Source organism: Petromyzon marinus, chromosome 37, assembly GCF_048934315.1.
Source record: "Petromyzon marinus isolate PM22_M1 ecotype Great Lakes invasive population chromosome 37, UKy_Petmar_22M1.pri1.0, whole genome shotgun sequence".
NCBI lineage: Eukaryota > Metazoa > Chordata > Hyperoartia > Petromyzontiformes > Petromyzontidae > Petromyzon > Petromyzon marinus.
Window position 1 is genome coordinate 13,825,043 of NC_133703.1, and position 1,022,989 is coordinate 14,848,031.

At 46.1% G+C, this 1,022,989-nt stretch overlaps 13 protein-coding genes across 33 annotated transcripts; 3 read left to right on the forward strand and 10 right to left on the reverse strand.

Moving 5' to 3' along the window:
* Positions 1-396: 396 nt before the first annotated feature.
* On the reverse strand, positions 397-17,030 carry LOC142930172 (uncharacterized). Its single transcript, XM_076072318.1, has 14 exons — positions 16,986-17,030; positions 14,489-14,542; positions 13,759-13,898; positions 10,624-10,658; positions 10,119-10,206; positions 9,367-9,492; positions 8,247-8,405; positions 4,309-4,396; positions 3,887-3,960; positions 3,283-3,390; positions 3,136-3,167; positions 2,288-2,358; positions 1,929-2,131; positions 397-972 (listed from the first exon to the last, which is right to left on the reverse strand). The coding sequence occupies exons 9-14, from the start codon at positions 3,942-3,944 to the stop codon at positions 554-556; spliced, it is 891 nt and encodes a 296-aa protein (XP_075928433.1). The 5' UTR covers positions 3,945-3,960; positions 4,309-4,396; positions 8,247-8,405; positions 9,367-9,492; positions 10,119-10,206; positions 10,624-10,658; positions 13,759-13,898; positions 14,489-14,542; positions 16,986-17,030; the 3' UTR covers positions 397-553.
* A 5,740-nt stretch (positions 17,031-22,770) lies between these two features.
* On the reverse strand, positions 22,771-48,670 carry LOC116949718 (tumor necrosis factor receptor superfamily member 3-like). 2 transcript variants are annotated; one of them, XM_032967342.2, is made up of 8 exons: positions 48,079-48,670; positions 38,050-38,128; positions 33,287-33,412; positions 31,752-31,907; positions 27,756-27,843; positions 26,815-26,912; positions 26,086-26,229; positions 22,771-24,354 (listed from the first exon to the last, which is right to left on the reverse strand). In XM_032967342.2, exons 1-8 carry the CDS (start codon positions 48,169-48,171, stop codon positions 24,071-24,073), a joined length of 1,068 nt encoding a protein of 355 aa, XP_032823233.2. In that variant the 5' UTR covers positions 48,172-48,670; the 3' UTR covers positions 22,771-24,070. The 2 variants fall into 2 exon arrangements, with proteins under 2 accessions (XP_032823233.2, XP_032823234.2); XM_032967343.2 differs by having other exon boundaries at positions 22,771-24,351; positions 48,079-48,668.
* A 14,353-nt stretch (positions 48,671-63,023) lies between these two features.
* Positions 63,024-71,399, forward strand: MPV17L (MPV17 mitochondrial inner membrane protein like). The gene is made up of 4 exons (XM_032967340.2): positions 63,024-64,224; positions 66,961-67,031; positions 68,519-68,548; positions 70,316-71,399. The coding sequence occupies exons 1-4, from the start codon at positions 63,891-63,893 to the stop codon at positions 70,499-70,501; spliced, it is 621 nt and encodes a 206-aa protein (XP_032823231.1). The 5' UTR covers positions 63,024-63,890; the 3' UTR covers positions 70,502-71,399.
* Positions 71,400-71,516: 117 nt separating this feature from the next.
* Positions 71,517-87,321, reverse strand: LOC116949716 (uncharacterized). The gene is made up of 4 exons (XM_032967339.2): positions 86,736-87,321; positions 78,320-79,339; positions 77,774-78,047; positions 71,517-75,470 (listed from the first exon to the last, which is right to left on the reverse strand). Exons 2-4 carry the CDS (start codon positions 79,329-79,331, stop codon positions 74,546-74,548), a joined length of 2,211 nt encoding a protein of 736 aa, XP_032823230.2. The 5' UTR covers positions 79,332-79,339; positions 86,736-87,321; the 3' UTR covers positions 71,517-74,545.
* Positions 87,322-87,377: 56 nt separating this feature from the next.
* On the reverse strand, positions 87,378-90,212 carry LOC116949509 (uncharacterized). The gene is made up of 4 exons (XM_032966890.2): positions 89,353-90,212; positions 88,714-88,741; positions 88,144-88,544; positions 87,378-87,899 (listed from the first exon to the last, which is right to left on the reverse strand). Exons 1-4 carry the CDS (start codon positions 89,865-89,867, stop codon positions 87,494-87,496), a joined length of 1,350 nt encoding a protein of 449 aa, XP_032822781.2. The 5' UTR covers positions 89,868-90,212; the 3' UTR covers positions 87,378-87,493.
* Positions 90,213-100,243: 10,031 nt separating this feature from the next.
* Positions 100,244-121,069, reverse strand: LUC7L3 (LUC7 like 3 pre-mRNA splicing factor). Of its 2 annotated transcripts, XM_032967338.2 has the most exons (12): positions 120,894-121,069; positions 118,540-118,606; positions 117,860-117,899; positions 116,512-116,662; positions 115,235-115,312; positions 113,283-113,387; positions 112,748-112,909; positions 111,863-112,084; positions 108,317-108,444; positions 106,928-107,523; positions 105,611-105,820; positions 100,244-100,858 (listed from the first exon to the last, which is right to left on the reverse strand). In XM_032967338.2, the coding sequence occupies exons 1-11, from the start codon at positions 120,990-120,992 to the stop codon at positions 105,648-105,650; spliced, it is 1,821 nt and encodes a 606-aa protein (XP_032823229.2). In that variant the 5' UTR covers positions 120,993-121,069; the 3' UTR covers positions 100,244-100,858; positions 105,611-105,647. The 2 variants fall into 2 exon arrangements, with proteins under 2 accessions (XP_032823229.2, XP_075928434.1); XM_076072319.1 differs by having other exon boundaries at positions 100,244-105,820.
* A 66,747-nt stretch (positions 121,070-187,816) lies between these two features.
* Positions 187,817-272,323, reverse strand: LOC116949713 (uncharacterized). Of its 3 annotated transcripts, none has more exons than XM_076072321.1 (46): positions 271,897-272,323; positions 266,109-266,715; positions 262,786-263,234; positions 258,477-258,605; positions 257,590-257,787; positions 255,998-256,159; positions 254,619-254,864; positions 254,083-254,260; positions 252,508-252,683; positions 251,392-251,520; positions 250,423-250,604; positions 247,695-247,906; positions 246,821-247,045; positions 242,682-242,800; positions 233,873-234,094; positions 232,860-233,001; positions 232,060-232,339; positions 230,635-230,782; positions 226,552-226,732; positions 225,138-225,357; positions 224,559-224,685; positions 222,725-222,844; positions 221,283-221,442; positions 219,329-219,441; positions 218,573-218,726; positions 217,649-217,891; positions 216,983-217,201; positions 215,903-216,081; positions 212,577-212,781; positions 210,055-210,197; positions 208,694-208,878; positions 207,275-207,543; positions 205,908-206,136; positions 205,358-205,562; positions 204,388-204,514; positions 203,122-203,187; positions 200,677-200,847; positions 200,220-200,497; positions 199,390-199,568; positions 197,016-197,109; positions 195,721-195,829; positions 194,814-194,942; positions 194,016-194,261; positions 193,379-193,595; positions 192,217-192,623; positions 187,817-191,149 (listed from the first exon to the last, which is right to left on the reverse strand). In XM_076072321.1, exons 2-46 carry the CDS (start codon positions 266,704-266,706, stop codon positions 190,896-190,898), a joined length of 9,024 nt encoding a protein of 3,007 aa, XP_075928436.1. In that variant the 5' UTR covers positions 266,707-266,715; positions 271,897-272,323; the 3' UTR covers positions 187,817-190,895. The 3 variants fall into 3 exon arrangements, with proteins under 3 accessions (XP_075928436.1, XP_075928437.1, XP_075928435.1); XM_076072322.1 differs by having other exon boundaries at positions 233,891-234,094; positions 271,845-272,323; XM_076072320.1 differs by having other exon boundaries at positions 271,845-272,323.
* A 3,263-nt stretch (positions 272,324-275,586) lies between these two features.
* On the forward strand, positions 275,587-299,138 carry FDXR (ferredoxin reductase). The gene is made up of 12 exons (XM_032967332.2): positions 275,587-275,854; positions 277,718-277,836; positions 283,648-283,743; positions 285,536-285,658; positions 286,907-287,020; positions 287,228-287,329; positions 289,354-289,461; positions 289,985-290,069; positions 291,249-291,448; positions 294,691-294,862; positions 296,269-296,442; positions 297,529-299,138. Exons 1-12 carry the CDS (start codon positions 275,779-275,781, stop codon positions 297,657-297,659), a joined length of 1,500 nt encoding a protein of 499 aa, XP_032823223.2. The 5' UTR covers positions 275,587-275,778; the 3' UTR covers positions 297,660-299,138.
* Positions 299,139-300,403: 1,265 nt separating this feature from the next.
* Positions 300,404-396,170, reverse strand: SPATA20 (spermatogenesis associated 20). 2 transcript variants are annotated; one of them, XM_032967331.2, is made up of 16 exons: positions 396,077-396,170; positions 391,856-391,996; positions 390,305-390,369; positions 363,981-364,135; positions 347,442-347,585; positions 339,962-340,163; positions 336,153-336,283; positions 333,560-333,664; positions 332,973-333,047; positions 323,513-323,725; positions 322,752-322,944; positions 321,693-321,861; positions 316,625-316,833; positions 316,079-316,278; positions 314,622-314,702; positions 300,404-310,383 (listed from the first exon to the last, which is right to left on the reverse strand). In XM_032967331.2, exons 2-16 carry the CDS (start codon positions 391,966-391,968, stop codon positions 310,189-310,191), a joined length of 2,250 nt encoding a protein of 749 aa, XP_032823222.2. In that variant the 5' UTR covers positions 391,969-391,996; positions 396,077-396,170; the 3' UTR covers positions 300,404-310,188. The 2 variants fall into 2 exon arrangements, with proteins under 2 accessions (XP_032823222.2, XP_032823221.1); XM_032967330.2 differs by having other exon boundaries at positions 395,360-396,113.
* A 15,223-nt stretch (positions 396,171-411,393) lies between these two features.
* LOC116949707 (caskin-1-like) lies at positions 411,394-827,754 on the forward strand. Of its 7 annotated transcripts, none has more exons than XM_032967321.2 (22): positions 411,394-412,435; positions 683,329-683,380; positions 724,079-724,176; positions 725,023-725,168; positions 734,940-735,035; positions 746,619-746,749; positions 760,253-760,361; positions 763,784-763,892; positions 764,533-764,627; positions 765,206-765,320; positions 773,806-773,898; positions 789,158-789,478; positions 795,333-795,401; positions 798,194-798,315; positions 801,347-801,416; positions 802,983-803,068; positions 805,624-805,734; positions 807,561-807,662; positions 810,207-810,345; positions 812,300-815,284; positions 815,692-816,178; positions 817,569-827,754. In XM_032967321.2, the coding sequence occupies exons 1-22, from the start codon at positions 412,342-412,344 to the stop codon at positions 817,663-817,665; spliced, it is 5,727 nt and encodes a 1,908-aa protein (XP_032823212.1). In that variant the 5' UTR covers positions 411,394-412,341; the 3' UTR covers positions 817,666-827,754. The 7 variants fall into 7 exon arrangements, with proteins under 7 accessions (XP_032823212.1, XP_032823209.1, XP_032823210.1 ...); XM_032967318.2 differs by lacking the exon at positions 411,394-412,435 and adding an exon at positions 645,705-645,940; XM_032967319.2 differs by lacking the exon at positions 411,394-412,435 and adding an exon at positions 645,705-645,940 and having other exon boundaries at positions 801,356-801,416.
* Positions 827,755-830,067: 2,313 nt separating this feature from the next.
* On the reverse strand, positions 830,068-871,467 carry LOC116949708 (ketosamine-3-kinase-like). Of its 7 annotated transcripts, XR_012946234.1 has the most exons (10): positions 871,306-871,467; positions 855,887-856,040; positions 850,701-850,852; positions 849,770-849,861; positions 847,624-847,706; positions 846,445-846,567; positions 845,797-845,954; positions 844,914-845,101; positions 836,200-837,024; positions 832,803-835,181 (listed from the first exon to the last, which is right to left on the reverse strand). XR_012946234.1 is itself a non-coding variant. In XM_032967328.2 (9 exons), exons 2-8 carry the CDS (start codon positions 856,028-856,030, stop codon positions 844,921-844,923), a joined length of 933 nt encoding a protein of 310 aa, XP_032823219.1. In that variant the 5' UTR covers positions 856,031-856,040; positions 871,306-871,467; the 3' UTR covers positions 830,068-830,365; positions 844,914-844,920. The 7 variants fall into 7 exon arrangements, 5 of the variants coding, with proteins under 5 accessions (XP_032823219.1, XP_075928439.1, XP_075928441.1 ...); XM_032967328.2 differs by lacking the exons at positions 832,803-835,181; positions 836,200-837,024 and adding an exon at positions 830,068-830,365; XR_012946233.1 differs by lacking the exons at positions 832,803-835,181; positions 836,200-837,024 and adding an exon at positions 831,049-831,139 and having other exon boundaries at positions 844,323-845,101.
* Positions 871,468-880,790: 9,323 nt separating this feature from the next.
* Positions 880,791-905,019, reverse strand: LOC116949706 (forkhead box protein K2-like). 2 transcript variants are annotated; one of them, XM_032967317.2, is made up of 8 exons: positions 902,911-905,019; positions 894,460-894,705; positions 893,059-893,281; positions 890,897-891,043; positions 890,038-890,231; positions 888,854-889,020; positions 887,029-887,556; positions 880,791-886,493 (listed from the first exon to the last, which is right to left on the reverse strand). In XM_032967317.2, exons 1-8 carry the CDS (start codon positions 903,306-903,308, stop codon positions 886,237-886,239), a joined length of 2,160 nt encoding a protein of 719 aa, XP_032823208.2. In that variant the 5' UTR covers positions 903,309-905,019; the 3' UTR covers positions 880,791-886,236. The 2 variants fall into 2 exon arrangements, with proteins under 2 accessions (XP_032823208.2, XP_032823206.2); XM_032967315.2 differs by having other exon boundaries at positions 890,897-891,067; positions 902,911-905,018.
* A 6,554-nt stretch (positions 905,020-911,573) lies between these two features.
* Positions 911,574-1,019,885, reverse strand: LOC116949508 (phosphoinositide 3-kinase regulatory subunit 6-like). 3 transcript variants are annotated; one of them, XM_076072328.1, is made up of 20 exons: positions 1,019,338-1,019,885; positions 1,018,789-1,018,898; positions 1,007,081-1,007,178; positions 1,005,524-1,005,595; positions 990,232-990,364; positions 983,818-983,887; positions 979,663-979,861; positions 978,974-979,145; positions 976,829-976,915; positions 975,666-975,862; positions 973,022-973,173; positions 972,465-972,591; positions 971,304-971,435; positions 967,866-967,976; positions 967,388-967,466; positions 962,025-962,098; positions 957,801-957,894; positions 954,668-954,735; positions 915,135-915,241; positions 911,574-913,658 (listed from the first exon to the last, which is right to left on the reverse strand). In XM_076072328.1, the coding sequence occupies exons 2-20, from the start codon at positions 1,018,883-1,018,885 to the stop codon at positions 913,535-913,537; spliced, it is 2,193 nt and encodes a 730-aa protein (XP_075928443.1). In that variant the 5' UTR covers positions 1,018,886-1,018,898; positions 1,019,338-1,019,885; the 3' UTR covers positions 911,574-913,534. The 3 variants fall into 3 exon arrangements, with proteins under 3 accessions (XP_075928443.1, XP_075928442.1, XP_075928444.1); XM_076072327.1 differs by lacking the exon at positions 1,019,338-1,019,885 and having other exon boundaries at positions 1,018,789-1,019,293; XM_076072329.1 differs by lacking the exons at positions 915,135-915,241; positions 1,019,338-1,019,885 and having other exon boundaries at positions 913,533-913,658; positions 1,018,789-1,019,295.
* Positions 1,019,886-1,022,989: the final 3,104 nt, after the last annotated feature.

Sequence of the window (1,022,989 nt, forward strand, 5' to 3'; positions counted from 1 at the left end):
ACGAGCTAGTTTGTAGGTGGGGGAGCTGATAGTAGAGACTATGGGACGAAGAGGTGTATCAACTTTATGTATTTTTGGTAAGCCGTATAATTTTTTTATAAATAAATAAATGTGCCATTTTAAAAATAAATTTATGCAAACCGACACACCTGATGATGACCGTTTGAGTTATGGTCGAAACGTCGTGAGAATTTTTTATTGTTTTATATATATTTTGTTATTTTGTTGTTTCTCTTCAATGTGACTTTACCGAAAAAACTAAGAATATGAATTACTGCAGTCACGAAAGCTTTAAATCAAAATTTTTTTTTTTTACTTTCGGTTTCTGGTTTCGACTGAAACCAGAAATTCAGTTTCGGTCGGCCTCTAATCTGAAGATATTTCAGGACAATCCTGTTTAGGGATGTTTGACAATTCTTTAATGTTTCGGTAGGAGGAAAACAAAGTACCAACTTAAATTGCATTTAATGATTAAAAAAAGTCAACATCTTAACTTTTTAAGAAACAACAAAAACACTTAATAGGATAACATTACCCCCCCACCCCCTGCCTATTAAACCATAAGATCGCCCGGCTCCTGTCCAGGCTTGCCGGACTCCTTCACAGGCTCTCGGTATGAGCAGCTGTCTTTCTCTGGAGCTACTTCACCCTGCTCCTGAATAGGCATCTTGTATCCCGTCGTTTCCTCGTGAATCGGGTGATGTGCTGACGTGAAATTGTCATCCTGCATGTCACCGTCACTCGATATCTGTGAATGCAGTGATGATCCATGGCTGGGCTTGGTGCTGGGATCAAGTTGGGTCTCGGGCCAGGGCTGGGTGTCAGGGCGGGCCTGGTTGCCTGGGAGTGGTGATGGGGGTGTCGGTTGGGATGGCTGTGGAGGTTGGGGTGGCTGTGGAGTTTTGCTTGGCGTGGCGTTTGTTGGTTCTGGCATCGTCAGCTGCACATTAAACTTAAAACCCAAGTTTGGACCTGAGAAAAAAACACCAGTTTTTATTAACTTTTTGCTCACAGCTATGAGTACTGTTTCATTATTAAAAGCAATGGCTTATGACTTGGTTCAGAGAATCAAGAGGCACTGGTTCAGATCAAAATGTAGAACCTATCCCCTTGAGGCACAATTGAAAAAAATTGTAATAGCATACTAAACTCATGATCCTAGTTTCAGGGATGTATATGCATAGCCTAACACAATCCACTGCTCGATGAGGGCCTCCCACACCGTGCTGCTCGTGGGGGTTATTTGACCCAACTTGACCACGCCGGTCAATACAGCTTGGTGAAGGTGGGGAACACAGACATGGGAGAAGCATTGAGTACATTTTACTTTTCTGCACTGCCCTCTGCTGACAATGTAGCCTGGCAGGGACCTACGAAAGCTGTTTTACGCATGGTTGTAGCCCATTCATGCACTATCCAGGCTCAATCAGCTTAGCATCCAAAATCTGATGACATGGGGAACAGTAATTTGGAAGTAGGCATATTCACGAGTTATTCGGAGAGCCTCACAAACGTGCAAATACCTCCGTTAAAATGTTCACTAAGGTGCTATGTTTCAGCCATTTTGTCAAAAACTACATCCCTGTAAAAGTTGTGGCTTGGCTCTCCAACACACCGGTGTGCTGTACTAGTGACGAATTGGCATGTTCTGTTTACGTGACAACCGTTACAAGTTGGCTGTGTCGGGTGGTGGCGGGTTTTAACGACACATTTATATATTTACGCGATCTAACCCAAAAAACTCTTATGGATGGCAACCGGTAATCCTACAAAAAGATTTTAACAACCCAAGTCAATTTGTATGGTAAATCTATTAAGAGGACAGTGCAACGTTTATGTAATTTTAATTCCACTTAATATGAAAATGTCTTCGTATTGTGATGCTGCTCTGCCAGACCTAGTTTGTCACTCAATTTAAATGACTGTACCTGCTTGGATGTTGTTAGTGATGTTTTGGATGATAATAGGCTGCTGCGGTGCGAGCGGCTGCTCTGTGCCGGGAGATGGTGGAGAGTCGTCTTCCAAATTTTCACGATCCGTGGTGTCATTGTCACCCGTCCCAGTCGCTTGTTCACCTGAATTTTCCATCCGCAATGGCTCCCCTCCCTCCCTTGAGACCGAATGATTGATACTGCACAGAAAGGGCAATATATTACTCTCCCACTAGAGCATTGTCAGTGATCATGGTGGAAGGCGACCTGTAAATGGCATTGGAATCCCACAATGCACAGCTTATTCATCTTAACGAGTGAATGGCACACCACTTCATCCCTTATGCGTCACTTACCCATCCCCTTCTCGTTCCAATTCATCGGTAATCTCAGCTGAGGTTTGGGCCTGCTCAGGGTTGATACTGAACTAGAGGGAGGGAGGGGAGGGAGAGAGGGATGTACAATTTCATTTTCTGAACGCCGAGGGTCTAATGGTATCATCACACACATTTAAAAACCACATCACAGAATTACACAACCACCACGCAGAAAATGATTGTTTTGTACAGGCTATAAAACCAGGACTATCTGGGGCTCAGTTATTTTAGGGAAACTTACTCTCCTGTTGCTTATCTTATGTTGTGGGTGTTACCCATTGAGGAAAAAACAAATAAAGTGTATATACAGCCAGGTGACGCTGTTGGGAGAACGCTCAACTCGCAGTTGGAAGGATGCAAGTAAATATCCACGGCGTCAATTATACACGGCATTATTCCTTTGGGGCCAATCATAAAATGAGTACCACTTTGTGGAAAGTCAGCATTGTTTTTTACAGTGAGACTGACTCCTGCCATGCGAACAAGTAATTTCCACTGCTGGCTTACTGCCACAAACGGAGAAGAGTACTGCTCGTATAACTAGCACCATCAGGTCTCCCTTGCACTGCTCAAGTTTTATCAGCTTCTTGTCAAGTCCTGATAAGCTCATTTTAAAGGAGTCAGCAATACTGTAATGTGGGTTGTAAAAGTTGCTGACGCCTCAATTGGATGGGTCTTTGGTTACCGTGCCATTGGACATTGAAACAAGCCATGTTGCAATGTGTGCAGTGGTGGGTGGCAGAGCAGCCCGATCCTTCAGGGTTTCACGAATGCAGCAGTGTGTGGTGGCAGCGATGTTATGAATCTGGCCGTCAAGCCATGCATACCAGTTTGTTTTCCTCCTCGGAGTTCTTCTCTGCTAAGAGAGAACAACCGGACATTTGGATTTAAAGAAGACATTCTTAAGTAATATTGCAATAATGTGTCCAGAAATTAATGTTATGTACAGAGGTGATTAAAACAAATCTACTTACGTTTCTTGAAAATGCATCGCAGCTTATTTGAACACTTCCACATGATGATGATGATTATGAAGATGAAAACGACGACAACTAAAGCAACTATGATGTTTAGCACATAGTCTGTAAAACAAAATCCACCACACACAAGCACACAGGTTAAATGTTTCATTGTTAAATGTTATGGGTTGAGATTCACTTTCTGAGCCGAAAAGTTTGGTGTCTGCTTAAATGGGCATTGGGGCCATGTTATTGCTATTGAACTCAATGGAAATCAATGGAAATCCCCCATTTCTATAGCAGAGACCAATCTCTTGTTAGAACTCTGCAGGATTATCAAGTGTTACTAATTTTTGTTGATCCCACGTCACCCCCTTGCAGCGATTTTAACGTGTATCCCTCTAATTGTGAGCCAGGTGCTTTGCTACAGTGTAATTATAAGAAAAGCAAATGTAACTGTCCAGTCATTGGTAACTGAGCGGAGACCATCAACTCATGACTCCGCAGTGCCCGAGTGACCTACCACCCACCTCGGCCCGCATGTCTTTTTGCGCGCCCACCTAGCCCTGCGCCTGCCAGGCCACCTGTCTGTCACACTATCTACTGAGATGTCACTTACTGGTGGGTTGTGTACACTCGACGTCCTTTGTGTTTTCCACGGGCAGCACTATCACCATCCCTTTAGACGAACAGCTGCGGAGAAACAACATTGATACTTTTACAGTCATCAAGCTCGTTATGAGAAAGTAATGGAATGAGTGACAACTATATGCTTTAATATGCATTATATCAACGTTCCTAACGTGTCTTCCTGATGAAATGAACATGGGGTTATGCCAGTGATGGAAATTAACATTTTAATATTTTTATTGAGAAATGGGTTTGGTGATGAGAGTAGACAGATGAAGTTGCACTTGGATGCTATATTAATGTAAATTGTATTGAAGAGTGCAATAACGTTTAGACCTAACATCTTCAAATGGTTTGAAGGAAATTTGTGGCCATGGATGCATGTCTCGGACATAAATGTGTTGCACGTACTCGGTGTGGTGCTTGCAGGTGACGTTCCCACCAGGAGAGTATGAATCAACCCCACATTTTCTGCATTCCACGTCTTCCAATGGCGAGGCTGCCATGCATACATACACACACGTGTGCACACACACAAACAAGTTCAAAGATCACACAGGCACACAATGCCCACACGTGTGTATACACTAAAAAAACAGGCATCATGATCCTCCATTTAGGATTACAAACCATATAATTGCTGTTTGCGGACAGATGCTGTTGGTGAGCACCTTTTAAGGTCAGCACGGGGTGTGAAGTTTGTGACTAGTCTCATGCCCTGATGCTTAATTCTCACAAGTTCTGCACAAAGTAATCATTTTATGCTGAGTCAACCTATAAGCAGGCTAAGACGGGTTCAGATACCATGTGCGATTAATATGTCACCGGGGCGGTCGTGCAGTGCATAAACCACGAGAACAACAGCCACCATTCGCCACAACGTGGTGGTAATGTCACCACGGTGCTTGTGCCAGGCCACGTGCACTCCAAGGCCACGAAGTTTTGAAGGCTCACTGACATGTCATGAGACAGACCCAGGTGCAATGGGTTGACTGGCTTGGATTACTGGCAGATGCACCACATTTCCCCCCACTGAGCTAACTTTAGCCACAAGGGGCTCCGCTCGTTGTGAGCATCACTCTATCCGCCCTCCACTGTTGGAGAGCGACTGCTTCCACCTGCCCAATAGCGTCCTTAATGAGCCTCCTCCAGAGGCCAATCTTGATAAGTCCACTTAGCTCCACATCCTTCTATACCGCATCCGTCTATCTCCTCTCCAGTCTGTATCGTGCCCATTATGCTCCTATCAGGCAAACATAAGCTATTTGGGCATGTGATGGCTGGGCATGCGGGCTACATGACCCAGCCAATGCAGCCTTGCCCGTCAGAGGTCACTGATGGGAATGTGTCCAGATCATTCAAGCATTTGTGAGCTCATACAATCTAGCCAAGGTAAACCCAGGTTTGATCGTAGGCAGGCCAGCCTGAAAGTTTCAAACCAGTGTGGATATTCCATGAGAGGAGGCCACATTTCGCAAGCAAAGAGAATGGAGGGCATGACTGGGTGAGACGATCCAGAGCTTCGTGTGGAGCAATAGACTAGGTAGCTTCCACACAGAGTTACGCAGCCGATGAAAAGATGCCACTCGGTTGATTCGGAGTGAGACATCTGCTGGAAAACTGGTGCTGTTCACAAGCACACCACCAAAGTATGGAAACTTCTCCACAACTGCCCCATCACTCATGGGGAGTTGAGGGGGTGCATTGTTGGATATAAAATACCGAAGCAGGTGCTTAGTTTTATTGGGCCAATAGTAAGGCCCTAGATCTTAGTGGCAGGCTCCAGGTTCAGCAGCAGAATATTCCAATCAAAGTGAGCAGCAACCACCAGATCATCAGCGTCCATAACATGGTTGACCAGTAGGGAGCCATCCCTCGTCCACACCAGGACATCGATCAGCCTCTCATTGTATATGTCGCAGACAGGAATTCCATTGGTATAACCATGGAAGGCTTTTCGGATTAAGTGGTCGAAGATTTTATATAATGTGGGAGCCGGAGGATATCCTTGTTGCACCCCAACGTGAGCAGGGAAAGGCTCAGACTCCCAGCCAGAAAACTTTATCCGGGCTTGTCCACCATCATGAAGGTCCTTAATGATTGTGTGCATAGAGTCGGGGACTCAGAAAGAATGAAGAACAATTCAGAGCTTTAACCTACTGATGGTAACATAGGCCTTTACCAGGCCAATAAAGCAGAGAATTAGGTTTGTCTGCTACACCTCTGCTATAGCAGACGGACAGAAAATATGGCATCCGTGCAGGACCCCCCAGCCTGAAACCACATTGGGGCTCCACAAGCCTCTTGGTGTACCTGGCAAGGTGATGTTGATTAATCCTTGCCAGGACCTTACCCTGCACACTGAGGGAGATGCCCCAGTAGTTGTTACAATCTGTGCGGTCCCCCTCAAAATGGGGGAACCACCAATCCTGTGGTCCAAATAGTTGTGATATGTAGGCCAGTCTGCACACGGACGACACCCTTCCTCAGTAGTTTGGGAGATCATCTCTGCCCAGTGCTTTTCCTGGTTTCAGACTTTGGATCGCCCTTCATACTTCCTCAACATATGACACACCTCACCCAGCCACTCACAGGGAGTTGCTACAGGGTCATGCCCATTTGGCCCGAAGACCTCAGAAATGCTCTGTGAACCTCCAGACCTGGTCCTGGGGGTCAGATCAGATCACTGCTGTTTTTCTTAAGGATGTATATATGTTGAACTTCTTTTGCACCATACATAGCAAACTGAGGTGCGGGGGAAGGATGGTGATAGGTGAGGTGCTGCAAGTTACTTTTTGGATGGAATTAGAGTGATTTGTGATCACGGACTACCGAGGCTGATTCTATCTCAGCAACCTGCGCCCACCACTCAACCTTGCAGCACCACAAGGCTCTCCGAACCTCCGAGTGAAGGCTGCGGTAAGCCTCATTCTCTGACGTGAGATGTTGCAGACGGCGAGAGTGGGTCTGTCGTTTTCTCTCAACCAGCCTGCACACCTCTTTCAGCCACGTTCTCTGGGGAGGTCTGGACTGCATAACCAATGTAGCCATTGCAACTGCTTCAGTCACAGTTGTGAACCTCACCCATTTCCCCTCAGCATCAAGAGCAGGGGTGGACGATGCCAAACGCAGCTAAAAGCAGTGTTGAAATTCTCTCTTGCAACTATCAGTTTGCTGTCACCAGGCTATTCTGGGCTTGAATGGGGTCCTACATGGACGCCCAACCCCCCAGTCGAAAAATGGCAGGCACATCTTACGGATGCCAAGCCGATGATCAGTGGGCAGATCAGCTCCGCAGTAGGTCCTGGTGTTAAGGACATGGGCCGCATTTGCTGTTTGTCGCTATAGAGTCCAGCAGATCTTCTTGCTTGGACCCAGCATACATCCATGATGTTATGTGGATGCGCCGATGCTGAAACAGCCTATTGGTGATTATAAGCCCATGGGCTGCACAGCAGTCTAGCAGTCTCTTACCATTATTATTAAGCTGATCTGGCCCATGCCATCCAATCACTGGCCCTGGTATCTGTGACATGACCCACTCGGGCATTAAACTCACCCAACAGGATGACTATCCTGAGGGCCAACTTTAGCTAGCACATGGGACAGGAGTTTATAGAAAGCATAGCAACAACCATTCCTCGCCTCTTGTTTATGCGCGCGGTTACAAATTTCTTTGCTCAGTCTGTTTATTTTCTGTTGCTATATGCCCCTGTATTGTTCCCATTCTGCTGTAATGTGCAATGATGAACCTAACTACATACCTACACACAGCCTGCACCACCAGACAAAGATCTCCTGTATAGCCACTAACAGACTGTTGGGGCTGGTGCTGTTAGCAAGCACCTATTAAAATCGGCACAGTGCACGAGGGGGTTGGGTGGCCAACACCTCACCCGGCCGCTTTTGTCTCCCCAGTGGCTATGTTTACACACCACTGCACCAGGTACTTATTTGAGGCAGAGTCGACCAAGGGGAGGCCCAGGACCGGTTCAGACAATCATCACTGGTGTTGGCCGTGAGCGTCTATCGAACCTGGGTCGACAGGTTCGTAGCGCAGCGCACTAACCGCTACACTACCACTGCACCACCCACATACAGGATGCACCACTGCCTACACCACACACAGCTTGCACTACCCTCTTGATCACACTAGAACATCTCTCCCTACACCATACAGACGCATGAGTCAAAACGCACTCATGAATGCCAAATTCACACAGTAACCACAGTGTGTATGCCGGCACAATGGACTTGACAACATCATGTCAAAGTCCCAGTCAACGTGGTAGTTCGATTACATTGGACACATTTGAGTATTTTCCCCTTACGATGGAAGTTCATCTCACCAGGTTTTGCAATTTCAGCTCCGGGGGGACACGTCGTGTGTGGCTTGCAATCCAGGCAGCTTTCCGGGCCATCTTTGTGGCTGCAGTATGACCCCTCGTTGCACCCGCAGATGGCATCGGATGTAGCAGAGCAATGCCTTATGGGGTGCAGGTTATGGGCTGCAGTGGTGTCACATGTCCACCCAGCAACGTGTCAATTCACATTGAAACATCGAATACATAAAATCAAAGAGTAAGTGATGTTAATTCCAAGTATTTTCTAGAACGGCTTGAAAATGAAATTTCCCATTTAGTCACATCCATGTTTACAGATACAAACATCCAAATATCTAGATTGTTTAATTTTGGCCCCTAAAATGTACTGTGCAAATGTAAAAAATAAGGAATATGCATGCTAATTATTATATGACAAAAAGATGTCCTGCACTCAAAAGAAAACATCATTAAATATGAGATCTATTCAGAAGAGACTTGAGATGTACAGAGAGAAAAGTATTCATGTGCTGGACTCGAAAAGCTGAAGTCCTCACCCACTAGCCTCCCACCCCCAGCAACCCCTACCCTTCGCCTGTCCCACGCATACACGGCCTACACACTGACCAAGACAGTACCATTACTGCCTTCCTGCATCATTCTCCCATGAAACTCATGATGAGAACCCAAACTATGGACCATAGAGTAAACCACTGTAGTCTGCGCTCCTTTGACGGAAGATGAATGGGAAAACTACACAAACTCTCTCCTGCAGCCCTCTCCTGGCTAGCAAAGCTCGACATTGGCATTTAACTCCTGAAAGTGTTGTTGCCATTGACAAACATTTATTATTATTAATTTCATTTCAAAGCTTTGAAGGGCCAAGTTTCATCGCCAATTTGAATAATGCCTTGGGGAGTATTAAAACGAGTCTGTGGGAAACACTGAGCACACGGGCAATAGTTTGATCAGCCCTACCTTATGACATTACGAAATTTCATGACCTTAGAAGGCCAGAAGCCCTGGAGAAATTACATCTTAAAGTGATGATAAAGAGCAATGACCACACTAAATTAAACAAGCTGGCTGGACTGTGCTGTGCCACATGTAGTCGAGGGCCGTGTGTTTTCGTGGGGAGTTCTCATACCATAGTCACAGATACGGCATTGTTTGCATTTCGTATTGGCAGAGGGCTCATCCAAATAGTTTCCATTGGAGCAGTCTTCACACACAGTGTCCGAGCTACTGGTGCAGTGGCTTTTCAGAAGCTTTCCTGTAGATACACACACAAATATGCTTGTTTACCAAATAAAGCCCCACTGACTCTCAAGACTTTTGCAGGCCAGTCCTACCAAGTTTTTGCAGTGGTGGGTGTTGATAGCTAAGTAATTTGCTCGTAATATTTCTAATTCAACATATTTGGACCATGACGCCAGCACACAATGGCCTGCTATTTTTGTTATTACATTATGCGATCTTTTAAGTCCACAATTAAGTATATAGCCATTATTTTCAAGATTAATATACCCGTAGTATTAACCAGCGTAGCCTGCCAGACTAAAACCACAAACCTCTACAACAAGCGGCGAAAGGGCTAATGCTGGGCCATGTTACATACATACATCCTGAGTATACCCTTACATCTTGTTGGGGCAAGTTCTGTTAGCAAACAGCTTTTAAATACAATAAAAAATAAAGATGGGTTTAAATCCATTCAGCTTGGAAGAGAAACTTCAGACTATTCCTATTTTGCAATGTTTTGTGTACAGTAATGCATTTTTTAATGATGATGCCAATGCCGATGATAATGGTGGTGTAGTGGTAAGAGTGGTGATGATTGTGGTGATTAAGATGATGATTTTTGTGATGGCAATAGTGGTGATGATGCCTCTAATGTACCGGCTTGGCATTTCTTGCAGCAAATATTGTTGAGGGGATATTCATCAGCACGGCAAGAATGCCTCTTCAGTCTGACGAGGCGTCCATCCTAATACGTAAAAACAATCACCATCACAGCACCAGCTGCTCCATCTGACATGCACCGGGCCCGGTGGCCTCAGGATATGGTCTCCCTGCCCACTGTAGAGGTGGCCGATGCTGTGGCGATGAGGCAGAGTTGATGGATCAAGCAGAGATTACCATCTGATGTGAGACTGAAACCCCCTGGGCTCGGAGGTGACTGGATACCAATCGATAGAGAATCGATACATAGTGATATCCTGAACATTAGCGCAGTTCGAATGTTATCCCCTGACCCCGCTGATGAAATTCAGAGAAGTTGAAACCAATGCAGGATTTTCCTCGCTTCTGGAGGTATTAGTCGGTTTACCTTTAGTGGCAAGGCGCATGCTTCCCTGGTTCGTGTATGTTGTGCTGGTGTACACTTTGTTATGTTTAAACTCACAAGACGAATGGCAGTCTTTATGTTCAGCGGGTCGACTGAAAAACACCACAACAAGGGTGTAATTAATGTGACGAGGAGGACCTGGATGTGCAACCGGGCCATGGTGGAGCCTCACTCTCCTGGATGGGACAGACACACATAAGTCAGTACACATTCATCATCATATACGCACATCAATATGTATGCACATTCATATATATGCACAAAGGCTGTAGTTCCAAGGCTACGAGGCACAAATTTTGCTTAAGTTCAATTCCTGTTGCTGTAACCTGCTTCACTGTACTTAACATAATTCAACTTGAAGCAATCTCGTGGAAGCAATTTGATGATTAATCACTGACCGATTCACTCGAGTCACTCACTCAGTTGCCATATTATCTATCGCTACTACCGTGGCTACTATTCCCGTGAACTTTACTCCATAGAGGCCGATCTTGACACTGCTGGTACCAGTCATCGGCAAGTTCACTCAGCTCCATATCCTTCTGTACCACATTAGCCCACCTGTTCTGTAGCCCGTGCCGTGCCCGTTTAGCCCCCTACTTTTGTGCAATTCCATTTCTGCCTTACCTGAAGGGGAGCTGATTATAATCACTGGCAACTTGAACTGGGTTAATCCCTTGACTGAAGCTCTTGCCTTGACAGTTGAATTCAACCTATGTCATTTCATCTGTTTACGAGGCACGTCCTAATATGAAAGTACCCTTGACCACTCATCAATCCTTGATGTTCTCATGTCAAATGCTCCATCAAAGTTTGTAAAAGTGGGTGTCTTGAGAAAATAATCTTCGTAACCACTCAATATTGACATACAAAACTGCTTATAGTCCCATTTAAGATAATATTTAAATGTGATTTTAATTCCTTAGACCACCAGGTCTTCAGCTACATAGCTAATCATAACCTACCTAACATCTGTAAGATTTCCATATTGGGCACCGCTTGGCCTTCGACCTTTTCAAACATGCCCCATTAATGAAGCCCACTGGTTCAAGCCATGTATTGCCCATCTCACCTGCTCAAGAAACGTTGCTTAGAAACTTGCTAAGCAAACCGGGTTGGACTCAAACTGGACCAACCATAGAGTCCTAATGACTCGCTGCATCAAATTAGATTGGCAGACCAAACACTTATTTTCAAGATACTTTTTTGGATTCAAAATATCCCACACTTCTCTGGAAAGCCATAAAGACCGTTGTAGGTAAAACGTCTGAATACTGACTACTGCCCAGGCTTTTGCTCAATAGCAGTTGCCTTTCTGATAAAACTGCAATTGTGAATGGGTTTAACTCACACTTTAGATCTGCAGGCCACATCTTCACCACCGACATCCAAGCTTGTAACACCACGATTCACACGCCTCTTAACTGACCCTCCTCACTCCACCCTCATCCACCCTAATCAGAAATGTAATTTCCTCTCAGTGTCAGAATTTGAAATCCAAACCTTGCTCTCCACGCCAAAACCTTCCTCTGGTGATGGTGCCGATGGTCTCCCAAACTTTGCCCCCCAGCTTGTGGAAAACTTCATTGCAAAACCGATAGCACAAACAGTATATTCAACCTTTCCATTCAATGGCATTCATCCCTCCAGAATGAAAAACTGCTCTCGTGCGTCCTCGTCATAAAGTTGGCGCTAGAGATGACCCTAACAAATACCGCCCTATCTTAATCATCCCCTCTCATCCAGATCTTTGAGAAGATATAAAAATCACTCGCCACAAATTTAATCTGAGAATATGCCCTATTCCATGCTAAGCCATCTGGCTTTCGAGAAAAATATAACACAGCCTCTATGGTACTCAATACTCATGACTTTATCTCCAACAGTCCTGAATCTCATCATTGTGGAATCATCTTCCTCAACTCTTCTAAAGCATTTGAATCTGTACACAAAAGGCTAAAATTCTGAAATTCTATTAATTGTTTGCAACTTATCTGACCAATTTCAAATTGTCTCCATCAATAATAACACTATGTAACACAATTTTTGTTCCTGGGTAGTGTTATTTCGTAATTGCTTATGCCTAAAAAGTATAGAAAATGGCTATTATTCCCTACAAACTTTGCTTTTGTGACCAGGACAGTGATATTTTGAAATTTACATATTTTCAATGAGAAAACAGGCGAATTTGTGTCTTTTCGTTCACATAAAGTTAGAAAAAAAGAATAATCAAAATTAACATATATTTATACTAAAGTACAGTGGTACCTCGGTATACGTCGTTAATTAGTCCCAGAAGGTAGGACTTATACCGAAAATGACGTGAATACCAAACGAATTTTTCCCATAAGAAATAAAGGGAAAGGAAATCATCCATTCCAGAGTATAAGAAATGATATTTTATATGGCATATTATACATTAATGGGGTTGTATAAGATAATTTAGACACTACTTATTACTAAAATGCATACATAAATTAAAATAAATGCATAAATAAATTAAAATAAATTGAAATAAAAAGTAACATCTCTTTGCCTTGCTGAGAGGAGTTGATAGCCTACGAGGTGGGTGGTGAGGAAGGGGAGCAGGAGGAGATGTTATTATTTTGAAGGAGAGTCCCCTTCCATTAAAACTTCAGGAAGCTGAAATTCTGGGGTTTTTTTCTCTTTCTCTTTTCTGTCTTTTTTCTTGACTTGGACCTGGTTGAGGCTCACCAGGTTTGAGTTTTACTAAAAACTTGTCCATTGAAGTTTGTTTTTGCCTTCTTCTAAGAATGTTCCTGAAGTGTGACATTGTCTGGTCATTCCACACAATACTGTTACGGCTTTTTAGAGCCGTAACAGTATTGTGTACGCGGGTACTGTACGCGGTGACTCATCCCGACCCATACAAGTTCTAGCAAGCGCGTCGTATCCCAAGCAAGACGTCGTATCCCAAGACATTTTTTCTCGTCAAAACACGACGTATACCAAGTTCGACGTATTCCAAAGCGGTCGTATACCGAGGTATGACTGTAATACAAAAATGACTACAAAAGATTAAGAAGAGAGTCGTTTTTCGAGATTTATGATTATACTGTAAATCACTTTCACAAATCAGCCCACACAGTTTTCCACAGTTTTTGACCTTGTGATTACCCAGGAAGCCACGAACCACTGCGATAAAGCCGTTCCAAGCCGCTTTCTCCTTACTAGTGAGCTTCTTGGGGAATTCATTGCACTCCAGGATCTTCTTTATCTGTGGTCCGATGAAGACACCGGCTTTGACCTTTGCCTCAGACAGCTTAGGGAAGAAGTCTTGAAGGTGTAATGACAGAGTGACATCTGCTGGCCTAGAAGGGAAATCACGGGTGCGAGCACGGTTAAGTAACTAATCAGAGAGGGAGGTGTTATCTGGGGCAAAGGTATAAGGTGGGGCTCGCCGAGATACTCCGGGAACCTGCTCTAAGGTTCCACAAGAGGGCGTGGCCGGAGGCGGGACTTAGCCACACCTGGGGGGATATAAGGGAGAGCGGGCTCGGGCTCGTATGTGGGGTCTTGGGTCCTGGCTGCGTTGCTGCTCGCCGACATCTTTTTCCGTCGTCCGGTCACGTGAAAGATCTCCTGCGTGGTTTCCATCGTCGTCATCGTTACGCCGCCAGTCAGTGGCTTGGCCATGCGAGGGTCGATGGGACCACGCCGAGTGATCAGCTGTGTGTAGCCAGTAAAGACGTTAATATCTAGTGTTGTACTCAATGTGAGGAAGAATAAGTGTTGGCCTGTATTGTGCCCAGTGTAATACAGAAGAAGCACCCTCTACACGACGTGTCACGGAAGTCGCTCATTACAAAGGTACTTGAAGGCTGCCGACTCCTTATCTACAACTCTAACAAATTGTTTCATAAGGCTCAATTTGATGTGCAGTGGTGGCATCAGCACCTACCGGGGGTCCACCAGTGGCCAGTCCCACCTGTGATAGTGGACCTTGGTGTCCCTGCTGTCCTAAAGGCAAAGATACAGGGAAACTTGGTAAAACCCCCTTGGAGACCCATCAGGAATACCACCATTTTTAAGTCTCCGATGACCTCCCAGCCGTACTCATCATACTTCAAGGCATCCAGCAAGATCCTGATGCTGTTGTAATCCTCTTTGAGGTGCACCGAGTGAGCCAGAGACAGGAACTTGTTACCATTATGGAGCAGCATGGCTTTGAGGCTCCTGGATGAGCTGCCAATGGTTACAGGTGATTCTGATTGCCTCGAACAGACTGGTCACATTGTGGTAGAAGCAGAGCCCATCTTGACGGGTGAAGAAGCTGCAAAAAGGTTGCTGACGCTTCCTCTGATCTGCAACTTGCACACTTTGTTCCAACAAGTTCCACTGCTTGAGCCTAGACATCAAAGGCTCGGCATTGGACTTGGTGAGACCAAGATCTCTGATCAAGTCGTTAAGCTCTTTTTGGTTGGGGTAGTATGGGTTTCTCTCCTAAGCTCCACCTCTGAAATTGTCATCTGGATGTACGTTTTCCTCGCTCTCTGACATGCTGCTCTCTTCTAAAGACGGCTGCTCTCCGGAGGAGTAGGTATGGGGAGCTCATGGCAGTGTGACACCGAGGCGATGGATGAAGGAAGATCCGGATACCTGATAGCAGGTGCATTCTTAGACTAGATTCGAAGCTTTCGTGACTGCAGGAATTACTCTTTGGTTCTTTCAGTAAAGTTACTTAGGAAGAAATTTATTTAAATAATTATATAATACGGCGTTTCAATTGCAACACAAGCAACCATTACCAGGTACAAATGAATAAGAAAACAAACCTAGTAAACTTGGAAATATAATGCAATACAACACAGAGAGTCGGCCAACAAAACAGTCAACACCCCACCTGGTTGATTACATTCTTCCAAAGATTGCTAAATTTTAGATAGAGACAAAACATAAACACGGAGACACACAGACAGACACACAAGCAGAGAGAGACTCACACAGAGACACACATAGGCACACAGAAAGACGTCTCTGTGTCGAGGCCTTAACTAGAGAGAGAGGGGAGGGCAGAGGGGGAGTTGTGTGGAATTCCTGCCCATAGGGGATGGACGAGCTGGATACTGGACTTCTAAACAAACAAGCACGGAGCGTTGTGGAATTACTGCCCCTATAGCGGCCGGAGGAGAGAATGGACCCATAAACAAGCACAGTAGAAAGCAAATTTAATAAAATTAGGTGCATTTTTGTCAGTTCGACGTTTGTAAGGGTCCACCATGCAGAACTAGCAGTTGCTTGAGTGGTCAGTGTGTTCCCGCCAAATTATTGGGATAGCGAACTTCATGGCACTCTTTTCCCCTCTGTACCACCCTCCAAAAATACATTTCACCCATGTCTAATGTGTAAGAGATGCTCGCAACATTTTTCATGTATGATATATATTTTTTCAATAACATAAAAAAATGTAAAACATTTTACAATTAAAAACTTTAACAATTTTAAAATTTGTAACAAATTTATAACATTAAATTCCAAGCAAAAATTGTCCATCTTACCTTCCACAGGGTTAAACAAATCCACCAATGTGCCTCCTTATTCCTCCTAATTCTATTCACTAAAACGTTGGTAAAAAAAAAAATCCGTGTTGCTTCTCCACATTTCTGGAATACCCGAGCAGCTCATCCCCAGTTTGGTTCCCTCCCTTCACGTCTTCTCCTTATTCCCCAATTAAGCCAAAACAGTGCTTGCAACGTTATCCATTTCTGGTGCCTCTTGCTTCTACGTTTGCACTTTTTCGAAACACGTGTTTGTGTCACTCTTAGACAAAAGTATTGCATTTACTTGCACATGTACCTACGTTTTTATGGAATCTTTGGTTGTATTTATTTTGTTGTTGTTGTTCTCATGCACCACAGGTATCCCTTGTAACTGGCTACAAATGAAGCAAACCCAAAACTCCTCTCTCTATCCAGCCAAACATGTCTGGGCAAGTGGGCTCCGTGACCCAAAACAAGACAGCCTCGCCTGCCGTATGAACTCAGACACATTGACACGTACATATTGACACACACCAAAGACCCCGTATAGCTTTGAACAGACTGCCGGGGCAAGTGCTGTATGCGAGCACCTATGAAGGCCGGTGCGTTACACAAGGGGGTTGGGTGGCCAACACCTCACCCGGCCGCTTTTGTCTCCCTAGTGGCGATGTTGACACGCCACTGCACCAGCTACTTATTTGAGGCTGAGTCGACCAAGGGGAGGCCCAGGGACCGGTTCAGACAATAGTCACTGGTGTTGGGCCCATAGTGGGAATCGAACCCGAATCGCCGGGTTCGTAGGAGAGCACTAACCGCTGGGCCACCTCTCACCTCACAAAAAGACAACAATTTTCCCCCGTAGAGAGAGCCTGGACAGACTGCTGGGTCCAGTGCTGTGATCAGCACCCACACACTCACCGGCTCTTGGCGAAGGGTCTGAAGCCGCGGCTTTGAGCGGGCACGACGCGACCCTACGACACATTCACCACCGTGTCCGAGTGTTACCACCGTGTCTGTCTGTGTAAACAGCGTCTGTATAAACACCGTGTCTGTCTGTCTGTCAACGCCGTGTCTGTGCGAACACCGTGTCTGCCTGTGTGAACACCGTGTCTGTGTGAGCACGGTGTCTGTCTGTATAATCAGTGTCTGTCTGTGTTAAACACCGTGTCTGTCTGTATAATCACTGTGTCTGTCTGTGTGAACACCGTGTCTGTCTGTATAAACACCGTGTCTGTCTGTGTGATCACGGTGTCTGTATGAGCACACGAACAACGCTGTCAACAGAACGCGTGCCGACTGGAAATCCCCGTCCGTGCAGAGGGCGGTAGCTGTGCCCACGTGACCCCACTCTGCGCTGCTTCCTCGTGCGCTGTCACCAAGCTGAGCCATTGCCCACCCACCCGTCGTTCTCTGAGCGCAACGCAGGCGGTGGAGGCATGTGGTGCCCGGTGTTTTGTTGGTACGCGTGGCCTGTGCTACGCACCCCACCGGCAAGGCTTGGACGAGGTGGCCACCTTCCCACCCCGCGCGTCCTCCTGTAACGCCGCTCGCTCTATTTTGTTCTCGTGGTCGATTTATTTGTTGGTTGCCGAGGTGACTCTTGCAGATGAGACTCACCTCGCCCTTGAGTTCCCTGCAGGTTCAACATTGACTTGCACCGGCTGCTGCTGCTGCTCATGACGCTCATGTATTTGAATGCTTCTGAGAAGTGGTTTACATTTCCTTACAGCGCAAACTAAACCTTCGTTTTTAGACTTAAAACTTTCGTGACTGCAGGAATTCATATTCTTGGTTCTTTCGGTAAAGTCACGTAAATAGAAAAATAAAGTTTGTAAAAACTGTTTTATTAACAACTTCGTTTAACTCACGGTCTAGAAGTATGTCAATGATGCGGCGCCTGCTCCCACATCAACGCTTACTTGAATTAATTGGTTATTTTATAAATGAATCTTCAATGTACAACTTTTGTTTGTGTGGAGTGAGGGTGCCCGTAACTCGTTGGCACGGAGCAGGCGCGCCTGCTTCTTGGGCGAGGTGAATCGAGAGTTTAGCGACCAATGCGTTTTGGACATACCCAAACAAATATTTAATTAATACGCCGTCCATACAAAATGTTAATTGCTTTAAAAGAGCCAATTAATGTATTGATGCCGATTTTAATACAGGCATGCATTGTCACCGGATCTGAGTATGTGTGCAACATTTGGAATTCATTGGACAACAGGAAGTAGACTAAATTTTGATTACAAGATTTTACCACGACACAGAGTCAAGTTAAGTAAAACCGTTGAATGAATAAAAATTATAATTGTATCTTATTATTTTTTGTTTTCTATTTACGTGAATTTACCGAAAGAACCAAGAATGTAAACTTTCATTTCCTCTTTTTTTAAAAAAGAGGAAATGAAAATTAAAAAGAGGAATAAGCGCATAGCAGGGCGTTGTTCGGCCAGGCTGGTGGTGGGTCACACAGAGTAGTCACGCCCTGCAACAACTCCCATAATGCGAAGGCAGCACAACATCCATCTGTCTGGATGTTTAAACATTTGTCACATCGTCAATGCAGGACCGTCTTGAGAGACAATTATTGAGACTCCGCGACGTTCTGCTGGGTTAGTGCTGCGTTCACCCCTCTTATTCTTCTTCTTCACCCGAGTGGGTTCATGTCAACTCGAGTGTCCAAGGTTGTGTCCATGCACTCTCAAATCACACACCTCTCAAAGCACGCACGTGCATTGTATTTTTTTTTATCAGTTTGTGAAACACTGTACAAGCTAACCAACATATACCTTTTAATAGTTTTAACACGAACCTATTGTAGGATCAATAACGCAAGGTTCTGCCGGGGATGGTGACCTCATCCCTTCTTCATTGGTTTTCCCATTGAGAGGAATCCCCTAAGTGTCCGAAGCACCCCACGCGGTCTCCGGGATGACGCTCCCCCCCCCCCCCACACTGCCCCCGGCGTCCCGGATCCTCTGTTCCCTCTGCACCTCCGTCGTCTACGTTGGGCACAGCAAGGCAGTGCTGTCCGTGCTGTCCATGCCTGTTGTGTTTGTGTTCAGCTGCTGACCCAGTTACGCAGGCAGCACCGGGGGATAAAAGTCACACCCATTGTGCAACAAACTACCGCAGAAGCGAGCAGCGCCATCTCCGCATCCGCACTGCCTGGAGGACGTCTGTGGAGCGCTGAACTTCAATCCAAAAAGTAATTGGACCCACGGCGGGACTTTCTCAAATGTAATGTCGCGTTCGCAGCCGGCTGGCTCGCGATGCTCGTACAGGGCGAGCTGCTGGCTACGCGCTGGCCCCAGAGCCCCGAGTGAGAACTCACGACCCCGGTTGGGAATTCCCTTGCGTGCACCACCGGTGAAGAACCGAACTCTCGCAGCCCTTCGCCGCTCGCCGTCAACACACGTGGGGTGTCACGGGGCCGTCCCACCAAAGCAAGTGCGTCTGTCGCCCTGCTCATATCCACTGCCAGCGCTGACAATTCCACGTTCTTATGGCAGAATCCATAAGCGAGCCTTCCCTGAATCGGGTACTACAGTACTCCGTTGATTGACCCAGGAAGAATTCGGGATGCCGTCAACGTAGTACAGTCCAACTATGGATTTTGCTGCACTGCCCTCTGCTGCTCACTACGTAGCCCTGCAGCCAACAACAACACACGTGCATGGTGGTAGGCATCCATCCAGGCTCCATCTTGCCTCCCTCCATCAAGCACATTCCAGTGACGGAATCAACGAAAAGTTGGGTTGGATATGAGTTTTGAACGCATTACATGTGCAGTTTTTAGCACAGTATATATTAAAGACAAAGATTTACCTTTTAGCCTCCAACGGGCCGTTGGAGCAAGTGCTCTTGGCAAGCGCCTATGGAGGAGGCTAACACGCCACGCCTTTGCTTCCCCACGAATGATGTTTACACACAGCTCCAGGTACTCATTTAAACATGATTCGACCTAGGAGAAGTCCAGGACCGGTTCATATATTCGTCACTGATGGTGGCCGTGAGCGGGATATTGAACTCGGGTCGCCGGGTTTGGAGCACAGTGTGCTAACCACCGTCCCACCGATCCACACTAAACATACACATTTGAACCATAGTAATGCATAATAAAATGTTTTTGAGGTTAGATCGCGTTATTTATAAATGTGTCGTAACCCTCCACCACCCGACACGGCCAATCAGCAAAAAAAGTGTCACGTTGACAAAAGACAATTAGTTCACTACTTTAGCCCACCGGTGTGTTGAAGAGTGAATCCACAACATTAACAGTTTGAGTACGACGTTTCGCTGGTAATTACATCCAGCATCATCGGGCAATTCGCCAGAATGGGAAAGCCCTCACTTGCTCCCGGTCTTAAATAGAGCAGCAGGGTGACGTCATCATTTAACTCATCCAGGTGCAGTAATTATATAATCGATTGGTAATCAATGGTTATGATTAGTAATGAGTTGGAGATTAGTAATTAGTTGTAATGTGTGTTATTGTGATTATATGCTACATTAGTAATCCGTTAATTAATGTGTTTCCCCTATAAGGAATTGTAATATGTATTATTTAATAATACGCTTCCAAGCCGCACTAAGCCTATAGCTATCAGAACGATGAAAGTTATTTCTGTTTCTCTCAATTTCAATGGATTCTCTAATTAGTCTTTGCCAGTAATAATTAGTTTTACACAACTCTTCAACGTTATCAAAATCAATTGAGTGTCCTTGTTGATAAGCATGTTCTGCCACTGCCGACAGTTGTGTTTGAGATAATTTAATATTTCTTTGGTGTTATTTTAGTCTTATGCTGATGCTACGTCCCGTCTGTCCAATATAGCATCTGCCACATAAACAATTAATCCGATATACACCTGTTGATAATTTAGGTAATTCGTCTTTAGTGCAAGATACTAGTTTTTAAATATTGGTCGCGAAAGCCTACGTGTTAAACATTTGAACCAGTTGGGTAGCAGCTTCCCGTATTACACGTGTGAGATGAAGAGCTATTGCCCAAAACGTCACCTGTTAATGTGTATATTTTTAGTTTCCAGGCCACAGTTTATTTTGTTGCATGCGTTGAGGTCACTTCGCGGATAAACGTGTGGCTAAGGACACGGCATTGATTCTCCTAGAATTTAAAATTCATCCCTCAGCTACAACGTATCTGTGCTGAGCAACGCTGCTTTTAAACGTCCGTGCTGTTGTTTTTACCATATATATTATAGTAGCTTGCCTTATATTTCTGCTGTACTATTCCATTTTAGACTCACAGAATACGTAAGAGTTAATCATGTAAAAAAAAACCCTAGCAACCTGCATGTACTTTCGATGTGACCGTTCGTTCGTCCCTCCCTCCCTCCAGTAAGCCAGCCAAACCTTTTTTTATAGTATCATACTTGCTTGTTAAGAACTATTTGGGGAAATAGATCCTTTATCTATCTAGAAAAAATATCCTGCAATGGGATGCTTGGCTGATTCTTTGATACTGTTAAATCCGAAGTTCAGAGAGAAACCCCACAAATAAGAGCCGATTCTAATATCTTAAAAAATGAACACCTGCTACTGCCGTATTAGAGGCCACCTAAAAGAAAAAAAACAACTAAAAATCTCTCAAATAGGGACATCACAAGTCTGTGTCATGATTAAAGACGTAAAATTATTTTTTCCATGCCATACACCTGCCCCATGGATGCTCCAAGCTTGGGCGGTGGTGACACGGTCCTGCAGTAGCGCGTTCACCACTTATTGCAGAGGTTCGTTGTTCATATCTGGCAGGCTGCTCCCATTAACAATCTTCCACATAAGAACTGCGCAATCTGCTTCACAGTGGATGTTAAAGATCCCGTTATTCATTCACAAGCGTAGGACAGTGTTAGTCATGGTCCAAATTTTTCAACTTTGAAAAATGACACCGCAAATTACTCAATTAGGATTACTTATTTTATTTCCCCCTACTCTGAAACTACTGCATACCGTGTCTGTGAAACACAATTACTGCATACCGTATCTGTGAAACACAGCCTTGCGCTTTAGGAATGGTGCGATTACCAAATGTACTCATTTGTTATTAATTCAGTATTCAGTGTCTGGAAGGACTCTCTTGCCAGTTGATAAGCATACATCACTTGATTTCTATTAGCCATTAGGTTTGTCCACAAGGGATTTCTTGGTTGTGGAAGCATGCGAGAGGCACAAGGAGTCAGGTCTGCGGAATGTGAGTTTTCACACAATCCTTTTTGGATTTTTTGTGATCATTATTTTTGTTTTTTCTTTATCCAGATTTTTCTGGACTTTTACGATTGATCGAGTTTTCAGGAAACATACAAGATAATTTAAAACACCTGTACAAAACTGCAGATATAGTTAACCTCCACTTATCTGATTTGATGGGGGCATGGTGGAGAGGGCTTTGGGTAGGTCCTGGTATCCGTGTTTATCCATACAGTTTACTTCTATTTGGAAAAGGATGAATGCGACGGATAATCAGGCTGCATTTTGCGAATAAGGGTGAATTTAACAGGGAAAGGAGGAATTTGATGGATATTAATGATGGATTTAATGAACCAGGATGAATTTGCTGCCACTTCTCGATCAAGGTCTTTTTTGGGAAAAACACTTTTAGGTGACAAGTTCATGCCACCACTCTAAAAACAAGAATGTTGCGTCACTTTCTCTGTTCACCGAGTGGCACGGACTACAGGAAGAATGTAGTGCACATATAATTAGGTGTGGCCATCGCTTAGGGTGAGCAGACAATAGCAAGCACGGATAATGGGCACTTGGATAAGAGGTGTTTTGCTGGAATTCATCACCTCAAAGGCAAAAAATAACAAGCAACCAAAGACCCCCTCTAAACTCCTCGAGCAAAGAAAGAAATCAGCAAACGAGAAAAAAGCGATCTATTGAACAGGGTTGTTTTTTATAGTAGGGACTAGAGAGGTCTCAGTGCTGCTCACTAGGCCATGACGTCACCAAACATCCCTATCCTATTAATGATTTAACATAAATATTAAACACCAAGGCCGTAGCCATGAAGTCAACATTGGGGGGGGACCAAATCTTCCAGGGTGTCTGGGGGTCCCAACCCAGAAAAATATCTACATTTGAAAACTAATTTCCTGACTAAAATATAAAAAAATTCACTAACACATGGGATGGACTTTTTTCTTACAATAATGTATAGTAGTGTATTGTATTACATTGCTCTGCTTTTTACCTTTTTACCATTTCTTGTTTCATTGTATGTAATGGCAGAGATTAGGGATTAATAAAGTACAACCATAACCACAATCATATAAACATTAATCTATGCATTGATTGAAATGAAGACAAGTCCAGATATTGTGGCCAAGATTTACATAGCATAGCATTTTATTATAGCAATATATTGGGGGGGACATTTTGAGCATATTTGAATATTGGGGGGATGTGTCCCCCACAATATATTATAATTACGGCCTTGTTAAACACATACCATTTAACAATGTTTAATAAATATCAAAACTTATACGTGTAAAACACTCTCCCCTTAATTTCCATCTTCAAGGGAAAAAGAGCTTTGCTGGACACATTCTGAACATGAAGATGTCATCAAGGCCACAACGGTTGATGCCAATCAGTCAGATCTATAAACTTCCCAAGGGCCTGGTGATCCCAAAATAATAGGGTGCTAAATTAACAATATATATTTTTAACACATTTGACAAGTAAATATCAATGGAATAACAAGTTTCGAAGTCTCAAGGGGAGGTTGAAATATCCCCCATCACCTCCTCTTGGATCTGCCACAAGGCCACTACACCTCATTTACCATTTATACCCTCTGCCAGATCCCGCAACTCTACCAGACCAGTTGTTTGACTTCCAGGGTCTGTCCTGATGGTATCCCACCATATACAAAAAAACCTGTATTTCCATATACTTTCTACAAATACATAATAAATATTCTACGAAACTAATGCTTTTGGTGCGAGTGTTGCAACCATAGTGTAGGTCTCCACGGCTCAGGATTGGCCCTGCCTGCCCGAGTCTTGGCAGGGAAGGCTTTGCAGACATTCCAGGTTGCTTGACTCCAACACCGCGTCACTTTCCTCCAGCGGATAGTGAGACGACTTGGAGATGGATATCGAGGAGCCATGGACGGGAACCTGGGACAGCAGGGAGAGCTGGTTCCGATCCACTTCCAGCATCGAGCACCGGTCCTCGGTGTTCGAGCCATCACTGCCTTGTGGGTCCAGGCGCCCATGCGCTGCTCTCTGCTTGGAGGCACGCTGGGAGCCACTCTCTGCTAACACAGCACGTGCGCACAGGCGGTTACTATAGGAGAAAAACACAAGATGGATGCGGTATCCAAATACCACCACGTTAAACAAGAGGTCAGTCTGTGATCAGTATTATCCACAAAACGAGCCGAGTAAAACAAAATGCAACCATCTAAAGACTACAGGCAAATGTGGCCAAGTTAAACAAAACAACAGAAACTGATAGCACCGTGAACAAAATCAATACCAACTTGTGTTGCCCTCTAGTGGTGGTGTAATAGTATTCACTGTTTGTACTGCGCTCCTATACACAGGCTGTCCTCGACTTACGAACGTATTACGTTCCCAAGACCCGTTCGTAAGTCAATTTTTCGTATCTCAGGACTGAATATTTAACTGTACAGTACATACAGTCAGTGTTATGGTACAATTATGGTGCAATAAAAAAGGGAAGCATTGTTAAACTCATAAATAAGGATAAATATTGTACATTTGCATGTAATATTGGAATGTATAGTAAATAAACATTTAATAAAGTAACCTAAATACGGGGGCACGCCCCTGTGTGTGTGTGTAATTGTGATGACTCATTGCCCCCCTTCCGACAAGTCAGTGAAAATAAAACATATTTTTTCTCTACTCTTTGGTTCTTTCTCTATTTAGGTTACCTTATTTTATGTTAATTTACTATACAGTATTTTTTTACAATGTTACATGAAAATGTAAAATATTTCTTATTAGTTATGAGTTTAACATTGCTTCCCTATTCAACGGTTTTACTTCATCTTGATTTGAAGTATACTCTTTGGTTCTATTCGGTAAGTGGCCACTTGTGTTGTGGCCGAAACGTCGTGAATTTTGTATTTTTATTTTTTGTTGTTTTTACGTGACTTTACCGAATAGAACCAAAGAGTATGGATCCTTGCAGTCACGAAAGCTTTAAATATAGACTTGATTTGAAACTTTCGTGACTGCAGGAATCCATACTCTTTACCGAAAGAACCAAAGAGTATGGATTCCTGCAGTCACGAAAGCTTCAAATCAAGATTAAGTAAAACCGTTGAAAAAAGGAAAGAACCAAAGAGTATGGTTTTACTTAACTTGACTCCTGTGTCGTGGTCAAATCTTGTAATAAAAATTGAGTCTACTTCCTGTTGTCCAATCAATTCCAAATTTTGCACATGTACTCAGATCCGGTGACAATGCATGCCTGTATTAAAATCGGCATCAATGAATCAATTAATTGCCTCGTTTCAAGCAATTACATTTTTTCATGGACGGCACATTAATTATATATTTGTGTATGTGAAAAACGCCGCGGTCCCTAAGCTGTGGAATCGGCTCGCACAAGAAGCAGGTGCCGCGTGTCTCTTGTAATCAAGATGTCGTCCACTTCCCGTTGTCCAAACGAGTTATTTACTTTTAGCGCACTTTAAAATAAAAGCGTTGTTTAAAAAAAACAACTTTTTAAAGGAGTTTTTGTTGAACTGAAACGCATTTAATAACACTGACCCGTGGACATTTAAATACAGTACATTATTGTGTTCCTACTTACGAGCCGGTCGACTTATGAATGGGTCTCCGGAACAAATTAGCTTCGTAAACCGAGGAATGACCGCAATTGTGGATTACACGCGTGAAGAACAGGGCCACGGATAATGGGGTTTACACAGATCATACAGCTCCCATGGATAATGAGTTGCGGGTAAGAGGAGCGCAGATAAGAAGAGTTCTGTGTGAGAGTGGAGGCATCTCACCCGCTGCCTCCAGGCGACTGCACTGGCTCTTCGGCCGGGTCCTCTGACGCACCATCAGCATCACCACCATCGCAAAGCTCACAATGCTCAGGATTACTGCTCCCGTGCACACGGCAATGATGATTGTGTTCTGCATCAACGGGGCTGCACACACATACATACACAATCCTATACACACAGAAACACATTCACACATACACAATACTATACACACAAAAACAATATTATAAACAAAGACAAATATCCCCATATAGCCTTAACAGACTGCTGGGGCAATTGCTGTGAACGAGCACCTATGAAGGCCGAGATGGGACACGAGCGGGTGGGTGGCAAAAACCATGCCCGGTTGCCTTTGTCTCCCTAGTGGCGATGTTTTCACACCACACTAGGTACTCATTTTAGGCTGAGTCGACCTAGGAGAGGCCCAGAACCAGTTCAAATAATCGTCACTGGTATTGGCCATGAGTGGGAATCGTACTTGTCCGAAGCGTGGCGCACGAACCGCAACACAACCGCTTCCCACAATGATGTGCACATTCCCACGCAAACATGAACCCATAATTATAATCCACTTTGTGGGGCCTCTCATGAAAGTGGCAACGTCGTGGTGCATGTACCGAACGAGTTCTACACTGGAATCTTTTCAACTCCCGACAGCTCTCGTGCAGGAGCAACTGCTGTTAGCAATGAAGAAGGAGCTGAAGGAGACACGGAGCGTTCGGTGTCTACCTGAAGGCTCAGGAGGCGGGGACTTGGGAATCACCATGCAGCGTGCATCACTCACAGCCGATCCCTCCAGAACCAAGAGCCGGCCCTCTGATGAGCAACTGGAAAGGTGAGTCCATAATACAGGGACACTTTCAATAAGTGGAGGATGAGGTAGACCATAATCATAATCAACATTGTCATCATCGATTATAAACTAATAATTTACAGCCCTCTGTCAACCCACTGCTCGATGAAGGCATTCCCACACTGTGTTGTTCATGAGGTTTTGTTTGGCTATATTTCACCGCGCCGGTAAGTGCAGGTTTGTGAGCGGGCAGTCCAGGACCGGTTCAGATATCACTCGCCACTGACGTCAGTCACAATCAAACTCAGGTCACCGGATTTTAAGTGCAGTGCGCAACCTGCTAGACAAGCACTCCCCCCAATTTCTTATAGAGCCAATACATGTGCATTAATATGCAAGATAAACATTCGACCGCTATAACATCCAAACATCACGCGTGGGCGTTGAATAGTTCTCAAAAATAAGTTTCGCCATCTCACGTAACAACGATCAGAGCAATGTCTGGACTTGTAAACGATGAGAGCATGCAACCGACTTCAAATCCCACTTCTGTCTTTTCTCCACAGTGAACCTCGTGTATGTGTTCTGTTGACACGCCATTGTGTTTAAACGTCGTATACGTAGAAATCCGTATCTTTCATGCATGTGTCAACCGTAGATGTCAAAAAGCAGATGGCAGGATACTGCAGGAACAATCGACTGCGAAAAGGGGGAGACTTAAAGCTGGCGAGCAGGAGACTGCTAGCGTGGCCCTTGAAGAATAGGCCAGTGGTGTAACAAGGGGAGCTGTAGTGCCACTGGGGCAGTGGCCGTGATGCCCTCTCGACGTGACTGCCCTGGGGGGCGTGCGGGAGCGAGGGCTGTTGGAGCATCGTACTTGGTGTGAGGTTTGCACCGGGAGTTTCCACCAGGAGAAAACGTCCCAGGGCTGCACGGCACGCACTCCACATCCGCAGTCTCGGAGCCTTTACAAAAACACACAACAGCCGATTTGGCTAGGAATCTAGACAATAGAGAGGGCTTGTCATTGTATATAACAATTCAAACGTACCGTAGACAAATCAAATATTAAAATACATGACAGATACCTGCCAGAACTACACTACCCAGGCACGGAAACGTCTCCACTGTCTACTCAACTGTCCCATCACTAATGGGGAGTTGAGGCGATGGGAGTGTTTGATGACACAAAATACCCAGGAAGGTGCTTAGTTTTGTTGGGGCTGGTGGTAAAGGCCCCACCTCTTTACGGCACGCTCCAGGTATAGCAGCAGACCCTCTAACGTATTCTCAAAGTGAGCAGAAATGACCAGATTATCAACATACATAACATGTTCTTGGTTCTTTCGGCAAAGTCACGTAGAAGGGAAACAATAAAATAATAAAAATATAAAACAATACAATTCTCACGACGTTTCGATTGCAACACAAGCAATCATCATCAGGTATGAAAACCACAGCAAGAAAATTTGAAAAAAAGTGCTGTGGTTTTCACACCTGATGATGATTGCTTGTGTTGCAGTCGAAACGTCGTGAGAATTTTATTGTTTTATATTTTTATTATTTTATTGTTTCCCTTCTACGTGACTTTACCGAAAAAACCAAGAATATGAATCCCTGCAGTCACGAAAGCTTTAAATAAAAAAAATACATTACACTGTTTACCAATGGCGAGCCATCATTTGATTGCACCCTGGCATCAATCAGCCTTTGGTAGACCCATGGAAAGGTTATTGAACTATGTACAGGAAAACCTTGCACTTTCGTCTAATTAGGGACCAGAGCATGGACGAATGTCAAAATGGACAAATGTCAAAGCAGAGTCTTTATTTCGCTTGCAAATTTATTTTGGCCGGTGAAAAACATACATGCAAATTACTACAATAAATATGAAAACGTACATGCAAATAACTACAGTAACTATATAACACATGCGTGCAAAACCTAACTAAACAGAAATAAAAGAAAAATAAACATAATAATTACAGCCTTCCAAAAATCTATAAAGAGGGTACTCCACTCCGTCCTATCGTCTCCACCATTAACTCGCCCACTTACAGACTGGCACGATTTTTGTCTCAGACTCTGCTTCCCTTTACGGGCAAGACCGCCTCAGCTGTACTTAATTCGGCCCACTTAGTTTCACTAATCAGGACATATCACTGTCCCTGGAGGATTTGCTTGTCAGTTTCAATGTAGTCTCCCTCTTCACCAAGGTACCCGTACCTGATACTATTGCAATCATTGAAGTCTTGGTCCAACAGGGACTGAATCCTGATGTACCATCATTGGTAAGGTACTGCCTTACCAACACTTACTTCACCTGGAATGGTACTTTCTACAAACAGAATGAAGTACCCCAATGGGCTCTCCCCTATCACCAGTGGTAGCGAATGTTTTCATGGAGAAATTTGAGACTGATGCCATCCAGACATCCACCCGACGTCCTTCGTTGTGGAAGAGATATGTAGATGACACGTTCGTCATCTGGCCACATGGCCTGCCGGCACTGTACCAATTTCTCAACCACATCAATTCCATACACCCATCTCCATCTATGGAAGTGGAAAATGATGGCAAGCTACCATTCCTGGATTTTTTGATCGAGAAGAGACCTGATGGCTCATTGGGACACTGTCTATAGAAAAGCCACCCACACGGATTCCTATCTAAAGCCTGACTCCCACCACCATCCAGCCCAGAAGAATTCCCTTATCAAAACACTACATCATAGGGCTCGTTGCATCTCCGACCAGCACCACCGAGCCAGTGAGCTTGAGCACGTACGCCAGGCTCTCAGGAGGAATGGATATTCTGACCGCACAATACGCAAAGCTGCATCCCCAACCATCTGAGGACCCAATCAAAAACCATCACCTTGCCATACATAACAGGGGTCACCAAAAGGATTTCCAAAATTTTGAACAAACACAAGATCCAAGTTCGGTTCAATACAGTACAAAAAATCCGTGATTTGATCCTATTGGTGAAGGATGCGATTCCGGACATGCAATGTCCTGGTGTCTATAAGCTAAGTTGTGTCTGCGGCAGCAGTTACATTGGTGAAACGAAGCCACATGTCTCAGACCGGGTTCGCGAACACAAAGCGGATTTGAAACACAGTAGAACCAACACCTCGGCGGTGGCGGATCATTGTTTCAACACTGTGGGCACACATGACATTGTTTTTTCCGAGACCAAGGTGCTCTGCAAACCCTCGGGCTACCATCAGAGATTTGTTCATGAAGTCATCCAGATATACAAACACAGACAAAACTTTAATTTCTCCAGCCCCCACACGTCTCCAGCCCCCACACGTCCCTGCACGCCTCAAACCCTCCCCCCTCTCCCCCGTGAACTCCTGCAGCCGCGACTCTACAAAACCCCTCCCCCCCTTCCCCCCCATCCCGTGCCTATAGAACGCCACAACAGCAGATCATTCTTTCTCACCTGATGACGGATGCTTTTGTTGCGACTGTAACGTCGTGTTTCTTTTATAATTTTTCTATCTACGTGACTTTACCGAAAGAACCAGAGAGTATGGATTCCTGCAGTCACGAAAGCTTCAAATCAAGATTAAATAAAGAAACAATACTAAATAAAGAAAATGATACCTTGAAATATTTTCAATTCTTGCGTAAGTAAACACTGTAGTATTATATTGTTATCACAAAAATAACTATGAATTGTTTACAGTATAATCACATAAATAAGTACAGTATTAATAATATATGAATAAACACAAATATAAGAGATGCTCACTGAACGACTTCTATTCAAAGACTGACCAAAAAATATAGCGCATGGCGCGAACATCGTGGAAGGTTGGATGAAATCTTCTGAAAGAGGAAAGCACGTGGACGAAATTTGAAATGTGGTTATAATTGAAAACGGCCGAAAGAGCAAAGAGACGAAAGTCAAGTGGACGAAAGTCAAGGCATCGCTGTAGTCGAATAAGATGTTAAATAATGTAGTAGCCAGAGGGCATCCATGTTGCAACATGGAGGGTATCCATGTTGCATGGATGCAAGATGAACAGGGAATGGCTCTGACTTCTGGCCACGCAGCTTTACCCAGAACTGCCCACCATCATGAACGTCCTTAATGATTGTGAACAGAGAGTCAGGCACCACAAAGGCACGAAGAACAACCAGAGAGATGTTCGTCTAGTTGAAGTTCCCTTCACCTCTGCTGTAGCAGACAGACAGAAAATATTGCATCCTTTGTGGACCGCTCTGGCCTGATACCTCATTTGGGCTCTGCAAGCCTCTCCTCAGCGTGCCTGGGAAGCCAATGTTGAATATCCCTTGTCAGGACCTTACCCAGCACATTGCGGAGGGAGATGATGCCCCAGTGATCTGAGTTTGTTTCCTACTCATGACCAGCAACATTTACGATTATCTGAAGCGGTCCTGTGCCTCCCCTAGGTCGACTCAGTCTTAAGTGAGTACTTGATGCGGTGTGTAAACATCACCACTTGGGAAACAAAGGCGGTCGGGCGTGGTGCTGGCCACCCACCCCCTCATGAACCGTGCCGGAGCTCCGAAACAGCACTTGCCCCAAAGTCTGTTAAGGCTATATGGGTGAGGTTGAGGTGTGGTGAGTGCTGGTGGTGGTGAGTGCTGGGTGGTTGTGATGAGCGCTGGGTGGTTGTGGTGAGTGGTGGTGAGTGGTTGTGGTGAGTGCTGAGTGGTGGTGAGTGTTAGGTGGTGGTGTGGTGATGAGCCCTGGGTGGTGGTGGTGGTGGTATGGTGGTGAGTGCTGGGTGGTAGTGGTGAGTGCTGAGTGGTGGTGAGTGCTGAGTGGTGGTGAGTGCTGGGTGGTAGTGGTGAGTGCTGAGTGGTGGTGGTGAGCGCTGTGTAGTGGAGCTCACCGTTGCGCAGGAGCTGTGTGCCGGCATCACACCAGGAGTGGCTGCGGCACAGGAGACAGCTGCTGCCGCTCGGGTGGGAACAGAAGGACCCCGCCTGGCAGCGGCAGCGCGCGTCCGACGTTGCAGAGCAGTGGACGGCCTCGTCTAGGCCGTCCACTGAGACCACATCATGCACACAAAGACAAATATCCCCCGTGTAGCCTTAGACTGTAGGAGCAAGTGCTGTTAGCGAGGAGCGCCGACGAAGGCTGGCACAGCACACGAGGGAGTGGGTGGCCAGCATCACGCCCAAGCACCTTTGTCTCCCCAGTGCCGATGTTGACACACCCCACCAGGTACGCATTTGAGGCCGAGTCGACCTAGGGGAGGCCCAGGACGGGTTAAGATAATCGCCGTGAGCGATAATTGAACTTGGGTCGTCGGGTTTGAAGCGCAGCGCGCTAACCGCTACGCCACCGCTCCCCACCAGCAGCACACAAACGCTCACAGGTGTGTGCGCACACAAACGCTCACAGGTGTGTGCGCACACACAAACGCTCACAGGTGTGTGCGCACACACAACCTCTCACAGGTGTGTGCGCACACACAAACGCTCACAGGTGTGTGCGCACACACAAACGCTCACAGGTGTGTGCACACACACAAACGCTCACAGGTGTGTGTGCGCACACACAAACGCTCACAGGTGTGTGCGCACACACACAAACGCTCACAGGTGTGTGCGCACACACAAACGCTCACAGGTGTGTGCGCACACACAAACGCTCACAGGTGTGTGCGCACACACAAACGCTCACAGGTGTGTGCACACACACAAACGCTCACAGGTGTGTGTGCGCACACACAAACGCTCACAGGTGTGTGCGCACACACACAAACGCTCACAGGTGTGTGCGCACACACAAACGCTCACAGGTGTGTGCGCACACACAAACGCTCACAGGTGTGTGCGCACACACAAACGCTCACAGGTGTGTGCGCACACACAAACGCTCACAGGTGTGTGCGCACACACAAACGCTCACAGGTGTGTGCGCACACACAAACGCTCACAGGTGTGTGCGCACACACAAACGCTCACAGGTGTGTGCGCACACATACAAACGCTCACAGGTGTGTGCGCACACACAAACGCTCACAGGTGTGTGCGCACACACAAACGCTCACAGGTGTGTGCGCACACACAGGCCCACTGTTATTATTCTGCTTGTTTGCCAAAGAGAGCCTCACTGATTCTCAACTCTTTTTCAGGAAGGTCGCAGGAGGCGATGTTACTGCTGTGTGCAATCCCAATTGGATTCGCAAACACTCAGCATTGGGATAACCCAGAGGAAACCCATACAGAACAGCGGGAGAACATACAACAAACTCCACACAGAATGCAGCTGGGAATCGAACCCAGGTACTTCTTGCTCTAAGGCGCAAGTGTTACCAGGGCCCTACCGTGCTACCCAGATGAACATGATCATTAGAACCTGAGCAGGGTCGCTCTTCAATTTGTGTTCACCGCTTGCACTGCGGCTCGCGGCTCTTACCTGGGTCACAGTGCTGACAGCGCAAACAGCCATCGCGCCCCGAAGTCACTTCCAGGAAGAAACCCTCAGGGCACAACTTGCATTGTGTTTGAGCAGAGGCAGTGCAGTGGGCCTCCACAAAATACCCTGGCACAACAACAACAACAGTCACGCTCACGCAGTGTCCAGGGACGGCAGAGCGGTATGTGGGCTGGGGTGGGGTACAATGGATGAGACTGCCGATGGAATGGTAGCTGTTGTATATATGCCTTTTCCAAATATATATTAAAAGTTATATTGCCTATTGTAATAGTTCTTTTTTTCATATATCTGGATTTAGCAAGTTCTAAAAAAAAACGCAGTAACTGAGGCCTGTGAACTCCTGCCTCGAGCAAACAAAGGCCTCGCCCCCACACAAGCTTGGCTTGGGAAAGTTGTAAAGTTGGATTGACCACCACCTCATAGGAATAATTTCAAACGTAGGATTAAATGTTAACTTGATAGAATGTATTGTTATATGATGATGTAGCTCAGGAGGTCTTGAATACGACTAGTTGCATGTTTATTAACACTCACCATCTATACATACGTGCCACAAATCTTGGCTCAGCATAAACCGAATAACAATTATGGGAGTATTATACCTAAGATCATTCAGAAGATATACAATACAAACTATATTTTGATTTAAAGCTTTCGTGACTGCAGGGATTCATATTTTTGGTTCTTTCGGTGAAGTCACGTAGAAGGGAAACAATAAAATAATACAAATATAAAACAATACAATTCTCACGACGTTTCGACTGCAACACAAGCAATCATCATCAGGTGTGAAAACCACAGCAGGAAAATTTGAAAAAAGTGGCGGTTTTTTATCGTTAGCACCACGGAGAGCGATTTGGCAGTTATTCAGATGGACGAGTCCATCTATGTTTGGAAAAGAGGAGGGGGGAGACGAAAATAATGGATGCGGTCTGAGAGCCACTGTAAGCGTGAACAATCAATTAAAACCCGAAATGTTTGATCAAATCCTTCCAATGATTGCTCAGCCAGAATCCATCTTCTCAGTTGAAATTGTCTCTGTGTTTGTATATGTGGATAGCCTCATGAACGAATCTCTCATGGTAGCCAGATGGCTTGCAGAGAACCTCTGTCTTGGAGAAGTGAATGTCACGTGAGCCTACTGAATTATAACAGTGATCTGCCACGGCCGAGGTGTTGGTCCTACCGTATTTTAGGTCTGCTTTGTGTTCACGGATGTGGTCCGAGACATGTCGTTTGGTTTCTCCAATGTAACTACTACCACAGAGGCAACTTAGTTTGTAGATGCCAGGGTACTGTATGTCCGGAATCACATCTTTTACAGACGGAACCAGATCACGGATTTTATGTAATGTGTTGAATCGGACCTGGATCTTGTGTTTATTCAAGATTTTGGAGATCTTTATTGTGATCCCCGCAATGTAGGGTAAAGTGATGGTTTTGAATGGCTCCTCAAGAGGGTCCTTCTTCATGGGTGGAGTGATAGCTTTGCGGATTGTGTAGTCGGAGTAACCATTAGCTTTAAGAGCATGGTGTACGTGCTTGAGTTCACTGGCTATGTGTTCCTGGTCGGATATGCATTGGGCTCTATGGTGCAGAGTCTTGATGAGGGAATTTTTATTATTTTATTGTTTCCCTTCTACGTGACTTTACCGAAAGAACCAAGAATATAATACGAACTATGTCAATCCTCCACGACCAAATAGCATGCATTCCAGGGGCATAACCAGAGCCTGACCAACCGCCTTTGTCTTCCCAGTAGCTAGCATAGCACGTGGTTGCAGGGAATCAAGCACCATGCGAGAGTTCGAACTGCGACAGGAGTGCTGCGAACGCTTCTCACAACGTGAACCAAACTGCGGCGGTGAAGACAAGCACACACCCGGACACAAGAAGGTCACACACAACCTCATGGCCACAACTACTGCTTTGTGTGAGCAAAATAAAAAGGACACCTACAGCTTTGTGAGAAAAAATTAAAAGACCAAAAAACGAGCAATAATGAGCCAAGGAGCAAAATCAAAGGAAAATCCAAGCCTTTGTGAGAAGGATGCAAGAGGCGTAGAAAATATCGGATATAACGACAAAGCCAAATCCACACAAACTACGGTAGTCTTGCAACGGCAAACTACGGGAGACGCCCGTAACCAGACAAGTGTCAAGAGTCTTGCTCCTGGATATAGTCCTCGGAATCAACCATAAGTGTCGAGTCTTGCAGAGGCAAAGGGCTATGTATTGCCAAGTGTTGAGTTCTGCGCTGACAGACTCTGAGTATTGCTGAAAGTTTTATTCTCGGTTTTTCCTTTTGTTTTCAGTCGCTTGCAGAGTCAAGGACTACGAGAACTTGTACCGTACTAAGCTTCAAGAGTTGTGAGAAGCTAAGAAGTGTGCGAAGACATTTTCATATAATACTGTGATCAGCTAAGATGTGCGAGAGATATACTGTGAATATCGAGAATGCATGAAATGTTTTTCAAGCTATAGGCTGTAAAAGTTATGTTGTCCAAGTGACTAATATTCTGATTATAAGAGTTTTGATGAGTTTTGGAGAGTGAGTGAGGAGCAGTGACGAGCAGCCCACAGCAGGAGCCCTCCCGAGGGAGGGGCACCAAGGGTGCTCGTGCGAAGCAAGCTGCCACTGACAAAAAGGAGCAAAGTGGCCACAGACATTCCGACTGCTGATCGACCCGGGCACGCAGATAATCTGCGAACGTGCAGCGCAGCAGTTAACGACTAACCACGAGCGTGCTGACTCGGAAGCCCCAAGCACCCTTCAGCAAAGGTCGAGCTCGATGCACAATCAATCGTGCCTGGTGCCAAGGGGGGTGACGCGCTGCCGCCCAGCGGACAAGCTGCGAGCGCTATCTGGCGACGTGGCCCCTGTGTGCACCGCTGCAGGCTGAGCCTGACCCATCGACACCTGTCAACACGGGTGCGCAGCAGAGTGAACAACACGCCGTGTGCCGACACACACAACCTCACCGACCCAACACCCCTGTTGGGGACCCGAGGTATTTTCGGTACAGGGAAACACGCCTCGAGCAAGCCGGCCACCGATTCTGGACCCCAGAACCACAGTTGATAACACTCTTGATTTGAAGCTTTCGTGACTGCAGGAATTCATACTCTTTGGTTCTTTCGAAAGAACCAAAGAGTTGGTAACACGTTCGTACGTGGAAAAACTCAAGCCATACTGGGGGCCATCCATTTAGTACGTATTATCACGATTGGTAATACACCCCCTAGGTAACGAAGCTAGGCATCACACCCAAACTCACAGAGCAATCACAAATACACACAATATGCCCCTAGACAACGAAGCCCATCATCACACCCACACACATATACATCAATCACAAATAACCACACACACAATACACCCCCTAGACAACGAAAGAGCCAATAATAACACGTAACTACACACATTGATCATAATACAAACACAATAATACTCTTACACACACATACACATCATATACATACATTTTCACTTAATATTTACACTCTTCTAATCACACGTACGATTGATCACATTACACTCACGATTAACATGAATACACACACGTTTCATTATTTTATTCTTTTTTGCTGATTTGTATGACTTCATTAATTAGCATAATTTCATAGTTTTTCTTTTTTTTCACAACACAATATATACATACTCTTTGGTTCTTTCGGTATTTTACTTCGTGACTTTACCGAAAGAACCAAGGAATATGTATTCCTGCAGTCACGAAAATTTCAAAACAATATCTATAACATAGCCAATGGAGAGGTTGACTTGGGGAAGACCACCACCATGGAGATATAGCAACGAGGTCATCCATGGGCAGCAGTGAGATGGCTTGTGGCACTGAAGGAGCAGGGGGTATGATGAGAGCGTGATAACTTCTTCATTCAGCAGTGTACGGATAGTGACTGAAGATGATGAAGATGAGGATGATATAAACATGTCTGCAGTCTGTATTGGCCAAAATCTATTACCCATGCGTTGTTTTATGTTACCGCGGTGGCTAGGAGATGTTAACTACCTCACCTGGTACACAGGAGGTCGTGAGTTTGATCCTGGCCTTGACGCCTGTATATTTGTAGTTTGCATGTCTCTCTCCCCGTGGTCACGTAGATTATTGTCTGGGTTCTCAGGGTTTTCCCTCCACGTTTAGAAAAATGCGTTTAGATTTGGCTGATGTAAATTTCCACATAAGCCACTCCGTTGAGCTTTCATTTGTGGCCAGGTAACTTCTGAAAAAGAGCTATACAGCTCTGTGGGTCTTACTTGGTAAATGGAAATAAATTCACCTTGCATGCACCTGATGATTGTAAAATACTGTATGAAAGCCTTAATATCAAAGTTAAAATGTCTCCGTGTTCAAACAGACGTGGGAGAGTCGCCATGTGCATTGGCAGCACTGAGACAGTGCTGTACTTTACAGATTACCATGGCAGAGCTCAGTCAACTTCCAAGAAGTGGTACCAAGTTCATCGACCTTAGAATAATGATGAGAAGACCATTATTGAACATTATGGGGAAAGAGAGTTTGTGCATGGCAAATTTGAACAAAACTGAGTTAACCGAAATAACGAGTGTAACAAGATGTGTGTGCAGGCACTGGTGACCTGGTTGAGACCCCCAACTCCCAACACGATAAAAACCGGGTTGACCATTGGCAATGGGCAGCATTTGTTAAGGTCCAGTTTTCCATGCCAGTCACCACCCACGACTCCGCGTGACGGACTCGTACCGGTCGGACACTGCTCACAGCATCGGCCCTGGTGCAGGTATTGGCTGTCACGGCAGGCAGCATTGTCTCTCTTGGGCCTCTTGAGATAGAAACACAAAAACACAAATTGACACAAAGATTACAGTCTTTAACAGACCGTTAGGACAAGTACTGTTAGGGAGCACCTATTAAGGCTGGCAAAGCGCATAAAGAGGTGGGAAGCCATAACCACTCCACTGTCTCCCCATAGCTGATGTTTACACATCACACCAGTTTAAGGGGAATACTTAGGGAAGGCCCAAGATCAGTTCAGATAAAAAGAGTAAAATGTAATTCTACCACACACAAAAAGTGTATAACCATTGAAAGGACACGCACTAGAGTGTTCATGTTTAAAGCTGGAGGGCAGCCCATCCCATGCATGGGGTCTAATTTAAAAAAGTTAATAATTTAACAATTTACACTCACCAGACACTCACCAATCAAACACCTGACAGTCACCTGCCCCTCACTCACCACTCACCTCGCTTATCACTCACCTGACCCACTCAAACTAACCAATCACCTGACCCTCACTAGAGGCTCTCCTAACTCACTCACCACTCACCAGTAACTGTACAGGCAGTCACTGTGCAAGGGACGATCGCTCGCTAAGTGAGGAGGCGACGCGCCATTCACGGAAATCCACTTGGGTTTTGAGATCTAGGTCACGCTTCTTAGGTCTAGGTCACGAGTTCAAGGTCGTCTTCTCGACCTTCAATGGCTACCCTCGATCCGAGCTGCACATATTCGGTTTTCTTCTTGGTTTTTTTCATCCTTCCCGCACCTCTAATTTGCACAGTTGGCTACGTACGGTGCGAAAGAAGTTCAACATATATCCATAAATACATACGTTCCTCCAACAGACATCTCCCAGTGCTTAGGGAATCTTTTGCACATGACCACTTCTTTAGCTGAGATTTACCCCGAGCCCAACTTTGCGTGCTTTTTTGCAGTGACAACGAGGAGGTGCAATGTAAACCCTCGTGGCATCGTGTTCTGAAAACCGTCATCCACACCGCACAGGCCGCGCTGATGATGATGATGCGGGCGCTCGACTCGCAATCATAAAGGATGTGAGTTCCAATCGCAGTCACGAGTTGATTCAGCTGACCATTCCTCTGGGGTGAATACGATAAGCACGATTTTGTGAAAAAGTCAACTGTAGTCAACCTATGGTGATTTTGTCTTAGGCGACTTTTGTTCCAGGAAATGTATTAAATTTTACATCTGTTTATGTGTTTATGCGGTACATTTATTTATCTTACAAGACAATTGTGTTTTGTTCGAATTTTTGTGTACTCTATTGTATTGTTGTATTTTTGTGTAATTGCTTTTGTTATTTTGGTTACCCAGGTGGTCACTGGTGTAATTCAGACTCTATCCTGGCTCTCATCAGTTCTCACCACCGGGTTACACAAAATCAACCGGAAACTTGAACTATGAGCAGATTGGGTCTTGCCATATAAATTAGAATTTTCACCACTATTACACCAGCCCCAGTGCCCGCTTCAGCCTCTACGACTGCTTGTTGGCCACGCGTGAGGTCACGTTGAGCACCTCTTGCATGGAGAGCGCTCAAAGTGAAAGTGTTGCTGCTTCCTTTGCGTCTTGCGAAATGAGCCGTTTTTGCAGTTCCTCTTCACTTATCGGAAACACATCCCCCTATTGTTTAATTGTGAAAAAGTCAACTGTAGTCAACCTATGGTGATTTTGTCTTAGACGACTTTTGTTCCAGGAAATGTATTAAATTTTACATCTGTTTATGTGTTTATGCGGTACATTTATTTATCTTACAAGACAATTGTGTTTTGTTCGAATTTTTGTGTACTCTATTGTATTGTTGTACTTTTGTGTAATTGCTTTTGTTATTTTGGTGACCCAGGTGGTCACTGGTGTAATTCAGACTCTATCCTGGCTCTCATCAATTCTCACCACCGGGTTACACAAAATCAACCGGAAACTTGAACTATGAGCAGATTGGGCCTTGCCATATAAATTAGAATTTTCACCACTATTACACCGGCCCCAGTGCCCGCTTCAGCCTCTACGACTGCTTGTTGAACACGTGTGAGGTCACGTTGAGCACCTCTTGCATGGAGAGCGCTCAAACTGAAAGTGTTGCTGCTTCCTTTGCGCCTTGCGAAATGAGCCGTTTTTGCAGTTCCTCTTCACTTATCGGAAACACATCCCCCTATTGTTTAATTTCCCATTCACCGCCACAGGGTTATCTTCCTCTGAAACCCAGTCAGGTTCTCGAAACGACAGATTTGTGAAAGAAACTACCCCTCTGTACAGTCAGATGGAGGTTTAAAAAAATCTATAAAGCAGACACGTATTTAAGACAAGATGGCGCCGATGATGGCAGCCTCGGCCGGTTGGTGCGCCCTGTTTTGTCCAGTTTTGTCTTGAGAGGGGCCTGCTGTTCAACACACTCGTGCTGTTGAGGGGCCTGCTGTTCAGCACACCCATGCTGGTGAGAGAGGCCTGCTGTTCAGCACACCCGTGTTGAGGGGCCTGCTGTTCAGCACACCCTTGCTGGTGAGAGAGGCCTGCTGTTGAGAGGCCTGCTGTTCAGCACACCCGTGCTGGTGAGAGGGGCCTGCTTTTCAGCACACCCGTGCTGGTGAGAGAGGACTGCTGTTCAGCACACCCGTGCTGGTGAGAGGGGCCTGCTGTTCATCACATCCGTGTTGGTGAGAGAGGCCTGCTGTTCAGCACACCCGTGCTGGTGAGAGAGGCCTGCTGTTCAGCACACCCGTGTTGAGGGGCCTGCTGTTCAGCACACCCATGCTGGTGAAAGGGGCCTGCTGTTGAGAGGCCTGCTGTTCAGCACACCTGCGCTGGTGAGAGAGGCCTGCTGTTGAGGGGCCTGCTGTTCAGCACACCCGTGCTGGTGAGAGAGGCCTGCTGTTCAGCACACCCGTGTTGAGGGGCCTACTGTTCAGCACACCCGTGCTGGTGAGAGGGGCCTGCTGTTCAACACACCCGTGCTGGTGAGAGGGGACTGCTGTTCAGCACACCTGTGCTGGTGAGAGAGGCCTACTGTTCATCACACCCGTGCTGGTGAGAGGGGCCTGCTGTTCATCACACCCGTGTTGGTGAGAGGGGCCTGCTGTTCAGCACACTCGTGCTGGTGAGAGGGGCCTGCTGTTCAACACACCCGTGCTGGTGAGAGAGGCCTACTATTCATCACACCCGTGCTGGTGAGAGGGGCGTGCTGTTCATCACACCCGTGTTGGTGAGAGGGGCCTGCTGTTCACCACAACAGTGCTGGTGAGAGAGTCCTGCTGTTCAGCACACCCGTGCTGCTGCGAAGATGGCGCCGATGATGGTAGCCTCAGCCGGTCGGTGCGCCCTGTTTTGTCTTGTTTTGTCTGTCAATTCAGTGTTTTGCCAAGATTTTCGGAGTTCTCTAACAAGAGACGAACTTTTAAATATCAGGGAAACAACTCCTGTGGATTTAATTCCTACTTTTCTGCTTCCAGCGGCAGAATTAGTAGGCATTCTAGTCAATGCCGCGCTAGGCTTTGCTCAAGCAGCGAAACGCCGCCCAAGGGGTAAACGGTCGGGGGCTCTAGTACGGCTACGCAGACGCGGGATCCGAACAGTGCTTCCGAGCTTTTTCCTCTCCAACGTACGTTCACTGTACAACAAAATGGATGAACTTCAGCTACTGATGGTAAAAAACAAAGACTTTCTTTCAGCTTCTGTTTTGTGCTTCACGGAGACATGGCTGTGTGATTTGATTCCGGACACTTCGCTACAACTAGCAGGATTCCATCTTGCAAGATCGGATCGTGACATAGCACTCTCCGGCAAGACGAAAGGCGGTGGTATTTGTTTTTACATTAACAGTGGCTGGTGTGTAGATGTCACAGTGATTCTGCAACATTGTTCTCCACTCCTTGAATCAATTTTTATAACCTGTAAACCGTTTCACTCGCCTCGCGAGTTCGCGTCGCTCATTTTGGTCGGAGTTTATTTGCCGCCTTGTCCTCAGGTTAAAGAGGCCCAACGCATGCTCGCCGATCAGATTCTGAGTGTGGAGCGAGCAAATCCAGATTCGTTGGTTATCGTACTTGGCGACTTTAACAAAGGTAATCTCAGCCACGAACTCCCCAAATACATACAATTCATTAAATGCCCAACCAGAGAAGGGAACACTCTGGATCACTGCTACACTACAGTCAGTAGAGCCTACCACGCCGTCCCCCGAGCAGCACTAGGACACTCTGACCATGCCATGGTCCACCTGATTCCTGCATACAGGCAGAAACTAAAACTCTGTAAACCTGCAGTGAGGACATGTAAACAGTGGACTAGTGAGGCTGTGGAAGATTTGCGGGCGTGCTTAGACTGTTCTGACTGGGATATGTTCACGACTGCTACCAATAGTCTGGATGAACTCACAGAGGCTGTGACGTCCTACATCAGCTTCTGTGAGGACTGCTGTATCCCAACACGTACCAGGGTGAACTTTAACAACAATAAGCCCTGGTTCTCAGCAAAGCTCAGAAGGTTGAGGTTGGAGAAGGAGGAAGCGTTTAGGAGTGGAGATAGAGACAGATTCAAGGAGTCGAAGAACAGGTTTAGCAAAGCGGTGAGAGAGGCTAAACGACTACTCAGAGAGACTAAAACACCAGTTCTCTACAAACGACGCTGCTTCTGTCTGGAGAGGGTTCAGGCAGATCACCAACTACAAACCCAGAGCCCCCCACACCACTAACGACTCCCGCCTAGCCAACGACCTGAACGAGTTCTACTGCAGATTTGAAAGACAATTGGACAGTCCTGAACTGCCCTTCCCACCCAAGAGGCCCCATCCCCCACCCATACTACAGAGACGACTCTCTCCTTTCAGGAGGGAGAAGTTAATAGACTTTTCAAGAGGCAGAATCCACGCAAAGCAGCCGGGCCGGACTCTGTCTCTCCAGCCACCCTCAGGCACTGCGCTGACCAGGCTGTCTCCGGTGTTCACCAACATCTTTAACACCTTCCTGGAGACATGCCATGTACCAGCCTGTCTCAAGTCCTCCACCATCATCCCTGTGCCCAAAAAGCTAAGGCCAACAGGACTAAATGATTACAGACCGGTCGCCCTTACATCTGTGGTAATGAAGTCTTTTGAGCGCCTGGTCCTGGCACACCTCAAAGCCATCACAGACCCTCTCCTGGACCCCCTTCAGTTTGCCTACAGAGCCAACAGGTCTGTGGACGACGCAGTTAACATGGCCCTCCACTTTACCCTACAGCATCTGGATGCCCCAGCATCCTACGCCAGGATCCTGTTTGTGGACTTCAGCTCTGCCTTCAACACCATCATCCCTGCCCTGCTTCAGGACAAGCTCTTCCAGCTGAACGTGCCCTACACCACCTGTAAATGGATCACAGACTTCCTGTCTGACAGGAAGCAGTGCGTTAAGCTGGGAACACAAGTCTCTGACTCCAGGTCCATCAGCACCGGAACTCCTCAGGGCTGCGTCCTTTCCCCTCTGCTCTTCTCCCTGTATACCAACAGCTGCACCTCCAATCATCTGTCCGTCAAACTACTGAAGTTTGCGGACGACACCACCCTCATTGGGCTGATCTCTGGTGGGGATTAGTCTGACTATAGGTGGGAAGCTGACAATCTGGTGACCTGGTGTAGCCAGAACAACTTAGAGCTAAATGCTCTAAAGACAGTTGAGATGGTTGTGGACTTCAGGAAGAATACAGCCCCACTCACCCCCATCACCCTGTTACACTCCCCAGTCAAAATTGTAGAGTCCTTCCGCTTCCTGGGCACTATTCTCTCCCGGGACCTCAAGTGGGAACTGAACATCAGCTCCCTCACCAAGAAAGCTCAACAGAGGATGTACTTTCTACGGCAACTGAAGAAATTCAACCTGCCAAAGACAATGATGGTGCAATTCTATGCAGCGATCATTGAATCCATCCTCACCTCCTCCATAACCGTCTGGTACGCTGCTGCCACTGCCAAGGACAAGAGCAGGCTGCAGCGTATCATCCACACTGCTGAGAAGGTAATTGCCTGCAATCTACCAACCCTCGAGGACCTGCACACGACAAGGTCCATGAGGCGAGCGAGGAAGATTATGGCCGATTTCTCCCACCCTGGACACTCTCTGTTTCAGCTACTCCCCTCCGGCAGAAGGCTTCGGTCCATCAGGACCAAAACCTCACGCCATAAAAACAGTTTCTTCCCATCTGCTGCTGGCCTGTTAAACAAGGCCAAGGGCTTACACTGTTTTTAACATTTTATCTACATAATGACACCTTGCCGATATTAACTATGTTAACCTATTTGTATTTTTTATTTTTAAATTATATCTTAAAGCTATTTTATATTCGATATTTATTCAATTTTATATACTTCAGCCCCTTGGTGTTAGACTTTTAACCCTTAATATAGTAAGACTTGTTTAAAACTTATTTAAGATTTTAGATTCCTATATGTTGAATGTATGCACCATCCTGCCAAAGTAAATTCCGTGTCGGTGTGAACTTTCATGGCGAATAAAACCCTTTCTGATTCTGAAGAAGTTCGAGCTTTAGAAAGAATTACTAATATTTCCTAGAAGTTAAGGGAGGCAAGACTTAGATTACGAGTGTTAACCAAAATCTTTTTCAGGAGGGTGTTTTCCCAATACAGTAACTGTTGCAAAATAACTACAAATTGACAATTGGAATTATTTTCTGCGTATGAAAACACAGGATCTGTTGGGATAACAATGAAACAAACGGGGCATTTTCTCACGGCTAATCAACCCTTGGTACTCATCGTGGCAACCTGCCAATAACTAACCACGAACCTCGGCAACAAGCGGAAATGCACTACCAATGGGTCATGACAGCGCCGCGATCGTTTGGTCATGCATCGAGAAGCGACAAAAAGGAGATGCAATGAGAGGGGCCATGGAGATACCACAGGTGGAGAGCCAAAGGAGCAGAGGGAGGCCGAGTGGGGGGGGGGGGGCAGGATGCGGTAGAATGAGATGTGAGGACGGCGGATGTGACGAGAGAAGAGGCACAGATTCGAATTTCACGGAAAGAGAAAATCGGAGCAACCGACTCCGATTGGACACAAACCTGTAAAATAATGAACACCAATCGATCTCTTGGCATAGCATCGACATCCTGTCTCTGCTCTGGTATGGATACATTGCCCACTTGTCTCTCCACTATCTAGTGAGTGCAACTCTCTCATCTTCATTCATATCTCCTGCTGTTTATTTCATGAAGAAATGGCAGTAGCGGGTGGGGCTTTGACTCTACCACAGAGATTATCAGAGGCCAATCTTACCACAATTACGTACCCCATTGTTATCCTGCTTGCGTGTCATGAGATACATTCGGAACTCTCGCAGAACAATGCAAGAAAAAGCGCGAACGAGCGGATATCACTACTTCTGAGATCCCTTCAAGTGACCTCTGTAACATGGCTTGGGGCAGTACTTTCCCAACCACCTTGCTATGCTACAGAGAGTATTGCTTTTTGCATGGCAGTCAATTTGATAGTTAGAATTCTCAGAGTTGGAATATAGACAACTTGCTAAATCAGATGTAACATAATGGTATTGTGTACATTCACTGGTAACCAGGCTGAGGCCATTAACTCGGTAGCTACATTCGACAACCCGTTTTAAATATAGGCGGCTGCCTGGATTAGAACTCACATTCTCAGTGTTGTCAGCTCAGCGCTCTGGCCTCTGAAACACCCAGCTACCCTGCTACCACCAACATTGCTGAACTCCAACGTTTTTACTGGAATTGGGCAGTCAAAGCATGGACCATGTGACTTCGCACTTTTCCAAATATACACGTGAAGGCGATGGGTAGGTGCATCTGCAATCCATCAACTTTGAGATAAAGAGATGATACGGCTGAATCACTCAGAACTGAATCTCTGATAGTTGCTCTACATAAGCCAATAAAATGGGCATATGTGGCAGGGGTGCTCTAAGCTGATCCACATGAAGTTGCTGGCATTTGAGCACTGTCTGAGACTGATATTGGAGATTTAGCGGCAAGACGGGAGAAGCAATGCAGACGTCGGTAAAAGAACATGTCAGGTGAGTGTTATAGATACAGTTAGGTCAAAATTGTTGCAATGGGTGCAACGTATATGTGTAGATATGGGGTTGGCCGGTTGCCGATACAGGCGTTAGCATGGTCTCTATGAATCCGGCGACCAAGGGGAATACCGAGGAGCACAGTGGGATGCTGTTATACGGCAGATCTCGGAGGTCGCGATGTTGAAGATGATGTGGACAACATGCACACTAATGACATGTTGAATATTTGTGTTAATTTACAGTAAAGATGTATTCGAAATGTATTTTCAAACTTAGTAATACATATTAGCCTCAAATACCATACAACCACGTTGATTATTTGATTAAAAACTGAGTTAATACAATATCAGCACGGTGAGAAAATCAGGATTAGAGTTCTCAAGAGCTGTACTCGGTGCAACTCACAGACGTGCACATTGAGAGTAAACATGCAACTCAAATATTTCTTGACAAAAAATGAGGAAAATGTGACCACAAACAATGACTATGTGAGGTACGCACCAGCAGTGGTTGCTGTCTGGATTCTTGTTTCAACAGTGGTGGACATGCAAAACTGGCAGCAGGAGTCCACCCTTGCCCCTGAGCAGCAATAGTCCACCCTTGCCCCTAGCAGCAGGAGTCCACTATGCCCCTAGCAGCAATAGTCCACCCTTGCCCCTAGCAGCAATAGTCCACCCTGGTCCCGAGCAGCAGGAGTCCACTATGCCCCTAGCAGCAATAGTCTACCCTTGCCCCTAGCAGCAATAGTCCACCCTTGCCCCTAGCAGCAATAGTCCACCCTTGCCCCTAGCAGCAGGAGTCCACTATGCCCCTAGCAGCAATAGTCCACCCTGGTCCCGAGCAGCAGGAGTCCACTATGCCCCTAGCAGCAATAGTCTACCCTTGCCCCTAGCAACAATAGTCCACCCTTGCCCCTAGCAGCAATAGTCCACCCTTGCCCCTAGCAGCAGGAGTCCACTATGCCCCTAGCAGCAATAGTCCACCCTTGCCCCTAGCAGCAATAGTCCACCCTTGCCCCTAGCAGCAATAGTCCACCCTGGTCCCGAGCAGCAATAGTCCACCCTTGCCCCTAGCAGGAGTCCACCCTTGCCCCTAGCAACAACAGTCCACCCTTGCCCCTAGCAGCAATAGTTCACCCTTTCCCCTAGCAACAACAGTCCACCCTGGCCCCACGCCGTGACCAAAGTGGAACGAGTGCGGTGCTCCGGTCCACTGGTGGCCCTGAGCAAAGTGGTGGAAATTCCGATTTCATTTGAGGGTGGTTCCTGTCTAGACACTTGATGAGCACTGTTAGCTTCCCACAAAGCGATGCCCATTTCATTGCTCTTGCGAGCTATGACGATTGATCACGATCAGCTACATCGACGCCCAACGGTAATTGAGCAATTGGCCTTTCGTAAGCTGAGGGCTCTGTGCTAAGAACTTGGCCCCCCGGGTTCGATTCCTAGCCACGGAAAACACCAAGAGGTGTAAAACATGTCCTGGACCTTCCCCAAGTCGACGCGTTAAGATTGAGGATGTAAATACGTGCTCGCTGACAGCACTTGCATCATGAGATGATGTTTTTTTTATATATGGCTTGTCGACCAAGAAAAGCCTGAATCTTGAGACTATTTTTGCAGGAGGTTCATTCCAATTTGAGTAATTTCCGGTGTCATTTTTAACATTTGCCAAATTTGTGCCTTGACACCGACACACGATGGCTCTACTTTTTCGAACGACGTCACCGGATATTTTAACGTCGGCTGTGAAGAAGGTTACGGTTAACACGGCCTCGGCATTAACCAAGGCTGCCACCGGATTCACACCGTGAAACCGTCTGCAACGACCAAAAAAAAACCGCGGCGAATGCGGTCCCACAAACAGGCCAAGCCACCCGCCACTGTCGCTGCCTGGCCCGAGGGGTGCCGCGCGAGCCGCTCTCCGCACTTACCCCGAGCGACCCCGCGGACGTCTCCGTGCAGTCGCTGCAGCCCGAAGCCCGGGCGATTAACATGGTCACGCTCACCGCCACGAACACCTCCATGTCAGTACACAAACACAGGGCGGCTGCTTTACTGTGTCTGCGTGTGTGCGGTTGCCGCAGTGAGATTTAAACAAGCTACGCAATGCGGAGGCACGGGGATTCCCCGATTATAGGCGGCGCATGGCTCAGACAACCGTGCGACTAAAACTCAGCACGTTGGAACAGCAGGGAGCACAGGCGGTGCATCGGCCAGTCACCTCGGTCAGTCAATCTATGGCACCTGAGTCTGTCTGCAAGGAAGCCTTCGATACTTACTTAACGTGGCTTCAAGGTACACCTAGCCTGGCACAAGCGTCGTGGTGACGTCACCGCCACTTATTGACGATGTTTGTAATAATGGTTATCACGCTTGGACTTGCAATCCAGAGGCAGCGAGTGCTTCGATTGGGTCTCCCAGCGAGGCTGCAGCTGAAATAATGGGGCAAGTTCGCCCAGCAGCCGCAGTATGGATGGGCCCCCCACATTGGCAGATGGACTGAATGTGGGGGTAAAATGTGGTTACACCCACCTCATCCAACACAGCTTGGAATATAACACCCTCTCGACTTGAGAGCTACCTCTCATGGACGTCCTTCCTGCAAGCAAGCACTTGCCGAGCTGCACCTTTGTAGTGTTGCTTCAACTGAGAAGCAACGGCACCACGCGGGAGCCAGGTTGGGCTGTCATAGACGTGGATGCCCACCGATCAATCAGTCGCATGTGCTGTGCGATTTGTACGCCTGGCGATGGTTCTCTGTGGGTCCTGTGCACGCGCATATCCTTTATCATCTCTTGCCGCAGACGCCGCAGACGCCGCCGCGGCCGCGGGGGAAATGTTCGGCGGCATCTGCATAGGAGGGAGGCCGGCAACACACAGCTAGCTGTTCGTCTTTACTCCACCGCGATCGTCCGCATTGACATCCCTCACAAACTGTCGCTGGATTTTCCTTTTTTTTATATCATTACGCCGAAGTCCTCACTTGTAAATGACGCCGGGTGAAGTGTTGTTGTCGTCGTCGTAGTCGTAGTGTTTAACGAGTAGATGATGAATGTGTGTGTGTGTCGGGTGTCCGTGCTAGGTGAAGGCAACTGTGTGTGTGTAACTGTGTCCGTGTGTGTGTAACTGTGTGTGTGTAACTGTGTAACTGTGTGTGTCGGGTGTCTGTGCTACGTGAAGGCAACTGTGTGTAACTGTGTCCGTGTGTGTAACTGTGTCCATGTGTGTAACTGTGTGTGTAACTGTGTGTGTGTAACTGTGTGTGTGTAACTGTGTCCGTGACTGTGTCCGTAACTGTGTGTGTGTGTAACTGTGTCCGTGTGTGTGTAACTGTGTGTGTAACTGTGTCCGTGTGTGTGTAACTGTGTCCGTGTGTGTAACTGTGTGTGTAACTGTGTCCGTGTGTGTAACTGTGTGTAACTGTGTGTGTGTGTGTAACTGTGTGTGTAACTGTGTCCGTGTGTGGAACTGTGTGTGTAACTGTGTCCGTGTGTGTAACTGTGTGTGTGTGTAACTGTGTGTAACTGTGTGTGTGTAACTGTGTGTGTAACTGTGTCCGTGTGTGGAACTGTGTGTGTAACTGTGTGTGTGTAACTGGAGGACGTGGAGCTGAGTGGACTTGCCGATGACTGGTACCAGCGGTGTCAAGATCGGCCTCTGTGGAGGAGGCTCGTGAAGGACGCTACTGGCAGTTGGAGGCACTCGCCCTCCAACAACAACGGAGGGCGGAGGAGCGACGCTCAGAACAACGAGCGGAGCGCCGGGTGGCTAAAGCACAGCAGGTTGGCACAGTAGGGGGCACAGGTGGTGCATCAGCCAGTCATCTCAGTCAGTCGACCCGTGGCACCTGGGTGGTGTAACGGTTAGCGCGCTGCGCTATGAACCCGGCGACACGAGTTCGATTCCCGCTCACGGTCAACACCCAGTTACGATTATCTGAACCAGTCCCGGGCCTCCCCTAGGTCGACTCAGCCTCAAATGAGTACCTGGTGCGGTGTGTAAACATCGCCACTGGGGAGACAAAGGCGGTCGGGCGTGGTGCTGGCCACCCACCCCCTCGTGTACCGTTCCGGCCTTCATAGGTGTTCGCTAACAGCACTTGCCCCTACAGTCTGTTAAGGCTATACGGGGGATCTTTGTCTTTGTTTTTGTGTAACTGTGTCCGTGTGTGTGCGTTTGAGTGTGTGTGGGGAGCAGTAGCGTAGCGGTCAGCGCGCTGCGCTACGAACCGGGCGAGTTCGATTCCCGCTCACGGCCACCAACAGCAGTGACGATTATCTGAACCGGTCGTGGGCCTCCCCTGGGTCGACTGGAGAGGCCTACCCACCTGCTGGGAGGCCTACCCACCTGCTGGGAGGCCTACCCACCTGCTGGGAGGCCTACCCACCTGCTGGGAGGCCTACCCACCTGATGGGAGGCCTACCCACCTGCTGGGAGGCCTACCCACCTGCTGGGAGGCCTACCCACCTGCTGGGAGGCCTACCCACCTGCTGCTGGGAGTCCTTCCCACCTGCTGGGAGGTCTACCCACCTGCTGGGAGGCCTACCCACCTGCTGGGAGGCCTACCCACCTGCTGGGAGGCCTACCCACCTGCTGGGAGGCCTTCCCACCTGCTGGCAGGCCTACCCACCTGCCGCTGACAGTGGTACCTGGAGCGTGCTGACGCTCAGCTGATGTGTCACACCGTGGCGAACCCCGCAGCTAACTCATTCACGTGGAGTAGGCCAAGAAACGACATTCCAGTCGTGGGCTGAGCTCAAGAAGGGCAAGCTCGAACACTATCCTGCGGCGGGGAAAGGAGGCGGTGCAAGCGGCTCAGCCGAGCCCACAACAGCCAAGAATCTGCTGTCTGGGAGAGGGGGGTGGGCGCTGTTAAACCCTAGCACATGGGCGAGAAGCCGTGCATGTGTTACGAGTGCGGCAAGACGTTTTTCTCACGCTCGGCCTACAAGTATATATATTTTTCTATTCCACTTGTGTGTAAATCTGTGTATACCCCGGATATTTTAGAGATGGCAATTCCCCTGCTGTGTCCTACTGCTGTCCCTCCCGGCCATATCTAGTGCCACACTCAACTCTACAAACGGCTACCCTCGTTATTTTGCGTCAATACTTGTTGCTCGATTTGCCACTACACCTGCAAATGAAACAGTTCATAGACACTTCTACACTCCATCATTGTATCCTTTTAAACCCTATCTTTGTCCCATTACTTCACCAGCACTCCTTCCAAACTTCATTCTGCTCTTAAAAATAACACCATCTGCGAGCTGCTGCTATTCGTCCAGGGTTCGACGCTCTTCATCCTTTCACAGAAAATACTTATGCAAACTGTTAATTCTACTTTTCTTATTCCTGGGTGGTATTGAGCTTCATCCTGGCCCAAATGAAAAGAGCTCGTATAATTCTGTAGATTTTTCTGGCAGGAAAGGTGTTGGTGTTCTACATGTCAACATCAGAGGGCTTGTGATTAAATTAAGTCAACTAAAACTAGAAGTGGCAAATCTTGATCCGGACATTTTTTGCCTAACAGAAACATTTCTCACTCCTGCCGTCAATGACTTGCAGATTACGATTGAAAACTACAACCTTTTTCGGCTTGACCGAGGATCTAAAGGAGGTGGAATTGCCATCTATGTTCGTAACACTATTGCATGTTCACCAGCTCACTCCTTGTTTAAAAAATGTTGCTTTGAAGGTCTGGCTCTCAGAATAACTCTCCCAAATAATCAACAGTTATTGGTAGTGTGCTGCTATAGACCGCCTTGTGGGAAGGATGTTGAAGCTGCATCGGCACTGAGAGAGCTTTTTGGGGGCCTCCCTAAAGGTGAAATAATTTTAGTGAGTGATCTAAATTGGAATTGGCTAAACCCGCCGGCCGTGGCCACAAATTTTACAGATGAATTTAACTTGTTTCAATTAATAAATGTCCCCACAAGACCCAACCTAAAAAATCCGGGACAGTCAACTCTGCTTGACGTCCTATTGACAAATGCCCCTCACAATTTCGCACTGACTGGTGTTCTGGGTAATAACCTTAGTGATCACTCCTTCATTTTTGGTGTGAGATCATCAGCCAGACCCAAAGCCCCCCCTAAAATTGTTGAGAAGCACTCTTTGAGGCACTTCAGCACTCAGGCATTTACAAATCATGTGCTTCACTCGGATATTGATAAGGTATGTGATATCCCCAACCTGACTACAGCTTGGGAGACTTTCAGGTACACGTTTCTCCAAATTCTTAACAAACATGCTCCGTTGGTTAAATTTAAAACTAAAGGCAACCGCCCACCATGGTATGATGCTTTGATTAAAAAGCTCATGAAAACTAGGGACAAGGCTTGGGCATGTGCTCAGAAAAGTAATTTGGTAAATGACTGGGTAGAATACAGGATTTTAAGGAATAGATGCGTAAAAAAAATACGGCATGCAAAAAATGCCTATTTTTCCTCCACTCTCCTGGAATCACATGGAAATGCCAGGATTTTTTGGAAAACAATCAAATCTATCGAAAAGGCATCCAAAACAGAAAATCTGCCCGTTGAGCTTCACCGAAATGGGGAATATTTTTCAGATCCCCCAAAAATAGTTGACAATTTTAACCTTCATTTTTCTGAAGCTGGTAATCTTTTTGATAATGTATTGGGAGTCACCCCTGCTCCTGCAAATTCCTACACCCCTGTCCAAACATTAAACGAATTTAGTTTCCAACCAATCCACGAAAGTAATGTTCTGAAACAACTGTCCTACCTCAAAGGGTCCTCCTCTACCGGAGCAGATAGTTTTCCTGTCTTTGCTCTACTAACTGTTGGTCACCTAATATACAAACCTATAGCCCACATTTTCAACCTGTCCATCAAAGAAGCATCAGTTCCTCTAGAATGGAAACATTCCTATGTCCGTCCACTTCACAAAGGGGGCCCTAAAGATGATCCCAATAACTACCGACCTATCTCAATTTTGTCCCCATTGATGAAAATTTTTGAAAAATTATTGAACTACCAAATTAGCAGTTTCCTGTCCACCAACAAGCTACTACATCTAAAACAATCTGGGTTCCGGAAAAAATACAGCACCACATCTGCTGCATTAGACTCTTTGAATCAAATTTACAATAGCCTTGATAATAAGCAGTACTGTGCCTGTCTTTTTCTTGACCTGTCCAAAGCTTTTGATACAGTTGACCACAACACCCTGCTTAGTAAACTATGTTGCCTCGGTTTTTCCGAGAACACAGTACAATGGTTAAAAAATTACCTCTTTTCTCGCACCCAAACTGTATTCACAGATGGTCGGAGGTCAAACAGTGTTAAGATAACAAAAGGGGTTCCACAGGGTTCCATCCTTGGCCCCCTCTTGTTCTCTCTTTATGTCAATGACTTGGGCACTGAACTGGATAATTCCAGGGTAAATCTTTTTGCAGATGACACGATACTGATTACTGCTGGCCGCTCTCCGGATGACGTGATGGCTAAGCTCCAGGGTGATTTCAACAAACTACAACATCAGCTAGTTTCTCTTAAACTAGTCCTGAATACCTCCAAAACCAAGGTGCTATGCTTCTCTCCGGGACTAAAGCAGGAAGTTATTTTTCCCCAATTACATTCCTTGAATAATTATCAAATAGAGCAAGTCAAGATCTATAAGTATCTTGGGGTCATCCTGGATTCAAAACTTAGTTTTGAAGATCACATTGATTATATTGGTAAAAAGACAAAAATAAAAATTGGTTTTCTGTATCGACACAAGCACTGCTTCCCCCCAATGTTCCGTTTGGAATTGATAAAAGCTACCATACTGCCTCTACTTGACTACTGTGACATCGTGTATAAATCAGCCCCAAGTACTGTACTGAAGAAGCTTGACTCCATCTATCACTCGGCCTTAAGATTTGCATTGAACTGCCCATATAGGACTCACCACTGTGATCTCTACATTGGGTCAAACTTAACATCTCTTAATGTTCGACGGCTTGTGCACCAGATCTTATTTATTCACGATGTACTTACAAAAAATTCCGCAGACTACCTACTGGGTCTCCTCTCTGTTTCAAAGACCAAATTTGACCTCAGGTCTTCGCTCATTTACCAGCTTCACATTCCCTATTGCCGTACAAAAACTGGAGGAAGGGCCTTTGCTATTGATGCCCCCAGGGTCTGGAATGCTATTGCCAATAAACTGCAACTTGAATCACTACCTATGAGATCTTCACTCAAAACTGCTCTAGAGGAGTTGTACAACCCTAGCTGCCACTGCTATTCAGTGGCCTAAAATATGGCTCTAGATTTTGGTGTTATAATTTATTTATGTAGTTTATTGTTAAAAATTCGGTCACAGTCCCTATGATCACTGTTACATTGGATTTATGGCTTTTATTTTGGTGATTTCGAAAAGTTTTTTTTTGTTTTGGCCATGTTTTTGTTTATTGTAGTATGGAGTTAGACTGATGGCTTTAATCTTAGTTGTCTTGTGGTTGTTGTTGTTGTTATTTGACTTGCATCCCACTGGGATTTTTGCACACAGCGTTGGTGTACGGTGCTATTTCAGGAATATTTTGATATATTTTTTCCTGTATTTTCTGTTTGCACAGTCACATAATCACTTTAAGATGTTTTCTTGTTCATGTTTTTTGTTTGTTGCAGTTGCACCCGATTCAAGAGCCGAATGGCTCACAGGGCTATACCAAATAAATGAACTATGAACTATGAGCTCCCACGGTCCGCTCTGTGTGTTTGTGTCACAATGAGACTATCCCTGCCGTCTCCAGTTCTCACGTCATTACACAACGTACAATAGAATTTTAAACTCTTCCGTGGAGTCGAACCCTTCTCCGCGTGAGACTCACCGGGTCACGGCAGGGATAGTCTCTGGGAGTACACTTCTGTGTTGATAAGCGTAAAAAACGTCATTGTTTACACAGGGAGCGGAAGAACTGCGTGAGCAGGAAAATGCCAGGGGGGGGGGGATTCTACCGAACATCCCAGATATCCCGATCACAATGGAATGCGCGTCGGTATTGTATTGAGAAATGACGTATTGGGGAAGTGCTTAATAATCACCATCGTGAGCGGGGAACAACAGAAAATACCAGCAGCAACATCAGACTTTCATGAATAGCAGCGTAATAATCAGAATCGTCATCTCAGCATCAGTATCAGCAGCCGTAGCAAAGGCTGATCAGCAACAGCAGTTCATTAACATCGGCGCCAATCCACTGCATGTGGATGCGTTTCTTCCAACGTTGTTGGTGACAAATGTCAGAAGCGCACGCGCTTTACAGTCGTTCATACAGTCGATAACAGCCGTTCATACACAATCTGTAACAAGTTGCACGTTCCATTGGAGGGAAAGCTGATAAAAAAATGCAGTTTGTACACAGAAATTACCCTTCTACAAATCCTAGAATCTCACCCCGGAACGCGGGCAACAATGCAGTGGAGGAAGGATGCAAATTTGATGAGGCTGTAGGATTAGTTGCGATGAGGTTATTAATGTCCTCATGAGTGAATCGCCTATCCGTGCTTCTGCTGGAATACCCTTTGGGTGACTGACTTCCCCGCGAATGACCGTTTCTGAATCAGAGATTCCATTTGTTAAAGTGAAAATGTAAAACGTGCAAGGTCCCTTCTGAATATTTGCTGGAAATAACCAAAGACTCCATGCAATGTATCATTTGGAAATTTAAATAATGAACACAAACACGCCCAAACAAGTGCTCAAAAATATCCACCACTTAATCTAAATGTAGGGACGTGAGTGGCGTCCCTAAGGAGTGTACACGGGACGCACCCGCGAGTGCTCAACGGCGTATGCAATTCTCGAAATTGCTTAATTTGTTGCAATTCGGATTCCATTCGAGATTCATGTAAGCGGAATGCTGGACGTACATTTCATGGAGCCATGCAGGGGCTGTCAGGACTAGCCTTAAGTACCACACACAATTCGTGCAGCGACTCGCTCACACATCATTGGCGTCGTTCACCAGTGATTGGAACGTCCCCACAGCGCTTCTGCCGGCCTGGGTTCACTTTGAAGCCATGATCAGTGGTCAGGACTCGTAGATAGGAGACCACAGTGTTGTCTATTTTCCTTTTACAAAAATAATTGTAAAATGTGATGTCTATTTTGAACAGCACAGTTCTTTGTATCCATTGCGTGACCAAAATTGAAAATAAAACAGATGCAGAAAAACCAATTAGCACGAGTGAGAAGTTGGCAAACAAAATAGGCTTGATGGCTTGGGATGAAAACAAGTGGCAGCATCTGGGAAACGCCTTCCTTGAGTACCACAGACATTACCAGAAAAGCCATAAATAAGCACCCTGCTGTTTGTTTTAACTGTGCCCATGGCAGGAAATCGGCCACACTCAGCGTTTTGAGAGTTGAAACATTCAGAATAATATCCACCGCACATGAATATTCTTAACCATCATGGTATTAAACTTTAATTTGGTTGAGAGGATGTACTACTACATGACAATACAGCCCAGGGTCAAAAGGTTTTTAATATTGTTATGACCGAGATGACAGACCGCTAACGTGACACAAGTATACCAACAATCAGGAAGTAGGCCAAGGCCTCCTTTTGGTGCAGAGAGGCATCCATAGTGATTGTTCGGGGTGACTCGGCTTCCCCCCGCCGTCGTTCCACAAATCTGTTGCGGATGGTGGACAGCGGATTGTAGATGGTGGCCATCTCCTTGAAGGCCAACGCCAGTGAGGAGCGCCCCCGACGCGTCTTCGTCAAGACACGTCGGGAGCGCCTTCAGCACTTCCTCGTTTGTCCACCTCGCCATGGAGCAGCTTCTCTCACAAAGGGGAGTCGGTGATGCAGCGCAGGGACGTCCCGCTGCACGGCTGGTGGGTGAGTGGAAATGGCGGGCTCCACGCCGTGCGTTCCCGCAAAAATGGTGGCTGTGTGATCCAATGGCGTGGTGGGAAAATCCCGCGGTCACGTCGCCGCCGCTACCACGACATCGCCCCACGGTCCTGGCTTGCCCGACGCCAGCTGGCCGACGTCCAACTTGGCGACCAGCTCCACCACTATACCCAGCAACTCTCCGATGCGGGCGCCCGTTGTCCGACGATCCTTGGCCGGAGACGGATCTGCCGGTTAGAACCCGCAGTGCTGCTCCACCGCCGGCGACACCTCGGCAGGACCCTTGGGGGCTGCCATCGCTGGGGCGGACAGCTGGACGAGAGCTCTGTTGTTGTCCTCCTCTCGAGACGAGTGCCTAGCAAGTTTCCGATGGCATGTGGACATAGCGCCTCAAGGTAAGTTTAACCTCAGCTACAGCCACTTCTGGCACCAAATGTAGTGGGCTCAAATAGGCACACACACTTCTTGGGAGGCAACACTATTAACACCAACACTGGCCGCGTTACATAGAGTGGTAACCACCGTCCTACTCTAGCTAACACACACACTTCTCTAGCACTGACTCTCAGATACTCTAGCGTGACCCAGCCAGGTGGGCTACTGGCGGGCCCGCTGACTGGAGGCTTGACTCTTCTTGGCGTCTTCACGAGGCATCTTCCTTCTTGATACGGGCAGCCTCGAACCTCGTTCAGAGGCTGCTTATATCGGCCTCGGTGAGGCCCGGGCCCCACCCCAGTCACACCCCCCTTCGAGAGCCTTCTCAAAGCCTCCCTGCTGTCCACGTGCCCCCCAAGGTGCCCCCCGGGCCCCCAGCTCCACCGGGATCTGGTCACATGTCCAGCCAGGGTCACAGAGAGTGCCACGGCCTCACACCACCCCCTGTGGCCTCCCGAGTCCAGAACCGGCCCTGACATCATCCCCGCCTCCCGCTGGGATGACGTCATGTGTGTGTGTGCGTATGCAGTAGTGACGCTACTTGTCACTACATAGGCATGCATTTAAATAATGTACTATTTGATGATTCGCTTCTATCGTCCTCGGCGTGCCCGGGCCCCACCCCGGTCACGCCCCCCTTCGAGAACTTTCTCGAAGCCTCCCTGCTGTCCATGTGCCCTCCAAGGTGCACCGAGAGTGCCACGGCCTCACACCACCCCCCGTGACCTCCCGAGTCTGGGTCGGCTCTCCAACACACCAGTGTGCTGTACTAGTGATAAATTGGCATGTTCTGTTTATGTGACAACCCTTACTAGTTGGCTGTGTTGGGTGGTGGCGGGTTTTAACGTCACATTTATATAATTACGTGACCTAACCCAAAAAAATCTCTTATAGATCTTAACACCTGTTTTATTGTCATAAAGGGTAAAACCTATTCTTATTTTCATATTTTGATACTGGAAAAAAGGTCCCATGATATTGCATATGCTTATGAAAAATCACTGTTATCCATACATAAATACCAAAAGGTCTGGGTTAAGCATGTGAAAAATGATGATAATGGAATTATGGTAGTTCATGCTGAAGTATTGAACCTAAGGATCATTCAGGACAACAACATATTTATATGTGTAGTGCAGGAGAACCAGGCGGAGACGAGGAATTCTATAAGGGCTGTTGCCGTTTTATAAAACACCGTTACACTCGACATCCGACGTTCACACCAGTGTAGGTGCACTCTATATCGGTTCTTTACCCCGGACACTAAATACTATTTGGGTCCTCTCACTTGTCTGACCGGAGTGGGGGTTCAGCCAACACTGCTCTGCCACGAGGAGAGGGTGACCCTCTTCCCGCCGACCCTTTACTGAATACCTACGGACCCTACCCTCGGCTATCCCCTTTGCTCTCCCACTCGTCTGCCCAGAGCGGGGGTTCAGCCAGCACCGCTCCGCGACGAGGAGAGAGACCCTCTTCCAGCCGATCCTTACTCTGGCTCCCTATGACGACCACGCCTCCGTCACGGGGCCCCCCTTAAGAACCCTTTGGGCGGCTCTTCCCCCCAGCTCGGCTCTGCCCATGTTCCCAAAGGTGCTCTCCAAAGCCCCTTATGTAACCCGTGATATTACGCCATTCTTGACTGTCAACCCGCTCGCACCTTCTTCTGCTCGCCCCCTCATTGGTTACTCACAATACTCCTCTACATATGTGTAGTGGATTCAACTGAGTCGCAGATGCACTTTTTGGAGGCAACACATTTATTAATACCAACACATAACACAAACGAGTTACTGCCCCTTCACCAAATAACCTATGGTGGTGGACCACCAGACTAAATACGCTTGTTACTGGGAGTAGCTACAACGGACAGGACCCTAGCTGGAGTCCTCATCCACGTGTTGGTGACTTCTTCTTGGACGTAGATCGTAGATTTTCAGATGACGGCAGCAATGCTGAATCCCGGTCCCCTGTGGGGATCCAGGTTAATATACTGCTGGGTCATGGCTGGCCCCGCCCTTGGCCACGACCACCTTCGAGAAACCTCGGGTCGTCTCTCGACCGTTCCCGTAGGATCTACCCTGACACGTGACCACCCCCAAGCCCCGACCCGGGGGCCTTTGTATAGAGCTTACTGATCACGTGCCGTCCAGGGTCAACCATAGTGCCATGGCCCAGGTTAACCTCATCCCATGGCTGACACTTTCACACTCCCTCCTGCAAGAGTCAGCACTGCACGCCATGCGTGGTGCCACTGCGCTATGCCAGCACTCACCGAGCCCCCCCTAGGGCTGGTACTACACCCACCTACGGGGTGTCCGCGATGACAATGCATCGCACGCCGTGCCTCACGAGAGCCGGCATTCCACCGTGACATACACGATGTCGCTACATACGTGATGTCTGCGATGTGAGAAAATCGCACGCTGTGCCCCTCTCGGGCCGGCACCACACAGTGACATCCGCAATGTCACTAAATATGTATTGTAATTATGGCAATTCTCCACGACCAAAACTAAGATTATTTAAGGGTGTATAACCAGAGCCACACCCGACCGCCTTAGTGGCGATCTTTACATACCAGACCAGGTATTCATTTTAAGGCTGAGTCGACCTGGGGGGGGGGACCCAGTTCAGATAACTGCCAATGTGTTGATTGTGAGTGGGAATAGAACCCAGCAAGCCAGGCTCAATAGGAGAGGGGGAAAAAAGACAAGAACACCTAGAGAGGGAGGGAGGCCGTTTTCACATTTAAACACGTGCTACAAAGACACACCACATGTAGGGGCCAACTTGTATGAGTCGATAGACATCACAAGGGCAATTAAGGGGGTCTTTGTTCACACAAGTCTTGGCATGACCTCCGAAGGGATGAAGTATGACAGGGTTTATGACATCAGGCACCGGGATGTCTGCAGAGCCAGGGCCAGGGGTAAACTCAGGATCACCCAATGGATGCTCGAGGGCGTGATAGTGGGAGGAGCTTCGGGCTCTGACGTGACTTAGGGAATTAATGAAATAAGCTAGAAATGTCTATATAACAATAGACGAAAATCATATTAATCAGTCTTTCAACGGCAGACTCCGAGTGGTGCCCCAAACCAACCACAGTTTGAGCTATGCAACGGCAAAGGCTCCGAGGAGCTAAGAGTTTGAGTCTTGCTAAGGGAGACCCCTTAGTGTCCCTGAAAGCAGCTACTATTTTCTTTCATAGTTTTCTTTACATTTTGAGTTACTTGTAGAATCATGGACTCCGAGAAGTCGTGTTGTGATGAGTTACGTGGTCGAGGAAAATTGTTGATAAGCGCCTCTGGCGATAGCGGGCACGGTGTGCATCACACGAAAATCCATCCATCAAAGAAAATACGCGTAATACAAACCAAAACTCGAAGAGTGAACGCATGCTAAACGGGGATTTACTGTACAGTAGAATGCACTTGTGAGTACAGAACATAATAATTAGTGATGTTCTTATAAATTATAATTTGTATTAATTAAATAATATTTACTGTTCAGGACAACGGCACATGAATATCTGTGCAAGGAGAAAGACTAAATAACCTGAGATTTAAATTTCGATTTAAAGCTTTCGTGACTGCAATGATTCATCTTCTTTGGTTCTTTCGGTAAAGTCACGTAGAATGAGAATAAAATAATAAATTGATAAAATAAAATAACACAATAATATTCTCACAGAATAATATTCTCACAGAATATTATTGTTATTTTATTTTATCAATTTATTATTTTATTCTCATTCTACGTGACTTTACCGAAAGAACCAAAGAAGATGAACCTGAGATTTGCCAACGACGTAGATCTGAGGGAATTAAAGCTGTGTAGTACTGCAGGAAAGTGTTCATACGGTTAATAAGTCAGGAAAGGATGCAGGGCTGAGGATTAACGTGGAAACGACAAAGACGATGGTGTTCACAAGGGAGGACATTGAGAAAGAAGTAATACTAGAAAGCAGTAAGATTGTGAATGTAAAGGAATGTGTATACTTGGGAAGTCTACTGACATGGGACAACGACTGCACGGAAGATAGAAGAGTGAGGATTGCAAATGCAAAATGGGTAATGGCAGGATTCAATAACATCTGGAGGAACAAGCAAATCAGCTACAAGACAAAACTGAACATCTTTAGAATATGCGTGTTCAGTACAGCTTTATGTGCCTGTGAGATTTGAATATTGAAAAAGACTGACAGAGATAGGATATTAGCATTCGAAATGAATTGCCATAGAAGGATAATGGATCTAAATTTTACCCAAAGAGTGACCAACGTAGAAGTGAGAAAACAGTTGCACTTAGAAGAAGACAACCTGATGATGCAGGCAGTGATGAGAAGGAAACTGTCACAATTTGGACACGTGTAGGATGGACAACAACAGGAAAATTAAAAGTGTGTTGTCCGGAAAAATGTAAGGAGCCAGAAAGAGAGGAAGACCTCACAGAGAATGGCTTGACGACGACGACATCAGAGATTAGTGCCAGAAAGATGTGGCAACTACTTGAGCATAAACAGCACGAGAGAGAGGAAATCGGAAACAAATGAAGAAATGTGTAGTGGATACCTACGGGCTATCTGCCCATGGATCGTAATGATGATGATGATCTGTATTATTTTTAGCGCTATTACCGATACCCCTCATTGCATATACGGGAACGCATCCCCATTAATATATTATGGAATATTACCCCTTTTAGCACCGATTTGATTCGCGCTCACTTCTCCATGAGCGCATCTAGAGCGCTTTGCAAGGTCTGCCCGTACATACATAAGGGGCCGTCCATAAATGACGTCACGCACTTAGGGGGGGTCAGACATTTTTGACCATGTGTGACGATGGGGGGGGGTTGAGAAACGTGACGTCACATCAAAATGCGTAACTTTAAATAAATATAGACAACACGTTCTACTTAATAGACTTTTTAATAAATGTTTTCTCCTACGACATCAAGAGTGTAGCGCCACATTAAATACGTACTACAACAGTTTAAAGCGATTTGAAGTATTTTTTTTGGGAGGGGGGGAGCTTTGTGACGTCATATTTGAGGGGGGTCTGACTTTTTGTGACGCCGTGTGAAGGGGGGGGGGGTAAAAATTCGTCCAAAATCGCGTGACGTCATTTATGGACGGCCCCCAAGCGTGCAGAGCTGTTATTTAAATGGAAAACGTTAAAAAGTGTTCATTCTTTATTCGTCCTTTCAATGTTTTACGTGAATACAAAACACTGAGTGGAGCAATGTATTCGTTGGGAAACAGATTTTCATCAGGATCTTCAACCTTGAAGTGCGGGGTAGCAGCTGGTGTGGAGATCAGGCTCTATCTTCTGCTATGTAGCCAAGAGGCAGCCCTCCTGCACCACTGGGGGTTGGGATGAGTAGCGGAGGACGGGGGGCGAAGGGGGTGAAGGGCGAACGCAGGGTCCGAATTCCTACTCAGTATTCCTGCTGCTGCTTCCTGCGATGTCAGCAAAACCTCTTTCACTCACACGTGCACACACACAGAAAAAGATCCCCCGTGTAGCCTTAAGACTGTTGGGGAAAGTGTTGTTAGCGAGCACCTATGAAGGCCAGCGCGGCACACAAAGGCGTAGATGGCCAGCACCACGCAAGGCCACCTTTGTCTCCCCAGTGCTGATATTTAGACTCCGCACCAGTTACTCACTTGAGACCGAGTCGATCTAGAGGAGACACAGGACCGGTTCAGATTATCGTCACCTATGTTGGCCATGAACGGGAATCGAAATTGGGTGGCTGGGTATGTATCGCAGCGCGCTAATCACTGCGCCACCGCCCTCGATACACGCGCACACGCGCACCATCCCAAACCTTCAGTGGGTCTCCTCTCCCCTCATCCACGGACTGCCGCTTCGCTCTGCATTCTAATATGTAACTCTTTGGTTAAGATAACAGCTGTGCACACACACACACAATCGATCCATTCAGCAGTGCTGAGGAAAGGCACCACACTCGCAAATTCCAGCTACAGCTATATATAGCGGCAGAACGCTCCTCGTCACTGCTGCTGGCATCACAGCGTGGAGTTGCAGCAGTGAGTGTAAAGTGGCTAAGGCATACATTGGAGTGATCCCGAGATATAGGTGCCAACTCTAATGAGTGTAGGTCAAGGTAGGACTAAAACAACAGGAATTCACACGACAGCTAAACCCGTATAGGGCTCACTCTATACACATACATCGCACAAAGTGCGAGGCTCGAAGAGAAACAATGATTCTCTCTCGCCAAGAACAAAGACAAGTCGAAGATTAGAGGGCCGCCAGTGCAGGAGGGCACGAGCACGTTCTACGGACGCGCGAGCCTTCAGTGATTGCGGAGTGTTCCGCTACTCACAAGCCGACTAATTGTGGCGACTCCTCGGGATCTCGCGGAGGCAGAAGGACGCAAGCAGTGCGCGGCGCTGCCATGAACACGATCGCCACGTGGGTGAGGAGGCATTCGTGGCTGAGCAGCGTGGCCGCCTTTGGGATCCTCTTCGCCGGTGCCGACGCGGTCCAGCAGAGATTCATGAGACCCCCACCGCCTCCCAGCCACCACCAGCGTCCCCCCCATCACCCTGACAGGGCCCGCACGGCACGGGCTGCGCTGCTGGGCCTCACGTTCCACGGCAACTTCAACTACGTGTGGCTGCGGGGCCTGGAGAGGGCGATTCCGGGGAGTGCGGCGCGGGCAGTGGTGGTCAAGGTGCTGGCGGATCAGACGGTGGCCGGGCCCATCACCATCTCGGCCTTCTTCACTGGTACCCGCTTCGCCTTTGTCAGGCGAAAGCCCTTCCTTGACACACCAGACATTGGCATTCATGAATAATGACTGAGGAAATGCGTTGAATGTCTGTTTATTAATGTCTGGTGTTATATAAACAAATCTTTAAATTGAACGTCCTAAAGATCCATAGAAGTGTATATGCCCACCCCTGGCGATAACGACTTGCTAACGAGAAAGCATTCCCCAGTCTTCATCATTAACTGTTGACCACTTCCCCGGTAACGGTCTCCAGTTCACAAGTGCCGACTGCTGAAGGCGTACCTTTCTCACCGCGAAAAGATTTGCAGGCAACTGCTTTGTATTGACCAGAAACGATGGAGAATTCACAGATTAACGTTTAGCGTTCACCAGGAAGCCCTCACCGGTCACTGCCATTCAGTCCAAGAGTCCGATCGAGGCGCCTTGCTTACACATAGATGGTGGGTGCCTCTCCATCGCCCTTCACAGAGCTCACGGAGATGTCCGACTAGACCAGGGGTCGGCAACCTTTCGAAGAAGAAGAGGAGGAGCCATTTCCACACGTAGGCTTTTGCGACCAATATCCATAATAGAGGTTTTTGGGTTAGATCACGTAAAAAGTAATTACTGGCGAAACGTCGTACTCAGATTGTAAATGCTGTGGCTTGGCTCTCCAACACACCGGTGTGCTGTACTAGTGACGAATTGGCATGTTCTGTTTACGTGACAACCCTTACTAGTTGGCTGTGTCGGGTGGTGGCAGGTTTTATCGACACATTTATATATTTACGCGATCTAACCCCAAAACCTTTATGATGGAGGAATTAAGTTTTGTGTTTTTGTCTTTGACTAACATAGTTCGAGATTCGCATCACACGCGGAGAAATTTGAACACAAACACAGTAGCAGGTATGCAACAGATGAGAAACTGAGTATGTTTCTATTTAGTTTGTGTCCCAATTTAGTTACTCTTTAACAGTAGTTTGACTTTTGATTTAAAGCTTTCGTGACTGCAGTAATTCATATTCTTAGTTTTTTCGGTAAAGTCACGTTGAAGAGAAACAACAAAATAATAAAATATATATAACAATAAAAAATCAATCACACCTGAAGACGACCGTTTGAGTTATGGTCGAAACGTCGTGAGAATTTTTTTATTGGTTTATATATATTTTATTATTTTGTTGTTTCTCTTCAACGTGACTTTACCGAAAAAACTAAGAATATTAGTAGTTTGACTGTTGTACATTTTGTTGTCATCAAGACATCCCATAGTGACCCATTCCCTGTCATATTAATTTAGTTATATTTACTTTTAATTATGTTTAAGTTTGAGTTTTTACAAAGAAAAGGGCCACGACATGCGCTCTGGAGCCGCAGGTTGCCGACCCCTGCTCGAGAGCCAGTCTCCCTGCTCATCTCTATTGGCAGCTGTAAGCCAGTGGTAGAAGTTTCTGCATCCACCTTTACCCACTCAGCATCCACAGGTAGTAACCGGTGAAAGATTAGTAACTGCTTTACCATTCATCATTAAAAGCTTTCCATTCATTGATAATCCCTACATATTAATCGAAAGAGATGAACATTGAATGGCAATTTCTTACTATGTAATTGTATCCCCTAAGCATTTGGGGGTGCCGCGGTAGCAAGATGTTAACTCCCTCGCCTGGTATATAGGAGGTCGTGGGTTTGATCCTGAGCCTGACGATGCCTGTATATTTGGAGTTTGCATGTTCTCCCTGTGGTCGCGTGGATTTTTCTCCGGGTCCTCCGATTTTTCCCTCCACATTTAAAAACATGCATTTAGAGTATTTGGCTTATTTACATTTTCACATAAGCCACGTTGTTAAGCTATCGTTTGTGATCACCAGGTCACTTCTGTAAAATAGTTATATAGCTCAGTGGGCCTTACCTGGTACAATAAAAATAGGTTAGGTTAGGTATTCATCGGAAACCGCTTACCATGTATTCTGCTCCCTAAGCATTCACCCGTAGTTTCTGCCACAGTGTGTCACTGAATACGTTTTTAGTCCAAATATTGGTGAAATGTGCGTGCGTCTTGATCACCAACAACGGGGAAAACTGACAAGGGCCGTGTGCTCTGGAACTATTGTAGAGAGTTGCCCCACTTATTGTAGTTTGGCAGCTCTGAGGCAATGGTGAGGATTCTACATTCCCAAGGAAGCATTCTGTCTATCCCAACCGCTGGCAGACTTCTGACAAACTCAAGTCGTGGATAAAAAACATGTCACCTCGCGCCCGGTAAGTAAATGCTTTACAAGTTAAACGTTTGGCGAGTTTTCAATCAGTAATAGTGCAATTGCTTAAGTATCACCGGTTTAATCCTGCGTGCAATCACTATTGCAGTGGTCTCCTGTGAAGACAACTGCCTCTGCCCAGATACTATTTCACTGCTGGCTCCAAGTTTGAGCTGAAACACTTTGGGCTGTCTTCTTAGCCACAGCTCGGTTCTGGCTTGGCCTCTAATGCGGCTCAGCTCAGACTTGAGCCACATTTAAAAGACGCACGAGCGAGCCGCTCAGCCGTGACTCGGCTCAGGGTGAGCTCATGAACATTCTGGGCACGGCTGCGGCTGTGCGCGGAGCCAGCTCAAGTTAAGCGTGGCGTGAACCGGCTCACTTGAGCCAGAATCAAGCTTGAGATGAGCTGTGACTAAGAATACTGCCCTTCACTTTGACTTGCTTATCTAGTGACTACACCTTTCAACATCTTTTTTTTGTCTCGTGTGCAGGGATGAGTCTGCTGGAAGGAAAGCCAGACATTTATAAGGACCTCAGGCAGAAGTTTTGGCCAACCTATAAGGTGTTGAAAATGTCAAATTAAATCACACGCGGCTTCATATCAACACAAGTGTGTGCACATTTACTCCAGTATCCCACAGTAATTCTGGTGATCACAATGCCATTAATATGTATAGTATAACGAGATGTTATAACCTGGCCAGATGGCAACACGGAGCATTTGACCCAATTACATGGTCGTGAGTTCAAATTCCTGTCAGCAAATTAATCAACCCTTCATCCTTCCGGAGCCAATAAAATAGGTAAAAATTTGTGGGGTCACCAGTAGTGCTCCTATGGTTAAACTGGTCCATGCCAAAAGAATGGAATTTACACCAATGGTTCATGGTCACCAAATGAAAATCCCACTGCCTAAGCTTATTTGTAAAGAGAGAACTTTCAACCCATGTTTCATTTTTGATACCGATTACGTCTTTCAACAGTCGAGCATTACTCTTTGGTTCTTTCGGTAAAGTCACGAAAAAAAATAAAATAATAGGATACGTCGTTTCGATTGCTACACAAGCAACCGTCAGCAGGTAAGAATGAATGAGAAAACAAACCTAGTAAACACATAGACCGACACACCAGCAGAGACACACACAGAGACACACAGGGACGCACACATGTCTCTCTGCTTGTGTGTCTATGTGTCTCCGTGTCTGTGTTTTGCCTCTCAAATTTAGCAATCTTTGGAAGAACGTAATCAACCAGTTAGGGTGTTGACTGTTGTGTTAGCCGACTCTCTGTGTTGTATTGCATTATATTTCTAAGTTTACTAGGTTTTCTCATTCATTCTTACTATGATGACGGTTGCTTGTATTGCAATCGAAACGTCGTATTCTATTATTGAATGTATTTTCTTTCTACGTGACTTTACCGAAAGACCCAGACTAATTCCTGCAGTCACGAAAGCTTCAAATCAAGTCGAGCATTGTATTTCCTTTTTGTTGAAATGATCAGATTATGCTAAATGAAGTCGATAGCAGGGGCAGTCAAAATGTTTGGGGGAAAAAAAACAGGTGGGCACAGTCAGCCTTGACCCGTATTTACCTGTTAGCCCAATCTATATATCGTGAAGAACAGAATAGGTTCAAAGGCTGGATGGCTTTTTCCAAATACGAAGAAGTGCGCACTGACTTTATACACAAAGTCAAAGTGATGTCCTGCTGCTCAAACGAGCGGTGCTCATCTCCCGTTGACAACTGTGAGCCAGTCTGGAAAATCAACATTCCTATGGTGGGGGTGAGTCCCTGCATAGGGCAACCACTGCTGACTTCTCTACACAGTAGTGCTCATTGTATTGATTCCAGAGGAACTCGCGCCTAATTTGCGAGCCACGCTACAGCTGAGCCACCAGGCCAGTTATGTTCGTACACCGTGTTCACTGCTCCTCGTGTGAAGTCACGAACCACACTTGCCCCAACTGTATACGAGGCTGTGTGGGAAATCTTTGTCTTTGCAGTAAAATGAACGTTTATGCAATCTTCTTATTCTTCTTGTTGGCAGACAGGCGTTGTTTATTGGTCGGCGATGCAGGTAATACCATCTCCTCTTACCATCATCTGTAACTTATACCTGACAAACACATACCAAGGAGCCCACATGGTACCACACGTTTGGAAAGCACCACTATCTCAGTATAAATTGTTTACATGTTCTTCAAAATTGCTAATGCATCACATCTTTATAAATGTTCCCTGTTCATAATGCACCAATTCTAAAGAGTCACCAACTGAGTCCCTTTCTACTGCTGTTAACAAGGGAAAATTCTAACAGCCACTGGCCTTACTGTGTAGTTTTGTGTTTTGAGGCAGTTGGTGACGGCAAGCAGTGTTAGGATGCAACGTGATACATGTGTAGGGTCTTTTAAAACATTACTCACACCGACACGTTGTAACAAGCCACCTGTTTACACTTTATTCTTATACCAGTTGTAGGCACTCCTATAACTATCTATACGGTCAATTATGTTTAACCTCTCCCCACTATCTACCTTCCACCTCACTTATCCTGCACTTGGCAGCTCTGCTCTCAGCGTCTCCGCACACAGCGTCTCCACACACAGCAACTCTACATCTCCACCGCTGCACCTAAGACCCGCTCACCCATCTGGGTTGAGGTCAAGTTGACGGCTGGAGGGGCAGAGGCGAGATGTCGTCACTCTTCGACCCCGGCAACAACTCCCTCTCCGCTCACGCACACACCCTTATATCCCTCTGCTAATTATCTGAGACCTCTCATGCGTCTCTTTAAGCTCTCGCCAGGCCGACGCCTGTCGGCCCATCAATCAACCCTTATCTCCCATCTGCCTGGCAACACCTCCGGTCTCAACGTACACAACCGGTCGACCCAGTTTGTACCTGCTTCGCCCCTTAACAACTGGCGGTTTGTCCGTGCAACCTCATGTTGCACACGCGCACCTGTTTGCCCTCAGTTACCCTCGGTTAACTGTGCACACCGCGTATTTCACTCCTCTACACATGTATCAGGTGTGCTGGGTGTGGTGGGCTATGCCTGTGATCCACGCTTTCTACACAGTACGGCATGTTCATTCACCCATCCGTTTGAATTTTTTTGAGTGTTCATTATCATCATCAACCATGATCTATCTGCTGCTGGATGAAGGCATCTCCAAGTCATTGCCAAAACCTCAGTCTCGTAAGGGAACAATCCATCCAGCTCCTGCAAATGAGCCAGTCTCATCCTATTGTCTCCGTGGCAGTTACCCTCTGGAGTTCCCGTTCCATCACCGGTCTTGACAATCAGCCATCATCCCTAATGGCGAGCGATGTGTCCTGCCGATGGCTACGGATTTTCTCAGGGGTCAATAGATGTCTCTTGTTTGTGTCTATGCTCTGGGTTTTCATGGTCATTAGTTTTATCCTGCATATTAACCATTATTTAAAAAAATAAAGTTGCCAAACATGCTAATGCAGGATCCTTTTGAAAATGTCAAAGCTATGATCTTAGTCGTGGCTCGGCTTTAGTTTGGACTCTCAACACTCAGAATCGGCTCGGGTTTAAGCCTCTCACTTGCTGTCAAAGACGCATGAGTGATGCACTCAGCCGTGGCTCGGCTCAGCTGATGGAAATCCCAAGTACGGCTGGGATCATGCTCAGAGCTGGCTCAAGTTGAGTGTTAGGGTTTTTAACTTGCTCCCTTGAGCCAAACCCAAACCTGAGCCGAGCCATCTCTAAGAATTCGGGCCTCCTCAGTGAAGCTTTTCTGAATAAGGAAATTAGTTTGTTAGGTGGCCAAGTTTGCAAGCTGCTGTTACTGATGCCGTGTCCCCTGTCCTGCAGACCATCAACTTCACGCTGGTGCCTCCGTACGCGCGTTCAGTGTTTGTGGGCGTCTGTGCCTTCTTGTGGACCTGCTACCTGTGCTACGTGCGGCAGCACAGCTCCGGGACAGACAGGGAGCAGCAGCAGCACGAAGTATGGGAGCACAAGGAGCAGCACGAGGAGCCAGGAGGTCCGGGGCAGTAGCCACATGGGTAGAGGGGCAGGGTTAACCTGAACTCACGCCCTGGGCTATGCCACACAGGAGAGGAGAAACTCTGCAGCACCAACTCAAGGTTTCTATTTAAAGTTACTCATCGGGTATTATCAATGAAGCGCTGCAGCGAGGCATCTCAACGAGACTTTACATTCTTATTCTGAACAAACCTTTATTCAATGAGGCTTCTCATTGAGAATTTTCTGTAAAGCACCTCAATGTAAAGGCACATACAACCAAATCAACCTGAATGTGCCCAGTCACATCATATCTCAGAAGCTAAGCAGTGCTGAGCCTGGATTGGGTGGGTGACCACCTAAGTATAATCCAGGGCTTGCCAGGTGTTTTAGGCAAGGGGCTGCAAGGTAGTAGCCAGGAGATGGTAGTGGCGAGTAACACTCTTTTGAGTGATACTCAAGGGTGATGCGGTGGCGAGATGTTAACTACCTCGCCTGGTATACAGGAGGTCGTGGGTTCAATCCCAACCTTAATGCCTGTACATTTGGAGTTTGCATGTTCTCTCTGTGGTCATGTGTATTTTTCTCCAGTTCCTCTGCTTTTTTCCTCCACATTTAGAATCAACACGCATTTAGAGTATTTGGCTACAATACATTTACACGCGATAAGCCACTTTGTTGCGCTATCATTTGTGGCCAAATCGCTTCTGAAAAATAGCTATATAGCTCAGTGGGCCCTTACCTCGTAAAATAAAAAATTGTAAAAAAAAAGTTTTGAATGTCTGGGTTTTATCTGGTTAGTCTGGTTTCCTCCGACCTGTAGCTAAACAATGCACCAAAGGGATTTGCTACATCTCAATTCAGGCTACTCCTGAAATATTGTTGAGGCTCGTCGAGGCTTTCTTGGGTAAATAAATTATTGGCATTCTAACAGCGTTGTTTGGTCAGCATTACTCAAATCTAGCTGGACGTGCCATGACACGTGTGCACATGCGAAGTCTTAACACTGACTGCACCTCTTCAGCCAAAGAAGATATCGCTACGTGCCTGCTGTCAATAGGAAGACTTTATTCAAAATTTGTTCAAGGCTATTATTCAAGCACATTCATTAAGTACCATCTTGGGAATGTACTTTGTAAACCGAGCAATCAATATTGTGTACAGTACCCAGATAATATAAATTTTCTAAGAATGAAAACATCAAATTTTATGCCAATTTAAGCTGAGCTTTAAAAACGTAAAAGTAACTTTGGCATGCCTCTAAGAACTTGTAAACATTAACCCATGAACAAACTTCAGACTCAATCATATATATTTATATATACATATTGAACCAAAATGAAATAAGGAAAATAAAGTCTGCATGGCAGTTATTTGCAGTACCAAAATATAAGCGATATGCTTTAAGTTAACTCACGCTGCTTGTAAATTACTTTAGTGGCCAACCAAGATACAGGCATTGCACATGACAGATGCAGCTGGCATCAGAAATGAGCTCACAGGAAGAATACACATTAAGCAAATCAGCACAGGATACACAAACCTCTTCGCTTCACAAGCTCACCTCTTCGTTCACCCCTTCGCTTCACAAGTTCTCACGATTTACCTCATTGGCCAGTTGCATAACGACCCTTGAGTTGAACTTACAGGCATGTCTCACTTCACGAGCGAGATACATTGTGACAAAAGCTTGTTAAGCAAAAACTTGAGCAACTAAAATAGTTTTCCCACTGACTCCTAACCATTGTTAAAAACTGACCTACGTTTCAGCCCCACCATTTTCCACTCTTGAACAACGTTTTTTAACGAGAAATATCATCAGGTCCTGATGGTATACCAGCTGAAGTACTGGAAATGGGGGGGGGGGAGAAACATGCTCCTGGTCCACTGAAGAACACTGCTGACTGATGCAGCACTAACATCGTCACCAGTTAAAAAATGGAGACAAGGCCGACTGTGGCAACTATCAAGGCACTGCCATCCTCTCCATCGCTTGTGAGATGCCTGCGAGGCTCGTACAGTCTGGTCTGCTCGTTCCAACAGAGGAATTACTCCCAGAGTCCGAGCATGGCTTGAGACCATCACGAGGCACCACCGAAAATGATTTTCGCAGCCAGGCAGATCCAGGAAAAATGCCCAGAACAAGACCAGGAGCTGTTGATGGACTTCATCAATCTGACCAAAGCCTCTGATTCTGTCAACCGTGAGGTCTCTGTGGAAAACCAAGTCAGAGTTTGGCTGCTGAAGCAAATTAACCACCATTGTGAGACTCCTCCACAACCAGATGACTGATTCCATCCTGTGCAGTAGCTCTATATCTCCGAGCCCTTTGCCATCCTAACTGGGGCGTAAAACAAGGTTGTGTACTGGCACCCACACTCTTCTCCATTTTACAAGCAGATATGAAACTGTTAATCAAAGAGTGTCTGCCACAGGGCATTGTCATTCAATATCAGACTGACGGCAACCTATTTAACCACTCTCGCATCTGTGCCAGAACGTAGCATCGGCTACAATCACCAAATTCCAGTAGACAGATGACTGTGATGTGTTTAAAGGAGGATCTACAAACAGCCGTTAACTGCCTCTCTGATGCTCACAAAAGCTGAGGGCTAACCCTGAACATCACAAAAAAATTATCCATCATCCTGCTCCCAGTCAACCATCATATCCAGCAAGGGAGATATACATTGACCGAGAGTAAATGAAAAATATAGAACACTTTGCCTACCTTGGCAGTCACCTCTCACAGTGAGCAAACACGGTTGTTGAGATTCAGCACAGAATCTGCTGTGCCAGCCTGGTCGTTGACAGACTATCTCTCCGGGTGTTCAACAACCACGACATCAGAACACACGCTAGACGTTTCGTTTACATAGTGTTGGTGATTGCAACTCTTCTCTATAGCTGCGAGACGTGGGTGACTTAAGGAAAACACCTGAAAAACCTAAAACGCCAGCACCGGCACTAATTTGGAAGAGTCTCAACACCAATTGGAAGGATCGTTGCTACAATAGGATCGGTGTCCTCACGGAGGCCAAAAACGTCAGTTTTGAGGCCTCGATTACCCTAGCACCAGCTGAGTGCAGTGGGGACTGTGTGCGTAAGCCTGATCAAAACACGGGCTTGTATGCCCAAATCAGAGCAGAAAGGAAACCGGGAGGCCAAAACAAATGATACCCTCAAGACAAACATCAAGAGATGTGGCATCAGCACCACACACTGCGAGACAGTAGGCCAAGACGGGGCAATGTGGCAATTACTTTTGAGGAAAATCGCCTCGCCCTGGTCGCAAAAACACACCAGAAAATAAAGAACAGAAAACTGTGCTGTGGCAAACGAGGCCCAACTCTGCCTATCCCACACCACCGACAATGTCTGCCAACGAGTTTGCTTTTCAAGGATTGAACTCTTCTGTCACCCAAGGACACGTGTAAAATAAAACCTGCGAAAGAGACCATCATCGACCTGAAGGATCACCAAATAAGAGATGAGATAGGACCATCGTGAAAAAGAGTGAGGCTTCATGGATAAAGGGAATTATTATAATTGGCCTGAACTGGCTCAGCGTTGGTGTTCGAGATATAGGGTGGGTGAGTTGGGGGGGGGGATTTATTTAATCAGCTTCTTGGTGGAGCAAAAGAAATGGAGCCTCTGAAATTCATGATAATCACCTTGAGTGACCGATGCATACTGGGATGCTCACACTCACAGAATTGTGTTTATTATCTTTAAGAAAAAACGTTTAACTGGAAATTTGTAATGCTTTGCTGCCGCTGTTATCTGTTGCCCGAGTCGCCCTTGAAACAGCAGAAAATTGTAACGAGTGAAGTTGTTGACCCCACACCTCTAAGGTGTATTATTATAGTCTCATCAACAACACAATGTGGATTAAGGTCTTCCTCCTGGTCGTCGAACCTCTAAGTATTTTACCCAGCAATCACAGCAATGTCCCACTTCACCTTTAAAATTATTTAACCCACACTGCTCAAACAAAAGAAATGACCAATATGACAACAGCAACCACAAACCCACCCCCCCCCTGGACAAAAGTAAAACCTCTCAGCGGTGCGGCCTTCACTTGTCTGCATCCTCGAGCGCCTGCACAAGCCAGTCCCGCGTGCGCTCGTCCCCCGAGTCTGACGCGTCGCTCTCGTTGGACAGCAGCCGGGAGTAGCTGAGGCCCTTCGGCCTGGGCGCTCGCGCCTGCACCAGTCCAAACGCCGCGGCCCATATGGCTAGTAGCACTGCACAGCCCTGGAACGTCCGCTCCACGCCCACCTCCTGAACCAGCGCGCCGCCAGCCGCGGCGCCGGCTCCCGCGCCCAGCCCCACCGCAAGCGCCTGCGCCACGGATCGCGCAGTCCGCTCGCCGACGCCCGGCGCGCATTCGAGTCCCACGCGCCGCAGCACGGCGTGCCACGCCAGCGGCGCCCCCAGACCCGACGCCGCGTATACTAGCGCCAGCGCCCACGGCGTGCGCAGGAGCGAGTACGCGAGTGCCTGCGCAGCGAACACTGTTATGCCCAGCGCGGCCGTGACGCCGGCATTCAAGTCGATGGGGCAGCGCTGGCAGCGGCGCACAAGGGCGCCGCCGCCGCGACGCAGCCAGGCCAGCAGCAGCTCGCCAGCGGCGGCCGCTGACACCGCCCCTCCCATGAGCATCTCTGAACCGCCGAGCTCGCGCATGCGGCAGAAGATGAAGCAGTCGACGACGGCGCCGGTGGCAGCCAGCACAAACAGTGTGGGCGCGCACAGCAGCGCGCCGGCGTCGGGACCACATGCCGTGCGTCGCAGGGCGCGCCGCAGCGAGGCTGCGGGGCCGGTGGGGGCCGCGGCGCCGTGCACCGGATAAGCGAGTGCCGCGAGCAGGGCGACCGCGAGCAGCGCGGACGACGTGTAGAAGTGTGGCAGCATCGAATCCACACGCTGGGACAGGGCGCAGGCGCCCAGCGCTGCTACCGATGCACCCAGCAGGCTCCACAGCTCGTGCTGCCCGTACCTGTATAGGCGGCACCAGGACACGGGCGTGGGGCATGTTACCACAGCAGCACCGGAATCAACTCCCCTTGTGCATTAAGCAGCCCCAATCATTAACCTTCTTCCGTTCCTCTCAAAGTCTCACCTCTTCTCTATTGCTCATTCTCTTCCTCTTACCCTCCCCACCTCCACTCCATTCCATCCCTCCCTTACACTTTCATGAACCCTAAGTACCCTCTATCACTCATTTCTCAATCCTTGTATGCCCCTGCCATCTTCATCATTCTAATGTCACCGTATTGTAAGCTATGTGAAGTGCCTTGAGTGAAGGTGCTCTATAAATATAAGTGAGATTAGATGTATGAGTCCGCAGTATCCTGATGAGACTCCACATGTTGGGTGATCGTGCATGTCTGTCATCCCGCCTTTTGAAGACATCGGGTTGGTGGATTGTGTTGATTTGTAAAATACACTCAATCCTGTGGGGAGTGAGCAAGTGGGTTCATGAACCAATCTATATGAACCCACTATGTATAAAGACTCATTAATTTAGTTGGACAAAAATCCCAATGTAATACCACAGAGCTTTGGCAATTGTAGGCACCAGTTTTGGCTGTCCCAAAGTGCGCGTTACAAATTCTACAGCCTTTTTGAAATCCAATTTGCATGATGTGAAATAAATGAAATTAAAAATTACATAGATTTATATGGTACCTTTAAACTATGGATCTCAGAGCACCAGGAACTCCCCTTAAAATGTGTCTGGATAAATAAATGGCATTACAGTACAGCCTGTTCTCCTATAACGCCACATGTTTTCATAACGCGAATGGGATATAACGAGATGCTGAATGTATTAGGGAACACATTTTTTATAATGCAGATGCGAATTGGATATAACGCTGTTGATTGACCAGAACTACGTCGCCAGAATCGGAATAAGCGGTTTCTACGGCTGCCTTGATGGAGCATCACATAAAGTGGACGGTACCCATGCGTCTCAGTCTTTGTTCAGCCTGCATACGCATCTCATGTGTTATCCCGGAATGTGCTTTACCCTATATTATGCATTATTTATCATAACGCAATTTTTCTATCACACGGTGTTCTTCAGGAAGCAACTACCACGTGATAGGAGAACACACTGTATTATATAGGACTGACAATGGGAACCTGTAAAGCAATAAATAAGATCACGGACTAAAGACACATTCCAAACAAAAAGCAGCTGTTGTTCTGATGTAATTCACCCGAGTGGTGGCCCAGGTTGTCTAGCAGCATTGGAAATTTCCTGAAAAGGAATAATTTCTGAGTGTACGAGACTTTCTGTGACATTGCCCCGCCAGGAAGCCCACGACATCAAACCCAAGTTGGAAAAAATCCCAGGAGGTGTAGACCTCCCGTTACTCCAAAACCTACTCGACCCTCCACAAACTTGCCCGAGATCCCCAAAACCAATTTGGATTCTAGCGAGACAATTGGGTGAAGCGGAGGAGGTCAACTGAAGACCGTTGGGTCAACACCGCGGAGTTCTGTCGAGGTTGCTAATAAAAGCTTCACTGAGAACCCCACCGTTGCTCCGTACTGCTTCGTTCGGCCAAGAAAACTGTGGTGGTGGATCCACCAACTGGTTGAAAACAGCGACCACTCGCATCACACAACTTTTCCATAAATGGGAAATAAAAGATGACCCACAGTGAGTGACTGAGGCCAACCGAACCAAACGATGAACTGCATCGCTAACAGCTGCATTCTACGCCCGCTCTCCGGCGGATTAGACAGTATGAGTCGCGTTTCCCTCCAAGCTATCACATGGCTCACATACTTAAACCTGGATGTGTGATTTATACGTACTTAACATCCGCTAAAAGGGACATGCCCTCGCACCCTCTATTGGTGCCTAAGTGGATATCAGGGATGCCTCCACCAGGCTCCCTTCACTGCCACTCAGACGCAGTGAGGTGTCAGTGCAACCTTAATAGAAACCCTCTGCCTCAATACAAATCCACTGCCACCACCTGCACCCAGTGTCAATACAAACCTACTGCCTCAAACTGTACCCACAGCATCAATACAACTCAGTATCAACAGGGAACCACAGCATCAACAACAATCGCAAATCCGAAGTGATACTACAGTGGAAACCCTGTTAATTCTGGAGTGGCTGAAACCTTCATTTAACCCATGAACTGAGCTATGCGGGGTCACTGTCAACGCTTCTGTTAAGAGTTCCCTCGAGCCACGTGACCGTCCTGACCCAGCACCGGTGGCCTCTGGTGCCCAAGCGTTCAATTTGAATCTCGGGAAGCCAGGACACAGTCTCACCTGTCCGTGGCATCCACCTGGTCCAGGTACTCGTAGAGGGAGTCATCGGCCAGCGAGTGCAGCGGTGATGAGAGCGCCGCCCCAGCGGTGGACACAGCGAGCACCAGGGCGAACGCGCGCCACGCGGATAGCGTGACAGCTGGGCGTAGCATGGCCACTGCAGGCCTCGCCACTGGCGGCATAGCCGGTGGCGGCGAGACCGACGCGAGCTCGCCTGGGACAAGGTCATTCGAAGATATCGCACGCTCCGCTCGGCTGCCGTTCTCGTCTCCGACTGGAAAAAAGAAAAGAAAACACAAACGGCATGGGAGCTGCCGTGGCGCAATGATTCGCGCACTGAAATGCAATACGGAAGTTGCCAGTTAGATTCCATCTTCTGGTGCGGAAGTTTAAACTTTAGAGAAAATACCTCGAATCCCCCTAACATGGTTAAATTTCCATCTTTAATCCTTTCAAGACCCACATTCCAATCTCACAATACTTTACACTGCTTCTGAACACGCAAAAGTTTACTTGAACAAAGTTAAAATATGAAAATATTCCAACCTGGAATTTTTTTTTCATTTTTGATCGCGACCATCACTGTCGTCCCTTCTTTGTCCTTTCCGCCATCGTCAACTGAGCTCTTTAACTTCATCGGCGGGGCCTCCTCCTCAGACTCCCCCCACCTCGTCGACGACACGTGATTGCCGGCGTTGGGCAGCAGAGTGGTTGAACTGGGGTTGGAGCTCAACGTCGAGCTCCAGCTTGCCTTTGGCTTCTCATCTACACCAGGTGACACTGCTGACCCAGTCGGGGTTGTCGGAAGATGGTTCAGCCGAGCTTCAACCGTGGCAGAAGTTGGCAGGATGGTGTCAGGAGGAGCCGGCCTGGCGTTTAAAGGAACGGTGCTGGGGCTCACAAAACCACTGGTGACACCGTCAGAAGGCAAACGGGCTTCTTTGCCTCCAAAAAATGACCAGCTAGCACTGGGAGGTGATGAGCTGATGTTGAAATACGGCGAGTCTGCGGTAACAGATGGCGTGGTAGCATTGAAAGGTTGTGAGGTAGCGCCAAACGATGTTACAGCAGGGCCGGTGCTTACTCTGTGCGTGCTGCCTATAATCGCCTTGCCAAATGCCGCTCGTGTAATGCCGGGGTCCGTGGCGCCATCGCTTAACGAGCTCCCGTTCGCGAACTCCACAGTGGTGTTGCCGCCGCGGAAGAGCGACCACGGTTGTGCCGACGGCACTGCGGTGAGGCCGAGGGTAGCCGTGGCGCCGCATGCGAGCGCCAGCAGCATGGTCAGGCGGCGCCGGCGGCTGCGTTTGGCACAGCGCAACAGCACAGGGCCGCACACGATGTGCACCAGCGCGCGCGAGGACGCCACCAGCCCCAGGTGCAGGGGTGCAAGGCCCAGCACGCTCAGGTAGACGGGAAGGAAGGGCAGCAGAGAGGCACCGGCCGCCCCCAGCAGCAGGAAGAAGAGGCCCGAGGCTACAACAGCCCGGTCCACGTCCCACTGCTGCGCGTCGACGGGGCCGTCCGTGTAGATGCGCAGCCATGACCGCTTCTTCATGATGGCCCCTGAGTTGACGAGATCAAGGAACACAGGAGCGGCTGTCATAATCATTGCAACTAAGTACATTTGGTGTGCACTCTGTTCGTATGGTGCAGGGCTATCCCAAAGACATCACGTTTAATAGACAGCTGTAGTCTGCTGTAGGGAGTGGACGGGTATAGTCTGCCAGTAGGAGGTTATGTTGCTTTGTGTAATTCCAATTGAGTAATTTAAGGGTAATTCAATATGGACTGTGATTTTGGCACATGATGGCCTACTCAAATGTCATCCATTGTGAAGCAGAGGGTGCATATTTATGGTTAACATATTTATGGTTAACATATTTATGGTTAATCTACCCGCAGTAATGACCAGGGCCAGAGTCAAATCACCAACCTCTAGAACAAGCGGTGAATGCGCGACCACTGGGCCATGTCATCAACCCAAATGACAAGGATGAAATTTCGATTGAAAGCTTTCGTGACTGCAAGGATTCATCTTCTTTGGTTCTTTCGGTAAAGTCACGTAGAATGAGAATGAGAAGAAAATGTATTCTCATTCTACGTGACTTTACCGAAAGAACCAAAGAAGACAAGGATGAAGTGCCATGACAAAATGTGAGGATGAGGTGTGCAGCAAGTGCTGTTTAGAACCTGTGCGGATTTATATGAAACCTGTGGACCCTTACTTACTCTCCCCTCTTACCTTATCTACTCGATTCACTTCCCCCTCCTCCCTCCTCTCCAGCAACTAAGGCATTCTGTGGAAAGTACTGCTTGGCAAATGCTCATTTTGAGGTCGCTCCTTCTCTTCTGCTGCCCTCCCCTCAATCTCTGGGATTATTTTCTCTGAGCCTGCTGTACTCCTGGCCCTGTTCCCCTATAGTTGTTGATACGTTATTTAATCCTTGGGACATATTAGGGGCATGAACAACGTTGATTTGTACTTAGTTGAGTACTTACACAAGTGGCTCTGCATCATTTAAATAACTGGTCTGAACAAGTCAATTTTGGCAGGTACTTGTGTATATAGCCATGTAAAAAAGCATCTGCTGTATGAGTGCACTGATACCTATAAATGAGCGTATGCAGGTATGTTCAGAAACGATTTACATGTTTCACATATGCACAGTAAATATTTAAGGCTCAAGAGAAAACATTTCCTGATTGCACAGCTATATATAACATTGACTATCCAAGGGATATGCGTTAAATGTGAAAATGCAAGCCTACATGAGCTGGGACCCATGTCTGACAAGGAGGGTCCTTGCTAATAAACACTTCGGACATTTCACAGCATTGGCTTCAACAAGCATTTGGTTTGCTCCTGACTGCTGATGAGCTACTCATTGTCAACATCGGGAAACAGTTTGCTTGTGTTTAACCAATGCTGCTTAAAACATGCACTTCCAGAAGGCCTCTGTTTCCTGATGGGATGTGAAAAATGTACGTTTTGTTATGTAGGAATAAAGATGTGTGAGGGATGAATATTGTACGCTAATGTATTGATGTATATCCTCCACAACGATGCTGAATAATTACTGTTAGTTATGTATGTTTCTGATTTATCGCATCCACATGTGCTCTCAGTCGAGTGAGGGTAACAGTCGTTTGTATGTGTTTTGAACAAAGACCAATATCCATAACGCTGCCTATTATATATCTGTTTTATTTAAAAGCAGTCTTACTCATGAATATGTTGAGTTGTCAATGTCACTTTCAAAAAAGATACTGAAGCCAAATTGCAGAACCTGGAGCCAAAGCCTGAAAACTTCGATAAAGTCACTCAAATCCTGACATGCTAGAAGAAACATCCCGATGGGATAATGGAAAAGCTTTACGTCAACCACAAACAGAGATTTGAAAAGGCTTAATCAGAACTGGTGACCAAGTTAAGCGCACCGCTGGAGTCCCTGAACCCTGCACAAAATAATGTTGGGAACACGTCACTCCAGACTTGGACATCAATCACTCCAGCCATAAACCTGGCAGCTCCTCTGGATCCTCGGTGCCTCGATACCAACAGTGCACTGAGCACGAAATAACACGGAGCAACTGCTTCCCAAATGCTGTCCTGTTCATCGGCACAAATGGACAAGCTCAAAAAACAAGCTGTCCGGAAACTTTAAAAAAACCTGATTTTTATTTTACCAGGTAACGCCCACTGAGCTATATACAGTCAATCATCGATTATCCGGTGGTGTTGGGGGCGCCGAATTTTCAAAAACGCCAGATAATCGCGTAATTATAAAAAATATCTAATTTTTCACATTCTTGCACAACATTGTTTCAGATGGTGTATGTGTTTTTATTGTTTTAGATTTGTTTACTATGTGAAATTGGCATAAACAAAGACAAAAAATATATCCTACTCTAAAAAGTTACTGTATTTACTGTACTGTACTTACCACGCATCATTGTAACCGTTCATTTGCAGCACTTCTTTAACATGTTGAAATGTAGTACTCAGATTGGCTCTCCAACACAACGGTGTGCTGTAATAGTGACGGATCGGCATGTTCTGTTTACGTGGCAACCCTTACTAGTTGGCTGTGTCGGGTGGTGGAGGGTTTTAATAACACATTTATATATTTACGGGATCTAACCCAAAAACCTCTACTATCTACGTGACTTGACCGAAAGACCCAAAGAATATAACTAATGACCGTAGTAGTATCTACTGGCCCTACAGTACTATCTACCGACTCTATAGTAGTAACTTCTAACTCTATAGCAGTATCTACTGACTCTATAGCAGTATCTACTAATTCTATAGCAGTATCTACTATCACACAGCAGTGCATACCGACTGTGGTGGTACCTGCTATCACTAGATCAGTACATACTAACTGTGATGGTACGTGCTTTCACAGCAGTGCATACCGACTGGTGGTACCTGCTATCACTACAACAGTGCATACGAACGGTGGTGGTACCTGCTTTCACAGCAGTGCATACCAACTGTGGTGGTACCTGCTTTCACTACAGCAGCGCATACCGAATGTGGTGGTACCTGCTATGACTACAGCAGCGCATACCGACTTTGGTGGTACCTGCTTTCACGACAGCAGTGCATACCGACTGTGGTGGTATCTGCTTTCACTACAGCAGCGCATACCGACTATGGTGGTAGCCTGCTTTCACTACAGCAGCGCATACCAACTGTGGTGGAACCTGCTTTCACGACAGTAGCGCATACCGACTGTAGTGGTACCTGATATGACTACAGCAGTGCATACCGACTTTGGTGGTACCTGCTTTCACTACAGCAGTGCATCCTGACTGAGGTGGTACCTGCTTTAACTACAGCAGTGCAAAGCAACTGTGGTAGTTCCTGCTATCATTACAGCAGTGCATACCGACTTTGGTGGTAGTGCTATCACTACAGCATTGCATACCGACTGTGGTGGTACCTGCTTTCACTACAGCAGTGCATACTGACTGTGGTGGTACCTGCTATGTGCTATCACTAAAGCAGTGCATACCGACTGTGGTGGTACCTGCTATCACTACAGCATTGCATACCGACTGTGGTGGTACCTGCTTTCACTACAGCAGTGCATACTGACTGTGGTGGTACCTGCTATGTGCTATCACTAAAGCAGTGCATACCGACTGTGGTGGTACCTGCTATCACTACAGCAGTGCATACCGACTGTGGTGATACCTGCTATCACTACAGCAGCGCATACCAACTGTGTTGTTACCTGCTTTAACTACAGCAGCGCATACCGACTGTGGTGGTATGTACTATGACTACAGCAGCGTATACCGACTTTGGTGGTAACTGCTTTCACTACAGCAGTGCATACCGACTGTAGTGGTACCTACTTTCACTACAGCAGCGCCTACCGACTGTGGTGGTATGTGCTATGACTACAGCAGTGCATACCGACATTGGTGGTACCTGCTATCACTACAGCAGTGCATACCGACTGTGGTGGTACCTACTTTCACTACAGCAGCGCATACTGACTGATGGTATCTGCTTTCACTACAGCAGTGCATACTGACTGTGGTGGTACCTGCTATGATTACAGCAGTGCATACTGTGGTGGTACCTGCTATCACTACAGCAGTGCATACTCGCTGTGGTGATACCTGCTATGATTACAGCAGTGCATACTGACTGTGGTGGTACCTGCTATGATTACAGCAGTGCATACTGTGGTGGTACCTGCTATCACTACAGCAGTGCATACTCGCTGTGGTGATACCTGCTATGATTACAGCAGTGCATACTCTGGTGAAACCTGCTTTCACTCCAGCAGTACATACCGTGGTGGTACCTGCTTTCACTCCAGCAGTGCATACTGTGGTGGTACCTGCTATGATAACAACAGTGCATACCGACTGCGGTGGTACCTGCTATAATTACAGCAGTGCATACTGTGGTGATACCTGCTTTCACTACAGCAGTGCATACTGACCGTGGTGGTACCTATGATTACAGTACTGCATATGGACTGTGGTGGTAACTGCTATGATAACAGCAGCGCATACTGTGGTGGTACCTGCTATGTGCTATGATAACAGCAGCGCATATTGACTGTGGCGGTACCTGCTATGATTACAGCAGTGCATACTGTGGTGGTACCTGCTTTCACTCCAGCAGTGCATACTGACTGCGGTGGTACCTGCTATGATTACAGCAGTGCACACTGTGGTGATACCTTTCACTACAGCAGTGCATACTGACCGTGGTGGTACCTATGATTACAGCACTGCATACGGACTGTGGTGGTAACTGCTATGATAACAGCAGCGCATGCTGACCGTGGTGGTACCTGCTATGATTACAGCAGTGCATTGTGACTGTGGTGGTACCTGCTATGATTACAGCAGTGCATACTGACTGTGGTTGTACCTGCTATGATAACAGCAGTGCATACTGACTGTGGTGGTACCTGCTATAACAGCAGTACATACTGACTGTGGTGTTCAACTGCTATCACTACAGTAGTACATGCTGACTATAGCAGTATATATGTACTCTATAGCACAAAGTACTCACCTAACAGAGTAGAGTGGTGAGGCCTAGTCCCGTGCAGAGCCCCTAGCCTCGCCTAGATTGCACAGCCGGCCGAGGTGGTACCTTGGCAGGCTGGGGGCTGGGCCGCTATCCCCCCACCATCCCCCCACCTGTGCTACAATAATACTATCTAAGCGCTATAATATTAGTATCTATAGTAGTAAGTGCACACTTTGGGGTGGGGGGGGGAGAAGAGGACATGACCCTTTGATCAATTTAACTCAGCGTTGTGTGTATTTTTTTTTTATTTTGAACGTGAATGAGAAATCCCCTCCACCGATGACGCGTGTGCGTTGTTAGGGGCAACTCCCGGGCGGCCTTAGCGGCGCGAGTAAATAATTAAATAATGCGGAATATCACTTTATTGCTATTTTAACTACTTTAAAGTTGACGGATGGGAAAACGGAATAGCAAAACACGGGCTAATTTGTCAGTTACTCCTGAGATATATGGAATTGTAATTGTTTTAACAATCTGATCGCTTTCAGCAGTGTTGATTTGCGATCGTGATTTGGCATTGAGTGCTCTGTTAATTTGAGCATTATTGTAGCCATTCTGTCGTAATGCTTCTTTAACGTGTTTGAGCTCTCTCACTAGACTTTCACCATCTGACACTGTTTTAGCCTGATGTATGAGCGTCTTGATAAGCGAGGATTAATTGTTTATGTGGCAGATGCTATATTGGACAGACGGGACGTAACAGCACAAGACTAAAAGAACACCAAATAAATATTAAATTATCTCAAACACAACTGTCGGCAGTGGCAGAACATGCTTGTCAACAAGGACACTCAATTGATTTGGATAACGTTGAAGTGTTGTGTAAAACTAATTATTACTGGCAAAGACTAATTAGAGAATCCATTTAAATTGAGAGAAACAGAAATAACTTTAATCGCTCTGATAGCTATAGGCTTAGTGCGGCTTGGAAGCGTATTATTAAATCATACATATTACAATTCCTTATAGGGGAAACACATACTAATTTACAGATTACTAACGTAGCATATATTCACAATAACACACATTACAACTCATTACTAATCATAACCATTGACTGATTACCAATCGATTATATAATTACTGCACCTGAATGAGTTAAATGATGACGTCACCCTGCTGCTCTATTTAAGACCGAGAGCAAGTGAGGGCTTTACCATTCTGGCGAATTGCTCGATGATGCTGGATGTAATTACCAGCGAAACGTCGTACTAAAACTGTAAATGTTGTGGATTCACTCTTCAACACACCGGTGGGCTAAAGTAGTGAATTATTTGTCTTTTGTCAACGTGACACTTTTTTTGCTGATTGGCCGTGTGGAGGGTTACGACACATTTATAAATAGCGCGATCTAACCCAAAAACCTTTATTATGAATAGCTACTTTTTTTGTCAAGCACATGGTGCCGATCGCAGGACTGGTTACAGCCTTTAGAAGAGTTTTGGCAGATCAGTCCGGGACCGCCGGATGTTGGGAGCCGGATAATCGATGATCAACTGTAGCTCTTTTTCAGAAACGACGGGGCCACAAATGATAGCTCAACTAAGTTTCTTATCACGTGGAAATTTATAGCAGCCAAATACTCTAAATGCAGAGGGAAAAACCGGAGGACACGGCGCGTACTGTAGTTGGCGCGTACTGTAGTGGCGCGTACTGTGGTTGGCGCGTACTGTAGTGGCGCGTACTGTAGTTGGCGCGTACTGTAGTGGCGCGTACTGTAGTTGGCGCGTACTGTAGTGGCGCGTACTGTAGTGGCGCGTACTGTAGTTGGCGCGTACTGTAGTTGGCGCGTACTGTGTTGGCGCGTACTGTAGTGGCGCGTACTGTAGTGGCGTGTACTTCCATTTTCGTGTACCGCAGTACAGTAGTTTGCGTGTACGATACTTTAGTTTGCGTTTACTGCAGCGTGTGTACTGGAGTACTGTTGCCTGCGTTCACTGTAGTTTGCGTGTACAGTATTACACGCGTGTATGTGTGCTTTAGACTGCGTGTACTGTCGTATTATACGTGCACTGTAGTTGGCGTGTAGGTACTACTGTCATGTGTGTACTGTGGTGTGTGTATTGTAGTCTTATTGTACTGCAGCGAGTGCTGTAGTGTGCGGGAATGTATTTGTTACACGGATGAACTTTTCCCAGTTCCCTGACTCTTTTACAAGGGAGATTCGTGAACGCATCAACAAATCAAATCGACCAATATTGCAGAGAACAAACAGGGTCCATAACGACTATTGCACACCTGAGTGTGCATGCTGTAGTACTGTCGCGTGAGGTACTGTAATCTACTGTAGTGTTTACTGCAGTGAGTGTACTGCAGTGTGTAGTAGTACTGTTGTGCGTGTACTGTAGTGTGTCGTAGTACTGTAGTGTGTGTACTGTCGGTATTACTCACAGATAAACTCGAGATCACCTCCCGCGCCACGGAGACTCCGAGTCACTGCACGCCAATGCTTCCTGGTGGCGTCACTTCCGGATCGCCACGTGGCGCCAAACTCGAAACGTCAGACATACTCCTAGATGCAGCCGCTCACACGGGCAGTAGGGCAGTGGCGCGCCTACTGATTACAGACCTGTAGTACCTGTGCTGAAACTTCTAAATGTCATGGCAGGGGGTGAGTCGATCCATACAACAACCACTGTTGACTTCCTCGCAAAGTGGTGCCGATTTTAACGACCCCCGGAGGGAGGGAATGATGGGTCCGAGTCGACCACTGAAACCAGGGTAGGAACCTACCAGTGACGTGCGGTGAGGTCAATGGTTGGGGAGGCACTGGCTAGTATCAGAGCCAGATTTACAAACATATGAACCTGATAGAGGGAGCTTCAATTCACAATTCAATTGGCAGGTTGCACAATGACTCTTGGTTAGGTGGCCGTATGTTTCATATTTCATATCAGCATTCTTTACAACACACGCATACAGGTACGTATTCGATTCACGTATTCATACTCATTCAACACAAATGACAATATATATTGCATGGTCTTATCTTTACTTGCAAATGAAGTCCATTTGCCTATCCTTCTGGACAAATATGTCAGTGACTTTGTTGTAGAAGTCCTCTATTCTCTTTTAGTTTTAAAAGTCTCTCCGTCTCAATAGAGACGATTGCCAGGGATGAAAGTCGTCCTTGGTCAGTCCGATTCCGACTATGTTTTGAGTCGTTTCAAAGCAGAGAACGACCTTTCAACGGACGCTGTTGTAGCTGGTATAGTGAGCACCAGCTGGAGTAACTTTGTCGCCTCGGGAACCGTCTGCATCAGATCATTCTGGGTCAAAAAGATGAGGAGCTGTCCGGGTGATTTACATTCGTTCCTCATAATTTGTGAACTATACAATCCGATAAGGTCAGCCTTTAGTCTAACAAAGTCAAAGTACCTTGCATATTTTGATAGGCTCTGCAGTTTGGTGTCATCGAAATGTTGTGACATTTGATAAAATTTCGTGCACTCAACCAAACCAAGGAAAGTTAGCTCACCGAAATGATAAATCCCAGCTTTAATTTGAATACTGATATTGTCCAGAATGTTATGAAACATTATTTTCCTCTCATCTCTGATCGGCTATTTTACTTCGGCCATTGTCTGTCAGGCCAAGTGTGACGCATTTCTGTTCGAATCGATCATAGAAGCTGTCAAACTCTTTGTCTCTGGCGTTCCACAACTCCCATTGTGTCGCGGATTCGGGCACAGCAGAATCCAATGTCCATTATTTTATTCTGCAGCACACGAAAGAGTGCATCGGTTTAATTGAAAATGCCCTCATGCCATTTATGAAGAAGCAGGTTGATGATTTTTACAGCCAGAGATCATATCCGGCGGCCGTCATCTGGGTGTCATTGTCCCAACTATCGGTATTTTCGCTAATAATCCGGAACACAGCACGCAGATCAGATTGGTAGCTGCTGATCGTCTGAACTAGTCTAGAATTTGAGCTCCATCTCGTGGGCGCTGCTCTTGGTGAACGTCGCTTCACAACATCGTCCAGTAGCTGGGGTGCGCTTGGTCGATTTATTGAAAAACGTCGCAGGTCCCTCAACTGTTTAAAAAAACTTTTACACTCAGGCATACATTTTGCTGAATGCGAGAGCACCAGGTTCAATTTGTGTCCATAACAATGGGTAAACGTGGCTTCAGGTTCCTTTTCTTTAATCTTAGCCTGCACCCCATTAACATCTGATGCCATCACAGAGGCTCCGTCCTAAGTCTGAGCTACCAGCTTTTCAACGCAATTGTATTTCCCCAACACTCCCAAAACATAATCAGCAATAGCCAGTGCTTGTCTGTCATCACTGACATCATCAAATCCCAAGAACACCTCTCTCACCTCACAAGTCACTTGTAGCCACATAATGCAACATTACAGAGACCTGGGCTTTGTGACATCCGTTGTCTCGTCTACTTCGACAGCAACAAATGGGGCTGCATTAATCTCTTCTTTGATATCATTTCTAATTACCACACCGACTGCTTAGATTAAATCGTTCTGTATTCTGTTTGATAAGCCAGAAAACACAGTGGATGTCTCCAAATGTCCAGCTAACTTTTTATCTTTCTCAGCAAAAGCATGTAATAGCTCCACATACACTCGTACCTCGGTATACGACCGCTTTGGAATACGTGGAATTTGGTATACGTCGTGTTTTAACGAGAAAAAAATGCCTTGTAATACGACGTCTTGCTTGGGAATCGATGCGCTTGCTAGAACTTGTATGGGTTGGGATGAATCACCCGTTCACGACTCAAACAAAGCGCCGCTCCTCAGTCTGCCTGCACAGTAGATCTCGTTCAGTGCACAACCCTTGCTATATATTTTTTTCAATTTATTTTAATTTCTTTATGCATTTATTTTAATTTATGTATGCATTTTAGTAATAAGTAGTGTCTAAATTATTTTTTACAACCCCATTAATGTATAATATGCCATATAAAATATAATTTCTTATACTCTGGAAGGGATTATTTCCTTTCGCTTCATTTCTTATGGGAAAAATTCGTTTGGTATTCACGTCATTTTGGGTAAAAGTCCTACCTTCTGGAACGAATTAACGACGTATACCGAGGTACCACTGTAGTTGCCACGATTGTAAGAGCTTGCACTCTCATTGTTACCACGAAATGCTAATTCCTGTTTTGCTAGGAAGCAGGTCGCATTAATAAGGTATTTTAAAACCTCACGGTTTTCCTTTACCTTAGCATTGTGGATGCTAATATTTAATCTCCGCTGTTCATTCCAAGCCAGATCTATCCTTGAAGCTCCAAAAGTTTTAAAAGCAATTTGGCTTTGAATGTGAGTTGTCGATTTTTCATGTTTGTTGAGGCTCCTTGGTAGATTTTTCAAGTCACAAAATCCCACGTTAGTCCAAACGTTGTCGGCAGTGGAGAACAGAAGGCAGGGAAAGCAGTAAAGGCGATTCTTCGTAGCACAGCCACACAGCCAGTCTTTTCGTTGGTACCACTCCCTTTGAAACGACCATGTTATTTTTTGTCCCTTCGTTTGAAGTAGGTCCTTAAGCTCAGGCATTGGTCTTCCATTATTTATCACTCCCTGTTTTGATTGAAAGTCCAATTTTGAGAATTTTTTTAAGGTTAAATATAACGTTTTCCATTTTTGCAGCCACTGGAATTTTTTTGCTCGAGCTGGCTAACGTGGAGGGAGAGCGAGCGTCAATTACGTGGGCTCAAGACACGCCCCCCTAAGTGAGGCAGATGTGATAGCTGCCTCACTGAGGGGGGCGTGTCTTCACTGAGGGAGGCGTGTCTGACACACCCCCCTCAGTGAGGCAGATGTGATAGCTGCCTCCCCTGATGCTTTTTCATTGCAGTTTTATGACGAGACCAGCGAAACCTAAATATCTTTATACACATACGTGAAATAAGTTACTTGGACTATGGAAGGCGTGGACATGTAATGAAGGGGTCTACAAACATTACATTGGTGACATAGAGATAGTAACAGGCACGCGCTTATTGCCCGCGCTCCATCCAGTTTCTGAGGGGTTGCGCAATCAGAGGAGAGACTGAGCGCGTCGCTGCCTCACCTCTCGTCTCCCTCTATTTGCTGCGAAGCTCCGCAAATTTGGCTGTTTTTACTATAAAAAAACGATTGGATTCATATATAAATGACATTTATAACAGATGAGTGGAATAATCTTAATATTTATTTTATAATTTACTTTCCGTAACAGCTATTTTAATTGGAGTATGACAGGTGAGGCTCTGCCTCCCCTGCCTCCCCTGCCTCCCCTGCCTCCCCTGCCTCCCCTGACCGCACGTCCCTGGAACCTACAACCTTCCGATTGCGGGGCCGCTCACTCGACCGCCGGGCCACCCGGCCAGATGAGATGGCTGCAGTGTAAATGAACAAGGCTCCAAGTCGCAGACCCCAACGCTGCAACGTGCGTCGTTCTCAGTGTCTCACAGAGCAAGACAAAGCATTGTTCTCGGCAAGTGTCGCATGGAAATTGGCACCATGTAAAGCTATTGTTTTAAATAGAGCAGTTAAATGTGTATGTGTGGGGGCTAATGCCCCCTCCCCACTCCCCATTAGATGGGGGCTGATCTCCCCCTCCCTCACCACGAGCGGGGGGGGGGGGCACGTCTACTTGGTGGGGGCTGAGGCCCTCCCCCCCACGTGTGTCTCACCGTTAACACCGCAGTGCACGCATAGACACAATTGACACTCGCGTGTGTCTCACCGTTAACACCGCGGTGCATGCACAGACACTAGTGACACTCGCGTGTGTCTCACCGTTAGCACCGCGGTGCACACACAGACACTAGTGACACTCGCGTGTCTCACCGTTAACACTGCGGTGCACACACAGACACACGTGGGCGATGGGAAACCGTCGGTATTTTAATATGCGTGCACGTCACACCCACACTGATTTATAGTCACCCACATACCGTCTTACGCCGATCGCTGTCCCACCGCTCTTCACATGCACACATGCACCACGCGTCAAACGTCAGTCTGTGCTAATATTTATTTACCGGAGGGAATAGGGGACCCCTGTTTATGGCCCCCTTCAGCCGGCACCCATCGTACAGCGCCTAACCTCCTATCACCTAGCCGTCGCATCGTGCGTTTACCCTCCAAGCTCGAGCTGTGACCTACTCACCTCTTCAGCTGCACGATGGGGGTTGGGGAAGATGCCCACCTCGGAGACTTTGCCTGGGCAATCGTTTTCAGCCGCACCCTGCAGGTGTCCCACGGACGCTGAGGGCGGCTGGTATTCTCTCCCACTCCAGAAGAACTCTGAGTCAATCTTCCCTCCTTATGTTCCCAAGGCCTGTTAACCCCCGGGTCATGTGACGTCATCCTGCGCATCCAATTGAATCCTCTTTGTGGCCGTTTTGAGCGCTCTGGCCATTGGGGGGAGGGGGCTCGCGTCATCCCCCCCTTCCCATTGTCTCTGTGCCTGCGTTCCCCACCGTTGACTCACCGATAATCCCCTCGCTCCCTCCAACTTAAATCAACTCTTATATGCCTAGGGGCTTTTCCCTCCCACCCCACTGTTTACACTGCCGCTGGGTGCTGGCCTTGAGGTCCCACCCCTCCGTGTTGTGTATGCTTCATCGTGGCCGGCCTGTAAAGCTCTATGCCCCCTTTTTGGGGGGGGCGCTATGTAATCCGGTCTGGGGGGCTCAGCCAATTTCCTGGTCCGGGGAAACCGTGGACGTCCCTGTCAATGGGGTCCTCGGGTGAAAACCCATCGCACCAGGCAATCCCTCCTCGAGACCCTACGGGGGTGCATGTGAGTGTTTAGTGGGGCGTGCGTGCGTTCGTGGGGGGGGGGGGGGTGCGAGGAGAGGGTAGCGCCGGCCGAGCTGCTCCACTGCGGTGGCACCACATATGCACACACCTTGGTTTAAAGCGTTGTTAAACGCGTTGATGCACAGGCAATGATAGACAGGCAAGCGGCTGGATTGGCCAATATAACATAGACAACAATGACAATTGAGATAAAGGATAAATGTTTATTCTTACTCTGTGTTGAGGAGTTCCCGACGACGACTCGGAGACGGCTTGAAGCTAAGGGCTTTTGCCAAAGGTTTATTAAGTGTATTACAATAACACAAAGGGTGGGACAACTTCCCAGGGGTTAGGGGTCCTACACTAAGTCCTGGTCCAGCCCGGCTAGCTCCAGTCTCTCTCCCTCGAGTCGGATGGGGTCACTAGCCAACCCCACCGACCGGGAAGAGCAGCACCTCCTATGGCTACCACCGGCTTAACTCCTGACTCTCGTCGATCCCTCTCTACCCCTGGTTCCCTCTCCACCCTTCTCACTCTGCCCGTTCCCACAGTGACCCCGCTTTCGTCACAGGGTCCCCCTTAAATACTAGACGAGACATGACGTCATCGAGCCGCCCAGCGCGCATGATGCCACGTTCCGTGACGTCATCGCACTGGACGGCACACATGACGTCACGTCCCCATTTTACTCCTCTACATTACCCCCCCCTGTGAAAAAAAATTCAGCCGACTCGGCTGTAAAGAACATAAAAGTAGAGGAGTGCCGGAACCCAAACAACCACATTTACAACAACTGACAACACCATGGAAGTGGCTACGAAGACGGACCGCCCCCAAAACCAAACACAACACCAGGGCAGCCCGACAACAATAAAGTCAAATTTATGAACCCCACATCACTCGGTACGACAATTTTTTCAGCCCAACCATAATACAACAACCGACACTTGGGCAGCCCCGACAACACATAAACCGACAATTTTGGCAATGAGGGCTGGAGGCCGACGGCAGCGGTCCATCTGGTCTTCACAGAGCGCCTGCCCCAGCGCACACGCGCTGCAGACCCGCCTCCCCATGCGGCATCAACCGCCAGGCCAGGCACCGCGCCAGCTAGTGACAGGCCCCAGGAGAGCTGCAGCAGCCCAGCGCTCCTCCCTCCAGACCGGGGCAGGCCACTCGTGGCAGCACCAGGAGTGAGCTGGGGAGGGCGAGTGGAGGCTCCCCCCCCCCTCCCGCCTCTGCAGCCAAAACCCCAGGTGCGCGCCGGCCCGAGCTGGGGCTCCTGCTGCCCACCCCGCGGCGAGATGCGCAGCCGCGGCGTCGGCATGGCACTGCGCAGCACTGCGAGGTGCAGAGCCGCGGCAGCGTCGGCGGCTCACCCCCCAGGCGCGGCTGCGGAGAGGGGTCGTGGCGCAGCCGGCAGGCCAACCCCACGACCGCGGCGACATGCGGAGCCGCGGCGGTGGGCGCGGCAAAACCCGCAGGCACGGCGAGGGGCGGAGCCGCGGCGGCCCTCCCCGCAGGCGCGGCGAGGTGCAGAGCCGCGGCGGAACCCTCGGCCCACTCCGGAGCCACGGTGACGCCGGCGGCCCACGCCGCGGCCACGACGACGTGCTGAGCCGCGGGCACGGCAAACACCGCAGGCACGGCGGCGTGCGGAGCCACGGCGGCACCCGCGGTAACTTCGGCGGCGCGGTGAGGTGCGGAGCCGCGGTAGCGGTGCACGGGGCCGCGGTGACACCCGCGGCCCACCCCGCCTGCGCGGCGACGTGCGGAGCCGCGGCAGCACCCGCGGCAACCCACGCGGCGCGACGAGGTGCGGAGCCACGGCCGTACCTGGGGCCCCCCCGGCGGGCGCAGCGTGGTGCGGAGCTGCGGCGTCGCCGCCGGCAGACCTCGCGTGCTCGGCGGCATCCACGCCTCCCGTGGCGCCCCCGTCGGGAACATGGCGCCAATCTTAAAATTAGCGGGAAGCGGGTTGGCGGGAATCCGCCGCTCCCCTCCAAAATGCGTGTCGAGCGCGCGCACCTTTGCCTCCACCTCCTCGATCTGGGCGCAGAGCTGTGCCATCGGCCACGTGAGCAGCTCCAGTAGCTCCGCGAACGCGCTCCCCGCCCCCGGCGGCACCCCGCTGGCACCCCCGGACGCCTTCTCCATGTTGATTCGGGCGCCGAGCTTCGCCATCGCCTGCGTGAGCAGCTCCAGCTGCCCCGCGAACGCGCTCCCCGCGCTTGGCGGCGGAGCGCTGGCACCCCCGGACGCCTTCTCCTCCCGCTCCGTCCCCTTCCTCTTCTCAGGGGCCGTCACCGGGGCCCCGGACTCCGGGGTCACTGCCGAAGCCTCCTCCATGCCGTCTTCATCCTCCGATCGTCTCGTCGGTGGGTTCTTGCGTGTCGCTCCCGATGTTGACATAGTGACGGCAGCGCAGACACTCTGACACCAGTTGTTGAGGAGTTCCCGACGACGACTCGGAGATGGCTTGAAGGTAAGGGCTTTCGCCAAAGGTTTATTAAGTGTATTACAATAACACAAAGGGTGGGACAACTTCCCAGGGGTTAGGGGTCCTACACTAAGTCCTGGTCCAGCCCGGCTAGCTCCGGTCTCTCTCCCTCGAGTCGGATGGGGGCACTAGCCAACCCCACCGACCGAGAAGAGCAGCACCTCCTATGGCTACCACCGGCTTAACTCCTGACTCTCGTCGATCCCTCTCTACCCCTGGTTCCCTCTCCACCTTTCTCACTCTACTCGTTCCCACAGTGACCCCGCTTTCGTCACGGGGTCCCCCTTAAATACTAGACGAGACATGACGTCATCAAGCCGCCCAGCGCGCATGCCACGTTCCGTGACGCCATCGCACTGGACGGCACACATGACGTCACGTCCCCATTTTACTCTACATCTGTACTGGGAGCAAGCAACAAGCCAACTCAGGAGAGTACAGCGCAGGCATTACATGCCATTTATAATTGTTTGTTTCTCCAGGAACGCCTCAAAACATTTTGAGGAGGGTTCTGCCAAGTGTCCGTGTGTGATGATTGTTGCTCCGTATTCCCAATTGAGTTATTTTTCTAATTCGGCGAAATTGCACAAGATTGTCTGCGTGGTTGTGCACGCGTGATGAACGTAAGGGCACTGAGTGCGTGCCCCGTGTGGGCGGAAGGGGGAGAGCGACTTTGGGAGATATCTTCATCACTGTTGGACGAAAGCCATCCCAAGCGGCCACCGCCTCTCATGATCCTGCGATGTTAATCCACCCAGCATCTGCGTATGAACTGGAGTACTCGCTCCATCTCTTCGGTGGATGAACCCCCAGACACGTTCGCTTCATCAGCCATCCCATTTCGCAAAGTGTTTTGCACACACCCCCCTTATAAGTTCGGATGTTGTCATTAACCTGCGTGTGTTCTCTAATCCACGTTAACCAACCTACCTGTCAGTTTAACAGGTAGGCTTTCGCGACCAATATCCATAAGAGGTTTTTTTACGGGGTTAGATCACATAAATGTGTCGTTTAAACCCGACACAGCCAACTAGTAAGGGTTGTCATGTAAACAGAACATGCAAATTCGTCACTACTGGCTTGGCTCTCCAACACACCGGTGTGCTGTACTAGTTACAAATTGGCATGTTCTGTTTACGTGACAATCCTAATTGGCTGTCGGGTGGTGGCGGGTTTTAACGACACATTTATATATTTACGTGATCTAACCCAAATAAAACCTCTTATGGATAACTACGTGTTCTCTAATCCACGTGGTAACTAGCCGTTCTCGAATCCACGTGTTAATCCGCGTGTTTTCTTATCCACGTGTTGACCAGCGTGTGTTCTCTTATCCACGTGTTCCTGTTGGGAGACTTTGAGCTGGCGCGGCCCAGACGCTGGGATGGGCAGATACATTTATCCCCAGGATAAATTATTTGAATGTACAATACTGAGGTTGAGCTTGGTTAGTACTTCAATGACGGGTTTCTTAGGATCATGTGTTGTAAGGTTGACTGCGAGGTGGCCAGGAGATGGAAGTACATAAATTGATTATTGAATGTCTGAAGGGGTTTCTTATTATAATTGTTTTCCCGACACGAAGCCAACCTCTCATTATTGACCAAATATCCAGATGTAGCTGGATCCCCTGAAAAAGTCTTGTGACTCAATGAAGCTTCCCAAAGTAAAATGCATTACAGTACTTCAAAGTGCATTACACATTATGAAAATATCACCTGGGTTAGCAAAGATGACTGAGCTATTATCAACCCACTGCTGGATGAATGCCTCAAGCTGCCGCCACCTTTCACGATCCGACGATGTAACAATGGGTGTACTCTCCAATGCGTTCCACTTCTGAGCTGCCACTCCAGTTATTATTCATGACCAGATGCCATTATCCCATCTCACGATGTGTTCTGTCGAAGCCCACTTTTATTAAGTTTGGATGAGGTAATTTAACCTGCGTACATGCATGCTTATTTATGCAACTTTCAGTTCTATATTTGTATCATTACCGTGCATCTGAATCGTCAGTAGCCAATACGCAACGATTTGGACAACGGTACATTGGTGTTTACTTTCATTATCAAGTTCAGTGTTCCATTAAAAACAATTCATGACATCATTTGGAGATAAGGGGCTGTCCATAAATGACGTCACGCGATTTTGGACGATTTTTGACCCCGCCCCCATCAGTCAGACCCCCCATAAAATAACGTCACAAAGCTCTGCCCCCACCCCCCCCGCCAAATATAAAACATGCTTCAAATCGCTTTAAACTATTGTCATTGTAGTGCGTATTGTAGAAAACATTAAAAAGTCTATTTAACTAAGTAGAACGTGTTGTATTTCGATTTAAAGCTTTCGTGACTGCAAGGATTCATCTTCTTTGGTTCTTTCGGTAAAGTCACGTAGAATGAGAATAAAATAATAAATTGATAAAATAAAATTACACAATATTCTCACGACGTTTCGGCCACAACATAAGCGGCCTTCATCAGGTGAAGGGACGAGACTGTCTGGTAGGACAGCGCTGGAGTGAAAAAGCCACGCTCAGATCACGGCCTTTAAGCTGAAAGGTCGTGATCTGAGCGTGGCTTTTTCACTCACAGCTTAAAGGTCGTGATCTGAACGTGGCTTTTTCACTCCAGCGCTGTCCTACCAGACAGTCTCGTCCCTTCACCTGATGAAGGCCGCTTGTGTTGTGGCCGAAACGTCGTGAGAATATTATTTTATCAATTTATTATTTTATTCTCATTCTACGTGACTTTACCGAAAGAACCAAAGAAGATAGAACGTGTTGTCTATATTTAAAGTTGCGCATATTGATGTGACGTCACATTTCTCAACCCCTCCCCCCCAGGTGCGTGATGTCATTTATGGAGGGCCCCTAATTTAGGACGGCGTTTTGTTTCATATTTTAAGCTCGTTAATCACCGTAAATACAATTAAAGCTAATTCAGGGCCGATGGTAAAACACGTTTGGTTAAGATTATCGAGTAAAAATGAAATGTCAATTTGAAATTATATTTAATTTTAAAACATAAGTGCTGTATTTAAAAATACAGGATGTGTTTGGTGTCTGAGCGAGTTATTTGTATGTGTAGTGCTTCAATAAAGACATACACACTACACGAGTTGAGGCGAGTCTTTATTTAACACTTCCCTTACGGGACGGGTTCTATAATTGGTGTAAACGCGTCACACTGTGTAACACAGAGTGACACTGTCACACTGTGTAACACTATGTAACACTGTGTAACTAACACTGAGTAACACGATGTAACACTGTGTAACTAACACTGAGTAACACTGTGTAACACTGTAACAGTGTAACACGATGTGACACTGTGTAACACGATGCGACACTGTGTAACACGATGCGACACTGTGTAACACGATGCGACACTGTGTAACACGATGCGACACTGTGTAACACGATGCGACACTGTGTAACACGATGCGCCACTGTGTAACACGATGCGACACTGTGTAACACGATGTGACACTGTGTAACACGATGCGACACTGTGTAACACGATGCGACACTGTGTAACACGATGCGACACTGTGTAACACGATGCGACACTGTGTAACACGATGCGACACTGTGTAACACGATGCGACACTGTGTAACACGATGCGACACTGTGTAACACGATGCGACACTGTGTAACACGATGCGACACTGTGTAACACGATGCGACACTGTGTAACACGATGCGACACTGTGTAACACGATGCGACACTGTGTAACACGATGCGACACTGTGTAACACGATGCGACACTGTGTAACACGATGCGACACTGTGTAACACGATGCGACACTGTGTAACACGATGCGACACTGTGTAACACGATGTGACACTGTGTAACACGATGCGACACTGTGTAACACGATTCGACAGTGTAACACGTGACAGTGTAAGTCTAACACTGTAACACTATGTAAGTGTCACACTATGTAACACTGTAACACTATGTACCCCCCTTACACACGAGGCGATTCAAGATCCCAGCCCGACGTGACCCGACCCACCGAGTGTTACCCACAATGAAGACCCCCCTTTTACTGGAGCACGCTGCCCTTGTATCCCCCGAGCGGGGTCTTCCCCCCCGCCCTCTGGCTACGCCCTCATTCTGTCCCTTGATTACCTGCAGGACAGGATTTACCGGCATTACATTGGAACAAATATAAATTATGCGATATGCAATATTGTTTACATGTTAGCTTCTCCCCGACAGACCCACTGTGATTGGCAACTTTATCTGTTACTCAAAACACGTCTGCTGTATCAAATTATAGCTTTAACTTGTCCACACGTCTTTATATAAAAAATTACTTTTATAAATTTGATTGTACAGTAATCTCGGTTTACGTCAGGGATGCGCTCCTGAAGGGTGACGAATATCAAAAAGCCGTAATTCAAAGCATTTTCACAAAACAATGGAATTGGGGGGGGGGGGGGTCCTAACGTCGCCACTTCACACGTTTTGCTTTTTATTACCCTTTTTTTTGGTTGACAGTTATATTCATATTTAAATACTATTTGAGTAATATTTTTCTTACATTTGGTACTGGGCTGGCTTGGCTTGCTGGGTAGGTGGCGTTGTGCAGGCAGACACTAGCTCACACACACACACACTCGCACACTCGGATCCATACACTTACATACAGGATCACGCGCGTGCGTCTCATCTTACCGGCAGTGCCGAACAGTGGACATCTAATTTCACTTCTGCGGTAACACTATTACACTGCATTTTAGCCACAGATAGATCAGTCACTTAAAACACGCTTAGGAGGCGTGATGCTTAAGGATCACGTACCCACGTTACATTAAATTACAAAAAAATAATGTACTTAACACTAGTGTAGTACAGCACTTAAGTTAAATTAAAATTATACAGTGTCTAAGATAGTATATTATTTTAAAAAATCCCCCAAATACTGCACGTAAATAATATATTGTAATATACAGTAAATTTATTTATACGCGATGCAAAGTAGTTTGTGTACAGGGTAGGTGGTGAAGGCGCTGGATACGAGAAAGGACGATGTCAGTGACATGGGTCGAGGCGACGCAAATCGTGTCGTGGTATTAATCAAGTGATGACATTTGTGAAACAGCGTAAAAGGGGGGGGGGGCAAACTTACATCTGGGTATTACTGGAATACATGTTCAAAAAGGCACTCGTAAAGCCACCAACATCGATTGCCAGTGTCGATATTGGATACGTGGAATTTCCAGAAGTGGCTCAGAAATGCCAACAGATGGGCACGGTTTTGTGTAGGCCTGTAGCATTTCTCTGCCACGCGATTCAATGAATTGTTATGATTTGGGGTTTGCAATTCAGATCAAGAATCCAGTCATTTAACATTGTGTGTACATTATAGCACCTCGTGGCCACACAGGGGTCATGTAAAATTATACAAAATACAGATCGTTTAAAGTAATCGGTTCTCACGCATTCTTTTATGCATTTATCATTAACGTTACAATTGATTTTAATTGATGATCACCATTCAGCGGTTTAAACATGAGGCCACTTCAACAATGCTCTTTTGTTGAATACCTTGCAAAAAGACAAACCATCTCTAAAGGCTCGCATCTGGTTACACAATAAACACACCACCTCTGTGTAGAACAGAAGTTATATTTTTTGCAAACGGTATTTATTCACATCGTGGATGATACATGTTAAAACAAAAAATAACAAATCAACAAACACCAGATTCTATGGTGAAACGACAAACACCAGATTCCACGAGGGTGCCCTCCGACAGCCTCGGTTGGCGAGGCTTTGAACGACGGCACAAAGAGGCCTACGCTAGTAAACAGCAGCGCTGTTCAGCAAGCCCCTAATTGTGGGAGGAATAGGTCTACAGGCTTCTGTATTACAATCAGTGAATTGCAATATTGGTAAGAGAAATGAAAAAGGCTTTAAAAATTAACAAAGGTCATAACAATTCACTGCTGCACCTATAAACTCAAACCCAGTTTAGCCCCAAAATTTCAAGCGTATGCACCGAGGCAAGTGGGGGTGAAATGGACGTTATATGGTGATAGGTTGTGGCTACCGGTTTTAGAGCATTACTGGGCACATCTAATGCATCAGACCCGATATGCACCGTCCGCCAAATACACTCAACGACGACTGGTTGGCTATCTGTGGTCACCTCGTAACCGGCGGGCAGAGGCTTGATGGGGGAAGGAGGCAATCTTCTAAGCGTCGAGCTGTGGTCGGGCGAGTCTTCCACTCCGTGCGCTGTTCAAACACAGAAGCGCTGGATAATTAGAACCGAGTGCTTTTGACTGCTTTCCGAGATAAATGTTGGCTCTGGCAAAACCACGTTTTTTCCCAGCTGGTTTTCTGTTGGGCACGCCTGGCAGGTCGCTTACTTACTTTGGCAGATGCCGCTGCATCTGCCAGTCAGTTAGAACAATTGTTTGGCGGGGTTGGCAGCAGTGTAGATACAAATAGAACATACCACTGTCACATATGAAGCAAATTATAGTATTGACTGGTAGAGCACAGTGGATAAAACACCAAGGCAATCTACAATATTCCCAAGCCTATAAATAAGATCGTAACGAGGATCTGATTAATATATCAACGTGAGTTGCAACATGCACATGCATTAGCAAGTACTGTAATGATTAATATACCTCTTTAAAGGCATATTTTTCAACCTTTTCCCAAGTAGCATAATCAAGTTTTTGACATTCAAAAGAATTAAGCTACAGTTAACAAACGTGCTTTTGCCAGAAAAAACAGTGACATTCCAGTTCCCAAACACAACAGCTATCATTCCTTATATTATTTAAATCTGCCAAATTATTTTGATATAATTGAAATACTCAAAATGCATATCGCATAATATATATTATTATTATTTACTCGTATCTTTTAATGCAGTAATGCACTATATATTAAGGCATAGCCACTGCACCAAGGTGCCTTTTCAAGAGGTCTTTTCACAAATCAACTAACTGGTCACCGAAGGCCACTGGAATGATACAAAAATAAGAAACCAATAACACGGCTACCACACACACAAGCAGCGGCTCTGTCACTAGCTACACTGAGCTGGGCTTCAACACAAGGCGTACGGCGGGATAGACTTATAAACGGGTACCTCTGGAATACCTGCACAGAGAGTATCTTGTTAACATTGCGGGCTGCTCACATCGACGCGAGCGATGCACAAGGCTTGCTGCTCGTGGTGGGGGGGCCAAGCAAATTATTCATTTACCGGGGTGACTACAGTTGCCAGGCCGAGTCGTAAAGAAAATCAAAACGCATTTGAGCAGGACACACAGCTGCATCAGGATCATCATTAGCATCATCATCAACAACAATGTCTCAGTGGTGACACACAGTGTTGGTGAGCAACTGCTCCCTAGCATTGGAAAATTGTTCACAAACGGGTCATTCAGGGCAAGACAAATGGCGCCGGGTCAGGAGTTGAAAATCATAACTGACAAAAGACTGCCACTGGGGAGTAATGCAGAAGTGTTCACAGCTAGGTGAATAAAATTGAACCTTGGATTGGTCACTGCCATAGGAATAAGGCACTTCCACCACTGATCGAATACTTGACTATTATCCAACTGAGTGGTGCTGTTAGTAAAGTGATCGACAATTGGAAGGTCGTGATTCCTGTTGTCGATTTAGCCCATTATTTTTCCAGGATCAGTCAAATAAGTACCAATTCTAGATTTAAAGCTTTCGTGACTGCAAGGATCCATACTCTTTGGTTCTATTGGGTAAAGTCACGTAGGTAAAAAAATAAAATAACAAAAATCACGTTTCGGCCACAACACAATGATGAAGGCCGCTTGTGTTGTGGCCGAAACGTCGTGATTTTTGTTATTTTATTTTTTTACCTACGTGACTTTACCCAATAGAACCAAAGAGTAAATAAGTACCACTTTGTGGAAAGTCAACAGGAGGTGCCCTATAAAGAGAATGGCCACTGCCATGATGTGGAAATTCTAACGCTGGCCAAGGGCTGCCAACAGAGAACAGTGCCCCTCAATACTCACTCGAGTATGTAGACACATTGACTCTATACTATAACCAAGCAGGGAGTGTGAGCCAAGCACACCGCAAATTTATGCAAAATCTATGCCAGGAAATGAGCAGCACGCCATGAAAACATGTCAGGCCTGAATGATGCTACGTTTGTTCACAATAACATCAACTGCTGGAAGGATTAAAAGAAACGCACACAACGTAACAGTTAGCAATGTTGTGTAAAACACAACTTCTTCATAGTGCAATCACTTGAGATGCCTCATTACTACAATGCTGACTTTTTGTGCAGTTAAATAAAAATACATGGGTCGACACTGAGAATGGCCAGAAACAGCTATATGCAAGTATGTTTACTTGTATGGAATTTCTAAAGAGTATTTTCAAGATTTAAATGGAAATTGCAACAGATGTGAACATCACTGTCTTGACGGCTTGAGTGATGCGATTCCTTATTTGCACGAATTACATATTAACCTAAGAGTTAAAAGTGGCGTTTTGACTTTTATACTTAAGAGTAAAATGTGGCAACCTCAACATTTTGAGAACTTGGGTTAAAATACAGCCAAGATGGCCACATTTAAATTACGTGAAACACAATCACAAGATTCTGAATTCAAATCCCGGTCAAGGGTTGACTCGAGCCATCATCCCCCCTACGGTTGATAAAATTCGTACTTTGTAGAAAGTCAATACTAGTCATGCCATGGTGACACATGGCAATGTGGCGTTCCCACAGCTGGCTAAGTGCCACCAATACAATTAAGCATCACCACATGCTCGCTTGCCTTTCGAGTTGTGATTAAGTGTCCTGCTGCTCATAATTACCCCGGGTCTTCATGTCTGATTTCCAGCAGATGGTAACATTTAAAAAGAGATATCTGACCCACCAAAAACCCTTGCTGTGCGATACCTCAGTGGCCAGTCCATTAACTGCCAGAAACAATCAGAATCAGGTGTATAAAAACAAAATTATGTTGAATTAATTTCAGCATTGCAGGACTCCACTGTAGACCCCCCAAGACTCACTCTCAAGTGGAAGACAGTGTTCTTTGGTGGCTCGAGCCTTTAGCTCTTCAGCATCCATGCTGAATGTGGCATGTAATGTAACAGTAAAACGGGTTGTGATGCAAACGGACAAGAGTCAATGTTGGGTGACTTAATTATTTTCCAGTTGCTGATAACTAATTATTCTGAGTTTCAGACAGAATGTAATGATATACAGCAAAAGCTATTTTATTCAGCACTTTGCCATCCGGAATGCTCTATTAACCGGCATCTGTCATATAAGGCAATAGAAATCTTCCTTCACGTATCTGGAAAAATCCTGACAGCCAACTGGCATCTTGCCGTGCACTTATCGTAGTTCTGTCGTTCACAGAAGCTTCATGTGGCTGCCAAGTGGTGGCGCTAGCGGAGCGGCAGTCTGTACAGACAGTACTGTACTATGATATACTGTACTCTAAATGGCCCCACTGCTTCTCTACAAACGTAGAATGCTCTACAACTGACTGGCGAGTACCTCTGTAAAATAGTATTTTCTTATATCATGGTTAAAATGTAGGATCAGTTTTTTTTCTTTAAAAGTTGCATGCACTTGGAAAATGTGACCCATAAATAATAACTGTCAGATAACTGGCAAAATTGCATTAACTGGCACCCTCCATTCCCCCATGGATGTCATATAATAAAGCTTTTGCTGTACTTTGCAATAAAACATAATAATGTAGTTTATTTTATGATAAAACCATGGAAACAGAATTATGAATGTGGCTATGTTGTGTAATCTTGATGGTGTTGTCTGCTCTTGTCCTCGCATCAACTCAAGCTGCTAACAAGATAATTTCACCTAATATAAATTTTTGAATTATTTCCTAGTATTCAATAAATGAAATCATAAAATAATCAATCGGTACATGCAAAATAATTGAAAACCGAATACACACTGAAAACAAAGCAATGTGGGATTACTCATACCTTTGGTGATCTGATTACAGTAAAGGTTCTAGCCGTGATGCTGGTACACAGTTCACCTAACTAGGCAGAGTTACCTGGGTTTATCATTGCCATCGTTAAAGTCAGGGGGGACTGATAAGTGAAAATAGACAAAGCCATTGTAGGCAATTTTTTGCATGTGTGTGCTATTACAAATCATTAATTCAAACATTTTAAGATTTCAATGATAACTTTTAATATGTTGGGCCAACAAAGCAACAAGATAGTGTAATGCTCTGTAGCTGGCAGTGTGCAAACAAAACTGCACTGTAAACATTTTGGTGGCATTTTCAAGCTTGCTCATTTGCACCGGGTAGGTTACAGAAAAGTGGAACATATTGCAGCGTTACTGAACAGAAACAAAAACAAATAAGAGCAAGAAGAAAATATGAAAAACACAAACACTGATGCAAACACACACACACACACTCAACACTGATTGGGGAGTGCAGAAGGGAGGCAATGCTTTGATTGATGTGTTTTTTTCGAAATGGATGACACAGGAGGGGCATGACAGGTACCTAGAATCTTCAAACCCTCTAGACAAGTCTAGCTTGTGCCACGGCAGGCCTGATACGCTCCCTTCTGTGCTTCACCTTCAGGAGAGACCACAGGCAGAAAGTTGGCTTGCCACACAGGTTGTCATCACTGGCATGTAAGCAGCAGCTGGACCACCAATTGCTCGCTGTCAAATTTTCCGGCGCACAAAAAAAATCAGAGGCAGGGTGCATTGAAGCCAGGACCTTTGTAAATATGAATGGCTCAGTGGAATAAATCGCATCCAAGTTTAAGTGTGTACTTGGTCAAAACGCTCATTAACGCTTCAGTTACACTTTGTAGAGCCAGTCGTTTCTTTATTTAAAAAAAGTGCCACCAATTTTTATTTTCCTTTTTCCCCATTCTTAAGAAACTGCGTGGAAAAAATACAAATTAAGCAAAAATAAACACGAGCGATAACGGTAAAGCAAAAATATGAAAAGCACTCACCCTGCCGGCGGTCTGGGAGAGCTACTCAGACCACTGTCTAATTGGGGTGAGTGTCACCTTCAGGGGCGGCCTCCGTCTCCTCCTCACTCCCGTTAACACACACTCTCTTGGCGTCGGACGAAACGTCGCTGTTGCTTGGCACACCGGCACTCTCGCTGTGGGGCCTCTTCTTGCCCGCGTCCCTGAGCTCCCCCCCAGAGCTCTCCGCCTCTGCGAGATACAAACAAAACGCAAACCTCCATCAGCCGACGTTGTGCATCCACAAGCTTCTGCTAAGGGGAGCGTGTAATGGTCGCTCAACGGGGAGTGTTGTCCTGCTCAAAATAAGGCATTTGGGGTTTCGTGGATCATGCAGGCACCCAAAACTGTGTGGCTTGTGAAGTGGCTGGTAAACAGGGGTAAGGCAAGTAGGCTAATGAGCCATCTGTATGGAAGGGACTCTGATGTACTTTAGTTTCCTCCCACATACAAGAAAATTAATTAATTCGTATGATGATGATCCATGTATCATCTTTGTGCATGGAAGAACTCAAGTTCAAATTTACTTATTTAACCAGCCTTTTATACACTATACATGCAACAAGCAAGAAAAACCATTGATTCGTGAAATGTAATTTAAACTTGTAACTGAAACGTGGAAGGGGTGGAAATGACACCTCCACACATTACTTTCGAAATTTGCCAAACATCCAATTGAAGGCACCTTCTGCAAAAGATGTAATACTTAGTGACCCTTTTCTGAATAATAACATTTATTCATTAGCATGTGGTCCACTAACTCTGCAGAGGTGTCAAACCCAAGTGGAGTAGGCATACATGCTGTATATATATCTATTGGCAAGTTATTGATGTAAGATACAAGCATCACCATGATTACATAGTCCACGAGTGTATACAATAACGATTTACCGATGTACAAGTGAAAACTTGTGAGCTCAAATAAACGAATGGGGGTTGTTCAATAGAGCCCATCACCCATATGAGGTGATTAAAATTAATATTACTTTGTTGGAAGTCAGTGAACTTTCTATGGGGGTTACGGCCACCAAAAAGGGAATTAGGAATTTCCTGATAATTGGTTCCATATGCTCATTAAGAGCACGGAGTGTAATTTACAACGAGTGCTTCTGCCTCCATCACATAATTCTGAAGGTGGCGTCCAGTCTCATTGCCTCCCTGCTCATTCAGCAATATGGCAGTGCTCATCTCCACTGGCAGGGATGACAAGGGGTAGACTAAGTACCAGGCACTATTCACCTGTATCCAAGTTTGGCACCTGGCATTCATGACACTTATGATAAGCGAATGTAAAAGCACCTTTATCCTTGGAGCTCTCCTCCTTTTCTTTCTCCGTGGGTTCTTCTGTCAGCAGGTTTTCACTCCCCTTCGGTTGCTCCGGCTCGCTCTCTTTGCTCTCCTCTTTGATGCTGCTGCTGCTGCCGCCGCTGCTGCCACAACCGCCTTCCTTCATGCTGGCACTCTCCTCCTTGACACTGCCCTCCTTACTACCGTGCTCCTTACTGCTGCCATCCTTGCCCCTCTCGCTGCCACTGCCTCGCTCCCTACTGTGCTCGTGTTCCTCCTCCCTGCTGCTGCGATTGCGATCCTTGTCCTTGCTACCGTGATCTTCTTCCCTGCTGCTGCGCTCCCGATCCTTGTCCCTGCTGCTGCGCTCCTTGTCCCTGCTGCTGCGCTCCTCGTCCCTGCTGCTGCGCTCCTTGTCCCTGCTGCTGCGCTCCTTGTCCCTGCTGCGCTCGTGATCTTTGTCCCTGCTGCTGTGCTCGTGATCCTTGTCCTTGTTGCGCAAGTCGACGTCGCGCGACGAGCGCTCCCGACTACGCGAGCGCCGCTTGCGGTCACGGCTACGCGAGCGCTTCTTGTCATCATTGCGGCTGCTCCGCCGGTCCTTGCTCCTGCAGGACGTGCACGTGCATAATCACACACACACGTTCCCCTGTTTAGTCTACAGGCTGCGTGTTATTCGTTAGCATCTATTAAGATGAGTACTGCACGACGGGATGTTCTAGCTAGAAACGCATTACCCAAATCAGACTTTTGGCTAGCCATCGAACAGAGACGGTCACTGTATCGCGCGTTTTCAGATGCGCTTTTGCGGCCGTCTGGAACGCTCTTCCTTCCGATATTAGAAAGCCACTTGAGCCATGCACTTTTAAATCTAGAACTGCTTTTTGTGTTCCGTTTGTTGTCCTTCCCCCACATACCTCCAATTAGCATGGTTGGCTATGTACGGCGCAAAATAATTGAAACATACATACTTATATTAGACTTAAAACACGCCCGTATGTACGAGTAACCAAAAGTGCACTTGAAAATTTTCTATTGAATTTAGAATCAGACTTTTTAATAAACTACCCAAACAAGTTCAGATTTTATAATTGGGATCAGCACCTCCTGAAACAAACATATAGTCAATAAAACCAAAAAACTTATTGATTTTCAGAAACGTTACAGGTCACAAAACCTAAGATTATGATTTTCAGAAAAAAAAAATTGGATTTGAGCCATTTGGATAAAACCCATTTTATCCAAATGGTTAAAAAAGTTACAAATGAACTAAATGCTCGCACCAACATTTTGGGGTGAATGCAAGATTTGGTTTTATCTCGTCTCAATCATGTCCTGTTCATCTGAATGATCTTTCCATTTCGAGTCGGTCCTATGTGAATGAAGAGCAGCGGCCGTCACCTGCTGCGCCGGCGGTCGCGGTCGCGGCTGCGTGAACGCCGATTTTCCCCGGAGCGTGCAGATCGCTTGTCACGCGAGCGGCTGCGGCGGCCCCGCGACCGACTCCGCCGCCGCCGGTCCTTGTCCCTCTGCAACGGAGGCGGTGTTGTGGCAGACGACACGAGCGAAATATGAGGAACGTGAACGAGAGCAGCACGCGAGTAGCGAAGAACGCCCTTCAAACATGCTGCACGGAGGCCTAGGTTCCACTCGGCAGCTTTGTTAATGCTGCTTTGCAACACAGACGCACATTATTGAACTATTACGGTCAAAGCACATGAATACGACGTTGGCAAACAAATCTCCAGCCTCCCTTCATGTCTGGGCAGCCCGGTCCATGACGCTCACCTAAATGCAACAGATTTTTTGGCGATACTGCATTGGCAGTGGTGTACAAGCACAAACAAAACTCAATGCATATGTCAATTAAGCAGGCGAACTAGGTAAGAAATTGCAACCAGCTTAGGACATGAAACACGAAATAAAGCACCTTACAAAAATAAAGGTTCACGAAAAAAACGTAAAAAACGAAAGTGTTCTTTATCTTCATAAAAATGTATTTTATTTGTATTAAAAAGTAGGAACTGCAACTTCCTTTGGATGTGACTGTCTGTCTCTCCCATCCAGCAAAACTTTTATCTGACCATCTCTCTCGACCTTTCTCTTACCTTCTCTCCAATGTATATCCAAATTTATCTCGATTTCTCGCTTTGTCCGTTTCTCTATTCCCATGTTCCCACTTCTAGCTCTCCCTCCCTCTTTATTCTTATCGTCCCTTCGACTCTATCTCATCCAATTGAACACCCCCCCCCCATCTCTCTCCCCGTTTCTCTCACCTCTCACTCTCCTCATTCCCACCTCTCCCTTTCCCGTTTCAATCTCACTTGCCTCTCCCTAATCCTCCCAGTTTGTCGCTTTTCCTCGCTCTCCTCTTTCCTCCGTTTCACACCCTTTCACCCTTTGCCTGGACCTCCTTTCCATCTCTCCCTCCTTCCTCTGACTACCTCTCTCACCTCCCTCTCTCCTCTCTGGTATGTGCACAGGATACACATCTGGGGTGGAAGGTGGGTGAGGTTGGCGCGATGTCAGCATGCAGGAACCCGGCTCAACAGTGTGAATGTATGCGACATCATCATGCAGATGAGCACAGTGACATCACCATCGTGCACAAATACTTGGGCACGCGATGAATCCAACCATGGATTCAGACATAAAACTTTTTCTAACATGGTTCATGTTTTCCAACTTTCAATACTATATTAGAAAAAGGTTTGCTGGCTGGGTTCCTGCCTGGATTTCTGGCTTGCAAATGACCAAGTGCGCATGCGGTGGTGACATCATCGTGCACATCCGCATGATGTCACCCTCATCCCACATTGATAAGTCGATTCATATGCGCTGATGTCAGGCTTCCTCCCCAACCCACCTTCCACCAAGGCCATGTATCCCATGCAAATGCGAAAAAGGAAAGAGACAGAGAGAAGTGAGGGATGGCGATATGAGGGATGTGAGGGAGGGAGATAGAGAAGGGAGGGATATAGAAGGAAGAATCAGAATATGTATTTATACTGGAGAAATGCAATGGGTTATAAAGCTTCTTCACAGATATCAAGTATTTTCAAAGATGTCCAGAAGATACCAAGAGGAACGGAGAGAGGGGCAGGGAGAGAGTCAAAGGGTGTGAAACAGAAATGGAAGAGTAAATTGGAAAAAAGTAGAGCGAGGGAAAGCGACAGTGGCCGGGGCTAGTGATGTTAATGTGAGGATTGTACGGTCCGAGTATCCGTTCATCCTGTGGTCTTGGTGTAACGTGCTCCAACTCCCTGGCTAGGTGGTTCTGGTCAGAGATGCAACGGGCACCTATGGTGTAGTGTTTTGATGAGGGAATTCTTCGGGGCTGGATGGTGGTGGGAGTCAGGCTTTAGATAGGCATCCGTGTGGGTGGCTTTCCTGGAGACCGAATGTCCCAACGAGCCATCAGGTCTTTTCTCGATCAAAACATCCAGGAATGGTAGCTTGCCATCCTTTTCCACTTCCATGGTGAATTTGATAGACGGGTGTATGGAATTGATGTGGTCTCCCCAGCCATGCGGAGACAACCTACTGAGGATCCAACCGAAACCATCACTTTACCGTACATAGCAGGGGTTACCAAAAAGATTTCCAAAATCTTAAAAACACAAGATCCAGGTTCGTTTCAATTCAGTACACAGAATCCGTGATTTAATCCCATCTGTAAAATGTGATTCCTGACATGCAATACCCTGGTGTCTACAAACTGAGCTATGGTTGCCGCAGCAGTTACATTGGGAAAACAAACGACATGTGTCGGACCGCGTCCGTGAAAACAAGGCAGATCTGAAACACGGGAGGACCAATACCTCTGCCGTTGCCGATCATTGTTTTAACGCTGTGGGCTCACGCGAAATAGATTTTTCCAAGATGGAGGTACTTTGCAAACCTACTGGCTACCTTTAGAGATTTGTTCATGAAGCCATCCAGATATATAAACACAGATACAACTTCAATAGAGAGGATGGGCACAAACTGAGCAATCATTGGAAGGATGTTATTAACCAGGTAGAGTCTTAACTGACTGTGATGTTTCCATCCAACCTGCATGTCAGCTGTTGTTTCGACCCTGTCTCTCTCTCTCTATGCCTCTCTCTGAGATCTCTCATGCTCACCTGTCCGTTGCATTACTCTCATGTTTTTTGGATTGCACTCTCATACTCACAGGCCCTTCGGACTACACCGGTTGGGTTGCACTCCCTCGTCGAGGAGGCCACTCTTCTTCTCATTATTTTCCAGTTACATGCTAATTTATCACATTTACATCACTAGCCCCAGCCACTTCTTTATAACCCTTGAGCTACACCCATTTCCAACCTTTTAAAACAGTCTGCCTCAGCAGCAGACCATGCTTTCCCACCTGATGATGGACGCTTGTATTGCGCCCGAAACGTCCTGATTTATTGTTTTATTTTATACCTACGTGACTTTACCAAAAGAACTAAAGAGTATAGGTGAGATACAGTGAAGGGAGGAGAAGAATACAGAGGGAGAGAATATTAGGGGACAGAGGAAGAGAAACCAGTGACAAAGTGAGACATTGGGATATATTTGGATATACAGCACCAATTCGGAAAAAGAAAGGTGGATAGGGTTAACAATTTATTTCGGCTGGGAGTGACAGACGGTCATGTCCCTGAAATAGCCTCTTATTACCACTATGTTGTAGTGCCTACACATGACCTGAGGAAAATGTTTGTCATGTGGATTTAAACTACATTTTTAGTCCACAGGACCTGAAACACGGTAACTTCAGCAGAAAATCAAGTTTAACAGGATAGTCAATTATGCAGTCATTGATGACCAGATGAGACCATCAGATAATTACCATTGCAAACCCTCAGGATATCTGTGGTGCTGGTTCAGTGCTCAGACAAGGCCATTGCGAGCCTCCAAAACAACCTGGCCAGCATGTCCCCAGCCACCATGTCTCACCTCGCGCTCCTTCTCACGCTCCTTCTCCTTCTTCTCCTCCTCCTCGCGCCTCCGCTTCTCCCTCTCCTCGCGTTCCTTCTCCCGCTTCTCCTTTTCCTCGCGCTCCTTCTCGCGTTCCTTCTCGCGTTCCTTCTCACGCTCCTTCTCGCGCTCCTCACGCTCCTTTTTCAGCTTCTCCTCGCGCTCCTTCTCTGGTTCTTCATACTTCTTGCGGAGCTTCTCCTGTATTTAGGAGAAGCGTGCGAGTGTCCATACAGGTGTGATATCTTGGCTCATGCTAATTCACAACTGATTTATGCTTGTTTATCCAGGAAAGCTTCACCGATTCTCAACACACTTCAGGTTTTCACAGTAGGGAGTGTTGCTATACGTACTCACAATTGAGTACTTTGCAGGTAATCCTTTAGCATTGGGATGTTTGGCCAATACCAGTTACATTGTGTGTTTTTAGATGAGGGGAAACTCAAGACCCTGAAGCAAACCCAAAGAACAGTGAAAACATAGAAACTGAGATAAACACACAATGGAACCCGAATCGGGAATCAAACCCAGGTTTTTCTTGCGATGCACACATGTTACCACTGTGCCAACCTGCTGCTCAAAATGTGGGGGTGAATGCCGTTTATAAAGGGGCCCCAGTAATAGGCCATAAAAAAGGAGTCGATGAATCATCAACTCTAAAAACAAATCTCCCCTCCCAATGTTATAACAAATTTAACATGTCCATCAATAGAACATATGGTGCATTTGTTTCCAAAACATATGGCATACAAACTACGGAGAGATGTTTTTATCGCCCGATTTGTGTGTTGTGTACAACCATTTGAGTTATGTCTGCATTTACATATTTGTTTTGTAGGGTGCAAACAAGAAAGGGCTGCATACCCGCATCTCCTCGATAGTGCTTTTGATCTTGGCATAGCCCATGTGCTGCTTGCCCATGAGGTGGTCGTCGATACGCGACTGTGGGTCGCCCACGATGAGAAATGCGCCGCACACCTCGCACACCTCCATCTGCTTCTCCTGTGCCGCAAATGTCTCGATCGTCTGTGTGGAAACCAAACCCGGGTGTGCTCATCAGCTCCGAGCGCTTCTGCGAGTCTCAACGACTCGTGTAGGCAGGGTCCTAATGTGGATATTTGTTTCGGATTGGCAGGACAAAACTCGTGAATGTGTGAAGAACACTCAAACTCTACAGGTAACTTGTAGCATTAGCTCTATATTTGAGATTGGCCAACCCTATGAAGGATCATGGCTCACAAGCTTCGGGGAAACATACCGTGGGCACTGATTGTGCAATGCAAACTGGGCCATTCCTAGGCCTAGTCTGACTGCCAGGGGGTTTTTCCACCTCCCTCCAGGCTGGCAAAGGGCCTCGCCAGGAAGGGAGTCTGGGCCTGAAGGCAAGAGGGTCACTCACAGAGGCGGTGGCGCGCAGTTGGTCACGCTCATCCTTGATTTGCTCCACAAGTTTCATCATGCCCTGGGCCTCCTCCACGCGTCCCTCACAGCCCATCTGCTCTATCTGTAAACAACATAGACACAAGTTGGAGGAAGAGGCATTTGTCAGGCATTGAGTTCCTAGAATTAGGTATTTGCGGCTATTTGTCATTGCGTTAAATTAGTTAAATGTCCTCAATGGGTGCGTTTCAAAACTCTGTCAGCCAAACTGTTTTCTCTGTCATGATATATGGCCCCATTTATCCTTCTTCATGCTATTTATTGCTATATAGCAATTAAATGTACATATTGTGTAATCTACAAGATTTGTCTCAGCCTTATCTAGACAAAGACAATGTTCAATGTATGTAGTCTGTTCTGCTATAACACAATAGTTGTGTTCCTGAAAAATACTGTTATGGAATGATTGCGTTGTAATAAATAATATAGGGTAAAGGACAGCCCGCGATAACACGTGAGATGCGTATTCAGGCTGAACAAAGGTTGAGACGCATGGCTACCATCTAGAAGCATCCAGCAGCATCCCAATGCCATGAGTAATGCTACACCGAGGCAGCCATACAACTGCTTGTTCCTATTTTTGAGGCGTAGTTCTGTTCACTCAATCGGGTTTTATTCAATTCGTATGAAAGCACGTGGCATTATAGAACAGACTGTAAATATGTATCAGTTTAACACGTAGGCTTTCGCGACCAATACTATTCATAATAAAGGTTTTTGGGTTAGATCGCGTTATTTATAAATGTGTCGCCACCTTCCACCCCCCCGACACAGTCAATCAGTAAAAAAATGTGTCACGTTGACAAAAGACAAATAGTTCACTACTTTAGCCCACCGGTGTGTTGAAGAGTGAATCCACAACATTTACAATTTTTGAGTACGACGTTTTGCCGGTAATTACATCCAGCATTATCGGGCAATTGGCCAGAATAGTGAAGCCCTCCACCTGCTCCCGGTCTTAGAGCAGCAGGGTGATGTCATCATTTAACCCAATCAAGTGCAGAGATCAGAGGCGGAGGGGGGGGTATTGTAATTATATAATAGATTAGTAATCAGTTAATTGTTATGATTAGTAATCAGTTATAGATGATTAATTAGTTATAATGTGTATTATTTAATAACTGAACCCAATCACTATACCCAATCAGGTGCAGAAATCAGAGGTGGGGGGGTTATTGTAATTATATACTACGTTAGTAATCAGTCAATTAGTATGTATTTCCCCTATAACGAATTGTAATATGTATTATTATTTTGTCAACGTGACATATTTTTTACTGATTGGCCATGTCGGGTGGTGATCTAACCCAAAAACCTTTATTGTGTATCTATGTATGTTGCACTTCTTTCACACATGCCACTGCTGGTGGAAAGGCCTCCACTATAGAGCTCTAGAAGGTATTCAGTCCACTCTTCCATGTTGACCAGAAATGTTGGGAGATATAGGAGTACCCACACTTTACCCCACCAAACTACCTGCTGCTTGATTGATGTACGATCTATTTTTTACTTCATGTTTTTGTGTGCAGTCTTTGCTGAATGGACTCATACCATTAACTTGTCTTACGAACATGCACATCACACAGTAATTTATAAATGTATGCGGCAGCTGAATTAAGCATGCCAAGGTCAAATATGTATACTTAAAATAACCATGCCAAGTACAGTCTACATCACAATTTTACTGTTACATGAACCACATAGTCTCACACTGGTCAATTAGCCGTCACAGTCAACTGTTTATCACATTGTCACCCTTCAACTTTGCTCTGCAGAGGCAAATTAATTGTCACTTTCAAATGTGCATCTCTGACAGTTAAATCAATTGCCACATGTAACTGTCCCATTTGACATTAAACTGTAAACCCAAAGCAAAATGTGGAGCGACAATACTGCTACGTTGCAGCTTACGTCGTCCAGCAGCTCCTCAATGCGCTCCGTCAGGACTTTGATCTTCTCATCATTCTTGGTCATGGAGGCTCCTCCGGGCTGAGATAAGAAACATGTAAGGTTGTTAAAATCGGTTTTGTCCGTGACCGGTAACCCGCAAGAGAAAATCCACGATAAAGATTTTTTGGGTTAGATCACGTAAATATAAATGCGTGGTTAAACATGCCACCACCTGACAGCTAATTAGTAAGGTTTGTCACGTAAACAAAACATGCCAATTAGTACACTAGTTCAGCACACAGGTGCGTTGGAGAGTAAACCTACAACATTTACAATTCGAGTAATTGGCTGTGGTGGCAGGTTTAATGACACATTTTAATTTACGCAGTCTCACCCAAAAAACCTTTATTATGGATATTGGTCCCGAAAGCTTACGTTTTAAACTTCAGGAGAAAATGGTAGAAATAAAAAAAAAACTTGTTACGGATTTGCCAATGTCTGAAGCAATAAACGACACATGTTCTGCTTTTATACTGAGAAATGTAAGAATTCAGAATGCTGCCATGTTGTAATGAATCATACTGCATTTGCAATTTAGAGCTCGCAGGTTCAATTCTATCTCCAGGCACAAAAGTTGAAAACAATGGTGCACGTTTCAATCGGTACATTCATAACTAAAATACCACCGGAAACAGTTACCCGTTCCTGACCTTTGGACTCTGTAATCAATTCTGAAAACAGATACCAGTTTACAATCTAGCAACCCAATAACAAAAGTCATCATAAGAGTCAACGCGAGTCTGTAAGATCCCACTAACAAAACCTTTTTCGCACACAAGTTATAAATTAACATAACGCTGAACGTTCATCAATAATACTACCTTAAAAAATGTTTGATGAGTATTTGTTGTGCTTGTGCACCATTGCCAACACTGTATCCCCATAGATTGTGTTTCAACAGAAATTGATAGCTCTTTGGTAATTCAATGCTCGGTAAGTTAATGTAGGTATTTTTACTTGAGCTTAATAAAACCCATCAACACTGTGGTGGATATAATGAGTTTTCACATTTGTAAGAAGAAAATAGTAGTTTACTTGGAATGAGGCGTTTCCCCAACGGCTAAGGGACAACAAGAACAAAAGCATTTGAACTCTTAACCTACGGATTGAAAGCTGGTGGATCTATCGCCGACCCACATGGCAGGGGTGTTGAGTGCTTATTTTTAATGTGTATGTGCACAAATCTAGCTGTGTTTGCTGTCTGTAGTCTGTGTGTGCGTGAGGGAGCAGCCCCTTACATTGCTAACCATTGGCCCCCCGGTCTGCGCAAGTGCCAGCCGCGCATGACCCCTTCGTATGCGGCGCTCCACATCGGCCATGATGCTTTGCAGGTAGCGCAGGAAGTCCTGCTCATAGCCCATGCGCATGAAGCGAGAGCTCTTCTCGTACCTGCATGCACACACACATGCATTCCCCTCTTAACTTTGTAGACCACAAGGATAAAGTGATGTTCATATGAACATTTACTACAGCCCGCATTGCGCACAAGGTGAATGGTGTGGCTAGCACTGTGTCTAACCAAATTTCTCCCATTTGCTATTTGCATGTCTATTTAAAGCTGAGAACCAATGGTTAAGCCAAGGACAGGTTCAGATACCACGTGGCTAGAAATGAAACCAAGTCTTCAGGAATGCAACAGTGCATAAGCCATGACTGCTCAGTGTATGTGCAAAATCACGTACACACACAACTCCACGTCTCAATGCATACCGACTACATTTGTTCTGGCATATTCTTTAAATTTGCTTTTGAATCACAAAATGTGGTCGAGGCTTTTGCTCCTTTTCCATTCTTATAGAAGGCAATAGTATAAACTGAATTATCATTATCAGGCATGTCATCATTTTCACTCAAATGACATCCCACTAAATGGTCATTGCTCTATTGACTCCAAGCTAAAGATAATGAACTCACTCATGACCAGGATTGAGTTGGATGTACTGCCTGGCCATATACATCTGTCACGCTCTTATGAAGTCAGGGACATATAGATCAGTTGAACTAGCAGTAAAGATCCAAGAATGACACATTAAAAACTCAGCTGCTGAAGCAGGTAGGATGACGGAGGGAAATTACATTTTGTAGTAAGTCAACAATGGATGCAACTTAAGGATAGAGATGACTGCCACAACAACATGGAATTTCCATCAGTGACTGGAAGGATTATGGAGATGTGCAATGCCAAATATTCCTGATAAATTAAAACTTGGCACATTTCTTAACGTTTTTATGATTATGCATGTCATCACACAAAAGTGGGAACATTTGAACATTATACTTACTCATATATACTGTGCAACTTTGGCTGCAAACATTACTATTTAAAGTAGGAAAATATAAATTGACAATTTCTAAGCCTAAAATGTGATACACAGAAGAACTGCGATATATAAAACCGTGCATTCTTTATCTTGCCAGTTTGTTGTCCATTGTGATTCGCCGACACACTTTCCAAGCGAAGATTGCCAATACTGTGAGAATTACAGCAAGCCATTGGTTGCCTAGTGCTGGCCATGGAACCATCAACACACCACAAAAACAGCCCTATGTTGTTGGTAGAATAGCATGTGTGCATGCGGAACTCACAATTTTTTTAGATTCTCATCATGGATTTTGTCACATGGACCTGCAACACAAGCATAACTATTACAAACACCACTATTGCACCACGTGACATTTCACAGCAAACTTACAACTTTTTAAACATTGCAATATTCGTTTTTAACAGCCTTTGAATGATAATAAATTATATTCATGCTCAGATGAGAATTGGGGTTGCACTTATCAGGTAAATTTACATTAACAGCAAGGATTTGGAAAGCCTCAATGTGGTGACTTTCATATGCAAAACATATCTAATTATCTCTCGACTCGAAACAATTGTTGTGCTGTCCTTAATTAAAATGGAAACCCTGTGGCAACAAATGAACAAACAGTGGAGGCAACTACCTTCACACGATGACCAAATCTTGACTTCCCACAAAGCGGTACTCAACCAGATATGATCATGATCCAAAGGATTACTCAAGTGTCATTTTACAAAACAAAGAGAGCACCAAATGGGTTCAGGTTTCACCTTGTTTAAACAAACACTAATGTGTTACATTGATCAGGAAGGCTCACCGATGAGACAGTTTAAATATTCTTTCCATGTAATTTTGAAATTTATTTTTAAAACAAAACATCAACATCTAATTTTATCTGGAAACCATCGGGTTGAGTGCATTTAATCTCCCTGCAAGGTAGGTTTCAACTCTTGAACTTACCTAAATCAGCTCGAGTGTTCACAAAGAGCTCTGCTGGACAGTACTCAACCAGATAGTGCTTGCAAACCTGAAAACAATCCAAGTGTAACAATTACAATAAAACATGGGTGTCTAAACGCAACCATATCTCAAGACTGTAAAAACAATGGTACCATACAGCAGTCATTGGCAAATGAAAAAATACAATTGAGCCTGGATTCGAACTGGAACAGGGTATCGACAGCTACTAAGAGTATACTGTATATATTAAACTGTACTAGGCCTAGTAGCGCATGTGCGCAACATATGAACCTTATGGCGGGACCCCGGGGTCCCGAATAAATGGTAATTAAAATCGTAATTAATTAATGACGACTCCGTCCCACCGCAAACATAAACGCCGCGACCCACCTGGTGCGGATCATTGTCATGTCGTCCAAGCGCAGCGAGGACGAATGCGCAATAGAAACACAACTTTTAAACTTTGATTAGCGCATCGTGTTGAGCTCGTCGAGAGGAATAGAATGCCGTATCGTTCGCCTTAAACAGACATAAAATGACGTCGCAACGCAGTTTATGCGAGAGCCGGGGGCTTATGGGACCCCGGGTCCCGCCATAAGGTTCATATACGACTAGGGTAGAGGGTAAGTGGGGGATATGCGTAACGTCACCACGCTGACCAACAGCGGGATGTAGGTGACATCACGCAAATGTGCGCTACCCTGATCTGCGCACATGTCCACCTGCGCGCCAGAGAGCAACACTTTTTTGTTCTAATCCTGTATACGGTGGTATGGAACATTTGTAATTGCCCCCCACTATTGGTGTGGGAGAGCTGGTGGAGAGTTTAAGCTGCTTTAATAGCGCACTGCAGCTATGCACCTCGGGCATCCGAGTTCGATTCCCGGCTATGGCTAAGAGTAGTGGCGAATGACATTTGGACCGGGTTAGGGCTGCCACCTTTTTACCACTGCAGTGACCAACACAATTAATCATGATCGAATAACCTACATGACGTACACGGAGGAGACTTTCAATCCAACTAGGGATCGACAGAGATAATGTTAAATTACAAGTTCGAACTTGTTGTTACAGACTTTTATTTAACTTGACATGTCAAATATTTGACGCTTAAAATCTTCGGATCTACGAAGCCTAACGATGTGAAATTTTCAACACTCATTTCACGTGACAATTCAAGACTTCATTTAAAAACCGGTCCAGATTCCACCAATCGTGGCACCATTTGTGTTTTTGACTTCATTTTAATACTCGTATCCCCCTTTTTGAAATCATGAACGGTCGCGCCTCGCTACGAGGGCAAACGTCCATTTCATATATTAAATTTAGTTCATTCAAGCAACCCACTTTTATTCACACATCAAATTTGATTATCTGCATCTGATCATACAACATAAAAAAATAAAACCTACATTTTATATTGTGGGTCACTTGAACAAGGTGAAAAAAATCCAATGCTCATTTTGAAGCTAGGCCGCTAGTCCAGTTTGCGCCTGGATATTTTGATGGTGCGGACTTGGAAGTCACGCCAAATCATGAACGTCGGAAAAAAATATTTTAGATTTTGTGTCTGCCAAAATAGAGGGGTTACAGTTTTAATACTTACACAGCATACGCATGCCCTTGCAGGTTTACAGGCACGTGCAGTCATACATATGCCATGTTATATACATATTTACTTTAATACGTGCGCACACGTTCACAGACGACCACAGTAAATTAACATATTTCCAAGTGTACCTCATCTCTCTTCTATCGCTACTACCATGGTAACTGTTCTCGCAAACGTCGATTCCACTCCCAATGTTGAGTACTCGGTCTACCCGTTTCGTCAGCCAGTGGGTGAACCACCACACTGCCGCAACACTTTTCTTTCTGCCTCTTCCCTTGCACTGCTCCACTCTTTGGATTCCATCCTAGTCGCATGTTCCCCGAGATATGAAAACTTTGCTCAATTAAAAACACCGCATCGACCCTTAGTATACCCCGCTAATGGTGCCCTTTGACATCACATCCTCCACTGATGGAAGCGGTGCGCTCCGTCACAGCCGCCGACGCGCAGCGCGGGAGTTCCTCGGCACTTCCCCATGCGGAGCCGCGTGGCGACTCGAGGCGCCCCCCAGCCGCTCGACACCAACAATCATCCCGCCGCCACGGCTCTACCACGCGCAGGAGACACGGCGCGTCCGCCAGGGACGACACCGCAGCGGGGCGCGATGATGACGCCGACCTCTCTGCGAGCTCCCTCGGCGGCGGGGCAAGGCCTGAGCCAGGCCTGGCCACCGCACGCGTGCAGCAGCAGCAGCAACAGTGAACAAACACGGGGAAATCACAAGTGCCGCATTGCCCCTCACCCTCTCGTCGTCCCAGTGGACATCGCAGCGCTTCTCGTTGGGGGCGAGGTTTCTGTCTCGCCCCATCAGCTCATCCAAGAGCTGCGCGTTGGACAGCATCGCGACGACAGCGGTGGCGGTGCCAAGCGGGGCCCAGGCGATAGCGAAATGGCGGCCGCGAGGATCCGGTTCCCCATGCGGCTCCGTAAATCTGCAGGATCCGGTTCCCTTTCCCCCCCTCCCCACCGTGGGCGTGCGTAACGGGCAACGTTTTGGGCCATTGCCCTTTCACAGCACACAGTCCCAGAGAGCTCGATTGGCGGGTTCCAGAGCTGAACCCGCACACACGAACTGCATCCGGGGGTCTGACTTCAGAATGGAAATCCGAAAGCTATTTTTGCGCCCTGTTTATGGAGCCCAAAAACGTAATAATGCGACGTTTTTATGATTATAAACAACGGCCCCAGGACGTGAATCACGCCCCTGCTGATGCTCCCGACGGGTCGTCAGTGCGCGGCGTGGGGGTAGGCGTTCAGCCACGCAGTGACTATTTCAGCAGCGAAAAATCCACGCAAACCCACCGTCGAAGCGTCAGGCGTCGTTACAACGAGCACCGGCGCCGCCCACGGGCTGCTGGAGGCTCGGGAGCGGTGGTCGCCTCGAGCCTCCTCCGTGACCCCGACTGGGACGCCTCCTGTGAGGGTGAATGCCGACGAGGTGCCGACGAGGTGCCGGGGCGCTCCCCGGGTCCATGTGATGCATATCCGTTAGAGGGATGCGTCCTAAACAATAAGGATCCCCGGATGAAGACATCACCGCGTTCTCTTAGCAGCGCTTGGAGTTATCCTTTATCCATAATCTAGATTTTTGGGGTTAGATCACGTAAATATAAAAATGTGTCGTTAAAACCCGCCACCACCCGACACAGCCAACTCGTAAGGGTTGTGACGTAAACAGAACGTGCCAATTCGTCACTAGGACAGCACTAGTGTATAGTGTAGTGTATAGTAGTGTATAGTGTAGTATATTAGTACAGCACACCGGTGTGTTGGAGAGCCAAGCCACAACATTAACAATCTGAGTACGACGTTTCGCCAGTAATTATAACTAGCTTCATCGGGCGACAGCCAGACTTGTGGAGACGTCTTACTGTTTCGTTCCTTAAATAGAGGCGTAGATGTGGTGACCACGCTTCTGCGCTCTTGCGCCACGTGGGGGTGTGGGGGGTTACTGAGTCAACGTCCATTATGCATGTGGATTATGCGAGCCAGTTGAACTTTCCCTTCCTGTCTATTGTGTGTATAGTGGCCTTATTGACGACGGAGACTTGTTCTTTGGAGGCAACACGTATTTATTACAGACACTTCACTCTACAGTGGCTAATCTGATACTTGAAGAGGTAACGGCCTCTTAAACCCGTACTCTATAGAGGGAACGTTCCCCGAGCTTTAGCCCACGCCGGCTCCCTGGTTCCCTCTATCCTGGTCCTCTCTCAGGAGGCTATCTGACCTGGCCCAGCTTCGCCGCAGGTCCCGACCACCAGCCCCACGAGTCTGGCCCTCAGAAGGACATCGGGCCTCGCAGCTCTGGTGCCGCACCCTGGCTTGCTGTGCCCGGCCCTCAGAAGGGCAGCGGGCCAAAGGAGTCCCAGGGTCTAGCTAGTCGATCTTCTTTCTTCACTGGCTCTTCATCTTGCTTGAGTCGAACTGCCCCTCAGCTCTCCGGGTCCCCCTTTTTACACTGTCCCTCACTGAGGTTTGGGGCTGGGAGGGATCACAGCGTCCCCCACAACCCCCCAGGGTGGTGGCCGTAGTGGACGTGTGTGTGGCCACCGCCCTACAACTGCGTGTCCCCCTCCCGTAACACCTCTACATGTGTATTAAAATAGCCGTACCAACGGTATTCCCTAATGAAGCAACCTGCTCTTTGTCGGCATGCATTTAAATAATGTATTATTTGATGATTCGCTTCCACGCAGCACTATGGCGGTAGCTATCCGAACGGTTAAATTAATTTTTATTTATTTCAATTTCGATAGATTCTCCGATTAGTCTTGGCCAGTAGTAGCTAGTTTTGGCACGCGTGTTCTGCTACTGCTAACGGTTCTATTTGGGAGAATTTAATATTTCTCTGATGTTCTTTTAGTCTCGTGCTGATCATTCGTCCTGTTTGCCCAACAAAACATTTACCACACGTGCAGTTATTCATGTACCCACCTTCTGTTGATAGCGTCGATAATCTATCTTTGTACCAGATATTAATTTCTGTATTTTATGTACCGTGCCAAATCTGACTCGGATGTTTTGTTTTTCCAAACATCTGGCTAGTTTATCAGTTACTCCCGCAATGTACGGTATTTTGATCGTTTTAATTACTTGGGCAGTTTCAATCCTCATGTTATTTGATTTTGTTTTGGCATTCAATGCCCTGTTGATTTGTGCATCATTGTAAACGTTCATTTGCAGCGCTTCTTTAACATGTTGATTTTCACTTCTCAGACTGTCACCATCTGACACTTCCTTAGCTCGATGAATTAGCACCTTGATAAGAGCAGATTTCTGCGTAGGGTGATGGTGTGACTGCATTCAGATAGGCGTCAGTATGCGTTTTCTTTCGGTAAAAGTGTTATTTTTTTACCACTTCGACCCCGTCCGAGCAGAATATCCAGAAATGGTAGAGTTCTGTCAGCTTTCACTTCCATGGTGAACTGTATGGATGGGTTTTGTCAGTTGAGATGATTTAGAAATGCGTTCAGTGTATCTTTGCCGTGTGGCCAGGCCAACAATGTGTCATCCACATATCTAAAACAAGCAGAGGGTTTTAGTGTGCTTAAAGCTATTGCTTTTGTTTCAAAATCTTCCATGTACAAATTCGCTATCACAGGAGACAAAGTAAAGCCCATTGCTGCTCCTTTTGTTTATAGAAGTCACCTTTCCACAAGAAGTAGATGTTCTTTAGACAGTGTTCAGCTAGTCTTGGGATTTCTTTGGCTAAACCTTTGTTCGTTACCAGTGTCGAGTAATTTAATTGACTTAACACTGACTTAACACTGACCAAATGGGCATTTAAATGCAGTACATTATTGTATTCTGACTTACGAAACGTTCTATTTACACACGGGTCCCAGGAACTAATTATGTTTGTAAGTCGAGGACTTCCTGGGCCTGTTTGAACAGTATAAGCTTTCATCTTGATTTGAAGCTTTCGTGACTGCAGGAATCCATACTCTTTGGTTCTTTCGGTAAAGTCATGTAGGTAGAAAAATAAAATCAAATGAAACAAAAAAGAATATATACTGTAGTTTTATTTTATATATATTTTATACCTACGTGACTTGACCGAAAGAACCAAAGCGTAGTTAGTAGAAGCTTTCCCTGCTGCCTGTATATGTGTAGTGTTCGACTTTACGCGGACAACTTCTGTCTTACTTCGAACACCGCTTTATTTACAACATTCAACATGTCCTCCACACTCCACAGTATCCTGGTCACCTCCGCTCGTCTCGCTCACCACCTTTGTCTCCCCACTATCACTTCACTTGCTTCGCACTCAGCGACTCCCCGTTCAGCAACTCCGCACACAGCGTCTTCAGCTCCGCTATCGCTACGCTCTCTCCACTGCTGGCTATTCTCCTCAGAACCCTCCGCACATAGCGTCTTCGCACACAGCGACTTTGTGGGGGCTACCGTCCCCCGCCATGACTGAATTGTCGGGGCCGTTGCCCACTGACTCCTCCGTGATACTCGTCCCACTACCCCCCGGCTGCTCTGTGGGGTCCGGGCCACCGACCCCCAATTTCCCGCCCCCCTGCACCCCCGCCTTTGTGGCTGCCCGCGTCACCATGTTTCCATTGACGCAGTGGTCTGTTTTTACGCCCGCGGTGCGCTTTGCCTTGCAGAGGCGGTGTGCCGCTGTAAGCGCGCTTCGCCAATAAAATCTCCGTCCCGCCCGTAAACAAACAGACGCGGCGCGTGTTTCCCTCCCACTCGCGCTCCACGTGTGCCGACAATAACAAACACGCCCCTACCCTCTGCCCAGCCCCGTACACCAATCGTACATGAGGGGGTTGGAGCCGAGGGATGGGTGGGCAGGGTTTCTGCCGTGCGCGCGCAGCTGATTGGGGGTGCTCGCTCAGCTCTGATTTAAAGGTCCCGCTCAAACAGTCGCGCGAATACGCGCGCGCTCGGCGCTTAACTCGCTACTTCGCGATTAGACACTTGTGCGGGTCCGTGACCGCGACACAGCCACCCAGGTACGCGATCGCTAAGCACTATTGTGAGCGATATCACGGGTTCGCGAGCACTGGGCACCACCGAAAGTCGCCACGTATGCCCGTACGCGCTGCGCAGTACTGCACACAATTGCGCGGGTGCACGATCGCGACGCCGTCAAACCGGTATGCGAGCGCTACGCGTTACTGTAAACAATCGTGCGGGCACGTTAACACCACACGCTTCATCTCGAGGTGCACAGCCGCGCATACACGTAGACACCCAGCGCACTCTGCCCTCCACTTCACACTCCCAAAAGACCACGCAACACAGTTTTATCCCCCCCACTAGCGAATTTTATTTACCTCGAGTAACCAATTTTATCTACGCGAATATGCGAGCGCTCGGCGCTTAACTCGCTACTTCGCGATTAGACACTTGTGCGGGTGCGTGACCGCGACACAGCCACCCAGGGTCAGTAGACGCTAATCTATCCCTCGGAGGTCTTCGATTCAATTTCTCCTACCGATCGCCCCGCTCTCTATCCTGGATTTAAAACACTTAAACTTACGCCTCTCTCACTCGTACTTACTTCCACCTGATGTACTGACCGCTGTAAGGGGATGAGGCGGCGAGCCTGTCGGTGCTGGAGTACGTCTCACGGACGTCTCGGATGGCTGACTCTGCTGCTCCTGGGACCGCGATGATCTTGAAGAAGAACCCCCTTGCTACCCCAATCCCCCTCCCTTTATCCTACCTACAACAAAGGAATTTTGCTCTTTCAGTCCCTTGGCCTCCCGTCCAATCAGGGGCTCGGATTCTCCCGCCCTATCGATGCCCGGATCCCAGCTCGGGTGACGTCGCCGCAGTGATCTCACCGACGTCCGCTCTCTGTTCTCCCGCTACCAGTCCACTGACCCGTGCTTGTGCGTGTGTGGCTCCACTCGCAGTGGCTCGATGGCCCTTGCCGTGACCATGCAATTTTAATATTAGGTCGCGGCGCCGCAGTGCATGTCAGCTACAGGGGGAAGATCGCCCAATTTCCCGGCCGCAGGAAACCATGAAGTTCGATCCCACTAGGGACTTCTGGACAAAAACCTATCACCCGGGTGACCTCACTTCCCGACTCTACGTAGGCTTGTGTACGTTCGTGAGGGGGGGGGGGGTGGTGAGGGTGCGCCGCGTCGGCGTCGGCATCCCCCGGTGGCGGCTTTGCGGCGGTGGGCACGACCTCGGCAGAGCGGCCCTGCTGCAGCGGCCTCACGACTGTGCAGTGGCCAAAACGCGGACGTCTGAGAGGGCACCGGCTCCGGGAGAGTGGCGGGAAATCCGAGGCATCGGTGACGGCGTCGCGGTGGTGGGCGCGGTTCCGCTGGAGCGGCTCCGCTGCGGCGGCACCACAACTTCGCACACTCCGCACACAGCGTCTTCAGCTCTGCTATCGCTACTTTCACTCCACTGCTAACTACTTCGTCTTGCTTCAGCTTCGCTATCGCTACGCTCACTCCACTGCTAACTACTTCGTCTTGCTTCAGCTTCGCTATTGCTACGCTCACTCCACTGCTAACTACTTCCTCTTGCTTCAGCTTCGCTATCACTACGCTCACTCCACTGCTAACTACTTCGTCTTGCTTCAGCTTCGCTATTGCTATGCTCACTCCACTGCTAACTACTTCGTCTTGCTTCAGCTTCGCTATCGCTACGCTCACTCCACTGCTAACTACTTCGTCTGTCTCCAAACTCTGTCTCCAAACCCCGTCTCCAAACCCCGTCTCCAAGCCCCGTCTCCAAGCCCCGTCTCCAAGCTCTGTCTACAAACTCTGTCTACAAACTCTGTTTACAAACTCTTTTTACAAACTCAAGTAGTGGTACCCCAAACTTTCACAGCTTAAATTCCCCTTTTCACACCACCAGCATGTGGACGCTGCCGTGCCCCCTCGCCAGCCTGCACAGGTCGACCCCCTCCCTACCTTTCATCATGCTAAGTCCGCCTATTAAAATGCAAATTTTTCAAGTATTGGTACCCCAAACTTTCGCAGCTTAAAATCCCCTTTTCACACCACCAGCATGTGGACGCTGCCGAGCCCCCTCGCCAGCCTGCACAGGTCGACCCCCTCCCTACCTTTCATCATGCTAAGTCTGCCTATTAAAATGCAATTTTTTATGCTAATTCCTTTGTCAAGGCAATTTAATCCCTCTCACACAGCTTATAAGCCGTGGTCTGAGCTTGGCTCTGTTTCACTCCAGCGCAGTCTTCGAGACAGTCTGGTCCCTTCACCTGATGAAGGCCGCTTGTGTTGTGGCCGAAACGTCGTGATTTTTGTTGTTTTATTTTTTACCTACGTGACTTTACCGAATAGAACCAAAGAGTATGGATCCTTGCAGTCACGAAAGCTTCAAATCTAGAATAAATCACGACGTTCGGGCGCAAAACAAGCGTCCGTTATCAGGTGGGACAACCACAGCAAGAAACAATTGCTGAAGTGGGCAAAAGGGGTTGCTGCAACAAGAGGTCATATAGGCAAGAAAAGGGGGGGAGGAGCCAAGGAACAGAGATAGCGAGGGTGGGGGTGTGGGGTAGGGGGAGTGGAGTAAGACGCAAGCATGGCAGAAAATGCCGGGGTGGGTAGGGGAAGTTGGCGGGGCTGGGAGTGGGAGGGTTAGGATCCAGAGAGGAGAGACAGGGAGGGTGGGAGTGTGGGATAGGGAGGACACAAGCACTGCAAAAATGCACCCCTCCACACGAACGCACGCACACCCCCACTAACACACACATGCACCCACGTAGGGTCTCGTAGGGGGGCACCTGGTACCGTGGGTTTTTACCCGAGGGGCCCCTAGCGGGGATGTCCCACGGTTTTCCAGTGCCAGGAGATTGGCCGATCCCCCCAGGCCAAATTGCATTGCGGCCCCCGTGAATTGGCTTAAAATTGTATGGGCGCGACAAAGCTCACCGGGCTTACCGCAATGAGACACTCAGCACACGGAGATAGGGCCTCGAGGGCAAACACTCCGCGAGCAGCGCATAAGAGGAGGTGGGAGGGAAATTCCTGGACCGACTGCAGCTGTGTATTCCACGCGATGGCCACCCCGATCAAACCGGTTGAGTCCGGGGAGGGGAGGACGGGGGCGTAGACAATGGATCAAGGCGTAATGGGAAGCAACGCTCCAGGTAGGGGCGGGGCATCGGTTTAAAATCGAAAGGTAGGCGCCCGATTGGCCGCGCAGGATAACACCACGCGACCCTGGATCTTTGGATTCCGAGGGCATAAAAGGAGGGAGCGGAAAAACGTTGAGTAGTTCTCCTCCAGCCGTTCAGCTGCCCGGTCCGACTCCCAGCCACTCGCAGCGTCCGAGAGACGCTGGCAAGTGCTGCTACGACTCGACTGCCACCGAGGCTGTGCGACACCGTGAGTGCATCTGCGAGGTGATAAGTAGAGTGAGGGTACACCCAGGGATTGAATAGGGATAGGCTAGGCGCTGCTCGCAGAATATTTACTCTGGGCCGCACAGGGTTTTCTTGAGATGCACCATTAATAAACGTCAGTTAAGAAGATCGGTGTAGTGTGATTTCTGTGTGTGTGGGTGAACTTCGGTGTGGTGTCTGTGATTTTTGAGTGGAGCGACTGTGTGCGGGGCGGGGTGCGTGAGAGAGCGAGCACGGGGCTGCAGGGTGTCAGCGTGGGGTTGGTGTGTGAGGTGCGCATCTATTACCATCTATACGACCGTTATTGTTTACGGGGTGCGTGAGAGAGTGAGCGCGGGGCTGCAGGGTGTCATCGCGGGGTTGGTGTGTGAGTGCACATGTATTACCATCTATACGACCGTCATTGTTTACACGTGCTTGCGCTCGCGTGCGTGTTTGCACAGCACGGTTTACGCGGCGCGTTTACACAGTAGAAATAACCTTAACCACGAAACGTGCACCCAGGGTCCCGCTCCGCAGGTCATGTTCTTTACGTTTACATCAGTAGTGGTAGGGTAGGGGTGCATATTCATACAGCCCTGTCCCAGCCGTCCCCTTCCCGCTAGCATTAGCATCTGTTTGCACAGCGGATTAAGGCCGACCCACAGGAGGGGGGAGGGGCGTGTGCATATTCATACGGCTATTTTTAGCGCTAGCCGTGGTGAGCGACGTGCGCCTGCACGGGCACGCGCGTGCACGCAGCCACCTCCGCATTAGTGGTGGTGTATGTGGGGAGTGTGTGGGATAACTCCGGGCGGTGGTGAGCCATCCACTTAGCTATGTCCCTCAGAGAGGGCGCTGGTGCGGGGGGGGCCGATCACCCGATCGGCGGGTACCTGGCGAGAAGTGGCCGAGGAGAAGGGGGGATTGGAGGAGGTGGGCGTCAGCCCCCACATAATGGTGTCAGAAGTGGTACGACCCCCCACACCTCCAAGGGAGAGAGGCGCCCCACCCCAAGCAAAGGTAAGATACATAATCACCGGGCGAGGGATACCGTCATGGAAAAAGTTTGAACGGAACCTCACCTATGCGAAATATATTAATGGCTGGACGGACGCGCAAGCGTTGCTGCAGCTAAATATTAATTTGGATGGGCGGGCAGCCGACTTTGTGGAAACGCTACCCGCAAGCCCGCAAGCGCATTGGGGAGAGGTAATGCACCGCCTCGGCCAACGCTTCTGTGCGTATGACCATGAGGAGGCAATGGCAGCATTAAATGCGCGCCGCCGCCAGCCCGGCGAGGACCTCCGCAACTATGCCGAGGACATGCGCTTGCGAACGCAGAGCGCACGCCCGGGGTATGCTGCGGAAATCATTGAGGACCTCGCCGCCGAGAAGGTCCAGCGATATCTGGCTGGCACCTCATTGTGGCAGCCAAATGTAAGCTGCGCACTTCTCCCATTTAATGCCCTGGTTGAGCGCGCACGTGCATGTGAGAGACTCGCTCATGAGCGCGCGCAGTTCCGAGGGTTGGGACGGGAGCGCGCCATCATGAGCCTTCTTGCAGAGGAGGAAGAGGAGCTCACCAGGATGGTAAAGTGGGGGGGGGGGGGTGAGGGAGCCTCTGGGACCCCGCGAGACAACTCCTGGGATGGATGGCAGGGCTATAGGCTGGCATAGGGGATATAACCGGCCAAGTTACCCACGTACGCGAGTAGGCGAACCGAAATATGGACCAGCTGCGGTCAATAGTGGAGACCGTCTGGGCCGAGGTAGGGGGGCTAAATGGACATGTGTCCCAATTAGAGTCAGAGCTTGGGCAGATGCATATTGGGGGGGGGGAAGAGGGAGTGGGCAAGGGGCCTCCTACGGAGCCGCCACCCTTTTCCGGGCGTGTTTTCTATGCGACCGTCGGGGGCATCGCGTGAGAGGCAGCGGGGGAGCGGACTCTGTTCCTGGGACAAGAGCCGAGTCGCCCCCGCTTTGAGCCCGAAGCCGCTATCCTGGCGTCGGCCGTCACCGTCGGCCCCCTCGCGGAGATGCTGGTGCCGGTGGAAACACCCTCCACCAACCCCGCACACTGACCATCGGGTGTTGTAATGCTGACTCCTCACCCGGAGTTGGTTGCACGGTACGGAGTTGTGGGGTCGGCCACGCTGGTAAATGCGGACGGGGTCCGACTGTTTATGCGGGTTTTTAACCCCCACAGTACCCCAGCAGCGCTGCGACGGCGCACCGCGGTAGCCACAGTACACCCCCTGCACGCGCGCCACTCTAACACCTCGGTGTTTGCCCTCTGGGCTCAGGACCCCTGCCGCCCCGAGGACAACCAGAACCTGGCCTGGCGAGTCGGCTCGACTCCCAGAGCCAAGGTCATTCCCCTGCTTGACGCGCTACATGTACCCTGGGCAGATTTACCCAAGAGGGAGGCCGATCGCTATGAGGGTTACTGCGGGAGTACACCGACGTGTTCAGTGAGCACGATTCGAATGGGGGCTAGACAGACCTCTTTAAGCACCAAATCAACACAGGTACCGCCCGACCCATTAAACTCCCCGCTTACCGAGTGGGTGCACCTGAACGGGCCCAGATTAAAGATGCAGTCTTGGATATGCTCCGCGATAACATAATCCAGCCCTCAGCGAGCCCCTGGTCTGCCCCGGTTGTACTGGTGACGAAAAAGGATGGGTCGACCCGGTTTTGCGTTGATTATCGAAAGTTGAACGCAGTTGCCCTCGGCGACACCTTCCTCATCCACCGCATCGATGACACCTTTGACAGCTTCGCAGGGGCACGGTATTTTTCCACCCTCGATCTAGCATCTGGGTACTGGCAGGTGAAGATGGCGGAAGAGGATCGGCCAAAGACCACATTTACCACCACGATGGGACTGTTCGAGTTCCGAGTACTCCCGTTCGGACTTACAAATGCGCCTTCGACATTCCAGCGGTTGATGGAGTTGGTGATGCGGGGCGTGCAATGGGAACAGTGCCTAGTTTACCTGGATGACATGATAGTGTTCAGTAGGTCCCTGTCTGAGCACTGGTCCAGCTTACGGGAGATGTTCCAACGACTGCGAGCAGCCCATTTCAAGCTCAAGCCGCGTAAGTGTCATATTGGCAAGCGCGAGGTTGGGTACCTCGGACACCGCGTCAGCGAGGCAGGGGTGCGCACCGACCCAGATAAGGTATGTGCCGTAGTGGAATGGCCACGGCCAAGGAACCTGACGGAGATCAGGTCATTTTTGGGGCTAGCCACTTATTATCGTCGATTTGTGAAGGGATTCAGCGAGATTGCATGCCCCTCACCCAACTCACTTCCCCTAAGAACCCCTATCAGTGGACGGAGGCCTGCCAGATGGCCTTCACCACCCTCAAGAACCACCTCACCCATACCCCCACCCTCGTTTTCCCACCAATTTTATTTTGGACACCGACGCCTGCAGCAGTGGGCTGGGTGCGGTATTGTCACAGGTGCAGGATAGGACGGAGCGGGTCTTCGCATACGCCAGCCAGACCCTGAGCGGGGCCAAACTGAATTATTGCATGACCCATCAGGAACTGTATGCCGTGATTTTTGCATGTAAGCAGATCCGACCATACTTGTACGGCAGGAAATGTCGTGTGCGCACTGATCATTATGCTCTGCAGTTCCTCCTCACATTCAAGGAACCGTGGGGCCAGATGGACCATAATGTAAATGCTCACCCCGAGCCCTCAATACTCTGATAGTGCGCTGTTTTTTAGTTGTACGCCTTTTGGCGTCTTCTGGTCCAACACCAATGGAGACTAGGCTCTAAGAAAAGCCGTCTCGGGTGTGGACCAATCAAATTCAAGGACAGTGCATATTATTATCAGAGTTGTCTTTTTTGTTTGCATTTTGACTGCTTGTGTTGTGGTTATTGCAAACATGATGCCTTGAATAAAGGTGTCAGTTTTTGTGCCAGTTAAAAGGGTAAAACCTATTCCTGTAAATGTGTGCGTCATTGTAGACAACGTTGATATACAGTAATGATTGTACATGTTGTACGTTTCCCTCCAAGTTAAGCTGTACCATCCTACGACATATGTGTGTGTCATTGCACTCCACATTGATAAGTAGTCATTATTGTACACGCTGCACGTTTCCTCACTGGACAAGGTTCCATGGGGACGCATAGATACTTAGCTCCCGAGATCATCCTAGGGTTGGGATTTGGCACCCACGCTGACATGTGGTCGGCCGGCAGCGTCCTCGCAGAGGCTGCCACTAGGACTCGTCTTCTGTGAGCGAAGGATCACAGCCAGGAGATCGCTGGCATGACTAAGGTAACAACATCAATGAATTTCCACGGGAAGCTACATGGCACCTATCAAAGGTTTGTTCATGAAGCTATCCAGATATATAAACATAGACGTAACTTCAACCGGGAAGATGGATACAAACTGAGAAATCATTGGAAGGACGTTATTAACCAAGTAAAGTCTTAACTGATTGTGATGTTTCCATCCTACCTGCCCGTTTCAGCTGTTATTTCCGACTCTCCGAGTACATCACCAGGCTAAATATATGTGTGGCAGCCCAGGCACAGGATTCCCACCACCTCCGGTGGCTGGGGACCTTCTCACATTGACATGCTAATCTCTCACATTTACATTTACCTACAAATTCCTTCTTTAGCTCCGCACACTTACCCTTGGGTGAGGCAGTCCAGGCAAAGGATTCCCACCACCTCCGGTGGCTGGGGACCTTCTCAAATTGACATGCTAATCTCTCACATTTACATTTACGTACAAATTCCTTTTCTAGCTGCTCCCACTTACCATTGGGTTGAGCCCACCAAAATCCGATATAAACTCTTGTTGCAGCAGCTCTTTCTTCTATGTCAGCAGTTCTCCTGCTGTATCTGTTCCACCTGATGACGGTCGCTTGTGTTGCGATCGAAACGTCGTGATTTTATACCTACGTGACTTTACCGAACGAACCAAAGAGTATGGCACCTGTAGTTTTAAAGCTAAATTATTACTAAGCTTTTTCATTTTTAATTTGTACCAGGTAAGGCCCCACTGAGCCTAAGTATGTATAGGGGTACCACGGTGGCTAGAAGATATTAACTACCTCGACTGGTATACAGGAGGTCGTGGGTTTGATCCCGACCCTGATGCCTGGAAATTTGTAGTTTGCATGTTCTCTCTGTCCGTGGTCGCGCGGATTTTTCTCTGAGTCCTCTGGAGTTTTCCTTCCATATTCAGAAACATGCGTTTAGAGTATTTGGCTGCTATACATTTCCACATGATAAGCCACTTGTTGAGCTATTATTTTTGGCCAGGTCGCTGATAAAAAAGAGCTGTATCTCTCAGTGGGCCTTACCTATAAAATAAAAATAGGTCAGGTTAAAATATGGGACGTTTCTTGCCAGTATCAGAATATAAGAATATGTTTTACCCTTTCTGGCAATAAAACAAGTGTTAAAATGTTAAAACACCAAACAGAAACCTTTGTTATATTTTGATACTGGCAAATGTTTACATATTGTAGCTGCTCACCCTGAGTTATAATTGCCCTGATAGTGCATTGTCTTAGTGCTGTTCACCTTTTGGCGTTCTCCGGTCTAACATTGTTTGAGACTAGGCCATAAAGAAGGCTGTCTCTAGTGTGGACCAATCAGTTTCAAAGACAATGCATACATTACCAGAGCATGTTTTTGCTTGCATGTTCACTACAAGTATGTGTGGTTAATGCAGACAGGATTCTTTGGAAAAAGTGTGTTTGGTGTTTTAATATCTTAACACCTGTTTTATTGCCAGAAAGGGTAAAACCTATTCTTACATTATAGGATAGGTTGATGGTGGTGGTGATGCTGATGATGCGGGCGTCTGAAACGCTCTTCCTTCCGACATTCAGAAGCCACGGGGAGCGATGCCATTTTGAAATCATCATCTAGATTGACGAGCATTTTTTTTTAGAACTGCTTGTTGTTGTGTTTAGTTTGTTGTCCTTCCCCCATGCACCACCGATTAGCACAGTTGGCTACGTACAGTGCAAAAGAAGTTCAACATACCTACACTACACTATCCACTGCAACATTTTACACTACCCGACTAATACACACGACACTAGTATACACTACTAAATACTACACTATTATAAACTACGGAACTATACACTACACTAAGCAAAACTACACTATACACTACACTATACACTACTATAAACTTTGGGTATCGGGTTGAGGGGCCGCTACCCCTCTGTGTTAGGGGCCCGTGTATCCCGCAGTTGTATTGAATAAATGTGTGCCTCAAGTGCTCTGTCTCCGGTCTCCCTGGAACCCACTACATATACAACACGCATTGTCAGTCGGGATCGAACCCACGACCTCATGTATACCATGCGATCTATTTAATGTCTCACCTCGAGGAGAGAGAGACACAGAGTCCAAATTTACATCATGCATCGTGATTGGGATCGAACCCACGACCTCCTGTATACCAGGTGAGGTAGTTAATATCTCCTAGTAACCAGAGTGACAAAAAGCAAATAATGTTTCCCCATAAACAATGTAACCACGATAAAGTTTTGGTGAGATACGATGTAGTACTACTGTAGTGCCGTGAATTTACTCGGACAACAAACGCCTTTCTTCCACCGTCACTTTTATTTCCATCGTTCCGCACACACACACACTATAATTCTCCTCTTCACACTCCGCCAACTCGGACATTCCGATTCACCTCAGCACCGTCCGCTCATCCTCCTTCCACACACAGTGGTTCTCCCTCTATCTCCTCACACACAGTGTCTCCTCTATCTCTTCACACGCAGTGACTTCCTCTATCTCCGCACACACAGTGACTTGTCTGTCTATTCACACACAGTGACTCTATCTATCTCCGCACACACAGTGACTTGCCTGTCTATTGACACACAGTGACTCTAGCTATCTCCGCACACACAGTGACTCTATCTGTAACTCTCCCTGTACCTATCTCCCCCGTAACTACCTCTCTGCTAACGCTAACTCTCCCTATCGCTATTTACTGTCCTTTGGGTTCGGCTCTCAATCTATTCTTCCCTAACATTTGCCAGCTCTCCTCTTCGTATCTCTCCACCTCTCGCCAACAACTGCCCAACAACAACTTAACTCCCCGTTCAAATCACCTAGCGTTTTATCCCCTTTCCAATTAGCCTTAATTAATTGCCACGTGGCTCACTGGCATTTTCCCGCCAGCTCGCACCTGTCCAACGGTCAGACTTCGCGACGCCGCCACTTAACGCTAACAGCCTCTCGACCAATCACAGCCCTCGTGCCATGACTCCTTTAATTACTTCGGTTTGTTTACGCCACCCGTGACTCGACCACCTGCTCGACCTTATGTGACCCACTCTGCTTGTATGTCTGTATGTACTGTATGTGGCCAATTTACCTATGCGTATCGTTTACTCCACTACATCACCCCCCCCCCCCCCCCCGTGATGAAAGAACCTAGCCGTCCCCGGCTACGATATACTCGAATTGGAGAAGTGGAGTGAAGCGGACGGAACGATGACAACATATATACAGAACGCATTCGCAACACATAACTATTTTGTATAACTACACAACGACACGCACACAACACCTTTATACAGAATTCCCAAACCCCCAATGTCAACGTATTGTATTCCTCCTGGAACGGGTTTCCGCTGCCGGTCCATCTCCCCTGCACGGGATACCCTGCGGTAAGGGAGGGCCTCGCTCGTCTCGCTAACGAGGGGCGCTCCTGGGCTCCACCCTGCGCCCATTCCTGTCCCAGCGACACTCCGCTGGCAGGGCTATCCGTCGTTCACGGTCGGGACGGCCATTGGTTCCGGATCTGTGGCCGTTCAATCGGCGTCCGGTCAGCAACCCTGGCCAAGAAGGGCGATCCTGCAGGCACACGGGGGGCAGATCTCTGGGACACGCACACTTGTGACCTCCCCACAGGTTCGTCGGACACATCCAATACAGGCCGCTCTCGGATGGGGGATGACGCGTCATATGATAACACGAATTTCTGCAGGCGCGACGGGTGAACAAACCATGTCCGACGACCGAATTTTATTCGCACACTCTGATCCCGTAAAACCTCCACAATATCAACGGGCCCCTGCCAGGGGCAATGAAACTTCGGGGATGTTCCCACCGGCACCATGGGGCAGTGCAACCAGGCTTTATCTCCAACACTCCATGGCTCTCGTGGCCGCTGCCTGCCGTACAATCTTTCGTTAGCGGCTTGTCGTCGTGCCGTATTTTTCAATGCAGCCTCCCGGGCTTCCCTTAGGCGGTCTAAAGCCACCTGCATCGGAGCAGGCACCGTCGTAGATTTCTCCCGTTTTTGAATCCCCAATTTAACAATAGCCGGCGCTTCCGGTTCCCGTCCATACATCAGAAAAAATGGCGAGTACCCCGTTGAGGCATGCGGGGCCAATCTATACGCAGCCAGCGTCGCTGCAACATGCAGGTCCCAATCATCTTGAGCGGTGTTTACTTGGTGACAAAGCATGGACGTCAGCGTCCTATGCAGCCGCTCGACCATCCCGTCAGTCTGCGGGTGGTACGGGGACGTCTGGATCTTTTTGGTCCCCAGTGAGTCACACACGTCTTTAATCAATTTCGATGAAAAATTTCTGCCTTGGTCAGTAAGCAAATGTTCCGGGCCCCCTTATCTAATACGTATCCTTTCAAGAAAGCCTCAGCGATCGACGTCGCTGACTGGTCTACTAGCGGCCATGCCATTGGCCAACGAGTTAAGTATTCCACCCCGACGAGCAAATATCTGTGCCCTCGGGGGGTGACGGGGAACGGACCCAAAATATCTAGTGCCATAATTTCGTTCACTCTCGAAACTTGAATCGATTGCAATGGGACACGATATGGCCATGCCGGCGCTTTCCTCCGTGCACATTCCTGGCAAGCTTTTACATGCTGTTTCACATCGTTAAACATTCCCGGCCAGTAAAATTCACTCCCCACTGTCAACGCGGTCTTCTTCTCCCCCAGATGCATCAATTTCTCATGTATCTCGTTAATCAGTTTCCCCCGCAACACCCTCGGGACAACAATACAAATTTTTTGTGCTTCCACATCCCAGCGAACAAGCAACCCCTCCGTCAACATCAAAAATGGGCGATCCTCCGATCCCCTTGAACGAGAGGCATGCAGCCTCATCCTGGTCAGCGAGGAATCATCTACCTGCAGTTGCTACCACTGCTTCAATGACAACCCCAACAATCCAATTTCTGCTCCAGGGATTATCCCTGGCACCCCCGAACCTGCTGCAGCGACCATTTGCGGAACCTCCTGCAGCGGCAGGCCGCAACGCAGCGAGCCCTCTGCGCACCGACACGTCTCAGCCAGTCGCGGCAACCTCGACAAAGCATCCGCATTTACATGGTGCGTTCCTTTCCTATGCTGGATCATGAAAGAGTACTCCTGGAGGGTCTCAAGCCAGCGAGCCATTTGCCCCGATGGCTGATCCATGTGCAGCGAGTACTGTAGTGCCGCGTGATCAGTGCGGATCAAAAATTCCCTGCCATACAGATACGGTCGGTACTGGCGAACAAAATGGACAATCGCCAACAATTCCCTACACATCATACAGTATTTTTGCTCCGCCGGCGATAACACCCGGCTGCCATATGCCACCACTCTCTCGACGCCATCAACCATTTGTGACAAAACCGCGCCTATGCCCGTATCACAGGCATCCGTGTCAAGTATAAATCGCTTCGTAAAATCCAGGTATCCCAACGGCGGTGCGTCCGCCAGTGCGGTCTGTAACGCTTCGAATGATTTTTGTTCAGCAATCCCCCATTGAAACTTCACACCTTTTCTGGTCAGCGTATGCAATGGTCGAGCAATCGTGGCAAAATCCTTAATGAACCGCCGATAATACGACGCAAAGCCCACAAAGCTACGCACTTCCCCTGCTGTTTTCGGCACTGGCCATGTTCGCACACAACTCGTCTTTTCCGGATCAGTGGCCACTCCTGACGCGCTAACGACATGTCCCAAATACTTCACCGATGTTCTTAACAATTGGCACTTCTGTGGTTTAAATTTCAATCCGGCGCGCTGCACTCTGCCAAAAACGGCGCGCAGCCGTTGCAAATGTTCATCGAAATTCCTACTGAAAACAATCACATCATCTAGATATATCAAGCATGACTCCCACTGCAGGCCCGACAACACGAGTTCCATTATTCGCTGGAAGGTCGCCGGCGCGGAGTGGAGTCCCATCGGGAGCACGTTAAATTGATACAATCCTTGTGGTGTCCGAAATGCCGTTTTAGGTCTTGACTCCTTATCCAGGGGCAATTGCCAAAAGCCCGACAACAGATCGAGGGTCGAAAAGATTCTGGCGCCGGACAGGGCGTCCAGTGAATCATCAATTCGTGGAAGCGGGTACGCTTCCGCCACCGAAACTTTATTCAATTTCCGATAGTCAACACAAAATCGCATGGTTCCATCACGTTTTTTAACGAGGACAATAGGGGCTCCCCATGGGCTGGACGATGGGGCGGTAATATCTTGCTCTAGCATTTTATCAACAGATCGCCGAATACATTCTTTCTCAAGAGGACCTACACGATGCGAATTTAACCTGATCGGGGGTGCGTTTCCCGTGTCAATACGATGCTGCAACAACGTCGTTCGACCCACGTCGTATTTCCCTGATCTGAACACATCCTTAAATTCCACTAGCAACGCATGCAAACTCGACCGTTGCACAGGCGATAACTCTGGGTTTTGTTTGTAAAGATCCCTTAACCATTCCGGATCGTCCTCATAACACCTTGAATGCATGCCATCACATCCGACGATCCCGGCGCGGCCCCCAACACATGATGTACCAACGTGCCCCACGTATCCCGGCCATGCGTACTATCCGAACTCGATGAATACGGGTGAGATGACGCGGATGAGTGATGTGGATAGGGCGGCCATGTATTGAATGCATCTCGACTCACCCGGGATCCTTGGTCTTGGGGGAACCGCCCGCTGTAGTTGTTCGGCGCCCATGGAGGATCACCTCTCCGTCTCCAGCAGTCGCGGGCGAGATGACCCCTCCGCCCGCACTCATAGCATGTCCGATGCACGCCGTCTCCATATACCCCGGGATGACGCCGTCGTTCTCCGGTCAACACCCCGGCCGCCGCTGCCATCGGCGGCGTCTCATCCACCACCACTGCCACCGTGCTCGCGGCCCCGGCAGGGGTCGTCAACGACGACTGCGCCACCGCCGCCGCTGGTTCGTCTCGTATGTCAAGGTTGACTTGTATGTTCCTGGCGATCAGCAACGATGACACATCGTCATCATCCTTGTCCGGGAGCGACAAGACGACTTTCAGCTCCTTTGCCAGCTGTAGCATTTTCTCTTGCAGCAGGGAGTCCCAGCCCTCCTCGTCCATCGCCGGGTACGCAACCTGGGCGAGGGCCAGCAAGGCGCTGCGGAATGCCAGGGGGGACTCCGTGGCCTCCCGTTTCCTATGTTGAAATTGACATTTGGCGACCGACCGCGGCTCGTAGACTTTCCTCATTGCCGCAATAGCACCGTCCAATGTTTTTCTGACAGTGGCAGGGAGTCCGTTAAAAGTCGCCAAGGAGTCATCATCCAATGCCGTCGGCAGTGCTCGTAACGCGGCACTCTCCGTCCAATTCAGGGACTCGTAAGCCGCACGGAATCTTCGTATGAACGCCGTCCAATCTCCCACTTTGGCCTCAAACCGTTGTACGTGTAGCCGTCGTGGCGGTCCCGCCGACTGGTCGTCTTCGTCGTCAGAATCTTCCAATCGCTCCGGCTGAGCGGCAACCTCCGGCGGTAGACCCGGTACGGGTAGTTGAATGCGGTTCTCCGTCAAGAAGTTCCGGAACTCCTCCGACAACTTCTCCATCCTGGCCTCCCACTGGGTCATGAGGACTCGCCAATCCTCTGGCGATCCTGGGCCTTCAGCACCACCCGAACCACCGTTGCCGTTCGGAGTACTGTCGGCCATCTGGCCGGGCTGCACATTGTCGTTGTCGCTGTCGCCGTCCGAGTCCACTGGCACATTTGTTTTCTTTGCCGCTTTCTTTGACATCGTGGCGTGTTCCGTACTTTTTCTGACACCAAATGTAGTGCCGTGAATTTACTCGGACGACAAACGCCTTTCTTCCACCGTCACTTTTATTTCCATCGTTCCGCACACACACACACACTATAATTCTCCTCTTCGCGCTCCGCCAACTCGGACACTCTGATTCACCTCAGCACCGTCCGCTCATCCTCCTTCCACACACAGTGGTTCTCCTTCTATCTCCTCACACACAGTGTCTCCTCTATCTCTTCACACGCAGTGACTTCCTCTATCTCCGCACACACAGTGACTTGTCTGTCTATTCACACACAGTGACTCTATCTTTCTCCGCACACACAGTGACTTGCCTGTCTATTGACACACAGAGACTCTAGCTATCTCCGCACACACAGTGACTCTATCTGTAACTCTCCCTGTACCTATCTCCCCCGTAACTACCTCTCTGCTAACGCTAACTCTCCCTATCTCTATTTACTGTCCTTTGGGTTCGGCTCTCAATCTATTCTTCCCTAACATTTGCCAGCTCTCCTCTTCGTATATCTCCACCTCTCGCCAACAACTGCCCAACAACAACTTAACTCCCCGTTCAAATCACCTAGCGTTTTATCCCCTTTCCAATTAGCCTTAATTAATTGCCACGTGGCTCACTGGCATTTTCCCGCCAGCTCGCACCTGTCCAACGGTCAGACTTCGCGACGCCGCCACTTAACGCTAACAGCCTCTCGACCAATCACAGCCCTCGTGCCATGACTCCTTTAATTACTTCGGTTTGTTTACGCCACCCGTGACTCGACCACCTGCTCGACCTTATGTGACCCACTCTGCTTGTATGTCTGTATGTACTGTATGTGGCCAATTTACCTATGCGTATCGTTTACTCCACTACACTACTACTATGCACACTGCACACAGCAGTGAGTCAGTGAGACAAATAACCGAAGGGTACATCGCCACCGCGTTACCGTATCACTCTGTGTTACCGTTTCACCATACCACTCGATTGCGCAGCTCCAGACAGTAGTTTGTCGTAGACCGCTCAGAAACCACGTTATAATGGCGCGTGCGTTATAACGGTGTCCGTTATAATGGCACACGTATTATTATGGTGCGTGAAGATTGATCCCCAATGGAAGAAACCACGTTAGAGTGTGAACACCGCCATGCGTTAAATGAGGACATACGTCAAGAATATGCGGTGTGTAGTGCGTACAGTAATACTACGTTGAACTTCTTTCACACCATCATACATAGCGCGACGCTCATCCCATTTTTATTTCTTCCCTTTGTGATTGTCTCCAAACCCTGCACCACAGATGCCTCTGAGCAGCTCAATCGGCGGATCAGGAGCAAAACCCCTCCATGTAAACCCATCGACGTCTTCCTGAAAAACATGGGTGACGGATTCCAACAATTTCTGAGCTGCATCCTCTGGTAACTTTGATCCTTAACCCCTTCACTGTTGTTGTTGTTGTAACTCGCTGATCCCCCCCTTCCCCTAATGGACATCTGTAACAAAGAGCTTCATAGCTCTTCGAATTTATGTAGTGTCTAGTAGTGTAGTATATGGTAGTGTAGTGTATAGCAGTATAATGGATAGTAGTGTACTGTATAATAGTGTAGTGGATATTGTAGCTTAAATTTCGATTTCCCTTCTATATGACTTTACCGAAAGAAACAATAATATTGTAGCTTACTTATGTAGTGGATTAACACGCGCATACAGGGAGGATTGTAAAGACGCACGAGTTATGGACAGTGGCAAGAGACAGAGACAAGGGAAGACAAAGAGACGGAGAGAGACCGAGACAAGGAAAGACAGATGTAGAGAGACAGAGACAAGGAAAGACAGAGAGACGGAGAGAGACTGAGACGGAGAGAGACAGAGATAGAGCGAGACAGAGCGAGACAGAGATACGGAGTAAGACAGAGACAGAGCGAGACAGAGATACAGAGTGAGACAGAGACAGAGTGAGAAGAGATACAGAGTGAGACAAAGACAGAGTGAGACAGAGACGGAGTGAGACAGAGACGGAGTGAGACAGCGACTGAGAGAGGAGAGAGACGGCGAGCGACGGAGAGACAAAGACAGAGAGGGAAGAGACAGCGAGTAATGGAGAGAGACAAAGATGGAGAGGGAGGAGACAGCGAGAGACGGAGATAGGGAGTGAAGTGAGCAAGGCAGGCAGAGGACGGTGAGCGAGCGGCGGCGAGCAGAGAAACGATGAAGTCACGGGTGTAGGATGCGGAGAGTTTGTAATAAAAAGTGGAGTCGGAGAAAGAAGAAGTCGTCCGTGTGAAGTCAACCACTCATTTGGTGTCAGAAGTGACTACAGAACCACGCTGGCATGTCAAAGAAATCGGTTAAAAGGAAGAACGTGCCGACGGACTCATTTGACGACAGTAACGACGTAGATGTGATTCCTGCGTCAGGGCAAGGGGGTGCCGCTCCCCTGGCGGACCTGTGCGACCAGGTGTCTGCGGGGCGGGAGGACGGACTGAGCGGGGCCGGGACTCCGGGGCCAGCTCATGACTGGAGGGCCCTCATGACCCAGTGGGAGCCCAGGCTGGCGACACTTGATGGAGGCGTTCGACCGCTTCATGACGACGGAACGGGCGTCGCCGATGGTGCCAAGCCAGCCCTCGCCCGATCCCGCGCCGCCGGGAATGGACGACGACGGAGCCGCACCTCCCGCGGCGCTGCAAGCAGAGCCGGGCGCCGATGGGGTGCCGCGGTTGCCACCCCTGGGTTCGAGACGGCAGCTTCACGTCCAACGCTTCGAGGCCAGGTTTTGCGATTGGACGGCGTTCACGCGACATTTCCGAGCGGCGTATCAATCACTCGACTGGACGGAGAGTGATGCGCTGCGGACCCTGCCAATGACCCTCGATGACGACTCGCTGGCGACGTTCTACGGGATTCCTGCCAATGATCAGGCATCGCTGGCGGGGGCGTTCGCAGCGATGCAGGCCGTGTACGAGCCGCGTTCGGTCGCCAAACGTAAATTTCAGCGGGAGGACACGGAATCTCCCCTCGCATACCGTAGCGCACTGTTGGCCCTCAGACAAGCTGTTGCTGATGGCAAAGGAACTACGAGTCGTCCTTTCGTTACCCAGCAGCAACGACGACGACATGTCATCTTTACAGATTGCCAGAAACATCCAAACCAACCTGGACCTCCGCGACGAACCAACGGCGGCGGGTGCACAGCCTCTGATGGTGAGCGCCAGCGTGTCCGGGTGTGCGGCGGAGCTGGAGGAGCAGCGGCCGGCTACAGCAGTGGCCGGATTGTCGCTTGCGAGCCTGCCCCGCCGCCCCGAGATGTACGGAGGTGGTGCGCAGTGGGCGTACTACGAGTGTGGACGGCGAGGACATTTCGCCCATGACTGCTGGCGACGCAAGGGCGCTTTTCCATGAGCGCCGGGCGACTACAACCATGGATTTCCCCCGCTCCGAGGTTCACAGGCAAGTCGCGACACATTCAATACATGGCCGTTTTCCTCACATCACTCATCCGTGCCGCCTCACCCTGTAATCACTCATTCGTACAGTTCGCACGGCAATGTTGTATGGGGTGCGTTTTGGGTGCTGCGCCGGGCTCGTCGAATGTGATGGCGCTTGTTCAAGGGGTGGTGGTCAGGGTCATTGTCGATATCGGGGCTTCGGCGACCCTCATCTCTTTACAAACTTATCGCTCGTTGCCAACCTCGCCCCAGGCTTTGGAGCCGGTTGATGGGCCGTGTATAGCGGCAAATGGGGGTAGCCTTGGGATTTTGGGCCGCATGCTCGCAACATTCCAGATTTAGAAGGTGTGCGTGACAGGGTATATTTGGGTTTCCACAGCCTTGGCTGTACCGTGTTTGCTGGGTACGGATTTTTTGCAAAGGATGCCACTCAAGATCTCCATAGAGAGGGGTTGTTTGGAGTTGCCATCTGGAAAATTTCTTAAATTTTTGGGGACTGTTGTATATGTGGGTGTTATGAAAATTGATGAAAATGATAAAAAATAAATCAAATTAGAAATTTGCATAATTTAACCGAAATTATGTTAATTGTAATTATGCTAATTCGAGAGATAATCGTATTAATTCATGCTAGTGGGCATGGTTATGATAACACTCTGATAGTGCGCTGTTTTTGAGTTGCATGCCTTTTGGCGTCTTCTGGTCCAACACCAATGGAGACTAGGCTCTAAGAAAAGCCGTCTCGGGTGTGGACCAATCAAATTCAAGGAAGGTGCATATTATTATCAGAGTTGTCTTTTTTGTTTGCATTTTGACTGCTTGTGTTGTGGTTATTGCAAACATGATGCCTTGAATAAAGGTGTCAGTTTTTGTGCCAGTTAAAAGGGTAAAACCTATTCCTATATCTTGTTACTGGCAAAGGAGGTCTCATAATGTAAATGCTCACCCCGAGCCCTCAATACTCTGATAGTGCGATGTTTTTGAGTTATACGCCTTTTGGCGTCTTCTGGTCCAACACCAATGGAGACTAGGTTCTAAGAAAAGCCGTCTCGGGTGTGGACCAATCAAATTCAAGAACAGTGCATATTATTATCAGAGTTGTCTTTTTTGTTTGCATTTTGACTGCTTGTGTTGTGGTTATTGTAAACATGATGCCTTGAATAAAGGTTCTCAGTTTTTGTGCCAGTTAAAAGGGTAAAACCTATTCCTGTACATGTGTGTGTCATTGTAGACAACGTTGATAATCAGTAATGATTGTACATGTTGTACGTTTCCCTCCAAGTTAAGCTGTACCATCATTGCACTCCACATTGATAAGTAGTCATTATTGTACACGCTGCACGTTTCCTCACTGGACAAGGTTCCATGGGGACGCATGGATACTTAGCTCCCAAGATCATCCTAGGGTTGGGATTTGGCACCCACGCTGACATGTGGTCGGCCGGCAGCGTCCTCGCAGAGGCTGCCACTAGGACTCGTCTTCTGTGAGCGAAGGATCACAGCCAGGAGATTGCTGGCATGACTAAGGGAACAACATCAATGCATTTCCACGGGAAGCTACATGGCACCTATCAAATGTTTGTTCATTAAGCTATCCAGATATATAAACATAGACATAACTTCAACCGGGAAGATGGATACAAACTGAGAAATGATTGGAAGGACGTTATTAACCAAGTAAAGTCTTAACTGATTGTGATGCTTCCATCCTACCTGCCCGTTTCAGCTGTTATTTCCGACTCTCCGAGTACATCACCAGGCTAAATATATGTGTGGCAGCCCAGGCACAGGATTCCCACCACCTCCGGTGGCTGGGGACCTTCTCACATTGACATGCTAATCTCTCACATTTACATTTACCTACAAATTCCTTCTTTAGCTCTGCACACTTACCCTTGGGTGAGGTAGTCCAGGCACAGGATTCCCACCACCTCCGGTGGCTGGGGACCTTCTCAAATTGACATGCTAATCTCTCACATTTACATTTGCAGCAGCTCTTTCTTCTATGTCAGCAGTTCTCCTGCTGTATCTGTTCCACCTGATGACGGTCGCTTGTGTTGCGGTTGAAACGTCGTGTTTTAATTTATTTTATTTTATACCTACGTGACTTTACCGAAAGAACCAAAGAGTATGGCACCTGTCGTTTTAAAGCTAAATTATTACTAAGCTTTTAGATTTTGTATTTGTACCAGGTAAGGCCCCACTGAGCCTAAGTATGTATAGGGGTACCACGGTGGCTAGAAGATATTAACTACCTCGCCTGGTATACAGGAGGTCGTGGGTTTGATCCCGACCCTGACGCCTGGAAATTTGTAGTTTGCATGTTCTCTCTGTCCGTGGTCGCGCGGATTTTTCTCTGGGTCCTCTGGAGTTTTCCTTCCATATTCAGAAGCATGCATTTAGAGTATTTGGCTGCTGTACATTTCCACATGATAAGCCACTTTGTTGAGCTATTATTTGTGGCCAGGTTGCTGATAAAAAAAAGAGCTGTATATCTCAGTGGGCCTTACCTATAAAATAAAAATGGGTCAGGTTAAAATATGAGACCTTTCTTGCCAGTATCAGAATATAAGAATAGGTTTTACCCTTTCTGGCAATAAAACAAGTGTTAATATGTTAAAACACCAAACAGAAACCTTTGTTATATTTTGATACTGGCAAATGTTTACATATTGTAGCTGCTCACCCTGAGTTATAATTGCCCTGATAGTGCATTGTCTTAGTGCTGTTTACCTTTTGGCGTTCTCTGGTCTAACATTGTTTGAGACTAGGCCATGAAGAAGGCTGTCTCTGGTGTGGACCATTCAGTTTCAAAGACAATGCATACATTACCAGAGCATGTTTTTGCTTGCATGTTCACTACAAGTATGTGTGGTTAATGCAGACAGGATTCTTTGGAAAAAGTGTGTTTGGTGTTTTAATATCTTAACACCTGTTTTATTGCCAGAAACGGTAAAACCTATTCTTACATTATAGGATAGGTTAAGTTGGGGGAATGTTGATGGTGGTGGTGATGCTGATGATGCGGCCGTCTGGAACGCTCTTCCTTCCGACATTCAGAAGCCACAGGGAGCGATGCCATTTTGAAATCATCATTTAGATTGACAAGCAATTTTTTTTAGAACTGCTTGTTGTTGTGTTTAGTTTGTTGTCCTTCCCCCATGCATCACCGATTAGCACAGTTGGCTATGTATAGTGCAAAAGAAGTTCAACATACCTACACTACACTATCCACTGCAACATTTTACACTACCCGACTAATACACACGACACTAGTATACACTACTAAATACTACACTATTATAAACTACAGAACTATACACTACACTAAGCAAAACTACACTAATATACACTACACTATACACTACTATAAACTACACTACAACACTACTATACTACATTGAGATATAATTTATATTGGAAAGTACATGCACAGTAAAAAAATTACAATATATCGTGAACTGAAAAAAAACTTTCCACTCTCCACTGACCTAACGGTAAATGTCTTCTCTACTATTCAGATCGTGGGAGCCCCACCAACTTCCCTTTTGGATGCTGTACCAAACAGCCGCTTATATTTCGGTGAGTTGTTTTATATTTATTTATCTGTTTGCTTTCTGAAATGCGATACGGCATTGTAACGTAGCCACACATCTGTCTGCGCCATCAGATGATGCCAGTTAGGTGATGTAAAGATACGGTTTAACTCGTACTGTAAGTCCTCGCTTAACGCGCTGCTAGTAGTAATAATAGTAGTTGCGTTCCTGGGAAATGACAGATTTAGTGAAAAATGCGTTAAACTAACCAAAACTAGAAACTTTTTTTTTAATCTTACCCAGGGTGTAAGACCCCACTGAGCTGCTATGTAGCTCTTTTTCAGAAACCACCTGGCCATCACAAATGATAGGTTCACCAAGTGGCTGATATCATTATTATCGTGTGGACAATTTGATAGCAGCCAAATATTCTTAAACACGTGAAATTGATTCTAAATGTGGAGGTGAAAAACCGGAGGACCTGGAGACAAAATCCACGCGACCACTACGAGGAAAGAGAGAGAGACGCAGACTCCAAATATATGAAGCGTCGGTGTCAGGCATTGTATATAGCATTGTTATGCACACTTACCTGTAGTCGCACACGTGTCCATAGGGGGTGGTAACCCTAGGTAGTCAGGATGAGCCGGGCCGTCGGGACACAAGGCTCTCCCAACCCCAAGAGAGGGGTTGGGGGGAATATTCCAGAGCCCCCTAAAGAGATCCAGAAGGGGGGCGTGGCCAGTGGCAGACAAACCCGGCCATGGGTATAAAAGCCGGACCTTTGGGCGAGTCCAGCAGTCTTCGTCAAGCTGAAGAAAGAAGACCAGCTAGGCTAGGACCTTGGGAACCCCCAGACCCACCGTCCTTCTAAGGGCCGGGGCTGTAGTGGGCCAGTGGTCGACCCTGGGGACTACCGGACCCGACGTCCTTCTAAGGGCCGGGACCGAGTGGGCCAGTGGTCGGGACCCGAGGACCTTGGCTGGGTCGGGTCAGATAGCTTCCCCCTAGGTCCCCTTAGCCGGAGAAACGTGAGTGTAGTCCGAGTGGTTAGGACACGCTAGCCCGGAGGCTATACCTCCTTGGGTATCGGGTTGAGGGGCCGCTACCCCTCTGTGTTAGGGGCCCGTGTATCCTGCAGTTGTATTGAATAAACGTGTGCCTCAAGCGCTCCGTCTCCGGTCTCCCTGGAACCCACTACATATACAACAAGCATTGTCAGTCGGGATCGAACCCACGACCTCATGTATACCATGCGATCTATGTAACGTCTCACCTCGAGGGGAGAGAGACGCAGAGTCCAAATTTACATCATGCATCATGATTGGGATCGAACCCACGACCTCCTGTATACCAGGTGAGGTAGCTAATATCTCCTAGTCACCAGAGTGACAAAGAGCAAATAATGTTTCCCCATAAACAATGTAACCACGATAAAGTTTTGGTGAGATATGATGTAGTACTACTACTATGCACACTGCACACAGCAGTGAGTCACTGGGACAAATAACCGAAGGGGTACACCGCCACCGCGTTACCGTATCACTCTGTGTTACCGTTTCACCATACCGCTCGGTTGCGCAGCTCAAGAAAGTAGTTCGTCGTAGACCGCTCAGAAACCACGTTATAATGGCGCGTGCGTTATAACGGTGTCCGTTATAATGGCACACGTATTATGATGGTGCGTGAAGATTGATCCCCAATGGAAGAAACCACGTTAGAGCGTGAACACCGCCGTGCGTTAAATGAGGACATACGTCAAGAATATGCGGTGTGTAGTACGTACAGTAGTACTACGTTGAACTTCTTTCACATGTTATATATATAGGTGTTATGAAAATTGATGAAAATAATGAAAATTTAATGAAATTTGAGATTTGCATAATTTATCTGAAATTATGTTAATCAGTGTAATTATGCGCATAAATTATGCTGATTCGAGTGATAATCGTATTAATTTATGCGAGTGGGCGTGGTTATGATAATGCAGGTCGTTATGGATTATAAGGTCGAGCCTCGGTGACGAGGATTGTGTTATGAATTGGAATAACGCAATTAATCGTATGCAGTGACGCAGGCGTTGTGAGCGTGAATGAGAGAGAGTCGATTCGACTCTGCTCTTTAATTCCGTATTATCGATAAGGATACGGTTACTCTCGATTGAACATTATGAATTATGTGTGTTATGGATTATGTGTGGTGATAGTGTGCTTATGATAGGTCCCCAGGATTCAGATCTCATACGCAGAACAATATTATGCAGAATTTCAGGAAGAATCACACAAACCTTCTGCTTTGATCAATTTTATTTTCTAGCTAACTTTAATTTTTGGATAATATGAAAACTCAATCTCGGGATGTTGGAATTTCAACACAGCGTTAACATGATACCATCACGATTGCGTTGTTTCACCTCGATAGCGGCACCTGTGGTTAATTACCGACGCATAACGCAATCGATCGGTTGTTGAGAGAGAGATTAAAAACAAGTGAACTATTCTATCAAAACCTTAACCTTATAATATGCAAACTCGTATTCTTGAATTATTACACAACACGGCACTCGGTCTTTGATTCGTATCCAATCCTTAACACATTCTGATATGCGAAATTATTATGCTTGAAATCGTCAGCATAGTACCACGGCGATGTTCGTTCATTGATTCATCAACGATTATGCAATTAAAGTATTCGACTGAAATAATTCTGATTGCCTCATCAACGTAACTCAATGGGTGGCGATGTTTTTCGTTATCAGCTAATAGTTGACGCAGTTATCATGAGTCTTGTATGTTTAATGGGAGGGTTGTTGATTTCTTGCGTTGAGCAAACGCCTAGGTTGATTTCCTTGTCAAAAAAAATGTTTTTTCGTTGTGTAGCGGTGGGGGAGTGAGGAGGGAGTGTGGGGGAGGGGCATACGAACGACTGCCAGTTTCTGTCCACCGCTGGCTGGATGAGTCAGCACGACGCTCGCCGTCGTCGCGCCGATGGGTGTTGAGTGCGGGGCCGCTTCCCTCTCAGCCCTGGTGACGCGAAGTTGCGCGCTGTAGCACGCTGGTGGCACGCTGTTGGCACACGCTGGTGCTGGTGGCACGCTGGTGGCGCGCTGTTGGCACGTGCTGGTGCTGATGCTGATGCTGATGGCACGCTGGTGGCGCGCGCTCCCTCTCCTTGAAGATGCGCGAACACGCCCGTGCTGGTTCGCTGATAGCAGTTTCTCTCCACTCCTGGCTGAGCTGCTGCACACTCTTGCTTGGCGTTGCTGGCCGCGCTCTTTCTCCTTGAAGATGCACGAACGCGCCCGTGCTGATTCGCTGGCAGCAGTTTCCTCCACTGCTGGATGAGCTGCGCCGGTGCGCGCTCTTTCCACTGCTGTAGTATCTGAAGCTGCGCTCGCGGGCGACAGGTCAAGTTTTTCTTCTGCTGAGTGAGCCGAGTCGCACGCGCTCTCTTTGTTGAGGTTGTTGGCGGCTCTCTGACAACAGGTTTCCTCCACTGCTGTATGACTCAAGTCGCACGCGCTTGGTCACTGGTTTGCTGAAGTTGTTGGCAGCTGCTCGTGCTTTTCCGCTGCTGGTTGAGCCACGTTGCACGTGCTTTCTTTGTGGAGATGCTCGAGCGCTCTCAGCGCTGATTCGCTGATACTTTGTTGGCGGCTGGCCAAGCTTTTTCTTCAGTTGAGTGAGTTGAGTCGCACGTGCTCTCTCTGTTGAAGTGCGCGAACGCGCCCGTGCTGGTTCGCTGACAGCAGGTTCCCTCCACTGCTGTATGACTCACTTTTGTTGATACATCGCGACTCAGCGATCCTCGCTACTCAGCGAGGATCGGAGCCAGCCGCTCCATGCGACTGCTCGTCCTGTGGACGTCTTGACTCGCTGATCTGTCTTGACTCTTGACTTAACTTCACTGACTTTTGAAAATGCGGCTGACCGTTATATTCAAAGACAATTCTCTCTGCGCAGTGGAAAAGGGGGGGGCGGGGTCTGTGTGTGTGAGTTCGTGTGTGTGTGTACAGATGGCTCCTGCGATAACGATCTGTTTATCCTGGCGTGAAATTCTTCTCTCGCGCTCTTCGGGAGAGACAAAGGTGGTCGGGAGTACCTATCTCTTTATACTTTCGACTTTATATTTCTCAAATACAATTTGGTCCCATGTTCGCCAAGACTCGTGTTTGTAACTACGTCCTCCCGACACCCCTCTCGGGTTACCGAGGTTCGCATTGATATGATGGAGTTATTAGAAAGAAAAATAATTTTCATCCTGAGTTTAAGAGGTCCGTTTCCAGATTGTTGGAATCCATATCCCTTGGTTCTGTAAGGTTCTATAATGGAATATTGTTTAAGGTTAACACGTTATTATTAATGTTATATTGCAATTTTCTTTAAAACTTTGTTTGCCTGGTTGCCGTGTGTGGGGTGGGGTGTGTCTCCTCATCAAACCCGGCTGGCTTTTCCAGATGGCCCCTTGTGATAAGGTGTAATTCCTGCTTCTCCGCGCTGTGAGAGAGACAAAGGTGGTCGGGGTTGCTTGGAATATTGTTTAAACTCTTTCGTAAGTTTGCCCGTTCGCCTCATTCCTTCTCGATAACCTTTGATGTGACTCGGTATTTTGTCTCCAAGCTTTGTTTTAACAGTAAAAGTATTAAAGGTGAAAATCATTTGATAGCGAATTAATTATTGGATAATAATTCACTGATGTATCTGGTGGCCTGGTCTTGATTGGAGTGAGCGCGGGGACCGCTAACTTTAGCTTATTCTTGTTATCGCATTTTAAATTTGAACTGTTGTTTTAATGACGAAGAAAAAAAATATGGTTTAACCCGTGGGCGTCCTTGTTTCTGGCTTGCGGAGGGCTTCCCTCTGCGTGACCTCCCTTAGGGCACATCAAACTCTTGTTCATCTGGAGATCTTCGCAGATAGCTGCTAACATCCTCGCCTCGAGAGTTTTATTATTTCTTTATTTTTTAATGGTCTGTTTATGATCGACATCTGGTTTTTCGTGTGCCTGGCTTACGGGTTTTATTGATTATTTTTTTGTTTGTTAAAAAAAAATATTATATAACGCAAATATTATTGTTAATATCAATTTTGGAAAAGGCTCATATACAACATTGGAATGTGCTTCACTTTACTCTGTGGACCAGAGGTCACTAGAAGCGATGTCAGAGGTAGCTTTGTGATGTTCTCTTCTGTGGGCCATTCTCCAATACGACGGGTTCCGCTGCTCCGTGAGAGATCCGAGTGGATACTCCGTCTCATGACACGATATTGAAAGCACAATCTGAATAAAATGTAGTTTCTTATATTGTACATAAGGGATCAGACCACGGAGGACCTTCAGAATGCTGAGAGTGATCTTGAAATTGATTCTGAACTGGTTCGGGGGATAGTTGAACAATTCGAATATTGGGGCGATATCGTCTTGCATACGGGTGTGAGTGAGAAGTCTGCCAGTGTTTTTTTTTAGTCCATCATCTAGATTTTTGGGTTATATCATGTAAACATGCACTCAATAATACGCGTTAATATGCACTTTTTACGTGACCTAACCCAAAAATCTTTATGGATAATATTGGTCGCGAAGGCCTTCGTATTAAACTTGTTTTTTGAGTCATCTGGCGAGTGATGATGAAACTTATTGGGAGGCCGTCGATGAGACGTGGGGGTGGGAGGGCAGAGAGAGAGTTGCAGTTGTTGAGCCTATTGGAGCGAGTTACAGCATCGTTGTCCTCTCCTACAATGGCATTGCTTCTCTCCTTCGCAGAGGCGGTAGCCGAGCATCTGGCCCGTCTGCTGAGCCACGCAAGTAAGATGGCAGAGCCCCTGGGCCTACCCGCGCTGTCACGCATGGAGAAGCTGCTTGCCGAGCACTTTGACTCGCGCGACCTCCCCAGCCTGGGCCTCGGCTCCTTCTTGGACATCCTCCATCGCAACGCCCAGGTGCGTACGTGGCGTGCGTGAGCCCACCCGCCTCCAGCTGGTAAGAGGCAGTACAGCAAGTAGGTGTACGACACTGCCCGTGCAAAGTTTGAGTGTACTTACTGCCTCCGAGTGGCGCGCAAACTTAAGTTCATCTCCGAAATTGTGCGGAATAGTATTAGTTTATTATTATGAACTCATTTGTCGATAACTCGAATACGTTTGAGTATTATTTGTGCCTATTTAATCACTGCCAATGCAGAGCACAACAAAGTATCACATGAGATGCATGGGTTTTCTCTTGTCATTCTTAAAAAATGTACGTGAATTTGGCAAACATCCCAAAAGTAGAGAAAAAAAAACACCTTTAAAAGTGAGTGTACATTAAGGAAAAAATATTCATAATAATATATATGCAAAGTGGCCGGGTGGCTCAGAGATCAAAGTGGTACGCTGGCAATAATGAGGTTCTGGGCTTGAATCTGGATTTTGACGGCTTGGGATGAAACCGAGTTCTCAAGTCTAGCAAGCCGATCGTCCGAGCCCAGTCACCAGTGACTGCACAAAATTACAGTCTTATTTAACTTGGGGTTTGCACTTCATTTTCCTAATTCCAGCTCTGAGAATAACAATTTCAGCTTGACTCTCGTGCGCCGAACAATGTCATAGCACAGCTAATGTGAAAGTGTTGGCTCCTATTGTGTACAAGATAAAAGGCCACCCACAGCATTTTAATGACACACGGGCTGCACGGCTATGCGAGATTCACGAATGGATTATTCGTCTCTTGACATGACGCCGAAAGCACATTTGGAAAAATAATTTGAGAATGAATTTTGTTTTAATATGCAAACTTAAATCGCTAGTATTTTATCAGTTTTCGTGCACTGCATTGTGAGAAGCAGCTCCATGCATATCTTTCAGTTTTAAGCCGGTGTTTGCCTTGCGATCGCCTCGGTGTCAACCAACCGATGTTGACGGATTTGTTGTGTCTGTGGCCGCTGTTGGAGGAGACTGGGGTTGTAATCTCTGCCCTGGGCGGATCTGGAGCCACAGCGGGAAGCTTCTGCCCCAAGCGCGACGAGCTGCTGGAGTTTATCCACCAGTGCGGCAGCTTCGACCCCGCAGCGGTGAGACGCGGGCCACTGCAGGGCCCACCGGGGTGGCTCGGAGATGGGGATAAGGATTTGCAGATATAGGGCGCTCGCTGAAATAAACTCGGCAACTCAAAGCGCCTTACAGCAACGTCTCATCGCAACCATTCCATTTCCCTGCGGCAGTCTAGCCTCCCCAATGGCAGCTGTTCCTGTTTGGCACGTGGTGCTTGCATTAGCGGCCTGTGAGTGGACATGTCTGCCATTAGGGAGTGATGTTCGATTTTCCTACCTGGTTTTTCCTTGATAAAGTAATTTGCAAGTATTTTATCGGATTTGGGAAATCTGGAACATGGTGTGGTTACACGTGGCCAATTTTTTTTTTCAATACATTGTCAACAGATCACTTTGTTTATGGTGAATAAACTGGCAAAATTAACCAGGGTGGATGCTGGGCTTGAACCGAGAACTACCACTCGGCCCTGTTTCCATAAATTCGTGCAGTCACATTAACGCTGTTCACATCGTACGCAATGGACACTTCATTATTAGATTTTAATTTGCAATGTAAATGACGGACTGTGCGTTGTCTTGTTGTGGTCTGCGGCTGTTGTTGTTGTGTTACTGCCTTGCCCAAGCTTGCATTTGTTGACAAATCGGCAGGAATGTATGTACTTTGTATTTTTAGCAATTTGCTTACATTTTTTCCATCTTGCATCTCATATCGTTTTTGTACATACCTCGCTGACCCACCCCTACTGGACATACGTGAAAAGAGCTTCATAGTTCATCGGATTCCTCCAGGATAAAAAAAAAGATTCTGATTAATCAGTGGCTCTGCCAACAACCTGCATCCACACACGACCAAGCACCCCTTGTAATGCAATACACATGGTTCCTTTCCCATAGACACGTAATTCTGCAAATGTGCAGAAATGTCTGCCGTATGAGAATTACTCCAGACAAGTTTAGAGTATTAAACGTGACCTGTTGTGACTCGTCTAATGTGTATCGTGTGGTCGTTAGCACAGAAAGATGCATCTGGTAACGTCCTAATGGACCAAACATCGTAAAATGGAGGCTGGGTCTGCGTTGTTCAGAGTGACCACCATATACAGGGACTCTTCTACTTACGGACGAGTTAGGTTCCAGAAGTCTGTTCGTAAGTCGATTTGTTCGTAAGTCCAACTTTACCCCTGTCGATTCCAAACATGTTGTACGGCATGTACACTAAACACAGGGAATGGCTTTAAGTGTTGTATAATCTCCTGTAGACGTAGACGCCACTGGTTCTTCACGTTGTGTAGATGTAAATGCCACCAACAACCATCTATTGCGTGGCGGTTGAACTTCTGAATCTCGGTCCAAATAGGCAACTGGACATATGGACAGGTTTCTTCGTATCTCTGAGACTTTCTAAGTTGAATGTTTGTAAGTGAAGGAGTCCCCGTAAATATTTTTGAGGACCACTGGGATCTTCAGTTTAAACCGTGAGTCTTTGAGTCATTGGACCAGAAAGAAGTGAGATGAAAACGACAATAACATTGAAAAATATGTACACAGGGCAGGGAGGGCCCAGCCGCATGACAGGATTTATTCAGCGGTATCGTCACGGTAACAGAAACAGCGCTCCCGAATGAATCGCAGAATCCCCCGAATATTCCGCCTCAGGCGGGAGAATCTCCATCCAGGCCCGCGTGATGCCTTTGGCCCAATCTTGTCGACGGCATCATCATCCTCCTCCTCGTTGTTGTTGTAGCCTGGATGGAGAGCAGGGCCCCGCCTGGCAAATGGACGCACGCGCCATCGTTAGCACGGTCGGCTACAGTTAGCACGGTTGGCTACGGTTAGCACGATCGGCTACGTACGGGTGCAAAAATATTTCAACGTACACACATGCGCGTATTCATTATGCCACCGTCTGCCCCATCATGGATTCTCGACTGTGCTTACATTGGTTGCTGTAGTGCACCTCATGTGTGTCCGGCCGCTCAAATGCGAGGTAGGAGGATGCCACACATCTCTCACTATGGCCAGTAGCGGAATGCTACATTCCTATAGCAGGAGCCAATGGTGGTGTATAATAGGATGACCGCTGTTGACTTCCCACAAAATGGGATTCATTATTTGACTATAACTCGGGTTGATAAATAATCTGTTAACCTTCTTGACCTGGATTTTGAACTCACAAGCGTACAGTGATCGTGGAGTGCTCTAACCGCAGCACCTCCAAGTGGGATGCAGTGCAATTCATATATTTATAATTAAGAGATATATATATATTTTTACTAGGAATGCATTTAGCTGCAGATTGGTGGAGATGAGGATAGGGATAAGATATTACATCCTTTGGAGCCCTGGGATATTTACATCTTCAAGTGAGATGAACTAAAGAGGTGAATGCCATTACAAAATCCTCATTTCACAACTCCTCATGAAACAGATTCCCCGTTCTTACAATACAGAACTTGTCTCATCTGATACAGAACCCAAATCTCATGTGTCCTCAATATTTTTTACTTCCTCTCAATCGTGAATACCACATTGTGGGAATCAACAGTGGTTGTAATATAAATAGACTTGCCCTTGCTGTAGGAATGTGTAATTTACTCAAATAACTAATTTATGATGATCGATAGTGTTTGCTATATGCTAATTTATATCAGGAGAAACATTGTCTGAATGACCTCCCCAATACACATTTTTCTCAAGGTGCACTTCTGCGTGGAGACTCACTCTTGTCTTGTAGCCGACTCCATCTCCTCCTCCTCCGCGATGACGTCATTGGTGCCACCACTTTGATTGGGGAATTTTTCAGACAGGCGTGTTACCGCACAGTCACCCGCCGACTCCACTCCCCGCTCCGACTCCATTCCCCAATCCGAGTTTGAAGCCCACTCGCTCACAGAAACTGAGCCTGCAGTATTCTGATTTGACCAAGTGGACTCCGGAGTCTGCTCGCTTGCAGCAGTGACTTGGAAATCTCCCTCACAGAGACAGGGGATTGCCGAGAGGCTGCAGGCCACCATCAGCTCCATTTCCTCTTCAACGATGACGTCATTGATGCTGTCACGTTGATCGAAGAGTTTTTCAGACAGGCGTGTTACCGCACAGTCACCCGCCGACTCCACTCCCCACTCCGACTCCATTCCCCAATCCGAGTTCGAAGCCCTCTCGCTCCCAGAAACTGAGCCTGCAGTATTCTGATTTGACCAAGTGGACTCCGAAGTCTGCCTCCTTGCAGCAGGGACTTGGCAATCTCCCTGGCTGAGACGGGGGACTGCCGAGAGGCTGCAGGCCGCCACCGGCTCCGTGTCCATGGCTGGGCAAGGCGGGAAGTTCGCTTGCGGTGGCACGGCCCTGCCGCCCAACAATAATGGGTGGTTGAGGGCCTCCGTGGGTGTGAGGCGACGTTGGGGATCCCACCTGCCAAGGAGGCAAACGGAGGGAGTCAGGTGCCTGTTGCATTCTAAAATCGCTTCATTGAATCGTGGTCTGGGGTGAAATGAGCAATTCTATCCTCAACACTTTTGTCAGAAACGATATTTATTTTAAAAAGCGACGAGATGAAGAAACGATGCCCCGGTGTGACACAAAACTTTGCAGTCCTAGCCCAAACGACACGTGATGTCTAAGATCGTTTCCAGTAATGTTGATGGTAGACGCAAAGTGATTTATGTTTAATTATTTGTACGAGGTGAAATGTAGACAATAGTAACAAGTCTCTTACTGAAGGCACCCGCGGAGAAATTTGATGAACTTTTGATTGCGGGTTCCCAGAACCGCCTTCAAAGACACGGAGCACGGGACGATCCGTTTCCCGTTGACGACGGGGCGATTCTTTTTGTCTGTTTATCGGAGAGAGAAAAATAGAGAAACACTGAATTAGTTGTGGCGATCAGTACAATGCGGCGGCGGTCCTTAACCCTCCAATTGTGATGTTTGCAAATATGATTCCATGTTGGCGGTCGACTACAGCCTGTCAGCCCTCCAGGGTCGATACAATTTGTAACCGTTTGTGAGACGTTTGCAGTAGTCGTGTGGAAAGGATGGCTCCTAATTCCCACTCTCAACTCTGGGCCACCAGAGGAGACGAGAACCTCCTGATACTTGTTTGAGCAAGGAGACACTTTGATGTTTATTTTAGTATTATATTATTATTTTCATCACTTGGAGAGGATGGTAATTTGTTGTACAAGCGTGCTTTTAAGCATAATATATTTCTCAATCAAGGACCCACAGTTTGTGTGGAGGGTTGTTCTCTGTGGTTGTTTTGTACTATGGTAGAACTGCTCTATGCTGATTTAGGATACCGTCGCATCTGCCACACAATTTTTAAAAATTGTGCTAAGTCATGCTGAAATATAAAAAAACGGCCACTCATCTTTATTAAAAATGTGATGGCCAGAATTCCATGTAATTAATACACACGTCCTCTGTTCGATTGCAAATCCCTATGGGTTTTCCAATTATACTGTGCTACCTAAACATAACCGTTCCTTTAAAGTATTTTTTTCATAAGACTCCTTACTGTCGCACTAATTCAACGCGTACTGACAATTACGTTGCCAAGACCGTTGTGACTTTTAAACCCAAATAAAGCACAGTTCATTTTTAAATTACGCGAAGCAGTTTCCATGCCTTTCTATTCAAGCACAGAGCACGAGACACGCGGCTGCACGGCCACGACTCTCCGGGCAGTGACAGCAGCAGTAGCAGCAACAGCTACGAACTCCAACACCACCACCTCACCACCCCCCCGGTCCACTCACCAAAGGAGATAATGTTGTGGGTCGAGGCGTCAATCATGGCTTTGGGTGGGAGCCCCAACATCTGAAACCAAGATCATAAGAGGGATGAGTTGGATGAGGTCCGTCGCTCGAGTGAACAGAGCGTACATACGCTGCACTTTGTCTCATTGAAACGTCGATGAACAATGAACTTTGCCTGCTCTTGTACATACTGTTTGCAGATATTTATCTCTATCATCAGGCGAAGCATACATATTTGGTCTTTAATTGACGACGTGGTTACTACGTGTGGCTTCGTTGCTCTCCAACACAGGCTCTGAAAGCCTCGGGGATTAACAACAAACCACAATAATCATAACAATAGTAATCATTCCGAAGGACATCAGCCTGACGCTCTGCTTCTCTGGTATTACCGATGAACCCGAAATCTCTCTTTACTTCTTTACTCATGCAAATGGTGCGTGATCACGCAGTGAACACGTCCACTCCTCTCCCGTGTACCGGCAGCTGAGCGACATTTTTTGACCAGTGAAAGGCCCAGAGGATGACGACAGCCCTGCACGTAACCAGCTTTGTCGCATGAGCCATCGCACAGCGGGTCTGTACGCTGGTGGATCGTCGTGCGCCATCAGTCATAACCAACCCCCTGCTGCTGCTGTTGTTGTTTATCGTGGACTCCATCGTTGCTTCAAATTCGAATTAAACCCTCCCTCCTCCTTTATATGGCGCAGTTGGAACGGTCCCATGGGAAATATGACGCCCGGTTTGGTGGTGCCGTATCGGGCTCGAGGTTTGTTGCAATCAAAAATATAGAATTCATCAGTATGTATATATTATAATTATTATTATCTGTAAGGCGCATTTAATCCGATTATCCAAATGTGCCCCGTGTATGGAAAGCAGGGAAATGAGACGACCAAAACTATGGGGAATAGGCCATTATGCCGAGGTGAGTTTTCATGGCGAGATTTAAATAGCTTTAAAAAGTCTGTCTTGTTATCAGAGGCCAACGTGTTCCATAGTCTTGGAGCTGCACTGGCAAAAAGCCCGATCGCCCCCAGGAATTGAGACTTGACCTCCGAAAACTGAGTAGGAGATCAGAAGATCTCAAGGACCTCATTGCTGTACATGAGTGGATCAGCTCCTGTAAGTATTGTGGGGCTAACCCACTGACAGCCTTGTAGCTCAACAGCAGGACCTTATAACCGACTGGATATATATGCAATGGTGTTTTCCTACGCGTCAGATACCTGGATGAGATAGCCGATGTGGTCTTCTGAGCTTGTCTTGAAGAGCGGGTTCCCGAGGAGCATCTCGGCCACCACACATCCGAGTGACCACATGTCCGCGCTGCATGTGACCGGGAGCCCAAAGTACATTTCGGGGGCCATGTACCACATCGAGCCAAGACACCAAGCTCCTAGCAGCACACGGACAGACAGGTGACCAAACAAGGTGGCACTTGCACATTATTCACCTGTACTTGTGAAGTGCAGAATAGATGAGGGTATGCACACGCAGTCACGTATGGCACTCAAAATACGCACAATGACAAAGATCGCTCACGTAAAATGCGTGTATCAGCTGGGTAGCACTTAGAAGTGTAAATTATTTTCATTACACTGGTACCAGCTATCATAGAGTACAGCTGTCGTGTCGCGAGAGTTCTCTGCGGTGAGTAACAACTTCTTTAAAAGCAACGGCGCTGCGACGCCTCTCTGAATAAAATTAACGCCGAGCCGCTTTGCGCTTTTCAAGGTTCAGTGATGAACCGGGGACACCTACCACCACCCTGTAACGTGCAGACGTCTCGGAACGGGAAAAGGTTAAGTGAGGAATGAGGACAAAGGTAATTAGGGCTGCCATGCGATCTGTACATTTGCAAACGTAAATCACGTGTAAATCACACGTAAATCAGCCATCCACGACGAAAATTCCAATGGGATTGACTACTGGCTCCAGACTTTCAATACCAGCAATCGATTATGAAAATTGTTACCGGTTTACTGGTTATTGTTTGACAACTACCCTCCTCAAAACTGGGAGGTTAGTTGAAATCCTGGCCAAATGATTGACGAAATGTAACGTTTGAAGGGTATCAGTGTCACTACCACACTTTGTTTAAGCGGTGCTAACCACCAACACCACCACAGCACGAAGACAAAGACCCCCCATATAGCTTAAACAGGCTCGTAGCGCAGCGTGCTAACCGTTAACACCACCGCTCCCCACAAACACTGTGACACGCACACACACACATGCTGCTACACACGTACACACACACAGGGCAGCTAGATCACTCACTTGGGCAGGTCTCGCTGATGCTCAGGCCAAAATCCGTGAGCCTGATATTGCCACTGATGTGGTCTTTGACCAAGATGTTTGCCTGCAAAAAAGACAGTGGTTGTCAGCGAAACTCGTGGTGTGTCGGTGAAATTGCGTCTTGTTGAATTGGTTCATGGCGGTTTACTCAAAGATTACAAGTACTCATTTTTGTTGAACACTTACTGCCCTTTGTAAATGTAATCATACTTGAAGATTTCCCTACCCCATGCCGTATTAATCAAGGGGGTTGTATGGCCATACCTCACCATGCTGCTCAGGGGGCTGTTGAAGGCAATGGGATCCAGGACCGATTCAGATTGACGCCTCGACCCTACCGCACCACTGCTACGCCCATCATTTAGCTTTGGCATTCGGAATTGTTGCTTAGGGCAGTTGTCGTTGTTGTTTAACGCAAATTAGAAAATATTAAATGTTCTGCGGAGCGTTGGTTGTTGAGAGCAAACAGAGATCCACGTGAAAAGTTGTATTTCTATGCAAGTTTTGGCTATCTGTGTTTATGAAATAGCAAGTCGTGGCATGAGTGTTGTTGCGGTGTAGAATAAGATATCTCGAAATCCTGTTACTAAGGTTTACAAGAGTGTTCTCATTTTCTACAACTGCACGAACTGAGGCACTAACTCCATACTGACGAACAAAAGACGCAGCGGGCTGCTTAGTTTACTAACCGGCTTCAGATCCGCGTGAATGATGTGCATCGCCTTCAGCTTTGCCAGGGCCCGCAGCATGGAGCCCACGTACGGCTTCAATTCCGTCATGTATAAGCCATAGGTCTCGTCCAGCTTTTGGAGGAGGTCTCCGCTGCGTGACGGCACAAAACGTGAACGGTTACAGTTTCTTCCTGCTTGTGACCCATTCCCTGATTGGCCCCTTGAACGGGAGCACACGTGCTTGACTGAGGCGAAGCCGCACGGAGTAACCATACAGGGTTGCCGCTCAACTCAAAACATAGTCAATGAGGCAGGAAGGCATTATAAACAGTTATGTCTGACCATGGAGCCGCGTACAAAGACAATAATTCTAGGGCATTCTGAAAGCCTACGGACATTTATTCTACATCCAAATGATTCATGTGTGTGAACACACGGACGCATCGGTGTTCGGGGGAGCGGTGGTGCAGCGTTTAGCGCGTTGCTCTACAATTCCCGCTCACGGCCAAGACCGGTGACGATTATCTGAACCAATCCTGGGCCTCCCCTAGGTCGACTCAGCCTCAAATGAGTACCTGGTGCGGTGTGTAAACATCGCCACTGGGGAGACAAAGGCTGCCGGGCGTGGTGCTGCCCACCCACCCCCTCGTGTGCCTTGCCCGTCTTCATAGGTGCTACTTGCTAACAGCACTTGCCCCAACAATCTTCTCAGGCTATACTGGTTAATCTTTGTCTTTGGATCGGTGTTCATCGGACGCCATGACACTCACCTGATGAGCTCCAGGACGACGCAGTTGTGTCCCCGGAAGGTGAAGTTGTCCAGGAGGGTGACGATGTTGTTGTTGTCAGGGTCCCCCTTGCTCTGCAGGATCTTCATGATCTCCAACTCCAGCTGCTGTCTCTTGTTGTTGATGCTGTGGGGTGGGGGGGGGAGAACGCACGGAATGAGAGTTGTCACCTCGCTCTGAGCATCGCAACACGCAGGGGCGGAGGCAATGCTCATTCACCCTCCATGAGTGGTCCTTAGCCAAGAGTGTGAATCCCACTGGCTGAGGGAACCATTAAACACACCGTAAACACACTGTTTGTGTTTAGTTTGTTGCCCTTCCTCTGCACCTCCGATTAGCATGGTCGGTTACATACGGTGCGAAAGAAGTTGAACATTACATACTTACAATGAATGTCAGAATCGGCATATGTATTTATACTGGAGGAATTTGATGAGCTACAAACAACTTTTTCACAGACGTCCAGTAGGGGCGGGTGAGAACGTTACAACAACAAACAATACAAAAATCCGATAGCAGTGCAAAGTACAAGAAAGGTAAACAAATTACCCAAACGCATTTAAATAAAACAAAAACAATCCTCATCCTACTGGGCAAAAGCCCACCGAGGAAATGTAAGGTGTATATTATGTTAATATTCGTGTCAAAACTCGCACAGGAAATCCCCGCTTTTGTGTTTTTTCCCCCCACGAGTAGGCGGAGCGTCGCCTCTGCTACCCGTCGCCCGACTGACAAAGCGTTCCCCTTCACGAGGACAACGCGGTGGCCGTAGTTGTCATGCCGTCTCACCACGACTCGTGCCGCAGCATCTTGATGGCCACCTCTTCCTTGCTCTTGTGGTCGATGCAGCGGAAGACCTGGCCGTAGCTTCCGGCCCCGAGTTGGGCGAGCACCTCGTACCTGTAGGCGAGGTGTTCGCCTGTGACCTGGAGGAAGATCACGGAGGAGGTCACCACTCGCCGCGCGCTATTTCGGGCCGGTGTTCGCATACAAGAAATCTGGTTTGATCGCACGTGACTTACTGGGATTCGCATCCAAGACCCTACAGAGGGTCCGGCTCAGTGCTTGTGACACGGACAACATATCTTTCCTGAGCCATCTAACATCCTCATCCAATCGGTAAGTAAGTACGATTACTGTGTGCAGTAGTGGTAATGTCGTTAAGTAAGCACGATTGCCGTGTGCGGTAGGGGTATTGCCATCAAGTAAGCACGTTGGCTTTGTGTCGTGGTGCTGTCCTTTGCAGTGGCACGTGGCCCGGTTGGAATGTGCAGGGGGGGGGCACCGTATCGGAGGGACGCACCGTGACGTAGTGGTTTTCTTCGTTGTCATAGCCCTCATTGTTGGGGCCACGTGCAGTGGAAGTCGTCTTGTAGTAGTAGACGCGCTCGAACGTCGATGCTTCATTCCACTCGTAGGTCCCCATCACCAGCCCAAATTTATCACGAATATCTGCTCGCACGTACGGACACTCGTGTACGTGCCAAGCACGCGCACGCACGCGCACCGTTAGAATTACGAAGCAAGCAAGAGCGGTATAACATAATTTAAGTCTGTCCTCTTACAGTGTAGAACTGTTACGATACAATGTGATGTGCATTCTGGTTGTGGGTGTGTGTGTTCGGCAGGATTATTGTGGGGAGGGGTGGTGCAGTGGTTAGTGCACTGTGCTGTGAACCCAGGCGATCCGGGTTCCATTCTTGGTTACGTTCTACACCAGTGACGATTGTCTCAACCGGTCCTGGGCCTCCCCTAGGTCGACTCAGCCTCAAATGAGTACCGAGTGCGATGTACAAACATCGCCACTTGGGAGATAAATTCGACCGGGCGTGGTGCTGGCCACCCAGCACCACCCAACCTTCATAGGTGTTCACTACAGAACTACCCCTACCAATGTGTTAAGGCTTTACGGGCAATCTTTGTTTTGTTTTTAGGCACGATTGTGGCTGCAGTTCAGGAGCGCCGGTGATACTGATTTGCGTGGAGTCGAACCTTTGTTGGAGCAGAACATCCCCGCCTCTGGGAAGACCACCGCTTCATCCCACTGTGTAGCCTGCTCATTACACAGACGCATACACACACAAGATGAACCGTTAGTCGTGTGGACGTGATCACGTTTAGGTGTGCACTGTGGGCAAGTCGATGGGTGAGTGCGGTACGAAGAGGGAGTAGAAAATGAATGCCAAATCTCGTGATCCAATAGACCAGTCGCCAGTTCTATGCGGCACATTGTGGCGTTTTCCCATGGTGTGCAATCTCAATCAGTACTGACTCAGAGCTAATGTGAGATCACGTAAGGTGCTTAAGGGGGGGCCGTCCACCAGCCTGAACCTCGTTCATCACGTCTCACAGCAGATATTTGTGTTGCAGTCAGTGCGCTGCACTACGAACCCATGAGCCAGGGGTTCGATTCCCCCTCACGGCCACCAACACCAGTGACGATTATCCGAACCGGTCCTGGGCCTCCCCTAGGTCGATTCAGCTTCAAATGATATCCCGGTGCGGTGCGTAAACATCGCCACTAGAGAGACAAAGGTGGCCGGGCGTGGTGCTGGCCACCAACCCCCTCGTGTACCGTGTCGGTCTTCGGAGGTGCTCGCTAACAGCACTCGCTCCTACAGTCTGTTAAGGCTACACGGGGGGTGAGCTCATGTCCTCTGTACTGCGAGGCAAAGCCTGCCACGTGAGCTCGTGTTCTTGTTTCTCTCGGGGCAAACATTTACCTTCACAAGGGCGTCGGTGTCCACTTGGGTGTCCACGTCGGTGTCGATGTCCTCGTTGGTGTCCACGTCGGTGTTGATGTCCTCGTTGGTGTCCACGTCGATGTTGCTGTCCTCCTCGATGTCCTCCTCGATGTCCTCGTTGATGTCGTCGTCGATGTCCTCGTTGATGTTGATGTCGATGTCCTCGTCAGTGTCCACATCCATGTCTACATCGGTGTCCATGTCGGTGTCCACGTGCGTAGCCATCGCCACGGGCTCCTCTGCCACACCGCACACACAAATTACATCAATAAATATCCGCACATCTTTCCAAACGCCATTCTGCTTCAGTAGCCCTTCATTTAACTGGGTGAAGGCCCGGTGAGATTCACCGTCTCTCTTCTGCAAGACAGAGCTAGCCAGGGGGCGCTGTATCATCACATCACCATCATTAATATATTGCTATCATCATCTCTATCACCATCGACCATTTCACCTATCCCCATCAATAACACAATCTTCACAATCATCACTATCACCACCATCACTATCATCATCATCACCACCAACATCGCCCACTATCATCACTTTAATTTCTATCACCCCGGAAACTATTCCTACTATCAAAATCACTTCTTTGACACATCAATATTATTTCTTTGGACCTTTTTGCCAGTATCAAAGTATGAAAAATATGAATAGATTTGACCCTTTCTGGCAATAAAACAGGTGTTAAGATGTTCAAACACCAAATAGAAACCTTTTTTATTCCTTGCAAATATGATTCAGACATGATTCCTTGCAAAAGGATTATATTTGGTCTTTGAACGTCTTAACACCTGTTTCATTGCCAGAAAGGGCAAGACCTATGCTTAATATTATTTCTACCTGCACTTCTGCTAATCAAGCCACACTCATCATCACGACTATCTCCTTTACCCCCCATCACTACTCCCACCACAGTTACAACCATCACCACTACCGCCACGAAACTATATAATCACCACTACAGTGACCATTATAATCTCTACGATCACTTCAACATGCATCACCTTTTTGGAAGGCAGAGATATTTTTTGTAGAAATATCAAATAGAGAAGTTATTGTAAAAGTATCGGAGATCGCCTGCAGGGGGAGCTGCGACTCAAGACGCGCATCCACTCGGCACGAGTGGACTCGCGAATGAGCCCCGATGACGCAACCGTGACGTCAGGGCAATTGGTCTGACGTCAGAGGCTTGTCACAAACGTCTCGTAGTGAGACCACGTGACCAGTCCACGACCCACTGTGACATCCCAAATAAATGCTGCTGCCTCACGTGGCCTTTTGTAATGTTATTAAAACACTATCTGCACAGCGTTATTACGCAATATTGTACACAATAGGCCGTACATGTTATAGATATGTTTGCGTGTAAAACTATACATGTACACTACATTGTACACTATGCATGCAACACAGGTACATTGAGCAATCATGTGGGATGTGAAAGAGCTGCATAAAATATTATTTCATTGACTTCCAAAATTAGGGAGGCTATCATTTGCACTTTTTATTGTTATCACTATCCAGTAACCATCACGACTACCATCTTCACCATCATCATCACGACCAATATCACTATCATCACATCATTTTTTTATCACCCCCAATACTATCACCACTATCAAAATCACCCTTTCGTCACAAGGTATGATACTATTCCCACCACCATCATCACGATCAGAATCATCAGCATCAGCTAAACACTCATCATCATAATCGGGGAATAGCATCTACCACTTCCATCAGAACCATCAAAATCGCCACCACTCTACTCAACACAGCCATCATTCTACCATCAACCACCATCACTCACCTGGGAAGCAGGAATAATTGTTTGTCGAAATCTCAAATAGTGAAATAGTTGTAAATGGTGTCGACAATCGCCTGCAGGGGTGGGTAGCTGCGACTCAAGACGCGCATCCACTCGGCACGAGACTCGCGACTGAGCCCCGATCACGTGGTCGTGACGTCACGGAAGTTGGTCTGACGTCAGAGGCTCGTCACGTGGTCCCGGATTCTGAATATTTATTTATTTACACTGCAGCAATCCGATGAGCTATGAAGCTCTTTTGCCATACACGTCCAGTCTCGTCGTAAATTAGGGCATAATGTTTTATAACATAGAAGATCTGCGCGTGTGCGTTAAAGTATACCGGTCCATTGAGCCAATCATTATGCGTGATGTGAAAACAATCTTTAATTTAAACGAAATCTCCCTGCTCCCTTCATATCTTCTGGGGGATATAATTTGATATTTTTTTCTCTTTAAACCAAAGTCACAAATATGCACACATTTAAGATTTTGGACTAAAATTGGGGGTGGGGGGGGGGGCAGCTGCATACATTTATATTCATTTGTGATCTCTGTGTGTGGCTAAATGTGATCTATGACACGAGTTACAAGGCGATATAAGTTATTTGGGCTAAGGACAGGCATAGGGAGATTAATTTAGTGTCTGACGAATGCACAGAAATGGGGAAGCTGGCTTAAAATAATGTTAAAGTGGACACCACTACAGATTATCGTTCTGTATATTTACTGTAGAGATGTGTGCTGTCTGCTCGTATAAAAAAAAACGAAGTAGCTCACTATCGTTTAAAATATTACATCAATAAAAATATTTATTTTGGGTGAATATTGTTGCTGAGGAGCAGTAATGTTAACGTGTTAAGATGGTGATTTTATCTCAAAGTGATTCCCATCCGATATTTTGAGGGGGTAATTGACGAAAGTAACAGGCCTCATATCATCGTGGGAGAGGAATATTGGCGGGCGTATTGCGTCTCTGTACAAGGATTGTTGCTGTTGTTGTCACGGTAAACTCTCAGTGACAGTGGTGTGCTAGGTGGAGCAAAATCCCAACGTGAGGCTGAAGAGGAGGTGGACGAGGTGGTGACACCGCCGAGAGGAGGAGGAGGAGGAGAGCCATCAGGGGTGGCCAGGCCTTGCCGAGAGGATCTCAAGGAGCGCTCCCCTCCCCATTGACACCACAAGGGAGGAGGAGGAGGGAGCAGACATCGCGGAGTTGCCGCTCATCTCCCGTAGCAGCAGCAGCAGCAGCAGCCAGAGAGCCCCACCACGACTGCCGTGCCACGCGACTGTCACTGCGACTCCGGGAGTCGGGGCTCTCACCACCACCACCACCACCGCCGCCCTTCTGCGTCGACTCACAGCGGAGCTCCACAGCAGCAGCAGCAGCAGCGTGACCCCTGCCGACCCGCGCGGTCTTCTACGCCGTCTTCTTGCGCGGCGGGGACATTGAGTTTGCGGCTCCTTACGGCGTACGGACGTTTCAATAGGGGTTAAAAAACACAATGTCTCTGTGTGGTGTTTCTCCCTTGTCATGGGGACTTTGTAGGATGAACGGTGGAGATTGTTAAGGGGTGACCAATAATGTCTGAATTGGTCTGTAATGAGGTAGGGCACTGATAAGGTAATGACGACACGTGTGCACTAGCGATGAGAACATTGACGCACTTTTGTCGAAGCGTTACTGAGTTTCAAGTCTCTGTTCCCGACAGTTTTGTTTGGTGGAGGGGATATTTGGGGCCTCCTGACAAAGACTTTTCTAGCTAAGCTCTACTAGCATGGTAGAGTAACAACAACAACAGCAGCAGCAGCACTGTCCTCATAATAGAAACACTCCTCCACACGTGCGTGCATTCACTTACTGCCACCTAGACACCGCTGGAACTTGTGCAGAGACATTTCGTGAGGTTCAAATGTCAAAGTTTGTGCTCAGAGAGCCAGCCGGAGCCGTCGAGAGTTTGCGGATTGGCGATGCCTTTGTCGAGGCAAGACGCAGCCACACTCGGGCACAATTAGAACCTTTAGATAACTGCAATTGTCTGAGGACTTTGAGTGCACGAGTTATGTGAAACAGTTCTCGGTGGCAATTGTTATTTTGTTAGTTTTAGATGTTTGTTTGGCCTCCTCCATACAATTGTCCTACTGGTGGTGTATTTAATGGGCTGTGAGCTGCTGTTGGTCATTGCTGGTCGATGATGATGATGATGTGTGGATGTTCAGAGTTGGGACGTGGCGGTGGTGGGGAGGTGAGGACAGAGAACTTTGGGCATAACCCCCCTGACTCCACATTATCATCATCACATTCAACCTCATTATCTCGCTGCTGCTGCTGCTGCTCATCATCATCATAGACTTCACAAGGCAGCAGCAACAGCAGCAGCAACAGTAGGATGTGTGTGGTGGTGGGTGCCTTGTGTTTCGGCTCTTAGCAATGTGATCACAAGTTCCACATCGATACCCACACACGCCTCAATAACATTTTTTGGCGGGAAAGTTTATGTATCTTTATTTAAAGCAGTCCTGGGCACAATGTGAGGAGATATGTGTTGCTGGATGTTGCTGTGCTCGTGGATATGAAAGAAAAGCGAGACCACTGTGTGTTGTAAGGACAACATTGTGGTGCTCACTCTGTGAGGAGTTTGTGTGCACCTTCCCAGGCAGGGTCGCCATCCGAGCCCCGTGGTCTCATCGCGGCCTACCTAAGTATTGCTTCCTGCGTGTCTGCCGCATTATTACCGCTGATTTAAGTTGTTGTCGCTGTCCAGCTCATTATATGACCGCTCCATCTTCGTGTTGGGACGCTAATTCACTACTTTGAAGGAACAAACGCGTGTTGTAGGATGTGGCAGTGCATTTGTCTGCGTGGTTGTTGATACTGCGAAGGGGCAGTGGTGGCTGCTGAAGTGCGACTTCTGGAGCTTCTTCCTCCTCCTCCACACATTATTTTAAGTACACCACAGTACTTACAATAATTATTAGTTCATCTGTGGGTTGTATGAATGTCTCCTAACGCCGTGTTGGTCACAGGAAGTATTTGACTATACTTCACCATTCCTGGTGGGTGAGGGCTGGGGAAAGCCCTCCGATTCTATCCACCACAAGGGGAATGTTAACAACACGCACTGCGCTTCTGGTCAAATAACTCGCACGGCATGGCAAGGCCCTCATCCAGCAGTGGATGGACCAGGGCTGCCCACGCTGCCTGCGTTGTGTGGGGAGCGGTGGCGCAGCGGTTAGCGCTACGCTGCGCTACGAACCCGGCGACCCGAGTTCGATTCCCGCTCACGGCCACTAACACCGGTGACGATTATCTGAACAGGTCTTGGGCCTCCCCTAGGTCTACTCGGCCTCAAATGAGTACCTGGTTGCGGTGTGTAAACATCGCCAATGGGGGAGACAAAGGCGGCCGGGCGTGGTGCTGGCCACCCACCCCCTCGTGTGCCGTGCCGGCCTTCGTAGGTGCTCGCTAACAGCACTTGCCCCTACAGTCTGTTAAGGGTTCACTGGGGATCTTTGTTTTTGTTTGTTAGTCTGTGTGAGTGAGTTACTTTGTGAGTTCATGTGAGTTACTCCGAGTCTGTGAGTGTGTTACCCGGTGAGACTGAGTTGAGTGGGAGTGACTGTGAGTTACTGTGTAAGTCTGTGAGTGTGTGAGTTACTCTGAGTCTGTGTGAGTCTGAGTGAGTCTCCGAGTGTCTGAGTGAGTGACTGTGAGTCCCTGAGTGTGACTCCGTGCGTCTCTGAATGTGGCTCTGTGAGTCTCTTGAGTGTGGCTCTGTGAGTCTGTGGCTCTGAGTCTCTGAGTGAGTGACTTTGCGAGTCTCTGAGTGTGGCTCTGAGTCTCTCAGTCTGACTGTGACTCTCTGAGTGACCGAGCGTGACTCTGTGAGTCTCTGAGTGTGTGACTGAGCGTGACTCTCTGAGTGAGTGACTGAATCTCTGAGTGTGGCTCTGTGCGTCTCTGAGTGAGTCTCTGAGTGAGTCTCTGAGTGTGACTGTGCGTCTCTGAGTGAGTGACTGAATCTCTGAGTGTGGCTCTGTGAGTGCGTGCGAGTCTCTGAGTGAGTGACTGAGCGTGACTCTGAGTCTCTGAGTGCGCGTTACTCTGCGAGTCTGTGTGTGTGTGTCAGAATTAGTCTGTGTGAGTCTGTGTGTGAGTTACTATGTGAGTCTGTGTGAGCGAGTCTGTGAGTGAGTCTGTGGGTCTCCTTGAGTGAGTGTGAGTCTGAGTGAGTGACTGTGATTCTCTGAGTGTGGCTGTGAGTCTCTTGAGTGTGGCTCTGTGAGTCTGAGTGAGTGACTCTGTGAGTCTCTGAGTGCGTGTTACTCTGCGAGTCTGTGTGTGTGTCAGAATTAGTCTGTGTGTGAGTTACTCTGCGAGTCTGTGTGAGTGAGTCTCTGAGTGAGTCTGTGGGTCTCCTTGAGTGAGTGCGAGTCTGAGTGAGTGACTGTGAGTCTCTTGAGTGTGACTCTGTGAGTCTGAGTGAGTGACTCTGTGAGTCTCTTGAGTGTGGCTCTGTGAGTCTGAGTGAGTGACTCTGTGAGTCTCTGATTGTGGCTCTGTGAGCCTGAGTGAGTGACTCGTCATCACCATCGTCATCAACATTATCATCACCGTCGTCACCATCTTCATCACCACCTCCATTACCCAGGTGCCATGGGGTCGACACGCTGAGATGGGATGGGTGGCCAGCACCACGCCTGGCCGCCTTTGTCTCCTCCCATTCACCGAACCTGGATACTCATTTTAAGGCAGAATAGACCTGGGATGGGATCGAGATTGGTTCAGATACTCGTCACCGATGTTGGCCGTGAGTGGGAATAGAACTCGGGTCGCCGGATCCCGTCGCTCGGTGCGCTAACCACTTCGGCACCGCTCCCCATGTAATCCTCACTTCAAGCACACACCTCATCACCGACACAGCTTCCACATCGTCATATCCACCACTCCTCCCCCAGCCCCATCACTTACAACACTGTCACCCCTTCCCTCTCCACAATGCCGATGCACCTCGCACTCCCCACACCTCCCATGCTCCCACCAGCAGCTTCCACTCCCGATGACGCCTCCTCACAATACCCCTTCACTCCCTCCCATCGGACCGCCATTCTCAAACTATAACTTTTAAACTATATTTTTTATTTTACCAGTTTGAGGCCCCACTGAGCTATGGAGCTATTTTTCAGAAGCAACCTGGCTATCACAAATGTTATCTTCAACGAAGTCGCTTATCCCGTGGAAATTTATAGAGGCCAAATACTCTAAACGCGTGATGTTTATTCTAAATGTAGTGAGAGAGACATGCAACCTCAAAATATACAGCAGGCGACAGGGTCCGGATTGAATCCACGACCTCCTGCGTACCAGGCGAGGTAGTTAACTTATTGCCACTGTGGTGCCCTGTGGTCACGTGAGGCCTACCACTTCTGAACGGCTTGTGATGCATATTTGAATATTACTGCAAGCGTCTTAGCCTCATTCATTAGTCAGGTATTCGAGGGGAATATTGTCATTTGGTAACGCTATTTCAAATGTCGCTCATTGAACGTTAAATTTTAATGCAATGCAATCGAGGGACTTTGTGGAGTCTTGTCGTGGTCTGGAGCTGTGGTTGTTGTGGTGCTACCTTGCCCAAGCTTGCATTTGTTGACAAATTGGCAGGAATGTATGTACTTTGTATTTTTAGCAATTTGCTTACATTTTCTCCATCTTGCCTCTCATCATTTTTGTATATACCTCACTGACCCACCCCTACTGGACATATGTGAGAAAGATCTTCATAGCTCATCGAATTCCTCCAGGTTAAAAAAAAAGATTCTGATTCATCAGTGGCACTGTCAACAACCTATTCCCTGTATTGCTGCGGGAATCTGCATCCACACATGATCAAGCACCCCTGTGTAATGCAATACACATGGTTCCTTTCCCATAGACATGTAATTCTGCAAATGTGCAGAAATTTCTACCGTATGCGACTTACTCCAGACAAGTTTAGACTATTAAATGTGACCTGTTGTGACTTGTCTAAGGGGTATTGTGTGGTCGTTAGCACAGAAAGATGCGTCTGGTAATATCCTAATGGACCAAAGATAGTAAAAAGGAGGCTGGGTCTGCGTTGTTCAGTGACCATCATATACAGACTCTTGTACGTACAAACTAGTTCCGTTCCAGAGGTCTGTTGGCAAGTCGATTTTACTCCCGTCGATTCTAAACACGTTGTACGGCTTGTACACTAAACACGAGGAATGGCTTTAAAATTTGCCTCTGGTTCTTCACATTCTATAGATGTAGATGCCACCATCACCACCTATTGCGCGGCGGTTGAACTTGTGACTCTCAGTCCGAACAGGAAACTGGACATACGGACAGGTTTGATCATATCTCTGAAAGTTCGTAAGTCGAATGTTCGTAAGTAGAGGAGTCCCTGTGTAGTGCCATAGAATGGTAATGTAACAGTATAGCGCTGGCTGCTGGCAGGGAAGGGGATCTGCGGCTTACAGCCCTGACGTCATCAGGCCAGGTTATACACCAGAGGGGGATTTCGGGGAAAGGTCGCAGAAGGGGCACTGAATTCATAATGATACAATAATTAAGTAACACTGTACAAGTGGACAGCACGCCAGATCATTACGTGGCCTAACCCTGGTTGGAAACACTGTGGGAGTGAAGAAGATGGCGCAGTTGAAGAAACGCCTCTATGTGAAAGATATCACGATTAAACTTTACGCGACGGGTAGGAGTGTGATTATTCGATGGCACGTAAATGGTCGCCCGAACACTGACGAAACGGGGGCACAGGTGGAAGGCAGCCCGGATGAGGAGGCGACGGACGGCACGTGTGCGCACGGCACAACGGAAGAGGAAACGATGGGGAAAGGGATGGAGGAGGGGGAGCGCACGCGGTGGGGGTAGTGAGTGGGATCCGAATGCAAACTAGGGGAGGCTGCGGCACGCGATCAGCAGTAAAACGAGGGCGTGCACGGCGCGGGGGCGAGCCCACAAGCGGACGGGTTCCAGGGTGCAAGCGGCGCGAAGGGGCGTGCGGCGGCGGAGCGGGTGCACGGGATCCGGGAGAGGCTTTGGGCGACGACGCGGGGGATGCCGAGAGTGAAGCGCTTGCGAGCGGGGAAAAGGACGAAAGGGTCGGCACCGCTGGGAATGGCGAGCGGTTGAGGGCTTGAGCGAGGAGGGTGGCGGAGAAGAGTCGGGCGAGGGGGAGGGAGAGGCCGCAAACGGGGCCACGGAAGCGACGTGGAAATGGAAGACGCAGACCGGGCCGGGAAAGATTTGGACCTCGTGGAGGATGATGATGAGGATGAACGCGTGTGTGGGGACGGAGAAGGCCGTGGGTGGGGCGGGAGTGACCGGGAGAGTGATGGGGATGGGCAGGAAATTGCAAAATCAGCAGGGATTGAGAAAATCGCAGAATCACGGCTTAAGGAATTCACAGAATCAGGGATGGAGGGAATCAGATCGAGGAAATTGCAGAACCAGGGATGGAAGAAATTGCAGAATCAGGGATCAAGAAAATCGCAGAATCAGGGATCAAGGAATTCACAGATTCAGGGATGGAGGAAATCGCAGAATCAGGGATCAAGGGAATTTCAGAATTGGGGATCGAGGAAATCGCAGAATCGGTGGGACTGGAGGACATCTCAGAATTGGCAAGGTTAGAAGAAGCACGCGGCGGTGTACAAGGCCGGCGGGGCGAGGATACTCCTGGCGTGCGCTCAGAGGAGCTGGAGATAGGAGCGGCGCCGTTGTGCGATGCTTCAAGGCACCCAAGTGAGACGCGTCAGGTACAGTACTAGGAGCACGAGTTGTACAAATGGATCATAGGGGCGAACGGAACGCAATGGCGAACGCGTGACACGCCGCGCGACAACGTCGCGTCACCGTTGCCACCTCTTGCGTTTTAACCACTGTGGCAGCGGTGTCGTTGAATAATGCTCTTGCGAATGCGGCCAGATACATGTCGTTTCAACATGCATTATTACATTGGGGAAACGAAACGACATGTATCTGACCGCATTCGCGAGCACAAGTCAGATTTGAAACACGGTAGGACGAATTATTCTGCCGTGGCTGATCATTGCTATAACGCAGTGGGTTCTCATGATATTGTTTTCTCCGATACCAAGGTGCTCTGCAAGCCGTCCGGATACCACCAAAGATTTGTACATGAAGCCATACAGATATACAAACATAGACATAACTTCAACCGAGAGGATGGATTCAAATTGAGCAATCATTGGAAAGATGTTATTAACCATGTTAAACTTTAGCTGCCTTCGGGTTTATATTCATATCCATATCTCCGGTCTTTTACTCCCAGCCTTACACACTACCATCACTAGTCTCTTCAACACTCGACTTCAACACTCTACTCCACCCCCAGACCCGCTCGGTGCACCACTCCGACATTGTGTCACACCGGCGATGTCGTTGACCAGGTGGCTGATCCTCACTCCCCCCCCCCCACCTACTCCACACTCTGTCACCCGGCCTCGGCATCTCTCCCAGCTCCGGCATTGTTCGCACCAGCCGTGTTGCGTACCAGGTGGCTGATGCTCACTCAACCCCCCCTCCACTACCCCCCCCTCCCCGCCCTCTACCTCTCTCCCCCCTGGCTCCTCCCCCCCCTCTTGCCTTATATAATATCCTTGTTACGAGCAGCTCTTGTCCACTACAGCAAATTACTTCTTGCTGTGACTATCCCACCTGACGATGGAGGCTTGTGTTGCTTCCGAAACGTCGTGATTTTATTAACTTTATTTTTACCTATGTGATTTTACCGAAAGAACCAAAGAGTAGAGATTAGCATGTCATTGTATTGTGAGAATGGAGGGCGCCCTGAGGCTGTGAAGGTAGCCATTGTGTTGTGAAAAAACGAGAGCCACCGCTACATCGATGGAAAGGAGTATCAGTGACTGTGCTAGTAAGAACTCCAGCATGTCAATGCAAAACCTCCAACCTGGCAATGCAACTCAGAGAGTCGGAAATAACTGCTAACATCGGCAGGTAGGATGGAAACATCAGAGCCAGTTATGACTTAAACTGGTTAATAACGTCCTTCCAATGATTGCTCAGTTTGTACCCATCTTCTCGGTTGAAATTGTCTGTTTATATATCTGTATGGCTTCATGAACGAATCTTTGTTGATAGCCAGTAAGTTTGCAGAGTACATTCGTCTTGGAAAAATACATTTCGTGTGTGCCCACAGCGTTAAAACAATGATCAGCCACGGCCGAGGTATTGGTCCTAAGGGGTGTTTCAGATCTGCCTTGTGTTCACGAACACGGTCTGAGACGATTAAATTTTGATTTAAAGCTTTCGTGACTGCAGTAATTCATATTCTTAGTTTTTTCGGTAAAGTCACGTTGAAGGGAAACAACAAAATAATAAAATATATATAAAACAATAAAAAATTCTCACGACGTTTCGACCATAACTCAAACGGTCGTCTTCAGGTGTGTTGGTTTGCATAAATTTATTTTTAAACGGCGAATTTATTTATTTATAAAAAAACGTTAGCGCCACGCGCAACGATTTGGCAGTTTATTTAGGACTAGTCCATCTATATTCTGAAAAGAGGAGGGGGGAGACGAAATTTTTTATAATATATGCTGTCTGAAAGTCACTGTAAGTGTGAACAATCAATTGAGACCTGAAATGGTTTATCAAATCTTTCCAATGATTGCTAAGATAGAATCCATCTTCTCGGTTGAAATTGTCTCTGTGCTTGTATATGTGGATAGCCTCATGAACGAATCTCTCATGGAAGCCAGATGGCTTACAAAGAACCTCTGTCTTGGAAAAGTCAATGGCATGTGAGCCTACTGAATTAGAACAATGATCTGCCACGGCCGAGGTGTTGGTCCTACCGTGTTTAAGGTCTGCTTTGTGTTCACGAATGCGGTCCGAGACATGGCGTTTGCTTTCTCCAATGTAACTACTACCACAGAGGCAACTTAGTTTGTAGACACCAGGGTATTGTATGTCCGGAATCACATCTTTTACAGACGGAACCAGATCACGGATTTTATGTAATGTGTTGAAACGGACCTGGATCTTGTGTTTATTCAAGATTTTGGAGATCTTTTTTGTGATCCCCGCAATGTAGGGTAAAGTGATGGTTTTGAAAGGCTCCTCAAGAGGGTTCTTCTTCATGGTTTGAGTGATAGCTTTGCGGATTGTATAGTCGGAGTAACCATTAGCCCTAAGAGCTTGGTGTACGTGCTTGAGTTCACTGCTTATGTGTTCCTGGTCGGATATGCATTGGGCTCTATGATACAGAGTCTTGATGAGAGAATTCTTCTGTGATGGATGGTGGTGGGAATCCGGTTTCAGATAAGCATCCGTATGGGTAGCTTTCCTGTAGACAGAGTGGCTCATTGAACCATCAGGTCTCTTTTTAATTAGGACATCCAAAAAAGGTATCTTGCCATCTATTTCGACTTCCATGGTAAATCTGATGGCTGGGTGTATGGAATTGATGTGGTCGAAGAATTGGTCTAGAGCAGGGCGGCCATGTGGCCAGATGACAAAAGTGTCATCCACGTACCTCTTCCATAAGGTTGGGCGCAGAGTGGCAGTCTGGATGGCGTCAGTCTCAAATTTCTCCATGAAAATGTTAGCTATAACTGGAGAAAGGGGGGAGCCCATTGGGGTGCCCTCAGTTTGTTTGTAGAAAGTTCCATTCCAAGTGAAGTATGTATTGGTTAAACAGTGTCTCACCAGGGGGGGTACCTCAGTGTTTAGTCCTTGATGAACCAAGTCTTCAATGATTGCAATGGTGTCAGGTACAGGAACCTTGGTGAATAAGGAAACTACATCAAAACTGACAAGCAGGTCGTCTGGGGACAGGGAAATACCCTTGATTGTCGATACCAGGTGAAGTAGAATTTTGTACCGCAGAGGTGGTCTTTCCAGTGAAAGGACGCAGGATTTCAGACAAAAAACGAGCTAGTTTGTAGGTGGGGGAGTCGATAGTAGAGACCATGGGACGAAGGGGTGTATCTACTTTATGTATTTTTGGTAAGCCGTATAATCTTGGTGGCCTGGCAGCAGAAGGTTTCAACGAAAACTGTTTAGATTGATCAATTAATGCGGTTGAATAAGAAATTATTTTGTTGGTTTGTGTGACGAGGCTGTTGGTGGGATCTCTTTTTATTTTTGTATAACTACCATCATCGAGTAATTCTTTAATTTTGTTGTTGTATTCTATTTTATCCATGATGACAGTAGCATTGCCTTTGTCAGCTGAGAGGACTACAATATCATTCCTCTTTTTTAATTTATATAATTCAAAACGCTCATCTTTGCTGAGGTTGCTAGCTGGCATCTTAGCGTTTTTGAGGGTTGCAGCGATTTCAGATCTTGCTACTGTAGAGGTGTTAACTATGCGCTGTTGCGTAACCCGCGTTGCCACCAGGGCGGTGCAGCATTACCCCTGGGTACAACGGTTGGGGTCAGTCGAGGTGAAACGGATCGTGGCCAGGGTTTGGTGCGAACCAATCAGACGGTTCCACGTGGGAATGTATGATTGGTTCTACCTGGCCACGAAGGGGTATAAGACGGGTGACCCAACGGACCTCGAGGAGTTCTCTCCCTGCACGAAGACAGAAGACTGGGCTGAAGCCTAGCTAGGACCCTGGACCAGCCTTCCAGCCCTTCTAAGGGCTAAGGCTCGGCATACCCAGTGGTCAGGACCCACCGGGCCAGCGGTGGGTCAGATAGCCTCCCCTAGGTCCTAGCCGGAGGACTAGGATAGCGGTAGATGTGTGAGTCCCGCCAAGTCCGGAGGTTGTACCTCCTTAGGTATCAAGGATGTGTGCCGCCTGTTGGGCACTAAGAAAGTGCGCACTTCGCCCTACCATCCCCAGACCGACGGCATGGTGGAGCGCCTTCATAGAACTCTCACCGCTATGTTATGCCATCAGGTCGATGAATCCCACCTCGATTGGGACTTGCAGGTTCCGGGGGTCCTCGCCGCATACCGTATGGCACCTCACGCGGCGACGGGATTTTCCCCGTTCTTTCTAATGTACGGCAGGGATGCCTTTCCTCCCGCCGACGTTCGGCTGGAAATCGAACAGCCACCGCAAAAGTCAAAGCTCGTTGACCACTTGCGATTCAACCTCCGTAAGTTGGCTGAGGCACGGGAGGCCGCCATTGAAAATTCGGCTTCCCGCCAAAGGGCGAATTTGCGACTGCGGGACCCTCGGTCGTACACGCATCGGTGGGCACCGGGAGACAGGGCATGGTTCCACTGCCCCCAGGTGCCGGTGTCCACGTCGGCCAAACTCCTCAGACCATGGCGAGGCCCGGTTGAGGTAGTGGAAGTCCTGTGTCCCCAATGTGTTAAAATTAGCTGGGGACGGCGTCGCTGGTGCGTTCACCCCTCTCGGTTAAAACCCTTCGTCACGCCACGCGTCCCTCCACAACACACACGACATGGGGGCCGAGTGTGCGACGCGTCCGACAAGCCGGATGTTGCCCCGTTGGTGCCTAACCCGCAGCGCAGGCGTGTCATTCCTCCTGCAGATGACGCGGGAGTGACGGCTCCATGCAGGCCACGTTCGGCCTCAGTGGACCGTGGAGCAGCAGGTGTCCCCGTGGAGATGCATAAAGGCCCACCGGATGCTCTGGCTCATCCTACTCCTTTCCTTGTGCCGCCGACAAAGCCTGCCATCCCCTACGATGGTCCCGCGAAACGCACGCGCGCGAAATCTCGCCGGTTGTTATGTTTTTTTGGCATGTCTAGTGCCTTGTACATACGTTATGTTGTTAAGGGGGGTATTTATAGGGGTTTAATTGTTCTTGTTGTTCGTGAGGCACACTCACAATTCTTCTACCATTGGTAATTTCGGAGTTTCCCATTGTTGCAGCCGGGACGGCTGGAGCTTCCGAAGGAGGGGGTGATGTAGAGGTGTTAACTACGCGCTGTTGCGTAACCCGCGTTGCCACCAGGGCGGTGCAGCATTACCCCTGGGTACAACGGTTGGGGTCAGTCGAGGTGAAACGGATCGTGGCCAGGGTTTGGTGCGAACCAATCAGACGGTTCCACGTGGGAATGTATGATTGGTTCTACCTGGCCACGAAGGGGTATAAGACGGGTGACCCAACGGACCTCGAGGAGTTCTCTCCCTGCACGAAGACAGAAGACTGGGCTGAAGTCTAGCTAGGACCCTGGACCAGCCTTCCAGCCCTTCTAAGGGCTAAGGCTCGGCATACCCAGTGGTCAGGACCCACCGGGCCAGCGGTGGGTCAGATAGCCTCCCCTAGGTCCTAGCCGGAGGACTAGGATAGCGGTAGACGTGTGAGTCCCGCCAAGTCCGGAGGTTGTACCTCCTTAGGTATCAAGGAGGTTAGCGGTAGACGTGTGAGTCCCGCCAGGTCCGGAGGCTGTACCTCCCTAGGGTATTGGGTGAGGGGACCGAATATCCCTCTGTGTGTGTTAAGCATTGTATAAGGAAATAATACAATAAACAGAGTGTGCCTCCTAAAGAAGTCTGCTCGTCCTTACAACACTACACTACGTCTGCAGCGATGTGACCCAGGCCCCTGAGAGCAACATCTACTTGGGCAATTATATCATTAACTGGTATGTGTTTAGGTGTGACTGCAAAGTTTAGACCTTTAGCTAAAACGGATTTCAGACCATCGGAAATAGAACTGTTACTGCGATTAATTACGACTTTGTTAACGTCTAACTTTTTGGTGTGTGGGTCCGGTCTTTTGTTGAAGAGGAGGTTAAATTTGGAAATCAGGTTTTCCTTACATTTGGTCGACATAGTAGCAGCTGAAGAGGCAGTCATATTGTCTACATGTTCCCAATCCGATGTGGACATTGTTGCCGTCAATGATAAGTGTGATTTGTAGAGTGTCTTGTCTAACTGATCTAGTTCGGTGCGTATAAGTCTGATTTTTTCTGAGATAAGAGCTAAGCTAGTTTTGAAAAGAATTCGTTTCGCATTCGAAGAAGTTACAGCAGCAGAGGTCAGTGTAAATGCGATTGGTATTACCCCAGAGTCGCGGCATCTCTTCAGGACATACAATACAATACCCTGGTGTCTACAAACTAAGTTGCCTCTGTGGTAGTAGTTACATTGGAGAAACCAAACGCCATGTCTCGGACCGCATTCGTGAACACAAAGCAGACCTTAAACACGGTAGGACCAACACCTCGGCCGTAGCAGATCATTGTTCTAATTCAGTAGGCTCACATGCCATTGACTTTTCCAAGACAGGTTCTTTGTAAGCCATCTGGCTTCCATGAGAGATTTGTTCATGAGGCTATCCACATATACAAGCACAGAGACAATTTCAACCGAGAAGATGGATTCTATCTTAGCAATCATTGGAAAGATTTGATAAACCATTTCAGTTCTTAATTGATTGTTCACGCTTACAGTGGCTTTCAGACAGCATACATTATATATATTAAAAAAAAAATTTCGTCTCCCCCCCCCTCCTCTTTCCAAAATATAGATGGACTAGTCCTGGGTAAACTGCCAAATCGCTGTGCGTGGCGCTACCGTTTTTTTTTTTAATAAATAAATAAATGCGCAGTTGAAAAATAAATTTATGCAAACCAACACACCTGAAGATGACCGTTTGAGTTATGGTCGAAACGTCGTGAGAATTTGGATTGTTATATATATTTTATTATTTTGTTGTTTCTCTTCAACGTGACTTTACCGAAAAAACTAAGAATATGTTAACAAAGTCGTAATTAATCGCAGTAACAGTTCTATTTCCGATGGTCTGAAATCCGTTTTAGCTAAAGGTCTAAACTTTGCAGTCACACCTAAACACATACCAGTTAATGATATAATTGCCCAAGTAGATGTTGCTCTCAGGGGCCTGGGTCACATCGCTGCAGACGTAGCAAGATCTGAAATCGCTGCAACCCTCAAAAACGCTAAGATGCCAGCTAGCAACCTCAGCATAGATGAGCGTTTTGAATAATATAAATTAAAAAAGAGGAATGATATTGTAGTCCTCTCAGCTGACAAAGGCAATGCTACTGTCATTATGGATAAAATAGAATACAACAAAATTAAAGAATTACTTGACGATGGTAGTTATACAAAAATAAAAAGAGATTCCACCAACAGCCTCGTCACACAAACCAACAAAATAATTTCTTATTCAACCGCATTAATTGATCAATCTAAACAGTTTTCGTTGAAACCTGCTGCCAGGCCACCAAGATTATACGGCTTACCAAAAATACATAAAGTAGATACACCCCTTCGTCCCATAGTCTCTACTATCAGCTCCCCCACCTACAAACTAGCTCGTTTTTTGTCTGAAATCCTGCGTCCTTTCACTGGAAAGACCACCTCTGCGGTACAAAATTCTACTCACCTGGTATCGACAATCAAGGGTATTTCCCTGTCCCCAGACAACCTGCCTGTCAGTTTTGATGTAGTTTCCTTATTCACCAAGGTTCCTGTACCTGACACCATTGCAATCATTGAAGACTTGGTTCATCAAGGACTAAACACTGAGGTACCCCCCCTGGTGAGACACTGTTTAACCAATACATACTTCACTTGGAATGGAACTTTCTACAAACAAACTGAGGGCACCCCAATGGGCTCCCCCCTTTCTCCAGTTATAGCTAACATTTTCATGGAGAAATTTGAGACTGACGCCATCCAGACTGCCACTCTGCGCCCAACCTTATGGAAGAGGTACGTGGATGACACTTTTGTCATCTGGCCACATGGCCGGCCTGCTCTAGACCAATTCTTCGACCACATCAATTCCATACACCCAGCCATCAGATTTACCATGGAAGTCGAAATAGATGGCAAGATACCTTTTTGGATGTCCTAATTAAAAAGAGACCTGATGGTTCAATGAGCCACTCTGTCTACAGGAAAGCTACCCATACGGATGCTTATCTGAAACCGGATTCCCACCACCATCCATCACAGAAGAATTCTCTCATCAAGACTCTGTATCATAGGGCCCAATGCATATCCGACCAGGAACACATAAGCAGTGAACTCAAGCACGTACATCAAGCTCTTAGGGCTAATGGTTACTCCGACTATACAATCCGCAAAGCTATCACTCAAACCATGAAGAAGAACCCTCTTGAGGAGCCTTTCAAAACCATCACTTTACCCTACATTGCGGGGATCACAAAAAAGATCTCCAAAATCTTGAATAAACACAAGATCCAGGTCCGTTTCAACACATTACATAAAATCCGTGATCTGGTTCCGTCTGTAAAAGATGTGATTCCGGACATACAATACCCTGGTGTCTACAAACTAAGTTGCCTCTGTGGTAGTAGTTACATTGGAGAAACCAAACGCCATGTCTCGGACCGCATTCGTGAACACAAAGCAGACCTTAAACACGGTAGGACCAACACCTCGGCCGTGGCAGATCATTGTTCTAATTCAGTAGGCTCACATGCCATTGACTTTTCCAAGACAGAGGTTCTTTGTAAGCCATCTGGCTTCCATGAGAGATTCGTTCATGAGGCTATCCACATATACAAGCACAGAGACAATTTCAACCGAGAAGATGTATTCTATCTTAGCAATCATTGGAAAGATCTGATAAACCATTTCAGGTCTTAATTGATTGTTCACGCTTACAGTGGCTTTCAGACAGCATACATTATAAAAAAATTCGTCTCCCCCCTCCTCTTTTCAGAATATAGATGGACTAGTCCTAAATAAACTGCCAAATCGTTGCGCGTGGCGCTAACGTTTTTTATAAATAAATAAATGCGCCGTTTAAAAATAAATTTATGCAAACCAACACACCTGAAGACGACCGTTTGAGTTATGGTCGAAACGTCGTGAGAATTTTTTTATTGTTATATATATTTTATTATTTTGTTGTTTCCCTTCAACGTGACTTTACCGAAAAAACTAAGAATACGGTCTGAGACGTCGCTTAGTTTCCCCAATGCAACTACTGCCGCAGACACAACTTAGTTTTTAGACACCGGGGTATTGCATGTCAGGGATCACATCCTTCACAGATTGTATCAGATCACGAATTTTACGTACTAAAATCGGTACTAGCTAAAGGGTTGAATTTCACAGTCAGCCCTAAACACATCCCAGTTTATTATTTTCATTGCCCAGGTCGACGTAGCCCTTAAAGGTTTGGGACGCATTCCTGCAGACGTGGCGAGATCGGAAATCGCTGCAATCCTCAAAAACGCAAAGAAACCTATTAGCAACATCAGCAAGGATGAGTGCTTTGAGCTTGCTCAACTGAAAAAGAGAGATGACAGTCATCCTCTCAGCCGACCAGGGCAATGCCACTGTCATCATGGATAAAACCACATAGGACCTACTGAATGATGGCAGCTATACCAAAATCAATAGAGATCCTACCAACCGCCTGCTTACGAAAACCAACAATATCATCACTACTCTTTGGTTCTATTCGGTAAAGTCACGTAGTTGACTTTACCGAATAGAACCAGAGTATGGATCCTTGCAGTCACGAAAGCTTCAAATCTAGAATATCATCACTGATTCGACATTTTTAATCGAACCAACCAAGCCGCTCTCTCTAAACCCTCTGCTGCTAGACCACCCAGATTTTAGGGTTTACCAAAAATCCGTAAAGGGACACCACTCTGTCCTATCGTCTCCACCATTGACTCACCCACCTACAAACTGGCCCGATTTCTGTCTGAGACCTTGCTTCCATTCACTGGCAAGACCACTTCAGCTGTGCTTAATTCAGCTCACTTGGTATATGTAATTAAAGACATCACACTATCTCCAGGTGATTTGCTTTTCAATTTCTGTAGTTTCTTTGTTTACCAAAGTTCCTGTGCCTGACACCATTGCAATCATTGAAGAATTGGTCCAACAAGGACTGAATGCTGATGTACTGGCCCTGGTGAGACACTGCCTTACCTACACTTACTTCACCTGGAATAAATAGTTGAAGGTACCCCAATGGGTTCTCCCTTATCTCCAGTGGTAGCCAATGTTTTCATGGAAAAATTTGAGACAGATGCCATCCAGGCATCCTTCCTACGTCCTTCCTTGTGGAAGAGATATGTAGATGACACGTTCGTCATCTGGCCACATGGCCTGCCAGCATTGAACCAATTCTTCAACCACATCAATTCCATACACCCAGCCATAAAATTCACCATGGAGGTGGAAAAGGATGGCAAGTTACCATTCTTGGATGTTTTAATCGAAAAGAGACCAGATGGCTCATTGGGACACTGTCTACAAGAAAGGCACCCACACGGATACCTATTTAAAACCTGACTCCCACCACCATCCAGCCCAGAATTCCCTCATCAAAACTCTACACCATAGGGCTCGTTGCAATTCTGACCATCACCACCTCGCCAGTGAACTGCAGCACGTACATCAAGCCCTCAAGATGAATGGATATTCGGACTGCACAATCCATAAAGCTGTCACCCCAACCGTTGGTAGAGAACCATCTGAGGACCCAATCAAAATCATCACCTTGCCATACATAGCAGGGGTCACCAAAATATTTCCAAAATCATGAGCAAACAAGATCCAGGTTCGATTCAACACAGTACATAAAATTCGTGATCTGATCCCATCTGTGAAGGATATGATCCCTGACATGCAATACTCCGGTGTCTACAAGCTAAGTTGTGTCTGCGGAAGTAGTTCCATTGGGGAAACTAAGCAGATCTGATACACGGTAGGACCAATACCTCGGCCGTGGCTGATCATTGTTTTAACGCTGTGGGCACACACGACAGTTTTTTTCCGAGACCAAGGTGCTCTGCAAACCTTCGGTCTACTGTCAAAAGATTCGTTCATTAAGCCATCCAGATATATAAACAGACACAATTTCAACTGCGAAGATGGGTTCAAACTGAGCAATCATTGGAAGGACGTTACTCACCAGTTTAGGTCATAACTGGCGGTGATGTTCCCTTCCTACCTGCCTATGTCAGCAGTTATTTGCGACTGAGTTACATTCACTAACACAGCTACCGTCGTTTGCTTGCTCCGAGGTGGCTGTGGTTTTTTAGCTTTTTCTGATCTTCCATTTACATGCAGTCCTTGATGTGACGGCGCACTGCAAGCCGATCTTACGATTACATGCAGTCCTCGATGTGAAGGCGTGCTGCGAGCTTACATTGACATGCCAATCACATTTACTAAGTACATTAACATGCACATTTCTCCGATCTTACATTTACATTCAGTCCTCGATGTGATGGCGCACTGCAAGCCGATCTTACGATTACATGCTGTCCTCAATGTGAAGGCGCACTGCGAACTTGCATTGACATGCTAATCACATTTACATACAAATTTCTTACATTTACATGCAGTCCTCAATGTGACGGCGCACTGCAAGCCGATCTTACGATTACATGCAGTCCTCGATGTGACGGCGCTGCGAGCTTACATTGACATGCCAATCACATTTACACAGTATATTTACATGCAAATGTATCACTTTAACATCACTAGCCACCCCCCCCCCCCCACTTCGTTTATGACTCTGGGGCTATGCCCATCTCTAACCTTTAAAAGCAGCCTGCATCAGCAGCTTCCCTCTGCTCTTCGGCCTGATGACGATTGCTTTCGTTGCGATCGAAACGTCATCTATTATTTTTTCTACCTACGTGACTTTACCGAAAGAACCAAAGAGTATAGATTCCTGCAGTCACGAAAGCTTCAAATCAAGACCAATCTCTATTCTTTTACCAGTTGCTATATTTGGGAAAAATTATTAAAATTACAAACTGTTACATAAAAACTCAAATTTCCTGCACAGTAAACAGTCTGGTTTTAGAGAGGATTAAAGCACTACCACAGCTATGATGGATGCATCACATTTCCTCTTCAGTAACCTGGATAAAGGCCTTAAACGGCTGTGCACCATTCCTTAACTTGTTAAAAGCATTTGCCACTTGCCATCAATATGCAACTCGTTCAACTAAAAATGTTCAGAGGGTACAATAAAATGGTTTCAGAGTTACCTCCCAGACCTTTTTCACAAGCAACCTGCCGGTGACCGACTGGAGTGGCTGCGGCGCACCCATTTATACTTCTTGGAGGTCAGAGGGAGTGAGATTCAATAAACTTGGACCATTGTTTGAGCCGCAGGCTCGTCTTTGAGAAAGAGAATGGACATTTACAGAAACATTGAAACAATGTTTATTCGCACAATTCAGAGGAATGTCATTGTTTTTTGAAAACTCAGTGAAATTTCACCCAAAAGGTTTTTTTTTTAGTTACACAAATGATCCTTAAGAACATGTTAAGATCCTGTAGAGATCATAAATCCTTCCTTGAAGATTTGCACCTGCCCTGAAACCTGCCCGACAAAGGAAACCCATCGTAACACTGTCTAAAATGGAATTATTATTAAACAGTTTCCCATCGGTGCAACAACAACAAACACAGCAAAGGTTTACCTGCGTTGTTGACGCGTAAACATTTAACGACTTTCTCCCCAGCGGTATCAGCAATTCTTCAGCTATCCCTTTTTGCAGCAGTCACTTGGTAATTTTTTTTAAACGGTTCGTTTAAACGTCCTTTTAAAATACTGCATCCCAATTTAATATTTTCTATATTGTACACACATACATTAGTAAAGCATGTGAGAGAAACAAAATCTAAAAAAGTGTCAAATGTTAAAATATTGTAATGTCAAATTCTGAGAAAAAAAACTGATGTGGATCCATGTTTAAACTGTTTTAAACTAATCCATTACATTGTTACGATGCCATATGAAACGATAACAGGGTAAAACAAGTAACGTTTTTCACAACTAAAACATAACAATGCCACTCAACAAACTTGTACTTGGTATATGCATTTTTTTTGAAGATTACAAAAGTTGTAAAAAAAATGCTGAAAATGTATTACCTATGTTACACAAGCATATATATAAATCAATGTTTATCATGTACAATTAAGCATATCACCATTTAGCAGATTAAATGTGTAGCCCTCGAAGTACAGCATTTAACGATCAGTCTTGTGTTTCGCTATACATAAACAAAACATTGTTTAGAATAGAACAGATCAGGCAAATGTACATTTCAGAGCAATAATCCAGGACCACTGCTTTCCTGGGTTGAAATGTGGACAGTCACCCATTGAATGATCTTGTCAAACTGTCAAGTCCATGGTTTCAGCCTAATCAACAAAAACCCGTGCAAAAAAACGCTCAATTAAACTTGGTTTCCACCTCCCATATTAGTTAGAGTAATCTCTGAAGTCTTCATTATTTAGCCGATGTCACATGACACTCTTTACGAGGCATCAAGGTCCATCACCTAGCACTGATGAAGGGGCCTACCTGACACCACCACATTGTGCACTGCTCACTATTACCATCCTCTGAAAGGGGATTTTGTGATGTCACGATGCCAACAACGCAATCTGGATACTAAGCCCAAAAGTCTTAATCAACCGCATCTTACTCTTCTTCAAACTGTAATATACAACAGCCTTGATACCGATCGACGGGGGTCCTGTTACCAAGAACAAGCACACACAGCTGTAGGAATGTGTTGTACCTTCCCAGTGCATTCACCAGCATCCATCAACTAAATATCTCCATTCTTGAGTTCAAGAACTCCATTCTTATCTCTACCGCATTGTCCTGGACAGAGCTGCATGCCCTCCTGCAGGAGTGGTGTGCCCAATGTACATTTCTGAGAGAGGAATCAGTTTTTGCTACCAGAGTGAAAAAAGCTAAAAGGCAAAGTTGCAGTTCTGAAATTGGTGTTCCGGCAGAAGGGCCTCCACGAGTCGGAGCTCTACAAGATACCTGGGCCTGCTCTTTCACGCTGGCCAGGTGACTTTGAAGAGGCGGGCGTACCTACACTTTACCTGCCAAAAGACTAACATTCAAGTACATCGCAAAACAGTGGTTTGTAACGTGCAGGGGCCATAGAAACATTCAGTGTGCCTCTGGACGGCTACGTCAATTTCAGTTAGCACAGTTAAATGCTTTACAAATTGGTTGGTATAGAAGCTGAAAATTTTCACCAAAATGGGGAAAAAAGGTAACAGATTTTGTCAGTGGGAATTAGTAAGGGGGAATGTACACTGTAATATTTCTATTTTACTCTTGGAAATATCACTTTAAAAGGTCGCAAAACGTAAAACTTTTTTTAAAAGAGTTGAACAATGGAGTAAACTGGATCATTTCCAGAAGAGCCTACTGGTAATGGGAAAAGTTTCTTCCCGCTTTTCTTAAAAAGAGCCTATCCCTAAAAGTTTTAATCTGCGCTTTGTAAAAATTGAATTTTTTTTAACTGACCTCTGTAACGGCTCATCTTGAGATAGGGCCTTGGAACGTAACATTCTGTCCTGCTCCTAGAAACTCACCGATGCTACTACCTGGCAAGCAAGACTGCCCCATACAAAGCATCTATCATAACATTTTAACATTGTTTAAAATACAGTATTAATTGGCCATTCAAATGTTCGTGTAAAAATTTAACAACGCAACAATTGTATTAAAAGTGTAATATATTGGGTAGTTTTACCTGAACATGGTAAAAAGATTACAAACTTCAAAAAGTAACAAGAAATGCCCCTTTAGAATGTTTTTTTACTGTTACTGCCAGTTGTCGATTCCAAAATGTAGTAATATTTGGTCTTCCACAAAAAATATAAAATTCTAAAATTGGTCGTACAAAAAATGTAAAGCACTTCCACACGTTGAATTTAAACGCATAAATACAGCGCGTGGTAGTGTGGGCCTTCCCAACAAAGAAGATTTTTTTTTAAGTTGACTGTCCGAACCGTCTGTCAGCCTGCATCATCGGCTAAGATGGAATTATATGGATGGACATCTGTGATCATAAAGCAGCAGTGGCCAGCGCTGCACAAAACAGCCAAAGTGTCCGCATACGGCCGTACAGACTGTTGGGGCAGTATACTGTGAGCAAGCACCTACACACACCTACGAATGTATAAGTTTGTGCGGTTATGCTGCGCTGCTCTCCAACGTGTTTGTGGGCTGCGCCGCACGTTGTTCGGCACGACCTCCGACATTTCGCTGCACGTGTTTGGGAACTCGGAGCGACACTCAAGCTCCTGTGGCGAAGCTCCCCAGGCACGTGGGAGCGAAACGTCGGGATGTCGTGCCGAAACAGCACGCGGTGACGACCTGAAAACACGCCAGACACACATGCACGTACACACATACACACACAGACAGCGCACAACATAAAAGTGGAGAGGCGCCGTGCGCCAACGTCACACGAAGAGGAAGAGCTTGAGCTGCTTGCGGTGCAGGCGCTGCGCCAGGTTGGTGACGCGGTGCAGGCGCACGGCTGCCGAGTCGCCGGCGTTGCACACCCGGTACAGGTGGAAGCGCTCGGCCAGGCGCAGCGCCAGGTCCATCTCCTTCGGCGAAATCTCCCACAGCATCTTCTCCGCCAGCAGAGAGCTCTTCACCTCCACGTAGATCGTTCTCTCTCTGCTGCTGGCGACATCTTTGCAGACGACGTCTGTGGACATTGCGGTGGGGGGGAAGGGGGTGGCCGGAAGTCAAATAGAGCAGAACACGGGTACAAGTGTGACAGGTAAAGTTGCAGCCCCGCAATTACTTGGCTCATTCCACTGCTACAGAAGAGTCCTCCTGCTAGAGAGAGCTATTCACAGCCTTCTCTAGAGGGTAGTAGGGTCAACTCTCACGTTGGCCAGACCCCGTGAAATAGGTGGGAGGAACACACACTTTACGCCACCCCCACAAGTTGCCTTTGTTGACCAATACACTGCGGCAGCATCATAGCAGTCTACCGGTATAATATCGTGATACCAGACTGTGGTGCGTTTCACAATATTTTCCCAGTTAAGAGGCAAAGTGATATCCTGCTCAAATGAGAACTGAGCTCTTGGCACTCAGCTCACATTTAGAGTCGAGCCAAAGGTAGAAATTCCATATTCCTTTTGTCGGGGGTCAGCCTCTGCATAGGACAACCACTGTTGGCTTCCCCCACAAAGTGGCATTCATTTTATCAACTGCCTGGGGGATGATGGACCAAGTCAATCCTCAACCAGGATGTGAAAGTAACAAACGTTACAAGTGTGTAACCCGGAGAGTTTGGCCTACTCCATTGATGAGTGTTATATATGTGGGAGGGAGCGAGAGCACCCGGAGAAAACCCACACTCGTGAAGGGCGGGGGGGGGGGCAACAGTCAGATGAAAACAGATGCAGATGAATACACTTGCTGTCCTGCAATGCACTGGCAAGCCGGGATATGGCGACCTTCACGCCAACAAGGGAGTTTCATAACATTCTGATATCCACAAACCCTCACCTCGGCAGTGCTGGATTCAATGCCACGAGTGCCGCCACCACCACCCGGGCGAACCCTGGACCTTTGGAAAGTGCGACGTTTGCTCTGCCGCTGGGCCACGGTCTAGGAATCGGGATCACCCCTTCCACCGACCACTGGCACTCTCGTCTGGTGACATCGGTGGCCATCACGCCCACCTGCCGGGTTTTCTGATAAACAAAGGCCCCTGGCACGGAAACGTGGAGTTGCAACGAGCGGCTTCAATCTACCCACCTTCCGCGTTGGCGGTGACACCGTTGGCGCGGTGCTCGTCGAGGAGCCCCTCCTTCTCACCGCCGCTCATGTGCACGACGAAGTCGTACGGCAGGTCGCTCTGCCCGTGCTCGCTCGTCCACTCCACGGCTGTGGGCCGAGGGCAGGCGTTCTGGTCGTCCTTCCAGGCCAGCAGAAAGGCGTGCACCAGCTGCTCCCCCCAGCGTCCTACGGCCCGAGCGCTCTCGCCGGCGTGCTCCGGCGGCAGCACCAGCTGGTCGGGAAGCATCTCGGAGGAGAGCGCCAGCTCCTCGCCGGCACCGCTGTCCAGCGGCCAGTGGCCGTGCTCCCACACGGGGACGCCGAGCGGCAGCGGCGGCGGACGGCGCTCGGGGTCGAAGCGGCTCCAGGAACCGCCGTCTGTGGAGCTGCGAGAGGATGGCGGGAATCGTTACGTGGCGAGGATTTAACGTCGATTTAGAAGAGCTGTAGAAATGTGGGCAAAAGCTTTACGGCTATTGGTAGTGTTGCATGCTGAACTTCTTTCGGACCGTACGTAGCCAATCGTGCTAATCGGAGGTGCGGGGGTAGGACAACAAACCAAACGCAAAAACAGTTTTAAAGAAGTGAGTTTTCAATCTAGATTTAAAAGTGTATAGAACCAGTGGCTTCCTAATATCGAAAGAGCATTCCAGATGGCCGCAGAGATGCAGACTGCCGCTTGAGGATCCCAACAGTTGGTGTCAAATAGAAACTAGTTGAACAGCAAAATGTGTGTTGACCTCTGAGCTATACTCGATGTCCATTTCGCCTTGATGACGGTATTCATTGCATTTGAGAAAACATGAAAACGCATAACAGGTGGGCCGCAAAAAAGACTACCATCCCCACCCATCAACCGCATCAGGAAACCACCAGGCCGATGCACACATCTTCATAAATGGAAAAGTACAGACAAGCCACAGGAGTGCGATCGTGGCCATGCAACCCAAGCTACGGACCACATAAGTAAACCACCGTGAGTATGCCGCTCCTTCAACGGAGGGGCACAACCACACGAACTCTCTCTCCTGAAGCCTTCTTCGTCGTGGCCAGATGGCCTCGACATTGACCATCGTCTCATGAACGCAATTGCTGCCACCGTACGCAAGGACAGAGCGGTTGCGCCCGGCGGAGCCCTCACCCAGACGGAGCGCCGTCCACGCGCTCCGGCGGGTGCTGGGGAGGGCCCGCGGAGCCTGCAGGGCGCCGCTGGGCCCCGGCTTCCGAGTCGGCGAGAGCGGACGGGGACCGAGTGGCCCCCCGGCTCGTGGAATGCGACCCCTCTGGGTCCTTGGGCTCGTCACTGGAGTGGCCGTCTGTGCTCAACGACACGGGTCGCATCTGCTGTGCCTGGCCATCTAAGAAAAAAGGTGGCGAGCGTAACCATCAGGAACAGGACACAGCGGCTGCAAGTGATTGCAGGATGAGGTTTAGATTTAAGCATTTGGGATTTCAGATTTTAAGGATAATTTCTGAAAAATTGTTGACATTCGGATCATTTACGTGCTTCCAACAATGCTGACAGTGCCACGTGACATTATTTTTGGCAGGAAAGGCCCGTGGACATGATGTCATGGTTAGTGACATCATAGACGGTTTTAGAATCTTTCTAAAATAACTTTTTTTTTGGACCAACCAAAATTTTATATCTGGGCCTGATTTTCTGCGGATCAGCCGTGATGGACGCAGTCTCTCATTTGTGGAATATACAACATTTTGCCACGTATCATCTAAACCGTGCCGCTAAGATCAACGAGGACCCGTGCCGGTGGCTGTACCGGCGGCAGCAGAGGGCCCGCGCGGGTGAACGTCTCCCTCCTCGCTCGAGGGGCCGCTCCCCGACCTCTGTCCGTGTGCCGGGTTGGAGCCCTGCGGTGCGGAGCCGGGCAGCTGTGGCAAGGCACCCCCAGGCTCCCCGCCCTGCGGCGTGAGGTGGCGCTCCGTGTGCTGCTGCGGCGTCTGCTCCGGTTGTGGCGAAGGGAACATTTTTTCGATGTTCTCCATCAGTGTCTTGCGAGCGCACGCTGGCGAAGGGAAAGGACAAACAGAGTTAGCACCCGACATATTCCCTGCTGCAAGTCAAGGGGTGCACAGCAGGCAGAGAAGAGAGACACGATGTATTTAAAGTTTTCCTAAATCGGGGGTATTATTTATTATTGCGCTTATTTACCCAGCAAAGCCTCACTGCGTGAGTCTCAAAACTGTTTTTCAGGAGGGCCCTGTCAAGTTTTCCCAGTCGGGGGTAATGGTTCTATGTGGAAATCCAAGTGAATAATTTGTGGTCAAGTTTTCAACATTGTGATAGTTTTGCTAATCCTCATTACATTTGTATGTTTATGTTTTTTTATCTTTGGGAAGAAACCGGATAACTTATGTTAGCCGTGGCCGGGAATTAAACTCAATTAGCCGGGGTTCACAGTACCGTGCCCGAACCACTGAGCCACCATTCTACCATTTACACACGTGTTGGTAACGTAATACAACATCACACACCGGTTGTACTTTTGTGATGGCAAAGGAAGGAAATTCACATCTCTCCGCCTCGCTCAATGTCTCTCTCTGCGTGTCTCACGTACTTGGCGCCGAGTTGGTGTTGAGGGCCATGCTGGCGCAGGGTGGCCAACAGGTCAAGCTGGGGCCCTCGTCCGTCTCCTCCTTGGGCGCTGCGACCACCTCTCTGGGTTTAGGCTCCTGGCGCTTGGGCGCTGCGGTGAGAAATCAAACCCCAGAGAAAGCGTGGTCACAATGAGGGGCATCCTGGAAAATCTTGATGACCCACAGTAGTCCATTGTCCTGAGCGAGAGGAAGGGAGATCAAGCAAACTGAGGGACTGAATTATTGAGCCTTTGGCAAGCGGATATAAAAGTGGATTGTCAAGCGCTTCAATTGTTCCTATTTGCTGACAATCTACTTAAATTGCTGACGAGCAACTGGATACGATCGCAACTAGAACCGCGCTCGGTCGAGCACGGAGACGCGGACGTGACTTCATCCACAGGAGCCTCTGTTTGGGATGTCTGGTCAATTCCTCACCAAATAATGTGTTTGTGGGAGCAATTCGGCTTACCTGAGATCTGTATTGTATTTTTAGATTTTTCAGGAACCTACTTTCCATGCTGCCATCTACTGGCCACTAATGTGCCTGATGGGCGTGATTTGTGATTGAGAGGAGTACGGTTGGTGTGGTGAGTGCGGCTGGTGAGATGAGTATGGTTGTGGTCTGGTGAATGTGGTGGTTGAGATGAGTTTGATTGGTGAGATGAGTGAGGTTGGTGCAGTGGATGAGATGAATGTGGTGAGTGGCATTGGTGTGTTGAGTGCAGTTGGCGTCTTATGAGTTAGGCGAGTGTGGTAATTATAGTTGGTGCGGTGAGTGCGGTTGGCCCGTTGAGTGCAGTGGGTGCATTGAGTGCGTGCAGTTTGTGAGGTGAGTGTGGTTGGTGAGGTGTGTGGTGAGTGTGGCGGTGAGCAAGGGGACCGCACCTGGCGGATTCTCCTCCACGGCCGGTTTTGGCACCTGCCACCTGGGCTCATCCTCGGGCAAATCTTCAACGCCTTCGCCGGCCAGAAACCTGCGTAGGTTGTTGGGGGACTGCGCAAGCACAGACACACAAAGCAATTGGGCTGATTAAGGCTCGGGTAACCGGCAGGAGATGAACGCTGTATTGGGGGCGTTCACAGAAGTGGCAGTCGTGGGGAGGCTTGCGTCATCAGAAGAGATGGCCCAGTGGCACAGAGGTCAGAACGGTGAATTGGCATGACCGACACCCATCGCACAATCATTAAAAATACGTCGACCGTCGTGAAGTGCTGCCTCCAGTTTGTGAATCAGAGGTCGCTTCGAGCGATCTCAGCAGTTTTGTGCACTGCTCTGCGCGAGATCTACATGGGATTCTTGTCTCCCCGAGGCGCGACTCCGATAGGACAATCCGGATAACAATTGGGGAAAGTGACAAAGGTATTGAAAAGTATCGTATCAGCATAAAGATTGAACCTGGGCTCACTTTCAAGCTCGCATAGCTATAAACGGTATTATGAGCACGGGGGACCAAGCACGGTAAGTTTAGGATGATTGTTAGATACCATAGAGGTATCTGCTGGATCCTTTGAGGTTTTATTTCCCTCAAGTAATCTATGAAATAGCCACCACTTTAGTGCTAATGCCACATGCTGGCCGTCTGTGTTATTATGGTCAACAATGTCAAGGCTTTGATTGATCGATACAGAGGAGCATAATTGTTATCCAAATAACCAAAGAAGTCACTTATTGAAAAAGTGGGGGTTTGTTCGACATCCACATCCGAAGCCTGACTGCTTGAGTGTTTAGGATTCAGTTTGGATACGGATAAGATTGACAATTCTCAGGTCTTAAAGCAAGAAGGCTACAGAGGCCTTCAAGAGTGCAGGAACAATTTTTAGTTCCAACTCGAGGTTTAATTTTCGTTTTTTAGAATTGCCTGGGTCACTAAGACATCAAAAAGCAATAACATGAAGTAAATTAATGGCAATGAAGCAAACAAAAATCAGCGCAAAGATAACCACGTTGCAGAAGAGATTAAAAATCCCGCACGAATGGAAACCAACGTAAAATTAAGTACATTTCCAGAAATCAAAATTGGCTCTGACATTACTTTTAAAAACCCAATCAGTGTGAAACGTCTGCCACTCGGTAGTCCTCAGTTGCGTTGTTGGGTGGGTTGATCGTTGTGAGATATACAAGCGGGCTATCCCTACGCCACCCTCTCCCCCAAAGCATTTCAAATGTTATGGCGACCAACCTGGTTGTTCATGGTGGTCGAGAGTTTGTGGAGGAAGTTCTCGAGCTCTCGCTGACAATCCTTGTCCTCGCAGCTGAACAACCGAGCCAACTCCCTAATCACAGACAACGATGTCGCTTTAATACCGCGCCCTTCACGCACAAGAGCATCTCGTCGGTGCTTTACACTTAAAGCGCAAAGCCATCGTACAATCAACCCAGATTCTAAAATAAAGATAACGAGCAAACATTTGTTTTTAGACGTAGGCATTCACAAAAATACATTAAGATTCATAATTGTTTTCTTTTTGGTTAGATCATCGTGTCAGTGTGATGTCAAATATAGCTGTAAAGCTCCATCACCCAACGAACCCAATAAAACCAATTTGTCTCATGCCAAAATTTGGAAAATATTTATTTTTCAGCAAACCGGAGGAGGAATGCTGAAAACGGAGCAAAATGTTGGCAATTTTGCTTGCTCGACGTTTCGCTGGAAATTACAAACACCATCATCATGTGTCAACGTAGCTCCGCTCTCAGGTCATGTGACTTGGAATAGGGTTCCAGAGGCAGGGAGATTACAATCAGCATCATCACGTGTTAATATAGCTCAGCTCTCAGATGATGTGACCATAGGGAACAGAGCAACTCAAGTCCCTCGCCCCTCCTGATTTTAGACGACTTCTAGGAACCAACCTCAAGTTTAGCGTTTGATCAAGGCACGGCCAACAGAATTAAGGTATCAACAGTTTCTGTAAGTGTGAAGAACCAAGCCAATAGACGGCCATGTAAGTTGTAAACAATGAAAATACAACACACAAGCAAAAAAGGATGCCATTCACGACTACATGCCGAGTCAATTTCACCATGGGATTTGTGCCTGACCACGTTTACATTTGGATTGGCAAAAAGGTGGTTGTGGGAGGTGGCACAGATCTCAAGAGCAACGGATTAACAGTGGAATGAAAGCGTTTGCCACCCGACGTGCTGCTCGTAGCGAGCGACGCTCCTTCGCACACACAGAGTGTTGCTGCTGGCGCTGGAACACGGAGAGGCACCACCAGCTGCTCAATAGAAGCCACATGGACCTCCCCTACAGAAGATGATCCCGGCCCCACTGGCACCGGCCAATCGGCAAGGAGGCTCTGCCGCAGACCCTCTCGTACCATATCCGTCCATGACTTCTCAAACCCACGTTGTGTTTATCAAGGCTCCACGATGCCAACTGTCACTAACGAGGTCTGGGCATGTTGGACATGTTAGCCCACATAATAGAAAATTCACCCTCATATTTATAGTGTCTGTCCTTGCAATGCGGATATGCCCGAGATGGATTCTAGGCCGACCCTACTAAGATGTAATTAGCTTTTGCAGGCGTTAATGAAGTGAGGAGAGAGAGAGCATGACTGTGGCCATGTGGAATGACAGTCTGTGCAGTGCCCAACACATTGTTATTCAGCCGACAAAGTGACAACATCGAGCGTTAAATCAGAGGGAGACATCAGAAGACAAATTTAAGTGCACTGCCCAGGTCGTCACATCTACAGCAGGAATGGACAACGTGGGCTAGTTCGTGGGCCACATGGGCAGCCCTCCTTCGCCTCAGTGGGCCGCAAGCTTGACATGGTACTTGTGCACTAATCGTGTCCCCCCCCCCACACATCATCCTGGACACACTGAGACCAGGCCACCAGGAGGGGCCCGTGGGCAGCAGGTTGCCTACCACTACAGCCTCTCAACAACTACCTTGCTACCTATGGCGACTGCAGAGAGGAAGGTGTGTTTGCGTTAATACGACGCCATGTCCTCACACTGTACCGACTGAAGGCAGAGGCAGTGAGAACGCGTCACTATCCCCACTCCTGGCCCTGCTTCGCCCCGAGATAGATTCAGATCTAGATTCAGATCCATCTCGGGCGCCGCGGTGGCGAGATGTTAACTACCTTGCTTGGTATACAGGAGGCCGTGGGTTCGATCCCAACCCTGATGACTGTATATTGGGAGTTTGCATATTCTCCCTGTGGTCGCATGGATTTTTTTTCGGGTCCTTCCTCCGGTTTTTCCTTCCACATTTCAAAACATGCGCTTAGAGTAATTGGCTGCTGTAAATATCCACATGATAAGCCACTTCATTGAGCTTCTGAAAAAGAGCTCGAGCTAAGTGAGCCTTACCTGGTGAAATAAAAAAAATAGTTTAGTTTTTAGATGTCTTGTGCCATCAAATCGCAGTGTGGCTCTGCCTCGGCAAGGCACGTTGCCAGTGGAAGAGCCAACGGTGGCGATGAGACTCCCGCGCTCGCTCAGCTCAAATTTGCCGGTCGAAAAGGGGAACCGATAAACGATGGCGCAGGCAGCCGCCATCACAGACGGCGAAGGAGCAAACCGTGGTTCCTCACTTGAAAATGTCGACGAGCTCGCGCACGGCGTTGTCCTGCACGTGGTCCTTCTGGATGCAGAGGTCGCCGGTGTCCTGTAGGCGGCACGACGCCTCCACCGTCCGCACGAGCAGCGAGCCGTCCGAGCCGTCAGGGCCGCCCGGGAGCGTGAGAGTGTGCAGCACGTACAGCTTTCCCACCTGTGGGCGGCGGAGGAGGGGAAAAAAGAGAAAGCACGCGTGTGTATGTTGAACTTCTTTCGCACCGTACGTAGCCAACCGTGCTAATCGGAGGCGCGGGCGAGTTCCTTCTTGAGCCACCAGAGAGGCCACCCCTCGCCAATGCCGCACCCACTCCTCAAGAGGCGGCCACGCGTGCCGACGGCGTCACGGTTCACATTTTACAACTTTGATCGTTTCTCGCAAATTAACTAAATGGGTGAAGCCACACATCAGCAAGGACTTCCTGTACTATGAAACTACTGCAGACTATAATCATCTTGTGCCATAAGGATGGCGCGAATACCAATTCTACTGACGCAGCGTAGTTTTCCCGATTGGGCTGCGCGCATTGAGTATTTATTCCCTGAAGCTTTCACCAAGCACCAATGCTTTCACCACGCACTACTGACTGCGGGGCAACCTTCACGAGTTAATTCAACTCCTGAAGTTAATTAAATTGCTCAAGCCAATTTAACTGCTGAACATGTCCGCAGCAAGTAGTGCCTGAAGAAAGCTCGAAAGAAGAAATGCTGAACACGCGGCCCAATACAGAAGCCCGCACTTGGAAAACGAACGGACGCGTCGAGTTGACGGCGCGCGCACGTGCTCGCTCACTCCCCCTATCCCTACCTGGCTGAAGTTCATCGTCTTGAGCGTGGCGGCGATGTTGCGCTGCAGCGTCAGCTCGTCGTACACGTGGCGGAAGGCATCGCCACGCGACATCAGGAAAGCCTGGATGTGCGGCACGAGGCGCCCCACCAGCAGCCGCAGTGGTGCGCACGGGCGGTAATTCTCGGTCTCGAGGCGCGTCCTCACGCAGCCGGAGAGCTGGCCCACGTCGCAGATCCGCAGGAAGAGGTCCCTCATGTCAGGGTTCACCTCGACTATCCGCATGTGCCACCTGTCGGCTGTGAAACAACCCAACAACAAACTTCTTCTCTTGCCTCCTTGTTTTCCTCACAGAGGGCCAAAAAAGGCTTGAAATGCCAAGCGGCCAGCAACAAACTGCACAGACATCACGAGTTAATAACATGTTTCGTACAAACGGGCGAAAGGGGAAGCCAAGCGAGCGGTTAACGGCACTCACGTTGTTTGTTCCTCTGACTGGCACCGACATCGGGAAGGCTGAGGAAGCAAACCTTCTCCTCGTCCCGGAAGAGGGCCTCCAGGTTGCGGTCATCGGCAATGAGGGGCCGGCTCTCCAGCGACACCCAGCAGTTGCGCTTGGTGGGGAAGATGCGCTCCTTGGAGAGCGTGGCTGCAGAGGGGATGGGGGGCGGCGGGGTGAGGGAGGAGCAGACTCCGCATCAACACCAGGCCCCCCGCCAGGTAGGGCTGTCACCTCTTCGGCCGGTGACAAGGTCGAGCGGTGGCAAATTAGCCACCTGTTGCAGAGGTTCCTGACTCGGATCCGGCAGGCCGCCCTGGTTAATGTTGTTGGTGTATTAACTGAAAAAATACGTGCCGCCTGCTTCACAGCGGAAGTTCAAGATCTGGTGACTTCATTCTGAGAGTAGGAAGCCATTGAGAAACGGTGTCATGAACAAATTTGCCAAAAAAATTAAAATCAACATATAAAATGTTATCCCCCACTGTAAAAGCTTGGCAGGACCCTCCTGACAAACATCTTGAGACTCAACAGGCTTAGCTGGGTAAACAAGTGCAACAATAATCTATATATAAAAGGGAAATTTGTGAATGTGTGTCTGTTCGAAATGTTTAGCATACTTCCCGACATGCAACAAACTTGAAATTTGGCATGTGGGTAGCTTCCAGATGGTACGCAATGCAAAAAGTATAAAAATAGACTTTTGTATTTTGGGGGGGGGGGGGGGCGCATTAATGCACATATTTTGCACGCCAAGTGAGCGGTGATGTCACATCTGTGATGTCACCCGCATGCGGAAGCGTCACGTAGTGGGCCTGCTGACGTCACGCATCCCCCCCTCCCCCAACCCTCCGCGTAGGCCGTGTATTAATCCAAGACAAGAATCCAAGTCCCGGGCGAAGCCGGGTAGTAAAGCTAGTCATACTATATTATAAAAAACTTTGCAGGCTGGATTCCTGCCTGCATTTCTGGCTTGCACGGTGGCGAAGTCATCCGCATCCCACGGTATTGAGCCAGGTTTGTGCATCGAACTAACGGCACGCTTTCCCCCCCCCCCCCGAAAACACTATCCCCCACCCCGAGCATGGATCCAGCACACATGCGAGAGAGGAGATAGCGGGGGATAGGGAGATAGACATACCTGTCAACCCATACGGTTTACCCATATCCTTGTACAGGGATATTCAGTCATCAGGCCCATACGGTGCGTACAGCCGTTTCAATACGGGCAAAATAAAATGTTTTGTCCATTTGTTTGTGTTTCTTCCTTGTGATAGGACTTTGTAGGATGAACGTTGAGATTTACAAGGCCACAGGGTGACCAATAAGGCCTGAATTGGTCTGTAATAAGTTGGGCACTGCTAAGGGGTTGATAGGTATGGATAGAGGGGAGGTGCAGGAAAGACATGGAGGACGGAGGAGGAGATCGAGAGGAAGGGAGAGGGGCAAGGGAGAGAGTGAAAGGGCATCAAACGGAGAGGAAAGAAAGAAAAAACGAAAGAGCAGAGCGAGGGAAAACGACGAGTAATGGGAAGGGAGGATTATGGAGGGGCAAGAGAGATTGAGGCAGGAAAGATAGAGGTGCGAATAACGAGATCGAGGGTGAAAGATGAGAGATACAGGGAGAGAGGGGGAGGGAAGTTTAACACGGGGGCCTTCGCAGTACTCAGATTGTAAGTGTTGTGGATTTGCTCTCCAACACAACGGTGTGATGTACTAGAAACGAATTGGCACGTTCTGTTTACGTGACAAACCTTACTAATTGGTTGTGTCGGGTGGTGGCGGGTTTAACGACACATTTATATTTACACGATCTAACCCAAACAAAAAAAAAACCTGTATGAGGGGGAGGGAAGTGGGTGAGATACAGTAGAGGGAGGAGAGGTATATATAGGGAGAGGGGAAGGAGGAATAGAGAAACAGAAACAAAGCGAAAAATCGAGATAAATTGTGATGAAGTCCAGATAACTCAAGAGATAGGGAGAGAGACAGAGCTCTATAAAATATAAAAGTTTTTGGTGGCTGGCTGGCTGGGACAGTCACGTCCAAAGGATGTAAACTTAATAATATAACCGAGACATACCGTTTTTAGAACAGTATTTCAGAATAACGGAAGAGGGGAGAACATGTGATTTAATAATATCTAATTTAATAATTTAATATTATTATGCAAATGACAAAAACCAGGACTTTTAATGTCCCAGGACGACTTAAGAGATTTCCCAGGATGACAGCTGCCTCCTACTGAACAGGGCCCCCAACCCACACAGAATCCACTCTCCCCTTTCATTAAAATGTTGTGGTTTAATTTATTTGAAATTGACATTTTGTATTATTCCATTAAATCACGTTTGAACAGTAAGAGCTGTATTACATGGGGATAATATGATTGTGGGATGTACGGAGTACCGAAGTGACTCTGACCTTTGAGGTTGTTGCAGTAGTCTGGGTTGACTTCCATTGTCCGAGGAGAGAGCACGCATTTCTCGGCTGCACCACAAACACACAGCGAAAGCAACAACAAACACAACGCGTCAGAGGTCTCACTGCTCCAGGTCTCTTGTACCTGTAAAGGAGTCCAGCGCAAGCGTGGTGCTGCTTCAATTAGGGCCATCTTTAACAATCCAGCAACACGGAACGTAAATATTTGCTCTTTTGGGGAAAAAAAATTACCCCAACAGAGCCGTTAACCAGGCTACACACGGCCTGCACGGCTTGCAATTTGCAGCATGCGTTTAAATAAAGACACATGTCCTCACGCACACTGGCAGTCCGCAGTCAGTGGTGTAAATTCCACATTACTATGGAGAGGGCCACAGTAATGTGGCATTAAGTCACACATAACAAGCATTGGGCAATGTGAAAAAACAAATAATTTCTCCCACAACGCCGTGAGCTTTACCAGTTTACCAAACAATAATTCAACCAGCAGAATGCAGGGCAGCATCATCTATTGTTGTACCGTATTTCTACACCCACCAGAGCTATGCTCTGCTGCCTTAACCAAACCCCGTAGCAAGAAGGGTGTCGGCACGCAGTCAAACAACCCCCTCCCCATGGCCCGCACAGCTTGGAGAGGCGCTCATCCAGTAGCGGATTGACAAAATTTTGACTCTTTGAAAAAATATCAACGTAAAAATCTTCGTCACACTTTTAACTATGGGGATGCCCCCGCAATGATATTCTATTCTTGCATGCAGTGATATGTTCAGGAGCTAAATGGCAATGTAAATGGTCTGCTGTCCACGAGAGGGCTTGTGTAGTTCTGCTACTCCGTTGAACTGAAGGTGCGTAGACGAGAGTGGTTTACTCTACGGTTCCCTGTTATTGCAGTGGACATCACTGTGGTGAGATGGTAACTACTTTGCCTGGTATACAGGAGGTTGTGGGTACGATACCGATCCCGATCCCGACCCCGACGCCTGTATATATATAGAGTTTGCATGTTCCTCCAGTGTCGAGGGGATTTTTCTCTGGGTCCTCCGGTATTTCCCTCCACATTTATAATCAACATGCATTTCGAGTATTTGGCTGCTATAAATGTCCACACGATAAGCCACTTCTCGTTGAGCTATCATTTGTGGCTAGGTCGCTTCTCAAAAATAAGTTATATAGCTCAGTCGGCCTTACCTGGTCAAACAAAAATAGTTTTATAGCTTAGCATTGAGGCAAAGCGTGGTGGCGCCTCACCTAGCGTGGCGTAGAGCAAGGAGACGTCTTGCAAAACTTCGGCGTTTGGCAGAGTGCAGCCCTCGCACACGAGGCACAGCAGGTCGGCGTACTGCTTCATCTTGGGCGTCGCAGACACCTTCAGGGTCTGCACTCACAAAAAAAAGGTCCCCGCCCGCCCGCCCGCCAAGCCTTAACAGATTGTTGGGGGGCAAGCGCTGTAAGCGAGCAGCACCCATGAAGGCAAATACGGCGCCACGGGGGGATGGTATGGGCAGCAACAAGACCGGCCGCCTTTGTCTCCCCAGTGCACATTTTTTACCCCCTGCCCTAGTTAATAATTTAATAGTCGAGCCGAGCTCGGTTAGGCCGAGGACTGGTTCAGATATGAAGACTGCTGGAGGTGAGTGGTGTTCGCGAGCACCTATGAAAGTCGGCATTGCACACGAGGGGGTGGATGGCTAATACGGACACCCAGCTAACTTTTCTCCCCGGTGCTATTTTTACACTGCACCAGGCACTCATTTTAAAGCTCAGTCAAGCTAGAGTAAGCCCAGGACTGGTTCAAATTTTTGCCCCTGTTATTGATCTTGGGTGAGATTGAATACAGATCGCTGGGTTTGTACAGGCACCTACACACACAACGTAGATTTTAATATAGATGTTGGGGACCACGATGTTAACCACCTCGCCTCATATACAGGAAGTCGTGAGTTCGATCCCAACCGTGACACCTGTATTTTTGGAGTTTGCATATTCTCTCCCTGTGGCTGTTTGGATTTTTCTCCAGGTCCTCCGGTTTTTCCCTCCACATTTAGAAACACGCGTCCAGAGTATTTGGCTGCTATATATGTCCACGTGATAAGCCACTTCGTTGAGCTGTCATGTGTGGTCAGATCGCTTCTGAAAAAGAGCTACATAACTCAGCAGGCCATACCTGAAAAATAAAAATTGTTTCAGTAAAAAATGGCTTCCCGGCAGCCTACGTTACCTGCTGGAACAAATCGGCCATGTTGGTCGAGCGGCCGTAAAAGAGCTGGAGCTGCGGCGGCGCCTCGTGCTGCAGTGACGCGTAGCGCAGAAACAGCCGGGTGGGGTCGGCCCAGCACACCTCGTGCAGGTAGCGGAAGCAGCCCTGCACGGCGCTGTCCCCGACGTTGCCCCCCCTGCTCTCCCCAGAGTCTGAATGCTGCCTCCTGCAGGCACAAGGTGCGCGAGCGTCAGGGTTCGCGGGAGCTCTCGCACTACGACACGGGCTTACGCGCGTCGAGGCTCGCAACAACGCGAGCGTTCACGAAAAAAAAAAGTGTTTTTATTGTTTTCAAATGCCATAGTCAATCCTCTCCAGGCCTCACCTAAGCCATGGCAGCAAATCACTCATGATCGTGAATGTCTAATAATCCTGTGAGCGACTGCGAGCGACTGACTGTGAGCGACGAGCGTGGGTAACCGTCGGTGAATGAGCAACTGTAACCACGGCTGTGAGCGACTGCAAGTGACTGAGCGACCGTGAAAGAGAGCGTGAGCGACCGGGCCCATACCGAGTCGCGTCGGGCACAAACACGGCGGGGTAGTGCCGGAACAAGTCCTGCAGCTGCTGGTTGGAGCACTCCGCCTGCAGGTACTCGTACACGGCGTGGATGTGCTCCGGCGAGGTGCAGAAGGGCACTCCGCTCTCCGTGGAGACCCCCTCCTCCTCAACCGCACCCCCACTGCACCAGCGCTTCAGGTGCTTCACCAACTCCTGCGCGTTCAGCAACATGCGGACGCCTGCAGCGACGCAGAGCGGGGGGCGAGGAGACGTGGACGCAAAATAAGCATTTTGGATTTTTACACATACATCTATCGATATTGGTTCTATAATAGAGGTGTTTTGGGTTACATCGCGTAAATATGTGTCGTTAAAACCCGCCACCGCCCGACACAGCCAACTAGTAAGGGTTGTCACGCAAACAGAACGTGGCCAATTCGTCACTTGTACAGCACTAGTGTGTAGTTTATAGTGTAGTGTATAGTAGTGTGTAGTGTAGTATACTAGTACAGCACACCGGTGTGTTGGAGAGCCAAGCCACAACATTTACAAACCGAGTTTGATGTTTCACCAGTAATTACAACTAGCTTCATCAGGCGACAGACAGATTTGTGGAGAAGTCTTACTGTTTCATTCCTTATAGAGAGGCATTGATGTGTTGACCACCCTTCTGCACTCTTGCACAATGATGGGGGGGCGGGATTGCTGAGGCAACGTACATGATGCAATGTGCATTATCCGAGCCCTTTGAACTTGTCCTTCCTGTCTATTGAGTTTATTATAATAGCCCTACCAACAGGAAGACTTCTCCACAAGTCTGTCTGTCGCCTGATGAAGCTAGTTGTAATTACCGGCGAAACGTTGTACTCAGTTTGTAAATGTTGTGGCTTGACCCTTCAACGCACCGGTGTGCTGTACAAGTGACGAATTGGCATGTTCTGTTTACGTGACAACCCTTACTAGTTGGCTGTGTCGGGTGGTGGCAGGTTTTAACGGCACATTTTTATATTTACGCGATATAACCCAAAAACCTCTATTATGGATGATATTTAGACCTTTTACAGAAGTGAACTTTCAGAGCCAGGCTGCACCTTTCTCAAATGTTCCTGCATGAGAGAAGACACGGCCATCTGTGACCCTTAACACTGAGAGAATTCCTCTCTCCGCCCAGAATTCCCCCTCTTTGATCCCTCCTCCCCTCCCCTGTCTCCATCTCCTTTCCCATCCGTACCCTCCGTTTCCTGCCATCCCATCTCCACTCCCCTCCTTGCACCCCCTCTCTCCTCTTCCCGTCTGCCTCTCCCACCCATGCTCTGCACACACCTCTCCCCCCGCTGTGCTCTCCGCTCTCCCCCACCCCCGTGCCCTCACGCTCACCGAGGTCGCCGGCCAGCGTGCTGTTCGCCGACATCTCCACGGCGACGTACGCGGCGTGGCGCCCGAGCAGACGCCGCAGGTTGTTGGCGCGCAGGTAGAGGTCGCGGGCCCGGCCGAACGGGGGCGACGTGGAGCTGGACGGCCCGGCCGCCTCAGCCGGCAGCCACGGCAGCGTCGTCAGGTAGATGAGGAAGGACGAGTCCACCTCCTTGAGTGGCCGCCCGACCGAGTCGAGCACGCGTGCCGTCTTGTACTGCGAGTAGCGCGAGCTAGCGCGCACGCACGGTGGGGGGGGGGGGGGGGCAGGAGAGCGGGAGATCGTAATGCCAGGGTCCTGCCGGACTGCGGGCAGAAGATTTGGCATGCGCAGCCAATCCTCCCGCGTCAATGTCTTTTCATCAAAGTGCCGAAGCGCATTAAGGGACGTGATGCATTTACAACAATTTGCTGCAGTTAAAAAAGACTGCACTTGCACATCCTGCTAGGGACGCGTGGTATTGAAACGTGTTCATTAACCACCCATCATTTATCTGTCATCACTACCACCACCAACCACCCTCCACTATCACCACTGCCACCAGCATCACAAAAATGCCCTCCTCGCCAGATTCGCTTGCCTGGCTGCACATCTCGCGAGCTCTTTAAATCTTTTGAAGGCGCTGCACTGCTTACCAGTGCATAAGAAAGTCCAGTTCAAGGTCGAGGTACTTACTTTCATAGCAAAGGATAACCAATTACAATGCCATCCACTCGAATGTACCATCGCCAAACATACGCTCATCTGCTATGAACCTGCTGCTGCCGTGTGTCCACTCGAGATCGACTGAGCTTCAGACAGCAGCCCCGGTGGTTTGGAACAGTCTGCCAGCTGAAGTCCACTCAGCGATGACACTTGGTGTTTTAAAGACTGGACTAAAAACATTTACTTCTCTTTTGTTTAGCTAAATTTAGTTCAACCTTCTCAGTGCCTTCTGCCCTTCAACTTTTTTCTGAATATGGCGCATTATAAACACATTATTCGATCGATTTATTTGACCATGACCATCAACACCATCATCACCACGAGCACCACTGCCACATGGCCCTGCTTACCCATCATGCCGTGTCACCACCAACACCACCATCAAAGATATGCTGTATCGCTTTAACAGACTATTAGGGCAAGTAGTGTCAGTGAGCACCTATGAAGGCCAGCAATGATTTTACAAAGTGCACCGGGTACTTATTTGAGGCCGAGTCGACCTAGAGGAGACCCAGCACCGGTTCAGATAATCGTCGCTTGTGTTCGACATGAGCGGAAATCGAACTCGGGTTGCTGGGTTCATAGCGCAGCGCGCTGACCGCTACGCTACTGCATCGCTGCCACCGCCACCGCCGCCGCTGCCGCCACCGCCGCCGCCTCTGCGGGGCTCCGCTCACCCCTTGTCCCACTCGCCATCGAGCAGGCAGAGGAGCAGCCGGCGCTGCGTGTCGGTGCGCGCGTCTCCGAGCTGGGAGACGGTGAGCAGCGCGTGCAGCTCGGCACAGACCCAGTCCTCCACGGTGTAGCGTCCGTCCGCCACGGGGGGCAGCGTCGCCGTCACGCCGGCCCACGGTGACGCGTCCTGCGAACGGGAGCCGCGGGGGTCAGTTGGGGCAAAGATGGGCGCCGGCTTTCGGAACTCTGTCACACCCAGCGGTGGAGGAGGCACGGCAGGCGATGACGACTGTGTGATCTAAGGAAGTTGCTGTGTGGGACGTATGTTCTATACCTGTGATGTTACGAATTAGTCAGCCTGTTCAAAGAGTTTATTTTGAGCTACAATCGTGAATGAAACCTAGTGAGCTACAATTGTGAATAAAACTAGTGAGGTACAATCGTGAATAAAACTAGTGAGCTACATTCATTAATGACACCGAGTGAACTACAATCATTAATGAAACCTAGTGAACTACAATCATTAACGAAACCTCGTGAACTACAATCATTAATGAAACCTAGTGAGCTACAATCATTAATGAAACCTAGTGAACTACAATCATTAATGAAACCTAGTGAACTACAATCATTAATGAAACGTAGTGAGCTACAATCATTAATGAAACCTAGTGAACTACAATCATTAATGAAACCTAGTGAGCTACTATCATGAATGAAACCTAGTGAGCTACAATCATTAATGAAACCTCGTGAGCTACAATCGGGAATGACATCTCGTGACCGGAAGCCTCGTTGGGTTTCTGCCTCCAAGACGTGGTCACTTTTCGTCACATGAGATGCAAAACCGAATGGTGAAGAAAAATAAAACATTTATAAGTTTTTTGTGGGCTCGGCCACGTAATGATCTGACGTAGCCAAAAAAATAAGTTGTCGTGCGTAAAACATTTACCGCTCCAATCTCTACGACCGTATTAGCTCACCGCGGTTACGTTTAAGAACAATTCCCACAGCCAAACTTTGCAATTCGATACGCGACGTTTGTCTTCAAAGTGCATCAAACATCTTCAAAACGGAACCTGGCAAGTTAAGAATATAACCCTGTCACCCGACTTGGCTTCTTGAATAGGTGTGCTGCGTATAAATTGGCACAATAGGTGTAATTTGGTCATATTTTGGGAGAGAATCCTCATACAAAAAAATGTACAGTACCTGCCGAGCCCAATTTAGGACATCAAACTAAATCTAATTAATATTTTGGTTAGTTTTGATGTTGTAGTACTGCTCACCAAAAAAGGCTTAACTAAGGATACCCCATCAATGGTTGACTACATGCACCATGCATGCCAGACATACTACCCACCAGATCCTGCTGGCTATACGACCTCCGCTCCTTGCGCACGATCGGAAGGTCGCACACACCCAGCCTTCCCAGGAAGTCTCTCCAGCTGTTCACGTCCGACTGTCCCTGTATGTACACGGGGTGCACCAGCAGCCAGTCGGCACCTGCATGCACGCACACACGTCACGCGCACACACACACACACGTCACGCACACACACACACGCATAAATGATTATTAACCCAGAATCTCGCATGGGCAAAATGGGAAAGAAAGCCATATGCAGTTGCCTCTTTATTACTCTTCTATTTCTCCAAGCATGGTTTTAATAATCCATTAATTTCACTCATCAATTCCTCCACGAATTTTATCTCATCGATACCGGGTTAAACCATCACGCCACAAGTCATAGCAAGACAACCAACCACTCACTCATCCATTCGTTCGCCCTCTCACTCACCCACCCGCCCACACTCACTCACCCACCACCACACTGCAGGTTACAACAATTCTCCCTCCGCTTCTTCCCTCGCACTGCTCCACTTTGGAATTCCCTCCTCTCATCAACATTTCATTTACTTCAATTCTTATAATAACCTTGCTCAATTTTAAGAGGCGTATTATCTCTTATCTATTACAACTTCAATGGTGCTGTTTGTTGCTGGCTACTTGGTATATTGGGCATGGGCTAAACAACCGTGATAGAAAAATCATGCAGGTGTATACAAATTCGTCAGGACACACAACAACTGGCATTCTCCACTAAGTGGCGGTAACGTCACCACAGCGCTTGTGGCATGCTAGGTGCACTTTGAGGCCACGTGAAGTGTCAAAGGCCCGCTGGCAGGAGCTCACAGAACAGACCCATGTGCCATGGGTTGACTGAGATGACCGGCAGATGCACCAACTGTGCTCCACACTGTGCCAACTTTCTGCGTTTTAGCTAACCGGCCCTCCGCTCATTGTTGTGAGCATCGCTCTGCCCTCTGTTGTTACTGAAGGGTGACCTGCCTCCAACTGCCCAAAAGCGTCCTTCACGAGCCTCTTCCAAAGAGGCCGATCTTGACACCGCTGGTACCAGTCATCCGCAAGTCCACTCAGCTCCACATTCTCTCTTGTACCACATCACTCCATCTCTTCTCTAGCCTGTGCCGAGCCCATTTAGCCCCCTCTATCCAGCCGAACAAAATCTGTTTAGGCATCAGGTGGCTGAGCATGCTGGCTACATAACCCAGCCAATGGAGACTTGCCTGTCTGAGGAGCTCACCGATGGGACTTTGTCCAGATCTTCCAAAGATTTGTGAGCTCCTCATACAATCCAGGCTGGTTAAACCAAGGATGGATCATAGGCAGGCTAGCTTGCATGTGTCAAACCGGCGCATATGTTCCTTCAGTGCTCCACATTTCGCAAGCATCGAGAAGGGAGGGCATAACTGTGGCCGAGAACACCTGGAGATTTGTATGGCGTGACAGACCAGGTAGCTTTTACACAGCGTTATGCAGTTAATAAAAAGATGCCGCTCGACTGATTCGGACTCAGACCTCAGTTGCCAAACTGGAACTGGTCATAAGCACACTGCTCAAGTTTTGAAACCACATTGGGACTCTGCAAGCTTCTCCTCAGTATGTCTGGCAAGGTGATGTTGAATAATTCTTGCCAGGACCTTCCCCAGAACACTGAAGAGGGAGATGCCCCTGTAGTTGTTGCTATCGGTGCAGTGCCCCTTTTTAAAAATGGGGACCCCACTAGGGCATCTTGGAAGTCTTCAGCTCACTTGAGAGGCTATGTCTCCCCGGCGCTTGACCTGGTTTCAAGCTCTGGATTGCCCTTTGCACTTCCTCAACAGATGGCACATCAGCAGCTATACTTCCTACTTCCTCCCAGCAGGGTCAAACAACCCACCTTGCCCGAAGATGTTGTTGAGCTGAGGGGTTTCCCCTGCCCAAAGACCTTACAAAAATGTTTAGCAAACCTGCGAACCTGTTCTTGGGAGTCGGAGATTGGATTTACGTTCTTTCCCTCAATGATGGTGATTGGTGTGGTGCTGCAAGTTACTTTTTTATGATGTTAAAAAGTGATTTATTATCGCATGCTACCAAGGCAGTTTTCATTTATTCAGCAACTCGCGACCACCACTCATCCTTGCAGCACCACACGGCTCTCCGACCCTCCGAACGAAGGCTGCAGTAAGCCTCATTCTTGGACGTGGGATGTTGTAGATGGTGGTAGTGGGCCTATCGCTTACTTTCGACGAGCCGGAACACCTCTCTGGGTGCTCCGGTTTCCTACCAAATGCTAGCACTCATTAATTGGCTGAAACATCTTAATATATGGGGAATTGCAGATCATTAGACCTCCTTTGCAAGTACCAAAATATAATAATAGGGTTGCAGAGTTTGGGAAATCGTTGGCGTCAGCTCACTGCTTGCCTGCGGTTCCTCGCGCCTCCCACCGAGAGCGAGCGATACTGCGAGGCGCATTACAAATTCACCACATTCCCCTCGGCGGAGCACCCTACTCCTTGTTATATTGCAATAGCCACCTGGCAAGTTGGTGGGCAGGTCCCATTTGTTCCCATAGAGCGTGGAGAAGTACACGCTGGTGTCCACCGGCAGCACAAAGGCGCCGGTCGAGGTGAGCACCGGCAGCGTCGCACGCAGCTCGGACAGGTTGCAGACGGACGCGTCGTGCTCGCACTGCGCCTTCACGTACGCCAGGTAGCTGATCACTACATCATTTGGCCTGTCCTGTACAGAGGGGGGGGGGGAGGGGTGTCACACAGACAAAGATGAAGATTGCAGGTAATTTATCGAACGGAGCGCATTTGGACCTTGCCGATGCCACACATGGCCTACTATTTTTCAAACAATGTCACAGGATTTTATTTCGATTTAAAGCTTTCGTGACTGCAAGGATTCATCTTCTTTGGTTCTTTCGGTAAAGTCACGTAGAATGAGAATAAAATAATAAATTGATAAAATAAAATAACACAATAAAATTCTCACGACGTTTCGGCCACAACACAAGCGGCCTTCATCAGGTGAAGGGACGAGACTGTCTGGAGGACAGCGCTGGAGCGAATAAAGCCAAGCTCAGATCGCGACCTTTAAGCTGTGTGAGAAGAAACAGAGCGCCTTGACAAAGGAATTAGCATAGAATTTAGCATTGAAATAGCTGAGTAATTAGCTTGTGACTGGTCACAGAAATGGTTATGTTAAAGTCAAAGCATCCACATCCACAGAGGCACCCCTTGACAAAGGAATTAGCATAGAATTTAGCATTGAAATAGCTGAGTGATTAGCTTGTGACTGGTCACAGAAATGGCTATGTTAAAGTCAAAGCATACACATTCACAGAGGCACCTAGTACAAATCAAACAGGAGAATTTAGCATAATAACTAGGAGAATTTAGCATTGAAATAACTGAGTGATTAGCTTGTGACTGGTCACAGAAATGGCTATGTTAAAGTCAAAGCCTACACATCTGAGCTATTAACAGTAACTGGGTATACACTACACTATATAATGAATACTATATAGTAAACCAATAAAAAACTAAAATATAAATTACCTCAGTGTTATCAATAAACTCTATATATTCTCCAATCAGCTAAGCTACCAACAATAAGTCGTTATATATCACAATGCTATATGGCGAAAAAATGAGTGGATTCTTACCCTCAACTTTAGCACCACGGATAGCTACGGGCCCCGTTCAGACGGACGAGTTCATCCATGGTCGGAACAGAGGAGGGGGAGAGAGACAGCTGCGAGGCGCTATTATACTCCATGTTGTAAACCATACCATTGACCGTGGTGTGAGAGGTATTAAGAGTCAATGCCAGCGAAAGAGCTGCAGTCTGAAGGTCATCGTAAAATACAATTAATTAAAAACGGAAATGGTTTAAAACATCTTTCCAATGGTTACTAAGCCAGAATCCATCTTCTCGGTTGAAATTGTCTCTGTGCTCGTATATGTGAATGGCCTCATGAACGAATCTCTCATGGTAGCCGGTTGGTTTGCAAAGAACCTCCGTCTTGGAGAAGTCAATGTCACGTGAGCCCACTGAATTATAACAGTGATCTGCCACGGCAGAGGAGTTCGTTCTACCGTGTTTCAAGTCTGCTTTATGTTCGCGGATGCGGGGTCACTAAAAAGATCTCCAAAATCCTGAATAAACACAAGATTCAGGTCCGATTCAACACAGTACATAAAATCCGTGATCTGGTTCCATCTGTAAAAGATGCTGTTCCAGACATACAGTACCCGGGCGTTTACAAACTAAAGTGCCTCTGTGGTAGTAGCTACATTGGAGAAACCAAACGACATATCTCGGATCGCTGGCATTGACTCTTAATACCTCTCACACCACGGTTAATGGTATGGTTAACAACATGGAGTATAACAGCGCCTCGCAGCTGTCTCTCTCCCCCTCCTCCGTTCCGACCATGGATGAACTCGTCCGTCTGAACGGGGCTCATAGCTATTCGTGGTGCTAAAGGTGAGGGTAAGAATCCACCCATTTTTTCGCCATATAGCATTGTGATATATAACGACTTATTGTTGGTAACTTAGCTGATTGGAGAATATATAGAGTTTATTGATAACATTGACGTAATTTATATTTTAGTTTTTTTATTGGTTTACGATATAGTATTCATTATATAGTGTAGTGTATACCCAGTTACTGTAAATAGCTCAGATGTGTAGGCTTTGACTTTAACATAGCCATTTCTGTGACCAGTTACAAGCTAATCACTCAGTTATTTCAATGCTAAATTCTCCTGTTTGATTTGTACTAGGTGCCTCTGTGAATGTGTATGCTTTGACTTTAACATAGCCATTTCTGTGACCAGTCACACGCTAATCACTCAGCTATTTCAATGCTAAATTCTATGCTAATTCCTTTGTCAAGGGGTGCCTCTGTGGATGTGTATGCTTTGACTTTAACATAGCCATTTCTGTGACCAGTCACAAGCTAATCACTCAGCTATTTCAATGCTAAATTCTATGCTAATTCCTTTGTCAAGGCGCTCTGTTTCTTCTCACACAGCTTAAAGGTCGCGATCTGAGCTTGGCTTTGTTCGCTCCAGCGCTGTCCCCCAGACAGTCTCGTCCCTTCACCTGATGAAGGCCGCTTGTGTTGTGGCCGAAACGTCGTGTGAATTTTATTGTGTTGTTTTATTTTATCAATTATTATTTTATTCTCATTCTACGTGACTTTACCGAAAGAACCAAAGAAAATGTCACAGGATCTTTAACGCCCACTGTTGATGCACCCCTGGGCGGTCGCTGAACCGTGAACCTCTGCGACAAGGGGCAAATGTGCAACCGCTCGGCCACGTCACCGCCCTCCCCACCCCCCAAGGGCTGAAAATCACCGACGAATTATAATGATTTAAACTTTTAACCTGCCGCAGCATTCGCTCACTCTCGAAGAGAGTGAGCAACTCAGAGGAGCGAGGAACCAGACAAGCAGGACGGTAGCCACGTGATGAGCCAGTGCCAACAACTGCCCAAGCTCTGCGGTTCTCTATATATGAAGGTGTTATCGGCCAATTAAAAAGTGTCTGCATTTGGGAGGAAACCGGAGCACCCGGAGAAAAACCACACGTGGGCGGGTAGGATCCAAATTTGCCATGCCGCCTTCTCCTGGCAAGTCGGGGTATGGCACCTCGTCGACGCCCACGAGAAGGGAGCTTCATACCATTTACGCGATCCACCACCCCCGCCTCTACAGCACTGGATTACAGGCATGTGAATCCACCACCGCCCAGGTGATGGTGATGATGATGATGATGATAACAAAATCAGAATCTTGATTTCGACTAACAAAAACAATTCTCCTTCCAACCCGCCCACGATACCTTCCAGGCACCGCTTTCCAGGATTGGCTTGACATGGCGAGCGATGACCTGGGCGGGCGTGACACGCCGCACGTGCAGTCGCTCGAGAAGACGCACGAGCTGCGAGGAGCACAGCGCGTCGACGCAGCACAGTAGGTCCGGGTGCAGCACGCACAGGTCCACCTTCAGCAGCTCTACGCCTGCACGGTGAGGAGGGAGAGGAGAACGTGAGGGCTGCACCAGAGACTCGGGCATGCCGAAGAGTGCTGTGCAGGAAAACCTAAATGTCACAGGAATGTCTGAATTTTATTTGTTTAAATATTCCACCTGCTGCTGGAAGGGCCTCAACGAGAAGGAACCCTAGAGATCCCGTCTAAGAGGGTATTTGGCCTACTCTTCCATGAAGGCCACACCTTACCCCGCCACACGTAACCTGCCGTTTGACTAACTGTGGTGCGGCCGTTCACACTGCTGGGTGTTTATTGGTGGCAGTGGGTTCGGATTTAAGAAACTTGCCCATTGTTTCAACTGCCGCACCGAGGGATGGAATTGAACCGAGATCTCTGGATTGCAAGTCCAAGGAACTAACCATAAGATGATGGTGGCATCCTGAACTTCATATTCGTGTATGGCTTGCAATTAAAACTTGACCGCCGTATTGTCATATGTATGTATATACAGTATACAGCGGTAGTGTTACAGTTAGCGTGCCGTGCTACGAAGCCGGTGACCAGAGTTCGATTCCCGCTCATGGCCAACACCTGTGAATCATCCGAATCAGTCCTGGGCCTCCCCTAGGTTGACTCAGCCTCAAATTAGTGCGATGTGTAAACATCGCCACTGGGAAAACAGAGGCAGCCAGGCATGGTGCTGGCCACCCACCCCCTCGTGTACCATGCTGGCCTTTCTAGGTGCTCGCGAACAACACTTGCCCCAACAGTCCGATAAGTATGTTGAACTTCTTTCGCATCAGACGTAGCCAACCATGATAATCGGAGGTGTGAGGAAGGACAACAAACTAAACACAAAAAGGCCTTCGTCTTTATATATCCCAAAGAACCAATGTAACAAGACTGTCACTTTATAATGAAATCAACTGACCGTGCATCTGGACTTTGTTATGGTTGGCAGCTGCACCCTCCTGCCACCCAGGAGGGAAGAACACCTCCTGGTCGGCCAACGCCACCATGCGCCCATCGGCCAGGGGGATGATGGGAAGGGAGCGCAGTGCAGCGTGGGTCTCCTCCTCGCCGTCCGCTTGCTGCTCCAGGCAGCGGTATACGCAGACCAGCAGGCGCGCCACCTCGTCCAGCGGGAGGGCTGCGGCGGAGACGGTGGCGCACATGGCACGCAGCGACAGCAACAACAGCAGCAGCACCGTGCAGTCAAATCAACAGCGCCTCCATCAAGTCACACGGCAATATCTATGGGACCTTTTTTCCAGTATTTAAAAATTATGAAAAGTAGAATAGGTTTTACCCTTTGTGGCAATAAAACAAGTATTAAGATTTTGACTTAAAGCTTTTGTGACTGCAGGAATTCATATTCTTTGGGTCTTTCGGTAAAGTAATGTAGATAGGTTAATAGAAAATAACAAAAAAATTTATTTAAAAAAACTACGAAGTTTCGATTGAAAACCAATTTCTTTCAAACTGCTTTTTACATTTAGTTTGTTCTTCTCCCCGCACCTCCAATTAGCACGGTTGGCTATGTACGGTGCGAAAGAAGGTCAATAATGTACAGAGAGACCGCCGATGCCGTACTTACCCTTCCTGGCAGCGTCCGCTTCCCGCAGGATGGCGCGCGCCACGGCGAGCACGTCGTCCGCGCTGAGCGCGTGCACGCCCAACTCGCGCGCGAGCGCGGGGCTCAGGGCGCCGCGCGCTACCGCCGGGTGAAGGTACGCCAGGCCCAGGTGCTGCGCCAGCAGCGCGGGCGACACGACCTCGCGCACCAGCTCGTCCCGTGCCACCGTCGTCTCCGACGGTGGGCGGAACTCCAGCGGCTCGCCTGGGAGCGAACGCGCGCGGGAGGGGTTGGGAGTGAGGTTGGGGCGGACGTGGGCAAAGTACGGCCCCCGGGCCGTACACGGCCCGTTGGGCTTTTTAATCCGGCCCGCCGAACTTGTCCAAATATTAGTGTTGTTAAATAAAATTTTACCTTTCTCCTGTAATGCCCCCATTTCCCCATTAGATGACGCACTTTGACCGGGAGTTACGACATGTTTTTGTATTGTTCATGTTCGTGCAATTGATTAAATTGCCTTGCAAATAAATGCTTTGCTACCTGTTAAAGGCCAAATCCTTTCATGTAATGATTTTTACATGTCATTTATATTAGTTCACACAAACACTCCATCCATCTGTTCCTGGCCCGGCCCCTCTGTCAAATTTTAGAACCCATTGTGGGCCGCGAGTCAACAAATTTGCCCACCCCTGGGTTGGGGCGAAGGCGATTAGTCACACCCCACTAATGGCGCACGCAGGTTAAACATTGTTACGGTTAGACGTATTTTCAGGTTGCACCCCGTGTTGTTCAGCACGATGTTTGACAATTTCGCTGCACGTGCTGAAGTCTTCAGCTGTTGAAGAAACTCCCGGCAGATGATGGAATGAAACGATGCGACACATTGGAGCACCGGACAGCTTTGTGACCTCGCAGTAACGGAAGGGCTGCAGAGGTGAAGGTTACCAGACGGCCCCTGGATGGGCAGGCAGGGAGTAGCCTTGAGCTGCTGGATGATCTGCTTCACAACGGGACGGAAGAAATCGAGGATCTCGTCGGGAAGCGGCACAAAGCGCAGCAGCTGAGACAGGCCCTCCAGTATGTCCAGGCTTGAGTGGTGCTGCAAACACAAAGACGCCCAATAGAGCCATCACAGACTGTTGGGGCAAGTGCTGTTAGCGAGCATCTATGAAGGCCGACACAGCACATGAGGGGATGGGTGGCCAACACCACACCCAGCCGCCTTTGTCTCCTGAGTGGTGATGTTTACACACCACACCAGGTACTTATATGAGGCCGAGTCGACCTAGGGGAGGACCAGGACCAGTTCAGATAATCGTCACCGGTGTTGGCCATGAGCGAAAATCGAACTCAGGTCGCCGGCTTCGTAGTGCAGCGCGTGCTAACAGCTATACCACCATTCCCCACACGAGACGAGCACGTGACTCTCAGTGTAAATGGAGCCGGAGCGCGAATAAACGTGCCGATGCCCCAAGTACAGTTGCCACCATTTCTATGACAGAGCAAACCCAGGCACATTTCTCAGCGAGCCCAGGTCTATTGTTAAAACTGTGCAGTTCACGGTGATAAAATTCAACCATAACCATACCCGGGGTACCAGATCTCGGCACAAATCAATTCCTGCTGCCACCGAACACTGTCCGGGGTCAAACGCGGACAGGTGGCAGCCCCAGTCGCGAGGCCACATCTGTGCTGACTCACGGTAAACGTGTGCAGGGCCTGCAGGAAGAGCCCCGGGATCTCGGAGCGCAGCCACTGGTTCCACGCGCTGTCTCGGTCCACGTCCTCGCGTGACGACGGCACTTCAAAATCACCTGACCGGAAGGAGGGGGTGGGAGGGAGAGTAAGAAGGTACGAAGGGGAACCTTCTAACTCTTTCACAGCGACGCGTTCTTCGCGTGCGTCACCCTGCAGCCAACCTCTCTGCTCTCGTGTGTGAACGTGGGTCAGTTTGGTTCAAACGTTCAGAATGAATGGAGCATGACCCTGGCCCTTGTCCAACTTATTATTTTCCATGAGATAATACCAAACACATCATTCATGCGTGTGTGTGTGGCCTGCAAGAAAAACCTACATTCTCTCGAATCATGTATCGGGAGCAGTCACAGGTGGGAAAGCATTGCCGAATTCCTTGAAAGGCTCAACTCTCTGCAACTTATGTTGAAAGCATTTATGCATTAGTTCTGCCCGTACCTCTTTGTGCCTGTACTGGGGGCACATCGACTGTCTCGTAAAGACGATTGAATGCGAATTCATTGCTCATGTAAAGTTGTGTTGCCCGAGGGTAAATGGGCTGCATTGATGAAAAGGTTGCCCGAGCTCCAAGGATGACGCCGTTTATGCGCGATGTCAACCCACTGCATCACATGTCGAACAATGGCTCGGAACGTATCGTTCCCTCTTGCTACATAAATATTTCAAGCGCAGGTTGAAAAGGGTTACAGAATTCATGGATGCGTCCGATTTTTACACACTTTTATTGAACTTGCCGCTTGTCGGTATCCTTTGAAATCTTTGACGCTTAACATCTTCGTCCCTGCTAAGCCTAACGAGCTCAAATATTTATACACAGACTCATCTCATGTGACAATTCAAGACTTCATTTAAAAGACCGGTCCAGGTCCCGCCCATCGTGGTCCGATTCGGGTTTTTAACTAAATTTTAATAATTGATACTACCACATTATACCCCCCCCCTTTTTGAAATCACTAACGGTGGCGCCCACCTACGAGGGTAAACGTCTTGTCCAATCGTAGCAGCTCTTGCTGGCCAGCCTATGACCAATGAAAGGAACGCTTATATCGCCGCTCGTCATGGCGCCGGAGAGGCCGTTGTGCTTCCCTCTTCCTTAGCGTGAGAGCAACAAGTAGAAACAAAACATGAAGTAAAAAACAAGATGTTCAATGCACACACTTTTATTTGCACTCAAAAGTAGAAAATAAATGATTTCGACCCCAGAATTAATAAAATTTGATGAAACATATCGAAAGGAAGCCACCCATTTTTTTATTAAATACATCAAATCTGATTAATTCTGGGATCAAAATAATGTATTTTCAAATTCTAAGTGCAAATAAAAGCGTGTGCATTTAAATGCTTGTTTTTTTACCTACTTTTTAAAAAAATTCATCGTTAAAAGCTTGCATAGCTTTAATCCAAAAATTGGGTCAACAATTGCTGGGATTTTAAGTCTCGCCACTTTTACGTAAGGAGGCACAAGTAGGCTGGCTTCACGAAGAGACGTTCAAAGCGACCGATTTAAACCACGTCTCACGTCTAAATTTGAATAAAAACAAAATAGCAGAATCACGTAGGGGCCAACTGAGATTGTTTGAAGCAAGAACGCTCACAACCACCGACGTCCCGTGTGGACCGATCTTGTTTGTGTGCTGCAGCGTACGTGTGCATAATGCCAGAGTGTCGGTGCAGTGGGAAGTTCACTGCTCTACAAACCCAGAGCCCTGGAATTCGTTTCCAGGGGTTTTTTAAGCATTGGCTTCAAGCATCAGCAGGTGAATGGAGGAGCAAGTGAACAGGAGGTGAGAGGAGACGAATGATGAAATGGTTAGGATGATAGGAGGAGATGCTACGAATGTGTTTATCCATCTTCTTTTTGGCGAGGTGGATGCAGGGAGAGCGTAGCCGGGCAACGCACCCTGAATGATGAAGCGGAAACCGTAGCTGCGGAGCGGCAGGAAGGCGAACACGGGCTGCTTGTCCAGGAGTGAAGGCAATCCCCCCGAGCGCTCGCCCGGCTCCGCCTGCTCCAGAGGGAACGCCAACGCCAGCTCCGTGGCTTCCACGTTCTCCTTCATCTGACGGAGCACGCGTGCAACCAAGGCAAAAGATTACCCGTATTGCCTACAACCGACTGTTGGGGCAAGTGCTGTTCGCGAGCACTCATTAAAAGCCGCCATGGCACACGAGGTGGTGGGAGGCCGGCACCACGCATGGTCACCTTTGTCTCCTCCACACTGATATTTCACACAAGTGCTGTTAGCGAGCACCTAAGGCCAGCACGGCGCAATGACTGACACACGTCCGCGCGGACAAAAGCGTTTTGTCAGAAAGCGCCAAGGCAACAGGGTGTCAGTGTAACCGTAGGTCTTGCGCCGCTTCCAGAGCTTGTTTGTTGTCGTTCCCCCACACCTCCAATTAGCACGGTAGGCGACGTACAACGCGAAAGAACATTACATTAGATTTCCAAGTTTTACTAATTTGCTTTTTTTAATTTTGATTTAAAGCTTTCGTGACTGCAGGAATTCAGACCGCATCCATTATTTTCGTCTCCCCCCTCCTCTTTTCCGAACATAGATGGACTCGTCCATCTGAATTACTGCCAAATCGCTCTCCGTGGTGCTAACGTTAAAAAAATCCACTTTTTTCAAAATTTTCTTGTTGTGGTTTTCACACCTGATGATGATTACTTGTGTTGCAGTCGAAACGTCGTGAGAATTTTATTGTTTTATATTTTTATAATTTTATTGTTTTCCCTTCTACGTGACTTTACCGAAAGAACCAACAATATATTGCTTTAAGTTTGTTTTCTCTCTGTGTGTGTCTCTCTATTAATTCCTGCAGTCATGAAAGCTCCAAATCTCTCATTGACATGCTAATTTCTCCACCCCCCCCTCTCTCTCTGCCCCCCTCTCTCTCTATTTAAGGCCTCGACACAGAGGCGTTGTTTCTCTGTGTTTCCGATGTGTGTGTCTCTCTCTGTGCGTCTCTGTGTTGTCTATCTCTGCTTATGTGTCTGTCTATGTGTCTCCGGTTCTGTGTTTTGTCTCTCTCAAATTTAGCAATCTTGGGAAGAACGTAATCAACCAGGTAGGGTGTTGACTGTTATGCTAGCCGACTCTCTGTGTTGTATTGCATTATATTTCTAAGTATACTAGGTTTATTTTCTCTTTCTTTCGTACCTGATGATGATTTGCTTGTGTTGCAATCGAATCGTCGCATTCTAATATTACATTTATTTTCTTTCTACGTGACTTTACCGAAAGAACCAAAAAGCAGCGCGAAAGAAGTTCAACATATACACATATACATTGGCGCGGAGCACGCGAACGGGACGCGAGCGGGGAGCGTAGACGGCACCTTGGCGGCGTTGAGCGTCTTTTTGACGAGCAGCCATCTGTCGCAGCCCGTCGAGTGCTCGATCTCCACCACGCCGTCCCCGAGCTCCCTCTGATGCATGAACTGCACGCTGCCGTCCACCTGCAGCGCACGAACACGCGACGGCGAAGCCCGACGGGCCACGTGTACTTTACCCCAATAAATACGCAGGGAGACGGTGCGGCCACGCAATCGCCTGGTTGCTCCGCTGTTGGCGGTTTCAGGATACTCTAGAGCGGTGGTTTTCCAAACTTTTTGTTCCAACCGTATGTGCCCTTGCCTGACCCAACATGGCTCTGAGAAACCAATTGTCCATTTTGGGAGGTATCCTAACTAGCTAGTAGCTGCAAGAGAATTTAAAAAAAATCGAATCAACGGACGCTCTGCACGCGTGACGTCTTTTGTTCGCGCTCGCTGGTTATTCTTGGAAACCCGCATCGTTTACGATCAACGAGTTTAGAAAGGATTTTTATATCGATTAAGGTTACTATATGGATTTCAATATTATCGTAGTTATTTTATATTGGCAGATTCATACGTGATTATTCACCAATAACTCTAATGTATGATATAATTTCACACAATTATAAATGACCTCACGTACCCCCCGAGACAATTGCCACGAACCCCTAGGGATCCGCGTACCCCCGGTTGAGAACCACTTCTCTAGAGAGCCCCTCTCGCGGGTATTTGGCCGACTCGTCCACGCTGGCCAGATGTTTTGAAAGAGTAGGAGCGCTTTTTATCTCACCGCACGCAACCTGCCGGTTAACTATCTGAGGTGGACCCATTCACGCTGCTGGGTGCAAAGAGGGGCGCGGGAGTTGAGAACCTTGCACTATTGTGTAAACTAATACACTACAGCGACAGCAAACCCTTCGAGAGGATTTGCGTGTTACATTATTTTTTAAACGTATGTAATTTTACTTTTAAAACAGCCTGTATAATCGGGCTACAAGGCAGGAATGTGAATAGTGAAATTGTACTTACTTTTTAACATTCCCCTGGTTTGCTAAAAAAACTAAGTGAATTGGCAATTTTTTGCCTATATGACAACTTCATTTGATAGGCGGCTCCGTCGAGTATTGGAGGGTTATAGTTTAAAATGTTGACATTATACCAACATGACGATCTGACCCAAAAGGAAAGATCCATGAACCAGCAAACAAGCGAATACTTGGCACAATTTAAACGCAACAGACAAGCGATCCTTCAACTCAACTGTGCATTGTAGGCTCTTGATTGTTGACGCCGTTTGACTGGGCGAGTGGGCTATCTTTCCCGGCACGGTGGTGTGGGTACGTGGTTTATGTTTGGAGTTTGCATGTTCTCAGCGTGGTCGCGTGGATTTTTCTCCGCGTCTTACAGTTCTTCCCTCCACATTTATAAACAAGCGTTTAGAGTATTTCACTGCTATAAATGTCCATGTGATAGGCCACTTTGTTGAGCTATCATTTGTGGCCAGGTTGCTTCTGAAAAAGAGCTACATAGCTCATTAGGCCTTACCTGGTAAAATAAAAAAAATTGTTTAGTTTAGTTTATATGTGGAGATGGCTTGTGTTTGTGAGGTGCGGAGGAATGGGATGGTGTGCATTCAGTTGGTGTGTGTGTGTGCGAGACAAGACGCGTCCTCTAACAATGCGTGAGAGACACCCAGAAGCGAGTCGTGAATGGCAGGTAATAGTTAACCTGGCCAGCAGTGGTTGGGGGTGGGTGAATCGAATCTGGGTGGTTGAGCGAGAGGATAACAAAGCATCAAGGGGCCCGGTCCCCGTGCTACGGAGCCCGCTGCGTCGTGGGAATAGCGTGGCGTCACCTTGTTGACTATGGTGATGACCCGCAGCCGGTGCAGGAAGAGCAGCAGGGACGGGTGCACGTCACGGAACAGGTTCTTTGTCTGGTGGCTTTCCGACTTGAGAGGCAGAACGATTCGGGTCATCCAACTGCGGAGACGCAATGCTCATGGTCACGCGTGGCTTCCAGCAAATCAGCTGTCGCCTATGACCAACGCACCCGGGATGTGCCCAATCTCGGATGCTAAAGCAGGGTTGAGCCTGGACAATACTTGGATGGGTAACCCGCCCGTCCATAAAACAGGTGGCTATGGCTGCGGAGGTTATGGACAGTAGAGGGCAGTGCAGAAAAATCCATAGTTGTACTGTACCTCTATGCTCCCCCCCCCCCGTGCATGCTCCCTGCCTTCACAAACCTGCACTGACTAGCGTGGTGAAGTATGGTAAAATGACCCCCACAATCCGCAAGGCGTACAGAGGTCAACAAACCTTGTCGCCAGGGACGGTCGCTATAAAACTTCCCCAGGGTACTTTGCAAACGTTAGGGAAGCATGTCATGTCACCCTTTTTTCCCTGTGCCCACAGCGCCAGCAGCCACCCACCTGTCCTCCTCGCCAGGCACCCCAGTGAGGTCCAGAGGCCGCCTGCCGCCTTCCTCCTCCTCACCCTCTCCCACCTCGACCCGCCCTTCGTCCACCCAGTGCGGCAGGATGAGGCCCATGGGGCCGCTGCGCCGGTCGAAGCGAAGGTGGAAGCCGTTGGAGTGGATCTCGGGCCTGTCCGTGACCTTGAACACCGACTTGAACCCTATGCCCTTCTGCCCTGCACTCGCAGCGGTGCGGAAGAAGAGTGCACACGACAGCTGAATGGGTCAGGGGCAGGCGGCTGGGGGGGGAACGGTCGAGACGGTCAACGGTGATCGTATTCGCACGCGTGACGGCTGTGTACGTGTCAGGACGGACTCTGACATCGCTCACCACTGACATTAGTTATCCCCAGTTTGGAATCAAAAGCGGGTTGCTAGGTTCAGAAAGCAGCAAGCATGCTCACCAATGTACCACTGTACCACCTCATTGAATGCATATCTTTCGATTTAAAGCTTTCGTGACTGCAATGATTCATCTTCTTTGGTTCTTTCGGTAAAGTCACGTAGAATGAGAATAAAATAATAAATTGATAAAATAAAATAACACAATAATATTCTCACGACATTTCGGCCACAACACAAGCGGCCTTCATCAGGTGAAGGGACGAGACTGGCTGGTAGGACAGCGCTGGAGTGAAAAAGCCACGTTCAGATCACGACCTTTAGGCTGTGTGAGAGGAAACAAAGCGCCTTGACAAAGGAATTAGCATATAATTTAGCATTGAAATGGCTGAGTGATTAGCTTGTGACTGGTCACGGAAATGGCTATGTTAAAAGTTAAAGCATACACATCCGCAGAGGCACCCCTTGACAAAGGAATTAGCATAGAATTTAGCATTGAAATAGTTAAGTTAAAGCATACACATCTGCAGAGGCACCCCTTGACAAAGGAATTAGCATAAAATTTAGCATTGAAATAGCTGAGTGATTAGCTTGTAACTGGTCACAGAAATAGTCTCGTCCCTTCACCTGATGAAGGCCGCTTGTGTTGTGGCCGAAACGTCGTGAGAATATTATTGTGTTATTTTATTTTATCAATTTATTATTTTATTCTCATTCTACGTGACTTTACCGAAAGAATCAAAGAAGATGTATGCATATCATTTGTAGAAAAAAAAACAAAGATACTCCATACAGTCTTTGTTGACTTTTGGAGCAAGTGTTTGTTAGCAAGCTCATATTAAGGTCGGCATGGCACGCGAAGAGGCGGGTAGCCAACAGCACGTCAGGCTGCCTTCATTTCCCTAGCGCTGATATTTACACACTGGACCAGGTACGCATTTAAGGCCGAGCCAACCTATGGGATGGCACCGTTAACGTCGGCACGACCTGGACGCCACTGGCACCGGAGGGAGAGGGGGGGGACTCACCAATATAGCCGTACTTGTGCTTGCCCTTGGTGCTCTTGCCAATGTCACAGATGTAGCGCACGTTGCGCTCGCTGAAGCCCACCTCGTTGTTAAGCAGCGTCACGCGGTCGTTCTCCACCACGAAGAGGAGGCTCGGCGGCTGCGCGTCTGGCCCGCTCGGGTAGCTGTTGTCGTCTGCGTTCTGAAATTTAAGAACAATGTCACCAGGTCAAGGCCCACCAAGCCCCATTGCTCTTTGTCAAAAGCAGCCTGACCATAAATTACAACTCTACAAAGTGGATTGTCACATGGAAATTTAAAGCAGGCAAATACTCTAAGACGCATGTTTATAAATGTGGGGGGGGAAAAAAATCGGAGGATCCAAAGAAAATTCCACACGACCATGGGGAGAACATGCAAAGAAGCAGCGGGCATTAGGGTCGGGATTGAACCCCATGACCTCCTGCATACGAGGTGAGGGAGTTAACATCTCGCCACAACGGCGCCCAAATGAAATGCGCATGCGAGGCCACGATAACGACAACAGAAATTCGACGAACATCTCAAAGCAGGAAAAAAGTCATCTAACATTTCCAAGGTGAATACATAAAGCTGTCGGGTTGATCGATGATCCATCTATCACCGATTCACTCTTCAGTTACTCGCTCACGGGCGGTCAGTCACCTCCTGCTCACTATTCTATTGCTCCTACCATGGTTATGGTTCCCGTGAACTTCATTCATGAATTCCTCCAACAATGTTGAAGACTTACAGTTTCATCTCCTCTGTGCTTATTTAACCACCACATTGCTTCCCTTTCTGCTTCTTCCCTCGCACAGCTCTGCTGTGCAATTCCCTCCCATTGTCTCTTTTCCACAAGTTTTTACAAGAATGACCTTGCTCAATTCAAGAAACATAGCGACTCCCTTCATTAAACACCATGGACAGTGCCACGTGTTACTCGCCGCTTGGCATTTTGGACCTTTGGGCCTGTGCTCGGTAAGTGCGATACTTTGTTTTATATAACATTAAAATGAGAGGATCTGGAGATGGAAGTCCATGACAGAAACCACTTGGCAAAAGCCAAAGTACACATCCCTCAGCCTGGAAAACATCATGGGACAAAGTAGGGATGACCCTGCTGAGGCTGCGATGCCCCAAATATTGGAGGAAGTCACCCCCTGTGAATGGCTGGCTGAGGTACCATCCGTTGAGGAAGTACTGAAGGCGACCCAGAGTCTGAGACCAGGAAAGGCACCAGGCAGAGAAGATCTCCCAAGCGAAATGCTGAGGGAGGGTGGCGTTTGTGCGCAGACTGCCCTACATGACATCATAACAACAGTCTGGGCCACTGGACGGGTTCCGCAGGATTGGAAGGATGCCCTGGTGGTCCCCCTCTTTAAGAAGGGGGACCACACAGACTGTAACAACTACAGGGGCATCTCACTCCTCAGTGTGCCGGGAAAGGTCCTGGCAAGGATTATTCAACATCGCCTTGCCAGGCACGTTGAGGAGAGGCTTGCGGAGCCCCAATGTGGTTTCAGGAAAGGGTGGTCCTGCACAGATGCCATATTTTCTGTCCGCCTGCTACAGCAGAAATGTAGGGAATTCCAACAAGACCTACATCTCTGCTTCATTGACATGGTCAAGGCCTATGATACCATCAATACGCCTGGGCTCTGGGTTGTTCGTGCTTTCGGAGTCCCTGACCCTCTGCTCACGCTCATTAAGGACCTTCATGATGGTGAGCAGGCCCGGGTAAAACTACGTAGCCGGGAGTCAGAGCCATTCCCTGTACACCTTGGGGTGCGACTGGGATGTCCTCTGGCTCCAACATTATTTAACATCTATTTCAACCACATAGTTCGTGAAGCCTTCAGTAGCTGTACCGGAGGAATTTCCGTCTGGTACAGATACAATGGGACGCTGATCGATGCCCGGGTGCGGTCAAGGGATGGCTCCCTATTGGTCAACCACATTATGTATGCCGACGACCTGGTAATTGCTGCTCATTCAGAGGAGGAGTTGGAGGCGCTGCTGCTGAAACTGGAGTGTGGCACTAAGAGGTGGGGCCTTACCGTACATCAGCCCCACCAAAATGAAGCACCTGCCTGTGTATTTTGTGCCATCGGGCAGTCCACCCCCACAACTCCCAATCGGTGATGGGGCAGTTGGGGAGAGAGTGGAGAGTTTCCCATACCTGGGCAGTGTGCTCATGACCGGCTCCAGTTTAACAGCAGAGGTCTCACTCCGAATCAGTCGAGCGACATTATCTTTTCATCGGTTGCGTAACGCTGTGTGGAAGCTACCTGGTCTGTCGCTCCGCACGAAGCTTCGGATCTTCTCGAAACGTGGACCTCCCTAATGGAACATCTTCGCCGGTTAGAAACATTTAGGCTGGCCTGCCTACAATCAATCTTGGGTTTAACCAGGCTGGATTGTGTGAGGAGCTCACAAATCCTTGAAATATCTGGACAAAGTCCCATCGGTGAGCATCTTCGGCAGGCAAGGCTGCGTTGGCTGGGCCATGTAGCCCGCATGCCCAATCACTGCATGCCCAAACAGCTTTTGTTCAGCCGGATCGAGGGGGCTAAACAGGCGCGGCACGGGCTAGAGAAGAGATGGAGTGATGTGGTATAGGAGGATGTGGAGCTGAGTGGACTTGCCGATGACTGGTACCAGCGGTGTCAAGATCGGCCTCTGTGGAGGAGGCTCGTGAAGGATGCTACTGGGCAGTTGGAGGCAGTCGCCCTCCAACAACAACAAAGGGCGGAAGAGCGATGCTCACAACAACGAGCGGAGCGCCGGGTGGCTAAAGCACAGCAAGTTGGCACAGTAGGGGGCACAGGTGGTGCATCGGCCAGTTGTCTGTCAGTTGACCCGTGCCACCTGGGTTTGCCCCGTGACCTCCTGCCAGTGGGCGTTCGACACTTCACATGGCCTCAAGGTGCACATAGCCTGGCACAAGCATCGTGGTGACGTCACCGCCACTTAGTGGCGAATGGCGGTTGTTGTTATTGCTGCTCACTCAGAGGAGGAGTTGGAAGCGCTGCTGCTGAACCTGGAGCATACCACTAAGAGGTGGGGCCTTATCATCAGCCCTACCAAAACTAAGCACCTGCCTGGGTATTTTGTGCCATCAGACACTTAACCCCTACAACTTCCAATTGGTGATAGGGCAGTTGTGGAGAGAGTGAAGAGTTTTCCATACATGGGCAGTGTGCTCATGACCGGCTCCGGTTTGACAGCAGAGGTCTCACTCCAAATCAGTCGAGCGGCATTATCTTTTCATCGGCTGCGTAACACTGTGTGGAAGTAATCTGGTCTGTCACTCCACACAAAGATTTGGGTCTTCTCGGCCTAATCATGCCCTCCCTTCTCTATGCTTGCGAAACGTGGACCCCACTAATGGATCATCTTTGCCGGTTAAAAAAATGTAGGCTGGCCTGCCTATGATCAATTCAGGGTTTAACCAGCCTGGATTGTGTGAGGAGCTCACAAATCTTTGGAAGATCTGGACAAAGTCCCATCGGTGAGCTCCTCAGACAGGCAAGGTTCCATTGGCTGGGTTATGTAGCCAGCATGCTCAGCCACCGGATGCCTAAACAGATTTTGTTCAGCTGGATAGAGGGGGCTAAATGGGCTCGGCACAGGCTAGAGAAGAGATGGAGTGATGTGGTACAAGAGAGAATGTGGACCTAGTGGACTTGCGGATGACTGGTACCAGCGGTGTCAAGATCGGCCTCTTTGGAAAAGGCTCGTGAAGGACGCTTTTGGGCAGTTGGAGGCAGTCACCCTCCAGTAACAACAAAGGGCAGAGGAGCGATGCTCACAACAATGAGCGGAGGGCCGGGCGGCTAAAACACAGCAAGTTGGCACAGTAGGGGGGCACAGGTGGTGCATCGGCCAGTCATCTCAGTCAGTCCACCCGTGGCACCTGGGTCTGTCCCGTGACCTCACATGGCCTTAACGTGCACATAGCCTGGCACAGGCACCGTAGTGACATCACAGCCACTTAGTGGAGAATGACGGTCGTTGCTGTTGGTGTGTGTGTAGGCGTGCGTGGGTGCGCTGGTTTGCAAGAGTGCAGGCACAGCGTCTCGCCTGCACGAGCTCTAGGACGAAGTGCGTGTCTTTGCTGTAGAGCTCCGAGGACAGGCGCTCGAGGCTGCGCCCGATGCGGCTCTGCTGCACCTCCATGAGCTGCGTTGCATCCTCGCTCAACTCGACGCCGATTCCAAACTCGCGCCTCCTGCACTCCCGCAGGTAAAAGACAGGCGAACGTAAGTGCCCAGGGATGCGCTCCCCCATTATCAAAAACATCCTAACTGCATGGCCTACAATATACGGTGGATATACCTGCTATTAATGGCTGCGGGAGCTGCCGGGCTGTGGGAAAAAATATGGCCCAGATACAACATTTTGGTGAAATACATTAATTTTTTAAATGTTTTGGATCAATCAAATAACTGAAAGTGACATTATTAATGCCGTCACTACATTAATAATAATGTGCGACGTCGTTTCCCTCGCCTTTCCTGCCAAAAACACAACAGAAATTTGGAATTATCCGAAAATCTAAAAAGGATCCAAAATTTTGATTAAAAGCTTTCGTGACTGCAGGGATTCATATTCTTGGTTCTTTCGGTAAAGTCAGGTAGAAGGGAAATAATAAAATAATATAAAACAATTAAATTCTCACGACGTTTCTACTGCAACACAAGCAATCATCATCAGGTGTGAAAGCCACAGCAATATTTTTTTTAATTTACGTGACTTTACCGAAAGAACCAAGAATAGGATCCAAAATGTTCGATAAAGACTTTAAGACCCTAGTTTTTATATCAGAAACTCATACTAGAGGATGTTTCTCATTCCACCTTTTCAGATGTTAAGATTTTTAAGGACAACTGCAGAACAATTTCGGATTATTTTAACTGTGGGACCATTGACCGCGTCTGCTAACAAAAGACGTCACCCAATGTCATGGGAGCCCACTATTGGCAGAAGCACAGAAGCGACATCATATTAGCCACGTTATTTTCAAAGGTGCTTTTGGATCATCCGGATACATCTGATCATTAGCAGAGATCGTGTCTTTGGGATTTTTTGCCTGAAATGTGATCGGCAAAAACCACACTTAAGAAATGGACCCCATTCAGAAGCAGAAATGAAGAGATGTTTGTCTGTTTATTGACATTCCTCATGAACTGATTTTTGTGTTTAATTTGTTGTCCTTTCCCCCGTACCTCCGATTAGCACGGTTGGCGACGTACTTGATCCTCTGCAAAAGCACAATGCACTGTCCAGCTACGTTAACTAAGCCACAGTACACATGACGCATTTCATCATCATCATCATAATGTGGACTGTAGTAATACCGCCAATTAATGACCCAGGAAAAACCAGTGAGTCTCAAGTAACCTTTTTCACAAGGAGAGTCCTGCACTGAATTGTTTGACCGATCCTGCTGCCGAGCGTACGGCTTGCTCGGTTGCGATGCGCGCTGGCGTGGAGGCAGCTCCTCACCGGATGTCCTCCACGATGGCTCTGCACGGATCCTCCACAGTTGGGGGGATCTCCTCCGCGAGTGGCGCCTCCTCCCCCTCCCCCACGTCTCCGTCGGCGTTTGTCGTCTCGGCTGTCCCCTCACCCTCAGACGCGGCTGCTCCGTCTGCGTCGGCCACTACGTCCGAGGCGACCTCCTCCACCACCTCGTCTTTCTTCTCCTCTGCCTCGTCATTGTTCCCCTCCACCTCGTAGGTTGAAGGCGCAAGGGCGAACTTCTGACAAGCCTCCTCTTCATCCCCTGGATTTCAATTTCATTCGGTTACAATGCCATTATCATCATCAATCATCACCAACCACTGTCTGAGCAGCAGGCATGCAATCACGCATCAATCCATGCATTTAAATCGACTCTTTATGCTTATTATACATCCACTGAGGAGTCCTTTTGAGAATACATAGGTTACGGTTTATGCAAATCATGTTCAAATGATATGTTACACTTACGGTAATGGTGACAAACATAACGGTGCAACGAGATTGGGAAACAATGAGCAACAATACAAACGAGACAAAAATAAAAATTGACTCCTGAATCAAATCACGCCAATCCATAAAATCACTCCACGGTCACGTGGAGTCATTGGTTTGGGGGGTTCAGACATTGAGCTTCTATACACTCGGGGACCTGATTTCACCTCCTGTGAAAGCACCACGACTCTTGAACCCAGTAACACCTCTGTGACGCGGTGCACCGATGCAGGAGTTCTGTGAGCATCACTACTGCCCCCCGAGTGCGGCAGTATCAGTGTCATAGCTACCGGACGAGTCAGAGGTCTCTTCATCCTCGGACTCAGAATCTGACTTGGACTCGGACTCCACCGATCCGCTCTCCTCCTCTTCACTGCCATTGGTCGGGTCAGAGTCTGAAGCAGCAGTAGCAGCAGCAGCAGGTTTGAATGCCTGACAAATGGAAGACAAAATATATATATAAAAAGCTAGATTGTTTTCAACATTTTAGAGAAGATTGTTTTCCAAGTGTGTGCAACATTATATTTGCTCATACACGAGCGTGGCGAGATACCCCCCCGGCGACCCGCAACGGCGTGGGAGGCGGTGCTCGTCGTCCAGCAGCCAGGAGCGAGAGAAGGGCCGCGACGCGCACACACGCACGCACGCACACACGCGCACACACACACGCACGCGTGCGCACGCGCACACACACACGCACGCACACACGCGTGCGTTGACATGCACACACGCACACACACATACACGCGCACACACGCCCGCGCGTCGACATTCACACACATACACACATGCACACACAAAGATTCCCCGTAAAGCCTTAACGGACTGTAGGGGCAAGTGCTGTTAGCGAGCACCTATGAAGGCCGGAACGGTACACGAGGGGGTGGGTGGCCAGCGCCACGCCCGACCGCCTTTGTCTCCCCAGTAGCAATGTTTTTATCCACCGCATTAGGTACTCTATTGATGTTGAGTCGACCTAGGGGAGGCCCAGGACCGGTTCAGATAATCGTCACTGGTGTTGGCCGTGAGCGGGAATCGAACCCGGGTCGCCAGGTTCATAGCGCAGCATAGCGCTAACCGCTACACCACCGCTCCCCATGAGCGCGCACACACACGCGCGGGCGTCGACATGCACACACACGCACATACGCACACACACACGTCGACATGCACACACACACATACACGCGCACACACACGCGCGTCGACATGCACACACACGCACACACATACACACGCACACACATACACGCGCACATACACGCGCGCACACGTCATCTCGCACGCCGGACGCGCCCCCCACCTCGTTCGGAGCACGCACCGCGACGGGACGGAGCGGCGCGCGTGGCGCTGCCTGGGGCTCCGCCTGCATTCGGCGCTGCAGCTCGCGGCTCCACTCGGTGATGCCGAGCAGCAGGCCCAGCTGCTGCAGGCGGAGGCGGTCACGCGGGTCCGTGGCGACGCGCCCCAGGAGCTCACGGGAGCGCGTCTGGCCCAGGGCGCGGCCGCAAGGCTCCAGCAGCACCTGCGTGCGCAAACGCGCAGAAGGAACGACGACCCCCGCTCGTTAAGCCTGGTGGACGCTCGGAGCAAGTAACACGTCAATTAGGACGTGTGGTACGTGTGCCATTCTTATCGCACAACGGCTATTGTCACCAGAACATTTCCATCTTGAGTCTGGCATTGATTTGTTACAGTCACTATTTATTTACCATGTTTTCAAATTATCGTGTGGGTTTCATGTAACAAAAAACATTTACTCTACCCTGCAAAGTCCTGTAATTGCCACCACTGCCTATGGTCTTCGGGTGTGGTTAATCTTTGTAACAGGGCTACTTAGCTCAATTGGGCCTTACCAGCTGAATTAAATCTCTTCCTGCAGAACTGGTTGACAACCAGTTGAACGTGGGTGCGTGGTTGGGAAGGTGGGTGTGTGGCTGGGTGTTCCAGACAACACTAAACTGCGGGGAGCATGTCATAGGAGACAATCCGGTGACAGTGTACTGGTGGTTGGAGTTGATGATGACCAGCAGGGGCAGAAGCTGTCACTGTGCAGTGGTGTAAACACTGGGTACTTGGCTGTAGTTACAATATCGACGGTTTGAGTGAAAGCACGGTCCAGCTTGACAAAGAACTTATGTAGGTGACTGTTTAACAGGTTCCTTACCCAAAACCACTCTGGTATCATTGCTTCAAACCGCACACAAGCCCGTGTTGTATTAGACAAGTTCTTAAGTATTCAGACAATCTTACCTGTAATGCCGTAACAGCTTACACATTATGTTCTTAGCTCTTTCGGTAAAGTCACGTTGAAGGGAAACAATAAAATAATAAAATATATATAAAAAATTAAAATTCTCACGACGTTTCGACCATAACACAAACGGTCGTCATCAGGTGTGTCAGTTTGCATACATTTATTTATTTTTAAACGGTGTATTTATTTATAAAAAACGTCAGCGCCACGCGCAGCGATTTGGCAGTTTATTTAGAAGGACTAGTCCATCTATGTTCTGAAAAGAGGAGGGGGGAGACGAAAAATTAATGTATGCTGTCTGAAAGCCACTGTAAGCGTGAACAATCAATTAAGACCTGAAATGGTTTATCAAATCTTTCCAATGATTGCTAAGCCAGAATCCATCTTCTCGGTTGAAATTGTCTCTGTGCTTGTATATGTGGATAGCCTCATGAACGAATCTCTCATGGTAGCCAGATGGCTTACAAAGAACCTCTGTCTTGGAAAAGTCAATGTCATGTGAGCCTACTGAATTATAACAATGATCTGCCACGGCCGAGGTGTTGGTCCTACCGTGTTTAAGGTCTGCTTTGTGTTCACGAATGCGGTCCTAGACATGGCGTTTGGTTTCTCCAATGTAACTACTACCACAGAGGCAACTTAGTTTGTAGACACCAGGGTACTGTATGTCCGGAATCACATCTTTTACAGATGGTACCAGATCACGGATTTTATGCAATGTGTTGAAACGGACCTGGATCTTGTGTTTATTCAAGATTTTGGAGATCTTTTTTGTGATCCCCGCAATGTAGGGTAAAGTGATGGTTTTGAAAGGCTCTTCAAGAGGGTCCTTCTTCATGGTTTGAGTGATAGCTTTGCGGATTGTATAGTCGGAGTAACCATTAGCCTTAAGAGCTTGGTGTACGTGCTTGAGTTCACTGCCTATGTGTTCCTGGTCGGATATGCATTGGGCTCTATGATACAGAGTCTTGATGAGATAATTCTTCTGTGATGGATGGTGGTGGGAATCCGGTTTCAGATAAGCATCCGTATGGGTAGCTTTCCTGTAGACAGAGTGGCTCATTGAACCATCAGGTCTCTTTTTAATTAGGACATCCAAAAAAGGTAGCTTGCCATCTTTTTCGACTTCCATGGTAAATCTGATGGCTGGGTGTATGGAATTGATGTGGTCGAAGAATTGGTCTAGAGCAGGCCGGCCATGTGGCCAGATGACAAAAGTGTCATCCACGTACCTCTTCCATAAGTTTGGGCGCAGAGTGGCAGTCTGGATGGCGTCAATCTCAAATTTCTCCATGAAAATGTCAGCTATAACCGGAGATAGGGGGGAGCCCATTGGGGTGCCGCCCTCAGTTTGTTTGTAGAAAGTTCCATTCCAAGTGAAGTAGGTATTGGTTAAACAGTGTCTCACCAGGGGGGGTACCTCAGTGTTTAGTCCTTGATGAACCAAGTCTTCAATGATTGCGATGGTGTCAGGTACAGGAACCTTGGTGAATAAGGAAACTACATCAAAACTGACAAGCAGGTCGTCTGGGGACAGGGAAATACCCATGATTGTCGATACCAGGTGAGTAGATTTTTGTACCACAGAGGTGGTTTTTCCAGTGAAAGGATGCAGGATTTCAGACAAAAAACGAGCCAGTTTGTAGGTGAGGGAGTTGATAGTAGAGACGATGGGACGAAGGGGTGTATCTATTCTAGGTTTAAAGCTTTCGTGACTGCTAGGATCCATACTCCTTGGTTCTATTGGGTAAAGTCATGTAGGTGAAAATAAAATAACAAAAAATCACGACGTTTCGGCCACAACACAAGCGGCCTTCATCAGGTGAAGGGACGAGACTGTCTGGAGGACAGCGCTGGAGTGGAAGAAGCCACGCTTAGATCACGACCTTTAAGCTGTGTGAGAAGAAAACGACCAAGCGCCTTGACAAAGGAATTAGCATATAATTTAGCATTGAAATGGCTCATTGAAATAGCTAAGTTAAAGTATACACATCCGCAGAGGTACCCCTTGACAAAGGAATTAGCGCTGGAGTGGAAGAAGCCACGCTTAGATCACGACCTTTAAGCTGTGTGAGAAGAAAAAGACCAAGCGCCTTGACAAAGGAATTAGCATATAATTTAGCATTGAAATGGCTCATTGAAATAGCTAAGTTAAAGTATACACATCCACAGAGGTACCCCTTGACAAAGGAATTAGCATCGAATTTAGCATTGAAATAGCTGAGTGATTAGCTTGTAACTGGTCACAGAAATAGCTATGTTAAAGTTAGAGCATATACATTCACCGAGGCACCTAGTACTCATCAAACAGGAGAATTTAGCGAAACACAACCACGCTCAGACATCGGACCTGTGTGCGAGCAAACAAGGTGTTCTGACAAAGAAATTAGCATAAAAATTAGCATTTGATTGGCGGATTTTAGGAAAGAGGTGGTGTACGTGCCGGTGGACTTTCAGTTTGGCGCGGGGGGGGGGGAAGGGGGGAGTTTACCTATTGATGGTGTGAAAAGGGGGAATTTATAAGAGCTGCAAAAGTTTGGGGTACCACTACTTGAAAAACATACTGTACCATTGAAATTAGTTTAATGTTTAGTTCGATTTAGAACATCTTTCCAATGGTTGCTTAATTTGAAACCATCCTCTCGGTTGAAATTGTGTCTGTGTTTGTAGATATGAATTGCTTCATGAACAAATCTCTGATAAAAGCCCGTGGGTTTGCAAAGAACCTTGGTATCGGAGAAAATTATATCGTGATCCCCCACAGCGTTGTAACAGTGATCAGCCACGGCAGAAGAATTCGTTTTGCCGTGTTTCAAATCTGATTTGTGCTCGCGAATTCGGTCAGAGACATGTCGCTTTGTCTCACCGATGTAGCAATCACCGCAGGTACAACTCAATTTGTAAACCCCGGGGTACTGTAAATCAGGAATGACATCCTTCACGGATGGGATCAGATCACGAATTTTGTGTACTGTATTGAACCGGACCTGGATCTTGTGTTTGTTTAGAATTTTGGAAATCTTTTTAGTAACGCCTGCTATATATGGAAGTGTGATGGTTTTGACCGGAGTATCAAGTGGTTGTTTCTGTATGGAGGGAGAGACAGCTTGGCGGATGGTACGGTCAGAGTAACCATTCCTTTTGAGGGCCAGGTGTACATGTTTTAATTCACTGGTCAGGTGGTGTTGGTCCAAAATGCAATGAGCCCTATGGTATGAAGTTTTAATGAGAGAATTCTTTTGGGCTGGGTGGTGGTGGGAATGAGGTTTCAAGTAGGAATCTGTGTGGGTGGGTTTCCTGTAGACAGAATGCCCCAATGAGCCATCAGGTCTCCTCTCAAACAGAACATCTAAGAATGGTAGCTTGCCATCTTTCTCCACTTCCATGGTGAATTTGATGGCGGGATGTCTGGAATTGATGTGGTGTAGGAAAAGGTTCAGAGCTGGGAGGCCATGTGGCCAAATGACGAAAGTGTCATCCACATATCTCTTCCACAGGGAAGGTCTGAGGGTGGAAGTCTGGATGGCGTCTGATTCAAATTTCTCCATGAAAATATTGGCTATCACTGGTGATAAGGGGGATCCCATGGGGGTACCCTCATTTTGTTTGTAGAAGGAGCCATTCCAAGTAAAGTAGGTATTGTTGAGGTAGTGCCTAACCAGTGCAGGTGTGTCAGGGTCTAGTCCATGTTGGACCAAATTTTCAATTATTTCAATGGTATCAGGTACTGGGACCTTGGTGAACAAAGAGATCACATCGAAGCTGACAAGGATATCGTCAGGGGACAGTACAACGTCTCTGACCATAGAGACCAATTGGGCTGAGTTGAGTACTGCTGAGGCGGTCTTGCCAGTGAAAGGCAGCAAGGTATCTGACAGAAAACGGGCTAGTCTATAGGTAGGGGAGTTGATCGTGGATACGATGGATCAAAGTGGGGTGCCTTCTTTATGACTCTTGGGAAGACCATAGAATCTAGGGGGTCTTGCAGCAGAAGGTTTTAGGGAGGGACGTTTAGTTGGGTCGATTAGGGAGGTCAAACTTGTGATGATCTTGTTGGTTTTTATCGCTAGGCTATTAGTAGGGTCATTTTTTTATTTTTGAGTAACTTCCATCGTTGAGCAGATTCTGGATTTTATTGTTGTATGAATCTTTATCCATAATAACAGTAGCGTTGCCTTTATCGGCTGAGAGGATGACTATATCACTTCTGTTTTTTTAAATTCGCGAGTTCAGAGCATTCATTTTTGCTGATGTTACTAATGGGTTTCTTAGCATTCTTAAGAATAGTGGCTATTTCAGCTCTCGCAACGTCTGCTTGGATGTGTCCTACGCCTTTGAGGGCTACATCGACCTGAGAGATGATATCATCTATTAGTATGTGTTTTGGGGTGACAGCAAAATTTAGTCCCCTAGCCAGTACTGTTTTCAGATTGTCCGAAATCGGGGTGCTACTCTGATTAATGACGATTTTGTTAACATCTAGTTTTGTTATATGTGGAACTGGGTTCTTCTTTGATAGGTGGTTGAATTTAGAAATCAGGTTAGCTTTACATTTGGCTGACAGTGACTCAGCAGAATAAGCAGTCATGTTGTCTACGTGATTCCAATCAGAAGGTGACATTTTTTGTGTTAACATTAAATGAGCTTGTAGGAGAGTCCTGTCTAAAGTATCGAGTTCAAATCGGAGTAGCCTTATCCTCTCTGAGATTAAAGATAGGCTGGCCTTAAGCAGAATCTGTTTAGAATTCAGAGAAGATACAGCAGCAGAAGTGAGTGTGAAAGCGATGGGTATTACCTTGTGATCGCGGCATCTTTTGAGGAAGGTCAGCGTCTCGATGCTAATTTCTTTGTCAGAACACCTTGTTAGCTCGCACACAGGTCCGATGTCTGAGCGTGGTTGTGTTTCGCTAAATTCTTCTGTTTGATGAGTACTAGGTGCCTCGGTGAATGTATATGCTCTAACTTTAACATAGCTATTTCTGTGACCAGTTACAAGCTAATCACTCAGCTATTTCAATGCTAAATTCGATGCTAATTCCTTTGTCAAGGGGTACCTCTGCGGATGTGTATACTTTAACTTAGCTATTTCAATGAGCCATTTCAATGCTAAATTATATGCTAATTCCTTTGTCAAGGCGCTTGGTCTTTTTCTTCTCACAGCTTAAAGGTCGTGATCTAAGCGTGGCTTCTTCCACTCCAGCGCTAATTCCTTTGTCAAGGGGTACCTCTGCGGATGTGTATACTTTAACTTAGCTATTTCAATGCTAAATTATATGCTAATTCCTTTGTCAAGGCGCTTGGTCTTTTTCTTCTCACAGCTTAAAGGTCGTGATCTAAGCGTGGCTTCTTCCACTCCAGCGCTAATTCCTTTGTCAAGGGGTACCTCTACGGATGTGTATACTTAAACTTAGCTATTTCAATGAGCCATTTCAATGCTAAATTATATGCTAATTCCTTTGTCAAGGCGCTTGGTCTTTTTCTTCTCACACAGCTTAAAGGTCGTGATCTAAGCGTGGCTTCTTCCACTCCAGCGCTGTCCTCCAGACAGTCTCGTCCCTTCACCTGATGAAGGCCGCTTGTGTTGTGGCCGAAACGTCGTGATTTTTTGTTATTTTATTTTCACCTACGTGACTTTACCCAATAGAACCAAAGAGTATGGGGTGTATCTACTTTATGTATTTTTGGTAAGCCGTATAATCTTGGTGGCCTTGCAGCAGAAGGTTTCAACGAAAACTGTTTAGATTGATCAATTAATGCGGTTGAATCAGAAATTATTTTGTTGGTTAGTGTGACGAGGCTGTTGGTGGGATCTCTTTTTATTTTTGTATAACTACCATCGTCGAGTAATTCTTTAATTTTGTTGTTGTATTCTATTTTATCCATGATGACAGTAGCATTGTCCTTGTCAGCTGAGAGGACTACAATATCATCCCTCTTTTAATTTATATAATTCAAAACGCTCATCTTTGCTGAGGTTGCTAGCTGGCATCTTAGCGTTTTTGAGGGTTGCAGCGATTTCAGATCTTGCTACGTCTGCAGCGATGTGATATTGACTTTTCCAAGACAGAGGTTCTTTGTAAGCCATCTGGCTACCATGAGAGATTCGTTCATGACGCTATCCACATATACAAGCACAGAGACAATTTCAACCGAGAAGATGGATTCTGGCTTAGCAATCATTGGAAAAATTTGATAAACCATTTCAGGTCTTAATTGATTGTTCACGCTTACAGTGGCTTTCAGACAGCATACATTAATTTTTCGTCTCCCCCCTCCTCTTTTCAGAACATAGATGGACTAGTCCTTCTAAATAAACTGCCAAATCGCTGCGCGTGGTGCTGACGTTTTTTATAAATAAATACACCGTTTAAAAATAAATAAATGTATGCAAACCGACACACCTGATGACGACCGTTTGTGTTATGGTCGAAACGTCGTGAGAATTTTAATTTTTATATATATTTTATTATTTTATTGTTTCCCTTCAACGTGACTTTACAGAGAGCTAAGAATATAAATTACTGCAGTCACGAAAGCTTTAAATCAAAAGCTTACACATTCCTATAGTCCTTCTCTACGTACTGAACAGTTTGTATGAAACTTTACAGAACAAATCCTAAGTTATTTTAATGTTCCCATCTCTTCTGTACAATGTTTGCCAGTGAAATGTGTAACTTACAACAACCCCTATCTCTCCACTCCCTCTACTGGTTTCCCACCACCAGCAGCAGGGTCAGCTACTTAGATCGCCTGCCTTTGCCACCGCACTTCTACTTCCGATCGTCCACGGCATCTCGTCGCTCTACTGTCGGCCTGCATTGCAGCTCACGGTAGAACTCTCTGCAGCGGCAGCAGCAGTAGAAGCGACTCACAACCTCCTCGTCCTTCTCCTATCTACACCAAGGACCAGGACCGACCTTCGTTTCTCCGTGGCAGTCCCCGCCATCTGGATGCCATCCCGCTGCATATGTGCAGTATCAAAAGGAGCAGAAGTAGCAGCAGCACCAGAGTTCAATCTACACCAACTTCTAAGAGACACTTTAAGGCCTCATGTCTATTGCCTGGCTTTCGAGCGAAACACCGAGTTTGGCTCCGCACCTCGGATGTCCTGACATATTGTGCGTGATAAATTGCATAATTATAATTATTAAATCTGTATCAGTGGAGGTCACCTATGCATCTGGATGCCATCCCGCTGCATATGTGCAGTATCAAAAGGAGCAGAAGTAGCAGCAGCAGCACCAGAGTTCAATCTACACCAACTTCTAAGAGACACTTTAAGGCCTCATCTCTATTGCCTGGCTTTCAAGCGAAACACCGAGTTTGGCTCCGCACCTCGGATGTCCTGACATATTGTGCGTGATAAATTGCATAATTATAATTATTAAATCTGTATCAGTGGAGGTCACCTATGCTAAGATCCTGGGGTTTGAATCTAGGAAAGCATCATCGTTAAACCAGACTTTAAAGTTTTGATTTAAAGCTTTCGTGACTGCAGTAATTCATATTCTTAGTTTTTTCAACGTGACTTTACCGAAAAAAACTAAGATTACAGACTTTAAAGTGTCGTGAGTTCATGGTTTTTGCCCGGTGACCAAAATAAATAAAATATATTCTTAAATCGTTGGTTTTGGTAAAAATTCTGGCTCTAAGAATTCACAGAAAAATTACAATCTCGGTTTGACCTCCACACGAAGAAAAAAAAACCACATCTCTTGTAACAGCGCATGGCAAAGTGCCGCCATGTAGGTGAATCGATAACTCAAGAACAAATACAGAAAATATACGACGTGAAGATTTTGGAGGCCAATGGGGAAGTGATGAGAATGGGGATGATGGTGAAGTTCATCCTCACCTGTGGAGCCAGAGCCTTGCACAAGCGGAGAGGAATCCGGCACAGGCAGTCCAAGACGAACCTCGCGGCCAGCTTGCCCGACGACTCCTCATCCTCCGTGCTGGACTCTGCACATGCACCTGGCATTGACACAATGCGAAATTTTACCAAAATTATCCCCTGTGCTCAAGGTTGCCGCAGCGTAAATCTTGACTTATAGCTTTCGTGACAGCAGGAAATGCATAACAGAGTTCTGCTTGTATATGATAAATATACCAATGTGCCTAATCGAGAGTTTTCAATCGCTGCGTATGACCTCTTCCATGGCATATGGATCAGGAACAAACGTTGAATGAAACAAACGTTTTAAAGTTCATAGCGGAGTATAGAGAGGTGCATGCTGGAAATTACATTTATGAACAGTGGGGAACATATTGATCGGAGAACAATCGCAAGTTAAGAGACCTCACATTCATTATTATTAAAAATAAGTGCGCTTGGCTAGGACACGGCGCCAAAATAGATGCTGGCCGGTTGAGATTGACAAAGGATTGGCAGCCGAAGGAAGGATCACTCGAGAGAGGTCGTGTGCCAAGGAGATGGAGCGCAGAGATCAGCTCGTGGGCAGGAGTCGCTTGGATTGTTGCATCGTGTCGCTGTGATGTACGGTGACGACTCGGGGAGGACTTCATCCAGCAGTGAATTGATCGCGGCTGATGACAGATTTTATGCGGCCATCTGGAACGTTCTTCCTTCCAATATTGGGAAGCCACTGCAGCTATACACTTTTAAATCTAGATTGAAAACTAATTTCTTTTGAAGTGCTTTTTATGTTTAGTTTGTTGTCCTCCCCCGCACCTCCGATTAGCAGTTGGCTGCGTAATATGGGCAAGAAGTTCAACATACACACGTGATTCGATCTCTATGAATGCGATTAGAGATCAGGTTATAATCCAACACAGTGTTGCCGTTTTTCTGCTCTGTGCCTCACGATAATTATCTGGAGGCTGCAGGAATGAATATTCTTGGGTCTTTTGGTAAAGTCACGTAGATAGGTTAAAAAAAATAACAAAAAACTACGACGTTTCCATCGCAACACAAGCGGTCGTCTTCAGGAAAAGGGGGGTTAGCTTCCAAGGCAAACTGTTTATAAGGGGTTTGAAATGGGCGTAGCCCAAATGTCAGCAGCCAATGATAATGTAAGTGGTGGGCAGCCAACCCCACAGTGGTTGGTTTTCCACCAAAGGGCGGCCAGGTGAAAATTAGCATGTTAATGGAAGATTAGAATGTTAATGGCAGATTAGAATGTTAATGGAGGGTCGTAGAGCCGCAAGGCACGGATCGGCACGTGAAGTGACTGTGCTCGTGTGAACCCTGTGAAAGCGCAAGTTTGAAATGGGCGTAAAGCACAACTAGCATCGGAAGGTGGTACGATGGGAACATCATAGCCAGTTATGACTTACACTGGTTGATAACGTCCTTCCAATGATTGCTCAGTTTGTACCCATCTTCTCAGTTGAAAGTGTGTCTTTGTCTATATATATGGATGGCTTCAGCTGTACTCAACTCAGCTCACTTGATATCGTTAATTAAGGAAATCTAACCATCTCCAGGTGAATTGCTCTTTAGTTTCGATGTGGTCTCTTTGTTTACCAAAATTCCTGTGCCTGACACCATTGCAATCATTGAAGATTTGGTCAAACAACGACTGAATGCTGATGTAACTGGCCCTGGTGAGACACTGCCTCACCAACACTCACTTCACCTGGAATGGAACATTCTGCAAACAAGTTGAAGGTTCTCCCTTATCTCCAGTTGGAGCCAATGTTTTCATGGAAAAATTTGCGATAGATGCCATCCAGACATCTACTAACGCCATACACCCAGCCATCAAATTCACCATGGAGGTGGAAAAGGATGCAAGTTACCATTCTTGGATGTTTTAATCGAAAAGAGACTAGGTGGCTCAATGGGACACTGTCTACAGGAAAGCCACCCATACGGATGCCTACCTAAAATCTGACTCCCACCACCATCCTGCCCAGAAGAATTCCCTCATCAAAACATGACACGATAGAGCTCGATGTATTTACGACCATCATCACCCAGCCAGTGAACTGGAACACGTACACCAAGCTCTCAAGATGAATGGATATTCAGACTACACAATCCGTAAAGCTATCACCCCAACCATTGGGAAAGAACCATCTGAGGACCCAATCAAAACCATCACCTTGCCATACATAGCAGGCGTCACTAAAAAGATGTCCAAAATCATGAGCAAACACAAGATCCAGGTTCGATTTAACACAATACACAAAATTAGTGATCTGATCCCATCTGTGAAGGATGTGATCCCTGATATGTAATACCCCGGGGTCTACAATCTAAGCTGTGTCTGCGGCAGAAGTTACATTGGGGAACCTAAGCGACATGTCTCAGACCGTGTTTGTGAACATAAGGCAGATCTGAAACACGGTGGGACCAATACCTCGGCTGTGGCTGATCATTGTTTTAATGCGGTGGGCTCACACGAAATTGATTTCTCTAAGACGAAGGTATTTTGCAAGCCCACTGGCTATCAACAAAGATTCGTTCATGAAGCCATCCATATTTATAGACACAGACACAATTTCAACCAAGAAGATGGGTATAAACTGAGAAATCATTGGAAGGACGTTATCAACCAGTTTAAGTCATAATTGGCCATGATGTTCTCGTCCTACCACCTTCCGATGCTAGTTGTGCTTTTACTTCCATTTCAAACTTGCGCTTTCACAGGATTCACACTCGCAGTCACTTCGCGTGCCGACCCCTTGGTTGCAGCTCTGCGATCTCCCATTAACATCCTAATCTCCCATTAACATGCTAATTTTCACCTGGCAGCCTCTTGATTGGTGGAAAACCAACCGTCTGGTTGTCTGCCCACCACTTACATTATCATTGGCTTCTGACATTTGAACTGCGCTCATTTCAAACCCTTATAAACAGTTTGCCTTGGAAGCTAACCCCCCTTTTCCTGAAGACAACCGCTTGTGTTGCGATGGAAACGGCGTAGTTTTTTGTTATTTTTTTTTTAACCTATGTGACTTTACCGAAAGACCCAAGAATATTAATTCCTGCAGCCTCCAGATAATTATCGTGAGGCACAGAGCAGAAAAACGGCAACACTGTGTTGGATTATAACCTGATCTCTAATCACGTTCATAGAGATCTAATCACATGTGTGTATGTTGAACTTCTTGCCCATATTACGCAGCCAACCGTGCTAATCGGAGGTGCGGGGGAAGGACAACAAACTAAACACAAAAAGCACTTCAAAAGAAATTAGTTTTCAATCTAGATTTAAAAGTGCATAGCTGCAGTGGCTTCCCAATATTGGAAGAACATTCCAGATGGCCGCATAAAATCTGTCATCATCAGCCGCGATCAATTCACTGCTGGATGAAGGCCTCCCCGAGTCGTCACTGTACATCACAGCCACACGATGCAACAATCCACGTGACTCCTGCCCACGAGCTGATCTCTGCGCTCCATCTCCTTGGCACACGACCTCTCGGGAGTGATCCCTCCTTCGGCTGCCAATCCTTTGTCAATCTCAACCGGCCAGCATCTATTTTGGCGCCGTGTCCTAGCCAACCCCACTTACTTTTAATAATAATGAATGTGATGTCTCTTAACTTGCGATTGTTCTCCGATCCATATGTCCCCCACTATTCATAAATGTAATTTCCAGCATGCACCTCTCCATACTCCGCTATGAACTTGAAAACGTTTGTTTCATTCAACGTTTGATCCTGATCCATATGCCATGGAAGAGGTCATACGCAGCAATTGAAAACTCTCGATTAGGCACATTGGTATATTTATCATATACAAGCAGAACTCTGTTATGTATTTGCACATAAGGAAACACATGTTGCAGTCCATCAGCCTGCTGGCATTTCAGATTGATATTAACCAGCAGAATTTGTTTCAGCAGGGAAACTATGGACCAGTTTTGACTATCAGGGCCTCATCAGCAGTCGGACTTGTTCACTCTAGTATGTAACGCAGGTCCAGGACACAGTCTTAAACAACGTAGTGGGCCCCATAGGTATGCAACCAACATGAAAGCTATTATTCTGCATACTTAAAAAAACCTATTGTTTAAAGCTCACCTCTGCCCACCGCCATAGACGCAAGGACAGATTCCATCCGATTGGCTAGCAGGGCCAGGGGGGCATGTCCCAGTCCATCGGCTGTCACCATGGAGACCAGCTGCCCGGCGACGATCACGGGGTCGTGGCGGAGGGCGGCCTCGTCGAACTTGTCGGGGGAGGGGTCGGGGTCGAGGCGGAGCAGGAGCCCTGGTTTCACCTCCAGGGCGAGGAGCTCGGAGAAACCTTTGTGGACAGTGCAGTGCACGCAAGAGGACATCGGATCCCATTTTCCACTGGCAAAATATCCGAGCCGTGCCAGGGTGGAGGTGCTCATGGTATGGGGGTGGTTTTCCGCTGGCTCATTGCTGAGCTGAGCTAAAACCAAACCGTGCTATGCTGGCCTCACAAGACATCTGAATCTGGTTTGGGGCCAAACCACCGACGGGGGCGAGAGACATTCATTGTGCATGAAATTAGTCAGTAAAATATAAGAACACAGTGTGTCGGGTCATCTACCCATGCCTTGACTTGTCATTCATTTCCTGCCATCTCATCAGCGTAATATGGCTTCTGCAGTGTAAATACAAACTGGGCTGGCTCGACACAGCATTGATGCAGCTCAGTTGGTCAGTTGAAAAGAGGTGTTAAATAAACCACTAAAGAGGCCATGTGCTGTATCATGGTCTGTAATGCCAATGTTAGATAAATGAGCCAGCACCAGTGAACACTTGGGTCACATCGTAGTGGACACTAATGGCTAAACAAGACTAGTCACGAGGCCACTGAGAAGATTACAGATGTCCAACTTTGTTTGAGCCTCAATCGATGGCAACCATATCGCCCGGCTCAGACAGACCACGGCCTGAAACGAAGCCCTGGGCAAAACACATACCACTCTTGGCCAGCAGCTGGGCCACCTTTCCCGAGCAGCCCCTCTCGATGAACTTCTTGAGCGCTCCAAGCTGAGGCTCAAAGAGCAGCTCCCAGTGTGACCACGTGGCCAAGTCCTCCAGCAGAGGCGCGCCGAGCAGGCAGCGCAGGGCCTGCTCCTCCCCTACGTCGCCTTGCAGGCCCACAGTGACACGTTCCAACAGGAAGTCCTGTCTGAAGGGATGGACACCCATTGATAACAAAATCAGAAGCAGTACCTACAAGAGCAATGGTTAAGGGGGTGCAGCTATTCCAGGGGTCGGCAACCAACAAGATAAATTTTTATCGAATTTGGAAAAAAAACTCAAGATTTCAAGAGGCGCAATGCACTGTGGTGAATATGAGGCAGTGGTCCTTAATAAATAACATCACCAAACAGTCTTTAAAGACTTAAAGCTTTCATGACTGCAGGAATTCATATTCTTTGGGTCTTTCGGGAAAGCCACGTAGATAGAAAAATAATAAAAATACCACGACGATTTGATCGCAACACAAAAAATATATATAGCGGGACAGCTGCTGAAACAGGATGTTATATAGGTTTGAGATGGGTTGAGCCCAAGGGTAAGTGGGCGGGGCTACAATGGCCACCTCCACAGCTGCGTCGTCGTGGAGGTATATCAGCTCTCCGATCTTACATTGACATGCAAATTCCATCTCTACCCCTGCCCACTTACCCTTGGGCTACACCCACCTCTAGCCCCGCCCACTTACTCTTGGGCTACACCATCTCTATCCCCGCCCACTTACCCTTGGGCTACACCCATCTCTAGCCCCGCCCACTTACCATTGGGCTACGCCCATCTCAAACCTATAAAACATCCTGCCTCAGCAGCTCTCCTGCTATATATATTTTTTCATACAATGACGATTGCTTGTGTTGCGATCGAAACGTAGTGATATTTTTATTATTATTTTTCTATCTACGTGGCTTTACCGAAAGACCCAAAGAATAGTCTTTAAAGAGCCGCATGCGGCACCGGGAGCCGCAGGTTGCCAACCCCTGAACTATTTGATTCTTGCACATGAGGGCAACATGTTCAGGAGCCATAAGCCAATGTCCGAGGTCTGCTGGTCACAACGAGAGGGCTTCAGAAAAAACTTTGTGTAGCTTTACTAATTCCCACTCCGTTGAAGGAAGACAGACTACAGTGGGTTACTATATTCGTGCATAGCTTGGGTTGCATAGTCTTAAATTGCACTGTGGCTTGACTTAATTTTCTATTTATGAAAGAGATGTGAGCATTGGCTTGTCGCTGTTCTGACACGGTTGATGGAGGAATGCAAAGCCAGGAGGTGCAATGTATGGTTCTCTAATGAGGTGTTTATTCTGGACGTCCATGTTGTTCCACTCAGCTTGCAAGCGTTTTCCGGATTTTAGTGAGGTTATAAGATGGTGACAACCGTCATCCCAAAAGGGGGATCGGGACTTATGTTGGTAGCAAGGTACATTGTTGAGATCTCTAAATAATACGAGTGCAGTTGAGAGTGACTGAAGAAGGGAAACTTTATTTTTCTGTCACACACAGATCAGCATCTGCCTGGTCAAAAGGAATCAATGCACCACACCGTCATGGACAATACATTATTGTTGTGAATGTATTTTTTTACTTTTCTTCTTTCGTATGATTGATGTAGATGCAGAGCAAAAACTACAATTTAATATTTAGGTGGTCAAGCCAGGAGTAGCGAGCGGAGTGTATCGCTGTGATGTCTCCTTCGAATTTGTGGATCGGGGCATTATGTCGTTTCACGTTGTACGATCTGTTCTGGATGACCAGTCACACACTGGCGAGTTTTTTACTTTCTATTTGTGCATCAGGTATCCGCATCTGCCATGGTTTGTGCGAATGCGGTTTATGGTGGACCATGAGCTTCGTGGAAGATCAAACCCAGGGATCTTCTGCGTTGGGTCTTTCACAAGGTGTGTCAGTTCTTTTGAAATTACACTGAGAAAGTCTAGTGTCTGCAGTGACAACGTGGAACTATGAAAATAAAAAGGGATAAACATGAAAAAATGTTGATTCTTACACGTGCATATCAATGCAGCTTAATAAATATTAATCGATTTAACCGATGTATCACGCTGTTGCTACTAACTAGCACAACTCTTTATTACTATCAAAGCATGTACAGTAAAATATAAAATCAAAATATATCTCCTGTAGTAAGGAGGCATTAATGATGAAGGTTTATTCAAACTGTGTGCAATATGAAGCAACTTCAGAATTCTTTCTGAAGCACTGCTGCAATGTTTGGTGCACTTCGATACGAACGCGGCGATCCGAGTTGGATTCCTAGCCGTGGCTAACATCAGTGGTGACTGATATCTGAACCAGTCCTGAGCCTAATCCCCACCTCCTTCACCAAGCGTGGTAAAGTTTGGTGCAACAATCCCCATGACCAAAACAACGTGGTGAGGCCTTCATCAGGTAGTGGATTGCCCAAGGGGTGTTACGTAATTTTCAGTTTGGCTCCCCGATCACTTGCCCTTGAGAGCATTGAATTCTTAAGTTCCATTCCCAATGGCATATTGATGTGGCTCACTGAGCCTTTGATGTGAAAGATTAAAGAACCCCAAGTGTCTGTCGCCGAGTCAACAATTTTGAGGAGCGACCCGTGGCGGTCAGGCAGATCACGAGGTGAGCAGAGGGGTGAGGAGGAGGGCACTTTGGAGGGGGCTGCCAAACCTCGAGTCGCGAGCACACAGCGCCGTCTCGTACAAGACGGCGCACCGATGGGCACCGCCGCTGCTGCCACCAGGCTTGGCCTTCTGCACCAGTTTTACCAGGTTGGCCACGGGGCCGTGCCCAAGGTTGCGGCAGGAATGCACGCCGTAGTGCTGCCCCACAGCGCAGTCCACGGCCGGCAGCTGCAGAGCACACAGCCAACACAGAGACCTGGAACCCTCTCTCTTTCGTTTGGAGGCGGCCGAGTTGCTAGCAGCCCTTTTCCACTGGCGCATCCGATCCGTGCCAGCGCGTAGCCCCCCCACGGAACGGGTGGTTTTCCATTGGCTATTTGCTGTGCCGATATAAAATCAAACTGTAATACGCCGCCCTTATAAGACTTTTCAAAATGATCTAGGGGCCAAACAGGGCCAGCTGTGGTGCTAATATGAAGTGTCCATTGCGTACGACGTGAACAGCGTCAATGTGACTGCACCAATTTATGGAAAGATGGCCGAGTGGTGGTTCTCGGTTCAAGCCCAGCATCCGCCCTGGTTAATGTTGCCAGTTTATTCACCATAAAAAAAGAGATGTTTCACAATGTATGATAATAATCCCGTTACACTGTATTTAAAAAAAGAATTGGCCACGTGTAACCAGATCATGTTCCAAATTTGCCAAATCCGATAAAATACTTGAACATTACTTTATTAGGGAAAAACTACATAAGAAAATCGAACATCGCCCCCTACTGGCAGACATGTCCATTCACAGGCCGGTAGTGCGCGCACCACGTGCCAAATAGGAACAGCTGCCATGGGGGGGGTACCCTCAGGTAGACTGCCGCAAAGCAATGGAATGGTTGAGATGAGACGTTGCTGTATGGCGCTCTGAGTTGCAGAGTTTATTTCAGCGAGCGCCCTATATCTACAAATCCTTATCCCCATCTCTGAGCCGCCCCTGTGGCCCCTACTGGGGCCCGTGTCTCACCGCTGCGGTGTCGAGGCTGCCGCACTGGCGGATGAACTCCAGCAGCTCGTCGCGCTTTGGGCAGAAGTTCCCCGCTGTGGCTCCAGATCCACCCAGGGCAGAAATCACAACCCCAGTCTCCTCCAACAGCTACCACAGACACAACAAATCCGTCAACATCAGTTGGTTGACACTGAGGTGACCGCAAGGCAAATACCGGCTTCAAACTGAACGATACACATGGAGCTGCTGCTCACAATGCAGTGCACGAAAACTGATAACATACTACAGATTTAAGTTTGCATATAAAAAAATATTCGTTCTCAATTTTTGTTTTCCAAATGTGCTATCGGCATCATGTCAAGAGACGAATAATCCATTCGTAAATCTTGCAAAGCCGTGCAGCCCGTGTGTCAATAAAATGCGGTGGGTGGCCTTTTATCTTGTACACAATAGGAGCCAACACTTTCACATTAGCTGTGTTATGAGATTGTGCGGTGCACGAGAGTCAAGCTGAAATTGTTATTCTCAGAGCTGGAAATAGGAAAATGAAGTGCAAAACCCAAGTTTAATAAGATTGATGTTTTGCGCAGTCGCTGGTGACTGGGCTCGGACGATCGACTTGATAAGAATTGAGACCTCGGTTTCAACCCAAGCGGTCAAAATCCAGATTCAAGCCCAGAATCTCATTATTGCCAACACACCGCTTTGATCTCTGAGCCACCCGGCCACTTTGCATATATAGTGTTATCATATATTTTTCCTTAATGTTACTGCTGTACGCTCACTTTTAAAGGTGAATTTTCAATATCTACCTTTGAGATGTTTGCCAAATTCCCATATATGTTTAAGAGTGACAAGAGAAAACCCATGCATCTTACGTAACACTTTGTTGTGCTCTGCATTGGCAGTGATTACATAACGCTTAAACGTATTTGAGTTATCGACAAATGAATTTTAAGTTCGTAATAATAAAGTAATATTACCGCGCACAATTTTGGAAACAAACTTAGCATTGAGCGCCACTCGGAGGCAGTAAGTACACTCAAACTTTGCACGGGCAGTCTCGTACACCTACTTGCTGTACTGCCTCTTACCAGCTGGAGGCAGGTGGGCTCACGCACGCCACGTACGCACCTGGGCGTTGCGATGGAGGATGTCCAAGAAGGAGCCGAGGCCCAGGCTGGGGAGGTCGCGCGAGTCAAAGTGCTCGGCAAGCTGCTTCTCCACGCGTGACAGCGCGGGTAGGCTCAGGGGCTCTGCCATCTTACTTGCGTGGCTCAGCAGACGGACCAGATGCTCGGCTACCGCCTCTGCGAAGGAGACAAGCAATGACATTGTAGGAGAGGACAACGATGCTGTAACTCGCTCCAATAGGCTCAACAACTGCAACTCCCCGCCACCCCCCCCCCCACGTCTCATCGACGGCCTCCCGATAAGTTTCATCATCACACTCCAGATGACTCAAAAAACAAGTTTAATACTTAGGCCTTTGCAACCAATATTATCCGCAATAAAGATTGTTTTGGGTTAGGTCGCATAAATAGTGCATATTTACGAGTATTATTGAGTACATGTTTACATGATTTAACCCAAAAATCTAGATGATGGCCTAAAAAAACCACTGGCAGACTTCTCACTCACACCCGTATGCAAGACGATATCGCCCCAATATTCGAATTGTTCAACTATCCCCCGAACCAGTCCAGGATTCATTTCAAGATCACACTCAGCATTCTGAAGGTCGTCCGTGGTCTGACCCCTTATGTACAATACAAGAAACTACATTTTATTCAGATTGTGCTTTCGATATCGTGTCATGAGACGGAGTATCCACTCGGATCTCTCACGGAGAATGGCCCACAGAAGAGAACATCACAAAGCTACCTCTGACATCGCTTCTAGTGACCTCTGGTCCACACAGTAAAGGGGAGCACATTCCCACCCACTCTGAGCATTAGAGTAATGTGCGTCACATGGAAGTTGAGCCGATGTTTGACTTTGTCAAATTGAGTGCACAGCAATTTATTTTTTAAAGCAAGTTTAATCACAAGCAGTTACCCAGATTCGAACCCCAGGTTCTCAGCGTTTCCAGCTCAGCGCTAACAATCGCTCTCAGCCACCCGTGCCATCTCGACATTAATTTGACAAATCAATGCGTCATACGCTGAACGCTTACCAATGCCCACTTGCAGCCCAGCGCTACGTCACCTTGTCCCACACAACCACGAACCTGAGATTGACTTATTAATAACTCATGGATATTCCCTTCGGCCCAAATTAATAATCTAAAAATTAATTTATATTTAAAGCTTTCATGACTAAAAATAGTTATACATTGTTATTCTTGGAAATGATTGTTACAAGTCACGTGCTTAAATCAAACAAATATGTGCTCCCGTGAATCCGAAATCTACGTGATCACCGCGACAGTACAGTAGTTGCATATCTTTACAACAGTGGGTGGAGTTTGATTGATGGTGATTGGCGTGGCTCTGCTATCCACTTAGAGGGCCGAGTCTTCTGCTCGGGAGCAGGAAAGTGTTAGCGCCGAGCACGTGCATCGATCGGTTGATCGTTAGTTTGTGGCATAGAGATCCGCAGAAAATAGATATTTTTGGATCATCCGAGATTTTGTATTATCCGCGGCCATCCTCCACGTAATTAGCGCGGAAAATCGAGAGTCTATTGTATATGCAAATGTCTCCTTACTCTCCGGAGGAGGCGGCGGTCTGGTGTCGGGAGTGCTGATGTTGCCAAGAAACGCGGCCGGTTTCTCCTTGACCACGAGGTCGCGAGGAGTCTCGAGGGAGCCACAGCACAGGGCCAACTGAAACAGCTTCCGGGCCAGTGTGTCCCTTTTCACCTGCACCAGGAAGTCCTGCACACACTGTCGGTGGAAACAACAAAGGACCCAAACCACGTGCAGCCATATCACTCTGTTGGGACAAATAGAGCGTGACACATGCATAGATGTCCTACCAATTTCAATGCCCCCCCCTTACTTTTGTCTCAACGTGTGACTGAATTTTGTGAAAGCGATGGCCCTAAATATTATAGAGGAGAGTTAATTCAGTGGTAGAGCAAGTCTTTTGATACTGGTGGAAGTATCCACAGACTTGAAACGTATGGCTATTACCGCTCATTAAATAATTCCGAGGACAAATGTATTTTGGAAAATCTAAGCAGATACATTATTTTTCTCGCACGGTAAATTTGTTGTTAAGCCCAGATGCCACTGCCCCCACCTTCTTCAGCTTATTCACAAAGATGTCCTCGGCGTTCTGGAAGACCTGCAGCACAATCTCGGCCGCCGGCTGTGTCGTGAACTGTCGGCGAAGATCGGCGCTCGTCCCTGGCAAGGGGAACGACTCCAACAGGTGTTTCTTGATCTTGTGTAGCCGGCCCTCCACCTCCTGCTTGATGTCACACTCGATGCGAGCCATCCCACGGTCCATCGCCTCCCGCTCGCCTTTCTGGGCCTTGCCGATCACCTAAACAAACAACACAATGTGAGCAACTGTCGTGGCCACAGGTGCAGGGCAGTGCTGTAGTTGCGATGATGGAACACATGATGGGATGAGTGGCTCAATGGCAAATGCACGGTGTGCTGACAATTCACGATTGCAATCGAGAGATGGGGTTGGTGGATCATCCTCGCAGTAGCAGCAGCTTTTGGCAAGCCAACAAAGTCAGCATACCACTCGATTTCAGATGCACTTGTGGCCAAATGGAATGCTCTTCCTTCTGATATTAGGAAGCCAATGGAGCTGTGCACTTTTAAATCTAGATTGAAAACCAATTTCTTTAGAACTGCTTTTTGTGTTCAGTTTGTTGTCCTTCCCCACACCTCTGATTAGCACGGATGGCTACTTACAGTGCGAAATAAGTTCAACATACATACATGTGGTTTTACCCAATCCCAGAATTTCTGAGTACTTGTTCAGAGTTGCAAATTTTGATCGTGACACCGGCACAAATATCCTCCTCATTTATGAATATCACGGGATATTTTTTACATTGTGAAGCATATGGAAATGCAGTTTTGCTTAATACACCCGCAGTATTAACTAGGGCGACTCCTGGGATCGAATCGCGAACCTCTGAAACAAGCGACAAATGCACAATCACTCGGGAAAGAAGATTTCTGGAAGGAGCGGTACAGCAAAAGAGGCCTCAGCCTTCAATACTATATATATTAACATATACTTACATAAGTGCAGTGCTCTTGTCACAGCACTGCACTCACAAAACTTAAGTCCTGTAGTAAGTCAGTCTCAGACTGCATGACAAAAGATACATCATATTCACTTGACAGGGAGACGCGGTGTGAAACTTGTGTGCCTGAGCAACTGAGGATAGCTCAGCATTGTGGCCGTGTAAGGCAAACGCAAGGGGCAGGGGAATAGTGGAAAAAGGCTGATGCAGTGTCACTTTCGGGTCGGAGCACAGCGCCACTTACGCTTTGACTGTGTCTCAGCAATTCCAGAACTTATTTAATTACGAAAGTAAATCCCCCTCAAGGGCAACAATACGTACTTCACGCATCGAATAATACAATTCACGCAGTCAACAAGCGACGCAATGCATACACACACATGCTCGTACACGCAGGCACGGCACGTACGGAAATGCCCAGAGGTATGCTGGTGATACGGATGCCCAGATCGTAAATATCCGGAGCCCCGTACTGTTCCATGAGATGCTTCAGGAAGTCCGGCATCTCCAAGCGTGCTGTCACTCCTTTGCCTCGGGAGCTGCGGCTCTTGGCCATGAAGGTCCTCAAACTCTGCCGCAAACAACAACACGAGCGGGTTACGCAGAGCGCATGCTAGGGGAGCAACGACGCATCGATTCGGACATGATTATTCATCCTCAAGCTCGCGATATGCACACCGGATCGCGTGCGTAAGAATCGATGTTTGAGATTCGTATACGTTGCGTGTCATTGGTTCACATGTTCCAACACCCACCCACTCCAGCCACTACAGCCTGCTGCATTTACCACGTTTTAAAAAAAGGCGTTGAATCTTGAGTTGATTCACGAGCCCTCAATCGCGACAATTGATTGAGTCGCGACAGGGGTGGTTGGGGTGGGCGCGTATCACTTCTGCTTACATCTGCAAGGAATGACTTGCTGAGCTTTCATATAATTTGAAAGACCAAACAAATGCATGCGTCAGTAGCACTGCGGCCTTAAAAGGGGAAAAAAATACAATAAGCGACGTTTTGGGCAATGACCCTTTTTCATATTGCATAGAAAGGCCAGAAAAATTGAGTGGACAATAAGAATTGGAGACTGCACTTCACGGCGATTACCATTTCTCAAAATATATCAGGTAACTATTTATATGCAAAATTAAAAAAACTGATAAAAAACATTTTTTTTTAAAATCCTACTCTGCCCCATGATGTAAAGTGTAGCCTCCAACTGTTTATTACCAAATATATTTCCTTGGCTTATGTTCTAATAAACAGGGCCATTGTCCGAAAAATTGTCTAATAGCACGTTCCATTTTTGGGCCACAGTGTTATCGACAAATGTGTTGGGACTTTAATTCTGCTTGTGCACTGCTGCCAACGCAAATCATAAAGGTTGTAGGTTGTGCAGCCCTGCAATTGCACGCGAGGGGGAGGGCTGGTGGTGGTGGGGCCGGTGGTGGCGCGGGGGGGGGGGAGGTTGGTGGTGGTGGGTCGGGGGGGGGGGTTGGTAGTAGTGGGTCGGGGGGGGCTGGTGATGGTGGGGCCAGCGGGGGCTGGTGGTGGTTCATGCCGGGGGGGGGGGGGCTGATGGCGGGGGGGGCTGATGGTGGCGGGGCCAACGAGGGCTGGTGGTGGTTCTTGCCGAGAGGGGGGCTGGTAGTGGTGGGGCAGGGGGGGGGACTTGTGGTGGTGGGGTGGGGGGTTTCTCTAAGGCCTGAAAACTCTCCCCACCTATTGGAAGAGGTGGGCATACCCACGCTTTACCCCACCACACACGACTTGCCGATCGAATGCATACCTTCCGTCAACCCATTTACACTGTGGGGTGGACAGAGGCATGGGGATTTGACAAACTTGGCAATTATTTCAACTACTGCGCCGGAAGATGGAATTGAATTTGGCAACCTCAGGAATGCCAACTCCAGTTTGCTAACCGTTACACCACGGCTGGTTCTCAAATCATTAACAAAATAAGCTTGAAAAAAAAACGATGGAAAAGGGTTAAGTGGGCAAGACCTGGAGGATGTCCACGGTGGTGATCTCGTAGATGTCATCATCGCGGAGTGAGTGCGGCACTTTAAAGAGGCGCTGCACCAGAGGGTGGCGGCACAGCGGTCCCAGGCCGATCTCGCGAAAGAACTGCTTTTCCTTCAGGGCGGCCAAGCACTGGCCCAGCTCGTACAGCGTGCTGATGCATCGCACTTTCTCGAAGGCCTGCAAAGCCCCCCCCCCACCCCACCAAAAAAAATACAAACTCAGGCTGATGTTAACACTTACATTTGATGGCTCAGTCGTCTTATAGCCGACGACCCATATCTACCAAAAAAGATCCTTGCTTCTAAACATCAGGCAGTCCACCAGCATTGGTTGGAGCACGCTTGGGCCTGCTCATGAGACAATGAACGTCAACACCGGTTCAGAGAATGTTGAACTTCTTTCGCACGTAAGGTGCGGGAGAAGCAATGCTGCTAAGATGCACTTACAGAAGGCTGTGCGGCCGATAGGAAGCGTAACAAATACTTCTGCAATACAGTTAATGTTTTTACATTCGTATACATTAAGTTATGGGTTCACATTCCCTTGTAGCCACTAGAGCCGCAACTCCAAATTACAACAATTCATCGAATCACCAGAGGTGACGATGTGAATCACTCCGACACAAGTTTGAAGCTGCACTTGGTGTTGTACTTCTTTGCTTGGAGTCCACTGATGTTCATGCTATTGTTATTCAATTATCACGTTGCCACGTTTACGTTTCTTACAAATAGTTTTCCCTGTTGAATGGATCACCAAACCCAAGTGAAGGTAATGTTACGGTCAAAAAACTCAGTGGGTGACCTCTGGGCGCAATATGCCCTAGCAAACAGACGACCAATAGAGTGAAATAAACATGGGAAACGCACCTCGATGAACAGGTTGACTTCTCTGTGTGTTCGGACAAACTCATTCATCACAGGCAAAACGAACATGTCTCGAATGCCCACGTCCTTGAGGAACTGCACCTGGAGGTGTTGGCACACCAAATGAATCACCTAGCAAAAGAGGAAAACAGCAGAGATGACGTGAATACATCATCGCCATGCAGCAGTCTACGCCCGTCAATTTCTCACAGCGGTAGTAATGCCCTTAGGTGTTTTGGAGCACAAGGCAGGTGCAGGTGTGCGAGTAATAATTTCCTTCCCTCCCGCCAATACTTATTTCAGGTTGTGTTGACATGGCAGAACTGCACACGAGATAATGACATAGGTTAATTGTCACACAAGCAAATTAGGAAGCTGCCATGCTGTTAATGGTTAGTATACTGAACTCACAGACCAGAGGTCGCTAAATGGGTACACCACAGTTAGCTGATCGGCAAGTCGCGTGTGATGCGGCAAAGTGTGGGTTTCGGCCAGCTCTTCCAACACATCTGGTCAACATGGAAAACTAGACCAAATACTCGTAAAGAGTTCGCTCTCATGAAGGTCCTTTCACCAGCGGTGGTGTGACCAAGCAGTTGCAGAGCCGCACTTTTATATAATTCAGGTCAAAGCCAGATAAAGAGTATAAAACATCCCATGAAGGCGGGGCAATTGTTGTGCAATCATTTCAGGTCAAATTTACTTAGGATATATTTACAGGTGCGTTTCATTCATGCCACACAGGTAGAGAGTTGAGAGTGAAACCTGGCCCACTGGCATAGTGAGTCATGGATCATGAGTCACCCGGACTACGGGTTCTTGTGTTTGTTTATGGTTGCTATACAAGCCATCAAATCTACACCACGAAGAAAGTTGATGAACAAGTAGGAGAGTGTGTAACTGGATTACATTCATGTGCACAGGCGTTTCAGATGTGAATATAAAATAAATAAGGTCGACTCAAAGACCGCTCTTTAGGATTTGGCACACTCAATAACATTTAAATTGATAAATTAAGGTCAACAAACGATAATGAAATGGGTAGTGCATCGACGTACCAATTGTGGTTACAGATGACTTCTAAAGAAGAAAATGCTGAATGCGATTTGGAAGCGAGTTTAAGCGTGTAACTACACCATTTAAATATATTTTAAACAACCCGTTGCAAAAATGACAGTAATTTGAAATGTAGCACTGTACATCAGAACAATGTGAAAGACGTTAGAGATTGGAAACTGTCCAAAAAGCGATAGGGGTAAAATAAATATATTTTTACATAATACACGTTTATTGGGTTAGATTGCGTAAATATATAAATGTGTCGTTAAACCCGCCACCACCCGACACAGCCAATTAGTAAGGTTTGTCACTTAAACAGAACATGCCATTTCGTTACTAGTACAGCACACCGGTTGTGTGTTAGAGAGCAAAGCCACAACATTTACAATCTGAGTACGACGTTTCGCCAGTAATTACAACCAGCATCATCAGGAGGCAGCCAGATTTGTGGAAGGAAATATGTATTTAAATATATATTAAAAACATATAGAGAAACTGGATTATAGAATTGGGTGGGACGTATGTCGAAAAGAGACCGACTCCAGCTTAGCTTGCAAGAACTAAGAGACACAGTGTGGCCATGTGGCCTTAATGAAAGAGACTCACTCCAGCTTAGCTTGCAAGAACTAAGAGACACAGTGTGGCCATGTGGCCTTAATGAGAGAGACCGGCAGAACAAAGTTGACGTTGGAATGAAGACAAATGGACGAGGAAGGACACGGAATGCGTTTCACGCATCGCCGAGTGCGTCTCGAAACCTTACCACGCCTACATATATTAACGGACATCGATTCAAGTGGTTCCATTAGATTTACAATTAGTCTGACTCTTTAGTACACATTTAATGCCTAGGAATATAAAACATGTTGTAAGAGAATACAGGTCGTTTAAACAAATTCAAATATTGCTTACTACAACCACAGCCCTTTGAAGAGTCGTAATTTAAAATAAAATGGCAGAGCAAAAGATTTTCATTAATTTCATTGCTTCCATTATAACATTAACGAACTTGTGGTGGGCTCATTGCTTGCATATTAAACACTCAACACAAGTCATCGTTATTGACTTCTTGCGGTTTAAGTGGCACATATCCACATATCGCACAATATAATATCCACAAGTTTTCCATCGTCTGTTTTGCAAAATATCGTAGCTTGATCAAAGATCTTAAGTACAGCGAGGGAAAAAAGTATTTGATCCCCTGCTGATTTTGTACATTTGCCCACTGACAAAGAAATGATCAGTCTATAATTTTAATGGTAGGTTTATTTGAACAGTTAGAGACAGAATTACAACAAAAATCCAGAAAAACGCATGTCAAAAATGTTATAAATTAATTTGCATTTTAATGAGGGAAATAAGTATTTGAGCCCTCTACAAAACATGACTTATACTTGGTGGCAAAACCCTTGTTGGCAATCACAGAGGTCAGACGTTTCTTGTAGTTGGCCACCAGGTTTGCACACATCTCAGGAGGGATTTTGTCCCACTCCTCTTTGCAGATCTTCTCCAAGTCATTAAGGTTTCGAGGCTGACGTTTGGCAACTCGAACCTTCAACTCCCTCCACAGATTTTCTATGGGATTAAGGTCTGGAGACTGGCTAGGCCACTCCAGGACCTTCATGTGCTTCTTCTTGAGCCACTCCTTTGGTGCCTTGGCTGTGTGTTTTGGGTCATTGTCATGCTGGAATACCCATCCACGACCTATTTTCAATGCCCTGGCTGAGGGAAGGAGGTTCTCACCCAAGATTTGACGGTACATGGCCCCGTCCATCGTCCCTTTGATGCGGTGAAGTTGTCCTGTCCCCTTAGCAGAAAAACACCCCCAAAGCATAATGTTTCCACCTCCATGTTTGACGGTGGGGATGGTGTTCTTGGGGTCATAGGCAGCATTCCTCCTCCTCCAAACACGGCGAGTTGAGTTGATGCCAAAGAGCTCCATTTTGGTCTCATCTGACCACAACACTTTCACCCAGTTGTCCTCCGAATCATTCAGATGTTCACTGGCAAACTTCAGACGGGCATGTATATGTGCTTTCTTGAGCAGGGGGACCTTGCAGGCGCTGCAGGATTTCAGTCCTTCACGGCGTAGTGTGTTACCAATTGTTTTCTTGGTGACTATGGTCCCAGCTGCCTTGAGATCATTGACAAGATCCTCCCGTGTAGTTCTGGGCTGATTCCTCACCGTTCTCATGATCATTGCAACTCCACGAGGTGAGATCTTGCATGGAGCCCCAGGCCGAGGGAGATTGACAGTTCTTTTGTGTTTCTTCCATTTGCGAATAATCGCACCAACTGTTGTCACCTTCTCACCAAGCTGCTTGGCAATGGTCTTGTAGCCCATTCCAGCCTTGTGTAGGTCTACAATCTTGTCCCTGACATCCTTGGGGAGCTCTTTGGTCTTGGCCATGGTGGAGAGTTTGGAATCTGATTGATTGATTGATTTGCTTCTGTGGACAGGTGCCTGTTATACAGGTAACAAGCTGATATTAGGAGCACTCCCTGTAAGAGTGTGCTCCTAATCTCAGCTCGTTATCTGTATAAAAGACACCTGGGAGCCAGAAATCTTTCTGATTGAGAGCGGGTCAAATACTTATTTCCCTCATTAAAATGCAAATCAATTAATATAATTTTTGACATGCGTTTTTCTGAATTTTTTTGTTGATCTTCTGTCTCTCACTGTTAAAAAAAACTTACCATTAAAATTATAGACTCATCATTTCTTTGTCAGTGGGCAAACGTACAAAATCAGCAGGGGATCAAATACTTTTTTCCCTCACTGTATATCATTCCGAACAAAATGTTAATGATTAACAAAAGTGCAAGAATTAAGGTTGTACATAAATAGCTGTCGCGCATAAAATTAGTGCTTCACTATCGTTTTTCGGAGAGTAATTAATAGAACAGTTATTTTGAGGTACATTAAATTCATGTTATTGTTTCTAGAACTTTTGGCAGCATGTGTGTTATAAGAATTATAGATTGTAATCATTAAATACTTATGGCACACTTAAGTTGAGTGAAATGCGGTTTAAGTAATATTTTGCTGGATGGCCAGTAAAGCACAAAAAAATATAAAATGATATACTAACGAATAAATGCAGAGACTTAACCCCTCCCCCACATCATAGGAATGTGGAATTTCCATGACTGGTTCAGGATGGTAAAAAGTAAATGAGCACCATATCTCGATGTTCATTTGAAAAGGAAATCGTTTTTTTATTTCTTCGACAGAAGTGGGAGAGCTACTCACCTTTTCTGGCGACACATGCTGCTCAGTCTCCCCGAGTGTCTTAATGCAGTCAGCGGCGATCTCGTTCACGCGCTCCACGCTCATGTACCTAGTTGGCCTCCTGCCTGGATCCACTCTGGGGCTCCCCTGCATCACGCCATGGTGGACCTGTCGCATGCTGGCATAGTACCTGTCCGCATCTTGTTTCTCGGCCGCGCTTAGGGTTTTCTTGGGTTTCTTTTGTACTACCTCTTTTCTTTCCGGCGTGGGCAGCAGCTGCTCTTGATTCTGCGGTTGGGCCACGGCATCCAATTGTGCAGTCGGCAGCTGCTGAGACGCAGCACCACACTGCGCATCGACGTTCTGCACGGGCGAGTTCTGCTTGCTCTGCATTTCCTTGAGCTTACTTTTGCTCATGCGCAGGATGGACGGCCATTCTTGTGAGGAAGCGGTGGCGGCAGCAGGCATTGCTGAATTAAAAAAAATAGGTAAAAAAGCAAGCACGGGTGGTGAGTTTATCAGACTTCAGGGCAAGCGGTATACAAGTGCGAGCACTAGACGAGATGATCACCGAATTCAACTCCTGGGAGATGCCCGCAGTGGTGCGTGGCAAAAGCCTGAGATGGTATACGGCAAACCCTTAATATATTTGCGGGGATAAATTCTGTAAACCGGCGCTAATATTAAACCCGTGTATATTATCACTCAAAAGCTCGTGAGGAAAAAAAGGGGCTCGGGGGCATAAACTACAGTCACGTTTAACCATATCAACTGTACGTATATATCAATGACCACGTTGTGTAGTATCATTTAACTCGCCTTTATTAATGATGAACGTAAACATATTTAAAAGTGCATATATTAACGAATAAATGAATGTCATACTGTATTATTTAAACTTAGCTTAGGGGCCCCCATGGTGAACGGTAACACAATGAGTACTGTACTTCCGAAAAATTAGCGCCTCGCGTGCACAGAGCGAGGCAGGCAGAGCCAGAGGGAGAGCGGCGTTGCGTAGGCGAAGTTGGCACCTCATGATCTACTCCACGGACAAGCTGTGTCACTTGGTGACCCCCACTGCCCCTTATTGGACATCTGTGAATAAGAGCTTGATAGCGCTTCGGATTTCTCCAGGGTCAATAGAGATTTTCATTCAGAGTACAGTGTGCACAGCACCTGTACAGCAAGTCCTCGTTTAACGCGGCAGATGCGTTAAGCGAAAACTATTTTCCTCCCGTAAATAATAATAATAATGTCCACGCACGGTAAGATGGGGGTCCAAATAACTTGAGAGGACGCCGCCGCCGCATTACCGTCTCATCTCGCTCAACCGCGCAGCTCAAGAAAGTCGTCCGCTCAGAAAGCGCGTTGTGATGGAGCGCGTTCCGCGTTGTGCGAAAAGCGTTCCCTAAATTAAAGAAAGCGCGTTGTAGTGAAAACGCGTTATCGTGTGAACAGGCGATAAGCGAGGACTTGCCGTGCAGTACTTGTCATGTCATAGCGAACTACGGCCGCGAACATTTATACAGTACTAGCTGTACTACCCGGCTTCGCCCGGGACTTGGATTCACCACGCCCGGCCGCCTTCGTCTCCCCAGTGGCGATGTTCACACACCACAGCAGTTACTCGTTTTGAGGCTGAGTCGACGTAGGGGAGGCCCAGGACCAGTTAAAATAATCGTCACCGGTGGTGGCCGTGAGCGGGAATCGAACTCGGGTCGCCGGGTTCGTAGCGCAGCGCGCTAAACGCGACAGGACATTGCGTTAACGCTTCCACATGCGCAGGTTACGTGACAGATTATAATTTTTGCATGGTGTACACAGTCTGTAAAGTACCCACATGGCAAATTTCGAGTTTGTTGCATGTCGGGAAGTACGCTAAACATTTTGACCAGACACACATATTCACAACTTTGCCTTTTATATATATGGAGATCACACCTATGTTGAACTTCTTTCGCATCGTACGTAGCCAACCGTGTTAATTGGAGGTGCGGGGGGGGAAGGTAAAACTAAGTACAAAAAGCAGTTCTAAAGAAATTATTTTCTACATAATTCAGTTTTCTTTCGAACTGCACAGCCCCCCGACTTTCAAAAAGTGCAGGTACAGCACAATACATTCGTAGCGAATATGCAAAACAACTATTATAAAAAAAACACACTGCACTCAGAGGAGAAAAATAGTGGTAACTATTAATTTAAATGTTATAACTGGTGCTGGGTAAGAGACACCTCATTAAGTGATCAAAAAGAGCAGTGGGGTAGGATCTCCCCAAAGAGTTTGTTGAACCAACCTGACTTTCTCAACACACCCGAGGCTCGCGGGTCCAGCGGTTGCGGTGACAATCAAACTCTGGATAGAACTGATCAAGGCCAATATAACAAGACACAAAGATGCAGACCCTGCAATGTCTTGCCCACGCCACTGCTGTTGGAAAGGCCTCCACCAGAAGGCATTCTAACTAGCCCCCTCGAGAGGATATTTTACCCTAATTTTTCATACCGGTCATGCATCTTTTAAGAGGTGGTAGTGCCCACAATTTAACCCACCCACACACGACCTGCCGATCACCTCACTTTTACTACACTCTTACACTGCTAGTTGGGCACAGGTGCTGAGCGATTTGAAAAATACATCGCCCATTATTTAAAGAGCGAAATATAATCTCAAACGGTTTCCTCTCGAGTGCCTAACCATGATTTAACTGCACAAAAAACAAGCTCTTACATCCAAGAACACATTCCTGCGGAGGGAGCTGGTAGGAACGTTGGGTTGCTCGGTCAATGGCCAGGGTCAACGGCGGCACGTGGTGTATTCCGCAAATATGCCCGACTGTGAGGGCGAGCACAAGCCGGCGTCAGTAGGTTAAACGTTGAGTTTTATAAGGGCACCACGGGGTGACCAGCCCCTCACCACCCAGCCCCACCCCCCTCCCAGCCCCACCCTCCTCACCCAGCCCCTCCCCACCCTTCCCACCCAGCCCCTCCCCATCCTCCCCACCCAGCCCCTCCCAACCCTGCCCCTCCCCTCCCCACCCAGCCCCACCCTCCCCACCCAGCCCCTCCCCACCCTCCCCACCCAGCTCCTCCCTCCCCACCCAGCCCCTCCCCACCCTCCCCTCTCCACCCAGCCCCTCCCATTTTTGGATGCACGACGGACGGACCGACACAATAATCCGCTGTGGGCTGGTGTAACCAGGAGGTTCCTACCAGTAAAACGCATCCATTCTCAAACAACCACGTGTTTAAAAAAACGTCATCTCAATTTTATACGTTGAGCAATCTAAAACAAAATTCGGTACGTACATATATGTACATGACAACCCATTGCAACATCCCAATACCTGGAGACTGTGTGTCGATCAACTTCTTCACCCAGGGTGACACACAGTCACCAATGAGAGGTGGCTGCTGCTGCTGCACCACCACTGCTGGTACCCCTCCAAGTGCGAGCCCCGTGGTCTCCGCCGGACTCTGCTGGTAACGCATCTGCGCGGCTCCTGCCGGGCCGATGTCCACCATCGAACCCCGCGGGGACGAGTGCGGGTTGCCTCTGCTCGCCCCTTCCGCGACGGGAAGCGAGGCCTTCACCTTGAACGGCGATCCTCCTCGTCGTTGAAATTCCGTGCCCTCTCGCCGATGGTCGTCGCTTCCGTCCTCCAATTGCCTCCATCTTGCTTTGGGAGGAGGACTCTCCTCCTCTCGTTGTGCCGCGGACGGCGGCATCCCGCTCAGTTTAGCGACCCCTTTGGTGAGACAACCGTGGTCGATGTGGCCCCCCAAGGACTTCAGCATGTTCTTTGTGTTGAGGAAGCCGTGCTTCTTGGGAGCGAGGCTGAGGTGGTAGCGCTGCGTGTAGTGCGTGCACAGCTCGCCCACTGTGCAGCCATCGGGCATCTCTGTCAGCAGGGCCAGCACCTTCTGCTTCCAGTCGTCGCCCATGATGGTGGCCTATGCACAAAAGACGACAGCGCAAATGGTGCACGCACACACATGATTACCTCTTGGATCTGTCTTGTGCGGAGTGTGAGAGCAAACGGGGGGGTTCTCGATCCCCGGGCAAAAGTATCCAACTGTGTGGTCACGCAAATGCAATTGAATGTGGCAAAGATGCAGCCCTGCAATGTATATTCCTCACGCCACTGTTGATGGTATGACTTCCACTACTGAACGTTTTAATCGAGCACTCTAGAGGGTAATTTAGCCTACTTTATCCATGCGCAATTGTTGTGCAAACAGGAATTCTGTTCAGGCACGACACCTTGCAGTGTGAAACGGAATGACCAAACTACTTAATTCGACTATTAGTTCAACATCCCTAGGCAGTATAACAATTAAAGTTTTATGGAAATCTTAAGAGGCCCAATATAGGCGGGACCACCCCTGTTGAACTTCTTTCGCACCATACGTAGCCAACCATGCTAATCGGAGGTGCGGGGGGGGGGAAGGACAACAAACTAAACAGTTCTAAATAAATTAGTTTTCAATCTGGATTATGAGTTCCAAGTGCATAGCTTCCAGTGGCTTCCTAATATCGCAAGGAAGAGCATTCCAGAGGGCCGCAGAAGCGCATCTGAAAGCGCGCGATGTGTTTGTTTGAAGTCCAAATATAAGCGTGAATATATTTTTTTAAATAACACTCGTCAATAGCACTGCCTTCGAAAGAGAATAAAAGAGCGCAATTTTGGGGGCAAGGGAATTTCAGAGAAGCCAGGAGGAGGTAGAGATTCCATTTGTACTCAAACACCGTAAATATACGACATCAAAAGTGCAGTGTAAACGTTTAAACAAAAATAGTTATTAACCGAGTAACATAATAAAGGTTTTTGGGTTAGATCGCGTAAGTATAATTGTGTCGTAACCCTCCACCACCCAACACGGCCAGTAAGGTTTGTCACGTAAACAATGCGTCAACTTGTTACTACTCCAGCCCACCGGCGTGTTGGGAGAGTAAATCCACAACATTTACTATTTGAGTAGTACTATGTTTTGCTGGTAATTACATCCAGCATCACCGGGCGATTTGCCAGAATAGTGAAGCAATCCACCTACTTCCGGTCTTAAACTTCCACAAGTTCCTGAGACAGCCGATCTCTCGATACCAACGTGGTGTGCATTGCGTAAAATTTGTACTCGGATCAAGACAAACAACTGTGGTATGGTGTGCCACCCCTACCCCTACACCTGCCATTACCAATTCGCACCTTCCATCACGTACCTGTCAACCCCTTATCAGTGCCCTACCTTATTGCAGACCAATTCAGACCTTACTCTTTGGTTCTTTCGGTAAAGTCAGTTAGGTATAAAATAAAATAAATCACGATGTTTCGGGCGCAACATAAGCGTGCTTCATCAGGCGGGAAAGCATGGTCTGCTGCTGAGGCAGACTGTTTTAAAAGGTTTGAAATGGGTGTAGCTCAAGAGTCATAAAGAAGTGGTCGGGGCTAGTGACGTTAATGTGAGAAATTAGCATGTAACTGTAAGATAGGAGAGCGGCCTCCGAGACGAGGGCACGGAAGTGGCTATGTTAATGTGAGAGATTAGCATGATGTTAATGTGAGATCGAAGAGTGGTGCAATCCAAAGCGGCCTCCTAGACGAAATAACAGCTGTTATTTCCGACTGTGTGTCTCTCTATGCCTAGGCAAGGTAAGGTAATCTACCCTTATTACCGGGTAAAAAGGTAAAGGGTAACAGTGTCGACATGCCAAGGGGTAAGGTAAGGGGTAAGGTAAAGGGTAGGGTAAAGGTAGCGCGAAGTATTACCCGGTAAATAAGGTACCTTGTTTACCGCTAAAAGCGCCGTGGCGCAGTCCGTGGCCTCCATTTAATAAGTAAAAACTTTTTTTTAAAACACGCTTTTATTAAATGTACCGTACGAGTAATGGCAGAATTCCACGACTCCAGGAAGTGGCCCCGGAGCATGCCATAATGTAAGGGACCGTGGCCAATTACAGCCAACGTCAGTTGACAGTGGACAATTAGAGCCAAGCCGAAACATAACATAAATAATGTTTAAAAATATATTTTTAAATTTTAATGATAGAATATAGTATTGTCATCAGTATGACAAAAGTATACCAAGTTTGCAGTCGATACCACATTGGGATGTGGGTTAAAATTGAGTTACAAGATTTGACAATACAACAGCCAGAGTGAGTTAAAAGGCGTGTAAAATTGGAATCATTGAGAGTATTCTATATTAATAAAGCGCTCTACCTAGCATTTACCTGTTATAAACCTTTTTCACGTGGAGTACCCCAGTAATTACCCTGTAATCGGGTCATTTGTATGGGGTAAGAGTTAAAGGTAGGGTAAAGGTAGGCTCGTGGTTTTTACCTTTTACCTTTCCTTGCCGAGGCCTATCTATGCCTCTCTCATAGATCTCTCATGCTCACATGTCCTTTGCATTGCACTCTCATGTCCTTTGGATTGCACCCGTTGGGTTGCACTCATGCCTTTGGATTGCACCACTCTTCGATCTTACATTAACATCATGCTAATCTCTCACATTAACATAGCCACTTCCGTGCCCTCGTCGAGGAAGCCGCTTTCCTATCTTACAGTTACACGCTAATTTCTCACATTAACATCACTAGCCCCACCCACTTCTTTATGACCCAGGGGCTACACCCATTTCAAACCTTTTAAAAACAGTCTGCCTCAGCAGGAGACCAAGGCTTTCCCACCTGATGACGGACGCTTGTATTGCGCCCGAAACGTCGTGATTTATTTTATACCTACGCGACTTCACCGAAAGAACCAAAGAGTATGGATTCCTGCATAGGGGGTAAACCTTATGGCTTGACAGCTATGCATTATCGATGTATCTCTATGGGTCTCTATGTATCTCTGTGGGTCTCTATCTATCTGCGTGGGTCTATGTATCTCTGCGGGTCTCTATGTATCTCTATGGGTCTCTATGTATCTCTATGGGTCTCTATGTATCTCTATGGGTCTCTATGTATCTCTCTGGGTCTCTATGTATCTCTCTGGGTCTCTATGTATCTCTGCGGGTCTCTATGTATCTCTATGGGTCTCTATGTATCTCTATGGGTCTCTATGTATCTCTATGGGTCTCTATGTATCTCTCTGGGTCTCTATGTATCTCTGCGGGTCTCTATGGGTCTCTATGTATCTCTATGGGTCTCTATGTATCTCTATGGGTCTCTATGTATCTCTATGGGTCTCTATGTATCTCTATGGGTCTCTATGTATCCCTATGGGTCTATGTATCTCTATGGGTCTCTATCTATCTGCGTGGGTCTATGTATCTCTGCGGGTCTCTATGTATCTCTATGGGTCTCTATGTATCTGCGTGGGTCTCTATGTATCTGCGCGGGTCTCTATGTATCTCTATGAGTCTTTATCTCTGTGGGTCTCTATGTATCTCTATGGGTCTCTATGTATCACTATGGGTCTCTATGTATCTCTGCGGGTCTTTATGTATCTCTGTGGGTCTCTATGTATCTCTGTGGGTCTCTATGTATCTCTATGGGTCTCTATGTATATCTGTGGGTCTTTATGTATCTCTATGGGTCTTTATGTATCTCTGTGGGTCTCTATGTATCTCTATGGGTCTTTATTTCTGTGGGTCTCTATGTATCTCTATGGGGCTCTATGTATCTCTATGTATCTCTATGGGTCTCTATGTATCTCTGTGGGTCTCTATGTATCTCTGTGGGTCTCTGTCTATAATCACACCTGTCAACCCCTTATCAGTGCCGATCTTATTACGGACCAATTCAGACCTTATTGGTCACCCCGTGCCCCTTATAAATCTCAACGTGCATCCTACAAAGTCCCATCACAAGGGAGAAACACAAACTAAGACATTTCTCACCCCCCCCCCCCACCAACTCAATTTCCCCTGTACAAGAATACGGGTAAACCGTATGGGGTTGTCCAGGTGTGCCAGGCTGGTGAAGTATGGTCAAACAATCCCACACATCCAGCAGCGGATTGTAAACAAAAACCGGGGCTGCTGCTGCTGCTATGTTAACAAATCGTCTTCGCATCAATCGATCGATTCACGGCGCTTTGATCAATCAACTGGCAGGGTGATGACCTCACGATACGCGGCCAGTCGGTGATAACGAAGGTACTCATTGATTTTTTTTCGGTAAAGTCACGTATGTAGAAATGCAATAAAATTATATTAAAACAAATTTTTTTATTGTATTTCTACACACGTGACTTTACCGAAAAAAACAATGAGTAATTGTATGCAGTCACGAAAGCTTTAATACTTTATTAACGAAGAAGGTAGTTCGATAGATTATCATTTGCATAAGAGATATTTTAAAACAAACTAATTTGACTGCTACACAATTTCTCACGCCACCATTTTGGTGTCAGCTCGAGAAGAAGTCTCTCTAGAGAGAGAGAGGTGTGTGTGTTTGGCCTACTCTTTTCTACGTTTAGGAAGAGGTGGGAGAACCTCATAATGTTTTAAAAGTATATTTGTTTAACGTAGAGAGACAGAGAGAGAGATCTCGCGGGCAACATTTGCGACCTGTGGATTTGCAAGTCCGGAGGCGCCAAACCGCGCCTCGCATCGCAACCCACGGACAGCAGCAACGCGACGATTTGCCGGGATACGTAAACTAAATATATGTATTTTTTTAAACATTAGTAATAAATATCCTTCAGAGTTCTCATCCTCAAACAATTGAAAACAAAAATGTGTTATGACAACATTACGACGAGATTGGATGTGACGCGCCAACAAAATAATTTATCGGGTTATTCCAGTTTGAAAGGAAGCATCGATATAAGTACCGAAAGATGCAGGCAAACATCAAACAACAACTCAACACGTTCGTCAGTAACACTGAGAAAAAAATAAACATATAATAGGCGACGTTTCGGGCCGTGGCCCTTCTTTCTGCCTTCCCTCTTTACGTGCTACGACGAAGGGCCATTGCCCGAAACGTCGCCTTACTTTTTTATTTTAGGGTCAGCGGTGTTAACGAAATGTATTGAGGTATTTTTTTGGTTCGTTATTTTTGTCCACCACTTGCGAACATAACTATAACCAACATTTTCTTTTTAAAGTCACGACACAACCAAAAAACCAACCTCAATCTCCAAACAAAAGGCGGCGGCGGCGGCGGCAGCAGCGGGTACGAACCTCGGCAGGCCAATCTCTCTCTCTCTGTCTGTCTCCACCGCTTCTTCTTCCTCTTCCTCCTCGTCTCGACAGTCAAAACCCCTCTGCGCCACACGCGGGGGAAGCCTCCAAACCACCAAAGAACGAGGGCGCCGTCAACAACTTGACAACGGGCGCACGACACAACGCCGAGGCATTAACACAACTCCCTCCACCCAAGCCACGGCAGGCGAGCCTTTTCCTACTCCTACTCCTTTTCCTCTTCTTCCTCCTCCTCCGTGTGGGCACGAGTGAGGCGAGCGAGGGAGGCCGAGACGAGTTTAAATAGGCAGACAGCTTCCCCAACCAGCCGCACGCAGGACGACGAAACCAGGCAGGGGCGAATTGTTTTGAGCAGCAGTGACGCACGTGGCCAGCTCACGGCACCGAGCGGCTTCCGGGAAGACTCACGCCCCCCCCACCACCATCACGCCCCCCCCACCACCATCACGCCCCCCCCACCACCATCACGCCCCCCCCCCACCACCATCACGCCCCCCCCCACCACCACCACCATCACGCCCCCCCCCACCACCATCACGCCCCCCCCCCACCACCACCATCACGGCCCCCCACCACCCTAACAACCACCACAACCCCCACCACAACCACCACCACCACAACCACCACCAACCCCCACCACCACCAACCCCCACCACAACCCCCACCACCAAAACCACCACCAACCCCCACCACCACTAACCCCCATCACAACCCCCACCACAACCACCACCAACCCCCACCAAAACCACCACCAACCCCCACCAACCCCCACCACAACCCCCACCACCACCACCAACCACCACCACAACCCCCACCAACCCCCACCACAACCCCCACCACCACCAACCCCCACCACAACCCCCACCACCACCACCAACCCCCACTACAACCCCCACCACCACCAACCACCACCACCACAACCCCCACCACCAACACGGTACAGCTCGGCTCGCGGGCCGGCTCATTGGTCGGGGGGGGGGCCCGATTGCCGCGGCCCCGTTAGACGCACGCGATTTGTGTCTCTCGCTCTCTCTCTCTCGCTCTCTCTCGTCTCTCCTCCTCCTCCGCCACTCGACGTCGCGGCCGAGGCGTGGCCTTCTCGGAACAGAAGTGAAGCGAGTGCTGCTGTGCAAAGTGCAAATGGGTTTCGTGCGAAGTGACACCACACCCGGCCCCGTCGTCACGATCATCATCATTATCAACAACAGCAGCAGCAGCAGCGTCGTTGTGCTCAGCAAACTTCATCAGGAGTCAGCAGGCTATAAGAATGTTTGTTTATACTGGAGGAATCCTATGAGCTATAAGGCTCTTTTTCACACGTGTTCAGTAGGGTCGGGTCAGAATGATACAACAACAAAAAATGCAAAAACACGATAGGGGTGCAAAGTATAGGAAAGCTAAACAAATCAAATTTTCATTTAAAGCTTTCGTGAATGCAGTGATTCATATTCTTGGTTCTTTCGGTAAAGTCACGTTGAAGGGAAACAATAAAATAATAAAATATAAAACAATAAAATTTAACATTTTTTTATTTTACCAGGTAAAGCCCACTGATGTATGAACTTATTTTTTAAAGCGACCTGTACACAAATGATAGCTCAATAAAGTGGCTTATTTATTATGCTGGATGAAGACCTCTCCAGACAACGTTCTTGCTACGATGTAATAATCCATTCAGCACCTGCAAATGAATAGAATGTCACCGCTCCATCTCCTTATCGCTGTGTTTCCGCCTTGGTAAATTAAAATATTTAAAGATTTTCTGTGAGCTTAAATGTGGCATAATGGTAACTAAGGTCGCCCTTGCAAAAGAGGTTGTGTCGTTGCAAGTGTAGTGGCATAGCGCTGCCTGCTGGCGGAAAAGTGCATCTGCGGCATACAGCAGTCCTGACATCAGCAGGCCATGACAGACACGAGAGGGGGGTCGAGGGGGAAAAGGTCACAGAAGGGGCCCAGCAGGAACCCGCTGGTAGGTTCCAGAAAGGGGGCGTGGCCAGGGGCGGAGCGAGGCCACGCTGACAGTATAAGAGGGCCCCATCAGAGGGGCCAGCGAGACAGCCTACCAACTGTTCTAAGCGGCGTCGCCGATAATAGTCGGACTCGTTAAATAAAGAAGTGCCTCCAAGTCTTATCATCTCCGAGTTAGTCACTACACATGTATAACTCAATGGGTTTATGCTATCTCCTGTTTAAACTTAAGGATACCGACCATCAGTATTACCTGTACTGACGAACGTAATGGTCTCATCGAGAGAATGTGGTCGGCGAATAAACTTCAGAGTTTGAGTTATTGTGCTACTCTGCGTTATATTCTTGCTCCCAAGAGCTCCCCGCTTAGTGGGGAGAACATTTCCATCCAGAGTCGGCGATTAACCATGATTAATCTTTTTTTTATACCATGTGCTCAAAACAAGCCCGCTCAGAATGGCTCGCAAATCTGAGATGGGAAATCATTACGCTAACTCTCATGTATTAAAAGGGATGTGGCAGACACAAGGAAACGTACAGGGCATAGCCAGTAGGGGACGCGATCTTATTATAATAAAGTACTTTGAATTATTTTGTGCATGTTATTATATTTTGAAATGGTTGCAAATATCGCATACAATTATACATTAGTCTTCACGTAAGTTATCCTCTTTTCATTCATGAGGGTCCTGCAAAAGGATATTTGACATTTTGGGCCATTTATTTCTAAATTAGTGCACTGCTTGTGGGAAGAAATTGGAAAGTATGAAGAAAACCCATGCATTCAAATTGATATTTTAAAAAGTTATGTACAGATAGGTCCACAAACGCACTTATTTCATCTTGATCTTTTCAAAATTTTGACTCCCATTAGTTTGCATTGAAGGTTAATTTATTTACTGTTTCAGGGACAATGTTAATTGGGAAAGGAAACCATTTTTGGGGAATGTCCTCGCCAAGAGAAACATTGAAGTTTTTTTTTTTATGAGAATAACAACCCAAACATCATTTGGGCAAGACCCTGCGCCCGTCCATCCCTCCAGCCAAAAGTCATTCAGCAAAACAAAAAAAAACTATCTCAAATATGTGGTGTATCAACCTTTTTCCACGTTTGTTATCCGTGGCATTTGTTTGCATTAGAATAGGAAAAGTCATGAATATGGTGTAATTTTAATAGAAAATAACAACCGTTCTAATTGGTTGTCAACCTGTCTGAACCAGAGGACCCACTGCCAACCCTCAAAATATTAATATTTCTCGAAGAATACTACCGTATGATTATTTTTGTAACAATAAATCGGATTTGTAACAGTTCCGTATCGATCAGCTCCCACGGGCAAATGACATTTCACGTTTTTAAAGATGCATAAATTAGACGAAACTATTGTGAACCTCAAGCAGATGCCCTCCCCCCACCCCCATCTCGAGCTTGCATAATATGATACGGCCCACCTATATATCATAAATACATTATAGGAAAACATATTAGTCCCTGACACAAAACACCCTCCCGGCGATAGTATTCACAATCTCTTTAAATGCAATAACAGCTTATATTCACAACACACAGACTTATTTTCACATTTAACAAAAAAAAAATGCATAACTTGGACGAAACCATTGCATCAACCGGCACATCCCCCCCCCCCCCCATCCGTAGCTGGCCCAAGTGGTATGCCCCGGCCTCCAACAGTATAAATACAGTGAAGGCGCGAGTGGCGCCTGCACAGTGTCTATGGCATAGTGCGCGTGGTGTTCATTGCGGTAGTCTCGCCGCGTCCACACCACCAGAAGCGCGTTTCGTAAATATCTCAACGCCGCGAGTGCATCCCCCCCCAGCTCCACTGTAAAGCGGGGGAACTGAAAGAATAATCTCGTTGATTGCCTGTGGCCATGAGACTGTGTGGCGGCGGCGTAGCTGCACTGCGGGGAGTTCGCGACCAGCTCATGGCAAAGTTGCTCCGCCGCGGTGAGTTTGCTCTTTGTCTCTCTCTGTCTCTCTCTCTCTCTCTGTGTGTGTGGGTGTCTTGCCGTGTCTCAATGTCTCTGTGGGTGCATCTACCGGTCATCTCAGTCGGCCAACCCATTGCACCAGCTGGGTCTGTCCCGAGGCCTCCTGGCAGCGAGCCCTTCGACACTTCACGTGGGCTTCAAAGTGCACCTAGCCTGGCACGGGCGCCATGGTGAATGGCGGGGTGTTGGCGGTCTGGCAGTGTTGTGCGGTTCGCGCGCTGCGCTACGAACCCGGCGACCCAAGTTCGATTCCCGCTCACGGCCACCAACACCGGTGACGATTATCTGAACCGGTCCCGGGCCTCTCCTAGGTCGACTCGGCCTCAAATGAGTACCTGGTTGCGGTGTGTAAACATCGTCACTGGGGGAGACAAAGACGGCCGGGGGTGGTGCTCAACACCCACCCCCTCTGTGTGCCGTTCCGGCCTTCATAGACATCGCTACTCATTAACAGCTCTTGCCCCATCATTAGCTCAATGCAATACGAGGGATCTTTGTCTCCACTATCTCAATGTCTCCAATGTCTCTGTGTGTATGTATTTCTGCCAGTCGCCCTCCAACAACAACGGGCACTCGCCAATTATCTTCACCGGCTCCCCCCCTCTCCCGCGCCCCGTATCGCTCTTCTATTGCTACTGCTGTGGTTTCTGTGCCCGTGAACTTCATTCATTCATTCCTCCACGCATGTTGAGGACGTGGTCCGCCGGCCAGGCAGTTTCGTCGTCTCTAGACTGTGTTGTACGTACTTGGTGCAGTGTGTGTGTTTCTGCCAAGTGAACCTTGGCCACGCGCATCATTAATCCAATGCACTTGTATTGCTCAGTGGGAACACACCATGCGTTTGCCTGGGTGCGTTGCACTTTCCAGCCGTTTATTCAACCTACTGCAAATATTTTGCGATCCTCGTGTGCAGACTTGAATCGTGGTGACCCAGAAAATACTTGAGGTATTGGACCAGTGTACCCTAGAAGGGGGGTCCCCCTTGCAAACTTTTGAACAGCGTTATTTGTCTGTGTAAACGCATTATTCAATGGGACCCTTTTTGCTTGTATCAAGATGATGAAAACAAATAGTATTCTCATTGCGGGATAATTGACATAGTAATGCTGTAAAAATGACAGTCTAAAGAACCAGTCGCAAGAATGAGACCACTGCCGCCATAATTGTCCAAATGCACACTTGAAAATCACCTGCATGTTGCCGAATACATCTTTGCAAGCGTGGGTACGGGCATCTTAATTTCTGAATTAGAAAGCTGCTGTGGTATAATTTGTTAAGTTCCAGTGGAGTTGCAATCTAGAGGGTCACTGATTCAATTCGATGATCTGGTGCAGCAAATTGAAACAGCGGTGCAAGTCTTTAAATTCCCCCTCGTCTGTCTACCCAGCAGTATAAACGGGTGCACCACAGTCAATCGGCTGGTCGTGTGTGATGGGGTGAAGTTTGTGTACTCCCACCACTTTCTTGTAAGATGCCTGGTCAGCATGGAAGAGCAGGTAAAATACCCTCAAAAAGGGCTCCTTAGAGCTCTCCCTGATAAAGGCCCTTCCACCATTAGTGACGTTAGCATTTGCAACATTTTACATTTCCTGGAAAGGATGTTAAAATGTTAATGTATTCTCAAATTAATGCATGTCGTTCAGAGTTCGGCAACCAAAATATCCAGAATTAGCCATGTTTTCGAATTCGGTAGAAAAAAAACCTCCACATTTCAAGTGCCGCATTGCGTGTGAATAACGTCACGGAGCAGTCCTCAAAGAGCCGCAGGTTGTTGATCCTTTGATATAGAGCATTGTGTAACCGACCTTATTGCTTGCAGCATGGGCGCCCGAGCGCAGGCTTATGGCGTCGTCATCCGCCATCCACCCTGCCGACCCACACGTCTGCATTGTCGGCAGTGGCCCTGCTGGCTTCTACACGGCGCAGCACTTGCTGAAGGTCAGGTGGTCATCGTAGAGCCGGTGGCGGCTCGTCATTGGTGGCCAGTGGCACCTAGTCCCACGGGTATGGGGGAGAAAAAAAACCCCCCGAAACGCTACTTACCTGCTCCTTATCTTCTTCCGAGCATTAGTCCCACTAGGTGGGGTCCACGTATCAACTCCCCTCTTGCCACGGTCTTCGAGCCATCGCCATTGCACGTACTCGTTGACAACGTCTCGCCCACCACATCTTCTTCGATCTCCCCCATCTTTCTCCTTCAAAAAACTTTCACGGTTTAAACTTTCCTTCTAACGTCGTCCGACCTGGCCACGCGTCCAAAGCATCTCGGTCAATTCTCGCTCAACTTCCCCTCTGTTCATGTTTTATTGTTTATCCGCTCTTCGTAAAGATGATAAACTGCACGCGCCTTACTCCGTCCTGCTGCTCCCCCTCCCTTTCCCCTCCCCCGTCCTACCCCCACAGGGCTCAATGCCACACCAATATATTTACCCACTGACCTTTTGACCTTATTTACTTTGCACTGTTTACTCGTACTTATTGATCCCATGTAGCTAAATATCCAAATAAATCGAGGTCTGCAGTGCCATTAATAGTGAGCACTTGTGTTACATTCCTGTTGTGACAGCGGCGACACTTGAGGTTTGCGCATAAAATTATATAATTGCCCATGAATTTTGCAGATGATGGTCATGGTACTGTATCGCGTTTCAGGTTTATCAAATTATTCATCATTATCATCACCTTCGTTGTCTTCACGAACATGTTACATTTGCTCTCTTTACACTATACGGTGCGTCTCCTCTCGCGTTGATTCCTTTTATTGAGGAATCCTTTCGCTGCACGGCCCGTTGCGAGTAGATGCCTCCTGTGGGTGTCAGCGAGGCCATGCGGCAGGGAGGGCGTCTTCTCGTAATGGCCTTCCCCCACGCCCTCTCGTACCTCACGAGGAGTGAGGCTCGGCCGGACTCGACGTCTTACTCGAAAAAACTCAAGCATTCGTCAATAATAACGCCGTCTTCCAAGGACAAATATATAACAAGGCGACGTTTCTTGCTACTGACGAACGTGTTGAGTTTTTGTTGTATTCGCTTGTGCACCACAGCGAGCGCTGTATCACCAAATAATATGACCACTTTGCATTGTTCACTGTGCATTTGATTGTAAATTTACAATTCGGGTCGTAATTATAGCTACACCACAATGGTGAGACTCGACAAGTCGCGATCTTTCTTATTGCTAAACAAACACTTCAGCTCGCTAGTCTAGCATCTCGTGATCGTGTCACGCGAGGGGATTTCAGGGTATTAACTTGATAGATTTGCTCTAATAGCGTTGTGAGTGGGTTCCTCGCGGCTTAGGAATATGCACTTTCCCTTGCATTCACTGTGCTCACGTGTGTTGGACCAAATAAGGGTGGCATACTTCAAATATTTACGTGACTGGAAACGCCATTTACAAGAGTAAAAAAAATTAGGTTAACTATTTTTTCAATGCACACTCTTTTATTTGCACTCAAAAGTAGAAAATAAATTATATTGTCATGGGGCTGTGGGGCCACGTTATGTTTGTATCCAGTTGTATTGTACGTCTATGCTGCCTGCCTTTACCAATCCGCACTGACCAGCCGGGGTGACGTATGGTCAAACGGCCTCCACACCCAGCAAGGCCCTCATCCAGCAGTGGGTTAACAAAAGGTCTTTATGCTCCTACGGGAATTGTGCGGCGCTCATCTCCACCAGTGGCAATTCCACATTACCATGGCAGGGGCCATTTATAACAACCACTGACGACTTTGCACAAAGTGATACGTATTTTATTACCCTGTTGAGATGACAATGATGGCTTGCCAATGTCAACTTTTGACCCTACAATAAAATGAAAGCATGCGCATTGCTTGACAACCAAGTCAACGTAACGAAATATTGATAGCACGCAGCATTGCTATTACAATTGGAATGACGATAACCCCGATTGCAAAGTAACGAAATTACATTTAGACCAACACGATACGTATTAATTGTTGTATTTGCCATCATTAATTAGGCTGCAATGCTATAATAGTGCATATTGCGAGACCGTAATCAACATGCACGGATTGAGCACTTTCATTGAATCATATCAACAATCATAATTAGAATATTTTGCCAATCAAAATAGGTATAACATGGCATTTAATTATAATCACGCTTCTCAACCGCTCGCTCAACTTGAGCATAACCATGTTGCGTTCAGCACGCCGGAACGGGCGTGTGACAAAGCAAATAATGATACTATTTATTAACATTATAAATATGTAATTATTCTATCAATAGTAATTATTATTGTATCTTGACTTAAAGCTTTCGTGACTGCAGGAATTCATATTCTTTGGGTCTTTCTGTAAAGTCACGTAGACAGGTTCAAAGAAAATAACAAAAAATAACAAAAAGAACTACGACTTTTCGATCGCAACACAAGCGGTCGTCATCAGGAAAAAGGGGTGGGGGGGGGATTGACGACCGCTTTTGTTGCGATCAAAACGTCGTAGTTTTTTGTTATTTTCATTGAACCTATCTACGTGACTTTACCGAAAGACCCAAAGAATATTAATATTGTAATTATTGGTCTCGCGCTAAGCAAGAGGGAACCACAGCAGCCGCTCCGGCGCCATGACGAGCGGTAATATAAGCACGCCTCTCATTGGTCAGAGGCTCCCCAACAATAGCAGCTCTGATTGGACAAGACGTTTTCCCGCGTAGCTGGGCATGGCCATTCGTGATTTGAAATGGAGGGGGGCAGAATGTGGGATTATTAATTACAAAAATTTATATTCTTGGTTCTTTCGGTAAAGTCGCGTAGAAGGGAAACAATGAAATAATACAAATATAAAACAATACAATTCTCACGACGTTTCGACTGCAACGCAAGCAATCATCATCAGGTGTGAAAACCACAGCAAGAACATTTGAAAAAAGTGGCCACTTTTTTCAAACTTTTTTCAAAATTTCTTGCTGTGGTTTTCACACCTGATGATGATTGCTTGTGTTGCAGTCGAAACGTCGTGAGAATTTTATTGTTTTATATTTTTATTATTTTATTGTTTCCCTTCTACGTGACTTTACCGAAAGAACCAAGAATATGAATCCTTGCAGTCACGAAAGCTTTACATCAAAATTTAGTTAAAAACACGAATAGGCCCAGGATTGACGGGACCTGGACCTGTTTAATGAAATCTTGAATTGTCACGTGAGACAAATCTGTTGAAATTTCAGCTCGTTAAGCTTCGTAGATTTGAAAGAATATAAACAGACAACGCGGCAAGTTCAATAAAAGTGTGGAGTCCCTGAATAGGAAAGGTTTGAACAACACTACTCGGTACACGCTTTTGTGCGCTGTTGAAACATTCATTTTCCGACCTGCACTCATTTTTATGTTCTGATGGGGTGTTCTCATCATTTCCATCTTGAAGTTATTGTTGCAATTAGTCAAGGTAATGGGGTCTCGAAGTGTAGAATTGCGGTCTCTTTGAGGCAGATTTGTCAGTACTGAGCATCGGCGAGTGCTGTACTGATGAGTTTTAATTCAAATGAAACGGGTCTACAGTTGTGTCTGTCTCGTTGCTGCCTGATGATTGGTACATTTGCTAAATTTATGGATGCAGTACTTCAGGAACGGGTGGTTTTGCACATTGATTAAGGCTGAGAGCTCATCTCTACACAGTGTGGACATGTTTGTGTGTTGTTGAAACAATGACAGCTCACTGGTGGCAGCTATTCTAGATGTAATAACGTTATGGTAACGTAATTATAAAAAATATGTATTTATACTAGAGGAATCTAAGCTATGAAGCTCTTTTTTACAAATGTCAAGTAGGGGCGGGTAAGAACGTTGCAACAACAAACAGTACTAACACAAGATAGCAGTGCAAAGTGCAAGAGAGGTAAACAAATCACACAAACAAATATAACACGAAACCATCCCCATCCTACCAGGCAAAGCCCACTGATGTATTAACTTGTTTTTAAGAAGCGACCCAGCCACAAATTATAGCGCAACAAAGTGGCTCATCATTTGGACATTTATAGCACCAAAATAATCTATATAATCTTAATTATGCATTGACATCAACCAAAATGGCACGGTGTCGCATGCTTGAATGAACATTTAAGCTGTGCTCGGCTTCATTTGTGGTCCGAAACAAGCGATGCATCGGCCACATTTCTATGTTGAAGGCCAGTCTCGGTATGAAAACCCATCCTGACTTTCCATCAGGTGGTGTAGTTTACCTGGTGATACTCATTTCATCTACGCACAGGAATAATTATTAGCTGCAATTGATCCTTCTCAGGATCGAAAACTGAAAATGTTATCACTGAATGCCTGATTCTCTTTTCAAAATTCTGTGCACTGACCTTTGTTGGCTTCATGCATACTATTACGCCACAACAATCGATCCAGGCTGGGTTGGAGCTGCAGCTAGTTTCCTCTGCTCCCTAGTTTGTATATACGTTGAACTTCTTTTGCACAATACATAGCCAGCGTGCTAATCGGAGGAGCGGGGGAAGGACCACAAACTATACACAAAAATCAGTTCTCAAAAAATGTTTTTCAATCTAAATTTAAAAGTGCATAGCTCCAGTAGCTTCCTAATATCAGAAGGAAGAGCGTTCCAGATGGCTGCAGAAGTGCATCTGAATGCACGCATTGCAGTGGCTGTTTTTGTCCAAATCTGGAAATCCCCATTTCACACGGTCTGACGCCGAAACCGCTCGTGATGCCGTGGGTTGTCGCTGCAGCAACAACGCCTCGCCTCGCATAACCATGCAGCCACGGCTTAAAAGTTCCCAAGTAAAAATGACAACTGAACGCAGCTTTATCACCATATTTCTATTCTTGGTTCTTTCAGTAAAGTCACGTAGAAGGGAAACAATAAAATAATAAAAATATAAAGCAATAAAATTCTCACGACGTTTCGACTGCAACACAAGCAATCATCATCAGGTGTGAAAACCACGGCAAGAAAATTTGAAAAAGTGGCTTTTTTTAAACGTTAGCACCACGGAGAGCGATTTGGCAGTTATTCAGATGGACGAGTCCATCTATGATCGGAAAAGTGGAGGGGGGAGACGAAAATAATGGATGCGGTCTGAAAGCCACCGTAAGCGTGAACAATCAATTAAGACCCGAAATGGTTGATCAAATCCTTCCAATGATTGCTCGGCCAGAATCCATCTTCTCGGTTGAAATTGTCTCTGTTTGTATATGTGGATAGCCTCATGAACGAATTTCTCAAGGTAGCCAGATGGCTTGCAAAGAACCTCCGTTTTAAATGTCAAGAGGAGCCTGAAAGCAGCCTTGCTGATGCGTCTCCGAGCATGGTCGCAGTGTAGATTATACTCTGTGAGCCAATGTTGGCATCGAAGGTCAGAACTTTGCTTGCATACATTTGAAGGTTCCTGATAAAACCGTGTCCGTGATACGTTCCACAGAAATAGTAAACACATTTTAACTTTGAGAACCGGATATAGTTTTCTGTTGAAGTCATCTACAATCTCAGCCAATTATATATCTTGTGCTGCTTGACGAAGACCTCTCCGTCGCTATAAAGGTGGAGAGGTCACTGTCTATTTGCCCTCTATAACATGCACCAGTCCACAATGGAATGTTCATAAACCTTTAGATTGGCTTCAACTCCATTTCAAATCAGCATTGGGTGTCCTGTTGAACAGAGTACTGCTCATATAGCATCACTGATGCAGCTATGGTTGTCTCCGTGTGGCACTAACCACGCTTGCGCCCGTGTGGGTTTGTGCGTTTGCTCGAGTGCAGCATCAGCAGGCTGTTCGGGTGGACATGTTTGAGCGTCTGCCGGTGCCTTTTGGCCTCGTTCGTTTTGGTGTCGCTCCAGATCACCCCGAAGTTAAGGTGAGGTTACGGCATCACCATCACGAGGCTTGTAAATACCTGGTGGCTAACGGTAGTTGTATATTTCTCTCTCTCTCTCCCTGTGACAGCAACTAATGGGATTAGGTGGGTTTATTGGAACACTGAGCCAGCATCACTGACTTATAATCCAGACAGGTACCTGTGATTAAGTCAGGTTCTTCTCGTGTACCGAGTCGATGGTCTCATCCCAGGCACCAATAACTGCACAATAGTAATACAAAAATAACTCCAAATGGACATGAAATGTGACGATTCATGTGATTTTTAGGTAACTTTGCCTCCAGAGTAAAACATCAATTTGTGTCGAACACCTAGAATAAAGTTACCACTTGAACTATACGTGCCTATTTATTATTTCTTCAGCACAGCAGTAACGCTGGTGAGCAATGCCAATACGTACAACAATCGGGTGTGGACGTTTTTCACTGGTGGTTACAACCAGCACCATCCGGCCGATTGCCAGAATCGAGAAAATGTCCTCCAATCTTGGGCCTTTAAATAGGTGGTGTGATGTCATCAGTGTCCTCTGACAAGAATCTGAAGTGGCAGCAAGTGATACCTAAAGGTATAGAAAAATACATAATGTTACATTATCATAAATAATGTTAGATATCATTAGACCTCCTTTGCCAGTACAAAAATGTAATAATAGGGTTTTTCCCCTTTTTTTTCTGGCAACAAAACTGAAACCTTTTTTACAAGGATTCATGTCTGCATTAACCACAATACCTGCAGTCAAAATGCAAACAAAAAACTTACGATGATAATATATGCATTGTCCTTGAAACTGATCGGTTCACACCAAGGGACGGCTTTCTTTTGAGCCTCGACCCAATTGGTGCTCGACCAGATGACGCCAAAAGGCGTACAGCTCAAAGAAAATACACTATCAAAGTAATGAGGGCTCGGGGTGAGCATCTACATCATTACATCATTAGACCTCCTTTGCCTTTTGGCGTCATCTGGTCGAGTACCAATTGGGTCGAGGCTCAAAAGAAAGCCGTCCCTTGGTGTGGACCAATCAGTTTCAAGGACAATGCATATATTATCATAGTTTGTTTTTTGTTTGCATTTTGACTGCAGGTATTGTGGTTAATGCAGACATGAATCCTTGTAAAAAAGGTTTCAGTTTTGTTGCCAGAAAAAAGGGGAAAAACCCTATTAATGCTAGATATGTTAATATGAAAGTGCATACACTTATGTAGTGAAACATTCATCGTAGTTAATTATAGTAAATAGTAATGTTTTAAAAATGTTGTGTTAGTTTAATTTAATATTAAATCCTTTCAGGTTGTATCACGAGTTGTTACTCGCCATAGCCTTGGCTACTTTGTTGGAAAGCATTTTCGGCAACTGCCAATAACTGTTTGTGATTATTTGATGTTCCTGTGGTGTTATTTTAATCTTGTGCTAATATTTCATCCCGTCTGGCTGCCATTCCATGGCTGGCCTCATCTGTCGGCTATCATCCTGATATAGTAATGTCTTGCCCAAGCCCATTTAAAAACAAAAATTCAATAAAATGTCGCCGCGACCCTCACCAGGACAAGCGGACTGAGATACGAACTAACAATACAATTGTCTCTGATCCACTTGGTGCATTATTCTGTTTAATTCCCAACCTGCATCCTCTATGCTTCTTTGTGCACCGTTCAGCTTATGTTACATTGTTCTGCTAGTATCGCGCGTTTCCGAGCCGGTGTTTGGCGCAGGCGCCTTTTGCGTGGTTAAATGTCAGCGGAGTGCCAACGTCTGTGCGCCGTCCACGCAGAACGTCATCAACACCTTCACGCAAACGGCTCGCTCGGAGAGGTTTCGCTTCCTCGGCAACGTGACGGTCGGACGCGACGTGTCCGTGGAGGAGCTGCGGCACGCGTACCACGCCATCGTGCTGGTGAGCAAACGTTTATGGAGTCGTGAAAATGGATAACAACGCCCAGGCCACCTTGCGGGCGGGGCGGGCTTGCGACGATGGTTCTCTCGCCACTCTTGGTAGCTCCATGCAGGCTTTCCTGGGTTACCGTTTTGTTTTTTGAATGGTGACCCCCTCAATTTGAAACCGAGTTTAGGCAACTCATGGCAAGTATGCTTGGAATGATGCAGACTCATGCATGCTTAATACTTGTGTAATGACATGATGACACCTGCTGGCTGGGAAAGGGAAGCACGGGTACGGGCACCGCTAAGATAACATCCAATCCGGGAAGGGAGAGCTATCCGGGGCAAAGGTCATAGGCGGGGTTGGCCGAGATGCTCCGGGAACCTGCTCGAAGGTTCCACGAGAGGGCGTGGCCAGAGGCGGAGCCTAGCCACGCCTGGGGAGATATAAGCGGGGGCGGGCTCGGTGTTCGCGTGTGGATTCATGGGTCCGGACAGCGTCGCTGCTCGCCGTCATCTCCGTCGTACGGCCACATGGAAGCTGTCCTGCGGGGTTTCCATCACCATCCTCGTCATGCCGTCAACCAGCGGCGTGGCAGAGTGAGGGCGGTGGGACCACACCGAGTGATCGGCTGTGTGTGTAGCTAGTAGAGAGACGTTAATATCTAAGTGTTCTACTCAGAGAAAGACGGATAAGGTTGGCCTGTGTTATGCCCAGTGTGAGAAATAAAGAAGTAGTACCCTCTACGCGGCGTGTCACGGAAGTCGCTCATTATCCGTGCAACGAATCGTGCATGCGAGACCTATTTGTTTATGATTCGTGAAAATTGTATGCAATATGTTAAAATTACATTTAGGCAAATGTGGACAAGACAGGAATGAGACACAACACAATGTGAACGAACAACACCATGATTCCTGAATCTAATTGCACTGTGAATTGTCTCCCTTCATCGAATTGTGGGAACATTTGTAGGGGTTGGGTTATTTTGAATGAACAGGTCCTTGTGTATTGATATCACCAGCAATAGTATGGCCCTGAGGTATAAATAAATAGAACACTCAAACTGAATTATTTATCAGTAGCGCTCGGTGCATTATTTTATCTCACCGATGGTTGATATATGGGCCGAGTCGATGCGACGGGGATTTGAACTTTGTGACCTTACAATCGATGTTTTTTTTTCCTCTGGTAAAGGAGCCATCCTGGCCAGAAAGTGACGCATTAGAAGTAATGACGGATGCTTGCCTGAGGCGTGTTTAGAGCTACGGAGCGGAGGATGACCGGGCGCTGGGTATCCCTGGTGAGGACCTGCGTGGAGTGTACTCCGCTCGAGACTTTGTGGGCTGGTACAACGGGCTGCCCCATAATAAGGACGTGAGTCACCCGCACCACCGGGGGAAATTTGAGCACAAAATAATCGTTGGCGTCGTCGTGGAGAATGAGGAACAAAATCGGCGATTTAATGAGCTTTTTTTATTTTGTTAAATACAGAGTGCTTCAAAAAAACGTTAACACTTATATGGGACTATTTTTTTTGCTTGTCTGTACTGACGATGCCCATCCCCTGCGTTCGCGGTGCAGCTGAACCCAGACCTGAGCTGCGACACGGTCGTTGTGCTGGGACAAGGGAACGTGGCTCTAGACGTTGCTCGCATTTTACTGTCTCCAATCTCCTGGCTGCAGGTAAACCACTACTGCCACCATTGCCACCACCACCATCGCCACCACCACCATCGCCATCTTTTTTATTATCTAAGATTTTATAAAGTTATTTTGTCAAAGCGCTTTTATATGAATTATAAATTGTACATTAGTATTCGCTGATGGGGAAAAAGGGATGGTGTTTGAGTGTTGGGGAGGGGAAGGGATGGCAATGAAGAGTGACGAAAGGGAGGGGTGAGGTTGGGGAAGGTTTTAAGGATGCGGACAGGAAGTAGTGGAGGGATACACAGCCACTGTCACCACGACCACCACCACTCGCCATCACCATCACCATCAACATCGTCACCATCACCACCACTACTACTGACATCGTCACCACCACTACTACTGACATCACCATCACCACCAACATCTTTATCACCACCAAGATCATCACCCTCTATCACTATCATCACCACCGTCCCCGGCAACGCCACCAACATCGCCACCGTCCCCGGCAACGCCACCAACACCGCCACTGTCCCCGGCAATGCCACCAACACCGCCACCGTCCCCGGCAACGCCACCAACACCGCCACCGTCCCCGGCAATGCCACCAACACCGCCACCGTCCCCGGCAACGACACCAAAACCGCCACCGTCCCCGGCAACCACACCAACACCGCCACCGTTCCCGGCAACGACACCAACACCGCCACCAACATCGCCACCGTCCCCAGCAACGACACCAACACCGCCAACATCGCCACCGTCCCCGGCAACGACACCAACACCGCCACCAACACCGCCACCGTCCCCGGCAACGACACCAACACCGCCAACACCGCCACCGTCCCCGGCAACCACACCAACACCGCCACTGTTCCCGGCAATGACACCAACACCGCCACCAACACCGCCACCGTCCCCGGCAACGACACCAACACCAACACCGCCACCAACACCGCCACCGTCCCCGGCAACGACACCAACACCGCCAGCATCGCCACGGTCCCCGGCAACGACACCACCACCGCCACCGTCCCCGACAACGACACCAACATCGCCACCAACACATGTATCACTGCTAGTATTACCTCTATAGATGGAGACGGTGAAGCAGTGGTTAGCCCACTGCACTATGATGCCAGAGGACTGTTTCATACCCGACCATGGTGAATTAATTTTGACGTTAGTGGTGAGTGATATTTGAACCAGTCCTGGGACCCCTCGTAACTCTTCATCAACCCGCACTGGCTACCTTTGAGAAGTATCGGAAGGTTGCGAGTTCAAATCCTGGCCAGAGGTTAACGTGGCTCATTATATCCCTCTGAGATTGATGAGAATGTATTTTTGTTGGATGTCTACATTGCTGTGAAGGGACGGCATGACTTACAGCACTGGCTTAGGACTGCCATTAGATATCAATAACATCTGGTAGTTATTTCAGCACAGGAACCTTTGGGCAAAGATATACATCTTGACAGCCAAAACAGAGTCTTGGCGATTTGCCTGTCTGTTGGTAATGAATGAAAACATCAGGAATTTTTTGCCAAAAATCTGACCGAAAGGAACCCGCTTGTGAAACAGTTCCATCATGACTCGATGACCATATCCTAATGAATATCATTATTCACAATAATTCCGTCATCATCATCATCCTTATGGCCATTATTCTGATTATTTGGACTGTTAATCTTGGCTGCGGACAACAATAATTTCAATAGCATCTAAATAAAATTGCACCTCAAGACCCTTTGCAAAAATGGAAAAAGTATTTCAGAGTAACAGATGGGGGGGATCTCTGGTTGAGGGGATCCACGGGAGGAAAGAGACACCGAGGCACAGTGTGGGACTGAGCTACCAGGACCCAGCACCAACGACAACAACGAGGCCTCGGGACAGGCCGGGCAGCCAAGGCAGCACCGCTGAGTCCCCCTGGCCATTCAAGAGGAGGGGGTGGGGTTGGGTCGTGGGGGAGGGCAGGGCCGCACAGCAGACAAAGCTCTGCGATGTATGCCACTTATCCCACCAGCATCTCCATGAACTCGTAATTTATTATTCAGAAAACAGACATCACTCAGCCGGCGCTGGAGGCCATCACTCGAAGTCGCGTGCGCAAGGTTGTGTTGGCCGGCCGTCGGGGACCTCTGCAAGTGGCCTTCACCATCAAGGTAACCGGCTGGGGTATGATAGAGAAAATTCTAAATAGAATAGAATTCTCATCATCGTCATCGTCGGATTTTTGTATGACTCCGGGGTAGGGTGCTGTAACGTGATGCAACTAAGTGAATTCGTAAACATTTTTTGTGAAAGTAATGTTTGGTTATCTTGAAGTGTTGATTACATTTTATTTGTAAACTGCATGTTTCCGTGATTTTTTTGTTCCCTAAGAGAGCACTTTTGTTAAAAGTCACGCGTCACATGTTTGCTCGTCATTGTGAACGCTTTACTGTGCTTGCAGAGTGCGTTGCAGTTTTCCTCGTTGCTTAATTGACACACAAGTGGAATAGTAAAACACATTTTATTGTTTTAAATTGATCGTCATCCAAGTTAATGACTCGCCCACTTTGCACCCGTTGCCACTGCTTCACAACTGAACTCCACATGTACCAAGTGGCAGGTGACGCTGCAGTCACGAGCAATTGTCATTTGCAAGTCAAACTGATTGTTTTTTTTCTGCTGTCTTTTCTTCAGGAGCTCAGGGAGATGATTCATCTGCCCGATACAAGAGCCGTTATCAATCCTGCCGACTTTGACGGCTTTAAAGACGCGCTTAGCAGTACGACGCACACATACGGGCATGCGTTGTCGATGACGGCCAGGTTAGACTTTCGCCACGTGCTTTTAGTGGGCACCTGTCAAACTTAACTGCAATGAGGTGATGGAGCCAGTACCAGACACAGCTGGTTCTGGTTCGCCGGTCGCTTCCACTGGCTAGTTATTTTATGCTGGGTTGATTTTAGAAGAAGTATACTCTAGGCATGGAGAGTAATCCACACGTGTCCCTTTCACCTCGTTTCCCAGGCTCTATCTTGACAAAGGCACGTTGATTCAATTGACTCTTGTCTGGTTACAGATCATGTTGCTGTATTAAATATGAAGTCAAGGTTTGCGTGTATTGGATTGTTTGCGCGTTTGCGCCTGTGTCCTTGTGTGTGCACACATGCGCCTCTATGAATGTGTGTCTTTGTTAGGTATACAGTGGCACAGTTGTTCGCACGTTGCGCTACGAACCCGGCGACCCATGTTCGATTCCTGCTCACGGCCAACGCCATTGACGATTATCTGAACCGGTCCTGGGCCCGCCCTCGGTCGATTCGGCCTTAAATAAGTACCTGGTGTGGTGTGTAAACATCGGCACTCGGGAGAGAAAGACGGCCAGGCAAGGCTCTGGCCACGCCACGCCCCCCTCCCCCTCGTGTGCCGTGCCGGCCTTGATAGGTGCTCGCTAACAGCACTTGCCCCAACATTCTGGTGAAGGCTATATACAGCGATACCTTGACTTTCGTCCACTTGACTTTCGTCGCTTCGCTCTTTCGGCCGTTTTCATCCCAAACCTTCCACAATGTTCGCGCCACGCGCCGTCTTTTTCGTTCATCCTTTGAATAGAAGTCGTTCAATGAGCATCTCTTATATTTGTGTATATTCATATATTAATACTGTACTTCTTTCTGTGATTACACTATAAACACTGGAGTATTATACTGATAACAGTATAATTCTAAAGTGTTCATAGTTTTCGTGATTATAAAACACATGTAGAGTATTCATTCTTATTTTTGTGCTAAATAAAAGCTCTGCTTTGACATTCGTCCATTTTTGACAATCGTCCATGCTCTGGTCCCTAACCAGACGAAAGTGCAAGGTGTTCCTGTATGCGGACTATTTATCTTTGTACGTGTGTGCGTGTGTAAACGTGCACATGTGTGCGTGCGCGCGTGTCTCCTTGTCGGGTCAGGCCTCCCTCGGCCGCGCAAACGGCTATCCGAGCTGCTGCTCAAGGCGGCGACGGAGCAGAGGTCACGTGACCCTGCGGTGGAGGCAGGCGGCCGCGAGTGGGAGCTGCTCTTCCTGCGCAGCCCCACCAGCATCGTGGCCTCGGACGGGGGGGCCAGCCCTCACGTGGCGGCAGTGCGCTTTACTGTGAACCAGCTGGAGGTGAGGCCTTGCCTACTAAACAGAAAAACTCTGGTTGCCGGGCTTGTCGTGTGGGGCGCTATTTGCTGCGCCAAAAACTCCACGGGGTGCCATGGTGGTGAGATGTTAACTGCCTCGCCTGGTATACAGGACGTGGGTTCGAACCTGACTGACGCCTGCTGTAATATTTGGAGTTTGCATGCCCTCCCTGTGGTCGCATGGATTTTTCTCCAGGTCCTTGGGTTTACCCCTATACATTTATAAACATGCGTTTTGAGTATTTGGCGGCTATACATTTCCACATGATGATAAACCACTTCGTTGAGCTCCTATTTGTGGCAAGGTAGCTTCAGGAAAAAGAACTATGTAGCTCAGTGGGCTTTACCTAGTAAAATAAAAAGTGTTTTATTTTTTTGGTTTACCCAACCAAAACATACGCACACGATTTGCATAATTTGATAATCGATTTCACGTGCGGAATTTGCTGCGCTAGTGGTGAGCAGCATAGGGAGAATCAACGTTGATCTGTAAGCACGCCGTTCTGTTTACGTGCGCATCCATGAGTGGTTAGCACGGTTGGCTACGTACGGTACAAAAAGAAGATTAACACAAATACACCTACTCTATGGTTCTATTCGGTAAAGTCACGTAGGTAAAAAACAAATTAAAAATAAAAGAAAAGAAACAATTAAAACACGACGTTTTGGAGGCAACGCAAGCTTCCTTCATCAGGTGGGACCAGTCACAGCCAAAATCACTGCACCAAGTGGCGAGGCTCTGGGAACCCAGCGCTTAAATACAGGTCAAGGTGGGGGGGGGGGGTGTGGGAGGGGCCATGTGGGGGGACTTCAGTGGGGTGCGTAGGGATGGGTCATTGTATGTGTGCAGGGATGAGTTAATCTGTCTTTTGTTGTGTGTAGGGTGAGGGAGATGGGTCACTGTGTGTGTGTGCAATATAAACGGAGTTAATCCTTCTTTCGTTGCGTAGAGGGAGCGGGGGATGGGTCGTTGTGTGTGTGCAGGGATGAGTTAATCCGTCTTTTGTTGTGTGGAGGGTGCGGGAGATGGGTCACTGTGTGCAATATAAACGGACAAAATATTGGCCAGGATGTGCTGTAAGGGGGTAGTAGAAAAAGGAAAATAGAAAAGTTTGGAAAGAACATGTTTGGTATACCACTGCTTGAAATTGCTGTTAGAAATTAGTTAGTGTTTTGTATGATTCAAAACGTCTTTCCAGCGGTTGCTTAATTTGAAACCATCCTCTCGGTTGAAATTATGCCTGTGTTTGTATATCTGAATGGCTTCGTGGAGAAATCTTTGATGATAACCTGTAGGTTTACAAAGAAACCTTGGTATCGAAAAAGACAATCTCATGATCACCCATAGCGTTGTAACAGTGATCAGCCACAGCAGATGAATTCGTTCTGCCGTGTTTCAAATCTGATTTATGTTCGCGAATTCGGTCAGAGATATATCATTTCGTCTCCCCGATATAACAATCACCACAGGTACAGCTCAATTTGTAAACACCGGGGTACTGTAAGTCAGGGATGACATCCTTTATGGATGGGATCAGATCACGAATTTTGTGTACTGTATTGAACCGGACTTGGATCTTGTGTTTGTTTAGAATTTTGGAAATCTTTTTTAGTAACGCCTGCTATGTATGTTAGTGTGATGGTTTTGATCGGAGTATCAAGTGGTAGTTTCTGTATGGTAGGAGAAACAGCTTGGCGGATGGTACGGTCAGAGTATCCATTCCTTTTTAGGGCCAGATGTACATGTTTTAATTCACTGGTCAAGTAGTGTTGGTCCGAAATGCAATGAGCCCTATGGTATAACGTTTTGATGAGAGAGTTTTTTTGAGCCGGGTGGTGGTGGGAATCCGGTTTCAAGTAGGAATCTGTGTGGGTGGGCTTTCTGTAAACAGAATGTCCCAACAAGCCATCAGACCTCTTCTCAAACAGAACATCTAAGAATGGTAGTTTGCCATCTTTCTCTACTTCCATGGTGAATTTTATGGAAGGGTGTCTGGAATTGATGTGGTCCAGGAAAAGGTTCAAAGCTGGGAGGCCATGTGGCCAAATGACAAAAGTGTCATCCACATATCTCTTCCACAGGGAAGGACTGAGGGTGGATGTCTGGATGGCGTCCGATTCAAATTTCTCCATGAAAATATTGGCCATCACTGGTGACAAGGGGGAACCCATGGGAGTACCCTCATTTTGCTTGTAAAAGGTACCATTCCAAGTAAAGTAGGTGTTGGTGAGGCAGTGCCTAACCAGCGCAGGTACCTCGGGGTTTAGTCCATATTGGACCAGATCCTCAATTATTTTAATGGTGTCAGGTACTGGGACCTTGGTGAACAGAGAAACCACATCAAAGCTGACGAGGATATCGTCAGGGGCCAGTACAATGTCTTTGACCATAGAGACCAATTGGGATGAGTTAAATACTGCTGAGGCGGTCTTGCCAGTGAAAGGAAGCAGAGTATCTGACAGAAAACGGGCCAATTTGTAGGTAGGGGAGTTGTTAGTGGACACGATGGGACGTAGTGGGGTACCTTCTTTATGGATCTTGGGAAGACCATAGAATCTAGGAGGTCTCGCAGCGGAGGGTTTTAGGGAGGGAAGTTTAGTTGATTCGATTAGGGAGGTCGAATTTGTGATGATCTTGTTGGTTTTAATCGTTAGGCTGTTAGTAGGGTCATTTTTAATTTTTGAGTAACTCCCATCATTGAGTAGGTCCTGAATTTTATTGTTGTATGAGTTCTTATCCATAATTACAGTGGCATTGCCCTTGTCGGCTGAGAGGATGACTATATCATCTCTGTTTTAATTTCGCGAGTTCAGAGCGTTCATCTTTGCTGATGTTGCTAACGGGTTTCTTAGCACTCTTAAGAACAGTGGCTATTTCAGCTCTCGCGACATCTGCCTGGATGTGTCCTATACCTGTGAGGGCTACATCGACCTGAGAAATGATATCATCTATTGGTATATGTTTTGGGGTGACAGCGAAATTGAACCCTTTAGCCAATACTGTTTTCAGATTGTTCGAAATCGGAGTGCTACTTTGATTGATAACAATTTTGTTAACGTCTAGTTTTGTGATCTGTGGAACTGGGTTTTTCTTTGATAGGTGGTTGAATTTAGCAATTAGGTTAGCCTTGCATTTGACTGATAGTGAATCAGCAGAGGAAGCAGTCATATTATCAACGTGGTTCCATTCACCTCGTCCCCGATGCTCTCTCTCCCTCCCACCAGGGAGAGGGCGACGGCGCCGTTGCGGCGTCCACCGGGCGGGAGGAGCAGCTGGCGTGCGGCGCCGTCCTGCGCAGCGTCGGCTACCGCAGCCGCCCGCTGGCTCCTGGCGTGCCCTTCGACCCACGCCGTGCCGTGGTGCCCAACGCGCGTGGCCGCGTGCTCGCCCACCCAGGTCCCGCAACTATCCCAACCCCCCCACCCCCCCCCCCCCCCCCCACTTCGTCCCCTCTCCAGATGCCACGAGACGCGCTGCAATTATTATTGGGCAGGGTGAGGCAAAGCGAAACCGTGCAGTTGCCCCTGCCCTGCTGTGGTGTTGCTCGCAACAAGTGCCGTTGTCTGTGTTCTGTTTATTGTAAGGTGCAACGCCTTGGAAGGAAAGTTGCATTCAGGTCTGTAACACAGAAGCAGCTTTGTTCACATGGACCTTTAAAGTAGCGTACACGTTTTTAAAGGCCCGTCGTATAAGGAAGCCACTAGAGCTATACACTTTTTAAATCAAGATTGAAAACTAATGTCTTTAGAACTGCTTTTTGTGTTCAGTTTGTCCTTCCCCCGCACCTCCGATTAGCATGGTTGGCTACGTACGGTGCAAAAGAAGAATATATAAATGTTTTTTTCTTAATCAACAATAGCCTACTACAGTTATGTAATGTGCAGTTTTCTCAATAAAGCAGAATCATTGAAGCACAATGGGAATGTTAAAAAAACAATTATTGATCATGCGAGGTAAAATTATTCACAATTTGTCCATATTTGCTATTAACTTGAGCAACATGCAGTTTGATTGGCTTTGGATTCGTGGTGATCATGGTGGTGACCTGGGCCAATATTGCTACATTTGTGTCTATACGACGGCTAGGAGGTGTCTGATAACAATACTTGGACTCGTGTTGTTATCAAGGTAAAACACACTCAACAATGTGTTGTCAAAGGTGCCTCGCCAGATGTCTCGAGCACACATTTCTTGAGCGGTGTACTGCTGGGTTTTAATAGTTTACTTTACAGGATTTTCTGAACTTTAAAAAGGTGATGTGTAGATGAGAAATTACTGTGCGGTTACAGGAATCGAGCTGTCGACTCCATGTGGGTTGCCTCGGTAGCCAGCGCACCAACAAGACTACTCATTCAATTAAAGTGCTTATTATGCTCAAGTCTTCCTTTAAAAAAAGAGACGCCTCCTATCAGTTCTCTCAGCTGGCTAACTATAAAATCATCATCGCACTGCGACGATTGGGAGGAGCGGTGGTGCAGTGGTCTGCACACTGTGCTGCTACTGGGAGTTACACTCCTGGCCACGGCTAACATCAGTGGTGAGTGATCTTGGCCCTCTCACTCTGCCAACGCTCACCGACCGGCGTGGTAAAGCACGGTTAAGAAAAATAACAACCCACATGAGCTCCCTGCAAGATTTGCCTTCACCCAACAGTGGACCGATTGGACTGTAAATCGCCATTAATACATTGGGCATTCTACGCTCTGTCGTGTTACGGGCGCTTTACAAGTAGGAATTCTAATTCTCGTGGTCGCTGTGCACACGGTGCGGTGCGTTTCTGTGCCTTTTGTTCACGCACGCAGGGCTCTACTGCAGCGGCTGGGTGAAGCGAGGGCCGCAGGGCGTCATCAACACCACCATGAATGACGGCTTCGAGACAGCGCAGAGCGTGCTGGAGGATCTGGCGACCGGGAAACTTGGGGCCGATTCCAGTCGACCGGGGTTCCAGGCCATCGACAAGATTTTGGCTTCCAAAGGTCCAACATTACCCCCCCCCCTTCCCCCCCCAAGGCAAAACGTATATCAACGTGCCTTCACAAAGTGAATTATCTGGCCAAGCTACCAATACTGTGAAGGACTTTCCACCAGTTAAGTTTGGTTTTGAAAAGTATAGATATTGAAGCTATGAGCTCACAGAATGAATGGCTAGTCACCCCAAGGGGTGGAGGCTGGGGGATGGGTGCCAACGGTTCATTCCAGACCCTTCCAGACACTTCTGGAAGGTTCTGGAGAAGGTGTGGTTAAGGGTGGGGTAAGCCCCAACTTGTGAATAAAAACCCTCTCAACGGGACCGGCAGTGTTCGTCCGCTCAAGACCCGAAGACGCCTGAAGACTAGACGAGCACCCTGGGACCCTCAACCGGGGCTCTTGTCAGAGCCGGGCTGCAGCGGATCAGCGGTGAGATCAGTACCCTGGCTAGGTCGGGTCGGGCTCGCCTCCCCTAGTTCCCGTAGCGGAGGACCCGCGAGAGCGTAGCCCGAAGTGTGTAGGGCACGCTAGAAGAGAGGCTGTACCTCCCTTAGGTTATCGGGTGACGGGGCCGTACCCCGTAGTGTTACAGGGGCCATAGCTGTAAGTGTTACGGCTGTTGGCGTCGTTATCATTTATTGAAATAAACGCATTGCCTCCAAGAAGTCTCGCTCCAACGTTCACACCCACAACAAATGTATCTCAATTGTTTTGTTATGTTGAGAATAACTATGCAGCTTTTAATCAAGACCAGGATTGTCACTTTAGATTTTCTGGTACAAGATAGAGTGACAGTCAATATCTCTTTGCAGGAGAAGTGAAACGCCAAGAAATGCCCGCAATAATGTTTGAATCTCGTTTAATCCTTGGTTTAATCCTTTGAGCAATCTGCGAGGCAATGCCAGGGCACAAACAGTCAGAACAGGCCACGTCTATCAGAACTCAAGAGTAGCAGGAAAAATGCACAAGCCTGCCTACGCGGTTGCCTTGTTTTTTGTGCAGTCACAGTTAACCGAGTTGACACGTTAACACGTACATTTACCCAAATTGTGAATTGCCCCCCCCCCGCCCACGCCCGTGGTTGTATGGTGCAGGGGTGGCCACGGTGAGTTTCTCCGGATGGGAGAGGATTGACGCGGTGGAGCGGACGCGCGGGGCCGCCCTGGGGAAGCCTCGAGAGAAGATGCTGGACGTGCAGGAGATGCTGAGCGTGGCGGTGCAGTGAAACCTGCCTGGATCCCCCCACCCCCTGACGTCTCTTGTACCCCTCTTCAGCTGGCACAGCCGAGCTAGTATGGGGGCCCTCGTGGTACAGGTGGTTTTTCCACCGGCTATGTGTCAGGCTGAGCCAGAACCCAAACCGTGATGCCCTGGAGTCACATCTGAATCTGGCTTGGGGTCAAGCAGGGCCAGGGCTAATTCATTTTGTATCATTCGGTACGTCTCAAAGTGCGATGCCGACGTTACGCATTTTAATTGCTTGTGAAATCGGCAGCGTGACTGGTTCCACAGTGGAAAAACAACCTGGCTCTTCTTGAGCTGTGCTGGGCTAGCTTGGCACGGCTCGGTTGTGAAGTGGAAAAATAGGTTTTGGAACATGGCACAAAACCCTATCCTACTGTGCAGGTTGCTTCAATATATTATTGAATACTTGGTTTACCGTAGCAGTTAAAGTATTCACGGTTCTGCAGGCCATGCTTAAAATCAAACTGCAGTGCACAGTGGTCTTTGTATAACGTTCATAATGGAATGGGGCAAGTTGGCAGGAAAGTGAATCTGAACGAGAAGTGATGAAGGTGCAAATCTGGAAATTCCTCTGCAGATGGGTTATCATGCTGTTAGTATTTTTTATTTGCACATACAAACACAATCGTGACCAGTTTATCACTCTTGAATGTTCATTTTTTTATGCCTTTCCTTTTTAATAATTGGTGAATTCCATTGTGGAGCAGCTTTGACACATTGTAGCCTTGGTGTGTACATCAGACATTACCTATGGAAGAGGCTGCCCACAATTGCTTCTGGCTTCTTTTCAGAATCAAGAATGTGCACATTATTTTGCAGCTTCATAGATAAGTGCCTTGTACTATACCTACTGCTAATTAAGACCCAAAGACGGTATTGGCCAAATATGTATGAACCCATATTTCTCATGCAGATAGCGCTACGTCGGGTAACATCGTACCCGCTAAACCTATTTCACCACAGGTGGTTGCACACGGGACTTTGAACCAGGATTTCAGGGGTGCTGGACCAATGGATCTGAGGTTTTTGTATGAAGCACCCGGTGCCACCTATAATGGTTTACATAGCCATATTTATACCAGAGAATGTAAGAATTGTCGTAATGAAGTGTGGCTGTTGAGTTCATGGCAAAAGTACTTGAGTGCTTGTGAATGGAAAATAGAATTAAGTATATTTAATTTGTGTAACTGTGACACTGTTTAATGTTTAATCAAGTAAATGCTTAATACCTCATACCACTACTGTGCTTTGACAGTTTTAATGTAGATGGCAGTATTTTTTTAAAAAGTGTCCTACATTCACGTTTGCCAAGAAACCATTTGGCACTGTTTTACTTTTATCCTGAGTAATCATCTTTTAAACCTAGTGGTCGTTTAAATAAGTGTTTTAGCGTGTTGCCAGGTTGGTTTTCTAACTTGGTGCCTGAAATAGACGGGATCAATAAAATAATTGTATCGCACTTTTGCATTGTTGAATATTTTTTTTGTTACGAATGGCAAAGACAGACAGCACGAGGGTTGCTTGGTGCATCCACACGGCGGGTGGAGCGGGGGAGCGTGCCCGAGCTTGGGATGCGTGTTGGCGGATCCAGGTTATGTTGCAATACTCCAGTGCAGGGATACAACGTGGGCAGGAGATGGCGGTAGAGTATGGGTTACTCAAGTTCCCTCCTGCATGTAAAATATTTCACTGGAATTTGACGAAACATCCCAGGAGAGAGACATGTTATTGAAGCTGGAAGAAGATGATGAGGTTTGTGGGTTCGTAGGCTCGAGTTTGAGCATTCTCAGTCCGGTTTTGCGAATCGCGTATCTCTGCGTGTAGGGTGTTCATGGTGCCACCGTGCTTGTCAACGTTTTGTTGATGGGGGGTGCACACCATGAACACCATCTGATAAAAGGAAGGTGTTGGTCGTTTCTAAAATCAGGTCCAAGATGCATTTTATTGCTTTGAGTAAACTCAAATGTTATTGATGTAATGTGTCGTTTACTCGTGAAGGGCTCTGTCAATTTCACCGTGAAGGGCACTGTTGATTCATGATTAATTCTCCTTTACACAGGTGTCCAGCCCAAACGGGCTGGCAGCGGAGGGAAAATATCAGGAAGTTTCTTTTAAAATAAACGATCGTCCGTAAACTCGAATAAAACAACAGACTGCGGAAAGATCTATGACAGCAATTGTAAAACGTATAAAGGACAAAACACTGCAAAAGCAACAGTGCCAGGACCCTCCTGATAAAAGGGACTTCAGAGTCAATAGGCCTTTCCTGGAATGACAAGTGTATTTCATCCGCAAATATATGATTACGTGTTTTGTAGCCACCAATTCTTAGCAAACGTGTAACTGACATGTAAATATAAATGGCTGGTAAGCGTGGCAAACTGAAATTCAACATGTTAAGATGTTTCTAATTTACAATATTTTCACGTTATTTCCGTGAAGTGATGCATATACATTGATAGCTTGGGTAAACTTCTATTCAATTAGATGTGTCCTTCAATGCAGTGTAAACATACTAATGTCAGGCCAAACCTTAATCTAAGTTAATTTGAAGTGAAACTGTAAAAACACCTTTTTCCCCCAGATACCACTCGTAGCCGAGTTGGGTGCTCACCTGGAAAAATAAAGGGCCATATTAAAATGGTTTTATTTTATTTACACAAGTGAACAAAACAATTGACAACTTAAAATTAAACCCTCAGCTATGAAAGAAACGGGAAACTCTTTCTTCCAAACTTGCATTTTATTCAGCATATCCGTATAATACTTGCATAGGTTAGTGCGAGATTGTGGTTTCAAACGGCACCAATACAGGCATTATTACTCAAATATACAGCACAACCAGAGGACCCAGCGTGCACAATAACATACTTCACTTCTCCTGTGGCAACACGCCGCTACGGAAATTGCATCGCGTTGCGTTACATTCACATGCGGTGCAGAGAACCCAGCAAGCTACTTGCGAGGAGGCCCCATTTCCTGCCGCTCCGCCAAGTATTTATTGCTTAATCTGTTGCGTGCATCGAAATACCTTGCCCACACTCGACTCCTGATGATGCATCTTGTCTACCTGTGTTCAGATGTCCGTCGACTCCTGTCCATCTGTTCACATTGTCTGTTGCTGTCTTTGTGCGTACATGTGATCATCACTGTCTGCTGCTGTTAAACCTCTGTCAAAAAAATGTCTGCCCATCCATCTGTCTGGCTTCTTGGTCACCGTGTCCTGTCTGTTCTTCATTGTGCCCGTTCATCTGCCCATTTGTCCGCCTTTATCACTTTGCCCAATTCATCCAGTCTAGCCCTGTCATTCTGTCCAGTTGTCACTCTTGTCCATTTATGCATAGACACTCGCTCACCAGTCCTTTGTCTGCTTTTGTCCACACAACCTGTTCACCGCCCATCCATCCCATCTCTATTTAGTGCATCATGCTAAGCCTTTTCTGTAAGAGCTAACAATAGCAATAACATTGGTTTAACAAGCTTAATGTGCAATGCTATTTATAAAGAAAATGTAAAATGAAATCAAATGTCCTGAAGGAAAAATAAACAATCATCACAAATGTCATATGCCAAGTGGATATGCACCTCTGATTAGCATGGTTGGCTATGTACGGTGCGAAAGAAGTTCAATATGCAGCAGCTTTGCCCCAAATTTTACAACTTAATGTAGCTTTTCCAATCGAGCATTAAATGATAGAAGTGTGGTTATTGGATCTAATACTGTAACGTGTGGTGTGGGTGAGATGGGTATCCTCTCAGTCCACCCGGGACGTGTTTTGTGTAACTTTAAACAACGAATACCATCATCAAGGTGAAACTGATGTTGTTAAATCGAATCCAGATTTCATCAGAAGAGCTACATGCTGAAAAAGGACATTTTCAGGGCCAGACACCGATGAGGTCTTTGAGTGAACAAACTAAACATTGAAGGACTGCAGACCTCCGTGTGAGTCCGAATGGAAAACGGCACTGACATCGTCGCCTAACAGGCGATGCACACTGACAGCGCGCCGATGGCAAGTTACAGAATGGTTCCACCTTTTGGTGCTGCAATCTACCATCCTAAACATGGCCTCTTCACTACCTTCAACAGGCAGGGCCTAGAGGACTCGACTTCCAAGTCCACCTTCACGACGAGCGGCGACACATCGACAATCACCCTCACAGCTGGTCACGTGATGCTCATCGTGCGTAAGCCCCCAAATAAGGAAAGGCCACCACCACCTGTGCCACTCACCAGGCCTATACATGTGGGTGACTTCAATAGACACACTACATACAGTTGGGGCTGCTCAGAAAATTCTGACACTGCTTATATATGACCCGAAACAGGCGAGCACATTTCACTCAACCCAAAGGGAAAAAAAGACTAGAAACCAGACATGCTTCATCTGAAAAGGACAAGAACAGACGACCACTAAGTGCTTCGTGGACATGTATAGGCGAAACGTCGTACTCGCATGGTAAATGTTGTGGGTTTACTATCCAACACACCGGTGTGCTGAACTAGCAACGAATTGACACGTTTTGTGTGGGTGGTGGCAAGGTTTAACGACACATTTACGCGATCTACCACGAAAAAAAGCTCTTATGGATGAGTGTCTCGAATACAGAAAGTAAAAAGAATGAAGCAGCAAGAGTGACTGGGACAAGAGGTGATAATGTACATATTAATGTATTCGTGTATGCTGAACTTCTTTTGCACCGGACGTAGCAAACCGCGCAAATCGGAGGTTCGGCGGACTTGCCCGCCGGCTTTCGTTCGCCAACGTTCTGCAGCTCGTCGAGTTGGAAATGCCGTTGGGATGACTGCCTCGCCGGAGGAGATCTCTACAAGCTGGCCAAGCGACTGCAAAAGAGCGTCATTCCACCAGTCTGGGCCCCACAAGCCGTCTGTGCTCGACGCTCATCCCAGCACCACCCGGTCGGCCGACTCCAAGCGGCTTGGAGAATATCCAAGAGGGAGACAACTCTGGTGATTTGGACACGTGTCTAGAACGGATCCGATTTCATAAAAAAAATCAAACATGATGTTACGCGTGCAAGCAAAACTCAACAAAAAAATATAAAAGGCCAAAAAAGCTGGCTGGTGCGAGACGGCAACAGTGGACATAGGTCAGTCGGCCTAACTAGGAGGGATGCAAAGCAAGTAAAATGATCACACGCTGTACTCTGATGTCCTCTACTCACACTGGAATCGAGTAGGAAACCACTCCGATAAAGAGCTTGCATCGACGGTCTTAACAATGTAGCCGATGAATCCAACTGATGACAGAAAGTGAAGCTCCAGGATGACAGCAAGCAGTTGGACCCCTCTTTGGTTCTGTGGTGCTCACCACTGGGAAGTGTTTTTTGGCAAAGATTAGACCCCCGTTAGCGATCACGATCCCTCTCTAAACAAGTCTTGCGGTAAAAAAGGAAAAATATCAGACGAGCTGAGCGCGGATATGGAAGTGGGAGGGGAAAAAAATAACCAAGACAAGCAATATATATACAGAGATAACCAGAAACGGCTCAAATATTCAAGAGATTTTAAAACAATACGCGTTTTTTTTCGAAATTGAAGGGTTAAATAAACGGAAATGAAATATCCATAATACAGGTTTTTTGGGTTAGATCGCGTATATATATAAACGTGTCGTTAAACACGCGATAATTTATTTATCTTAACACCGAAACCTTTCTACTTCATGAATGCCAGTAAACTTTCAAAGCTTGCCCTGTAAATTCTGCAGGAAATGAGCAAATGTACATCCTCTTCTGTGAAGTGGATATTAGCATGAGGTGGTATGATTCGGAACGTGTTAGTTTCAAAGCCGAGAGACACTGGATTGCTATAATGTCACTATACATTGAAAGACATACACGTCTCCTTTCAATGCAAAATATCCACAAATAAAATTCATCATGCGTCTGCGCATATTTTCCAATATTTTCTTTTTCCACTTTTAAACACAAACTTGCGCGGACGCACTCACCCCGGCATCTCTGTTTTAACACTGGCACGGTGGCTTCTTATTAAAGGCAGGAAGTGGGTGGGCCCCCCTTCCTGACACCGAGCGAGGCAATGGAATCACTGCCGCGCACCTCACTCTTGGGGGGGGGGGGGGGGGGGGGGGAGGACACATGCCGAGATGCAAAACGCCTTCGCGTGCTCGGTGGTGAGACTTGCGGAGGAAGGGAGCAGGTGCCCCCCACCACCACGCCATCGAGAATGCCGGGCCGGCACCTAACGGTGGTAGGAGACTGCGTTAAATGACTCGGTGGGAACAGAAAGCAATTGGGACTGCCAGCCCGGGAGGCAAAGTGGGTGGGTGGGGGACTCTTTTTCCCGTGGAGTGCTTTTTGATGAGCCGAACGCCAGTCGATGATTGCACGGAGGTAAAAAAAAATTATATTTGGCAGCTCGTGGCTCTGAGGGAACGCAAAGAGGCAGGGGGGGGGGGATGAAATGCGTCGCGTTCATAGCTAAAAGGGTGCCCCTCTACGAGACAGTTAAGGGTGGCTTTCGAGGGCACGAATTAAATTGGGTACATTTTGGCTGCATTATTTTTCAAGAATAAAGAAAAGTGCAGCAGTCTCTCGATTATCCGCGCTAATGACGGTTAGGAGGGCGGCGGATAATCCAAAAATATGAATTTTCTGCGGATCTCTATGCCAAAAACCATTAATATAGGTCTACATTATGTGTAAGGTAAGAAAACACACTTCCCTGCTCCCGCGCAGAAGACTCCACCCACGACGTGGATAGCAGAGCCACGCCAATCAACATCAATCAAACTCCACCCACTGTTGTAAAGATATACAACTACCGTACTATACTGTAGAGGTGATCACGTGGATTTCGGATTATCTGGAGTACATATTTGTTCGGTTTAAGTACGTGACTCCTAATACACATTTACAAGAATAACAATGTATAACTGTTTTTAGATGATTCATGTTGACTCGGGTGGTGGAGGGTTACGACACATTTATAAATAACGCGATCTAACCCAAAAACCTTTATTATGAATAAAATCCACAAGTTATAAATTATAAATCAAAATCTCAGGTGCGCGGTTAATCCGCAAATCGGATAAACCGCACGCGCACAATCGAGTCGACTGTATACTTGGGTCTTTCGGTAAAGTCACGTAGGTAGGTTCTAAGAAAATAACAATAACAAAAAACTACGACGTTTCGATCGCAACACAAGCGGTCGTCATCAGGAAAAAAAAAAGGAAAATATGAATTCCTGCAGTCACGAAAGCTTTGTCGAGTCTACTGTATTTGGGGGAAAAAAACTGAATTCACGAATGTTATAATACGGAACTTATTTCGCACCATACGTAGCCAACCGCGCTAATCGGAGGTGCGGCGGGCTTGCCCGTCCGCGCTCGTGTTCGCCAACGTTCTGCAGCTCGTCGTCGAGTTGGAAATGCCGTTGGGATGACTCTACCTCGCCGGGGGAGATCTCCACGCGCTTGTCGAGCTGCTGCTGCTGCTGCTGGAAGAGAGCCGTCATCCCACCAGCTGGGCCCCACAAGTCGCCTGTGATCTACGCTCATCCCAGCAGCACCTGAGGCCAGCCGGCCGACTTCAAGCAGCTTGGAGAAGTACCAAGAAGGGAGACAACTCTGGTGACTTGGACACGCGTAACGAACGGATCCCGAAAAAAAAATACTCGGAGGTGCAACATATTTGCGCCACACTGAGTCAGCCAGGAAAGCTGCCATATATTTTAAGCCAAAAGCGTGCATACATATTTTATGTAGAGTTGTCAGTATCGCAGCATTTTACGACTCAAGTTTGAATAATGTATATATCACTTTGTTGAAAATTCTGGGTTTTGTTACACTGACTCTATGAATGCGTAATTTTTTGGTGCAGAATTCTATGTTTAGTGATACCGAGTATATGGATGTCATATACCAAGTTGCGACATGGTGGCTGAGCGTAGAGAAGGCAGTGGTTGGCATTCTATGGCCGTGTTCGGCGATCGTCAGCAATTTCAAGTCGAACAGTGAGTAGTGATTCAGAAAAGCTCATTATTATCCATGTTCGATCTTTAAAATTCCAGGTGCATCTTGCTATTATGCTTCATATTTTATTCTTTGTCTCTGTCATATGGAGGAGTAACACGCCCACTTCAAAAGGCTGAGGAAACAGTTTGAAAATCCAATGGCACCACCCCTAGTTTGTCATCCTTCTCCCGCATCTCCGATTAGCACGGTTGGCTACGTACGGTGTGAAAAAAGTTCAACGTACATACACACATACCCTCTTATTCAACCAGGCCACACTGCCAGTCCTCAACGTATGCTGACCTACCGGCAGCACCTCCAAAACACCGGATCCAAGGTCAAGACGAGGGGGTGAACCTCGTGCGGAAATTGGCGCGAGCCACTTGGGGCAGCAGAGGCAGCGCGCTCCGCACTGCTTCACTCGCCCTGGGTAGAGCCAACCACGGAGTACTACTGCTCAATCCGTCTCGAGAGTCGTCACACAAACCAGGTAAGATACCAACCTCCGGGCAGCCATGAGGACCATATCTGGAGCACTGAGACCAACGCAGCTTGAGTCGGCTTTCCTGTACGAGCCCACATTGAACCACCAGACGAAGCACTCACTGACAAAGGAACTCAAAACACCCCCATGCACACAAATCTGAAATCCCCCTACCGGAAGACACCTCAAACCCAACACACCGATGACAGCCCCTACCTCTCGATTGCGCAACTCCTGGTTGACTGCAAACGTCACTAATCGCAACCTGGTAACTGACCCCAGCAGTGAAGCTTTCAGGGTTCAACCTACCACGTAAAACATTGGACAGCCATCAACTGCTTCAGGCAAGAGCCAGGGAAGAAGATGTGGCCACTTGTGCCTCAAGTGGAACACGAGGAGCAGCCCAAATTGTGACTGAGGCCACCATCCAAGTCAGACGTACCGAACCGCTGCCCTTGAGAGGTCCATTCCCGGTGGTATCGCAACCATTCACTCTGCCTCGCCTGAAGCCGTGGAATGGATTGCTAACCTCAACATCAAACTAGAACCGCTTCCGCGGCCATACGAAGAAGATTGCACACTAAAATCATATTTTTTTTAGAGCCTCACTCAGATTCCTAAAAGTTGGCAGCCATGCCTATTGGTAACCTCATTGAGAGCTTTGGTGTCAAATAGCCTTCCGAAGCAGATGTCACCCTGCTCTTCACCGCCGTCGATTCCACCGATGCCTCTGGATCTGAGAGGCTCTCAGAGTGCGCTGCTGCCTCGCAGCAGTGGTTCTGGGCCCAGATCTCCAAATCTAAAGCCATCCTGATCGTCACCAGACAGCATCTCACCAAGCCCATGCTCGTTTCTAGCATATTAATCGCTGGCTCCACGAATCCAATTCTCTAACCACATGAAGTTCCAGGGCGTGAGGCGGTTTTGACAGTCACACCGACCACATCGTCAGACCTCGCAACTCCTACCTCAGGGCTCTCCCATTATTTACGTCCCCTCATCACCACCGACGTCACACCCTCGCCTGCAGCACGGTCGGATTCTCGCCTCAACTATCACAACTCTGGACTTGTTCAACAACCTCGACAAACGACAACAGTCGCAAGATCATCCCCCCACCCGCGCGTTGTCCTCGGTGCCCGTCACCTCAGCTAAATTCCTTCAGCTCACTTCCGCTCCTTCCACTTGCTCCGCGTCACCAAGTGTCAGCTTCAAAATCAGCTGCCTTTGCCACCGCGCCTCTATTTTCAGTCGTGCACCGTATATCTCTTTGTTCCTGTCGCACCACACGAAGGCTCACAGGGGTATTATCTGCAGCAGCGCCGCAACTGACAACCTCCTCCTCTACACCAAGGGCAAGGACCGTCACTGTCAGGCATTGCTTCTCCCTGGCAGCGCCCGCCATCTGGAACCCAGCCATCAACGTCCCCGCTGCGCATTCACAGCAGCAGCAGCAGCTTTCAATCTGCACTGAGAGCGGCAGTGCAGGGGTTACCGCACTGGGCTATGAACCCGGCGACTCGAGTTCGATTCCTGCTCAAGGCCTACACGAGTGACGATTATCCGAACCGGTCCTCTGTCTCCCATAGGTCGACTCAGCCTCAAATGAGTACCTGGTGTGGTGTGTAAACATCGCCACTGGGGAGACCAAGGTGGTTGGGCATGGTCCTGGCCACCCACCCACTCCTGTACCATTCCGGCCTTCATAGGTGCTCGCTAACAGCACTTGCCCCAATAATATGTTAAGGCTACACAGGGGATAATTTGTCTCCATTATGTTAGTGGGGAGACAGAGGCAGTCGGGCGTGGTACTGGCCACTCACCCCCTGGTGTACCGTGCTAGCCTTCATAGGTGCTCGCTAACAGCACTTGCCCCAATAATATGTTAAGGCTACACGGGGGATCTTTTGTCTTTGTGTTATATCATGTTTATATTATGTTAGCCGTGGCTAGGACTCAAACTCAGGTGGCTATCTGGATGTATAGCTTGATGCACTCACCATTGTACTACGAACCAAAATCAAACTTGGCTTTAACTTATATAAACCACTGAATGTGCAAGGAAATGCTCCATCGTTCCCCTTTATATAAAGCACAAGTAGTAAAAACATTTTAGCGGAGCCTTGGCTGTAATCTCAGAACATCTGCCCGTGCAAACGCTGCTGAGAATTTGCACCAGTTTTTTTTCCCCCAAAGTGTCAAAATTATCAGCTCTCGCCATCTGCAAGTCTACAATTTGAGGAACGTGAAAACATATACATCTGGGTCAACGTGTCCGCGAATGGTAGCAACCCAACTAGGCATATCCGAATGAGACGCTTCTGGGCAGAAAAAATAAAATTGCTCATGTTTCATAGCACGGGTTAGCGGCCTACCTGAAAGCAATGTCGCGTCAGGAAGGGGGATGGATGGAATGGGGGGGAACTGCCCCAACTGTAGTGCTAGAGGTGACCCAACTTCTTAAAACACAGCGCCTAAACATCTCTGGTCGTTGGTGTGGGTTGAGGTTTATGGGAAGCCGTTCTCGTCGCTCGCACGTCAAGAAGTCCGATGTACAGACAATAACCTCACATCCACAAGGTGAACACGACTGCACACAAAATAGAAATGATATATTTTAACTCTTACATTTGTCACTAATCACGTTTCCCATGTAAAATGTATTTCGTGTGGGAGAAAAACTAAATTTTTGCGATAAAAAAAGACATCTGCTTGGAAAGATGTAGGTGGCGATATTTTCACACGTGCATTTTTTCCCCTCTGTGGTCTAATTTTCGTGCGGGGTGTTTGGTTTGAGGCGTTTGTGCATTAAATCTGTCAAGGTGGCATTAACTAATAATTGCACCTTTAAGTTCTCACATCGGGGCAGCTGTTTACATGTTGAACGTACAGCAAGCAGGTGACTTGTCTGTTTCACAATGAAAGCAGAGCTGAGAGTTGGGGAGCAGTAGCATCGTAGCTAGCAACGAACAGCTCCTTGAGCGAGCTGAGGTCTCCTCAATTGGTCAAACTGCCGCAAGTCAAAAGCTGGCATATATAAATGGCAAATTAATCCGTGTTATAATATTCAAACCCCAAATACTTGTATATGTTAAGCGTACCTGTATGCATTTGCATAGGGAATAAGTATGCACGCACGAATTGCATACGTATATTTACACGTGTGTATCATTCGCCTGTACTTTCCATGGCTTTTACTTCCTTCTCTTCAGGCAAGATGATCTCTAATTGGATATTGTATGGTGCCTCAAAAGAAGCACGTGTCTGTCTTTCAGTCTCTAAATGCTGATGGCTATAATTATGCTGGGATGTGTGTCTGAATTACCAGATGCATACAGCTGCTATTTTTTATATTCATTATGGCGACACTCAACACCTTTCAACATTATTTCTCTTGCTTTAATAATTAGCTGGCATGAAGCCAGGATGAGATTGGAGTGTTTGTCAACGCATTAAGGCTGCAAAACACTGAGATGAACTCAAGCTGCTTTTGCAGCCGGTCGCGTGTTCCACTTAAGTGCAAACTTCTGCATTTACCAGCAGAACGCACGGTCGATCAGCAGAGCAGCCTTCCACACGACCTCACTGCAGCGGTATTTGCGTAGTTTTGCAACAAGACAAAAACATTGCCAAGCTTTGTAAAAAAAAGAGAACCCCACTCGAGGGCAAGAGAAAAATATCTAAAGATGAGATTTGAGACCTTGGACAAGAAATAATGACACGTTTTAACTAAATATGTAAATGAAAAAATATTCAACATGGGATAGCATAAAATGTTCACAGAGTATACAAATTAACCATGAAAACATATTTAGCGCCGACCTCATCATTTGATCACGAGCTGCCAATCGCGACAACTGTAACCTATGAAGCACCGCATTCCAAACGGGCAAGCTCTCTCGCACGCACGCAGAGTGGTGCGACGGGATGTTGCACCTCGGCTCGTTAGGGGGTTTTCGAAAGCGACTCGCTGCCCAGTCCGCCGCTCGCTCACCACCGCCCGAGCTCTGTGCGTGTCCTCACTGGGACGAGCAGGCGGCAGGGGAGGCCTGCAGCAGAGCTCGCAGCGCCTCAGCGCCCACGACCGGCGCGGAGCACGTGTTCCCGTGGCACACGTACGCCGTGGCCTCTCCGCCGCGCTTCTCCAGCTCCGCCAGGAATGGCAGCCGCCGGTACGAGAAGCTCTCCGGGCGCCCGTCCGCCATGATCAGCACCTTGCGCGCAAGGAGGGAGAGGAAGCCGGCGTTCAAAATCAGAATGTTTATACTGGGAGAATCCGATTAACTATAAAGTTATTCAGGTCAGAACGTTACAACAGCGAACAACGCAAAAACAGGATAGGAGTGCAAAGTATAGGAAAGGTAAACAATATTCTTTGGGTCTTTCGGTGAAGTCACGTAGATAGGTTCAAAGAAAATAACAAAAAACTACGTCTCGATCACAACACAAGCGGTCGTCATCAGGAAAAGGAGGTTAGCTTTTAAAGGCAAACTGTTTATAAAGGTCTGAAATGGGCGTAGCCCAAATGTCAGCAGCATGGGCAGGGCAGCTAATGTTAATGTAAGTGGTGGGAGGCGACCACAACGGTGGTGGGTTTTCCACCAATTGAAGGGCAGCCAGGCAAAATTCTGCATGTTAATGTAAGATCGGTGAGCGGCCTCCACGGCGAGCGTGCTGAGGTGGCGATGTTAATGTGAGAGATTAGCATGTTAATGTGATAGATTAGCGTGTTAATGTGAGAAATTAGCATGTTAAATGGAAGATCGCAGAGCCGCAACCTCTTGGTCGGTGCGTGAAGGTGGCTGTGTAAGTGTGAGAATTTAACCTGTCAATGTAAAATCGGAGAGCCGAAAATAACAACTAACAATGGAAGATGGTAGGATGAGAACATCACAGCCAGTTATGACTTTAGCTGGTTGATAACGTCCTTCCAATGATTGCTCAGTTTGCAACCATCTTCTCGGTTGAAATTGTGTATGTGTCTGCATATATGGATGGCTTCATGAACGAAGCTTTGATAGCCAGTGGGTTTGCAAAGTACCTTCGTCTTAGAGAAATCTATTTCGTGTGAGCCCACCGCATTAAAACAATGATCAGCCACGGCCGAGGTATTGGTCCTACCGTGTTTCAGACCTGCCTTATGTTCACGAACACGGTCCGAGACATGTCGCTTTGTTTCCCCAATGTAACTACTGCCGCAGACACAGCTTAGTTTGTAGACACCTGGGTATTGCATGTCAGGGATCACATCCTTCACAGATGGGATCAGATCACAAATTTTATGTACTGTGTTAAATCGAACCTGGATCGTGTGTTTGCTCATGATTTTGGAAATATTTTTGGTGACCCCTGCTATGTATGGCAAGGTGATGATTTTGATTGGGTCCTCAGATGGTTCTTTCCCAACGGTTGGGGTGATAGCTTTACGGATTGCGTAGTCTGAATATCCATTCATCTTGAGAGCTTGGTGTACGTGTTCCAGTTCACTGGCTAGGTGATGATGGTCGGAAATACATCGAGCTCTATGGTGTAGAATTTTGATGAGGGAATTCTTCTTGGATGGATGATGGTGGGAGTCAGGTTTTAGGTAGGTATCTGTATGGGTGGCTTGAACCTATCTAAGTGACTTTACTTCAAAAAGACCCAAAAATATGAATTCCTGCAGTCACGAAAGCTTTAAGTGAAAGGTAAACAAATCACGAAAAAATATACCATTTTTTAATCTTAGCAGGTAAATCCCACTGAGGTATTAACTTATTTTGCAGAAGCGACCTGGCCACAAATGATAGCTCAACAAAGTATTTTATCACGTGGAAATGTATATCAACAAAATAAACTGAAATAATCTCAACGGACGTTTTTTAAATGCAGAGGGAAAAACCAGAGGACCCGGAGGAAAATAATCCACGCGAGCCTTTGCATGCGGCTTCGCCAACATCATGGAATGCCCTCCAACCAGTGGTTGGACAAGGTGAGCTCTACTCACCATGTTAGGTCTTCTCTAAAGACTCACACCTGTCTCGCATGCAGGCCTACACTCCCCACGTGTGACCCAGTGGACTCTGGACTCTGCAGTATTTATATTTCCCAATTTCGTGCATGGGCGCACTGAGATCCCTCGATGAATTGACCCTCGTTAATGTAATTTATTATTATTATCCGCACTCTCGGCTCACGTCAACACAAATATAAAGGGCGCAGGCCTGCCGTTTTTTTTGCTCTTGTCACTGTCGGTGGAAGGACCCTCACGAGAGGAGGCTCTAGACAGCCCCTCTGATTGGTATTTTGGCCTACGCTTTCACTTTGGCCAGGTGAGCCCAATTCTTAAATATTAGTGCTGGGTTGTTCGTGCAATTAAACGGCGGGCGATTTCGGCGGGAATCACAATTCTTCCATGGCTGATTCCTATGCTAAATACTCCGTTCACTCGATGGATTCTTGCGGCAATTCTAAGATAACTGCCACGTGGTGACACTGATTTAGCAAATTCTCCATAGAATAAATTGCCAATGTCCCAGAGAAAACATTGGTGAGTCCACAATTCCCATGATCTCACAAATCCAATTAGGGACTGTTTTCTATGCCAAGAATTCCAAGGTAATTTTTCAACCAGGGGATTGTGTGAATCATCCATCTGTAACGACTATAGCTACAAATTATACAACAATAAAAGGTGCATATTTGCAGATAATTATTGATGTTTGAAGATTTTAAGAACGCATTTTTCTTAAATGTTACCCAAAGCTATGGAGGCAACATCCTAACAGTGCCGACAGGAGCCACATGACATTTTGTTACACAATGCCTTCAGTCAGCAGGGCATTGCCTTCATGGGGTCAGGGTGCAGCCCCGGAAGTTGACACCTCAAAACTACTTTGCAAAGTAATTTTTCACTCACGACAGAACATGACGGAGCTCCTTCAAGCTCTGCAACAGAATAGTTTGCTGAAAGCGACTTACATGTGTGTAATAAAACGTGTATTACTCAGCAAGTACTCTTTGGTTTTATTCGGTAAAGTCACGTAGGTAAAATAAAATAAAACAAAATTAAAAACAATTAAATCACGACGTTTCGGAGGCAACGCAAGTCTCCGCTGTGTCTGTTCCACCTGAAGAAGGAGACTTGTGTTGCCTCCGAAACGTCGTGATTTTATTGTTTTCTTTTATTTTGTTTCATGTTATTTTACCTACGTGACTTTACCGAATAAAACCAAAAAGTATGAATCCTTGCAGTCACGAAAGCTTCAAATCTAGAAATACTCAGCAAGTCTTGGGCAAATGAAACAAAATAATAAATTCTGTGGTTTTTTTGGAGTGCAGTAATTAGTGACAGCTGGATTTAGGCCAGCAGCTCGTTACAGTTTAGGATGAATCACCGGTGACTGCCTGGATAAGACACCCAATCATTCTGTGTGCTGGCTCGGTGTGCTTTCTTTTTTTGCGACTCAACACAGGCCCAGTACAAAAAAAGCACCGGTCACAGTACAAGAGAGGGGTGGGTGGTGGTGGGGGTAGGAACAGAAGCTTTTTGAGCAAAAAAACCCGAGATCGGCACGCCAGGGACTTAACGACGGAGGGTGGTGGGGGACATCCGGGCTCCCTCTGCCCCATGCACGTGGGGATGACGTGAACGTTTACACGGGGAGGGAAGAGAAAGATAACTAGAACATAATGGGAGTAGAGAAGGAGGCAGTGAAATGGTGGGCGAGGGGGATGGATCGGTGTTCTCTAACCTGGTGATTTTCCCTGAGCCACCCAACTGCTGAAGTCTTTGTTTTATTGATAAAATCGTTTATGACACATAGGCTTTCGCGTATTATGGAAAATCGCCTTTTTATATATTATACAGGAGCCCGGTTACAAAGTGTGAGCGACGGGGAGAGGTGGGGGTACGGGTATTCCGCGGGCGAAAAAGCCCGAGGCCCGGTGCCCACGGGGAGTCTGGGAGAAGGTAGGTGGCCGGGCTCGCTGCCCTACTCTCGTAGGGGCCAGCGTTCAGGAACGTAGAAGCGGTCATGCCTTGAAGAATTAAACAAGTCAAGGTGTTCCTCTGCTGAAAGGTCCATGGGCTATGGGGTGGCATTGATCTGTCAAAAATAAAAATCCACATTCCTGTGGAATGGCCCAATCTCTCCAAATGACAATCATTGCTGAATTTCCAGAAAGTGAATCGAATATAGGCTGAGTAAATCCACAATTGGGATTTGAACTTGCTACCTTAAAATCAGTTACGCACCAACTTTCAACGTTGCCTTCTGGGTTATAACAGTGGCTTAATCATGACTATGATATTGAAGTTTTAAGAATAACTTTTAATTTAATATTCGAAGCTCCGTTTATTCCTTGCAGGAGTCCATTCAATTTAGCTCCGTAAGTGGAACAGTTACCAGGCAGTGCAAATGTGAGAGGGCAGCGTCAGTGGTTTTCCTTCGGTGTTGAGGTGGTATCTCACCTTATGCGGGAGGAAGGTGGAGTTGACACAGTCCAGCAGAGCCTGGGTGTCCTGCGCTCCTCGGTCGCCGCGAATCACGACCTGCATCAATACGTCATGCCCGTCGATCCGTCACGCCCATGCGTACACACAGCCTCAAGAGAGAAATCCCCACGAGATTTGTGAGATTTCTGTTGGTCCTGAGCCGTGGGTATACATTCCCCTTTCCAATGGTGGGGACCGTTCTCTCCGTAGGGAAACTGCTGTTGACTTCTTCTTGGTTCTTTCGGTAAAGTCACGTAGAATGGAAATAAAATAATAAAATTTAAACATAATAAAATAAGATTCTCACGGCGTTTTGGCCACAACACAAGTAGCCTTCTTCAGGTGAATGAACAGGACTGTCCAGAAGACAGCGCTTTAGTGAACATTGCTAAGCATGGACCGCGTATTTTAAGCTGTGTGGGCGGAATTAACATATGAATTAGCGTGTCACCCAGCACCACCACCGGATCGGAGGAGGGTGGCGGCTGGGCAGACAGAAAAGGAAAGTAAAAGAGCAGCCAAGGTGCGCTGCTCTGTCCTGTGTTGCGTTGTAACTCTGCTATAAATTGGACTACTATACAGTACAATATTATACCTTCCAATCTAAACTACATGGTATAATATCATATCCATAGACAAAATTCCACCTTTGAATTATACAATGCGTTACTATACACTACCCTATACTTTAGACTATTAAGTATTAGACTTGTAACATTACACTATGTCTTATTCTATCAACCCTACTATATACCACACTGCTGTATATTCATTATACAATTACGATACTATATATTGCCTTATGAATCATGTTAAACATTACAATGTTATACTATTATACCACATGCTATAAACCATACCATTGACCGACGTGTGAAAGGTATTAAGAGGCAGTGCCAGCGAATGGAATGCGGTCTGAAGATCACCGTAAAATACAATCAATTAAGAACCGAAATGGTTTATAACATCTTTCCAATGGTTACTAAGCCAGAATCCATCTTCTCGGTTGAAATTGTCTCTGTGTTTGTATATGTGGATGGCCTCATGAACGAATCTCTCATGGTAGCCGGATGGCTTGCAGAGAACCTCCGTCTTGGAGAAGTGCTGTTGACTTCCCAACCTAAGTGGTGCGGCTTCAGCAGGCGGTGCTCATTTCACTGACCCCGGATACAAGACGGCAACAATACCGCACAGATACACAAAGCCATCTGCTATCGGCTTTGTGTATTAAGGTGGTAAACGTGCAAAATACAGGGGCCCGCTAGAAAGAAAATCAGGAGACACGCAATACGCTATCATGGTGGCATGTTTGTGGCGAGTCATCATTTGGATGACCATCATTGTGAGACTCAATTGCCAATCTCCAGTCACTGAGCGTGGCGACGCTTTTGCCGTCAGGACAGGCCGTTCCCCAACCACGCGGGGGGCACCACCTGCGTGAGCGTGCGGCGATGCGCCAGCAGAGCGGCCGTCATCTCGGGCAGGGCGACGGGCGCCCGCTCCAGACGAGGGCCGAACGCGGTGAGGAGCCGAGCGGCGCGATCGCTCAGATCCGGGCGCCCCGCCAGCGCCGCCAGCCGTAGGAGGTTGCCCGCCGACACCGAGTTGCCGCTCGGCTCCGCGCCGTCCTGGTCTGGAGAGGGTCAGCGGAGCGGGAGCACGGGGAACCGGAGGTGTTTGTTTAATCCCGGCGGAGTACGGTGAGCTGTGAAGCTCGTTTTTTTTCTCTCGTAGATGTCTAGTAAGGATGGCGGGGGGGGGGGGATGGCTAAGAAGGTTACAACAAAAGACAATGCAAAAAAAAACGATAGGAGTGCTAAGTATAGAAAAGGTAAGCAAGTCACAAAATATAGGCAAGTGAAAATAGATCAATTATATGCGTACAAATTGCAAAAGTACACAAATTTCCGCCGATTGTTCAAAGCTAACTGCAAGCTTGGGCAAGGCAGGAAAAACACACGTGCGAGTTTGGCGCTCACCCTCCTTCATGCGCAGCAGCGGGCCCGGGTGCGTGGAGGGCGTCGTGAAGTACCCGTGACCCTCGTCATCCCAGAACAGGAGGTCCTGGCGGCCCTGCAGCCGCTCGGCGAGCTCCAGCCAGCGCGGCTCCAAGCCGGCCTCGTGCACGTCGAGCAGGGCGCGGATCACGCACGCATAGTCCGCCAGCAGGCCCGGCACGGGCGCCGCGCTGGGAGAGGCATGGGGCGGACGGCGTCGCGACTCTCAGTGACGGGATGCATCGCCGCCCCTGCCTGCCTGCCTGCCTTACAGATCTCCAGCAATTATCACGCAGAGAACGAATGACTTAGCAGAACCGAGTCACCCCCGGGTTACTCTCCATCAGCAAGTCGCTCTCTAAGACCAAATCACTCTGAACGCCCTTTGTTTCATATTTCAGAAGCTAAGCAGGTTTGAGCCTGCTTAGTATTTTAATAGTTGTGTGGGACACTGCATGAGAATGTCTGTTGTTTTAAGCTCGGACTGAATTGTGGCCAGGAAATGGAACTCCAACAAATAATTATTTATTTTAACTTAGCTCGGCTTTGAGTGCTGCTCCGTATTATGTCATGGGATTTTCTCTGGGTACTTTGGTTTCATCTCACGTGATGAACAATAATTAAGATGGAATGGTCAAACATTGCCTTGCCCGACTGTCCTGAAATGAGTCTTGAGACTTTTTGAGGCCTTCCCGGGTAAATAAAAGGCATTATGAACGTATTTCGATTTAAAGCTTTGGTGAATGCGCTGTCATCCCGACAGTTCTGTTCCTTCACCTGAAGAAGGCTACTTGTGTTGTGGCCGAAACGTCGTGAGAATTGTATTGTCTTATTTTGTTTTATTGTTTTATTCTCATTCTACGTGACTTTACCGAAAGAACCAAGAAGATTATGAATGTAATTTTACTATTTAACACGTAGGCTTTTGCGACCAATATCATCCATGATACAGTTTTTTTGGGTTAGACTGCATAAATATTTACACGATTTATATATGTTTTTTGTGGTTAGATTTATATAGGTTTTTTTGGGTTAGATTTACATAGGTTTTTTGGGGTTAGATTTATATAGGTTTTTTTTGGATTACATTTATATAGGTTTTTTTGAGTTAGATTTACATAGGTTTTTTGGGTTAGATTTATATAGGTTTTTTTGGGTTAGATTTATATAGGTTTTTTTTATTATATTTATATAGGTTTTTTGAGTTAGATTTACATAGGTTTTTTGGGTTAGATTTATATAGGTTTTTTGGGATTAGATCGCGTAAATATTTCCGCGATTTATATAGGTTTTTCTTGGTTAGATTTATATAGGTTTTTTTGGGTTATATTTACATAGGTTTTTTTGGGTTAGATTTATATAGGTTTTTTTTGGGTTACATTTATATAGGTTTTTTGGGTTAGATTTATCTAGGTTTTTTTGGGTTAGATTTATATAGGTTTTTTTTGGATTACATTTATATAGGTTTTTTTGAGTTAGATTTACGTAGGTTTTTTGGGTTAGATTTATATAGGTTTTTTGGGTTAGATTTATATAGGTTTTTTTATTATATTTATATAGGTTTTTTTGAGTTAGATTTACATAGGTTTTTTGGGTTAGATTTATATAGGTTTTTTGGGATTAGATCGCGTAAATATTTCTGCGATTTATATAGGTTTTTCTTGGTTAGATTTATATAGGTTTTTTTGGGTTAGATTTACATAGGTTTTTTTGGGTTAGATTTATATAGGTTTTTTTGGGTTACATTTATATAGGTTTTTTGGGTTAGATTTATATAGGTTTTTTTGGGTTAGATTTATATAGGTTTTTTTTGGATTACGTTTATATAGGTTTTTTTGAGTTAGATTTACATAGGTTTTTTGGGTTAGATTTATATAGGTTTTTTATTATATTTATATAGGTTTTTTTTAGTTAGATTTACATAGGTTTTTTGGGTTAGATTTATATAGGTTTTTTGGGATTAGATCGCGTAAATATTTCTGCGATTTATATAGGTTTTTCTTGGTTAGATTTATATAGGTTTTTTTGGGTTAGATTTACATAGGTTTTTTTGGGTTAGATTTATATAGGTTTTTTTGGGTTACATTTATATAGGTTTTTTGGGTTAGATTTATATAGGTTTTTTTGGGTTAGATTTATATAGGTTTTTTTTGGATTACGTTTATATAGGTTTTTTTGAGTTAGATTTACATAGGTTTTTTGGGTTAGATTTATATAGGTTTTTTATTATATTTATATAGGTTTTTTTGAGTTAGATTTACATAGGTTTTTGGGTTAGATTTATATAGGTTTTTTGGGATTAGATCGCGTAAATATTTCTGCGATTTATATAGGTTTTTCTTGGTTAGATTTATATAGGTTTTTTTGGGTTAGATTTACATAGGTTTTTTTGGGTTAGATTTATATAGGTTTTTTTGGGTTACATTTATATAGGTTTTTTGGGTTAGATTTATATAGGTTTTTTTGGGTTAGATTTATATAGGTTTTTTTTGGATTACGTTTATATAGGTTTTTTTGAGTTAGATTTACATAGGTTTTTTGGGTTAGATTTATATAGGTTTTTTTGGGTTAGATTTATATAGGTTTTTTTAATTATATTTATATAGGTTTTTTTGAGTTAGATTTACATAGGTTTTTTGGGGTTAGATTTATATAGGTTTTTTTTGGATTACATTTATATAGGTTTTTTTGAGTTAGATTTACATAGGTTTTTTGGGTTAGATTTATATAGGTTTTTTTGGGTTAGATTTATATAGGTTTTTTTATTATATTTATATAGGTTTTTTTGAGTTAGATTTACATAGGTTTTTTGGGTTAGATTTATATAGGTTTTTTGGGATTAGATCGCGTAAATATTTCCGCGATTTATATAGGTTTTTCTTGGTTAGATTTACATAGGTTTTTTGGGGTTAGATTTACATAGGTTTTTTTGGGTTAGATTTATATAGGTTATTTTGGGTTACATTTATATAGGTTTTTTGGGTTAGATTTATATAGGTTTTTTTGGGTTAGATTTATATAGGTTTTTTTGGGTTAGATTTATATAGGCTTTTTTGGGTTACATTTATATAGGTTTTTTTGGGTTAGATTTATATAGGTTTTTTGGGTTACGAGTAATTTAACTATCTTCCAATTTTTTTGCCAATATGAATGTCCCTCACCACTGCTGACTCTCCCAAACAGCATGAACTTTCGTAGCCAACTTATCTCTGAATCTATAGTCCTACACTTGTTTAAAGTAGTGGTCTTAGCTTTGTAAAATTAATGGAAATGTATTACCAGTCTCTGTATATGGCTACAAATCAGATACAATCTGAATCCCTGTACAATATACGGAGGAAGATGGCTTCAAGTCCTGAGTCTTCAGAGTGAGCATTTCAATCTCTTGTTGTTACTTAGCGCAGCAAAAGGAGATTCAACACATATTATTGGATTAATATTGTATCGTTTTACATGCCGTGACTAATAATGATGTTCATATCATATACATAAACCTCCATAAAAATACAACTCGATCCAATTCGAATGCATCACAACATCAAGATTGAGGATACGGTATATCTCGAGAATTTTTCCGCTGGGTTGGAGAGTAACACAGCCTTTTGGGGCTCGCTTTTATTTGAGAGCTTCATGAATTCCATTTGCTCTTGTACTTGTGCGCACTGGAGATTGTAAATTGGGTCAAACGCCCCGGGGTTAAGGACTGGTGTTGCACGCGATGTTGGGAGTTCGTTTTGTTACATAAGGTCGGCGTGGCACGCAGAGCGCAGAGACATTTGAAATGTGCCATTTATGCACGGCGGGTGAACGAATGATTTACGGCCGCTTCATTGATTTGATAACCTTTACACAACCGGTGAGATTCACCATCTCTTTAGCCACGGATCCCCGGTTACATTCACCCGACACGCTTCACCAGCTGCCTTTGCTCGTTGGCTTTCGCCCACGCACCACAGCGGGAGTTGTCAGGAGCTGACTTAAACTGACTTTGAGGAGCTAAATTCAACCCCTGGAAGGTGTCCACATAAGCACGTGGTGGAGGCCTGAGAATGGAAACGTTCAACATGCGGCCCAACCTGGACAACCAACCCTTGGATTATACGGGGTCGGGTATTAATATGAAATTGTAACTGCATGTATGTAAAGTGAACTTCTTTTGCACCATACGTAGCCGACCGTGGTAATCGGAGGTGTGGGAAATTCAGTGACATGTTACAAATGTAATCATTCTGTCAGTTGTTTGTCAAGGAAAGCCTCAATGAGTCTCAAGTAATCAATGGCTGCACCATCATCTCCCGCTCACCTCACATGCCATGGGTAGTCTCCCATCCAAGTTCTAACTGGCCATAATTTGGAAGGAATTATACAACACGGGCACGTAGTCGTGAGAATGGTGACATCACAAGGTTGTCCACTTTACAGCTGACAGTGCACTCTGGTAATTCCACACTAGGCAGAAACTGTCATAAAACCAACGACTCTGTCAGCTGATCCAGAAGTGCACAGATGGTTGGGCTACTCGGCCAGCTGGTAGAGAACCAAATTAATATCGGTCTTGTGCTCGAACTTAAATCACCAAACGGTGCGGCCAGCAGAGGCAGAGATGTGACCACCCACTGAATGATGTGGGGAGGTGTATTGTGGTATTGTAGAACAGACAATGATTGCTTGTGTGTGAATGGCTGCTATGGAAAGATAAAGTCAGAGACTTAAGTAAGACCTTGATGGTAATGTAACCATTGATGCAGAGGTGTAGAGAGCCAAGTTCATCAATAACATTGTGGCCTTAAAAATAAATTGTATATCGACATTTCAGGTAATGGCCCTTCTTTATTGTGCATAGAGAGGCCAGAGAGAAAAAAGGCCATTATCTGAAACGTCGCCTATTATATAGGTTTATTTTAATTTGTTAATTGTGCTTGCGCACCACTGCCAGAGCACAGCATCATCAAACAATTTTCAAAAAGCCCGTGGTGTGATCTGTGGATGTCTGCTTTTGAGGTTGACACGAAGTCAAGGTGGGTGCCGAGCAAGGAATGGCTGCGCTCACATTTGCTCAATGTTGTTGTCGGGGCCCTGGTAGGCGCTGTGGGTCAGGTTGCCCGTGACGGGGTCAAACAGGTGCACCGTCACGAACTCAGCCGCCCGCTCGGCACGCCGGACCAGCCCCGCGTCCCCAAATGCCGCGCCAGCGCGCGCAAACCCAGATATCATGAGCCCTGGGACGCAGTGACAACAACAACAACAACCGCCATTCGTCACCAAGCGGCGGTGACGTCACCACAGCGCTTGTGCCAGGCTACATGCATTTTAAGGCCACGTGAAATGTCGAACGACCGCTGGCAGGTCACGTTACAGACCCAGCTGCCATGGGTTGATTGACTGAGATGATTGGCCGATGCACCACCTGTGCCACCTATGTCAGCAGTGACACACATACACACACGATCCTCCCTCCAGATATCTTTCAATGGTCAGTCACCTCGAACCACTGTGAACATGACTATCACTCCAGTTGGATATATAATTACTCTATACATTAATATTTATTTAATGTATCTATCGGTTGGAGTGGTCGTGCAGTACTAGCAGTGTATTACAAAACCTGTATCTTGAGTTCAATTCCCCACCGTTTACTAACTGCTAAAAGGCTCCACCAGAGTCCAGGAGTAAAGGTGCAGTGCTGCAATTTCTTGCTCACGCCACTGCTGATAGAAGAGGCCTACACTAGAGAGTTCTAGAGGGCCTCTCGTGAGGATTAGTGGAAGGAAATTAGGTTCCATGGAAGGCACAGTATTTTAAACTTCATAAAACAGCATCTGGTAAGTGTGGCGTGGTAAACTGCTATTTTTTTAGAAACATGCGTTTAGACTTATTAGAGTATTTGGCTTCTATCAATGTCCACATGATGAGCCACGTCGTTGAGCTATCATTTGTGGCCAGGTTGTTTGGAGAAAAAGTGCTACATAGCTCAATGGGGCCTTAACCGGTCAAGTAAAAAAAAAAAATGTTTAAACGTCGGTTCAAGTTTAATTTACTCTGCGGTGAACCTTTTTATTGTTTTTATTTATCACCAAGCGCAGCCTCTGTCGGCACCACAACCCCCCACCGTTCCACGCAGCGATCATCTTGGTGTCGCGGTGCGGGCGAGGCCGCGCTGCTCGCCCCTCCAGGAGCTTCTGCCGGCAGAGCGCCAGCGCCTCCGCCAGCGCCGCCTCCGTCATGCCAAAGCGGGCGGCCGTGAGCGCCGCGGAGTAGCGCACGCTCAGCACGTTCTGTCCGCTCAGCTCGCCGTGCGGGTCCTGCAAAGTGCCAACCGACACGCGCAGTCTGTGGGCGAATCATCACCACCCCACCCCCACCCCCCCCCCCCCGTCTCAAACAAACTCGTTTCTTTTACCACTGCTTTTTGTGTGTTTAAGTTTGTCGTCCTTCCCCCGCACACCTCCGATTAGCACGGTTGGCTACGTACGGTATAAAAGAAGTTCAACATACACACAACGTGGAATATTTCTGAGCGGGCTTAAATGTAAAGCACGCTCATCGGATCACTGGTTCAAAGTTTTGTTACTGAACTTGCAACACTTTATATATCGACTGCCGGATGAAGGCCTCCTCATGCCGTGTCAATTTACAGGAGTTGTTTGCCCATACTTCACCATGCTGGTCAGTGCGGGTTGGTGATGAAAGCAGGGGAAGGGTTCCAGGAATAGTTCGGATATCACTCACTATTGATGTTAGTCGCGGCCGGTAATCGAACTCAGACTGTCAGCACGTGAACCACTGCGCCACCGCTCTCTCTCCTCGCAAAACACCACATCGGGCTTTCCCCGACGACAATTACGTCTACGACAGCGACGGCGGACTTGCCTGCGCGCGGAGGACGTTGCCAGCGTCCTGCGTGCCGTAGTGGTGCATGAAGACGTCGGCCAGCGTGGTGCCGTCGGCGTAGCCTGGCACGGGGTCGCACAGGATGGTGCGCAGCTCGGCCGCCGTCCACACGTAGAAGGCGCCCTCCCTCTTCTCTCCGCTCACTCCGGGAGCCAGCGAGTCCGCATCCTCCGCGCTGTAGAAGCCCCCTGACTGCGTGAACATGGGGCGCAAGCGCGCGCGAGTCTCTCCCTCGCTCGCTCGCTCGCTCAGAGCACGCGTCCGCCGCTGATGCAAACAAAGGGCTACATCGCGAACAGGGGGATCACTCGCTCGAGGCGGCTCTGCGTGAAGTTTCAATGACACGCACCGCGTGGAAACAAAAAGGAAAGCTCTCGGCCTTATGCTGGAAAGCACCAGTTCAGAAAAACCGCACTGCGGTCAATTTGTCTTGGGTCACCATCAATAAGTTGAGAAAATGTGTGATCAACCGACAGGCAGCAGTGAAACGAGAATAAAACTGTAGACCGGCTTTGTCCACATTAGGACTCATCGTTACAGTGCAGTAATCAACGTACACTGCTGCCATCTGCCTCTGGGAAACTCATAGCTATGACTGGTGATGGCTTTTCCCGTCATTTACAGATTTGAGTAATGGCACACGACATAGGCATACAAAATATGGGGAAGATTAGAAATCACATTAGCCAGAGAGACAACGTGTGCAGGCTGCAAACAAATAACATTGTGCTAGACAGCGACTTATCAATATGGAAGTCCCAGAAGACCTTGCATGTCAAGGTGATAACAAGCCTTGCGTATAAGATGAACACAACCCATGATTGCCACTGTCCAGCCACACTTGGCAAACTTAAGTTTTAGTCATTGTTCTATTGGAATTTTATTCCAAAAAGCTAAACTTTTCTTGTCAATGGTGCTCTCATCCACGAGTCTTGCTATCAATGGAATTCAGTTACCCACAGATCCCCGAGGGGATTGCAGATAATGTGGGCCGAAAGTAAGAGAAGAGTCCGTACTGTGCCACTCTGAGTGACGTTTAAAGCATTCTTTAAATTGTTTATACAGTATTTCCACAAGCTGCCCTACCTGTAATAAAATATGTGGTTGAACAATAATTGTTCTCCTGCACAGCATTGCGATTCAATTCGGCATGGGCTTTTAGTGCTGTTTAACTCCACGGGAGTCGATAGTTAAATACATTGAGAATAGGTTTTCCCCTTTTTTCTGGCAACAAACAGATGTTAAGATATTCTTAGTTTTTTCGGTAAAGTCACGTTGAAGAGAAACAACAAAATAACAAAGGCAATGCTACTGTTATCATGGATAAAATAGAATACAACAACAAAATTAAAGAATTACTCGACGATGGTAGTTATACAAAAATAAAAAGAGATCCCACCAACAGCCTCGTCACACAAACCAACAAAATAATTTCTGATTCAACCGCATTAATTGATCAATCTAAACAGTTTTCGTTGAAACCTTCTGCTGCCAGGCCACCAAGATTATACGGCTTACCAAAAATACATAAAGTTGATACACCTCTTCGTCCCATAGTTTCTACTATCAGCTCCCCCACCTACAAACTAGCTCGTTTTTTGTCTGAAATCCTGCGTCCTTTCACTGGAAAGACCACCTCTGCGGTACAAAATTCTACTCACCTGGTATCAACAATCAAGGGTATTTCCCTGTCCCCAGACGACCTGCTTGTCAGTTTTGATGTAGTTTCCTTATTCACCAAGGTTCCTGTACCTGACACCATTGCAATCATTGAAGACTTGGTTCATCAAGGACTAAACACTGAGGTACCCCCCCTGGTGAGACACTGTTTAACCAATACATACTTCACTTGGAATGGAACTTTCTACAAACAAACTGAGGGCACCCCAATGGGCTCCCCCCTTTCTCCAGTTATAGCTAACATTTTCATGGAGAAATTTGAGACTGACGCCATCCAGACTGCCACTCTGCGCCCAACCTTATGGAAGAGGTACGTGGATGACACTTTTGTCATCTGGCCACATGGCCGGCCTGCTCTAGACCAATTCTTCGACCACATCAATTCAATACACCCAGCCATCAGATTTACCATGGAAGTCGAAATAGATGGCAAGATACCTTTTTTGGATGTCCTAATTAAAAAGAGACCTGATGGTTCAATGAGCCACTCTGTCTACAGGAAAGCTACCCATACGGATGCTTATCTGAAACCGGATTCCCACCACCATCCATCACAGAAGAATTCTCTCATCAAGACTCTGTATCATAGAGCCCAATGCATATCCGACCAGGAACACATAAGCAGTGAACTCAAGCACGTACACCAAGCTCTTAGGGCTAATGGTTACTCCGACTATACAATCCGCAAAGCTATCACTCAAACCATGAAGAAGAACCCTCTTGAGGAGCCTTTCAAAACCATCACTTTACCCTACATTGCTGGGATCACAAAAAAGATCTCCAAAATCTTGAATAAACACAAGATCCAGGTCCGTTTCAACACATTACATAAAATCCGTGATCTGGTTCCGTCTGTAAAAGATGTGATTCCGGACATACAATACCCTGGTGTCTACAAACTAAGTTGCCTCTGTGGTAGTAGTTACATTGGAGAAACCAAACGCCATATCTCGGACCGCATTCGTGAACATAAAGCAGACCTTAAACACGGTAGGACCAACACCTCGGCCGTAGCAGATCATTGTTCTAATTCAGTAGGCTCACATGCCATTGACTTTTCCAAGACGGAGGTTCTTTGTAAGCCATCTGGCTTCCATGAGAGATTCGTTCATGAGGCTATCCACATATACAAACACAGAGACAATTTCAACCGAGAAGATGGATTCTATCTTAGCAATCATTGGAAAGATTTGATAAATCATTTCAGTTCTTGATTGATTGTTCACGCTTACAGTGGCTTTCAGACAGCATACATAAAAACAAATTTCGTCTCCCCCCTCCTCTTTTCAAAAAATAGATGGACTAGTCCTGGCAAACAGCCAATCGTTGCGCGTGACGCAAACGGTATTTTTATATAAATAAATAAATATGCCGTTTTCAAAATAAATTTATGCAAACCGACACACCTGATGATGACCGTTTGAGTTATGGTCGAAACGTCGTGAGAATTTTTTATTGTTTTATATATATTTTGTTATTTTGTTGTTTCTCTTCAACGTGACTTTACCGAAAAAACTAAGAATATGAATTACTGCAGTCACGAAAGCTTTAAATCAAAATTTAGATGTTAAGATGTTAAACACCAAACTGAAACCTTTTACAAGGAATCATGTCTGCATTAACCACAATACTTATGGTCAAAATGCAAACAAAAAACACAACGATAATATATGCATTGTCTTTGAAACTGATTGGTCCACACCAGAGACAAATGGCGTCCTCTGGTCTAACACTGTTTGAGACGAGGCTCAAAAGAAAGCTGTCTCTGGTGTGGACCAATCAGTTTCAAAGACAATACATATATTATCAGAGTATGTTTTTTTGTTTCCATTCTGACCACAAGTATTGTGGTTAATGCAGACATGATTCCTTGTAAAAGGTTTCAGTTTGGTGTTCTAACATCTCAACACCTGTTTTGTTGCCAGAAAAAAGGGGAAAACCTATTCTCATATTTTGGTACTGGCAAAGGAGGTCCCATGATGGCTAAATACATTCTTTAGCAGCAGTGAAGACAGCACGAGATCAATGGTTCTCAATCGGGGGTACGCGAACCCCTGGGAGTACGTGGCAATGTCCCAGGGGTTACGTGAGGTGGTTTATAAATGTGTTAAATTATATCATACATGAGTTATTGGTGAATAATCATGTATGAATCTGCCAATATAAAATAACTACGATAACATTTTAATCCATATGGTAACCGAGAACGATATGAAAGACCTTTCTAAATCATTGATCCTAAACAATGGGATTTCCAAGAGTTGCCAGCGAGCGCGAACAAATAACGTCACGCGTGCAGAGCGTCCGTTGCATTCTCTTTTACTCGCTTGCTGTTACTCGCTAGTTAGGATACCTCAGAAAATGGACAATTTGGTAAAAATATTGATGTTTATTATTCATCCATTTATTTCTCAGAACCGTGTTGGGTCAGGAAAAGGGGGTTTTCTCGGTTGAAACTAAATTCAACTCGGGGTACAGGTTGAGAATCACTGCACGAGATATCTGGGCACCTGTCCATTGTTCAGGAGTATACCGTGACCCTTCCAAGGCCGAACATGCCCATGAAAATGCATGACTTGAACCCATTCGCCTCCACGTCACCGTCATTTTTCTCCTTTTTACAAAACCATTCCCGACTCGTAACTGCAAAAAAAAACCCCATACGATTAGCATTTCAGTTACTTATTAACCTTTGGAACTTTGTTTTATTTAAAGGTCAATGGGAATGAGTCCTAACTTTGTCTCTGTACGGTGAGATGAACTCAAGTGCTGTGACTGGCACACTAATTCACGTACAAGTTCCTTACGATGTAAATGTATTCTTACAGTTGACGGTGGCCACTTTTGTAGAACTCGGCCGTGTTTAAAAAAAAAAGGCACCGAGATCTGGTCGAAGGAAATTAAATGTGAAAACCAAAATGTTTACTTTTACAATTTCTCTGCAGTCGCCCATCATGGTGATGTAAAGTTTGTGGGGTTAACTATCGATATCAAACGATGATATCTGGTCATATCTGGACTGAGAGAAACTGAACCAGGGATTTCATCAGTGTTGGCTCAGCAATAGCATTAGCACCCTTCACCTACCCGGCTATCTCCACATCCTCCTCACTCTCGGATGCCAGCGCATTCAATTAACTGCACGAGCGTGCCCCTAGCCACGCCGTCCTGCTGTGTAACCAGGGCTGATCTTAAACCAAAGAGGGTTGAGCTTCATTAGTTCTTGGATGGGCAGCCAATGATGCAATATTAGTTGTGAGCGAAAGGCACTGGGTGCTCAGTTGGGGGCAATGTGTTAGCCCGATGGCACAAAACAGTGCCAGGGGTTGAAGGTGCAGGTTTTTTTTTGCACGAGATACATCTTCGATCAAAATTCCAGCAAAAACATATGAATGTAAAAGTGTACTCCCGGACTCAAACCATCTTTGTCTATCTCCAGCGGAGACACGGCCGCAAGCTGGCAATCCATTTTCTTTACACCGAAGGGGTGGAGGGGCCGAGTCGATGCGAGGCCCAGGGATTGAATGCGCTGCTGAGATTGAGCGCTCCGGAAGGGGTTCTACAAGTGATGTACCGAAATATTTTGGGGGCGCCTGATAGCCGTGTGCTCCAGGAAGGACCTGCGGGAATTCAAGAACACCTCTTCACGAATCAAACTTGTGAAATCCTATTCTTGTTTTTTCGGTAAAGTCACGTAGAAGGGAAATAATAAAATGATGAAAATAAAACAATAAAATTGTCACGACATTTCGATTGCAACACAAGCAATCATCATCAGGTGTGAAAACCACAGCAAGAAAATTTGATGAATCCCTGCAGTCACGAAAGCTTTAAATCGAAATTGTGAAATCCTGTCCTTGCTATAGCCATTGAGGGGCACAGGTAGCCGACTGGAGGCTTGTCACGCCGGTTTTTCGTATGCTGTCGTACACATATATTTAACCAAGTCTTCTTAGATTCTATGGGTCTTTCGGTGAAGCCACGTAGATAGAAAAATAATAAAAAATAATAAATAAGTCTTCTTCTTTCATAGGGTTGATGTAGATGCAAAGCAACAACTACAACTTCACATCCAGGTGGTCAAGTCAGACAACCGCGTCAGGAGCAGTGGAGTGTATCACTGTGATGTCTCCTTTGCATTTGTGGATCAGGCATTGCAGAGTCATGCGTTGTATCGTCTTGGTCTGGATGACCAGAGTCGCACATTGGAGAGTTTTTAATTTTACATTTGTGCATCATTTGCCATGGTTTGTATGGATGCGGTTTATGGTGGACCGTGGAAGATCAAACTCTTCTGCGTTGGGTCTTTCACAACAAGGTGTTTAAATTTTGATTTAAAGCTTTCGTGACTGCAGGGATTCATATTCTTGGTTCTTTTGGTAAAGTCACGTTGAAGGGAAACAATAAAAAAAAATATATTATAATAATAAAAAATTATAATAATAAAATATATAAAACATTTGTTTTATGATTGCTTGTGTTGCAGTCGAAACGTCGTGAGAATTTTATTGTTTTATATTTTGTATTATTTTATTGTTTCCCTTCTACGTGACTTTACTGAAAGAACCAAAAATAACAAGGTGTTTGTGAGTTATTTTCAACTTCATTCAGTGTAATCAATGACTTCTCGAAGTAAAGACTGTTTTAGATGCTAAACAGATAGAGAATGAGGTGACTCAAGGGCCGCAGCCCTTGTGTAGCTCACCTTGGCCACGTGGAATGGAGTGAAAATAACCTAAATGTCTCCACACTCAAATGAGCAGCCATCAGCCAGTGGTGGAAATTCCACAATACTAAGGTGGGGACCATGTTCTTCAGAAGACAACCACTCTTCACCTCCTACAGTGGTTTTGACTTCAGTCACCCGGGAGGGATGATGGGCTGAGTTGATCCCTGACTGGGATTGTAACTCATGACCTTTCCCTATGCGAACCATCGCTTGCCACGGTGCTGTCCGGCTGAATACTGAATGGAGTAGCTCGTTCGAATGCACCTGTGTCTGTGTGCTTACGCCAACGTTCTTCGCTCATTTTCAGAGGGGGGCCTCTTTCGCCGATAGGACATCATCAGTGCGAGGGCCGTCGCACATTTGAAATCGTTGGGTTTGACAGCACGATGGGGGCGATTTCACATTTGTGTATTGTCGGGGACAGCACGTCAGGGGACGCACTGAAGGCCACCAGTAGCCCGCGGATCTCACGATGAAAAACACTGGCTCAGGCGCACATCCGAATGTACGGGAAACAACTTCGAGGTTTCCCTCGAAAATCACGAGTCATAATTAAGAATCAACGAGTGTTTGTATGAGTCGAGTAACTCACCGTTTTACTCAACAGACTTGTTTCTCTTCGATGGCCACAACTGGTGACGTGTGCTCTGATTGTCACGTCGTCTTTACAGCCCTGTCTTAGTTTGGATGGAATTCATCGCGTGTACACCTTATCACGGTCAAAATAATTGAGATCAACGGTGTGCACTTGCATTGTCTGCCACAGGAGCGTTTCTCAACTTCATTCCAAACGCACCCCCCCCCAACCCCCCCCCATCCCGCAAAACGTGCTACAGATGTCCGTGATTACCAACCGTCAGGTGCGTGCAGTGCAATGTGGATTACCGTGGATTGCTTTACGTGTGAATAGAAAAAGGCTTGGTAATCCGGAGATAGTGGGCCGTGGCGGGCCGCAAGGACTGGAGTTGGGAAACACTGCGCCCGAGCACGCTCCATACACACATACGCCTCCTCCGACACGCGGGGGGCGGTGGCGGAGGTGGTGGCAGAGGGGGGGGGCGATGGCACACGCACGGAGGCGCTGCGCTGACTCCTGCAATCCACGATTCGTTTCCCCGTCATTCACAGCGTTGGCCTGGAATTCCTTTAGGTTGACCGCACTTACAATGAGTAACCCCCCCCCACCCCCCTCCCCGATGCGGTGTGTGTGTACATTAGTCACGGTGGAGACACAAGTTGTTGTTGCTGGGAACGCCGCTCACTCCCTCGTGTGCATCGACAGCCTCGACAGATGCCCCCCTCGCTTCACCCCCCCCCCCCCCCCTTTTGCAGTGCTCGCTTTCAACACGCCCGCGCACGTTGGCGCGCGGGCGGGGTGCAGAGACGCACGCGGCGACGTGACCCCGCTGTGCGACGAGTCCTCCGAACGGCTGTTTACACTGGGTTTTGCTGTGGCTCCCTTTTCTTCGGTCCGAGGTGACGAGAAAGAAACTGTTTGTTGGGCGTCGGTATTTGGTTAACCCGGGCAAAGGCGAGCACCTGCACACACACGGGCAGAGAGCCCGAAGGCACGCTCGCCCCCCCCCCCCCCCCCATTTGCACACTGCGTCAAATGTGTCTTATCTCACGCACGGGCATTTGATGAGGCTTTACGATGTCTGGGCATCGGTGTCACAAACAACCCCGCGGGCGACGCAGCTTTGGTAACTGGCCGCGGTTTCCGAAAGACGGAGGGTCGGATCTCACGACCTCCCAATTCTACCGACTCCAATGAGAGTCGTGACGGATGTTAAACGGCACGTAGGCACGCAAGTCTTGGGAGCGGTGGTGTTGAGTTCACGGCACGACGATGCAACTCCAGAAACTTAGGTTTGATTCCAAGTCAAGCACAGTCTCCTTGGTGGCGATTACAGCAGAAACTTGTTCGGGACCACTCCGTAAGATCTCGCACAAACCGTTCAGTGCACGACACAACTTGCAATGATGGGGAGATAGAGACGGATGGAGGTGCTGTGGAATGTCGCGATGTTCTACCCTGTGCTTAACAAATAGATCTTCGAGCATAAAGAGCGGATGCCGTCCCTATATATATATTACATTTCCTACCCAACTATTTCTTTATTGATTTGCTTTGGTGTTGGTGAAAACAATGTTATGGTCTACTTAAGTTAATTGATATTCTCACAGACCACCACAGACGGTCGCCCATCATTTATTCATGGGAAATGAATGAAAACGGCGACTGCTGGAGATGCTGAAGAAAGAACTGACCTTTTCACCAACGAGTTACTGGAGAGAAAGTTTCAGTTAATGTTTGAAGGCCCATTTCTAAAAAAAGTAAACACACTTTTTTTTTCTCTTTCCCCATCCACTTATAGAAGGACCCGGCTCTGTTTGTTTTTGTTAAACCCACATCGCACACCCCAGTGACGTGCTTCACGGGGGGGGGGGGGGGGGGGGTTAATAAAGTGGCCGCCCGTGTGTCCCCGCGTGTCCCCGCAAATGTTTGCACTGCCCACATGAGGAAGAAAAGCTGTTTCAGGGCGACGGCTGTGAATGTGATGGGGAGCTACCCGAGCGGTGCAACGCTTCGCACATTGGAGCTGTGATCCAGACAGAGGTCGTCCGGTTCAATTCAATCTCCCGGCACGGCAGTTGAAACGATGGGAAACTTTCCTGAATTCGACCCTTCCCCCCCCCCCCCCCCCCCCCAACATAAATAGGGACGAGGAACACCACAGTTAGTCGATTTGCAGGCTGAATGTGGTGGGGTAAAGTGTGAGTACTACCGCCTCTTTTTGTGTGTTTAGTTTGTTGTCCTTCTCCCCACCCCCCCGCAACCTCTGATTCGCAAGGTGGACTACGTACGGTGCGAAAAAAAGTTCAACTTATATATCATGAACTTGGAAGAGTAGGCCAAACAATAATATCAAGAGCTCCCTCTAGTGGAGGCAGCAGCTTGAGCGAGCAGTTGTGCAAGGCTGCATCTTTACCTTTTATGATTGTGAAAGAGCTGAGAAAGCCACCCACCTGGCTGCTGAGGTCTTGCGAGACGTACATCAGAATGTCTCTGGCCACTCCGGCATAAAATCCATCGTTTGTTATCTGTTGGAAGAAATGTTGTATACAGAATCATGCATTATGAAGATAAGGCTCTCATCTCGCAGGGGGATTGACGTAGTGTATTATTTTCATAAATCAAATCATAACCATGTCAATCCACTGCAAGACGGTTGAAGTGATGTTGATGATCGTGGCAATGATTTCTGTAAGAGGTGAAGCTCTTAACAATGTCGTGCTGACGCCGCTGCTGGCGGCAGGGCCTCGACTAGAAGGAGCTCTCGCGAGAGCCCCTCTGGAGGGTATTTTGGCCTGCTCTTTCACGCCAGCCAGACGTCTCGGAAGAGGTGAGACCACCCACAATTTATGTATGCACGTGGAACTTATTTCGCACCGTATGTAGCCAATCATGTTAATCGGAAGTGCTGGAAAAATAAGTTTGCCTTTTTTTAGGCAGGTGTGGCACACAGCAGAAACGCGGCCGGCTCCACGACCGCCGGTCCCTTCTATAGCGAAGCGCCAGGGACAGCGATCGCCTTGGGGAAGGGGTCACACACCTGGAAGGCGGCGGCATAGGCGGCCGCGAGCTGGGCTTGATCGTACAGCATCTTCTCGAAGTGTGGCACGAGCCAGTTTGCGTCCGTGGAATAGCGGTGGAAACCCTACCGTGGCGCGCAGACACGCAATGGCAGAGAGAGACGCCGTCGAAATATTCCCTTCCTCTCGCCCTGCAGATTTCTATTTGACTCTCGGGCATCGCGCTGAACAAAAACACCCTGCACGTTCACTATTATTCATATATATTAAATAAATGGAGGTGAGAGCTCGTAAACAACACCTTATAAATACATATAAATAGGGTAGAAACATTTATCACTTTAAAAAGCCCATTGACCAAAAAATATTTTCCAATTATATCACGTGTGTGTGTGTTAAAGTGCGTTAATGGGTGAACGTGTTGAGTTCATAATTTTTGTGTTAGTTTGTTGTCCTTCCTCCGCACCTCCGATTAGCATGGTTGGCTATGTACGGTGCAAAAGGAGTTCAGCGTACATACATACATACAACACACTTTGCACCACATCCAATGCTGTCCCTAAAATGTTATTCAATCTTTCTGCGGAACATCCAATAAACCAAATACATTTCCGATACCCCGTCCACATTAGGTTTACAAATAAATGTATTTTTCTGCAAAAACAAACAATTTATTGATCGCCTGAATGATTAAGGTAGATTATTACCGGAGGTGAGAGGTCACGGAGGAAGGCCATGCAATGTACCAGGGCTCATTGACTGGCTCAAGTCTTGCCTCTTCTCCTCCAGTGATTATTGAAATTATTTCCTTTCACTGAACTTATCCTACTCGTTTGCTTCGTTTACGAATTTCCCACGACCTGTATAGAGCGGCCAACCACCCTGCGCTATTAACCCAGCACTCTGCGTTGGATTCTCGGCGTGCGTGTATACATGTTGAACTTATTTTCCACCGTACGTAGCCAATCGCGCTAATCGACTTAATGTTGGCGAGTGATGTCTGAACTGGTTCTGGGTTCTGGGTTCCCCTCCCACCCACCTTCACCAACCCGCACTGACCAGCATGGTGAGGTATGGTCAAACAATACGCACAACCGACACAGCATGGGGAAGCCCTCACCCCGGATTGACAAGTAGTATTTGTATTATGCACTGTGTATTTTATGATGCAGCGACAATGCCACATAAAATCCTGTTACTTGCACCACACCTACGACTCCACTGTATATTCACATTCCCGCCACCTCTCTTGCACCAAACATTTTATTATTTCATGCTGTGTTCTCAAAATTCCATTAGAATTGTGCTACGATATGAGCACATTTACATTCAGAGGAAGGCATGCACAAAGCCACAACAAGGCACACCGCCTTTCCAATATCCTAAGCTGCACATTCAATAGGGACCTTATTTTCAACACAATGTTGATTCGCACAATGGCGACACATACCGCTAAATTTAAGAGCATCTCAGACTTCGTTATAATTAGACCCTTGGGTACCCCTAGGCATGTAATGAAAGCAACGGGTTCATCGATTGAAATTGATTCTTGCGCTCACGACGCTAAACGTCGACTCGTGCTCAAAAAAACGTTGTATAATTTCTGGCAATTAAACGCAAATTGTATTTTTATGTTTCAGCGAAAGAAGTGGGCAAGAACTTGTCACGAGAAGAGAAGATGGGCATTTGATGATGAACAAATTATTGAGCGGTGGCCAAAGAGGGAATAAACAAAAATATCTTTTTATTTTACCAGGTAAGGCCCACTGAGCTGTATAGCTCTTTTTCAGAAGCGACCTGGCCACAAATGATAGCTCAACAAAGTGGCTTTACATCACGTGGAAATTTACAGCATCCAAATACTCTAAACGCGTGTTTCTAAATGTGGAGGGAACAACCGGAGGACCTGGAAAAAAATCTACGCGACCATGGGGATAACATGCAAACTCCAAATATACAGGCGTCAGGGTCAGGATGGAACCCAAGACCTCCTGTAAACCAGGCGAGGTAGTTAACATCTGGCCAACGTGGTGTCCAAGAGCCCATTATCGCTTTCTCAACAGGAATGCGCCCAAGAGGTCATTATCGAAGAGATGGAGTGACAAGATCGGCTTTGTATGTAGGTGCTGGATAGATTGTTGCTATCGTGGGACTATGAAGAATGACGACGACTTGAGGTGGCCTTCTACCAAGCAGCGAATTGATCATAGCTAATGATACCACCGCATAGGTTTTCATGGCTGTGCTGTGTAGCTCTCCGACGTGTTTTTTCGGCTTCCAGTGTGTTGCGTGGTGTTTTGTCTGACATTTCCTTCCATGCTCTTGGAAATGAGATTCTTTAAGAACTAAACTGATTCAGAAAATCGTCTCAGTTACTGAAAAAGCTCTCAGCACATGGAGTGAAACATCAGACATCCATGCTGAATGACACACCATGCAACCTTAAACACATAGGAGAGCCACGGCTAAAGATGCCGACGACGATGATGATGATGATGATGACGAAATATGGGACAAAACTTAATCGATTACTGAATGGAATCGTGGTTTGGAATCGTGAGAGATGTGTCGAGCTGTCAGAGAGAGGGCTGACGGTCCCCAGTGGCCCAGCACCTGGCCAATGTGGTCGTGGATTCCACCGTGCGCCATCATGCGCAGCGTATGCAAGCACATCTCTAGCGCCTTGGCGCCGTCGCGGGAGTTCCGGTCCTGCGCCCACAGCCCCAGCAGGAAACTCAGGTTCACTGCACACACACACACACATGGCAGCACAGGAACAACAACCATAATTCGTCACCAATTGGTGGTCACGCCACCACGGCACTTGTGCTAGGCTACGTGCACTTTAAGGCCATGCGCGCACGCAGCCAATGAAGAAAAAAAAAAGACACCTTCACTACCAACAGCATACCCTGATGACAATGTGGTATTAATTTGGTATTAGCGCCCATTCGTGTGACATGAATCGGGTGTTTAAGGCCATGTGCGCACGCAGCCAATGAAAAAAAAACACCTTCACTACCAGCAGCATACCCTGATGACAATGTGGTATTCATTTGGTATTAGCGCCCATTCTTGTGGCGTAAATCGGGTGTTGCCTACTAAACACCGCCACGTTCCATTTGCATCGCTGACTGACAGCAGACTTGGCAGATCCGCCAAAGATCCACCGCCCAAAGTGCCTCCAACCAACCACTGCAGGTTGCTCGATGGCATTGCCCCCCAAGCCAGCCAACGAATCGGGGAGCCGTGCGCTGGGTGGCGCTGGTGTCGTGAAAGCAGTGTGGCCTGGAGTCATCAGTGGGGCAGGTCGTGTTGTCTAACAGTCATCAGTGAGGCAGGGCGTGTTGTCTAACAGTCATCAGTGAGGCAGGGCGTGTTGTCTAACAGTCATCAGTGGGACAGGTCGTGTTGTCTAACAGTCATCAGTGAGGCAGGGCGTGTTGTCTAACAGTCATCAGTGGGACAGGGCGTGTTGCCTAACAAGGAAAATGAACGCTGCACTCCTTTTGGTTCATAGTGGAATCATGCATTTAAACTTAATATTCAAACGTTGGTTCTTTGTGACGTTAAAATGTAAAATCACACGTTACGTTGCCCTATTATTATTGTTATCGCAGTTATTGAAGTTTTTTGTTGTCGTCGAAGTCTTCGCATCTGTCTCTCCTGTGCTTCATTCTACTTCTGTACTCATACATCTGTACGTGTGCGCCTGTACATGCGTGTCTGTATGTGTGCGTCTTACACATGTGCGTCGGTACGTGTGCGTCGACACGTGTGTCTGTGCGTGCGCGTCTGTAAATGTGTGCCTGTCCAAGTGAGTTTGTACATGTGCATCTACACATGTACGTCTGTACACGTGCGTCTGTCTTTGTCTTTTGTACATGTGCATCTGGACATTTGTATTTGTACGTGTGCGTCTACACGTGGCGCGTCTGTACGTGTGTCTACACGTGTGCGTCTGTCCAAGTGCATCTACATGTTTGCATCTACATGGGTGCGTCTGAACGTGTGCGTCTGTACACGTGCATTTGTTCTCTCCTTTTATCCATCAGCCCCCCCCAAGAGCGATATTTTTCCACACGTGTGCTCGCTCTTTCTCCGGGTGCCATTCTCCAGACTCCTAATTCTCTCCATCTCTAAAATTAGCTTAAATCCGCCAACCTGCTACCGAGGGGTGAGCTATGTGCTTCACGATCTAAGCCACACGATTTATGCCCGGGCAACAGCTTGCTGCCGTGGCAATGACCGACCAGCAAGCGCGGCTGGCAAGATTCCCAGCTCGTGAACTGCGAATAAATTGCAGTTGCAACAGCTCCGTTGAGGGAACGCGCCACTTCTGGCAGAGCAATGCTTCTTTCTAGAGACGTTCAAGCAGAGGCGGCCTCAACTTGGTGGAGGCGAATTGGCCATCGCGGATCGTCACGAGAATGTCTCCGTCTACCTCCATTGGCGCATACATCCGAGATGTAAATTGGGCCGACATCTGCTTGGAAAAACACCGTTAACAAAAAATGTTTTGTCACGCAGATTGTGTTATCTGTTTCATGCCATGAGACGGAGCATCCGTTCGGAACGTTCGCCGAGCGAGGTGTGACCCTCCGTGCGAGAAAATGGCCCACGGAGACAGATTACAGTATTGCAAAGGCTTCCTCTGACATTCCCTTTCTATTGACTTTCGGTTCGCACAATAGGGACCAGCACTGGAAAATATAATGTACATCTATACGCATGATTTTGGCCTGGTTAAGATGTGTTATTCAACACGTGAATGGCTCCCGACACGGTGGTTAGCTGTGACTACGTCTGTTGAAAACGGGACAAAGCGCCCCATGGAAATGTAGCCCATTGCCAGCTGTGTAGAACACGGACGCAAACACACAAAAGTGGCCCGAAAGCAGCGACAGACGAGATGACGCAGCAGATGCGGAGAAGGCTGGCCCCGCTGTATCGTGCCACACAGACGTGCATTATGCGGGGTATGAAAGGCATAACAAGAGTCCTCCACAATGCGCCGCAGAGAGGGAACTAAATATTTATTTTCTTCACCCCCAGCGTAGTCATTTTCATGTAGCAGAGAGACGGATGCCAAGCCCATCTGTCAAGCAAGCAGAGCCTTCAACGAAATTATGTACAGTATATACCCACAGCTAAATAAGTGTGAAATATGGAAAGCCTAATTGAGATTCAAGGCTCCTTTTGTAATTGTCATTGCATCAAAGACAGAATGCGTTTGGTCAGTCCGTTTTTTATTTTCTTTCACGTGCCAGAGTCAATGAGTGGCATGGAAGAGAGGATGGCACTCTCATTCCAAACAAATACTGCACATCAAACACAACATATTTGCTGTCAATACAATTCAAAGGCAATCTGTCCACCGTTACACTTTTTTTTTGGACACGCTCAAGACTTCTCTGGCTTACACAACATATAACAATTCACCCACCAATGATTCGACTGTAAAGATTTGGGGGTTGTGATTTGAAAGAAGACTTATTTTACTTAGGCTCGTTTTTTAAAACAAAACCTTTGCATTGTTTCTCCTATATCCTGTCTTGTTTGTACAGTTTTTCTGACTCTTTTAGCCTTGATCTAACAATGACATACAGGGACTCCTCTACTTGTGAACATTCGCCTTACGAACTTTCAGAGATACGAACAAACCTGTCCGTATGTCCAAGTTGCCTGTTTGGACCGAGAGTCGTAAGTCCAACCACCGCACAATAGATGGCGGCGGTGGCATCTACATCTGCAGAACGTGAAGAACCAGTGGCATCAACATCTACAGGAGATAATACAACTTTTAAAGTCATTCCCCATATTTAGTGTACATGCCGTACATGTTTGGAATCAAACAAATTGACTTAGGAACAGACTTCTGGAACCTAAGTGGTTTGTAAGTAGAGGAGTCCCTGTATACTTATCATCAATCATAAAGCCGACTCTTATACCACGTGAGCCTAAGAACTCATAAATCAATCGTTACATTCCTTGCAAAGAATGTTACAAAATTGCAAAAATGTGCCTTTGTTTGGATATTCATGGTTGAGCAAGTGACGCGACCGGTTCCTGCCCTGTCCCATGCAGCTCTGGTAATTTCCCATCATGCAAAGCGTGATGATCAAATCGCTCGGAATGTGGAAGCTAAGCAGGTTGAGCATGGATAGTGCCTGGATGGGTGACTACCATGCCATGTGTTAAGAGGCTGCAGGGGCTATAATGGTAGGCAGCAGAAGGCAGTGCAGAAAAATCCATTGTTGAACTCTACATCTAGAGTACATCTATGCCCCCACGTCCATGCTGTCCACCTTCGCCAAATGGCCAGGGTGGTGCCATGTGGTCAATAATCCTCACCGCCGCGCACGTGTGCGCCACGTGTACAGAGAGTCGCGAGGCCGCCCCCCTCCGCCCGCCCGCCCCACCTGGCGTGGGGAACTTGGGAGCGTCGCTGAACCCGCCGTGGACGTCGTCGAAGGACGAGAAGAGCTGCGAGAGGCAGAGGGCCGCGACGTCCTCGGCGGACGGGAGGGGGCGACCGCGCCTCGCCGGGATGGTGGCGACGCGGCGCAGCTCGGCCAGCACGCGCTCGCCGCTCTCGCGCAGCGCGCCGCGGTCGCCCTGCCACTGGCACCGCCACGCACAGGTTGCAGCGCTTAAGCGGCGACAACCCCCCGTGTCCGTCGCTCTCCGCTCACTCGCTCGCCCCTGCTGACCTGGCGCGCTGTGATGGTGAGCACGCCGGACTCCCAAGTGTGTGGCGGTCGAGAGCAAGGGGGGGGGGGGGCAAGGATTTTTAAAATGTTTTAATCCCACCACCTCCCCGCAATGCATCTGTCCACCCAGCAGTATAAATGTGTAGACCCGCAGTTACGATCGGCAGTGCCGCGTGAAGTGGGATAAACACAAAACTGCTTTTTGCGTTTAGTTTGTTGTCCTTCCCCTGCACCTCAGATGAGCACGGTTGGCTACGTGTGGTGCGATAGAAGTTCAACATACACACACGAAAAAATTGTGGGTGATCTCACCTCTTCCGAGACGTCTGGCTGGCATGGAAGAGTAGGACGAAATACCCTCCAGAGGGGCTCTCTCTCTCGAGAGCTCCCTCGAGTAGAGGCCCTTCCGCCAGCAACGGCGTGAGCAGGGCATCATTAACAGCTTTACCTCTTATGGAAATCATGACCACGATCATCATCATGAACATCACTACAGTCATCCAGCGGGGGATTGACACGCCTATCAATTGATTGACGTAAATAATTCACGATTTCAATCCACTGCTAGTTGAGGACCTCATCTTCACAGTACAGCAATCCAATGCCGAAACGTGGGGTTTAGGTTCCTGGAAAGGGCCGCTATAGGCAAATCCGTGGTTGGTAAAAGTAGAGGGGCCCTATGGGAAATAGGGAGTTAGGGGAACCACAGCCACGGTCAGACTTGTCATGGCTTAAATAACTTGCCTGTTATTAACTAAACACTGAAATAAAGATACGGTACATTACACAATAACATAATGAAACATAAATAAACATTACATTAACTTTAGATACTTTTAATATTAACGACGATGATGGGGACGATGATGACAATGAGATGATGGGCAAGGGGTGGTGAGGAGGAGGGGCTCAGTCCACTCTCAGACGCAACTCTCACCACGTACAATCCTAACCAACACTTCCACTTTACTCTGCAAACCCATGATGCTTCTTGCTCTCTGAGCCTTTTATATCACCTTCTCCACTTTTGTAAATTTGCAAATGCGTGTTGCGGACCCACGTGTCCAGATTAATAGAATAACGGCAGCAGACAACGACGTCACACAATACAATTATGTCATACTGTAATGCAATGACTTCCTTAACAATGTAGCTTACCTGTGGATAATACTCAAATTTCCAGGCCGCGGTTGGAAAATTGGTATACAAATAATAAACCATGTATACATGAAACCGCGGTTGTCAAATCCGCGATTGGTGAGGGATCCCTGTGTTCACATTTGTTGGAGGCCCTTGGTCGGTGTGACCAGCCTCCAAGATCACCTGTGATTTTCCTGCAAGCGACGCACTCTCATCAGGTGGTACCCACGTGACCCACCCGAATAGGTGGATGATGATAATGATGACGACGGATTAAGCTAATAGCGATGCCAATTATGATGATTTCACAATCCGGAGCACTGCTGCCCGAACTCCCGGCCGATACGCGCGCGTAGAAAATATCGCGCTCATGAATTTAAATTGCTCACGGTTCCGTAAACAACAGTAGTCAATGTTTGTTATTTTAAATAACTGCAATTTGAATCAAGGTGACTGAAGCAGTTATACGGGTATGCTTACTGCAAACAGCATGTGCAATCAAGCATGCGTGCTAAGCATGCATCCATTAGTTCTTCATGGCTTGCTGGGTCATCATCGCAGGCCATTAGCAAAGAACGACACTAATGAACACACAGCGTAATAATGCAGGCAGGTGGCTACTATCAAAGCCAGATTGCATTTGACTGCCAGCCCTCTCAAATTTGCACTGCGCTGTGCGAATATTTTTTTTCCTGGAGCTCCGCTAACCTGTGATATTGCCCCCCCCCCCCCCCCCCCCCCCGCTAAGGTGCCTCGCTAGGTAGTCTCGCCAATTAGACGCTAATTGAGGCATTTTTTCAAAGCGAAGGGATCAAGCTTGGGTCAGCGACGCTGCAAAGCAGTGTGCTAATCACCGCGACACGTTTCTCGAGGGCACGCACGCACGCACGCCCGCCCGACGTGTCATGCGGACACACCGTCAAAGGTACACGGACCCGAGCAGAGGATCAGTGCTCGAGCCGCGGTAATGCTGAGAAATTCTGCGGCTTGAAACTTTGCTCCAGAAGATTGTGTTTGCAGGTTTTTTTGTTATTTAAGAATTGTTAAACAAAGAATTCCCCCTTTATCAATATTTCGCAGTCATGTGGCTTTGTCCAATTGCTGTTCCCCATTCTTCGTCGTCATTGTTAGCCACGGTCAATCCGCTGCTGTTATGCAAGACAAAGATCCCCCCCGTATAGCCAAAAAAGACGTTTGGGGGCGAGTGCTTGTTCGCAAACACTTTAGAGGATCAGGTACATGAGGGGGTGGGTGGCCAGCACCACGTGTTATGTAATAGTACACCTAGCACCTACACATTAACCAATTTAATTGCTCCATCTGCTCTTGGACGCGTGCCACTCCTTGGCTGTAAGTGCATTATATTTATATATATTCCAACCCTACTCAATATAAAAAAACAAGCAGGCAATGTGTCTCTATATATACAAAAAAGTATTTCACACGAAACATATCAGCTGCACGGCACTCTGGGGAGGCACAGCCGCAGCAGCAATGGCCCAGGTCAAGGAAACCCTTCACCGGTTTCGGCAGATAAGCACTCATCTATCTAGTACCACGGCAGTGAAATGTTTACTACCTCACCTGGTATACAGGAGGTTGTGGGTTCCATCCCGACCCTGATATCTGTATATTTGGAGTTTGCATGTTCTCCCCGTGGTTCGCGTAGATTTTTCTCCGGTTCCTCCGGTTTTTCACCCGCACATTTAGAAACGTGCATTTAGAGATCAGCAAGGAATTTGTGGTTCATTTGTGGCAAGCACTTTGTGTGTAATGGGTTCGTTCGGCAACTGGAAGCCAACGCTGCACGGCGAACACTGGACGGACACGGTCGGATCTAACACTGGCGACAGGATTTTAAGCTTTCGTGACTGCAAGGATTCATACTCATTGTTTTTTTCGGTAAAGTCACATAGGTACAAATATAAACCCGTGTCAGAGCGATCTCTTTGAAATATCTCAGCAACGGTCTTCGCTGTTTTTGTCCCCACCTGAGGACGGACGCTTGTGTGTGTGCGCCCGAAACGTCGTGATTTAATTTAGTTGCTTTCATTCATTTTATTTTATTGATTTTTTTACCTACGTGACTTTACCGAAAAAAACAAAGAGTGCTGGTGACGGGCATCACAAAGTGTTGCGCGGTAAGGGAAAGCCAACCACGACAAGATGGCCATTTGTCTTGCTTTTCTTTGGCCGCCGATCTTGCAAACCGGCTTCCATCTGCTCAGGCGCTTCAATGGTGCTGGAGGAGGTCGAGCGGACGTCCACTGGCCTCTTGGCTGCAGCAGACTGCCCATCGCTGTTGAGGGCTCACAATGGGAATGGAGCTTGCCCGTTGGTTTTCCAGGAGGGAGCGCTACAACATTTGGCGTAAGGAAGGTGGACAGCTGCTAGGTGCTGCTCCGGGGTACGCTCTCACGCCTGACCCTGACACCGTTGCTGCCAATATTAGGGGTCTTACTGCTCATCTGTGGATCTCCTTGTTCTATAACAATCTGGGCATTCATAGCGGTCTGCAGCCGAGAATCGAATACTCTTGAGCCCTTTTTGAAGGTAACACACACACACACACGCGTGCGTCTTACACGAGCAGTGTCGACTGCCCATATGCCTTATTGTAGGCCTGTTGGCCAAAATGACAAGTTCTCACTTAGAAAACAATATTTCTATTTGATAATCAAGCCCCACTAAGTATCTTTAAAATAATGACTGACACATCATTTTTATTCAAATATCATCGTCAGCCACGATCACTCCACTGCTGGATTTACCAATAACAATGAAACAAAATCCATTATTGACAGATGCCAGGAGTGCCTCCCTTTCCCGGGGATGGACAGGAGTCAATCAACGCTCTACGGGGACTATGACAGGTTGATAAGTTCACCAGTGCGCGTGTAAGCTATTCCTTCTTAAGTGCTCCCCCCCCTTTCCGTTTTCCATTCCAACCCCCCTTCTCATCTTCCCCCCCCCCCCGCCGCTCCCTCGTCTTTCTTTCTGAAGTTATCTTTCCCTCGACTTGTGCTTGCCGTATAAAAGTGCACACGGCCTGCTTGCGGTTCCTGCTTGGTGGGGGAGCGAGCCCAATTTGACCCTTTCTCTAAGACTCAGACCCAGGTGCACTGCGTTTGGGACTTCTGTCCGCAGAGGTTCTGTACCCCCTCTCTCTACGTTGCGGTTTGTGCTCTGTAGCAGGCTCCGATTTAAATATAATACAAACATTTAAAACATCCATTGCAATTACAACTAAAAGCTGAGAGTGATTACAGAGTAATGGAACTCGCCAAAGCAATGCAGGCGAGTAAAGACACAAGCACGAGTTTTGATATTTTTGATACATTACACAACAAACCTGCCAATGTTAGAACATTGAGAACTTATGAAGGCCCAAATGACAGTATAGTCATGTTACATTGTGATTCTCAGGTTTGGTATCCGTTAACAAGGAACAGTGTAAATTGATTATTGTGTTGAATAATGGGCAGTGTTTAAAAACTTTGGCCATGTCTAAACTAATTTTAAAACAGAACTCGCATTTCGTAATGTAACGATACTGCAAGTTCAACAGAATGCTCGCTATTGTCCACTTTCAACAATATCCCATTTTTATTTTATTTTAAATTTTATTTTAATTTAATTTTCTATCTACGTGACTTTACCGAAAGAAAAATAATAACAATATCCCATTCAAGCAGTTTAAACTTGAAGAGATTCATCGAAGATAAAGAAATAATACAACAATGCTGGAAAATCATGTGGAATGAAACATATTACACATTGGCAAAGTACGTGTGAATTATACGTCCAGGTTTAATTTTGTGAGTCACGTGACAAGAGCTTCGGGATTACCGCAATTAACACCTCCTAGTCTGCCAGACTACAGGCGTGGTAGAATGCAGTTGTTCGCGATATGGTCCCGTTGTTTGGTTCGGGTGGCCGCAGGCACATTGTGGGCCTATTAACGCTCGCATGACTGACACGAGTGGGAGTTGGGGGTCACCACGCTTTGCCTGTCCCACTGGCTTAGACTTGCCGGTGATGGCTTCGCCATGACGTATCGTTTAGTTATTTTACGCATGGATGACCTATGCGACCGCATAGACGATTCAGAAGGCCAAATGGCACTCTCGTGCATTTTGGCTGATTAGCGAGTCCCAGCAATAACTGCTCTCAATTGCAAGTATATCCGTTGCAACGAAACTATATGAACAGCAACTGAAAGCACGCAGAATTATAATTCAATTGAGAGGAAACTTACGTAACTGTGCTACTTTTTACACTTAATTGCAAGCTCTTAAATTAATCATTAAACCTCCAATAGAACATGATCAACCATGAATGGATTGGTTAATATTCATATTCTTGGTTCTTTCGGTAAAGTCACGTTGAAGGGAAACAAAAAAATAATAAAATATATAAAACAATTGTTTTATATATTTTATTATTATAATATATAAAACTATTTTACAATTGTTATATATTTTATTATTTTATTGTTTCCCTTCAACGTGACTTTACCAAAAGAACCAAGAATATGAATCACTGCAGTCACGAAAGCTTTAAACCATGGTTAATGTCATGGTTTTTAACATGGAGCAAACAATTAATAGTATAACATTGTAATGTGTAACTTTACTCATAAGGCAAGATATAGCATCGTAATTGCATAGTGAATATACATTAGTGTGGTATATAGTTGGATTCATAGAATAAGACATAGTGTAATGTTACAATGTCTAATATTTTTTTATAGTCTAAAGTATAGGGTAGTATAAACTAACGCATTGTATAATTCAAAGGTGAATGTGTCTACGTTATAACATGCAGTTTGGATTTGAAGGTATGGTATTGTATTGCATAGTGGTCCTTATGCATGTCATGGTGCAGCTCGGTGCACGGCGGTGCACCTTGGCTGGGGCACTTGTTTTGTATTAATTAGTGTTTGTTTCCACCAGCCCCCGCCGCCCTCCTCCGCCCTCCTCCGCCCCGGGTGGGGGCTGGTAACATGCTAATCCAACTCCGCCCACACAGCCTTAATAAGACTCAGTCCTGGCGTGACGGGGTCCACTCGGGCTCTGTCTCCTGGATAGACTCTGTTTCTTCACCTGATGAAGGCCCGCTTGTGTTGTGGCCGAAACGTCGTGAGAATTTTATTGTCCCATTTTATTTTATTATTTTATTCTCATTCTACGTTACTTTACCGAAAGAACCAAAGAAGATGAATCCTTGCAGTCACGAAAGCTTTAAATCGAAATAAAAGCACTGGTAAATTATATTAACAAGCTTCTGTAATTTTGCCGAATGAGCTCCAGGTTTCGAATTTGTTGAATTAATGGATGATCAACCCCTTGATAGTAACCCATTCATAAACCTTGGTGCTTCATTGCAATATCAGTTTAAATAAATTCAAACCATCAAACCAACACCCACACACAAACTTTATTAATATAGGTGTTGGGGGAAATTTTTTGAAACGTTTGACACAATGTCACACCTGATGATCTCTGTCTCCCCCAGTGCTGCGGTTGACACAGCCCCCAGGTGTTAATTTTAGGCCGAGTTTAGCTAGGGAAGACCTCGGCGACTATTGCCAACGTTGATGTGCATGGCCAGGAATTAAGCTCAACCAGGAATGACCCAGGACTTTTTCACGTTAAAAATTATATTTGTAATCCACAGTTATATATATGAATGACATTTCTAATCCAGAGTTGTTGAGTTTTTTTACCATAAAGGTAGCTAGGCTGTAGAGTGTGCAGCCCACCATCAGAAGGTTGAGATGTAACATCCTAGTTGGAGGTTGGCTTCAGCACGCTAAAATTACTACCACTTTTTTTGGAAAAGTCTACAAAGGTTGTTCTCTGGATAGAATCATCCCTGCCATAGGAATGTTCAATTTCTACCACTGGCTCAGGGCTGTAAAAACGAAATCAGCACCGTTTGAAAAGGTCATTCGAGTAGGAAATCACTTTGAATGGAATCCATAGTTTTACTTCCACAAAAGTGCCCCTGCTGGGTGGGCACTATTTAATACCGCGAGGATCTCTACCTTCTTGGCGATTTGCGTGAGCACCGTCTTGAAGCCCGGCCGGGAGAAGCTGTCCTCCGGCGGGAAGTATGTCCCGCCCACGAGCGGCCTGAGGTCCGGGGTGAGCCACACACTCATGGGCCAACCGCCACCCCCACAGCAGGCCTGCATGGTAACAACCCGCGACGCATTATTATTTAACCCACCCGCCGCCACTACCATCGTCGCAACCATCCCCTCCCGAGTCCTCCATACCACGGGTTGATCCGACGCTGGCACATGGTCAGCGACAGCCAGGGCTGCCCAGAGGTTGCTGGAGGCCCCGGACAGAATGCCACTGAAGCCCCCATCTCCCCCCCGCCCCACCCTTGTTCATTCGTGACAACACTCCTGTTGCGAGATCCTCTTGAAAACAGCTCAAATGTGTCGCGAAGCAGCCTCCGTAGCCGTCATCATGAAGACAGCATGAGCTCGTGATGTTACTGTATCGACGTGTGGACAGAAGGTGGCGAGCAGATGCCAGCAGAAGTAAATAATGTAAAAGTGACAGTAGAACTATTTGTGATGTACACAACGTTCAGGAAATAACAAAAGTTGAGGCCCGAATGAGACTGATGAGACTGCACAGGGTACCAAACCGTTGCCGCTGTACTGTACTATGTAGAACAATATTGTATGTAGAACAATGTTCAATATTGTATGTAAAACAATGTTCAGGAAATAACAAAAGTTGACGCCCGGATGAGGCTGGTGAGACTGCATGGAGTAGCGAACCGTTGCCGCTGTACCGTGCGTACTGTATGTATGCAGAACTTATTTTCCCACCATGCGTAGCTAACCGGAGGTGCCGAGGAAGGACACCAAACTAAAGACAAAAAACAGTTCTAAAGAAATTCGTTTACAGATTGGTATCATCGCTGGAGGCCTTCATCAAGTGCTTGATTCATAAAGACCAAAAATTTTATTTAATTTAAGAAGACAAATAGAAAAAAATGTGAGGCCTCTAGACAAATGAGTTTGTGCGCAACACAAGATTACCGTGCTCCCCTCTGTACCTCTTTCGTGTTTTTGCATCAATTAGAGTATACCAAGCATGTAAAAAAAGATGTTAACATTGCGAATATTGGACTATAAAGCCCTTGCTGTCTCAATATTCACAGGTGGATCGATAGCGTTTTTGGAAATCTGAGATATCTGGGCTCAAGGTAATTCATTGTTCCCATGGTGTATAAACAACCTTATTCCCGACCGTGACAAATACAATAAAAAAACCGATAAGAAAATATATTCCCTCTAGATGGTGCAACTAGCATGGAAATGATTCATCCAGTAGGACTACACAAAGAATGTAAATACAAAAATGTACAAAAACGTGTATCCCTTTGGAATAGAACAATTAACTCAGCTTGTGTGCAAGTGCTATAGGTGGATGTGAGAGGTTGCGTCGGCTTGGAGAGGCCTTCATCCAGCAGTGGATTGTCCACGGCTGGCAACGGTGAGGCGTGCCTGTAATCCAGCAACACATGCAGCCACGTACTGCACGCGACACCCATGGGGATAGGCGGCGCTGTCCGCCGACTCTATTATTTAGATTATTTGGCTGCCATAAATTTTCCACATGATAAGCCACTTCGTTGAGCAATCATTTTTGATAGCCAGGTTGCTTCTGAAAAAGCCATCAGATTTACCATGGTAGTCGAAAAAGATGGCAAGCTACCTTTTTTGGATGTCCTAATAAAAAAGAGACCTGATGGTTCAATGAGCCACTCTGTCTACAGCAAAGCTTCCCATACGGATGCTTACTTAAAACCGAATTCCCACCACCATCCATCCCAGAAGAATTCCCTCATCAAGACTCTACACCATAGAGCCCAATGCATATCTGACCAGGAACACATAGCCAGTGAACTCAAGCACGTACAAAGCCATCACTCCAACCATGAAAAAGTAACCTCTTGAGGAGCCATTCAAAACCATCACTTTACCCTACATTGCGGGGATCACAAAAAAGATCTCCAAAATCTTGAATAAACATAAGATCCAGGTCCGATTCAACACATTACATAAAAATCCGTGATCTGGTTCCATCTGTAAAAGATGTGATTCCAGACATACAGTACCCTGGCGTCTACAAACTAAGTTGCCTCTGTGGTAGTAGTTACATTGGAGAAACCAAACGACATGTCTCGGACCGCATCCGTGAACACAAAGCAGACCTAAAACACGGTAGGACCAACACCTCGGCCGTGGCAGATCACTGTTATAATTCAGTAGGCTCACATGACATTGACTTCTCCAAGACAGAGGTTCTCTGCAAGCCATCTGGCTATCATGAGAGATTCGTTCATGACGCTATCCACATATACAAACACAGAGACAATTTCAACCGAGAAGATGGATTCTGGCTTAGCAATCACTGGAAGGATTTGATAAACCATTTCGGGTCCTAATTGATTATTCATGCTTACGGTGGCTTTCAGACTGCATCCATTATTTTCGTCTCCCCCCTCCTCTTTTCCGAACATAGATGGACTCGTCCATTTTAATAACTGCCAAATCGCTCTCCGTGGTGCTAACGTTAAAAAAACCCGCCACTTTTTTCAAATTTTCTTGCTGTGGTTTTCACACCTGATGATGATTGCTTGTGTTGCAGTCGAAACGTCGTGAGAATTTCATTGTTTTATATTTTTATTATTTTATTGTTTCCCTTCTACGTGACTTTACCGAAAGAACCAAGAATATAAAATAAAAATAGTTAAGTTTGTTTTCGTGAATTGCTTACCTTTCATATACTTTGCAACTTGGGTCGTTTTATAGGAATAGGTTTTACCCTTTTAACTGCCAAAAAAAACTGACACCTTTATTCAAGGCATCATGTTTGCAATAACCACAACACAAGCAGTCAAAATGGAAACAAAAAAGACAACTCTGATAATAATATGCACTGTCCTTGACAATTATCAGAGTTGTCTTTTTTGTTTGCATTTTGACTGCTTGTGTTGTGGTTATTGCAACCATGATGCCTTGAATAAAGGTGTCAGTTTTTTTGCCAGTTAAAAGGGTAAAACCTATTCCTATATCTTGTTACTGGCAAAGGAGGTCTCATAATGTAAAATTGGATCGTTTTCTTGTATTGTTGTAACTTTCTGACCCACCACTATTGGACATCTGTGAAAACTAACTTAAAAGCTCATCGGATTCCTTTAGTACAAATAATGATTGTTATTCTGACTCTCATTATTGGTGGCACCATGGACCCTGCCACAGCTTCTGCACAACGCGCTGGTGCGATTGAACTACGGACTGTGTCGTAAGAATATTAGGAACTTGACACAATCTACATTTTTTTCAATGATAATCATTACATGTTGTTGTGGCGGCAATATTTTAACTACCTCGCCTGGTATACAGGAGGTCATGGAATCAATCCCGACCTTGGCGCCTGTATATTTGGAGTTTGCATGCTCTCCCATTGGTCGAGTGGATTTTTCTCCGGGTCCTCCGCTTTTTCCCTCTACATTTACAATCAACGTGCGTTTAAAGTATTTAGCTGCTAGAAATTTCCACATGATAAGAAGCAACTTTGTTAAGCTATTGATTGTAGCCAGGTCACTTCTGAAAAAGAGCTATACAGCTCAGTGGACTTTACCTGGTAAAATAAAAATATTTGAGAGTTTTAGTTAATGAAAAAATAACTTTGCACATTTTTTACTTCATGATTATTTTGTGCTATGTCCTGTATGGTTTTGCATCAAACTTTACTGAAAGGGTCCTTGGCCAATAAACATCTGGCAGCTCACCAGCATTGGTTCAAGAAAGCCTGACTGCTGATGAGACACTGAATGTAAAAAACACGGCAGTATTTGCTTGTGCTGAACCAATGCTGCTTATTGGAATCACTCCCAGAAGGTCGTGCGGTTGATGGGTTCTGTGAAAAATATATTTTTCATGGTTTATTCGGAGAGACACATTTGGGAAGGAGGCATATTTATTTGGTCTTTCGACTTGATAATGTCTTGGGTAAACAAATAATGATTACAGACATAACACGCTTTGTGTCTGAGATTGTGGCGCATGAGTGAATCGCTGTGTGCTCACAGCCAAAGTCTGGTCTCCTCCCAACGCCAAGTTTCAAGTAACAAAACTACTTTATTTTCCAAAAGTTTACCAAAAGGTTAAGATCATTGCAAGGATTATGGCCTGGCCTTCACGTGGCACTCATCATGCCATTAATCTTCAGTGCAGTGATACGGTTAATGCTACGTGAACTGGTAGTAGCAAGCTAAACAAAGCTGGCCGTAAGTCAAAGCCATCACTGCCAAAATGAACCCAAGACCCACTCACTGAACCCGCAGCAAACAGCGTTAACCACAAAGCTTTTTAATGTCAATATATGGCATGGCAATAACTCACAAGTAATGTGCACTTGCGCCACTCTCTGCCCAAATGGTTTACAATGAGCTCATTTTCTGGAGAGGCGGTCAAATTTCTACTGTATTTGGACAATTTTGTTGCCAAATGCTTGGTCGAAACCGTTATTACTGCTTGCAGAGTAGCCGCAGAATGATACAACACTGTCTATACTTACTGTGACATTTAAGCTCCAACTAACAGTTAAACTACTATGCAGTTGATAGTGAATCAATTAGTTTAGAACATTCGCCGCAGAAAAAATCGGATTGGGAGCTGAAACTAAAAACAAAACTATTTTTTTTACACCAGGCAAGGTCCACTGAGCTACATAGCTCTTTTTCAGAAGTGACCTGGCCACAAGTGATAGCTCAATGAAGTGGAGTATCTCATGTAAATTAAAAGCAGCCAAATACTCGAAAACTATACAAATGGTTAACATCATTGTAGAGAGGAAGCTGTGGATAATGGTTATGCAATCTGGATGACTGGTATCCAGGGCAATCCATTTATAAATACTGCAAGTGACGCTCTATCCTACTTCTCAATATGTTACGGAATATTGTAAAGAGGACACTGACAAATCTCACCGAGGAGAGCGTTAATAGATTTGAGATCGGCGGGGAGACGTGTGGAGGCTTTGATATAAAATAATGTTTTCCTTCTATAATTTCCCATATTATGTTCGTGGGGTATCAACAAATGGATAATCCTGCACAGGTATAGCGGAACATTTGGTACATTTTGACAACAGGACCTTGCCCTATGTAAGAACTGGGCAAAGGATCTGCTTGTCATTAATGAAGGTAATTGTTTTATATTTGTATTATTTTATTGTTTCCCTTCTACGTGACTTTACCGAAAGAACCAAGAATATGAATCCCTGCAGTCACGAAAGCTTTAAATAAAAAAAAATAATGAAGGTGTTGTGGCGAATTAGTTGTGTTCGAGGTAGATAGCCACGTGTGTTAAACACAACTAAGGGTCTGAAGCAAATTGCATCACTAGAGAAGGCAGCAATTACAGCTCCGTCTCACCTGACAGGACATGCACCAGCACCATCTGGTCAGACCTGGCTTTTTCTGAACTACGCACTACGATTCCACAAACTTCTGCTTGGCGTGCCTGGCAATAATTTGCTGAATAATTATTTTTCCGGACCTTTTTCCGACACACTGAGGAGCAAGACACCCCCAGCAGTTGATAAAATCGATACAATCTCACTTCTCATAGTTTGGGACCCACGGGGTATCCTTAAAATCCTGCGGAACGCGTTCTGTGGTCCAAGCAGCTGTGATGATATCACCACGGCCGTGTGGACACAACTGACACCTTCACTCAGAAGCTCAATAGGGAAATCATACCTGGCTGTCAATTTGTGTGATATGAGGTTGTGTATCAGCATTAGCAACTTGTTGGTGCACAGACTATTGGGGCATGTGCTGTCAGCACCTATCATGGCTGTCACAGCACATGTGAGGGTGGTGTGGCCAGCAGGGTGCACGAAGGAGTGGTGTGGCCAAAAAAACACCCAGCCACCTGTCTTCCTTATGCTGATTTTTTACACACCGCACCAGGATCTCCTTTCAGGCCAAGCGAACCTTGGGGAGGCCCGCCACTCGTTCAGATCATCACACTGATATTAACCGTGGCATGGAATCGAAATCGGGCCACTGGGTTCATAGTGCAGTGCGCTAACCACTACACTACTGCACTCCCTACACTTTTAAAAAACCATAAATGCACACACGTATAAGTAAGGTATACATGCAGTACATACACACTACTTAACAAACAATATACTTTTCCAGCTCTGCGGGTGGCGCTATGCTATCGCTGCCTCTGAAAGAGCTACGCCTTCGCGTAGCGCGCACAGCATGGCGTGCAGGGGGCACACACACACACCTTTTCCACCACACTGTGTTCGACCATGTCAATTTAAATTATTCAATCAACAAGGGGCACCTACGGTGACTGCTGCTGATTTCAACTGAGGACCCCACACCCACGCGGCAGACGCTTATTCACCGAGCCGCCCGACCTCCACTTCAAAGGTGAAAATTATAAAGTGTTGCGGTCAAATGTCAGGAAATAGGCCCAATTAAAAAGCGGAACAGCGGGATAGCCAGACCAGCCAATTGCTCTCTGCACAGCTCGGCTGCTCCAGATCCACCCACACCCGTGCACCCTCCTCCCTCTGTGTCAACGTGAAATTAACAGGCATTGGGCACGTATAGAATAACCCACCTCAAGCGTGGCATGAGTATCTGCCGCGTGGGCCATGTCATGCAGCCTGTAATTTGCCGAGTGGAAATGGGCAGGACACGTCATGAGAGCAAATGATGAGAGACACCCAACATTCACCCAGCATTCACCCAACATTCACCCAGCATTCACCCAGCATTCACCCAACATTCACCCAACATTCACCCAACATTCACCCAACATTCACCCAGCATTCACCCAACATTCACCCAGCATTCACCCAACATTCACCCAGCATTCACCCAGCATTCACCCAGCATTCACCCAACATTCACCCAACATTCACGCAACATTCACCCAGCGTTCACCCAACATTCACCCAACATTCACCCAGCATTCACCCAACATTCACCCAGCATTCACCCAGCATTCACCCAACATTCACCCAACATTCACCCTACATTCATCCAGCATTCACCCAACATTCACCCAGCATTCACCCAACATTCACCCAGCATTCACCCAGCATTCACCCAGCATTCACCCAACATTACCCAGCATTCACCCAACATTCACCACGCAGTGGATGCCCAGAGAAGGCAAAAGAAGCAAAGAGGTAGCAGAAAGAGATGGTGAGACAAAAGTTGGAGAGGCCAGTATCAAACAGGAGCAACCGAGGTAATGGAATAAATGTAAGAAAATGTGGGAGGCCTTTTCAGGGTGACAATGATCATAATATAATTTGCCATTCTTGCTATCGGACACATCTATTGTGAAGAAGAAGCAATGGAGAACTCAGCCTTGTTACAGCAAGATGTTGCTATATCAGGACGTGCAGTGGCTCTGTGGCTGTCAGGACCTTAGATTTTAATTATTAGGCTTGTTTAACAAAGAAAACCTCACTGAGTTACTTGACTAGTTTTTAAAGAGGTCCTGTCATTTTTTTTCAGTAGGGGAGATGGCTGCTATGTATAATCCCAATTGAGTTAATTTACAAATCATTTTTAAGAATTGTCGACATGGACCATGATGCCGGCACACAACGGCCTCATCTTTTGAATGGCGCCACGGGATCTTTAACGTCCACTGTGAAACTACAAGTAGACGGCACTGGTTTTTGGTGGCTAGTCCATCCGCAGTGATAACCAGGGCGGCCGCAGGATTCGAACCATAAACCTCTGCAACAAGTTGCGAATACGCTACTGCTGCGCCGCGTCACCGCCCAATGTGAAGACCTGTGACCGAGTGGCCAATCAATAGTATAGCAGCTAGCGCACTGCGCTACAAGCTTGTTGACCAGAGTTCAATTCCCGCTTCCGGCCAACACCGGTGACGATTATCTGAACCAGTCCCTGGACCTCCCCCAGGTCGACTCGGCCTCAAATGAGTATCTGGTGCGGTGTGTAAACATCGGTACTAGGGAGGCAAAGGTGGGCGGGCGTGGTGCTAGCCACCCACCCCCTCGTGTGCCGAGCCGGCCTTCATGGGTGCTCGCTAACAGCACTTTCCCCAACAGTCTGTCAAGGCTATACGGGGGATCTTTGTCTTTTTCACTTACAGTAGTGGATCCCTTGGAGCGAAGCTGCATATTCAGCATCGTATCAAATGGGTGGGGAGGGGGGGAGCTGGAGGGGCTGGGGGCCCCCTGCTGATGGCTCTGCCTCCCCTTATGAAAGTTTATAGTTAGGTAAAATTATTTTGGTATAATATTTAACACCAGTGGCGTTTTTCCTTCAGCCCTTACTCGTAAACACAGGGGCTTGCGAGATAAAGCGGCATGCTCGATAAGACAAGGGTGGATCCTTTTGTAGCTCATTCTGTTAAGCGTCTAGTGTTTGTTTAAAGCGTTGCTAACACCAACTGTCTCATGCCCCCTGAGTTTTGGTACCCCCCCCCCCCCCCCCCTTTAAACAAGGTCATGCTCCAGGGCCGTACACAGCCCTTAAAGGACATGCACAGGCTGCGCAAGCGTGCAACGCTAAAACCGGGAACATTCAAGTGTTACAATGCACTCATGACCATTGCACCAGTGCAGATGAATAAAAAAATGCATGAAGGCATTTTTTCTTTCGCAAGATGCAAACAATATTTGCAACCGTGGTCATATGGGAAGCATTGACACGTGCCTTTAGAAAAAGGAAAAAAAACCCAGCACTTTTAAAATTGCGCGTTCAGGCTATGACACCGACACAATATAACCCATCTCCTCTTCATGACATCCTATTTACAGCAAAGTGTGTGCTTTGGTAAATCCCATCACGCCAGCGACTGTGTAAACTGGCTCAGTGAGGTGAGCATGCTAACCACTATGGCGCTGCGGTGACGAGACGTTATCTCCATCATCTGGTCTGCAGGAGGTACATTTGGAGTTTGTATGTTCTCCACGTGGTCGCGTGGATTTTTCTCCAGTTCCGGTTTTTCCCCTCCACATTTAGAAACTTGCATTTAAGAGTATTTGGCTGCTATACATTTCCATGTGATGAGCCCACTTCGTTGAGCTATCATTTGTGGCCAGGTCACTTCTGAAAAAAATAACTATACGGCTCAGTGGGACTTGCCTGATAAAATAAAAAAATAGTTTAAATAAAATAGTTCATCCTGCTCGCCGACCTTAAAGTACAACGTGCGTTAGCAGTATTACATTATCACGGCAATGCTACATTTGGTTTCTGTAGTAGCTGACTGTTAAAAAAAACACAATTTCATGGTTCAGCGCTTTCAGTGCGACATGATATTTAAAAATAAAATTTACAGCGCTCTCTCAATCCCCTACTTGATGAAGGCCACCCTCCACAGTGTCGGTTGTGGAGGCTGTTTGACAGTGTACACTGGTGAAGGGGAGTCCCGCCACTGATGATGTTAGGAAGTGGCTGGGAATTGAATTTAGATGGCTGTTCGTACTGAAGTATGCTCAACACTCCAATGACATTTTTGTTTGTTTCATTGAATACATCGATAACCCACGTGTTATGGGTAACCTGTTTGTGAGATCAAAACTACTTTGTAATTGTTATGTCACGTGTGTTTCAGATCCGATGTAGTGTACCATTGTAAATGGAAAAATGTAGCCGAGATCTTACAATGACCTTCCATTTTTTTCTACAATAATTGCAATTCTTTGGCATCAAACTCCTATTCCAAGTGCAACACTATGGGAAAATCCATATGTTGCTTCATATCCACCATACATTCTGGTTTTCCCGTAAATAAACAAGACACTGAAGCATTCAGAATATAGATGGACTTGTCCATCTAAACAAACTGTCAAATCGCTATCTGTGGCGCTAACGTTTATAAATAAATACGGACCGCCACTTCTTTCAAATGTTCTTGCCGTTGGTTTTCACACCTGATGATGACTGCTTGTGTTGCAGTCGAAACGTCGTGAGAATTTTATTGTTTTATATATTTTATTATTTTATTGTTTCCCTTCAACGTGACTTTACCGAAAGAACCAAGAATATGAATCACTGCAGTCACGAAAGCTTTAAATCAAAATCCATTCGGAATATATTAAGTTCTTAACCTGTTGGGTACTTCTGAGGGGGTTGGAGGCTGCAGCATGGATACCGTGCAGGAGAAACTACTAATAAAGTGTTCAGTGCACTCCTGTAGGCTAACGGTGTGTCACTACTTTAAATCCAACACATGGCTCGTATAGCCAGGACACGCCGCAAGGACACATTCCATTTTCAAAATGGTCTTGGTGACTGTGCTGGGTCACCGGCTTGCAATTTAAATATGATGAATAGCTTCACATATCAAACCAAACAGCTGCAAACCACCCTCGCCAATTCCACGAGACCACAACGGCTCACTCCGGCGGGCAATGTCAATGTCATGGGATGTTTCAAATTAATTGAAATTATCAACCGTGTTTATATTCAGTGTATTGTGTACCACACAGGGCTATGTTATTTAACCCAAAATAAACAAAAACAAGGAACAGATGTGTGCAGTAGCGATATTAAATTATATATGGAACCCATACTTTATCATAGGAGCAGCGCAGCAATGCAACGTACAGTAATTTCTCAACACAAATCTGGGTGAAGTCCTCCACACACCTTGTCAGTGATGGGGGCCGTTTGACCATAATTCACCACGTTGGTTCGTGCAGGTTGGTGAAGGGCAGCCCAAGACCGGCCCATATATCACTAATGAAATATGGGCCACGGCCAGGGACCCAACTGAGGTCGCCGAGTCCATAGCACAGTGCGGTAACCGCTCTGCCAATACTCCACCCCATTACCAGCGAGAGTGTTGAGTACGGCAACGGTGGATAAAGAGCTGTAACGAACATGCAAACCACCTTGACGGCAAATCTATCTAGTTACTCTAATGGCAGCCGAAACCCGAGCGAGGCAGGCAAACGATTAACAAAACGGCGTGTGTTGGCTTTTCCTCATAAAATGTCATCTGCTGTCATTAACAGTTAAACATTCAGCGTTCATGCGACTGTAGAGTTTGCACTCGAGCGCTGACAAATGAGAGCCTCATGCTGCAGCTTTCACGCAGCTATTCTAAGATGAATGGCAATGTGGGACCCTGCAAAATCGCTGCTAATGGGGTAAGATTGGTGGCCTTGGTAGTGATTACTTTATAATTACCGTACTTCTTTATAACGCATTATGCATCCACATGCATTTGAATGGATAAGGAATACAAGTGTCTGTTTAAGATGACTATTTATGATCACTATTTATGGAATGTACATAATGGAAGCACATCTTTACGTCTTGTCTGCCGTCGGTATATGGTGGAGAAATCGCAGAGTGCTTAGCGCTCTGTGCCGTGACCCCACAAACCTGGGTTTAATCCCTGGACAGGTGCAACGTCAATGGCCATGGGTATATAAACCAGGCCTTAGCGGCCTCTCCGACCTGGATCCTGAGCCAACAGGGAACTTCCACATTACTATGATGGGGACCAGTCTTTCCCAAGAATAATAGCGATTGACTCCTCGTGGCATCAAGATCATTGAGCATGTAACGAGGCATCAATTCATCTCTTGAAATTCATTCTTACAGTCACAATAAATGAATCCAGTCTTGCGTGTAAGAATGGATTATCAATTGTTTACGTTGTATGCAGGTGGATTGTGTAAGCTATGCAGCAAAAACCTTCTATATTTGGAAGCCCACTGGAGCTTTGCACTTTTAAAGTGGAAACAAACGTGAAGTGGACACCTGGGAGGCTATCTTCCCCATGTATCACACACTGCACGTCGTTGGCGTCGATGATGGCAGCCTCGGCCGGTTGGTGCGCCCTGTTATGTCCGGTTTTGTCTTGTTTTGCTTGATCACCTGTGCTGGTGAGAGAGGCCTGCTGTTCAGCACACCCGTGCTGGTGAGAAGGGCCTGCTGTTCAGCACACCCGTGCTGGTCAGAGAGGCCTGCTGTTCAGCACACCCGTGCTGGTGAGAAGGGCCTGCTGTTCAGCACACCCGTGCTGGTGAGAGGGGCCTGCTGTTCAGCACACCCGTGCTGGTGAGAGGAGCCTGCTGTTCAGCACACCCGTGCTGGTGAGAAGGGCCTGCTGTTCAGCACACCCGTGCTGGTGAGAGGGGCCTGCTGTTCAGCACACCCGTGCTGGTGAGAGGGGCCTGCTGTTCAGCACAATCGTGCTGGTGAGAGGGGCCTGCTGTTCAGCACACCCGTGCTGGTGAGAAGGGCCTGCTGTTCAGCACACCCGTGCTGGTGAGAGGGGCCTGCTGTTCAGCACACTCGTGCTGGTGAGAGGGGACTGCTGTTCAGCACATCGGTGTTAACGAGAGAGGCCTGCTGTTCAGCACACCCGTGCTGGTGAGAGAGGCCTGCTGTTCAGCACACCCGTGCTGGTGAGAGAGGCCTGCTGTTCAGCACACCCGTGCTGGTGAGAAGATGGCGCCAATGATGGTAGCCTCAGCTGGTCGGTGCGCCCTGTTTTATCTTGTTTTGTCTGTTAATTCAGTGTTTTGCCAAGATTTTCGGAGTTCCCTAACAAGAGACGAACTTTTAAACATCAGGGAAACAACTCGTGTGGATTTATTTCCCACTTTTCTGCTTCCAGCAGCAGAATTAGTGGGCATTCTAGTCAAAGCTGCGCTAGGCTTTGCTCAAGCAGCTAAACGCCGCCCAAGGGGTAAACGGTCGGGGGCTCTCGTACGGCTACGCAGACGCGGGATCCGAACAGTGCTTCCGAGCTTTTTCCTCTCCAACGTACGTTCACTGTGCAACAAAATGGACAAACTTCAGCTACTGATGGTGAAAAACAGAGACTTTCTTTCATCTTCTGTTTTGTGCTTCACGGAGACATTGACTGTGTGATTTGATTCCGGACACTGCGCTACAACTGGCAGGATTCCTTCTTGTAAGATCGGATCGTGACATAGCACTATCCGGCAAGACGAAAGGCGGTGGTATTTGTTTTTACATGAACAGTGGCTGGTGTGTAGATGTCACAGTGATTCTGCAACATTGTTCTCCGCTCCTTGAATCATTTTTTATACACTGTAAACCTTACTACTCGCCTCGCGAGTTCGTGTCACTCATTTTGGTCGGAGTTTATTTGCCGCCGGGTCCTCAGGTTAAAGAGGCCCAACGCATGCTCGCCGACCAGATTCTGAGTTTGGAGCGAGCAAATCCAGATTCGCTGGTTATCGTACTTGGCGACTTTAACAACGGTAATCTCAGCCACGAACTCCACAAATACATACAATTCATTAAATGCCCTACCAGAGAAGGGAACACTGGATTACTGCTACACTACAGTCAATAGAGCCTACCACGCCATCCCCCGAGCAGCACTGGGACACTCTGACCATGCCATGGTCCACCTGATTCCTGCATACAGGCAGAAACTAAAGCTCTGTAAACCTGCTGTGAGGACATCGAAACTGTGGACCAGTGAGGCTGTGGAAGATTTGCGGGCGTGCTTAGACTGTTCTGACTGGGATATGTTCACGACTGCTATCAATAGTCTCGATGAACTCACAGAGGCTGTGACGTCATACATCAGCTTCTGTAAGGACTGCTGTATTCAAACACGTACCAGGGTGAACTTCAACAACAACAAGCCCTGGTTCTCAGCAAAGCTCAGAAGGTTGAGGTTGGAGAAGGAGGAAGCGTTTAGGAGTGGGGATAGAGACAGATTCAAGGAGTCGAAGAACAGGTTTAGCAAGGCGGTGAGAGAGGCTAAACGACTGTACTCAGAGAGACTAAAACACCAGTTCTCTGCTAACGACTCTGCTTCTGTCTGGAGAGGGCTCAGGCAGATCACCAACTACAAGCCCAGAGCCCCCCACACCACTAACGACTCCCGCCTGGCCAACGACCTGAACGAGTTCTACTGCAGATTTGAAAGACAACTGGACTATCCTGAACTACCCCTTCCCACCCAAGAGGCCCCATCCCCCACCCCTACTACAGAGACGACTCTCTCCTTTCAGGAGGGAGAAGTTAATATACTTTTCAAGAGGCAGAACCCACGCAAAGAAGCTGGGCCGGACTCTGTCTCTCCAGCCACCCTCAGGCACTGCGCTGACCAGCTGTCTCCGGTGTTCACCAACATCTTTAACACCTCCCTGGAGACATGCCATGTACCAGCCTGTCTCAAGTCCTCCACCATCATTCCTGTGCCCAAAAAGCTAAGGCCAACAGGACTAAATGATTATAGAGTGGTCGCCCTTACCTCTGTGGTAATGAAGTTTTTTGAGCGCCTGGTTCTGGCACACCTCAAAGCCATCACAGACCCTCTCCTGGACCCCCTTAAGTTTGCCTACAGAGCCAACAGGTCTGTGGACGACGCAATTAACATGGCCCTCCACTTCACCTTACAGCATCTGGACTCCCCAGCATCCTACGCCAGGATTCTGTTTGTGGAATTCAGCTCTGCCTTCAACACCATCATCCCTGCCCTGCTTCAGGACAAGCTCTTCCAGCTGAACGTGCCCGACTCCACCTGCAGGTGGATTACAGACTTCCTGTCTGACAGGAAGCAATGCGTTAAGCTGGGAACACAAGTCTCTGACTCCAGGTCCATCAGCACCGGAACTCCTCAGGGCTGCGTCCTTTCCCCACTGCTCTTCTCCCTGTACACCAACAGCTGCACCTCCAATCATCTGTCCGTCAAACTCTTGAAGTTTGCGGATGACACCACCCTCATTGGGCTGATCTCTGGTGGGGATGAGTCTGACTATAGGTGGGAAGCTGACAACCTGTTGACCTGGTGTAGCCAGAACAACTTAGAGCTAAATACTCTAAAGACAGTTGAGATGGTTGTAGACTTCAGGAAGAATACAGCCCCACTCACCCCCATCACCCTGTGCAACTCCCCAGTCAAAACTGTAGATTCATTCTGCTTCCTGGGCACTATTCTCTCCCGGGACCTCAAGTGGGAACTGAACATCAGCTCCCTCACCAAGACAGCTCAACAGAGGATGTACTTCCTACGGCAGCTGAATAAATTCAACCTGCCAAAGACAATGATGGTGCACTTCTATACAGCAATCATTGAATACATCCTCACATCCTCCATAACCGTCTGGTACACTGCTGCCACTGCCAAGGACAAGAGCAGACTGCAGCGTATCATCCACACTGCTGAGAAGGTGATTGCCTGCAATCTACCAACCCTCGAGGAACTGCACACCACGAGGACCATGAGGCGAGCGAGGAAGATTGTGGCCGATTCCTCCCACCCTGGATACTCTCTGTTCCAGCTACTCCCCTCCGGCAGAAGGCTGTGGTCTATCAGGACCAAAACTTCACGCCACAAAAACAGTTTCTACCAGCCGCTGCTGGCCTCTTGAACAAGGCCAAGGGCATACACTGACGTTAACATTTTATCTACAAAATGACACCTTGCCATATTTACACTGTTACCCTATTTGTATTTTTTTGTATTTTTAGATTGTATCTTATAGCTACTTTATATTCAATATTTATTCAAAATTTTACATACTTTAGCCCCTTAGTGTTAGTTAGACTTTGTACCTTTAGTATAGTTAGACTTGTATACCACTTATTTTAGATTTAAGATTACTATATGTTGAATGTATGCACCTTCCTGCCAAAGTAAATTCCTTGTCTGTGCGAACTTTCATGGCGAATAAAACCCATTCTCATTCTGATATACATTGAAAACGCATTTCTTAGAAATGCTTTTCGTGTTTCGTTTGTTGTCCTTCCCCTGCTCCTCCGGTTAGCTCGGTTGGCTACATACGTTGTGAAAGAAGTTCAATATACTTATTACATACACGGTGAGGTGGGCATTAACACAAACCCAATCATTCGGATACATTACATTATATGTAAATCCACTGCTGGATGAAAGCCTCCCCGTGGCGTGTGGCTTGTGAAAGTTATTTGGCCATACTTCACTGGACACTGCTCAGTACCAGTTGGAAGGATTGGAAGCATGGACAATGGAGCATAGTACATTACAACAATGGGAGTTCTTCTGCACTGCCCTCTGCAGGCAATGCAACCCCACAGCAGCCCACAACACATGCAGGTGAGAATGGAGGCACATACTCTAGTGTATTATTGAGTGGATTATAATTGCGATTATTATTCAAGAAGGTTCACCGAGTCTCGAAATACATTTTAAGGATGGTCTTGGAGTGCGATGTTTGACCAGTACCACGGAAGAACGATGAGCACGAGGGAGGAAACCAGAGCACCTTTGGAAAACTTACGCATACGAGGAGCAACACTGAAGCATTGCCATCTCTTAGCTACCTCTCAGCCCCAAGGTTATACCAGCTGGAAAACCAAGATGGTTGCAATTCCAGGCTCAACGCTGTTTATCTTCTGGATGCGATGAAGGTCGGGCACATTAACGGTGATGATTTTGGCCCACGGGTGAAATACGTCATCAAATGAAAATCGGCGACGCTAGGCAAAGCAGGAGGGACAGGCGTAGGAGGGGGGGTGGGTGCGTGGGACGGGGGGGGAGGCGCACCTGGATGAAGGCCATGTAGACCTGGTCGACGTCGGGTCGCTCCTCCCTGTCCACCTTGACGCTCACAAAGTGCCGGTTGAGGACGCTCGCGACGGCCTCGCTGCAGAACGACTCACGCTCCATCACGTGGCACCAGTGGCAGGTGGAGTACCCGACTGCACGCACACACAAATCAAAGACAAAGATCCCCCATAAAGCCTTAACATACTGTTGGGGAAAGTGCTGTTATAGCGAGTAGAACCTATGTAGGCCGGCACGGCACACGAGGGGGTGAGTGGCCAGCACCATGCTCGGCCGCCTTTGTCTCCCTAGTGGCGATATTTATGCATCGCACCAGGTACTCATTTGAGGATGAGTTGACCTAGGGGAGGCCCAGCACCGGTTCAGATAATCGTAACCGGTGTCGGCCATGAGCGGGAATCGAACTCGGGCCACCGGGTTTAAAGCGCAGCGCGCTACACTACCGCTCCCCACACGCACACACACACACAGAATGAACACACAAGAGGGGTGACCCAAGGCTGGGACCACCGTCTCACAGCTGTGAATTTAAGCAGAGTCCAATCCTGAGCGATCAGTTGTCCAACCACTTCGCTCTCTCGAGATCGTGCAACTTAATCTCCTGTGCATATCGCTAGAAGTTTTTTTTTTCTCCCTGTGAAACGTCTGGCAATGCGGTTGTATTCAGGTGCTATATAAGTGTAGGTTGTGTTGTTTTCACTGTGTTTAATTATGTTTATTCAGTACCCTGCTTATATAGGAATGAATAAGAAAACAACAGGAAGCAACCCATTGGAGAGTTAATTACTGCACGGAATGCCTGAAGCTGAATTGTTTTGTTGGGAAATGTGAAAAATCGTATCATGTTGCCATGAACTACCAACAAAGAAGCTGCTAATCATGTCAAAGTGAAACCCAACATAGCTTCACATTGGAAAATGTCAACTTTCAAAGTACAAAAATTAAACATAATATAGGTAAGAGGGACTCGCACATCTTTACGAATATAACGCCAACACGCGTTGTAATGTTAAAGGTCTACAGAGTTCTCACAGCATCTATCATAATTCACATATATCATCACCTCGAGTCGCATTTTATCAATCTTCTTACAACCAGAATTAGAGTATTGGATTGCATTCAAATATAACAAATTATGGTCGCAAAGTGAGATTGCAGAAAATAAACAAAATATCACTGTGATAGCACTAACGATAACGTTTGGTGAATTATTACATCGCAGGATCATGAGAGATGGTGGTGGCTTTTGAAGGCATTTATCCAGCAGTGGACTGATGCATGTCTGATGATGATACTAAAACGCTTTGCAGGGATGTTTGATGGCATAGATGAACCACAACACCTTGTTGATCTCAAGGAGCATGAACCAGCACGCCAACCCCGGTCATCCTCACAGTGGCTTTTGGCTCGCTATTGAACAAAGACGATCACTGCATCGCGCGCTCTATGATGTGCTTCTGCGGCTATCTGGAACGCTCTTCCTTCTGAAAATATGAAGCCAATGGAGCTATGCACTTTGAAATCGTCTAGATTGAAATCTCATTTCCATAGAACTGCTTTTTGTGTTTGGTTTCTTGTCCTTCCCCTGCACCTCGGATTAGCGCGGATGACTACGTACGATGCGAAAGACGTTCAACATACATACACACAACATATTATTTCCCTCCGTTGTGGCCACTATATTTTAAAACGGCTAAAGTGTGGCTTTTAATTGTATCGCTGCCAAATTTCGTTGAACCTTTATACGTTTGTTTGACGATAGCTTTCCCACGCATGGACATTAGGAGAACTGTTCACCTGGTTTTCTGGGAGGGGGAGGGAGGTTTCTCCATCTGAGTTCAACCCCCAGCCCTTTTAACACTGGGCCCTTCACTTTAGAGAGGGTAAATTTGGCAAAATGCAAATGGAACTGTTGATTAAAGAGTAAGTGGTGGTACGAGCAAGGCCAGGAATTGTGTTTAGTACCGGGTATGAGATGAATATAATGATGAATCTGTAAATTACCTTCTGCTTCTACACAGAATAATTACATATTCTCAATAATGCCACAAGTGTTAAGACGTATTCATATGCACACACACACATACCATTTCTATTTACAACCATGTTCAAACAATTGTTCTGAATAATTGTGTTTTCACAGATATTTGTTTTCCCCAAAAGTATTATCCAACCCTGTTGACCAAACTGATATGAAAAGATTATACTGTAGGTTTCGGTAAATGTGGACTAAATTGGTGGTACGTCTAAGGTTATTACAACAATGTGATGGCAGTTTAACATGCAGTAGCAGGCTTTCACGACCAATATTATCCATTCGAGTTTTTTTTGGGTTAGATCGCGTAAATATAAATGTGTCGTTAAACCCGCCACCACCCGACACAGCCAATTAGTAAGGTTTGTTACGTAAACAGAACATGCCAATCCAACCCAAAAATCCTCCATTATAGATAATGTGATGGTGACAGTTATATAAACTTTTTCAGCCATGATCAATCCACTGCTGGATGAAAGCCCCCCCCCCCCAAGCTCCCACACCTCCCATGATCCTGCGACGCAATAATCCACCAAGCTCTCTGCCTTGATCAAAGGCGCTTATATAAAGATAACATACGAGCACATTTAGCAGTAAAACACCTAAGCTTAACTTACATGTGCGGAAACCATTTAAAACGATTTCTAATATGGAGAAATTACTGATGTCATCTACCTACAAGTCACTTCTAACGAACGTTCAACGTCGAACCAAAAATTAACGACCCTCGGCCATGACTGACAATGCCGGATGAAGGTCAACCAACCCATCCGCATTCGCCCAATCACACAAAAAATAATCGTCCAAAAATTTCCGCGACCAATTTCAACATCCAAAACTCAGCACACTCATCTCGAACAGTGCCCTTTAAGGTGAACATCGTTGTGATCGGTGATGTTTCAAATAAAGATTCCGATTCTGATTGAGGCAATGTCACTTCTTCGAAGAAGGGCCATTGCCCCGCCTCTTATAAAAATGTCCTTCTTTAGGGCAGCGCCGTCGCTGTCAGAATGCGTCGAGGTTTTGTTGCCTGTGCTTGTGCACCCCTGCGAACACAGTGACACTTTTTTTTTTGGCTACGCGCTGCAGCTAGACACCTTTTTTTGTGTCGCACTACAAATACCGAGCTTACTCAGGCCACAGTCCTTTACCGCTTGTCCCAGGCTTTAAGTATTACCAAATGTAAATTAGCTCGAAGCAATGACCTAGTTTTTCCGAAGGTGGACTTGACACCTTGCGTGGCTGCAGGTCTCCCGCTGTGGTTGCCCACGTGAATACAATCAGCCACCGACCGCCCTCGAACCGAGCGGAAAGTACGCCGGGCTGTTTGAATAAAAAAAAATCCCTGCATTAATTTTACAACGTTCCAGCTGATGACAAAAGCTGTGATCAATGCACTCTATTTTTGAGACATCTTCAAAAGTAATGTCCTACTTAATTTCCGGCGTCTTCTCTGAGGAATTACCGAAGTGAATATCTCAAATTTTATGGAATACGACTTAGATGTTATATAGTGCCCTCCATGCAAGGTTGACTATGTATGGTGTGAAAGAAGTTCAACATACAGAACATATTAATTATGCTTTACAAATAAAAAAAGCCACTGGCCAAGCAATCCAACTCAAAATTAATCTAGGTAAAACAAATGTTTTTAAAATTGTATTTAAAAGACTCGATGGTGCCAGCATTGCTGTTGACCTACAAGAATTCCAGAGGGAGGGAGCAAAACAACTAAAGACCTCTGCTGCCTCCTGATATTAGGATGATGTACTTATGCAATTTGTACTTACATACTTGATATATTTCCATATAGCGACGTGCTTATTTCTCTTTGGATTCTTCCCGTATAAACCAAAATTCAGAAACCAACGGAGACTTGTCATAGCCTAAATCCCAACTGAAAATTGTCCGAGGCTACGTTGTAAATCAAAAGCAACTGCATTGATGTAACAATCGTTCTACATATCTCCTTTGATGTAACAATGGTTATACATATTTTATTTGATGTAACAGTGGTTAAACACATCTCCTTTGATGTAACAATGGTTATACATATTTTATTTGATGTAACAATGGATATACATTTCGCCTTTGATGTGACAATAATTACACATATCTCATTTGATGTAACAATGGTTAAACACATCTCTTTTGATGTAACAATGGTTATACATATTTTGTTGATGTAACAATGGTTAAACACATCTCCTTTGATGTAACAATGGGTATACATATTTTATTGATGTAACAATAGATATACATATTTTGTTGATGTAACAATGGTTAAACACATCGCCTTTGATGTAACAATGGTTAAACACATCTCCTTTCCTAGAGATCCCACATATCACTGGCTCTTCAGCTGGATAAATAATGGGGGTAAATTTGATTCACCTTAAGTGCACACTATTGATGTACATCTATAACCCGCATCGGGAAAGAAAGTGTTATAATTTCTTTAAACTCTGACTGTTGATGCACATCTAAAAGTCAAAGTAGTTTATTGCTCAATTTAGCATTGAGAAAGTGGCAATTTTCCATTAACAGCCACAAGCCAGTGATTACAACTCCATATTCCCATGCAGGCGCGAGTCAAAAATAATGATGCTGATGGACCGAGTTAACCCTCAACCGGGATTTGAACTCACAATCTATCTTGAGTGAGCCACTCGCACTACTACCGAGTCATGTGGAATTGTTGAATTGCAATTCACAAAGCGCAGTTCACGGATGTCAATGCGAGGTGTTGGGCCTTTGAATCATTACTTCCTTGCTACCTGTCACTTCATTCTTGGCCATGAGGCCCTCCAATTGACCGATGTAATTAAAAACATTTTGGCTCAAGTGTATACAGTGAGGGAAAAAAGTATTTGATCCCCTGCTGATTTTGTACGTTTGCCCACTGACAAAGAAATGATCAGTCTATAATTTTAATGGTAGGTTTATTTGAACAGTGAGAGACAGAATAACAACAACAAAATCCAGAAAAACGCATGTCAAAAATGTTATAAATTGATTTGCATTTTATTAAGGGAAATAAGTATTTGACCCCTCTGCAAAACATGACTGATACTTGGTGGCAAAACCCTTGTTGGCAATCACAGAGGTCAGACGTTTCTTGTAGTTGGCCACCAGGTTTGCACACATCTCAGGAGGGATTTTGTCCCACTCCTCTTTGCAGATCTTCTCCAAGTCATTAAGGTTTCGAGGCTGACGTTTGGCAACTCGAACCTTCAGCTCCCTCCACAGATTTCTTATGGGATTAAGGCCTGGAGACTGGCTAGGCCACTCCAGGACCTTAATGTGCTTCTTTTTGAGCCACTCCTTTGTTGCCTTGGCCGTGTGTTTTGGGTCATTTTCATGCTGGAATACCATTCCATGACCCATTTTCAATGCCCTGGCTGAGGGAAGGAGGTTCTCACCCAAGATTTGACGGTACATGGCCCCATCCATCGTCCCTTTGATGCGGTGAAGTTGTCCTGTCCCCTTAGCAGAAAAACACCCCCAAAGCATAATGTTTCCACCTCCATGTTTGACGGTGGAGATGGTGTTCTTGGGGTCATAGGCAGCATTCCTCCTCCTCCAAACATGGCGAGTTGAGTTGATGCCAAAGAGCTCCATTTTGGTCTCATTTGACCACAACACTTTCACCCAGTTGTCCTCTAAATTATTCAGATGTTCATTGGCAAACTTTAGACGGGCATGTATATGTGCTTTCTTGAGCAGGGGGACCTTGCGGGCGTTGCAGGATTTCAGTCCATCACGGCGTAGTGTGTTACCAATTGTTTTCTTGGTGACTATGGTCCCAGCTGCCTTGAGATCATTGACAAGATCCTCCCGTGTAGTTCTGGGCTGATTCCTCACCGTTCTCATGATCATTGCAACTCCACGAGGTGAGATCTTGCATGGAGCCCCAGGCCGAGGGAGATTGACAGTTCTTTTGTGTTTCTTCCATTTGCGAATAATCGCACCAACTGTTGTCACCTTCTCACCAAGCTGCTTGGCAATGGTCTTGTAGCCCATTCCAGCCTTGTGTAGGTCTACAAACTTGTCCCTGACATCCTTGGAGAGCTCTTTGGTCTTGGCCATGGTGGAGAGTTTGGAATCTGATTGATTGATTGATTGCTTCTGTGGACAGGTGTCTTTTATACAGGTATTTTTAAGAGTGTGCTCCTAATCTCAGCTCGTTACCTGTATAAAAGACACCTGGGAGCCAGAAATCTTTCTGATTGAGAGGGGGTCAAATACTTATTTCCCTCATTAAAATGCAAATCAATTTATAAAATTTTTGACATGCGTTTTTCTGGATTTTTTTGTTGTTATTCTGTCTCTCACTGTTCGTATAAACCTACCATTAAAATTATAGACTGATTATTTCTTTGTCAGTGGGCAAACGTACAAATTCAGCAGGGGATCAAATACTTTTTTCCCTCACTGTGTCCAGCACTGGATTACGAGTGGAAATGTTTTACATCCACACGCCGTGGAAAGAGGCAGAGACGACAACAAATAACTCATGCATTCGGCTCAAAACACAGCATAGTGTGGCTATACATTGTAAAATAACAGCAACAAATTATATATTTTTTCTTTATCTCTCATTCATTGATCCGTTGTGCTGAAAAATAAACTTGAGAACGTGAAACGCAAGCAGTCTTGTCACATAAGGAGCGTGGCTTCTACCTTGACATTGATATGGCCTCTTTTTAGATCCTGGCTTCTTCAAGGCCTTCAATGGACAAAAACTTAATTGTGAAAAGTCTGGATAATTTGAGGTTTTGTTGATGCTGTTGTTGGGAGTCAGTAACTTCCCACTGCTGGGCAAAAGCCTCCCTCATTTTCTTTCTATTCTTTCCTTCGTCGCTAATGCCCAGTAGGAACCTCTGAACTCTCGGATTTCAATGGTTGATTTAATCAGTTTTCAGCTTCAGTTTTTCAGTTTCATTTATTAGGTATAGCCCTGTGAGCAATGCGGCTCTTGACTCGGGTGCAACAGCAACAAAACAAAAACATGAACAATGAACATCTTCAAGAGACTAAGCGCAACAGAAAATTCAGGGAAAAACAGCAAAGTCTTCCAGAAAAAGCACCGTATATCAACGCTGTGCGCAAAAATCCCAGTGGGATGTAAGTCAAACAATAACAACCATAAGACATATTCTTAGTTTTTTCGGTAAAGTCACGTTGAAGAGAAACAACAAAATAACAAAATATATATAAAACAATAAAAAATTCTCACGACGTTTCGACCATAACTCAAACGGTCATCATCAGGTGTGTCGGTTTGCATAAATTTATTTTGAAAACGGCATATTTATTTATTTATATAAAAATAACGTTTGTGTCACGCGCAACGATTGGCTGTTTGCCAGGACTAGTCCATCTATTTTTTGAAAAGAGGAGGGGGGAGACGAAATTTGTTTTTATGTATGCTGTCTGAAAGCCACTGTAAGCGTGAACAATCAATCAAGAACTGAAATGATTTATCAAATCTTTCCAATGATTGCTAAGATAGAATCCATCTTCTCGGTTGAAATTGTCTCTGTGTTTGTATATGTGGATAGCCTCATGAACGAATCTCTCATGGAAGCCAGATGGCTTACAAAGAACCTCCGTCTTGGAAAAGTCAATGGCATGTGAGCCTACTGAATTAGAACAATGATCTGCTACGGCCGAGGTGTTGGTCCTACCGTGTTTAAGGTCTGCTTTATGTTCACGAATGCGGTCCGAGATATGGCGTTTGGTTTCTCCAATGTAACTACTACCACAGAGGCAACTTAGTTTGTAGACACCAGGGTATTGTATGTCCGGAATCACATCTTTTACAGACGGAACCAGATCACGGATTTTGTGTAATGTGTTGAAACGGACCTGGATCTTGTGTTTATTCAAGATTTTGGAGATCTTTTTTGTGATCCCAGCAATGTAGGGTAAAGTGATGGTTTTGAAAGGCTCCTCAAGAGGGTTCTTCTTCATGGTTTGAGTGATAGCTTTGCGGATTGTATAGTCGGAGTAACCATTAGCCCTAAGAGCTTGGTGTACGTGCTTGAGTTCACTGCTTATGTGTTCCTGGTCGGATATGCATTGGGCTCTATGATACAGAGTCTTGATGAGAGAATTCTTCTGTGATGGATGGTGGTGGGAATCCGGTTTCAGATAAGCATCCGTATGGGTAGCTTTCCTGTAGACAGAGTGGCTCATTGAACCATCAGGTCTCTTTTTAATTAGGACATCCAAAAAAGGTATCTTGCCATCTATTTCGACTTCCATGGTAAATCTGATGGCTGGGTGTATGGAATTGATGTGGTCGAAGAATTGGTCTAGAGCAGGCCGGCCATGTGGCCAGATGACAAAAGTGTCATCCACGTACCTCTTCCATAAGGTTGGGCGCAGAGTGGCAGTCTGGATGGCGTCAGTCTCAAATTTCTCCATGAAAATGTTAGCTATAACTGGAGAAAGGGGGGAGCCCATTGGGGTGCCCTCAGTTTGTTTGTAGAAAGTTCCATTCCAAGTGAAGTATGTATTGGTTAAACAGTGTCTCACCAGGGGGGGTACCTCAGTGTTTAGTCCTTGATGAACCAAGTCTTCAATGATTGCAATGGTGTCAGGTACAGGAACCTTGGTGAATAAGGAAACTACATCAAAACTGACAAGCAGGTCGTCTGGGGACAGGGAAATACCCTTGATTGTTGATACCAGGTGAGTAGAATTTTGTACCGCAGAGGTGGTCTTTCCAGTGAAAGGACGCAGGATTTCAGACAAAAAACGAGCTAGTTTGTAGGTGGGGGAGCTGATAGTAGAAACTATGGGACGAAGAGGTGTATCAACTGTATCAAAAGTTGCCTCTGTGGTAGTAGTTACATTGGAGAAACCAAACGCCATATCTCGGACCGCATTCGTGAACATAAAGCAGACCTTAAACACGGTAGGACCAACACCTCGGCCGTAGCAGATCATTGTTCTAATTCAGTAGGCTCACATGCCATTGACTTTTCCAAGACGGAGGTTCTTTGTAAGCCATCTGGCTTCCATGAGAGATTCGTTCATGAGGCTATCCACATATACAAACACAGAGACAATTTCAACCGAGAAGATGGATTCTATCTTAGCAATCATTGGAAAGATTTGATAAATCATTTCAGTTCTTGATTGATTGTTCACGCTTACAGTGGCTTTCAGACAGCATACATAAAAACAAATTTCGTCTCCCCCCTCCTCTTTTCAAAAAATAGATGGACTAGTCCTGGCAAACAGCCAATCGTTGCGCGTGACACAAACGTTATTTTTATATAAATAAATAAATATGCCGTTTTCAAAATAAATTTATGCAAACCGACACACCTGATGATGACCGTTTGAGTTATGGTCGAAACGTCGTGAGAATTTTTTATTGTTTTATATATATTTTGTTATTTTGTTGTTTCTCTTCAACGTGACTTTACCGAAAAAACTAAGAATATGAATTACTGCAGTCACGAAAGCTTTAAATCAAAATTTAACCATAAGACAATTTATATTAATGCTATCAGTCTAACTCTTTACTACAACAAACAAATATGGCTAAACCGAAACGTTTTCGAAATCACCAAAATAAAGCTATAAAAACAATGTAACAGTGATCATAGGAACTGTGCTTAAAATTTAACAATAAACGATATACATAAAATGTACGACCAAACTTTTCAGCCATAGCTAGCTGCATGAGTCACTCCATAACAGCAGGAGTATCCGTAGGAGTATCGACATTTTTCAATGCACCTTTAAAGATCAGCACACTATAATCAAAACTTAAGATCATACTTTGCAGTGGTCATCCGGAGCGATACATTTGATTTCAGGCCACTGAATAGCAGTGGCAGCTAGGAGTGTACAACTCCTCTACAGCAGTTTATCACCACCTAAGTAACACACCATTGGCTTTCAGACGCGTCAATAAATAATTCACACAACACATACATCTGTGAAAAAAGCACGCATTTCTGCATGTTGTTTTAAAACTCATGGTTTTCTGGCCTGCACTATTATTCATGTTATGATGATGAATTTTCTTAACAGATTTGAAAATTAGTTATTGCTGCCTCTAAACATTTGGTTTCAATGTAGTTTCCCTCAATAACTACTTTGCTTTTCCCCTTTTAAATCAAACTTTCAAAGTGATCTTGAGGATAACAGTACTCTTCTTTGTTTTTTTCTGTAAAGTCACGTAGAATGAGAATAAAATAAATTGATAAAATAAAATAACACAATAATATTCTCACGACGTTTCGGCCACAACACAAGCGGCCTTCATCAGGTGAAGGGACGAGACTGTCTGGTAGGACAGCGCTGGAGTGAAAAAGCCACGCTCAGATCACGACCTTTAAGCTGTGTGAGAAGAAACAAAGTGCCTTGACAAAGGAATTATCATATAATTTAGCATTGAAATGGCTGAGTGATTAGCTTGTGACTGGTCACAGAAATGGCTATGTTAAAGTTAAAGCATACACATCCGCAGAGGCACCCCTTGACAAAGGAATTAGCATAGAATTTAGCATTGAAATAGCTAAGTTAAAGCATACACATCCGCAGAGGCACCCCTTGACAAAGGAATTAGCATAGAATTTAGCATTGATATAGCTGAGTGATTAGCTTGTAACTGGTCACAGAAATAGCTATGTTAAAGTCAGAGCATACACATTCACCGAGGCACCTAGTACAAATCAAACAGGAGAATTTAGCATTGAAATAACTAGGCGAATTTAGCATTGAAATAACTGAGTGATTAGCTAGTGACTGGTCACAGAAATGGCTATGTTGAAGTTAAGGCCTACACATCTGAGCTATTCATAGTAACTGGGTATACAATACAATATATAATGAATACTATATAGTGAACCAATAAAAAACTAAAATATAAATTACCTTAATGTTATCAATAAACTCTATATTCTCCAATCAGCTAAGCTACCAACAATAAGTCGTTATATATCACAATGCTATATGGCGAAAAAATGGGTGGATTCTTACCCTCAACTTTAGCAACACGGATAGCTACGGGCCCCGTTCAGACGGACGAGTTCATCCATGGTCGGAACAGAGGAGGGGGAGAGAGACAGCTGCGAGGCGCTATTATACTCCATGTTGTAAACCATACCATTAACCGTGGTGTGAGAGGTATTAAGAGTCAATGCTGGCGAAAGAGCTGCGGTCTGAAGGTCATCGTAAAATACAATTAATTAAGAACGGAAATGGTTTAAAACATCTTTCCAATGGTTACTAAGCCAGAATTCATCTTCTCGGTTGAAATTGTCTCTGTGCTTGTATATGTGAATGGCCTCATGAACGAATCTCTCATGGTTGCCGGTTGGTTTGCAAAGAACCTCCGTCTTGGAGAAGTCAATGTCATGTGAGCCCACTGAATTATAACAGTGATCTGCCACGGCAGAGGAGTTCGTTCTACCGTGTTTCAAGTCTGCTTTATGTTCGCGGATGCGGTCCGAGATATGTCGTTTGGTTTCTCCAATGTAGCTACTACCACAGAGGCACTTTAGTTTGTAAACGCCCGGGTACTGTATGTCTGGAACAGCATCTTTTACAGATGGAACTAAATCACGGATTTTATGTACTGTGTTGAATCGGACCTGGATCTTGTGTTTATTCAGGATTTTGGAGATCTGTTTAGTGACCCCTGCAATGTAGGGTAAGGTGATGATTTTGAGTGGCTCCACAAGAGGATCCTTCTTCATGACTGGAGTGATGGCTTTGCGGATTGTGTAGTCGGAGTAACCATTAGCCCTGAGAGCCTGGTGTACGTGCTTGAGTTCATTGGTAATGTGTTCCTGGTCGGAAATGCATTGGGCTCTATGGTATAGAGTCTTGATGAGGGAGTTCTTCTGGGATGGATGGTGGTGGGAATCCAGTTTCAAGTAAGCATCTGTATGGGTAGCTTTCCTGTAGACAGAGTGGCTCATTGAACCATCATGTCTCCTTTTAATTAAGACATCCAAAAAGGGTAGTTTGCCATCTTTTTCGACCTCCATGGTAAATCTGATGGCTGGGTGTATGGAATTGATGTGGTCGCGGAATTGGTCTAGAGCAGGCTGGCCATGTGGCCAGATGACAAAGGTGTCATCCACGTACCTCTTCCATAAGGTCGGGCGTAGAGTGGCAGTCTGGATGGCGTCAGTTTCAAATTTTTCCATGAATACGTTGGCTACAACCGGAGATAGGGGGGAGCCCATTGGGGTGCCCTCAGTTTGTTTGTAGAAAGTTCCATTCCAGGTGAAGTATGTGTTGGTTAAGCAATGTCTCACCAGGGGGGGTACATCAGTATGCAGTCCTTGATGAACCAGGTCTTCAATGATAGCGATGGTGTCAGGTACCGGGACTTTGGTGAACAAGGACACCACATCAAAACTGACAAGCAGGTCGTCTGGGGACAGGGAAATGCCTTTGATTGTCGATACCAGGTGAGTAGAATTTAGTACCGCAGAGGTGGTTTTTCCAGTGAAAGGTCGCAGTATATCAGCAAGAAAACGTGCCAGTTTATAGGTGGGGGAGTTGATAGTAGAGACGATGGGACGAAGGGGTGTATCTTCTTTGTGTATCTTTGGAAGGCCATATAATCTTGGTGGTCTGGCAGCAGAGGGTTTCAACGAGAACTGTTTGATCTCATCAATTAATGCTGTTGAATCAGAGATGATTTTGTTCGTTTTGGTAACCAGGCTGTTGGTGGGATCTCTTTTTATTTTTGTATAGCTGCCATCGTTGAGTAGTTCTTGAATTTTGTTGTTATATTCTGTTTTGTCCATGATGACAGTGGCATTGCCCTTGTCGGCTGAGAGGAAGACAATATCATCCCTCTTAATGGCACAATACTGCACTTGCAGAGAGGTGAATAGACATCTCAAAGATTTATAGGGATAATAAGCAAATACTGTGAATAATTACAAAATGCTTTTCCCATCAGATATGTAAGACAGAACCAGGTACTTATGTGTAGCAAGTTTGATTGTCTCAGCTTAGTCACAAAAACTGGAAAGTTAATGAAGCGCTATTTATTCCCATTGCTGTTGCATGGGGGCACTGAATGGAATATACTGCCCCGTGAATCAAGATGCCGCAGATACAATTTGGATATAAACATCTGCAAAAATGTAACAAAGGGGTTTCTTCGCATTATGCAAACCAAAAAGTTATTCTAATTTTGACTTAAAACTTTCGTGACTGCAGGAATTCATATTCTTTGGTTCTTTCGGTAAAGTCACGTAGAGAGAAAAATAATAATTAAAAAAGTGAATAAAAGAAACTAATGTAGACTGTAGCCTCGTTCTTAATCGGAGTGAGTGTACTGGAAATTTATGTGGACTGTAGCCTGGTTATTAAGTTTGGTGAGTGTACTGGCAGTCTATAATGTAGACTTTAGCAATGGTTATTAAGCTGGTGAGCGTATTGGCAGTCCATAATGCAGACTGTAGTTTAAGGTTAAGAACCAGGCTACAGTCTGCATTATAGACTGCCAGTACGCTCACTAGCTTAATAACCATTGCTACAGTTTACATTATAGACTGCCAGTACACTCACCAAATTTAATAACCAGGCTACAGTCTACATTATAGACTGCCAGCACACTCACCAAGGTTAAGAACCAGGCTACAGTCTACATTATAGACTACGAGTATGCTCACCGAGGTTAAGAACCAGGCTACAATCTACATTGTTGACTGCCAGTACACTCACTCAGATTAATCACCATTGCTACAGTCTACATTATAGACTGCCAATACGCTGACCAGCTTAAAACCAGGCTAGTCTACATCATAGACTGCCAGTACGCTCACCGAGGTTAAGAACCAGGCTACAGTCTACATCATAGGCTACGAGTACGCTCACCGAGGTTAAGAACCAGGCTACAGTCCACATTATAGATTACCAGTACACTCATTCCGATTAAGAACCAGGCTACAGTCTACAGTAGTGTGTTTTAATTATTTTTTCTTATTTTTTATGATTGTTTTTCTATCTATGTGACTTTACCAAAGGAACCAAAGACTATAAGCTATTCTAAGTTTTGTCCTACGCGGATAAATACTGATTCAGCAATGTTCACTGTGAATACCAAAGTAATCAATCTTCTTTTTGACTTTTCCCTTAATAGTTTTCTCTAATCACCAAAATGTGTTTAAAATTATATGGGGCACAGCTGAGCTATTTGTCAGCAACATATTCAAAGGTGGCGAGAGAAACTCAGCTTTTGCATTCTTTCCAACAATTCATCATCATCAAGTCACGATACATGCAACTGCTGGATAAAGGTCTCCACTAAACCAGCACCATCTCTCACGATCCTGTGATGTAACAATTAGATCTCAATTACATCACCAGCTTCTACAAACTGCGCAACGCATTTCGCCACTCAGAGCCTCACACCGTGGATTGACCATGAGCATATATTTACATCGTATTTTCGTCTTGCAAAATGATAAAAACTTTTAAAATGTTTTTTTTTTTTACTCTGGCAGTGGTTAACTCTGTGTCTTCTTGCCAAATAAGCTGAGCGTGTGGTGGACGGTGGAGGCAAAGGTAACTGTGTTGACAAGACCAGATTGAACACAATTTGAACTTTGGTTTGATCTTTAATAGAAGCCAGGATTTTAATGCAGGGATTTCAGCAATATGGAGCCAAGTGTGTTGGGCATGGCGGTGCATAACCTTAGAGCCAGTGCTTTTCTTTGTACGTGTGGCTGGTGGACAGTGCAAACATCATCATGTCCGGAAGAAATCCACGCACACGGCTATAAGGCTATGGCATAAAAGGGCAGCACAGCAAGTAGGTTCCGAACATATATGTGTGTGTGGAAATTGTTATTGGCGCCTCAAGATGCACTGCATGGAAGGCGCCCTTTAAATAATAAATCATTAATGCATTTTCACCTTGCACGTGTGATTCTTTTGTTTCTCTCCAGACACTCTGGTTTTTTCAAAAACATGCAAAACAAGGTGCAGCTGTTTGTTGAAAAAATAACGTTTTTAAATTAATTGTTGGTCTTTTCCAAGTACATGTCTATTTACCATCTTCTCTGGATTTATAAGATGCTCCAGGCAGTACCCGATGTCAATACAGCTATCTCATCTCTTTCACGTGCACACACACACACATCCGATTATAAGATGCACCCTCAAATTTTGCTTTGAAATAACAGTGGAGAAAAAATTGCGTCTTAAAATCCGAAGAATATGGTGTTGCCCATAAGATTTTTTTTTAGTTTGGATCGCATGAATATAAATGTATTGTGAATTCTGCCATCACCTGACACAGGCAATTAGCAAGGTTTGCCACGTAAACAAAACATGCCAATTCATTACAAGTTGAGTACACCAGTGTGTTGGAGAGTAAACCCACAACACTCTCCAACACACCAATGTGCTCAACGAGTAACGAATTGACATCTTTTGTTGACGTGACAAACCTTACTAACTGGCAGATTTTACAACACATTTATATTTACGTGATCTAAACCAAAAAAATATATTATGGAAAATATTGGTCGCGAAAGCCTACGTCTTATTCTAATGCATAAATTACAGTACGACACTTTAAATAACCCTCCCTGTGACTGTGAATGAATGGCGGAATGTTAAAATTCACAACACGAGATAGGCAAGGTGAAATACACTATCGCGTGCATCACAATGGCAATCAATGGGGCAGCAGGAATGCGCACCGAGGCTTCGCGTGTGGAGTGTCCGTTCCGCACCGCGTTTTTCCGCCTATGGCGCCGACAAAACGAGCACTCCCCTCTGCTCCCTCTGAAAACGGAGCATATGCAGCTTACCTCCAAGGCAAAGTGCATCGTTCTGTGGTCTGGTCCAATAATTGGATGTCTTGCTCTGAACTAATGGTGGGCAAGGGAGTTGATGGACCGCGAGCATGACGTGTGCCTTCTTTCGTTAGGACCTTCCGTGCTCCCAATCGGCGGTGCTGTTGATGGCCCGCCCCAGACACTTATCAACTCCTGACTAGAGATTCATGTATTCGTTAATGTGACCGGAAAGCCTTGTGGTTTTGTACACTTGCCACTGCTGCCATTCACAATTATTAGATGTGAATTGGTTAATCACCCCACATTATTTCCAGTCCGTGCACCCATCCGACTTCAACGTGTTTCCACTGTTAAAGCATCACTTTTGTTGAAATACATGTCATATTGTCAATTTGATGTTCGTTGTGAACAAGTGGCTTGCGAAGCAAGACAAAACGTTCCCCGATGTGGCAATTAAGTCCTTGGTTTAATGACATCGCACGCCAGGGGGAAATGTTAAAAATACAGATGTAATCAAGGTCAGGATTTGCTTTCAATGTCAGACCATAGACTCTCCAAACCCCTCCTATTTCTCTGCCCCTCAAAAGAGTAATACACAAAAACTGAAAAATGGTGCAATGCAATTGTTATTTAAAACAATGATGTTGCTTGAAATAATAACATAAGACACTGTTCGTTGCGAGAAATTTGGCTCTGCAATCAACCTACAACTTTGTTCAAAATATTTTTTAATTTGTTGCAAAAGCAACAAGCAATCTTATTGGCTGGATGGGGTCATGCGGAGGCTATGGCAACCGAATGTGACAGCATGGAGATGTTGAATCAAAGAATCTGATTCATCTATCTTTTTGAAGGTAAATAACTTACACCTTATATTGTTTTATTTGCACTGGAATAGCTTCACACTGCACATGTCAGGCTTCTATGGTTCGGCCTTCCGCAGGGTCTGCTTTACTGAGGCTTTGTGTACACTTGCAGTGGAGATGCTGTGTCGCATTTAGGGAGCTGGTACACATCCACTCCTAGAGCACATTACGCATTGGCAAACATACCATTTGCTGAAAATGGCTACAAAAAAAGCTTTAAAAAATAATAAAACGTACGCAACTGCACGTTGACATACTTTGTCCGATGTATCACAGTACAGCATCATCACCTGCGCAGCATGTGCTGTCACTTAAGGCTGTAAGTGTTGCTTGAGTCCAGGCAACATAGGCCACATTATTATAATGAACGGGGTTGAAATGGAGTTCTGGGAGAAAAATGTGTTCGAATTTGTTTCGTCACACAATTTTTCTTAGGAAAACCGATGATGTTCCAGGATTTATTCCTGTGTTTTTTTCATCCCATTTGAGTGGTGTATGAAAGAATGTATCCACAGTGTAAAGCGATCCGTAGAGTCTAATGTGAGTTTAACGCACGATGAAAAGTCTAAGTTGGCACGTGTGAAATATGGCCTGTCGTCATTTACGGTTCAACGCCGAGCAGCATCTGTATCCACAGAGGGATATATTGACCCACAAGAAAAACAAGTAGACCTCAATATTGGCCATACATTTCAAGCAATTTAAAGAAGTGGGTAATCGTCAGTATGATAAAGCGGCTTTTTTTAATTGGCGTGAAATGTCAACCAATTAGGGCTGTAATTCAGACAGATATAAAGTTTCAACATTTCCTGATGAGCTCATAAAATACAAGGGTGTTTGAACGTATTTGGACGAAATTTTATTTTCATCCGTGCTGGGATGGTGACGATGCATTCAGTTTCATGCATATGAATCATTTGGCGGGACCCCACTGTCCCGCAAAAATCAAGCCAATGATGATTATTTTTCAGTCCGCGCGCTCGTGATCGCCAACAAATACTTTTCGATCCGCGCCGATTGCCTCGACTACTATCCAGCCATCCCGCCCAATCTCGTTGCCGAGTTGGACGACGACAGCAACACGCCGCCCGCCCAGACTCTTGCCAACAAGCGCCGGCAGCAGGCGGCGATCAACACGATGGGCGCCACCCCACCGGCCAAACACAAGCCCCGGGGGGCGTCCGCCGCAGTCGCGCGCGGCGACGACGCCCTCCGGTCAGCCGTCGATCCTCAGCTTCTTTGTCAAGGCGAGCCCGCCACCCCCCAGGCGAGTGAATTTAACGTGTTTATGTAATTTTTCAACTTTTTACGAAACTTAGTGCCCCGAGTAGCTCTCTACGAGGCCAATCGATTGACCACTAGTTTTGTTGTCGGTAAGGCAAGACTCGTGTCGCTACGCGGTTTTTCCCACCCCGGGGCAGTGATGGGACCCCGGGGTCCCGCCAATTGCTTCATCTGTCAAATACTGACGAGGTCCACGAGTAACTCACTTCCTACAACTACACATAATTACTGTGCGTACAGAATTCCACCCGATATTTATTATTGGGATGATTTTGAAACGTTAACTGTGTGGTTGCTTAATTTTATCGAACTTCCCAGTTGGTGAAATGTGAAGAAACTGATGCGGTGCTTTCGTAATAAGTTCCACATGGTTACTCTACCTTAATTTTCAAAAAATGTAAAAAAAACATTTAAAAAATAAGACTAAAATTATTACACAAGTAGATTGCGCTCATAAGTAGGGAGGGGTATAGAAGTTTTCGAATAAACTTAATCTTGCACGACTGGAGCTGCATGTGGAAGCAAATTGTTGGCAAGACTCAGCATGTGTGTCTAGTGGCAAACAACATTTTTAAAATATATATATAGCACAGAGCCAGGGTCATGGCCCAATTAATCTGCAGTTTTTCTAAAATCGCACTTACCTAACTTTGATAATTATTATGTGTGTATGTTGAACTCCTTTTGCACTGTACGTAGTCAACCGTGCTCATTGAAATAACCTCGTACTTGACGAGATATGATCCTCGGGGGCATTGACATGCAAATGCCTCATTTTCTATTTGACTGGAACAAAGCCACACGTTTTATATTTCTGCCCGCACCATGGCCAAAAATCTGGTTTCCTGGAGGCGAGTTTAAAGCCAAAAAGTGGCTTGTGTTATTGTACGTTCGTGAGTAATGGATTGCCAGCATTGCCCGCACACGTAACCTTGTTAGAGAGCTGTGCCTTTTGAAGGGAGGGTTCTCAAGCCTGGAAAGGGAATTTTGGCTTGTGTCCCACCCCCTGCTTTAGGGGACAGACAGCGTAACACTACACAGACACACTTAGCGTTCAGGCTTAAAAGAAAGTGTGGGAAGAAAGAACAGGGTTGGGATTTAAACAGCGGCCATAGACAAGTTCAAATGCGAGATAGAGAACGAATGGTCCTTTGCCATGAGAGTCCAGAGTAGACAAATACCAGTGCCTCAAGACCTCTTGCCAGGAACATAGGAGGCTTAAAGCCCCATCTGTTGGGGATTACTTTTCGGGAAACATTTTTGTGTGAACGGGAATTCAAGAACGACAAGTGTTTACACAACGTGTTGATGGTTCCAACAAACGTATGCATGCAATAATAAACTATCCTTAACTCATAATACCGGGTAGAACCATATAAGGTAATCTGAATAATGCACCTCGTTTGCTGCCAAGTACATTTCCATTCAATCGAGTCGCAATCTTAACGTTGAAAAAAAATGAACGTACCATCCACGCAGATACAGAAACGTGACTTTTTGGATTCAACAGTTATCGATTCCCCCTACATAATAGCGGCAATAACGGACTTGAGATGTTTTGAACTAAACCGCCCATGTTACTCGAAATCCTTCACACTTTGTTTTTTTACGGTTTATTTTAGCAAAAATAATATAAAGTTCCTTCTTATCTGATCACTTGATTGGACACATTCCAAGAATCCAATACTCACTTGTAGGTCCAAAATTTGAAACAAAATTCAGATTAAATCTCATTCTGAACGGAAGCAATTGTGCAACCCAATAGAGTATAACATTGGGTCAAATTTCTCCTTAACACAAAGCCTCGGCTTCAAGAAATCATAACTGTCTTCCATTGATTTACCAGATCCCCTCTTGTGATATAACCTTAATAAAATAAAGTCACTGGCACCTACGCTGTTGTTTTAGAAAAATAAAATCATTGATCATTTCCAATTTTTTAAATGTTATATTTGTATTTTTTCTCTCTAACATTTACACAATGTTTATATTATGCAACTGTAATCGGTCTATTCTGTATATTTCCATGGCACATATGCCCAATTGTTGTCTGAAAAGTAATATCATCCATAATTTTGAAACCTTTGCTACTGCACCTAAAACTAAATTATTTGTTTATTTTGACAGGTAAGGCCTACTGATCTATATAGCTTTTTTTCAGAAACGCTCTGGCTACAAATGATAGCCCAATGAAGTGGCTTATCACGTGGAAATTTATTTCAAACAAATAATTTTAAACGCATGTTTCTAAATTTGGTGGAATAAACCGGAGAACCTGGAAAAAAATCCACGCAACCACAGGGAGAACATGCAAACTCCAAATATACAGCAGGCGTCAGGGTCGGGATCAAACACACGACCTCCTGTACACCAGGCAAGGTGGTTAACATCCCGCCACCGTGGCACCTGTATTTATTCTGGCATTCTCCCAAGTTTTCTTTCACAAAAGACACATGTGGCCTCAAAAGCCACATGTGTCTTTTGATTTAAAGACAACGATGTCAAAAAGACAAAGAGTCTAGGCATTTAAACGGGTGTTGGGGAAATGTTCATTTCTGTTAGCGGCCCCCGAGAAATGTCACATTTCTTGCTTACGTCACTGCTGGCAAAAGGACCTCAACAAAAGTGAGCTCTGGAGAGCCCTTCTAGAGTGTGTTTGCCCTATTCGTTCATGCCGGTCAGACGTCTCGAAGGCGGTGGGGGTACGCACACTGGACGCCACTACGTTCACGACCTGCAAATCGACGAATTGTCATGTACCCACTTGTACTGCGGGGTGGACAGAGGACGGATATTTAGAAAACGTCCATAATATATATTTTTTGGTTAGATCGCATATGTGTCATTAAACTCGCCACCACCCGATACAGCCAATTAGTAAGGTTTGTCACGTAAACAGAACATGCCAATTCGTTACTAGTACGGCACACCGGTGTGTTATAGAGCAAATCCACAACATTTACAATCTGAGTATGGCGTTTTGTGAGTAATTACAAGTTGCTTCATCACTGGCAAAACGTCTTTCTGCGATTGTAAATGTAGTGGATTTGCTCTCCAACACACCGGTGTGCTGTACTAGTAACAAAATGGCATGTTCTGTTTACGTGACAAACCTTACTAATTGGCTGTGTCGGGTGATGGTGGGTTTAACGACGCATTTATATTTACACATCTGACCCAAAAAACCTGTATTATGGATGATATTGGTTGCGAAAGCTTATGTATTAAAACATTTAAAAAACTCGTTTTTTCAGATTTCCAGTCGGTAAATTGAACCAGCAACCTCGGGATTGCCAGTCCAGTGATTACACCACAGAAGCCAGCAGTACCTTCATAGGACAACCACTGTAAAGAACACATCTACTTTTCACTTCCACTAATTGAAACCAGCTATAAATTTTTACTTAGCAAAATATTTTCCCGGGGTTGACTTAGCCTTATGATGAGTAACCAGTGAGGTCTTCTTTCGGTCATTATCATCGTCATCAGCCGACACTCTTTTAGCACTGCTACATGAAAGCCTCCGCTTAACAAACACATTCCTGCGGAGGGAGCTGGTAGGAACGTTGGGTTGCTCGGTCAATGGCCAGGGTCAACGGCGGCACCACGTGGTGTATTCCGCACAATATGCCCGACTGTGAGGGCGGACACAAACCAGCCTCTCCCCACCCAGCCCCACCCAGCCCCACCCTCCCCACCCAGCCCCTCCCCACCCCACCCTCCCCACCCAGCCCCTCGCCACCCTCCCCACCCAACCCCACCCTCCCCACCCCACCAAGCCCCTCCCCACCCTCCCCACCCAGCCCCTCCCCACCCTCCCCTCCCCACCCAGCCCCTCCCCACCCAGCCCCTCCCCACCCTCCCCTCCCCACCCTCCCCTCTCCACCCAGTCCCACCCCTCCCATTTTTGGATGCACGACGGACGGACACAATAATCCCCTGTGGGCTGGTGTAACCAGGAGGTTCCTACCAGTAAGACTTTGCCTCTGTTCCAACTAATGCTGTCACTCCTTGACACCTACATGCATTCTGGTATGGCAGCCGACTCTCCCCTCTGTTGGGATCTTTGATTGTGTTCCTTCTCGTGGGTACGATTTTGTTAAATGTTGTATTCATCAGTTGTCTTTCCAGGAAACGTAACTTGCCCAAATATATACACATCTGAAAAACAACCACGCTGTACATATTATTTGGGTCTTTCGGTAAAGTCACGTAAAGCAAACATTTTTACAAAAAACACAAGATCCAGGTTCGATTTAACACAGTACATAAAATTCGTGATCTGATCCCATCTGTGAAGGATGTGATCCCTGACATGCAATACCCAGGCGTCTACAAACTAAGCTGTGTCTGTGGCAGTAGTTACATTGGGGAAACTAAGCGACATGTCTCGGACCGTGTTCATGAACATAAGGCAGATCTGAAACACGGTAGGACCAATACCTCGGCCGTGGCTGATCATTGTTTTAATGCGGTGGGCTCACACGAAATTTATTTATCCAAGACGAAGGTACAGTACTCTGCAAGCCCACTGCCTATCAACAAAGATTCGTTCATGAAGCCATCCAGATATATAGACACAGACACAATTTCAACGGAGAAGATCGGTACAAACTGAGCAATAATTGGAAGGACGTTATTAACCAGCTGAAGTCATAACTGGCTGTGATTTTTCCATCCTACCTTCCGATGTTAGCAGTTATTTTCGACTCTCTGATTTTACATTAACAGGTTAAATGTCTCACGCTAACACAGCCACTGTTGCTCGTGTCCTCAATGTGGCGGCGGCTCTGCGATCTTACATTGACATGCTAATGTAATGAGTGGCTCCGACACGGTCGGCTGTCGCGATGCTCGGCGAACCCCCTGCGCGGCAGCGATGACCTGGCGGCCGACGCACCGCTCTTCTCCGCGGTGTGCAAAATGGCGGCCGTGACACACGTGGTTGGCGGGGACTGTGAAATGGCGGTCGTCTCCACCCTGCCCGGGATGGTGGCCGTGTTTCCCAGGGGGGGGGACCCTTCGAGGCACCGTCGCCGGTCCTCTGCACGTCCACCCCCGGACGGTCTGCCACCGGACTACCTCCAGCGATAATACGTGGACTGAATCAATATGTAAATGTAACCCCCACAATAATGCAGGAGATGGCGCTCTCTTATTATACTAATCTCTCAAAATACAATGGCCACCTCCGCACCCTCCTCGTGGATGTAGCTCTCCGATCTTACATGCAAATTTCTCACATTAACATCACTAGCCCCGCCCACTTCATTTATGACCCTTGGGCTACACCCATTTAAAACCTTTAAAACAGCCTGATTCAGCAGCTTCCCCCCTCTTTTTTTCTCCTGATGACGATTGCTCGTGTTGCGATTGAAACGTCGTAGTTTTTTGTACGGGACTTTACTGAAAGAATGAACTCCTGTAGTCACGAAAGCTTTAAGTCAAGATTTCACGCTGTACATCTTACACTTTTATTATTTTATTTTATGTGTTTGTCCTCTTCTCAAGAGTGACATTAAATTACTTCACAATAACTTTTTTAACTTCCAGTTTTTTTTCTTAGATTGCGCAGAAATTCTAAGATTAATGTGTAACATATTTTTACAGCTGCTGTCAAAAATCAAATTGAGAAATCCAAGTCTGTGGCAAACTTTAGGGTTGCTTTTATGATTGCGGTATAATTTTATACAATAACATAAGTTGAACTGACAGGTAAAGACAGATTCTTCACTGTGTGTCAAAGGTTATTTTAGTTATTCCTAGCCGATAATATCAACGTGGGAAGTACAGTTGATAAAAATATACAGTGCATACACACAGGATTTGAATAAATAGTAGCATTCACATCATGCGCACGTTCTTTGCCAGAAATTTACATTTTTGTTTGCATCAATGAACAATACTTTTTGTTTTTTTTCGGTAAAGTCACGTAGTTATCCTATGTGCAATGCTATTAACTGTGAGACACATATACATCTTATTTAAATTACAGGTTATACAATATGTTGAAAGCTAACATAACTCGTGCATCTAATCTGACAGTTACCAAAACATAGTCAACCCTACATCATTAGACCTCCTTTGCCCGTACCAAAATGTAATAATAGGGTTTTTCCCCTTTTTTTGGCAACAAAACTGAAACCTTTTTACGAGGATTCATGTCTGCATTAACCACAATACCTGCAGTCAAAATGCCAAAAAAAACATACTATGATAATATATGCATTGTCCTTGAAACTGATTGGTCCACACCAAGGGACGGCTTTCTTTTGAGCCTGGACCCAATTGGTGCTCGACCAGATGACGCCAAAAGGCGTACAGCTCAAAGACAATGCACTATCAAAGTAATGAGGGCTCGGGGTGAGCATCTACATCATTAGACCTCCTTTGCCAGTACCAAAATGTAATAATAGGGTTTTTCCCCTTTTTTCTGGCAACAAAACTGAAACCTTTTTACAAGGATTAATGTCTGCATGAAGGTATTGTGGTTAATGCAGACATGAATCCTTGTAAAAAGGTTTGTTTTGTTGCCAGAAAAAAGGGGAAAAACCCTATTATAGTCAACCCTATCCTTGAATAAACACTCAAGTACATATTTGCAGATACATTTTAAGTTGTATAAATGGGTAATATGTTTTACATGCGATTAACGACCAGAATGCCATTGAATACCCTGGTATAATATCCCGGTTTCATCACGTGCAACAAGTACAATTTCAGAGCTCATTTCAGTGTCTGGCTTGAACAGTGTGACTCATATCCATATTGCGATTTGATAAGTCACACATTTTTCCACTCAAGGGATTTTTTTGCAGTTGCTAAGTCCAAATTCAATCGTAACTTTTGGAATGTCATCTTTTCTAGAGCTCTTATACTGGGTGACCAACACGGTATATATTTCATGAGAGCTCATAAGCAAGAAACTCTGTAGCCGAGGAGTTTTTTAGGTCCCAAACAAGTTGAGCAAGAGATGACCAAACTTTCATTTACATAACATCTTCCAGACAGACCCAACAAGGCATTACATCTTTTACAAAGTGTTTGAATTGAATATGAGCTGCTGTGGGTAATATTCTAATTTGGCAACAAAAATAATTGGGCTCTCTGGGGCTCCATCTAATACAGGCCATTCCACCAGCAGTGGCATGAGCAAGCAGTTGCAGGACTGCACCTTCACCTGCTTTTCTTTTAATTTAGTTTAACACGTAGGCTTTCACGAACAATATTATTAATAATAAAGGTTTTTGGGTCATATCGCGTAATTATAAATGTGTCGTAAACCTCCACCACTCGACACAGCCAATCAGTAAGGGATTTGTCACGTAAACAAAACACGCCAATTAGTTACTACTTCAGCCCACCGGCGTGTTGTAGAGTAAATCCACAACATTTACAATTCGAGTAGTACGACGTTTCGCTGGTAATTACATCCAGCATCATCGGGCGATTTGCCAAAGAGGCAAATCGCCCGAAAGCAACTCGACTTTGGCAAATCGCCCGATGATGCTGGATGTAATTACCAACGAAACGTCATACTCCAACACACCGGTGGGCTGAAGTAGTAACTAATTGGCGCGTTTTGTTTATATGACAAATCCCTTCCCGATTGGCTGTGTCTGGTGGAGGGTTATGACACATTTATACTTAAAAAAAACTTTATTATGAATATCTACCATTTAGATGTGTAGTTTACATCGAATGTCAACTTCTGATTTTTAACATCACAGAACCAACTTCAGCAAGGCTCCACAGAATTTATCAGACGTTTAACACAATTGAATGATGGCATCCTTATAAATTGACTTCAGTGACAAGCACGTTGCCCGCACAGCCATCAAGTCACCTATAGCCAGCACACGTAACTGACCTAGAGCCATTTTATCGCTGACTGTGAGAAGCAGCTAAAAAAACATCACCGGTCTAAACCCATCAAGTTCTCGATAAGATATCTGGATAGACCATCTCTCCCATCACTATTAAACTGAACTTTGCAATAAAGTATGTGGTAAGGCAAGGCTGAGCTGCCAATTATTGTATCCGATGGCCATTGCCACAGATCTTGTAAAATAAATTGGTGCAATACTTCATTTAAAGATATTACGCACGAGTCCTTTATTATATTTCCTCATAACTGAAATGGAAAGATCCGTGAAAAAACAATCATTTCGAGGTACTGGGTCATTCCCATAATGCCCTGGGGCTTATTCACAAACTGTGACGTGTGAGCGCATAAAGGCCCTCTTTTGTGCCATGGGCAGCAGTTTCAGAAATAAAACACACAGCCAAACGTGACGGGGGTTAACCGCTGCTTACCCGAAAGGAATATGAGCTTGTCTTCTGTGCGTGCCTTTTCAAAGGCTTCCTCTCCCCAGGGATACCTGATGGTCAGCGAACACAATGAATGCTTCATTGTTTATTAATATAAGTAACTAAAGGCACTTAACAACACACATGCAAGCACGCATACAAGTCTGACAATTAGGCATTTAAGAATCTTTCCTCAAAAGCGACCACCACTGTCAAAATGATTTATTGCCATATTTATTATTTAAAAGCATCCATTTCTGACAACGTTTTTGTCTGGTGGGCATACATTTCAGATAGATGGATGCTGATTGAACATTTAGCCATCCGTCCATGTGTTAAATTGTGTGTTTTACGAAGATACCGATTTGTGTATTCGTGTCTTACAGACAGGTCGAGGGCCAGACGACAACATTCACGTGGTGCACGTGGTGCGCTGTGTACATGCTAATTATGAGTCTTCCGCGCTGCTCGTTAAGAGATTTCACCAAGAGGCTACTGCCAAATGTTTACGTTCCGATCTCTTGGTATAATCTAGCATGAACGATGACATCAATGGCAATGATAAGGTCCAACAGTACAAACTGTATCGAGAGATCTTTCTGTAAATCTATCTATGTGCATCTATCAACAGATCCAAGTATGCCCAGTTTGCCTGTGATGACACGCAGATCTGAGACAATGATAGACAAAATTAAACAAAAACTGAAAAGTGCACAAAGACGCGTGTAGAGGTGTGTGCTTTGAATTACATGGAGAGACAGCAAACATATGCATCAGAAAACATATGCATATTAAATAATTCTAATACGTTTTTACATTGTACATTTCATTGAAAAATATACATATGAATACGTTTTAAAAAGTGCTCTACAATGCAATAAAATTAGGGTAAACAGATTGCGCCAAATCATTGGTCCAGTGCTCCAAAAGCAATGGTACAGAAGGTATCACATTGTTAAAGAAAAGTAAGTGGGCTTTAAGTGGGCTTGGGCAGGAAACGTCACGGGAAGGGATGATGGCCGATGGTCGAGAACTATGATGGAGTGGCAGTCAAAATTTAAAACCATCAAAACGAAGTCGACTGCGGAGATGGAGTGATTTAATAAACTGGTGGGTACGAGCTCCAAGGATTTCTGCATCATGAGATTGTGAGGAATGAAAATAGCTTGGGGAGGCTTTCAGCCAGCAGTGGATCAATCATATCTAATGATACGTTTTATCATTACCTTTGTTTGCCCAGGAAGCCTTTAAAGAACTACAGCGCATCTCCCCCCCCCCCCACTCCCCTTCCCGCTCCTTCTCTAAAATCACCACGTTCCTGAGCGTTACCCATATGCGAGCAGGGCAGTGAGCCCAATCGCCCTTCCCTCGCCCTACCCTATGGGCACCTGGCCTCGGTGTATCGTCTGCCGAATAATTGCACTCCTTTCCCCGATCGCTAGTGCTTTGTGATGGGCTCTTCATCAATAATAGAAAAAAAAACTGCAGTGCGGTGCAGTACTAATCTTCTTGAAGCCGGTAAAATAAGAAATAGATCGCTGCTGACGATGACCTCACCAGTCGACGGGGTTGTGCGCGTGCTGTTGCAAGTACGGAGACTTCTCCAGCGCCAGCCGATTGCTGTGCCGTGGGGGGGAGCCTGCGGAGGTGTGCACGCCGCCCATCGCCATGCCCCTCACAAGGCTCAGGCGCTGATTCCTGCGGGCCACACGGCATTGGCAGCCCATTGGGCAAAGGTATTGAGACATAGAATAAAAACAAGCGCATGTGACAAAGTGTGCTGCTGGGCGCTGCAGTCTACCGAAGCAGAAAATGCCAGCCGCAAACGTGCTTGGAAAATGCAATACTTATCACGTTGGCAATTCAATTGCTATTGCAAAGTTCTTATCAACGGTTCCCAGGTGATTTTCCATGAGAATGTCTTGCTGCCATCCATCCAGTAAATGCTTGCTATTGTAGTGAGCGACTTCCAAGACACTTCGTGTCGAAGGCTTCTTATTTATTTTCACACTTTAAGCACAACACTGGGCGATACATCTATATAACGTTCTACGTAGCTACACATAGCTGATCCTTCTACACAACGCCATCGTCAGCTGTCTGACTAGCGCAGCGACGGCGACGATGAGAGCCTTGCAGAAGATTGGCCACGTGGCCAGACGACGAAAAGAGATGACGGCGAGCAGCGACGCAGCCAGGATCCAGGATCTGCTACAGCACCGAACCTCTGGTTTTGTCCCACTTATATACACCTCGACGCGGCCAAGCCCCGCCTCCGGCCACGCCCCCTTCCAGAACCTTTGAGCAGGTTCCCGGAGCTTCCCAACCGACTCCGCCTTTCACCTTTACCCCAGATACCCCCCCCTCATAATTAGACATTACGTAACATGCCCATAACCGCAATTACCCCATCAGGCCGACAGGTGGCACCCTGTCATTACACTATCAAAATAATCCGATTTACAGTACTACTCTTTTAGTGATATAAAATCATGCTTTATTAACGATGCAAGTGACATTGGAAAATTACTTTCCTTATCAGATCAAATTAACCAAGTCACACTTAAAAGTTCAATGCCCTTTCACTTTCCCTTCACTTATTATATTTGAACAAAAAAAACACGTGACAGCAAGAGAAAAGAGCATCACAGAAGGGCATGTACCCAACAACATAAACTCTAAACACAGTTAAGACTGAAACACCCGCAACAATTACAATCTTGTGATCGCCTTTCACAGCAATGCAAAATATTCATATACTGCATTATATTTTACTGTACTTCGATTGCATTTCGGTTTGTTTGGCCTTCGTTTTAACTTTACTAAAGGCTCACCCTCTCGTAGTAGCTGAAGCTTGTCGAGACCTCAATGGCACTTGAATAGAGCTTGCGCTGGAATTTGCCTGCAAATCACTTTTTATTTCCCAACCATCTAGTACAAATATATTTTTTCACACACTGCACACCCTACACATGTTTATAGTCTAGGCTCTGAACGGGTGATTACACTGATACATACTTATTAATCCTAATCGTTAGCGTGATACCTCCCATGCAGTGTTTTCCTTGCCTAATTAAGTTGGCAAACATTCTTTACAAATGCTAAAAACGAGGATACTTTCCAAAATATATCATTGCAGTATTGTAGGGATATACAGGATGTGTGAGTTATTTGGCCATTCTTCACCATGCTGGTCAGTATTTGGATATCGTGAAGAAGGGAACCCAGGACTTGTTCATATATCACTCAACACTGTTAACCGTGGCAAGGAATCAAACTCCCATCACATGGTTAACAGTGCAGTGCGCTTAACCATTGTGCCACGAATCCAACCCCAAGCACAATGGTGGAGATTTAAAAATCCATTAAAACGGAGCCACTTGTAGACTAACAATTATAACTACTATGTTATTAAATATAACTGCACCTTTTATATAAGTGCCCTGTGTACGGGGCCCTTGACTATACAAGCAGGTTAACTCCACAAGGAATCAGCAATTATGCTAAGTGCCAATTGTGTTTTTTTTACTTAATTGGGTCACCCCTACACTCTCATTTATATTCAATGATGCACTTACGGCTAATTAGTATGGCATATGTACTATTAATGTTCTGCGTCAGCATTTTAACTGTGCCTAGAACAAATATCCATGGTGGTGTAAACAGCACCATGCCCTTCCAACCATATTTGTCTCCCGAGTACTGAAGTTTACGCCCTGCACCAGATACTCATTTTAGTCAATTAACTTCGAGCTATGGGTGGGTAACCTGGGGCCTGTTTTAAAGTGCTCGATACAACCACATTTGCAAATGTGATCTGTAACTTTGATCCTCACCCATGTATCGATGGTAAATTTTTAATGCGGGAAAAAAACCACGCGAGGAACATCCTGCATTTGGGATGTTTGGCCAATTTCATTTGAATAAATGTTTGATGAAAAGTAGATAACACTTTTTTTTACGATTCTCAAGGGTTGTGTTAATAATGCCAGATACTCAACAAGTCATATACAAAGGCATCTCTAGGATGTGTTAATGGTTTAGTGTTATTGGCAGAGGCCCAGTCAGATTAGGGCACATTTATGATTCTTTGAGTTGTCATTGCCTGATGCTCACACAGCCACATTAGCAGGGTTGGCGACGTGCGGTGCTAAAGAAGTTCAACAACGTGCAATTAACACATCCTGGGGATTACCAATCATTGTTAATTTGAGAGCCACAAGAGAACCAGAATAACGTTCAGTGTTTTAAAATGTAGACTTACACAACACGTTAAGAATCTTAAAAGTCGCCCTCGCATAACATTGTGCATTAAAATGTAACCCTAACAATGCTAGAGGTTGCGACCTCTAGCTCTATGTCCTCTGGCTTTACACGCCGAAATCTAAATATCCTAAAGGTGACCTCCAGGGGTCTGAAGCTCGCACAGTCTCTGACACAACCACTGGACTTTAGCAATCCTCAATGCGCCTCTGGTCTGGCTCTATGAGCATGATCTAGCCACTGCTAGATGAAATAATCGCTTAACGCCGATATAACGATCCCCTCCACCCCACCCCGTAGCGCCTTGCACTCGATCTGATTTGGTCGCTCGATCTCCTGGGTGATTATCTTCTCGGTGGTAATGCCAGAATGTTCATATTGCCAGCCTAAGAACTGCTTTAGTTATTGTTGTTGTTCAATGCGTCGTCCTTCCCTCCCGCACCTCACGTTTCGCGCGGTTGGCTTACGTACGGTGCGAAAGAAGCTCAACATACGCACGTGAGGCAACCATCGATGACTATCGAGACGTTTCGAGTAACGTTCTCCTTGGCTTAACATCATTTGCCAGTGAACGTGCTCGAGTAGAATCCTAGAGATGCCTTGAAGCAGGGCTCTCCGAGCTTGACTTCGTCGCGGAAGACCCAAAAACAATCATACCCCGGGGGAGGGAAAACCCATGGCCGTGATGACATTCATGGCCTTCATCCAGCAGTCGAGACTGCCCCGCGACCGACGACAATGACTTTCGGGCCTCCCGACCACTTATAAAAGGTGCAAAAAGCGGAGACGCCGACCCACCGCAGTGTTCTCGCCTCCTTACTGCACCCGGGCGCGGGCCGGGAGGCCTCGGCGAGCGTGGCCGCCTCAGCCGGGGAAGGCGCCACCCGACCCGGCCGCGCCGCTATCCGAGCACCGGTACGGAGCGCCGGGCCCGCGGCCGCTAGGCTCCTGAGCCACGACGACATCGCTGGTGACTTCTCAAATATAACAATAAAAAATGTGTTGATTGACGGTGCTCACGACGATTAAACTCCCAACCGCGCGTGTCCGCTATAAATGCGAAAACAATCGTGATGCAGTATGCGCGACCTTGCAGCGCACCGTGCACCCTGCAAGTACTACGACATGGTTATACGCGTACTGAGAGCGTTTACAATCGCTTAGCTCTGCTACGATAATGTTTATAAGTCCTGCCTACATTTTAGGCAAGACTGAAATACTTCAATCGAGATACGGTTATCACGGTGCAGCCCTGCTGCTGCTGCTGACTGTGCTGATACGTCCACTGCACTGCACCATTTACACGACACTAAGTGTATTTAACTCTGCAATAAAACAATGTTGCGTTACGCGTTTACAAAAAAAATATATATGCGTTTCACAGGAGCACTCCTAGCGAGCCTCGCGAACGAATGCAGTTCGCGTCGAGGTTTTTTTTTTGTGTAACTTAAAAATTCATGTTTTGGCTGTATAAATTCTACGTGCCGTGGTATGTGTGCATTGCGCAATACGAACCTGCCCGCTGCGTTACCGTAACGACCAGCGCGGTGCGCCCGCGTTCGGTTCAGTACGGTACTTATATAAAGCTTGCGTGGAGTGGGTGGGGGGACAGCTGATGACACATCGTGTTTACAATGTGTCATCAGCAGCAGCAGCTGTGGCTCATCCACTGCTGGATGAAGATCTCCCCAAAGTGACTGACATCTTACACGGTCTCAATAATCAGCAGCAGCTGTGGCTCGTCCACTGCCGGATGAAGGTCTCCCCAAAGTGACTGACATCTTACACGGTCTCAATAATCAGCAGCAGCTGTGGCTCATCCACTGCCGGATGAAGGTCTCCCCAAAGTGACTGACATCTTACACGGTCTCAATAATCAGCAGCAGCTGTGGCTCATCCACTGCTGGATGATGGTCTCCCCAAAGTGACTGACATCTTACACGGTCTCAATAATCAGCAGCAGCTGTGGCTCATCCACTGCCGGATGAAGGTCTCCCCAAAGTGACTGACATCTTACACGGTCTCAATAATCAGCAGCAGCTGTGGCTCATCCACTGCCGGATGAAGGTCTCCCCAAAGTGACTGACATCTTACACGGTCTCAATAATCAGCAGCAGCTGTGGCTCATCCACTGCTGGATAAAGGTCTCCCCAAAGTGACTGACATCTTACACGGTCTCAATAATCATCAGCAGCAGCCGTGGTCCATCCACTAACGGATGAAGGTCTCCCCAAAGTGACTGACATCTTACACGGTCTCAATAATCATCAGCAGCAGCTGTGGCTCATCCACTGCCGGATGAAGGTCTCCCCAAAGTGACTGACATCTTACACGGTCTCAATAATCATCAGCAGCCGTGGTCCATCCACTGCTGGATGATGGTCTCCCCAAAGTGACTGACATCTTACACGGTCTCAATAATCATCAGCAGCCGTGGTCCATCCACTGCTGGATGATGGTCTCCCCAAAGTGACTGACATCTTACACGGTCTCAATAATCAGCAGCCGTGGCTCATACACTGCCGGATGAAGGTCTCCCCAAAATGACTGACATCTTACACGGTCTCAATAATCATCAGCAGCAGCTGTGGGTCATCCACTGCCGGATGAAGGTCTTCCCAAAGTGACTGACATCGTACACGGTCTCAATAATCATCATCAGCAGCTGTGGCTCATCCACTGCTGGATGAAGGTCTCCCCAAAGTGACTGCCACCCTTCACGGTCCCCATCAGCAGCCGTGGTCCATCCACTGCTGGACGATTGTCTCCCTAAGTCACCGGCATCCTTCACACTCCGCATAATCATCGTCAGCCGCGTTAATTCCGCTGCTGGATGAAGGTGTCCCCAAAGTCGTCGTCATCTCTCACGATCATCGTCAGACATGGTCCATCCACTGTTGGATGAAGACCTTCCCAAGCTGTTGCCGCCTCTCACGATTCCGAAACGTAATAACCCACCTATAGCACCTGCACACACGTGCTGATTTAATTGCTCCATCTTTCGCGGTAGGTAGACGTACTCTTGGACGCGTTCTCGCTTTTAACTGCCACTCCTTTATGATTGTTCACCATTGTCAATTATCTCGAGCCATGGACGCTTCCTGCCCAAGCCAACATTACATAGTGCATAGTCCACCACAGGACATAATATGTCTTTCAACTACATTCTATTTACCGCGTTCATTCTCTTACACCAAAATATGAATTCGTCCCCAAATTGTAATCAGAATATATAACGTTTGTAGCTTTTGGCCAATATTGTCAGTACAGACACCACCACCCCGAAATCTACCGACTAAATTTTGTAATTAATAATCATACAAAAATACCTCCACCAAATGCAACTTACGAACTGCGATCTCCATTGTTTCCCATATATATATAAAAAAGAGAAGGGCTCTCATCAGGATGATGGCCGATGGATGAGACTCACGGAGTGTCAGCCAAAGGAGAGAACAAGAAAGCATCCCACCACGGAGATGTAGCGATGACACATCAGCCCGCATGGCCTTGGCTAGGTGATTAAATCGTAGGATCATGAGAGATGGATGCGGCCTAGGGCCTTCATACAGCAGTAGATCGATTATGGCTGATGATGATAAATGATAATAAATACAAATTGTGTTGTTTTATATTGTACTGCTAACTTCCTAGAAAGTGGTGTTCATTTGCTAATGGCCTAAGTCAACCCCTTGACTGGCCACCGGCCTGGATATATCCCAACAAGTATATGTATATATATTTTTTTCACAAACTATTATAGTCGTACTTGATATTCTAGTGGTATCGCTTCGTAAGCTGCTGATAGCCCTTTCACTTTTTACAACAGAATTGATTTCTGCTGAGCCACCAGCACTGGGGATTCTGGGACTGTAATTCTCGGCTTCCACCCCCCATTGTTTCAAATAAAATTCACACGTAAAGAATTTTACATTCAGCTCTGTCGTGAGCGAACACAATTGCATATACAGTACTATACATATCAAGCCCAAAGGGTTAAATCAGTAAGACCCCCCCCACCACACTTAAAAATCGTTGGGAAATACAAGTATAGAAGAAACTGAAGCAAACCCCAAGAAACTAAGAGGGAAACTCGTGTTAGTAGATGCACAGAAACGTTTAACTCTCACACAGCAGGCAAGCCCAAATCTACTTTTGGAGAAGAGGGGGCCGTAATTCTTGGTTCTTTCGGTAAAGTCACGTAGAAGGGAAACAATAAAATAATAAAAATAGAATGAATCCCCGCAGTCACGAAAGCTTTCAATCAAGAGGGGACCGGTTACTGAATGAGTTTACGTAGCAGCAATATGCTCATGTGAACCACTCAGTAAATACACTCCAAGTAAATTTAATTTAACAAATAATCTTGGATCGTTGTGATTAGTTTCCCTGCTGTTCTCTCACAACGAGGCTGTGACTGAGCAATGACAACACTTTTTTGAGCCGACCCTTAACACGAAAACCTGAACCATTGACAGCTGATGCGCCAGTGCTATTTGAGTTTTTTTTTTAAACAAGTAAATAAATACAAACAACATGCAAACCTAATGCACGGCTGTGATACACTCAACATTGTATCAAGGGTAATACTTAAGACTCAAGAGTAATCCTTGAGACTTGGTATGAATGACAGTCATTTCCCACTGATATATTTCCCGGGTCGCTGGTAGACTGCAGCAGACACGTGACTCATGGTGATATCCACGGCGAGAGCTGTCCTGGACGTGCTTTGACGACGGGTGTCGGATATATTTCCAGGGTAACCCATTCGGAGAGAGTCGGATCAAATTAATGTAGCCCAGTCATTGTTCTTTGCTTAATTCAGTCATTGGGAATCGTGGTAGTTTTAAAATAACTTGCATAATTAGCAATCATACAACTGATTTAAAATTAAGTTAAGAATCTTCATCATGATGTTATTACGATTTATACAACATGAATGTGTATTTAACATGGGTTACTAAAATAAAATAAAACAACGAGTGCAATGAATGTATATGGTAAAAATTGATGAGAGTCAAATGAAGTCCATTCGTAAAAAAATGTGATTTTAATATAATACAGTAAGTAGTATTCAAAGCATTAAATTACCTATAGTAATTGCTTGCAATATTGGTGAGTATATATGGTAGGAATACTGCCGTGGTGTCATGGTCAGCACATTGGACGTGCTATCCAAAGGCTGTCGGTTCGAATTTGATCTCCTGGCAGAGCAGTTGAAATAATGGACACGTTCCTTAAATCCCTCCGCCAAGATGAGCACATCACATTGTGTGGTGGGGAAACGTGTGGGTACTCCCACCTCCTCCAGGACGCCTGGTCAGTGTGGAATAGTAGGACAAATAACCACTATAGTGGGCTATTTAGGGGTGCACCTTTCAACTTGTTATGCTCCTTGGTGGAATCCCAAGACGAGAGTACATGCATGCACAACGAGTTGCATTGAAATTCTATCGGGGATAAACGTCCCAGACGCTGATAGAATCTAAATTGCACAATGAAATACGACCCTTTTGAACAACACCAACCCGTTTGCACGTTGGATCGAAATATGTCATGGAAAACCACGTTATAACCTCCGAAAGCTGATGTACAATTTTGTCCGACAAAGTTGGATTTCGACGCTCTTAATAATAGGATTTCATTGGCTTGACAATGGTTAAGTTCAGGTTTTAAGTAAAATTTGTTTAACGCGTTTCAAACTTAAGAGACCACATTTGTCTCGTTTGAAGGAGTGATCTGGGCCATTAGTTTTGCAGTCGGGGGTGATGATCGCTCTGTGTATAATCCCAAATTAGTAATTTGTGGGATTTTTTTGTCAAATTTGGACACTGGATAATTATGAGATGATTTCTGAATTGTGGGCGACGAAGTTTTTTGTCTGAATTATAAGCACGATCGTTGATAAGCAATTAGCATGATTGTTGGGAACCACCAAAAAGTTAAATAAAAACAATTCACAAAATATGTAAGGTCATTATTACATTTAGATTGGAATATTTGCTTGACATTTGGAAACGTTTCGTATAAATAATAATGTAAATGTATTTATTTTGAATGTGATGTACAGGGTGTCCACAACGGTGTCGTCCATGATTAAGTTATTTACACAAACTTTGTTGAGAGAACGTTTGACACAGGGTTGAAAAATTAGGACATTCTCAGTTAAGGGACTCAGTCCTGGAACCCATAGCTCGGCCCCTCATCCATTGTCCATCTCAGGACATCGCAATTAATAACGCAATGCGCATCATAGGCGTAACAACGAAACCAACACACACTCCGTGGCTCCCCATTCTGGTGAACATTCTGCCACCAAGTATCCGCAGAGGCGTGCAAACTGCAAGGGTGGTTACACGTTTTATTGCCAACGACAACCACCTATGAAAAATAATAATTTGCTTGACCATTTATGACAATACAAATAGCAAATAGAAACCTTTTGCAAGGAATTAAGTCTGCATTAACCACACAAAGTACTTGTGGTGAACATGCAAACAAACTATGATAATATATGTATTGTCTTTGAAACTGATTGGCCTACACCAGACAATGCATATATTGCCAGAAAGGGTAAAACCTTTTCATATTTTTCATACTTTGATACTGGCAAAAGGGTCCGGCGAGACGCCTCCACAACATTTACAATTCTAGTGGGTTTATTCTACAACACACCGATGTGCTGTACTAGTAACGAATTGGCATGTTTCATTTACGTGACAAACCTTACAAATAGGCTGTCGGGTGGTGGCGGGTTTAACGACACATTTATATTCTTGGTTCTTTCGGTAAAGTCACGTAGAAGAGACACAATAAAATAATAAAAATATATTTTCATTATTAGAAAATAATAAAAATATATCTACGTGACTTTACCGAAAGAAACAAGAATATGAATCCCTGCAGTCACGAAAGCTTTAAATCAAAAAGACACATTTATATTTACGAGATCTAACCCAAAAAACCCCTATATTATGGATAATATCGGTCACGAAAGCCGACGTGTTAAACATTACATTTGCTTTGGAACGCAGATTCACATTCCTGTCAGTGGAGCCGCAGTCAGAGTTGGGAAGAGATCTGTCACCAATCCCCCCTCCAATGGCCCAGCCATTGTATGAGTTTTGCACAGAGCTCGCGTTCCATGCCATGCTATTGTAAATTATAGAGCGGACAAGCAGTATCAGGTCAAAATTGTCGGGCGAAATGTCAAACTGATTTATAATTGGAAATGTTTTTTGTTGAACTATACCGTTATTGACACCACACATATGCGTGTATGGCTAATGGTATATTATATATCATACCATTGAACACTAGTTCAAAAGTTAAAAAAAACACATTCGCAGACGATATCCCTCCTTTATATTTACAACTATATTTACCCAAGAATGTCAGTGTGTAACGCGCGTGACGTCACTCCACATTGACCAGCCCCCCTCATTAATAATCATGAACAGGTTACGACCTCCACATGGACCCGCCCCTCATTAATAATCATGGGCGGGTGACGTCATTACACATCGAACAGCCCTCCTCATTAATAATCATGAACAGGTGATGTCCTCCAAATGGACACCGCCCCTCCATTAATAATTATAATTAGCGGGTGACGTCACTCCACATGTGGGGGCAAGGCGTCTCCTTAGCGTCAACTTATAACCCTCACTACAAAGGCAGAACCCTCACGTCACGCGATCTCCGTAACGCTGTTGAGACATAGAAGTAAAAAGGACGTCGTAATGAACAAGGGATTATAACCTTTTAATGAAATATGTCTGTGTCACCGCGGCCTTACAAATTGCACACGAATGGATGCAATGAATATCACATCGCAGTCTGCTTTTCGCTTGCAAGTTTCAGATTTACTGCAATACACACATCCTTGGACGGGCAAAAGGCTAGTATCTTATAAAATAACATTTTACCCAACCCTTTGGCTCCACGGCCTTTTGGGAATGCATACTTTCACCGGCATTGATTCAATACAAGTGTAGTGTAGCACAAGTCAGAGACGAGGTAGTTGCAGGAGGCACCTTTTATTGTAACACCTTTCAGCCGTTCACACACAGGATCTCCTCCTTCTTGCTCCCGTTGCCGTATAGCGCGGCCTAGACACAACCCTAACTGCGTTGCACCGACGGTGTCGACCGAGACAGCCGAGAACTCTCCGGCCGCGCAATTATCGAGTGAATTCGGCAGCGATGACGACAGCGACGGCGAGACGAGTCCACTCCCAGAACCGGCAGCCCGGAGCTCTCGCTCTCCGCTGCTTTTATTCCACTCGGCACGGCCTGGTTCCACCCTGGCTCCGCCCTGGCCGCGCCTCCCTTCTCGAACCCACTAGCGGGTTCCAGGGACATCCCGATGAGGTCTTCCGTGACCCTTGCCCCAGTTCCTCCGCCCTGCCGGCACACACACCGTGTATATGCTCGACGGCGTGAGTGCGCTAACTGTCCACCGCAGTTGCCGCTGCTGGACAGCAGTCGGCGCTATGTCACTACAAGCAAACTCAACAGAAGAGAGTGTCTTGCTTAAACCAATGCTGATGAACTGGCAAGGGGCCCTCTTTGTACGATATTTTATCTACTATTTTTATTTTATCAGGTAAGGTCCACTGAGCCCACTATAGCTCTTTTTTGGAAGCGACCTGGCCACGAATGATAGCTCAGCAAAGTGGCTGATCACGTGGACATTTATAGCAGCCAAATACTCTAAACGCATGTTGATTCTAAATGAAATGTGGAGGGAAAAACCGGATGATCCGAAGAAAAATACACACGACCACGGAGAGAACATGCAAGCTCCAAATATACAGCCGTCAGGGTTGGGATCGAACCCACGACCCCTGTATACCAGGCGAGATAGTTAACATCTCCTAGCCACCACGGCGCACCTTTTAGGGCCCATATAAATATTATACGAAACACAATATAATTATGAGCGTTGTGGAGAATATAAATAAAATAGACAAGCAAGACAATACGTCTTTCTCATATATCTGTCTCTCTACATGAATAGATAAAAAATGTTGCAGTCATCATTCATTCAACGATTTAAACTTCTAACGTGGAGAGTATTCACTCAGAGGCAAGAGGGGGAACCAGAGACAACCGGGAGGGCGGCAGCAGCAGCCACTTGGCGAGCCGGCACCAGCAATTGCCACAGTTCTGCGGTCCCCTATATATTAAGATGTTATCAGTCAATTAATGAGTGTTGACATGTGGGAGCAAACAAGACGATGCGGAGAAGATCCATCGAGTACTATGGGTTATCCCATACGGACGGAACAGATAAAGTCCACACTTGCTGTACTTCCTTCTCCTGGCAAGCCAGGGCATGGGCACCTCGCCTCTACAGTGCCGGATTACAGGCCACGTGCGCCACCGCCGCCCGGTTATTTGACTTAGGCGAGAGTTTGTTGCGATTAAAAACACACAAAGCAACGCCTTTTCCCAAGGGGTTCCAAGTTTACTGGGGAACGAACATTCGTGCAGCCGCTCGGGAGATTAGCCCTCGGATAGTAAGCACAGAGCAACTGGGAATAGGAACACAGCACTAATCGCAACACGTTGTAGCACGCCGGTTTATTCAAAGTGAGTAAAACAGTTTAAACTTGCGATACTTTTATTTTTAAGTTGGCCTACCGATTACACCGGTCTACAATTTTTAAGACGTCGTCTGCTTCAGAGATGAAATGTGCTGTTTATTATGGATTTTGATGTGCTGAATTAAAATATAACAATTAAAACAACTGATTGGCTACTGTTCCCAAGATATTTAAGTTTTTTTTACATTTTACGTCTATGTATATTGTGTCGATAGTAGAGTTTTACTGATAAATTGTAAACCTAGGTCTTTTCATATGTTTATGGTTGCTTTACATGATAACATGTCACCTGTCCTGTTCATGTAACACTTAAAAATCAGCAAAAGGGTTACATAAATAAAATTGATAATTAAACAAAAGGCAAAAAAACTATTATGTATATATAAGTACATAGTTTAGTCCTTATTCAGTGTCTACTTGGCGCTTCTTGGCTTGTCTCTTCTATTCATTAAATTGAGCATCTCTTGCCACTGTCCAGCAATAATCTGCAAGCATTTATGGGCTACATTTGCCCTGATAGCGTTTCTCCATTGTCGCAATGTCCTGGTGAAATCACTCGCCATGCTTTTGTCGCTCGTTGCTCCGCAGTTCTGTGGGGAAAAAGAAACGAGATGAGAGTGCAAACAAATGTATGAGAATAGGTTTTCCCTTTTTTTTCTGGCAAGAAAACAATTTTGGTGTTTTAACATCACAACACCTGTTTTGTTGAGAGGAAAAAAGGGGAAAATCTATTCTCATATTTTGGTACTGGCAAAGGAGGTCCCATGATGTAGCTGCTCACGACGAGCTCTCATTACTCGGATAGTGGCATTGTCCTTGTGCTGTTCGCCTTTTGACGTATTCTGGTCTAACACCGTTTGGGACAAGGCTATAAAAAAAAAAGATGTCTCTGGTGTGGACCAATAAGTTTCAAAGACAATGCTTATACAGTGAGGGAAAAAAAGTATTTGATCCCCTGCTGATTTTGTACGTTTGCCCACTGACAAAGAAATGATCAGTCTATAATTTTAATGGTAGGTTTATTTGAACAGTGAGAGACAGAATAACAACAACAAAAATCTAGAAAAACGCGTGTCAAAAATGTTATAAATTGATTTGCATTTTAATGAGGGAAATAAGCGGTCTGAAAGCCACCGTAAGCGTGAACAATCAATTAAGACCCGAAATGGTTTATCAAATTGATTGTTCACGCTTACGGTGGCTTTCAGACCGCATCCTTTATTTTCGTCTCCCCCCTCCTCTTTTCCGAACATAGATGGACTCGTCCATTTGAATAACTGCCAAAATCGCTCTACGTGGTGCTAACTTAAAAAAAAACCCGCCACTTTTGTTCAATTTTTCTTGCTGTGGTTTTCACACCTGATGATGATTGCTTGTGTTGCAGTCGAAACGTCGTGAGAATTTTATTGTTTTATATTTGTATTATTTCATTGTTTCCCTTCTACGTGACTTTCCCGAAAGAACCAAGAATATGAATCCCTGCAGTCACGAAAGCTTTAAATCAAAATCTTAACACCTGCTTAATTTCCAGAAAGCGGTTAAACTAATTCTTATTTTTCATCATGCACACGTTGAATTGAGTTATAATGGTACAGCAAAAAAAAACAATCAGCAGTTCCTGAAGCATTGACATTGTGCTGCTCTTCGTGTTAGGTCACCATCAGCTCTTCAGGAACCGCTCATGGTTTTTTGCATAATGTCCAATTAAGGCTGTGTGCTTGTCGTACACGTTTGTGTGCGCGTGTGTTGTTTGGAACGCGAGGTTTTCTATCTCGCATTGATGTTACTGTTACAATTATATAAGTGGGTGTGCTTTTCCTTTACAGATTTGATAAGCAGTGGACGGAGCTGAATGGGGGGCGCCAGTGAGCTGCATGCAGTCACACGCACGGACACCCACGCATAGGCCACGAACACCCACGCATAGGCCACGAACACCCACGCATAGGCCACGAACACCCACGCATAGGCCACGCCGTCTGTGTCGTCGCAAGTTTGCTGTCTTTGGCAAGCTTCCTTTGAAGGCCAACGCGGCAAACAGGGGGGGGGAGGCGTAGCTCGTGCTGTACCAGGCGCCGGCCGCCTTTCTGTCCCCAGCGCTAATGTTTTTACTCTCCCCGCCAGGTGCCGTCCTCCTTGAAGGCTGAGTGTAGACGTAAGGGGGGAAGCCAGAGAGGGTTTTTTGGTTACTTGATGTTGGCCGTGAATGGGGATCCTTGCTCAGTGCGCTTGCCGCGTACACGAACGCTCTCGACACACACAAAGACTCCCGTCGTGGAGTCTTAACATACGGTTCGGGAAAGTGCGGTGAGCAAGTAGCAAGGCTGTAGCCATGGAGTCAACATTGTGGGGGGGGGGGGACCAAATCTTACAGTGGGTCTGTGGGCCCCCCCCCCCCCAGAAATATTACAAAATTCACTAACACATAGGATGGACGTTTTTTTTGTTGCACAATAATTTCTAATACAGTAGTGTATTGTATTAGATTGCTCTGTTTTGTCTTTTTTTACCTGTTCTTGATTCATTGTATGTAATGGCCGAGATTAGGGATTAATAAAGTACAACCATAACCACAATCATATAAACAGAAATCTATTTTATAGCAATATATTGGGGGGGACATTTTGAGCATATTTCAGAATTGGGGGGGGGATATGTCCCCCCCCCATATATATTATAATTACGGCCTTGGCAAGTAGCACCTATGAAAGCCGGCATGGCACACGAGGAGGTGGGTGGCCAGCACCACGCCCGTCCGCCTTTGTCTCCCCAGTGGTGATGTTTACAGGCCGCACCAGGTACTCATTTTAGGCTGATTCGACTTCGCTCCTGGGAGGCCCCCAGGACCGGTTCAGATACTTGTCACCGGTGTTGGACGTGAGCGGGAATCGAACTCGGGATGGGACAGGTTCGTGACGATGGGGGGGGGGGGTTGAGAAATGTGACGTCACATCAAAATGCGCAACTTTAAATAAATATAGAGAACACGTTCTATTTAGTTAAATAGACTTTTTTTTAAATAAACGTTTCTCCTACAACATCAGAGTGCAGCGCCACATTAAATACGCACTACAATGACAATAGTTTAAAGCGATTTGAGGCATGTTTTTCTATAATTTTTTGGAGGGGGCAGGGCTTTGTGACGTAATTTTTTAGGTGGGGGTCTGACTTTTTGTGACGCCGTGTGACGAGGGGGGGAGTCAAACATCATCCAAAATCGCGTGACGTCATTTATGCACGGCCCCTTCGCACACCTCAACACAATACCACAACCACGTTTTAACACGTATCTGCCCATGGTGTTCCTTTTTGTGTGCGTTTAATTTAATCGCTCACGCGAATACGTATAGCTGCCACGTGACTCACACACGCGCATGCATAAAGACACTCGGGTGGGTGACCACAAGGGCTTGCCAGGTGTTGTCGGAGCGGGGCTTAGAGTACACACTCGCATACACGTGATAACACACACATCACAATCTCGTGTACACACTCGCATACACGTGATAACACACACATCACAATCTCGTGTACACACTCGCATACACGTGATAACACACACACACACATCACGTGTACACACTCGCATACACGTGATAACACACACACATCACAATCTCGTGTACACACTCGCATACACGTGACAACACACACACACATCACAATCACGTGTACACACTCGCATACACGTGATAACACACACACACATCACAATCTCGTGTACACACTCGCATACACGTGATAACACACACATCACAATCTCGTGTTAACACTCGCATACACGTGATAACACACACACATCACAATCTCGTGTTAACACTCGCATACACGTGATAACACACACACACATCACAATCTCGTGTACACACTCGCATACACGTGATAACACACATCACAATCTCGTGTACACGCATACACGTGATAACACACACAAACTCCCACAAGCACACACGTGCATTCGCTGAACACATAAACACACACGTTAAAACACATACACCACACACTCCCGTGCATTCACTGAACAAAGACATAGATCCCCCTTATAGCCTTTATGGATTATTTCGGGGCAAGTTCTGTTAGCGTGCACCGATTAAGGCCAGCGCCACGCCCGACCGCCTTTGTCTCCCCAGTGGCGATGTTTACACACCGCACCAGATACTCATTTGGAGCTGATTCGACCTCGGTGAGGCTCAGGACCGCGTCAGATAATCGTCACTGGTGTTGGGGGCCGTCCATAAATGACGTCACGCACCTAAGCGGGGGGAGAGGTCAGACATTTGTGACGATGTGTGACGAGGGAGGGGGGGTTCGAGAAATGTGACGTCACATCAAAATGCGCAACTTTAAATAAATATAGACAACACGTTCTCCTTAATTAAATAGACTTTTTAATAAATATTTTCTCCTACAACATCAGAGTGCAGCGCCACATTAAATACGCACTACAATGACAATAGTTCAAAGCGATTTGAAGGTTTTTTTGGGGGGGGAGGGGGGCAGAGCTTTGTGACGTCATATTTGAGGGGGGTCCTGACTTTTTGTGACGTCGTGTGACGAGGAGGGGGTCAAAAATCGTCAAAAATCGCGTGACGTCATTTATGGACGGCCCCTTGGCCGTGAGCGGGAATCGAACTCGGGTAGCCGATTCGTTAGCTCGGCCCGTTAACGGCTGCACGACCCTACCACACAAAGATCCCCCATATAGCCTTAACAGACTGGTGGGGCAAGTGTTGTTAGCGAGCACCTATAAAGGCCGGCACGGCACACGACGGGGTGGGTGGCCAACACCACGCCCGGCCGCCTTTGTCTCCCCAGTGGCGATGTTTACACATCTCACCAGGTACTCATTTGAGGCTGAGTGGACCTAGGGGAGGCCCAGGACCGGTTCAGATAATCGTCACTGGTGTTGGCCGTGAGCGGGAATCGAACCCGGGTGGCGGTAGTGTAGTCGCTAACCGCTACTACACTACCGCTCCCCACCACACGCACACGCACACACAAACACACACGCGCTCCTCCTTAATTTGTGCATTAATTGTACGTGCATTCACGGCCACTACCTCCATATACACTCACACGGCTTCGCTGTTTAAATCGAGCAGGAGTGCAATGCTGTGGGGGACATTGAACACGCAATGCAATCCACCCCCACCCTTCTCCCCTTTGATTTGTGCATTCATCATTTGTGTGTACGCACATCCCATCCGTACGCTCTCTCACACACACACACATCTCGCCGTTTTAACACAGTGGTCATATTGTCGAGGTCAAGTCGTGTTAGCGAGCACCGGATCTTCAGCGAACCTATTGTGCAGTCATTGGAGACATACACAAAAGACAAAGATACCCCGTTTAGCCTGAACAGACTGTTGGGGCAAGTGCAGTCAGCGAGCATCTATGAAGGCCGGAACGGTACACAAGGGGTGGGTGGCCAGAACCTCGCCCTACCGCCTTTGTCTCCCCAGTGGTGATGTTTACACATCGCACCAGGTACTTATTTGAGGCTGAGTCGACCTAGGGGAGGCCCAGGACCGATTCAGATAATCGTCACGGGGTGGGGGGGGGGGATTGAACTCGGGTTGCCGGGTTCGTAGGGCAGCGCGCTAACCGCTGCACCACCGTTCCCGACATCGGACACACACACAGACCGCACACCCGCCTACGCTTGAACACATACGCATCGCTCACACACACACTGATCGTGCAGTGCTTGACAAAGATCCCCCGTGTGGCCTACACAGACTATTTGGAGCAAGTGCTGTTAGCGAGCACCCCACGAAGGCCGGGACTGTGCACGAGGTGGTGGGTGGCCAGAACCACGCCCGGCCGCGTTTGTATCACCAGTTCTGATGTTTACACCAAAACCAGGTTTCTCATTACGGCTGAGCCGAAGACACACACGCGCTCACGCACACGTTTAAAGGCATCACACACACATGCGCTTCCACCCACGTTTAAACACACATCACACACACTGATCATGCAGTGATTTAATACACACGTATCGCACACTGAACACGCACACCACAGCACACACTGATCATGCAGTGATTTAACACACACATTGCACACACGCTGACCATGCAGTGATTTAACACATATATCGAACACTGAACACACACACATTATTACACTTATCTTGCAGTGATTGAACACACACACTACACACACTGATCGTGCAGTGATTTAACACATGCGCGCGCACATAAAGACAAAGATCCCCCGTGTAGCCTGTAAAATACTAGGGGCAAGTGCTGTTAAGCGAGAAGGCTGGCACGGCACACGAGGGGGTGGGTGGCCAGCACCACGCACGTCCGCCTTTGTCTCCCCAGTGGCGATGTTTAAACATCGCACCAGGTACTCATGTTGAGGTTGAGTCGACCTAGGGAAGGCGCAGGACCGGTTCAGATAATTCGTCACTGGTAGTTGGCCGTGAGCGAGAATCGAACCTGGATCGCCGGGTTCGTAGCGCACGCTCCATCACACACACACACACACGCTACATCACACACGCTCCATCACACACACACACGCTCCATCACACACACACACACACTCCATCACACACACACACACGCTCCATCACACACACACACTCTCCATCACACACACACACTCCATCACACACGCACGCTCCATCACACACACACGCACGCTCCATCACACACACACGCTCCATCACACACACACACGCTCCATCACACACACACACGCTCCATCACACACATACACTCCATCACACACACACGCACGCTCCATCACACACACACGCACGCTCCATCACACACACGCTCCATCACACACACACGCACGCTCCATCATACACATACACGCTCCATCACACGCACGCACGCTCCATCACACACACACGCTCCATCACACACACGCTCCATCACACACACACACGATCCATCACACACACACGCTCCATCACACACACACGCTCCATCACACACACACGCACGCTCCATCACACACACGCTCCATCACACACACGCTCTATCACACACACACACGCGCCATCACACACACACACGCTCCATCACACACACACTCCATCACACACACACACGCACACACACACGCTCCATCACACACACACACGCTGCATCACACACACACACGCTGCATCACACACACACGCACGTGCGTTTCAGACGCACATCACAGAGGCGCACCGTGACTCCCCCTCCCCTGTGCACTCATTGGACGCTCACTTTGCTCTCTGGGCTTTCGTGTCGTCTCCTGCCGCCTCCCCCCCTCCCTCCAAGCACAACGAGCACACTCGCTCCTCTCACACTCACGCTCGCTCTTCTCACACTCTCTCACACTCACGCTCGCTCCTCTCACACTCTTTCACACACTCACTCTCTCACACACTCGCTCCTCTCACACTTTCTCACACACTCGCTCACACACTCGCTCCTCTCACTCGCTCACACACTCTCACACACACGCACGCTCGCACAGGCGGGCAGTGCGCTTGTCTGTCAAAAGCTCGCCGTGCCTACGGAGGTGTGGGCGGGCGGGGGGAGAGATAAACACGAAGAAAGCAGAAGCGGCAGTGGCTTTTTTCCGTGGGATTCGTGGTGGTAGCGAGAGTTGTACTACTGTAGAATCACACACGGACACACACACAGACACAGAAGCCAGCAACACAAGCGCCACGGGAAGACAAGCGGCAAGAAGAATTGAAATCGGAATCGGTTGGGGGAGCAAGCAAGCAAGCGGCTTAAAGCCCCGGTCGCTTTAGCGGCAACCGGTTTGCGTGTTGTGGGTTTGTAGCCCCAGGCAGTATATACAACAACAAGAACAACAAGAACAACAACCCCCTTAAACCGTGCTGCGACAACGTACATGATAAATCTGCCTACGTTTAAAGAGGCACGCGGTACGACGCGGTGTGAGAGAAGACGTGCGCGTAGAGGGACTTGCAAATCACAGCGGAGACGAAGACGATGATGCCGCGTGCGTCTCGTGTGAAGGCGAGGAGGGATGGTGAACGTCGGCATTCCGTGATCGTTCCACTTTGCTGAGCTTGGACATCTACGTGGTTAAGTAAAGAGCCGGCCACACCCCCTTCCACCCCACCAGCCTACTACCAATTAATTGGAGAAATTGTATCTTTTAAAGTACACGGTGCGCGCACGCACAACCCGTACCGGCCGCAATGGGAAAAGACCAAGAGTTCATCCAGGCAGCCAAGAGCGGAGACGTGGCCGCGGTGCAGAAGATAATCTACAAGTATAAGGCCGGCAAAGCGAGTGAGTACTGAACACCTCCCCACCCCCCCCCCCCCCTAACACGTGGGCAAACATGCTTTGCGCGACTGCGGCGAACACGTGTGTGCCGCACGCACGGTCAGCTGGGAGGTTATCATGATGCGCACATGCTTGACACGTTAGCTGGATTTCGCGACCAATGTCATCCACAAGAGCGGTTTGTGTGTTTTCGGGTGAGATCGCGTAAAAATGTGTGCGTCGTTAAACCCGCCACCACCCGACACAGACAATTAGTAAAGGTTGTCACGTAAACAGAACGTGGCCAATTCGTTCCTGGCACAGCACACCACCGGTTGTGTGTTGGAGAGCGAATCCACAACATGTACAATGTGAGAACGACGCTTCGCCAGTAGCGTGTACAGATGCTTTGATTGTGCATGCAGACGGACAGGCACGCAACGTGTTTTATTGCGCACGGATTCATTTCGCATGAAATATTTTCCGGTGGGGAGCTTTTCCGGAGCTCAGCCCCGGACAGCTACCGGCTGAGTTAAAGCGCACGCACTCCGCGTGTGTGTGTGTGTTGGTGTATGGCTACAACACGTGTAGTGGTACGCGTGCCACACGTGTTGCTGCAACATGTGTGCACGCGTGCCACACGTGTTGCTGCAACACGTGTGGTACGCGTACCACCACACGTGTGTGTGTGTGTGTTGGTGTATGGCTACAACACGTGTAGTGGTACGCGTGCCACACGTGTTGCTGCAACATGTGTGTGGTGGTAAGCGTACTACCACACGTGTGTGTGTTGGTGTATGGCTACAACACGTGTAGTGGTACGCGTGCCACACGTGTTGCTGCAACACGTGTGGTACGCGTACCACCACACACGTGTGTGTGTGTTCGTTAGGGTGCCACAGGCAGTGCGCGCACGAGAAAGTGAAGTCTCGGGATTCCTGCGATTGTCCCTTGCCCGCGTGCGACGTTCGGTGAACATTCGAATCCGTTCATATTGACAAGTTGCTCAGAATTCCCTCCTCTGCGTGTGTGATGCACACACCACACACACACCCCCCCACTGTGCACTCTGCGTTATTGACCATCGTGCGTGTCTCAACTCCGAGCCTCGACGTTCAGCAGTGGCTTCGGTTGAACAGGCGGCGTGAATACAAAGCAAGGAGGCCTGCCTTGATAATAACAAGACTTGAATTCTGAGAGTATTTCCCACAGATTCGTGCATACAGCGGCACACGCGCGTGATGACGGTACTTTTATACACGCAGCATTGGGAGCGCACAGTGCTATGAATAGTTGTACAGTACATACCTTGAATGCACTCTCCTAACACACGCGGCTTTGTAACGTATCTGTTATGTGTACATATGCAGATAGATGTATAAATTGCTGCTTGTGTTCTCGCGGGTTGATGCTATTGTGGCGATTCCCGTGCGTTATCGCGTTAATGACGCGTGTTGTTCGGCATGCTGTCCGACGTTTCGCTCCACGTGTTGGGAGCTACTTCAGGGAGCTGACGTTCCTTAAAGACACATCGGAGAGCTATACACATACTTTACACACACACACACACCTTATACACACATAAACCGTACACACACACCTTATATATACACACACACCTTATACACACACACCGTATACACACCTTATACACACATACACCTAATACACACACACAAACACCTTACACACACCTTATACACACACCTTACACACACACACAAACACCTTACACACACACACACACCTTAATAACACCTTACACACACACCTTACACACACACACACAAACACCTTATACACATACACCTTATACACACACCTTACACACACACAAACACCTTAGACACACACATACACCTTACACACATACAACTTATACACACACAAACACCTTACACACACACACCTTATATACACACACACACCTTATATATAAACACACACACCTTACACACACACAGGAAATGGGCATGCCAAGACGTACTGCTGCATGTACTTCCAGTACCACAATGTGCTTCAGACTCACTGCCACACGTGCTGAACGCCAGCACGCACGCACCACTGTGTGTGTTCGGCCCAGAGTGACAGCTCAGCGGACACGTGGCTCGGGTCAGTCAGCGTTGTTGGTCCGTTGGGACATCGTGCGCGTGTCCAAACGAAAAGGTTTGTAGGCTTAATCGGCGTCTCCTTAAACTCCCCCCCCCCATATGCACCGCACACGTGGTGTGGCGATGATGCTGCTGCTGCTGCCGCTCCGTTGGCAGGGGTTGCACGATTGACGATGACAAAATGAACACATTTGGTCAATAACACTGGCATTAAAAAGGCGGTGACGTTTCGAGCAAGGGACCTTTTTCATAGCGTGATTTATTTTTGAAAGCGACATATTGCACGGTGGGTTTTTCGTTTGTTTATTATCTCACTATGAAGTGTGAAGGCTGCAACACGTTGTTGATGTTCAAAAATTGCTTGGTTCGTGCCTCAACAATCACGCGCATCGATAGCGCCGCTGTGTTCTCACAAAACTGAATCTATCACAGCCGTTAAGCTGTCAACGTGGACACGGGCGGCATGAATGGAGGACTAACGTGGAGGCGTACATACACACACGGATGGATGCACACACACACACAATGTGGAGGTGAATGTTGATTGTTGCATTCACTCACCGTGCCATGCTGATGTTATAGATGCCCGGCGTTCGTTCTCACCGTGCCCTGTCAAGTTTAGCTGCCTCCTCCTGTTTGAAGGCTATTTTGAATTTCGTTCATACGTGGTAGGTTGTGTTTCATCGCTTCTGAACCGCGAGACAAGCACCTTGCCGAGACAATCGCAGACAATTTTACTATTCCATGCGTCTCGCTGTGCTGCTAGCATCACGGTTAATAACGCTGTCTCCTTGTGCGTCTGCTGCGCAGATTGTTGGGACGGCTCGTAGAGGGATGATGCCTGTGCCAGGGCACTGAGCCATTATCTCAGAATTTAGGGGATTAAATTGGCCTTTAAAAAGGGACAGAATAACGATGGGCTCATTCCGTTTTTAGCGGAGCCCAACACTGAAGGATAAAATGTAAACATTGTGTACCACTATATGGGCTCATTACCATTATGTGAACTGACGTGCATGCCACATAGGGCACTGCCCGGTTAACTTAGACAATACATGTTGAAATAACTAACTTCAGAAGTTGTTCTGGCGGTGTCATCTTCCAGGGCTGTTTACTGGCTGTTAACTCGACATGACTGCATCACGAAACGACTGTTAGAACGCAATTGTAATTTGAAATTAAATACACACTTGCGTTTGCTCTACTCCAGAGAAGGGTAATTGCCTGAAACATCAGCATACTTATATATTTTGACATGCGGCAGTGTAAATGACAAATGTGGTTAGCGATATTTATTTTTAATGTAAGAAAAAACATGTTTTTGCGTGTACTGTACGGGCCTATCACCAACATGCAAATGGTTAAATCGAGAAATCAGCCTTAGTTTATGTGCACACAGACACAAAAAAACATTCTCAGAAGCATTATTAGCAGTGTTGTTTTTTGAAAGGCAAGCAATGTATTGGCTGCCAGGGTCGTATGAATGTTGCTGAGAATTATCGTGCGGCTCTTCTGGGATCGTAACCACTTGTCTGGAGGAGCCAGGGAGCAGAAGGACGATGGAAAGAAAGAGACGTCGGGAACCATAAATGCTTCAGAGATATCAAGATTATTCCACAGGACATCTTTTTTTAAAGCCACGTAAAAAAATGCATCTTGATTAAGGGAATTATAAGTACTGTACGATTTGTTTGCCGGATTATACGACACACCGATTTCCCCTGTATTTTAAAGCAAAAGTTAGAATTCGGTCGGCGTGTGTGTATGTGACCAGATTTGTGTAACTTTGTTGGCACCTGGTACAAGTTTGTGATGTATCTCACATTGAGGTATTTCCCTCTTGCTTACACACTCCGATTAAGTCCCATGTTTTTTGGGGGGAAGTTTGGGTGATGTAAACTTACATCTAGAGCCACATATACATGTATTATTATTTTTACTTAAATATATTCTTCTACATAATACTGCATTTCCAGTTTTTGAGATCAGCATCTAAGATGGATTCAATTTGCAGTTGGGATTTTTTGCAATCTGATTGAAAAGGCCCTGTGGAGCACATGCTTCTGAAGGTGCTAAGTAATCATGTTGCAGATTATTGTGCCTGTGCTTGTAGTGTTGTGATGCTCACACTTAATGGTAAACAACATCAAGATGCACGATGCGTGTATGTATGTTGAACTTATACCGCATTGTACGTAGCCAACCGTGCTATCCTAAAGACATTTTTTTTTTAAATCGAGATGATTTAAAAGTGCATAGCTCCAAGTGGCTTCCGAATATCGGAAGAAAGAGCGTTCCAGACAGCCACAGAAGTGCATCTGAAAGTGCGCGATGCGGTAAACATCTTTGTTCGATGGCTAGCCAAAAGCCGCTGCTGCGAGGATAACCGCAGTTTGCGTGATGGTTTATGATCCTTGCATACAAAGTGGGGTTTTTAATTCGGTTGGCTACTTGCAATGACCATGTTTTGTTGTTATCAAACTCTAGACCATGGATCCCCTCCATCCCATAACTGTAATTTTCATCATTCAGCAGATGATCTCGGTGTGCAGCTGTTCATCGCCAATTAGTTTACCCTAAGGTGTACTAAGGAAAACGGAATCTTGGGACACACCCACAATCCTTTGCAAGCTCCGATCAATGTAACGCTCACGCAAGCACACAGCAGCCTGATCCAGCTACAAGCTCAGATTCAAAAAGTGTTGGCCAGCAGTAGAGAAGCAAGGCAACAGCGATCATTAGCGCAATGTAATTTTCTTCTCATTTAGTAATCCATTGCTGGATGAGAGCTTCCCGATGCTGTGCGGGTCACGGGGGGCTATTTGACCGAATTTCACCACGCTGGTCAGCGCAGCGTAGTGAAGTAGGTGGGGGCATATACATGGGAGCAAAGTAGAGTACGATTCAGCAGAACCCCTCTCAACGACAGTAATTGGTTCCACGAAACCGGTCGTTAAGTGATTTGGTCTTTAAGCGAGTATAGGAAATACACGTTAAAGGCTTAATTCGTTCCGATAGCACGAAAGTTACCCTTTTTCACCCCAAAAAACGTACTTTATAATATTTAAACAATGGATATTAATACATAAAGATACTAACAACATTCTAAATACACGTTAAAAGAAACATGGTTAATCAATGCATCAATTATTACTTACTCTACCTACAACAGCCCGTCGTTAACAGGGGAATGGTCGGTAAGCGGACACATTGGGCTCTATGGAGGCCCGTCGTTTAGCGATTAGTTGTTAATAGCGGTGGTCGTTAAGAGGTGTTCTACTCTACACTACTATATACACTACACTACTATATACTACGCATTGCGCTGTATGGGGGCCCGTCTTTAAGCGTTGAGTCGTTAACAGGGGTGGTCATTGAGAGAGGTTCGATTGCAATAGATTTTGTCGTGCTATCCCCTGCTGCCCGGAACATAGGCCTGCAGAAGTAAAGTCTTGCCTTTTCAATGTCGCTGTGGTACCTTCGGAATCTTGTGCAAAAGAGCACAATATACACATCTATGAAAAGGAACTGGCACCACTTTCAAACAGGCTTTCAAACAAGCTGACACCCTGTCCAGCAAATGAGTTGCTCCGCCAAATGATTTTCACGGCAATGGGGAGACCCGAAGATGAATCGAGGTGGACTATGTATAGTGGACTTTTGAAAAGGGACCAGCAATAGCTATTACATATGCCCAGTAGAGAGGGCACGTAACTTATATATATAAAAATATATATTTGTACACATTGGAATGAGGTCACTGGAAATAAAAAAAACAGTCGTGTATAGTACAGAGTGTCCACAATGTCCTGCTGGTACCCCCCCCCCCCCCCCCCATCTTATAAGTAAGATCATGTGCTCGAATACAATTGAAATGTACCAACATTCAGGCCAGGTGACTCAGTGGTAGAGCGAGCGGCTCGCAATGGGAAGGTTGTGAGTTCAAATCCTGGTTGGCGGTTGCCAATGTCTAAGAATAGGTTTTACCCTTTCTGGAAATAAAACAGTTGCCAAGATGTTAAAACACCAGACTGTGAAACCTTTTGTAAGGAATCATGTCCGCATTAACCACATATACTTGTGGTGAATATGCAAACAACAAATATGCTCTGGTAGTAAAAGGCATTGTCTTTGAAACTGATTGGTCCACACCAGAGACAGCTTTCTTTAGAGCCCGGTCTCAAACAGTGTTAGACCAGAGGAAAAGACAATGCACTATCAGGACGCAACTGTTTTATTGCCAGAAAGGCTAAAACCTTATATTTTGATACTGGCAAGAGAGGGCCCATGATACATACTGGTATATTACCTACTCTCTGCCTCACACGGAGAGACCCATAGACTCACACAGAGACCCATAGTTTGTTGACCTTCCTCCGCACCTCCGAGTAGCACGGTTGCCTATGTGCGGTGCGAAATAAGTTCAACGTACATACATCATCCCTCTGGGGTTGATGTTTTATTTTTTTGCGCCTGACCTTAACTGCAAGTCTATTTTGTTTAACCAGGTGAGAACTCAAGAGAGACTAGGATGAGTTTAATTTTCTGGCATTAGTATGCCGTTAGGGGGCGATGCTTGCTATGCACAAACCCAATTGGGTAATTTATATGAAATTTATTGGAAATAAAACTAAATTTGCCAAATCTGGACCATGACATCGGCACACAATGGCATACTCTTGTGAATGACGTCAGGGGATGTTTAACGTCCACTGCGAAGCATACGGGACAGAGTATTATCAAGGTTTTAATATAGTTCACCCCGCAGTACTAATCGGGGCAGCCATTGGATTTGAACCGTGAACCTCTGCAACAAGCGGCGAGTTCGCTACCGCTGGGCCACGTTGTGGTTCTAGTAGGTTATGAACACCCTGAACAGTACTGGGTTGTGTTCACACAATCTTATTTTTTATTTTTCTCATGTATTTGCACATTTTAAAATGATACCCACTCCAGTCTTGTATTTAGTACAGCAAATCTGTATATATTTATGTATACAAGTAGAGTTACTGGAAATATAGAGTGTTTGTGTGGGCATGTACAATTAAGTTCAACCTAATTTCCTTTACAATCTGTTAAACGCTTGTTGAGGAGCAGCATCATTCCAATTAATTTGAATTCATTACCCTTTATTTTACCAAATTAGTTCCCTTTGAGATTTGTTATCTTTTACGCGAGGGAAATCTGCTTCGTTATTGATACATAGAGGCAGCTGTAGCGATTTTTTAAAAACAAATTAGTTGCGCAATAGTACTGCGTGATTAAAATTCAGGATCGCGGGCTGTGTGGTTGACGCGCATTGGCCTACTCTCGTGAAGGATGTCACAAACGCTAGATTACTCATAAAAGCATTACTTTATCAAATTATCGATTGCCTCACGAACCATGTTTAAAGAGCCATTGGCTTGGAGAGGTCTTAATCCAGCAGTGCATTGACAAAGGACGTGTCGGTAGTTCTTGTGATTTCATGACTTAACTGCCCTTTGAGCCTTGGTAGTAGATGCATGAGCACGTAATTAAATGCGACACTTGATGACATGTTTTTAATGTAAGGCAGATAGGTATATTATTGCTCTATGTACAGGAGGAGCATTACAGGGTACTTGAAACATACATTATTTAGTTATGGTTTTCGCAATATGGCGATCGGACAACATCGGCTTGGTAGTTACCTATTTATAAAAGCCGCCAAGAGAAACCTCGCACGATGCGTGTTTCCCGTCACGGACAGAGGGAGAAAAATATCTGCTTCCCGTGCTCCGTCACTTTGTGGCGAAACGGCACACAAATGTGATGCAGCGAGCTCTCTGACCGCGAGACGCTCGCCGAGTCTCTATGTACAGCTCTGGATCGTCAAAGTCAACATCAAACTGCCTGTGTGCTCTTTCAAACACTGGACCTGTATGCGAGGGTTCTGAGGCAGTGGTAGAAATACCACATTCCTCTCTGGTGGAAAATATGTTTTTCAATGGAACAACCACTTGTTGGAGTTCCCGGAAACTGGGGTCTATTCTATGCTCTCGTGATGAATAAGATTGATGATGATGATGATGAATAAGATAATGATGATTACATACTCAGCCAGTGATGGTCCTGAATTAAATTTATGAACTGACTGCTATGCCGGTTGAACCAGCCCACCAAATGATAGCTGATTTGTGTGTAAATGTCATACGCACGGAACATAAGTTCATTTAATGCGCCCGTGCAATCCTCTGCTCGCATGCAAAAATTATGGACTATTGACAAATGTGGTCTCAAATGAACCTGAATGACCATTGCAAATGTATAGGAACAATATTGATCAGTTGACCTTTGAGTAATGACAACAAATACCTTCGTGTAGCAAAATGTAATAAACCACTTGATTAATATTTATAATTAGTTAGCCACAGTACTTGATGTCCATTATGTATGTTTCCATTGTCTGGATGGCCCTTGTCTGCATACACACCACATCATGCCAAACCACACCTCCATTGGGGGGAGTGCGTGGGTCAGAGTTTGATATCTTACCACGGCTAAGGTCAGCGGCGAGTGATATCTGAACTGGTCCTGGATCTCCCCTAGGTTAACTCAGCCTTAAACGAGTACATGGTATGTGGTACTATAGTAAACATTAATGTAAACTTTAGCACTTGGGAGACAAAGGCCGTTGAGTTGACCACATCACCACCACCTTGATGCGCTGTGCTAGCCTCAACAATCAGTAGGGCTACATGCCAGATTTTAGTTTTGTTTCACATATAAAATGATTTTATTTATTACTCATGATTGCAGTGTGCCAATTAGGCATTTCATGATTATTCCCCCTAGAGCAATTTGAATAATTTTCACAATACGATTAAAGAATTTGCGTCTTTTTGCGTGACGTTCTTATAATCCCGTCTGTATTAATGTCACGACATGTTTCAGCCGAAAACCACACATTTCCCTCCTCTGAATTTCGCCGAATAAAAAATAGCCGACGGACAAGACACGGTTACGGAACGGCGGCCCAAGGATGGAGGGATGCGCTTGAGATGGAATGGCCACGTGCGCTCGCCGTTACGCAGTGGATTTCGCGGTGGGCGGTTGGTGGGGAGGCGACCCTTGGAGATGCGATCGCGCGCGTCAGGGTTTTTCACCGTTCGATCGGACCCGTGTTGGCCGGGCCCGATGCAGAGTCGTTATTTGTGCCTCGATCGATGCAGCCCTCCCCCTGTAGGGTCACGGGGGGCTTCCGTGAGCGACGCACTTTTGACTACTTGTGATTCTGCGATGTTTATTATCACGACTACAAGTGCAGGCCGATGTGCAGGCCACCCAAGTGCGGTCATCGCGGTTGCTGCTGAGCGTAGCCCCCCCCCCCCCCAAGGGGTCCAAAAACGCCAGCCAGAGACAGCACCATTCAAAGAGATGGAGCTGCTTCGTTAATTGAGCAAGGTTATTGCTGCAGTAACTTGGGGAAGAGAGACGACGGGAGGGAATTCCAGAGTGGAAAGCGCGAGGGGAAGGGCCGAAACGAGAGAGGCAGTTGTTGACCTCAAGGTCCGTTGTTGACCTCAAGGTGTCGGTGGGTTGCGCAGATGAGAGGAATTCGTTAAATTAGCAAACGTTAATATGACACCACAATCCCGTAAAAAAAACTTAAATAACAGTGTAAATCATTAATTAGCTGTACAAATCGAAGCCGAGCATGTGTAATGTTCTCCTCATTGATCAATTTACCGCTACGCTGGCAGATTCAACAGGGCAGTGACACAGCACCCCATGGGCTGCATAATGAATTGCATTGCGGGCCTTAAAAAAAAAGTGTTTGATTGTCCCATGTGTTTAAATTAGAGTTGACGTGCGAGATTTTCATGGAGAATACCAAAGTAAATACTCTGCGCAGTATGGTGTGTGTGTGTTGATTAGTTGCGGTCGTGCAGTGGTTAGCGCCACGCTATGAACCTGGCAGCATGGGTTCAATTCCCGCTTAAAAAGTGACGATTATTTGAACCGGTCCTGGGGCTCCCCTACGTCGACTCAGCCTGAAATGAGTACCTTGTGCAGTGTGTAGTCATCGTCACTGGGGAGACAGATGCGGCCAGGTGTGACGCTGGCCACCCACTCCCTCATGTGCTGTGCCGGCCTTACCCCAGCAGTTTGTTAAGGCTTCATGGGGGATCTTTGCCTTATTGTTTTCAGGCACAGATGTGCGGTTATGGAATCGCTATGCTTGTGACAGAATGGTGCCATTTAAATATTGAGTCTTGAATTGTGGACTCTCGCGTCATGCTGTATGTGATATTCCCACCCGCCAGGCAACTCGGAATCAGAATATGTATTTAGACTGGTGCACATTGGAGGCAGTCGAACCAGTTGGCTACTGCTGGAGTGCTTGCCTCACGTAATGCGTTGGTTTTTCTATGGACAATCTGACTTCCTCCCAAATGCAGTTATGCGAGAAGATAAAGGATGCTCCCAGCATCCCAAGCAGTGCAGTCAGCTTTGAACGGTGCCTGGAAGACTCACTGAATCATGTGTAGGTAAATTTGTGAAATCTCTGCATGACTGAGTCGTTTGTGCTCTCTCAAGCGGCATGACGCGCCTATTCACACGCGCACGACGCACTCGTCGAATTTCACACGTAAGGAAATCAATGATGTTTTTTCAGTTCGTACGTGTCTGTATATAACAGGCACAAGTCACTCATGCGGCCACTTTGGGGCGCTACCATTCAACGCAATGTGAAGGAAAAATGATCTTTCAAATGATTCGCAACCCTGAATCGAGGGGGGTGGGGAATTAATAGTTCTACCAATTATTTTTTAGCCGAAGGAGCTTTGTGAGGGCAAATAGCAAATTTCCTAGACATTTAATAATAATGAAGTTAATAGTCATTATATAAGAATGACCGAGACCCATTGTCGATATTTGCTTGAAAACCCGCACCTCTGGATATCCTTCCCCCGTACCTCCGATTAATGATGTGTACACATGGTGCGAAAGAAGTTCAGTTCAGATTATTTATTAGGTATAGCCTTGTGAGCCATTCGGCTCTTGAATCGGGTGCAACCGCAACAAACAAAAACATGAACAAGGAATCATCTTCTTTGGTTCTTTCGGTAAAGTCACGTAGAATGAGAATAAAATAATAAAATAAAAATAAGACAATAAAATTCTCATTCTACGTGACTTTACCGAAAGAACCAAAGAAGATGATTCCCTGCAGTCACGAAAGCTTTAAATCGAAAAATGAACAAGGAACATCTTAAAGTGACTACGCGCAACGGAAAAATCCAGGAAAAATCAGCAAAGTCTTTCAGATAAAGCACCGAATATCAACGCTGTGTGCAAAAATCCCAGTGGGATGCAAGTCAAACAATAACAACCATGAGACAATGTAGATTAAAGTTATCAGTCTAACTCTTTACTACAACAAACAAATATGACTAATCAAAAACGTTTTCGAAATCACCAAAATAAAACTATAAAAACAACGTAACAGCGATCATAGGAACTGTGATTCAAATTTAACAATAAACGATATACATAACATGTACGACCAAACTTTGCAGCCATGGCAGGCAGCATGGGTCAATCCATAATAGCAGGAGTATCAACATACATACATACGTACACTCAAAATATACAGGTTTCCTGCGAAGCTGCCCTAGCGCTTGGATACAGACGCAGCGCCGCATCGTTACGCCCACAGTCCCTCCCTCGAGCCACATCCCATGTATGGCATCATCTCGTGCAACGGTTCATTCTCCTGGAAATGTAAAGGATGCGGATGGGGACGCTCGCATCTCTCCGTGCGGTTAACAAGCGACGGCACGGGGCTCTGCCCGCTGAGATGAAGGTCATTAGGGCTTGGATGTTTTACCGCAAAAAAAAAAACACATTTGGTGTAATATACGCTACTCTTTCATTTAAATGAGCGCAATGCATCATCGAGAGTAGTGGCCAACGCTAGTGGCGGGCGTCCAAGAGGCGGGGGACGATCGAGAAAGAGATGGACCGATGGGGGTGGGGGGGGGTGGCGGGAGGAGGGGGCATTAGAATGGAGAGGGGATGACATTGAAACAACAGCAGCAGATGGGATGTGACGATGATGATGACGATGATGACGACGACGATGACGATGATGTGATAACCAGTGGTGGGCTGCAGCTGACGCCACCAGAATTTCTTGGACCCAGCGGCCTCCTTGAAGGGGTTGGGTGGGAAGAGAGAGAGAGACTGTAACATTAATTGGGTTCTCTTAGATTGGCTTCAGCGGTACACATCTCACCACCTGTCGTATAAAAAGCAGCATTGGGGGGAGGCTGTGTGGCTTTTTCGCTTTCTAATCGAGTAAAACTGCCCTCATCTGATTTGATGCGAGGGCAACGGGGGCGTGCATCCTATTATCCGTGGTTATCCGCACAAATTACTCCTCGCGTCTTCACTGTGAAGCCGGAATAATCTCAGCCGCTTTACTCTGTAACGACTCGGATAATGGAAAACATTGTCGAGCAGATAATAGGATTTCGGGTGTATCGATTCCAGGATGCGGGTTTTAGGGGTTACAGATAATGGGAGCTTCACTGCATTGCACTGAGTCTCGTGTAAGTGCTTTGAGCCTGGGTTACCATGTCAGGCACCGACCCAAGACTACACAGCAGGTGTGTTCAGGCTTCTAGCGACCTTGATGATGCCTGGATTGTGAACACACCATTACACGGTGTGTGTGTTTTTGTCCGTATTATGGCGTTTTGTGTTTGAGTATGTGGTTGTGTAATTTTATGAAAAAAATATACTTGTGACTGCAGAGAGCCAAGTTGACATCACATTGTAGTCTACCGCATCGGTGAGCACGCTCGCGACCAGGATTGCCATGATTTGGCGACCATGAGAGATTCGTTCATGAGGCTATCCACATATACAAGCACAGAGACAATTTCAACCGAGAAGATGGATTCTATCTTAGCAATCATTGGAAAGATTTGATAAACCATTTCAGGTCTTAATTGATTGTTCACGCTTACAGTGGCTTTCAGACAGCATACATTATAAAAAAATCGTCTCCCCCCTCCTCTTTTCAGAATATAGATGGACTAGTCCTGGGCAAACTGCCAAATCGCTGCGCGTGGCGCTAACGTTTTTTTAATAAATAAATGCACCGTTTAAAAATAAATTTATGCAAACCAACACACCTGAAGACGACCGTTTGTGTTATGGTCGAAACGTCGTGAGAATTTTTATTTTTTATTGTTATATATATTTTATTATTTTGTTGTTTCCCTTCAACGTGACTTTACCGAAAGAACTAAGAATATGAATTACTGCAGTCACGAAAGCTTTAAATCAAAATTTAAAACTAAAATGATTTTTACGATTTCAGGAGGGGCCTGCCAAGCTTTCACAGTAGTGTGGCGTGACTTTAATTTATTTATTTAGCGAATGATTTCACACGTGGCTTTCACACAGCTAGAGCAACCAGGTACGCAAGGGAAATAAATGCATGCTTACGTATGTGTGTCGATGTTACTGCGAGTGGATGTCGGCCCACGTAGCCACAGAGCCACGTGACAGCCTCCTCCTCCAGCACGTGCAGGGCAACCAGTTAGCCTGATAGACTTCACAGCCCAAGACAACTGTGATGATTGCTTGGTATATTCCAGTGGAGTCATTTGCAGGTGGTTTGGCAAATCAGGACCGTGACGCTGTCACAAAACGGCACCAGTCTTTTGCGAATGCCGTCACGGGATTATTGTGATGCAGACGGCACATGCTATTCGTACGGCGAATGCGCACAAGACGGTGTTAATGAGGGAGGGTGGCGGCTGGAGTCGAACCGTGAAACCCGCGCAACAAACGGCGCCCATGCGAGGCCACTTCGCCGCCCATGCACCTCGCAGGTTATGCATCACAACGATCGGGAAACGTACGCGCGCAGCAGCTTCTTGTTGAGTGACCTAAACATCTGTCAATTACAATTGATGTCGCGATAACCGTCATGTTAGCGCAGTTTTATTTTGTATCGTCGTATCGTGAAACATTTTATCGCAGCTACCCTACTGCGCACAGCTACCATAGACTGCTTTGGTTAACAAAGGAGTTACCAACTCGGAACTTTTTTTTTGAGTTTTGTGCGGCTGTTTATTGCAGTCTTATTATGTGTTTTGTTCTCCCACCGACAGATAGCCGGGTGAGAAATGTTATCAAAGTTATGCTCGTGGACCTTGAGACAAGGATAGGTGCAAACAAATCATAAAACTCCAAAACAAAGCACAATTAGCACTTGTAAACGCGCAATGCTGATTTGCTGCGGTTGTGCACGCTATTCAAGTGGGCATGGTGTTGTCAGGCCGGATCGGACGCCAGTTTGTGGAATTGGTGACTTGGGAAACGGACGTACATTCAAATGAGTCGTAAATTGCGGTACACTATTTAAGATTCCGCAATTTGAAATGGTGTTTATTCAGGTGGTTACGGATCGGTGCTGATATTCGGGGGGCGGAAGCGGGGGTGGCGCAGTGGTTAGCGCACCGTGCGTGCTACGAACCTGAAGGCCCGAGGCTCGATTCCCAGCCACAACCATCATCGGTGGCGAACGATGACAGAATCGGTTTTGGGCTCCACAGGCCGGCTTGGGGAAGTATGGTCACGCAAACCCCCCACACCCCAACGCAGCGTCGTCGAGAGAAGCCTCAATACGGCAGCGGAATGACAAAGGGCGGGAATAATTAATTCATTGTGCTTTATTTTGGCTTTTAATATCTAAAGTGGTGAGATAGCAGAGTGGTTACTAGGTCCGTTTTTAGCTAAAAATGGCCAAATTTTCATCACTTTATTTTTCAACAAAAAGTGCATTGCTCCAATGTGTTTAGCCTTAGTGTGCTATATATTACATTAAAAGTGGGAAATTTCACGATGATATAAGCCAACCGTCAATTGCCACTGCCAATTTCTGTAGGAAAATTACTGAAGTGCGTCGTTAGTGAATGTAAAGTGAACTTTGAAGAGCTGTGACGTCGCTTGCGAGCGTAAACCTTTGCCCGCCTGTGCCTTTGCTGGAATATCAGTTGAAAGTTACACGCGGGTTAAATAGTAGTCAAATCACGCGCACTGTCTGTATGTATGTGTGCAGTTGTGCATATTTTACTCTGGCCTCTCGTGCCTGTAATAGTCCCACGATCAGTCTAAAAACAATCTTCGAAAACCGACTTTCTCGGTTTAAAATTTAGGTTTTATATTATTCATAATAAAGGTTTTGTGGGTCCGATCGTATAAATACAAATGCATCTTTAACCCACCACCACCACCACCCGACACAGCCAATCAGTAAGGTTTGTCACGTACAGCACGTCGGAATGTATTATTTAACGCACTCGGTCAACAACACTGGGTAATGGGGCCCTTCTTGAATAGCACACAGAGAGAGGGGCCAGAGAGACGAGGTTGGATAAGAGCTAAGACTGCACTTATCCACTCTACGTCTGTGCGGCCTCACAATTTATGTGCTATGAGGGAGGGCCATTGCCTGAAACGTCACCGATTAAATATGTATATTTTAAGGCCACAGTTTTGGTGACAAGTGTGTTGAGGTTTGTGTTCGTCGACTCTGCCTGTGCACCACCGCGAACCCAGCAGCAGCATCACCAGATTGTTCTGTTATGTAACAGTGATTTATCAGTTAATATCCTTTGGATCTTTTTTATCGGTATCAAGATGATTCAACATAAGAATAGGTTTTACCCTTTCTGGCAATAAAAGCCGTCTCTGGTGTTTTCCAAATCAGTTTCAAGAACAATTCATATTCTTTGGGTCTTTCGGTAAAGTCACGTAGATAGGTTGAAAGAAAATAACAAAAAAAACTACGAAGTTTCGATCGCAACACAAGCGATCGTCATCAGGAGGAGCAAAAAAACCGTCGTAATTTTTTTGTTATTTTTTGTTATTTTCTTTCAACTTACCTTCGTGACTTTACCGAAAGACCCAAAGAATATGACAATGCATATATTTAATATTTATATATTTATTTTTCAGAGCATGTTTGTGCAATATTTTCTGGTTCTCATGGGACACATTTGCATTTCCTCTGATTTCTAATATTCTTCATTTCTGGTCCAGTACTTTTATTTACTTGTTTTGCATTTGTAATTTGAGTGACCTCGATCACTTTGCCAATGAGACTCACACCGGGCTCTTTGAGTTTTCACTCGGTGAAACAAAATGAAAGTGAACTGGAAACTTGCCACCCTTGTAAAATAGATCATCATTGTGGGGTGTCTCCTGTCGAAAATAAATTCCCTAGCCAATTAATAGCACAATAATAGGAGATTGTGGAGAGCGATTCATACACAGATACCCCGCTGATTTCTAATCAACAGAGCTTACTCACCATTGTATTATGTAAGCAAATCGCATTGGATATGTTGGACCAAAGTCACAACATAGCAGGAGATTGTTCAAAGACTTGATAAGTGTCTTGAGATTGGTGGGCGATGTGTCGAGGCTCTTAAAAAAAAATGTTGTTTTCTAAAATAATGTCCTCCATATTATCGATATTTGGACCACCTTTTGTACAGTACTGTATAAAGCGTCTCCACGCATAAATAATTGGCCATTCGGTGGTGTTTATTCATCTCCTCTATGGGTTCGAGTCCAGCTGTGGGAATTCCACATTTTCATGGCAGGACGTTACTGTGTTTGCCCCTGGTGGGATGGGGGGGATGGTGATAAGCTGAGTCCAACCGTGGCTAAGATTTGAAATTGCACAACGGTGCCACCCTGCCTGATTGATTGGGCACGAATGCATCTCCATTACTGTAGAAGAAAACGCAGTTCACCTGCGGAAGTTGGTTCGTCACGGAAGCTACTCGTGTAACTTTCATCGCACAGAGTTTAGGGCTCGCTCTGACGGGAACGAATTGGGTTCACGATGAGCCATGTGTTTGATCGATGAGCTATGTGTGACCTCTGGCCTTCAGCATTATGCTAATATGACATTTCACATTTCCTAATGTTGCATTGAGGCTCGCGGATCAAACTAAAGGAATTCCCAATGCGACAAATACATCACCGACGGGAAAGAGCAAACACAATGATTATTGCATTGAATCGCGACCGTGGTCATTTGTTGGATTCGCCGGGAGACGGAGAGCGACGGCGGCAGCTGCGAATTGTTACACTCCAAGCATTGAAACCCGACGGGGTAAGGGGGAGACGCAGGAGGCACTTTCTAGCTCTCCCTGCGCATTGTAAACGCGAAGGACTCGTGAGCATGATGCCTCACAACAGCATAATTCCAAAAAACCAATCCATCTGCCTTATTGGCTTCCCAGACCAATACTATTCAGTAACATTCTTAAAGCAGGCAACTTATGAACCGGTTTTGACATTCCGGGTGTCATCAGCACAGTCAGACTTGTTAAACAGTCGCTGATGGGTTGCCAGATGTCATTGGCAAGAGCGCTGCAAAGTTCTGCTCTGCCCATGTGTGTGCGTGTTTTTTTTTCAATTTCGTACCCACGATGATCCAGGATAACGGCGCGTAATGAGTTTGAACCCCACCCGACCAATGACCCTCGGCAAAAACAAATTCCGGCACCTATTTTGCTTATCAGCGCAGTCGCCGTGTCTGCCGTCACCGGGGCAATGTTGTCAAGTAACGGTGTCACGTCCTGCTTCAGATAGCGCGCACATTTTTGGGCGGTGTGAGGCCGTCAATTATATATTTTTACTTGCATGCACCTCGACGCAGCCGTGTGTGTACATATATACATATTTTCACGCGCACCGTTTATGAAGATGAATTATCTGAGTTTTTACGTGGACGCGAGTTAACGGCCTGTTACGACGCTTTATATGGCGGAGACGGTGTGTGTAAATTTCCTTCGAACGCTGGTGGCCGTATGTATGTATGTACGTTGAACTTATTTTGCACCGTACGTAGCCAACCGTGCTAATCGGAGGTGCGGGGGAAGGACAACAAACTAAACACAAAAAGCAGTTTTAAATAAATGTGTTTTCAATCTAGACTTAAAAGTGCGCAGCTCCGGTGGCTTCCTAATATCAGCAGGAAGAGCGTTCCAGACGGCCGCAGAAGCGCATCTGGAAGCGCGGCGATGCGGTGACCGTCTTTGTTCAATGGTCAGCCATAAGTTGCTGCGAGGATGACCGGAGTTTGCGTGATGATTGTTTATGCCCCTTGACGAGATCAGCGAGGTATTGTGGTTCATTTGTGGCAAGCACTTTGCGTGTAATGAGTGCGACCTTGCCATGTGTTCGTTCGGCAACAGGAAGCCAATGCAGCTCGGTGAGCACTGGGCTGTGCTTGAACAAAGCGGGACGCTGTGTGTGCTCCACAATCAGTAGTTCTTGTTTTAAATGTGAAAATTTAATTATTGTGCATAAAAATGTCTGAAGTTTGTCAGTGGCCAGGATTTCGCATTTTGACATTTATCCGTGTCCGTTTAATGAATGAGTACTATAGTCACTCTACATCTGTTGAACAATGTTTGTAATTTAATTTATTGTTTGTACTGTCCTACGATCAATCTAAAATAATCTGCCCGAGCCAATTGTGCTGCAGGGAATTTATTGTTGAACTTTTATTTAGCATGGATGCATGTGTGTGCAATATTTTCCAATTGTCATGCGAAAAGGTTTTTCCTTTTCTTTTTGCTCTGATTTTCGACTCGTGCTGATTTACCCAGAAGCGCGTATTATTAGATCCTGGTTGGATCAACATTACCATAGCGATGATACTGATGGTGATGATGAGACGATGGCGATGCAATTATCAAGACTGACTTCACCCTGGTAGGGTTATGAACTCCTCATAGCCTTGTGAAGAGGAGTGCTTTACCAAAGGAGCTCTGTGTTAAACAGGGAAAGCTATTTCGTCGTGAACAAATACAACGAATCAAACACAACATCTCTTGTCGGCACATTTTTTTACGCAGATTGTTTGGTTTACTCTTTTTTGACTGGAAGTGTTGAATTGGTACAAAACCTTTGTACGTTTTTTTTACGGCGGATTTTTGTTTTACAACAACATGCTGCAGCGTGCCCTATTTATGGATCGATGTTTAGGACAGTTTTGGTAACTCGCTGCGGTTTTTGGGTAAGTGTGGTGGAGGGTTTGTTTGATTTGCATGGGAAGTGCAGCATTTTAAAATTAATTATATGAATACGGGAGGTGTTAAGATGTTCGGACACCAAATAGACACCTATTGCAAGGCATAAAATCTGCATTAACGACACGTACTTGTGGTAAAACACGCAAACAACTATACTTTGCTAATACTTGGATTGTCCTTGAAACTGATGGGCCTGCACCAGAGACTGCCTTTTTTATGGCCGTGTTTCACCTGTGCCAGACCACAGGATGCCTGTATTATTGGTAGGAAGGGTAAAGCCTTGTTTTCTTCATCATATCTTGAATCTGGCAAAAACGGGTCCCATATATGTAATACTGGAGTTAATTCACCTTAACGTGACTGTCCGATGCTGCCCCAATAAGCAGTCAACCTATCACGAGCAGAGTCAAAAACGGGACTATTGGCCTCCCTCACAATGTTGATGACATTTTAAGATTTTGGCCGCTGGATTTAGACTGCTGGTTCCTCGCCTTTCTGGGCCCACAAACCACCGTCAACCCCCTCCAAGAAATGTTCTCGGACCACCGTGCAGCAGAAAAAAAAGTGGCGTTTTTTTGAGAAATAAAATCATATCTGCAACCGCTCCACGGACCGGTTCCCTACAGCCTGCAGACCACCACTGGGGTCTGTGGACCACAGGTTACACACTGCTGATTGTTCAGGGCTGTTATTCGATTCAAGAATATTGGACTCTTTTTGACACCGTGACACGTGGAAGAATCTTACTCATGAGATTCAAGGCATACGTATATCACGCGTCAATAAACTCTTGAGAAATATGGTGGCGATTGACACCCAACTATCTGTCTTCTGGTCCATTACAGAATACTGTATACAGAAATTCGATTATCCACACTATTCTTCCTAAGTTTCCTGTTATCCGCAATTGTGCTTACATATTCCGGTCCTGATTTGTGGAAATATTGTGTCTTATCTGCGATTTTTCTTTATGGACAAGAGTAATTAAAACAGAAAATTCATAAATATATCCGTGACTGTTTCGCAATATTATCCCGTGGATACGTGTGGTCAAATCGCGGATAATAGGATCCGTGACCACGGTCTCCCACATCACCAGGGATGCGACAAATTCTCCTGCACAGTTTATTGATATTTTCTCTGAAGGGCAGTCACGTGACATTTTTGTATTCATCGTGAAAACTTTGCTTGCCTGTTACACTTCCTTGCACTCAACCAGAAACATGGCGGCCAAAGCACCTTCAACCACTGCCGTTCTCCTGTTCACCACTCCTTAACAAAGGCTTTGTAACAGTGTTGTGCTGAAGTCTTAACTTTTTGCCCGCATTTCCTTCTTTTGAGAGCAGGGAGAGAAACCGTGCAGGGTTCTTTCGATGCTGTTAATCGCCTGGCTCGCATCTGTTTCGAGGTCACGCTGCATTAACAATAATTAAATTGTCTAAAAGCAATTAGATAAGCAATTCCACGCAGATACGCATAGGCGCGTTGTTTAGCAAGGCCACGAGCCCATGACTCTTGCTTCCTTGCATGCGACGGCCCTTTGTAATCGCCAATCGGGTAAACTCCAAAGAGTGTATGGGCGCGTGCGAAAAGAGGCAGTGTGAGGCCAACACCAGAGACGATTATCTGACCCCGTGACTGCGTCTCCCCTAGGTCGACTCCGCGTCAAATGAGTACCTGTGTACGATGTGTAAACATCGCCAATGGGGAGACAAAGGTGACCGGGCGTGGTGCTGGCCACCCACCCCCTGGTGTGCCGTTCCGGCCTTCATTAGGTGCTCGCTATCAGCCCTTGCCCCATCAGTATGTTAAGTCTATACGGGGGATCTTTGTCTCTGCGTATGCAAGTTACTCCCGTATTAAAGTTGCTGCAAGAGTGGTCCTTCAGATTCTTGCATTACTACGCGGAGTCTGCCGTGGTTTTATTGCCCACCCAAAAAAATAATTGCCAACAACCTTGGGCCAACTTTGTTGGCATATGGTTGGAACCGTCGGACCCCACGTTCAAGCAACGACGTTCCGGTGTGTTCTACTGGGCACTTGCAGGCCGGTGCTGCGTCACTTAGTGCCACATAGCAGGAGACAGCTGTCATCAGGAAGTCCCCCGAGGCTACAAAGAAAAACAAAACAAACGTACAGCTGAGCATTGGGATGTGACGTGTAAGAAGGTGCTTTGACACGCCGGAGCATTTAAGCGCCTTAAACACGCAAACGCTTATCCCAATGTACAGTATCAGTGTTTTTAATTTGGTTACACAAATTAGCGTCTCTGCTGTGAAAGAATTGGCCATTGCGTGACATTTCCCAGCGCGTAATCTTGCGGGGCAAAATATTTTGACAAACGCGTTGAGTTTATTTATTTTTTGTTCTCTGCACTTTTGTACCCAGACACTTTACAGAGGGGTATATGAGAGCCAAATCGCTTCGAAGTGCATGATTGCAGCTGCAAAGGCGAAACGCAGAGAGGGACCACGGCGCCCGCGATCACTATACAGCACGCCGGCCCTCGTTGACACTGTCCCTCATCCGATGCACGGCGTCGACACGCTACGCGCGCCCGTGTCCGGTCTCCCCACCCCGTCCCGTGTCGTCGATCCTCGCAGCTGCCCAGCGTTGATAAATCTCGGGGCTCGTCGCGAGCTTCATTCCTCCTGTGCAGAGCGATGAGCGCGCGCCGTTCCGTTCCCGCTGTTACCTCCGTAGTGGGGCTCCACGGTTGGCGCGACGTTAACTGCATGGCCTGGTGCGCAGGAGGGTCATGGGTTTTAATTCAGACCCTGACGCCTATTGTACATTGGGAGTTTGCACGTCTCTCTGCCCGTGGTCGCGTGGATTTTTCTCCGGGTCCTCTGGTTTTCCCCTCCACATTTAGAATCAACTACCACGCGCTTAGAGTATTTGGCTGCTATACATTTCACATCTGATGCAGGCAGTGATGAGAAGGATACGGGCACTATTTGCGCACACATCAGTTTAACACGTAGTAGGCTTTTGCGACCAATATTATTCATAACAAAGGTTTTTGGGTTAGATCGCGCAAGTATAAATGTGTCGTAACCCTCCACCACCCGACACAGCCAATTAGTAAAGGATTTGTCACGTAAACAACAACAACAACACACCGGTCGGCTGAAGTAGTAACTATTTGGCGTTTTAATTCCCTTACTAATTGGCTGTGTCGGGTGGTGGAGGGCTACGACACATTTATATTTTTTCCATCTAACCCAAAAACTTTTATTATGGAAACAAATTACAAGAAATGTGCAGTGGACACCTACGGCCTATCTGCCGCATGGATAGTGATGATGTGGTCATGAAGTCAGGTCGTTTAATTATCATTTGTGGTCAGGTCGCTTTGAAAAAAGTGGTACGTAGCTCGGTGGGCCTTACACCTGGTAAAATAAAAAAAAAAATAGTTGAGTAGTTTTAGTTCAGTTTTAGATTACCGATGCGACGGTGTCCAGGACACGGCCGAGGCCACACGAGGAACGTTCACGACACGCGGATTCGAGTGGACCCCTTTTGCGTGGTCAGGCATTGTAACTGGGCAGGAATTTGGGTAATGCCGCAACGTTGCATCGTTGCATCGAGGGCAAGGGGCCGATTCGTGGCGTGTAAAAGTATGAAGAAGGTAAAGGCACAGCACTGCAATTTCTCGGTCGCACCTCTGCTGGAGGAAGGGCCTCCTCTGGAGACATCCCGAGGTGAGCCCCTTTGAGAGGGCTACTCTCCCACGCCAGCCACACATCTTCTTGGATGGCGGCCCGAGTGGTAGACTTCCTCTCGCGTCGAACACCGGTGGCGATTATTATCCGAACCTGTTCTGGGCTTCCCCTAGGTCGACTCAGCCTCGAATTAGTACCCGGTGAGGTGTGTAATCGTTGCTACTATAGAGAGACAAAGGCAGCCGGGCGTGGAGCTCGCCACCCACCCCCTCGCGTGCTGTGTCGGCCTGCATAGGTGCCACTCGCTAGCAGCACTTGCGGCAAGAGTCTGTAAAAGGCTTTACGGGGCATCTTTGTCTTTGTGCTAACCGTCGCACCGCTGTTCAACCCTCCCATTATATAGCTCGCTATGTAACGCGATTTTTGTTCCTGGGTACTAAGCGTTAATTTCTAATTGCTTATGCCTAAAAAGTATATAAAATGGGCTGTTATTCCCCACAGACTTTGCTTTTGTGACCAGGAATTTACGTGAAGGAATGACACAAATGCACGCCACGTTTTCTCAATGAAAATAGGTACATGTCAAAATATCACTGTCCTGGTCACAAAAGCAAAGTTTGTGGGGAATAATAGCCCATTTTCTGTACTTTTGAGGCATAAGCAATTAGAAATTAACACTTACTACTACCCAGGAACAAATTTTCTGTTTGATTGTTACACAGTGATTTAACGTTCAGAATATAAACAAATTATCTGGTGACGCTGCTGCTGGTGAGCAAGCACAGTGAACCGTTTAACACCGTCGGCTTTCGTGACACCGGTGTGTCGCACTGGTAAAGAATCGGCACGTTTTGTTTACGTGACAAACCTTACTAATTGGCCGTGTTGGGTGGTATGCGGGGTTTAACGGCACAGATTCATATTCACGTGTTTTTTTGTTTGTTGTGGTTGCACCCGTTTCAAGAGCCGAATGGCTCACAGGGCTATACCAAAATAAATAAAATAAAACTAAAAAAAACGTGTTTATGGAGCACAATTGACAACTGGCGGGAAACAAAAAGAAAACTCCACACACTCGGTCAAAGGAAGCGATGATATGCAACGAGTGACGTTCCATGCAGACAAGTTGCGTGGCCTCAGACTTATCAAGCAGCTTTCTGGTGCAATTTAGAAGGGCCATCGCCCAAAACGTCGCCACGTTTGCATCTTTCCCCGGAGGCAGCGTCGTTTGACTTGTGCGTTTGAGCTTCCCGAATGTCATATTTTTGGACCGAGGACGGTGCGTGGTTTATATTAAATTTCACAGGCGGTTTTTAAAAATGTGGAATATATATTTGTTCGTACATGAACCAAGCTGGCGTATTGCATATGCAGCGTAAAAAAAAAAAGTTCCTTAAACGCCGTGCTTATTCTGTGGCCGCGAGCGCGCATATTTACGTGCTCAGAAGATTTATTATAATGGTATATTTGATGCGATGTCTAGGGGATCTGTTGAAAGCGTAAGATATATTGCCCCCACCCCCTCACCCTGAATATGTGAATATGGTCGTAAATTTCTATCAATTTCTGCAAACGCCGCACCCATGAAATCTTGGGGCTTTCAGTGCGCGTGCTCTCTGAGCACACACTCGTTTTTCCCTCCTGCATGCCTTAAGCTCATCAACGCAATTAGCCAATCAACCTCTCTAGCCATTCATTACCTCTGAACCTTTGTTTGGTGCAATATGCCCGTTGTTTATTTTGCTCAAATTGTTAACGTTTGTTCTTGAAGGACACATGTGTTTTTCTTGTACTTCTGACGCGTTCCGTTCCGATGTCTGTTCTTCCGTACGGATGGATCACTCTGACGTTTTTCTACTTCTTGTTCTGTGCTGATAGCACCACAGATCTGCCTTGCAAATCAGCTGGGTGAGTGGCTAAACGCGACTTTCCGTGTGTCACAAAATAAACATTTATTTATTTATCCCAACGCAGGATCCTCTCTGAAAGAAAGGATATGTTGAGGATTTCCGAGTTAATAACAGACGTTAAGATTTACCATATCAGGAAAAATAAATGTACGTTACAAATGTGAAATACGTGAGGTAATACTTGAGAAATTCTTGCTTGCAGCTTCCTGATCAGGTTTCAACCACTCTGTGTAAGGTGTAATTATCACACCTATCATAGCTCTGAGTTTGATAATAACTTTTTTGCTTACACAGTATACACACATCTCTTGATCTGGCATCAAGGTGCTGTGGTTGTGTCGCTCGGCTGAGAAGGTTGCAAGCGCACGTGTCCCAGTCAAGGGATGAGTACAGTTGACCATCCGAGAGGGGTAAAAAGGAGTACTCCTTTGTGGAAAGTGACCCGTGGTTTACCTAATGGAAATTCTACCCCCAGTCATAGCAATGGGAAATTGTCATCGCTGGATCAGAGGCGCGTGGTACAGACCCGTAGACTCGTCGGATGTCTGCTAACAGCAACAACCGCAACAACATCAACGACAACAAACAAACCAAAACAACCTACGCATTGATTTATTTCAGTGCATCTGTGTTCGTCATTCTGCGTTCAGCACCAGAACCAAGTGAATGGCGTTCCCGAGGGTGAGCCCCGCTCGTGCGCGGTGTGGCCACGTGTTTCCACCAAAGGTGCCACCATGCAAACGGAGACGTTTAAAAAGGCCACACAGGTTTAACACGCAGGCTTTCGCGACTAAAATCATCCATAATACAGGGTTTTTTTTAATGGGTTAGATCGCGTAAATATATAAATGTGTCGTTAAACCCGCCACCACCCGACACAGCCAATTAGTAAGGTTTGTCACGTCAACAGAACATGCCAGTTCGTTCCTAGTACAACACAAATATACAGCAGCAGGCGTCAGGGTCTGGATCGAACCCATGACTTCCCGTATACCAGGCGAGGTAGTTAACATCTCACCACCGTGGCATCACACCAAGGCAGCAAGCGAGAAGAGGGCAGGGAGGGATGAGATGAGGAAAGTAATTAGAAGCGGAGGTGGTCAGGTTACTCGGGGGTGACCAATGAGCTGGCACCGCTAGGATTGTGTGTTGGATTCTGGTTCAGACGCCCTTGATTAAACATTTTCTCAAGTGTATTGAATTGATAGTCTCAGCCCGGTCAGCAATGACCACAGAAAAAAAAATTATACATCGCATTAAATTAGTATGTTTTACTTAATGTGGCTACAATTCAGTTCTATGTCTTCAACATTTCAAGAGAAAAGTCTCCGGGCTCAGTGAGGCTACTCTCCTGGGTAAATGCGGAATTACAACCTAGCCTATAAATGTTAATAGTGATATTTTTCAGCCACCTTCGATCTACTGCTGGACGAAGGTGGCCTTATATAACGTTGTATTAATCGCGGGGAATGTTTGGCCATACCCTCAGCACGCCGGTTAAGTTGCGGTGATTTTGGCTGTGGCCGGAAAATACAACTCTGACTACCGGGCTCCATGGCATTCTGCGCCAAACCATTTGCACCGGCAACGCAGTGCAGGGAACGCCTGAGAGGACGTCATCTGCAGAGACGGAGCGATGAAAACCGGGCCGTGTGTGCAGGCACTCGACCAGGGCTCGGCAAAACAAAATAACGAGGAGAGACTTTTTTTTTTCTTTCGAAATTTTCGTACAAAACTCAATATTTCAAGAGTCCGCAATGCGGGTTAATACTGTACACGCACACCACGTCACGAAGTGGTCCGTTAAGAGCGGCACGCCGGTTGCGGAGCCGCAGGTCGCCGACCCCTTAGCTAGACGGCTCTGTGCATCGTGAGGCTTGGGGAGCACCTCACCCAACTGTGGATAGATCATGGCTCATTATGATGGTGATGATGAATTCATTGCTGAGAGGAATAGCTGTTGGTGGGCCTGTTTAAATCTTGCGGGACTCGATCGTGACTTTGAACAGATGGCGACGCATGGAAACGCCCCGTGGCATTACCGGCACAGCTGGAGGATTCATGCCAAAGAAACTTTGGAAACTGCCGCCATCACCATCATCACGACGACGACGACGACGACACGCACGCGGAAAACGTGACGAGCTCGGCACGGCGCGACTCGGCCGTGCCAAAAACAAACCCTGGACGATCAAAATATCATCTGTTATTCATAGCGATGCCCAAAGCGATGCTTCGTCCAAGTCCTCAAACAGAAATGTACTATTCTAGGGATCTGAGTAGCCTCACATCAGCCCGCCACAAGGCGTGCCAGATGGTACGGAAAAAAATACTTATTTTATCGTAGGCATTGAAGTCACGGCCGTCTCACGCTATTAGTCTCTTCGCTTTTTTGCACCTTATTTCCGAACCACTTGAAACCACCGTTGTTGGCAGCACACGCCACGTGCGGTACACGTGCCTGTGTGGCTATTGTGTTAATCCATTGCTGGACGAGGCCCTATCCCCACCGTCCGTGCGGGTCGTGGGAGTGACTGCACCGTACTTCGCCATGGTGGTCACTGCGCGCTATGCACGATGGTTTGCCCATACGAGAGCCGTCCAGGCTCAACTCCGTGCTTGGATTTCCAAGATCTGGTGAGATACAGGGGCGGAGCCAGGATTTTGACTTTGGGGGGGGGCTGACTTCAATATTCTGAGATATCTCAGTGTGTTTATGTTTTCCAATGGGCGCCACAAATGTATAAAACAAATTTGATTGGATTTGAACGCGGAATTTATTAATAGTTCGGAGCCGCTGATGTGGCTAATAAGTTCGATAAGTTCGAAAGGCTGCCGCTCAAGCAGCCTGCAGGACAGCACACAAGGTGGCAGCCTGCAGGGCAGCACGAGGTGGCAGCCTGCAGGACAGCACAAGGTGGCAGCCTGAAGGGCAGCACAAGGGGCAGCCTGCAGGGCAGCACAAGGTGGCAGCCTGCAGGGCAGCACACGAGGTTGCAGCCTGCAGGGCAGCACAAGGTGGCAGCCTGCAGGGCAGCACGAGGTGGCAGCCTGCAGCATTTTGCAGGAGCCGGATATCCGGTTTCCCGATTACCGACTTTCCCAAAATTTCAGGGGGGGGGGGGGCTAAGCCCCCCCTCCAGCCCCCCCTGTGTCCTCGCCCCTGGTGAGATAGGTTGTGCCGTGGTCGAATTGGTCGCGGGCAACTTGCGATCGGGTGTCTGCATTCTTAGAAGGATCCAAGTTATTTTTTTGGGGTTACATAAAACCACTTTGCAAAAATTTAAATTCGACTTCAGGGTTAAGAGACGGTCATCGTTTAGCTGTGACTCCGCTCGGTGTTGCTGTACGTGCCAGAGGGGTGAACTTTGGCAGAACTCTCACGAAGGCTTCCTCCTTCAGGTTAAGGCCTTTGCAGAGAGTCATAGGAATTTGTAGTGGGAGTAATTATTTACGACTCAGGAGACAAACAAATCGATATAAATTAACTTTACAAATTATACCCCGTTCGGCTTTGTTGTTGTGGTCCAACTAAACTCTGAAATATTGTTTGGTGTGTGTATATTTATATAAAATCCATCATCAGCCAAGGTAAATCCACTGTTGGATGAAGCCTTCCCAGAAACCGTACACATTTACATAAGCCTCCAATAAATAAATCATTAAACCACGTCAAATTGTGTACAACATTTTTCCCTTTCCCCCCTGGGGCTGCTGCGATGAATGCGAAGTAACAACAGAACACCCCACACAGAAACTCATCCGCTGACAATCAGCCGCTTGCTCTTTCTTTTCACAGCCATTGTGGGAGTAAACAGCTCGTAGCCAACGGAATAACCACGTGGGCAAAGCTGTTCTGTTTGCGCTAAGGGAGTAGCTCTTACGCTGCACCCTGCTGCAACTCAATGTGTTCGTTAAGGGAGTTGCAGGGGAAAAAGCTTCCTTTCAGAAGTGCCCTGTGCCTAGTGTTTGTGCACGCGCGCGTGTGTGTGTGTGCACGCGTGTGTGTGTGTGCGCAACAGGCTTTGTGGGAAGGAGGAGGTGTAGCGGTGAGCGCTACGCTGCGCTACGAACCCGGCGACCCGAGTTCGATTTCCCGCTCGCGGCTCAATGCCGGTGACGATTTTCTGAACCGGTCATGGGCCTCAACCCTAGGTCGATTTGGCCTCAAATGAGTACCTGCTGCGGTGCATAAACATCGCTACTAGGTGGAGACAAAGGCGGTCGGGCGTGGTGCTGGCCACCCACCCCCTCGTGTGCCGTTCCGGCCTTCGTAGGTGCTCCCTAACAGCACTTGCCCCTAACAATTTGCTAAGGCTACACGGGGGATCTTTGTCTTGTCCACGTGCGTGAGTAACAGGCTCTGGGGAGGAGGGGGAGGAGAAGGTGTAGTGGTGAGCGCTACCGCCCTACCGCTCCCGACAACCCCAAGTTAGATTCCCGCTCACGGCCAAATATCTTAACCTCCTCCTTTAGGTTGACTCAGCCTTAAACTAGTTCGGGCGCGGTGTGTGAGCGTCAGCACTGGTGAGACGAAGGCCAACAGGTGTGAGGTTTGCCAGCACCACCCCCGTCAAACACCATGCTGGCCTTCAAAGGTGCTCGCCGAAGGCACTTGCCCCAAACAGCCCGTGTTGTCTATATAGGGCAGAGGTTCTCAATCGAGGTGGGGGGGGGGGGGGTACGCGGACCCCCTGGGGGGTACGTGGCAATGTCCCGGGGTGGGATGGGTGGGGTGGGGTGATTTTTGCTAAAATGTGTGAAATTATATTACACGTGAGAATCATCGGTAAATAATCACGCATTAATCTTTGCAAATATAAAACAACTCCGCTAACATTTTAATCCACGTGGTAACCTCGAACAACATAAAAGACTTTTGATTTAAAAGACCTTTATAAACTCATTAATCGCAAACACTGCGGGCTTCCATGAGTGTCCAGCGAACGAGAACACATTACTTCACGTGTGCAAGACGGTCCGTTGAATTTGTGTTAATTCGCTTGCTTGTTCCTCGCTAGTTTGGATACCTCACGAAACGGGACAATTGCTTAAAACATTGAACGCTCGTTATTCGTACATTTTTTTTATTATTATTTCTCAGAGCCGTGTTGGAGTCAGGCAAGGAGGAGAGGGGGTGGGGTGGTCACATATCAGCAGCAATAGCCAACGAAAGGTTGAGAACCACTGCTGTAGATGATATTCGTCTTGTGTGTGTATATATACAGCCTTCAAAGGTGCTCGTTCACAGAACTTGCCCCCAAAAGTCTGTCTTGGTTGCATCGGGGGATATTTGTCTGTACGGCTGACCCTTATTTGTGGGACAACTACCTCCACCCTCATGCACATAGCCGAGTTGATGTTTGCTTGGTGCAAGAGAGTCTCCGAGATGAGTTGAGAGGGCCCTGCAGCTGAGTGGACTCGCCGATTGCATGAGCTGGTGGTGTCAGTGGTGTCAGGGTGGCTCGCGAGTGATTGCTGCCGGACAGCTGGTGACAGCCACCTATCAACAGGAAGTGGAGAACAGCAAGACAAGCAGCAGCAGCAGCAGCAATCAATCCGAGCATCGAGCGGCGAAAGCACATCAGGCGGTGCATCTGTGTTAGGGCCAGGAGCGGAGCTACGTGGGGGGGGGGGGGGGGGGTAATCGGGATAACCGGATATCCAGCTGCTGCAAAATGCTGCAGGCTGCCACCTCGTGCTGCCCTGCAGGCTGCCACCTCGTGCTGCCCTGCAGGCTGCCACCTCGTGCTGCCCTGCAGGCTGCCACCTCGTGCTGCCCTGCAGGCTGCCACCTTTTGTGCTGCCCTGCAGGCTGCCACCTCGTGCTGCCCTGCAGGCTGCCACCTTGTGTGCTGCCCTGCAGGCTGCCATCTTGTGCTGCCCTGCAGGCTGCCACCTCGTGCTGCCCTGCAGGCTGCCACCTCGTGCTGCCCTGCAGGCTGCCACCTCGTGCTGCTCTGCAGACTGCAACCTCGTGCTGTCCTGCAGGCTGCCACCTCGTGCTGCCCTGCAGGCTGCCACCTCGTGCTGCCCTGCAGGCTGCCACCTCGTGCTGTCCTGCAGGCTGCCACCTTGTGCTGTCCTGCAGGCTGCTTGAGCGGCAGCCTTTAGAACTTATCGAACTTATAATAAACTCCGCATTCAAATCCAATAAAAATGTTTTATACATTTGTGGCGCCCATTGGAAAACATACACTGGATATCTCAGAATACTGAAGTCAGCCCCCCCAAAGTCAAAATCCTGGCCCCGCCCCTGGTTAGGGCTGAACGATTAATCGATTTCAAATAGAAATCGCAAATTGAAACAATGCGATTAGCAAATCGCAAAGGCTGCGATTTTTTGCGATTTGAAAAATCCTATTACTTTCTTATTGTAATTGTTTTATTTTTGTATTATAGCTTTATTTATTTAACTTAACAATTGTTCTATGTTTGATTGTTCTATTTCAATTGAAACATTTTCATAAATCCATGTTGGAAGTCATTCATATATTTTAAGTTCTCATCCTTGCATTAGAATATATAGAGCAGTTCATATTTTGATGGTATCACGTGGTAATGCTCCATCACATGTTTTAAATCTATTACACAGTCAATATTGAACTGAAGCTTGACTTAAAAAAATGTGAATCGCAATATCTGTCAGAAAAATCTCAATGAGATGTTTTCCCCAAATCGTTCATGCCCTAAGCTGCGTGTCACCCCATTGAGTAAACCCACAACAACGCGTGAGTCTGTCCGTGTACCTTTCCGCCAGTGATCTGTCTTGGTGCCACCGAGGACTAAACAGTGCACCCACCATGCCTGACTCGAGAGTTGGGGCGGTGGCACTGGCTTCGAGCTGTGGATGGTGCCCGTGCTGGTTGGCAGTTGCTGAATGTTGCCCGAACCTCCCCCTCCCCCCCTCCCAGATCAGCTCAGTCTAAACAAGCGTGGAATGTGTTTGTTCACACGGGTGGTTGTAGGCTGGCTTTTGATTATTTTTCTAAATTTAATTGTATTTATACTTTCAACAACAACAACAAAGCAGGAAGGCACACAGGTATTGTAAGGGTATTACTCTTTTTGCGTAACGGTAGCTTTAAGTGTTTTTTTTTATCTTTGCTACACAACGACTCGGATTAAATATTTAGCCGTGCACATTGGTGGCAATTCGTATGCGCATCTGATCTGGGCTTCTCGTAGGTTAACGCTGTATAGATAATTACGCCTGTACTTGGGACAGTGCGCCAACATCTACTATGGGTAGACACAAGGCGTGCCACCATAATATACTAATTCACACGCTGAGTTTGCTAAACTAGTTGCTCGCTAAAGTCACTTGCTTTATGCTAAATACTGTAAGACTACATATTTTGTGGAGGGGACATTGTTCTCGCAAGGCAATGACGATCGTTACGTTACATGCGATTTGGGGTGAAAGTTGAGCGGTGGTTCGGTGGTTAGCGGCACTGCGCTATGAGCCCAATTCACCCAAGTTCGATTCCTGGCCACAAGCTTGCATCGGTGGCGAGCGATCTCAGAACCGCTCCTGGGCCACCACCTTCGCCAGCCCGCACTCACCAGCGTCGTGACGTAGCCCCCACCACCGACACTACGTGGGGAGGCTGTCATCCAGCAGTGGATTGACAGAGGACTGTCAATTCAATGTCATTATGCATATTGTATGCCCATGTTACATTTTATGGTGAAGGAATGCATGGGGCTTACAAACGGAGCATACGAGGGAGAAAATATTTGATGGGGAATTTTAAATGACACAAAAAGGAATGGATTTTGAAATATCTGTACGACCCCAAGTCACGACAAATGATCAACTCAACCTGGATGTTAATTTTCACATTCTTCTCAACTGTTTGAATAAGTGAGCGGTTTGTTCTGCACAAATTGTGTTTCAGATCACGAATTGTTAATTTAGTGACCCAGTGACTTATCCTCTTCACAGTTACGATTGATGCAGTTTTCTAAGGCAGGTTAGCGATGTAATACATCTTGTTGAGAAAATCAAGTGGGCTTGAGCAGGACACGTCATCGCTGGAATGCATGATGGCAGCCAAGGATTGGAGCGCATACAACCGACCGCTCACCCACCGAGGAGATGGAGCTATGAAATTCAGTTCGTGTGCTGGAGCTGGGTTGATTGTTTCATCCCAGGATCATGAGAGGTGGCCGGTGACTTGTGGGGGAGGCCTTCATCCAGCAGTGAATTGACTGTGCTCATGATGGTGATGATGATAAAGAAGAGGGAACAGCAATTGGACAAAGCCACATGGATGGCATCTTGATGATGGGCATCTTTGTTTAACAATTCTCAAATAAGAAGACCTGCAAATACAATATTCTGAAGTGAAGTTTCAGGCCCCAAAGTTTATCAGTGTTACCATAGCTCTCGCACTGACCCTGGGTGCCCCGGTGGCTAGGAAATGTTAACGACCTCACCTGGCATACAGGAGGTCGTGGGTTTGATCCCGACCCTGACGCCTGCTGTATATTTGGACTTTGTGTGTTCTCCCCGTGGTCGCGTGGATTTTTCCCTGGGTCCTCCGTTTAGAGTATTTGGCTGCTTTAAATTTCCACGCGATGAGCCACTTCAATTGAGCCATCATTTGTGGTTGCCAGGTCGCTTCTGATACATAGCTATGTATTGCTCAGTGGGCCTTATGCGGTAAAAAAAAAAAATAGTTGTAGTTTATAATACATTATGTATGTATTATAAGGTGCACGGTTATCTCATCAAGTGGACAGGGGCGGGGTTGGCTTCCTCGCACCCGGAGGTGTGTGTGGCCGACTGGCAGGAGATGGAGAGCGTTGGTGGGGGGGGGGGACGGTCGTGGGGAATCGTTCTGCCGCATCTACAGAGGCGGCTGGTGTTCAACGTGAGCACGGCAGTAGTTTAATCGGTAATCCGCGGCATGCCACTGCGCTTGATAATTAGCGAAAACACATCCCCGAAAAAAAATTACGGTTCGCATTATCTCGTGAAGATTTGCTTCATTTGATTTCGGTGGCAAATTTCCAACGCCTCCCCCGGTATTATAAAAGATATTCTAATTTTCATCTCAATTCGAAAATAGCTTGAAAGGGTTGTGGTGTTTTTTTTAAATTAATCAAATCCATTCGCGTAATTATATTTTGTCGCGTGAGGATTAAATTAGTGCAAGTACCAACCGTATTAGGGTGCACTTCCGATTAGTACGGGTGGATATGTTCAGTGTGAAAGGAGTTCTTGCATACACACAAATAATTATATTGTATGTTTGTGAAGTCTCCTACTGTGCGCCCAAAATGGATGAAAATAAAACAAGACACACTGTGTTTCTCCCTCCCCTGCCTCTGTGGCAGTGACATTTCTTTGAAGCCTCGTTCCTTTGACCTTTCGACCTGGAAGGCAAATTGCTGCCACACTGCATGCATCTGGAAATGTTGTCGAAGATGGCTCCGGAGCTTTCGCCACCCAGGTGTCAAATTGCAAGAAGATGGTGGGTTTGGTATCGTCCGTCGGTGCCGCTGGCCCATTAGGGAGGTGGGGAGGGGCCCTGATATTGGAGCAGAAAAATAATTTCAGGCCCATCTTTACAGTCAATACGTAGCGAAATGGCAGAAGAGATCCAGACAAGTGATTTTATAGATGTGGTGAGATCAGAGAAGGGAGTTGCAGACGCGATATTGATGAAAGAGATTAGTTATTTTATACCTACGTGACTTTACCGAAAGAACCAAAGTGTACGTGAATTTGTTTGTTATGGTTGGTTAGGATTTGAACTTTAGCCGATACTTGATGCGCAAGCCTATATATTTATAATGGATCCGGGTCCTCTTCAGCTGCTTTGGACCCTACGCTATTGCTTGGTTTGCTTGTGCCCAGCTCCACCACTGGTAACTTCCCACCTCTGCTCGTAATTCCAAGGAGCTGTGCGAAAACGTTCGTAGTTGCATGAAGTGAACCGTTTTGTCGCGCAGCCAGAGAGACGTCATTTGAAACATTGGGTTTTTGCGAGACCATGTCACGGGGCAAATGTTAAAAATTACTCATGACTATTAAAATGTGAAACATTGGGAAGACTGTCCTTTTCTATGCTTGTCATGGTAAAATATTCTCCATTTCCTGTGTTCGGAAGATTGCTTCTTGGGCTAGAATTTGCACGAGACAAATGCGGTATTGTAATATCGATGACGGATGGCTGAGTGAATGTGCAAATTATTTGTGAATTGCAGCGCACAGAACGAGCATTATAACCGACACATACACGTATATATAATCCCCACATTAGCCTTATAGATTGCCATTACACGTGCTATTAGCAGGCACCTCTTATGGCCAATGGCACATGAGGGAGCGATGTGGGTGATGACATTTGCAATATTGCAACTCAGTCCTCGGCGGTCTGCCTACTCCCCTCACTTCCAAATTCCAGATAATCCGAAATGTTGATGTCAGACCTCTCACCTACATCCGTCGATGTGACCGCATCACCCCAATACTATAATCCCTTCGCTGGCTCCTAATCCAATCGCTGATCAATTTCAAGATGGCACTTACTTGCGGCAAGGTCTTCCGTGGACTCGCCCCTGCCTATCTCTCCCCTCTCATCTCACTCCTTCACCCTCTCCTAGCTCTCCCCTCACATTTCCCTCGATTCCCCTCGACGCACTCTCCTACCTCTCCCCTCTCATCTCACTCTACTCCCCTCCACGCACTCTCCTACCTCTCCCCTCTCATCTCACTCTACACCCCTCCATGCACTCTCCTACCTCTCCCCTCTCATCTCACTCTACTCCCCTCCACGCACTCTCCGTTTCAGCATCCCATCATGCCTTCTGTGGAAGCCCACATAAACTTACGTTCAATGGAAGTTGCTAATTACTTCTGCTTTCCCCGAGGTCTGGAATTCCCTTTTCCCAGCCATCCATGCTGTGGATTCCCTTGCCCCTGTTCAAGCCCAGACTCAGGATGCTCCTCTCGGTGCTTTGTCTTCTCTCGTGCATTTGTGCTCCTTGGCTGCCGATCCATTATTGTCCTTGACCATCGGCCATCATCCCGGCTAGCTGTGAATCGTCCTGCCCAAGCCCACTTATGTTCCCCGAGTCTGAATGATGTCATTGCAGTGAGGTGTGTCCTCTCATTCGCGTGTTCCTCCTTCTGTTTCTCAATGCGATTCCACTAGGCCAGTGGTTTTTTAAACCTGGGGTGCACGCTGCACCCCCTGGGGGTGCGAGATGCCCTTTCTGTTGGCTGCGAGACGTGGCCAGAATTTTTTAGAATGTAAATAATCGAAAAACACAAATTAAGCACGGGCACGTGAGTGCAACTGATTGTTGCATGAAACCTATTAATTTATTAACATTATAATTTTTTTTCTACTATTGAGAACCAAAGGGGGTGCAGGCTGCGGTAAAGGTTAAGAACCACTGCACTCGGCTATGTACAGCCACGTAGGATGTGTGGAGGGCACAAGCCCGTGAACGCGACGATGACAGAGAAAGGCCCCTATTCGGAAGCGTGGAGGGTCGAGGGACGTCCACGCAGACCGTCAACACACACGGGTGACCCCCGTGATGAGGGTCGCGAAATCACGACAGGATTAAAACAGAAAAAAATTGCGCTAAAACGGACGCGTCGCCGTTGGACCGTGAACTCCGAGGCCGCGGACTCCGGGCACCTTGATCCAGGAGGCCATGGCCGCGGTCGCTTTTTGTTTTTACTTCCACCGGTGTGGCCTCTTGGCAGCGGTGATGATGTGCGTCGAGCCCCAGGAAGTGAAATGTTCTTTGAGAAGGGGTGGCCACGTGTCCAAGTGTGCACGCTCGCTCAGGTTCAGCTGCGCAGTAAGACAACGAGAACCCACGCGGAACATTAGCTATAGGCATTTAATCGTGAGCCTGAAATGGAAAGTGATTTAAAGCGTTTTGAGCGCCCATCGAGCCCCGTGTACCTTTCACTTTTGTCCGATGAAAGTCATCTGAGTAAATGCCCAGAGGTGTTTAATTTGTGTTAAGGTTAATGTTTCTGCCACCTTTTACAATGGAAGACTTTTAAGACGAATTTATTTACTGGCTTAGCTATAAGCCATCCGAGAGTTTCAGTGGCTCGCAATATGCAGAGAGAATAGTCATCGAGAAACCCAGGTTGGCTCCTGTGCTTTGTGAATGGAAGCAGCTTCATTCTGAGCATCCGAAATCTCGGTTAGACGTCTTATTCAAAATCAGTTTCTAACTGCGGAAACCACTGTAGACAATTGTCGTCTATGAAATGTAGCGCCTTCGTCATTGCCCCGTGCGTGAGGATGGCACTCACAGCAAATGCCTCGTGATTGGGGGATTTGATTTCAATCTCTTGAAGTAGCGTATCGTACAGTATCTTGTTGTTGAAGACACGTACAAGCACCGAGCGAGGTGGTTATTTAACTTGGTGGACTTCAATGTTTATGTCAAAGCGCTGAGCCGGCAGCAGCTGAGATCCTGAGTCTGAGTACAGGCAGCCAAGCCGACCATGATTAAGCCGGGCTCTACAAGGGTCACTAGTGGGTTGATCACCAATGAGTGCACAAAATATAGTGTGTGTGTGTGTGTGGTTTTCCAACTCGGATCATTGTATCCCAGCTGTGAAAACTAAAATTCAATGTTTTTCTTTTTACGTTACGATTTTACACGCGAAAAAATGTTGGGTGAGATATGGATCTCTTGAGGCGAGCTCGGACGTCGTTCTGCGGCCGTTACCTTCCCGATGTCGTTTCCCGGCTTGTGAAGCTGCCCCTGAGGGTTCGCAGAAGTTGCATTTCTCAGCCTCGTTGCCGTTACCCCCGCGAGCGCCGTCTTTGGGAAATAATGAACGGTGCTGAAATAATGAAAGAGCGGCGAAGAGGTGGCAGACTGGTTAGCGCGCACGTCTCATGAAGCCGCCGACCCGAGTTCGATTCCTGACCACGACTTGCACCAGTGTTGAGCGATTATTTCAACCGGTCCTGGGCCACCCCCCCCCCCAAACCGCAGTAACCGGCATGGTGAAGTATGGTGAAGCAGCCCCTTCCCCACCATAACTGACAAAGTGAAAAAGGCTTCATCCAAAAGTGTATTTTAAATATACGAAACGTGTAATAAACCTCCTTATGTATTCTTTTGGCTGACCCTCGTTCACATTCAGGCCCCGTCCTGCCGAGTCCTGATATGGGTCAGGCCGGTATCGTGTCCAGGTTGGCGGTCGGTGTTTAACGATGGGACAGAAAAGCGCTGGCGGATGGGGGGGTAGCCACCTTGCTCTCTTGTGGCCGTTCGTTTCGAGGCTGTGCCCTTCAATCATTTCCTCGCGGGGTCACAGGTCACGTTGACTGTGACGGTTTCTGGAATGCGGCCGTGCGCGGTGGCTCCCTGCAACTGAACACGTCCCCCACTGCTCACTTGGGGAGGAGGAAAGAGAGAAAAAAAAATATCGGGGGGAGTTCATCGCAAATTTGGAAAGTGGGTGCTGAGTGGTTGTCAGTGGGGGAGAGCGACGGGGGGTAGAAGGTTGCGGGACACTGAGCGCGGTTTGTTGACGGAAGGGTTGACGGCTCGAGCATGAAGTTACCGGACATTCACATCGTCCACTTAGTTCATGGAAAACCTGCACCGCTTGAGGATCTTATTTATGCAGTTCAAAGCCGTAAGGAATGCTCTTCAGTCTCTTGTCCTTTATTTATCTGAGAGCCGCGGTGAGATTTGCTTTAATTTTTCACGTCAAGGAAATTCTGGATCACAGGAGTTGTCTTAAGGGAGGCTGTAATTTTTTTTTATATGCAAATGTTCATACTTTGGATATACTGCCGGTACGCAGTGAGCTGCTCTTTTATGGGAGTTTGGCATTGCTTTGGTCATTCCCTTCGGGGCCTCAATGGCAAGAGCGCTGAGCAGAAGGGGGGCCCAAAGCCACTCCCTACTTCACCCGGTATCTGTGTTGGTTCTCGGTGTGTGCATGCCCTGCGTGTTCTCTCTCGTTGCCTGTCAGAAGCAAACAAATCATGTTCAGAAGATCTCGGTAAAACCAGCATCGTAATAATAACGAATGTAACGATCATCACCATCAGCCATGGTCGATCCACTAGTGGATGGAGGCTACCCGAAGCCACCACCTTCTCTCACGAAGCTGCGATGTAATATTCCACCGAGCGCCTGCACTGAAGCTCCATCTCCTCGGCGGATGCCCTCTCAGATTAATTCCATTCCTTGGCTGCTACTCTTGTTATTTTTCTTGATTGTGAATTAATCCCAGTCCAACAATAACAGTATGTGTTTTCGTATACATGCACCGATTGGTTCTAACAAGCATCTTCAGGGACGGTTCTATTTTGATGGGGTTTTTTTTCTTCTATTTTTCCCCCGGTTAGTCTTTGGAGTCATTTTGTTCCATGGAGGAACTAATGACAGCTCACAGGGGGTGGATATGTGAACATTGGCAAGAAAAGAACGTTGAATCGCCATGACAACCCGGTGTGAGAAGGCCGTTTGTGGTAGTGGTGCCTCCTACAGACTCCATCCATGTGCTCCGCAGATGGCTCGGACCAAATATTTTCAACACCCGAGATGTTACAACACCTTTAAATCACAAACGAAAGTTTAATAGCCCATAACGGGTTTTTTGTTTATTTAATAAGTACGGTACAACGAAGTTGTGCTTAGCCACCTCCATTTGGGAACAAAAATTCTGCTCTGGCCTATGGAGTCGTAGAAAAACCCCCCAATATATATTTAAATATACGTTGTAATAATTAATTATATAGCGCCTTTAATTGAAGGATCACATGGCATGGCACATGTCGACATTGACACATTCGGGGTTTATTTATTTATCAAAAGTGCGATTTTACAAGACAATAGAATTAGGATGAAGACTATCACTGCGTCGTCTCGATGTCGACCCCCAACTCAATCGGCAGCCCACGTGTTGCCGTCTGTCCGTCCGTATGCTTTGGCAGAGTTAAGGGACGGGGACAGCATTTGAAGTGCTGCGTGGGTATGAATGAGACCAAACGAACACACCTAAGGTATGAAAAAAACTCATTAGTAAACGTGAAATGGGTCGTTCCATAAACAAAAGAAACTCGATATGTTGGACTCTATTATAGTTCTCATTGTTTTGGTATTCTCTCATTTATTCACACATATTTATACGTATTAAGACCGTAATAATACAAACAACAACAACACGTTAGGGACTTCACGGTCATTCGAAATTAAACGTGGCATTTGTAATTGCTTATGAACTCTGTGACCTTTACTCAAAGCTATTGGGCTGGCAGTGGGGGAGGGAGTGAAGCAGTTGGTTTGCCGAGAGAGTTTGGCGCTGGGGGTGCAGGGGGAGGATGGGGGGGGTGTTGAAAGTGAGTGTTGGGCCATTGGCACAATCAGCAGCAGCAGCGATAGTAGCTGGACTGCGAAATAGCTACTGTGCAGCCTGCTTTAACAAGAATAAGTATCGTCTCAGTCTACGAGCATCACGGTGGCGAGATGTTAACTACCTCGCCTGGTGTACAGGAGGTCGTGGGTTCGATTCCGACCCTGATGATGCCTTCTGCTGTATATTTGCAAGTTTGAGTGTCTCTTTTCCCCCTGGTCGTGTGGTTTTTCCCTTCACATTTAGAAACATGCGTTCAGAGTATTTGGCTGCTATGAATGTCCACGTGATGCTAAGCCACTTCGTTGAGTGATCACTTGTGGCCAGGACGCTTCTGAAAAAGAGCTATGTAGCTCAGTGGGCTTTACCTGGTAAAAATAATAATAGTTTAATCGTAAAGAGTTTAGGAGAAATCATACGCACATCTTCACTCGGTGTCTCTACATATAAATAAGTAAATTGCTTAGTCCATGAGCCTATCTGCTTTCCAGACCAATATTCCCCAAGCAGCATTCGTTTAAGCAAGCAAAATATGACCATATGCAGCTCGTCAGCAGTCAGAGACTTGTTAAACAGATGCTGCTGGATTTCCAAATGTTATCGGCAAGAGCGCTCCGTACAACCACCGGGTACCGTGTACAACGCAACGAGCAACACCGTACACAGACCCATTGTGCGTTTCTCTGATTCTAGCAGCAGGTCAAGGACGTGGGAATCCACATCACGCGTTTCTCATTCTCAAGGCACCGTGTACAACGCAACGAGCAATACCGTACACAAACCCAACGTGTGTTGCTCTCATTCTAGCAGCAGGTCAAGGACGTGGGAATCCACATCACTCGATTCTCATTCTCAAGGAGCCATCCTTCCCCTGCGTCTTATGTGATTGAAAAGTTCAATCCAAGCTGTAGGAAATTTAATCAGTGTGTTAAGCACGGCGTCGATTCATATTTATACGCGATGTGAAACTTGAAACAAAGTACGGTGGTGATGGTGGTGCGCGCGATGCGGGGGCGCAATGCGTCGCGATCTAAGGGAACTGCTGTGGAATCCCCCAATGTAGAAGCGGTACACTCTCGCTTTCTTGTAAGAAGTTAAAAAAGATCAAAACAATTGGGTCGAGCAAAAAAAAACACTCTTATGTTTTGCTAAACCCCTTGGATTTTACGAATATTCAGGCAGGCGGTTGAGAACTGGTGAAACATGCCTACTCTGCGGAGTGGCATTGTTCCTACGGTCGTTATTAATGTGTCTTTACCTCCTTTGGTTTAACCCGCGCCCTGTTTTTTTGGGACCGTGTCGCATTCGCATCCGTCGGCGCTGTAACCTTGCACGGTGGAGCAGTGGCGCGGTGGTGAGCGCGCCACGCTGCGCGGCGTGCCCGGGGCGACTGCAGTTTTGTTCAGTGCCTGCCCGCGTGGCGGGCATCATTTGGCGAGTGACCTCCGAACCGGCGTCTTGGGCCCCACGCTCGGCAAAAACCCGCACTGGCCGGCGTGGCGAAGTCATGGAGACGATTGAGACGGGCGCGAGGGGGCCTTCGTCCGGCAGCGCGTTGACAAAGGGCTTGAATTGTGTTACTTGATGTGATACGTAATGTGTGTTGCAGTTTTTTTTATATTTGTGTGTTTGACTTGTATTGTGGAATATCATTCATGCCAATGTTATCCGTTGACCAGTAAGATTCATATTGAGTTTGTTTTTGGGTGAGTTTGTGTCGTACAATATCACAGTTTAACTACAACCCTCCGCCACCCAACAGAGCTGAACTTTAATCGACACCTGACGATGCTGAATGTGATCTCCAGCGGAAACGTCGTTCGTACAATACTGTCAGCTTTTTGCGTGCTTTCCAGCATTCCTTCAGTTTGCTGAAAAACCAAAACAATTGGCATATTTGTCCGCGTGACAATTTGATTTGATTGGCTCTATCAGGTGGTGGAGAGTTATTGTAAAAAAATGTATACATTGTGCCTACATGATGATCTAACCCTAAATACACCAATAATGAATTTCTCTCAGTCGACCTATCCTAGTTTTGTGTGATTGGCATGTGTGACTTAACGTTTTTTGTTTATCCATGTCAACCTAATTGATAAAATGCTCTTCCAAATTAACCCAGTAAATTGTGTCAGTGTTCACCAACGCTCAGAGAGTGCCTATGAGTATTGGAATGTCGGCATGAATATTATTGGTGAGCTTTAATTTAAACCTTCCATCATATGGTTCTGTGTTTACAAAGACGAGACGCTCGCTGACATCGCTGCCTTCTAGGGCTGACACATGACACACACAGTTGGGGGGGGGGGGGCGGCCTTTTACAATGCATCAAAGATCCGTTTGCAAGAAATCGGCAGGGATTTCAGGAATTATAAATTATGGAGAGAGAAAAACAGCAAAGCGCGTTTGTGTATGTTATGACAATCATCGTTTTCGCTGACGCACTCCATCCCCCGCTTGTTTGCCTCCTTTACTTTATCGCAATGGTTGTCGGAGGGACGCCACAACTGTATAACACGACAGACTTTGTTTATCCGGGGCGGTCGCTGAAGTGGAATCGGGATCAGAATGTCCAGAGTCAGCATACTTTGGTCCAATTTACTTGATAATACATTCCATCCGTTCTGAGCCCACCGACGGCTTAGAGAAGGCGTTGGGTCGCGGGGTTGTCCGTGTTTGAGCTTGCTTCCCCACGTCGGTGCATGCACGGGTTGAAGGAAGTGGGGACAGCAGGGCGAGTTTCGATATCGGTCCCTGTCCCGTTAATGTTAGATGTGGCTAAGAATTGAACTCGCGTCGCTGAGTTCATAGCGCAATGTGCCAACCACAGAACCGTGTTTCCGCCACGCCATGCGTTGGGTTTGGTGACCTTTGGGGGGTAACGGCACTGCGCCCGAACTGTAGAACGATTCCTCTTGGCCTCCGATGAGGACCATTGCCTGGGAAGTCACAATTTTTTTATATTTAAAATGTTTTGGCCACTGTGTTATTCACAAATGTTGTGAGGATTGGAAGCTGCCATTCTCACATTAACCCCCAAGGCTTACAGCAATATCGTTTCACCAGTTGCATTTTTCACGACACTTAAAACGGAATAACATGACGGGATTACCATTACCTGCCTTTGGTAAACTGACTGCGGGTAGCTGTTGGTACCTGCAACGCATCTCTCTACAAAGCGGTGAATGAGCTCGGGGTGTACCAATGCGTGGACGCTTCTGCCATTAATGTCGTATAATAGTTTGGAGTAAAATGTTCTAATGCGGTGTGTATAGCAGAGAGTGGACGTTTCTTACAAACGTCATCTTACAGCGATCCCGTGTGTAAAGGATAATGATGTCGTAAATTTGTGCTGTGGGCTCTCGAAGGAGCAATGCATTACCATAGAATTCCTTCACGATTTTTTTAAATATATGGAATGTGCTATGAGGAGTGTTTTTTTTGTGTGCAGGATGCCCATGAGGACACCATCCATTACAACAATCTGGAGCGGTTCGAATTGCGCGGGCGAAATTTTGGAAATGTTACAGTGAGGGAAAAAGTATTTGATCCCCAGCTGATTTTGTACGTTTGCCCACTGACAAAGAAATGATCGGTCTATAATTTCAATGGTAGGTTTCTTTGAACAGTGAGAGACAGAATAACAACAACAAAATTCAGAAAAACGCATGTCAAAAATGTTACAAATTGATTTGCATTTAAATGAGGGAAATAAGTATTTGACCCTCTCTCAATCAGAAAGATTTCTGGCTCCCAGGTGTCTTTTATACAGGTAACGAGCTGAGATTAAGTGCACACTCTTAAAGGCAGTGCTCCTAATCTCAGCTTGTTACCTGTATAAAATACACCTGTCCACAGAAGCAATCAATCAATAAGATTCCAAACTCTCCACCATGGCCAAGACCAAAAAGGTTTCGAGACTGACGTTAGGCAACTCGAACCTTCAGCTCCCTCCACAGATTTTCTATGGGATTAAGGTCTGGAGACTGGCTAGGCATCTCCAGGACCTTAATGTGCTTCTTCTTGAGCCACTCCTTTGTTGCCTTGGCCGTGTGTTTTGGGTCATTGTCATGCTGGAATACCCATCCACGACCCATTTTCAATGCCCTGGCTGGGGGAAGGAAGTTCTCACCCAAGATTTGACGGTACATGGCCCTGTCCATTGTCCGTTTGATGCGGTGAAGTTGTCCTGTCCCCTTAGCAGAAAAACACCCCCAAAGCACAATGTTTCCACCTCCATGTTTGACGGTGGGGATGGTGTTCTTGGGGTCATAGGCAGCATCGCTCCTCCTCCAAACACGACGAGTTGAGTTGATGCCAAAGAGCTCCATTTTGGTCTCATCTGACCACAACACTTTCACCCAGTTGTCCTCTGAATCATTCAGATGTTCATTGGCAAACTTCAGACGGGCATGTATATGTGCTTTCTTGAGGAGGGGGACCTTGCGGGTGCTGCAGGATTTCAGTCCTTTACGACGTAATGTGTTACCAATTGTTTTCTTGGTGACTATGGTCCCAGCTGCCTTGAGATCATTGACAAGATCCTCCCGTGTAGTTCTGGGCTGATTCTTCACCGTTCTCATGATCATTGCAAGTCCATGAGGTGAGATCTTATATGAAGCCCCAGGCCGAGGGAGATTGACAGTTTTGTGTTTCTTCCATTTGCGAATAATCGCACCAAATGTTGTCACCTTCTCACCAAGCTGCTTGACAATGGTCTTGTAGCCCATTCCAGCCTTGTGTCGGTCTACAATCTTGTCCCTGACATCCTTAGAGAGCTCTTTGGTCTTGGCCATGGTGGAGAAGAAGCACATTAAGGTCCTGGAGATGCCTAGCCAGTCTCCAGACCTTAATCCCATAGAAAATCTGTGGAGGGAGCTGAAGGTTCGAGTTGCCTAACGTCAGTCTCGAAACCTTTTTGGTCTCGGCCATGGTGGAGAGTTTGGAATCTTATTGATTGATTGCTTCTGTGGACAGGTGTCTTTTATACAGGTAACAAGCTGAGATTAGGAGCACTTCCTTTAAGAGTGTGCTCGAAATCTCATCTCGTTACCTGTATAAAAGACACCTGGGAGCCAGAAATCTTTCTGATTGAGAGGGGGTCAAATACTTATTTCCCTCATTTAAATGCAAATCAATTTATAACATTTTTAAAATGCGTTTTTCTGGATTTTCTTGTTATTATTCTGTCTCTCACTGTTCAAATAAACTTACCATTAAAATTATAGACCGATAATTTCTTTGTCAGTGGGCAAACGTACAAAATCAGCAGGGGATCAAATACTTTTTTCCCTCACTGTATCCCTCCGCAGTCGCGTGCAATCTTTACCGTAATCTCAAGATAACCTGAGCGATCTATTTATTTACTTATTTTCTTTCAACAGCAACGTAACGAGTGGCGTTGGGAACGATCACAGCCAAGATGCCGGTGGGGGTGGCGGGGGGGGGGGTACTCCCTGGGATGTGCAATGAGCCGGGATCGCTCGCTGGGCTCCATTCCGAGCCGCAAACCTTCACCTCTCTTCGGCCGTGGGCAAAATGCACGTCGATCACTTGGAGCTGTGGATGCTCTTTGGGAGCTCTCTCTCTCTGCTCATGCATCATCCGGCCGGTTACATGTTAACGCCTCGCAGTGTGGGGAAGCTAAGTGACACGCTCCAAATATTTGCTATCTCTGGTGTATACATATATATTATTACAGCCATTTGTCAATGCGCTGTTGTTGGATGGAGGTCTGTCAGTCATGGGGGTTGTTTTGACCATACTTCACCACGTTTTGTCACTGTAGCGGGTTCTGGGTCGAACGGTTGAGACATCACTCGCCGCTGCTGTTAGCCGTGGCTGGGTATTGAACTCGGGTCGTTGGGTTCATAGTGCAGTGCCCTGATCACCGCTTGACGAGGGCCCTGCGAAATTACAAAATAATAATTTTCTAGCCGATTTTAATCACAAGTCCAGTGGGTTATTGTTATTCATACATTCACAGCGTTTTAAGATGTACCTTGCGTAACACGAGCGATCACCTGATACCCCCAAGACAAAACAGGAAAGTCGCCATTTAGAGTCGACAGTCGACTTAAAAGTGAAAGTAAGGAATGCTCTTTTATTTTCAAACGCACCACTCCGTACGTGATTTGTTGTTGGTTTATCTGTTTCCTTCAAAGAGGGATTTTCTTTCGAGGCATTTCATTTCAAAAATAGTCTTCACACCTGGCTAGGATTGGAACGCTCAAAACACGGCCCGAGATTAAAAGGGCCACGGACACCGATAATCCGGCCTCTGCAGCATTTCACCACCTTCACAAATCGTGAAATCCCTTTTCCTTCTGCGCGCACGCCAGGCTCTCGACCCGGCCCTACTGCTGCCAGCCGGCTGGCTCGAACCGCACGGCCATCCCCAGTTTTCCAATTGGCCTCTTGGCGGACGCAAGGTGACGACGTGCTGCACACGCCTGATGCTTGCTGTGAGAGACGAGCCGAGTAATCTGAATGCGCAGTCAAGTGGGACCAAGACACAGAACCCCGCGTGGAGCTATTCACAGACTGTGCTGTTTGCGAGCATCTATGAAGACCGGTGCAGCACACGAGGGCGATGTTTGCACACGCCACCGGGTGCTCGTTTCGGGCTGAGTCGACCTAGGGGAGGCCCGGGACGGGTTCAAATATTCAGCACGGTTATTGGTCGTGAGCGGGAATCCAACTGGGGTCGCCGGGTTTGTGGCGCGGCGTAGCTAACCGCTACACCACCGCTCCCCACGGTGCCATGCTCCAGATATTCCTACCTATGGTGTATACGGACATATATTACAGCCATTTGTCAGTCCGTTACTGCTCGATGAAGTTCTGTCAGTGACGGGGGGGGGGGGTTGTTTGACCATACTTCATCACGTTTGTCAGTGTAGGTTGGTGAGGGAGGTGGCGGTGGGGGGGATCGGCTCTCGGGGTCTCTATCGTAATTCGGCGCTGTCGAGGTCCCACAGAGTATTGTTTATCAATCGTCAGGCGCATGCCACGTGGCAACAACAACTCGATGTTTATTCGTAGAGGTCGACGCACCGCGAATGTCGGCGGTCGAGTCCAGCGACGGAGTGGCAGCAAAGTAGACGCGAGGGCGGGGGGACGTCTACGAGCGACTGATTCACCACGTGTGCAGGCGCAGTGGCGGATTGTGACATCCCGGCATCGCGAGGGATCTATCTACGCATGTACGTTGAACTTCCTTCGCACCGCACGAAAGCCGCCAACCGTGCTAATCGGAGGTGCGGCTTGGCAACAGATTGTGGGATGCCTTCATCCAGCAGCGGATTTATCGTGGCTGTTCGCTGCTGATGACGATGCTGATGATATTGTAAACTCTGTCAGACACAGAGAGTTGCGATGAACAAGTTCGTGTAACCCTGCCACTACACCCAGGTGTAATTCGGTGTCTCTCAAGGGTGTCCCGTGCCTATTTCAACATCCCCGACAGAACGTTTCGCTACATTTGCAGCCGGAAGTGTTCTCTTCATGCACAGCCGCTACTCAGCAAGACGAGGAGCACGTGAAGGCAGCGGAGCTGAAGGCGGGTTTTGAAACGGCAGGGAGTATCCATTCCATACGAGAGGAGAGTTTTTGAGTTGATTAAATATATTTAGCAAATTGCTTGTTTTGAATGATGAGCATTCTGGTCGTGTGACTGCGAGCAAATGATCTGCCATCTGGCCACAAATTAATCTTTGATTTTAAAACATCTCATTACGGTGGGGGGAAAAAACTAAACCCACCCCAACCGAATGTTGCTTTGAAGCCAGAAAAAATAGAAAACGTCTCTTGAGTTTTTGTAATTAATCCACCCTCGTTGAACACCTGATTCAGAGTTTTGGATAAATAACGGTTCTTGTTCATTTAATTTCGATAGTTCAACTCCTATTGAAGATGAAGGTAATGTCATTTGCCTCCTCCGTTGACGTGTGTTGTCACAGTGTCAACGATATCAAACTGGACTCGTAATCCAGAGGTTGCCAGTTCGATCTCTCGTCATGCATCGATATTATTCAGTTTATTTAGCTGCTATATATACACACGTGATAATACACTTTTGTTGAGCTATCATTTGTGGCCAGGTCGCTTCTGAAAAATAACTAAATAACTCAGTGGGCTCTGCCTGGTAGGATGGGGATGGTTTCGTGTTGTATTTGTTTGTGTGAATTGTTTACCTCTCTTGTACTTTGCACTGCTATCGTGTTTTTGTTGTTGTTTTTGTTGTTGTTGTAACCTTCTTACCCTCCTTTACTGGACATCTGTGAAAAAGAGCTTCATAGCTCATCAGATTCCTCCTATATAAATACACATTCTGATGCTGAGTTGGAAGTCAATCAGCAGTCCGTTAATATTTCGTGTGAGGCCCGTTACGCTTATAAGCTCATCATCAATGGAAAACCCGGCCCAAGACGGCTGATACAATGGTCGCGAGCACATTACATGTGAAGGGAAGGTTTACCTAAGGCTGCGCAGAACTAAAGTAGGGACATATTATAAACATAATTAATAAATAATAATAAGCAAATCAGAACTATGTACAATGAAAACCTTGTCCGCAAACCAAACTACTCGAGTGGAGGCCCTTCCACCAGCAGTTGCATGAGCAAGGGATTGCAGGGCTGCAGCTTTACCGCTTAGCTCTTATTTAAAAATAAAAAAAATAAAAACCTATAGATTTTTTACTCAAACATTCCACGAAAAGTCCTCCTGACAAAGTGTTGAAGGCTGGCTGAGGCTTTCCTAGGTGATTACGTTGTTAAATGATTAAATAGACACAAGGCCTGGTACATTGCATGCTACCACGATTCCACAATTAATAGGCAATGAAGGTTATTTGGATTGCCATCAGTGGTTCCTCACGTGAGGCAGTCGGGGTCAGTGACACTGATCACAAGACTTAAGCGTGTTCCACAACAGTTATTTATTTGGTTTAGCACGTAGTCTTTCGCGACCAATATTGTTAATAATCAATGTCTTTTTTTGGGTTAGATCGCGTAAATATTATTGTTATTAATTTGTTTCATTATGAGACGCGTCCCTTCTAAAGAACCTGTTGCAAGCCCTGAACGCGATGGCCTCGTTATCGGCGAGCGCGAATACACTTCGCCTCGACACCCATTATTGCTGGGGCCATCCGTGATCAATGAAGAGCGGGTTGTGCGTAATGATTGTGTTTTATTGCAAAGGGGGGGAATCAGAATAAGAACTTTAGAAAAAAGAATATGTATCTATACTGGAGGAATCCGATGAGCTATAAAGCTCCTTCACGGATGTCCAGGAACATCAGGTGGGGCAGGGGCACGGAGGGGCATAGTTGCAAAATGGTTTCCTCTGGACACCCCGGGTTTCCTCTCGTACGTTGTTATACGCGCATTCATGAAGTTGGCCGCACATCACCAACATAGGACCACAGAGCTTGGGCAGTTGTTGGCAGTGCCGGTTCTGGCTGCCTTCCCCCCGCTTGTCTGTGGATCGCGACGCCTCGGTGTGAAAAACGGCGAGCGTTACCAATTCTGCGGTGTTGGGATGCGCTCGTGCGTGAACGACGCCATGGCCATCGCGATGTATCTGCACGTTTCCGTCTGTGCTAACGTCGCTTCCCCCATTATCGGCTTGGTACCTTCGCATCGGGTGGTGATCATCCCAATTTGTGGCTTCGATATTTCGCGGAGAAAGACGATCCACCTTCCTTCGACGGCGGCCTGTCCTTCCATAGGGCAATCGCAGCTTACCTACCGCTAAGCGGTACTTTGTTTTTCCACCGTCGAAGGACGGTGTGTGCTGAGCTAAGTTCCAAATGGGATTTGGGGTCTCTGCCACAGGGCTGAATTTAGTTTTTTTAAAATTCCTGCCCTGTACCTTTGTCACTGAATTTGGAGGTGACTTTTGTTTTGCAGGCAAACCCCCGGGCCACACACAGCCACGCACTCGATTCTGCCGAGCACAGCAGATCACGCTCGCCTACGCGGCATCAGACGTGGCATCTCCGCTATCGCACAGCAGCTTCGCTTTTGGTCGATGTCTTGTTGAGATGACGTAAGTGAAAAAAAAAAGAAAAATAGAAAACAAGGTGACGACTCGGGGCTGGCGCAAGGACATTTTTCCTCTCCCTACTCCCCCGCTTACTTTTTTTGGTTTCGAGTGAACATTGGGCTGACGTGGAATTCGCCAAAAACATTTGTGATGTGTGCGTGAAAGTCGCGCACGTGCACACGGCGTCACGGCTGTTACTTTTGCGGGAGCCTGTCTCCCGCCGTGCCCCCCCCCCCCCCCCAAGGCCCACGTGGGTTGATTGGCAGCTACACGCAAGCGAGCTTCAACGACGCTTCGGGGTAGAATCCTTCCGCTCGACTGTCTGGTACATGCAAACGGCATCGCCGCATCGTGCCACTCCTTATTGCCCTCGCCACCCCTTCTTGCCCTCGCCACCTGTACTCGCAAGGACATTGGGGTTCAGTCGCTTATAGGCGCCCCAGCCAAGGCGCGTGGATAGATGTGAAAGTTTTACTTTGCATTGAAGTGTAAACAGTGGGCATCTGAAATTCCGGAAGATATGGAAATAAGCGCCAATATTTTCTTTGAGACCGTGGCTGTATGTACGTGTGTTGAACTTCTTTCACACCATATGCAGCCAACTAAATGGTTGCAACGATGGGCATTCTGGTTCAGGAATCTGTCGGGGGAGGGAATAGTGTTTACGCATAAGTAAAATGTATGATGGAATACAGTGGTTGCTTATCGCCCTGCCATCATCGTTGCAGCCACGGTCAATCCACTGCTGGATGAAGGCCTCGCCACAGTATAATGACAGCCCCGAAAGTGAAGGGCTGAGAGCAGAAGTAACGGCACTCATTGGCTCACGGAGCTAAGAAAACAAGAGTGACGTTGATAACGGATTGACCCCCCTAGTCTCACGTGTTGCTCGACTGACAGAAAGGATCTGGTGTTAAACACTCGTCAGCCTCATGAGCCACGGTCTGTCCGCTGCACGATGAAGGCCTCCCCCCAAACTGCCCGCCGCAAAGTCTCTCACGATCCTGCCCCTGGAGGAGAAACTTTAAAAGCAGCGACGCGAGCCATTCCTCATTCCCGGCCGGACGTCTTTATCGGTGTTTGTGAAAGAAGCCACACGTGTGAACGTGTGCAATGGGTGAGGGCTGACGGTGACGAAACGTTAAGCTCCGTGTCTGCCCGAGTTTATAATTAGTTACATTCTTGTGTTTGTTTTTCTCCCCCAAACCCGGTGTCTTGTGGCGGCGGCGGTTTGGGGAGGCCTTCATCCAGAAGTGGGTTGACCACGGCTGATGTCGATGATGATGATGATGGACAGGGGGGATAACCATCAAATCTAAGTTTGGTCACAGGTGCTGCATAACAAATCTATGCAACTGCTCACCTAGCATCCCGAAACTGTTCGTGCACCGCTACGTATTTACAGGCCATTGTCATCGGCACAATCAGCGTTGATGTTGAAGGGATGGAATATTATTGGGGACTCGATAACACCAGGATTTTTCGCCTAAATATTGTGGGATGCCTGTTAGCCACAAGCAAACGGTCCAGAACACCCGTGGACATTCGCCGTGGGAGCGGCCACTGCTGGCCTGGCTGGCGCTACACGAGCGGACGTGGCCGCCCACGTGCAGCGAGGAGGGCAGCGTCCGCTGGTGGGCAAGGCTTTGAGTGAGACAGGTGCAGCACCCCGTCGCTAATAACGGGCACGAACGAACGGCCGTGGTGACCGCCTGTCCCTCGTCGTGGCGACGTCTTGCCGTTCTCTCCTCCCCAAGCGGTGCAGCCCCTTCGCACTCGCGGGGAACAGAGCCACCAAAGAACGTCTGCCAGTAAAGTATATAAATAAAGTTAGAAAGAAATCGACGGGAGCCATAAAATCCATCGCCTTCAGAGTTGCCCGGTCCTCGGCACTGCGCCAAACAAATGGCTTTATAATGCGACAATGGCTTCCGTCTTTGTAATGGGGGAGCGAGGGATGGAAAAGTGGCTTGGCGGAGAGGGCACGTGAAGGATTTCTAAAGAATGTGACATCTATGCCGGGACGCATTCGAGTCTCGAGGCAGGAGCCAGTCAACCCCTTCGGCATTCCTGCGTGGCGGTGAAGGCGCGGCGAGTGCCTTCTTGAAATCCACACCGTGCCGTCGCGAGGGGCGTTTTGTCACAGCGATGCCAACGCGCGCGCATGGTCAGCCTCCCAAGGGACTGAATGTTGGCTTCTACGTTCACGTAGCAACGCCCGTCTCAAAATTGGCACCTGATTTCATGGGAATGTTGTAAAAAATGTGAAGTAAACCCTTAATTCAAAAAAATATGAAACTCTGAATAATCGACGACGAAAGTTCACTGTTGTAAAGGTGAAGGTGCCGCCTCTGCAATTGCTTGCTAATGCCACCGCTGGTGGAAGGGCCTCTACTCTTCTTCTTTCGTATGGCTTGAGAGCAACGACTACAATTTCACATTCAGGTGGCTCCAGCCAAACAACCGCGTCGGGAGCAGCGGAGTTGTGATCATCGCCGTGATGTCTCCTTCGTATTTGTGGATTCGGGGCATTGATTCGTCACACGTTGTTACGGTCTGTTCTGGATTGACCACAGTCGCACACTGGAGAGTTTTTAATTTTCCATTTGTGCACGAGGTATCCGCATCTGCCATGGTTTGTGCGGATGCGATCTAGGGCGGACCATGATCTTTGTGGAAGATCAAACCGCATTGGGTCTTTCACAAGGCGGCGTTTGTCTGAAGGTTCTTTTGAACTCCATTCAGCTCTCCGAGCGTCATCGAGGTTGAACTCGCACTGTTGAAGGTTAAGCGCACGGGTCCAAAAGGGCTTGCGTGGCTTCAAGCGATGACGATGAGGGATGTTATTGAGGTCCTGATGAATGGCAAGGTGACTGGCCTCCACTGTAGAGGGAGCTCTAGAGAGCTCCGTCTACAGTGTATTTGGTCTACTCTTCCACGCTGCCCATGAGTCTTGGAAGAGGTGGCAGTTCCAATCAATTTACCGCACCACATGCTATCTGCCGATTGGCTGACTGTGGCATACCCAATTAAATACCGTTCAGTGAACTGTCCTGGTGGTTGTTTATATAATAGAGGGCGTCTCAATATGCACGACAATGCATTGTGAGGTTTACAATTTTAAGTGCATGCATTTGTGGAATAACCTATCTCCTGTAGCTACTCATCAGAGGAACCCCTCTTTAATAGATATAATGTTGTTGTTACTCAGAGGACACGTCGGAGCCGCCAATCTCCTTGTTTGGAAAAGGTGATTGAAGGGAAGCTATTATAATTCTTCATATTTTTGCTGCCTTAACTCGGAATGCAGAACACATGTGAAACAGTGAAGCCTAATGTTGCTGATTGTTGGAGTTTGTGTTTATTAGTTTATATATGAAACAAAAAACATTGTCCTGCATACTTGGTGTCAAAGAGTCGAGGCTAATGTCTGGGCCTGTTCTTGTAAACTTGGAATGAATAGAAATACCCACAATAGCCGGTTTGTTGTTTGCAAAAATGACTCAATTTTCTGCCTGTATACTGGTTTAATAACTCGCTATACTTGCATAACACACAACTCTTTTCCATTCCACTGTTGCATGAAAGCCTCCCCATGCCGATTTGGGAATGGGAGTTGATTGCGTTGGTGAAGAGGCGGGAGGCAGGGGGGGGGGGATGTCGCAGGTAACCAGGGACGTGCTCACAAATACTCGCCACTGATGTTAGCCGTGGCTTGGAATCTGAACTCGGGGTTCCGAGTTAATCACGGCAGTGCACGTATACCACTGCGCCACCGTTCTCGCCATGCTGGTTCACAAGTGTTTTAAATGCACCGTTTGCAAGATGTTCAATGAATCCCGCATGCTGAGTTGGTGTCAATATTTTCATTGCAACTTTTTGCCAGTACTGTTTCAGTCACGTGTTTGGTATCCGATATTACAGGGTGCTTCCAAAAAAATGTTTTTAACACTTCTGAGAATTTGCAACAACACCACAAGAAATGTGCCGCCTCCGGGCCTCTGGAGAAGATTCCAGGCACGTGTTGACAATGATGGCGAACAAGTGGAGACTCTTTGACTTTTTGAGGCTATTAACATGACATTTGTTATCATGTTACGATGTATTATCCGTTCTTTCTCCTTTAAAAACGATAGTCCCATGTAAGTGTTAACATTTTTTTTTCAAGCGCCCTCTATGTGCAGACTGTGGTGCGAGTCCACGTACTGCGGGAATCGCGATTCGCTGGCCTCCACCACCCCCCCCCCCCCCAACGCAACGATTCAATGCATTTTCGAGATTCGGTCGTGTCGCGATTTGATCCAGAAGTGCAGTGAATGTAGCCGTCTCTAGTGGCCGGAGGGGGTCACGTGAACCCAATGCATGCGTAACATATGAACGGAGTAACATTCTTGCATACGCATTTACATGCAGGTGTCATGTGCTTAATAATCGATATTCCACCTTTGGACCGTATAAAGTGCGCTGGTGCCTCTGGATTTAGTCATTTTCATCAAAGCGTCCCTGAATGCGTGTTCCTATGAGTCATTGGAATGTGCGATGGCATCATCAGGGCCCTAAGAATGTACATTCGCTTGATATAATGCACTTTAACTGGTGCTACATCACCGGAGAACCGTGCTTTCACACAACGCGCTCCATCAACTGCAGTGTTCCGTGAAGGGGTTTGAAAGGCATTTTCCATCTTAGCGGCTCACAATGCAGGGCAGTCAATAGTTTTCCGCCGAGTACGTTTGAATAATGTTTTAGTACAGTCTTATGTTTACTGGTTTATTTTTGTTTATTTCAACTCCATAGCATGTCATGTCATCCTACTTGCGTGGCCATTCCAGTGCCTTAATTTGGCGAACCCTTTGTGAATTTCCACCGAGACTGTAAGGCACCAACAAAAAAATTACCCACGCTCAAAAATGTTCACCAATGTTTTTTTTGGTAAGAGCCGTTGGGGAGTTTGTTGATCTTTTGAAAGGGCTCGGCTGTGCCAAACCGAGGTAAAATAATGAGACAGGTACAATGTTGTACTTGTGGTATTTAAAACAAATGCATGAGATAGCTAAATATTTCAGGATATCTGCGAGCAAAAAGTATGTTGCAGTAAGAATTTTGCTTAATTAAATCGAACATGCTCAGAGTTTCCGTGCCGAGGTTTAGTAGGGGAATAAAAATGTCGTAATTATCTGGCACCTATGAAGTGCAGGGCTTAAGCCACGAGTTGCCTGGCAACACAATACAATTTGCATCCATAGTCGGGTTGTTAAACGAAAATCAGGAACCGGTTCGCGTTCCCAGTGACCATTTTAGTGCCGAATGCCCTGAGTGAGAAGTACAAACCGCACGGCGGGCAAAGTCACCTTGTTCTACATTCGCAATCAATTATCGTTTAAAAAGGCAAAGGTACAGCCCTGCAATTGCTTGCTCACGTCACTGCCGGTGGAAGGGCCTCCACTATAGGGAGCTGGAGGATATTTTTTTGTCCTATTCGTCGACGCTGGCCTGATATCATGAGAGTTGGAGTGCTCACAACGGTATATTTTCCCTCTAAATATTGTTTCGCCGGCCTCGTAGCTGTGGGCAGTATGATACGGAAGTATTCGGCCATAGGTCGAATACCTCTGTCTTCGATCCAGATTCACATCTCTATAGCTGTTCCGACACTGGAGAGTTTAGGTCAAGAGTTCCAGGTTTGGTAATGTTGAATGCAAGCCCGGCCCTTTAGCCGCAGTGCCGAAATAACAATCTGCGATAAAGCCACTGCAGTGGAAAATGTATTTATTCAGAGGTTGAGGTTGTTAGGAAAAGATTTTTTTTTATTGCACTGGGCAAGGAAAAAAATACTAATGAGTTGTAAAGAAATCCATATTTGTGGACTGAAAACAATGAGTGATGAAAATTGAGCAAGAATATCGAGTTCGACATTTCCATATTGAATCTTATTTTCTCTGTGAATATTGGCCTGAGTTTATTTCAAAAAAGCTTTGAAGAAAATGGAAACAAAATGCCTATTGACCGTGATGCATTTTTTCTTGATGGTCCAATTTAGTTGTTTGTGAAACATCAAAGGCCACATATCCACCCTCATTTTATTCCAGGCAATCTCTTTAAAAGTGAATGACTAATGGCGGAGCGAGCTTTACTTCTGATGCTTAATTCCCAGCATTTTTAAGCGCAGGGTTTGCTGCAGGAAAGCAACCTGAATGTTGTCCCAGAACCAGGACCGTGCTGGCTCAGCGGTGTTTATCCATAGCTTCAACGGCAGCTGCCTGTAACTCTTTCCTGCTGCACGTTCGCTGCAGCATGCAGGCACCAGGCCCTCACCCGTCCAGGACCTCACCCATCCAGGCCCTCACCCGTCCAGGCCCTCACGTGTCCAGGCCCTCACCCGTCCAGGCCCTCACGTGTCCAGGCCCTCACCCGTCCAGGCCCTCACCCGTCCAGACCCTCACGTGTCCAGTCCCTCACCCGTCCAGGCCCTCACGTGTCCAAGCAGTTATATAACGTGTAACGTTATTTCGACAAAGGGTAATTAGATTCATAATTAAATTATTCGGTGTATATTTTGCAGAATACAGTACTCTCAAAACTGTGTATTAATTTGAAGAGAAATAATCGTGCAATAATAATTGGGATGTTGCTGTGGTGCAATGGTTACCACACGAGACTTACAGACAACGGATCGCCGGTTCGATTTCTCCTCTGCGTGGAAATAATGATGGAGCAAGTTTCTTAAATCCACCTCTCCCCACTCCGCCTCTGGTTCACCCAGCAATATAAATGGGTACAACCACAACAGTCAGCAGTTAGTCGATCAGCAGGACGCATCATGCGGGGTAAAATATGGAGTACTTTTACCTCTTCCAAGACATCTGGCCAGTGTAGAAGAGTAGGACACAAATACTCCCTTAGGGAAAACGCTTCAGAAAGCAATTGCTGGGCTGCTCCTTTGTCCTTACTCTTTTGATACATTTTACATAACATTTACTTATTTATCCAGGAAAGCCACACTGGGGCATTCAACTAGTTTCAGGCAATTAGTGATGTGTTGTTTATTATACAAGTGGGAGGAAACCCAACCGCTCGGAGAAAACCCACAAGCGTGCGAGGGGAAACACGCTATCCCCTTATAGATTGAAACAGATGGCGATTAGTCCACTTGCTGTACCGCCTTGTCCTGGAGAACCAGGGTGTGGCACCTCCTCGACACCCATGGGAAGGGAGTTTCACAGCCAATCTGTGTGGTGATCCACCAACCCTCGCTGCTACACCTCCAACAGTTTCTGGATTATTATGTAGCCACATGCAGCAACAGCCATCAACGCCCGGCTTCATAATAATCCAGCAACTGGGTTGTTGGATTATTATGCAGCCACATGCAGCAACAGCCATCGCCGCCCGGCTTCATAATCCAGCAACTGGGTTGTGGCTCTAACGAATGGAGGAGTCTGGGGAGACAAGGCTGGGAAAGGAAAATTAGGCGAAGCCGTCCAACGTGCTGTTCATAGCGTGGCCCGGCTGCCGAGGATTGATTGCAGGCAAGAAGAGAGTCCAAACAAAACTTGCAGTTGAACTCGATTTAATTCCACGCAGGCCTCGAGGGTTCCACTCGATGATGGGACGGTTTTCAAGACAAGGAACTCATTTATCAGTCTTGCCGAAGCTATAGGGTGGGTTTTCTTTTTCATGGTTTACAAGTCCATGAAGCATTGATTGCTAGGCCATTGACGCTGGGACTGGGAACGCCATGACTGCGTGACCTGGCTGGAAACTCTTAGCTCGAGTGACAAAGGGAGGAAAAATGGAGCTCGGCTGAGGTGAATCGTATCCACGTCTCAAATCAAATCATCAGTACAATAATAGCGTTCACACCATTCTCATAGCGCAGAAGGTCACCATGAAACGGCTATGTATCGCAGACGAGTATAATCTGCCAGCAAGGGATGGCACTGCTGTGTGGTTTTTTGCCTAAATAAGTAAATTCACGGAAGCCGTTTTTCGAATTCGGCCAATTTGGACCGTCACGCCGGCCCGCCGTGGCGTCACGGACAGGATCTTCAACGTCCGCTGCAAAAGTCGCACGCCGCATAGTATATCACCGTGAATACACCCACTCAGAGTACGGAGCAGGTGGCACCAGGGTCTCGAACCGCGTTACCTCCGTAACAAGCGGCAAACGGTGCCACCGCTCGGCCGCGTCGCTGCCCCACAAGCGCGCCATCGATATTAAGTTTTCGTGACGCAGATTAAGGAAGCTCGTTTGTGAAATTTAACGAGTGCCTAGAATTCGTCGACTTGGGTCGTTATTGATGTGATGGATGATGAAAGTCTGTATTGTTGGTGAAGGATGGTTGCGTTTTATTCATTATTTACATGAGAGAGAATTGACGCAGCTGTTTTGTCTTGCAAGGGATGATGATGTGGGGTTCCCAGTTATCACGGCGTACCTCTCGGCTCAAATGACGGTGTGCTCATTCTTCCTGATGGGCCATTCTCTCTCGGACACAATGTGATACTCATGTCGCCCAGAGGTGCAGGCAGCCCTGACATTGCTGGCTCACTCCACTTCTGGTGGAAGGGCCTCCTTCCAAAGTAGTTTAGTCTGCTTCTTCATGCTAGCCAGATGCCTTACAGTGAGGGAAAAAAGTATTTGATCCCCTGCTGATTTTGTATGTTTGCTCACTGACAAGGAAATGATCAGTCTATAATTTTAATGGTAGGTTTATTTGAATAGTGAGAGACAGAATAACAATAAAAAAATCCAGAAAAACGCATGTCATAAATGTTACAAATTGATTTGCATTTTAATGAGGGAAATAAGTATTTGACCCCTCTGCAAAACATGACTTAGTACTTGGTGGCAAAACCCTTGTTGGCAATCACAGAGGTCAGACGCTTCTTGTAGTTGGCGACCAGGTTTGCACACATCTCAGGAGGGATTTTGTCCCACTCCTCTTTGCAGATCTTCTCCAAGTCATTAAGGTTTCGAGGCTGATGTTAGGCAACTCGAACCTTCAGCTCCCTCCACAGATTTTCTATGGGATTAAGGTCTGGAGACTGGCTAGGCATCTCCAGGACCTTAATGTGCTTCTTCTTGAGCCACTCCTTTGTTGCCTTGGCCGTGTGTTTTGGGTCATTGTCATGTTGGAATACCCATCCACGACCCATTTTCAATGCCCTGGCTGAGGGAAGGAGGTTCTCACCCAAGATTTGACGGTACATGGCCCTGTCCATCATCCCTTTGATGCGGTGAAGTTGTCCTTTCCCCTTAGCAGAAAAACACCCCCAAAGCATAATGTTTCCACCTCCATGTTTGACGGTGGGGATGGTGTTCTTGGGGTCATAGGCAGCATTCCTCCTCCTCCAAACACAGCGAGTTGAGTTGATCCCAAAGAGCTCCATTTTGGTCTCATCTGACCACAACGCTTTCACCCAGTTGTCCTCTGAATCATTCAGATGTTCATTGGCAAATTTCAGACGGGTATGTATATGTGCTTTCTTGAGCAGGGGGACCTTGCGGGCGCTGCAGGATTTCAGTCCTTCACGGCGTAGTGTGTTACCAATTGTTTTCATGGTGACTATGGTCCCAGCTGCCTTGAGATCATTGCGAAGATCCTCCCGTGTAGTTCTGGGTTGATTCCTCACCGTTATCATAATCATTGCAACTCCACGAGGTGAGATCTTGCATGGAGCCCCAGGCCGAGGGAGATTGACAATTATTTTGTGTTTCTTCCATTTGTGAATAATCGCACCAACTGTTGTCACCTTCTCACCAAGCTGCTTGGCAATCGTCTTGCAGCCCATTCCAGCCTTCTGTAGGTCTACAATCGTGTCCCTGACATCCTTGGAGAGCTCTTTGGTCTTGGCCATGGCAGAGAGTTTGGAGTCTGATTGATTGATTGCTTCTGTGGACAGGTGTCTTTTATACAGGTAATGAGCTGAGATTAGGAGCACACTCTTAAGTTTTAAAGGGAGTGCTCCTAATCTCAGCTTGTTACCTGTATAAAAGACACCTGGGAGCTAGAAATCTTTCTGATTTCCCTCATTAAAATGCAAATCAATTTATAACATTTTTGACATGCGGTTTTCTGGATTTTGTTGTTGTTATTCTGTCTCTCACTGTTCAAATAAACCTACCATTTAAATTATAGATTGATCATTTCTTTGTCAGTGGGTAAACGTACAAAATCAGCAGGGGATCAATACTTTTTTCCCTCACTGTAGAAGAGGTGGGCGTACCCACGGCTCAAGTCCACCACAGGTGACCCCCGTCGATGAACTAACTGTGCCGTGCCCATTTGTACCCTGCTGGGTGGACAGAGGCGGGATGCCATTTATACGCGGCACTTAAAACAAATTGGAAAAGTGGCAAATTGCAAAAGTGGTCTTTGCCAGAAGGTGGTAGTTCTGGAGTTGTGCGTGCTTGGCGGGTTGGCCGCGCCGATCAGAGCCGCTGCACGGCAATGGTCCGCATGCCGGGCACGCAGAGTCCCGGCGGTCGCCGGTTCGGTTTGATCAGCCGGCACGGCAGCAGGAACGCTGGGGGCAAGTATCCCTAAAGCCACCCCCCCCCACCTCCCTTGTCCACCCAGAGGTGTTTAAATGGGCGCGCCGCAGTTTTGCCAATCGGCAGGTCGCGTGGGGTGGAGTAGTGTTGTGAGTACATTCACCTCCGCCAAGATCTGATCTAATTTTATGTTCTGTAGAGCGCGTTTAGTCAAGGCGCTTGAAAACGGTGGCAGAATGATTTAGATGGCAGGGGGCGTGCAAGGGTTGAGCAATAAGCGACCGTGATAGAGGATACTTGGGGTTCAAGAAAGCGTAGGGGAGGCACAGGAAGATGTTTGGCCAACGTGAACGAATAGGCCAAATGCTGTCTACCATACGGTTATCCAATCTGTGGTCTGTGGGCCACTGGTGGTGCACAAGGCCATGCGAAGTGGCCCGTGAAACTATTACGGACAACGATGATTTCACATAACGCCCCATATTTTAAAACATATTGCAGGCAGTTCGTGAACATGTTCTGAGTACTGACAGTGTTCGGCCTGTTCAGAGAGGCTTGGAGCGGCCCTTCCGCCAGCAGTGGCATTGAGGAAGCAATCGCGCGACAGCCCCTTACCATTTCTTTGCTCTGCGGGTAATTACTTCGCTGGAAGCCAATGATCCTTAGTTTTCCGTTATACAGCACCAGGTGCATTGCATTGATAAACTGCTGTATGTCTGCTATTACCGGTCCTTTTTAGGCGCAGCCTTGTGTTGGTCTGACCCATTTCGAATTGCGCTGGGCTCTCGCGAGTATTTGCCCGTGGAGGTAGTTTGAATCTGTGGGCATAGAGTTCTGCAGTTTCTAGCAGCTGCCCAGAATAACACCGTCGTTATTCACGATTGATCGTTTTAAAGCACGCTGTTAAAGGCGCAGGCACCAAGGGACGCTCGTATGTATTAATTTCTGCGTGAAGGTGTTGTAATGTAGGACGCGCTAGACTTGTTTTTTTGTTCATGGCGAGCTATGCGCCCGGCTGCTCCCTTGTGTTATGCCGATTGGCAACGCCAATGGAGGAAGGGTGTCATTGTGGTGGTCCGTTGTGTTCGCTCTTGCGGTCATGTTCGAAATAACAAAAAAAGTGAAGATCCAGCTTTTGTTCTTGCTGTAAGCAATACTAGCAGGTATAAACAACAACAGCAACGACACACCAGCAGCACGACCACGGCTAACACACAGACGCGGCTTTGCCACCTTGTCCTGAAATGTAGACCATTCCTCGTTTTTTTTTTTGGAGCCGTCCTAGATTAATCTGTAAGTATTCCCAGGACATTGTCGCCCAGTTTTTGTGTGTGTGTGTTGTGTGCGTGTGTTAGCTGTGTAATGATACCACCACTCGACGTGCAGTTCTCTCCCCCACCCCCCTCTACCTTGGCGGTGGCAAACCGACGAGAGGTAGGGAGGGGTAACATGATGGAATGGCGAAACAAATACACAGGGTGGCCCAGAGGTTGGGACGCATCGAGTTATTTATTTTATTTATAAACACTAGGATTAAAGCATGTGAACTGTTCATTTTTTAAGTTAATCTGTTTCATGATAAATATATATATTTTTCGTCTTCCTTTTCAGGTGACGTTTACAAATGGAAATAAAATTTACTTAAGACAAATGGGTTCAATGCGTTTTTTTATGTACGCAAAAGAAGGCGGCTCTAATTAAAAATATAAAGTCCTAAAGTAATTTCAAAAGGGGAATTCACGCATGCATTCATGTTCATGGAAGTCAGTTCGAAAATTTGTTCACGTAAATGAAATAACCCAATGTGATTTATAAAAAATAAATATAATAACCCTGTGTGTCCTGACCCTTGGGGGCCACCATGTGGAGCATTGAATTCTGGGTGAATGTGGCACTGAGATGGATTGCAGCTGCACAAGGCTGCGGGGCATTGATAAGTATTCTGTGACCAGTTTACTGTTGACTGGATAACAATAAGCAAGAATAACAACCATACAAAAAAACCTTTGTTGTAACAAGGTGAGAAAAAAAATTGAGATTTGGCTACCAGTTTTAAAGAAGTGATCTTCTTTGATTCTGTGTAACATAACTATGCTCTTTAATTCACTCGAACACGCACTCACAGTGACACACGAGTCAATGCGTGATAGTTTTAACTGGGCGGCATGGAGCTGCGGCGTTTTGGTTTGCGTGCTGCACTGCGAACCTGCCGATCTGAGTTCGATTCCCAGCCACAGCTGACGATCGGTGGCAAGTGATTGACGAACCGGTCCTGGGCCCTCACATTTCACCCCGCACTGACCAGCGCGGTGAAGTATGCTGATAAACCTGCATAACCAACACGGTGCGAGGAGGCCCTCATCCAGCAGTGGATTGACAATGGACAGAAAATGTGTAATATTAATGTTAATTGCAACTCGTAGAATGATTGTTATCTCAGTTGCATTGCTTTTTTTGGTATTAGAATAGTTGACATAATCTATTCCGGATGAACTGCAGATCAGATGAAATTGTTTGGCGCTGCACTGTTGGGACGAGCGTGCGTGTGTGACGGACGGCCAATGGAATGTTTATTTTGGGGCCCTTTCATTGAGTTCCTTGACATTGCAATTTTTCAATGATTAATGAAGATATGTTTTCTCGATGCCTAAAGGTAATTTGCCAAGCACATGTGTGCTTGTTAACTCTGAGCTGGCGTCTGCTATTCGTTCAACTGCGTACACGTTCCCAACGCAAGCAGACTTCGCTTCTTAGCCGGTTTGCATTCCTTAGATCGTGTGCTCTTGACTCTCTCCGTGGATATCCACAAGGTGCCTGGATGAGTAATTTTACAGATTGGCATCTTGCGTTTTTATGCAGCTATAGTTTTGACCCATTTAAAATGTTATGTAATGACACATTTTAATTATTCCATGATATCTGAGCCACTAGAGGGAGCTCCCGAGAGCTCCTGTGGAGGGCATTTGGCCCAATCGCATACACTAGACAGTTTTAAAATTTCCATTTGCGCATCAGGGTATCCTCATCTGCGGCCATGGTTTCTGCGGACGAGATTTAGGGTGGACCATGAGCTTCGTGGAAGATCGAACCCAAGTTAATATTCTGCGTTGGGTCTTTCACAACGGGGCGCTGATTGGAGTTCTTCAAACTTCATTCAGCGCTCCAAGCGTCATCGGGGTGCATTTCGCATTGTTGAAGGTTAAGCGCATGGGTCCAAATGGGCTTGGCGGCTTGAAGCGATGACGAGAGACGTTATTGAGGTCCTGGCGAATGGGAAGGTGACTGGCCCCCACTTAAGAGGGAGCTCTAGAGAGCTCCTCTACAGGGTGTTTGGCCTACTCTTCAATGGTGGCCATAATCTGGGAAAAGGTGGGATAACCCACACTAAACCGCACCACGTGAAATCTGACAATCGACCTGTGCTTGTCCCCCATTTACAGTACACTGCTGGGTGGACAGAGGCCGCAGGGGGATTTAAGAAACTCGCACCGTTGTTTCGACCGCCGTGCCGTTGAGATGGAATAAAACCGGAGGCCTCTGGATTGCGAGTCCATTGCGCTAATTGCTACGCCGCGACAGCGTCCATGCTTTTGTTAGCCCTCCCTGGCAGATATCAGAGGGTAGCCACCTGTGAGGAATGATCCTGGTGAAGACGTCTTCTCTTGCCAACGGTCACCAACACAGTGCTCGATCATGCTGTCTCGCAAGTCGTTTGCCACTTTCCTGCACACGGATTCCACAGTGCATGCATGTACTGTTTTTTTATTTTTGTTGGGGTCATTTGTGGGTGGGCTGGGTCCCATCATTTTTGCTACATGTGAGTGCCTTGTTTCATCTCTGGTGATGGAGGGCCTGGGTTTGAGTCGAAGAGTTTTTTTAGTCCAGTAAGAACGGAGTGTATTGAGAAAAAAAAACAGAGGCTCCACAAAATCCACAAATGTTTTCGTTTTGTAGACATTCTGTAATAAAACTTAAGTCGGTGGCAAGCATTCAGAGCAGGGAACCCAGAGCACAGCAGCCTGTGAAATGTAAATGGATTTGGAAATGGCGAAAAGGGCCCGAAGCGAAAGTGTAAACAATCGGCGTACGCGTGTTGGAGTGGAATGCTTCAGGATTAGTCCGCGGCTGTGCGGTAAAACTGAACCCAGCGTAGTCGAAAGCGGCAGCATTTAAAAATAAAAATTGTTCAAAACTTTTGACCACGTAGGCGTAACAGCTGCGTGTATTCCACTCGTGCTTTGTGATCGTTAAAAGTACAAATTTCAACAACCCTTCCCCAATTAGTCTTTTTTTTTACTCGATGTCCGTTTTATTTGATAATGTGCTCAGAATAAAAAAAAACACATGGCGTGTGACAAAAGCGCTGTACGTCAACTACCAATGTTTACAGCCGTTTTGGAAAGTGCGGCGTATGAGTCGTGTAAAATTCAGTGGTGTGGGCACGCAATTGCAGGGATGCACCTGGACCTTAACCTTCAGTGCAGGAATTCTCTGTTTATGTACTGTGCGGTAGACATGCAGCTTTTTTTGTTGTTGAACTCGGTGTGACCTGGTGTTTTATTCAACGTTTAATACATAATCGGAATGTTTATTTATACTGGAGGAATCCGATGAGCTATGAAGCTCTTTTTTTACAGCTCTCCAGTCGGGGCACGGGGTCAGAACGTTATAACAACAAACAAGACAAAAGAACACGGTTAGAGTGCAAAGTATAGGAAAGGTAAACAAATCACTTAAAACGTGTACGATAAAACACATTTTTTTTTGTATCTTATCAATGAAGCAATCAGTGTGTATGCGTGTGAGACATTAAAACACAATCATAATTCACAACCCTTTGAAATCTACAGCTGGATGAAGGCCTCTCCACTCCCTGTTGGTCATAGGGGGGCTGTTTGGTTATACTTCACCACGTTGGCCAGTGTGGATTTCTGAATGGCAGAGGGGGGCAGGATTGTTTCACAAATCACTCGCCCATGGTGTTCGGAATGCTTAGAATCAAACTCAGATTGCCGGATTCACAGTGTGGTGAGCTAACCGCTGCACCACCATGCTCCCCTTTCCTCCTCTGTGGAGCTCGTATTTACGAAAGAAATAAGATATGACTTCAATTGCGACAATTACGCATTTCCGTGAGAATCTGTCAGGCACAGTGTGCAAGCTGCCGTCCCTAGAGACAGACAGAGCCTAACCTTGACGGATTTGACGGCATTGATGTATTCATTGATTTAATTTGGAATTATAATTGAATTAAATGGTTATGGACTAAACTGCCTCAAGTAGTATATGTTGTGCCCTGGGGGGGGGGGGTCTAGGCTAGCAAAGTTGTCTGTGGGCTCTTAACTACGTGAGTTTTATACAGATTCAACTATTTTGTTCATTTGCAGCTGATTCGCAATGTCCAAAATGCCCCAAGCTTACCGTGTGTGTCTGCTGTTAAAGTGAGCGTCGGAAGACCCTTTGAACTTAAGTAACAGGTCCGGTGTCATTCGCACATTTTAGAAATACGAAAGAATTAGCTTGGGGCGTGGCCAACAACAAAGAGAGGCGTCCCTTTTTTTGTAAAACGGTAAAAGAACGAGTGTCCCTTGTCCATTTCAAAAGAGATCGATGTTTGGAAAATTGAGTCCAATTTCACGGAAGTCTGTTCTGCATATGAACTCCACGGGTTGGCAGCTCATTTTCTTCCCGTGGTTTTTCGAGAATGATTCTTATACTTTATTGTACCATGATTTATGTTGTCTCATTGTGGTATACATCACGACATATTCTTCATTTGCTGCCATTCAATAATGCGCCCGCAAATTGCCAAATATAATTATATATTTTTTTATTAATGTCAATATTATTTATTTTAAAGGAAGTTGAGGACATTTCGAACTGCTTTACGTTTTAAAGTGCGTTTAAATGAGTACAGTATATGTTGGGAATGAACAGGAGCAATGCGCAGGCCTTAATCCCTCGCTGAATATTTCGTGGCTCACTGGTCAGAGCATGAGTTGGCACGTGACTTCGACTCGCCACGGCAACAGATATACCAGATGTGGTGGGCCGGGTGCAGAAATAATTTCTGGATCACTGACACCGACAGACCCAGCCAAAATTAATCCCTGCCCAAGAAATGAACCAATTTTTTTTTATCTGTTGTCTCCTCACGGAGAAATGAGCTAACGGGGAAAACATTTTACAGCATGTCATCAACGCGCTGAGCGGCGCTTGGACCGCTTGGCTTTGCGCGTCTCTGGTGCGAGAGAGGTCCAAGGCATGAAAAATAATAATAGGTTTTACCCCTTTCTGGCAACACAACAGTTGTGTTAAGATGTCCAAGCACCAAATATAAACCTTTTGCAAGGAATCGAGTCTGCATTAACCACACACAGTACTTGCGGTGAACATGCAAGCACACACGCTCTGGTAATTATAATATATGGCACGGTCTTTGAAACTGATTGGCCTACACCAGAGACGGCCTTCTTTATGGCCCAATCTCACCGGCGACAGGCCAGAGAATGACAAGAGGTGAACAGTGCAAAGACGATGCACGTATCCGGTCCAAAGCGACTCCGCTCTAATGCCTTCCCAGGTGTCTGCACCCGAGTGCGAGATCCCCCGTAATAACCTCCAGAGGTTCATTTTTCTTGGTTCTTTTGGTAAAGTCACGTTGAAGGGAAACAATAAAATAATAAAATATACATATAAAACCTCATGATGACTGCTTGTGTTGCAGTCGAAACGTCGTGAGAATTTTATTGTTTTATATATATTTTATTGTTTTATATATATTTTATTGTTTCCCTTCAACGTGACTTTACCGAAAGAACCAAGAATATGAATCACTGCAGTCACGAAAGCTTTAAATCAAAATTTAACCTCCAGAGGGGTTGAGTAAGCTAGACGGAGGCACTTAGGTCCCGGAGGGGGGGATGGGGGTGATGGTGAGGCACAGGTGATAACTCCAGGGCTGGGGGGGTGGGGTCATGTTGCGCAGGTGCGCAGGGCCTCCCGCTCTAGAGAACACAAAGGAGGCTGTGTGTGTGCGTGCGTGATGGAGCCTCGTCGTGCCAATCGGAGGAATGCCGCCTTTATGGTGACCTGCGGTTGCCGGGCCAGATGGGAGAGACAAAATCCCGATTTGACAGGAATGTCGTTTGGTCGTCTGTCCTTCTGGGGGTTGTTTAATTATATATTTACCAGCACGCGTACGTGCGTGTGTACGGCATTGTGTTTGGGGTAGCGTTCTAGCGGTTCACAGTGACTCATGTTCCAATTGGGAATTTGCACTTGGTGTTTGAACATGGTCTGGGTCTTTCCTGGTTTGGCTCAACTTAAAACCTAACACAAGTACACGGTCAAAGCCTATATAAGCAGAACTGTGTCTCCACGTTAATAAAACAATACATGTATTTTTAAATGAATATGAATGAAAACATTTTTTTTAGTCCACTAGCCTATTAAATATGACGACGCAATGCATGATTATTTCAATCCCTGCGGCATGTGAGTCAATCATCTTTCCATACTTCAGTCCGCTGCTGCACGAATGCCTCCCGGTGCCGTGTCAGCGAGGTGGGGATTGTTCTACCACACGTTACTACCCTGGTCAGCGCAGGTTCGTCCAGGCGGCGGCCAGAACCGGTTGGTTCATGTATCACTCGGCGCTGGTGCTAGCCGTGGCTGTGAATCGAACTCTGGTCGCTGGGTTCCGCAGCACCGGCGCTTTGCACAATGCTGTACAATCCCCCGTCCGCCACCACCACCCCGACCACCCCGTTCAATGTTGGCACCCACGCTATTTGTAACGATAGCATCTTTCCCTGACACCCGCCGCCTCACACTGAGGGATATTGATGCGTGGTATTTACGCACAATAAATACAAATTTGCCAATGCTTCACGTGATGCTTGCTTTTACAATGATTATTAACCTCATAAATACGAGTTATGATAGTTTGCAAATTTGGCAGTCTTGATGGATTAACGGTTTAGATGTACCTTATTTGTTACATATATGTATACAATGTGGGGCTGTAATAGTGTACATTTTATTATTTTTAAACTTAGTTGAACCAAGACAAGATTTTTAACTTGATCAAAATTTCACACTGGTTCGACCTAACTGGCGTTCTTGCCAGGTACCAATTCCAGGCTTAGACAGTCTCGAAAAGCTGTGGCCAAGGTGGTAATAATTTCAGGCTGTGTGGGCCTGCAATAACTCGTTTTTATGCTGAACAGACGTGGAGGTCAATTAGAAAGTTCTGGCTGAGTTGACCTTGCCAAGGCGAACACAGGGTGCTTCAATTAAGGTGGACTTGAACCTATCTCCTAGCAGTGCCTCCAACCTGTCTGCCCGGCAGTTGCAAAAGAGATGTTGACAAATTGTCTTCAACATTGTGGAGCCTTCTTCCTAAAAAACGAATCGCTTGTGCATGCAAATCTGCATTTAATTTTAGGTTTGGAATCAAAATGTAGACATTTTTTTAGCAACTTTAAATCCAAGTGTGTGTGTGTTTTAATGCGTATATTTAATAATATAAGTGGTGACTGATTAGGGAGGCCTTCAATCAGCAGTGGTCTGATCATGGCTGATGATGATTGATGATGATGTGATTTGTGGTTGAATTGTAATTGTGTACCCGAGTAAATTGCATACGTGGTGGTGCAGTATATTGTGGAGAATATCTGAAGGGATGTGTGTTACTTGAAGATAGTATTTTTATTTAACTAAAGGCGTGTAAATTTATACGGTTATTATTCTGCAGCCTTCACCAGGCCTCAATACAAGCTCATATGAAAGCCATAAGCACATGAATGTGATGAGAGGTCCGTGTGTATACTTTTCCTATTAAAAAAATACTTGAAGTCATTATGAGTGTTGTGGGAATTTATTTGAATGCATTTTATCTCCACGTTGTGTGTGTGTGTGTGTATCTGTTTGTATTGTGCAAAGGAAAGTGGTGCAGATCTGCAACACTTGATATGGGGAGGCCCTGGCTGGAAAGGGCCCTGGAAATTTGCGGTGATTTACCGTGGACTCTTCATGAGATTTGTCTCTGTTCCAGTGCCCGCGCTCGAGCCCTGTTTTGGTGTAAATCACATCGTGGACGGGCAGCCTGGGGTATCTCCGCACGCCTCGCGCCAATGTGTTCTGCATGGCAAAGGCTCTTAAGCTGCGGATCTCTCGTAAACCATGCTCGCTGATCTGGCGCCCATGTGCGTTGTGGTGTAAAGGGAGATATTTTACTCCGTTGCCAGATGCCTGGGCTAGGTATGCATGAAATATGAGACTAATTAAAACCGCAAATTTTAATACAGTAATAAAAACTATTATCTATAACCCTCGGCTCACAGTTGGATGGTTGCGAGTTCGAGTCCCGATTTGGTAGTTGGCTGAGCTCATAACTTTTTCGAAGGGCAGTAAAGTGCTACTCACATTGACAGGGCTGGCCCTCTGGAAAGACTCACTCTCAACATGATCACTGTAGAATGAAATGTAAATCCAGTCTACTAAAGAAGAAGAGCGTCGTCCATTTGAGATGCAGACACTTTCACTATATGGACAAAAAAACTGCATTTTTTGCTCAAATGAAGCAATTGGCGGGACCCCGGGGTCCCATCTTTGCCCCGGGGTGGGAAAAACCACGTAGCGACACGAGTCTTGTTGCCTTACCGACAACAAAACTAGTGGTCAATCGATTGGCCTCGTCGAGAGCTACTCGGGGCACTAAGTTTCGTAAAAAGTTGAAAAATTACACAAACACGTTAAATTCACTGCCTGGGGGGTGGCGGGCTCGCCTTGGCAAAGAAGCTGAGGATCGACGGCTGTCCGGAGGGCGTTGTCGCCGCGCGCGACCGCGGCGGACGCCCCCCGGGGCTTGTGTTTGGCCGGTGGGGTGGCGCCCATCGTGTTGATCGCCGCCTGCTGCTGCTGCTGGCGCTTGTTGGTGCGAGTGTGGGCGGGCGGCACGTTGCTGTCGGGATCACGAGTGGGCGGACTGAAAAATAATAATAATTATTGACCTGATTTTTGCGGGACCTCAGGGTCCCGCCAAATGATTCAAATGAGCATTGAGGCAGTGCTCAAATCTGTGTTTACAGCCCTGAGGCAGTGGTGTAAATTCCACGCCCCTTTGGTGGGGGTGAGTTCAACCATAGAAAACCCACTTTAGACTTCATTACAATGTTGTGGTACTGATATTATTGACTTCAGAGGCATCGTGTGCTTTAGGTACTGCCAAACAGGATTAGGACTCGCAGCCTTCCCACCTGGCCAGTTGGATTAATACAATAACACAAAAAATCAATGTTGAGCTTTCGCTATTCATGTTAAAGGTAAACATTAATTAAAATACAGATATATATTTCTTGATATTTGACCTGGCCATCATTATTGTTAAATATTGAGTTGATATAACAAAGACCACGTTTAAGTGATTATTTGAGGCTAAATTGACATAAATTCAGCTTAAATAGTTTTGAAACTCGGTTGGACCTCTCGAGATTAATATACGATAGTTATTCTATTACTTAATTCATTCACTATTTCATCATCTTGGCCACTATCACGTGACTGAACCAACATGCTTATCGTCGTTCTTAAAAAAAATCCACGACCGTTGCAATTGTCACCGCTATCATCGCCAAAATCACCGTGTCCACGGAGGCTGATATTTCGATGTAAAAACGTAATTTTCGCTGCTCATGACCGTCGTCGCAAAACAGCATGGGCGCCGCCGCCACCGTCATCGCAGTCGTCCTCGCTAGCGCCGCTCCCACGGAGCGGTGCGCGCCAAGTCCCGGTGCATCGCGTGCCGGCCGTGCCTGCGTTGCTAACGACGCCACGTGGCCGCGCGCCAGCCGCTTTGGCCAAAGCTCTGCCCACTTAAGAGGAGATTCTACTCCGAGTCGGTGCGGCCGCGGTGCAGCCACCGGTTGTACCCGCGCTGTTGCCAAGCTCCTCCGTGCGAATTTTTCCTGCGATCCGGATGTGGTTGATATTTTTACGAGAGAGAGAGGGGGAGAGCCCGTGTTTTTCTTTTTTTGAGCTTTTCAAATGTCTGTTTGCTTGGTTAGCATTATGGTGTTTTATTTTGATAGCGTGGTGATGGAGCTGAAATAGTTATTAATTTCTTGATGTGTATGGTACCCTTGTGCACAGTTTAAATGCTTGGTAGTTTAGTATTTAGCAGTTTGATTATTGCAATAAAAGCATTGAAAATGGTTGTGCAATTTGATTCAATGCATTGAATTGTGTCTCGTTTCAATGCAGATTTGGAACGGAACGGATAGAACTTAAAAACAACAATTCAAGGCCCTGAAACGTTACCAACACGAATAAGACACATCTCAACGTGCAATGTGAAAGATGAATACTTCAAATTTTGCCCGCAAATGGGAATAGCACCTTACAAATATCTGCACCTCCTCAGAAATGTTGAGATTCATCGCGGTCTGGTGGCCCGCAGGCCTCATGATGTTGGCGCACTGAATCAGCACGGCCAAAAATTCGGATTGAATCCCCAGGTTCCTATCCAGGACAAAACCAGACTCTCGTGTGCAGTACAACGCTGTACATCTCGCCGTCACATATCCATCCTGGCCAATTAAGCCACCAGCACCCAGTTCTAAAGATGTTCACAAATCCGACCTTTTCCCATATCCGCCTGTATACCTCAGTCTCCAGCGAGTCGGACACGTGAAGTTGCACCGTATGGTGAATTTGATAGCATCGCCTTGGCAAACATGTGACTGCGCGCCGTAGTATAAATGTGGCTTGACGAAGATTCAAGCAACGTGCGTGCGGAATACTGAACGGGTGACGCATGCAATTTGTACATACAAAGCAGGCGGCGCGGTGGTGCAGTGGGACATTGGTCGGTGCAACTGCGCCTATGAACATGGCAAAGCGAGTTCGATTCCTGGCCGTGGAGAACATCAACGCCAAATATCTGGCGCGCGCCTGTAATCCAGCACGGTGTAGGTGAGGGTTGGCAGATGGCACAGAATGTTGTTAAATAACTCTTCCCGTAAGCGTCGAGGTGGCATGCCATGGCTTGCCAGGAGCATGCGGGGCAACAAAGTGTGCACTAATCTCCATCTGTTCCATCTGTCTGGGATCGATGGTTTCCCCCTCGCGTGCGTAGGGTTTTCCTAATTGTACTGCAGATTTCTCCCACGTGCATTGAACACTTATTGATTGACTGAAAACATCTTACTATAGAGAGGACTGCAGAGCTTTGGCAGCTGATGACATAGACTCACCGCCTGGCTGCTGCTGGCTGCTGCCTTCCCGCTTGTTTGTGATTCCTCACGCCTCTGACAAGTGGTACGCTGTCTTTGTGAGTATGCGCCGATGCTGTGCGGCACGTTCCAAGTTGAGAATTATTATTAACTAGTTCTGGATCCCGTACCCTCACCGTCCTAACACATTGACCAGCATAGTGAAGTACGGTCAGGCAACCCCCATCAATTCATTTAGTAGTGGATTGACAGTGAGCCGTAAATTACTGTTATTATAATAAATACGGCATCAAGCCACGTGTTGCAGGAGAGCTATTTAGTGGGCGTGGTGAGAGACCTTTTTTTGGGAGAGACATTATTTTGAACATTGTGAGCCGGTCTCTTTCTCATTCTCAAAAAAACCGCAAGGTTTTAGCTGTCTCCGGGGAGATTTTGTTGTTGTTGTTGTTAATATACAGGATGTTTTCTGCTCTGTCAATGGGCGATATTGTAGAATGAATGCAACGTGGTTGGTGATATAACAGTAGTAGTAATAATAATAATAAAAATACTGCAGTTAAAGTTTGGTTAAGATCTCCTGCTATATCCGTAGATAACGCATTGTTGATCTCTCTGTGAAATGACTGCATATGGGATGACAAACCCGGTTTGCGTGGGAGCATGCATGCCCCTCCATGCCCGTCACTTGTTATCATTTAATTATGGCTCCGATTAGGCTATGAAGCACGCGTTCATAAAGCCAGGATTTGGCATCTGTCACAGCTGAGCTATTACTGTTTGATTTCATCAACTTGGGGGGATGGGGGGGGGGTGTATATTTGGAGTGTAGTGGTGGCGAGATGTTAACTACCTCGCCTGGTATTGCAGGAGGTCGTGGGATCGATCTTGACCCTGACGCCTGCTGTATATTTGGAGTTTGCGTGTTTCTGTCCCCGTGATTGCGTGGATTTTGCTCCGGGTCCTCCGTTTCCCACCCCCCCCCCCCTCCACATTTAGAAACATTTGTTTCGAGTTTTTCACTGCAATGCATTTCTACATGATAAGCCCCATCGTTGAGCTGTCATTTGTGGCCAGGTTGCTTCGGAAAAAGAGCTGCATAGCTCTGTTGGGGGGCTTAATCTTAGCTGGTAAAAACAAATTGTTTCGGACTAAAATACAACTCTTGTGCTGGAAAGATTCTGTAAGGATTCTATTTCTGAAAAAAAAAATCAATGAAAAAAACATTCCTGTGACACCCTGCAAATATTCCTGCTTGCATATATGTGTATGGTTTGCCTTTGATCTAGCAGGCAAATGCACAGAATGAAAAGTCAATGTTCACTCCATCTATACTCATTGTAAAGTCAATTTGACCCTGCAGGCTAAATCAAGGTACACACACAGGACAATGTTCTGACAATTTAACCTCGTGCACCCACATAAGCCAGTTGCCGCGCTCATACCATAATTCACGTCCTCGGCACACTTCTCAGACTTCTGCAGGGATCCGTGCTGATATCTTATAGACCACAGACTATTGTCATTGTTGTTATTGATCTATTCACATCCTTTCGTCGATCCACTGCTGGATGAAGGCCTCCCAACGCCATGTCATTTATGGTGGGAGGTTTTGTGTGACCACACTGGCCAATTGTAGGGTCATAAAGTTGGGACCCAGGACTGGTTTAGATCTCTCGCCGCTGGTGGTAGCCGTGCCCGGGGTGGGGGGGGGATTGAGCACAGGTCAGAGAGGTCATAGTTGGAGCGCGCGAACCACTGAGCCACCGCTGCACTGGTGCTATGAGACACTTCGTGCCAAATTAATCTTTGTAGGGAGAATGGACTCGTAAGAACACCGAGCAGACTATGGTGATCGCCCATATATGCACTGACCCACGTACGCATTATACTCTGTACTCCTGTTGTGTTTTTGTATTGTTTGTTGGTGTAATCTTCTGACCTGCTGCTATTGGACATGTGTGAAAAAGGAGCCTTACAGCTTATCAGATACCTCAAGTATAAGATACATATTGTGATTCTGACCAAGCTCAGACCTGCTGAGCTTTTGGAGCTCTAATGAGATTGCTTAATTAAAATCGCAGTGATTGGCGTAGGAATGACAAGCCACCTGTTGTTGAAATACTATTAACATTTCAGCTGTTATTCTATTCATTCTTTGGAGATGTTTACACATTGCCTTTGCGCACGAAGCATTTATTGTTTCCAGTGGATGTACATTTTCTCTCTTTTTCACGTTTGACGGTGCGCTGAGTCGAGCAGGTCTCGTTCCAGAGAGATAAATACCAAGACCCCTTGCTAGGAATGGTTGTTGCCCATTAGAACGTACCCCCAAGGCAAGGTATGCTTTCAAGGGATGGCAGGTGGGTTTGACGGTACGGTGGGTTGCTTTCTTATATTAAATGAATAACATAATAAAGTGTGTACAAATAAAAGCTACAGCCCCACTTAGAGCTCTCCGTCGTCTCCATCTGCAAGATTATTTAAATTGGATAACACTTTACAAGGTGATTTTAATTGTCATCTACGACTCCGCGCTGTGGGAATACGCTGGCTGCAGTGTTGTGTCTATGTTTATGCTTTATCAGTGCTTTGGGGCCCAATTGGGGTTAGGGGCTCTATAAATACAAATTGAAAATTGCATTGTGCCGTAAATATCCACGGAAACCATGGATTACCAGATTAATTTACCCCAGCGGTGAAGTGCAGCGGTGGGTGCGATGTAGCGAAACGTAACTATTCAGCTTCACATTTTCTTTTGATTTGTTACAAACCGGGATTCAGCCAAATATAAAAGAAAACTGAATATTCAATGCGCCCTGAATGATAAAAAATAATAGCTGAATAACCATGTACAGCCCTTTGTCAACCTACTGCTGGATGAGGCATCGCCCATGCCACTTTGGTCAATAATGAATAATAATAATAAAATGAACAACCATTTGTCATTGATGATAACAAATGAGGCCATTTTCAACTGCAGCCAGTGCGTGAGATGGGCGGCATTGCCAATATAATAACTACATTACGATGTTAACTTTTTTTTTACCAGGCAAGGCCCACTGAGCTAGGTAGATTTTTTTCAGAAGCGACCTGGCCCCAAATGATTTCTCAATGAAGTGGCTTATCATGTGGACATTTATAGCAGCCAAATACTCTAAAGGAATGCTTCTAAATGAGGAGGGAAAACCTGGAGGACCTGGAGAAAAATCCACGCATCCACTGGAAGAACATGCAAACTCCAAACATATAGGCATCAGGGTTGGGATCGAGCCCATGACCTCCTGTATACCAGGTAGGGGAGTTAACATCTGTATGAGGGTCTCCCCACGCTATGTGTCGGTCATGGGGCTTTTTGACCATACTTCACCCATACTTCACCCATGCTGTTCAGTGGCGGGGAGTTGAAGAGGGTGTCAGGAGGGGCCAGGCAGGACTGGTTTAGACCGCTTGTGGCAACCATGTTCGCTGGAGCTGGGAATCAAACTCTTAATTGGTTGGGTTCACGGTGCAAGACGCGAAGTCGTAACCACCAATCTCCCACCCTCACCACACCCTATAAATACAAAAACAAAGATCCCCGTATAGTCTTAAAAGACTGTTGGAGCAAGTGCTGTTAGCGAGTATCACCTATGAAGACAACGATCCCCTTATAGCCCTAACAGACTGTTAGCAGCGCTTGAAGGCCGGTACGGTATACAAAGGGTCAGTGACCAGCACCCGCCCGACCGCCTTTGTCTCCCCAATGGTGCCCAATGGTGATGTTTACACACCGCACCAGGTATTAATTTGAGGCTGAGTCGTCCGAGGGGGAGACACAGGACCGGTTTCGATAATCGTCACCGGTGTTGGCCGTGAGCAGGAATCGAACTCGGGTTGTAGCGCAGCGCGCTAACCGCTGCACCACCGCTCCCCCACCGCTCCCCCACCCCTACATATTCTGTACATGCACTGTAATTTCAGGGACTGCATGAACAGATCGAAACCTTTTTGAAAATACAGGCCGAGAATGTGCGTATTTCTAAGTAAACGTATTGATCTGTGTTTGTTCCCCACGTACTCGCTGACTGAAAGCTATTCGCATCGAGCTTACCAACACCTCACCCAACTCTGCAGCCTAACTTTGTTCTAAAATACTCTCCGCAATTGTACATCTCACTATCATGGATTCCTTTTATCCCTCTGTTACCTTTTGCAGTTACGGCCGCAGAATTCTTCAGAAACTACGGTAGTACAAAGCAACATTTATCGTAATCGCTCGGGAGACACAGATCCCCTACGTGGATATCTTTCTCGCGAAAAAAACACAAAGGGTGACGAATCTCATTGCCGCCGTCACGTGGTTAAAGGGCAGCGAGTTCCATGACATTGTGGGAGGAGCGGCGGTGGGGTGCTTGACCTCCACCCGCGTGTCCCAACGTGAGCCACGAAGTCGCCTGCGTGCCGGGGCTGTTTGCGCGTGCCGAGGTCCAGCCTCACCTTCTCAATGGGTGACCCGGGAGGGCCTTTCGCCGTGTTTGCCCACAAGCTGGGACTCATTCACTCCCCCGTCCGACGTTCGATCTGCTCCGAGTCCCTCGGTTTATTTAAAGCCCGCCTCGAGACATTTTCTTTTCCTTAAAGGTCTTTGCTCCTGATTCATTGCGTTTTGGGAGTGTGGTGGAGGCTTGGGGGGTGGGGGGGGGAGTTGTATCCGTGGTTAAATCATGAGCGTGCGTGCTTATATTAGGTTTGAGAATAGCGTGAGTTATTTACGTGTTTTTAGCTCTGTCCAGCGCCTTGCGAACTCTGTGTGAAACGCGCTTTAGAAGTGTCCAATTATTATTAACGTGGTGCGCGACAAACCTGGCGACCCGAGTTCGATTTCAGCCAACGGCCAACACCAGCGACGATTATCTGAACCGGTCCTGGGCCTCCCCTGAGGCCGACTCGTCCTCAGATGAGCGCCTGGTGCGGCGTGTAAGCATCGCCGCTGGGGAGACAAAGGCGGCCGGGCGTGGTGTTGGCCACCCCACCCCCTCACGTGCCGCGGCGGCCTTCACAGGTGCGCTTGTCTCCAAAAAGTCTGTTCGAGTTATTCAGGGGATCTCTGTCTTTGACATTCGCATTAACACTAAAAGTTGAGGGCTGCCAAATTCCTGGGAGGCTCAACCAAGGACACGCGGTGAGCTCGCAGAGCCACCTACTTCGGCATACGCGCGGCCAACTCGATGGCTTTGACGGCGTGTCCTCGCCCACTTCTGCGCGTGGATCTGCCCCCTTCATCCACGTCGCGAGTCCGAGTGTGAGGCCAGAAAATGTGACACCAGCGATGAGAGAGAGAGAGAAAGTAATATTATTTTTTAAACACGCTTTTATGAAATGTGCGAGTAATGGCAGAACTCCACGACTCCAGGGAGTGGCCGCGAAGCTCGCCACGACGTAAGGGACCGTGACCAATTACAGCCAACGTCAGTTGAGCGTGGACAATTAGACCCAAGCCGAAACATAACATATAAAAAACTGTTCAAAAAAATATATTTTTTATGATAGAATATAGTATTGTCATCAATATGACATAAGTATACCAAGTTGGCAGTCGATAGCACATTGGGAAGTGGGTTAAAATTGAGTTACAAGATTTGAGGATACAACAACGACCACAACAGAGTGAGTTAATACAAAGCGTGTAACTCCCCCCTCCGCCGCCCCGATTGTTCGCAAAGCTGCAGAACGACGACGAGTCGGACGGACCTTCTCAAACCGCTCCTGGTCCATGGCCAAGCCAGGGTGGTCGGCAGCCGTAACTCATGCCCACTTTTACTAAAGAAAAATAAAACATTCCAGAAGTATGGAAGGTGCCCGTTTAAAACTGCTGCACAGCAACACAGTGAATGAAATGCAGTAGCAGTGGCTGAGAAATTAAAGATTTCCTTCTGGATCTCGACTGCTGCTGCTGCTGTTTTTGTTCCTCTTTTTATGGTACAGTGCAGACGCAGCCTCACAAAACTGTTTTCCCCGCCCCGGTTAACTTATATATTTTTTCACGTATAAGAGGGATTCAGATGGCAGGTTTGTTTGTACGAATTCCAAATAAAAGTTCTCCAAACCCTTAGAGATTTCGTTTTAAATGCCTTAACAGTATGAGAGGATTCCAAACGTTCCGAAACGTTAGCGCCTACACAATGTTTTGTGTCTTAAGTGAGAGCCGCAAATGCTCTCTTTGCTCGCTTTAATACAAAAAAAAATGTTAAAAACAAAAAAACCCACTGAGATTTCGTTTTTTTTCTTCTGCTCAGATGTCAAGGGGCCAAACGTGTGCAGCACAAGTTGGTGGCGGTGGGGGGGGGGGCAGTAGAAAGAGGCCCTGGGGCTGCTACCCTTGAGCAGTTGGGACCGCTGTCGTGCGGGCCGTGGGAGATTTGTCGCACACTGCGTTTCCATTTGGAGAACTCGGAGCGACACAGTGAGCGGGCCAACTTGGCTCTGAGGTCAGAAGTGCCGAGCCGACTCCGCCGAGATTCCCGGCGTTGAATGCGGGGCAGCCGCCTGTCACTGTAAGCCGGTGTAATCGAGCGTGGTGAGTTAATCGTCCCAGCCGACTCGCCAATGACTGTACACAATCACCCTTAAAGAAAAAAAAATGTTTTTTGCACTCTATAGGGAAAGAGAAGTCTGGACTGCCCCTCTTAACACGCTGCCGCCGCGAGCTTCGTCAGGACAAGCGGACTGAGAAACGAACGAACGAACGATGGTTTAAATCCGGCTCAGGGAATTCAAAGTATTGTTTTGACCATCACGTGATGGCAATCTCTTAGCAGAGTGGGTGAGATCGTGCGCCCCCTACTGTGTAAAGGATTCAAAGGCCGCTTGAAGAAGGATTTGTGTTGTGGGAGAAATCTCGTGAAAGATTTCCGCTGCGGGGTTGGGGAGGGGTTCACACTGCTGTGAAAAAGAGCTTCATAGCTCATCAGATTCCTCCAGTATGAATACACATTCTGATTATGAAATTTGCTGGGAAAAAAAAAACATTTATTATCAAAACAATTGTAGAAATATCTCGGCTCTCTTTTCATCTCGCCGTATGTAATGCTCAATTGTTCATCCGTCACAGCTGCGTATCTCGCACATTGTACGTCATACAATTATATTTTTTTAAACATTTCTCTTGTCGAGGACATTCTCACAAAATATTGTAGCTTTTCCAAAGGGACATTTTGTGCCAGATATTTCGAAAAAAATAACCTCAAATAAAAACCAACAGGAGCTAAAATCTTCGGACATTCTCACAAAATATTGTAGCTTTTCCAAAGGGACATTTTGTGCCAGACATTTCGAAAAAAATAACCTCAAATAAAAACCAACAGGAGCTAAAATCTTCGGCACGAATGACGCGGGCTTCATTGGTCGAGTCGTCCGGACGATTGGGTTTTCTTTACTTTTTAAACCCGTTTCGGATGACTATCAGCGACATAATTGTTTCCTTAAACAATGCCCGCGGCTTCTGCGCGGTGACGTCACCCGAGACAGCTGTGTGACGCTGTGATGACCTCATCACGCAAGTCGCACGCGGGAAAAGGGCGCGCAAATGCGCCCGCAGTGCCCGTTGAAATATATTGTCATGAGTTGAGTGCCTCAACGTTCCCCGATACAGAATGATTTGTCTGTGAAGGTCATTACTGGCACCCATGTGCCGTTATTAATGCCTTGTGTTGAAATGTGCATCTTTAGTATAACTGTGATTGAATATAAACCTTCACACGGAGCTAATTTCAACTGAAATCCTATTCCGCACTGACGGAGCCAGTGGGGGGGGGGGGGGGGGGGGGGGGGGGGGGATGGGGTGGCACGTGTCCCCCCAATGATCCGATCGAAATTAGGGATTTCGATCGGATCATTGAGGTGTATTAGTAATAAATCGGCAATTTGCAACCCCCACTGCCACTGTGTAGCAGATTTTTATGTGCCAGGGACTCTATGGCAATAAGTAACGGCAAAGCGGTTATAAGTGACTCACAGAATTGTGCGCAGTCGCGTCTACAGCAGGACACGACTTCCCTGAAGGCATCGACACCTTCAGCGAGCGCGATGCCGATCACACAACGCGGTTCGAATTCGATCCTCGAACGATGGCTGTGCCATCGCCGCACACGCGTCGAGTATCAAGCAAGAGACAAGTCCTTACTTACTAAAAACTCCTTACTTACTAACAACTCCTTACTTACTAACAACTCCTTACTTACTAACAACTCCTTACTTATTCTTAGTTTTTTTCGGTAAAGTCACGTTGAAGAGAAACAACAAAATAATAAAATATATATAAAACAATAAAAAATTATCACGACGTTTCGACCATAACTCAAACGGTCATCTTCAGGTGAATAACTCAAACGGTGAAGATGACCGTTTGAGTTATGGTCGAAACGTCGTGAGAATTTTTTATTGTTATATATATTTTATTATTTTGTTGTTTCTCTTCAACGTGACATTACCGAAAAAAGCTAAGAATATGAATTGCTGCAGTCACGAAAGCTTTAAATCAAAATTTAACTCCTTACTTACTTGCAACTCCTTACTAACAACTCCTTACTTTCATTCCCGTGGGCACGCTACAAGACTGCGAGACAAGAAGGCTCACCTGATCGAGTCGCTAACCTTTCTCAAGAGATGCCCGCGATAACAAAATTGGTACCAGGACCGATACAGAAAATCGGCACTGGTGTTGGCCGTGAGCGAGGACTCAAACTCGAGAGGCCCTGTTTTCAATGGAGCAACGGTACAAGCTCACTGCGGGATTGTTGCAGAACGCCTTTAAATCCTAGAGAGAACCGATTTTGTTCAAGATCTAGATGCCAACTGTCGCCCATTCGGCAGAGAGTGAGATACCAGTGAACCAATGGGTGAAGAGTCAATGATTAGCACCTCCGATTATCATGGTTGGTTATGTAAGGTGCAAAAGAAGTTCAACATACATACAGTACTACATAAGATAAGCGGCGCGAACCAAAAGAGGCCATCTGCTTGATATGTAAAATTGCGGATTTTGAGAGATTTCTTTGGTCGTTTCGGGGCCATACAAGGCGACAGCTGTTGTCAACATTGCTCAAAGGGGATTTGCGAACGTTATGAGACTGAAATTCAGACTGCGTCATGTCCAGGAGCGGTCCCATTGTCTCTCAGCCTCACCTTCTCTGCCTATTTAAGGCGACTTCACTGTGTGCGTGTCTGTGCTGGTTCCCTCTACTTGGATGTCTGTGTGTGTGTGCGCGGTCTGTATTTTAAATTTCATACTTAACTTGCAATTTAGCAATCTTTGAAATAGCGTGATCAACCAGACTATGCGTTAATTGTGTTTTGACCGACCGTCTGTGTTGCTTTATATGGTTTCCAAATTTTGCTAAACCCTGTTTGTCTGGTATGCTTCTCTCTCTGTGTGTCCCCTGTTGTATCTGTGTTAGTTCCCTCTCCTTGGGTGTCTGTATATACATCTGAGGTTATGTGTTCCCTCTCTCTCGTAAATTTAGCTCTTCTGTACCTGATAATGGCTGCTTGTGTTGCAACCGAAACGTCGTACGCTATAATGTTATTTTATTATTTCTTATTTATACGTAACATAGCTATTTCCGTGACCAGTTACATGCTAATCCCTCACATTAACATGATTGCAATCTCCCAGTTACATGCTAACTTCTGACTTTAACACCCTGCTGATCCAACACTTTATCACAGCTATTTCAATGCTAAATTCTCCTGTTTGATATGTAAACTCCTTTGTCAAGGCGCTATACTTCTCCCACCTAGCCTAAAAGACGCTGCGAATCTTATCAGCGTTCATTGAAGCGCTGTCGTCCCGACAGTTCTGTTCCTTCACCTGAAGAAGGCTGCTTGTGTTGTGGCCGAAACGTCGTGATAATTGTATTTTATTACGTGTTATCTTTATTATTTTATTTCCATTCTACGTGACTTTACCGAAAGAACCAAGAAGATGAATGCCCAAAACGTCGGCCTATTGCATAACTACTGCATATCTTTACGTAATAAGGCAGCGTTAGGTCGATTAGTACGTTGCAGGGTCCTGAGAGGTGGTCAACGCCTGGGGAGCCCTTCATCCAGCAGTGGATTGAGCACCCCTCATCCGCCCGGCTTTGACATTCCTCGATGACACTGGTGTAACCATCAACCGCATCAGAACACCAACGGGGCAACGTCCACATCTCCTTCACGAACGTGGGAAATTTAAGACAAGCCGCGGAAGCGCGTTTGTGTGGTTCGCAACCCGAACTGTGGACCGCGTAGTGAATCAATGTCGCCTACGCTCCGTCAATGGAGGAGGAATAGTACAACTGCGCGAACTCTCTCCTGAAGCCCTCTCCTCGTGGCTCGCAGGCTTCGACATTGGCATTTGGCCCCTGAACCACGCTGCCGTGCACAAGAATAGAATAACGATGAAGGCAGTGTTCGTGACGAATGCGCTGATTGGGTTTTTTTCTTTTCACTTGTGCACCACTGCCAATGCGCAGCCCCTCAAGTTTTCGCTGCGTGCCGTGCAATTGCAAAGCAATCGCGCAAACTCCGGTCATCCTCGCAGGAGCAGGGGCTATTACCTAACCGTCGAACAAAGACGGTCACTTTCAGACGCGCTTATGCGGCCGTCTGCAACGCTCTTCCTTCTGATATTGGGAACCCACTGGAGCTACGCACTTTTCAATCATCTGCGTCGAGAACTAATTTATTTCAAACTGCTTATGTGTGTAGTTTGTTGTCCTTCTCCCCCCCCCACCACCACACCCGATTAGCACGGTTGGCTACGTGTGGCGCGAAATAAGTCCAACGTACCGACGTACACTGTAGTGTCTATCGCAGTAAAATGCATTTCTCCTTCGAAACTTTACATTTCAAAGTGCACGTGAATGCACCGTGGATTATTTTTTGTTTACTTAGAGGGAGCCCAAATTCATGGGCGCTAGTGTAAAGTTTCCCTGGAGTGCCAGCGATGTGAAGCACTGTGCCGATGAGCTGCGGTGCACCCACTCCATTGCAACGAGTCGGCAGATTGTCAGCAGGCGTAATTTTTGCGCCGCTTTTTTCAAGAGATTACATTTGTGTAAGGCCTAATTCTGGTGAAAATTATGTCATTACGGGCGCTTTAGACTGATAGAATTGGGGAACTTGTTTTACTCCCTCGGGACTAATCCACAAAGAATTGTCATCTCCACGCGTGGCTCTCTGGGCTAGCCAAAGAAGGGGTTGAATTACAACCCTGCCAACTCTTTCGATTCAAGCGAAATACTCACTTCACTTCTCCCAACCAGCTTAAAAGTCACTACGAATCTTAACATCGTTCATTGAAGCTCTGTCGTCCCGACAGGTCTGTTCCTTTCACCTGAAGACGGCCGCTTGCGTTGTGGCCGAAACGTCGTGAAAATTTATAGATTTATTTTATTATTTTATTCTCATTCTACGTGGTGACTTTACCGAAAGAACCAAAGAAGATGAATCCTTGCAGTCACGAAAGCTTTAACTCGAATCGGAGGTGTTAGACCGTGCATGCGTGCGCTGTTGTGCGTTGTGTGTTCACGCAAAGGAATGCGTACTCGTGTGATTATTATTATTTTAGAAAGGGTGCGTTTGCTCAAGCGTGTTATTTCAAGTGTCTCCACTTTTTTTTTTAGAAGCTATTGGCCTTTACAGTCATCAGTATGGTCGCCTGTGTGTACACACACTATGTATGTAGTGTGTGGGACAGCAGTCAGTGTCTTGTGCTATGAGCCGGGCGACCCGCATTCGAAACAACAGTGGCGAATATTTTAACCGGTCCTGGGCATCCCCTAGGTCGACTCAGCCTTAAATGAACACCCCATGCGCTGTGTTAAGCATCAGCGCTGGGGGGACAGAGACGTGGTGTTGGCCACCCGCCCCCCTCGTGCGCCGTGCCGGCCTTCGTAGGTGTTCGCTAACAGCACTTGCCCCTACAGTCTGTTAAAGGCTATGTCTTTGACAGAATATATGTATTCATATTTTCTTTGAACTTATCTACGCGACTTTTTTTTTTACGAAAGACCCAAAGAATATTAATTCCTGCAGTCACGAAAGCTTTAAGTCAAGTATATATATGTGTACACGCCCTACACTCTGGATTATAAGGCACGCCTTTCTACCCCCTGTAATGCAAAGCAAACGTTGGTTCGTCTCACTTTCCGGAATGTCATATAATGCGGAGAGTGTGGTGTATCAGCTGTGTGGAGTGGCGGTCTGGTGCGGTCGAACCGTTTGCCTCATTCCCAGCTATGGACATCGGCGACGATTGGTGCTCGGATCTAGCCACGGTTGACTCGGGCTGAGAGAACATCTTCACGAGTCGCCGCCGCCGCCGCCGCCGCCGCCGCGTGATGAACATCGCCAGGTTAAAGGTGTTCCGCCACGGCACTGGCGGGCCGGGATGAGGCCACTGCCGTGGGTTCAATGGTTTAGCACACGGGGGACTCGCGGTCGAGAGGTCGCCGGTTCCATTTGACCTCCCCCTAGCTGAGCGGTTGTAAACTACGGTGCGAGTGTCTTCATTCTGCACCACCCCCCCCCCCTCCACACTTGTCCACCCAGAAGTACAAATTAGTTCCGCTGCCCCCCCCACCCACAGTTAGTCGATCGGCAGATCGCGTGCAGAGGGGTAAAGTGCGGACACGCTGCCACCTCATCCAAGGACGTCTGGCCGACATGGAAGAATAGGCCGAAGTACCTTCTAGAGCTCCCTCTAGCGGTGGCCCTCCCGCCAGCACTGGCATGAGTGACGTGATTGCAGGGCCGCGCCCTTGACCGACCCACTTGTTGGGTTTCGTACTGCTCTCGCTAGCGTTAATAGGTGCTCGCAAACAATGCTCGCCTCAACAGTCGCGCTGCAAGGGAGGATTTTTTTGATGTTTATCTAAAATACTCTGCGTTTCGAAGAGGTAACGTGACATACATCTGGACCGTAGTAAAACATAGCTATTGTGAATGTTTGCCTTATTCGGGTACACATGCACTTACTCCCCCCCCTCCGCCTGAAATGTTATGGTGTGTTGTGGCCTAATTGCTTTCCTGAAATCTTCTGGGACGAACGTATAAAAGCCACCCGCAGTGCACACACACGCTGATCAGATGTTATCAGTCGGATGTCTTTCACGGACTCATTTCTGATATACTATACCAGTAATGCCCCAGCAACCAGCAACAGATTACCACGAATGGCTATTTAGGGTGCGGGAAAAGTTCAAAATACATACAGTGGTTGAAGCGTGCTCATGCATCTGCTCCTATGTTTTCCCCGATCTAGCTGGCAGCTGTGAGTTTTGTGGTGGGTGGAAGTTGCCTGGATTAGATCGGCCTGCAAGTCACTGCAATGAAATTGCCATCATTATCATATTTTGATGGTGACGCGTGCTGTACTGTCTGTAAGCTCGGTCTGGGACAGAGGGCATTGGGCCTCATTCAAATATTGGACGAAATTGCAGCTCCCCCCCCCTCCTCTCCTGTTCATTGATAATAAAAAGATCTTCTGAAGATTGAGTTATTTCCCCACGAGGAAAATTGTTTTGGAAAAGTAGCTTTCTACTAACACGGCGTGATGCGAGGGTGTGTAGCCTGTGCTAGTGAGGCATCGGGAATGGTGGTCACACTTACTGTTATTTGTGATGAAGTTCTCAAATTATGCTTGACAATAAATACAACAAGAAAATGTGGGCCACAATGGAAAAAGGAGCGGGTTTAAGGAGCAATGTTGAAACAAAAGCAGCGTTTGTTTAACACATAGGATTTCGCAATCAATATTATCCATAATAGAGGTTCGTTTGGCCTTGCTCTCCAACACACCGGTGTGCTGTACGAGTAACAAATTGGCATGCTTACGTGACGAACCTTACTAATTGGCTGTGTGGCGGTTTGAACGACACATTTATATATTTACGCAATCTAACGCCAACAAAACCTCTCTTATGGAAAAGCAGTGTTTGTTTGTGGCAGCTGTCCGCTGCAGAATGAGTGACTCGCCCACACCCAGCAGTGGAGGGAAATAAAAGGCTGCACCTGTCCATCCGAAGGAACTTGAAAACACACCGCTCTCCGACGCGTTTTTCAGGCCATGCCTCCCGCACGTCATTCGGCATGGCGTTCGTTGTTTCACTGCACATGGCGCCGGGAGCCTCTGCAGGATCTGAACGCAAGTGCCCCCTCGTTATTAGCGAGGGTTACGTTCCGCAGATGCTCGCGCATATCAAATTTCACTTGATTCCATCGCTTTGTCTCATCGCTTTCTTTCTCTCCCTCTGCATGCAGTCTTCGTGTAGAGTTCCAGATGTAATTCGTGAAGAGCCAACATCGCTGACAGCAAGTTCGTGAATAACACGGGAGCACCCTTGTACATTGCGCGCAGCCTGGTCACGGCGACCACGACAGGCCGGTCGCGTGGCTTGCTCTCGCTGCCCGCGAAAACGACGTCGCGACGTAAACCGTGCCCTGGCAAAGTCAAACGACAGCGCTGTGTTTGCATTTTGCGTTCAGTTGTCAAGTGTTCCCACCCGAGTCTTAAAAATATAAAATCGATCTCCTTTCCATATTGCCATCAAAGCCGCATCGAGCGTTCTGGGCAGCGCTCGCTTTAGGTGGCATCACGTCCCGCAGGACCGCACACAGCGGGCCCTTGGCTGGAGGCTGCCTGTGGATTTTGCATTTTTCAATGTTCTGAGGCCCTAACTTGTCAGGAGCAGCACCAGTTTCCCCATTGTTTTGAATTTCTCCAAAGGCACATGCTCCTCCTTGCTCTGCCCAGTGGCCGGTGGTTGGCTCAAGGGCGCAGCGGTGCCTTGGAGATGTTAACTACCTCGCCTGGTGTACAGGAGGTCGTGGGTTCGATCCTGACCCTGACGCCTGCTGCTGTATATTTGGAGTTTGCGGTGTCTCTCTCCCCATGGCCGCGTGGATTTTTCTCTGGGCCCCTTCGGTTTTTCCCTCCACATTTAGAATCAACGTGCGTTTAGAGTATTTGGCTGCAATAATTTTCCACGCGACAAACCACTTCGTTGAGAGCGATCATTTGTGGCCAGGTCGCTTCTGGAAAAAAAAAGTTATAAAGGCTCAGTGGGGCCTAACCTGGTAAAATAAAAAAAATAGTTTCGTTTAATTTCCCTCCATGCCGCCCCATCGTGTGTCTTCCTTTCGTAACACAGGACTGACGATTAGCACAGTTTAACCGTGTAAAATAAACCACACAACAGTAAAATACCAGCCTCGAAGATTTTGAGCACACGGTGTGTTTGTTAATTAGATAATAACAGTGAAGAGTTCCATGACATGTAAAGCTCTGGATGTGGTAATTTTTTTTTATTGTTAATAGAGGATTGAGCTAAAGTAGGACGGTTTTATTGCAAACGTGTACACACGCATAAAGTGTGCAAGCCAAAGATCCTCCATATAGCCTTAGCAGACTGTTGAGGCAAGTACTGTTAATGGGCCCGCATGAAGGCTGGCACGGCACACGAGAGGGTGTACTCATTTGAGGCTGAGTCGACCTAGGGGAGGCCCGGGATCGGTTCAGATTATAATCGTCACTGGTGTTGGCCGTGAACGGGAATCGAACTCGGGTCGCTGGGTTCGTAGCGCAGCGCGTTAACCGCTACACTGCCGCTCCCCAAACACACGCAGACACCCACACGCAGTGTATCGCGCACACAATGTGCACCACACAAATGCGCTCGTAAATTGTGATGAAGACAGTCAATCCCAGCGTGTCAGTCTCGCCAGATTCGCTTGAAAACAATTTGAACTCGCACTGCCAAAGAAGACTTGTAATGTAAATTACGCAGATTTTTTTAAAGCAGCTAAGAGCATTTCCCATAAATACGTTAGCGCTCTTGATGCATACAAATGCAATGTAATTTTTTTAATCCTAACGTTGCACTGCACGTGGATTAGGTAGGCTTGCTGGTTAATAATAATTATTCATAATAACTGTTGGTTTTACACGTAGGCTTTCACAACCAATATTATCCATAAAAGGGTTTTTTTTTAAATTATGAATAATTGTTATTATACAGGAAAGCTTATCAACACTATCCAGGAGGGTCCTGCATTTTGGATGTTTGACTATTTCCATGAACAATGATAGTACAGTCATACCCCGGTTTACATCGGGGATGCGTTCCTGAAAGGTGCGATGACGAATATCGAAACGACGTCAATCATAGCGATTGACAGGGGTGGTAGCAGTAGTGGTGGGAGGTGGTGGAGGCGAAGGCTGAGAGGCGACGGATAACGAGAAAGGACGGACGACGTGTAGGCTGCTGTCAGCGACGTGAGCGTGGGGGGGGGGGTCGAGGCGATGCAATCCGGGTTAGCGGCGTCAACAAAGCGACGGCGTGTTTGTGCAACGACGTTAAAAGGGGGGTGGAAGACGTAAATCGGGGTATCACTGGCGTCAAGAATTTGCAACGCGCACGGTTTTTTTTCGCTCACCGTCAGAGAAAGGGGAGAGAATGATGCTGACGGAAACCACAGACAAAGCAGGAAGGCGGCCACATCCAGCGCCCACAATCGCCTGGGCTCTCTGGGTCCTACATTAGGATGTTTGGACATACTCTGTGGAACTGGCGTTCCCGAAGGAAACCTGTGCGTACAGGGGGCGTACAAGAACTTAGCATTGCCATCTCCTGGCCACCTCACGGCCATTAACCTAGACAAAGACAAAGATCCCCCGTATAGCCTCAACAGACTGTAGGGGCAAGTGCTGTTAGCGAGCACCTATGAAGGCCGGAACGGTACACGAGGGGGTGGGTGGCCAGCACTACGCCCGACCGCCTTTGTCTCCCCAGTGGCAATGTTTGCACACCGCACCAGGTACTCATTTGAGGCTGAGTCGACCTAGGGGAGGCCCGGGACCAGAACCTAGAAGGCCCTGACGGACACACATCCAGGTATTTCCGCAATATCAGATATCGAGGTTTCAGCACCATGCACGCTGGTTCACTGCCCACTATGGCTAGCTGGAGACTGCCTGCGTTGGGCCCGGCTCGAGTAGTTAGGGGAGATCGCCACAGCGGGCGTATAGCTTAATGAATGTAATGTTATAAATAACTCCGCTTACCAGTCGAATCAATTGTATTGCTCACAGCCACGGCTTGCTTTAGTAGCTTAGGAAATACGGTCGATTATGATGATCGGTCCTGCACGTCATACATTTCCCGGCTAATCTTCCACAACGGTAATTTAAAACGTAACGGAATGAAAATGACAAAGTGTGTGGAGTTAAATGTGATGCCCTGCTGCAAAAAAAGATAGTATATACGTTTATCTCCTTAGCGTCAGACGTATAATGTGTTGTTCGCACCCAAATGTGCTGCAGTGTTTCTGCTGCCATCTATTACCCCGTTCTATGTCACCGACACGTGACTATTTTGTGATCAACCCGGAGACGGTTGATCTTTGTACGTCTGCTGTGGCTGGTTGAGTTCGTGCACGCCAATTGTGTTTTTTCTCGCCACATCCTGACAAACACAATACTAATTTTACACATCTTCTCCTGGGGGGCGGGGGGGGGGTGATACTAAAACATTCACTTTGAGGTGGCTGGATGGCTCCAAGAGGGACGGACGATGGTCCGTGTCTGAACGCTCAGCATCGGCCGTTACAAATTGCCATTCTCTAGTAAAGAGAATGCTCGTTTATACGTTTAGTCTGAGCCTTAGGTTGTTCCATTTTAACGTTTAAGGCCTGATCATCATACACGTACATGGAACATATTGTATGGATTTTTTTTTATATATATAGGAAGAAAGAGTGTGGCTTTTGACAGGGCAAGAGAGAGGGGGACGTATTAAAAAGATCATAGAAGTAATGGTACAACCACTCCTCTGGGAATGGACAGGAGTTAATTACCGCTCTGTGGGGCTTCAACTGGTTGATAAGTTCACTCGGCGCGTCTAACTTATTTTTCCTCTCACAGTTTGTTAAGTGCTCTTCCCCTTCCCTTTTTCCATGTCCTACCCCCCTCCACCACTCGAGCAGCCCCTCACTTTCGTTCTCCCTCCCTTATCCTCCCCTCCCCATACACACGTCTCAGGCTGCCGCTCAGGGCCCCCCAACTGGGTGGGGGGCGGTGAGCCCCAATGTCTCCCCTCCTCTGAAAACCCAGGGGGCACAGAGCTCGGGGGACTTTCTGTGACCCCCCCCCCCCCGCCGTCCTCTCCCACGTCGCAGTTCGTGCTGTGTACCGGGCTCGCGTTGGAAATGACAATACAAAAAATAACGAACACAAATTGAGATGAGAAACTATAAACATATTTTTTTTTTATTTTACCAGGTAAGGCCAACTAAGCTGTATAGCACTTTTTCAGATGCGACCTGGCCACAAATGATAGCTCAACGAAGTGGCTTATCACGTTTAGAAACCGGAGGACCAGGAGAAAAATCTACACATCCACGGGGAGAACGCGCCAACTCCAAATATACAGCAGCAGGCGTCAGGGTCGGGATCGAACCCACGACCTCCTGCACACCAGACGGAGGAGTTAACATCTTACCACCGTGGCACCCTAAGAGACGTAAATGACAGAAGAACTCCTCTCATCCACGAACCTATTGCGCAAGACTTATATTATTCACAGGAGCGGTTGGTCGAAATGTTGGACGCCACGGCGGACGACGCGTGGCACAACCAGAAAAAAAACGCCGGCGAGGCCCGCACTAACCGTACTTTAGCTGCACGATGAACAGATCATGGGCAGCGACCGTGCCAGTGTCTTGTGACGTGCCAATGCAGAAAACAAAAGCACATTGTTAGGGAATCAAGGCAATTGATGTACGAGTACTGGAACTCGTGAGGCCACGACGAGGCAATTAACAGAGCTCGGCTTGCGTTGAGAGAAGCCGGATTATAATGGGAAAGCACTTTAGCCGCTTATCAATCCGCATACGTGCGCGATCGCAAATCATCTCACGAGCCGTTCACTGGCCGTGGAGAACGCGTGAAGAAGAAGCGGCAGCGGCCAGTGGGATTGCCGCAGTTTGCGTTTCGGCAATTGTAGCGTATTAGATCGTTCGTCTGTTTAACAAACACGTGTAACTCAATTGAACCGAATAGTTTTCACGTTCAATATTTCATAGAAGACAAAGTCTATTGCTGTGTTATAAAATGGCAAAAAGGCAACTCTCATTAGCAATGTATTTATTTGTATTTGGATATTTTTTTTTATAATTTGAAGGAATAACACTGGACCAAGATACATAGGATTGGCACAACTGGTATATGAGTGAATTGAGTGATCGATTCGTTTTTAAATTAGCAAACCACAGTGCTGTACATTAAAAACTATTGCTTTACTAGGCGTGACCTATCATAACATTATGCACAATTTAACAAACGCATTTTCAGAATCAATAATCGGAAGTGTGTTGAATACTAAATAAATAATGAACATTTGCCTCATCTGAAGGATGGCACAAGCACAAACTTGGAATTCACATTTGTCCAGAATATGTGGGCGTGGCAGAAGAATACAAATGAAGCGGAAGAGATGGGCAAAAAGAGGACTGGGGAGAGTTGCGTGCAAATCATAACACGTTAGCCATGGTCAGGAATCAGACTCGGGTCGTTGAGTTCAAGGTGTGGTGTGCAAATCACTGCACCACCGCCCTCCTCCGCAGGGAGGAGCTTTGTCTTGACTTCTGACTGTAAAATTTGAAACTCAAACAACAAATGTCGCCTCCATACAGTCTCTGGTGACCCTAAAATAAATAAGTGAACGTTTCGCGTAGATGCCTAATAGAAAACAAAACACTCATACACCACAATTCCTACTCTTAGGGGTGCCCGGTTAGCCTCGTAATGAGCATGCTAACCGCCGGGCAAAGGTGTACATAACAGATTTTGATTCCTCCAGATCGCTTGTAATTTATACAGTGAATTTAGCAAAGCATCAGCTGTAAAGCAGACATTAAAAACACCGTGACATTGTTAGGTGTAGGTCATTGTGTGCTGATAATAACAAAACCCCCCACGAAATTGCCTGGCACCTTAAATACAGGAGTTATGAATATTTGTAAAGGTGAGGATTGCCACAAATGATTACAGCTTCAAGAAGATGCATGAAAGTGAATATTTACGAGTGCAATTTGGAATCTATTGAAGTTGCCTATTGGGAGAGCAGACAATAAAATATGAAAACACAATTAGGAGAGGCAGGGGAACGTGGCCGTGAGCCACCGCTGTCACCTTCATAAATCAGGCCTTGCCTTTCCAAAGGAGCATGCGCGGCGGAAGCGCTGCATTGTGGGCAAGGGCGACACAGAATAAACTGTGTGCCGTGTCCTTGGAGGGGTTATTTCGTCGGAGTTCCAATCTATAGAAGCAGGATCTTTCCCACACTGATTTTCCAACATTCAAGCAATTTTTGACGATCGTATTTGCAACAGCGAAAACATTAAGGTAAACAAAAATTGGCTTCCTGTACAGAAGTGAATTCTTGCATTCCCCCCCCCCCCGACCACGATTGGATATTGTTCGAGCTACTACTCATTGTGATGTTATTTACAGACTTTGATTGGGCTCAGCGCTAAACAAACTGCTTCATTGCCCCACTCCCGCACTCCCCTTTGCCCTCTGCGCCCTCGTCACTGCGAACTTCATTCAAACTCTTAAACAACTCCCCCCCCCCCCATACTGTTTGGCTCTATTCGGTAAAGTCACGTAGGTAAAAAATAAAACAACAAAAATCACAACGTTTCGGCCACAACACAAACTCCCCCCCCCCCCCGGATCTATGCAGGGGGCGGCATTTTTCTATCTTAATCCTCAAAGTGTTGCAAAATAAGTCTGCTGAAAGTCTCCTGGATCATTTAATTCCCCCTCCTCCCTGATAATCTCCAAGCTATTATTTTTTGAGAACCAGACTTGGTTTTAAATTTCCTGCCGCGTCGTCAGCCTCTCATCTCGGCGAAAATATTTGGGATCAAAACCTTACCAACCTTGTCCCACTTTAAATCACGCTTGAACCTCAGATTTTCTTTCACGTCTGCGTGCAATTGATCTCTCTGCTTTGCAGACGTTAAGTTATTAATTTTGTTTTTATGTTGTTTTGTATGTGATGCGTTCTATGAGCCGTGGATTTATTATGCTGGTCGTAACGTGATGTTTATGCATGAGTTTGTCATTTGTGACTTGACTGGCCACAGTTGTTTTTGGATCATTTTGTTCATGTTTTTTTTTTGCTATAACCAGATTTCTGTAAACAGGCCCCCTTCGAAACATGGGAGTTTTTTTTTGCCAAATGGGTTTTACCTGTGCCAAAATAAACCATAAACCCTAGAGCATTCAGGGCCACTTCAATGCAACAAATATAAGTGCATGAAAGTGATGTGAGCGTTTACGTGACGAACGCGCAGCTAAAATGAGTAATTCCCCCTTCAGAGCGAGAACGATTGGCGCAGCGTTTAGCGCTCAGCACTGCGAGACTGCTGACCCCTGAGGTCAATTCTAGGCCACTGCTAATATCATTGGTGAATGATAGGACCCTCCCCTCCCTCCGCCCACTTCACCAACCCCACACCGACCCCACTGTGGGTCAATTACGGTCAAACAATCGCCTTCATCCAACAGTGGATTGACAAGGGGCTGAAAACTATTTAAATTATTGTATTGCAAATGTTGCCCATCCCAAGCTCTGCCCATGATTTGATAAATGGCCTTCGTTGTTATTGAGATCCAAGGGCCAAAATCTTACACAGGATCGTCGAAATGAAAAATGGCTGTGAATAATTATTCATTATTTTATCTACATTTGCCAAGAGGGCTTACAATGTTGCTGTGTCTACGTAAGGTTAGTCAATAATTGCAAGTAAGCCTCCTTGTAAACAAACGCGAGAGAACTTAATTATGTTGCGGTGCGAAGAAACGGTCAATAAAGAAATATATTTAAATGTAAATGGATGAGATGTTCTGTTGCAACTGTACATGCAGTGTGAGTAACTTAGGCCTGTATAAATGCGTGTCAACCACATTGTTATTTAATAGTCAGCAATTCTTTCGCCCTAATAGCAGTATTGTTAATGGAACAAATGCATTTATCTTGAGCATAGAATCACAGCAATAAAAAAGTTTGCTACTTCTGGAGTTGCTTTGATTATTGTCACATGTCCACAATAATTTAATATCTTTCATTCAGTTTAGTGCGGCCTGGATGCGTATTATTAAATAATACAAATTACAATTCCTCATAGGGGAAACACATACTAATTAACTGATTACTAACGTAGCATATAATTACAATAGCACACATTACAACTCATTACTAATAACAATTGACTGATTACCAATCTATTATATAATTACAATACCCCCCACCCCGCCTCAAATCGTCGCACCTGAATGAGTTAAATGATGACGTCACCCTGCTGCTCTATTTAAGAACGGGAGCAAGTGAGGGCTTTACCATTCTGGCGAATTGCCCGATGATGCTGGATGTAATTACCAGCGAAACGGCGTACTAAAAAAAAACCTGTAAATGTTGCGGATTCACTCTTCAACACACCGGTGGGCTACAATCGTGAACTATTTGTCTTTTGGCAACGTGACACTTTTTTGCTGATTGGCCGTGTCGGGTGGTGGAGGGTTACGACACATAAATAACGCGATCTAACCCAAAATCGTTTATTATCAATCTTTCATTCAGAGTTCAGTTCTCAAAGCTGCCACATGCTGAATTAATTTCCAGGGCTGCACCTTTCACCGTGTTACTGCTGCTTGGACGTACCTTAGCAGCCCTGTGTACATAATCCCTTACATATCGGTGCATTGCTAGCTTTGTTGTGTGAGCCTTGGGCATTTCTCAGTAAATCTGAACAATCGTAAAATATGAAAACACCCGTCAACAGCACTACTGCCTTAACACAAATAATTATATAAATGGCGACATTTTAGGCAATGGGCCTTCTGCCCGAAACGTTGCCGAAATATATATTGTTGATGAGCGTGCGGTGTTATTATTTTTTATGTTAATTGTGATTGTGCGCCACTTACCAACGCAGTAGCATCACCAAATAACCCTAAAATGTGTGCACACACCCTCGCACGTACCAATGCGCAAATAGCACACGCACGCACGCACACACACACAGACACCCCCCACCCCGTATAGCCTTCACAGACTGTTGGGGCGAGTGCTGTTAGCAAGCACCTAATGAAGGCCGGTCACGGCACACGTTGGGGGTGGGTGGCCAGCACCACGCCGCACCAGGCACTCTTTCCAGGCTGAGTCGACCTAGGGGAGGCCCAGGACCGGTTCAGATAATCGTCACCGGTGTTGGCCGTGAGCGGGATTCAAACTCGGGCGGCCAGGTTCGTGGCGCGGCGTAGCGCTAACCACTACACTACCGCTCCCCACACAGACCCAACGCACAGACACGCGTACGCTATACAAAACGCGCGGCTTCCATAAACACTGGTAACCGTGCACGCGGACATGCACACGAACGCATGTGGCGTGACACAGATGGATTGATTGATCGCTGGATGCGAATGGTATGCGAATCACACCGCTGACAGCGTAATGATAGCCTCGAAAGAGAGGGGCCCAGGCAGAGTGAACAGCACTCCGTTGGCTTACGGAGTTGAGGCTTATAATTCACGATGTAGCACAGTTTTCTGTTTCTGGGTAGTAAGTGTTATTTTCTAATTGTTTATGCCTCAAAAGTATAGAAAATGGCTATTGTATACACACAAACTTTGCTTTTGTGGCCAGGGATTTAAGTGAAGGAATTACACAAATGCACACCACGTTTTCCCATTGAAAATAGGTACATTTCAAAATATCACTGTCCTGGTCACAAAAGCAAAGTTTGTGGAGAATAATAGCCAATTTTCTGTACTTTTGAGGCATAAGCAATTAGGAAATAACACTTGCTACTACCCAGGAACAATAAATAAATAAGTTACGCTGTTATTCATGGAGTGGCTTATTAACTTTGCTTTTGTGTCCTGGTCACAAAATCAAAGTTTATGGGTAATAATAGCAATTTTCTGCACTTTTGAAGCATAAGCAATTGGAAAAGAACACTTACTACCCCAGGAACAAATGTGTTTTTTTGCTGGGTGTTACGTGCTGCGAGACCGAGAGACAGGAGCACGTGCTAAACACCCAGCATCGCCAGTCCTGGTCTATCCACTGCTCGATGGAGGCCTCCGCAAGCCGCCGTTGCTGCCTCCCGCGGCCCTGCAATGCATAACAATCCTTATCGCAGATTCCAATAGCTCCCATCTCCATGGTGGACGTGCTCCCTTGGAGTCCACCACAAGATGCTGCCATTGATTGTCAAAGTCTCAGCAGCAAGTTGAGATATTGAGGCTCCCGAACTGTGCTCATCCAAACAACCGATCTGTAATTGCCCATGATTTGAACGGCAAAGCAGACGTGAATCCTGCGCGATTTAATGTTGATCAATACTATGGGTGTGTGGACATTCAAGATCCCGTGACTTCGTTTGTAAGAGCAGTCCATCTTATGTCTCGAACTAGGTAAGGCCCACTGAACTGTACAGCTCTTTTTCAGAAGTGACCTTACCACAAATGCTAGCTCAACGAAGTGGCTTATCGCGTGGACATTTACGGCAGCCAAATGCTCTAAACCAGTGGTTCTTAACCTGGGGTGCGAGATGCCCTTTCTGGGGGTGCGAGACATTCCAGATTTTTTTAGAAGGTAAATCATCAAAAAAATTAAGCACGGGCTCTACTTTGTTTCATCAAGTCTGCGTATTTATTAAAAATTATTTTTTAAAAATTTAACGATTAAGAACCAAAGGGGTACAGGCTGCATTAAATATTCAAAACCACTGCTCTAAACGCATGTTTCTAAACGTGGAGGGGAAAACCAGAGGACCCGGAGAAAAATCCACACGGCCACGGGGAGAATATACTCCAAACATGCAGGCATCAGGGTCGGGATTGGGATCGAACCCGAAACCGCCTGCATACCGGGCGAGGCAGTTAACGTCTCTCCACTGCGGTGCCCTACTCGCCACTGCCCACCCAGGCCACCGGGTTCATCGCGGTGTGCGCTAACCACTATGCCTCTGCTCTCCTCCTGGGGTTTAATCATGGAAAAAATTTTCACTTTGTACTGCCGAGGCGATGCTCGTGTTACAGAATTAGCGAGAGTTAAAAAAAAAACACAGCGAAGGGGCAGAGGCACGCTTTGAGGTTCTCTCGTCGGCCCTTGCGACCTCAGCAGAGTTAAAAATCCGCTAACTGTTTACGTTGCGTAGCGATTTCGACGCTGCTGTTGTGCCCGTGAGAAGGGACGTTGCGGGCAGAACTGTAAAGTAATTTCTGCCTCCATTGTTCCCGAAGATGCAATTTTTACCCAAAAAATTCGTTTGTATAACAGCCGTGCTGCATCGGCACTTGCCTCCTATTCGCTCGCGTTCACCCCCACCGCGGGCGAATGTTCCGGCACGTGTGGCGTCGGCGCCCGAGTTAATCGCGCGAGGGGGCAATGTTCATCCGTCGTCCGCTGAGCACCGTGCCGCTCGCCGCCGCTCTGCGGGTGCAGAGAGGGGGGCTGCCGCTCGTGGGCGCCTCGCGCCGTACGCGCCGCGTTTGGAACCTCCGCATTGTCTCGACGCCCCCGATGGTGTCGGCTCCGGTGTGCTCCGTGCGCTCGTCCGGACACCCACACGCAGTGGGGAGCGGTGGCGCGGTGGCGCGGCGGCCGGCGCCCCCCCCCCCCCCCCCACCGCTGCCAACCCCAGCGACCCCGAGTTCGATTCACGACCACGATCGTCAACGGTCGTGGTTATCTGAACCGGTCCTGGGGCCTCGCTGAGGACAACACGGCCTCAAATGAGTGCCTGGTGCGGTGTGTGAACATCGTCGCCGCTAGGGAGACCAAGGCGGTCGGGGGTGATGGTGGCTATCTACCCCCTCGTGCGCCGTGCGGGGCTTCCTAAGTACTCGTGAACAGCACTTGCCCCAACAGTCTGTTAAGGATATACGGGAGATTTTTTTTCATTTGTCTTTGTCTGCACACAATCTCACTGACTGCACCGTCCTTCAAAGGTGATGGTAAAGCAGCCTCCAGGACTGGCGTTTGGCCTTCTAAGTTTTTTAGATAAATTGTTTGAACAGATAGAGAGAGAACCGGTATTTAGAACCTGGTACGAGCCCGTTTGGAGTCAGAAGTCTGATTCTCAACAGAAACCTCCCTCTGTTAACATGTTTAACTTTGCAATGTTTTAATGAATGTAACATCTAATTTTGTTGTTTATCGATAACATTTGACATTGTTATGGCTTAAAATTGTACTTTCCTTTCGGAACTTATTTTATAATTGCTCTTCTAACTCAAAATCCCCACTGAGGGAAGATGAGACGTGAAGTCTCAATGGGCCTTCGCCCGTTCATAAATCAAAATTCTGACTTGACGGATATTTATCTGCCCAACGAAAGCATTGTTGGTGATGTCCCATCAATTGGTTCCAATTTTATCGACCCAGGGAGATGATGAGCTACGTTGTCCAACAACTGGGATTTTAACTGGCAAACATCTACAACAATAAGACGAGTTGCGTAGGAATGTGGAATTTCCGCCACACGCTTTCACAATCACTCGCGGATATGAACACTAGCCAAGTCTCATCTGCCTTTTTGGAATATTGGACTTTGATTTTGGCATCGAAGTGTGAATACCATTAAGTAAAAATATACCTTTTTCTTTCCTGAACCGTATTTTAACAGCAATTGTTTCCGAGGACAGGCACTGCCTATGTGTAACACGCATTCGGGCAGGGACAGCTGTTACACGGGAGCTAAGTTGCGGGAATTTTTAAAATTGGGAAAGAAAAAAAAACGGAGCTGCGACATAAATGGTGTCACCGAGGTTGTTTAAATCTTCACCGAAATTACGTTCGTAATTTCCCGCAAGGAAAATTGAAATGTCAGCTCTGTGTGTGAACTGCCTTCTCCCACCGCTGTCGCCAGAATTAGCGCACGCTGCTGCCGCTGCTGCCGCTGCTGCTGTGAATCAACGCAGCGTGGTTTCGTTCATCAGTTATTTTGTATTTGCCGAGGTAGGAGTGGTGTAGGTTAAGTAGTGGGAATGTTAACGTCGCCCCCCTCCCCGCCCAACTGTTTGTGTCGTGTTTTTGTTAAGCAACGATCTCGGTAGTGTTTGGGGGGGGGGGGGGTGGGCTCATGACCGTCAATATGTAGGTCCCACACTTTGGAAATTGAACAACCAGTGCTTGTTGATTTCGGTCCGGACGCTCCCCGAAACCGCTATTCCAGGAATTATTCCATCACGCCACGTTCGTCTCGCCTCGTGTTGTCCTTGTAAGTTTGAACACAAGCTGATCATCGGAATATAGGGCACGATTACAGTCCAGGATTATTATGGATAGGCGCATCTTGCACTCTAGTGGTAGTGCCTTACGCCGGTAATCCATACTTCCAAGTGAGCCCAAGCAACCTGCTGGAAAATATCGAGCGAGGAATTAAGTACTGGTGTACAGCCGATCGTGGCTTACATTTTACTTTAGGGCCAACATCATAAAACCAATGTGCTTAAAGGTTGATTGGTCAGAGGTTATTTGTTTATCCGTCATTCCGGTAAACAAACTTTGTGTTCTTGCTGGTGCGCGGTACAGTAGATCCGATCAAGTAATGTGCTAACCCAAATTAATTAAGCGCCAGGCCCACACGTGAATCCGCGAATTTTGTAGATGAGCAATTGGCCATTAAGGAACCATGAATCACTTGGAAATTAGCGTGTAATTGTGGGTAATTAGCGTGCACCACAGATAGCAAAATAGGCTGTGCAGGTTCCCGCACGGGTCTCGCGAGGGGCCCCATCGCAGTTTAATCACGGCAAGAGACCCACGTGGCCACGCTGAGCAGGATCTCTGGCAGTTAAAAGAGAGGGAAAAAAAACACCGCAAAATATCACGAACCAAAAAACCATTCCGGTGCCGATTTCAGAGCAATTTCAGATTAGTCCTGCGCAGATTAGAATGCGTCTGACTTTGTTAATTGTGCATTGTTAAGGAACGTTTGGCTGGGGGAGAACGTTGCAGTGGCCGCAGCCGGTTGTGAACACGGCGCGGCGAGAATCTGAGGCCTTCGGTTCGATCTCCCCCAGCGGCAGTTGAAACAACGGTGCGATTTTCTTATTCCCAGCCCTGCCCCCCTCTCTGTTCACCTCTGCAGTATGAATGGCGTTAGCTGATTGGCAGGTCGTGTGTGGTGGGATAAAGGGTGGGTAATTCCACTCTCCTCCAAGACGACTGGCCAGTGTGGAAGAGTAGGCCAAGACACCCTGTAGAGGGACTCTCTCTCTCTCTCTACGTGTTGTTGTTGTGCCTTCATCAGTTGTTGCCTCTTGGCCTTGGTGGGTGAGTTCCTCCCCCGCCCCACCTTAACCAACTCGTCACTGTGCCTCCTTACCCAAGCCGAGTGTACTGAGGAGCGCCCGGCACTTTGGGCACCCTTTGTTGTTATCAATGCCAGTTTCACAATGGACCGCTTTTTCCAGAGACTTTCTGAAAAAATACGTACAGCTGCTCCCGCCCTGAGCAAGAGAAGATGCGGCCTAATAAAGCCCAGGAGAGAAGAGAGAGAGAAAGGTTCTCCACAGCGGCCGTGTGTGAGGAAGAGCCGGCAGCAGCTGCTGCACAGAAGCCACTGGCTTCTTCTTATGCAGAGGGCCCTCGACACAAGAGTCAATGTGCTTTGAATTATTTCAGCAAACTTGTCCAGAGGCATTCCCCCCCCACCACCACCAGAATGTTAACAAAAGACAAAGTGGCAATGTTGCCTTTTTATGGGTTTTTTTCGGTTTCAAGATGTTTATCTTGTAATGTTATTTTTTTTTTAAAACTCGGCTTAAGCTCGTAGAATAAAGACACAATGTGAAAATACATAATTTCTGGTAACTCTCTGAAAGGTAGTGGTGGCTTTGGGAGGTCTTCATCAAGCAGTGGATTGACAATGGCTTATGATAATGGCGATGATAGTAACTCGCTAGGAGATGATTCTGAAAAATAAGCACGCACCCTTAAATCAGCTTTCCGAGGTCATTGGCATTCGGCATATAACCACCACTTAGTGCTGTTAGGCCGTTCTATAGTTTCTGTCACTGCAAGATAACTCATGTTTATCATCAGAGTGTATATTTTATCTCGAGTGGGTTAGACTTGGCAGTCATATGACCACCACAGTATTCCTGGACTCTGATGAATTTTTCTAAGCTCTAAAATATTACTAAAAAAAACCTTCTAATTTGAAAATGGTTTTCGCTGACCAGTATCTAGGAGTGAAAAGCTACATCCCTAAACATATCAATTGTAACAAAATAATCAATCTCAGTTCGATTTCCAGTCATGGCTAACATCAGTCAAGCAATTCCCATGACTGACATAAAGTGGGGAGGCCTTCATCCAGCGGCAGATTGATATATTATGATTTTTGGAATCTAGAATCTCGGGCATAGCCACCCACCCACAGTTACTCCTCTGCAGGATTTTTTTTTTTAACGTAAAACATGACCTTCATTGCTTCGAAGTCTCAAGTGCGTGGCAAAGATAATGTCGTTTAATCAGTCAAGCAATTGTCTCCGTGTTATTAGTGAAGCGCCTCCCAAGGAGCGATCCACAATTTTAGAGCCCACACGTTGCGTACTTGCTCAGGGTGTTTGAACGTGGCAGAAAAGACGGCACGAAGCACAGAGCGGATTTCACGCAGGAAAACACTTCGCTCTCTCTCTCTCTCTCTGCTTCTCAGGATCAGCATCTTTATTTATCCTGGAGAAAGACGATGAGCTGTGAAGCTCTTTTCCCCACAGATGTCCAGTATTTCACAGATGTCGGGTGAGCAGCCCTTTGGGGAAAAAAAAAACATAATTTACAGCAAGTATATATGTGCTTCCTGGAAACCGTGGTAATAAGAATAATATTAGACAAAACGACTGATATATAGCCCAACAATTTACACCCTGGCATACGTTGAGAGGTGGTGTTAAATTACAAATGTGCGTGTACGTGGCACCGAAACGTGGCATGGCTCTGAATGAGAAAGTGGTTTTGTGCCAGCAGTCGGGCTCGTTTTATTTAAAAAGGGAATCGTGTGATTTACGCTGACATTAGCTTTTAAAACTAAATGACATTATCTCCGATTACGCATACATGGTAGCGCCGTCTGTTCGGTCCTAAATTTTGTTGAGATTAAGTAACTTCTTTCGCACCGTACGTCGCCAACTGCTAATCGGAGGTACGGGTGCTGAACGGAGGTACATAAGTTCAGGGTACATGTTTATCTGAGAACAGAACGATCGTAAGAGTTAAGGATATTCAGACTGCGTGCCGTTCTTAATATGGCATACAGCTCAACTTTGTTGTGTTAGTGTCAGAGGTGAGGATCAGAATCAGGATCTTTATTTAGACTGGAGGAATCCGACGAGCTATGAAGCTCGTTTACAGAGATGTCCAGTAGAGGCGGGTCAGCAAGTCACAAGGTAACGCAAGGGGCAGTGAAGACAAAAAAATAATACATTTGGAAATTGAGCAAAGACTGCACTCATAACTCCCCCCTTGCATTCTCGGGTCGTTCCGACTGTTGTTCGGCACCATGTCCGACGTTTCGCTCCACGTGCTGGGAGCTTCTTCAGTGCTTCAGTTCCTGACGAAACTCCCCCAGCAAGTGGGAGTGCTAATTACAGCACGCAAACCAAACCCACGACGGAGAGCCATACGGCACGGCCCGCGAACACCTACGCAGAAGCACTCTCCCTATGGCTTCATTTTTCAAGATATCACCCAGCAATTGGGTCGTGTGGGTGTGAGTCGGTTTCAAGGGCTGTAGCGAGGAGAAAGAAGGGAATGATTGGGAGAGGATGGTGATATCATACCCTCGTGTACATGATTGGTGAGAACAGTTTAAAGGCTGGCTTTCGTGTCTCGGCACTTTCACACTTCAGAGCACTGCCAATGTTCGGTGTGGATCGGCAGCCTGCGGATGCATCGGAGATGGAGAGGTGCCCCCACTCTGTGCCGAGCTGCTGATTGCTCTTCAGGGCTAGGATTTAATGCAAAAACTCAAGAGAATAATCCTTAAAAAAAATACAACTTTCAGGAGAAATAGATAGACCCAGGTGTACGCGGGCATGGGGTCGCCCAGAGGTTCTTGAAAACCCAGGGCAGAATGTCACGTGGGGCTCCCCCCTTCCTTCTTCAACAGCAGCAAAAAAAGAGATAGGCCTGTTGTGGAGCCCTCTTTCGCGTGAGGCCTGGGGCAAGTTTCTCCTTTAAACCGCCCTCCCACCCCCAAACCCCCCTCTAGGCAGGCCCTGCTCGGTTCCCAGGTTCTTAAGTTAAAACAAACAAAAAAAAGCCTCACCACTTTTTTATCATTAACACAGCACAGAGAAAATATAGTTAGCTGTTATGAGGTTGTTTTTTCCCCGTTAAAAGTAAGTGCTAATGATGAATGTGGTTAGGTTTTTTTGGTTATGTTGGCACACGACTGTAAAAGAAAGTTGATCATTTAGTTTCTTGTTAAGATAGATTTTTTTTTTAAATCCTGGTTTTGGCTACAACATGAGCACACTCGGCCCGCTTTCGCAAACAGATGGGGGCCTGTATCGTTGACTTTACAGCAAATTGTGCATATTTGGTAATTTCTTATGACTGCCGGTGATTTGTATCCTGGCTGTGGGTTAGAATACAAAGCCTGCCAACGTGGAAACCAAATAATTCCCAAGATGAAACAAGTTATTTGGTGATGCTGCTGTATTAGCAATGGGTGCACAAGCACAAGTAGCAACAACAAACTCTTCGCCACATTTTTCAACAGTAACTGTGGCTGGTAAAGGGAAAATTTATTCCGACGTGTTATAATGTATAAGCAAAAACTATGTCTGTGGCATGAGGTATATTTTAGCGGGCCGGCTAAAATGCGGAAAGTTGGCACAGTTGCGGGCACAGCTGGTGCATCTGCCAGCCATCTCATTCGGTGAACCCATGGCATCAGGGTCTGTCCCATGACCTCCTGTCAGCGAGCCTTTGCCACTTCACGTGCCCTCAAAGTGCACCTGGCCTAGCACAGGCGCTGTGGTGACGTCACCGCCACTTATGGGCAAACGGCGAGTGTTGTTGTTGAGACAAAATACTTTTTATCTTTCATAATCAAAGTACCTTACATTTGATTACACGAGCTCTCAGAAACCATTTTTTGTTGCCATTCCGCTGGCAACCCAAAATCACTCCATGTAAGTCCGTGTGTTGCTCCCATTTGTAGTGTGGCAATGTGACATCGATCACGTGAGCGCAAGCCTTTGTACTCGATCGTGTTGTGTCCCACAGTTTTTTGCCAGTTATTATAATGGTCTATATTAAGGCAATTCTCTTCCATTGTTGTGCGCGACAATGAGGCCCAGGAGCTAATTGCCAACGCCGAGGGTCTGCTCGCCCACAGGAGGGCTTAACGAGAGAGAGTTTGCGTAGTTTTGCTGTTCTTCCCCCATTGAAGGAGCAGAGACTACAGTGGTTTACTGTGAGGTGCACAGTTTTGGTTGCATGGCCACAATCGCACGACTGTGGCTTGTCTCGCTGTACCGCATATCGACTGGTCTCTACGTATACATATGCGTGAATCTATGGGTGTCTATGAGTCTCTGTGGGTCTCTGCGCGTCTCGATGTGTTTACTATACGGTACAAAGTTTGCGTTCCATGGCCACAATCGCACGACTGTGGCTTGTCATTAATCTTCCATTCATAAAAGGAGATGCGCTCATCAGCATGTTGGTCTTCTGATGCGGTTGATGGTTCCACTGGTGGTTTAGTAAGGCATTTGCCTAACATGACACTTTCCTCTTGACAAGGGCTGGTCAATCAGTGAAAGTGAAAATTACAGAAAATAATAATACATCTGAAGTTGTTGCACATAACAAGACGTTTCTCTTTTCAGAAATTTGTTCTGTTCCTGGCAGCGGTATACTTTTGTCTGTGCGTCCGTATGTTAGTGGTGTGACACAAAATAAATGTGTGGCTAACGGTCTCGTGTTGGCTCATGGGCTGAACGTATGGTTTTAATCACACAGGCAAGTAGGTATATTGCACGAAACTAAACTATATGGATGGCCTGCAATAGCAAATGTCTAAACAGCCCTGGGCTGCATTACACTATGCATCGCTGGCGATTAAACTGTGAAGAATGATGGAGAAAGGGTTGAAGTCATTGGAGTTTATTGATTACAATGAAGGTTTTTAAACCAATACAATTTCCTTTACGAAAATCCAAATAGTTTTACTTCACAGTTTGTATGTTAAAATAAGACAGTTTGAGCTGGCATGTTATTAATACACTTAGTTTCGGTTAAGTGATGGGTTAGTAATTTGCAGACAAAACTAAGTTCACAGTATCTTTTGCCGTTGAAATCAGTTGAATGCTAATAATATTCATCATCATCATCATCCCCACCTTCTCTTCATCAAGGAGTTGCTGCGATGCAGCTCAACTGTTTGCCATTCCCTCAACGTACTTCCCAGCATGCCTTGCTTCCATGCATCTTTGCACACTCTTCAGCTTCCGTTCCATTTTCTTCGTCAGGGGGTGCTTCAATCAATCCTCTTCTCTTCTGCGGTTCACTCAAAAGCTGGGCACTTTTTCTCAGAGCCATTAAAGGTGTTTCACTTCCTTAATATTTGTCTAAATACGGCACTTGATTACAACAGGCGCCTTCTCCTTGTGGTTTGGCTTCAGAGAGAGAGAGAGAGAGATTATCGTTAGAACCAATGAGTAACTAAAGTTAAGCACTGATTTAAGAATGTGCACCCCCTCGTCGTTTTTCACCTCAGAAGTGATGGCGAGTGGTGGGGGAGCGTTGGGGAGAGGGAGATTGGATGACGGACCCAGGGTCGACATTAACTGTCAGACTACACTCTCAAGCTCATTAATTTCAGGCATCGGATTGAGGCCACGAAATATGCCCCCCCCCCCCTCACTGTCCATTACTATTCATGACCTCTTTGCAGCTCAGCATCTTGAGTATTGCTGAGATCGCTGGTTAGAGTTCAAAAGCAACAAAAATGCGTCTTGAGTTCCTGTGAAAGCATCCAGTACCGCTTGAGAGCCAAAAACGAGACGAGTATTGGCTGGAGAATCATGCTGTCGCCCGTCTGAACGGATGCCTTGTTTTTGTTGCGACCATCTGCATATGCATGTACAGGTAAACCGCCTCGCCTCAGGAAATTATTCCAGAACGATGCACTTTTGTACAGGATGTAGTGTGTACATTCGACATAATCATCTGAACTAGTTTGAACCGATCCGCTTGCTAAAAAAAAACGAAAGTTGTTCAAGTGTTTTTATTTATTACAGTAAACAAAGAAATGCATAATTTGAAAACAGATGTTTAACACGTAGGCTTTCGCGACCAATATTATCCATAATAAAGGTTTTTTGGGTTAGATCGCGTTATTTATAAAAATTACTAATCATAACCATTGACTGATTACTAATCGATTATATAATTATAATACCCCCCCTCCGCCTCAAATCACTGCACCTGATATGAGTTAAGTGATGACGTCACCCTGCTGCTCTATATAAAACCAGGAGCAAGCAAGGGCTTTACCATTCTGGCGAATTGCCCGATGATGCTGGATGTATTCACCAGCGAAACGTCGTACTCAAACTGTAAATGTTGTGGATTCTCTCTTCAACACACCGGTGGGCTAAAGTAGTGAACTATTTGTCTTTTGTCAACTTGACACTTTTTTTTGCTGAGTGGCCGTGTCGGGTGGTGGAGCGTTACGACACATTTATAAATAACGCGATCTAACCCAAAAACCTTTATTATGAATTATTATGAAAACAGATGTTTGTTTTTTTCCTTTCATAATTCCTACTTTGGCCAGTTAACTTGGTGTTTGCTTCAAACATATTGGCATCCCCCTGAGTCCCCTGACAGAGGCATCCAGGCTTTCATGAAAATAATTAACATCTCATTCCCTTTTATTTACGTCTCCACGCAAGAAATAAAATGAAAGTTTACACAACCCATCGCCTGCACCGCCTTCTGGGATCGCATCTTATCAGCATCACCGGTTCAAAACAAGCCAAACACTGGCTCGGTTTCGACATGCAGTGGCCTCATCAGCAGTCAGGCTTACTTCAAGCAATGCTTGTGAACTACCAGTTGTTTAGAGGCAGAGGGCCCCTCTCTGCAAGAAATGGGTCCGTGTTCTGCACGAAACTATATGATACACAACACAGAATAATCCTTAAGCGTCATCGTCGAGAATCATAATGACAAAATAAATAACTCCTCATTTCAATATTTGTCTCTACATGGGATAAACAACTCATATGGCTACATACACACAGATCCTTCTGGGAGTGCGTCTCACACAGCAGTTTGATTCAAAAGGCTCTCCCACGTACATCGCTGTTTACAGCAGCCCAATATAACTGTGCAACGCTAACATTGACTGTATGGCTTGCTGCATTGCCGAGATGAAATTATTTTTGGAAGGTTGTTCTATTTGTGTGTGTGTGTTTGAGTGTTCTCGCGTACGACTGCGACGAGTAGATTCCCATCAGAGAATGGCCACTGCAGAAGAGTTCGGGATGGCGGCCGGCGATTTTGGCAATTCAGCGAATTGTCGCAATTCCTGGTCTCGATTCGAATCAAGAATCGCCGCTTATTTAACTTTACGTTGAATGGCATCGCCTCTTAAGTGGCTGCAGGGGTCACATTAAACAATTACATGTCACTTATACGAATAAAAAAATGATTCTTACACACAATTCGATGCCCGGATTGTCATCTTAAAGAATGGATTTTAGCCGATAATTCATTACATTGTTCCATCCCTACTGTGTACATACTGCCCATGTAACCATACATGCTACAATTTACCACAAACGGAGCGCAGTGGTGCAGTGATTGTCACACTACGGCTACGCAATGACCGCGGTGACCTGAGTTTGAGTCCCCTGCTAAGGCTAACACCAGTGGCGAGTGATATTTGACCCCGCCCTGGGCACCCTCCTCACTTCACCAAGCCGCACTGTGACCAGTGTGGTGAAGTACAAATGGGGGAGGCCTTCATCCAGCAGTGGCTTGATGAATGGCAGTAAATTGTTGGTTTTGCAATTTCATTACATCCTTGACTTCTTATTCGTATGGTTGATGTAGATGTAGAGCAACAGCTGTGATTTTAAATTAAAGTAATTGAGTCGGATTATTGCGGCAAGAGTAGCGGAGTGGAGTATCGCTGTGCTGACGCCTCCTTTGTATTTGTGAAATATCGGACACTGGGTCGTACATCCCGTGGGGGCGGCGAGCACAGTCACGCACCGGACTTTTTAAATTAACCGTATGTGTGTCAACTATCTGCATCTGCTGCCATGCGTGCATGTATGTTGAACTTCTTTCGCACCGTACATAGCCACGGGTTTTATTACATCGCTGTCGCATATGCAGTGGCATTTAATGAAAAGTGCATATCGGAAAAGAACATGCTGCTGCGGCAACCGGCCTTGGTTTCGTGAGAAAGATCAACGATTGCCCGAACGTAAATGAGCGATGCCTCTGCATGTGGCACCATTTGAATTCACAGTTCGTGAGTTTAGCGGATTGAACGGTCGGCCAAAGTCTCCAACAGCTGCTGCTCAACTTCCTGGCATTTACATTTTAATGAAAACCTTTCTGTTGAGGCCAACAGGCTCACTCCTCCTGGCCTCAAATATGTTCCATTTTAAACGCAAGCACGGATTTAAAAATATATATAAAAACAAAAATCTATGGGAAAGGGCCAGCATATGAGATATTGTAAATATTTACAATTTTTTCTCACTGTTGGTGAAGTTTTTCCATTTGAAGTCAAGCATTGGTGCATCCTAATTTAGCGTGTACAGTACTTAGCTCGGTCTTCATGTGCATCTTGCTTATGGAGGTCTGTTGCTTGTGGAGCAGGGGGGGGGGAGTAGTGGCATAGCAGTTTGCTCACTGCACTGTGAACACGGTTGACCAGTGTTCGATTCCCGGCCAAGGATAACGTCAGAAACTCGTGATTATAATGATCAGATCCCTGTCTTGGGCCTTTCTTAGGTCGGCTCAACCTTAAACGTATGTATGTTGAACTTATTTCGCACCGTATGTAACCAACCGTACTAATCGAAGATGCGGGGGAAGGACAACAAACTAAACGCATAAAGCAGTTCTCAAGAAATTAGTTTTCAATCTAGATTATTTAAAAGCGCATAACTCCAGTGGCTTCCTAAGTATTTTTATTTTATTTTGGCCCCCACTTATTAATACAAATGCGGGCAGGTTGACCTGCGAGCTCAGTGCTGTCACACGCGGTTGACCGTTTGCTACCTGTAGTTCGCTTGGCGATGTCCGCGGTGAAATTACCGCACGCTGCCCTTTCCACGCCTCACCCCCCCCCCCTCACCGTGTGTTATCATTCGGCAATGATAACACAATATGAAACGTCTCGCTGACAGTGGCAGCTGCCATCTGCCAGACCCCTCTCGAGCCTGGACTTTTGCAGTGTTATTTCATACTCGGTTGTGAGAATGTGTTTGTACGAGACACGCAAGGCAGTACTGGACCGTATTCCCTGGGTTATAATACGTGCGGCAAAGTAAGATGCACCGCCAAAGCCCGTGCCCGGCGTCAATAAAGTTATGCAAATCTGGTCTCTTTTGCATTTTCATGGCTCTCCGTGTGGATCGGTTCATTTTTAGCGCGAGAAATCGCTTCTTGCCCCTCTCATCCCTCATCGCCATCCCGTAATCAAATAACAAAACATCAAATAACAAAACACCCGAACGTTAGGGATAATATATGCCTGGCACGAAACCCACACCAGGTGGAAAAAAAACAACCGAAACTGTATTAGATTGATTGTTTAATTGGGTGCTAAGCCATGATGGGTCACATTTAGGCTGACTCTATGGGCCAATCTCAACTCACATTTGTACATTTTTCATCAATAATGGGCCGGGCCATCATATACAACATCTAAGTGGTGATGGACGCTTGCCAAATGTTGAGCATTTTTCTTGCTTCGGCTGCAGCTTCTGAAAAGCAGCGAGGATTGTTTTTAAAGTTTACTTGCACATTGCGAGGAGTTTTTCTGCTTTAATCCGTGCACAGTCGCAAACTTTGTAGTCAACTTTATTTAATGCATTGTTCATGATCACCATCAGTCACGATGCTATTTACGATGTAATTCACTTTTACACAAATGAAAGACCTCAATCGTGGACCGATGTCTCAATTATTCTTGTTTTCTTCAAAGGCATCTGAATTGAAGAACAGAATAATGGAAAATATTGAGGCCAACAAGCCACATGTGCAAGCTGGGGTTAGGAAAGGTTTCTCTACCGACAAAGACATACATACTGGTGAATTTTTACTCACTAAATAGGCCTCATTGCACCTATTCCCATGTCTCTTAAATGGCTTCCAATTCTATGAATTATTTTCATTTTCCAGGTAAGGCCCACTGAGCTGGTCATGTATTTTTTTCAGACGCGACCGGGCATGCAAATGTTTGCTCAACGAAGTGGACTTATCACGTGGAAATTTATCGTGGTCAAATACTCTAAACGCGTGATGCTGATTCTAAATGTAGAGGAAAAAAAAGACCTGGAGAAAAATCCACACGACCACGGGGAAAACACGCAAACTCCAAATATACAGCAGGTGTCACTGCGGCGCCCGTATGTAAAGTTAAAGGTGCAGCCCTGCTATTACGAGCTCACATCACTGGTGACGGAAGGGAGCTCCAGAGAGAGCCTGGAGAGCCACTGATCTGTTTTACTGTTAATTAATACTTGGAATGTGGGAGGAAACCAGAATAAATTGTAACATAAAACAAAATAATATTATTTTGTAAAAATGCTGACAATGGAAGAAAAAAGAATCTGCTAAATTATTTTTTCTGCTGACGTATCGGTAATGCAGATGCTGTTATAAACCAGAAATCAGTTCTAACCTTTCAGTCGCCTTTCATTTGGCAAGGTGAAATTTGCAACATTTTATATGTGTATGGAGGTTACCCTTTCAGTTCAACGCTAAATTAAGCAAATAAGATGGAATACAGTACTCTACCTACATTTAATTTTTGGTTAGGTGTTTGTGAAATTGCTTTTCACGTGAACTTGTGTTTAACTCCATTTATTTCGCTGCATGAATGGACGAGGTTTAATCTATCCTCGTGGCATTGTTCGTACACTACATTTAAATATAGTGTGTGTAGAAAATACAGAACACGTTTAAACTATGCTCGACAAAGCCATTCTCTTGTAATACTCTCAGGCAATGGTGCTTCAACATAATCTCGTGTAATCTACCAGCTTTACCAGCCACAGGCACACTGACAAAAATGCACAAGAAACACACGCCGTGGAAAAAAATGGTCTGCCCGCCCCGAGTTAGAGAGCAGAATCTCTTCAACCTGACCTCTCCAGACCTTTACAGACGCAGTGCAATTAAAAACGGGCTGCAGCAGGCATTTGACTGTAATCAAGCAGCCGGAAGCGGCGTGCGTTGACCGTGTAGAGTTGCGATACAGAGCGATCACACGCTGAGCAACACGGTGTCCACAAGAGCCAGTGCAGCGAGTGGGGTCTCTGACCTACACGATTAGCACGGTTGGCTACGTACGGCGCGAAAAAAGTTCAACATATGTACGCACGTAGCGTGTGGGCTTTTGTCGAGGAATTGTCATGTCTTATTACGTGCACAACTACTCAAAACGTCCAGGGTGACCTCTAGAAGACAGTGCACCGTGTACGTTGCTGATCCGCTGTATTTGAATGCAGACGTTTTGGTGATCTTACTACCAGTGCGATCCATTCCCAGCCACGGCTAACATCAGTGGCGAGTGATCATTGAGCCAGTCCAGGGCACGCACCCCGTTTTGCCAACCCGCAACTGACCATTGCCCGACAGTGGGATTGACAAACTGCTGCAAAGTTTAACACAGCTGTTTAGCGTTCTGGGTGAGTAGGGCCCTCCAATAAAAAGTGTAGTGCTGGGACTCAGGCAAGGCCTTTTTTGGAGGGGGCGGGGGGGGGCAGAGAGATTATAACGTTTTGTATTAGGAGTCCACGTAGTTTTGCAGGGGTCTGCAAAATGTCAAAGGGTCTGCAGCTCCGCAGAGGCCAAAAGAGTATGTGTGAAGTCCACACACTGGGGTCTACCGCTGCTCCCGCTGGTGTGACTTAGAGCGGCGGTGGTTTAGTTGTAAACGCGTTCACTTGTGTATGTATTTATGATTATCACTATGCAGCATCGTTAACTCTCTCCCATTTCGAGGACGTACGTGTGAGTCATCGGTTCTTTCTTTCAATTCCATTCCGAAGACGTACGTTGTACGTGCGTGTACGTCGTCGGAATGGAATCGGAAGAATCGGAAGGAAAACTAAAGTAAGTAACTTTATCGGTACGTCTTAAGGTCGGAAGACGTACCGAGGCTCCCGCAAGGCCATGCGGGAGGGGCGTGTGGAACAGTTTGGCGCCAGCTATCATAGAGTGTGTGTGGGGGGTCGTTCTTTGGAGTGAGTACAATGTCTTAAAAAACCATGGCACTCCGCCTCTCTCATTTAAATTAATGCTGAACCGCTTGCACGTTCCGAGAATCAGCGGCGAACTTAGCAGATCTCTCGGGATGGTAAAGGGTTAAACGTAATGCCAAGTGTTGAGACTTTGACAGTGGTCGTAATGAGCCCTGAGCGTAACAGCCGCTGAGAGCCACTCACTCTGAGAAGGTTATTGATGCCCTCTGTCGTTTTCCACAGCCACTGTTAATCACAACCGCAATGTGCCCGCGACGTTGCACAGAACAAATGTTGTCATCTCGCTTTTGTTCGACACCTGTTCCTTCCTGGTCTCTTTGTCAATCAGAGCTGATTTTCATTTATTCAATGGGACAAATATGTAAATGATTTAGAAACGATACCTCATATCAACAATGCATGGAATTTGAAGTTGTACAGTATTATTAAATCTTGAATTGTCTTACTTGATATGTCAGTGTTTTTTTTACATTACGCCTTTTATGATGGAGCTTATATATACAGGGTGCTTACATTTTTTTAACACTTATATGGGACTATGAGTTTTAATGGAAACATAACGAATGATGAATGTATGTTAATAGCTTCAAAAAGTCAAAGAGTCTCCACTTGTTCGCCATCGTTGTCAACGCGTGGCCTGGAATCTTCTCCAGCTGGTCCCCAGAGCCCGGAGGCAGCAGCACATTTCTCGTGGTGTTGCTGCAAATTCTCGAACGTGTTAACGTTTTTTTTAAGCACCCTGTATATTTACGTATTGTATTCGGTTGCAAAATAAACTCTCGCGCTCGATGGCTCTCATCATCATCATCATCGTTATTTGTGATTTATCGACCCGCCGGATAAGAGATTTTGCCAACCTCACGGTGTTGCGATGCAGCAGTCCGTCCGGCACCTATTGCGTGATCTGATACCATCACTCCCTCAAGCGGTGGACCCCCCCACTTGGGGGGGGGGTGTTCCCCCCTTTGGCTACAACTCCTTAGGTTACCCTCGTTATCAACTCCTTAGCTACCCTCGTTATCCCCCCCCCCCCCGCTACACATAACAATACACCGCATCCTCGGCAGAAGGAAGGAGGAGGGATGGACTCTCGACACGATGCCATCCTCCTTAATGCACGGTAACCGTTGAGAGATAAGAAGAGTGGCGAAGTTGGACATCGTGTTTATGTTATTTCACGTTTCGTTCCGTTTTTCTCCATTGTTCTTCCCCCTGGCCTTTCTCTCCCCCTCCACCCCCTCCTTACATCCGCTGCTCCCGAATGTTTCCCCTACCGTGGTAGGGCAGCGAGCCTCATCCTTCATTCCCTAAATTTGAGGGTGCTTTACAACCTCGCATTTCACACGTTACCTGTTGTTTCCGCCACCACACCCTCCTTTTGATATTCCCACTGTATTCTAAGATCCTTTAACGAAGGATAAAAAAATGCTTCCAAAATAAAATAAACCAATACACCGCTCAAAAGAACGCATTTACACATAGTCCTCACCTCATTTGGCACTCTGAGAGGTTATGATTTCCACGATTTGTCCCAGTTTTTTGTTGTACATCAGAGGTGACAACCCAAATCCATGTCCAAAAATTCGCACCTCCGATTAGCACGGTTGGCTACGTATGGTGCGAAAGAAGTTCAACATACATACAAACCTCGACGTTGAAACATACCCACGACAACACTGAATGGGTCTCCTAGATATGGCCCTGCAAAGCCGTAACCCTGCTTTCACATAAACCAATGAGAAAAAAAAAATCTAGTGAACACAATGATAATTAGGATGGGGAAACAACACACAATGGGAACACATCCATAAATAAAAGAGGCAATTCAAAGGGGAACATAAAGAAGAGCAGGCTTCATCCTGCTTACGTAGGCCGTGGAAGCAATGGGCAGGATGTGTGGAGTTGGCCAGACACTGTTTTTTAAGTAAAAAATTCTTAGGGGAAAACAGTGGTACCACTGTCTCTGAGAGGCTGAAGACGTGCCGTGGTAAGTTGAAAATTATGAACGTTCCCTGAATTTTAATGTTGCTCCCCGCCGGACATGAATTGAATTGCACATTGTTGGCGCAGCATTCCGTGCCCTGATTATATCGTTCTCATGTCAGGGATTTTCCACGCTCGCAGTAACGAGATCGCCGTTAAAATGCGACAGAGACTGATGCCCAGTGTTCTCCAGAGGTGCCATTTTTCCTATATCTATAGTTGTGCCGATGGTAAGGTAAACGGTATCCACGGTATATGCAGTGCTGGATTATCCTAGTAGCAAAAGTAGCTGCACATTCTACAGGCCCCGCGCTAAATGCTTTCAAGCTATCAATTCCGGTTTGGCGATTCTGCATTTGCTCTATTACTATAGTACAATACTGCCTTCAACTTTTATGAACGACTGGGTGTTTAAGGTGATCGATTTGTCGTATTATTTGGCTGTATAGCAAATGAAAAAATACAATTACTTTACTATGCAAAATAAAATAAATGAAAAAACTAAATTAAATCACGACGTTTCGGAGGCAACACAAGCTTCCATCTTCAGGTGGAACAGTCACAGCAATCACGTCGTGATTTAATTTAGTTTTTTCATTTATTTTATTTCACCTACGTGACTTTACCGAAAAAAACAAAGAGTATGAATCCTTGCAGTCACGAAAGCTTCAAATCTAGAATTTACTATGCAAGTGAAAATTTCGTGTTTTAATATTTGTGTTTTTTTTATTCAGTGCCCATTTATAACAATGCTACAGGCCCTTCACTACCTTGATCCAGAACTGGGTGTATGCACTGTAAATAGATACATTTGTTACTGCCGTTGATGTCGCTGTCATTTTCTATTACATCATTATTTATTTCTGGTTCATGCCAAGTGAGTCCGCGTATAAATGATGTACAGGCCGTTCTCAAGCCACTGCCGGTTGAAGGCCTCTCCCAGTCCACACCGTGTCAGTCTCGTGGGGCCGGTGAGGCCATCGTCCCTGTGGGGTTGGTAACAAACGAGAATCGCCTGGCAAGCATGGACCACTTGTTGGGCAGACAGTGGTTGTCACGTGGATACATCTGAACCCTTGCCATTAAATTGTGGAGTGTCCTCCACAGGCTCAGGATATCCAGCGGTGGTGATTAGAAACACCCCATCACTCACTTGGCCTTGTTTACGTTTGCCTCGTGAGCCTGTGATCAATCACACGTCTAAGCTCTGCTCAAGCCCCAGGTTGTTCTCTACAGTGCTCTTATTTGATAACAACTCAACTCTCAACAGGCAACCTTTCCTCAAGCGTGAGTGCCACCACTGTGGGAGCGACTGCCACTCGCACATCAGTCTTCATAGCCGTAGTTTGTACACACGAGTCATGATACTGTCAGCAGCGTCATCTTCAGTCGCGTAGGACAACGATGCCAACAAGTGGGGTGGTGGTGCCGTAGTTTGTACACCGCTTCTATGAACCCAGCATCCTGAATTCTATTCCGGGGCAAGGCTGACGTATGTATGTAGGTTGTACATCTTTCGCACCATACATGGCCAACCCTGCTAATCGGAGGTGCGGACCTGTGCTTATCCGTGAGCGATCGGAACCCATTCTGGTCGCCCACTCCCTTGCCTGCACTTCACCAACCCGCACTGACCAGCGTGGTGAAGTACGGTCATACTACTTCTGTGGACTACCGTGGCGTAAGGAAACCGTCTACCGGGAAGTGGACGGACATAGGTGCTGAAATCTGAGTACTGTGCAGTACACTGCATATAAATGGCTGTTGATCGTGATGGCCGCATGGCTCACAGGGTTATTATCTTCTCTATATATGTATAAAAAAGGGAAATTTGTGATTATGTGTCTGTTCAAAATGTTTAGCGTACTTCCCGACATGCAACAAACTGGAAATTTACCATGCAAAAATTATAAAAATACACTTTTGTATTTGGGGCGGGGGGGGGGCTCAATAATGTATATATTTTTTGCACGGCAAGTGAGCTGTGACGTCACATCTGTCATGTGATCCGTGTGCGGAAGCGAAACGGAGTGTGCCTGCTGATCGCGGGTAAAGTGCCGTGCAAATGTGTTGCAGGTCTAAGGCGTTCTTCTCGCAGCATTGCTTTATTACTTCAGTCGTTTACTGCCGTACGCACCCTGACAGTTGTGTGTGTGTGTCTGCAGCAAGCGTGTGTATGTGTACCTACAGTGAGGGAAAAAAGTATTTGATCCCCTGGAGATTTTGTACGTTTATCCACTGACAAAGAAATAATCAGTCTATAATTTTAATGGTAGGTTTATTTGAACAGTGAGAGACAGAATAACAACAAAAAAATCCAGAAAAAAGCATGTCAAAAATGTTATAAATTGATTTGCATTTTAATGAGGGAAATACGTATTTGATCCCTCTGCAAAACATGACTTAGTACTTGGTGGCAAAACCCTTGTTGGCAATCACAGAGGTCAGACGTTTCTTGTAGTTGGCCAACAGGTTTACACACATCTCAGGAGGGATTTTGTCTCACTCCTCTTTGCAGATCTTCTCCAAGTCATTAAGGTTTCGATGCTGACGTTTGGAAACTCGAACCTTCAGCTCCCTCCACAGATTTTCTATGGGATTAAGGTCTGGAGACTGGCTAGGCCACTCCAGGACCTTAATGTGCTTCTTCTTGAGCCACTTCCTTTGTTGCCTTGGCCGTGTGTTTTGGGTCATTGTCATGCTGGAATACCCATCCACGACCCATTTTCAATGCCCTGGCTGAGGGAAGGAGGTTCTCACCCAAGATTTGACGGTACATGGCCCTGTCCATCGTCCCTTTGATGCGGTGAAGTTGTCCTGTCCCCTTAGCAGAAAAACACCCCCAAAGCATAATTTTTCCACCTCCATGTTTTACGGTGGGGATGGTGTTCTTGGAGTCATAGGCAGCATTCCTCCTCCTCCAAACACGGCGAGTTGAGTTGATGCCAAAGAGCTTCATTTTGGTCTCATCTGACCACAACACTTTCACCCAGTTGTCCTCTGAATCATTCAGATGTTCATTAGAAAACTTCAGGCGGGCATGTATATCTGCTTTCTTGAGCAAGGGGATCTTGCGGGTGCTGCAGGATTTCAGTCCTTCACGGCGCAGCGTGTTACCAATTGTTTTCTTGGTGACTATGGTCCCAGCTGCCTTGAGATCATTGACAAGATCCTCCCGTATAGTTCTGGGCTGATTCCTCACCGTTCTCATGATCATTGCAACTCCACGAGGTGAGATCTTGCATGGAGCCCCAGGCCGAGGAGATTGACAGTTCTTTTGTGTTTCTCCCATTTGCAAATAATCGCGCCAACTGTTGTCACCTTCTCACCAAGCTGCTTGGCAATGGTCTTGTAGCCCATTCCAGCCTTGTGTAGGTCTACAATCTTGTCCCTGACATCCTTGGAGAGCTCTTTGGTCTTGGCCATGGTGGAGAGTTTGGAATCTGATTGATTGCTTCTGTGGACAGGTGTCTTTTATGCAGGTAACAAGCTGAGATTAGGAGCACTCCCTTTAAGAGTGTGCTCCTAATCTCAGCTCGTTACCTGTATAAAAGACACCTGGGAGACAGAAATCTTTCTGATTGAGAGGGGGTCAAATACTTATTTCCCTCATTAAAATGCAAATCAATTAATAACATTTTTGACATGCGTTTTTCCGGATTTTCTTGTTGTTATTCTGTCTCCACTGTTCAAATAAACCTACCATTAAAATTATAGACTGATCATTTCTTTGTCAGTGGGCAAACGTCCAAAATCAGCAGGGGATCAAATACTTTTTTCCCTCACTGTATGGTTAGCACGCTGCGCTACGAACCCGGCGACCCGAGTTCGATTCCCGCTCACGGCCACCACCGGTGACGATTATTTTAACCGGTCCTGGGCTTCACCTAGGTCGACTCAGACTCTGGTGTGGTGTGTCAACATCACCACTGGAGAGACAAAGGCGGTCGGGAGTGGTGCTGGCCACCCACCTCCTCGTGTACCGTTCCGGCCTTCATAGGTGCTCGCTAACATCACTTGCCCTACAGTCTGTTAAAGTTATATGGGGGATCTTTGTCCTTGGAGCGGTAGTGTAGTGGTTAGCGCTACGCTGCGCTACGAACCCAGCGACCCGAGTTCGATTCCCGCTCACGGCCACCACCAGTGACGATTATTTGAACCGGTCCTGGGCCTCCCCTAGGTCGACTCAGCCTCAAACGAGTAACTTGTGTGATGTGAACATCGCCACTAGGGAGACAAAGGCGGCCGGGCGTGGTGAATCCAAGTCCCAGGCAAAGCCGAGTAGTAAAGCTAGTACCTAATAAATTTAAATATCAAACGCTTGTTCGACAGCGCCGCACCACACGCGTGGAGGCTTCACGTTTTAATGAGGAGCCGTGCGCGAGGGGTGTAACGAACCACTCGGAGGCGAAGGGGTCACCGGCTGGGGTCGGCAACAGCCACGCCAACCGAACCACTTTTCAAAGCCTGGGTCTTGAGACACACAGCCGGCGATGTATTATTGAGAGCACGATCGGGCCATCGACAGTGAATTTTACTGTGTCACGAATAAACCAGTGCAACCACCACATTGGGTGGTTTTACATTTTTTGTGCCCTCTGTTGCACAGGTCCCCATAGCCACGACGACAACAACCACAGCAGAATAAAGTCGAATTCATAACACACGACTACCAACAGAGGGACTTGTTTCTTTCAAACTTTTCTGCTCATCCTTGTCTCCGCGCTCGTGCTCTCGGCGACGCTTTCGATTTTAAAATCTGCTCGGCGTTCCTTGAAAGGCGAGAGCCGCCTCTCGATCCCCGTGTTGCATTGACGTCCGCGCCTGTCAACAATGCAATTGGCTGATAAGTCTGAGGTTGTCTCCCCCCCTTCCCCCACAGAAAGGTCCATTCCGTGCCTCCACGAGCACCACCATATATCCCTGTGTCTTATCCATAGGCCCTGCTGCTGCCACCCTTCTGTTCGATGAAACGCGTTTGCTGGATACGGCGCTGGCACGGGCGTGTAGTGCAGGCGCAACGCGCTAGTGTAGCCCGCTCACCCCTTTCTGGTGAACTCTTCCCACCTTGCTGGCTAAGCATCCCTCCACTTGGCGGGGGGTGGAGGCGGGGGGGGCAGTTGCACCGTGGCGCTCTTGCTAAGCCTGTCTGTCCAAAACGTCCAGAGAGGGTGGTGCCACCGAGGTCGGAGGAACGGGTGAGCGGGGCGACGCGTTGCACATACCACCCGCACAAGACGCCCACCCCAGTCGCCGTCTCATTCGCTTTGATGCTCCACAGCGGAGCAGAACGAGATCGTAAACAATGTATATATATTTTTTTTATTTAAAGGGGGCCTCGCGGTTCTTAATGGTCGCTTAGCGAGCCTCACTCTGCTGACCAGGGCCAGAAGGTCGAAACCAGTCCCGAGTTTGCTCGCTTCAAATATGTTCAGTTCAGTTCAGTTTATTTTGGTATAGCCCTGTGAGCCATCCGGCTCTTGAATCTGGTGCAACCACAACAAACAAAAAAACAAAAACACGAACAAGAAAAACATCTTAAAGTGACTATGTGACTGTGCAAACAGAAAATCCATGGAAAAAAAACAGCAAAAATATTCCTGAAAAAAGCACCGTACACCAATGCTGTGTGCAAAAAATCCCAGTGGGATGCAAGTCAAACAACAACAACCACAAAAACTTAGATTAAGGCCATCAGTGTAACTCCGTACTACAACAAAACAAACATGTCCAAACCAAAAAACTTTTCCAAATCACCAAAAAATAAAGCCATAGTTGCAACATAACAGTGATCACAAGGACTGTGACCGAACTTTCACAATAAACTACATAAATAACATGTAACACCAAACCCTAGAGTCATAGCTGGCTGCATGAGTTACTCCACAACAACAGAAGCATCGGTCGGAGTATCAAATTTTTCAATGCACCTTTAAGATCAGCACGCTAAATCAAAATACAGATAATACTTTGCAGCGTCATCCGGAGCGAAACATTTTATTTTATATTCTTAGTTTTTTCGGTAAAGTCACGTTGAAGGGAAACAACAAAATAATAAAATATATATAACCATAAACAATTGTTTTATATATTTTATTATTTTGTTGTTTCCCTTCAACGTGACTTTACCGAAAAAACTAAGAATATGAATTACTGCAGTCACGAAAGCTTTAAATCAAAATTTTATTTTATATTTACGCCAATGAATAGCAATGGCAGCTAGGGGTGTACAACTCCTCTAGAGCAGTTTTGAGAGATCTCATTGGTGCTGGATAATGTTGGTCTGGAAAAGCCAATTGACAGTTTGACAACAAATTGTTCTATTCACGTGTGGAGATACAGAACATTGTTCTGCTTTTATTTGTTATTTATAAAGCTTATTACAAACAAATGCCTACTTCATCAGAATACCTGCAGTGTGGTAATAAATAATTATAGCATTCACTCGGTGCTGAAAATGTGCTTCTTCTTATTTTATTTTTTAAGGAGCCTCAATAAGTGCATATCGCCAGCTCCCCAGGAATTCTCCCTCAACACGTTGGTGGCAGGCAAAGTAGGCGGGACGTTTATTTACATCAGCAAGGCTGTGCTGGCAACTAACTTCGATCAAAATCTTCTTTGACCCTCCACCACCCACCGCCTAAGAGCCAAGAATTATGTGGGAAGCTTTCCTTTATGTAATATAGACAACATGTGGTAAGGTCCAGCAGACCGGAACACAAGTAGTTAGAATTTGACGTTCTTACCGTGTGGCCATCGTGCTTGCATGGCTCATCGTGTCACTGCCGCTCTGTACTGCCTGGATTCGTGTCTACGGATGTGCCCTACGGCTCTCCGAAGCGTTTTCTGGTTGCACCGCGCGTTGTTGCTCGGCGTGGTGTCTTGATGTTTCAAGGCCACGTGCTGTCAGCTTCTCCTAGAGCCACACAACACTCTACACCGATACCCCACATTCGCCACTAAGTGACGGTGACGTCACCACGGCGCCTGTGCTAGGCCAGGTGCACTGTGAGGCCACGTGAAGCGTCCAAGGCGCACTGACAGGAGATCACGGGACAGACCCAGGTGCCATGCGTTCATTGAGATGGCTGGCAGATGCACCAGTCTTGCCTCCTACTATGCCACCTTGCTACATTCTAGTCGCCCGGCGCTCCGCTCGTTGTTGTGTCGCTCCTCCGCCCTCGGTTGTTGTTGGAGGGCAACTGCCTCCAACTGACCAGTAGCGTCCTTCACGGACCTCCTCCATAGAGGCTGATCTTAACACCGCAAGTCTATTCAGCTCCACATTCTCTTGTACTGCATCAATACATCTCTTTTCCAGGTCGTGCCCATTTAGCCCCCTCTATCCGGCCATACAGAAGGTGCTTGGGCATGCGGTGGTTGCGCATGCAGCCTTGCCTGCCGGTGGAGCTCACCTGATGGGAATTTGTCCTGATATTTCAAGGATTTGTGAGCTCCTCACACAATCCAGCCTGGTTAAACACAGGAAGGATCGTCGGCAGGCCAGCCTGAATGTTTGTAACTGGTACAGATGTTCCATTAGAGGGGTCCACTTTCACAAGCATAGAGAGTGGAGAGCATGACTGTGGCCGAGAAGACCCGAAGTTTCATGCGAAGTAACAGACCAGGTAGCTTCAACGCAGCATTACGCAGCCGATGAAAAGATATTGCTGATTCGGAGTGAGACCTCTGCTGTCAAACCGGATCCGGTCATACGCACACTGCCCAGCTATGGGAAACTCTCCACTCTCTCCACAACTGCTCCATCACCAATGAGTAGCTGAGGTGGTGGAGTGTCTGATGGCACAAAATATTCAGGCAGGTGCTTAGTTTGGGTGGGGCTGATGGTAAGAAACCCACCTCTTGGTGGCACACTCCAGATTCAGCAGCAGTGCCTCCACCTCTGAGGTGAGCAGCAATCACCAGATCACCACCACACAAACACCTGTCGGAGTTGGAGCACGGTATCCCGAATCGCTGCGTTGCCACGGCCCTGTTTCCACGGCTGCTCGTGCACTGGGGCCGGTCCGTGATTTGCGTTAATGCCCAAACACTGTCGCCGCTGTGTTCCCACAGCCCGTGGTGCCCGCCACACTTTGTGTGCTGCAATCTACGATACTGCCCGTGGCCCGAGTGTCCATTGCGAAACCCCCGCGGGCCTGCCACCTCGCTTGCTGCTCCGCATCTCCCCACGTGACCTCCCTACTCATTCACTATCTCGTCGACAGCTCCCACCATGGCGACCATCGATCTTCATTATCTCCCAACGCTACTGCCCTTGTGTTTAATGATCTCCTGGTGTCCCTCCCCTCCCCCTCGACTTTAGCCCCCCAGCTTAGTTGGGAGTAATGTTACATTAATTTTACTAAAGTTCCTCTCTCTGCTTTCATCCTGTGCAAGTATTGTGTTTGTGGCATTTTGTGAAACTGCGCTTACTTCTGTTTGTGATTAAAGTTTTTTTTTTTAATCCGTGACAATTTTTTTTTACGAACTTAAACTTTGCTGTAAAGGTATTTCTCTGTTGCTTGGTAAGAATATTAAACTATTCTCGCACAGCGAATACATTACAAAGCACACACTTTGTGTGGCTTACATGCATTCACCAAGATACTGTACCATGATTATATGTTATCACGTGTACAAATTACAGCAACAATAAAATGTGTTTTTAATCAGAATACTCGTCAGGATGCAAATACTTTATATATCGTTTGTGGCAACCATCATGTAAAATCAGAGTTCCTCATTGCAAGGCCCGTGGTGGCCTTTAGTGCGGCCTCTGACGTGTGGTCCCTGACAATACACAAAGAGTGAATCATCTCCCACCATCATCATCATCATAGTGCTGCTGTCAAACCCCCCAATGGTTTCAAATGTGTGGCGGCACCTCACACTGACGATGTCTTATCGGCGAAAGTGGCCCCCCTCTGAAACTTAGTGAAGATCACTGCTGTAACTAACCTTGGCTCACCGCGGTAGGGCAAGATGCCCATAAATGAGACTCGAGCGTGGAGTCGACTTTTGCAAGAAATGTCTTGATACCCAAATTGCGCAGTTTGTTGCTGGCCACTTGGCATTTGTGGGCCTTTGGGCTTGATACTGTGCTGTGTGTGTATGTATTGAACAAAAACAAGGGCATTGTCTCAACCGCCTTGAGGAAGCCAGCAAGGTGACAGAGCAGTGGTTCTCAACGTTCTTGTTGGCCACTGCTGTACCGCTTGTTGAATTTAGTTTCAAACGAGTACCCCCTTGTCTGACCCAACATGGTTCTGAGAAATAAATGCACAGTTCGAATAACGAACATCAATATTTTAACCAATTGTTCATTTTGTGGGGTATCCTAACTGGCAAGTAACTGCAAGCGAATAAGTAATATTGAAATTTTTTTTTTTAAACACGCTTTTATGAAATGTACTAGTATTGGCAGAACTGCACGACTCCAGGAAGTGGCCTCGAAGCTTGCCACAACGTCAGGGCCCGTGGGCAATTACAGCCAACGTCAGTTGAGCGTGGACAATTTGACCAAAGCCGAAACATAACATATAAAAAATAATGTTAAAAAATATATTTTTTAATGATAGAATATAGTATTGTCGTCAGTATGACATACGTATACCAAGTTTGCAGTCGACACCACATTGGGGAAGTGGGTTAAAATTGAGTTAGAATATTTGAGGATACAACAACAACGACAACAACAACAGACAGTTATTTTTTTTAGTTTTAAAGCATTCGTGACTGCAGGGATTCATATTCTTGGTTCTTTCGGTAAAGTCACGCAGAAGGGAAATACATTTTTACGTTTTATTGTTTACCGAAAGAACCAAGAATATAAAACAGAGTGCGTTAAAAGAAAGGGTGTAATCAGAAAACAATCAACGGACACTCTGCACGCCTGACGTAATTCGCTTGCTGGTTACCCTTGGAAACTCGCATTGTTTACGACCAATGCTTTTAGGAAGGTATTTTATATCGTTTTAGGTCAACCACATGGATTCACATTTTATCGCAGGTATTTGATATTGGCGGATGCATTCGTGAATATTATTCACCAGCGACTCTCGTGCATTGATTGAATTGCACACATTTATAAATCACATCATGTCACCCCCTGGGCCATTGGCACGTACCCCCCCCCCCAGGGGTCCGGGTACCCCCCAGAGGTCCGGGTACCCCCCGGGCGCAAGCCACTGTGATACGGCCATGCTGCCAAACCGAGTCGTAATTTGGGCAGTTTCTGTTTCCGTGGTGCCCAGGAGCCGCGTGCACTCTGTCGTGCCTCCGATGCCGCGTCCACATCTTTTTGTTGTTTTGTGCAAAGCCGTGTTTTTTGTTGTTGTTGTTATGAGAAGGATGCAAATAGAAACGATGAAAACGTACGGTGTCGAAAAACACATTCAGGATGAAGCTGAAAATTGCGCAGATATATACAGCGTCTGAACAGATGCCTGTTTATAAGTGAGTTACATCGAGAGTCAAACGGGGAAACACGACGAGTAGGGAAAGTACGTGGGCTAATAATTAGCACGCTGGACGTAATTCGAACTGTGAATAAAAGTAATGGGCTCGGGCAGGGCACGTCGCGGCTAGAATGAACGGACGATGGTAGATGGTCAAGGATAAAAACGGGGAACAGCAGCCATGGGAATGGAACGTGCCGAGGAATCTCGTCCACCGGGGAGATGGAGCGATGAAATCCCTTCGTGTGCGGGTTTCTCGATGGATTGCATCGCAGGATCGTGAGAGATGGTGGTTTGGGGAAGCCTTCATCTAGCAGTGGATTGATCGTGGCTGCTGTTACTGATATATGCATTTTGTCCTTGAAACAAATATTGCATGTAGTGACCAAAATCTTACTTTGAGCAACCACAAAATAGAAACGGAATAAGGCCTGACTTTTATTTTTTTATTAAGACAGTTAGAGATCCCAACTGAACCTTGGCCACTCCAATAAAAACTCCATTAACAACGTTGTGACATTGATCGGCGTACACAACTCGTTGTTGTTAGTCAGGTGGGGTACGATATGAATACAAACCACCCTTTTAATTGTCGCAGCGGTGTTCATGGCCAACTGCCGGACTCAATTAATGAGGTCACATACTTATTAGGATATTACGAGTAATGGAATGAATACTTTTAACGGAATTACTTTTGCAATGAAAAATACTTTTATGAAGCAAAATCAATCCTGCAGTTTTGGTAAGACTGAAAACAGTTTTGTTAATTTCAGGAACCGTATACAGTATTTAATGGCATCGGTTTAAATTATTCATTGAAATCAGCGAGACACGGATATCTTCATAAAGTCTGAAATTTTTTGGGGGTGTTATTCATTTGACTTGTGACCACAATTAATGCCAGCGCCAACCTCTCTGGCGCCTGGCTGCATTGTCGATGTATCACATTTCGGATTAAACGTTAGTTTCTGCGACGTGAAACAGAATAAGGTAAATACAAACAAGATGCACTCTTTCCGCTCCTTTGCTCAAAAAATGTACGCCGATGATTAGAAGCAGTGTGTATGTGAATGGGTGGTCTAATGGATAGAATGTCTTACATTTGCTCGGGATTTGTTCAGGTATGTACGTATGTATGTTGAACTTCATGCTTGTTCGACATATTCCACTCACTGCTTTTGGTTGTTGAATGTTTAAACATCTTGAATTATTTTTTGTTTGCTTTTAGATGGTAATATTTCATTTATATTTATAAGGTGCCCTTAAACAATGGATCTCAGATCACCCTGCATGTAAAGGAGGAAACTAAGTGAGAAGCAACCAGGGAGAGAGGATCACAACGTTTATTTATGCGAGAGGAATCCGATGAGCAGTAAAGCTATTTTTCACAGATGTCCAGTAGAGACTCAAGTCACTGAAGAGACGGAGAGCTGGAGAGAGAGAGAGAGAGGAGGCCGCCGTGTCAGACAGCTGGCGGGGGTCTTCAGCCAGAACTTAGAAGTCTCCATCGACTGTGAGTTCCTGACCCCCGAGGTCAGGGAGTCCCAGAGCCCGGCCGTTGTGCAGACAAAAAGCGCGTGGTCACCTCCGCGGGTTTAGAGCCTGGAGCGCGGTCACCACGCTGAGATGGGCACGACCGGTGGATCTCGGAGGAGATCTCAGTGGAGTGTGTGGTTGAATCAGCTTCTGGGTGTGCGGTGGAGCGAGCCACGAGTGGGATCCCATAACTCAACTGCACCACATATTTGTAACAATACTGAATGGAACTCATTTAAATGTAAATTTACTTATACCACTGAACTGGTACGTCTCTACAGTAATGGCTGCTGGCATGTAATTATAATGTTCTAATTTGACATGGCATATGTTTGAACAATGTCTTTTAAAGACGTCGGGCCGGCGTGGAAGAGTAGGCCAAAATAGGGGGGGGCTCTCTTGAGCTCCCTTTAACGTAGGCCTTCTGCCAGCAGTGGTGATCAGGGCTGCACCGTTGCCTACACCACATATTGTTACCCTTTTCCCTTATGATTTTCATTTCCTGGTTTTGCAATTTTTAACAGATTTTTAAAAAATTATATCAGGTTTTTAAAAAAAAAGAATAAAAAAATATATTTTGGGGGTTTTTCATTCATGTTAGTGCAATCTGTCCTCCTATAATGCGGTGGTAATGAGTTCCTGAAGAACACTGCATTATGGGAAAATCGAGTTGTAATAATAAATAATAAAGGTAAAGCACAGTCTTGGATAACACTTGAGATGCGTATGCAGGCTGAACAAAGACTGAGGCGCATGGGTCGCATCTAGAAGCATCCAGCAGCATCCCGCCTTGCGTAATGATGCTACGCCGAGGCAGCCATACGACCGCTTATTCCTACTCGTGCGACGTAGTTCTGTTTACTCAATCGCGTTATATCCAATTCGCGTCCGCGCAATAACAAAAAAATTGTTCCATAACACAGGGGTCCCCAACCCCCGGGCCGCGGACCGGTACCGGTCTGTGGCCTGTTAGGAACCGGTCCGCACAGCAGGAGGAGGTGAGAGCGGTGAGTCCACGCGTGGCCCGCTCATTATTTTATTATTTATTACTTCCGTCCGCGCCTCTTTCCCGCACTGGGCACTTGTCTCAGTCACAGTGTTGGTAAGCCCACAAGCTCTAACCCCTAGTAGCCACAATGAGTAAAAAACAAACGTCGCTGGAGAGCTTATTTAAAAAGGGGGAAAGACCCAATGATGAATCCCCCCACCCCAGTCCGTAAAAAAATTGTCTTCCACGAAGCCGGTCCCTGGTGCCAAAAAGGTTGGGGACCGCTGCCCTAATACATCCATCGCGTTACATACAATTCGCGTTATGAAAACACGTAACGTTATAAGAGGACAGACTGTCGTGTCGTCGGCAGTCCCTCGGGTTTGGAGGATGACCTCCACCATCAGGTTTAGTGGTGGCTCTTGAGGTGGCTGAGGAGCCCAATTCTGGATCCGCAAATCTTTGGGCATTGGGGGCGCCACGCTTTCCCCAGATGGAAGTGGAATCCGCAGTGCCGGGTCAGCTTCCTTTTCCTTTATTTTTTTTGGCGGCAATCCGCTTCGGCATCGAGACGCCGGGTCTCGAAGTGGGGGCCACGGCCTGGTGGATGCAGCAGCGCCACCTCGAGGCGGTCGGCAGCCCGCTGCTCCTCCCGTTCTTGAAGGCCGATTTTCCCGCGCTTCAGGGAGGACATTGAAGGGTATCCTTGAACGGCTACGTTTGCCCTCCCCTCGTCCGCTGCCCACCCAGAGAGCTGAGGAGAAACGCATCTGGCTGGGAAGGCGGCTCTGAGAACAGACTGTAATTATGAACAAATCCCCTCCCAAACAAAACAAAACCACCACGGCCATCTCTCTGGCCGCATTGTTCTGAATGGCAGTGCGCCGTGAGGGGAAGTTGAAAGGAGGGCCGGCCCGAGTTGCTTGGGAATTTGAGGATGCTAGTTAAATTTCAAATGGCTGGGAGACATTGAGTCCCACTCGCCGCTGAAGTCTACTTTGAGAGGATGCACTCCGCCAAGAGCTCGGCGGTTTGCGCGAGCTTGAGAGACCTGCCTTGTTAATGTGCCAACTGGATTGCTTTAACAAAAGCCGGGCCTATGAAACGGAGGGGGAGTGTTTGGGACGTGGCCTCGCGGACTTGTGCCCAGGGGGAGAGGAGTTCTCGATGCTGGCGCCGACGACCTTGGTCGCGAAATGAAAAGGCCCTCAATGATTGCTCTCAATACGCAAGGCGATGGAGCCGGTTACTTTTTTCCCTTTCGGCTGAAAGTAACGGCGGAATTGGCACGGAGACCGTGCGATCACTTCGTTGGCCAAGTTATTTTCTTTTGTCGTCATCACAACGCTGGCCGTGCACTTTTACGCAGCTGGCAAAGTTTCAAAAGGGCAAGCTGTTTCTTCTATCCTCTTCTCCTGGGCCTTTTGTCCTGTTGGGGGCATTGCCATTCCCTGCTTGGACATCTCCTTGTGATGCTCTCACTCCTCCCCGTCGTTCCATCCGGTGCTTGATATGTCACTTCCTCTAAGGGGCCGTTCATAAATGATTTTGGACGATTTTTGACCCCCCCCCTCGTCACACGGCGTCACAAAAAGTCAGACCCCCCCTCAAATATGACGTCACAAAGCTCTGCCCCCCCCCCCAAAACAATATTTCCATTTTGAAAATAAAACATGCTTCAAATCGCTTTAAACTATTGTCATTGTAGTGCGTATTTAATGTGGCGCTGCACTCTGATGTTGTACTGGAGTGTTGTTATAACAATTCTATATTTATTTAAAGTTGCGCATTTTGATGTGACGTCACATTTCTCAAACCCCCCCTCCCCTCGTCACACATCGTCACAAAAATCTGACCCCCCCCCCCCCCCCCCGGTGCGTGACGTCATTTATGGACGGCCCCTAAGGTCGTGGTCTTCCTCTTCCACCTAGCACCTTCGAGTGTCCCCTCCACCGCCGTGACTTTACAATCCGCTCACCATTCATCCTTTGCCGTGTGTCCGTAATATTGTATTCCTTTCCTGCCCTTGACTTGACTTGGTGGCCTCGATCTTTTATCTAATTTATGGCACAATATTGAACGACCACCAATTGTGGGCACCCGTCTGCAAAACTATACCGAGAACAATGGCAGAATTTGCGCAGGGCGAGTGTGCACGAGCATCCCCGTCCACGCGCTTCTTCGTCATTATCACAGCAAGGACAGTGAGACTTTACGTGGCTGAAAGAGTGTCGTAAGGGCAAGCCGCCCTTTGGGACAGGATATTAAGCCAGAAGTCTCGTATCGTATTTCCTGGGCTCAATAAACAATGAATATCTGACAGCCCTGCTCATTGTAGGAGAAGCCTGCGTTATGCGAAATTAAATACATTTAAATAAATCAACCATCTGCCGTTTTTAAAACGCATTGTTCCCCAGTGTGATTAATTGGGAATACGATCTGTGTCCACTTTACATACTCCTCAGTGCACTGGAATATGATATGTACATGCATGCATGGCAAATGCTAATATTCAAGGTTTTCTTTGCTTTGCTTCAGTGTGTGTGTGTGGTTCAAGAGTCCGTTTAAGGATGGTAAGACGGGAAAATTGCCTAAGACTTTAACCGCATTTAAAGTGGATTGTTGTCATTGTACTTCGGCACAAACGGGCATCATGCAAGTTGTAGTGTTCCAATGATCTTTCCCTTTCTAGTGGTGTGCTGAACGAGCACCGTAGAATGGCAATAAAACGCAGTGCGCTTCACATGTAAAACACATTTTCGGCGCTGTTGTAGAACGGCTGAATGTCATAAAGTAAATAGAACCCATTGCAAAATAGTTTTTTGAATTCACTTTGGTGATGGCCTTGAACAGTTTTCGAAGTGTTGTTGGGATGCAGACCATCGAGCGTATGTCGCATGGATTCTTTATTGTAAATTAAGGGACTTATAGGCAATGTTGGTGAACCAGAGACGTAGTTGACGTGAGGCACCGACTGTGAAGGAACTTTAGTGGTGCCTCTAAGATGCAACGGAGCAGATATTTTTTTTTTAATTCTGACTTCACCTGCCCAGAGAATGGCTGTACACTTCTGGTGTGCAAAGGGTTTCGACAGGCACTTCGGCTGTCTCCCACACACACACAAAACATCGAACAAGAAAGCAGCCTAATATATTCCAAGGCAGGATTAATAATACGCACGCGTACTGGCCGGGTCGGCCTCCGCCGGGTCTGTGACCACTCCACGTATTGTCGTGCCATTTCAAGTTTTTTATTTTTTGTACATCGCAAAAAAGCAAATAAACGCCTTGAAAAAAATATTTTTTAACAACAACGGTTTTATGAACAACTTCGTTTAACTCGCGGTCGAGAAGTACGTCACTGGCGTCCATACAAAATGTGAATTGCTTTAAAGTAGCGATTTAATTGATTAATTGATCCCGATTTTGATACAGGCATGCATTGTCACCGGATCTGAGTACGTGTGCAAAATGTGGAATCGATTGGACAACGGGAAGTGGACGAAATTTTGAATACAAGATTTGACCACGACAAACAGAGGAATCAGGTGAAGTAAAACCGTTGGAAAAAAAACGTGCATCACGGTGACACGTGAGGGGGCTGTCTTTGTGTCGGCGCAATGCGAGTAGCGCGCCACGATTGGGGCTGTGCCCTCAAGGCAGACGCAACGTTGTCGACTGTGAAGGACACGCATCTGCTCAGTGAGCTGAGACACAGGTGAAGGGGCCACACGACTGTGCAGGTTTTCGCGCTCGTACCGCACCGCTCTCGGATGCGTTCGCGGGCTGTGCCGTGTGCCGTTCGGCGTGATGTCCGACGTTTCACCCCGCGTGCTGTGGCGGGAGAAGGGGGGGGGGGGGGCTTCTTCAGGCAACTGATTATTTACGGAAGATATTTTTTCAGGAGATGATCAGGTGCCTCGAGCAGCTGCATTAGCACAGGCTACAATGCGGCGTCATTCCTGTCGATTCGATGTTGTGACATCATAGGGCCGGGAGTGATGGCGATGGCTCTGGGAGGCCTTCATCGACGATCGTTGATGATGATGATGATGAAGAGTCTTTTGCGATGAGAGTCAGGTGAAGGGATCAAAAATACTCCATGAGTCAAAGCAGAAATTTGGTTCCACCGAAAGTAGCAAATCTTTGGTGGCATTTCCTTCTTCTGTCGTACGGCTCATGTAGACGCAGTGCAACAACTTCCATTTCACATTCAGGTGGGCAAGCCCAGATAACCGCGTCAGAAGCAGCGGAGTGTATTGTCGTGATGTCTCCTTCGTATTTGTGGATTCGGCGCATTGCGTTGTTACACGTTGTTACGGTCTCTTCTGGATGACCACAGTCGCACACTGGAGAGTTTTTAATTTTCCATTTGCGCATCAGGTGTCCGTATCTGCCACGCTTTGTGCGAATGCGGTTTAGGGTAGAAGATGGCAAGCAGCCTTCGCGTGGCCCCACTCTGTTAAGTGAGAAATCATGACGAATGCCATCGATGTGGCGACCGAACATCGATCATCGATCTCCCCGGTCTGCAGAGCAGCAGCAACAACAAAAACACGTGGTGTTCCCGGCATATACAGCAAGTGGGGGTCAATTATTTGACAACGCCACTCATTCAAAGTATCTATGGCGAGATTCACCGTTATTGGCCACGCAACAAAATTGGCACCGTTAAAGATGTTGCTACCCCAGGTGGTACCGACAAGTGAAATATCTGGACTGGGCTCATGGACTACAGAACAAGATTCCAGTGGCACGAATTAAATCACAGAGTTCACATATCAGACAGCAAACACCACAACAGTCTTTTGGGCCGCAGTGAACCAATGATTATGCCGATTAGATGTACTAATGCCTGATATGGCTATTGTTTGCAATTGCACCCAATTAAAAAAAAAAGGTTCTAGAGCATATTCTTGGTTCTTTCGGTAAAGTCACGTAGAAGGGAACCGAGAATATGAATCCCTGCAGTCACGAAAGCTTTAAATCAACATTCTAGAGCATAGTTTCATAGGGCCACCCAATGTAAAATTCAATTGGACGTCTTCAACAACGAATGTGTCGCGGGTGCTGCAATTTTAAGTCGGAATTATTTTGGCCGATGTCTGGCTAAGGCTGGCTTTCGGTAGCATTTTGAGTTATGAATGCGATGGAATCGAATCATTATCGTGCAACAGCAACAGCTCGGCTGTCTGTGGTTGTTTTTTTTTTTAAGCGGCAAAGTGGGCTCGGTCTATTACACCGTCCGTGACCTTGTCTTCTCTGCCTATCGCGGGTCACCGTTGTGTATTTTTTTAATGTCGCAGCATTGCTAACATTTCATTGCATTTCTATTTCGTTTTCATGGCTGTTACGGTTGGCCCTATGAAACTAATACGGTGATGGCGATGAACGTAGATGTCGTTCGTCTTTTTCATACGTAACGTAACTTATTGGCGTGCGTGTGCATATACGTTGAACTTCCTTCGCGCCGCACGTAGCCGACGGTGCCATCGCTGTTTTCTTCGCAAGAGAGAAGAGCAAAAATTTAATAAAAATGTGTTAACGGTGCAGCACTGCCGACAGCAGGAGGGCCTCCATGAGAACGAATTCGAAAAGGTCTGTTCTTCCGCGTTGGCCAAACGTCGTGTTCGCGGAGGTGCCCACACTCTACCCTGCCGCACGCGACCTTCCGATTGACGAACTGCAGTGCTCCCATTATACTGGTAGGAACGAAGTTGTAAACTGAGTGTACCAGCCTGCAATAGATTAATGTGTCCGTCCGTCCGTCCCCTTTCAATACTTTAACGAGGTGAAATCTCGTGCTGTTGGGTGTAAAAATGTTCCTACCAGCCCACCCTGCAGGGACCTGTTTGCCACCAGGTCTGACAGCGGCGTTCGGATTTTATGGGGGTGGAGTGAACAGTGGCTTCGGCTGCCACGCCGGGAGATTGCAAGTGCAGTGTGCTGTCCATTATACCACGCGGAAGCCACCGGAGCAATGCACTTTTACATCCAGATTGAAAACTCAGATCTTTACAATTGCTTCATGTGTTTCGTTTGTTGTCCTTCCCCACCCCCCCTGCACCTCCGATGTAGCACGGTTGGCTACGCACGGTGCGAAAGAAGTTCAACGGACACACTTGTGGTCACTATCAAAATACGTTTGGGCAGAAGACTGCCAGCAGCAGTGATACCGCGACAGAGTGTGCACTACTGCTCTGTTCTGGCAGGTTTCCCCATCATTACAGATTTGATTGCGTTAATGATATTTACTCTAGGTATATGCCATATTCACTATTTAAAACAAACAATAAAAGAATAAAAATATAAAACAATACAATTCTCACGACGTTTCGACTGCAACACAAGCAATCATCATCAGGTGTGAAAACCACAGCAAGAAAATTTGAAAAAAGCAACTTTTGTGAAAACCACAGCAAGAAAATTTGAAAAAAGTCACGTTTTTTTCAAATTTTCTTGCTGTGCTTTTCACACCTGATGATGATTGCTTGTGTTGCAATCGAAACGTCGTGAGAATTGTATTGTTTTATATTTTTATTATTTTATTGTTTCCCTTCTACGTGACTTTACCGAAAGAACCAAGAATATGAATCCCTGCAGTCATGAAAGCTTTAAATCAATATTTAAAACAAGCTTCAGCCCAATGATACGATAATTATTTTATGAGACAGTCCCTGTAAAATACTATAGAATTAATGAAAACAATCATTATTGTAAACTGTGCATAGGAATATCAGCATATCTATTTACACATGGAAACTTCCAAACTCTTGCAAGATATCTGGCCATTGTGGAAGAGTCGGTCAACATACATTTTAAAGGGAGCTCTGTAGGGCTCTCTGGAATTGGATGCCCAAGCGATTACAAGGCTGCACCTTTTACCTGTAACCCTTTTTACATGTTTACATTTTGACAATGAGACAAATTTGGCATTACAACAACAAAAGTAAACCACTTTGAAAGTTGTACAGGCGACGGTGTGCGCTGACGTACGTGATTACGCAAAAGAGTGCTGTCCCTTTGGTGCGGGGTTTCGTCAGAACTTCTCACGCGCCTGACATTTGTGTAAGCAGGAGTTGAAGGTTGGCCGAGGATTTTCCCAACCATCTGTGAGGTTTGCTGGAATGTAGGCCAGGGATTCCTCTTCTCTTTTCGCATGGCAAGGTGAAGTTGTCAACGTTACGTATGTTTATATCGAGGTTATTAAGCCATTCGCTAGCCTCTGCGGAGGATTGGTTGGTGGATGCCGATGATATTGCCTGAGAATCGCCGGTGTACAGGGCAATTCTGGGTCATGTGATCCAAGGTCTGGTTCCAGGTCCTCCGGTTTTCCCCTCCTCCACATTTAGACTCAGCATCACGCGTTTTGAAGTATTTGCCTGCAATAAACTTCCACGTGATAAGCCACTTTGGTGAGCTATCATTTGTGATGGCCAGGTCGCTTGTGAAAATGAGCTGCATTGATTAGTGGGCCTTACCTGGTGACATGAAAAAAATTATATTGTTGGATTTGATAAACCATTTCGGGTCTTAATTGATTGTTCACGCTTACGGTGGCTTTCAGACCGCATCCATTATTTTCGTCTCCCCCCTCCTCTTTTCCGAACATAGATGGACTCATATTCTTGGTTCTTTCGGTAAAGTCACGTTGAAGGGAAACAATAAAATAATAAAAAATATATAAAACAATAAAATTATCACAACGTTTCGACTACAACACAAACTGTTTGTGTTGCAGTTTGTGTTGCAGTCGAAACGTCGTGATAATTTTATTATTTTATATATATTATTATTTTATTGTTTCCCTTCAACGTGACTTTCCCGAAAGAACCAAGAATATGAATCACTGCAGTCACGAAAGCTTTAAATCAAAATAGATGGACTCGTCCATCTGAATAAACTGTCAAATCGCTCTCCGTGGTGCTAACGTTAAAAAAAACCCGCCACTTTTTTCAAATTTTCTTGCTGTGGTTTTCACACCTGATGATGATTGCTTGTATTGCAGTCGAAACGTCGTGATAATTTTATTGTTTTATATTTTTATTATTTTATTGTTTCCCTTCGACGTGACTTTACCGAAAGAACCAAGAATATGAATCCCTGCAGTCGCGAAAGCTTTACATATTTTTTAAAAAAATTGTTTATTTTTAGTCCTGGGTAGGGGTCGAACCTCTTCAGTAGTCCTTGTACGGGATTGGTAATGAGCTGCTTGTTCATGACATGGTGCTGCTGTCACGGTTTTCCGCCACCGTTAATTCTCGGGGAGGGAGCTCGCAACGTTCACGGCGAACGATCACAGCGGGGACACGGCGATGTTGCTAAGCGGTGCCGTCGTTGTTTTGCATGGAAAGCCGCCGGTTGAATTCACCGCTCATGTTGAATGAGTGTGCACCTACCCCACTGCTCCTCAGCGATTGCTGCAAATATAGCGCTGAGAGGTCCGTTAATCGAAACATTATAATTATTTGAAAATTAAGTTTTTGCTTGGGCTCATACACCTTTAAAAGCAAACGTTGGCATTTGAAAATAACTTACTCACAAAATGCAAAGTGTTTCTTCTGTCGGCAAGACAAATAAAAAATAAATGTGAGTTTCCCAGGTGATTAGTCAGTTGTACTATACTGGAATAGCTAGAATTCACTTTAAAAGTTTAACATTCGGAAGAATTACTCTGTAAATTAATAACATGTATTAAAAATGTATATATTTTTTTTTATCAAGAAGGATGTGTCTGGCGCTTCATATGTCAAGCATAAGCTTATTTACAATGTAATTTCAAGGAAAATATCAAATGAAGTTGGGATTGTATCATGGCACCAGCGAGATGTTGCCATGGTATAATGGCTAGCACACTGGACTTGCAATCTAGAGCACACGGGTTCGACCTCCTGTCGTGGCTGTTGAAACAGTGATGAAGGCTCGGTCCGCTCAGCAGCAGAAATGGGTACAGGCGCGGTGAGCCCATCAGCAGGCCGCGTGTGGTGGGGAAAAAGCCTGGGTACTCCCACCTCTCAGTATGATTACTGACCAGTGTGGAAGAGTTGTAGGCCAAATCCCTTCGAGAGGATCTCTCTGGAGTCGAGAGCTTGCTCCCGCACATCCGATGAGCACGGTTGGCTACGTACGTTGCGGAATAAGTTCAATGTACGTACATCCAAGTGGATGCCATTTCTGCGGGCAGTGGCGTTAGCAAGTAATTGCAGGGCTGCACCCTTACCTCGTTTTTTTTACCCAATCACACCAGTGTGCAATGCAATCGAGTGCTTGAAAGCAGATGGTGTGCTTGAGTACATTCCCTGCAGACTTGTTTTGACTGGTTGGTGGGTGTTGAATTTGGAAATCCAGGTGATGCAGCTAAGCTCTCCGTGTGATCGCCACACGAGGCTTACTTGCATGCTATCAGCGTAATGTGTGTATGATTTGTGTTCCATGCTGATTGCATTTGATAGGATGAGACACTTTTGAAATGGATGGTAACGACTAATATGTGTTGCTTATTGCGTGGTGTTGTAATGGTGTAATGAGTCATTCTTAATTAGAAAATTTATTTTTATTGTTTTAAAATGTAAACAACTGATTTTGAACATAAACCCTTACTGATGTTGCAAACATTTCCTGTAAATGTGTCAAGCGTGGTTGATAAATGTATGCCTGAAATGGATTATATTAAATACACTGGAACACTGATATATTAATACAGGGCATACAGTCCGTATATTTTAACTGCCCGTTTAACAGGTACAGTGCTGAGAAAAAGTTTGTGAACCCCTTAGGATTTTCACATATTTTAAACCTATAATGTTATTAGAAATATAATCGTAAGTCCTAATAATAGAAAAAAAGATAAGCTGATTAAAAAAATGACACAAAAACACGATGCTCTTTTAACATTTATTCATCCTCAAATGATTATACATTCACTAATCATGTGTGGACAAGTATGTGAACCTTTAGATTCAGTAAACTCGTGACACCCCCTTGAGCAGCAATGACTGCAACGAAGCGTTTCCTGTAACCATCGATCAGTCTCTTTCATACCGGATTTGAGGAATTTTGGCCCATTCCTCCTTCCAGAACTCCATCAACTCGATGACATGTGAAGGCTGCCCTGCATGGACAGCTCGCTTCAGGTCCTGCCACAACATTTCGATTGGGTTTAGGTCGGCACTTTGACTATGCCATTGTAAAACGTGGAATTTCTTCTTCTGCAGCCAATCTTTTGTAAAACTTATTGTAAGTTTAGGATCATTGTATTGTTGCAAGACCCACGTTCGGTTCAGCTTCAGCTCATGGACGGATGGACTGACATTCTCCTCTAGAATCTTCTGCTACAACGCAAAGTTCATGGTTGTGTCAATGATGGCAAGCCGTCCAGGTCCTGATGCAGCAAAGCAGCCTCAAACCATCGCATTCCCACTACCACCACCACCACGCTTGACGGTGGGGATGAGGTTCTTCTGTTCGAAAGCAGCATTTGGGTTTCACCAAACCTAACGTTTCTCATTAAGGCCAAAAAGTTCTACCTTTGACTCGTCTGTCCAGAAAACTTAAGTCTTGTGGATCATCTGTGTGCTCTTTGGCTAATTTCAGATGGGCAGCAACGTTATTTTTGGAGAGCAGTGAGTTTCTCCTTGCTATCTTTCCATTAACACCATTCTTGTTTTTCTGACAGTTGAGTCATGAACACTCACATTAGTCAAGGCGAGAGTAGCCTGCAGATCCTTGGATGTTTCTCTGGGGTTCTTTGTGACTTCCTTGATGATTTTCCGGGTTTGTTCTTGGAGAGATTTTGGTAGGACAGCGACTCCTGGGTAGAGTGCCTGTGGTCTTGAACTTTCTACATTTGTAGACTATCTGACAGTGGATTGGTGGAGCACCAAATCCTTAGAAATGTTTTTGTAACCCTTTCCGGACTGATGAGCATCAATCACTCTACTTCTGAGGCCCTCAGAGATTTATTTTGGTCGTGGCATGACTTGTTTCCACACACCTGTATGGTGAAGACCTAACTCACAAAGTTTCCGATCTTTGTAAAGGGCAGGGCCTCCCAAACTCATCCCTGAAGATCCACCAAATTATTTAAACACCTGATTCTAATTATTCCCTTAATTGAGCAAAATAAACCAGGAGTCCACTTTTTAACATACCATGAACAAAAAAAATATCTTTGTTTGTTTTATTCATACATAATTTTGTTTCAAAAGACATGGCATTGGTTATTATAAACCCTGTTGGATATTTAAGAAAATACCGGTTTTGATTCAAGAAGGCTGTCGTGGTAAAACTATTGAACTTCCATAATTATATTATTTTGATTTAAAGCTTTCGTGACTGCAGTAATTCATATTCTTAGCTCTTTCGGTAAAGTCACGTTGAAGGGAAACAATAAAATAATAAAATATATATTAATAATATATATTGTTTCCCTTCAACGTGACTTTACCTAAAGAGCTAAAAATATTTCCATAATTATAATTGGGGTTCACAAACTTTTTCTCAGCACTCTAGACTTAAGAGACCAATGATATCCTTAATTGAGTTTTTTTGGGTTAGATCGCTCAAATGTAAATGTGTCATTAAACCCGCCACCACCCGACAGCTAATTTACAAATATTACGAATTGGCTGTTGCCGGGTGGTGGCGGGTTTAACGGCATATTTATATTTATATTCTTAGCTCTTTCGGTAAAGTCACGTTATTGTTTCCCTTCAACGTGACTTTACCGAAAGAGCTAAGAATATGAATTACTGCAGTCACGAAAGCTTTAAATCAAAAAATATTTATATTTGCGCGATCTTACCCAAAAAAACTATTTTGGATATTTAACTGTCGTCTTAGATTTCCATGGGAAGCCGTTTAACAGTTTTTAAATATACATACTGTCCATAGTTTTTTTTCAATCCATTAAAAAAATACTCGTAGGATATTTTGAAATAAATAATTTCCTCTTACCTCACCTCCCCTTGCCCATCATACACCTCCGATTGGCACGGTTGGCCACGTACGATGACAAAGAAGTTCAGCCCACACACACACATCACCTCTACGCATCTCGTTACCCTCATCCACTGCACGCAGCCCCCCCCCATCCCCACCCACCCGCCTTGTGCAGCCTTCCAAGTGTCTGAATTTTCAGAATCTTGGTAATAGGATATCATTATTCCTCGACAGAATGAATGATAAATTATAGATTTTTTTTAAAACGTCGATTCTCGTTTCAAGTATTCCCTAATTTTCTCCATATATGATCCTAAACAGTTACATCGTGTATCATTCATTCTGTCGCGGATTCATTATATCCTGTTCCGGAGCTAGACTTTTTTAGGGGGGGACGGGAGGGGTGATCGTTCGTTGTAACCGGACGGCGATTGCTTTTCTGCCACCATTTTTATTTCTTTTCACCGCCGCCGTATGGGGTCCACGTGGCTCCGGCTGCCAACCACAAGCGGCCTTTCCCCCCCATATATATCCACATATATATGTATCCCCGGGTGAAATTCCTGTTTCCTTTCTGACAACAAAACAAATCCATGTGTACTGCCATTTTGTCGTGAAGCAGTTTGGTGGGGAGGGTGGGAGGCGGGGAGGTAAAAAGTGAAGGTAATTGTTTTTTTCTCTCTCCGCACAAAACCTAAACACGCTCGAACAAGCGGTGAACCGTGGATCATGCTTTCCAGCTTCCCCGCGGGGTCCGTCTTGGCTTTGCGCGTGCATCTGCTTCGCCGTTCCCTGGTGGGGAACTTGACCACCGTGTCTCGGCACACAAACGCCACTGCCGTTCCTTGAGTCCCCCTCCCACTCGCAAGTGAATTTATTAACGGGAAAGCAAGGCCCCCCCCCTCCAACCTCCTGAATACGTTTGGCAAATTAACGCGTGCGAGGAGTGATACAATTTGTCTTCAAGGTACGGGACTAATGCTGAATGTAATCACGTGGCAATTCAAATCGCGGTTACTTATTTCACCGGAGGAGAACGAATTGAAATGTAGGAGCTCATACTCTATGGTTCTTTCGGTAAAGTCACGGAGGTATAAAATAAAGTAAATCACGACGTTTCGGGCGCAACACAAGCGGCCATCATCAGGTGAGAAAGCTGTGGTCTTCTACTCAGCTGCTGACCATGCTGACCATGCTTTCCCACCTGATGATGGACGCTTGTGTTGCGCCCGAAACGTCGTGATTTACTTTATTTAATTTTCTACCTACGTGACTTTACCGAAAGAACCAAAGAGTATGGATTCCTGCAGTCACGAAAACTTCAAATCAAGATGTAGGAGCTCCTTTGTTCTCATGAGACAACCATTGTTAATCCAGGAACCTATTAATACAAATGACTGTAAACTCTTTTTAAATGTGAGGGAAGGTGCTGAACATCCGGATTTTTTAATTGACGTCGACTCTTGTTCCGTGACATCTCACGGATTCAGTCTTGTTCCGTTGTGTCTCATGGACTCAGTCTTGTTCCGTGACATCTCACGGACTCAGTCTTGTTCCGTGACATCTCACGGACTCAGTCTTGTTCCGTGACATCTCACGGACTCAGTCTTGTTCCGTTGTGTCTCGCGGACTCAGTCTTGTTCCGTTGTGTCTCGTGGACTCAGTCTTGTTCCGTGACATCTCACGGATTCAGTCTTGTTCCGTGACATCTCACGGACTCGGTCTTGTTCCGTTGTGTCTCACGGACTCAGTCTTGTTCCGTTGTGTCTCACGGACTCAGTCTTGTTCCGTTGTGTCTCGTGGACTCAGTCTTGTTCCGTGACATCTCACGGATTCAGTCTTGTTCCGTGACATCTCACGGACTCGGTCTTGTTCCGTTGTGTCTCACGGACTCAGTCTTGTTCCGTGACATCTCACGGACTCAGTCTTGTTCCGTGACATCTCACGGACTCGGTCTTGTTCCGTTGTGTCTCACGGACTCAGTCTTGTTCCGTAACATCTCACGGACTCAGTCTTGTTCTGTTGTGTCTCACGGACTCAGTCTTGTTCCGTGACATCTCACGGACTCAGTCTTGTTCCGTGACATCTCGCGGACTCAATCTTGTTCCGTGACATCTCACGGACTCAATCTTGTTCCGTGACATCTCACGGACTCAATCTTGTTCCGTGACATCTCACGGACTCAGTCTTGTTCCGTTGTGTCTCACGGACTCAGTTTTGTTCCGTGACATCTCACGGACTCAGTCTTGTTCCGTGACATCTCACGGACTCAGTCTTGTTCCGTGACATCTCACGGACTCAGTCTTGTTCCGTTGTGTCTCGCGGACTCAGTCTTGTTCTGTTGTGTCTCGCGGACTCAGTCTTGTTCCGTGACATCTCACGGACTCAGTCTTGTTCTGTTGTGTCTCGTGGACTCAGTCTTGTTCCGTGACATCTCACGGACTCAGTCTTGTTCCGTGACATCTCACGGACTCAGTCTTGTTCTGTTGTGTCTCGCGGACTCAGTCTTGTTCTGTTGTGTCTCGCGGACTCAGTCTTGTTCCGTTGTGTCTCACGGACTCAGTCTTGTTCCGTTGTGTCTCACGGACTCAGTCTTGTTCCGTGACATCTCACGGACTCCGTCTTGTTCTGTTGTGTCTCACGGACTCAGTCTTGTTCCGTGACATCTCACGGGCTCAGTCTTGTTCCGTTGTGTCTCACGGACTCAGTCTTGTTCCGTGACATCTCACGGACTCAGTCTTGTTCCGTGACATCTCACGGACTCAATCTTGTTCTGTTGTGTCTCACGGACTCAGTCTTGTTCCGTGACATCTCACGGACTCAGTCTTGTTCCGTGACATCTCACGGACTCAGTCTTGTTCCGTTGTGTCTCACGGACTCAGTCTTGTTCCGTGACATCTCACGGACTCAGTCTTGTTCCGTGACATCTCACGGACTCAGTCTTGTTCCGTGACATCTCACGGACTCAGTCTTGTTCCGTTGTGTCTCGCGGACTCAGTCTTGTTCTGTTGTGTCTCGCGGACTCAGTCTTGTTCCGTGACATCTCACGGACTCAGTTTTGTTCCGTGACATCTCACGGACTCAGTCTTGTTCCGTGACATCTCACGGACTCAGTCTTGTTCCGTGACATCTCACGGACTCAGTCTTGTTCCGTTGTGTCTCACGGACTCAGTCTTGTTCCGTTGTGTCTCACGGACTCAGTCTTGTTCCGTGACATCTCACGGACTCCGTCTTGTTCTGTTGTGTCTCACGGACTCAGTCTTGTTCCGTGACATCTCACGGACTCAGTCTTGTTCTGTTGTGTCTCACGGACTCAGTCTTGTTCTGTTGTGTCTCACGGACTCAGTCTTGTTCTGTTGTGTCTCACGGACTCAGTCTTGTTCCGTTGTGTCTCACGGACTCAGTCTTGTTCCGTGACATCTCACGGACTCAGTCTTGTTCCATGACATCTCACGGACTCAGTCTTGTTCCGTTGTGTCTCACAGACTCAGTCTTGTTCCGTTGTGTCTCACGGACTCAGTCTTGTTCTGTTGTGTATCGTGGACTCAGTCTTGTTCTGTTGTGTCTCGTGGACTCAGTCTTGTTCTGTTGTGTCTCACGGACTCAGTCTTGTTCCGTTGTGTCTCACAGACTCAGTCTTGTTCCGTGACATCTCACGGACTCAGTCTTGTTCCGTAACATCTCGCGGCTCTAAAGAAAGCTGTCTCGGGTGTGGACCAATCAATTTCAAGGACAGTGCATACATTATCAGAGTTGTTGTTTTTTTGTTTGCATTCCGACCGCAGGTATTGTGGTCAATGTAAGCATAACTCCTTGTAAAAAAGGTGTCAGTTTTCTTGCCAGATAAAAGGGTAAAAAAAACAATTATCATCGGATTCATTCTTGTTCCGTGACATCTCGCGGACTCAGTCTTGTTCCATTACGTCTCGTGAAGCGGTGGGACAGTGGGATTTGTTCCGAGTGTAGCGACAAAAATCACAGCACAGGTTAAGGCACAAAGGGACAGTTTGGTGGCATATGTGAAGCAGGTGGTCGGTGCTACAGCTTAGCATCGGCGTGCAAAGCATTCCGTCAAAATGATGCCGGAAAAATGTCATCTTTGTTTAACCACTCACGTCTTGGACATGAACAGTGTCCAAATAAAGAAGACTCCAAGTATCACACTTTCCAAAACATCCGACCTGCAACTAATTTGTAAAAGCCTTGCCAGTGAAGCATGTATCATCATTCTCTATACTGCACATTGAAGGGCTCTGTGCATTCTGTGACGTGACATTACAGTAGCAATGCCAGCTGTAGTGTGCACTTGATGTTTTCAATAGTGCTTACTTGTCTCTTTTACAAGGTTTACCGCTGACATTCTAATGACATTTACAAGGACGGCTAACCTCTGTACTCTACGGCAGCGCTGGCTCTTGGGAGAAACTCTTGGTGTGTATCCAGGGTCTGGTTCGTCGATCGTGCCAGTGCGGGCGTGAGCCGGTCGTGATACGGTCACACTCCGATCCGTGCGTGGTCAGTCCGATCATCTGATCTAATTTAAGGTTTTTTTTCTTCTTCTGCTTACAATGTGGACTCATATCAGAGTCATATAGGAACTGACTTTGCACCTCTGCTTTGTATTCGTATGCCCGATACAAAATGTTTAACATTTGTTCAGAGCGTTGTGGTACTTTTCACTCTGGCATCTTTCAAGTCGCCTTTGCGGGATTTCGCAAAGGGCAATTCAGCGCGCATGTTCGTGTCTCGCCCTACTTTTTTTAACTTTGTCAGCCTGTGCTGGCAGGCATTTGAATCCTCATGGCCCTTGCATGTGCTTTGGGGTTGAACCGCGTGTTGTTCGGCACGATGTCCGGACGTTTCACCCCACGTGCTGGGAGCTATCAAGAGTCGGTCCCAGAAAAAGTGGGGAAAACGTCGGACGTGAAGCCATTTGGCACACGGTAACAACCCGCAAACACCCTAGAGAGCTTGCAGCATAGTCGTGACATCCTACACAACTGTATTTTAATCCACGCTGCTAAAGCAGAACATGTTCGAGCTCCTGCAGAGACCACAGGAAATTTTCTTTTTTGCTTGGGGCGTTCTCTCTTCAACTATGGAAACTGGCGCACGCGGCGACGTGGAGCCTCGTGTTGATTAGTCTCAAACTCTTTCAGGAGCATAAACCACTTTGGTCGTCCTCGCAGCTTTTGGCTGGCCACCGGACAAAGGCGGTAGCCGCATCGCGCGCTTTCAGTTGCGCTTCTGCGGCCGTCTGGCACGCTCTTCCTTCCGATAATAGGAAGCCACTGGATCTATATGCACTTTTAAATCATCTAGATTGACAAACTCATTTCTTTAGAACTGCTTTTTTTGTGTTTCGTTTTTTGCCCTTCCCCCGCCCCTCCAATTAGCACGATTGGCTACGTACGGTGTGAAAGAAGTTCAACATAATACAAATATTAGATTCCTCCAACCCTGCCTCTCTAGGAGAAAAGTGTGGACTGTTATGATCTGTCTCTTCTGTATGGGATGGAGTGTTGCTCTACGGTATGCGTTGGTTTTCTCTGGGTGTTGTGGTTTCCTACCACGTGTATAAACACTCATTCATTGTGTGAAAACATCTTTATATATAGAGGACTGCAGAGATTGGAGACATTATTGGCGCCGATCCATTACCTGTTAGCTGCCTTTCTAGTTTGTCTTTGGTTCCTCAGCGATCGCGAGACACAATTTGCATGAACGATAACGCCATGTAAAACGTAAACATTATTATAGTTCTTATTATAAAAAAGGAACGCTGTTATTGTACCGCTTGGACGGATACCCACTGTTCAAATACCAAGTTGCTGTGAAGCGAGCGCCATCTGACGCGCAGGAGGGACTTCCGTGGCACGAGAGCACAACCGATGTCCCATCGCGGTTCTCAGGTGCGCCGTGCTCTCAGGGGCGACGAGACATTAAACTGACATCCTTTATGCAACGTGGTTTATATTAAAGCTCTTCTGCTCCAGCGGGGAGCATTAACCCCGGTGCTCCGGATAAAATCCCGCCGCAGCTCGGCAACGCGTTCACACGGCGGCGAGGTCAGGTGGACTCGGTCGTGTTCCACTTCGCCTCGTGTCAGGGCACGGAGCCGCGGTGTTGCAGCAGCGCCGCTCGAATTGAAATCCCGGGATCACGCTCGAGATAACGCCCGGGCACTTGTGCGTAATGAGTGTGATTCTACCCCCACTTAGCAATGCCTGCGCAGAAAGGGACGTCAACACCGTCATTCAAATTAGCGGCAATTCAATTCGGCGGCCCTCTAAATGGCAATGCCGTACCGTGTGTGGCTCACAGACTCTTCTTCTTCCGTACGGCCGACGTAGATGCGGAGCAACGACTACAATTTCACATTCAGGTGGCTCGAGCCAGACAACCGCGTCGGGAGGAAGCGGAGTTGTGATCATCGCCGTGATGTCTCCTTCGTATTTGTGGATCGGTGCATTGCGTCGTCACACGTTGTTACGGTCTGTTCTGGATTGACCACAGTCGCACCACTACCGGAGAGTTTTACATTTTTCATTCGGGCATTAGGTATCCGCATCTGCCATGGTTGGTGCAGTGGAAAATTAAACCCAGGGACCCTCTGCGTTGGGTCTTCCACGAGGCGGTGTTTGTTTGCGAGTTCTTTTGAACTCCATTCAGCTCTGAGAGCTTCATCGAGGTTGAACTCGCATTGTCGAAGGCTAAGTGCATGTTTCCAGAAGGGCCGTTGGGGCAAGTTTTATAAGTTCAAGTGAACATCGTGAAGAAGTGCCTACAGGAGGAGGTGGCCGGGTGGCTGAAGGGTCAAAATGACTGAGCCGGCACAGCTGATGCTCCTGGGTTTAAATCCGGGCAGCAACTTGGTATTTCAAGTATATTAAGTTAATGGTATCAGCCCAGCCACCAATAACTGCATTTAATAAAACTGACATATTTAAATTTGACGTTTAACTTGGAAACTTTTGATCTGACTGCGGTGGAATGAACATTTCTCCGCAGCAGTGCGTGCGAGAGAAAAAATATTCCCATAGGGTGTGGATAGAAAAAAGCCACGTCAGGAACCTAAATTAGTTATTTAATATCTGCTCCTGTGAGCAATGTTTTGGACACAGTGGGCGAACTTCCTGCCCTGGGAAAGTTCTGAATGGGTACCATCGTCTCGTGAGAGGATGCGATGAACATATTTCGAATACAATTTCGGAAACATTGAAAATGTTTCCTTTATAATTGAGTGGTTGTTGGAAGCAGAGGGCCGTTTGAAGAGACACTGGAAGTGGCCCATTGCTATCTCCTCTGAGTTTGATCCCAAGCGTGTTGTGAAGGTCTGCTGTCTGTCAGGGAGCTAAGTAAAGGAATCTAATTCTCGGCACACCTTGACAGGAATAGCACGGTCAGAATGGAGTTGGTGATGGATTGTTTTTACGGATAAGAGTGGAAAATATATGACAAGTGCTCTTGCATGACCACATTACCACGGCATGGATAATTAATATATTGATAATTGCCTGTCAAATATGGTAATGTCCATGAGTGATGAATTATGCAAGGCAGTTGCAAGGATATTTGCCGGTTTAATAATTAATCAAATACTGTAAAGTTAATTATGAGATACATTAATAAATTACATTGTATATGTTATCTATTAATCGTTTTATTATTACGACTAGCGAGAGTGTAAAGCGGAGTAAAGGTGCGGCCTTGCAATGGCCACCACCACCACTGCTGGTGATTAACTCAACCTGCCACACTGGCCAGATGCCGTGGAAAAGGTGGGCGCACCCAGTTTAACCCACCAGACGCGACCTGCCGATTGGCTGTCGTGTTCCCACTAATACTGTTGGCTGGACAGAGGTGGTGGTGGTGGTGGTGATGGTGGGGGAGGGGAGGGGTGATCTAAGCAGTCTGCCCACATTATTTCACCTGCCACGCCTGGAGATCAAACTGGCGACCTCTGCAGAGCAGACGTCCAGCGCGCTGACCATTGCACCATGATGGAAGCAATCCCTACATGAGTGTGTTATGTATTAAATATCCCCTCGCAATGGATTGGCAGTGGTCACGTGATCAGGCCTGGGGGAGGGGGGAATGACTCAACATCAGAGGCACAAATTAGAGCACAAAGACCTCGGTCACAGCAGCAGGGCCTGATTGCCTATTGAGCTCGTCCAGTCAAACCATCATCCTAAATAGGAGCACCTGCTCCAGAAAGCCGATGACTCACAAGAAGCAGGTTATCGGCCTGATAAGGCTTCCAATTAGGCAAGCTCACGGACTCTGCAGCTGATGATACTGGTAGGAAACGTAGTGGACTGGAAGCCCAACCGGGATTAATTCACAGGAGGCAGGGGATTAATTGTGTATGTCTGTGGATGTCTGTCCACGTGTATCCGGACATTCGGATATAAAAAAAATGGGAGGGGTGGGGCTGGGTGGAGAGGGGAGGGTAGGGAGGGGCTGGGTGGGGAGGGGAGGGTGGGCAGGGGCTGGGTGGGGAGGGTGGGGCTGGGTGGGGGGTGGGGGGTGGGAGGGGTGGGGCTAGGTGGGGTGGGGCTAGGTGGGGTGGGGCTGGGTGGGGAGAGGCTGGTCACCCCGTGGTGCCCTTATAAAACTCAACGTTTAACCTACTCACGCCGGCTTGTACCCGCCCTCACAGTCGGGCATATTTGCGGAATACACCACGTGGTGCCGCCGTTGACCCTGGCCACTGACCGAGCAACCAACTTTCCTACCAGCCCCCTCCGCAGGAATGTGTTATTCACAAAGGGCAGAACAAATGTGAAACGTGAAGCAAAATGTTGCCACAATGAAGCGTGGAGAGACGCACGCTTGACGGTACACTGAGACAGAAAGAGTAACACATGGTTTGGTGCTTTCGTGACTGCAGGAATTACTTTTTGGTTATTTCGGTAAAGTCACGTAGAAAGAGAAAATAATAAATTAAATAATAGCATACGACATTTCGATTGCAACACAAGCAATCATCATCATCAGGTACAAATGAAAGAGAAAACAAACCTAGTAAACTTATAAATATAATGCAATACAACACAGATAGTCGGCTAACATAACAGTTAACACCCTACCTGGTTGATTACGTTCTTCCAAAGATTGCTAAATTTAAGAGAGAGATAAAACACAGAACCGGAGACACACAGACATACACACAAGCAGAGAGAGATAACACAGAGACACACAGAGAGAGACACACACAGGCACACAGAGAAACAACGCCTCCCTCTCTCTCTATTTAAGGCCTCGACAGAGGCGTTGTTTCTCTGTGTGCCTATGTGTGTGCCTGGCTTCCTATTAAGTACAAATACAATTTGAATACGATGGGGTATTTCTTTTTTTCATTGCGGTGGTGTTGGATAAGTGATCTGATGGCATGTTTTTTTTTAACGGAATCGGGGCACAGATTCGAACTGAAGATGTGTGGATTTTAAAAGGGTAAGGGCAGCACATGAAAACCCCAGAGGGCCGATGGAACAAAACACCCTGCGAGATGCGGTTTGCACTTGGAAGGAAATGAGAGTTTGAGTATACATTCCAAACAGTTTGACCTTTTCGCTTGTCAATACCAGACCTGCACTCACGCACACATTACAGTAGAATCTGGATTCATATTTTGGGTTGAACGTGACCGCATCCCAACTGCATTGTCGAGACGCTGTGCAGTCCAGAAGCCCCCGTTGCAAGCTCAGCCTGAGCTGCTCATGCTCTCCGAGTCGGAAGTTGACGGCACAAACAGAAAGCGTCCGAAGAGCGGCATTCAAGTCGCACGGTGTGGTGTGGCACCTGAATTAATGTCGCGGCTACGCAGTCGAATGTTGGCTTCCACAGTGGAATTACGAAAGTTCGCCCCCTAAAATCTGAACTTCATACCTGGTGGTTGTGTGAAATCATCTCCAAGATTGCACTGCGAGTCCCGCCTACCCCATAACCTAAAGTGCAATAATCGAAGAGTCAAAATTAAAACCCACGACTAAAATGTGTGATTGTAATTCAATAAATTTGCACGTGTAACAATGGCTACCCAGATATAGCTTATCGAAACAGACAATGAATTGCAACTTGGACCCAACTTCAGTGTGTGTGTGTGTGCTGTTAGTGGTTCGCGAAACTGCGCTACGAACCCAGCGGAACCGAGTTCGATTTTTGCTCACAGCGAACATCGGTGACGAGTATCTCAGGGTGACTCAGCCTTAAATATATTGAGGAGACAAAGGCGGCCGGGCATGGTGTTGGCCACCCACTCCCTCGTGTGTCGTGCCGGCGTGATTAGGTACTCGTTGACAACACCTGCTCCAACAGTCCGTGAAGGAGAAATTGGGGAGTCGTTGCATTTGGGGTGGCTTGGTGACTCGGATGGCACCGACACTGCCGAGATTGAGTCCTGGGATGGTGGCCCATAATTGCACCACACTCTCACGTTTAGAGAGTTTAATGGTTGCTGACCTGGTCACTAACTTGCAGTCTTCACACAGTTGGGCTCAGCCCAGATTTCTGACGATTAAATGGCAGTCTCCCTACGTGCATTATAATGGACAAATAAGACCAAACACTGGTCCACAGTTTCTCTACCTGCACAAGTGCTGCTGATAAACGTAAGTCTTGAACAGCCAAAAAGGGCGGTTATACGGCAATGCATTTACTTTTTTTGCGTGGAGATATAGGAGGGATGGCAATGTATTTATTTAATTACGAAGGTGCAATGTTTGTCTGGCCAGTGTTTGAGAAGAGACAACAAGGAGGAATTGTGTTAAAACACTGAGTACCTCTCTGTATAATCACCTAAGCTGTGCCGACATTCCAGCATGAGTAATGTGTGTGGCTTGGAGCTCCCTGGATCTGTCCACAAAGATGTTTGTGTGAATTTGAAAGCGGTCGATGGGGGTCAAGAGGTCGAGAGGATCGGCTCTCCTGGCCCTTACTCTCACCACCACTGGCACTGCTAAAGTCAGCGCGAGTCGCGACTTGTTTTAACCGTTTACCTGCGGAGGCCAGGAAGGAAATGAGAATCACGCTTCCTAATGACAGGGTGAGATGCTCACGTGTGTTTACCACCCTTGTGATTCTGCCGATGAGAGACTGAATGTGGAAACCGGGTCCACAGTTTTGCCTGCGTTGAACCCAACGCTGCTGAAATGTTTTTTTTCCACTCACCGATGAAGGACGTGTGGCGGTTGAGATGTAAAATGAAAAACAGTGTGCAAAGATAAAGAGGCAAATATGGGAAGGAAGGCACGATTGTCTGCTTAAAGTATCACCCTGAAAGGATACTTTGCTTTTTTTTCCCGTGTTTTCTTCGCTTTTCCATTATTTAAAACCATTTCGTTTCCAAGCTGTGTCCTCTTAAGTCCGGAGTGATGCACGGCGACAGTGGGGGCTGGGGGGGGGCACGTCTCGTTTTACGGGAAAAGCCCCGGACATTATTCGTCACAGGCTGTTGAAAAATACCTCCTCAGCCGCCCTTTTTCCTCCGTCGCCGTCTTCTCCGTCGTGCACGGAGCACTTGTCGAGGTGGGTTTGAAACTGTGGGGAGCAAAGAGTGACTTTAAAAAAAAAAATTCATTCAACGGTTTTATTTTTTACTTGATTCCTCTTGTCTGTTGTGGTCAAAATTTCGTCCACTTCCCGTTGTCCAATCGTTCCCAAATTTTGCACACGTACTCAGATCTGGAGACAATGCATGTCAGAATCAAAATCGGCATCAATTAATTAATTGGCTCGTTTAAAGAAATTAATATTTTGTATGGAAGCCTTATTGGACCAGTGGTTTGCGAACAGGTTTTGTGAAACATTGTTTTTAATACCAACGTAGGCATCGAGAGTTCGAAACGTGCCCGGAACATCTCTTTTTTTGACTATTTTTGTTTATTTGATTTTACTATATTTTTTTAAAAACACAACTCGGATGTTGTACGATGCTGTTTCGTGTCGCATGTGAAGCCGGTTGTGGCTGTCAAAGACGCTGCACTTAAGGACCTCACGGTGCTATCCTCTGTTTGTGGTGATGACCATGGATTCGCTCGGTGCACTGTGGAGTATTTCGGATTGCATCTCACAGAAATGTCGAGCAAATAGTTGGACAAATATTCCGCAGCAGACTCTACGAGAGCCACCGGATCACACCGATAAATATTCACAATTGTGCACCGCTGTCTACCGTGCATATCGAGGAACTTGCATAGTTGATGAATATGTGATCGCCGATGCACATGGTGTACAGCAGTGCACGTGTATATTACACAGACAAGTATAGCCTGTAACAGACTGTTGGGGCAAGTGCTGTTAGCGAGCAACTATAAAGGCCGGCACGGCACACGAGGGGGTGGGTGGGCCAACACCACGCCCGGCCGCCTTTGTCTCCCTAGTGGCGATATTTACACACCGCTCCAGGTGCTCATGTTAGGCTGAGTCGACTTAGGGGATGCCCAGGACCGGTTCTGATAATCGTCACACTGGTGTTGGCCGTGAACGGGATTTGATCTCGGGTCGCCGGGTTCGTAGCGCAGCATGCTAACTGCTACACTACTGCTCCCCATATTACACAAATCACACACACACACACGGTGAATTTAGCCTGTAAATGATTCAAACCTCTTTTTAACGGTTCCATGAATTTCTACGATTTCATTTTGCTGCCATTTATGGTGCACGTAGCGCCTCTAGTGGCAGCGCGCGTTGCACGCAACTCCCGTACACTGAAAGCGCAGGGATATATTTAAGCAATATCGACCCCGATTACGCACGCGGTTATAAATCGGTTGCGTGTGTCGTGGTGGTTAAGAGTCGATGTTTTGCATCGTCAATCGATGCGTCGTTGTTACATGTCGAGCTATTCAACGATTTAAATCCATTAAACTATTTATTTTTTTATTCTCCGGGTCTTTCGGTGAAGTCACGTAGATAGGTTCAAAGAAATATAACAGCAACTACGACGTTTGGGTCACGAGCTTGTGTTGTGATCGAAACGTCGTCGTTTTTTGTTGTTGTTCTTCTCTTTGAACCTATCTACGTGACTTTACCGAGAGACCCAAGTAAAACGAATCCCTGCAGTCAGGTAAGGCCCCACTGAGCTGTGTAGCTCTCTTGCAGAAGCGACCTGGCACACAAATGAGAGCTCAACGAAAGTGGCTCATCATCGTGTGGACAATTATAGCGGCTAAATTGCTCCAAACGCGCGATGTTGATTCTAAATGATGAGGGGGGAAAACTGGAGGACCCGGAGAAAAGTCCACGCGACCACGCGGAGAGAAAACACGCAGACTCCAAATACACAGAAGCAGCAGCGTCAGGGTCGGGATCGAACCCACGACTTGCTGTATGCCGGACGAGGTAGTTAACATCTCCTTGCCACCGTGATAATTATGGTGAGAGACACGCAAACTCAAAATGTACAGCAGACATCAGGGTCTGGATCGAATCCACGACCTCCTGGAAGCCAGGCGAGGTAGTTAACGTCTCCTGGCCACCTCGGCGCTTTGAGAATGTCTGCACTTCCAAGTCGCGTTCTCAGCAATTGCTGGTACCGTGTACAGTAACACCCCGATTTATGTCTCTCCCTCTTTTACGTCGTTTCGCAAACACGTCGTCACCGCTACCCGATTTGTGTCGCCTCAACCCGTTCGCACTCACGTCGCTGACAGCGTCATCGTCCGTCCTTTCTCGTTATCCTCCGTCGTCCTCGTCGGCCTTTGCCTCCACCACCCACCCTGTGAATCGCCTCGATTGACGTCGTGTCGATATTCGCCGTTGCAGCTTTCAGGAACGCATCCCCGACGTTAACCGGGGTGTAGCTGTACAACGTGCCGTCCACTTGCCAATCCACTGCTAGACCGTGGAGGTGATTTAATTGGCCATAACTCCACCACAACCGGTTCAGTGCGGGGTTGTGTGATAGTCGGGAGCACATAGACGCGGTAGCATAGAAGCACGGTGCAACGATGTAGTATTATTATTATTATCCTGCACTGCTTCTACGCTCCCCGTAACGTGGTCCAGCAGCAGCAGCCGACAGCAAACACGAGGCTGTGCAGATTCGTGGGTCATCAGATTTGCATTCATGGCCCATGAACCCGACACACATACGAGGACTTATTTTTTTGGCAAACTAAATTCATGATGTCTTGAACCGTCTACGGAGCTATCATCGGGCACAATTTATTCGTGTAAATCGTTTTGCCTTTGACACCCAGGACGGAAAGTTGCAAGTTCACAGCATACTTGATTTTTTTTACGCTATATCCTTCATGTAAAATAAACATGGGGATCGTTTATTATTCCAAAAATGCAGTGGTCTCCCCTAAATAAAAATGTGGGTTAAATAATACGACTTTTGGCGTATTATATATACACACACACACAAAACCCCAACAGTGAAACCTCTTGTGCTCGACACATTGGATACGTCGCTATTGATTTAAGTTCTATACAGCATTAAACCTTGTCAAATGAGTCTGGCCAGGGCTGGGAAAATATTTCTCAAGCGATATTGTACATTCCAAATCCAGGTGCAGCAAGGGGTGGGCGTTGGGGGAAGGAAGGTGTGTGTTTTGCTTTTCTGGGTGTGCCATTATTAATGCTGCTACGGCTACGGCTGTAGCGGTCAACGTGTCCCGGCGTGCCTGACACCGTTGCCGTGGCGGCTGCAGAGAGACTCTTTCCGTGTGCACGCTGCTGCTGCTGCCTTACATTCGTTGCTGGAATGCTCCGGGGTGATTAAGATCCTTGCCGTTGGCCATCCGATCCTTTGCATCTCTCGCCTATCCCCCACCACAACCACCAGCTCACCACCTGCCTACCTACCTGCTTACCTTGCCGACCTTCCTACCTGCCTACCTGGCTACGTGCCTACCTCCACTCACGGTCTTCGCCGCTTCTACGCACGTGTCTTTAGGCAAACCCCCGGTGGCGTGGCCTGTCGGTGGCGCGTTCGCCGCTTGCTTCGAGAGGTTCACGCGACGTTCGATTCCAGCGGCCGCCCTGATTAACACTCCGGGTGTATATTGAGCGTAGACATTTTTCTTTGGGGTTTCTTTTTTCTCGGTAAAGTCACGTAGGTAAAACAACTAAATTAAATCGAAAACAACTAAATTAAATCGCGACGTTTCGGAGGCAACACAAGCTTCCTTCATCAGGTGCAAAAAAGGCACAGCAAAATAAGTGTAGAGAGAGAGCTATTTGTGTTGATCGACTGTTACATAGGGTAAGAGGAGGGGGAGGAGCCAGGGAGGACGGGTGCAGGATGGGGGAGGGGGCGTATACAGTCCAGGGACTCCTCCACTTATGAACGAGTTAGGTTCCAGAGGTCTGTTCGTAAGTCGATTTGTTCGTAAGTCCAACTTTATAATCTCCTGTAGATTTTGATGCCACTGGTTCTTCACGTTCTGCAGATGTAGATGCCACCGCCGCCATCTATTGCGCGGCGGTGGAACTTTCGACCTTCGGTCCGAACGGGCAACTGGACATACGGACAGGTTTGTTCGTATCTATGAAAGTTGGTAAGTCGAATGTTCGCAAGTAGAAGCGTCCCTGTATACGACGACGCGGCGTCTGGTTCACAGCGGGCGTCAACGATTCCAGGAGCGTAATTCGAAAGACACGGGCACTGTGTGCCGGCTTCGTGGTCCAAATTTGAAAGATGTAAATTGCCACAATTTGGAATGTAGATAGCAATCACTGTCCCCCCCACCCAGACACCCCTGCCCCCACCTTCTGCAACAAATAGTTGGCAGGACCCTCCTGCAAAAGAGTCACGAGACACTCGAGAGAGACTTTCCTGCGAATAGAATCAAAAAGGAGTTCCAAACAAGTGAGTTTTCAATCGAGATTGGCTTCCTATATTTACAAAACTAAAACACCCACATATTTTTGGTTCTTTCGGTAAAGTCACGTAGAAGGGAAACAATACAAAAACCTTATTTTTGTGGTTGCTAACGTTAAAAATACCGCCACTTTTTTCAAATTTTCTTGCTGTGGTTTTCACACCTGATGATGATTGCTTGTGTTGCTGTCGAAACGTCGTGAGAATTTTATTGTTTTATATTTTTATTATTTTATTGTTTCCCTTCTACGTGACTTTACCGAAAGAACCAAGAATATGAATCCCTGCAGTCACGAAAGCTTTAAATCAAACTAAAACACCTACGTTTGGTTGGTGGTGGTGGGGGGGGGCATTGAGAAACTCAGCGGCAGGGTGCATGGCACAGTCAATGCGAAACGAACTTTGATTGAATGTCAAACGCTGAACAGAATGAGTAACGGGATTATGCCCCGCTTGTGTCTATATCGTGCACTCCGCTCTCGATCCCTCACAGCGTGCGTGCGTGTGTGCACATACGAGCAAAGGCTGCGGCATCCATCGCTTAATTGTGTCACATATAGTTACCAAACATTGCTTGACTCCACAAAAATAAGTTATGAGAAGGGGGAACGGCGGCATTTGTGTGTCCAGCCTGCTGTGGCTGTGTGCCCTGCATCTGTTTTCTGTGTAGCTGGGTCACACACGCATGTTTTTCGTTGTTGTTGTTATGTAGCCTATAGGCATAACATCGATTGTCATGCTTATGCTACACTCATCGATTTGTGCGTGTAATCATCGATTGTGTTTTTTTTTCATTTCACAAAACGTACTTTGTGATTTGTTTTTTTCCGTGCACCCCCCCCCCCCCTGAAAGCCACTGGAGGCACTGCGTCCATGGACGTGTTTGTTGAGGCTGCAATGGATGATGTTTAAAGGACATTGAGGCCCACCAGAGAGTGTTTTTTTTTCAAACAATTTCAGCTGGTTACACGCCGCGCGGTATTCGCTCACTCCCTTCCGAGAGAGAATTACTCGGAGGCTCGGGGAACCGCAGACGAGCAGGAAAGGCAGCCGTCCGGTGAGGGGTCTGCCAACAATTTCCCAAGTTCTGCCCTCCTCTATATAATAATTTCATTTATAAAGCGGATTTTCATCAAAGATCGCAGCAGCAAACACTCAGCATGAAAATAAGTATATTATAATACATTTACTCAATTAACTAAAACCTTAGTAAGCAGAAGCATATAAATAGGTTTTAAGACGCATTTTTAAAATGTCCGCAGACTCGGAGATCCCTGATACCTCGTGGAAGAGCGTTCCGTAGCCTGGGGGCTACACGGGTAAAAACACCGTCACCCGTAGAGCAAAGCCTCGATCTGGGAATGCAGAGGAGATCTGTATCGCCAGATCTTACACCAGAGGTGTCACTGGTCAGTTAATGAGTGATTACAAATGGTGAGGAAACCAGAGGCACCCAGAGAAAATCCACGCGTGCGAGGGATGACACACTCTATCCCATACAAATGGAACAGGTGGAATCGACAAATTAGCTGCACCACCTTCTCCTGGCGAGCCAGTTTGGCACCCACTGGAAGTTTTGTAACATTTGTGCGGTGATCCACCATCCCTCGTCTCCGCAGTGCTGGGTTACAGACGTGCGCCACCACTGCCTGGATAAAAAAAAGCTGTTTTCTTATTAGAAAATCACGTTTCTAACCGCTTTCTCACCTGCAGTGTGTGGCCGATTGTCCGTGGAGGTCACGGTCGCACGTTCCATGGAGGTTTGTGCCAGGCACCCGTAGTTTATTAGCACGAGCACTGACAATCGGATTCCGTAGTGACACTTCCCAAGGTTTTAAAACCTTTGCAATGCTGTGACTCAACCAAAACAGCCTGGATGAGGAGGGGCTTATTTGACCGTTGTTATTGCTGTTCAATTGTTTTCTTTTCTATTCAGTTCATCGAATGACAAATATATATATATTGGCGTATTAAACGATTGTCGCCGCATTTAGTGTATCGAGCTTTGGAGACGATAGACCGTCGCCAAATGAACCCGGAATGCGCCCGCGCTCGGCAAAGTTGGCAAGGTAAGCAGGCCTGAGCCTGGACGGTGCTCGGACGAGTCACCGCGTCGTCGCGGTAAGGACACGGCGCGAACGGCGTCGTGGGCGTCCGAGGGGGGCGAGCAGCGGGAGCCCCGTCGTGCGTGCGTGCGTGCATCCCCCTGAAAACCTCGATCCCGTGCTTGACCGGTGTGGTGGAGTGTTTTGGCTCAATTTGCACGGTTTACGGTACTGTACAGACCTGCGATGCGTGTGTGGGGGGGGAGGGGGTGGCTCATCCAGCAGTGAATTGACTAAAAAACAAGCGTGTACGTGTCGAGCACGTGTAGAGCGATAGCTAGCGCACGTGTTCATGGTCGGAGCGCACGGTGCCATCACCCCCCTTCCACCACCCCACCACCACCACCACCACACACTAAATACAATTTCAATTTGCAATTTTACAGAGAAAAATCGGCGCAATGTAGTTGACGTTAGGGCTGAGAATCCACAATTGGCATTGTTCACGATATGAAGGAATGTCAGCAGGCACAATGCCCCCGTGTACACCAGGGCTCGCTTCATCTCACAATAATTTACGGAAGCTCAATTTGGGTGGGTGGGGGGGGGGGGGTGTTTGGGGGCTTCTCCCGAGGGCGGCGGGGGGGGGGGGGATGATGCCCGGGGCAGCTGCCCGCTCCCAGCCCAGCCCTCGCTCATGGGCACATAGCGTGGGGGAGGGGGGAGGGGCTGGCGCTGTGCGTTGCGATTGGCACTCTTTCTGTTTCTCCAGTGGGAGGGAGGGGGGGGGGGCGGAAGGTCGCAAGGTCACGGTCGGGGGTCTTCTCGTTTCAGAAAATCAGAAAGGGTTTTATTCGCCATGAAAGTTCACACCGACACGGAATTTACTTTGGCAGGATGGCGCATACATTCGACATATAGGAATCTAAAATCTTAAATAAGTTTTAAACAAGTCTTATACTATAATAATAATGAGGCTTAAAAGTCTAACTAACACCAAGGTGGCTGAAGTATATAAAATTGAATAAATATCGAATGTAAAATAGCTTTAAGATATAATTTAAAGATTACAAAAATACAAATAGGTTAACGTAGTTAATATCGGCAAGGTGTCATCATGTTTTTCCAGTGGGTGGGAGGGAGGGAGGGAGGGGGGGGTGGAAGGTCGCAAGGTCACGGTCGGGGGTCTTCTTGTTCGTGGCGCGGTGCAGCGCGGGCTGCGGCTGCCTCGGATTTGCTGGCCGTGGCTCAACGGCGGCGCTCCGCGAGTGAGCGCACGAACGCGGGCCACGCCGCACCGCGCACGAACGCTCCGCCATTCCAACGCAAAGCCCCGTCGCCCACACTCGCGACCTGAACGGCAGCAGTTTTTTTTTTGCCATTTGAGGCAGGTGGGAAGAGCCGTTGATTTAGTGTTTTGTTGTTGCTGCTGCTGTTGTTGCTGTTGTTGTTGCGAGAGACCTGGTTGAGATATGAGCAATGTTCGTGCCGTCCCAGATCCGTCGTCTGACTGGTTGTGCCGCGTGCTGCTTGGCACGATGTCCGACGTTTTGCCCCCGCGCGCTGTGCGAGTTTCTTGAGGAATTAACAGAGTTGCCGAATAGCACAACCCTGCAAACGACACAGCGGCATGCTGTCGGTACTATGATAAAATGGGGGGAATTACCAGAGTATGCTCTTTGACTTAAATGTAACGTTCAAAACACCCTACTAGAGGGTAATATTGCTTGAACAATACGCTGTGTGCCAGTGTCAGTCGCATTCACTTTAGTGATGCTTCCCCACCCTACTCCCCTTCTTTCCTTCCCCTTCCCTGCACATACGCTAATCCTGATCGTCATCCCTACGATGGTAGGGGCTGTGAGGAGCTCAAGTGCTTCCAGCAGGTCCCCTTTCTGAGGGGGGTGGGGGGGGGTTACCTGTGTGTTTCCCTGGCGCATGTTTGTACGTTGGGTTCTTGAAACTAAAACTTGAGCAAATGCTAAAGAAACACTCGAAACTTTGAACGCCACGACTCGGTCGTGATGTGGATGCGAGGCGAATTACACCGCCTACCGCTCCACAAGAGTGGTGCTGCTGCTGCTGCTGGTGGTGGTGGTGATGGTGCTGGTGGTGGTGGTGCTGGTGGTGGTGATGGTGCTGGTGGTAGTGGTGATGGTGGTGGTGGTGCTGGTGGTGGTGATGGTGCTGGTGGTAGTGGTGCTGGTGGTGGTGCTGGTGGTAGTGGTGATGGTGGTGCTGGTGGTGTTGGTGGTGGTGATGGTGGTGGTGGTGCTGGTGGTGTTGGTGGTGTTGGTGGTGGTGATGGTGGTGGTGGTGCTGGTGGTGGTGATGGTGCTGGTGGTAGTGGTGGTGCTGGTGGTGGTGATGGTGGTGGTGCTGGTGGTGTTGGTGGTGGTGATGGTGGTGGTGGTGCTGGTGATGGTGCTGGTGGTGCCGGTGGTGGTGCTGGTGGTGGTGCTGGTGGTGCTGGTGGTGGTGATGGTGCTGGTGGTGCTGGTGGTGTTGGTGGTGGTGATGGTGGTGGTGCTGGTGATGGTGCTGGTGGTGCTGCTGGTGGTGGTGCTGGTGGTGATGGTGGTGATGGTGCTGGTGGTGCTGGTGCTGGTGATGGTGCTGGTGATGGTGCTGGTGATGGTGATGGTGCTGGTGGTGCTGGTGGTGGTGGTGATGGTGCTGGTGGTGCTGGTGGTGCTGGTGCTGGTGGTGATGCTGGTGGTGGTGCTGGTGGTGGTGCTGGTGGTGATGCTGGTGGTGGTGCTGGTGGTGGTGCTGGTGGTGGTGTTCATGGATCCATCCTTGAGTCTGACTTAAAGCCGTGTTATTTTAAATAACTTACCACGTGTGATCATTGCAGGACGTGTGTGTGTACATATCTTGAACTTCTTTCGCATTGTAGGTAGCCGACCGTGCTTATCGGAGATGCAGGGGAAGGACAGCAAACTAAACCCAAAAATTAGTTCTAAAGAAATTAGTTTTCAATCTAGTTTTAAAAGTGCATAGCTCCCAGGTGGCTTCCTAATATCGAACGGAAGAGCGTTCCAGACGGCCGCAGAAGCGTATCTGAGAGCGCGCGACGTGGTGAGCGTCGTTCCGTGACGATTACCCAAAAAGGCCGCTGCGAGGATGATCGGAGTTCGCGTGATGATGGTTTATGCTTCTTGACGTAGATCGGCACGGTACTGTGGTTCATTTGTGAGCTGTCACGTCAAATCTGTCACGTGACCCGTGCATGTGGAAGCGTAACGCATTGTCGTGTAGCGGTTAGCGCGCCGCGCTACGAACCCGGCGACCCGAGTTCGATTCCCGCTCACGGCCACCACCGGTGACGATTATTTGAACCGGTCCTGGGCCTCCCCTAGGTCGACTCAGCCTCAAACGAGTAACTGCTGTGGTGTGTGAACATCGCCACTGGGGAGATAAAGGCGGCCGCCCTTGGTGAATCCAAGTCCCGGGCGAAGCCGGGTAGCACAGCTAGTTAATGCATATAACAAACCACTATGCAGACACTCTCAGTATCCATATGTATTATGCATGTACGTGACACGTGACACTTCAGGCAATGACTCCTCTGAGATTACAGAGATGTCAGCCTATAATAACATGTCTCTGTTATGAGACCAATGTTGTTGACAAATGTAGTATGCATGTTGAACCTCTTTCGCACCGTACGTAGCCAACCGTACCAATCGGTGGTGGAAGGACAACAAACTGAGGTTTTATTTTGCTACACCTAACCGCGAACGTTTTGTTATTACAAAACCTTCTTTCACGGCTTCATTCGGTCCATTCTGATACATTACAAAGCCAGCGAGGAGAATGCAACAAAGTTTGCCTGCATGGATAATGGAAGTTTGGATATCGATTCGCGTAAATGAGTGTTGACAAAGGACACAAACAATAAATTGAGGATTAACGACGACAGCGATGTGATTCTTTGTAATGCTAATCCTTGTATTGATATTTATAAGACGCTGTGATAATGTAGCCGTTGTGGAAGACATTGGATTTTGTCACGTCTGCCTGCGCTGTATGATGGACATGGTGCAGTCAGTGGTATGATGCCTTCTTGTCCTCCCAAGCGCTGAGACTGCTGCACGCTTTGTATCGCTGGAAATGCCCCGGCCTTAAATAACTAATCTCCCATAGGCAAGGCGTTGGTCTTTCATATTCTTTGGGTCTTTCGGTAAGCTTTAAGTCAAGCTTTAAGACGTTGGTCCACAGTGTCTACCGATGAAACTAAAGCGGGACATATATACATTTGGAATTTTTTACTTGGTTGCGTGGGTAAGCGGGATTCAAGACAGACGCACGGCCCACACCTTTATAGAGCAACTCTCTCATTTGTCCTCGCGGCTTAAGAATTACCCCTGTAATCAATCTCCAAGCAGAAGGCTTTAAAGGGCAGAGGGTAACCGGTTTAGTTCATTGCCATTTGTCATGGGGAGGCTGTTTAGATGTTCTGTAATTGGGTATTTTTATTTAGCTAAACTGGTTTTCATTTGCCATTTGCCAAGGCCACGTTTTCAAACAAAAGGGCAAGTGTTTATGAAAAATAATTTCCCAGGAGGAGACAAATATCCCCCTCCCCCTTTCTCCGTCTCGCAAAGCACTACATATATACGCATGCCAGCCAGTCCGCTGTACACTGCTGTACAAAGGCCTCCCTGTGTTCAGGCCACAGCCATTAGCCTGCTGTGAATTTAATCTGTTTCATTAGTGCGTCTCTCCTTTTCACAATCAGCATCGTTTTAGTCATCCGTGATATTTCCACTACTGGATGAAGGCCTAACCAAGTCTTCGCCATCCCTCGTATGTATGTACATAGGTATGTTGAACTTCTTTCGCACCACAGGGTAGCCCTCACATCGTCGCAATGTTGCTGGACATCCTCTTGGCGTGTTTTTCTCCTTCGAATGTCACTCCATCGTTAGTCTCGACCACAGTTATAGCGACGTGTATACTGTCTCTACTTTGCGTGTGTTCTCTAATCCACGTGTTCCTCTTCCTGTCTCTTAGAGTTCTGAGCATGCCCTTACCCGTGCTCCTGTGTACTTTTAGCTTGTATTCCATGTATTTTTGTCACTACACTGATTAACAAAACAAGTTTTTCCGTACGCACATTAGCGCATTGCTTTCTATTCAGTTCAATAGTTATGACCGTTGTACAATTTCTCTCGAAATGCTCTAAATGGATGTGCTATGTACACATCAAGAACTCTGGGAGAAGGTGGCGTTGTGAAGGTATTTGGGAAATTATGGGAATGTATGTATGTAGCATGTATGTATGTTTAAACTTCGTCGTGATTTTTGTTATTTTATTTTTACCTACGTGACTTTACCGAATAGAACCAAAGAGTATGGATCCTTGCAGTCACGAAAGCTTCAAATCTAGAAATGTTTAAACTTCTTTCACACCGCACGTAGCCAACCGTGTTAATCGGAGGTGCGGGGGAAGGACAACAAAGAAATACAATTATTTCGAAATAAATTCGTCTTCAATCTTGATATGAAAGTGCATAGCTCCAGTGGCTTCCTCATATCGGAAGAAAGAGCGTTCCAGACGGCCGCAGAAGCGCACTCAGAAGCGCGCGATGCAGTGAACAGCCAAAAGCCGCTGTGAGAATTACCGGGGTTTGTGTGATGGTTTATGCTCCTTGATGGGAAAGGGTGAGGTGGACAGGACCTGAGGACACAAGAAGGCTATAGTACAGCTGAGAAACACATATGAGATAGATAAAAACAGGTCAAGGTGAAAAAGTGGAAAATCCTAAACCCAGACTTGAACTGGGCAGAGAGTGCTGCAGACAGGCAGCAGGGAAGAGTTAAAAGATTTAACCCTGAACTTAAAACAGGGGAAAAGTCAACAGTATGAACAGCCCGGAAGGACGCAGTTTCAGACGGCAGAGGCAGAGGAAAGAGAGTGACCTGCCATTGTGCGGAGGTTGACCTGGGGGGTGTTGACAGAAGGCCTTGGTTGCGGGAGTGATGGGCAGGGGGAACACGGTAACACGAGACGAGACGGCTAGGCAGGGCCACGTCCATGGAGGGACCTTGCGAACTGTGAAGGTGAATCTGAAGTTGGATTGAGAGCCGGGTTAGTGGCATCTGAGGATTTGATGATGTGCCTCTTGTGCACCTCATCCAGCTTGTTATGGCCGGGTACCGTTCGTTGTCTCTACCAGCGCCGAATCCTGACACGAGACCTGTTGTTTCTTAATATTGTCAGGTCTTTGATTCAATTTGTGTTCACCAAAGTGTTCTTTTGTTTTAATTTTCTCTCTCTCTCTCTCCTCGTCCCTTGGATTTAATTCAGACGGCGCGCTTCGTCCAATGCCGCTGCGAGTGGGCTACTTTTGCTTTTCCGCAAAAATAATGGAAGGCTCTGAAAAGATTTGTAATTCTCTACACCCCTCCCCCCCCCCCCCCCGAGAGGGCTGCATGCCTGATAACTGGTGCGATGTGATTTGTTGCAAAATAACAAACTGTTCGATAGACGTTAATTGTCGACTCTGGCTCCTCGTTTTCAACTTCTGCTCTTCTGTGGCATTGCTGACGTGGGCAGCTTGCGCTTAACTATACTGAGCGCAAACTCAAGTCCCCCCCCCCCCCCCAGCACCACCCCCCCCACCCCCTTCCAAATCGAATGCAGCTGAAGTATATTTAATTTCAACTGCAGCCTTCTCTTTTTACCGTCACGAGAGACGGTTGGCAGAGCACCAAGAAACCATTGTTCACGTCACACGCGTGATGCGCGCACGTCGGGGCACCGGAGCATTAAAGGGCAGTTGACGTGCGGCCACTCGCGGTGATTTGTTGGCAAAAACATTGAATGGTGGCAGTCGCAGCGAGCACGGTATCCTTGGGATTGTACCAGTGCCGGATTATCCCAGTAGCAAAAGTAGCTGCATATGCTACAGGCCCCGCGCTAAATGCTTTCAAGCTATCAATTCCGGTTCGGTGATTCTGCACTTGCTCTATTACTATAGTACTATACCACCTTCGACTTTTATGAACGACTGGGTGTTTAAGGTTAGCGATTTGTCGTATTATCTGGCCGTATAGCAAATGAAAAAAATACAATTACTTTACTATGCAAGTAAAAAAAATTGTGTTTTAATATTTAAGTGTTTTTTTTTTAACTTAGAGCCCCTTTAGAACATTTGCTACAGGTTTCCATTCAGGCCCCCCGGCAGCCCATGCGTGGGCCAAGGGGGTTTGGTTGGTGACTGCCTGGGGTGGCGAATGGTCGCAGCTTCCACCATGGGCAGCGTACACCATGGGTATGAAGATTGTTGTACATACAGTTTTTTTAATATAAACAACACATTTAATATATTTTCATATTCCATATCTGTTTTATATCACATCAGTTCTGCTTTGTATATATTTGTAATAAAACACTGCCACGGTGACATTTTTATCATTCGTATTTGTGGTGTAGTCATAAACTGCTGCGAGAAAATAATATCGCCATTTGCCACCCGAGGTTGTACCGAAGATCAACGTTCAGCCACAATTGCCTCGCGAGTCACCGTTATCTCCACCACACGGGCAACAGTCCACGATCAGAATCACATTCGCGGATTGCCCTACAAAAGCAGCTCTGAAGGCACGTGTTTATTCGCTAATTGTCCCAGGTGCTGTATAATCCGGTGATTAGAGTTTGGGCGCGTTGGAATGTGCCTGAATGCGCCGTTGTGTTGTGTACCACATCCCACAGCGAGTGGGAGCTCCCCCCCCCATCCGCCAGGCATGATAAAACTAAACTATTTTTTTTATTTTACTAGGTAAGGCCCACCGAGCTTATGTAGCTCTTCTTCATAAGCGACCTGGCTCTCACAAATTATAGCTTAACGAATTGGCTTATCGTGTGGAAATGTATAGCAGCCAAATACTCTTAAACGCGTGTTGTTGACTCTAAATGTGGATGGATTCGCCGGAGGACCCGGAGAAAAATCCACGTGACCACGGTGAGAATATGCAGACTCTCAATATACAGCAGGCGTCAGGGTCAGGATCGAACCCACGACCTCCTTGTATACCAGGCGAGGCGATTAACAGCTCGGCACCGCGGTGAGATGCAGTTTGGCACGTCGCTCTGTATCACGCAGACGGGTGTTTCCACGGATACCCCACAAGCTTAATGATGTTCAGCATTGTGGAGTCTTGCAGCTCTCAAGGCATGATTTGTGCTGAATGGCAACGCTGCAATGCTTCGCTCAGAATTGGCACTTGGCACTTTGCTCTACGTACTCACCGGAGATTGTGAAGCGCAATGCACGTGTTGGCACACGGGGTCACCTCACCCTGGCAGAATTTCCCTCTCGTCACATGTATGCATCTGCAAAGCAAGTGCAGCGCGTCGTAGAATTGTAATCGAGGAGATTAAAAGTCGGAAGACTTCAAAGTCGCGGTTGTTTGGCGATTGTAAGCTATTGCGTTTATTTTGTTTAGGTTATTTAAGGTTTAAAACATTGCTATATCTGACTTGAACTGCCAAAAAAATGCAATTAGCTCAACTTTTGCCATTACAAGTACTTTGTAAAATGAGGCCTTGATAGGAGCACACAATTGCCCATTTTCCACAATCATGTTGTAGTACCGTTAATATGCACGCTTTGGAAGATCATATACAGTGAGGGAAAAAAAGTATTTGATCCCCTGCTGATTTTGTACATTTGCCCACTGACAAAGAAATGATCAGTCTATAATTTTAATGGTAGGTTTATTTGAACATTGAGCGACAGAATAACCACAAAAAAATCAAGAAAAACACATGTCAAAAATGTTAAAATTTATTTGCATTTTAATGAGGGAAATAAGTATTTAACTGCCTCTCAATCAGAAAGATTTCTGGCTCCCAGGTGTCTTTTATACAGGTAATGAGCTGAGATTAGGAGCACACGCTTAAAGGGAGTGCTCCTAATCTCAGCTTGTTACCTGTATAAAAGACACCTGTCCACAGAAGCAATCAATCAATCAGATTCCAAACTCTCCACCATGGCCAAGACCAAAGAGCTCTCCAAGGATGTCAGGGACAAGATTGTAGACCTACACAAGGCTAGAATTGGCTACAAGACCATTGCCAAGCAGCTTGGTGAGAAGGTGACAACAGTAATTCATATTCTTAGTTTTTTCGGTAAAGTCACGTTGAAGAGTAACAACAAAATAACAAAATATATATAAAGCAATAAAAAAGACGGAGGTTCTTTGTAAGCCATCTGGCTTCCATGAGAGATTCGTTCATGAGGCTATCCACATATACAAACACAGAGACAATTTCAACCGAGAAGATGGATTCTATCTTAGCAATCATTGGAAAGATTTGATAAATCATTTCACTTCTTGATTGATTGTTCACGCTTACAGTGGCTTTCAGACAGCATACATAAAAACAAATTTCGTCTCCCCCCTCCTCTTTTCAAAAAATAGATGGACTAGTCCTGGGCAAACTGCCAATCGTTGCGCGTGACGCAAACGTTATTTTATATATATAAATAAATAAATTTGCCGTTTTCAAAATAAATTTATGCAAACCGACACACCTGATGATGACCGTTTGAGTTATGGTCGAAACGTCGTGAGAATTTTTTATTGTTTTATATATATTTTGTTATTTTGTTGTTTCTCTTCAACGTGACTTTACCGAAAAAACTAAGAATATAAGGTGACAACAGTTGGTGCGATTATTGGCAAGTGTAAGAAACACAAAAGAACCGTCAATCTCCCTTGGCCTGGGGCTCCATGCAAGATCTCACCTCGTGGAGTTGCAATGATCATGAGAACGGTGATGAATCAGCACAGAACTACACGGGAGGATCTTGTCAATGATCTCAAGGCAGCTGGGACCATAGTCACCAAGAAAACAATTGGTAACACACTACGCTGTGAAGGACTGAAACCCTGCAGCGCCCGCAAGGTCCCCCTGTTCAAGAAAGCACATATACATGCCCGTCTGAAGTTTGCCAATGAACATCTGAATGATTCAGAGGACAACTGGGTGAAAGTGTTGTGGTCAGATGAGACCAAAATGGAGCTCTTTGGCATCATCTCAACTCGCCGTGTTTGGAGGAGAAGGAATGCTGCCTATGACCCCAAGAACACCATCCCCACCGTCAAACATGGAGGTGGAAACATTATGCTTTGGGGGTGTTTTTCTGCTAAGGGGACAGGACAACTTCACCACATCAAAGGGACGATGGACGGGTCCATATACCGTCAAATCTTGGGTGAGAACCTCCTTCCCTCAGCCAGGGCATTGAAAATGGGTCGTGGATGGGTATTCCAGCATGACAATGACCCAAAAACACACAGCCAAGGCAACAAAGGAGTGGCTCAAGAAGAAGCACATTAAGATCCTGGAGTGGCCTAGCCAGTCTCCAGACCTTAATCCCATAGAAAATATGTGGAGGGAGCTGAAGGTTCGAGTTGCCAAACGTCAGCCTTGAAACCTTAATGACTTGGAGATCTGCAAAGAGGAGTGGGACAAAATCCCTCCTGAGATGTGTGCAAACCTGGTGGCCAACTACAAGAAACGTCTGACCTCTGTGATTGCCAACAAGGGTTTTGGCACCAAGTACTAAGTCATGTTGCAGAGGGGTCAAATGCTTATTTCCCTCATTAAAATGCAAATCAATTTATAACATTTTTGACATGCGTTTTTCTGGATTTTGTTGTTGTTATTCTGTCTCTCACTGTTCAAATAAACCTACCATTAAAATTATAGACTGATCATTTCTTTGTCAGTGGGCAAACGTACAAAATCAGCAGGGGTTAAAATACTTTTTTCCCTCACTGTATATCCATAACCCTGCAGCATTATGGGTGGATGTGGAACGGATACAAATACACTGAATAGTGAGAGGTGTAATACCTGTTGCTGAAAAAATACAAAAGTTTAAATCTTAAACACGTGATAAATAGTTTAAAAGAACCACAAATGCAAAACATTTGTTTAAATTAAATAAAAAATAGGTGCATAAAATAATTCCTAATTAAAGTTGAATTCAGACATACACAAGTACCATATCGTGTTAAGTAAAACCCCTTTGAGTATTAACGGAGGCGGAATTGTATCTGGTAGATTAGGCAACAAAAATTACAATATTATTTTTGCAACAAAAATATATCAAATTAGAATTACAGTACTTCTTTGACGAGAATTTTTTTTAGGAAACTTTTACAAAGTCGCGAGGTATAATTATAATAAAATACTTAATATAAACTGCAGTGTGTAGGCCCACCGCTATCTGTAAAAATTAGGTTCGTAATGAGCCACTAGCCTCCTGCAGCGATTTTAACAAAAAAATAAAAATATTAGAACTTGCATTTCCACAAAGAGCTGATTATATATATCACTGTGTAACAAAATATATGGTTTTATTGTTCCTGGGTAGTAAGTGTTATTTTCTAATTGCTTATGCCTCAAAAGTACAGAAAATGGCTATTATTCACCACAAACTTTGCTTTTGTGACCAGGACACAAAAGCAAAGTTAATAATCCACTCCATGAATAACGCTGTGTAACAAATGTATTAATTTTTTTGTTCCTGGGTAGTAGTAAGTGTTATTTCCTAATTGTTATGCCTCGAAAGTACAGAAAATGGGCTATTATTCACCACAAATTTTGCTTTTGTGACCAGGGCAATGATATTTTGAAATGTACCTATTGTCAATGAGAACACGTGGTGTGCATTTGTGGCATTCCTTCACATAAAGTCCTGGCCACAAAAGCAAAGTTTGTGGGGAATAATAATAATAGCCATTTTCTATACTTTTGAGGCATAAGCAATTAGAAAATAACACTTACTACTACCCAGGAACAAAAATCGTGTTACATCGTGAATGATCATTTAAACATCGTGTTGTACGCAGTGGCCTTTCGTGCCTTGCAGAGATTGGGTGACCCCACGAAATATAACATATTCTACACAGTTAAAACCTCGTGTAGTTTTAGGCTACGGCATTGATTCTCACACATGCAGTTCAATGCACTTGTTGTGAGCTTATTAACTGACATTGAGCGACGAAATCGACGCATTGGTACGTGCCTAGGAATAATGTAGAAGTACTGCCACTCGTTGTAACGGTACTGCATATGTGTAAAGGAGTTCCAGCCTTGAGAGTCTTCAACTTCGTCTTCTGCACAGCTCGTCAAACATCGGGGAATTGCTGGCACCTCCGATTAGCACGCTTGGCTTCGATTATCAGGGTTGGCTACATAAGGTGTGAAAAAAAGTTCAACGTACATATTCTAAAATAATAAAATATATATAAAACAATAAAAATAATTCTCACGACGTTTCGACCATAACACAAACGATGATGACCGTTTGTGTTATAGTCGAAACGTCGTGAGAATTTTTTTATTGTTTTATATATGTTTTTATTATTTTATTGTTTTCCTTTAACGTGACTTTACCGAAAGAGCTAAGAATATGAATTACTGCAGTCACGAAAGCTTTAAATCAAAACGTACATATTCTGTTCAGGTGCCCCAAACCCCCTCCTACCCATTCCTTTACTATCTTCCTCATCCTTTCTGAAGATTTCCACGACTCTCCACCAATCCTCTTCATGTCTCCCTAACGGTCTCCCAACCGACCCCTCATTTCTTTTCGGTTTTCCCTGACGGCCAATCCGATTTGAACGGTTCTCCACCTGTGCCCCCTACGTCGGCTGTCCCTGCGATAGCTCCTCGCCAATGAGAGTCGGGCGCGCGCTTATTAGAACCCACGAGCCGTCAGACCCGGGTGAGTGTATATTTATTTGCTTATCTCTGAATAGGGTGTTGCCCCTCGTGCACAGACGGGCGTAGGCTTTGTGGTCACACAGCAGTCACCCCACGACTGGGCGTGGCTGGTGGCTGATTTGCCCCAAAACTTAAAAGCAAAAATGGCGAAATCCATCCACGTGCGTGCCCTCGCGGTACGTCGAGCGGGGAAGCGTTGGTGGGACGTGGGGGCTGGAGCTGAGCGTGCCGCCACCAAGACCACTCTTTGCTTCGCGCACAGAACCCCTTGGCCCCCAAACACCGATTCACCCCAGAAGTCCACACGCACACAGCCCCCTCGATAGGACAATGCCGAGCCATGGAAATTCAATCCGGCCGCTCATGGCCGATTATCCGCTGTACACAAAATGTCTTGGTCTCCTCACCTCTCGCCCGGGATTCTACGCGTGCCACCGATAAGGGCCTTCGGTCTCTCCTCCTGGCTCATTCTGATTGCGCGCGGCCATGGCGTTGCAGTCTCTGCCCTGCATGTGGGAGGGAGCAGGCTCGTCGTATTAGTGTTGTTACTACTACGCTTGATTAACCGGGAAAGCCTTAAAGACTCGCTGCCGTAGAAGGCGACGGTGCCATGCAGAATCCCAATTGGGTAATTTCTTCAGCGTTGGGATGTTAGGGCCATTCCAGTTTGCATTGTTTTGGACTTTTAGCTGCCCAGTGCTATCACCTCTTGAATCCCTTCGCTCGCAGCTGATGGCTGTGGTCCATGTCCTTGGTCGGTGTGACACCGTCATAATTTACGCGAAGTCTCGTGGTACATTCTACTTCTTCCCATGATATGTATGGATTTTTTTGGGATCTCACAGGTGGCAATCCTACTGACAGGGCTAGAACTCCGCACCCCAGTCTCACCTGCACCCCACCATATCTCCCCCCCCATCACCATTTCCCTCGCCTCCCCCACCTCAATCATCTCGGGAAAGCACTCGCACGAACGCTGGCAGCAGTCAGGCAATCATTCACACTCAACTGCCGGCTGCGCTCCACTTTCATCTGGACGCACCCTTACATGACCCCCAAATGCCCCCATGTGGATTCTTCATCTCGGTTACTAAACTCAAAACGCGCGTCTGTGTGCCACCGCGCAAAAGAAAACGGGAGGAAAATATTAAACTGTTTTAACCGGCAGCTGCCTCCCGTGGGTTTGCGTGGAAGCCTGGCATTGGTGTGGTTGTGAGTAAAAGCAAATATAATCAGCACCCTGTTATCTGCTACCAAATAAAAATAGACTGTGTTTAGTCTGTCGGCCTGCTGGCTATACAGCCCAATGTCATTCAGAAATATTTGTTGAAGCAAGCATAACACTAGACAGCTTCGGCTTTCTGGGCCTCATCGGAAGGTCAGGGTCGATAAACAAATGCCTCTAGTTTACCAAATGTTATTGGAAAGAGCCCTCCATTTAAACTGTGGGTTTGATGTGGGTTTCTCGCTCTATGAAGATAGACTTGATTCTTTGTTTCCATGGGCCAGTTCTCTGCTATAGATTTGCCAATTTAATTGGGACATTAATCGCCAAAGCATGCCTACCCGGCTAATAAGATAAACCTGCCCCAATTAAGCCTATACGACTGTATGCCTGTATTATTGTCGAATAATCTCCTCCACGATTAAGCTTACCCTAAGCGATAAGGCATTGTTCTCTGAGATCGGGAATATTGGTAAATCCAGATTCGCTGTTTCCTGCAGTTGTAGCTTCAACTCGCTGCTGTGCAGAACTTTTAAACAGAGCCCTGACCACAAGCATTATGGTTAATGCGGACGTGATTCCTTGTAAAAGGTTTCAGTTTGGTGTTTAAACATCTTAACACAGCTGTTTTGTTGCCAGAAAAAGGGGGAAAACCTATTATCAGAGCTCTGCTTATCGGTTTACTTTCCGCATGTTATAAGTTCATTGTCCTTGCCCAGTGAAGTTCAGCGAAGGTGCACACGTGTGATATGTGCCATGGTCACTCAAACCGTTTAAACATTGTGATTGTAATGTACCATTACGTAACCAACGATGCTCATTGGACAACAAACGAAATGCAAAAAAAAACCGGTTCTAAAGAAATGAGTTTTCAATCTAGAGTAAAAAAATATGTTTCCAATAACTCGACTGTTATGTTTACATCCATGCCCCCTGATTGCCACTAAGACCGGGGATCCTTTAACCGTTTGGCTGCAGACTCACCACCTAGTAAAGTGGGTTCACTAGGTGCGGTCTTATATTGTCTCCTGTCAGATATTATTACGCGACGATGCAATGCATTTACTTTAGAATCGATAGAGTCTGTCCGGTGTCATGATTTGGTTCGTTGCTTTTTGTTTTCGCTATTGTTTATTGTTTTTTTTTTGGCGGCGGTGACGGGAGCCCACCCGTAGCCCGTTCGCTGCTTCTCGCAGAGGTTCGCAGTTCAAACCCAGCAGCCACACCTGGTTAATACTGCGGGCGTATTTCACCATAACACCACAACGTCTGCTTCACAGTCGACGTTAAAGGGTCCCGTGAAGCAATTCGCCATTGTGTGCCGGCGTGAATGGTCAAAATTTTTACTAAATGTGAAAAATTACTTGCAAATTACTCAATTGGGAATTTACGTGAGCAGCCATTGCCCCCTACAGCAAAAACCTCTCAGGACACTTCTAGTAAAGATTCATGAGGCCTGGTGAGGCTTTTGCGGGTAGACAAGAGTAATACTAATGACAACAATAAAAATTGTTATAACCACAACTATATTATTAGGATCGATAGATGCTGCTGGACTTACAATTATGGTCCTGGTTTGAACGATGATATCCTCGGTGAATTTAACCCCGACGCTCCATACCTCTGTTTTATTGTGCGGTATACTCACGTGCATTTTACGATTGTAAAATTTTTTTTGTCGCCGTTCATGCATTCATCCAAGCGTCCCAACACGTTTCCAGCCACGGTTGCCGGGACAGTGTTAAACATCTTGGAGGGGGGTGAGTGGGGGGGCTGATGTTCAAGCATTGTTTAAAAATGCAAGAGACCAAACCGCTCAAACATTTCCACAAGTGTATGCACAGCGACGTTTTGCAGCGTCTCTTCCTGAATGTGTCTGGACGCCCTGTCGGTAGACGGGGGTTGACTGCGCGCTTATTAAATCTTGTGTAAGCGATTGTCTGGTGTTCCACGGAGCCTCTTGAGGCTAATGCCCTTGTCAGGCTACTCTGAGCTATCACGCCTGATATTCTGAATTCCAACAATACGTTTCAACCTGAGGTGAATGAGGTTCACGCGTACGGCATGTTTCATGGCCTCGGTCCAGTTACCAGCGACTACAAAAAAAACCCTTTCACTCGTAACACATTTCGGTGTGCAATTACATTTCTTGATCTCCGCAGTTATAAATTTCGGGCAAACGCGGAGAACGACTGCGTGGGGTTTTCGCGCGTGGTGCTGTGTAGCGCTCCGACGCGTTTTCTGGCCGTGCCGCGCGTTGTTCGGCACGATATCCGACGTTTCTTGAGTCCATTCGGTTCCAAGTCGCTCTGCGACTCCTCATGATGGTTAAAATCAACTCGTAGCCCGAGACGGCAGAAGGATGATTCTGGCTGTCACAAGTACAGAGCCAATGCTGCTGAACGCATGGATTTCTTGCTCTTGTGTTTTGAACATTGACGGTCCAGAAATATCACACCGATACATTTCTTGTTTTAACCAGTGAAAGGTGATCTGACCATCTTGATTCGTGACGGAGGTTTTCCAACCGTTCTTAAGGAAAACTAGCGGCCTGCTCGTCCTTTGGACGTGACCTTCCGGCCGGCTATCCTCCCCCCCCCCCAAACGTGTTCTAATGTATAATCGTATGATGATGTATCCTGCACATTTGCACGGCTGAAGGGTGGCTGGGGGTGGGGCGTGACGTTCGCGTGATGCACGAACCAACGCTGTGGGGTGTGGGTGCGGGTGTCTTCATCACGCGCACTTCGCCGTGCGCCAGCCAGGAATCCAGGCAAGAATCCAGCCAACAAAACTTTTTTCATATACAGTTTGACAACTGGGGGGAGGGGGGGGTGGAAGGGAACTCTTTAAATCATTAGATTAAGTGTCTCAGCCTGGGTGCGAACATCAGCATCGAACAAAAATCTACTTGTTAAAATCGCCAACGTTGCAACACACACAAGTTAGATTTGTACATCTAAATGCCTCCGCACCTCCAGGCATTGTACATTTGAATCTGAGAGAGAGAAAGAGACAGCCGTAAGATATTGCTGAGAACATCGGCATGCCAGGCCACCCGGCTGATAAAGTAAATGCGACACCGTCAGCTTCACATTGGCACAAATGCCAATGTGAGACTGACAGTGAGCGGTATTGCAGCATCAGTGACGTCTGTGTAGAGCTCGCTGCATGCACCGATGGGTAGGTCCACACTTGGTGGGTTAGCTAGCTTCCACAAATACTGCACGCAGGTTTCATTAGCCAGCTGAGTTATTCTGCTCGTATCGGGTACAATATTTAAGCTCCGGTCACAGTATATGCAGATGTATTGCTTTTAGGCACGATGAGATGATGGAAAGTTCCATTCAAAGTGATCGGAGCAGGCATTGCACCGTTTCGTGTCAAATAACGGCCAGAGAAGGCGACACTTAGAACCACCACCTCCTAAAGTTAATTCGACAAGCGTTGTGTCTGACAATTTTCCCCGCAAGCCGTGTTCGCTGTGAGAACAATTAAACCGAAATGTGCAGGAGTCCACAGAGCTGTACGTATTGTCAAATTGTGCTGAAATGATTAATAGACTATATATTTAAAAATAGATTAATTGGCAGACATTTAAAAAATGGAGGACACCGGACATCCGACTTCCAATGCAGGAAACTCGCCACCGGTGGCGATGATTCATGATAATGATGATGACAATGTCATCAATGGCAAGAACCGCATATCTTGGGCACTTAAATCCTCAGTATTTCATATTAATCAAGGTAATCAGTGTTTCATGAGGCATCATTCACGTGAACTGGATCTCACATCCCGGCAAAGTCTGCAAAGAGGGAAGTGGATGAACAGATTTTTCAGCTGAATAATGAACGTTTGTTCCACACGCTAAGAAAACCAGAGCGCCCGGAGAAGACACACGCATGCAACGGGGCAACAACCCCTTACCCACTGCAGATGGAACGGATGGGGATTAGTCCACACTTGCTGCACCGCCTTCTGCTGAAGTCCCAGGGTGTGTGCCACTTCCTCGACGTGCACAGCGCCGTTTGTGTGATGCACCAACCCTCGCCTCCACAGCGCTGGATGGCAGATCATGTGCATCTTCACCACGCCCGCGGTAATCCCGGTGAGTAAACGACGTGTTTATTTTTAATCGAATAATTCCAACGATATGAACGCAGTACGATCATGTTCTATTTGCTCGATCGAGTACTCCAAACGATAGTTTACAGATTCCTAACGTGAGTCTTATTTTAGCGTGCAGCTTTGTCACGACCTGGCTGACACCATCAACTCGCCGCATAACGAGAGAGGACAATTTAGAATCAACGTAGCCGCGCATACGTGAACCGCATTCTCGGTGGCGTAGCACCTCGGTGGCTATGATTCGAGGCATTATCCCCTGGAGCCAACCTGGCTTTCCTCTTCTTTGGCGATTAACCAAATTATTGTGTTATCTGGTCACTTACAGACTCTCCAACCGCTCTGAGGACGGTTAATAGGAGCCCTGTTGTGCATCATCGGACGGAACGCTTGAGGGGCGGGGCGGGGCGGGGAGCAACACCTCAAAAGCACATCTAGAACGTGTTGGCCGAAGCCGGCACGGCACGTTACGGCAGCCAGCAATGCGCACGTGTGTGTGTTTGGGGGTGTGTGCGTGGAGCGGTAGTGTAGCGGTTAGCGCTACGCTGCGCTATGAATCCGGCGACCCGGGTTCCATTCCCGCTCACGGCCAACACCGGTAATGATGATCTGAACCGGTCCTTGGCCTCCGACAGGGCGACTCGGCCTCAAATGAGTACCTGGTGCGGTGTGTCAACATCGACACTAGGGAGACAAAGGCGGTCGGGCGTGGTGCTGGCCACCCACCCCCTCGTGTGCCGTGCCGGCCTTCGTAGGTGCTCGCTAACAGCACTTGCCCCTACAGTCTGTTAAGGCTATACGGGGGATCTTTGTTTTTTTGTGTGTGTGGGGAGTGGTAGGGTAGCAGTTGGTGTGCTGCGCTACAAATCCGGTGACCCGGGGTTCGATTCCCGCTCACGACCAACATCAGTGACGATCATCTGTGTGTATTTACAGTATGTTGAACTTCTTTCGCACCATACGTAGCCAACCATGCCAATCGGAGGTGCGGGGGAAGGTCCGGTCCTGGGCCTCCCCTAGATCGACTCAGCCTCAAATGCGTACCTAGTGCGGTGTATAAACTTCACTATTAGGGAGACAAAGGCGGCCGGGCGTGGTGCTGGCCACCCCACCCCCCATCGTGTGCCGTGTCGGCCTTCGTAGGTGCTCGCCAACAGCACTTGCCCCTACAGTCTGTTTAGGCTACTGGGGGAGGGATATTTTGCCTTTGTGGTTTTTTTGTGCACGCGTCCCTTTTGGGGGTACCTCGTGGGTACATTGAGACCCCCTGTGGACAAGTCACACTGGCGAGGTGTTTAAGTGAAAGGCAGACGGATTAAAATGGATTCAAATGGCCTCCATCACACTTGGCCGGAGAGATGGCTTTGATACCATGGGAGCAATGAATAGATTTCAAGTGAGTCTGGCACAAAAAACGTGGTTCTTTAACGGTGCGGCGCTATAGCTGCCCGGTGCGTTCAGGTGGAAGTGAGGGTCATAGGAATCAACAGGACGTGATTTAACACAATTGTGCTTGTAATGTTTAACTGTGATAGATGTCTTACACCGAGTGACTTTCAACATTACACCACAGTCGCTGGTAGTCTACCATTTAGTGGCTATGATTATCTGAAATTTGTATGTATGTACGTGCGTTGCACATATAGATATAGGTTTTTTTGGTTTATATCGCGTAAATATAAAAATGTGCCGTTAAACCCGCCACCACCCGACATAGCCGATGAGTAAGGTTTGTCATGTAAACAGAACATGCCAATTCGTCACTAGTACAGCACACCGGTGTGTTGGAGAGTAAACCCACAACGTTTACAATTAGAGTATGACGTTTCGCCCGTAATTACAACCAGCATCATTAGGCGATCTAACCCCAAAAAAACTCTATTATGGATATTATTGGTCGCGCAAGCATACGTATATATTTATCTATCTGTGTGCATATTACGCGTATAATGATGCGTCGGTTCAACAGTTAAGCCACTTTCTTATACTGACGACACTTGCATTGATAATTGTAAGAATCTATTGATGTGCTCGTGTTCCATACGGGCTAATGGAGCATGCAAAGAAAGACAGGTAAAATAGAAACCCTACAAATGGTTTGGCAACAAACAGGACAAAACAGAATTCTAGAATCGAATCACAACCCTGAAAAGTGATGATTTTACAGCACCAAGCGGTTAAGATGTATTTCTAATTTGACTCAAGGTACCTGAATCTGAACGCCGCTGTCCACCCAGCAGTATTAATGGGTGCACCAGAGTCTAGGTGATCGGCATGTCGCGTTGGCTAAACCGTGGGTACTCCAATCTCTTCCAAGACGTCTGGCCAGCGTGAAAGAGTAGACCAAAGCACCCTCCAGGGGGGTCTCGAGAGAGAGAGAGCTCCTCTTCGTGGAGGCCCCTTCCGGCAGCAGTGGCGTGAGTGAGCAATTGCAGTCCTGCACTTTTACATTTTACGATGCGGCCCTAAAAGAGCTTTCAAAGGAACATGAATGAATCTCGTTCATAAGATACTTCGTCATTTATTCCCAGCGTGCGTGAATTGCAGACCCTTTGACAGGCGCACTTTGCGGCGCCAGTAAAATGCTGCTCCTGTGAAACGGCCTGGTACATGCAGCGCCGCTGGCTTTACTTTATTTATCCGAGCTTCTTTCGCGACTCGTATAAACACAAGTGTAATACAGCAACCGGAGGTGCCAAACTGTTGCCACACACCTGATCCACATTTAGCTCAGGCTTGAAATACATTCCTCACTCTCTCACCAGCAGCTACTGCGATTGGTCCAGTAGAGGCATTTACACGCTCCAGTCATCCAGAACCCAGTGATAATCTCGCTGCAGAGCTCTGCAACACCTGTAAATGGTAAAGGGTGCAGCCGTGGAAATTCATTTCGAGCAAACGCCACTGAAGGATCTCAACTGGAGGGGAGCTCTAGAGAGCTTCCAAGAGAGCCCCTTTACTCGGTATTTGGCCTACTATTCCACGGTGGCCGGGTGTCTTGGAAGACGTGCGAATGCCCACCCGTTTGCCCACCGCATGCGACCTGGTAGCGGCTGTGACGTTGCGCAATTCTTTTCTCTTTCTAAAACCTGGTACAAGGGTTCAGTTTTACAAAAAAAAGTCAGTTCTCAAAAGTCCCAGTAGGTGGACCAGAGAATAGCAAAACAATGGTGAATCATATTCTTTGGGTCTTTCGGCAAAGTCACGTTGATCGGTTTCAAATAAAATAACAAACATTTATTTGAACCTATCTACGTGACTTTACCGAAAGACCCAAAGAATATGAATTCCTGCAGTCACGAAAACATTAAGTCAATATTTAACGGTAAATCAATTGATTGAATTTGGCCAAATCACATGTTATCGCTTTTCATTATAATACATGTAATCGGCTATGACCAGTCGTCTACTGGATGAAGGCTTCCAGAATTTGTGATGATCCACCTCGCACCTGTACACAAGTGGATGGAGCATCTAGATCGGTTAAATATTGTTGTTTGGCCGTGTGTGTATTTATGGGAACGGTCGTGTCGTGCTTAGCATACTTCGTTACAAACCTGATCATCCGACTTCAATTCCCGCTCACAGCCAACACCAGTGATGGCTATCTAAACAAGTACCGGTCTTCCACGAGGTCGACTCAGCCTTAAATGAGTACTTGGTGCGATGTGTGAACATCGCCGCTGGCGAAACAAATGCGATCGTGCGTGTTGCTGGCCACACCTACTCCCTTGTGTGTCATGTTGGCCTTAATAGGTGCTCGCTAACAGCACTTTCCCCAACAGCTTGTTAAGACTATACGGGGGATGGGGAGGGGATCTTTGTCTTTGTTTGTGAAACTGTGGCATGGTGGCATAGTGACTGGGAATTCCGGCAGCGTTCATTTTGCATAGTTCTTAGTTTCATAGTTTCATTTATTTGGTATAGCCCTGTGAGCCATTCGGCTCTTGAATCGGGTGCAACTGCAACAAACAAAACAACAAAAACATGAACAAGAAAACATCTTAAAGTGACTATGTGACTGTGCAAACAGAAATTCCAGGAAAAAACCATCAAAATATTCCTGAAATAGCACCGTACACCAACGCTGTGTGCAAAAATCCCAGTGGGATGCAAGTCAAACAACAACAACAACAAGAAAACTTATATTAAGGCCATCAGTCTAACTCCGTACTACAATAAACAAAAACATGGCCAAACAAATTTTTTTTTAGAAATCACCAAAATAAAGCCATACATGCAATGTAACAGTGATCATAGAAACTGTGACCGAATTTTTTTACAATAAACTACGTAAATATCATGTAACACCAAACCCTAGAGCCACAGCTGGCTGCATGAGTCACTCCACAAACAACAGGAGCATCGGTCGGAGTATCAACATTTTTCAATGCACCTTTAAGATCAGCACACTAAATCAAAATACAGGATAATACTTTGCAGCGGTCATCCACGAGTGCCACATTTGCTGACCGATTTCAAATCCGCGTACAGGGTGCGCAGGTGCGACGCGTCTCATCAGCGGTGAGATGTTGGCGGTGGATTCCGCGCAGCCCAAGAGGGAGCAGCTGAGGTGTGCGGCAGTAATGGAGCTTGCCGCTCGCTCTGTAGACTTCCTCCACAGGGGGGCCGGCGCTCCACGAGGGCCAATGACGGCATTCGCGAAGCTTATTAATACAGTCCTTCAAACAAACAAAAGTGCAAAGGTTCGGCCCCGCAGTTGCTTGCTCGTGATACTGCTGGGGGGAATGGCCTCCGCTAGAGGAAGCTCAAGAAAGCCATCTCTCGAGGGTTATAGTCGTAATATAATAAGTCGAATTTATAATGCGCATTCCGTACTGGGATCCCAATGAGCAAAGCATGAAAAGCAGGAAACGAAAACAGAAGCAGGGCAACCGACCAAACTAAAGGGGGAAGGCCACTTTAAAGAGATGGGTTTTCAAAGCAGACTTGAATATATCTACTGGGTTAGCATGGTTGGCTGCGTATGGTGCGAAAGAAGTTCAATATACATACGTACATGTGGCCTATTATTCCATGGTAGCCAGATGTCTTGGAAGAGGTTGAAGTACCCACACTTTACCCCACTACACGTGACCTGCCGATTAACTGTGGTGCCAACCAAGGCCGTAGCCATGGAGTCAACATTGGGGGGGACCAAATCTTCCAGGGGGTCTGGGGGTCTCCCCGAGAAGAAAAAAAAATCTACATTTGAAAACTCATTTCCTGCCATTTCCTGCCTAAAATATTAAAACATTCACTAACACATAGGATGGACTTTTTATTTATTTTTTACAAGAATGTCTAATAGTGTATTTATTACATTGCTCTGTTTTTTTCTTTTTTACCTTTTCTTGATTCATTGTATGTAATGGCAGAGATTAGGGATTAATAAAGTACAACCATAACCACAATCATATAAACAGAAATCTATTTTATAGCAATATATTGGGGGGGGGGGGCATTTTGAGCACATTTGAATATTGGGTGGGATGTGTCCCCCCCCAATATATATTATAAATACGGCCTTGGTGTAAACCCATTTATATCGTTGGGTTGACGGAGGTGGGCAGGATTTTAAGAAAATTGCATCGTAATCAAAAGCAGTAAATCTAATTGCAATACCGTATGCGGTCATACGAACACAGTGAATTGGAAAATTGTCATTTCCAGCAATTCGTTTTCATTAAGGCCATGCCGACTGGAGTATTTCTAACGTACTCCGTTTTTATTTATTAATGATGACGAAGATTAAACCAGGCTTGATTTTGAAACGTGATATTATTTTGTAAACCAATATAACAACGGTCCCTTCTTTCCCCAACAACGTCTTCATTCGTTTGTCTGTGCGTTTGGTCCACTCCAATACTGCACTGTAATGCCTTACTATTCTTTATATTATACAATATTATAATTATTGTTTGGGTCTTTCGATAAAGTAACGAAGATAGGCTCAAAGATATTAAGTAATCAAAAGCAGTAAACCTTTGAATCTATCTACGTGACTTTACCGAAAAGACCCAAAGAATATGAACGCCTGCAGTCACGAAAGCCTTAAGTTAAGATTATTATAATTGTTTGCGCTAACCAGGGCTTCATCGTGAGATGGGAGGGCTCTTGCCAAAAATATCTGGCAACAGTACTGTGACTAATAATTTTCATCAAAGCGTGACTGCTGATGAGATCCACATGGAGAAAACCGCTCCGTGGGCTCAAGCACCGCACGGCCTATGCAATCCTATAAATTGGCGTGGGCCAAGATTTGTTTCATTGCCAATTCCCCAAGGGACCTACACTAAGGGGATTGCATCAATTTTTGTGAGATTGTAGGGGCAGGTCGGACCACAGGTTTGCTCGCATACATAAATACTGCTCGATATGAGTCTGGTCGGCAACGATCCAGTAGATTACATTTTTTTTAGCGAAACTGACTGAGAATTAAGTAAATGTTTTACCGTTATGTTCCACAACAACTACATATTTGTGTATTTTGTATACTACAGCATACTGAATTCTGTACCTTTTGTAGGACATCATGTTCAGGTCCGACTGCTGGTCGCAATGCGTGGAGTGACTTAAAGCTTTAGTGACTGCAGAAATTAATATTCTTTGGGTCCTTTTTTGCCTCCTGATGACGATCGCTTGTGTTGTGATCGAAACGTCGTAGTTTTTTTGTTATTTTCTTTGAACCTATCTGCTTGACTTTACCGAAAGACCCAAAGAAAATTAGTGGAGTGCTTCAGGAGAGAGTTCGTGTAATTTGCTATTCCACCTCCACTGAAGGAGCGCTGACTAGAGCATGTTTACTAATATGATCCACAGCTTCGGTTGCATAGCCAGAATCACACTCCTGTCGCTTGTCTTTAATTACTCCATGAAGGAGGTGTGTGTACCGGCCTGGTGATGTTCTTATGCCGTTGATGTTCTTGCGGTTGAAAGTGCATTGAGTACATTTTGCGTGCGAGAGGAAAACAACCAATGTGCCTGCAAGTGAAGTGACTTCCACGCACTGTTCGCTGGTTGGTGTATTTATTCATGAAACCGATGACGATCATTTGACTGGCAAACAACAACAATGAATGCGTAACATTTGTGTCGTTGCGGCGATTGGCTACGGTGATGGGGAGAACAGAAACCAACCACAAATGTTTTTTTCTTCTTCTTTGGTTCTTTCGGTGAAGTCACGTAGAATGAGAATAAAATAATAAAATAACACAATAAAATTCTCGCGACGTTTCGGCCACAACGCAAGCGGTCGTGAGAATTTTCCTGTGTTATTTTATTATTTTATTGCCATTCTACGTGACTTTACCGAAAGAACCAAAGAAGATGAATCCTTGCAGTCACGAAAGCTTTAAATCGAAATTCAACCACAAATGATTTGTGACCACCCTGGTCTCCAGCCCCCTCCAGTGAAACGGGGCTGCAGACCACCTCTGGTGCCGATGCTATCTCTTGTAACGGCAACTTGATTTAAATGGCCTAATTATACGAGGTATTAAGTGATTGCGGTTACATGCAGACTTGCAGACTTGGCCGTTTTAAAGATTGTTAAATGGAGCTGAAAATTGTGAAAAGAGCTGGAGAGTATTGCTTAATTCACGTTCAAATCAAGGCTTTGATAGAATGGAGTCGGTGTCCTGTTGCCCTTGATTAGCGGTAAGAGTATTTGGTGAAGTGAATTTTTTAAAATTTTCTAAGCCAACGCTAACAAAAGGTAATGGAGGGGATTTTTTTTTAGATCGCGTTAATATAAACATGTGTCGTTGAACTCACCACCACCCGACACAGCAAATTAGTAAGTACTCGAATCGTAAATGTTGCGTGTTAACTCTTCAGCACACAACCGGTGTGCTGAACGAGTTGCTAATTGGCACGTTTTGTTCAGGTGTCATGCCTGCTTAATTGGCTGTCGGGTGGTGGCGGGTTTAACGACACATTTACATTGACGCAATATAACCCAAAGAACCTCTTTTAATGGATGCTATTGGTCGTAAAAAAGGCTACGTGTTAAACATTTGGAGTGTTATTTTTATAAGTGCCAATGCAGTCTCTTATGTGTGTGTGTTTTTTCTCTCTCTCTCTCTCGCACCATACACAGTCTTGCATGTGCCATTGTGCGTACTGTGTAAGCAATCGCAGCCAACCTGCACTAAGGAGCATGGTGAAGTGAGATCAGGCCATGTTGCGGCGAAGCCTTCATCCAGCGGTGAATTGACAGAGGGAAAGTCTCACCAAGTCGCGTGACTTTTCCAGGAGGGTTCTGCCAAGTTAACGCAAGAGGGGGCAGTGATTTGCTGCGGGTAAATTTTTGCACAATGGCCTAATCTTTTAGGAATGGCGTCACCGGATCTTTAACTTCATTGATATACGTTTTCATATGCCCGCAGTTATAACCAGGGCGGCAGCTGGATTCAAACCGTTAACCTCTACAACGAGTGGCAGATGAGCTATCGCTCGGCCATCTCACCGTCCCCAGTAAATAATGATTGTAGTTGTTGTTGTTGTTCATGCAGTGCTGGTTGTTGTTGGGTACAAGCCTGTAACTTCCCGCTGTTGAGAAAAGGCTTTCCCTCCGCCAATTTTCTTTCATTCCTTCCTCCTTCGGGATTGGAGCAAAAAAACATTGATGCGTTGATAAGGGGCCGTCCATAAATGACGTCACGCACCTGGGGGGTGGGGGGGGGGTGGTCAGACATTTGTGACGCCGTGTGACCAGGAGGGGGGGGGGGGTGGGGGGATCAAAAATCGTCCAAAATCGCGTGGCGTCATTTATGGACGGCCCCTGATCACCGATGCTTTGTTTCTGAAACGTGGATGTTTTTGACATCGATGTCGATGGCATTGCAACAGTGATGTTTCGCTTTCCACGTACCGTGTGTTTTTCACGCCGAAAAACACGCCGACACGTCGCAAAATATCCATCCCGCCGCCCGTCGGCCACCTGAATTGCAGCTCTTCCGTGAAGGAAGAAGACTTGCTCCCACGTGAGCCCCATAGATCCTGCCCACATCTCACTCCACACTTCTGGCCCCAGCCCCTGTGCCTGCCCCTTCAATCAAATTGCCATTGTTACTTGTGTAATGACCGTGACAACGCGTTCCCTGAATACATCCCTCGAGACGGAGCAAAAGGGTTTCCAGGGGAGTAGGAGGGACACCTACGAAGCGAACGCCAAATGCCACGTGCACAGTGGGAGATGTTAAAGTGGTAGGATTCTGGAAAGCCGATTGAGGTTCGCTGTTCGTTGAGTGTTGACCCTGGGAGCCACAGCCTTTGTGTGCATTTGTACACAATGTTTTCTCGTATAATGAAAAAAATCGGTAAACTCTTGGATAAGTTGGAGCGTAGACTTAAGATCGTGATTGGGTGTTGACCCTTGGAACGGCAGCTTTGTCCCATTGTATTTTTTGCGGTACAATTGTGAGTAATTATTTTTGACATTTACGCCAGATTCCAGTTTACGTTGAACCTTCACCTCGTTTTCACAAGCCATGCAGATTGAATATGGATTAAAACATTCTACGATGTATTGACAAAGTTGTGCACTAATCACTTGTGACAGATGTAGACCATGTGCAAGACTTGGCACTGCCTCTTAGTACCTTTGATTATGAAACAACACATGCTGGCATCTTGGCAGGATTTCAACAAAAGCGGCATTATGTTATGAGAAGTCTGCAACAGCTGCTGTTAAGTGTACATTAAAGATCACTCAGACTCTGTCTTGTGTTATGTTGGAGGTCTTTGTCTAAAGCCCTGCATTTGAAGACTAAATTGACAATTCCAGGCTGCATGGTGTTGGTCTCGGAGAAGCACGAACCTTCATTCTTGGGCACCACGGTGGCTAGGAGATGTTAACTACCTCACCTGGTATGCAGGAGGTCGTGGGTTCGATCCCATCCATGACGCCGGTATATTTGTAGTTTGCATGTGTGTGTGTCTCTCTCTCTCTCTCTCCCTGTTTGCGTGGATTTTTTTCCAGGACCTCCGGTTTTTCCCTCCACATTTAGAAACGTGCATTTAGAGTATTTGGCTGCTATAAATTTCCACGTGATGTAAAGCCACTTCGTTGAGCTATCATCTGTGGCCAGGTCGCTTCTGAAAAAGAGCTGTACAGCTCAGTGGGCGTTATCTGGTGAAATAAAAAAAATAGTTTAGTTTGTCCAAGAACGTTTGACACTGAATTATTCCACGCCCAGCACACCACATCCAGTAGAGCTCTCATCATGGGCTTGACATCAGCGTTGAGAAGGGCATTAATTTAACTGTATTACTTTCATGTTGATGTTTAAGTTCATATATTGAATAAGAAATGCCTCTTTCTGATAAATTGTTGTAACCGGTGGGGTTATCTTAGGTGGGGGTGAGGGGGGGTTCACGCAGTGTTAAGTCATTCATGAATGTTAATTAATTAATGTTTGATACATTTAATTTTCAAAATTGCTGTTTGTAAAAAAAAGGAAATAAAAATGTGCATGTCAAGTCAGGTCCAACGTTGCATGTTTACCGGGATTGCAATTTCACATTAACAGGAATATGAATATAGGTTGAATTTATCGTGCCAAAGTAGCCACCCCCGCACGCCGACCTCGACGTGGCGGTGGCTCTGCGATCTCACATTGACACGCTAATCTCTCACATTAACATGCTAATCTCTCACATTAACATGTCAATATATCACATTAACATGCTAATCTCTCACATTAACATGCTAATCTTCCACATTGACATGTTAATCTCTCATATTAACATGCTAATCTCTCACATTAACATGCTAATATCTCACATTAACGTGTTGATCTCTCACATTAACATGCTAATATCTCACATTAACATGTTAATCTCTCATATTAACATGCTAATCACTACATTAACATAACTAGCCCCACCCACTTCGTTTATAACCCTTGGACTACACCCATTTTCAACCTTTAAAACAGTCTGCAGTTAGCAGGTTTCCCCCTCTTTTTTCCTCCTGATGACGATCGCTTGTGTTGTGATCGAAACGTCGTAGGTTATTTATTTATTTTATATGTATTTGTATTCATTTGAACCTATCTACGTGACTTTTACGAAAGACCCAAATAATATTATGGTTCATGTTATTTTATTTGAAGCCCCTATTTTTTTTTCCAGTGCAGGCACTGATGCTGATCAATAAAGGTTCTAATTATAAAAAAAATTATGCTTTCCCTAAAACGTGGTTTATAAATTGAGTGTGAAAATCGGGGACAACGCTGCATTTGGAATTGTTTTTAAAGTTGGGGGGAGGGGTGAAACACCAATTTAATAAATTCGCCAAACATCTCAATGCAGAACCCTCCTGGCGAAAAGTCCTGAGGACTTAGCTGAGGTTCTCCTGGGTAAACAAAGGAGTCATTCAACGTTATTGGCACTGAAGGGAGCATCACGGAGTATTTGGTGGCGGGGGGGGGAAGCCATGAATAATTTTCTCTATGTGGCTTTGTAAACTTAAAAAACTTTTGACAGCCTGTGACAACATTTAATCAATTTTAATAACACGCTTTTCGACACGACGGGCTGTGTGCTGGCAGTGGGGGCTATTATTATTTTTCACGTTCGTAGAATATTAAAGGGAAGAATGGAATACGGAGTCAAGCTGTTACTGAAATATTAATATTCTTTGGTTCTATTTTTATTCGCTTAATTTTTATTACGAGTTTTCTATCTACGTGACTTTACCGAAAGCACCAAAGAATATGAATTCCTGCAGTCACGAAAGTTTTAAGTCAAAAGCTGTTATATTCTTGGTTCTTTCGGGTAAAGTCACGTAGAAGGGAAACAATAAAATAATAAAAATATAAAACAATTAAATTCTCACGACGTTTCGACTGCAAGACAAGCAAGAAAATTGTTGTGGTTTTCACGCCCGATGATGATTTGCTTGTGTTGCAGTCGAAACGTTGTGAGAATTTTATTGTTTTATATTTTTATTATTTTATTGTTTCCTGACTTTACCGAAAGAACCAAGAATATGAATCCCTGCAGTCACGAAAGGTTTAAATCAAAATTCAAAAGCTGTTACTGAAATGTAATATACATTTTGTGATGGTTCCAAAACATTGGCAGTAAACATGGTCGTGGGACAAATAAATTATTTGAATTCAATTTAAGAGGTGACTTTTTTATTTTTAATGATTACTTTCCGAAGTGAAAAGCACAGCCACTGTATTTTGATTAATGAGTTACAATTGTGTGAGAAATTACATTTATGAATTTTTTTCAGTGTGATAATTGCCATCACAGCTTAAGAACATATAAAATGAAATGTATTGGTGCTGAGCACAGCTTTTCCCTTTCATCTCTTTATTGCCTTGTGTATTATATACACCGTTCAGAGAAAACGAATCGTTAAGTATGTTACTCAGCGCAGTGATCTTGTTGAATGTACATTATAATTAAAAGTGTGAAAGGTGAACTTTTAAACGAGTGAAAGTGTTTGGCTTGGTGGTATAATGTTTATCGCACGTAATGTACATAGTGTGCATGGACGTGCATAAAGGTGCTCTCTTAATTAGTTTTTTTTTTTATCGTTCGGCGAGGCAGCTCACTGCGAATGTTTACAACTCATTTGCAAGCAAGCGGGATTATTAAAACATTGTGAAGCTTTGGTTATTGCGCTGGCCCATATATTTCCCAGCCTTTGAATAATGTACGAGCGTTGCAGCGAGATTAATTAGGAGCCTTTTGGTGGGTGGAGAACTTGGTCTGCATGTTATGGGAAACTTATTGCGGCACGAGAAAGTACTGCAGTCCTTCGGTGAAGCCAACAAAACACCTTGTGAAAGACCCAATCCAGAAAATCTCTAGGTTTGATCTTCCACGAAGCTCATGGTCCACCCTCAACCGCATCCACTGCACAAACCATGGCAGATGCGGATACCTGATGCACAAATGGAAAATTGAAAAAAGTCTCCAGTATGCAACTGTGGTCATCCAGAACAGACCTTAAAACATATAAAGGCGCAATGCCCCGATCCACAAATACGTAGGAGACATCACAGCGATACACGACCGACGCGGTTGTCTGGCCTGACCACCTGAATGTGAAATTGTAGTCGTGGCTCTGCATCTACATCAGCCGCACGAAAGCAGAAGAAGGAGCACATATTTAATTAATTATGCAACACGTCTGTCTCCGCGTATGATGATATTTGCAGTAATGACCTGAAGCATCTTGGCTCTGTGATGATTAATTTATTTCTGCAGGCATCGTTTCGGCGAGTGCGTTGCCCCGTCACGTCGTTACGCAGCATTGTCAACGCGTGACCTTTTAACACCGTCGCACAAATATTTCCCTTGCACTGCCAGGGTTATCAGGGGGTTATTTTTCGTGAATTACAAACGCTGTGACCTAGATAACAGTGTCAATGCAGTTTTGATTTGACAGAAACCTCAAATGTAACCACATTATATTTCAGGGGTAACATACTCTGTTAAATTCCTAGGGTGGATACGGCGTTTATAACGTGATAGATGTTCTATCCAACCCTAACAAGGCGTTTCTGAGGTTGAGTTTTCTAATTTTGTGGTCTGCGACGGCAGATCCCTTTCTTATGCTTTCTAGTTGAGGCCGCGGTTTCAGATAAAAGCAATCACAAGTTTGCTTGCTGATGAATATAGCTCAGTTTTCTCACTGGGCAGGCCTTTTAGATACCCATAATTAAAGGCAAGAGGAACATTTTCTCATTGATTAGTCGTTGCTAATCATCATCAATGTCATCATCATCATCATTATTATTTGTCACGGTGATAGACTGATATGCGTCCACTCCCAGGCTCTGCCTTGATTGAATTTTGTGGCGTTTTAATAAAGGGCATTTTAATGAAGCTGTTGCGCATTGTCAGAAAGGTTAAAGGTGCAACCGTGAAATTGCTTAGGGGCCGTCCATAGATGACGTCACGCACCTGTGGGGGGCGGGGGGGGGGGGGTCAGACATTTGTGACGATGTGTGATAAGGGGGGAGGGGTCAAAAATCGTCCAAAATCGCGTGACGTCATTTATGGACGGCCCCTTACGCCACTGCTAGTGGAAGGACCTTCACACGAGGGAGCTCTCGGGAGTCATTGCTGTTGTTTTGCCGCCTTGCCCAAGCTTGCTTCATATTGACACATCGACAACATGTTACGTACTTATGTAATTTGCACGTATGTACTTACTTTTTATTCATTTATGTTGTTGTGACTTGCTTACCTTTGCTCTATTTTTCACTCCCATTCTTGTTTTGTGTCGCTTGCTATTGTAACTTTCTGACCCGCCCCGGCTGGACATCTGTGAAAATATTGCGTTATAGCCCATCCAAATTCGTCCAGTTCTGATTTCTGCATCGAGCGCATTGACCAGATGTCTTGGTAGAGGTGAGAGTCCACACACTTTAAACCAGGGGTGGGCACATTTTTTTTTGTTCTAAAATTTGACAGAGGGGTCAGGCCAGGAACAGATGGATGGAGCGTTTGTGTGAACTAATATAAATCACGTGTAAAAATCATTACATCAAAGGATTTGGCCTTTAACAGGTAGCAAAGCATTTATTTGCAAGGCAATTTAATCAATTGCACGAACATGAACGATACAAAAACATGTCGTAACTCCCGGTCAAAGTGCGCCATCTAATGGGGAAATGGGGGCATTACAGGAGAAAGGTAAAATTTAATTTAATAATAATATTATTATTTGGACAAGTTCGGCGGGCCGGATTAAAAAGCCCAACGGGCCGTGTACGGCCCGGGGGCCGTACTTTGCCCACGTCTGCTTTGAACCCACCACCCACCCCTGCCAATGAGACTGACTGTTGCTGCCCATTTATACTGCTGGGCGGGCGCAGAGGCAGCGGGGATTTTAAAAAAAGTAATATTTAAAAAAAACTTTTTCAAACACGCTTTTATTAAATGTACCCTACTAGTAATGGAAGAACTCCACGACTCCAGGAAGTGGCCCCAAAGCTTGCCATAATGTAAGGGGCCGTGGCCAATGACAGCCAACGTGAGTTGACCGTGGACAATTAGACCCAAGCCGAAGCATAACATGTAAAAAATAATGTTTTAAAATATATTTTTTATCATAGAATATGGTATTGTCATCAGTATGACATACGTATACCAAGTTTGCAGTCGATACCACATTGGGAAGTGGGTTAAAATTGAGTTACAAGATTTGAGCATACTACAACAACAGCCAGAGTGAGTTAAATGAAAGCGTCGGCCATGTGGCCAGATGACAAAAGTGTCATCCACGTACCTCTTCCATAAGGTTGGGCGCAGAGTGGCAGTCTGGATGGCGTCAGTCTCAAATTTCTCCATGAAAATGTTGACTACAACTGGATATAGGGGGGAGCCCATGTGATTAGCACATGTGGCTACGTACGGCGCGGGAGAAGTTCAACGTAGGTATTACATACCATACGACAGCTCCTAGTGTCCTCCGCGCCACCTGCGGCCACAGCAGGTAGGAGAGGGCACGTGCGGTATGGACTGGGTGTGAATTGCGTGTGGGTGGGGCAGGGGAGAGACCATTCCGCCTTGATTTAAATTAGGGGCTTATGTAACACTTCAGGTCAGGCGGAGGGGGGAGGATAGCCGATTGAAAATGAAACGGTGGGTGGCCTTTGCTGGTCGGCTACAGCCCTATTACTACTTCTCTTCTATGCTGCAGGACTTGACGCCTGCTCTTTTGGAGGCTTCATTCATCCCCCGGGCACAATTTTCCGATCCAGGAGTCAATCGTGGCCGAGGGGCACTGGGGCTCACGCTTGCGGTCAGATGGACCCCTGATCAACTTGCCTGTACCCCGTGGCCCACGAGGAAACCTTTTAAACCAGATGCGTGACCCTTCCGTGGCCAACACCTCCTTCTTCCTCACTGAATTAACGACGCGTCCTCTGGGAGGCATTCAAATAAAAGCCAAGACGGACTGTGAGCACGACAAGGTCCTGGACAAGGAGCAATGGATATAAATTCGCTTTTGTAGAGTGTCTGGCTTCACAAGGATCGGAGCTTGATTAAAAAAAAAATGACTGCACGCTGCACCACCGCTCCCACATTTCATCGGCATATTAGACCTAATTTAACAATACGCGTGGAATAAATATCTTTAACAACTAAAGGACACCCTGTGGGGGCTTATATATCACCCTTTAAATATGACATCTATGGATCTCGGCAGATCTGTTCAGCTTTTTAAATGCGTTTCAGAATATGTAAATGAGTGGAATAACTGTGAAACAGGTGGCTCGGAGTTGGGCAGCATCCCTGGGTGGGCGAGTGAGGCTCAGAGTGACAGCCGAGCGCTGCTTACTGTATTCAGCGTCAGATGCCGGCAACAATTCGCCACGAATCCTCTTTGCAGCGCGGCACTTAATTTTACACATGTTCACACGACGACACGAGCGGGCGTCTGCCGTGCGGCGCCGTTTCCCCGCATTCATTGTCTCGCTCCCCGAGCCTCACCCCGTTGCTCTTTGCTCACTATTCGCGTTCTCCTTTTTTGTTTGGCGGAGGTGTTCGTGACGTCACGATGTCCTATGAAGACGGCAGCGAAGCAGACAAATTCGAGCTTGATTTGAAGCTTTCGTGACTGCGGGAATTGCTCTTTTGGTTCTTCCGGTAAAGTCACGTAGGAAGGAAATTAATTTAATAGTAGAAGACGACGTTTCGATTGCGACACAAGCAGTCGTCATCAGGTGGAACTAAATTTGAGAGAGAGAGAGAGACAAAACACAAACGCGGAGACGCGTACAGACAGACACACAAGCAGAGAGAGACAACACAACATAGACACACAGAGTCTGTGTTGTCTCTCTCTGCTTGTGTGTCTGTCTGTGTGCGTCTCCGCGTTTGTGTTTTGTCTCTCTCTCTCAAATTTAGTTCTTCCTGATGACGACTGCTTGTGTTGCACTCCAAACGTCTTATTCTATTGTTTAATTTCTTTTCTTTCTACACAACTTTACCGAAAGAATCAAAGAGCAGACAAATTCGTACACGTTTGGAATGCTCGACCCATTGGTTGTACAACTTATAATTTTTTGGTTGCTTGAACTGTGTGTGCCTTGGTAAGCTCCGCTAGCAAGTGAGATCTTCACTCCGGCATGGGTTTCCTTTCATGTTGACTCAGCCCTAAAATGAGCAGTGGGTAGAGGTGTGTAACCAGTGGAGGCAATTGAGCCCCAATGTTGTTTCTGGTACCACCACCACCACCACCATCTCCTCTTGTTCTTTGTCGGTCTTACTTAGATGCTCATTCACGTAATTTGCCCCAATGGTCTGTAACAAACAGGATATATACATATATTTTTTGTAAGGTGTATATTCTGTACATATATGTCGGTGCATATATAGGGTACCTCTTCTGTGGAGACGGAGGAATGAAATCAGCTCGTTTGCAGGTGCTTGGTGTATTGTTAAATTGCAGGACCATGAAATGGCGGTAGCTTGGGGTGGCCTTCATGCAACAGCGGATCATACTGTGGCTTGATTATGTTTATGAGATTCACAGATTCGCTTATTATACGTACACTCACATGTATGGATAATGTCAGCATTACATAAAAATGCCATGAAATTTGCCATTCGAATATCACCCCCAAATTACTCAATTGGGATTAAAGGGAGCAATCATCACCCTCAACTGGCGGACAGATGCTCCGGGTCACTTGCAAATGAGCCTTGTCCTGGTCTCTTGAGTCTTTACTTAGTTGAAATATATATTTTATAGAGAATGATTAAACATCGTGAATGCCAAATACACAATTGGAAGGTTACGAATTTAAATCCTGGTCCTGAGTTGACACGGCCGATCTTCCATCTGTGGTCAATGAACTAAGTACCACTTTGGTTATGATATTAACGTATGAACATATGGCTCCCACCATAAGGAGTTGGAATTTATACAACTGGCCCGGAGCAGCCGACGGGGATAGGCGCTGCTCATGGCTACATTGAGAGCAGGGAAAAAGTTTATTTTGACAATTTTTGACGAAACGGTATTGATGATGCCCTTAAAGTATTTTAATCTCAGCAGAGATGTAATTCTCTAGATTAATAAAACACGCGCGAAGAGACGAAAGAGATTCATGGGTAATGAGGTTGGTGTGGGTACTTGGAGACGCAAGAAGCGGAGAAGAGCGAGCGAGCGAGCGAGGAGAGGGAGAGAGAGAGAGAGAGATGGCGTGAGCTGTCAAAAGACAAAGAGACAGGCCGACAGGCAGCGAGACAGATTGTAGGGAAGGGAAGTGGGTGGGTTGGAGTTCAGAGAGGCTGGACGGAGGTGAAGGGGAATGAAGCAGAGAGAGAAGGCAGGCAAGGTGAGACGGTGTCTGATTGCAGCTGAGAGAGGGAGAGATGGGGGGAGGAGAGAAAGAGAGCACGATTCAGGTAGGGAGGTTATGAAAGGAGTTTAACGAAAGGCAGAGAGGAATAATGGGAGAGACGACATGTCGGACTGTTCCAGTTGAAGTACTATGTGACGAAATAATTTCAAGATATTAAAAAAAAACAATACAGCACAATGCACACATAATTCGAATATTTGTTGTCCATTGCGATTACTATCATTTTTACGTTAACTTGAATAAGGCTCCAGTGGTCTCACGCAACATGCAAAACTGTAACAGGATTTTTTTCCTATTCTTTAGGTCATTGTGTAAAGTCACGTAGATAGATTAAAAATAAATTTTAAAAATAAACAAAAAACCACGTGGTTTCGATCGCAACACCAGCCACCTTCTTCCGCCTGAAGACGGTTGCTTGTGTTGCGATTGAAACGTCGTGGTTTTCGGTTTATTTTTTAAATTAATTTTAAACCTATCTACGTGACTTTACCGAGAGACCAAAGAATATGAATTCCTGCAGTCATGAAAGCTTTAAGTCAGGAATCAATCCCCCCTTTCTTATAAAAGCAAGGATTCCCCTTAAGTTTCGACTGTGATTATCCTTTGTATTAAAATATCTTACACTGTGTGTATATATCTTCAAAGTCAACGTGATCTCCTGAGGCAATGCTTATCTCCTGCCACAGCTCTGAGCCAGTGGGGGAAATTCCACATTCATATGGCGGGGACAAGAATAACATTGACTTCCCCACGAAGAAGTGGCACCCACTGTATCAACCATGGAGGGATGATGGCCTGAATACACCCCAAAACCAGGATTTGAACTCGCAAACCTTCTGATTGTGATCCGCTCACTCTACACTACTCATGTGCCACTGGCCTGTCGTCACACGTATTTAATTGTATATATATAAAACACTGTGCATAATTGGTATTTATGCACTGAGCGTAAAAATAACGTATTTTATGCGAAAGTGTGGACTTTTTTTCTCAGAAAATTGCTTCCAATTTGCCATTACCCTGGGCACATTAACTCAAGGAGGTATATTTTACATTGGGTACCGAGAAGTCGCGTTCTCCGAGCTCATGCAGCCGTTATGACGGTGGTCGAACAAGAATGCGCAGCCCTAAGCCGTTGGTGAAATTACAGATTCCTATGGCGGGGTCATTCCTTCAAGACAACTGGTATTGACCTTTATATATATTCTTGGTTCTTTCGGTAAAAGTCACGTAGAAGGGAAACAATAAAATAATAAAAATATAAAATAATACAATTCTCACGACGTTTCGACTGCAACACAATCAATCATCATCAGGTGTGAAAACCACAACAAGAAAATTTGACCTCTTGCATTGGCCTCTTGCACGGTGGTACTACTGTTGGTTTGCGTGTGCTTGCGCATCTGCTGGCCATGCGTGTCTGACTCAGAGATGTCTTCTTACCCCCCCCATCCTCCAATAATCTATCGCCAAGATACCCTGTAGTCACACACCAATCTGTCTGCTCAGATCCAGCCGGGCGGTGGTGGCTATGCACGTAGCCTGTAATCCAGCACCGTGGAGGCAGCGAGGGTTGATGGATCACCGCACAGATGTTGCAGGGGGGTCGAGGTGCCGTACCCTGGCTCGCCAAGGTACGGCACGACAGCAAGTGGGACAATCTCTATCTGTTGCTACCTGTACGGGGATAGAGTGTTTGCCCTGTCCCGTGGGTGTTCTCTAGGTGACCCGCTTTTCTCCCACGTAAATAATAATAATAAACACAACTCATCATTAATTGGGGCCGAAATCATCTTAAAATAAAAACCCAATGTAGTGGCAGGAACCTCCTGAAAAGGAGTGCTACGACACACTGTGGCTCTCCTGGATGACAAAAAAAGTGCACTTAATGAATAATAATTAAATGCCATCTGGTGTGTGTGCGTGTGAAGTCGTCCGCCATTCCTGCACCCTTCTACTCCACCTCTGTCTTTCCCAGCCCCTGCGGCGTCCTCGATCCATCGAGCTGTCCCCAATTACTCCACACCAAATTCACCGCCCGCGTCCTGTCCACCTCGAGTGTCTGCGCAGTCAGCGATTTCTCCCAATTTTCATTTCCTTTGCGTTGGATCGCTGCCTCGCCGCCATTGATTCGCCGTCGCAGAGCCCCGGCTGGGGAGCTGTCTCTGCTCATGCTGGCTGGCACATTTCTCCATCCGCCTGTGCAGTCATGTGATTGATAGGGCATCTGCCTTCTAGATTTATGCTTTCGTCTTCACGGTAATATGCATTTTTTTGTCTGCGGAGCCTCACTTTGACGGTGGAACGATTTTTGCATTGATGGTTAGTTGATTGGCATTTCCCATCGCCCACCGAGTTTCTTGGCCAGGTGGACAATTGTACTGAGCTCACCTTGCTCCCTGGTGTCACGCTTTCAGGTGTTTACATTAAAACAATGTGTTTGCTGTGGTTTGGTGGATGTTTTGGACGCCGCGGCTGCGAGATGTTAACTACCTCGCCTGGTGTGCAGGAGGTCGTGTGTTCAATCCTGATGTATTATTCGGAGTTTGGATATTCTCCCAGTGGTGGCGTGGATGTTTCTCCGGGTCCTCCAGTTTCTCCCTCTACATTAAGAATCATCGTGTGTTTAGAGTATTTGGCTGCTATACATTTCCACGTGATAAGCCATTTAGTTGAGCTATCATTCGTGGCCAGGTCGCTCCTGAAAAAGAGCTATATAACTCAGTGGGTCTTATCTGTTAAAATGCAAATAGTTTCGTTTAATGGTGTAGTTTGTGGAACAGTGCAATACTGCACGAGATTAACAACGATGCCCTAAGAGAAAAGCAATAATCGGCAACGTGACGGCAATGGCCCTCCTTGATAGCAGCGAGGTGGACAAGTGCAAATCACCTGGAACGTCGTCATCTTGAACGTTGTTTCCATTGAGGGGGGTACTGTTCTTGACGAATGCGTTTAATGTTTTGTTATTTGTGCACCTTGCCAACACGGTATTAACACCTTGGTTTTTTTAGATAAAAATGTTCACACGATTAGCACACTTCGCACTTAATGGCTACTCACGTCATATTTACACATTGTCCATATCCTGCTGCTGCTGCTGCAAACGGACTACTTTGAGTCTGTATACTCCCCAGAATTAACAGCGTTTTTTTTTCTTCGATCCACTGCCACATGAAGGCCTTCCGACGCCAGGTCAGCTACACGGAGCGGTTGTTGGTCCGTACTCTACCACGCTGCTCAGCGTGGATTGCTGAAGCTTGGGTAAAATGAGGACCGATTCAGATCTAACTAGCCAGTGACGTCTGCCGTGGCTCGGAATCTAAGTCAGATCGGTCGGGTTTACAGCGGAAGTGTGAGCCACTCGATCACTCCTCCACCAATACGGTCGAGTATCTTGGGCCAATGCCCTGAGTTTATCCGGTGAGACCTGCTGAACAAGGCCGAGTCAGTCGCCTCAGCTACTCGACATGGGCACCGTGTCTGCTTACCTCCTCCCAATAACAGAACCGTTCCGTTGTGTCTGTCCTTGAGAGGCAACTTTATTTATCCTCTGTGCACAGAGATTCACAAAAACCAGAGAGCCAAACAAGCTGCTGATTAAGAAAGGCATGATCTCTCGGTGGTGGTTAAGCACGTACGCTTCCTTTTTCGCATGTGCACCGTCGAAGGCCAAATCGCGTGCGACGTATCAATATTCAAGCGGAGTGCAATGAACAAAAACGTCTCTGTGACCACCGGTGGTGCTTTGATTCAGTAGCTACCAAGGGGCTGCGTCCGAGCCGCACTGTGACCATATTAACGCACTGACCACATTAAGAGCCGGTGAAAAATGGCGAAGACTCGATTAACCCAATTAAAGCAAGGCACCCTAATGAAAATTATTTTTAAAAAGGCGGTAGAAGGCATTGTCCTTATCTGGCCAAGGAAGCCGAATAATAGCAATCGTATGTGACACGTTGAAAATAGTACCAACAATTCCGATGAGCAGCTACCAAGAGAAAACCAGTTTGGGGGGGGGGGGGGAGATGAAAAAGCCAAAGAGGTCGAATGCACCCCACATTTACAACTCAGCCAGGAAATAATTATGCTCACGTCTCATCATTTAAACGACTCGAATTGAATTTGCCAGAATTTATATCGTTAAATTATGATTTTTTTTCTTTTTTAAATCGTAACGCCTGGTGCACTTCTTGATCTCAGCGCAGGATTTGTAAATGTTAATGAATGCACGAGCGTGCTGTTTAACACTCGCGTGCGCCCGCTCGCGCGTGTACGATGTGTGTGACCTGACCGCATGGGACGCGATGCGTAGTGGGACCTCGGGCAGGCAGAGTGGCAGAGCGGCAGGGGCTCCCCAGTGCGTTCAGTTCGTCGGACGTGGCATGTCCTATTGGCTCGCAGTTGATCTGCGGAGCGCTTCTACCTTCGTGTCGAGGTCGGCCGGTGAGGCGGTGGACGGGCTCCAGGAGTAGGCTGGTGAACGTCTGAATTGCTGCTGGCGGGCGAGCTATCAAAACGGGCAGTGGCGTCAACGTGGTCCCTGGTTTGAGATGCAAACTCACATTGAGGTCCGTCGACCTACGTAGGAACTCGTAGGCTCACGCGGAGGCATATAGGGATTCATAGACTTACGTAGACAGCCTTAAGAATGGCACGCAGAGCCATACAATTCCGTAGATACTTCTTCTTTCCTCCGAGTGGGCACTAGAAGAACAACTACTTGCCTTGGATGGACAGCAGTCGAAACCTTTACTCAATGCTCCTAGGATCAGTTACACCTGTTAACCACAGCCTCGAGCGAAAACATATCTGCTTTTTTACTGCAGATAAGTGGAGATATGGGGCACATTCATCCTATTATGTGGGTTTATCTGTGATCGATCGCCTGGATCCTATTACCCTCTTACCTAAAGATTAATAGGATGCTCAGATGCTACCATGGTGGTAATGTATAGCACACTGGACTTGCATTTCAGAGGTGACTGCTCAAAAATTCTGCCCGGGAAGTTTGTGCAATCGGCGAGTTTCTGAGCCCCTTTGTCCACTCAGCAGTATGCATGGGTCCACCACAGCCAATCGGAAGGTCGAGTGTGGTGGGATAATGTTGTGCGCACACTCCCACCCCTTCAAAGATGGTCCAGCCACCGTAGAAGAGCAGGCCAGTCTCTAGTGGAGACCCCTTCTTCATTTGAGGATTCTAAAATGAAGAGTGCTTCAATGTAGAGGAGGTGAGCATTGGTGGATCGCACAGGATGTTGTGAAACTCCCTTCCCATGGGCGTCGAGGAGGTGCCATTCCCTGGCTGCAGCACAGCAAATGGACTCATCGCCGTCTGTTTCCCTCTCGACGGGGATAGAGCGTTACCCCCTCGCATGCTTGGGGTTTTCTCCGAGTTGCTCCGGTTTCCTCCCACACGTAAAAAAAACCTCATTAATTGGCTGAAAATATAAAAAAATATATATATATCGTACACCTGAGTCTGAAACTGAGGAAGAGGGAAGGGGAGTTCACCCAGATCTGGGGCCTTCTCGTGAATGCCACTCCAGAGACCCTGAGTTTACGAGATTGAACTTTAAATGTGACTGACCCCCTCCCCCCCTCGTTCCCCCTTCCTTCCCTGAAGAGAAGGATCTGACGCGCCACGCCACGTACCACGTGACGCCACGTACCACGTGACGCCACGTACCACGTGACGCCACGGTCCTATGACGTCCGCGTTGGTTGTCTGTCCGAGCCGCCTGTCCCGCTATTTTTCCATACTCACCTATCGCAGAAGTTGTACACCCCCCCCCCACCGTAGTTGGATCAATACAAACTATTTACAAAAATTTAAAACCGTATAGGACCCTGCTGAAAGTGGTCCTACGTGTCGGTGTGGCTTCTGGGATAAATAAGTAATTATTATAATTATGAAGTGTATCATTACGCGTGACGATGCAGTGATTCTCATGCACGTGCTTCAAATCCCTCAGGCTTCCCTTCCGATCCCTGCCATTGGAGTGCGTACATTTCCTCGATCGGTCTATCAATCGTTCACGATCATGTTAACCAATCCACATATCCAGGGACGGTGTTCGCCCCATATAGCCTCATGTACGATCGGGGCAGGTGCTGTTAGTGAGTACCTCTTAAAGGCAGTGCGACCAGCTCCACACCTAAATCACCTTTGCCTCCCCAGCTATGTTGTTTATACACTGCACCAGGTATGCATTTAAGGCTGAGCTAATCTAAGGGGCACCCAGAGAAAGTTGGGGTACGACGTATCAACGATATTAACCATAGCCGGGATATCGAAACTGGGTCACCTGGATTTGTGGTGCAGTGCACAAACCGCTGTATCACTGCTCGCCATATCCATCCACACACGTACACACACACACACACAGTCACAGATTAATACACACACGCACAGTCACAGATTAATACACACACGCAGTCACAGATTAATACACACACGCACAGTCACAGATTAATGCACACATGCACGCGCTAAGCCTATGACCATTCCATAACAGCCGTGGAGCAGCATGTCTGCATTGGCAGAGGCGAGAGCCAATCTGCGACACAATTTACTGTGCACGCTGAGAGTCGTGGAGCCCTTAAGCTCGGCCTCCTTATCAGCCCCACGGTGGCTCCAGTCCCCTGACCTTTAACCCCTTCGCCCCTTGGACTGCGAGGCCGCCGGCACGAGACCGAGACCCGATATGTGAACAGATCCACAACGAGGAGGAAATTAATTCCAATTTAAAATCCATTCAATATTTTTTTCTTAATTATTTTTCTTTGGGGGGTGGGGGAGGGGGAGGGGGAGGGTGGGGGGCATGCTGGACGTTCGATTGGGCGGTCCCTCCCGCCTCTGTTCCCACCCAGCGGTTACGGATGGTTCCGACCACACAGTTTGTCAACTGGCAGGCTGTGTCGCGGTACGTGACATTATGCCACCGCTGAAGGATCGGACAAAAACAAAATCTCCTCCAGATGGGGGGGGGGGGGGGCTCTCTCGAGCTCCCTGTAGTGGAGGCGATTGCACTAACAGTGGCGTGAGCAAGCAATTGCAAGGGCTTCTCCTTTACTTGCTTGTCGTTTCGACTCCTCCTTTTTCAAGCGAGTTAACATTGTTCTCCGCGCGTGTGGTTAAAGGGAGTTGATTATTTTCCATCGTCAGCGTCGGTCTTAAATTTGCAGTTCGGAAATAGCCTCGGGGCGTGTCGCAGCCAGAGAGAGAGAGAGAAAGTAACGTCTTCACATCTCACCCCAAAACGGATTCCGCAATTAATAGTTGTGAAAAACCTCGTGGCACAGGCCACAAACGTGCGGAGTCACACAGGGTTCACCAACCCCGTCATCAAGACTCGTCGCGTTTCTGATGTATTCCCGTAAAGTGACGTGCGCCGTTAGCAGCACGGAGAGCGAGCGCTGGACTCTCTGGAATTCGTCGTCTTATCGTCCGAGTGGCAGACAATAATCGGGGTTATGGTCCATCGGAGCGTGCGTGCGGTATCTTGAAGATGGTGTTGCATTCAGACGCTCCGCAAATCCCAGTCGTGCATTTTTTTTCCTTATTCTTAAATAAATGTTTTCACGCAAACCCAACAGCTGCCATGGCCTTCTGGGAGTGCATAGCTTTTAGGCAGCATTGATTCGCACAAGCAAACTCCGGAATGGGATCGGCATAGTACGTCGAAACCAGTGCAGAGGTGACTGAAATTATGAATTACGCTCTCCCAGAAGGCCATGGTGCTGTGTCGGGTTGTTTAAATAAGACTTACATTTTTGTGCGTATCAATATTATTACAGTACTCATATTCTCCACGTGCACGCTCCTGATATTTTTTTCCGTCACGCATCACAAATCCGAGTTGCTATAATCGACGTCCATTGTTTTGATTGTTGTAATCATCAATAAGTGCCTTAGTCCACCGAATGGCCATACCCGTGAACACCTCTTCACCGCGCACGGTTAACCCCTCCCCCCCCCGCTACCCCTGGGGGCCTGCTACCGAGGTGCTGGCTCGGAGCTCTGACATGGATCCGGTGTCCCCATGGGGGATGCGGGCAGCCGAGCTCAAAATTCATTTCGATTTTAAACAAATCACCGCCAAACACGTGAAGTCAGGTTGACGTGCAGAGGCCAATGCTCATTCTTTTTTTTTTGAGACGGCTTTTAAAAATAGACGCACGCCACACAGCGATGGGGCACGGTGGGCGCCCCTCCTGTCACACAATAAACACCTCGGATTGGCCGGCGAAATTGATTTTGTGATGGAGATGGGTGAGATGATTGCGCAGGGCGTGCTCTGTTCCACAAGAGTCACGTTGAGAGCACGGCTGCCGGCGAAGTTTTTCCACTTCGTTGTACCGCACTCTCTCACCTGGCCGTCGATCGCGTTGTCCCTCGCTGTTCGAGATGTCTTCTCGCCGAGACGCTATTGTTTTCCACCGTTCCTCGTGCGCTCTCCGCGGGCAGGACTCAGGCCGCGTGTTCCCGCCCCGTTCTTTTAAACGCAGTTCTGCATTCAGAGGAATTTGTTACGTTGTGGGTGCATTACAAATGTTAATTGGTCGTACGTTTGTTACCCATTGCATGGAAAGGGTGCAAGAAGACACTGGCCCTTATGTTCACGGACAGCTTTTGTTCAGGTGCCTGGGGCACACAAACTGGACGATTGTCGTGAATCTGAGGGTGAAATCGAGACCTAATTCTCAGAATCCAATGTTGATTGCTGATGGGATTGGAATAATGGGATCGCGCGTAGAAGAATCCATAATTTCAGCATAAAACCATCCTGGGTGTGGTTTCTTTGATGTAGAATCCAATTCATGGAGGAATCTCATAGCTCTTCAGGGGTGGGGGGTTACTTTTGATTCATTGTCAGTGCACGAAGCCAACACAACCACACGGATGTGGCCCTGGCTATATATTCTTGGCAGCCACCCAAGTGCCAAGATTAAAACGGGTCGTACGGCGGAGTGATGTTCTCACCCCCGCCAGTCCGCAATGAGTGTGAAGGGAACACGTCCCTGTCATTTGCATATTCTTTTCGGGACTCCATTTATTCCAGCGTGAGGTGTGACTAATGTGTTTATGGGCAGTAAAACCGACTGCAGGGATGCCTCCGCAAAATAACGGCGTGGTTTCAAATGTACGTTCACATGGGCGCAACATTTTTACACCAAATAATGGCCGTATGTGAAATCGGATTTCCTTGGTAAATTCTTAATGGGGTTTTATAAAAAAAAATCTAAATGAATAAAAATAGAGAATGGAGCATCCCCTCACGTGTGTGACCCTCAGGCCTCGTGTCACTAGGACACGGACATGTATATTTTTTTTAATTATTATTGTCGTTTGAGATCTTCCCCAGCCAATATGTACCCGCAATTTCTAGCCCACCCATATGGTGTCCACCCCCCCCCCAACTCTCCCCTTTTTCTGTTCCCACTCCTAGCACGTTAATTTTAACAACAGTTCAGTCAACCCTGTAAAATCCCTCCAAAATGAGCTCTGTAAATAAGGCCGCGCACGACCTGTATGTACAGTACATTGAACTTATTTTGCACCGTACGTAGGCAACCATGTTAATCGAAGGTATGTGTGTACGTTGAATTTCTTTCGCACGATACGTAGCCAACCGTGTTAATCGGAGGTGATGCCAGGCAGTGTGTTTACTCATGCCACGTAGCATCAGTCGGACATGAGAATAAAAGAAATAAATTTGTTTAAAAATGGGATAGAGTAGGTGGCACGGTGGTTAATAAAATGCTTACCCCCGCCCCCCCCCCTTCTGAAAAACCTCCCGTGACCGACATGGCGCTCGGAGGCCTATTCATCCAGCAGTGGATTGACCAAGGGTCTGAAATCTATTATTATTATTAGTAGTATATTAATGTAACTGTGCACAGCAGAGAGACTCGATGCAGAGATGATGGCTGCTGGCACAGGCAACGATAACTCTCCCTGATGATTGCAGGGGGATGAGATTTCGTCCAAAACATTCGCACCCCTGACGAACGGCCGAGGAAAACGAAGACTTAGTTAAGGAGCGGTGCACCGTTTATTTTTTTTTACGTTATATCTATTATATATCATATTTTTTTTAATGATAGATTTTTCGGCATACTCTCCGGAGCATTGCTAAAGTATTACGTTTTTCTTTCTGTTCATTGGCCATTTTGTAGTCATGATTAAATGATTGTGGATTTCATTTTGAATGCCTGTGCCATGACAGTGTCAGACATTGATTTTTCTCTCTCTCTCTGTAATCAGAGCACCCTCGTGTAGCCCCCCGTCTCTCTTGATTTGGAATACATTAACGGATCCGGATATAACTTGGAGCGCCGTGAGACACCATGGGTTTATATTCAGCGCACCATTAGCGGCAAAGGCCATCGTTTATACAGGCACGCTGTGAGAAGTTGGCTATGAAAGTGGGTTGAGAGAGAGAGAGCGAGAGTTGAGAGAGAGAATGTAATTTTTACTTTTACATGGATCTCTGGCCCATGACATTATATTTTTCGTGCAATAGACCAGAACTCGGTAAGTTGGCAAGATCAGATATTATATTCACCCACAAGTGAGGTTTTTTTTTTTTTTGCCAAGGTTCACACCCAGTGCCGTGCATTGAATAGATCCACGGACGGGCATTGTAATTCTCATAAAGGAGACAGGAACTTGGCTTTTGATGCTAAGTACTTGGTAAATAAAACTATCAGGACTTTCTGCACCCCTGTGCCACGTTGTTCCACACTCGGATTTCACGTAAAATTATATCATTAAGCGGGCGATGAAGCTCGTAGCAATTATCGTAATTTCTTGCCACAGTGGGTAAATTAAAGGCTTTGGTTTTTTTTCATCAGTGGTCAGTTACTGACCCATTCCACCCATGATCAGCATTTAAGAACTGACACATGGGGCCATTGGTAACTTTGACTAAAACACACGGAGTGCACCCGAATCTTATCAGATCTCGGAAACTAAGCAGGGTTGAGGCTGGATGGCGCTCGGGTGGTGCTGTTAGAGGCTGCTTGTGGGGGCTACGTTGTCAGTGGAGGGCCATGCTCCAAGAGCAAAAAAAAACGCTGTTGTACTGTACCATTCTACGAGGTCTATGATCCCTGCCTTCACCAACGAGAGTGGTGAAATATGGTCAAGCAATCCTTATAACTGACATTCCATGGGGTGGTGTTCTTCTATGGGTCGAATGGCAATGAGCAGTAATTAGCAAAAAAGTTGGCAGCCGTCACGCGGCCAACTCTGTTTAGTGAGAAATCACGACGAATGCCATCACCACGGTGACCGAACATCGATCATCGATCCCCCGGTCTTCGGAGCAACAACAACGCAAGCCACACTAACGGCCCTCTTCAGGGCCAAACAATGTGCCAGATGGACCCGAGGACAAGGATCCTCCAACTGAACATTGAGGGACTCTCCCGGGCGAAATGCAAGTATTTTCGCGAACATAATGAAAACACCTAACGTTGATGTCCTGACGCTCCAAGAAACCCATGTCGTGGATGCCCTACTGCCAGTCCCTACCACGTCCATGGATACAACCTCATGACCACTACTACCTAAAATATGGCTTGGCCATATACGTGAAGAACACCATCACAGAGATATATGCCTTCCCACCAACTGAAAAAGCTCACAAAGACAATTCCCTGCCTCAAAACAACACACCTGATATGGACGATGCTGAGCAACAGGCGACTGCGTGTCTATATGGGCAACAAATCTAGCTCTCCTTGGTTCCTCAACAATGGATTGCCAGAAGGCTCACTACTTGCGCCAACGTTTTTCAATGGTTATGCGAGCGACATGCCACCAACCGGGTCACGGAAATGTGCATATGCGGATGACCTTGCCCTGGCAACGCAAGCAGCTACTTTCAACAACATCTAATCCACTCTGAACCAAGAACCTAAACACGGTGGGGGAATACTTCTGGAAATGAAGGCTCAAGTCGAATCTCCACAAAACAACAATCACTGCATTTCATCTTGATAATAGGAGCACCAAGCACAATCTGAAAGTGGCCTTCTGCGGCAAACACCGTGCGACATGACCCCACTCCAACCTATCTCAGAGTGAAGCTGGACCGTGCGCTAACCTTCCAGGACCACCTGAAAGAGGTAGTTGTCAAGACGAAAAGAAGGGTCATCCCGGTTCAGAAACTGGCAAGCGCAAGCTAGAGAGCATCAGCAACACTTTTACGGGCATCAACGATGGCCCAGATGTACTCTGTAGTCGAGTACTGTGCACCAGTATGGAGGAGAAATAGTCGTCACTCGACTTGTTGATGTTCAACTAAACACTGCAATGCGGTGCATTACTGGAACCCTCAAACCGGCCCCAACACCCTTGTTGCCGGTGCTGTCACGGCACCTCTCCCCCCAACCAATTTGCCGCAACGCTGCAACCCTCCAGGAAGTCCTGCGAATCAAGGAAAACGGTCGTCTTCCCATTCACCAGGACCTCAGTAACATCCCTCGTCATTGCTTGAAGTTACCGCAAGCCCTTATGGACCCAGCCGTTTAACCTTCAACAAAGCGAATTCAAACCCGATAAAGCTTGGATAGCTGAACGGAGTTCAAATAACGCAAAAGATCCTGGGTTTGATTTTCCACAAAGCTCATCATCCACCCTAAACCGCATCCATACAAAGCGTGGCAGATGCGGATACCTGATGCACAAATGCAAAATTATAAACTCTCCAGTGTGCGACTGTGGTCATCCAGAACAGATCGTACAACGTGAAACGACACAATGCCCGATCCACAAATACGAAAGGAGACATCAACAGCGATACACTCCGCTACTCCTGACGCGGTTATCTGGCTTGACCACCCGAATGTGAAATTGTAGTTGTTGCTCTGTACGAAAGAAGAAGTGTGGAATACACACATTGTACACATAAAGGAGTGCTCATCCAGCAGTGGATTGGCAAAGGGGCTGCACTGAGGGACACAAATTTGCATGCAAATAACAACGGCAGAGTGTCGACTGAAAGTGAATATTACATCGGTTGAGTCAGCCTAATGGGTAACTATTTATATGCCCATTTAAAAACTGGTCATCAGAAAACCATAAAAAAATGTAATTCTCATCAGCCCGCCCCACCTCCTCCCCCCCCCCATGGTTTAAAGTGCATTCTCCTACCCGTTTTAACTCATTCTATCTGGCCGCTTCGTTCATGTGCTATGAAAAGAGTCACTGCCAGAAACGTCGCCTGTCGGATATTGTTTGGGCGGCAGTGTTGTTGATGAGCGTGTTGTTAACTGTGCGCGTGCACCGCTTCCGACGCAGCTTCACCTATCATCATTTGTCTAACGTTGTACGAGCGTCGAAGCAGCGTGCTCTCTGTGTGCGCTGCGTGTGCGTGGAATCGGCATGCTCACGCTAAGCGGTTACCGTGGTGAAAATTAATCAGTTGGACTAAATCAGGCGTATGTATAAAGACAAAAACTAATTTCCCACGGTATTTGTAAAATTCACGTTGTGTGGAGTTATTCATTATTTTAGCTGCACGTGCCAAGTTTTAATAGTTTAAAATCGCGAATGTTTTTCAAGATATTTTCATCACCAATTATATCCGCAAGCGGTTGGTGTTAAGCTTTGTAGGGATTAAAATAGAGGGTTGTGTGTTGATACAATTTCAACAAACGTTTGTAATATACCAGAGTATGCATGGGAACTGGTGGTATCTATTCTGGCTGATGCTGTTAGGATGAACTCAGAATTCTTAAGTAGTTTGAACATTTTATGAAGAATTCGTGTAACTGGTGGTGTTGTTTATGCTTCATTTAAAATATGTTATTTGGAATACGTGCATAATAATCAGACGAAAAATCCAGTTAATAGTTTAACATCACAATTTTATTAAAATAAAAAAGCGGATAGATGAAAGTGAGAATATTTTTTTTCGACTTTCTTTTTTGCAGCATAGAACTTTTATATCAAATTTGATTTGTGTCTGAGGAACCCTGGAATTGTCTCACGCTGCATTTCCATTACACTAAAAAAGTAAATGTTACTCAAAAGACCGAGTGTGCAATATAGAGGGAAAAACTATCACATTCATCACTGTCATCGACGCGATTTTATTTCTCTCCCTGCTGGAAGTTGCAACTTCCAGTGTGCATGTCCGCAGGTGTGCACATCGCATAAACATGTTAAGGAAGGTTTCAAACACGCAACAGAAACATATTTTTCGCAGTGCCAGGCTCTGACTCTTATTATTTCACCTGCCACGTTTCAGCCACCAGCCTGCAGCAGCGAAAAAGAACCCCGTGGCCTGTCTCCCGATCGAGAAACAAACTCTGGAGGCACAAGCCCACTTTCAGAGAGTTTCGAATGTGGATGACAGGCGTAGCGAGTTACATGACCTCAGTCTAATGAAACCAGTTCGCTTCACATCACGGAGTAAGTGTCACGGTACGGGGTGGGGGAAACCTGTCTCCTTGAAGGCAATGCCCTTTGCTTAAACAGCCAGGTTTCATATAATGAAAGTTAATAGATGAGTACTCGAATACTGTTTTGTTGAAATCATATCTGAAGAGATATTGTATAAAGGGAAGACACGGGATAACTACAGCAGTTAAGTCTTTGTGAAAATCTGTTTCTGTAAAAAAAAATATTTTTATAATTTAAACCCTTTTGTCAATCCACTACTGGAACAAGGCCTCCCACACCGTGTCTGTCAAGGGGATCGTTTGGACCGTATTTCACAACACTAGTCAATGGGGACCCAGGGAGGATTTGGATATTACTCAACACTGGGAATGGAACTCAGGTCTCCGGCTTCATGGCTCAATGCGCTCACCACTGCACCACTGCTTCACAACCCCTGCTTCTATAATCTATCGACCCAATTGTGAGCAATGATAGCACAGCGGTATTACAGTGGGACAGTAGCACCAGAGTGGTATAATTCCACAGAGGCAGTCGGCACCTGAATCTGGCAAGGCCTCATCGAGGCCCATTCAGCGTTAGAGGCATGATGAGCTCGAGCACTCTAGCCGATGAGTGATAAGAGGTTTATCGGTACCACCTAGGGGGGAAATGCTACGAGTATCCACCATGGACATTGTCCATCATAGGCAGTGTCCCTCATCTACAGGTTTCTCCATTGGCAGTATCCACTATGGGCAGAAAGATGGCCATACATACTGTTTCTTTTATAGACACTCTTCCCATTTATACTGGTAGGAACGAAGTTGCAAACTGAGTGTACCAGCCTGCAATAGATTAATGTGTCCGTCCCCTTTAAATACTTTAACGAAGTGAAATCTCGTGCTGTTGGGTGTAAAATCAGCAATAGACAGCGCAGAGACTTGTCCTACCAGCCCACCCTGCAGGGACCTGTTCTTTATGTCCCGTGGGTGTGTCAAATCGCGATTGTTTTACATATTTGCGATGTATGGATAACTCAGAGGAATTTCCCATAAGCTTTTTCGACCCTGAGTGGTACCAATACGCAATTTTTGGGCCAGTGGCTCAATAGCCAATGGGTGTTAGAGTCAGCTGATGTGGTCCTTCCCTTAATTATAATTTCGACAGAAGAGGCAGGAAGACGGCAACGCGGTCAGCGGGTGCCAACAATTGCCGAAGCTCTGGAGTCCTCTATATACCGTGTATCAAAGTGTTATCCGCCAATTACTGAGTGTTTTATGTGGCCGGAGACCGCAGCACCCGGAGAAAACCCGGACGTGCCTGCTTAATAGTTTCCCACTCCGAATACATACGTGTATGAAGAAAAACTAAAATAAAATCACTTTGTCGCTGTCGAGGCTCCCACAAGGCCATGCATGTGGCACAGTTTGGCGCCAGCTATCATAGAGTGCGGTTGTGTCGCTAACAGTTCTCTGCCGTGAGTACAATGTCTTTAAAGACAACGGCGCTACGCCGCTCTAAATAAAATTAACGCTAACCACTTGCGCATCCCGAGATTCAGCGGCGAACGGGACACCCACCCTGCAACTTTCAGACGTCTCGGAACGGGAAAGGGTGAATAGGTGCTTGCCTATGGCATTTGGCCCAACAGGTGATCGAGGGTCAAACGGGAATCTTTGCGTTTGTTTTTATATATGACCGAGTAAGAGCAACCCGTTATATCCGCAGAGACGTCTCACCAAGCCGATCAACAGACCATTTTAACAAGCTGCCGCAGGCATACCCGGCAATGTTGTATTTGCTGTGTGATGCTATGGCAATCCATAAACAGGACGGTGATGTTTCTGTGTGACAGAGGCTTGTCTTTTCGGATGTGTTCTCTTTACACGTCGTCCAGTAAAGGGAAAATAAATGTCTGCTTTCGCCAGTTTTCAATCTGTGCTCGATCACAGCATTGCACTGCATTGTAGGTGCCATGGTGTGGTGTTATTGCAGGTAGGTGAATATACAGGGCTGCCCAAAAGTCAGGGCACATAGTTGTATTTATTTCTTTAAAAAATCGCATAGGGTTATTCAATTATCTTTTAAAAAATGAATAAAACTGACTTCCTTTCACATTAATGCATGCATGAATTATCTTTTGAAATGAATTTAAAGATTACAGCTGTGTAATCTTTGAACATTCATCAATTAAGTTTTGTTGTCTCAATTCGCTCAGGGTTCTTGGTCGACTTTTGCCAACGAAGGATTTTAGGTGTCGTAGAAGAAGAATAAAAATATACATTAAAAACGATCGTAGATAAAACATGAACTTAAATAATACGCAATTTTAATATTTTAATGCCAGTGTTCAAATGAATTAAATAGCCCTATGTGTACTGACGTTTTGGACCACCCTGCACATTGTTGCGTACTGGGTACGGTACAGGCCACATCACCTCTTTGTGAGCTATGTTGGCCTTAACGTGTACTTGTGCACAGCACTTGCCATACAGCTAAATGTGGGTGCTAGCATATGCGTGATGTGCACAGAATGGCGAGGCGCGTAATGAATAGGACAGCGGGAGAGTGGTGGCGTTGTGATTAGTTGCCCTGTGTTACACACCCTGAGTTTAATTCCCAAGCACGGCTAACAATCAGTGGAGAAGGATATCTGAAGGACACCCCCCCCCCCCCTTTCACCAACCCACACTGACCAGCATGGTGAAGTATAGTCAAACAACCCCCATGGCCGATATGGCGCATGCGTTGTTGCAACAGTGGATTGACAAGGGGGCCTTTGTCGATCCAATAAAATTGCCTGATGCAATGCGGGCTGCATGTTGTCTACGAGATCACGGGTATCGTGGCGTCCTGCGTCGAGACCTCCTTTGTTGTGGTGTGTAGTGCGTCACGGCTGAGCGGGCAAGCATTGTGCAGTCAAATAACATCATTGGTACAATGGTCTTTCACAAGATATCAGGATCTCTGAGTCTATGGACATTTTAATAGCTCGTCTTAAAACGTCTTTATCCACCTCTGATTATTCAACCCTTAGTTAATTCAGCAAAATGGCTTGCAAGCATTTATTTGATATTTTCTCCTTTTTTTTCTTCTTCTTCTGCATTTGACGAGTTATTATTATGCCGAGCGTCTGCTCCTGTGTCTGGTACAGCGCTTTGGGATCCCTGATGAAATGCGCTGTAATAATAGTAATAATAGAATTGTTATCATTTTGCGCTTTTCTTTGAGCAGCAGGCTACCGAGCAAGGAAGGCGCTGCCGTGTTTCCCGCAGACACAGCTTGCCGTAGCTTCACGGTAGAGGGCCGTACCGCTGTGTGTTCTCTCAATTGAGTCACGTGCGGGTGATTCTCAAATTTGGACCGTGACGCTGGCACACTGGCTTTTACTTGTTTGCCTAACATCGTCCGACTAAGCGCGGTTGGCTACGTACGGTGCGAAAGAAGTTCAACAAACGTACACACACACGTACACCACCACACCTCCGCCAGATCCCGCCGCCGCCGCTGCTGCACAGTAGGCGCGCGAGCTGCAGGATCTGCCCTCACAGCCTCTCGCCATCTGCCCTGAGCTCTTCCCCTTTGGTCGCCGGACTCGTGGCGACCGCTCCAACGGTAACCCGTCCCGTAGGAAAATCGAGAAATGCATTCGTCACGAGTCCACACGCGAGACTGGAAAACCACGAGGCGCAACTCTGCTGCCTTGTCGCCCCGGAGCCGCAAAGCATCACTTGGAGGCGCAGGGAATCCTGCACACGCGTGTGCACGTGTAAACACACGCTCGCGCACGTGTAAGCACACGCTCGCCAACCGCTTGCTTCGTTTCCAACAATTCGGCTGCAACGTTCAGCGGCCGGCGGCCCTCCTCGGGAGAGGTGCTCGGGAAGGCCCGACCCTCTCCCCCCCCCCACACCCTGTCCTTGCTATAGCACCGGAAGCAGAGTGAGAGCAGTGGCGGAGTAAAGTGGCCGAGCCAACCAACTCTTCTTCCACGAGAAGTCGATGCTGTACAGCGAGGTTCCTTCTTGCAGCCGTAACTTCCTGACGTTTGCGGCGTCTGCACGTGTGACCGACCACTCACATTTAGCGCTCGACTCAACGTTCAACGTTACGTGCACACATGCATCCGCAGGAGCCGACGGTGGTAACAAACGGCAAAAACCCGCTTCCGCTCGGCCATGCCACCGACCGATACCGCAAAGGGAATGAAGCTCGGAGAGGGCACGGGCCATCCTGCTGTAGCGTAGAGAGAGGGGGGTTGCGAAAGTCGTGACGTGTCGTCGACGAGTGGGTGGCGCGGTGGTGCTGTGCGCCCCCGGGCTGGTATGGAGAGGGCATCAACGACGGTGTGTGCTGGGGCTGAACGATTAATCGATTTCAAATCGAAATCGCAATTTGAAACAATGCGATTTGTGTCCGGGAGGCTGACCCCCGGCTCCTCGCTCAGGTGGGATCCACTGCTCCCCTCTTCCATGTCCTGGGGAGGGTTACTGCTCACCGACTTCCCCCCCCTCCCTTCGCCGCGGCCCCTCGGGGCATGATTCGTGGCTGGCGCTGAGCCACCTGGGATCAATTCACACAATCTCTGCGCACACTCACTCACACCCACTCACTCGAAATCCGACGCCGCTCCTCTCCCGTGCCACGCACCAATCGCGCGCGTGGGACTCGGGGTCGGGGGTCAGAGGGCAGTGTCGTCACTCGCACACGCGCAGCCGATTTGGGGGGGTTGTCTCGGAGATTTATTTAAATGGCTGTATGAACAAACTCACGAGTACGCCGCCCTTTCACCCCACGCACACGCTAAACAAAAGGCCGCACGAATAATCTCGCGTGTACGCCGCCCGTTAGCCTCACGCACACGTTAAACACAAGGGCGTATGAGTAATCTCACGTGCCCCTGTACGAGTCCACTGCCGCTCACCACACGCACATGCTAACCACGAGCTGCACGCATGGGCGAGCGCAAACACGTGGGTAAATACACCCTCGCGCACAAACACAGGGTACAACGACGCACACCAACATGCCTCCGTTCCACCCTCGCAGAAACCACACGACAAGGTTTATTGATCCCCAGCAGTTTATTCTCAGCGAGTCCGAGGCTAAATTACCCGAGTCAGTTTGGGTCAGCAGGGCAGGTCTAACCTATCTCCCGATGGTCTAAGACCCGATCTGAATCGCCTCTTTCAAATCACTCTCCTAAGACAATCTCACAATGGCCTCAATGTCTCACTCTTGGGTACTCACGGTTCGACTCGTACGGAGCTGCTGGGTCGGATCCTCGCTGCACTTCGACTCGTCACACGGACGTCCGAGTGGCTGGGAAGTCGACGGCCCCGAGCCTGGCTTCAGTACAATCCGAACTAACTCTATCCCTTCTCTACCCTTTTTATTGTCCTCTACATCAAAGATAAATCGGCGCTGATCCGCTGGCCTCTCGTCCAATCAGGTGGCTTAGATTTCCCGCCACTCTCCCCGGACCGGTGCTCTCTCAGACGTCCGCTTTTCACCCTCTACCAATCAGAGGACCGGCCCTGTTTTTCCCGCCGTTCGTGACTCCATCCCCCCTCTACCTGCCTGCTGACCCGTGTGTGTTGTGGGTGTTTTCTATCCGCGGTGGCTCAGCAGCCCCGTCGTGACCATGCAACTACAACCCAAGTCACGGCGCCGCGGTGCGAGTTAGCCTCGGGGGAGGTCGCCCAGTTCCCTGGTCGCAGGAAACCGTGAAGTTTGGTCCCGTGAGAGGGCTTCTGGGTGAAAACCTGCCGGCCAGGTGACCTCCCCTCGGGGCTCTATGTGGGGGCGTCTGTGTGCGTTCATGTGGTGGGTGGTGAGGGAAGAGCGGCGTCGGCCCCCGTCGCTCGGAGGTGGCGGCGTCGCGGCCACGGAGTTGGCAGGACGGCCTCGCTGCTGCTAAGGCTTCACTCACAGTTGCAGGCACGGCTCCGACGGAGCGGCTTCGCTGCTTTGGCACCACATTTGCAAGTCGCAAAGGGCTGCGATTTGAAAAGTACTATTACTTTCTTATTGGAATTGTTTTTTTGTATGATTATAACTTTATTTATTTAACTTAACGATTGTTCTACGTTTGATCGTTTTATTTCAATTAAAACATTTTCATAAATACATGTTGGAAGTAATTAATATCTTTTAAGTTCTCATCCTTGCATTAGAATATATGGAGCAGTTCATATTTTGATGGTATCGTGTGGTAATGCTCCCATCACATGTTTTTAATCTATTACACAGTCAATATTGAACTGAAGCTTGACTTAAAAAAAAAAATGTACAGTAATCGCAAATAAAATCGCAATCGCAATATCTGACAGAAAAAAAAATCACAATTATATATTTCCCCCAAATCGTTCAGCCCCAGTCACTGTGCGCGCAGTGCTTGTCAGGCGGGGTGCCGGGGCAGCCCTCGTGTAGGGTGGAAGTCGCTTGGATCGGGGGGCCCCCATCTCGCTTCTGGAAGCCCCCGAGGCTGCTGCTGCTGCTGCTGCTCATCCACCCTTTCCTGGCTTTGAGCGCAGCCGTCTGTGGGTGTGTGCATGCATATACTGTATATTGCACGTGTACATGCGTGTACGTGCGTGATATGTTTTTCATATTCTCAGATTGACGTCTGTTCGGTGGTTTATTTTTAGCTCCACTGCATTGTATCTCTGTCCACGTTTTGTGTTTTTTTGTGTGTGTGTGGGGGGGGAACGGTGGTGCAGTGGTTAGCGCACCGCGCGATAACCCAGGGATCCCGAGTTCAATTCCTGCTCATGGCCAACATCAGTGACGGTGAATGTCTGAACCGGTCCTGGACCTCTGCCGGGTCGACTCAGCCTCATATTTCATGAATACCTCGTGTGGCGTATAAACATCCACACTGGGGAGGCAAAGGCGACTAGGCGTGGTGCTGGTCACACCGTCCCCTTGTGTGCCATTCCGGCCTTAATCGGTGCTCACTAACACCACTTGCTCCAAAAGTCTGTTAAACCTGCATGGGGGATCATTGTATTCAGCTTGTGTTTAAAATCATTACATTCGCATTGTTTGCAAATCCCTGGCACAACGTTGCTTGTTGTTTTACCATTTTGCTTGCGCTATTTGTTTTACTTTATTTCGGGTTGCTTCTTGTTTAGTGCTGGCGGTTTTTAAAACATTTATCTTTGTTTTTGCATTCAACTCTTGCATTTCCCTGGGCTCCTTTTTTATTAAAAAAAGCACTAATTACGAGCTGCCACCTGATAAATTAACAAAGCGTTTCACTTTTCATTCATTACTCTCATTCTTGGAGTGGATATACGACGAGGATTATTGTGTAGACTATGGCGTAAAAGATAGAGGGTGCAGCCCTGCCATTGCCTGCACATACCACCGTTGGCAAAAGAACCTCGATATTTGAGGAAGTTCGAGAGATCTCCCCTGGAGGGTATTTGGCCTACTCTTCCACACTGGTCAGGCGTCTTGGAACGGGGTGGGGGTGGGGGGGGCGTTATGACATAGCCATGAGTGAGAAAAAGTTGCCGTTCGTTCGTGGACATTTCGAAAGACGCATCGAGTGAGGCAGATGAGTGTCATTCTAACCAGACGAGGGAGTGAGAGGAGAAAGTCGGTGGGGTGAGGACATTCATTAAATGCAATTGCAGTTCACAAACGCATTGACTTACCCAAAGCTCTGTCTCAGACAATGAAAGTCCTGCCATCGATCGTTATCGACGCGTGCATTTCCGGTGTTTTTTTTTTTACGTGTGACCCGCTTGTCTTCGCAATGCTCTTGGTGGGGTGAAAAAACAAACTTCGTTTCTCGAGCTGAGATTCCACCCAATCGTTACGTGACAATCGTGATGATCCACGTGCTCTCAACAGCCCGTAATATACAAGGCGTAAAGCACCGATATCACAACTGTGGGCGCTGACGTCTTGACGTTTATTCGATCGGCTTGTCCAGGAAAGCCTCGCCACGCATCAAATGTTTTATTTTTTACGGCTCTGTTCTAATTTCGATGAGTTTACCAAACGAATTAAAGTCGTCACTCGATTAACAGTGACATCGGTGAACGGATTTTCAGTTCACGTTTCGCCCCCCATAAGGACCCCATGGTTTCAAAGAACGTTATAATGTTGACTAACGGTACATTGACGTATTGCAAGCGCGTGCCAATTTCAGCCAATCCGAGCGATCGTTTAGTGGGACTGAGCCATGCCCGCAGCCAATCAGCGACGCCCATTTATGAGTCGTTTCGACCTCGACTGGCTTTGTTTGCATTATACGTTGTCTGTTTTGGCAGTGGGAACGGCTGTCTTGCAGACTCGTGTAATTCCTGTATTCGATTAACAGTTATTTGGCAAACCTGTCAACCCATAAGGTGTACACGTAGTCTTGTACAGGGAAATTGAGTATTCAGGTCAATACGGCATACAGTCGTTTCAATACGGGCAATCTTTTTTTGTCTATTTGTGTTTCTCCCCTTGTGATGGGACTTTGTAGGATGAACGTTGGAATTTAGAAGGGCACGGGGTGACCAATGAGGTCTGAATTGGTCTGTAATAAGGTGGGCACTGATAAGGGGTTGACAGGTATTATTTCAATCTTGATTTGAAGCCTTCATGACTGCAGGAATCCATACTCTTTGGTTATCTCGGTAAAGTCACGTGGGTAGAAAAAACAATAGATCACTACGTTTCGATCGCCACACAAGCAATCGTCTCCCACCTGAAGACGATTGCTTGTGTGGCGATCGAAACGTCGTGATCAATTGTTTTTTTCTACCCACGTGACTTTACCGAGAGAACCAAAGAGTATTGTATGATTTCGGTTAACGGTAGTTTTCGTGGAACGGATTAAAAATTTAAGCGAGTGACTAATGTATAATAAAAATACAGAAACTCGGCATCGATAAGCCAGCAACCTACCTGCTTTACTGCATCCTACAGGTATCTCACTGACCACGTCGATGGATTTCAGAATTGCGCAACCATATATCTGGCCTATTATAGCTCCGTAAAATGGTAAGTTTTGGTTTTATCTAATATTGTAAAGCGCAGTGCCCATTTCAGTGCACTCTTTATATTTACATATAACATTTAATTCACTGCCCCTGCAGTGCATATACAGTGCGCCCTCTACGTGTAACTTCATATCGCGATGTAGCAGCACATATGCAGGTTGAGTTGGGGTTAGTGCTCGTAAATATTACTCCGGGTTAGAGATTGATGTCCAGCGTGGATGTATTCACCGCCCGACCGTGTACTTCCCTTACCGCAGTGGCAATGCAAGGAAGTCTGCACAATTTGGGGAAGCGATTCGAATCAAGAATTTATTCCACCCCCCCCCCCCCATAATTTTCAATGTTATCGTTTGCATCGTCTGTCTCGCTCGCTCCTTTGGCCCCACAATGTAACGTGCACAAATCGTAATAAGTTGTGACACGCGCCGTCAGATGCGCGTTACCGTTAAGAGGTGTGATCCGTTTCACTGATTAATTGACCAGTGAGGTGTGAAGTCCGGTGAAACAGCCCCCATGATCGACACGTGATTGGGGAGGCCTTCCTGCAGCAGCGGATAGCCAAGGGGTTGTAAGTGTTAAACACAAAATAGTGTAAATCGAACGTGCTCTTCTGCTTTTGAACGAGGTGTGGATCAATGCGCAACTTTCTCCGCAACCGGTTTTAGCTGCCGAAATAAATAGAAAAAATTGTCGGCAGCAGATGATTGTTTGTCTTTCCCCCTGAGCATTCAATGTGGCCACACCGTCTCTTCTGCCCGACGCAATTAGGGGGGGGGGGGGGGGAGTTCTGATGCAGCGCCGGTGGGCGTCGTAAATATTTGTGACATGCGGCAAAAGCACGGCGCGCTCAAGTAAATATACTCGGCGGCTGGGAAACCCAAAACCCAAGTGGCCACGAGACGTGTACCACTGAGCCACTTTGCGCGGAATAATTGTTTTGCTTGATTCCTGTTGCCGTGGCCCCAAACGTTTCTAAGGAATATTCCAACTCGTGCTGCTCGTGACACACGTTCGTATGCATGTGTGTTGAATTTCTTTTGCACTGTACGTAGCCAACCGTGCTAATCGGAGGTGCGGAGGAAGGGCAAACTTATCACAAAACAAAATTCTAAAGAAATTCGATTTCAATCGAGATTTAAAATTGCATTGTGTGGCTTCCTAATATTGGAAGTGTTTCAGACGACTATAGAAGCACATCTGAAAGTGTCCGCTGCAGTGACCGCCATACAAGACCCTGTGGCATCTTTTTCAAGGGTCGGAGACGTTACAATGATGTAATAGAATAACGTTTAAATCCGAAAGGGATCTTCAATTATAACGAATAACACCTGTTTGCAGGATTTAACTGGAGTGCTCCAGAGCTGACCTACAGATTGTTTATTGCTGCTCCCTCCCCAGCCCCCCTCCCCTGCTATTAGAGGTTCTGAGTGGGGGGTCTGAAAGGTGGAAGGTTTGGGAGGCCCAGAGAATATGGAAATGTAGCCCTGCCTGGTTATAATAAACGGTTTCTTTCGTGTCAAAAAAAAAATCTGAATGCATCATCACAGCGATGCAGCGGTAACACAGCGCTCTATTATGCATTCCGTATAAACGTGGCGCTATGCATTATGCAGCGTGTGTATATATTGTTTAGACGGTGTAAATTTGGCAAAAAAATGTTTTGGTGTTGGGGGGGGGGGAGAATTCCTTTATGGATGCTTCGCAATTTGGGGCCCAATTTATTTCGGGCATAAAAAGGGGGGACGACAAATTGACGGGAAGCATGCGGGCGGAGGGGGGGGGCCCTAATCAAAAAGTTTACGTGCTGAGCGCCGGAATGAATTCAGTGACTGCTGAGAGCATCCCTGCTCCTCAACGTCATCCCTGCTCCTCATCGTCATCCCTGCTCCTCAACGTCATCCCTGCTCCTCAACGTCATCCCTGCTCAATCAACGTCATCCCTGCTCCTCAACATCATCCCTGCTCCTCAACGTCATCCCTGCTCCTCAACGTCATCCCTGCTCCTCAATGTCATCCCTGCTCCTCAACGTCATACCTGCTCCTCAACGTCATCCCTGCTCCTCAACGGCATCCCTGCTCCTCAACGTCATCCCTGCTCCTCAACGTCATCCCTGCTCCTCAACGTCATCCCTGCTCCTCAACGTCATCCCTGCTCCTCAACGTCATCCCTGCTCCTCAACGTCATCCCTGCTCCTAAACGTCATCCCTGCTCCTCAACGGCATCCCTGCTCCTCAACGTCATCCCTGCTCCTCAACGTCATCCCTGCTCCTCAACGTCATCCCTGCTCCTCAACGTCATCCCTGCTCCTCAACGTCATCCCTGCTCCTCAACGGCATCCCTGCTCCTCAACGTCGCTCGCTGTGCGATGGGAACTGCAACAGCGGGGGGGGGGGGGGGGTAGAGTGGAGGGGAGGAGGGCTGGGAGGGATAGGGCTTGGCAGAAGCAGGCCATGGCTATTAAATATTTATTCCACGTTGTAACACAATTTTTATTACTGGGTAATAAGTGTTAGTTCCTAATTGCTTATGCCTCAAAAGTACAGAAAATGTCTATTATTCCCCACAAACTTTGCTTTTGTGACCAGGACAGTGATATTTTGAAATTTACCTATTTTCCAGAACATTCCAGATTGTCCCTCAAAGTCCATTTCCTTGATGCTCATCTTGATAAATTCAAGAACATGGGAGCGTACTCGGAGGAGCAAGGCGAGTGCTTCCACCAAGATATACTGGACTTTGAACGCTGCTACCAAGGACAGTATAACGAGAACATGATGGGAGACTACATTTGGGGGCTGATTCATGAAAGTGATTTACAGTATAATCGTAAATCTCGAAAAGCTGGTCACTTCTAAATCTTTTGTAGTATTTTTTGTATTACTTTAGTATAAATACATGTTAATTTAAATCCATATGTTGATTTTTCTGACTTTATGTGAACGAAAAGACACAAATTCGCCCGTATTCTCATAAAAAAAATAGGTAAATTTCAAAATATCACTGTCCTGGTCACAAAAGCCAAATACTCTAAAGGCGTGATGTTGATTTTAAATGTGGAGGGAAAAACTGGAAGACCCGAAGAAAAATCTACATGACTCAGGGGGGACAGAGGGACACGCAACCTCCTAGTATAGAGCAACAGGCGTTAGGGCCGTGATCGAAGCCACGTCCTCCTGCATACCAGGCGTGGGAGATCACATCTCGCCAGCGTGCTGCCCTGCAGGAGGGCTCCTCTTATTCCCACGACCTTCTTAGCCGTGACCCCCAATCATCCGCTGGAGCTGCAGGATCTGCAGAACCCCCCCCCCCCCTCCCTCCCACTATTCTTCCTATTATCCGCGATCATCCGTGTTTACTTCTGGCAAGTAAGCGAAAGTAAATGCACAGGTAACCCAGCGGATAACAGGATCCGCACCCTCGCTCTGTCCCGCACATCATTGAGGAGTTTTCCATTAAAAAAAAAAACATTTACCCCCCCCCCCCTACCCCCTGAGGCTATTTACTTAGCTAATGCTGTTATGTACGTACGTTGAACTTCGTTCGCAACGTATGCAGCCATCCGTGCTAATCGGAGGTGCCGGGGGAGGAGGTGCGGGCAGGTGACTACGCACATCCGGAAGGGATCTTCAGTTGTCATTAATGACGTGAAACAAAAGAACGTTGGGCCAACGTTGAGAGTCGTGTGTACAAGGTGGGGGTGGGGGGGGCAGCTGATCCCTCGACGATGTGCCACCGACGATGTTCCACCGAGCCCTTGGGCTCTCATACGCCGCACGCAGCGTAGGCCCCCATCTGTGTTGGGAAGCTACGGCAGCCGTTGTTACAGATAGATAGACCCCAGTGATCAGTTGTCTCAATGCGGTGCCACTACCGCATTCGAATCGAGAATTGTTTTATTTGTTTGTTTACATTGTGGTGAATGTAGCGCCCACTAGTGGCCGCGGGTGCCACGTGAACCCATGGACCTATTGCTCACCGAGGACCAAACAGGTAACTCAAGTACCGGCGCACACATCGCAGTCTCTCCTGGCTTTGACATGCGTCCGCCGCGAAGACGCTGTTGCGACCAGCCAACCACATCAGAAGATCAACGGGCCGATGCGCACATCTCTTTCATGAACGTAACAGCGGCCCAATTGTGGGACGGACATGCAATCCAAAACGATGGACCGTATATTGAACCACTGTGGCCTGCACTCCTTGAATGGAGGAGGAACAGCAAAACTACACCAAGTCTCTCCTGAAGCCCTCATCGTGGCTAGCAAACTCCGGTCATTCTCGCAGCGGTGGCTTTTGGCTGGCCATCGAACCAAAGACGGTCACCGCATCGCGCTCTTTCAGATGCTGTTATGTGGCCGTCTGGAATGTTCCTCCTTCCGATATTTGGAAGCCACTGGAGCTATTCACTTTTAAATCATCTAGATTGAAAATTAATTTATTTAGAACTGCTTTTTGTGTTTTTTTTCCTTCCCCCACACCTCCGATCAGCACAGTTGGTTATGTACGGTGCGAAAGAAGATCAAAGAAGATCAACATACACACCTGGACATTTTCATTTAGCTCCTCAACATAATGCTGCCGTATGCAAGAATCGCGCATACTCATTCCACAATCAGTCCTGTCACTGCCAGACGTGCTCGAAGTGACTGAACATGCCGAAATTAAAAAGGTGTCCAAAATATTCCCCTCTCGTGCGCTATTAGTGGTGTCAATATGATTGTGAATTTTAATCGAACCCATGGTATGCTGGAATCCCGGAAAGTTGTACCCAGTGATGTGGGGGGGGGGGTTGCAATTTTTCTAATGAGCTTTGGGCGACGCTCGTTACTGTTGATGACTGCAAGCCAGTGGTAAATATTTTGCATTCCTATGTTGCCATTCAGTCTGTCCACAGGTTTACTAACCGTTCGCTTTCCTTTGCCTGGTGCAGTCCATTTAGACTTTGTGATGAGTTTACCAACTCGATAGGGATTATGATGAAGATGTTTGATAATGCCACGGTTGTTGCATATTGGGAGGGTGTGATATCATTGATGTTGAACATCCGTGGTGAATTGTGAACGTGTACACATACAGACGGGGGTACTGTCCCAATTGGCTGCCAACACACGCATGCATTGCTGGTATATGCGCATTACCACAGATGTGACGTGAGCCGGTAAATACATATCTTGGTTCAGAACGTGATTGCTCAGCCGTATTTGGTAGAGGGAGTTCTACGTGGTGATGTTATCACACATTAAATATTGACATAAAGCTTTTGTGACTGTAGGAATTCATATTCTTGGGTCTTTCGGTAAAGTCACGTAGAGAGGTTCAAAGAAAATAACAAAAAACTACGACGTTTCGATCGCAACACAAGCGGTCGTCTTCAGGAAAAGGGGGGTTAGCTTCCAAGGCAAACTGTTTATAAGGGGTTTGAAATGGGCGTAACCCAAATGTCAGCAGCCAATGATAATGTAAGTGGTGGGCAGCCAACCCGATAGTGGTTGGTTTTCCACCAATCAAAGGGCTGCCAGGTGAAAATTAGCATGTTAAAGAGAGATTAGCATGTTAATGGTAGATCACAGAGCTGCAACCAAGGGGTCGGTGTGCGAAGTGACTGTGAAAGCGCAAGTTTGAAATGGGCGTAAAGCACAACTAACATCGGAAGGTGGTAGGATGGGAACATCATAGCCAACTATGACTTAAACTGGTACACACAATTGATTTCTCTAAGACGAAAGTACTTTGCAAGCCCACTGGCTATCAACAAAGATTCGTTCATGAAGCCACCCATATATATAGACACAGACACAATTTCAATCGAGAAGATGGGTACAAACTGAGCAATCATTGGAAGGATGTTATCAACGAGTCATTATTGGCTTTGATGTTCCCATCGTACCACCTTCCGATGCTAGTTGTGCTTTACGCCCATTTCAAACTTGCGCTTTCACAGGGTTCACACGAGCACAATCACTTCACGCGCCGATCCGTGCCTTACGGCTCTGCGACCTCCCATTAACATCCTAATCTCCCATTAACATGCTAATCTCTCATTAACATGCTAATTTTCACCTGGCAGCCCTTTGATTGGTGGAAAACCAACCACCGTCGGGTTGGCTGCCCACCACTTACATTATCATTGGCTGCTGACATTTGGGCTACGCCCATTTCAAACCCCTTATAAACAGTTTGCCTTGGAAGCTAACCCCCCTTTTCCTGAAGACGACCGCTTGTGTTGCGATCGAAACGTCGTAGTTTTTTGTTATTTTTTGTTATTTTATTTGAACCTACCTACGTGACTTTACCGAAAGACCCAAGAATAGTATCACACATTGGTGAACAAATCATGCGTCTCTGCCCTTTTCTTTTAATTGGCTGCCTTTCAGCGGTGGAAAGTTGGCTCATCCCATGATGGTGGATTCAGCCTTCGTGGAAAACTGTCAGCAGAAGCCTCCATTTCTGCCACAGCTTTCCACAAGATTATCCCCCCCCCCTCCCAAAAAAAAGCCTTCAGACTACGTTACGGCTAAATTTAGGAAACAACTGTTCCAGGATGGCCTAATGGACTGGAGTCTCTTTAAAAGTAACACGATTCCCGGCTTCCATTCTCTTCCTTTTCAAGGTAATTTGGCGGCGGAGCCGGCGAGCGATAATGCGCAGGTCAATTACTCACATCAGCAGCCTTGGGCTGTTTGGTCAGAAAACGCAATATTAGTGGCAGTTGAGGCGGGGGGGGGGGGGGAGCCCCATGCGGAGGACGCACCGTGGAATTTGGAGGAATTGGAGGCATTAATCGGGGCCGCGCTTGCGCTGGACACGGCTGCACATTCTCACTTTTTTTATTTACTACCCGCGAGCAACAGCAGCTTTCGGCTTAAGCAGGTTGTCCAGTCAATGTGCACTCGACCTAGGTTGCATGACTCTTGGGCCCATCATCCCTTCAGGGTAGATAAAGTAAGTGAAACTATCCGCGTGAGCCAATAGCGGTTGCCCTCTTCACAGGCTCGCCCCAACCAGAACACAGCGGCATTTTCACCGGCTCGGGGCTTGTGAGCGGGAGATGAGCACCATGTCAGTGCTCGTTTGCGCAAGAAATCGCTTTGACTTTTGTGGTTCCTCACTTGCAAGAGACACCAAGGAAACAAGTTCACCACTTGCAGGATTCACTGAGGGCGTTGATAGCGTACGCTGTTTTATTTTACCAGTACTGTACCGTTCACATTTATGCCATTTGCATCTTCCAAATGGGATGAATGAATCTATTCCTCTCGAGGCACATCTTGCCCACTTTGATCAGCGGGTGCATGCACTGCAATAGGGATTGTCTTAATATTTGATGAATAGGTGATCAATAGGATTCCCATATTGGTGAAGTACAGGCAAAACTACCCCCCGTGTGACTGAGATGGCACAGGGAAGTGCTTTCATCCAGCAGTGGAAAGTCAAAAGGCTGTGAGTACAGTCATATCATTATTATAATTAATAAGCGCTTATTTGGAAATCAATTGTTGGTATCTGTACCGGTAATTTGGAACTCGATTCCTCTGCACAAATGCAGTAGCATCCAAGCCCCATCCATTTTTAAGCAGCTGCTCAAGGCTCTCATCTGTCCAGGCTCTTACCTGTCCAAGCATAACATGTTCAGACTCTCACCTGTCCAGGCTTTCAGCTGTCTATGCACTCTCTTGGTCAGGATGGGGTATCCAAGATTATTCTTTGATCGAACATTGCGATCGAACATTGTGGCGCTGTAAATTTCGATTTAAAGCTTTCGTGACTACAAGGATTCATCTTCTTTGGTTCTTTCGGTAAAGTCACGTAGAATGAGAATAAAATAATAAATTAATAAAATAAAATAACACAATAAAATTCTCACGACGTTTCGGCCACAACACAAGTGGCCTTCATCAGGTGAAGGGACGAGACTGTCTGGAGTACAGCGCTCCAGCGTTGTGTTGTGGCCGAAACGTCGTGAGAATTTTATCGTGTTATTTTATTAATTTATTATTTTATTCTCATTCTACGTGACTTTACCGAAAGAACCAAAGAAGATTGTGGCGCTGCTGTGACGAGATGTTAACTCCCTCGCCTGCTATGCAGGAGGTCGTGAGTGCGTGCCCGACCCTGACGCCTGTATGTTTGGAATTTGTATATTCTCCCCGTTGTCATGTAGATTTTTCCGTTCACATTTAGAAGCGTGTGTTTTGAGTATTTGGCTGCTTTAAATTTCCACACAATAAACCACTTTGTTAAGCTTTCATTTGTGATAGCCAGTTCGCTTATGAAAAAGAACTATATAGCTCAGTGGGCCTTACCTATTAAAATACAAATATTTTAGTTTTTTTTGGGTCCCATTTGCGAAATATGCACACGTTCGAAATATTTTTTTTATCATTAATAAATATTTCGTCGACGCGGGAAATGTGGCTGGGCTGTTGTGTTTGTCCTAAAACCGCGGTGCGTGTCTCCCTCTGTCTCTAAGTTGTTGTGGCTATAGACAAAGGGAGAGGCTTAATGTGCTGTAATTTATTTTGGCAAGGTCAGTTGATCACGTGGGGAGCGACAGCGAGTTTGTGTCGGCGTGGCATAATTCTGCATTCCTCACAGGGTTGAATTGTGGGTGAAAATTTCAGCGCTTTATCTAAAATGTAATTAGACTCAGGTGTCAGCGCTTCATCAGGTGGAAAATGCATCAGCCGGAGTAACACATAAATAACTGGCGATGTGATTGTAGTTCATATTTTAGCTTGTGTAATTTTGTATACGTATTTACAGACTTGACGAATGTCGCACGGCATTATGTGCGGGTGACTTATAAAGGTTGCCACACGCGATTAAGGCCGTATACATTAGCCATTATTCAAATACCTGGTAATGTTTGTAACAATTTGTCATATTCATTGGCTTTTTTTCCCTCGCAGTCCGTCATTTTGTCTTCAGCTGAGGATGCACAAGAACTAGCATCCAAGATATTCGTACATTCGCACGTCCCGCATGCGATGTTGACAAATAAATAAGTATACAGCCTTTTGTCAATCGACCGCTGGATGAAGGGCCTCCCCACACGGTTGCGTGACCATACTTGATCCACGCTGGTCAGGGCGGGTTGCTAAGGGGCATGTCCACTACTGGTTCAGGTGCCACCCTCCGCTAATATTAGCCCTGGTCAGGAATCAAACCCAAGTTGCCAGGTTCAGAGCATAGTGCGATAACCACTGCGCCACTCATCTCCATATCCCCCCCCTTCCATTCCAGTGTGTTTGCATGTATATATTTATACGGTGTATTTATATCAATATGTACATAAAATGAGAGCGGTGGTGTCATGGTTAGCGCATTGCACTACGATCGCGACGACCCGCGTTCAATTCCCGCTCACGGCCAACACCAGTGACGATTATTTGAATCGGGACACTCGAGCATACATTTATACAATGCATTTATACAATGCATTTATACAATGCATTTATACAATGCATTTATACAATGCATTTATACAATGCATTTATACAATGCATTGTATAAATGCATTTATACAATGCATTTATACAATGCATTTATACAATGCATGCATTATCCATTTACAGATACACCAATGGGAGATATCAGTGACCTCCGCTTACGAATGACCTGAATGCTGTAAGCACATTCACACCAGCGATGTTGGAGAACGTGGTTCAGGAGAGTGGTAAGAGATTCAATAAGTGGCTTGAGGTTTGTTGGGGGTGATTTACCGAGGATTTTAAATACAATGTTGTTTTCTCTATAATTTATCTGCCTGTTAAATTGCCCTGCGTACAATATCTTACGCACATTTACAATTGCTTCAACACATTATTGTAATTCTGTTATCCTTATTGTTGATGATAAGGCAATAATTACAACGACAAACACAAAAACAAAAACCCCCCTTATAGGCTAAACAGACTGTTGGGGTAAATGCTGTTAGCAAGAACCTATCAAGACCGGCACGGCGCACGAGGGGGCGAGTCACATTTGTGTCTCCCCAATGCTGCTGTTTACACACTGAACCAGGGTACTCATTTGAGGCTGAGTGAACCTAAGGGGAAGCTCAAGACCGGTTTAAAATTCACCGCTGTTATTTTATCGTGAGCGGGAATGGAACTTGGGTGACCGGGCCACTGCTCCCCTGGAAAAAAAAATAACGCACACACAACAACAGCGCACACCCGGAGTACAACAATATAAATAAAGTATAGAATAAGCTGATGAATGATAATGTTTTGTTTAAAACTATGACGAAATATTCGGGGGTTTTTTTTGGAGACAGCATCCATATTGATATTCGGCAGGAAGTTTGTAGAAATATTTTTATTTTGTAAAATTGCCACGATTTACGTCGACAGATTTTAGGGCATTACTTCAAAGCAATTTTTCCCCGTCCAATTTTCCTTGGCTACCAATCATCAGATGCCTGCGATGCATTTGATCTCATCTCCATGTGAATAGCAAAGATTGGCCGCTGCGACAAAGTTGACCAGAAATTTAATTTCAAGGATTTGTATTCTTTTTTATCTGCTGCCGATTTAAGCTTTGTCACTTGCTGTTTGTGTTATGCCCTCCAATAAATACTGGGCGGTGTGTATGGACACTGTGCCTCAATGGCATCGTTCAGCCAAGCAACATAATACGCACCTCCGATTAGCACAGTTGGCTACGTACGGCGCCAAAGAAGTTCCACATACAGTACATACTGTAGATATGAAACCAAGATCAACGGTTGGAAAAAAGTCTGCGACTTATTTTCATGGTATCGGTAAAAGTGCTTCTACGTTTGATTTTAAGCAACAGCAACAATAAGCTGGGACTTGGTAAGCAAACTAGTTTTTTCTTCTTCTGCCAAATGGTAAAGGAGGTAAAGGAACAGTCCTGCAATTGCTCGATCATACCACTGCTGACGGAAGGGCTTCCACTAGAGGGATCTCTAGATATATCCCCTCTAGAGAGATCCCCTCCAGAGGGTATGGTCATTCCAAAATAATTCCAATAAGTCGTTTTGCAGGGATGAAACTCGGTCCATTTTTTGTTCTCTTGAATTAGCATTTCAGAGTGGAGGCACAGTGTGTTTAACACACACTGCCCCAAACTCGGCCACCCGAGTTCGATTCCCGGACATGGCAGCTAGTGAGCAATATCTGAATCGGTCATGGGCACCCCCTGTCCTTTCACCAACTGCACTGAACGGCACGTTGAAATATGGTGAAAATATTCCCACGACCGCTGCAGCACGGCAAGACCTTCTTCCAGCAGTTAACTCACAAAGATGCGTGAATTAGTTATATAATAGAACAAATGGACGTTGTATAATAGAATATATCATGAATTGGACACGCTCGTGCACGAGATTGTGTTGCCATGTATTGTTTTTCTTCCACCGTTTACAAGAGGGATTTGTATTCCTGTTTCGGGTGCGGCTCTGCCTTTGTGTGCCAGTTTCTGCGTCTGTGGACCACCTCGGTCACCTCCTTTTGCTCGAGGATCTCAGCTTACCTGCTGTTCGCACCTGTCTTCAGAGTTGGTGAGAGGTAAAGGTGCAGCCCTGCAATTTCCTCCTCCGCTGACGGCCCGCGGGGGCCTTTAGTTCAGCCCCTGATGTGTGCCCCCCCCCCCCCCCCCCCCACCGGCAATACGCAATATGTGAAAACATCACCCTATCATTGTGCTGTCAAACCCCCAATGGTTTCAGATGTGTGGCGACCCTCATCACTGATGATGTCTTATCGACGAAAGTGCCCCCCCCCCCTGAAAATTAGTGAAGAACCTTGCTCTAGACTAGAGAGACCCTCAAGGGGGTATCGTAAGCCTTCTCTTCCACACCTTAGAAGATGTGGGAGCACCCCTACACTTTTATCCCACCACACCCAACCCATCAAATCTTTGGATTTAAAGTCCAACACAGCAGCAGCACCCCCCAGAGCTTTCCTAGAAAGTTCAGTACCTCATTACGGAATGGCACAAACGGCGCACGTTTCACAGGATTGTTGACGTGTGGATGAGCTGGTGATGGGTTGTCATTTACAAGCGTAGTGGCACGCTGGCAGAGCATCGGTTAAACCCCGCTATAAAAAGATGGTTCCTCAAGTGAAACAGTATCTTCCGTGTAAACACCGTGCTCACTGAACTCGACGGTCGGTCCTACCCAAGCGGTGCGAATACCCCGAACGGGCGCATGCACCCGCTCATCGTTTTCAGGGATGCAGCTGTCGATCCTAGCAGCCGGTAATGGCTCAGCAAGTAACGTAAAAAAAAAGGCTCACGATCAGTCGGTCGGGAGATCAAATCCTTGGCGCTGGCCACCATCCCTCTGTGGTTAATTTCATGGGTACAGTCTCGTGGGGCAAAGTCAACGGCGGTTGTACTGCGGACAGACTCGCCCCTGCCATAGGAATGTGGAATTCCCACCACTTGCTCGGGGCTGTACGCGGAATGCGAGCACACCGCCTCTGTGCACATTTCAACCACAGCACTTTGAATTATATATATTTTTTAGCTGTCGTGAGGACAATTAGGAAATGGATTGTCCGTTACTACGGCGGATATTGTATAGCCGCGTGTGTGTGTGTGTGTGCACGTGGCGGTGTTTGTTTTATTCCCGCAAAGGGCGCTGTTTTCCAGTCTTTAGAAAACAAAAACGATGTCGCGTTATTTTTTGGAAAATTGTCGCGATCAATTGTAGCGATGTGTGCAGTCGGCACACTGCGTTTAAATCAAGAAATGACAGCCCAATTAAATATATATTTTAACCCAGGTGAGAATCAATTTATATTCATTGCCTTTATTTCTCAAGGGAAAAAGCGAAACGCACGGCCCTTTAGGGATTGCTATCATTGTACTATTTATAATTTTTTTGGCAATATAGTTGGATAATATAGGCTTTTTGGGTTAGATCGCGTACATTTACGAGATATAGTTTTTTGTATATATATTTTTTGGATTAGATCGCGCGTTATAGTTGTTGAAATTTTCGAACGTCATATTTTGGCTATTAGGCCTGTCCGTGGTGGCTTACTGTCGTGCGCAATGCCACGCAGGGTGCTTACGTCAAATGGGGAAGAAGTAAAACATGCATGTAAAATGGGATCGCGCGCTGGACTTGCAATCCAGAGGTCGCCGGTTCGATTTGGACCTACCCTGCGCGGTAGTTGTGAAAACGATGGTGGCACGTTTCTCCAATCTCTCTGGCCGCCCAGCAAGATGTAAATGGCCATGCTGCAGATTGTCGATCGGCAGGTCGCGTGCGGAGACTTAAAGTGCGGGCGGTAGTCGTGTTCCCTCCTCCTTCAAGTGACATCTGACTCGGTGTGGGGTGGTAAGGTTCCAAATAGCCCTAAGGGAGGTCCTCTCGTGCAGTGGTTCTTAACCTTTACTGCAGCCTGCGCCGCTTTGGTTCTAAATAGTTTTTTTTCTTCATATAATGTTAATAAATACACGGGGTTTGATGAAACAACGTAGTTGTACTTAATGTGTGTTTTAGATGATTTACCTTCGAAAGAAAATCTGCCCATGTCTCGCACCCCCAGAAAAGGTCATCACGCACCCTCCAGGGTATGCGTGCACCCCAGGTGAAAAACCACCGCTCGAGTGGGAGGTACTTCTTTCAGCGGCGGTGGTCTGAGCGAGCAATTGCCGGGCTTGCACCTTTACCTTCTTTACCCAGCTAGCACCACGCTTGTAATCACCAGGTGGGGAAACAGACAGCAGCAGCAGCAGGGCTCAAAGTGTTTAGGTGGTGCAAAATGGCTCGGTGGCAAGATCACCGGGCCCTCGTATAACCACGTGTGTTGTATACACGTCCCGGTCTACTTACACGACAACAATGTTGTCTGCATTGGTGGGCTGCGACATGATGCATTCTGCACGCAAAAGAGGGACATCTTGATTTTCCGCTCAAGCTCACACACTTACAACGGTGTGCTTCATTTGTCGGATTAAAATGAAACTGTGGAACGGTGTCCCGTTCGTAATGTGGCCCACACACTCTCTCTACTGTCATCAGTAGCACCATCATGAAGGGCGGCAGAAGCCCTCACCCCCCCCCCCCCCCATACGGAACGTCTATGGGGCCGTCCATAAATGACGTCACGCACCTAGGGGGGGGGGTCAAACATTTGTGACGATGTGTGACGGGGGGGGGCGGTTGGGAATTGTGACGTCACATCAAAATGCGCAACTTTAAATAAATATAGACAACACGTTCTACTTATCTTCTTTGGTTCTTTCGGTAAAGTCACGTAGAATGAGAATAAAATAATAAATTGATAAAATAAAATAACACAATAAAATTCTCACGATGTTTCGGCCACAACACAAGCGGCCTTCATCAGGTGAAGGGACGAGACTGTCTGGAGGACAGCGCTGGAGTGAAAAAGCCACGCTCAGATCACGACCTTTAAGCTGTGTGAGAAGAAACAGAGCGCCTTGACAAAGGAATTAGCATAAAAATTAGCATTGAAATGAAACGTCGTGAGAATATTATTGTGCTATTTTATTTTATCAATTTATTATTTTATTCTCATTCTACGTGACTTTACCGAAAGAACCAAAGAAGATGAATCCTTGCAGTCACGAAAGCTTTAAAATGTTCGACTTAGTTAAATAGACTTTTCAATAAATGTTTTCTCCTACAACATCAGAGTGCAGCGCCACATTAAATACGCACTACAATGACAATAGTTTAAGCGATTTAAAGCATCGATTTAAAGCTTTCGTGACTGCAAGGATTCATCTTCTTTGGTTCTTTCGGTAAAGTCACGTAGAATGAGAATAAAATAATAAAATAAAACAATAAAATTCTCACGACGTTTCGGCCACAACACAAGTAGCCTTCTTCAGGTGAAGGAGCATTAAAGCTCTGTCGTCCCGACAGTTTTTGTTCCTTCACCTGAAGAAGGCTACTTGTGTTGTGGCCGAAACATCGTGAGAATTTTATTGTTTTATTTTATTATTTTATTCTCATTCTACGTGACTTTACCGAAAGAACCAAAGAAGATTTAAAGCATGTTTTAATTTTGGGGGGGGGGGGGGGCAGAGCTTTGTGACGTCATATTTGAGGGGGGGTCTGGCTTTTTGTGACGCCTTGTGACGAAAGAGGGGGGGTCAAAAATCGTCCAAAATCGCGTGACGTCATTTATGGACGGCCCCCTATGCACTGCGAATTCCCTCTCCCTCCCTCCACTCCCTCTCGGCTTTCTCCACAAATATCACTCTCCCCGTATCCCCGTCTCCCACCACTACCCCCCTCCCTCCGTCCACCCTCGAGAGCCGAGGGTTGCTGGGGTTGGGGGAAGGGGAGTGAGTGGGGGCAGGAAGAGACGAGGAGCGACGGGGACGACGAAGTGGGAAGGAGGTGCGTGGCGGGTAGCAACAGAGAGAGAGAGAGATAAAGGGCGCTTTTGCTTTGTATTCCTGCCATTGTTTGAGAAAGCGGTGTGTATGGCAAGCTCAGCGGCAGTAGCACAATCATCATCAGTAGTAGCATCATCAGTAGTAGCAGCATCATCAGCAGCAGCATCAGCATCGTCATCAGCAGCAGCAGCATAATCAGTAGCAGCAGCACAACACAGCGGCGGTAGCAGCAGGAGCAGCACAATAGCAGCAGCACAACACAGCAACGGTAGCAGCACAACACAGCGGCAGTGGCAGCAGCAGCAGCACAACACAGCGGCGGTAGCAGCAGGAGCACCGCAGGGCGAGAGAGCCCTTCGCTGGAACGCGTTTCATAATTCCGCAACGCACGCATCTCGGCCAATCGATCGCAGAGACCGGTGGTGGAACGGCGGGTGGAGAAGGAAGCGGAGAGAGAGAGAGGGTGGCGGATTGGGGGGGGGCGAGTGTAGTGGGAGAGTTGTGGGTGGGTGGATGGGGGTGGTGGTGGTGGGGGAGGAGGCGATGTGAATTGCTCCGCGTCCCGGGCTCTTCTCGCGTCGCCACGCTCACAGCCACACGCGGTTCCTTTGCCGCAGAGCCAGGCGGCTGAGACCCATGCTCCGCAACGCTTCCTCGCATCTAGAGCCCCATCATCATCACCACCACCACCGTCATTACCAAACCTCCGCTCCGCTGATTTAATATTCTTATGATCCGTAATCGTTATTCCTTCGCGCAAAAAAAAATTACACCTTTATTTTCGTCGACCGATCTTGCATAACTTGATTAGAATGTGAATTATTTTTTTGTTACTTTTTTTTTGTATGAATAGATATTTTTTTTGTTGCGATCAAAGCAGAACGATATATATAGCGTTATAATAATATTTAATTGCCGTGCCTCGGCGAGACGGGAGAAAGAAGGCAGCGAGAGGCACGCAACTGCCCAGGAATTGGACATGGGTAATACCTTTGCCTGTAGGAGCCCAGGTCAGTTCCTGATATCCCTCTCATTTTCATCATCAATCTCATTTCTCCGTAACTTCATTCACGTCTGCATTTCTTTAAAAAAAAAACTAATTTGCTGATAATGGGGTTTGTTGTTGTTAATATGACACATCTCATTGATTAAACTTGTCACATTCTCTGCCTCTGTGTGCACGAAGGGTATGCGATGCGATGCGATGCTGCTGTTGTTGTTGTCGTCGTTGAGCCCAGAGCGAGCTTTTTGGTTAACTCTGGCGGTGGTGCTGCTACCCACTGGATTCTGTCGGTTTTACACGCGCTCAAGCCCGCGTGTCACTGACTCTTGTTGGCGTCGCAAAGCATCGAAGAGCGGCATTCACGTGCGACGGAATGTAATTAATGTGTGTACAGTATACCACATTAATGTTACGGTATATGTAACTGCACGCGCGCGTGTGTGTGTGTGTGTGGCAAAATATCAACGCTCAAAATGCTACTGTGGCTCAAATTTAGTGTTGGGCAGTTCCAGGAGAGCGTCCCCTTCTCCGCGGTGATATTAGGGGACGAATATTGAGACATCACATCCACACCTGTCAGTGCTCTACCTTGCTACGGACCCCGTGCCCCTTATAAATCTCAACGTTCATCCTACGAAGTCCCATCACAAGGGAGGAACACAGATAGACAATTGTGTGTGTTTGCCCGTATTGAAATGGCTGTACGCCGTATGGACCTGAGAACTCAATTTCCCCTGTACAAGAATACGGGTAAACCGTATGGATTGACAGGTATGCATATCCGTGGAGTTATCCACAATTATCCTCTTATCCACGGGGTAAATGTGCATAATCGCGGATAATAGAAAGAAACAGGGGCGCGGATAACAGGATATCTCGCGAATCCTATAGTCGCCACGGATAATAGTAGCCGTGTTTAATTAGGCCACAGGTCGGGAGCCAGTGGTGGACAATTTGTGTTCTATGATAGGGCAGAGTCCGCTACGCATAGGAGAACCACGACTGTTGCCTTACCAATTTTCGTTACAGCATTGTCAGGTGGTGTTCATTGATTAAATATGTCGCAGATGGTAATTGGCTGTGTCAGTCATGGCTACAATATCGGTTCAATCTTAACAATTAAGAGTCCCGTTGTATTACCAGCTGAGCTATCATCAGCCATGGACAATCTACTGCTGGATGAAGGCCATCTCTCGCCATTATGGGATGTAAAGATACTAAGTTATCGAAAATACCCTGCCCAAAATGCGATACTCTAATGCACTTAATCCCAATGCAATTTTCCGGAGACCATATATTTGCTTCGAGGCACGTAGAGAATTTCCACGCAGTTTTGTGTTGGTGCATTGCATGTAAAGTTTGGATCGCTTTGGTTTGTATGAGCGTGTTTGTGCGTACAGTAGTTACAACATGTAAGTGCAGCAATACCACGTGGTTATTTCTCGTAATGTTTTCCCTTTTTAAGGCTTGATCCAGAAAGAAATAACAACATCTGATGATGTAGTTATGCTTTTGTTTTTTTTTCCGGACGTTTCATAAAAATGCATTGAAAAGTGAAACATTAGTACATTTTACTCTGTTAAAATATTTCACCTGGCTAATCCCTTGAGATGGAACGTCGTCCCGTCTGCAAGGGTGTCCAGGGGTACATAGTAACAACACCAGCCGACATTCGCCATGGCGCTTGTGCCAGGCTCGGTGCACTTTGAGGCCACGTCATGAGACGCGTATACAAACATTTTTTGAGTCTACATGTTCAGTGTACATTTACACAATTTCACATATGTAGACAAAAACAAAATGATGATCCCGCAGTATATAGCCTTGACATACTTTCAGGGCACATGCTATGGGCGTGAACCTATGAAGGCCATCACGGCACACGAGGGGGTGGTGTGACCAGCGCCATGCCCTGTTATCTTTGTCTCCCTAGTGGCGATGCTTACACACTGCGCCAGGTACTAATTTGAGGCTGAATCAACCTAGAAGAGGCCCAGGACCGGTTCAGATATCTGCCGTTGATATTGGCCGTTCGAGGGAATTGTACTCGGGTCGCTGGGTTGATAGCACTGAATTATAGCCACGGTGCTTTCGCGCCCCACGAACATAATGGAGACAAAGATCCCCTGTGTAGCCTTAACATTATTGGGGCAAGTGCTGTTAGCGAGCACCTATGAAGGCTGGAATGGTACAGGAGGGAGTGGGTGGCCAGCACCATGCCCAACCACCTTTGTCTCCCCAGTGGCGATGTTTAAACACCAAACTGGGTACTCATTTGAGGCTGAGTCGACCTAGGGGAGGCCCAGGACCGACTCAGATAATCGTCACTGGCATTGACCGTGAGCGGGAATCGAACTTGGCAGGTCGGGTTGTGTGGCGTAGTGCGACAACCGCCACACCACCACTTACGTACAATAACAGTGCCATATTCTGTTTTATGTAGGATTTATATAGCGTCCTTTGCTGGGAACTTTACAACGCAAGCCAACGGCGGTACACGTATATACGCTCATACATTTACACCATGGTTATATTAAATGGTCCCTAACCGGGTGTGGGATTGTCAGAAGAAGGCAAACAGCAGCGGCTCGCTGAGAGAAGCTCGGCTGATGCGGTTCATTTTTCTCCGCAAAATGTTTCGCGGTGCCCTTGGCCATGTGACAGGTGAGCAGTACATCTGGGAGATAGTGGCTTGTCATTGACGGCGCTTGTCTTTGTGAAAAATTGACTTTTGTGAGTGCAAGTGCATGATATGTGATACACGATAATGGAAATGAATGGCAATAAATATTGATAAAGAGTCGCTTGCTGACCGTACCGCAATGCGCGATGCACGGTATACTCGTATGGTTAACACACCACAGTGAGAGATTTATCAAATTCTGTCTCTACACAGAATGTTAACAGCAGACAAGTTCGCTCCATAACGGTGTTAGGCTTGGCTACGGTCACTTCTCAGTGCATTCCTCACTTATGTATGTTGAACATCTTTCACACCATACGTAGCCAACCACACTAATCAGAGGTGCGGGGGAAGGATAAACTAAACACCAAAAGCATTATATATCTTGGTTCTTTCGGTAAAGTCACGTAGAAGGGAAACAATAAAATTATAAAAATATAAAACAATAAAAATTGTCACGACGTTTCGACTGCAACACAAGCAATCATCATCAGGTGTGAAAACCACAGCAGGAAAAAAGCGGCGGTTTTTTTTTACATTAAAAAAACCGCCACTTTTTTCACATTTTCTTGCTGTGGTTTTCACACCTGATGATGATTGCTTGTGTTGCAGTCGAAACGTCGTGAGAATTTTTATTGTTTTATATTTTTATTATTTTATTGTTTCCCTTCTACGTGACTTTACCGAAAGAACCAAGAATATGAATCCCTGCAGTCACGAAAACTTTCAATCAAAACAAAAAGCATTTCTAAAGAAATTAGTTTTCAGTCAAGAATTAAAAGTGCACAGCCCCAGTGGCTTTCTAATATTGGACGGAAGAAGCGCATCTGAAAGCGCGCAATGCAATCACCGCCTTTGTTCGATGGCTAGCCAAACTGCCGGACTGTGATCGACCACGCGGGGTACGACTCACAACCTCTGCCACCGTGACACCGCCTTGCAAAAATAACCTCTTTGTTGGGCACTCCAGCCTGGCATGTATGACATCCGTCAATATCCCTGCCGCCCAGCGTGCACGCGGCACCCTGCGAGATTCCCACGCAGACCGCATTTCCTGCGCGGCATGGCGGCCACCTGCCTTGGGTCCTGGCGACGACCTCCAGGACTTTCCAATCGGCCATCGGTCACCGGCCCGCGCCCACTCCACTCACTGCTGTGCAGCGGGTGGACTCGCTGCCCACGCCGGTTTCATCATTGGCAAAGTTCCTTCACATCGTCGTCCTGGAATCGTGAGGCACTCTTGGCACGTGCAGGGGGGATCCCTGCGCCTCCAAGTGACGGTCTGCGGCTCCGGGGCGGCGAGGCAGCAGAGTCCTCCTCTTGCTTTCCAGTCTCGCGTGATGACGCGTGCCGGTGGACTCGTGACGAATGCATTTCTCGATTTCCTACGGGACGGGTTTCCGTTGGAGCGGTCTCCACGAGTCCGGCGACCAAAGGGGAAGAGCTCAGGGCAGATGGCGAGAGGCTGCGAGGGCAGATCCTGCAGCTCGCGCGCCTACTGTGCAGCAGCGGCGGCAGGATTTGGTGGAGGTGTGGTGTTGTACGTGTGTGTGTACGTTGAACCTTTTTCGAACCGTACGTAGCCAACCGTTCTAATCGTAGGTGCGGGGGAAGGACAACAACTATGGGTCTCTGTGTGAGTCTATTGGTCTCTGTTGTGATGAGGCTATTGGTCTCTGTGTGAGTCTATGGGTCTCTGTGTGAGTCTATGTATGTATGTATGTTGAACTGCTTTCACACCGTACGTAGCCAACCGTGCTAATTGGAGGTGCGGGGGAAGGACAACAAACAACACACAAAAAGCAGTTCTAAATAAGTTATTTTTCAATTTAGATTTAAAAAGTGCATAGCTCCAGTGGCTTCCTAACATTGGAAGGAAGAGGGTGCCAGTCGGACGCTGAAGCGCATCTCAAAGTGTGCGATCCAGTGAACCGACGGCTTTGGCCATGATGACAACTTGATATTGATCTTGAAGTTTCCCCCATCAGAGTTTTGTCGCTCGTTTTGTTTGGATCACGTATAACACACACGAAGATGCATCACGCTCATCGCCTTTGAGTACTGATGCACGTGCAGAATGCTAAGAATGTCATGGCGAACAGGTTAAGCCACTTCGAGGTGCGGGAGTCGGAAAGCTTCGTGGAAATGGTGAAAGGAAAGGAAACGATGCAGAGGTGTGGTGCCACCAACAGGCTTGACCGTGATGACCCCCATTCCTTGGTCGTGAGGAAGTATATATTTTCTGAGTGGCATCATTTAAACTTTGACTACAATAACCATCAAATCAGTGGGAATTTCTGAAGGACAAAACAAACTTGATCCGCCCATGGCCTGAATATTATTTTTTTCAAAATGTAAACCCTTTCAACTTCCCAGCAACAAAATGTGACGTGAGTTGTAGTATTGCTGAAAACGTCAGACTGTGCACCATGAGAGCAAGAGAGGAACCAAGTTATTTTAGACACGTAACTATCGTATAGGCGTGGTGGAAATCCATGAGAAGCTATTCATGCTTGCCAAAGTGTAAGGAAAAGATAAGTAGACAGAGCCTACGTTGGACAGACAGTATTGTATACCGTACATCTAACTGGCAGGAAAGTTTGCCAACGCTACAGCAAAGCCCAAAACTCGTAACTTTTTTTTTACATTCTGAATATATTCTGGAAATTACAATGCCTTTCGTTGTGATTCGGTGAAATTTACATCTCAAGACGCTCGTAGGGTTTGTAACGGTCACAGCTTTCGCACGGAGGCACGGGGAAACCACAGACAAGCGGGAAGTAAGCCGGGACCCGGTACCAACAATTGCCCAAGGTCTGTGGTCCTACATTGGGACGTTTGACCACCTCCGTGAATAGATGTTTAGTTGGTTGTCTTTCCCCCTCCCCTCCGATTAGCACGGTTGGCTGCGTACGGTGTGAAAAAAGTCCAACATGCCTGCGTACACGTGGGAGGAAACTTGATGTACCTGCATAAGACCCGCGCGTGCGAGGGGGGCCAGCGGTCAATACCCGTACAGATGGGACACAGATGGGAACCAATCCACTTGATGCACTGCCATACCCTGGCAAGCCAGGAGATGGTGGCCTCCGACACCCTTTGGAGGGGGTGTTACACGGATTTGAGTGGATCCACCAACCCTGGCCCCCATAGCGCTCAATTACAAACGTGTGAACCCGCTTCGTTGTCTGAAGCCACGAATGTTTTTGTAATGAGTCAAAGAATAGAGAGATACGTCTTATTCCGTCGTTGTAAGGGGTCGTCAGTGTTGCACGGGGCACCTAGCGTACAGCTGCAGTGGTGCCCAAAATTGCTGGGGCTGCATCATCATCATGAGTACCCTTTATTTCATCATCATCATATCCTTTATTTAACCAGGAGATTAAATACTGTATAGGCTCATTGAGACGCACGATGCATTGCCTCCTTTCTAACGGCGACCTGGGTTGCATTTAGTTGTTTTGAATACACAAAACTTTAGAAAACATTCAACAAAACATTCAACAAAACATTTAATTTGATGTCAATGAAGGAAGCGGTTCAACAGGTGTGTGTGGGCGAGGATTCTAATTTTGTTTGTCCCTTTACCTCGTCCATTACCGCGTGTGAACCTCCTTTTAGGCATTTGATGAATGAAAGCCCCTTATTTGTAATAGCATTATTCAGAGAGCTGTTATCTTCAGCAGCTTTGATTGACACAATTAAGCCTGTCGACTGGCACAATTGGGGAAAAACAACGCCGAGTGTTAATTGACGATTAAGCTCTTGCGTTTCCCATCCATGGGTGGCCGCGAGCGTGCCAGGTTCGTTAATGTCGGTATTTTTGGCCGCGTCCACGTGAATGTGTGCGGAAAATTTCATTTGCAGACATCGCTGCGGGTAAAACAGAAGAGCAGGGGCAGTGTTTCTGACTATGCTTTGTGAATTAACCGGTTGGCTTGTAAAGCATATATATACACCCATATAGTTCTGGTAGAATTCTGCAAGCACAATTAAATGAGCAATAAGGGGTGAAAGATAAATGCATCGTTACCGCCATCGGCCACATTGCATCCACCGCTGGATGTACGGACACGTATTCGTCACATATTTCGCCTCACCTGCAATCGGCACCGTTGGCTACATACGATGCGGAAGAAGTTCAACATTCGTACACCATTTCACAAATTCAAACGAGAGACATCGTCTTGACTGTCAAGGGGAAGCCAAGTGGGGCCCTGGCAGCGCACCGCGCGTGCAGGGCCTTGTGGTCGAGGCTGAGGACAGGGTTGAAACCAAAAAGAGGGAAACATTTCTGGGAGGATGAGCCCCCCGCACGGAGACACAGCAATGAAATGAGAGCAGGAGCTTGCGATGAACTATCTGTTCTTGTGCTGTTTTTGTTTTCAACGGAACGTCGCTTGTATAGCGGCCCGGGCAGCGATACATAAACAAGACGAGGGAACGAAGGGACAACTCGAGAAAGGACAACGCTTCTTTCAAAAATAAAGGCCCCGGTAATTTGAGTTTGTAGGATGAACTTTTTGGAAGAAAAAAAAAACTGGGCGATTTTTCTGTTTGCTTTGCGCTCGAGTGTTGTGCTGTATTTTTCTTCTGGCAGTGCAGCCGCTATCGCGCGAATACGTTGTGGGGTATTTTGTTTTTTTAAGCAGTCAAACTTTTCACTTGATATGCAACCATTCTCCATCGTTTACTTTGACGAGGGGAAAGGAAGTCACGAAACCCGTCCCTTTTGCCATGGGAATTCGCTTCAATGCGGAGAGAGTCCCTTGTCGTCTCAGCTCTGGCATAATTTTGACCCTACCGTTGCAGCTAAGACTCCAGCAAAGTAGCGAGTTATACTTGCCCCGTGATTCGATACATGTTGACGACTCCGGGGGGGGGAGGGCACGGTTCCAATAATCAATTTTTTTCAACGTCTCGTTTGTAACCGTCTCATTTGTACCATTTTTTGGGATTTATCTGTCTCGTCCGTTCCATTGGCCTACATGCAACAGCGTGGAGTTTGAATTCATCAGCAGTAATGTAATCGATTATTAGAAACGTGCTTTGATCGGCGCATGGTGAGTGTAAGACATGTAATCAATCCTTTGTTTTTATCGCAGAGGAGTAGCTGAGCTCAGGACCCTGTCTCTGCGATTAACGCACACGTCTCAAGATAGGGCCTGCACTTGCTCGCCATTGCACTTTGCTGCTGTGTCCCAGCTGCAGTAATCACTTCGGTTCAAGTTTCAAGTTGATTTAATTTAACCAGCTGAGAACCCAAGAGACCAGGATGGAGTCTCATTTTCGAGAGTGACCTGGGGCATTAGTCTGCTGTCAGTAGAAGGCAGCGATTGCCGCGTGTACAATCCAAATTGGGTAATTTGTCATATTATCATTTGGCAAATTTGTACCCTGACGCCGGCACACAATGGCCTCCGAATAACATCGGGGGATCTTTAACATCCGGTGGGAATCGGATGGTGCGTATTTTTGTCGGTAATAACCAGGGTGGCCGCCCGGATTTGAACCGATAACCTCTGCAACAAGCAGCAACCTCGTTGCCGCTGGGCCATTTCACCAGTTGACACAAGATGTCTCGAACTTTAGTCCCCCGTGTCTTCCCCAGGCATCATCTTTCCTTGCCCTATGAACATTCTCCATCCACATGAGTGCACAGTCTTGAGGTCGGGACACTTGTCAGTGAGGCAGTGTTTTGTATTTTTTACTAATGGTTGATTGCTCAACTCCACCCTCTTCCTCTGAGTCCCTTGGCTGTTTTGGGCCGTTGGGACGTGTCCCGATTTGCTTCATCGAAATCTCCTTGTGATGCATCGTTGCTTCTCTCCATCCGTCCCTGCGACTTTCAACGGACACATCCTCCATTGTTTCCATCGCTAGGATGACACAATCATTAATTTTTGTTGCCAATTAACAAAGTGCACCCATTATATTTTAAGCAAAGCGGGTGCCAAATGCCTGCTTGGATGAGTCGAGCATTGTCAGCCATTGCCACCATCAGAATGTTTTGGGCTCAGAAATGCCATTGCGCAGATGAACATCCAACCTAAATGGACCGTACTGGATCAGTGCATCTGAATAATACCAATAGTATTTAAAATAAATGTGCATTACATTCGACTTTGAAAGAAAAAAAAAACATTTTGATGTGCATTTTCATAAAATACTCGGCGCGTCTGTTTTGAGATTTGGCAGCCGGTAGCTTTGAGTGATATGAATTGAAACTTTGTAGCTGTACATAGATTTTTCAAGAATGATTTACATCTTTGATGTTACTTTCAAGTCGGTGATCCTTGTGGCAGTGTTAATGCAACGCCATTGGAAGCTTAAGAAATATACTTTTATTTTATGAGTCTCGTTTACAATTCTACAATTGTTAAACGATTTTTTTTATTTCACCAGGTAAGGCCCACTGAGCTATACAGCTGTCTTTTCAGGAGTGAGCTGGGCACAAATGATAGCTCAACGAAGTGGCTTATGATGTATAAATGTAAAGCTGCCAAATGCACTTAAACGCATGTTAATTCTAATGTGGAGGGAAAAACCGGAGGACCCGTAGAAAAATCCACGCTACCACTGGCAGAACATGCAAACTCAAAATATACAGCAGGCGTCATGGTTGGGATCGACCCACGACCTCCTGTACACCAGGCGAGGTAGTTAACATCTCCGTGGTGATGTTTACTACATCTCGCCACCGTCTTCGCCAGCTTCCTGAAGAAGACGGCGAATTAAGAAGATGAGCAATTTTAACAACTGGGAGGAGTACCTAACGCCAAATTCTTGAGTAAATATCATGGGCAGAGCTGAATGGAAGGGAGGCCATTCTCGCCGACGTCTTTAAGAAAGGGCACGGGGCATGGAGAGCGAGAGAGACCGAGACAGATCTACAATGTCTGATCAAGTGCAATTACACATGCACATCTTATTTTCAATCAAGAATGTTAATTTCTGTTTGTGGGGGGAAAAAAATCACTCGTTTGTACGACTCATGTCAGTTTTGAAACACACTTTTTTTTTCATCATCGCCAACAAGGGCGGAAAAATGCGAGCTGGCAGGGCAACTTTGCTGGAACGAGAACCGCGGCCCTGTCGCCGGCGTGCGGAGACAACGTGTCTCCTCCCTCTGGCTCCAACGCACGTGGTGTGTTGTGCTTCCCCAAGCTGAGTTGGGGCCGCATCAGCTGCAAGACAAATGGGGGGGGGGGGTGTTTTGTGAGATAATCGGTGGCCTGGCAAGGACCCACCATCAAATGTGGTGTCGTTTTTGTTTTGTGTGCCTTCAAATGTGTGGCTTAAAACAAAACTCTTACTCACACCCTCTCACTCAGGTGCCCGTTAATTGCCCTGACAGGCGAGATTCTTAACGAATTTCTACCGCCCCAACCCCGCCACCACCACCACCACCACATTGTGATTCGATGAATTGGCATGATCCAGGGATTGTGGTTCGATTCTTGAATCATTTGTTGTTGTTGTTTACAGTGTGGGTGCATTGTAGCACATCTCGTGGCCGCGGGGACTCTTGTCACCTGATTACAAATAATAATAATAAACGAATAGAAAATAATGAATTCTGCCGTGCACGATTTGGCACATGTCGTGCGAGAATGAGTGTGTGACTTTAATCTATTCGTCTTTTTTTAAATTATGGTCGCTGAGCATGGAACAAAGAGGTCCAAAGTGGCAAGTGGCCAGCTGCCAATTGATTCATGTGCATCATCAAAAGACAAAGATCCCCGGTATAGCCTTATCAGACTGTTGGGGCAAGTGCCGTTAGCGAGTAGCACCTATGAAGGTCCGGCACGGCACAGCACCACGCCCGGCCACCTTTGTGTCCCCAGTGGCAATGTTTACAGATCATTCCAGATGCTCGTATGAAGCCGCTTGAACCTAGCAGTGGTCCAGCACTGGTTCGGATAATCGTCACTGGTGTTGGCCGCGAGTGGGGAATGGAACTGGGATCGCTGGATTCGTAGTAGCCGTGCCGCGAGCAGTATGGATCGTCCCACACCCACTTAACAAAGCCGTTCGTTCACCGGACCGTACATTCTTCTCTTCAAGTGCCGTTTGCAACAAGCTGAACGTCTCTCTTCACTGCCTACGTGTGTGTCTGTGTGTGCCCTCTCGCATACCAAGAGAAGAAACACATGCTAATTGATCCGGGCAAGCATGTTAATGCTTAACACTGAGCAGCGCTGTCGCCAAAGGGTGGCATTACACTGAGACATTTTCCCCGTCTTGGAATAAACACAGCATGTGGCCCGCTCGAGATGAATATTCAGAATCCAAAAACACCCAATGCTTGTGATTACTCAAAGCCATTTCATTCCACACTGTTAATTCCTTTATTATTCATGACAAGTAATATTAACTTTCTTTTTTTTATTCTAAGTGCGCATTTGTTTTTCTTCCAGTAATGTGTCTAGACAACAGCCCTTTGCATACGCCGGGGTCTCATTCCTTGCAGTGCAGCGAAATTGTACAAACGTCATTTTTGCCTTTTTCTTTGGTGGATTGCGGTGAATAAATAATAATAATAAAATAAAACTGCGAAACTGCATTCTGGATCTCCAAATAACAATAAAAATGTTTCTTTTTTCTATTTTGTCCACCAGCGTACTGGCTTTTAAGACCAATATTATGAATCAGAATTAGTTTAACCAGCTTCGACATGCTGGGTTTCATCAGCAATGTTATTCATGACTTCATTTACACAGCCAGAGTATTTCTAATATGCGGTACACTCAGTCTCCTTTTGCCAATGACAAGCAGCAGTAACTCTTTCACGGCTAAGAATGTTCTCCGATGAGCGGAGTTTTAACCCCTAATTTCTGATAGAAACCACTCTCATCGCCCGCAACTATCGTTCACGATAATTTCCTGGCGATGAGGTGGACACAGGCGCGGCGCGCTGGCAAGCGGGGCCGACTGCTCGACTGACAGCACCCAAATGCGTGTCGTGCACACCGAGTTCAGTGTCCTTAATTCCGATCTTCTCCTCCGCGCGTCACTCAGTGCTGGCGTGTCCACACGTGGTCTCTGTCTCCGTTCTGCCGAGCCCTTGGAAGCGTGCGCTATAATCCACACTGACGACTCCCAAAGAAAGGCGGCTCATTCATTTTGCCCATGAATGTGAGGTCTGGTGACGGTTGAATAATAGACGTGAACTTTTGTATTTTAAACCAAACCTTTCCACATCCTTTTTATTCATTGCAATCGGACAATATAAACACACACACACACGCACACGAGAGCAAAAAAACTCCCAGAAAACAATCATGTAGTACATTGTGTGGGATGCACCAGTGTATTAACGGCTGAGCTAGAAGCAAACAGCGTGACTCTATTATTTGCTGTATGTGCACAACTTTAAGCCTTAGGAATACAAGACAGATTTTTTCTTCTTTCCAGGATCGCTGGCATAAAGCTCGCTTCTGGGAGAAGGTGACCCGTGTTTTAAAGCTGTGCGTTGCGGACTACGACTGATCGAGTTGTATTTGCGAATGCCCGGCAGATTGCCCCTACCCTAAATTATCAAAGCTCTCCCGTGTTTTAACGGCGCTCCCATCACGTCAAAGGCGCGCGAACAAGAAAGGAAAACGATGCGTCCAGGTTTGATGTAAAACATTGATCCCCGGTAAGCATGAGAACATGGGAGTGGAAACACCGCCAACATTCGAAAGGGGGTATAACGTGGCATAACGTTAGCCTCACTTGTCCCTGAATCACACGACCCGGGTTTGATTCCTGGCTATGGAAATAACGTAATTTGTGTCTGGTATCTGAAACCGGTTCTGGACTCCCTCACATCACCAACGGGCCACACTTCACCAACGGGCCACACTTCACCAGTAACAACAAACGCCCATGACCCACGCAGCGTGGGAAGCTCTTCGTCAAGCGGTGGATCGCCAAATCGCTGAAAATTATTCGCATTATTATACACATTTACAATCCTTGTTTGCTTGTCATGATCTGCTGGGATGATCATTGAAACGCCAAACCCCCGATGTCTGTAAATGGCTGGGGTTGAGTCCCAAGATAACTAACTACTCTTGTGTTTATGAAATGGCCTGAAACTTTATCTCTTGAAAATAAGTTTCAAGCGGCCAAAAGCCTCCTTGTTCTTACGAGAAAGAGGTATATTTTAGCTTGCAGTGGTTAAAACTAAACTAATTTTTTATCTTACCATGTAAGGCCCAATGAGCTATTAGAGCTCTTTTACAAATGATAGCTCGACAAAGTGGCATATCACGTGGAAATGTCTCGCAGCCAAATGCTCCACACGCGTGACGTTCATTCGAAATGTGAAGGGAAAACCCGGAGGGCCTGGAGAAAAATCCACACGACCACGGGGAGAACATGCAAACTCCAAATACACAGGCGCCAGGGTCAGGATTGAACCCACGACCTCCTGTATACCAGGCGAGGTGATTAACATCCCTCAATAGTTACAGGGTACCCGGCACTGGGTACCCTGTAACCATTGTGCTGCTTCTGTCATTTATATTTGACTGGAGGTATATAGTTTCTGGTGTGAAAGGGTAAACCGAATGTGACTTCTAAATGTAAAAAAAAATGCTCATCAACGTAAATAGCTCACTCAGTTTGATTTTTATGTTGACTTTGAAATGAAAATCAGGTGCAGTGAACAGCAATTCTCAAGCATATCTGTTAAACCAGTGGTAAGCCACATTAATTCGTAGCCTTTTTGTGTTTAGTTTATTGTCCTTCCGCCGCACCTCCGATTAGTGCGGTTGGCTACGTACGGTGCGAAAGACATTCAACATACATACATTCCCATGTTTCACTATTTTTATCAGTGTGGAGTGGTGGCGTGTTTCATAGTGCACTTCACTATTAACGCAGTTACCCGAGTTCAATTCATGGCCGCGGCTAACATTGGTGGCAAGCAAACTGTGGTAACCCACTTAGTTCAAATGTTGCATCGAGGATGGCAGGCAAAATGAAGATAATGAGCGTGGGGGGGATGGAATGGTGAATTGAGACCACATTTAGACATTCCACTTTTGCTATCAATTTGCTGTTACTGCATAAGCGGTCAGCAGAACGAGTCAAACGACTAAACCCTTGCAAAAATAAGAGATCTTAAGCGATGTAGACGTAGGTCTATGGGAAGTGATCGCCATGACGAGAGAGGGAGGGAGAATTGAATCCAGCCTCAATCGTTATTCACCGTCTTCACAATGTTTGTGCGCTGTAAATAAAACACAACATTTGTGTGGCGATACGTGAAACGTTTCTGCCCGGTTTCGAACCGAGGAACCTTTCGCGTGCGAGGTGAACGTGATGGCCACTACACTTGCAGGGCACGTGAAATCACTTGCAGGGTGATTGCAAAGCAGCAACATACTTCACTGGCATTGGCCCATTCCAACTGCAGTTAAGCCGTATGATGACCGATGGAAGAGAAAAGGAAAGACACGTGCCAAATGCTCATAATTATCGTCATCATCAGCCGAGGTCAATCTGCTGCTGGACAAAGGCCTCCCCCAAGCCGCCGCCACCACTTGCGCACACCTGCGCGCGAACTGATTTAATCGCTCCATATCTCCGCGGTGGACGTCCTCTTGGATGCATGCTGAATGCTGGGTTACCCTCGATAATAACAACAGCAGCAGCGACACGGATATAAAGGCAGTGCTAGGCGGCTGGCCTTGGGAGATGGAAGTGCGTGGCAGTGCGTGGAGAAATGACCATTGGCGATGAGAGGGGTTCAGTGTGCGTGCAGGTGTGCTGCTGCAGTGCCACCGGTATTAATTTGTGACGCGGCAACATTCTGAGCATCAGCTTCAGAATAAAACGTGTCAAAACAGTCCCCCCCCCCACAACCACACCTTTGTGATTTATGAAAGCTGAGAGACACGTGGCAGCCATCCAGCTTGTGCAATGTGCGTCCTGTTGGCTCGAGGCTCAATGCCATTACAAGTTGACCCTTTGGGCAGGGCTTTGGTTTTTTGCAGGACGCCGGACTATGCCACTGGGGAAAGGGCAGGATGTGAATACACAACAGCCAAACAGATGCAACGTCTAGGGCCGAACCATTGGAGGGTTTGTTAGGGGATGGATTTGAAAACGGTTGCTCGGGCGACGTTGGCCGCTGCCAATGCGAATAAGCAACAGAGACGGCGGTCGCGAGTGAAAATTGAACGTTTTGTTCCGAGACGCATGTTGAGCGTTTAGCATCGCAATTCCGTACAGCGCGTAACCCCCAGTCGCTTGCGATGTGGCTCAAGCGCGCTTGAATCCTATCTCGCGGCAAATGAAAACGTCTCATTTTGAAGGCGTCGACGCGTCGCGCGCATTGTCCACGTCGTGTGTTTTCAGAAGAGCGTGATTGTTTGTTTTATTTGATCTCCCCCGCCCCACCCCCCCCCAAAAAAAAAAAGGCAACACAAGGATTGTAAATAAGTTCGCGACATCGAGAGGATTGTTTTGTAACGGGGTACATAAAAGGGACCTCGTCGCATTCTTTCGTTAACGTGCGGAGTTTAACTTCGCAGAGCGCCGCGCCATACGTCCAGAGGTATCGCGCTCTGCTCGCCGAAGCGCGCTCCAGCAACTGCTAAGATTTCCCAAACACAGCCCACATCCACGAGGGCGATGCCATACGGAGAAGCCCATTATTTAATTATATATAATTAATACATGCATTCTTGTGCAGCGTTTGTTGTATACTTTAATCGCTTTTCAAAAAATAAAAAAAAACAGGCGATCAGTTTAACGGATGCAATTAATGTTCAGGCCAGGCTGGGCAGCTCTAATAGTCAACATGCTCGCGCTCAGCTGGATTTCCGTAGAGGGTAAAGTTCAATTATCACTGCCGTATGCTAATTTATATCCAGAATAGCTCAATAGTGTTCTGTAATTTATTACCTTTTCTCTCCTGTATTGTAAAGCAAAAGTTGGGGGAGGGTCTTGTAATCTTGTTTGTGTGTGTGTGTGACCAGCTTTGTGTAACTTTCCGGAGCATATTATAATTAGAATATTGCATGTAATTATTTTCAAATTAAAGTGTTTAATCCCAGATCCAAAATGTATGCCTTCATCTGTACACGGTAAGCCATCTCCTTTCAGAATGTAGAGGGAATCTCTCTGGGCTCTCAACCTGGTTAAACTAATTGTGTTAATTGATGAATTGCTTGAAAAGCCATGCCCACTTTGGACTGTCAATATCAGCACAGGGTGATGGTTCTGGTGGAATTGGCTTGGAAAATTGTTTGGCAGCGATTTGTACCGATCATAATTCCTCATCTGCAATTCATGCTCATTATCTTGAGCGAGTGGAACTATTTACACATATGGGAGAATGCAGTATATGTTTGTTGGCATTATTTTTAAGCGCTGTTGTTTATCCTGCTTGCAGTAATTTCCGGCGTGGGTTTTGTGTCAGTTGTTTTGCGCTCATTAGTTTGGATATTCCCTCTCTGAAATGAGCAGTAACTGCCACCACTGCTGACAGTCTTAGGCTGTAGTTATCCTCGCGAAAGAGCTGTTTAGCTCAATGGAGACTTACTCAGCTGAAATAATTCAGTCTGAGTCCGAGTCTGACGGCATTATTTCGCGAAGGGGAAGGTGAGATCATGCATGGCAGAGTTATGCTCAAATTCGAGTCTGCACCCTGTCAAAATTTTGCGCAAATGTACGGGCACGCGTCGTACCGCATTATTTATGAAGATGATTTACGCAAATTATTTTGTAAAGCTGCTACTCTGGCAGTGGTGCATAAGCACAATTAACAAACAGCTACAGTGAGGGGAAAAAAGTATTTGATCCCCTGCTGATTTTGTACGTTTGCCCACTGACAAAGAAATGATCAGTCTATAATTTTAATGGTAGGTTTATTTGAACAGTGAGAGACAGAATAACAACAACACAATCCAGAAAAACGCATGTCGCAAATGTTATGAATTGATTTGCATTTTAATGAGGGAAATAAGTATTTGACCCCTCTGCAAAACATGACTTAGTACTTGGTGGCAAAACCCTTGTTGGCAATCACAGAGGTCAGACGTTTCTTGTAGTTGGCCACCAGGTTTGCACACATCTCAGGAGGGATTTTGTCCCACTCCTCTTTGCAGATCTTCTCCAAGTCATTCAGGTTTCGAGGCTGACGTTTGGCAACTCGAACCTTCAGCTCCCTCCACAGATTTTCTATGGGATTAAGGTCTGGAGACTGGCTAGGCCACTCCAGGACCTTAATGTGTTTCTTCTTGAGTCACTCCTTTGTTGCATTGGCCGTGTGTTTTGGGTCATTGTCATGCTGGAATACCCATCCACGATCAATTTTCAATGCCCTGGCTGAGGGAAGGGGGTTCTCACCCAAGATTTGACGATACATGGCCCCGTCCATCGTCCCTTTGATGCGGTGAATTTGTCCTGTCCCCTTAGCAGAAAAACACCCCCAAAGCATAATGTTTCCATCTCCATGTTTGACAGTGGGGATGGTGTTCTTGGGGTCATAGGCAGCATTCCTCCTTCTCCAAACATGGCGAGTTGAGTTGATGCCAATGAGCTCCATTTTGGTCTCATCTGACCACAACACTTTCACCCAGGTGTCCTCTGAATCATTCAGATGTTCATTGACAAACTTCAGACGGGCATGTATATGTGCTTTCTTGAGCAGGGGGACCTTGCGGGCACTGCAGGATTTCAGTCCTTCACGGCGTAGTGTGTTACTAATTGTTTTCTTGGTGACTATGGTCCCAGCTGCCTTGAGATCATTGACAAGATCCTCCCATGTAGTTCTGGGCTGATTCCTCACCGTTCTCATGATCATTGCAACTCCACGAAGTGAGATCTTGCATGGAGCCCCAGGCCGAGGGAGATTGACAGTTCTTTTGTGTTTCTTCCATTTGCGAATAATCACACCAACTGTTGTCACATTCTCACCAAGTTGCTTGGCAATGGTCTTGTAGCCCATTCCAACCTTGTGTAGGTCTACAATCTTGTCCCTGACATCCTTGGAGAGCTCTTTGGTCTTGGCCATGGTGGAGAGTTTGGAATCTGAATGATTGATTGCTTCTGTGGACAGGTGTCTTTTATACAGGTAACAAGCTGAGATTAGGAGCACTCCCTTTAAGAGTGTGTTCCTAATCTCAGCTCGTTATCTGTATAAAAGACACCTGGGAGCCAGAAATCTTTCTGATTGAGAGGGGGTCAAATACTTATTCCCTCATTAAAATGCAAATCAATTAACATTTTTGACATGCGTTTTTATGGATTTTTCTGTTGTTATTCTGTCTCTCACTGTTCAAATAAACCTACCATTAAAATTATAGACTGATCATTTCTTTGTCAGTGGGCAAACGTACAAAATCAGCAGGGGATCAAATACTTTTTTTCCCTCACTGTAAATACATTCGTCAATAAATCTTGACTTAAAGCTTTCGTGACTGCAGGAATTCATATTCTTTGGGTCTTTCGGTAAAGTCACAGAGGTCGGTTAAAATTAATAAAAATATACAAAGAGTAAACAAAACGAAAATTAACCTATTTACGTGACATTACCGAAAGACCCAAAGAATATGATATTCGTCAATATCACTGTAGCCTTAAAAGGAAAAAAAAAATTTAATCGGTGACATTTTTCATCGGCCCTTCTTCGTAGTACGTACAACATAAATCGTGCTCCGAAGAAGGGTCATTGCCTGAAACGTCGCTCATCCCATATTTTTGTTCTCTTAAGGCCACAGTATTATATATGAACGTGTTGAGTTCTTTCCAGTGCGCCATATTTATTGTTGCGGCACTCGTTGTGTGCTCTTCAAAGGCAGTGTTTGCATTCGCATTGTTTAAAGTTAAAATGTTTCACCATTCTGAAAGTAACAAAAAATATATAGCGAGGCCAAGATGTAATGTAATTGTTTCACCATATACAGACGCATTGTCCGATGGCGCTGTAGCCCTTCCCCGATGCACTTCAAGAGAAATACTGTGACTCTTTTTTAATTTACCACGATGGGAATCCGCCTGAGCAGAGCCCTGGGTTTTTTTGATGTCCACTTATTGCTGTGAAAGTGGTAATTACTGCGAAAGTGGTAATTATTACTGTCACAGAGAATTGGCAGTCAGGGTGATATGCTTATTACTGTACAGTATGTCTACACTCGCCGATGTAAATATGCATCGATTTCTGGATTAGAATTCGTTGTTTCGCTCGAAACATGGAATTGTTGCACGTGGTAAATTCAATACAATTTAATTTGCATACCGCACCTTATGTGTCACTAGTAGAAACCCTGAATTCAACAAATATATACATTTTAAACGTAATTCATGAAAAAATACATTTACATTCATAACCAAATTATAAGGCCGTGAGGAGGGAATGGGAGGGAGGGGCAATATTTCTACACGTTTATTAGTCTAGGAACACAGTACAGCATTGAATTAGGAAATATAAACACGTCGAATAGCGCTCTGTGACGTAATCACAAAAAGACAAGTCAGATTCCAAGTCACGGCTCTGGCTTCCAGACGATGGTTTTGAGCGTGTATTGGATCAACCCAGCCTCAGTTGATTAGCAGGTTTGCGTATGGTGGAGGGTGAAGTGTGGGCTTATCCCGCAGGGGCCATGTCTTTTGACGCCACAATACAAGCACATATAAATACAGTACAACATCTAAGTTAAGGGTCGTTTTTTTACATATATGTGTGTATTGAATGTTGTAACACACACACACACCAAGAATTTTTTTTTACTTTTAATTTTGGCCACGGAAAGTCTGCCTTGCGTGCGTTGTTAGTCGGGGATAGTTTCTGAGTGATATGAGGCTCGTCAATCTACCGTCCGTGAAGCATTAACCACCGAATCCCTACCCTACCAGTTCAATTATATTTTATTTTAGGGTACTGAAAACACGCATCTAAAAAAAAATATAGGACATTCCAAAATGAGGCAATTGCCGTAAAAATTAATAATCCCTCTCAACATTATCAAGCGCGGTACACGCGTTATTCTAACGCTGATAATTGCTCCCAACAGGAATCCCAGCAGCCTGTGAAGTGCTTGGGCAAAATGCATTCCTGAATGTCATATAAAATAATAATATCGATGCCGTAGCTTTGCTCCGATACCAATGTGGTATCGAGTAGCTTTTACAGATTTTTTACAATACTGTACAGCCAATCTTGAGTTGAAGTTTTCGTGACTGCCGGGATCCATACTCTTTGGTTCTTTCGGTAAAGTCACGTAGGTAGAAATTAAAATAAATTAAATCACGACGTTTCGGGCGGAACACAAGCGTCCGTCATCAGGTGGGACAACCACGGCAAGAAACAATTGCTGAAGTGGGCAAAGGGGCTGCTGTAACAAGAGGCTGTATAGGTAAGAGAGGGGGTGAGGAGCAAGGGGGGAGAGATAGAGGGGGGGGGGGGGGGGTGCTGCGAGAACGTTTAGAGGACTAGCAGACAAAATGCCCTTTTGCTCACTTAAGCAGTTGTTTCTTGCTGTGGTTGTCCCACCTGATGACGGACGCTTGTGTTGCGCCCGAAACGTCGTGATTTAATTTATTCTATGCCTACGTGACTTTACCGAAAGAACTGTACAGCCATGTTATTTGACGAAGAATACGTTTTTTTTACTCTTCTGTTCAGCCTTCTATCGCTCCTGCTATGGTTACTGTTTCTGTGATGTTCACCCACTGATTCCTCCACCCATGTCGAGGACTCTGTCGACAGGACACTGACTGTTTTATCTCATCCACCACACTGTGTTCAACCACCATACTGCAGATCACAACACTCATTCACTCGCTTGCTCAACCACTCACTCAGCACTCACCCACACTCTCCACTGCAGGTCACAACAAGACACTCACCTACTCACTCACCCTATCAGTGCACTGCAGGTCACAACAACACACTCACCTACTCACTCACCCACTCTGTCCACTGCAGGTCAGAACAACATACTCACCTACTCACTCACCCACTCTGCCCACTGCAGGTCACAACAACACACTCACCCACTCACCCACTCTGTCCACTGCAGGTCACAACAACACACTCACCTACTCACTCACCCACTCTGTCCACTGCAGGTCACAACAACACACTCACCCACTCACTCACACCCCACAGCAGGTCACAACAACACACTCACCTACTCACTCACTCACACCCCACAGCAGGTCACAACAACACACTCACCGACTATTACGACTGTAATAGTGCTGTTTGTTTGCTGGACGCTTGACATTTTAAGGCATTGGGCCTGTGCTCAGCATCTGTAAAAAAAAATGTGTAGTAGGAATTTTATTAACACTTTTTGGCAAGCAATGTCACCATCTGGTTTGCCGTGTTCTCCTATACGGCTGCGTGTTTTCATTACTCGAATTGTATATGACGCGATGGATGTATTAGCATTTTATTATGACGCGGATATGCATTGGATAAAACGTGATCGAGTGAACGGAGTTACGTCGCGCGAGATGGAATAAGCGGTCGCACGGCTGCCTCGGCGTAGCATCACGCAGGGCACTGGGATGCTTCTGGATGCTTCTAGATGCTAACCACGCACCTGAGTCTTTGTTCGGCCTGCGTATGCAATTCACGTGCTATCGCGGTCTGTGATTTACCCTATATTTTATATTTATGATCATAACGCGATTTTTCCGTAATGGGGTGTTCTTCAGGAATGCAATTACCGCGTGACAAAAAGAACGGACTATAAATCGTTTACAACAAATGTATGTTTTTTTGTTAATCACAACATAGCAAGCAACCAGGAATTCATATTCTTGGTTCTTTCGGTAAATCACGTAGAAGGGAAACAATAAAATAATACAAATATAAAACAATAAAATTCTCACGACGTTTCGACTGCAACACAAGCAATTATCATCAGGTGTGAAAACCACAGCAATACATTTTGAAAAAAGTGGCGGTTATTTTTAACGTTAGCACCACGGAGAGCGATTTGACAGTTTGTTCAGATGGACGAGTCCATCTATGTTCGGAAAAGAGGAGGGGGGAGACTAAAAATAATGGATGTGGTCTGAAAGCCACCTTAAGCGTGATCAATCAATTAAGACCCGAAATGGTTTATCAAATCCTTCCAATGATTGCTAAGCCATTATCCATCTTCTCAGTTGAAATCAAAATTTAAGCACCAGGAAGTTGGCTGTAATTTTATTAAATGAGGCCAATGCTGTGATCATTTCTCTACGTCCAAGAATAGAATCGAGGCGAATGTAAATATTAATTATCCACCAATGCAGAGTTCACACGTGAATTGATCTCACATTGGTGGTGGTGGGGGGGGAATGAGCACTGAAGCTAACATGTGACAATTTTTTATCAAACCCTGAAAATGTCCGAAATCAAAGTTTGGGTATCAAAGTTAATCACAATCATAGCCTTGGAGTTTGAATGGGGATGCATATTACACACACAGATACCGATACAATTTGTAAATTACGAGAGGGTGCAAGAAGGTTCTAAAGTCCTCAGGTTATTAAGAAAAAAACTTCTTATGGAAACGGTCTGATGGCCTGTCCCAGTCACTGACATTCAAAGGAACACGACAGTGCCTCCCAAACTGCGTCATTCGTTACCCTCCCCAAGCACTGACGATCTGAGTGCGTTACGTATATCGTTAGTGCAGTGATGCCAGAGAACTGCGGGTTTTGTACACCCCTGTCCACCCTGGCGCTTCAGCGCGCTTGAGACGAGTTCATTGGGTCTGCTCGGCATCAATCCTCGTGGGGACTCGCAGCGAGTGCGTCGCTCTGAATGTACCCACAATGCACGCACATTGCCCTCGATCTAACAGAGTGAAGTGCGTTTAAGTTGTGCATAATTTCCGCAGTGCGTCGCATTGCTTTTGAAAAATTGCATTGTTTTTTGTTTGCAGCAATGGTTACGATGGTATTGTTTCCGTATTACATTTTAAACCGCGTTTATTTTCATCATGACATTTTTTTAAAAAAAAGCACTCTACAGAAGCGTGCAACATTTAAAAGTTAACAAATATTTTACCGGGTAAAAATTAAAAAAGTAGAAAAACAGCGTCGTGGTGTCCGTTCGAACAAGCAGCGGGGTCGACACTCATTGGATTCTCCTGGCCCTGAGATAGTGGTGGAAATTACACGTTCCCATGGCGGGAGCCCATGTATAATGATATCCATAAATATCTAAAACTCGTACAGTATGCAAATATTCTTGTGCATTGTTATGGCACCGTGCAGCATGGTGAGTGGCACTCTCCTGCTCAGCCAGGGGTCGGCAACCTGCGGCTCCAGAGCCGCACGCGGTGGATCTTTAAGGGTCCGCTTCGTGACGTCATTATTTATTAAGGACCACCACCGTCTCGTCTTCACGTGGTATTGCGGCTCTTGAAATATTGAGGTTTTTTTTTTACTGAATTCTAAAAAAAATGTCTCTCGTTGTTTTGGTTCCCGACCCCTGTGCTAGGCCAACCTTAGTCCATCGGATTGAAGTTATGGTGAATAATTAAAATGGGGAGAGATGTAAGGTGGATCGTTAAGGTGGTAACGGCTTACGCATGTTGTATTTCGCTTGCCTCTGAGACTGCTTATGCTGCAGTCGTATTTATTTAAAATTGTGTTTCTATTGCATTAACAATTTATCATCACGGTTACATAACGAGGCAGCTTCTCTTCCCATATCCTTGCCAGGCTAAATTAATATTGGGTCTTCCTTACACATAATGTCATAACCAGGCCACGTTGTTTCCTACTTTTGTTAAAATTCAGTTCGGCATGTGGCCCATTTGAAATTCCAATTTTTCAAATGTTGACATTATTTTACTCGCACAGAGTTTATGTTCGATTTGGCACATGGGAGTGAAATTGTTCACACAACGCAAATGTGTGCACATCTGAAATGGGAGGGGGGGGGGAATCTAATCAATGCATTTTTAAACATCCCATTAACTCTATACCATGCACCACTGCATTTTACACAATATGTGGATACTAGATTTGAAGCTTTCCTGATTGCAAGGATTCATACTCTTTGGTTTTATCCGGTAAAGTCGCGTAGATTAAAAAAAAAAAATCACGACGTTTCGGAGGCAACACAAGCTTCCGTCTTCAGGTGGAATAGTCAACGCAGAATATCTGTGTCAGGAGCACAGTTCAGAGACGACCGGGATTATATACAAGTTAAAGGGGGGGGGAGGAGTCAGTAAGGGGGTGTGGGTGGGTGGGAGGGCTGGGTTAAGCAGCCCTTTGATAGACTGCTGCGGGTAACAACCACTTCGCACTGCACGAGAGTGGGTAAAACCCACCTTTTGTTATGCTGCGTGGGGGGTCGGGGGGAGGAAGAGACATGCTGCATTTTTTGAAAGCGGCGGCAAACGGCTGTTCAATTATAAGGTAGCTAAAGTTTTATATACAACCACTGAGAAAAGGAAATGGCTGTACAAAAAATTGAAAGGCAGCTAACGTTTGACTTGATTTATAACATATTTCCAGTGATTGCTCAATTTGAAACCATCCTCTCGGTTGAAGTTGTGTTTGTGTTTGTAAATCTGGATGGCCTCGTGGACAAATCTCTGATGATTACCGGTAGGTTTGCAGAGCACCCTGGTATCGGAGAAAACAATATCATGATCACCCACAGCGTTGTAACAGTGATCAGCCACGGCAGAAGAATTCGTTCTGCCATGTTTCAAATCTGATTTGTGCTCGCGAATTCGGTCAGAGAAATGTCGCTTTGTCTCCCCGATATAGCAGTCCCCGCAGGTACAACTCAATTTGTAAACACCGGGGTACGGTAAGTCAGAAATAACATCCTTTACTGACGGGATCAGATCACGGATTTTGTGCACTGTGTTGAACCGGACCTGGATCTTGTGTTTATTTAGAATTTTGGAAATCTTTTTAGTAACGCCTGCTATGTATGGTAACGTGATGATTTTGATCGGAGTGTCAAGTGGTTGTTTCTGTGTGGTGGGAGAAACAGCATGGCGGATGAAAGGTCAGAGTATCCGTTAATCTTGAGGGCCAGATGTAAATGTTTTAATTCACTGGTCAGGTGGTGTTTGTCAGAAATGCAATGAGCCCTATGGAGTAGCGTTCTGATGAGATAATTCTTCTGAGTTGGGTGGTGGTGGGAATCAGGTTTCAAGTAGGAGTCTGTGTGGGTGGGCTACCTGTAAACAGAATGTTCCAAAGAGCCATCAGGCCTTCTCTCAAACAGGACATCCAAGAATGGTAGCTTGCCGTCTTTCTCCACTTCCATGGTGAATTTGATGGAAGGGTGTCTGGAATTGATGTGGTCTAGGAAAAGGTTTAAAGCTGGGAGGCCATGTGGCAAAATGACGAAAGTGTCATCCACATATCTCTTCCACAGGGAAGGGCTGAGGGTGGATGTCTGGATGGCGTCTGATTCAAATTTCTCCATGAAAATATTGGCTATCACTGGCGATAAGGGGGAACTCATGGGGGCACCCTCATTTTGTTTGTAGAAGGTGCCATTCCAAGTAAAGTAGGTGTTGGTGAGGCAGTGCTTAACCAATGCCGGTACATCGGGGTCAAGTCCATGTTGGACCAAATCTTCGATTATTGTGATGGTATCAGGCCACATGGCCTCCCAGCTTTGAACCTTTTCCTAGACCACATCAATTCCAGACACCCTTCCATCAAATTCACCATGGAAGTGGAGAAAGATGGCAAGCTACCATTCTTGGATGTCCTGTTTGAGAGAAGGCCTGATGGCTCTTTGGGACATTCTGTTTACAGGAAGCCCACCCACACAGAATCCTACTTGAAGCCTGATTCCCACCACCACCCGACTCAGAAGAATTCTCTCATCAAAACGCTAATCCATAGGGCTAATTGCATTTCTGACAAACACCACCTGACCAGTGAATTAAAACATATACATCTGGCCCTCAAGATGAACGGTTACTCTGACCGTACCATCCGCCAAGCTGTTTCTCCCACCATACAGAAACAACCACTTGACGCTCCGATCAAAATCATCACATTACCTTACATAGCAGGCGTTACTAAAAAGATTCTAAACAAACACAAGATCCAGGTCCGGTTCAACACAGTACACAAAATCCGTGATCTGATCCCGTCAGTAAAGGATGTTATTCCTGACTTACAGTACCCCGGTGTTTACAAATTGAGTTGTACCTGCGGAGATTGCTATATTGGGGAGACGAAGCGACATATCTCTGACCGAATTCGCGAGCACAAATCAGATTTGAAATACGGCAGAACGAATTATTCTGCCATGACTGATCATTGTTACAACGCTGTGGGTGATCATGATATTGTTTTCTCCAATACCAGGGTGCTCTGCAAACCTACCGGTTATTATCAGAGATTTGTCCACGAGGCCATCCAGATTTACAGACACAACTTCAACCGAGAGGATGGTTTCAAATTGAGCAATCACTGGAAAGATGTTATAAATCAAGTCAAACGTTAGCTGCCTTTAAATTTTTTGTACAGCCATTTCCTTTTCTCAGTGGTTGTATATCAAACTTTAGCTACCTTATAATTGAACAGCCGTTTGCTGCCGCTTTCAAAAAATGGAGCTGTTCACATGCAGCATGTCTCTTCTTCCCCCCGACCCCACACGCAGCATAACAAAAGGTTGGTTTTACCCACTCTCGTGCAGTGCGAAGTGGTTGTTACCCGCAGCAGTCTATCAAAAGGCTGCTTAACCCAGCCCTCCCACCCACCCACGCCCCCTTACTGACTCCCCCCCCCCTTAACTTGTATATAATCCCGGTCGTCTCTGAACTGTGCTCTTGACACAGATATTCTGCGTTGACTATTCCACCTGAAGACGGAAGCTTGTGTTGCCTCCGAAACGTCGTGATTTATTTTTTTCTTTTATTTTCTTTTATTTTATCTACGTGATTTTACCGAATAAAACCACAGAGTATAATATGTGGATAATTATGTTTGTGTGAGTTTTTGTACGTATGTATTTACGTACATATGTATGTATGTGTGAATTAAGTCTCTAGAATTCTGCACATAGGTCATGTTGATATTTCCATGATTTGGTGATGTATAATTCCGAACCGTTAAAAAGAGAAGATATTTTTCGAGTGATGTGCTTGTAAATGTGACCTTGAACCCTGTCGTCCATCCTGTCCACCCACTGTGGTGGACTGATATGATTTATACAGCTGCTATGACTTTACAGGACAGTATTTGAAATGCTGTTTTAATACATTTTGGGGTATTTACTTTGACTCTGAAAATAACACTAAACCAATTTCGTTTTGACTTTTAACAAGTCATGCACAGAAGGATGATAATGTGTCCCATGCACTTAACAAATTGGCGAAGAGTGGTTCATTTAAACAATGATTTTTTTGTCATGTTTGCCACATTATGAAAGGGGGGATTCACCACCGGATTTTATTTAAGTGAGGTCTACACTGCTGTAAAATTACGTACAGTACAGCAAACGGGGTGTAGAATAGGCGGGCTTTCTAGACGACGGTTCGTATTATTACGCCAATGAAAAAAAATCGGCTTATGCGTGTTGCACTTATTTTCCAATTTAGAATGGCAATGCAGAAGGTGGGTTGCAGTGGGAATTAGGGGCTTGACCCTTAAGACTGAGCTCGGCTGTTTTCGTACCCGAGCGATGAGAGGCAATACATGCATCACATACAAAAAGTGGAATTTTACACGATATAAAGAAATTAAATGCATGTTGGGTGTGTTGTGCTGAGCGGATGGCTCTCGTTTTCATCACCAATGCCGCCACCGGTCAAACCTCTTTTCAGGGTAAATTACTGAGTCGATTTAATAGGAGCAGGTTTTTTTTGTTGTGTGTGTGAGGTGCCCACATCAATTGAGTTCCATGCCGGCTAATTGAAGGAGCGATGGGCTCTTTGTTTTGTTTTCCGGCACGCGCGTTTGCAATCTATCGGCCAATCTGGATGTGGGCTCCGTCGTGAATGCAGTTCAAAACGTCGTCCTTTATTCAGATGAGATGCCACCACAATGGATTTATATTTCCTACGCACGTAACTTCACAAAGCTCACAGTCGTAATTTAGGAATGATCACAGTCTTTGTTGTAAGTAACGAATATAGGATATGGAATAATTTTGCGAACAATGTCACAGTGTCTTGAACATCCTTGGAACAGAAAGAGTTTGGATGTTATGAAAATCTGCAATATTTATAGCCCATGATGACATTTGAGCTCTCTAACCAGGGTAAAGCGTGGGAACCATTGACACTTTCATCTATTTCAATTTAAAGCTTTCGTGACTGCAGGGATTCATCTTATGGGTTCTTTCGGTAAAGTCACGTAGAATGGAGAATTTTATTCTGTTATTATTATTTTTATTATTTTATCTCCATTCTACTTGACTTTACCGAAAGAACCCAGAAGACTTTCATCTATGTTCGTGGAATTTTTGCAGTCGCAAGAACTTCTCTAGCGACCGCCTTTATCATGTTTGAAGTAAGTGGATATCCGAGTTCGATTCGCGGCAACAGCTAACATCGGTGGTGAGCCATATCTGAACGCATCCTGGGCCTTCCCACCCCTTCACCAACCCACAATGACCAGCGTGGTGAAGTATGGTCAAGCAACTACCGATGCTGTGCGGAAGCCTTCATCCAGCAGTGGATTGACAAAAGGGCTGTCAATTATTATGAGGCTCTCTGAAGAGGAAGTCCTGAATAGACGCCAACGATATCTTATGGCTTTTTGGAAACCCCCAGGCATCCAGGTTTTAGTGTTTTCAGCTTGGGGCATTTCCCACAATCCATCATTTATTTGAAATCACAGTCAAGTACTCAGAGCCTACATGCAACGTGTACATCTCACACAAAGATCCACAAATCATCTTCTCGTGGGAAAAATAACACACGGTAATTTCCACATTGCAAGCTCCCGCAGTGCGAATTTTGTACCAAGCAATGACAAAAAAAACCCAACTTAAAAATAGAAATGGCTGAAAGATGTACAAGAATTTGGGGGCAGCAGAGGATGTCTGGGATGTAAGGTCTGGGAGTGTGGTCCCAGAGAGACGCGCTTGAGATTCAGAAAGCATAACCTGCAGCAGGGAATATGCACTTCGGCTCAAGATTAAGTACCTACGGATGTGGCTCCCACTTGCGTTTCCTTTCCTCCCACGCATCGTACCTCATCCCCCACATCCTTATCGAGAACCTGATGGTAAGATTGTCATGGAAAAATCGAGATAATAAAACTTGTCTTTTAGTTATTTATTTATGTGTACAAAAAAGGGCCTGCCAACCATCACCGCAGATACCACTGGAAGTATTTGTTGAAAGTGGGGCACCTTTTCCATTTTGTAAGTACCTTAAAAAATATATATATCAACAGCACGTCTCTCCCAAGGTCACGTGAGAAAACAGGTAGGTAAACTTAACACGTAGCCTTTCACGACCAATATTATCCATGATAGGTTTTTTTTCTGGTTTAGATCGCATGAATATAAAAGTGTTGTTAAACCCGCCGCCACCCGATGCAGCCAATTAGTAAGGTTTGTCACGTAAACAAAACACGCCAATTTGTTACTAGTTCAGCACCACCCAGTGTGTTGGAGAGTAAACCCACAACATGTGCAATTTTAGTATGACGTTTCGCTGGTAATTGTAAATGTTGTGGGTTTACTCTCCAACGCACCAGTGTGCTGAACTAGTAATTAATTGGCATGTTCTGTTTACGTGACAAACCTTACTAATTGGCTGTCGGGTGGTGGCGGGTTTAACGACACTTTTATATTTACACAATCTCACCCAAATAAAAGCCTATTTTTTAGGAAGGTAAATAAAAAGAGGGCACACTGGATTCAGCGTAGGCGGGAAGCGTTATCGGTGAAATAAAACAAAGTGTAGAAAAACTCACTGAAAAAAATGGATACGGAAAGGTCGAGATTTATTGTTGGCAGCAAGTGGGGTGTTAATTACAAAATAATTAAGAAGCGAATTCATAATTTTAATGTTTTAAGGAGAGAAAGTTGACCTGAGTTTGACGTGATAATTAGTTTTCGATTTAAAGCTTTCGTGACTGCAGGGATTCATCTTCTTGGTTTTTTTCGGTAAACTCACGTATAATGGAAACAAAGTAATAAAAATAAAACATAATGAAATAAAATTCTCACGACGCTTCGGCCACAACACAAGTAGCCTTCTTCAGGTGAAGGAACAGAACTGTCGGGACGACAGCGCTTCATTGAAGCGCTTCATTGAAACGCTTCATTGAAGCGCTTCATTGAAGCGCTGTCGTCCCGACAAGGAACAGAACTGTCGGGACGACAGCGCTTCATTGAAGCGCTTCATTGAAACGCTTCATTGAAGCGCTTCATTGAAGCGCTGTCGTCCCGACAGTTCTGTTCCTTCACCTGAAGAAGGCTACTTGTGTTGTGGCCGAAATGTCGTGAGAATTTTATTTAATTATTTTATTTTTATTACTTTGTTTCCATTCTACGTGACTTTACCGAAAAAAACCAAGAAGGTGATAATTAGTATTTAGCGGCGCTACATGGATAAGAACATTACGTTAACAATAATAAAGGCAATGTGCTGGCTGCTTCATAGGTGTATAACCGATATGCAAATGAGGGTCATTCATTAAAGAACTGTTGAACGGAGAATTACATTCTACGATGCCGATTACACCGTCCTGTTTAGTCCCGTGTGTCTCCACGCTATTGTGAAGTCGATGGAACCATCCCCATGCGTTCACCTCCTGCGTGGTGAGGGGCGTGAGGCGAGGCAATGCCGAGGGCGGACTCGTGATGGAAAGGTCATGAATTCAAATCCTGACCAAGGGTAAACTTAGTCCATCGTCTTTCCTGGAATCGATAAAACGACACAAAAAGTCGACGACAGTGGCTCACCTGTGGGACTATTGGCCCCCGTCATGGGAATGTGGAATTTCCAACAGTGATTATGAACTGTCACCTGAGATTAGTGCTCGAAACTTGTTTGAATGAGTGCGCTTTGACTTATTTGACTGTGTAAGTGGCTGGATAGCACAACGCGGGTGTCCTTTTATTTAACATTTTTATTTTTATTTTATTCTCTCTGTTTGAGATTCATGGCCTCTTACGCAAGGAAACCACTGACAAGCATAGTTAATTAGAGAAGTAAGATTTCTTGTAACAATGAAATTGTCAAAATTTTTGCACTTTTGCGATTTGCTCTGTGACACGGGCGCACGATGCCCTTACTGAGTGGATCTCGCCACAGCATCTTTAGCGGTCACCTTACAAAAGTGTAAAGTTATTTCCAGCCCAACTCTAAAATAAATATTATTACAACGTTGCTGGCTAGGCTACCCAGCGGGCAAAAGCACAGTTGCCAATAACACACGTGCAAGGGAAGACCATGACAATGGGCTGATAAGAATGGCCCCGAGGGGATTGTGGGCCCTTGGCTGTGTATGGGAGATTTGGCGATCGTGAAATGTAAATACTTTTCCCCCATTCAGTTTTTGTTTTCTCAGTTCGTTTCCTACAGCGTTCAGAATCAGAATCTGTATTTAACCTGGAGAAATCCGATGAGCTGTGAAGCTCTTTTTCACATACGCCCAGTTGGGGCTGGTCAGACAGTTACAAGCAATATAAAAACACGATAGCAGTGCAAAGGATAGGAAAGGTAAACAATTCACGAAATATAAACATGGTTCTTTCGGTAAAGTCCCTTCTACGTGACTTTACCGAAAGAACCAAGAATATGAATCCCTGCAGTCACGAAAGCTTTAAATCAAAAAGTACATATAAGTTTAAATTGCATTGCCTGCTGCCTGGAAGAGGATTTGTTGCCGTTTTTAACGCCCGGGTCTGTATGTGTGGAAATAAATCCGCTAGCTCTGATTGGTGCTGTGTGACCTTGTGACGAAGGAAATGTCAGATTACAGAACCTCCTGGGCCCCACAGACGCTGAGGCTGCGAGGCCACGGCCGGCCGTAGTCAAGGCCTCACGAGCCTGTGTTGAAATACGTTCATTAGGGCCACGTGTGTGTAAACACGTGTCTCCCATGTACAAGGGGAGCATTGTTCCTGCGTGCAGAGTCAGTGCGTGTCTACACGTGCGCATTGTGTGTCTGTGTGTGGTGGTAGTGTCGCGGTAGTGTAGCGGCGATGAACCTGGCGACCCGAGTTCGATTCCCACTCACGGCCAACACCAGCGACGTTAATCTGAACCGGTTTTGGGCCTCCCCTAGGTCAACACAGCCGCAAGTGAGTACCTGGTGCGGTGTTTAAAACATCGCCACTGGGGAGACAAAGGCGGCCGGGCGTGGTGCTGGCAACCCACCCCCTCGTGTGCCGTGCCGGCCTTCATAGGTGTTCGCTAACAGCCCTTGCCCCAACAGCCTGTCAAGGCTATATGGGGGGTCTTTGTACACGTGCACTCCGTTATTATGTCGGGGGCGGCAGCGCGGTGGTTAGGCACACATTCTAAAGGATGGCACAAGCGACAGATATGCGGACCGGTCCTCCTGAGCCTGCTCCAGATTGACTCGGCCTCGTACCAGTTCCTGGTGCGGTGCTTCAATATAAACGGGTCGTTTGTGCTCGACCACATCACCACCCCATCGTGGCTGCCTTCACAATGAGGAGTGGATCACGCGAACAAGCACTCTTGCTCCGATAGGAAGGCAATATTATTCGAGGGGGGTGGGGGGGGTGGAATCTTTGTTTTACTACTGCTGTCATGCACCGTACAGTACCGTGTTCACAGCATTGGCGTGGAGTCGCTCACTCGTAAACCAGGTGGGAGCCAATTGGTATTGCGAGCGGGCAGTGGCGAGGGACGCCGGAGGGAATTGCCGCACAAGGGAAAATGCAAGGACAAAGGGGAACAATCGGTGGAGAATGGAAATGGCAATTGCGGCAAATAAATAAGTAAACGGTGGTGAGGCATAACGTGATCATTGCGAACGAAAAATAAGCGTTTTAAAAAAAAAAACACACACACAATTTCCGTGACGTTGCGTATATTAAAATGCTTTATCAGATGAAGAAATTGTTCCCGTGGGAATTCAAGGTTACATCGCGATGCCAGATGGAGCCATGGAATCCGTTGGTACGCAGGCGCCGTGTGGATCACCGCGTCGCAAGATTGATTGTGAGGGTGACTTGAGTACGGCCTTCATCCAGCAGTGGATTGATCGTGGCTGATGACAATGATTATATCTGCAACACCAATGAGTTGCTTGTCCTTCCTCCGCACCTCCGAATAGCACGTTTTGGCTACGTACGGTGCAAAAGAAGTTCAATATACGTACGCACATTACGTACAATATGCGTACGCACATTACGTACAATTGAACCTCGTAACTCTGCAATGCGCTTGCCCCCCATCAACCGCACGCCCGGCGTGTCCGTCGTCTCTGTCTGCCCTCACGTCCCCTCCTACACTGCCGCCTTCTTTGGGAGCCGCCGTGCCCTCATTTCCACCACGCGTTAGAGTCCCCACACGAGGCATCTCGGGTAGGAGGCTGCCCCGAGCCAATTGATCACGGTCATCTTACTTATACAGTTTGCATTGATCAGCGTCCCCGTAGTCTGTGTGGAGTGCGATTGCCAATAGAATCTGCTCATCCAGCAGCATTTCTTTAAGCTTGGCCGCTGATGAGACCCCAGAAAGTCGAAACCAGTCCATGGCTTTCCATAATGGAGGTTTTTGGGTTGGATCGCGTAAATATATAAATGTGTCGTTAAACCTGCCAACACCCGACACAGCCAATTGGTAAGGCTTGTCACGTAAGCAAAATATGCCAATTCGTTACTAGTTCAGCACACCCGTGTGTTGGAGAGCAAACCCACAACATTTACAATTCGAGTACGACGTTTCACCAGTAATTACAACCAGCCTCATCAGGCCGACAGCCAGAATTGTCGAGAAATCTTCCTGCTTCGGTCTCACGTAAAGGGATGCTCGTGAAAGCCTATGTCTTAAACCAGACCATGGTTTGTTTTCTTAACCAAATGCTGATTGATAATATTCGCTTGCAAAGGCCCATAAGCTGCTGGGACTATTTATGCGCTTACATCTGGCGACACAATGTGGCATTGGCTTTTTGCGTTTCAATCGCGCAATGCCAGCTAGCTATTGCTGGCTTTGTGGGGAGGTCTTAATTTGTTGTCGGGGGGTTTGGTGTGGCGTCTCTTCAGAATTCAGGTGAAATTGCCTCCATCGTGCACAGTGTTTGCAACTGAACGTTGAACGTTCCATTGACCTCACGGCCAGACGTCTGCCTTGCCTGATTTCCCACAATTCCAAGGCAGCTGCAGAGGCAGATGAACAAGAGGCACTGGGGGACTACGCAAACAATAGATGTGGATTATGGCAATGGCAAGGACAACATGTTTTTATTGTTATTATTTCAATCACCCATGCGTGAATACTGGGTACAATACGTGTGTGCGTGCAATTTGAATTCTGTGGGACATACAATAACGACATTATAACAGTAAAAATGAACACTTTATGTATCAACATTATTATCATCAGCAGCCTTTGTCAGTCCACTGATGGATGAAGGCTCCCTAAAGACACCACCAGCACCTCTCACAATCCTGCAGTGTTATCAATCTACCTAGCACCTGGACACTGGCTGATTTCAGCACTCCGTCTCCGCAGTAGACGCACCGTCGGACACATTCTTCCTTGGCTATTGTCAGTATGCGGCACTATGTGTCTGTAAAGTGTGTGTCATTGTGTGCTGCATTTTACAAATAAAATGTCAAAAGCTTGACACGTGGTTTTATTCGAACTGCAGTAACCATCGGAAGGTTATACAACGGTGGCATTGTTTGGGGCTTAGACCACCATCAACCAATAAAAAACATGTTTGCATGAGAATCCATCAAATCGAGTTGGCTATGTGGCTCTGAGATCAAGAGACACTTGAGGTAGCACAACAGAGATTCTGCTTTCAGGTCCCAGGTCTCAGCCATTCTCGTGTGTGTGGAGTTGGTCGTCTGAGCCCGTGTCACAAATGACCGCGTGCGATTTGGCCAAATATTCCAGCTCAAGACGTGAACGTATGTTCTGTTTGATTGACACGCAACGAACACATCCGTTGGAGGGCATCAAGAGAGGTGGTGCCCCCTTACCGCAGATAGAGATGTCTATTTCAATTGACATTCTGCGATGTCATCTTCTGCAGCCGTTCTCTGAATGGAAATCCCGTCGTCGCGTGGCAAGACTTCCGAAAGCGCAATTGAAATATAATTTAGAGAACGCGCGGAATAAGCAACTTCCAAGAGTACAATTAAGCTGTCAGCTGTTAGCATTCCCTATAAGTCAAAAATACAAGTCAATGCACGTGATTAGATCAAGATGTCTTCATTATTACTACTTGGTTTAGATTACAGTAATTTTAGTTGTTTTGCTGTAATACGGTTATAGAGTTGGTTCGTGTGGCACAGAACTTATTGACAAAATGCTATTGCTATCTCTGCAGTAGCACCCGTCATTATTTAGCACAGTCGTATTTTTTGCATGTCAACTATCGCCCCGGCATTGAATATTGGCCGTGGAACAACTTTACCAACCTGGCGTGTGCGGATGTCACACAATTCAACACACACACACACACACCAACGCGTGATTTAATTGTTATAGAATTGATATTGCTACAATGCGCTTAAAATTTTTTTATATTTTCCCAAATAAATCCCCCGTTGCACGAACAATTTTCTTCAAAGAATAATACACGAGAATTGATCTTTTTTTTTTAAACCTCCTACAGCATATGGCCCTCCTCGTAAATACACACTCGTCCTGCCAAGCTGCCTTCTGTTTGGATATTGTCTTTGTATTATTCAGTGTGCTGGAAATGCCGAGATCGCTTTGATCGCCTCCAGCACCACAACCCGCAGCAACCCGCCAACGGCCGTTGCGGATATCGGATGACGATGCACCGATAGAAAAAATATTTTTAAAAATGAACTCTCAGGGCCATGGAACACACACACACACGATTGATGACGCGGTGCCCGATTCACGAACACGGAGGAGGCATCGTCACAACGCTTCACCACTCCGCTGCTCCTGATGCGATCATCTGGCTCGACCACCTCAATGTAAATGCAGAGCTGTTCCTCTCCATCATCATCATCAGCAGCAGGAGCCACGTGAAGAAGAAGAAGAAGAGGAAGAAGAAGATAGTTCAAAGAAGAAGAACAAGAAGGAGGAGAACAAGAAGAAGAAGAAGCAGAAGAAGATGAAGAAGACGAAGATGAAGAAGAGGAAGAAGAGGAAGAAGAAGAAGACGAAGAAGAGGAAGAAGACGACGAAGAAGAAGAGGAAGAAGAAGAAGACGACGAAGAAGAAGAAGTAGAAGATGAAGACGAAGAAGAAGAAGATCTTGTCGTCCGTGGGCCAGAGCGGACATTGGTACCGCGTGAGGGAGCAAATGTTAGTCGTACCCACGCATTTATACGGCTAAAAAGAGCGGATTACTTTATAACCCCGCTCATTTGAAGTGATTTTCACGTCATTCGCTGTGTTTTTTGGGCACGAAGGGAAATTGGAGTCGTCGAGTTGATGCCACCTCAGGCGGTTCCTGACAAAGTGAAATATACGCTTCGAGCACATGGTGTAAAGATTGCTCTCTGTCTCTCTCACTGCGTCTTTGTCAGCAGGCTGTTTGCCGCTGTTGCTGTTCATTGTGTCTCCGACACGCCCTTTGACACTTCGCTTGCCCTGTGTTGTTTTTTTACTTGCAGAGCTGCTGGGCTCCACCAAGAGGCCAAACATCAACCACCAGGATGAGGATGGGTGAGTAAAACCACCTGCTCGCCTAACCCATGGCCTCATGGTGAAAAAAGAAAAAAATATATATACAATTTTCTTTAATTGCCAAAGTCATCCGATCGCCACGTCGCATTTAGCAGGCTAAAGTGTCACCGCCGCCCCCGCTCCGAAACGCTTCCGAAGACTTTTAGCCACCAGTGGAAGAGTAGACCAAAATATCCTCCAGCAGTGGCGCGGGCAAGCGACTAGCCGAGCCACAGCCTTCACGTGAATCGCCGAACCGCGTAAAAGGCTCGGCCGACGCTTCTAATGCACAGGAAGTGAGCATCTGCGATAATTATTAATCGCATCGACCGCGTTGCCACTTTCTATTCAACAGGCGGGGCGATGGCGAACGCGGACAAAGCGTTGTTGCCATGAGGCCAACGGCGACACGCGGGGCCCTCTAAATGTTTACACCGCCGCCTCTCGCGTTTTGAAAGGCTGTCGATTTTTAAATAAAAGATGCGACTTGCCGAGGCGACCCCACCACCACCACCACCCCCCAGCCAGCAGCATCTGGGGTGGGGGGGGGGGTCAGACATTTGTGACGATGTGTGACAAGGGGGGGGGGGTGGGGTGAGAAATGTGACGTCACATCAAAATGCGCAACTTTAAATAAATATAGACAACACGTTCTACTTAGTTAAATAGGCTTTTTGACAAATGTTTTCTCCTACAACATCAGAGTGCAGCGCCACATTAAATACGCACTACAATGGCAATAGTTTAAAGCGACTTGAAGCATGTTTTATTTTTTGGCGGGGGGGGGCAGAGCTTTGTGACGTCATATTTGGGGGGGTGTCTGACTTTTTGTGACGCTGTGTGACGAAGGTGGGGGGGGGGGGTCAAAAATCGTCCAAAATCGCGTGACGTCATTTATGTTAAACATATTTGTGCATTGAGAGCGGCACCCGCAGTACTGCTGCTGCTGCTGCTGCATATTCAAAACAGAACGGACTCGAGATTTCCAATGAACACGTCTCCGAATGAACGCGTGTTTTCGCGCGCTGCGTTCGCACGTAAACGCGAGTGGAACACGGACATTACATCGAAAGGGGGAGCGGGAAGAATGGTTAAAATCGCACAACACGGCTGTAATCAGCTCGATACTCTGATGTGCAAAAACCCGGGCACGTTGACGGTTACACTTCTCAAATGAGTTGTACGGTAAGTGGTGATATGTTGCCCGCAGATTCACGGCCTACGCCAAAAACAAAGCCCCCCCACCCCCCTTAAACTCGCGGTCACATCGGCACACTTTTGAGATGAAACTTCTGAGCCGACGACCTGCTGTGGGAAGGGTTGATGTTTTCTTCCTCGCCTGGTCTGTTTGTCCACGAAACACAAAAGAATTCGCAAAAGTTCTGGCTCAGTGCCCAGACATAGACACATTCATCCCCCCCCCGCCGCCTCTAAGCCACTCGTCGTCCACCGTTTGTTCAAAAGATATGTTTATTTTGATGAAGATGTTTATTTGTGAAGTGTTTTCATCATCGCATCGTTTCCTCTCGAGGCCGACGCACATCTGCACATTGTTTTCGGTTTGCACGCTCGACAAAGAGCTCGCTGTGCTTTCATTGCGGAGCGATGTTCTTGGAATATAGCGGAGGCGATGTTGTGGGAGGTTGGGGGGGGTGAGGTGAGAGAGATGCTGGAGGATGTGGAGGGCAACTGTGGAGAGATTTGGAATGACCAGAGTGAGATTCGGGCAAAGGAGTGGGAGGAGGAGAGGGGATGGGTGTGTGCAAATATGTAACAGTGACCGAATTGGCTTTTCTGGTAGAATTTTCCCTCATTAAACCCTTTCCAGTGAATGAATGGGCCCCAGGCGTGCGTTATTCATTTTCAAAAAGTCAAGAATATATCCAAAAATATATCCAAAAATAGTGAGGGGGCTTAAAGTGTATGTGCAGAACACTCGGATTGTCAACGCACTTGGCTTATCTAGACACACCAATAAACGCTGATGGCCGGACTTTCATTTTTACCAAGTGCTCAAATCCACGACGGTTTGTCTCATCGTTAGTAATTGGAGACATCGGCACATTTTCGGGAAAAAGAGATCTGACGAAATACGAATTTTCGTCAAGATAATTTCTATGGCTCTGTCGCAGCTTCATTCTGAACGTTTGCCACACATACTGTAGATAGCTGATGCCTTGATGTCTCACAAGTTTCATCGAACAACGTTGAACCCTATTTATGGGTCTTTGTTTTTGATCGAGGTTCCTTTTACCGAAGCCGAAGGTCATGGGTCAAACATAGGTCACCTTTAATACCATAAGTCTCCCTCTGGTCGGAAGGAGCTACGGCAGTTTCATTCTTTTTTTTTTATACAAGAGATGTTCGTGGATAATAATAGGGTTTTGAATATATTGATTTTTTTCTATTCTCTGTTGTGAATAGCCTCACTGAGTCTCAATGCACATATTTTCGATGAATGACCAATTCCTTCTAGATACTTTCTTGTGCATGGATGGTTACCAAAGTGCCTTGCAAACACCCTTGCATGTGAGAAAATATCACTCAATACTGTGCGTGCACAAAGACAAGGGATCGAATTGCAGCTACTGCCATCATAACATCTACTTCTAATACCTTAGCTGTTTTGGGTCATTACCATTTCCTTCACCGATAGCCCCTTGCGGCAGTCTCTCCACTTTTCTCTCTCCATGGCTGCGTCTTTCAACAGAGACGGCTTCCACCCTGTGTCCAGTGTTTGATGTTTGACATCCACTCAGATCGTGATCTTCATCTCCCCCCTAGTGCCTTCGGGCGTTCCCTCCATCACCGCCTTTTGCAGCCATCGCCATTCATCCTGGATGGCTATTGTGTCTGCGTGACCCACCAACCCTTTGTCCAAAGGTGCACAACAACAGCCGTGTGTCACCATGAAGGCACACAAGGCACCGATCCTTAACGGGCATTTGTAGGCACTCCGTAACATGTGGATGCAAAAATTGCGAGTTTGTTGACACAGTTATGTGGTTTCGATGAAATCTTCAACTGTGAACAACAAAACACAGTTGTTCCAACGGCATGTAATCCAGCTTTAAAAGTAATTTAGCGCTTCACATATATTAATATAAGTAATGCCTCTTATCTGATCCCCTTTGCGAGTATGATAGAATACATAAATTACGGCTTTGATGCCTCTCCAGATTTGAAGGTCAGCTTCTTGCTCATAAATGTTCCAAAGGGTTTGGTGCTATTAGAATGTAATTGATATTTTTAGCGTTTTAAATAGTGTTACCCTCTTAGGTAACAATATTCTTCATGCCATACATGAAATCACAAACAATGTAAGGTGTCTAATATCCGTCGCTGTGAGTGTGGGATGTAAATTATAATGTTATTCTAGAAATGAGGCTCAACAGCTGGCATGTTTCACGCATATAATCCAGTCTACGCTTAGACTATGCATATCCTGTGAACTAAAACGTTACAATTTTGGCCACCCAAAATCGGAATTGCTATTTCTTTTTAAATTGTTTTACCTCGTCCTGTTATGGTCTGTTATCTGAAGGTTTTTAAGGGTACTAAAGCCAAATGTGACGTTACATTTTCAATATTTGTACTTTTCATAGTGGCTTTGCTGAAGCTGATAGATATGTGTGTAAGTACAGTATGTTGATATTATTTTATGTGTGTATGTTGAACTTCTTTCGCACCCAACGGATCCAACCATGCAAATCGGAGGTGCGGGGGAAGGACAGCAAACGAAATACAAAAAGCAGATCTAAAGAATTGAGTTTTCAATCTAGATTTAAAAGGGCATAGCTCCAGTGGCTTCCTAATATCAGAAGGAAGAGCGTTCCAGATGTGTCCGCAGAAGCACATCTGAAAGAGCGCAATGCGGTGACCGTTTTTGATCGATGGTTCGCGAGGATGACCAGAGTTTGCGTGCTGAATTATGCTCTTTGGTGAGATCAGCGAGGTATTGTGGCTCGTTTGTGACAAGCACCTCGTGTGTACTGAGTGCGACCTTATAATACATTGCACCGGTGTGGTACTGTGTGTGCATTTGGAGATGCTGTGACACAAAAGTGTGCAGACTGGACTCTAAAAGCAATCCAAAAGTGCCATATCTGATTCGAGGTTGAAACTTTCGCCATCCGTTAATCTGCCCACCTAGTAATTAACGGTCGGCAACTACAATCTGATTGGCTCGTCGAATGTAATGGGTTAAAATTTTGCTCGTCCCCCTACCCCTCGCATTAATGTTTAATTGGCATATACGTAAAAGATGGCCAAACTCCTAAGCATTCGTTTTATGTGAATAACATCATAAAACATCTTTGTGCACATCGCGTCGAGTGTCTTCAGTGGCCGTGTTACTAACAGTGGCGTGAACAAGCACAGTGGTGTAACACTCGGGGGGTGGAGGGGGGGAAACCCCACTTAGCAACTCTCCCACCTATTGGTGTTGTGTGTGTCACACGGTGCTGTTTAACACATTGTGTGTGTCACACGGTGCTGTTTAACACATTGTGTGTGTCACACACGGTGCTGTTTAACACATTGTGTGTGTCACACACGGTGCTGTTTAACACGTTGTGTGTGTCACACACGGTGCTGTTTAACACGTTGTGTGTGTCACACGGTGCTGTTTAACACGTTGTGTGTGTCACACGGTGCTGTTTAACACGTTGTGTGTGTCACACGGTGCTGTTTAACACATTGTGCGTGTCACACGGTGTTGTTTAACACATTGTGTGTGTCACACACGGTGCTGTTTAACACATTGTGTGTGTCACACACGGTGCTGTTTAACACGTTGTGTGTGTCACACACGGTGCTGTTTAACACATTGTGTGTGTCACACGGTGCTGTTTAACACATTGTGTGTGTCACACGGTGCTGTTTAACACGTGTGTGCCACACGGTGCTGTTTAACACATTGTGTGTGCCACACGGTGCTGTTTAACACATTGTGTGTGTCACACACGGTGCTGTTTAACACGTTGTGTGTGCCACGGTGCTGTTTAACACATTGTGTGTGTCACACGGTGCTGTTTAACACATTGTGTGTGTCACACGGTGCTGTTTAACACGTTGTGTGTGTCACACGGTGCTGTTTAACACGTTGTGTGTGTCACACGGTGCTGTTTAACACGATGTGTGTGTCACACGGTGCTGTTTAACACGTTGTGTGTGTCACACGGTGCTGTTTAACACATTGTGTGTGTCACACGGTGCTGTTTAACACGTTGTGTGTGTCACACGGTGCTGTTTAACACATTGTGTGTGTCACACGGTGCTGTTTAACACATTGTGTGTGTCACACACGGTGCTGTTTAACACATTGTGTGTGTCACACGGTGCTGTTTAACACATTGTGTGTGTCACACGGTGCTGTTTAACACGATGTGTGTGTCACACACGGTGTTGTTTAACACGTGTGTGTCACACGGTGCTGTTTAACACATTGTGTGTGTCACACGGTGCTGTTTAACACGTTGTGTGTGTCACACGGTGCTGTTTAACACGTTGTGTGTGTCACACGGTGCTGTTTAACACGTTGTGTGTGTGTCACACGGTGCTGTTTAACACATTGTGTGTGTCACACGGTGCTGTTTAACACGTTGTGTGTGTCACACGGTGCTGTTTAACACATTGTGTGTGTCACACGGTGCTGTTTAACACATTGTGTGTGTCACACGGTGCTGTTTAACACGTTGTGTGTGTCACACGGTGCTGTTTAACACAGTGTGTGTCACACGGTGCTGTTTAACACGTTGTGTGTGTCACACGGTGCTGTTTAACACGTTGTGTGTGTCACACGGTGCTGTTTAACACATTGTGCGTGTCACACGGTGTTGTTTAACACATTGTGTGTGTCACACACGGTGCTGTTTAACACATTGTGTGTGTCACACACGGTGCTGTTTAACACGTTGTGTGTGTCACACACGGTGCTGTTTAACACATTGTGTGTGTCACACGGTGCTGTTTAACACATTGTGTGTGTCACACGGTGCTGTTTAACACGTGTGTGCCACACGGTGCTGTTTAACACATTGTGTGTGCCACACGGTGCTGTTTAACACATTGTGTGTGTCACACACGGTGCTGTTTAACACGTTGTGTGTGCCACGGTGCTGTTTAACACATTGTGTGTGTCACACGGTGCTGTTTAACACATTGTGTGTGTCACACGGTGCTGTTTAACACGTTGTGTGTGTCACACGGTGCTGTTTAACACGTTGTGTGTGTCACACGGTGCTGTTTAACACGATGTGTGTGTCACACGGTGCTGTTTAACACGTTGTGTGTGTCACACGGTGCTGTTTAACACATTGTGTGTGTCACACGGTGCTGTTTAACACGTTGTGTGTGTCACACGGTGCTGTTTAACACATTGTGTGTGTCACACGGTGCTGTTTAACACATTGTGTGTGTCACACACGGTGCTGTTTAACACATTGTGTGTGTCACACGGTGCTGTTTAACACATTGTGTGTGTCACACGGTGCTGTTTAACACGATGTGTGTGTCACACACGGTGTTGTTTAACACGTGTGTGTCACACGGTGCTGTTTAACACATTGTGTGTGTCACACGGTGCTGTTTAACACGTTGTGTGTGTCACACGGTGCTGTTTAACACGTTGTGTGTGTCACACGGTGCTGTTTAACACGTTGTGTGTGTGTCACACGGTGCTGTTTAACACATTGTGTGTGTCACACGGTGCTGTTTAACACGTTGTGTGTGTCACACGGTGCTGTTTAACACATTGTGTGTGTCACACGGTGCTGTTTAACACATTGTGTGTGTCACACGGTGCTGTTTAACACGTTGTGTGTGTCACACGGTGCTGTTTAACACAGTGTGTGTCACACGGTGCTGTTTAACACGTTGTGTGTGTCACACGGTGCTGTTTAACACGATGTGTGTGTCACACGGTGCTGTTTAACACGTTGTGTGTGTCACACGGTGCTGTTTAACACATTGTGTGTGTCACACGGTGCTGTTTAACACGATGTGTGTGTCACACGGTGCTGTTTAACACATTGTGTGTGTCACACGGTGCTGTTTAACACGTTGTGTGTGTCACACGGTGCTGTTTAACACATTGTGTGTGTCACACGGTGCTGTTTAACACGTTGTGTGTGTCACACGGTGCTGTTTAACACGTTGTGTGTGTCACACGGTGCTGTTTAACACGTTGTGTGTGTCACACGGTGCTGTTTAACACGTTGTGTGTGTCACACGGTGCTGTTTAACACGTTGTGTGTGTCACACGGGAACAGCTCTGCTGCTGGGAGTCCCCCTTTGGGCCAGGCTGCAGGCAGGGCATGGGAATGTTTTGAGATGAGATGTGACGTAATGTGCTTTACATGTATATGCAAATCCTTAGCAGCGGCTGATGTTGGTGGGCTCAGCTTCGGGTGGGGGTGGCCGAACGAGCAGGAGAAGAAGACCTTGGGCCCCCAAGCCACTCGGGCGGCTCGTTCCGGGTGCTAGTGTGACCTCCCTCGCAGTAAAGTCAGAGCAGTCGTCTCCAGAGCACGAAGTGAGGCTACTTGGAACCGTAATATTGTTTATAAAAAAGCAAAATAGGGCCTATCATTTTCTGTTTATAGTGGCCGGTGTGATGTCGCTGTAGATCTTCTGAATGCGGTGTCGCCGAGTGAACGGTAGACAATCAGCTTAGTGACCCCTTAGGCCACGTTGCCACCGTACATCATCACCTTCATACTCTCCCGGCCATACTCACACCCCCCCACTCCTCCCTCCAATCGTCCCCTACGCCTGCTCCATTTTTCTTCCCTCTCCGCACAAAATGTGCAGGCGATTCATCTTACTGTAATAGTAGCGGTCTAGATCTCAAAAGGGAAAGGTTTTACTGCCACTGTGATGGCCGGACCTTCGTGATGGCCGGACCTTGGTGAAAAAGCTCCTCCAATTCGTGCAGCGGACGTTACTGGGGTCGGATTAGTAAATATCCTGCCTGGCGCTCACGAGCCTCCACACGTGTGGGTAGAGGCGCAGCCCTGCAATCGCTCCCCCACGCCGTTGCAGGCGGAAGGGCCTGCACTGAAAGGGGGCTCTGGAGAGAAGGTGCCTTGGCCTACTCCTCAGCGCTGTGCCAGACGTTTTGGAAGAGGTGTACCCCACACTCGACTCTGCCGCCACACGTGACTTGCCGACCGACTAACTGTGGATTTTCCATTTGTGCCGCTGGGGTGGACAGAGGTGGGGGTGATTTAAGAAGATTGTGCCAGCTGCCGTACCGGGAGAACAAACCGAACTGCCGAAGTAGAGATTGATATTGATCCGCATGAGGCCAAAGAGGCAGATGGAAAGCAACAACCCCTGCTTGCAAGGATCCCATTAAACTACAGCGTAACGTTTTGTTATGACTTCAAATAAACCACACACTTACCCGTGCTACCGCACACAATGCCTGCTCCTCTCATAATCTGATGCAGGCGACAAGGATCCACTTGACCCGTCCGTTGACCGGATTTACAAAACCCACTTAGCGGGAAAACACTGCACAGTACTTAAAATGTGCCGCCCGCGAATTAAATGTGTGAATAGACGCATCGAGTTGCACCGTGCCACACGGCAAAATGTGAACTGAGCCATTGTATGTATGTTGTTTGTATGTTGAACTTCTTTCGCACCGTACATAGCCAACCGTGCTAATTGGAGGAGTCGCAATTATCAGTTATAGTTCTTCGGAGAAACTGGCCTTTGCTATAATCTGTCAATGTCACTGCTGTCTCTGTGGTGGTGATTGCTCAATGTCCATATGAGCAGTGAGACCCAACTCTTTTGGGTAAATATTTAAAGATGTCGCATTCATTCATGAGCGACAAAGTAAAATGCACGGAGTTGGGCTGATACTTTTATACATGTCAGTACAGGATCCCCTGACAATGTAAAACAGTCAAAGTGGTTTCCCACGCGAACAAGCCTGCATCAGCGGTCATCTCTTGTTTATAATCCAGAGGCAGTCGTGGAAAGTTCACATTCCTATGGCAAGGGCAGCTCTATCCATAGGACTAGCACTGGAAACTTCCCACAAAGTGGTAATTTCGTCATTTAATTGACACTACAGATGAAGGGCTATGTTGACTCCCGGCTGGGTTTGAACTGGCTGCTTGCCACATTCTCTAACCACTGCGTCACCCGATTGGATCTGTTCATCTCATCATCATTATCTTCATCATCTTCCACGATCAATCCACTGCCGGATGAAGGCCTCACCACGACGTCACCATCCCTCACAATCACGAGGTGCCACAATCACATCTCATTCATCTCATCCACGAAAGTTTTCAATGGAACTTAAATTATTTGATGTCATATTCTTGTTTCTTTCGGTAAAGTCACGTAGAAGGGAAACGTAAAAAAAGCCACTTTTTTCAAATTTTCTTGCTGTGGTTTTCACACCTGATGATGATTGCTTGTGTTGCAGTCGAAACGTCGTGAGAATTGTATTGTTTTATATTTTTATTGTTTCCCTTCTACGTGACTTTACCGAAAGAACCTAGAATATGAATCTCTGCAGTCACGAAAGCTTTAAATCAACATTTATTTGATGTTCTTTAAAAAAAAAACCTTCGCCACTCCAATGTCATTTTAACCTGGCTTTTAACAGCTTTTGCATTTCTCCCTCACCTTTCAGAGTGGCAAAAGCCTCGGCTGGGAAGATTACAAGCCGACATTGAATGCGGCTACCACTTGCATTCCTTTCAGACTCACTGTAAAGTTTTGAAAGCACATTATTAAATATAAACTTATTTTTTATTCGTTTTTCTTTTTTTGAATCGTGCATTCCCTTGTATAGTGCAACATTTAAGTAAAATTGAGATGCGTGTAAGTCGTATTCACGAGATGGATAGGAATAATAGCCAATACATGTTTAAACCTTTCAGTGAGGTATTATACCTAATTTTTAAGATGGAAAAAAACATGCGCCAAGCGAGGCAGCGATTAATTCAGGCCGTGTGCAGGTGCTATGAGTGGATTATTACATCGCAGGATTGTGACAGGTGGCGGCAGCGGCTTGGGGAGGCCTTCAACCAGCAGTGGATTGACCACGGATGATGATAATGAAAAAAATTGATGGGGAGGGAAAAAAATACTAAACTACAAAGAGTCCCATTCGTGAAAGCGGCAGTTTCTGGCTTTCGTGGGAAATACCGGCGGCATTACTTTTCCACGAAAACCATTTCCACTTTATGAGCGCATCGTTTTGTCCTGCAGCAACGAGCCACAGCGTGCATTCGACCCACAAATGCCACACAGCCTCTTCCACACGGAGCAGAACTACTCTGCAAAAGTTCAAAGTCAGTCAGCAAAAATGTGGCGTAAATCGACAAAATGTGCAATGCCTCTCCCCCCCTCCACTCCTCCCCGCACACCCGCCCCTCCTGCTGGGGGAGGTGGGGGTGGGGTGGGGGCGGGGGGGAGGTGGGGGGTGGAATGGGGTGGTGGGGGGATGGGGTGGTGGGGGGGAGGTGGGGGGGATGGGGTGGTGGGGGGAGTGGAATGGGGTGGTGGGGGGGAGGTGGGGGGGTGGGGGCGGGGGGAGGTGGGGGGTGGAATGGGGAGGTGGGGGGGATGGGGTGGCACCGCAGCAGCATCGAGGGATGGGGGGGGAGCGGCGAGGATGGGACCTTTAACTGGCCGCCAAAATGTCCAACTACGGCTCTGCACATTGCAGAGTGACTCTTCATGGTAACAGTCCCCTCTTGCCAAATGGCAGAGGATGCTGTAAGAGCCATAAAAGAGGAATGGACCGCTGCGCCTCTCACGTACACACACACACAGATGTGCATCGGTGTGTGTGTATCAAGGTCGGGAGGTCATCATGGCGTTCACGTTCACGCCACCTCCATCTGGATCTCACAACTCTTGTGCAGGAGACACTTGAACTCAGATGTGCATTGCACCGTTAGCCCCGAACTCTGGCTAGAGGGTGTTGGGCATATTGGGGAGCAGAGGTGCGGGACATTAATTGTCCCCTAGACTTTTGGACAGCAAGCCATACATTTATTGTACCCCCCCTCCCCACACCCTCCAAAAAAAAAAACACCCCGTGGTTACTTGTTCCCAACGCATCCGGTAAACCATCGCCAGCACTGGAAACCACCACAATCGCCTTCTGGGCCAATGACCAACGCAAACTAATGTCACCGTTTTCCCCTCAATCGCCTCGCACCCAGTGTACCGGAGTGGATGGAAGTGTGCGTCTGGGAAGTCGAAGTCCCACGTGGTACGGGGCCACGTCCGTCAACGATTTACAATGCACCAAGTGAGTGGTGCAAATGCCTCGGGCGCATTTTAGCCTGGAGCCGGCTCGAACGATGCACGTAGCATGGCCCGAGCGGCGAGCGTGGAGCTTTGAACAGATGGCATTTAAGCGCAGGAGGAGGGGCGGAGAATGGAGGTAACGGGTGGGTGGCTTCAGAGACACGTTCCCCTCACTGCAGTCCTTGATCCCCACTCTTAAAGAGTCCAAGATCTTCTTGTTTACCAAGCGGTGCACGCAGGTGACGCACGGTCACAAATGCGCGTTACATTTCAGCGTGCACTTTACAAAAATATGAATCACACCCCAGCGGAACAGGCACACACGCGTCCTCCGGTTTTGTGCTCGATGGATAGACTGGCAAAGATCTACGCCTCTTTCCAGCGAACCGTTTTAGCGGCAACTGCCAAAGCTGAGGAACCTTACGAGGAACGTCGTCGCGCTTATTGTTGCTCTCGAGAGTCGGACCTGGAACCCGCTGCGTGTAATCACACTTTGATGTCAACCGCAGCCACATTTTCAGCTGACTTGCAAAGGCGATTTAAGTGTAATATGCCGTTTGTATACTTTTTTAAACTACGACTGTTATTCTTTCTACGTGATTCCGCTGTGTTTGATTTTCAATCACCTGTACGTGACTTTATTCCCTAATGTTCCATCTTTTTTGCCGGTCCAAAGCTTGAACTGGACAACCAGTGGCAACGAGCTTCACAGATCACAGGGTTCCGTCAGCCCGAATAACATGCCTGTGTCGGTACTTGTGCAAATGCTGTCGGCGAGCACCTATTAAGGGCCGCTACAGCGCATGGAGGAGTGTTGCAGTCAGCGATAAAACCCCGCCACCTTTGCCTACCGAACACTCGTATCAGATCGGAGAAAACCAACACGAGCTACAAATTCAAAATGGTCCTTATATTCTGTAAAACCAATAATAATAATAGTAGTCACACATAGGCCCTTGGCGATCCACTGCTGTCAGTCTTGAGGGTGGTTGTTTGACCATACTTCACTCGGTCGGTCAACGCGTGTTAGTGAAGGCAGTGCCAGGAACCAGATTGGAAATCATTCGCCGCTGATGCAAGTCGTGACTGGGAATCGAACTTAGATGGGCTGGGTTTATGCGATTGACCTTTAATTCAACCCAGGTCATTGCGATTGAAGTGCATTGCATTTTAACCACCCAAACTACTCGCCACATGCACGTGACCACACATGCATGCACACTTTAAATTACACGAGTTGAGGTCCTGTGAGGCCGAAAATGCTGAATTCCGTTAGTGGATCGACAGAGCTCATAGTTTGCCTACAACTTAGAATAATAATATATATGAATTTAACAAAACAAGCCTGTGTGCTCTCCCTCTATCTTTCTTTGCTGCCAACCTCTTATTTTTAGTCGTGTAAAGAGAGGCCCCCCCCGTTTGAAAACCCCTGGCATGGCTTGTCTTTTTTAAAATAATGGATTATCTTGGCCGAGGGACACATAGCCGCCCGAGGTCTTTTAAAACTTGAAACTTAAATCCACGGGGCTCTGCCGAGGGGTTATATATACGGCTCAGCCCTCAAGAGCTGAAGGCCGTTGGGTATTAGTGGTGACGTGGAATAGAAAATAGAGAGCAAGGGAATTTCACAAAAAAATCCCAGGGGGGGAGGTGCGGGAGGAGCGAAATCAGACCCCCCTTCCCTGGCATTGCCATGTCATGGTAACAGCAGGTGCCTCAATTCTCTTGACGCCCGTTAAGCAACGAGCGGTCTCAAATGAGGGACAATGAATCCCATTTTAAGCCCCCATTTAATGGCATTTAAAATTAAGGCTTCGTAAAATGTACTATTTCGAAAGAAGCGGCTCGGCAGGGGCTCTGTGTAACTTTTGAAGGTGTCGCATTTTTTTTTGTGTGAACGGAGACACACCAGGCCGCAGGTTTTCAGCCTAGTTTTAGTCATTCGCAGCCGGAACAATTACGTTTCGTTACTTACGGGGTAATGAACCGTGATGTAAAATTGGCAGTCTTTCACAGCTCTGAGATAAAACCAGCCGGCATTTCGATTGCTTCGGGTTCGCGATAACAAATGTGTGTTGCTCCCGTCAATTTTCATAACGCAGTGGGGCATCTGTTCTGCCGTAATCTGATGAGGCTGTTGCTGATTTGTGCGGTCTTCTAAAATAGCTCATTCTTGCGGTGTGCTTGCTTGCAACAATTTTTTGCTGCATCTATTTTTGTTTTGCATCAATAGTGCAGTATACTTAGACCATGCATTTGTTCATATTAGCTAATTTAAATAGCTTGTTAAGTAATGCAAGATGTTCAAGAATATGGGCCTTAGGTAAATATGGCATTTTTAAAGCATAGCAATGCATGATTTGAGAATTAATGAACCTCTCTATACTGGGGGAAAATGGTTAGCCTTGACACACTTCTGCAATCAGCAAACATAGTAATTGTAGCAAAAGAACATGTGACGAAGGTATTTGACATTTTTGAGTAAAGAGTTTGATATCAACGTGAAAAATTCCGTATTTTATTTTTCAGCATAATCACATTTTGCATTCGTGTTGAAAGTAGATAGAGTTTTGTATGCATTTATTTCCTTAGATAATATCCAGTCGTATGCACATGCACAGATCTTTACAGAAGCTCATCTTGAACTCGATCACGAAGCTAAGCGCCTGATTTTTGTTCACTTGTTGATTTCGAGCAACGGCTGTAATTTTAAATGCATGTTTGTTTGAGCCAGATGGTTGTGTCAGGAGTAGCGGAGTGGTGCATCTCTGTGATGATGCCTCCTTTGTACTCGTGAATCTTGGGAATTGAGTTATTGTATGTTCCATTGTCTGCTTTGTTTTACTGAGCTGTGGGTATCACAGTAACTGCAGACATTATCGTGCTATACCTTAGTGCCATAACATATATAAAAGGGGAAATTTGTGAATATGTGTGTCTGTTAGAAATGTTTAGCGTACTTCCCGACATGCAACAAACTTGAAATTTGCCATGTGGGTAGTTTCCAGACTGTACACCAAGCAAAAATTATAAAAATAGACTTTTATATTTTTTTGGGGGGGGAGGGGGGCAATAATGGATATATTTTGCACGCAAGTGAGCTGTGACGTCACATCTCTGTCATGTCACCCGCATGCGGCAGCGTTACGCAGTGTGTCTGTTGACGTCACGCATCCCCCCACCCCACCCTCCGCGTAGGCCGTGTATTAATCCAAGACAAGCATTCAAATCTCGGGCGAAGCCGGGTAGTAAAGCTAGACGTGTATTTATAAATGAGGACAACAAATGTGCGTGTGATTTAAAATGGGGGATAGATGTGCACTTGAGACAAAACAAATACACACGTTGCAACACAAATCGCTCACCGTTTTAAAAGTTCTGGCATTTGCTTTTTAAGCACCTGCCATTATTTTGAGTGATAAAATAACAGCAACACCTTTTAATTATCTTACGTTAAACTGGACGGTGTATATGTACACCTTTTTGTTTTATTAGAACGATAACAAAAACACACTGATGTACCGTAATCATTTGCTAACTTTTGCGACACGAAGGTTGAAACAACCTTTGCACTTTATGATGCCTTGAATAAAGGTGTCAGTTTTTGTGCCAGTTAAAAGGGTAAAACCTATTCCTATATCTTGTTTCTGGCAAAGGAGGTCTCATAATGTTAATGCTCACCCCGAGCCCTCAATACTCTGATAGTGCGCTGTTTTTGAGTTGTACGCCTTTTGGCGTCTTCTGGTCCAACACCAATGGAGACTAGGCTCTAAGAAAAGCTGTCTCGGGTGTCGACCAATCAAATTCAAGGACAGTGCATATTATTATCAGAGTTGTCTTTTTTGTTTGCATTTTGACTGCTTGTGTTGTGGTCATTGCAAACATGATGCCTTGAATAAAGGTGTCAGTTTTTGTGCCAGTTAAAAGGGTAAAACCTATTCCTATATCTTGTTTCTGGCAAAGGAGGTCTCATAATGTTAATGCTCACCCCGAGCCCTCAATACTCTGATAGTGCGCTGTTTTTGAGTTGTACGCCTTTTGGCGTCTTCTGGTCCAACACCAATGGAGACTAGGCTCTAAGAAAAGCTGTCTCGGGTGTGGACCAATCAAATTCAAGGACAGTGCATATTATTATCAGAGTTGTCTTTTTTGTTTGCATTTTGACTGCTTGTGTTGTGGTCATTGCAAACATGATGCCTTGAATAAAGGTGTCAGTTTTTGTGCCAGTTAAAAGGGTAAAACCTATTCCTAAACCTTTGCACTTTCATCCAAACACCACTCAACCAGATGCACAGCACGGATATATTTGGGAATGCTATGAACCACAGCGATTGACATCACAACACAAATGGTGCTGGGCGGAGGGGGCTGTAATCCAGCATTGTCACGACTTTATTCGTGGTCAAAGGAGCAGCGATGGGATTGAGGGGGGGGCGCCACTCATCAGAGCTGCGCTCACTCACAGAGTTCTCTTCCCAACGCAGGACTTGACCAAACTTTGTAAAACTCCGATCGTCGAGTTTGTTTTTACGAACACTCTCAGTCGCAGCGAAGCGACGCAAGCTCATTTGAGCTAAGCACTGGGACAACTAATGACGCGGTAGCAGCAGCAGCAGCATCTTAAGCAACAATGATAGAAAATGTATCTGTAGCTGCACGCTTAATGTACTGGGTAATAGTATTTACACTCATATTGATGCAAATAACTTCTAGCATGGTAATAAGGCCATTTCCCCTACATTTGGGGGGACATTGATTTCTCCGAGGAAATGTATCTTTTTCTAACTGAAATTTATCAAAATTGCCTTTGCCAATATTTTTTTTTTATAATAATGGGCCATTATATGTGATAGAGGATTTCGTGTTTATTTGGAAATGACATTGATTATGATAAAGTACGCATAGAGTCAATAATTTGGATGTTCATCTTAGAACATAAGAAATAACTTTACTCAAAACTGTAGTGAATGCAGTGCCAACCACAGTCACCCAGCAGAGGACCGTGGAACAATAAACGACTCAATACCAGATTCGATTCGCAAATACGAAGGAGGCGGCGGCGTCGTCATCACAGCGATGCACCGCCCGGCCACTCCTGATGCAATCATCTGGCTCGACCACCGCAGCCGTTGCTCTGCATCAACATGAGCAGCCACACGAAGAATAAGAAGAGGGAGCGAACCCCTGACACTGTTTAGAGATGTGTCATTACATCTCCCCTTGTCCAAACTCATCTGCTCAACAACAACAAAAAAAACAACGTTAGCCTGACAAAATCGATTTTGAACGATCCGTCTGATGTTTGCCGTTGGTTTCAAAGATTGTCATTGATTTATTTCAACCGGCGTATCGGCACCTCCGATTAGCACAGTTGGCTACGTACGGTGCGAAAGAAGTTCAGCGTACATACACGTAGAGGCACGAGCTGGCTCTGCGAAGCATTGTCGCAAGTCAGCACTCAGGATGCTCCCAGCACGTGGAGGCAAAACGTTGGACATCATGCCGTCGTGGTAGAACCCTGAAAACGCAATCGCAAACGCCTACGCCGCAGTGGACCTCCACATGATATACAAGTTGTCCGCACGTCAGAATAAGAATGTGTATTTATACAGGAGGAGGAATCTGTTGAGCTATCCAGCTCTTTCTCACAGATGTCCAGTAAGGGCGGGTAAGAACGTTACAACAACAAACAGTACAAACACACGACAGGAGTGCAAAGTACAGGAAAGGTAAACAAATCACCCAAACACAAACAAATACAACACGAAACCATTCCCATCCTACCAAGCAAAGCCCACTGAGGTATTAACTTATTTTTCAAAAGCGACCTGGCCACAAATGATAGCTCAACAAAGTGGCTTGTCATTTGGACATTTACTGTACTTGTCTGCACATTAATTGTACTTTCTCTCTGTTGAAGTGCAACTAAATTTGGGTTTGCTTTGACAATTTAGTCAACAATTTTAAGTTTAAGGGTATAATTTGACATTTCAAAACCAGTAGAATTTCTCATTTTATTGCTCGTGCCATCCCAAATGCAGAATAACAAATCCATAGCGCGCCGTTCTGATAGGTTTCAAACTGATATAAAATTATATCGCTTCACTAATTAGCAGAAATTAAAACCCCATTTTAAAGATTAGCAATGCATCGCATCTGTCAGTGTTTAACGTATCACTCGCAGTGGCCTGCAGTGTACTTGAAACTGTCTGAGCAAACGTGCCGAAGTGGTGAGGGGAGGGTGGAGAGATTTGCGATGAGGAACCACAGCATCGCACATTTTCATTCTTTGGCGATAAGTCCATCTTCATCTTTCCAGTTCATCAGCTCCTGCTGCTCAGAGACTGCAGTCACATACCTGGGGCTCTGGCACTCAACGTCTGTAGAATGTTCATCACGGAGTAATTTTACTGCATTCGGTATACTGCTGTGCCTCTTAGTACTTGCACCTCTTTACTGTGATTGCACATTTTTTCCTGCCGTGCCAAGGTGGCAAGACATGATCTTTCTCACCTGAATATGCAGGAGGTCGTGGGTTCAAATCCCGCCCCTGACGATTCCTGTTGTCTATTTGGAGTTTGCATGTCTCTCTCTCTCTCTCACCATGATCGCGTGGACTTTTCACCGGGTCCTCCGGTTTTGCCCTCAACACTTAGAATCAACACGTGTGTACATTATCCGACTGCTACAATAAATTCCCACCCATGATGAGCCATCGTGTGACGCCAGGTCACTTCTGAACACAAGCTAGCACTCTCGGTGAGCTTTACCCGGTAAAGCCATTTGTCATTCCACTGATGGATGAAGGCCTCCCCATGTTGTGTCAGTGCCGGGAATTTGTATTGACCTTTCTTCACGACGCTGGTCCGTGCGAGCTGGTGAAGGGAACCCGTTCAGAAAAGTCTCGCCACCATTGTTAGCCTTGTCCAGGAATTGAACTCACCCCTGCACCGCACCGCCGCTTCACCCCATGAATATGCCGCACTGTACTATAATCACAGTACTGTATGTGGTTGTGAGGGTAGAACAGCCACGGCTATCATCAGTGGAAAGTGATAACTAAACACTCCTGAGCCACAACCTCACTTGGTCTGCTTGCACGGACCAGCGCGGTGAAGTATGGTCAAGACACCGCCAATGGCTGACGTGGTGTGCAGAGGCCATAATCGAGCAGTGGATTAATAAAGAGCCGGAATCGTTTATTTATTTATTGTAAAATATTATTGTACAGACTGCATGGCCATGTAATACTGCATCAATTCATCGTTTAGAAAGGATTCCCATGCCGCACAATTTCTGCAACTGTATTTCAAGATTCTGTTCACATTGCATGCGTCGAATCACGCTCGTGCTTGTGGGCATCGGTTACATGCGGGCCTTTGCAAATGACATGCTAATTTATACGTTCATAATATATCGTTAGGCTAATACGGCGAGCAGATCTGTACAAATTGGGACAGGAAAATAGGGGAGATAAAAAAAAACAATCGAGAGAGTGGAAATGATTATTGCATGGAATCGCGACTCCAAATTGTGGACAGTTCTCATCAAATTGCTTGGTGAAGGGGAACCATTGGCAGCATCGTACAGTACGCTGCAAATGAATTAATGTCACGCAAGGTGGACTGTTGCATCGCAAGATCATGAGAGATGCCTTTACGATAACTCGGGGAGGAGGCATTCATCCAGCAGTGGACTGATTATGGCTGCTGCTGCTGCATCGTTATTACATTGAGTCAATTCAAGTAAAGTCAGAGTCAATGCAGCTATACTCGTGGTGCTCGAAACCCAGGATCTCAGCTGTGCTGGCTCAGTCCTCTGACATGGCTGTTCATTCCTTAGCCACCCGGCCACCACTTACTGGTATTTACCCCCCCCCACCCCAATCCCCTGTCAGTTGTGTCAATCAATGAGACTAAATGGTTTAACATTTAGTAGGCTTTCGCGACCAATATTATCCATAATAGATGGACTGCGTGAATATACAACTACCCGACACGGCCAACGAGTGAGGTTTGTCACGTGAACAAAACGTGCCAATTAGTTACCGCTTCAGCAAACCAGTGTGTTGGAAGGTAAACCCAGAACATTTACAATTCGAGTACGACGTTTCGCCAATGATTGCAACCAGCAGATTCATCAGGCGACAGCCAGAATTGTGAAGAAATTCTCCCGTTTCGGTCTTAAATAGAGGGAATAAAGGTGATGCCATGACCGTGGGCCTTATTCTGACACTAAATGGTTTTGTTACATTTATTTAGCGCATCGGAATTTGTTTGCTAGAGATACAATTATAGAGCATCTTCAATTGGCCCTCCGCCCAAGGGATGATCAACTCTGTGTATAAATACATCGACACACACACACGTCTACACTGAAATCTGGAAGTGACGGGAAAACCTGTCATAACAGGAACACGCCAACTCATGTACTGCATCAAACCTTGGCACTATAAGGCAGCCACGGTCTAGAACCATGTAAAAAAAAAATACATCTGTTCAGAGGTGGCTCTGTAGTATCCACTTCCAATGACTGTTGAAGAGGTGCACCGCTCTGGGAGAGTTCCGAGCGGATAAATTTGTCTCGTGACGTGACATCCGAGAGCACCACTGCGGGGAAAGTGACAACATCGAAAATACATCGCTCTAGGTCGCAATGTCATTTGTTCTTTCAATTCCTGACACCGTATTGTTATTTGTATGGTGGTTACACCAGTTCGAGAAATGTGTGCAAGTGTAAACGCAACCCACGTAGGTTTGAAATGGACGTAGCAGATCCAGGCCCAGTGTCACTGGCTGGGGAAAATGATAAATGCTCCATTGACAGCAGCGGCGGGGTGAGGTTAGCACTGCTTCTAAATTCAGATTCCTCTGGTTCCAAGGCAGGGTCCTGAACGGCGGCAGTAGGGGTGGCAGCGGTGGCGTCTGTAGAAGAGCATCACGGCTCGCGGTCCCGATCGACGGTTTACGTTCGGTTGCAGGTTCATGAGCTGTGCCACCTGGGTTTGCCACCTCCCGAGGTACCAAAATAAAAAAAAAAACACCGGGACATATCTTTCAGAGAAGACTATCTCACGTTGTCAGAAGGAGTACTACGTGTCAATGGAAAGGCGGCCACCGCATCGCGCGCTTTCAGATGTGCTGCGGCCGTCTGGAACGCTTTTCGTTCCAATATTAGGAAACCACTGGAGCTATGCACTTTTAAATCTAGATTGAAAACGAATTTCTTTCGAACTGATTTTTGTGTTTAGTTTGTTCTTCCCCCTGCACCTTGTATTATAACGGTTGGCTATGTACGGTGCGAAAGAAGTTCAACATGCACACATCCAACTGACAGAAACTGGGACTTTTAGTCCCAGGAAAATGTATAGATTTCCCGCGCCAATAGCTACCTCAAAGAGAGGAATAACCCTGGGAAACCCATGACAGGTGGCTACCCTACATCTGCACACGTCCGTCCACTGGTGGATATGTAACCTTGAGGTGGAAAATCAGGCACAAGGAGTTGGGAGGAGAAAAAGATGAAAAAAAGCCTCCTGCAGCGCTTACGTATGCATTCAATAAACATATAAAACACTGTAATGTTCAATGTGGCTCAGCAAGCCTTGCACCGTTGCGTCCTTAATTAAAACGGTAAAGTGGGCTGCCTGGCTGATGAATTCCAGGCACAAATCTAAAACTTGGACGAGGGAATGGCCACTGGGGATATAATTACGCCAAACTACTTACAGGCCAGGAAAGGCCTTCCTTCCCGTCGAATGTGGTGGAGATTAGTTTTAATTTTTTGCTATAATGTTTTTCGACTCGATAAATTAAGAACTTTTCTCTCTCTAGCCCCACAATCCATCCATGAAGCGGCACTGTAAACGGAAAGCCTTAGGCGGGCGTGACATCAATCATAGCGTAAGCAGTGTAATTGAAACAATGTCACGAATTTAGCGGGTGCCCTCTGTGCCTATTGATTTACTTGCCACTGTCGATGTCTGCAGGGCTCTCGTGAAACAAAACTGAGCACGCTGCTTGATGTAGTAGATGCTGCTTGGCATCGTGCATGTTGTTTCTACAACAGCTGCATTGCTAACGTAATAATCATTTATATTTAATTGTAAGGCGCCTTCCACTAATGTCTCAAGGAGGTAAATGCCCCTGTGTTTTTTGATCGTATGAAGTTATTCTAATGATACAAAGTGACAATTATGGCGATGATGATGATGGTGGGACTGAAATTGGTAAGCGTGATGTAATGTATACAAAAACGGTGTCTATTCACATTGCCATGGTACTGCAATGCATCCATAATAGAGGTTTGTGGGTTAGATCGCGTACATATAAATGAGTCGTGAAACCCGCCATCACCCGACACAACCAATTAGTAATGTTTGTCGCGTAAACAAAACATTCCAATAACTGTGTCGGGTGGTGGTGGGTTTAACGACACACGACACATTTATATTTACGCGACCTAACCCAAAAACTTCTTATGGGTAATATTGGTCGCGAAAGCCTACGTGTTAAACTGCAATGCATGTTTGTTGACTAAAGTAATGTTGCTATTTACATGACCGTGGATGTTCACGACTGTGCTGGCTGAGCCGGTGCTACCAAGGTCATGCATTTGAACGCAGGTGGCTCCCTGTGAGTTAAACCGAGTTCCCGTGTGCAGTGAGTCGTTGTCCTCGAGCCTGCATGGTCCCCTCGGAAATATCGCACAACAAAACCCCATCGATCTCTAATCAACCCTCAACCGGGACGCCAAATCATAACCTCCCAATCGTGAACGGGTCACTCAAACCGCAGCGCCGTCCACCCGATAGTCGGTCGTAGTAGTCCGTTGCATGCGATGATCACGAAGTTTATTACGTTGCTCGTAGGGTTCAGCGGTACAATCTGGAGTGGCTGATGAGATCGATTCTGGGGAGGCAGGCACTGCCACAGCTCTGGCTGGTGTAGACAACGTTGTGCCTGAGCTGGTGCTGCTGCTGTTGTTGTTGTTGTTGCCTCTGGCATGTTTCTTTGGCACAGCTGGCCTCGAACATCTAGACACCCAAGTGCACTGCAGCCAGGCGACGCGACTCTGTCCTTCGCAAAAAGGGGCGCCGCAGATGTTAACCACCTCGCCTGGTATACAGGAGGTCGTGGGTTCAATCCTGACCCTGACGCCTGCTGTATATTTGGAGTTTGCGTGTTCTCCCCGTGGTCGTTTGGATTTTTCTCCAGGCCCTCCGGTTTTTCCCTCAACACGCGTTTGGAGTATTTGGCTGCTAGACATTTCCACGTGATAAGCCACTTCGTTGAGCTATCCTTTGTGGCCAGGTCGCTTGTGCAAAATAGCTACATAGCTCAGTGGGCCTTACCTGATAAAATAAACAATTGTTTCGTTTTAACACTTGTGAGGATTTTGCGAAGGATCTGAAAAAGTCATTATACATTAAATAACCGATAACAGCATTACAGTGCTGTGTGTTTAAATGCTGAAAGAAAATGATGTAATCGAGATTTTTACTAGAAACTCCAGATTATTATTACACTTGTTTACCCAGGAAAGCCACGCTGGGTCTCAATACTTTTTTTTCTGGAGGATCCTGCAAAGTTTTTGCTGTCCGGATGCGATGTGTCTGTGTGTGATCCCAATTGATTAATTTGTAAGTAGGTTTTCAGCATTGGGATGTTTGGCCAATGCCATTTAGATTATATGGGGTTTTTTTTAGCAGATATGGGAGAAAACACATGCAGAACCAGGGGGAGAGCATACATACTCCAACATAGAAGCGTGCCCCGAGTCAGGAATTGAACCAGGCCCTTCTTGCTGTGAGGCACAAGTGTTTCCACCGTGCCACCCTCTACCCCGCTCTCTTTTCTTATCATTCGCCCTCATAATCCGGTAGGTGTGTGTGCTCGCGCGTGTGTGTGAGTGTGTGCGTGAGTGCGTGTGTGCGTGCGTGTGTGTGTGTGCGTGTGTGCGTGCGCGCGTGTGTGTGAGACCATATTCATGTGGCTTCATTGACATGGGGCACAAAGTTTTCCGGTGAATCGCACTTCCCCCAAGCGTCTTGCAATCCAGAGGGATATGGCGATAAATGACATGCTGCGCGTATAAAAGAAGACCACGTGCTGCGTAGGGCAAAGACGTTCCTTCACTGCAAAAACAGTGCACATGCCCGCCGTCTTTCAAACCGTGCCCCACCGCTTTGCTGTCTGCACATCGGTTCCAGATGACGGACGCTCCAGGCGAGGATGTAGGCAATCGGTTACCCCCATTGGTTCGCGCACCCGTCGTGCGGACGCTTGTTAATTGTTAACTTCTGTGGGAAATCACCAGGGTTCTCCCAGCTTGCTTCCCTGCGGTGGATATTAGTAGTAGTAGTAATAAGAATACTTTCAATTTATTAAACGCCCTCAAAACATCGTTCTCAGGACGCTGTGCATAAAAAAAGCGGAAAAGAAGACGTGAGAAAGACGTTTAAAATTAACTGAAAGAGAGAGAAAGTCATTTTAAACGGATACGTTTTTAGTCGAGATTTGAAAACTTGTAAGTTTCTTGGAAGCCCCCTGACCTCGAAGGGCAAGGAGTTCTAGAGTTTAAAATGCAGCAGTTGCGAGGACACCGTCGCCCCAAGTGTGAAGCCTAGACCGTGGGACAGGGAGCAATGCGCAATCTGAGGATCTTAATGATCTAGATGGAATATATGGCCGAAGGAGGTCATGAATGTAGGTAGGAGCTAGCCCATTTAAGACGTAACTTTATGATAGCATTCACAAGGAGCGGGCTGCTCCAGAACTGCTTCGTGATACATGTTAACGCCCTCCGCGTGGTGCACATTTTTTTAAACGTAAATTAGTTTACATCTCCGCTTGCGGTGCATCATGCGTTTTGCCCGCGGCTCGGTGTCTGCCGATGAGAAACTGTGCGTTTGTCAATTGCGAATGGTCCATCCTTCACCTTCCCATCTCCCGGTGTTTTCAAGGCACCGCGCTATAAAGTGTGATCTCCGACCTATAAGCCGATCAATGGTTCAACCCTTTCTCCCGTTAAAAGGGGTCCAGTCGCCAAAACATTGGCCTCCCATTGTTCTGTTCAAAGGCAGTCGCAGCGTGAATGGCTGCACCGCAGTTGCTCGATCGGCCAGGTCGTTTGTGTTGGGGTAAAGCGTGGGTACTCGCACCCCTTCTAACACGTCTGACCAGCTTGGAAGAGTAGGCCAAAATAGACATTTCTGAAGCGTTTTATAGAGGGGCTCTCTCCATCTCCCTTTAGTAGACTCCCTTCCGACAGCATTGGCAATTGCAGGGCTGAACCTGTACCCTTACCTTGAAGTTTTTTTTTGGTTTGTGTTCATACACCGATGTCAACACAACCCTTAATTATTATTATTATTGTTATTTTTGTTCAATGTGAATATGGTATCTCCCGAATAATCACTTGCTAAGGGAATGATGAATCCCATCGACAACTCGCTTGGTGAAAGACAAGGACATTGAATTTAATTCCTTTTGCGGCCATTAAGCGTCTCTGTATATTATTGGGTAAGCAATGCTCGCTGCATATAAAGCAGAGGCTGCATTTATTCATAGAGGGTAATAACGATGCAGCTGTCAATATGTAAAGCCTGCCCCGTTATTAGGGGCAGACATTTATTTTGTTTCCTCTCCCGCACACCCATGATTCAGTGCATCGCTTTGCCGGGATGAGATGCAATAGCAAGAGATGCACGTATGTCACATTAACCGCGAGTGTGAAAGGAACTATGACATTTATTTTTTGCGTGCATCATTAAAAATGCCACCATTTGATTTCGCGTTGACACCCGTGAGCATCGATTCGCCAGTAAAGGAAAGCATGGCGCAATCCGCTGCCGTGCACACCGTGCGATGAACTGCACTGGCGAAGAGAACCGAATGTTATTCGTGCCCAGGTGATGACAACGATGATGATGGTAACGTCCACGATTAATGTTATCACGTTATCAACGAAAGGTTATAAAGTTTGTTAATTTGTCTCTTTTTTGCCTACGGTTAAAAAATATAGATATTTTTTCATGAATCATCTGTAACTAATACGTGTGTTTTATTTATAAACTTGCCGCAAACGTTTTTTTAAATATATGCATAAATAACAACAACATCATGGTGATTATTAGTGTTACTGTGAAATTAACAATTGACACTTCAAAAATTGTTCCGAAGTGAAATGTGAAATACAATGCTGCACGCCCGATGTGTGATGTTTCAGATGATATCGACTCGCAACAGAAATACATTTTACAACTTCACACTTTAAGTTAGGGGGGTAGGTGGGGGGGGGGGCAGCAATAATAAAGATCCCCAGAGCTTGCGTGTTGGCTTTTGAAAAATAAAAACCGCAGAGGCTTGGCCGCTGATCTTGAAGGGGCTCTTGCCAATGGGTTGGCCTCGATTGGAGGATCTACTTGAGGGTTATTTGTGAGCCGCTGCTTGCGACGGTGACCGGCACGTGCCGGGAAAGCGTAATTGCATCTTTCCCTTCCCGTGCTACGAGCTGCCCCGAAGCCCATGAGTTGCCACGGAACATTCGCTCGCAACAGCGTTTTAACCCCAACAGCGTTTTAACCCCAACAGCATTTTAACCCCATCCACATAGCGAAAGCGAGCTTTAACCCCAACAGCTTATTTCCGACACTACCGCTACTCGATTTTGTTACACACACACTTCATCGCTATGAGCCCCGGTGGCCTGAGGTTCGATTCCCACTCGTGGCCATCACAAGTAACGAGTACCTGAACCGGCCCTGGACTTTTCCAAAAGAGACTCAGCCTGAAATGAGTACCTGGTGCGATGTGCAAACATCGCCACATCGGTAGACAGAGGTGGCCGGGCGCGGTTCTGGCCACCCACCCCCTTGTGTGCCGTGCTGGCCTACAGAGGTGCTCGCTGATAGCACTTGCCCCAAACAGCCTTTTTAAGGCTATATCGGGGTTATCTTTGTCTTTGTGTGAGAAAGTGTAAATTATTGCTTTATACAAGAGTGATTTTATTGCCCACGAATGCAATAATCTGTGTGGGTGTTCGTTGTGTGCATGATGTTGTGTGTGCACACACCACAACACAATAACATCTCACCGCGGTGGCAAGATGTTAACAACCTCAGCTGTTATACAGGAAGTTGTGGGTTTGATCCTGACCCGGACGCCTGTATATTTTGAGTTTGCATATGCTCTCCGTGGTCACATGGATTTTTCTCAGGGTCCTCCGGTGATTCCCTCCACATTTAGAAACATGCGATTTTGAGTATGTGGCTGCGATAAATGTCCACATGATGACAAGCCACTTCGTTGAGCTATCATCTGTGGCCAGGTCGCTTCTGAAAAAGAGCTATGTAGCTCAGTGGGCCTTTACCTGGAAAAAAAAATAGTTCAGTTAATAGTTAAAATGTGTGTCGTTTTCAAATGTGAACCGTGCGGAAGGGGCAACTGGGCAGCTTGGGAGGCCGATGCCAATGCTTTGGCCGACATAGACCGTGGATTCAAGAATCGAGTCAGGGTGGTGGTCAGTGGCTGCAGAGAAAAATAATCGTAATTAATTTATTTTGAGCTCAGTTTATTCAGGCTGGGTGCCAAGGACATTTCATCAGGCCATGGCTATTGAATATTTATTATTAAAAACTATTTTATTTTTTGTACTCTTTGGTTTTTTTCGGTAAAGTCACGTAGGTGAAATAAAAGAAAAGAAAACAATTAAATCACGACGTTTCGGAGGCAACACAAGCTTCCGTCTTCAGGTCGAACAGTCACAGCAAGATCGCTGCATCAAGTGTTGCTGTGACTGTTCCACCTGAAGGCGGAAGCTTGTGTTGCCTCCGAAACGTCGTGATTTAATTGTTTTGTTTTATTTTACCTACAAAGAGTACGAGTCCTTGCAGTCACGAAAGCTTCAAATCTAGAATTATTTTATTTGTATTTACCAGGTAAGGCCCACTGAGCTATATAGCTCTTTTTCAGAAGCGACCTGGCCAAAATTGATAGCCAAATGCAGTGGCTCATCGCGTGGAATTCTATAGCAGCCCAAATGCTCTGAATGCATGTTGATTCTAAATTTGTAGGGAAAACTGGAGAACCCAGAGAAGAATCCACGTGGCTACAGGAAGAACACGCAAACTCAAAATGTATAGGCGTCAGGGTCAGGATCGAACCCACGACCTCTTGTATACCAGGCGAGGGGAGTTAACATCTCGCCACCGCGGCGCTATCACACGTGTGTGGCTTGGTGACAACAGTCTGGAGATTATATTCTTAGTTTTTTCGGTAAAGTCACGTTGAAGGGAAACAACAAAATAATAAAATATATATAAAACGTGACTTTACCGAAAAAACTAAGAATATGAATTACTGCAGTCACGAAAGCTTTAAATCAAAAGTCTGGAGATTGTGAGGCGAGAGACCCTTGAAGGATATCGGAGATCGGCTTGAGATATCACGGCATGGAGAAATGTGGAATTACATTTTTTTTGTATGTCTAGATGCTGACATTACAATGGTGGTGATAAGTAATAATATTCATTCATTCAAACTGCTGGTCAGTACTGGTTGATGAATGGGGTACCCCGGGACTGGTTAAGATATCACTCGCCACTGCTGTTAGTTGTGGCCGAGATTTCAAGCTCAGGTCGCCGGGCTCGTATATCAGTGTGCTAACCGCCAATCGCCAAACGTGCGTATCCGTGTACTGCGCATGGACCTTCAACATGGTAGATGTGCTAATGCGATTGATTTCGCATTGGTGTTATTGCTTCCAAATGATCGTGTGTGAGAACAAGTTCATGCTTATTTTTATCGAGGCGTAACAGCAATTCAACCCCTGGTGACTGAGGATCATGTTCAGTTCAGTTAAATAATTCTCGGTGCATGTGAGCTGCTTTTTAACATATAATAATAGGTTTAACCCTTTCTGCCATTGAAACAGGTGTCAAGTTGTTAACACACCTTATTCATGGAATCCTGTCCGCATGAACCACACATACTTGTGGTGAACATGAAACTGATTGGTCCACACCAGAGACAGCTTTCTTTAGAACCTAGTCTCGAAGTCTTAGATCAGAGAACGCCAAAAGGCGAACAGCACAAAGACAATGCACTAATAGTGCATTGTCTTTGTGCTGGTCAAGTTCATTTTACTTGACCACACCTACAGGTAGCATCTGAACATGCATTATGCATCACAGCCACTTTCACACCATACTGCGAACTTGATATACATTGGCAGCATAAAAAAAAAACTATGATTGCGTAACATCGGCATATGTTTTGTGCCCAGCCAATGACAACCGGGGGAACAACAATAGTGCATTGCCATTATACATGATTTAAACAAAGCAAAACATGCAAAAATTAATATTTCATTGGTTGTACAAACCATCTGCTTGCAAACACTCTTTCAAATGTAATACTTTGTTTAAAAAGCTAAAGGTGCAGCCCTGCTATTGCTCGCTCATACCACTGCTGGCAGAACAGTCTCCACGAAGATTGAGCAGGGTTGGTTACGTACGGCGTGAAAGAAGTTCGCTTGGAATTGATAAAAGCTACCGCACTGCCTCTACTTGATTACTGTGACATCTTATATATACTAAAGAAGCTTGACTCAATTTATCACTCGGCCTTAAGATTTGCATTGAACTGCCCATATAGGACCCACCACTGCGATTTCTACATTGGGTCAAACTTAACTTCTCTTAATGATCGACGACTTGTGCACCAGATCTTATTTATTCACGATGTACTTACAAAAAAATCAGCAGACTACCTGCTGGATCTCCTCACTGTTTCGAAGAACAAATGTGACCTAAGGTCTTCGCTCATTTACCAGCTTCACATTCCTTATTGTCGTTCAAATACTGGAGGAAGGGCCTTTTCTATTGATGCCCCCAGGGTCTGGAATCACTACTTGTGAGATCTTCACACAAAACTGCTCTAGAGCAGTTGTACACTCCTAGCTGCCACTGCTATTCAGAATGGCCTGAAATCAAATGTGTCGTTCCGGAAAACCGCTGCAAAGTATGATCTTGAGTTTTGATTATAGTGTGCTGATCTTTAAAGGTGTATTGAATTTGTTTTATTATACTACTGATACTCCTGCTGTTATGGAGTGACTCATGCAGCCAGCTATGGCTGCAAAGTTTGGTCATACATGTTATGTATATCGTTTATTGTTACATTTTAATCACAGTTCCTATGATCACTGTTATATTGTTTTTATAGCTTGATTTTGGTGATTTTGAAAACGATTTGATTTAGCCAAGTTTGTTTGTTGTAGTACAGAGTTAGCCTGATAACTTGAATCTACATTGTCTCATGGTTGTTATTGTTTCACTTGCATCCCACTGGGATTTTTGCACACAGCGTTGAAATACGGTGTTTTTTTCTGGAAGACTTTGCTGATTTTTCCTGGATTGTTCTGTTGTGTGTAGTCACTTTAAGATGTTTCTTGTTCATGTTTTTGTTTTGTTGCTGTTGCACCCGAGTCAAGAGCCGCATGGCTCACAGGGCTATACCTAATAAATGAAACTGAAACGGAAACATACGTGCCAAGTACATACGAAGAGGGATTTATTTTGGCCTGCTCTTTGCTGCCGGTCGCACATCTTGGAAGAGAGGTGGGGAGCGCCCACGCTTAACCCCACCAAATTGCGACCGGCCAATCGACTAACTGCGCCGGGGACTCATCCCATGCTGCTGGGTGGGCAGAGGATGGCGGTGGTGGGGGAGATATTTACGAAACGGGCACCGTTGGTTCAGCCGCCATGCCGGGAGACTAGCTATCAACACCACGGCAGTGACCCATATAACATCTGTTCTGTTCGTACAATGTACATAATCATTTGAGCTCCTCTCTTTCAGTGTGATTTGATCGTGCTGTCGCTTTATCCTCCAGCCGGGGTACTTTTATTAACCACCCTATCTGCACGGACAGTTTAATTAGGCATTCATATTGCCGTCTGCTGTGCATTGGATGCTTTCATTAAAAGCGATAGCTTGAGGGTCAGGTTCTGCAGCAGACCTGCCTGGCGGCTATTAGGGTCCTCCATCCGAGTCCCAGCATACGCCGTCAAGTATTTGTTCTTTGCTTCACTGCGCAAAGCACAACAGCTTGTTATTGTCCTGCGGGGGAAGAGGCTGAGAAGCTGAAGCCACGGAGTATAACGCTGCAACATTGCCAGCACCCTCCACCCCACCCTCTGCTTAGGTAGTTCCCCTGTCTGCCTTTCGTGCGTCACCAGCATTGGACGCCCACGGGTAGACGTTCCAATGTGGATCGAGCTTTCGAGCTTGTCAAACGTTCCGTTCTTTTTCTTTCAAGGATGATTGTGGATCTCGATGAACCGGGCGCGGCTGCGATTTTTTTTTTATCTCCGTGGCCACGTGCAGACGCCCGCGACACGTTGCCCCGTCCATCGTCACCGCTCCGGTCGCCATCTGCCTGTCGTGCTCCTGCGATGCGATCATTGAAATATCACTCCTGCACGTGAACCGAATCTCTTCACCGTGTTGATGTGGTCGTTGTTCTCTCTCCTTTGGCTGCTATGGGGTGGGGGGTTCCACGGTGGCGCGAGATGTTAACCACCTCGCCTGGTATACAGGAGCTCGTAAGTTGGAGCCAGACCCTGACGTCTTCTGTATAATAGAGGTTTTTGGGTTAGATCGCATAAATATATATAAATGTGTCGTTAAACCTGCCACCACCCGACACAGCCAACTAGTAAGGGTTGTCACGTAAACAGAACATGCAAATTCGTCATTAGTACAGCACTAACCAGTGTGTTGGAGAGCTAAGCCGCAACATTTACAAACTGAGTACGACGTTTCGCCAGTAATTATAACTAGCTTCATCAGGCGACAGACAGACTTGTGGAGACGTCTTACTGTTTCGTTCCTTATATAGAGGCGTAGTAGATGTGATGACCACGCTTCTGCGCTCTTGCACAATGTGGGGTGGGGGGGGGGTTGGATTGCTGAGGCAACGTACATGATGCATGTGCATTATGCGAGCCCTTTGAACTTGTCCTTCCTGTCGATTGTGCTTATTAAAATAGCCCTACCAACGGTAATCCCAATTGAAGTACGCTGCCCTTTGTAGGCATGCATTTAAATAATGTATTATTTGATTATTCGCTTTCACGCAGCATTAAGGCGGTAGCTATCCGAACGGTTAAAGTTATTTTGATTTCTTTCAATTTCGAAAGATTATCTTATTTAGTCTTGTGCCAGTAGTAGCCAGTTTTGCACAAAACTTCAACATTATCAAAATCAATTGAGTGTCCTTGTTGGCACGCCGGATGGTTTTGTCACTTTTGCACGAATAAACCTCATGGTGGAACTGCGGGGTCCCATAAGCCCCCGGCTCTCGCAATCAACTGCGTTGCGACGTCATTTTATGTTTGTTGAAGGCAAACGATACGGCAATCTTTTCCTCTCGACGAGCTCTACGCGATGCGCTAATCAGGGTTTCAAAGTTTTGTTTATGACTACGGCATTCGTCCTCGCTGCTGCGCTTGGACATGACACGACAACAGAATGATCCGCGCCAGGTGGGTCGCGGGAGTTTATGATGTGCGCGGTGGGACGGAGTCGCCAAAAATAAATTCATTACGATTTTGACTTCCGTTTATTCGGGACCCCGGGGTCCTGCCATGAGGCTCATTTGCTCACTATTGTTCATCTTTGCATCCTTCTGGCGCAGTCATTCAATGTTCCATCGGTGCTACGACTGCACCATCGGTAAATCGGAGGCAAATACTTTCTCAAGCTACCTTCGTGCCGCTGTTTATACAGTCGACAAGCTTGTGAGTAATCTTGTTGACCGCACATCTCCTTGTCTGACTCCTCTGCTGAATGTTCGCTTTGACGGCTCAACGATTACAGTGCTGGGAAAAACTTGCAATGACTGCCAAATGCCTCTGTCCATCATTTCACTCTCACCGCTTCCCCCTATTGTAACTCACTTTAATCCATGTACAAGGGGGGCGGGGGTTTAGATTGCGTAAATACAAAAGTGTCTTTTGATTTAAAGCTTTCGTGACTGCAGTGATTCATATTCTTGGTTCTTTCGGTAAAGTCACGTTGAAGGGAAACAATAAAATAATAAAATAAATATAAAACAATAGAATTATCACGACGTTTCGACTACAACACAAGCAATCATCATCAGGTGTGAAAACCAACGGCAAGAAACATTTTCAAATGTTCTGATGACTGCTTGTGTTGTAGTCGAAACGTCGTGAGAATTTTATTGTTTTATATATATTTTATTATTTGATTGTTTCCCTTCAACGTGACTTTACCGAAAGAACCAAGAATACAAAAGTGTCGTTAAAGCTGCCACAGGCAAAGCAGGCTATCGTCTCATGAGGCTGGCTGTTGTAATTATGATTACCATTAAAATTATAATTACCATTAATTATAATTACCGGTTATTACCGATGAAACATCATGGTACTCGAATGGTAAATGTTGTGGATTTACTCTCCAACGTACCGCTATTTATGTTAACCAAAAAAAAAACCTATTATGGATAGTAACAGTCAATGTCACCTCTCGTCTTGGTGCACCTTTTTTTAAAAATCAATGTTCAACATACCTTCAAGTGCATGATGTGTTATACTCTGTGAGTATTTGCCTGGCTCAGTTGTAGCTCGCTGACATTCTGTGTCACACTTGCCCAGTTGCGTCGACTGAGTGTTTGCTCAGCGGAGCTGTGCACCCAGCCTTGGAGAGCTGCTCTATGATGGTCCTGCTCACATCATCACAGCAAGGAAGCAGCACATCGCCATGTGCATGGGAGGACACCGGGAATGCCCAGAGAAAACCACGGGCATGCGAGGAAGAACACTGCGTGCAATAGGCCAGAATGGGAATCGTTGTTTAGGCTGCAGGAGGAATCTGATGAGCTGTGAAGCTGTTTTTTTTTAACAGATGACCAGTATGGGCGGGTTAGCAAGTTACAACAGCAAACAATAGAAACACACCATCTGGGTGCAAAATATAAGGAAATGGTAAGCAAGTCACTATATATACTCTTTGGGTCTTTCGGTAAAGTCACGATCGAGACGTCGTGATTTTTGATGATTTTTTTCTACCTCCGTGACTTTACCGAAAGACCCAAAGAGTATTGGATTCCTGCAGTCACGAAAGCTTTAAGTCAATATATACAGGGTGTTTTTTTAAAAAACGGACCCGATTTGAAATCGCTATATCTCTGCAACCACGAACCGCCCATGAATGAAACTCTTACCACCTGAAAGGGCGGGGCACAGCGTTTCAAATTATTACCGCGAGATGCCTCTCCCAGCGCACAAACAGCCCCTAGCCTCAGTCATTCGCAAGGCAACACTGCCTCAACGTTGGATAGGTCGCACGGAACCCTAAGACTTGGCGCTACACGCTTGGCCCCCAAGATCCCCAGGCATCACCACACCCTGCGACTTGTTCTTGTGGGGATACGTCAAAGACCCGTGGTGTTTTTGTGCCACCGTTAGCGACTAATCTGGATGACCTCAAAAACAGAATCACGGCAGCGGAGACTTCAGTGGAAGAAGACACTTTGAGAGGCGTTTGGGACGAATTCAACTATCGTCTCGATGTTGTCCGTACAGCAGGTGGAGGGCACATAGAGCATTTATAAAATGGTTAGTAAAACTTGATAACTCATTAAACCGTTTGTAACTTTTTTGTGTAATTGTAACATGTTGCCATCGTGAAATATACTGCTTTGAAATTGGGTCCATCGTTTTGAAACACCCTGTAGTTTTCTTAATTATATGTCTGACTTATCAAGCTTGGGCAAGGCAGCAAAACCCACGGCAAAACACTCGCAGACCACACCAAGATAACACCACACAGCAGTAGTCCCTCAATACAATGGCACTTTAACATTGGCCTATCCTTACACAGGTAGGGATCAAAGTTGCAAGTCACATTGGCAAATGTGACTGCTGCATCCAGCACTAATCTTCTGCTTCAGGATATTTATTGTTGAAGGAAGATTCACGATATTAAGGCAGGAAACAAGGTTGTTCCAAAACGTTGGCGCTGCAAATGCCTTATCACCTGTTCCAGTTCTTGTTCTGGGGATATGTCTGCGTCAGACCTCGCTTGCTGTGCTGCCTCCCACAGGCAGCCCATTGCCCCGTAAGGTAGATGTCTCACGCACAACATGATGGATCCTTCCATGCGCTACCCTGTCACCCTGCCACCAAGCCGTGCATGCGTCGCTACGCGCCTGTCCACCGCACCCGTCCGCAACCACCCCCCCACCCACCCGGCGCACATCCTTGCGAGCTTTGGCGCGTGCAACACCGCGGTCGCACGCCGGCGTCTTATACGAGCGGCGGCGGGCCGGGAGACGACGGTCACGGCGTGTGACTGAGCGGCAACGCAGCCCTGGCGCTGCCAATTTGCCTTGAAGCACAGCGACGGCGGAGGCGACGGCTGGCTGGTGTAGCCCGGCCAGCTGTGGTGCGATGGGTCGGGCCTGGAGCGTAGAGATGAACGGAACGTGACCGAACGCCGCGGCGCGCGCAAGGTCCCCGAATTCCCCGTGCGTGCGAATGCGCGGTTCATGCCGCGCCGAAAGTTCTGCGCGTCCATACAGACTGTGGCAGTTGAATGGAAGTTCGTGCGGTTACGCTGTGAACGAGTCCACGCTTCTGGCATTGTTTGTGTACAATTCACGTTTTATTATTAGTGCGCTCCACTTTGTTGTTGCCTTATTTATTTGGCTTCACGATAATGTGAAGTTAATTAACAGCTGTTGGTATATATTTTCTCGATAGCATATAAACACTTTCACATTTTGATGCAGTGGAAGTATAATTACTGAATTATAATCCTTTCTAAATAAATATCTACTAAAGGTATTGGCTGTTTAAACACATTAGAAAGGGCTTTAAGTGAAAAGTCTGAAATAAAATAGATTTTTTTTAAATGTCTGCCTCCTACATAATTGCAATTTTTATTTGCCATTTTAGCGAGATTACATTTTCATGGTTCAAAGCATACACAACTATAAATTACATGGTTTGTTTAAGTTAAAGATCAGCTCTAATATATTTACACTAATTTACGCTAAAGCTATATTTTGAATACAGTTTTAAATTCCTGTAACAATAATAATAATAACTTTCATAAACACATGCACAATATATTATTTATGTTGACATTTATCCAATGGAACTGTTATTTGGTTTGATATCAATGCACTAAATAATCAGGTTCAACTGAACAGTGGCCACGATTTCAATTTGAGTGATTACTTTGGTGTGATGAGGCCTTCAGTCAATCATTGCGCTAATTGACAAAGCCAGTACCCAATAATCCACTAAGTGTTCAAGCAAACCGTGCACTGATGGTCTATTAATGGTCCATTGATGGTCCATTGATGGTCTTCTATTGGGGGGAGAGTCTCTCAGCTAGGGTTGGTTGGACTGTGCATCAGAACATCACAGCCTAGGGCATCTATTCATCATATGCAGCATTTCAAGATATTTTCATAACAAAATAAATAAGGAGACACGATGCCCCCTTTGCGTATCCATCCCTCCACGTAAAAAAAGTCTTTTTTTTAGACATCCTGTGAGCCACACAGCCTTCTGGGAATGCGTGGTTGTAGCCACATCGGTGCAATAGAAGCATACTCAGTGTCTCATCAGCAGTCAGGCTTGCATGAAGCAATGCAGGTGAACTGCAAGGTGTTTATTTTGTGTGATGTATGTTATCGTTTTGCGTTGAACTGGGACCCATATCTAACAGATGTGTTCTTGCTCTTAAGCCTCTGGCAGCTCGCCAAAATAGTTTCAAGCGAGCCTGACTGCTGATGAGACACTGAATGTCAACATCGTTGTCGGAAGTTTTTATTAAATTAAATTATCGCGAGATAATGTCGGTCTGAAAATCCATCTGTTCAATGAACTAAAACATATTTTACTTATACCACGAGACGCAGGACGGATTTATACTTTTACCCATAATACTTCCACAGCAAGATATAATGAATTTGTGATATATGAGTTTTTTCTTGGATGTCAATCACCCTCATTCGTATTACAATTCATTACAATACTTATGAATATTTGCATTAATGATACAGAGCAGTAATTGCATGGGCGAGGTGAGTTCGATCTGGTAGACAATTGTATCAAATCATCATTCGTTTAATTTGGATTATATTGTAGTGGTATAATGTATATATATTTTAAGAACTATAACCCTCCACTACCTTACAAAGCCAATCAAATCAAGTTGTCACGTGGGCAAATATGCCAATTGATTAGGTTCATCAGCAAAACCGGAATGTTGATAAGCAAGACCAATTGTTAAAATCGGTATCTGCTTCCGAGATAGTAGATAACACATTCACAATTTTGTAAAATTTTTGGTAACTTTTTTACATGATACCCTACATGATTTTACACGAAATAAACTTATTTATTATAATATGGGTCATGAAAGTCTACGTACGAAATTGTATAAATTCATAGTGGGATTATTACATCGCAGGATCGGGAGCCTGGAGGCCTTCATCCACCAGTGGATTGTCCTTGGCCGATAATGGCGATGATTGCGGGGTGTTAAATTTCAGACTTAATGTCATCTTCCCTGTTGATCTTCAAAGAACACCATCACAGATGATTGATGCCCACAGAACAGATTAAATCTTCACTTGTTGTCATCTTATCCGTATGCCTGGGCTTCCTGCATCAACGTGCATTTGCAGAGCGGGGATTGAGATGTCGTGGGTAATCTAGGTTAGCGCGCGCTTGCCACTGAACCAGTTAAAAGGTCGAGTTCAGCTCTCACAGCCACGTGGTGCTTCCATTGGGGATTGATGGTGCTTCCGGAGCTGCCATGGACGTGAAAGACCACGTGGCATTCTTCACATTTCGTGTGCTTTCAGATGCTCTTCTGCGGCCGTCTGGAACACTCTTCCTTTCGATATTACGAAGCCACTGGAGCTTTGCACTTTTAAATAATCTGGATTTGAAAACTCGTTTTGTTTAGAACTGCTTTTTGTGTTTAGATGGTTGTCCTTCTCTCGCACCTCCGATTATCACGGCTGGCTTCGTATGGCGCGAAAGAAGTTCAGCATACATACATGAGGCAGCCATTTTTGTGCTGGCATATACAGTCCAAAAATCGAAATATACAATATTGTACGATACTAAATTCCTAATAGGTATGCTTATGTAACCACTATTGGCCAGTCAATATTTGAGCAAGAGATGTAGAAATGGATGTCAAAGTAATTGACATTGCATGGGGTTACGTTGACTTAGACAATGATGATAATGCACTCACAAACAGACAGGGGGGTCATCACATTGGCTTGCAAAAACGCGCAGGTGGAAAAAACCGTGAAACAAATGTCTCTTCGGTAAGTGTGCAGATCAGCAGACGGGAGCTCAATGTCTGAATTAACAACGTTTGAAAGCAGCGCAGATAGCATTCGCGCTCGCAGAGTGGAATTCAAAGTTTGCCGCCGATCGTTGGACGGGAGGTGTTCCTGTCGTGTCTCCCCGTGCCCAAGCGGGAGATGTTCCCCTTCACGCCGTGCATGCGAGAGTGCGAGAGAGGAGTGTGCGCCAAACCTCGTGGGTGTCCCGGCAGATAATCATCTGTAAAGAGAGTCCCACGTTGAGAGAGAGAGAGTATAAACGTTTTCAGATTTAAATGTTTTTGGATGTCCGACTATTTTTTTACTTTAATCTCACTTTCGATTTGCATGTATAGCATTTTTAAATAAATAGTTTCGGGACAAAATGAAATAATTGATTGTTCACGCTTACGGTGGCTTTCAGGCCGCATCCATTATTTTCGTCTCCCCCCTCCTCTTTTCCGAACATAGATGGACTCGTCCATCTGAACAAACTGACAAATCGCTCTCCGTGGTGCTAACGTTTAAAATAACCGCCACTTTTTCAAAATTTGTTGCGGTGGTTTTCACACCTGATGATGATTGCTTGTGTTGCAGTCGAAACGTCGTGAGAATTTTATTGTTTTATATTTTTATTATTTTATTGTTTCCCTTCTACGTGGTGACTTTACCGAAAGAACCAAGAATATGAATCCCTGCAGTCACGAACGCTTTAAATCAAAATTCAGACTGACTCTGTTCAAACGTGTTCAGAGTCGTGTCAGAAGATGCATCTTAAATCAGGTTTCTGCTTCGTCAATCGATCGACGGTGTCGTTATATAGACGTCGTAAACTTGGATCGCATTCATCGTTGGATTCATGTTTTTTTCACGCAAAGTTCCATCAGTAAGACTACGGTTCTCATGAAACACAAATGTCAAGTTTATTTGAATAATTTAAACAAAAGTTCCGCCACACATCGGCAAAAACGACGGCACTTTTGGCAAGAAAAGCACAGAAGTGACGTGATAGGAGTGATCTCGCTTCCCACAATGTCAAAATGTTTTTTTCATCAATCCACATTTTTACTTTTTATTCTGCATTGACCAAAATTTAATATTTAGTCCACATTCTTTGGACTCGTTGGATTGATCCAAAACACATTCTCAAATACAGAGGCTTTGCTCTGAATAACTGTACCTACGCATATGACCCTGCGCGTTGATAGCTCTCTAATGTGCGGTTTTCGGTCCCTGAAAGCAAAGTTTTATTAAACATACAAATGTGCAGCATACTCCAAGGGCACAACTGCAGAAAGACTCAAATACAAAAGACATTTTACCACAGGCATGTGGGGTTAATGTGGACACGATACCTTCTTGTTTGGATGTCTATTTAGTGTTTGAACATCTTGACACCTATATTCTGGCCGAAAAGCATAAAGCCTGCAATGTTTTTCATTGTCTTGATACTTCCAAAAACAACGGGTCACAGAGAAACACAAAAACACTTAAAAAATGTGTGTTAGTGAAAATGTAAGTTGAATGTATGTATTGTTGAACTTCTTTCGAACCGTATGTAGCCAACCGTGCTAATCGGAGGTGTCGTAAGAACGGAGGTGGCGAGTGAACGAGTGGGTGGTGTTTGGGTGGCCAGCGGAGCAGTTCCACCGTAAACTGTGCGACCAAAAAATGGGGCCAAGTTAAGTGACGATGGCATTAAAAGGAATCTGCATCAAACTTTTGTAGCGTGCCGCGCGCACTCGGGCTGTTAACGATTCACATCCCCCAGCTCCTTCTCCTCTCACGAGTCGCCTCCGATGAGTGCGGTTGGCTACGTAAGTTGTGAATAGTCATGATTACGGATCACAAGTCAAGTCAGGAATCGATTGTAGTGTATTTTTGTTTTTACATTGTTGTGAATGTAGCGGGGCCCTCGTGGTTGTTTGGGTCACTTGAAAGCCATGATTTCATGAATCCAAGAACATACAGGAGTTCTCGCGCACGCGATTCGATGCACGTATTGCGAGCTTCGGATGAGACGTTAATTGACGGATCGATCTATTATTACTCCCCTAACATGCACAATACAGGTCCTGCGTGTGATTTGAACGATAAATAATTGCTGGATCACTTTTTTAGTCTCATCAGGAATATTGATCGATGATCGCACATGGTTGGTAATTTGTGAAAATATTTTTCTGCATACTGTTGGAGATTCGAATTGGACAATTTGATACATTTGTGGGGGAATTTTTTTGGAATGAAACATCAGAATCATCGGCTCCTACTTGCAAAACTAAAACCCGAGTCACTTTGTGCTGCACGCGGAGAGTTGCCACCCCGAGAGGTGAGATGTGATGCAGAGCACTCTCAGACGCCCCAGCGCATTAGGTGCTATATGGAAAACTAATTATTCCCATTACCAATATTAAATTGTCGTCGTTGTGTGCTGCAGATTTTGCAGCACACAAACACACAAGCAGCGACGACGACGATACACAGCACGGCTGTGTAGAACGGCCCTAACAACAGCCTGCCAGATATTTAAAAAAAAAAATCCCTCTGTGCTCATCACAACTGATAGGCCACAGGATAACAGTCATCATCGTGGGTTGATTTTTTTTTTTTACCCCCTACCCATTTCTGAAATATATCTATGTACGTTGAACTTTTTTCGCACTATAAGTAGGCAATCGTGTTTATCGGAGGTGCGGGGGGAAGGACAACAAACTAAATAACAAAAAGCAATTGAACTAACCAAACTATTTTTTTTATTTTGCCAGGTAAGGCCCACTAAGGTATATAGCTCTTTTTCAGAAGCGACCTGGCCACAAATGATAGCTCAACGAAGTGGCCCATAATAGCAGCCAAATACACTCAAAGCATATTTACAAACGTGGAGGGGGGGGAAAAAACCGGAGGACCCGGAGCAAAATCCACACGACCACAGTTCATCAAATCATCAAAGTTTGTGTATCACAGTATTCGAGGGCTGACGTCCGTGACACACGGCGTTCGTGTTTTTTCGTGCAGGTTTTCCGCCCTCCATCATGCAGCCCTCAATGGGAATACGGAGATAATGAACCTTCTTCTGGAGGCCCAGGCCCACGTGGACATGAAAGATAACAAAGGTACCATGTCGGTTTATTACAGTATTTTCTATACCCCTCCGATTTGAAAAAGACACGATTTTGTATATGCACATATATATGGATGATACGAAGAAAAAAATATATATATTTTAAAAAGCATTTACAATGAGAAGGGGTGCTTTTGTCGATTTTGTAAGGGCGACTTTAAAGCACTGTATCACAGCATGCCCCTGTGCATGTAGGCACAGTATATTTGCCGCCTATGTATATACCTGTATATATATGAATAAACTGTAAAATCATTTTTAGAAAATGCCCTTTCTTCATTCAGGAGCGCCTGAATCTCAAAACTCATTTCAGGTGGGCCCCACATTGCGACGGTTGTCCGATATTATGGATGTGGATGGAAACTGGAGTGCCCAAATAAAACCCATGCATGCCTGGCGATAACACTCAAATCTCCACACGAATAGAAGAAAAACAAATATTTCTGTATTCCCATTTCCTGATCTGCTCACAGTCCAAGCCAACAACACTTGGCATTCCACAGCAAACTCCAATATGAGTCCTAACCAGCCTCAACCACAACCACGCTTACCCTCTTGAGCTCTAACGAGATTGGGCGCGTTTTAATGCGACTTGGTTATCGGCAAATGTGTGGAAAGGAAGTTAGGGGAAGAAGAAGGAAATGGATCCATCGATGGGACAACGCGAGCGGTTGCACAGGATTCTCCGTAATCGCAGCACGAGATTGCAAACGTCGGAAGGCATCTGCCAGGGCGACACGTGATGGGTAGAAATGTGCATTCCTGTAAGTGTGTGTGTGTTTTTTCGTGTTGTTTTTTTGTTTGTTATTGTCACCATTTGTCGTTATTCTCACAACAGGCCTCAGGCCTCTGCACTACGCGGCCTGGCAGGGAAAGGTGGAGCCTTTGCGGATTCTTCTCAAGGCCGGCTCGTCCGTGAACCTGCAGTCTGGCGACGGGCAGATCCCACTGCACCTCTCCGTGCAGAATGGACACTACCAAGTGGTGAGGCTGCTCCTCTCCTGCTCCTCACCGTCACGTCCCAATGGGAGCAAACGCCGCAATAGCCGCCTTTGTTTAGGGGAGGCCATGAAAAAAATCTAACTTGATTTCGTGCTCAAAATGACCATTCGGGTGGTACTCATCTCCTGTTTACAGCCCTTGAGCCAGTGGCGGAAATTCCTCATCCCTAGGGCGGAGGCATAGGACAAAGACAGTTGTCTTTCCCAATAAAGTTGTGCTTATTGTATTGACCCCAGAGGGATGATGGGCTGAGTCAACTTCCAGCCAGGATTTTAAACGTGCAGCGTTCTGATTGCGAGCCGCTCGCTCCACCGCCAAGCTACACAGGCCGGAGCACAACATGCAGTACAGGAGAGCTCCTCTGATTCACAGAGTCTGCGAAAACTCAGATTATGTGTGGCCCTTTTCTTCCGGAACATCCGTGATTTTCCTGTCCTGCATTTGCAAAACGCCTTCCTATTGGCAAATTCATTCCGTTGTCTGCGACTAATCGCTTTTTTTTTTCCCCCCACGGAGAAGTGGAGTAAAATTACGGATGACCCCACAGATAATGGGGTGTACGATGTGTCACTGTGGATAAAAGGGAGCTCTGTTGTACTGATGAGTTTTTTTTTAAATATATATACACGTACTTATTGCAATTTACTCCTTTTGCTAAGTCGGTTTACAAAAAATGGATGATTTTTGTTAGTCACAGTGGTGTAATTGATGCATTGGTATCACTGTACCCCTCATGCCGAGGACCCATTATTTTCGAAGCAATGATTTTGGCAAGCTGCTTCACAAAGCAGAGGAAAAAAAACAGTGCCTTCTCGTTGAAGATATATCTCTCTGCTGTGAAAAAGGGCTATTGCCTTAAACGTCTTCTATTACTTTCGGAAATATTGGTTTATTTTGATGGTGACAGTGTTATTGATGAATGTGTTGAGTTGTTTGTTATTTGCCCTTGTGCATCACTGCCAATGCGGTATCGTAATATTTCAGCTCACACGTCATTGTCAAACACGGGTGTTAAAAGAAAAACTTGTCTTCTTGCTACGTTGGAGTCTTATCAATTTGACAGCTTTTTTTCCCGCTCAGTTAATCAGTGGGTCTACATCAAGCAGGCTTTGCCCAAACATGTGCCCCCCCCCCCCCAAAAGCTGACTTTGGATTGACGCAACGGCTACTCATGTCCTGTTAAATATACGTACTGTGTGCCGCCGCCGCCGCAGCCGTCACTGCTGCTGCTGCTGCTATTTATGACGAAGTTGTGTGTCAGCTGGCCACTGTTTGATCTGAGTGGCGGATTTTAAAAGGTCATTACGCACACGGCGGCGCTAGCCCCTTTGCAGCGGACCCCACACTCCACCGGCCTGAAGCTGCGATTGCCAACGGTTGCCTTTGCAGGTTTTCACAATCAATGACAAAGCTACCTGTATTGTTTGTTTGTATGAACGCGTAAACACAATTACGTTTTGAACCCATCAGCCCACATTGGCTTTACAGACCGACCATCATCTCAAGCGGCGTTTGCGTTAAGAAATCAATCTCTGGTCTGGTTTCGATCTCCTTGGTCTCATCAGCACAGCCAAGCATTGGTTGAACAAATGCTGCTCGATTACCAAATTGTATTGCCACAAGCCGTCCGTATAAACTGCGCGTATAACAACCATAAAACTCGGCAAGTTTCTACAGGAATATGCTCGTACGCATTATATATCGCTCATTGAGTAAAGTGTTTTGGTTGTTTTCAAGCCGCTCATTAATTATTCATTCATGCCTTTTGTTTATTTGCTTTGAAGCTTAGCTGGGCTTACAGTTTGTCCATTGGCCCTTCCTATTTACGGCACTTATTTGATGACTGCTTTAATTACTCTTTTTGTTTGCCTCGTGGTTCAATTTCGTTTCCTTTGAAATGCACCACCAGGCAGTCACAGTACTCGGGTGCTTAAGTGAAGAGCATCTATCAGTTGTTTTTTTATTTCCTTTGAACTCTTGTTGGTCTTGGTCTGCTTGTCAAACCAGCACACCAAGTGTCACGTGACACACACACATTTTATCTTGGCGTTGAATGGGGGGGGGGGGGGGGGGGTTGGTGGCGGTGAGTGCTGACATGTTGCCAAGACCATCTGGTCATCCAGAAGCATTTTTTTTTCAACACATTTTGGACTCTGCTGATGAGACCCAGGAGATCAAAACCAGGCCACGGATTCCTTTCTGAGGCACGCGCCGCTCGATGACGTTGGTCTGGAGAGCCAATGGGGCTGTTGGATTACAGATTGAAATGTAATCGTGTGTATATAAATGTTATTGTGTATATATATATCTGGAGGCACGGATTAGAGCTACACTTAAATTTGTTTTATTCTTCATCAGATGTTAGCTACATAAAGTAATGTAACGAATTCACTGTTTTACGAAGGCCTCCCCGTAGCTTGTCAATAATGGAGGGGTTGTTTAACCATACTTCACCAATCTTGGTCAGTGTGCTGGTTTAGATCTCATTCACCACCGATGGTAACCACGGCTGGGAATTCAACCGGGGTTGCTGGGGTCTATAGTGCGACCCCTCCACCGCAGTCAGTGCTTGCAGAATTAAGAAATAAAATGATCGCAAAATGTTTCATTTGCGAGTTAACGCAGACAGGCGACACGAAGTCACTGATCCTCGTGTCTCCAACACGGTGTTGCTGCCAGTGCCTCAGGGAATTTAGGGTGCAATGTTGTCTTCAGAGAAGAAATAATAATGTATGTTGTTGTTGCTGTTGTTATCACGAATGATAAAATACATCACTTGTGTCATTCACACTATCAGCCCAAAAAGTATATATTTGAAAATGTAAATAAGCAGTCAATATATCTATTTTCATTCGCCTGTCATATGCCCCGCGGTCTCCTGGAAGTGCATCATTTCAGCAGTATTGATTCAATGCACGCAACACTCTGGACCGGTTTCATCAGTCGAGTCAGGCTCACTTGAATCAATGCTGGTGAACCGTCCAGATAATAATAATAATAAAAGCAAGGACCCCCTCTTTAAGATATGGGTCTTCGTTTGGCGAAAATTCATGTAATGCTGAGCACAACTATTTCTTATATTCTCCTCCACATGTACCCTCGTAATTATTTTGTGTTATGTGTTAAGTATAGGTAGGCTTTAACACGTAGGATTTCGCGACCAATATCATCCAATAGGGAGTATTGTTGGTACGCCTATTTTAATCTCCCCCCCACATTGTGCAAGAGCGCAGCTGCGTGATCAACACATCTCTGCCTCTATATAAGGAACGAAACAGTAAGACTTCTCTCTACCCTTTGGTTTTATCGGTAAAGTCACGTAGGCAGAAATAAAACAAAATAAATCACGACGTTTCGAACGCAACGCGAGCGTTCGTCTTCTTGGTGAAAATCGCGATAGCCGCGATGTCTGCTGCGAGATGTCTGCAGGCGATTTTCACCTGAAGGCGAACGCTCGTGTTGCGTTCGAAACGTCGTGATTTATTTTGTTTTATGCCTGCCTACGTGACTTTACCGAAAGAACCAAAGAGTATGGATTCCTGCAGTCACGAAAGCTTCAAATCAGGAGTAAGACTTCTCCACAAATCTGGCTGCCTCCTGATGATGCTGGTTGTAATTACTGGCGAAACGTCGTACTCAGATTGTAAATGTTGTGGCATGGCTCTCCAACACACAACCGGTTAGTGCTGTACTAGTAAACTACACTATACACTATACACTACTCTACACTACTCTACACTACACTACTATACACTACACTATACACTACACTACTATACACTACACTATACACTAGTGCTGTACTAGTGACGAATTGGCCACTTTCTGTTTACGTGACAACCCTTACTAGTTGGCTGTGTCGGGTGGTGGCGGGTTTAAGGGCACATTTATATATTTCGCGATCTAACCCAAAAAACCTATTTTATATGGGTAGGCTGTTGTCAGCCTGAAACTTTCCCACTGTGCTGGGTAAGAGACCTCCCCCAAATATTTCCTCCATTCTTTCCTTTCCTTGGTATGTTCATTTCCAGCCATGCCCACCAAACTCTTTGATTTCATCCTCACTGCCGCCATCCCTTGCATCGTAACATAAAGCGTCAGGCCAGAGATAATTGCCTGAAACATGAGCCAGCTGTATATATTTTAATATATCCCAATATATTCCTGCTAAAAGACTGTGTTAATGACAAAGGCGGTGATTTTTTTTCCCTTGATTTGTGCTTACGTGCCGCTGCCGCGGCAGTCACTTAAAATGGTTCATATTTATCATTACTCCAATGCGTCAGCTTAAATAAGCTTGAGGTACACATCGCAGCGTATACCGCATGCGTTGTGGAGATGAGCTGCTCTTTCCCAAAGTGCAGCGGATGCCTGTACCGTGGGCGGATAAGGTGTCTGCCGCAGGGCGTAATTAAGAGCTCACTTCCATAGAGATGTAGTGACAGGGAATGCGTCACCATCGCACTTAGCGCTGGTTGCTGGCACAGAGGGAATGCGAGGCAAGTGGTAAAGCCCGGGAACCTTCTCGTGAGTTCTAGAAGGGGGGCGTGGCCAAAGGCGGAGGGGGGTGGGGGGCACGCTAGGTGGATAGAAGGGGGACCCTGAGCGAAGGTTGGGGGCTGGTGGTTGGGAGTGGAACCGTCGTCGTGCTGCCGGGGTCCTCGTCACCGTCTTCACCTCGTCGGTGTTGTTGGTCAGCCAGTCTGTTAGCTGTCCTGGCCATAGTGTAGTTGCCTCTCGTACCTGTGAGGGCTGTAATAAATATAGTGCCTCCTACTGTAGTGTGTCCGAGTCAGTGTTTCTGAAGACTTCCGTTTAAATAAAATATCCAATTAAAAATATCTTCTTACAAAACTAAACTAAAACTGAACTATATATTTTGATTTAAAGCTTTCGTGACTGCAGGGATTCATATTCTTGGTTCTTTCGGTAAAGTCACGTAGAAGGGAAACAATAAAATAATAAAAATATAAAACAATAAACCACAACATGAAAATGTTCTTGTTGTAGTTTTCACACCTGATGATTGCTTGTGTTGCAGTTGAAACGTCGTGAGAATTTTATTGTTTTATATTTTTATTATTTTATTGTTTCCCTTCTACGTGACTTTACCGAAAGAACCAAGAATATTAACTATATATTTTTTTCATTTTAGCAGCGAAAGCCCATAGAGCTATGCAGCTCTTTTTCAGAAGCGACCTGGCCCAAAAATGCTAGCTCAACGAAGTGGCTTATCACGTGGACATTCATAGCAGCCAAATACTCTATAAACACGTGACGTTGCTTCTGAATGTAACATTCTGCCTCGGGGCAACCGTGCGGGGCAGGATGAGGGCAAAGGGGCCTCCGTTGCCCTCACGTCAGCAGCACGGCGATCATTGCCAGGGAATCCACCGTGCGATGTGACTCCCATCCTGCAAGTAATGCACGATCAATTATAACTCACAAGTAACACGGTGCGGTCGACTCTAATCGTAAAATGTTACCATTGAAAGAGGGTGGAGCGGTGGTGGCACGGTGGTTGGCATATTTCGCCATGAACCCAGTGCGACCTGGGTTTCAATTTTTGACCATCCTGACATCGGTGGCGAGCGCCCTCTCTGAAGCCAGTCCTCCTCAGTCCGCATTCACCAATCCACAGTGAACAGTTTGGTGATGTAAAGTCAAACACCTCCCCCTCTCCCCCCCACATTACTGATAATTCATGAGGAGGCCTTAATGCTACAGTGGATTCACAAAGGACTGTGAATGAATTCACAGATGTTATTAATATTGAAACACAAACTGTGGTGGGTCGATTAAACACATCTCATTCAACCGCCACCCCATTTCATTTCCGCTATCATTCGCCCAAGGCGGTTCGTGTGCATCGCCAAAGGGTCATCCTTTGGCACGGACTCTGGTAGCAATTAATGAAATGGGGCCCACTACAATTACCCCACCTTGCTCAGCGCAGCCCCGCGTGCCCTGACGCGGTTGCGCCGCCTGCTCCCTCGATAGCTGCGCCACTGCAACGTGCACCCCCACGTGCACCCCCACGTGCACCCCCACGTGCACTCCTACGTGAACCCCCACGTGCACCCCCACGTGCACTCCTACGTGAACCCCCACGTGCACCCCCACGTGCACTCCTACGTGAACCCCCACGTGCACCCTCACGTGCACCCCCACGTGCACCCCCACGTGCACCCCCACGTGCACCCTTACGTGCACCCTCACGTGCACCCCCACGTGCACCCCCACGTGCACCCTCACGTGCACCCCCACGTGCACCCCCACGTGCACCCCCACGTGCACCCCTACGTGCACCCCCACGTGCACCCCTACGTGCACCCCCACGTGCACCCCCACGTGCACCCCCACGTGTACCCCCACGTGCACCCCTACGTTGCACACCCAGTGCGCTCAACGTGCTGCCTCTCCATTTGGCAGGTGCTCAGATTCCTCGTTCTATGGCGCGCAAACGATCACTTGCCGCTGCATTGCCACGATTTGCGAGAGGATAAAAGTTGCTTATTGCAAGCGTGCCGGGGTGCAATAATTAATGCCTCCTTAACTCCAGGCTGCAACAAAGGAGTAGTTTCGCAGCTCTCATACTACGGATCGGCAAAATAAAATGGCACGTACATGTTCACTCTGAAATTAGCGTTGCTCAACAGCAAGGGCTGTTAGCATGGCATCGTGAAGTGTCACTGGCAGCGCACTTGCACTGATGCACACACTGTGCCCTACAGCTGCTCGCTCACGCCACTGCTGGCAGAAGGACCTCCACTAAAGGGAGCTACAGAGAGCCCCTGTTGATAGATTATTCGGCCGACTTGCCAGATGTCTTGAAAGAGGTCGGAGTGCCCATCGCTTTACCCCACCGCATGCAGTCTGCCGATCAACTAGCTGTGGTGGATCCATTTATAATGCTGGTTGCATGGAGTTGGGGGTGGTGGGGAGGGCGCCGACTTATTCAACTTTTGCGCCATTCTCGCAACTGCCGCACCGGTGAATCGAATTCGAACCGAGGAGACCTCCGGATTGCGAACCGTTGTGTCGCGGCAGCGGCAGCAGCTGAGCAGGCGGCGCTGGAAAACGAAACCCCAGTCAGCGGCAGCAGCGACAATAAAAACAAAACAAATCTCGGCCCCAGTTGTAAAAGGACCTGCAGATTGAGAGGATGTTCATGTGCCAAAGGAGTTAAGATTCTTCGTTGATAACGATCAAGTTGAAGCACACGCGCTGCATTAGCTTAAGGGCCACTCAAAGGAAAATCGATCATTGAGAACGCTGAGCGCTTTGCCTCGTGAAGTGAGACTGCATCACCCCCCCCCACACACACACACCGCTGCGTTTTCATACCGAGAACATTTTTGTGCTTTTGTTCCCAAAAAAAATTATAATACCGCTCACAAATGCCTGGGTTTTAATCTCTGCAAGCAACTAATTATTTTTTTTGTTACGTGTAAAATTGGAGGGCACCGAACGCTGCAATATCACGTTACTTTAATTAACAGCGTGTCCCTCAAGCTACATTCAGATTATTTTCTTCCCCCTCAGTGTCAAAATGCAGCGAATGTGTTTAACTGCTGTGCATCGTTAAAGCGGTGACAGGTGTTTGTTAGGGTAACACCCTAACTCGGTGTGCTGACCAATGCACCACAGCTCCCGCTCCAGTTATAGTTCTGGTGCACACTCCTCCTGTATTACTGCTAAATAACATTGATCACGTGGCCTTCATTGTGTGCTTGCTGTGGTTAGCAAGCGCCTTTGTTGAGCATTTATCACGTAGTATTGTCATTATCATTGTGCTTGTTTGCCCAGGAAATCCTCAAGTTTTCACAGTCGGGGGTCGACATTTGCTATTTGTCATCCAATTTAAGTAATTAGGGGTGCCACGGTGGCGAGACATTAACTACTACTTTACCTGGTGTACAGGAGTTCGTGGGTTCCATCCCGACCCTGACGCCTGTATATTTGGAGTTTGCATGTTCTCCCCGTGGTGGCGTGGATTTTTCTTCCGGTCGTCTGTTTTTTTTCCCTCCACTTTTAGAATCAACGTCACTACGCGTTTAAAGTGTTTGCAAGCTAGACATTTCCACATGGTGATAATTCACTTCGTTGAGCTTGCATTTGTGGCCAGATCATTTCTGAAAAACAGCTTCATAGCTCGGTGGGCCTTGCCTGGTGAAATAAAAATGGCTTCATTTAAAATAGGGGGGAGAATGTACAAACTCCAGAGGTGCCTGAGTTGGCAATTGAACTCAGGCCCCTCTTGCATCACCCCACCTTCCCCATCACAATCAAATACTGTGTGCGCTAAAAGCTTTTCCAAAGGTCCCCTTTCACCTCACGGAATGGTAATCCCGCTGAATGCAGACGTGCCACGCAACCAAATTAATTACCCCTAGCTCTTGTTTCTGCGGAAAAAAATGTAAATGTATATTTGCCATTTAAAGGTGTCTATCGTGCTGACAGGTGCAGGCAATTATCGCAGGAAAAAAAAGAAGCTCGTTTTCACCAAGGACATTAAGCGCCGCTTTAAATCCATCATGGTAGCCCCGGTGTGTTTTCTTCACTGGCGGCGCGGCGATATATGTTAGCGCTCCGCCGTACCAGTTGAGATTGATGCGGCTGGGCTGCCCACACGGGTCGTGAATGCACGGCACACCTAAAAGCAAACGGATGTATTGGCGGTACACCGGTGCAGCGTAGCACACCGGTCCTCATACAACAGTCTAAAATCAACATTTTAACGAACATTCGTCTTCCGACTGCTTCGACATCACGAGAACTGATTTTGACGCACCACCACCACCCTGCAAGATTTTTGGACAGTGGTTGCGAATCGCGGGAAGCAGTTGAACGCACCAGTGTACCGCCAATACGTTCAACTGCTTACTTTGCTTGCTTGCTTGCCGATTAACGCATTGCAGCAATGAGCACGAGAACTGGAAGTGGCACGATTTTCCTTGCTTGCAGGTAAACACAGGAACGAAGCACACTGCCGCTTTAGGGTGCGGTGCCGTGTGCTCGATAGAGGTGCCGCGAGGTGTATGAAGCCAGCCAAATGCACTTCCGAGCGTGTGATCCACAGGACACCGGGTCCTGCGGGGCCCTTCCGATGTGTCCGCGGGTTGTTACCGCTTGTTGTTTGGCACGAGGCCCGATGTTTATTATCCACGCGCCCTCTCGGTCGGAGCTCTGGGCTGCAAGTCCAAATGCCTCGCATGGCAGAGCCACGAATCCTGTTTGATAGGTCGGTGATCAGTATAACCACTGACACTATAAACGTCTCTATTTTGAAGTGAGGACATGAGTCATAAAAGCAACAGAGCACACATGGCTGAACCAGCAACGAATTGACGAAGCACTCTCTTCCGCTATGACGTTGTCCACTTGGATAATTACATTCTGCGACGAATACAGTTATTACACTGCGTGTGCATCATGCGCAAGAGCGGGTCAAAGATCAAAGATCCTCCACCGGGGCTCTCTGGTCAGTGTTTTCTGGTTACTGACTTCTGCTGCCCTTTCCTATGCGATGTGAGTCCGCGTCGATGGCACACATCCCTTCCACACATCTCCAAAGTCAGCGGAGGCCGACCTTTATCATTTGAGGCCAGACACGTGCCACCACCGCTGATGTCAACGCTGCTGAAGTGTAACTTTTGCCATCATTTGCCTCTCTCTTACCTTTGCCCCCCTCCCAACCCCACTCCCCATTCGTCTCTCATCCTCCCCCACACCCATTGTTTTCTCTCACAGTCCGAGCTGCTGTTGCAACACCAGGCCAACCCCTGCATCGTCAACAACAACAATAAGACGCCCCTCGACCTGGCCTGTGAGTTCGGACGTCTGAGGGTGAGTGGACGCCTGCTGCATTGGCAGACACGGATATGTCAAAACACACCGTACCATGTATGTATTTTTAACCTTTTTCGCGCCGTATGTAGCCAACCGTGCTAATCGGAGGTGCAGGGGAAGGACAATAAACTAAACACTGAAAGCAATTCTACAGAAATGAGTTTTCATTCTAGATGATTGAACAGTGCATAGTTCCAGTGGCTTCCGAATATCAGAAGGAGGAGCATTCCAGACGGCCGCAGCTGCGCATCTGAAAGCACACGAAATGTGAAAAATACCACGTTTTCTTTCACGTCCATGTCAGCAGCAGAAGCACCATCAATTCCCCATGGAAGCCCCACGTGGCTATGAGAGCTGAACTCGGCTTTTTAACTGGTTCAGTGGCAAGCGCGCACTAACCTAGATTCTGCACAACATCTCAATTCCCGCTCTGCAAATGCACTTTGATGCAGGAAGCCCAGGCATACGGATAAGATAACAGCAAGTGAGGATTTCATCTGCTTTGTGGGCATCAATCATCGGTGGCGGTGTTCTTTGAAGATGAACATGAACACAAGAAAGCACGTGTATGGTGTACCATGGCCGGGAAGCCCCATTGAAAAATGTATCAACGTGGCCTCACGGGCAGCTATCACAGGAAAAAAAGAAGTCGGAGTTCTCTTGAGACCGCCGTCTGAAGGAAACCTCCTTAAGTGAAGTGCAAAGACTTCTGGAGATCGAGGCGGCCTCGACTGCCCTCGTATCAGAACGGGGATGGAGATTTTTCTCACAGATCTCTGTACGTTTACAGTGCCATCCAGTGGGTTCAGAGAAAACGTTAGACCTGAGAAGGCTTTGCAAAGTTAATTCTCCCGATGGGGGTTCAAGATAATCATCGTGCCGTGTCACGCGTGAGGTTCGGGAGGGAGACTCGACGGATACCTTCTTGCACAGGTCCATCTGAGAAGGTAACAGGCTTCCAATTCAGTTTGTATCTTATCTTGATGTAATGTATGTACCGCCGTAACCAAGGCGCTGTATGTTGATCGGGTTTTGTACATGTCGTCTGAAAAGGACGAAGAAAAATAGATGTTAATATGATCCAAGATGAAATAATAACTTGCAAAATAAACAATGAAAAATGCGTTAAAATAAATGAAATAACGCTACGTGTCCTTGACTTTTGAGCCACGCCATATACAGTGAGGGAAAAAAGTATTTGATCCCCTGCTGATTTTGTACGTTTGCCCACTGACAAATAAATGATCCGTCTATAATTTTAATGGTAGGTTTATTTGAACAGTGAGAGACAGAATAACAACAACAAAATTAAGAAAAATGCATGCCAAAAATGTTATAAATTGATTTGCATTTTAATGAGAGAAATAAGTATTTGACCCCTCTGCAAAACATGACTTAGTACTTGGTGGTAAAACCCTTGTTGGCAATCACAGAGGTCAGACGTTTCTTGGAGTTGGCCACCAGGTTTGCACACATCTCAGGATGGATTTTGTCCCACTTCTCTTTGCAGATCTTCTCCAAGTCATTAAGGTTTCGAGGCTGACGTTTGACAACTCGAACCTTCAGCTCCCTCCACATATTTTCTATGGGATTAAGGTCTGGAGACTGGCTAGGTCACTCCAGGACCTTAATGTGCTTCTTCTTGATCCACTCCTTTGTTGCCTTGGCCGTGTGTTTTGGGTCATTGTCATGCTTGAATACCCATCCACGACCCATTTTCAATGCCCTGGCTGAGGGAAGGAGGTTCTCACCCAAGATTTGACGGTACATGACCCCGTCCATCGTCCCTTTGATGTGGTGAAGTTGTCCTGTCCCCTTAGCAGAAAAACACCCCCAAAGCATAATGTTTAAACACGGCGAGTTGAGTTGATGCCAAAGAGCTCCATTTAGGTCTCATCTGACCACAACACTTTCACCCAGTTGTCCCCTAAATCATTTAGATGTTCATTGGCAAACTTCAGACGGGCATGTATATGTGCTTTCTTGAGCAGGGGGACCTTGCGGGCGCTGCAGGGTTTCAGTCCTTCACGGCGTAGTGTATTACCAATTGTTTTCTTGGTGACTATGGTCCCTGCTGCCTTGAGATCATTGACAAGATCCTCCCGTGTAGTTCTAGGCTGATTCCGTTCTCATGATCATTGTAACTCCACGAGGTGAGATCTTGCATGGAGCCCCAGGCCGAGGGAGATTGACAGTTCTTTTGTGTTTTTCCCATTTGCGAATAATTGCACCAACTGTTGTCACCTTCTCACCAAGCTGCTTGGCAATGGTCTTGTAGCCCATTCCAGCCTTGTGTAGGTCTACAATCTTGTCCCTGACATCCTTGGAGAGCTCTTTGGTCTTGGCCATGGTGGAGAGTTTGGAATGTGATTGATTGATTGCTTCTGTGGACAGGTGTCTTTTATACAGGTAACAAGCTGAGATTAGGAGCACTCCCTTAAGAGTGTGCTTCTCATTTCAGCTCGTTACCTGTATAAAATACACTTGGGAGCCAGAAATCTCTCTGATTGAGAGGGGGTTAAATACTTATTTCCCTCATTAAAATGCAAATCAATTTATAACATTTTTGACATGCGTTTTTCTTGATTTTGTTGTTGTTATTCTGTCTCTCACTGTTCAAATAAACCCACCATTAAAATTATAGACTGATCATTTCTTCGTCAGTGGGCAAACGTACAAAGTCAGCAGGGGATCAAATACTTTTTCCCCTCACTGTATGCACATGTGCGCATATGTTGAATTTCTTTCGCACGCCATACGCAGCCAATCGCGCTAATCGGAGATGCGGGGGAAGGACAACAAACGAAACACAAAAAGCAGTTCTAAATAAACGAGTTTTCAATCTCGATGATTTAAAAGTGCACAACTCCAGTGGCTTTCGAATATCGGAAGGTGGAGGTCTCTCATGTGTTTGTGAGATTTTACCGAATGTCGTTAAGAATGGCGTCCGACATTTCGCACCGCGAGCTGGGAAGCTGCTTCAGGAGCTGGCTTGGCTTTCTGAAGAGTCCTGTTCGGGACGAAGCTGAGGAGTTTTGGCGGCAGTGGGCAGGCTGACGGACAGAAAGGTGGTCGTGGCCCAGACCTGTTTGGCCCTCTTGGGACAGTTGCTTCAGAGAAACAGGCTCGGCATAAGTGGCTAAAGCCAAGTGTTGTGAGCGGTAAAATCAATTTAGATCACTGAATCTTGACGCATTCTTTCATCCCTGTTAAATGTTAAATGTATAAAACACAGCAATTTGGAGGGCAGCTCATCTAGAAGCGAATTTAAAAGAGTAAATTGACGACAAATTAAATTTCTAATTGACATTCGTCTTCGCACGCTGTTTGCGAGGAGTCACTGCTTGCTTTGTTTTAATTCAACAGCTGGAAATGAAAGCTCTGTGCGAGAGCATTTTGCCCGACGGATCTGCGTCAAAGCAATCTGACCTCAAAAGGGCCCCTCTTTTAATTGACTCGCTTCGCTTATCGGGCAGCGGGGCTGTTTTAAAGCGACGTCGATCAATCCCCCATTGAAGGCAACCGAGTGTGGAGTTTGCGCGCGGTAAAAAAAAACGAGCCTCGCCTGCGAGAAACGACCGCCGGTCCTTGAGCGTGTTTTCTCTTTTTAGCTGCCCGGGTTTGGGTGCCCGTTCAGAATCGCGGCGGCGCCATCCAAAAAAAATAGGGGGGTGGGGGGGGGCGGTTTAGGGAGACGAATCCGCCCGCCAAGGTGAAGGGGCAGCTTGCTTTGTTTCTTCTGAAAATGTCCACTCTCGCTCGCCGCCTCCGACTTGCAACGGGGATTTCCCCTGACCCTCCGCTCGCCGGCTGAAATGGAAAGTTGTCCATTTAGACGCCGGCGCGCACGGATATAGGAGTGGCCTCGTGCGTGCCCTGCTGCCGCTTATTTTGAAGGTCCCCCTCCGGGAGGCGCGGCATTGCGAACCTCTCCAATTAATGTCGCACTTATAGATCAGGCAAGTGTGCCCCCGTTGATTGTTATCAATCGTGAACGGTCTCGGGAGACCTCCGCTCGTCGTGAGGGAGTGTTCTGTTGAAGGAACGTGCTTTTAACAACAACAAAAACTATCGAGTATCGTTTTTTGATTGGTTATATTAAAAAAAGGAACATTCTATTCTGTCTCATCTCGCTCACGATGGCAATGTGCTCGAGAGCTAAATGCCATTGCTGTATTCTGCTAGCCGTGACAAGAGGTCTTCAGGAGAGAGTTAATGTGGTTTTGCTAATCCTCATTTGAAGGAGTGCAGACTACAGTGCTTTACTATAGTTTGGGTTGCATGGTTAGGATCAAACTATTGTGACTTGTCTTTAATGTATCTTTATGGGTCTCTATGGGCTTACTATATGGTCCACAGTTTGGATATCATGGCCACAATCGCACTACTGTGGCTTGATTTTAATTGTCCATTCATGAAGGAGAAGTGTGCATCGGCCTGTTGATGTTCTGATGCTGTTGATGGATTCCATCAGTGTCTGCAAAGGGGATTGTCAAAGCCAAGACTTGTGTCAGCTGAAATCCATTTCCGTCCATGTAATAGCAAATTTCCCCTCTCAAGTACCGGCTGGAGGCTCGAGGGGAGTGCGACGCCATGACGGGTTTCACGTTTGCACCCCGTGGGCTGAGTGCCGAGCAAAGCTCCAGCAACGTGCGGCTCCCAACCGCCACGTGCCACATTTCACATCATGGCGCCCTTGCCTTGCGAGCGGAGACGCGCGGACCCTAGACGTGTGGGCGCCGCAGTGGTGAGATGTTAACTCCCTCGCCTGGTCTACAAGAGGTCGTGGGTTCAATCCCGAACCTGACGCCTGCTGTATATTAGGGGTTTGCATGTTCTCCCCGTGATTGCCTGGATTTTTCTCCAGGTCCTCCGGTTTTCCCCTCCACATTTATAATCAACATGTGTTAAGAGCATTTGGCTGCTATACAGTAAATGTCCACGTAAGCCACTTCGTTGAGCTATCATTTGTGGCCAGTTTGCTCCTAAAAGAGAGCTACAGTGAGGGAAAAAGTATTTGATCCCCTACTGATTTTGTACGTTTGCCCACTGACAAAGAAATGATCAATCTATAACTTTAATGGTAGGTTTATTTGAACAGTAACAGACAGAATAACAACAACAAAATCCGGAAAAACGCATGTCAAAAATGTTATAAATTGATTTGCATTTTAATGAGGGAAATAAGTATTTGACCCCCTCTCAATCAGAAAGATTTCTGGCTCCTAGGTTTCTTTTATACATGTAACGAGCTGAGATTATGAGCGCAACCTTAAAGGGAGTGCTCCTAATCTCAGCGTGTTACCTGTATAAAAGACACCTGTCCACAGACGCAATCGATCAATCAGATTCCAAACTCTCCACCATGGCCAAGACCAAAGAGCTCTCCAAGGATGTCAGGGACAAGATTGTAGACCTACACAAGGCTGGAATGGGCTACAAGACCATTGCCAAGCAGCTTGGTGAGAAGGTGACAACAGTTGGTGCAATTATTCGCAAATGGAAGAAACACAAAAGAACTGTCAATCTCCCTCGGCCTGGGGCTCCATGCAAGACCTCACCTCGTGGAGTTACAATGATCATGAGAACGGTGAGGAATCAGCCCAGAACTACACGGGAGGATCTTGTCAATGATCTCAAGGCAGCTGGGACCATAGTCACCAAGAAAACAATTGGTAACACACTACGCCGTGAAGGACTGAAATCCTACAGCGCCCGCAAGGTCCCCCTGCTCAAAGCACATATACATGCCCGTCTGAAGTTTGCCAATGAACATCTGAATGATTCAGAGGACAACTGGGTGAAAGTGTTGTGGTCAGATGAGACCAAAATGGAGCTCTTTGGCATCAACTCAACTCGCCGTGTTTGGAGGAGGAGGAATGCTGCCTGACCCCAAGAACACCATCCCCACCGTCAAACATGGAGGTGTAAACATTATGCTTTGGGGGTGTTTTCTGCTAAGGGGACAGGACCATGTACCGTCAAATCTCGGGTGAGAGCCTCCTTCCCTCAACCAGAGCATTGAAAATGGGTCGTGGATGGGTATTCCAGCATGACAATGACCCAAAACACACGGCCAAGGCAACAAAGGAGTGGCTCAAAAAGATGCACATTAAGGTCCTGGAGTGGCCTAGCCAGTCTCCAGACCTTAATTACATAGAAAATCTGTGGAGGGAGCTGAAGGTTCGAGTTGCCAACCGTCAGCCTCGAAACCTTAATGACTTGGAGAAGATCTGCAAAGAGGAGTGGGACAAAATCCCTCCTGAGATGTGTGCAAACCTGGTGGCCAACTACAAGAAACGTCTGACCTCTGTGATTGCCAACAAGGGTTTTACCACCAAGTACTAAGTCATGTTTTGCAGAGGGGTCAAATAATTATTTCCCTCATTAAAATGCAAATCAATTTATAACATTTTTGACATGCGTTTTTCTGGATTTTGTTGTTATTCCGTCTCGCACTGTTCAAATAAACCTACCATTAAAAGTATAGACTGATCATTTATTTGTCAGTGGGCAAACGTACAAAATCAGCAGGGGATCAAATGCTTTTTTCCCTCACTGTATATAGCTCAGTGGGCCTACCTGTTAAAATAAAAAAATGTTTAGTTTAAGTTTAGTTTCAACACTGAAGAAGATCTTGCGAAAGACCTGACAAAGTGATTGTACATTCAATAACGGATAACAACATTATAACTAACGTACACTAATGATGGTCGTTATGACTACAATTCTGTATTTTTAAATGCTTAAAGATAATGACGTGATAGACGTGTTTACTGCATTCACCAGATTATTATTACTACACTTGTTTACCCAGGAAAGCTTCGCTGAGTCTCAAGACTCTTTTTCAGGAGGATCCTGCCAAGTTTTTCGCAGCCGGGTTGTGCGATGTGTCCGTGTGTGGGCCTTACTTGGCAAAATAAAAAAATTTGGAAATAAAAAAATGAGATGGATAAAATCAGGATGAGGCACTGTCTCCGTGTAAAAGGGCAAAACCCCGACAGGACATGCTTTCTCCAGTCCCAGCGACCCGGGAGACTTCTCTCAAGTTCCTGAGTCATCCCTCTCAGTTAGGGGAAGAGCACTCCTTCTCCTCTGATGCCCCCCCCCGCCCCCCCAATAGTCCGATTCCGATTCTGTCTGGCGCTGCCTTCCACTGGCAATCTGTGCCGTGAGCTCCAAGTTCAACTTCAGGAAGCGATTTCACCGTGGCTGTAGGTTCTTCTCTCGATAACACCCCGTTAAGGGCAGCCGTGCACCGCGCACAGCCCGCTGTTTTTGGTCCCCAGAGAAGCCGTCGCATTTGGATGCTCTGTAAATGCACGTTGGAATTGTACCGCGTCGCGCGAGACGACAGTCAATCGGGGGACGTCGAAATGAGGTGCAGTGCAGCGTTGGACTGACGATGCTGACGATGATGCTGATGATGATGAAGATGTATATGACCGGACAGAAATAGCGTGAACATTGCCTCTTGGCAGGCAACACCCGTGGGTTAATCGCAGTGTCACCCGGCTCATTCTGAACGTGGCACGCGTGTTTCAGGCGTCAGACGATCCGCGATGGGAAAACGCCGTGAAGAGAGCTATTCGGCCGTTGGCGAGGGTTTGGTGAAGGTCGCGCCATTCGCCGGGTTCATAGCCCAGTGTGCGAACCACTGTGGCACCGCGCAAATCAATCCATGTATATATATTTTTTCTAACATTCAAATATGATGCTGTAATAAGTTATTAACCAAACCAAGCTACACTGAATAATTGAAACAAATTTGTGCATTCAGCACCGTTCCCTGCGCGTGAGCTGAATGATACCGCTCGCTTGCCTCGAAATATACGTATTACATGTCTACACATGCATTAAAAAAAAAACCTTAACCTGGCAGAGTGTAAGTAACAACAGTTGTGGGCAAAGTCAGCGCAACAGAACAAGCGCGGATGTGCTTTTTATTCACTTTGCCCATTGCCTGTTGAGCGAACGCACAAATTGGTGTGCGAATTGATGAACGACGCACGTTCGTTCTTCCCTCATTAGGACTCCGTTCCGACAGCGACAGTTTGCGAGGCGCACGACGGTTTTTACTTCGCCCCCCCCCTCTACCACCCCAGCTGCCCCCCCCCCCCCTCGCTGCCTCTTCCCCGAGCACCCAGCCGAGGCGTCGTGAGTTTTGATTACAATCGAATCGCAATTAGAAACTCCGGGCTGCGGGCGCGTTCGCGGGTGCTCTCGCTTCTCCATCTGCTCGCTCGCTTTTGCTTTAATTTTAGTTTGCCTACAAAACAAATGTCAATAATTCAGCGGGAGGGAGTTTCAAAGTGGCAGAGCAAAAAAACAGCTCTCTTCGCTCCGTACTACAAAGGAACCGGTATATTTCACGTTCATTTATTCCTTATATCCATGCCAATTGCCCATTAGCTTATTCGTCACATGATGTACCTCAGCCAATTGCTACACACAACAGAGAGCCTTTATCTTGGAAAGCACGTAAACAGAATCCCTGCTTGTGCTTCCACTTCACCTGAAGCAGAATGTTGGCCATCAGAATGCCCGAGCCTTGCAAATAAATTCAGAGTCTTTAACGTTCCCTCCATGGCACGGGGGTAATGATAATTCCTTTATTTAACGTAATCAAAACCTCGCCGAGTCTCCAGACAATCGGGCAGGAGCGAGCTGATTTGGATTTCGTCGAACTCAACGTATGCATGTCTAGCGAAGTACAATCGCTGCTTTCTGAAACCTCACATGAGTAATTGTTTAACAGGTGGCGATGTTTGTAAATTATTTTATTTCGGCACGATTGAATAATTTTCGTGTCGTGTGACTGTTGAAAAGCTTTTTTTTTCTTCCTCCCGTGTGACCGCGAGGACTACAGCTCCTCGGGGTTATGAGCAAGCGTGAAGGATCTCTTTGTATTATTAACGGACTGCATATCTATTCCGTACATGCCTCGGTGACCTGAAAATGTGTCTTACGAGTATGGAAAACCCAACTGAATAAAAATTTAATTCAACATTTTTGAAGGCCCTTTCATGCAGTCACACGAATACGAACGAGCTAACAAATTCGTTATTTTCACCGACGAAAAAAATTACCCACTCATCATTCCTACACTCGAGTGATCAGAAATAATGCTCTAAATTACTCTCGATATTGAATATTCCGCTGTGTTGGATTGATTTTATACTGGCTCGGCTTGAAGACCTTTTTATTATTAGCATCTTTTTTTACTGCGCAGAATGTATGCTTGGGCATGTGCGCACGGGGAGTGGTAGTGTGTTAGTATTTCAGTGGATAGTACACTCTGAAGTAACACTCACCTTCAGGCTACCTGGATTCAATTCCCGTGCATCTGCACCTCACCCAAGTTGCTTAAGGATTATTACCTGGCCATCATCGCCAAGTGCCCTGTGATGGTATGTCAAGTCAGCCGGGTGGTTCGGTGGTAGAGTGTCTGGCTTGCAATCATTGGGGGAGGGGGACGGCGGGGCTGAGAACTGATTCAACCTTTCATGACATCGCTCGGGGGCCGATCAAATTAATACCACTTTGTGGCAGAAGTCAACTGCGGAAATCCTACGGACAGACTCGACCCACCATTAGAGTGGGGAATTTCCACCTCTAGCTCAGGGCTGTAATAAACAGGATGTGAGTGAGTGAGTGAGTGCTGCCGCACGCTCAGTTGAGTGGGAAATCACTCTCGGTGGGGGGGGGGGGTCCACTTCAGCCAGGCCACAGAGTCGTTGCCCTGACGATGGCCCGCATGCTGGCCACGATGGGGGCTAACAGCAGCAGCACTTGCGTGCTCCCACCCTCCTCTCTCCGCACGCGCGAGACACTTGCCCGGGAGGAGAAATAAACATTTCATCTCCCTTTTATTAAATGTAGGCTAGAAGGTTAAAAATAAGACTAAACAACCCGTGTCTACGTTATTTAATTTCGAATATTTTTTTGTGGTAATCATCTGTTAACCCCATGTACTTTCCTGTATTTGTAACCTTACTTTGCCGCTGGTTCACCCTCTTCTGCGGTGGACTCACACAGCAGGGCATCACCGTCTACCCAATTCACCCAGAATGCACCCCACATCCAATCACATCTTGGAAGCTAAGCACGAATTGAGCCAGTCATTGTGCTTGGATGATGGGCGACCAACCCCGTACTGATCTATCGTGATGAAGTACGGTCAAATAACTCCCAGGGACACGCACGGCTATGGGAGGTCCTCATCCATCGGTGGATTGACAAAACGGGGCGATAGATGTTCGTGTATACCCCAATTGATCTTGCGGTCGTTTTATTGCGAGTCAAACCCTGGGACCCAACAGGGGTCGTTCCATGGAAAGACTGGTCCCCATCATGGAAATGTGGGAATGGCACCAGAGGCTCTGAAATGTTTAGATAAATGAACATGGTTCAAAATTATTATTATTTTTTTTAGCAGAGAATCTAATGGTTGGATTGCATGAAATTAAATAGTTACTTCCTTGTATTGGATGTGAAATCTTCACGGATCGTTTCCGCGAGACTCCATCTACCCCACCCTCTCACTCCTCTGCACTTATTCCACCCCCAACACCATTCCTCCCCTGGAATTCTGGCAGGGTCGTTAGAATAAAATGACTGTGCTTGGGAAGAGACATTTTTCATTTTAAATCCGAGTGATGAACGGACGAACGGACGGATGAATGGACAGATGAATGGACGAACAACTTACGATTTTATGCGTACGTTTGCAGTACAACATTGCATGTCCAACTGCCTAACATTGTCCCAGAACAATTAACCGCTGACACAGTATGTGTGGATTGCGTTACTGTAATCTGCTCTGGACATTCACAAATCTGACAGTTTTAACGTATGTATGGCATGTTCAACTTCTTTCCAAACTAAACAATTTTTTTTTTTTATTTTACCCGGTAACGCCCACTGAGCTATAAAGCTCGTTTTCAGATGCAACCTGGCCACAAATGACAGCGCAATCAAGTGGCTTATCATGTGGAAACTGAGAGCAGCCACAAACTCGAAACGCGCGGTGATGTTGATTCTAAATGTGGAGGGAAAAACCGGAGGACCCGAAGAAAAATCCACACGGCCACGGGGAAAACGAGCAAAATATACAGGCGTCGGGGTCGGGGTCGGGGTCGGGATCGAACCCACAACCTCTTGGATACCAGACGAGGTAGTTAACATCTCGCCACCGTGGTGCCCCCAAACCGTGCTAATTGGAGGTGCCGGCGATCAAAGTAATGTGGCAGTATGCACCTTGTTTTTGTCCAGTGACACATTCGCACGCCGTGTCACTCTCATTTTCTGTAGATGTTCACGTATCTGACCTTTTTGTCATATCCGAGTTTGGCTGCTACTCTGGATTCGCACATGCCGTAAAGCCACTTCGATGAGCCATCACGTGCAACCAGGCCACCTCGGAAAAATAAAAGCCCATCGCTCGTTGGGCTTTTTCGCGGCAAAACACAAAGCAGCTTCGTAAAACCGCCGAGCCTCCGGGGCAGCTGGACTGCGAGCGTCGTCTCACCGGCACCGCTCGTCCCGGCCTCACGGTCCGTGCCCGTCTCCCCCGCGCAGGTGGTGAAGCTGCTGCTGAGCAGCAACGTGTGCCCCACGCTGCTGGAGGGGCGTCCCCACGACCCCAGCCACCCCAACAGCACCAGCGCGCTGCACCTCGCCGCCAAGAACGGCCACGTCGACATCATACGGTAACGCCCCGCGCCCCCCCTGCCGGGAAACCACGGGGCCTCCGTAAGGTCGTGCTGCGCTCCCACCGCCACCGCTGGTTGAGGGGGAAGCCCCGGGCCCAGGTTTGGCGATCTGGGCCCGGATTTCCACGGTAAGCCTGCTGGGCTAAGCCCGCACCGGCCCCGGGGGTCATGTGCCTCGCATTTAAGGGAGCCGCGCGAGTTATTTAGTTATTTCAGGGCCGCCCTGGAAATTCGTTGTGACATCGGGGGGTTTAAAGTGCATGGGGAGATGTGTGCTCAATGGCAGATCTCTCCCATAGGTCAACTTGACAGCCTTGTTTTTCTTTTTAAAGAAGCCTCAAAAGAAAAACACGTTGGAAAATGACAAAGGTAATAGGAGCTATGTTGTGATAGCGTAATATAACCCAAAGTAGTATGGTTAACCGTGGTAAAAATAAAGCTAATGATGGTCCCTTTCCTTCGGCCATTGATAGGCTAAGGAAGGGATGGGGCAGGGCATAGGAAGTGGGGAGTACAAAGTGCACACAACCGCGCGCACCTCCGATTAGCACGCTTGGCTACGTACGGTGCGAAAGAAGTTCAACATACACGCATACAACCACACGGTTCTAGAAGCATCGGGACAGCATTGAGACACGTTTAGCCATCTCTGGATTAGGCCACTGTGTCCCAGGTCTGTTTCTAGTATTCGTGGGAACATAGCATTATTTCCAGAGGATCGTATATGAGGCAGTTATCATGAGTCAAACTGGCTGAGTTTCAATGATGATGTCAAAATAATGGGAAAACGTATTTTTTTCCATTAAGTCAAAATAGGTTTAAAAACAAACACATCTGTGATCTATATCTTCTACTTATAAAGCTGTTTCAATGCATGTATGCTCGTATGTTGAGCTTTTTTTGCACCGTACGTAGCCAACCGTGCTAATCGGAGGTGCGGGGGAAGGCCAGAAAACTAAACACAAAAAGCAGTTCTCAAGAAATGAGTTTTCAATCTAGATTTGAAAGTGCATATCTCAAATGGCTTCCTAGTATCGGAAGGAGGAGCATTCCAGACGGCCGCAGAAGCGCATCTCAAAGCGCACGATGCGGTGACCCTCTTTGTTCAATGGTTCGCTAAAAGCCGCTGCGAGACTGACCGGAGTTCACGTGATGGTTTAGTTCGTGTAATGGTTTAATATTGAAGTCGCTATGATCATGCGGTTGTGTCACCGTTCTTCAGTTCCTATCCGCTAAGTGGCTCTCTGTTAGCTTAGCGGCCGTCGCTTTGTAATGGCGTGAGTGGGTCGAGGCTGTAATGGCATGATGGATGAGTAGGCGTGATGGTGGATGAGTGTGTCACGCATTGACAGGTACATAAATGAGTGAGTGGATGAATGTTGGTTGGACATGTGGTTCCATTAACGGACCAACACCACCACCATTATCATCATCGGGCCCCTATAATCAAGACCACCATTCGCATTGCCCTTTCACTTCATCATTGGCATTGTCATCATCAACAACGCCCGTTTGGATAGTATCGCTCTTAAGTGTTTTTCTTACAGCGTTTTCATACTTATTTCTTGTGATTACTTTCTCTGACATATCCATGTTACAATCTTTTGTGGTTTCCATTTGCATAAAATGTTTCCTGTAAACTGCTTTGAGGCAACCCTCTCGCGAGAGGCTCTTTCCCAAAAAAATATCGATTGAATGATCGACATTCATATTATACACCCGTTACTCATCCACATCCGTGCCTTATCCATTGCGAATCTTCATCAGCCCTCGGTCCTGCTGAGCGTACGCCTCTTCGGTTCTCGAGGCGTGCACAATGCGGGAATGTCGATATAATGCAGAGACAGTGGTGACATTTTTTTTCAAAATAGTGTCCTTCAAACCTCTCCGCTCAGAGGAAGCACGTCCAGCCATCATGCTTGTTAAGTGAGTGTTAAGCAAGGCTTGCACTAACTGCCCCATCCATCATATTTTTCATACACTTTGTTGCTCACCTTTATACGGCCACGTTCCTTAGGTCTTTTTTCTCTCTCGCCCAAATCAAGCCCGTGTGGTACTCACCCTGGTAAGCGCTGACACGTGACTAATTTAAACTCAAGCTGGTGTTAGGATAAGCACGGTTTGCAGTCGGTGTAATTGATTGATGCTCAAGGTAAAAGTGAAATCCCAACGCCTTTGATGATTTTTTGCATTTGAAAACATTCCATGGAGTCATCTGCCCAAGCACACGAGTCATCCGGGAAAAAATACGGTGATTCCGGGAATGAATTTTCATTCCGCGGCAATAGATCGGTGATTTAATCCTGTCGATATTGCATTCTATTCTCACGCTGCAATAAAGTGATGGTCGGCAAACTCAAACAATGTCCGTTATTGTGCAATAATGTGGGCGCTTCTTCACTTCCACTGATCTCAATGCCTGAAGCAATCTTCCCATTCTCTCCATACTTCTAATTGTCATACACAGTTAAAATATACACGGCTAATTATATTATTATAATGACTATTATGATTGTACCTCTACACGTTGCCTGCCTCGGAGTGAGGTAAAAGCGCAGCTCTGAAATTTCCGGCTCATGCTACTGCTGATGGAAGGTTCCTCCACTCAAGCGAACGTTAGACCCCCCCCACCCCCCCGCTCCTCTTTAGGGTATTTTGGCCTACTCTTCCACCGGTGGTTAGACGTCTTGGTAGAGATGGGGAGTATACCACACTTTATTACACCCACCACGTGACCTGCCAATCAACTAATTGTGGCGGCCGGATGCACGCTGCCGGGTGGACGGAGGCAGAGGTGAGGACATAAGAAACCTGCGCCATTTATTTTGAACTCAAATCGTACCAGCGACCGCTCTGTACGTACGTACGTACGTTGAACTTCTTTGGCACCGTACTAATCGGAGGTGCAGTCCAGCGCGCCAGCGCGAGACGTTACACCACGGCAACGCCCTTGCCCATCGCGCTTTTTAATGAATGTTCATTTCAATATTCTTGCACCTATTCATGCGTTTGCTCTCGCTCGCGCTCATTACGCATTTGCCCGCCATGCTAGAGTCTGGAGATAGCGCGGAGTCGGGAGATAGCATTTCACTCTGACATTTTGCGAAGCCGGGTTTTATTTATGGTCAATTGTGTTGCTGTTGACTTGCCGATCAAAGCAACACGCTTGCCTTTCGTGTAACGTGCGATGGAATTGAAGGCGCCTAAAGATAAAATGCATTTTTACAATTACCATATGCATTCATCAATGCAATCCCGGAAAGCACCTTCCTCCCAGAATTGTAATACATATGCAAACGCGTAAGATTCCTGGGTAACGTTTCAAGAGCAGTCAAATGTGTGCATGCGTGCTCTGTGCAAACGCGCACACGCGTGCACATATTGCACGCGTGTGTGCGCATAGGTGCACAAGGAAGATCTCAAATTAACTTGATGAACTTACAAGGTCAAGTGCAGTTAGCGAGCAGCTATTAAGGCCGGTGTAATACACAACTCACTTTTGTCTCCCCAGTGCTGAAGTTTACACACTAGGAGGGACTCGTTTTTAAGTCTGAGCCATACTTGGGGTGGCCCCAGAATATGTTCACATATCACTTGTCACTGATGTGCATGACCAGAAATTGAACCCACACATCCATTCAGCCATTTATATGTGCAGTTGCGTGCCCAGCAAATTCGTTTAAATCATCACGCAGAAACCATCATGCGAACTGCAGTCATCCTCGCAGCGGATTTTGACTGGCCATCCAAGAATGAGAGTCTCACTGCACCGCGAACTTTCAGATGCGCTTCTGCGTCCGTCTGGAACTCTCTTCCTTCCGATATTAGCAAGCTACTGGAGCTACGCACTTTTACATCTAGAAAACCAATTTTGTTAGACCTGCTTTTTGTGTTTAGTTTGTTGTCCTTCCCCCGCATCTCCGATTTGCACGGTTGGCTACGTACGGTGCAAAAGAAGTTCAACATACTAAACTAAACTGTTTATTTTAGCAGATAAGGCCCACTGAGCACTATAGCTCTTTTTCATGAGGTGCTTATCATGTGGAAATGTATAGCACCCAAATACCCTAACGCATGTTTCGAAATATGTGGAGGTAAAAACCGGAGGACCCGGGGAAAAATCCACGTGACCACGGAGAGAACATGCAAACTCCAAATATATAGGTGTCAGGATCGGGATCAAACCCATGACCTCCTGTATACCAGGCGAGGTAGTTAAGATCTCGACACCGTGACGCCCCGACATACATACGAATTGTGAGATCAATGTTTTCTGTTATGGCTTACAGTGCTTCCCTCCCACATGTCATAGCACAGTGGCCCGCTTTTGAGAATTACGTCACGGCGTCTTCCAGGCAGTAACGTCTCATAATGCCCCACCAACCTTTCTTGACTGGGACTCAAAGCTCTCAACCCATACAGGTATGGTAGTGTAGTGCATACCGTGTTAACCCATACGGTTTACCCGGTATTCTTGTACAGGGAAATTGAGTTTTCAGGCACATACGGCGTACAGCTGTTTGAATATGGCATTTTTTTTGTCTATTTGTTTGTGTTTCTCCCTTGTGATGGGACTTTGTCAGATACACGTTGAGATTTATAAGGGCACGGGGTGACCAATAAGGTCTGAATTGGTCTGTAATAAGGTAGGTACTGATAAGGGGTTGACAGGTGTAGGGACTTGCTACTTCAATGGCAAGCAGGCAAAACAACACTTGGCTATTAACCTAAAGAGCGAGGTTATCAAGACCATTGAAAAAATATCGGTGCTGTTCATGAGTGCCATTTAACATCGACGTATATATTGCCTGCTACCAAACACACTGAGGACCTCAACACATGCACGTACAGTCCGTTACGTCAATCCACTGCTGTATGAGGGCCACCATGGTGCTGGTGATGTGCATCTTATCGAGATTTTGGTTGTTCCAGGATGTTCACGGACGTCTCAGCTGAGATCGTTCTGCACGCTTCTGCTATGTGCTGTTGAAGTTGACCTTTTTTTTTGTTCAAACTTCAGCGTATGAGCGATACGTTGCCCACTCAAACTTGCCACCGTCTCGTTATAACTAACCTGTGAATGGATGACGCTTTTTTACGGACGTCACGGATTCCACACGTTTGCACTCCGTTTGTGGATAGTTAATTTTTAACCACCGTGATCACGCACGTGCACTCGTAATGTATCGCCACATTGCTTTGATGTGATGCCATAATGCACCGCGCGTGGGATATTGCAAACACCCCTCATGGAATGCTTTGTTGAGACTTCCCTGCCCGAATGATCACGAAGCTGCCTTTAAGCAGTGAGTGGTGGCGAGCAAGCTGGGAAAAATTGCAACCATGCTGACCTCCTGACTCCTGCTGAATGAAAAATAAGGATTTGGTGTAGCTACGCCCACCTAACAAACTAGATTCTATGCGAGTGCTAAGTTTTGTTTTTTTCGTCACTAGATTGGATGATGGTCAGTGGACGAGACTGGTGGTGGAACGTCGCTCAAAGGAGAGGACGTAGGATGAGCACCGCAGAGATGGAGCAATGAGATCAGGAGTGAGACGTGAGGGAGCGGAATATGAGGGAGCGAGGCACGGGGGAGCGAGACGTGAGGGAGTGAGATGGATGGTAGCAGCTCTAGACTGTGCGTGATGGAAACGGCGTGGGGAGGCCTTCATCCTGCAGTAGATACAAAATGGCTGATGGCGATGATGTTAGGATTGAATCTAAATAATATTATTCGTGCACCTCCACTGAGTTAACAGTGGAAATCTCATGTTTACCATGGAGGAGGCCATTCTGCCCTTAGTACAACTACTCTTGACCATGCAGTGATGGTGAGCTGAGGTAGCCCTCCGACTAGGATTTGAGGTGGTCAATTTTCTATGATGTTAGTCATCAACGCCGTGAAGGAAAAGGAATGGAACTTGTCTGAGAGGACGTCAGGAGATGGAGTGATGAAATCTGTTTATGTGCAGGTGCTATGGGTGGATGACTGCATCGCAGGATCATGAGATGTGATGGCAGCTTGAGGAGGCCTTCATCTGGCAGTGGATGGACGATGATGATGATGATGATCGAAAGTAGAATGACATTTTGAAAGTCAAGGTAATTTAAAATGACGGCTTAAAGAGAAATGAATGAACACACTTCGTTCTTCCTCTTTATTGTTGTTCAATTCAATGAAAGAGAATAGACAATATACGAATACTTTATAGAATAAATGCCGTGCAACTCAAATGTGTCATCGCCGCACGTTAGACGCTGTCGCTTTCTCACCGATACGCCCGCTCGCAATTCATTTATTATTCCTTAAAACTCATCGGAAGCCAAAAAAACGACACACTTTCAATTTGAAGCCTCGTTTAGATCAAACGTCTCACGAAGACGCGTTGATCGGCCTTCGTATTAAACGCTGCAGTATTTTCTGTTTGACTACATGGTGACGGAACAGCGGAAAAATATATCGAAGAGAAAGTGCGTCCTCATGTAAATTTAACAGAAATCATTTTCCTCCAACTGGTGAAAAGGGGGAAAAAGCTGTCAAACGTTCTTGCCGAAGACGCGGGGTGGTTTGGTGGGGCGGGCTTCTGACTGGAGCTTGTCACGTGCTCAGCGCAAATCTCGCCGAGCGGTTTCATTCTCTGCTCTGAAACAGCTTTTTTGTTGTTGTTGCAGCGTGCACGGGGAACGCACCGCTCTCTTGCGCTCCCGTGACTTTGTCAAAGCCAGCCTGGTTCACACGTGAAACCGTGTTGCATCACCGAGGCGGGAGTGGTGGCACCAGCGGTTAGCGCACCACGCCATGAACCCGGCGGTCCTGTGTTTCGATGATTATCTGAACCGGTTCTGGGCCTCCCTTAGGTCGACTCATCCTCAGATGAGTAGCAGGCATGGTGTGTAAACATCGCCACTGGGGAAACAAAGGTGGCCGGGCGTGGTGCTGAACGCTCACCCCTCGCATGGTTGCAATTTTTCCCAGCGTGCTCGCCACCACTTGCTGCTTAAAGGCAGCTTCGTGATCATTCGGGCAGGGAAGTCTCAAAAAAGCATTCCACGAGGGGTGCATCACCGAGGCAGGAGTGGTGGCGCCAGAGGTTAGCGCACCACGCTATGAACCCGGCGGTCCTGTGTTTCGATGGCTAACGTCATTGGCGAGTGACATCTGCACTGGTCCTGGAAACCCTACACCAACCCGCAATCACCAGTGTGGTGAAGTATGGGAAAACAAAAACCTTAAAAGACATGGCAAAAGGGAGGCCTTCAGCCAGCAGTGAATTGGTAAAGGGATATAAATGAGTATTATTATCATCATGTTTTAGTAATTGGAGTGAGCAATAAGTGATTTGCTTGAACTGATACATTAGTCACTCTTACGTTGGTTAAAGGGGTTGAGGATAAAATCAATCCTGTTATCCAAATGTATTCGTGAATAAGTCACCCAAAATTGGTCTCTTGCAGTTTACGATCATCTGTTATTCCCATGTCTCTTTGCGAATAAGAGAACGCGGTAGGATATTCATCCTATTATCCACGTTTATTTATTGAATTGCCCATCTCTTGGCAAGTGTTTCACAGCTACAGTTTGTTACTTCACGGTTACTTGGTCACCAATCAGTGGTGAAGTACCAAGCCACCATGTCCAAATAAACTAGGCAGGCGGTACCACTTCCTGGGTTTTTTGGCTCGTGCTGTACAGCATTATTTCAGCACGATGTCCAACGTTTCACTCCACACGCTGGGAACCTCTTCAGGCTTTGATGAAGCTCCCAGCATTGAAGGGCCGAGGAGGCAATCTCAGCCAACCGGTGTGTCGCGCCAGTCGGCCAGACACCTCCTCTGCTGGCTACACCTTCAAGTGCCAAAACGGTGCCGCCCTGCCCCCTGAGATCTGATGGGATCAGGCTGCAGGTAAGATTAACAACAACAACCACTAAGTGGCGGTGACGTCAACACGACGCTTGTGCCAGACTATGTGCACGTTGAGGCCACGTGAAGTGTCGAACGCCCGCTGGCAGGATGTCACGGGGCAGACCCAGGTTCCACGGGTCGACTGACTGAGATGACCGGCTGATGCACCACCTGTGCCCCCTACTGTGCCAACTTGCTGTGCTTTAGCCACCCGGCGCTCCGCTCGTTGTTGTGAGCGTCGCTCCTCCCCCCTCTGTTGTTGTTGGAGGGCGACTGCCTCCAACTGCCCAGTAGCGTCATTCACGAGCCTCCTCCACAGAGGCCGATCTTGACACCGCTGGTACCAGTCATCGGCAAGTCCACTCAGCTCCACATCCTCCTGTACCACATCACTCCATCTCTTCTCTAACCCGTGCCGCGCCCGTTTATCCCCCTCAATCCGGCCGAACAAAAGCTGTTTAGGCATGCAGTTACTGGGCATGCGGGCTACATGACCCAGCCACTGCAGCCTTGCCCACCGGAGGAGCTCACTGATAGGACTTTGTCCAGATCTTTCAGGGATTTGTGAGCTCCTCAGCCTGGTTAAACCCAGGATGGATTGTAGGCAGGCCAGCCTAAATGTTTCTAACCGGCGAAGATGTTCCATGAGGGGGGGTCCACGTTTCGCAAGCGTGGAGAAGGGAGGGAATGACTGTGGCCGAGAAGACCTGAAGCTTCGTGCGGAGCGACAGACCAGGTAGCTTCCACACAGCGTTACGCAACCGATGAAATGATAATGCCGCTCGACTGATTCGGAGTGAGACCTCTGTTGTTAATCCGGAGCCAATCATGAGCACACTGCCCAGGTATGGGAAACTCTCCACTCTCTCCACAACTGCCCTATCACCAATTGGTGATGTGTGGGTGGATTGTCCGATGGTACAAAATACCCAGACAGGTGCTTAGTTTTCGTGGGGATGATGGTAAGGCCCCACCTCTTAGTGGCAAGCTCCAGGTTCAGCAGCAGCACCTCCAACTCCTCCTCTGAGTGAGCAGCAATTACCAGATCATCAGGATACATAACATGATTCAGCAATAGGGAGTCATCCCTTGACCGCACCTGGGCACCGATCAGCCTCCCATTGTATCTGTACCAGGTGGAAATTCCTCCGGTACAGCTATTGAAGGCTTCACAAACTACGTGGGCGAAATAGATGTTAAATAATGTGGGAGCCAGAGGACATCCCTGTTGCACCCCAAGGTATACAGGGATGGCTCCGACTCCCGGCCACGTAGTTTTACCCGGACCCACTCACCATCATGAAGGTCCTTCATGATCATGAGCAGAGTGTCAGGGACTCCAAAAGCACGAAGAACAACCCAGAGCCCAGGCCTACTGATGGTATCATAGGCCTTGACCAGGTCAATACAGCAGAGAAGTAGGTCTTGTTGGAATTCACTACACCTCTGCTGTAGCAGACGAACAGAAAATATGGCATCTGTGCAGGACCGCCCTTTCCTGAAACCACATTGGGGCTCCGCATGCCTCTCCTGAGCGTGCCTAGCAAGGTGATGTTGAATAATCCTTGCCAGGACCTTTCCCGGCACACTGGTGGTCCCCCTTCTTAAAGAGGGGGACCACCAGGGCATCCTTGCAATCCTGCGGAACCCGTCCAGTGGTCCAGACTGTTGTTATGATGTCATGTAGGGCAGTCTGTGCACAAACGCCACCCTCCCTCAGCATTTTGCTTGGGAGATCACCTCGGCCCGGTGCCTTTCCTGATCTCAGACTCCGGATCGCCTTCAGTACTTCCTCAACAGATCGCACCTCATCCAGCCACTCACAGAGGGTGACTTCTTCCAATATTTGAGGCACAGCAGCCTCGGCAGGGTCATCCCCACTTTGTGCCATGTTGTTTTCCAGGCTGAGGGATTTCTCCTCCCCCAGGACCTCACAGAAATGCTCAGCAAATCTGTGAACCTGTTCCTGGGGGTCGGAGATTGGATTACCATTCTTTCCTCTAATGATGGTAATAGATGTGGCGCTGCAGGTTACTTTTTTGCGACCACCACCCATCCTTGCAGTGCCTCACGGCTTTCTGAACCTTCGAGCGAAGGCTGTGGTAAGCTTCCTCATTCTCCGACGTGGGATGCTGTAGCCGATAAGAGTGGGCCTGTCGCTTTTTCTCAGCCAGCCTGAACACCTCCTCTGTCAGCCAGGGTCTCTGGGGAGGTTTGGACCGTGTATCCAAATCAGCCATTGCAGCTGCATGAGCCACAGTCCTAAACCTCGCCCATTTCCCCTCGACATCCGGAGGAGTCTGGGACGATGCCAACCGCAGCAGCAAGCGGTGATAATATTTCCGTTTGTAACTTTCATCAGCTAGCTGAGACCATGCCACTATGGGTTTGAATGGGGTCCTGGGTGTACACCCGCCACCGGAGTGGAAGAATGGCAGGCGCATCTTACATATGACAAGTCGATGGTCAGTGGGCAGATCAGCTCCACGATAGGTCCTGGTGCCAAGGACATGGGCCCGCATCCGCTGTTCCGTCACTATGTAGTCAAACAGATGTTCTTGCTTGGACCCGACATGCATCCATGATGTTTTGTGGATGGGCCGATGCCGGAACAGCGTGTTGGTAATTACAAGCCCATGGGCTACACAAAAATCTAGCAGCCTCCTGCCGTTGTTATTGAGCTGATCTGGCCCATGCCTTCCAATCACTCCAGACCAGGTACCAACATCAGGTGCGGTCAGGACACTGTGCGACATGCGCGCTTTGATTATTGATTTGTTTACTTTTCACTTCCCACCAATTTGCCGTGGAACGGGGTGAGGGGGGGAGTGGGAGCGCCGGGGGTCCAAGGGATGTACGTTCGCGACGTCTCTTCACATTTTGCGAGCTTTGACATCTGCTCAGAATAGCAAGACAGCGAGGTCTCGGAAACTTGCGAAGGCTGGCTCCCGGGATGAGGCACGAGGTGTGCGGACACTTACGTTGTCTAGATGACAGCGCCGCAGGCCGCGAGTGCTGTCACTTCCAGATCCCGCGTCGGCTTAGCTTTCTCAGGCCCAGTGAGTTAATCTTCTGCTGTGGAAGTTATTTTTTTATTTCTATATGCCAGCACCCACCAGGGTCGCCGGGTTCAAAGCATGCCTCGCCTAAGCAGGGCTCGCACGGTGGTCGTTTCCACGGCGTGACCCCTTAGCTCGCTGATCCAATCGCCGCGCTTGTGGAACGTCGTGGCGCGAGCGTGAGCGACACGGAAACTCGCCACCTTGGTAAGGAGTGTCCCATCGTGATTATGTTGCTGCGGTCCGAGGTGGGGTTGGTGGACCATGTGTAGATGGTTAGGGACTATAACGAAACATCGGTGTATCTGTTTCCGGAGGGTTATATGCGATTATTGAAGGGCTTGCATGGCACCACACGTTTAAGAATCCATATATTTTTTTTACTTATGCAAAACAGTTGTGTTTAAGGTTATTATAGTGAATACAACTATACAACCGAGAGGGAAACCACCCTTCAGAAATGGTCCAAGATAGATGGAAAAAATATGGCAATAAAAGAAATATATAATTTGAATTATCTAATCATCGCCTGCAATTGCAGCATTTATTTACATTGTTACGCTGATAATTGGGAGTGCGTGCGTGAGTCACCTACCCACTGGGAGACAAGGTGACATAGAAGGCTGGCAAGTGCAGTAAGTAGGTTAATGACTTGTTTTGCGTGGCCTGTCAGCTTTTTACCCAGCCGCTTGTAAATGTTTCACAGACGCTCCAGCTTCCTTCCAGGGCATGTAAAAACACTAAAAAGATTTTGACAAACATCCCAAAATGTGTGCTTGCCCCACTCGAATGAAAGTTTATATACATATTGTTTTTACGTGCGTGTGCTTACGTGACACTCAATGAATACCAACGTACTGGCGGATTGGTAGTCGGTCGCACGGTCTGAAGGCTGCGAGTTCAAATCGTGGTTGGGGCTGCCTCAGCCCATCATCCCTTCGGGGGACGATAAAATACAGTAGAACACCTCTTAATGACCACCCCTGTTAACAACTAATCGCTAAACGACGGGCCTCCATAGAGCCCAATGTGTCCGCTTACCGACTATTCCCCTGTGAACGACGGGCTGTTGTAGGTACAATAAGTATTAATTGATGCATTGATTAACCATGTTTTTTTATATTATGTGTTTATACCGTTCTTAATATCTTCATGTCTTAATATCCATTGTTTCAACATTGTAAAGTATACTCTCTGGTTCTTTCGGTAAAGTCACATAGGTATAAAATTAAATTAAAATAAATCACGACGTTTCGATTGCAACACAAGCAATCATCATCAGGTGGGAAAACCACATCAAGAAAATGTTTGGCTGTGGTTTTCCCACCTGATGATTATTGTTTGTGTTGCAATCGAAAGGTCGTGATTTATTTTATACCTACGTGACTTTTACCGAAAGAACCTGAGTATGGATTCCTGCCGTCACGAAAGCTTCAAATCTAGATTGTAAAATATGTTTTTTTGGTGAAAATATCTAACTTTCGATGTAATTGGAACGAATTAAGCCTTTCACATGTATTTCCTATACTCGCTTAACGACTGCTTTAGTGGAACCGTTTACTAAGTTGTGGGAAGTCAATATTGGTCATCGTATGGAGAGAGCGGCTGACTACCACCGTGGAATTATGAAATGTTCACAATGCCTCTGGGCCACGAACAGTAATGAGTGCCACATCATTGCTTCTTTGAACAGGGGTAGAATACATTTCGATTTGAAGCTTTCGTGACTGCAAGGATTAATCTTCTTTGGTTCTTTCGGTAAAGTCACCACGTAGAATGAGAATAAAATAATAAAATAACACAATAAAATTCTCACGACGTTTCGGCCACAACGCAAGCGGCCGTCTTCAGGTGAAAGGTACAGAACTGTCGGGACGACAGAGCTGTTATTTTATTATTTTATTCTCATTCTACGTGACTTTACCGAAAGAAGAGGGGTAGAATAAACTTTTTTTTTACCTTGGGTCAAGATCTATATTGTTGTATATTGCTTTATATAATCTCGTGTAAAGACATTTGTTCTTGTATGTGTGACTGTGCATGCCCGTACGTGTCAGTTACATGTGTGTGTGTATGTGTGCATCTTGTCGGGAGCGGTAGTGTAGAGCTTAGCGCGCTGCGTTACGAACCCGTCAACCCAAGTTCGATTCCCGCTCGTGGCCACAAACATCAGTGATGATTATCTGAACCGGTTCTGGGCCTCCCTTAGGTCGACTCATCCTCAGATGAGTAGCAGGCATGGTGTGTAAACATCGCCACTGGGGAAACAAAGGTGGCCGGGCGCGGTGCTGAACGCTCACCCCTCGTGTGCCGCGCCAACCTTCGTAGACGCTGCTGCTCGCTAACAGCGCTTGCCTCAACAGTCTGTTCGGGCTATGGGGGGGGGGGGGTGGGATCTTTGTCTTTGTGTGGTGTATTCTGTGCAATCATTCAGAGCTGTTGAGATTGTGCCCACGAGTCCATCGTCGAGATACTTTCTCGTCATGCAGTAGACGATTCCTTGCGGGTTTGCGCGCACGTGTTCACCGCACGCAGGATGCTGATCCTGGCGGGCGTGGACGTGAACCGGCAGACGCGGGTGGGCACGGCGCTTCACGAGGCCGCCCTCTACGGCAAGACCGAGGCGGTGCGCCTGCTCATCGAGGTGAGAGCCAGGTGCCCGCGAGGTCACACCGGGGCCACGCCGCCTGCCTCTTTCCGCACCGCGGGCGGCGCTCGGCGGGACGCTGGGGGGGTGGGCGCCGTGCCGTCAAATGTCCCTTCGTGACCCTCAGCGCCGTCGCCCGCACCACCGCAGCCTCAACGTTCCACTCCCCCCCACTCCCCCCCCCCGCCCCGGTGACGCTGCGGCCCGGTGGGTGGTGCCGTTCGCCGCTTGTTGCAGAGGTCTGCGGGTTTGGAATTCCGGTTGGCTGGATGAAATGCTTGAGCTGAGTGCGATCCTGCTACTGGAGTCCGATTTCTTTTTTGGGGGGGGATTTCAATGTCTGGGCTGATTTCCCCAAGTACAAATTAGCCTCCTAAGCTCAGCGACAATATCCTTGGCCTGGACTTTAATCAAGCTAAATTTTGATTTAAAGCTTTCGTGACTGCAGTAATTCATATTCTTAGTTTTTTCGGTAAAGTCACGTTGAAGAGAAACAACAAGCTGTCAATGGCCCAAGACATACAGCCCGCAGATACACTGGATATAATATCTTCAGCACAAATCGCAGTCTTTATTTTAGATATCATTCGGGTAAATTGGTCACGTAATTTTCTACTTTCATTTAAGTTTAGCATTGAAAGATATAACCTGTACTCATCGGGTTAAATTTTAAAATATTCTAATTCTAAAAATAAAATATTAACGCCGGAAAGCCTGACACCGTTTTTTTCTGCAGGAGGAACTACGGGCTGTTGACTCCGTAGGGCAGCTTTGCTGAATTCGTAAACCTTTCTCTGGTGCATCACTTACCAATTATCTTGACTCGGTGGCTCCCAAAGAGCAGATTCGTTCCTCAGCGTTTGCCCTCTGAACGATCGTTCGCGCAACATCGGACTATTTTCAGAAGACACATTCGCTCGGCTGAGCGCCATTGGCATAAAGCATCTCTGCAAGCTCATGGAATTGTTCTCAAGCCGAAATCACAGAAAACCTTGATTAGATGAAGCCCAATTTCGGTGACGGTAACGTCGTTTGCAACAGCAGGCCATCGTGTGACGGCGTCATGGTCTGAAATTGCCAAATTTGGTTACACTGCAAATGACTAAATTTTAATCTGCATAGCAAACTGAACTATAAACTATTTTTATTTTCCCAGGTAAGGCCCACTGAGCTATATACTGTAGCTATTTTTTTCAAAGCGACCTGGCCACAAATGATAGCTCGACAAAATGGCCTATGTGGAATTTTCTATCAGCCAAATGCTCTAAACGCATGTTTCTAAATGTGGAGGGAAAACACCAGAGGACCCGGATGAAAATCTACGCGACCACGGGGAGAACACGCAAACTCCAAATATCCAGCCATCAGGGTCGGGATCGAACCTACGACCTCCTGTATACCCGGTGAGGTAGTTAACATATTTCCACCGTGGTGCCCCCAACAACATCACCCCGACTGAGAAAACTTGGCAGGACCTTCCTGAAAACAGAGGCATAAGACTCAGTGAGGCTCTCATAGGTAGACAAGCATAATAATAATCCAGCTGTTACGGTGGCCCATACAACGGATCTACTAGCCACCCCCATCTGTGAGGAGCTGGAGCCAGACCTGCTTCCGCATCAATTTTATCTCCATCATCATCATCATTGTACATAGCAGGAGATTCAAATGTCAGCAGTAGCAACAATCCTAACAACATCATCATCATTATCATCATCTCCACCATAGGAAGCAGGATCAGTTAATCATCGTCATCATAATTTTGTCCACCTTCGTCGCCCTTCCAATGAGCTGAGCGAGTTGGACGGCTGCAATGAAAAATGAATTTCTAGCACTGTGCTCACACTAAGACATTTGCTCGCCACAGGGACAATTTAGACGCAGCCCCACGGTTCGTTTGTCACTGCTGCCCGCTCGTTCCTGTGAGGAGGTGACTACCAGATCGCTCTGTAGGATGATAAGTGATTGTTAAAGTCTAAGGGCGGAAGCGACCCCCGCCTCTGCAGCCACCGCACGAACTGTGACAATTCAAGAGCCACGGTTGGATTGAAAAACAATTCATTTCTGTCATGTCTTTCATGTCTTGTTTGCGTTGTTTTTGGTATCTCTCTATCGTGTTTATCCAGTTTGTGTTTGCTCCATTTGCCCAAATGTAAGAAGCACAATGTCATTTGCATATACCATAGTTTCTAATCTGTAAATATTCTGGCAGATAGTGATCAAGTTTCCCTTGTGGCTAGTATATGACAGTACAGCAAGTATTATTGGGTCTTTTGTAAAGTCACGTAGTGAGGTTATCACTAGCCCCACCCACTTCGTTTATGACCCTTGGGCTACACCCATTTCAAACCTTTAAAACAGCCTGCCTCAGCAGCTTTCCCGCTCTTTTTCTCCTGATGTCGATTGCTTGTGTTGCAATCGAAACGTCGTAGTTTTTTGTTATTTTCTTTGAACCTATCTATGTTACTTTACCGAAAGACACAAGAATATGAATTCCTGCAGTCACGAAAGCTTTAAGTCAAGATAGTACAGCAAGTACACTCTTGATCTGTCCGTGTATTATTTTGAGTTGCATTCTCTTATAAGAGATGGATTTTCTTCAGGTGTTTCCAGTTTCCTCACAGTATGCAAAATGTATGCCGAAAAATGTCCGAAACATCTCACGGAACTGACCTACCGGTCCAGAATTTGAAATGAACGCTGCTGATATTATGAACTCCCAGAGGGCCGTGCGGCTGATGGGCTATGTAAGAAATTTATTTTCTGTTTGGAGAGACAGATATGTGAAGGAGACGGGTTGCCTGCTGGTGTCAGGTTAGGCCCCTTGAGACAAGAAGCTCATTTTCAATGGCCACCCGGCCAAAGTGGCCAAGCATGTTACATGTGAAGGCAGGGTTTTACGGGGCTTTGCTAAACCACGAGACAGGTTAAACATACACCTGAGAGTCACACATGCGGGGAGGGGCTTGCAGTGGCAGCGGCTAGCAGTCGTGACTGTAATTGCTGCACTCGAGCAGATGGAATTGGCCTGCACTTTAGTCAGGCCCGAGTGCGACGTTTGCAGAAGAAGCCACGTGTGAATTGTGTTCAAATGCCACCGGCTGTGATGGGTTCACTCACAGTCCAGTACCCTCCTGAAAAACGGGTCTTGAGGCTTTCATGAAGAAAAATAACTAACTATGATCATTACCTTTATCGTCATCATGACCATCAGTCAGGATCAATATCAACGTAACAGGGACATTATCTTTGCAATGCTTATTGAGTTTTTTAGGTTCAATATAAATGGTACTGTTATGGATCTTCCAAATGGTGATTGAATGACAATAATTACATTGTGATTTTACAGTCGGGGCTGTGGCGCGTGGGTGGCGATGAAGCCCTTACTGTTGTGGTGCCCATCGTCCATTGTCTCGTAGAGTGGAGTGAACGTTCACATCCGGAACTCGTACAACCAAACAGCGCTGGACATCGTGAACCAGTTCACGGGGTCACAGGCCTGCCTGGAGATCAAGCAGATGCTTCGTGGTGAGTAGAGCGTGTGCCATTATCGACGAAAGGGAGGGGAGAAAAGTAAAATTATAATACAAATATATATTTTAACACAAGTGTGGATTTACCAGGTTGGGCTATGACCATCGCCGTAGTGAGAGGCATACTAGGTGTGGTGCGCTGCACAGAGGGAGCAGCATGGGGTTTGCCTTTCCTGTCCAAAAGTTGAAAGGGACACTTACCCTGCCCGCTCTCCATTATCCCCCTGTACCAAGGGCGGTTTCCCACTGGCTATTTGCCGTGCCGAGTCGTGACCAGAACGTAATCCGCCGGCCTCGCAAGGCACCCGAATTTACCTCGGGACCGCGGGGCAGGGGCCGAGGCCAGGGCTAATTGACGCGTTCGACGCACGCCACATCAGTCGGCAACACCGTCGCCGCGCCGTTTCGCAATGCGGCGCGGCTCGGCCGCTCCTGCACGTGGAAAAAACAACGGGGCCCAACCTCCTGGCTCGCGATGGCCCCGGCCCCGGCACCACCCCAAGCGCTCACCGCGGTTGAACCGGCGGCAAAGGGACCTGGTCGGTCTGGGGGGAGGGCTGCCTCGACATGAACGTTTCGCTGACCTGCGCCCGCTCGTCCCCTCTGCTCTGCGCGTGGCTGCCGTTGCATTGCAGAGGCGACGAGCATGTTGCAGGTGCGCGCGCTGCGCGATTACTGCAACGTGTACGACCCCACGAGCCTGAGCGTGAAGGCCGGCGAGGTCATCACGGTGAGCGAGCACTCTGCACACCTCCTCGCACCGCTCGTAGGAACCCTCGGAAAGTTCGTGCAGCTCCAGGTCATCGTGCGGCGGCCCATCGTGCGTGGCCCGTTTCAGCACCCTCGATTCGGCAACAAAGACACTGATTGGGCATTCCGATGGCCGAGCGTGTGGGCTACGTTTCACCGCATGCATATTTGACACGATACAAAATGTTATTCTGCATTTAGACATGACGATGTCGGTCGTGGTAGTTGTCTATAGTTGCGTAGGTGTTGTTGGGAGCGGTAGTGCAACGGTTAGCGCGCTGCGCCATGAACCCGGCGACCCGGGGTTCGATTCCCGCTCGCAGTCAGTGCAAGTGACGATTATTATCTGAATCGGTCCTGGGCCTCCACCATGTCGACTCAGCCTCAAATGAGTACCTGGTGCGATGTGTAAACATTGCCACTGGGGAGACAAAGGAGGCCGGGTGTGGTGCTGGCCACCTTCCCCCTCGTGTACTGTGTGGACCTTCATAGATGCTCGCTAACAGCACTTGCCCCAACAGTCCGTTAAAGGCTATCGGGGGATCTTTGTCTTTGTAGGTGTTGGAGCAACATCCAGATGGTCGCTGGAAGGGATACATTCAGGACAGCCGAGGTGCGGACCGCGTTGGATTCTTTCCGCCGTCCGTCGTGGAGCTGGTCAGCCGGAGAAATGGTACGGTTTTATTTCTACACTCACGTGCCACACCCCAGGGTAAACAGACATGGTATGGTCTCAATTCAACAATCTGGACCACCCCAGGCAAACGTAAATGGTGCGGCCCCATTAATACACTCCCTGGACCACCCCAGGCGAAGAGAAATGGTGCGGCCTCATTTCTCCACTCCCTGGGCCACCTCAGGCAAACATAAGTGGTACGGTCCCATTTCTGCACTTGCTGGACAACTCCAGCCGAATTGCCAACACAGATACTGTATTCATCTCTCTCTTTGGTGATGAATTTCAAGCCACAGTGTGGCTCTGTGTGTTCTATTCGTGAGCTCAGTTACCATGTCATTATCCAATAATTTTAACGTCTTGCAAGCAAACCAAAATACGAATATGTCATGTAAGAAAGTGCTGTACCTCCTAATTAGCTCACCATTTCGCCAATTTACATCTCATAATACTTTCGCGACAAATCCATAATACACTGTACAGATTTTTTTGTTTGATCGCATAAATATAAATGTGTTGTTAAACCAGCCACCGCCCGACACAGCCAATTAGTAAGGTTTGTCACGTAAACAGAACGTGCCTGTCTCATAGTTCCACCATCCTAACCACCATTGTTGCATTCGTCCTTTTGTCCCCCCCCCAATGGCACTCCAGAACCACTGGCAAAAAATCCACGTCGCTGTGGAACAAAAAAGACTTCCGTGTCTTAAACAAAAAAGGCTACCAACTGTTGATGTCCAACCAAGGGGTTGTGGCTTCACTCACTCGGCAACTCTTTCACTCGCCCCAGAAAAACGATGGCAAGATGGTCGTGAGTCGATCCTGCTAAGGCTTTGAACGCACGGCATGAGGACTGGAAAGCCTTCTTGCTGTTCTTGTCAACTCAGCCCAATGTAGCCACAGTGCAGATGGCGCGCTGTTTTGCGTTACGATGCAGAGAGGTTTGTCGCGACGTTTTACCTTTCCTCACGTTTCGAAACTCAAAAAGTCACGTCGGTGCCATTCAGGCGCCCCCGTTAGCCCCGTGAAGTTCCGCCTCATTTGATCGATGCTCGGCAAACACTGTGAAGCGCGAAAGATGTATCCATTGATGGTTGACTTGTGTAAGCAAGGTATATGATAATACAGTGTTTTAGTGAAACTCCGTTTGCCTAACCTCAGAACTGTAAATCCCACCGCAATTGTGGCCGTCAATAGGGATGAAGCTCATAAAAAAACACACAAACGTCATGAAACAGCATCGTTTCCTTAGCGAAACCCCTTTTTTTACGTCGAGTCACCACCCTTGACGGAGCGAACCCCCACAATGTCGGCGCTCGCACGGTAAAAAAAAGTGCAAACAGCGCCTGTGGAACACGTGACCTTGAGATGCATTGATGCCACCGCTCGTAGCTACACAAGAGCACATGGGCAAAGCCTGTTATGATATCAGAATTATCTATTTCATTCTCATGGCATCATCCATGAAACAATTTGCCCCTGCCCACTCCATCCATCCCCAGCTATCCGATTAGGGTGCCACGGTTGCAAGATGTTAACTACCTCTCCTGGTGTAGAGGAGGTCGTGAGTTCGATCCCGACCCTGACACCTGCTGTATATTTGTAGTTTGCATGTTCTCCTCGTGGTTGCATGGATTTTTCTCCGGGTCCTCCGGTTTTTCCCTCCACATTTAGAATCATGCGATTGAGAGTATTTGGCGATTACGAGTATTTGGCCGCTTATAAATTTGCCCATGATAAGCCACCTTCGTTGAGCTATCACTTGTGGATTCTGAAAAAGAGCTACAGGGCTCAGCGGGCCTTACCTGGTAAAATAAAAAAATATTAAATTGTCAAAATTATTTGCGCTCGTTACAAGTTTAAATTCACGAATGAATGAGAATCAAATATTCGTGTAAACATTTGCGGTGAGTTGTAAGCACCTCTCACGGATGTCCGAGTGACGTGAACCAATTTCAAGATATCCATTTTGAACAGCGTCGATTCCTGCACGCATGATTAAATGCATTTATTGTGAGCTTAAGGTGAGATATTAATCGATGATTGGATGCATCGTTTCCACCTGTCCTGATTGGTGTATATCTCCCAAAGCTGCGCCACTTTTGCCGCTGACAATAAACAAAGTGAAGGTGCTTAGAACTCCTTACACAAAGCCCCGGGTCTTGTTATACATCAGGCAATTCAGGAAATTGATTAAATATTTATAACATAAACTAATTTCATCGCTTCTCAATCAAACATCGGAGCCCATTTAACACACAGCCGCAGTCTTGAGGTGAAGAGATCGAGCGAGCTTGCGGCTACACCCGTCTGACAATCGGTGGCAAACGACCCCGAGACTTTGGCTCGAGCCCCTGAACACATCTAGCGTCACCGAACACCCGCATTCAAACTAATTCTTCCGGCTTAAGTTTTTTATCCCTCTCTCTCTCTTCGCAATACAACGTAGGTTGAATCGCAGGGGAGTTCGTTAAGAGCTGCCTGATTGATATTCATGTTGGGGAATCGTCGGGCGGGCTGCCGGGAGCTCGTCATCGCGCGACGTGACATTTCCCACCGCACTCTCCGACCGGCTTTGCCCCGGTGTGCGCGACCTTCGCGGCGACGTGCCGAATCGTTCACCTTCGGCGCACGCCGTCCCCGTCGTCAAGTCAGGCATTCGCATGACGTTCAGACGGGGGTAGGTGGGGCCACGTGGCTTCCGCACGCGAAACAAGAGCTCGGCGTCGCGTTTTGTTTGGGAGGCTCGGATGGCACGCGCAGACGGTTTACGCGGCGGTCGAAATGCGACAGCCACGCGCGGTCGTGTTTGATTGGCGCCGGGTACTGGGTAAGTAACGATGCGTCGATTCGTTAATGAGAATTGATCCTTGCTCTCACGGTTATATGCAAATACGATTACATTTGATTAATATCCGCGTGGAGGAGCGGCGGCGGAGCGGTTCGCGCGACACACTCTGAAGCCACGAGTGGTGTACGCTTGGTGTACAATTGGTGTACGCTTGCTGTACGCTTGGTGTACGCTTGCTGTACGCTTGTCCGCTGAAGCCAGCAGCTGCGTTTCCGAACTCGGACTTCGATTTAGAGTGGCTACCCAATCCATACGGACACAAAGCAACCTGTCTCGATTTCGATTTAAAGCTTTCGTGACTGCAAGGATTCATCTTCTTTGGTTCTTTCGGTAAAGTCACGTAGAATGAGAATAAAATAATAAAATAAAACGATAAAATTCTCACGACGTTTCGGCCACAACACAAGTGGCCTTCTTCAGGTGAATGGGACAGACCTGTTAGGACGACAGAGCTTCAATGAAGCTCTGTGACACAAGCGGCCTTCTTCACCTGACAAAGGCCACTTGTGTTGTGGCCGAAACGTCATGAGAATTTTATTGTTTTATTTTATTATTTTATTCTCATTCTACGTGACTTTACCGAAAGAACCAAAGAAGATGAACCTGTCTCGATGTTCTCTTGTGGCATCAGGCGTAGCCGTATGGCATTCATAGCTTCACTAAAAACTATCCTGTGCCACTGACCTCTCTCTCTGTCTCTCAAGGTCTCCCACCGTACCTCTCCTTCACCCTTCTCACTCTATTGGCCACAGCAAAAGCGCCACATCCTAAACAATCGGTCCATCATGCACAGAACCAGCAGTGCCCTGGCTGAGCGGCGTTTCTCCATGGCTGCGCCAATCGCCTGGGACTCTCTCTCTCTCCCACTGCACACGCAGCAGCATCCAAGCACCACCATCCACCTTCACGCAACAGCTCAAGGTGTCCGGGCTCTCACCTGTCCGGGCTCTCACCTGTCCAGGCTCTCACCTGTCCGGGCTCTCACCTGTCCGGGCTCTCACCTGTTCAGGCTCTCTCACCTGTCCGGGCTGTTACCTGTCCAGGCTCTCTCACCTGTCTGGCTCTCACTTGTTTGGGCTTTTACCTGTCCATCTCTCACCTGTTCAGGCTCTCACCTGTCTGGGCTCTCACCTGTCTGGGCTGTCACCTGTTTAGGCCGTGTACAAGGGACTTTGTGCTTTGGCTCTGTTGCTCCGAGTTCTCGATCAAACAATTAATCCGGTTCGTGATATAAGGCCGCAATATAAATTGTGTTAATTATTATTCAGCAGTGGATTGCCGAAGAGCTTTAAATTATTATCTCTTAACTAATGTATTCACAAACAGGCACTTTGTGTGTCAATGGCCATGTACAGAATAGGATGTGACTATTAAGCCAGTGTATAGCTCTTAGGAGGCTACATTCATCTTCTGTGGCAGTGCGGGGATGAACTCTGAATATCAGCGCCACGCGCTCACACCAGTGGGTGCAGGCTGCGTAAGCCGCCCGGCCACCGCTGTGGATGTGAATTTTGCAATAGATTATTTTGTTTTAAGAGTATCCAACATTGCTGGGTTTATTGGTGTAATTCTATTTTAATAATATGCCTAGTATTATCCTCCATAGATTTTTTTTTTATTAAAGTTGACATTATTCGGTATTTACTTCAACGTGTAATCTAACACTCTGGAATCTATATTCTTTTCATTGAAGGCTTCTTCAATCAACAAATTAACGATTGCATACATTATACATTGCTCCTTCCGCAAATTACTGCAATGACAATTAATGGATTGATATATTTTCATTTTCAAAAGAGACTTGGGGTCCAATGCACGACCAGATAATTTCGCCACCGTTCCACTTTCCGTTTGGCGGTGTGCCCGCTGTTGTTGTGAACAGTTATCCCGATGCCGCAGTTTTGTTTTTTCACGGAGGGAACTTTATCGATCGGAACGATCATTTGAGCATGTAAAGTGTCTAAATATATAGATATGAATAATGATGATGACATTTATAACGCGCCAGGTTTTTGCAGACAAGTCAACAACTCAGAGGCGCGGAGCTAAGCTCAGGGCTGCTCGAAAGCCCTGACCCAAACAAACAGAGGCCTGAAGATGTTTCTTACGAGTCGGAGTGCATTTGATGTTGCGGATGTGCGAAGGGGATAGAGTTCCACACCGAGGTCAATGACACACCATGGGTCAATACCCATGCGTTGCGTCTACTGCCAAACATACGAGGACCTCAAGACGCTTCTCCAAGCACACGGACAAATGTATTTTTGTTAAGTGGCAACATGAAAATAACAAATCGACAACCGAACAAAATAAATAGGTCGGATTGAGCAGCGGCATGTCACTCACCGCGCAAACATCTCAAACACCGCGTGTGACCCCCCCACCCTAACCTTCCTCCACATTCTGCTCACTTAGGCTTGCCGCCTCTGCTTGTACAAAAACGAGGACATATCATGGGAGACGAGAAGAGTATCTTACGCTACCAGAATAGGGGAGAACTGCACGTGAATGCATCGTCTCGAGCGGTGCGTTTTGACTTACGCAACAGGCGCTGTCAGTATCCCCGGAAGACTTGACCCATTTACCAAGGCGGTTGCCACCTCGCTAAAATGTTGATCCAGGGAAACACCAGGACGGGTGGCAACCCTCGTGTTACTCCACACGGCAGGAAAGAGAAAAGGGAGCAGGGTGAGGCCAGGGTTAAGCACGAACCCCGGAGTGGTGGACTTTCCTCGCAATTCGTGAGCTACACCTGGGGAGCGGCCACGGTAAACTCAGCGAGGCCTGGGCCGAGATGTTAACTACCTCGTCTGGTAACGAGGAGGTCGTGAGTTTGATCCCAAACCCTGACGCCTGCTGTATATTTGGAGTTTGCGTGTCTCTCTCTCTCTCTCTATGTTCGCGTGGATGTTTCTCCGGGTACTCCGGTTTTTTCCCTCCACGTTTAGAATCAACGTCACGCATTTCGAGTATTTGGCTACTATAAATTTCCACGTGATATGCGACTTCGTTGAGCTATCGTTTGTGGCCATGTCATTTCTGAAAAAGAGTTACGTCGCTCAGTGGGCCTTTACCTGATAACATTTTTTACAAAATCTTTTAAAATAGTTTCATTCGTGTGGCACTTTGACGCTTGCGTACTGCCTGCAAATCGTGTTGCTATTTTCTGTTGCCCAACTTCACCTTCTTTTACCTTCCGGGTGAGTGCCCTCCACGATAGATTTTCTAGAATCCTCTACAATCTGACCCACGTTTGGTGATGTCAGAATGTCGGGAGAGGACGAGCATCATGGAATTCTAGATTTGAAGTTTTCGTGACTGCAATGATCCATACTCTTTGGTTCTTTCGGTAAAGTCACGTAGGTAGAAATAAAAAAATAAAGTCAATCAAATTACGACGTTTCGCACAGCAAAATTACATCAGCAATTTTGCTGTGCTAGTTACACCTGATGACGGAAGCTTGTGTTGCCTCCGAAACGTCGTGATTTGATTAACTTTGTTTTTTTTTATTTTTACCTACGTGACTTTACCGAAACAACCAAAGAGTATGAGCATCATGGAGGTTCGGGATAGAAACTGGCGAGAAAAAGTTTCGGATGCCACGAGGAAGAAGAGGTTGCGATGGAAGGATGATGTGCACTGGAGAGAGGAGGGTGGGCTGCCATGATAGACATTCGATGGGGCACCTGGAGATAGTGACCAGAGCGGAGGCCTAGAGCCAGGCAGTGGCAATGAGACTTACATACGTTGGATCTGCAGGGGCCACTGGTGCAAAAAAGTGTGGGTATCTGGCAAACGGAAGGACGCAACGGCAAGGCATGGCGGCATTAATGCCATAAGTGTCTGTATGTGGTATAAATTATAATGGCTCTACGAGCGATTTTGTCATGCCTTCACGTGGCATTATCTCCAAAGCTAGGTGCCCCAACTTCAGGAGGTTCTGTTTGCTGGTTAGTGCTCACCACTGGTTTACGCCCAATGCAGATGTGTCACAGGTAGATTAGAATGGGGTAGGTGACAAGGGAGGCATTTATTAAGATGACTTGTAAGTGGGTTTACGTGTACGCTGTAATTGCTTTTGCAAGAGGCTAACCGTTGATTGTTTAACGGTAGACATGTGGGGTGAATGGCCAGGAGCCTGTGTGCGCGCGCGCGTCCTCAATGGCAACGTCACACGATCCCACGGTGTCCGTACAGTGCTGCCTCTGGTTGCTGAGCGACTGCGTTCTAAGGTGGCACTCATCGCACGCAAAGCGCTCACCACGAGTGAACTGCAATGGCCTTGCTGACCTCGTCTGGGAGCATCAACCATCGCGCGGACTGCGGTCATCCTCACAGCAGCGGCTTTTTTGCTGGCCGTCGAGCAAGGATGGTCACTGCGTTCGCGCGATTTCGGATGCGCTCCTGTGGCCGTCTGGAACGCTCTTCCTTCCGAAATTAGGAAGCCACTGGAGCTGAGCACTTTTTAAAATCTAGATTGAAAACTCCTTTCTTTAGAACTGCTTTGTGTGTTTAGTTTGGTGTCCTTCCCCCGCTCCTCCCAGTAGCACGATTGGCTATGTACGGTGCGAAAAAAGTTCAACATTCATACGTTACGGTCCGTTTGTCCGTCCACAAATATATGCGGATATATTTTTTTGACTTTGTATCACGGTTGCTAAGCATATGCCCAAAACGCCGTAGGGCCAGTGACAGACAGCCCTATTCAAGTTGTAATAGGTTAAGGGCAAGGTTCATTATGAGAACTAGGAAAGAGAAAAAAACAGATAATGGGAGGGAATTCCATAGTGGAACAGGGTGAAGAAAGAATCATGAAGACAAGTGTCGTGCATAATAAAGGTTATTTTGGGTTAGATCGCGTAAATATATAAATGTGTCGTTAAACCCGCCACCACCCGACACAGCCAACTAGTAAGGGCTGTCACGTAAACAGAACGTGCAAATTCGTCACTAGTACAGCACACCGGCGTGTTGGATGATATTGGTCGAAGAATTGTTGTGGCCCTGCAGTGCGGCGAGTGGATGGGTGAGTAGGTGAATGAGTGGGTTGTTTTCACCTGGAGTGTGGTGGTGGTGGTGGTGTTGGTGGTGGTTGAACAAAGCGTGGAGGAGACAAAACGGCCAATGTGGTAGACTGGGTCATCATCACGGGTGGAGGAATTCATGAGCGAAGGTCACGGGGCAAGGAAGTGACCATGGTAGTAGCAGCAGCAGCAGCAGAAGAGTGATATGGAGGCGACTGACCGCCGGCGAGCGAGCGATTGGCAGTGAATCGGCGAGTGACGTTCACGAGAAGAGTAACCGTGGTAGTCGTGAAATAAAGAGTGGAAGGGAGGTCACTGACCGCCGGCGAGCGAGCGACTTGAGTGAACCAATGAGTAATGCAGTGCAGCTTCCCCCCCCCCCCCCCCAGCTACCGGAGCACGGCATCATTGAGCTATCGCAGCCTTGCGGTTTTGTGAGCTCATGGGGCTAGCGACGGTGATGGAGTAGGGACCCCCCCCCCCCCCCGCGTGCGATCGCTAGTGGGGGGCTGCCAGGTCACCGCTGGGGGTGGGGGGGTCACTAACCAGCTGTGTACTGCGGCGCGTGCCTCGTGTCTTGACGGTGGTCTCTATTGCTCTGCCCAGTGCATGCCTGCGGCTCGCTGAGGGCGAGCTCTCAGTCCCGCCCGGCATTTCACAGCCACTGCCTCACCAACGGCAGCATGCTCCCTCGTCCAGGTACTGGCGGGGACCGCTAACCGCACGCACGCACGTCGAGATGTGCCACACGCGCGATCGCGAATACAGCCAGCACGCACGCACGCGCAACTCATTCTCGTTGACATCATTAACCCGCACTTATTCCGGGCGCGCACTGACAGTAGTGTGCATGCATGCAGGCAAGCGGCCGTGCACGTGCACACGAACATTGCTTGTACGCACGTTTACAAAGGCAAAGACAAAGATCCCCGCCCCCCTTATAGCCTTACACAAGCTGTTGGGGCAAGTGCTGTTAGCGAGTAGCACCTATGAAGGCCGGCACAGCACACGAGGGGGTGGGTGGCCGGCATCACGCCTGGCCACTTTTGTCTCCCGAGCGGTGATGTTTACACATCACACCAGGTACTCATTTGAGGCTAAGTCAACCTACGGGAAGCCCAGAACCGATTCAGATAATCATCACTGGTGTTGGCCGTGAGCGGGAATCAAACTCGGGAAAGCCGGGTTCGTAGCGCAGCGCGCTAACCACTGCGCCACCACTCCCCACAACCTCGGAGGTAGCAACCCTTAATGCACGCACGCACGTTCACCCACACGGCACGCGTGCACGCGCACGTGTACTCACTAACATAGCACGCGTGCACAGCAAGCCTAACGTACGACACAGATCCATTCATTCAGCCTGTCGTGTTCATTGCCCCATAGCGCCTTGCAGCAAATTAGGCCCAGAGGAGTAGCCCGTACAACCTTGGCACATTACCGACTGCTCTCAAGCAAACGTCAAACTAGAAACAATTGGGCAAGAGATTGTAATTTAGTGATGTTTCAGGTAATTCTTTTTGTCTATAGCACCAGTCGGGCAGTGGTGGTGATGCATGTAGCCTGTAAATCAGCACTGTGGAGGCGGGAGTTGCTGGATCGCACACAGATTTCGTTGAAACTCCCTACCCTGGGTTGGGGCGTTGATTAGCAGCAATTCCCTGGCTATGTGCAGCACAATGTGGGCTCCACCCATTCCGTCTGTATGGGGATAGAGTGTTTCCCCCTTGCACGTGTGGGTTTTCTCTGGATTGTTCCGGTTTCCCCCCCCACATGTAAAATGGTGTTTAATTGGCCGATGACACCTGAATACGTAGAGGACTTAAGAGCTTGGGAACTGTCGGTGCTGGCTGCTGCCTTCCCACTCATCTGCGGTTCCTCCTCGTGTCTCGGAGTCGCTTTCTCGCTGCGAGAGCGGGTGAATGCTGTGCGCATTACAAGTCTATATTATGTCATGGCGTGATTTACCTTTACTAGAAGTAAAAGGAAATTCTGCACTTCTTGATATTATTATAACTGCCATTAATATTTTCATTATACTGTAGTAATGAGCATAATGTGTACTTATTTATCCAGGAAAGCCACACTTAGTCCAAAGACGTGCGCAGGTTTCTATGTACGGTGCGAAAGAAGTTCCACACACATACATACGTACAAAGGCACTCTTGTCAGGAGGGATCCTGCTCCTTAGGGATGTTTGGCCAACACGAATTGCATTGTTGTTATTGTTGTTTACCTATGGGAGGAAGCCAGAGAACCCATTCAGAACAGGGGGGAGGACATAAAATCTCCACGCAGAAAGCGCCAACGTCAGGAATTGAACCCAGGTCTTTTTTTTTATTAAGTGAAGCAGCCACTCTGCCACCACACGTAATAATAATAATAAGCTATGTTATTGTGATCAAATATTTAAGTTTATGACTAGATATTTACAGTTTGGTGTCTTTTAGGCTCCAGTCGTATTAATAGCCTTTTAATTGTTATTTATTTTGATTTAAAGCTTTCGTGACTGCAGTAATTGATATTCTTAGCTCTTTCGGTAAAGTCACGTTGAAGGGAAACAATAAAACAATAAAATATATTTATAAATATATAAACAATATATAAAGAGCTAAGAATGTTATTTATGTTTATATTTGCAAACCACTGCAGACTCGGAGTACTGTACTTACAATGTTGTTGTCCTGCCCAGAGTTGTAACAAAAAAATAATCCCTTTTGAGTCTGTTTTCAACGTACACTCTCACGTGTCAATGTAACGGGTGGAGTAAACTCCGTGTTAAGGTATCTTTACTCGTTATGAGTGTTTTAATGAGGCAATTAAAATGTCTGACGAGACAATGGGGGAAACGTGAAGAATATCGTCCGGGTACCCATCCTCCTCTATTCTCCACCCATTGTGGCCAAATAGCGACAAGCGCCATTGCTATTAAATTCCTTCGGTTAAAACAAAAGTTAACGCTGTACGTAGACGTACTGATGCGTTGAAGTTAAACACCCAACAACAAAAAATCCTTTACGCAGACATCGCATGCACGCGAGGATGACCGTTCTCCGTGTTAAACCGAGAGGACTGTTGGGTCAAATGTTGTGCGTTGATGACAGATGGTTGCGATTGGGGGCCAGTGCAACTACTGGGAAGTCTTGATTTAAAGCTTTCGTGACTGCAGAGATTCATATTCTTGGTTCTTTCGGTAAAGTTACGTAGAAGGGAAACAATAAAATAATAAAAAAATATAAAACAATGAAAAACAAAAACAATACTGGGAAGTCGTTTCTTTCTCTGCCAGAGTCGGTGCTGGCGTTCGGTCTAAAGGAGACTCACCGTTGCGTTTTGGTAGCGCGACGGCTACCCAGCGTCCCCACTGCCCTTGCTTGAGTGTCATTTTTTCCATCCTCCTCCGTAGCTAATGCCAGATGGTAGGAGACCCTTTAAGAGTAGACGTCGAAGGTCCGGCGCTGCGAGGGTTAGCAGAAGGAAGCAATGGCGAGCGAGGTGTCATTGCTTCATCGCCGTTGCCTGTGATCGCCTCTTCCGCTTGACCTTGGAACAAACTCTCAAGGTCATCACGCCACGAGAGGGATTGTGTGACCTGCACCGTGCATGCCCAGCCGACCTTTGTCTCCCCAGTAGTGCTGATATTGGAGGCACTGAACCGTTTGCTCATTTTAGGCTGAGTTGACCTAGCAGAAGCCCAAGCTCCGTTCAGACATGCAATACTTGATATATATTGTGCACGGGTAAAAATTTAACTTTTAGATTGTAGTGCAGTGTCAGCACACTTCCCCCCCCCCACCCCGTGTGTTCTTCACGCACGCACACCTAAGGCCATCAAAGTGACACGCGTCGCCGCGGCTACTAGCTTTTCATTGAGGGCCTCATCGCAGGGCGTGCATAATTAATTTTACAAGGCTTGGTGAGGCAGCGAACTAACAAATGAAAGTGTCTCGTCGAACAGCCGCTGCTGTCAGGGACACTTTAACGCCAGTGATTCTCATAGTCACGTGACGGATAGCCCACGAAACACCAAAGAACAGTTACAGAGCCTTGATGAGCATCAGACCTACTAACACTAACCCGGCTGAAACAAAGGTGAGTGATTTGAACTCAGCGGTCTGACGATGCAATGATATGGTGGTGGTGAACCCCTTGTACTGAGTCGGAATAGTTTCTCAACTGAGACAGACACTGAAAACTTTTTTCGTCAATCTTTTTTTTGTTCCCCATCTCTCGGTTTTATAAATTTAAAGAGGTCTACAATAGCGTGGAAGACTGTAAAACAAAGACGTTGCAACACTCACTACGGACCTAATTGAAGGTTTCGCAAACTGATGAGCAAGGTTGGCTGCGTAAGGTGCGAAAGAAGTTCAACATACGGACAATATAAACAACAATGGTCAAATTCGTAAACAACAAAAAATGCGACCATTTGGATGTTTTTCTTGTCAGATATTGGTATAAAAAAAACCCTGCCATTCCCCAAGCCACAGATCAAGTGCACCTTTGAGACAGAGCTGTGGAAGATGCGTGGCAAAAGATTTGCATGCTGCTGTGGGGCTTTCTACCCTTTGCTCCGTTCATAATATCGGATGCTTATGATGCTTGGGTGACCAACCACCGTGCATAACAGACATTGTAGACTGCGTGAGGTTACGTTGTAGGCGGTGGAGGGCGGTGTAGAATAATCCATTGTTGCACAGTGCTTCTAAGCTCCCCCCGCCTTCGCCAAACCGCACTGACCAGCGTGGTTAAGTATGGTCAAATGCCGTTGCACGGCATGGGCAGGGCCTTAATCGAGCGGTGGATTGAGAAAACCGGCTTCGCGCGTGCACCGTACTGTGGGAAATGCATCTGCTGCAGCGATTGGGAAGGTGTCAGCTGAATCAACACGCCGTTGAAATTCACGGCTGCTCATGGTGCGGCAAGTGGCTCCGTGACGAGCAGAGGTCTCGAGGCGAGAGGCCACGGGGATTCTGCCGTGGTTTGTATTTTTGCCTGAACTGCCACCTGCACTTTTAAAGCGTCCTTGGACAAGGGCAAACGCCGAGGACAAAATGTAAAAAAAAAACCTTTTACATTTTTATGATTTTTTTTGGTTATATGCCATTAAAATTGTCTATAAAGGATGGCTCGGGGAATTAAGAAATGCCATTCGCGTGAAACTGTCAACTCAGCGCAAAAACAATCCAGGTGGCAAAGTGACATTTAGAACCTTTGTTGTTGCCAAACAGGACCGCGCCAATGTTTATAGGTCCACGCCATCCATTTTTAGAACCTACAGTTGAAAATGCCTCTGCAGAGCACAGAGATAAATATTGATTAAAGTCGGCTGGCTTGCTCTTTAGTATTTTAAAAATACAGTAAAACCTTGGATTGCGAGTAACTTGGTCTGCGAGTGTTTTGCAACACGAGCAATTTTTTTAAATAAATATTAATTTCATTAACGAGCGAGGTCTTGCAATACGAGTAGTACATATACGCTTTGTCTGCCGAGCGTCACGTGTTCACAACTGATATATGAGTGCTTTGATATACGAGTGCTTTTGATTACAAACACGTTTCTGGAACGAATTATGCTCGCAATCCAAGGTTTTACTGGTAATTGCGAGTCGTTATAATCACCATATTGACCTAAACTGTACCACGCTTGGTCCATTGCAGTCTAAGCGAATATTACTTTTTTTTTACAATTTGAGTTCCCATTTTAAGAATCAAGTTTTTTTTGTCTCATTTCTAACATCTCGTTTGTATTCCTTCTCATTTTCAACACGGCAGTACCGACGACGCGTTTAAACAATGCTTCGATTCGATTAAAATCAATCCTCTTGGCTCACGATATGCACGTTTAATAGTGCTTGTGAGACATTTGCTATTGCTGCAATGCAAATGAGGATCCACCCGATATGCCGATGTTACACTGAGGCAAAGAGCGTGAACAAGATGAGGAATGGTGCAAGTGAGAATCGATTCTTGTGACGGAACCTCGACTCTCAATCATGATAATTCATCAACCGCAGTGGGGTGATTTGGAGCATGCCCCTCGCGAGTACAGCCACAAGGCAGCCCGTGGCATACCGAGTGATTAATGAGCACATGTAAGAAAATATTCAAACGTAATCATGCAAATGCATGTACAGTACTACTGTACACAGGGTGAGCTACTCACATTCGGAAGGCTGAGACCTCAAATCCTGGGTTGGGGGGTTGATAACTGGACCCATCATTCCACTCTCCTGGATTGATAAAACCGAGTACCACTTTGTGAGGAAGTCAGAAGTGGTCGTTGTATGGCTAGACTCAGCCCCTGCCATAAGAAAGCAGATTTCCCACCACAGGCACAGGGCTGTAAAGAGGAAATGAGCATCGCCACAGAGCTTATTTGAGCAGGAAATCACTTGAATTTACCTTTGAGTAAAGACTATTCTAAGGCTATAAAAGCTTTCAAATACTGTAGTTAGTGGAAAATGTAAATTATGAGAAGTACTCCACCCGTTCGTGAAGTGTTTCTTAGTGGAGTATTTTAGTCGGGCGGTCGTGGCTATGCATGCCTGTAATCCAGCACTGTGGAGGCAGCGAGGGTTCGTGGATCACCGCACAAATGTTGTGAAACTCCCTTCACCTGATGAAGGCCGCTTGTGTTGTGGCCGAAACGTCGTGAGAATATTATTGTGTTATTTTATTTTATCAATTTATTATTTTATTCTCATTCTACGTGACTTTACCTAAAGAACCAAAGAAGATGAATCCTTGCAGTCACGAAAGCTTTAAATCGAAATTAAATTAGTTTTGTCAATACGTGGAACACGAACTTATTTGGAAAACATATATATGTCTAAACTACTTCAGTGATTCGGCAAGTCTTAGCGCGCCGCTATATTTATTCCGTCGCCGTGGAAATGCAGTGTGCAAGTGAAAATAAACACAGATAATGAGATGAATTAACTCATCACTTAATTAGCTGCTGAGTTAATGAAGTAACAGCTGAGGCATTTGCATTATAACCCACGGCACTCGGGTGTGGGGGGGGCGATACGTAGGGCGATGACGCTGTCGGAATCGAGTGGCACAAAGGCCACGGGGTGGGAACCGGGGTCAAGGTGTGCGCTTACTCGAACCAAACATTTGCGGAGTATGATGAGCGGCGATGGACGGACGTTTGAGGTTATTCCTTGCGATGCCATCGTGCGATTTTATTGATCGCGCAAGCCCGCAGCTTGAAGGTCAATATGATAGCCCGTCTGCAGCTTTACGTGGCAGAGGGGGGCTGGGTTCAAGGGTTGGGGCATGTGCAGGAGTTACGGACTTGTTGGCTGTGCCCCACGTGTCGCAGTGCTCCATGATGTCGCCTCGCTATTGTGGCTGCTTGAAGCATAAATAAGTGTAACAATTTTTTTTTTGTTCCTGGGTAGTAGTAAGTGTTATTTCCGAATTGCTTATGCCTCAAAAGTACAGAAAATGGCTATTATTCCCCACAAACTTTTGTGACCAGGACAGTGATATTTAGAAATTTACAGATTTTCAATGAGCAAACGGGCGAATTTGTGTCTTTTCGTTGACATAAAGTCAGAAAAAAGCATATAAATCAAAATTAACATGTATTTATACTAAAGTAATACAAAAATGACTACAAAACGTTTAGAAGTGAGTAGTTTATCAAGATTTACGATTATACTGTAAATCATTTTCACGAATCAGCCCCCAAATGTATTCTCCCATCATGTTCTCGTTATACTGTCCTTGGTAGCGGCAAAGTCCAGTATATCCTTGTGGAAGCGCTCGCCTTGCTCCTCCGAGTACGTTACCATGTTCTCCTTGAATTTATCAAGATGAGCATCAAGGATTTGGACTTTGAGGGACATCCTACAGCCCATTGTGCCGTAGTTCTTCACCAGAGTCTCAACCAGCTCCACATAGTTTTTGACCTTGTGATTGCACAGGAAACCACGAACCACTGCGACAAAGCTGTTCCAAGCCGCTTTCTCCTTACTAGTGAGCTTCTTGGGGAATTCATTGCACTCCAGGATCTTCTTTATCTGTGGTCTGACGAAGACACCAGCTTTGACCTTAGCCTCAGACAGCTTAGGGAAGAAGTCTTGAAGGTACTTTAAGGCTGCCGACTCCTTATCTACAGCTCTGCCAAATTTTTTCATAAGGCCCAATTTGATGTGGAGTGGTGGCATCAGCACCTTCCGGGGTCCACCAGTGGCTCCCACTTGATGTTGTTCCTCCCCACAGAGAACTCGGTCCGCTGTGGCCAGTCCCGCCTGTGGTAGTGGGCCTTGGTTTCTAAATCTTTTGTAGTCATTTTTGTATTACTTTAGTATAAATGCATGTTAATTTTTATTCATATGTTGTTTTTTCTGACTTTATGTGAACGAAAAGACACAAATTCGCCCGTTTTCTCATTGAAAATAGGTAAATTTCAAAATATCACTGTCCTGGTCACAAAAGCAAAGTTTGTGGGGAATAATAGCCATTTTCTATACTTTTTAGGCATAAGCAATTACGAAATAACACTTACTACCCAGGAACAAAAATTGTGTTACATAGTGTAATCAGTTAACCCATTGTTGATAGTGACGAGTCTCTTTTTTTGTTTGGCACTATTTCATTCATTTAGAACCAAATTATTTTGATGACGCCGCCGCCGCCACCACAGCTGCTGCTGATGCTCCTGCGTTGGCGGTGGTTGCACAGACGCAAGTAGCAAAATAAGACTCAAAGCACTGGTCAATCACACTGTGCGTTGAGAAATATATGTATATACTGTAATCGGCGACGTTTCGGGCAATGGTCCGTCTTCATAGCACAGAAATAGAGATGGCGGAGAGAGATAAAATGGATACGTGCAGTCTCCAACCCTTGTCTAAGATGTCATCTATTTTGTTTTAATTTTCCATTCAAGGCTGTGTCAGTGATAAAAGTGTTTCGTTTTATTTTTTATTCACTCGAATTAATGTCAGGCTATAAAATGTAAAATTTACTCTACTTCTGTGTACTCCTTGACGCTATAGCTTCTGGCGATTCTCACAGGGAGAGCTTCCACTGGGGGTGCCCTTTGGAGTCGAGATGTAATGTAAAGCACTATGAGATGCCCCATTGTATCGGGCACGATATATATTTAAATGTATCATGATCTACATCATACTGCTTCCAAATACACCATTCGGGGATATTTCAAGCTCCCTCTCGTAGAGGCCCTTTCCTCCAGCAGTCGTGTGAGCGAGCGGGCGTGTGGATGTATTTAACATTGAGGTCTGCTGCGTTGATGTGTGCGTAACGGTTACACTCTACGGCATGCATGCATGATCACGGGGTCTTCTCAGTGCAGAGTCATCGAGCTGCAAGTAATCAAACGCTTCTGAGTAATGCCCGTGCACTCAGGATCGACGTCGTGTGGCTTCCATTTAGCGTCTCAGCAGTTAAACGATAACATACAAAAAAAATTGCATAATTAAATTGCTGTTAAAGTTTACTTGAGTACGATATCGTGTATATATACACAAAACAACTCGAAGCCTCTTAAAAAGCAATAAGGCACAAGGCAACGCCTCCGACGCAGCAATCCAGCTGTGGTAACCAAGCACTTCAACTTCGAATTTTCAGTGGTGCAGTTAAATTTGCTCTGGGGAGTTTGTGGTGGTTTCTGCCCATACACAATTGATCCATTTGCATCACCTAAGTTGAGTGAATATTGATCTATTTATATGGCCAACATGAGTAAATTGTTGGATAACCCACAAATTGCAGGGATTATAACATAATTCACTGTTATCGGCCACACTTTGAAATTGGAACCGGTAAAGTGATTCCAAACAAGACAAAGATCCCCCGTATAGCCTTAACAAACTGTTGGGGCAAGTGCTATTAGCGAGTAACAACTATGAAGGCCAGAATGGCGCACGAGGACGAGGGTCGCTAGGACAACGCCTGGCCGCCTTTGTCTCCCCAGTGGTGATGTTTATACACCGCACTAGATACTCATTTGAGGCTTAGTCGACCTAGGGGAGCCCCAGGACCGGTACAGATACTCGTCACTGGTTTTGGCCGTGAGCAGGAATCGAACTGGGGTCAACGGGTTCGTAGCGCAGTGCGCTAACCGCTACACCACCATTCCCGATAAAGTGATTCCACCTCGAGTGATACCGACAAGTAAACAATATCTGGTCGGGGCTCATGGACAGACGAGGGGGTGGCTACCGCATTCTCTGGATTAGAAGACGCTCTGGAAAGTAAGACGCACGCCAAACTCTGGAGTGCAATTTGATGAGTACTTTAATAATACGGTACCACCGTGGGGAGCCGTATTCCAGACGATGATTACGAACGCGCCGCTTTAAAATGGGGATAGACGTCTTGGGGAAGTCTGTTATTGCAGACAGTGCAGAGGCTGCGGTGTGTGTGTAAGCTATCCACAGCAGGTGGGTTTCAATTCTCGAAAGGTGTATTCTTAGTTTTTTTCGGTAAAGTCACGTTGAAGAGAAACAACAAAATAACAAAATATATATAAAACAATAAAAAATTATCACGACGTTTCGACCATAACTCAAACGGTCATCATCAGGTGTGTCGGTTTGCATAAATGTATTTTAAAAACGGCATATTTATTTATTTATTTATATATAAAAAATATAACGTTTGCGTCACGCGCAACGATTGGCAGTTTGCCCAGGACTAGTCCATCTATTTTTTGAAAAGAGGAGGGGGGAGACGAAATTTGTTTTTATGTATGCTGTCTGAAAGCCACTGTAAGCGTGAACAATCAATCAAGAACTGAAATGATTTATCAAATCTTTCCAATGATTGCTAAGATAGAATCCATCTTCTCGGTTGAAATTGTCTCTGTGTTTGTATATGTGGATAGCCTCATGAACGAATCTCTCATGGAAGCCAAATGGCTTACAAAGAACCTCCGTCTTGGAAAAGTCAATGGCATGTGAGCCTACTGAATTAGAACAATGATCTGCTACGGCCGAGGTGTTGGTCCTACCGTGTTTAAGGTCTGCTTTATGTTCACGAATGCGGTCCGAGATATGGCGTTTGGTTTCTCCAATGTAACTACTACCACAGAGGCAACTTAGTTTGTAGACACCAGGGTATTGTATGTCCGGAATCACATCTTTTACAGACGGAACCAGATCACGGATTTTATGTAATGTGTTGAAACGGACCTGGATCTTGTGTTTATTCAATATTTTGGACATCTTTTTTGTGATCCCAGCAATGTAGGGTAAAGTGATGGTTTTGAAAGGCTCCTCAAGAGGGTTCTTCTTCATGGTTTGAGTGATAGCTTTGCGGATTGTATAGTCGGAGTAACCATTAGCCCTAAGAGCTTGGTGTACGTGCTTGAGTTCACTGCTTATGTGTTCCTGGTCGGATATGCATTGGGCTCTATGATACAAAGTCTTGATGAGAGAATTCTTCTGTGATGGATGGTGGTGGGAATCCGGTTTCAGATAAGCATCCGTATGGGTAGCTTTCCTGTAGACAGAGTGGCTCATTGAACCATCAGGTCTCTTTTTAATTAGGACATCCAAAAAAGGTATCTTGCCATCTATTTCGACTTCCATGGTAAATCTGATGGCTGGGTGTATGGAATTGATGTGGTCGAAGAATTGGTCTAGAGCAGGCCGGCCATGTGGCCAGATGACAAAAGTGTCATCCACGTACCTCTTCCATAAGGTTGGGCGCAGAGTGGCAGTCTGGATGGCGTCAGTCTCAAATTTCTCCATGAAAATGTTAGCTATAACTGGAGAAAGGGGGGAGCCCATTGGGGTGCCCTCAGTTTGTTTGTAGAAAGTTCCATTCCAAGTGAAGTATGTATTGGTTAAACAGTGTCTCACCAGGGGGGGTACCTCAGTGTTTAGTCCTTGATGAACCAAGTCTTCAATGATTGCAATGGTGTCAGGTACAGGAACCTTGGTGAATAAGGAAACTACATCAAAACTGACAAGCAGGTCGTCTGGGGACAGGGAAATACCCTTGATTGTTGATACCAGGTGAGTAGAATTTTGTACCGCAGAGGTGGTTTTTCCAGTGAAAGGACGCAGGATTTCAGACAAAAAACGAGCTAGTTTGTAGGTGGGGGAGCTGATAGTAGAGACTATGGGACGAAGAGGTGTATCAACTTTATGTATTTTTGGTAAGCCGTATAATCTTGGTGGCCTGGCAGCAGAAGGTTTCAACGAAAACTGTTTAGATTGATCAATTAATGCAGTTGAATCAGAAATTATTTTGTTGGTTTGTGTGACGAGGCTGTTGGTGGGATCTCTTTTTATTTTTGTATAACTACCATCGTCGAGTAATTCTTTAATTTTGTTGTTGTATTCTATTTTATCCATGATGACAGTAGCATTGCCTTTGTCAGCTGAGAGAACTACAATATCATTCCTCTTTTTTAATTTATATAATTCAAAACGCTCATCTTTGCTGAGGTTGCTAGCTGGCATCTTAGCGTTTTTGAGGGTTGCAGCGATTTCAGATCTTGCTACGTCTGCAGCGATGTGACCCAGGCCCCTGAGAGCAACGTCTACTTGGGCAATTATATCATTAACTGGTATGTGTTTAGGTGTGACTGCAAAGTTTAGACCTTTAGCTAAAACGGATTTCAGACCATCGGAAATAGAACTGTTACAACAACAAAATTAAAGAATTACTCGACGATGGTAGTTATACAAAAATAAAAAGAGATCCCACCAACAGCCTCGTCACACAAACCAACAAAATAATTTCTGATTCAACCGCATTAATTGATCAATCTAAACAGTTTTCGTTGAAACCTTCTGCTGCCAGGCCACCAAGATTATACGGCTTACCAAAAATACATAAAGTTGATACACCTCTTCGTCCCATAGTCTCTACTATCAGCTCCCCCACCTACAAACTAGCTCGTTTTTTGTCTGAAATCCTGCGTCCTTTCACTGGAAAAACCACCTCTGCGGTACAAAATTCTACTCACCTGGTATCAACAATCAAGGGTATTTCCCTGTCCCCAGACGACCTGCTTGTCAGTTTTGATGTAGTTTCCTTATTCACCAAGGTTCCTGTACCTGACACCATTGCAATCATTGAAGACTTGGTTCATCAAGGACTAAACACTGAGGTACCCCCCCTGGTGAGACACTGTTTAACCAATACATACTTCACTTGGAATGGAACTTTCTACAAACAAACTGAGGGCACCCCAATGGGCTCCCCCCTTTCTCCAGTTATAGCTAACATTTTCATGGAGAAATTTGAGACTGACGCCATCCAGACTGCCACTCTGCGCCCAACCTTATGGAAGAGGTACGTGGATGACACTTTTGTCATCTGGCCACATGGCCGGCCTGCTCTAGACCAATTCTTCGACCACATCAATTCCATACACCCAGCCATCAGATTTACCATGGAAGTCGAAATAGATGGCAAGATACCTTTTTTGGATGTCCTAATTAAAAAGAGACCTGATGGTTCAATGAGCCACTCTGTCTACAGGAAAGCTACCCATACGGATGCTTATCTGAAACCGGATTCCCACCACCATCCATCACAGAAGAATTCTCTCATCAAGACTCTGTATCATAGAGCCCAATGCATATCCGACCAGGAACACATAAGCAGTGAACTCAAGCACGTACACCAAGCTCTTAGGGCTAATGGTTACTCCGACTATACAATCCGCAAAGCTATCACTCAAACCATGAAGAAGAACCCTCTTGAGGAGCCTTTCAAAACCATCACTTTACCCTACATTGCTGGGATCACAAAAAAGATGTCCAAAATATTGAATAAACACAAGATCCAGGTCCGTTTCAACACATTACATAAAATCCGTGATCTGGTTCCGTCTGTAAAAGATGTGATTCCGGACATACAATACCCTGGTGTCTACAAACTAAGTTGCCTCTGTGGTAGTAGTTACATTGGAGAAACCAAACGCCATATCTCGGACCGCATTCGTGAACATAAAGCAGACCTTAAACACGGTAGGACCAACACCTCGGCCGTAGCAGATCATTGTTCTAATTCAGTAGGCTCACATGCCATTGACTTTTCCAAGACGGAGGTTCTTTGTAAGCCATTTGGCTTCCATGAGAGATTCGTTCATGAGGCTATCCACATATACAAACACAGAGACAATTTCAACCGAGAAGATGGATTCTATCTTAGCAATCATTGGAAAGATTTGATAAATCATTTCAGTTCTTGATTGATTGTTCACGCTTACAGTGGCTTTCAGACAGCATACATAAAAACAAATTTCGTCTCCCCCCTCCTCTTTTCAAAAAATAGATGGACTAGTCCTGGGCAAACTGCCAATCGTTGCGCGTGACGCAAACGTTATTTTTTTTATATATAAATAAATAAATATGCCGTTTTCAAAATAAATTTATGCAAACCGACACACCTGATGATGACCGTTTGAGTTATGGTCGAAACGTCGTGAGAATTTTTTTATTGTTTTATATATATTTTGTTATTTTGTTGTTTCTCTTCAACGTGACTTTACCGAAAAAACTAAGAATATGAATTACTGCAGTCACGAAAGCTTTAAATCAAAATTTCTCGAAAGGTGGTTTGAACAAAGGAAATAGCAGAGAAGCTTTGGCCTTTAAGGAGAGGCGCACGTGCGATGATGTTATGGAACTTCGTGACAGGATGGAGTAAAGGCACTTTGAAGTTCCCAATGGAATGTGTGTCAGGAAAGCAGTGTTGAGGCTAAATCAGAAAGATAACGTCGTGATGGGTCGGGGGTGCCTGTGCGGGATGGACGATGGCAGGTGACCGAGGCGGCTGGCGGCTAGGCACCCACAGAGGTCGGGTGACCGAGGGCTAGCCTGAAGGCAGCTGGATTTTGACCGTTACTCTCAGAACAGATCGCGGGGAGGTCACCTCTGTGACTCTGCAACGAGTTGTGGTGATCCGTACAGCACAGGTGTTGACCGGCGAGGTCTCGTCGGCATCTGCAACTCTTCGGCCGCCGTGTCAACCTGGCCTTGAAAGATGTTCAAACGAACCCGGTGCGAATTTAATCATCGGCCATTGCCTCTGCAAATGGGCAGACTGCGATCATGGCTCGTTGTTCCCTCGTAATGTCCACTCGGGTCTCCTGAACTCATTAAAACAAAGGAAGGTCACGTTAAATCTTGACGTAAAGCTTTCGTGACTGCGGGAATTCGTATTCTTTGGGTCTTTCGGTAAAGCCACGTAGAACAAACAAAAAATAACAAAAAACGACGACGTTTCGATCGCAACACGAGCAATCGTCATCAGGAGGCAAAATTGAGGGTGTGACAATTGCTTGTGTTGCGATCGAAAGGTCGTCGTTTTTTGTTGTTATTTTTTTTGTTCCACGTGACTTTACCGAAAGACCCAAAGAATATGAAGGTCACGTTACTTAATTTTTACACTGAACCACAACGCCCTTGGCTAATAAGATCCGCACACAGCAGCAGCAGCAGGCGCAGACTTTAACCCAAGCACTACCGCACTCGCGCGTCTACCCCAGAGCTCACCGAGTACACATGCGGAACACATCGCAGTTTCTGCAGCTTCACGGAGGGCAAACCGCACCTGGCCTCGTGGGAAACTCTGGGGCAATGCTTGAGCCGTGCACTGAGACCACTCGCCACTTGCGCAACGCGCGCTTGTACACGTACACGTGCTTGCACCTCCTATCGATAACATCAACTTTACACTAACACTTGCTCCTGTTCTGCACTTTTCATATGTCACGACCTGTGCAAGAGGTGCGTACGTTGTACTTTCACTTATTCTACTAATATTTTCCTTCTCTCTCCTCTCCTGTTTTCATTCGTGTCACCACCCACCACCACCGCGTGCGGCGTCACTCAATGGCCCCCCTCATTGTGCTCGTTGCCCGTGGCACCTACCCCCCACATTTCCGTGTATCTCTCCTCTGTCCCCCCCCACATTGCCTGACCCCATTCGCACTTTCCCCACCATCGAAACCAAGTCTCCTGCCTGTCCCCTGGCCTCGGGCCTGGGCAGGCAGCAACTCCCTCCACGGCCGGCCCCCGGGCCTACTCTTACTGCACCCTGCGCGTGTCTCAGCATGCTCGGCGACAGCAACAGCAGCAGCAATCGCAGCCGCAGCAGCAGCAACAGCAGCCGCAACAGCAGCCGCAGCAGCAGCAGCAAGCCTCAGTGGCGGGTGCCACAGCAGCCGGCCACTCCTACTTTCTGTGCCAGCCGTTGTCCTTGCCCCTACCCCCACCTCCTCCAGCTCCGGAGACTCAGGCGCTCCAGGCTGAGCCTGCGGAGGCCGAGTCGCAAGGTGGGCAACCGTAGGGGCAACCGTAGGGAATGGGCGACGGTGGGCTTCTCCGTCTTCGGGTTGTTGCCGCGTGGCTTCCCCGGCGCGTGGAGCGAAACGTCGGGCGTCGTGCAGAGCGACGCGCGCGGTATACAACCCATGAGCACCACAGCAGCACGAGCCGCGAAACCCCACGCGGTAGAATTGGATGCACTGCGGTGGGTGAAGAGGGGACCGTGAATGATGTTGCAGCCAATTGAACACTGCGATACTGCGCTTCACTTCATAATGGGATGTGGTAGGGTTCATGACCCCCTGCATAATTGTGCTCGTGGTGCTTCAAGGGTGTTAATCTTTAGGGTCACCTTCGTCACCCCGATGTGTAAGGCGTGGACACTTTGTTGCCCACAGTTGGATGAGAGAAGAACCACGATTCTCAATATAAGGGGCGAGCAAACGAAGCCAAACTATCTCCAGAGGAGCTTAGAAGAAGAATAATAATAATGCAGAAATTCTGACGTCCAAATGCTTGCGCCTTCTTTCGTAGTAAAAAAAAAACATGTAACACGAACATCGTGTGAGCATTTTTTGGTTTGGCCCGTTAGGCCTGAAGGCACTCCTGTGGTCTCACCCGGTGTGTGTGTGCCAGTTAACTTGTTTTATAATAACAGTTTTGTTTCATATTCTTAGTTTTTTCGGTAAAGTCACGTTGAAGAGAAACAACAAAATAACAAAATATATATAAAACAATAAAAAATTCTCACGACGTTTCGACCATAATGTGACTTTTTTTTATTGTTTTATATATATTTTGTTATTTTGTTGTTTCTCTTCAACGTGACTTTACCGAAAAAACTAAGAATATGAATTACTGCAGTCACGAAAGCTTTAAATCAAAGTTTTGTTTCAATTAGAGAAACCCCCTAACAGTCAACCACTAAAGTGGCAGCGTAGTCGCAAACTGTAAACGAATTGCGCGTGGCCATCGCAAACCGAGTGTGGCTGTTTTGTTTGCGTTACAAATGGTGCACGTTAATTACTTTTTCAGTTGTAATTGCAAACAGTTCATTTGTTCGTCGTTGCAGTCAGTTGTTAAGGTCTTCAATTAATCCTTATTATCAGAAGTGCACGGTAATATTCCCACTAATTTGGAATTGACACTGATTTATGTGGAAGGTACTGAGCCTGTGGAAGTGTCTGAAGGTTTTTTTTAGAAAACCAGCAGTGAGAAAACACTGACATGAGATGCCTCGGCAAATACGGCACCAACAGCGGCTCTCCGCTTTGGTTTCGAGTCGGAAGCAGGCGATGTCCGATGTTTCGCACCACGTGCCGGGAGCTGCTTCGGAAAAGTGAGATTCCCCATCGATATTATTTCAGTTCCCGACAGAAGCTCCCGGCAAGTTGGAGCGAAGCGTCAAGGCTTGCCGTCCCGAACAGCACGCGGCATGACCCGAAAACACATCGCAGGGCCGTACAGCGCACCGCCAAAAGCCACACGTTGGTGTGGCATCAGCACAGCCTGCCTTGTGCTGGACCCAGAGTTGTTACTCAGGGGTTACTTACTTCCGAGCCACAGGAGTCCCACGTGACTGCAGCTGCAGCTGATGGGAACGACTGCCCTTGTCTGATCCCAATTAGTGGGCCTCAGCAGGAGCCTGCTATAATTGGTGGGTTATTAATTTTGTTGTGTACATCTCCCCCCCCCCCCCCTTAATATTTAATTCAATTTCCTATATTAAATCACACGCGAACCCGTTGATATTCAATCTTTGCTTTTCCCAAGGGGTATTTATGCAAGGACTAACGTCATTAACTCATTTTAATGAAGTCGTGGCTATTTGGGCTGTGACACCGATGATGATGATGATGATAATAATAAAATAATCATTTGAGCACTGGAACATTCACTTAAGAGGCCAACCATACAACGTCCGTTACACATTTGCAACCAGCCCTGGCAGCGTGACCTTGATTATAGCGATGGGGGGGGGGGGGGGGGTCAAACCAAATCCCACGACACGGTCCTCGTGAAACAAAATTTAAAACAATGTAAGACGCACAAGGAACTGGACGACAATGCGATTAACTATCGTGCGCATTCAGCTCGAGCGTCTAGCCCCCTGGGTATGCGAGGAAAGGCTGCGGGCGCCCATCGTTAATTTCTACGCATGTTTAGCACTCAGTGCAGCCCCAGACGGCTTGTGGATCAATCACGTGAAGCTTGCCGGTGGTTCTCAACCGGGGGGGGGGGGGGTACACGGGACCCCCTCTGGGGGTGCGTGGCGATGTCGAAGGGGGTAGGTACGCGAGGTGATTTATAGATCTGTTCAATTGTTTTATACATGAGAGTCATTAGTGAATAATCATGTATGATCTGCCTATACAAAATAACTATGATGACATTTTAATCCGTATGGCCACCTAGGACGATATATAAAAGACCTTCATAAAATCATTGATCCTAAACAATACGAGCTACCAAGAGTAGCCAGCGAGCACGAACAAATAACGCCACGCGTGCAGAGCGTCCGTTGCATTTTTTGTAAGCGCTTGCTGTTACTCGCGAGTTTGGGTACATCACAAAATGGACAATTGGGTTCAAATGTTGATGTTCATTGTTCATGCATTAATTTCTCAGAACCATGTTGGGTCAGGCAAGGTGGGTCACTCGGTTGAAACTAAATTCAACAAGGAGGGTGCAGCAGTAGCCAACAAAAAAAAAGGTTGAGAACCCCACTGCGTTAAATGAAGGATCCCAAAGCAGAACATTTTCCATTGGTGCTAACTTTTATGAAACTACCACCACTGTATGTATGTTGAACTTCTTTCGTACCTGTACGTAGCCATCTGCGCTTAACAAAATTGTGGTGGAAGGACAACAAACTAAAGACAAAGAGCAGTTCTAAAGAAATTAGTTTTCAATCGAGATTTAAAAGTGCATAGCTCCAGTGGCTTCCTAATAATATACTGGTCTTTCCTGTAGGCATGTGGTATTTCGACAACTAAGTGCATTCATGTCTTAAACTCTATAGGTGAAAACAGGACACAAACTACAGGACATATATCGTACCAAAAACATTGTTTGACTTAACTATAAGGATTTAGAATGGGGGGCTGACCCATCAGCAGGGGGTTGGGGGAACACTCACCCCCATGACAGCATGAGGTAACTGGGAAATTCACACCGATGATACAACACAAACTATCGCACTGCCAAGCATGATTATAATTGGTTCTCGACGTCTTCTCATTGACCGCTTAAAATGCTTCTAAGACATCACCGGCCACTGGGGGGGGGGGGGGGGGGGTTGGAGTTCACGAGAGAATCATTTGCATGCAAAGTACCAGCGAAGCTACGCAGGCAAGAGGTCCGTCTGTAAAGATGGGACAAATTCCACGTGGCAGCATCGCCGGGAAATGGGTCAGGGTGCAATCAGTAGCGTGGCATGCCAGTGTCGCGTCTGTCCCCGTCGCACTGTTACTTGACCTTACGGTGTAACGTTTTAGGGTTTCCGCGGGATTTTTTGGTAGGGGTTACGATAGGCCTGCTTTCCAGGAAAAGTGAGGATTTTTGTTCGCAAACAAGGCTATGCGACCGATTTCACCAAGTGCATGTCGTGAGGGATGCCGTGGCATAGCGGTTAGCGCAGTCTGCTACGAAGAGCAAACCCTGTGCTCGAAGTCTGACCAGACAACACCCCCCCCCCCGACAGACTGATAGTGGGGGGGGGGGGGGTTGGGGGGTCGTGGGAAGGTCTTCATCCAGCAGTGGATTAATGAATTTAGCTATAAATCTAATTAATGTGATGAAGTTGTCCAGCGATGCGATGGAGTGTGCCATGGGGTAGTTTAGATCAATACGCGTTTACGGATAGATGAGACAAGATAGATTAGACCCCAAAAAAATTGTCACATGCTTGCATGACTTCGTTTGCTACAGAGCACGAGGGTAAGCAGGCAAGTGGCAGAGTGTTTGATGGTAAACCTTTCAATAACGACATTTGATACCGAACAATTATATACGAATGTGCTTGATGATTGAAGGGATTTTTAAAAGGTTTGTTTTATATATTTGTATAAACATGTATATGCATTTATATGTCCCCTTGCTGTGCTCTCTCTCCTGTTGTGTCCGTCCAACAATTATTTTATCTTGCGCGGTGATTTTGTTGACCATGACTGCTGTCTTGCTCATATTTATTTTGACCCCAAACTTTTGCAGTCGCTTTTGTTCGTTTCTTTCTTCCATGCGCCGTAGTTTGTCTGCACCCGACGATTTTTAAGACTTTTGATGCACCTAGTTGTCGAAATTCCACATGCCCCGAGGAAAGTATATTCATTGAACAGTCATTCCAAAGTGTATTGGTAGGCTCATCATATTTTCATAAATTGGTTTCCCTGCTAGTGTCAGCTGTGCCCACGGATGGCCGAGTTAATATGCAAGTAATTATGACATTATTACTTGAGAAAGCTTGGGCCACCCTGGGCATACATTGTAGGTCTCTTTGCGTTTGACCAAAAAGATATTGCCAAACTTTATGCGCATATTCATATTCATTCTACCATAAAAGCTACCAAGTGCGAATTTAAGCGATCACAGGTTTAAATTGAATATTGAACTATTTGACACAGCACAGGCCAAATAAACAAAATCATACTGGTAGGAACCTCCTGGTTCCACCAGCCCACAGGGGATTATTGTGTCCGTCCGTCGTGCATCCAAAAATGGGAGGGGTGGGGCTGGGTGGATAGGGGAGGGTGGGGAGGGGCTGGGTGGGGAGGGTGGGGCTGGGTGGGGAGGGGCTGGTCACCCCGTGGTGCCCTTATAAAACTCAACGTTTAACCTACTCACGCCGGCTTGTGCCCGCCCTCACAGTCGGGCATATTTGGCGGAATACACCACGTGGTGCCGCCGTTGACCCTGGCCATTGACCGAGCAACCCAACGTTCCTACCAGCTCCCTCCGCAGGAATGTGTTATTACCCAAGCTACAAAGCCTTCTGACAGCATTGGTTCAAGGCAAGCAAACTACTTTTTTAGTATAAAGACAAATATGCGGAGGAGACAATGTGCCTCCTTATATATTTTATTTTGATTTGGCTCGAGAACAAAGCTCACTTTGAAGGGAATTTGGAAGTAGTTCTGTAAGATTCTTCCACTGGCCGTCCACTGACAATTGCCGTTGCCACTGCTCCACAAGAGCTCTGAATGAACGCTTCCTATCACAACACGATGCCCATAGCACAAATTGGAATAACGTTGCTATTTAACAACAACCACAACAACACACATACAAAGTAAGGCGTAAATAAGTAATATTTTAAAAATGATTTTTTTTTAAACACGCTTTAATGAAATATACCGTACGAGTAATGGTAGAACTCCACGACTCCAGGAAGTGACCCCGAAGCTTGCCATAACGTAAGGGGCCGTGGCCAATTACAGCCAACGTCAGTTGAGCGTGGACAATTTAGACCCAAGCCGAAACATAACATATAAAAAATCATGTTTAAAAACATATTATTTTTAATGCTAGAATATAGTATTGTCATCAGTATGACATACGTATACCAAGTTTGCAGTTGATACGACATTGGGAAGTGGGTTAAAATTGAGTTACAAGATTTGAGAATACGACAACAACAGACAATGAGTTTATTAAAAAAAAGCGCGTAAAAACACAAACGATATAAAAAAACCACAAACGATAGAAAAAAACACAAGCGGTAGAAAAAAAAGCCGCATCATTCTTGGACACAGCAACCCTAAAAGCATTTTCGTGGACCGAGCCAGTAGGAAGATGGTCTCAGTCAGCCAATGGGCCGACGGTTTGTGTCTTGCCCCCCCCCACTTCCCCACATCTCGCGTGCAGGGGAGACGCCGGGCCAGACGGGTGGCAGCAGCTCCACGGAAGACGTGTGGGCCGCCAAGACACCCACGGGTAACCGCCACTCGGCCTCCATACGCTTTGCGACAGCGTCCATCCGCACTCGCCTACCGTGGCGATTGCAGCAGCAGCAGCAGCAGGCATCTCTGTGCCATGGGTTTATCTGCCACTTATTTTTCAAATGCATCCCCGGGGTGGCTCAGAAGTCAGAGCGCTGAGCTGGCACCACTGAGATCCTGGGTTTGAATCCTGACAAGCCACCTGTGATTAGACGGACATCTCTCGTTTTAAGTGGGTTGATGTTCTCAGCCCGGTCACCAAATGGACTGTACAAAAATAAACACAAGAGTAATACATTTGATCTTGATTTGCACTTAAATTGGATAAATTCCAGCTCTGAAATTCAAAACAAATTTGGTTTGACTGCCGTGCATAAAACACTACTCGAGCGGAGGGTTGGTGGGAGAGTGTTGTCCCCGAGTGCTGGTTTCAAAGGTCACTGAAGGGATCTCAGAGGTAGCTCTGTTGTATCCACTTCCACGCACTGTTTTCTAACAATGCACTGCTTTATGAGAGTTCAGAATGGGGTCTTCTCATTGCATGGCACTGACAACACAAAAATAAAAGTCATCGTGCAAGCGTAGCGGTCAGCGTGCTTGCAATGGGCTCTGCTTGCTCAAGCCCCATATGTACTTGTGTATATTGAATTTCTTTCGCACCGTACGTAGCCAACCATGATAATCAGAGGTGCCGATGACAATTACCAACGTTGTTCGATATCCTGGAAATTGAACACTGAAGATACCTGAACCTGGTTTATAGGAGTCAGGCATTATAGTCCAAAACATATACAGTATAAAATACATTTTAAATAAATAAATGTGCTTCAGGTTTCCGTGCAAGAGATACTGATTCTCAATGAGATCCGACCGAGCTGAATAATGAACATTGATTGAGTAGTCATGTGCTCTTAACTCCTACCTATGGCTTCGATAATGCATTGTGGCTCATATTAGTATGAGGCCTGAGTATTGTTTTGTCTATACATCTAAATTGTAAATCAATTTTCTTGAAAGTAATAAAATAAAAATGGGGTTCATAAAAAAAAATTGCTTACTTTAAACGGCTTGTTTTTCACTTTTATCGTTAAACATGCGACGAACATCTGACAAGGACATTAACAATTAGATTCAGAATCAGATGGCATATTTTATTTTCCTTTTATTGCTCACCACAAAATGTTTGGCATAGCTGTACGCTGGCCTTGCACGGTCTTGTATGGGCACATTAATAACGCCCAGTAAATCCTGGGCGTTTAAGAAAAAAAATTGTCGAATGGGTTTTTTTCTTCCTTTCTGCTGTAGGATTAACAAAAATAATACTGCCAACGCAGACGGGGAGATTGATAGTAGCATATGGCCGGCAGCTGAGAAGAAATTCAAACCATCATTATTATCAGGGAAATGTGCACGGGCCTATCGCCAGCAGGCTTAGGATTGTTAAAAGCTCTGTTCAAAAACATGTTTTTTTCCCATGAAAGTAACAAAAATAAACGTACTTTTTAAAGCAATTAAATATGTTTACTCCATTTTGTTTTATTTAATTGGCTCGTTTGTCACATGCAGAGTATAGAAATGAAGCCTTTAGTGAATTTGACAATTTGTCATCAATTGTGCTGGAGTGAAAGAGGAAAGTGAAAAACACGCAGGGTGCAGATTAACTCGCCGTTAAAACCCATCGGGTACTTCCCTTACCGTGGGGTTCCGAGGGCAAGTGTGTGTTGGAATGGGGAGCGGCCGTGTCGTGGTTAGCGCGCTGCACTGTGACCTCGGCGACTCGAGTTCGATTCCTGCTCCTGGCCAACATCAGTGGCGATTGTCTGAACCGGTCTTGGTCCTCCCCTAGGTCAACTCAGCCTCAAATAAGTAGCAGGCATGGTGTGTAAACATCGCCACTGGGGAAACAAAGGTGGCTAGGCGTGGTGTTGGCTTCCCACCCCCCCCCCCCGTGTACCGTGCTTGCCTTTATAAGTGCTCGCTAACAGCACTTGCCCCAACAGTCTGTTAGGGCTATAGGGGGGATCTTTGTCTTTGTGTGTTGTATTCTGAGCACTCATCGAGAGTTGTTTCCATTGTGTCCACGAGTCCATCGTCGAGGCGATTCCTTGTGATCCCATGCCTCTTATTCCGCACTGGATTTCAACATATTATTGAATGGACATGAAATAGAATTGGATACATTGTTTTATGAACTCCGAGACATGAGTCTGATTCCTGGCCATGGCTAACGTCAGTGGTGAGTGAAAGGAACCATCATGCCTCAGCCCCCTCCTCCAGCAATCCGTACTGTCCAGTGTGGTGAAGTATGGTCAAATGACTGGCACTGCGTTGGGGGAAGGCCTTCATCCAGCAGTGGATTAGCAAATAACTGCACGTTATATAACTTGCCATCACAGTCTGTAAGGCAATCCAATCCGAGTCTTTGTAAAGTCAAAGTGATTTCCTGCACACAAGAGCACATGAGTGCCCATCTTCCGTTTACAGCCCTCAGCCAGTGATTAAAATTCCACATTCCTATGGCAGGGACGAGTCTTTCCACGCAACAACCACCGTTGACTTCCTCACAATGTGGCGGTACTCACGTTATCGACCCCATAGGGATGATGGGCTGAGTAAACCACCAAGGACTCGCAACCTTCTGACTGCGAGCCCCTTCCCTCTGCCCGCTGCAATGCGTGGAGCGTGAACCCCCCCCCCCCCTTCCGCGCCGCCGTGTTTTCCCTGCGCTGACGGAACCGCACCGCTTGTTCTACCCCCCCCCCCCCCACCTCTGACTGGCGCCACTAGGAGGAGACCGCAGCAGCATCGGCAGCACGGGCAGCGTGGGCAGCAGCCGCAGCTCGGGCAGTGGGCAGAGCGCCGGAAGCGGCAACGGGCAGCACCACGCGAGCAACGGGGAGACGGTCAAGGTGCAGCGGCACACTCCCGGGCACGCGCGCGCCAGCGAGCCAGCCAGCGAGCCAGCGAGCCAGCCAGTCAGTGAGCCAGCCAGCCAGCGAGCCAGCGAGCCAGCGAGCCAGCCAGCCAGCCAGCGAGCCAGCGCGCCAGCCAGCGAGCCAGCCAGCCAGCGAGCCAGCCAGCCAGCCAGCCAGCGAGCCAGCCAGCCAGCGAGCCAGCCAGCGCGCCAGCCAGCCAGCCAGCGAGCGAGCGTCCTGTGTTTAGAAGCGCGTGGAACGGCGGCGCCGACGCGAACAAGGCTTTGCCTTCAACGTGGGATTGTGGCCCACGTGGCCTCACGAACGCGAGGCTCTGTTCGCTTCACGGCACCGGCGGCCAGTGCACGAAGCACTGTGATCCTTGCTGGCGGATCTCGACGGGCTGCGCGAGTTCCAACACCGGAAAGCTGTAACCAACAATTGCCCAGGCGGATTTTGAGCCCGTGATATATACTGGAGACGTAGAGTGCTTCCGCCATCTATTGGTGGACGTGGTTATGTTCTCAGCGTACGAATTCCTCAGTCAGGGATTTTTAATTTGCCATCAGCTGCAGCAATGGAAGTTGCTGTTTTGCTTATGTTGGAGGTGTTTGTTCTGATTTGTTCCTGAGATCCACAACAAAATCTATCGTGATCCACCCTCGGATCATGATCCACGTATTGGCCTATGCTGCTTTATGGCCTTCCGTTTTAATATTTGACACCCAGCGGGTGCACACTTTTCAGAGAATTCAACTTGTAATGGTTTAATAATTGAACGTCTGATATGTGTGTATCTCCTATACATGGTCATCCAAAATGAATATCACTACACGAGTGAGATTGGCTGGAGTTGAAGCACCAAGTGGCCTAACGCTTTACTCATTATCATCGCTAAATGCTCGCCTCCTGCTTTCAGACTTGCCGGTTGGTAAACGTTGCCACAACTCGTGTAAGTTGTCACAATATTGTGGATACATTCTTCGATACAATTTCATTTCTCTTCATGCCCCGAGAGGAAAAAATAATAATACCTAACACCTCGCTACTCTTCAAACGTACAGTTGTGCAAGGGTGCATTCATCTTTATTCGTTGGGGTACAGCTGCCAGCTCATGGAAAAAATCTGGCGAGAAAATAAATTGTGCTCGAGCACCAGTCTGCCCCATGCATTGTGCAATTTCACCAAAATCCTGTTGACATGGCTTACAGATGATTGAAATTACGTTGCACAATATGACTCTGAATTCGTAAAAATGTTTACAAAATTTTGCAAGCGAACCACATTGCGTGGTGCAGCATTCATGTTATCGCGCTGTAATTTCCAGTGTAGCTGCACGTGTTCATTATAGGTGCGAGCCAGAAATAGCACCCAGGGTGTGAGTGCCAACGAATCAAATCGAATCATAGAGCGCATATGGTATTCGCACCATTCCTCCCGCGCTGTATTTCTCGGATTAGTCGTGTGCAGTCTCCCTTTTCTTCATGAGATTGATGTTGATTTAGAGAAAGAACTATCTTTTTAGATTGAGGTGGTCGTGCTAGATAATTGTGTCAGGAGGTGCGACTGAGTAGTGAATCACTTGGTGATGCCTCCTTCGTGATTGTAAAGTTGGCGTTGAGTCGTTATGCATCCCACGGTCTGTTCTGAGTGAACACAGCCACACGATAGTTTCACAGCAAGGAGGCATTTGCTGCTGTGTGGTCTTTCCCAGTGAAATCATTTACAAGCAATTTCACAATCTGGGCATCGTTTTTCGGATAACGTTCAAGGCGGGATCTTCAACGTGCATGACCTCAAGTTCGCCGGTTGCAAGAACAGCGGCCGGGGTCTGGCAGCGCACTATGAATGAGCAATCAACGTGCAGGATTCCAAATTCTGTAAGCAGTGTGTTATTCCAAGAGAATGAAATCCAGTCTTGGCTACAAACATTTTTATTCATTAAGACTTCGGTCTTAAAACTCAAGGCTGTGCTTTAATGGAATAGGTGTTTCCCTTAGCTAGATATGGCACACTCAACTCCCACCAGCTATAACGTGTGTATTTTTTTGTACGCGATTTCAAAACATTTTGTGCAGACGGAAATTGTAAAACTGAAATGCGTTTGTGTGCACGCTTTGTATGCTTCTGTGTGTGCCCTTTGATTATGGATGTTGAACGATGAATGTGCACCCGTGTTGGGTAAATTGACATGTCTGTATGTATGTGTGTGTTTTCATACATGTGTGTGGGGAGTGGTAGCATAGTGATTAGCGCGCTGCACTGGGAACTCGACTACCCGAGTTCAATTCCCGCTCATGGCCAACGCCAGTGAAAGTTATCTGAACTGGTCCTGGGTCTGCCGTAGTTTTGCTCAGCCTCAAATGAGTACCTGGTGCAGTGTGTAAACATCACCAATGGGGAGACAAAGGTGGTTGGGCGTGGTGCTCAAAACTCACCCCCTTGAGTGCCGGTCCAGCCTTAATAGGTGCTCGCTAACAGCACTTGCCCCAACAGTCTGTGAAGGCTATACACGGGATCTTTGTGTGGGGGTGGTTGGGGGGTGATGGGGTGTGGTGTATTACTGTTTTTTTTTTATTTAGAAACAAGCGTTTTGAGTATTTGGCTGCTATAAATTTCCACGCGGTAAGTCACTTTGTTGCGCTATCATTTGCGGCCAGGTCACTTCTGAAAAAGAGCTATACAACTCAACGGGCCTTACTTGCTAAAATAAAAAAAACAGTTTAGTTTATAGTTTAGTTTGTCGTGGCCCCCCACACAAAATCTCGACTAGCCCCCCCCCGCCATCCGCGTGGAACTGGCGCCTGGGCCTGGTGTCGGGCAAAGGTGGTGAGGGTACTGGCGCTCTGAACCAGTTCACCACAGTTTGATTCCCGGCCATTCACATTATCGGCGGCAAAAAAACGTGCACCCACGCTAGCTTCGGTGACTTGCTCAAGAAGAGTTTTGCGCTTTGTGCTGGCAGTCTGCCCCGAGGCTCAAGGGGCGACGCTCGCCGCCCGTGTCTCTGTTGCTTGTGCCGTAGCCCGTCCAGGTGGTGCAGTCACTGCAGCCGGTGCCCGAGTCTGAGGTGAAACTTCCGGAGCACGCTTCGGGTGAGTCCGGCTTCTCTCCTCCTCTCCCGGTCGGTGGTAAACAAAACAAAAATCAGAACGGTGGAATTGATTCACTGACTAAAAAAAAAATATGAAAAAATAAAGTATGCTCCATCTCCGACGGCCTTGGGGTGTATGTAAGTACAGTGTGTTGAACTTGTTTCGCACCATATGTAGCCAACCACGCTAATCGGAGGTGCGGGGAAAGACAGCAAACTGGAAAGGGTTGAGCCAAGATTGGCTTCATTGGGTGACCGCTGTGCATCATAACAGGTTTTGTTGGCTACTGTCAGGCTGCGTTGTCAGCACAGGGCAGTGCAGCAAGATCCACTGCTGTACTCTACTCCAACGTCTCTGCTGCCCGCCGTGAAGCACTGTCCATGGATTACAATGTGTACTTGCACACGGGCTCTCCATAGCACAACACAGAGCTCAACCTCTGCGGTGCTCATGTTATACATAGAGACGATTAGCTATATAGACCCTTGACCGGGACTTCAACTCGCTACCATCTGATTGTGAGTCACGCGTTCCATCGAAGCGCACCTGTCCCGACATCTCCGCGTCTCCTCTAAGGCCCGGCAACTTTATCGGTCAGCTAACAAAACAATAAAATCACCGATCGACCATGACGGGGCAATGGAACTCCTTGACCTCCCACCTCTCGATCTGCAGCACAAAAGCGGAAACCTGTTTTAGAGCAGCTCCACCACCCGACGGCAAACTAAGCGCAGGCTATCATTTTCAAATCTCGTTGCGATGTGAGCCAGCGAAGAAAAGCCCAGGCAGTACACCGAGCAAGAGGTAATCCTGGGAAAATGATTTCAGAGAGGGGCCGCTCACGGGCGCGCGCATTCAGGCACGTGGCCAAAACAACCCACCACTTGGCTGTGTCTGGGCTGCAGTGCCGCACTGCCGGTGACGGCTCTTGGCTTCGTGCAGCCAGGGGCTGGGCTGGGGTGGGCCGGGGGCCGCATTGGGCTGCGATGGACGTATGGCAATTTGAGCTGGGCTGGGTTAGACTGCACTGGGCTGGGCCGGGCCTCACCAGGACTCTAAAGCTGGGTTGTTCTTGAGCAAGGATGGGGGGGGGGGTCAATGGTTTGAGCTGCTTTGAGGTTAGCTCGAGCAAGGCTGAGCTGCATTTGAGCTAGGATGGGCTGATTTCATGTAAGCTGAGATAGATGCAAAAATAAATAAGCTGGGCTAGATTTAGATGTGTGGCGATAAGTTGAGATTTTTGTTGCTAGATTGAGCGAGCCTCGGCAGAATTGAACTGGGCTGGGCTAGATTGAGACAGGCCGGGGTGTATTGGGACAAGCTAGGTGCGATCTAGATAAGCTGGGCTACGTTGAGCTCAGTTGGGCTGGCCTGGGCTTGGTAAAGCGAGACTGTGCTGGGGCTAATCGCGACTCGCCTCGTGGGATTTGAGCTCACCTGGTTTGAGCCGAGTTTCAAGTTGGACTGGAATTGAGTTTGTCTTAGCCAGAAGAGGGTTGGGCCAAGTCTGGCCTGGCTCCCTGCCTGGCACGATGTTTTACATTTGTTTCAAATGCGGGTCCCTAGGGTCGGGCCATGGACAGCACACGCTCGGAGCCGAGAGGCCCGCGCAGAAGTCGATTAAGCGTCACGAGAGATTTGCTGAAGACAAGGTGAGCGGCGGCGGCGATGAGGTGCAAGGGTGCTACGTGTTTGTTCCGCAGCGTGTGAATGCACAGCCTGTCTTTTGACAGGAAGCAGTCTCTCTTTTATTATTGTTATTAGCACTTTGCCATGACTTCGGTGCCACAGTACCAGAGAACTCAGTGTGGTTGTTGACGTTACGGTGAGATCACGGAGTTCGGCGTGTGCGCGCGCGCGCCAGCGCGCTGTGCGCGGAGTGGTAGTGTCGCGTTTGGCGCGCTGCGCTACGAACCCGGCGAACCGAGTTTCGATTCACGCTCGCGACCAATAACGATCGCGAATACTCGAACCGCTGCTGGGCCTCCCCTAGGTCGGCTCAGCCTCAATTGAGTACCTGGTGCGGCGTGTAAGCATCGCTGCCAGGGAGACAAAGGCGGCCGGGCGTGGATCTTTGTCTTTTGTTCTGTATTGTTGAGTGAACGTTGGTGAATTGCATTTATGTGCGCATTTCCATCTTTCACCGCCCGCAAGGTACTTTGTGTTACGTTTCCGTAACGTTTGACCGCTTAAAAACATTGTTTCACCAAAGCGCGTGTTAATTTCATGCGCACTCATTTCGGTCATGTTACAAAAGTCCCCCCGAACCGTTTTTTTTGCCAAATAACAGGATTCCATCGGGTAATGAGCTTTAGATTGTCCGTCATTTAACGGAAACAAGCCGACAGTAGCTGTTGTCACAAAAGGAGTTTGAAGGCTCAGACGTGCGATCGGGGTGTTGTACAACCCGATTTGCAGTCTTAAATCCAGATTTTCTGCATTCCCTTGGCAAGGACCAGTCCAGCTGTCAGAGTAAAATAACTGTTGGCTTTCCACAGTGGTATTCGCTTGATCACAACAAGAGATATTTGAATTGGGACTTGAACCCATGACCTTCCATTGTGAATAGTTATCAATCCGTCACAACACGGCCAAGCCGGATAAATTAAATACTCGCCCGATGTGAGTGGCCGGTTATTTATTATTTATCTCCGTCATCATCATCATCATCAATTCTTCTGGATGGAATTCCTTCCCATCCCCTCACACCCCACTGACAAAATCAATTGCTGCCTTCCCCGCTCGCGTGCAGCTGCAATTCATCGTCCAGCGATGTGTGTCTGTCGCTCCGCATCAACGCCAGTCCCCCCGCCACCCCGTGGGAGCGTTCAATGAAGGCAGTTAAACACACAATCGGCTTTCGCGACCAATATTATCCATAATTGAGGTTTTTGGGTGAGCTTGCGTGAAATATAAATGTGTCGTTAAACCCGCCTCCACCTGACATAGCCAATTAGCAAGGTTCGTGATGTAAACAGAACGTGGCCAATTCGTTACGAGTACAGCACACCGGTGTGTTGGGGAGTAAATCCTCAACGTTTTCAATCTGAATACGACGTTTCGCTGTTAATTGCATCATCAGGCCACAGTCAGAGTTGTGGAAAAATCCTCCTGTTTCGGTCTTAAGGCGTTACGTTCAAGACAGGTTGCACGGCTGACATTTAACAATTCCCTCCCAGCCCCTCCCCCCCCATCAAGCACCTATTCTGGGGTTTGCCTGACATCAGACTAGATTGCCTCGCCACGAACAACTCCGAAGCGGTCGCAGGATGAAGTTGTGTTTATAAATCCGAGGGGACTCTTGGAGGATTGCCAAAGTTGATATACATCTCTCGTGCGACGCCCAGACTGTTTTTTATTTGGCTGTGACAAATGCAGTTTGTTAGGCCTCTTGCTTCCCTGCGCCCCCCACACCCGCCTCCCCCAATCATCCTTTCCATCAGCCCTGACCCCAGATTCATGAATCCAAGACACGTCACCACTTTCCAGCAAACGTAAATAACACACTCTTTGACTCTTGTCACAGATGCCATATTGTCAATGTCCTTTCAAACACATATCTGTATGTATGGATTTTATATTTCCCAATTCCCAGCCACAACAAATTATGCCCTTGGGGATTTCTGGTCCAGGGGATGCTCGCTACAAAGCTCCCCCCCACCCCACCCCATCAACCGACGGGTTAATTAAATGGTTACTAATATAGAAGTGGCTCATGAGGCTAAGGCTCATGTTGTAGTTACAGAGTCAGCACATCTGATAGCCAGACTATAATCTAGGCAGGCGCCTGCTATTAAACCCAGTCCTTTGCAAAGCACTGCCGGACGAAGACCTCCACACGCTGTGTCAGCTACAGGTGTCGGTGGAGCATACTTCACCAGTGTGGTTTGGAGGAAGTGATCAGGACTAGTTTCAGATATCACTCGCTCCTGATGTTACCCACGGCTGGGCATCGAACTCAGGTATTGTACTCAGGTCTCCAGGTGTATCATGTCGTGTGCTAACCACAGCACCGCCAGTCCACCACCATACCGTAATTATATCATTTCTCTTTGTTGTCTTGATCTCATCAGTTGTCATGCTCTGCTGCAGTTTTGTCATCGTAATTGCGAGGCCAAAGTAAAAGACCAAGCCCCAGCAACAGACCACCGTTGCCTGTCCAACTTCCCGGAGGCGGCAGTACGACTCGGGTCACGTGTTTCCGCAGGAAGCGGAGGCCATCTACCTGTGGCTGCGTGAGTTTCAGCTGGAGCAGTACGTTGACAACTTCATCAACGCCGGCTACGACCTACCCACCATCAGCCGCATGACCCCAGAGGTGAGGACTTGAACTCTGAAGTGAGGGCGTGACCCCTAAGGTGAGGGCTGGATCCCTGATGTGAGGGTGTGACCCCTGAGGTAAGGGTCATGACCCTGGAGATGAAGGGGCATGACCCCAGCAGTGACAGCGTGACCCTGGGGATGAGGGAATCTCTGGAGTCACACGACTCCAGAGATTCCCAGGTTGTCTTAAGGGCATGGCCCCCACATGTGGTTGGCATTATATAAATATTATTATTATTATAATGTGCAGCCCTTTGTCAGTCCACTGTTGGGTGAAGATCTCCTCGCCGGTCAGTGTGGGATGATGAAGGGGACCCAGAACACTCGCCGCTGGCATTAGTGGTGGCCGGGAACCAAACGCATGTCACGCCGTTCGGAACACACTGTTCCGCTCCACCGTCATGATGGCATTTACCCTGGAAATAAAAACGGTGTAATCGCTTTGTGAATGCCACCCTCAGCGCTGGCCATGACCTAGTACGTTCCACCCTAGTGTGAGTGTACATTTTCCGCTCTGTTGCTGATGTGCTAATGACATACGTCTACAGACCGTTTTCTATCGTTGGAAACTTCTGTCAGGCGAATCGATCTGTGACTCCAACCAGATTGAGCCCCAAGACCGAAGCCATTTCAGCCCCTATCACGGCTGCGAGTGTTTTTGTTATGCATAATCAAGCACGTGAGTCCACATTCAGATGCCGGTGATGGCAGTGAGCCCGGAAGAAGTCGGCAAACAGAAGGCGGGGATCGGCCAGTTCACTCCTCGGGGGTGCTTGGTGTCCATATCAGAGCGCTGAGCTCACAGACAAGAGATCCTTAGCTCGGCAGGTTCTCAATCACGGTGACTTCGTGGTTTCAGCCCAGCTACTGCTGACTGCACACAAACATTTACAGTATTCCCTTGTTGTTCGCGAGGGATGCATTCCTGGAGATGCTCGTGAATTGCAAATTTTGCGGATAACGATATTGGCCTACGAAAATTACCTGAAATAAATACGTAAATAAGCTATTAAATACATGACTATGATGACATCAATTCTCTCCCATCACTTTATCTCATCACTCTCTCTTGGTACATTTGTCGTGTAGAGTTCCAGATGCGACTCGCGGATAGACAAAATCACGGATAACAAATGTAATAATAATAGGGGTTTTTCCCCTTTTTTCTGGCAACAAAACTGAAACCTCTTTACAAGGATTCATGTCTGCATTAACCACAATACCTGCAGTCAAAATGCAAACAAAAAACATACTATGATAATATATGCATTGTCCTTGAAACTGATTGGTCCACACCAAGGGACGGCTTTCTTTTGAGCCTCGACCCAATTGGTGCTCGACCAGATGGCGTCATCGTAATTGCACCCAATTGGTGCTCGACCAGATGCCATAAAAAAGGGGAAAAACCCTATTATTACATTTTGATACTGACAAAGGAGGTCTAATGATGACACGGATAACAAGTTAGTGAATAACGAGAGAACATTGTACACGTAATGTTTACTTAATTTGGGATGTTGCGACTGACAAAGAAACTTATCGAAATATCAGATTGTTCTTGTTCTTCTTCTTCTTGGTATGGCTGTTGTTGATGAAGAGCGACAACTTTAAACATCACTTTGAGGCGATTGAGCCTAGACAATCGTGTCACGAGTATCGGAGAGCTAATGCAGCGTCCATTTCTGGGAACGAATAAAATGCCTCTCGGGGTCGCTTCAGAAGTAGCAACGTGACATCGCCTCCCGGGGGGATTCTATTGTCTTCAGTTCCACGTTCACTTTCACAAGATCTCTCGTGGTTTGTTTTCTCGCTCCCCCGTAGGACCTGACTGCGATTGGTGTGACCAAACCTGGACATCGCAAGAAAATCACGTCGGAGATCAGCAAGCTGAACGTGCAGGACTGGCTGCCGGACTACAGGCCGGTCAGTGCACCAATCACGCGGGATGGGAAACGGCCCTCCCGCTTCAGTTGAGTGCGGAGAATTTGGCCCTAAATGAAAAAAACTCCAACGCGCATCAGTTGAGTGCGGAGATTGTGGCCGGAGGTGAGAAACGCCCACCCTCTTCAGTTGAGTGCGGAGATCGTGGCCGTAGATATAGTGAGGGAAAAAAGTATTTGATCCCCTGCTGATAGTGTACGTTTGCCCACTGACAAAGAAATGATCAGTGTATAATTTTTATGGGAGGTTTATTTGAACAGTGAGAGACAGAATAACAACAAAAAAATCCAGAAAACGCATGTCAAAAATTGTATAAATTGATTTGCATTTTAATGAGGGAAATAAGTATTTGACCCCTCTGCAAAACATGACTTACTTGGCCGCAAAACCCTTGTTGGCAATCACAGAGGTCAGACGTTTCTTGTAGTTGGCCACCAGGTTTGCACACATCTCAGGAGGGATTTTGTCCCACTCCTCTTTGCAGATCTTCTCCAAGTCATTAAGGTTTCGAGGCTGACGTTTTGCAACTCGAACCTTCAGCTCCCTCCACAGATTTTCTATGGGATTAAGGTCTGGAGACTGGCTAGGCCACTCCAGGACCTTAATGTTCTTCTTCTTGAGCCACTCCTTTGTTGCCTTGGCCGTGTGTTTTGGGTCATTGTCATGCTGGAATACCCATCCACGACCCATTTTCAATGCCCTGGCTGAGGGAAGGAGGTTCTCACCCAAGATTTGACGGTACATGGCCCCGTCCATTGTCCCTTTGATCCGGTGAAGTTGTCCTGTCCCCTTAGCAGAAACACACCCCCAAAGCATAATGTTTCCACCTCCATGTTTGACGGTGGGGATGGTGTTCTTGGGGTCATTGGCAGCATTTCTCCTCCTTTAAACACGGCGAATTGAGTTGATGCCAAAGAGCTCCATTTTGGTCTCATCTGACCACAACACTTTCACCCAGTTGTCCTCTGAATCATTTAGATGTTCATTGGCAAACTTCAGACAGGCATGTATATGTGCTTTCTTGAGCAGGGGGACCTTGCGGGCGCTGCAGGATTTCAGTCCTTCACGGCGTAGTGTGTTACCAATTATTTTCTTGGTGGCTATGGTCCCAGCTGCCTTGAGATCATTGACAAGATCCTCCCGTGTAGTTCTGGGCTGATTCCTCACCGTTCTCATGATAATTGCAACTCCACGAGGTGAGATCTTGCATGGAGCCCCAGGCCGAGGGAGATTGACAGTTCTTTTGTGTGTCTTCCATTTGCGAATAATCGCACCAACTGCTGTCACCTTCTCACCAAGCTGCTTGGCAATGGTCTTGTAGCCCATTCCAGCCTTGTGTAGGTCTACAATCTTGTCCCTGACATACTTGAAGAGCTCTTTGGTCTTGGCCATGGTGGAGAGTTTGGAATCTGATTGATTGCTTCTGTGGACAGGTGTCTTTTATACAGGTAACAAGCTGAGATTAGGAGCACTCCCTTTAAAAGTGTGCTCCTAATCTCAGCTCATTACCTGTATAAAAGACACCTGGGAGCCAGAAATCTTTCTGATTGAGAGGGGGTCAAATACTTATTTCCCTCATTAAAATGAAAATCAATTTATAATATTTTTGACATGCGTTTTTCTGGATTTTGTTGTTGTTATTCTGTCTCTCACTGTTCAAATAAACCTACCATTAAAATTATAGACTGATCATTTCTTTGTCAGTGGGCAAACGTACAAAATCAGCAGGGGATCAAATACTTTTTTCCCTCACTGTAGCTTAGTACAGGGGTGGCCAACCTCTAACAGACCAAGAGACAAAAGTACCCATGAGTTTTGCAAAGAGCTAAGTGTATATATATACACATTAAGTGTATGTATTAACAGTTTTTCCGCACAGCACGGTAGATATTAATTATTCTTTGCTACTGTGCGAGCGTCTTGTACGATATGTCCCTTCGATAGAGCCGCGTATGGTGGATTAAAGAGCCGCATGCCGCTCGGGAGATACCAGTGGGCGCACCGCTCGCGCGGGAATCCACGCTGAAAGTATTTATTAATACTTTTGACGTCTTGTCTCAGCGCTTGGCAAAGCAGCAGGCATTCCCCATTACAACGCACAGCAGGACTCTTCGCCGCCATTAGGGATTTATGACGTCAACGGAGACGCTGGTGTGATGGTTAGCAGCGCACAGGACTCGCAATCGATTTAAGAGGTCTCCGGTTCGATCTCAGGGCGCGACAGTTGAAACGTTGGTGCGAGTTTCGTAAATGCCCCCCCCCACTCCGCCTCTGTCCACCCAGCAGTGTGAGTGGATTCACCACAGTGAGTTGATCGGCAGGTCGCGTGCGTTAGGGAAAACCGTCGGTACTGCCACCTCTTTTCCAGAAGGCGATCTGGCCAGCATGGAAGAATGTCTTCTATGCAGGATGCCCAAAAGCTCCCATCGCCAGTAGGCGCTGTTGTGCCAGGATTAGCAATTGCAGAGGCTGCACCTTAATCTTTCTGACCCCGACTTCCGTGCCGTGCGTTGCGGTGTGCTGCAGGCGGGACTCGGGGAGTGGCTCGCGCTCATCGGCCTGGCCCAGTACCACGCCACGCTGGTGGAGAACGGCTACGAGAAGCTTGAGTTTGTGTCCGAGATCACCTGGGAGGACCTGCACGAGATCGGCATCACCAAGCTGGGTACGCCTCCCCGGCCCTGCAGCGTACACTCACACATTCGTTCTGGGTGCCACGGTGGCTAGGAGATGTTAACTACCTCGCCTGGTATACAGGAGGTCGTGGGTTCGATCCCGACCCTGCTGCCTGCTATATATTTGGAGTTTGCGTGTTCTCTCTCCCCGTAGTTGTGTAGATGTTTCCCAGGGTCCTCTTTGTTGAGATATCATTAGTGGCCAGGTCGCTTTCTGAAATAGTTCTAGTTTTATTCATAGTTCAGAGTTTTCATTCATTCATTCGTCAATCATTCCTTCGTTGCATGGTGGATGATCCGGTTGAGTTTGTAGGATTTTTCACACATGAGAACTTGAGATTTCATCCTGCATGCAAACCCTGGGATTTAAATCAAGTGGCTGAGTTTTATTTGGGTTGCCACCTGTTCCTGATTTTCCCAGTAGGCGGAAAGAAAACCACGGAAGGTGTGTTTAATGCAACCCAGGGTTGCCACAATTGAGGTAAAGGAAAGCAGCATGTGTGGGAAGAAGAACAACAATATATCTATATCTCACAGTACCGGAATACTAGGGGAGAACTGCTTGTAAATGCACCGTGTATTGAGTGATGGTATTATTATTATTACACAACTAACAATAACCAGGATTTTTTTACGTCCCCGGAAAGAATTTAAGATTTCCCAGGACAGCTGCTATTTCACAATGGGGACAATCCTGGGAAAACCAGGACTGGTGGCAAGCCAAATACAACCCTTCCACTTAGCACGCAGGATGAAATTGACTTCTCGTGCGTGAAACTCACCACAGTCTCAACCTTACCATGCATGCGGATCATCAGTACAACTGTAAAAACATTTTTTTATACATTTCAAATATTCCCCCCTCCGTTATAATGCGACTCAGCCAAGCTTCGAAAGCAACATTTTTCAAAGGGTCGTGGAACCAACCTGGCTTGTCGCGGAACACTTTGAGGTTCACCGTGAAAGAGTGCCACCTCGTGGTTAGGAGAGAGATAGAGGCCCACTGAATGCGCTCCTTGCAAGTAAAGTATCGTCACGGCCATTTCCCAAGTGACGTTTCTCAGTGTCGAGTGTGGAACAAGAAGAGTGGGTGAGTGGAGGCTTTCGCGACCAGTAGGATCGTAATTGTTTTTTTTTCGGGTTAGGTCGCTGTAAAAATGCGTGTCATTGAACCCTCCCCCGCCTGACACAGCCAATTAATAAAAGTGACACGTGAATCAAACGTGCCAAATGTATTACAGCCTCAGAAGCACCACCGATGTTGTAGTTGGAGAGGAATATCACAAGATGTATGTCCAGCATCATTAGGTTAACAGGTCACTGGAAATGTATAACAAGAGTGGATGTTTCTTCATTAGGTGCCTTGATTTCTGGAGTAATGGAATATAATCGGAAGATGGTCAAGTGGTGACAGTGGTTGGTGAACTGGGCTATGAGCCCATAGGCCTGGGTCTGAGACCCAGTCAAGGCTAACATGAGTGGCGGTTCTGAGCGCCCCTCTTCAGCAACCCGCAATGACGAGCGTGGTGAAGTATGGTCAAAACACCTCCAACTCAGCAGTGGCTTGACAAAGGGCCGTGAATCATGATTACAATTTAATGCATAGACAAAATGTCATTCCTAATCTATTACAATCTCGAATTGCGATTTGATTAAAGAATACATTTTCTGGTCTTGTGTTTACCATTGCGTTTGTGTTTTTTTTATTTGTTCGGATTTCTCTGCTCCTTTGCCCAAGACATGCAATTCGGAAAAAAAATTGCATGAAATGTAAAATTCTTCTCACACGCGCAGTTCGACGCGTGCATTGTGAGCATGTTCCCAGCTCCCCTGAAGGAAGCCACAAACCCCGTTTGTACGATCGTTACCACGGGGGACGGTAAACCGGTGCTCATCACACCGTGCTCCTGGACGGCCGCTCTCTTACGTCTCTCCGCCCCGCAGGTCACCAGAAGAAGCTGATGCTGGCCGTGCGGCGACTGAGCGAGCTGCAGCGCTTTGAGGAGCAGCACCAAGCCCGGCTGGAGGGGGCGGCCGCTGCCAGCGGCACCCTCAAGCGCCGCCCGGGCCCGGCGTCCCCGGCATCGACCACCACCATGGCGATCGTGTCGCACGGCCCGCCGGGAGACCCTGGCTCTCCTCCGCCGGCGCAGCCGCTGCTGCCCCAACCGCCGCTTCACCCGCAGCCCGGCTCCCCGGCTTCGTGCCGCTCGCCGAAACTGTCGACGTTCCAGGACAGCGAGCTGAGCCCCGAGCTGCAGGCCGCCATGAGCGGCGTCGCGTGCCTGGCGACGCTGAGCCCCGGCGTGACGCGGGACAGCGCCGGGCTGGTGGCACGCGCCATCCGCTACGGCGGGGACATCTCCGCGAGCCAGGAGAGCCTCGGCGGCCGTTCGGGCGGCTCGGGGAACTCGCAGCCCACGGCCGTGGTGCTCGCGTGCTCGCGCGCCTCCAGCAGCTCGCAGGAGAGCGTGGGCGGTGGGGGCGGTGGCCTCCAGGCTCGATCCGGCTCGGGACCGATCCTAAACGCGGGTGGTGGAATAAGCCCGCACCACCACCACCACCAGCAGCAGCGTCATCATCATCACCAGCAGCTGCAGAATCAGCAGCATCAACAGCAGATGTATCATCAACATCAGCAGTGGCACTACCAGCAGCCTCTTCAGCAGCAGATGGGCAGGGACGGCGCCGGCGTCAGCGGCGGCGGCGGCAGCGGCGGCGAGGGAAGCGGCGTCTTCCCCCCGGAGCAAAGGAGCAGCGGTGCCGCGGCCGGCCCGGCCGTGCAGCCCAAGCCCAGGCCTCCGCTCGCGCAGCAGTGGAGCTTGCCCAGCCAGCCCTCCCCGACGTTCAGCACCTTCACGCCGCCGCACACACCGACCAAGGCCCCGCTCGCGTCCCCGCAGAGCCTCACCCCCCCCCACACGCCGGGCTCGCGCAAGGCCTCCGCGACATCCCCGCCCCCCCCGCCGTGCTCCCCGCAGGCGTTCGTCTTCCCCTGCCCGGGTGGCGGCAAAGCCGGCAAGCCGCCCGGCGCGGCGGGCCACAGCCCAGCCCGGCCTTGCGACGTCGTGCGGACGCCTCCGTATGCGCAGCGGCAGCAGCGGCAGCAGCGGCAGCTACAGGACTCCCCGCGCTCCCCCATGGCGTTCCCATTCCCGCCGCCGCCCGCGACTAAGGGCCCAGCCCATGCCCAGACTCGCTCCGAGCCTCCCGCTGGACCCGGCGCCACGCGGCTCGCCGGTGCCATGCCCGTGCTTCCGCTGGAGGCCGGGGTGGCGGTGAGGCCGGCCAAGAAGCGCTCGCAGAGCCTGAGCCGGTACGGGGGCGGCGCCGGCGCCGCGTCGGATGGGGAGCACGAGGCGGCGTCGGCAGCGGACGACGAGCCACGGCCGTTCTCGTCCGACGCTCTCTTCACGGTGGCGCCGGCCGGAGGGGCGTACGGGCCGGGCTCCTACGCCACGCTGGGCCGGCGCGTGGGCCGCAGCCACTCGGTGCGGGGCCGCGGCTTCCCGCTGCCGCCACCGCCGGACGCCGGGGACGGCGCCGTCAACCGAAGCCACTCGTTCGCCGTGCGGCAGCGTAAGCGGGGGCCTCCGCCGCCGCCTCCCAAGCGCTCGAGCTCCACCATCGCCTCGGGATCCACGCTCGCCGACACCCAGGACCCGGAGGCCGGAGGCGAGGAGTGGCGGCTGCAGCGGCGGCGGCGGTGGGAGGAGGACGTCGTCCCCCCCGCGTCGGTTCGCCGGGACACGCTGGAGAAGAGCACGGACTGGAACGGCAACACGCTGTCAGAGGCGGGCGGCGGGCCGCCGAGCGTGCGCAGCATCGCCGCCATGCTGGAGAAGTCGGCGCTCGGAGGCCTCGTCCCGGCGTGCTCGCTCGAGAGCCCTTCCCCCGGCGAGACGTGCAAGCCCAGGGCCGCGTTGCCGCAAGCCGACGCCGACAGCGACCGTGCCGCGCACGGAGACACGCCGACGCCCGGGGTCGACGAGGCCCTCTCGGCCCACATCGTCGGCAAGGACGCGACGGATAAGAGGTCGCGCTCGCGGTGCCAGCTCGAGGACCGTTTCGGCACCGGACACGGTAAACCGGACGGCGCGCCCGCCGTGCGGCGCGTGAGCAGCGCGAAGAAGGCGGAGGTGGCCAACGTGCCCCGGGACGTGGCCGTCCCTGCCGCCGTGCCCTGCAAGAACCGGTACAGCGCGGCCGCGAGCGTCGACGCAGCTTCGTCGGAGCTCAAAACGGGCGCTCGCAAACGGACGACGAGCGAGCCGCCGTGCGCCTCGCCACGCTTGGAGGTCGGAGTTCAGAAGGCCGCCCCCGAAGGCGGCCTGCCTCCGGCAAAGCAGCTGGGAATGGAAAGCAGCCCCTGTTCTTCTCAAGGAAGCTCGGCGGAATCCATCCCATTCGCCGAGGAGGGAAACCAGACCATCAAGCAGCGGCCCAAAAACGGCTGGTCTCCGACGAGGGGCGAGGCCCTGGACTACGAGGGCAACGTCGTCGAGCGCGAGGCCCTGGGCCCCACCCACGGCGACGGCTCGAGGAACGTGGACAACGCGGCCTTCCTCGCGCCCGTCGAGGACCCGTCCGCTTTCGAGCAGGGGCTGGGCGCCCCGGAGATCAACCTCACAGAGACGGACACGGTCAAGCGAAGGCCCAAGGCGAAGGAGAGGAGCCCTCAGAAGGGCGGCGAGGCCGCCGTGGCCAGGGTGCAGCCGAGGGCGGCCGCGCAGCCCCCGCCCCCGCCGCCGCCTCCGCCACCGCCGTACCGCGGTGCCGAGGCTGCCCGGCTGCCCGCGGGGACGGGAGACCGGGCCAAGCCCACCGTCTCCCCCAAGCCGTCTGCCACGTCCTTCGGCCAGGCCAGACCGCCCGGACCGCCGCCTCCACTCATGAAGAAGCCCTCCATGCACTCGTCCACCGGCAAAGGTCATGACCTTTTCGCCGCGCTCGATCGCGGGGGAGGGGGGGGGTGATTAAAGTGCGGTGCCATCTTGTTTTAAAATATCTGGATATTTACGTTGATGTTAAAATGCAACGGCTTACTTTAGTGAGTGTAATATCACCTCGTTTGAATAGAATGCGTGATTTTTCGTTTTCTACAGTGTAAATAAATAGTTCGGCCTAACAGTTTATACTATTGGAATGTACCTGTTAAGTCGCATTTATTTGAATCAGCATCATTAGCATCATCGTCGTCACCATCTCTATTATAATTAGCATTTCTCATTCAGAGAAACTGCGGAGATGTCGATTCACATCGAAGCAGCTCACACAGGCCTGGGAAGACGATGACCAATAATATGCGACGGTTTTGTCTCTGTCTTCCTGTTCAGACGGCAGCAGGGACTATCCACCGGGAAGTCTGCCCCCTCCGCCGCCTCCACCTCCCATGTCGGTCAAGACGGGCGCCGTTGCGTCCCCCTCCGAACAGGACGTCGTCTTCAAGCGCAATGCCGGCCGACCTCACAAGAAGCCACCCCTGCCCGCTCACCTCTTCTCCTCCGAGCCCTCCAACGACAGCAGCAGCAGCAGCAGCAGCAACCGGAGGTCGGTCCCTCACTCGCCAGGGAGAATGGAAGAACCTGCGGCCACACCGGTAGAGAATAACCGCGCCACAGCGCCGGTTAGGGACGATCGTGAGCGTCCGCCGGAGTCGCCCGGGGGCGGCGGGGAAGCCGCGACGGCGGCGGCCGGCGACGGCGGGAGGCCCGAGTCGCGGTCGGGCCTGGCCGAGGTGGCGCAGCACCGGCTGGAGGAGACGAGCGCGTCGCTGGCCGCCGCGCTGCAGGCCGTGGAGGACACGCTGCGCCACGACGGCCGGTAAGACAGAGAGGGCCCCAGACTTTGCTGCGCGTGCGTGCGATTGTGCGTATGTGTGCGTATGCGTGCGTATGCGTGCGCGCGTGTGCGGAGAGCGGCGGAACGATGTTCTCGGCGGAGGCGGCTGGGGGGCTCGGAGGCGTCAGGGCGCTCAGCCGGCACTGCTGAGACCAGGTTCTCAGGTGCAGCGAGTTGAACTTCCTTTTCAGGAAATATACTTAATTCACTTTCAATGGTTGTTCCTGCGCTGCTTTTGTTTTGCGGGTGTTTGTGCTCATATATCTTTTTTTTAACGACGTTGTTTTGCGCTGATTTCCCTTCGCTTAATTTATGTACTTTAATGTTGATAGAATGTCTTATTTTGGTGACCCAGATCACATTCCTATGGTGGGGATAACCACTCTTTCACCCATATGTACACGCACGCACACACACAAAAACAAATACAAACAAAGATTTACATTATGAGACCTCCTTTGCCAGAAACAAGATATAGGAATAGGTTTTACCCTTTTAACTGGCACAAAAACTGACACCTTTATTCAAGGCATCATGTTTGCAATAACCACAACACAAGCAGTCAAAATGCAAATTAAAAAGACAACTCTTATAATAATATGCACTGTCAGTTTTTGTGCCAGTTAAAAGGGTAAAACCTATTCCTATATCTTGTTTCTGGCAAAGGAGGTCTCATAATGTAAATGCTCACCCCGAGCCCTCAATACTCTGATAGTGCGCTGTTTTTGAGTTGTACGCCTTTTGGCGTCTTCTGGTCCAACACCAATGGAGACTAGGCTCTAAGAAAAGCTGTCTCGGGTGTGGACCAATCAAATTCAAGGACAGTGCATATTATTATAAGAGTTGTCTTTTTTGTTTGCATTTTGACTGCTTGTGTTGTGGTTATTGCAAACATGATGCCTTGAATAAAGGTGTCAGTTTTTGTGCCAGTTAAAAGGGTAAAACCTATTCCTACAAACAAAGATCCCACCATATAGCCTTGGCAGACGTTTGAGTCAATTGCTGTTAGCGAACGCTAATGAATGCAGGCACGGCACACGAGGAGGTGCGTGGCCAGCACTATGCTCAGCCGCCTTACCAGGTACTCAAATATTTGAGGCTGAGGCGACCTAGGGTATGCCAAGGACCGATTAAAATAATCGTCACTGGTGTTAGCCATGAGCGGGAATGGAACTCATAGTGCAGTGTGCTAACCGCGCGCTAACCACTATGAGTTCGATTCCCGCTCATGGCTAACACCTGTGACGATGATTTGAACCGGTCCTGGGCATCCCCTAGGTCGACTGAGCCAACCGCTGCACTATCGCTCGCACACACAACCACACACAACAACCCGGTCTCAATCGCCCGCACGCGTGCCACTCTCTTGCAGTGACGACGGCAAGCCTCGGCCCACGGGGAATCTCCTGGACGACATCGGCAGCATGTTCGACGACCTCGCCGACCAACTGGACGCCATGCTGGACTGAGGGGCGTCGCACCACGGCTCACTCGGCGTGGCCGCGAGAATGTCCTCGCTCAGCAGGGCGGGCGCCGTGGCACGGCCACGGCCGTAGCGTCGGAGATTTAAGCTCATCGATGGCGATCTGTGGCCAGGTCGCTTCTGATTAGAGCGCGAAATGGCTCAGTGCGCCTTGCCTGGAAAAAATTCATAATACATAAGTTTAGTTGAGATCAGCGACGATAATGTTGAATAATGTGCGTTTAGAGGGACCCCACGCTAGAGCTCCCTCTCGTGGAGAGGCCTTTCGGCCAGCGGTGGCGTGAGGGAGCCATTACAGGTCTGCAACTTTGCCTTTTCGTGTAGTGCATTGGTTTGTTTTTTAAATAGCGCAAAGTCAAGCCGTGACGGAAATAACTACAGGTCGGTATTCAAATCCACATCACTCCAAACATTTTTGTAAATGGTCTATCGTGTCAGATTGACAGAAGTTAAGAAACAAACAAAAAATATGTCGATGGAATAGGTTTTATTTGGTATTGGTGCAGTAGTTAGATGTGACTCTTATGTGATGCGAACAGTTAATGAGCCTAGAAAAGAACATTTTGTACCCTGTATATAGTGCTTATTGGTTATTCTTGAACGTAATGTCGTCTGAGATTGGCTTTTGCTCAACAAATCTAGGATCACGTACGTATGCCTGAACACTGTTCATCTGAGCAAGTGCCAATTTACCCACGAATACCGAGTGGTTTTACCAGTCAGTCGTGCAGCAACACCCGACAGCTGACATACTTCCCATGAGGACAGCTCACGTCAAAAACATGAACGACGTGCCCTCCTCTAGGATGGGCAAGTAAATCACTCATCGGAGATATGAGAAAGCTATTTTTTTTTGTAAAATCGCAGAAATTGTATATGCATATACATCACATTGTCAGTTTAAAATTGCCTTTATGATAAAATCATAGGGTTTTTTTTACAGAATAACCGACTTAGATGATGTACTACTTTGAGTGCAATTGCAAATAAGAGTATCATGACAACTAACAGTGTTTATTATATACTGTACCATATATATAATACCACCACCATCCCGATCACCACCATCATCGTAAGCCATTGCAAATTGGTTCTTGCAACTTTGCATTGGTGTTAGCCAAAGTAAGAGCTCCCTGACAGTTCAACAATTGTGGTCATTACCAGCAAATCCACCAAGTTAATAATTTCAGGAAAATTTAATAAATATTTGCTCCCCCTTATTGCCTTCACGGAATCTTACAGTTTCCAAACGATCATCTGCACACTTATTTTTATAATGACGTCTCCACTGCGCAGTATAATGAGGGGGGGGGGGGGGGGGTAAAGATGAATCAGAATTTGCAATTATATATCTCTGCTCCAGAAACAAGCAATATCTCTTTGGGCCACACAAAGAAGTGTTTAATTGAATTCAACGCAAGATTCCTCTTGCTGGTGGAACAGTATAACATACGTCTGTTTTTTTTTTTATGCAAGATGCCCAAGGTTTGAAAACCGTAGGTTCTTAGCTTCTTTGAAAATCAGCTGATGTGCAGGCCAGAAGTTTTAAGGTCAAAGTGATTTCCTGCTCAAATGAGCATTCATGTGCTAATCATTTCATATTCTTGGTTCTTTCGGTAAAGTCACGTAGAAGGGAAACAAATAAAATAATAAAAATATAAAACAATAAAATTCTCACGACGTTTCGACTGCAACACAAGCAATCATCATCTACGTGACTTTACCGAAAGAACCAAGAATATGAATCCCTGCAGTCACGAAAGCTTTAAATCAAAATTTAATCATCTCATGTTTACAGCCTTAGCCAGTTGTGAAAAATCCATATTCCGACGGTGGGGACAAATATATCCGTAGGACAACCTCTGTTAACTTTCGCACAAAGCAGTAACTCGTTTACATACCCCAGAGGGACGATAGGCCGAGTCAAACCCCCAACCAGGATTTTAACTCGCAAAATTCCAACTGCAAGCCGCTCGCTCTACCACCACCACCACCACCACGTGCACCATGTGCACATGGTGCACAGGATCACGAGCGTTGCCGATGGTTTGGGGAGGCTTTCATCAAGCGGTGGCTTGACCATGACTGACTGACGACGATGATCATCGTGATTTGGCTTTGTTCCTTACCAGAAATGGCGCAGGGCAAAATCCCGTGTGAAGTGTTCATTGTATTGCACGATCACTTGGCCAAAATATGATATTGCTTTTAGGGCCTTGGGTTCAGGAAATGAAAAGAGGTTTGAATTTTTGTTGCTTTTTTGAGTGTGACGACGTTGGCTTTTACTTTGCATTCCAACGGAATTCCAATTGGCGGAGCATTTTAAGACAAAGAGTTATAATGTAGAAGTGTGTTTAGATAAAACGTTGCCTACTCAATTCCGATGGATGGCAATGGGGAATTTGATGTCGAACTCCATTGTGAAATTTTAAATGTATCAATAATGTACATTAACCTTCATATTTATAATGACAACAATATACTGTATAAGTGGTGATCATTTTCGTGCAAAAGTGTAATAATAACATACACCACAAGTCACTGTTGTATCTACATAAATACCAATAAGGTTACATTGTATAATGATCGCATTGTATCTGGAATGATATAGATTGTGAATCTAAAACGTCAAAGAAAACCACTTTTTTTTAATACGCCTTTATATTTTCCCAGAGAGCCATATTGCCAAGACTGTGGTCCACTCAACGTCGGGAAGCTAAAAATCTGGTTATCTTGTATTTGTTAAGTGCCATATTTGTATATAACGGCAACGATAATTACACGATTGCATAGGTATTGCGACCATAAATTACTTGAACGTGGTCGAGAATTGAAGTATTTTTTTCTTGCCTATAAGTACTGCTTCGATCTCTGCCTGTCACATGGTGTAATGCAGTGTTTATTCCCTGTATATACACACACACAATATATATTTACACACTGCGGTGTATACGTAAAAAAAGCCACAGGTTTCATACTGTAGTTATTACTCGTAACAACTTTGTAGCATTCACAGTTTTTAAGAAAAAATAAACCACAACAAGACTGTAATTCGGCACGCGCTGCAGCGCACACACACACACACAGCTGCATCGGTGCATGCTGTCACTAAATGGGGAGACCCAGCTTCTAACCGAGACGCAAACCTCGCCTGCGCACTTTGCGCGCACTTCACGCGCAAGCTCTCGGGCAACCGCGCGCTGCGAATTTTCCGTCGGCAACGAATGAGGAGAGACATTGCGCCGACGGAGTTTCAACACCCGCGCGCATAGACGCGCACACAACCCTTCACATCCTTCAGCAGGAATACATCGCAGGCAGGGATGTCAAAAGGCACGTGGACCGTTGGCCACGGACGCCAATATTCATCAGTTTTTACTTACAAGTATTCAAAGTCGAACAGACGCATACCTTCAGATGGTGATTTTTTTTTAAGATTTCTGTTTTGGGAAAACAAAGATTCGATTTTAAATGCCACAAGTTAGTTCATAACTCGAACATTGTTGCTACGAAGATTCGTGGAACACGTTAACGGGGACGCCGGTTTAGAATCGAGCAAAGAACGGGCCGATCCCTTGAATGCGTCTGTGAAGAAGCGTGGTGGTTGCCGTTGCTTGCAGGCTACCCCAACCAAGGGCAGTGGCTTTATTACCAGGGAGAGCGACTGGGTTCACAATTTGTGTCGGACATCGGGAAGCGATGCTTTGTGTAAACGTGTTTTAAGTTCCGTGAGCTGATTTAAAATGTAAAAAAAAAACCAGGCATATTAATGGTTTCTGTAGCCAAAACTTGCCAAAGTTGAAAAAAAATACATGAAAAAGTCTTACTTGTTTACCATTTGAAGTATTTTAAACATTTTATTGTTTTTTTTTTATTAACGTGTTTCTTAACGTAATTGGAGATATTCCTATTAGTATTTTATTGAAAGCGTAAAAATGACAAGTACAGTATGCTTTTCAATTTCAATGTTGAAATGTTTTGTACAAATGTATATTCGAATAATCCTGGTTTATACTTTATAGCTTTCAATTTGTATTACCCAGTCAAGCATTTGTTCATCGTTTAGCTTTACCACAAGGGTGACATTAACGCTCGCTTTTCAGCTGAGAAGCTACCGCCACTGGTAATCGCCAGTGTAAAATTATATTCCACGTTGGAAATGAAATTCCACGTTTTAACACATTGAGTGAGGTACCGATTAAAAATATATATATAGTATTATTAAATCCACAAGAGCTTGTCATTTCATAAAATAGTCATACTTCAGGACCCGGATCAAGAAGCTCTGTAACGCGAGAGCTCAGGTCTTGTTCACGCCTGATGATGCTGGATGTAATTTCCAATGAAACGTAACAAAATAAAAATTGTCAACATTTTGCTAAACTTTTAAACATTCCTCCAGTCCTCCTGAAGAAGAAGAAGCAAATCAGTTGGCACGTATTCCCACGTGCAAAATTTTTATTTGATTGGCTGTGGTCGGGTGGTGGAGGGCTCTAGTTACAAATGAGCATAATACCTACTCAATTATATAACACGAAATAAACTAAATTATGACTATATATTCTTAGCTCTTTCGGTAAAGTCACTTTGAAGGGAAACAATAAAATATATATAAAACAATAAAAATTCTCACGACGTTTCGACCATAACACAAACGGTCGTCATCAGGTGTGTCGGTTTGCATTAATTTATGACTATATATTGGTCGTGAAAGCATACGTACGAAATGAAATAAGCCATGTATAGCTTTCGCAGTCGATACATTAATTCCCCTTGTCTCGTTCATAAAGGAAATTCCATCTCAGTAATCTGCCGTAGAATGATATAGTTTATGGATGCACGAACAATGTGACACATACACAATTGTATGATTTTCGGTAAAACACTAAATGCAATTGGTTTAAAGAGCCTTAAAATGTCTTCTCAAAGTTGGATTACAGTTTAACACCTAGTAGGCTTTCGTGACCAATATTATCCATATCGTTTTTTTGGATTATATCGCGTAAATATAAATGTGTCATTGAACCCTCTGCCACCCGACACAGCCAATTAGTAAGGGTTGTCACGTAAACAAAACGTGCCAATTTGTTACTCGTTCAGCACACCGGCGTGTTGGAGAGTAACCCCACAACATTTACAATGCGAGTTCGACATTTTGCCGGTAATTACAACCAGCTTCATCAGGCGAACAGACAGAATTTTGGCGAAATCCTCCTGTTCTGATCTTAAATAGAGTGATAAATCCAATCGCCGTCACTTGTGAGCCAATCAAACAATTGCATTACAATTGTTGACAATTACCGCACTATCATAGCCACGGAGAGACAGACATTTAATTTAAGCGAGAGAATCCCGATGAAGCGATTAGACTCTTGTTCACAGGTCTCCTCCTCTGTTGTAGTTGTAAAAGTTAACCCTTGGTGGTCGAACATTTAATTACGTTGCTATGATCACGCAATAGGCACAGTCAATGTAAAAAAAGAATAGAAAGTTCTGACTTAAAAGGATATTTTTTTTAAAGTCCTCACAATGACAATGCTTGGTTATGTTAAAAGATAATTTCACCGCAGTATAACATCTCATTTAAACTTTGAGATATATACACACACACACATATATACAATAATACCGTTTTACTAAATACAAGTATTAAAGTTTTGAACAACTATATTCGTGAGAACAATCGTAACGTACAGTTTTACTTGCTATGAACTTTGCGCACGTATATACGAAACAAAAGTAAGCAAAATATCCGTCACGTTTCACGCTTTCCGAGCCCGCACGCAGAGAGCACGCGCGCGCACGCCGAACGAACACGTGGAGCAGCCGCAGCAGCAGCAGCAGCACGTGGCCGCTTGGGGTCGACTGCCACGACCCTACGCTTCGCTCCGGCCAGAGGGGGGTTGCCACCTTGGTCCTGCTGCTTCCCACCCCCAGGGGTTGTCCTCGTCGTGTGAGGAGGTGCCCTACGTCCTGTGGAATATATATATACACATCTTGCCAGGAGTGGTGTTAAAAAGCTCCGGGTTTTTTGGCAACGTATAATCAATATACACCACTCGAGACAATTTCTTTACTGTACATGTAATCTCTCCCTCATCTGCTTATTGTCAGATGTTCTGCGCATGGACACGTATCGGGTATCTCTCGGCACAGGGGGCATCATTAAATCATCTAAATGGCCAAAGCCGGCTCTAACCCCACCTCTTACTACGCTCGCCCGTCCGTTTCTTGTCAAGCAGGAGACTGCTATGACAGAATTGAGAGGGTGGGGATGTATTCAGGCTTTCTTTTAAGAGGAGAGTTGATGAGTGGATGGTTTGTGGGGGGGGGGGGGGGGGGGAGATTAATTGTGCAAAAAAACATTTCGGAAAGAGTCTGCGCCTGTGTGTGGGTGTGTTTGCGTGTGAATTATTTGACGAGGTTCAATATAATGTATTGTACATCTTCCATAATACAGGTTATTTTAGTTCTAACACAAAAACCTGTATTATGGATGATATTGGTCGCGAAAGCCTACGTGTTAAACGATTGTACATCTAAATTTTGATTTAAAGCTTTCGTGACTGCAGTAATTCATATTCTTAGTTTTTTCGGTAAAGTCACGTTGAAGAATATGATTGTACATCTGTTAATAATATACTGGACTTTTTTGTTTTACAAGCTGTTCCTATAGACTCTCAATGGAAATCGCGTGCGGTTATTATACAGCGGTCGGGTGTTGAACATTGGGCCTTCTGATTTAGACTTACACTTCGTGATCTCCAAAAACAACGAAAATAAACTCGCCCCCCCCCCCGTCCATCTACAGTTAAACATGTTTTCATAGCCCCTAATATGCGTTCGATGCGGGGCACACACCACACTCTGGTGAACTCCAAACACCCCCCCCCCGCCAAAAAAAACACAGATCACACTCGATCGAGTTTAATCCATTGTCAAGTATTAATCTACGATCACAGATCGCTGTACAATTTGATGTCTCATAGGAAACAGTGCAATAACTATTATTATTATCTAACAAAAACATGTTTGAGCTGCGACAAAGTCCTTGGGGAATGTTTTCAGCTAGGATAGTGTTCGCGTTTGTCACTCGTTCCCGATTCCCTTGAGGTTGAGTCCAAGTATATGACCCCCCCTCCCCCCCCCAAAAAAAACCAAAATGGTTTATTCCATTCTAGCACAGCACCTGCCAAATGTCTGTGTGCGTTGACACAGTGAGGGACGTGGGGGGGGGGTTATTTAGTTTGGGACGTACCATCACGATTACCTGGGGAGGAGGAGGGGGGGGTGTGGATTAAATATTGGTCAACTTCCAATGGAACGGGATGATTGACAGCGATTTGTACGTACTGTATATATTTAAAGAATCGTTATAATAAATCTGTATGCGACTCGGCGTTAGCCATCATGAAAGTACTTCAAAGTCTGCCGCGAGAAAGACAAAAAAACAAGCGCAAAAAGAAAACGCATCGTCCGCTTGACGCTTTAATTCTGTGTTGCAGGCGGTTAAAGCTGTCGCCGAGTTAGATTTAAACCATCGCCGCCGCTTGCTGTGTAATTTTGACGAGTGAAAACTTTTTTTCTGCTTCGTCTTTTCCACACCGCTTTCCATTTGGCATCATGTCACGGGATGAAAGTAATCATTTCGATGAAACCCCCTTCTGAAGTCCCTTCAGGGCGAGACACGTTGCTATCCCACACGCTTAATTGGTGGCACCTCACATTACCATCCCGCATCCTGATCCACGGACATATATGTGTTGCACGGCGGTGAATCAAAATAGTTTCACGTTTTGTAAGAGCTTGCAATTTATCCGGGTAATAAGGGAAGACCTGCGTTTAATGTGGTGCGGTGTTTCTGTTCAATAGTTAGTGACCCGGTGGTGGGGGGGTGGGGGCTGATTTGTTCACTTAGTTGGCCATTACCGCACCAGTGTCACATTGTGAATAAGGTGGAATCGGTGGTGCGTGATGGCCCTTTCAAGGTGTACTTCATATCGGCTGGTTTCACGGCTCCCAGGTGCGGCTGTCAAGGTCACCTTGCGCGCCTGCTGCAGCAGTTCAGAGGCATTCGTTAAAGGCGACCATTCTAAAACCCATCCGGCACCAAACCTCTGTTGTTGTATTAAATGCGTGCAAATGTGTCCGTAACGACCCAGGGTGCTTTGGTTAATTCTAGACCGATGTCTCTCTGCAGCCTGTGCATGCGTAAAATGAAGGGGTCGGTTAAAATGGTACACTCTGAAACCACGTGCTCCCACTTCTCACGACGAGGCAAAGGGATTATTACCCTGCTACCATCGCACAAGGCAGATCGCCCATTATAGTTCCACAAATTCGACGCACCTTTGTTGTGCTAATAGATGAATGTCAAATGCAAAAAACACAGACACACACTCTTCATATGGATGCCACGAAAACGTCACATCATTGCCATCTTAACACGGATGCGCTGCTGTTCAGGAGGTACAGCATGCGTTATTGTGAAAGCCAAATGTGGGATTTAACCACCGATAACACTGACGTCTCGAGCCAACCGGCGCACTGACTATCTAACGATAGTTGCACTGACATTTGAAAGTGCACATCATTCTCCTGGCTTCGATAGAATGGATATCACTTCGTGGGTTGTGAGCAAGTGGTTTAAGAGTATATATATACACCATTGTCCACCGTAGCACTGTGGGATTTTCCACACCTGGCTGAAGGCTCCCCTATGAAACGAGTGCAACCAGAATGCTCGTTCGACCATATATGTACACATAGATTGTATTCCATTCCAGTTATTTTTGTGTGTGTTAGGCTTGGTAATTGGCCAATGATACAGTAAATAGTGTCGCATGAAATGGCAATCAGAAGGTGTTCGGCCATTAGGGGCCTTAAATCAGACATTCGTTTTGTAGCTCCCCCCGCCCCCCCCCCCCCGCTTTTCAATTAATAAAATCCTAGCAAACCCCCAAGAAGAGATATAGATTATATCAATATATATTGAGAGAAGAGATGTACAGACGAGATGGAGATGAGAGAGATGCATTGCCTTGTTAATGTGAATAATTAGGTTGTGCTTGTTATGAATAGATTTAGAATTTGGGCTGATATTTGATACATTTCAATATTCGTTTTTGCTATTCTGGTGACGGGGTGCCCTGGTCCTGGTTGGCGGGCTCAGTCATTGTGTTGTGTTTCTAAGCCCTCTGCCGAAGTACGTACGTACGTTGAACTTCTTATATATTATGGTGAACTTCTTTTGCACCGTACGTAGCCAACCGTGCTAATCGGAGGTGCGGGCGGGGGAGAAGGAACTTAACACAACAAGCAGCTCTAAGGAAATTAGTTTTCAACCTAGATGTAAAATTAGACAGCTCCCAGTGGCTTTCTAATCACGGTGGCCATTGCGTAACAATTTAAATGCGAGTGGCTTGGCAGTGAGCGTGGTGGTGACGTTGCCCAGCCACGACCTTTAACCCACGATTCGAACGATCCAGGCACCGGACATTTACTTCGGAGTGTACCATTCATTAGCGGCTGTGTCTCCCTCCATCTCCTTTCGACCCTATGATATTGTTAATCCTTACAGCGAACGCGTCCTATTATTGCCACAGCTCTTTTCAAAGCGTTATGAAAGTTGACGACATGTTTATATAAATATATATTTTTCGTGAACATATATACATGGGAATGTATCGACAATCACAACTGCGGTAAGTACCTAGTGAAGGTGCATTATATTGAAAGTCATGCGTTTTATATATTGCAGATTCTCATTTTTTTTAATTTCCCATTGTGTGAGAACATATATATAAAAGTATTTTGTAAAAAAAGATAAATACTGAAAAGTAATTCTGAAGGAAACAGCAATTCCGGACATCATTTAGGGCTGAATATCGTTTATGTTTGTTGCATATCTCGTTTTTTCTGAGTATTCATTGTCAAACATTATTTCATGGTGTAGCACAGAAGTAAAACGTGACAATGATTTTATGACGTCAAGTATATGGAGAGCCAATGTAAATCATTTTGAAGACGCTTTTGCTGTAGTAATGCATTTCAAATAAAAATAAATGCCATAAAACCGTGTTTATGTGAATGCGAGCTGACGTTTTAACATTGGCACCATCATTTTCCATATAATACAGAACATGAAATACAGCACAGTGGTTAAGACCATTGCACTATAAATCTGACAACCTGAATTTGATTGCTGGCTATGGATAACAACAGTGTTCACCTGTTCACTGTCCTATTTTGATGCCACTAAACAAATATAAAGGGCCTGCCCTCACTAATACTCACCAGTATACAACACTCACCAATATTACATCAGTACTCACCAGCATTCACCAGTATACACCAACACTCACCAATATGATACCAGTACTCACCATGTGGGCTACATGACCCAGCCAATGCAGCCTTGCCTGCCGGAAGAGCTCACCGATAGGACTTTGTCCAGATTTTTCAAGGATTTGTGAGCTCACACAATCCACCCTGGTTAAACCCAGGATGGATCGTAGGCAGGCCAGCCAAAATGTTTCTAACCGGCGAAGATGTTGCATTAGGGGGGCCCATGATTTGCAAGCGTAGAGTTAGGAGGGAATGACTGTGGCCGAGAAGACCTGAAGCTTCGTGTGGAGCGACGGACCAGGTAGTTGCCACAGGTCTCACCAGTAAACACCAGCACTCACCAACATGATACCAGTAACTCACCAAAACGCGCCAGAATACTGCAGGTGACTGAAGAGGAATGTTATAAATTCATTATAGCTGTGGTGGTGCAATAATCTTCTCTAAAACCAGACTGTTTATTCTGCAGCAGATAATTACGTTTTAGATGACCGTTTATGTGTGATTTAAGTATATTTTTTCAAATTATAGTAACTGGTGAAAGAAAAGAGATTGGTCTATAATTTTTAGGATCTTCTTTGGAGCCATTTTCATAAACTGGACGAATAAGAGTTGATTTCCACTACCGTGGAAATGTACCTTCGGTGAGTGAGGTTGACAATGTGTGTGAGGGGTGCATATGTAGTGTTGTGGATTCTGGAGACGTCGGACGCAAGTCTTGGAGGCAACACTTATTATTCAACACAATATCCGGCAGTACAACCCGGCACACTCAGTGCAACGGCCCTTCTATTACCCTTGCCTAGAGAGGTGTTGCCTCCGGGCTAACTCAGCCAATACGGGACTGCTACTCTAGGTCCTCCGGCTACGGGTGCCTAGGGGAGGCTAATCTAACCAAACCTAGCCAGGGTGCGGGTTCCAACCACTGGCCCGCTCAGACCCGGCCCTTACAAGGACGTCGGGCCGGGGGTTCCCAGGGTCTCACCACTGAGCCACACAGAGTCCCGGCCCTGACAAGGGCAGCGGGGCTAGGGGTCTCAGGGTCCCAGCTGACCAGTCTTCTTGCTTCTGTCTTCAACTGGCCCCGAGCCTGTAGAGAGGTCCGGCTTATATACACCTCCCCACCGCAGGGGCGGGGTCCCGAGGGATCACAGGACGCCCCGCAGCCCCCTCCTGCTCCGGGGCTAGGGATATTGTGACTGCCCCTACTGGACTATGTCAGCCCTTACAGGTAAGTGTACACAGTTCGTTTACGTCGCTACACATAGCTCATACACGCCCCTACACATAGATGAGATCTGCCGCAACCACAAATGCAAACGCAGGCAGCTCGTCTTCTCCCGTGGATGACGACGGCTTCATTGATGCGAGCTTATGCAGTACATCCAGTTCAGTTATGGGACTGACCGAGAAGTAGGGCCGAACCCGGTGCCGTACCCGATACACCTAACCTCTCCCACAGACGAGCGGGGAGACAGCAGCCAGGCGGTGAGCCGGCACTACCAACAATCGCCCAAGATCTGCGGTTCTCTTTACATTCCGATATTTGCAGCCACTTACTGAGTGTTTACATGTGGGGGGAAACCAGTACACTCGCAGAAAACGAACGAACGTGAGCAAGGGGGCAACGTTCTATCCCGTGCAGATGAAACAGATTCCACAGTTGTGTTCCACTGCCTCCTGGCAAGCCAGGGTATGACTCATCCTCGATGTCCACCGGAAGGGAGATTGGACACTTGCAATTGAATTCCCTGAGATTATTTATATCATGGGGTAGGCAGTGACAAGCCCCTGACTCACTTAACACGAACATGCGGTCCAGTGCATTGTACATGCAAGGATACTCGCTTTCCAAAATGTATGAATTGTGTTGAACTTCTTTCGCAGTGTACGGAGCCAACCGTGCTAATCGGTGGTACATTAACACCTTACCACAAAAGCCCTATTGCTCGTGAGTACAGCGACTCAAATAAATCAGACACAAGGTTTGCGAGATTAATGCTTCTGAAGCAGGATCCATAATGAAGAATTTCTCAGACGCTTGAGTTCTGTCCATTTTAATCCAAACGTGTTTCTTACAAACCATACCGAGGCGGGTGCACGCAGATACAGATTACCGCACATTGCACTGTTTCAAAGTGCGGTTCGTTATATGCATTTGAAGCCATTACCAAACGCAACAACCCACGTACAACAGCACTCGGGAGCAACCATGTAGATGGTAAATTGTGCAGGGTTCCAGCCTTCCTCTTCATACTGAAACTCTGCCTGCAACTCTCATCTGGACAGAGGCCTCTGAACCGCAGTCATCATTGGGCGACGTCTGGCCGTGGAGGAGTCTGGTGAGAAAAGCGACAGCGACAGGGCCCACATTTAAGTGGGCAGTGGCGGCCAGCAGTGAATGAGCAACAGGAACCCACAACAAAGATACAGGGTGCTCCAATTGACCCATTTAATGCACGTGTGGGTAGCGGCGAAGGTAAAGCGCTGTGTGAAACAGACCGCAAGAGTGAACATTGTATCTGGCTTTGGTGTTGCCGCTGTAGACTGCAGTGCTATGATGAGGTGTTCACTCTTTGTAGGATCATCGGCAACAATTCTTGTAATGTTATTTTTATTTATTTATCTTAACTAGTCATTGGTAATTCTAAAACTCGGGAGTGAGCACGTGATCTGCCAGCTCAGATTGGCATGTCAGACGAGGGAGGCTCCACCTGTTTCGGACTCGTACAATTTAAATCTGGTTAATCAGCTAAATTGTAATAAAATTTTAAGCAATGTTTGTTAACGTTATGATTGTAATTTTAGTGGCGATTTCAGGCGTTGAATATCAATAAGCATGAGATAATTTGACGTGATTTTTTTGTCATAGAGCCGAGCCGGGCATCTGGTGCAGGCAAACAGCTTCACCGCGGTTCATTGTCGGCTCTGGAATCGTCGTTTGTGCAATGCAGGGAGACTCGGGGTGGGGGGGGGGGGAGCAATGCAGAGTAGCATTATCGAACGCTGCCCAGGTTTATCCTGTGTAACACAACTTCAATTTTAATATGCAAATGTATTGAGGGACTATGTGTTTGTCTTAGTGTGGTCTGGGATTATTTTTGTTATGCTGCCTTGCCCAACATTGCATTTGGGGCTTAAAAATCGGCAGGAATTGATGCACTAATGCATATTTTTTTTTTAAATTTTAGATAATGTATATATATAAGCCACCGATGAGAACCATGCACAACCCAGGGTGCAGTCCCATAACTTGGACTCGCAAACACAACAAAACCCAAAGCTGTCAAACCCACTCGGTTTACTCATATTCCTCGAGGGAAATTAAGTGTTCAGGTCCATACGGCGTACAGCCGTTTCAAAACGGGCAACATTTTTGCTTAGCATATTTGTGTCTTTCTTCATTGTTATGGGACTTTGTAACAACAAAAAATAATACATAACTGTCCAATGAGTAATTAGATAATTAAGATCAAAGAAACGCGTTCCTTAAGTTGATCAAGTTTATTGTTGCAAGAGTGTGGGAAAAACAGGAAAACCGGGTGTGAATTCCAGAGTGGAGCAGTGCAAACTGATGAAGCTGAAAAGAAGAGTGAGGTGACCTGCATGGTGGTGAGCGGGTGGGTTAGTAAATGGGTGAGTGTTTGAGTAAACGAGTGGAGGAGTGTATGATAGGGTGATTGAGTCAGTGACCAGATGCGTGGGTGACTGAATGCGTGGGGGACTGGATGAGCGGGTGATTGAATGCATGGGTGATTGGATGTGTGGGTGACTGGATGAGTGGGTTACTGGATTAATGGGTGACTGGATGAGTGGGTGATTGAGTAGGTGACTGGATGCGTGGGTGATAGGGTGATTGAGTGGGTGACTGAGTGAATGGGTGACTAGATGAGTGTGTGATAGGTGGATTGAGTGGGTGACTGGATGAGTTAGTGACTGGATGAGTGTGTGATAGGGTGATTGAGTTAGTGACTGGATGAGTGTGTGATAGGGTGATTGAGTTAGTGACTGGATGAGTGGGTGACCGAGTTGTTTTGTTGAGTGCGTTCTTGTGACCTGCAGTGAGGCGCGGTGGTTGAACGCGGAGTGGATGAGACGAAGCGGTCAAAGTGTCTGGTAGACCGAGTCCCTTAAGGTGGGTGGAGGGGGAAACCAACGAGGTGAAGTTCACTGCAACATTCACCACGGTAGTTGTAGTAGTCGCAGCGAAATAAAGAGTGATACTGGTGCGCGTGGAAAGACACATTAATGACAGGGCTGAATGAGGGTTGAGGCGAGGCGAGGCGAGGATGCAAGGTGGTGTAGCGGAGGCGAAGAGGAGGGTAGAGGTGGTGAGGTGTTGAGGTGGCATAGTGAGGAGGCGAGGTGGCGTGGTGAGGAGGTGAAGGAGCGTGGTGAAGTGGCGTGGTGAGTAGGCGAGGTGGTGAGGTGAGGATGCGAGGTGGGATAGTGAGGAGGCGAGGTGGTGTGGTGAGGATGTGAGGTGGCATGGTGAGGAGGTGAGGTGGCATGGTGAGGTGGCATGGTGAGGAGATGAGGTGGTGTGGTGAGGTGGCGTGGTGAGGAGGCGTAGAGGAGGGTGCCCCGCTCTTGGCGTTGATCTTGGTGAACACGTGCCCGCGCCCCGTCTCGTAGCTCTGCCCGGTGCTGATGCAGCCTCCACCGGCCGCAGCGCCCAGCGGCCTCGCTGAGTCCGTGCCCAGCTCCGCTCTGAGCAAGCTCTCCATTGCGCGCTGTCTGCTCGCAGTGACAAATACAACGTTAAACTCCCCCCCCCCCCCCCCGTCTAGTGTGGCCTCTAACACAGGGGTCCCCAACCCCCGGGCAGCGGACTGGTACCGGTCCGTGGCCTGTTAGGACCGGAGGTGAGCGGTGAGTCCGCGCGTGGCCCACCCATGATTTTATTTACCATTTCCATCCGCGCCTCTTTCCCGCACTGCGCACATGTCTCAGTCACGGTTTTGGAAAGCCCACAAGCTGACCCTAGTAGCCAAAATGAGTAAAAAACCAAGTTCACTGGAGAGCTTCTTTGAAAAGGGGGAAAGACCCAATGATGAACCCTCCCCCCAGTCCATAAAAAAATTGTCTTCCACGAAACCAGTCCCTGGTGCCAAAAAGGTTGGGGAGCGCTGCTCTAACAAACGTATTTCCTATGGATGGGTGATTTCTTCAAGCAAAAGGAAAGAGCAGCAATGGGCTCTCCTTTATTTCCTGCTATAGCAAATCTGTACATTGAAAACTTTGAAGCAAGAGCACTTGCTTCAAGTACATTAAAACCATCTTTTTGGTGTAGATATGTAGATGACACTTTGGTTGTCTGGCGACATGGTAAGGATACACTTAATGAATGAATGTCTAAATCATCTCAATTCACAAAACCCAGCCATCCAGTTCACCATGGAAATGGAGGTGAATAACACACTCCCTTTCCTGGATATTTTGCTCGGACGAGGTCTAAATGGTAAAATAACACACACAGCGCTTACCGAAAGGGATCGCATACTGATGCCTATCTGAATGCAGATTCGCATCATCACCCCGCACAGAAAACCTCTCTCATCAAGATGCTCATACATCTGGCTAAAACAGTGTCAGATGGTGAATGTCTGGGGAGAGAGATTAAACATGTCAAAGAAACGCTACGATTGAATGTCTATAATAATGCTCAAATTAACAGAGCAATGAATGCTAAACCAAGATCGAACAGCAATACTGCTGAATCAGGTTATTAAACAATTAAAATACCATATATCGTGGGAGTAACTGAGAAATTAGCTCGAGTTTTGGAAAAGCAAAAAGCTAAACATCTAAGTAAGATTTGGCACGGTACACAAAATTCAAAAAATAGTATCTTGTACTTAAGATGAATTGCCTAAGTTATCAACAGATGGTGTGTATCGGATTAATGGCTTATGTGGCAGATGTTATATTGGACAGATGGGACGTAACATTAGCGTAATAATAAAGGAACACCAAATAAATATTAAACACTCTCAAACATAACTGTCGGAAGTTGCAGTACATGCTTGCCAACAAGGATACTTAATGTATTTTAATAACGATGAAGTGTTGTGTAAAACTCATTATTACTGGCCAAGACTAATTTGAGAATCCATTGAAACTGAGAAAAATGTTATTATTTTAACCTCTCTGACAGCTACAGGCTTAGTGCGGCCTGGAAGCGTATTATTAAGTAATTGTGATTGTAAGATGAGGAGATGAAGGCAGAAGAAGACGTGGGGCGATGTGGTGATGCGGTCGAACGTGGTGGCCCGAGGAGCGGAGGGAGAGATGGCGCGGGACGGGGCGGTGTGGAGAAGGTGGCAAGGACGGCGGACCCCACGTGAGTGGAACAAACGCGTGGAGGAAGAAGACATCTCACATTTATCATTACTTATAGAGGAAACATACTAATTAATTATATACTATTTAATTATATAATTTCAATAACCCCCCTCCTCTGCCTCTGATTTCTGCACCTGATGGGTTCAGTGATGACATCGTCTTTCTCTATTTAAGACCGGAAGCAGGTGGATGGGTTCACTATTCTGGCAAATCGCCCAATGATGCTGGATGTAATTACCAGCGAAACATCGTACTCATCTTGTGGATTTACTCTCCAAAACACCGGTGGGCTGAAGTAGTAACTAAGTGGAGTTTTGTTTACGTGACAAATTCCTTACTAATAGGCTGTGTCAGGTGGTGGAGGGTTATGACACATTTATACTTACACGATCTAACCCAAAAACCTTTGTTATGAAATTAGGACAATTTATTAAATATATTGTATACCAGAAAATACAGCAATTGACTAAAAATATACGGCAATAGATGTAACCTCGCAGCAGTGAACGTGACGAAATTTAATCATGGAAATGTCCGCTGCACAAAACCTTGAGTTCATCGCCCCACACGTGGTACCTCAGCCTCAGGATGAAATAAATAATCAGGGAGTTCTCCGTGAGCATCGTGCGCGCTCCAAATCCAGAGTTGAGCCGCGGTCTCGGCACCCAGCCAGCCGCCTTCTCTTCTTGGGGCAGTCGGAGTCCAGCACGCTATCGAAGGGCACGTGGTGAACGCTCAGGACGTGTCTCTTGAGCTTCGACTTCTGCGTCGCTCCGTACGAGCAGTCGCTGCACGGGAAGGGCTTTTCCTCTGGAACACAAGACATCCACCGTTGAGCACACGCACGCGCTAATACATAATTTATTCATCACCATGCAGTGGATGCCATAGCATCACTATGTATATGGGACGTTTTATCAATCACAGTTGCTGACCTCAGGCCCGATTAGCACGGTTGGCTACGTATGGTACAAAATAAGTTCAACATACGTACAGATAGTAGAAAAGCAAGATACTGATTTCCTGATAAATATCAGAAGAACACATTTTTGGGGCTTATTTTGAAGCCCCAACATTTTGCACTTCTTCGTTGTGGTTGATGTTGATGCAGAGCAACAACTATAATTTAACATTGAGGTGGTTGAGCCAGATTATTCTCTGACAGCTCATTAATTACACAATAATTACCTGCAATAGAATGAGTAAATGTGCATGGAAGTTAGGTGTTAGTACAATGAAGAGGAAATTCCCATTATGGAAATGACTCGGTCTATACGTTTAACAATGTTCCCTAAATTGACCCACTTGTTGAAATAAAATTTACCCCGCTTAAGAAATTAACAGATACTTTTTGGAATTTGCCAAGCAATGTATTTTGCTCAGTTTCCTTCCAATGGTGCTATTGGCTCCATGTCATGAGATGAAGTATCCCTGTGCAACTCTCACACAGCAGTGAACCACCTCATGTAAGGGAACAGCTCGTGGAAGGAGATATCATTGCACTACTCATGACATCCCTTTGTGACCGTTTTTATCCACTCGGAGGTTATTGCAATTTCCTACACATCACGCGACATCAGAAGTGTTTGCTGGAAGAAGTGTTTGGTAACTGGATAAGACCATCAATGAGAAGCCAGTTTAATCATGGCTCGGTGACTGAAACCCAGAGTTTCACGGTTTAACCCAACATCCGAGCAGCACCACATCAGATCTCTAGACTCCTCAGCGCAGGCATACAGATATGGTCAACATATGCGTACATTAACTAATTTGTGAAATTATGAATTACATCCAAATGAAATGTAGTGTGTGCATTACTCGGACGTACCTAAAGGTGCCCGGTTGGGTTCATCCACCTTGGGGATGCTCTGCTCCACGCAGCCTCCTGCTTCCGTGCAGTCCATCCTCTTGATGTCCGAATTCTGGCTGTTGCTACTGCTGCAATTGGTGACGCTGGTGGTGGTCTTTTTTCTTTTAATGGACTTAGGTCTACTTCGCTTTTCCTTCTTCTTCTGCTGCAAGGCCATCAACACTTTCATGCTCGTCATAGGATCGAGATCAGCGTATGGTTTATTCTCACTGACTGGTGAAGCAGTTTGTTGATGTGGAACTAGGGCAAAGCATTCAGGAAAATTGGATTTCATGTCATTTATCTTAACGCCGCTATCTTTTGTCGAAGTGTAATCATATTCAGGCTTCGGTCTGTACAAGAACTGTGCGTGAAGACTTTCATGAGTTTTCAGGATTTCAATAGGACTTAAAAATCCGCAGAATGAGCACATCTCATAGGGCGACGGTGGATTCAACACCGCATTGGCAAAACTGCCGTTATTCACCAAGCCTGGTGCACCCTTTATCATATAATCCTTTTCGTGGATCTTCAAATGCCTTTTAATTTTCCTGGCTGATCAAACCTTTGTCCACATATGCTGCACCATTGCTCACGGGTCTCCTTATGCGTTCTTACGTGGGCTTCAAGGCACCATGTCAGTTGGATTTTTTTCCCACAGACGTCACAAGAGATGAGTTTTTTCACTCTTGTAACTCTACCGGATTGAGGTGGGGTTGAGACGGGTGCTGGTGAAGTGCCATCGATGGTAAAGGCAATTCTCCCAGCACCACCATGACTCGCAGCGGAGTTGCTCTCGCACATCTGAAACAAAAGACAAAGGTCAAGCGCATGACACCCGTGTCACGAGTGTACTCACAAAGGCATACTTAAGGAGACATAATATTCATATATACTAGAACTCATTATACCAGAACTCCACAATATTGCAGTTCCTATCCTGTACGATTTTACCCTCTTATCCACCCAAGTAATATTTTGTTTCTAAACAACAATGACTAACTACCTCCAATTTCCTAATGTTACCCACCCAATAGGCCTTTCTGTATATACACACCAACAATATAATGATAGCACCACACGTTCATTCCACTATTCACAACACTCTGACTCGCAATCTCCATGTAAGATTGTAATATCATTTCTGTACGAGGGCCCGTCAAAAAGTTTTGAGAATGGACACTTTTTTTACAAAAAACTACGTAAAATAGTCTTCATTAAAAGTACAGTATAGTACTATTAATGACACTTATAAGTGAACGTCATTATCTCTCATGCTAATATTACAATGTTAACTAGTTACCCAGGAAAGCTTAATTGAGTCTAAGTACTGCATTTTCAGAAAGGTCCCATTGCATTGTGATGTTTGTGAGTGGAACCCAGAGAGACCCCACCTTGCATATTGGGAAATAACACAACTCCACACAGATGGATTCAACCCACAAGCTCAAAGCATTCCCTGTTCAACAAAGTACTCAGTGTAATGTTTAATATTATTTATTTGGTAATATATAGTATTGTAATTGTATAGTGAATATACAGCAGTGTGGTATACAATAGGGTTGGTAAAATAATACATAGTGTAATATTACAAGTCTAATATTATTATAATCTAACGTATAGGGTAGTGTATAGTAACGCAGTGTATAATTCAATGTTGGGGTCTGTCTATGGCAGTTTATAATAAAAAATATTATTTGGAGGTATATTATATTTTTTGCGACATAGAAGTGTAATGTATACTAACTTATTGTTAGTAGCTCAGCTTAGTGGAGAATATATTGAGTACATTGATTATATTTATGTAGTTTATATTTTGTTCTTTCACATCGGTTTATTGTATGATAGTTGGGTAGTTGCAGTTCTTTAGCGTCAATATACTAAATGCCTCTGTTGATATATAAACTCTGACTTTAACATAGCTACTTCCGTGACCAGTTACATGCTAATTCCTCACATTAACATCCTGCTAATCTATCACATTAACACAGCTACTTCAATGCTAAATTATTCTGTTGATATGTAAACTCCTTTGTCAAGGCGCTCTGCTCCTCCCACCCAGCTTAAAATACGCTGCAAAGCTTAGCAGTGTTCATTGGAGCGCTGTCTTTCCGACAGTTCTGTTTCTTCACCTGAGGACGGCTGCTTGTGTTGTGGCTGAAACGTCGTGAGAATTTTATTTTATTATGTTTTATTTTTTATAATTTAATTATTTCCCTTCTACGTGACTTTACCGAAAGAACCAAGAAGATGCATCCCTGCAGTCACGAAAGCTTTAAATAGAAATTTATTCAAATCAAGTTGTTTTATTTTTACCACAGAAGTATTCAACTATACTTGAAGATGTGTGATAATGTAATTCTGCAGATGCAAGCACAGGCAAACTCGTATCTGCATATACAAGTTTCTGGGCCTCCTCACTTCACCAAACCCGCATTGACCGGCATGGTGAAGTATGGTTAAACAACTCCCACGAACGACATGGTGTGGGGGAGGCCTCTATCAAAACGCTGGATCGACAAAGGGCTGATACATGTCACGGCATTGTACGTTGAGACCGTTCTCTAGTCAGCACAAGCCGTCTATGTAGAGACAATAGAGGGCACGACACACGTGTACACGATGTTTGTGTGCGTATATTCAGCGTGTGTATCACGTAATAATTATATAAGGTCGCGATTATGCTCAAAACGAACCAAATGTATAACATCACAAATAACTTTGGAGGTCTCCAGAGCCTGAACAATATTTGAAGTAGACACTGACCCTTGTCACGAGTTATTATGAACTATAAACTAAACTATAAACTATTTATATTTTACCAGGTAAGGCCCACTGAGCTATATAACTCTTATCAGAAGCGACCTGGACACAAATGATAGCTCAACGAAAGTGGCTTATCATGTGGACATTTATAGCAGCCAAGTACTCTGAACTCACGTTTCTAAATGTGGAGGGGAAAACCGAAGGACCAGGAGAAGAATCTACGCGACCACAGGGGAAAAAAATAAACAAATACAGAGCAGGCGTCAGGGTCTGGATGGAACCTCCACGCTGCTGTAGGCCTGGCGAGGTAGTTAACATCTCGACACCGCGGCGCCCCTTATTAAAAGCTTAGCCATGTCTAGCAAGGTTATTGACTCATTTCACTCGACTCACGGCACCACAAGTAATGTATTAAACAAATAAAACAATAATAAAGTAGAGAGGCGCTACTTACATTTAACAATGTTGTTGTTAACTTTAAAAGGAGCGCGCTTCTCTGGCTTGCAGTCCGGCGATCGCGGTCTCCTCTGCGATTGGTCAGCGCAGGCGTCACTCAGGGTGAGTCGCCACGCCCCCTTTGTTATTGCGCGCGGCCCCTCCTCAAACTTCCAAGTTAGGCCACGCCCCACAGCATTGCACCGCCCACTGTCGGTCAAGCCACGCCCCCAGGTGTCAGGCCAAGCTCTGCCCAGGGTTAAAGCCCCACGTCCACAATATGAATATTTATTTATATACTGGAGGAGGAATCCTATGAGCTATTAAGATTCTTTTTTTTCACAGTTATCCAGTAAGCGCGGGTCAGAACGTTACAAAAACAAGACAAAATAACACCATAGGAGTGCACACAGAAATGTAAACAAATCACTTAAATACTGTATATACAAATCACATACTTTTTTATTTATTTAAAGCTTTCGTGACTGCAGGGATTCATATTCTTGGTTCTTTCGGTAAAGTCACGTAGAAGGGAAACAACAAAATAATTAAAAAATATATATAAAACAATAAAATTCTCACGACGTTTCGACTGCAACACAAGCAATCATCATCAGGTGTGAAAACCACAACAAGAAAATTTGAAAAAAAACTTTACCGAAAGAACCAAGAATACACTTAAATACTGTATATACATATAGAATGCAATGTTGTATTCATCTGATCCTGCGTATCGCCTTCACATTGGCGAGCAGCGTCTATGAAGGCCGGAACGGCACACGAGGTGGTGGTGGGGTGGACATCACCACACGCTTGGCTGTCTTTGTCTCCCGAGTGGCGATGTTTACACACCGCTCCAGGTGCTCATTTGAAGCCGCCGGATTCGAGCTCGGGGAGAGGTCCAGGACCGGTTCAGATCTTCTTCACTGATGGTGTTGGTTGGTGACCGTGAGTGGGACTCGAACTCTGAGTCGCCGCCGGGTTCGGATGGACAGACTCCCGGTGCGAGGCCGACTCGTTTAACATCTCGCCAAGGATCGCTGAGCTGAACAAAATTGTTAGTCGGTTAAGTGCGAGTTCGCGTTGTCATTTGATGTTTCAAATAACAAATATCACGGGCGCTGGAAGTGCGGATATTTGTTAGTGGGATGTTCGGAAGTCGAGGGCTGTCTGTGCTGTACGACTATGAATGAACAAAAAAACTGAACTGGAAAGCTCGTGGAAAGATATTAGTGCAGACAAGTTTGTAAGAAGCCGTTTGCAGGCTTTTTGGCACTGAAGACGCTATAGCTCGCAGTGGATGTGGTGCACATGAAGATGCAGAGTGCTCCGAATGCACCTCTATTAAACATATGTTTAAGGTACCTCAATGTTTAAATCAGCATCGAAGGATAAAACTATATCCTGCGCTTGAAGCAAGCGATGTAATTTCAAGACATTCTGATGCCAGCCACATCTGTTAGTTCGTCCAAAGGAATTCGAACATGTGACTTTATGACTTTGCACAACTTTGGGGCCGTCCATAAATGACGTCACGCGATTTTGAACGATTTTTGACCCCCCCCCCCTAGTCACACGGCGTCACAAAAAGTCAGACCCCCCCCCTCAAATATGACGTCACAAAGCTCTGCCCCCCCCCCAAAAAAAAATATGCTTCAAATCGCTTTAAACTGTTGTCATTGTAGTGCGTATTTAATATGGCGCTGCACTCTGATGTTGTAGGAGAAAACATTTATTAAAAAGTATATTTAATTAAGTAGAACGTGTTGTTTATATTTATTTTGAGTTGCGCATTTAGATGTGACGTCACATTTCTCAAACCCCCCCCCTCGTCACAAATGTCTGACCCACCCCCCTAGGTGCATGATGTCATTTATGGACGGCCCCTTTACTACAAAAGTCAAATTCAACAAAAGTTACATGCAGCCTTCAATTTATTCCATAAGTAATAATGAAAAGAAAAAACATGGCTTATTGACAAAAAAAGGCTTTACACATTAAACATAACACCACAAATCCTTTAGAAACATAATTTCACGTAGTATTGATGTACAAACCTTGGCAAAAGAGCCGTATTTGCTGGGAAACTTCACAACATATGAGTATGTATGATGAACTTATTTCGTGCCGTACGCAGCCAACCCTGCTAATCGGAGTTGCAGGGGAGGATCACTAAACACAAAAAGTTGTTCTAAATACAAGGGTTGGCGAATAACAGTCTCTGATCACCACAGCTTAACATTTTACCAGTAAAAGTTTGCATCGGACTATAATTTGCAAGTCTGATAAATAAAATTAAAGTGTCTCAGTCAACAGTGGAGAGGCATTATTGTCTGCCCTTGATTTGAAATCTGATATAGCACCAATCCCTTGCCCTTTAAAACAAAGATGCTACCCTGCCACTTTGTGTTGTAACAGAAGAAACATTTCAAAATTCAACAACATTGTCATGGAGCAATCTTACAAAACATGTTTTGTTTCTAAACATTTCAAGCAATAATTGATAAAATTAAATGAAACCCAATGCATTACATTTGAGATAGCCATACTTTTTATTTTTGTTACTTTGTTCAAAGTAACTTTGTCCAAAGTAACTTGTTCTTTCCCCCCACATCCGATTAGCATGGGCGGCTACGAACGGTGCGAAAGAAGTGCAACATATATCGAATATACCTGGTAAATATGAATTCGTTTAAACTATGGTTATTGAAAATGCTTACATGGGTTATGCAAAAATGACATGATTTATTATCACCGATAGAATATGAATAAACTAGACATCACGGCCAGCTGGTCCAAAGTCAGACACAATCAGGAAAACTATTTCCATCAACATTAATCTACTCTTATGTAAATGTATGTTATTATTGTGCTAAAACACCTCATAATGTGTCGTTTAAGCTAAATATTAGCCTAAAATTAAATGCACAGCTCCAAACAAGGATGGATTTCAAAAGCAAGGGGGTCAAATGTATATTATCTTAAATTATACTCCAACCAGCAATCATGGTTAACTTAAAGCCCAACTATAACCTCTTCAAAATTATAGATGTTGTACCATAAATCAGCTCAAGTAACCGATGGTTAATCACACCACACACATCACCCCAGGATATACAACGTAAGCACAGGCCAATCCATGATTGGAATGTTCGCTTTTGTTTGGAAATCATGAGCACTTGTAAGACATTCAACAATAATCTCTACGTGATGGTTAAAGATATCATAAAGCACCTCTCGTGTCGGGTTCATCTGCAGACAATAAATCTGAAGTAATATTAAAGCTGTCACCTGCATGCCGGCGAAGGCGATTGTGCACAATCTTCCAATTAGTTTCAATGTCGCACCCAAACGTTATAATGGTAACCTAATTTCATTTGTTTTAAAGCAGTCGTACAAAGTAAAAATGCACAACCGCAAATGGCTGCAAGTCGGAAAAAAGCATCGCCCTGTGTTGTCAGGATAAACGAACTTTGCAGCAAACATGGCAACATGTGTCACGGCCAACTGCTTTCTTCGCAGATGGAAAGCCAGCGTCCTTTGCAGAGAGTGTTAATAAGGGAACGTCCCTTCACGTAGAAATACTTGCAACTGGTTCGTTATTTTATAAAAAAAATTTGATGACCTGAATTAGCAAAATGCTTCAAACCTTTGATTTAAAGCTTTCGTGACTGCAGGGATTCATATTCATGCAGGGATTCATATTCATGTTTATTTCGGTAAAGTCACGTAGAAGGGAAACAATAAAATAAGAAAAATATAAAACATTGTTGTGGTTTTCACACCTGATGTTGATTGCTTGTGTTGCAGTCGAAACGTCGTGAGAATTTTATTGTTTTATATTTTTATTTTATTGTTTCCCTTCTACGTGACTTTACCGAAAGAACCAAGAATATGCTTCAAACCTGTTTAATATTACTGCATAACGTTCAGTTGTAGCGGTGGTCTTTGCAAATCGAGCTCTTTAAGTACTAAAAGGTACTTTTTATCTTGTGTATACCTCTACTACCTTCATGTAACTAGGACGAGCGTGGTTAATTACCAAACGCAACAACCCAAGTACAACATTCGGGAGGAACCATGTAGATGGTAAATTGTGCAGGGTTCCAGCCTTCCTCTTCATACTGAAACTCTGCCTGCAACTCTCATCTGGACAGAGGCCTCTGAACCGCAGTCATCATTGGGCGACGTCTGGCCGTGGAGAAGTCTGGTGAGAAAAGCGACAGGGCCCACATTTAAGTGGGCAGTGGCGGCCAGCAGTGAATGAGCAACAGGAACCCACAACAAAGATACAGGGGCCTCCAATTGACCCATTTAATGCACGTGTGGGTAGCGGCGAAGGTAAAGCGCTGTGTGAAACAGACCGCAAGAGTGAACATTGTATCTGGCTTTGGTGTTGCCGCTGTAGACTGCAGTGCTATGATGAGATGTTCACTCTTTGTAGGATCATCGGCAACAATTCTTGTAATGTTATTTTTTTAATGTATCTTGACGAGTAATTGGTAATTCTAAAACTCGGGAGTAAGCACGTGATCTGCCAGCTCAGATTGGCATCTCAGAGGAGGGAGGCTCCACTTGTTTTGGACTCCTACAATTTAAATCTGGTTAATCAGCTAAATTGTAATAAAATTTTAAGCAATGATTGCTAACGTTATGATTGTAATATTATTGGCGATTTCAGGTGTTAAATATCAATAAGCATGAGATAATTTTGGTGTGAAAATCACACCACAAGACATGATTCTTGAGTCACAGAGCTGAGGGAGAACACAATGCAGAGTAGCATTATCGAACGCTGACAGGTTTATCACGTGTATCAATACTTCAACTTTAATGTGCAAATGTATGGAGGGACTGTGTGTTGTCTTAAGTGTGGTCTGGGATTAATTTTGTTATGCTACCTTGCCCAAGATTGCATTTGGTGCATTGTGGCAGGAATTGATGCACTAATGCAATTTGAACTCTTATATATTTTTATTTCATGACTTAGCGTTCCTATCTGTTTGTATTGTTTGTTGTTGTCACTTTCTGACTCGCCCCGACTGCACATGTGTGAAAAAAGAGCTTCATAGCTCATCAGATTCTTCCAGCCTAATTAAAGATTCTGATTCCGATATTAACTGACCGAGTTTTCTCGTGGAGATCACGGCCAGCAGGCAGGACAAAGAGACCCCCGTTCACACTCACGTAGGATGCCCAGGGCATTGCACAGCATTTAAATGGACTAGTTTTGTGAGATTTAGTGGTGGCTTAGGGAAGGCCTTTATCCAACAATGTATATATCTTGATTTAAAGCTTTCGTGACTGCAGTAATTCATATTCTTAGCTCTTTCGGTAAAGTCACGTTGAAGGGAAACAATAAAATAATAAAATATATTATTTTATTGTTTCCCTTCAATGTGACTTTACCGAAAGAGCTAAGATTATAATGTATATATCATGGCCGATAATATTGTTTATAGTCATACACCATAGCCCACGATTTCCTGCACCTTTCATTCACTTGAGGAGACCGCGCATGGTGGAGATGGATGACCCTCGGTATCCTGTCCCAAAGTGATTCCAGTGATTCAGGTAGTGGAAGAGTTGGTAGAGCTTCTGGCGCTTGCCAAAGCCTTGTGACTTTGGGATGAGAGCGTGGTAGGATGAGTAAAACGTGGAGCTAAAGCTCGCGAACATCCTGTAGCCAAACAACACCAAACATACAATACCTTACAATGGTGCTGTTCCAACATGAACAACATAACAACGAACAACGAAACATGGATCACAATGCAGGTAATTGAGTGGCTCGAGGTTAATTTTAATGTCAGAGCACCGAGCCAATGCCATTGAGGTCCTCCGTTCAATATTCAGTGAGCCATCTATCAACAAACGTTCCTGCGAATAAAGTGCAGGAATCTCTTGTGGTCTCAACTTGGTCACCAATGGCTGCTCATCATGTTAAATGTGTTTTTGTTCACTTTAGCATATCACTGAAGCATATTCCAGCTCCGAGGGTTTAAATTACATTTGACGTGTAATGAATTATCTTCAGCTTGGATTCCTAGTAAAGCACATCAGTGCAACTTGTCTCTGAACCAGGGCCTCCTTGTTTGACAAATTGAGTTTCTGGAACATTCAAGCACCGTATTAGCCTTAACAGCACTTGCCCAAAAAGCCTTAGCAAGGAAGGATGAGTCTTTGAAAGTTTGCAAATAGAGAGGGTGGAGACCTCAGCATGTAGACATCTGAACCACAACTCTACTTGGTCTATGTTATTTATTTTATGAGCCAGCCATTGACACCTTGAGGTGATACGAATGAATCTTGCTTGCCACAGACAGGGCAGTGAACGGCAGTTGCTGCTATAGTTTTGTTTCTTAGTTGTTTTACCCAGAGATGGCAAGATCGTACTCCGAGTGCCCATAGAAAGAGGCTGGGTCAAAGATGACGGGCCCTTCATTCATCTCTGCAGCATTCCCAGTCCATAGGTCACCGTGCAGCAGTGCCGGAACCACCTCCACGTCCCGGAAAAAATCCCCCAACCGTAGCTGCACACCACACAACAAACAACACCACTTTATTCATGATAACGTTTTTTTGGGTTAGATCGCATAAATTGACATGCGTCGTACACCCACCAATTGCCAGAACGCTTCTGACAATTGCCTGATGATGCTGGTTGTAATCACCAGTGAAAGGTTGTACTCGTTGTAAATGTTCTGAGTTTGCTCTCTAACACACTGGAGTGCTGAAGTAGTAACAAAAATTGCACGTTCTGTTCATGTCAGAAACCTTACTAATTGGCTGTGTTGTGTGGATGTGGGTGGTAGGACGCATTTAAACTTACGCGATCTAACCCAAACAAACGTTATCATGAATAATATTGGTCACGAAAGCCTGCGTGTAAAATACCACTTTACCTTTAAAGTCGCCTCAAAAAACCACTGTGATAAAATGGGTGTCCGATATGGCTGTGCACATGATGCTCCACACTGCTGCGTGTATTAAGGGCGAGAGTGAAACGGACGGCTTACGAACCTGAAGCTGAGACCAGAGCTCGCGGGTCTGCCGGTCACCGTAGTCCTTCTCTATCATGTCCAGCTGAAGCTGCAGTCGTTGCCGTGAGAAGAACGTCACCCAGTCCTCCTGCCACTCATTCAGCTGGTGGAATAAATATAGGTTTAGTACGAACATTAAAAAACGTAAGCATATAATACCTACTTTCTTTGGCCAATCCTTGACCCAAAACAGTGTTATTCACTAATTTTCAGAGGGGGGGGGGGGGTGGGGGGCATTTTCGCGGTGAGACATTGTCAGTGGAAGGGCCGCCACACATTTGAAACCATGGGGTTTGACAGCATGATGGGGTGTTTTCACTTGTGTGTATTGTCAGGGGCTGCACGTCAGGGGCCGCACTAAAGGACACCAGGGGCTGCCAGTGGCCCGCAGGCTTTGCAATGAAGAACACCGACTTAAGGTGTCACCCAGCGACATTGAATTTCACGTACAAGTGGCTGGGTAATTCTTAAGACGTAATTCGATACCCATGTTGTGTACCGATTATCATGCTGTAGTCTTTGAACATCTCAGTTCAGCCACCAACTGATATCCTTATCAATAACAATTAGAACAGCATTGATCCCAATGATAGGTTCTGTGCTTAATTCCCACACCTCCGATTAGCACGGTTGGGTACGTTCAGTGCGAAAGAAGTTCAACATACATTTATACAATTCTATCAAACCCGGCTCTGAGTGCAATTGGTAATTAGCGAAAACATATATGACCATGTGAACACTGAGGTATAGACCAGTGGTTATGCAAGATTGATCTCCGAAGGATGTTAAGTGACAGCTGGTGATGTCAGTTGTAACTGTCTCCCTAGTTGTCAATAGTACAACTGTGTGCAATGGAAGAAAATATATGCATTTTTCATCAAACACATTGTTATATAAATTTGTGTACTTATGCAAGATAAAATGTATGCCAAGCTAGTTCTTCTTAAAACGTAACCTTAAACCAATGTTACCATCATCAGTGGTAAATAGACTATTACGTGGACTCTCATATTTCTGATTTCACCACTCCATGACAAAATAAAATAAAAATTATTACTGTTCCTATAAAACTTGGGTCACCTAGGCTGTCCTTCAACAAAAAGGGTCTATTAAATCCAATGGGCCACAACAAGTTTAATGACTTTGCAACGGAGATCACCTGTGGGATGTAACCACAGCTTGTAGCCGTATGAAACCCAAACTTGTCCACATACTTCACATCCTCCTGCCCAGGGACCTTACCTGTTGGAGAAATTAAAGACTGACATTTTTATCAAAATCTGTAAAGCACCTTAATTTAGCAGTCTCAAACTGACTGGGACCCCTGTCGTGACTTGAGCAGCTGAACATTGCATAAAATCATGAACGCATATACAGATATATACCGGGGGTGGCCAACTTTCCTGACCCGACCAGCAACATACCATAATCTTCAGATAGCCGTGGGAGCCACAAGAGACAAATATTGGCCACACAGAAGTTGACTCTTGTCGACCGGTTGTGGAGTTTTGAGTTTAGAAATCTGAGGGAGTACTCATGGCCTGGCTTCGATACCAGATTTTTCTCACTTTATATGAAGTTAAATTTAAAATTTACAAATTAGCTGCGCCTCTGCAGAGCCACACTTGAACTGCCCAGCAACCGCATGCAGCTGCCGAGCGATGGTCTGGCCAACCCTGGTATTTTCTGTACCTTCTAGACTTGTGAATATAATGTGTATATATATATAAAAAAATGCCCTTTAATGAATACATAGCAAAACTACATGAACTCCCTCGTAAAGTCTTCGTGTGGCTAGCAGACCTTGGCATTTATCTCCTGAACATATTGCGATTAGCAAAAATAGAATGGAACACAATGTTGAATACTCTGGTCTCCTTTGCAGAATAGTTTGCCTTGATGGACTGAAATACGGATAATTTGATAACTAAAATCCATACGAACCTTATGGTGGGACCCCGGGGTCCCATAAGTCCCCGGCTCTCGCGTAAACATTATATTATAATGTGAACATAAACTTTGATCTTTTTCACCAATGGTTTTGAAGGATGGTGGCAAGTGTTGTCTTGTTAAACTATGCCTTTAAAACTGAAAACTACTTACCTGCAGTACCTCTATTTAAATACACTATCGAAAAAATTATTTACTCCCCTCTGTCAATCATCGTGTTTCTCAGTGTGGATTTGTGAACACACTTGTTAAACAATACATAAAATAGTACGCGTTTTCAATGCACTGTTCATATTGTAACAATGTTACTCTATGCTCCTCTTATCCACATTTATATGAGCGGTATGTGGACAAGAGACGAATGATCAAACGGGAGGAATTAACGGTGCAATGCATCTCATTTAATCCATCTTCTCGATTGAGATTGAGCAATCATTGGAAGGATGTGATAAACTGCGTCAAGTTTCAACTGCTATGATTTTCACTCACCCACCCGTGTGTCTTGTTGTCCGATTACTAATTCAAGTCCATTTTTTTCCAGCCCCACCCGTCCATGCACGCCACAAACCCTCCACTCTTCTCCCCTGTGAACTCCTACAGCCAAACTCCTTCCCCCTGTCCCTCTCCCCTCCCGTGCCTAACTCCTACAGCCAAACTCCTCCCGCCTGTCCCTCTCCCCTCCCGTGCCTAAATCCTACAGCCAAACTCCTTCCCACCCGGTCCCTCCCCCCTCCCGTGCCTAACTCCTACAACCAAACTCCTTCCCCCCACTTCCCTCCCCCCTCCCGTGCCTATATAAAGCCACAAGATTAGATATTTTTTTCTCACCTGAAGACGGGCGCTTGTGTTGTGACCAAAACGTCGTGTTTTCTTTTATTATTTTTTCTATCTACGTGACTTTACCGAAAGAAGCAGTGAGTATGGATTCCTGCAGTCACAAAAGCTTAAAATCAAGATTACCCAACATAATTCATATTCTGAAAAGTACATTGCACACACATGAACAATACAATTCCCTTAATTACAAAGGTAGCTAAAACAAAGAGGTGATTGCGATTAACTGTGAAAAATCACGACCACTGGCTGGCTGGTTGTGTTCATGTACGAAATAATGACAGCAAGTGTCTGTACCTCATTCACTAGCTCAATGGTTTGATTTTCATGATTAATAAACAGCTGTGTAAACATTTGTTTGTTTACACACAGATTGTTTACCACACATTCATTAGATCCCATTAGCATGCCGACTCTTGGTGCAACAACAGTTCTACATACATACATAGTTGACATGATGCTAGGGTTGGATCTGTGGGCCTAGTTTCGCACGCGTCTTATACATTTTCATGATTCAATACCGATATTTTTCTCTTCCTTGTGAAGCCTCTCTCCAATCTTCTTGTTGTGAAGGTGCATTTCAGCCAGCTGTTGTCCCAACAAGCCTGAGCTGCTGTCAGAGTGTATAACACAATAGACCTGTCAATGGAAACATGCATTTTGTAACGTCAATAAACCCCAAGTGACAATTTATATGCAAAGTAAACTACGTCATATTTATCGAGGTGGTCTGTGGCCGAGAAGCCAGCTTGAAAATACACTTCCTGGGAAGTCAATCCTATGTAGACTATAAACTAAGGCATATTTTTTTTTATTTTACCAGGCAAGGCCCACCGAGCTATATAGCTTTTTTTTCAGAAGCGACCTGGCCACAAATGATAGCTCAATGAAGTTGGCTTATCACGTGGAAATACTTATGTTTCTAAATGTGGAGGGAAAAACCGGCGAAACCGGAGAAAAATCTGCACGACCACGGTTGTGTTGCGATCGAAACGTCGTGATATATTATTTGTATTTTATTTTTCTACCTATGTGACTTTACCGAAAGAACCAAAAAGTATGGATTCCTGCATTCACAAAAGCTTCAAATCAAGATGAAACTAGCCTATTTAAGAAACCAATGACCATTTTTTTTACTTGTTCCAAATGTAAAGGCAAAAGCAGACATGGTGAATTAAGTCATGAGAATTTGAGTACATTAAGTTGAGTCAACAGCACGAGGTGAAAAATATGGTTGTATATAGTTTTATTACGTTCAGATAGAAATTAGTGGACTTCAATATCAATTAATACAGTGTTTTTCTGGCCAAAGCATTGACGTGAAATTTAGCCACTAACATTTAAATCCACTTTTTAATTACGACTCACTGCAACTGATGACTCGTGTCGCAAGCTTTGATGTGATGCGGTCATAATAGCTTAGTCTATTATGACTCAATAATGCACACCAACCTGCTGAGACTCTTCATGTCCAGATGTTCCATCACGAGCAAAGCCCCACCCGTGGGGATCTCGATCACCTTCATCTGCTTGGGCACACGCACCGTGCGTGTGGATGCAATGGCTTCCAAGCTTGCAAACTCCCCATCAAACATGCACTTGGCCTAAAGGACACGACACAGCCTCCAGTCACTTTCACAATGCATTAGAGCAAAAACTATTGTGAACCCTTGACCATCAACAACACGCCATCAATCGCAACTAAGTAACGATGTCACCACAGCGTTTGTACCAGACAAGGTGCACTTTGAGGCCACGTGAAGCGTCGAAAGCTCGCATACAGGGCACGGGACAGACCCAGGTGTTTTGGGTTAACTGCCTGAGATGACTTGCTGACAACGTTATGCGTTGTATGCGCCCGTTGTTGTAAGTGTCGCTCCATCTGCTGTTAATGGAGGATGACTGCACCCAACTTCCCAGTATCATCCTTCGCGAGCCTCTTCCAAATGCTAATCTTGATACAGCTGGAACCAGTCATCGGCCTTGACCTCACACCCCACAACAGCCTAATTTTAAAAGCTCAACATGAAAACACAATGATGGGTCGCTTGCACCAATCTCACACCATCACAGCATTGACTCAACTGTAACTTGTGCAGAGGGGGTCACATGTGTCACCATAATTGTCCTAATCCTACAACTCGTTCTACGCAATATTTTCCTTGCCATATTACCCGTGACAAACATAATGTGCACAACCGGTAAATCAAATGAAAACAGAGGTGGGCAACCTCTACTTTTAAATATTAATTGCAGGCAATGTGAACACGACTTACAGAAACACTGACGCAGCTATACACATGCCAGATTGTCCAGATATTCGGTTGATGCGAAGAGGGTTTATTTGCCAGTATTGTACATTATTTGAATTACATTTGTTTGGGTGGCAGGGTGGTGCAGTGGTAACGCCCAGGCATCACATCTTCTGAAGGACTGCCTGGCTTCGCTTTCCTCATTCTGGTCCCTTTCTCTGCATGGGTTTACTCCCATAGCAAAACAACAAAAACATACAATGTAACTGGTACTAGCCAAACATCCAAATGACTACTGCGAAAACGTGGCAGGCCCATCCTGATAAAAGGGTCTTGAGACTCAGTGAGGCTTTCCCAGGGAAAGAGCCTATTAATAACAACATTGTGTAACTGCATGTGAAAAATAAACATTTGATTTTCAGAATTAAATCTCAGTGGCTGTTTTCATTGAAACATCAAGTTACGTTCAAGTAATAATTTAACTGGCACACAGAATTCCTTCACTTTGGCGCGAGGAACTACAGACGAGGGACAGCAGCAGTCAAATGGTGAGCAGCTGGCAACATCCCCCCCCCCCTTCCACTCCTGCCCATGCTCTGTTGTCCTCTTTATATAAAGGTGTTATCAGCCAATTAATGAGTGTTTACATGTGGGGAGGAAATCGGATCACCTGGAGAAATCCAAGCTAACGAGGGGGCAACGCTCTATCAAATCTATGGATGGAACGGGCGGAGTCCACATTTTGATACCGCCTTCTCCAGGGTATGAGACCTCCTTGACGACCAATGGGTGGGAGTTGTCACAACATTTTTGTGATCCATCAACCTTCACCTCCACGTAGTCGTGGATTACAGGCATACATCGCCACCACAACCACACGGCTACAGTTGCTGTAATGCACATCTAAAATTCTACAAAAGTTGATGGGGTAAAGGTCGTAGGTCAATTGGTTTGATTTCTATGCGCATTAACCAGTCTCCAACGTATGCACATTTAGATTCGCATTCGGCCGCCAATGGAACAGGTGGAGTCCAAAAGCAAAGTGGATGTACTGATTGTATCTTCATTGCGGTACTCATCCAGCAGTGGATTGACATAGGCTTCAGGTATCCACGTGTGGACGGGCAATGAACACTGGGGCCACCTGGCGGTAAATGTTTGCCAGTGCACATTGGGACCGGCTCACACGTCACTGGCCCCAGGCAGCCCCCAGCCACTGGCGTGCAACACAGCGAAAGGAATCTCCAACCAATGAGAACCACGCACAACCCAGGGTGCAGTCCTTTAACTTGGACTCGCAAACACAACAAAACCCATAGGCGCCAACCCACACGGTTTACTCGTATTCCTGGAGAGGGAAATTGCGTTTTCAGGTCCATACGGCATACGGCCGTTTCAATACGGGCAACATTTTTGTTTAGTCTATTTATGTGTTTCTCCCTTGTGATGAACGTATTTACAGACCAATTTAGACCTAGTTGGTCACCCCATATATTAAGGTAGACACTGATAAGGGGTTGACAGCGGTGCAAACCCCACACAATACAAAACGCCAAGCGGCCAGCAACAACAAAAAATAATAATACATAACTGTCCAATGAGTAATTAGATAATTAAGATCAAAGAAACGCGTTCCTTAAATTGATCAAGTGTATTGTTGCAAGAGTTTGGGAAAACAGGAAGACCGGGTGTGGATTCCAGAGTGGAGCAGTGCAAACTGATAAATCTGAAAAGAAGAGTGAGGTGGCCTGCATGGTGGTGAGCGGGTGGGTGAGTAAATGGGTGAGTGTTTGAGTAAACGAGTGGAGGAGTGTGTGATAGGGTGATTGAGTCAGTGACCGTATGCGTGGGTGACTGGATGAGTGGGTGACTGGATGAGTGGGTGACTGAATGCATGGGTGACGATGTGTGGGTGATTAGATGAGTGGGTGATAGGGTGATTGAGTGAGTGACTAGATGAATGGGTGACTGGATGAGTGGGTGACTGGATGAGTGGGTGACTAGATGAGTGTGTGATAGGGTGATTGAGTGGGTGACTAGATGAATGGGTGCCTGGATGAGTGGGTGACTGGATGAGTGGGTGACTGGATGAGTGAGTGACTAGATGAGTGTGTGATAGGGTGATTGAGTTAGTGACTGGATGCGTGGGTGACTGGATGAGTGTGTGATAGATTGATTGAGTGGGTGACTGGATGCGTGGGTGATAGGGTGATTGAGTGAGTGGGTGACTGAGTGAGTGGGTGACTGGATGAGTGGGTGACTAGATGAATGGGTGACTGAATTAGTGGTTGACTGGATGAGTGGGTGACTGGATGAGTGAGTGACTAGATGAGTGTGGGTGATAGGGTGATTGAGTGAGTGGGTGACTGAGTGAGTGGGTGACTGGATGAGTGGGTGACTAGATGAATGGGTGACTGGATGAGTTAGTGACTGGATGAGTGTGTAATGGGGTGATTGAGTGAGTGACTGGATGAGTGGGTGACCGAGTTGTTTAGTTGAGTGCGTTGTTGTGAACTGCAGTGAGGCGCGGTGGTTGAACGCGGAGTGAATGAGACGAAGCGGTCAAAGTGTTTGGTAGACCGAGTCCCTTAACGTGGGTGGAGGGGGGAATCAACGAGGTGAAGTTCACTGCAACATTCACCACGGTGGTGGGAGTACAGTGCGGGAAAAAAGTATTTGATCCCCTGCTGATTTGTACATTTGCCCACTGACAAAGAAATTATCAGTCTATAATTTTAATGGTAGGTTTATTTAAACAGTGAGAGACAGAATAACAACAACAAAATCCAGAAAAACGCATGTCAAAAATGTTATAAATTGATTTGCATTTTACTTAGGGAAATAAGTATTTGATCCCTCTGCAAAACATGACTTAGTACTTGGTGGCAAAACCCTTGTTGGCAATCACAGAGGTCAGACGTTTCTTGTAGTTGGCCACCAGGTTTGCACACATCTCAGGAGGGATTTTGTCCCATTCCTCTTTGCAGATCTTCTCCAAGTCATTAAGGTATCGAGGCTGACGTTTGGCAACTCGAACCTTCAGCTCCCTCGACAGATTTTCTATGGGATTAAGGTCTGGGGACTGGCTAGGCCACTCCAGGACCTTAATGTGCTTCTTCTGGAGCCACTCCTTTGTTGCCTTGGCCGTGTGTTTTGGGTCATTGTCATGCTGGAATACCCATCCACGACCCATTTTCCATGCCCTGGCTGAGGGAAGGAGGTTCTCACCCAAGATTTGACGGTACATGGCCCCGTCCATCGTCCCTTTGATGCGGTGAAGTTGTCCTGTCCCCTTAGCAGAAAAACACCCCCAAAGCATAATGTTTACACTTCCATGTTTGACGGTGGGGATGGTGTTCTTGGGGTCATAGGCAGCATTCCTCCTCCTCCAAACACGGCGAGGTGAGTTGATGCCAAAGAGCTCCATTTTGGTCTCGTCTGACCACAACACTTTCACCCAGTTGTCCTCTTGAATCATTCAGATGTTCATTGACAAACTTCAGACGGGCATGTATATGTTCTTTCTTGAGCAGGGGGACCTTGCGGGCGCTGCAGGATTGAAGTCCTTCACGGCGTAGTGTTACCAATTGTTTTCTTGGTGACTATGGTCCCAGCTGCCTTGAGATCATTGACAAGATCGTCCCGTGTAGTTCTGGGCTCATTCCTCACCGTTCTCATGATCATTGCAACTCCACGAGGTGAGATCTTGCATGGAGCCCCAGGCCGAGGGAGATTGACAGTTATTTTGTGTTTCTACCATTTGCGAATAATCGCACCAACTGTTGTCACTTCTCACCAAGCTGCTTGGCAATGGTCTTGTAGCCCATTCCAGCCTTGTGTAGGTCTATAATCTTGTCCCTGACATCCTTGGAGAGCTGTTTGGTCTTGGCCATGGTGTAGAGTTTGGAATCTGATTGATTGATTGATTGCTTCAGTGGACAGGTGTCTTTTATACAGGTAACAAGCTGAGATTAGGAGCACACTAATCTCAGCTCATTACCTGTATAAAAGACACCTGGGAGCCAGAAATCTTTTTGACTGAGAGGGGGTCAAATACTTATTTCCCTCATTTGAATGCAAATCAATTTATATCATTTTTGACATGCGTTTTTCTGGATTTTTTTGTTATTCTGTCTCTCACTGTTCAAATAAACCTACCATTAAAATTATAGACCGATAATTTCTTTGTCAGTGGGCAAACGTACAAAATCAGCAGGCGATTAAATACTATTTTCCCTCACTGTAGTCGCAGCGAAAAAAAGAGTGATACTGGTGCACGTGGAAAGACATTAATGACAGGGCTGAATGAAGGTTGAGGAGAGGCGAGTATGCGACGTGGCGAGGTGGCGTGGTGAGGAGGTGTAGAGGAGGCGTAGAAGAGGGTACCCCGCTCTTGGCGTTGATCTTGGCGAACACGCGTCCATGCCCCGTCTCGTAGCTCTGCCCGGCGCTGATGCAGCCTCCACCGGCCGCAGCGCCCAGCGGCCTCACCGAGTCCGTGCCCAGCTCCGCTCTGAGCAAGCTCTCCATTGCGCGCCGTCTGCTCGCAGCGACAAACACAACGTTAAACTCTCCCACCCCTGTCCCGTGTGGCCTCTAACAGACACTGTCGGGGTGCAAGGTCTACTAGCGAGCAGCAGCAGCGCCTGCGTTTTCTGGAAGACTTTGCTGTTTTTTCTTGGATTTTTCTGTTTGCGCGTAGTCACTTTAAGATGTTTCATGTTCATGTTTTTGTTTTTTTGCGGTTGCACCCTATTCAAGAGCCGAATGGCTCACAGGGCAATACCAAATAAATGAAACTGAAGGCCGCGACGGAGCACACAGAGAGGGGGGTAGGTGGCCAATGCCAAGCCGTTGCCTCCCTCCCAGCGGCGACGTTTCACGACAACACCGCGCCCAGGCTGTCGACCTCGCCGAGGCCCGCAACCGGTTCGGATGATCGTCGCTTGGATGTTGGGTGGCCGCGAGCGGGGATCGAACTCGGCTCGCCGGGTCGGTAGCGCCGCACTATGCTGACCACTACCAACCCAAACCCCTACTACCACCACCACCACCAACCCCTACTACCACCACCAACCCCAACCCCTACTACCACCACCCCCAACCCCTACTACCACCACCAACCCCTACTACTACCACCACCCCCAACCACTACTACCACCACCACCCCCAACCCCTACTACCACCACCAACCCCTACTACCACCACCAACCCCTACTACCACCACCAACCCCAACCCCTACTACTACCACCACCAACCCCTACTACCACCACCAACCCCTACTACTACCACCACCAACCCCTACTACCACCACCAACCCCTACTACTACCACAACCAACCCCTACTACCACCACCACCACCAACCCCTACTACCACCACCACCAACCCCTACTACCAACACCACCCCCAACCCCTACTACCACCACCACCCCCAACCCCTACTACCACCACCAGCCCCAACCCCTACTACCACCACCACCCCAACCCCTACTACCACCACCACCCCCAACCCCTACTACCACCACCAACCCCTACTAACACCCCCAACCCCTACTACTACCACCACCCCCAACCCCTACTACCACCACCACCCCCCACCGCTACTACCACCATCACCCCCAAACCCTACTACCACCACCACCACCCCAAACCCCTACTACCAACACAACCCCCAACCCCTACTACCACCACCAAGCCCTACTACTACCACCACCAACCCCTACTACCACCACCACCCCCAACCCCTACTACCACCACCAACCCCTACTACTACCACCACCAACCCCTACTACCACCACCAACCCCAACCCCTACTACCACCACCACCACCAACCCCTACTACCACCACCAACCCCTACTACTACCACCACCAACCTCTACTACCACCACCACCCCCAACCCCTATGACCACCACCAACCCCTACTACTACCACCACCAACCCCTACTACCACCACCACCACCAACCCCTACTACCACCACCACCAACCCCTACTACCACCACCACCCCCAACCCCTACTACCACCACCCCCAACCCCTACTACCACCACCACCCCAACCCCTAAGACCACCACCACCCCCAACCCCTACTACCACCACCAACCCCTACTACCACCACCAACCCCTACTACCACCACCAACCCCAACCCCTACTACTACCACCACCAACCCCTACTACCACCACCAACCCCTACTACTACCACCACCAACCCCTACTACCACCACCAACCCCTACTACTACCACAACCAACCCCTACTACCACCACCACCACCAACCCCTACTACCACCACCACCACCAACCCCTACTACCACCACCACCCCCAACCCCTACTACCACCACCACCCCCAACCCCTACTACCACCACCAACCCCTACTAACACCCCCAACCCCTACTACTACCACCACCCCCAACCCCTACTACCACCACCACCCCCAACCGCTACTACCACCATCACCCCCAAACCCTACTACCACCACCACCACCCCCAACCCCTACTACCAACACAACCCCCAACCCCTACTACCACCACCAACCCCTACTACTACCACCACCAACCCCTACTACCACCACCACCCCCAACCCCTACTACCACCACCAACCCCTACTACTAGCACCACCAACCCCTACTACCACCACCAACCCCAACCCCTACTACCACCACCACCACCAACCCCTACTACCACCACCAACCCCTACTACTACCACCACCAACCTCTATTACCACCACCACCCCCAACCCCTACGACCACCACCAACCCCTACTACTACCACCACCAACCCCTACTACCACCACCACCACCAACCCCTACTACCACCACCACCAACCCCTACTACCACCACCACCCCCAACCCCTACTACCACCACCCCCAACCCCTACTACCACCACCACCCCAACCCCTAAGACCACCACCACCCCCAACCCCTACTACCACCACCAACCCCTACTACTACCACCACCCCCAACCACTACTACCACCACCACCCCCAACCCCTACTACCACCACCAACCCCTACTACCACCACCAACCCCAACCCCTACTACTACCACCACCAACCCCTACTACCACCACCAACCCCTACTACTACCACCACCAACCCCTACTACCACCACCAACCCCTACTACTACCACAACCAACCCCTACTACCACCACCAACCTCTACTACCACCACCACCACCAACCCCTAATACCACCACCACCCCCAACCCCTACTACCACAACCACCCCCAACCCCTACTACCACCACCAGCCCCAACCCCTACTACCACCACCACCCCCAACCCCTACTACCACCACCACCCCCAACCCCTACTACCACCACCAACCCCTACTACCACCCCCAACCCCTACTACTACCACCACCCCCAACCCCTACTACCACCACCACCCCCAACCGCTACTACCACCATCACCCCCAAACCCTACTACCACCACCACCACCCCCAACCCCTACTACCAACACAACCCCCAACCCCTACTACCACCACCAACCCCTACTACTACCACCACCAACCCCTACTACCACCACCACCCCCAACCCCTACTACCACCACCAACCCTTACTACTACCACCACCAACCCCTACTACCACCACCAACCCCAACCCCTACTACCACCACCAACCCCTACTACCACCACCAACCCCTACTACTACCACCACCAACCTCTACTACCACCACCAACCCCTACGACCACCACCAATCCCTACTACTACCACCACCAACCCTTACTACCACCACCACCACCAACCCCTACTACCACCACCACCAACCCCTACTACCATCACCACCCCCAACCCCTACTACCACCACCACCCCCAACCCCTACTACCACCACCACCCTCAACCCCTACTACCACCACCACCCCCAACCCCTACTACCACCCCCAACCTCTACTACCACCACCACCCCCAACCCCTACTACCACCACCACCCCCAACCCCTACTACCACCACCACCCCCAACCCCTACTACCACCACCACCACCAACCCCTACTACCACCACCACCCCCAACCCCTATTACCACCACCAACCCTTACTACCACCACCACCACCACCAACCCCTACTACCACCACCACCACCACCACCAACCCCTACTACCACCACCACCCCCAACCCCTACCACTACCACCCCCAACCGCTACTACCACCACCACCCCCAACCACGACGACCACCACCACCAACCCCTACTACCACCACCACCAACCCCTAATACCACCACCACCACCCCCAACCCCTACTACCACCACCACCCCGACCCCTACTACCACCACCACCAACCGCTAATACCACCACCACCACCCCCAACCGCTACTACCACCACCACCCCCAATCCCTACTACCACCACCACCCCCAACCCCTACTACCACCACCACCCCCAACCCCTACTACCACCACCACCAACCCCTAATAACACCACCACCACCCCCAACCCCTACTACCACCACCACCAACCCCTAATACCACCACCACCACCACCACCCCCAACCCCTACTACCACCACCACCCCCGACCCCTACTACCACCACCACCAACCCCTAATACCACCACCACCACCCCCAACCGCTACTACCACCACCACCCCCAATCCCTACTACCACCACCACCCCCAACCCCTACTACCACCACCACCCCCAACCCCTACTACCACCACCACCAACCCCTAATACCACCACCACCACCCCCAACCCCTACTACCACCACCACCCCCAATCCCTACTACCACCACCACCCCCAACCCCTACTACCACCACCACCCCCAACCACTACTACTACCACCACCACCCCGAACCCCTACGACCACCACCACCACCCCCTACTACCACCACCACCCCCAACCCCTACTACCACCACCACCCAACCCCTACTACCACCACCACCACCAACCCCTACAACCACCACCAACCCCTACTTCCACCACCACCACCAACCCCTACTACCACCACCACCCCCAACCCCTACTACCACCACCACCACCAACCCCTACTACCACCACCACCCCCAACCCCTACTACCACCACCAACCCCTACTACCACCCCCAACCCCTACTACCGCCACCACCCCCAACCCCTACTACCACCACCACCCCCAACCCCTACTACCACAACCACCCCCAACCACTACTACCACCAGCACCACCAACCCCTACTACCACTACCCCCAACCCCTACTACCACCACCACCCCCAACCCCTACTACCGCCACCACCCCCAACCCCTACTACCACCACCAACCCCTACTACCACCACCACCCCCAACCACTACTACCACCACTACCACCAACCCCTACTACCACCACCACCCCCAACCCCTACTACCACCCCCAACCCCTACGACCACCACCACCCCCAACCACTACTACCACCACCACCACCAACCCCTACTACCACCACCCCCAACCCCTACAACCACCACCACCACCACGCCCTACTACCACCACCACCCCCAACCACTACTACCACCACCACCCCCAACCCCTACTACCACCACCAACCCCAACCCCTACTACCGCCACCGCCACCACCCCCAACCCCTACTACCACCACCACCCCCAACCACTACTACCACCACCACCACCACCAACCCCTACTACCACCACCCCCAACCCCTACTACCATCACCACCCCCAACCCCTACTACCACCCCCAACCCCTACGACCACCACCACCCCCAACCACTACTACCACCACCAACCCCTACTACCACCACCACCATCACCCCCAACCCCTACAACCACCACCACCACCACCACGCCCTACTACCACCACCACCCCCAACCCCTAATACCGTCACCACCCCCAACCCCTACTACCACCACCCCCAACCCCTACTACCACCACCACCCCCAACCACTACTACCACCACCCCCAACCCCTACTACCACCCGCAACCCCTACTACCGCCACCACCCCCAACCCCTACTACCACCACCAACCCCTACTACCACCACCACCCCCAACCACTACTACCACCACCAACCCCTACTACCACCACCCCCAACCCCTACTACCACCACCACCCCCAACCCCTACTACCACCCCCAACCCCTACTACCACCACCACCCCCAACCACTACTACCACCACCACCACCAACCCCTACTACCACCACCCCCAACCCCTACTACCACCACCACCCCCTACTACCACCACCACCCCCAACCCCTACTACCACCACCACCCCCAACCCCTACTACCACCACCACCCTCAACCCCTACTACCACCACCCCCAACCCCTACTACCACCACCCCCAACCCCTACTACCACCACCACCGCCAACCCCTACTACCGCCACCACCCCCAACCCCTACTACCACTACCCCCAACCCCTACTACCACTACCCCCAACCCCTACTACCACCACCACCCCCAACCCCTACTACCACTACCCCCAACCCCTACTACCACCACCACCAACCCCTAATACCACCACCACCACCCCCAACCCCTACTACCACCACCACCAACCCCTAATACCACCACCACCACCACCCCCAACCCCTACTACCACCACCACCCCCAACCGCTACTACCACCACCACCCCCAATCCCTACTACCACCACCACCCCCAACCCCTACTACCACCACCACCCCCAACCCCTACTACCACCACCACCAACCCTTAATACCACCACCACCACCCCCAACCCCTACTACCACCACCACCCCCGATCCCTACTACCACCACCACCCCCAACCCCTACTACCACAACCACCCCCAACCACTACTACTACCACCACCACCCCCAACCCCTACGACCACCACCACCCCCTACTACCACCACCACCCCCAACCCCTACTACCACCACCACCCAACCCCTACTACCACCACCACCACCAACCCCTACAACCACCACCAACCCCTACTTCCACCACCACCACCAACCCCTACTACCACCACCACCCCCAACCCCTACTACCACCACCACCACCAACCCCTACTACCACCACCACCCCCAACCCCTACTACGACCACCACCACCAACCCCTACTACCACCACCACCCCCAACCCCTACTACCGCCACCACCCCCAACCCCTACTACCACCACCACCCCCAACCCCTACTACCACCACCACCCCCAACCCCTACAACCACCACCACCACCACGCCCTACTACCACCACCACCCCCAACCCCTACTACCACCACCACCCCCAACCCCTACTACCGCCACCACCCCCAACCCCTACTACCACCACCACCCCCAACCACTACTACCACCACCACCACCAACCCCTACTACCACCACCCCCAACCCCTACTACCACCACCACCCCCAACCCCTACTACCACCCCCAACCCCTACGACCACCACCACCCCCAACCACTACTACCACCACCACCACCAACCCCTACTACCACCACCACCACCCCCAACCCCTACAACCACCACCACCACCACCACGCCCTACTACCACCACCACCCCCAACCCCTACTACCTCCACCACCCCCAACCCCTACTACCACCACCACCCCCAACCCCTACTACCACCACCACCCCCAACCACTACTACCACCACCCCCAACCCCTACTACCACCCCCAACCCCTACTACCGCCACCACCCCCAACCCCTACTACCACCACCAACCCCTACTACCACCACCACCCCCAACCACTACTACCACCACCACCACCAACCCCTACTACCACCACCCCCAACCCCTACTACCACCACCACCCCCAACCCCTACTACCACCCCCAACCCCTACTACCACCACCACCCCCAACCACTACTACCACCACCACCACCAACCCCTACTACCACCACCCCCAACCCCTACTACCACCACCACCCCCTACTACCACCACCACCCCCAACCCCTACTACCACCACCACCCCCAACCCCTACTACCACCACCACCCTCAACCCCTACTACCACCACCCCCAACCCCTACTACCACCACTCCCAACCCCTACTACCACCCCCAACCCCTACTACCACCACCACCCCCAACCCCTACTACCACTACCCCCAACCCCTACTACCACTACCCCCAACCCCTACTACCACCACCCCCAACCCCTACTACAGCCACCACCCCCAACCCCTACTACCACCACCACCCCCAACCCCTACTACCACTACCCCCAACCCCTACTACCACCACCCCCAACCCCTACTACCACCACCACCCCCAACCCCTACTACCACCACCACCACCAACCCCTACTACCACTACCCCCAACCCCTACTACCACTACCCCCAACCCCTACTACCACCACCACCCCCAACCCCTACTACCGCCACCACCCCCAACCCCTACTACCACCACCACCCCCAAACCCTACTACGACCACCACCCCCAACCCCTACTACCGCCACCAACCCCTACTACCACTACCCCCAACCCCTACTACCACTACCCCCAACCCCTACTACCACCACCCCCAACCCCTACTACCACCACCACCCCCAACCCCTACTACCACCACCACCCCCAACCCCTACTACCACTACCCCCAACCCCTACTACCACGACCCCCAACCCCTACTACCACCACCACCCCCAACCCCTACTACCACCACCACCACCAACCCCTACTACCACTACCCCCAACCCCTACTACCACCACCACCCCCAACCCCTACTACCACCACCACCCCCAACCCCTACTACCACCACCACCGCCAACCCCTACTACCACCACCACCCCCAACCACTACTACCACCACTACCACAAACCCCTACTACCACCACCCCCTACTACCACCACCACCCCCAACCCCTACTACCACCACCACCACCACCAACCCCTACTACCACTACCCCCAACCCCTACTACGACCACCACCCCCAACCCCTACTACCACCACCACCCCCAACCCCTACTACCACCACCACCCCCAACCCCTACTACCACCACCACCCCCAACCCCTACTACCACCACCACCCCCAACTCCTACTACCACCACCACCAACCACTAATACCACCACCACCACCACCCCCAACCCCTACTACCACCACCACCCCCAATCCCTACTACCACCACCACCCCCAACCCCTACTACCACCACCACCCCCAACCACTACCACTACCACCACCACCCCCAACCCCTACGACCACCACCACCACCACCCCCTACTACCACCACCACCCCCAACCCCTACTACCACCACCACCCCCAACCCCTACTACCACCACCACCCAACCCCTACTACCACCACCACCACCAACCCCTACAACCACCACCAACCCCTACTTCCACCACCACCACCACCAACCCCTACTACCACTACCCCCAACCCCTACTACCACCACCACCCCCAACCCCTACTACCGCCACCACCCCCAACCCCTACTACCACCACCACCCCCAACCCCTACTACCACCACCACCCCCAACCCCTACTACCACCACCACCGCCAACCCCTACTACCACCACCACCCCCAACCACTACTACCACCACTACCACAAACCCCTACTACCACCACCCCCTACTACCACCACCACCCCCAACCCCTACTACCACCACCACCACCAACCCCTACTACCACTACCCCCAACCCCTACTATGACCACCACCCCCAACCCCTACTACCACCACCACCCCCAACCCCTACTACCACCACCACCCCCAACCCCTACTACCACCACCACCCCCAACCCCTACTACCACCACCACCCCCAACTCCTACTACCACCACCACCAACCACTAATACCACCACCACCACCACCCCCAACCCCTACTACCACCACCACCCCCAATCCCTACTACCACCACCACCCCCAACCCCTACTACCACCACCACCCCCAACCACTACCACTACCACCACCACCCCCAACCCCTACGACCACCACCACCACCACCCCCTACTACCACCACCACCCCCAACCCCTACTACCACCATCACCCCCAACCCCTACTACCACCACCACCCAACCCCTACTACCACCACCACCACCAACCCCTACAACCACCACCAACCCCTACTTCCACCACCACCACCACCAACCCCTACTACCACTACCCCCAACCCCTACTACCACCACCACCCCCAACCCCTACTACCGCCACCACCCCCAACCCCTACTACCACCACCAACCCCTACTACCACCACCACCCCCAACCACTACTACCACCACCACCACCAACCCCTACTACCACCACCACCCCCAACCCCTACTACCACCCCCAAACCCTACGACCACCACCACCCCCAACCACTACTACCACCACCACCACCAACCCCTACTACCACCACCACCACCCCCAACCCCTACAACCACCACCACTACCACGCCCTACTACCACCACCACCCCCAACCCCTACTACCACCACCACCCCCAACCCCTACTACCACCACCACCCCCAACCCCTACTACCGCCACCACCCCCAACCCCTACTACCACCACCACCCCCAACCACTACTACCACCACCACCACCAACCCCTACTACCACCACCCCCAACCCCTACTACCACCACCACCCCCAACCCCTACTACCACCCCCAACCCCTACGACCACCACCACCCCCAACCACTACTACCACCACCACCACCAACCCCTACTACCACCACCACCACCACCCCCTACAACCACCACCACCACGCCCTACTACCACCACCACCCCCAACCCCTACTACCGCCACCACCCCCAACCCCTACTACCACCACCACCACCAACCCCTACTACCACCACCACCCCCAACCACTACTACCACCACCCCCAACCCCTATTACCACCCCCAACCCCTACTACCGCCACCACCCCCAACCCCTACTAGTACCACCAACCCCTACTACCACCACCACCCTCAACCACTACTACCACCACCAACCCCTACTACCACCACCCCCAACCCCTACTACCACCACCACCCCCAACCCCTACTACCACCCCCAACCCCTACTACCACCACCACCCCCAACCACTACTACCACCACCACCCCCAACCCCTACTACCACCACCCCCAACCCCTACTACCACCACCACCCCCAACCCCTACTACCACCCCCAACCCCTACGACCACCACCACCCCCAACCACTACTACCACCACCACCACCAACCCCTACTACCACCACCACCACCCCCAACCCCTACAACCACCACCACTACCATGCCCTACTACCACCACCACCCCCAACCCCTACTACCACCACCACCCCCAACCCCTACTACCACCACCACCCCCAACCCCTACTACCGCCACCACCCCCAACCCCTACTACCACCACCACCCCCAACCACTACTACCACCACCACCACCAACCCCTACTACCACCACCCCCAACCCCTACTACCACCACCACCCCCAACCCCTACTACCACCCCCAACCCCTACGACCACCACCACCTCCAACCACTACTACCACCACCACCACCAACCCCTACTACCACCACCACCACCACCCCCTACAACCACCACCACCACGCCCTACTACCACCACCACCCCCAACCCCTACTACCGCCACCACCCCCAACCCCTACTACCACCACCACCACCAACCCCTACTACCACCACCACCCCCAACCACTACTACCACCACCCCCAACCCCTATTACCACCCCCAACCCCTACTACCGCCACCACCCCCAACCCCTACTAGTACCACCAACCCCTACTACCACCACCACCCTCAACCACTACTACCACCACCAACCCCTACTACCACCACCCCCAACCCCTACTACCACCACCACCCCCAACCCCTACTACCACCCCCAACCCCTACTACCACCACCACCCCCAACCACTACTACCACCACCACCCCCAACCCCTACTACCACCACCCCCAACCCCTACTACCACCACCACCCCCAACCCCTACTACCGCCACCACCCCCAACCCCTACTACCCCCAACCCCTACTACCACTACCCCCAACCCCTACTACCACCACCCCCAACCCCTACTACCGCCACCACCCCCAACCCCTACTACCACCACCACCCCCAACCCCTACTACCACCACCACCCCCAACCCCTACTACCACCACCACCACCAACCCCTACTACCACTACCCCCAACCCCTACTACCACCACCACCCCCAACCCCTACTACCACCACCACCCCCAAACCCTACTACCACCACCACCCCCAACCCCTACTACCGCCACCACCCCCAACCCCTACTACCACTACCCCCAACCCCTACTACCACTACCCCCAACCCCTACTACCACCACCCCCAACCCCTACTACCGCCACCACCCCCAACCCCTACTACCACCACCACCCCCAACCCCTACTACCACTACCCCCAACCCCTACTACCACCACCCCCAACCCCTACTACCACCACCACCCCCAACCCCTACTACCACCACCACCACCACCAACCCCTACTACCCCCAACCCCTACTACCACCACCACCCCCAACCCCTACTACCACCACCACCCCCAACCCCTACTACCACCACCACCCCCAACCCCTACTACCACCACCACCCCCAACCACTACTACCACCACTACCACCAACCCCTACTACCACCACCACCCAACTCCTACTACCACCACCACCCCCAACCCTTACTACCACCATCACTCCCAACCCCTACTACCACCACCACCCCCAACCCCTACTACCACCACCACACCCAACCCCTACTACCACCACCACCCCCAACCACTACTACCACCACCACCAACCCCTACTACCACCACCACCCCCAACCCCTACTACCACCACCACCCAACCCCTACTACCACCACCACCCCCAACCCTTACTACCACCACCACCCCCAACCCCTACCACCACCACCCCCAACCCCTACTACCACCACCACCCCCAACCCCTACTACCACCACCACCCCCAACCCCTACTACCACCACCCCCAACCGCTAGTACCACCACCACCCCCAACCCCTACTACCACCACCCCCAACCCCTACTACCACCACCACCACCAACCCCTACTACCACCACCACCCCAACCCTTACTACCACCACCATCAACCCCTACTACCACCATCCACCCCCAACCCTTATTACCACCACCCCTACTACCACCACCACCCCCAACCCCTACTACCACACCCAACCCCTACTACCACCACCACCAACCCCTACTACCACCACCACCACCCCTACTACCACCACTACCAACCCCTACTACCACCACCACCCCCAACCCCTACTACCACCCCAACCCCTACGACCACCCCCAACCACTACTACCACCACCACCACCACCAACCCCTACTACCACCACCACCACCCCCAACCCCTACAACCACCACCACTACCACGCCCTACTACCACCACCACCCCCAACCCCTACTACCACCACCACCCCCAACCCCTACTACCACCACCACCCCCAACCCCTACTACCGCCACCACCCCCAACCCCTACTACCACCACCACCCCCAACCACTACTACCACCACCACCACCAACCCCTACTACCACCACCCCCAACCCCTACTACCACCACCACCCCCAACCCCTACTACCACCCCCAACCCCTACGACCACCACCACCCCCAACCACTACTACCACCACCACCACCAACCCTTACTACCACCACCACCCCCTACAACCATCACCACCACGCCCTACTACCACCACCACCCCCAACCCCTACTACCGCCACCACCCCCAACCCCTACTACCACCACCACCACCAACCCCTACTACCACCACCACCCCCAACCACTACTACCACCACCCCCAACCCCTACTACCACCCCCAACCCCTACTACCGCCACCACCCCCAACCCCTACTACTACCACCAACCCCTACTACCACCACCACCCCCAACCACTACTACCACCACCAACCCCTACTACCACCACCCCCAACCCCTACTACCACCCCCAACCCCTACTACCACCACCACCCCCAACCACTACTACCACCACCACCACCAACCCCTACTACCACCACCCCCAACCCCTACTACCACCACCACCCCCTACTACCACCACCACCCCCAACCCCTACTACCACCACCACCCCCAACCCCTACTACCACCACCACCACCCTCAACCCCTACTACCACCACCCCCAACCCCTACTACCACCACCCCCAACCCCTACTACCACCACCACCCCCAACCCCTACTACCGCCACCACCCCCAACCCCTACTACCCCCAACCCCTACTACCACTACCCCCAACCCCTACTACCACCACCCCCAACCCCTACTACCGCCACCACCCCCAACCCCTACTACCACCACCACCCCCAACCCCTACTACCACTACCCCCAACCCCTACTACCACCACCCCCAACCCCTACTACCACCACCACCCCCAACCCCTACTACCACTACCCCCAACCCCTATTACCACCACCACCCCCAACCCTTACTACCGCCACCACCCCCAACCCCTACTACCACCACCACCCCCAAACCCTACTACCACCACCACCCCCAACCCCTACTACTGCCACCACCCCCAACCCCTACTACCACTACCCCCAACCCCTACTACCACTACCCCCAACCCCTACTACAACCACCCCCAACCCCTACTACCACCACCACCCCCAACCCCTACTACCACCACCACCACCTACTACCACTACCCCCAACCCCTACTACCACCACCACCCCCAACCCCTACTACCACCACCACCCCCAACCCCTACTACCACCACCACCCCCAACCCCTACTACCACCACCACCCCCAACCACTACTACCACCACTACCACCAACCCCTACTACCACCACCACCCAACTCCTACTACCACCCCCAACCCTTACTACCACCATCACTCCCAACCCCTACTACCACCACCACCCCCAACCCCTACTACCACCACCACACCCAACCCCTACTACCACCACCACCCCCAACCACTACTACCACCACCACCAACCCCTACTACCACCACCACCCCCAACCCCTACTACCACCACCACACCCAACCCCTACTACCACCACCACCCCCAACCACTACTACCACCACCACCAACCCCTACTACCACCACCACCCCCAACCCCTACTACCACCACCACCCCCAACCCCTACCACCACCACCCCCAACCCCTACTACCACCACCACCCCCAACCCCTACTACCACCACCCCCAACCGCTAGTACCACCACCACCCCCAACCCCTACTACCACCACCCCCAACCCCTACTACCACCACCACCACCAACCCCTACTACCACCACCACCCCCAACCCCTACTACCACCACCACCCCAACCCTTACTACCACCACCACCCCCAACCCCTACTACCACCACCACCCCCAACCCTTATTACCACCACCCCTACTACCACCACCACCCCCAACCCCTACTACCACACCCAACCCCTACTACCACCACCACCAACCCCTACTACCACCACCACCACCCCTACTACCACCACTACCAACCCCTACTACCACCACCACCACCACCCCTACTACCACTAACCCCAACTACCACCACCACCCCCAACCCCTACTACCACCACCACCCCCAACCCCTTACCATTGACAGCACCTTCAACCACACACGCCTGCGTGTGTTCATATTCTTTGGGGTCTTTGGGTAAAGTCACGTGGATAGCTTCATGAGAAAATAACAAAAAAACGACGAGGCAAGCGTTCGTCACCAGGAAGATAGAGAGAGTCTATCTTTCTATCTTCCTGGTGACGACCGAAACGTCGTAGTTTTTGTTTGTTATTTTCTTTTAACCTATCTACGTGACTTTACCGAAAGACCCAAAAGAATATGAATTCCTGCAGTCACGAAAGTCTTTAAGTCAACATTTGAATGTGTGTGCAGTCAAGTTTCGTTTTTAAAATAAAAAAAATAGCAAACGAGTGACCATTTCGCAAAAAGCACGGTTTGTACCCCCTCACCCTGGCCGAATGTGAGCGATGTCTCCTCTTGGTTAAAGAGAAATAAACAAAATTACGCTAAATTCAGAGGCCACACAACAACAACAACCACCACGGTACAGTGCCCGTGACAACACCAACACGACACTGACGCAATCTCTTAGCGATTCGACTGCGATCCACGCCACGATCCAGGTTGCAGTCGATTCCTTTTTTATTTTACTTCGCTGCCGCAAACAACAACAAACAACAACAACAACAAAATATCCCGCGTTTTTAGTTGACCCGACGTCGAACGCAGGAGGGAACGGGGAACGCGCAGCGGCGCCTCCGACGTTGGGTTGACGTCTCTTTCTAACCCCCGCGTGTTCGTAACGATTCATGCAAAACTTTTTCCCCGTAAATCGTGGTTCGGCGTTCATCGATTACTTGGTTGTTGGCGGTGTCGAGCCGGCCCGAATCGATCACTTGGAGTCGGTTTGCGTCACGAATCGAGCGTCTTCGTTTGCTCCGTCGACGGACCGCCGCCGTCTCTGCGTTTCCGTTTAATTTATTCGGTTTTAGCTTTTTAGTTTATAGTTTTATAGTTTTTAGTTTCACTTCTTCCGTATAGCCCCGACCGCAACAAACAACAATAAAACATCTTAAAGTGACGATACGCAAATGGGCCCCCCGCGGTTTAAAACCCACCACCCCCGCCGGTACAATTCGGGCAAAACAACACAAAAAGTAATATATAATATGTGTTTTTAAACAAAAACTTTTTTTTAATACACGTTTTAATGAAATGTACCCTCCTGGTAAATGGCAGAACTCCACGAGCCCAGGGAGTGGCCCCGATAGTAAAGATATACAGTGGTTAAATTTTGATTTAAAGCTTTCGTGACTGCAGTAATTCATATTCTTAGTTTTTTCGGTAAAGTCACGTTGAAGGGAAACAACAAAATAATAAAATAATAAATATATATTTTATTATTTTCAACGTGACTTTACCGAATAAACTAAGAATATATCCAGTGGTTATTTACAGCCAACGTCAGTTAAATGCGTGCACAATTAAGACACAAATTTCGATTTAAAGCTTTCGTGACTGCAAGGATTCATCTTCTTTGGTTCTTTCGGTAAAGTCACCACGTAGAATGAGAATAAAATAATAAAATAAAATTCTCACGACGTTTCGGTCACAACACAATTAGCCTTCTTCAGGTGAAAGAACAACTGTCGGGACGACAAGCCCAAACGTAACTATGTAAAAAAGATTGTTTTAAAATGTTTTTTTATTTGAATGATAGAATATTTTATTGTCATCAGTATGACAGAAGTATACCAAGTTTGCAGTCGATACCATATTGGGAAGTGGGTTAACATTGAGTTACAAGATTTGAGGATACAACAGACAGTGAATTAAATAAAAGCATGTAATAATAATACAAATGTTTGTGTTTCTCCCTTGTGATGTGACTTTGTAGGATGAACGTTGAGATTTATAAGGGGCACGGGGTGACCAATAAGCTTTGAATTGGTCTGTAGTATGGTAAGGCACTGATAAGGGGTTTACAGGTATGGTAGTGTAGTGGATAGTGTATAGTATCAAACCTGTCAACCCATACGGTTTATCCGTGTTCTTGTACAGGGAAATTGAGTTTTAAGGTCCATACGGCGTACAGACGTTTCAATATGGGCACAAAATAAAATGTGTTTCTCCCTTGTGATGGGACTTTGTAGGATGAACTGAGATTTATAAGGGGCACGGGGTGACCAATAAGGTCTGAATTGGTCTGTAAACAGGTCCCTGCAGGGTGGGCTGGTAGGAACATTGGAATTTTTTTTACACCCAACAGCATGAGATTTCACTTCGTTAAAGTATTTAAAGGGGACGGACGGACACATTAATCTAGCAGGCTGGTACACTCAGTTTACAACTTCGTTCCTACCAGTATAAGGTAGGGCACTGATAAAGGGTTGACAGGTACGTGAACCAATCGGAAAATTGCGTTGAGATATAATAATGCTGATCGAACAGGTCGCTTAATTAATTCGGGAATACTTTTTATAAGTTGCTGCGCTTGATTCGCTTACACTTTTGGGTTATTCGTAGAAATATCGTTCATCCACGAGTCATCCATATAACCCTGACGGCTGGTCAACTGCCCCTATAGCCTTGATTCATTTTCTCATGCTCCTGTAGACAAGGGATTTACAATTGCTAATAACACATTCCTGCGGAGGGAGCTGGTAGGAACGTTGGGTTGCTCGGTCAATGGCCAGGGTCAACGGCGGCACCACCTGGTGTATTCCGCAAATATGCCCGACTGTGAGGGCGGGCACAAGCCGGCGTGAGTAGGTTAAACGTTGAGTTTTATAAGGGCACCACGGGGTGACCAGCCCCTTCCCACCCAGCCCCACCCTCCCCACCCAGCCCCACCCCTCTCACCCCCCGCCCAGCCCCACCCTCCCCACCCAGCCCCACCATTCTCACCCTCCCCACCCTCCCCTCTCCACCCAGCCCCTCCCCACCCTTCCCTCTCCACCCAGCCCCACCCCTCCCATTTTTGGATGGGGGCGCCAGCCACGTCGGCGACATGTCAACTACCTCGCCTGGTATACAGGAGGTCGTGATGCGAGTACCAATGGAATCAACATTGATCTGCCACGGCGATATTGACAGACCCACTGACCGGAGCCTGCACGGTGGCGATATGTTTTCCCGGTGCCCCCTGCCTTTAAACAATAAAGGTAATGCCAAGTACTTTTTATTTTTTGTTGACATTCGTGGCACCTTTCTGACACATCAGTCACTCAAATAAGCGCCATCGCATTAAAACTCAACACAGTTTCCTTCCTCAAGGTTTACCTCCTGATGTAAATCTAAATGGGCATTTACAGAAAACTGTGGCCAGCTAGTCGGGTACAGGAAGCGTAACGAACACTATAATAGGGCCCTGTAATGGATAGAGCCCCAATACAAGAGCTCTCACCTGGCCAATTGTACACATACTTGATTTGAAGCTTTCGTGACTGCAGGAATCCATACTCTGGTTCTTTCGGTAAAGTCACGTAGGTAGAAAATAAAATAAAATTTTACTGGTATAAACCTCCTGGTTACACCAGCCCACAGGGGATTATTGTGTCCGTCCATCGTGCATCCAAAAAATGGGAGGGGTGGGGCTGGGTGGAGAGGGGAGGGTGGGGAGGGGCTGGGTGGGGAGGGGCTGGGTGGGGAGGGAGGGGCTGGGTGGGGAGGGTGGGGAGGGGCTGGGTGTGGAGGGTGGGGAGGGGCTGGGAGGGATGGGCTGGGTGGGGGGTGGGAGGGGTGCGGCTGGGTGGGGAGTAGCTGGTCACCCCGTGGTGCCCTTATAAAACTCAACGTTTAACCTACTCACGACAGCTTGTGCCCACCCTCACAGTCCGGCATATTGTGCGGAATACACCACGCCGCCGTTGACCCTGGCCATTGACCGAGCAACCCAGCGTTCCTACCAGCTCCCTCCGCAGGAATGTGTTATGTGTTCACATACTATTTACCAATTTGCAGCTGTGTAACACACACCTAAACTAAACAATTGTTTTACCAGGTTAGGCCCATCGAGCTACAGTATATGGCTTTTTTTCAGATGCGAGACCTGGCGAGAAATGATGTGGACATTCCTATCAGCCACATACTCTTAAACGCACATTGATTCTTAATGAGGGAAAAACCGGAGGACCCAGAGATATAAAAAAACACGTGACCACGGGGAGAACATGCACACTCCAAATATACAACAGGCGTTGATAGTCGGGATCGAACCCACCGACCTCCTGAATACCATGGGAGGTATTGAAGTCCGCCTTGCGTGGAAGCGTGGCCGAAACGTCGGCAAAAGCTGCGGAGTAAAACACCATGATGATGGTGCTCTCCTCTGGACAGGATAGAGCAGACATGGGCAAAGTACGGCCCCTGGGCTGTATACGGCCCGTTGGGATTTTTAATCCGGCCCGCTGAACTTGTCCAAATATTATTAAATACAATTTTCCCCTTCTCCTGTAATGCCCCCATTTCCCCATTAGATGGCGCACTTTGACCGAGTTACGACGTTTTTGTCTTGTTCATGTTCGTGCAATTTGTTAAATTGCCTCGCAAATAAATGCTTTGCTACCTGTTAAAGGCCAAATCCTTTCATGTAATGATTTTTACACGTCATTTATATTAGTTCACACAAACACTCCATCCATCTGTTCCTGGCCCGGCCCCTCTGTCAAATTTTAGAACCCATTGTCGACCGCGAGTCAACAAATTTGCCCACCCCTGGGATAGAGCCCCACTAGATTTGAAGTTTTCGTGACTGCAGGGATCCACTCTTTGGTTCTTTCGGTAAAGTCACGTGGGTATAAAATAAATTAGTTGGGCTTCTTGCACAGTGCCAATACTTCATCACATTTACTGTAATTCTGCACTGCGTAGGGGGTTACTTCCATTTTGCTAAAGTGCACCATCTAAATTAGCAGTGTTCCTCGTTGCATCAGAGTAGCTACACTTGGTGCTTTCCTTCGGTTTACCTTGAATTTAGATTCACGCGCTTGTGATGCAGTCACTGTAGAGAGGGAGAGAGAGCGGAGTACGACATAACGGTATAAGAATGTGAACTACGTACAAAGAAGTTCCCATGCAACAATGTGCTGTCCAGACTCCTTCGCAGAATGCACACTACACATAAACTGCACACAGGTGACATATGATGAGGTTTATTATAAACTAAAAAAATCATATGAGGAGTCTACCTATTTATACACATAATTTGGCATCTTAATTCACACACTGCATTGTAAGCATGTAAAAAGTTCAAAGTGAAAAAAGATCATTAGTTAACTTATTTTATTTGAAATCAATTTACCAAAAAATGAGACACTAACTTTCCAAGTTGAAGATACAAGATTACTATATTGGAATACATTAACATCTGTCAGGTCTATACAGAATACAATACAATATATAAAATAATCAGTGCTCATTTAATTAACGCATGTTAAATATATTTTTTCTTTTAATTATACTGCAATACACAGTTGTAAATTCATTTCTGGAGACGTGTATATTTTACATGAATTCCTATTAAAACATTACACATCTTTATAATAATGGCAAACTTTGCCAAACATTAAACATTTTACCAATTCACTTTATTAGCAAACGGTTAGCCACTGCAGGTGGAGTTAAACCTAGGCACATGACAAACATTTGTCATGTAAACTTCAATAAAGTCCAATATGAATATGCACTGTGACACGACAGTATACTTAAACTCCATTCACTTAGAAGCCATTCAACAATAATGTAAAAAAAAAAATCACCAAATGTTAAGTATCCCCATTACATTAAAATTACATTGAAACAACATATTTTTTACATTTATATTTCTGAATCTGCCAGTTCTGCTGCACGAGATTAAAAGCAACACGTAACATGACATCCACTCAACGTTGAGAAACAAGGCTCTCTGCTATGTACCAGCCGTAATGACAAGACAGAGTAAGCGGCACTGTTCCTTTGAGACATGTCCACATGAAAATACAGATTACAAAAAAAGTCGCATTTATGAAAAAGTTTTAGCTTTTTCCAATATTTTGCACGTTTTGTTACATGAGCCAATTGAGTATGTTTGTACCTAACATGCCCATATCACCTTTTGGGTCATGCCTAACATTCCCATTTCTGTAAACATTGACTAGATAAAACCAAATCACTCCTATGATTATTTTAGTATTTAAGTAAAATTAATACCAGTCATTTCAAGTTTGGACAAGTGTGAAGATTACAGCTTTAGTTAATGTAACCAAAAGGGAATAAGTCAATGCATGTTGGTTCATAATTGATTTTTGGTTAGGCCACAATGATCTGGCCAGTATCATTACATAGCCTAACCCAAAACACAATTATGAATTGTAATATTGTCTGCAAAACACCTATGTGTTAAATCAATTCATGTAAATTAATCTGTTGAGATATTAATGGAAAATTGGCCTCAAGTCAAGAGTCCACATTCTGAAGTCAGATATAATGGTAGTTCCTTTGAGCTCCAGAATTGTGCCGAGCATATCAAGATTGTTACAGGAACATAGGGGCAGTGAATCAACTCAAGCTCAGCTGAAGAAGATGGAACAGACCAAGCTTTACACCAAAGCTTACATTTTTAGAGACAATCAAAACACGTTTTGGCTTCATCCATGCATTGGCAAAGACAATTACTGCCAATAATTTGCTTAAAATTGGCCAATGATTTCAGCATATTTAGCCATTTTTTTACTGAAAACTAGTAAAAAAAGTGGTTCTTGATACATGCATCAGGCTACTAATTTTTTTTAAACAATGCTATTTTTTCTCAGCCAAGACTCCAGAAAAGTTGTTCTGAAAAATATATTTAACATCCCGATATAAATTTCGATTTAAAGCTTTCGTGACTGCAGGGATTCATCTTCTTGGTTCTTTCGGTAAAGTCACGTAGAATGGAAATAAAATAATAAAAATAAAACATAATAAAATCAAATATAGTTTATATTTCTCTGAAGAGCAACACTAAAAATGAACATTAGATTGTCTATTTCCTCAGAAAATGGCCTCTTATATCCGGATAACCGTGACTTGAATACATGAAGGCAGGAATCCAGTTTAAAAAAATACGAATTGTTAGTGACGTATACAAACAGATCAGTTGCTGAGAATTGTAAAATGCTGAAACATTATATTAACATCTGTATTTCATTTAAAAAAAACATGTTTCTAGAACCAACACATTTTTTTTAAGATGTAAAGAATATAACATGGGCAGAAAAGATAAGTAACATTAATCTATTACAGATGACAGGTACAACAGGAAAATGTATGAGAATAATGCGAGAGGAGGCAGATTAGATTTCTTGGACATGGAATGAGAAAACAAGGGACTGAATGTTTTGTTCGGGAAAAGTATAGGTACCAGAAGCCGGGAGAGACAAAATTAAGTACATAAGACACCTTCTTTGGTTCTTTCGGTAAAGTCACGTAGAATGAGAATAAAATAATAAAAGACAATAAAATTCTCACGACGTTTCGGGTACAACACAAGTAGCCGAATCGTCGTGAGAATTTTAGTATTATTTTATTTTATCATTTTATTCTCATTCTACGTGACTTTACCGAAACAACCAAAGAAGATGAATCCTTGCAGTCACGAAAGCTTTAAATCGATATATAAGACATCTTAACAATTGGATACAACTGTAAGGAGTATCCAATGCTAAGTTCTTAAGTAACATGGACAGAGCCAAATGAGAGGAGGCCAAAGCATATTTAAGGACATAGCACATAGAGATTAACATCCAATTTAAAATGCCGTACCAGGAGTGGTCAAGGGTTCGTAATCGGGCTCGGAAGCTCTCTATGCAACGCTTCAACGCAGCCCGACATATCCCAGGATGCAGCTTAGGACCTTGGCTCGATGACCTTGAGTTCTTCCACCAGCAGTTCCCATTTCACGAGCCCTCAATTTATGTACATCCATGACAACCAAGAAGGTGATTCGCTCAACAGGAAGTGATACTATCGCCCTTGAAATTGCACCAACACCTAAAGGCATAAGCAATTGATAACTCCATAAATATAATTAAACAAAATGCGACTAAATATTAATGGGAAAAATAAAATACAAGCCAGAATGATTCGGAGACCACATGATGCATTAAAGGGTTACGCTGCCTGCCTAACATACACTATGTAGGAATGAGCATGTTGACATTTTACGGGCATTTTTTTACATCAAATCTAAATTTAATGTAATAGCACTATAAGGTTTGTGTTTAACAGCATGGTAGTTATGTTAACAACAAATATCGCTAATGGATCGACGCACAAGCTTGAGCAACTGTAACGTTCCTTTTTTGCAAGATTGTATACACAATACAAATGCGTAAAATTAAACAATTCTAAAAGAGTGCCTACCACCAGTTCTTCATATTAAAGAGTATATGCATTGCATTACTTTAAAGTCTCCCGCCAATTTATTCCAATTGAGCTATCCGCATGTCATGAGACCAACGATCCATTTGGAAATCACGTCGGCCAGTTTGCCCCTTGTAAAGGATTATGTGCGTTAGATATGTTTCACAATGCACCAGATTAAAAAAAAAATCCTTCAGGTGAATCATTTGGCGGGATACCCGAGGTCCCGCAAAAATCAGGTCAATAATTATTGTTTCAGTCCGCCCACTCGTGATCCCGCAAGGACACCGCCTGCTGGCGCCAACAAGCGCCAGCAGGTGGCGATCGACACGCTGGGCGCCACCCCACCGGCCAAACGCGAGCCCCGGTCAGCCGTCGATCCTCAGCTTCTTTGCCAAGGCGAGCCCCACCGCCCCCCCCCAGGCGGTGAATTTAACGTGTTTGTGTAATTTTTCAACTTTTTACGAAACTTAGTGCCCCGAGTAGCTCTCGACGAGGCCAATCGATTGACACTAGTTGTTGTCGCTTTGCGGTTTTTCCCCACCCCGGGGCAGTGATGGGACCCCGGGGGTCCCGCCAATTGCTTCAGGTGGCCATTTTATCCTTTAAAAAGACAAAGGTCACACTTTACTCTCTGCTGATATTGTTGCATGCAAATCAAACCAGTGTTGAATTCTCAGGCCTGGAATTAAGCCAAAGTGCAAAGGAAAATTTAATATTTTTTGTGTGCAGCAATTGATGACTGGACTGAAATTAATAATGATCAATGTGCTTACACTTGAGCACCTGAATGACGTATTCATGGGTGGTTACCAAGTTTCAAGCCACTTCAGTGGTGCAGACATCTGGCCACTCCTAAAGTACTGGATTTCATGTCAGATTTTTAGCAGCCAGTTTGAGGTATCAATTTTGTAAAAGCAATAGTTGTTCATAGCGCGATTTTTTTGCATGTGGGCATGGATCCAGAAATATTATACTAAACAAGGCTCGTATTATGCAGAAATTTCAGCCAATTTAATTGCAAATGATGAGTCTTCTCCAGTGGTCAAAACTAAACAGTTCAACTATGTAGCCAAAGCAAGAACAGCTTAACTGATATCACAAGTGTTTGGATCAGGACGCAAAAACGTACATCAGCAACTTATCATAGGCAGTAGTCACAATTGCATACCCATAACTAGAACGTAATCATAGTTATAGTTTGTGATAAAAGTACATTAAGGACAATGAGAAATGGACAAAAACACGAGGGAACAATTTACTGGCGAGTTGGGTATTATTTTTAAATACAATTTTAATGTTACTACACTCACCCTGCAGAAACCTAAGCACATTTCTTATACACAATAAAGGGAATACAATAAATCTGTTAAGGTTTTAAAATATAAAAATGCAAGAACATAACTTTCTTTTTTTTTCTACTTACCATTAATCAACTATTATTACACAATACTTCAACAGTAATAAGTGTATTGTGTGTAACTTCATGTACGTCTGTCCTAAAACCACCTAATGAAAAATTGAGTAAAAATGATCCAATGAGAGCTTTAAGTGAGTTTATATATTTTTTAATGTAATGTACAAATGTATAATTTTAGGTTTGGGGTACAAAAAAGCATCACAAATTATAAAAAAGGGCATGTGTTGAGAAAAACAGAATAGCATACCATACTTTATCAGATGATGTCACGTTCGTGCTCAAAGTGCCGGAAAATAGACATTCCCCTAAGCACACACACAATAAGCAGCGACTATGAAACTTTCACTTGCACTACAATTCCACATTTTAAGTGTGCAGCATGTATTGGCTGAGGCGCGTTTTAAGAATGGTAGAAGCCTCGACTTCCGAGGCATGCTTTTAGCGACCACCTGTTAAAGGCCGACATCATTATGTACGCGGAAGTGGCGTGGCAAGCACCACGCTTGCAGCCGCCTTTTCAGTGCCGATGTTCATCCCACCACACCAGGCACTGTTTTTTTTAATAGAGTTGACCTAGTCAAGGCCCAGCACCGGTTCAGATATCGATTGCTTCCGATGTGAGCCTTGGCCAGAAATCAAACTGAAGTTGGTGGGTTTGTAGCACAGTTCACAAACCACCACCACCACCACACAAGAGTTACATTTCGCCACCGACGGCGACGCCACAAGTGAACCTGTTCCAGGTCAGGTGCAGTTTACACCTAAGCATACACATGCACGAATCAACACGTATACAAATAAATATAGAGAAATAAGCACATGCATGCATTCTGAAGAAATATAAAAACGTATCTGCCGATTGGTCCATCACAAAGGATCTCCGATTGAAGCCCAATGATACCGAAAGCCACGTGCCCTTTCCAGTCTTCGCGTGCGATCGTCCCATTCACGCACGATATGGGAAAGGCTGCGCACGTGCTGCTTGTTGCATGAGGTTACATGCAATGCCACAGCACTTGTCTCAAGAATGCCATGCATTACTCCATGGTGGTGCCTTGCTGTGAACGAGATAAACCGCTGCCATTGGGTGTCCTTTAATTAAAATACTGCAAGTTAGTTTGCAATCGTCAGCTTTGTGTTGCTTACCATAAATGTATGTTGCCAACTGTGTCCTAAACCATTGGCGGTGTATACTCTGCCAATTTGCACGATGGTAATTGCGATTCAAATGTTTTCATGCTTACCACGAGTAACCACAGTAACTTATTTAATGTAAACAATAACATTGGGATGAAATATGCAACTGGCTATTGATGATACATATTCTAAATTGTGGTAAAAAAAATTGTAAAAAGTGTACTAACTGGCTCTGATAAGAAAAAAAATGCAGTTATCAGCTAATTAAATTATGTAAAATAAAAGCTGAATAGTTAAAACATTTGGAGTGTGGCTTATGACACACTGGCAGAAAATTGAATGTTTTCATGACTTTTATTACATAACTGAGCATTCAAATCAATGCATTAGGTTAAAATTCAAATTGGGGTCAACCCGATGCAATATGTATTCGAGATCAATAAAATTAGTATGTTTTTGTGTGAAATTCAACGGTGGTTCTCTATGGATTAATGTAGAAGATCAATTATGAGTGTGGATAATTCAGACTTTGTTAATTATCCATTGTTGGTAAGAAATTAACATTGAATTCCTTGCAAAGTTATAAATAGAAATATATTAAACACAATTCCAATCAACTGTAAACTATAGTCTGGCTGATGCTAAAGCTAGACTAATAGTCATGCTAAGCATGTAATTTCCTTGTACAGCCACCAAAAAAAATGTCCATGGATTGCAAAACCAAAACAATATTTTATTCTAACTTTTGAGCCAATCTCAACATTTATGTTATGTGCACGCAAACTGTGTGGATTACATTCTGCCAACTGACGTGCATGCAATTCAAATGTGTTTATGCTTCGTTCAACTGAGGCAAATTATCTAAAGTGGAGGCTGTGTTTAGTGTAAAAAAACCCTTGAAGTTCAGCAAGCATTATTCGGGTTATATACACCTTTCATATACTCATGAATTCTTGAATGACAATGTGAATGACACATTGCACTTTAGGGATACAAGTGATATTACAATACATCGGATGGTGTTTAAAAGTCAATTACCTTTCACACATTTTTTTACCACTATAAATTATACATGAACCACAATGGGGGAAAATATAAATTATTTTAATCACATAGTGACTACCAATTTTTTAAAAACTGAATTAGGGAACAAGGGGGTGAATCGTTAAAATCCCGAATGACACTCATTACCCAGTAAAGGCAGAGGAAAGACAATACATTTCGGTATGCAGCCCATGATCGAGTCAAAAGCGATTTCAAAATATATCTTATTGAATGTATGGACCCCTCAGACTTGTGGACTCTTAGTAGCATTTATGTACACAATTTTGTTTATTGGCTTTCCACTGCATGTGATTATCACAGTATAAAAAACCCACAATACCGCGAACGTCACTAATATCCACACAAATGTATGTGAATGCACACATCGTAAAAGCGTGACAAGTTATTTTCGAGTTCAGTATAAAATGCTGAGAACAGTTGCCAAAAGTGGATTCAAAGTTCACTTAAAAGTCTTTGTTGGGAACTGGTCACCAATGGCAGCTATTGTCGATGCACCCCAAGAAGCATGTTGCTTTGATATTTTAAAGCTCTACAATGATCTAGTAGTGTAGTTGCGGTGCCAATGTTTTTTTAAAATATGAATCCCCAACATCTCATTTAATTTATCCACAAATGTGTTTGAACACTCAATGATGTAACTAAATATATCAATTTTGACAGCATGGGCCTTGAATACAAAATTCAGTTAAATTATTTTCATTAACACTACATAACCTACTAAAATAATGTTTAGCTAAGATGTATGGCTTCCGGTAAGCGGTATGAAATTCACAATTTGATGATATAGTACGATATTTAGGTTTGTACTGGACATATTTTCAACTTACGGCACACAATAACATTTCCAAAAAATACATTTCCTGTGTACCAAACATTGCTCCACAAGATTTGCAGCAAATATTTCACGTGTAGGATTCACATAAATTATAAGATTTTTTCTGCCTTTCTACAGGAAGCCCCCACCGACCCTGCTGTTTTGTTTATATCTTTTTATTCATTTAAAACATTCTTCAGAAATACCACATGCAAGATGGCTTTGTTGCTCAAAAACAGTAAAAACCAGGGCACTGCAATTTGGCATTTTAATGCTGGTTACTCGAAGAACCAAGATTCCAACAATTCGAAATAGAAAACAAAGATTCCAAGTAAATGTGTTTTTTTTACCAAAAGCAGAACTTCTGGTTCTTAGTTTTCATATTTGGCCCATATCACCATGGAAAACACAACTCTTGTTTAAAAAAACTAATCTAAATAAATGTCCTGCACAGTATACATATATGCCCTACACGTAGCACATCTGATTACATCAATCTTCCACAGCTTAATGTAAATTTCAAGATACTTTCTCACGTCTTATGTTACTTTCTATTGATGTTAATGTTTACTTTAACCCTGTCTTTGGCCATCAAATCCCCAAAAGACTTGCAGCAAAGGTGGTTATGTGTTTATTTGTTGTTTCATCAACAATTTGAAATTACCTCCCGCCCATAAATAGAACAGCAACACTTGGTTAGCTGTCAGTATTTACGTATCACGAGACGCGCGCAATCTTTAATGATCTGGAAAATAGGGTGAATTGAAACACTGCCAACCTGTTACAAAGGTTCACTTTTCTTTTACTGTATTTCAGATTGTTTAAATTATATGGACAGAGTACAATTTTTTTTTTTAAAAAGGCTCTAACAAAAACAATCGTACAGTTCATAAATGTCAACCACTGGTTAATGAGCATAATGCAGCAATTTAGTTGTTGGCCAAGAGTCCATTGTTTGCTATGCAAATTAGTTCCAATGACCAAAAAATCCATCTACGCACATCACACAGCCCATTGTCAGTATGATTTAAATTCTCATTTGTACGCACTATAAAAATGTGATACTGCATTGATATTAGAAAAAAAATACCGTATATATGTAGACATGGGAAGCATCGTAATACGAATTAAAAAAATGAAATAAACCTTTTAAGAAACATAAAAAGGAGGTAGATAGAGAAAATAATACCAAGAGATAGGCAAATAAAATTAGAAATGGGCTGACAACTACATCCTTTGCTTTAGTGCCAAAGGCAAGCACATCCGTTTTGTAAGCATGCACGTTCAGCCATACAGTAGAAATGTACGAACCATGAAAAACAGGTGTTAAGTTAACCGGTATGCATTGTTTTACCATTAGCCTCTTTTTATTCACAACAGTAAACATAGCAATTGTCAGCGCACAATATCTCCGGCTGCAGCACGATAATTGATATTGAAAATTGTGAAGGACGAATGTTTGTGGTCAAGTGACAAAAGTCGCACACTAAATCCGATAATTTTTTTTCACTTAACATTCTTTCGGGCACATAGCTCCCTGATTCAGGTTTACTTAAACAAAATGCGAGATTAAGTCCAGTCATTGTCAGCAACAACAAAAAAAATGACATGTCCAACAAAGTTTGTTGAGTAATGCAAACAAAGAGAAAGAGGCTAATAATGGTACCGTGAGAAGAGTACGCACAACTGCGATTTATAAATGACACCAACGCCACTCATAATTCCAACCGACACTTGAAGTTCGGCATCCTTTGGATTTACGTTAATGTTACCAAAGGCAGTACTCATTAGACTCGAGATACACTCCTTGCACAAAACGTTTGCAAAATTATCTCACACTTAACTTCGCTCACCTGGAGAAAGATCATCTTACAGATGCCCATTTATACCAAGCCAGCAATATGTAGGGATCCGAGAAAAACAGGATTATAGTAAGCAAAAATTAGTTTTATATTTATCTTTTTCCATGCAAACCCAACGTGTAGTTTTTCTCTCCCCTTTAGGGTGGTATGTGATCATGTCACGGACATGGCCAGCAGTGACAATGCAGAAAGCAGTTTCCTTACAGAAGAGCGGTTAAGACGAAGGGAATATCCCTATCCATTCCAAAGCAGTATTTGGTGAAATGTTTATAGTTTTTCAGACAGTAACAGCCGCTGCCGGTTCTAAAGACATGTCCACAGTTCTGGCTGCTTGGCCAGCCACGTATGATGGCAGAACGAATACGACGTTGCTTGATGTTTCTTATTGCATAAATCTTTTAAGTTCTGACACTTAGCTCATTCCATGACTTCCTCATGGTTCTGGGACAGACTTTAAGACCATAAGCAAATGTGTTCCATTGTCTTCTTTCTTCTTACTTTTGCGACTCAAAATTAATTTACTTCAACTTGCAGAGACAACAACAGTGACATCTTTTCTTCCATCGGTGGTAGGTCTTATTGGCAGGGTGGGACCACATTCTGGCCAATAAAATGTATTTAGGAACACAATAACACGGGCATCACCAAAGCCCGACCTAAAACAGCAGGGAAGCCACAACAGGATGTGTCCAATGTGTTTTTAATCCACCCCATTGCTGTGAAGTGTCGCGTCGGGTCCAGTCGCAATTACAAGCGGGGCACCCTCACCGTCGCTGCTCACATCACCGTCATCTTCCGACTCTTCCTTCCCCACCGCTGCGCAGAGCCTCTTTTGAACAGGCTCTTCAGCCGACACGTTTTTGGGGCCCACGTTCTCCGCGATGGCGGCGCGCTTAGTGCCAAGCGCGGCCGAGGCAGACGCATGCGCAGCCAAAAGCTGCAACGGGTTTGCTACAGCTGAAACGAGAGAGAAAATTAACAGTAGGATTTCATTATGTAATTAGTACACTACCCACTGCCTGCCCACATGAATTTCATTCAGCGCTTTTTCCTGTTTATATTCTAATTGTAACATTGCCATCACATATTTGCACAAGATAAAGGAAAGTGGAAAAAAATTACAAAATGTGCAGTGGACACCTACGGGCTATCTGCCCATGGTTCATGATGATGATGAACATCGCCATCTGGTGGCACATGGGATAATTACTCTATTAAGAACGTTTGACACTCAACAGAGCAACAAAACAATTCGGTAATTACGTAAGTGTTAAGTAATTGTCATAACTCTTAAATAACCCAACTTATAAAATCACAAGTCATCAGATGGCAAGAGCGTCTCTTCATGGGCTCAATGAGTTCACCACCTGGAAAAAAACCTCACAGAACCTGGTTTGACTACACAAGCCATTACATATATTTTTTTACACAAAGACCATTTCAAGTGCAGCAACCGCCGACATACATCACAACTCCTTTAGCACAGACTCACCTAGCGTCGGGCTCGACGTGGTGCTGGACGGAGGCTGCGCTTGCAGCTGCAGCTGCACCGCTTGCAGCTGCACGGCTTGGACCTGCGTCGCCTGCACGGGCGCAGCCTGCATCTGCCGGGCCTGACCCGCCTGCAGGGCCTGCATCGCCTGCATCGCTTGCGCTTGCACCGATTGCACTTGCGCGGTTTGCACCTGAACCTGCACTGGCTGCATCTGCACCGTTTGCATCGTCTGCAGGTGCGCCTGCGCCGTCTGAACCTGCATCTGTTGCGGCAGGCCACCCCGCATCTCAAGCGGGCCCAACGACGACACAGGCCGCAGAACTGTGACCGTCTGCACCACCACGGGCGTGGGGTTGCCAGCGCTGGTGCCCAGTGTCTGACCGGCGCGGCCTGGCGGGGCCGCCGTCGCTATGGTATAGGTGCCTCCCGGCGCCAGCGTGAACGTGCCAGGCTTGGTGGGGATGAGCGCCGGCAGCTGGTGCTGCAAGCTCACCAGGATGGGCTGGCTGCTGCTCACGGGAGAGCCTGACAAGGTAAAAAAAAATGTCGCGGTCACACTTTGTTCGGTATGGGGTCAACAGATCTGCCACTAGCCGAGGACAGTTACCAAACAAGTGTAACATCGGATTGCCGCATGATCACTTATAAGCTTGATAACTCTATTCACAACATAGCTGCATGCAGCTGGCTTGCTGGTCTCAGGCACAGTGAAATAGCTGTATAGTGGGCAGCGGAAAGCAGCGCAGCAAAATCCATTGTTGTGTTGTACTCCTACACTCCCACGTGCATGCTCCACACCTTCACCAACCCACACTGCTATCGTGAAGTATGATCATATAACCTCCATGACCTGCAAGGTGTGCAGAGGCTCTCATCCACCAGTGCATTGGCAAAAGGGCTATACATATACACGTGTGTGCCAATCAGCTGTGGGCTATACTATTATTCAGATAATCGACTTCTATCTTACGTTATTTTAGCATTGATAACAATCGCACACTATTGCGTATCTCGCGTGAACGTTTAATGTGTACCGCATGTTAGCAAAGCCGATGTTGAAAACACAATTTAAAAAAAGTAATTGACATTTTCTTTTGCCAATGACAAAAACACAACACAATTTAAGTCTAGCCATATTGTTAGGGAGCATCTATTTATTGTGGGAAAGTATGTTAAAGGAGGCCAGTCGTGGCTGGCTTTAACTCTCCCCAGCAATTATGTTCACAAGTTGCACCAGAGCATCCACCTTCGCGCAAGCAACACAAGCACGAGGACAGTATTCACTGTGCTCTCATTTACGGGCAGAAAGGAAACCCTTTATGTAACTTTGTGAGAGCCCTGATACCGCAACCGCCATGTCTTAAAATACTATTTAATAGCAATTATATTTTGCAGTGAATATAAATTTAATTATGAACCGTCACTGACGATTTATACTATTTTATAGCTTAATATATACATATGAAAAAAAATATGTTATTTTAAAAATCAATATTAACATGTATAAACACGCAAAAATTGGGATGTTTAGCCAACATTTGAAGTATTTTTTTCATGTGGCAAAAATCCAGATGAACCTGGAGAAAACCCAAAAGCAGAAAACAGAGAAAGCCCTTTGGCAACCTCCATTGCTCGCACTGCCCCCTGCAGACATCCACCCCATCGTACCCACAGGTGAATTTCTGACGCACCCCTTGGCTACATCTACACCATGTGATCCACCAACTCTGCCTCCGAGTCACAAAATTACAGCCGTGCGTCGCCACCTCTCCCAACTTACGAAACACGGCAGACAGAGCAAAGGGCTGTGCACGACGCTCACCGGGCGCGCTCTGCGTGTAGCGTGCATCCGAGAGGGTGGGCAGAGTTGGGTGGTGAGTAGAGACGCCCTCGTGCTCGGCGGGGGTGGGAGACCCCTCACGGGACAAGCAGTCCGGGGTCTCCACCCCGGCCAGAGAGCCACGGTGAGTCGGCGATGGGGGCGCGCTCCTGTATGCACACAAAGACAAACAGCCCCCGTGTAGCCTTAACACTGTTGGGGCAGGAGCTGTTTGTGAGGACCTATGAAGGTCGGCCGGCATGGCACACGAGGGGGTGGGTGGCCAGCACCAGGGCCAGCTGCCTTCGTCTTCCCCATTGGCGCGATGTTTACACACTGCACCAGGCACTCATTTAAGGCTAAATTTACATAGGGAGACCCAGGACCGGTTCAGATATTCATCACTGGTGTTGGCCGTGACCAGGAATCAAACTCGGGTGTCCTGGTTCGTACAGCAGTGCGCTAACCGCTGCACCACCACTCCCCACACACACCGACATGCAGGTCTCATCACTCAATCTCGACTTTTGTCTTTCCGAGTATGTTTGTTGAACGTTTTCGCTACCGTATGTAACCAACCATGCTATTCGTCGGACGGGCGGGAGGACAACAAACTAAACACAAAAATCAGTTCTAAAGAAATAGTTTTCAAAGGAGAAAGTATTCCAGTGGTCAGCATGCCTAGCAATCCCAATAGGGGTAATGGAGCTGGGATGTACTGAAAAATGTAAGAGAAAGACTCGAATGCATATTATTAGGACTTACATTTTTCTGCTCAGTACATTTTGCATATTAGCCAATCCATTACGACACTAATGAATTGCATCGATCAATGGACCTTAATTAGAAGCAGAAGAGAGCCAGTTTCAACACAGGTATCTTTTATGCAGGAGATAGCATGTGGTCACCATGCGCTACCTGCAGCCCAATTTGCCATATTGGCCACATTACAGTGATGGCGGCCGTGGGTGACATGATGAGGTGCTGGCAGGGGCCCTGTTTTATGTGGTTCACTTCTCTGCATTCCACAGCCAAGGCGGTGGCGAGTATGTTGTCAAGAGTCAATAATTGCTGACTTCATGGATGCTGACACTTAGCTTAATCTCCAGATTATAAAGAACGTTGCAGTAAAACACGACGATGAAAAAAAATAAATGATCGGAAGGCCGGGGTCGAAGGCCACGCACCGTGACGAGAGGAGGCCAAAGGGCGCCCGGAAGCAGGGAACACCGCGGGCGCGCCGCTTGCGGTACGCCTGTTCCGCCAGCTTCCCCTCCGACGCCGGGTCGATGCGCCAGAACGAGCCCTTGCCCGGGTCCTCCTGCGAGCGAGGCACCTTCACGAAGTAGCGGTTCAGCGACAGGTTGTGGCGGATCGAGTTCTGTTGGAAGAAAAAAGGGTGAGGGAGAGCCGAGCGCCTGCGGAATCCCACTTAGGCTTCTTTGAACGTCTCGTTCAGCATTGATTATTTAAGCGTGCAACAGGCAAATTAGATAGGTAACAGCTCGAAAAATGAGGTCTGGGCAAATGTGTGCTATGAAGATGTTTTTCTTTTTCAAATTAGTTGCGGAGAAATTGATCTAAGGTAAAAATTGCACCGATACGCACACGAGGGCTTACTCTTGATAATCAAGTCAGTATATACTTCAAGACTAGTTTGTTACACTAACTTGGCAATTCCCAGCAAGTTGCGCAGGTGCGCAGTGATAAAAATAAACTAGTACTCAAAAAAGATGAGCATTATAATTTAGTCGTCAGAGCTGGGTTTGGTGAATTAAGCACAAAAATCTAATTCAAGAAATTATTTTTATACCGTCATTGGAAAATGAGCTGAGACGATCATGCTATGAAATTTATAAATTGGTTTCCTTTTTGGCAATAGCCTAGGATATCTCAGCATTGGTGGCCTGACTAACGATAAATGCCATCGCCACACCGCCTCCTCTTAAGAGTCGAGATGGAAACCTCGTGCATGGCCGTTCGCGATATATAACGCAAGCGAGCAGTAAAAGCTAAAGCAGCCGCGGGGTGCGCTTTCCGTCGTGCCTGCCAGCCCTTGTCGGAGGCGCGGTAGTACGGGTAGTGTTTGCTGATGTAGGCGTAGATGCCGCTGAGCGTGAGCTGCTTGCTGGCCGCCGACGTGATGGCCTGCACGATGAGCTGCGCGTACGAGTAGGGGGGCTTGCTCTCGTCCTGCTCAAAGGCAAGATGTGCAGTCTAAGACGCACACGCGCGCACAAGTAAGGTACATACACTCGCATAAAAACACAGAGTAATCTGATAGGCTTGCGCAAGGCAAAGATAATGTGGCTATGTGAACAACAATACAAATACTGTTTCCCGCCATGGATAATGTTCAATCATTTTTTTCTTTCGGTTAATAATGCAGATGATGGAGCTGATAATGAAACTAATCATGCCAGTTGACAGTCATGACAATGAGGACATTAATAATGGAATATATGAAAGAATTAAGTCTTTGACGATTAACAGGAGTGCAATGTTGAAGAGATTGAACATAGCATTCATGTGAGAGAAAAAAATTACGGCCCTTAATCAATCAATCAATTCATTGTTGGATGAAGGCCTACCCATTGTGTGTCAGTTATTGGGGATTGAATGATCATACGTCACTCTACTGGTCAGTACAGGTTTGCCAAGTGAACCACCCAGGACTGGTTCAGTGATCACTCGCCATGGATGTTAGCCGTGGTTGAGAATCAAACTCGGGTCGTCGGGTTCACACCGTAGTGTGTTGTCAACAATTGGGCAGGAAACTAAAGAAAACGATTATCTTACCTATAAAAGTGTTTTGTCCGTGTATGTACGCCATCCTTGTAACGTTTCAACAAAGTACACAAATACAACAACTAAGCCCCCTGATGAACACTTGTCCTTGGTCCAATCTAAACGAAGAAAATAACACTTTGTAACAATGTACTCTGATGTAATGATAACTTTGAGCACGTGCGCCGAAGCACGCATCTGCGCATGCGCGGAACGCCGGACTCGCGGTTGCACCTAGCAACGCAAACACGCTTGCTGAGAAGGGGAGGAAGGGTCTTCGCGTAAAAAAATGCCAAAAATAAAAACAATCAAGCAGAGTTACTGCAGCAGAAGCATACCCTGAGTAAATCCTGAACAGTGTGATGTCCCCCCCTCACCCCAATGTGTGCAGTTACTACTATAGAGTCAGAAGATACTACTATAGTCAGTAGATACTACTGTAGAGTCAGTATATACTACTGTAGAGTCAGTAGATCACGACTGTAGCATCAGTAGACACTACTGTGTAGTCAGTAGATACTACTGTAGTCAGTAGATACTACTGTAGTCAGTAGATACTACTGTAGTGTCAGTAGATACGACTATAGAGTCAGTTTATACTACTGCAGAGTCACTAGATACTACTGATTCTATTGTATGTAAGATATATATGCTTACAAAATACAAATTGGGTGGTGGGTAAAACATTTTTGGAGGGGGGGGGGTCAACAATTTTTGGAAACCTTTATGATCAACTATTTACCTCCCCCCACTTTCTATAACTTGGCAGACAAATGGACAAACAAAACGCCAGGCTTTTTTTATATATAATAGCTTAGTATTTGTGCATGTACATGTTATGTTTAAGAGAAGACAAGTTTTCATGAAAGGTCAGTAATGAACACGGAAATAAATATTACATTTGGCTGTATAGTCTACTGCAACGATTCCCAACCGGTGGTCTGCGGAACCACAGGGCCATGGAAAGTGATGCGCAGAACCGTGGCAGATAATATGATCCTTTTCATTAAAAACATGTTTTACTTTACTGGCCATTGCACGAATATCAGCATCAGCCATCTTATTAATATTCATCAATAAAAAGGCAAGCCAATATTTTTTTATAGCTTTCTATAATTTTACTGAGCTTTTACAGTAGTTTTCATTTTCAAAAATAAGTCAGTGGTGCATGGCAGTCTGTGAGAAAATGTTGAGGGCAGAGACACGGCCAATAGGACAATTTACACAGCCTGAAGTCCAATTCCTGCCAGAGTCCAGCATTTAATGCAATCAACTACCAAAGTTCAAGTGCCCGTTGTAAAGCGGACAATATTTGAAACAAGAGCACCACCACCGACAGCCAGCACGAAAGTTTTCCCCCCCCTCACCCCACATCGTGGCGAAGGGCGCGTTGAACGTTGTCGGGGGCGCGCTGCCGTTACCTGAACTTTGGGCCGGTTCTCCTCCCCGGTAGGGGCGGGCGGTGGGTTGGGGTTCAAGTTCGTCTCGGCCGCTATCACCAGGGGCTCCGCCTCTTTCTCGGCAGCGCTCTGAGCAAACTCCGCCGCCAAGTGTAGATCGGCGAGCGTGAGACGGGCGTTGCGGCAGCCCAACATGCCCGACATGCCCGCCCCGCGAGGGCTGGCCGGGCACGAGTTGGCCGCGCTGTCTCCCAAACACACAGAGGCGCGCGCACAATGGCAGTGTGTGTTAGCCCGGTCTACATGCTACGCGACGCCGCTTGTCAACTTAAACGTCCTTTTGCACCAATTATGTTACGAGGCAAAGTATCCATTTGTGTTCTCTCACATGGCAGCGCATTCCTTCGTGTTAGAAAATGGCCCACCGAAGCAGATATCAGTGCCAACTCCGAGATCCCTTCAAGCAGTAGAGGATGGCACTTTCCCAGCCGCTATGCAACCGACAGGCAATCACATTTTTTTCCGTATTCTCAGCCCTGGAATGGAGCCAAATTAAGTGCATAATCACATCTAATGTTCTTTGGTTCTTTCGGTAAAGTCACGTAGAATGAAAATAAAATAATAAAATAACACAATAAAATTCTCACGACGTTTCGGCCACAACGCAAGCGGCCGTTGTGGCCGAAACGTCGTGAGAATTTTATTGTGTTATTTTATTATTTTATTCTCATTCTACGTGACTTTACCGAAAGAACCAAAGAAGATGAATCCTTGCAGTCACGAAAGCTTTAAATCCACATCTAATGTGACGGGTTTACTTGTGTGAAGTCATTGGTGATCGAGCTGAGATGGTTTCAGTCCGGTCTGAGTGTTTATGTTGGTAGGTAACATGTTTCTTCATATACAGTAGCCTTGTATTAGCAATATTGAGAAGCCATGTTTTTTGTTGTGTTCCCCTTCATATCAAGCTAGCTATGGTGATATTATGTTAGCTGTATAAGTTGTCTCTTGTTTCAGCTGCGACATCTAAGACTACGAGGCATCTCTGAAAGAATACTCACATGGCTAGGACATGATGAGTGGAGAAAGGGGGCCAAGCGAAGAAACCCCCACGAGTGGCGAGAAATACCAAGAAGAACTAAGACTCTACAAGCTGTATTCTTAGTCACGGCTCAGCTCCCGCTCGCCACACGCTCGAGCCGGCTCGGCTCGCCACACGCTCGAGCCGGCTCAGTTGCTTCCAGTCACGTACGAGCGGCTCAGTCATGGCTTGGCTTATGCAAATCCTGAGCATGACTGGAACCGTGCTAAATAGTTTGCTCAAGCTCAGCGTGGCTTTGAGTCGGCCAACTGGAGTCCGAGCCAAGTCAAGCTAGAGCCGAGCCGTAAGCAAGAACCGGGGCGTACGACGTATCCGCGGACCTGATTGTGTGCGTGGGTGAGGGCATGGGGCTCGGCACGTCCAGGCCGGGTTCGGGGATGTGCAGCTTGAGCGGGGACATGTCCGGGTGCAGGGGCTGTAGCGGGGGCGATGGGGAGCGCCGGTCTCCACTGCCAGCGCTTCCGGCGCCAACTCCACCGAGGCTCACGCCTTCTGGGGACTTGGTCTCCCACACCAACGAGGTGAAGCGCAGCCGGATGGTTGTGCTCGGAAACCGGAGGACACACCTGCAACCCAAAATAAGGGGCGCATCAATGTCAATTCAGAGCTTTACATTTTGCAGGCGGAGGTGACGAGATGCCCCAGCAATCACTCAATGCCCTCCTCACAAAACTAGTTTGTGGTATTTCCGATTAGTTTTTCGGATTGCACGTGTTGTTTGGCACGAACCCATCATCCTAAAAACACATCGGAGAACTAAACAGCACAACTGCAAAAACCTACGTCAAAGTTTTTAGTCACTCAGTGATTTATGAGGAATTATCATTACAAGGCTATGTATATAATTCTTATTCTCATGATACATGGAATCGAGAATAAATAATTTACGATTGATGCAAAATACATTCTCATGTAATATCACAGTTAAGGGAGTGGAAAAAAACTGTATAGACACAACATGAAAAATAAAAACCGTACACGAAAAGATTGATTCATGTAGATAGAAAAATGATAAAATAATAATAAATCACGACGTTTCGATCGCAACACAAGCAATCGTCTTCAGGTGAAAAAATACAGCAGGCAGACTGCTGAGGCAGGAAGAAATATGTATACTTCTCATATTTCGATCGAAACTCCGTGATCATTATTCTTATTTTTCTATCCACGTGACTTTACCGAAAGACCCAAAAAGTTTGAATTCCTGCAGTCACGAAAGCTTTAAGTCAAGATTTAGTATTTCTTTAATTAATGTCAACACTGAATCGTGACAATTTATCGAAGCAATGAGAGTGGGTGGTATAATCATGCACATAAATGCACCATTGAGCAGGGTTGTTTGGCGGTTGGGGTAAAAACAAGGCGGTTGGGGTTTTATTGCAATCATAATAATGCACATTATTATTAAAAAGCACCACACTCCAGGTCTGCTGCCTTGCCATATCGCATTGGTATGTATCATATTGTTTCAGATATTTCCAAACAGTGACTGAATGACAGGTCACTTCGTCCCTAAACACAGTCGGTCGTTAAGAAATGATTTGTTGCGAAACATGGCAAACATTGGATGAAGCGAGAAATGTGAAAACATAAACAGCAGTGTTCCAGATTACGATCATTTGGTGACCCACACCAGATTTCAATTGCATAAATAAGCTACTCAAAACTATCCAAACCCTGCATGAGCAGGTTTCGCATGATAGCCCTCATCCTGCCAATCCAAAGACTCTTGAGACTTGGTTTTGGTGAAGTAATGTATGCAAATGTTAATCTTTTTTAAGAGTGTTGCGTGAAGCGGAGATGGCAAAGTCTAACTGGTGGCGTGTAGCATAAGCACTGAAATCGCATAACCAAGCCTATGGGGCACACAAGTCTTCACCGAGTGTCTTAATGTTCACTACAGCTGTGAATGTTTAAGAGTGATTCATCCGGCTGGTCGCTTAAACGTTTTATTATTTGGCACATGTAACTTTTGGATGAAAAAAACTCAAGAGCTGCTAGCAGAGACAAAGTTTAACACGTGGTTCCTGATAAAACCGGGACACGTGCAAATAACCTGTGAAATGGGAAATAAAAACGAGGAATGAAGACCTCTTTTCCTGGTTGGTGCTTCACAAGCAAACAGTAACAAGTGTAGGATGACACAATAGTAACTTTATCAGAACAATCTATAGCGGGGCTGTGTCAGGTGCAAGGCAAACATCCTCGTAAGTAATGTGGAGGAAATAATTAACTTAGCAGACGTGTCCATAACCCCCAGAAGGCATGTCAACTCATTAATCGTAGAAGACCAACGACAGTCACTTTCACTACGAACATCATATACACGCTCACCTTGGTAAACAACTATATATATCTGGAGTATGCGTGCAACATTATACTTTCGCTGCATAACTGTGTTTTTTTTGCCACGTTTTCTCAGAAGACTTTGGAATATCTACACACACATGGTGATGATGCATTTCACTGTAATAAAGACAGACCAACTACTTGTTTTCATCCAAGGCCTTATTTCAACACCAGTGAGTCACTGCTCGAGTTCAATAAACCATCCCCTACATAAACTTTCCGAACTTCCTATTAGAACAAAAAAATGTCAAATCTGAATTAGTAATCATTCCAATTCAAGACGAGCTCATTTTGGGAAGTCAAGATTAATAACATAAAAATTATGAAAAGTACCTCTTAACCACCTCTCATATACAAAACACAAAAGCAAAGTTGAGAGGTGATTGCCAGTGAGCTTTCTGAAACCAGTAATGATTCAAGAAAGAGAGGGAGTCTTACTCTCTACTGTGAATGTAACGTAAAACAAAAATACTAACAAAACATACACGTGATTGGTCCACACCATTAGGGTTTCACATTCATTACCATACAAGGGGTATAAAGTTTACTTGGTTAAAATACATTAAAATTAGCCTGCATTGATGTTACATTAATATGCATCAGAGGCACATCCCATTGATGTCACTCGAGTGCCATAATGGCACGGATGACCACAACTTTAAAGTTTACTTTCTAATTCACAAAGTTGTAAAAGTGTGCTGGACAGACGAAGACACACATCCTAGCTGAATAGTAACGAGAGCTACAGCACGTGTGTTTTTTTTCCTTTGGTTGAGCTTCCCTAGACGAAGTGGCATTGCAGTCTGCAAGCACAAAAGTAACCTTTAAAAACATCCTGTGAAATTCATGGCCGTACAAAAGCTTCGTCTTCCTCAAAACAACTCCTCCACGCTTACACGACGAGCAGAGTCATGGCGATCTCTTTAACGTTTACGTTTCCTGCACTTGCTGTTTATTGACATTTCTGGATAAACCTGGCGGCACCGCCGCTGCAGGACTGTCCCGAGATAGCCGCAGCTGCACACCCGTTCAAACAGCCCACGTGCACCTCCTTGTTTTCGTGCAACAACAAACCGGCTGAATTGAGGCAACCCTTTTCCAAACCAGTTTCAATGAGTGGCAACGCAGCAAATGGGACTGAATCCACCCCTCTCACTTATATAACATCCGTAATGAAAAGAGATTATATAAGTGTCTGGCGTATGAGTGGACACTAACATTTACAACAGCAGTGGATCTTGGGAAGGTACTCAAATCAATTAGCTTGGGCTCCCCTGAGCCACAAGCAAAGCCGTACAATTCTGAGAACACCGAAAGCAAATCATCACTACGAGTGACCAACTGCACAGCCAATCCCCCTCGAAGGGCAGTGAGCAACAACACACGTTACTGCACTGGCTGCATGTGACAGCTTGCCTTCAGCAAGCAAGCGCGGCTTTGCATAGATAGCACAGGATTCCTGCACCAGAACGCACTTGTAAATGTAAATAAACGTGGTCAAGAGCCATAGGTGCAATGTCGCCCCCATAAGGCTGGTACTGCGATGAACAACAACAACAACAGTTAACTGGAAACTTGTTTTCTTAGCAACTCATTCCACACTGGGGACAAAAGCGTGACACACACACACCCCCTGCCTTCCCATAGTCAAAGTATTGTTCCACCATCGCTAAAAGCCTTTACCAAAACACAGGGTATGCTAATGTGCATGGGACGCAAACACCAGGTGCGGAAAGCCCCCTTATGGTTTATGTCAAGGCTGTTTACAATTCAAGTTAGTATTACACTTGAATGAAGTTGGGCTCTTGAAAAGCTCCCAAAACATAAAACATTGGTCAACATGTATGTAGAAAACACTATCTGACATAAAACATTTCAATTGGCAACAAGGAAACCCTTAAAATTATAATTAAGCCAGATGTGCGGAATTTGTCCAATTGGTTATTTTACTGGGTCACATTGTGGATGGAACAATTATATATTTTCATGCTCATTCTGTTCATGAAAATCTGGCCCCGAGATGCTGAGAGGGTGCTCGACTCACAATTGTTGAGGATGCACATTGTTAAAATCCTGGTCAGGAGCCCACTCAGCCCAACTTCTCTCTGGTGCACTAAAATACCACTGTGGATGGTCGTCGTCGGCATAATCTGACATTGTTTATCTACTGATGTACACCTCCCCACTCTGTCACCTTCCCTCAATGCTACAAGTGGGATAGCAGTGCTGCTACCATCCATCTCACTCCTGCACATTAACTCATCGCTTCATCTTGGCAATGGTTGCACCCTCGGATGCATTCTGTCCTTGGAGGGTTGTCAGATATCATATTGAAACAATGACCCCTGCCAGAGGAATGTGGAATTTTCTAATTTCACCCAAAGCCTCCAAAGAAGTTGGGTATAGTCCCAGTACTCAAAAGTTTCTAAGACCAGGATGGGTCTCGAGAGATCTTCTAATTATGCAAGAAAAAAAACTACATAAAACTGACCTTTCCCTGGCTGACAGTCTCCCATACAGATGCTAGCCAGGATGATGTATGCTTGGATTCTAAGATATGGCACAACTGAACTCCAAGGTAATGGAAAATGTGGCCAAACACACCATTAACTTACTCAAGACCGTGTGGTCTATCGATCAACAACATAAACATTCCCAACTCTACAATAACTGTAGCTCAATGAATGGCAATGTTGCCACGGTACACCTACAAAATGTATTATTACGCAATTCCAAAAATATTTTTAGAATTCTAATCCTCCAACTACACGTGATTTAAAAAAAGTATTTTCAATTCATTAACGATGGATAACAGTCTTAAAATAACCTAGATGCAGACATCAACAATCTTACAAGGATAATCTAACGTATATATTTTATCCACACAGATATGGGTGTAAGCATATATAGGGGAAATTTGTTTAAATGTATACATGCATTAGGAAAAGATAGATAGAGGTAATTACCATTCAGTAAAGCACTAACTGCTGGTGCCTTAAGCCAGCCACAGTACTCGCGTTAAATAATACACAGCCTTCAAACACGATACACATCATGATGGCGACCCGCAGAACACAATGGCACACCATGTGCACGTCAGCCTTGCAAAACACGAAATGCAATGTCAGATCCATTTTATTTTAAAATTATTGAGCAACGAATGCAATTCAATGATTGCAATGCACAGCATGCACCCAACATCCCTGCAGGGATAATTTATGTTGCTTTTAAAATTTCATTATATTCTTGACGCTTGTGTAAGGTGTCGACTTCCCGACAATTTTGGCTCGGGTAAAATTCCTCCCAGCTCAGCACACGCTGCTATCCATAGCAAACATTCTGGGATAATCTTCCACGCATTAATTGCAGAGTATTGTACGTATATCTGTACCCACTAAATATATTTTCCCTGCAGTCCATACATTTATTCATGAAAGATTACGTAACCGTTCCTATGTGAAATGTATGGGCACAAAAAGAAATGGCACAATATTAAATTTTCCTGCAACAGTGCTAGCTATTTTCCCACCTTTTTTTGCAGACTTTTTAAAATTATAAACTATTTGATGTCTATATAGCTAAATGATAACGTGCACTGATAAAATACAGTATTCAAAATATATCCCAAGCAAAAACATTCTTTAGAAAGTCACCTTTTCCAAAAAATGCAGCACATTTCAAATGCCAAATAATTATTCAACAATAGTGCATGTGAAAAAACATAACAACCAACAAGAAAAAAAATACTACATCTTTTAACCAACAATTTTAATTAAGGATGAACAATCAAAACTATCGAACAAGTAAAACTAAAAATATAAACCAATATTTTCAAGAGAAAATAAATCACATTTCTGAAAACGAAAAGTTAGCATTTGTTTAAACAAGCGTGGAGCAAGATTAATCTCAGATGATGGCTCTTGAGTCAGTCATGGAAATTCCACATTCCTATGGCAAGTGCCAGTTACACCACAGGACAATCACTGTTGATGTCCCCCAATGGCAAACTAATTTTCTCAACTCTGGAGTGATAAAGGGACAATTCAACTCCGACCAAAATTTTTATGTATAACCATGATTGAGACACACGCACTTTAATCGGTGCATTGTCTGGGAGAAAGACGGGCCACAAAAAAGCAACAACTCAGATCCTCCCCATAAATAGAACAGCAGATGAAGTTCTCTAAACTTTCCAAGAAAAGTTTCAGAAAAAAATATTGCAAAATTGTAAAAAAAAACAAAGTATCTAAAATTCAAACTAAACACCACAATCTAAAAAGGAAGCAATGCAATTAGCAAAATTATTCAAAATGGCAATACATAGATCCTAATTCAAAAACCCTTTGAATATTATAATTCGCACCACTTAAACATGGTCAAACCCATCTTAAAGCGTTCAAAATATATCACAAAAGAAACGAAAAAATATGCATTCCCAAAATGTACCCAATACCATCGACAAAATACCCATCAAAACAATCACACAACTTTTAAATGCAGATAAGTAATACTTATAATAATTTACATCCCTTTGTTAATCCAATGTTGGAAGTCGTTTGACCATTCGTTCCCATGGTGGCAGCCCAGAATCAGTTCAGATATGACCTGCCACTTATGTTAGCCATGGCTCGTACTCGGGTCTTTTGGGTTCTATTATGACACTGTTCCACCTCATTCAAAACCGATCCACAAAGAAAAAATGTTAAATCTTCACCTCAACTCTCAATTACCACCCAATGGAAAAAACATACATTGGCAACACTTTAAACGTGCTAAAAAAAATCTAACAATTAAAATACAAAAAATACTACATGAAAAGAAAAAACACTCTCAAAGCATTTCAAAACCTACACATAACACTCATTTAAAAAAGACCACCCTTTTCCCAAAATAATCACTCACTTCCTCACTCAACATAAGAAAGTGAAAGAGCAAAGAAAAAAATTACCACCTACACTCCCAAAAGCAATTTAACTATGCTGCAAATTTCCAAGCTCGCAAAAAAATATACATCACAGCCACATAATGAATAAACAAATGTGTATTTATCGACAGGTGGAAATATAAATCAATTGAGTCATTAAGTAAAAACCCCAAGAAATCACAAACACTATCAGAGGAAATCAAAAATTCTAGACAAATATTTGTAAAATCTTAAACCAAGTAAAAAAATGAAATGTGGAAAACTTTCTTCACTTGTGCTCAAACTTTATGCAAAAACAATGTAGAAGAGCCAAAGCACCACTCCCACCAAGCGATTTGTGGGGCTTATCACTCGGCGCCTGTTTCAAAAGCCACCCAACAATAACTATAAAAAAACAACACCCAAAGCCACGACTAAAAATAAATAGTAGCCAAGAGCCCACAGAAATCGCAACTTAAAAAAAAGCTCAAAATCCCAACCAAAACGCAAACACCAATTCCAAAAAGGCAACAAACTAAAACGAGCCACTCACTTTCCCTCACAAACCTCCCCGACACAAACGAAAACTCACTGCTGGAGACACTGCTTCAGGGCAGAGGTGGGGAGCACAGTATTGATTTATGCCCTTTACCCTGGAATGCATCTCAAAAAATACTCAACGAGTCTCACGTATATATTTAAGTAGGGTCCGGAATCCTGATGTCGGCCAATTCAACGTACGATTGGCATGTAAATACGGGCCGCAAGCCCGGAGATGACCCGCAGATTGCTTTAATCCACAGGCTAAGAGCCAATCCATTGAATCGTCTTTGGACAACCCCCCATGGCAGGTGCTGCCATCTTCTGACCACAACGCACGGCTTCTTGATCAGAAACACCCAAACATAATTCCGGCTCAAGAACCCCAGCAATGGAGGGGGGTTGCGGTTGTTGTGATGTTGTGAAGAGTTGGGTGGGGGGGGTTGGGAGGAAGGGCAGATAACTTAATCAAGAGAAAAGGTGACACTCCTCTAAATCTGCAGTCTTAACACGAGTGACTCCTACTATCCGCCAGCAACAAAGAGGAACTTTCACTTGAGGGTTCACAACAAACACGTGGGTTGCAGCTCCTTGTTGTTGGTGAGGGGGAAGGGGTGTGGTGGGGATGGACAGATACATTCAGAGACTCGGTGAAACTGGGCAGGAGGTAAACAGGGGGTTTTACGGGGTAATACTGTCGGGGTATGTAGGGTTATTTTTAAGGGGTTTAGGAGGTAGGCATAGGTGGTAAAGGTTTAGGTGTGGCACAAGTAGGTGGCGGTTAAGGATAGTTGGTAATGTTTCATAGGAGGAATGAGGATTAAGGAGGTAGGAGATGTATCAGAATGAATACGATGAGCCACAATGTCCAGAAAGGAAGGTTAAAGTGGTTAAGTGGTATATTGACGGGTAGTAGTAGTGGTGGTAGTGGTAGTATTAGTAGTAGTAGCGGTGGGGGCTGAGTGATCGTGCGTCTCACGTCTTGGGCAGGCGCAGGGCCGCCGCGCCCCGACGCTGGAACACGCCGTCCACGAACACGCCGTTCTTGCCCAGGCATCGCAGCATGAAGTGCGGCCCTTCGAGTGCGATCTCCAGGTGCACCCTCGAGATAAAGCTCGACCTGCCCATGTCCACGTCCACCGCGCCCTGGCTCGAGTCTCTCCCCACCGTCACCGTCCGCTTTCGCACCACGTAGTCCACGCCGCGACCTTCGAGTCGGGCCAGCGGTGGCTCCAGGGGTTGATGGTGGTGGTCGTCACTCAGGTCGCCCTGCTCCCCCCAGGGCGAGGCACGGGCCGGGCTGCAGGGCGCCGAGCGCAGGGCGAGCAGGGCGAGCGCGCCCCGGTCCATCAGCTCTTGGGCGTCCAGTGCAGCCATGGCCTCCCCCTCCACGAGGCCGCGAGTTCCGTCTCCTCGCCTCGCCTTTGCTTGAATGTGGAGGCAGCAGCGGCAAGCAGCAGTCGATTGATGCTTGACGGGGAGGTTGACTATGTTGGTGGCTGGGCGATGCTGGAGGTTGGTTGGTGGAGCAGCAGCAGCAGCAGGGGTAGATTCTGCAGGGTAGTGGAGTCGAGATGTTTAATGTGGAGGTTGCAGGTGCCCGTAGCTGGATATAGGCCGACCCGATAGGTTGATGCTGGATGAAGGTTGACTGTAAGTTGATGCGAGGTCGACTGTAGACTTGAGTGCGGACTGACTGTTATTGCTGGACAAAGGCTGACTCCACAGACCTTGTGGTTAACTCGACGAGACCTTGGCGGGTGGTTCAAGGACCGAGGTGGAGGTTGACGCTAGAGGATGGCTCGAGGAGGTCGATTACGGGTGCGAGGTTGACTGTGGAGTTCGAAGCTCGCGCTTGCACGTTCCCCCCTCCGCGTTGCCCCCGCCGGATCTGCAGATCCGCCTTTAGCGCTGCAGGTCGACTTCTCGAGGCCGCGGGTCGACTCTCTCGGACTCGCCTCGCCGAGGCGGCTGGAGGTCGACTCCAGGAGCTGCAAGGCCCGAAAACGTTTCGGTCCGTTTGTGTGCGGCGACACCCGGGGGGTAGGGGGGGGGCGGACGGGCGGGCGGGCGGCAAAACACGGCGCTGGGGCTCCCAACGCCGGAGCGGATCGCGGCAGGCGGGGACTTCTCACCCACTCCGCCCCGCCACTCTAAAGCGTGGAGGAAGGGGGAGGAGGAGGTGGTGGGGGGGGAGCGCTCAACTTAACCGCGCTCCGGATCCGCAACCGGGAACGCGTACTCCACGTCCGCATTGCGCGATCCGCCGGCGTGGGGCCCGGCCCGTGTAACATGGCCGCGGAGCAACCCCACAATGCCTGAGCGCTCTGCGGCCACCACGTGTTGCGGGGGTGGCTATAAAGGCTGTGTCTGTCTGTCTCTTATCGCCTACGAGGCGGCGTTTCTCACAGCTTCTTTACCTCCCCCCCCCCAGCCACCGCCGCCGCCATCACTCGCAAATCGGTTGTTGATGCTCAAGTGACCGGGGTGGGTGAGGGCGAAGCAGCAGGGAGGGGGGTAAGCAGGCAAGTCTGTGGGTGAAAGGCGCCGGGAAAGCGCGGGAAGAGAGGAGGGTGGTGGATCAACACGGACATGGCCGCGCTGTTTGTAAACACGGGCCGCGGCGACGACGTCACCACACACACACACGCGCGCACACACACACACACGCTCGGTAGATTTAAAGCGCTGCGTTGGGTTCGGTTTCATGAACACGGTTGTCGATTGAAAATAATAAAATGTATTTTTTTTACGTGTGACACGTCCGGGGATATTTTTTTTTTAAAAGTGGTTTTGTGTGTGTGTGTGTTGTTGTTGATGTGGAAAGTTTGGAGGTGACGCCAAGCAGCGCGGTGCCGTTACCCCGTCGTGTGGATGGGGCCCACTTGGAGGGGAAGGAGAGGGGGGGAAATCTCTTTCCTTTGACGTAAATTCGACTGAATTAAGTGAACATTTAAGTGGCAAAGTGAGGGAAAACGAACTTGCAAGTGTCTTTGTAAGATGTGTGAAAAGCCTTTAACAGACTTGGGACAAGTGCCCTTAACAACACGCATGCTCACACGTGTACCCATTGTACACGTACCATAGGCGTGATGGTAACCATGCCATTCTATTAACGCTTAACCAACACTAACAAGCAAGCGTTTAATTACATTACTGTCAAAGCTACTGCACATTATTGCCATGCACGGCTCGATGAGGGCCCCCCCCCCTCGCGGGTTATTTGGACATACTTCACCACGCTGGTCAACGCAGGTGGAAGGGTGGCACCCAACTATTGCGATCTCACTCGATGTGTGGGACCATAGAAATGCAGTATAACACATGCAATGTGTTCATGTTCCGCACGTTCAACCACCATTGCGTTGAAACTTTACATTCATTTATATTTTGGCTGTGTCGGATGGAGGAAAGTGTACTACAACACCCAGACATTCAATAACACTGCCTTAAAACAAGATACAAAATATATAGTCGACGTTTCAGGAAATATCCCTTCATAGCACAGAGTGGACAATAACTTCCTAGGAATGTTGAATTACCACCGGACCATTTATCTAAGAATTGTATCATACCTTTAATACATACTGTATACTGTGCAGTAATTCACAGTGGGAAGTTATACATTCGTCGATTGCTCTATAAATAGCAATTTAAGAGAGAGAGAGAGAGAATAGCAATCTCATTATGTGTCCAAGCGTGGCAGGGTTCCAATTCGCATCTTTGTGGACATGTTGTTCAAGTCAGCTCTCCAGCCACTGGCATTAGCTGTATCCATCAATGTCAACATTCGATTTCTGAGTCGAATAGTTTGACCTGGTGAGTGACGTGAAGACCATTCATCGTTAAAACATCTGCATGGAGACATTGGCTTTAGTGAGGTGCATTCATTCATAATAAGGGGAAATCCCAATCGCTTAATTGCCCATCAGAGAGGACGTCCAGCCGAGGAGATGGAGCGATAATTTAATCTCTTGCACAGGCGTTTGGGTGGATTTACTAACATCGCGGGAGTTGAGAGGAGTGACTTGAAGAGACCTGCATCCAGCCATTGAGCATGGCTGATGATGGTGATGAAAGGGTAACATAAAAAAACAAGAATAGGTTTTACCCTTTCTGGCAATAAAAACAGGAGGTGTTAAGATGTTCAAACACCAAATAGAAACATTTTGCAAGGAATCCTGCCTGCATTAACCACACGTACTTGTGGTGAAAATGCAACAAAAACATGCTCTGATAATATATGGCATTGTCTTTGAAACTGATTTGCCTTCTTTAGGGTCTATTCTCACCCGTGTCAGAGTAGAGAACGCCAAAACGGTAACTTATTAAAGTATTCATAGCTGGTCATCAGTGGTTGTCCTGTGGACATACTCGAATTGGTACTTTCACCATTGCCTAGAACCTACCAATGGAAATGGGCACGAAAAGGCTCATTTGGAGTATGGAAATATTTTCTCAGACTGCCTTGTTTTGAGACTGGATTCTATTTACGAGTGTAGGAATACATATTCTTGGTTCTTTCGGTAAAGTCACGTAGATAGAAAATAAAATAAAAAAAATATATAAATAGATTGAAAATAATAAAAGGAAAAAATCCAATTGATGAAGACCACTTGTGTTGCGATCGAAACGTCGTGGATTTTTTTGCTTTTATTATTTTCAATGCAATTTTTATTTTCCATCTACGTGACTTCACCGAAATAACCAATCATGAATTCCTGCAGTCACGAAAGTTTTAAGTCGGGGAGTGTAGGAATGTAAATGGTGCCAGTATTCTTTAATATCATTTGCAGGGGATGGAGTGGTGGCACTGCGGTTTATCGCACTGCACTCAGAAGGAAGTTTAATTCCCACCAAACCGTACTGACCAGCATGGTGAAGTTTGGTGAAAAGTACCTCCCATGCCTGATACAAACAATAAGGCATCACATAACCAGTGACTGGTCACACAGACCACATTGAACATGCTTCCCTTAAAGTACGTGTATTCAGTGCAGGGAGGCCTTCAGTGGTTCCACAAATATCTGTGAAACAAAATAACGAGACACCAATTGTGGCTCATGGGCTATTCATTTGTATTTTACAATGTCTCGTTTTACACGAACATAGTTACTGCGCATTCTTGTTTTACATCTCTTCGGATATTTTTCTTTCTGGATGTTTTAATACTTTGCCCATTTCAACGCTTTTTTAATTCGCCAATAACGCCTGAATATAAAGGGGATCGCAGTGCCTGGACAATTATTGGCGGCAGCTCATCATGTGGCTCTCTTCCCGCTTCTCTGTTGTTCGTCATGCCTCCGAGTCAAGTCTAATTTTCGAGGATGAGTGAATACTGTGCGCGTTACAAGTTGAAATTATGTAGGACCCTTCCTCCCCGTGAGATTTGCTTGAATGTTGAGCATGGGCGCAACGTACGTTCCGGCTGCAAGTTAACATCAAGCTTTTTTAACAGTCATGTTTTCATAGTACACATTGTAAATTATGCCTAGACTTTTTTATGTAAAACTGGTAGTTTTTAAACATAGCCCATTTGGCTGACCTCATTGCTGAAGGAATGTAGGGCTGAGTTTCATTAATGATCTTTCATTTGAAGTCTTTTAGTATCGTTCCACCTCCGCAGTGAGGGAAGAAAGAGGCCCAGTGGATGTTTTCTTCCCATAAAAAGAAACATGAGTAGATCGATTGGGTCCCGTGAATAATATGATTAGAAGCATCGGGTTGATGAATAAGATAAGTTTTGCTCTCTTGAAAGTTGAAATGGTCAACACTATAAATAGTCCAAAATCTTATACTGGTAGGAATGAAGTTGTAAACTGAGTGTACCAGCCTGCAATAGATTAATGTGTCCGTCCGTCCCCTTTCAATAAGTGAAATCTCGTGCTGTTGGGTGTAAAATCAGCAATAGACAGCGCAGACTTGTCCTACCAGCCCACCCTGCAGGGACCTGTTATGTAAATAGAAGCCAAAAAAGCCTTTTCTGGGCAAACAAAACACCAAGATTCCAGTATTGAAAACATTTTAATGCGGTTCCAGCCACGACTTCTGTCCATCCACCCAGCAGTATAAATATGTACACCACACTTGATTGGCAGCACACGCCCGGTGGGATAAAGTGTCGTAAATCTGACTAGCGTTACAGAGTAGGCCAAGTTACCCTCTAGAGCAGTGGTTCTTTTACTGTAGCCTTGCACCCCTTTGGTTCTTAATGGTAAAACAAATCTATGTTAATAAATCCATAGGTTTAATGAAACAAGGTAGTTGTATTTACCTGCTAGTGATTAATTTGTGTTTCGATGATTGGCCTAAAAAGAATCTGGCATGTCTCGCACCCCTAGAAAAGGCACCTCGCACCCCAGGTTAAAAACAACTGCTCTGGATGGACCTCTCTGTCGCGCCCTCTAGAGGAGGCCCTCACACCAGCAGTGCCATTACAGCATGTGCAAGATTGCACTTTTACATATAGACTCTTGGAAGATGCGGCTTCTAAAACTCCTTCCATTCTGCCCTCAAGAATGATTGTGACGTAGTGTACCGCATGTCATACTCTTGTAAGTTGGCCGCTGTGGCATTTGTTTTAGTATTCAGCAGTGCCCATTTTAAACATAGGCACATATAAAATAGGCCCTCTAAGAATAGGGTTTCCCCTTTTTACTGGCAACAAAACAGTTGTGTTAAGATGTTAAAACACCAAACTGAAACTTTTTGCAAGGAATCATGTCTGCATTAACCACATATACTTGTGGTGAAAATACAAACAAAAAACATGCTTTGACAGGATATGCATCATCTTTGAAACTGATTGGTCCACACCAAAGACAGCTTTCTTTAGAGCCTAGTCTAAAACAGTGTTAGACCAGAGGACGCCAAAAGGCGAACAGCACAAAGACAATGCCACTATCTGGTGTGGACCAATCAGTTTCAAATATAATGCACATACTGTCAGAGGTTTTTTGTTTGTATTTTCACCACAAGTATGGTTAATGCAGACATGATTCCTTGCAAAAGGTTTAAGTTTGGTGTTTTAACATCTTAACACCTGTTTTGTTGCCAGAGAAAAGGGGAAAACCTATTATATGTTGATACTGGCAACGGAGGTCCCATGGAATAGGCCCTCTGCAGATTTCACTCTTGGCGAGGGCTGTCAAACGCCACGTTTCGTACCCTTCACAAACAACGCATGCATATGCAGATATTTCAGTGTAGTATAGTAGGTTCAGTGTTGACAAATTAAGAAGAACAGGTTAAGAACACCTTACGTGTGGATTTGCTGACATAAGTTTGACTGTAGTGCGTACTTCAAATGCATATCGGTCATAATCATAAGCGATGGTCACTCCACTGCTGGATGAAGGCCTCCCGAAGCCACCACCATCTCTCGGGAACTTGCAATGTTATAAAAAAAGGGAATAAAAAGTTATTTTGGTGAATTGAATTTATATTTTATTCATGCAGAAATGGTTCATATGATAGATTCTGCTTGTTTATTGATTACCACCAACTGCTGTATAAACATGATAAATCACCGGAATTTAAAAAGTTAATTATTTACAAATTAAATATAGCGGAAACACTAGCCTTGACATGAACAAAGTGACAAAGTTCAGAAATTGACAGCGATAATGTTTCGTCCTCAACTTTGATCAAGAGTTGCTTATTTACCCACATTTCTTAATATTTGCTTGGTTATTTTATCTCACCAAAGCCTTGTTGAATCCCAAGGACCAATAGTGGTACGAGGTGTTAGCAAATCCACGGGGCCCCATGGAGCTCAAGGGGCACTGGATCCATGGAGAAATCAGGATGAACCAAACATCATTGAATTCAAATCCTAATCAGCATAAAAAACAATTGATCCCTCACCTTGTCTGTATCTTTCTCCCCTCACGTAAATTAATCTCTATCTCTTGTCTATATCTCTTCTATTACATCAATACGAGTGTATTATATGAATGGGGTGTGGGGCAAAACATTGATTTTGATTAGGGCCCCAGTGGGCCAGCATCACCATTACCTAAGACCTGCAAGTACACTTAAGGCAATGTCAGAAGTTATTAACAACAAAACACTCCATAACATGCTAACGGTAGAGCTAGCATGAAAATTGTGGTCCTAAAACTCTAGTTGTCATGTTATTCATCAACTTTTCGAGGGTGGAGCAGTAGCGCAGTGGTTATCGCACTGTCCTATGAACTCGGTGACCTGAGTTCCATTGCCAGCCACGATAAGCAGCATCCGTGCATCGGTTCCGAATTCTCCCCGTCACCAACCTGCTCTGACTGTTATGATGCAGTCAATCAACCCCGATGACCAACATGGCAATGGCTTTACATGTGCAATACAATTATCAGAAAAAAACTAATTACCAGCCAATTAAGAAGCCAGGAATGGTTGAATAAAAATAGTTTAAGTGACATTCTCGCGATACCTTTTGAAACACTACGCAAGTAATTTAAGGGGAAAATATGTTTGATGTGATTTACGTGACCAGTCGCTGGTATCCAATGCCATAATATGCTTGTGTCAGGTGTGGGTGTTGTTTGACCATATTTCAAGATGATAAATGCGGGTTGAAGTGGGGAGGTCCGGAACGATTCAGATATCATGCTCCACTAATGTTAGCCATGGCCAGGAATCAAACCCAGGTCGCCGAGTTCATGGTATAATGTGCCAACCACTGTGGCAAGTCTTCACCTCCATTTAGAATGACTATTATCCTCAGGTTAGAACTTGGGACAATGGTAGGATCTGTTTTGAAACAGAATTGTGTATGTTTTGACAGAAATGTTGAAAGTATAAAGCAGAACATGGGGCCCATTTCAAAAGTGTTTTTTTTTTCAGCAGAAATACACTGTCATTTTCTTAGGCAGAGGGACACGGCCCATAAACGCAAAGACAATGTCAATACCAGGTGGATGCTGGAAGAAAAACGTAAATACAGTCCACTTATTGGTTTTGTGGTTGAAATAAAATCCCTGGCTCGAATTGTCAGTCAGTAAACGCATGACTCAGCTTGGCATGACTAACTTGCCAAATATCTGCAATAAACTTTGCCTGGGGGGGGGGGGGTCTTCGTGGCCACTTAACTCAGAGGTATCCAATGCCAGTAAGCTTTCACATGGAGCAATTCCAATCCATGCAGTCAATTACAAAGTTATTCTGCAATAATACAGTATATGCTGGATATAAGCATACATTTTGCAAGCGAGGGCCAGCTGTGCTTATACACAAAACATTGTGTATCAGAAGTTTTCTGTTTGCCTTCTCCCCCACCAGTGCGATCACGTTGTTTGTATAAGGTGTGCTAATATCCAGCTTAAAACAGTATAACTTACAGCCCTTTATCCATCCACCGCTGGATGAAGGACTCAACACATCCATTTCTCGCAATCCTGTAATGTAATAAAAAGCAATCATAAAATAAGTTTTCATTGGTTACATTTCTAGTCAAGCATCCGCCATGTTGGTCACGGGGAGTTGTTTGGCCATACTTGAACACGCTGATCGGCGAGAGTGGGTGAAGGAGTGTGCGTAGAAAGTTTGGATATCAATGTTTGAAAAGTACCACCACCTGTAAAAAGCCCATGCATGATGGGAATCTCATGCCTATTCACTGGGGGGGGGGGGGGGGGGGGGGGGGGGGGTGCACAGTTAACTTGGTTAAAGACTGAGAATGACCAAATGCATTCTTCGTTTAGAAATGTAACCTGGTCACAGTGCCCTGACTGTGAATCTCATGTAAAAGGAAAGGTATTTCTAGAGTTAGGGTGGAATGGTAGTGCAGTGGTTAGTGCACTGGGGTAAGAACCTGGACCTGAGTTCATTTCCCATGCCATGGCTAACATCAGTGGGGAGTGATATCTGAACTGTTCCTGGCCCCCCTTCACCAACCCACACAGGACAGCATGGTCAAGTATAATCAGACAACTCCCAAGACTCATGCAGCACCGGAAGACCTTCATCCAGCAGTGGAATGACAAAGAGCTACCGATCCCACGCAATAACGTCCTGGGTTCGACCCCTGCCCAGGAAACAATGGTCAGCCCAAAATCACTGCAGAACAGGGTACGGCAGAAGCAGTCACCTTTATCGATGGAAAAATGAAGAACAGTCCACATTGTGACTGCTGTGGTCACCAGAGCCAGACCGTGGATCACGTGACCCAGAATTGCCCCATGCACCAGCGATTCGCGGGCAATATCATCGGCATTCACCAACCAAGCCGCCAGAGAGGCTACCGAATGGCTTAATAACCGCGATATACACGCGTTGCAAATGTCACCTTTCCATACGCTAGAAGAGTGACCAAATGGCTGTAAGTTATTATTTGTTATGTCGTTAACAACAGTTTCCATGCCTCGAAAATGGCAACAAAGAGCAGCAAAACATATTCCACAATAATGGATCTACGAATTGACTGTGGTATGTAGAATGCAGTAAAGAGTATAAAACCAGTAAAACAATAACAGCTCCACACAAAGCACAGTGTTGTGGTTATTTGTATTTCAGGGCACTTCATAGCATCCCTCATCCTATTTCTATGGTAAACATTACTACTCCATAATTATGTACAGCGCTCATGTTAACGGAGGGGTGGCATTGGCTATATACACAACCACTTCTCAGTAAATCTACAACTCCAATTACATTTGAGGTGGAATTACAGAATGTTATCGGATGCTTGCAAATATCCATCATCAACAGCACCATAATTATTTCATGACACCTTTCGCATAAACATCCCAAGCGCTTTATATACTATTGACTAAAAATGGTGCATTGTAGAACAGATGTTTTGTACGTTAACATTTAAATACTGCGTTATACATTTTTGGGATAATTTCCCCCCCCCCCCCCCTTTGTGCCACTTATGATATTGGTATCGCGTCATGAGCCCAAGTATCCATTCAATTATCAAACAGACTAGTGTAACGCGTCGTGTTAGGGAACGGCCAATGGAAGCAAGGGCGGATTTCACAGGGTTTACGCTGATATCTTTGCTACAGGGCTGCATCTTCCCCCTCTCTATCTCTCTCAGTGCATGAGAGTAATCATACCAGTAATAATAATTTATTATGTTTCGTTTCTTTAAATCACTGTGATATGTTAACTACCTCGCCTGGTATACAGAAGGTCATGGGTTCGAGTCGGCCCTGATGCCTGTATATTGGGAGTTTGCGTGTTCTCCCCGTGGTCGTGGAGATTTTTCTCTGGGCCCTCCGGTTTTTCCCCTTCACATTTATAAACATGCGTTTAGGGTATTTGGCTGCTATACATTTGCACGTGATAAGCCGCTTCGTTGGGCTATCGTTTGTGGCCAGGTCGCTTCTGAAAAAGAGCTATACAGCTCATTGGGCCTTGCCTGGTAAAATATAATAATATGGTACATGCATCACATCAATATCTGTATTCTTTCATCGCCACTAATTTGGATTTGAAGGTCTTATCAGGGCCCCTGTTAGTGCTCGTCCACACAGCGGCCAGATAGTGGAATCACAGTGACACTCTATTACGTTAAACCATCTCAAATATCAGAATGCAATAAGCTTGAGGATGAGATTGCTTCAGCATTTCGATGATTGTTTTTGCTTCACAGATTTTTACAGCGCTGGGCAGAAGATTCTGATGGGCAGAGTGAGCTGATTTGCTGGAGCATTGCCCATCAGTAAGTGGTGCGGCATTTCCTTGGCACTTGATGGCTTTGGACATGGGATAACCTTACATCTGTAAAACACACATACACAACAAGAATGCATGATCATTTTACTCATGTTGTGTATGACTGTGATGATGGCGCTTTTGGGTGGCAGGTTTGTGCCAGAAAAGCGCCAACGTTATTTAATAAAAAAAATTTTACTTGACTATAACACTCCAATTTCATCACCATAATCATCCATGATCTATCCACGGCTGGATGAAGGCATTCCCAAGTCGTTGCCGTACCTCGTGGTTTCATGCTGCGCCAATATATCTAGGTCTAGTACTCGGATTTGTATAAAAAAATATCCATACTAATGGTATTGTTGTAAAAACATTGATGCTTACAGGATGCAGTGTACATTACTTGAATTTCAAATGGAAAGATAAAATATTATTTCATTATCATCTGCTGGATCGAAATTGTCTGATGACTTGTCAATTTTTCACTTTAAGAAAAAAACGTTCTGCGATCTATAGACTGTGTGAATGGTGCTCACTTCTCGTGTTTGAGTTCTGCAAAGAAGTACAAATGCATTTGCATATTCAGTCACTGTACCGCAATAAATTACTGTACACGCCTATAACCAAATCACCTGGAATGCGCCCAATTCATTCGACCTCAGAGGCCAAGTCGGGGTGAGCCTGGATACAGCTTGGATGTGCGGTCACCACGGGCAAACAGATTGTCATAGACAGATGATGATGAACTGAGTTGGCTTTAATGCACAGGGAATGGTCCAGATTACCCATTAAATGTTCCTCTTTGCATATTAATTTCTGTTTCAAAATAAACCTTACTTTAAAAATATTAAGTTACAGATAATTAAATGGGGGTCACAAGACATCCGGACCACCCTGCAAAGAACAATACTGTAGTTTTGAACTTCAGACTTGGAAGCCAATCCTTTCCAGCTGTTGCTATAATAAAATATATTTAAACAAAACATATTCTCAGTATGCAAAGTACGCGAGCGCAGCGTATCAATTCATTCTTTGAAACGTGTTTAATTAATGTGTAGATCAAACTGCCAACAATAGATTCACCAACAATGCATAACAGCTGTTATAGGCTCTGCTACGCAGCTACATTGTGAGGCAGCAGAGGGGGGGGAGGCGTGCAGCGAAAGCTATCACTTTTTTTACTGACCAGCATGGTGAAGTATGGTCAAATAACCCGCACCACTCGCATTTGGTAGAGAGGCCCTCGTCCATCAGTTCATTAACAAAGGCTGTGCTTTGCCACATAGCATGTGTAAGGTTAAACTATTCTGATTGCACAGAAAGCAGGTGACTTAATAGGATATATACATAGACTGTTAGAATAATCTACAGTAAGCTGTTGTTTACCCATGTTATAACCCAAATACATAATCAGAAGTTACTTTGTATCTGTCGTGATAACGACGTCAATACCACAGCAGCAGCGGTATTTAAAATGACTGTCACTTGGTGTAACAAAAAGAGAGCAAGGCAATTGGAGTTATTATTTTAGCCTCACACCTCTTGATGTTCTCAAACGTAGGTCCTTCGTCAAAGCACGCTGTGAATCTTCCGTCCCTCGGAGCAGATAATGTGATCGAATTCACACGCGCTATTGTCTGCGGAATCTGTCAAAAGACAGCGTTCCAATCATCATCATCACAACATTATTTTTTTCTTACAGAAAATTGCTCTCCGGGTTGTGTGGAGATCCGTACCATCCAAATCTTTACATCCCACTTGGCTTATAATTATTGACGACCAAGCGAGCCCACCCCCCCCCCGGCCTGTCACTAACTCATGGACATGCTTTGATTTAAGAGTGTGCAGTGTACATTTTTGTTATTCATATTTTCTTGTTTCGGTCTTTTCTCTCTCTCTCGCTCGCTTTCACTGTCTCGTTTTTATCCGCCTCATCTTGACATATTTGCTTGCGCTGTTTCACCGGAATGTAACGTCTCACTTTCGCATGATGTGCATACATTGTGAATGCCGTCTCTGTAGGGCAGTCAATTCTCACGTGCGTGGATCACCGTGAGCGTAAGCGGCGATCTTAAATGGATGCATAGGTTAGGTGTCTAACATTTACAAACAACGCATACGAGCATTAAAACGCATAATACAATTAGGTATGTTCGCTATCCCCAAAGACAATACAATTACTATACAACATTCTAATAAATCATGAAACGTACAATTTGCTATGTTCACTGTTCCCAAAGACGATACAATTACTGTAAAACATTCTATTCGATAATGAAAACTGCACTGCAGCACAGAATAGTGCGATCTTACTTCAAACACCGTTCGAGTTATGCGGTTGCAATACTTTGCTAGAAAGTCCCATAACCTGGATAAACCAGCTGAAGGGTGTCTCGGAGTACGTTTTTTTTAATCAACGTTCAAGATACTCAGGCGCGATGTGGTTGTTTGCATTACTGAGGCAAGGAACTCAACTGGAATGGTTCCCCGCATTAGTTACACGTGTGTTGGAGAAAAAAATACTGGTCTTCCTTATTGAAAGGTTAGAGCAGTGATCTTCACTGATTTATAACTAGAGCAGTGATCTTCACTAATTTATAACTAGAGCAGTGATCTTCACTAATTTATAACTAGAGCAGTGTTCTTCACTAATTTATAACTAGAGCAGCGATCTTCACTAATGTATAACTAGAGCAGTGATCTTCACTAATTTATAACTAGAGCAGTGATCTTCACTGATTTATAACTAGAGCAGTGATCTTCACTAATTTATAACTAGAGCAGTGATCTTCACTGATTTATAACTAGAGCAGTGATCTTCACTAATTTATAACTAGAGCAGTGATCTTCACTGATTTATAACTAGAGCAGTGATCTTCACTAATTTATAACTAGAGCAGTGATCTTCACTGATTTATAACTAGAGCAGTGATCTTCACTAATGTTTAACTAGAGCAGTGATCTTCACTAATGTATAACTAGAGCAGTGATCTTCACTAATGTATAACTAGAGCAGTGATCTTCACTGATTTATAACTAGAGCAGCGATCTTCACTGATTAATAACTAGAGCAGTGATCTTCACTGATTTATAACTAGAGCAGTGATCTTCACTAATGTATAACTAGAGCAGTGATCTTCACTAATTTATAACTAGAGTAGTGTTCTCCACTAATGTATAACTAGACCAGTGTTCTCCACTAATGTATAACTAGAGCAGTGATCTTCACTAATTTATAACAAGAGCAGTGTTCTCCACTAATTTATAACTAGAGCAGTGTTCTCCACTAATTTATAACTAGAGCAGTGATCTTCACTAAAGTATAACTAGAGCAGTGATCTTCACTAATTTATAGCTAGAGCAGTGATCTTCACTAATTTATAACTAGAGCAGTGATCTTCACTAATTTATAACTAGAGTAGTGTTCTCCACTAATTTATAACAAGAGCAGTGTTCTTCACTAATTTATAACTAGAGCAGTGATCTTCACTAATGTATAACTAGACCAGTGATCTTCACTAATGTATAACTAGAGCAGTGATCTTCACTAATTTATAACAAGAGCAGCGATCTTCACTGATTTATAACTAGAGCAGTGTTCTTCACTAATGTATAACTAGAGCAGTGTTCTTCACTAATTTATAACTAGAGCAGTGCTCTTCACTAATTTATAACTAGAGCAGTGATCTTCACTAATTTATAACAAGAGCAGTGTTCTTCACTAATTTATAACTAGAGTAGTGTTCTCCACTAATGTATAACTAGAGCAGTGTTCTCCACTAATGTATAACTAGAGCAGTGATCTTCACTAATTTATAACTAGAGCAGTGATCTTCACTAATGTATAACTAGAGCAGTGATCTTCACTAATGTATAACTAGAGCAGTGTTCTTCACTAATTTATAACTAGAGCAGTGATCTTCACTAAAGTATAACTAGAGCAGTGATCTTCACTAATTTATAGCTAGAGCAGTGATCTTCACTAATTTATAACTAGAGCAGTGTTCTTCACTAATTTATAACTAGAGCAGTGTTGTTCACTAACTTATAACTAGAGCAGTGTTCTTCACTAATTTATAACTAGAGCAGTGTTCTTCACAAATGTATAACTAGAGCAGTGATCTTCACTGACTTATAATTAGAGCAGTGATCTTCACTAATTTATAACTAGAGCAGCGATCTTCACTGATTTATAACTAGAGCAGTGATCTTCACTGATTTATAACTAGAGCAGTGTTCTTCACTAATGTATAACTAGAGCAGTGATCTTCACTAATGTATAACTAGAGCAGTGTTCTTCACTAATTTATAACTAGAGCAGTGATCTTCACTAATTTATAACAAGAGCAGTGTTCTTCACTAATTTATAACTAGAGTAGTGTTCTCCACTAATGTATAACTAGAGCAGTGTTCTTCACTAATGTATAACTAGAGCAGTGATCTTCACTAATTTATAACAAGAGCAGTGTTCTTCACTAATTTATAACTAGAGCAGTGTTCTCCACTAATTTATAACTAGAGCAGTGATCTTCACTAAAGTATAACTAGAGCAGTGATCTTCACTAATTTATAGCTAGAGCAGTGATCTTCACTAATTTATAACTAGAGCAGTGATCTTCACTAATTTATAACTAGAGCAGTGTTCTTCACTAATGTATAACTAGAGCAGTGATCTTCACTAATGTATAACTAGAGCAGTGATCTTCACTAATGTATAACTAGAGCAGCAATCTTCACTAATGTATAACTAGAGCAGTGTTCTTCACTAATTTATAACAAGAGCAGCGATCTTCACTGATTTATAACTAGAGCAGTGTTCTTCACTAATGTATAACTAGAGCAGTGTTCTTCACTAATTTATAACTAGAGCAGTGTTCTTCACTAATTTATAACTAGAGCAGTGATCTTCACTAATTTATAACAAGAGCAGTGTTCTTCACTAATTTATAACTAGAGTAGTGTTCTCCACTAATGTATAACTAGACCAGTGTTCTCCACTAATGTATAACTAGAGCAGTGATCTTCACTAATTTATAACAAGAGCAGTGTTCTTCACTAATTTATAACTAGAGCAGTGGTCTCCACTAATTTATAACTAGAGCAGTGATCTTCACTAAAGTATAACTAGAGCAGTGATCTTCACTAATTTATAGCTAGAGCAGTGATCTTCACTAATTTATAACTAGAGCAGTGATCTTCACTAATTTATAACTAGAGTAGTGTTCTCCACTAATTTATAACAAGAGCAGTGTTCTTCACTAATTTATAACTAGAGCAGTGATCTTCACTAATGTATAACTAGAGCAGTGATCTTCACTAATGTATAACTAGAGCAGTGTTCTTCACTAATTTATAACTAGAGCAGTGATCTTCACTAAAGTATAACTAGAGCAGTGATCTTCACTAATTTATAGCTAGAGCAGTGATCTTCACTAATTTATAACTAGAGCAGTGTTCTTCACTAATTTATAACTAGAGCAGTGTTGTTCACTAACTTATAACTAGAGCAGTGTTCTTCACTAATGTATAACTAGAGCAGTGATCTTCACTAATTTATAACTAGAGCAGTGATCTTCACTAATGTATAACTAGAGCAGTGATCTTCACTGACTTATAATTAGAGCAGTGATCTTCACTAATTTATAACTAGAGCAGCGATCTTCACTGATTTATAACTAGAGCAGCGATCTTCACTGATTTATAACTAGAGCAGTGTTCTTCACTAATGTATAACTAGAGCAGTGATCTTCACTAATGTATAACTAGAGCAGTGTTCTTCACTAATTTATAACTAGAGCAGTGTTCTTCACTAATTTATAACTAGAGCAGTGATCTTCACTCATTTATAACAAGAGCAGTGTTCTTCACTAATTTATAACTAGAGTAGTGTTCTCCACTAATGTATAACTAGAGCAGTGTTCTTCACTAATGTATAACTAGAGCAGTGATCTTCACTAATTTATAACAAGAGCAGTGTTCTTCACTAATTTATAACTAGAGCAGTGTTCTCCACTAATTTATAACTAGAGCAGTGATCTTCACTAAAGTATAACTACAGCAGTGATCTTCACTAATGTTTAACTAGAGCAGTGATCTTCACTAATGTATAACTAGAGCAGTGATCTTCACTAATGTATAACTAGAGCAGTGATCTTCACTGATTTATAACTAAAGCAGCGATCTTCACTGATGTATAATTAGAGCAGCGATCTTCACTAATTTATAACTAGAGCAGTGATCTTCACTAATTTATAACTAGAGAAGTGTTCTTCACTAATGTATAACTAGAGCAGTGATCTTCACTAATGTATAACTAGAGCAGTGATCTTCACTAATTTATAACTAGAGCAGTGATCTTCACTGATTTATAACTAAAGCAGTGTTCTTCACTAATGTATAACTAGAGCAGTGTTCTTCACTAATTTATAACTAGAGCAGTGATCTTCACGAATTTATAACTAGAGCAGTGATCTTCACTAATGTATAACTGGAGCAGTGATCTTCACTAATTTATAACTAGAGCAGTGATCTTCACTAATTCATAACTAGAGCAGTGATCTTCACTAATTTATAACTAGAGCAGTGTTCTCCACTAATTCATAACTAGAGCAGTGATCTTTACTAAAGTATAACTAGAGCAGTGTTCTTCACTAATTTATGACTAGCGCAGTGTTCTTCACTAATTTATAACTAGAGCAGTGTTCTTCACTAATGTATAACTAGAGCAGTGATCTTCACTGACTTATAATTAGAGCAGTGATCTTCACTAATTTATAACTAGAGCAGCGATCTTCACTGATTTATAACTAGAGCAGCGATCTTCACTGATTTATAACTAGAGCAGTGTTCTTCACTAATGTATAACTAGAGCAGTGATCTTCACTGACTTATAATTAGAGCAGTGATCTTCACTAATTTATAACTAGAGCAGCGATCTTCACTGATTTATAACTAGAGCAGCGATCTTCACTGATTTATAACTAGAGCAGTGTTCTTCACTAATGTATAACTAGAGCAGTGTTCTTCACTAATTTATAACTAGAGCAGTGATCTTCACTAATTTATAACTAGAGCAGTGTTGTTCACTAATGTATAACTAGAGCAGTGATCTTCACTAATTTATAGCTAGAGCAGTGATCTTCACTAATTTATAACTAGAGCAGTGTTGTTCACTAATGTATAACTAGAGCAGTGATCTTCACTAATTTATAGCTAGAGCAGTGATCTTCACTAATTTATAACTAGAGCAGTGATCTTCACTAATTTATAACTAGAGCAGTGATCTTCACTAATTTATAACAAGAGCAGTGTTCTTCACTAATTTATAACTAGAGCAGTGTTCTTCACTAATGTATAACTAGAGCAGTGATCTTCACTAATGTATAACTAGAGCAGTGTTCTTCACTAATTTATAACTAGATCAGTGATCTTCACTAATTTATAACTAGAGCAGTGTTCTTCACTAATTTATAACAAGAGCAGTGTTCTTCACTAATTTATAACTAGAGTAGTGTTCTCCACTAATGTATAACTAGACCAGTGTTCTCCACTAATGTATAACTAGAGCAGTGATCTTCACTGACTTATAATTAGAGCAGTGATCTTCACTAATTTATAACTAGAGCAGCGATCTTCACTGATTTATAACTAGAGCAGTGTTCTTCACTAATGTATAACTAGAGCAGTGATCTTCACTAATGTATAACTAGAGCAGTGTTCTTCACTAATTTATAACTAGAGCAGTGTTCTTCACTAATTTATAACTAGAGCAGTGATGTTCACTAATTTATAACAAGAGCAGTGTTCTTCACTAATTTATAACTAGAGTAGTGTTCTCCACTAATGTATAACTAGAGCAGTGTTCTTCACTAATGTATAACTAGAGCAGTGATCTTCACTAATTTATAACAAGAGCAGTGTTCTTCACTAATTTATAACTAGAGCAGTGTTCTCCACTAATTTATAACTAGAGCAGTGATCTTCACTAAAGTATAACTAGAGCAGTGATCTTCACTAATTTATAGCTAGAGCAGTGATCTTCACTAATTTATAACTAGAGCAGTGATCTTCACTAATTTATAACTAGAGCAGTGTTCTTCACTAATGTATAACTAGAGCAGTGATCTTCACTAATGTATAACTAGAGCAGTGATCTTCACTAATGTATAACTAGAGCAGCAATCTTCACTAATGTATAACTAGAGCAGTGTTCTTCACTAATTTATAACAAGAGCAGCGATCTTCACTGATTTATAACTAGAGCAGTGTTCTTCACTAATGTATAACTAGAGCAGTGTTCTTCACTAATTTATAACTAGAGCAGTGTTCTTCACTAATTTATAACTAGAGCAGTGATCGTCACTAATTTATAACAAGAGCAGTGTTCTTCACTAATTTATAACTAGAGTAGTGTTCTCCACTAATGTATAACTAGACCAGTGTTCTCCACTAATGTATAACTAGAGCAGTGATCTTCACTAATTTATAACAAGAGCAGTGTTCTTCAATAATTTATAACTAGAGCAGTGGTCTCCACTAATTTATAACTAGAGCAGTGATCTTCACTAAAGTATAACTAGAGCAGTGATCTTCACTAATTTATAGCTAGAGCAGTGATCTTCACTAATTTATAACTAGAGCAGTGATCTTCACTAATTTATAACTAGAGTAGTGTTCTCCACTAATTTATAACAAGAGCAGTGTTCTTCACTAATTTATAACTAGAGCAGTGATCTTCACTAATGTATAACTAGAGCAGTGATCTTCACTAATGTATAACTAGAGCAGTGTTCTTCACTAATTTATAACTAGAGCAGTGATCTTCACTAAAGTATAACTAGAGCAGTGATCTTCACTAATTTATAGCTAGAGCAGTGATCTTCACTAATTTATAACTAGAGCAGTGTTCTTCACTAATTTATACCTAGAGCAGTGTTGTTCACTAACTTATAACTAGAGCAGTGTTCTTCACTAATTTATAACTAGAGCAGTGTTCTTCACAAATGTATAACTAGAGCAGTGATCTTCACTGACTTATAATTAGAGCAGTGATCTTCACTAATTTATAACTAGAGCAGCGATCTTCACTGATTTATAACTAGAGCAGCGATCTTCACTGATTTATAACTAGAGCAGTGTTCTTCACTAATGTATAACTAGAGCAGTGATCTTCACTAATGTATAACTAGAGCAGTCTTCTTCACTAATTTATAACTAGAGCAGTGTTCTTCACTAATTTATAACTAGAGCAGTGATCTTCACTAATTTATAACAAGAGCAGTGTTCTTCACTAATTTATAAGTAGAGTAGTGTTCTCCACTAATGTATAACTAGAGCAGTGTTCTTCACTAATGTATAACTAGAGCAGTGATCTTCACTAATTTATAACAAGAGCAGTGTTCTTCACTAATTTATAACTAGAGCAGTGTTCTCCACTAATTTATAACTAGAGCAGTGATCTTCACTAAAGTATAACTACAGCAGTGATCTTCACTAATTTATAGCTAGAGCAGTGATCTTCACTAATTTATAACTAGAGCAGTGATCTTCACTAATTTATAACTAGAGCAGTGTTCTTCACTAATGTATAACTAGAGCAGTGATCTTCACTAATGTATAACTAGAGCAGTGATCTTCACTAATGTATAACTAGAGCAGCAATCTTCACTAATGTATAACTAGAGCAGTGTTCTTCACTAATTTATAACAAGAGCAGCGATCTTCACTGATTTATAACTAGAGCAGTGTTCTTCACTAATGTATAACTAGAGCAGTGTTCTTCACTAATTTATAACTAGAGCAGTGTTCTTCACTAATTTATAACTAGAGCAGTGATCTTCACTAATTTATAACAAGAGCAGTGTTCTTCACTAATTTATAACTAGAGTAGTGTTCTCCACTAATGTATAACTAGACCAGTGTTCTCCACTAATGTATAACTAGAGCAGTGATCTTCACTAATTTATAACAAGAGCAGTGTTCTTCACTAATTTATAACTAGAGCAGTGGTCTCCACTAATTTATAACTAGAGCAGTGATCTTCACTAAAGTATAACTAGAGCAGTGATCTTCACTAATTTATAGCTAGAGCAGTGATCTTCACTAATTTATAACTAGAGCAGTGATCTTCACTAATTTATAACTAGAGTAGTGTTCTCCACTAATTTATAACAAGAGCAGTGTTCTTCACTAATTTATAACTAGAGCAGTGATCTTCACTAATGTATAACTAGAGCAGTGATCTTCACTAATGTATAACTAGAGCAGTGTTCTTCACTAATTTATAACTAGAGCAGTGATCTTCACTAAAGTATAACTAGAGCAGTGATCTTCACTAATTTATAGCTAGAACAGTGATCTTCACTAATTTATAACTAGAGCAGTGTTCTTCACTAATTTATAACTAGAGCAGTGTTGTTCACTAACTTATAACTAGAGCAGTGTTCTTCACTAATTTATAACTAGAGCAGTGTTCTTCACTAATGTATAACTAGAGCAGTGATCTTCACTGACTTATAATTAGAGCAGTGATCTTCACTAATTTATAACTAGAGCAGCGATCTTCACTCATTTATAACTAGAGCAGCGATCTTCACTGATTTATAACTAGAGCGGTGTTCTTCACTAATGTATAACTAGAGCAGTGATCTTCACTAATGTATAACTAGAGCAGTGTTCTTCACTAATTTATAACTAGAGCAGTGTTCTTCACTAATTTATAACTAGAGCAGTGATCTTCACTAATTTATAACAAGAGCAGTGTTCTTCACTAATTTATAACTAGAGTAGTGTTCTCCACTAATGTATAACTAGAGCAGTGTTCTTCACTAATGTATAACTAGAGCAGTGATCTTCACTAATTTATAACAAGAGCAGTGTTCTTCACTAATTTATAACTAGAGCAGTGATCTTCACTAAAGTATAACTACAGCAGTGATCTTCACTAATTTATAGCTAGAGCAGTGATCTTCACTAATTTATAACTAGAGCAGTGATCTTCACTAATTTATAACTAGAGCAGTGTTCTTCACTAATGTATAACTAGAGCAGTGATCTTCACTAATGTATAACTAGAGCAGTGATCTTCACTAATGTATAACTAGAGCAGCAATCTTCACTAATGTATAACTAGAGCAGTGTTCTTCACTAATTTATAACTAGAGCAGTGATCTTCCCTAATGTATAACTAGAGCAGTGATCTTCACTAATGTATAACTAGAGCAGTGATCTTCACTAATGTATAACTAGAGCAGTGATCTTCACTGATTTATAACTAGAGCAGCGATCTTCACTGATTTATAACTAGAACAGTGATCTTCACTGATTTATAACTAGAGCAGTGATCTTCACTAATTTATAACTAGAGCAGTGATCTTCACTGATTTATAACTAGAGCAGTGATCTTCACTAATGTTTAACTAGAGCAGTGATCTTCACTGATGTATAATTAGAGCAGCGATCTTCACTAATTTATAACTAGAGCAGTGATCTTCACTAATTTATAACTAGAGTAGTGTTCTTCACTAATGTATAACTAGAGCAGTGATCTTCACTAATGTATAACTAGAGCAGTGATCTTCACTAATTCATAACTAGAGCAGTGATCTTCACTGATTTATAACTAAAGCAGTGTTCTTCACTAATGTATAACTAGAGCAGTGTTCTTCACTAATTTATAACTAGAGCAGTGATCTTCACTAATTTATAACTAGAGCAGTGATCTTCACTAATGTATAACTGGAGCAGTGATCTTCACTAATTTATAACTAGAGCAGTGTTCTCCACTAATTCATAACTAGAGCAGTGATCTTCACTAAAGTATAACTAGAGCAGTGTTCTTCACTAATTTATGACTAGCGCAGTGTTCTTCACTAATTTATAACTAGAGCAGTGTTCTTCACTAATGTATAACTAGAGCAGTGATCTTCACTGACTTATAATTAGAGCAGTGATCTTCACTAATTTATAACTAGAGCAGCGATCTTCACTGATTTATAACTAGAGCAGCGATCTTCACTGATTTATAACTAGAGCAGTGTTCTTCACTAATGTATAACTAGAGCAGTGATCTTCACTGACTTATAATTAGAGCAGTGATCTTCACTAATTTATAACTAGAGCAGCGATCTTCAGTGATTTATAACTAGAGCAGCGATCTTCACTGATTTATAACTAGAGCAGTGTTCTTCACTAATGTATAACTAGAGCAGTGTTCTTCACTAATTTATAACTAGAGCAGTGATCTTCACTAATTTATAACTAGAGCAGTGTTGTTCACTAATGTATAACTAGAGCAGTGATCTTCACTAATTTATAGCTAGAGCAGTGATCTTCACTAATTTATAACTAGAGCAGTGTTGTTCACTAATTTATAACTAGAGCAGTGTTCTCCACTAATTTATAACTAGAGCAGTGATCTTCACTAAAGTATAACTATAGCAGTGATCTTCACTAATTTATAGCTAGAGCAGTGATCTTCACTAATTTATAACTAGAGCAGTGATCTTCACTAATTTATAACTAGAGCAGTGTTCTTCACTAATGTATAACTAGAGCAGTGATCTTCACTAATGTATAACTAGAGCAGTGATCTTCACTAATGTATAACTAGAGCAGCAATCTTCACTAATGTATAACTAGAGCAGTGTTCTTCACTAATTTATAACAAGAGCAGCGATCTTCACTGATTTATAACTAGAGCAGTGTTCTTCACTAATGTATAACTAGAGCAGTGTTCTTCACTAATTTATAACTAGAGCAGTGTTCTTCACTAATTTATAACTAGAGCAGTGATCTTCACTAATTTATAACAAGAGCAGTGTTCTTCACTAATTTATAACTAGAGTAGTGTTCTCCACTAATGTATAACTAGACCAGTGTTCTCCACTAATGTATAACTAGAGCAGTGATCTTCACTAATTTATAACAAGAGCAGTGTTTTTCAATAATTTATAACTAGAGCAGTGGTCTCCACTAATTTATAACTAGAGCAGTGATCTTCACTAAAGTATAACTAGAGCAGTGATCTTCACTAATTTATAACTAGAGCAGTGTTCTTCACTAATTTATAACTAGAGCAGTGATCTTCACTAATTTATAACAAGAGCAGTGTTCTTCACTAATTTATAACTAGAGTAGTGTTCTCCACTAATGTATAACTAGACCAGTGTTCTCCACTAATGTATAACTAGAGCAGTGATCTTCACTAATTTATAACAAGAGCAGTGTTCTTCACTAATTTATAACTAGAGCAGTGGTCTCCACTAATTTATAACTAGAGCAGTGATCTTCACTAAAGTATAACTAGAGCAGTGATCTTCACTAATTTATAGCTAGAGCAGTGATCTTCACTAATTTATAACTAGAGCAGTGATCTTCACTAATTTATAACTAGAGTAGTGTTCTCCACTAATTTATAACAAGAGCAGTGTTCTTCACTAATTTATAACTAGAGCAGTGATCTTCACTAATGTATAACTAGAGCAGTGATCTTCACTAATGTATAACTAGAGCAGTGTTCTTCACTAATTTATAACTAGAGCAGTGATCTTCACTAAAGTATAACTAGAGCAGTGATCTTCACTAATTTATAGCTAGAACAGTGATCTTCACTAATTTATAACTAGAGCAGTGTTCTTCACTAATTTATAACTAGAGCAGTGTTGTTCACTAACTTATAACTAGAGCAGTGTTCTTCACTAATTTATAACTAGAGCAGTGTTCTTCACTAATGTATAACTAGAGCAGTGATCTTCACTGACTTATAATTAGAGCAGTGATCTTCACTAATTTATAACTAGAGCAGCGATCTTCACTCATTTATAACTAGAGCAGCGATCTTCACTGATTTATAACTAGAGCGGTGTTCTTCACTAATGTATAACTAGAGCAGTGATCTTCACTAATGTATAACTAGAGCAGTGTTCTTCACTAATTTATAACTAGAGCAGTGTTCTTCACTAATTTATAACTAGAGCAGTGATCTTCACTAATTTATAACAAGAGCAGTGTTCTTCACTAATTTATAACTAGAGTAGTGTTCTCCACTAATGTATAACTAGAGCAGTGTTCTTCACTAATGTATAACTAGAGCAGTGATCTTCACTAATTTATAACAAGAGCAGTGTTCTTCACTAATTTATAACTAGAGCAGTGTTCTCCACTAATTTATAACTAGAGCAGTGATCTTCACTAAAGTATAACTACAGCAGTGATCTTCACTAATTTATAGCTAGAGCAGTGATCTTCACTAATTTATAACTAGAGCAGTGATCTTCACTAATTTATAACTAGAGCAAGTGTTCTTCACTAATGTATAACTACAGCAGTGATCTTCACTAATTTATAGCTAGAGCAGTGATCTTCACTAATTTATAACTAGAGCAGTGATCTTCACTAATTTATAACTAGAGCAGTGTTCTTCACTAATGTATAACTAGAGCAGTGATCTTCACTAATGTATAACTAGAGCAGTGATCTTCACTAATGTATAACTAGAGCAGCAATCTTCACTAATGTATAACTAGAGCAGTGTTCTTCACTAATTTATAACAAGAGCAGCGATCTTCACTGATTTATAACTAGAGCAGTGTTCTTCACTAATGTATAACTAGAGCAGTGTTCTTCACTAATTTATAACTAGAGCAGTGTTCTTCACTAATTTATAACTAGAGCAGTGATCTTCACTAATTTATAACAAGAGCAGTGTTCTTCACTAATTTATAACTAGAGTAGTGTTCTCCACTAATGTATAACTAGACCAGTGTTCTCCACTAATGTATAACTAGAGCAGTGATCTTCACTAATTTATAACAAGAGCAGTGTTTTTCAATAATTTATAACTAGAGCAGTGGTCTCCACTAATTTATAACTAGAGCAGTGATCTTCACTAAAGTATAACTAGAGCAGTGATCTTCACTAATTTATAACTAGAGCAGTGTTCTTCACTAATTTATAACTAGAGCAGTGATCTTCACTAATTTATAACAAGAGCAGTGTTCTTCACTAATTTATAACTAGAGTAGTGTTCTCCACTAATGTATAACTAGACCAGTGTTCTCCACTAATGTATAACTAGAGCAGTGATCTTCACTAATTTATAACAAGAGCAGTGTTCTTCACTAATTTATAACTAGAGCAGTGGTCTCCACTAATTTATAACTAGAGCAGTGATCTTCACTAAAGTATAACTAGAGCAGTGATCTTCACTAATTTATAGCTAGAGCAGTGATCTTCACTAATTTATAACTAGAGCAGTGATCTTCACTAATTTATAACTAGAGTAGTGTTCTCCACTAATTTATAACAAGAGCAGTGTTCTTCACTAATTTATAACTAGAGCAGTGATCTTCACTAATGTATAACTAGAGCAGTGATCTTCACTAATGTATAACTAGAGCAGTGTTCTTCACTAATTTATAACTAGAGCAGTGATCTTCACTAAAGTATAACTAGAGCAGTGATCTTCACTAATTTATAGCTAGAACAGTGATCTTCACTAATTTATAACTAGAGCAGTGTTCTTCACTAATTTATAACTAGAGCAGTGTTGTTCACTAACTTATAACTAGAGCAGTGTTCTTCACTAATTTATAACTAGAGCAGTGTTCTTCACTAATGTATAACTAGAGCAGTGATCTTCACTGACTTATAATTAGAGCAGTGATCTTCACTAATTTATAACTAGAGCAGCGATCTTCACTCATTTATAACTAGAGCAGCGATCTTCACTGATTTATAACTAGAGCGGTGTTCTTCACTAATGTATAACTAGAGCAGTGATCTTCACTAATGTATAACTAGAGCAGTGTTCTTCACTAATTTATAACTAGAGCAGTGTTCTTCACTAATTTATAACTAGAGCAGTGATCTTCACTAATTTATAACAAGAGCAGTGTTCTTCACTAATTTATAACTAGAGTAGTGTTCTCCACTAATGTATAACTAGAGCAGTGTTCTTCACTAATGTATAACTAGAGCAGTGATCTTCACTAATTTATAACAAGAGCAGTGTTCTTCACTAATTTATAACTAGAGCAGTGTTCTCCACTAATTTATAACTAGAGCAGTGATCTTCACTAAAGTATAACTACAGCAGTGATCTTCACTAATTTATAGCTAGAGCAGTGATCTTCACTAATTTATAACTAGAGCAGTGATCTTCACTAATTTATAACTAGAGCAGTGTTCTTCACTAATGTATAACTAGAGCAGTGATCTTCACTAATGTATAACTAGAGCAGTGATCTTCACTAATGTATAACTAGAGCAGCAATCTTCACTAATGTATAACTAGAGCAGTGTTCTTCACTAATTTATAACTAGAGCAGTGATCTTCACTAATGTATAACTAGAGCAGTGATCTTCACTAATGTATAACTAGAGCAGTGATCTTCACTAATGTATAACTAGAGCAGTGATCTTCACTGATTTATAACTAGAGCAGCGATCTTCACTGATTTATAACTAGAACAGTGATCTTCACTGATTTATAACTAGAGCAGTGATCTTCACTAATTTATAACTAGAGCAGTGATCTTCACTGATTTATAACTAGAGCAGTGATCTTCACTAATGTTTAACTAGAGCAGTGATCTTCACTGATGAATAATTAGAGCAGCGATCTTCACTAATTTATAACTAGAGCAGTGATCTTCACTAATTTATAACTAGAGTAGTGTTCTTCACTAATGTATAACTAGAGCAGTGATCTTCACTAATGTATAACTAGAGCAGTGATCTTCACTAATTCATAACTAGAGCAGTGATCTTCACTGATTTATAACTAAAGCAGTGTTCTTCACTAATGTATAACTAGAGCAGTGTTCTTCACTAATTTATAACTAGAGCAGTGATCTTCACTAATTTATAACTAGAGCAGTGATCTTCACTAATGTATAACTGGAGCAGTGATCTTCACTAATTTATAACTAGAGCAGTGTTCTCCACTAATTCATAACTAGAGCAGTGATCTTCACTAAAGTATAACTAGAGCAGTGTTCTTCACTAATTTATGACTAGCGCAGTGTTCTTCACTAATTTATAACTAGAGCAGTGTTCTTCACTAATGTATAACTAGAGCAGTGATCTTCACTGACTTATAATTAGAGCAGTGATCTTCACTAATTTATAACTAGAGCAGCGATCTTCACTGATTTATAACTAGAGCAGCGATCTTCACTGATTTATAACTAGAGCAGTGTTCTTCACTAATGTATAACTAGAGCAGTGATCTTCACTGACTTATAATTAGAGCAGTGATCTTCACTAATTTATAACTAGAGCAGCGATCTTCAGTGATTTATAACTAGAGCAGCGATCTTCACTGATTTATAACTAGAGCAGTGTTCTTCACTAATGTATAACTAGAGCAGTGTTCTTCACTAATTTATAACTAGAGCAGTGTTCTTCACTAATTTATAACTAGAGCAGTGTTGTTCACTAATGTATAACAAGAGCAGTGTTCTTCACTAATTTATAACTAGAGTAGTGTTCTCCACTAATGTATAACTAGACCAGTGTTCTCCACTAATGTATAACTAGAGCAGTGATCTTCACTAATTTATAACAAGAGCAGTGTTCTTCAATAATTTATAACTAGAGCAGTGGTCTCCACTAATTTATAACTAGAGCAGTGATCTTCACTAAAGTATAACTAGAGCAGTGATCTTCACTAATTTATAGCTAGAGCAGTGATCTTCACTAATTTATAACTAGAGCAGTGATCTTCACTAATTTATAACTAGAGTAGTGTTCTCCACTAATTTATAACAAGAGCAGTGTTCTTCACTAATTTATAACTAGAGCAGTGATCTTCACTAATGTATAACTATAGCAGTGATCTTCACTAATGTATAACTAGAGCAGTGTTCTTCACTAATTTATAACTAGAGCAGTGATCTTCTCTAAAGTATAACTAGAGCAGTGATCTTCACTAATTTATAGCTAGAGCAGTGATCTTCACTAATTTATAACTAGAGCAGTGTTCTTCACTAATTTATAACTAGAGCAGTGTTGTTCACTAACTTATAACTAGAGCAGTGTTCTTCACTAATTTATAACTAGAGCAGTGTTCTTCACAAATGTATAACTAGAGCAGCGATCTTCACTGATTTATAACTAGAGCAGCGATCTTCACTGATTTATAACTAGAGCAGTGTTCTTCACTAATGTATAACTAGAGCAGTGATCTTCACTGACTTATAATTAGAGCAGTGATCTTCACTAATTTATAACTAGAGCAGCGATCTTCAGTGATTTATAACTAGAGCAGCGATCTTCACTGATTTATAACTAGAGCAGTGTTCTTCACTAATCTATAACTAGAGCAGTGTTCTTCACTAATTTATAACTAGAGCAGTGATCTTCACTAATTTATAACTAGAGCAGTGTTGTTCACTAATGTATAACTAGAGCAGTGATCTTTACTAATTTATAGCTAGAGCAGTGATCTTCACTAATTTATAACTAGAGCAGTGTTGTTCACTAATTTATAACTAGAGCAGTGTTCTCCACTAATTTATAACTAGAGCAGTGATCTTCACTAAAGTATAACTACAGCAGTGATCTTCACTAATTTATAGCTAGAGCAGTGATCTTCACTAATTTATAACTAGAGCAGTGATCTTCACTAATTTATAACTAGAGCAGTGTTCTTCACTAATGTATAACTAGAGCAGTGATCTTCACTAATGTATAACTAGAGCAGTGATCTTCACTAATGTATAACTAGAGCAGCAATCTTCACTAATGTATAACTAGAGCAGTGTTCTTCACTAATTTATAACTAGAGCAGTGATCTTCACTAATGTATAACTAGAGCAGTGATCTTCACTAATGTATAACTAGAGCAGTGATCTTCACTAATGTATAACTAGAGCAGTGATCTTCACTGATTTATAACTAGAGCAGCGATCTTCACTGATTTATAACTAGAACAGTGATCTTCACTGATTTATAACTAGAGCAGTGATCTTCACTAATTTATAACTAGAGCAGTGATCTTCACTGATTTATAACTAGAGCAGTGATCTTCACTAATGTTTAACTAGAGCAGTGATCTTCACTGATGTATAATTAGAGCAGCGATCTTCACTAATTTATAACTAGAGCAGTGATCTTCACTAATTTATAACTAGAGTAGTGTTCTTCACTAATGTATAACTAGAGCAGTGATCTTCACTAATGTATAACTAGAGCAGTGATCTTCACTAATTCATAACTAGAGCAGTGATCTTCACTGATTTATAACTAAAGCAGTGTTCTTCACTCATGTATAACTAGAGCAGTGTTCTTCACTAATTTATAACTAGAGCAGTGATCTTCACTAATTTATAACTAGAGCAGTGATCTTCACTAATGTATAACTGGAGCAGTGATCTTCACTAATTTATAACTAGAGCAGTGTTCTCCACTAATTCATAACTAGAGCAGTGATCTTCACTAAAGTATAACTAGAGCAGTGTTCTTCACTAATTTATGACTAGCGCAGTGTTCTTCACTAATTTATAACTAGAGCAGTGTTCTTCACTAATGTATAACTAGAGCAGTGATCTTCACTGACTTATAATTAGAGCAGTGATCTTCACTAATTTATAACTAGAGCAGCGATCTTCACTGATTTATAACTAGAGCAGCGATCTTCACTGATTTATAACTAGAGCAGTGTTCTTCACTAACGTATAACTAGAGCAGTGTTCTTCACTAATTTATAACTAGATCAGTGATCTTCACTAATTTATAACTAGAGCAGTGTTCTTCACTAATTTATAACTAGAGCAGTGTTCTTCACTGATTTATAACTAGAGCAGTGATCTTCACTAATTTATAACTAGAGCAGTGATCTTCACTAATGTATAACTAGAGCAGTGATCTTCACTAATTTATAGCTAGAGCAGTGATCTTCACTAATTTATAACTAGAGCAGTGTTGTTCACTAATGTATAACTAGAGCAGTGATCTTCACTAATTTATAGCTAGACCAGTGATCTTCACTAATTTATAACTAGAGCAGTGATCTTCACTAATTTATAACTAGAGCAGTGATCTTCACTAATTTATAACAAGAGCAGTGTTCTTCACTAATTTATAACTAGAGCAGTGTTCTTCACTAATGTATAACTAGAGCAGTGATCTTCACTAATGTATAACTAGAGCAGTGTTCTTCACTAATTTATAACTAGATCAGTGATCTTCACTAATTTATAACTAGAGCAGTGTTCTTCACTAATTTATAACTAGAGCAGTGTTCTTCACTGATTTATAACTAGAGCAGTGATCTTCACTAATTTATAACTAGAGCAGTGATCTTCACTAATGTATAACTAGAGCAGTGATCTTCACTAATGTATAACTAGAGCAGTGATCTTCACTAATGTATAACTAGAGCAGTGATCTTCACTAATTTATAACTAGAGTAGTGTTCTTCACTAATGTATAACTAGAGCAGTGATCTTCACTAATTTATAACTAGAGTAGTGATCTTCACTAATTTATAACTAGAGCAGTGATCTTCACTGATTTATAACTAGAGCAGTGTTCTTCACTAATTTATAACTAGAGCAGTGTTCTTCACTAATGTATAACTAGAGTAGTGTTCTCCACTAATGTATAACTAGAGCAGTGTTCTTCCCTAACGTATAACTAGAGCAGTGATCTTCACTAATTTATAACAAGAGCAGTGTTCTTCACTAATTTATAACGAGAGCAGTGATCTTCACTAATGTATAACTAGAGCAGTGTTCTTCACTAATTTATAACTAGAGCAGTGTTCTTCACTAATGTATAACTAGAGCAGTGATCTTCACTGACTTATAATTAGAGCAGTGATCTTCACTAATTTATAACTAGAGCAGTGATCTTCACTAATGTATAACTAGAGCAGTGATCTTCACTGATTTATAACTAGAGCAGCGATCTTCACTGATTTATAACTAGAACAGTGATCTTCACTGATTTATAACTAGAGCAGTGATCTTCACTAATTTATAACTAGAGCAGTGATCTTCACTGATTTATAACTAGAGCAGTGATCTTCACTAATGTTTAACTAGAGCAGTGATCTTCACTGATGTATAATTAGAGCAGCGATCTTCAATAATTTATAACTAGAGCAGTGATCTTCACTAATTTATAACTAGAGTAGTGTTCTTCACTAATGTATAAATAGAGCAGTGATCTTCACTAATGTATAACTAGAGCAGTGATCTTCACTAATTCATAACTAGAGCAGTGATCTTCACTGATTTATAACTAAAGCAGTGTTCTTCACTAATGTATAACTAGAGCAGTGTTCTTCACTAATTTATAACTAGAGCAGTGATCTTCACTAATTTATAACTAGAGCAGTGATCTTCACTAATGTATAACTGGAGCAGTGATCTTCACTAATTTATAACTAGAGCAGTGTTCTCCACTAATTCATAACTAGAGCAGTGATCTTCACTAAAGTATAACTAGAGCAGTGTTCTTCACTAATTTATGACTAGCGCAGTGTTCTTCACTAATTTATAACTAGAGCAGTGTTCTTCACTAATGTATAACTAGAGCAGTGATCTTCACTGACTTATAATTAGAGCAGTGATCTTCACTAATTTATAACTAGAGCAGCGATCTTCACTGATTTATAACTAGAGCAGCGATCTTCACTGATTTATAACTAGAGCAGTGTTCTTCACTAATGTATAACTAGAGCAGTGATCTTCACTGACTTATAATTAGAGCAGTGATCTTCACTAATTTATAACTAGAGCAGCGATCTTCAGTGATTTATAACTAGAGCAGCGATCTTCACTGATTTATAACTAGAGCAGTGTTCTTCACTAATCTATAACTAGAGCAGTGTTCTTCACTAATTTATAACTAGAGCAGTGATCTTCACTAATTTATAACTAGAGCAGTGTTGTTCACTAATGTATAACTAGAGCAGTGATCTTTACTAATTTATAGCTAGAGCAGTGATCTTCACTAATTTATAACTAGAGCAGTGTTGTTCACTAATTTATAACTAGAGCAGTGTTCTCCACTAATTTATAACTAGAGCAGTGATCTTCACTAAAGTATAACTACAGCAGTGATCTTCACTAATTTATAGCTAGAGCAGTGATCTTCACTAATTTATAACTAGAGCAGTGATCTTCACTAATTTATAACTAGAGCAGTGTTCTTCACTAATGTATAACTAGAGCAGTGATCTTCACTAATGTATAACTAGAGCAGTGATCTTCACTAATGTATAACTAGAGCAGCAATCTTCACTAATGTATAACTAGAGCAGTGTTCTTCACTAATTTATAACAAGAGCAGCGATCTTCACTGATTTATAACTAGAGCAGTGTTCTTCACTAATGTATAACTAGAGCAGTGTTCTTCACTAATTTATAACTAGAGCAGTGTTCTTCACTAATTTATAACTAGAGCAGTGATCTTCACTAATTTATAACAAGAGCAGTGTTCTTCACTAATTTATAACTAGAGTAGTGTTCTCCACTAATGTATAACTAGACCAGTGTTCTCCACTAATGTATAACTAGAGCAGTGATCTTCACTAATTTATAACAAGAGCAGTGTTCTTCAATAATTTATAACTAGAGCAGTGGTCTCCACTAATTTATAACTAGAGCAGTGATCTTCACTAAAGTATAACTAGAGCAGTGATCTTCACTAATTTATAGCTAGAGCAGTGATCTTCACTAATTTATAACTAGAGCAGTGATCTTCACTAATTTATAACTAGAGTAGTGTTCTCCACTAATTTATAACAAGAGCAGTGTTCTTCACTAATTTATAACTAGAGCAGTGATCTTCACTAATGTATAACTAGAGCAGTGTTCTTCACTAATTTATAACTAGAGCAGTGATCTTCACTAAAGTATAACTAGAGCAGTGATCTTCACTAATTTATAGCTAGAGCAGTGATCTCCACTAATTTATAACTAGAGCAGTGTTCTTCACTAATTTATAACTAGAGCAGTGTTGTTCACTAACTTATAACTAGAGCAGTGTTCTTCACTAATTTATAACTAGAGCAGTGTTCTTCACAAATGTATAACTAGAGCAGTGATCTTCACTGACTTATAATTAGAGCAGTGATCTTCACTAATTTATAACTAGAGCAGCGATCTTCACTGATTTATAACTAGAGCAGCGATCTTCACTGATTTATAACTAGAGCAGTGTTCTTCACAAATGTATAACTAGAGCAGTGATCTTCACTGACTTATAATTAGAGCAGTGATCTTCACTAATTTATAACTAGAGCAGCGATCTTCAGTGATTTATAACTAGAGCAGCGATCTTCACTGATTTATAACTAGAGCAGTGTTCTTCACTAATCTATAACTAGAGCAGTGTTCTTCACTAATTTATAACTAGAGCAGTGATCTTCACTAATTTATAACTAGAGCAGTGTTGTTCACTAATGTATAACTAGAGCAGTGATCTTTACTAATTTATAGCTAGAGCAGTGATCTTCACTAATTTATAACTAGAGCAGTGTTGTTCACTAATTTATAACTAGAGCAGTGTTCTCCACTAATTTATAACTAGAGCAGTGATCTTCACTAAAGTATAACTACAGCAGTGATCTTCACTAATTTATAGCTAGAGCAGTGATCTTCACTAATTTATAACTAGAGCAGTGATCTTCACTAATTTATAACTAGAGCAGTGTTCTTCACTAATGTATAACTAGAGCAGTGATCTTCACTAATGTATAACTAGAGCAGTGATCTTCACTAATGTATAACTAGAGCAGCAATCTTCACTAATGTATAACTAGAGCAGTGTTCTTCACTAATTTATAACAAGAGCAGCGATCTTCACTGATTTATAACTAGAGCAGTGTTCTTCACTAATGTATAACTAGAGCAGTGTTCTTCACTAATTTATAACTAGAGCAGTGTTCTTCACTAATTTATAACTAGAGCAGTGATCTTCACTAATTTATAACAAGAGCAGTGTTCTTCACTAATTTATAACTAGAGTAGTGTTCTCCACTAATGTATAACTAGACCAGTGTTCTCCACTAATGTATAACTAGAGCAGTGATCTTCACTAATTTATAACAAGAGCAGTGTTCTTCAATAATTTATAACTAGAGCAGTGGTCTCCACTAATTTATAACTAGAGCAGTGATCTTCACTAAAGTATAACTAGAGCAGTGATCTTCACTAATTTATAGCTAGAGCAGTGATATTCACTAATTTATAACTAGAGCAGTGATCTTCACTAATTTATAACTAGAGTAGTGTTCTCCACTAATTTATAACAAGAGCAGTGTTCTTCACTAATTTATAACTAGAGCAGTGATCTTCACTAATGTATAACTAGAGCAGTGTTCTTCACTAATTTATAACTAGAGCAGTGATCTTCACTAAAGTATAACTAGAGCAGTGATCTTCACTAATTTATAGCTAGAGCAGTGATCTTCACTAATTTATAACTAGAGCAGTGTTCTTCACTAATTTATAACTAGAGCAGTGTTGTTCACTAACTTATAACTAGAGCAGTGTTCTTCACTAATTTATAACTAGAGCAGTGTTCTTCACAAATGTATAACTAGAGCAGTGATCTTCACTGACTTATAATTAGAGCAGTGATCTTCACTAATTTATAACTAGAGCAGCGATCTTCACTGATTTATAACTAGAGCAGTGATCTTCACTGATTTATAACTAGAGCAGTGTTCTTCACTAATGTATAACTAGAGCAGTGATCTTCACTAATGTATAACTAGAGCAGTGTTCTTCACTAATTTATAACTAGAGCAGTGTTCTTCACTAATTTATAACTAGAGCAGTGATCTTCACTAATTTATAACAAGAGCAGTGTTCTTCACTAATTTATAACTAGAGTAGTGTTCTCCACTAATGTATAACTAGAGCAGTGTTCTTCACTAATGTATAACTAGAGCAGTGATCTTCACTAATTTATAACAAGAGCAGTGTTCTTCACTAATTTATAACTAGAGCAGTGTTCTCCACTAATTTATAACTAGAGCAGTGATCTTCACTAAAGTATAACTACAGCAGTGATCTTCACTAATTTATAGCTAGAGCAGTGATCTTCACTAATTTATAACTAGAGCAGTGATCTTCACTAATTTATAACTAGAGCAGTGTTCTTCACTAATGTATAACTAGAGCAGTGATCTTCACTAATGTATAACTAGAGCAGTGATCTTCACTAATGTATAACTAGAGCAGTGTTCTTCACTAATTTATAACAAGAGCAGCGATCTTCACTGATTTATAACTAGAGCAGTGATCTTCACTAATTTATAACTAGAGCAGTGATCTTCACTAATTTATAACTAGAGCAGTGTTCTTCACTAATGTATAACTAGAGCAGTGATCTTCACTAATGTATAACTAGAGCAGCAATCTTCACTAATGTATAACTAGAGCAGTGTTCTTCACTAATTTATAACAAGAGCAGCGATCTTCACTGATTTATAACTAGAGCAGTGTTCTTCACTAATGTATAACTAGAGCAGTGTTCTTCACTAATTTATAACTAGAGCAGTGTTCTTCACTAATTTATAACTAAAGCAGTGATCTTCACTAATTTATAACAAGAGCAGTGTTCTTCACTAATTTATAACTAGAGTAGTGTTCTCCACTAATGTATAACTAGACCAGTGTTCTCCACTAATGTATAACTAGAGCAGTGATCTTCACTAATTTATAACAAGAGCAGTGTTCTTCACTAATTTATAACTAGAGCAGTGGTCTCCACTAATTTATAACTAGAGCAGTGATCTTCACTAAAGTATAACTAGAGCAGTGATCTTCACTAATTTATAGCTAGAGCAGTGATCTTCACTAATTTATAACTAGAGCAGTGATCTTCACTAATTTATAACTAGAGTAGTGTTCTCCACTAATTTATAACAAGAGCAGTGTTCTTCACTAATTTATAACTAGAGCAGTGATCTTCACTAATGTATAACTAGAGCAGTGATCTTCACTAATGTATAACTAGAGCAGTGTTCTTCACTAATTTATAACTAGAGCAGTGATCTTCACTAAAGTATAACTAGAGCAGTGATCTTCACTAATTTATAGCTAGAACAGTGATCTTCACTAATTTATAACTAGAGCAGTGTTCTTCACTAATTTATAACTAGAGCAGTGTTGTTCACTAACTTATAACTAGAGCAGTGTTCTTCACTAATTTATAACTAGAGCAGTGTTCTTCACTAATGTATAACTAGAGCAGTGATCTTCACTGACTTATAATTAGAGCAGTGATCTTCACTAATTTATAACTAGAGCAGCGATCTTCACTCATTTATAACTAGAGCAGCGATCTTCACTGATTTATAACTAGAGCGGTGTTCTTCACTAATGTACAACTAGAGCAGTGATCTTCACTAATGTATAACTAGAGCAGTGTTCTTCACTAATTTATAACTAGAGCAGTGTTCTTCACTAATTTATAACTAGAGCAGTGATCTTCACTAATTTATAACAAGAGCAGTGTTCTTCACTAATTTATAACTAGAGTAGTGTTCTCCACTAATGTATAACTAGAGCAGTGTTCTTCACTAATGTATAACTAGAGCAGTGATCTTCACTAATTTATAACAAGAGCAGTGTTCTTCACTAATTTATAACTAGAGCAGTGTTCTCCACTAATTTATAACTAGAGCAGTGATCTTCACTAAAGTATAACTACAGCAGTGATCTTCACTAATTTATAGCTAGAGCAGTGATCTTCACTAATTTATAACTAGAGCAGTGATCTTCACTAATTTATAACTAGAGCAGTGTTCTTCACTAATGTATAACTAGAGCAGTGATCTTCACTAATGTATAACTAGAGCAGTGATCTTCACTAATGTATAACTAGAGCAGCAATCTTCACTAATGTATAACTAGAGCAGTGTTCTTCACTAATTTATAACTAGAGCAGTGATCTTCACTAATGTATAACTAGAGCAGTGATCTTCACTAATGTATAACTAGAGCAGTGATCTTCACTAATGTATAACTAGAGCAGTGATCTTCACTGATTTATAACTAGAGCAGCGATCTTCACTGATTTATAACTAGAACAGTGATCTTCACTGATTTATAACTAGAGCAGTGATCTTCACTAATTTATAACTAGAGCAGTGATCTTCACTGATTTATAACTAGAGCAGTGATCTTCACTAATGTTTAACTAGAGCAGTGATCTTCACTGATGTATAATTAGAGCAGCGATCTTCACTAATTTATAACTAGAGCAGTGTTCTTCACTAATTTATAACTAGAGCAGTGATCTTCACTAATTTATAACAAGAGCAGTGTTCTTCACTAATTTATAACTAGAGTAGTGTTCTCCACTAATGTATAACTAGAGCAGTGTTCTTCACTAATGTATAACTAGAGCAGTGATCTTCACTAATTTATAACAAGAGCAGTGTTCTTCACTAATTTATAACTAGAGCAGTGTTCTCCACTAATTTATAACTAGAGCAGTGATCTTCACTAAAGTATAACTACAGCAGTGATCTTCACTAATTTATAGCTAGAGCAGTGATCTTCACTAATTTATAACTAGAGCAGTGATCTTCACTAATTTATAACTAGAGCAGTGTTCTTCACTAATGTATAACTAGAGCAGTGATCTTCACTAATGTATAACTAGAGCAGCAATCTTCACTAATGTATAACTAGAGCAGTGTTCTTCACTAATTTATAACTAGAGCAGTGATCTTCACTAATGTATAACTAGAGCAGTGATCTTCACTAATGTATAACTAGAGCAGTGATCTTCACTAATGTATAACTAGAGCAGTGATCTTCACTGATTTATAACTAGAGCAGCGATCTTCACTGATTTATAACTAGAACAGTGATCTTCACTGATTTATAACTAGAGCAGCGATCTTCACTGATTTATAACTAGAGCAGTGATCTTCACTAATGTATAACTAGAGCAGTGATCTTCACTGACTTATAATTAGAGCAGTGATCTTCACTAATTTATAACTAGAGCAGCGATCTTCAGTGATTTATAACTAGAGCAGCGATCTTCACTGATTTATAACTAGAGCAGTGTTCTTCACTAATGTATAACTAGAGCAGTGTTCTTCACTAATTTATAACTAGAGCAGTGATCTTCACTAATTTATAACTAGAGCAGTGTTGTTCACTAATGTATAACTAGAGCAGTGTTCTTCACTAATTTATAACTAGATCAGTGATCTTCACTAATTTATAACTAGAGCAGTGTTCTTCACTAATTTATAACTAGAGCAGTGTTCTTCACTGATTTATAACTAGAGCAGTGATCTTCACTAATTTATAACTAGAGCAGTGATCTTCACTAATGTATAACTAGAGCAGTGATCTTCACTGATGTATAATTAGAGCAGCGATCTTCACTAATTTATAACTAGAGCAGTGATCTTCACTAATTTATAACTAGAGTAGTGTTCTTCACTAATGTATAACTAGAGCAGTGATCTTCACTAATGTATAACTAGAGCAGTGATCTTCACTAATTCATAACTAGAGCAGTGATCTTCACTGATTTATAACTAAAGCAGTGTTCTTCACTCATGTATAACTAGAGCAGTGTTCTTCACTAATTTATAACTAGAGCAGTGATCTTCACTAATTTATAACTAGAGCAGTGATCTTCACTAATGTATAACTGGAGCAGTGATCTTCACTAATTTATAACTAGAGCAGTGTTCTCCACTAATTCATAACTAGAGCAGTGATCTTCACTAAAGTATAACTAGAGCAGTGTTCTTCACTAATTTATGACTAGCGCAGTGTTCTTCACTAATTTATAACTAGAGCAGTGTTCTTCACTAATGTATAACTAGAGCAGTGATCTTCACTGACTTATAATTAGAGCAGTGATCTTCACTGATGTATAATTAGAGCAGCGATCTTCAATAATTTATAACTAGAGCAGTGATCTTCACTAATTTATAACTAGAGTAGTGTTCTTCACTAATGTATAAATAGAGCAGTGATCTTCACTAATGTATAACTAGAGCAGTGATCTTCACTAATTCATAACTAGAGCAGTGATCTTCACTGATTTATAACTAAAGCAGTGTTCTTCACTAATGTATAACTAGAGCAGTGTTCTTCACTAATTTATAACTAGAGCAGTGATCTTCACTAATTTATAACTAGAGCAGTGATCTTCACTAATGTATAACTGGAGCAGTGATCTTCACTAATTTATAACTAGAGCAGTGTTCTCCACTAATTCATAACTAGAGCAGTGATCTTCACTAAAGTATAACTAGAGCAGTGTTCTTCACTAATTTATGACTAGCGCAGTGTTCTTCACTAATTTATAACTAGAGCAGTGTTCTTCACTAATGTATAACTAGAGCAGTGATCTTCACTGACTTATAATTAGAGCAGTGATCTTCACTAATTTATAACTAGAGCAGCGATCTTCACTGATTTATAACTAGAGCAGCGATCTTCACTGATTTATAACTAGAGCAGTGTTCTTCACTAATGTATAACTAGAGCAGTGATCTTCACTGACTTATAATTAGAGCAGTGATCTTCACTAATTTATAACTAGAGCAGCGATCTTCAGTGATTTATAACTAGAGCAGCGATCTTCACTGATTTATAACTAGAGCAGTGTTCTTCACTAATCTATAACTAGAGCAGTGTTCTTCACTAATTTATAACTAGAGCAGTGATCTTCACTAATTTATAACTAGAGCAGTGTTGTTCACTAATGTATAACTAGAGCAGTGATCTTTACTAATTTATAGCTAGAGCAGTGATCTTCACTAATTTATAACTAGAGCAGTGTTGTTCACTAATTTATAACTAGAGCAGTGTTCTCCACTAATTTATAACTAGAGCAGTGATCTTCACTAAAGTATAACTACAGCAGTGATCTTCACTAATTTATAGCTAGAGCAGTGATCTTCACTAATTTATAACTAGAGCAGTGATCTTCACTAATTTATAACTAGAGCAGTGTTCTTCACTAATGTATAACTAGAGCAGTGATCTTCACTAATGTATAACTAGAGCAGTGATCTTCACTAATGTATAACTAGAGCAGCAATCTTCACTAATGTATAACTAGAGCAGTGTTCTTCACTAATTTATAACAAGAGCAGCGATCTTCACTGATTTATAACTAGAGCAGTGTTCTTCACTAATGTATAACTAGAGCAGTGTTCTTCACTAATTTATAACTAGAGCAGTGTTCTTCACTAATTTATAACTAGAGCAGTGATCTTCACTAATTTATAACAAGAGCAGTGTTCTTCACTAATTTATAACTAGAGTAGTGTTCTCCACTAATGTATAACTAGACCAGTGTTCTCCACTAATGTATAACTAGAGCAGTGATCTTCACTAATTTATAACAAGAGCAGTGTTCTTCAATAATTTATAACTAGAGCAGTGGTCTCCACTAATTTATAACTAGAGCAGTGATCTTCACTAAAGTATAACTAGAGCAGTGATCTTCACTAATTTATAGCTAGAGCAGTGATCTTCACTAATTTATAACTAGAGCAGTGATCTTCACTAATTTATAACTAGAGTAGTGTTCTCCACTAATTTATAACAAGAGCAGTGTTCTTCACTAATTTATAACTAGAGCAGTGATCTTCACTAATGTATAACTAGAGCAGTGTTCTTCACTAATTTATAACTAGAGCAGTGATCTTCACTAAAGTATAACTAGAGCAGTGATCTTCACTAATTTATAGCTAGAGCAGTGATCTCCACTAATTTATAACTAGAGCAGTGTTCTTCACTAATTTATAACTAGAGCAGTGTTGTTCACTAACTTATAACTAGAGCAGTGTTCTTCACTAATTTATAACTAGAGCAGTGTTCTTCACAAATGTATAACTAGAGCAGTGATCTTCACTGACTTATAATTAGAGCAGTGATCTTCACTAATTTATAACTAGAGCAGCGATCTTCACTGATTTATAACTAGAGCAGCGATCTTCACTGATTTATAACTAGAGCAGTGTTCTTCACAAATGTATAACTAGAGCAGTGATCTTCACTGACTTATAATTAGAGCAGTGATCTTCACTAATTTATAACTAGAGCAGCGATCTTCAGTGATTTATAACTAGAGCAGCGATCTTCACTGATTTATAACTAGAGCAGTGTTCTTCACTAATCTATAACTAGAGCAGTGTTCTTCACTAATTTATAACTAGAGCAGTGATCTTCACTAATTTATAACTAGAGCAGTGTTGTTCACTAATGTATAACTAGAGCAGTGATCTTTACTAATTTATAGCTAGAGCAGTGATCTTCACTAATTTATAACTAGAGCAGTGTTGTTCACTAATTTATAACTAGAGCAGTGTTCTCCACTAATTTATAACTAGAGCAGTGATCTTCACTAAAGTATAACTACAGCAGTGATCTTCACTAATTTATAGCTAGAGCAGTGATCTTCACTAATTTATAACTAGAGCAGTGATCTTCACTAATTTATAACTAGAGCAGTGTTCTTCACTAATGTATAACTAGAGCAGTGATCTTCACTAATGTATAACTAGAGCAGTGATCTTCACTAATGTATAACTAGAGCAGCAATCTTCACTAATGTATAACTAGAGCAGTGTTCTTCACTAATTTATAACAAGAGCAGCGATCTTCACTGATTTATAACTAGAGCAGTGTTCTTCACTAATGTATAACTAGAGCAGTGTTCTTCACTAATTTATAACTAGAGCAGTGTTCTTCACTAATTTATAACTAGAGCAGTGATCTTCACTAATTTATAACAAGAGCAGTGTTCTTCACTAATTTATAACTAGAGTAGTGTTCTCCACTAATGTATAACTAGACCAGTGTTCTCCACTAATGTATAACTAGAGCAGTGATCTTCACTAATTTATAACAAGAGCAGTGTTCTTCAATAATTTATAACTAGAGCAGTGGTCTCCACTAATTTATAACTAGAGCAGTGATCTTCACTAAAGTATAACTAGAGCAGTGATCTTCACTAATTTATAGCTAGAGCAGTGATATTCACTAATTTATAACTAGAGCAGTGATCTTCACTAATTTATAACTAGAGTAGTGTTCTCCACTAATTTATAACAAGAGCAGTGTTCTTCACTAATTTATAACTAGAGCAGTGATCTTCACTAATGTATAACTAGAGCAGTGTTCTTCACTAATTTATAACTAGAGCAGTGATCTTCACTAAAGTATAACTAGAGCAGTGATCTTCACTAATTTATAGCTAGAGCAGTGATCTTCACTAATTTATAACTAGAGCAGTGTTCTTCACTAATTTATAACTAGAGCAGTGTTGTTCACTAACTTATAACTAGAGCAGTGTTCTTCACTAATTTATAACTAGAGCAGTGTTCTTCACAAATGTATAACTAGAGCAGTGATCTTCACTGACTTATAATTAGAGCAGTGATCTTCACTAATTTATAACTAGAGCAGCGATCTTCACTGATTTATAACTAGAGCAGTGATCTTCACTGATTTATAACTAGAGCAGTGTTCTTCACTAATGTATAACTAGAGCAGTGATCTTCACTAATGTATAACTAGAGCAGTGTTCTTCACTAATTTATAACTAGAGCAGTGTTCTTCACTAATTTATAACTAGAGCAGTGATCTTCACTAATTTATAACAAGAGCAGTGTTCTTCACTAATTTATAACTAGAGTAGTGTTCTCCACTAATGTATAACTAGAGCAGTGTTCTTCACTAATGTATAACTAGAGCAGTGATCTTCACTAATTTATAACAAGAGCAGTGTTCTTCACTAATTTATAACTAGAGCAGTGTTCTCCACTAATTTATAACTAGAGCAGTGATCTTCACTAAAGTATAACTACAGCAGTGATCTTCACTAATTTATAGCTAGAGCAGTGATCTTCACTAATTTATAACTAGAGCAGTGATCTTCACTAATTTATAACTAGAGCAGTGTTCTTCACTAATGTATAACTAGAGCAGTGATCTTCACTAATGTATAACTAGAGCAGTGATCTTCACTAATGTATAACTAGAGCAGTGTTCTTCACTAATTTATAACAAGAGCAGCGATCTTCACTGATTTATAACTAGAGCAGTGATCTTCACTAATTTATAACTAGAGCAGTGATCTTCACTAATTTATAACTAGAGCAGTGTTCTTCACTAATGTATAACTAGAGCAGTGATCTTCACTAATGTATAACTAGAGCAGCAATCTTCACTAATGTATAACTAGAGCAGTGTTCTTCACTAATTTATAACAAGAGCAGCGATCTTCACTGATTTATAACTAGAGCAGTGTTCTTCACTAATGTATAACTAGAGCAGTGTTCTTCACTAATTTATAACTAGAGCAGTGTTCTTCACTAATTTATAACTAGAGCAGTGATCTTCACTAATTTATAACAAGAGCAGTGTTCTTCACTAATTTATAACTAGAGTAGTGTTCTCCACTAATGTATAACTAGACCAGTGTTCTCCACTAATGTATAACTAGAGCAGTGATCTTCACTAATTTATAACAAGAGCAGTGTTCTTCACTAATTTATAACTAGAGCAGTGGTCTCCACTAATTTATAACTAGAGCAGTGATCTTCACTAAAGTATAACTAGAGCAGTGATCTTCACTAATTTATAGCTAGAGCAGTGATCTTCACTAATTTATAACTAGAGCAGTGATCTTCACTAATTTATAACTAGAGTAGTGTTCTCCACTAATTTATAACAAGAGCAGTGTTCTTCACTAATTTATAACTAGAGCAGTGATCTTCACTAATGTATAACTAGAGCAGTGATCTTCACTAATGTATAACTAGAGCAGTGTTCTTCACTAATTTATAACTAGAGCAGTGATCTTCACTAAAGTATAACTAGAGCAGTGATCTTCACTAATTTATAGCTAGAGCAGTGTTCTTCACTAATTTATAACTAGAGCAGTGTTGTTCACTAACTTATAACTAGAGCAGTGTTCTTCACTAATTTATAACTAGAGCAGTGTTCTTCACTAATGTATAACTAGAGCAGTGATCTTCACTGACTTATAATTAGAGCAGTGATCTTCACTAATTTATAACTAGAGCAGCGATCTTCACTCATTTATAACTAGAGCAGCGATCTTCACTGATTTATAACTAGAGCGGTGTTCTTCACTAATGTACAACTAGAGCAGTGATCTTCACTAATGTATAACTAGAGCAGTGTTCTTCACTAATTTATAACTAGAGCAGTGTTCTTCACTAATTTATAACTAGAGCAGTGATCTTCACTAATTTATAACAAGAGCAGTGTTCTTCACTAATTTATAACTAGAGTAGTGTTCTCCACTAATGTATAACTAGAGCAGTGTTCTTCACTAATGTATAACTAGAGCAGTGATCTTCACTAATTTATAACAAGAGCAGTGTTCTTCACTAATTTATAACTAGAGCAGTGTTCTCCACTAATTTATAACTAGAGCAGTGATCTTCACTAAAGTATAACTACAGCAGTGATCTTCACTAATTTATAGCTAGAGCAGTGATCTTCACTAATTTATAACTAGAGCAGTGATCTTCACTAATTTATAACTAGAGCAGTGTTCTTCACTAATGTATAACTAGAGCAGTGATCTTCACTAATGTATAACTAGAGCAGTGATCTTCACTAATTTATAACTAGAGCAGTGATCTTCACTAATGTATAACTAGAGCAGTGATCTTCACTAATGTATAACTAGAGCAGTGATCTTCACTAATGTATAACTAGAGCAGTGATCTTCACTGATTTATAACTAGAGCAGCGATCTTCACTGATTTATAACTAGAACAGTGATCTTCACTGATTTATAACTAGAGCAGTGATCTTCACTAATTTATAACTAGAGCAGTGATCTTCACTGATTTATAACTAGAGCAGTGATCTTCACTAATGTTTAACTAGAGCAGTGATCTTCACTGATGTATAATTAGAGCAGCGATCTTCACTAATTTATAACTAGAGCAGTGTTCTTCACTAATTTATAACTAGAGCAGTGATCTTCACTAATTTATAACAAGAGCAGTGTTCTTCACTAATTTATAACTAGAGTAGTGTTCTCCACTAATGTATAACTAGAGCAGTGTTCTTCACTAATGTATAACTAGAGCAGTGATCTTCACTAATTTATAACAAGAGCAGTGTTCTTCACTAATTTATAACTAGAGCAGTGTTCTCCACTAATTTATAACTAGAGCAGTGATCTTCACTAAAGTATAACTACAGCAGTGATCTTCACTAATTTATAGCTAGAGCAGTGATCTTCACTAATTTATAACTAGAGCAGTGATCTTCACTAATTTATAACTAGAGCAGTGTTCTTCACTAATGTATAACTAGAGCAGTGATCTTCACTAATGTATAACTAGAGCAGCAATCTTCACTAATGTATAACTAGAGCAGTGTTCTTCACTAATTTATAACTAGAGCAGTGATCTTCACTAATGTATAACTAGAGCAGTGATCTTCACTAATGTATAACTAGAGCAGTGATCTTCACTAATGTATAACTAGAGCAGTGATCTTCACTGATTTATAACTAGAGCAGCGATCTTCACTGATTTATAACTAGAACAGTGATCTTCACTGATTTATAACTAGAGCAGCGATCTTCACTGATTTATAACTAGAGCAGTGATCTTCACTAATGTATAACTAGAGCAGTGATCTTCACTGACTTATAATTAGAGCAGTGATCTTCACTAATTTATAACTAGAGCAGCGATCTTCAGTGATTTATAACTAGAGCAGCGATCTTCACTGATTTATAACTAGAGCAGTGTTCTTCACTAATGTATAACTAGAGCAGTGTTCTTCACTAATTTATAACTAGAGCAGTGATCTTCACTAATTTATAACTAGAGCAGTGTTGTTCACTAATGTATAACTAGAGCAGTGTTCTTCACTAATTTATAACTAGATCAGTGATCTTCACTAATTTATAACTAGAGCAGTGTTCTTCACTAATTTATAACTAGAGCAGTGTTCTTCACTGATTTATAACTAGAGCAGTGATCTTCACTAATTTATAACTAGAGCAGTGATCTTCACTAATGTATAACTAGAGCAGTGATCTTCACTGATGTATAATTAGAGCAGCGATCTTCACTAATTTATAACTAGAGCAGTGATCTTCACTAATTTATAACTAGAGTAGTGTTCTTCACTAATGTATAACTAGAGCAGTGATCTTCACTAATGTATAACTAGAGCAGTGATCTTCACTAATTCATAACTAGAGCAGTGATCTTCACTGATTTATAACTAAAGCAGTGTTCTTCACTCATGTATAACTAGAGCAGTGTTCTTCACTAATTTATAACTAGAGCAGTGATCTTCACTAATTTATAACTAGAGCAGTGATCTTCACTAATGTATAACTGGAGCAGTGATCTTCACTAATTTATAACTAGAGCAGTGTTCTCCACTAATTCATAACTAGAGCAGTGATCTTCACTAAAGTATAACTAGAGCAGTGTTCTTCACTAATTTATGACTAGCGCAGTGTTCTTCACTAATTTATAACTAGAGCAGTGTTCTTCACTAATGTATAACTAGAGCAGTGATCTTCACTGACTTATAATTAGAGCAGTGATCTTCACTAATTTATAACTAGAGCAGCGATCTTCACTGATTTATAACTAGAGCAGCGATCTTCACTGATTTATAACTAGAGCAGTGTTCTTCACTAATGTATAACTAGAGCAGTGATCTTCACTGACTTATAAATAGAGCAGTGATCTTCACTAATTTATAACTAGAGCAGCGATCTTCAGTGATTTATAACTAGAGCAGCGATCTTCACTGATTTATAACTAGAGCAGTGTTCTTCACTAATGTATAACTAGAGCAGTGTTCTTCACTAATTTATAACTAGAGCAGTGATCTTCACTAATTTATAACTAGAGCAGTGTTGTTCACTAATGTATAACTAGAGCAGTGTTCTTCACTAATTTATAACTAGATCAGTGATCTTCACTAATTTATAACTAGAGCAGTGTTCTTCACTAATTTATAACTAGAGCAGTGTTCTTCACTGATTTATAACTAGAGCAGTGATCTTCACTAATTTATAACTAGAGCAGTGATCTTCACTAATGTATAACTAGAGCAGTGATCTTCACTAATTTATAGCTAGAGCAGTGATCTTCACTAATTTATAACTAGAGCAGTGATCTTCACTAATTTATAACTAGAGCAGTGATCTTCACTAATTTATAACAAGAGCAGTGTTCTTCACTAATTTATAACTAGAGCAGTGTTCTTCACTAATGTATAACTAGAGCAGTGATCTTCACTAATGTATAACTAGAGCAGTGTTCTTCACTAATTTATAACTAGATCAGTGATCTTCACTAATTTATAACTAGAGCAGTGTTCTTCACTAATTTATAACTAGAGCAGTGTTCTTCACTGATTTATAACTAGAGCAGTGATCTTCACTAATTTATAACTAGAGCAGTGATCTTCACTAATGTATAACTAGAGCAGTGATCTTCACTAATGTATAACTAGAGCAGTGATCTTCACTAATGTATAACTAGAGCAGTGATCTTCACTAATTTATAACTAGAGTAGTGTTCTTCACTAATGTATAACTAGAGCAGTGATCTTCACTAATTTATAACTAGAGTAGTGATCTTCACTAATTTATAACTAGAGCAGTGATCTTCACTGATTTATAACTAGAGCAGTGTTCTTCACTAATTTATAACTAGAGCAGTGTTCTTCACTAATGTATAACTAGAGTAGTGTTCTCCACTAATGTATAACTAGAGCAGTGTTCTTCCCTAACGTATAACTAGAGCAGTGATCTTCACTAATTTATAACAAGAGCAGTGTTCTTCACTAATTTATAACGAGAGCAGTGATCTTCACTAATGTATAACTAGAGCAGTGTTCTTCACTAATTTATAACTAGAGCAGTGTTCTTCACTAATGTATAACTAGAGTAGTCTTCTTCACTAATGTATAACTAGAGCAGTGATCTTCACTAATGTATAACTAGAGCAGTGATCTTCACTAATGTATAACTAGAGCAGTGTTCTCCACTAATTTATAACTAGAGCAGTGATCTTCACTAATTTATAACTAGAGCAGTTTTCTCCACTAATTCATAACTAGAGCAGTGATCTTCACTAAAGTATTACTAGAGCAGTGATCTTCACTAATGTATAACTAGAGCAGTGATCTTCACTAATGTATAACTAGAGCAGTGATCTTCACTAATTTATAGCTAGAGCAGTGATCTTCACTAATTTATAACTAGAGCAGTGATCTTCATTAATTTATAACTAGAGCAGTGATCTTCACTAATTTATAACTAGAGCAGTGATCTTCACTAATTTATAACTAGAGAAGTGATCTTCACTAATGTATAACTAGAGCAGTGATCTTCACTAATGTATAACTAGAGCAGTCATCTTCACTAACTTATAACTAGAGCAGTGATCTTCACTAACTTATAACTAGAGCAGTGATCTTCACTAATTTATAACTAGAGCAGTGATCTTCACTAATTTATAACTAGAGCAGTGATCTTCACTAACTTATAACTAGAGCAGTGATCTTCACTAATTTATAACTAGAGCAGTGATCTTCATTAATTTATAACTAGAGCAGTGATCTTCACTAATTTATAACTAGAGCAGTGATCTTCACTAATTTATAACTAGAGAAGTGATCTTCACTAATGTATAACTAGAGCAGTGATCTTCACTAATGTATAACTAGAGCAGTGATCTTCACTAACTTATAACTAGAGCAGTGATCTTCACTAACTTATAACTAGAGCAGTGATCTTCACTAATTTATAACTAGAGCAGTGATCTTCACTAATTTATAACTAGAGAAGTGATCTTCACTAATGTATAACTAGAGCAGTGATCTTCACTAATTTATAACTAGAGCAGTGATCTTCACTAATTTTCAGAGGGGAGGGGGGGGCACTTTCGCCGATAAGACGCCATCAGTGTGAGGGCCGCCACACATTTGAAACCATTGGGGTTTGACAGCAGCACGATCATGATGATGATGATGTTGGGGTTTAACAGCGGCATGATGATGATGATGTTGGGGTTTGGCACCAGCACGATGATGATGTTGATTTTGGGGTTTGACAGCAGCACGATGATGATGATGTTGATGTTGTTGGGGTTTGACAGCAGCACGTTCATGATGATGATGATGTTGGGGTTTGACAGCAGCACGATCATGATGATGATGTTGATGTTGGGGTTTGACACCAGCATGATGATGATGATGATGTTGGTGTTTGACAGCAGTACGATGATGATGATGATGTTGGGGTTTGACACCAGCACGATGATGATGATGTTGGGGTTTGACACCAGCACGATGATGATGATGATGTTGGGGTTTGACAGCAGCATGATGATGATGATGTTGGGGTTTGACACCAGCACGATGATGATGATGATGTTGTTGGGATTTGACAGCAGCATGATGATGATGATGTTGGGGTTTGACACCAGCACGATGATGATGACGATGTTGGGGTTTGACAGCAGCACGATGATGATGACGATGTTGGGGTTTGACAGCAGCACGATGATGATGACGATGATGTTGGGGTTTGACACCAGCACGATGATGATGATGATGATGTTGGGGTTTGACACCAGCACGATGATGATTATGATGTTGGGGTTTGACAGCAGCACGATGATGATGATGTTGGGGTTTGACAGCAGCACGATCATGATGATGATGTTGATGTTGGGGTTTGACACCAGCACGATGATGATGATGTTGGGGTTTGACACCAGCATGATGATGATGATGTTGGGGTTTGACAGCAGCACGATGATGTTGATGTTGGGGGTTGACAGCAGCACGATGATGATGATTATGATGTTGGGGTTTGACAGCAGCACGATCATGATGATGATGATGTTGATGTTGGGGTTTGACACCAGCACGATGATGACGATGTTGTTGGTGTTTGACAGCAGTACGATGATGATGATGTTGGGGTTTGACAGCAGCATGATGATGATGATGTTGGGGTTTGACAGCAGCATGATGACGATGTTTGGGTTTGACAGCAGCACGATGATGATGACGATGTTGTTGGTGTTTGACAGCAGCATGATGATGATGATGATATTGGGGGGTGTTGTCACTCTTTATGTATTGTGCGGGGCAGCAGATCAGGGGCCGCACTAAAGGCCACCAGGGGCCGTCAGTGGCTTGCGGGTCTTGCAATGAAGAACAATGGGTTAGATAGTGCAGGTACCGTTTACATTGTAGAACAATACTGTATACATTAAGATGACAATCACAATAAATTAGTTTCTTGGGAAAGCTCATAGCAACATCGCCCCATACTGTTAAACTACCGTAGACTATACCCAGCAGTGTCTTTGTGATAGCCTTGCACTATGACTATGGTGTGAGTACCAAACGTAGTGATGATTTAACACGACTATAACTGATCGCATGATGGCTCAGGCCAAAGTTGTCTTCTTTGCTAAAATATACAAATTATTTCGTAACACTGCTGCATTGGCAGTGGTGCACAAGCACAAACATACGTAAAAAACACACCTTTGTCAATAACACTGCCTCAAAAATATAAATATATAATAGGCGATGTTTCAGGCAATCCCCTTTCATAATTGCTTAAGTAGATATCATTTATTGACTTTTAAAGTGTAGTATATTGCACCTATGGTATTGTCGTATAGATATACGTCAGAACATTTCTCCACTGGTATAAAATCCTATCATATAACATATTGTAGAATTACCTGGAAATATTTTTTTCCCGGCCCTGACATGGCGACGTTCAGTTGCCTATCTTTTCTCGTTTTTTTTTTTAATTCATTGTGTCACCATTCTTCTGCACGCTGATGATCGGTGCGAATTGGCGAAGGTGAGCAACACAGACATAGGAGCGTGGTCCAGTGTAACAATCACTGTTGCTGCACTGACATGTCTTGCACAAGCACTTTATTGCACTTTCTGGTGTGCTGCTGTGGAAAATGTTACGTGTAGCCCTCAAAACTCGCGGAGATTGAGAGATTGAAAGTTAAAAAAAACTATCTTAATTTGATGGGCATTGTTAGATACCTTGTCGTTCGAACGGCGGCCCTTCGCATTGCTCGTTTCCATGAACGTCACAGTGAGGCCACCGGCATCTTCACACGGGACGAGGTGCAACGTGGGGATGAGAAGGCGGGGTTGTGAGCAGCGGTTGCACACAATGCGGCCAAAATGTCACACAGACAGACGTTAATGCGTGTCAATGATAAACTTTTACGCCCCCCCCCCTGCACCCACCCACCCCCCCGCACGAAGTGGCCAAATCCAAATCACATGGTATGCAATTGTAAACGGTAGCACTATGAGCCGGGAACATTTTATCTGCAGTATTCCATTTTTTTTTACTAAATGCATAAAAGTAGAATTGGTACGATGAGTTAATTTGAGTCACTCTATAAAAAACGTTGCAATCGACCTCTCTTCTTGCAGTCTTTTACTCAGGCCTAACCACCCGCACCTTCTGCCTCCCGAAGGAGGGAAACCCCTATAAGCCACGCCCAGCACCAATGACGTCACAAAGTCCGCTCATAACCTACCGTCCAGCGGCACAAGGGGCGTCGCAGGTTGTGACATTTATCCTTCCAAATGTCATGTTATCTAATTCGTCGAGCAATTAAATCGATAATCGGTGGCAATCGGCTACTGAAATAATCGGATAGCCCAATTCTGCTTAAAAGTGCATTCAGTTTATGATTGTTTTCCGATACAATTATGTACAGTATGAATACTTATCACTAGGGGGCAGAATACAACAAGGCTTTAACACGTAGGCTTTCGTGACCAATATTCATAATAAAGGTTTTTGGGTTAGATCGTGTAAGTATAAATGTGTCATAACCCTCCACCACCCGACACAGCCATTAAGGTTTGTCACGTAAACAAAACGCACCAATTAGTTACTACTTAAACCCACCGGCGTGTTGGAGAGTAAATCCACAACATTTACAATTTTAATACGACGTTTCGCTGGTAAATTGTAAACGGCAGAATGGTCATGAAACATTATTGGCTATTTTCAACGCAAGACCCAGATATTTCATTATTTATTATCATTCAGCACGAGCCAGATATCCATTAAGATTGATAAGCAATGTTCCTGGGTATATCAGTGTCATCGAGTCAAAATAAATCAAAGTGTCTCTTGTGCTCAAATAACAGTACAGGGTGGTGCTGTCTGTTGGTGGCCCTGAGCTAATGTTGTAAATTCCACATTCATGGTGTAAATTCCAATGGTGTAAATTAAATATATTCACGTTGTAAATTCCAATGGTGTAAATTCCACATTCATGGTGTAAATTCCAATGGTATAAATTTCACATATTCGTGGTGCTAAGCCTCCACGTAGGACAACCAACAATGACTTCCCCACAAAATAGGCACACATCTCTCTCTTTGAGGTGTTGTTTTGGGATGCACCGCATTTGTATTTGGCATGATGTCCACCGTTTTGCTCCACGTGCTGCTCGAGTCCTCAGGAGGTGAATTATTTTTAAGATTCTCCCAGAACGTAGAGTGAAACGTCAAACATCATTGCCGAACAACACATGGTACATTCCAAAATCACGCGGGAGTGCTGTACCGCATCCATGCAGGAAGGATGATAGGCAGAGTTCACTTTAAGCCAGGATTTTAACACGCAGCTATTTGTGTGTGCTAAGCATTCTAACCACATGAACAAATGTTTGCTGCATTATCTAACCATAATCACAATAATTACCAGCTCTATATGAATCCACTCCTGGATGAAGGGGTCGCCCCGTGCCGTGTCAGTCAAGAGGATTGGCTGACCACATTTCACCCGCACTGACCCACGTGGTGAAATACGGTCAAATAACTCCCCCCCACAAATCACATGATGGCATGGGGAGGCCCTCCATCCTGCAGTGAAATTACAAAAGGGGCTGTATATTTCGATGGTACAAATGACACAAAGTTTGATTTTCAAAAGGAACGTCAAAAAAAGCTGCACAAGTTGATGTACAAGCAAAGACTACGGCTAGGAAAAGTTTGCAGTCTGGATTGATCCAGCAAGAGTGGAGAGTTGTTGTGGATGGCAGTGGCCAGTAGAGACCCAGACAAGTGTGAGGTTCGCAGGCATTGAGACGTAAGCCGGCACTGAGCGGGGGGCGGGGGGGTGTGATCGGTGTAGAGAGAAAGGAATGTTTTTTTTTTCTCGGATGGATGGACGTGTGGTAGGGAGTGAGGTGAGGTGAGGTCGGAGTGGCAGGCAGAGAGAGGCAGGTGCACGGGCGAGTGCACGCGTGGCTTCTTGAGACACGGCCTCTGTTGGCCCGCCGCTGCGCTTTGCGAATGGTCACTCGCTTGACCCAGTGATTGTGTGGCCGCCTGCCTGGCTTGTCTGCTGCCTCCCGAAACTTTTCACTTCACCGCTTTAGAATTTTTACATTCGACAACGGTGAATAATGCGCGGTGACCTTACCAATGCGCCACTGCGGAGGGCACAGTAAGTATATAAATGGTGATCCATTTATAGACACCCCACCAAAACAAGATAAATTACACGGAATGTAATATTTTATTTCAAAGCCTCGAACGTGTCTCGCATTGATCTCAATCCACATCTTTAAACGCTTTCCTCTGTAAGTTAGGGATCCATTGGCATCCACATATTCAATGGCAATATTGAGCCATGAAGAGGGTCATGATAAGCCAGTGGGGTATTTATTAAACTATTTAACGAATTTTTGTTTTCTTTTACCAGGTAAGGCCCGCTGAGCTATATAGCTCTTTTTCAGAAGCGACCTGGCCACAAATGATAGCTCACCGAAATGGATTATCACGTGGACATTTAAAGCAGCCAAGTACTCTAAAACGCGTGATTTTAATTGTGGAGGGAACAATGGGAGAACTCGGAGACAAAATGCATGCTACCACGTGGAGGACATGCAAACTCGAAATATACAATAGGCGTCAGGGTCGGGATCGAGGCAGTTAACATCTCGCCACCCTGGCACCCCTCTCGCCACCTCCAAACAGACCACTGGCATGCTGTAGTGTAGTACTGTGAATGGAATGCCACAGTTGCACCGTTAGTCCCGATGCAAAATGGCCTCGGTGGCAAGCCGTGTCCGCCGCTATCCACTAGGCCACTCGGACTATCCCTACTAGTTGTTCCTGCAAGATGAGGATGCGATTGCACCTGTGCCGTCAGCAGTGATGGCCTCTATCTTGATCGCAGTCAGAAACTTTGACATCTTGACGAGCATCGCAGACATGGGCGTGCACACTGGCACCTGTGCACAGAAATTCAGAGTGAGCCATCCGCACAACATTTAAACGTTTCAACATTCTTCGGGGAATCCCGGAACCCACACATCACCGCCCCCATTGCTAACGAAACCTCTGAGATACACCGGTCACTTGCTTTGTTGCTAAATATCTGATATCGCACACATCATTGGTCTGTGATAGGATATTGCAATGGTGGCAGTGGTTTGCGCACTGTGCGAAATATCTCGTTAATTTAGTTGGATTCCTGGCCACGGATAAGATCGGTGGCGCGAAGAGATCCGAATTGGTCCTGGATCACCACTTCACGAACTTGCATTGACCAACAACGGTGAAGTATGGTCAAACAACTCCTCTACGACTGACATGGCGTGGGAATGTCTTCATCCCACAGGGGATTGACAAAGGAACGTAATTAATATTGTATAATATTTTACAATGTAAACCGATTTCTTCAACCAATGCTGTTGATTGAATTTATGGCAAGCATATGTTGAGAAATTTAACCAGCGACTCAAAAGATGCACTGATCTTGAATTTATCTGACCCTAATGGATTTCTTAGACGCAAAAGTAAGCGGATTGAATTACATTTGGGAAATTCTGTAGATAATAGTTACATTTTTGTTACACTTTACTAATGTCGTAGGAGGATGAACTTTGCAAGTGGCAAGGGATTAATCACTGCATGGACGAATGAGCTTCAAATTTGATTTGAGCAATGCATGAGCTTAGAATTTTTGAAATGGAAAGGATATTGATGAGGAATTGATTTCCTCTCATGCTCAGGGGCAATTTTCAGTTACCATGCCGACAATTAAATGGTCCCTCTTGTGCTGCAATACGTGCCTGTGATACATAACCAAACATTTGCATGTTCTCGTTAATTTTTCAGAAATACAAATGTGTAATCGTATTCACGTTCAACTTTAGGTTATCCCAGAGAAACCAAATCACTGTTTCCACAATGCGATGGACACAGTAGTTCATGATCCAAAACGAAACTTTTGGTACAAATGTATCTTTTCCCCCCACTTTTATTCTATGATTACCGTTACGAATAAAAAAAAAAACCTACATGAATACATCGTGATAATTTTATTGTTTTATATATATTTTATTATTTTATTGTTTCCCTTCAACGTGACTTTACCGAAAGAACCAAGAATATGAATACATCATTCACGTAAATTTTACATTTTAATAAAATTATACTTGATTGCTTCTCAGATCAACCCTTTCCATGGACCATTGTTTATAGTAACGTATTGTTAATATCTCTCCGATTAAGTACTCATGAATATGCACAGTGTAACGTCGCCTAAATGTTGCTATGTATAATCAGGAAGAGAAGACGCTGACAATCGTGTATATTTTTACAGAATGGGTAGCACAATTTCATGAAAATATATTCACAATTGTAACAATTGGTAACTTATTGTTTACACTCCTACGCCTATTTATCCTATTACTTTCGATGGAGCGCTCACGACCCAGCCACTCCCTTTGCTGTCCAGGCTTAACTGCCTGGAACTGCTATTTCACCCCTTTGTATATCGTCTCTCCTGCTCCCTAAATTGCCCCAACTGACAGCCTTGCGGCTTCCCATTAACTGTCCCAACTGACATCCTCGTAGTTGCCCGTGAACTACCCCCAACGGACAGCCTCGTGGCTGCCCGTTAACTGCCCCCAACGGACAGCCTCCCGGCTGCCCGTTAACTGCCTCCAACTGACAGCCTTGCGGCTCCCCATTAACTGCCCCCAACTGACAGCCTCGTGGCTGCCCGTTAACTGCCCCCAACTGACAGCCTCGTGGCTGCCCGTTAACTGCCTCTAACTGACAGCCTCGCGGCTTCCCATTAACTGCCCCAACGGACAGCCTCGTGGCTGCCCATTAACTGCCCCCAACTGAGAGCCTCGTGGCTGCCCGTTAACTGCCCCCAACTGACAGCCTTGTTGCTGTCCGTTAACTGCCTCTAACTGACAGCCTCGCGGCTGCCCGTTAACTGCCTCTAACTGACAGCCTCGCGGCTGCCCATTAACTGCCCCAACGGACAGCCTCGGGGCTGCCCCCAACTGACAACCTCGCTGCCCATTAACTGCCCCCAACTGACACCCTCGTGGCTGCCCGTTAACTGCCCCCACACTCCACCTCACACCCACAAGCTGCAGGAGCGGGTGGCTCCGTCCACCTAGTGGCGCCGACAACGCTCACACTCAGCACCACAAGTCGGGAGTTCCATCCCCGCAGCTCCCCCCCCGTCGTACCACCCTCCCCCCTCGTCATAAAGCCCTTCAACTAAATTTATACATAAGGATCGTGCTTCGCTGCAATAGCACAAAAGAAGAACGACTCTTTATAACAAGGAAAGCCTCTGAGTCTCAACAGATTACCAGCAGATTCTTGCATTGGGATGTTTGGCCTAAACTATCAATGAGTGTTTTGCATGTGGAGTGTACCCACGTAGGATCGGGCTAATACTCAAAAGAGTTGGATGTTTGTAAAATAATACATTTTGGGGGCTAAAGTCATATGAAAAAGAGTTGAATGCTATTAAAAAGTGTTGAATGCATTTGAATGTATTGGCGGTACACCGGTGCAGCATAACACACCGGTATTCATAAAACAGTCTGAAATAAAAATTTGACCAGACATTCGTCTTCCAACTGCTTCGACATCACGGGAACTGATTTTGACGTACCACCACCACGCAAGATTTTCCGACCAGGGGTTGCGAATCGTGGGAAATCACATAATTATTGCGAAAAATGTGCATTTCTTTACCGCGCAACACCAGTGTACCGCCAATACGTTAATTTATTATAGTGTTTTGTGTTCTCAATATGTGAGAACAGTGGCACAGTGGTCAGTGCACTGTCGTGAACCCCGATGACCGAAGATCCAAATCCTGGTCATGGCTAACATCAGTGACGAGCAATATCTGAACCTGACATGGGCCCACCTTCCACCAACCCGCACTGACTAGCACGGTCAAGTGTGGTCAAACAACCCACATGCCTGAGGTGGTGTAGGGAAGGCCTTAATCCAGCAGTGGATTGACAAAACAATGTACTCTACTTCTTAATTATAGAAGATATAATGACAGAATACATTGTACTATACAATATGTTCTGGAAAGTTCATATCTAATATTTGAACTGGTGCTGCAATAAAAAAAAAATCCCTCTAGACATTAAAGGGAAACGTCGTGATTTAGTTTATTTTATTCCTACGTGACTTTACCGAAAGAACCAAAGAGTATGGATTCCTGCAGTCACGAAAGCTTCAAATCAAGATTAAAGGGAATACTTTATTTGACAGTGTACTCTCTTTTTCAGGCATTTCAAATCTCAGGTATGAACGGTGAACTTCTTTCGCACCGAACGTGGCCAGCCGTGCTAATACATTTCAAGACTACTCATCCATCGCAGCCATAAATTAAAGGCCACAGGCAACTACATCCTCATCATACGGTGTACATTGTTGTTGGTGGTCCTGAATGAGTGATGGAAATGTGATTATTTTTAACGTATATGAATAACACTAGCTGTACTACCCAGCTTCGACTTGGATCCACCACGCCCGGCCGCCTTTGTCTCCCCAGTGGCGATGTTCACACACCACAGCAGTTACTCGTTTGAGGCTGAGTCGACCTAGGGGAGGCCTCATGACCTGTTCAAATATTCGTCACCGGTGGTGGCCGTGAGCGGGAATCGAAGCGCGCTAACCACTACACTACAATGCGTTACGCTTCCACACGTGCGGGTCACGTGACAGATTTGACGTCACAGCTCACTTGCCGTGCAAAAGATAAATGCATTATTGAGCTCCCCCCCCAAAAAAAACAAAAGTGTATTTTTATAATTTTTGCATGGTGTACAGTCTGGAAAGTACCCACATGGCAAATTTCCAGTTTGTTGCATGTCGGGAAGTACGCTAAACATTTTGAACAGAGACACATTCACAACTTTGCTTTTGATATATGTGGAGATATATATAAAAAGCAATATCGTATCAAATAGCATTTTGTGTTCTAATCAAGCTGTAAAATAACATTAACAGGGGATCGGGGCAATTTTTAAATAGGGGACCGTGCATTGTTTTGAATATCCTTTTGCGAGGCCCTCATAGTTACCTTTGTGTATTGGATCTCGAATAGCAAGGCTTCTTTCTCATCGGGGAGTGCTGCTTTTCTTGGCACAGTCGCATCTAGAAACACAATCGCAATCAAATCATCATGCGATTGAAGTAAATGACGTAAGTATGATTTGCTTATTACAATTGTAAAACTGCTGCACTCGAGGTGTGAATAATAACTGTGCTTATATTATGTGTGCCTATGTCCAGAGTATGTAATCCATAACTGTGGAGGCAGCAGCAACGGTTGGTGGATCACACACACATGTTGCGAAACTCCCCTTCCCATTGCTGTACCGCCAGGGCCGTATTATCGTAGTAGTTTCAGTTTTTTAAGTTTATTTATTTTGGTATAGCCCTGTGAGCCATTCGGCTCTTGAATCGGGTGCAACCACAACAACAAAAAAACAAAAACACAGTAGACATTGTAGGCACTGTGTCTAGGGCCTACGACAACTAATGGGCCTCTTTTTTCGTGTGATAAAACATATAACCCAGATATCTTCTTGAATAAATATATTTATATATATAGCAAAGATAGGCACCGTGTATATACAAAGAGGCAGAGTCATGTCAATTGTTTTTCTTTCTCATGGGGTGAGAGAGAAATTAACACCGGAGATGAACTTTCTCGAGATTTTGTCATTGCAAAATTTGCAAGAACATCTTCAAATGGTGTTTTTGCGCACAATCTCATCCTCAATAGGGAGTTGGTGCAAGGGAAGACAAGGCGGCGTTGTTGTGCTACGCGTGAGACAAGCGGAGTGACAGCGGTGGTAGTCGTGACACGGGACAGCAGCACTACCAACTGCGGAAAATTATCGCTTAAGGCCTACGAAACACAATTCAGCTGGCGGTACAACAAGTGTGGTCTAATATCATCTGTGCCCTCTGTAATGGGATAGAGTGTTGCTACTTCGCACGCGTGGGTTTTCTCCAGGTGAGTTTAACACACATCTACGCCTCTATATGAAGAACAAAACAGTTGAGACTTCTCCACAAATCTGGCTGACGCCTGATGAAGCTGGTTGTAATTACTGCCGAAACGTCGTACTCAGATTGTAAATGTTGTGGCTTGGCTCTCCAACACACCGGTGTGCTGTACGAGTGACGATTTGGCCACGTTCTGTTTACGTGACAACCCTTATTAGTTGGCTGTGTCGGTGGTGTGTTTTAAAGACACGTTTATATATTTACGCGATCTAACCCCAAAAAAAGACTCTCATGGATTTCTCCAGGTGCTGCTCTCTTTCATATCGCATATGTAAACGCTCCTTAATTGGCTGCAAACTCGGTAATTCAAAGTAATGCGATGCAGGACCCTCCTGAAAATCTAAATCTGGCTTCCTGTGTAAATAAGTCATTCTCATTAATTTAACAGCGATTTTTTTTGTCAACAGCGCTATTTCAGGCCGCCCTCACACACAACGCAAAGTTACGTTCGAATGTGCCGTGATCGGACTTAAAATTGGCTCCGAAATGTATTTAAATGTATTCGCATGCACATTAAAAAAAACCTATTCATTAATTTAGTGCAATTATCAAGTCCACGAATTCATTACCATATTCTTGTTATTTTTTATGCCTCATTGTATGCCTAATCTTGCACTTTTTTCTTCTTCCTGAATTGATTTAAAACTTTTAAAAGATACATTTGAAATTATACCATTTCTTACCTTTTTAAAATGTTTGATTATCCATCTATTTTTTTCTTATGTGTTATGGCTGTCAAGGTGTTTGCTTGCTATTGGCGAAAAGCCGCACTTAAGCGCTTCTGAGCTCACGGGGTACTTACAAAAAACTGATTTGGAGTGTAGCAATGGGAACATGACACTAGGGGGCAATGTCTATCCCTTGAAGGACAGGGAGGGGGCAATGTCTATCCCTTGAAGGACAGGGAGGGGTCCCACTCCCAGCGCTAAGAAACACATTCAAGGACGAATTGAATTGTTTTTTTCTCTCTCCCTGCAACACAATAATAACACAGTTGCTGTGCCCGCGCTTACAGTCACTTAACTTTAATCCCTTTTATTGAGGTTGCTATAACTACCAAATGAAACAGCCGATGGTCTACTATGCGTTATAAATATAAATGTATTTAGCTGAGAACCCTAGAATGAGAACGGAGTTTCTGACAGTTATTACCTTTCCTATACTTTGCACTCATATAATGTGTCGTTGTATTTTGATTTAAAGCTTTCGTGACTGCAGTAATTCATATTCTTAGCTCTTTCCCTTCAACGAGACTTTACCGAAAGAGCTAAGAATATGTCGTTGTAGTGTTTGTTGTTGTAACTTTCTGACGACCAGCCCCCCCACTGGACATCTGTCGAAAAAGAGCTTCGCAGCTCATCGGATTTCTCCAGGATGAATTCAGGTTTCTGATTCGGAGAATAATTTTGGAAATGTCTATCGATAAGTAAATGTCGCTCGGGGCACCATCTCCACTATTGAACGTAATGTTTCGTGATGCCGCTACAATGGCAGTAGTCCACAAGCACAACTAAATAAACTCAACACGCACTCATCAACGACACTGCATTGAAAGAAAACACACATATATAACGTGCTATGAAGAAGGGCCGTTACCCAAAACGTTGCCGTTTATATACATTTTTATTTTGAGGCCACAGTGTTTTTGACGAATGTGTTAATATACTTTCTATTATAGGGCATGCTTTGGGCAATGGCACTTCTTCACAGCATAACGCAAAGGATACTAGTTGTTCCAGACACGACATATTATTTCAAAGGGTCCTTAGCTTACAGCCACTATGCTAGATATGCCGACTCCTACACTTGAGTTTTTAGTTTTTCCTACAAGTCTTAATGGCACATGGTGATATAAATTGCGTGCATTCCACAGCGCTATGGAATTTGCTCTGCAGCATATCACGTGTTATTATTATTTTTTCCAGTCGCTTTGCATTGCTCTCGGATGTCGCCACGTGTGTGACAGCAAGCGTCAGTGGTCTGTCGGAGGATCAATTTGGCCGTGACGCTGCCGCACAATGACCACGTCTTATGATAACAACAACAGCGATCGTTGTAATTACAGGACAATCACATCGGTGTGACCTGCAACAGTTGACCTGTATTTACGCAGAATGCTGTCAGCCTTGGACTTCAAACTCATGAATAATCATAATCTCGGTTTTCTATAGCACAATTTGCATGGACCATTCGTTCGTGGTATCTAATATATATAAAAAAAAATCCTTGTCATACATCTGTATTCATGTTGAGAATTCATTTTTTTTGGCCTTTGTAAGCTTCCTTCAATTTATTTGACGTTCATAGACAAGAAAAAGAAGCAAGTGCACTTCTGATTGGTGATGGTTAAATGAGGCATGGATAAAATGCGTTTGGCTCGCATTTAAATTTTGGTGTTAATTCTACCAGCTTTAAGTCCTCAATGACAATTATCTACAATATAAACAGCTTGTAACAACACACGATATTTCATAATCGAACAAGTGGATTATGCTAATCTCGAGACCTTCCCTAACCCCATGTAACACGTAGTAGGCTTTCGTGACGAATATTATCCATAATAGAGTTTTTTTTGGGTTAGATCGCGTAAATATAAATGTGTCGTTAAACATGCCACCGCCTAACACAGCCAGTTAGTAAGGTTTGTCACGTAAACAAAACATGCCAGTTCATTGCTGCTACAGCACACCGGTGTGTTGGAGAGTAAATCCATAACATTTACAATTCGAGTACGACGTTTCGCCAGTAATTACAATTAGCATCATCAGGTGACAGCCAGATTTGTGAAGAAATCCTCCTGTTTCGGTCTTAAATAGAGGGATAAATGTGATTTCGTCAATTATGAGACAATTATGTGCGAAGGCCAGAGGTGGGAGGGGGGGGGGGGTCAATGTATGCATATAAATTATAATGGATATCCATTACTGAATTATATTGGTCGCAAAAGCCTACGTGATCAAACTTGAATTCTGATATGTTGTTTTTTGTTGTTTTACCTCCCTACAGCAGTTCTATCGATAGTGCAATATGCCAGAAATATTTGTTCATTTAACTTTTAATACAAATTTGTTATTTAGTAATACCGTTCATTATTGATGGGTTGCCTTTTACTCAATAGCTACACACGGTATGCCAATAAAAAAAAAACTACTTTTCATTGCACCTCCGATTAGCACGGTTGGCTACGTACGGTGCAAAAACAGTTGCAACATACAAACATATACAGTACTGACATTTTTTTTACACTTAATTCTTATCGTTCCCCATGGTGTAAAGTGCAGTCTTCAACTCTTATTATCCACTCGATCTACCTGACCTCTCTATTTATGGCCATTTCCCGAAAAGTCACCTAGTACATGCACAATATTTAAAAAAATATCTATCTATCGAAGCTGATATTTACAGCAACTTGCGTCACTATACAAAAAAAGTGTTCCATTGCAGCAGCTCAGAATTTCTGTTGAGCACAAGGTTGATGCTTTTTTCGCCATGGCTTTTCTGCAATAGTGTGAGAACAAATATCAATTTTAGGTACTGGGCTCCATCCACTAAACTCTAAATGCATCCTAGTCCAGCAAATGTGTTATCTGTCCACCGCAACTGATTTTTTGGAATGAAAAAAACAAATACCACGAAAAACATTGCGAATCAATTGTTTACAATGTTTCTCCAATGTGTGTGTGTGTGCACTCACTATCCCCCCCTGGGCGAAAGATATGGTTATCAACATGTTCTTGCTTGTTTCCTACCGCATAAGGTTAACCAAGTTCAAGGTGAAAGGCTTGTTTTCTTTACACCGAATTCAGTTTTGAGTTACCAACAAATGCATAAACTAGTGATGGAATCGCAATGGCATGGAAAATGAAAGGTTAACAGTGTGACACATTTGTTGGACACGTACGAGCCTGAAAGACCGGTGATGTTGGGAGCGACATAGTAATGACGTCGTGTGAATAATGAGCAGAAATGTTTTGCTAATGAGCAGCACTTTGTAAGTTACCACTGATGTTAGCCACGGTTTGGAATCAAACTCAGGTTCTGGGTTTATAGTGCAGTACGCTAATCACCTTGCCACTACTCTGCCCCAGAGATTGACGCTCTTTATTTAACCAAGCTGAGAGTCGATGGGGCTTGAATATTGCTCTGTCTATGACACCGGCATACAATGTCCTGCTTTTGTACACGATATCACGCGGTCTTTAATGGCCAATTAACAACAAACTTTTGGTGATTCTCTGCAACTAACAATGCCAGACAGCTACGGGGTTTAAAGCACTTACCGCGGGAAAATCAAAACGGCACACGGTGCGATGATGACGATAATAATGGGGAAAAAAACGTGGCAATTTTAACTCGGCGAAGACCCACCAGGCGATCGTTTGCAGTCCCTGATTTCAAGTTGAGTGACAAACACCTCCTCTGCTTGTTCTCCGGAAGCCATTTCAAACTGCAAACAAAGTCATCTGTTAGGTCCCGTGAATAGTCTTCGTAATGGACCCGCGTGTTATTACCCACTATGATGTACGGGTCAGGAAAATGGACACTGCTGAAGAAAGGCTAAAAGTGCGTAAATTTAGCGTGGAGAGACGCACGCTTTGTATTCATTATAGGCTGGAACAGGAACACATCGTGCAAGTTATGGGCATCATATTGACCCTTAAGAAAGGTAAGTTGAAAGTTTACATATAGAATGAAGGACATGCAGCTGGACAGAAAGACAGAGAGAGAGTTGTAGGAATGAATGAGTGTATGTGTGCACTTTGCATCCGTACACAACCAACGGTGCTTATCAGAGGTACAGAGGCTCGGGATAGACAGGCAGCTGTATCAACGGGTTAACGCTCACCCTGGCGGAGTAGAGGGGCAGCGGAGCGACCACGTGAGCCATCCGCATGTAGTCGCACATGATGTCCGTGATCAGCATGTCTCTTCCCGACGTCTGCACGGGGGAGCCCTTCTGCACATGAGGGAGACAGGGCTCCTCACTGACAGGGGCAAGCACCCAACGGGCCGGCGCCCATCGTAGCCACGGTCGCGATAGGCGCAGGCCCTACGAGCTACGGTGTATAAAAATGTCGCCAACGCGGCAATTATTATGATGACAAATATAGTCACAGCGAAGACGACTTTCTGCTCGGGTGAGCATTGAGACGTCGGTGCTCACCTCTTGGATTCAGCCCTGTGCCAGTGGTGGAAATTCCTCATTCCTATGGAAGGTGTGAGTCTATCCATAGGACAGCCATTGGTTGACTTCTCCACAAAGGGACACTACATTTTAATGACCCCGGGGGGATGGTGGGCTGAACTCCCCCCCCCACCAACCAGGTTTTTTTTAACTTGCAACTTTGCGAATCGCTCACGCTGACACTCAGCTGCGATATCAGTTTACGTTAAGCTTGTAATTGCATTTGTCACATTTGATCATCTTCCCTTTCTGCGTTGATGTACTTCAAGAATGAATGCATTTCTTGAATATTATTCAACAGAAGTTCGACGAAAAACAAACTGGGGAATTTAAATGGAAGGTTATTTAGACTTTGAAGACCAGGACATATTGCTGCCATCAATGCATTTGCTTTAATAAGTAGGCAATACATTTTACGTATGCAATTCCAGTACTGGAATAAATATCTGCCAAGATTAATGACGTTTTTTCCTCTCCTGTTCCACAGAGGAAGAACATTGTACCAGAATTATTCACGTTGCATAACAACGTTGGAAAGCGAGAGCCATTATGATCAGTACCTAACGATCCTTGTGGAAGATGTCACAGGGTCCTCAGAATCGCATGCATCGAACAGTTTGAATATAGGGTAACACATGCCTATTTAAAAACTGTTCATCAAGAAACGATTTCTTAAATGTAATTCTCAACAGACCCCCACTGCTGTTAAGGGCAGTCTCCGACCCTCATTGTCCACTCTAGCTCTCTCTGGTCTCTCTGTTTATGTGCTCTGAAGACGGGGCCACTGCCTGAAATGTCACAGATTATACCGCCGCCATCATTAGAAAATGAGAACGCTGCATGCAAAGATTTGTTTTGCGTGGGTGTTCGGTTTGTTGTCCTTCCCCCCGCACGTCCGATGAGCACGGTTGGCTACGTACGGTGCGAAAGAAGCTCAACGTACATACGCACACACACATACACATACAAAGGTTGCATGCAATTAAATTGCCATGGTTGGCAAATCTCGCTTGGTGCGGCAGCCAACATCCAAACATCAGGCCACAATTTCATCTCCCGGGCCAGCGTCGGTTTCGCCTGTGAGCCCTCCGAACGACAGAGCCGAGCACCGCGCAACGATCGAAATATGGCGGAGTGTAATGCATTCTAATTTTTAGAAAACAAAAGTGTAATAATAAAACGGGTAGAAATTTTGCGTTTAATTCGGCAACTGCATTGTTGCACATTTTTCCAATAAAAAAACACTCCTAGCTTTCACACTCACGATTTCACTTCTTTCATTACTGAGGCACGTGATGCATTACATATTTTGCGACCGTTTCTCACTTTTTGAAAGTTTCCTAAGTGGACATGTTTGTAAAACACCAATAAACAATGGACAGAGGCCGAAGGGCATGGCTAAAGTTGTACAGTTGTACAGGAAGCTCACCGCAAAAAAAAATCACTGAAACCTAACTCTGCTCACTAGCCTCATCAGGGTAATATATACTCGGTAGAGAAGGCCGTGTAGCCCAGAGGGCTTAACGCCCGTTGTAAAGCGATGAGCCGGCACCGTTGAAAAGATTTGTGCTTAAATTCGTGCGGCCAACATGATCTTCAGATGAAGTTGTCAAGTGGAGCGAGTTGATGGTCACAGCCCAAGCAGCATCGATGAGACTGAATTTTTGCATCGTCCACCTCTGTGGTAAAAAAAAGGCTCAGCGTAATTACTGGACAATATATTCTTTCTGCAGGCCATGAGTGTGCTATTTATGGTGGAACGGACTCCATTTTAAGTGAATTCACAAGTGGTGACATCACCTTGGGGCCCGTTATCTAATATCACGCGCAATGTTCGCTCTGTTAGTTCCGAATACATTTTCTGTATCTTAGCCAGTGACATCACAGTGGTAGCTCGACTGGAATATAATGTATGTTGAACTTATTTCATACCGTACATAGCAAACCATGCTAATCGGAGATGCGGGGTGAAGGACAACAAACCAAACACAAAAGTAGTTCTAATGAAATGAGTGTTCAATTTCGTTTTAAAAGTGCATAGCTCCAGTGGCCTCCTAATACCGGAAGGAAGAGCGTTCTAAATGTCCACAGAAGTGCATCTGATAGCTTGCCATGTGGTGACCATCTTTGTTCGACGGCCAGCCAAAAGCCGCTGCAAGGATGACCGGAGTCCGCGTGATGGTTTATGCTCCTTCACGAGATCAGCAAGGTACTGTGGTTTATTTGTGGCAAACACTTTGTGCGTAATAAGGGCGACCTTATAATGTCTTCATAATGGTCATTTCCCAGCTACTAATGACTGCACACAATATACATATATAAATGTGGCTTTATACTTAATTTGAATGCATTGGATATCGTCATATCTCAGATGCTAAGCATGGTTGAGTATGGACGGTACTTTGAATTGCGGTCACCATGCATAACATGTTAAAGGCAGCTGTTGGGATACATGGTAGAGGTGGCAGAGGGCAGTGCAGCAACATCCATTGTTGTACCGTACCTCTGTGCCTCTACATCTATGCTCCCCACACGTTCACACAAACCCGTACTGACAAGCGTAGTTGAAGCACGTTCAAATAACTCCCACGACCCCATAGTAGGTCCTTATCCAGCAGTGGACTGACAAAAATGGCCATGCACATACGTAAGGTGTATGTACACTTGCATTGGAGGTGGCCGGGTGAGTCGAGGGTCAGAGCGCTGAACCAACATTGCTGAGATGCCGGGCTCATGCACGCACGGCACATATGAGAAGTCAACAATGTGCAAAAAGACAAAGATCTCCCGTATATAGCCTTAGCAGACTGTTGGGGTTAGTGCTGTTCGCTTGCACCTATGAAGGCCGGCACGGTACACGAGGAGGTGGTGGCCAGCACCACGCCCGGGCACCTTTGTCTCCCAAGTGCCGATGATTTTACACACCGCACCAGGTTCTCCTTTTAGGCTGAGTCGACCTACGGGAGGCCCATGACCGGTTCAGATAATCGTCACTGGTGTTGGCCGTGAGCGGGAATCAATCTCAGGTCGCCGGGTCCGTAGCGCAGCGCGCTAACAACCACACTACCGCTCCCCCACAATGCGCACACAAAAACACACCGGAATGGACAGCAGGTTGGTCATGATGCGTCCCAGCTGCTGGATATTTTGCCGGTACCATGCGTCCGATTTGCCCAGGAACTGACCCACTCGCAGGCGGTCTCCAAACTCAGCAGCCAGCGCTGCAGCGTCCTGGATGTGAGGGGAAAAGGGACCAAAAAACGCATCGGCTGGATACCAGTCGCCGGCACTATTCATAACGGCAGGTGTGTTTTAACACGTAGGTTTCCGTCCTGAAAGCACATGTTGCATCAAATAGTTTTTTGGGTCAGATCACAGGTGCTGCGTCGGCGAGATGATAACGTCCACGTTTGGTATGCAGGAGGTCGTGGCTTTGATCCCGACTCTGACGCCTGCTGTATATTTGGAATTTGCATGTCTCTCTCCCCGTGGTCACGTGGATTTTTCTCCGGGTCCTCCGTGTTTTCTGTCCATGTTTAGAAACATGCGTTTTGAGTACCGTATTTGGCTGCCATAAGTGTCCACATGATAAGCCATTTTGTTGAGCTATCATTTGTGGCCAGGTCGTTTCTGAAAAAGAGCTATACAGCCATATAGCTCTTTTTCACAAGCGAACCTTACCTGGTAAAGTAAAAACATTGTTCATTTTAAATAGTTTACATTCAAATTTAAATAATATACAGTCGTCAGGGTCAGGATCTAACTCACAACCTCCTGCATAGTTAACATCTCGCCACAGTGCCACCCCAAATGTGTGTTGTACACCCTCCTCCACCTGACACAGCTGAACGAAAAAATATTGTTTCGCGAACAAACGTGCCAATTTATTACACATTTAACAATTAGGTACAACTGTATGTATGTTGAACTGCTTTCGCACTGTACGTAGCCAACTGTGCTAATCGGAGGTAATAAATTACAAATACGCACATTATGAAAGTGGCGTGTTTGTCGTGTGAACAGTTACAATTTTCTAGCTGTGTCGTGTGGAGGAGGGAGTACAACACATTGGCATTGTGCTTGTGAAGGCCCAACCCAAAAACAAATCACGAATCAACGATAGGTGTGTCACTGACGCACTCATGCCAGCCCCGTGCTTTTTCCCTCAATGAGGAAAACAAACAAAAAAAGCGCTGGACGGTAGAAGCTGGCCATAAGCATGCCCTTGTGATTGAATCCCAGGTTGTGGTATCGAGGTACCTTTTTGGCGTTGTTCCTTGGAGAAGAAGGTGAGAGATTGGTCGTTGGCTCGCACTGCACTGGGATGTAAAACAAACGCAGCTCGAGTCCCGCACTGCACAAGTTGATTTGCCTCCCCTCCTTCTTTCTGCAGGGCGTTTAAAATGATCACACAAGGACGACACTTTCGAGTGGGTATTCGGACTGAAGAATACCGCGTAACGTCTCCACAATCATGGGAGTCATTGTACTCCTGTATCCATAGGGCATGATGGGTCTCTGTGCAAAGTTAGTAGAGTGGCAGTGGGCCATGTCTGGCAACTCCTATGTGAAGTGATGTAATGGCTGTGAAAAGTAGTCTGGTTTTTTTTTCCATGTGCTGTGAGGAGACCAGTGAAATGGTAAGCTAATGCTGCTGGATAGCATTCTAATGTTAGCCTGGAAAGCTGAAAGTATGTAAACGTTTGTATAGTTTTGCTTTTCATATTTTTTAACGTAAAGAAGCTGAGGTGATCTCCTCCTCACAGGAGCACTGATGCATCAGGATGCTGTGCTGATGCTGACAAACAGAATGGTACCTGAGGGCATGGTATTCACGCGCAAGCTGTGCCACTGTCCTGTCGTCCCCAATCACCACCATGCGCACAGTGCATGCTGGGAGTGAGACGCTGTCCTCTGATTGGCCGTTCCGACCAGCTGCTGTGATCCTAAAACGTTCAGAATCTGCGAGCTGAACGGTGAGAGATTGGGTGGGTAGAAGCATATAAAGGTGAAAAAGTTGTCCAAACTCAGAAAAATTCAAATTGTTTCCACGCTCAAATCAGCATTCAGCATCATCAGCCATGATCAATCCACTGCTGGATGAGGCCTTCCGCAAGCCATCGCCATGTCTCCCAATCTTGTGATGAAATATGATAACTCACGTAGCAACTGCACAAGTAATGTGATTAATTTTATTTCAACTAAATTTGTAAGTAAAATTTTTCTCTGTCCTTGTATCGGTGGCAGAGAGCTTCACTCCCGACCATGGTGAACGGCAGCGATGAGTGATTTCTGAACTAGTCCCCCAACCTAAAACCCGTGCTGATCGGCGTGGTGAGGCATGGTCAAGTAACACAGCCATGACTGACATGGCATGGGGAGGCCTTCATCCAGCTGTGGACTGACCAAGGCCTGTAAACATTTCGCCATTTTAACATTAATTTGTAACGCTTCGGAAAAGAGTTTGGGTTTGCAACTCACGAGCGGTGTTGTTTGTCGGCCATCGTGACCACGACTTGTTACGCATCCACAAAAATAAAGTCTCTGTGATCGATTGTAAAGTGAGGCCACATGCGTTCGACAGTTTTGTCAAGTGGCTATTTGTCGGCAGAAGAAAGAAAATGCTATTTTACGTGGCGGTGGTGTGCAGAGGTTCGACAGCAAAAAACGCTCTTTCGAGCCAGTTTAATCGAAATTCCACGCCGAAATTTGCGTAACTTAGGCCAACGTGTTCTACACGAGAGGAGCAACACACGTAGCGCGCGTCCGTGCGAGGGGCGCGTGCGTTCGGCACGAAATGATTGGGTGGTTAAAATCAATCGCTGCGCTCGTGAAAAACGTGCACTGTACAGTGCAAATTATGATTTGATGGAACGAGGCAAAAAAAAAATCCATTCCTCGATCAAATTGGGGCCCAAAAATTGCGATGATTCATCGTCCGGTTCAGGTTTGGGGCTGAAGGCTGAACGGTGACCAGTCTCATTTTTAATGGCTTTCACCTTAGTTTCGGCAATTCCGAAACGTGAGGTCAAACTTTCCTCGGTGTTGTGTGTGAAAACACACACTGAGCTTCCCCCCCCCCCACCAGTAATCACACCACCGGAGATATTGCCATCAAAGCTTTCAATCCAATTACTGCAAACATTGTCGCGGCCTTCTTCACAAATTGCTGTGCGGCTGTCAAACTGTTTCTGGAATATGCTCCCCAAAAAAAATTAAAAACACTGCGGTAAACGGCGGACACAGTTACATGCCGCTGTTATTTTCATTAGAAATATTCTCAAACTTTAAAACACGTATCGGTTTGCCTTAATGAACCAGTTAAGGTGCCGCTGTCGGCTTTACCAAAATAAATTTAAATAATCACGGTGACAGCTCTGGCTCGGAGGAATCGAATAATCCCGTGACGCCCATTACCGATTGCCGCCGCTATGGAAATGATTGTCACCTGGGGACATCTTCCACAAATACACACCATTAGCCACGCCACACATGCTTTAACAGTGACTCGGAGGCACACACCAAGGGCTGCACACTTCAACGTTTCGGCTTGTCATTGATGCTGCGAGCAAGTGTACTGACACCTCTGATTGATTAACTGCCCTCTGTCATTCGACAGCTGAATGAAGGCCTCCCCTACGTCGGGTCGCCAGTTGGGGTTGTTTGACCACACTTTACCACAATGGTAAATACGAGTTGATAAAAGTGGGAGGCCCCAGAACCAGTTCAGATAATTACGACTGATGTCAGCCGTGGCTGGGAATCAAACTCGGTTTTGCCGGATACGTAGCGCAGCGCGCGAATCACTGCGCCACTGCTCCCCACTATGTATAAGACAAAGATCCCTCGAATAGTCTAAACAGATTGTTTGGGCAAGTGCAATTGGCAAGCACCTTGACCAACAACAGGACTGGCCGCCTTTGCCTCCTTAGTTGCGATGTTTATACACCGCACCAGGCACTCAATTGAGGCTGAGTCGACCGAGGGGGATGCCTAGGATCGGTTCAGTAATCGTCACTGGTTTTGGCCGTGAGCGGGAATCGAACTCGGGTCGCCGGGTTCGTAGCGCAGGGCATTAACCACGACACTACTGCTCCCCACTACAAAACAAAGAACAAAGATCCCCCATATAGCCTGCACAGACTGTAGGGGCAAGTGCTGTTAGCGAGCACCTATGAAGGCTGGAACGGTACACGAGGGGGTGGGTGGCCAGCACCACGCCCGACCGCCTTTGTCTCCCTAGTGGCGATGTTTACACACCGCACCAGGTACTCATTTGAGGCTGAGTCGACCTAGGGGAGGCCCGGGACCAGTTCAGATAATCGTCACTGGTGTTGGCCGTGAGCGCGAATCGAACCCGGGTCGCCAGGTTCATAGCGCAGCGCGCTAACTGCTACACTATCGCTCCCCACTACACACACGCACACGCATGTGACATGGGCTTGTAGCGCGCCTACCCACCCTGGTGCCAGTGTTGGGGTAGCTGGCGGACTCGCAGGTCGTGTTGATCGCACTGCGAGATCGGTCGCGAATTCCATTTTTCCTCTGGATCGAGTATTTTTGGTTTTTGACCATCCGTGTCTTCGGCGGCACCACGGACTGCTTCCACGGAGTGGACGGGTCTGTGTCCGAGGAGCTGATGTCGCCCAACATGTTCTCTGCATGAAAATGAGCGGTGAAAAAAGGAAAGAAAAAAACGTGCCATCAGTCAGTTATCCTAATGAGCAATTAAATCTTTGTCGCTGTGGTTTTCAAAAGTTTTCTTTGGATTGAGCAGGGGTGAGGAACCTATTTTCTGCCAAGGGCCATTTGGATATTTATAACATCATTCGCGGGCCATACAAAATTATCACCTTAAAAGTTATCCTGTTATATTTGGTCAAACATTTAATTAACTCACCCCTATTGTGATGGCTGGAACCGCTTCTCTTTGGTGAGGCGTGTGATGATGTTGGCTGGTATTGACGATGTCGCTACTCGCAACTGCTTTTCCAAATTTGCTCCTAGATTGATTGAATTTCGAGTCCCGCCTGCGGTTGCCTTGGCAGGGCCAGAAACCAAATTATTCCGCGGGGCCTTACACGGCACGCGGGCCGGACGTTCCCCACCCCTGGCCTAGAGGATTGTTTTTCATCACGCAAAAAGTTCCTGGGAGATACTAATCTCCCCCTATTCGTGAGAACTTGGTCTATCAAACTGACTTTCTTGTCTTGTCCATACTGTGTTTGAATCGCTATACTGCAGGTCACAAAAACACACTCATCCACTCACTCACCACACCGCAGGTCACCTCACTTATTTTTCTTGTTCTTCCCTCGCACTGCTCCACTTTGGAATTCCCTCCTCTCATCAACGTCTCTATCCCCAAGTCCTCATAATAACCTTGCTCAATTGAAGAAACGTGGTTAACTCTTTATCTATTACGACTTTGATCGTGCTGTTTGTGGCTGGCTGCTTTGTGTTTTGGGCCTGTGGTCAGCATCTGTGTTTTTAAAAAGTTACATATGATTTTAAACATACATCTCACCGGGAAGGTGTCACCTAAATTGGTCCGATTTATGGCATGAGGTGGACACTTGGTATGAAACTTCAGTTTCTGCTGAATATCGAGCCGGGCGACTTACCGAGTGAGTTATTTCCACACCAGGCCTTGTAATGGATGTCAGGCTTGGGCACGGCGCCAAGGAGGAGTTTACAATCCGCCATCGAGTCTGTTGGGCAGAGGGAGTGCAATTAGCAGTCGCCAAACACAGTCAAGGGGTTACTCTGTACTCTCATGGACACTGACAATGGGTCGAACCAAGGATAGAAAGTGCACACGAGACCAAGGTCACTGACACACATAGACGTGTCCACGAATACGTTTAAACAATTGGTTATAAATTACGTTGTTTATGCTTACGTTCCAATCATCCCAGATTACAAACCTAATCATAGGCTCTGGGGATAATCTGTAGATGGCGGAGGGCTAAGCAACAACATTTCTAGTCTCCCGTATACTATGCACCCCACCTTAATCAACTCGCACTTATTATTATTATTTGCGTAGTGATGTTTGATCAAACAAACCATGTGATCCATACGATGCATCAATGGGTAGTTTAATGACAAACGGCTGGACGTGTATACACAGGAACACCTCTCATGATACATCTTTTATTTACCAAGGAAAGCCTCACTGCTGTCTTGAGATTTTGCTCAGGATGTTTGGCCAATTTCCCCTTCTGAGTGTGTGTCTATACACAAAGAAAGAACATAGTCGAGGCTTTCTTTCAAATAAATAAATAAGTCCACAAAAATGAACCCATTGAGATGCATCGACCCCTCGTCCAAAGGAGATTTGATTAGAGCTGGCCGCAGTTGTTATATTATGATTGCTATGTTATTACGCTTGTTTACCCCATGAAAGCCTCACCGAGTCTCTTACAGGAGGATTCTACCAAGTTTTGACAGTGGAGCGGGGGCGGGGGCAATGATTGGTATGTACAATCCAAAATTGAGTACGGTAATTTGCGGGTAATTGTTTTCAAATTTGGCAAGTTTCCATCGTAAATTGACAGTTAGCAGCAAATTGCAGTCCTGGAACTAATGACAAGTGGCATGAAATTATGCTTACGTGTTGCGGGTGACATCACGGTGGCTTGCAAAGGATGGGCACGTTTTACGAATGCCTGTCAAAAATTAGCAGGTGGTTTTCAGATGTGACCTCATGCAAGCTGGCTCAGAGACAGGCTCACTGCTCGGCTATCGGAAGTGAACAATCCGAATGGTGCACATAAGGCGTGTATCGATGCATCAATTTATTAAAATCGACATTTATGCTCACGATACGCGCATCATATTGTGGCTCTGCTAGTGCATTTATTGCATTGCGTATATATGTTGTATGTAATGGGTTGAGCTGACCCCAACAGCCATGAGAGGAGCCAGATTCTTAATTCAGAACCAGGACCCCTAATTGTAACAATTCCTTGAATCGCAAGGCGGTAGACGTCATTACACATGTAACATAAATAATTTTACGACATGTAATATTTTTTTCATAATGCATTGTATAAATACATGGGGCGAATGGTGACACAGTAGTGCACCGATTTCCAATCCTGGCCATGGCTAACATCAGTGGTGAGCGATATCTGAACCGGTCCTGGGCCCCCCTCCCATCCTTTCATTGACCATCATGGTGAAGTATAGCCAAACATCGCGCATGACCAAGGTGGTGTGGCGAGGCATTACATCCAGGAGTGGATCGATGAAAGAATGTGCTTCATAATTTTAGAATATACTGTGCATTATGTTCGTCAATTAATGAAATATTAATGGTGTCCATTTGTAGAGTGTCTATTCGTAAAGTAACGTCTAGAGCAATGCGCGGGATTTCTCAATGGCCTCTATTGTGGCTGTAACCTTGGCACTGTAGAAGTGGAATGAAACTCACCTCCACCAACAATTATAAAAAGACGGTAAAAACTATGAAAACGAGGCTTAACAATGCAAAACGATACAAAATAAGACGGTAAAAATGTGACACTTCAACAAATTAGAATCCACACAGTGTGGAATCTTGTTTTTGCGCCGTTTTGCATCATTAAGCCTCATTAGCATAGTTTTGTTCCTTCCATTAGCCTGGGACATTCGCACATCATTTGCATGTGCACGGTGATGCAAACTCTTCAAGTGACTGAGTCTCACGCACACGGTTCGATGCCTGGCATGCGTCGTGAGCATAAGAGCCTGGTTCGATCGACGATTCGGCGTGTCGTCGTTACCTGCCGCGCAAAGCCTACTTCCATCTGCCTTCGCAGGTTTTATCTCTTGCAGGTAGAGAGCGAGCAGCTGAGACTTGAGGTCATGGAGCGACTCCCGGGCGCCTCTCCGTGCCGTGCTCTCCATGAGCCCCGCCACGTGCTCCAGCCAACCCCGAACCTTCCTCTCTTGGTTCTGCACAACGAGCAGACACAGCGATGTACTCCCCCTGGAGCAGCATCCACAGCCATATTCCAGTTACTGAAATTTGGCGCATTTGTCCACGTAGCAACTTGTCAAGCTGACGCCTGCTGCATACTTGGAGTTTGCTTGTCTCTGTCTCTCTCTCCCCGTGGTCGCGTGGATTTTTCTCCAGGTCCCCCGATTTTTGCCTCCACATTTAGAATCAACATGCGTTGAGAGGATTTGGCTGATATATATATATTTCCAGCTGTCATTTGTGGCCAGGTCGTTTCTGAAAAAGAGCTAAAATAGCTCAGTGAGCCTTAAAATTAAAATAGTAGCTTAATTTGATTGACTCTGTTGGGTGGTGGAGGGAATAGTTAAAATTTGACATTCTACCTACACAATCGAACCCAAATGAGCCAATCGTGAATCTATCTGTACCTGCCCACGGTAGTAGGCAGACCGTTAAATTTTATTTGCGTTGTTGCCTGCCCAGGCTACGGTGAGATGAACATGTAATACGAACACTCAGGTGTTTGTGTAGATCCCTGGCATTGATTGTGGGGCCCAGTACTGCCTGGAAGGTGTGCTTGAGGATCTGGCAGTGCCACGCTTGCTTCAAGCTGGCCTCGTCCATGGAATGTCCTTTCTCCTCCTCCTCCATCAGTCGACCCACCAGATTCTCCGACACTAAGCCCGGCACCAGCAGAACCACGGTCCTGGTCCTGGGGGAAAGTAGATTCAACCGAGGGTCGATAACAACGGTGTTACATCACGACGTCGTCATTGTACATCCGACTCGCTTGGGGACCAAGGGGTCGGCGGATACGTGAAAAAGTCAAGACACGTGAACGTCTGTCAAAAAACGATAGTTGTACAAATGTATATAGGTGTGTGTGTGTTGAACTTTCTTTCTCACCGTATGTAGCCGACCGTGCTGATCGGAGGTGCGGGGCTAGACTCCTTTAAAGGTGTCAGTTTGCTTTACTGTAATTTAGAGCCAATATTATTAAAACTATGTTTTATATCTCAACAGAAGAATATGATGAATAGTCATAAATAATCCATCAGCCTATTGGCTTTCCAGGCAAATATCAAACTCCGGACTGTCATCAACAGAATCAGGATTTTAAAACAAATGCTGCTGGATTACTGGACGCTATTTTGCAAGAGCACGCAACACAAACTACGTGACCCCCGCTCAAAGCAATACAACCAACGAGTTTGTGTACCATGCGTGAGAGGTAAGCAAATGTACGCGAGATTACGAAGACAGTGCTGCAGGTGAAAATGTTAGATTTGTGAATACCGATAGGAAATGACAGTTGCATCTGCGCAAACATCATGCTGGGCGTGGGTGGTTAATATGTGGCGGTGGTACTCTTCTTAGCTGCTTTATCAATTTACAGATTTGGCACTGTGAGTCTTGAGCCCTGGAGTGTGAAAACACAACCATTGCCTGGTCTTATTCATGGAGTGCGGCCCTCAAGTGCTCGCAGTTTCTGAAACGTCCCCGAGGATGCCCACACTGCAATTGATCAGACAAATCTGAACAAGAGAGTGCCCTCAACTTTGTCCTCGTATTACCAGGAGATAGTCAACGCACGGTTGGCTACGTTGGGTAAAAAAAGTTCAACATACAGTACATATATATTCTTGGTTCTTTCGGTAAAGTCACGTAGAAGGGAAGCAATAAAATAATAAAAAATATAAAATAATAAAATTCTCACGACGTTTCGACTGCATCAGGTGTGAAAACCATAGGAAGAAAATTTGAAAAAAGTGGCGTTTTTTAATGTTAGCACCACGGAGAGCGATTTGGCAGTTATTCAGATGGACGAGTCCATCTATGTTCGGAAAAGAGGAGGGGGGAGACAAAAATAATGGATGCGGTCTGAAAGCCACCGTAAGCGTGAACAATCAATTAAGACCCGAAATGGTTGATCAAATCCTTCCAATGATTGCTAAGCCAGAATCCATCTTCTCGGTTGAAATTGTCTCTGTGTTTGTATATGTGGATAGCCTCATGAACGAATCTCTCATGGTAGCCAGATGGCTTATTGTTTCCCTTCTACATGACTTTACCGAAAGAACCAAGAATATGAATCCCTGCAGTCACGAAAGCTTTAAATCAAAATACAGTACATATATCATGACTTTGGCTACTTGTACCACATCCTTCATGACACAACTGCCAATGGACAGATCCGACTGATAACTGCGACTGAATAACGAAAAGGCCCCCAAAAAAGTGAACACACTATAAATATAACGACAAAAGTGAATTAAATCACTGGCTCTACGAACCAGGTGACTTGAGTTTGCTTCTCAGCCGTTACTAACATATTAGTGGAGATTGATATTTGAACTTGTATCGAGCTCCCCTCTTCACCAACACACACTGACCAGCACGGTGAAGTAGAGTAAAAAAAAAAACAAAGACGGACATCAGGTGGGAGAGACCCTCATCCAGCAGTGGAGTAACAAAGCATCATGGGGCCTCCTTTGCCAGTATCAAAATATAAGAATAGGTTTTACCATTTCTGGCAATAAACAGCTGTGTTAAGATGTTAAAACACCAAACTGAAACCTTTTGCAAGGAATCACGTCTGCATTAACCATACTGTTGGCGAACATGCAAACAAAAATATGCTCTGGTAGTAAAATGCATTGTCTTTTAAACTGATTGGTCCTCGCCAGAGACAGCTTTCTTTAGAGCCCGGTCTCAAACAGTGTGAGACCAGAGGACGCCAAAAGGCGAACAGCACAAAGACAATGCCACTCTCAGGATATTGAGAGCTCAGGGTGAGATGCTATATCATGAGACCTCCCTTGCCAGTATCAAAATATAAGAATAGGTTTTACCCTTTCTGGCTATAAAAGAGGTGTCAGGGTGTTCTTTGGGTCTTTCGGTAAAGTCGCGTAGACAGGTTCAAAGAAAATACAAAAAACTACGACGTTTCGACCGCAACACAAGCGGTCGTCTTCAGCAAAGACGACCGCTTGTTTTGCAATCGTGTGTTGCGATCTACACGTCGAAGTTTTTTTCTGATTTTCTTTGAACCTATCTACGTGAATTTACCGAAAGACCCCCAAAATATGGATTCCTGCAGTCACGAAAGCTTTAAGTCAAGGTGTTAGGGTGTTAAGGAATCAAGGAATCTAAAGAACGACGATCAGAAGTGATATTAGTTGCGCGGCGCTGTTTGCAAACACATCTCCACTGCGCCTGAATTGAAAAAGACACACAAAACAGTTTCACCCAAACGGGGCTCACGAATTGCTGCGTGCCATGCGCATTGCCGCAATGCGATAGGTGCAGCTGCATTGAGTGTGCGTGTGCATGTGTACACACCCCTCGATCAGACTACTGCATTGGAATTCATGAAGGATTCCATAATTATCCATTTAAATAGCAGCATGGTATAACAAAAAAATATATAGTTGCCTGTATAATGTTGCAATGGTAAGTGGTGTCTGTCAATATTCAGTAAAAAAAATACTGTATGCAAAAGTAAAGATGTTTGCGATATTGATTCGAATAATAATCATAATCAATTACAGCCCTTATAATCTATGAAGGGCTTCCCTATGTCATGTCAGTCTTAGGGATGGGGGGTTGTTTAACCATACTTCGCCATTTTGGTCAGTGTGGGTTGGTGAAGAGGGCCCAGCAAATGGTATATATATATATCACGCAACGGTGATGGTTGGCTACGGCCGGGTGTTGAATTTAGGTCCTCGGGATCATTCAGCAGCACGGTAACCACTGGACCAGCTCCTTCCTTTCATTGAGAGATAATGTCATTCAAACCAATAGGCACTGTTGGTGGATATATAATATGGTTCGTGTCTTACAATATCTGAAGCCGATGATTAACGCCTATTAATGTATCAGGGGCGATACGATTATTTTGAGAAGATGAACAGAACAAGTTACACTGATCTGAAATTTAAAGCCAAATCGTGATGCACTATCTCAGCCTACGGAAAGTACTGTGCGCTGATATTTATTTATCACAACTGAAATAACAATACGTACCTCCTGGTAATATTTTCACGTAGGATTCTGCCGCGTAGAAATTCTGATTTGAGTTAAAGTTTCCCGAACATCTCAGTCTAATTGCAATCAGAACCATTGGCCACACTTTAATAATTGCTCCGCACATCAGAGGCCACAGCGTGTTCATACTCACAGAGAACCCCACAGAACAGTGCTTGTGATGAGAGCAGCATGCATGTGAACACAGCAATTGATTTTTTATTATACCAGGTAAGGCCCACTGACATGTACATCTCGTTTTCAAAAGCGACATGGCCATAAATGATAGCTCAATGAAGTGGCTTATGTGGAAATTTATATTAGCCAAATACTCTGAACGTATGTCGGCTGTAAATGTGGAGAGAAAAACTGTAGGACCTGGAAAAAAATCCATGCGACCATGGGGGAGGACATGCAAACTCCAAATATACAGCAGGCGTTAAACTTGGGATCGAACCCACGACCTCCTGTATAGCAGACGAGGAAGTTAACATCTCGCCACCGTGGCGCCAAGCCATGCGGAATGCCTTGGCTGGTGATATCACGTAGCCACAGATATTTTATATACATATTTTGTATATCGCAAATAAGTATGCTACACCCTTCAGCAATGCATGCAGATCGTCGTGCTCTACTTACTTGGCCACAGTCGGAAATCTGCTTATGTGAAGGTTTTGTTCCGAAATGATCATCCTCTGGTGGAAAATACCTGCAAAGGAACAGGGGAGCGCTCTCAGATTCAGCCCCTTCGTCTTGATGTGAGATTTCAATGCAGCCCGGCGTTTTAACTAGAACCGCTGTGAACTTGAATGAGATGATCTCCTGGGTTGCACACGCAGGTGAATCGTTTGAACCGCCGCTCATGAATGCACAACCAAATAACCCGGCTGAATATTTAAAAAAATGAGCGAATGAATTTTTAATTGAAATACAACCCGTGCATCATGTTGGATATCGTATTTCCAAAATGAGTACATTTACATTGGTTGAAAAGTTCCAAAATCTAGAAGCCACCATGGGGGGAATTATAAAAAAAAGGATCCTCTCTCACTGGTGTCGTTTAGACAATACGGATCCAATGCGTTAATTTTCAAGAATAAACAAATTCTAAACTAATTCACGTTCACATTGCATCCTTTGCAGCACGTCCCTGGGGGTGCGGTGCAAGCCACCGTGTACAGGTGTGATGGCTCACATTTTGAACGTGACCGAAAAAATGAGAACAGTGTTTGCAAGGAAGGATGCTTTGATTTTCACACCGGCGGTTCGCACTCTCACACTGCTGCACTAGAAGCTACTGCTGGACCATTACCGCGCCTGGTTGCTACACCCAAGCTATTTCAGTTCAAAGCGGAGGGGGAGAAGGAACGGGGGGGGGGGGGGAGTTTGAGGGCTGCGTGCGACACAAGACCCCCCCCCCCCCCTTAATTGTTTTTTTTCATCAATGATTGCAAAATAATTAGTTCCTGAGAAAAGCACTGGATCTCATGCCCTTGCTACTTATGCTGTAAGTGACTTTGCAAACGTGCAAAATGCTATTCGAACAAATGCTCAGTTTTCGACACGCTCCTGAACACTGCTATAATTTATATGGTTCCTAAAGACTATAGTTTAAATAAAACACAATGTGTTCGGTAAGTTTGCGAACCAGCTTCATGTTAAACTAAATCTGAGCAGCACCGTTGTCCTCAAGGGGAAATACTCTACATCTATACAAGGTAACATTTCGGGAAATGGCCCTCCACAGCACGGCAGCGTTATTACGGATGAATGTGTTGAGTTTTTATGTTGTGTGTGTGTATATTTGGACTAAAGCACAGCAAGTTGGCACAGGTGGTGCATCAGCCAGTCATCTCAGTCATCTCAGTCAGTCGACCCGTGGCACCACCTGGGTCTGCCCCGTGACCTCCTGCCAGCGGGCGTTCGACACTTCCCGTGGCCTCAAGGTGCACATGGCCTGGCACAAGCGTCGTGGTGACGTCACCGCCACTTAGTGGCGAATGGCGCTTGTTGTTGTTGTTGTTGCTCGTGGGGAGCGGTGGGGGAGCGGTTAGCGCTACGCTGCGCTACAAACCTGGCAACCCGGGTTCGATTGCCGCTCACGGCCGACGCCGGTGACGATTATCTGAACCGGTTCTGGGCATCCCCTAGGTTGACTTAGCCTCACATGAGTACATGGTGCGGTGTGTAACCATCGCCACTAGGGAGACAAAGGCGGTCGGGCGTGGTGCTGGCCACATACTCCCTCGTGTACCGTTCCGGCCTTCACAGGTGCTCGCTAACAGCCCTTGCCCCAACAGTCTGTTCAGGCTACACGGGGGATCTTTGTCTTTGTGTGCTCGTGCAACCACTGCCAATGCAGCATCGAGCGTTCTTTATTTAATTGTGAAGAACTGTGCGTTCAGCCTTGAAGAGTGCATCGTGCTGAGTCAGGGAATGGTCCGTGGAAGACAGAACTCTAACCTCTGAAGTGACTTAAAAAGTACTTTCAACCAAATCAGAATCTTGATTTAGACTGCAGTAGGAATCTGATAAGCTATGAAGCTCTTCTTCACAGATGTCCAGCAAGTTACAACAGCAAATAAAAAAATGATAGGAGTGCAAAACATATAAAATGACAAGCAAGTGACGGAATATAAATACATAATACATACATTGATTCTCTAAGTCTGATTCATCAAGATTGGGCAAGACAGTAAAAACGACAAAACAGTCCCAGACCACACCAAGATAACGCCACTCACTTCATACCGTACCATCCACCTCACTCTACCCCCTTCTATCAGCCTCATCCACTATCACGCTCCATTCCTCCTTCAACCCCCTGCACCATCGCCTCCTTCCCCTGCTGCCCATATCTTATTCCTTTTCCAAACCCGATAACTAACGGCCCTACTACCCCAGCCGTCCTTCCCTTAGCTTGCCATTCTGTACCGTAGTCGGCAAGCATTGTCAAGCGCCTTGGGCGAAAGGCGCTTTATAAATCCAAAACAGAAGAGAATAGTCCCTCAATAAATGCCACATGAAGACTGACTATCGATACACTGGTAATGATCAAAGTTACGAATCACGTTGGCAAATGTAACTGTATCAAGCACGAATCCATATTCTGCTTTAGGATAATTGCTGAAGGAAGATTTTATGATGTTAAGGGAGGAAACAAGGTTGCTCCGAAAGTTGGTGCTGCAACGGCAAAAGACTTTGTTACCTACTCCGATTCCTGAGATATTTAAAAGGCAATTAGATGGACGCTTTAGGTTTCTTGGGTTTGACAATGGGGATAATGAATTAGCTAAGTATAGTGCAGATTTGCCAATAAGGATGTTATGGATGGCACACACACTACGATCAGGGAGTGCTGATAATGTAATGGTAACATCTTGAGTTTTCGTCCTCAGAGGTAGAAAATGGTGAGTTCACTGAAAAACAAAGCGCAATGCATATTTATATGATCGTTGATGTCTGAGCTCAGAAAACTTGCTGTCTCTCAAACCAGATCGAGTCGTGGATGCCTGCCTGGATTTGAACCCCAAGAATCCAATAGGGCTCGCTCAATGCACTGAACCACTCATGCACAACTGTTGTGTCGGGACAGAAGCGTTTGTGCGAAAAGGCTTTTTCTCAGAGTCGATGCACCTCCCAACGGCGCAACGTTCCACGGTTGACTTACTGTACCTCTGCATTCTCCTGCCGCTCCAATCGCATATCGCTCTACTCCCCTCCACGCACTCTCCTACCTCTCCATTCTCATCTCGCTCTACTCCCCTCCACGCACTCTCCACTCCATCAGCTCAGGCGTTTTCTCTCGCCATGGTGGTGAGACATTAACTTCCTTGCCTGGTATGCAGGAGGTCGTGGGTTCAAACCAGAAACATGGCACCTGTATATTTGGACTTTGCATGTCTCTCTCCCCGTGGTCGTGTGTATTTTCCCCCGGGTACTCGGGTTTTTTCCTCCACATTTAGAAACACGCTTTTAGAGAATTTGGCTCATGTAAATTTCAACGCGGTAAGTCACTTTGCTGAGCGATCATTTGTGGCCAGGTCACTTCTGGAAAAGAGCGACAAAGTTCATCGTGCCTTACCTAGTAAAATAAAAAAAATAGTTGAAGCTCTGTCGAAGCCCTCAATCAACCTTTGCTCAGTATGAGGGGAGGTTACTCATTCCCTCACGTTGCCCCTTGCATCTCATGCCATCGACTCCCTGCTCTGTCGCAATCACAGGCTCAAGGTCTTCCTTGTTTCCTCTACCTATAACCAATTTGTGCGGGATATGCCATTGTACTGAATCAATAACTCCAAATTCTTCGAGCAATTCCGTAAGGCATCACACGTAATAATGATGTCAGAATTAATTCCACTGTTCTGCCTGTTTCAAGATACATTTTGGAATGTAGTTGCATCTCAAATCGCCGGATAAATAGGGGCAACTTGTCCATAGAGAGAGTTTGAACAGGATGGTCACGTATTTACTTGTGTAGTTGAATATTTGTTTTCAAGAAGCAAAGATAGAAAGCAAACAAGCTTATTATACGTTCAGTGTGGGTGTGCATTGAATTTAATGTTCTAAATCTAATATAATATTTACAGAGCGCCTTCACTTACGGTACTTAATACAGTTAAAAGAACGGTGACAATATAATTATTTCTATTGCAGGGGCGTAGAAGGTATTGAGAAATGAACGACCTTGATAGAGGGGTAACTTAGGGATCATGAAAGGGTAAGGGAGGGACGGGAAGTAGTGGAAAGGCAAGGGGAGCGAAAAGGAAAAGAATGGGCGATGGCTAAGAGGTGAAATACAACACCCATGCTGTTGAGTTCTAAATAGCAAGAATAACATCCAGCCGGTTTTGTAAAAACATTTGTGACTATCAGACCTGGACATTGGCATTGAGCTCCTGAACCACATTGCCATCATACACAACAATAGAATACACACCAATAATCGCTGCTCAATCTGCATTATTTCTTCATCTCAGACGGGTGCTATATTTGTCGCTTCGTTGCTTTGTGGACATATTGTCACTTAGGACACCCAAATAGTCACTGGAGCTAGCAACAGAATTGCAAAATATTTTCCATGTATCTGACCCATACGTATCCTAGGTCAAATCTATCTGATTTAAATCTGTCTCCTGTTGACACGTGAGTTACGTTGCTTATAAAACCAATATCTTGTACGATAGAGTGAGATATTAATTAAAGGTGCAACTGATGTCCATTCTCATCTCACAATATACGCGTCAAAGTACGTGTAAGAATCAATGTTTTTGTTTCCCCAATTCGTGGAAGTTGTACAACATGGGTTTATGTAACCTTTACAATCACGAGAGGTCGCTACTTTAACCCACAATGTTGAGAGAAAAAAGAAGAAAATAATGGATTCTTGAATTGGTGCAGTGACATTAGATGGCTATAATTGAAATTAATCATTAGGCCTACATTGCGCTGAGCCCCTTGGGCCTGCAAGTTCCTCTCATGAAACCGTGAGAGCTCGCTAATTTATAAGTTTGAGTGTGGAGGTGGGTGGGAAGGGAAGGCTAACTGGAAGCCTCAATGCTTAGAGGCAGCACATGAGGTACTTCACACATCACTCGGTGAGCTTAAGTAGAAATAAACGGTATCATTATCATTAAAAGGGGAAAACCCCTATTATTACGGTATCATTATGTTACGTGGAGGATGCAGGCAGCTTTGTCCAAGACGTCAAGAATATACGTTTGCACTTCTGACTCTTTGCTTTTCTCGTTGTAACGAAATTACTTTTGTTCGTCATTATTGCTCCTGCCGTGTGGTAAACGTTGTGCCATGTCAGCCAAAACGGTTGCAGGAGTCTTTATCCCTCTCGCGCCGCCTCCGGTTGTCCAAACAACCAGCTACAGCGTCTCTCTGCTTGTTTGATTGAACGCAATCTGTGCTACGTTAACAAAAGTGTTACACGGTAGGTTTTAAGTAAATTGTAATAATATACACTTCAGTTTAACACCTAGGCTTTCGCGACCAATATTATCCATGGTAGAGGTTTTTGGATTAGATCTCATGAATGTAAATGTGTCGTTAAACACGCCACCACCCGACAGCCAATATATACTACTTACTTGAAAAATAAAGCAAGTTGCCCCCCCCACCCCCCTTCTTGTCTGGAATGCAGGAGGTCGTCGGTTCGATCCCGACCCTGATGCCTGCTGTATACGTATTTGGTGTTTGCGTGTCTCTCTCTCCCCGGGGAGTGGTAGTGTAGCGGTTAGCTCTACGCTGCGCTACGAACCCGGCGACTCGAGTTCTATTCCCGCTCGCGGCCAACACCGGTGACGATTATCTGAACCGGTCCTGGGCCTTCCTTAGGTCGACTCAGCCTCAAATTAGTACCTAGTTGCGGTGTGTAAACATCTCCACTGGGGGAGACAAAGGCGTCCGGGCATGGTGCTGGCCACCCACCCCCTCGTGTGCCGTGCCGGCCTTCATAGGTGCTACTCGCTAACAGCACTTGCCCCTACAGTCTGTTAAGGCTACACGGAGGATCTATGTCTTTCTGGTCGCGTGGATTTTTCTCCGGGTCGTCCGGTTTTTCTCCCCATATTTAGAATCAATGTGTATTTAGAGTGTTTGGCTGATATCCATTTCCACGTGATGAGCCACTTCATTGAGATATCATTTGCGGCCAGGTCACTTCTGAAAAAAAGATGTTTACCTCAGAGGGCCTTACCTGGTCAAATAATAATATAAGTATTTCATACTAAATTTAAGAACAGTTCAGCCAACCCTGTAAAATCTCAACAATGAGCTCTGTAAATAAGGACGCGCACGGCTTATGTCGCTGGACCACATCTCTACCGTTGGAACGTAGCCCGCACCGAAAAAGTGAATAAAGAACATCTTTTTCAAAACTTCTGCCAAATTGGCTTCTATTCTATTCCCTAGTGACCGCTACTTTTCCTTTCAGCCTGGAAACGGATAACCCCGAGACACACGCGGGCATAAAGCGCACCCGTTGTCGCACGTTCTTCCGCGGCGCGCACGAACGGCCGGGTTTGAGATGCGTCGTTAACCGACCTGGAGCCCGGCGTTCGGTGCTGATGAACTGCAGCACAGACTTGGTGAAGGCGGCCACGTGCCGCGGCCTCGTGATGAATCCTACGCACACCCGGTAGGCCCTGGTGAGGACCTCGTCCGTGACGTGCGGGGCCTGGGAACAACATCAGAGTGGGCACGGCCGCCAACGCCTTCAAGCGGCCAAGTCGCCAAAACAGCCTCAAAAAGTCACCGTATGTTGCTCGAGAGAGAGAGACCTTTCTTTCCAATGTCAAAAATATCACGAGAAAATTCAGAAAGGGATGATATTCGGCAAACTGATGCACACGAACTCTCTTCTGAAGCCCTCTCGTGACTATCAGACCTGGGACATTGGCATTGAGCTCCTGAACCACATTGCCATCATACACAACAATAGAATACACACCAATAATCGCTGCTCAATCTGCATGATTTCTTCATCTCAAACGGTTGCTATATTTGTCGCTTCGTTGCTTTGTGGACATATTGTCACTTAGCACACCCAAATAGTTGCTGGAGCTAGCAACACAATTGCTAAAGATTTTCCATGTATCTGACCCATACGCATCCTAGGTCAAATCTATCTGATTTAAATCTGTCTCCTGTTGGCACGTGAGTTACGTTGCTTTTTGTTATCATGGTCAGTTTTTCCAAGTAAGCCAACGCGCCCTGGTGCCCCTCTTAAGTTAAACAATTTGATTGTGGTCTGCCTTCAATAACCGCCTTAGATATATTAATGCAGTGGTTCTTAACCTTTAATGCAGCCTTGCACCCCTTTGGTTCTCAATCGTAAAACATATATATTACGTCAATAAATACGCAGGTTTTGATGAAACATAGTAGTTGTACTTACGTGCCCGTGCTCAATTTTAGTTTCGATGATTTACCTTCTAAAATAAATTGGCCGTGTCTCGCACCCCCAGAAAGGGCATCTCACACCCCAGGTGGGTGCATGCACCCCAGGTTAAGAAGAACCACTGCTCTGATGTGTTTTCTAGCCTGTGATTTCATAGTGAAATAAACCTATGAATAATCCCAATAACCCTAGACCACGAAACAAAAGCTCAAAGAAACCTGTCTATCAATAACAGACTTTACAATATATATGATAGCAAAAACAATTATCCAGTTATCTTGTTATTCTCTCTCTATGCGCCGTGTCCTTTCTCGAAAACATTGGCGATCATCGACTTCTTTCCATTTAGGTCTGTCCGTGATATTTACTCAAAAGATTTGCATTGGATACTCCTCCCAGTGGCATCAAATTGTTTAAATATCTTAAGTAGATAATTTACTCCCTTCCCCGTATTCTTGTACTTCTAATTTTCCGAGACAAAACATTGTATGATGCCTCCTGTTTTCTCATTTCAGGTCACAAATAATTCAACTTGCCTTTCTCTAAATATGTTTGTGTGTGTGTACCCTGCTGTGATCCGTAACCACGTTTAGATTACTCGTGACATTTTTAACATCCTTCGAAATAAACACATTTATGTTATTTTTTTCAATGCACAATTAAAACCAACCTCAATACCGCAATTTTTACAGTCTCGGCACTGCAAAATCAGAATTTTTTTTTACTGAAGGAATACGATGAGATATAAAGCTCTTTTTCACAAATGTCCAGTAGAGGTGGGTAAGAACGTTACAACAACAAACAATACAACAACACGACAGTAGTGCAAAGTACAAGAAAAATCACCCAAACACAAACAAATACAACACTAATCCATACCCATCCTACCAGGCAAAGCCCACTGAGGTATTTTTCAGATACCTCAGTGGGCTTTGCCTGATAAACAGACCTATCAGTTGGTCACACTCCAGTAAACACATTTGCGGTATCCAGTTGTAAATACTTTTGAACTGCCACCTTACTAACCCCACTATTGAGCCTTATTTGCCATTATAATAATAAGACCCTGTCTGTAACCCCTTGCAAAAAAACAAGACACAAACAACGATCGGTTTGACCCACTCAATCAATACAAAGCAATGCACCGCACAGCACGTCCACCAAAACGCCCGGCTTTTCACGTACAAACACCAAGCATCCATAAACCACTGCAAGTCCGCTCATATATATAATCTATACAATTTCCATTCTCATTCCTGTATTTCCCAGCTGACACCTCCAATGTGCCATGCTATGAGTAGCGATTCTACGTCATGACTGTAACAAAAAATAGCATTGGTTATTAGAATTGAATAAAACTTGATAACACTGTTATCTTGTTTTTAACCATTTTCAATTACATCACAAATGAGTCGCGCGATTGAATCTCAAGTGAGCGGAAAGTTTCATTGTGGCTTGGTAAGCCACACTTGGAGAGATTGAACATTTTACAGCCGTTTCTATAGTCAAAAATTTGGCTCCCATGGCAGTCGTGGCTAATTGTTAGCAGCCGGGCGGTGGTGGCGCACGCCCGTAATCCAGCAGTGTGCGCGTCGAGGCGCTATACCCTGGCTCGCCAGGAGAAGGCAGTATGGGCAGTGGCCTAATCGCTATCTGTCTCTATCTGTACGGTGATAGACTACTGTTGTTGCCGCCTCGCGCACGTGGGTTTTCTCTGGGTGCTCCGATTTTTCCTCCCACTTGTATGTGTGTATGTTTAACGTCTTTCGCACCGTACATAGCCAACCATGCTATTCGGAGGTATAATGACAACTCATCACTAATTGGCTCGAAACATTTTAAATTTTTTAGACTAAATGCAGGAACCTCCTGAAAAAGAGTCCTACAACCCAATATGGCTTTCCTGGATAAATAATTAAGTACAAATTATTATTTTATCATTATCCACAGCCACATTTCAGGGTTTAAAAAAATTCTTTAGACAGAGATATTTTGATTGAAAAACACACCATGTAAATCTCGGTTTACATTCAGACCTGAATCCGTTCATTCATTTGATATTCACATCATCCTAGTATTTCAAGGCTATCACGAAGGTGCTATGGTTCCGACACATTGTCCACTGTAGTCTCACAGTGGAGGGCAATGCTGCTGTGTGTAATCCCAATTGAGTAAGTTGAGGGTACATTTCCACAAATGGCAAATTTGAACCATGATACTGGCACACACAATGGCCTACATTTTTTAAATGGCATCAAGGAATCTGTTAATGTCCACTGTGAAGGAGATGGCTTGTAGTATTTCATGGTAAATACACTTGCAGTATTAACCAGGGTTGCCTGCATGAATCGAAACTCAAACCTCTGACCGCTGCAACAACAATCGGCGACCACGCTTCTGCTGAGCAACGTTACCACATTACCAACGGTTTCCACACTATGTGCGCTGGAGACTTAAGAGTACATTAGCATGACTCCTAACTTACTTGAGCTTAAAAAAAAAATAACAGCACCGGAGTTTAACGAGGCAGCACATCGTCGCAATAAGTGAAATTTGACCCACAGACCTTGAATCACAACTGAGCAGCTGTATTCAGCTCAGTAAACATATCAAATAAAATATTTCCCTAGACTCACGCAACTGCGCTCCACCACAACCGCTCTGCACCGGAATAAACAACATTACGCAGTCCTTATTGCCACCAGTCTCTGGTGAATGAGCTCTCCAAAATCCACAGCAAACAACGCATTTGGACCACTGAACCAACCCGTATTTTGCTTTGCAGCGAGCGGGATGGCGGGGTCGAGGGCAGTAAATTATTGTGCAGCATCGCAATTGATAACGCCTGTTGCTTAGCAATGCCTCTCGTTTTTTAGCAATTGTCCCGATCTGTTTGGAAAAAAAAAGACCACAATCTTTGGGGCTAATTGGTAATTATCATCATCATCGTCGTCGTCACCATCATCTTCAAAAGAGGGTTAAAGGCCAACGATTGTGTTTGACCCTTTCCCCCAATGGGATTGTTTGATGAAAAGTACATTGCGGAGTCAGGACGTACATTTATGCTGGCTTTTGAAAATATACAGGGCTCAATAAACTCAAGTTGGTATTACATTTTACTGAGATCCTTTGCTGAATTAGTTGTATCCGTTTACCAGGAGAAAAAAAATACAGGCTCTTTGAGACACACAAAACACTACCCTCTTTTGACCTGGGTTACATGGCAAAAAGTAATCATTATTTGAGGATTGATCCGTACAACAGTACTAGATAATGTATTTAGGTACACATTCGTAAAAAAAAAACCATTGTAACAGAATATTCCTTTTAAAACGAAAAAAAAACCCATTCCAGCTCTGAGGGTCTGATCAAACATTCAATCGCGAACAATTTCACAACACCGACTTGGTTTTAATAGCCGACGAGAACACAGTTGATTTTGTTGTGCGAGGTGGATGTTCAAATAACATCGGACAAAGTGTCTGTCGTGTCGTTGTCAAGTCGCTTCACAAAAGCGAAATGCCTTGGCTCCGGAGGAAAATGTATGAAATGGGGAAAAACAACATTGACGGCAGTGATGCAACCACCTTCACGAATTGCTTTGCCCACCCCCAACTGTGTTCTATTGAGGGTCTCTGAGGTCTGCGGATCTAGGTCCCTCTACACTCCCAGGGCAAGGCTCCACTCGATGCGGGGGACCGGGCTTTTGCCTGCGCAAAACGCTTTGTTAAAAGGCATCAGGGATTCGGCTTCAATTGTGATGTTTAAGCCTCGACTTAAAACATTCCTATTTAAGAAGGCTTTCACCTCATTTTATCTTTAGGCTCTTAACCTCCTATTATTATTACCAGTTATTTTAATTGATAGATTTTTATGCTCGTTTTTATGCATATTGTATACAGCTCTTTGTGATCCATGTGTATGGACCGAAATTAACAATCACCCCAAGACAATGTGCAGCCTAACGGTTATTCGAAAGTAGGCCAAGGTCTCCGATTGGCAGAAAGAGGCCTCTATGGTGATTGGTCGGGAGGCAGGGCTTTTGAAGTGATTGGAGGAAAAGGTTTGAACGAGAAAACCCAAAGATGACAATTGGGAACCATTAGAGGAGAAGCACAGGGATTGGCTAGGGGATAAACAGTGAGGGAACATTCGAGAAAGGGGGCTCGAGTGATATAAAAGGGGGAGCACAAGAGGAGGGGACGTTTGAGGGAAGGGACGAGCTTTAAGAACAAGCAGGAAGCCCGGATTTCGTATTGTTACTGTGTCATAATAAAAGAGGCTCCTAGTAGTTTGTCGTTTGAGTCGTTAAACATGCATGAAGAGCGCTATATAAGACCAATGTATTATTATTTATTATTACTCAGAGTGATACAATCTCCATAAGGATTCTTAGCAAACACTTCCTTAACATCAATTGTAACTAATTACGGAGGAGCTCCCATGGGCTACCCAAGTTACCATTGCTGCATCTCAGATAATTTACTGTCAATGTCATCCACATTGCACATAGTACATGGATGCTTCAAGGTTAACCTGCCCTTTTCGTTCAAGATAACACTATGTAACACAATTTTTGTTCTTGGGTATTAAGTGTTATTTCGTAATTGCTTATGCCTAAAAAGCATAGAAAATGGCTATTATTCCCCATAAGCTTTGCTTTTGTGACTAGGACAGAGATATTTTGAAATGTACATATTTTCAGTGAGAAAACGGGCGAATTTGTGTCTTTTTGGTCACATAAATTCAGCAAAAAACAACATATGAATCAAAATTAACATGTATTTATACTAAAGTAATACAAAAATTACTACAAAGGATTTAGAAGAGAGTAGTTTTTCGAGATTTACGACTATATCGTAAATCACTTTCATGAATCAGCCCCCAAATATAGTCTCCCTTCATGTTCTCGTTATACTGTCCTTGGTAGTGGCGTTCAAAGTCCAGTATATCCTGGTGGAAACGCTCGCCTTGCTCCTCCGAGTACGCTCCCATGTTCTCCTTGAATTTATGAAGATAAGAATCAAGGATATGGACTTTGAGGGACATCCTACAGCCCACTGTGCCGTAGTTCTTAACTGCCTCAACCAGCTACACATAGTTTTCGACCTTGTGATTGCCCAGGAAGACACGAACCACTTCGACAAAGCTGTCCCAACCCGCTTTCTCCTTACTAGTGAGCTTCTTGGGGCATTCATTGCACTCCAGGATCTTCTTTATCTGTGGTCCGACGAAGACACCGGCTTTGACCTTTGCCTCAGACAGCTTCGAGAAGAAGTCTTGAACCTACTTGAAGGCTGCCGACTCCTTATCTACAGCTCTGATAAATTGCCTACTAAGGCACAATTTGAGGTGCAGTGGTGACATCAGCACCTTCTGGGGGTCCACTAGTGGCTCCCACTTGACGTTGTTCCCCCCACAGAGAACTCGGTCCACTGTGATCAGTCCCGCCTGTGGTAGTGCGCCTTGGTGTCCCTGCTGTCCCAAAAGAAAAGATAGCAGGGAAACTTGGTAAAACCGCCTTGGAGACCCATCAGGAATGCCACTATTTTGAAGTCTCTGATGACCTTCCAGCCATACTCATCATACTTCAAGGTGTCCAGCAAGGCCTTGATGCTGTTGTAATCCTCTTTGAGGTGCACCGAGTGAGCCAGGGGAAGAGACGGGTACTTGTTACCATGATGGAGCAGCACAGCTTTGAGGCTCCTGGATGAGCTGTCAATGAAGAGGCGCTACTCATTCTGGTTACAGGCGATTCCGATTGCCTCGAGCAGACTGGTCACATTGTGGCAGAAGCAGAGCCCATTTTGACGGGTGAAGAAGCTACAAAAAGGTTGGTGATGCTTCCTCTGATCTGCGACTTGCACACTTTTATCCAACAAGTTCCACTGCTTGAGCATAGACATCAAAAGCTCGGCATTGGAATTGGTGAGGCCAAGATCTCTGATCAAGTCGTTGAGGTATTTTGGTTGGGATAGTATGGGTTTCTCTACTCAGCTCCACCTCTGAAATTGTCATCTGGATCTACAACGTCTTCCTCGCTCTTTGACTTGCTGCTCTCTTCTAAAGATGGCTGCTCTCTTTCCAGAGGAGTGAGTACGGGGAGCTCATGGCAATGTGGCACCGGAGCGATGGATGCCAGTCCGACGTTTGGAAGGGTCCACCATGCAGAAGTAGAGTTGCTTGAGTGGTCAGTGGGTTCCCGCCAAATTCTTGGGATAGCGAACTTCATGGCTCTCTTTTCTCTTCTGTACCATCCTACAAAAATACATTTATTTCACCTATGACTAATGTGTAAGAGATTCTCGCAACATTTTTCATATATGATATATTTTTTCACAAACATTGAAAATTGTAAAACATTTTAAAATAAAAAAAATTTTCCAATGGAATTTTTTTAAACAACTTTTATAACATAAAATTCCGAGAAACAATTGTCCATCTTACCTTCCAGAGTTTTTTTGCATTGCTCGCAGGTAAAATGAGGTGCCCAGGGTTTGTCTTGATCCCCGATAGGCATGCTGAAATATGCCTTGTAGGCCTCACACATCTTAGCAGATGCTTCCACAGAGTACTTTTTCGCTCATGTCTTGACAAATTTGTCACAGACATAGCAAAATGCGTTTGCCGGATTCTTGCAACCTCTTGATGCCATCTCATAAAAATGCAGATATGTATCCACTTAGGCAGCTGGAACTAAACTGAACTGGTGGGCTTAAGGCCCTGTATTTTTCCTACAATTTATATTACTGGAAAGTTCTAGAACTGCTTGTGTTGTGGTTATTGCAAACATGATGCCTTGAATAAAGGTGTCAGTTTTTGTGCCAGTTAAAAAGGGTAAAACCTATTCCTATATCTTGTTACTGGCAAAGGAGGTCTCATAATGTAAATGCTCACCCCGAGCCCTCAATACTCTGATAGTGCGCTGTTTTTGAGTTGTATGCCTTTTGGTGTCTTCTGGTCCAACACCAATGGAGACTAGGCTCTAAGAAAAGCCGTTTCGGGTGTGGACCAATCAAATTCAAGGACAGTGCATATATTATCAGAGTTGTCTTTTTTGTTTGCATTTTGACTGCTTGTGTTGTGGTTATTGCAAACATGATGCCTTGAATAAAGGTGTCAGTTTTTGTGCCAGTTAAAAAGGGTAAAACCTATTCCTATATCTTGTTACTGGCAAAGGAGGTCTCATAATGTTAATGCTCACCCCGAGCCCTCAATACTATGATAGTGCACTGTTTTTGAGTTGTATGCCTTTTGGCGTCTTCTGGTCCAACACCAATGGAGACTAGGCTCTAAGAAAAGCCGTTTCGTGTGTGGACCAATCAAATTCAAGGACAGTGCATATTATTATCAGAGTTGTCTTTTTTGTTTGCATTTTGACTGCTTGTGTTGTGGTTATTGCAAACATGATGCCTTGAATAAAGGTGTCAGTTTTTTGTGCCAGTTAAAAAGGGTAAAACCTATTCCTATATCTTGTTACTGGCAAAGGAGGTCTCATAATGTAAAAGTTACTCCAAGTTTACTCAGCACTGAATCTATCTGGAATGTTCTGGAAAATAGGTTAATTTAAATGTCACTGTCCTGATCACACAGGAAAAAATTGTGGGGAATAATAGCCATTTTCTGTACTTTTGAGGCATAATAAATTAGGAAATAACACTTACTACCCAGGAACAAAAAAAAAATTGTTATACAATGTTATCACGGCTGGCTATGTACGGTGCGAAAGAAGTTCAACAAACATACATACATATTCTTAGTTTTTTCGGTAAAGTCACGTTGAAGGGAAACAACAAAATAATAAAATATACATAAAACAATAAAAAATTCTCACGACGTTTCGACCATAACTCAAACGGTCATCTTCAGGTGTGTTGGTTTGCATAAATTTATTTTTAAACGACGCATTTATTTATTTATAAAAACTTTAGCGCCACGCGCAACGATTTGGCAGTTTATTTAGGACTAGTCCATCTATATTCTGAAAAGAGGAGGGGGGAGACGAAATTTTTTATAATGTATGCTGTCTAAAAGCCACTGTAAGCGTGAACAATCAATTAAGACCTGAAATGATTTATCAAATCTTTCCAATGATTGCAAACCAACACACCTGAAGATGACCGTTTGAGTTATGGTCGAAACGTCGTGAGAATTTGTTATTGTTTTATGTATATTTTATTATTTTGTTGTTTCCCTTCAACGTGACTTTACCGAAAAAAACTAAGAATATGAATTACTGCAGTCACGAAAGCTTCAAATCAAAACATACATACATTTAATTCTGCTGTGGTATTATGCATGTCGTGTAATGGTTAGCAGCACAGTGGAGTTGCAACCCGGATGTCGCTGGTTCGATTTCCATGCACAATGAACGCATTTCTTAAATCCCCCCCCGCCACTCCCACCGTCTATGTTGGTATAAATGTGCCCACCACAATGAGTCAATTAGGCAGACTGTGTGTGGTGCGGAAAAGTGTGGGTGCTCCCACCTCTTCAGAGACACCTGGCCTTTGAGAGGGGATCCCTATAGCTGGCCCTTCTACCAGTAGTGGCATGAGCAAGTAATAGCCAAGCTGTACCCTTAGTTTTCACATTTTGGATGACAAATGAGAAAATTGGTACATGTCTCTGTAACAGAAAGATATATATTTTTTCTCAATTGGTTCTCTCCTCCAAGGTGAAATACAGCCCCCGATTGTATTATTGTAGAACCGCTCTATCTTGACTTAAAGCTTTCATGACTGCAGGAATTCATATTCATTGGGTTTTTCGGTAAAGCCACGTAGACAGAAAAAAACACACAAAAAAATTCGACGTTTCGATCGCAACACAAGCAGTCGTCTTCAGCAAAAGGGGGGTTAGCTTCTAAAGACAACTGCTTATAAAGGTTTGAAATGGGCGTAGCCCAAATGTCAGCAGCCAATGCCAATGCAAGTGGTGGGCAGCGACCGTGGCGGTGGTGGGCTTTTCACCAATCAGAGGGCTGCCAGACAAAAATTAGCATGTCAATGCAAGATCGCTGAGCCTTCTACACGGCGAGTGCACTAAGGTAGCTGTGTTAATGTGAGAGATTAGCATGTTAATGTGAGATCGCCAAGCATCCTCCATGGCGAGCGTGACAAGGTGGTTATGTTAATGTAAGAGATTAGCATGTTCATGGAAGATTGTGAAGCCGCCTCAAGGATGGCGTGCGAGGTAGCTGTGTTAGTGAGAAATTTAATCTGTTAATGTAAACAATCAGAGAGCCGAAAATAACAACTAACATCGGAAGGTGGTTGGCTGGGAACATCACAGCCAGTTATGACTTAAACTGGTTAATAACGTCCTTCCAATGATTGCTCAGTTTGTACCCATCTTCTCGGTTAAAACTGTGCCTATGTTTATATATCTGGATGGCTTAATGAACGAATCTTTGTTGATAGCCAGTGGCTTTGCAGAGTACCTTCGTCTTGTAAAAATCTATTTCGTGTGTACCCACATCATTACAACAATGATCAGCCACAGTTGAGGTATTGGTCCTATCGTGTTTCAGATCTGCCTTATGTTCACGAACACGGTCGAAGACATGTCGCTTAGTTTCCCCAATGTAACTACTGCCGCAGACACTGCTTATTTTGTATGTACTGCATGTCAGGGATCACATCCTTCGAGAGAGGTCACTAAAATCAAACTCCATTCAGCCCAAAAAAGTGAACCGGAGAGAACTGGTTTCCTGGTCTCTCGATAATGAATTTCAAGTCACCAATGCTGAAAAACCAAGCCTCACAGATTAGGATCACTGGTAATCTTACAGTGATGGCGCAGAAACTGCACATTTTATGTGACATGATTCAATTAGTGCGCAATGCAAGTGAGAGTAATGATTCCACGAAATCGCACGTTTGAAATGTAAAATGCATCTACAATTGCATGCCACGTTAACATGTTAAATTAAGCTATCGATTATAATCGAAGATCACTAAAGAAAAGGACAGATCGCCTCTGAAAAGCTTTTGAAATGGCAAGCAACTTGTGCGTGAAGTTACATCACAACAACAATAATAGGCCTGTGTGTCTCGAGAGACAATTATTTTGCGGTGGCAGCTCCAGAGGTATTTGTTGCTTTTTCTTTACAGTCGCTCCCTCTTGGTCTGCCAAGCAGTGTGTCTTTTCTCTTCGCCTCTCCTGAGGCCTGTTTTCACAGCCTGCAGTTTTCTCCCAATCACCTGGGTTGATGTCACAGCTCATGTCCCGTTTACAGACATCTTTGAAGTGCAGGACTGGGCGACCAGTGGCCCATGTGCCTGATGCCAGCTCGCCGTACAAGACATCCTTGGGCATTCTGCCATCCTGAATGCGGCGCACGTGTCCAAGCCATCTCAGGCGCCTATGACGGAGTAGAGAGTACATGCTGGAAATGTTGGCCAAGTTGAGGACTGAGGTCTTGGGAATGCGATCTTGCCATCTGATACCGAGGATGCGCCTGAGACATCAGAGGTGGAATGTGTTTAGTCGATGTTCTTGATGGGCGTATGTTGCCCAGGACTCAGACCCATAGAGGAGGGTGCTAAGGACACAGGCCTGATACACCTGTACTTTGGTGTTGAGCGTTAGGGATTTGTTCTCCCACACTCTTTTGGTCAACCTGAATATAGCTGTAGACGCCTTTCCAATGCGCTTGTCAATCTCTGTGACAAGGGACAAATTGCAGGTGATGGTGGAACCCAAGTAGGTGAAGTCCTGAACGGCTTCCAGGGTGTAGTTGCCAATGTTTATGCAAGGGGTGTCTCTGACATCCTGGCATATGACATTGGTCTTTTTCAGACTGATTGTCAGGCCAAATTTGTTGCAGGCATTGGCAAGGTGGTCGATGAGTGTCTGCAGACCTTGTTCTGTGTGAGTTGTCAGCGCAGCATCATCAGCGAATAAGAGTTTTATGATGAGGACTTTGCGGACTTTGGTTTTGAATCTGAGACGGCCACGGTTGAAGAGTTTGCCATCAGATCTTGTATGGAGAAAGACTCCCTCTTCTGCTGTCCCAAAGGCATGTGTGAGCATAAGTGAGAAAAATATGCCAAACAGTGTTGGGGCAAGCATGCACCCCTGTTTTACACCGCTGAGCATGGGAAATTCCTCTGAGGTGGTGCCCCTGTGCTGTATTGTTTCTTTCATGTTGTCATGGAAAGAGGAGATGACTGCCAGCAGCTTCGGTGGGCAGCTGATCACTTTTAGGAGTTTGAAGAGGCCTCCCCTACTGATGAGGTCAAAGGCCTTTATCAGATCAATGAATGCCAAGTACCGGGGCATTCTCTATTCTCGACATTTTTCCTGTAGCTGACACAAGGAGAAGAGCATGTCAATCGTGGACCTTCCTGCTCTGAAGCCACATTGATGATGTTGGAGTCTCTAATGTTTTGAGGCACTGCTCCTTCTTCCCAGCACTCGCATATTAGTTCATGGAGTTTTGTGAGGATGGCGGGTTTTGCACATTTCAGTACCTCAGGTGTGATGCCGTCCTGTCCCGGGAACTTGCCGCTGGCTAGTGAGTTGATGCCATTGTCAAATTTCTTCAAGGTTGGAACATTGTCCAGTTCGTGTATTGTTGGTAGGGGCTTTACAGAAGCAAGGACAGCTTCTGACATGCCGTTGTCTCGTGAGTAGAGCTCTGAGTAGTGTTCTACCCACCTGGCCATTTGCTCTTGTTTATCAGTGATGATGGCCCTCTTGTGCTGGATTTCAGGGGGGCAGTCCTCCTGATGTTTGGACCAAAGGCTGTCTTGATGCCTTCATACTGTACATGGCATGGATATTACCAGTGTCAGAGTTGGATCCTACTGCTGAGGTTCAGCCAGTAGTTGTTGGCACAGCGTCTGGCAGTCGTTTGAGGTGCACTGCAGGCAGCTTTCAGAGCCCTCAATGTTCCTGTACTTGGGACTTGTTTGTACTTCAGAAGTGCCATGCGCTTGGCTTGGAGGATGGGTTCCAATATAGCCAGGTGTTCCTCAAACCAGTCTGTGTTCCGCCTTGTCTGCTTGCCCAAGGTATTGATGGCTGCATTGAAGATGGCGTCTCTGATGTACGCCCACTTTGTCTCCACGCTTCCATCTGGTGTGTCGTGTAGGGACTGCTCAAGGCTGTGTTGGAATGATTGAGTGAGCTCTGGGAGGGATGTCTTGGCAGAGTTGATGCATAGGTAGCGCTTTTGTTTGTGGCGGTGTATCTTTTTGGGGTGTTGTCGGACCTTGCTGTATACCAGTGAGTGATCGGTGTCACAGACTGCACTGTGGTAGCTGCGTGTGATGAGTACTGAGTTGAGGAGGGCTCGTCGGGTGATGACGAGGTTCAGTTGGTGACAATTAGGAGACCTTGGATGTCTCCATGATACTTTATGGCAAGGTTTTGTGAGAAAGAATGAGTTTGTGATACAGAGATTGTGGCATGCGCAGAGCTCCAGTAGTCTTTGGCCACTGGGATTCATCTTTCCGATGCCATGATAGCCAAGGCATGCGGGCCACGCGTCGTGGTCAGCCCCTACCCTTGCATTGAAGTCTCCCAACAGAAACATGTGCTCAGAGCTGGGGATTTTGCGAATAATATTGTGAAGCTCTTCATAGAACTGGTCATGAATCTCTGGAGATGAGTAGAGTGTTGGGGCGTAGACACTCAGGATGTTTACATGGCCAGAAGCAGTGAGCAGTCTCATGAGCAGAATCCGCTTGGAGCCTGCGGTTGGTGGTTCTATCATGCCAAGGAGCGTGTTTTTGACGGCGAACCCAACAGCGTGCTGCCTTGGTTTGTTCTGCTATTTGCGTTGCCAGTAGAAAGTGTAGTCACTCTCTCGTAGTGAGCCACTGCCAGCAAGCCGGGACTCCTGCAGTGCTGCAATATCCACATGGAGTCTCGCCAGCTCCCTGTCGATAACTGTAGTCTTGCGGATGTCCTCAATTTGCAATAGATCTTCGGAGAGTTCAGAACACATTGTACGTACATTTCAGCTTGCAAAATGAAGGTGCTGGAACCTTCTTTCCTTTTGTTTTGCTTTTGTCTGGTGCAGGTGTTGCAGCCCACTTGTCTGGTGGTGAACCATAAGCTCCAAGCACCCATTGGAGCAGGTGAGCCGTGGCGGGAAAGCACCTTATTGGCCGGGGGCTGCCCAGCTTGAGGCAGGCGGTAGCTATCCATTGGGGTGCAATGACTCCTCCCACCGACGATGGCAACCCGTGGCGCCCATTTTTTACGCCAATCCAAAATAAGCTTGTAACCCGTGACTGCTGCCATCCGTGTTTCTTCGCCACAATTAGGTGGCCGAGGAGTGTCCTCTCCCCATTTTTGCATTTCTTGTTGGCTTAAAGCCCGGGCAGGTTACTCTGGAAATCCTGGGTTGCCCATGCGTCAGGATCCCCCCTTCGGTCTTGCTGGTAAGGTCTAAAGGAGTGCGTAGCACGACGTTTGGTAGCAGTTTGGCTGCAGGGGCTGCCGGGAATGTGCCGCTTTGCATCACAAAACCGCCTAAGGGGTTTACTCTCTTTGCCATTGACTCACCCGAGACACTTACAAGGCAGTGAGAAAATGACATAACCCTGGGAGGGGCCCTTACCAGGTACTGACAGCCGGGCCAGCTGTGCTTGAGACTCGCGTAAGGCAGGGTTGTCACGGCCTGAGGTAGTTTATCGCAAACTACCCGTTACATCACAGCTATGCAAAGTAGCCTGGGTACTTTCAAGATGGTATCAAACGGCGTGTCGTGTGTGCTGGGACAACGTTGTGTCATGAAGAGCTCACCCGATGTGTCTTCCGGTTGTACCACACTTTGTTCAGCGTTACGTCTAACGTTTTGCCAGTGGCGGGATGTTATCTCATTCGCCTGGTATGTACTGTAGGAGGCCGTGGGTTTAATCCCATCCCTGACAGCTGTATATTTTGAGTTTGGCGTTTGCATGATCTCACTCTCCCTGTGGTTGCGTGCATTGTTCTCCAGGTCCTCTGGGTTTTCCCTCCACATTGAAAATCATGTGCTTATTTGGCTGCTATAAATTTGCACATATGGTCAGCTACTTTGATGAGCTATCATGGTGGCCAAGTCACCTCTGAAAAATATCTAACAGCTCAGTAGGCTTTATAAGGTCAAAAGAAGTACATCACAGCAGTGAAAAGTCTTAGCAGTAGCATTGTTATGATGTTCGTGGTAAGGCTTGTCTGGATTAAATATTGGAACTATTAGCAAATAACCACCATTATTGATGATAAAGTTGAAACTGGAAAGCCTATTCATTCATAAACATATACCTTCCAACCGCGCAGTCTTAAAACCAGTCTTCTTTATTATGTTACACCCATAATTGAATGCTTTGATCCCAAACTGTTGTGTCACTACTTTGTGGCTTGGTTCCCGAAATAGAAGTAAAGTTTTTTTTTTTTAAACCCACGACGTTGCCATGTTGCTGGGAGGCGGCTGACCTGTGCGATGGTGCACATCAGCATGAGCATCAGCGGAGCGGCGACCTTGTCCCGCTGGCCATCCTGCTCCACCTGCGAGACACGACGGCCGGGTCACACTCAGCAACGGCAAAGACAAAGATCCCCCGTTGAGCCTTAAAAGACTGTTGGGGCAAGTGCTATTAGCGAGCACCTATTAAGGCTGGCACGACACACCAAGGGGTGGGTGGCCAGTGCCACGCCTGGCCGCCTTTGTCTCCCTGTGGTACTTGGTACTCATTTGAGGTCGAGTCGACATAGTGGACGTCCAGTTCAGATGATCGTCACCGGTGTTGGCCGTTAGCGACAATCGAGCGCACACATACACACGCACGTGTAAAAGCACATCGCTCACGTTCACACACTGTCACCTGTGTTAGGAGTAAATGGATCTGTTATTAGTTTATCCCGGCAGAAAGATAGTCATTATATATTCAGTCAGGGATGTTATTTAAACACATCACATCCAGATCTTCTTCAGGCACACGTATCGTCAAATATAACCTTGATCGCGTGGAATGGATGCTGCCATGCTGCGATGGTTATTAAACTGGGCTTGCAATCTCGGAGTGGCGAGTTCGATGTCATCTCCTGGCGTGATAGTTGAGCGTCAAAAAATAGCTATATACTTACTACGTAAATGTTTAAAGTATTGAATTATTGCACAGGCATGGCTGCATATCCCTATTGCTGCCTACATGAAAAACAGTAACATCTCTCGGGTTTTTGGTCTAATTAGATTTTATTTTTGTAAACCTGTGTGTGGGTCGGAACATGAGTGCATTCACTTTTAATGGGAATATCGTGTGCCTTTGTAGGGTTGGAAAGGGCTGCAAGAGAGGTTTCCAATTATGTTTTCGTGTTCTAGGGTAGCTCCAGCTATTAGGGAGTTATGGCTTCGAAAGTTGAACATGGCCACGCAGACAACCCAAAAAAAAAGTCAGATCTTTCAATGAGCCATGACTTGGAAGCTGTGTCACCTACGAGCCTCCAATTTGCAATGTTATGTCTTTACGGTTCCTGAAACTGTGCCAAATGTATTGTATGTGGTCATATTGGAGACCCAGTGGTTTGACATTTAAAAAGTTCAACATGCATTAATACATACAAAATGACTCATCTTTGAGTGTTAAATCTATTTGTTTTTCAGGCCTGCACGAATATTTAAGTGAGTGATGGGGTTTTCGCATGTGTCGGTGAAATGGTGAGTATGGGTAGCGGTGGTGTAGCTGTTAGCACGCTGTGCTACAAACCCAGCAACTCGGGTTCGATTCCCGCTAATGGTCAACACCAGTGACGATTATCTGAACCGGTCCTGGGCCTACCCTAAGTCGACTCAGTCTCAATTTAGTAGCTAGTGCAGTGTGTGTAACCATCGCCAATCGGGAGACAAAGGCGGTCGGGTGTGGTGTTGGCTACCCACTCCCTCGTGTGCCATGCCGGACTTCATAGGTACTTGTTAACAGCATTTGCCCCAACAATCTGTTCCAGGCTATACGGGGGATATTTGTGTTCATTATGGACACATTTTTTTTTTACCTTTTGTAAATGTTCCAAGATGAGAGTAATGAGCATGAGAGAATTTTTCGGACAGTGCTCCAAGTGCTTTTTCAATTTCCACCATACCAGAGGAGCTCCTGGAATTTATGAGAGGAAAAAAAAAGACAACCCACCACATTATAATTACGCGGTCAACAAACAGGACTGGATAAAAAAAATCGACATTCAACTTGAAAATGAATAGCAAACAACAAATCCAGACATCACTGTCATATGCTGTGTGCGACATTTTAAACAAACAAGACATTTTGTATTTTATATATTCTATCTCGCTTCCCTCGTCACTGTTTCTCCCCCCCCCCCACTCCTTTCTATGGCCAACCACGATTCCATTCTTTGTCACTTCTAGCCGCCGTACGCTTGAACAAACTTCCCCTCCACGTCAAACCATCGCACCTCCCGTTTACACGGTTGGCTACGTACGGTACGAAAGAAGTTCAACATACATTCAGCCTGACTATTTTTCCTTCTTGCCTCCAAACTCACTTATTTTCCCTTGCATACCCCAAACTCCCCTTCCTGTCCCATCATTAACTCCATCCCTCTTCGCAATTTCCCTACCCATTCATCGCGCCCACTCATCATCAATCACTCATTGCCACTTTCATCATCGTTACATTAATTTCACGCATCATCATGTTCATCATTCTCATCAACCCATCTCATCTCATCACGCTGTTTTGCTGTACAATTCCTAATAATCTGTTTAGAGCCTTAAGGCGAAAAATAAATTAGATAAAAATAAGATCTCCAGACACTGTACAAAACCGTGGGTAATGCATCATCTCTTGGAAAATGGAGGCATATCTTTATAAACTCTATATCTGCATATGATTATCTTAGGGAAGCTGCCAGTCTAATTGGTCATCACACGGGATTCGCAATCAAGAGGTCGCCGGTTCGATCGCCCGCCTTGGCAGCTGAAACGACAGTGCAAGTTTTGTTGTGTGTTTATATCTTTTTTGTAATAGCTTTCAATCAGAGCCGGGTGCAGAGCACAAAGCGTGTCGCGAGGAAGGGGGTTCGGGGCAGGGGTACAGAAAATCCGGGGTTCCCGGTCCCGAACGTTAAAAAAAATGTGGGTTTATAGCAGGACGGATATCGGTGCGCTCGGGACCACGAGCGGGGGTTGTCTGCACGTTTCTTGAATCCCTCTGCCTCTGTGCCACCCGGCCGTGTAAGTGGGGAGCGCTGGTCCAGTCGTCGGCAGTTCATGCGCGGTGGGGTAAAGTGTGGGTACTCCCCATCTTTCGTCACCATGGTCTTGGCCAGCGTGGAAGATTAGGCCGATTATAGTCCGAGGCAGGGGTCCTAATTTGGTTACAAAAAAAATAAATACAAAAGTTTCTATTTCAAGGGCCGCAATGCACTGCGGTGAATACGAGAGACGGTGGGTCCTTAATACATGGCGTCACGAAGCAGTCCTTTAAGAGGCGCAGGTTGCCGACCCCTGGTGCCACTCGAGAGCTTGAAGGGGCCCCCTAAAGCTCCCTCTAGTGGACGCCCTTCCACGGGCAGTGATGTGAGCGAGTCATTACAGCGATGCACCTTTACCTTTGCTCGAATGATGATGATAATAATAATAAATTACATTAACGAGGGTCAATTCATCGAGGGATCTCAGTGCGCCCATGCATAAAGTTGGGAAATATAAATACTGCAGAGTCCAGAGTCCACTGGGTCACACGTGGGGAGTGTAGGCCTGCATTCGAGACAGGTGTGACTCTTCGTAGAAGACCTAACATGGCGAGTAGAGCTCGCCTTGTCTAACCACTGGTGGGGAGGGCATTCCATGGTCTTGGCGCAGAGGGTCAGCTACTTGCTGGGTTTGCTGCAGAGACCAAAAAAAAAATACCCATTGCGTTGTAAGGAGTTTTCCAGTTCAATAGAGAAGAACTAGATCCCTGTAAAATAGAACTGGTTCTAGATTTAAAGCTTTTGTGACTGCTAGGATCCATACTCTTTGGTTCTATTGGGTAAAGTCACGTAGGTGAAAATAAAATAACAAAAAATCACAACGTTTCGGCCACAACACAAGCGGCCTTCATCAGGTGAAGGGACGAGACTGTCTGGAGGATAGCGTGACTTTACCCAATAGAACCAAAGAGTATGGAACTGGTTCCCTTTTATTGGTGCTCCCAAAATGCAGTCACAGGCTGCGGTTTGAAGTTGCAACAACATCGTCCCTTTCTGTTTTCTTGTATCCTCCGGAAACTTCATCTCTCTCTCTCGCCTCATTTCTCTTCATCGCATTCAAGTCTCTGGAGTGTCTCTTTTGTTCGTATTTCTCACAGCCCCCTTGTGATGATTGTAGTGTACCTTGGGACACGATCATGTGTGGTAAAGTAAAAGGTGTTATTTTACGTTTTCCCTTCTGTTTTCTTTGCGTCCATTATTCTTTCGGCTTTTTATATTCTTAGCTCTTTCGGTAAAGGCACGTTGAAGGGAAACAATAAAATAATAAAATATATATAAAACAATAAAAAATTCTCACGACGTTGCGACCATAACACAAACGGTCGTCATCAGGGGTGTTTTTTCAGCGCTATTCCCAACCTAAACATATACGAAACGTCGTGATTTATTTTATTTTATACCTACGTGACTTTACCGAAAGAACCAAAGAGTATGGATTCCTGCAGTCACGAAAGCTTCAAATCAAGACTTAAACATATGCACCAATATCACTTTGCACAATACAAATAAAATAATAAAGAACGTAGTCATTAAAATGACTGAATCGTAATTCATAAAAAAACACCTTTTCAGGGAACTCACCAAAGGATTTAATTTTCGATTTAAAGCTTTCGTGACTGCAACGATTCATATTCTTTGGTTCTTTCGGTAAAGTCACGTAGAATGAGAATAAAATAATAAAATAAAACAATACAATTCTCACGACGTTTCGGCCACAACACAAGTGGCCTTCTTCAGGTGAAAGGAACAGACCTGTCGGGACGACAGACATTGAAGCTCTGTCGTCCCGACAGGTCTGTTCCTTTCACCTGAAGAAGGCCACTTGTGTTGTGGCCGAAACGTCGTGAGAATTTTATTGTGTTATTTTATTTGATTAATTTATTGTTTTATTCTCATTCTACGTGACTTCACCAAAGGATGTGCATGTTGGCATTTAAAAGCTGTCAAGGTGTTGTGGATGACGTTGTGGTTCTGCTGGAGGGGACACCCCCGACACTTTGGCGGATGGATGACGACGCAGCGTTCCGCCTGGCTTCTCGTTTCATGATCTCACGTGGCGCGTGCCGTGGTGACATTTGCGTTCATGGGGAAATTCGATTTCGTGAATCGAAAAGTGCCCATAATTTGTCGATTGCGTTTTTTTTTCGGTGAAATTTCGTAAAACGAACGCGTTCGTAAATCGAGGGGGTAACCTGCACCGCAGTTGTAATTGTTGTACACAACCCTCTTTTGAATGACTGTTTAACATTCTCACATTTTAATCGAGCGTTCCATGACAATTTAAAAAGGTGCAGCCCTGCGAGTATTGCCTCATGCCATTACATTTGGTGGGCACGCCGTGGATGCTCTCACATCTTAAAAAAAACAATTTGGCTAGTGTGCAATCGTAGATACTCCCTCTAGTAGAGGGCCTTCCACCAGCAGTGACGGGAGCAGGCCATTGTAGGGCTGTACCTTTACATTTATATTTTTACCAATGGAAACTCGGGCTTCTCGTGGGCCTTATGCTTCGGAGGATGTTTAGAGTAGCTTGTCCCAACAATCTTTCGTTCGGTCTGTGCCATTCTTCTTACATCACGCCAAGGTTGGTGAGATGTCAACGACCTCGCTTGGTATACAGGAGGTCGTGGGTTCGAACCCGACCCTGACTCCTTTTTTATATTTGGAGTTTGCGTGTCTCTCTCCCAGTGGTCACATGGATTTTTTCTCCGGGTCCTCTGGTTTTCCCCTCCACATTTATAAACATGCGTTTATATTATTGTGGCTGCTATAAAATTTCACGTGATGATCCATTTCGTTAAGCTGTCATCTGTGGCCAGGTTGCTTCTGAGAAATAATAGTTCAGTGGGCTTTATTTGGTAAAATAATCACAATTTATTTTTTTGTATATTTGTGTTGAGTGATTTGTTTACCTTTCCTATACTTTGTACTCCTTTCGTGTTTTTGTGTTGTTTGTTGTAACTTTCTGACCCGCCCCTACTGGACATCTGTGAAAAAAAGCTTCATAGCTCATCAGATTTTTCCAGGATAAATAAAGATTCTGATTAAGTTGCTTGATGGACGTACACCCATTGTCCACTGGCACATCCAAGCCTTTTGAGTCTTGTTTTTCAATCACCGTGCATCAGAACACATGTTTTTTTAAAGACGATTAATTTACCTTATATCAGGGGTTGGCAAACTGTGGCTCTGGAACTGCACGCGACTCTATGAGAACTGCTTCAGGACGTCGTTTATTAAGGACCACCGTCTCGTATTTGCATGCATTGCGGTTCTTTAAGTATTGGTTTTTTTTGCTGTTATTTTGGTTTCCCGACCCCTGCCTTATAACCTCCAGACTGGCATTAACTGCTTCAAGCGCACTGTTTCTCAACTCCAAGCAATGTGCATATTTCACATATCTGACAAGAGGACTGCAGTGTACGGTGTCATGCAGTTGTTCAGGGATTGTTCACGATTGATTTCATAACACACGAGGCTGAGTGATATATGTACACAGTTTGATGTTACCCGAAACTTGCGGTGTTCCGGCTTGCAAAGATTTTTTTTCTGTCATGATGGGGATTTTAATAATTTTTCAGATGTAACCCTTCGGACTCTTTGAACACCTTCAGACATTGCTTGATTTAGGCTGTACACAGTACTGTAGGGGCAGTAACATAGTCGTCAGCGCACGGCATTAATCATAGCCTGACCTCACAACTTCTTCACCAACCCACACTGACCAACGTGATTAAGTATCCATAATAATGTTTTTTTGGGTTAGATCGCGTAAATATATAAATGTGTCGTTAAACCCGCCACAGCTAATTGGTAAAGTTTGTCACGTCAACAGAACGTGGCCAATTCGTCACTAGTACAGCACACCGGTGTACTTGGAGAGCCAATCCACAACATTTACAATCCGAGTGCGACGTTTGGCCAGTAATTACAACAAAGTGGTTAAGCATGAAGAAATGGGGCGCCACGGTGGCGAGATGTTAACTACCTCGCCCGGTATGTAGGAGGTCGTGGGTTCGATCCCGATCCCGACCCTGACGTCTGTATATTTGGAGTTTGCATGTCCTCCCCGTGGTCGTGTGGAATCTGGGTCCTCTGGTTTTTATCTCCACATTTAGAATCATGCCTTCAGGGTATTTAGCTGCGATGAATTTCCACGTGATAAGCCACTTCGTTGAGCTATCATTTGTGGCCAGGTCGCTTCTAAAACAGAGATATACTGTATAAGCTCAGTGGGCCTTACCTGGTAAAATAAAAAATAGCAAAGTAGTAAATAACCCCAATGGAGGGCCTTCATCCAACAGTGCATAAACAAAGGGCTGAAAATGATAACACTCTTAGACAATGCTGTTCATGCTTCCCGCATTCAGATGAAGCTGTCTGCAGCTTTAAATTACTGTAGTTTAAAACAATGCATTGCATAGCATTATCACTCTGTAAGAGTAACCTCACATGGACTCTCATCAAGCTCTGTGAATACCTTCCATGTTTCCAATTTAGTGACATTCTAACAACGGTTCAGAGGAAATGTAATGTTTTTTTGTGTCAAAGCAATAGAAAAAAAACCCATTATAGTACATCCACCTAAATTCCAATGCTGTAACATCACAGGCGGATTTTGATTTCAGGCTTTCGTGAATGCAGGGATTCATAATCTTGGTTCTTTCGGTAAAGTCACGTAGAAGGGAAACAATAAAATAATAAAAATGTAAAACAATATACTTCTCACGACGTTTCGACTGTAACACAAGCAATAATCATCAGGTGTGAAAAACCACAGCAAGAAAATTTGAAAAAAGTGTCGGGTTTTTTTAAACGTAAAAATTTGAAAAAAGTGTTTTTTTTAAACGTAAAAATTTGAAAAAGTGGCGGTTTTTTTAAACGTTATTATTTTATTGTTTCCCTTCTACGTGACTTTACCGAAAGAACCAAGAATATCACAGCGGAGTTTAACTTTTATATTTGGGGGGGGGGGGGTGTAGGGTTCTCTTTGTCCCTCACATAAAGAATCGTGGGTCATTATAATTAATGCATTTCTTTTGAATCTTAATTGTTAGAATACTGAAAATAAATCCATAAAGGTGTCCAGTTTGGGGGGCATTGCCCCCCCCTGTGCCCCCCCCCACAAACTCTGGCTATGAGTAGCATTATAATAATGGCTGAGAGAAAATAAAAATTTTTGTCAAAGCAATAGAAAGAAAAATAACCTATATTATGTATGATATTGGTTGTGAAAGCCTACGTGTTAAATAGTACATCCACCTCAATTCCAATGCTATCATGCCCTAACGTGAATCACTTTTACATGTGCGTTACTGTGAGGGTAGGTTTCGGGGGGTTATTGCCTCTAAAAAGCGAAATTTCAAGAGACACTGAAAAGGCCCAAAGCCGAACTAGACCGGGCCCATGAGCGCAAAACCAACCAGTCACCCCATGAACACGAAATGGTGTCCAGTTTTCTCCTTATTCTAATTTTTTTTCTCACCCTCCCCTCCTGAATCGGTCACTGCCCGGTGTGAAAGTTATAACAAAGAAAAGGCTCAGTGGCCTTCGTCTCAATCCCCGGGGCATGCCAAAATTAAACGATTCCAGGGGCAAAGGGGGTTTAATGCAAAGCAACAAAAATCTGGGGGTTGCAAATAACAAAAGACAGTGAAATAAGTAAGGATTTACAGGGCTTGCCTAGCAACGATATACATGGCAATGAGCTAAGTCACGTACACAAGATTGGTGTAAACAATGCGAGAAAGTACTTGGTTCGGTGATAACGAGAACAAATGCAGTCCTAATAGTTTCTGATAAAATCTCAGTCTCCAGCGGTAAGGCATGGAAGTGGGGTTTTCAGAGCCGAAGCCAACAGGTCTCAGACACTGGGCCCAAAATGGGGCCATCGAGGTTGCAAAGATCATAGTTCTCACAGACTCGCAGGGGCTCAATGGGAGGCCGAGCAGGAGTCGCAAGCATGTAGGTCGCAGACATCGGTTGAACTGTGCCCTGCGAGCGATGGACCTGCAGGTCTTGGCACAAGCCGGACAAGGTGCAGGGGATGTGAGCTGGTATGGGGCTCAAAGGACTTGGACATTGACTGAGTTGGGTTGCACAGATTTGTGGGCTTGAAAGTCTTGGAAACGGACTGATTAGGGTTGCACAGATCTTTGGGCTTGAAAGTCTTGGGCATGGACTGAGTTGGGATGCAGAGGTGGCAATGTTGCAGGGGTTGGGTTGCAACTGGGGATAGGCTCCCAAGTGTCTCCTGTTCCTGGTGCTGTAAAAGTGTACTGATATCTACTCGCAGACATTTCCAGTCTCTGACACTGTAACACTGTGCTGAGATCTATTCTAAAGGGACCGCCAGCCACTGTAAGACGGTACTGAGATCTATTGTCAGGCACCGCCAGTCACTTCCCCTGGGATACTCAACTGGGATTCACTGGCACTGTAACACTGCACAGTAATATACTGTCACTGGTGTTCAAAAGAACTCACAATCACCTTGTGAAAAACCCAACGCAGAAGATCCCTGGGTTTATTTTCTACGAAGATCATGGTCCACCCTAAACCACATTCGCACAAACCATGGCAGACGCGGATGTGGCACATTAGGAATGGACCACTCTTTCAATTATTTCCTCGTTCAAGGGAGTAAAGTGTTATTTTGTAAAAGTCCTTATGTGCTGTGCACTACATCAATGCACGTGTGTACACCAGCATGTGATCACTGAGTTGGGCCTGTGGGTGGCTGGCAGAGTTATTGATTAACCGGACTTGTACACCAGTCACGTGGTTAATGGCGACTCGGTTGAGGATTGCTGTGCGTGACACACGTGCTGTTGCATTTTACAGGTGAAGGACCCAAAGGTTGTTTTGGATCGTTATAGAAATGTTCTAGACTTGTTCTAGACTTCAAGCTTGGCTTTGAATTGTTAGTTTGTGATATATTCAATAGGAGGGGTTTTAGCATTCTGCACTCTAAAGGATGACGCACTGGAGTTAATACTTGTAATTCTCTAACCATAATGCAGTTTATTCTATAACCATGCCCATGCACCCAGAGTATGACTACTTGCAATGCTATTGAGAATAGAACACATGTACTGTAGTAAGTTGTACAATGGTGACAAGTACAGTACGTATACTGTGCACATACAGTACAGGTAATGGGTGTAAGATACCGATATAAGTGGATGGTATAGATGGACATACAGCTTAGGATTAAAGTAATATTCGAATAGTGAAGTGTAAGGGTTTTTGTCAAAGACAAAGATGGTTTACCAGTAGTAGAATTGGGTTTAAGAGAAACTATTATTGATGAACTGGACTTGTACACCAGTCACGTGGTTAATGGCGACTCGTTTGAGGATTGATGTGTGTGACACCACGTGCTGTTGCATTTTACAGATTAACCACTATAAATGTGTTTGCCCTCGATTTAGAGCACCTGCCCACGTCCTTCATTTCGAGTGTGCAACACGGATACCTTATGCACAAATGGAAAATTAAAAACTCTCCAATGAATGACTGTGGTCATCCAGAACAGACCGTACATCACAGTTTAACACGTAGGCTTTCGCGACCAATATTAATCATAATAAAGGTTTTTGGGTTAGATCGCGTTATTTATGAATGTCTCGTAACCCTCCACCACCCGACCACGGCCAATCAGCAAAAAAGTGTCACGTTGACAAAAGACAAATAGTTCACTACTTTAGCCCAATATAGCATCTGCCACATAAACAATCCGATATACACCTGTTGATAATTTAGGTAATTCGTCTTTAGTGCAAGATACTAGTTTTTGAATTTTATGTACTGTACCAAATCTTACTGTAATGTTTTAAACGATGACGTCACCCTGCTGCTCTATTTAAGACCGGGAGCAAGTGAGGGCTTTACCATTCTGGCAAATTGCCCGATGATGCTGGATGTAATTACCAGCGAAACGTCGTACTCAAACTGTAAATGTTGTGGATTCACTCTTCAACACACCGGTGGGCTAAAGTAGTGAACTATTTGTCTTTTGTCAACGTGACACTTTTTTGCTGATTGGCCGTGTCGGGTGGTGGAGGGTTACGACACATTTATAAATAACGCGTACATCACATTACGATCCAATGCCCCAATCCACAAATACGAAGGAGACATCACAGCGATGATCACACTCAGCTGCTCCTCACCGCGCTTATCTGGCTTGACCACCTGAATTCTAAATTGTAGTCGTTGCTCTGTACATCAGCCGTACGAAATAAGAAGACTGGCACTTTGTAAAAACTTTGTACAAAGTGCCAGTCTTCCTATTTCAGTGTGTCACTAAGCATACGCTTGGCTAAAACACTATCACCGATCGAGGAGAGGCACCAAACCCCTGAAGGTCTGGACATGTGAGCCATAGAATCCAGGGCCTCGACAGGCAGGGGGGGCGGGGGGGGGCACCACAGCTACAGCATTCAGGTCATGGAGCGATGAATACAAAGACAAAACACAGAGTTCCTTTTGCACACGTTTCTGAAGTCAAGTAAAGCACAACGCTGCACGGTGTGTCATCTCTGCACACTTGCTTAAGCAACAAAGAAATACCGCGTTAGTACATGCCCTACTGTAATTGCCAACCGGAGTTGGATTTCTAAAGTCGTTGACAAAGTACGAGCAGAAAACGTGGATTGAATCATATGGTTATTTTAACTGTATTTGCGCTTTAATACAGAGTACCGCGAATATCATTTATGTGGGTGTTCTGTAAAAAACGTGATAACCCACGTGTTTATTTATTAAAAGATAATCCATGCTCTCAATATGTTGCACTGTATCACCTCCCCACATATGCTCACTCAATAAACTTAATCGGTCACTTTTTTGCATCCACTTAATCTACCTATACAGATGTCTCCTTTTTTCTGAGCATTCCAAATACATTTTTACGGTCTGTCAATTATTGATAAATGTTTGTAATTTGCTTATTTATTGACAGTGCTCTAGCGAGGCCATGTGACTCAGAACGTCATTGCAATGAGTCTACGGGGCGAGGGGAGGGATGGTGGGAATGGTGTTGCTCTTCTGCAAATTCTGAAGAGAACATGGGCACGGTGAGTGTTGTGGATAGGATTGAAAAAAAACCCATTGCACTGGGTGGGACGCGTGTACAGCATGGAGGAGGGGACCTTTACCGAGACAGGCGCTGGAACTGTGCAATTTTAAATCTCGATTGAAAACGAATTTCTTTAAGAGCTGCTATTTTGTGTTGATTTTTTTTGTCTTTCCCCTCCGCACCTCCGATTAGCACGGTTGGCTACGTGCGGTGGGAAAGGAGTTAAACTCTCAACAAGAACCTGCTCTCTGGGCAAGTTACGTGTGGTTTCTCACGTATTGTCCGGTACATCTCCCGCATTTGTATCCAATTAAGCTACCGTAGCAATCGTTTGAAAACCTATGCAAGGCACATCCTGTTGGTGATATCATCAGAAGATCAAATTATATTTTAAAACGAGCTGGTGTGACCATGTTGTCTCCTAAAACCTAGAGGCATAGCCACCTATCCTCAAAGAAATCCATGAGCGTGATTAGGTAATAATTTATCTTAATCCAGCCAAAGCACTGCTACTCACTGGTCAGTTAAGATTGTTCTACCCTGTCTTAAAATAAAAAAAAATGTTATAATAGGGTTTTCCCACTTTTTTCTGGCAACAAAACTGAAACCTTTTTACGAGGATTCATGTCTGCATTAACCACAATACCTGCAGTCAAAATGCAAACAAAAAACATACTATGATAATATATGCATTGTTCTTGAAACTGATTGGTCCACACCAAGGGACGACTTTCGCTAAAAAGCCTTTTGGCGTCATCTGGTCGAGCACCAATTGGGTCGACAGAGAGCCGGGTAAAATCCACTGTGCAGTAAGTATACTGCTCCTCTTTTCAAACATACTCATTGGAGCGTGACAGATATCAGTCTCATATCAACCCATTGGTCAAATAGCGTTCGGACATGCCATGCCGGGAACTTCTTGACAAACTGAGTTTCCATTCAGTCCCCGATGAAGCTCCCTTTGCGCTGACACGTGGCACGACCCGACGGCACATCGGACAATATGTGAACACATTCACAAAAAAAGTATACAGTAGGTAGCAGTGGCATTGGCCAAATGTAGTCTGTACTAATTTCATAATGCCCAGCAGGGATAATGGGATTCCAGAGGCATTGTTATAGGAGGTTGCAAAAAGCAGACTTGCAAATAACGGTGGGCTCATGTGGATAAAATTGTACCACTGCTGGAGGGTGATGGTCACGCACTATGCAGTGATTCCCGAATATAGTGAAATCAGCCTACACCTCTGAAGGTTACCTCACCGTCGCAAAGAGGTATTACACATGGTGTTAACAAGATCTTTTGCTTTGCAAGGCTGTTGACGGACACGACATGGAAATCCCAGAATCATTGGCAGACGCATTTGCGCCAAATACAACTGTGTTCGCACGGTAAGTATACACGTACCTTCAACAGAAGACGAAGTTTCAATGTCTTCAATAAATTGTAGCAGGGATCTCTGAAGCATATCCTGCACTTTTTCCACTGTTGGCTGGGCCGCCATCCCATCGCTTGTACTGTTAAAATATTGCAAATGACCGTGTCATGAGTGATGACACACGAGAACTAAACTTTCTCACATGCGTACTTAAAGCCGGAGAACTTGATCCCATCAGCCAGGGCACCTCATGCGCACACAATAAAACGACGAACTTTGAGCTCGTCTATTGTTGCCTTTCAACGTCCCTCTCTGACAGGCAAAGGTACACTGCGGGCATTCACATCGGTCACCAAAAAAAACAAACGTCTTTACAAAAACGTAAAATGACGTTTCACAACTCTGGATATTTATACGACTGCGTTGGGTTTTTTTTCGCTCTCGTGCTGTGTGTTGATGTCTCCGACATGGAACTGCTATTTGTGTTTGGTTTGTTGTCCTTTTCACCCCCCCCCCTCGCGCACCTCCGATTAGCACGGTTGGCTACGTACTGCGCGAAAGACATTCGACATACGTACGAACGAAACGTCGGGCATCATGCTTAACAACACATGGTACGACAAAAAAAACACATCGGAGAGTCAAGACGTTTGTGATTATAATTATTTTTAAATGGAAAGGTTCATTGAAACCAGGAAGAAAAGATGTCCATTCGAATGCAAGGATGCCTGTGCTTAAATACACAGCTGAAAGTCAAAACGTTCAAAGTTTACTCAATGCTCAAACAGATGCCCGGGTGTGGTTTCCAGCATGTTCCACAAATGGCAGCCAATCCCAATTTGGGGCGAGGCATGGGGGGGAATTCCGTCAAGGCTTAAAGTGGTCATTGCATAGGGAGTGCCACGGTGGCTAGGAGATGTTAACTACCTCTCCTGGTGTACAGGAGGTCGTGGTTTCGATCCCGACCCTGACGCCTGCTGTATATTTGGAGTTTGCGTGTTCTTGTGATCGCGTGGATATTTTTTTCCGGGCCCTTCGATTTTTCCCTCCACATTTAGAAACGTGCGTTTAGAGTATTTGGCTGCGATACATTTCCGCACGATAAGCCATTCCGTTGAGCTATTATTTGCGGCCAGGTCGCTTCTGAAAAAGAGCTACATAGCTCAGTGGGCCTTATCTGGTAAAACACAAATCGTTTACCTTTATAGTTTAATTCAGCAAAATCCCCGCCCATGGACGGAGCCGCCGACGAATTAGGCTCCAACGGATCTGACGCACACGCGAACGTACGTGCACACGTGCGTGTGTGTCAATTTCTCTGGCGAACTGCGGAGTAATTTGGCAACAAACATGCGTCTCCGCTAAACCTTTTGTGACACAGTCGAAAAACAAAGCCACCTAAAGAAACTACAAAGCCACAGTCAAATTGTGGGTTGGCGACTGCATTCACACAGTAGGCTATTGTTAACTGTCCGTTAGGTTATACGTCTATGTCCTGCCATGCACACCAATAAACGGGGGGCAAGTGGTGAGTGAACTTAGAAAAAAATGTCCGATTAAACTTGTTTTCTCTCCCGCACTTTGAACCGCATCGGCGAAACATTACTCGGGTGCATATTTTGGCTCGAGAATCTGTTTCGAAAAGCTATTATTGATGAGGGATATGTACACGTGGCATTCATAGCAGAGCGGAATTCCAAGAGTCTACGTTGATATTGGGGGCAACACATTGAGGTGGTACCACGATAATGTGTGAAAATGTTACCATGTCGACAGGGTTGCACCTCAGGTTGTAGGAGGGATTGGTCGCGCGGATTCCGTTGATCCACAAACAGTTCTCAGATAATTACAGGGGAAACGCTAATAGCGGCTAAATTAACCCGCGATAAATTTGAGACCCAAATAATGTAAATGTACCATGTGGGGTCTGTTAGGGGCTTTATTGCATTTTAAGACTTGATATTTTAAAACTCTATAAACACCAAACAAATTTGTGCGACTAAACCAAGAGTTGTAAACCTTTAAGGGCTGCTTAGTGACGTTATTTATTACGGAACACCGTCTTGCATTCACAGGCATTTGGGTCTTAAAATATATTTTTTGGACAGAATTCGAAAAAAATGTCTCTTGTTATTTTGATTGCCGACCCCTGGACTAAATAAATCACATCTGCACAGCCTGCCTGTGCCACTTAAGACACAAAATATCAAATACATGCAAACCTTACCTCCACGTTTATCTGAAGCTTCGCATTAGTCCTGTCCAAATTCTGCTCATCATAGTTCGTGGTCCGTTAAAGCATTTTCAATCCGCCACGGTGCGCCACGAATTCAGGGAGCAGTCGCGAACCGTCAACACATCTGTGAATTACAGGGATTCGTCGACCATTGGATTAGTGGACTTTCAAACTTCTGCCATTCGCACATACCCACCGCGAAGGAAATATGCAAAAATACAGCGTTGCGCTCGCATGCCTGTCAACCCCTTATCAGTGCCTATCTTATAACGGACCAATTCAGACCTTATTGGTCACCCCGTGCCCTTATAAATGTCAACGTTCACCCTACAAAGTGCCATCACAAGGGAGAAACACAAACAAATAGACAACAACTGTACGCAGTATGGACCTGAAAACTCAATCTCCTTGTACAAGAATATGGGGTAAGCCGTGTGGGTTGACACGATATACACTCGCAGCGGGGTAACATGGCATGCCAGTTGAGAGTGGATAGCCTCCACACGATGATTAGTAGTAATGGGTAAGGCAATAAATATTGACAGCTACTGGTTCGCGAAGAAAATCTTTGACCAGTGGGAACACCATTGAAACCGTCAACAGTGATTTGGAGAAACCAAAATAGCAATGACTTATCTCGACGCCGTAAACAAAATGTATTAGCGCACTCTCAGTACAAAACTCAAAACACCACGAAAGGTAATATACAGTACGGTATTACATTTACCACATACAGTAATGTCCACATCACGTATATTCTAATACAGTTCATTATTTACGTCTCGGTTCATCGGAGCGTGGATCGCTGCATCAGTGTCCACTCAATGAAATGAACGAAACAAAACATGAAACGATCAAAGCCATGATTTAGCCTCAACAGTCTTAACAGACTGTTGGAGAGCACCTATGAAGGCCGGCATGGCACATGAGGGGGTGGGTGGCCAGCACCACGCCCGGCCGCCTTTATCTCCCCAGTGGGGATGTTTAAACACCATGTACTCATTTTGAGACTGAGTCGACCGAGGGGAGGAGGCCTATGACCGCTTCAGATAATCGTCACTGGGCGGTGGGAATTGACCCCGGGTCGCCGGGTTCGTAGCGCAGCGCGCTAACCGCTTCGCCACCGCTCCCCATAATGCACACACGTCAGGACGTCATCATCGTCGTCACCATCGTGGCTCAAGCCATTGTTGCCACCACCACCACCACCACATTTCCGACGCGTTCTACCCTCCTCCAGATCCCACAGCCACTGCACAGGAGGCACGCAGTGATCTCCCAAAGATTGTCAGAATACAATACTCACACAGGTGACACATGCACACGAGCAATCTAATTCAGTACTTCAACTCCAGCGACCCCGCGCCGCTACGTGCAACATTCCACGTTCACGTGGCATTTGCTCACTTAGTACATGACCGAAGTCTCAGTCTTCTGTGCTAATGCAGTCGACACATGCAACAAGACTCAAATGACTTTTTTCTACTTTGAGAGTGTTTTTTTTCCCTTTCCGTTTTCTGTCCACAGGAAAACTGAAATAATTGTTGCAAACTTGGCCTCAGCTTCCCATAATCCAAGCTTAAAAAAGGCAACAAGGATATTAAGCTAAGCAGTAAAAGTTACGATTTTTACAAAAATATATTCAGACTTTTTTTCAAAGAACTAAACCTTTAAGCATTCTTTGCTGTCAGTTTCAATGTTTCGTGTTTGTGAGACAAAATAGTGCTGTTAGCAAATACACGAATACAAATTAAGGACGGCACGACACACACGAAGTCTGCCTGCGCTGCCTTCACCTCCCCAGTGCTGATGTGTACACACCGCACCAGCTACTCACTCAAGGCCGACTCAAACCTAGGGGATGCATTCCTGTCAACCCACACGGTTTACCCCGTATTCTTGTAAGGGGAAAATTCGTTTTCAGGTCCGTACGGCGTACAGCCGTTTCAGTACGGCAAGATTTTAATTTTGTCTATTTGTGTGCGTTTCTTCCT

Bases quoted from the DNA above. Each gene is read 5' to 3' on its own strand.
- LOC116949508 (XM_076072328.1), bottom strand. From the start codon at position 1,018,885: ATGGCGGCCCAGCCAACAGTGGAAAAAGTGCAGGATATGCTTCAGAGA. The intron at 957,895-962,024 runs GTAACTATGAGG...TTCTGTGCACAG, and splicing joins TCGAGATCCAATACACAAAG to GTGCCAGTGTGCACGCCCAT. The intron at 913,659-915,134 runs GTGTGAGGCTAA...TGTGTTTTACAG, and splicing joins ACGTTTGAGAACATCAAGAG to ATGTAAGGTTATCCCATGTC.
- FDXR (XM_032967332.2), top strand. From the start codon at position 275,779: ATGAGACTGTGTGGCGGCGGCGTAGCTGCACTGCGGGGAGTTCGCGAC. The intron at 275,855-277,717 runs GTGAGTTTGCTC...TATTGCTTGCAG, and splicing joins GGCAAAGTTGCTCCGCCGCG to CATGGGCGCCCGAGCGCAGG. The intron at 287,330-289,353 runs GTAAACCACTAC...TTTATTATTCAG, and splicing joins CTCCAATCTCCTGGCTGCAG to AAAACAGACATCACTCAGCC.
- LOC142930172 (XM_076072318.1), bottom strand. From the start codon at position 3,944: ATGGTGATAGTGCTGCCCGTGGAAAACACAAAGGACGTCGAGTGTACA. The intron at 3,168-3,282 runs GTAAGTAGATTT...GTTCTCTCTTAG, and splicing joins GCGATGCATTTTCAAGAAAC to CAGAGAAGAACTCCGAGGAG. The intron at 2,132-2,287 runs GTAAGTGACGCA...CTTTCTGTGCAG, and splicing joins TTGGAACGAGAAGGGGATGG to TATCAATCATTCGGTCTCAA.
- LOC116949708 (XM_032967328.2), bottom strand. From the start codon at position 856,030: ATGGAGAGCTTGCTCAGAGCGGAGCTGGGCACGGACTCGGTGAGGCCG. The intron at 847,707-849,769 runs GTATTGAATCAT...TTTCTCCAACAG, and splicing joins CAAGGAAGAGAAAAATATCG to GTAAGGTCCCTGGGCAGGAG. The intron at 845,102-845,796 runs GTAAAACAACTA...GTTTGGCTACAG, and splicing joins TACGATCTTGCCATCTCTGG to GATGTTCGCGAGCTTTAGCT.
- LOC116949713 (XM_076072321.1), bottom strand. From the start codon at position 266,706: ATGGGCGACGACTGGAAGCAGAAGGTGCTGGCCCTGCTGACAGAGATG. The intron at 225,358-226,551 runs GTGAGTCCCCCC...CTGCGAGTGCAG, and splicing joins GCACAAGTACGGCTATATTG to GGCAGAAGGGCATAGGGTTC. The intron at 195,830-197,015 runs GTTGGTCGCCAT...GTGCTTGCGCAG, and splicing joins CGACCACCATGAACAACCAG to TCCCCCAACAACCTACGCAG.
- SPATA20 (XM_032967330.2), bottom strand. From the start codon at position 395,526: ATGTCGTCGTGGCTCAGGAGCCTAGCGGCCGCGGGCCCGGCGCTCCGT. The intron at 322,945-323,512 runs GCAAGTCCGCCG...GGCACTTTGCAG, and splicing joins GCAACGTCCTCCGCGCGCAG to GACCCGCACGGCGAGCTGAG. The intron at 310,384-314,621 runs GTGAGATACCAC...CTTGCGCGCAAG, and splicing joins CCACCTTCCTCCCGCATAAG to GTGCTGATCATGGCGGACGG.
- LUC7L3 (XM_032967338.2), bottom strand. From the start codon at position 120,992: ATGCTGTCCAACGCGCAGCTCTTGGATGAGCTGATGGGGCGAGACAGA. The intron at 116,663-117,859 runs GTGAGTTCCGCA...GTGTGCATGCAG, and splicing joins GATGAGAATCTAAAAAAATT to GTACGAGAAGAGCTCTCGCT. The intron at 113,388-115,234 runs GTAAGCTGCAAC...TGTTGTTTACAG, and splicing joins TTGAGGAGCTGCTGGACGAC to ATAGAGCAGATGGGCTGTGA.
- LOC116949707 (XM_032967318.2), top strand. From the start codon at position 645,724: ATGGACGGCCCCCTATGCACTGCGAATTCCCTCTCCCTCCCTCCACTC. The intron at 801,417-802,982 runs GTGAGTCCGGCT...GCGGGTCCCTAG, and splicing joins ACTTCCGGAGCACGCTTCGG to GGTCGGGCCATGGACAGCAC. The intron at 816,179-817,568 runs GTAAGACAGAGA...ACTCTCTTGCAG, and splicing joins ACGCTGCGCCACGACGGCCG to TGACGACGGCAAGCCTCGGC.
- LOC116949509 (XM_032966890.2), bottom strand. From the start codon at position 89,867: ATGCCTGAGCTTAAGGACCTACTTCAAACGAAGGGACAAAAAATAACA. The intron at 88,545-88,713 runs GTCTCTGTAATG...GCTCAGACTTAG, and splicing joins ACGGATGTCACAAAGCCCAG to GACGGAGCCTCTGTGATGGC. The intron at 87,900-88,143 runs GTAAAAATCATC...ATAGCCGATCAG, and splicing joins GCCGGATATGATCTCTGGCT to AGATGAGAGGAAAATAATGT.
- LOC116949706 (XM_032967315.2), bottom strand. From the start codon at position 903,308: ATGGCTGCACTGGACGCCCAAGAGCTGATGGACCGGGGCGCGCTCGCC. The intron at 893,282-894,459 runs GTCCGCGGATAC...TTTGGGAGACAG, and splicing joins TCACCCACGCACACAATCAG to CGCGGCCAACTCGTGCCCGG. The intron at 890,232-890,896 runs GCACGACGGAAA...TTCTTCCAACAG, and splicing joins CCTCCGACAAGGGCTGGCAG to AACTCGATCCGCCACAACCT.
- LOC116949716 (XM_032967339.2), bottom strand. From the start codon at position 79,331: ATGAAGAAGCGGTCATGGCTGCGCATCTACACGGACGGCCCCGTCGAC. The intron at 78,048-78,319 runs GTTGGAATATTT...TCTTTTTTCCAG, and splicing joins AAATGAAAAAAAAATTCCAG to TCGGAGACGAGAACGGCAGC. The intron at 75,471-77,773 runs GTGAGACTGTGT...CCGCCTATACAG, and splicing joins CAGGTGGATGCCACGGACAG to GTACGGGCAGCACGAGCTGT.
- MPV17L (XM_032967340.2), top strand. From the start codon at position 63,891: ATGAACACGATCGCCACGTGGGTGAGGAGGCATTCGTGGCTGAGCAGC. The intron at 64,225-66,960 runs GTACCCGCTTCG...TCTCGTGTGCAG, and splicing joins CATCTCGGCCTTCTTCACTG to GGATGAGTCTGCTGGAAGGA. The intron at 67,032-68,518 runs GTGTTGAAAATG...TCTTGTTGGCAG, and splicing joins AGTTTTGGCCAACCTATAAG to ACAGGCGTTGTTTATTGGTC.
- LOC116949718 (XM_032967342.2), bottom strand. From the start codon at position 48,171: ATGGAGGTGTTCGTGGCGGTGAGCGTGACCATGTTAATCGCCCGGGCT. The intron at 33,413-38,049 runs GTACGAGTCCGT...TTGTTGTGCCAG, and splicing joins CTGTGAGCAGTGTCCGACCG to GGTATTTTGTGGAGGCCCAC. The intron at 27,844-31,751 runs GTGAGCTCCACT...GTTTTTGTAAAG, and splicing joins CACACAGCTCCTGCGCAACG to GCTCCGAGACTGCGGATGTG.